The sequence below is a fragment of the Acomys minous genome (genome assembly GCF_964271855.1).
Source record: "Acomys minous genome assembly, chromosome: 10".
Lineage (NCBI taxonomy): Eukaryota > Metazoa > Chordata > Mammalia > Rodentia > Muridae > Acomys > Acomys minous.
The window spans coordinates 58,292,883-59,446,315 of record NC_140491.1 but is presented as its reverse complement, the minus strand read 5'-3'; the positions used below and the strand labels follow the sequence as shown (position 1 = coordinate 59,446,315).

The 1,153,433-nt window shown below is 42.8% G+C and overlaps 10 protein-coding genes, 2 long non-coding RNA genes and 3 pseudogenes across 34 annotated transcripts; 6 read left to right on the top strand and 9 right to left on the bottom strand.

Annotated features, from left to right (window-relative positions):
• The first annotated feature begins 13,696 nt into the window (after window positions 1–13,696).
• On the top strand, window positions 13,697–26,688 carry LOC311606293 (replication factor C subunit 3-like; annotated as a pseudogene). The gene is made up of 9 exons (XR_014783669.1): window positions 13,697–13,861; window positions 14,940–15,077; window positions 17,364–17,429; window positions 18,725–18,822; window positions 20,831–21,017; window positions 21,630–21,766; window positions 21,844–21,942; window positions 24,462–24,531; window positions 26,407–26,688. The product of XR_014783669.1 is annotated as a replication factor C subunit 3-like (transcript).
• A 127,331-nt stretch (window positions 26,689–154,019) lies between these two features.
• On the bottom strand, window positions 154,020–156,867 carry LOC311607400 (leucine-rich repeat transmembrane protein CCDC168-like). The gene has a single exon (XM_084799048.1). The coding sequence runs from the start codon at window positions 155,286–155,288 to the stop codon at window positions 154,356–154,358; it is 933 nt and encodes a 310-aa protein (XP_084655174.1). The 5' UTR covers window positions 155,289–156,867; the 3' UTR covers window positions 154,020–154,355.
• Window positions 156,868–157,566: 699 nt separating this feature from the next.
• Window positions 157,567–158,394, bottom strand: LOC311607276 (leucine-rich repeat transmembrane protein CCDC168-like; the record flags this gene model as incomplete). The annotated part of the gene is made up of 1 exon (XM_084798950.1): window positions 157,567–158,394. The coding sequence occupies one exon, from the start codon at window positions 158,392–158,394 to the stop codon at window positions 157,567–157,569; it is 828 nt and encodes a 275-aa protein (XP_084655076.1).
• Window positions 158,395–158,591: 197 nt separating this feature from the next.
• Window positions 158,592–161,131, bottom strand: LOC311607275 (uncharacterized protein; the record flags this gene model as incomplete). The annotated part of the gene is given in 5 exon segments (XM_084798949.1): window positions 158,592–159,285; window positions 159,288–160,335; window positions 160,337–160,512; window positions 160,515–160,808; window positions 161,074–161,131. Coding segments are annotated over 5 exon segments (1,848 nt in total). The 3' UTR covers window positions 158,592–159,013.
• A 964-nt stretch (window positions 161,132–162,095) lies between these two features.
• Window positions 162,096–163,496, bottom strand: LOC311607274 (uncharacterized protein; the record flags this gene model as incomplete). Its single annotated transcript, XM_084798948.1, is given in 3 exon segments — window positions 162,096–162,553; window positions 162,556–162,928; window positions 162,930–163,496. Coding segments are annotated over 3 exon segments (1,398 nt in total).
• Window positions 163,497–163,549: 53 nt separating this feature from the next.
• LOC311607273 (leucine-rich repeat transmembrane protein CCDC168-like) lies at window positions 163,550–174,206 on the bottom strand (annotated as a pseudogene). The gene is made up of 3 exons: window positions 174,190–174,206; window positions 165,555–167,917; window positions 163,550–164,423 (listed from the first exon to the last, which is right to left on the bottom strand). The product of its transcript is annotated as a leucine-rich repeat transmembrane protein CCDC168-like (transcript).
• Window positions 174,207–230,641: 56,435 nt separating this feature from the next.
• Window positions 230,642–375,834, top strand: ACYP2 (acylphosphatase 2). Of its 8 annotated transcripts, none has more exons than XM_084800112.1 (6): window positions 230,647–230,940; window positions 242,163–242,179; window positions 243,784–243,893; window positions 300,791–300,851; window positions 301,095–301,147; window positions 302,408–304,139. In XM_084800112.1, the coding sequence occupies exons 1-5, from the start codon at window positions 230,808–230,810 to the stop codon at window positions 301,113–301,115; spliced, it is 342 nt and encodes a 113-aa protein (XP_084656238.1). In that variant the 5' UTR covers window positions 230,647–230,807; the 3' UTR covers window positions 301,116–301,147; window positions 302,408–304,139. The 8 variants fall into 8 exon arrangements, with proteins under 8 accessions (XP_084656234.1, XP_084656238.1, XP_084656239.1 ...); XM_084800113.1 differs by having other exon boundaries at window positions 302,496–304,137; XM_084800107.1 differs by lacking the exons at window positions 301,095–301,147; window positions 302,408–304,139 and adding exons at window positions 367,820–367,881; window positions 375,302–375,834 and having other exon boundaries at window positions 230,651–230,940.
• LOC311607271 (uncharacterized protein) lies at window positions 344,605–555,432 on the bottom strand (the record flags this gene model as incomplete). Its single annotated transcript, XM_084798947.1, has 6 exons — window positions 344,605–345,798; window positions 347,683–347,882; window positions 388,894–389,018; window positions 394,597–394,710; window positions 513,167–513,230; window positions 554,934–555,432. 2 exons carry the CDS (start codon window positions 555,430–555,432, stop codon window positions 513,190–513,192), a joined length of 540 nt encoding a protein of 179 aa, XP_084655073.1. The 3' UTR covers window positions 344,605–345,798; window positions 347,683–347,882; window positions 388,894–389,018; window positions 394,597–394,710; window positions 513,167–513,189.
• CIMIP6 (ciliary microtubule inner protein 6) lies at window positions 413,001–446,632 on the top strand. The gene is made up of 5 exons (XM_084800106.1): window positions 413,001–413,093; window positions 423,831–424,038; window positions 432,763–432,916; window positions 444,270–444,385; window positions 445,234–446,632. Exons 1-5 carry the CDS (start codon window positions 413,074–413,076, stop codon window positions 445,432–445,434), a joined length of 699 nt encoding a protein of 232 aa, XP_084656232.1. The 5' UTR covers window positions 413,001–413,073; the 3' UTR covers window positions 445,435–446,632.
• On the top strand, window positions 495,688–500,764 carry LOC311607272 (heat shock factor protein 1-like; annotated as a pseudogene). Its single transcript has one exon. The product of its transcript is annotated as a heat shock factor protein 1-like (transcript).
• SPTBN1 (spectrin beta, non-erythrocytic 1) lies at window positions 554,676–714,081 on the top strand. Of its 3 annotated transcripts, XM_084800103.1 has the most exons (36): window positions 554,677–554,896; window positions 597,369–597,564; window positions 652,958–653,109; window positions 660,945–661,118; window positions 663,335–663,426; window positions 664,699–664,779; window positions 665,133–665,248; window positions 667,984–668,096; window positions 668,721–668,908; window positions 670,719–670,836; window positions 671,805–671,963; window positions 672,563–672,865; window positions 674,281–674,434; window positions 675,129–675,999; window positions 676,084–676,221; window positions 676,945–677,701; window positions 678,536–678,738; window positions 685,043–685,133; window positions 689,932–690,078; window positions 690,982–691,245; window positions 692,750–692,974; window positions 693,367–693,456; window positions 693,617–693,898; window positions 695,140–695,270; window positions 696,402–696,606; window positions 696,941–697,315; window positions 700,299–700,543; window positions 701,770–701,908; window positions 702,747–702,831; window positions 703,501–703,697; window positions 704,067–704,176; window positions 704,648–704,711; window positions 709,080–709,318; window positions 710,441–710,614; window positions 711,938–711,980; window positions 712,753–714,081. In XM_084800103.1, exons 2-36 carry the CDS (start codon window positions 597,417–597,419, stop codon window positions 712,969–712,971), a joined length of 7,092 nt encoding a protein of 2,363 aa, XP_084656229.1. In that variant the 5' UTR covers window positions 554,677–554,896; window positions 597,369–597,416; the 3' UTR covers window positions 712,972–714,081. The 3 variants fall into 3 exon arrangements, with proteins under 3 accessions (XP_084656231.1, XP_084656229.1, XP_084656230.1); XM_084800104.1 differs by lacking the exons at window positions 554,677–554,896; window positions 597,369–597,564 and adding an exon at window positions 622,527–622,780; XM_084800105.1 differs by lacking the exons at window positions 709,080–709,318; window positions 710,441–710,614; window positions 711,938–711,980; window positions 712,753–714,081 and adding an exon at window positions 706,062–706,903 and having other exon boundaries at window positions 554,676–554,896.
• LOC311607916 lies at window positions 565,131–578,815 on the bottom strand. The gene is made up of 2 exons (XR_014782792.1): window positions 571,562–578,815; window positions 565,131–571,480 (listed from the first exon to the last, which is right to left on the bottom strand). It is a non-coding gene; the product is annotated as an uncharacterized lncRNA (long non-coding RNA).
• A 49,929-nt stretch (window positions 714,082–764,010) lies between the features above and the next one.
• EML6 (EMAP like 6) lies at window positions 764,011–1,027,821 on the top strand. Its single transcript, XM_084797495.1, has 42 exons — window positions 764,011–764,195; window positions 765,027–765,745; window positions 887,107–887,266; window positions 895,111–895,209; window positions 896,770–896,838; window positions 902,751–902,936; window positions 904,295–904,430; window positions 927,066–927,267; window positions 934,564–934,701; window positions 936,729–936,985; window positions 941,102–941,314; window positions 946,729–946,896; window positions 948,071–948,177; window positions 950,968–951,086; window positions 953,632–953,818; window positions 954,288–954,393; window positions 962,603–962,696; window positions 966,974–967,074; window positions 968,351–968,553; window positions 969,616–969,727; window positions 969,976–970,103; window positions 976,660–976,801; window positions 979,582–979,734; window positions 979,890–980,021; window positions 986,491–986,579; window positions 988,015–988,191; window positions 992,224–992,425; window positions 992,537–992,663; window positions 1,007,402–1,007,480; window positions 1,008,945–1,009,074; window positions 1,010,372–1,010,470; window positions 1,011,393–1,011,566; window positions 1,015,167–1,015,375; window positions 1,017,579–1,017,736; window positions 1,018,207–1,018,321; window positions 1,019,144–1,019,332; window positions 1,020,045–1,020,217; window positions 1,020,814–1,020,976; window positions 1,022,438–1,022,541; window positions 1,023,146–1,023,299; window positions 1,023,659–1,023,759; window positions 1,025,146–1,027,821. The coding sequence occupies exons 2-42, from the start codon at window positions 765,549–765,551 to the stop codon at window positions 1,025,168–1,025,170; spliced, it is 5,877 nt and encodes a 1,958-aa protein (XP_084653621.1). The 5' UTR covers window positions 764,011–764,195; window positions 765,027–765,548; the 3' UTR covers window positions 1,025,171–1,027,821.
• On the bottom strand, window positions 1,026,958–1,084,271 carry RTN4 (reticulon 4). 5 transcript variants are annotated; one of them, XM_084797497.1, is made up of 10 exons: window positions 1,083,607–1,084,271; window positions 1,071,432–1,071,488; window positions 1,068,820–1,070,576; window positions 1,068,198–1,068,711; window positions 1,039,331–1,039,538; window positions 1,036,914–1,037,052; window positions 1,028,839–1,028,908; window positions 1,028,388–1,028,434; window positions 1,028,165–1,028,223; window positions 1,026,958–1,027,897 (listed from the first exon to the last, which is right to left on the bottom strand). In XM_084797497.1, the coding sequence occupies exons 1-10, from the start codon at window positions 1,084,127–1,084,129 to the stop codon at window positions 1,027,855–1,027,857; spliced, it is 3,417 nt and encodes a 1,138-aa protein (XP_084653623.1). In that variant the 5' UTR covers window positions 1,084,130–1,084,271; the 3' UTR covers window positions 1,026,958–1,027,854. The 5 variants fall into 5 exon arrangements, with proteins under 5 accessions (XP_084653623.1, XP_084653622.1, XP_084653624.1 ...); XM_084797496.1 differs by having other exon boundaries at window positions 1,068,198–1,070,576; XM_084797498.1 differs by lacking the exons at window positions 1,068,198–1,068,711; window positions 1,068,820–1,070,576.
• A 124-nt stretch (window positions 1,084,272–1,084,395) lies between these two features.
• Window positions 1,084,396–1,150,892, bottom strand: LOC311606291. Of its 7 annotated transcripts, XR_014782288.1 has the most exons (6): window positions 1,105,987–1,106,007; window positions 1,101,931–1,102,031; window positions 1,101,425–1,101,482; window positions 1,099,558–1,099,662; window positions 1,089,521–1,089,641; window positions 1,085,977–1,086,302 (listed from the first exon to the last, which is right to left on the bottom strand). It is a non-coding gene; the product is annotated as an uncharacterized lncRNA (long non-coding RNA). The 7 variants fall into 7 exon arrangements; XR_014782290.1 differs by lacking the exons at window positions 1,099,558–1,099,662; window positions 1,101,425–1,101,482; window positions 1,105,987–1,106,007 and adding exons at window positions 1,084,396–1,084,479; window positions 1,096,260–1,096,418 and having other exon boundaries at window positions 1,086,180–1,086,302; window positions 1,101,931–1,102,027; XR_014782289.1 differs by lacking the exon at window positions 1,099,558–1,099,662.
• Window positions 1,150,893–1,153,433: the final 2,541 nt, after the last annotated feature.

Genomic DNA, 1,153,433 nt, shown 5'->3' with positions numbered 1-1,153,433 from the left:
GAACCAGCGAGACCAAGGTTTCGGTTGCAACACGCAAGAGGCTTTATTGCAGGGGGTCGGGTACCCGGGCGTCTCAGTCTCTGGAGAGGCTGGTGCGCCGAGCGAGTCTTTCGGGGGCCTTTTATAGGGATTTTAGCGGGAAGCGCGGGTACAGAAGCGAGAAGCATAGTTACAGGGCTCTGATTGGTAAATTTAAATGAGGCGAGGTTATGGCCCGGTCATCAGATGGGCTCTAGGAACAGGGGAGTTTACCCGTTCTCTGGGCCAGGTGGCCGACCATAAGTATCTTGTTTGACAAGGACAACTGTTTCTGTTATCTCAGCATGCTTTTATCTTTCTCCTCTGGGCCCCAGGCCTCATCTTATCCCAGGAACCTATTATTCTAGTCTTGCCTTGCAAGATAGCGTTACTGCTGCTATGCTTGCTATGGCGGGTGCACAGGGGAGGGGTCTTACAGGCTTAGACTGAGAGAGAGAGCCTTACAATCCCCCCTTGAGTTTTTTTAACTGGCCTTAATCTTAAGGCGTGTCCCCATTTCTGAGGGCTTGGTACTGTTGAGTTAGGATCAGGGCCTGAGTTATATTGAGACGATCTCGAATAAAGGCAAGAAGCCGGTTAAGGATACAGTGTCCAAAAGTTAAAAGTAAGAAAAGGATCAGACATTGTCCTTTTTGTTTTATTTAACTTTTCCGGTGTTTAATCCTTGGATCCAGCTGTGGTGGGTATTAGCACGTCAAAGCAGATGCTGGTCACTAGGGTCCGGCTGCATCGTTTCTGATGGGGAGACCAATCTGCATCTTGGAATGTAGGTGGAGCATGGCGGAGGCGGCAGCTGGGGGGCAGGTCGGTCTGCCTGAGCACAGCAGCAGCAGCAGCAACAGCTCAGCACGCCAGCTCAAAACTAGCTCAGCAAATGAATAGGCCCCCTAAAGGACATCTTTCTGAGCCCCCCCCGGCACCCCCCCCCCCACAAGACTGGCTGCAGGGAGCAGGGAGGAACCGAGCTGGAATTTAACCAGAAGGAAGGTCACAGGGGGCCTCGTTAAATGCTTGAGACCAAGGGGCCGGTGGCGGGGAGCATCAGTGGGGCCTTTACGGGGTAGCTCTGAGTCACTCCATTTCCCTATTCCCTGGCACCTTGTATTTAAAGCAAGCTGCTCAAATTTACCCATGGGGCAGCTTTGAGAGCCAGAAAATGAAAACAAACGTATACAAATATGTAAAATTATATTTTAAAAATTATATAAATGAGAGACGATGTCAAAGACCATTGGATATCCTGTGCAAGCCTTATCAGAGTCAGTAACAGGCTTTAATTTGCCTCTGGCACGCATTTTTATCTTTGTTAGACCCATAGACCTAATAATAGCAGGCTTGAATTACATATCTAAAAGATACTGCAAACCTTCTGAGGTTGTTGGCACATTAGAAGGAAATTAGAGATTTACAAGTCCTGATCGTGTTTCTGATACAGCGAAGCCAAGGAAAGAGGCACTGAGGCTGTATTGATTGTTGTGCCCAGCAGGGCTTTGGTTCTTGAGAGTCTAAAAAAAAATGGCACTTACACACATTACTGCTTCTTTTCTGTTTGATCCATATTCTTACCCATCTAAGCTATCAACTTAGAGAATACACGTTTATGCCAAAGAATGCCATACTATGCTACCCACAAACCTCACTAATATGACTTACTTTAAAAGTTGGCTGCCTGAAAACTATGGCGTCTTGTTACAAATACATATGTACTAATTTCTTGACTTTAAAAAAGAAAAGTTCCACTAAAAAAATAATCATGAGCCATTATTTTATATACCTTTTAAAAATTATTTATTTATTTAATATATAGGAGTGCTTCTGCTTTCATGCACAACAGAAGAGGGAATCAGATCCCATTACAGATAGTTTGAGCCACCATGTGGTTGTTAGGACTTGAACTCAGGACCTGGGGAAGAGCAACCAGTGCTCTTAACCACTGAGCCTCTTTTTAGTCACCATTTATTTCATATCTACTATGTATTTATTCATTACATGTGTGTGTGGTACGCCTGTGTGTGGTGTGGAGTGTGTGTGTGTGTGGCATATGTATGTGATGTATGTGTGTGTGATATGTGCCTATAGTGTGGTATGGTACTCTGTGTGTGTGTGTGTGTGTGTGTGTGTGTATTATATGTGGTATGCATGTGTGTGGTATGGTGTGGTGCCTTATGTATGTGGTATATATAAGTGAGTGCGGTGTGTTTGTATGGTATGCATGTTTGTTTGTGTATCTGTGCTGTGTGTGGTGTGGTATGGGTGGTGTTTTGTGTGGTGTGTGTGTGTGTGTGTGTGTGTTGTATGTGTTTATGTCCATGCACATGCATGCAGAGGCCAGGGACTACAATTAGCTATTATTCTCAGTCCTTTTGTGAGACCAGGTCTCTCTCTGAGCCTCCATGGTCAACACGCCCCCAGGATTGTCCCATTTCTATTTTACCAGTCCTAGGATTATAGGTCTGTGCCACCTAGACTGGCCTATTATGTGGAGGCTGGGGATATAAACTCAAATCCTCATGCCCGTGCATTTTACCCACTGAGCCATATCACCAGCCCTACGAACCTCTTTTTTAATGCAAATATGTTTAGAACTAATGAACAAATTTGATGCCATCTCTAAAAGACAAGCTGGAACATCCTTAAAAATTCTGTCTGATTCTCCTGTTTTCATTTCTAAAAAAGACAATATGTAACACGCACTCTTGCTTTTAGTCTCTATGGCTATCCACCATGTCTTCCAGAACGTTTGAAAGAGTAGTTGCTGGTAATTTCCACTAAAAATAGATTCTACCATATAACAGGCGTATTGCAGTTAACTGTCGGCAAATATTTCATGTCATCCTTACCGGCACTGCAGCTACGCTACCGTGTCTTTAGAGATAGGAGAGGGGTTGCAATTAGATGGGGAGCATCACAGGCTTTCACACCCAGTCTTGTGGACTGTGTACAGCTTACCTTTGTTCATTCAAATATTGATTTCTTTACTCTACTCTCTGGACCAATCTGGACATTGCATTGTGCTGTTTATTCTAAGTATTTCTTTTGGGATGAAGGAGCCTCAGTTGAGAAAATGCTTCCACCAGATTGGCCTGTGGGGGTGTCTGTCAATCAACTAATCATTAATCTTGGTTATTGGTTCATGTGGGAGGGTACAGCCTATTGTAGGTGGTTTCACCCATGGGTAGGTGGCTCTGGAGTGTGTAAGAAAGCAGGCTGAATAAGCCACAGGGGAGCAAGCCAGTGTGCAGGGTTCCTCTATGGCCTCTGCTTCAGCTCTTGTCCTGAGTCTCCTTAGTGGTGGACTGCAGCTGTAAGATGAAATAGAATCTCTCCTCAACAAGTTGCTTTTGGTCATTTTAATCACAACAACAGTGAGCAAACTAGGACTGTGTTGTCTATGATTGAGCTATCTAGAAAGTTAACATTCATGTTGTTGCTAAGGTTGGAACTTCTCATTAGGTGTTGGGGAAGGTAGTTGTACACTAGTAAGAACTAGCTTGGGCCCTGCTTTGTGGTAGTTACTACATCAGCACTCACACTGGATGTTCTGTCCAGAGCTGATCATCTGATAGGAAGACAGACAGTAGTGCAGGATGGAGCTGGTGTGGTACACATGGAGAACAGAAGATGCTAATCTTCATGCAAGACATATGGCCTGTCACTCATCACCTACTGAGGGGAAAGTGTGGCTAGAAGGTAGGTGTTGAGAAAGGTAGCAATTTCTGTGCTTATCCACTTTATAGTTCAGTAGACTGAGTAACCACATGCACATGATTTATAAAAGAACTACCAACTTTATTTTTAACATGTTTTCCTCACTTAGTATCTTAGCAATATTCCACCTGACAGAAGTGAGAAGCAGCCATGGGAAATATGTGGAGAGAAGTGCCCAAGGAAATTTCCCAACTGTTAAAATCTTTGTTTAGCTGCAGCAGGCATCTGACTGGCCCTGATTTATTCCAGGTTTCCAGCATTCATTTGCATTGCTGTCTTACCTCACTTTCCTGAACTAAAATAACTCCAGTGATTTTTGTTACAGAACAGCAGGGAATATGCTCCATTTGTGTAACTATTGCCAGCCGCAGGACAGTGACATGGTGCTAGAAAGTCTCTGTAAATAGTTTATTTAGTAGAATTGAGCAAGGAAAGGAAAACAGCTGGAATAGAATGTGGGCTTTGTGACAGACCATGCTGGATGCGATCCTTTTATGTCTTCTCAGAGACCTCTCATCTCATTCCCACACACTGAAGGGCCAATTTACATAATGTTTTGTGTTGCTTCTTCCTTCCTTCCTTCCTTTCTTTCTTTCTTTCCTTCTTTCTTTTTTAAGGCATGGCTCAGTCACTATGTAGCCCAGCTGGACTCATATTTGTGAACCTCCTATCTGCCTCAGCCTCCCAAATGCTGGGATTGTAGATGTTCACACCAACATCTTAGTGACGCCTTGTGTTGGCAGCCCACAACACAAGGAAGCCAAATATAAGGCATGGGACCTAGTGGGAGGAAGTCCGTACTCTTGAAAGAGATATTTGGACCTTGTCCCCATCTTTTTGCTTCCTGTCTGCCCCATGAAGTGAGAAGTTTCTTTAACTATATTCTCCTTCTTCTTCCAAGACTTTCATTCAGAAGAGATGAGGCCAACCAACCCTGAGCTGTGTCCTCCAAAGCTAGGTGCCAAAACAAACCCCATTTCTTTGTATGTTGTTTAATCCAGGTACTTGTTACAGTGATGGAAAGGTGACTAAAACAATGGCATTGCTTAATGCCCTTAGAGGTCCCAGAACTAAGGCAATCCTGTGATGATTCACCTGAGATCCAAATTCCTGAAGCATGAAATAGAACAGATCAGTCCCACCACATCTTACATTCTTACATTCAAGCATCTCTCCTTTCTCATACTCTCACTTTGCCTGTATTATGTGATGTCTTTGCCTAGATCAAAATTATACTTCTTATTGTCCTTCTCTTCTCTTTCCTTCTATTTCCCTCTTTTCAGTTCCCTGTTAAGCCTTCCCATTGTGTCTTGGAACAGCTGATGTAGGAAGCCAAACCTTTGGCATCCTTACCTAATGTAACACTATTTTTCTGGCTTCTGATCCTTCCAACACAGCTTAAGACATCATTATACAATTTAGAGCATTAAGCTTCTTTCTCAACTCATCCTACAGATTTATGCTTGTCTTGGTGTGGAGCTATGGGGTACTCAAATCTTCCTGAAAGTGTACCAGCCTGTGGGACAAATCAAACAGGGCTCCCTGGAAGAGGGAGTGAGAATTGAAAGTGGGGGACAGAGACACAAGAAAAATTGAGTCAAGTCTGGAGATTTCTGATCCAGACTCACTTTAATGCAGATGAGTAGACTTTATATAGCAAGGTCACCAGAAGCTCTATTGTAATCTCACGTCTCCTAGCTCCCAGGGAAGAATACAATCCTCTGAATAGCTCTGTGTAAGAACTTCCTTAGTCCTCTGGGTAGTTCCCTGTAAGAACTTCCTTAATCCTCTGGGTAGTTTCCTGTAAGAACTTCACTATTTCTTTCAAAGGTAAACAATCCAAAGATAGCCTAAAACAAAAGACCTCCTTCAGTAAAGGTCAACAACTTGAAGGTCATAGCATTTAATCTAAGCACAGGATTTCTAACATATCTGAATTTAGCATGGCTCCCCACAAGAAAAAAAAAAGCCTTGATGCTATAGCTCCTGGGAGTATAGACATGGGAGTGTCTAGCTCAGCTGTAGAGATGGATCTCATTTAAGTTTATACTTATCCAAGGGCAATTATATCTAATGTCAACCGATCACGACAGGGCATCATGATCTGGTCATTTGAGTCAAATATGAAACAGCTTTGAAAATAACTCCATTACATGGGTCCCACTTAGAGTACCTCTTAGTATTTTTCAGGAAGGCATAACAAAATAGTTTAGACTGACTGGGCAATGTATAAACAACAACAATTTGTTTCTAACTACTCTGGAGGCTAAGAAATGCAAGATCACGGAGTCAAGAGATTTGCTCTTTAGTGAAGGTTCATTCCTCTTAGTAGATAATGCAGTCTGTGTATCATTGCAAGGCAAGGGCACAACTAAGGTTCTCTAGAGTATGACTGTAAAAGCACTAGTCCATTCAGAAGGCATAGAACCCTCATGGCATCACTGACTGGGTTAAATTTCAACACAATGCACATGAGCACCACTTCCTGCTCTCATGTTGCAGTTTGTCCTGGTTTTGTCCATTTTTTCAGATTCATTCCTACTCTGACAAGTGAATTAAGACTGCCAAGTGACAGTGAATCTTGACTCTCCCTTGGCCCAGCCTAACTTGCCTTCTTTTAAGTCTACCTCTGATTAGGGGTCCTGATGTTAGAGAGTTAACATCTGGTGACACTGTGTTAGAGGCTGCTTTCTGGAAAACACCAACTCCAACAAGGAGCATGTTCTCTGTTCTCATGCTGCAGAAAGGCGCATATGCCTCACTTCCTGTCCTCACACTGCAGTTTCTTTTGTTTTCCTTTTTCATTTTAGCAACACTGACTACTTTTGGCATAGGGATCTCTATCTCCTGTCTAACCTTCCAAAGCCCCACTCTGAAGAGACACCATGACCATGGCAACTCTTAGAAAGGAAAACATTTACTTGGGGCTGGCTCACAGTCTCAGAGGTTTAGTCCATTACTGTCATTTATTTATTTTTATTGTTACTTATTCAAGCCACTACACTTATATTGACAGTATAGATTTTGGACTCAAGGAAAACAGATGACTTACTTTAAGTCACTAAAAATGCCTAACCCAAAGCCAGCTGCTGTCTGTCTTTGGCTATATTAATATTCTAAGAAGCTCCTTTATAAATCCTTGCCAATCAGATTGTAGGGAACTGTTTGAGCTTTAGGGACCATTTTTTTTAGTACCAAGAAATTCTGCTTTCTAGTTATGTTTTCCTCTTATAATGGTCACAAAGTACCAGGCAATATTTATGTTGCCCTGCATGAAAAGAAATAGATTTTTTTCAGTCTGCTATTTTTTTCATATGAAATTGGGGAGCTACTAATTATCATCTATATGTTAATGAAATACCTGCTGTGTATTAATACAAATAATTTTCCAGAAGCAAACAAAAAGAATAAGACATGGACTTTGTATAAAATGGGTTTTAATAGGAAGAGCCATTTCTCTTCTTTGCATTTTCATGCTATTTTCTTGGTTGGAGGGGGATCTGCCTTCTGGGACATAAATTATTCCATATACTGGGTGCAACTGTTTGTTTGTTTTCATGTTCAGATGTCTTGGATATGCTTGGATGTCCTTGAGTAGTAGAGTCTTAGTGCATGCTTGATGATTATGTAATTTCTTCATTACAAGCACATATTGACTAAACATTGTGGGATGGATATTTGATCATTGGAGTTTGGTATACTATGTCATTATCCTAATGTTTTCATGAATGTCATGCCTTTGCTGTCCAAAGATTTATATTCCAGGATGGGTCTCCAGAACAGGACACAGGGACTTTTTTGGGTCTTGGTATTTGGCTATTCATTGCTCTACTTCAAGAAGTTCATAGAGACTGCTCCAGCATTTTGGGGCTCTGGGTTCTGGTTGCAGTTCCAGATTCTGGCAGCAACTTTGGTGGAATTGCTTGCTGGTCTACTGAAATCCTGCCAACTATACCAGGAGAATCATTTCCAGGAACTGAATCCAGCAAGGTCTACTTCTCATGTTCCCATAAACCTCCTTTCTCTCCTATCTAGGGTAGGTGGGTTGGAAGGGAGGTATAAACATTAAAGAACCCCAAATAAAGTAGGCTTGGAAAAGTTGGATCCTACGCCATCTCCAGTTAAATGTTTCATGGTGTCTCTTCACAGCAATAAAACCCTAACTAAGATTGCCAACATGTGGGTGCTGGAACCAAATCCAGGTCCCCTGCTACAGCAGCCAGTGAAGGTTGAGATCATTTGATTGTCATCAATACAAAAATTTTCTTCCTTTTAAGTACCATAGGATTATAGCAGCAGATGAGCAACTGAAAGGCTATAGCTATAGCTTAATGTGGTAACAGAGTTTTTCTGATTTTTAGGTGTGTGTGTGTGTTGTATAAGAAAATGCATTTATCTGTATTTCTACATTTGAAGATTAATCCATTTTAAAATTAATAACAGATGTTCAGAATGATACTCAAAGATAAAACAGAGAGCATCAGGCCAGTTATTCATTTACCTGCTGTCTGGACATCAATCCTCAAGTGGAAAGAAAGTTCTGGAAATAACAGATCCAGGAATATACTCAACTTGATATATTTTAATAATGAGCAATATTAAAGCTAATAGCTACCATACTATGGAGCATAATCAATTTTATTATACATAATGTGATATATAAGAGTTAGAGAAGGAACCTAATAGGATGTATTGATTTCTCTTCTGTTCCATGTGTCACTTCTTTTATGTTTCTGATCATTTTCTTTCAAGATATTCAACTAAGCTCCTTATCCCTCTATATTCCTATTTTAGAATGACTAGAAATCATTGACCCACAGAAGAAAATTTGAATTGCCATATCTTTTACTATTAAGGTTTTGAATTTATCATCAACAATTTATTTTGAAAGTGAAGTTATGTTAATTTACAAGTTTGAAGATACTTCTATTCTTAAACATTTTATTAACATCAATTAGCATCTCAAATTTTGTTAGTTATCATAAAAAATATTCTCATAACTAGGAAATAGTTTTGATGGTATATTATTAGTCTGCTCCCATGTCTTTTAAATAGATGTATAAGATAAAGAAAGATTACCTACTGGTAACTTGTGTTTCTATTTTGAGCAGGGCTTATTATCACATTATTATCCAAGTACTCAGAGATGGTTAGCTCAAGGCCAACCATCAGCTAATACTAAAGCATGTCTCAAACCAAAACTGAACACAAGCTCAAAATTGAAATAAACAGTTTATTAAAGGAGCATTGAAAACAATAGCCAGCTAAAAGCAATGCTGGCCTGGTACTGATGTCATTACATCTGTCTCTCAAATCCTAGCCATCTTTAAGTAGGATAGGCCATCTGATAGAAAATTGACCCCAAGGTATATAGCATGGTTGGAAAGCACAGGCCTTTTTCTCTTTTATAGTCAAGCTGAGGGACTCTGGCTCACACAAATGGCTTTTCTATACAGATGTGAGTCAGTCATGGGCTCCTTTCCATCTTTTCAACAGAAGGCTTTCATGGTCACAGTGCTTGTCTCTGATGGGGCTCATTACATGACACTCCCTCTCCCTCCAACATAGCAACCTGAACACATAAGCTGACCTTCATGTGAAGCATATTACAAACCCTCATTGGGGAGATGCCCCTCCCACACCCAAAGGAAGGGAGTATCCTGGCTTCTGAGAGTTTGAACACCAGCTATGGCAATCTTCCTTCAGGCAATGATTCTCACTTCATCCTCTATTATCAAACTATAAAAACGAGCATTAAAATATCTAACCTTAATTTTTTCTTTAGGATTTTATTTCTTTGGGAAACCTCCTGTGACACATAAATTTCTCTCTCTCTCTCTCTCTCTCTCTCTCTCTCTCTCTCTCTCTCTCTCTCTCTCTCCCCCCTCTGTTTTCCTCTGCCAAGCTGTCTTTCCTGATGTAGTTTATAGGGCTGTAGTTAATGTTCCTATGATGAACAGAAGTAAAGATTTAATTCCCCCTCTCTTCTTCATCTAATAGAGAAAGAAAACTTACAGAGTATGGCCTATGGCAAGTTTGTATGAGCCTGGATTTGTTGGGGGATGGTCTAATGTATTTTGATGGTAATTACTTCTTGCTGTCTCTGTGATCCACCTTTTGATTAATAAAAGGCCATCCCACCTGGGCAGAGAAGAGGAGATAGAGGTGTGGCTAAGATTCCAGAGGGAGAGAGAGGAATCCTGGGAAAAAAAGAGAAGGAAGCCGAGGAGAGAGACACAGAGAGAGGAAAAAGGAAGCCATGGGTTAGATGGAGGAGAAGCACATGGCTGGCATGGATAGAGAATCTGGCCCAGATGAAGAACATGAACAAGTATTTGGGATTACGGATGGGAGGTAGCTTGATAGAAATTATTGGAAGCAGATGGCATGGGATTGAGGCAGGGATCCCATGCCAGCCCCCTTATGGGAAGTAGTTTAGAGGGTTAATGTCTGCCCTGCTTCAGGTTAAAGGCTATTTTAAATATTTAAATATTTTAAAATATAACCAGTGTCAGTGTCTTAATTGATTGATAGCCAGGCCTACTGATAATACAGATCATTTAAGAATAATATGGATTGACAGGGGTTTGCTTCATGTCTGGTTGGCTAGACTTAGTGACAGAGTCATGTCTAAAAATGGAAACTGGTAGAAAACTAACATAGTTTTAGATGTTAGAACAAAAGGAAGTAGGCTTGGAGAACAGAGAGATAGCTTGTGCCACACCTGATATCTGTATAAACTTTGTGATCTTTGCAAAGATGTTAAATGATTTAGTAGTGGTAAGGCACAGATATCAGGTTTATCATCAGAAAATGTAAGTTGGTGTTCATTGTATTTAGTTACTTTTTTAAAAAAAATCCCTTAATGGTCCATGTACAGATGTTCAGTCTGCAGGTGTGGCTGCACATCACATGTGTGCAGTGCCCACAGAGGCCTGAAGAGGGCATCAGATACCCTGGAACTGGAACTGGTCATAAGCTACCATGTGGGTTCTGAGAATGAACCCAGGTCCTTTGAAAGAGGAGCTGGTCTCTTACCCTCCATTCTTTTATGTATTTATGTATTTATTTATTTAACCAATTTACAGCTGGATCCCAGCCCTCTCCCTCCTCTCCTCCCAGTTCCACGCTCACACTCCCTTCTCCTCCCCCTTTCCTTTCTTCTCAGAGAAGGGGAGGCCCCCAGGGGTATCAACTCACCCTGGCAGCCAGTGCTCTGGACCACAGAGCCATCTTTCCAGTTTCAGATGATGCTTGTTTTAATATACGAGAACTAGAATCCAAGAATAAGAACATAAGAAAAACCTTAGTAGGCCATTAATACACAACACTTACTACTGTAGGGAAGTAAATCTGTCTTCTTCCAAATCCATCATCCACCCGTATCCATCCTAGAGTTGTGTATTTGTTCTTAAACAAATCACATATTTTAACACAACCATCCCAGTGTACCACAAACAGCCCTTTGTTATGAAACCCACCTAATTCTTCATCATTCTGTGTCTCTCTCACCCCTTACTGTGTGCCTATTTGGACAGATGTTAACAGCTGCCTGTTGGATATCTAAGCTCTCATTTTTTTTCTTATTCTTAGAACTCTATTTTTTTTTTTTTTTGGTACAACCACCTGCTGAGCCATCTATCTCTCCAGCCCTCATTAAATAGTGTTAAATGAATGGAGGCATTGGGAACTGTTGAATCATCATGACTTCTCATTTTTATTTCCTAAAACAAATACAAAAGCACCCTCAAAATATTGCCCATGTTCCTTGCATATCTCTTATTACCAGGTCTCATAAATTAGAGGATTCTGAGGATGATTGTAAGATAAAACCACAGGACACCCAATTAAAATTTAATTTCATGTAAAACAAATTTCAACTGAAAAATATTTTGCCTGGGACGCACTAAAATATTATCTGAAATTAAAATGAATGGGGCACTGTGTTTTGGACCTACGAAATCGAGTAAACCTTGATGAGCTCCCCCGCCTTCGTTCTCTCCATATTCTTTCAACCTTTTAGAACACAGCACTAAAGCACAGACGCTAGGATAGACCACGACCTATCTGTTCTTACTGAAGCTGTCTGTCATGCTACTGGCCACCACTGACAAAGCATAGCTCATTGTGGCATCTATCTCACTCTCCTCATTTCCAAAAGTCTTTCCATGATCACAACCCCAGTGTCTATAAACGTGGCCCTTCAATGCCTTTGTTTCTAATTTCCTTTGCTTTCTCACTTCAGAAGTTGTTTCCTCATTGCAGTCCAACAATAGAGAATGAGGAAGGTTTTCTTGGGCAGCTAGAAACGTGTCCCTGAATACAGGACAGGGCTGTGGGAAGGAGCTGCTTAGAAAGTACATTAGTTTCTCACCATTGTAAATGCAGATGTCCCCAGATTTGTTTCAGAAGTTTCTTGAACTCAGGAACTAGATCTTATAGTTCTGGTGTTATTGATTTCTCTCAGTGATATTTTATCTACCCAATAGCTCGCTGAACATGATGGTTCATAGGTGAAGACAATCAATTCTTGTATAGCACATTGATAGAAGGCTACTAAATATATCTGGAAATCAATTCCACTTATGAAAGGATTTCTAATCTTAAGACAGGAGTCTGAGTAAGGACGCAAAACAAAAGCACATGTTGAATAAGAAATCAGGGGGGCAGGAAAGATGGCTCAGGGGTTAAGAGCCTTTGCAGTTATTAAAGACAGCTTGCATCCACTCCCTAGCAATTCTTAACCAACTGTAATCCCTATTCTAGGGCATCCAGTGTCCTCTTCTATCTTCCATGGACCATGCTCGAACATTTATATCTTAAACAAATGCAACCAGCATTACAACTAGAAAAGCACATTTTGAGAGGTGCAGCTGAGGGGCATTGTGATGGTGTGGCCTTGAGATGCAGAATATTTTCTCAAGTGTTTCACACGTTTCCTTTTGAGCAAAAGGCTTTCAGATGTTCTCTATAGAAAATAGCATGCCAATCCTGTGTCTTCTCCCCTACTGCTCTTCTGTAGTCTTTCTTGCTTCCTTTTATTTATTTTGTTTTCAATCCATTACGAACTTTGTGTAGTGGAGATAAAAAGTAAAATAAAATGAAGTTTAAAACTGTTCTTCCCTCCACTATTTTTTTTCTATAAATTCTACTGAGTGCCTGCAATCGATTTACAGTGAGAAGAACACAGGTCTAGAGGTAGTGGCTCAGTGGTTAAAAGTTTTCGCAGCTCCTCTAGAGGAGTTCAGTTCCCAGCAATGACATGGCAGCTCACACCTGTCTGTAACCCTCATTGCATGGGAATCTGGTGTCTTCTGACCTCTGAGGGCACCAAGAACTGACACAAATAATCATTGACATTTATTTATTTACTTATGTACATATTCATTCATTGATTCATTTATTAAAAAAAAAAAAACAGCTCTACAGCCGGGCGCGGTGGCGCACAGCTTTAATCCCAGCACTCGGGAAGCAGAGGCAGGCAGATCACTGTGAGTTCGAGTTCCTGGTCTACAAAGCGAGTCCAGGACAGCCAAGAATACATAGAGAGACCCTGTCTCGAAAAACCAAAACCAAAACCAAACCAAAACAAAACAAAACAAAAACCAACCAAACAAACAAAAAAACCCCAGCTCTGCAAATACAGATGAATTTCTGTAGCACAAATTTGGATGAAGTTATAAATGGAGGAAAGAAATAGAGGAAACTTCCCTCTTCTAAGCACTCAGATTGGACGCCCTGCGTCTTTAACTCCGTCTGATATTTTCTAAAACGTCATAGAGCGTGAGGATAAAGAGACAGGACTGCAGCAAGAACTCAGCGACTGCTGGTATCATAGTAGCAGGAACTACGCGCTACGCTGGCGGAGGGGTGGGGGGAGGGGGGACCATTTCAGGTCCCATTAGGAATCCGTAAAGTCCCTGTCCGGAAGTCGAGCGCTGCAGGACGTGACGTTTTACGGGTTGGCGCCCGCGGGAAAACTGGTCGCTGGCTAAGGCGGTCTCACCGTTGGGACTCGGAAGCGGCCTTGAGCCTCTGGGTGGATAAATACCGGCCGAGCTCCCTCACCCGGCTGGACTATCACAAGGAGCAGGCGGCACAGCTGCGCAACCTGGTGAGCAGAGCGGGAGGGAGGCGGCCGCCACGCTCAGCAGCTTCCCGCAAAGCAGAGGGGAAGGGAGTGAGACGGGGCCCCCCAGTGCTGCTGAGGGAGCCCCCAGAGTGCAGAGTGTGTGTTGCGGGGTCCCCGTAAGCCTGGCGTGGCGATCTGAGAGAGGGCGTTATAATGGCGCCCACTGAGCTGGCCCGGGCTGTAGGAGTCGGCGCAGGGGCGGGGCGAGTGTGTTACAGCCGCGGGCAGTGATGGAGGCTGTGCTCTGGGACTCTGTTGCTAGTAACTAAACTCTTCATAATCATAGCGAAGTGCTTTCCAAAGAGGAGAAATTTGAACAAATGCCTCTATCCTCTCAATATATGAGTTTTGTTTTTTTTTTAAGAATCGAGAGTGAAGTGGAGGATATGTTTTTGTTTTTAATCCATGCAAATAATTTAAAGTAGAGCATTATACTTCGTTTATATGCATACCAGTTTTTCTTACAGTAACGTTAATTTTCCTAGCGGCAGGATGGATGCATCTTTTACTGGATTTCTGTGGCTACTCGTACAGAGTTGGGGCTATATTTTTAGAGCAGGCTTTAAAATACTATTCCTACCTGTTAGTAAGCCTGCTTTTAAACACTGTCTTCTTAACAGATCAAGCCCCCGTGCCTATATTGCTCTTTAGTTTGATAGCACTCTCTTACTGCTGCCATTTCCATAGCTTTGCATTCCTGGCCTTAGGTGAAGTTCTCTTGTGCTTCCCAAGTGGCCTTGCAAGGAAATTGGTGCACCTGCTTCTTAGGAAGAGGACCATTTTGGGGGACCCGGGTAGGAGGAGCATCTATTGCAGTTACAGAGATTGATAGGGCGTTCCTATGTTTAAGCATATAGTGTTGGGCCTTGCATGCTCTGTGTTGTGCATGTAAGTTGGGTTAAATTAATGCCCAGAAAATAGTAAACATTCCAGAGTTTGGCAAATTTTCTATTGGAGTTGGATGGTAAACAAAATGCTTTGGTACTTTAAAAGTAATTTGTTTAACCCTGTGTCACCTCAGTTTGACTAGGGTAAAATGTGTTGTTCTTTTTTTTCTTAGGTGCAGTGTGGAGACTTTCCTCACCTCTTAGTCTATGGACCATCAGGTGCTGGAAAAAAGATGAGAATTATGTGTATTCTACGAGAACTGTATGGTGTTGGGGTGGAAAAATTGAGAATTGAGCATCAAAGTATCACAGTAAGCATCTCATGTCGAGGCTTGGCAGATGTTTCTGGCAGGGATTTTCAGTCCTGGTCATGTACATACCTCACCCCTATGTGTGTGCGCATACTCGAGAGCTCATGAACACTCGCGTACCATGTGTGTATGTGATGAGTAGGATAACGGCTGTGAATTCTCTCTTTTCCATTTTGTTTAAGACAGTTTCTTTGCCATCTCCTGCAGCAGGGTGGCTGACCCAGAATCTCCTGTCTCTGCCTCCCACCTCCCTGTGAAGGTACCCTGGGATTTTCACTAGCGCTTATAGCTTTTATGTAGCGTCTGGGGATTTGAACTCAAGTCATCATGCATGCATAGCAGGTACATTCTACTCAGACACACACACACACCCGCCGTCCCTGACATGCCCTTCTCTTAAGTGCTCCTCAGCTCAGCAAAATTGGCAGTTCATTACAAATAGTAATTTGTAACTTGCCTTGATTATACTTGTTTATCTTTGACTTTGGTAAGTTGTATTTGTTTTGAAGTTACTAAGAGAATATGCCACACCTTTTTAAAGTCCTCCCGGCCTCTAATAGAGTGTCTTATGGTATTGTGTATTGAAAAAGGAAAAGTGTTTAGTGTGAATGGAATGCTCTTAATAGAATCTTCAAGAGGGTAATGTTGAGTTATCTCAGAGAAACCTTGTCTTACAAGACAAAAGAGATGAGCAAATAGAAACACGAAGTATCTTCTCATTTGGGAGACTTATTATTTAAAAAGTTATTTTCCCTCATATTACAATATAAATTTCAGTTAAATTCCCAATGTTTAAAAACTGTATGATGCCATCCTAAATTCCCTATGGAGAATACATTTCTGAAATGAGTTAAAGTTGTAAATAAGATACTTAAAGTGCATTTGTTCCCTTATCTCATCTGTGGAATCAGATTATGTACCACAAACTAGCTTAAGGGAGGGTGGATTTATTTGAAGGGAGAGAGAGGAGGGAGGGAGAGAGACAGACAGACAGACTATTGAGATATATTGATTTTGAGAAATAGAAATAGCAAGTTTTCTGATAAAATACACTTCACCAACTTGAGTCCTGAGTTTGAAGTAATTTCAGAAGGTTTAGTCTGTGGTCAGTGGACTGTGTCTTTAAGTCCATCATGCAGCAGAAAAGTTATAGGGGTGGGGTGTAAGTGTATGAAGGAGGAACTTCCTCTGTCAGTGGAGGGGTAGCAGAGCTAGAGGCAGGAAGGAACCAGGCACATTTATGCCCAACGATCCACTCCACTACCACGGTCTACCTCTTGTAGGCAGGCCCTACTCCCTAACATTTCCAGAACATCCCAAACACAGCACCATCTGAGCACTTAAGTCTGTAGGGACATGGCACATTCAAACTGACATGGGACTTCTTTTACAAGATGGCAAATCAGAGTTTGACTGTAAAACAGTAAGGTAATAATTTGACCTGTGAAAGCAAATAGCCCACAAACATGCAGGGTGTATTTCAAATTAGTGGAAAGAATGAGGCAGCATAGCTGGTCATCTACTGGAGGAAAGTAAAGATGAATGCTGTGTCATACAGCTATGATATAAAGACCTTTGATGAAATACTGTCTTAGAATGACATGTCTTAGACTCTGTGAGCTCCCCATGGGCAGGGAAGCCATGGAGAACATGGAAACTACAGAAAAGATGTGGCTGTTTAGTGCATGTGGCTTTACGTCTGTAAGACAGGGGATAAGCCGAATTAGCAGAGAGTGATTGGCATAAAGTATTCTATTAAACAGCAGGAAGATAACTTGGTCAAAACCAACAAGTAATCACAGTGCAGTGTGAGTGGCCAGTAACTGGAGCTTTGGAGTGGCCCAGCAGTGTGAGTCTGTTCTGTATTAGAAAACAGCAAGATCAGAATCCAGTCAGTGAAACTGAATAGCCAGACATGTTAGATTCTTGCTCAGCTGATGGGGCTGTAGTCAGGGGACACAGATATACAGAGTGTCAACAGAGTGAAAATCCATATGGGTAATTAGCTGTAGACTGTGCATGTTATGAGTTGATATACAGTCATGGCCTCCAGCAGTTTTCCGAAAAGGATTGCAAAGACATAGTAGGAAAAGCAAAATAGGTATGTGTGAAATTCCCTCTTTTTATATTTTTTCCATGAAACACTGATCCTATTAATGTATTTTTCCTTTATTTCTCTGTTAATATGGAAGACTGCAGATAGTTGACAGTGATGATTTGCTGATACATAAAAAAGGGAAGACAGCCGATCAGTAAATGTTGAGGAGATTCTTGTTTCATTCATAGACTCCATCTAAAAAAAAATTGAAATCAGCACATTGCCAGTAACTACCACCTTGAAGTTAATCCCAGGTAAATTCCTACTAAATATTTTTTATAAAAGTAGCTAGAAATTAACAATGTTAGCAGAAAAGGAGTTTTGCAGTCTCTGTCCTCCAGATTATAGTTTTATTTTTTAATAATATTGTCTATGTAGAAGCACAGGATATAAGCAGATTAAAGTAAAGCAGCTTGCTTGACACAGCCTGGTGCTTGGTCTACTGTGCTCTTAGTGCATTCAAGTCTATGCCATCAACAGAGCTTACTCTTTTCCCATAATTCTTACATGAATTCTGTTAGTGATCTTGATTTATTCGGTGCTGATGAGCATGCGCAAAGCTGTCTAAAAAGTTGATCCTGTTTGGAATGAGCATGGCTGCAGGCTGCACTAGTTTGTGTTTCAGTGTCCCAGTTAGAGTGGTGTGATGGCCAGTAAGCATTGCCGGGATGTCCCGCTGGGGACGGGTGCACACCGGGGACGAACGTTGCAGATCAGAGCTGGGAAAATGGTCAGGGTTTTGTGTGGCCTAGGCATTCTTGGAGGAGTACAGATCAGAGGCCCTTAGGGCAGGGGCCACCATGGACCATGTTGCTGAGGTGAGTGCTTGTGTAAAGGAAGGGGTGTAGTGGAGAGCGCAGAAGGAGGAGTTGAAAGATCTTGCTTATGTGGATTTGGCGGCAGGACCCTTGTGTGCTGTATATGAACCTCAGAGTAACCCTGAGAGGGTTCATCAAGGGAAAGATTGCGAATAGATCAAATTATAAAACTAAACATGTTTGCTCTATAGGCAACTTGGGAATTATTCTAACTTCTTGGCTGGGAAAATGGTTGCCAGCGTCCAGCTGTTATGATCCAGCTGTGGCAAGCAGAGGAAACCTTAAGGGCTGTGTGGGTAACAAAGTAATTGACAAGTAGGATGTAATTAGGTCTTCACTTTCTGTACTAAGTAGTGTATCAAGATATTTGTTAAACTGTTAGTTTTGTTGTTCAAGTAATAATAAACTACTGTGAGAGCACACAGAATATTTTTAGTAGTAATACATTTTAAACTTGTTAAGGAGCCTAAAACATCTCAATTTTAAAGGTTTATGAGTATTAATTAGATATTACTAGTTTCAACAACAGCAAAAAAGATGTCACCACAAGGCCTTCAATTGTAGCCAAGCATGATGGTAAACTCTGGAGGCTGATGTCAACATGTCTCCCAAAACAAAGCAAAAGAAGGCCAACTTCTGGCATTTCTCATGTAATAACAGATTAAGAATGAGGGTATATTTTACTTGGTGAGTATTTGCATCCATATAACCAACATTCTTCTGTTGTGTAGTGATGCAGGGAACAGTGACCGGGTGGTTATTCAGGAGATGCTGAAGACAGTGGCACAGTCACAACAGCTTGAAACAAGCTCACAAAGAGACTTCAAAGGTAGGTGGTGAGGAGACTTTCTTTGAGGCTCTGGAGTGACAGGGCTTTTTTCTTATTGGAGCTAGAAATGAATACATGCTGGGCATCCATGTGTATGTCCTTAATTACAGCACTGGGGAGGCAAAGGAGTTCAAGGCCAGCCTCGTTTACAGAGTGACCTAGCTGCAAGATAGCCAGGGCTGCATAGAGAGATCTGTCTCAAAAGAAAAGAAAAATGAATGTGAGCCCTGGTTTCTGCTTATGGTGTTTAGTCTTATGGTATTCAGTCTTCTGTCTGTGGTGCCTGTTTGACATTTCAGAGCAAGGTAATGGGAGCCCACCTCATTTAAAATAAAAAGCAATGCCATTTCAAAATAACACTCTATGACCAAAGTTTCCTGTTGTCAATTGTGAACAAAGAAAATAAAACTAGCTGCAATTGCATTTCCTAGACAGCCACTATTGACAGTGACTTTTGCCTGCCAGTATTTTTTATATACATGTTATTCTTACACATAAGAATTTCTGATGACAAAATGGCAGCATTTGATGTCAAATTCTTCTTCTGGGGGACAGTATACATTTGTATTTCTCCAAAACATTTATCTAATCTCCATGTTATTTTTTTACCTTTGTCATTTTGGAGAAAATAGCATTTTTGTTTTTATATTTTCTTCTGTTATGTATTTATTATTTGAATTATTTATAGTTATTCTTAGCCCATTTCTTTTGTGTATACGTGTTTGTGGTGTGTGGGGCCGTGATGTGATGATGTACAATGCACATGTGTGCAAGTGCACGTGCATGGCGGCAGTTGACACTTCCTGTCTTCCTAGCTCATTCTTCACCTTATGTTTGAGGTGAGGTCTCGCTGAGTCTGGAGCTCACTGATTTTTGGCTCTGCTGACAGGGCTGTGAGTTCCTGGGATACCCCTATCCCTGCTTCCCCAGCTCTGTACATGGGCACTGGGCCTGAACTCAGGTACTTGTACTTCCAAAGTTTTCCATTAAGTTTATGGCTATATGAAAATAATGGTTTTCTTGGAACTTTGAATTCAATTGGTTCTTTTCTGTTGACCATTTTACAAAAAATAAATGTGAATTTAAATTAAAAAAAAAAGGGCTTTCTTGTAGTGTTTGAAAGTAGGAGGCCAGAGAGGCATTGGGTCTCAGGTGGGCCCCATATTTTATTTTCAGAAAGCAGTGAAGCACATAACCCTGTGCTGCGGTCTCTACCTCTTTGTTTTTCCTGCCACTCTGCATCCTTGTTCTTGTCTCATTGTTGCTCTGTTCAGCCACTTCCATTGCCGGGCTCTGTGTGGAGCGTCATTGTAGCATTTTCAGAACCAACCACTTGCCCAGGCTTTACTGTGTTGGGCCCTGTGCAACCTGCTTCTCCCGCTTACAACTTCTGCTTTGCTATTGGCTGTGATTCCCAGTGTGTCCTTTGGGTACTTTGGGGCGTCACATCCTAACAGCTGGGGCAAGTGTTGTGGATCCCTCCTTTCTCTCCCATTTGAGCACGATGCCGCTTCGTTGTCACTGTTTGTTCCTATCAGCTTCAATGTGGCTGTAGTATGACTTAAATGCTGAGGCGGCTGTGACTGTGAGCTCGTTTAAGTGGAACCTGTTGCCGCTGCTATCCTTTGGAAGCAGCTTGTTTTTGCAAGTTAGATTTATCCGCTGCCTATGCATTGTTCCTGAGCCACTTAAGACTGACCGGTCCTAGGATGCATCCAAATCCTCCTGAATGCAGCACATTCAGGTCTTGCAACTTTGTTACCAGTGGTAACGGCTGTAGTGACATTCCTAATTTAACTTCACTGTGACCCTGTAGTGACATTCCTAATTTAACTTCACTGTGACCAATGTTTCTTAGTCTTTTTTTTTTATAAAAAAATAAAAAATACTCTTCTAAATCTAATCTGTCCCTTTCAAAGGTAAAAGTGGACTATCAGTCATCTATTTAGGATTAAGGCCTTGCCTCTCAAGCCTTAATGTGAAGCTGGTTTCTTTCTTTTTGACTCAGTGGTATTATTGACAGAAGTGGATAAACTCACAAAGGATGCTCAGCATAGCATGCCTTGCGCAGAACCATGGAGAAGTACATGTCCACCTGCAGGCTGATCTTGTGCTGTAATTCTACGTCCAAGGTGATACCCCCGATCCGCAGTAGGTGCCTGGCAGTTCGTGTGCCTGCTCCCAGCATCGAAGATGTAAGTCAGGTTAAGGTTTTCAGAAATACTTGCTCCAGTTTTGCTTTCTGAAATACAGTGACACTTATTGGTCATTGAAGGGCAGCTACAGATAGAGCTGTAGGCCAGCCATTAGTAGGTGCGGAGTGATAGTGATGTGTTTAATGGTGAATGCAAATACAGAACATGCTCTCTTTCACTAGTCTTTTACTCTTAACAGATGAGCAATCACCAAGCTATGTGATGTCTCCGGAAGAATTTGGTATCTTCTACCTCAAGCTGATTTACTTAGTTATAGGGGGAAATATGAGCATCAAGGAAGGAGATGACATGAGAATCCTGGTCCCTCTGGGGGAGTCAGTACACTATTTCCCTTTTCATTTTAACAGCTGTTAGTCACATGCCCCTGTTTCTCACAGTAGACAGCTTTCCCACTGACAATAGAGAGGGGAAGATTGTGTGCATCAGCTCCATGTGTCACTTTCCTGTTCATAGTAGATACTGAGAGATCGCACACAGCAGCAGCATATGGTGCCCTGCGGGAGGCAGAGCAGCACTGACAGGGCTACATATCAGTGTTAGCAGGAGTTAAACATCCTCATTGTGATTTTCCTCCGTTAATGTGTCTCACAGATTTGCAGTGTATTATCTACTGTCTGCAAGAAGGAAGCTCTGGCCCTTCCCTCGAAATTGGCTCATAGACTGGCCGAGAAGTCCTGCAGAAACCTCAGAAAAGCCTTACTTATGTGTGAAGCTTGCAGAGTGCAGCAGTGAGTGGGGCTGTTACCACAGGGAGCGTTCTGGGACATGGGAGTGTCTTGTTCATTGATTTCTTTTTGTTTCACAGATACCCTTTTACTGAAGACCAAGAAATCCCCGAGACAGACTGGGAGGTGTATCAGAAGGAGACTGCCAATGCTATTGTCAGTCAGCAGACGCCACAAAGGTAAAACAGTGTGAGGGAGGCAGAGATACCATGACATTTACAAGTATAAACTAATCTTGAGCCTTATTTGAAAGGAAAAAAACCAGCACTTAAGATCTAAAATATAGTAGCCAAAGTACTTAGTGTGGTTTTCCGTGATCTGTCAACATATAAAATTGAACCATACTTAATAAATTTTGGACTGTTTTCTTTTTTGTTCCAGAATGTTCAGTAGCTTAGTTTTAGTCCACAGCATGGATTGCCTAGTGTGGTTAGATTGAATGAACAATCGTAATTGCTGTACTTGCTTTGAAATTGACGCAGAATGTGCTAGAAAGACACTGTGCTTCCAGCTCTCATCCTAATTTAACCAAACATCCTAGGCAGGTGCCTTCACCTTAGGTTCCCAGCCTTTTCATTTGCTGTTCTGCAAGGGTACTTGTGCTTTGTTACAGAGAACAAAGAGTTTGTGCGATACAGCTCTGGAACTAGGAAACACGCCATGTCCAAGGATAGAGTCTGGGAAGAGAAGTACAAAGCACTTAGAAAACTTCATTTTGTCATGAATTCTAAAGTTGTTCTTGCTGGGTCCACCTGTGGGTCTGTTACTCACAGTGTACAGTACTGAGCATGCCTCCATTGCTAGTTTGCCTTATGGCAGCTTGACTAAGACAGTCTCTTTATCTGAACAACTTGGTCAGGTTTGAAGTTCCCTTGTTACCTCAGTATAGCATTTCTTCAGGCTCGTGGGAGCACAGCCTCATCCTTGGGCCTTAGGGGTAGTTGATCATTTTAAGTGCAGAATGGACCTGAGTGCCGGCACCAGAGAGAACCTGACTGTCCTGCTTGAGATGAAAGTCTTGGTGAGAGCAGCGAGCACTTCTCTTGTCGGTTGTGTCTGATGAGTTAGGGTTTTACAGGCCTCTTACCAGCATCACTCAGTGGAGCTGGGCAGTTAGACATCCTGGGTACTCCTGTGCAGTGGAGCTGGGCAGTGAGGCATCCTGGGTACTCCTGTGCAGTGGAGCCGGGCAGTGAGGCATCCTGGGTACTCCTGTGCAGTGGAGCTGGGTAGTGAGACATCCTGGGTACTCATGTGCAGTGGAGCCGGGCAGTGAGGCATCCTGGGTACTCCTGTGCAGTGGAGCCGGGTAGTGAGGCATCCTGGGTACTCCTGTGCAGTGGAGCCAGGCAGTGAGGCATCCTGGGTACTCCTGTGCAGTGGAGCCGGGCAGTGAGGCATCCTGGGTACTCCTGTGCAGTGGAGCCGGGCAGTGAGGCATCCTGGGTGCTCCTGTGCAGTGGAGCCGGGCAGTGAGGCATCCTGGGTACTCCTGTGCAGTGGAGCCGGGCAGTGAGGCATCCTGGGTACTCCTGTGCAGTGGAGCTGGGCAGTGAGGTATCTTGGGTACTCCTGTACTATACTCTGCCTGTGGGATGGAAAGGAGCTTGAATGTCTACTTTTAAGAAAACTTTTAAATCCCTATCTTGATTGACATGGAGTGGAATCGGCAGTAGCTTACTGAGAACTGTGGGTAGTTGTTTTCACTTTTGGTCAGAACCTTGGGGGAATATTGTTGTTTATTCTTGTTCTGACATGCAATGTGTGCATTTCCTTCACCCACTCCTGAAAGTGTCATCAGGAAGGCTTGAGTTAAGGGTTCACAGGTTTGGCCCCCGTGTTGGCTTAGCTTGGCTGTGCTTCCCTGGGAGCTCTGTCCCTTCTATACTAGGCAGCTTGTGTCCCTGCTGTGTTGTTTATATACTTTTTGCTCATATCCCCTCATCACTTGGGTGATTGACGGTGGCTGTCTAGTCTTCACAGCCACTCTGGATACTTAAGGCGTACAATTCAGTTGTGTGTAGAGAAGATGCATTAACATAGCGCTTGGTATATCAGTAAAGTGAGTGTCTTCAGGTCCTGATGTGAATCAGCTTTACATTTCAAGGTCATTTTTCTTCTTTAAAGTTATTATCTCTCTCTCTCTCTCTGAATATGTGTGTATACAGCCATGATTGTGTCAGTATCTGGAGATCAGAGAATGACTTCCGGGAGTCCATTGTCCCCTCCACCATGGGTTCTAAAGGATCAAACTCAGGTCCTCAGGTTTGTACAAGAAACAGATTATTCACCAAACTTGTCAGGCCCTGGAATCTTGATTTCTCTCTAGTAGTCTTGTGAGTGATATAATAGCCCTTATTATAAATACCTATTGTTAAAAAGGTATGAAAAAAAAACCTTTTTAAAAATTGAATTGGTCCATGACCATGGTGGTGTATCCTAGGAGGCTGAGGGTGGAAGATTGCTCCTGATTCAAAGCCAGCATGAGCTACACAGTGAGGTCCAGGCCACTTGGGCCACAGAATGAGACTGTCTGAAAAGACAAACTAAAGTAGGTGGGGCTTGGGCTGTCTCTCCTTCATACAGCACAAGCCATCAAGGTGATATAGCAAGTAAGAAAATGGACCTGTACTGGCTGGTGTGTTAAAATTGCTTCTTACTTTTTATCACAAAGTAGCAATTTCTTTGTTTTATATAGGCTCCTTGAAGTCCATGGGAGGCTCTATGAGCTTCTAACTCATTGTATTCCTCCTGAGATAATAATGAAGGTAAGTAGCCCTGTTTTACGTCCTGAACTTTTATAACTGTAAGCTGGACACTGGCTGCGTGATCACAAAACTTTTGAAATGCTGAGATATATCATTATTGCTAGCATTTCAGTAATCCTGTGCATTAGGGAAGCACTGAAGAAGGAAGGGAGGACCCCAGTGTGACAGTAATCCTGTGCATTAGGGGAGCACTGAAGAAGGAAGGGAGGACCCCAGTGTGACAGTAATCCTGTGCATTAGAGGAGCACTGAAGAAGGAAAGGAGGACCCCAGTGTGACAGTAATCCTGTGCATTAGGGGAGCACTGAAGAAGGAAGGGAGGACCCCAGTGTGACAGTAATCCTGTGCATTAGGGGAGCACTGAAGAAGGAAGGGAGGACCCCAGTGTGACAGTAATCCTGTGCATTAGGGGAGCACTGAAGAAGGAAGGGAGGACCCCAGTGTGACAGTAATCCTGTGCATTAGGGGAGCACTGAAGAAGGAAGGGAGGACCCCAGTGTGACAGTATGTGATAGAGAGTGATAAGGGGGACAAGTGAAGAAGATTTCAGAGTGTTGTGAGTCTTTAGAAGAAGGAAAGGGGGATAATAATAATGGAAGTGAGCTATGCACAGTATGGACAGCTGCTCAGGGAAAGGCCCTCCTCAGCTGACACATGGAAGAATGAGACTGAAGACAGGTACAGTCTAGGCCTTATAGGATTGGCCTACTGGCCACTTGGCTAAGTTTACTGATTTTGGATATTGGGGCATTTGTGGGATTTTGTTTGTTTCTGTCAAAATTGCACAGTAATGTGAACAAAATTAAATGATACTGAAAAGGCAGAGAAAAATGTGCTCTCTTACATACAGGAGTTAATGCTGTGAATAGATTTCTGTTCTTTTCACCTAGTAACAAGTGCCGTGTGTGCGTGCGTGCATGGGTGTTACTAGTGTATAGTCTGTTCATTCTATTGAGTTTTCATTCAACAGTATAGGATAAATGATACCTCATTGTATGACCATGTCAATTTCTTGAAGATGAGCTTTTTGGTGAAAATTTGGATTGTCTATAGATTATTATTATTTTTATAATGAATGTGGCAGTAACTACCTTTGTGCTTAGATCCTTGGACTCCTATGCAACTGCGTATAGCTGCTCTCAAGTTATGTTAGGTTTCTTCCTGGTAAACACATTATAAGTTGAACATATTATGTCTCAGAATGGCATAGCCAGATATTGTGGCCACACCTCTAGCTCCAGCCACTGGAATGAAGTATAAGGATATTTTGAGCACATCAACCTGGGTAACAGTGAGACTTGGTCTCTTAGCACCACTTACTTGCCCATCAGCAGCACAGGTTAGTGATGATATGCTGTAGGGTATTGACTGTTGTCATCAGGATTATGTGGTACTGGCATTGCTCCCTGCTTGGTACCAGGGTCTCAAGAGAATATTATAGTACATATTTCTAGTATGGAAAAAGAGTATGTGTGCATTTATAATTTATATATGTATATATATTCTTAAATACATATGTACAACCTGCTCAGTCTGCATACTGTCAGTTTGCAGTTTCTGCTGCATGTACTTTATTTTGCATTATCAATAAAGCCAAAACCTCATGCTGTGGCAAGGGGCTTTCTGTGTTTGGCAATGGAAGACCTTGAATAAATACCAGGTTTTGTTACACATGTTGGTTTTAGGTTTTTTGGCTTTGATTCACACAAATGAAATAACATCTTTCTCTTATACATATATACATATGTTTGTATATATTCGCCTGCATATACATATAAAAACTATATTAAAGCTTTATCTTTTGTGAGTGAGAGGCATAAGCATGTTTGGCTATTTTCCTCATGATTGCGCTTTATGTCACCCTCACTTCCTGTAGGGCCTACTTTCAGAACTCTTATATAACTGTGATGGGCAGCTGAAAGGGGAAGTGGCACAGATGGCAGGCTATTATGAGCATCGACTACAGCTGGGCAGCAAAGCCATTTACCATTTGGAAGCATTTGTGGCCAAGTTTATGGCACTTTATAAGAAGTTCATGGAGGATGGACTGGAAGGCATGATGTTCTGACTCAGCCAACAGGTCTTCCAAACACCTCAGATTGGGTTTATGTACATTTATGCTGGGCTGTCGGTACAATAAACTAGCTTTACTTATGGATTGTTATTGCTGTTTTAATTCTCTCCTAAGTATAAATCTCATTTTTAAAATTTTTATGTGTATGAATGTTTGCATTGTGATTATGTGTGCTTGTGTACCATGTGAATGCCTGGTGCCTCAAGAGGCCAAAAGAGGGTCTTGAATCCCCTGGAACTGGAGTTATAGATCGTGTGACTACCATGTACATACTGAGAACCAAACCAGTACTTTTTATCCCCTGAGCCATCTCTATAGCCCCTGAACTATAAAAGACATCCATGATCTTGTCCTTAGTGTTGTGGTATATTGGTTGAAAGGTGATCCTGTAACAAAAATGGGTGTTAATCTAGAAGGTGGACACTGAAATTTCCGGATCCCTGTGATACTTGACAGTGAATTACACAGAGACTGTTGTACAGAGTTCACATAACTCACAGGACCTCTTTAGAACATGTTTCCTTGGCTGCATGAAGCTTAGGGAGGTTATGAGCTGCCAGTCTTTCTCTCCTGGAAGCCTTTCTTAGGTTAGTCTCTGAATTTCCAGCTTCCAGCCAGACATTGCAGAAAATACTCAATTCTTCTAGACTATCTTCTATTCCTTAAGTCTTGTAAAGAGTTTTGGTCATAAGAATAATGTAACACTTTGGACCAAAGATTTATCCTACTAGTCCTGCTCTGGAGGATGAGCACTCTCCACAGCCATCTTGCCCTTGCCCTTGGTGCCATGGTGAACAGATAGGAAGGTGGCCCAGACACTAAAAAACCTGCATGCTGAATATCAGGAGCTTGGCTTCTTTGAATTGTCAGGAAAGTTATAGTGGGATCTCTTCAGGGACAGGGCTCCTAGGTATCCCAGGACATAGTAAAAAGCAATTGATTGATCCTTGTTGACTATGATAATTTTTCAACACAGGAACATCTCTCACCTTAAGGTGAATAAGACTATTCTGGAGCCAAATACAAGAGACTATCGCCCTGAGACATGGATTTGGCTTGTTCCAAGTTCCACATTCCAATGTGGAAGCAGTAGTATTTATAGTATACTGCTATTCAGTATAGTATATACTGTATATTCAGTATAGTAAGTGCTATTCAGTTAGATGTTAGAAAAGTGGGTTATGGCAATGCATAGAAAACTCAAGCTATTGGCCACAGATGCTTTCAGGTGGAAATCTTAACACTGGGCCTGGTAGAAGCTTGTGTTCTAATGAACACATTCCTAAAAGTATTCATTAGTCATAGGACATTAGGGCCAACAAAAGAGGTGGGCAAGGAATGGCTAGTAGGGGCTAAAAATAGCCCAAGATACAATTGTTATTCGGCTGTGGGTAGTCCAACATCTTCACATAACTACAGTTCTGTGGGAAGGATTGTAAGCTTTGTCACAGGTGAAAGCAGTCTTGGTGGGCTTTGCCCTTGGACTTTGATACTCCCCGAGATTAACCGTGAGGTAGGGTGGAGCCATCCTGGGCTTGGAATTCAGGAAGCAGACCTGGGGACTCCTCTCGGATTATTGTGTTTCTAATCGTCTAATCGACCCTGATGGGAGGAGACCCTTGCACCTGAGAGACAGGCAGAGAGGACAGGAGGAGGGAGCAGGTTTGGAGGGAGCAGCTCAAGTGCTCATGGATTAGCAAAAGGATCAATGAACAGGCCGGACCAGCACGCAGGTCAGAGAAACCTAGTGACCCATCCCATGGAACAGATAGCGGAAGGTTCACTCTTGTTTCCCTTTAACTTTTTTCTCCCTCTTGTGTAAGATAGTTGGGTTGTATAATAAAGTTTAACCATTAAGAAACAGAGCCAACACAGTTCTAATTGGTCAGTCAGACTTTGTACACATAGCTTCCTCCTCGGAATTCTCATTCACGTGATGAGGTAGGTGGTCAGGTTCAGGGTGTGCCACACTGTCAAAACAGATCCTACCACCAAATTCCACAGATAAGTTGAATAAAAGAACAGATGAAGATGACAGGTGATTGATAACCAGCAAACACTTCAGTGTTATTGCTGCTTTTAGAAACTTGAAGGCTATGATTTTAGTAATATTCCCCATCCCATTCCCCCAAAATAAATAATAGAAAAAGCCACAGTGAATACAAATCCAAATGTTACTTGGTGGGTGATGCAGATGACCCTACTGCAGTAGTGAGGAGTACATAGAAGAAGGGGCAGCAGAAGGTAGTCAAGATACAGCTTAGAGCTCTGGTTTGCCCTGGACAGCCAGTGGGTCTTAGTTCTATACAAAGTGATGTGAAGCCACAGCTGTGAAGACCAGTGGATCCTCAAAGATGAGACAGATCATTTGGGGTTAATCTCATGGTTGAGGTACTCTTAAATTGGGCACTTGTATTTCATAAAGAAGAAATTTTTAGGCTTTATGTTTCAAGAAATGGCTATCATTAATGAAATGATTGTCTATCATTAATAAAAATATCAAAGAAAATGCAGGAGGAATGCATATGGATGCAGTGGTACATGTCTGTACACACAGAAATCCCATTAAAGCATGAAACCAGAAGCTATAATGTACACAAAGGAACTGTAAGTTAAAAAACAAAACAAAACAACAACAACCCTGATACAACATTATGAGACAAAGAACGTACAAATGGCCATCTATCGCTGGGCATGGGGCCTACCTTGAAGCATGATTTGTTGCTCCGATGAGACTCCCTTGGAGAAAGCTAAGGCCTTATTTTTAAGTGTTTATCTCCTTTGGCTCTTAACACTCTTTCTGCCACAGAATTCCGTGACCCCTTAAGGGAAGCATTATTGACTGGTTGTTGGTCTCTGTATTTGTTCCCATCTGCTACAGGAGGAGTTTTCTCTGATGATGGCTGAACAAGGCCATCTGTGAATATAGCAGAATAAGTCATATTGCTATGTTCCTTCAGCAGAACTGTAGTATTTAGATTTCTCTTTATCCCTGACCTATCTAGTTTCGGGTTCTTGGCCACCCAAACTGTATTGGATATAAGTTCCTTCTCATGGAGTGGGGCCTTAAATCCAATCAGATATTAGTTGGTCACTTAACACAACTTTTGTGCCACCACTCCACCAGCAAATCTTGTAGACAAAACACCATTGTAGACTAAAGGGAGCGTGGCTGGATTGGTGTTTGGTTTTCTTTTCTAGGAGCATGCAGAGTAGCTTTTAGTATCATAAACAGTAGTCCATAGGGGTAGACACCAGCTCAGATTCTCTATGTTCAGTGAGTTGCTTAGGTGTTGTCCTCAGCAGCAGGGTCTTACCAACAGGTTGTGTAGCCTGAGTTGTTTGGTGATTTCTATGGCACCCTTTGGTGAAACCTCGATTAGGTTTAATTCATTTTCAGTACAGGAAGATTCATTTGATGATGAAAGATATCCAGTTGGGGCTTTTTCTCTCACCCATTATTTGTTGGTTTCCTTTAGATGATCTTCAGGTTTGTATACATTTTCTTAAGCTTCTACTGTATTAGGTACAGCCTCTCAAATACAAATACAAATACAAATACAAATACAGCCTCTCAAATAATATTTGGTTTTAGCTGTCCTTCCCCTTAGTCCCTTCCCAACTTCCCTGTCCCCTGTTTGACCCTCCCATTAAAGTCTCTCTCCCACTCCATTCATCTATAACTATTCTATTTTCCCTAGGGAGATCCGTCTTGCTCTCCAGTCCCTTTGTCTATACCTAATCCCTGTTGTTGCACAGATTATAGCTTGGTCATCAATGATTTAATGGCAAACATCTACATACAACTGAATGCATAACATATTTATCTTTCTGGGTCCGAGGTTCCTCACTCAGGATGACTTTCCCTCTAGCAACATTCATTTATCTATGAATTTCATTTATTTTTAACAGCTGAGTAATGATCCATTGTGTAAAATGTACAACATTTCCTTTATCCACTCATCCATTAATGGACATCTAGGTTGTTTCCAGTTTTTGGCTGTTTTGAGTTGAACAACAAATATGGTTGAGTAATTGTATAGTTTTAAAATAAATACAAAAAGAAAGAAATGAACCTGCAACTAAACCTCAAAAAATGTTTTATTTATTTTTATCATTCTCTTTCGTACTGATTTGTATATAGATGAACCTTTTGTAGAAGGATTTTTTTTTTTACATTTTTCTTATTTTGTGTTGATTCTTTTAAATTTTTGTATTAAAAACCAAATCAGGTCAACTCTATTGATTTCTGTTTTGAATGGAATTGTATTTTCTTAATTCATTTGGAGAAATTGATATTTTCATTGTTTTGTTGCAAAATAGGATGTGTTTTCAGTACATTCAATCATTTACTCTTAAAAACATGGTTTGCTAATGTTGCAGAACAGGGTAACCTGGAGAAGGCAATGTGAATTCTAGCATATTCAAATATGAAGATCGTCATAAGAAATAGAAAAACAGTGCAACTCTTTTCTCATCTGGGCTACATGAAACAAACAGAATGCTTAAGAGAAGCCCAAAATATACAAACATAGTAGTAGATTCAATGTAAATGTCCTAGAAAGTACCAGGGCTCATGGTCTAGCAATTTTGGGACATGTGATTTTTTTCCTAAACCAACTAACCCTCTTCCATTCTCTGGAGTGCTTTTGCTTTTTAAATTAAATACTTCTATATCTATTTCTAACCTGGTGTCTATTCCAACTCATTGTCTTGGGACATGAGAACGTGGACATGGGTGCCTTACAAGCTCAAGCCCATGCCTTTGACAGTGATCCACTTTTAAAAGCTAGCGCATTTTTTGAAATAACATATTTCAAGGTTCATACATGATAAAGTATTCCACTTTTAAAAAATTATCTATTTACTTGCCATAAAATAGACATGTTGATTAATGGTCTAGAACTGAAGATTCAGATATAAGCCTACAAACCTATGGACACATGATGTTTGATAAAGAAGTCACACATACACTGGAAAAAAAATAAAATATTTTCAACAAATGGCACAAGTTAAACAATGTCTTCACAGAGAAGAATGCAAGTTGATAAATAGAAATTTATCAACATGCAAAAATTCAACTCCAAATGGAATAAGAACCTCAACATAGGACCAGATATTTTGAGTCTGAGAGAAGAGATTGTAAGAAATAGGCACAAGAAAGGAGTTCCTGGACATGTTCAGATAGGATGGCATGAACCAACAATTAATAATTATGGCTGTACGATGCTAAAAAGCCTTGGAAAGGCATTATCATCATTCAAGCACAGCTGCCGCCTACCGGAGGGGAAGAAACCATTACAAATTATATGTGACATAGGGACAATATCTAGATTTTATAAAGAACTTTAAAAAAAGGTGAACACCAAGAAGTTAAATAACCTACAGCTAATAATATACTAAAAAGTATAATCATTAATGACAAACTAAACATTTGATCCACAGATAAGTGTACCCTTTACTTCTCAAGGAAACTTTTCTTTGTAACAGATGGAGACTAGTAAGGGAAACAAGAACATAAAAAATGCAGAGTTATAAGTTATGCAGCCCAGTCTCAGCAGATACATGTATAAAATACTCCTGCATTAAGGCTCAAAGAACACTGAGGAAGATTGTTAAGAGGGCCAAGAAGAGACTTGATACCCTAGCATCATATTCAGGGGGAGGAGGTCCCTGTCAGTCACAGTCATAGGGAAGGGGAATGGGGTGAAAGCGGGAGGGAGGGAGGAATGGAAGGAGGCACGGGATGGGATAGCAATTGAGATGTAATATGAATGATTTTATTTTTCAATAAAAAGATAATAATAATTCAAAAGAAAAAAGAGAATCAGGGAGCTGGCCATAAGGTTGTGTCTTTTAGTAATGTCAGAAGCAGAATCCATAACATCATAGCAACATGACTGCCAAAAAGCATGAGCTGAAAGAGGATAGTACCAATAGTCATGCCAAATTGGATGGGGAAAGCCCAAGAGCCCTCAATCCTACAAAGAGAACTACATGCAACTAAGGAATGCTGAGAGTTGGAGAAATAAGTCTTTCCCAAGTAAGAACACATCAATTTGGTTATCCAATACCAAATCTTCAGCCCTGTAAACATACATGTGAGTAACATTATATGGATTGAGTAGTTTATATTCATGGTTATATCTATACATACATGTATACATATAACAGCAATTAATAAATAAATAGGTCATGGATTTGAAAAGAGCAAGGTAATATATATAGGAAGCTTGGGAGGGAGAAAAGGAAAGGGAGAAATGACGTAATTATAACCTTGAGAAAGAGGAAAAGAGAACAAGCAACCCAATTAAACATAGGGTATAGAACTAAATATTCTCAAGTAAAACACAAATGAGTGAGAAATGCTTATAAAAATGTGGACATTCTTAGCCATCAGGGAGTCTCAAATTAAAACTGGTTTGAGGTGTTATCTTAACACACTCAGATGGCCAAGATCAGTAAAGCAAATGACAACACATACTGGAAGGCTGTAAGGAAAGAGGGACATTTATCCATGCTGATGAGGGTCAAAACTTGTATAGTAACTATGAAAAATGGTGTGTGGGGTTCCTCAAAAGGCTGAAAGTCAATCTACCCCAAGGTCCAGCTATTCCACTCTTGGGTTTATACCCAAAGGATTCCGCATGTTTTTTTTTTATTTTTTCCTTTATTAATTTATTCTTGTTACATCTCAATGGTTATCCCATACCTTGTATCCTCCCATTCTTCCCTCCCTCCCATTTTCCCCTTATTCCCCTCCCCTATGACTGTTCCTGAGGGGGATTACCTCCCCCTGTATATGCTCATAGGGTATCAAGTCTCTTGGTAACCTGCTGTCCTTCCTCTGAGTGCCACCAGGTCTCCCCCTCCAGGGGACATGGTCAAATGTGAGGCACCAGAGTATGTGAGAAAGTAATATCCCACTCTCCACTCTACTGTGGAGAGTGTTCTGTCCATTGGCTAGATCTGGGTAGGAGTTTAAGGTCTACCGCCTGTATTGTCCTTGGCTGGTGCCTTAGTTTGAGCGGGACCCCTGGGCCCAAATCTGCCTATCATAGTGTTCTACTTGTAGGTTTCTAGGACCCTCTGGATCCTTCTACTTTGCCATTCTCCCATGCTTCTCTCATCTAGAGTCCCAATAGAATGTCCTCCCCTCTGTCTGAGTTTCCTGGTAAGTGAAGGCTTTTGTGGGACATGCCCCTTGGGCTAATATGCAGATATAAGTGAATATATACCATTTGAGTCTTTCTGCTTCTGAGTTAACTCACTCATTATGATCATTTCTAGCTCAATCCATTTATCCACAAATTACGGGAATGCTTGTTTTTAATAGCTGAATAGTATTCCATAGTGTATATGTACCACAGTTTCTTTATGCATTCTTCTACTGATGGACACTTAGGCTGTTTCCATGTTCTGGCTATTATGAATAAGGCTGCTATGAACATGGTTGAGCAAATTTTCTTGTTGTGTGCTGGAGCATCTTCTGGGTATATTCCAAGGAGTGGAATAGCTGGGTCTTGAGGAAGCCCTATTCCCATTTTTCTGAGATAGCACCAGATAGATTTCCAAAGTGGCTGTATTAGTTTGCATTCTCACCAGCAATGAAGGAGTGTTCCTCTCTCCTCACATCCTTGCCAGCATGTGGTGTCGCTTGAATTTTTGATCTTAGCCATTCTGATGGGTGTAAGATGGAATCTCAGAGTTGTTTTGATTTGCATTTCCCTGATGACTAAGGAGGTTGAGCATTTCTTTAAGTGTTTCTCAGCCATTTGATATTCCTCTGTTGAGAATTCTCTGTTTAGTTCCAAGCCCCATTTCTCAATTGGGTTATTTGGTTTGGTGGTGTTTAATTTCTTGAGTTCTTTATATATTTTGGATATTAGACCTTTGTCAGATGTAGGGTTGGTGAAGATCTTTTCCCAGTCTGTAGGCTGTTGTTTTGCTCTTTTGACAGTGTCTCCTGCCTTACAGAAGCTTCTCATCCTCATGAGGTCCCATTTATTAATTGTTGAAATTAATGCCTGGGCTGTTGGTGTTCTGTTCAGGAAGTTGTCTCCTGTGCCAATATGTTCCAGGCTCTTCCCCACTTTTTCTTCTAAGTGACTTAGGGTCTCTGGTTTTATGTTGAGGTCTTTAATCCACTTGGATTTGAGTTTTGTACAAGGTGACAAATATGGGTCCAGTTGCATTTTTTTTACACATAGACATCCAGTTAGACCGGCACCATCTGTTGAAGATGCTATCCCTTTTCCATCGAATGGATTTGGCTTCTTTGTCGAAAATCAAGTGACCATATGTGTGTGGATTCATATCTGGGTCTTCGATTCGATCCCACTGATCAACCAGCCTGTTGCTGTGCCAGTACCATGCTGTTTTAATTACTATTGCTTTATAGCACAGTTTGAGATCAGGTATGGAGACTCCTCCGGAGCACCTTTTATTGTACAAGATTGTTTTAGCTATTCTGGTTTTTTTGTTTTTCCATATGAAGTTCAGAATTGAACTTTCAATGTCTTTAAATAATTGTGTAGGTATTTTGATAGGGATTGCATTGAATCTGTAGATTGCTTTTGGTAGGATGGCCATTTTTATAATGTTAATTCTCCCGATCCATGAGTAAGGAAGATCATTCCATCTTCGCATGTCATCTTCAATCTCTTTCTTTAGAGTTTTGAAAATTTTTTCAAACAAGTCCTTCACTTGCTTAGTTAGAGTAACTCCTAAATATTTTATATTGCTTGTGGCTAATGTGAAGGGTGTAGTTTTCCTAATTTGTTCCTCTGCAAGCTTGTCATTTGTGTATAGGAAGGCTACAGACTTTTTTGAGTTAATTTTGTATTCAGCCAATTTGCTGAAGGTGTTTATCAGCTGTCTCAGTTCTCTGGTGGAATTTTGAGGGTCACTTATGTAGACTATCATATCGTCTGCAAATAGGGATAATTTGACTTCCTCCTTTCCCATTTGAATACCCTTGATCTCCTTATGTTGTCTTATTGCTCTGGCTAGAACTTCGAGTACTATATTGAAGAGATATGGAGAGAGTGGGCAGCCTTGCCTTGTTCCTGATTTTAGAGGAATTTCCTTAAGTATCTCACCATTTACTTTGATTTTGGCTATTGGCTTCCTATATATAGCCTTTATTATGTTAAGAAAAGTGCCTTGTATTCCCGATCTCTCTAAAACTTTAAACATGAATGGGTGTTGGATTTTATCAAATGCTTCCTCTGCATCCAAAGAGATGATCATGTGGTTTTTTATTTTCATTTTGTTTATGTGGTGGATTACATTGATGGATTTCCATATATTAAACCATCCCTGCATGCCTGGAATGAAGCCTACTTGGTCATGATGATGATATCTCTGATGTGCTCTTGTATTCGTTTTGCAAGTATTTTATTTAGTATTTTTGCATCGATGTTCATCAGAGAAATTGGTCTGAAATTCTCTTTCTTTGTTGAGTCTTTGTGAGGTTTAGGTATCAATGAGACTATGGCCTCATAGAATGAATTTGGTAATGTTCCATCCCTTTCTAACATTTGGAGTAGCTTGAAGAGTATCGGTATTAGCTCGCCCTTGAAGGTCTGGTAGAATTCTGCACTGAAACCATCTGGCCCTGGGCTTTATTTGGTTGAGAGACTATCAATGATTGCTTCAACTTCTGTAGGGGAAATGGGACTATTTAGCTCGTTTATCTGTTCTTCACTCAACTTTGGCAAGTGAAATTGATCAAGAAAATCGTCCATTTCCCTTAGATTTTCAAATTTTGTGGCATATATGCCTTCAAAGTAGGATCTTATGATTCTTTGTATTTCTTCAGTGTCTGTTGTTATGTCTCCCTTTTCATTTCTGATTATGTTGATTTCAATACTGTCTCTCTGCCTTTTAGTTAGTTTGGTTAATGGTCTGTCTATCTTGTTGACTTTCTCAAAGAACCAGCTCTTGGTTTGGTTGATTCTTTGGACTGTTTTCTTAGTTTCTAATTTGTTAATTTCAGCCCTGAGTTTGATTATTTCCAGACGCCTACTTGTTTTGGGTGTTTCTGCTTCTTTTTTTCCTAGGGCTTCCAGTTGTGTCGTTAAGGTGCTTACGTGTGATGCTTCCAATTTCTTTTTAAAGGCACTTAGTGCTATGAATTTTCCTCTTAGCACTGCTTTCAATGTATCCCACAAATTTGGGTATGTTGTTCCTTCATTTTCATTGAATTTCAGAAACTCCTTGATTTCTTTCTTTATTTCTTCCCTGACCCAGGTGTCGTTTAGCAGAGAGTTGTTTAGTTTCCACATCGGTGTAGGCCTTTTGTTATTTCTGTTGTTGTTGAATTGGAGCCTAAGCCCATGATGATCTGATAGGATACAAGGTATTATTTCAACCCTCTTGTATCTGTTGAGGCTTTCTTTGTGAACTACGATGAGATCAATTTTGGAGAAGGTTCCATGGGGTGCAGAGAAGAAGATATATTCTTTCTTGTTTGGGTGAAAGGTTCTATAGATATCTGTTAGATCCATTTGACCCATGGCATTGGTTAATGATGTTATTTCTCGGCTTAGTTTCTGTTTCAATGACTTGTCCTTCAGTGAGAGTGGGGTGTTGAAGTCTCCCACTATTATTGTGTGGGGATCGATGTGTGGTTTAAGCCTTTTTAGCATATCTTTTACAAATGTGGGTGCTCTTGTATTGGGAGGACACACACACACACACACACACACACACACACACACACACACACAGAAGTCTCAGAGGCAAGAGTGAACATAGACAGCTGAAAATCTAGAGAGATTGTTGGACTGATGTTTAGAGAAGTCCTGAGAAATCTTGGTGAAGACAGAATCAGTCTGCTCTTGGTAGGAGGGAAGCAGAGGTGGATTAGAATTTGAAGGACAAAACTTTATTTATTTTTTATTTTTAAAATTTTTTAAAAATTATTTTATTCTTGTTATATCTCAATGGTTATCCCATCCCTTGTATCCTCCCATTCTTCCTTCCCTCCCATTTACCCCTTGCTCCCCTCCCCTATGACTGTTCCTGAGGGGGATTACCTCCCCCTGTATATGCTCCTGGGGTATCAAGTCTCTTCTTGGTAACCTGCTGTCCTTCCTCTGAGTGCTACCAGGTCTCCCCCTCCAGGGGACATGGTCAAATGTGAGGCACCAGAGTACATGAGGAAGTCATATCTCCCTCTCCACTCAACTGTGGAGAATATTCTGACCATTGGCTAGATCTGGGTAGAGGTTTAAAGTTTACCGCCTGTATTATCCTTGGCTGGTGTCTTAGTTTGAGCGGGACCCCTGGGCCCAAAACTGCCTATCATAATGTTCTACTTGTAGGTTTTTAGAACTCTCTGGATCCTTCTACTTTTCTATTCTCCCATGCTTCTCTCATCTAGAGTCCCAATAGGATGTCCTCCCCTCTGTCTCAGTTTCCTGATAAGTGAAGGCTTTTGTGGGACATGCCCCTTGGGCTAGTATGCAGATATAAGTGAATATATACCATTTGAGTCTTTCTGCTTCTGAGTTAACTCACTCATTATGATCATTTCTAGCTCAATCCATTTATCCACAAATTACGGGAATGCTTGTTTTTAATAGCTGAATAGTATTCCATAGTGTATATGTACCACAGTTTCTTTATGCATTCTTCTACTGATGGACACTTAGGCTGTTTCCATGTTCTGGCTATTATGAATAAGGCTGCTATGAACATGGTTGAGCAAATTTTCTTGTTGTGTGCTGGAGCATCTTCTGGGTATATTCCAAGGAGTGGAATAGCTGGGTCTTGAGGAAGCCCTATTCCCATTTTTCTGAGATAGCACCAGATAGATTTCCAAAGTGGCTGTATTAGTTTGCATTCCCACCAGCAATGAAGGAGTGTTCCTCTCTCCTCACATCCTTGCCAGCATGTGGTGTCGCTTGAATTTTTGATCTTAGCCATTCTGATGGGTGTAAGATGGAATCTCAGAGTTGTTTTGATTTGCATTTCCCTGATGACTAAGGAGGTTGAGCATTTCTTTAAGTGTTTCTCAGCCATTTGATATTCCTCTGAAGGACAAAACTTAAAATGGTTACAGGTAAAACTGAGCATGAATGAATAACGGAGTCTTGTTCTTAGTCACAGACAGCTAAAAGAATTGAGAAAACTCAGGTTATTATGACTATTATGTGTTAGGAGGACAAAGCAGTTTGTCAGTTCTTCTTTGCCCCCATAAGATGAGTGTATGCCTGGAATGGTTTGGGATTCATTCTAGGGGCCATTTGTTGAAGCTCCTTGGGCCTGCATTCCTTGGCGGATCAGGTATGGCTGGCTGTACTCATTTGAAATTCCTGGCTTCTTATTTCTTCTCAGACCCATCCATTCCTGAGAGCATTCTTGTCAAGTGTGGACCTATACATACAGTTTTGGTACCAGAGGATGCTGTCATATTCCATTGCCCTGGTGTGTATCCTGATATAGAAACAATGAATATGTGAGTTTCCGGTCTGGAAGGTACAAGAGCAAAATGCTCGGTAGTTCAAAACTAAAAACTAGCTATTACAGAGTGTCTTACACATTCTAATTAATAGCAGCTGCTCATAAAATATATCATGATATCATTGGCAGGTTTCGAAGAAAAACCCTCATGAACTAATCTCAAGTTCCAGAGGTTGAAGAAATTCCATATCAAGCATGGTATATGAGTGCCATCTCTTTTCATTCCCAAGCCGTATCATTCTGAATTCCTCAGCAGAGCTAGTGTTGGGAAAGCAATGAATCATTCTGATTTCTTTTGTAATAAATGTGTGTACCATGGATGTTGTCCCACATGAATGAGAGGTCCCAGGCTTTAGCATTTTTTCCTTGTTCCTCATCATGATTGATCTAATCAGACCTAATTTTTTTGCTTGGTTCATCTTCCTACTCATTACTATTGTTGGGCTCTTCTGTCCATATAGGTCATTGTGGAAGAAAGTTTGAGAGAGAGAGACAGAGAGAGACAGACAGACAGATGACTAGAAATATGGGGGAAAGAGTAAGAAAAAGAGGAGGAGTAGTAACAAGGAGAGAAGGAGGGGGAGGGAGAGAGAGAGAGAGAGAGAGAGAGAGAGAGAGAGAGAGAGAGAGAGAGAGAGAAGAAAAAGTAAATAGCAAAACAGAAAAAAGAGGGGGCAATTAGGAATAGGACAAGATGGACAAGGTCTAAGAGGAGGACAAAGATGACAGTGATAACAGGAATAGGAGGAGAAAGTCCACAGGCGCTAGAAGAGGGAGAAAGTGTGTTGAGATTGCATCCAGTTAGTGTCCCATCTCTTCATGTGTTCCTTCCCTGCTCCTACGTCATAAATATTACTTCTGGTAGTTTCTGAAGCCTGTGATAATTTGAGAGCCAGCAGCTTTGGCCACAGCCACAACAGGGTGTCTCAGGCATTCTCGGGAGCCACAAGACAGATGAAATTATAAGCTTCCGTATAATGTTTATATGAGACCTTTGTATCTAATAAATGATTTTCCTATTGCAGGAGAAAAAAAGAGATTGGAGGAGAAGAGGGAAGTGAAGATATAGAGTAAGAGATAAAAATTGGAGGCATCTAAGAAAGGAAAGGAGACAGGAAGAATGGAAAATGAAAGAAGGGGAAAAAGGAGAGAAAGGTGGAGAAGTGAGAGGGAGGTGACTTGATGGAATATCTACTTGACTTTGAGGTCTGCCTTTTCTCATTTCAGAATTAGAATTTGCACATGGACACCTACTGGATTAAAAGAGATTTTCTTCTGCCCCAAGAGGGGATTCCATTCCTATAAACAGGAAATTATTCTACATTTATACCATAGTACAAGAGACCAAGGCCATGATCTCAGGCAGGATATAGAGCTGATAAGGTTTCTCATCTTTTCAGACCCATGTGGAAGTTCAGCCTTATCATGCACCTTCCCAAAAATCCATAATAACCACATATCTAGGAAGCAAGAGGGCAGAGGACATAAGCTTCCTCATATTTTGAAACCCATAATGTACTGTATTTGAAGGTGCTAATCCTTTCTGTGCCCTTTACCTGATATCTGGATATACTAATATTATGTAATTTTCAGGGATCTTGAGAGAATAATGGAATTAGGACTGGGGTGTAACTTAGGGTCCAAGTGTGACCTCAGCATGCTAGAGGCTCTGGATTCCATCCCTAGTAACATGGGGGAAAAAAGTAACAGACAAGGATGGAACCAGAAGCTTATTCAGTGCTTATTATGTGTTATTTTGCTCTTTATCAATACCAATTACCAAGCTTCAGTCAATCATCTGAATGCAAAGGGAAAAGCCATGTAAGTTAGGTTAATTAAGCAACTTTTATTCTGGAATTCAGCCAAAAAGTAGGGTTTTCACCTGCCTAGGGATATGGTTTCTTCTCCCAGGTTGTGTTCACTAAAAACACCCTTAGTATGATTAGATAGATCTTGGTATATCAGATCATCCACAGAGCAATGATATTTTGTCACTTCACATTATCCTGGTCTCTTCCACTGATTTTGCACTCAGAGGAAATGCAGCAACATTGTGAAAGGACAAGAACTTGTCACATAAAGCATATAAGACCCAGAGATACAGCCACTGAGATCCAAGGAAGTTCAAGATCCTGGGATCATATGCTAATTCCAAGAGAAAGGAAGGGAGGGAGGAGAGAGAGAGAGAGAGAGAGAGAGAGAGAGAGAGAGAGAGAGAGAGAGAGAGAGAAGAGAAGAGAAGAGAAGAGAGAGATTCTGCTACCTCTTTTCTCCTTGTATGTGTTTTTTAGGTATCATTAAAAAATAGCTGTGGGAAGAGCAGGGACTGCCTCTGACATGAACTCTGGTGCCCTGCATCTGACCATTTCTTCTTGGGGGGAGGCCTGGTGGCACTCAGAGGAAGGGGAAGCAGGCTATCTGGATGAGACCTGATAGGCTGTGGTCATATGGTAGGGAAGAAGGTCCCCTTTTGTCAGAGGTCTAGATGTGGGGAATAGAGTGAAAGGGGGGGGGGTGATCAGATACAACTGAGGGGATAACAATTGGGATGTAATCTGAATAAATTATTTTTAAAAATAAAAATTTAATTTTAAAAAGAGAATAAGGTAAGTAGCAATGTGGTATACCTCAGGGTCAGAGCTTGAGCTCAGCTTGAGGCCTTGGATTCCATTCCTAGTAGTGGAGGTGTGTGTGTGGGGGGCAGGGTAGAGAGAAACAAAGGATGAAATCCAGTAGCTTATTCAATGCTTATTACCTGCTACTTTGTTCTTGAATATCAGTTCCCAAGTTTCATTCAGTAGTGTGAATACAAAGGTAAAAGTAATGTAAGATCATAAAAAATATATATGCCTTAAAAATCACATCACAATATCACCTATAGGCTGAGAATTATTGGCCTCTCTCTGTGCATGTTTTGTGTGTGTGTGTGTGTGTGAGAGAGAGAGAGAGAGAGAGAGAGAGAGAGAGAGAGAGAGAGAGAGAATGAGAATGTGTGCTAGATGCTCTTTGGAATCAGGATAAATTACAGGAATCAGTTCTCTTTTTCCACTATGTGGAGTGACTAAGCTCTGTCAGGATTGGTTGCAAGGGCCTTATCCTGTAAGGTCAAGTGGTCTGCTCCATTTTCTCTGTTTTAACATCCTGCTGTGCTTAATCAGAGTTATTTGCATGCCCTTGCCTGTGGCGTTCCTGGGCAAGTTTTCATTCTCTGCATCCCTCCATAAAATGGCTCTTCCTTCCCTTGTAAAAGTTAACTATCAATAGCTCCTCTGGAGGGGTGGAGCAGAACCTCTATCTCAAGCATGTTGGAATACTGAAAGGGTGCCACCTTGTGAAATTTTAGTGGAAGTAACCACAGCTTCAGAGTTTTAAGTGTGTAATGCCTTGTCAAGTCCAGAGAGGAGGTTTTCACAACACTCCTTCCCAGCCTCTACCTCTTGTATTGTTTCTGTGTCATTTTACACCATGCCACCTGAGTGGTGAGGTCTGGTGTGTGACTGTGTGATACAGATGCCTCATTGTGGCCAGATACTCAACACTTATTCTCAACCTTTTGATGAGTCTATGCTTTAGTAGCTCCTCATACAAAAGAAGCTTCTCTGACAATAGGGAAAGCAGCACTATCTATGGACATGAACCTGGGCTTCATGAAGTGAGGCAGTAATATAACACAGCTTTCATCCTGTTTGGAATACATAGTGAGACCCTGTGTGAAACAAAGCCAATGCTAGCAAGGAGGGGAGACATCTCCTGGGATGCTGTTGCTTCTCCACCAAGTTAAAAACCCTCTCAGGTGATTTCCATAACACTGGTGTCCATGGGGCTGTTTCTTCTCCCTGCTGCTGCTGGCATTTTCCTGTTATCATAGCAAGTGGCATTAGTAGTCACTGAGAGGTAAGGTCTGTTGACAATTCTGAATGGACACATAGTCATACCTTTTTCTTTTTGACACAGGATATTTGTAACAGGTGAGCTCTCCATACATATTTTTAGTGATTCTCCTGCATCAGCTTCCCTGAGCTTTGAATGGCATTGATATTGATGTTTTGTTTAGACCAGAGCTGTCAATTTAGGATGCTCAAGTTCTGATGTAGCAAGAAGCCACAAATCATCACTGTAGGTGTTAGAAACTTTAAGACACTGAGTATGTGGCTGAAGGTGCAGGTGACCATAAAGGACTCCTTCTTGCTCACAATGCAGGGTCAGTGCTCTGGCCTTCTGGCCAATTCCTTCAATGACTGACATATTTAGAGGGAGCATAGGGATGACGTTCCCCACAGAGTGATTGGAATCATCTAAAATGAAAAAAGGTTCTAAGATGACTGGGGGAAATGACATGCTTTCCACTCACTCTTGGGTACCTGTCCCCTGTCTGTTCTATGGGAACACCATGAATCTACTGCCATCTGTGACATGGGTAGCTTGGTAGGATTAGTAGACTGTAACCCAGGTAACCATATTGGTTATGAAGTTGTCATTCCAGGGCCCTCCGTCTTCTCATCCAGAGGTTTCTGAAAGTGAGAACATGTTTGGAGAATTGTTGGGTCCCACACATTATAATTTAATTAGAGCCGAAGAAAAGGAATAAATCATAGATCCTAGTTATCATGAAGTGGAAACAAGGCCTGGTCTTGGGGACAAGGGGTGGTTTCTACAGACAAATAAGGACTACTAAGAGAATTGGTCATAACATTACCAAAAAACCTGTTTAAATGTGTGTATACATGTAAATTCATACCCACAAGAGGTTTCTGCATTTATGCCTTCTATATAAAGGTAAAAGTCTTCATGTGTGTAATTATATATTTGTGTGAGCATTCTTACACATGTGCTTGGGTGTGCATGCCTATGTGTTAACATTGGTGTGTCCTTTGTGCATGGATGTCTATGGGCATGGGATCATGTGTGTCTGTGTGTATACATATGCATCCATATTTATAAATTTACATGTGCCTGTCTTCAGGTCAGAGGACCTTTTGGAGTTCTCTTCATCCTGATTTACATGAGTTCAGGATTTGACCTCAGATTTTCATGCTTGGACAGCAAGGGTCTCTACATACTTACCAGATTCCTGACCCTAGACTGGTATTATAGCCATTTGGACAACAGCTAGCAGATTAGAAGAAAGTATCCAGTATTCTGTCCCTTGACCAGTCTCCCCATCATTCTCCATACTCTAATTCTCTGCTGCATTCTCTAGCCATTCCTGACATTCAGTCCCAGGACTGTCCTTCTCTGCCTCTCTGCCTGCACCACACACCTAGAGCGACCTTTCTGTAGAGCCAGTCATCACCAGCTCTACTGCTTCCCTGGGACTCTTACCACAGCTTCACTGGAGTCAGTGCCCAAGAGAGGAGTGTGCAGGCTGGGATGTACTTGGGAGATGGAAAGGCCCATGCTCTTTAAGAGACAGATGCTTTTGTGGATTTCCTTAGAATGAGGCTGTGAGCTGCAGTGTCTACTTCTCAGATCATTCTCCTTTGTGTCCAAAAAGCCATACCTCGTGTCATTTTGGAGGTGCACATTATTTTGGACATGGGTTCATATGTGCACAACATGTGGGTGTGGAGTGTGGAGGTCAGAAGACAAACTTGGATGTTGCTTTTCAGGTACTGTATTCATAGCTGTGAGCCAACTGATATGGTGCTGGAAATTGAGCTCAGGTCTCCTGTGAGAGCAATACATGTTCTTAGTTGCTGAACAATCTCTCCAGCCTTTATGGAGTCTACTTAAAGGGTTCTTGTTTGTTTTTAATTTTTATGATTCAGTAAAGATATGAGGTGTGGGGGTCAGAGGATAATTTGGTGGAGTGGGTTCTCCCTTTCAATGTTTATATAGAATTTGGGAGTTAAATTCAGGCTGCAAAACACAACCATCACAATGAAGTCAGACAAGGCACACCAACAGAAAGAAAAGAGTCCAAGAAAAGACACAAGTTTCAAAGACATACTTTTTTCACACTCTCAGGAGTTCCATAAAAACACCAAGAAGAAAGGTATAATATGTTTGTGGAGGGCCTGGTACAGACCTTTGTAGGCTCTCTTTTGCTGCTTCAGTGATTACTTTGTTCAATGGCTTAGAGGGATTTGTTCTCCTTTTGTCCTCCATCCTCTCTTATGCTTTTCTGTTCTTGTTCTTCATTTTCTCCCTCTTCTTTGTTGTCATCATTGTCATTGTCATCATTGCTGTCAGATTCCCTGAGCTCTGAACAGAGGAAATTACTTAGCTACCACAGCTCTCTCTTGTGGGTCTCTCTACTTGTTTCCATCTGTTGTGAGAGAAAGCTTCCACAAGCATCTTTATCTGCTGAGCCATCTTGCTGGCCCTCCACTTTGAGCTGGCTTCCACTATTTTTCCTGCACTGGTGGCTCGCTTTTATCCTCCATAACTTGCAAGGCCTGTTTCAGATTCAGGACTGGCACAATGGTGACAATCTTATGGGTCTACAGATCCTGAAATGTAAATAAATGGTGAAGACACTGAACATGATTGCAGGCAAATACCAAGCTCTCCCTTTGGTACCGTGAGAAGAATGGAAAGGTACTGATGTTAGAAACACCTGTCCCTGAGTTCAAAACCAGATGGGCAAGAGACACTGTGGCAGTGAAGCCTACAGGTGCTAGGAATAATGCATGCTACTCTCCAGGATGCCAGAACTCTGGTGTTGGGGGTGGCAGTTGGGAAAACAACAACAACAACAACCCCCAAAACCCCCCAGAAATCTGAAATCTCCAGTGAGGTGCTCATGCCCAGTCTTTCTGGAGCCCTTAGGCATCTGTTGCTGGGATGAAGCATTTTTAATGACTCTTACATCCTCTCCACAAACACTGCACTGCCCACTGTGTATGTGTCAGGGGCTGTGCCACCTCACTCTACTTAGTGGCCTATTAGTCCCCAAGTAGCTTCCTTGCCCTGTGTTACAGAAAGCACTATTACACTATTACATGAATTAGACATTTGAGGGATGGTAGAGAGACAGAGACACACAGAGAGATAGAGACACACACACAGAGAAAGAGACAGAGTTGGACACAGAAGACAGACAGAGAGACAGAGAGACATACAGAGAAAGAGGCAGAGACAGAGACGGACGGATGGACACACACACACACACACACACACACACACACACACACACACACACACAGTGGTGAGGGGCCTTGGAAATGATTGTGGATAAGCTATGCAAAGCCTGATGACCTGAGTTTGACCACTAGGATCCACACAACTAGGAGAGAGCCATCTACTCTGTCCTCTGGCCTGCACAGACATACTGCAGCTTTGAAGTGTCCCACCCTGAAGTAAAGTTGATATTAACAAGCTCTATGCTTTAATAAATAGCTCTGCCCTGAATATTTGTAATTTACTCCCCATCTAAGCTCCATCCAAGCAGCTGTTTCATTTCCCAACCACATTACAACCTGTGTTGCTTTCAATGCTGGCATAAGCCACACTTACAAGTTTCAGGGAACCAGCATTGAGCATTGGCATTAAGGAGCACGTGTCCTGGAGATGATCTAAGAATGTTATTCAAGATTCCTAGACTGGGATAACATTTGCCTCACATATAGAAGATAGTCACAAAGTGTACCAATAATCGATGAGCTTCCCTCCCAGACAACTTTGACTCCCTCTCCTTTTTCTCCAGCCTCCTACCAGTCCCTCCCCTTGACTCTCATTTTCTATGCTTGGTGGTGGTGGGGGAGTGGGGACAGAAAGCTCAAGTAATTCTTCTGGTACCTTCTCCAGCACCTTACACACATTCTTGCTCAAGGAATTAAGTGCAACCAAGCCTTCTGGCGTTGCTCCTCATCCCAGGGTGTGGAAGTTGCTGAACTCACTTGTCCAGCTGCTCAAGAGAGACAGCTTGTCTTACAGGTCTCCTGGCCACCTTATGCCCAGCTTGTCTGAACCAGAGCTCCTGGGGCCCACGCCTGCTACAACCTAAAGTGATGGCTCTCCACTGTAGGAGTCTTAGCCTTCTGGGGGACATTTGGCAAGGCATGAGATATTGTGGGTGTCACAGCTATGGGGAGGGATTCTTACTGGCATCTGGTAATTAAAAGGTCTGAGATGTTGACAAACACCCCACAATGCATCCTGAGGAGCCAACCTACCCCAGGTATCAATAGTGTCATGGCTGAAAACCTTGACTTAGAGGTGACCTTACATTAGGAGGAGTCTGGTCATGGCAAAGCTCTGCTTACAGCCATCCATGGTTCCCCTGTTCTTCCTCTTTATGGTTGGGGAAAAGGCCATTCACGTCTCACACTCTAGTTGCCATGCCCACCCTCTTCCTGTTCCCACCAGCTGTTCTGCTTTGCCACCTGCTATCCCTCTAGCATGCTTCATGTGCCCTAAATACCACCTGCCTGTACAGCTCTTTTGTGGTCACCCCTAAGTTCACCTCCTGCCCGTCTCTGCTCAAAGGTGGCCTTCCCAGGGGAGAACTCCTGTAACACCTACAATTTGCCAAGCTACAATTTGCCCAGAACTTTCTACCCTCCCTTGATTATGGTTCTGACACTCAGGACCCCAGTTCACCAATTATGTTAGATTACTGTCCTGCTGAAGTGTAAGCTCTGCAGGAAAGGTTTTTTTGTTGTTGTTGTTTTGTTTTTTGGTCTTGTTCCTTGATTTTCTCCACCTGGGTTCTCACAATGTATTTGCTAAATTCTTCTGGTATCTTCTCCAGTGAATGAATGAATGAATGCATGAATGAGTGAGTGAATGAGTGAATGAAAATCATACTGTTCTGAAGCTGCTGCTCTGACCCGTGTCATTGCTTTATGAAGTCATGCTTGTCTGATACCTGAGTCATGTGAGTGCAGCTGCCCTCAGTGTCCAGAAGAGGGCACTGGATGCCCTGGAGCTGGAGTGACAGGTGGCTGTGAGCCACTGGACATGGGTAGTGGGAACCGAACTCAGGTCCTTTCCCTTATTATCCCCGACCCCTGTTTCTTCCTAAGCTCAGACAACCGCTTGATCTGTTTCTGACTGTGAGGTTTGCCAGTTCTGAGCAGATGCTAACACCTCAGTCACAAGGGAGGGAGTTTCAATATCCCAAGGCCCAGGATACACGTGCAGCAGATAACAGCAACTTCCCTCAGGTGTGGCTAGGTTCTGCAGCTTCCTCAGGCAAAGCTTTGCTATGACTACAGTGCAGCTGCCCATGAGAGCCCTCACCTCCTGTCTGTGCTCCGCTGGCTACCTGAGTGCTTCCTAAAGCAAATCTTTCCAAGGTACCCACAGGTCTGATAAGCCTCCCCAACACTGTCCGTGACTTCTACCCACTCATCAAGCTGCGGCCCATACACTAACCTCTTAGAGCCAGTCTCCATGCCTTGTGGTAGGTCACTCCCTCCTCTTCCTACTGCCTGACTGGCTTTCCTCTTTGGTCTGGTGCAGGCCTCTCTCCAGCCCCCATTGCCCTCATCTGGGCATGCCTCCTGGCTTGAACTGGTTCAAAAATTCACCTTTGAATCTGCAAAACCTGCACGTGCCTGGGTTTTAGTAGGTTGCCCTTGCTAGGGGGAGGTGACAAATGAAGGGATGAAGGAGGCTGAGTGCTTACCGCTTAGGTAGGGGAAGGCCCATCGAGGCAATCTTGCCAAGGGTGGGGCAGGCACTCCCTTGACTGTGAGTCCCACTTATTTTCATGCCACCTCCCTGCATTTTCCCCAGGCTCAGGCATGTGTCTGTCCCTTCTCTAGACATGAGCACAAGTGCCAAGCAAGTATTTCATGGTCAGGGTAGGACAGTTCTTGAAGTTCAGGGTAAAGCCTCAACCAGAAGATACAGGCCACAGATCTACATTCTGAGGGCCAGTGTTCAGTAGAACATTCCCCATCCCTTCTTTTACCTCTAGTCTCTAGGCTGGAAAGGTGATGCCCTCCTCTTGCCAAAGGAGAGATGGCTCAGCAGTTAAGAACACTGGCTGTACTCCCAGAAGGCCTGGATTCAACTCTTAGCATCCACATGACTGCTTACAACCATCTCTAACTCAAGGTCCAGGAGATCCAATGCCCTTTACTGGCATCTGTGTGTGTGTGTGCATGTGGTACAGCCATACAAGCAGGCAAGATACCCATACACATAAAATAAAATGTCTGTGGTGTGTGTGATGTGTGTGGTGTGTGTGTGACACTCCCCTTCTCAAGGTTTGCTTTGTGGTGAAGGGAGGTGGGGTGGGGTGGGGTGGTGGTGGAGGAAGGTGGGGGCTGGGGCTGGGATGACTCAGAAGGCTGAGTCAGCTTTACTGGCCTTATCTCAGCACTACCCTTTATGATAGTTGTATCTAAGGTCCTGAATGATAGGAAAAGCCATGTTTGGGAAATCAAAATTTGGTGAAAACAAAAATAGAACCCCAGGCTGAGAAATAATAGTTTTTATATGTTGAATTCCCCCCATCTTTGGGTTTCACATAAACATGGTAGTGGGAGACAGTATGAAAAAAAGAAACCTCCCAGATCTGAACATCCATTCCCACTGTCCCCTTGGTGAGGCTCGTCATGGGCTGCCATGTCCCTGCTGAGGCCTCGGTGCTCATCTGTACAAGGGGATGTTTGATACCTTTCCAATCCACCCAGCAGACTCTTGCCACAGCCCGTTCAGTGTGGCCAGGTGAGAAGGGCCAAGAAGACACCAAGTGACTTAAGTCCAGCTGGGAGACAACAGACAAGCAGGCAAATGACCCCACCAGGGCAGTAAAGGATGCTCTGGTTTTTTTTAAGACAAGGTTTCTCTGTGTATCTTTGACTGTCCTGGACTCACTTTGTAGACCAGGGTGGCCTCAAATTCACAGTGATCCACCTGCCTCTGCCTCCCAAGTGCTGGGATTAAAGGCACGCGCCACCACTCTTTCTCTGTGTGCTCTTAAAGATGGGAACTGGGGCTAGAGAGGAGAGTAAATTTGCCCCTCGGTTGGGGCAACTTTCCAAGCCAATATTCAAAGTTCAGTGACAACTGTCTCAGCAGAGGGTCCCAAGCAGAAAAGGCTCCAGGAAAGTGAGGATGGAACCAGGCAATGGGGGGCATTCAGAGGCTGGAGGATGGGTTGAATACTAGAACAGTGGTCCAGGGACAGGCAGTGATGTGCTTAGAAACCCTGTCCCTCTTCTATCTCAGATCATGCCAAATGCCTACTGAAGGGTAAAGTCGCTGGGTGTGGAGCCCATGATCCCAGTACTGGCTGGAAAGGCTAAAGTAGGAAGGCTGTGAATGTAACTCCATCCTGTGGATATGGTGACAGACCTTCTCAAAACAAACAAACAAACAAACAAAACAACAATAAAGCAGGGGGCCAGAGAGGGGGCTCAGTAGTAAAGAACACTTGCTGTTCTTGCAGAGGACCTGGGTTTGGTTCCCAGCACACTCATCAAATAGCTCCCAATGCCTATAATTTCAGTTTTAGGGGATCCAACACCCTCTTTGGGCCTCCTCAGGTAGCTGTACACAGGTGTACATACAAGCAGGCAAATACATACATAAATAAAATAAACATGCAAATAAATGTTTTTAAAAATATGTTATTTATTTTTATTTGATGTGCATTGGTGTTTTGCCTGCATGTGTGTCTGTGTGAGGGTGTCAGATCCTGGAGTTATAGACAGTTGTGAGCTGCCATGTGGGTGCTGGGAATTGAACCCCGAGTCCTCTCGAAGAGCAGTCAGTGCTCTTAACCACTGAGCCATCTCTTCAGGCCCAATAAATGTTTTTAAATGATTAAAAAAAAAACCAACAACAAACCAAACACTTCCAAAAGCTCTCCTCATAAAACCCCAGCAAACCAGAGTCATGTGTGAGTCATCCTGAGGTTAGAAAACACAGTGCCACAGTAGGAAGCTTCTTAAACTACCGTGTGTCCAAGCAATGGGCTGCAGCCTAGTCAGCAAAGCCACACTTTAGCCAAATCACCAGTGCTCACCACCTGCCAAGCCAAATGCCCCACTGTAAATAATCTTTAGTGAAACCCCAGTTCTGGAGCTTAATGACCCACAGTGTATCCAGGATCACATGCACACGCACACGGGTTTGGACTGTGAGTTCACATATATAATGTAGACTCACATACATACACATGTCTTTATGTCCTCAAAAAGCCTGTAATGACATGCATCTAGATGGTGGTAGTGATGGCCTTGGCATGGTGACATTTTTTACCCACAGCCTTCTGCTTTTGTCTTTTCCACAACAAAGATTCATTACTTTTGAAATGTAGAAGGCAACAGACAGATGTCATTTAGAAATTAGTTTATAACAGCTTGCAATATAAAAATAACATACAATTTTACATAAGGAAATGAAGGCAAGCCGTGGGGAGCGGAACCCACAAAGACTGGGGATACACTGGGCTGAACTGTCTGGCTTTCTCCCAAAACTCTATCACAAAAGCTTGTGAACTCCTGGGCAGTGCAGAGGAACTCTCCTGGCTCTGGGGAGGAAAATGCCTGGGTGTGAGAAGGAATCTCACATGAGGTGAGAATGAGATTAGTACTAACTATATTGTTTTTTCTCTTTAATTATTTTTGTTAATGAAATTCCTATCTATCTATCTATCTATCTATCTATCTATCTATCTATCTATCTTTCTATCCATCCATCCAAGGAGTCTCACTATGTAACCTTGGCTAGCCTGGAACTTGTTTTGTAGCACAGACTGGCTTTGAATTCAGAGCTCTGTCTACCTCTGCCTCTGAGTGCTAGGGTTAATGGCCCACACCCAGCCTGATTTTATTTTATTAACTCAGGCTTACTGTGTTATCATCATAGAATATGCTGATTTTCGAGAACAAAGACTATACAGCAGCTAGGGGTCCATAAATTCTTCAGAAGATTCTGCAACACATCAACCCGCCCTTGTAGCATATTCTGAAGTCTTAGATGTTGTTGGAACTAGAGACAATAATACAACCAATATAAAACTTCTCAAAGTGCCAGGTATGGTGGTGCACACCTTTAATCCCAGCACTCTAGGGGGCAGAGGCAGGCAGATAGATCTCTGTGAATTCGAGGCTAGCCTGGTCTACATAGTGAGTCCAGGACAGCCAGGGCTTTTACACAGAGAAACCCTGTTTCGAAGGGGGAAAAAAATCTCAAAGCAATGGCATGTATACCTCAGACCACTCAGTTCAGAATCAGTTTAAAGTTGTCCCAGGTGATTTCAATGCAAAGCTAGGCCCCAGCCATTGTTTCTAATGAGAGCAACCTGATACCCAGCCCCCTCCCCACTCGCACCCTAAATTACTTTTTCTCTGTCTCCCCCTGCTGGCCATTAAACCAAACTGCAGGAGTTCTGTGTTATTTGTGTATCTAAGACAATATTACCTGTACTTTTAAAAAAGACAACACTACTTTTACTTTTAAAAAAAAGCTTACTAAATGGGGTGGGAGGTAATGGAACATGCCTTTAATCTCAGCACTCAGGGAGGCAGAGGCAGGTGGATCACTCTGAATTCAAGATCATCATGGTCTACAGAGTGAGTTCCAGGACAGCCAGGGCTGCACAGAGAAACCCTGTCTTGAAAAACAAAAACAAACAAACGACATTTCTAAATGGATTAAAAAAAAAGAACCAAAGAGTTAAAAATCTTAAGTAATAATATTACGTAAAAGTGATACCATTTCCTAAAATGAGGTTGCCTAAGAGTCTTAAATACACTAGGATAAAGCATGTAGTATAATTAAGTATGAGTCAGACTCCTTCTGTTGGATATCAGCGATTCATTTTCAATGAACTGTTTTCATTTATTCAAAGTATATTTAGTCTTATTTTTCCTGACATATTGTTGAATATGGGTACCTAGTGATGAGGGAACGTGGGGAATACAGGTCTTGGTGCTGGAGAGATGGCTTAGTGGTTAAAAGCACTTGCTGCTCTTTCAGAGGACCCAGTTTTAGCTCCCAGCCCCTATAATGGCAGCTCATAGCCTCTTGTAATTGCTGGTTCAGGTAGGATCTGACCCCTTCTTCTGGCCTCTACAGGCACTGAACATACCATGCACAGGCATACATGGATTCCAATCACCCACACACATGAAAAGTAAGATGGAAAAAAATTAATTCTGGGTGGCTGGGGAAATGTCTTGGTGAATAAGAACACTTACTATGCAATCTTGATGACCTGAGTTCAGATCCCAGTGCCTACATAAAAAGCTGGGTATAGTCAAGTGCATGTAAACACACACACACACACACACACACACACACACACACACACACACACACATCACCACCACCACCACATTTCTCCTTTTGTGTCTTTTATATCTTCAGTAACGTTTATATTTCTATCATAAAATATGTGCAGGGACTTTCATTGTACTTATTCCAAGTATTCTATTATTCATGTTGCCATTGTGAATGTTAACATAAGAAACCAAATTGATTATTGCTGATATATTGAAAGGCTACTGATTTTGGCATATTTACTTTTTAGCTGGTTGCCTTATAGGCTCTTTATCTGTTCTATTATTTTTCTGAGTCCATTTTCTTGGTTTTCTGCACATGTTGTATCTCAGACTGGCTTTATACAAGAAATGATCATTTAGATTCTTTTAAAAACATTTAAAAATAATGTTTTTGTTTTAGTCACATTGGCAATTAATTAGTTGGCAGTAGTGAGTCAGGCTTGCTTGGTGTGACATTTTAAAGAAAGGTCACTATTAAATACACACATTTTATTATGTTAATGAGCTACTTTTAAATTTTTATTATTTATTTATTTATTTATTTATTTATTTATTTATTTATTTTTGAGACTGGGTCTCACATGGAGTCCTGAATGGCCTGGAACTATATAGAACAGGCTGGCTTTGAACTCAGAGAGATCCTCTTGCCTCTGCCTCCTAAGTGCTGGGATTAAAGGCAGGCACCACTACACTCAGCTAATGAAATACTTTTTAAGTTCTTCCTGTCTTTACATATTTTAAAAATAGATTCCAACTAACAAACTTTAAATTATGTGCATATATGTGTGTGTGAGTGTGGGATTGTGTACAAGAGTGAGTGTGCACAAGAATGAGTGCCCACAGAGCCAGGACAGGGTATTGGCTTCACCTCCTGGAGCTGGCTTCACAGGAGGCTGTAACTGTCTGATGTGTGTGTGGATAAGTGAACTTATGTCCTCTACAAGATCATAAAGCTCTCTTGACCCCTAAGGCATCTCCCTAATCCCTCTTCTCTATTTTTGAAGAGGAATGTTGAGTGCAAAAGGACACTGTGTTTGACTGGTTTTTTTTGTTGTTGTTTGGTTTGGTTTTTTGAGACAGAGAAACCTTTCTCTATGTAGCCTTGGCTGTCCTGGACCCGCTTTGTAGACCAGGCTGGCCTCAAACTCACAGCGATCTGCCTGCCTCTGCCTCCCGAGTGTTGGGACTAAAGGCGTGTGCCACCATGCCTAGCTGTATTTTACTGCTTTATCATCCACAGAGATGGTTTCTCCTACTTGACACAAAATGATAATATTTACTGCTAGAACTTGACTGCGTTCCCATGGTATCAACTCATTGCCATAGCTTAGGTTAGACCAAGGGGTCTCATGAATCTTCCCCAGACATGTGTCCCACCACTGCCTTCTTCTCCTTACCTTTCCCATGGGCAACTGTCACTGGTAGCCATGCTGTGATCCTAGGCTTTGTGAACAAAGATGGTGCCTGGCTTTTGTTGCTGTGAAGAGACACCATGACCATAGCAACTCTTATAAAGGAAAACATTTCGTTGGGACTAGCTAGCAGTTTCGGAGGTTGAGTCCATTGTCGTAATTGTACGGAAAATGGTGGCATGCAGACTGACATGGTGCTGGAGGAGCAGAGAGTTCTACATCTTGATCCTCAGGCAGCAGGAGACTGTGTGGCAAACAGGGCATTGCCTGAGCATATGTAAGACTTCAAAGCCCGCCTCAACAGTAATTCACTTCCTCCAACAATGCTACACTTACACAAGCAAGGCAACACCTCCTAACAGTGCCGCTCACTATGGGCAAGCATTCAAACATAGAATCTGTGGGGGTCATACCTATTTAAACCACTACAGATGGCAAATGCATACGTATTCATTATGAGAGACTCAGGCCCATTAGCCCTAATGTCATGTCCTTGTTTACTGGAGCTGAAGTTCCCCTTAGGTAGGAGGGAGGGCTGGAGGACCTGAGGACTGAAGTGAGGAAAGGGTGAGAGAGAGAGGAGGGCTGGAGGGCTGGAGGCAGGAGGACAGGAAGACTGGAGGACAGGAAGTCTAGAGGACAGGAGGACTGGAGGGCTGGAACTGGAGAGCTGGAGTGTTGGAGGGATGGAAGGCTGGAGGATGGGAGGACAGGAGGGCTAGAGGACTGGAGGGATGGAGGACTGGAGGACTGGAAGACTGGAGGACTTGAAGACTGGAGGACTGGAGGACTGGAGGACTGCATGACAGGAAGACAGAAGGGCTGGAGGACCAGAGGATGGGAGGACTGCAGGGCTATAAGATGGGAGGACTGCAGGGCTGGATGTCTGGGGGGTTGGAGGACTAGAGGACTGGAGGACAGGAGTACTGGAGGACTGGAGGACTGGAGGAGTGGAGGACTGCAGGTCTGGAAGACTGGAGGAGTGGAGGACTGCAGGGCTGGAGGACTGGAGGACTGAGGACTGGTGGCCTGGAGGACTGGAGGACTGGGGAATGGGAGGACTGAAGGACTGCAGCACTGGTATTGGAGGGCTGGAGGACTGGAGCGCTGGAGTGCTGGAGAACTGAGAACTGCAGGGCTAGAGGACTGGTGGGCTGGAGGACTGGTGGGTTGCAGGACTGGTGGGTTGCAGGACTAGATGACTAGAAACCTGGAGGACTAGAGGAATGCAGGGCTGGAGGATTAGTTGACTGCCGATGTGTAGGGATGGAGGAATGGAGGACTGCAGGACTGGAGTACTGGAGAGCTGGAGGACTTGAGGGCTGGAGAAGAGGAGGACTGGAGGACTGGAGACCTGGAGGACTGTAGGACTGTAGGAGTGGAGGACTGCTGGGATGGAGGGCTGGAGGACAGGGCTGGAGGGCTGGATGTCTGGAAGACTAGAGGACTAGAGGAGTGCAGGGCTGGAGGAGAGAAGGATTGATGGACTGCAGGACAGTGAGACTGAAGAATTGGAAGACTGGAGGAATGGAGGGCTGTGGGACTGGAGGGCTGTAGGACTACAGGGCTGGAGAATTGGGGGCATGGAGGGATGGCGGTCTGGAGGACTTGAGGAATGGAGGACTTGGGTGCTGAGCTACTGTAGGATTATAGGGCTGTAGTGCTTCATGGCTTTACAGCTGTAGTGTCGTTGGACTGGAAGGGTGGAGAACTAGAGGACTGCAGGGCTGCAGGGCTGGAGGACTGGAAGACTGGAGGACTGCAGGGCTCGGGACTGGATGGCTGGACAATTGGAGTACTGGAGTAGTGCAGGCTGGGTGTCTGCAGGGCTGGAGGACCGGCGACGTGAGGGACTGCAGGACTGGAGGACTGGAGGACTGCAGGGCTTGGGACTTGACAGCTGGACAATTGGAGTACTGAAGGACTGGTGTAGTGTAGGGCTAGGTGTCTGGGGGGCTGGAGGACTGGCGACCTGAGGGGCTGGAGGACTGGGGATGGCAGGACAGGGGACGGGAGCACTGGAGGACTGTAGGACTGTGGCACTGGTGGATTGGAATGCTGAAGGAATGGTGGGCTTGAGAGCTGGAGGACTGAAGACTGCAGGGCTGGATTACTGGAGAAATGGAGGACTGCAGGACTTGAGGACTGGAGAACTAGAGGTCTGGAGAGCTGGAGGATTGGAGGGCTGGAGAACAGGGGTACTGGAGGACTGTAGCCCTGGAGGACTAAAGGACTGGAAGAGTCAAGGACTGCTGGGCTGGAGGGCTGGAGGACTGTAGGATTAAATGGCAAGAGGGATGGAGGCCTAGAAGACTGAAGGACTAGAGGATTGGAGGGGTGGTGGAATGCAGGCATGGAGTAGAGGAGGACTGGCAGACGGCAGGGCTGTGCAACTGGAGTGCTGGGGACTGGAGAACTGGAAGACTGGAGGAGTGGAGCGATGTAGGTCTGGAGGGCTGGAGGACTACAGGAGTAGATGATTGGGGGCATGTGTGGCGGTGTTTAGTGAAATCAGTGTTTCTCTCACTTTTCTGTGAGCAGGGAACCTTAGTTTTAGTCATAGTAGCTTACATAAGTGTTTGCTTAGTGTGTTCAGTTTTCCATGGAAATGGTGACTTTTTTTCAGAAACAAGCAATACCGTGCTTTCTTCATGCTACAAACACATGAGTAGAAGTAGAGTGCTTTCAAAACTGATAGTTTTATGACATTTTCTAGCCAAAGAAACATGTTGCAAACTTCTGAAATGCATTTGTTCAATTTCATTAGAACCGGGTTTTTGCTTCTAGGGTCATGCCTTAGAGTGCACTATTTTTGCCTATCAATGCAGTTGTACAAGTTCTGAGTATGTGACTGTGTTTAGTGAAAACAGCCTTTCTCTCACTTTTCTGTGAGCAGGGAAATACAGTTTTAGTCATAGTAGCTCACTCAAGTGTTTGTTCAGTGTGTTCAGTTTTCCTTAGAAACTTTGGTTTTTAATTCAGAAACAAGCGTTACCATGCTGTTTCCTCCTGCAACAAACACATGTGTAGAGTTAGAGTGCTTTCAAAAATGACAGTTTTGTGAGTTTTTCTAACCAAGGAAAAAATTTGCAAACTTCTGTGATGCATTTGTTCAATTTCATTAGAAGTGGGTTTTTTTGCTTAAAGATTCATGCCTTACAGTGCACTACTTTTGCCTAGGAATGCAGTTGCACAGGTTCTGAGTATGTAACTGTGTTTAGTGAAATCAGCATTTCCTTCACTTTTTGGTGATGAGGGAACCTCAGTTTTAGTTACAGTAGCTCACACAAGTGTTTGTTCAGTGTTTTCAATCTTCCTTAGAAACAGTGAGTTTTCTCTCAGAAACATGGGTTACCATGCTGTTTGTTCCTGCAGCAACACATGTGTAGAAGTAGAGTGCTTTCAAAAATGACAGTTTTATGATGTTTTCTAACCAAGGAAACAAGTTGCAAACTTCTAAGATGCATTTGTTCAATTTTTTAAGAGGCAGGTGTTTTGCCTAACCAGGCATGCCTTATAGGGCAGTACATTTACCTATCAACGCAGTTGTACAGGTTCTGAGTATGTGACTGTGTTTAGTAAAATCAGCGTTTCTCTCGCTTTTATGTGACCAGGGAAGCTTAGTTTTAGTTACTGTAGCTCACACAAGTGTTTGTTCTATGTGTTCAGTTTTTCATAGAAACAGTGACCTTTCTTTCAGAAACATGTGTTACTCTGCAATTTCTTCCTTCAACAAACAGATGTGTAGAGGAGTCCTTTGAAAAACAACAGTTTTATGATATTTTCTAACCACAGAAACAAGTTGCAACTTATGAGAAGCATTTGTTCAATGTCTTTTTTTTAAACTTTTTTCTCCTTTATTAATTTATTCTTGTTACATCTCAATGGTTATCCCATCCCTTGTATCCTCCCATTCTTCCCTCCCTCCCATTTTCCCCTTATTCCCCTCCCCTATGACTGTTCCTGAGGGGGATTACCTCCCCCTGTATATGTTCATAGGGTATCAAGTCTCTTCTTGGTAACCTGCTGTCCTTTCTCTGAGTGCCACCAGGTCTCCCCCTCCAGGGGACATGGTCAAAGGTGAGGCACCAGAGTATGTGAGAAAGTAATATCCCACTCTTCACTCTACTGTGGAGAGTGTTCTGTCCATTGGCTAGATCTGAGTAGGGGTTTAAGGTTTATGGCCTGTATTGTCCTTGGATGGTAACTTAATTTGAGCGGGACCTCTGTGCCCAAATCTGCCTATCATAATGTTCTACTTGTAGGCTTCTAGGACCCTCTGGATCCTTCTACTTTGCCATTCTCCCATGCTTCTCTCATCTAGAGTCCCAATAGAATGTCCTCCCCTCTGTCTCAGTTTCCTGATAAGTGAAGGCTTTCATGGGACATGCCCCTTGGGCTAATATGCAGATATAAGTGAGTATATACCATTTGAGTCTTTCTGCTTCTGAGTTAACTCACTCATTATGATCATTTCCAGCTCAATCCATTTATCCACAAATTTCGGGAATTCCTTGTTTTTAATAGCTGAGTAGTATTCCATAGTGTATATGTACCACAGTTTCTTTATGCATTCTTCTACTGATGGACACTTAGGCTGTTTCCATGTTCTGGCGATTATGAATAAGGCTGCTATGAACATGGTTGAGCAAATTTTCTTGTTGTGTGCTGGAGCATCTTCTGGGTATATTCCAAGGAGTGGAATAGCTGGGTCTTGAGGAAGCCCTATTCCCATTTTTCTGAGATAGCACCAGATAGATTTCCAAAGTGGCTGTATTAGTTTGCATTCCCACCAGCAATGAAGGAGTGTTTCTCTCTCCCCACATCCTCGCCAGCATGTGGTGTCGCTTGAATTTTTGATCTTAGCCATTCTGATGGGTGTGTAAGATGGACTCTCAGAGTTATTTTGATTTTCATTTCTCTGATGATTAAGGAGGTTGAGCATTTCTTTAAGTGTTTCTCAGCCATTTGATATTCCTCTGTTGAGAATTCTCTGTTTAGTTCCAAGCCCCATTTCTCAATTGGGTTATTTGGTTTGGTGGTGTTTAATTTCTTGAGTTCTTTATATATTTTGGATATTAGACCTTTGTCAGATGTAGGGTTGGTGAAGATCTTTTCCCAGTCTGTAGGCTGTCGCTTTGTTCTCCTGACAGTGTCTCCTGCCTTACAGAAGCTTCTCATCCTCATGAGGTCCCATTTATTAATTGTTGACATTAATGTCTGGGCTGTTGGTGTTCTGTTCAGGAAGTTGTCTCCTGTGCCAATATGTTCCAGACTCTTCCCCACTTTTTCTTCTAAGTGACTTAGGGTCTCTGGTTTTATGTTGAGGTCTTTAATCCACTTGGATTTGAGTTTTGTACAAGGTGACAAATATGGGTCCAGTTGCATTTTTTTACACATAGACATCCAGTTAGACCAGCACCATTTGTTGAAGATGCTATCCCTTTTCCATCGAATGGATTTGGCTTCTTTGTCAAAAATCAAGTGACCATATGTGTATGGATTCATATCTGGGTCTTCGATTCGATTCCACTGATCAACCAGCCTGTTGCTGTGCCAGTACCATGCTGTTTTAATTACTATTGCTCCATAGTACAGTTTGAGATCAGGTATGGAGACTCCTCGGGAGCACCTTTTATTGTACAAGATTGTTTTAGCTATTCTGGTTTTTTTGTTTTTCCATATGAAGTTCAGAATTGAACTTTCAATGTCTTTAAATAATTGTGTAGGTATTTTGATAGGGATTGCATTGAATCTGTAGATTGCTTTTGGTAGGATGGCCATTTTTATTATGTTAATTCTCCTGTTCCATGAGCAAGGAAGATCATTCCATCTTCGCATGTCATCTTCAATCTCTTTCTTCAGAGTTTTGAAAATTTTTTCAAACAAGTCCTTCACTTGCTTAGTTAGAGTAACTCCTAAGTACTTTATATTGCTTGTGGCTAATGTGAAGGGTGAAGTTTTCCTAATTTGTTCCTCTGCAAGCTTGTCATTTGTGTATAGGAAGGCTACAGACTTTTTTGAGTTAATTTTGTATCCAGCCAATTTGCTGAAGGTGTTTATCAGCTGTCTCAGTTCTCTGGTGGAATTTTGAGGGTCACTTATGTAGACTATCATATCGCCTGCAAATAGGGATAATTTGACTTCCTCCTTTCCCATTTGAATACCCTTGATCTCCTTTTGTTGTCTTATTACTCTGGCTAGAACTTCGAATACTATATTGAAGAGATATGGAGAGAGTGGGCAGCCTTGCCTTGTTCCTGATTTTAGAGGAATTTCCTTGAATATCTCACCATTTACTTTGATTTTGGCTATTGGCTTTCTATATATAGCCTTTATTATGTTAAGGAAAGTGCCTTGTATTCCCGATCTCTCTAAAACTTTAAACATGAATGGGTGTTGGATTTTATCAAATGCTTTCTCTGCATCTAAAAAGATGATCATGTGGTTTTTTATTTTCATTTTGTTTATATGGTGGATTACATTGATGGATTTCCGTATATTAAACCATCCCTGCATGCCTGAAATGAAGCTTATTTGGTCATGATGAATGATATCTTTGATGTGTTCTTGTATTCGTTTTGCAAGTATTTTATTTAGTATTTTTGCATCGATGTTCATCAGAGAAATTGGTCTGAAATTCTCTTTCTTTGTTGAGTCTTTGTGAGGTTTAGGTATCAATGAGACTATGGCCTCATAGAATGAATTTGGTAATGTTCCATCCCTTTCTAACATTTGGAGTAGCTTGAAGAGTATCGGTATTAGCTCGCCCTTGAAGGTCTGGTAGAATTCTGCACTGAAACCATCTGGCCCTGGGCTTTTTTTGGTTGGGAGAATATCTATGATTGCTTCAATTTCTGTAGGGGAAATGAGACTATTTAGCTTGTTTATCTGTTCTTCACTCAACTTTGGCAAGTGAAATTGATCAAGAAAATCGTCCATTTCCCTTAGATTTTCAAATTTTGTGGCATATATGCCTTCAAGTAAGAGCTTATGATTCTTTGTATTTCTTCAGTGTCTGTTGTTATGTCTCCCTTTTCATTTCTGATTATGTTGATTTCAATACTGTCTCTCTGCCTTTTAGTTAGTTTGGTTAATGGTCTGTCTATCTTGTTGACTTTCTCAAAGAACCAGCTCTTGGTTTGGTTGATTCTTTGGACTGTTTTCTTAGTTTCTAATTTGTTAATTTCAGCCCTGAGTTTGATTATTTCCAGACGTCTACTTGTTTTGTGTGTTTCTGCTTCTTTTTTTTTCTAGATCTTCCAGTTATGTCGTTAAGGTGCTTATGTGCGATGCTTCCAATTTCTTTTTAAAGGCACTTAGTGCTATGAATTTTCCTCTTAGCACTGCTTTCAATGTATCCCACAAATTTGGGTATGTTGTTCCTTCATTTTCATTGAATTTCAGAAACTCCTTGATTTCTTTCTTTATTTCTTCCCTGACCCAGGTGTCGTTTAGCAGAGAGTTGTTTAGTTTCCACATCGGTGTAGGCCTTTTGTTATTTCTGTTGTTGTTGAATTGCAGCTAAGCCCATGATGATCTGATAGGATACAAGGTATTATTTCAATCCTCTTGTATCTGTTGAGGCTTTCTTTGTGAACTACGATGTGATCAATTTTCGAGAAGGTTCCATGGGGTGCAGAGAAGAAGATATATTCTTTCTTGTTTGGGTGAAAGATTCTATAGATATCTGTTAGATCCATTTGACCCATGGCATTGGTTAATGATGTTATTTCTCGGCTTAGTTTCTGTTTCAATGACTTGTCCTTCAGTGAGAGTGGGGTGTTGAAGTCTCCCACTATTATTATGTGGGGATTGATGTGTGGTTTAAGCCTTTTTAGCATATCTTTTACAAATGTGGGTGACCTTGTATTGGGAGGATAGATGTTCACAATTGTGATGTCATCTTGGTTGACTTTGCCTTTGATGAGTATGAAGTGTCAGTCCTCATCCCTTTTGATTAATCTTGGTTGAAAGTCTATTTTGTCCGATATTAAAATGGCTACGCCTGCTTGCTACTTGTGACCATTTGCTTGGAATATTTTTTCCAACCTTTTATCCTGAGGTAATGCCTATCATTATGGGTGAGATGTGTTTCTTGAATGCAGAAGAATGTTGGATCCTGTTTATGCACCCTTTCAGTTAGTCTGTGTCTTTTTATTGGAGAATTGAGACCATTGATGTTGAGAGATATTAATGACCAGTTACTGTTAAGAGTCTTAATTTTGATGTTGGTTCCAGTCGAGCGTTTGTATAGTTGTGTTTTTGCCATGGTATAGTTATCTATTTCCTGAGTAGTTTTGGTTGTAGCTTGACCCTTTGGGATGGAGTTTTCCTTCTATTACCTTCTGTAAAGCTGGATTTGTGGATAGATACTGTTTGAATTTGGTTTTGTCATGGAATATTTTGTTTTCTCCATCAATGTTTATTGATAGTTTTCCTGGGTAAAGTAGTCTGGCCTGGCATCTGTGGTCTCTTAGGGTTTGCAGGATCTCTGTCCAGGCCCTGTGGCTTTGATGGTCTCTGCTGAGAAGTCGGGTGTAATTCTGATGGGTTTGCCATTAAATGTTATTTGACCCTTTTCCCTTGCAGCTTTTAATATTTTTTCTTTGTTCTGTATGTTTTGTGTTTTGATTATTATGTGACAGCCAAGCCCCATTTCTCAATTGGGTTATTTGGTTTGGTAGTGTTTAATTTCTTGAGTTCTTTATATATTTTGGATATTAGACCTTTGTCAGATGTAGGGTTGGTGAAGATCTTTTCCCAGTCTGTAGGCTGTCACTTTGTTCTCTTGACAGTGTCTCCTGCCTTACAGAAGCTTCTCATCCTCATGAGGTCCCATTTATTAATTGTTGACATTAATGTCTGGGCTGTTGGTGTTCTGTTCAGGAAGTTGTTTCCTATGCCAATATGTTCCAGGCTCTTCCCCACTTTTTCTTTTAAGTGACTTAGTGCCTCTGGTTTTATGTTGAGGTCTTTAATCCACTTGAATTTGAGTTTTGTGCCAGGTGACAAATATGGGTCCAGTTGCATTATTTTTATACATAGACATCCAGTTAGACCAGCACCACTTGTTGAAGATGCTATCCTTTTTCCATCGAATGGATTTGGCTTCTTTGTCAAAAATCAAGTGACCATACGTGTGTGGATTCATATCTGGGTCTTCGATTCGATTCCACTGATCAACCAGCCTGTTGCTGTGCCAGTACCATGCTGTTTTAATTACTATTGCTCTATAGTACAGTTTGAGATCAGGTATGGAGACTCCTCGGGAGCACCTTTTATTGTACAAGATTGTTTTAGCTATTCTGGTTTTTTTGTTTTTCCATATGAAGTTCAGAATTGAATTTTTAATGTCTTTAAAAATTGTGTAGGTATTTTGATAGGGATTGCATTGAATCTGTAGATTGCTTTTGGTAGGATGGGCATTTTTACTATGTTAATTCTCCTGTTCCATGAGCAAGGAAGATCATTCCATCTTCGCATGTCATCTTCAATCTCTTTCTTCAGAGTTTTGAAAATTTTTTCAAACAAATCCTTCACTTGCTTAGTTAGAGTAACTCCTAAATATTTTATATTGCTTGTGGCTAATGTGAAGGGTGTGGCTTTCCTAATTTCTTCTTCTGCAAGCTTGTCATTTGTGTTTAGGAAGGCTACAGACTTTTTTGGGTTAATTTTGTTTTTTTATATTTCTTTTTTTATTAATTTATTCATATTACATCTCAGTTGTTAGCCCATCCCTTGTGTCCTCCCATTCTTCCCTTCTTCCCTCTTCCCCCCTACTCCCCTCCCCTATGTCTGTGACTGAGGGACGCCTCCTCCCTCTGTATACATTCATAGGGTATCAAATCTCTCCTGGTGACCTATTATCCTTCCTCTGAGTGCCACCAGGCATCTCCATCCAAGGGACATTGTCAAATATGGGGCACCAGAGTTTGTGTGAAAGTCAGATCTCCTTTTCCACTTAACGGTGGAGAATGTTCTGTCCATCGGCTAGTCTGGGTAGGGGTTCGAAGTTTACTGCCTGTATTTTCCTTGGCTGTTGCAATAGTTTGCTGAGGATCCCAGGGCCCAGACCCACCTGTAGTTTTCCAGGACCCACTGGATCCTTCTATTTCCTCATTCTCCCAGGCTTCTCGCACCTAAAGTCTCAATAGGGTGTCCTCCCCTCTGACCCACTTTCCTGGTAGGTACAGTTTTTCCTGGGGACGTACACCTTGGACTAGTGTCTCGATATAAGTGAGTATATACCATTTAGCTCTTTTTGCTTCTGAGTAAACTCACTCATTATGATAATTTCTAGTTCAATCCATTTGTCCACAAATTTCAGAAATTCCTTGTTTTTAATAGCTGAGTAGTATTCCATAGTGTAGATGTACCACAGTTTCTTTATCTATTTTTCTACTGAGGGACACATAGGCTGTTTCCATGTTCTGGCGATTATGAATAAGGCTGCTATGAACATGGTTAAGCATATGTCCCTGTTGTGTGGTAGTACATCTTCTGGGTATATTCCAAGGAGTGGAATAGCTGGGTCTTGAGGAAGCCCTATTCCCAGTTTTCTGAGAAAGTGTCAGATAGATTTCCAAAGTGGTTGTACTAGTTTGCATTCCCACCAGCAATGAAGGAGTGTTCCTCTTTCTCCACATCCTCGCCAGCATGTGGTGTTGCTTGAATTTTTGATCTTAGCCATTCTGATGGGTGTAAGATGGACTCTCAGAGTTATTTTGATTTGCATTTCTCTGTTGACTAAGGAGGTCGAGCATTTCTTTAAGTATTTCTCAGACATTTGATATTCCTCTGTTGAGAATTCTCTGTTTAGTTCTGAGCCCCATTTCTCTATTGGGTTATTTGGTTTGGTGGTGTTTAATTTCTTGAGTTCTTTATATATTTTGGATATTAGACCTTTGTCAGATGTAGGGTTGGTGAAGATCTTTTCCCAGTCTGTAGGCTGTCGCTTTGGTCTCTTGACAGTGTCACCTGCGTTACAGAAGCTTCTCATCCTCATGAGGTCCCATTTATTAATTGTTGACATTAATGTCTGGGCTGTTGGTGTTCTGTTCAGGAAGTTGTCTCCTGTGCCTATGAGTTCCAGACTCTTCCCCACTTTTTCCTCTAACTGGGTTAATGTCTCTGTTGTTATGTTGAGGTCTTTAATCCACTTGGACTTGAGTTTTGTGCATGGTGACAAATAGGGGTCTAATTGCATTTTTCTACATGTAGACATACAGTTAGACCAGCAGCATTTTTTGAAGATGCTGTCGTTTTTCCATTGAATGGTTTTGGATTCTTTGTCAAAAATCAAGTGACCAAATGTTGTGGATTCATCTCTGGGTCTTCAGTTCGATTCCATTGATCCACTAGTCTATGGCTGTGCCAGTACCATGCTGTTTTAATTACTGTTGCTCTATAGTACAACTTGAGATCAGGTATGGATATTCCTCCAGAGGATCTTTTATTGTATAGAATTGTTTTTGCTATTCTGGGCTTTTTGTGTCTCCATTTGAAGTTGAGAATTGTTCTTTCAATATCTTCAAAATATTTTGTGGGTATTCTGATAGGGATTGCATTGAATTTGTAAATTGTTTTTGGTAAGATGGCCATTTTTACTGTGTTGATTCTCCCGATTCACGAACAAGGTAGATCCTGCCATCTTCTGAAGTCATTTTCAATCTCTTTCTTCAGAGATTTAAAGTTTTTTTCAAATAAGTCCTTCACTTGCTTAGTTAAGGTTATTCCCAGATATTTTATATTTCTTGTGGCTATCGTAAAGGGAGTAATTTTCCTAATTTCTTCCTCTGCCTGCTTGTCATTTGTATATAGGAAAGCTACTGACTTTTTTGAGTTAATTTTGTATCCTGCCAATTTGCTGAAGGTGTTTATCAGCTGCAAGAGTTCTCTGGGGGAATTTTGGGGGTCACTTATGTAGACTATCATATCATCTGCAAATAGGGATAATTTGACTTCCTCCTTTCCCATTTGGATACCCTTGATCTCCTTTTGTTGTCTTATTGCTCTGGCTAGAACTTCGAGTACTATATTGAAGAGATATGGAGAGAGTGGGCAGCCTTGCCTTGTTCCCAATTTTAGAGGAATTTCCTTGCATATTTCACCATTTACTTTGATTTTGGCTATTGGCTTGCTGTATACAGCCTTTATTATGTTGAGGAAAGTGCCTTGTATTCCCGATCTCTCTAAAACTTTAAACATGAATGGGTGTTGGATTTTATCAAATGTTTTCTCTGCATCTAAAGAGATGATCATGTGGTTTTTTATTTTCAGTTTGTTTATATGGTGGATTACATTGATGGATTTTCATATATTAAACCATCCCTGCAGGCCTGGAATGAAGCCTACTTGGTCATGATGAATGATATCTTTGATATGTTTTTGTATTCATTTTGCAAGTATTTTATTTAGTATTTTTGCATCGATGTTCATCAGAGAAATTGGTCTGAAATTCTCTTTCTTTGTTGAGTCTTTGTGAGGTTTAGGTATCAATGAGACTATGGCCTCATAGAATGAATTTGGTAATGTTCCATCCATTTCTATCTTTTGGAGTAGCTTGCAGAGTATCAGTATTAGCTCGCCCTTGAAGGTCTGGTAGAATTCTTCACTGAAACCATCTGGCCCTGGGCTTCTTTTGGTTGGGAGACTATCCATGATTACTTCAATTTCTGTAGGAGAAATGGAACTATTTAGCTTGTTTATCCATTCTTCACTCAAATTTGGCAAGTGAAATTGATCAAGAAAATCGTCCATTTCCCTTAGGTTTTCAAATTTTGTGGCATACATGCCTTCGAAGTAGGATCTTATGATTCTTTGTATTTCTTCAGTGTCTGTTGTTATGTCTCCCTTTTCATTTCTGATTTTGTTGATTTGGACACTGTCTCTCTTCTTTTTAGTTAGATTGGCTAATGGTTTGTCTATCTTGTTGATTTCCTCAAACAATCAGCTCTTGGCTTTGTTGATTCTTTGGACTGTTTTCTTAATTTCTAATTTATTAATTTCAGCCCTGAGTTTGTTTATTTCCAGACATCTACTCCTCTTGGGTGTTTTTGCTTCTTTTTTTCTAGGGATTCCAGTGGTGTTGCTTATGTGGGATGTTTCCAATTTCTTTTTAAAGGCACTTAGTGCTATGAATTTTCCTCAGCACTGATTTCAATGTATCCTACAAATTGGGTATGTTGTTCCTTCATTTTAATTTAATTTCAGGAAGTTCATAATTTCTTTTTTTATTTCTTCCATGACTCAGGTGTCATTAAGTAGAGAGTTGTTTAATTTCCATGTATGTGTAGGCTTTTAGTTATTTCTGTTGTTGTTGAAGTGCAGCCTAAGACCATGGGTATCTGATATGATACAAAGTATTATTTCAATCTTCTATTATAAGTTGAGGCTTGCTTTGTGACCTACTATGTGATCAATTTTGGAGAAGGTTCCATGTTGTGCAGAGAAGGAACTTTCCTTTTCATTTGGGTGAAAGGTTCTGTAGATATCTGTTAGGGCCATTTGATTCATGGCATTGGTTAACTATGTTATTTCTTGGCTTAGTTTCTGTTTCACTGACCTATCCTTCAATGAGAGTGGGGTGTTGAAGTCTCCCACTATTATTATGTGGGGATTGATGTGTGGTTTAAGCTTCATTAATAGATCTTTTACAAATGTGGGTGCCCTTGTATTGGGAGCAAAAATGTTCAGAATTGTGATGCCATCTTGGTTGACTTTACCTTTGATGAGTATGAAGTGTCAGTCCTCATCCCTTTTGATTAATTTTGGTTAAAAGTCTATTTTGTTTGATATTAGAATGGGTATGCCTGCTTGCTTCTTGTGAGCATTTGCTTGGAATATTTTCCCAGCTTTTTACCCTGAGGTAATGTCTGTCTTTATGGGTGAGATGTATTTCTTGAATGCAGAAGAATGTTGGATCTTGTTTATGCATCCATTCAGTTAGTCTGTGTCTTTTTATTGGATAATTGAGACCATTGATGTTGAGAGATATTAAAGACCAGTCAATGTTAAGAGTCTTTATTTTGATGTTTGTTCCAGTAGAGCATTCGTGTAGTTGTGTTTTTGCCACAGTGTTGTTATCTATTTCCTGTATAGTTTTGGTTGTAGCTTGTCCCTTTGGGATGGAGTTTTCCTCCTAGTACCTTCTGTAAAGCTGGATTTGTGGATAGTACTGTTTGAATTTGTTTTTGTCAGGAAATATTTTGTTTTCTCCATCAACAGTTGTTGATAGTTTTCTGGGTAAAATAGTCTGGTCTGGAATCTGTGGTCTCTTAGGGTTTGCAGGATATCTGTCCAGGCCCTTCTGGCTTTTATGGTCTTTTCTGAGAAGTCGGGTGTAATTCTGATAGGTTTGCCATTAAATGTTATTTGGCCCTTTTCCCTTGCAGTTTTTAATATTTTTCTTTATTCTGTATATTTTGTCTTTTGATTATTATGTGACGGGAAGTTTTTCTTTTCTGGTCTATTCTATTTGGTGTTCTGTAGGCCACTTGCATGTTTATAGGCATCTCTTTCTTTAGATTGGGGAGGTTTTTTTCTATGGTTTTGTTGAGAATATTTTCTGGGCCTTGGAATCTGGCATCTTCTCTTTCCTCAATGCCTATTATCCTCAGATTTCTTCTTTTCATGTTGTCCTTGATTTCTTGGATGTTTTGTGTCAGCATTTTTCCAGATTTAACATTTTCTTTAATAGTTGCTTCAAGATGTACCATTGTATCTTCTAAACCTGAGATTTGTTCCTCTATCTCTTGAATTTTGTTATAAAGGCTCATCTCTGTGTTATTTGCCTTCCTTTCTGAGCTCTCACGTTCCCTTTTTTCTTCTGTCTGCATGATTATCATTGAATCCAGTTTCATTTTCAGATCTTGCACTGTTTTATTTATTTCTTTCATCTGATCATATATTCTTGAGTTTCTTCCATTGGCTCTTTATAGGCCTTCAGAGCTTGAACAGTTTTATTATTTCCTTCATCTGGTTGTTTGTATTTTCCTCATTTTTTTCAGTGCCTCTCTATAGACCTCTTTTATGTCTTCCACCTGTTTGGCTGCATCTTCCTGCATTTGATTACGATTTTTATTTGTTTCCTCCATTATCATCCTCATTACTAGGGATTCAAGGTTATTTTCTTTTATTTCCATTGGGTTTGAGTTCTCTGGGTTGTTTTCTTTGGGATACCTGGGATCTGGAGATGCCATATTGTTTTTGTGTGTGTGTGTGTGTATGATTTTATGCTGTCCTTTAGACATCTTGCCATCTCTGTTTTGGGCAGGTAGCTTCCGGAGTTGGGTGGAGGGTGTCTGAGGATAGATTCACATATTTTCTCATGATTTCCCTAGGCCAGAATCTCTAGTGCTTTACTTGCCTGGATGGCAGGAGGCTAGCTCTGTAGTTTGGGTCTCTCACAGTCAGTGATCCCCAGCTCCCCTGTACTGTGGGTCCTATAGTCATCCTGGGTCTCTAGATGTGCATTGGGTCAGGCCAAACTGTCCACAGCCTTCTGAGTTCCCTTATAGTACTTGAAATCTCCATGGATTGAATCAGGTCAGGTGGAGGGGGTCTAATGGCCACTTTACTCCCTGTCACCCCAAGATTTCCTTAGTTCTGAAGCTTTGGTGCTCTGCTGGCCTGTGGTTCCCTGTAGTATTTTGAGATCCAGGCTGCTCACAGAGTCCAGGTTAGTGTCACAGGGCCCAAACTGCACACACACTGAGTCTGGTTCTCATCTCTTGACCTAAACCAGTCTCTGGATCCAAACGGGTCTTTTGGCCTAATCCATGCACTTAGTTCAGTTAGCGCTGAGTCCATCCAGGATCTCAGGCCCAAAGCATACTGAGATCACCCAGTTCTGCTGGAGTCTCAGGTCCCAGACCAAAGGCTAAACTCAGCTAGAGCCTCTGGGCCCAAACTGCCCATGAAGCTCAGCTAGGGACTCTGGGACCAATCTGTGTACCAAGTCCAGCCAAAGTCTCAGGGACTGGACTGTGTGCCAAGCTCAACTAGAGTCTCTGGGGCCAAACTGCCTGCCAAGTCCCACTAGCTTCTCTTTGCCCAAACCTTGTGCCAAGCTCAGCTAGGAACTCTAGGCCCAATCTGTGTGCTGAATATAGCTAGGGATTCTGAACACAAACTGCGCGCCAAATTCAGACAGGGATTCTGGGCCCTGGAGTGCATGCTGAGACCAGCCAATGTCTCAGGGCCAGGACTGTGCACCAAGCTCAGCTAGAGTCCCTGGACCCAAACTGCCCACCAAGTCCTGCTAGGGACTCTGGGACCAAACCATGAGCAGAGCTCGGATAGGCACTCTGGGCCTAAACCACACATCGAGTTCAGCTAGAGTCTCAGGGGCCGAACCACACTCTGAGTCCAGTTTGGGTCTCAGGGCAGGAATGGTGTGCCACATTGAGCTTATGTCACAGGGCCCAAACCACACGCCAACTTCAGCTAGGGTCATGGGGCTGAAATCTTACACCAAGTCTCCTCTCCTGCAGCAATTCCTACTGATTACCATGTCAATCACCTCTGCCAGAGGGTTCCCAGCTGCAAACCTCAGCTGCTGCCACTGCCGCTGCCGCTGCCACTCTGGTCCAAGAAAATCTGCACTCCTCCCATGTGCAGGGATATGCAGGTTTTCTGTATTTTGATCCTTTCGAACTGTGGAGTACTCCCGCTTTAGTAGGGTGTAGCGCTTGGTGTTCCTGGTTCAGAATTCCATGCAGTTCCCTGAATTGTTTACTGGAGCTTCTAAACATGGTCCATGTTGCTTGCCACCATCTCGGATCTCCCCCTGTTCAGTTACTAAGAACAAGGAAATCTTGAGTTTTGCTGGCAAATGGATGGAATTATACATGATCATCCTATGCGAGATAACCCAGACCCCAAAAGACAAGCAAGGCATATACTCACTCATATGTGGATTTTAAACCCAAATAGATATCCTAGGAGAGACTCCACACAGCAGGGTATAGGGATAGTTACAGAGACTTAATGCTGAACACTGGACAGAGTCCTGAGGGTGTAGGGTGGCCCTGTCAGGCCACAGAGGGAAAGGTCATATGTAGTACAGGGGATACTAGATAAACTAAAGTCAGATGTTAGGGGAGGAGAGCTCCCCTATCTAAGGACTAGAGGAGGGAGGGAAAGGGGATGAAAGAGGGGATAGAATCAAGGGTAGATGAGGGAGGGTGTGGGATTGGGAGGGGATGAGAGAGGGAGCTACAATTGAGATGTAAAGAACTCAAACTACAGAACGAGCAAGTAATTTATATTCCTAATCCCACTGCATGGTAATAGGTCTGAGGCTGGCAGAGATATAAATGTAAAGGAAAAAAGAAGTCTCCTGTTGACCACAGATTCTCTGAGACTTAGTATTAGAGGCCACTACTAGTAAGGCATGAAGGAAGAATTGCAAATGCCTTATATTGACCCATAAAATGACCAGAAACTTGCTTTAATTTTTCCGTGCCTCCTGCACACTTCATACAATTATAATGTTAGAACTGTATAATGCTTGTGAGAAATTATGTTTTTAGAACAAAATAACCAGCTGGATCAGACCTGACAGGAATCTTTCCACCCAGCACGATGGCACTGACAGCCTGCATCTTCCTAGTTCCAGCCCCACATTCTTCTGTTGCTTTTACCCATCAGATTTGGATAGCATCCTGGACAACATTGTAGAAAACTTCTGATCCAATTTGGACCACCATTTTAATCTCTCACTAAGCCTGGAATCTCTCACCATTTAGAAACTGAACCACAAATGGAATCACTAGATTGCTTAACCATTCTCTCTAATTTGGGGGGGACCATTCAAAGGTATTATTTGCCCCAATTGAACCTGAAGAAACTTTAAGAGAATGATGTCTCATTCCCTCAAACAGGGGAAGGGGGTGAGGTTGTATAGGTTGCTGTTTGCTTGCTTGATCTCCAAATGCTTATTTTCATTGGGAGGTGGTCATAAGTCATTATTGGTCTTATACAGAGAAAAATAGGGGAAACACAGGAATGTCTCTCTTTTCTTTTATCTTGCATATGTAGGCAAGGAGATGGTATCTGAAAAGAAAGAAAGGGAGATTTAAGAACATAGAGGGAGGATAGAACAGAAGCTAGATGATTGAACCTACTCCTTAACTCAAGGCCTTAAGGGCTACTTATAATGAAGGTATGTCTAAGTCATTGTTCTAAAATTTAGTATAATGATACAAAACATGAGCATGTCAAATACTTGGCAGATTTTAATACAAGAATATATATCCTAAGTCTAACAGATAGATATGACTTTATTGATATTTGTGGTAAATTAGTTAAATAATGTCTTCAAAAGTCTCAGAGACACACAGAATATGGCATTTAAAATTGTTCTTACAATCCTAAATTTCTTCAACAAGACAAGTTAACTCCTGATAACACCCAGCCAACCTCAAAGAAGATGATAAGCATCACAGAACCTCCTTATGCATATGGCTTCAAAGGTGGCAAACCAGCCACTGGGAAAATGTCGTCGCTCCTGCCACACACAGAATCTCCCTAAAAAATGGGCAACCTAGATGCAGGCAAAGTTGATGGCCACACTCTGCAAAGTCAGGATAAGCAAGTCCTCAATAGTTCCTGCCCTGCAATCAAGTCTGGCAGAGATATTAGGCCAGAAAGTTCAAGAAGAGGTTCCAACATTACAAAGTGTATTGGGTGACTGGTCAGGCAGTAAACTGTCTTAAGTCAATTTGTACATTTTGGAAGCTGCTAACCCACACTGCTGGCTCACTCAGAAATTTAAGTTTTATTACTTCTCAAGTCTCTGAGGGCCACTGAAGACAAGATAATATAGTTTTACAATCAAGTTTAGTTGGTTAGGGGACAAGATGATTTTAGATCAAGATAAAGAAGTTAAGCTATTAGAGTTGAGATAGGATAGATATTGAATCTCATTCAGAAATTTAGAACCAACAAGTCAGGAAAGGACACTTACTTCAAACTGGACGAATGCAGATGGCCAATTCACCATGAATGTAACATGTATAGAACTCATTATTCTCATGATTGTCATATGGTTCTCCCTGCTGTTTTATGCATGTGTAATAAAATAAAAGTATTAAAAAGAAAAAAATATGCCATGTCCATGATGACAAGAACTAATATTGTGAAAATGGCTACCAAGTCAGTTTTAATTTGAACAGAACATTTACCTGTAACAGGTAGAAATAGATAGAGGAAGTGGAAGTCACTTATGGAAATTGTTACCAATTCATAATATTTATCTATTTAGCACTTAATGTGTGTATAACGATAATTGTTTGTATAATCTATGCTGGTATTTAAATTTCCTTGTCTTTATCACTATAGAGACTTGTGAGACTTCACTAATGCCTGGGGTGGAGTAGGATGTCAGGGCTTACAATGCTGTGGCAAGAGAAGACAGGGTTCAGGCATCAATGATCGATCAACTGGCCTATGCTCAGGTAGTTTTTATCTGGTGTGATGCCAGGGAATACTATATAATGCCATTTGGTTTTTGAATAAGGATACAACTGTCTTTGTCAGATATTTGGTCCTCATGATAGTGAACCGTGCATTCTTTTTTTTTTTTAATTTATAGTTTTTAATTATTATTTTTACATATACATTTATATTATTACACATGTATAAAATAAACTACATACAGCAAGGAGAACCACAAAACAACCTATTAAACTTTGTTGTTTAGGGGCTAAGATGTTTTTAGGTCTAAAAGCAAATATTCTTAATCACAGGGGCATCTCCCTTGCATCTCAAGACTCACAATTTAGAAAAATCTCCCACTGAGTTAGAGGCTTCCCAGCTCTACACTCTGCATGAACTATTATCTTGGCTAAATCAGAGCAATAAATATTGTGATTGTGGTTTGGGACCTGGTTAACAGAATACAGGAAAGAAGAAAGAAGCTCTGCCTCACAACCCTGGGGTGTTCAGTGTGTTATAAACCTGGTCAGCAACAGAGTCTTCAAGGAAACATAGACTTGGGTTCTCAGTAACTTGGAAAGGACTACTGAGAGGTAGGGCCTCCCTTCACAACCAGAATCCTGAAGCACCACCTGTTGATGATATTAGTATCTGTGACCTAACACATGGAGGACTGTTCAACAATGGGACAAGTGTTTAGGATGTGATCTGAAACCCACACAGAGCTACTATAAGCTCGAAAGGCATTTTCAATGCAGCCACTCAAGGAAAAACTGACTGGAGCAACACATATTATTTGGCCTCACAAAGGGCTACTCAGGAGTGTAAATGGTAGCTGGAAGTTTGAGAAGGAAATATAGGCTGCAACAAACAAACAGCAAGTGAGATTCTATATTCTCATTCCATTCTCCCTTCTCCAAAATGATTCCTCCTTTATTTAATGCCCAGTGTCAATTCAGTGTCTGGCCCATCAGTCTATAGTATGGCTTAACATGATTATGTTATTGCCATTTTGAGAACAGCTTACTTTTTTCTGGTAGCCATTGTAACTATTGGAACAGACCAACATAATATCTAGCCCTATGGTAAAGGTAATGGAATTGGTAACACTGTATAGTAGAAGGAAGAGAGGATCATGGGACTTTCACAGGGAATTAGAGTCATTACTCTCCTCTGACCTCCTACTCTAACTACCAGTGCTCTTTGGAGATGCTGGATTACATAGAAATGGAAGGTTAACTGAAATTAGAACTACATGATATAGTTTCCAGGAGGCCTGTATTCATGATGGAGTGACTGAGACATTGAAGTGACTAAGCTATTTTGTGCCCACCTATGCTCTTATTTATAAATAAATTAATTGGCTCACCATGATACAGTGTGATAAAAGTAATGATTACTTTGGTCTGTAATAGGTGCCCTATTCTTCCCCAGGAAAAGTTGACCCAATAAACTGGTTTCCTGTGTAGCAGAGAACAAAAGAATTTGGTGAAGCTAACAAAATGGCTCAGATGAGTTTGGGGAAGACAATAAGATGACTCAATGGGTACAGGTGCTTGCTGTCAAGTCCCATGACTTCTGTTGAATTCCAGGGACCCACATGGAGTTAGAAGGAGAGTATAGACTTTTAGAAGTTATCATCTGACTTCCAAATGTGCATTATGGCATGTTCATATATGTGTGTATGCATGTGCACACATACACATAATTAAATGTAATAAAAATGAAAGGATGAGTTTCGGAGGCATGATTTCATGGCCTTTGCACTAGATAAGGTATTCAACTGAGGGTGAACTGTCTGAAGGATGAACATATCCAATAGAAATCCTCATGTGGTCACACTGACCCATGTGCTGTGTGGTAGTGTACCTTGTTACAGTTGCAGCTGCACAGGCTTTGGTATGGGTAGGGCAACATACAACACAGGCTGAGCCAACTGGAGGTGGTAGGTGTGTGTTCCTTTCCAGGGAAGCCGTGGTTTTCTATGTGAAATAAATGTTGTGCATTCTTGATGAATAGGGTTCATTGACTAGAGCATGAATTGCTGTCATTAAGTGTAGCTTGTATGGCACACACTGCTGGAAAGACATGTCTGAGTGACCAGTGACCATACAGTAAGACATACAACAGAACCTGAGGTGGCTGCCCAGTAGCACCTTGCTTGTGTAAGGAAGGAATTAAAGAGATTTGTGGCAGTGTCTTCCATGTTATCTTGTCAGACCAGTAAATTGGATAAGAAAGAGAACAAGATAGAGCTGTTCTATTTATGTTTCTTACTACTGATGACAGGAAGGGAAAGAGAGTACAAACTAGATCTGGGTTAAAGAGTCCATCCTGGGTTCCCAGCACTTGCAATGCATGAGAAGATAGGAAAGTAAAAGTGACAGATGTCACTAAAGTCTGATGTTCAACATAGGGAATGGCAAATTCATGATTCAGCATTCAGATGGTTTTTGGTAAGGGACAGGTGAAGACAGCAGAGAGGGCCTAGGGGCTAGGAGCTCTCACTGCTTTTGTGGAGGTCACAATCATGCCTCCCTGCACCCATACACTCATCTGTACAGCTCACAGTCATCAATAACTCCACCTCCAAGAGCTTTGACTCCCTCTTCTAGCCTTAATGGGCAATGCATCCATGTCAAGCGCATGCAGACATGTATACAACACACTCATTAGTGTAAAAGTAAAAAAAAAAAAAAAAACCCAAACAATGAAGCCTTGAATATTTTTGTAAACTTACACAGGTAATTCAGACTTAATGTTTCTGTTTGTAAAAGTCAAACATTTGATGTAAAAATATATTTTATTTTTTGTAAGATATTAAATTTTCTTTTTTATTATATTTCTTTTTTACATATACATTTACATTATTACACATATATACAGCAAACTACCTACAGCAAGAAGAAACATGAAACAATCATGAATTATACAAATATTACATTCATCTTGTTTTGACTATTTGGATTGGGCATCCATATAGAAAACACCTTTCCTATTTTGGTGCATCTAAAATTCTGAATAAAAATCAATATCTAGCCGGTCATGGTGGTGTGTGCCTTTAATCCCAGCACTCGAGAGGCAGAGGCAGGCGGATCACTGTGAGTTCAAGGCCAGCCTGGTCTACAAAGTGAGTCCAGGATGGCCAAGGTTACACAGAGAAACCCTGTCTCAAAAAAACAAAAAAAAATTCAGTATCTATCCTATCTCATCTCTATCAACTTAAAACATCTATCTAGACCTAAAACATATTAAGCCCTAAACAAGTAAGCTTAACTGTAAAACAAAGCTATTTGGTCTTCAACACCATCAGAGGACTGAGAAGGAATAAGATCAATTATCTGAGTAGACATGAAGTTAAGGTTAGTGGCTTACAAAATCAGAAAAGGCAGATAGTTTGCTGCCTGAACAGTCACCCAAAGCTCTCTATAACATTGGAGCATAATTTTTGGCATTCTGGGACAATATGTTTGACAGACATGATTTGTGAGGCAGAAACTATTGAGGACTTGCTTACCCTGTCTTGGCAGAAATTGCCCATCAACTAAGCCTGCATCCAAGATTGCCCATTTAGGCAGAATTCTGTCTGTGGCATAAACTAGGACATTTTAACCAGTGGCTTGTTTGCCACATTTGTAGACATCTCCATAAGGAGTTTCACAGATACTCATCATCTCCTTTGTGGAAGGCTGGGTGTTGCCAGGAGCTAACCTGTCTTATTGTCAAAGAATCTTTAAAATAATAAGAACATTTTTATAGGTTTTTGAGGTTTTTGAAGACATTATCTATTTTTACCTTATGTATCTATAGAATCCTATCTATCTGTTAGACCTAGTATGTATATTCTTGTGATAAAAATAGAAGAGTAATCGTCATAACCATGATTTAATCAAGTAACAATTAACTTGCATTAGTGAATTACCCTAAGCAGCCTGCAATAGCACTTACAAAGTACTGGAAGTAAACCTTGTGTTATAGTTGAGTTGTATGGGTAGAAGAGTAATCTTAAAATTGAATTCTATACCAAATGTATCAAAATTAAACTCATTTTGCATCAATATACAAAATTCTATACCAGTGAATTAAAAATAACTTTGTGAGTTACAATTAAGGCATTAGGTTGAGGAGTAGATTCAACAAACTACTTTTTTCCCTATCGTCCCTATATATTTCTATATTCCCTCTTCTTTCTTTTCAACTACTATCTCAAAACATAAGAAAGAAAGATAAAGAAAAAGAGAGAACTGCAAATCAAAATGACTCTGATATTCCATCTTACACCAATCAGAATGGCTAAGATCAAAAATTCAAGTGACACCCCATGCTGGTGAGGATGTGGAGAAAGAGGAACACTCCTTCATTGCTGGTGGGAATGAAAACTTGCACAGCCACTTTGGAAATCTGTCTGATGCTATATCAGAAAACTGGGATTAAGGATTCCTCAAGACCAAGCTATTCCACTCCATGGAATATACCAAGAAAATGCTCCACCACACAACAAGGACATATGCTCAATGATGTCCATAGCAGCCTTTTTCATATTAGCCAGAACCTGGAAACAGCCTAAATGCCTCTCAGTTGAAGAATGGATAAAGAAACTGTGGTACATTACACTATGGAATACTACTCAGCTACTAAAAAATTTAGGAAATCCCAAAATTTGTGGACAAATGGATGGGACTAGAAATTATCATAATGAGTGAATTAACCCAAAAGCAGGAAGACTCACAATTTATATACTCACTAATGATTGGGCACTAGCCCAAAACATGTCCCATGAAAGTCTTCACTTATCAGGAGATTGGGATAGATGTGAGGATATCCTACTGATACTCTAGGTAAGAGAAATATAGGAGATGGGGAAATAGAAGGACCCAGAGGGTCCTAGAAACCTCCAAGAAGAACAATGTGATGGGTGGATTGCATCCCAGGGGGGTCTCCAAAGACTATTGCACTATCCAAGGACAATACAAGTAGTAAACATCGAACCCCTACTCTGATATACCCAGCAGACAGACAGTCTCCATAGTTATGTGGAGAGTGGCGACTGACTCAGACATGAACTATGATGCTCCATATTGGACCATCTCCCCTGGTGGGGAGGCCTGATGGCACTCAAGGAAAGAATAAGCAGGCTACCAAGATGAGACTTGATAGCCTATGACCATATAGTTGGGGAGGAGGTCCCCATCTGTCTTAGACCTAGGAGAGAGGAATAGGGTGAAAGTGGGAGGGAGAGGGGAATTCGAGGATACAAGCGAAGGCCTAACAATTGAGTTGTAATCTGAATAAATTAATAAAATTAAAATAAAAAAGAAAAAGAAGTCTTTTCTATACATGTACATTCATGTCTCAGCCAGTCTCAGAGCTATTCCCATGTAGTGGGATTAACAATATTAAGTTACCTGTTTGTTCTGCAGTTTGAATTCTTCACATCCAGATTGTAGCTCCCTCCCTCATCTTTTTAAATTTTAATGTTTTTTTGATGGGTGTGGTAGAGACCAGCCTGGTTTGCATAGTGAGTTCTGGGCCAGTCAGGACTACATGCATGATATTATTCCAACAGCAGCAGCAGCAGCACAAGCACCACCACCATCACCACCAACAACTGACAAAAACCAACCAACCAACCAACCAACCAACCAACCAACCAACCAAAACCAAAAACAAAATAGAAACCCCTCTTTGTTCTCTTGTTCTTCTCTGAGTGCGTGACTTACCAATCAAACAAACCAAGTAGTTACTAATTTTATATGTAGACTCAAATACTCAGTTGAACTGCACATTGAGATTGTACTTTGTTTATTGAAAAAATGTGCAGAGCCAGGAATCTCTGGAATACATTCATATTACTGACCCCAGTTGCCTAGCATCAGAGTCGAAAGTGTCTGCCACCATACCCATGCACAAGCTGTGGGAAACTATTTGCTTCTCTAGCAATTGATTTAATTGACATACTATACATACTCATACATGCATATATGCATTTATATGTATATATATCGATATCATTACTTTTTCTTTGAAAATTTAAACAGTATTTATTCATAGTTATTCATATAATAAAGTTGAAGATGAAACGTCCTAGGCACTTGATCTCTGACAAAAGGGCATGAGAGGGGTGTACTTCACCAGCTCAGAGGCTTAACTTTTACTTTATCCTCTCTCTCTGATAATACAGCTACAGTGCTTCCCCATCCAGGAAAATCTTTATTCTTCTCAAATGCCTGTGACACTGCCCCTCAGCACTTTTACATGGAACAAGGCAAAAGTGAGCTCATGTGGGGAGCAGGCCTGTGACAGAACTTCCTGGTGTGTAGTGGTAGGTACAGCCAAAGCATTGAATCCACCTTTCTAGTTCCACTGAGAGGACCCTGTGGAGAACGCATACTGCATACTTACTTACATCTCTTCCTAGCTTAGAGGTTGAGTCTGCAGATTCACACTCTGGGCCTAGATTTCCCTCGTGTATTCTGATCCAACCGCCTGGAAGTTGTCTTGGGACTCTGTTGCGACAGATATCCCTAATTCATTCATTCAAACCACCTTCCAGTTCCTGTTACTCTATACTCTCATCCAGGCCCAATTCCAAGTCTCCCACCTGTTTATCCTTCATTGTCAGGCCCCTTCTGGAGCCAGTTTCCTTCGGGACTCACTCCTTTCCTTTCTTTTTTTTGTTCAGCAGCTTTCACCCACCAGGTCTCTTGTTTATATTCCCACTGGAGAAAAACCATTGTGTACTAAAAATAAAACCTCTGTATGCACAGCACACAGACTTGTTTTAGTCTGTGTTTATGTACTGAGATCAGATTTCTGATGTGGCAGCTCCTGTGATGTATGTCCTTCTTTGACAGCACATGCACTTTGGGTGACCTCATTGTCTGAGAGTAGGGCAAGCTATGCCAGCCTGAGCTGTTGAGAGTGGAGCATATGTTCAGCATCCCTCCCTGCACTGTTCATGCACAGCATCCTGCCAAGCACAACACATTCTCAGCATAATGTCCTGTATTGTCTATTCTTAGCCTCCTGTCTTGTAATGAAAATGATCAGCCTCCTGCCATGCACTGCATGGGCCTAGCATCCTACCCTCCACTGCACATGTTCTACATCTTTCTCTGCTCTGCACATGTTCAGCATCCTGCTTTGTACTGCACATGCTTAGCACCCTGCCCCGCACTGCACATTCTCAACATTTTGTCCTGCACTGCACATGAACGTTCAGTATCCTGCCCTACATTGCCCATGCTTTGCATCCTGTCCTGCATTGCACATGCTTAGCTTCCTGCCCTACAATGCACATGCTCAGCATCCTTTCCTGCACTGCACATGTTCAGCATCCTGCCTGCATTGCACATGCACAGCTTTCTATGATGCACTGCCCATGTTCAGCATTCTGCCCTGCACTGCTCATGCTCAGCATCTTGCCCTGTACTGCCTATGCTCAGCATCCTGTCTTGCACTAAACATGTTCATCATCCTGCCCTGCATGCTTCATGCTCAGCCTCCTTTCCTGCACTGCCCATGTTCAGCATCCTGCAATGCACTGCACATGCTCAGAATTTTCCCTGCACTACCTTTGATCATCATCGTGCCCTAAACTGCCCATGCTCAGCATTCTGATTTGAACAGCACATGCTCTGCGTCATGCCCTGCACTGTCTATTATTAGTATCTTGACATGCAATGTACATGTTCAGCACCCTGCCTTGCACTGCACACACTCAGCATCCTGCCCTGCACTGCATATGTTCAGCATCCTGCCATATACTTCCCATGCTCAGCATCTTGTCTTGCACTGCACATGTTCAGCATCCTTTTCTGCACTGCACATTCTCAGTATCTTGGACTGCTATACACATCTACAGCATCCTGCCCTGCACTCCCCATGCTCAGCATCCTGCACTGCACTGCCCATTTCAGCATCCTGTTCTGCATTGCACATGTTCAGCATCCTACCATGTACTGCACATGCTCAATATCTTGCCCTGCACTACACAGTCTGTGCATCCTACCCTGAAGTGCTCATGCTCAGTGTCATGCCCTGCACTGCACATGTTCAGCATCCTGCCCTAAACTGCAATTCCCTAGCATATTGCCATGTATTGCCTATGATTAGCATCCTGCCCTGCACTGCACATGCTCAACATTCTGCCCTGCACTGACCCCTCTCAGCATCCTGGCCTGCACTGAGAAATTTTAGCATCCTGCCCTGCACTGCGTATGGTTAGCATCCTTACCTGCACTGCCCATGCTCAGCATCCTATCCAGCTATGCTGAGGTACAGCATCTTGCCCTGCCCAGCCTATGCACAGCATCCTGTCTTGCAAAGCACGTGCTTAGCATACTTCCATGCACTGCATGTGCTCAGCATCTTGCATCTCACAGCACATGCTCAGCATCATGTCCTGCACTGCATATGTTCAGCATCCTGCCTAGCACGGCCCATGCTCAGCATCCTTTCCTGCTCTGCACATGCTCAGCATCCTGCGATGCACTGCGCATGTTCAGCATCTTTCCCTGCACTGCACATGCTCAGAGTCATGCCCTGCACTGCCTATGCTCAGCATCCTGTCCTGCACCGCACATGTTCAGCATCCTGCCTTGAACTGCACAAGGACAGCATATTGCCCTGCACTGCCCATGCTCAGCATCTTGCCCTGCAGTGCACATGCTCAGCATCCAGCACTGCACTGCCTATGCTCAGCATCCTGTCCTGAACTGCACATATTCAGAATCCTTTCCTTCATAGTACATGTTCAACATCCTGCCCTGCACTGTACAGGCTCAGCATCATTCCCTGCACAGCACATTCTCTGCATCATGCTCTGCACCGCCTATTATTAGTATCTTTTCTTGCAATGCACATGTTCAGCACCTTTCCTTGCACTGCACTTACTAAGCGTCCTGCCTTGCATTGCACATGCTTAGGATCCTAACATGCATTGCACATATTCAGCATCTTTCTGTTCACTGCAAATCCTCAGCATCCTGTCTTGCACTGCATATATACAGCATCCTGCCCTACACGACACATGCTCAGCATCATGCCTTACAATCCCCATGCTCAGCATCCAGTGATGCACTGCATAGGTTCAGGACTCTGTCTGCATTGCACATGCGCAGCATCTTGCCATGCACTGCACATCTTCAGCATTTTGCCCTACACTGGCAAGTCTTTGCATCCTACCCTGAAGTGATCATGCTCATCATCGTGCCCTGCACTGCCATGCTGAGCATCCTGTCCTTCACTTCAAATTTTCAGCATTCTGCACTGCACTGCACTTGTTCATCATCTTGCCCTGAACTGCCTATGAACAGGATCCTGCCCTGAACTTCTCATGTTCATCATGCTGCCCTGAAGTGCACATGCTCAGCATCCTGTTCTGCACTGCACATGCTCAACATCCTGTCCTGCACTGCACATGCTCAGCATCCTGACCTGCACTGCCTATGCTCATCCTCCTCTGTGGCACTGCACATATTCAACATATTTCCCTGCAGTGCCCATATCCAACATACCACCCTACACTGCCCATGCTCAGCATCCTGCCCTGCATTCGCCATTGTCAGCATACTGCCTTGCACTGCCCATGCTCAGAATCCTTTCCCCCACTGCACATATTTAGCATCCTGTCCTGCACTTCAAATGTTCAGCATCTTGTCCTGAAGAGCTCCTGCTCAGCATCTTGTCCTGCACTGCACATATTCAGCATCCTGTCCTGCAATGCACATGATCAGCACCCTGCCATGCACTGCACATGCTCATCATCCTGTTGTGCAATAAACATGCTCAGCATCCTGTCCTGCATGGCACATGCTCAGCATCTTGCCCTACACTGTCCATGCTCAGCATCCTGCCCTGTCCTGCCTATGCTAAACATCCTGTCCTGCACTGGGCATATCTAGCATCCTGCCCTGCTCTGCCCTTGCTCAGCATCGTGCCCTTCACTTCCCATGCTCTGCATCCTGTCCTGCACTGCCCATGCTTAGCATCCTGTCCTGTACTGAACATGTTCAGCATCCTGCCCTACACTGCATATGATTAGCATCCTGCCCAGCACTGCCCATGCTCAGCATCCTTACCTGCACTTCCCATGCTCAGAATCATGCCCAGACCTGCCCATGTGTAGCATCCTGATCTGGACTGCACAGGCTCAACATCTTGCTCTGCACTGCCCATGCTACGCATCCTGTCCTGCACTGCATATGAATTGCATCTTGCACTGCATTGCTTATGCTCATTCTCCTGTACTACACTGCACATATTCAGAATCCTGTCCTGCATTGCACATATTCAGCATCCTGCCTTGCACTGCACATGCTCAACATCCTGTTCTGCACTGCACATGTTCAACATTCTGCCCTGCCTTGCCCATGATCAGCATCCTGCACTGCACTGCACATGCTCAACATACTATTCTGCATTGTACATGTTCAACATTCTGTCCTGCACTGTCCATGCACAGTATCCTGCCATGTACTGCATATGCTTAGCATCTTGTCGTTACCTGAACATGCTCAGCATCCTTCCCTGCAATACACATGCTCAACATCCTGTCCTTCACTGCACATATTCAGCATCCATTTCTGCAATGCACATGATCTGCACCCTGCCATGCACTAACATGCTCACCATCCTGTCGTGCAATGAACAGGCTCAGCATCCTGTCCTGCATGGCACATGTTCAGCATATTTCTCTGCACTGAACATGCTCAGCATCATGTTCTGCACTGCCCATCCTCAGCAACCAGTCCTGCACTGCATATGCTCAGCATCCTGTCCTGTACTGAATTTGTTCAGCATCCTGCCCTACAGTGCATATGGTTAGCATCCTGCCCAGCACTGCCCATGCTCAGCACCTTTACCTGCACTGCCCATGCTCAATATTTTGCCCAGAGCTGCCCATGATAAATATGCTCAACATCTTGCTCTACACTGCCCATGCTACACATCCTGTCCTGCACTGCACATGATCAGCATATTGTGCTGCACTGTCTATGCTCATATTCAGCATCCTGTCCTGCTGCCATTTACTGCATGTGCTCAGCATCCTGTCCTGAACTGCCCATGCACAGCAACCTGCCATGCACTGACTATGCTCAGCATCCGTTCATGCACTGCACATGTTCTGCATCCTTCCCCACACTGCAAATGGTCAGCATTCTGTCCTGCACTGCACATGTTAAGCATCCTGCCCTGCACTGCACTTGCTCAGCACCATGCCTTCCACTCCCCATGGTCAGCATTTGTCCTGTACTGCACATGTTCAGAATCTGCTCTGCACTGCACTTGCTCAGCGTCTTGACCTGAATTGCCTATGCTCATCATCTTGTGTGCACTGCACATGTACAGCATCCTTTGCACTGCATCCTTCCCTGTACTGCTCATGCTTAGCTTCCTGACCTTCACTGCCTATGCTCATCATCCTGTCCTGCACTGCACATATTCAGCATCTTTCCCTTCACTGCACATTTCTAGCATACTGCCCTACACTTCCCATGCTCAGCATCCTGCCCAGCACTGCACATGCTCTGCATCCTGCCCTACAATCCCCATGCTTAGCATCCAGTGATGCACTGCAAATGTTCAGCACTCTGTCTGCATTGCACATGCACAGCATCTTGCCATGCACTGCACATCATCAGCATTTTGTCCTGCACTGGCAAGTCTTTGCATCCTACCCTGAAGTGATTATGCTCAGCATCATGCCCTGCACTGCCATGCTGGGCATCCTGTCCTTCACTGCACATTTTCAGCATTCTGCACTGCACTGCACTTGTTCAGCATCCTGCCCTGAACTGCTCATGTTCATCATACTGCCATGCAGTGCACATGATCAGCATCCTGTTCTGCACTGCACATGCTCAGCATCCTGTTCTGCACTGCACATTCTCAACATCCTGTCCTGCTCTGAACATGTTAAGTATCATGCCCTGCACTGCCCATGCTCATCATCCTGTCCTGCAATGCACATGTTCAGCATCATTCCCTTTACTGCATATGCTCAGCATCCTGTCTTTTACTGCCCATGCACAGCATCCAGACAAGCACAGCACATGCTGAGCATAATGTCCTGTACTGCCTATTCTTAGCATAATGTCCTGCAGTACACATGCTCAGCCTCCTGTCCTGCACTGCCTGTGCGTAGCATCTTAACCTGCATTGCTCGTATTCATCATCTCTCCCTGCTGTGCACACGATCAGCATCCTGCCCTGTACTGCACATGCTCAGCATCCTGTTCTGCACTGCACATGTTAAGCATCCTGCCCTACCCTGCACGCTCATCATCCAGTCCTGCAATGCACATGTCCAGCATCCTTCCCTGCACAGCCCATGCTCAGCATCCTGTCCTGCACTTCACATTTTAAGCATCCTGGACTGCGCTGCACATGCTCAGCCTCTTTTGCTGCCATGCCCAGTCTTTGCATTCTACCCTGAAGTGCTCATACTCAGCATTGTGCCCTGCATTGCCCATGCTCAACATCCTATTCTTCACTGCACATGTTCAGCATCCTGCCCTGCACTGCACTTCCTCAGCATATTGCCCTGCAGTGCCAGTCTTTGCATTCTAGCCTGCAGTACTCATGCTCAGCATCCTGTCCTGATCTGCCTATGCTCAACATCCTCTTCTTCACTGCACATATTTGGCATCCTGTCCTGCACTGCCCATATTCAGCATCCTGCCCTGTACTGCACATGCCCAGCATCATGACATGCACTGCCTATTCTTAGCATCCTGTGTTGCAATGCCCTATTCAGCACCCTGCCCTTTACTGCCCGTGCTAAGCATCCTACCCTAAATGCACATGTTAAACATTTTCCCATGCTCTGCACATGTTCCACATCCTGCCCTGCACTGCACATGCTCAGCATCTTGACCTGCACTGCACTTGCTCAGCATCCACCCCTACACTGCCCATGGTCAATATCCTGCCTTGCACTGCACTTATTCAGCATCCTGTCCTGCACTTCACATATTCAGGATCCTACCCTGCACAGCTCATGCTCAGCATCCTATCCTGCACTGCACATATTCAGCATCCTGTCCTGCAAAGAACATGCTCAGCATCCTGTTTTGCATGGCACATGTTTAGCGTATTTACCTGAAGTTCACATGCTCAGCACCATGCCTTGCACTGCTCATGCTCAGCATCCTGTAAATCACTGCACATATTCAACATCATGTCCTGAAATATACATGTTCCACCCCCTGCCCTAAACCACCGACACACATCATCTTCTCCTGAACTGCACATGTTGAGCATTCAGCCCTGCACTGCACATTCTCAGCATCATGCCTTACACTGCACATGCTCAGCAACCTTTCCTGCACTGCACATTGTCACCATCATGCTCTGTATTGCACATGTTAAGCATCCTGTTGTACACTGCACTTGCTCAGCATCCTGCCCTTCACTGCCCATGCTCAGTATCCTGCCCTGCAGTGTCTATGCTCAGCATTCTGCCCTGCACTGCCTATGCTCAACATCCTATCCTGTGCAGCACTTATCCAGCATTTTGCCCTGCACTGCTTATGCTCAGCATCCTGTCCTTCACTGCATATGTTCAATATCCTGCCCTTTACTTCATATTCTCAGTATCCTGCCCTGCACTGCCCATGCACAGCATCCTATCCTTCACTGCACATGCTTAGCATCCTGTCCTACAATGCACATGCTCAGCATCATGCCATGCACTACCCATTCTCAGCATCCTGCAGTGCACTGAATATGCTCAGCGTCCTGTCCTGCACTGAACATGTTCATCATCCTGCCCTGCATATCATATTGTTAGGATCCTGCCTGCACTGCCCATGATAAACCTCCTGCCCTGCACTGCACATGCTCAGCATCCTGTCCTGCACTTAACATGATTAGAATCCTGCCCTGTACTGCCCATGCTCAGCATCCTGATCAACACAGCCTATGCTCAGCATATTGCCCTGCCCTGTCTATCACCAGCATCCTGCCATGCACTGCACATGCTCAACATCCTGACCTGCACTGCCCATAGTCATCATCCTGACCTGCAATCACATTTCAAGCATCCTGCCCTGCAGTGCCCATGCCCAGCATTCAGTCCTGCCCTGCACATATTCAGCATCCTGTCCTTCAAATCACAAGATCATCACCTTGCCCTGCACTGGACATGCTCAGCATCCTGTACTGCACTGCCCATGCTCTGCAACCTGCGTTGCACTGCATATGATCAATATCATGTCCTAAACTGCACATGTTCAGCATTCTGCCCTACAGTCCACATGCTCAGCATCCTTTCCTATACTGCACATGTTCAGCATCATTTTCTGCACTGCACATGCTCAGCATCCTGTACTGCACTGCACATGCTCAGCATCCCCTCCTGCACTGCACATGTTGAGCATCCTGCACTGCCCTGCACATTCTCAGCATCTGCTCTACCCTGCACATGCTCTTCAACATGCACTGCACTACCTATTTTTAGTATTCTGTCTAGCAATGCACATGTTCAGCCCCCGCCTTGCACTACACATGTTCAACATTCTGCCTGACACTCCCCATGTTCAACATCCTCTTCTTCCCTGCACATGCACAGCACCTGTCCTGCTTGGCACATGTTCAGCATCCTGCCCTGCACTGCCCATACTCAGCATCCTGCCATGCACTGCCCATGCTCAGCATTTTGTCCTGCACTTTATCAGCATCCTGCCCTTCAGTGAACATGCTCAGCATCTTGCTCTGCATTGCCCAGTCTTTGCATTCTACCCAGTAGTGCTTATGCTTAGCATCCTGTGCTGCACTGCATATGCTCAGCATTCTGTCCAGCAATGAACATGTTCAGCATCCTTACCTGCAATGCATAGGGTTAGCATCCCCCCTAGACTGCCCATGCTCAGCATCATGCCCTGCAGTGCACATGTTCAGTATCCCACCCTACAATCCCAATGCTCAGCATTCTGTCCTGTACTGCACATGATCAACATCCTCTTCTGCACTGCATATGCCTATCATCCTGTCCTGCTAGGCACTTGTTCAGCATCCTGCCCTGCACTTCCCATGCTCAGCATCCTGCCCTGCACTGCACATAATCAGCATCCTGTACTACACTGCACATGTTAAGCATCCTGTACTGCACTGCACATTCTCAGCATCCTGCCCTGCACTTCCCATGCTCAGCATTCTGCCCTGCACTGCACATAATCAACATCCTGTACTACACTGCACATGTTAAGCATCCTGTACTGCACTGCACATTCTCAGCATCCTGCTCTACACTGCATATGCTCATAATCATGCACTGGACTACCGATTCTTAGTATCCTGTCTTGCAATGCACATGTTCAGCACCCTGTCTTAGACTGCACATACTCAGCATCCTGTCCTGCACTGCCTTTACTCAGGATCTTACCCTTCACTGCACATATTCAGCATCTTTCCCTGCACTGCACATGCTAAGCATCATACCTCGCACTGCCCATGCTCAGCATCCCTTCCTGCACTGCACATGTTCAGCATCCTGCCCTGCACTTCACATGCTCAGCATCTTGCCTTGCACTGCCCAGTCTTTGCATCCTGCTCTGCAGTTCTCATGCCCATCAATCTTGCCTGCAATGCATGTGCTCAGCTTCCTGCCCTTCACTGCCCATGCTCAGCATCATGATCAATACAGTCTATGCTCAGCATGTTGTCCTGCACTGCCTATGAGCAGCATCCTGCACTGCACTGGCTATGCTCAGCATCCTGTCCTACACTGCGCATATTCAGCATCCTGTCCTGCACTGTACATGTTCAGCATCATGCCCTGTACTGCACATTCTCAGCATCCTGCTCTACACTGCACATGCTCTGCATCATGCCCTGCACTGCCTATTCTTAATATACTGCCTTGCAGCGCACATGTTCAGCACAATGCCTTGCACTGCACATACTCAGTATCCTGACCTGTACTGGCCATGCTCAAGATCCTACCATGCACTGCACATATTCAGGATCTTTCCATTCACTGCAAATGCTCAGTGTTCTGCCTTGCATGGCCTATGCTCAGAATCCTGTCTTGCACTGCAGATATTCAGCAACCTGCCATACACTGCACATGCTCAGCAACCTGTCCTGCACTGCATATGCTCAGCCTCCTGCCCTGCCCTTCCTATGCTCATCATCCTGTGCTGCACTGCACATATTCAGCATCCTGCTCTACAATCTTCATGCTCATCATCCTGTTCTGCATTGTATATGTTCAGCACTCTGCCCTGCATTGCTCATCCTCAGCATTCTGCTCCTCACTTCCCATGCTCAGCATCCTGTCCTGCACTGCACATGTTCAACATCCTGTCTGCACTGCACATGTTCAGCAGCCAGCCCTGCATGGAACTTACTCAGCATCTTGCCATGCACTGCCTATGATCAGCATCCTGCCCTGCACTGCACATGCTCATCATCCTGCCTTGCAGTGCTCAGTCTCTGCATCTTATCCTGCACTGCCCATGCTCAGCATCATGCCCTTTTCTGCACACGTTCATCATCCTGCCCAGCACCTCCCATGCTCAGCATCCTGTCCTTAACTGCACATGTTCAGCATGCTGTACTGCACCGCAAATGATCAGCACCATGCCATGCACTGCACCTACTCAGCACCCTGCCCTGTACTGCCCATTCTCAGCATTGTACTTTGCAATGCACATGTTCATCATCATGCCATACACTGCCTATTCTTAGCATCCTGTGTTGCAATGCACATGTTCAGCATCTTACCCTGCACTGCCCATGCTCAGCATCCTGATCTGCACTGCCCATGCTCACCACCGGTCCTGCACTGCATATATTCAGCATCCTGTCCTGCACTTCACATGTTCAGCATCCTGCCCTACACAGCTCATGTTCAGCATCCTGTCCTATACTCACATATTCATCATCCTGTTCTACAATGCACATGATCAGCACTCTGTCATGTACTGCACATGCTTAGCATCCTGTCCTGCAATATCTATGCTCATCATCTTGTCCTGCTCTGCAGATATTCAGCATCTTTCCCTGCAGTGCATATACTAATCATCCTATACTGCATTGCCCATGCTCCGCATCCTTTCCTACACTTCACATATTCGGCATCCTGCCCTGCACTTCACATGTTCAGCAACCTGCCCTGCACATCTCATGGTCAGCATCCTGTCCTGCATGGCACATGTTCAGCATATTTACCTGCACAACACATGCTCAGCACCTTGCCCTGCACTGAATATGCTCAGCATCCTGTCCATCACTGCCCATGTTTGGCATCCTGACCTGCACTGCATATGCTCAGTAACATTCCCTGCATTGCTCGTACTCAGAATCCTGCCTTACACTGCATGTTCTCAGCATCATGCCCTTCACTGCCCATGCTCAGCATACTGTCCTGCACTGCACATGCTCACCATCCTTTCCTATAATGCACATGCTCAGTAACCTGTTCACACCCCACATGCTCAGCATCATGTCCTGCACTGTATATTCTTACCATCCTGCCTTGCAATGCACATGTTCAGCACACAGCCCTGCACTGCACATGTTCAACATCCTGCCCTTTAATGCATATGCTCAGCATCCTGCTCTGTGCTGCCCATGAACAGCATCTTACCATGCACGGCACATGCTCAGCATCCCGTCATGCACTGCATATATTCAGCATCCTCATTACTGCATATGCTCAGCATTCTGCCCTGTACTGCTCCTGCTCAGCATCCTGACTTGCACTGCATGTATTCAGCATCCTCTTCCTGCACTTCACATGTTCAACATCCTGTGTTGCACAGTTCATGCTCAGCATCATGTCCGGCACTGCACATATCAGTATGCTGTCCTGAAATGCACATGATCAGAACCATGCCATGAACTGCACATACTCAGCATCCTGCCCTGCACTGCCTTTGCTCAGGATCCTACTCTACACTGTACATATTCAGCATATTTCCCTGTATTGCACATTATGAGCTTCCTACACTGCACTGACTATGCTCAGCATCCTTTCATTCACTGCACATGTTCAGCACTTTGCCCTGCATTGCCCATCCTCTGCATCCTGCCCTGCACTGCCCAGGCTTTGCATCCTACTAGGCAGTGCTCATGCTTGGCATGTGCTTTGCATTGCTTATTCTTACTATCTTGCAATGCACTGCCCATTCTCAGCATCCTGTGCTGCACTGCACATGTCAAGCATCCTGCCCTCAACTGCCCATGTTCAGCATACTGCAATGACTTCAAACTATTTGCATCCTAACCTGCAGTGCTCATGTTCAGCATCTTGCCTTGCACTGCCCAATTTTTGCATAATACCCTGCAATGCTCATGTTCAGCATTGTGCTCTGCACTGCCCATGCTCTGCATCCTGTCCTGCACTGCACATGTTCAGAATCCTGTCATGCACTGCACTTACTCAGCATCTTGACCCACACTGCCTATGTCCATCATCCTGCCCTGCACTGCACATGCTCAGCATCCTGCCCTGAATTGCCAATTTTAATATCCTGTCTTGCAATGCACACATTAACACACTGCCTTGCAGAGCACATACTCAGCATGCTGCCCTGTACTGCTTATGCTCTCCATCTTACCCTACACTGCACATATTCAGCATCTTTCCCTACACTGCACATACTAAGCATCCTACCCTCCAACGACAATGCTCACCATCCTGTCCTGCACTGCACATGTTCAGCATCCTACCCTGCTCTGGCCATGTTCAGCATCCTGCCCTGCATTACCCTTGCTCAGCATCTTGCCCTTCACTGCCCATTGTCAGCATCCAATCCTATACTGCACATGTTCAGAATCTTGCCCTGCACTGTACTTGCCCAGCATCTTGATCTGCATTGCCTATGCGCAGTATCCTGTCATGCACTGCACATGTCCAGCATTCTTCCCTGCAGTGCCCAGCTTCAATGACTTGTCCTGCACTGCACATTCTCAGAATCCTGTCCTGCACTGCCTATGCTCAGCATCCTGTCCTGTGCTGCACATGTTGAGCATCCTGCCCTGCACTGCACATGCTCAGCATCCTGCCCTACATTGCACATACTCAACAGCCTGCCAGGCACTTCCAATGCTCTTCTTCCTACACTGCACTGCACATTTCCAGCATCTGGCTCTGCAAATCCCATGCTCAGCACTCTGCCTGTATGCACATTCTCAGCATCCTGACCTGCATTGTCCATGCTCAGCATCCTTTCCTGCATGGCACATGCTCAGCATCTTGCCCTGCACTGGCCAGTCTTTGCATCCTATATGGCATTGCTCATGCTCAGCATCCTGTCCTTCACTTCATATGATTAACATCCTGTCCTGCACTGCCCATGATCAGCATCCTTCCCTGCACTGCATATGGCTGGCATCCTGCCCTGCACAGCCCAGGCTCAGCATCCTGTCCTGCAGTGCACATGTTCGTCATCATACTCTGCACTGCCCATGCTCATCATCCTGCCCTGCATTGCCTATGCTCAGCATGATTCCTTGCACTGCCCATGCATAACACCTGTCCTGCACTTCACATATTCAGCGTCCTGTCCTGCACTTCACATATTCAGCATTCTGGCTTGCACTGCCCATGCTCAGAATCCTTTTCTGCACTGCACATATTCAGCATCCTGTCCTTCACTCCTCATGTTCAGCCTCCTGCCCTTAACAGCGCATGCTCAGCATCCAGTCCTACAATTCACATGCTCAGAATCCTGTCCTGCATGGCTCATGTTCAGCATATTTACCTGCACTGCATATGCTCTGCACCATGCTGTGCAAAGCCCATTGTCTGCATTCTTTATCACTGCACAAGATCAGCATCCTGTCCTGCACTGAATATGCTCAGCATCCTGCCCTGTATGGCCCATGCTCAGCATCCTGCCCTGCACTGCCTATGCTCATAATCCTGTCCTTCACTGGACATATCCAGCATCCTGCCCTGTACTGCCCATGCTCAGGATTGTGCCCTGCCCTGCCCATGGTAGGCATCCTGTCCTGCACTGCACACGTTCAGAATCTTGACCTACACTTCCAATTCTCTGCATCCTGTGATGCATTGTATATACTCAGCTTCCTGTCCTGCACTGAACATGTTCAGCATCCTGCCCTGCACTACATATTGTTAGCATCCTGCCCAGAACTGCCCATGCTCATCATTCTTACCTGCACTGCCTATGCTCAGCAGTGTGCCCAGTAGTGCCCATGCTCAGTATCCTGTCCTGCACTGCACACGATCAACTTCCTGCCATTTACTGCATATACTCACCACCCCGCCATGCACTGCTCATGCTCAGCATCCTGTCATGTACTGCACACATTGAGCATCCTGTCCTGCAATGCATATGCATATCCTCTCCTGCATGGCACATGTTCAGCATATTTCCCTGCATTGTACATGCTCACCACCATGCCCTGCACTGTCAATGCTCAGGATCCTTTCCTGTACTGCCCTTGGTCTTGAGAATGGGCAGTGTAGGGTACGATGCTGAGCATGTGCACTGCAAGACAGGGTGCCATGCATGGGGTGTGTAGTGCAGTATGCTGAACATATGGAGTACAGGACACAGTGCTGAGCATGTGGAGTCCACAGAAGGATGCTAAACATGTGCAGTACAGGACAGGATGCTGAATATGTGCAGTGCAGGGAAGGATAATGTGCATGGGCAGTGCAGAGCAAGATGTTCTACAAGTGTAATACAGGACAAGATGCTGAGCATGGGCAGTACAGGGCATGATGCTGATCATGTGCAGTGCAGGGAAAGATGATGGTCATAGGTAGTGCAGGGCATGATGCTGAACTTGTTCACTGTAGTACAGGATGCTAAGCATGTGCAGTTCAGGGCAGCATGATGAACATGTGCAGTGCAGGACAGGATGGGGAGCATGTGCAGTGCATGGAAGTATGATGAACATCTGCAGTGCAGGACAGGATGCTGAGCATGGGCAGAGCACAGCAAGATGTTGAACATGGGAATTGCAGCACAGTATGCTGAGCAAGGGCAGTGCAGGGTATGATGCTGAGCATGTGGTATCATGGCAGGTTGCTGATCATGTGCAGTGCAGGGCATGATGATGAGAACTTGCAGTGTAGGGCAGGATGCTGAGCATGGTCAGTTCAGGGCAGGATGCAGAGCATGTGCAGTGCAGGGCAGGATCTTGTGCATGGGTAGTGCAGAGCAGTATGATGAACATGTGCACTGCAGTGCAGGATGCTGAACATATATAGTTCAGCTCAGGAAGCTGCATATGTGCAGTGCAAGACAAGATGCTGAGCATAAGCAGTGCAGTGCATGATGCTAAGAGTGTGCAGTGAAGGGCAGGATACTGAGCATGTGGAGTGCTGAAGAGGATACTGTGTATGTACTGTGCAGGGCAGGATACTGGACATGTGCAATGCAAGACAGGATGCTGACAATGTGCAGTGCAGCACAGGATGCCGAATATGTGAAGTGAGGAGAGCATGTTGAGAATAAGCAGTGCAGGACAGGATGCTGAGTATGGGCAGTGCAGGGCAGGATGCTGAACATGTGCAGTGCATGACTGGTTGCTGATCATGGGTAATGCATGGCAGGATACTGAGCATAAGTAGTGCAGGGAAATATACTGAACAAGTGCAGGGCATGGTAGAATGCTGAGTATGGGAAGTGCAGGGCAGGATGCAGAGCATGTGTGGTGCAGGGCAGGGGCCTGAATATGTGCATTCTAAGACATAATAGACAGTTTAGAGATTGATGTTGAGCTTGTTCATTGTAGGGACATATGCTGAGCATTTGCACTGTATGGCAGTATGATGAACGTTTGCAGTGCAGGACAGTATGCTGAGGATAGGCATTACAAGACATGATGTTGAGCATGAGCAGTGCAGAGTATGGTGCTGAGCATTGACAGTGCAGGAAATACTGCTAAGCAAGGGCAGTGCTGGGCATGATGTTGAGCAAGTGCAATGCAGAACAGGATGTTGAACATGTGTAGTGCAGGACTTGATGCTGATCATGGGCAGTGTACAGAAAGATGCTGGATATGTGTAGTGAAGTACTGGATGCTGATCACGGGAAGTGTAGGGAAAGATGCTGAATATGTACAGTGCTGGACAGGATGCTGATCATGTTCATTGAAGGATGGGATGCTGAGCATGAGCAGTGCAGAACAGGATGCTGAGAATTGGGAGTCGAGGAAAGGATGCTGAACATGTGCAGTGCAAGACATGATGCTGAGCATGGGAAGTGCAAGGCATAATGCTAAGCATTTGCTGTGCAGTGCATGGTGCTGAGCATTTGCTATGCAGGGAAGGGTGTTGAGCATGTGCAAGGCAGGGCAGGATGTTGAGCATGGGCAGTCTGAGGCAGGATGACCATAGTCAGTGTGGGGCAGGATGCTGAGCATGTGCAGTGCATGGCAGAATACTGAGAATGGGCAGTGCAGTGCTGGACATTGAGCATATGCAGGGCAGGATGCTGATCATATGCAGAGCATGGCAAGATGTTCAATAAGGGAAATTCAGGTCTGTATAATGAACTTATGCAGTGCAGAACAGGATCCTGAGCATGGGTAGAGCAGGGCAGGATGCTGAACATGTGCAATGAAGGACAGGATGCTGAACATGCATAATGCAGGAAAGGAATCTGAATATATGCAGTGCAGGAAGGATGCTGACTGAGCATCGGCAGTGCAGTTCATGATGCTGATCATTTGCTGTGCAGGGCAGGATGCTGATCATAGGCAGTACAGGGCAACATACTGAGCAAGTGCAATGCAGGGCAGGAAGCTGAACATGTGCAGTGAAAGACAGGATATTGAGCATGGGCTCTGCAGGGCAGGATGCTGAACATGGGCAGTGCAGGAAAGGATCCTGAGCATGGGCAGTGCAGGGCAGAATGCTGAGCATGTGCAGTGCAGGGAAGCATGGTGAATATATACAGCACAGGACATGAAGATGAATATATGCAGCACAAGACAGTATGCTGAGCATAGGCTGTGCAGTGCAAGGTAGGATGCTGAGCATGTGCAGTGCAGAACAGGATGCTGAACATGTGGTGTCCTGAACAGGATGCTGATCATTGGGAGTCCAGGGCAGAATGTTGAACATGTGTATAAGAAGACAGAATGATGATCATGGGCACTGCAGGACATGATGCTGATCATGTGCAGTGCAGAACAGGGTACTGAGCATTGGAAATGCAGATCAGGTTGTTGAACATGTGGAGTGCAGGATAGTATGCTGAGCCTGTGCAGTGCATGGCAAGATGCTGAGCATCTGTAGGGAAGAGCAAGATGCTAACTATGGTCAGTACATGGCATGAAGCTGATCATGTGCAATGCACGTAGGGATGCTGAGCACGTACAGTTCAGGGCAGTATGCTGATCATATGCAGTGCAGGGCAAGATGTTGAGCAAGTAAAGTTCAGGTCTGGATGCTGAACATGTGCAATGCAGGACAGGATCCTGAGCATGGGCAGGGCAGGGTAGTGTTCTGAGCATGTGCAATGAAGGCAGGATGCTGAACATGCACAGTGCAGAATAAGAAACTGAATATATGCAGTCCAGGACAGGATGCTGAGTTTAGGCAGTGCAGTACATGATGCTGAGCATTTGATGGGCAGGGCAGGATGCTGATTATTGGCAGTATAGGGCAGGATACTGAGCAAGTGCAATTCAGGGCAGGAAGCTGAACATGTGTAGTGAAGGACAGGATATTGAGCATAGTCTGTGCAGGGCTGGATGCTGGACATGTGCAGTGCAAGACAGGACACTGAGCATGGGCAGTGCTAGCCAGAATGCTGAGCATGTGCAGTGCAGGGAAGCACGCTGAATATATACAGCAGAGGGCAGGAAGATGAATATATCCAGTACAGAACAAGATACTGGGCATAGGCTGTGCAGTGCATGATGTTGAGTGTGTGCAGAGCAGGCTAGGATGCTGAGCATATACTGTGCAGGGCAGGATGATGAATATGTGCAGTGCAGAACACAATGCAGAGCATAAGCAGCGCATAGCAGGATGCTGAGCATGGGCAGTGAAGGGCAAGATGAAGAGCATGTGCAGTGCAGGACAGGATACTGAGTCTAGGCATTGCAAGGCAGAATGCTGAGCATCAGCAGTGCAGGGCATGATGTTAAGCATGTGCAGTGCAGGACAGGATGCTGGTCATGGGGGGTGCAGGGAAGTATGCATATATTTTGCAGGTCAAGATGTTGAACATGTGTGGCACAGGACAGGAAGATGAATATATGCAGTGCAGAACAGGATGCTGGGCATGGGCTGTGCAGTGCATGATGCTGATGGTGTGCAGTGCAGGCTAGGATGCTGCGCATGTGCAAGTGCTGTGCAGGGCAGGATGATGAATATGTGCAGTGCAGTACACAATGCTGAGCATAATCAGCGCATGGCAAGATGCTGAGCATGGGCAGTAAAGGGCAAGATGAAGAGCATGTTCAGTGCAGGACAGGATCCTGAGTCTAGGCATTGCAAGGCAGGATGCTGAGCATGTGCAGTGTGGGGCATGATGCTGAACATGTGTAGTGCAGGACAGGATGTGGAGCATGTGCATGGCAGGGCAAGATGTTGTGGATGTGCAGTGCAAGGCAGGATGATGACCATAGTCAATGCGGGGTAGGATGCTGAGCACGTGCAGTGCACGGAAGGATGTTGAACATGTTCAGTGCAGGACAGGATGATGATTATGTTCAGTGCAGGCAAGGATGCTGAGCATAAGCCGTTCAGGGCAGGATTCTGAGCATGGGCAGGATAGGGCAGGGTGCTGAGCATGGGCAGGATAGGGCAGGATGCTGAGCATGGGCAGTGAAGGGCACAATGCTGATCATGTGCAGTACAGGACAGGATGCTGAGCATGTGCAGTACAGGGCATGATGCAGATCATGTGCAGTGCATGCAGGATGCTGATCATATGCAGTGCAGGGCAAGATGTTAAGCAGGAGAAGTTCAGGTCTGGATGCTGAACATGTGCAGTGCAGGACAGGATCCTGAGCATGGACAGGGCATGGCAAAATGCTAATCATGTGCAATGAAGGGAAGGATGCCGATCATATGCAGTGCAGGGCAAGATGTTGAACAAGTGAAGTTCAGGTCTGGATGCTGAACATGTGCAGTGCAGAACAGGATACTGAGCATGGGCTATACAGTGCATGATGCTGAGGCTGTGCAGTTCAGGGCAGCATGCTGAGCATGTGCAGTGCAGAACAGGATGCTGAACATGTGTAGTCAGGAAAAGATGTTGCACATGTGCAGTGCAGGGCAGGATGCGGAAAATATGTAGTGCAGGACACAATGCTGAGCATGGGAAGTGCCGGGCATGTTGCTGAGCAAAGGCAGTGCAGAGCAGAATTCTGAGCATGGACAGTACAGGACCTGATGCTGCGTAAGTTCTGTTTGTGTCAGGATTCTGTGCATGAGCACTGCAGGGCAGAATGCTGAGCATGTTTAAGTGCTGGGCAGGATGGTGAGCATGTGCAGTGCAGGAAAGGATGCTAAATATGTGCATTGCAGAACACAGTGCTGAGTATAAGCAGCTCAGCAGGATGCTGAGCATGAACAGTGAAGGGCAAGATGATGAGCATATGCAGTGCAGGACAAGATGCTGAGTTTAGGCATTGCAAAGCAGGATGCTGAGCATGTGCAGTGCAGGGCATGATGCTGAACATGTGCAAGGCAGGACAGGATGTTGAACATTTGCATGGCAGGACAGGAGTTTGAGCATTGGCAGTGGCAGGATGCTGAGCATGCGCAGTGTGAGGCAGGATGATGACCACAGTCAGTGCGGGTAGGATGCTTTATATGTGCATTGCAAGGAAGGATGCTGAACATGTGCAGTGCAGTGCAAGATGTTGAGCAAGTGAAGTTCAGGTCTGGATGTGAACATATGAAGTGCAGGACAGGAAAATGAGCATGGGCAGTGCAGGGCAGGACACTGAAAATGTGCAATGTAGGACATGATCCTAAGCATAGGCAGAGCAGGGTAGAATGCTGAGCATGTGCAGTGCAGGGAAGCATGCTGAGCCTATACAGTGCAGGACAAGAAGATGAATATATGCATCACAGGACAGGATGTGGATCCTAGGCTGTGCAGTGCATGATGCTGAACATGTGCAGTGCAGAACAGGATGCTGGGTATTGGGAGTGGAGGGCACGATGCTGAACATTTGCTGTGCAGAACAGGATGCTAAGTATTGAGAGTGGAGGGCAGGTTGCTGAACATGTGTAGTGCAGGACAAGATGCTGAGCATGTGCAGTGCAGGGCAGGATGATGAAAATGTGCAGTGCAGGACATGATGCTGAGCATGGGAAGTTCAGGGCAGGATGCTGAGCATGGACACTGCAGGGAATGATGATGAGCATGAAGGCCAAGATGCTGAGAATGTGCAGTACATGACAGGATGCTTAGCATGGTCAGTACATGGCATGATGCTGATCATGTACAGTGAAGGTCAGGATGCTGAGCATGGGGAGTACAGTACAAGATGCTGAGCATGTGAAGTGCAGAGCAAGATGCTGATCAAACACAGTGCAGGTCAAGATTTTGAGCAGGTGAAGTTCAGGTGTGGATGCTGAACATGTGCAACACATGACCGGATCCTGAGCATGGGCAGGGCAGGGAAAGATGCTGAGCATGTGCAATGTAGGGCAGGATGCTGAACATGCACAGCGCAGGACAGGAAGCTGAATATATGCAGTGCAGGAAAGGATGTTGAGCATAGGCAGTGCAGTGCATGATGCTGAGGATTTGCTATGCAGGGCAGAATGCTGATCATAGGAAGTGCATGGCAAGATTCTGAGCAAGTGAAATTCATGACATGATGCTGAACATGTGCAGTGCAGGAGAGGACCCTGAGCATGGGCAATGCAGGCAGAATGCTGAGCATTCGCAGTGCAGGGAAGCATGCTGAACATATACAGCGCAGAACAGGAAGATGAATATATGCAGTGCAGGACAGGATGCTGAGCATAGGCTGTACATTGCATGATGCTGAAATTGTGCAGTGCAGGGAAGAGCGGTACATGTGCTGTGCAGAACAGGATGCTGAGCATTGGGAGTGGAGACAGGATGCTGAACATGTGCAGTGCAGGAAAGGATGCTGAGCATGGGCAGTGAAGGGCATGATGCTGAGAAAGGACAGTGCAGAGCAGGATTCTGAGCATGGGCAGTGCAAGACATGATGCTGATCAAGTGCAGGATTCTGTGCAGGGGCATGACATGGCAGGATGCTGAGCATGTGCAGTGCTGGGCAGGATGTTGAGCATGTGCAGTGCAGAACAGGATGATGTATATGTGCATTGCAGAACACAGTGCTCATTATAAACAGCACACGGTAGGAGGCTGAGCATGGGCAATGAAGGGAAGGATGCTTAGCAAGGGCAGTGCAGGGCAGGATGCTTAGCAGGGGCAGTGCAGGGCAGGATGCTGATCATAGGCAGTGCAGGGCAAGATGCTGAGCAGGTGCAGTTCAGGGCAGGATGCTGAACTTGTGCAGTTCAGGACAGGATATTGTGCATGGGCAGTGCAGGGCAGGACACTGAACATATGCTGTGCAGGATGGAGTCCTGAGCATGGGCAGTGCAGGATATGATGCTGAGCATGGGAAGTGCAGGGCAGGATGCTGAGCATGTGCAGTGCTGAGCAGGATGTTGAGCATGTGCATTGCCAGGCCAGGATGATGAATGTGTGAAGTGCAGAACACAAAGCTGAGCATAAGCAGCGCACATCAGGATGCTGAGCATGGGCTGTAAAGGGCAAGATGATGAGCATGTGCAGTGCAGAACAGGATGCTGAGCCTAGGCTTGCAAGGCAGGGTGCTGAGCATGTGCAGTGCAGGGCATGATGCTGACCATGTGCAGTAGGAACCAGGGTGTTGAGCATGTGCAGGGCAGGGGAGGGTGTTGAGCATGGGCAGTACTGGGCAGGGGAGGCTGCTGAGCATGTGCAGTGCTTGGCAGGATATTGAGCATGAGCAGTGCTAGTCAGGGTGATGATCATAGTCAGTGTGGGGCAGGATGCTGAGTATGTGCAGTGCACATAAGGATGCTGAACATGTGCAGTGCAGGACAGGATGATGAATATGTGTGGTGAAGGTCAGGATCCTGAGCATGGACAGTGCAGTACAGCACGCTGAGCATGGGCAGTGAAGGGCAGGATGATGAGCATGTGTAGTGCGGGACAGGATGATAAATATGTGTAGTGCAGAAAACAATGCTGAGCATAAGCAAGGCATGGCAGGATTCTGAGCATGGGCAGTGAAGGGCAAGATGATGAGCATGTGCACTGCAGGACAGGATGCTGAGCATGGGCAGTGTGGGGCAGGGTTCTGATCATCTACAGTGCATGGCAGGATGTTGAGCATTGGCAGTACGAGGTAGGATGATGACCATTTTCAGTGCGGTGCAGTATGCTGAGCATGTACAGTGGATGGAGTGATGCTGAACATGTGCAGTGCAGGATAGGGTGCTGAATATAGAGTAAAGGACAGGATGCTGAGCAAGGCATTGCAGGGCATGATGCTGAGCATGGGCAATACAGGGCATGATGCTGAGCAAGTGCAGGTTAGGTCGGGATGCTGAGCAAGGGCTGTGCAGGGCTGAATGCTGAGCATGGGCTGTGCAGGGCAGGAAAATGATCTTAGGTGGTGCAGGGCAAGATGCTGAACAAGTGCAGTTCAGAGAAGGATACTGCCTATGTGCAGTGAAGGACAGGATATTGTGCATGGGCTGTGCAGGACAGGACGATGAACATGTGCAGTGCAGGACCGGATCCTGAGCATGGGCAGTGCAGGGCAGAATGCTGAGCATATGCAGTGCAGAGAAGAATGCTGAACATATACAGTACAGGACAGGAAAGTGAATATATGCAGTGCAGGACAGGATACTAAGCATAGGCTATGCAGTGCATGATGCTGAGCATGTGCAGTCAGAGCAGTATGATGAGCATGTGCAGTACAGAACAGGATGCTGAACATGTGCTGTGCAGGACATGATGTTGAGAAGGGACGGATGATGAGCATGGACAGTGCAGGGAAAAATGCTGGGCATGTGCAGTGTAGGGCAGGATTTTGAGCATGTACAGTGCAGAGATGGATGCTGAAAATGTGCAGTGTAGGACAGGATGCTGAGCATGGGCAGTGCATGGCACAATGCTGAGCATGGGCAGTGCAAGACATGATGATGAGCATTGGCAGTACACAGCATGATGCTGAGCAAGTGCAGTGTAGTGCAGGATTCTGAATATTTGCAGAGCATGACAAGATTCGGAGAATGTTCAATTCAGGACAAGGTGCTGAGCGGGAACAGTAACATTGAGGATGCTGAACATGTGCATTGCAAGACAGGATGCTAAGAATAGGCAGGGCAGGGCATGATGCTGAGCATGTGTAGTTTATGGCAGGTTGCAGGGCATATGCAGTGTAGGGACATGTGCCTATGTTCAGCATCCTTCCCTTTACTTCATATTCTCAGCATCCTGTCCTGCACAGCACATGCTCAACATCATGCCCTGCAATGCACAGGCTCAGCATTCTGCCCTACACAGGACATGCTCAGCATCATTCCCTTCACTGCCTTTTCTTAGCATCCTTCCTTGCAATGAACATGTTTCATATGGTGCCTTGCATGGCACATGCTCAGCATCCTGTCCTGCACTACACATGTTCAGCATCCTGCCCTTAAGTGCATATGCTCAGCATCCTGCCCTACACTGCCCATGCACAGCATCCTGTCCTTCTCTGCACATGTTCAGAATTCCGCCCTGCAATGCCCACGCTCAGCATCCTGTCCTGCATTTCACAAGTTCAGAATATAGCTATTCACTCACTATGCTCAACAGCCTGCCCTGCACCACCCATGCTCAGCATCCTGCCATGCACTGCACATGATCATCATCCTGTTCTGCAATGCACATGTTCAATTTCCTGTCCATACTGCATATGATTAGCATCCATCCCTGCACTGCTCATGCATAACATCATGCCCTACACAGCCCATGCTCATCATCCTGTTCTGTACTGCATATATTCAGCATCCTGTCCTGCACTGTACATGTTCATCCTCCTGACCTGCACTGCCTATGCTAAGCATCCTGTGCTGCACTGCACATGTTCAGCATCCTGTCCTGCAAGGCACATGTTCAACATCATTCCCTACCTGGCATAAGCTCAGCATCATGCCTTGCAGTGCCCATACTCAACATCGTATCCTGCACTGCTCATGTACAGAATCCTGCCCAGCACTGCACATGTTCAACATCATGTACTGTACTGAACATGCTCAGCATCTTGTCCTACACTGCCTATGCTCAGCATCTTGCCCTGTACTGCCCATGCTCAACATACTGCTCTGCACTGCCCAGGCTCAGCATCCTGACCTGCAGGGCTTATGCTCACCATCCTGTCCTGCCCTGCACATATTCACCAGCCTGTCCTTCACTGCACATGTCCAGAATCCTGCACTGCATTGCCCATGCATTGCATCTCACCCTGCACTGCACATGTTCACCATCCTGCACTGCACAGCTTATGCTCAGCATCAAGCCCTGCACTGCATATGCTTAGCATCAAGCCCTTCACTGCCTCTTCTTAGTATTATGTCTTGCAATGCACATATTCACCACCCTGCCTTGCACTGCACATATTCAGCATCCTGCCCTGCACTGCCCATGCTCTTCATCCTTCCCTGAACTGCACATATTCAGCATCTTTCTCTGCATTGCAAATGCTCAGCATCCTGCCATGCATGGCTTATGCTCAGCTTCCTGTCCTGCACAGCACATATTCAGCATCCTTTCCTACTGCATTTTCTCAGCATTCTACCCTGCACTGCCCATGCTCATCATCATGCTTTGCACTGCAGATGCTCAGTATCCTGCCCTACACTGCATGTTCTCAACATTATACTCAGCACTGTCTATTCTTAGCATCCTGTCTTTCAATGCACATGCTCAGCTTCCTCCCATGCACAGCACGTGCTCAGCAACCTAACCTGCACTGCACATATTCAGCATCTTTCCCTGTTCTGCACATGTTCAGCACCCTGCCCTACATTGCCCATGCTCTGCATCCTGTCCTGTACTGCACATGTTAATCATCCTGGACTGCATCTCACATGCTCAGCATTCTGCCTTGCCTATCTCATGCTCAACATCCTGCACTTCAATGCCCATGCTCATCATCCTGTCCTTCACTACACATATTGATCATCTAGTATTGTACTATACATATTCAGCCTTCTGCCCGGCATTCCGATGCACAGCATACTATCCTGCACTACACATGTTCTGCATTGTTCCCTGCCCTGCCCATGCTCAGCATCCTGTTCTGCACTGCTTATGCTCAGCATCTTGTCATGCACTTCACATATTCAGCATCCTCTGCTACACTGTACATGTTCAGCCTGCTTCTGTGCACTGCACACGTTCAGCATTATGTCCTACCCTGCACATGTTCAGCATTCTTCCCTGCACCGCCCATGTTCAAAATCCTGTCATGCATCGCTCACCTTCATCATCCTGCCCTACACTGTCCATGCTCGGTATCCTGTCCTGCACTCCACATGTTCATCACACTGCCTGCGTTGCACATGCACAGCATTGTGCCATGCACTGTCAATGTTCAGCAACCTGCCATACACTTGCCATCCTCAGCATTCTGCCCTGCACTGCCCATGTTCAGCATCATGGCATGCACTGCACATGCTCAGAATCCTATCCAGCACTGCACATATTCAGCATCCTGCCCTGCACTTCCTATGCTCATCTTCCTGTCCTGCACCACACATGTTCAGCATCTTGCCCTGTACTCCCCATGGTCAGCATCCTGTACTGCACTGCACATTTTCACCATCCTCTTCTTGCACTGCACATGCTTGGCATCTTGCCCTGCACTGCCCAGTCTTTGCTTCCTTCCCTGCAGTATTCATGCTCAGCATCATTTCCTGTACTGCCCATGCTCAGCATCCTGTCCTGCACTGCACATGTTCAGCATCGTTTTCTGCACTGCACGTTCTCAGTATCCTGTCCTGCTATGCACATGTTCAGCACCCTGCCCTGCACTCCCCATGCTCAGCATCCTGTACTGCATGGCACATTTTCTGCATCCTGTTGTGCATTGCATATGTTAACCATCCTGCCATGCACTTCACATGCTCAGCATCTTGCCCTGCACTAACCAGTCTTTGGATTCTACCAAGCAGTGCTCATGCTCAGTGTTGTGCCCTGAACTGCCCATGCTCAAGATCCTGTCCTGCACATCACATATTCAGCATCCTGCCCTAAACTGCACATGTTCAGCATACTGCCCTGCACTCCACTTGCTCTGCATCCTGCTGTGCATTGCCCATGCTCAGCATCCTGTCCTGCACTGCACACATTCATCATACTGCCCAGCATTACACATGCTCAGCATACTGTGCTTCATTGCACATTTTCAGCAGCCTGCCCTGTACTCCCAATGCTCAGCATCCTGTCCTTCACTTCACATGTTAATCTTCCTGTTGTACACTTCACATGCTCATCAAATTTCTCTGCACTGTACAGACTCAGCGTAGTACCCTGAACTGTATATGAACCACATCCTGCCCTGCACTGAACATGCTCAGCATCCTGCCCTGCACTGCACATGCTCAGCAACATGCCATGCACTTCACATGCTCAGAATACTTCACTGCACTGCTTATGCCCAGAGCCCTGACCTGCAGTGCTTATGATCAGCATCCTACCCTGCACTGCACATGCTCAGCATCGTGCACTACACTGCCTATGCTCAGCAACCTGTACTTCATTGCCAATGCTGAACATCCTACCCTGCAGCACTCATGCTCAGCATCGTGCCCTGCACTGCCTATGATCAACAACCTGTCCTGCACTGCATATGCTCAGCATCCTTTCCTGCACTGCACATGTTCAGCATGCTGACTTGCACTGCCTATGATCCACTTCCTGCCCTGTATTGCCCATGCTCAGCATCCTGTTCTGCACTGCACATGTTCAATGTCCTTCCATGCACTGCTCATGCTCAGCATCCTGCCCTACAATGCACATGCTTAGCATCATGCCCTGCATTGCTGATACTTAGCATTCTGTCTTGCAATGCACATGTTCAGCACCCTTTCCTGCACTGCACTACATATGCTCAGTATCCTCTCCTTCACTGCACATGTTCAGCATCCTGCCCTCCACTTCACATGCTCTGCATATTGCCTGAAATGCCCAGTCTTTGCATTCTGACCTGCACTGCCTACGCTCAACATCCTGCCCTGCACTGTGCTTGATCAGCATCTTGTCCTGCATTGCTTATGATCAGCATCCTGCCCTGCACTGCATATGCTCAGCATCTTATTATGTACTGCCCAGTCCCAGCACCCTGCAATGCACTGCATCAGCTCATCATCCTGCCGTGTAATGCACATGTTCAGCATCCTGCCTGAACTGCCCACGCTCAGCATCTTGCAGTGCACAGCACATGTTCATCATCCTGTCCTTCATGTCATATGTTCAACAAACTGCCCTGCACTGCATGTGCTCAGCACCCTGGTGTGCACTGCTCATGCTCAGCATCCAACCCTGTCATGCTCATCATTGTACCCTGCACTGCCTACGATCAGCATCCTTCCCTCCAACCCCATCCTTAGAATCCTGCACTGCACTGAATATGCACAGCATCCTGTTTGGCACTGAACATGTTCAGCGTCCTGTCCTGCACTGCACATGCTCAGCTTCTTGTCCTGAACTGCACATGTTCAGCAGACTGCCCTGCACTCCCCTTGCTCAGCATCCTGTCCTGCACTACACATATCCAGCATTCTGCCCTACACTGCACATGCTCAGTATCTTGCATGCAGTGCACAGTCTTTGCATCCTGACCTGCACCGCCCATGCTTAGCATCATGCCCTACATTGCTTATGATCAATAAACTGTACTTCACTGCTCAATTTCAGCATCCTGTTCTGCACTTTGCTTGATCAGCATCATGCCCTGCACTGCCTATGATCAACATCCTTCCTTGCACTGCTCATTCTCAGCATCCTGCCCTGCACTGCCTAGTCTCAGCATACTGTGATGAACTGCAAAAGCTCAGCATCCTGCCCTGCACTGCACGTGTTCAGCATCCTGTCCTGCACATGTTTATCATACTTCCCTGTAGTGCACATGCAGAGCATCCTGTCCTGCACTGAACATGTTCAGCATCCTGTTCAGCATTTCACAGGCTCAGCAAACTGCCCTGCACTGCACATGCTCAGCATTGTGCAAAGTACTGCATATTATCAGCATCCTGCCCTACACTGTACATGCTCAGCATCCTGCCTGACACTGCACATGCCCAGTATCTTGCACTGATGAGCTTCCTGTAATGCACTGCTGTGCACTGCATATATTTAGCATCCTGCCCTGCCCTGCCCATTATCGGCATCCTGTCCTGCACTGGCCATGATAAGCTTCCTGTAATGCACTGCACATGCTCAGCATCTTGACCTTCAATTCCCCTGATCAGCACCCTTTCCTGGACTGGACATGCTCAGCATCTTCCCCTACATTGCCCATACTCAGCATCCTGAACTGCACAGCCCATACTCAGCATCCTACACTGCACTGCCAATGTCAGCATCCTGCCCTGCACTGCTCATGCTCAGCATCCTGTAATGCTTGGCACATACTCCACATCTTGTTCTGCATTGCCCATGCTATACATCCTGACCTGCACTATCTATGCTCATTGTCCTGTCCTGCACTGTACATATTCAACAACCTGTCATGCACTGCACATGTTCAGCATCCTGCCTTGCACTCCTCATACTCAGAATCCTTTCCTGTACTGAACATGTACAGCATCCTGCACTGCACTGCACATGCTCAGCATCCTGCTCTGCCCTGCCCATGCTCAGCATCCTGTCCTTCACTGCCTATGCTCTTCATCCTTCTGTGCAATGCATGTATTCAGCATCTTTCTCTACACTGAACATGCTCAGCATCCTACCCTGGACTGTCCATGCTCAGTATCCTGTCCTGCACTGCACATGTTCAGAATCCTGCCCTGCACTCTCCATGCTTGGCATCAAATCCTACACTGCACTCATTCAGAATCCTGCCCTGTACTGCACATGCTCAACATCTTGCCCTGCACTGCCCATTCTTTCCATCCTACAATAAAGTGCTCATGCGCAGCATCCTGTCCTGCAATGCATATGCTCAGCATCCTATCCTCCACTGAATATGTTCAGCGCCCTACCCTGCATTGCATATGGTTATCAACCTGTCATGCATTGCCCATGCTCTGTATTTTGCCTGCACTGCACATGCTCTGCATCTTACCCTGCACTGCATATGTTCAGCGTGCTGTCCTGCATAGCACATATTCAGCATCCTCTCCTGTACTGCACATGTTCAGAATCCTGTCCTACACTGCACATGTCCAGCATCCTGCCCTGCATTGCATATGCTCAGCATCCTGCACTGCACTGCCCATGCTCAGCATCCTTCCCTGCAATCTCAATTGTCAGCATCCCGAACTTCACTACACGTGTTCGGCATCCTGCCCTGCACTCCCCATGCTCAGCATCCTGTCCTGCATTGCACATGTTCAGCTCATGTCCTGTATTCTACATATTCAGCCTCCTGTCCTTCACTGTACATATTCAGCCCCCTGCCATGCATTGGCGATGCCCAGCATCCTGTCTTACACTGCATATGCTCAGCCTCTTGCCCTGAAATTCCCATGCTCAGCATCCTCTGCTGCACTGCCAATTCTCAGCATACTGTCCTGCACTGCACATATTTAGCATCCTGTCCTGCACTGTATATGTTCAGCCTCCTGCACAGCACTGCCTATGCTTAGCATTCCTGTACTGCACTGCACATATTCAGCATCTTGTCCTGCAATGCACATGCTCAGCATCCTGCCATGCACAGCACATAATCAGAATTCCTCCCTGCACTGCCCATGCTCAAAATCCTGTCCTACAATGCACATGTCCATTATCCTGCCCTGCACTGCTCATGCCCAGGATCCTGTCCTGCACAGCTCATGCTCAGCATCATACCCTGCACTGCCTATTCTTTGTATTCTATCTTGCAATCCATATGTTTAGCACCCTGCCTTGCACAGCACACACTCATCATCCTGACATGCACTGCCCATGCTCTACATCCTAACCTGCACTGCACATATTCAGTATCTTTCACTGCACAACACATGCTCAGCATCTTAACCTGAACTGCCAATTCTGAGCATCCTGTCCTACAATGCCCATGTTCAACATCCTGCCCTGCACTGCGCATGCTCAGTATTATGCCCTGCACTACCTATGCTCAGCTTCCTGTCCCAGACTGCACATGCTCAGCATCATGCCCTGCATTGCCCAAATTCAGCATCCTGCACTGCAATGCCTGTGCTCTGCATCCTGTCCTGCACTGCAAATGTTCATCATACTGCCCTGCTGCACATGCTCAATATCCTGTCCTACAATGGAAATGTTCAGTATCATGCCTTGCACTGTCTATTCTTAGCATTATGGCTTGCAAAGCACATGTTCAGGACCCTGCCATGTAGTGCACATGCTCAGCATCCTGCCTTGCACTGCACATGCTTATCTTCATGCACTGCACTGCCTATGCTCAGCATCCTCTGTGCATTGCACATATTCAGCTTCTTGTCCTGGACTGTACATGTTCTTCATCCTGCCTTGCACTGCCCATGCTGAGCATTCTGCCGTGCAAAGTCCATGCTCATCATCCTTCACTGCACTAGCCATGCTCAGCATCTTGCTCTACACTGCACATGCTCAGCATCATGCCCAGTACTGTCCATGCTCAGAAACCTGTCTTTCACTGCACATACCCCTCATCTTGTTCTGCACTGACTGTGCTCATCATTGTGCCCTGCACTGCTTAGGCTCAGCAACATGTCCTTCACGGCACATGTTCAACATCTTTTTCTGCACTGCATATGCTCATCATCCTGTCCTCCTGTGCACATGTTCAGCATCCTTCCCTGAACAGCCCATGCTAAATTTCCTGTCCTGCCCTGCACATTTTCAGCATCCTGAACTGAACTGTACTTGCGCAGCATCTTGTGCTGCTCTGCCTATGATAAGCATCCTGCCCTGCACTGCACACGCTCAGCAGCCTGCACTACACAGCACATAGTCATCATCATGCCCTGCACTCCACAAGTCAGCAGACTGTTCTGCACTGCACATGCTCTGCATCTTGCCACACACTGCACATGCTCAGAATCATGCACTGCACAACCAATGCTCAACATCTTGGCCTGCACTGCAAATATTCAGCTTCCTGTCCTGCAAGTACATATTCAGCACCCTGCCCTGCACTGCAATGCTCCTCATCCTGCCCTGCATTTCCATTGCTCAACATTCAAACCTGCACTGCACATGTTCAGCAACTTTACCTACACTGCCCATGATCAGCATCCTGTCCTGCACTGCACATGTCCACCATTCTGCCTGGCACTGCCCATGCTCAGCATTGTCTGCTGCACTGCCAATTATCAGCATCCTATCCTGCACTGCACATTCTAAGCTTCTTGCTCTGCACTGCTCATGATCAGCATCATGCCCTGCACTGCCCATTTTCTCCATCCTGTCCCACATTGCACATACTCAGCATCATGCCCTGCAATGCTCATGCTCAGCATCTTGCACTGCAATACCTATGTTCAGCATCCTGTCCTGCACTGCAAATGTTCATCATACTGCCCTGCACTGCATATGCCTAGCATCCTACCCTACAAAGAACATGCTCACCATCATGCCCTGCACTGCCTAATCTTATCACTATGCCTTGCAATGCACGTGTTCAGCCCACTACCCTGCACAACAAATGCTCTGCATCCTGCCCTTCACTTCCATTGCTCAGCATCCTACCCTGCACTACACATGCTCATCATCGTTCCCTTCATCACACATTCTCATTACCCTGCCATGCACTGTCCATGCTCAGCATCCTGCACTGCACTGCACATACTCAGGATCCTGTCCTGCACTGCACATGTTCAACATCCTGTCCTGCACTCCCCATTCTCAGCATCCTGGTCTGCACAGCACATGCTCACCTTCCTGCCCTGTACTGCACATGCTCAGCCTCATGTCATGCACTGCACATGCTCAGCTTCATGCCATGCACTACCTATGATCAGCATCCTGTCCTGAAGTGCACATATTTAGCTTTTTGTCCTCCACTGTACATGCTTCTCTTTCTGCTGTGCACAGCTCATGCTCAGGATCCTGTTCTGCACTGCACATGATCAGCATTCTGCCCTACATTGCCCATGCACAGCATCTTGTCCTGCACTACACATGTTCAGCATCCTGCCCTGAACTGTACATACTCAGCATCTTCCTCTGCACTGCCTCTGATCAGTATCCAGCCCTGCAGTGAACATCCTGCACTGCTCTGCCCATGGTCAGCATCCTGTCGTACATTGCACATGATCAGCATCATGCCCTGTACTGCCCATGCTAAGCATCCTGTCCTGCACTGCACATGCTCAGCATCTTGCCCTGCACTCCCCACACCTGGCTGACTGCCCTGCACTGCTTGTGCTTAGCATGCTGTCCCTCAATTCACATATTCAGCATCCTGTGCTGCACTGGACATGTTCAGTCTCTTTCCATCACTGCACATGTTTAGCATTCTGTCCTGCATTGCCCTTGCTCAGCATCCTTTACTGCACTGCACATGCTCAGCATCATGTCCTGCACTGTCCATTTTCAGCATCCCGATCTTCACTGCACATGCTCAGCATCATTCCTTTCCCTGTGTATTTTTAGGATCCTGTATTGCAATGCACATATTCAGCACCCTGCCTGCACTGCACATTTTCAGCTTCCAGTCATTCACTGCCCATGCTCAGCATCATGTCCTTCACTGCACATGTTCAGCATCCTACCTTGCACTCCCAATGCTCAACATCCTGTTTTGCACTGCACATGTTCAGCATCCTGCCCTGCACTGCTCAATCTCATCATCATGTCCTGCACTGCAACAATTCAATATCCTGCACTTTACTACATATGCTCAGCATCCTGTCCTGCACTGCTCATATTGAGCATTCTGTCCAGATCTGTACATATTAAGCCTACTTTCTGCACTGCTTATGCTCAGCATCCTGTCCTGCACTGTACATATTTACTATCCTGCCTTGCACTGCACATGCTCAGCATCATGCCCTGCACCACCTAGTCTTATCATCCTCTCTTGCAATGCAAACACTCATCATCCTGCCCTGCCCTGCCCATGTTAAGCATCCTACCCTGCACTGTACATGTTCAGCTTCTTTCCTTGCACTGAATATGCACAACATCCAGCCTGCACTGCATATTCCCAGCATACTGCCCTGCACTACCATTGCACAGCATACTGCCCTGAATTCACTTACACAACATCAGGCCCTGCATTGCTTGTGCTCATCATCGTGTCTTGCATTGCCCATGCTCAGCATCACATTCTTCACTGCCCATGCTCAGCATAATGCCCTGCACTGTCCATGCTCATCATCCTGTCCTGCACTGCACATGCTCATCATCTTGCCCTGCACTGACAATGCTCAGCATCCTGCCCTATAATGCCAATGCTCAGCATCATGCCCTAAACTGCACAAGCTCATCGTCCTGTTCAGCATTCTGCCCTGCACTCCCCATGCTTAGCATCCTTCCCACACTGCACATGCTCAGCATCATCTCCTTCATTGACAATGCTCAGCATTTTGCACTGCAATGCCTATGCTCAGCATCCTGTCCTGCACTGCAAATCTTCATCATACTGCCCTGCACTGCATATGCTCAGCAACCTGTCCTGTACTTCACATGTTCAGCATCCTGGTCTGTACTGAATGTACTCATCATCCTGTCCTCCTGTGCACATGAGCAACACCCCTGCACTACCCATGCTAAAGATCCTGTCCTGCCCTGCACATTTTCAGCATCCTGCCCTGAATTGCACTTGCTCATCATCTTGTCCTGCTCTGCCGATGTTAAGCATCCTGCCCCACACTGCACATGCTTAGCAACCTGCCCTGCACTGGACATGCTGTGCAACATGCCCTCCACTGCCTATTCTTTGTATCCTTTCTTGCAATCCACATGTTCTGCACCCTGCCTTGCACTGCACACACTCATGACCCTGCCGTGCACCACCCATGCTCTACCTACTACCCTACACTGCATATATTCAGCATCTTTTTTGAACAGCACATGTTCAGCATCCTGCCCTGCAATGTACATGCTCAGCATCCCGACTGTACATTGACCTGACTTGCAGAGTTAGACTAAAACTTGGGAGGGAGGTCACCTGTTGAGAATGCAAGACACAAGAAAAGAGAGCAAGTCTGATTGATCAAACTCTCAAACTTTATTAGTCAGACAGCAGCTTTTATAGTCAGAAGGCAGGGAAGCATGTTGCTATAGCAACCCAGCTGCAGGCTTTTCTCAAAACAGAGAATTCCAGGCAGGGTCATAATATCCTGCCACACAGGGTATCTTGCTTTGTCTTCATCTAGCTTTAGTCTAACTGTTGACTCACAACAGGGTCACTCCATCCTTATCTGTCTTTAGTCTAACTGCTGACTCACAACAGGGTCAGCTAGTTTCTGGTGAAAGGCAAGCTCTGGGAAAGACAGAGACTTAAAGGTGCAGACTTAGACAAGATAGCTGAACATTGGCCATATGGCCTATCATTCCCAACAGTACATTGCACATGTTCAGCATCAGACCTGCACTGTCTATGCTCAGTATCCTGTCCTGAACTTCACATTTTCAGCATCCTGCCTTGCACTGCACATTCTCAGCATCAATCCCTGCACTGTACATGTTCAGCATACTGCCCTTCATTGCACAGGCTCATCATACTGTGCTAAAAGGCCCATTCTCAGCATATTGCCCTGCACTACACATGATCAGCATCCTGTCCTGAAGTGCACATATTCATTATCCTATTCTTCACTGTACATGTTTACCTTCTTGTCCTGCACTGCTGATGCTCAGCATCCTGTCCTGTACTGCACATGTTCAACATATTTCCCTGCACTGCAAATGCTCCGCACTATTTCCTGCACAGCCCATGATCAGCATCCTGTCCATCACTACCCATATTCAGCATCCTGCCCTGCACTGTATATGCTTAGAATCCTGCACTGCACTGCCCATGCTCATCATCATGCCATGCACTGCACTTGTTCAGCATCATGTACTATGCTGACTATGTTCAGCATCGTGTGGTGCACTTGACATATCCAGCATCCAGCTCTACAATTCAGCATTCTGCCCTGAACTGCCTATGCTCAGCATACTGTCCTGCACTGGACATATTCAGCATCTTGCCATGCACTGCCCATGCTCAGCATCCTGTCCTGCACTGCACATGCTCATCATCTTGCCCGGCACTGCCAATTCTCAGCATCCTGTGATGCACTGTATATGCTCATCATAATGTCCTGCACTGAACATATTCAGCATCCTGCCCTGCTCTGCATATGGTTAGCATCCTTCCCAGCACTGCCCATGCTCAGCATCCTTAACTGCACTCCTTATGCTCAGCATCATGCCCAGCACTGCCCATGGTCAGCATCCTGCCTGCACTGCACATGCTAAGCATCATCCTCTGCACGACCAAACTAACCATCCTGTCCTACACTGCAAATGGTCAGCATCTTGACCTGTACTGCCTATGCTAAGCATCCTCTTCTTCACTGCACATATTGAGCATCTTTTCTTGCATTGCACATACTGAGCATCCTGCCGTGCACTGCACATGCTCAGCAACATATTCTCACTGCAAATGTTCAGCATCCTCCCTTCACTACCCCCACACAGCATCCTATCCTGTACTGCACATGTTCAGCATCCTGCCCTGCCAGGCCATGCTCACCATCCTGTCCTGCACTGCACATGTTCAGCATCATGCCGTTTACTGCATGTGCTCAGCATCCTGCCATGCACCGCCCATGCACAGCGTACTGCCCTGAACAGTACATGCTCATCATCCTGCCTATTCTCAGCATCCTATATTGCACAACACATGTTCAGCATCCTACCCTGCAATGCACATACTCAGCATCATGCTCTGCACTGCCTATTCTTAGCATCCTGCCTTGCAATGCACATGTTCAGCATCCTGCCCTTTACTGCATATGCTCAGCATCCTGCCCTGCCCTTGCACAGCATCCTTGTCTGTCCTGCCCATGCAGAGCATCCTGCTATGCACTGCACATGCTTAGCATCTTCTTTCACTACACATGTTCAGCTTCCTGCCTGTTACTGCATATGCTCAGCACCCTACTCTGCACTGCCCATGCTTAGCATCCTGCCTTGCACTGCATATATTCAGGATCCAGGATCCTGTCCTGCTTTCACATGTTCATCATCATGCCCTGCACAGCTCATGCACAGCAACCTTTCCTGCACTGTACATAATCATCATCCTGTCCTGCAATACACATGATCAGCACCCTGCCATGCTCTGCACATGCTCTGCATCCTGTCCTGCAATGACCATGCTCAGCATACTGACCTGCATGGCACACATTCAGCATATTTCCTTGCACTGCACATCCTCAGCACCATGCCATGCACTGTCCATGCTCACCATCCTGTCCTGCATTGCCCAAGCTCAGCATCCTGTCTTATACTATACTTCCTCAGCGTAATGCCTTGGACTCCCCATGCTCATCATCATGTCCTGCACTGCACATGCTCATCAGCTTGCCCTACACTATCCATATACAGTGTCCTGCTCTGCACCGCCTATGCACAGCATCCTGTCCTGACCTGGACATATTCAGCAACCCTCCCTGCACTGCCCATGATCAGCATTATGCTCTGCACTGCCCATGTTCACCATCCTGCCATGAACTGCATATGCTCAGTATCCTGTACTGCACTGCCCATGCTCTTCATCCTGCCTTGCACTGCACTTCTTCAGCATCATTTCTTGCACTGCCAATTTTCAGCATCCTGTTCTGCATTGCACATACTCAGCAGCTTGCCCTACACTACCCATTTACAGCATTATGCCCTTTACTGCCTATGCTAAGCATCCTACCCTGCACTGCCTATGCTAAGCATCCTGTCCTGCACTGAACATATCCAGCATTCAGACCTGCACTGCCCATGCTCAGCACCCTCTCATGCACTGCACATGCTCAGTATCCTGTCCTGCAAGCACATGTTCAGCATTCTGCCTTGCAATGCACATGCTCTGCATCCTGTCCTACACTGCACATGCTCAGCATCATGCTCTGCAGTACCTATTCTTAGCATCCCGACTTGCAGCGCACATGTTCAGCATGCTGGCCTGCACTAAACATGTTCAGCATCCTGCCCTTTACTGCAACTTTTCAGCATCCTGCATTGCACTGCCTATGCACAGCATCCTGCTTTGCATTGCACATGCTTAGCATCCTGTCCTTCACTACACATGTTCAGCTTCCTGCCCATTACTGCATATGCTCAACACCTTCTCTGCACTGCTCATGCACAGCATTCTGTCCTGTACTGCACATATTCAGCATCCTGTCCTGCAATGCACATGCTCAGCATCTTACCCTACAATGCCCATGCTCAGTATCCTGCCCTTAACTGCCTATGCTCAACATTCTGTATTGCACTGGACATAACCAGCATCCTGCCCTGCACTGCCCATGCTCAGCATCATGCCTGTACTGAACATTGTAGGAACCCATGCCAAATTCTGCCATATCAGTAATCTTGTGATTTGGCTGTATGCTGTGACCTTTGAGTTGCTGACCTTTGTCTCATGAGGTCTTGTGTTCCAGGCTATCCATGGACTACTCTGAAAGAAGTAGGGAAGTCCTAACATGGAACCATCCAGAGGATCTAGGAAGTTCTTACAGGGAACTACTCTGAGAACTAGGAAGTTCTACAGGTAGTGATTTAGGCTATTGTATTCTTGCCTGGGGGCTAGGATGAGTGAGATTAGGATAGACCCTTTGGTCTTGCTCAGTGTATATTCTTACTAGTGGGACATTAAAGTGAATCTTGATCAGAAATCTCTTGACTTGATTCGTGATTTCTTGCATCTCTGTATCCTATTTTCTTTTTTTTCAAATATGATGAAACTTTATTATAACAATTTTGCTTTCTTTTTTGAAAATATTGATGACCACAGAAGCTAAAAATAATCTATATTTTTTGTGTAAGGGTTATATTTATTTTGCAAATGATGTGTTTTTCTTTTCTGTTATTATTATTTTTTAATTTATTCTTGTTACATCTCAATGGATATCCCATCCCTTGTATCCTCCCATTCTTCCCTCCCTCCCATTTTCCCCTTATTCCCCTCCCCTATGACTGTTCCTAAGGGGGATTACCTCCCCATGTATATGCTCATAGGGTATCAAATCTCTTCTTGGTAACCTGCTGTCCTTCCTCTGAGTGCCACCAGGTCTCCAGGGGACATGGTCAAAGGTGAGGCACCAGAGTACATGAGAAAGTCATATCCAACTCTCCACTCTATTGTAAAGACTGTTCTGACCATTGGTTAGATCTGGGTAGGGATTTAAAGTTTATGGCCTGTATTGTCCTTGGCTGGTGCATTGGTTTGAGCAGAGCCCCTGGGCCCAAATCTGTCTATCATAATGTTCTACTTGTAGGTTTCTAGGACCCACTGGATCCTTCAACTTTGCCATTCTCCCATGTTTCTTTCATCTAGAGTCCCAATAGGATGTCCTTCCCTCTGTCCCAGTTTCCTGGTAAGTGAAGGTGTTCTTGGGACATGCCCCTTGGGCTAATATGCAGATATAAGTGAGTTTATACCATTTGAGTCTTTCTGCTTCTGGGTTAACTCACTCATTATGATCATTTCTAGCTCAACCCATTTGGTCACACATTTTGGGAATCCCTTGTTTTTAATAGCTGAATAGTATTCCATAGTGTATATGTACCACAGTTTCTTCATCCATTCTTCTATTGATGGACACTTAGGCTGTTTCCATTTTCTGGCTATTATGAATAAGGCTGCTATGAACATGATTGGGCTAATTTTCTTGTTGTGTGCTGGAGCATCTTCTGGGTATATTCCAAGGAGTGGAATAGTTGGGTCTTGAGGAAGCCCTATTCCTATTTTTCTGAGACAGCACCAGACAGATTTCCAAAGTGGCTGTACTAGTTTGCATTCCCACCAACAATGAAGGAATGTTCCTCTCTCCCCACATCCTCACCAGCATGTGGTGTCGCTTGAATTTTTGATCTTAGCCATTCTGATGGGTGTAAGACGGACTCTCAGAGTCGTTTTGATTTTCATTTCCCTGATGATTAAGGAGGTTGAGCATTTCTTTAAGTATTTCTCAGACATTTGGTATTCCTCTGTTGAGAATTCTCTGTTTAGTTCCAAGCCCCATTTCTCAATTGGGTTATTTGGTTTGGTGGTGTTTAATTTCTTGAGTTCTTTATATATTTTGGATATTAGACCTTTGTCAGATGTAGGGTTGGTGAAGATCTTTTCCCAGTCTGTAGGTTGTCGCTTTGTTCTCCTGACAGTGTCTCCTGCCTTACAGAAGCTTCTCATCCTCATGAGGTCCCATTTATTAATTGTTGACATTAATGTCTGGGCTGTTGGTGTTCTGTTCAGGAAGTTGTCTCCTGTCCCAATATGTTCCAGGCTCTTCCCCACTTTTTCTTCTAAGTGACTTAGTGTCTCTGGTTTTATGTTGAGGTCTTTAATCCACTTGAATTTGAGTTTTGTGCAAGGTGACAAGTATGGGTCCAGTTGCATTTTTTACACATAGACATCCAATTTGACCAGCACCATTTGTTGAAGATGCTATCCTTTTTCCATTGAATGGATTTGGCTTCTTTGTCGAAAATCAAGTGACCATATGTGTGTGGATTTATATTTGGGTCTTCAATTCGATTCCACTGATCAACCAGCTTGTTGCTGTGCCAGTACCATGCTGTTTTAATTACTATTGCTTTATAGTACAGTTTGAGATCAGGTATGGAGACTCCTCTGGAGCACCTTTTATTGTACAAGATTGTTTTAGCTGTTCTGGGTGTTTCATTTTTCCATATGATGTTTAGAATTGAACTTTCAATGTCTTTAGAAATTGTATAGGTATTTGATAGGGATTGCATTGAATCTGTAGATTGCTTTTGGTAGGATGGCCATTTTTATATGTTAATTCTTCCATCCCATGAGCATGGAAGATCATTCCATTTTCTCATGTCATCTTCAATCTTTTTCTTCAGAGTTTTGAAAATTTTTTCAAACAAGTCCTTCACTTGCTTAGTTAGAATAACTCCTAAATATTTTATATTGCTTGTGGCTAATGTGAAGGGTGTGGCTTTCCTAATTTCTTCTTCTGCAAGCTTGTCCTTTGTGTATAGGAAGGCTACAGATTTTTTTGAGTTAATTTTGTATCCAGCCTATTTGCTGAAGGTGTTTATCAGCTGTAGGCGTTCTCTGGTGGAATTTTGAGGGTCACTTATGTACACTATCATATCATCTGCAAATAGGGATAATTTGACTTCCCCCTTTCCCATTTGGATACCCTTGATCTCCTTATGTTGTCTTATTGCTCTGGCTAGAACTTCGAGTACTATTTTGAAAAGATATGGAGAGAGTGAGCAGCCTTTCCTTGTTCCCGATTTTAGAGGAATTTCCTTGAATATCTCACCATTTACTTTGATTTTGGCTATTGGCTTGCTGTATACAGCCTTTATTATGTTGAGGTAAGTGCCTTGTATCCCCAATTTCTCTAAAACTTTAAACATGAATGGGTGTTGGATTTTATCAAGTGCTTTCTTTGCATCTAAAGAGATGATCATGCATTTTTTTTAATTTTCAGTTTGTTTATATAGTAGATTACATTGATGGATTTCCATATATTAAACCATCCCTGCATGCCTGAAATGAAGCCTACTTGGTCATGATGAATGATATCTTTGATGTGTTCTTGTATTCGTTTTGCAAGTATTTTATTTAGTATTTTTGCATCGATGTTCATCAGAGAAATTGGTCTGAAATTCTCTTTCTTTGTTGAGTCTTTGTGAGGTTTAGGTATCAATGAGACTATGGCCTCATAGAATGAATTTGGTAATGTTCCATCCATTTCTATCTTTTGGAGTAGCTTGAAGAGTATCGGTATTGTGGTGTGCTGTTAAGTGATAAAATCTTTGTTACAATTCTGTTATTACTCTCATATCTACTATTGTTTTTGCCATTGCTTTACTAATATTCTTTATGCCTTAACTAAGTGGTTAGCGATTTGAGATGACTTATCAAGTTACAATGTCATGCTAGATTTCCCTAGAGTCCTTGTGAGTAGAATTCAGCTAGATTCGTTCAATATAGTCTCCTTAGAATTAACAGAAACCTATGGCATGGGTTAGCTTTGGCAGGGATGGCAAGGCTCAAGATTATAGCTTGTGCCTTCCGTCCTTTCTAACACAGCTCATGTCTTAGCAATCGCAGCTTGATAATAGTGCAAGCACATGGTATAGAGCTCAAAGACACTGCCGTTCATTATGTGTTGATATAGAGGCAAGCCAGAGATGGGCAACAGTGAGTCTGAGCCTTATCGGTCCTAAGACAGACTATGAATTATGGAATTCTTATGCCAATGATGGGCAACCATAAGTGCCTACTCTCTGTCCTGAGACAGGCTCTCCATAATTTTATTTTTAGAAGGGGCATATGTAGGAACCCATGCTAAATTCTGCTATGTCAGAAATGCTGTGCTTAGGCTGTATGCTGTGCCCTTCAAGTTGCTGATGTTTGCTTCATGAGGTCTTGTGTTCCAGGCTATCCTTAGACTACTTACCTCTGAAAGAAGTAGGGAAGTCCCAACTTGGGATCAGCCAGAGGATCTAGGAAGTTCTTACAGGGAACTACTATGAGAACTAGGAAGTTTTACAGGCAGCGATTTAGGCTATTGTATTCTTGCTTGGGGGTTAGGATGAGTGAGATTAGAATAGATTTGATTGGCCTTGCTCAATCTATACTCTTACAAGTGGGACATTAAAGTGAATCTTGATCAGAAATCTCCTGACTTGATTTGTGATTTCTTGCATCTCTGTATCCTACTTTCAATTCCCACTTCCTCTTTCAGGTGAACCCTGATTCGATTTTTCCCATGGGCTGGGACCCAACAGAACATGTTCAGCATCCTCCCCTGCACAGCCTATGATCAACATCCTCTCTTGTACTGCATATATTCAGCATCCTGTCCTGCCCTGCACATGTTCAGCATCATGCCAATCTCTGCACATGCTCAGCATCCTGTTCTGCACTGCACATTGTCAGGATCCTGCTGTGCACATCCTATGCATAGCATTCTATCCTACATTGCACATATTCAACATCATGTCTTGCCCTGCCCATGCTCACAATCCTGTCCTGCACTGCATTTGTTCAGCATCCTGCCATTTACTGCATGTGCTCAACATCCTGCCCTACACTGCCCATGGACAGTATCCAACCCTGCACTGCATATTCTTAGCATCTTGCCTTGCAATTAACATGTTCTGCACACTGCCCAGCACTACACATGTTCATCTTCCTGCCCATTACTCTATATGCTCAGCACCCTCCCCTGCATTGCCTGTTCTCAGCATCCTGCCTTGAAATTCATGTATACAGCCTCCTGTCCTGCACTTCACATATTCATCATACTGCCCTGCACAGCTCATACACAGCATCCTGTCCTGCAATGCAAATGTTTAGCATCTTGTTCTGAAATGCACATGATCAGCACCTTGTCATGCATGGCACATTCTCACCATCCTTTCCACATTGCACATGTTCTGCATCCTGCCCTGCACTCTCCATGCACAGCTTCCTGCCCTGCATGGCACATACTAGCACCATTCCCTGCACTGCTCATATTCAACTTCCTGCCCTGCACTGCACATGCTCAGGATAATGCTCTGTTCTGCCCATGCTCAGCATCCTGTCCTGCATAGCACATGCACAGGATATTGCCCTGCAATGCCCATACTCAGCATCCTGTTCTGAACAGCACATGTTCAGCATCCTGCCTGCACTGCATATGCTCATCATCCTTTCCTGCACTGCACATATTCAGCATCCTGTCCTGCATTGCACAAGTTCACCTTCTTTCCATGCACTGCATATGCTCAGGATCTTGTCCTTCACTGCACATCCTCAGCATCCTGTCATGCACTGCACATGCTCAGCATCCTTTCCTGTACAGCACATGCTCAGCATCCTACCCTGCACTGCACGGTCACAGCATCTTCTCCTGGGCTGCATTTGTGCAGCATCCTGTCCTACACAGCATATGATCAGCATCCTGCTCTGCATTGCAAGTATTCAGCATCCTGTCCTGCAGTGAACCAGTTCAACATCCTTCCATGCACTGCAATGCTCACCATCCTGCCCTGCACTGCAAATGCTGACAACCTGTGCTGAATGCACATGCTTAGCATCCTTCCCTGTACTGCGTTTGGTTAGCATCCAGTCCTGCACTGCAATGCTCAGCATCCTGTCCTGCACTGCACATATTTGGCATCCTGTCCTGCACTGCACGTGTTCAGCATCCTGTCCTCCAGTGCACATCGTCAGCATCCTGCCATGAACTGCACTTATCAATGATCCTGCACTGCAATGGCAATGCTCAGCATACTTTCATTCATGGCATATGCTTAGCATCCTGTCATGCACTGCACATGCTCAGCATCCTGCCCTGCTCTGCCTATGCACATCATCCTGCACTGCACTGCACATATTCAGCATCCTGTCCTACACTCTACATGGTCAGCATCCTGCCCTGCACTGCCTATGCACATCTTCCTGCCCTCCACTGCACATATTCAGCATCCTGTCCTGCATTGTACATGCTCAGCATCCTGTCCTGAACTGCACGTGCTCAACATTCTGCCCTTCATTGCAAATGCTCAGCATCCTTCCCTGCACTGCACATGCTCAGCATCCTTTCTTGCACTGCACATGCTCAGCATCCTGTCTTGCGCTGAACATGCTCTGGCTCTTGTCCTCCCTCATATGCTCAGCATTTTTCCCTGAATCACGCATGCTCTGCATCATGTCCTGCACTACACATGCTCATCATCCTGTCCTGCACTGCACATACACAGCATCCTTTCCTACTCTGCATATATTCAATATCCTGTCCTGAACTGCACCAGTTCACCATCCTTCCATGCACTGCACATGCTCAGCACCCAGTCCTGCATTGTCCAAGCTCAGCAGCTCTCCTGCACATTCATATGCTCAGCATCCTGTCCTGCACTGCATGTGATCAGCATCATGCCCTGTACTATATGCTCAACATCGTGTCTTGGATTGGACAACATGACCATCCTTCTATGCAGTGCACATGTGCAGCATCCTGCAGTGACCTGCATATGCTGAGAAACCTGCCTTGCACTGCACATGCTCAGTATCCTGCCCTGCACTACACATGTTCAGTATCATGTCATGCACAGCACTTGTGCAGCATCCTGCCTGCATTGCACATGCTCAGTATCCTGCCCTGCACAGCACATGTATAGTGTTCTGTCATGCACTGCACAAGCTTAGCATCCTACCCTGCATTGCAAATGCTCAGCATCCTGCCCTGCACTGCACATGCTCAGCATCCTATCATGCACTGCACATGCCCAACATCCTGACCTGCACTGCACATGCTCTACATCCTGTCCTTCATTGCACATGCTCAACATCTTGTCCTGCACTGCACATGCTCAGCATCTTGCCCTGCACTGCACATGCTCAGCATTCTGTCTTGCACTGCACATGCTCAGCATCCTGTCCTGTGTTGCACATGCTATGGCTCCTGTCATCCCCTGCACATGCTCAGCATCTTGCCCTGAATTGCACATGCTCAGCATCCTTTTCTGCACTGCACATATCCAGCATCCTGTCCTGCACTGCACAAGTTCACCATCTTTCCATGCACTGCACATGCTCAGCATCCAGTCCTGCACTGTACAAGCTAAGCATCTTGTCATGCACCTGCATTTGCTCAGCATCCTGTCCTGCACTGAACATGCTCAGTATCATGTCTTGCACTGGACAACATGATCATTCTTCCATACAGTGCACATGTGCAGCATCCTGTTGTGACCTGCACATGCTGAGAAACCTGCCCTGCACTGGACATGCTCAGCATCCTGCCCTGCAGTACACATATTCAGCATCCTGTCATGCCCAGTATTTGCACATCATCCTGCCTGCACAGCATACGCTCAGTATCTTGCCCTGAACAGCACACACTCAGTATCCTGCTGTGCACTGCATATGCTCAGCATCCTGTCATACATTGCACATGCTCAGCATTCTGCCCTGTACTGCCTATGCACATCATCCTGCTCTGCACACCACATATCCAACATCCTGTCCTGCATTGCACATGCTCAACATCCTGTCCTGCATTGCACATATTCAGCATCCTGGCCTGTACTGCACATGTTCAGCATCATGTCCTTCACTGCATATGGTCAATATCCTGTCCTGCACTGCACATATTCAGCATCATGTCCTGCACTGCACATGTTCAGCATCATGTCTTTCACTGCACATGGTCAGCATCCTGTCATGCACTGCACTTAGCAATGATCCTGTACTACACTGGCCATGCTCAGAATCTTTTCATTCACATCACATGCTTAGCATCCTGTCATGCACTGCACATGCTCAGCATCCTGCCCTGCATTGCATATGCTCAGAATCCTGTCATGCACTGCACATAATCAGCATCCTGCCTGGCACTGCCTCTGCACATCATCCTGCTATGCACTGCACATACTCACCATCCTGTCATGAACTGCACATGCTCAGTCTCCTGACCTGCACTGCTTATGCTCAGCATCCTGTCATGCACTTCACATGTGCAGCATCCTTTCATGTACTCCACATGCACAGCACCTTGTCCTGCACTGTGCATGCACAGCATCCTTTCCTGCATTGCACATGCTCAGCATCGTGTCCTGCACTGCATATGCTCAGCATCCTGTCTGGCACTGCACATGTTTACCATCCTTCCATGCCCTGCCTATGCACAGTATCCTGTCCTGCATTGCACATTCTCAGCATCCTGACCTGCACTGCACATGATCAGCATGCTGCCCTACACTGTACATGCTCAACATCCTGTTCTATACTGCACATGCTCATCATCATGTCATGCACTGCACATGCTCAGCATCCAGTCATGCACTGAAAATGCACAGCATCCTGTCCTATACTGCACTGTATTCTTTCATTCATTGCACGTGCTCAGCATTCTGTCCTACATGGCACATGCTCAGCATCCTGTCTTGCACTGCACATGCTCAGGATCATGTCCTGTGCTGCACATGCTCTTCCTCCTGTTGTCCCTTGCACATGATCAGCGTCTTGCCCTGAATTACACTTGCTCCACATTGCCCTGCACTACTACACAAACAGAGCATCCTGCCGTGTGCTGCCTATGCACATCATCCTGACATGCACTGCACATATTCAGTATCATGTCCTGCACTGCATATGCTCAACAACATTCTATGCACTATACATGCTCAGCTTCCAGGCCGGCATTGCACATTCTCAGCATCATGTCTTATGCTGCACATACTCAGCATCCTGTCCCACACTGCACATGCACCCCATCCTGTCCCTGCTCCACATGCACCGTATGCTGCATTGCACTGCACAAGCACCGCATCCTGTCCCACACTGTACATGTAATGTATGAGGCACTGAATCCTGTCCCCCCTGCATATGCACTGCATCCTGTCCTGCACTGCATATGCACTTCATCCATTCCCACACTTCACGTGCACCGCATCCTGTCCTGCACTGCACACACACATCTTGCCCCCACTGTACATGAGCTGGATCCTGTCCTACACTGCACATACACTGCATCCTGTCCAGCACGCACATGCATCACATCTTGTTCTGCACTACACATGCACTGCATCATGTTCCACACTGCACATGCCCTGCATCCTGTTCTGCCCTGCATATGCACTACATTCTGTCCCCCACTGCACATGAGCTACATCCTGTTCTGCACTGACCATGCGCTGCATCCTGTCTCCCACTGCACATGAGTTGTATCCTGTCTTGTACTGCACATGCACTGCATCCGTTCTCTCACTGAACTTGTGCTGCATCCTGTCCTGCACTGAACTTGCACGGCATCCTGTCTTGAACTGCACATGCGCTGCATCCTGTCCCACTCTGCACATGGAATGCATCCTGTCAGCACTGCACATGCACCTTATCCAGTCCTACAATGCATATACACTGCATCATGTCCTGCATTGCACATGCACCACATCCTGTACTGCAGAGCACATGCGCCGCAACTTGTCTCTCACTGTATATGTGCAGCATCCTGTCTTGCACTGCACATGTGCCATGTCTTGCCCTGCAGTGCACATACACCTCATCCTGTTCCATACTACACATGAGCTGCATCCAATCATGCACTGTACATCGGGTGCATCCTGTCCCGCCGTGCACAAACGCTGCATTCTGTTCCCAAAGTGCACATGCACCACATCCTGTTCTGCCCTGCACATGCGCTGCATCCTGTCCTGCACTGCAAAGCTCTGCATCCTTTCCCACACTGCACATACACTGCATCCTGTCCCATACTGCCCATGAACTACATCCTGTCCTGCACTGCACATGCATGGCATCATGGCCCCCACTGTACATGAGCTGCATCCTGTCCAGCACTGCAATACACTGCATTATGTTCTGCTCTGCAAATGCACTGCATTCTGTCCTCCACTGCACATGAGCTGCATCCTGTTCCACACTGACCATGTGCTGCATCCTGTCCTCCACTGCACATGAGTTGCATCCTTACTGCACTGCACATGCACTACATGCTGTCCTGCAGTGCACTTGTGCCACATCCTGTCCTGAACTGCAAATGAACCGCATCCTATCATGCACTGAACTTTCACTGCATATTGTCCTGCACTGCACATGCAACGCATCCTGTCCTACATTGTACATGCATTGCATCCTTTACTGCACTGAACTTGTGCTGCATCCTGTCAGGCACTGCACATGCACCAAATCCTGTCCCACTCTGCACATGCACCACATCCTGTCAGCACTGCACATGTGCCACATCCTGTCTTGCACTACCATGCACTGCATCAATTCCCTAACTGCAAATTCTCTGCATCCTGTTCCACACTGCACATGTGCTGCATACTGTTCTGCACTGTACATGCGCTGCACCCTGTCCCATACTGCACATGCACCACATTTAGCCCCACACTGAACATGCACTTCATTGTGTCCCGCACTGCACATGTACCACATCCTATCCTGCACTGCACATGCACCACAACCTGTCTTCCAAAGTACATGAGATGCATCCTGTGCCACACTACACATATGCTGCATCCTGTCCATTACTGCACATGTGCCGCATATAGCCCCGCACTAAACTTGCACTGCATCCTGTCCTGCACTGCACATGCACAGCATCCTTTCCTGCACTGAACTTGCACGGCATCCTGGCCTGAACTGCACATGCACCGCATCCTTTTCCACTCTGCACATGGAAGGCATCCTGTCAGCACTGCACATGCACCTTATCCAGTCCTACAATGCACATACACTGCATCATGTCCTGCACTGAAATGCACCACATCCTGTCCCACACTGTACTGCAGAGCACATGCACCACAACTTGTCCCTCACTGTCCATGAGCTGCATCCTGTCCCACACTGAACATACACTGCATCCTCTCCTGCACTACAAATACGTCGCATTCCCTCCCACACTTCCCATGGACCACATCCTGTTCTGCACTGCACACGAGCTGCATCCTGTCCCACACTGCACATGCGCCACATCCTGCCCCGCACTATACATGAGCTGCATCCAGTCATGCACTGCACATGCGGTGCATCCTGTCCCACAGTGCACACACACCACATCCTGTCCTCTACTGCATATGCACCGCATCCTGTCCTGCACTACACATACACTGCATCCTGTTCTGCACTGCACATGTGCTGCATCCTGTCCTGCACTCACATGCACAGCATCCTGTAGTCCACTGCATATGAGCTGCATCCTGTCCTGCACTACACATACACTGCATCCTGTCCCACACTGCACATGATCCACATCCTGTCCTGCACTGCACATGCACGGCATCATGTCCCCACTGTACATGAGCTGCATACTGTCCCGCACTGCTCACACATTGCATCCTGTCCCGCACTGCACATGTACCACATCCTGTCCTGCACTGCACATGAGCTGCATCCTGTTCTGCATTGCACATGCACCACATCCTTTTCTGCAGTGCATATGCACCACATCCTGTCCTGCACTGCAAAAGCTCTGCATCCTTTCCCACACTGCACATGCACTGCATTCTTTTTCACACTGCACATGCACTGCATCCTGTCATGCACTACACATACACTGCATCCTGTCCCACACTGCAAATGCTCTACAGCCTGTCACCCACTGCACATATGCTGCATGATGTCATGCACTTCACATGCTCATCATCCTGTCCCACACTGCTCATGCCCTGAATCCTGTCCTGTATTGCATATGCACTGCATCCTGTCCTGCACTGTACATGCTCTGCATTCTACTCGCAGTGTACATGTGCTGCATCCTGTCACACACTGCACATGCATCACATCCTGTCTCACACTGTAAATGCTCTGTATCATGTCCCATACTGCACATGCACGGCATCCTGTACCATACTACATATGTGCTGCATACTGTCCTGAATTGCACATGAGCTGCATTGTGTCCCGCACTGCATATACGATGCATCCTGTCCTGCACTGCACATGTGCAGCATCCTTTTCCACACTGCTCATGCCTTGAACCCTGTCCTGCATTGCACATGTGCCGCATCCAGTCCTGCAGTGAACATGCTCTGCATCCTTTCCCAAACTGCACATGCACTGTATTTTGTCCCCCACTGTACATGAGATGCATCCTGTCCCGCACTGTACATGCACTGCATCATGTCCCTCACTGCACATGCACCGCATCCTGTCCTGCAGTGCACATGTGCCACATCTTGTCCTACAGTGCACATGCACTGCATCCTGTCCCACACTGCACATTAAACTGCATCCTTTCTGCACTGCAATGCACTGCATCTTGTCCCAATCTGCAATTGGGCTGCATCCTGTCCCACCCTGAACATGCACTGCATTGTGTCCCGCACTGCACGTGCACGGCAACCTGTCCTGCATTGCACATGCATCCTGTTTCCCACTGCACATGCCCTACATCCTGTATTGCCCTGCAAATGTACCACATCCTGTCTCCATTGCACATGAGCTGCTTCCTGTTCTGCACTGGCTATGCGCTGAATCCTGTCCCCCACTTCACATGAGTTGCATCCTGTCCTGCACTGCACATGCACCGCATCCTTTCCCGTAGTGAACTTATGCTGCATCCTGTCCCCCTCTGCACAAGCACCACATCCTGTCAGCACTGCACAGGCACCTAATCCAGTCCTGCATTGCACATATGTGTCATCCTGTCCCGCACTGCACATGTGCTGCATCCTTTCACACATTGGACCTGCACTGCATTCTGTCATGTACTGCACATACACTGCATCCTGTCCTGCACTGCACATGTGCTGTATCTGGTCCCTCAGTGCACTTGCTCTCAACCTGTCCTGCAATGCACATGCACTGCATCCAGTCATGCACTACACATGCACTGAATCCTGTCCCGCACTGCCCATGTGCTACATCCTGTCCCACACTGCACATGCTCTGCATCCTGTCCCACATTGCACATGCTCTGCATCCTGCCCCACATTGCACATTCACTGCATCCTGTCCCACACTGCAGATGTGATGCATCCTGTCTTACACTATACACGCACAGCATTCTGTCTTGCACTGCACATGTGCTGCATCTTGTCCCGCACTGCACATGCACCACATCCTGTCCTGCACTGTATATGCACCGCATCCTGTCCCGCATTGCACATGAACCATATCATGTCCCGCACTGCACATGAACCTCATCGTGTCCTGTGCTTCACATGCACTGCATCTTGTCCCACACTGCATATGCACCCCATCTTTTCCTGCCCTCCACATATGCTGAATCTAGTCCCGCTATGCACATGCTTTGTCTCTTGTGCCACACTGGACATGCACTGCATCCTATCCCACACTGAACATAGCTGCATCCTGTCCCACACTGCACATGCAACACATCATGTCCCACATGGTACATGCACTGTATCCTCTCTGACACTGCACATGCACTACATGTTTTCCCGATCTGCACATACACCGCATCCTATCCTACACTGCACATATGCTTCATCTTGTCAGACACTGGACATGTACTGCATCCTGTTCCACATAGCACATGCACCGCATCCTGCCCTCCACTGTACCTGCGTTGCACATTTTCCCGAACTGCACATGCGCTGTATCCTGTCAGGCACTGCACATGCACAGCATTTTGTACTGCACTGAACTTGCACTGCATCTAGTCCTGCACTGCACATGTGCTGCATCCTGTCCAGCATTGCAAATGCACTGCATCCAGTCGTGTACTGCACATGCTCCACATCCTGTCACACACTTCACATGCACTGCATCCTCTTCTGCACTGCACATGTGCTGCATCTGTTCCTGCAGTGCACATGCTCCTCCTCCTACCCCCAGTGCACATGAACTGCATCCGATCATGCACTGCACATGCACCGCATCCTGTCCTGCACTGCACATGTGCCACATCTTTTCATGCACTGCACATACGCCACATCTAGTCCTGCAAAGAACATGCTATGATTCTTGGGCTGCACTGCACATGCACTGCATCCCATCCCTCCGTGCCCATGTGCTGCATCCTTTCAGGGACTGCACATACACAGCATCCTGTCCTGTCCTTCACATGTGCTGCATCCTGTCCCGCACTGCACATGCACTGTGTCTTGTCCTGCACTGTACATGCACTGCATATTTTCCCACTCTAGTCATGCACTGCATTCTATCTCACAGTGCACATGATCCATGACTTGTCCCACACTGCACATCCACTGGGTCCTGTCCTGCATAGCAAATGAGCTGCATCCTGTCCTGCACAACACATGTGTGACATCCTGTCCCACACTGTAAATGATCTGCATTCTGTCCCACACTGTACATGCCCTTTGTCCTATCCAGCACTGCATATGTGCTTCATCCTGTCCCGCACTGAACATGCTTGGTATCCTGTCCTGCACTGCACATGTGCAGCATATTTCCCCACACTACACATGTGCTGCATCTAGTCCCAACTAGACATGCACGACATTCTGTCCCACATAGCACATGTGCTTCATCATATCAGGCATTGCACATGCACCAATCCTGTCTAGAACTGCACATCCAACGCATCCTGTCTTGCACTGTATATGCATTGCATATTTTCCCACACTGCACATGTACTCAATCTTGTCAGGCACTGCACATGTGTCACATCCTGTCCTGCCCTGAACTTGCTCTGCATCCTGCCCCACACTGAAATTCTCTGCATCGTCTCAGGCACTGCACGTACACCAGAACCTGTCCCGCACTGCACATGCATTGCATCATCTCCCGCACTACACATGTGCTGATTCCTGTCATGCACTGCACATGCACCACATCATGTCTCGCACTGCACATGTGCTGACTCCTATCCTGCACTGCATGTGCACTTCATCCTTTCCCACACTGTACTTGCATTGCATCTTGTCATGCACTGCACCCTGTCCTGCACTGCACATGAGCTGCATCCTGTCATACATTGCACAAGCACCTCATCTTGTCCCGCACTGCACATGCTTCACATCCTTTCCTGTACTACTCATGCACTGCATCCTGGCCTGCACTGCCCAAACTCTGGATCCTGTCTTGCACTGCACATGTTCTGCATCCTCTCAAGCACTGTACATGTGACTCATCCTGTTGTGCACTTCACATGAACCACTACGTGTCCCACTCTGCAGTGTGCTACATCCTGTCCTACACTGCACATGCTGTGCATCCCTACCCCCACTACATATGCGCTGCATCCTGTCCTGCACTGTACATGCACTGCATCCTGTCATGGACTGCATATGCACCACATCCTGTCCCACATTGCTCATGCATTGCATCCTGTCATGCACTGCACTTGTGCTGCATTCTGTCAGGCACTGCACATATACCGCATCTTGTCATACACTGCACATGCACCACATCCTGTCCTGCACTGCACATGTACCACATTCAATCCCATACTGCACATGCTCTGCATATTTTTGGCACTGCACGTGTGCTGCATCCTGTCCCACACTGCACATGTACCACATCTTGTCCTGCACAGCACATGCTCTGCATCCTGTCCCACAGTGCACATGTTCTGTAACCTGTCCTGCATTGCTCACGAACCATATCCTGTCTTGCACGGCACATGTGTTGCATCCTGGCCCACATTGCACAGGTGCTGCATCCTCACATGCACTGTACATGCACCACATCTTGTCCCGCACTGCACATGCACCCCATTCTGTCCTGCACTGCACTTGTGCTGCAACCTATGCTGCACTGGACATGCACTGCATCTTTTCATGTATTTCACGTGCACTTCATCGTTTCCTGCACTGTACATGCACCACGTCCTGTCCCTAGTGTACATGCAATGCATCCTTTCAGGCACTGCATAAGCACCACATCCTGTTCCTCACTGCACAGACCTTGCATCTTTTATAGCACTGCACATGTGCTGCATCCTGTCCTGCAGTGCAGATGCTCTGAATCCTGTCCCACATTACACTTGAGCAGCATCCTTTCCAGTCTGCACATCAGCTGCATCCTGTCAGGTACTGCATATGCAACCCATCCTGTCCAGCACGGCACATGCGCCTCATCCTGTCCTAAACTGCACATGCCCCGCATCCTGTCCTGCACAGGACATGCTCTAAATCCTGTCCCTCAGTGCACATGCTCTACATCCTGTCCTGCACTACTCATGCACCGCATCCTGTTCCGCACTGCACATGTGCTGCATCCTGGCCCACATTGCACATGCACTGCATCCTCACATGCACTGTATGTGCACCACATCATGTCCCTCACTGCACATACACTGCATTCCGTCCTGCACTACACATGCACTGTGTCCTGTCAGCACTGCACATGAACTGCATCCTGTCCAGCCCTGGACTTTTGCTGTAACCTGTCCTGCACTGCACACACGCTGCATCTTGTCATATATTGCACATGCACCACATCCTGTTCTGCACTACACATGCACCACATCCTGTCCTGTACTCCACTTATGCTGCATATTTTCTCACACTGCACATGTGCTGCGTCTGGCATAGCACATGCACCACATCTGGCCACACATTGCACATGCACTGCATCCTGTCTTGCACTGCACATGCACTGCATCTTGTCATGTATTGTACATGCACCACATCCTGTCCTGTCCTGTACCTATGCTGCATACTTTCTCACACTGCACATGTGCTACATCCTGTCAGGCATGGCACATGCACCACATCCGGTCCCGCATTGCACATGCACTGCATCCTGTCATGCACTACACATTTGCTTCATCCTGACATGCACTGCACATGCGCTGCATATTTTCTTGCACTACACATGCATTGGATCCTGTGCCACACTGCACATACGCTGCATCCTTCCCACCCTGCACATGCTCTGTATCCTGTCCTACACTGCACATGCTCTGCTTCGTGACGCACTTTCCACATGCACTGCATATTATCCCACACTACACATGCGCTGCATCCTGTCATGTACTGTACATGCACCATCTCCTGTCCTAAACTCTGCCAGGAACCAAATGGCCCGTGGCCTACCCCCACCCATTCAGCACTTGCAGCAAACATCCTGCTTGGCCGCTCACTAGGCATGCAAGGCATTCGGCTTAGCCCTGAGAAGAGAGCAATCCGATCCTGAGATAACCACAGAGACATCATGCTTTGCCCCAACTAGGAAAACCCCTCCACCTGCAGATGTTCCCGGGGCCCAACCTCAGAAGATTCTGTACTTTTCCATTACCCTCCTCGCCTACTCCTGCCCTCCCTAAAGCAGGTTTTAAAAAGCCTGCCCTCACCTTCAATAAACGGCTCTTGAGAAGCTACGGTTTCCCTGAGCCCTGCCTTTCTCTCACCCATTCTTTATTCACAGTTTGCGACCCTTCTTGGCCCCCCAGTAACTGACCAGCTGGACTGGTAAAAACTCCACATGCCCTGTATCCTGTAAGACACTGCACATGCACTGCATTCTGTCCAGCACTGCACATGCCCTGCATCCTGTCCCACATTTCACATGTGCTGCATCCAGTCCAACAATGCATATACACTCTATACTGTAGACACTGCACATGCACCCCATCCTGCTCGCACTGCACATGCGCTGCATCCTGACCGGCATTGCACATGTGCTGTATCATGTCCCACACTGCTTATTTGTTGCATCCTGTCCCACACTGCAATGTGCTACATCCTATCCTGCACTGCACATGCCCTGCATCCTGTTCCACACTGAATGTGAGCTGCATCCTATCAGGCACTACAAATGAACTGCAACCTATCACGCACTGCACATGCACTGCATCCTGTCCTGCACTGCACATGCCCTGCATCCTGTTCTGCACTGCACATGCGCTGCATCCTGTCCTGCACTACACATGGGCTGCACCCTTTCAGGCACTGCAATGCACCAAATCCTCTCCTGCACTGCATATCTTCCCACAATGCACATGCGCTGCATCCTGTCATGCACTGCACATGCAATGCATCCTGTCCCAAACTGCACATGCACTGCACCCTGTCCCGCACCGCACATGCTCTGCATACTGTACTGCATTGCACATGTGCTGCATCTTGTCATGCACAGCACATGCACAGCAACCTGTCATGCACTACACATTTATCACATTCTGTCCCTCAGAACATCCTGTCCTGCAGTGCACATGCACCACACCCTCTTCCTCACTGGACCTACTCAGCATTCTGTCCCGCACTTCAAATGCACTCTATACTTTCAGGCAGTGCACATGCACCGCATCATGTCCTGTACTGAACATGCATTGAATCCCCTCAGGCACTGTACATGAACAGAATCCTGTCCAGCCCTGCACATGCACTGCATCCTGTCAGGCGCTACACATCCATTGCAACCTGTCCTGCAATGCAAATGCCCTGCATCCTGTCCCACACATCAAATGCACCACATCCTTTTCTGAACTGCACATGCGCCGCATCCTGTTCTGCAATGCATGTGTGCTGTGCCTTGATGCTCATTGCACTTGTGCTGCATCCTGTCTAGCACTGCACATGTGCAGCATCCTACTCTGCCATGCATCCTGTCCCATACTGTACATGCATTGAATACTGTCAGACACTGCAAATGCACCACATCCTGTCCCTCACTGCTCATGCACCACATCCTTTCCTGCACTGCACATGCACCATTTCTAGTCCCACCCTGCAATGCTCTGTATCCTTTCCCACACAGTACATTCATTGAATCCTCTCATGCAATTCACATGAACTGCATACTGTCCTGTAGTACACATTAGCCACATCCTCTCATGCAATGCATATGTGCTGCATCCTGTCCTGCACTAGACATGCACCGCATCCTGTCCTGCACTGCACATGATCTGCATCCTGTCCCGCATTGCCCATGTGCTCCATCTTGTAATGCATTGCACATGCACTGTGTCCTTTCCCGCACCATACATTCCCTGCATCCTGAACTGCATTGCACATGTGCTGCATCCAGGCCCGCACTGACCATGCACTGCATCCTGTCCTGCATTACTCATGCTATGCATCCTGTCCTGCACTGTACATGTGCTGTATCCTCTCAGGTCCTGCAGGTGCATCACATTCTTTTCTACACTGCACATGTGCTGCATATTTTTCCACTCTGCACATGCACTGCATCCTGTCAGGCACTGCCCATGAACTTCATCCTGTCCTGCAGTGCACATGCGCTGCATCCTATTCCACACTGCACATGTGCTGCATCCTGTCAGGCACTGCACATGCAATGCATCCTGTCATGAAGTGCATATTCATCGCTTCCTGTCCCTCATTTCAGATGCATTGCATACTCTCCTGAACAGCAATGCACTGAATCATGTCCTGCATTGTTTGTGCACTGCACCATGTCCTGTACTGCACATCATCTGCATCCTATCCCACATTGCACATGAAGTACATCCTGCCTGTACTGCACATGCACCACATTCTGTCCCACACAGAAAATGCACCTTGTCTTGTCCCGCATTGCACATGCACCACATCCTGTCCTGCATAGCAAATGTGCTGCATCCTGTCCCACACTGCACATGTTCTGCATCCTTCCTACCCTGCAAATATGCTGCACCTTGCACACCCTGCACATGCACTGCATACTGTCCCGCGCTGCATATTTTCCCACACAGCACATGTGCTGCATCCTGTCAGGAACTGCAAATTCACCACATCCTGTCCCACACTGCACATTCACCACATCCTGTCCTGCCCTGCACATGAGCTGCATCCTGTTATGCACTGCACATGTACCCCATCCTCTCCCGCAATGCACATGTGCTTCATCCTGTCATGCACTGCACATGCACCACATCCTGTCCTGCACTGCATATTCGCTGCATATTTTCCCACACTACACCTTCACTGGAACCTGTGCCAAAATGCACATGTACTGCATCCTTCCTTCCTTGCACATGTGCTGCATCCTGTAGGACAGTACACATGCACTGCAACAAGTCCCACACTGCACATGTGCTGCATCCTGTCCCACACTGCACATGCTCTGCATCCTTTCATGCACTGCCCATGCACTGCCCCTTGTCCTAAACTGCACATGTCCTGCATCCTGTAAGAAACTACACATGCACCACATTCTGTCCTGCATTGCACATGCCCTGCATTGTGTCATATACTTCACATGCAATGCATGCTGTCCTGCACTGCACATGTGCCAAATCCTCTCCTGCACTGTAGATGATCTGCATCCTCTCCCATACTGCATATGCACTGCATCCTGTCAGGCACTGCACATGCACTCACATATTATGCATCCGGACAGGCAATGAAAATGCACCACATCCTGTCCCGCACTGCACATGCACCATACTCTCTCCGACATTGCACATGCTCTGCATCCTTTCCCACACTGCATATGTGCTTAATCATGTCCCACACTGCATATTCGTTACATCTTGTCCCGCACTGCACATGCAATGCATAATGTCAGGCACTACAATGCACTGCAACCTATCCTGCACTGCACATGTGCTGAATCCTATCCTGCACTGCAAATGACCTGCATCCTGTTTCCCATTGTACATGAGCTGCATCCTGTCAGGCACTGCACGTACTCTGAATCCTGACCCGCATTGCACATGTGCTGCACCCAATCCCGTACTACACATTTGCTTCATCCTGTCCCGCCCTGCACATGCCAAACATTCTATCCCACAATGCACATGTTCTGCACCCCGTCATGCACTGCAAATGCACTGCACCCTGTCCCACACCACACATTCTCTGCATACTGTACAGCACTGCAAATGCACTGCATCTTGTCACACACAGCACATGAACAGCACCCTGTCATGCACTGCACATTCACTGCATCCTGTCCCGCAGTACATAATGTCCTGCACTGCAAATGCACTGAACCTTCTTCCACACTGTACCCTCTCTGCATCCTGTCCTGCACTTCAAATGCGCTGTATACTTTCAGGCAGTGCACATGCACCACATCCTGTCCTGCACTGAACATGCATTGAATCCTGTCTGGCCCTGCACTTGAGCAGAGTCCTCTCTTGCCGTTTAATGCACTGCATCCTGTCGGGCATTATACATCCACTGCAACCTGTCCAACACAACAAATGACCTGCATCCTGTCCTGCACTGCAAATTCGCCACATACTGTCCTAAACTGCACATGCCCTTCATCCTGTCACACACTGCACATGCACTGCTTCCTGTCCCAAACTGTTCCTAAGCATGTGAGCAAACGGAATAAACACTTGTAGAAGGTACTGGGACTAAAGTTGAGCATCCCTACTCACAGGGAAGCAAGAGAAATGCTGATTTCATCAAACCCAGTTACATACTCACAATCTGTACAACTGCACAAATGGGCAAAACTAGTGCGTTGTACAGCACGTCTCTTTAGGCAAAAAACTCATTTCTGACAAAGTTGCCCAAATGCATCTCAGAATGTGCAATTTGTTCCCTGAGTTAGAAAACGTCGAGAAACGGTCGTTTCTGCTAGCGCTGTGCTTCTACACATGTATTTGCTGAACGGTGAAAGGGCACAGTAATGCACATTTCTCCCAGCAAATACACTGCTTCTAAGGAAATGGGAACACACTGAGGAGACACTTGTGGGCGCTACTGTGAATAAAACTGAGCTTCCCTACTCATAGAGAAGCCAGAGAAATGGTGATTTCATCAAACACAGTTACATACTCAGAACCCGTACTACTGCGCAAATAGGCAAAATTAGGGCGATCTAAAGCACGTCTCTTTAGGCAAAAAAACTCATTTCTGACAAAGTTGCCCAAAAGTATCTCAGAACTGTGCAACTTGTTCCCTGAGTTAGAAAACGTCGAGAAACGGTCGTTTCTACTAGCGCTGTGCTTCTACACATGTATTTGCTGAACGGGGAAAAGGCAGAGTAATGCACGTTTCTCCCAACAAATACACTGTTCCTAAGGAAATGTGAACACACTGAGGAGACACTTGTGGGAGCTACTGTGACTAAAATTGAGCTTCCCTACACACAGGGAAGAAAGAGAAATGCTGATTTCATCAAACCCAGTTACATACTGAGAATCTGTACTACTGCGCAAATAGGCAAAACTAGTGTGTCCAAAGCACGTCTCTCTAGGCAAAAAACACATTTCTGACAAGGTTCCCCAAATGCATCTCAGAAGTGTGCAACTTGTTCCCTGAGTTAGAAAACGTCGAGACACTGTCGTTCCTGCTAGTGCTGTGCTTCTACACATGTGTTTGGTGAACGGTGAAAGGGCAGAGTAATGCACGATTCTCCCAGCAAATACACTGTTTCTAAGGAAATGTGAACACACTGAGGAGACACTTGTGGTAACTACTGTAAATAAAACTGAGCTTCCCTACTCACATAAAAGCTAGAGAAATGGTGATTTCATTAAACACAGTTACATACTCAGAACCCGTACTACTGCGCAAATAGGCAAAACTAGTGCCATCTAAAGCACGTCTCTTTAGCCAAAAACCTCATTTTTGACAAAGTTGCCCAAAAGTATTGCAGAAGTGTGCAACTTGTTCCCTGAGTAAGAAAACGTCGAGACACTGTCGTTTCTGCTAGCGCTGTGCTTCTACACAAGTGTTTGCCGAACGGTGAAAGGGCACAGTGATGCACGTTTCTCCCAGCAAATACAATGTTTCTAAGGAAATGGGAACACACTGAGGAGACACTTGTGGGAGCTACTGTGACTAAAACTGAGCTTCCCTGCGCTGACGGAAGCAAGAGAAATACTGATTTCATCCAACACAGTTACATACTCAGGATCTGTACTCCAGCCCAAAGAGGTAAAACAAGTGCATTATAAAGCACGTCTCTTTATGCAAAAAACTCAGTTCTGACAAAGTTGCTCAAATGCATTTCAAAGTGTGCAAGTTGTTCCCTGAGTTAGAAAACGTCGAGAAACGGTCATTTCCGCGAGCGCAGTGCTTCTACACATGTCTTTGCTGAACGGTGGAAGGGCACAGTAATGCACTTTTCTCCCAGCAAATACACCGTTTCTAAGGAAATGGGAACACACTGAGGAGACACTTGTAGGAGCTACTGTGACTAAAACTGATCTTCCCTATGCACAGGGAAGCAAGAGAAATGCTGATTCATCAAACCCAATTACATACTCAGAATCTGTACTACTGTGCAAATGGGCAAAACTAGTGTGTTCCAAAGCACGTCTCTTTAGGCAAAAAACCCGTTTCCTCGAAGTTGACCAAATGCATCTCCAAAGTGTGCAACTTGTTCCCTGAGTTAGAAAACGTCGAGAAACGGTCATTTCTGCTAGCGCTGTGCTTCTACACATGTCTTTGCTGAACGGTGAAAGGGCACAGTAATGCACTTTTCTCCCAGCAAATACAAAGTTCCAATGAAATGGGAACACACTGAAGAGACACTTTCGGGAGCTACTGTGACTAAAACTGAGCTTCAATACGCATAAGGAAGCAAGAGAAATGCTGATTTCGTCAAACCCAGTTACACACTCAGAATCTGTACTACTGCACAAATAGGCAAAACTAGTCCGTTCTAAAGCACGTCTCTTTAGGCAAAAAATTCATTTGTGACAAAGTTACCCAAATGCATTTCAGAAGTGTGCAACTTGTTCCCTGAGTTAGAAAACGTCGAGAAACGGTCGTTTCTGCTAGCACTGTGCTCCTACACATGTCTTTGCTGAACGGTGAAAGGGCACAGTAATGCCCGTTTCTCCCTGCATATACACTGCTTCTAAGGAAATGGGAACACACTGAGGAGACACTTGTGGGAGCTACTGTGACTAAAACTGATCTTCCCTACGCACAGGGAAGCAGGCAAAATGCTGATATCATCAAACGCAGTTACATACTCAGAATCTGTACTACTGCGCAAATAGGCAAAACTAGTGCGTTCTAAAGCACGTCTCTTTAGGCAAAAAACCCGTTTCCTAAAAAGTTGCCCAAATGCATCTCCGAAGTGTGCATCTTGTTCCCTGAGATAGAAAACGTCGAGAAACGGTCGTTTCTGCTACCGCTGTGCTTCTACACATGTCTTTGCTGAACGGTGAAAGCGCACAGTAATGCACTTTTCTCCAAGCAAATACACTGTTTCTAAGGAAATGGGAACACACTGAGGAGACACTTGTGGGAGCTACTGTGACTAAAACTGAGCTTCCCTACGCACAAGGAAGCAAGAGAAATGCTGATTTCATCAAACCCAGTTACATACTCAGAATCTGTACTACTGCGCAAATAGGCAAAACCAGTGCATTCTAAAGCACATCTCTTTAGGCAAAAAACTCATTTCTGACAAAGTTGCCCAAATGCATCTGCGAAGTGTGCAACTTGTTCCCTGAGTTAGAAAACGTCGAGATCAATCTTAGCACCACTAAAAATAGAAATCAGACATTAAGTGTCTTCTGGTGTATAATCCAACATGAAGCACACAGCACCAACTATGATATATTTATGCCAAACCAAACAAAAACAAAATGAACTTGAACTTGATCTAACCAAGCCTCTACAGAAACACAAAGGAAAGCAAAGGAAGTTAAAATAAGTCACAAGGAAGCAAAGAAACAAATCACAGTGTAGAGTGTTCTGTAAAACAGTGGGTCTGGTGCACAGGACAATATCAGGGAGAACAAGGGAGGCCACAGGAGGTGATCACTCAGACAGTTTATAGGCAATTGAAGTCATTATTCCAGCTGGCTGGGACTACACTCAGGTTTTGGCAACACAAGTGTAGCTCCAAAAGTTTGGGTAAGGGATTTTTTAAAGGCAAAACAAAATCAAATAAAAAACAAACAGCAAACCAAAGCCCACATCCTTGTATCTCACTCAGCAGCTGGAGAGGGAGATTTTGCAAAAGCAAGCAGTTTAACATAAGCTAGGATAAACTCTTAGCTAGAGGAGGAAGTTTGCACAAGCAGGCAGTTTAACAGAAGCTAGTAAAAGTTAGCTGGAGTAGAGTCTGGTAATTTTCCACAAGATACTTCATTAAGGAGGTCAAATTCCAGTTAAATCTAAATGGCCTCTGCACTGCCTCGCCTGTCACAGCACTGGGAGGAGATTTGCATTGATTAATACAGATGGTCACAATAACTGAATAGAGTGAACAAACCTTAATCTAAATTTTATTACAGTTAAAATTTTTTATGTATTGGGAGGGAATATCTTATCAGATACTATGAAAAATTTTTAAATTAAAAAAGCGAACAGTGACTGCCACCTTGTTAAAAAAAATGATAGGAAGCCGGGTGTGGTGGCGTACACCTTTAATCCCAACACTCAGGAGGCAGAGGTAGGCAGATCTGTGAGTTTGAGGCCAGCCTGGTGTACAAGTGAGTCTAGGACAGCCAAGTCTATACAGAGAAACTCTGTCTCCAAACAAAACAAGATAGGGTTTCGAGAGTATGGTTCAGTTAGTCAGGTGCTTGTTCAGTGTGCAGCATGTCCTCCGTTTAGTCCTCAGCATCATGTAAGACTAGGTTAGTAGAATATGCCTATCATCACAGCATCCCAGGAAGTATAGGCAGGAAGGTCAGAAACTGAAGGTTATCTTCCGGCCACCTAGCAAATATGAAGCCAGGCTGGGCTACAAGAGGCTCTGCCTCAAAATATATACATAAACAATACTCATGAATATAAAAACTGTAAGTTATCCATGTGGATATGATTGGGTCAACAAGAAAGACTGACCATAATATTATTATAGGTTTAGATTTTTTCCAAACCTACTTTATTTAGAAATCTTTTTTTTTTTACATTCCTACACAAAACTTTAATGTTCACAATAGTATTTCTAAGAGCTCTGGAATAGAAGCAGCACAGATTCCCACTGAACAATGAATGGATAAACAAAGTGTGGAATGCCCATATAATGGAATATTATTTGGCAATTTACAAAAATGTAACACTGATGCATGCTACAGTCTACTTAAACCTTGGAAACATTAGGCTAAAGTAAAGGAAAAAGTTTCAATGTACTGAAAATTATAAAGTTTATTTGAAGTTTCCAGCTAAGGAAATTTATAAATGCAGTAAGTATAATAATAATAATTTCCTGGAGTTGGTGGAGGGGCTTGTGACTTCAACCTTACTTCTAACCCACCAACAAGAGGAAGGGGAGAAAGAATGTTGTTGGGGAAAAGGGGTGGTGGACCTGTTTAGATGTAGTTCTTAGGCCAACTCCACTCTGAATTGTCAGGATCCCAGCAGACGAGTCCAGTAGTCAACACCAAACAGCACATGAATTCATAGAGGTGGCCCCATGCAGCATTAAGTACAGGGCCCTGCCAATCAGCATGAGTTTGTGGAAATGGCCAGAATCAGCAGCAGTACCACAAGAAGTTCTCTGGAACATTTCCCTCTGCGAAGTGAAGACCAGCAACAACCAATAAAGACCAGGGAAGTGTTGCAGAGCAATGTAGCCCAGCTATCCAAATTTGAATAAATAAGCTGCACAGACATTTTTGTGATAATTGGAGTAATTCTATCATAGTCTGGGCATAATAGTTTGACATCTGTTAGGTATGATAATGAAAGTGATTAATATTCTTGTATTTTGTAGAGGGGTTCTCACAGTTTAAGAACAAGAACATGCAAGAGAGAAAGTCTATAATTTCCCTAAAATCTCTTGTGCACATGTGTGTGTGTGTGTGTGTGTGTGTGTGTGTGTGTGTGTGTGTATCTGTGTGGGTGTATTTCATCACATAGGACACAGAAGGACATTTTCTTCTATTACTCTTGATCTTATTGTTTTACTAAACTGGAAGTTCACCATTTCTTCTGGGATGCCTAGACAACAAGCTTTCTGAATTCTCCTGTCCCTGCCTTTCTCCCGGTACCAAGTGTGAGCAACCATACACACTTTTCATCTGTGAGCTAGAGATTCAGACTCAGGGCCCTCATGCCTACAGAGCAAGTCTTGTGCTCCCTGAGTGGTCACCCCAACCCCCCTAAAGGCACAGTAGCAAAGGCAAAGAGAGAGAATACAGAAATAAATGTGCAGGAAACTTGGTCACTTTGCTATCTGAGAGAACGGCGTGTTGGGTGACAGCCTCATGTCATAAGCACCTGAGTCAGGCTGTGCTAGCCATAAGGAATTGCTTGTCACCAATCTGATCCTTCCAGCTCCACTTGCAAATTCAATATTCCCAGGTATGAGAAACAACCCATCTTGCTCCTAGTAAACCACAAAAAAGGTGTAATTTTCTGTAGCTACCTATGTCTCTCAGCCCCTCTAAATTCCCCCAACCTCTACTCTACAGAAATATTAGGGCCCCACACTGTTCGAATCAAGCAGTTTCAACCTGTTGAGATCAAATCTGTTTGGTTCTATGCCTCATTTTTCTTACACAGGCCTCATTTTTATTTTTAATCTTGTGCTTGTTTAAAATAAGCTAAGGTGGCTTAAAGCCTTTTATATGATATATTAATAAAATACAAATTATAAATTATTGAAAGGAGTAGTAAAGGAAATAAATATATAAATATAGGGAATCCTGAAAAATATTCCCAAGAAAATCTGTAGACTTGAGGGTATATATCTAAATACTCAAATACAAAGAATTCATCAGTGCTGAACAGACACACATATTTAACCTGATTTCCACATTATGCATTGCATGTATGTATTGAGTGGTACCCCACAAATAAATCTGTTTTCTATTTTTATATAACAGTTAAAATAATATTTGCCACACAAAGTTTAGACTACTTTGGTAATTTTTATTTTCAACAAAATTAAATACTTGTCTGCTTAGCATATCATTAAGAAAATGAGTCAAGATGGGGATTTAGATCAGTGATGGAAAGCCCTTGCAAGGACTGCTGTTGGCTGTGTCCTTGACAGGTGTAAAATCCCTCCTCTGGTATAACTATCAGGGATTGCACAGATGGGGTTGCCCTCTGGGCATGTGTTCTTATTTCATTCCACCGCTGGGACAAACACCGTGACCTAAAGCAACAAAGAAAGAAGTTACATCTTACAGGTTACAGCCAACACTGAGAAATCAAGCAAGAACCATGGAGTAATGATGCTTGTTGGCCTCATTTGAGGATTCGTGCTTACCTAGCTTTCTTACAGGGTTCAGAACCACCTGCTGACAGTGCTGCACACCATGAGCTGGCCACTACCACCTCGATTAACTATCAAAACGGTCCCCCACAAAACAAGCCAATGTGATCTGGGCAATCCTTCAGTTGATATTTCCTTCTCAAGTGACTCTACACTATATCAAGTTGGTACTCTTAAAGCTAACTAAGGCAGCATACCTGTGAGGGATTGTCTTATTTAGGTTAACTGAGCAGGGAATACCCACCCTACTGTGTAACATCATTCCCAGGGTTTGAATCCTGAACTATACAAAAAACAGGCATTTCTAATACCTATCACTCTCTTCTGGAATTAGTTGCCTCAAGATCCACGTAGATGGCAGATCTGTGCCCTCAAATGTGAGCCAAACAAATCTTTATTTAAAGTTTTTGTCAGTGTATTATCCCATATTGACAAGAAAAGTAAAACTGTCTTGAGTAGTATACCCAAGGCCTTGGGATCAATCTGCAGACCTACATTAAATAAAATAAAAATTAACTTAGTTTAAAAAACATTTACAGTGTTATTCATGTCTGCTCCATTCGTGAGCTATTCATTTGTCAATGTGAATATGACTACTTTACAACCCTTTGCTGTTGCTTCTGATTGATTTCATGCAGAAGTTTATTGAAGTTGCCTCAAAAGACCAGGTAAATAGAAAGGATATTTTTTTCTTTCTCTAAATAATTCTTTCACTGCTTATTAATGGGGAATGCATGACTTTGTTTCTGCAAGATGGTGATGAGACTCCTTGTGTTAACTGTCTTTGGATACCACAGCCTAGTAGAGAGGAGAGATGTGTTGTTCATCTCTCAGTGGTAGTTGAGAAGTTAGTGCTTTGTTCATACTTCCAGTGATGGGCATAGTAGTCAGTAGGGAAAAAATGGGTGTGGAGGAGGGCATCTACTGCCCAGAAGTGTCCCATTCTGCTCAGCTCCCCTTTTCTGGCCTTATGCCTAGAAAGAACAGTCTTTTCTAAGGGATTTCTTACTTTTGTTTTTATGGCTATTTCCTGATTCTGGGATTTTCTGGCCATTGGCTGGATGGAAATGAAAATAAAAATAGTGAAATAATTTCCATAATATTTTCAGACTCTCAAAGTTCCTACCTAACTTATCACATTTCATAGTTTCCTGATATCTATTTTACATATTTTGCCTAGGTTATTGAGTTATTGTTAAAACTCTGAGGGAAGGAGGAGAGAGATGGCTCAATGGGTAAAAATGTTTACCTCCCTGAATGAGGACCTAAGTTTAGCCAAATTAGTGAGCTATGGGTTGAATGGAAAAACAAGGTGGATATCAATAGAGGAAAACACCCAAGCCTGATCTGGCTTTCACACATGTGCCCACAAGGTAACGCATGTATGAACATGCATAGCCACATGAACCATACATGAATGAGGAAGAAATGTGAAAAAAACATGATTACTCTATTTTATCTGGAACTAAAATTCACAAACCATAGGTTTTCATCTTTAAGGATTAGAAAGATGAGGTTATCATCAACCTCAATGGCTCGCAAGGACAGAATGTCATTGCAGCTGTGATATTGAGAGGATAAATGTTGATGGGAGAAATAAAAGAACAAATGAAGTTGAGAAGCAGAAAGCAGGTGTCCTTGATCCCTCTGACTTCCACGATTCCTTTTTTCTCTCTCCCACAGGGCTCCTTAGCTTCAAGGGACAGGTCCCACTATTTCCGGCTTTTCACAACCTCCAATGACAAGATTTAAGGATCCACTAAGGGATTGACCTATGGATTAGGTCAATAGACTTTTGTTGCCAAGAGGAGAGAATAGATATGGAAGTAGTTGGCAGAAGAAAGGTGAAGTTGCTTTTATTTAGTTAGATTTAGATGAAGGAAATGACAATACACATGATCCGAGAAATGATTTGATAATAGATTTTTAATGATGGTGCTGTGAAGAGTAAAGAGAAATCTCACATGATTCCTAGAGTAGATGATTGCAATGGATTGAGTGCTAATGTCTCTAGGATGTTTGTTTTGGAGTTTAAGACCAATGCATTAGTTTTGAGAGGAGGATTCTTAAGGAGGTGAAACATGTGTTGAGATGGGGTGCTCATGAATGGATTATAACCATTATTAAATTGACTGAGGTAGCTTGTTAGCCTCTATGCTATGTCCTATAGGGAAACAGAAAGAAGGCACCACATGTGAGGAACAGACAGTCATCCCACAGTGAACTTGCAAGTGCCCTGATCCTGGATTTCACAGTCTCCAAAGCTGGAGAAAATAAGTTGACTAAGTCAAGGTACTGTACTATCACAGCCTCAGGGGACGAACTCCAAAGATGGAGATGCTTGTGATGTGGTAGTTAGTCCATTCATTTTCTTCACTCCTTTATTAAATACAAGGCAGGTTGCCTTTGTGTATGGTGTTCAAAGACTGAGGAAGAAAGTGAAGGTTGAAGATGCTTAGGAGAACTGGACAGGGAATAGACTGTGCTTATGCATTAAGGCCAAAGAGAGTTTGTCATATGAAAAATGATTCCAATTAAGGAAGTTGTATGTGCTAGGGTAATATGTTGGCAAAAAGCAGTGAATCCAGCTCAAATCTCTTAATTGCTTTCAAGTTTCTCTTTGATCTAGGTTTATACTACCCTTCATTTTTCTATTGTTCTAGAAGATATGCTTAAACAAAGGAAAGAAAATGGGGTAAGGAAGGAGACACAAGACTGAGGTTGAAAGCATGTACACTATGAGAAGCAAATAGTTCCATCAGCTGGACATGACATGGATTGTTCCCTTGGAATCCTTTCCATTTGCAATCAAATCCTGGTACATTTTAACCTTTGCTGGAATAGGAACCCTGAAGAAGAATCAATCCATCTTTGTTCATAAGAAAATTAAGTTCAAAAACTTAAACCTACTTCCCAGAAATAGTTATTCATAGCTGACACTAGCAGACCCTGTCAGAGGGTTAACTTTATATTTACTATTATTCAATAGTATCATAATCGATGCTCTGTTATTTCCACACTTGGCTACATTCTGATTGCATTCTGTTATCTCTGGTTGCACTTTAGAAGACCCTAACTACCACCTCACCTACCTTACTTGGGACCAATCAGCTTAAAGGTTAACTGATAATATTTTGTCTAGTTAGCCAAAAATATAATATTGCTTTGATCATTAGCCAAACTATTACTGTGCATTTTACATTTGGTTTTTCTATATATAAAAAAAATTGCTCTAAAAGTAGGTTGATGTCACAGTTTGGCTCCAGAGTACACTGTGTTGCAGACCATGGTCAGTGTTGGGGTGTTGTGTTCAGAAAACAATCCATATCTAACTGGACTCTGAGTAGTTTCTGTGACTATTCTTGGACTACAAGATTTGGAGATTCCACAGAGACAGTCTTAGCATAGATACCAGTGTGTTGAAATAAAGCTAGGTTTAATGTATGCCTGTGTCCGTCTCCCAGTATATGTATGTGTGTGTGTCTCTGTCTGTCTTTCTGTCTCCCCCCCTGCCTCTCATGTGTATGTGTGTTGTAGGACACTATCCCCTTTGCCAAACTGCCATTCTTTTTATGGACTCAATGGTGCCTACTGTCAAGAGTCCATCAGGCCTGTGTACTGTTGACATTACTTTTCATAGGGAGGGCATTAAACTACTAGTAAACTGGCACCTCTCAGACTTCTATATGAAATTCTATGGTAATTAAATGTTGCCTCAGAGTCTCATAAAGGTGTGAGAGTATATAGACTTAGGGATGACTTGGGAAAGAGGGCTCCATCTATGTGGCTATGGGGTAATAGGTGAAAATTTTCCAGTGTGGGTTCTGGGATTAATGGGCTATCTATGTATTTATGTGACTGACATTTATTTCCTATACAGTTATGCCTCCTTGGTGTAATAATAGATTCCAGAGATTCATCTGCTTACCGTGAACACATCCCTATGCAGACACCAGCATCAAGTACAGAATCTAAGTCACAATGTGAAAACCCCCTATGGTTAGTGGAACTGAGGGAACTTGAGTGATGGAGAGCAAACAAGTGGGAAAGATGTATTGGAAGTAGGCTTGGATGAGGCCTTCACACATCAAATGTGTGAATTATAAACTGAGAAACACAAAAGTATATAAGCTAATCAGACCACTCAGATGAATATATATTTACTATAACTAATGGTATAGGGGTGTCTTAGTTTCCATTCCTGTTGTGTTGACAACGGCAATTTAAGGAAAGGGGGATTTGTCTCACAATTCCAGGTGATAGTCCAGTGCTGTTAGGAAATCAAGGTGGCAGAAATTTGAAGCTTCTGATCCTATCACATCCACAGTCAAGACAGAGGAACACATGCATGCATACTTGCCAGTGTCAGCTCATGCCCCTCTTTTTATTCAGTCTAGGACCTAGCCCTATGGAATGGCACCACCCAGTGTGAGCTGAGTTTTCCCTATCAATTAATGTAATCAAGACAGTCCCATAGGCCGACCTCATTTAGAAAATTCCCCACTGATATATTTCACCTGGTGTTTCTAAACTGTGTAATGATGATAAGGTCACCAGAATTTTCTGTTTTAAAGTACAAACTTGTCTGTAGAACAAATAACAAAGGTATCTGTGGGTAACATTACCTTCTACATATATTCTAATTTATTGCTTTGAACCTTACCACATCTAATTCTGGAAGTATTCAGAGTTAGCAAAAGTGCCAGAATTTTCTAAATTTTCAAGAACAGCAACAAAAACAAGAATAAATAAATTTGTGTTGAAACACAGTCCAAGAACAGAGTTGTGTGGGAAGATTTCTGAGTGCTTAGGGGAAAACTAAAAGAAAACAAGACAAAAGACTTATAACCTCAGTTCTTTCAAAACACTGGATTGTTCTTGGATTATGCTTTTGTCCCCTTCCCAGGTGTAGTTGATAAGGGTGAGTTTACTGCAGATTGCTTGTTACAACTAGCTATTGTTATCTGTTTATATGCCTCTATATGTTCTTTATGTGCCCCTTGTCTTCCAGCTGTGGCTTGTGATTGTACACTTTACTCATGTGACACTTAACCCTTAGGATATAATTGTCTGATGGTCTGAATAAATTTGGCTATTGTGGGGAGCTTTCAATGTGGCAGTGACTAGGGATTACCATATCTGAGATGCAAAGAAGGTCAGAGACTACCGATCTGGTGAGTAACCTGGTGGCTGACTCCAAAACACCTATGTAGGTGTATCCCAGACCCAGGCACACATGGTATATACTCACTTAGAAATGGATTTTACCTACATAGTACAAGATAAACACACTACAGTGCGCAGACCCAAAGAAGATAAGTAACAAGGAGGATACAGGGGATGGTACTTAAATCTCACTCAGAAGAGGAAACAGAATAGACAGAGGTAGTGGTTGCAGAGAGGGAACAAAGTAGAAGAGGAAGCACTAAGAGAGATGAGGGTGGGGATCAGACCTGGGGAGAGTGGCGGCAAAAGGACAGAAGGCCTTTAGAAAAAACAAGAAACTGTGAGTGGGACATCTCTGTAACAAGCTGGAGACCTAAGTCAGGGTAGGCTCTTGGGAGGATGTGAGGGAGACTCTAGCAGAGACTCCTAGTAGCAGGGGCCCATAAAGACTGAAGAGAACTTCCCTAACTAGAGAAGACTCCTAGTACAGAGAGGGAAACACCAACCAACCCACAAAAAACTTGGACACAAAATTTACCCTGCCTGTAAGATGTGCAGGAAAAAAGATAGAGCAGAGATTAAGGGAATGTCCAACCAAAGCACACACTAGCTCAAGACCTGCCCCTATGAGCAAAAGCCAATCCCTTACACAATTAACAAAGATATGCTATGCTTACAGACAAAAGCCTAGCAGAGTTGTCCTCTGAGAGGCTTCAGCCAATAGTGCACTGAAGCAGATGATGAGACTCATAGCCAAACAAGGACCATGCATTGACTGGACCTAGACTTCCTACCCAAATGTAGCTGATGGGCAGCTGATGGGCAGTTCAGGCTTCATGTAGGTCCTCTAGTAATGAGAGCAGCACCTGTCTCTGTTTCTGATGCCAGCTTTTTTTAAAATCACTTGCCCGTGGTGGGACTGCCTTGCTAAGCCACAGGGGAAGAGGACACACTCAGTCCTTATGTGACTTGAGCTGGGCTAGATGGGTAGTGGTGGATCCCCTTTTCTGAGAAATTAGGGAGGAGTAGAGGAAAGGAAGGCAGGGTGGGGATTGTAGGAGAGGGAGGATGGGGCTACAACCAGGATGTAAAATGATTAAACAAAGAAAAAAATTTTAAAGAAAAGAAAAGGAATTAACAAAAAGTTGGCTATTGTGTAAGACTTTAGTCCTCACTTATTGGCTCAACTTTTCATGAACTATTTACGATATTACTATGAACATTTTTTCTTCAATAAGCTTCATAAAAATTGGAATGTGAATTTTTTGTATTTGTATCTAACTTTGCCTTTAATTTTTTGACATTTTTTACATAGTTCTGCATCATGCATGAATGTACAAGTCAGGCTTCTCTAAATAAACAGATAGAATAAATCTATCTATCTATCTATCTATTTATCTATCTATCTATCTATTACCTATCCTTATTTAAAAATGGGATTTATTAGAATGACTAACAGGCTTGTGGCCACACTAGTCCATCAATGCCTGTCTACCAACAGAGATCCAAGAATCCAGTAGTTGTTTGGGCCATGAGGCTGGATTTCTCAGCTGCTCTCCAGTATACTATGGAATCCCAGATAAGTAGGCTCTAGTGTCAATGAAGAAACGGACTTGCCAGCTCGAGCAAGCAGGCAAAGCAAGCTTCTTCTTCCATATCCCTTACATAGGCTGCCAAAAGAGAGAAACCCATATTAAAGGTGTATCTTCCCACCTCAAAAAAACTTAAATTTAAATTGGATCTTTCCATTTTATATGTTTAATTAAGAAAAAGTGCCTCCTAGGTGTACCTAAGCAGTTGGGTTTTAGTCAGTTCCAAATGTAGTCAAGGTGACAACCAAGAACAGCCACTGTAATGCACCTAATCACTCAGTTCTTTCTCCTCTATCATTAATGACCAGAAATTTAAGGCAAGATTACAGCTCTTATTTGTGTCACTACTGTAATCTAGTTGGATTTTAGGAAATCATTTATGGTATTTTTAGATGTGACAGTTATATTGCCATCTTAAAAGCCCTTATGCAGATACATAATAAAAATATTTATAGACCAAAATTTGATGTAGCTAGGATTTTTTCAAAATTCTAATGTCAAAGAAGTGGGATGAGATATGGACAGGGAGGATTTCACTGAAGTCTGTTGGTCTGGAATGTGGTTAATGGTCTTGTGTTTGAGTGTTCAGAGATCTCAATTGTAAAAATCATTAAGGTATTCAGTCTGGCTGTCAAACTCAACGGTCCGATCTCACATACTTGATGTGGGTTTTGTGCTGTTTGACAGTGTGGGTCTCCTAAGACTATCTCAAACAGCTTCTCAGCTGCCTATTCTGTATCTTGTCCACAATTGACTATTCCTCCCACTCACCTTTCAGCCATGAGGGTAAGGTGGGAAAAGGGCTTATGGTGTGTGAACCTCTCTCATTAGGACTATGAGGAAGCAGCATCAACTGAAGGAAGAGCTCTTACCTGGCAGGATAAAACAGAGCTATGCCCTGCCCCTAGCCTCCAAGAACAACTGCATGTATCTACCAAGACATGAAACACGTGAGCCAAGTAAGGACATACCAATGCTCAAGAAAACATGGCTGGTCTACTATTTTATTTTCATAGAATATCACAGGAGCAAGCAGTTTTTCAGTTCAGGAGAATCCATGTGCAGTTGATATCAACCATATCAGATTTTACTAAAGGCTGCAAGTGATCCCAAAACCTTTTTGAATGAATTCCATAGATTCCAAGAATTTGAAATCTTTGCAACTTGAGGAATTTTGAACTTTCTCTTCTGTAACATGTTTTGGGGAATAACCCAGCGAATGGTTTGGGGGATAATATCCGTTGAAGCTGCTGGTACACAAACATTAAAAAAAGGCTGATTTTCCCTTCTTTCTGAATAGAATTTGATATTCTGCCAATGAGCATTTGGCTCTTGTGGGTTTGGCTCTTTTGATTTATAATGATATAGTCTCTTCTTCCATGATTGTTTCTCCTCACCATGTGAGTGACTGCAATCTGAATCCCAGTAGACATTGGACTTTCTCCATAAATAAAATTTAACTTCCCTTCTTTCTTTGGGTTGTGGGTACATGTTTTTTTCTGAGATTCAATTTATTTTTTGATTCTGTTGTTGAGGAGGTTAAAGAGTAGCTTGCTCTGCTCCACCTGGTCATAGTCCAATGCTTCTCTTCATTGACCATTTTGGAAGATGATGTAGACTCAATTGCAATACTATTGGATGAACTGTGAGACCATGAGTCAGAAGGTTGCATTTTGGAATTTGACCTACATTTCCTCCTATTGGCCTTGTGGATATATTTCCAATATGTCTTTGGGTTTCTCAAACACAACATCCTGTGATAAAGAGAAATTACTCTCTAAAAACACACAATCCTTGCTGTCAGTTTCTTCAGGACCTGGACATTCCACTTCAGTTGAAGTCTCGGTGTTTAGAAGGACATCAGTCCAATCATCCGAAGATGAATGTGAATCAGCTAAATCAGCAGTATTTTGCTGAGTTCCTGAAACAGAATGTTTGTATGAATTGGTTTCTTGTAACCATATATGACTTTGCTTATCATTTCTTGGTGTTAGCTGTACGTTTAAATCTGAAAGAATTCTATCACTCTGTTCTGTACCTTGTAGACCAGAGTAAAAGGCATGTACATTAGTAGGCTCCTGGAATTTTCTGGAGGGTAATGAGCTTTCTTGTGTGTTTTTCTTTGTGAAAGAAACAAGTTCTTTGTCAAAGGAAAGAGTAGTACTTTCCTTACTAGCTTTAACTTTTATACATTTTGAGCTGGAACCAGTGCTTAACTTGGAAGTGTGTTTGGTAAGTGCATTTGGCTTAGAGACCACAGTGAAAGAAGGTTTAGGGAGTGAGTGAAGGTATTTGTATTGCAAATCACAGTCAATGTCAGAAAAAGATTTTTCATCAAAGAGTACTAAAACTCTGTTTGTTCGTTTTGGTCCTTGTGGGGCAGAATGGACACACTTAAATACAAATTTTGATTTTTCCTGGGCATAGGCCCTTGAATAAGATTGTTCTGCAATTCTGGGAAGGCCCATTGTTTGTATCTCCAGTCTTTTTGTACAAAAGTGCACAAGAAGGCCATCCTTTTCTTTCTCTGACAACTTGTGAAGAATGTGACTCAACGGGAGATTATTCAAAGTTGCTAATGAAGTTATGGTTTCTTGCTTTTTGATGCCCCTTGGTTCTGTCATGACCATCTTGCTGCTACTTGAAACATTAGTTGTTGATGTCTTCACCAAGCTCCTTGGTAACTGTTTTTTAAGTTAGCATGTTTTACTTTTGGAGAACTAAAATCCATTTTTATATCTTTTAGATAAAGCCTGCAATTGGAATCTTCTGAAATAGCCCTTTGGTGGTGAGAGTTACAGTTCTGTAAGGATATCCGGTGCTTTAGAAATTAAATGAATAGAAAGCTTATTTTTTAACTCTGGAGTTAAGAGAGGTGTGTGTATCAATGTGGCATGTATTTTTGATGATGTGTTTGGATTCTCCAGCAAAGGAGATGCCTTTGCATCATCAGACTTGTAGGTTCCTACTTGCTCCAGTATTTCCGAAAGAACTTGCTTTGGGATCTTATTTTTAACAGGATCTTCAAAAATACGTTTAAGTGCTTTATAAATGGGAAACAATTTTTCTGCAAGTGATGTGTTTTCATTGTCTTTATCTTGAAGTGTTGTGGGCACAGTTACTGAAGCAGCTTCCTCTGTCTTGGAAAGCAAGGGACACTCTCCCATATTATCAAATAGTAAGGTCCCAGACAGTGGCTGTAGACTTGGAGATGAAACACTTATAATCACAGCTCTTCTCAAATGAGTTTCTGTAGTGTCCTCTAGATCTTCACATTTACATAGGTACTCTGGGGGCATTAGAGTGTCTTTTCGTATTTCTTCTTTCTCAGTGGTATTTATGTCAAGTTCATGTATGACCTTTAAGTCATCGTTCCCTGAATCAACCCCTTCTCTTGTTTGTATACATAAGTTCTTTTCTATTTCACATTCAAGGTTTACATCAGGAAATTTCTGCATTTCTGGATCATTCACCACAAAGGGCTGAGATTCCTGCAGCAATGGGATTGGAAAATTCAGTTCTTTTACACTTGTTACAATGTCCTTAGTTTTTCTGGCATCTGGTAATTTCTCTTGGAATTTAGAATGACAGGTTCTCTTTTCCCTACTTGGGTTTGGTTTTGATTTAACTGTTCCTTCATTGTGAGGTGGGTTTATCGTGGTAACACAAATACTTCAGATAATGACTTCTGGGGAGACGTCTTTACTACTTGGAACCATGGTTTTGGTTTGTTGAAGCCATGTTCTAACTTGTTCTCACTGCTTGAACTACCACATCCTATGATACTAAGTATCTTTGTAACAGGGTGCTCTGGGATTCTCATAGTTGATTGTTTGGGTTTCAGGTTTGTTACTATGAATCCACTTTCCTGGCTTTTAGGATAAATAGGAATATAGGCATACAATGGATCAAGAATGTTTGAAGCAGTTTTTGTCCTTGAAAGGTATGCTTTGTAGTAGATAACTCTAGTTTCTTTTTAAGCTTTTCCTGGGCTAGGTGTTGTTCGCTGTGGAAGTGACTATCTGAGTCTTGGTCTGAGATTCCTCTGTTGTTGGAGGAAGAACATGGCTCGTAGTGCTGCTGATGTTCTCCCTGGATTTATTTTTCAGACTGACAGTATAGCTCTTCTGCACTTCTCTTTCATCATCTTCTAGGTCTATACCTCTGCTTCTATCTGTTTGTAACTTCCCTTCTCTCCGACTCACAGTACTATTGTTCATTACTAGTTTTTTATGTTTCATTGTTACATTGGAGATAATGTTAGTGGGCATTTTATAGTTTTATTGCCTGATCTGAAGGCAACACAGTATCTTGTTCTTTTGTTTGCTCTGGAATAACTGAGGGGAAAAATCCACCCTTGTCTACATTCATACTCAATACTTTGTTGCTCTTTAGATGACAAGTCTATTCCCATTGTCATGTTTGACACATTGCCTATCTCTGACAATGCTTCCTTTGTCTCGGGCTCTAATTGTGGCTGGACATAAGAATAATTTTGGAAGCCTAATAAATGGTCCTCCAAATTCTTGGGGGAAAATGGCAGGTGGTGCTGGTTTTGTTCTTTTATTCTTTTTTTCCATTCTCTATTTTCTGTATTTAAAGTGTGATTATCTACTGCTTTTAAAGCTTTCTTTACCTGCAGTGATGTAATCCTATGTGTATCCACCAAAGGGTGAGTGTTAGACACTGGGAAAGCCTCTCATGCACTCTCTTGGCAATCTGTTCCTCCTTTAGCATGCAGGTTAACTCCTTCTGAATGTGGAGATTGATTTTTTAGAATGTTAACTTCACTTAAAGCTTTTTCAATCTCTGTGTTAATAATTTTGGAATTTAGAGCTGTTTTGGCAGAGATTTGTTTCTGTGTCTTTTCAGCCTGAAGTTGTTGTAATACACAAAATAATTTTTTCTTTATTCTGAGTGAAAAATGGCCACTTGTTTTGCCCTCAAGTTTTTAGAAATGTCCACTTTCTTTTTATTTAATTTTAATTGACTGTCAGGTGGCTTTGCCTCTTCTCCCTTGAGATCCATTTTGGCACCTACATCATTGTAACCACTGTCTTTTCTTCCTGTCCTCAAGCCTGGTGTGAAGTGGAGAGGAGCCCTCTTGTGGCAAAGTATAGAATTCAGACTAATTCTAGCCCTGTGACCTGACTTTGTATAGTCTTTCTGAGCTGTACCTGTCTTGTGGCGGTCATGTAGATCTGTGCAAAGAAATGCCTGTGCTTTGGAACCTAGTTCTGTGTCAGTTTTCCTTAATCCTTCTCTTCCAGACAGATGGGAAATATTTTTTATGCTATGATACATTCCCACCTCCTTAGGTACCTTAGTATTTTCCAAGTCAAAGGACTCCCTAACTGGGCAAGCAACAGGTCTCAAGCTTACCCCGAAAGTACTTTCTTGTTTAAGAAGTTCTTGCATCTTGAATGTCTTTTTCTGGAAAGTATCCAGCTCCATGAAGTATATACCATGTCCTTTGGAACTCGAAGTATTCATCTTCATGGGCCCTCCTCTTCTGAGTGGAACTGAAAATGCATGTTTGATAGAGTCTTTAACAACTCCTTGCTTTATTCTTTGTGCAGTGGAGAATTCAAATTCTGTACCTGCTCTGTGCCTTTGGGCCTCAATCCTACTGTAATCAGTTTCTCCAGTGTCTGGAAACATGGCACGGTATGCTTCTTTTTCCAAATGGCTATGGACATTGATATACCTCAGATCCTCCACCTGCTGGCCAGTCATTAACTGATCTTTATTTTGTGAGATAATATCTAGTAAAATAATTTGATAGGTTTTTTTTTGCTTTATAGTATATTGTGTTGATTTTCTGATAGTGCTTGATATTAAATTATCAAGAGGTGTCACAGATAACATTTTAGTTTCATTCATTTTCTTCATACTTATCTGTGAAGGAATATACGGTTTTGTGGTGTGTCCTCCTTCTTGTTTGCTTCCATAAGCTTTTTTACTTTAGATGCAATATAGCCAGAAGCACAAAAACCATTCCAAAGTAAATTTCCCTTAGAGCAGCTCCTTCTGTGTCTTAATGCTATGTCTTAGCTCCTTTCTGTAGCTATGGGTTATATACGCAATAATGTTAAGCAACCTTCCAGAAGTTGTCTTCCTCACCTTCATTTTCATTCTTTTGTGATACAGGACACTTTGTGTGAAAGATGTTTTTTTGTTGTTGTTTATAAGCTTATATGTATAAACGTGGTCTAGACTCATCCTTTGTACACACTTTTGCTGTCTCCACAATGTGGCCAAACTTTTTGGCTTTGTCCCATATCTTTGCCTGATCATACCATTCTTCTTTATTGTGTTGCTAAATTGTGCTCTCATTTTTATGTCTTCTGTCATTTCAATTTTTTACTCCCTCCACTTTTTTCCTTCTCTTTTCTTGTTCTTTAATAAGCAAGAGTAGTTTTTCAATACTTCTTGGCATATAACCCAATTCTGAAATATATTCTTTATTTGAGAGTTTCTTCAGCTGTTGAGTTGAATTCTTTAAGTTTTTCTCACATGTTTTCATGTCTTCTTTTGGATCTTCAGTATGGGACTGATGTGTTGCAGGAGATGAAATAGACCCCAGGAGAGAATCTGTGAAAATACTTTGTTGCTGTACCATAGCCCTGGAATAAGCAATGATTCCTTTGAATCTAATGGCTTATCCATTACTTGCAGTCCCTTTATCTTCTGTCGACCTAATGGTTTGATGTCTTGTTTTGTTATTAGTTCATTAGTCGTTCTGAAATGAGAAATTTTTTTCATAGGCTGAAGAACCATTCCTGGTGTCCACATCCCTTGCTTCAGGGGAAGTTCCTCTTGTAGACTGTCTTGTGGGTCATGGTAGACATTTGCTCCTCCTTTAGTTCTTGAGGTATCTAGCCCAAGGTTATCAGTTTCATCTTTCTGTGATGTTAACTCAGAGTTCATCTTTCTTTGTAAATGTTCTAGTTTACAAGTGTGTTTTGACTTAACCCAAAATTGTTGCATACATTGCTGGTGAAGGTCCTTGAGAGTGCAGTGGTCATGTGCTCCTTTAACATTTTCTTCTAGCTCTCTAGGTGCATCATTGCATCCTGACCATGCAGCTTGCTTTGGGCTAGATGGTTTCTCCAGAACTATCTGGGGAAGAGTGTTTTCTTTCTCTTTCATCTTGCCTCTCTCCAGTTTTACTCTGGTAAGCTTTTGAACTGGGGATGTAAAGCACCCTAAGTCAAAATTAGCTTCTATCACTAGGTTTTGTACATTTCTTCTCAGCTCAAATCTGTTCTGGTGCTGCAGACCATGTCTCAGTTTTCTCTCATTGCTTCTGTCCCCATGTCCAAGAAGTAGAGAAACTGGTATTTTCTTTGCCTTCAGATTTATTTGTTTGGTACACACAGCACTTTTCACATTTGGTATTTTTGCCTTATCTTTCTGTCTTACAGTTTCAGGATAGGTAGGGTCACTGGCATAAGAACTCCGTAATGGTCTTGAGATAGCAGGCTTTTCCTGTTTCTTTGCCAGAGCAAAAGACTTGGACTTTGTTTTCCAACCTGTTTTAAATTCATTGTTTTGCCTTTCAGTCTGAAGAGTATGTACATTAGAAGAAAGAACAACCTCTTGACTAAAGTCTTCTCCAACTTTTGTATTTCCTTCTTGATCTATTAAATAAATAGCTATTTTCTGAAGCATGATGGGTGTCCTTGTGGTGCACTGTGTTAGCTGAAAATACTTCCGGATTCAAAGGATCAAGTTGTCTCTTTTGATTTGTTCCGAATATCTGGACACTCCTTTTCACTTTTTCTTTGTCCTTTTGCAAAAGGCAATTTCCTTCTGCAGATTTCCCATACATATCCCATATATTATATGATGACTTATATCTTTATTTACCTCATCATTATCTTTTATCTCTCGGGTTCTAAAGTCCTGTGTCTCAGTTATGTTTACAGTAGCCTGGCCACCATCATAAGGTGACTGTGACTCTGTTGACTCCAGTAGCTGTGAAGGGATACCTTTCTGAGCTGACAGGTTAGGTACTCTCATGCTACCATTCTGATTTTTCACTTCTGTGGAAGCAACTAAATGCCTGGCAATGGAAGTGACAATTCCTGTCAAATAAAAAAATGGACACTTTTCTTTTAAAACTGATGACTTACCAGTTTCCTTTTCTGTTTGGTAGTATTATTGGCTGGCTCACTGATATCTCCACATTTGAGAATGCATTTTCCAGGCTTACTTGCATGTTTTTTTCTATTTTGACATTAACTTCTGGATTGCTCTCAAACATTTGATTTCTTTGAGGTAAATATTCTCTTAAAGGCATTTCCTCTGACTTCCCAAATCTAGGTTTCTTTATGAAATGTGCATTTACTGATAAGTTCTTTGTATAAAACGGAACAGATTCTATTAGCAGTTCTTGCTTCTGTCCCCTACGTTGCCCAGCATGTAGTTTAGCTCCATTTAACAAGTTGGAACCACCTTTGTCAGCCATCTTTGTCAACTCTGCTATGCCTTCACCTGGTGACTCCCCATGTGTTGGCTGTGTTTGGGTAAACTTTGATATTCCCAAATCTACCTCTGATTTGAATTTATTCTTCCTTTAGAGGTAGTTAATATGAAATGAATAGTGCTTTGAAGTATATCATTTTTTCCACTGAGCCATACATATGGCTTTCATTTTTGCTCTTTAATTTCTTATGGTTTGTGATAAAGTATCCATTTGTTTTAATTGTCTTTGAAATTGGTGGCTTCTTTTTCTTCATAGTTGAAAATTTCTGATTCAACATAATTCCATTTTCCAACATTTTTACTGTGTTTACTTGCCTTTTAAAGTCAAACAAAAAGTGTATGAAAAAAATTGTAAGGTCCCATGAAAGTTGTGGCTAAGTTTGCTTGTAACTCTGCCTTTCCCCCTGCCAAAGATTTTTGAGGCATTCTGCTATAAAAATCAGCCCTTGCTGCTATATCAAGTGATCGTTCATCAGCTATGAACTTGAGTGGACAATTCACAGTATCTCCAGGAGCATGAAGCAGTTCCTCTTTCACACATCTCACCTTTCTCAACTGGTGTTTATTATTGTAGTGCCTTTTCTTCCTGTGCACTCCTGTGTAATGTCCTGAAATTTCAAGAAACTTTGAAGCTTGTCTTGCCCTGGGACTCACATCTCTTTTGCTTAGAAACTCTAATGTGGAGCTATCACATTTGTATTCAGATGACATAGGGCTGGGCTCTTGTAAAGGTTCCAGAGCTGTAAAGTCCTTTTTAGTCCATGCTTTTTGTTCAGAAATATAGTAGTCACATTTTCTCCTGGAATTTCCATCCCAGATATTGTTATATGGTATGGAGACAATCTGAGATTCCTCTGTATTTAGAAGTGGAGACATTACGCCTACCATGCTGCTTTGAAGGTTATTCATATTGACTAGCTGTGCTTGCTCATGATATAGAGCTCTCTCTAATTCTGGACGTGTTGCTGAATTAGTTGTAAAACAGATTGCACAGAATTAGGCCTTGTTTTGTTCTGGGAACTAAAACTGAAATTTTGGGAAGTCAATGAGTCCTCTTCATCACCTTGACCTTTTACGTGCTTGGTGCCATTTGACATAGTGTCCTTGTTGGCATAGTGTGTACTGCAAGCTCTTTCTTCACGTACTGACTGGCCATAAAGCTCACTACTAAATCCCATTGTACACATTGTATCTTTATCTTTTATTCCATTACTTGTGTTAACATCAAGAGACACGGGCATATGAGAAAAGAAGGTGGCATTTAAGGATGAACCTGACAAGACTTTACTTTGCTTTGGTGTTCCAAATCCTGAGGTAATAAGTGTCTTACAGGTTGCTGACATACTTGCTTTAACAGTAAGATAGTTAGTACACATTTCACCTCCATTCTCCATGAGTTTTAAATTCTCTCTTTAGATATAGATGTGGAGAAAGCCAAAGACATTGGTGCTTCCAGTTCTTGGGTTAACAATCTTTTATTTTTCTCTGCTGTTGGGTCTTTCAATTTGATTACATTAAGATTATCGGGTAAGACACAAGAATTTATTAATAATTCAGAAATCTGTGATTTCAAGGTTTGTAGAAGTAGGTTTTTCCTATGACCACGTTGTGGAATAGTCAACACCTTTGAAACAGAAGTTTTTCTTCCTTTCATAGTTACACGAGTTGAACACATTTTACCTTGTAAAGCTTTGCTTATAGACACCGTGCTCTGTCTCTTAGATCTTGGTACATTAGGGGTTGAGATAGTCAAAGACTCTGGGATGGTTACTTGTAGGAGACTTTTCTTTTTCCAATCTATCCCAACTATTCAGTTCCTGTGCATGAATCTCATCAGCTGGGCTGTCATATTTTCTTCTGGCAGTCTTAGTGTTATCTATTTGTGGTTCTCCTGATTTTAGGGGAATAAGCTTTGAACCTGATGTATACATGTTATATTCTCTTTGAGTTGTATCTGCTGACTGATTTTGCTGTGTCAGATCTTGGTTCTCACTGAACAGAATGTTCCTCCTTCTTCGTTTTGCTAATTTTTGAGATGTTGGGTCCCTGCTTTGATGTGAACAAAATATAAAATGCTGGCTGTTCTGTAGGAGTGACATTAATAGTGTGTCATTATCATTACTTTCCTTTTCTTCTTTATCCTGAATATAAGTTTCTTTGAAGACATCTGAAGCAACCTTCTCTTCATGATACACTATCTCTGGCTTCATTTGTGTAGAATGGGGTGTTTTTTCCTTTGGTGGGTGTTCTCCTGTTGCTATTTTGCTGTTCATGTTAACATCCAATGCAACATTTGACAAAGAGAAAGTTTCACTTGCAACTTTTTTCTCCTGATTCATGCCTTTCATTTTGATCAAGTCACATTTAATTTCCCCACAATGATTTGGATTAGAGTATGAAACTAATGGTTCCTTTTCTTCCTTTTCACTGTCTTCAGCCTGTTTCTTGTGTCATCTTCATTAGATAGATCACATTTTCTTCCAAATAATGCATTGTCCTTTACTTCCCCAAACTTGAGAGGGAACACGCTGAAGCAGCCCTCTAGAATTTCTAATTGAAATTCACCTGGGATAGGGCATGTTGTGGAACATAAAAGTTTCTGTAGGTGTTTGTGGTTGTATCTGAGTGGTTGTTCTCCCTAGTGGGTTCAGTTTTTTGTCCGATCTAACAAGGTCATGGTCTTTTTCTTGATACATATCAAATATGTGACCAGGGTCATTTTCTCGTTTCTCTTTTCTTTCCTTTTTATACTTCTTCATTCTAGAGAAACTACTTGCATCAGCAGAACCTGGACAGCGTGTATTTCTTCCATTTGATGAATTCTCTTGCATTAGTTGCATATAACCAAGTCTTCTTATTCTCTGTTTATCTGTCCATGGTTTTGAATTTCTAATGTGTTTTTTGGGCAAAATAAGTACCTTGGAGTGAATGACATTGAGACAGATACCTGCTATGTTACCCTTTTGCTGTGAATCTTTCACTTCTTTGTTGCATCTTATGTTGCATCACTGTCTGTGATGGTATTTCCCTCATTGCTCTATGTCTCTGACTCACTGGTGTCTGCCTCTTTGATCTTGGTGCTGTTTTCTTCCTTTTCAGTCTAGAAACAAAGGATTTTGTAACAGAATCAGAAGACTGCAGGAATGTCATCTGCAGATTTGTTGATGTCTCTGAGTCTTTTTCTACAGGATATGAATCTAGTTCTCTTTCAGAGTTTTCATCAAATTCTAAGTCATCATCTGTCATGTTTGTTCATTCACCAGGTGAAAAGTTCCCTGTTTCGGGAGATAAAATTTTAGGAACCACAAGGAAGTTGATGCCATTTTCTGTTTAGGTAGCTTTCTCTAATCCTTTAGATACTATGGGATCCATCTGTAGGCTGGCCTCCAAAGTGCTTTGCAGAGAATCTTTTTTGCACTTTACACTCTGACTGTTAACAGGTTGTTCTTGATGTAAAGACACAGGTGATGGATATGGCTCATTGCAGATAGCTTCCTTGCTTTGATCTGCATCAGCCCACAGGTATTGGCCATGCTGAAGTGCTACCTGTACCAAAGGGATTTGTTTCTCTTCTTGAAGGTTTTTCTCTCTATCATAGAAAGCATTACTTTCAGCAACATAATCAACACATGTTTTCTTTGCTAGTTCTCCTTGCTTTAGTTGAGCATGACAGAATATTCCCTGCAATCTGCTATAGATAGATAAGCAAACAGTGTTTTGATATTCAGATAAAAATGCTTTAGCTTGATTTATCTTTTTAAACTTGGCCTTGATGGCCAATTTTGTCTTCTTTTTATTGCCTGTGATACTGAATGTTTTTGAACCTGGTGGTTTCACCCTATTCATATTGAGCTTCATTGTTCTTATATTTGTAAGTTTTGTTTTGCCTTTCTTTTTTTTTTAGAATAAGTCAAAACAGGCATGCAGTAATTTAAAGACCACAAAAAAGGTTTCTGGGTAAAACCACAACAAGTTTCCCTTGTATCTTTCCTACTATTTGGAACATTACTCTTTCCTGATTGGCTCAGAAAGTCTCCTACTGTTAACTTTTCTGATGTTGGAGGACACAACTCTAACCCTACAGAACATTGGAGCTCTGTTTCTGTAGAGGTGCTGTTCTTCACATTTGCACCCGAAAACGAATCCATTCTCAGTGAGTCAACTACCTCTTTAACTGCCTCTCTGAAAGATTCTGCTTGAAACATTTCTTTCTCCATTTTAATCTCCTCCAGTGGATTTTTTTGTTCTTGATGTTTTTTTTTCCTGATTTTGAAAGGTCTTGTGGCAACTGCACATTAAGTCCTTTTTCAAGTCTTCTCTGTCTTCTGTACGGTGACCATCCAATGTCTTTGTGGGCTTTCCACTACATGGGACCCCGCATTCTGTCATTTTAATTAAATACTCACCAATGGGCAAGTTCTCTTGCACTGAAGGTGGGTATATGGGACCAGCAATCTCTTCTCTGTTTGTAGGTTTGTCTGTACTTTGCTTTAATTTCTCATCTTGCAGTGGACCTGTCAGAGGACACGATCTAGTTTTCCATACCTTCTGTGTAGAAATAGTCTGTGACTGTACTTCTTTTTCTTTGCTTTGGATTATTCTATTTTCCAAATGGATCTGTCTCATTTCAAATTGAGCACTTTTTTCCTTTTGCTTCAGACATATAATTGCTCTAAAATCTTCTGCCAGTAGTGGAGCTGTTTCTCTTTTTTCCTTCTCTCTGTCACACTCTTGTGGCTTTCTACCTATGGAGTTATCAGTATGCTTTACTTCCTTTGTTTCCTTTTCCCCTAGTAGTTTCTCTTGCTTTAGTGCAGAGTGACTATAATTTATTATTGTTGTGTCTGCCTTGGATTCTAATCTGCTACATAGTTCTGTATCAAAGTATTCCAAAATGGTAGCCTGCATGGTCTTTTGAGAGGTATCTGACATCCTTTCATGTTGGTGTCTATTTTTTTTCATTGCTTCTAGTGTCACATTCCAGCTTTTCATTGTCACTTGGTTTATCATATCCTGTAATATTGGTCATTAACGGTTTGTGTTCCTGGAGATTTGGGCTTCCTATAAGCACTTGAACATTTATGTCTTTCAGCTCATTTTTCTCATGCTTTGGGGATCCCAGGGAAATAAGTAAATTGATATCTGAAAAGTTGAAAAGGATTTCCAGTGAATTTTTGGCTTTCTGCATTTTTTTCTTTTGCAAAGCACCTTTGTGTGTTTGCTGTACTGTCTTTTAACTCATCTACATTCTCTATATGCTGTATTCTCTTCTGTATTTTAATTCTTCTGTTTGATTCTATTTTGGGAAATGAAACCTCTTTCTGCAAAGATTCTGAAAGCCCCTCATGCTTTGGAATGTTCAGGTCAAATGTCTGCTGACCTGAGTCCTCACCAGACTCCTTAATCTCCCCATTTATTTCAGATAATGAACAAGGAGCTTCTAGTTCATCAGTGTTGACCATGAATGAATGTTCTAAGTTTTCAATAACACCCAAGCTTACTCTATTAGTAGAATTTGAATAATTGATTTTCTTTGCATCTGGTGACCTATTTTGCTCCTGTAGAAAATGTTCATATTTTATTAAGTCTGGAGTGACCTTCAGTAGGTGGCTTAACATGGGAAGTGATAAGCTTAGATACAGAAATAAGATGCAAAGCTATATCTGACATTATCTTCCTTTGATGTATTATTTTCTTTTTCTTGCATCTTAATTCAATCTTATTTTCTAAAGTGTGACATACTATGATTGGAAATACCTGTGAATGTGATATTTTCTTTGCTTTCAGAGATGGAACTTTAAGATTTAGTTTTCTTTCATTGTCTGTTATCTTTATATTTCTCTGCCTTTTAATGGCAGGTGAAAGAGACATTGAATTGTATGCTTTGGCAAATGAATTTGGACTTAAAGATAGAAAGTCAGCATTCTGGAAAACACTATTTTGCCCTTTAACTAAATGATTATTCTTGTTTGGGTCGTTAAAATAAAGGGAATATTGGGTATCATTGAAATGTCCATCAGACTCGATGTCCTTGTGTTTCAACAATACATAGCATGTGAATAAAATGTTGGCGCTTTTCTTTATGATGTATATCTTGGGTCTGGAAGGAATCTTGTGTGCTGTTAGAAAATGGCACTCTCATAAAATCTAGAGACTGAGCAAATCCAAGCTGGTTGCTGACTGACTCTTTGTGGATGTGAATAAATTGTTGGGTGTGGCTAGTAAACTGTGGTTCAGGAATCATTTCATTCTGTATAACATTTTGGTTCAGGAAAGTATCTTGTGCTTCAGCAGGAGTAACCATTTCTTTAGGATGTTGATTATGAATCAATGGCTCCTGAGATCTGTGGTGCAGATAATCACAGTTCCTTACTAGCATAGCTCTGGGTTTCACAGGGGTTTTTCTTCTTATATTTTCTTCCACATGCTTAATTTGGTTGCTAGAAAGAAGCAAATGCACAGAAGGGCATGGTGTCACATCAATGATCCTTATCTCTTGTAAATTTAAAAGTGTTTTCAAAACTAAGATCATCAGGAGATGTGGTTTTTGTACTGTTTGTTTTCATTATTGAAAATAAATTATTAGAGGAAAATTGTACTGCTTGATATTCTCTTTCCGATTCTATTTTGTAGCTTATGAAAATTTTCTTTACTTTCTTGTGAAACATTGACAAAGATGCCCTGAGTCCCACCTGAAGATGAATGACTTTCACAAAAATGGCTTCCTTGAAATGCAAAGTCATTGGATGAGTAAGTGGTTGTTATTCTCCTGAAAAGGTTTTAACTCTGGAAATAAGAAAACAGTGCATGTGAGTTGTAACTTAAAATAAAGCTGTTATAGGGTATCCCTCTAGATTTAAGGCAAATCTATCATACATGAAGACAAGATTGTTTATAAACACAAAGATAAAGGTGAAACTACCATCCACATTGTCAAGGGACATTAGTTCTTTTAGTACTAGTCATTTAGTAGGCCAACCAGTTACTAATATGAAGAAAAACATTTACTTAATCCGAGAACTAGGGAGGCAGAGGAAGGTGAATCTTTGAGTTTGAGGCCAGCCTGGTTTTCAAACTGAGTCCAGGACAGTCAAGACAACATCTATCTTGAAAAAACAAACAAACAAGCAAACAAAAATGAATAAGTGAATTTCACCAAGGTGCTGTAGCACAAACCTATAATCTCAGCACTTAGGGATGCAGAGGCAGGGGAATTGCTGTGAGTTTGAGGCCAGTCTGGTCTACAAAGCAAGTCCAGGACTACCAGGGCTACACAGAGAAACTTTGTCTCAAAAAACAAAAGCAAACAATAACAGCAACAAAAAGAAAAAGAGAGAGAATCTCTAAGTGTTTTTGATAGCAAAAGCCAAGGGGTGTAGATTATAAGTTTTATAAAGAACATGTTTCTATTCTTTGCATATTTTAATAGGGAATAATCTTATAGAATTTAGTAGGCAGAACAATGGAATACTGCATAATATCAAGTATCATTTTCAACAGATAATTAATCTTGTCAGCTATTGTGAGGAAGAGAAAAACCTACATTTGGTGAAAATGATTCTTAGTAGACTTCCAGGTAAGAATAATGATTTACAGTAATGAAAAGATAGCAAAGATGTTACAATTTATTCTATTGTTGAAGGAGAGATAAACCTTTTTTTTTAATGATCCCAAGTATGGGATCGGAACGGTCTTGTGAGAGAGCAGGTGACGTTAATCTACTAGAAGATCAACCACCTCATGTGGGAGCTTGAAAAATGCCAACTGAAAAGATCCTGCGAACAGACTCTGGGAAGACATATATAAATGAGCCGAAAACTGGAGGTGGGGCAGTTGGAGAATTCAGATAGTTTTGGCTGTTCATCACTCCACTTAGAGACACTCCTAGAGAGAACCACTTGAGGGAAGGCTTTGGAGCTCTGGCTCCTGCTGAGGTTCCGGGTTCTGGTTACTCCAGGTTCCAGCAGAAGAAATCCTGCAGATTATGCCAGGAGAATAGTTCCTTGGAACTGTTATCCTTATGGTTTTGTTATTGTGTTTGTTAATCCTCTTTTCCTATTGTTTTGGTTAGTCATGTTATAAGTGACATATGCTCGGTTAATAAGTTGTAATAAAAACATCGGTTAAAAAGGTGAGATTACATATTGTAGATGACTGCTCTGTCTAACAAGTACTCAGACCAGCAACACTAGCATTAGCTTTGTATGGTGGTTATTTATATGTCATCTTAGCTGAGCTGTGGAGCCCAGATACATGATCCAACGTTACCATAGATATTTCTGAGAGGGTATTTTAGAGATGAGGTTAACATTTGAGCTAGTAAATTATAAGGGAACCTGTTTTCCCTAATTTGGGAGAAGTCATCCAAACAGCCTTAGGCATAAATAGAGCAATAGAGTAACTTGTTCACAGCAAGAAGAAAATTTGCCAAGGTAATATTTAGACTTACACAGATTTTAGGATTGTCAGTAAGCATAACTGCATAGAACAATGTCATAAAGCAAATTGTCTGTCGAACAGCAGGCCAAACAACAAAGCAAGACCTTAGCAAGGTATAGTAGCCTATACCTCAGGAAGGTGAGACAGGAAATCCTGAGTTCAAGCTCAGTCTAGGCTACATAGCAAATCTTTGTCTCAAAAACAAAATAAACAAAACAAAACAAAACAAAAAACCAAACCAAACATAATCATCTTTGAAACCACAAATGATGGGTTAACCCCGGTATATGCTCACTGGAGAATGTCCTCATTAAGTCTGCTCCTCCAAAACTACTTCCTTACCACCCTTCTCAGTTACAGTGCTTCCCTTCTCAGTGGTCCATTCTCAGTCCAGAATAATGCTTGAATCTGTAAATGTCACCAAACACTGGATACACTATGCTTTTTCTTATTATTCACAATATTGTTTAATTTTAAATTGTAAACTAATTTTTGCAGTGCTAGGTATTAAACCCAAGGTCCAGAACATATGAGATAAGCACTCCACTACTAAGTCCCCTGAAGTTTGATTTATGTTAGGTAGTGGTTTAAAAACAACAAATAACAGAATATTATAACATACCATAATGAAAGTTACATAATCTTTCTTTGTCTCAAAAAGTCCTATCTTATTTTCACTTTTCACATAAAGCTCTTTGCATCTTCTCTTTTGATGTCTGAATTTCCAGCACCAATATCATCATGCTTTGGAGCCATGGTTAAATGGAGATTATAGTAATACAAGTACAGTAATATGAAACAGTCAATCTGAAACAAAGATGGCCACTAAGTTATGTAATACAGCATGGATACACTGAAGAAGAGACCTAGCAGAAAGGCATCTGTTTTAGTTACCATTCTAGTGCTGTAAGGAAGCTACCATAACCAAGGCAACTTACAAGAGATCATCAAATTGGGGGCTTGCTTACGTTTCAGAAGGTTAGTCCATGATCATCATGGTTGGGAACACAGCACCAGGCAGGCAGGCACAGCAATAGCTGAGAGCTTTTATATTTGAACCACAGGTTCTTGGCAGAGAGAGAGAGAGAGATGGTGACTGGGGCTAGTATGGGCTTTTTAAACCTCAAAGCCCATCCCCAGTGACATACCTCTTTCAATAAGGACATCTCCTGATCCATCCTAAACATTCCATCAACTGGGAACCAAACATTCAAATCTCTGAGCCTGTGGGGCCATTCTTATTCAAACTACCATAACATATTTAATCCTGTTCCTCAGGATGGCATTCAATTTAAAAGCCATAATTCCTAGGACACAGTGGGATAACAAAGCAACTAGACTTTAAAATTTAATAGATTTGAAATATGAAAGAAATTAGACTATCAATCTCCAGATTTATTCTGCACAATCAATCAGTCATCTCATGGAAAAACAGAAGTGTCCTCAAGGCCGGTCATGGTAGTGCCGATACCTGAGAGGCAGAGGCACCACCAACCAAGCAAATTAACATCAATACATAAACGTAATTTTAAAATTTGAATTCCCAAGCTGGGTATGGTAGAATATACCTGTAATACCAGCACTCAGGAAAGCAGAGGCAGGCAGGATTTCTGTGAGTTTGAGGCAAGCCTAGTCTACAAACCAAGTCCAGGACAGCCAATGCTAAACACAGAGAAACCCTGTCTCCTAAAACCAAACAAAAACAAACAAACCAAAAGTTTAAACTCTAGCTCTAATGTCTTCATCATTAAATTACTCTTAAAGTCTTAGGTTGGTTTAGACATATTCTAAATACTTGTATGCTGAGCAGCAACTACCTTGTAACTACACGTCTTTTTGAGATCAGAATGTTTGTATCCTAGCACCAAGTAGACTCCATTGCATTAATATTTAATAATTATGGGATAAATTTTAGTTAAAACTAAGATAGCAACAAAGATAACAGTAATGCTGGTGTTTAAACCATGGCAGCGAGGTAGTTGGGAGCTGACAAATTCTGAATTACGTTCTGAGGCACTTGTAGCAAGCAATAGATTCCACACTTAACATTCTGAATTTCAGAAACCCTGTCAGTTTTATAGCACCTAGTTCACTGTGGGCTCTTTCCACAGTAGATTTTTTCAAACATAATTATAAGAAATCATGGTTACCTCTCTCCCCCAGCCCAGCAAGATGCCCAAAGGAAAGAAGGCTTAACGGAAGAAGGTGGCTCTGGGCCACCGATGTTGTAAAGAAACAGGAGGCCAAAGAGTGGTCAATCTTTTGTTTGAGAAGAGGCCCAAGAACTTTGGCATTGGGCAGGATATCTCACTCACTTCATTAAATGGCCCTGCTACACAATCAATAAATGGGACCTCATGAGGCTGAGACGCTTCTGTAAAGCAGAAGACACTGTCAACAGAATAAAGTGGCAGCCCACAGAATGGGAAAAGATCTTCACCAACCCTACATCTGACAAAGGTCTAATATCCAAAATATACAAAGAAATCAAGAAATTAAGCACCACCAAACCCAATAACGCAGTTAAGAAATGGGGCTCAGAACTAAACAGAGAAGTCTCAACAAGGACTATTGAATGGCTGAGAAACACTTAAAGAAATGCTCAATGTCTTTGGTCATCAGAGAAATGCAAATCAAAATGACTCTGAGATTCCATCTTACACCCATCAGAACGGCTAAGATCAAAAACCCAAGTGACAGCACATGCGGGTGAGGATATGGAGAAAGGAGAACATTCCTTTATTGCTGGTAGGAATGTAAACTAGTACAACCACTTTGGAAATCTGTCAGGCACTATCTCAAAAAACTGGGAATAAGGCTTCCTCAAGACCCAGCATTTCCACTCCTTGGAATATACCCAGAAGATGCTCCAGCATACAGCAGGGACATATGCTCAACCATGTTCTTAACGGCCTTATTCATAATAGCTAGAACCTGGAAGCAACGTAAATGTCCCTCAGTCGAAGAATGGATAAAGAAACTGTGGTACATTTACACTATGGAATACTAATCAGCTATAAAAAACAAGGAAATCCCAGAATTTGTGGTCAAATGTTTGGACTAGAAATGATCATACTGAGTGAGTTAACCCAGAAGCAGAAAGACTTACATGGTGTATACTCACTTATAATTGAACAGTAGCCTAAGAGGCATGTCACATGAAAGTCTTCACTTACCAGGAGAGTGTGATAGTTTTGAGGACATCCTATTGGGACTCTAGGTGAGAGAATTATGGGAGAATGAGGAAATAGAAGGATCCAGAGGGTCCTAGAAACCTATAAGAAGAACATCATGACAGGCCGATCTGGGCCCAGGGGTTCTGCTCAAACTACTGCACTTGCAGTAAGACAATACTTGCAGTGAACATCGAACCCCTTCTCAGATCTAGCCAATGGACAAGATATTCTCCACAGTTGAGTGAAGAGCAGGGATGGACTACTTGGACGTGAACTCTGGTGCCCCATATTTGACCACTTCCTGGTGGTGGGTAGGCTACGGAGATGAGACTTGATAGCCTATGACCATATAGTGGGGGAGGCGGTCCCCCTCTGTCACAGACATCGGGGAGGGGAATAGGGTAAAAGCGGGAGGGAGGGAGGAATTGGGATAACAATTTAGATGTAATCTGAATAAATTAATTAATTTAAAAATTAAAAAATGGCCCGGCTACATCAGGCTGTAGCGGTAAGGGGCCATCCTCTATAAGTGGTTCAAAGTACTTCCTGCCATTAATCATTGCACCCAGGCCCGGGACCAGCAAACAGCTCCCCAGTTGCTTACTTAACCTTGTCCACAAGAACAGGCCAGAGACAAAGCAAAAGAAGCAGAGGCTACTGTTGTGTACTGAAAAGAAAGCTGCTTGGGGATGTTCCAACTAAGAGGCCACCTGTCCCTCTATCAGGGGTCAATACAGTCATCACCTTGGTGGACAAGAAGCTGACTGGTGGTGATTGTCAATGACGTAGACTTCATTGAGCTGGTTGTCTTCCTACCTGCCCTGTGTTTAAAGACTCATCATTAAGGGAAAGGCCAGGCTGGGGCGGCTGGTCCACAGGAAGACTGGCACCACTGCTGCCTTCACACAGGTTAACTTGGAAGACAAGAGTGCTCTGGCTAAGCTGGTGGAAGCTATTAGGACCAATTACAATGACAGATATGATGAGATCCATTGCCACTGGGGTGGGGAGGCAATGTCCTGGGTCCTAAATCTGTGGCTAACATGTCAAGCTGGAAAAGACAAAGGCTAAAGAACTCACCACTAAACTGAGTTAAATATACACTGCTAAATTTTCTGTACATGAATACAATTACAAAATTTAAAATAAAAAAGGAAATCACAGTTACAACTTTTTCATGAGTAGTGAAGACATTTTATCTTAACCTTGAGTCAGTTAAGCTCTGTAAACTTCATCTACTTTAAAGGACAATTTTACCAATGTATAAAAAGCATCTAACACAGCTTGGAGCAAGGCACCCATGTAAAAACAATATTGGAATGAATAATAGTTTACAGTACCTTTGGGAAGATTCTCCTTTTGGACTCAGAAATAAATACAGGTCTGAATTGACCGTAAAGAAGTTACATTGTTTTACCTCACTTACCTTTCTTCCGCCTCCATCATCAGGTCTTGTCCTAAAATATCTTATTTACCTAAAGTGTGGCCGATGGTCAGGGATTAACTGCTGTCATAAGTTCCAGTCTGCTTTTGGGCCCTATATTCTTATCTATCCAAAGCTCCACCTTTTAAGGACCCCTGAAGGCCATGACAAGATTCAGTGTCATCTTGCTTTTAGAGTGGAAACTGGGGAAAGACCTCAAGTCTCAAAGTACCGAGGAAAAAACCAAGCAGATCCATGGAAGGGCACTACATCGCCATCACGACGGAAACCTAAAACCTCTAAGGTGGCTTCTAGAAGTCCTACTCTCTTTTTTTTATTAATTTATTCATATTACATCTCAGTGGTTATCCCATCCCTTGTATCCTCCCATTCCTCCCTCCCTCCCATTTTCCCATTACTCCACTCCCCTATGACTGTGACTGAGGGGGACTTCCTCCCTCTGTGTATGCTCATAAGGTATCAAGTCTCTTCTTGGTGGCCTGCTATTCTTCCTCTGAGTGCCACCAGGTCTCCCCATTCAGGGGATGTGGTCAAATATGAGGCACCAGAGTACATGTGAAAGTCAGACCCCACTCTCCACTCAACTGTGGAGAATGTCCTGCTCAGAAGCAGAAAGAGTTAAATGGTATATACTCACTTATATCTGCATACTAGCCCAAGGGGCATGTCCCATGAAAGTCTTCACTAACCAGGAAACTGGGACAAAGGGGAGGACATCCTATTGGGACTCTAGATGAAAGAAGCATGGGAGAATAACAAAGTTGAAGGATCCAGAGGATCCTAGAAATCTACAAGAAGAAAATTATAATAGAAGTTCTACTCTTAAAAGAGATTTCCAGTCCAGTTCATCCGTCTGCTGCTTCTGTCCAAGGCCACATTAGACAAATGCAATAGAGCAGCAGAGGTGTGGGAGGAAAGACAGAGGCCAAAGACTATAAAATTTGTCAGATTGGAACATGAGCCAAATTAAGGCTCAGAAAGAGCTCTCCCTTAAAATACCCAAAAAAGACAACCACTAAGGGACCTAAAACACAAAACACAAACCTCTACAAAAACAGTGGCATGACAGAAGAGAATCCTTCCAGAACACTGATAGATCTGTCAAAAAGCAAGAGTATTACACCCTTTCAAGCAAGCACCAGTTCTCCAAAGAGACAGGCTGAGAAATCCTCCAAGCCCAAGTTCATCCAACTGCCTTTTCAGGGCCTAAGGTCTAAGATACTCCAAAAATCACTTAGAATGTCACGTATTTTTAGATAGAAGTTTGAGGACAAGAAAAGGCCAGACAATTTGTGCTCAAGCAAAAACATGCACCCCAAACAAAAAGCCAAGGATTCTTGCTTAACATGGGCCAGCAGGCCAGTTGCCAAGCACAGGGCAACAGGTTCATCTTTAAGCAAGAGGACAAATTGCAGGAGACAAGTGACCAATGCACACGAGCTCAACAGTCAAAACAAGTGAACGCTCTCCAACCCAGACCTCTGCAGTTGCAGAAGACCATGATCTCTGAAAGAGACGTCTCTATTCAGGCTAAAGTCAGTAGTCGAGCAAAGAAAAACTACAGTGATGACATCCCCAGCTCAGAGCCTGAGTCCAATGTAGGAGCCGAATTTTGGGCCCAAGAGAGAGCAGTACCTGACTCCTTCTTGAAGAGAACCCTGCAGAGTCATTTTAAAGAGAAGCACATATGGGAGGAACATCATGGCTTCTTCGGGGAGAGAGACCTATGTAATAAATCTGAAAGACCCCATCACAGCCTCTCTGAGAGAACACGTCGAAATGTCTCTGAGAGGAGACATTACAATCATTACAGTCCTTCTCAGAGAAAGCACAGCAGTCCCTCTGACAGAACCCTCAGAAGTCTCTCTGACAAGAGTCATCTCAGTCTCTCCCATCAAAGTCTCTTCAGGAAAGAGGTCACAGTCAATCAGAGAGGAGACACCCTAGTCCTTCTCAGAGATGCCTTTGGAGTCCCTCAAGGAGAAGCCATCAGAGTCCCTCAGGAAGAAGCCCTCAGATTTTCTCGAGGAGATGCTCTCAGAGTCCCTCAGGGAGGAGCCTTTGTGGTCCTCCAGAAAGAAGAGGACACAGTCCCTCTGCAAAGAGTCCACACAGTCTTTCTGGGAGGAGCCAACAGAGTTCCTCTCCTCAGAGGTGTCCCAGTCCCTCAAAAAGCTTCTACGTTAATCTTACCCAGAGGACAGGAGGCAGTTCTTTGGAAAGGATCCATGGTCGTCTCTCTGAAAAAACCTCTTCTAGTCCCTCTGGCAGAAAAAGGCATACCTCTTCTGTAAGAACGCCCTACATTATATGCAATAGCATGCTACACAGACCTTCTTCCAGATTCATCTGCAGTCCTGAACAGACTCACTCCAGTCCTTCTGAGAGCTCCAGCAGTCACTCTGAGAGGAGCCAGAGCATTCACACTGATATAGATACAGGCTGGCTTTGGAACAGCTTGGATGCACAAGCTGGCCATAAAGCAGGGAGTGGCAGTAGCAGGTGCCATCTGGCCACCACCTGGGATTATGTCTGTTCCCAGCATCCTCTAATGAACACCATGTAATGTAGCAGTGCAGCAGCATCTTTTTTCTTACCACGCTAGGCTTAGCTCCCAGACCACTCCCCTGCACACGCAGTAGGGATGGGAAGCCGAGTACCTGAATGCTCTTGGGGCCAAGGTTAGACTCCTGAGGGTTAGTGAACCTAGACAAAGAGAGCATCCATTTACCTCAGTGGTAGTCTTGAAAGGCTGGTCAGGAAGGGTTCTCCACAGCTCACCTGGAGCAAGTAAGGCTAGCTTAGTCTGCATTCTACCCTGGGTCTTGGGAGAAAGTGAAGCAGTAGAAATTTATCTCAGCTTAGAATCGTGGTCTGAAGAGAAGGCAGTGATGCGTTAAGAGGGAAATGAATGGAAATTTAGAATGAAATTTGGAGGAATGGAGTTCACTATAAAGGATTCCAGACTTGTTAGTCATGGAAGAGCCTTTTGCATACAGGGCCAACAATTTTATAATTAATAATAAAGATATAAGGCAATAAGATAAGGTACCAGATACCAGATATTATGTTACAGAGGAGTTTATTAAATGACCATGGGGGGAGAAAGAAAGGGGGAAGGGGTACCCCAGAGAGAAAGAGGGAAAGAGACACAGATACAGGAAGAGTGAGAAGGGGAGAGAGGGGGGGGAGGGAGGGAGGGAGGGAGGAAGGGGGGCGAGGGAAAGGAAGGGAGCGGTGAGGGAGGGCTGTCTTTTTATATAGCCTTGGCCAGGGCCACGCCCCTGTGGCAGGTAGGCAATGGCATTACAGGCAGACTGAAGCAGAATCCTAACAACTACACCAAACATTTCAAGAGCTGGGCAATTTTACAGGCATGGAGTTAGTGGGTAGGAGAGATGTGCGCCTAGTAAGTACATCCTAGCTGCCCCTTCCTGCTCAGCCACTGCTACAGTGAAAGAGCAATCTAGGAGAGAAGAGGGTGAGAACAGGTCTGAAATTTGAGATCAATAAAGTGGCAGTACCTGAACTCCATTTGCATCTGTAAGACCACTTGTGGGATGGCTGGGACTAGGTGTGCAAATGACAGGAACTCAAGGTTGGGGTTCACGAGGACCCCTTAAAATTTCAGACTTCTCCTATTGGCTCCAATCCTTCCTCCCTCACACACACAATGGCCTCCCTAGTCTGCTGTGAAGATGGGAAGGCAGGGTCTCAATAGAAGAGGAAGCCCAGTTATCACGTGACACCTTCCCTGCTACAGCCCCCTCCAAAGAAGGAAGGCTGAAGTAGATGTTCAGAACAGGGCTAGACCACACCCTGTAGAGGGGAGGAGAGCAGAAGTGCTGCTGGTCTGGCTGGAGCCCCTGGGTGAAGCTGTTAGGTGTGGAGGGGGAGGGATAGCTTCCAGACTCAGTGCAGTCACCGCTGTGATTTTCTTGGTGTGAGCATTATACTTTAGAGATAAAACTGTGGAGCTGAGAACACACAGTCCCTTGCTTTTGTCCCATACTCAGAGTTGGATTTTTCTTTCTTTTTAAATATTTTATTGATTTATTCATATTACATCTCAATTGTAATCCCATCCCTTCTATCCTCCCATTCCTCCTTCCCTCCCATTTTCTCCTTACTCCATTCCCCTATGACTGTGACTGAAGGGGACTTCCTCCCCCTGTATATGCTCATAGGGTATCAAGTCTCTTCTTGGTAGCCTGCTATCCTTCCTCTGAGTGCCACCAGGCCTCTCCATCCAGAGGATGTGGTCAAATATGGGACACCAGAGCTCGTGTGAAAGTCAGACCCTACTCTCCACTCAACTGTGGAGAATATCCTGTCCATTAGTGGGAGAAGCATGGGAGAATGGAGAAATAGAAGGATCCAGAGGATCCTAGAAACCTACAAGAAGAACATTATGATGGGCAGATCTGGGCCCAGGGGTCTGGCTCAAAGTATGGCACCAGCCAAGACAATACATGCAGTAAACTTCAAACCCCTACAGAGTTGGATTTTTCAGAGCCCATCATAAGCCCCACATAAGATCCAGTTTGCCACTCGCCCTTCTGACTAGAAGTGGAATGGGGCTTATCGAAATGGTGGCAAGAAGTCAAGCTGTACTCCCATGCTCATTTTCAAAGAAATATTTCTCATTGCCACCAGATCCTTGCCAGGCTATCTGCAAAGTGAGGAGAAAACAACAGAGGCAATTACCCAAGACAAGGCTGGAAGGATGTCGGTAGGGAGAAAGAGAGATGGCATTCAGGGAGGTCTGGCATCACACAAAAGATGCGCTGCATCAGAGTCTTGCCCTGATCGCTACACTTCTGAGAGATGGCCACACAAATACAGTCTGACTAGGGAAATCCATACTCCAGGATTCCAGACCTCTCTCTCCTTGAAACAGCATCAGAATGGCAGGGCCTCCTTTGGAGATCTTGCTTCCTGGGGTCCTGGGTCCCCAGAAAGCAAGCCAAGACATCCCATTACCCATCTGTCCATTCTCGGTTCCCACCTCACTGAGGCGGTTAGTGTTCAAGTCTCCCAGCAGCAGCATATCTGATGTGTGGGCCACCAAGTAACGCTCCTTCCCCAGGATCGTCGCCTCTTCTACCTCATAGCCACAGTGTGACTTGAGCACCACACTGGTCCCTGAAGATAGGTTCTTCACAATCACCTGTAAGGGACAGGTCCGAGCCCCTCAGGCTTTCCCAGCACAAGAGTTGCAAAGGTGCTGTGCCCCTCACACACCTCTGTGATGCTGATCTCAGCTAGTACCTTGTGTCTGCACCTGGCTGAGGATGGTGTTCATAGTGACAGCACCTTACGCTCACACAGGAATTCGCTACCTGGGAAATGCTTTCACATCTCTCTTTTGCTGTTCATGGTACATGTGATTCTGAAAGTTCTACTGAATAACACCTATCACTCACTTTGTTCCCACAGCTCTTAGTACAAATATATCTATTAAGACAGAAGGCTGTACAGTAGTGGTATTAATAATAATTGGAGGTCCCTTGGGGCCTCCAATAAGTGTATGTTTCCCTTTCTTGCCTTTAGCAGCAGACTTTTAGGTTGAAGTCACAAGGCAATTTGGACCTCTCTAGTGCCACAGCAGAGTGCCATGGCCTAGGGAGTATTTTAGTCTAGTTTGGAGGCAACAACCAGTACAGACAGCGGCCACTGAAAACACACTGCACAGAGTCATGTGCCATTCCGCTTCTAGGCCAAGGCAGTGACGGTGTATAAGTTGGCAATTTCTTTGGGCTTAGCCTCTTCCCAGATGCTTCTTCAAGGACTCAAGTTAAACACCCAAAGTATAGAGAGGTATGTGGCTTCCAGAAAAGATAGAGCCTGAGCAAAAGAATGAAAATAAGCTAGTACTTAAAAGAAACCAGCCTCATTCTGTCTGAAAGGGAAGCAGATACAAAACAACAGACCACTGAGACAGACTAGCTGGAGAGGATAAAAAAGATGCAAAAGGAAATAGTGAGATGATGGATGCCGGTGTGATGCTGAACATCTGTAATCTACCTACTGCATTCCAGGCTAGTCAGGGCTACAGAGTGAGACCCTATCTTGAAAACAAAAAAGCAACACAAAAGGATGGAAGTAGAGAAAGGAGGACAAATGAGATAAATGAACTGCCAGGAATACAGGGAAAGGAGAGAAGAAAATATAGGACTCAGAGAAGACAGGAAAATCAGGAGATACACAAGGCTGAAAGACACAAAGGACTGACAGAGAGGGGACCTGGAACTAGCTGCAGTTTAGGCACTGGAGATGAAAAGCCTTCTTATCAAGGACCCCTCAAAATAGAAGCGATAACTAGGGTGCAGCAGGATGATCTCAAAAGTCTCAAGCAGGCAGCAGGAACATAGAGAAGGTGATGAATTCTGCTGTGGGGTTCCAGGCTGAGCACTACACTGCATTTTAAAGCTGCCAGCGTGCCATCGGGTGACAATCTGAGAATCCCTTTCAACAGACTCCCGCTGCAGTTTGGAACAACCTGGTCAGCACAGAGAGCTCACAGAAGGAGAAGATAGAAGATGCAGTGGGCAGGGGACCTACCTGTCATAACCTCCTAGCACCACAGATTGGCCTCTAGGACTCGCTGCAGCTGTGGTGAATTCCTACTCCTGAGGGTCTCTGCTATGGCTGAATGTCTTTAGCACATGGCCTTCCTTCCAATAGGCCACAATCCTCTGGTCACAGCCAGCAGCCACAATGCTGTTGGTTGCCCAGGCCAAGGCATAGGGTGGGCATGGATGGTTAACCAATTTCTACACCCCAGAAACTCCTCACTCCTAGCAGCTGACCCATGCATTCTTGACCATGCTACCCTGCAGGAAACAAATCTTCCTGCCAATATTTTCTTACACCAACACACCCTAATCCTAAAGACTTCACAAATTATCCTTCACATCATGAACACACACATACCACATTCACGCATGTGCTGACTTTGTACTCTAAGGAAATGGCAAGAGTGCTGTGTCGGGGATCTCTGGTATATACTAGTAAAGCCACCCAAAGGGAGGCAGCACATGGTAACCAACACTGTCTGGGACCAAGAAAGCATGTGGCTTCTTTTTCAAAGAGACTACATTTTACATAGGTAACCCTCAATGTAAATGATTTATACAGTACCTAATTACACAGAGTAAAACATGAAAGTTTCGCTTTTTGTTTCGCTATCTTTGTTCCAAGAAAATAGTTGACTTTTCAACATTTTATTTGTACGTGTTTGGTATGTGCATGTGCATAACACCGGTGTGTGTGTGTGTGTGTGTGTGTGTGTGTGTGTGTGTGTGTGTCTGTGTGTGTGTCTGTGTGTCTGTGTGGTGTGTACCTTTGCGTGTGTGTACACAGGGGTGAAGGACAAAGGATAACTTGCAGAAGTCACTTCTTTCATTGCACCACATGAGGTCTATCATATGGGGCACTAGGCACATTTACCTGCTGAGCTATCTTGCTGATATGTTTTCCGCTATGAATTTATATGTCTATGTGTTACATAAACATGTATATGTAGTATATATGTATATCTTTACATAAATGTAAATAATTTCCCCCTTTAGAATCTTCCTCCTCTCAAGGTCCCTCCCACCCACTCCTCCCTATAAATAGTGACCTCTAGCCTCCTAAACACAGTCTTCTCTATGGCAGCATCTAAACGCCTCCCCCCAAGACCCCATTCTTCCAGCCTCCTCCCCCAGTAGCTCAGTCATGGTGCTAACACATGCAGCTCCCCTGGGATGCTCCTGGAATGTCCACCCGACCACACCCCACAGTATGCTTTATTCATACCTGTGACTCCCCAAAGCCCTCATCATCAAAGAAATATCTGACAATGGTGCCATCTGTGTGACCTGAGAGGATCCCTTTCCCAGAGCAGCTGAAGAGTAAAGGCAGAAAGGCAAACTTAGAGCCAGAGACTGACCTCGCTCAAAGGCCACTTTCTGTCAAATGCAGCTCATTCCTGACATTTCCAAGTCTTCCTTTTGGTACTCACTTGGTTGTCAATGCCAACACATAAGAATGTGTCCCGTAGTGGTAGATGACCTGTTATTTTTAGTGTTTGCTAATCAAACCTAAAAAATCAAAGAGTACACACATGTCTGGCTAGACTACTTTCAGTTTCACCCAGGCCCTGAGACAAAAGCAAAAACCCAAAGGGTACAAAACTGGTCCCGGTGCATTCTTCTGCAGTACACACTTAGGCTCCAGGGGAAAGGATGAACTGGGTTGCCCCCACTCCCCACCCAGGACCATTATCCCCACCTAGCACCTACTGCGTGTTTCCCTCCCCCTCCATTACCTTGCCTTCAGCCAGTCCAAAGATGATGTATTCTGCAGGCTACTGCAGACAAGTGACAGTGCTCTGTATACAAAAGGGTGAAAGGATAACCCCACCTGTGTCAATCAGAACCTTTATAACAACCTGACACACGCTGCAGCCATCACCCGAGTCTTCTATGGGGAAAGAGTGCAAGGAGCAGACACAACTAGGTTCTTAGTAGGATACAAGGAGCATGTAGGCAGTGCTATCCTTCAGTAGCTCACATCAGCTTTAGAAATTAGAAAGGAAACTAAAGGCATGTCCTACAAAAGTCTTCACTTACCAGGAGATTGGCATAGATGTGAGGACATCCTACTGAGATTCCAGGTAAGAGAAACATAGGAGATGGGGAAATAGAAGGACTCAGAGAGTCCTAGAAACCTACAAGAAGAACATCATGATGGGTGGATCAGGGCCCGGGGGGGGGGGGGGGGGGCGGGGTCTGCTCAAACTATTGCACTAACCAAGGACAATACAAGTAATAAACTTCAAACCCCTACTCTGATCTACCCAATGGACAGCACATTCTCCACAGTTATGTGGGGGACAGGGTCTGACTCTGACATGAACTCTGGTGCCCCATATTTGTCCACCTCCCCTTGGTGGGTAGGCCTGATGGCACTCAAAGAAAGAATAAGCAGGATACCAAGATGAGACTTGATAGCCTATGACCATATAGTGGGAGAGGAGGTGGTTTGTAAGCCACTTAACGTGGTTGCTGGGAACTAAACTTGGATCCTAGGCAAGAGCAGTATATACTCTTTGCTGCTGGGTCTTCTCTCCAGCCTCCATTTTTTTTTTTAATTTAAAGTAATCTGTCTTTACTGCCTCACTTATTCCAGTACCTACTTAAAGTATTTTTGAGCATTAAACAATCATTTTCTGATTTGCGAAGGATCAAAGCTGCATGTTTGAGCCTTTGGTCTGAAGCCATCCCTTTTCATTGGCGGCATGTAAGAAGACATCCTAGGTGTTAGCTGATACCACAGTCGATTGTTATGGGAATGTGTATCAAACTTGTCTGGGAGCAGGTGTTTGGGGGTGCAGAGAGGCTGAAAGGGAGGCAGCAAATAAAATACATCCTAGAAATAGTGAAGTGCCCCTGGAGTCCAGAGCTCAGTGATCTCATTGTGCCTCGCAGCTATAAGTATTATTTATACAGCAATGTCACATTGATAGAGTTGTATCTCCAGACTGGACTTCTCTGACTGCCAAGCTCCAGTATCTGTCCCTTCACCCCTCAATCTAATAGGTCAGATATGTAACGGGTACTCCAATCTTCACACATCGACCCTGGGTTCCTGACACACTTCTCTACAAAGGTCAGTTCCCCCCTTGCAGCTGCAGAGCCACACAACTTGGAGTCACCTCTGGCCTGTTACCCTCAACAAATCTTTTTAGTTCCAACAATTCCAAATACAATAAAAATACCTGCTACTCCCCACTCACAGTGCTTCTAGGCTGACTTAGGTTAGTGAGATCAACTTTGATTTTGTTTAACTTCACCTTTACTCTTGTCCTCAGTCCCCAGTGACCCTATTACAGTCTAAGCCAAATTATGCTACTCTTCCACTCAAATCCAATGGCCTTTTATCTATCCAGTATGAACCAATGTTCTTTAATGACTCACTGTGGACCCCCTAGCTCCCAATCGTTTTTTCTTCAGCAATACCAGACTCCTTGTTAACCATTCAGGGCCTTTGCATATGCTATTCCCTTAGTCTGGGGTGTTGATCAGTTCATGCATGGCTCGCTTCTTTTCTACTTCAGGTATTTATGTAAATCACACTTCTCAATGGAGCTTTCTTGGGCTGGCGCTCCTGTCTTCTCTTTTGTGATTTTCTTCTCTAGCATTTAGCCTAGCATATCACGCCATTCATTTATTTTTACTGATGCTGTCTCTCCTTCTGTAGCTTCATAAGGCAGAAATCTTTGTCTCTGTATCTTTTCTATCTGGAGAAGAAATGGTGCATAGTGTAAATCCAGTAAAAATTAGTTGAATGACTGAAAAAAAATGGGTAATACATGTTGTAAGAAATAGAGACTTATCATATGAATAATGAAGTTTATAAGCTGAACATATGAAAACTGACCATGTATTTTCACAGAACTGTACCTTTTGTAAGAGCAGGCCTGATTCCTTTTCCTCTGAAACGTGAAGCCTTGTTTAAGGACAGGGTTTCCTGTAGCCCCAGCTGGCCTTCAAGTCCTCGTGTGGCTGAGGATGACCTTCCTGTCCTGATTCTTGTGCTCCCACTCCCAAGCGCTGGATCACAGGCGTGTGCCATCAGACCTGAGACACACAAACCCTTAGACAATTGTGCTCAAGAAGAAAGGATAATGGTAAATACACATGGGTATTAAACTCTGTCAGAGGGATGAGCTAATGAGTTTTAAAAGTTATTACTACATGGAGCTTACTACACAGAGAACTAAAATGAAAAATGAAAAAAAATTTGCTCATTGATTGAATTAGTAGTGTCTGTCACACAGTAACATACAAAGTAGGACTTGGATGCCTTCCAAAAAGGCTTAGTGAAGCAAATTTAGAAAAAAGCAATTCTATAGCACAGGCATGATGTCTAGTCTGGTTAGAGTTAAACATAGGAATAAAATGAGAGTAATTAAGATGCTTTTTAAAAAAGATTTATTTATTTATTATGTATACCCTGCTCTGCCTGCACATACAACTGCAGGCCAGAATAGGGCATTAGATCACATTGTAGATGGCTGTGAGCCACCATGTGGTTGCTAGGAATTGAACTCAGGACCTCTGTAAGAGCAGTTAGTGCTTTTAACCTCTGAGCCATCTCTCCAGCCCCTGAAGATACTATTTTTATATCTGTAGATCTTTAGTTATTATTCCTTATCAGTGTTGAAGATAAAAGGTGAAAACAGAGACTATAAGTTTCCACATGGGCTTTATACAAAAAGGCAGGATTATTGTTATCTTAAGAGGCAGAATGACAGGAAAGAAAGGTTAAGTCTGGGAGACCTGGGCTCTGGGCTGTATTATGCCTCTAACTGGCTCTGTGATCAGGGGTGAGCTATTTAAGCTCGTGGTCACCTCATCTGTAAGTGGGAGGGAGGATGGATTGCAAAAATCCAGAGGTTCCCTAAGTGATATTATATGGTTATTTGATGCTAATATACAGTGTGCATAAAATGTTCTCAAAAGATGTTCATACTCTCATCTCTACAAGTTCCAAATACATTGTATACAGCCAGGGAGTATTACTGTGGTGAACAGGCCGATAAGATACAACAAAGGAAGGAGGTTGTCTTGAATTATCAGGCTGGGAACAATGGAATTGTATTGTGTTCTTATAGTGCATGCAGAGTAAGAGTCAGATTGGTGCTGTGCAACAAAGACTCAACTGGCCATCGCTGGCTATTAAGATGAAGGGGCCCAGACTAACCAGACAATAGAGAAGCTACAAATGTGAAGAAAACAGATCCTTCCCTACATCCCTATGAAAGGAACCCCACCCTGTTGACTCCTGGTTTTAGCTCAGTGAGTGCGAAGCCAGACTTATGACCCCCAGAGCTGTAATACTACTAGTCAATTACATCTATGGCAAATTGTCTCAGCAGTAATAGGAAACTAATATAGCTGTAACACATATAACCAATGGAGCCATACCCAATTTTATGCAAGGTTCTGAATAAAAGTTAGGTATTTTGTAGGCATTAGAAAAAACAGAAACAAAAACAGATCATGAAAACTTTTTAAGAAAAATAAGTGTTAATTAGTACTCCAGGGGAATAGATTTTTAATAGTGTTTCCTATGGAAGATAGAAATTCAAGTATTTTCTTTTTGTTTTTGTTTTTTTAATTGTCTGGATTTTATTTTTCTTTTGTTTTGAGTAGAGAAAGCTGGAAGAAGATTTGTTTTTTATGTTATTTTTCTAAAACAAAATTTTTGTTTGTTTTTCTTTTTTATAATTTAAATTTTATTAATTTATTCAGATTACAACTCAATTGTTATCCCATCATTTGTATCCTCCCATTCTTCCCTCCCTCCTGTTTTCACCCTATTCCCCTCCCCTAGGTCTATGACTGAGGGGGACCTCCTCCCCAACTATATGGTCATAGGCTATCAAGTCGCATCTTGATATCCTGCTTATTCTTTTTTTGAGTGCCATCAGGCCTCCCCAGCAAGGGGAGGTGGTCAAATATGGGGCACCAGAGCTTGTGTCAGAGTCAGTCCCTGCTCTCCACGTAACTGTGGAGAATGTGCTGTCCATTGGGTAGATCAGAGTAGGGGTTTGATGTTTACTACTTGTCCTGTCCAGCAGGACCAGTAATTACAGGGTCTCGAGGGGAGCTATACCTGAGAGATGGGATGGGAAAGAATGAGGCGAGACCAAGTAGCGTTCCTATCAAGGTCCGTTTATTGAATCAAAAGCAAAAGCTTATATGGGGTGGAGGCAGGAACTAAGCAGTAGAGGGGGGGGGCGAGAATGTCTCCAGATGATACCATCAGGGGAACATCCTGTGGTTTATCTCGGAGCAATTTCTATCTTATCTTAGCTAACTATCTCTCGGAAAGCCCCGAGCTAACCTGCTAAATAACATCTGCAGGGGGTGGAGGAAGTTAGCTAACCTGCTAAACAACATCTGCAGAGGCTGAAAGGAGGAAGTTATGCAGAGGCTGAAAGGAGAAAGTTATGCAGAGGCTGAAAGGAGGAAGTTGTGCAGAGGCTGAAAGGAGGAAGTTGTGCAGAGGCTGAAAGGAGGAAGTTATGCAGAGGCTGAAAGGAGCAAGTTGTGCAGAGGCTGAAAGGAGGAAGTTATGCAGAGGCTGACAGGAGGAAGTTATGCAGAGGCTGAAAGGAGGAAGTTGTGCAGAGGCTGAAAGGAGGAAGTTGTGCAGAGGCTGAAAGGAGGAAGTTGTGCAGAGGCTGAAAGGAGCAAGTTATGCAGAGGCTGAAAGGAGGAAGTTATGCAGAGGCTGAAAGGAGCAAGTTATGCAGAGGCTGAAAGGAGGAAGTTATGCAGAGGCTGAAAGGAGGAAGTTGTGCAGAGGCTGAAAGGAGGAAGTTATGCAGAGGCTGAAAGGAGGAAGTTGTGAAAGAGGCTGAAAGGAGGAAGTTATACAGAAGCCGAAAGGAGGAAGTTGTGCAGAGGCTGAAAGGAGGAAGTTATGCAGAGGCTGAAAGGAGGAAGTTATGCAGAAGCCGAAAGGAGGAAGTTGTGCAGAGGCTGACAGGAGGAAGTTATGCAGAGGCTGACAGGAGGAAGTTATGCAGAGGCTGACAGGAGGAAGTTTTGCAGAGGCTGAAAGGAGGAAGTTATGCGGAGGCTGAAAGGAGGAAGTTATGCAGAGGCTGAAAGGAGGAAGTTATGCGGAGGCTGAAAGGAGGAAGTCAGCTTTGGAACGGGGCATCAGTATCTCTCCATAGCCAGTAGATTCTTTTAGCCTTGAGTGACCCCGGGCTGGCTCCGAACAACCTGCCTCTGTTGTTCTTGGGGAAATGCACAGGACTCTCCAGTCGTGTCTTAATGGTGTCAAGTACCCATTGGTTTGCACATTTCCTCTAATCTTGGGCATCTTGTTTCTCTTTATGAGATTATAATATGTTAAACTCACCCAGACCCAAATGTGATCTCCACCTACTCCTCTCTTCCCCTTCACATCCTGACTCTTTCAATGGCACAGGCTACAGATTTACCTTGTGACATGGCAGTGCTTACTTATTGCCCTCTCCAGGCACATTTGCATTTCAGAATATGACCCTGAAGAAAGCCTTCTGGTAACTCTGCCTGATCGAAGGACGCTCATCTCTGCTGTTGGGGTCTTAGGTCCTGCACTTACCTGGAACAACAGCTTGCCTTTCAATACACTGATAAGGACAGGGAATGTGGTATTTATGGTGTTCTCTGGAGTCACACCACTTAGGAACCTACCAGAGCATAGGGCAGCTGCTCAGTCACTGAAGCCTGAACCACACCTCCCACTCTAGTACAGTGGGGCCCTGCCATCCCCTCTACCTTAGGCACGTTCATGTGAACTTGACTCCCACAGTGGTAAGGAGAAAAATTTAAATCCCAGCCTAGATTGCACCAATAACTGTCATCATACGCACACATTAAGTGCCAAGATAGGAAAATAATATCAATTGGTAACAATGTCCCTAAGGGACTTTTACTTCCTCTGTATAAATTCTACCTGTTACAGGAAAATGACACCAGCACTTTAAATTTATGAACTCATGATCATATATAGTGTTCAATGGTGAACACATATACTGTTCAATGTATAGACACTCTGCAGATATGATTGTTTCTGCATGGTGGGGGAGGATGTCCCCTTCTGTCACAGACCTAGGGAATGGGAACAGGCTAAAAAAGGGAGGGAGGGAGGAACAGGAAGAGACAAGCAAGGGGAAAAAATTGAGATGTAATCTGAATAAAATTTTTAAAAGGGAAAAAAATTAAAAATAAATAAAAAAAATCACTACTCCTCCTTTATTTAAAAAACAAACAAGCTGAGAAAGAAAAGAGAAACAATATCCTTCACAATAGCCACAAATAAAACATAAATTATCTTTTTGTAACTCTACCCAAACAAGTCAAAGACTTGTATGAAAAAAACTTCAAGTCTCTGAAGACTCATGCAGCCTTGCTGGCTAGTATTTCTCCAAGCTGGCCACTTACTATGTCCAAGCTCTCCAGGGACAGATTTCAGGGATAACAGAAGATAATTGAGAGGATCAGGCAGGGAGCTCATACTTTGAGGCAAGCCTGGGCAAACTACCCTGAGCTCTAATATACAACACACGCACACACAAAAAAGAGGATAGACATGAGTGCAGTAGCAGAGCCCATGCCTAGTTCATGTAAGCTGCTTGGGTCATTCTCACATATAACTGGTTATCAGAAAACTAAGAATGTGTCTGTGATCTTGGGAGGAATTTTGCTCAGTAATTATTATAGTGATAACTTTACACATGCAGCCACCACCAGGGAGAACAACGAGCATGGTCTTTAGTTCCTTTTCTGTAACATTTGTTCAGGTGTTGAGTCCATCTTTCTTCTAAGCCATCTGATGTGTTTGCTACAATATCTTATGGATCTTTTCCTCCAGTTCAGACATTTGGGACATGCACAGCTCTCTCTTCCCCTGATGTGACTTGAAGTTTCCTGCTACTGATGGAATTGTTCAGTCCTGGTGTACCCTGCAGTTTTCTGCTTCTGATGGCATTGTTCGCTCATGGTCTGTCTTACAGTTTCCTGCTTCTGCACATTTTTCTTCCACATTGCTTTTGCATAAATACTGCTTTGAAACTTTAAGCTGCATGTTGCACATTAGAGGACAAAAGAGGCAGGAGAAGCTAAAGCTATTTCTACTTCTCAGAAAGCACAGCTGTGCTGAGGTGCTCTTTTCTTCCAGAACTAGATTTCAGTAGCTCCAGGTTTAAGGAAAGGTTGGGCTCTTCCTTCCCTTAGGTGTTAGGACACAAGGCACACACGCAAACTTTAGTTTTGCTTCCACTCCTTTCTGTGTCCCATGTCTCAGTACTATGAACCAGCATGAAAGTGGGCACAGGGAACCCAGAGGCCCGCAGCCAGTGGCTCTTCTATGAGACTGGACTTGTCAGAAAGAGCAGTGCAAGTGCACTGTGCATGCCTGTGCCTATGCAGCCTGCATGAGGGCCCAGGAAACCTCCAGTGTCTCAGGAAAAAAAATTGCAAATCAAAAGAGCCTCACATTCCTGTGAATCCCTCACCAAAACACAAACCAAGCTTTACTCAAAGGGCTCAGCTCACAGCAAGACTGTTGGGGGATAGTCTGATGTATTTTTATGTTAATTACAGCTTGTTAACTCTGTGACTCACCTTTTGTTTAATGAAGAGCCATTCCACCTAAGCAGGGCTAAGGAAATAGGTGGGCCTAGGATAAAGAGGAATTTTGAAAAGAAGAAAGACCACCAGGAGGAGGAAGGAGAAAGACCTGAAGAGGAGAAGAAGGCCACCATGGGTTAGATGGAGGAAAACCACATGCTGGCATAGATGGGAAATTTGGCCCAAATGAAAAACATTAACAAATAGTTAAGATTATAGATGAGAAGTAGCTTGATAAAAATTGGTAAAAACAAATGACATGGGATAGAGACAGGGATCCCATACCTGCCCCACTATGAAAAGTAGTTTAAAGGATTGATATCTGCCCTGCCCCAGGTTAACTAAAACTATTTTAAAATATAACAAGGGTCTGGGTCATAATTGATTACTAGCCAGACATACTGATAATACTAGTAATACAGATAATTTTTAAAAACAAGGTAGGGATGATATGACAAAAGTAGATTATTGAATCTACTCCTCAACTTAAGGCTTTAATTGTTACTGACGAATAAGGTTGATTTGGATTCATTAATATAAAATTTTGTGTATTGATACAAAATTAGTTGAATTTTGATACATTAAAATAAAGTCAAATCTTCACACATTATATTTCTACTCTAATATGAGATACTGTACATGTACAACTCAATTAATACGTGGTTTACTTCCAATGCTCTGATAATGTGGTTATAGGCTGTTTAGGATAATTAAGTAATACAAGTCAATTGTAACTCAATTAATACGTGGTTTACTTCCAATGCTCTGATAATGTGGTTATAGGCTGTTTAGGATAATTAAGTAATACAAGTCAATTGTTAATTCATCCTCATGTCAAATATAAAAATATACATACTAGGTTTAACAGATATGATTCTATAGATAAATATGATAAAATAGTTAATGTCTTCAAAAACCTCAGCGACCTACAGAATATGGCATTTAAAAATATTTTTACTATTTTAAGGATTCTTTGACAATAACATAGGTTAGCTCCTGACAGCACCCAGCCTCCACAAAAAAGATAAGAATTTTTTTCTAAACCTCCTTATAGAGATGACTTTGAGTGTGACAAAACAGCCACTGGACAAAAATGTCCTCGTTTCTCCCAAAGACAAAATTCTACCTAAAATGAACAAACTTAGATACAGGCAGAGTCAATGGCCAGACTCAGCCAAGACAAAGAAAGAGTTCTAGAACCCCATGTCACCGACTGGACAGTAAATAAGCAGAGTTCAAGAACAATGCTCTACTCATCTGGAGAATCTCCACCAAGATCCTGACCCTCCAATCAAATGCTTTTGTTAGAGATTGGACCTGTCCTTGTAAGATAAGTCACACAGGTGAAGAGGACTCCAGAGATAGGCTTAGGACTATAGGTAGGAATTTAGGGTATGAGTCTTTCTAATCATCTTCAACATAATAAACCATAACTTGCTATACTAACTATGCTAAATTCACATATTTACCTTCTTGCTCTCCATACCAGGTAAGTCTTCTCTTTCTATTACTCATAGGAAAAAAACTATAAATAAAGTCATAAAAATACTTAGTAACAGAAACACAACTAAATCCCTTGCCCCCATTACAGAAATGACCAATAATCATGGGAATGAATATAGACCACCCAGGACCACACAATGAGCCCCTTCCTCAAAACGAAAGAAAGAAAGAAAGAAAGAAAGAAAGAGGAGGGACAGAGACAGAGAGAAGAAAGAAAGGAGGGGGAGAAAAAAGAAAAGAAAAGGGAGTCAAAAGGAATCTTAAGACCTCTCTACAGTCCTTATGTCCCACATATCCAACCAACTTGTGCCCTCCCTAGTTCCCAAGCTCACTGGAGTTCTCTCAGTGCCATCTTGCCACCGTGTAACTCATTAATCCTGACATGCAACTCAACTCCAGCCAGAGTGAGTGGCAAATTGAAGAGGCCACAAAAAATCATACTCCACTGGCCACATAGCAAGCCTGCATAGCTCCACGCTCTCAGTAGCGAGGTCCTCCAAGGCACATGTGCTGACAGAGGAGGAGGAGCATTGATGACTTCACAGGAGGCCGCCACATCTGAAATCTCATCACAGTTCATAAACACAGGCTGGAGTGAGGCTGTGTGCTGTGCATAAGGAGGTTGTTTTTTGGACACAACTGATTTTTCCACTGAAAATTTAGACAAAAAAAAGAGCCCTGGTGAAAGCTAACAAAGAAAGAAAAGGAATGAGTGAGTCCTGGAGGAGACATCATAAGAGTGCTCCGAAAATGGTCCAACAATGAAGGGTAAACTGGATGATGGACTTGGAACTGGGCTGGGATCAGAGGAGAGAGGAACAGGAACCAGAAGCTAGTTTGTGAAATGAATCCAGGATACCTGTTGCAAGAGTCCCAAGACAACTTGCAGAGAATTGGCTGACAGTACACATGAGAAAATCGAGCCCCAGAGTGTGTATCTGCCTACTCAGTGTCTAAGCTAGGAAGAGATGTCAGGATAGAGTGTCTGTTTTACAGGGTCCTCTCAGGGGAACTAGAAGAGATGTAGCGAAGGCCTTGACCTGACCTACCCACTGCAGGCCAGGATAACTGCTGTCACAGGCCTGCTCCCCTCTACTAGCTGGCTTTACACCCTTGCCCATGTAAAAGCTGCTGAGGCATAGTATCACAGACCTAAGACTTTGATATCTGAGCAGAAAAGAGATGTGCCAGGAAAGGGAAGCAAGCACTGGAACAGTATTAAAGAAGAGAAGGGATAAGGTAAGGACTAGGCCTTTGACTGTTGGTTTACCCCTGCCATACCCTTTTGTCAGAGATCAAGTGCCTTGGCATATCTCAACCTCAACCTTATCATGGCATAATGGGAATAACTACCATTTAGAATTGCTTAAAATATTAACATTAAAATAAAAATGTAGCCTGGCTCAGTTGCCCAGGCCTTTAATCCCAGCCTTCAGGGAGGCAGAGGCAGGCAGATCTCTAAGTTTGAGGCCAGCCTGGTCTATAAAGTGAGTCCAGTATAGCTTAGGCTTCATAGAGAAACCCTGTCTCCAGAGGAAAAAAAACAAACACGTATGAATGTGTATATGTAATTTTAAATCAACTGCTTGGCAAGCAATGAGTGTTCTGTAGCATTGCACATGTACAGTTGCAGAAAGACTTTCAACTCTCATTCCAGGCATCTGGGGTCTGTAAAGTAGTTGTTCCTGAGGCTCCCAGCCCTGCATGTTTTTATCAATTAACAAAGTAAGGTCTCAATGTGCAGTTCAAGGGAGAACTAGAGTCTATATATAAAACTGGTAACTACCTCGATTTGTTTGATTGGTCAAATGTCTTCCCAGAGAAGAGCAAGAGACCAGAGATGGGGTTTTTGTAGATGTTGCTATTGGGATAAGGTGGTCTATATAGTCTTGACTAGCCTGGAACTCGCTATGTCAACCAGGCTGGCCTCTGCCTCTCAAGTGATGGGATCAACCCTGTGTGCTCAAGGCTCAGACATGAAACGCATAGTGTGTACTATGAACTCCATTTCCTAGTCATTTGCCCTTTATTCTCCCATTTACTCCTGTAGTCTGTCCCCCAGAGCTACCATGATAGTTTCCTCTAAACAAATAAGAAACAGGAGCATGCAAGTTTAGAGAAGTTTTGGCATCACTTAGAGTTTGGGAAAAGACAATTGTATTTCATCTGGTCAGAATATATATCAATTTTATAGATTCTAAAATGTGGAAAATCTGTTTTAAACTTCTTTTAGTCAGTAAAATTTAGTGTTTCAACCATACACACTCTAACCATTAGCATCATCTCACTTTTACTACCTTCACTGGACTTACTAAGCAACTTCCAAAGCCTAATTATAACTTGTGGCTTTTTTAAGTCAGAACACCCCTAAGTGTGATCCGTGAGGAAGTTTTTGGACATGCAGAGTGGGGAGTAGGAACCAAATCCCCATGTTTTAGTAAGATCCCAGTGATTCTTAAACACAGCAAGCGTTGAAGAGTGACCTTTTTTCATTAATTCATTTATTTACATCCTGATCTCAGCTTCCCTTTTCTCCTCTCCTCCAAGTCCTGCCCTTTACCTCCCCTCCACCCATTTCCTCTTTCTCCTCAGAAAAGGGAAGGCCTTTCCTGAGTGTCAACCCCTCCTTAGAATGCCAAGTTGCAGTAGAACTAAGTGCATCTTCTTCTATGGAGGCTATACAAGGCAGCCCAGTTCAAAGGGAGGCAACAGAGCCAGAGACAGCACTTGTTCCTGCTGTTATGGGTCCCACATGAAAACCAAGCTGCACATCTGCAACACATGTTTAGGAGTCCTAAGTCCATCCCATGCATACTCTTTGGTTGTTGGTTCAGTCTCTGTCAGTCCCAGGTTAGTTGGTTCTGTAGATTTTCTTGTGGTGTCCTTGCCCTCTTTTGGAGTGCTCTTTTTAAACCACATTATGGGAATTTCTCACATCCTGGGAATTTCTAGCACAAACCTTCCAGAGATAAGAGTAAAACGTATCTAAGATAGGTGTGGTGGCACATTTTTATAATCCCAGCAACTAGCACTTGGGATCCATCCTGAGATAGGACAATTGTGGGTTTGGGATCACTGTGAGGTGCATAGTGAGTTCAAAGCCAGCATGGGATACAGAGAGAGATGTTTTCTATAGATAGAGATAGCTATAAATAAATTAACAGCACCCAAGAGGTCAGGGGTTATGGAACCATATTGAATCACTTGCCTGACATGCATTAAACCTATCTGAGTTTGATCCTCCAGCACTACAGAGTAAAATAAAAGGATCATGCAAGAAAATGTTGCTTTTTCATACTAACCCAGTCTTTGTTCTCCGAATAAGGGTAGTTATTATCATAGTTAGACAAGCATTGGCTATTGTACTCACTCCTAACAGGAAGTAGCCATTTCTCCTGGTTTTGTGTTCCATCCCCAGATGTGGTCTACCATGTCTTTTCTCATAAAGAACCCAAAGAGCACAGTGTGCAGGTACCGAATTTCAAAGGTGGGATGGGAGCAATAGAGGTGATGGCAAACGTGGCTCAGTGTCTCCTAAAACTGGTCTAGCTGTCCTTTTCCAGGGAATACTCCTCATCTTTACAGTCAGCATATTAGGCCCTACCAAGGTCTATTGTGATGATGTCTTCATATGCAGGGCTCCTTTCTTAGGTAGCCAGCATCAACTCTGAGGGGCTTACACTTCTTGATTTCATGTCATCTTCCACTCTGCAGAGAGTGATAGCCTATGCCTACCTGAAACCTGTTTTGATCTTGCTTCTAGATTCTGTTCTGTGCTTAGCCCAGGTCATAAATGGATGTTACAAATTCTGTCCGGATGTTTCAGCATGCTTTGCCAATTTTAGGCAGACCTCACTTGTGGCTCATAAGGGAACATAACCTTGAAATCTGGCTTTAAAGATCAGTAAACCTTCAATTTACTTCCCCATCAAGGAGAGACCACCTATGTAGCTAAAGAATATTATCCTGATAGCAATGATGGAATGCCTTGAACTACCTCGAATATTGTGTGTTCTGTGTTTTCACTCCTTGCTTCAGAACAGAGAGGGCATCAGGAACTATTGACACACTAACCTAAGTCTGGCAGTTAGCTTCAGACTTGTCTTTGCTGTATGGTTTGGTGCAAAAAGGGCCCAGACAATAGTTGAGCCAAGGGGTATACCCTCAGGAAATTGGGTACAAAACATGAAGTCCAAATGAAGTACCTGTTGCCCAAAGAGGAACAGACTTTTGCTGACCTAACTTGAGAGGTGGTGAAACTAGAGTGTTTTCAGGACTGGGTGCTGAAGTTATTTTACCGGTCTTCCCTAGGAATCCATATAACTTGACATTGCTGTGTCCTATGGTTGAGAGTTAGGAGCACCTGAGGTATACTTCACAGTTTTTGTCTGCAGGTGGTGATGAAGCAGACCACTCCAAGAGCAGCCACACACAGTTCACAGGGCTGAAAAGGAAGGAAGGACTGTGATGCTCACCGTCACAATTCCTCCTCAAAGACCATGCCCTTCTTGCAACCTATAGACAGCTTTGCCTAGTGCTGAAATGGCTCATTTCCCTTACAACCCCAGCTGCCTTCCACTTTAAGCTGGCCTTGTGGTCATGACTGATTAAATGACCCGTATTATCCATTTCTCAAGATTTTAAACCCTCAGTAGAGTAACCTCAAAGAAGCAGGACAGGAAGTCAGTATGTGACATGGCTGTAGTGTGGGACACAGTTACAACTTGCATATAACTGTTTCTTTTACATCTTAGCAGTTGTGTGTAGCAAACATTTGGAAGAGAAGAGATTTGTGAGCATCAGATAGACAGCTTGATGACCAAAGACAGCAGCTCTCAGGGACTGGTCATGAGGGCCCTGGAGTCTGAGAGCAGGACCATGAATCACACCACCATGTCTCTGAGCACGATCTGGGAACCCAGAAGGCTGAGGCCTTTGTACGTGCCTTCCTGAAGCAGAGCATGCCACCCTTGTGCCACCTGTGTGAGCCATCTGCAGCACAAGGCCATTGTCTTGGAATACTTCACACACCAGAAGCCAAAGCAGTAGAAGAAATCCAAAGGCCTCTCTGCCAAACAGAAGAGAGACATGTGGCTCTTCAACATTAAACCAGAGCAACAAAGGTTCACCCTTCTTTCCTAAAGACCTAGTCATTCACCATTGCTCCTGGTCAGTTTCTGGACTGGGGAACCCATGGGTTCACTGGATTGCCCTGCCTCTTAGTCTCACAGGCATTTCTGCCTTCTGCCACAAGGAGGTAGCATCCTCCTATCAATTTCCTGGGTACTTGGATCAGCGACAGCTTCATGTTAAAAACATATTTCTATGTAACTTTGTACTATTCCTTCATTTAAATGACTGTTACCAGTAATCAACTGCCTGTGTCTCATGGATAGAAGAAATGTAAAGTTTGTGTAAGGTCTGAGGATGTGAAAGTTTAAGTTATGAAGACCTAAGAAGGTGTTTTAAGGTTGGTAAATGCAAATTTTAAGGTTCAAGTTTTAAGATTATGTTTTAAGGTATATAAATACAAGTTGTAAAGTGACAAAAAAAAGTGATTTAAGGCTTATGAAAAGTGGGAAATGTTAGAGATTTCTTCTCCCTTCTATGCGATTGTTACATTTTTATAAAATTTCAAAAGTTCAGAATTTTACTATTGATCAATAGAGTTCTGATAAGCTGGTGGAGCAATGACTGCTTATTATTCAGTCACAAGCTCAAGATTTTAATTTCTCTTTCATTGTCTTCTGAATAGAGATAGGAGGGTGTGCCTCATTATGCTAAAACCAAGTATGTGCAACCTGTATATCTAGCTTTCTGGACTGAGAAAATAATATTCATTCTTTTTAATCCAAAGCTATACCTTTTACTAGATCTCAAAGATATGAGTCTATTCCTGTTGGTTTTTTTAAAATATGGATCTCAATACAATGGTAATACTAATATACTTCCTTTTGTAAACTAAAATTCATGTAAGCTTCAGGGAATCCAAAAGTTATAAGACTTAGATTCATTTGCCACAGCTCAAATGGACCCCACATAAATACTATTCTTGAAAATGGGGTCCCCCCACCCCTTTGGTTGTGGGATGTCTCACCTTCTCCAATTACTAGATAATTTTAACTTCTGTCCATAGTCTATATTTGTCTCATCATATTTTCACCTAGCTAAAAGACTCCATCTAGGAATCACCTAGATTTCAAGCTGCTGAGCTCTGAACTTGCTGAAAGCTGATGTAAACCAGTCCAGCCAATGTGAGTGTTCCCTGTCTCTTCAATTGGATCATTGCCTAGCCTTTGATTATCCTTTCAGCCTTCCTGAGCCCTGATAACAGCATCCGAATGCCAGCTGGAAGTAGTTACAGAAGAGAATATGTTGTACATTGTCCCACCTAACAGGATGAAATGATAAGTGAAAAGAAACACTCTGTCATAAGGTGTTGTGCGATAATGCCTTATCTCCCCACCAAGAGGAAGTGGTCAAGTAGGAGGCACCATAGTTCATGCCTGCTTTCCACACAACTTTGGAGAATGTGCTGTCCATTGGCTAGATCTGCATAGGGGGTGTAGTTTCACTGCATGTGTTGTCCTTGGTTGGTACAGTAGTTTGAGCAGACCCTCCTGGGTCCAGATCCACCAGCCCTGATGGTCTTCTTGTAGGGTTCCAGTACTTTCTGGATCCTTCCATTTCCCCATTCTCCCATATCTCTCTCACCTGGAGTCCCAGTAGGAAGTCCAAGCATCTATACCAATCCCTCACTAACTAAAGACTCTCAGAGGACATCCCTGTTGGGCTAGTGTCCATTATAAATGATTATAACATCATGTGTGTCTTTCTGTGTCTGGGTTAACTCACTTAGGATGATCACTTCTAGTTCCATCCATTTGCCTGCAAATTTCAAGATTTCCTTGTTTTTAATAGCTGAGTAGCATTCCATAGTGCAAATGTAGCACAGTTGTACTGTACTACTGTACGCAGGTGAGAGAGGTATGGGAGAATGGGGAAATGGAAGGACCCATCAGGGCTGGTAGATCTGGACCTAGGATGGTCTGCTCAACTACTGTACCATACTATTTGGCTATTGCAAAGCTGATTCATATGGGTCGATTGCAAGGAAGAAAGTATTTTGGCAAAGAACCTGATTTTATTATTCAGCCATATTCTAAGGAACAACAAAAGTGGCTGTCTGCCAACACAGACTATTGGTCATTGGCTTGTGAACAATTTTGTGGAGATATAGATAACCATTTTCCCTCTAACATGCTTCTCCACTTTTTAAATAAAAATCCAGTTATTTTTCCTAATATAACTCAATTTCAGCCTGTGAGAGATGGTTTGCTGGTTTTACTGATAGGTATTCTAATGGAAAAGCTAATGACATAGTAGAAGGACAGACATATGTTATTCCTACTACTGCTAAGTTTACTCAAATTGCTGAGCTACAAGTAGTAGCTACTGTTTTCCAACATTATGCCTTTTGTTCATTTAATTTACATTCTGATAGTGGCTATGTAGCAGAGGCAGTTCCTCACCTAGAAACTGCAGGACAAATCCAACCCCAATCACTGGCTAGTGGATTATTTTCTCAAATCCAGACAGCTATTCTAAAGAGGAAACATCCTTTTTTTTTTATAGGACATTTAAGAGCTCACACTGATTTACCTGGACCTTTGGCTGCAGGTAATGCATTAACAGATGCAGCTACCAAAAATTTGGTATGCCTTACAAATGTAAAAAAAGGCTCAAAAAGCTCATAATTTACATCATATTAATAGCCAGAGTCTAAGACTTCAATATAGGATTACTAAAGAGCAAGCTCAAGCCACTGTGAAGACATGCTCTACATGTCCTGTTTCTTCCTGTACCACCTCTGGGAGTTAATCCCAGAGGACTGGTCCCTAACCAACTTTGGCAAATGGATGTTACTCATATACCTGAATTTGGAAAGTTAAAATACGTTCATGTGTCTGTGGACACATATTCTGGATATTTAATTGCTTCTCTCCAATCCAGAGAAACCACAAAAAAAAAAAAAACGTGATTGCTCACTATCTGCCTTTTCTCACATTGGTGTGCCTAAGGCTATCAAGACAGATAATGGCTCAGGGTATGTCAGCAAAGCTTTTCGAAACATTTGTGACTCTTTTTCCATAAAGCATGTTACAGGTATTCCTTATAATCCTCAAGGAGAAGGTATGGTGGAATGAGCTCATTCCACCATAAAAACCTATTTACAAAAAGTAAAGGAGGGAGAACTTTACCCCCAATCACCTAAAATGCTTTGAGTTCTCTTTATTTTAAATGTTTAAAAATATATTTTATTAATTTATTAATATTACATCTCAGTTGTTATCCCATCCCTTGTATCCTCCCATTCCTCCATCCCTCTCATTTTCCCCTTACTTCCCTCCCCTATGACTGAGTGGGACCTCCTCCCCATGTATATTTTTAATTTTTTACTGCTTGATGCCAAAGGAAATTCCGCAGCCGATCAATTCTGTCACTCAGTCATCCTTTGCTAGAGTGAAATGGAAGGATCCTTTAACTGGACAGTGGAATGGACCTGACCTTGTATTACTATGGGGTGGAGGCTCTGTTTGTGTTTTCTCACAGGAACATGATGCTGCAGGCTGGCTGCCTGAGAGGCTTGTGTGTCAAGTGGATGCTGGCATGGATGAGTTTGCCCATGATCTCGAGGTCGGATGAAAAGTGCTATTTCTATGCTAACAAGTCTGTGATCATTTGAGATAAGATTTAAAAACTACAAGAAGACCTGAAAAAGCAACTAAAAGAGCTCCTCCATAATCCCCTTTGGAATGGGCTCTATGGGATCCTGACCCGGCCTGCCAGGGTTTGACTAACGCCCGGGAGGAGAATTCTCCTGTATAGGGACAGAACACAAGACACGAAGAAGGAGAGCAAGTCTTTGACCAAGCTCTCAAATCTTATTTTTCAGGTAGAAGGCTTTATAAGGCAGGGGGCAGGGAAGCATATTGCTATGACAACCCTGCTTGCAAGGAATTCCAAGCAGGTCACAATGTTTTGCCACACCAAATATTTTGCTATCTTTATCTCATCTAATTGCTAAACTACAACAGGGTGGCTCCATCTAAATCTTATCTTTAGTCTAACTGCCGAACCACCACAGGGTCAGCTGGTTTCTGGTAAATAACAGAGTATTGGAGAAATAGGAACCTAGGCTCTGACAAGATGGCTGAACATTGGCCGTATGGCTTGTCCCCAACATCTCCTCCCTTTCTTTATTAAAAGAGGAGGTATCATATATGGGTGAGCTTTGGTCCCCGGAGGGAGCAGGCATTAACCAGAGAAGGGAAGCATTGATTTGATCCTCCTAGGGCCAGATCGGCCTGCCAAGATGTCTTTTTGAGCCTGATCTGTGGGTCTGTGGGTGTCCCCAACATACAGTGAACAAGACAGTTTTTGACACCAACCTCTATGCAGTCAGGTTTACTTCTCAGGGGACTCAGAGTTAGACAATTGGGTCCTCCCCCTGTGGTACCTTGCCCTACACCCCTCTAAGGTGCCCATGCCTTATGGCAGGCAATATCTGAGTATATGCCATTCTCACCATGCCAAGGAAGGGGGAACAGAAGCACATTAGTGTTGAAGCTCATCATGGCCTTGGTCCGCCAAGTCAAGTCTATGGTAATGCACTTGTATCGCTCGTGCCTCTCGAGCATCTAGCTATTGTTTTACAAAGCTAGTAAGGCATCTAAAAGCCCAGGGGCCAAAAGAAATAAGGAGGAGGAATCCCAATAAGGGACCTAAATTTGTAGGCAACAGGGTGGTAAGCCAAGGAGAGGTAGAGAACCAATTATGGAATCAACTCTGTTCCTGTTCTCACTGTCTCTTTCTCTTTTCTAAGTGTTCTCTAACCTTGGCCATGCTATCTTTGACCACCCCAGAGTGGTCCATATAAAAGCAACATGCTTCTTTGAGGGCAGCACAAAGTCCCCCTTGCTAGAGATGCAGCAAGTCTAGACCTCTCCTATTTTGAAGAACGACCTTGGCAAGGGAGGACAAGGATTTTTTCAAGGTGGAATATGGCAGTTTTCATTCATTCCTAGTCCTCATCAAGGGACAGGCAGAGATCTGAATAATATTTGTTGGAAAGAACGAGAGAGGTTATGCCCACCCCAGTACCCATAGCTCCCAACCCGAGGAGGACAGCCAAGGTAACTGCGGTTATAGGCTCATGTTTGGTTCTAAGCAGGGCTTCATTGGTAACAGAATCCCAGTAGTGGGGAAAATTGTTCCTGAGTATAATATATTAAGTGAGGGACTAATTGAATAAGGATAAAAAGGTGGTCTTATTGGCTTTTAAATGGGGGGAGTATATACAGGGAGTAAGACCATTGTTACAGGCCCGCCAAGTGTTATTACTGGGAAGGATACAATCGGAAAGGGAAGAGATCTCTGTGATGGGTATATTACAGAGATGTTGATAGGAGGGGGTAACTTTACCTATGCATAACCCAGAGCCTGATACAGAACTCAAGGTCAGCTTGACATTACCTTGTTGAGACCATCGACATTCAGAATGGCCAGAGGAATTGGAGATGTTCTCAGTTACTGCAATTCCTTCATAAAAGGGAGGGTTGGAGTCATAACATAACCAACATGAATCTGTCAATTCAGGGCAAGAGTGATTTAGGGTTAGGTAAGTATGATTAATAATATTAAACAGCATATAGCGATATCCAGGACTGGGCCCTTGATGTCTTCCGGGGGAGGAGACGAGGGAAGAAGTGCTGGGACAGGCTTGGGAGCCAAGAGAGGATTAGGTCCTACTGCTAGGGGGGAAGAGGCTGATCTTATCATGGTAAGCTTAATTTGAAAAAGAAGGCCATCGTCATATCTTTCTTTGTAGAGTCGAAGGCCCTAGGTGTATCTGGAAAGCCAATAGGGTGCAGTTTTCCCTTTGTCTGTAAACTGAATTTGTAATGGGTGGCACCAGCCCTGACACTTTTTATCCTCTTCTATATACCAGTCACCTTTTGTTGTATCAGGATGACTATAGTTTGCAGATACCCTAATAAAATCCCAAGAGGAGGAGGGTTTCCAGTAAGTATTTCCAGTGCTCTCACATCCCCAAGCCTTGCAGTAATAGTTGGAGGCACTGCCGCAGCCAGCACCTCTGTTCCTGCCTCGATGGGAGCCAGGGCAAACATAGAAGGACAGTCGCTGCAGCAGCCTCCTCCATCGAATCGTGCCACGTCCTCCCCAAGGGTCAATCCCACGAGGGGATTCTGAAGTTGGGGCTTTGACAGGGTCCACGTGTCCCTCAATGTCCCAGTTGGCAGGTGCCCCATGGTCAATTTCATAAATCAGGATACAAGTGAGGCCACGTAAAGGCCTGAGTGGGTCAACAATCTGGGCAACAAACTTTTGACACAGTGTAGGGCTGTTGGCCATTCCTTGGGGCAGTACCTTCCATTGGAGCCTACGCATTAGGCCCTTAAAATTTATTACTGGCAAGCTAAAGGCAAAATGTTGCCGATCATCGGGATGAAGAGGGATAATAAAAAAGCAGTCTTTTAAGTCAACAAAATTTTGTGGTAACCTGTGGGAATTGCAACAGGGGTGGGGAGGCCAGGTTGAAGAGCCCCCATAGGGACCATGACCTTTTTAATTTCCCTAAGGTCCTAAAGCAATCTCCATTTCCTGACTTCTTTTCTTTTTTTTTTTTAAATGGGAGTATTCCAGGGAGAGGTGGTAGGCTCAATGTGGCTGGCATCAAGTTGTTCCTGTACTAACAGTAAGGCCGCAGCCAATTTTTCAGAAGTTAAAGGCCATTGATCAACCCACACAGGCTCTGTGATTTTCCAAGAGATCTTATCTGCATGGGGTACAGGCTTGTCAATAGCCACTAGGGAAAATTTTCATATCCTAGCCCAGCATGATCAGCTCTTTTTACAACCTCAATTGGCTCTTTAATGCCCTGAGAGGCCTTTCCCAGACCTTGTCCTGGGTGAAAACCCTGTGCAAGCATTTGGTGAGTGACAATTTCATCTGGGCTGCACATAATAACTTTCATTGGGAGAGAATGTCCCTTCCCCAGAGGTTAACAGGCAGATTTGGGACCACATAGGGTTGTACTGTGCCCTGGTTGCCCTGTTCATCTTCCCAGATAATGAGTACAGAGCTTTGCATGGGATTAGAGGCTTGGCCAATGCCCTTAAGGTGGGTTAAGGAGGTGGTTATTGGCCAGGAAGGGGGCCAGTCCTTTTCTGAGATAATAGTGGAATCCCCGCCAGTATCAAGAATGCCCTCAAAAGCTTTGCCATTTAGTTTTAAATAAAGAAGGGGTCTATCTTGGGTGACCGTCTGTACCTAATAGGGATCAGAGGACCTAAGCCCATTGGCGCCCCTGTGCTGCTGAAGGTGAGGGCTGGTGGAAGTAAGGGGAAGAAGGATCAATTGGGTGATCCGTTGGCCAGGCATAACCGTGATGGGGCCCTGGGGAGCAGTGGCCATAAGCTTAATTTCCCCAGTATAATCACTATCAACAATTCCAGGGTACATGTGAAGCCCCTGGACAGAGATGCTAGCGCATCCCAATATGAGGCTGAATGTGCCTTGTGGCATAGGGCTGAACACCACAGTGGGAAGAACCACAGTTCCCATTTCAGGGGTCAATAATGACTGAGAGGTAGGATAGAGGTCCAGTTCTGCGCTGCCTGTGGTTGCGCAGAAGAGGGCGGAGACGCAGCTCTGTGACTGAGGGCTGATTGGGAGACGAACCTGACAACCCCAGGATTCTGTCCTGAATGAGTTCTGGGGCCCTGGGGTGGACCCCGTAAAAAGTTTCCTTGTTTTTGAGGCAGGGGATTCCCTTGGGCATTTGTCCTAGAGTGACAATCAGAGGCCCAGTGTTTACCCTTCTTGCATTTAGGGCAGAGAGAGGGTGGGGGTGGTCACTTGGACCGGGGAGCAGTACACTCTTTAAAGCAAGTCTTGAACTTGTCTCCCTGATAAAAAATCTTTAAGAGCTGCACCTATAGCAATCCCTATACTGCGAGAAACAGGATCAACATCAAAACAGAGCTTAATGAAGTCAGAGAGAGTTCTGCCTCGGCAGTGAGGACCCAGAGCCACTTGGCAAGCTGAATTAGCATTTTCAAAAGCAAGTTGTAGGAGAAATTCACTTTTAGTTTCATCTTTGCCAAGAAGGCACTTGGCAGCCTCAGTCAGGCAGCCAGCGAATTCACTGTAGGGCTCCTGGGGACCCTGTCGTACTTTAGATAGGGAAGTAATTGCAGACCCCTTGGATGGGGGCTCTGCCAGGTGCGTAAGGCAGTCTGTTGAATTTGATTAAGCAATCCAGGAGGAAATTGTGCCTGTACCTCATTGGTATTGTAAGGAGGCTGTCCCAGTAACTTCTGAACATCCCAAGTCCTGGATTCGCCAAGAGCCGCAATGCTGCGATGGGCATAATCACTATATCTATCATGGAAATCTGCTTTCCAGAGCAAGTAGTCACCCCGAGAGAGGGTAGCTTTGGTAAGAGTGTACCAGTCATCGGGCGTAAGCCAATCTCCACTCAGAGATTCTAAAGGTGAAAGTGTAAAAGGAGCGGCAGGGCCATAAGCGGCAATAGCACTCTTGAGTTCCTTCATATGTTTAAATTTTAAGCGGCGATAACGCTGACCAGGAGAGGTAGTATCAGCGGGCCTGGGGCCATCCTCAGTGTCCCTCTGTTCATCGTCCTCAGAAAGGTCAGCTATATCATTACCAACAGCCGTGGGAAGGCGAGCGGCAGGCATCAGAAGAGGACTGAGTTATAATATGTGCCCCACCATAATAAGCAGAGAGATTGTCTGGGACTTGTGTCTGGGAGCAAGTGATGGGACAAGCATGAAGAGTGGCTTTAGGGGCCTTGTGGGGGTGCCCTGAGGGAGATCTAAAGGTGATTTCTAAATCTTTAAGTTCACGAAGGAGCTGTGCATGTTCCTTTTTTGCTTGAAGCAAGTTTTTTAAAGACTGAGCTCCCATGTTAACTTTACCGTGGCCTGTCGGGCAAGGTCCTCGATGTTAAAATCATCGGTCAAGGCAGGGGCACAAAAGGATGGGGAAACTTTATAGGGTGGTAGCCCAGCCTGGGAGGTCGGTGCAGGTAGCCAGTCCGGATTATGATACTGAGCAACCTGTTCCTCAAGATCAGCCTCCTCTTCAGGAGAGAGAGGTGTAGCATCAGGAGAGGGCTGTTGGAAACCCCTTTAGACGGGATAAATTAACTTTGGAGGGGCCGAGGGTGGAGGGTTAAGGTCCACCCCTTTTTTAACATCATCAGGCATCGGAATAGAGACTGAAGGGCAATTAGAAGGTACGGGGGAGGGGATAGGAGTATCTTTCACTATTAGATCTAAGATATTCCTCTGAAGCCTGAACAACCTTATTAACATCAGGTTGGAAATAATGAACTTGAATAATATCATTAATGAGATTCCAGTAAGATATGGCAGACACCAGGACCTTTTCAGGCCCAAAAGACCTATAGTAATCATGAAAGCAATCCCCCACTCGCTGCCAGTGTTTTTCATCCACAGTGCCTTCTTGGGGAAACCAAAGGCAAATATCATTGATAAAGAGGAAAATTTTTATTAAGTCCATTTTCTTTACCCGCGTTCCTCATGTGTTGAGGGAGGTTTGCTGAGTGACTGCCCTATGTGTGTGTCATCGTCGTTTACCTTGGTCAATCTGTCTCACGACTGGGGGAGTCGTGGTGATCCAAGTCGATCTGTCTCATGGGCAGGTATTCCGTGGCGATGCGTGTTGATCTGTCTCACAGGCGTGAAGTCCGTAGTGATCCCTGGCAATCTGTCTCATGGGCACGAAGTCCATGGAGATCCAGGGTGACCAGCCAGTCCAGAAGGGCGACAGACAGGTGAGTGCTCCATTCCTCGAGCTCTAGTCATTGGGCGCCACTTGACCCGGCCTGCCAGGGTTCGACTAATGCTCAGGAGGAGAATTCTCCTGTATAGGGACAGAACACAAGACATGAAGAAGGAGAGCAAGTCTTTGATCAAGCTCTCATATTTTATTTTTCAGGTAGAAGGCTTTATAAGGCAGGGGGCAGGGAAGCATATTGCTATGGCAACCCAGATGCAGGCTGTCTCAAGATGCAAGGAATTCCAAGCAGGTCACAATGTTTTGCCACACCAAATATTTTGCTATCTTTATCTCATCTAATTGCTAAACTACAACAGGGTGGCTCCATCTAAATCTTATCTTTAGTCTAACTGCCAAACCACGACAGGTCAGCTGGTTTCTGGTAAATGACTGCTGGAGAAATAGGAACCTAGGCTCTGACAAAATGGCTGAACATTGGCCATATGGCCTGTCTCCAACAGGTTCCTCCCATATCTTTTCCCTCTTTTTGGTCCCTTGCTTGGCTTGTTACTATTACTATCACTAGGACCCTTTCTCTTTAACAAACTCATGGCCTTTGTCAAACAACAAGTGGATGCCATATGAGCAAAACCTATACAGGTCCATGTTCACAGGCTGGAGCTTGCAGACTAAGGCTATTCATATGAATAACAGGCCAGACCTTGGACTTTTAGATGCCTTACTAGCTTTGTAAAATGACAGCTAGATGCTCGAGATACTCAAGCAATACAGTGCATTATCATAGACTTGACTTGGCCGACCAAGGCCAAGATGAGCTTGAACACTAATGTGCCTCCGTTCCCCCTTCCTTGGCACGGTGGGAATGACATATATTCAGATATTGCCTGACATAAAGCATGGGTACCTGCGAGAGGTGTGAGACAAGGTACCACAGGGGGAGGACCCAATTGTCCAACTCTGAGTCCCCTGAGAAGTAAACCTGATTGCATAGAGGTTGATGTCGAAAACTGTCTTGTTCACTGTATGTTGGGGATGCCCACAAACAGCAGATCAGGACCTCCCTCTCCTCCTCAAAAAGACATCTTGGCAGGCCAATCTGGCCTAGGAGGATCAGGTCAATCCCTAGGAGGGATTACCTGAGCCCAGTTCAAGACAAGCCTGGGCAAGATGAAGGTGGATCCTTCCTGCATCTTCCCCCAAGAAGGAACAAAAGAGAGATACTGGAGAGAAAGTTGATTTTAGTAGGTTCCAGCAGACACTTTAGAATTTTTCAGGACAAATATCAACAAGATATTAAAGAGCTTAAACTTTACATGATGAGCAAATGACAGTGGCTGAATGACTGAGGCAGTAGAAACCAGCTTGAGCATGGAATTTGCTGCCCCTTGTGTCTGAATGTCTGCTCCATTCAAGATCTCCAGTGAGGTCAGAGCATTGTAGGCTTTCCTGAAAGCACCAAGGTTTTCTTTTAAGGAAAGAGATGTGGTTGCATACAGGCCCATATCATTTTTGCCAAAGGCTCTACAGGAGAGACCCTATTCTTTGACTTGTCTTTGTAGATCAGACATCATTTGAATGCTATTGATAAAAAAAAAAAACTAACAAGCTACTTTAAGCAAAATAAATGGGTCTGTGAAGCTGTTGAACTGTGGACTGAAAGTTTGTCGGTTCCTTTTGGAACAGCTAGTCTAGGGGCTAAAACAGTACCACCAAGATTAAGTTCTGTCTTTGTGTGTGGCTCTTCCTGGGTGTGGCTCCAATCTTAGGCAAGTTTTCTGGGATTCTTAGCAAAAGGTTTCCAGCAGCTCTGGCTCCAATCACTCAGCAGTCTCAAAGGTAGCATTCACTCCAGTGGTTCCAGCAAAGGTCTAGAGAAGACAGTGCTTGGTTTGTGCCTATCCCTGAGCCAAAGAGTCATTGCACCACACTAATGACATACTCAGATTAGTTAGGAGTGTGCCTGCCACCTCTCAGCTAGGGTGAGCAAAGGGATTATCCCTAGCAAACTCACAAGGATCAACAGAAAAGAAAAGTTTGTTTAAAAAAAAAAAGAGTAACATTGCACCAATAAAAAGAAAAAACAAGCCAGGCATGGTGGTGCACACCTTTAATCTCAGCACTTGGGAGACAGAGGTAGGTGCATGACTGTGAGTTCAAGGCCACCCTGGTCTACAGGACTACAAAAGAAACCCTGTCTCAAAAAAAAAAAACAAACAAACAAACAAAAAAAAACAAAAAGTAAAAGAAAATAAATGAATAAACAACAGTACCAGCAACTGTCCACACATTTTTTTTTGTAAATTGTGCTTTAACTTTTTTTCCTGTATTTTAAACATGTTTATGAAGATGAGATAAGGTCAATTTATTTCATTGTGTAGGCTTCAAGGCAGCACACGGAGTGATGCTCTGAGCTCTTGCTGCCAAAGGGTGTTTAATAGTATCCCATATCAGATACATGAGAAATCAATGTACAGCATAAAGTATTATTTCTGCCAAATAGAATAGAAACTGCCCCTCCTCTCTTGCCTCACCCAGGCAAGGCCAGCAGCAAGAAGAAAAATCTGCAGAGGAGGAGAGAACTCAGATGCCAGTCAGAACATGATAGAGCATCATAGGAAGCTAAGGCAAACAATCCAGAGCTCAGGCTGAACAAGAGAGCAGAAAAATGAACTTTGTTGAGTGCATCTGAGGTGATACCTTTCTGTAGTAAAACTGTACCCCTTAAAATGAACGTTGAGGATCTGCAGAGATGGCTTGATGGTTGAAAGTGCTTGCATACAACACATGTATGCTTGGTGTCCACGGAGATCAGAAGAGGTCATCATATGCTCTGGGACTGGAGTTAGAGAAGGTTGTGAACCCACCATGTGGGTGCTGAACATTTATAAAAGAATTTATGCATAACCACAAGGACCTAAGTTTAAATCCCAACATCCATGTAGTAAGTGAGGCATACTCACATGACTGTAACCCAGCACTATAGTGGGTGGAAATAGGAGAATCACTGAGTCTTGCTGGCTGCCAGCTTAGTTGAAAAACCTAGAGCTCCAGGTTCAGAGAGAAACCCTGCCTCAAAAGAGAGTGATAGAGGATGATACTTGATGCACCTTTGATTTCAATACCAAGTACATGCCCCCCACAAAAAACATACATACATACATACATACATACATACATACATCATACATACATCATACATACATACATACATACATACACACACATACATACATACACACATACATACATACACACATACATACATACACACATACATACATACATACACACATACATACATACATCATACATACATACATACATACACACATACATACATACACACATACATACATACACACACATACATACATACATACACACATACATACATACATCATACATACATACATACATACACACATACATACATACACACACACATACATACATACATACCATTCCTGCACTCACACGAATACACAAACTTTGAGCAGTTTCAAAAATACAGATTAAGAACATTTCTGGAGCCAAGAGTGGTGGTGCACGCCTTTAATCCCAGCACTTAGGGAGGCAGAGGCAGGCAGATCTCTGAGTTCGAGGCCATCCTGGTCTATAAAGCATGCCCAGGACAGCCAAGGGGACACAGAGAAACACTGTCTTTGAAAAAAAACAAAAACAAGCAAACAAAGAACATTCTGGGAACAGACGAGTTTAGAAGTAGAGCATTTGCCTAAGAAATGTAAAGCCCTAGATTTAATTCCCTACACTGGAACCTAACAAAACAAAACTCTTTTTGCACATGGAATTAGGATTCTAACATAAGATGTAGCGTCATGTAGTCTAGTACGGATAAGGTTCAGCAGCCTTTCAGAAGAGAATCAAGATGGAATAAGATAAATAATTCATTTGCTTATAATGAGCAAAGGATTCATAAATTCCTTTATAAATGTTCAGCACCCACATGGTGGGTTCACAGCCTTCTCTAACTCCAGTCCCAGAGCATATGATGACCTTTTCTGATCTCCATGGACACCAAGCACACATGTGTTGTACATTAATACATCCAGCCAAAACACTTACGCACATAAAATAAAACAAATAAATCTAAAAATTTAAATGAATGTTAAAAGGTATTCTGCATAGGTATTTTGAAGTGTTTACTTTTGCAAATCTACTTTATTATTAACAGATGAAAAAGTCAGGGACTAAATGAGAAACCAGGTGAATTATTATTTTACAGTCATTGTTTTTTATCCTATTTTAATTTGAGTGCCAGCATCTGTCTTGATCCCCTGCTGAGTGGAGACTCTCAGAGGACATCTATGTTGGGCTAGTATCCACCTATAAGTGAGTATATACCATGCATGTCTTTCTGGGTCTGGGTTCCCTCACTCAAGATGATCATTTCTCAGCCTGGTCTAAAAACCAAGTCCAGGACAGACAAGGCTACACAGAGAGACCTGTCTCAAAAAACAAAAGCAACAACAACAAAAAAAAAAAAAGAAAGAAAGAAAAAAGAAAAAATATATTATTTCTAGTTCCATTTATTTGCCTGCATATTTCAAGATTTCCTTGTTTTTAATAGCTGAGTAGTATACCATTGTGTGAATGTACCAGTTTCTTTATCCATTCTTCAGTTGAGGGACATCTAAGTTGTTTCCAGGTCCTGGATATGACTAATAAGTCTATGAACATAGTTGAGCAAATGACCTTGTTGTATGGTGTAGCATCTTTCAGGTATATGCCCAGGAGTTGTATAGCTGGATCTTGAGGTAGCACTATTCCCAGTTTTCTGAAAAAGTGCCAGATTGATTTCCAAAGTGGTTGTACAAGTTTGCACTTGTAGTTCTGTCTCTCCTAAGATGCTGCTGGGCAGGAAGTGCATGCTTCTCTCATGGAAAGGTCAAAGTACGATCAGTTTCTGGGTGAAAAAAGGTGAAGCAGGGTGGCAAAGGTCCCACCACTTCCAGAAACGCTGGCCTCCAGGCCAAGAAGGATGGAACACTGAACCGAGCTCCATGCCAGTAGATCTTCAGTTCAGCTCAAGGTGTGGGAGAAAAGATTTCTCTGCAACAAATGATACTCCTCTTTTAGCTGGTGTTACGCCCAGGTCTTGAGATCACCAAAAGTCCACCAAGAGTTGAAACCACTGTAATTGTAAGATGACTCTTTAATTTCAGCTTAACCTGACACCAATTCAATAGTATTGAGAAGCGCACCCTGGGACATTGGTCTGAGGGCTTTTTATAAGTCCCTTTCCTCCCAATGCCCCTTAAGCACGGGGGTCCTAGCCTGGCAATCCTGAATTGGTTGAGTAACATAAGGAGGTCTAATGTCTAATGGTGATAGGCTACAGAAAAAGTGCCAGGACCATCCATGACTTAGCTTTCTTTATTCTTTTTGTTCACTACCCTGTCCAGGGAAGTGTCTTGTTTCTAAGGAACTCTATATCTTATTGGTAGAAAGGAATGTGGCCATAAAACTTGGTCTCTTAGCAACTCTATCTCCAGTGGGACCTTTCTGGTCAGTCACTAGGCAACACTATCTCTGGTGGGGCTCTTCTTTGCAGCTGTGAGGCCAAATCTCCTTATAGCTATGTTCCTACCTTTTAGGTCTGTTTCTTCAAGGAACTTTATGACCCTGAGGTAGGCACCAAGGCCATATGTGGTTCAGGCAGCCCACCCAGCTATGTGGCCTTTGGCCATAGTTTCAGTGGACATCTGGGTGGGTATTAGCTTAGAAGGGAATGCAGCTCCAGTTACTCCCTGGGTCTGCCTAGCTGTTTGTCTCTTATACTGAGGGCTAAGCCATTTTTTACCATCTTTTAGGCCTCTCACTGGGCCACCAACACCATGCCAGGTGGTAGCTGGGAGTTCAGGGCTCCAAAACCCAAGCCAGGCAGCAATGGGGTCCTGCTTCTAAAACAGCCAGTAAAGGAGTAGTGGCAAGAGCCTGGTTTGGTTCAGGTTAACAGAATGGCCAGCCGCTTGGACACTGCTGTGGGTGGAGCAGTGTGAGAAAGATGGTGAGAGTGATTTGCCATGATACACAGCTGAATGGAAGAAGGTTGTGGTGGCCAGCAGTGTGTTGCTGCCTTAACTGTCAGTCAATCTGGGAATACAGAAGTGAATTTTTGGGGGACAAGGGAAGCCCTTCTTTCCCCAGAATAAATGACAAGTCTCAGACAATCATGGTGGAGGAATGGAGTGGTAGAGAGTATATTTCACGAATCAGAGACGTTGTAAACCTTGGGCAGTGGGAGGGGTACTGGGAGTGAATGTGTTCGATTTGATAGGACGAGGAGTGATAGAGATACTTCATTTACATGCAGCAGCACAGTCCTATCATAAGAATGGGAATGTGGTACTTGATTATCCTATGAGCAGTGGGGTGTGTGTCTTATGAAAGCTAACCGTTATAACCTGTTCAGGACAGTCAGAGATAAAAGTTGGTAGTTAGTCGCCTATAAATCTTATTAGATAGTAAATTACTTAATTACAGAACAAGCCTTATTTAGTTTCTTGTATATGTTTTCAAAGGAATAAATAGATGATGGATAGAACCGATAAATAGATGGTCTTCAAACACTTTGGAAATCCATAGAAAAGAGGATTTAATAATAAAGGGCTTGTTTATTATAAATAAATAAAGGAGAGAGACATCTGCTCCTGGTAGCACCTCCAGTCTAATTATGAGAGCATCAAGAAACAAGTGTGGTAGAATAGCCACTGGTCCGAGGAACTTATCTCTACTGCTGATGACAGACTGACCAGCCACTATGACTAAGCCTAATACTGAGAAATTGGCTGCCTAGCCTTACAGAGACTGGGTGGGCCAGACCTTCAGGATTCCTGCTTCACAGAGCAGTCTGTCAGATGGTTTCGGGCCAGTGGACTGAAGACTGGATGACCTGATAATGGAGAGGAACCTGTGACTGTCCAGGCAGTCAGCTCTCTCTGTCCTGTCTATACTTTTGGAAGTTGCTTGCCTGTGCTTCCTTCATATTAGATAGTATTTTCTTCTGGGGTCTCTAATGGTGTTGAAGACTAAGATAGCCACAGTCTTATTATAAGCTTTAGTTTAAAACAAAACAAAACAAACTTTAGACATTAGGATAAGACTCAGTAACATAAGATAGGTAGTGGAATAATTTCTCCAAGATTGTCAAATACAAATGGACTGGTCCTTCTCTGTAAATGTGACTTTTACTGGATAATTCTTATAGTTATTATATAGAGGAGGAGATGGAGAGGAGATAGGCCTGTTTTTGTTTTGATCTCAAGTGTAGAAAGGAGAAGAGAGCAGGATGTTTACCACTTAGATGTGAGAGAGCAGGATGTTTTTCTACTTAGAAGTCGAACCACTTCATGAGGGAGCCTGGTTGTTGCCAGTTGAAAAACATGCTTGAACAGACTGAGAGGATATATGTGAGCCCAAAACAGTAGACAGGGCTTTTTGTTGGGAGTTGGGTTTTGGCTGTTCAACCCTGCCCTTCAAGAGACGCTTCTAAAGAGAACTGCTCCAGGGAAGACTTCAAGGCTTTGGACTCCGGCTGAGGCTTCCGGTTCCAGTTGCTCCTCCAGATTCCAGCAGCAACTGATCTGCTGAAATCCTGCTGACAACGCCAGGAGAATTGTTCCTAGGAACTGATACTCAGATTTCATTCTTGTTTTCCTTAATCTCCTTTCCCTCTTATTTAGGCTAGTCGGATGTAAGGCAGGTATGCTTGTTTAATAAGTTCATAATAAAGTGTAGTTATTAAGGAAATTGAGCCTAAAGGGAGTGAATGTGTTTGATTTGATGGGACTAGGATTGCCAGGGATACTTCATTTACATGCAGCAGCACAGTCCTATCATAAGAATGGGAACTGGACAAAACCTTATCCTATGGGCAGTGGTGTGTGTGTGTGTGTGTGTGTGTGTGTGTGTGTGTGTGTGTGTGTGTGTGTAGAATTCTAGGTACAGTTAGAGGTATGAGAAAAGGTCATTGGCTGAAAGCTAAGATACAATGCATAGGGAAGGTATTTCCAGGAAGCCCCAGGTGCACACTGAATGGGTTTCTTACTGGGAAAGGGTTGGGCCTGTAATCTCCCTGAAGGCTATGTGACACTCTTCAGAGGTTCTGAGGTTTCCCCACATCAGGCAGAGAGGAGGGAACCCACCTGAGGAAGGAGTCCATCATTTCACACTGAGCTCAGGAGCTTCCTGGCAAGCTCAGGAGCTTACTGGCAATGCCAGATTTCCGTCTTAACAGCAGGGTCCAACAGACACTTTGTAGAAATTACACTGAAGTGGGATGGAGAGATGGCTCAGTAGTTAAGAGTACTCGATGCTCTTGGAAAGGACCTGGGTTCAATTTCCAACATCCTTATGGTGGTTGACAACCACCTATAACTCCATTTCCAAGAGATCTAAGGCACTCTGGCTTCTATAGCTCCTGTATGCATGTGATACACATAAAAGGAGGAACACACAAGCAAGGTAGAACAGAACTTCAGAGGTTTGAAGGCATTAGAAATGAACCAACAGAGTCAGAAGTTCACCTTAAGAGATCTCAAAGATAAAGAGACTACAGGAGACATTGCTCAGAGTTTGTGCTGATTCTCCACCACAGTCCTCCCCTTCACCTTGGGAGAAAAAATTTCTAGTCTGGCGAAGAGCCTGAGGACTCTTAACCTACTGCACTCAGAACAGAAGCCAGATGACAATCCAGGGGTATTATGGTTTCCTTTATTTGGACTGGCACACAGATTTGATATTACTCTCACCACTTTTATAATTCTTTAGCTACATTGGGTTTCTTTGTGATTCTGTTATATCAAGATTGCTCAGTGTAATACCGAGATCTCCCAGATCGCGAGACTCCCCCCCAAAAAAAAGACCACCAGGACTCAATACCGATGCAACAAACACAGGGTCCTGTATTACAGGCTCAGAGCTTCAGATCACAATCCTTCCTGATGCAGCAGAATAGGAGAGTGACCCCTAGCTTCAAGGGCAATGGGCTTATAAAGGGAAGCGGGGATTGTGGGTCCCACGAATGTTGATCTTTAGGCAGGTTGGGTGGATGCTGGATCTTCAGGGAAGTTGTAGCTCATAGGAATGTCAACCTTCAGACAGGTTGGGTGGAGGCTGAGTCTGGAGGGGAAGTCTTTTTATCTCAGAGGAAGATTGGGATCTAATTGTATGTAACTGCTCCAGTGAAGTTTCTGGGGACTGCTGGCAGGTGTCATTCCCAGAACGCAGGGAGGAGGGTCACTTAGAGGACAAGTTCTCATACAGACATCATTAATTGCAGAATATACATTACATATAGAATATGGCATTAATTTTGCCCTTAAAGTTCTTTCTGTTAGAAGAATGAAATGGGCACAATAAACCAAAGTAGCTGCCCTGTGTGTGTGTGTGTGTGTGTGTGTGTGTGTGAGAGAGAGAGAGAGAGAGAGAGAGAGAGAGAGAGAGAGAGAGAGAGAGAGAGAAATATGCCAGAGGTCGGGAAAAGAAATTTCTTCTAATCTGACATTCCACAAGAAGTACCTCCTTAGCTGCTTCATAGAGAAGCTGAGCAAGAAAAGCAAAGTTAGGAATTCAGATTTTAAAGCACCCTGCCAGGCCAAGGAAGGAGAGACTCTCTCCCATAATGGCTGGAGATGTGAGGGACTGCAGGTACTGTCTGGTCAAGAGTGAGTTTATGATGGGCAGTGGTGCACACCTGTAATCCCAGAACTCAGGAGGCAGATAGATCACTGCATGTTCAAGTCCAGCCTGGTCTGTAAATCGATTCCAGGACAGCCAGGCTGCACAGAGAAACCCTGTTTCAAGAAGGAGAAAGAGAGAGAGAGAGAGAGAGAGAGAGAGAGAGAGAGAGACAGAGACAGAGAGAGAGACAGAGAGAGAGACAGAGAGAGACAGAGAGACAGAGAAAGAAAAAAAGAAAGAAAGAAAGAAAGAAAGAAAGAAAGAAAGAAAGAAAGAAAGAAAGAAAAATAGTGAGTTCATGACTGTTGGGGGATAGAAGAAAGCCTAGGTACTTGACTTGAGAGACAAAAAGTTGAGCTATGGAAAGGGATACTCTGAATCTTTTGTTTCTTCAAAAGTTAAGACACTGAGGAATGTGCCTCACCATGCCAGGTGAGGTTTTAAGTTTGAACAAAGTACGTGAACACTGTGGTGAAGCTAAAGGGTCAGCAAAGAAAGAACCAAAGTACCTTTCTATCTGTGAGAGATCGGCCAGAGAAAAAGTGACATCTACATGGAGGAGGCCATTGGGACCAGCCACTTCCCTGAGAGTGTAAGGACGCTCAGTGCAGAAGCTCCATCGGTGAAAAAGGGAAAAGTTTATTCCAATTGTTAAGTTTGTCTCTAGAGAAATCAGAGAGAAGCACTGGGGTGGGAGTGGGGGTGGAGAGGTGGGGGCTGGGGCAGGAGTGGGAGGGGGATCTCCAGGGTTATGTGGGAATGGGTACCTGGGAAGAATGGAGCCTGTGAACTGGAATGGGGGCTTGTGAGTAAGGTCTGAGGAAACCTGGAAGCTAACATTGTCCTTGCCATGCTAGTAGGCACCATAGTTACATGTTAATGGAGAGCTACCTCCTTTTGCCAGAGATAAAGAGAATGATCCCTTTTAACAAGCAGGAACTATTTTCAAGTCCATGAGGAAATGCTGGCCCTTGTCTAAATGCCAGACTTTGGAGAAAGGAATTTCTTGGGCCCTGACAGTACAGTATTTTGAGTTTTCTCCTTGCTATTCCTCTTGCCTGGATTCAGTCCTCCTACTTTCTCTTTTGACTTACTTTAATCCATCCTTAAGGGATGGCTTCTTCAAACTTTCCTAACACCCTCCCTAACATCACCTTCTCCCAGAACCCACTTACTGTACATAACCATCTTACCATGGTATTTGCTAACAAGTGAATGAAAGGCCATTAGAAGGTGAGTTTTGCCTCAAAAGGCCACACCCTGGATAGGATTCTGTTTCTAATGATCTTGAACAATTCCTCAAAGGTTTCTTTGTCTCTAAAATAGACATAGTACTTGTCTTACCTAGTCAACATGGTTTCTGTAAAGTAAATTAAATGAGAGAAAACTATGCTTTAAGTTTGAGTGAAAATAAGGACATGATTGCTTCAAGATATGGTTGAAGGGAAGAGTTTTATTGTAGATATGAAAGAACAGTCACAGGCATCTGGAAGGGTCCATACTGAATGAGGCTAAGAGAGGAGTGAGAGAGGATGAGAGCAAGAAAGATAAGAGAGAAGGGCAAGAGAGGGGGTGAGCAATAAAGAGCAGAGGGGAGCGAGGGAGGAGGGAAACAGAGAGAGAGAGAGAGAGAGAGAGAGAGAGAGAGAGAGAGAGAGAGAGAAGTCAAGAAAATACATAAGCTGAAATGGGAGAAAGACCTGGAGGGGGGAGGAAGGGAAGGGAAGAGGGGTTTAGAGTAGGGGGTCCGGTAAGAAGTGCTGGGAGGAGCCGCAGGTGAGACTTAACCCATGTTTCTTAGGGACATGACAAAATTCTTCATTATTGTTGCAATGCTACAGTTATTGCCACTGCCAGCGGTATGGTGCTGAGGTTTTATAGCTGAAAGATAAATAATTACAGATGAAATTTTGAAAAATGGTTCCTATGCTGGCATAAACCCATCTTACCTATATAGCAAATGTCCCTGAAAGGCATTATCTTTTGAAAAGACTAATTTTAATGGGAGTAGTATAAAGGCAAGGTTGATCAGCAGACATTTGTTACCAAATCTGATAACCTGCATGGTAGTAGGAGATGCTCACAAGCTATGCTTTGAGTGCCACAGAAACACTCAATATGGATGCCTTCCAAATAAATAAATATATAAATGTAGTTAAAACTATCCTGTATCTCCCAAATAAATAAATAAATGTAATTAAAACCCTTATAGTATAAGTATACTTTGAGTATAATATCTCATATAATGGGGGTCAATCAGCATTGACTAAGTGAATTTCTTTAACATTTTTTCTATAGCATCTGTATCTAATAATAATTCACGGTCAAGATTTTTTCATATTTAAGCCATATGTTTGAGTGAAAAACCATAACAGGACTTAAACATGGTTCCCGTTTAAGGATCTGGTATGCATACAGGTTGTTTGGAAGAGTGATTTTGAAATTTTGAAATGACAGGCAGTCTAGGTACTGCTAACATTTCTATACTTGATCTTAGCCAAATGGCCAAGAAGTGATGCTACTAATATTTCTGAAGGAATTGTCCTGTGCTCATCGCCTGCCTTGCCTTGGACAGTTGGCAGGTGGCAGCAAAAGACCAAACATTATGCTTTGTAACTAAGCACAAACTAAGGTTTGTTTGCCTTTAGGTTTTCAGATAGGTTTCATTGAACACAGGCTGGGCTCAGTCTTGCAGTGATCTTCCTACTACACTCTCCCTAGTTCAGGGGTTAAAGGCTTGTACCACCTCACTCAGCAAGAAGGGTTCTTTTTAGTGTTATTGTTTCATTAATTTATAAAAGTACAACAGGATATCTGCAAATACAGTAGGCAATAAATATAAATAGACAGTTGCAGCTATCTCACAGAATTTAGGCTACTTTAGCCCTTGTCCTGTAATGTTTCAACAAATTGTTTTTCAAATAGGTAGAGGATTAGGTTTAGTATTCTTTACTCTCCTCTATAATCTACCCCCAGGATCTGGCTACAAAACCCAGACTGGCATCAAACTCCTGATTCTCCTGTTTTGTTCTTCAGAGAGCGAGGATTATAGGAAGGTGCCAACTTGCCTGGCTTTTCGGTTTTTGTTTTTTGGTTTTTGGTTTTTCTTTTCATCAGTTCTATTTTGCCTGAAATCATTAATGCCTCTTAACTGACATGTGGGTGTCGCATATTTGAATTTCCATTCTATTTAATTTTTTATCTTCTTCTATTGTGACGTTTTTGCCCCCAAGCATTGCACTGGTCAAGGTTTAAATTAAAGTTTGTATATATGTATATATATATATGTAGCAGAAATGAGTTCAATCTTTAATATTAAGTGGCCAGTGAGGTTGTTAGAAGGGCTAAGAAGAGAGGCTCTGGGTCACTTGCTCCCAGTCTTAGCTTTTTCATGTCACAAGCATATGAAATACCAGTTCTGGAGTCCACTGCAGATATGCCAAATCGACCTTCACTGGAGAACTGTGTCATTCAGGGAGCTGATGATCCTTGTCATTCAGTGAACTGCCTAATCAGAGGCTGCTGCTTCAACTGCTGCATTTAAAATGATGCTTCCTTGCTGCCATGAGAGGCTGCCATTAAACTCCAAATTCAGAACCCACCATCCTGGCTGGGCTTGTCAACCAGTAAAACAGATTCCTGCACTCTGCCTCTTGGTACCCTCGAAACTACAGGAAAGACTGAGCTCCTTCACCACTTTGTTTCTTATTACAGAATCACCACCGTGGGCTGAGCCTTGCTTGTGCTCTCCTCTACATGGCCACTTTGCTGATGGAAACTATTTCATATGGAATCTAAACTGCACAAATGCCTAAATGTTACAGTTAACACTTTCTAGCCCTACAGACAGTAAAGACAAAATACAAAGATTTGAATGGATGTGTGCACCAAGCCACTTTCCACCACAGGGACAGTAAGGAGAAGCCTAATGTCACACTTGAGACTCGCTCTTTCAGGTATTGAAGGCTGGGTATGAACATACATCTGCGTAGTGTGTGTGTGTGTGTGCGCGCGCGCGCGCGCGCGTGTGAGTTTTGGGGTGGGTAAGGAATCAGGATTTCCTTTCTCGATAGGCTTCTTTCTTCCTTTCTTTTGTAGGGAAAGCAAACCTGAAACCTGCAAAGTCCATCCTTGGGGTCTATCAAAGAGGGGAGGATTGTTGCTGCTTACTAAGTTGGTGTCTGCCCCACCCCTTTCCCAGTATTTGTGCTTAGAGCCATACTTTACTGTTTGTCACTACATATATATACAAACTTTAAGAAGTATACTTAAAAAAAAAAAAAGAATTTTAAACCCCTACCCAGATCTAGCCAATCGACAGGACATTCTCCACAGTTGAGAGGAGAGTGGGGATCTGACTTTCACACGTACTCTGGTGCCTCATATTTGACCATGTCCCCTGGAGGGGGAGACCTGGTGGCACTCAGAGGAAGAATAGCAGGCTACCAAGAAGAGACTTGATACCCTATGAGCATATAAAGGGGGAGGAAATCCCCCTCAGTCACAGTCATAGGGGAGGGGAGTAAGGGGAAAATGGGAGGGAGGGAGGAATGGGAGAATACAAGGGATGGGATAACCATCGAGATGTAACAAGAATAAATTGATAAAATTAAATAAATAAAAAAAAAAGAAAGAGTGTCAGCAGGGTGGTGGTGGTGCACGCCTTTATTCCCAGCACTCCGGAGGCAGAGGCAGGCAGATCACTATGAGCTCAAGGCCAGCCTGGTCTACAAAGTGAGTCCAAGACAGCCAAGGGCACACAGAGAAACCTTGTCTCAAAAAAACAAAAAAGAAAACAGGAAGGGTGTCATACAGCCCAGGATAGCCTCAAACTTGCTTCATGGCTAAAAATGACCTTGAGCTCCTTCTCATCCCCCTGCCTTCACATCTCAAGGATCTCGAGTTTTAGGAGTATACCACCACACCTGGCCTAAGCAGCAAACTTTTACTTTTTAAAACAGTTTTAGATTTATGCAACAATTGTGAAGTCAGTGCAGAGCAACTATCTACCACGTGCTCTACTCTTTACCACTCATGGCATGGGTGTCAAATGGCATGCTTGTGCTATCACTCATAATAGCAACACTATTACAGGTCATGGACTAATGCTGAGTCCACACTCTGATTCTGATTCCCTCAGTTTCCATTTGGGCTTCTTTTCTGCTTCAGGATCCTATCAGGGATACTTCGTAATGTTGGGCATCATGTCCCCTTGGACATCTGAAAGTTGTTTTCAGGGTGGTTCTTGTTATTATTGTTGGTTTTGTTTTATGACTTTGACAGTTTTGAAGATTTTGTTTTGGTTTGACTTGGTTTTGGTTTTTCGAGACAGGGTTTCTCTGTGTAGCCCTGGCTATCCTGAACTCACTTTGTAGACCAGGCTGGCCTGGAACTCACAGCTATCTACCTGCCTTGGCCTTCCGAGTGCTGGGATTAAAGGCATGCACTGTCACACCCAGCCAGTTTTGAAGATTATTAGTCAGGTGTTTTGTTTTGCTTTGTTTTGTTTTGCTTATTGGAATAAGACCTTTCTATGTAGACCAGGCTGGCATTGAATTCACAGAGCTCCATCTGCCTCTGCCTCCCAGTCCTAGTATTAAAGGCATGCAGTACTATGCCTGCCTCTTAGGTATTTTACAGTATCCCAGTGAGTATTTTTTTATGTTATTCCTTTTCATAAGTTTCAAACATATACAAAACTAGAGAATAGTACAATGAAACCTCATATACTCATAACCCAACATTAAAAACCATCATCAGTTTGTCAAGATTAGCCTATCTAAACTGTCCAGGGCCCCACTCTTGAGGACTTAAAAACAAATGCCAAATATATTCTAGTAATCTTTACTTCAGCATATACCACTAATATTTAGGTCTTCTAGAGATACCTGTTCGTGTGCCAGGGTTGTAGCTCAGCTTGCAAAGTGTTTGCCCAGCACATACAGTGCCCTGCACTCAGCCCTTAGAACCACAGTACCACCAAGCCTGATGAACTGAATTTGTTGATCCCCAGATCCCACCTGGTGGAAGGAGAGAAGCTACTCCAAGAAGTTTTCTCTGACCTGCACACACACATACAAATATGTGAAGAAGGTGGACAAAGAAGAGAAGTAGCAGTTGTTCAAAGCTATCTTTGGCTATAGAGCTAATTTGAGGCTAGTCTGAGATACATAAGATAGAAAATATGTCTCAAAAATTAACCCTAACCAACCACACCAATGCTCATAATGTTTTTTTTTCCTTTCTTTCTTCTTTCTTTTTGTTTTTGTTTTTGATTTTGTTTTTTCAAGACAGGGTTTCTCTGTGTTAGCCTTGGCTGTCCTGGACTTGCTTTGTAGACCAGGCTGGCAGCCAATGCTCACAATGGTATTGCCACATGTAATAAGCCACGTGAGGTAGATACTTGCAATTCCAGTACTTGAGGGGCTGCAGCAGGAGGACAACTATGAATTTAAGGCTACATGATGAGACTTGGTCTGGCAAACAAAACAAAACAAAACAAAACACCCTAAATACCTCCAAACAAATAAATAAATAAAAACAAAGCTGATGACGACTCTGTTGTATTAAGTAGTCACCCTGTGTTCAACTTTTTAACACTCCAGTTGGGCTCAGAGAGTTTCTGTTCAAAACTTTGACTCCATGGTAGAGCCTTGCATGCACGACACACTGGCCTCAGTTCCTGGCATTGCCAAAACAGAGACAAAAAAGATTCCTGGTCTGTTAGCACATCCAACTTAGGATCTAAGTATGGCTTATTTATTCAATTTAGCTAGTTAGAGAAAGGAAACTTTTTAAAATTTTTTATTAATTTATGCTTGTTACATCTCAATGGTTATCCCATCCCTTGTATCCTCCCATTCTTCCCTCCCTCCCATTTTCCCCTTATTCCCCTCCCCTATGACTGTTCCTGAGGGGGATTTCCTCCCCCTATATATGCTCATAGGGTATCAAGTCTCTTCTTGGTAACCTGCTGTCCTTCCTCTGAGTGCCACCAGGTCTCCCCCAGCAGGGGACATGGTCAAATATGAGGCACCAGAGTACATGTGAAAGTCATACCCCACTCTCCACTCAACTGCGGAGAATGTTATGTCCATTGGCTAGATCTGGGGAGGGGTTTAAAGTTTACTGCCTGTATTGTCCTTGGCTGGTGCCTTAGTTTGAGCAGGACCCCTGGGCGCAAATCTGCCTATCATAATGTTCTACTTGTAAGTTTCTAGGACCCTCTGGATCCTTCTACTTTGCTATTCTCCCATGCTTCTCTCATCTAGAGTCCCAATAGGATGTCCTCCCCTCTGTCCCAGTTTCCTGGTTAGTGAAGACTTTCATGGGACATGCCCCTTGGGCTAGTGTCCAGATATAAGTGAGTATATACCATTTGAGTCTTTCTGCTTCTGGGTTAACTCATTCATTATGATCATTTCTAGCTCAATCCATTTGTCCACAAATTTCAGGATTTCCTTGTTTTTAATAGCTGAATAGTATTCCATAGTGTATATGTACCACAGTTTCTTTATCCATTCTTCTACTGAGGGACACTTAGGCTGTTTCCATGTTCTGGCTATTATGAATAAGGCTGCTATAAGCATGGTTGAGCAAATTTTCTTGTTGTGTGCTGGAGCATCTTCTGGGTATATTTCAAGGAGTGGAATAGTTGGGTCTTGAGGAAGCCCTATTCCCATTTTTCTGAGATAGCACCAGATAGATTTCCAAAGTGGCTGTACTAGTTTGCATTCCCACCAGCAATGAAGGAGTGTTCCTCTCTCCCCACATCCTTGCCAGCCTGTGGTGTCACTTGAATTTTTGATCTTAGCCATTGTGATGGGTGTAAGATGGAATCTCAGAGTTGTTTTGACTTGCATTTCCCTGATGACTAAGGAGACTGAGCATTTCTTTGAGTGTTTCTCGGCCATTTGATATTCCTCTGTTGAGAATTCGCTGTTTAGTTCTGAGCCCCATTTCTCAATTGGATTATTTGGTTTGGTGGTGTTTAATTTTTTGAGTTCTTTATATATTTTGGATATTAGACCTTTGTCAGATGTAGGGTTGGTGAAGATCAGTCTGTAGGCTATTGCTTTGTTCTCTTGACAGTGTCTCCTGCCTTACAGAAGCTTCTCAGCCTCATGAGGTCCCATTTATTAATTGTTGACATTAAGGCCTGGGCCGTTGGTGTTCTATTCAGGAAGTTGTCTCCTGTCCCAATATGTTCCAGGCTCTTCCTCACTTTTTCTTCTAAGTGACTTAGTGTCTCTGGTTTTATGTTGAGATCTTTAATCCACTTGGATTTGAGTTTTGTGCAAGGTGACAAATATGGGTCCAGTTGCATTTTTTTACACATAGACATCCAGTTTGACCAGCACTATTTGTTGAAGATGCTATCCTTTTTCTATTGAATGGATTTGGCTTCTTTGTCAAAAATCAAGTGACCATATGTGTGTGGATTCATATCTAGGTCTTTGATTAGATTCCACTGATCAACCAGCCTGTTGCTGTGCCAGTACCATGCTGTTTTAATTACTATTGCTTTATAGTACAGTTTGAGATCAGGTATGGAGACTCCTCCGGAGCACCTTTTATTGTACAAGATTGTTTTAGCTATTCTGGGTTTTTTGTTTTTCCATATGAAGTTCAGAATTGAACTATCAATGTCTTTTAAAAATTGTGTAGGTATTTTGATAGGGATTGCATTGAATCTGTATATTGCTTTTGGTAGGATGGCCATTTTTACTATGTTAATTCTCCCGATCCATGAGCAAGGAAGATCATTCCATAGTTAGAGTAACTCCTAAATATTTTATATTGCTTATGGCTAATGTGAAGGGTGTGGTGAGAAAGGAAACTTTTAAGTCCATTTTGGCTGAGACCTGAAATAGTAAAACCACTGTTATACTTCAAGATGAAGTGCCACATGCCCCATTGGTGAACAGAAAAGGACATTTAAAACCATCTGTAAGGTTGTTGGCCAAGTACCCATTTCATGTTCCCGAGGATCACTTTGAGGACTCGCTAAGGAGCTGTGTGGGTGTAGTGTGGCGAGGTATTTCCCTTTATCCCAAATGCAGTTAGGGGCTCTTTAAAAGAAGCTCTGTGAGAGATTGGTGTTAATTCTTAGGAGATAGAAGAGACAGGCAGTTGGTCCAACTTAAGGAGAGGTAAGACTGTGACTGGAGAAGCCTGGAAAATGTCAGCAAAGCTAAGGAGCTGTTAGGGAACCCAGAGCAGGCTGTACCTTCATCCATGATACAGCAGAGAGTACCCAAAGTCATAGCTCTTCAACTTTTGATGTTTGCCATCCTCAGTTCTTTTTAATGCTCAGTTAGGTAGTAGAACATTCAAGAAAGGGGGAGGGATCAACCAAATCTTTCAAGCTAAGCAGTACTGAGTTTTCAAAATTAAATTCAATTGTGATAAAGAAAAAAATCCTTCAAATCTGGGACAGAGTTTCCTTCTGGAGAATAATGCCTTCTTGATAATACGCTTAAGCAATTTTCTGATAAATTGTAACAAGATGAAAACCTTACTCAGCAGACTGGCTGAGATTAATTTAGTAATAGTTTTGAAACCAGATATTCAACTATAACATATTTTTCTGCAAGGTAATCATTGATTGGCTCATTTGGGCCTCTTCACACGTGGATGCTGTTGAGTCTGCTCTTTCAATGATGACAAAAATATTTCAGGGATAGAAAGACTGTGACAGTAGAGGCAGTCATTTTGCTTACTTGTGATATCAGTTATATTTTAGTACCAAACTTCCCACCATCCACTATAGGAATCTCTCACAGACATTTTGTGGTGATAAGATGATCCTCCTTAGGCCAAATGGTATGTGAACATAGAGACTGCATTGTCTATCGTTATTTTACAGGTTTTAGTGTCTGGTCATGTGGTATACTAACACTACAGGCACATTTTCTTTCCTATGTAGTTTCCTAACATGATTCTACACCACAAACAAGTTGCTTTTCTTTTACACTCTACAGGCCTCCCTTGTCTCCCTTCTCAACTTCTCTCCTCTCCTTCCCTCCACTTTCTTTTCCCTTTTGACAGGTTCCTTGAGCCCAGGTTGGCCTCAAATTCTACTAAATTAACCTGCTTTATCAGTTACTTTTCTCGTTTCTGTGACCAAATACCCATCAAAACACAACTTAAGGTGTGTGGGAGGTTCACTTCAGCTCAGGGTTTGAAAGAATGCTATGCATCACGGTAGGGAAGGCATGGTGAGAAGCAAATGTAGCTAACAGCATATGGCATCTGCTTGTTCACACCTCAGCTGAACAGGAAGTAGAGACATGGAAGCAGGTCTGAACCATGAACCTTAAAGCCTTCCCTCTTCCTCCAGGTTGGCTCCACTTATTGAAAGGTTCCATAAACACACCAAACAAGTGCCTACCAGGTGTTTAAACACATGAACCTATGAGGGACATTTCACCTTCAAACCTTTAGTGTCTGGCATACTAGGATTACAGGGGTGTGCTACCACTCTTGACACAAAAATTTCTTTTAAAAAATCCTGTCAAGAACTGGTTCAACTAAATATTAATTTAAGTGTGTACTAACAGAGAGTCTGTCTGTTCCCTCTTTATTCTAAAGCTGTTGCTCAGATCATGAACTCCAAATTTTACATATAATTTAATCCCTTCCATATGTAAAGATTCTGGATACATTTGTTTGTATAATGAGTCAATCATAAACAGGACTGGCAATAGTCTGTTTAACTTGGTAGAGATCTTATATTAAACATATAACGCAGTAATATGTATTACCAATAAACACAGGGCTAGAGATATGTCTCAGTGCCTAAGAGCACTTGCTGTTCTCACAGAGGACCTTGGTACGTGCCTTCAATCCCAGAACTTGGTGGCAGAGGCAGGCAAACCTCTGTGATTCAAGGTTATCTTGATCTACACATTGAGTTCCAGGCCAGCCAGGGCTATATATTGAGATCCTGTCTCCAAAACAAAAAAACAAAACAAAAATGAAAAGAACAATATTTTAGACTAGATATAGTGGCGCATACCCACAATCCCACATTAGGTAGGCTGAGACAGGAGGATTGAGAGTCTATGGCCAGGTGGGTTGCACAGTGACACCTGTCTTCTGGCTACCCTAAAAAGAAAGAAAGGAAGCTACATATATATTTCTTTTACAATATTTTTATGATGGTGAAAAATGAGAAGCATTCTAAATGTACAATAACAGGTGCTTTGTAGGTTAGTCTACGGCTATATACACTTAATAAAATTATTAAATTATTTATTAGAAAGACTGACATGAAAAAGAGAAAACCAATGTATACTTAAAGCATGTATGATTTATATTCATGTTATAGTTGATGGACTTGTATACATACATATGCACACACATGTACACACACATACACACATACATGATATATATTTGTCAGAATGTAGCAGATGTGTTGAGATTATGGATGACTGATTTTTTTCTCTAATTTTTCTCTAATTCTTTCTTATTTAAAATTTCTTAATATTAGAAACAATTGCTCACCATTCTAAAGTCTTAGAATCACATTTTATTAGCAATCCATGCTGAAATGGTACATAAAGATTTCCATTTGCTAATGTTCAGCTTTTGGCAGACAAAGTACTTTTCAGCTAAGCAAATGTCAACTGTTGCCATAGCACTTCTAAAGCTAAAATACAGCTACGTAACAGCTGGCAGAGGTACTCCTGGGTAAATGTGGAGAAGAGTTAAGGGTTGACTAAGAAAATGTCATCCTTCCCCGTCGTCAATGATCTGTGAGACACAGAACCAATGGGGAGGAAGCACAGACTGGGTAGGAGGGAATCTGACAAGCATATGCAAAAGCCACTGAGGAACAGAGGGAAGATCTGGGAGTGGCTGGGGGCATTCCAGGTAAAAATAGGTTCCAGAGAAGAGCTTTTGCTCTGTTGTACAGAGAGCTCTCGGCAGTGGGTCACCTTCAGGACATAGGGAAACGTGTTAACCAGTTAGCGGTGACTGGAGACCTTAGGTTTGGTTCGGAGTGTAATGGAGAGAATTTAAAGATATCCGAAGATGACTTAAATCTATGTTGATTCCATTGCCTTCATAAATCGACTTGGGAGATGAGAGGAACAGTTAAATTGTGAAGTCTCTGCAATGCCAAGACCTTTATTAGGCAAATGTATCCAGATTAACACTTCTAGACCATATCTTAAGTGGGGTCTGACTTTCACACGAACCTGGTGCCCCATATTTGACCACGTCCCCTGGATGGGGAGGCCTGGTGGTACTCAGAGGAAGGATAGCAGGTACCAAGAAGAGACTTGATACCTTATGAGCATAAAGAGGGGGAGGAGGTCCCCCCCAGTCACAGTCATAGGGGAAGGGAGTAAGGGGAAAATGAGAGAGAGGGAGGAATGGGAGGATACAAGGGATGGGATATCAATTGAGATGTAATATGAGTAAATTAATAAAATATATTTTTTTTTAAAAAATTGACTAACCCATTCTCTGTCCAAGTTTCAGAGCACTTACTTATTTTGATGCAGGGTCTCACCACATAGCCTTAGCTGGCCTGCATCTCAGTGTGTAAACTAGACTAGCCTCATACTCACGAGAGATCAGCCTGCCTCTCGAATGTCGGGATTAAAGGAGTATGCCACCATGCCTTGCCCTGATTGTGTGTGTGTCTGTGTGTGTGTGTGTGTGTGTTTCCAGAGAGAACTAGCACACAGTATTTCATCAAGTTGTAGTTGATTCTTCAACATGAACAGATGCAAAGAAATACGTAAAGGTATTGAGGCCAACAAATGAATTGAGAAATGCAAAATCTGACATGTAAAAAGTATTTGAAGTTTAGAGGGCAGATTATCAAAAGTACTATCCTGATTATTTGGAGTGATGGGTTAGTAGAAGGTAAGACTTTAAAAAGCTCACTAGGAAATATAATTCTCTAAATATAAACTGACTTAGTTGTCCTAGGCAACTGAAATGTCACCGAAGACAGACCTGTGTAACAACAGTTAAGATGAATACGTGTCTTTCTGTTTCCATTAAGTGAAATTATTAAAATTTCTCATCCTACACAGTACTGCATCTACTTGGAATAGCGATTGAGGCATAAACCTTCCTGATTCAGCAGCCTGAATGAAAAAGTCAAGGCTAATTTATGGCTTAGCTCACTCTCACCACAGATCTGGCAGTTGCCAGAACGTTACACAATTAATTCGCTGTCTTAGTTAGGGCTTCTATTGCTTTAATCAAACATCTTGACCAAAAGCAAGTTGGGGAGGAAAGGGTTTATTTGACTTAGACTTCCACAACCCTGTTCAAGTCAGGAAAGGCACTCAAACAGGGCAGGAACCAGAAGCTGACTCAGAGGCTGCTACTACTGGCTAGCTCTTCATGGCTTGCTCAGCCACTAGGCCAGGATTGGCTGGGCCCTTCCTCATCAATCACTAAGAAAATTCCTTACAGCTGGATCTTACGGAGGCATTTTCTCAATTGAGGTTCCCTCCTCTCAGATGATGCTAGCTTGTGTCAAATTGACATAAGACTAGCCAGCATAGCCAGGCGAGGTCCCAGCACTCCCACTCCCTTGGCAGAGGCAAAGGGATTAATGTGAGTTCGAGGCTAGCCTGGTCTACAAAGTGACTCCAGGACAGCCAAGGCTGCACAGGGAAACCTTGCCTCAAAAAACCAGAAAAACAAAACAAAACAAAAAAGACTAGCCAGCACATTGACCAAATACCCTCTGCCACTAAGTTAAGTAGGTCCTTCATTTAAAGGCCAATCTCGGGCATAAGTGAGGAAGAGTTGGAAATTCGGATATTGTTTCAAGGACACAAAAATTGTTAATTTGAGGTGGAGACCATATTAACATAATGATGAGTATAGTTAAGAATGATATGTATTTAAAAACTGTTGAGATCTTAAATGAAATCAGATGTGAGATGAATGCTAATTAGCTTGAATTAATCACTTTACAGTGTACTTAGAGAAAAACACCTCAAACTTAAAGCAATTCTTTGACATTTTATCCTTGAATAAAATGGATTTTGGTAATTTCCATTCCCTATTACCCTCTTTTACCTTGCCCACTCTGGCTCTACCCCTTCCTCCCGCCAACAAGTGCCCCTATTTTCATCCTATAAAAAACCATAATTTGTGTGTGTGTCAAATAAACGTCAGTGGGTAGATGAATATCTTAGTTGGCTTTAATCCCTTCCCAGGACCTCGGGCACTAACTAGGTCCTGGGTGTGCAAGGAGCGCGGTTTCCTCCGCCCTCACCGCCGTCCTCTGCGTGACCCGGCGCGCTCGCTCGTGTCCCCGGCCGCCGCCGCCGCCGGGCGCCGGTCCCAGCGCCCATGAGCCTCCTTCCCCGGGCTGCCGCCGCAGTCTCTGCGCCGCACACCCCGATCCGGCTGCTCGCGAGAAGGCTGGCCGCCATGGCGGAGCCGCTCAAGTCTGTGGACTACGAGGTGTTCGGGAGAGTGCAGGGTACGGCCTGACCCTGGAAGCCGAGACTGGGCTGTGCGAGGGAGGGGAGAAAGCTAGCGCCATCCATCTTAGGGGAGGCCTCTTCCCTCTGAGGCAGGGACTTCCGCTCAGCCATGACACAGCAGCCCCGGGTGGGAGGAGGGGCAATGCGCGTGCGTGGCATGGCAGTGGGCGCTGTTGAGGGCGGAGGGAGGTCACCCGGGGTACCCAAAGGGGCGGCTGCCAGCCTAGTGGAAACCGATGGAGTGGGAGGGAAAAGCAGAGGTTATTGGTCACAAAGGGTTTTCGGGCTTGGGTTTAGCAAGGGTACCTGAATGATACCGGATGGCTTACTTTGTCAGAGGTTATGGCCCCTCGCCAACTTACTAGCAGTTTTTCCTTCCTGTGTTTTGGAGATTGACCCTTTCATATTTATACAAATTTTTGCACTTGTGCACTATATCACTGAACGACACCACCTGGCAGTTTAACTGAAATTTTCAAATTTTGTTTGCTTATAAGCTTAAAAAGCACAGAGCATGTCTGACTTATTGTAAAATTTTTATATTTATAAATTAAAACGTTAAAACATTCTTAAATTTTCTAACGGGGCTTGACATGGTAGCACACACCTTCGTTAGGCAGAAGCTGGTGGACCTTTGAGTTCGAGGCCAGCCTAGTCTATATACACTTGAAAACATTATCTAGTGGAGTAGATATAAATACTGTAATTATTTAATATATAGCATCCATTTAAAAGAAAACTTTTGAGAGTGGGAACGTAGCTCAGTTAGTGGAGTGCTTGCCTAATAGTCACCAAGCCCTGTGCACTGTACCAAGGGTGTCGTGGCATATGCCCATAAGCCAGCTAGCACTTTTGAACGGACTACATACTGAGATGAGACCAGTCAAGGCGCTGAGACTCTGGCTTCAAAATTTAAAAATGCTCTTTTACAAGGATATAACTTCCTGTTTCAGTCTGATTTCTGTTCTACCTATTCTACATAATTTTATCCCATTGTTTGGTATGCATGAGAGTTTCCTACTGTTCATTTCATCCTCCCGCCCAGATGTGCTCAGTGTGTGTGTGTGTGTGTGTGTGTGTGTGTATGTATGTATGTATGTATATAAATAATGTGGGTTTTTTTTTCTTTTTGTTTTCTTGTTGTTTGGGGCTTTTTTTTTTTTTTTTTTTTTTTTTTTTTGTCTCTCTGTGTAGCCTTGGCTGTCCTGGGCTCCCTTTGTAGACCAGGCTGGCCTCAAATTCACATCTATCTGCCTGCCTCTGCCTCTCGAGTGCTGGGATTAAAGGCGTGTGCCACCATGCCCAGCCAGGAGATGTTTTCTTAACTACCTTTAACAATATGCTTTAATAGTAACCATTAGTAGATTTTTAAAGGTGAGTTTGTGTTGGAAATTTATTTCTAAGCAGGAAAGCTGGGATTTAAAAAAAAAAAATGGAATCTTGTTTAAAGGGGGAGGGGGAATATTATCCTTTTATTTTGCTATTCTATTGATATTTTACATTTTGGGGCAGTGTATCCGGGGTAAGGTTAAAAATGGACAAAAGTGTTTGTTGTTTCTTTATTTATTTTTATAAGGAGCTTTTGTTTCAGAGATTTGCTGTGAGAAGAGAGGTAGGAAGGGAAAATCATAACAGACCAGTGTAAGATCAGGGATAGAAAAGACTGCACAAGGAAGCTGGACATTTGAAAAGCAATTCTTGAGTTTGTACCTTTAGAAAGGACACCAGAAGTCATGGCCAAAATAAGTGCCCGTCTAACTCTTCCTGATCTCAGAAGCTACGTGGCTAGTACTTTTGTTACTCTGCTAACCTGACTACATCTGGAATGAACTAAGACCTAAAAATGGAGAGCCCACCCGAGGGGGATTGTTGCTTAATTTGAAGTGGGAAGATCCATTTCTAGCCTGATCTTTGAGGTGAGAAGAGGCACCTTTAATCCAGATCTTTTGAGATTGGAAGCCCTACTTCTAATCTAGGCCATGCCTTCTGCTGGAAGGCGTGGAAGAAGGAAGCTTGCTGCTTTTGCCTGTTTGCCCTCAACGTGCTGCTAGCAAGTCTAATCCTTCACTGGCAGTAGAGTCTACTTCTTTGGGATTCTGGTGTATACTGAAGACCAGTTGAGACATCCAGCGTCCTGGACTAAGCAACTACTGGATTCGTAGACTTTCCATTAGTTGGCAGCCATTGTTAGACTAGCTGGACCACAACCTGCAAGTCATTCTAGTAAATCCCCTTTCTATATAGAGAGACTCGTTCTATAAGTTCTGTTACTCTAGAGAACCCTGGCTAATGCAAATTTTGGTGCCAGGACTAGTTCTAGGACAATAGAAGTATAAGGATGAATCTTTTTTTCTTTTTAAGATTTATTTATTTATCATCTGTAGGCCAGAAGAGGATATCAGATCACATTATAGATGGATGTGAGCCACCATGTGGTTGCTGGGAATTGAAGTCAGGACCTTTGGAAGAGCAGGTGGTGCTCTTAACAAGTGAGCCATCTCTCCAGCCCTGGGAAGTCACTTTTTAAAGAAGATTTTATTTTATTTATTTTATTTTGCGGGGGGTGCGGGTGTTTTGAGATAGGGTTTCTCTGTGTAGCTCTGACTGTCCTGGACTATCTTTGTAGACCAGGCTGACCTCAAATTCAGAGATTTGCCTGCCTCTGCCTCCCAAGTGCTGAGATTAAAGGTGTGCACCATCACACCAATCACACCAGCTAAATCATTTTATTTTAAAATGATGTGTATGTATGTATGTATGTATGTATGTATGTATGTATGTATGTGTATGGGTATAAGCATGTACGTGCAGATGACCTCCGAGGCCAGAGAGGGCATTGGCTCATCTGGCACTACAGCTGTAAATGTTTTTTGTGTGATACTGACCATCTCTTCAGCCCTTGGAATTGCTGGCCCGTATCTGAAAGTATTGTCATGAGAAGACTAGGTTATAGATTTGAGGACCGCAGAGGTAATGTCCCATTTTGAATGTATATCACAGATCTCAGGGAGGCTCATCATAGTTCATGTTGACCTTAATCACCTCAGACAGTGTTTGCCAGTTTCTCTGCAGGAAAGTAACTTTAACATTTTCTCTTTTGCCATCTTTTCTTCTTACACATTTCTACCTTCTATAGAAGCTCTGTGGGTTTTGGTTTTCTCTGTGAATTTCTGTTACCAGAGCTGGGAGGCAAGGCTTTCGTGAAGACTCTTGACAGGGGACTGAATCTTCATTACAGTATTTGTAGCTGTGGCTTGGCTTGTAATGTTTCTATGGATGTTTAGTTATATATCCCCCACAGAATAATAGACTGAAGAATCAAAAAGGAAACTGGTAACCAGGTGGTTTGGTGCTTTGCCATCTTTCTGTCAATGCTAACACTCTTAGAAATGCATTCTGGCCATGTCTTTGTTTGCACGGGTTTTAGAAGTCCCAGGGTTTGTTTTGACAGAAGTAACTGGGGTTTAGAAAGCAGCAAGTTTACTAGAGTCCTCATATAAATATATTCTTAAAAGTTTGTTTAAGCTGAATATAGTGATACATACCTGTATTCCCAACACCCAGGAAGTTGGGGCAAGAGGATCTCAAAGTCAAGGCCAGCCTGGGCTACATAGTGACAGCTTGCCTCAAAGGAAAGGAAGGTGGAGGGGAAGGATATGGAAGGAGGGAAGAGGAAGAAAAATAAACAGAAATATTACATCAAATAATATGGTAAAATAAAATGGTAAAAATAAACCATGATGGATTACTAATGGCCTTACCACATGATTTATATATGCATATCTTTCCTTGTATAGACAGCGAAATAGAAAACTTGCAATTTAGACATTAGAGTACATCAGAGTCAAAAAGTGTGAGTATGCTGCCTCTCACTCCTGTTCACATTTATGTTATTCAGTTTTGTGGCTAGTTCTGCTTTCATTAATGCTATTTTCTGCTGTAGTTGTGTTCCCAGGTCTGTGCCTCTCACTATCTCAGGAAGGATAATATTTTGAAGGTCAGGCTGAGGGCTTATTATATTGCTTCCCACAGGGCTGGTGCCTCTGGTGGAGACTTCAAAAGTGTCTTGAATTAAACTGCACAGCAGTGATGGCTCTAAGACAAGGTAGTGTGGGGGTTGTTTCATGTGTTTGAAAGATGCTGCCGTGACACATAGCTCCCTTGACCATGGAGAAGGGTTAGGCAGAATTTTACTCCTTAACTGTTTCGGCAGTTAAAAATGTTATAACTCATTAGGAAGGGGACCAAGTGGGAAGTCAGGAGGGGACAAGAAAGGTGATGAGAGTTTTGGATATGTCCAAAGTGTGTGTGTGAAACCACATAAGCAAACACATTTGAAATCACTACAGGCTGATTTGTAGAGCAGCCACAGGCTCACTTCCTGCATTCAGAATGGCATGTGCACTCAGCTCCCAAGATGAAGGCATGCATTACAGTATGCAAATACGTGACAGAAAACGATTCAGGCATTTATACTTATCATATGGTTTCTTTGGATGGCAGTGTTCCCTTGTAGATTTCAAGTACGTTTCCTTTGCATAAACTTACTTATTGCCTCCCTGTCTCTTTTTCCATTACGTGAAGAACAGGTTGCTGCTGACTGAGCTTGACTGAACAACACATTGCACTCGAGTGTTTCATGGCTGAAGGTGCCTCTGTCTGTCCCAGTTTCCCAGAGCAGTGTGTCACCTCAGCTCCTTTTCTCTTTACCAAGTGATGTGGAAGCAGAGTGGGGCCAGAGAGGGATCTGTGAAAGCCCAGTGGAAGCCTGCTCACCAACAGAGGGCCTGACCTAGGGTGTTCTGTTCTAGCCACAGCTGATAAACTACAGGAAACATGTATCCACATTTGCCTTTTGTTTCTGTTTACATGGCTTCCCACTACATGCCTAGTTTAGGCGTCAGGCCTCTTGGAAAGATTCAAGAAGATTCCAATGGGCTGTGGAACTTTGTTGATTTCTGCATGGCTCCCTGCTTCAGAAGCTTAATGGGCTGGAGGTCTTGAGACCGCTTGACACACATTCATTCTAAGGGTTTAAAATAAAGGCCCAAGCCTGTCAGGGCACGCCTGTAATCCTAGCACACAGGGAGGCAGGGCTGGGCAGATCTTTGTAGGTTCAAAGCCAGCCTGGTCTACAAAGGGAGTCTAGGGCAGCCAAGACTATACAGAGAAACCCTGTTTTGAAAAATAACAAAAACAAAAAACCCAAACCAAACCAAAAATTCTAATAGCTATATGTGTATTTGTAATGTTAATAATGAATTGTTACAGTATTTTCTTTTCTTTCTTTTTAAAAAAGATTTATGTATTATTTATACAGTACTACGCCTGTATGTGTGGCAGCAGGCCAGAAGAGGGCACCAGATCTCATTGTAGATGGTTGTGAGCCACCAAGTGGTTTCTGGGAATTGAACTCAAGACCTTTGGAAGAACAGCCAGTGCTCTTAACCTCTGAGCCATCTCTCCAGCCCTGTTACAGAATTTTCTTCAACTAGCTTTTCTTTTTTTAAATTTATACAACACTTGTGTGCCCAGCCCTGGTCTAGCAAATAGTGCCCTCTTGGGATTTACAGTTTACTGTGAAAATGGGAAATAAAATGTGAATTGCCAAGCCAGGTGTGGTGACACACGCCTTTAACCCCAACACTTGGGAGGCAGATGGAAAGCTGTGAGTTCAAGACCAGCCTGGTCCACAAAGTGAGCCTAGGACAGCCAAGGCTACACAGAAAACCCTTTCTTGAAAAAAATAAAAACAAAACAAAACAAAACAAAAAACCAAAAGGTGAATTGCTAAGTGTGTAGCAATGGTATGTGGTAGTCAGTATGATATGCCCCTACAGGAATTGTTGAAGTGCAGAGATCACGTCTTCAAACAAGTGCAGAAAGCAAAATGACTGACCTAGAAGTGGAGCGAAGCTATAAGTCCTCCAATGCCTGCCCCATACCCCCATGACAAACTTTCTCCAGCAAGGCAGCACCTCCTAAAGATCTCATAATACCCCCCCCCTCCAAATAGCACCACCAATCAGGGACCAAGGGGTCAAGCACACAAGCCTAAGGGTTTGCATTTCTTATTCACACCATTTTAGAGGGTAACGGAAAGGCGAGAGGTAAAGGATTGGGAAAGACATGGAGAATGTGGTGACTAGAATTCATTTTATTTTCCATGTCATGAGGAGTCACTAGTCAGTTTTAAGTTTGGGAATGAAGTGATTGGATTTTACTTAGGAAATAAGCCCACCTTGCCTTGTTTGTAAAGAGTAAGTGGGAGGCAGAACTGGATGCAAGGAAGCTGGGAGGTTTTTGCTGTGGATGACTTGAGAGAAAACACGATTTCTTCTAGAAACAGCTGGAACACAACTTAGATGTTTTTAGTAAGTCTTTGGTACAGGTTGGGGCTGGGATATGCTTTTCTGAGGCTGTGCACGTCCTTGCATGCTTAATTGTGTGTGATAATCCTAGCTTTGGGCCTCTGAGCATATTTTCCATCTGTAATATCATGTTGCTCTCACCGTACTAACTATTGCTTTTGAATGAAGTCTGAACTTTCAAAAAGTCATTTAAAAATTATTAGTTTATTTTTTAAACTATCTTATAAAATAACAAGTTTTCTTATGGCATTTTCATAAATTTTTCATTTTTAAAACTCATTTTTCAATAAATATGTATCAAAGTCACCAAGATTGGTTTGTCTGTCCAGTGTACTCACATTTGTATCCAGGCTTATGGATATTATTGCTAAAAATTTTTTTCCTTTATTTTTATTTTTTCCCATTTGCTTATTTTTGTGTGTTGGTGTGTGTGTGGCAGTCAGAGGACAACTTGTGGAACTTGGTCCTCTCATTCTACCATGTGGCTTCTGGGGGTTGACCTCAAGTTGTCAGGCTTGGCAGCAAGTTCCCTTACCCACTGAGCCATTTTGCTGGCCCTGTTTTTCCTTTTTGAAGTGGGATTTCATTCCTACCTAGCCTAGAAATCACTGTATAGAACAGGATGACCTAGAATGTGAATTTTCCTGCCTGTCTTTCAAGTACTAAGGTTACAGATATACATTGCCATGCCTAGCCCCAGCTGTAAATAATTATAGATATTTTTTTTAAAAACAGAGTCTCCTGTAAGCCCAGGTTGGCCTTGAATTTGCCTTGTAGCCAAAGATGTCTTGCACTTCTGAGATTACAGAATCACCACACCCTGTTTATTGTTCTGTCTCTGTCTGTCTGTCTGTTCTATTTTCCCTACTATATTCTGAGCTACTAGATGCAGAGACAACTATGTCTTGCCTATTTATCTCACCCTTTGTACTTTGAATTAGACTAAAATTTTTGTTATGCAAATAACTAATGATTATTTTCTTGTTGAATATACTTGAATTATCTAATTTTTAGATTTTATCTGAAATAATCCATCTTAGATTATATATGTAATTTCCTTATCCCAACACACATAATTAGTTGGATATGTCTTTGTTGTTTTAAAAAGTACTTTTAAAACTACTTTTAAGAGTTCTTTTCTGAGACTGCAAGTTCAAAGCTGGTACAGGCTACATACTGAATGTGAGACCAGCCTAAGCTATACGGTAAGAGCTTGTCTCCAAACAACAAAATAGCAACAACAACCTTCTCAAACTCCTTTGCTTTAAGCTATGAGCATCTATCTATCTATCTATCTATCTATCTATCTATCTATCTATCTACATCACCCATCTATTCACACATCCATCCATTATCTAATGTGTGTCTTTGTGGTGTATGTGTAAATGTGTATATAGGTATTTTCACCTGGGCATATGTGTGTGGAGGCTAGAGGTTAATGTCAGAAGTCGTCCTCTATTACATCCTATCTTATTTTTTTCAAAGGATTTAAAAATATTTGTATGTGTGAATATATTGCAATGTGTGTTTGTGAACACACAGAGAGGCCCAAAGAAAATATTTATTTTCTTTGGTACCATCTGTCCTTTGAGTCAAGGTATTTTTCTAAAGCCAGGGGACTTGCAAGCTCTAGTGATCCTCCTGCCTCTGCTCCTCTCAGAGACACGTATGGGATGCCTGGCTTCTACATGGGCACTAAGGGCTGAGCTCCGGTCTTCCTGCTTGCCTACAACACATTTTACTGACTGAGACATCTCCTCCGGCCCTGCTTGAGTTATAAGTCGTCCTTTCTCCTTGGTGTTCATAAACTGAAAGGATGTTGCTCTTTGCTAGGGCAGAGGTTAATGTGGATTTCCTTTGCCCCGGGGGCGGGGGGGGGGTAAGTCCTAAGGGGGGAGGGAACAGCCTCACCTTGCAAATTGCCTGCCCTGCAAGTAATGCAACGCCAGGTCATGATAGGGTGCAGCACTTAGGACGTGCTCTCCACCATTCAGGGCTTCTTGTGCACAACTGACTTGTAAGCTAGTGAGGCCAATGTGATAAGTGAGCATGCCGTTTCTCATCCACAGCAATTGAACCACCCTACTGGGACTTGAAGCCAGGGCTTTATTCATGCTAGCCAAATGCTGTGCCTGTCCTGTAATGCGACCCCTAACCTGAAGTGTGGAAACCTTTCACAAGCCTCCCTCCAACCTTCCTCCCAGCTACTGGTTGCAAATTTCACTGTGTAATAGCAGATTCCTTAGATCTTAGGTACAGATTCTGTAAGTCAGAGATGTTGTTGGAGAGTCTGATTTTTAAGAACCCCTCCCCCCATAAAAGATGGGCGTGGTGGTGCACGCCTTTAATCCCAGCACTCAAGAGGCAGAGGCAGGTGGATCTCTGAGTTCGAGGCCAGCCTGGTTTACAAAGTGAGTCCAGGACAACCAAGGGTGTTTCGAAAAGGAAAAAAAAGAAAGAAAAAAAAAGAAAGAAAGCGAGAGAAAGAAAGAAAGAAAACTCCCAGTGACTGTTGGTTTGTAAGCTCTTGTGTATGTAAGAAAGAGATCATGTTTCTTTTTCTTATCTTTTTGTGACACCGAGGCTTGAACCTGAGACCGGTTCCCCAGTCTTCCACTTCCTTTTCACTTCAGTTGCCCGTGGTCTTTCCTTTCACAATGCTTATACATGAGGTTGAGTAGCTCAGAGGAAGTATGGTCAGTACAGCCTGGAGCTGGTAGGCTGTGCACTCAGTCAGCACTTGTGTATTCTGAGCCCCTGCCTTGTGCAGTAGAACCTACATATGTGGCTTTCGGCTGTTTCCTTTTATACCCACAGGCTGACATCTTTCCCTCTGTGGAGAACAGATTGCTTTCATGTTCTCCTTTTTACTAATTCTTCCCACTCATCATTCCTCTACACTCTATGTGTATTAAAAAAAAATTTTATAGACTCAAAAAATCCTACTGGTGATATTACACTGTCTATTCCCTCGCTGCTCTTTTTGTTCCTATTCATTTAATTCTATAGTATACTGCCATCAGGAAACACTGTGATTTTATAAAATACCCAAACTGAGCCTTCACGTGCTCCTACCCAGGGTCCCCTGCTATGTGTAAGCAGCATTTTTTTTTAAACCTCCTTGGAGATTAGTTTGGTTTGGTCCCTGTGACTTCCAGATCTCTTTTTCCCTGATTGTTTTCCACCAAATGTATAATTTACAATTGGTAATATTTCTACTTTTTTACACTCAGTTTCTTTTTGCATGTAAGGGGCCACGGGATCACCAGCATAGTTCAGAGGACAGCCCCATCTCTCCAGAATGTTCCCTTGAGCCTCTTTCCCAGGCCTTGGCACCAGACAATATTTTTTTTTAGATAGGGTTTCTCTGTGTAGCACTGACTATCCTGGACTTGCTTTGTAGACCAGGCTGGCCTGGAACTCACACCATGCCCAGATGACAAAAAAATCTATTTTCAGTTTTTGTAGCTTTGCCTTTCCAGGATGTAGCTTATTTTTGTTTGTTTTGTTTTGTTTAACATACTGCATTTGGTTCATATGTGGTTGTGTGGACGTACCATAGTACCATAGTGGAGGTGTGCTCTCTCTCTCTGTGTGTGTGTGTGTGTGTGTGTGTGTGTGTGTGTGTGTGTGGTGATTCTTTTACTTGAAGTTCAGGCTGGTCATTTAAAAAACATTTACATATACTTCTTTTATGTATGTAGCCTGTGAGTCTAAATGCTATGGTACATAGTGGAGGTCATAGGACAACTTTTGGGTGCTGGTTCTCTTTTGCTGTGCACTCTTATTGATCAAGATCTTTAGATTTGCAGTTTGGGGAATACCTGAGATCTGTTGTTTAGCATTACCATAATTCCTAGGAAAGATGTACTAGGCCTTCTCCAGTGAGTCCCAGTCTTCAACATACATCCTTAATAATTTGGAACTATCTAGGCTCTTGTTTCACTTCCATTAAAATACCCAATTCTTTATGTATCAGTGTTTGGTTATAGATACAAAGCATGTAGATATAAAATTGATGGCATCCCTTTTGTGGTGGTGTGTCTGTATCTGTACAGGTCTTCCTGCATGCTATATGAATGCCTTACCACTGAGGCACATTTCCAGTCCCCAGTGGAACAGTTTTGTCTACCACAGTCTAGAAAGAGAAAACATAACCAACTTGAACAATACTACCTAACCCACAGGATCCAAAGAATGCACATAGTGACAGCTACACCAGAGAGTCTCTACGTATCATTTTCATTGACATTAATTTCCATTAATGATGAGGCCCTGGAAGCCCATATGCTGGTTATAACTGGAAACTATTTAAGCTTGACTATAGTTGTCCTACTTAAAAAATTCTAAAAACTGGGGATAGGTAAATTTCATACAAGTACTGTCCACTGTTCACTAATTAATTAATTCAGTTTTGTGGAATTGGGCACTGTCTAGAGCTTTATGCATCCTGGGCAAATGTATCTTTGAGCCGCACACATAGGTTAACTCCTCTCTGTTCTTATCCTTACTATGTTGAAGCAAAGTTGCCCAGGTTGGTCTTGAGTTGTTTTTTATGTAGCCTAGACTGGACTTAAACTTGTCACCCCTCTGCCTCAGCTTTAATTTGCCAGGATTACATGCCCACACCACCAGATAACTGTGCTTTTAATACATTTTTAAAAATATGATGAAAGTGTAATTCAGCATTTGATTACATACTTTGGTTTCAAATACTTTTTTCAAAAAGACCCTTTGAGTACGTTCACGTTTTGTTATTCACCCTTTAGTAGATGCAAATTATGACAGGTAATGCATAGTTTGTAAAAGACATACAAACTGACATTTCTTTTTGTCCTTTCGTTTAGGTGTTTGTTTCAGAATGGTAAGTGAACTCTGTCTCTTACTATTATTATCCTTTTTTAAACTATTGATTTTCATCACAGAGCCATTTTCTACCCTGTTCTAATGTACTGTTTGTATCCTGCCCATTATAGCTGATGATATTTTTCTTGGAAAAAAAATTGTGGTTTCTATTAAAACTGTCTTTACAGTTTTATCATAGCTTTCCTGGGCTTTAGTTAACACTTTCTATGAATTCCAAAAGCATTCTGGCATATGGTTCTAATCAGGCATTTGCCTAGGTATACAGGATACAAATTATGGCTTCTCTCAGGTTTTCTACATAGAAACCCCCTTGGGCCAGGAGCATATCTCACACTGTAAAGTGAGTTGGGTGCTAGTGTTGCACATTTTAGCAGTATTTCCCTCCTTTCCCCATTTTGGGTTTTATTTTAAAAAACACTCCTTTCCCAAAAGTTAATTGCAGCTTGTATTTTCCCTTCCTCTCTGAGCTGGGTATCACTGTTGTAGCCATCTAGCTGCTACCTCTGAGAGTCCCACCGTTGTCCCATCAGTCAAGCCTCTGCATCTTGGGATAACTCTATCCATAATAGCTCATTGTCCCCATTTTCCTGATTTTCTTCATTTTCAGACTAGCACCTGTATTTGTGCATAGCCAACTTCTCATCAGAGCCTGCTGTGTGCCAGCCTTCCTGACCACTGTGTCTAGTCCAGTATTCTTGCTGGTTTTATTTTATTATTAAAATTATTTCTATTTTTATTGAACATTTTTTTGTTTTTTTGTTTTTGTTGTTGTTTGTTCATTTGTTTTGTTTTGTTTTTAGTTTTTTGAGGCAGAGTTTCTCTATGTAACAGTCCTGGCTATCCTGGACTCGCTTTGTAGACCAGGCTGGCCTTGAACTCAAAACAATCCATGTGCCTCTGCCTCCTGAGTGCTGGGATTAAAGGTGTGCACCACTATGCCCAGCTTTATTGGAACTTTTGAAATGATTCATTGTCTTTTCTGCCTGTATCTATTTTATGCTGATCACAAACTGGTATTTTTAAATCAGTGATTGAGACTCCCAGGCTCATCAGTCTGTAAAGCCTAGATTAGCAATATAATTCTCCATTAATGGATGTGAGGAAAACACAGTTGAATTTTATGGATCTGAAAAAACAGTAATAGAAACTATATCTGAAGCAATTCTCACTGTTGGTCTATTTTCTCTAGTTGTACTGATCTTATGAACAGTGGTATCACTGTAGGTCAGCTACGCAAGCACATAGGCTTTCTTTTCTTTTCTTTTATGTATTGATATTTTACCAGCATGTATATCTATGGACATGCTTAGTGCCTGCAGAAGTCAGAACAGGTATTGGATCTCCTGGAACTGGAATTATAGATGGTTATGAGCAACCGTGTGGGTGCTCGGAATTGAACCCTGATCCTCTGCAAGATGCTTTTAACCACAGAGCCATCTTTCTAGTCCTTTAGATTATATTTTATAAATAAATAAATAAATAAATATTGTCAGATTAGCAATTTCTGAATACTAGAGTTCTGTTATAAGTATAGATGTCTAATGATGGACTTGACCTCTCTTGTTTTTTGTTTTGTTTTGTTTTGTTTTTTCCTGAAACCAGTACACAGAAGGAGAAGCTAAGAAAAGAGGTGTGGTTGGCTGGGTGAAGAATACAAGCAAAGGCACCGTGACAGGTCAAGTGCAAGGCCCTGAAGAAAAGGTCGACTCCATGTGAGTAGTAAGCCCAGCATATCTACAACATTTAGGCAGCTGTTTTATGTTTTCATGTTTCATTGGATAACAGAAGTACCAATGTCCAGATTCAGCTCTCATGGCTTACAAAGAAGCTGGAGTGTCTGTAGGCAGGCCACAGGTAGGTGGCGTTTCTTTGTTGGGAACAGACTTCCTTCTTGGACAGGGTTCAAGAAGAGCTGCTGCATCGCTTCCCAGTCTGTTCGCCCCAGTCTTCCCCAGCATGGGATCCATATCCAGGACCCAAATAGTCATCATTTCAAATATTAGGACAGAGCACAATGCCTTTAGATGCTTCTTGAAGTTCTAATGTAGTCTTCAAAGCAAAAAGGTGGCCGTCTTTTTTCTATTGTGTAATAAGTACTTACCTAATTGTAGTTTCATTTTTACAATGAGTTGTTTAGCAAGTGCTATTGTTACCATAGTACAAGTCCTCACAGTCTAAAGAGAGCAGATTCAGCAGTGAGGGTGACAGTGCCCAGTCTACACAATACCATTTTCAAAGGCTTTGACTTCTCAGCTTCACAGTTTACATACCTTTTTAGAATGCTTTACTTTTAAAATAAAATACCTAGCATTTATTGAGCATGTCCAACATGTTGGGAATGAGCTAAAAACTTTGGATGAATTATTATATATAGTCTTTGCAACAAAGCCTATGAGTTAGATACTACATCATAGTTTATTTTATTTAATAATTATCTTTTTTTTTTTTTTACTGTTTTCCTAGTTGAAAAGTAATATTTTTTCCTGTTGTAATAAGCATAGTAAGAGAATAGAGAGATGGGAAAGCAAAGCGAATAGCCTGCTCTTGGTTCTGTCTGTGAATGTAACTTGTCCCAGTGGCCTTCAACAGCTTCCCCTTTACTTAAAAATGTGCATTCAAATGATTTCATTATCTTATGTGTATGTGTGTTTTTCATGGGTATATGTCTGTGAACCATGTACATTCCTGGTGCCCAACAGTGCCAGCGGAGGGGGTTGGATCCACCAGAACTGGAGTTGTGCATGGTTGTGAACCTGCATGTCTGTGCTGGGAACCAAATCTTGGTCTTCTGAGGAATTCTTAACCACTGTGCCATATCTCTAGTCTCCTTAAAGTATATACTTATAATTAATATATCATTTATTGTTACTCACTGGAACTCTGGCACATTTTCAGTAACATGTTTTCATCAGATAGACATTTTTACTGTCAGTAGTAAATTTATAATGACTGAATTCTTAGTTTTCTAATTCATTTGTGTATAACTATGTATTTGTATTCATGTGGAAACTATACCATCCCCTCTCTTAGTGTACTATTGCTGTGAAAAGACACCATGACCAAGATAACTTTTCTGAATGGAAGCATTTAATTGGGAGGCTGGCTTACAGTTTCAGAGATTTTGTCCATTAGCATCATGATGGGCAGGCAGGCAGATGTGGTATTGGACAAGGAGCTAAGAACTACATCCTAAAAGGCAGGCGGCAGGTTGAGAGCCACTGGGCTTGGAATGGGCTTTTGAGAGGTTTGATTTTTAAAATTATGTCGGGGTTGGGCATTTAACTCAGTGGTAGAGCACTTGCCTAGCAAGTACAAAGCCCTGGGTTCGGTCCTCAGCTCTGGAAAAAAAAAAAAAAAGACAAAGTAAAAATAAAGCCATAGTTTTCTAAATCACATTTTTGTCACTCAAGATGTTATTAAGAAAATCCTTCTAAGTCAAATGATGTATATTCTTAATGTCTGCTTAATAGTACACATGCAGGTATACCATAATTTATCACCTCATTGCTTCAAGTGCTTGCTTTTGTTTCTTGCTTATTGCAGTAGGAGGATGCTGCCTTCCACTTATTGGTTATTTTGTTTTTATGGGGTAGATTCCCAGGAGTGTGACTTATTGAAGAGTATTTAATGTAAAAGTGTTCATCAGACTCCCTATTAGTTTCAATTCTGTTGAGATAAAATACTTAAAAAATCAGCTTACAGGAACAAGAGTTCATTTGACTTAGAGTTCCAGAGGGTGTATAGACCACTGTGCTGTAGACAGCATGGTGTCAGGACCTGAGGACACATCACATTAGCAGTCAGAAGTAGAGAGAACAGGAAATAAGCCAAGCTATACAACCTCTGTGCCTGCCCCTGGTGCTGTGCTTCCTCTATCAAGGCTCTACCTTCCTAAACAGCCCAGCACATGAGTCTATGGGGGATGTTCCTCATTCAAAGCACAGGGGACTGACTGCCTTCAAAATTAGATGTAGAAATTTGTATTTTGCCCTGCTCATTCTGTTAGTAATTGCTATTATTGCTTTATTTTTTTATTTTATCTTATTAGCTCTGGAATGGTTATTATTTTATATTAATTTACACCTCTAATCAGTTCAACCAGTATCATGCCTGTAGCTACACAGGTCCGTTCACACAAACTCCATTTTTCCATTGCCTTAGTTAAGGTTTCAATTGTTGTGAAGACCCCCCTGACCATAACAAGGTTTTTTTTGTTTTGTTTTTTGTTTTTTGTTTTTTTGTTTTTTTTGTTTTTTTGGTTTTTTTTTTGGGTTTTTTTTTTTGTTTGTTTGTTTTTTGTTTTTTTTTTTGCCTCTCTAGAGTTTTGTTCAGTGTGTCTCTGGGTCTAGAAGGTGTTGGGAGAAGCACAGCTTGTGCTGGATCTGCAGTGGGGAAGAGGGAACTTGATCTTGGAGCAGTGTAACTGCTTGACAGCTGGCTGATGGCACTTGCCAGCTGCAATCTCTTCCACCTTCATGATCTGGATGGAGTGTGGCTCTTTTTTTTTTTTTTTTTCTGATTAAATAGCATATTGTGCTATGTCCTAGGTTTTGGTTGGTTTGTTTTCCTAACTTTTAAAAAGTTTATTATTTATATAGTATTCTGCCCACATGTGTGTTTTTCCACCACAAGAAGGAACCAGATCTCATTAAAAATGGAATGAGCTTGTGGCCATGTGGTTGCTGGGAATTGAACTGGGAACTTTTGGAATAGCAGATGGTACTGCTAACCTCTGAGCCATCTCTCCAGGCCTGTTTTCCTAATTTTTGGTGCTTTATTTATTGTACTTATGCATTTACTCTATCTGGATATATTTTTACTCATAATTTTAGATAAAGAACGATTTTCTACTAGTTGGGTAGTCATTTATGCCAGCATCATTTATTAACTAATTGTGCTTTATGCCACTGAGTTGACATATATTTTTTATCATATATTTGTCAACTAGGTTTTAACTTTGGATTCTGTTTTACCCTATTGATCTATTTATCTCTATACCATATCATTATTGATTCAATTGTAGTCACCTGGTAGCATTTTTCCTTTCACTGTTCTTTTTGTAAAAGTTTTTTTTAATGCTTTTATTTATTTTCATATTTTTGTGAATGAGTTTTTGCCTCCATGTGTATCTGTGCAACATGTGCATGCAATGCTGTAAAAGGCCAGAAAACGCCATTGGACCCCTGGAACTGGTGTTACAGACTGTTGTGAGTTTCCCCATGGATTTTGGGAACCCAACCTGGGTCTTCCCCAAGAGCGTCCAGTACTTTTAACTGTTCAGATGTCACTCCAGTTCCTACTTTTTTTATTATTTTATAAAAAACCTGCTTGCTTCCCCCCTCCCTCTTCTTAAGTTTCTTTTTTTTTCTTGTTTTTTTTTTTTTTTTATTAAAAATAGATTCTTGCTGGGTGGTGGTAGCACATGCCTTTAATCACAGCATTCAGGAGGCAGAGGTAGGTGGATTTTTGTGAGTTCAAGGCCAGTCTGGTCTACAGAGTAATTTCCAAGACAACCAAGGCTACACAGAGAAACCCTGTCTCCAAAAACAAGCAATAACAACAAAATAGATTCTTTTTTCATATACTACTTTACAAGCACAGTTTTCCCCCTCTCCACTCTTCCCAGCTCCCCCCACCTCCTCTCTCCACCAAATCCACTCCCCTTCTTCTGTTTCCTCTTCAGAAAAGAACAGGTCTTTAAGACAGGACAGCTAAATAGGACAAAACAAGATACAGTAAGGCAAGATAAAAGCCCTCATATTGAGGCTGGACAAGGCAACACAACTGAGGGAGAGTGTCAAGAGCAGGTAAGCAAGTCAGAGATGCACATGCTCCTACTGTTGGAGTCCCACAAAAACCCCAAGCTAATGTCTATAACACATGTAGGGGACCTGGTGTAGACCCGTGCATGCCCTGTGCTTGCTGCTTCAGTCTTTGTGAGGCCACGTGAGCCCTGCTTAGTTAATGTGGTGGGTCATGTTCTCCTGGTGCCCTCCATCCCCTATGACTCCTAAAACACTTCCTCCTCCTATCTCCAAGGGGTGGGACTTGATGGAGAGCTCCAATTTAGACTTTCTGCATAATGTCTGGCTGTGAGTCTCTGCGCCTGCTCCCCTCGGCTGCTAGAGGACGCCTCTCTGGTAATGACTGGGCAAGGCAACAGTCTATGAGTATAATAGAATATCATTAGGAAACATTTTATTGAGTTTTGTTTCATTGGTTTGTTTTGTTTTTGCTAGGCATGTTTGGTATTACCCTAGATCTCTGGGCTATCCAGTTTTTAGTTCCTGGCCATCCAAGCAGTGTCAGGCATGGGCTCCCTCGAGTGGCATGGGTCTCAACATAAACCAAAATTTGGTTGGCCACTGCCATAAGTTCTGTCCCATCATGGCCCTACCAATGTGAAGGCAGGACAGATTAGAGGTGGAGGGTTTTGTGGCTGAATTAGTATCCAGCCCTCTTATTCTGTAGCCCGCAGAGAATCTTCTCACACCAAAGAGGCTAAAATATGGGGGTGAATGCTCCATGCCCCGTACCAGCTTGACCTCTTTAAATTCAGTGAGCTGTGTAGATGTCCTCTGCATTGGGGCCCAATTGTCAGTTTTCACAGAGTGACCTTTGTTGTAATTATTTTTATAAAACTGCATTTGTTTCTTTTAATTTATTTCTTAACCCTGCTATCACACAAAGAATTGAGACTCTTCTATAATGAAAGGCTTCACAGCACTATCTGAGCAGTTTGAGTCTGCTCTTAACCCTCTATGCTATTTTGTCTTACTCCCAGCAAACATCCCAGCAGTACTTGCACTTTGTAGCTTTCCTCGGCTCCAGCTTCTTCCTCCTGATCTTCCGTGGACCTCTCCTGGCGGCCTACTTCTCTCGCTTCTCCCCCTGACTCTTCCTCCCATGGCTGGCAGGAAGTGCCGCCATATTCTGTCTCCTGCTCATTGATTGTCTATAAGCTGCGTTTTTGACATAACAGGAGGATAATTGGGGAGCAGAGTTTATACAACATTTAGACAGAAAATCAGAATTTAAACTACATGATAACCTTATGCTTAGCATAAGTCTGGATTGTTTAGGGATCTCCACAAGACTTCCTCGGCTGGCACCTCAACTAAGTATAACTCAGTCTCACCACTAGAAGCCTTGGCTCACTGCAAGATAGTCAGTTCAAACTCAGTATCTTCTATTACTAGGTACTAGAACTAATACCTAGGGTACTAGTGAATATTAGTGCTCACTAGGGTCACTCTTATAGATTACAGGAGGTTTTCATTGCACTAGGCTTCCACACCACACCCTCCAAATGCCCTCAAATCCCAGCTGTTTGTCCCTGCACCCTCCCTGTCCATTCCTCTCCCCAACCTCCTCCCATCCCGTCCTGCCCACAGTCCACTTGCAGAATCTATTCTATGTCCCCTTCCCATGGAGACCTATGCATCTCTGCTATGACCCTCTCTTTACCTAATCTCTCTGGGTCTATAGATTGTAGCTATAAGTGAATACATACCATATTTGTCTTTCTGGGTCTGGGTTACTTCACTCAGGATGCCTTTTTTTTTCTAGTTACATCCATTTCAAATTTCATGACATCATTTATTTAATGGCTAACATCCATCTATAAGTGCATACATACCATATTTATGCATATTTATTCTTTGGGTTCTAGATTAGCTCACTCAGTATGATTTTTTATTATATCTATTTTTTATTAATTTATTCATATTACATCTCAATGGTTATCCCATCCCTTGTATCCTCCCATTCCTCTCTCCCTCCCACTTTGCCCTTACTCCCCTCCCCTAAAACTGTGACTGAGGGGGACCTCCTCCCCCTGTATATGCTCATAGGGTATCAAGTCTCTTCTTGATAGCCTGCTATCCTTCCTCTGAGTGACACCAGACCTCCCTATCCAGGGGATGTGGCCAAATATGGGGCACCAGAGTAAGTGTGAAAGTCAGTCCCCACTTTCCACTCAACTGTGGAGAATGTCCTGTCCATTGGCTAGATCTGGGTAGGGGGTCCAAAGTTTACTGCACATATTGTCCTTGGCTGGTGCCATAGTTTGAGCATGACCCCTGGGCCCAGATACACCCATCATAATGTTCTTCTTATAGCTTTCTAGGACCCTCTGGGTCCTTCTATTTCCCCATTCTCCCATGCTTCTCTCACCTATAATCCCAATAGGATGTCCTCCCTTCTGTCCCAGTTTCCTGGTAAGTGAAGACTTTCATGGGACATGCCCCATGGCCTAGTGTACAGATCTAAGTGAGTATATACCATTTGAGTCTTTCTGCTTCTGGGTTAACTCACTCATTATGATCATTTCTAGTTCAATCCATTTGTCCACAAATTTCGGTAATTCCTTGTTTTTAATAGCTGAGTAGTATTCCATAGTGTAAAGGTACCACAATTTCTTTATCCATTCTTCTACTGAGGGACACTTAGGCTGTTTCCATGATCTGGCTATTATGAATAAGGCTGCTATGAACATGGTGGAGCATATGTCCCTGTTGTATGCTGGAACATCTTCTGGGTATATTCCAAGGAGTGGAGTAGCTGAGTCTTGAGGAAGCCTTATTCCCAGTTTTCTGAACATAACTGAGCAAGTGTCCTTGTGGTAAAATGGAATATATTTGGGTATATGCACAGCAGTGGTATAGCCCAGTCTTGAGGTAGATATATTCCCAGTTTTCTGAGAAACCACCAAATTGATTTCCATAGTGGCTGTACAGATTTGCACTTCCACCAGAAATAGATGAATGTTTCCTTGCTCCACATCATCTCCAAAATGAAGTGTTATTGATCTTAGCAATCCTGACAAGTTTAAAATGAAATCTTAAAAATAGTTTTGATTTGCATTTCTTCTGATGGGTAAAGGTGTTGAACATTGCTTTTTTTTTCTTTCCTGTTTTTGGTTTTTTGAGACAGGGTTTCTCTGTGTAGCCTTGGTTGTCCTAGACTCACTTTGTAGGCCAGGCTGGCCTCAAACTCACTGTGATCCCTGTGCCTCTGCCTCCCAAATGCTGGGATTAAAGGTGTGCCAGCTTTTTGAACATTCCTTTAAGTGCTTCTCAGGCATTTGAAATTCCTCTATTGAGAATTTTCTGTTTGTCTCTGTACCTCATTTTTTAAAATTGGATTATTTGGTTTTTAAATATATAGTTTCTAGATTTCTTTATGTATTTTGGGTATTAGATCTCCACTGGAAGTGTAATTGGTAAAGACCTTTTCTCACTCAGCACACTGCTTCTTTGTCCAATTGATGGTACTCTTTGCCTTACAGAAACTTTTCAGTTTCATGAAGTCCCATTTACTAATTGTTAATCTTAGTGCCTGCCCCATTGGTCTCCTGTGCCAATACATTCAAAGCTGTTTCCCACTTTCTCTTCTATCAGGTTCAGTATATATGATTTATATTGAGGTCTTCAATCCACTTGGACTTGAGTTTTATGCAGAGTGATAAATATGCATCAATTTACATTCTTCTACATGTAGAGATCCAGTTTGACCAGTACCATTTGTTGATGATGCTTTCTTTTTTTCCAGTGTGTATTTCTAGCCTACTTATTAAAAAAATAGGTATGAATAGGCACATGAATTTATGCCTTGGTCTTCAATTCAATTACATTGATCTATGTGTCTGTTTTTATGCCAATATCATGCAATTTATATTACTATAGCTCTGTAGTACAACTTGAAATCAAGGATGGTGGCACCTCCAGCAGTTCTTTTATTGTTCAGGATTGCTTAGGCACCCTAGATTATTTGTTTTTTCATATGAAATTGGGAGTTGTTCTTTCAAGGTCTGTAAAGAATTGTGTTGGAATTTTGATGGGGATTGCATTGACTCTGTAGATTGCTTTTGATAGGATGGCAGTTATTACTAGGTTAATCCTACTGATCCATGAGCATGAGAGATTGAAAGATATTATCAGATATCTTTTTCTTTCTTCAAAGACTGTAGGTTTTTATCATATAAATCTTTCACTTGGCTTGGTTAGATATTTTATATTATATAAGATATTTTATATTATTTGAGGCTATTGTGAAGAGTGCTATTTCCCTGACTTCTTTCTCAGCCAGTTTTTCATTTGTATATAGGAGGATTACTGAATTTCTTGAATTAATCTTATATCTAGCCACTCTGCTGAAGGAATTTATCAGCTGCAGAAATTCATTGGTAGAATTTTGTGGATCACTTATGTATACTGTCATATCATCTACAAATAACAATACTTTGATTTCTTCCTTTCCAATTTAGATCCTCTTAGATATGGAGATGGTGAACAGCCTTGTCTTGTTCCTGGTTTTAGTGGAATTGCTTTGAATTTTTCTGCATTTACTTTGATGTTGGGTCTAGGCGTGCTGTAAACTACCTTTATTGTTTTTAGGTATGTCCCTTGTATCCCTAATCTCTCCAGGACTTATATCATGAAAGGATGTTGGGTTCTGTCTAACTGGTGTGTTTGTTTGTTTGTTTGTTTGTTTTGGCATCTAATAAGATGAACATATGGTTCTTTCGGTTTATTTATATGGAGGGTTATATTTGCTGATTTCATATGTTGAACCATCTCTGCATTTCTGGGATGAAGCCTACTTGATCATGATGGATAATATTTTTGGTGTGTTTTTGGATTCTGTTTGCAAATATTTTATTAAGTATTTTTTGGATCTATGTTCATAATGGAAATCGGTTTTTAATTCTTTTTCTTTGTTGAGTCTTTAGGAGTTTAGGTAGCATGGTAATTGTGGCTTTATAAAATGAGTTGGCCAATGTTTCTCCTGTTTCTATTTTGTGGAATATTTTGAGGAGTATTGGCATTAACTCTTCTTTGAAAGTCTGATAGAATTCTGTTCAAAAAACATCTCATCCTAGGATTTTTCTTTTAGTTGGAAGAATTTTAATGACTGCTTCTATTTCCCTAGGGGTTATAGGTCCATTTAAATTGTTTATCTTACCTTGATTTAACTTTGGTCCCTGGTATCTATTGAGAAAATTATGTCTTGTGTTTTAGATTTTCCAGTTTGGTGGAGTATAGATTTTTTCAAGTATGTCCTTATAGTTTTTTGTATTTTCTCATTGTCTGTTGCCTTTCTTTTCTTCTTTCTTTTTTTTCTTCTGTTTTTTTGTTTTGTTTTGTTTTTGTTTGTTTGTTTTCTGTTTTTTGAGACAAGGTTTTTCTGTGTAACAGCTCTAGCTATCCTGGAACTCACTCTGTAGTCTAGGCTGGCCTCTAACTCACACAGATCCACCTGTCTCTGACTCTCAAATGTTGGGATTAAAGGCATGCACCACTACCACCCAGTGCTATATCTTTCTTTTCATTTCTGATTTTATTAATTTGAATATTTTTTCTTTGTCTTTGAGTTTGGATGCAGCTTTGTCTGTGTTGTTGATTTTCTGAAAGAATCAACTCTTTGTTTTATTGATTGAATCATTCTCTTTGTTTCTATTTTATTGATAACAGCCTTTAGTTTGGTTATTTCTTAATGTCTGCTCTTTTTGAGTGTGCTTACTTCTTTTGTAGAGATTTCAGGTATGTTATTAAGTTGCTAGTATGAGATCTTCACATTTTTTTTAATGTAGATACTTTGTGCTGTGACCTTACCTCCTAGCACCATTTTCACTGTGTCATATAAGTTTAGGTGCATTGTATATTTATTTTCATTGAGTTTTAGAAAGTCTTTTATTTCGTTCTTTATTTCCATCTTGACCAATTTTCATTCAGTAGAGAGCTGTTTTGTTTCCATGAGTTCATAAGCTTTCTGTTTTATTGTTGTTGATATTCAGCTTTAATCCATGGTGTTTTGATAGGATTGAGGGGGTTGTTTCAGGTTTCTTATACCTATTGAGACTTGCTTTGTGTCTGAGTATGTGGTCAGATATTGGAGAAACTTGTGTGGTATGCTGACAAGAAGGTATATTCTTTTGTGTTTGGGGGCAATGTTCTGTAAATAGCTGTTAAATTTATTTGGTTTATAATATCAGTTAGCTCAAGCATTTCTCTGTTTAGTTTTTATCTGGATGACCTGTCCATTGGTGACAGTCAGGTATTTAAGTCTCCCACTGTCAGTGTGTGAGGGTCCATTTATGATTTAAGCTGTAGTAGTATTTTTTTACAAAGGTAGGTAGTCTTGGTTTCAGTGCATAGATGTTAAGAATTGAAATGCCATCTTGTTCGATTTTTCCTTTGGCAAATATGTAGTGTCTTTCCTTATATCTTTTGATTAATTTTGGTTTGAAGTCTATTTTGTTAGATATGAAAACGAATACAGCAGCTTGCATCTTAGAATTGTCTTCTTGGAATATCTTTTCCCAACACTTCACCCTAAGGTAATGGCTATCATTAATGTTGAGGTGTGTTTATTGTATGCAGCAGAATGATAGGTCCTGTTTTCATATTCAGTTTGCTAATGTGTCCTATTATTGGGGCATTGAGAAATATCAGTGACCAATGATTGTTAATTCCTGTTAGCTCACTGTTGTTGGTAGTAGTGGTGGTAGCAGTATATACTTTTTGGCCTACCTATGCAGATATTGTCTGCTGGACCTGCGATCTGTGGATCTGAAAGAATGATGCATAGTACAGTCTAATGTTATAGACAATTTTACTTCAGTTTTGGTGTACTTTTGTGAATAAATGAAACAAAGAAAACAATGAGTCAAGGAAGATTGTTTGGATTCAGAAGACCATGATCAGGAAAAAAACATGTAAATACATGCCAGTAAGCACATACTAAGTATTAACAAAGAAAACAGAGACATCTCTCCCCAGAACTTTCTCAGGACAGAGCAATTGAAACATGATTGCCTGGCATGGACTATAGATTATATTTGGGAAAGCATGAAAGCAAAGCAAAAGGAGATAACCAGATTCATGCTGCACTGACCAGACTGGGTTCTATTGCTATGATCTGTCATCCAACAAGAATAAGCATGTCTTATAAACCAAATATAAATGTTTTCCATGGAGGCATAAAATCACATCCAAGAACAATCCAGGGAATAAAATGCATCTGAGGTAAAAGGCCCTCTGCCTTTTTTCCTGGAGCCTCCCTCACATTTCCCCAAGGCATTGTTCACCATGCATTATTCTTTTGTCTGTATTCCAACAGTGGGGTGTGTGTGTGTGTGTGTGTGTGTGTGTGTGTGTGTGTGTGTGTGTGTGTGTGTCAGAGAAAGAGTGAGAGAGAGAGAGTGTGTGGGTAGGGGCGGGGGAGGGAGCGCAAGAGAGCAGTAAGGTTATTTTTGTATAACTTGTGTTTGCTTCTCAGTTTCTCTCTTAACCTGGCTATTCTCTTATATTATTTTTATCAAGCTTTACAAGCTTTACAAGACAATACTGAGGCAGCTGGGTCAGTCTTTATCAAATTATCACTAAGGTATTTATATTGCTGGTGTCTTGTAATTAGGGATGTGGTGCCGAGTGCAACAGAGCTACCCTTAATCTGTGTGTCAGAATAGGGGCTGCCCATTTTTGTCTCAAGAGACCCCTGTGGATGCATCTCACAGTAACTTTATAATAGGAAACCTAGTGTAGAACATATACTAATATGCATAGTTCAGGTTCTTACTCAATGATAAAATGGCTAACAGATACAAGCGAGGAGATAACAATTGGGATGTAATCTGAATAAATTACTTAGATTAAAAAAAATGGCTGACAGAGAGACAGGAGTAAGTCCTGAAGTACAGACAAACTAAAACCCTCTAGGTGCAGCCAGGAGGTTATTTTCTTTTAATCCAATGGAGTTAAAGGCTGTATTAAATGTATAACAGGATTATGACATACTTGAGAGTAAGTGGATAAGGGTATCCATATGACCTAAAACATGTTTCATTTCCCCATATGTCCCCCAAGGTAAGGGGATGTCCCAGGGACAAGAAGTAGTATCACTGGGAGGAACCAACTTGAGGTTCTGGAAAGGTTCGCAATCTCTCACTATTAGAGGGTTTGGGGGGCTTAAACAGAGCCAGCAGTCTTCCATCATACTAGGGCGCATATTATTCAGAAGCTTAAAAGTAGCTACAACATGGGTCAAAGGGGACCCATGTAACAGATGGGGTTCAGGGAGGAGCCATGAGGAAGGGACTATAAAGGGCAAGTTTGGGGGTGTGGTATAGTGGAAGTTTCAATTTCTTTAAAAACCCAGTTATGTTATGTAAGCATGTTTTTGTTTTAATCCCAAGAGTGGGATATGGTACTGCCTTAGTTTATCCAGAGCTTATACTTGCCTCCTGTGACTCAGAGAGGGGCATGGTCTTTGCCAGCTGGAGATACTTTAATTCTGGGGACTCAAAGAGGGTATAAATATGAGAGCCCAGGGAGAGAAATCTTTGGAGGGTCTTTGAGAAGACCAACAGAGGAGGAAGAAGGCTGCTTGTTCATTCTTCTGTGTTTGCCATTGCTGAAGTGCTAGGCATCCTGATGACTGAGATTGGTATTTTCCCAAAGAACCCAATGACCCTAACTGGCTGGAACTAAGTCTAAAAAGGTCTAAGTCCCATTTCCTTTCTAACTTTCTTTCTATCCTACTTAGTATTGGGGGTGATTAGAATAGAGGTAGAGGCTTAAGGAACCCCTAATAAAATAGAGCTAAAACAGTGCCTAAGGTGTGGTCTGTGGCCCAGAATGGTGGAGACCTAGTTAGGGAGGAGAGCCTTAGGGACTCCTGCTAAAGGTCCAATGGGCCTTAAATGGTATGCCTTAGCTAGCTTTTGAATTGTGAACATGGTTCCTGGGTCCAATGCTCTGACTCCCCCATTGTCTCAATCAGTATAAGGAGGAAACTGGTCCCATCTCTTTTAGGTGATGGTAACTGGGTTACAAGAAGGAAGTACCTTACAGCTAAGATTTCCTTCAATTTTTATATTTAAATATCCATAAATTCTCTCAGGTTTCCAATCCTTGGCCCAAGTAACACAAGGCCGGTAGGGACAATAAAACTCTTCTTTGTCCTGGCAGTAGACTATCTCAGCTCCTTCAGTTGGACAGGTATACTATTGGTCTCCTCCTAGGGGCTTTTCCTCCCCAGTGTGTTTGGGTTGGCACCTAGTGTTAAATCTAGACTGAGGAACTGTCCCAGGGCCTGGCCATAAATGTCAGAGGTCTACCTTGAACTTGAACTGGGGAGGCTCATGATAAATGTAATGATTAAGCTCAGCAATAATTTTACCCATTTTAGTGTTTAAAAGCCGCCATAGCCTGGTTTCATGAGTCCTATGCTTTGGCAAGATACCAGATTTAACAGGCAAGAAAAAAGGTTCAAAGGGAGCCACTGGGAACCAGTCTTATCTTTAGTGGGTCCTCTGGATGTGATCTGAAGATCCATTGTCATCTATGTCGTGGTATCTCCAGGAAGCAGATTTCAGGCAGGAATGCCGGATCCAAGTGTGGATTTCATCAACTTCTACAGCTGTAGATGTGGTGAGGATCATGATGTAAGGTCCCTTCCAGCAAGGGGTTAAAGATTCCCTCCGGTGGCTCTTGATCAGGACCAGGTCACCAGGCTGGAGCTAATGGAGGTCAACCAGTGGCAGTTCATACAAGTGTCAAACATAGGTGTAGAGACCAGTTTAGCCCCTCTGGAGTGTCTGGGTGGACTTATGAATGGCATGATTAGAAATGTCTGCTAATAGGTCTGCTCTAATATTTGGGAGGATGGGGGAACTCTCCTGAACATTATCTCATAAGGAGCCACTCTCAATATAGGAGGTGTTCCTGTCTTGTAGGAGGGCAAAGGGAAGGAGGGACACCCAGTCATCGCCAGTTTCCAGGGTTAATTTGGCTAAGGTCTCTTTTACAGTTCAATTCATCCTTTCTACTTGTCCTGAACTTAGGGTATTGTATGCACAATGTAGCTTCCAGTGTAGCCCCAGTACTCGTTCAAGCTAAGGCCTGACTAACCCGGGAGACAAAGGCTGAACCAATGTCTGATACCAAAGTTGTTGGAGTACCGAATTGAGAAATTATTTCTTCTGTAAGTTTTTTACTAACAATTTGGACTGTCTCTCTCTTAGTTGGGAGAGCCTTGGTCCATAAAAAAGGTGTCAACAAACACTAAGAGGTTTTTATAACCAAATTTCCCTGTTTTTAACCTCTGTAAAATCTGTAAAGTCTGACTCCCGGTTTAATTGGGACTGAACTGGTCACTTGGAAACAGTGCCAACTAATGGTGACATTTTGTAGTTCTTTAGGCAAGTCTGAAATGTAAAACTTGGGTGATCAAGTCTTTCACCTTTTTTACCCCCACCCCAAGTGGGTGCTTTCGTGAAGTTGTTTAATCAAGGCTCTTTCTAGGGCCCTGGGCAGGGTTTTTCTCCCATCTGCTACATGTCTCCACCCTTCTTTAAGATGAGAATCTTCCTGAGAGTAAGTCAGAGCTTTAGGTAAGACTGGGTCAGGCAAGGATATTGGCAGGAACATGGTTAGTTGCTTCACTGCCTCCCTAGCTGCCATATCTGCCCTATGGCCTGAGGCTTCTGGTGACTGTCCTATTTGGTGTCCCAGGCAATGTAAATAACCAATATCTTAGGCAACCATAGGGCTTTCAAGAGGTCTAAGATCTTTTGTTTATTTTTAAAGTCTTTCCTTCTGCTGTTAATAGTCCCATTTCACGGTATATCACAGTATATGTGCAGTGACAAATGTATAACGGCTATCAGTGTAGCTGTTGACCATCTGCTCCTTGTTCAGACTGAGTGCTTTTGTGAGAGCTATCAGCTCTGCCTTCTGGGCCTATGTCCTACTCAGGAGGGGAGATGCCCACAAGTTTGACTCAGTTCTACCACTGCCACCCCTAAAAAGTTTGTGTGGTCTTCCATAAAGCTGCTTTCATTGGTGTACATGATGAGGTCTGTGTTGGGCCAGGGATGGTCCGTCAGGTATGGCCAGGTTCCATGTATATGCTGCAGGATCTCCAAGCAGTCATTGGTTGGCAGATTGTCCAAATCTGGGTTAGGCAGCAGGGTGGCAGGGTTCAGAGACAAGCTTGGGGGAAAGGTCACTCAGGGATAGTTCAATAATAGTGACTCAGTGTGTGAGTCACCAATTGAGATCCACCAATTAGGTGGGCTCTAGAACTCTTTCTATGGAATGGGTATGGTGATTGTCAAGGGTTGTCCCAAGGTCATTTTGTCAGTATCCGGACCAACAGGGAAGTGGCCATTATGATTCTCAGATAATTTGGCCAACCTGCCACCACAAAGTCCAATTTCTTAGACAAATAGCACATTTTGTGTCAGTACCCTTTGGCAATGCCTTGGCTCCAGTCTATAAACAAATGGAAAGGCAAAGCTAGGGCTGGGGTAGACAGCAATACCAATTTTAAGTCATGGAAGGCTTTCTCAGTTTGCTAAGTAGATTCAAAAGTTCCCTTCTGTTCTCTAGTAGCCTCACAAAGTAGCTTTGTTACTTCAGCAAAGTCTGCATAAGCCTGCCAGTCCTAAAGACTTGCTCACTTGGTCAGTTCTCAGGTGTTACTATATTCGAGATGGTTTCTTTGGGAGCTCAAAATAGGCCTCTGTTAGCCCCCTACCCCAACCCCATTTTCTTTTCTTTTCTTTCTTCTTCTTTTTTTTTCTTTTTTTTGAGACAGGGTTTCTCTGTGTAGCCTTGGCTGTCTTGGACTTGCTTTGTAGACCAGGATGACCTCACAATGATCTGCCTGCCTCTACCTCCCTGAGTGCTAGGATTAACAGTGGCTCCAACTTGAGTTTGAAGCCTAGATATTTTTGGCTGATACTCTGTATCCCAACTCTTGTAAAGTTTCTATGAGGGTCTCATTTGCTTCCATCTATGTCTGTGGCAGCTAAGAATAGATCATCTAAATATTGAAAAGGTGACATTTGGTGTGTTTCGGCTGTACTCACATAGGTCTTGGTGGACTGCCTCCTCAAGATGGTGGGTGAATTTTTAAATCCTTGTGGTAGTGGCAGCCTCATCCAGGTCAATTGTCCATTGAATCTGTTCTCCAAATCATGCCTCTCAAATGCAAATAGTGGTTCACTCCTCTTTTCTAGGGAAATGCTGAAGAAAGCATCTTTTAGGTCTAATGCACTATAGACTTGTCTGTCAGGAGGCAGGGAACTCAAACATGTATATAGGCTTGGGACTGTCTGTTAGATATCCTCCACCCTTTCTTTACCTCCCTCAGCTCCTGCACCAGCCTATAGTGAGGGTTTCTTGACTGGCAACAGTGATGTGTTCCATGGGGAATGGCATGGTACCAAGATGTTGTGCTTCCAGAGGCAGTTGATGTGTGGCCTGATGCCCCAGAGAGCTTCTGTTGATAGGGGGTATTGCCTTATTCTAGTGCAGGTGTGTGTGTGTGTGTGTGTGTGTGTGTGTGTGTGTGTGTGTGTGTGTGTGCACGCCCGTAGCCTTCAGAATCACCACCACAGGAGGTAGGTGGGAGGCCAGGCTGGGAAGTTGTTTTCTGCCCATACTTGTAGTACCTCAGCCATTTGTTCCCCTAGGAGTGTGAATGAGGTGCTCTCTCTCCCTTCCCCAGATTTCAGATGGCATTCATCTTGCAAAGAGAGGGTGTACACCAGAACCAATTCTGATCAGACAGTTCACCCTTAGTGGAAAATAAATATATGCTCCCGTTTTAGTTAATAGATCTCTTCCCAGCAAGAGATTCAGGAATCACTAAGAAAGAATGGCTTACAGTCTTTTTGCCCAAGTCCACATACCATTTGGCCGTCCAGGCATAGGGCTTGATGCCTATGGCACCTTGAACCAGGGTAATTAGGGTAGTCATGAGTCCCAGAGACTTTTGGAGGACCAAGTGGCTAGCTGTGGTATCCATCAGAAAGTCGACTGGGTATCCCCTACTTTCAAGGTTTCTCAGAAAGGGAGGATTTTGAGCCTTCTAATTATAAATGTCACTAGTAGAGAAAGGCCTCTCATTTGGTGCAGAAGGGGGAGCAATGGCACATAAGGGGAAAGCTTCAGTCAAGGGGCCAAAGTGGATGCTCAACCTAGTATGAAGTAGACTAACCAAAGGGGTAAGGGAAGGGAAAAGAGAAGAGAGGGGGCCGTTTCCCTGGCTAGCTTTTAAAGGTGAAAACCACAAACAGGTGCATTTGCAACATTTTGCCTATCTAGACAATGCAGTGCTGTCTGACCTCTAAGCTAATTGGCTGAGTCTAATGTCATAGGAGTCTGGGGAGTCTTCAAAACCTGAGGTCCTCCCAGTGGGGAGCTTCTAGGCTAGAGCAAGGTGTTTTGGTTAGGGCAAGGAACATTCTTCCTCCATTTCCAACATAGAAAAAAACTTCTTTAATTTCAAAACCCTCCCTAAGGACTTCACTTTCTTAGACCCAGCTTTTCTTCTAGACCTGACCAGTTCATGTGCTTGAGGCTTCTCAGTCTGTCTCTGGCTCCTGCTTCCAGCGAGAGGCTTTTTCTGGGCCTGCCCCATCCTGACCCCTCCCCCACTCCTAGAAGTTATTGAGTCCATAAGTGTTTGCTCCTCCCGCCTGCAGGTCGGTCCAGCAAGAGCCCCTTCTCAAAGAGATTTAGCTCTGGCCTTGGCTAAGAAAGCCTGGCTTTGAGAAGCTTGCATGTGTTAAAGAACCACTTTTTGCCCAGCAAGGGCTTCCTATGCTTTGCTTCTGTGAGGTTTGTTTCAATTTTTGTTTTTCTGCTCTGGGCAGGAGGCCTTGCTGCATGGCAGGGGTCTAATTTAAGAAGTTGTGAGCTCTTGCCTTAGAAGCTACAGTTGCTCTCTTAATAAACAGAACTAAGAAACTGCTCTGTAGTTTTATTTTCTATGTAACTTCAGGCCCGCTTGATATCATTCTTATCAAGCTTTACAACACAATGCTGAGCAGTTATTACTGTATTCTCAACCTTCTAAACTAATCTGGTTTCCTCCCAGCATAAATCCCAGAGACACTTGCACTTTGTGGCTTTTCTGCTCCTAGCTCCCTTTTCTTGTCACTTAGACCTCTGTCAGTGGGTGAATTATTTCCTTGGCTGTCAGGAAGCCCAGCCCTACTCTCTTCTCTGCTTAGTGATTGGCTGTAAGCAAGCTGCTTTATTGGCATATCAGGGGGCAGTTGGGGAGCAATGTTTATACAGCACTGACACAAGAGATTCTCAGAACGATTGCAACCATATATGGGGGGGGGGCATATAGACATCAGCATTTGAATTACACAATAACATTACGCCTATGAGAGTATGGGGTGAGGGAGGGAGAGATGGGGGAGGGATTCCTTTATTTTGGTTTTGCTGGCGTGAGATTATTTCCTGTGTTTTCATGTATATAGCTAACCTCCTTTGGTTGGAGTATTCCTTCTAGAGCCTTTTGTAGGACTGGGTTTGTACAAAGACATCGTTTAAATTTGCGTTTATCATAGGACATCTTATTTTCTCCATCTGTGGTGATTGAAAGTTTTGATGAGTATAGTCATTTGGGCTGCATCTGTGGTCTTTTAGAGTCTGTAGAACATCTATCCAAGCTCTTGTGGCTTTTAGAATCTCCATTGAGAAGTGAGATGTAATCCTAGTAAGTCTGCCTTTATATGCTACATGGCTTTTTTTTTTTCAGCTTTCAATATTCTTTTGTTGTTGTTGTTGTTGTTGTTCTGTATATTCAGTGTTACGATTCTTATAAGGCAGGACTTTCTTTTTGGTCCAATCTATTTGATGTTCTGTATGCTTCTTTGATTCTTTCTTTTTTTCTGAGGCAGAGTTTCTCTATATAACCACCCTGGATGTCCTGGAACTGGCTTTGTAGACCAGGCTAGCCTCAAATTCACAGAGCTACCTGCCTCTGCCTCCCAATTGCTGGGATTACAAGCATGCACCACCACGCCCAGCTATTCATTTCCTCTCTAAGGACCTCTATCATCTTCATATAGTTGGTGCTAAGGTCTTTTCTTGTGGCTCATTCATCTATGTTAAAATATTCAAGGCCTGTTGTGGCTGAGCTCTGGTGGAGATGTTGCCCTGGCTGTTATTGAGTGTGTTTTTTGTGCTGGCATCTAGGCACTCGGTTTTGGGGGTTGATTACAGATCTAAGTCCTGATTTGTGGGTTTGTCTATGTTGAGCGGGTGTTTTTTGTTCCTTGGTTTCTGTGTCCTCTCTGAATTTTCAGAGAGTATATTGGCTAAGTGTTGCCTGTTTTACTGGCCTGTTTGGGTGCTGTGTTCACAGAGAATTCTTGCTGGTGTTGGAGGCTAGTAGAAGGGAAGGCCAGCTGGAGATGGTCTGAGGGGTCCATAGGAGATGTGGACAAGGGGAAGAGGAAGCTGCCCCTCATGCTCTGTTGCAGAGCTAGGGGAAACTTTCAGAATTGGGTCTGAGGTAACAGAGAGTAGGGAAGGTCTGCAGGCAGCCAACCTGGTGTTCAGCAGGTGTGGCCTGAAAAACCTACCTATATGCATTATTAGTTCTGAAGTTCAATATACTCTTATCCACTCTTCTGGAATTATGTTATCTTTACTTTTTAAATGAATTTCTGTCTAGCTTATATGCTTTTTATGTACACATTAGTTTTAGAAAAATTGTGAAGATAATATAGTTTCCATACATTCTTTACTTAGTCTTCTACTAACACTTTATTGCTATGATGTAGATGTTATAATTAATTAATATTGATACATATTAGGGTCTGGGCATAGTGGCATCTGGTTCTATTCCCAATACTGGGTATCAGAGACAGGTGGATCTCTGGGGCTTGTTGGCTAGCCAACCTAGCCTACTTGAGGATGTTTGTTCTTGGTTCAGGGTAAATATACTTTATCACATTGAGCTTTGGTTGTTTCTGACCTCAAAGCTTCAACATTGATGTCAGGAACTATATCAGTCAGGGTTATCTGGAGCAACAGAACTGAATATGCATTATAATTAATATAGGAATATAATGAAAATATAAAATATATTTAATAACATATCATTGAAATATTTATCCATTAAATTATATCAATATATGGGTATGTGAATATATTAATTTAGTATATATTAAAATAATAGTATGTTGTTAAAATATATTAATTGTTGGGTTGGCTTACATTATTTTTTCTGGAGAGCCCAACAATAGCTGTCCCACCATATAAGCTGAGAACCTGGTAGAGCTGCTTAGTCCATGAGGCTAGGTACTGCAGCAGTAATAATTTGGCTCTGAATGCCTGGGGGGTTCCTGTAGAGCTGCTTGTATTCATTCTACATTGGAAGGCCAATTATGGGTTCTAAACTCAGTGAGAAATGCAACAACAGCAATAAGATAAATGAGCTTGCCAGGTAAGTAGGCAAAAGCAAAGCTTTCCTCTTCGATTTTTTTCTTAACCACTATAGGGAGCAGCGCAATTGAGACTGGGTCTTCCCACTTCAAATTATCTGATCACAAAATTACCTCATAGGAATGCTTGCCTTTTAGTTATCACAGATTCAGGCAAATTGACAGCCACGATTATTCATCACAAATCTATCCCTTGTCAGCTGGGCACAATATAGATTTACATGGGAAGAGGCCAGGTGAGGGATCATCCAGATCAGGCTGGCCTGAGGAGCTGTCTGGATTGTCTTGATTACTTAATTGAGATGGGAAAACGCAGCCTATTGTGAGTGCCACCATTCCCTAGGCAAGGAATCCTGTATTAAGTGTGGAGAGGAAGCTGAGCACTGGCCAGCATGCATGCTGGTCAGATTGTGTGGAAGGGGTAGGGATGAGCGGAATAGCCCTGGGAAATGCATCTCTACTGAGGAAAGATCAGGAGAGGTGTTCTTAAATTCAGACATTCCTCTGGGTCTTGTGGGTTTGTATCTCACTTCGTTTAATCACTACCAGGTAGGAAGTCTTCCTACCTTCTAAAATGTCATCATAATGTCAGATATTTTGGTAATACTATGTTTCCCCAACCCAATTTTTTAATATATCTGCCTAGATGCAAAGAACAGAACAATGAATCAAATGCCTATTACCCTGTTTCAGTAACAGCTTATTTTTGACATGTTGTTTCATTTCCATTTTTTTTTTTTTTTAATTTTTGAAACCAGGTTTCTCTCTGAAGCTCTGGCTGTCCTGGAACTTGCTACTTAGACTAGTCTGGCTCCAAACTCACAGAGAGATGCCTACTTCTGTCTCCTGAGTACTGCTCCAAACCTAGACCTCCAATTTTTATTATTTATAAATTAAGGAATTATATATTAGGGTGTGTGTGAATATGGAAGTACTTGCCATGGCAAGCGAATGGAGGTCAGGGCCTTCCACAGGTCAGTTCTCTTCTTTCACTATACGTTCCGGGGATTGAACTCAGGTTTTCAAGTTTGTCTGCAAGCATTCTTACTGCCGAACCATCTTACTAACTCTAAACATTCTTCTCCTTATTACAATATCATATTATCTACCTGTAAATTTCAGTGATTGATGCAAAACTGGCCATATTTGACATTCTAATTTATAGAACATTTTCATATTGTTCCTAATGATGTGTCTGGGCCCATGGGACAAATTGAACCAGGGTTCACCTGAAAGAAGGAGTGGAGATTGAAAGTGGGGGACAGAGACGCAAAAAATAATGAGTCAAGTCTGGAAATTTCTGATCAAGACTTGCTTTAATGCGGACGAGTAAGACTTTTATATATAGCAAGGTCAATAGGATCTGTTCTAATCCCACTCTCCCTAGCCCTCAGGCAAGAATACAATGGCCTGAATAGCTTCCTGTAAGAACTTCCTATTTCTCTGAGTAGTTCCCTGTAAAAACTTGATCCACTGGGTGGTTCCCCGTAAGGACTTCCCTACTTCTTTCAAAGGTAAATAGTCCAAGGATAGCCTACAACACAAGACCTTCTCTGGCAAAGGTCAGCAACTCGAAGGTCACAGCGTGCAGGCTAAGCACAGGATTTCTAACATGGCAGAATTTGGCGTGGCTCCCCACATCCTTTTACTATTTTATTGTGTTTCTCTAACTGAAAATCTGCTTACCCATTAATAAACAGTCTCAGCCCCACAGCAGATCTGCCTTGAACTGTCAGAGTGCTCCACATGATCTGTCAGTCATGAGTTCCCTGAGGCATGTCTGTTTCCAAGTCTGGGTCAAGGTTGGCCAGACAGCTGTTACTCTGGAACTTTCCTCTGCCCTTTTATTAAGGAGTAGCTTTTCTTAATCTTGAATTTTCATCTTTGTTTTTTTTATCTTCTCCTTTTTCAGAAATACAGTCCTCAAAAGGAGAAAATAATTCTTTCAAGGGAAAGACACAGGAGAGACAGGAGGTTGTATCATTGTGTATGTTCACTTGCTCCTCTGCTTGATAGAGACACAAAACTCTATGGGCAAATAAGTTGCCGCAATGTAATGCAAGTTGGCGCTGGTGCCAAGCGTGATGACCTGGGTTTGATCTCTGGAACCCACATTGTAAATGAATAATCTGAAAGGAATTTTGAAGACATCATGTCATAACTTTTAGTGTTGTTTTTGAGGCTTGGTGTCATCTGAATACAAAGGTTTAAAAATCTTATTAGATGTTCAATTTATCCCTCTTTTTTTGCACTTTAATATCATCTGCCCTCAGGCATGTTTTAATTTTCTTTAACTATTAGACTCTTGGAGGAGGATAATGGCATGTGTGTGTATATCTATATTGTAGACATTTATTGTTTCTTTGATGTGGTAAAAACTTTTAAAAACCTCACTATTAGCTATTTTGAAATATACAACCAATTATGAATTGTAGTTATCAAACTCTGCTCTAAAATATTAGAAAATATTTCTTCTGTCCAGCCACACTCTTTTATTTCTTTATCCATTCTTCCTAACCATCTTTCCTCTGTACTAATCTATTTTTTACTTAAAAAATAAATTTATTTATTTGTATGTATGTATGTATGTATGTATGTATGTTTGCAAGCATTTGGACATGTCCATGTCATACCATGCATGTGACAATCAGAAGACAAACTCTTTTAAGAGTTACTTCTCTGCTCTACCCAATGGTTGTCTCTGAGTCTCAGCATCTGTTTCAATCTTTTGCTGGGTGGGGCCTCTCAGAGGACAGGCAATAGTCATTAATATTGTGTTTGTCCCCTTGCATGGTGTAGCCAGGTACTAGCTGAACATTCCCTCAATCGCTGCTCTTTTTTTTTTTAATATATCCCTGCATATCTTGTAGGCAGGGTTGAAGTTTTTGTAGGTGGGTTGGTGTTCCCTTCCCTCTATAGGAGTCCTGTCTAGTTAGAAGGTGGCCTCTTCTGTCTCCATGTGGAAGAGTAGGAGGAAGGATAGAAGGACCTGGAGGGAACAGGAGATCCAGAAGAAGACCAATAGAGCCAACTAGCCTTGTGGAGACTGAAGCACCAACCAAGGACCACGTATGGACTAGACCTAGGTCTCCTACATATACGTACCCAATGGGCAGCTTGGTCTTCATGTGGGTCCCCTAATAAATGGAGCAAGGGCTGTCTATGACAAGGACTTTCTTGCGTGCTTTTCAATCAGTTCTCCCTGGTGGGGCTGCCTTGCCAGGCCACTTTGGTAGAGGATCTGCTCAGTCCTGATGCGACTTGATATGCTGGGATGGGTAGGAGGTGGGGCTTCCCTTTTCTGAGGGGTAGGAGAGGGACATTTGGGGGAGAGGGAGGGAGGAGGCCAAGAGGAGAGGATGTAAAGTGAATAAATAAATAATTTTAAATTAAAAAAAGACCACGCATGCATGCATGCACGCACGCACACACGCACAAAGAGTCTCCTTTTACCATGTGGGTACTCAAATCTTGGCAGCAGGCACCTTTATCTACTGAACCATCTTATTGGGATTATATTCTACTTTTATGAAGTCAACTTTTCAGCTTCTATCTGTATCTGTATCTGTCTACCTACCTGTATGATCATATGACATTTGTCTTTTTTAGCATAACTTATTTCACTTAGCATGGCATCCTCCAGTCCTATGCATGATGCGGTGTATGCCAGGATTTCATTATGGTTTTACAGCTGAATAGACAGCTGAACAGACAGACCTATAAACAGGCCTTTAAGGAAAACTTCCAGCATGTAATTGTAGACATGTGACCCTGAAGGATCCTGCCAGCTGGAAGGATAGCTGGCCTCTTATTTGGGGAACCTCCAAGGTCAGGCATCTCAGGACTCCAAGTCTTGAGTCTTGAGTGCTATGGTGTGAGATGTCTTGTTCTTCACAATTGCTGCGGGCAAATAGGATGAAACATCCTTTGTTTGACTGTGTACAACTCTTCAATCTGCTTTCCTGTTAATTTTTGAAATCTCTTATTAAGGTTACAATTTTGTTTCAGCTAGCAGTGTTCTCAGCTTCAGGTTAATAAACTAGGCTTAAAAGAGATTAATGCCGTAAGAATTCATTTATCTCAGTAGAATGAAGCCTGGAGATGCATGGTTATTGGTTTTGGTTCAGAGCTCAGCAAGGTCAAGACCAACATTTCTATGACTGACTTGGACTTTTCCCCGTGTCCCAAAAGGGAAGAGTATCCTGTCTACTTTTATGGCAGGACAAAGGCAAGAAAGGCAACAGGCCAAGGACAATACAGGCGGTAAACCTTAAACCCCTACCCAGATCTAGCCAATGGACAGAACACTCTCCACAGTAGAGTGGAGAGTGGGATATGACTTTCTCACATACTCTGGTGCCTCACCTTTGACCATGTCCCCTGGAGGGGGAGACCTGGTGGCACTCAGAGGAAGAATAGCAGGTTACCAAGAAGAGACTTGATCCCCTATGAACATATACAGGGGGAGGAAATCCCCCTCAGGAACAGTCATAGGGGAGGGGAATAAGAGGAAAATGGGAGGGAGGGAAGAATGGGAGGATACAAGGGATGGGATAACCATTGAGATGTAACAAGAATAAATTAATAAAGGAGAAAAAAAAAAAGAAAGGCAACAGGTTGTTCTACTTTCCCTGGACCATTCCGTCAGTCTTTTGTTTCATTGGACCATATAGGATCATATAGCTACTCCCTGATGTTCTACAAGGAAAACCAGCCCATTGTTTTTGGATACTGAAGCTCTGAATAGAATTGGTGACCATTTGGCCAAGCAGAATGGGCACTAAGTAGTCAGTGAAAAGGGCACTAAGTAGTCAGTGAAAAAGTATCTGTTGTGTCATATTTTGATTCTGTCATTACTATGGGATTTTAGGCAAGGGAGATAAACACGCAATCTAATTGCACTGTGAAAATCTAAGGAGAAAATCTATTAAAATACTTTAGCATGACACCTGGCAAATAGCAAGAAACCAACAAGCATCTCTGCTATTAAATGACCAGTGTACTCTGCTTTGCACATACTTACTGGCTGTGGGACTGGCTGCCCAGATATGTTCCTAGCTCCTAGCTGTTTGGGTTATCCTTGTACATCTAGACTAGAGAAATAAATTTGGTTGTCATTAATATGAACAGTTAATTAGGATTATCCAAGAAGAGTTTGTATAACGATATCCAAGCAGGAAGAAGACGACACTGGAAATGTGAATTAAGCTTAAGCAACATTATAAATTGTGATGTTATCACAAATGAGCATATTTAGGGGTAAAGAATTAATTTATTTCTATGATAAGATACACTAAATTATCAGACAATCAAAACACAGTAAGGGACTGTCTAGAGAGGCCAGACTAAGTGTGGTCCTGTTCACTGTGTCCCATTGTGTTCAAATTATTGAACAAGTAAAAGATACTCCCTTGATAGTTCTGTGACAACGAGGGACAGAAGTTAGAGCTAAGTCATCTTGAGAGGCATGAGTTTGCTTCCTTCTTCCGATGTGGACACCTTTGAGCCCAGCAGGAGCCCTGACTTCAGAGGCCTGGCTGTGCTCCCGCACCCTGCCGTGTTCTCACTGAGAGCCAGCAGCCTCACTGCACATGTCTGCTTGTTTTCTTCTCCTTCTGTGTTTTATTTTCTCAGAAGGAAAGACCAATGGCTTTATTTTGAAAACTGCATTATACGACTCCAATTGCAGAGGTGAGTTCTGCCAATATTTTTGATAAGAAGCATTTTCAATCTATAGTTTTATTAAACCTTCTTTGGGGACAAATTTTTCAAATGTCCTATTTTTACTAATAATTTCAAGTTAATATACATAGTTATGACAGCAGACATGAACCTTTTACTAAATCTTCATAGAATGTTTGTCTTAAATCCTAAATAGTAATCTTGTAAAACAATGAGCATTTGTGTTTGGAGACAGTGAGCTAGATTCTAAAAATTACATCTTGATTGCAACATATTTTTAAAGTCGTATGTCACACATTTCCCTCCCACACTTGAAAGGATTATTATCTATAGGAGAGAATGATCAAATAGTTCTGTGGTCTGGAAAACTGCCCCTTGACAGCATGCGGGCTATGTAGCGAGAGAAAAATAAGTGCTTCAGGGGGTCATGCTAGCTCCCTTCAAGCCTTTGAAGAACTGAGGCACAAAAGAACACATGTCCCCTGTTGTTCCAGAAGACAAACATTTTGGTTGTCCCAATGGGTAACTTTGCTGCATTCAGTTCACTAGCAAAGTTCCTATAAAGCCCTCTACTAGTAGAACTGTCTGATTAACTACTGGGCTAGGTTGCAGGTTTACAGCCTCCAGCCTGTGTCTCAGATCTGCCCTACTGTCTGTTTTACCAAGTAAAGATTTGCACAGCCATAAACATTTATTTATGTTTTGTTTATGGGTTGTTGTTGTTGTTGTTTTTTTTTTTGGTTTTGTTTTGTTTTGTGGTTCATTGGCAAAGTTGAGTTGCTGCAGCAGTCTAGATGATCATGTTGCTTAAAATATTTACTATCTTGGACTTAAAATATAAAAGTTTCTGACTCCTGTGTAGATATTTTGTTGTAAAAGATCTAACTTACTGCACAGTATGTTTGCATGATTGACCTGTAAGATCCTGTCCCCCTAAGATTCTGCACTTCGATGTTTAAAAATATACGTGCACTTACATGAGTTCCCGATTGAAACTAAAATTAGAATGTCACTAGTCACCAGTGTAGTTGTATGTACCTCTTCCATGGACACGTTGCATTTGTGTAAAACATGAAACACAAACAATATCCTGCTTTAACTAATGTATGACATTGTTTTGAGTTTCTATCTGCTGCAGTAGTAAATTGGAATTAAGTGATAGATTTTTGTGAACAATTAGATGGAGTCTGATTCAGTTATTTAACACTTAAAAAACAAATTTTCCCTGTCAGACTGTTTATGGCATGAGTTTCTTCGCAACTAAACATGTTAGTTTTTCCAGAATTTTTCCTTTGAGAAAATCTCAAAACACTTTACTAACACTTTTTTCCTTATTCTATCAAGGTTTTTTGTTTGTTTGTTTTTCATACAAATAGGTGTGGTTTTTCTTTCTTTCTTTCTTTTTTAATTTGTTCACTTTACATCCCAATTGTAGCCCCCTCCCTCATAGCTTCCCAGTCCCACTTTCCCTTACTCATCTCTCATCCCCTCTCCCCTGGTCCTCAGAAAGGGGCAGCCTTCTGCCCCTATCATTAGACCCTAGCCTATCGAGTCTCATCTGGACTGCCTGCATCCTCTTCCTCTGTGGCCTGGCAAGACTGCCCCACCAGAGGGAAGTGATCAACAAGTGGGCGTGAGAGTCCATGCCAAAGGTAGCCTCTACTCACCATAATATGGGACCCATAAAGAGACTTTGCTGCCTATTTATTTCACCTGAACAGAGGGTCTAGATCCTCACCATGCATAGTCCTTGGTTGGTGCATCAGTTTCTGCAGCAACACCTTCCCCCCTACCTCCATTGTTGGTTCCATTGGTCTCCTTGTTGAGCTCCTGTTCCCCCCAGGTCCTTCTATCCCCCAACTCTTCCACAAGACTCCCTGCACTCCACCCTAAAGTTTGGCTGTGAGTATCAGCATCTGCTTCCATCCCCTGCTGGGTGGAGTCTTTCAGAGGACCTCAATGGTAGGTTGCCTTCCTATTCCTTCTTTTCAACCACTTCCTGTTCGATGTTCCCTTCTGAATGAGATTTAAGAATTCTTCCTACAGTGCTCCTTGTTATTTAGCTTCTTTAGGTCTGTGTGTTGTAGTGTGGTTATCCTATATCGTGTGGCTAATATCCACTTATGTGTGAGTATGTACATTGCATGTTTTTCTGGGTCTGGGTTACCTCACTCAGAATGCTGTTTTCTAGTTCTATCCATTTGCCTGTAAACTTCAAATTTTCCTTGTTTTTAATAGCTGTAAATGTGCCACCCTTTCTTCATCCATTCTCCAATTGAGGGACATCTAGGTTGTTTCCAGATTCTGGCTATTATGAATAAAGCTGAACGTAGTTGAGCAAATATCTTTGTTGTACAGTGGAGCATCTTTCAGATATATTCCTAGGAGTGGTATAGCTGGTCTTGAGGTAGAACTATTCCCTGTCTTCTGAGAAAGTGCCAGATTGATTTCTAAAGTGGTTATACAATTTTGCATTCCCACCAGCATTAGAGGAGTGTTCCCCCTTCTCCATAACCTTGCCAGCATGTGCTGTCACTTGAGGTTTTGATCTTAGCCATTCTGATGGGTGTGTGGTGGAATCTCAAAGTTGTTTTGATTTATATTTCCCTGATGACTAGGGGCATTGAGCATTTCTTTAAATGTTTCTGGGCCTTCAATATTCTTTTGTTGAGAATTCTGTTTAGTTCTTTACCCTACTTTTTAATTGGATAATTTGGTTGGTGGTATTTAAGTTCTTGAGTTCTTTATATGTTTTGAATATTAGCCCTCCCTCTGACAGATGTCGGGTTGGTGAAGATCTTTTCCCAGTCTATAGACTGTGGTTTTGTTCTGTTGACAGTGTCGTTTGCCTTGCAGAAGCTTTTTGGCTTCGTGAGGTCCCACTTATTAATTGTTGATCTTAGAGCCTGTGTTCTGTCCAGGTAGTTGTCTCCTGTGCCAAGGAGTTCAAGGCTCTTCCCTATTTTTTCTTCTAACAGATTTAGTGTGTCTGGTTTTATGTTGGGATCTTTAATCCACTTGGACTTTAGTTTTGTACAGGGTGATAAATAAGGGACTATTTGCATTTTTCTGCAGGTAGACATCCAGTTAGGCTAGAACCATTTGTTGAAGATGCCATCTTTTTTTCCATTGCACGTTTTGGCTTTTTTTTGTCAAAAATCAAGTGTCCATGGGTGTGAGGGTTTATTTCTGGGTTTTCAATTTGATCCTATTGATACACCTGTCTGTTTCTATGCCAGTACCATGCTGGTTTTATTACTATTGCTCTAGAGTACAGCTTGAGATGAGAGATGAAGATACCTCCAGAAGATCTTTTATAGTAAAGGATTATCTTTGCTATTTGGGATTATTTGTTTCCCATATGAAGCTGAGAAATTTTCTTTCACGTTCTATGAATTGTGTTAGCATTTTGATGAGAATTGCATTGAAAGTGTAGATTTCTTTTGGTAAGACAGACATTTTTACTATGTTAGTCCTACAGATCCATGAGCATGGGAGATCTTTCCATCTTCTGATCTTCTTCAAATTCTTTAGAGATTTGAAGTTTTTTGTTTTGTTCTGTTTTTTTTCCTACAGTTCTTCCACTTGCTTGGTTAGAGTTACACCAAGATACTTTACATTATTGTGGCTATTGTGAAGGGTATGGTTTTACTAATTTCTCTTTCTTCCTCTCCAGTTTGTATCCCTTTGATCTCCTTTAGTTGACTTATTGCTCTAGCTAGGACTTCAAATCCTATATTGAAGAGATATGGAGAGAGTGGACAGCCTAGTCATCATGTTCCTGATTTCAGTGGAATTGATTTAAATTTCTCTCCGTTTAGTTTGATGTTGACTATAAACTTGCTGTATATTGCCTTTACTATGTTTAGGTATGTGCCTTGTATCCCAGATCTCTCCAAGACTTTTTAATATGAATGGGTGTTGGATTTTGTCAAATGCTTTTTCAGAATTTAAAGAGATGATCATGTGGTTTTTTTTTCTTTTTCTTTCAGTTTGTTTATATGATTGGTGATATTGATAGATTTCCATATATTGAACCATTCCTGCATGCCTGGGATGAAGCCTACTTGGTCATGGTGGATGATATTTTTGATAAGTTTGGATTCAGTTTGCAAGTATTTTATTATTTTTGCATCAATGTTCATGAGGGAAATTGGTGTGAAATCATTTTTTCTTTGTTGGGTCTTTGGGAGGTTTAGGTATCAAGGTGACTATGGCCTCAGAGAATGGGTATGATAGTGTTCCTTCTGTTTCTGTTTTGTGGAACAGTTTAAAGAGAATTGGTATTAGGTCTTCTTTGATGGTCTGGTATAATTCTATGCTGAAGCCATCTGGCCTCATTTTGGTTGGCAGACTTTTGATGACTGCTTCTATTTCCTTAGAAGATATAGGATGTTTTAATTTGTTTACCTGATCTTGATTCAATATTGGTAAGTGGTATTTATCAAGAATATTGTTCATTTCATTTAGATTTTCAAATTTTGTGGCATATAGACTTTTGAAGTGAGATCTAATGATTCTTTGGATTTCCTTGGTGTTGTCATTATGTCTCCCTTTTCATTTTTGGTTTTGTTGATTTGAATACTCTCCTTCTGCCTTTTAGTTACTTTGGCTAAGGGTTTGTCTATCTTATTGATTTTTCTCAGAGAACCAGCTCTTAGTTGATTCTTTGAATTGCTTTATTTGTTCCTGATTTATTGATTTCAGTCCTGAGTTTGATTATTTCTAGTCATCTGCTCCTCTTGAGTGTATCTGCTTCTTTTTGTTTTAGATGTTTCATGTGTGCTGTTAAGTTGTAATTTCTTTATGAAGGTGCTTAGTGCTATGAACTTTTGTTTTAGCACTGCTTTCATTGTGTCCCAGAAGTTTGGGTATGTTGTGCCTTCATTTTCATTGAATTCTAGGAAGTCTTTAATTTCTGTTTTTATTTTGTCCCTGACCTAGATGTCATTAAGTAGGGAGTTGTTGGATTTCTATGAGTTTGTAAGCTTTCTGTCATTTTGTTGTTGTTGTTGTTGTTGAGTTACAGCTTTAATCCATAATGGTCGGAAAAGATGCAAGGGGTTATTTTGATCTTGTATCAGTTGAGGTTTGCTTTATGAACCAAGTACGTGGTCAGTTTTGGAGAAGGATCCATGAGGCGCTGAGAAGAAGGTGAAGGGAGTAGAGGTGGGAGAGACAGAGTGAGCCAATAAAAGCAAGTGGCTGTAGAGTTGATTCTGGGTGACAATGGCTAATCCCACTCAGGAATGTCGTACCCAAACAACATTCAGTAGCCACAATCAGTTATCAGTAACCACAGTGAGTTACAGAACATGGAAGGAAGGGAACAGGAGAAAATAGAAGATTAACGCAAACAAATGTGTTTGGCCTGGGGTGAAGGGGGTGAGGTTCCCTTGTAGCTAGTTTCTCAACAGCATGTAGAAGGTCTTTTTGTAGATGTATGGGGGGGGAATGTAATAAATGGAGGTATTATATAGTGAGAGCCATTGGGTATAGGGGAAGCTTTGTAAGAAGAAGTCAGGTAAAATCAGGATATAATTGACAATTTTAAAGAGAAATAGAATCTTATTTGAGTCATTTTTATAGGCTTGCCTAGCCAAGTTCCAAAGACACCACTTGGACAGTCTGAATAATTCTCAAAGCTGTGAGTTTATTGGTAAAGTATCTGGCAACCTCTTAATCAAGGGACATGAGTGGTTGTATTATAGACCTTTGCTTAGAGGAAGAATTGAATGGCAGTGTAAGGACAAGGCCAGTTTAACTAGCATGCAGGTCAATGGTGGGCCGAGGTCCAAGGGTTCCCTGTTCACAAAATCTTCCTATGTCAGTTCAAGAGGCACTGAGCACAGAGTAATTGTTATCTGTCTCTCTGTTCAAGACATTTAGGATATAGGTGCAGACTCTTAAGATCCTCCTCTGGGCAAGGGAATCCATCCTCCTGTCATGTGAGACAGGAGAAGTAATTCATCTTCCCTACAGATAAGGAGGAGTTCGTTCTGGTTTGGCCTACACAGGCATACTGGTTAGAACTGTGAAGCTGGAAGCAGAAGAAGCAGACTTTTAGCAGGTCTTATTTTCTACACATCCTTATCCTGTAATGGGGAGAGTGTGCAATTTACTAAGGTGAGATGGTGCTACTCCTTGGGCCTGGAGACATCCTGCCATGCAAATGTATTGTAAAATTAATCATTTTCACTCAAGCATTCATAACCAGTTTTTATATATACACCCGATTTCAAATATTTTTTTTTTACATTAAACTTTAAGTTTACTTGTTTTGAGTTGCTTGCTTTAGGCTTAATGCTGAAAACAAACACGGAAGACTATATAATAGGATATATAAGTTGTCTTTTCCTCCGAGCTTGGCTCTGTAAGTAAATTACATTTGTACTTAGTATGACTGCAAACATAGTTCTGAGTACATTAAAGAATTTAATTATTTATAGGGTGACTGACTATTCATTACCTTGTATATCTTTTTCATCTTAACAGTTTATATGTTAGTAACTTTTTTAAATTTATAAGATTAAGATTTCATAATTGTATACCTGTTAAGTTTATATCTTATTCATCTTAACAGTTTATATGTTAGTAACTTTTTTAAATTTATAAGATTAAGATTTCATAATTGTACCCCTATTAAGTTTAAGCCTTAAAATGTATAATTTTAGTATCAAATAAACTTTAGTATCAAAATAAACTTTAAACCATAAATACAATCAATGAGAGACTAGAACCTCATTTTGCTGATCTTTTTTATCACGTACTTTTACAAAATACCAGTTTTTTAATATGACTCAGTTTCTCCAAATAGCTAAAGTTTAAAGTTAGCAAACACATAAGTGGTTGGGCATATATCTTTAAGTCAGTTTCTGTTAGCATGAACAAATCATTATAACATTAGAAATTTATAAAACTTAATCATGAAACATACACTGTTTCTTAGTTCTGTTTACCATAAACATTGTGCATATTTTTTACTCTCCAGGACAAAATCATCATACAAATTTTATATTTAGCCAAAATATCTTTGGGGCATTGGTCTTGCCACCTTGGTCTAACTTAAAAAGAGATACAGTGATAACCAGTGGGCTCATTAGAACTAGAAGTTCTATGAGTGCTGCCATAGGTTTTTTGTTTTTTGTTTTTGTTTTTGTTTTGTTTTTTATTCCCTATGGTCATTAACCCAGATGGCGGTGAAGTCACATGGCTGCTATCATCCTGATTAGGTCATTAGCCAGGGTGATGTTAAGCCACATGCTTACTCTTACTCTCAGGGAGCCCAACTCCCTGGTATGACAAGCCCATTGAGCACATCCATTTTTCTCCTCCAAAGTTACACATATAATATTGTAGCAAATTAAATTATACACATTTAATTATTAACCTTTTTATTACAAGTTTTAAGCTAACATCTTTTTTTTTTCTGCTTGAAATTTTACAACCAATGATCTTATATAGATCCTATAATAAAATTTTAATTTCAGCAAAGGCTGACTTTGAGTAGGAGAACAGTTTGTGTGAACAAAACCAAGAATAAGGTAGAATAGTCAGAGAACTAAACATTTGTGACTATACACACACACACACACACACACACACACACACACACACACACAAACAAAAAAACAAAAAAAAAAAACAGAGAGAGAGAAAAAAAAGTAGTTTACCTCTTAGCTGCTCTTAAGCACATACTTTTTCCTAGACTGATCTATTGTTCTCCTTCTTCCTGTCATAGTCAGGATAGGGACTTCAGGGGAAACTTTTAGACAAACTTCCTTAAGTACAAGGTGGGCAAGCCAAATTCCGTCTCCAGAGCCAGCTTCCCACTTTAGTAAAACACCATGTAATGATTTTCTGACATTATCCACACTCAAAAGACATTTGACTCTCCATAAGACTGAACTGAATCTGTGTATTTATAACCTGTTTGTGTGTGTCTGCAGATGGAGGATTTACAAACGTTTTAGGAATTGGAAAGATAAAAGCATGATTATCAAGGCTTGGACCCAGTAGAGCATTGTGGCTCTGGGTGCAGTTGTAAGCTGGAACTGAGTGGTAGGGAGGAGAAAGGTTGTGTTGAGCTGAGCATTATATTGAGAAGGGGTAGCACAGACCATATATTATTCCATTTTATAAAGATCTCTAAATCAACTTAGACATTCAAATAAAAAATTTTGAATTTGGCCCAACAGTGACCATTTGTCCAATGTCTACTGAGACTAGATTTGGCCTTAGAGCTGAACAAGGGAACCTGGTATGAGGTCTCTCAAATGGAGCTTTTGTGGGTTAGACTGCAGCCAAGATAAGAATGTGTCCTTTGGATGGGACAATTTGGAAAACATGATGGGTTCACAACCAAGGTAAAACAGAGGTCAGAATTCAGCAATAGAAGGGTCCACAGAGTGTCATATTGGCCAAACATGCCTGGAAAATAAGGATCAGGAGACTGCAGTGACTATGGAAAGCTTTGTCACACTGTCCAGAGGAAAATTCCCAGAATTCTCAGAGCAAAAGTTCTCACAGCCTGTGAAAAGTCCCAAGTACTTTCAACCAAGTGAGTTTCAAGACGAGATATGTGGAGGGAGCTCCTGTGAGCCCATGAGACCTAAACTGTGGTGTCTCCAATTTAAGTCCCACATGTTACCATGTTACCATTTTGGCTATATTTGGTCTTGTTGAATGGAACATAGCCTCCTGCCTAGAAGGTTAGACTGTGTTAGAGACAGAAAAAAATGATAGGAGAGAAAGGCAGACATGAAAAGTGAAAAGAAGTGGTTGTCTAGGAGAGACCACTGGCCCTGCTAGACCTACTCAGGGTCCCAGACTGGGTTTACACAGAACACCAATAAAGTCCATAAAGCTAGAGGCTCCATCTCGACGAGTTGCCATAAAAGCCAGAGGTAAATTGGTAATTGTTTAGCTTATATAATGAACTTGGTCAGTCTCTGTGTTCTCAAGAGAACAGATCCCAGGTGTAGGCAAGGACAATGAAGAAATTAAAAGGTCCCAGAAGGAACTTGGAGCTGCCTGTTGTTCCAGATGTTCCAGAAGACAGAAAAGAGGCATCTGACCTTTCATAGACAGGCCCATGTTTATTGGTGCACCTAGTGAGGGGCCATTTACCCTAGCCTGTGGGAAGCTGAGCCAACTACCAGTGGGAAAAGATGCCTGCGACCCTTCATAGGGGGTCAGGTGAGGAGTGAAAATGATTGCTTCATGAAGCCTCCTTGGTCTTCCTGGCTTCAAGGGAAGTTGGGAAATGTGGTATTTTAGCAGACAGCTATCAGTAGGACAAAACACTTTTGGCAATATAATGTTCACTTGTCTAGTTTAAACTGACTCACCTTTACTGAATGGTACAACAAGATATTGTTTGGGAGGATGCGAGTCTGTTATTAACCAGCAGTGAGCACATAAAGATTATAATTTTTTAAAATTGAGAATCCAACAAATTCATACCATTATGAGCTAAGGAAGAAGATCCTGAGGCTTAGGGGCTACTTTCAGACTAAAAGAGGAGTTTTATAAATGTTTGGAAACATTCATTGATTTTTTTCACTATTTATTGAGCACTTGCCATTTAAAGTATTGTACCACAGCTTTAGGAAGTACTTATAACAAAAATGGCAAAGTCCTTAACATTGAGGAGATTACAGTGTCCTTGACTAGACAAACTGTCCAATCAAGGGTCCTTGACTGTAAACACTAATTACCAGTATTTTGCCAGATGGTAAGGAATCATGAGAATGCCCATGAACCGGAGAGTAGCTAAGTGTTGAAGAGGTCTAAGATGTGGAATCTGGCTCAGTCTTTAGGATAGTGGTATAATTTGGATATTCAAAGAGAGGGGAGGATGGCTATGCACCATAAAAGTGGCATCCAGGAATGAACTTTACATGCATATGGGAAATACTGAGTAAGAGCCACTGAACCTGACTTGTTGCAGAAGCACAGCCTACTGCAGCATTCAGGAGATACTTTTCTTCCCACTGCAGTGTGGGAACTCTTTCAGCAGTATTGAAGCTGCATTTCGTGCTGCAATGCTGCCTCCATGTTCATGTCCTCTCCTGAGGGCAGTCTTCAACATTTTCATGAATTATATTTTAATGTAATGTTTTATTAATTTTTTTGAGAAATGTATACATCCATACAGTGTGTTTTGTTCATGGTCTCCCTGAATCCTCCCTCTAATTCCTCTCAGATCCATCTCCTCCGCTTTTCCTCACTCTCTGTACTCTTTTATATGAATTGTGGTGTCCAATTTGTGTTGCCCATAAGCTTATGGGTGTGGGGCCATCACTGGGAGTGTAGTCAACCTACCAGAGGCCAAACTGTAAAGAAAGTTTGACTTCCTCCAGAAACCATCAAGTATCAATAATCAGATGAGGCTCATGAGTCCCTCCCCTCTTGTGGTAGTTTGAGAATGGCCCCCATAGGCTCATATATTTGAATGCGTAGTTATTAGTTGATTGACTGTTTGGGAAGTATTAGGAGGTGTGTTTTTGTTGGAGGAAGTGTGTCACTGGGGGGGGGAGTGAACTTTGAAGTTTCAAAAGCCCACACCAGGTCCAGTGTTCCTCTCTGCCTTCTGCCTGTGAATCAGGATGTAAAGCTTTTAGCTCCTGCTCCAGGGCCATGCTTGTCTGCCTCCCACCATAACAATGAACTAATTCTGGGATACTGTAAGCCAGCCCCCAATTAGTTGCTTCTGTTTTTAAGAGTCACCTTGATCATACTGTCTCTTCATAGCAATAGAAGAGTAACTAAGATACCCTTCCGTCACAAAATGTTGGGTGGTTTGATATTTTCAGGTCTTATGCAGACAACTACAACTATATGAGTTGATGAGTATATGAGCCCAGTCATGTCCAGAAGACACTGTCTTAGTCTAGTTCTCTCAAACTAGAGAATCTTAGAGTCATTCTGTGCCCTCTTCTGGAATGTCCCCCTGGTCATGAGAAGAGAAGGTATGATGTAGAGTCCCATATATGACCAAACACTCCACCGACACTTATTCCATGTACTTTGACCAACTGTGAGTTTCTGAGCTCACATGGGCTCACAGGAGCTCCCTATCCCTGTCCAATAGCCACATGGTGAACAGAGACAACCAACATCCATAAGTTGTCCTCTGGCCTCCATGTGGGCATGGGGGAATACTTGTACATAGACACAGAGAACAGGAAAATGACAAATAAATGCATTGGTGTAAAAAAAGAATGATCTTTGAAATTTTTCATTGTACATGTTGCATATGTATGTTGGGGCCAAAGGCCAATATTGATTATTTTTCTCAGTTGCTCTCTACTGTATTTTTGGAGACATAGTATCATTGACCACGGAGCTCAAAAGTGCTGCCAGGCTTCAGTGTAGCAAGCTTCAGCAGTCTGCCTAAGCTCCCCTCAAATCTGGGAGCTCAAGACACAGGATGCTGTACCTGGCTTTTCATATGGATGTTTGAGATCTGAACTTAGGTTCTTAACATTTGCACGGAAAATGCTTACTGCCCCGCAGTTTAGAGTTGTAGGATTATGTGTTGCTTATTACATGAAATGTCATAGTCCCCAAGAGCACTTTCACATCTGCCTGTGTAGGTTACTCTTGTTTCTCTAAAGCCTAGGAAGAGTTACAGTTGATCATTATTCCTCTGAGATGCCACAAGGAAGGTTCTGGCTTATATTGTTCAGTCTTCCTTTGAGAATTTACTAGTACTTAAAGATACATGGTTGCCAATTATAGGTCATAGGGAAAGAGTCATCTCCAGATTCTGTCACAAAAATACTTACTAAAGCAGTGTACATTCCACAGTAAACCACAAATCTCAGGTGTTACAAGCCTGTTCACATCTCCAGCTAGACTATGAAGTCTCAAAGGCAGAGGATATGACATGGTTCCACAGGGAATAGGGAACTAATGGTAGGCAATGGTGGCATCTGTAATCCTGCCACTTGGGAACCTGAGGCAGGAGGGTCATTAAAAGCTTGTCCATTCCCTCCTCCCCCCCCCCCATTTATCTATAGATGGAATTGAGAAGGAATGTTCAGGATTGGGTAGGCATGGGAAGGATTGATATGGCTTATATCCTGGTCTCTATATCTTACTGAGCCTGGGGACTCCTGAAATGTAGTTCCTGCAGAAAATGCTGTGGGACCCAGTACTTCTCCACTGACTGACACAGTCAATGCTTTGCCACAGCTGTGAGGGACTCCTCAGTCCCATGGGAGGAAACACCAGGATTCACAGGTGCAGCTGCCTCTCTCAGGATAGAAAGAACATTTGGAGGTCTCTATGCAGGACAGGTTTTAAGCTGCCTCCTGTGTGGTGCCTTGTATGCTACAGGCCATGTGCTAGTAAGTCAAGAGGAAGTATCTGTCCTCATTAACTTCACATTGACTCTCTGTCTGTAGCCTGTCAGTAGAGGAATGGCATGAATGTTTGAGGGCTATTGTGAGGTCCATAGGCTGATTTCATATTCCTAAAGGTTCATGCAAGCCTTCCTTCATATCTGTTCTGTCTATCCCCAAATACAGACCCTTTCAAAAATCATAAAATTCCCCAAAGGGTTTTAAAAATAAAGAGGCACATAAGCTCAGTTTGCAGCAACACATTAGAGAATGGTATAAATCTGAGTTAAGTAGAACTCCACTAAGACTTTTCATTCCTGATGACTGAGTATATATCCCCTTTATCAAGTAAACTTGCTTGCCAAGAACTATTATGTTCAGGCTGGGCGCTTGCCTCTGCCTCTCAGCACTCAGGAGGCAGAGGCAAGTGGATCTCTGTGAGTTCAAGGCCAGCCTGATCTACATAGTAACTGCAGGAGAGGCAAGGCCACACACAGAAAAACCCTTTCTCAAAAGGAAGAAAGAAAGAAAGAAAGAAAGAAAGAAAGAAAGAAAGAAAGGAAGGAAGAAAGAAAGAAAAAAGAAAGAAAAGAAGAACAATTATCTTCCAAAGTCTATTATTTGCCATTGCAGTGGCATTAGCCGGATGTCATCGATTATACTGTAGCTGTGGTTGCTGAGTGTGCTGTTCACCTATTTAAGAACAGCCTGGTAGTCTATTTGCTCATAAAGATCGGCTTCCATGAGTAGAAGCATTGCAAACAAAATTAACCAGGGAATGCTCCCCTTTCCTTAAATTAGTGATTCTAAAAATTTTGAACTGGAAAATTTAATAATAGAGTAAGTAGATCTAAGCTTTTTTGGAAGTTGTACTTGTCAGTTCTATTTCGGGTTTCTTAGGAAACAAGTTAAAAACAGCCTTTTAGTCCTTCATGCATTTCTAATTACACTTCTTTCTCCTCTTTTGAAAGGCTTGTTTTCTTTTTTAAAAGATACAGGTTTTTTTCCTTGTACTAATTGGAATATTGGTTTTTAAAACTCATATCCCCTCCAACCATGGTCATTAAAAATCTATATATAAATGTTTTCAAAGAGCTGAAACAGAGAAGTCAAGTACTTTTTAAAGCAGCGCTCTTATGGTTGAAGTTGTTTAGTGTGATCATGAGCATTGTAAATACATTTTTAGCAACTGAAGTGACACCTCACATTGAAATTCCTTCTCCTCATATCACTGACCACACTGGTTGATGTTGCACAAGGGTGTGTATTACATCTTTCAGGGAATGGGGCAAATCCATTAGCTTAGCTTCCACAGCTGGAGAAGGAACAGGATGCCTTTGAGTAGAAACGGAAGTGTGAATCTGCATATCACCAATCTCTTTTTTTTCATTAAAAAAAGTTTTATTGATTCTTTATGCGTTTTATACATCATGCACCCCAGTGCTGCTCCCCTCTCCCCATCCCTTCATATCAGCATACACACACACACACAGACACACACACATACACACACACACACACACACACACACACACCAAACAAACAAACAAAGCCAAAGCATAGAAATCATGTCATCATCCAAGCTATAGTGTATTATAGTGAGTCCCACAGTATATCTCTCTGTCCACTCATCTTCACTTGCAAATGTTCATTGAAATGAGTCATTGGTCTGGTTCAAGATCTCTGACTTCTGTGACATCATCAATATTGGATCCTCACTGGGACTCTTTCCAGTTATCCTGTTGCTGCCCTATGTCATGGAGATCCTGCAGCTTTGGATCAGTTGGACTGGCCCAACTGTTTGCAGATGATATAAATTTTGAGGTGGACCAAGTCAGGAACCTGGATCTGGGCCTCGGTGGTACCTAAGCTGGTCAGCGCTCTGGTTTTCTCTCTCTTTTTTTTTTTAATTTTTTTCTCCTTTATTAATTTATTCTTGTTCACTTACCAGGAAACTGAGACAGAGGGGAGGACATTCTAGTGGGACTCTAGATGAGAGAATCATGGGAGAATGGCAAAGTAGAAGGATCCAGAGGGTCCTAGAAGCCTACAAGTAGAACATTATGATAGGCAGATTTGGGCACAGGGGTCCCGTTCAAAATAAGGCACCAGCCAAGGACAATACAGGCGGTAAACCTTAAACCTCTACCCAGATCTAGACAATGGACAGAACACTCTCCACAGTAGAGTGGAGAGTGGGATATGACTTTCTCACATACTCTGGTGCCTCACCTTTGACCATGTCCCCTGGAGGGGGAGACCTGGTGGCACTCAGAGGAAGGACAGCAGGTTACCAAGAAGAGACTTGATACCCTATGAACATATACAGGGGGAGGTAATCCCCCTCAGGAACAGTCATAGGGGAGGGGAATAAGGGGAAAATGGGAGGGAGGGAAGAATGGGAGGATACAAGGGATGGGATAACCATTGAGATGTACCAATCTCTTATTGCCTGTACTGTATGTTTGTAGCTCGGGCCTTGCATGTTGGCAGCTTTCCATCTTATCCTAATGGATTCCCACCCAGTTGCATCTTTTCTGAGGTACTTTAGTGATGAAAGCCATGGCTAGAGAACTGGCCAGGTTGGTAAAGTGCTTACCATACAAGCTAAATGACGGAGATTGGATCCCACGGACTCATTAAAAAGTTGGTGCAGTCAGGCACACCTGTGAACTCAGGGCTGGTGGGTGCGTAGGAGGATCCCAAGGGCTCAATGGTCACCCAGTGTAGATGAATTGGCAGGCTCAAGGTTCAGAAAGAGATCCTGTCTCAAAACTAAAATGAAGAGTGACCAAGAAAGACACCCAGTGGTGATCTTTGGCCTTCACATATCTGTACACACAAGTACACACACATGCACACAGACTGACATATACATGAACATACACATGCACACACAAAGAGATGAAAACTTGGGAAAGATTTGCTAAGTGATTGTTGCCTCTTTCTGGGGTGTGAACCAAGGAAAACCATTCTCTCTCAGCTTTCTTCTTTCTGATGCTATCATTTGCGTTGGCCAAGTGGTTATTAATGGCTCTTCAACTACTCCACCAGTTTTCAAAAACAGTTCTGACTGACCATGGCAATCTTTGGTATAGAGGAGTGTACATATTTGGTATAGAGGGGTATACATATGTACTCTTCTGCCTTCCCTGTCTTGTGCTGTCACACTCCATGTTTGGGGGTCCCCTTTGAGACTTTACTGGGAACTTTCTCACCCATCTTCACACAGCTGTCTGTCATTCACCCAGACACAAGCCCAGTGTTCTTGTTCTTTGAAGTGCTTTGATTCATTGCTGGACTCCATTTGTGGTGCTGTAACATTAAATGCCCATGGTGGAGTCATTTGTAAAGAACTGAGTGTATTTTCTCATCATTTGGGATGCTGTGAAGTGCAAGAGCGGCTTATGACAGGCTCTGTTTTCTGATGGGCTTTCTCTTGGCTTCTAAGGTAGAGCCAGCCCTGTTGCCCTGTCCTCTGAAGGATGGGATCACAGTGTCCTCACAGGGTAGAAGGAAAAAGCCAAGAACATTAAGTGCTCACACAGTCTCTTGTGTTATGAGGGAGCAGCCTAGTTGCTTGTTAAAGTTTCCAAACTGCTGAGCATTCATTATCCATCATATTAGCTCTTAAGTTATAATGCCTGGATTTTGGAGGAGACAAATTCAAATCATAGCATTCATCTTGTATGTAAAACTCACCAAAACCAGAGCAACTTTTGTAGGAGTGAGATCATGTGGTTAGAACCCCTCTGAAACCTCTAAACTTAACCTATGCCATGCATATGCTTACATTTTATAATTACAATACTGCTTTTTACTAAGTACTGTGCTGTGTGTTTTCTACTTGCCTCTCCATATCCACCCTCCCTCCCACCAGCTCTGTCTTAGAAGGATGACCTCCTTGGACTGTGTCAGTGGATTCGCTTTCTCCTATGCCTACCAATTGAACACTACCCAGGAAAACTACTGATCAGATAGCTGGAGAATAGAAAAACAGAGGTATTTGTTTCTAGCGCTCTCCTTCCAGAATGGAGTTTGAGAGAGGCACCATACTACCAAATCTGTAGCACTTGACTTGAGGCCCTCTGCTGTCTGCAGCCATGCAGTATTAGAATATTCCTTCAGCCGTTAGTTCCTCCTTGCTCTTTCAGGTTTAGGAGTGGTAATGAATCACCACTGTGGTGCCCACGCCACCGCGGTACCAAGTTGAGGGTGAGGGACTGTGAATTTAACTCATGCACACACACACAAACACACACACAATAACACAGCGGGTCCTTCGTGCTAAGAGAGCAGCAGCCGCAGCAGCAGTTTATTCTTCTCCCCCAGAGTTCCAAAGAGCCTTCTTATAGGCAGCAAAACAGGAATCCTCCTCCTAGGTGAAATCCCTCAAGAGGTGATTGCACACAGGAGGAAAAGTCTTGAGGAAGGGAGGGGTGCGTTCTCAGAGCAGTAAACATGACTAGCTAACCAAGATAAGCACAGACATGGAAGCTGCTAGAAACAGGGCATGAAACAGCAAGACAGACAGGCAGCCTAGTCGGGCCTGGTTCCTACACACCACTGTTGTGAGCCCTGGGATTCTTTATTTCAACTTCCTTTATCCTTTGTTCATAGCTCTGCAAGTAGTTTGCTCTTCTGTCACTTGGACTGGATGTGCCATCTATCCCTGTCAGACCTGTGACTGACATAAAAATGCACAGAAGGTATCCTCCATTTTGTAAACCTCCTATGAATGCAATTTATATGACCATGGCTCTGAATGGCTTCACATTCTCAATCTTCCTACCTCAGTCACCTGGTCCTATTATCGAATTGTACTTAAAAAAAACAATTCTTGAATTCTTGATCCTTCTTCCTTCCTGTTTACTACTCTCATTGGTTGTGTGAACTTTAAAGAGTGCAGCCTAAAAATAAGGCAGACTAAAGGTTCACTCGATGGCCACTTTATTCAGAGCACCAGACAATTTATCCTCTGAGAGTTAAGAGTCACAGGAGTGAAGTGTCCAAAACAACAACAAGCCCCATGAGACAGACAAGTAAATTACAATATCGAGTTGTAATGGATAATCTAAAGCAAACTCACTCCTATCCACTACACCTGGAGGAGGAAAAAAAGCACATTCTAAGAACAATTGTGTATTTTTGAAGAAATTGAGGTCACGAGACTATTTTTGTGTTGTTTTCTTGGGATTTTGTTTTGTTTTTACAAGCACTCAAAATTTCCTTCTGTGTGATTCCATTTGTGGACCATATTCCTACACCCTCCAAGTAATGGGATTACAGTAATGTGCCACCAACTTTGACTTTTACCTATAATTTTTGTACTGATTGTTATCACAACATATCAAACACTTATGTCATTAAAAACTCCGAATAATAACTTCTTAAAACATGACTTATTATGGGTTGATCATTTACCTCAAATTGTTTATTCAGTACTGACAGGGGATTTGTTTTGTTCCATCTAATTTATTTTGTATAGCATAGTTTTTTAAAACAGTTGACTCATTTTAAGAGTACCACAGAATAAAACAAGGCTGACTCCCAACTCTCTCTCTCTCTGTCTCTGTCTCTCTCTCCCCTGCCTCTCCTCTAAATCTGCTACTTTAAGATCTTGATGTAAATATACTTTTTAAAAAACGTGTATCTAATATCTTTTTTATTTATACTAGGCAAGGCTTTGTTTAAACAGGGCCCTTTTGTATTCCTGTATTTAGAAAAAATAGAAAGCATTTAGTGGAAAGGCTTTGAAAGATAATAGAGTTGGCTTGTCATGCATCTTCCAAAAGAACAGCACCACAGTTAAAGACACTAAAGAACAGTTTTCTAGGGAAACAGGAAGCCAGAACAAAGCAACCATGACCTAGCACACAAGCTCTCTTCGTCACTCTCTGACTCCTTATAAAAATCGTTCTTAATCTTCATGGGCTGATAGAACTACCACAGACTAGGTGATTTGTAAATAACAGAAGTTTGTTTCTTAGAATTCTGTAAGCTAAAAATCCCAGGATGAAGGTTTCAGCAGAGAAAGGGACCTGCTTCCCTCCATGGAGGACTCTTCTTGTTGGTGCTGGAGTTTCCTGTGGCCTGTTCTGTAGAGTTACAGTTCCAATCCCAGGGGCACCATCTGCTTCTCTTAATCACATCTCAAAAATGTCACCTCCAAATACCTTCACAATGGGGACAAGCCTTTAGATATTTGATTGTGGGGCAAAGGTGGGGATACCACAGAGATGTGGGCATGGGGCAATTATTTATACAATAACTACCTCTTTCTTAGGTCAACCTCTCTTCAGTATTACAGAGAGACTTGAATAGATTCATCCATCCATCCATCCATCCATTCATTCACATATATTCAAGAACTTACTATACTCAGAGCACCAGGATATGGCTGTAGGGGGAAAAAAACCACTAATTTATAGCAATAGAAGCTCTCAAAGGAGTCATGCCATAAGCCCAAAAGAAAAGAAATAGGGTGATAAAAGAGAATAAACTCAGCAGGCCCTCTGGATGGGATGGAAGAGGTAAATGTTCTAGAAGGTACCACGTTTTCATGAGCTGAAAGATAATTAGATTTAAAGCCCAACTTCATGACTTTCTGGAAGGTCCCCAGTGTCTCTGAATACTGTGACAGGCTAGCAAAGAGACAATGAGGATATAATAACTAATAGTCCCTATTAATAGTAGTTATAGAATTAAATTATAGAAAAATCATAGCATTATAATCATTATTTTCTGCCAGGCACCAAATAAATAGTAGCTTCCCGTTAATCCCTCTTAAAGTTATTATATGACTTTAAATCTAAATTCTGGAATAGCCATTCCCTGGTGACCTGACTTCAGGGAAGTGTCCTATACATCTTTTAATCAATTAACTCATCAAATATTTATTGAGCACTTACCATATGCCAGTCTCATCTGCTTATTGATCTTATTTGGTTATGACTCACACAGCCATCTCTCCCCTGAGCAGTGCTGACAGTTGTCCACTCCATTAAGATGCACATAGTATGCTGAATGTTTCCTAGAGCTGTGAAATAAATTGTTTTCTTTTAGACAGGGTTTTGCTGTGTAGTCCATATTGGCCTCAGACTCATTGTGTAACACTGACTGACTCTGATCTCAAAGGACTCTTTCCTGCCTTCACCTTAAGTACTAAGTCTGCAGGTGTATGCCACCATGCCCAACCTTGCAATAAGTTCAATGCATTAATACCAGACATAACTCTTAAAATCTCAGTCATTCTCTAATGAACGTCTAAATGCTTACTTATGTGATTACTGAAAGTTCTTTAGTTAAAAACTTTATTCTTTGACAATTGAATACATGTATAAAATATCTCTTTACAATATTCATCCCTTTGCTCACTATAAACTTCTGTCATTCGCCTAGAAATAACAAAAGCACAAAAACATAAGGTAAAATTCTGTCTAACAATAACACCTGTCCAGGATTGTCTCTTGCTTAGAGGAACAAAGCAGCAATTTGGTCACACAGTCTTAACTGGCAGTGATGCTGTTTAAAGTTTAACAAAATGCAAGCTTTCTGGTTTCGTATTTTCTTATATTATTATTTATCTGTGGTGCTGGTCACGGCCAAGTTCACCAGAGCCTGAGACCTGGCCACAGGGCTTTGGAAAGACTCCATATGGAAATGATGAGGAACATTAACACGGTGTTTAGTGATGAAGTGCTGAAGCGAAAGTGCTGAAGCGAAATCCAACAGGCTGCTAACAAAGGTGGACACCTGTCATCACTGTCATTTATCTGGGATTGGAGATTCAGTGTAATAAAATGCAACATAAGCAATGCAGGAGGCAGGTTGTCACTTTCAGCACTGTATAGCATCATCTATCTAAAAGCCTCACAAGATCGAACTGAACAACTATTAAAAGTAATAAGAGTTCATATAAACTTGTGTGATTCAGGAACAGTATGGTGAGTTTCATCTTAATTGCTACCATACTAACTGTCCATCCGACCCTGGCCCGAGGTTAAACTCCAGTAAAATGAAGACCACACGGGATATCACTGGACTGTCAGCCACCACTGCACCCTGACATTTGTTCTTGAGTCCTGCTGTGAATGGGGACTCATACAACCCTGGATCAGATATCTCTCCAACAATTGTGGAGTCTGCAGAATTATATTAACGCAGGCCCACAAATGGCCTACATTTAAATGTTGACCTTTCTGTCATAGGAGGAGGAGACAACAAAAATCTCATGTGCCTTAGGCTGACCTTGAACTCTCTATGTTGCTAAAGATTATCTTGAATTTCTAATCCTTCCTTGTTTCCACCTCCCAAATGCTGGGATTACCAGGGATACCACAACATTTGGCAAATGTTAACTTTTGTTTGTCTGTCCGGCTGGCTATCATCTATCACATTTATCTATTTATTGGTATGTGTGCGCAGCTACTATGCTGTGTACAGTAGTCAGAGGACAACTTCTGGGAGTTATTCTCTTTTTCCACTGGGGATCAAATTCAGGTCAGGAATTGAGCACAGTCAGGCTCAAGTGGCAAGCATCTTGCTGAGCCATCTTGCTGGCCCCAAATGTTTACTTTTAAACAAATTAACTGTTAAATAAAATATGTGCTACATTGGTTAATAAGCCTTCCACCACAACAAAACTGATAATATGAATGAAAAAGTTGCAGTGTCTGTATAACTGTAAGCTAGAAAAAAATTTAAAAATATTAGATGAAAGGTGAGCAAAAGGACTCAACAGGTAAAGGTTTGAGGACATATCAGTCCACATTGCTTCTGCAGCCATCCTATATCCATGAAGGGAATCTTGTCACAGTAGAGGGCGGAGCTGGAAGATGTGAGAGTAGAAGAACATGGGTTTTCATTAGGTCTATAAGCCACTGTTGCAAACAACCCTGAAATTTGGTCTTATCCTTTACTGTTTATGCATCTTAACTGATGATCATTCTCTTAGGCACTTCTAAAATTTCCCTAGAAGAGTTAAACACTTTAAATCCTACATCATTTTTAGCATTTAATGTAATACAAGTACAAACATTTAGAATAGAAAATGCCCTAATTCAAGGTATTTATTCTATGACTGAAGATGGATTATTCAGTCAACAGTGCTGAGAACACTGAAATTGCTTGAAAAGATGTTAGTTTCCTTCCCCCCCCCACCAAAAGTCCCATTTGATTAAATGTAAAAAATTAAATTGTTGTAGTAATACTACAGATACTAAACCTTTGGTGTTTCGGTTTATTTTTGTTTGGTTTGTTTTATTTCAAAGCAAGGTTTCTCTTGTAGCTTGGCTACCCTGGACTCACTTTGTAGAGCTGGCTGGTCAGGAACTCACAGAGATCCACTTATCTCTACTTCCCAAGTGCTGGGATTAAAGGGGTATACCCCATGCCCAGCCAGATACTAAACCTTGATAAGCTAAAAGTCAAATAAAATATGAAGGTGGGGCTAATGTTCAATATTTAAAATTGATGATATTGCTAAGGAGTATCATGAGCTAAACTCATAGTTAAAAGGTCAGACTATATTTGAGATACATGGTGTAGGTATGATATTAAATAATTTAAGTATAAACTTTTTTGTTTTTTGAGACTGGGTTTCTCTGTGTAGCCTTGGCTGTCTTGGGCTCACTTTGTAGACCAGGCTGGCCTCAAACTCACAGAGATCTACCTGCCTCTGCCTCCCTGAGTGCTGGCTATAAACCATTTTTAATAATTCCTAATTGAAAAAAATATGAGGTGGTTCCCAAAAGAAGAAAACTTGCCATGTATGGTGACACCCATATGATCCTAGCACTGTCAAGGCAGAGGCAGACAGATCTCTATGAGATCAAAGCTTTAGCCTGGTTTTCAGTTGAGCAAATTCAAAGAGAACTTTTCAAAGATTAATGAGAATGCTAGCTCAACACTATGACCACGCCAAGTACAACTGGGTAAATTGTTCTATTTAATGTGCTTCATTTTGTGTTGTAAAAAACATATGTGTGTGTGTGTGTGTGTGTGTGTGAGAGAGAGAGAGAGAGAGAGAGAGAGAGAGAGAGAGAGAGAGAGAGAGGGAAGGAGGGAGGGAGAGAGGGAAAGAGAAACAGAGAAAGAGGAGAGACAGAGACAGACAGAGAGGGATACAGAGACACTAATGTTGGACGTGTATGGAAGAATTGCTGGTCAGACACTTTGTATTGCACTTGACATGAACATTTGACAAGACTAACTATGCAAAACCCTGAGAACATGCAATTTCTTTTTATCTGTAATTACATTTTAAAGGAATATATTCTTAAAATGAGATACTAATTGATTCAAACACTTATACACTGATGTTTCTTGCATATCTGCAGGGTGTGTGTGTGGGTGTCTGTGTGTGTCTGTGTGTGTCTGTGTGTGTGTGTGTGTGTGTGTGTGTGTGTGTGTGTGTGTGTGTGTGTTTTGAGGTATACAGTATGCAGGTGCACATGCCCATGCGTGCTCCCTTGAGATGGTTTCTCACTGAACCTGGAGTGCACCAATTGGCTAGAGGGACTAGCCAGTGACCTCCCAGAATTCTTCTGTGTCCACCTCCTTACAGGTTGGGCTAACAGGTCCAGCAGTGCCAAGCTTTTAATGAGGATGCTGGGGATCCACACTCAGATCCTCACACTTGTGCAGTATGCACTTTACCAAAGGAACAATTTCCCAAGGCCCCTGTACACTATTATTGGTAGTAAAAGTTCCATATGACAAAAGTTAAATTATAACATTCATTTATTTAATAAAATTTTGCTCATTGTTGAAAACAAACAAACAAAACAGCCTGTAACCTAGAAATGGCTGTGTGACCCTGCGCTATCAGAGGTAGAATACTAAGGATTTTGCTTCTTAGTTTCAGATTAAATTTTTTCCCCTTGAGACAGACAGGGTTTCATGTATTCCAACATAAAATGAAAATCTGGGTCCTTTTCCTCCAAAACCTGGAAGAAAATGCCTGAGACCATAAATTCAGTCCCTACTACTGGAAAAGAGGGAAGAGAAAAAAAGCCCCAAATTGAAACAAACAAAAACAAATCAACTCCCCCAAAAAAATAACCATTGCAATGCAATGAAAAGGAAGGCAGAAAAAAAAAATTCTGCTGTTAAAGGTAGTGAGCAGAAAGCTTCCTCCAAAGCCTTCCTGCCAACTTGTCTTTGACTTTTTGCTTATTTGTTTTAATTTGTTGATGTTATTAGCATTACTTTTATAATTCATCTATATATTGTACAATTCCAGTTTAAATGCAAATATTAAGGTGTTTAATTTTATACACAAGTTATCTCTTCTCTTCTCTTAAGCCTATAGGGCCTGTAGCTTCTTTAGAGTTCACAATATGGTCTTGTTTCTCCTCATTATAACTGTCTCGTGTTTGGTTGGTTCCTTTGATTCAAACACTCATATATTTATCTTTACTTCATAGTTTTGCAATGTGATCATTGCTTCTGTGGTGTTCATTGCTTCTGAGAATCCTGGTGTTTGCATCTTGGATCTGTCTTCTGTGCCTTGTCTATTTTCATCTTTTCACCAGTGACTGAAACTGAAAGTGTGTGTGTGTGTGTATGTGTGTGTGTGTGTGAGAGAGAGAGAGAGAGAGAGAGGGGGGGGGAAGGGGAGCAGGCAGGCAGAGAAAGAGAGAGCGACTGGCACTGTGTATGTGATAGGGTCTTACTATGTATGCAGTTCATGCTGGGCTGTCCTTGAACTCAGAAAGAACCCCCAGCCTTTGTTTCCAGAGTGCTAAGACTAAAAAGACATGAGCCACCACTCCCCCGAGCCTCCTTTGTAGTGTGTTTTGTGACATAACTGTGGTTCTGCTTCGTCTCTCAGTACTTGCCATTCTTTCACTCCCTCTGTTCAGATTGTTGTGTTACTCGTCATTCTCTGTGATCATCCCATTAAGCATTCTTACTGTGTTTCTCCATTTTCTTGATTTTGGTTGGTCTTCGTGGAAATTGCCTCTTCTGCTTACTCTGGATTTCTGCTCTGGACTTCCACGTTATACACATGTCTCTGAAGTTTCCTTGCTTTCTTAGGTCAGAGGACATGGATGCTCAAGCATCTGGACAGGTGTGGTGGGGAGAGTCTAAAAAGCTGTGCTGATTATTCTTTCTTTCTTTTTTCCTTTCTTTCTTTTTATGTTTTTTTAATTGAAAAGTAAAATCATTCATATTACATCTCAATTGCTATCCCATCCCATGCATCCTCCCATTCCTCCTTCCCTCCCGCTTTCACCCCATTCCCCTTCCCTATGACTGTGACTGATGGGCACCTTCTCTTCTTGAATATGATGCTAGGGTATCAAGTTTCTTCTTGGTAGTCTGCTATCCTTCCTCCGAGTGCCATCGGGTCTCCCCATCAAGGGGACATGACCAAATAAGAGGCACCAGAGTTCGTGTGAAAGGCTGATTATTCTTATAACTGGAAGCTGAACTAAAACCGTGTTAGAAGCTGGACAGGATAGCGAGGCCTGTAATCCTTGTACTTAATGGCCAAGACACAGTTCAAGCCAGCCTGGACTACACAGTGAGCTCCAGGGAAAATAAGATAAAGTGGGACTCTGTGTCAAAAAATTGTAAGATTGTCTGACATAATGGCACACGCCTTTAATCTCAGCACTCAGGAGGCAAGGGCAAGCAGTTCTCTGCAAGTTTGAGGCCAGCCCTGTCTATATAGTAAGTTCCAGCCCTGCCAGGACTACATAGTGAGACCTTGCCTTAAAAAAATATGTGAGAGTGCATGCACCAGAGGCCCTTTTGGTCTCAGGCATGGTGAACAACTAGAGGAAGTAAGTCAGAGATGTCAGCCATGGAGAAACAGGTAAGCAGCCTACAGTGGAGAACAGACCTGAGTCCCGACAGGGCGATCTGGTCTTTTCTGTTATTGTCCATTCCTCACAAAATCTTTACATATCCTAATATGCAATTTATACTAGTCACATGCCTCTCTTCTCATCTGCTTCTAACACACACACAAACACACTCAGACACACACCTTGCACAGTCACTCACTTACATTCACACTCATACACAGATACATTCACATTCACACACTAATACACATGCACAATCATACACTCATACACCCACTCATAGATACACTCACACACATAGACACACGCACACTCACACATAGACACACACACACTCACACACACATTTACACACACACACCACATCACACACACTCACACACCACACTCACACACACACACACTCACATACACACCACACACCACACACACACTCCATTCCCTTTTTGAGGTAGCTCGAGCTGCCTTCTCTTTCCACACAGAACCCCTGCTCACAGGCACACACCTGGTATCCAGCTCCTCCACATTCTTTCTAAAGTCATTTCAGGTCACCTGTCCAGGTGTGTCCTTCCTAGTAATGCTCCCCAAATAGTTTTGTTCTTTTATAAATTCCTTTTCTAGAAACTCCTCTGAAATTTAATTCCCTTCTTAGAGCTGCCAATAAATTCCGGTTAACTAGTGTCCCACATAATTGAATCAGGGACACTTAACCTGCTTTAATTTTGTACTTTTCATGTAATAAAGGCTTTGTAAAGGTTTAATATATAATTGCAATTATGAATAATATACTTATTAAAAAGAAAGCAGTTTTAGAGTTCCTTGTTTCATAGATATGCATGTGTATATTCTCTTAAACAATTAACTTCCTTTTTAAAGCATCCCCATGCTCACTCAGAGATCACAGAGGGCAGTTGTTTGTTGAGCTCACATCCAGTTGATGCTTTCTTTCTGAGCTGTCACATTGTTGAATTTTTCTTGCAGTTTAAATGTTTTCCTCCTGTGGTGGCAAAAATGGAGACCTGTTTGCTTCTTCTTATACTTGAAATGTCCTAATTTTTTTTTTTAATTTACTTCCATGCCCATGAAGACAATTCAGATCCTGAGTCCTTGGGCTCAAGATATTGTTCCAATTTATTTGTTTGTAAATAGTGTCCTTGAGTAAATGAATAGCAGGGATTAGAATAGGAGCCATGGGTTGCAATGCTGATTTATTTATTTGTTTATTTGTTTGTTTGTTTATTCATTTATTTATTTATTTTTAAGCAGGGTTTCTCTGTGTAGCCCTGGCTATCCAGGACTCACTTTGTAGACCAGACTGGCCTTGAATTTATAGAGATCCACCTGCCTCCGCCTCCTGAATGCTAGGAATAAAGGCATGCGCCTTATTCTTTACTGTCATTGGACATACTTAGAAGCCACTTTGAACTCTTTTCTTTTCCTTTTCTCTTCTTTCTTTCTTTTTGGTTTTTTTTTTTTTTTTTCCGAGACAGGATTTCTCTGTGTGATAGCCTTGGCTTTCCTGGAACTCTCTTTGTAGACCACGCTGGCCTCGAACTCACAGAGGTCCGCCTGCCTCTGTCTCCCGAGTGCTGGGATTAAAGACATGCACTGCCACACCCAGCTCACCTATTCAATTAAGTTTTTTTCCAAATTATACGCTGCTTGCAAAATCATATTATCATGTGTTTTTATTTAACTAGGGTGCCTATCTCTTTGCTAAATGTACAGTAAATAAATGATACTTCTATTGAGGTTAATTCAAGACAAAATGACACTTCCAAATCAACATAAACTACCTCTGTTCTTTGACAGATGTTAAGCCTCAGTTTTCATGGATGACAATCATTAGACATACTGAGTGGTTGCTAGCATTATAATCTTCCTGGTTTTGGTGCTTTATTTTCTGTTCCTTTGTACCCTGTTGACCTATTTTCTTTCTTTCTTTCTTTCTTTTCTTTTCTTTATTTTTGGTGGTATTTTTATAATTGTAAATAAAATTCATTTATTAGCTTCAAAAATATAATTTGGAAATGCAAATTAAGTGTCCCCCTGCAGAGGATATGGTCTGCTTTAAACACTGTGTACAATTAAAAGCTATAACCATGCAAGAGACTATAATAGGCTCTGTCCATGTTGTTTAATATAGGTACATTAAGTGATTAAAAACTAAATTGTAACAAGTTTTCCTCAAATTATAAATCAATATAATTTTAAGATAAAGACATTAAAAAAACTTTATTAAAAATTTTTATACAATATATTTTGATCATGTTTTTCTTCTACCCCAATTCCTCCCAAATACTTCTCATTTCTTTACCCATCCAACTTTATGTTCTTTTCCTCTTTCTTTCAAACAAACAAACACAAAAACAAAACAATAAAAATAAGAAACTACAAAAGCACCCCTCACAATACAAAGCAAAAGGTCAATAAGATAAAAACTGTGCCAACAGAGGAAAATGAGATCAGAAGTCTACAGAAATACCATCAAGTTCATTATGTGTTGTCAACATTGTGTCTTAAAAAATTATTGTCTTTCATCTTATGCCCCAAAATAAAACTCACAGTGCTAGGAGGATTACATTTTGTTGAGTTGTTGGCTGAAGGGGACCCATGGAACCTCCAAGTATCATAGACTACCGCCAAAGCTATTGGTTACTCTGTCCAACCTGTTGATAAGGCCCTGTTGCTAAAGACATCACTTATATATGTCATTGAACATAGAGAGTTTGAGCTGGTACCTAACTAAAAGCTTCGCTCCTACTGACTAGTTTTCATGGTGCCAGAAGGCAGTCTGCATACTACCAGAGGAGAAGGGTCATCATGAATCTCTCCCAACCCTGAGACATATAACAGTGACCTTCCTGTAAGATATACTGACGCAATAGTGGCACAGGTGTTATAGGAGTAACCAACACTTTTCTGCGTGGCAGAGGAGGCAGAGAGATGTTAAGAGCCATAAATAAAGGATGATGCCAATGAAACCGCTCTTCCAGATACAACAGGGCCAGTGCACTTATAAATTCACAGAGACCATGACAGCATTCCAAGGCTTGCACAGGTTCAAACTAGATGGGATCCCAGCACTAAGAGGGGTGTATGTGTGTGTAGAATGACTTTAAGGAAATGGCGTGTGCATTTTTGGAGATTGGCAAGGTGGAGTATATTGGGCAGGCTACCAGGCTAGAAGTTCAGATAAGGTTTATTGTTGAAGACTATACACCTAAAATTTCAATGTCACAGTTTGGAGGCCGAATTCTTGGTCTCAGAAGATCTTCTTTGCTTTCTTCACCCATTAGATAAACTTCCCTCACATTGTGGAGACTTGTTTTTCTTGACATTAACTGCCAATGTTAGTCACATCCAAAAAGTGCTTCTACATCAAAATCCAGCCTAGACTTTAACGAAACAATTGAACACCTTAGTCTAGCCAAGTTGACAAAATTTATCATCATAAGCATCTTATATACATAGCTGTAAATATAGCAGTGGCCAAATTAAAGCTGTATATGGAATTAATTATTATGTAAATATTAATATAGGAAAGTATTACAGCAACAATTTTGCTAACCAGCTAGTTCCCCAATGAGTGACACAGTAGCATGTATTTTTAAATCTGTTTCATTTGGGTTCTGATACCTCTACCTCCCTTCCCACCATTATCCATCCTAATACCTTCCAACCTCCCAATGCTAGGTAAGAGAGAAAGAAGGTTAGAGGGGAAAGGGGAAAAGTGTATCTCTTTACTACATTCTGGTGGTTAGGGATGTAGTTCCTTAGCAAGTCCAATCATCAGACTTTATCAACAGCAACCAGGAATAGCAGAGAGGAACACCAGCTATCTTCTTCCCAAGAGGCTCCTGGCTCTCTCCTGGCTCTGGCATTTATACCCTCTCAGAGTCCTCAGAATTAAACTACCTGCAGCTGGCAAAGATCACTATCCTGCCAGAGCTGGAGACAATCATAGTTAACAGCTGTGGACAAACTAAAGCAGCCCCGTTCACCTGGGATTAAAGAAAAACATGTTATAAAACATAACTGAGATTTTAAAGAAACCAAATCCTCCACTACATGACACAGAGAGGCTATGATTTATTATCAAGCTGTAGGTACTATGCTGGCCAAATTCTGAACTATTCTAATCCTACTACCCTTAAAACCCACATAAAAGCCAATCACTTGCCAATCTGATGACTCCAGCATGGCTTCTACTCTGTTAGTCTGTCCTCATGACACACTTCCCTAGACTTTGTACTCCTAGTGCATCCTGCCCAGACTCTGAGCTTTTTCTTCCTTCTCTCATCTCTCTGTGTCTGTCCTCTCTCCTGCTACATACTCTGATCCCTCCTCCTTTTGCCTCCTGGTGGTCTCTAGACACAAGCCCAGGAACCTTAGCCCCCAGCTACCTCCCTTCTGCCCAGTCACAGACTTCAGCATCTTTGTTAACCAATCAGGGATACTTGAAGAGCATTCTTTAAATCACACTAATACAAGAGATGGTTCAACATACATAACAATCCCTGTGGCAGGGCAGTAACCAGATCTTAAGGCAGTGAAATCACCATCTGAGAAAGCAGTGCTCAAGACCCTCCTCCAACATAAGCTCTTGGTAGCTACAGTTTTTAGTCTATACAACACTATAGTAATAAAGATATGGAATTAGACTTTAGTACTCTGAAGCTGAATGAACACTATATGAAAAACAAAGCATAAACTATAATTATTTTCAGTTTATTCATCATTTTTTCAATGGCAGTATAATACTCTGTTCTTTGAAACTTTGCTTTCAATTTTTTTTTCACATATCCTGTATTGGCCAATTTTATATACATACAATGTGGATTAAAGAGACTAATCAGCTAGCCCTCATGATTTCTGTAATGCTAAAATTGTTACAGCACAGAATGTTCCAGGACCTCACACAGATCCACTCTTATCTAATGAGGCGTGTTCCTCACATGGTTTATGTCTGCCTCCAGCCCAGGGAAATGCTGTGCCCTCTCTTCTCTGACCCCTACCATCTAGTTAGGGATCTCTCTAGCTTTTTTTCCTCCACATTATTGTCTTTTGTAATTTAACTCATATTTTTAAAATGCCTTTTAGTCATCTTCATTAATAATAATAAAGCCATCCTCGGTCTTATATTTCTTATTTTCACTTTATCTAGAAGTCTTCATCATATTTTCCTTTTAAAGGTTAATATTGTTTTCTTTTTAGATCCTTAGAATGGTGAATGGTAGTTATTGTATGTGTTTCTTTTTAATTGCCAGAGTTTGACTTTCATTAGTATGGCACCATGTGACTTCCATTGTTGGGCAGGAAATTGGATTTTGTCCAGAATAGCAAGATACAACAGAAATGGCTTTCTTAGCTTTGACGACTTCTGATTGCTGGCGCCTAAACTGAAATTGTGGCTCAATGACTGACTTAATTAATTAGATAGCCTGCTGATAAAAAATTATGTTTAGACTTTGCAAGAAAATATATTTTCTTTTTAGGGTTCAGTGTAGATTCCAGTTAAACGGGAAAGCAGAAGGAGATTGCTACTTGCCTAGGGTGGTGAGTAATGTTCCACACCATAAATCAGCCTTATGGGATCAGTTTTTTTTGTCAGATTGTGTCATCATACCTCACTCTGTGATGGTGTACATGGGTGAATATACTTTTACTGAAGCTATTTCTCATTAAAAAAAAAGTTTACTGACTTTCACTTTGAGTTCTCTTTAAGAATATTGAGGAAGTAAGAAAACTTCAAGATAATTTTTTGGCAAGCTCAGCTTTTTAAACTGTTTGTTTTTGCAGATGTGTTTCATCAGTTCTTAAGAATGAAGCAAGGAATGTTTTCTGGCTTCTAGGTTTGTACCACCCAGAAACTGAAAAAAAAATCTGTTTTCACAAAATGTGGTATTTGGTGATGGGGAAGTACAGAATCTTTTCATTTTTTGTCAACTGTTAAGTTTAAATTTTTAGGTGATATATTTTAAACGTTTAAGTAATATTTAAGTATGTCAAGCAAAGTAATACTGTTTGTTGGTCTATACTTAATTCTAGATTGGCTTTTGACTCTCACTTTGGGTTGATGTATAGTTAATAACTTACATGGAAAGAAGATAAAAGTGATTCATGGTTAGTCTTTCCCTTGAAATTTTCAACATACTGTTCATATCATTTTACAATTGTTCTTATTCAGAGAATGTGGGTTGATTCTTAATACTCACTGAGACTTGTGGTTGACTAGTCAACAAGTCTGCTTCCTGGAGTGGAGCATCTCTTAAACAGTTACAATGGTTGCTCCAATGCATTTTTCTTTGAATTAGACTAGAGTAATGTGAGTGAAAAGAACATCCTGTTGTGGTTATTTCCTTCATTTGGCAAACACTTCTGTTGAACCTCCCAGCTGTAACAAGCATTGGCACTGGCCTGTCTCCTTAGAAACCGACAGCATAGCTTAAGAAAATGAAAACAACCCAGTATCATAACTGTTACAGAAGTGGGCGTTTCCCTGGCTGTGTCCTTCCCATGTCTCTTTGCTGCATTGATCTTTGAAGTTAGGGAGCACATCAGAAGCAAGGACACAGAGCAATTTACTTTGAAATCAGGGAATAGAATTTACGCCAACATGGCACCATGCTTCTTTTCTGTTTCTTTATCTTTTTAAAAAAGATTTATTTTATCATCGTTTCTGTGTGTGCATGTGCCTGGCAAGGCCTGAAGGTCCTCTGCAGCTGGGGCTACAGGCAGCTCTGAGCCACCCACTGTGGGTGCTGGGAAACTCGGGTTCTCTGGAGGAGCAGCAAGCACTCTTCACCTCTGAGCCACCTCTCCATCTCGTGTGCTGCTTTTTCTCTACAATCCTTGATAGAACTAATGTGTGCCACCTAGCAGTGGTCCCTAAGCTGGAGACTGGAGGTTAACAACCCTCACTCTTGAGTAATAATACAATTCCTGTGGAGTTCTAGTGTTGACTGAGTGACTTTTACTATTGTATTACTTCATTAAATAGGTGAAATGTTAACAAACAAAACAGGTTAAGTCATTAAACAAGCACAGGTGCCACTAGAATAAAGAGAAATATTTGGTTTGTTTGATTTGTTTGTTTGTTTGCCTCTTTACAGTTATGCTTGATTCCAACAAGTTGATGCAACATGGTCTAGACAGAAATGCTGCTGGGATTCCCACTCTCTCTGTTTATTTTGACCATAGGTTCTTCCAACCATACAGATTCCCATGATGTCAGTTAACATAAACTCAGCTGTGCACACAGACTCCTGCATGAAAATTTCGCTGTACTATACACTGGTTGCATGTGGTCATCCGAACAGTATGGGCTATCTTTAAGTTTTAAGATTTTTATGCAACCCTTAAAATTATACTGAATTCTTTAATTATTCTAGTAGATTAGCAAAAAAAGTAATTCAGGCATTCTTGTTTCCTTATTCTCTTTACAGATGGGGAAATTTTAACTGAAAAGATGAAATGATGTTTTAATTATAACATATTATATTTTAATAAATGATGTTTAAATTATACCATAGTAAATTACAGTAATTATAGTAAGATTGCTGTATAAATTAGGGCACATGATAAAATAGGCATCTTTTGGAGGTAGGACATGGAAAAGCAGAAGCATACTTGTTCCTCTTACAGATGATGCTAACTGTGTTGTTTTAAATGAAAATCTCAATTGTTCTATTTTACCAATAAAGACTCAGGATCCAGATGCTGGGGTGAAAACCTGCTAGCTCAGAGAGACAGAGAAAGTACCCAGCTGACCTTCCTACTCAGCTGATGTCCCAGAAGGAAAAAGAGCCCAAAAGGCTCACTAGCTCAGCTAACATCCCAGGAGGAAAAGGCCAAAAGCTGGCTAGCTCAAAGCCCAAAAAGCCAAAGGCCAAGGAGCTGAAGACCTAAAGAGCTAAAAACCTTCTTCTAGTTCAACATGCTGTCTTAAATACCCTTCAACTCAAACTCCCTTCTATTCTTTAATACCTGTCAACTGGTTTCTTTCTCTGTCTCTTGACCTAGTGTTAACTTTATTAAATCCTGAGTACAGAAAGCTCTTGGATTAAAGGTATGTGTTAGGGTTCTACCACACCAAAGGAAAGACAGATTTTTACAGTTCACAATCTCAGGGACCACAATGGGATCAAATACCCTGAAACAGAATTATAGCTTCTATAATTTCAGCATGAGGGAATCTGATATCCACTTCTGGCCTCTTCAGGCACCTGCAGTCACAGATATCACACTGTCATACATACATACACATTAAAAAAAAAAACGAGCCAGATATGGTGCCACACACCTTTGATCCCAGCACTTGGGAAGCAGAGGCAGGTGGATTGCTTTGAATTTGAGGTCAGCTTGGTCTACAAATCATGTCCAGGACAGCCAAGGCCACACAGAGAAACCCTGTATAGAAAAAAACAAAAAGAAAAACAAAACCAAACAAAAAAACCTTAAAGAATAGACCTTCTTATCTGCTATAAGACTTTTTAATAGCATGGTCACATTCATTTATGTTAAATGAAATTAAATATATGTGTTTTAAAATCACTTTGATCAGGGGTCCCGCTCAAACTAAGGCACCAGCCAAGGACAATACAGGCGGTAAACCTTAAACCCCTACCCAGATCTAGACAATGGACAGAACACTCTCCACAGTAGAGTGGAGAGTGGGATATTACTTTCTCACATACTCTGGTGCCTCACCTTTGACCATGTCCCCTGGAGGGGGAGACCTGGTGGCACTCAGAGGAAGGACAGCAGGTTACCAAGAAGAGACTTGATACCCTATGAACATATACAGGGGGAGGTAATCCCCCTCAGGAACAGTCATAGGGGAGGGGAATAAGGGGAAAATGGGAGGGAGGGAAGAATGGGAGGATACAAGGGATGGGATAACCATTGAGATGTAACAAGAATAAATTAATAAAGTAAAAAAATAAAATAAAATAAAATCACTTTGATGTTTCCATATTATTATCACTTTTATTTTACATGTGAGTAAAACAGTGTAAGGAAACTAAATAATTTATTGTTATGATGGGAAGCATGGCAATGTGCAGGCAGACATGGTGCCGGCAGAGCTGAGAATTCTACCTCTTAATCCAAAGGCAGCCAGGAGGAGACTAAATGTGTTTCACACTGGGCATAGCTTGAGCATTTAAGACCTCAAAGCTGGCCTCCACAGTGACACACTTCCCCTAACAAGGCCACACCGCCTTCAATAAGCCCACAGCTCCCAGTAGTGTCACTCCCTATGGCCAATCATTCAAAGACATGAATCCATGCAGGGCATTCCTACTCAAATCACTACAGGACCCAAGTCTAACTATAAAATTCAGTTGTGGCTCATATATACCTTACACACATAATCTTACGTTATACAGTATTTTAATGTGCCTGTATGTTGGCTGTGACCCATCACAGAAGGTCAGGTGTGGAAATTTCCATATTGAAGCTCAAAAAGTTTAGAGTCTGGAGCATTTTGGATTTCAAATTTTGAATCAAGGATGCTTAATCTAAAAAGTATAAGAATAAAATGTTAATAGTGATTAAAACATTCATGGTTGCAAGCGATTTTTATTGAATTTGTTTCCTTTTGTAAATATCCCACAACTTAAAAGTCAGCATAGATCAAACACTCAGAAGTAGTCTAGTCATGGTGAACAGACTCAATTTCAGCCTTGGACAAACTATTTTACTCACTAAACCCAGGGGGATCAGGTATTATCTTCCTGAATGACAGGAAGATTTAGACATCATATGTTCCAATTTTTTGTTGACGATACTGAAGGTTGAACCTATTCTAATGCTTTAATACTCAGTGTCACTTACTCCTGACAATTTGTTTCATTATTTTGTTGTTGCATACACACACAGGGATTAAGCTTTGGAGTTGTAGATATAGCTCTTTCAGCAAAGTACTTGTATCAGCATGAGACTGAGCTCAGAATCCCAGCACTCATGTAAAGTCCAGGTATGGCAGCACACATCTTGAACTCCCAATCTTTCTGCATCTGCCTTCCAAGTGCAAGGACTACAGGCTTGTGGTACAGCACTGAGCTCTGGTGCCTTCTCTGGGATACAAACCGTGCCCGTCATTTCCATCCTTATTGGCTGGCAGTGTAACAAACTTGACAATTCAGGTAGAACAAATCTTTGCTTCCTGGTACCCAAAGCCTGTATGCTATTCCTTCTTCCTTCTGCTGTCTTTCTTTCCTCCTCCTCTTTCTCCTCTTCTTCTTCTCTCCACCTAATATATTTTTGTCAAGTTGTGGAAGACAGAGTTCAAAAGTAGGGGCACAATGTAATTACAGCAGGGTGATTGTAATTTCCTCGATAATGCTCAGCACACAGTCAATGTACATTACAGGCAAATTAAGGAAAACACAAAGGAAGAGTGAATGAGTTTCATTTACTAGTGTTGAATTTTTTGGTGAGTGCTTGTTTGTTTTTTAGCAAAGCAAATTAGGATTTTTCCATCTGAAGCTTGAGACTCTGTGCACATATCTTCACAGTGCCTGCACTTTTACTATCACGGGGAGATGCAAGCATCACTTGGATGTGTTCATTCCTTTGACTAATCCACATGTGGTGAGCATGCTGTCTGGAAGCCACACTGACGGATTGCTTTTCAAATTACAGGAAGCAGTTCTTGTAGATTGTATAGCAAACCGCATACAGACTTTCATTTTGCTTTGCTTTCAGTTGTAGCTTCAGTTTATCTGCCACCCTGCCATATCCAGTGTGCTCTGCTTTGCCTTGCAGAGCTGACTGAGAATCACCCTGTTCTTACCTACAACATGGTAATTTCATAGGTTGTGCTGCTGGCATCGAGAGCACCAACCAGTCAAAGACTAGGAAGAAAAGAGCCCTCTTCCCTAGTCTGTAAATAGATCACTGACTGTGACCAAACATCAAGGACATGGAACAGAGGAGGTTTTGTTCACCCCATTAGTCGTCACTTCACTCAACCGGGCAGCAAATTCCATTTTATAAACAATTGTGTAGTCTGTAGCTGCGTAGCCCAAATACAGTTAAAAAAAAAAGTTAAGTTTGTTTCACTTTGACAAAAAGAATGAATGCATTTCTGTATAGAAATAATCCTCCTAAAGTAAAAAACAAAAGATTACTTACTTATAACCTGGCCATACAAATGAACAATTTAATAGAAGCTGGCAATTGTTGGTGGTTTTTTTTCTTATTATTCTTACATTACATCCTGAGCACAATTTCCCTTCCCTCTACTCTTCTAAATCCTCTCCCCAACCTCCCATCTCCTCCAGATCCACTTCTTCTCTGTGTCCTTTAAGGGAGGAGGAGGAGGAAGAGGAGGAGGAGGAGGAGGAAGAGGAGTAGGAGGAGGAAGAGGAAAGGGAGGAGGAGGAGGAAGAGGAAAAGGAGGAGGAGGAGGAAAAGGAGGAAGAGGAAGAGGAGGAGGTGGCCACCTCCTGGGGATATGAACCAAACAGAGCATTAAAAATTACAGTAACCTGCTCAAACTATGGCACTAGCCAAGGAAAATATAGGCAGTAAACTTCGAACCCCTACCCAGACCTAGCCAATGGACAGGACATTTTCCACCACCATTGAGTAGAGAGTGAGGTCTGACTTTCATACAAACTCTGGTGCCCCATTTTTGACCATGTCCCCGTGATGGGGAGGCCTAGTGACACTCAGAGAAAGGATAACAGGTCACTAAGAAGAGACTCGATACCCTATGAGCATATACGTGGGAGAAGGTCCCCCTCAGTCACAAACATAGGGGAGGGGAGTAAGGGAGGAATGGGAGGATACAAGGGATGGGCTAACAATTGAGATGTAATATGAATAAATTTATAAAATATTTTAAAATAAATAAATAAAAAATAAATAAATTGCAGTAAGACTGGGCACAAAGCCTCATATCGAGGCAATAGGAAGCAATCCAGTAAGAAGAAAAGAGTCCCAAGAGCAGGCAAAAGGTTCAATCACCTCCACTCCCATTGTTAGGAGTCCCACAAGAACAGTAAGCTACACAGCCATAGCACATACGCTATGTGCAGGCCAGTGCAGATTCGTAATTGTCACTTTGGTCCTTGTGAGTTCATAAGCCCTGCTTAGGTGATCCTGAGGGCCTAGTTCTTCTCATATCCTCAACCTCTCTGGCTCCTGCAATCCTTCCCCCTCTCTTCTTCAGGATTCCTCTGGCTTTGCCTAGTGTTTGGCTGTGGATCTCTGCATCTGTTCCTGTCACTTGCTGGATGATGCCTCTCTGATGACAACTGGGCTAGGCACCAATCTGTCATATCATTAGTAATCATTTCATTGAACTTTTTTCCTCTCAGTTATGTTTGGTTCTATCCTGAGTCTCTGGTCTGCCCAGCCTTTTGTTCCTGGTCATCTAGGCACTGGGACCCCTCTCATGGTGTGGACCTTAAGTTGATGCTGTCATTGGTTAACAACTCTTACAAGTTCTGTGCTACCACGATCCCAGCACATCTTGGGCAGACTGTAGGTCGAAGGTTTTGTGGCTGGGTTGGTGTCTCAGTCCCACTGCTGGAAGCCTTGCCTGGTTATAGAAGGTAGCTGGTTCAGGCTCTGTATCCCCCATTACTAGGAGACTTCTCTAGGGTCACTCTCAAAGATTCCAGAGAATTTGCACTGCACTAGGTTTCCACATAACCCCTCAAATACCCCCCAATTCTTTGTCTTTCCCAGTACTCTCTCCTTCCACAAAATTTCTCACATACCACTTGTTCCCATCCCCACCCACCCCGACTCTACTCACAAAATGTATTCTATTTCTCCTTCCCAAGGAGATCCATGTGTCCCTCTTTGAGCCCTCCTTGTTATTTAGCCTCTCTGGTTCTGTGGATTGCAGCATGACTATCCTAACTCAACTTATATCCAAGTACATACCATTTCTGTTAATATGGCCACCATTTTCCTACCCCAAACCTTGTTCTTACTTTTCTGAGTTTATCTTCTTTGTTTTCTAATATCCAGACATATTTACCCTAATCCTCTTTTCCCAATTACTGCCTTACACATTCTTTTTTAGGCAGTTTTTTCCCATTTATTTACTTAATCACTTTATAACCTGATCCCAGCCCCTTCCTTCCTCTCCTCCCAGTCCCACTCTTACATCCTCCTTGTCCTCTTCCCCCTCTCTCTGCCTTCTCAGAGAAGGGGAGGTCCCCAAGGGGTACCAACCCATCCTGGTGCCCCAACTCACATCTCCTCCCACTGAGGCAAGACAAGGCAGCCCAGCTAAGGGAAAGGGATCATAGGCAGGCAACAGAGTCATCCCCTGCTCTGTTAGGGGACCCACATGATAACCAAGCTACATATCCTCCACATATGTGTAGGGGACCCAGGTCCAGCCTATGCATGCTCTTTGGCTGGTGGTCCAGTCTCTGTGAACCCCTATGGGCCCAAGTTAGTTTATTCTGTAGGTCTTCTTGTGGTGTCCTTGACCCTTCCAACTCTCTCAATCATTCCTCCCACTCTTTCACAAAACTCCCTGAGCTCGGCCTATTGTTTGACTGTGGCTCTCTGCATTTGTTTTCATCTGCTGCTGGATGAAGCCTCTCAGAAGACAATTATGCTAGGCTCCTATCTGCAAGCAGAGCAGAGTATCATTAATAGTGTCAGGGGTTTGCTCTCTCCCATGGGGTGGGTCTCAAGTTGGGCCGATCATTGGTTGCCATTCCCTGAATCTCTGCTCCATCTTTATCTCTACACTTCTTGTAGGTGAGACAAATTTAGGGCTAAAGGTTTTATGGGTGGGTTGGTGTTCTCCTTCCTCCACTGGCTACAAGAAGTGATGACTTCAGGCTCCATATCTCCCACTGCTAGGAGTCTCATCTAGGGTTACTACCATAGACTCCTGGGAATGCCGCCCCCCCTCCTCCCTACCCCTGGTCCCAGAGATGCCCTGCCACATCCACCTCTGCCACCAATTTTTATTCTTTTTCCTGCTCCTCCCTACCCCTCCCCATACCTTATCCCCAACCCATTACCCTCCCCACCCCCTCTCCTACCCAGTTCTCTCCTTCCATCTACTTGAGATGTCTCTTTTATTTCCCCTTCTGAGTGAGACTCAAGCATCCTCCCTTGGGCTCTCCTTGGCTTCTTTGTGTCTGTTGATTGTAGCACGATTGTCCTCTATTTTATGGCTAATAACCACTGATAAGTGAGTACATACCATTTATGTCTTTCTGGGTCTGGGTTACCTCAGTCAAGATGATCTTTTCTAGTTCCATCCATTTGCCTGAAAATTGCATGATGTCTGTTTTTAATAGTTGAGTAGTATTCCATTGTATAAATGTACCACATTTTCTTTATCCATTCTTTAGTTGAGGGACATTTATGTTGTTCCCATTTTCTTGGTATTATAAATGAAGCTGCTATGAGCATAGTTGAACAAGTGTCCTTTTGATATGGTAGAGCATCTTTCGGGTATATGCCCAGGAGTGGTATAGCTGGGTCTTGAGGCAGAATTATTCCCAATTTTCTGAGATTGGTTTCCAAAGTGGTTGCACAACTTTGCACTCCCACCAGCAATGACGGAGTATTCCCCTTTCTCCACATCCTTGCCAGCCACTTGAGTTTTTAATCTTGGCCATTCTGATGGGTGTAAGATGGATTCTCATAGTTGTTTTGATTTGCATTTCTCTGATGACTAAGGATGTTGAACATTTCTTTAAGTGCTTCTCAACCATCAGAGATTCTTCTATTGAGGAAAGCAACTTATTCTTGATTTCCTGAATTAAAAGCATTTTTCTCTCTATTGAAAGTGGTACTTAGAAGAAAAGGAAAGAAAGAAAGAAAGAAAGAAAGAAAGAAAGAAAGAAAGAAAGAAAGAAAGAAAAAGAAAGAGGTGCTTAGCTGGGCATGGTGGTGGATTGTTGTGAGTTCAAGACCAGCCTGGTCTACAAAGTGAGTCCAGGACAGCCAAGGCCACACAGAGAAACCCTGTTTCATTAATTAATTAATTAATTAATTTAATTAAAATAAAAATCTTATTAAAAAAAGAAAAGAAAGTGGTACTTAATTTGTGTCTTTTAAAATTACTATTTGAACCACCAAATAAGTAAAAATTACCATTTGGATGCTGGTGTTATACTTAAAATTTCATAGTATACACTAGGCCTTGGGTTTGACCTTCAGCATATATGAACTGAGCATTATGGTACATACCTGTAATCCTAGTACTCAAGAGGTGGAGACAGAAGATGGTAAGTTCAGGGTCACCCTCAACTCAAAAGCTGTGTTAAAGGCCCATCATGGCTACATGAGACTCTGCTTGAAAAAAAAAGCATCATTACTTAGCCTGACTCAGTGTCATGCAGCTACTTATGAATATATTTGTCCACTATGAGCACATTGTCAATATCCTAATTTTCCCATTGTCTTATGTCCATTGTCATCAATGGCTTAAGCTTTAAGGCTGTTCTTCCTTTAAGGCATTAAATTAATATTTTGCTTCCTTCCAATGAGGAAAACAGTAACTTTTCTGAAGATCTGTACAAACAGACTGTTGAAGCTATTTTTATATAACTGTGTTTGTTTCTTCGTTTCTCTCTTAACCTGGCTATCACACAAATAATTGAGACTCTTTTATATTTGTTTATAAAGCTTTAAAACACAATGTTGAGCAGTTTAAGGATGTTCTTAACCCTCTATGTTATCCTGACTCCATCTTTGAGAAAACCGTCAAGTTACTTTATTTCTTTGCTCCCAGCTGGATCTTCTTCATCTCTCCTGCACCTCTACCTGTGGCTGAATCCTCTGACTGAGGATTTCTTATCTAATACCTCCTCTCTTGAATAGCAGGAAGTCCAGCCCTGTTCTCTCTCCTGCTCAACAACTAGGTGTAAGCTGCTTTACTGGCATACAAGGGGACAATTCGGGAACCGAATTTATACAACATTAAGATAGGAGATTCTTGGAACAAGGCTTGCAACCAGATATTGGGGATACAGAAATCAGCATTTCAATTACACAATAACCTTATGCCAACAACAGACTTTTGCTCATCTCTTTAGTCAGAACTTAGAGGCACATGGGCATCACTATTTACCAGGGAGTTTGGAAAGTGAGTAATTTTAGCTGGGTACTTTCCATCTAAGAAGGATCAGGATTTCTTTTTAAGAAAGAAAGAAACAAAGAAAGAAAGATGAATCTTCAATGTATAACCTGGAATATGTGTCACAGATATGAAATTTATGTTTAAAGATATTAGGACTAGCTGAGAATGGTGGCTCATGCTTAAAATCTCAACACTTGGCAGATGGGGAAGCAGACAGATTGGATGTTTAAAGTCATTCGAATCATAGCAAGTACAAGGTCAGTCTTGGTTACATAAGGCACTACCTCAAAAAGTAAAAAAATAAATAAAAATAAAAAACAAGTTATGATCTACAATATGATAAGACACATGTAAATAACAATTCATGATGGCTGTGTGATAATTTTCATTGGTACAAATAACTATTACCAAAGATTATAGAAAGACAAATTACTTTAAAGATGGAGGTCACTAGAAAATCTTCAGTTTAAAAGGTGAGACTTGAATAGACCCTTAAAAGAAGGACCAAAGGTTAAACAAAGGCATTTGTATTATTTTTTTAAATATAAAATAATAGACTGAAGACATATTTTTGAAACAGTAGATTAGTTGAGCAAGAATAATGTGCTTGTACCTTAAGGAAATAGAAAAATCATACAGTAAGGCCTGGGGAATAGGACAGAGAATGTATGACCTTTGGTATTCTCCACTGGCCTCTGCATGCAATGCACATATACACAAACAAGTTAGGATGCGTGCCCACTCCCCACAAGAACATCAGATGAAATAAGTTGGGATCACATCATGGAAAGTTTTGGATGGCACCAGGCAGTTTGCATCTGAAGTGGCTTATATCAGCTTACCCATTGGAAAGTCCTAGAAAGAGGGATACAATAAGAAATAGAATACACATACTATGTTAAAGTCTAAAGGAATAATTTGCAGATTCATACATTATAACTAATACCCAGGCGTCTCTACCCATTAGTGAGATTCATGACTGGCCATTAGCCATGAGGAGGGCTTTTGCTTGGCAGCCTCTCATTTAATTACAGCCTATACTGGCTGATCTGTGGTCAGATTACAGACCTGTGACCATGAGGATGTTTGTTATTTCAAGTCCCTGAATTCAGGATGTTTTGTTATATAGGATCATTGTGGCAATAGCTGACAAAAGTTATTAGCCTGAAAAATATGCATATATCCTTCAAGAAAAAAAAATGTTACTAGCCTAACAGATTTGCTAAATTAATTGAAAAATGACAGTACATAGCACTACTTGAGAGATTCTCTTAGCTGGGGACAGCTGCAAATTCTATAGAGTAAAATGCCTGGGACACGGTACGTTCTCCTTGTTTTTGCTTCCTGCTTGCTTTTTGTGAATGATGCCATTCATCAGGAGGAGTCATAATGAAGTGGCTTGGAGTCTGTTGCTGGCCTTCCCACACATGAGGCAGTCGTCAGCACATGTGTCCTGAGCACTGAACTGAGAAATAGGGTCAGAAGAGGGAAGTGACTGACTCGCTCAAGTTTTTCATAGGTAAGAAAGGACAGCCATAGAATCTGATAGGATGTGTCTCACTAAAAAGATCACCCCATTATTATAATTGTATTCTTCTTGTTCAGCAGAGTAGCATCTGAGAGTGAGATCCTGCTGACTTCCCACACACTCCAGTTGACATCAACAATCACCAGAGCATGATGGCGCAAGCCTTTAATCCCAACACTCGAGAGGCAGAGGCAGGCAGATTTCTGTGAGTTCCAGGCCAGCCTGGTCTACAAAGCAAGTCCAGGGCCGCCAAGGCTATACAGAGAAACCCTGACTTTTGGGGGGGAACATCTCCTCAGCATTCAGAACTCTGCATGTTCTTACTGTAACCCTTCAGCCTTCTTTACCTTGAGAGCTCTCCCCCCATTTCCACTAATTCTCAGGCCTTATTTTCTAGGATTGCTTCTCAGTTCCCCAGGATGTGACCTTAACTTGAGCTGTAATAATAGTGTGGAGACTCACCCTTTCTGGCTCTTACCGACAGCACCTTGGAGCGTTTTAGGTTCGCTAAGGCTCCTCTTCTTTATGATCTTCCTCACAGCTCTTCCTGCTCGTGGACCTCACTGCTGTCACCTCCTCAGATCCCACTGCTGTTTTCCAGAATAGTTGCCTTGGAAGCCTTGCAGTCTAGAACCCAACTTTAGGGCTGACATCCCAGCTGGAGTATCAGTGTGGATGCGCATTCGCTGTGTATCAATAAAAGCAAAAATAGTGAGACTCGTGGGAAAGAGCATGAGTTGGCATTAGTCCGCTAGTCTGACAGCTTCCACCAAACTGAATTGCAATTTTAAAATTGAATTGCCTTCAATTTTCAACATTAACTATCTTGTTAAATTAACCTTAAATGGTGAGAAGTGAAGGCGTCTAATGTAAGAAAGTGCTACTCTGTTCCTAGATTAGAAATACTTGATTTTATGTAACTAAGAAAAGGGCCTCTTTAGAATCTGCTTGCTTCCTACCTCTTTTCTAAAAATGTGAGTTATAAAAATTACAGAATTGTTCTGGGTGTCAGCTTTTTCTGTAGCTTTTTCCAGACCACATTCCCCATTAGCTATTCAGAGTGGATTTCAGGAGCTTGAGAACTGCTTTGTCTGTAAGACCAGAATTTTAGACCCTGACACAGTTTTAAATAGTGTGAAGCATGTTGTTCTACAAAGCTCTGAGGTAGCTAAAGACTGCTCTCTGCCTCTGGACAAGCCAGGCCCACTGTCTTGCCTCACAGCATTTGCTACTGAAATTTTTATTTTTGTCAGGATTAATTTTTTAATAGGAAAAAGCTGAATAACAATTAACCAAAAGAACTCAAACTATCTCTCATATATAATATAATTTTAATTTATTCATATTTAATTTAGGGAGCTATTTACCTGATAATTTTGTAGGCGTTGGTTTCTTACCAAAGGTACTGCCTTAATGGATTTTTGAGAAACTCATTTTTTCCTCACATTCCATGTCATAGGGGCCTGGGTTTTTTGACTGAGCAAATATCATTCTGTTTATTAAATAAAACACTGCATTTGGGGATCTTCATAAGGGAGCCGGTGAGATGGCTTAGCTGGTAAGACACTTGATGACCTAAGTTTGATCCCCAGGGTTCACATGGAGGAAGGAATCAACTCCTGCAAGTTGCCCTCAGTGCTTTACATATGCCTCATGAAGAGGCACACATATACATATACTTGCACACATGCACACGCACATGCACACGCACTCACAGTGCACACACATAAACATATAACTATAAAAATAAAATAATTTAAGAAATGTTGGTAAGGATCAGATGAAAATGAGAAATGTGACTGCTTCTGGTGGAAATGAAAGATCATTCTGATAGCCACTCTTGCAGAGTGGCTGGAGGTTGACAGTCCTCAAATTCTAAATGGTTAGAAGATGGTACAGAGACTGGAGAGATGGTTCAGAGCTTATGAACACTCACTGTCTCACACAGTGCCTGGGTACTCATTCCCAACACCCTCATGTCAGATCACAACTGCGTATAGCTCCAGTTCTATGGGATATGACACTGTGATATGTCTTCCATAGGCACCAGGCAACCAGGTGATGCATATACATACATACATACATACATACATACATACATACATACACACACATACATACATACAGGCAAACATTAATACTTTATAAAATAAATAGAAATAACTAAACCTATAAACGATGGCATGGCAAAAACCACCAGCCTGGAACATCAGTGCTTAACTGGCCCTGGTGCACACAGGTCCCTGCTGTGCAGGTGATATCTGAGTGTCTTCAGTGTGCTCAGCTCTCTGTGACTGAGACACAGAATGACAAGACCCTGACCTTGGCCTTCAAACAAGTCTTCATTTGGCCATGAATCTATAGGCTTTATGTAGGCTACACAGGGTGTGGTTTGAACAGAGAAAATGTTAATCCCAAGAGAATAAGGCCACTACCACAATTTCTGAGCCAGATTTGAAGCAAGTTTTATTAAATATTGACCAGGGTGACAGACACTGGCCAGGTCTATACCTCGGATTCAGAGAATGGCCACAGATTATGTTATCCCAGGGCTTATAAAAGGCTAGCTGCTTTCTACCTCCATCAGATTAGGGATAAGCATAGCTCCTGATATACCTTCCTCCATACCTGCGATCAAGCACATCCTGTGCTGTTAGAGCAACTGACCTTGTTTATAGAAGTGAAAACATGTCAGAGACAATCTAATACTGAACTAAATTCCCCACTGTATCTAGTTAAAGTTGCTACTTTGGTGCCTACTATCAGTTAAATACTGAGAGAGCCCTTGGGCCCATTTGTGAGAAAATGAAATCTTGTGTAAGTATGCTTATCTTCATTGTTTTCTTTGCTTCAGAAAATCTAAGCATGGCACAAGTGTGGTCAAGGTGTTGCTTAAATTCGTATCATGTACTGGCTGCCCACATTCAGATTAAAAACTTCAGAATAAGTCTGGACCCATCTTTGAAGAGGTTAAGCACTGGGAATTTTCATGCATTTGGGAGGACGTGGATTTTTTGATAGACAGTCCCTTGTTATTTCTGGCTGCAGGCTTGAAAGGGCAGAGTTAGGAAGGACAAAGGATTTACAGTACTGAACTTTCAATAATGTGTTGATGTCAGGAAAAGAGTCAGAGCCATTTCTGATAAGAAACAAGTGTTAATTTTAAGCAGCTGTGAATGTACTTTCTGTGATGACTCCTGCAAAGTAACAGCAGAGTAATTCATGGGCTGTGAGTCACAAGATTAGTTTTAGTAACCAATCCCTAGTGAAACCAAAGAGAGAAGCAGCAAACACTGGAGGAGGTGACAGAGGTCAGCCCTGAAATGGAACACAGAGTCTTTTCAACAACCCTGCCCCAGGTTTAAATTGGGTGGTGGCTACTTCCCCTTCAAGTCTCAGCCCACCCCCATACTGTGAGTCAACACTTATCAGTACTCCTAGAAGAGCATGGGTCAGAATTACTCCTAAATCAGAGCTTGAGAAAAGGTATTGAAAACCATGGCTCATTCCTCACACCCAGCTGAACCTAGGACATCCATTTGGATGCTTAGAGAAATGTGGTGTGTGTGTGTGTGTGTGTGTGTGTGTGTGTGTGTGTGTGTGTGTGTGTTCTGCCTTAAATGTTTTGTCAACATTTCTATTTTATTGAAGGTACGTATTTTCTGGAGCATTCTGAAAGTGTCAAATGTTGAGTACTTGCTCCAGGGTTTGAAGTTGGGCAATTAGTGTTGGGGTATATGTAACTTTAAATCCTATGCATTTAGAGTCTATTTTTTTCAAAGAATGAACCACAAGTTCTTGTTTCCCCAAAGGTGTTAGCTGAGCAGAAGGTATTGAGGACCTGGATTCTGTTTAGCTCTCCTGTATGAGTTTGCAGTTAAGTCACTTCTTTATTTCTCAATGTTATTATTCCACATTCAAAACATACACACTAATTCTGCTTCCTTGTTCTCAATGCGTGTGTGTGTGTGTGTGTGTGTGTGTGTGTGTGTGTGTGTGTGTGTGTAATACTCTGTAATAAGACCTTAAAATATCTGAGGGAAGTGGTACGTCTAAAGCTTTATTAAACCACAATATTGTTCTCTGTGTGAATGATGGTAGAGGCATTGCATAGACCAGAATCATAAAATGACTATTGGTAGCATTTTTCTTCATACATATTCATATTTTTTAAATGCATCCATTCATTTTTGGTAAGCATTCTATGACATGCTAAAGTCTATTGGTATCTTTATTTTTTCAGATTTAATCTCTTAGTCAGAGCTTAAAAACTCCAGGATTGAGACCCAGAATGACTGTGTATGAATGGACCAGGCTGGTACTCAAAGCTACAATCCCATTTTTTCTTTGATTTTGCATAACTTTCAAGTCATACACTCTGAATGAAATTCTAGCAGTATTTCAAGATAAGCCAAGATGACAGGGTGCCCATGAAAGTAGTGTATCTTAAATACAGAGCAGTATGGATGGGCTCAGATATTTGACTATAGCCTTTCTTTTTGAAAGAATAAGAAGATAGCTTAAGCAACAAATTACCTCTTTTGATTTTAAAATGGTCCCATTTTCTACACCCGCATTACAAAGAACAGATTTCTATCTTAGAAGCAGATCTGAAAAGAAACGATATAGGGGATCAGGAGATCTTCTTCACTAAGCTAAGTGACAGTGATGCAGCCTGTGAAACAGGATAAGCAGGGACCATGTTCACGGCAGCAGCTGACATTTATTGAATGGTGCCTGTTTAACAGGCATTGTAGATTATCTGTATATTGGTGTATGAGGAAGTCTGCCATTACCCTCATTTTGAAAAAAAAAGTCAATGTGTATAAACATGTGCACAAGGCTGTACATACAAGTCTAGTTTTCGGGTTTGGGGCCTGCATGCAGAAGCCACTCTTAACCAGTGTGCTATGCTTCCTTGAGGAATTTAAAAATAGATTCATTTATTAGCAGAGCTAGTAGCATCAAGCTTTGAGTCTTGTGCTCTAAATTGTTTAGAAAGTAGCCCAAGCATTCAAGTAATTCTAAAATGGAAAGAATGAGTAAATAGTGGTAAGAAGAAGGCCCCATTCCAACAGGCGTTGAGTCCTGTGTACTGTTGTGACGGAGTGTAAATCCTAACATATAGACTTAGAGCAAACAGAGCAAGTGAAAACTGAGGTACAAGGCAAGGACACCTGTCACCGCCGACTGGAATGAAATCAGAGAAACAACAGTTTGGGACAGTGGTGGGGCATTCTCGATAAGGGATTTATGTTATTGCTCCTGCTGAGTCAGGTTTGGCACCAACACATGCACGGCTGTAAGTCTGGGTTAATTTAATAGAGTCCACTTAGTAGAAGCAAGGGCATCAGGCCAGGTAGGCCATTAGAGAATGCCCCAACTGGGTTAGAGTTCTAGATGAAAGAGTCATTTTATGAACATTGTTTTTTTCACCATACCTGCTTCTGCAGGACATGGCATCAAGTAGCAGAGACATTAGATGTCCAAGGGCTATGGAGTAGAAAGATTAAGTACATATTTTGATAGGCTTGTTTCACATATATGTTATGGCCCAGTTTAGGTTGTTAGTCCCTTATTGTTTTAAACTACATGTTGCATAATACTGACTGCAGATTTCATATGTAGATATTTTGTGAAAAATATCAATAAAACATGTTTAATGCCTAAATGTGTATGTTCTTGCTTCTTCCTATTCTTCCTTCCAACCTTCTATTTTCTAAGAATCTCAAGCAAGACTATTAACTTAATTTATGATAAAGACAACCTGCCTTTCTTAAACTTGTGCTCCACAGCATTACCTTATCAATTGCAACTATGTGGGGAGTCCCCTCAGGAATGATCCAGCAATGGCATTTGGTCATCTCTTTGAAGCCAATTGCTTTAAAACTCAAGAAGGTCCTGTCTATGGCTATTGTAAAGACAGTAAGGCAATTGGAGGTCCTCCTTGGATAGCCATACAGAGCTTAAGAGTGTACCTTACTCTTTCTAAATGCCTTATTTCTTTTAACCCTCCTAAGGTCTATCTATACTAAACTTTTCTTCATCATTCTGGTGAGTCTTCAAGTTTTTTTCTGCACTGAAGCCACCACTCCTAGATTTTCCTGATCAGGGTCTCTAACATATTACAGGAATTGCCTTAGGCTCTGGAAGGTGACAGTGTGGAGTTGCCTCTGTGACCTTTTTATTTCACCCATATGTTATTAGTAACTATACTGATTGGTTTATTATAGGTTTCTAGGTATTTCTTGGTACTGATTTTTAGTCTGATTCTTTGCAGTCAAAGACTTTATTTTGCGTGGGTTTGAAAGCTGGAGAGACGCCTGAGCAGTCCAGAGCACTTACTTGTTCTTGCAGAGGACCTGCTTTGGTCCCCAGCACCTTCATGACAGCTCACATCCAGTGGTGACTCCAGTTCTAGAGCATCTTGTAAGGGACAGAGGAAGCCCTGAGGCCATGGGTAAATGTGCAGTTGACAAGGGCTTGTCCCCGTCAGGGACCCTCACCTCAGACAAAAAAGGGAAATGACAAAGCCCGTCCCCACCCCCTTACCTCACCTAAGACCCAGAGGAAAATAACAAAGCTGTCCCCCACCTTGCACCCACAGGCTCAGGGAAATGCCAAAGCCTTCCTCTGGTTCTGTGTGGATGTTGATAGCATGGACAGAAAATGTCCACCATAGCTTTCTCTGCCAGATGTTTCTTAAGACTGCTGCTCCCTTTCACAGAGTGTTCCTACAGAGATGAACTAACCCTGCCTCCTTGATCCAGCTGCATACATGAACCCTGCCTCCCTATTTATCTGTATGCAATAACTGTACTTACTTCAGATGTATGTAATAACCCTGCCTGCTCAACCCCGTAAAGTAAATATGCTGAGCTTCCAGGGTGCTGTGGTTTCTCTATCTGAATGCACAAACTATTGATCCTAGAATTTCTGTATCTGTGTGTTATTTATTCACCCCTTTGTCCTCAGCCATGCTGCATACAGCAGGATCCAATTCCTGCTTCTGGCCAGAAACACACATGGTGCACATACATACAGGGAGTCACTCATACACACAAAATAAATATATTTTAAGCTTTTATTTTATATAAATTTGCTTTTTTTAATTTGTTATAATTTGCCTTCACATATGGTTGATTTAAAAAAAAGATCTATGCCTATTCAAAAGCAATATATGCATTCTGAAACTTTGAAATAGAGCATGGGTACAAATGACTATTGGGTCAAACGTTCAAATCAAATTCATCCTATAAATCATTTTGTCTGATGTACCTGAAAGATACTGCAGTTTTATTCCTCACTGTATTTTTTTTTACTTTTGTTTTGTTTCATTAATATTATTTAATATGTAACTTTAGATCATGTTATTAGGTACATTAAATATAGAGTTATTATTGCTTACTATGGAGCTCAACTTTTTAAATTGAAATTTTATGTTGTTGTTGTTGTTGTTTGTTTGTTTTTCTGAGACTGGATTTCTCTGTATAATAAACAGCCTTGACTATCCTGGACTCACTTCGTAGACCAGGCTGACCTCGAACTCCCAGAGATCTGCCCACCTCTGCCTCCCCAGTGCTGGGATTAAAGGCATGCACCACCATGCCCAGCCTAAATTTTATTTACTATTAGTGTGTGGGGTTGTGCAGAAGCTCAAGTGTGTATGACATGTGCGTGAGTGTGGGCGTGAGTGTGCTGCAGCACACATGGGGTCAGAGGATAACTGTGGGGAGGCTGTTCCCTCCCTTCACCTTCTTGCTGGGCCAGAGCTCATTGTTTACCTTTAGAATATACCATGGTCACCTTTTTCTGCCCTATATAAACCGTATGATATTGACATATTTTCTTCTAATATATACTTAAAATCTCCTACTGTTATAGCAGTTGTAATAGCCACTTGAATTCTGTGAAGTATGTCCACATATGCCCTTTTCACTGTTCTTTATTCCTTCTTATGTCTTAGCTTCTTCCACTTGGGAGCTGAGTATTGACAAAACTTCTCTGCATAACTTGAAAACCATTCCCCCATTCTTCTTCTAAGGAATAATTTGATGGGTGGGGAATTTAGGGACATATGTGTGTATGTGCCTGTGGGGTGTGTGTGTGTGTGTGTGTGTGTGTGTGTGTGTGTGTGTGTGTGTGTGTGTCTGTGTGGTGTGTGTCTGTGTGTGTGTGTGTGTGTGTGTGTGTGTCTGTCTGTCTGTCTGTCTGTCTGTCTGTGTGTGTGTCTGTGTGGTCTGTGTGTGTGTGTATTAACAACTTGAAAGATATTCCATTTGTCTCTGACTTCTCATTCTGATTGCACTTATATTTGTTAAACACTTTTGTTAAGATATGAATAATTAAAAGTATGAAAGCTAAAGCTAGCTGTACTTGGGCACTTACTCTCTGGCCTATTTCATAGGGCTGTCTATATGTATATATTTAGAGACTCATATGACTTTATTTTTTATGGGAAAGAAGAAAACTCTCTGATCCAAAAACATCTTTGTAAATTTCCTTCCCTAAATTATAAATCCACCTGTAGTGCCTCTCACAGGGCGTGCAGCCACTCCTCTTCAGAGGGCTCTGTGATCAAAGCTTCTCGGCGAGCATCTGCTAAGAACGTGTCTGACCACACTGGCTCCCAGTCTTTCTGGGTTCCCAGAGGTCAGCTGCCTTGCTGGTCTTCATGGGCTCTGCTGCTGTTCCAGGAATGTCTCAAAGGGATCCTGCTTGAAAGAAAAGATGCCATACTGTGACATTTTGCTGCTTAAAAAGAGAACAAGAACAGTCTCTGTCTTGTTCTTTTTATCTAGCTTCAAACAAACACCCTGTTTAAAAACAGAAATGAAGCTGATGAAGTCATCAACCGAAAAGCCTCACCTACCACTACCCATTTTTATTTCCTTCTCTCTAGAAAGGGTCTAATGAGAAACACTTCCTAGAAAGGTTAAGAAGCAAAGCATCTACCAGCACACTCCACATCCCATTCTCCGCCTCTGAAGTTGGATTGCTACTGTCTGATGGAAGTTAGTGGCATGGATTCCAGGATGTGCTATGTTTCCCTCTTAGAAATCCTGAGCTCATAATGATTAAGAAGCTCAGAGGGTTGTCGAAGCCACCGGGTTATAAAGAGTGGGTGACCCCACAGATAAAGTATGATTTAATATGACTCGCCCACCCATGGTGACAAGGGCAGGAGGTATGGCACACAAAGTCTTATGGTCAGCCAAAAAACTAGATGTGCTATTTTTATAACAGAATAAAGAAGAATTGATAAATATGTAGTTATTGTAAATGTTATTAATTGATTTTATAATTTCTCCTGATAAACACTTTTTTAAAAATTCCTAAGGTATTTAGGACAAAAATTATATGTATGTGCATCATTTAAAAATTAGAGTGATTCCTAGAAGCAAGTGGTCCAGGGGACCTGGAGTTTTGTGAAGCAGGAGTTTCTCTTCATAACGAAGTGAACTGTGCTTTCCTCTGTGTGGTCAGTAGATGCTGGGATTCCTTCAGTGAAGGGAGTGGGATGTGGCTTGTGAGGGTTGTCACTACCCTCCCTCAGTGCTGCCCTTCAGGCCACAGTCACCCAAGTGAGAAAAGAATAACAGCTTACCAATTTAGAAACCTATCCACATTCGGAATTAGTCATCTTGTTAAGAAGAGACTCAAAACAGAAAATTGATAGTCTCCCCAAAGCGGCACATCGGACTCTTGTGCCCTAACAAACTCAGTCTTCTCCACTCTGGAGAGCTCCCCCACTAGAACTCCTGTACTTCACCTAACTAACTATGCTGTGCACGCTCATTTCCCAGCACTGAGGTCTTCCAGTTTTACCACTCTTCAGAACAGTGCGTCATCACCTCTTTCATTATACCTACAAAGAGCTAAAATTTCTAGGCCTGTAGCAAGATAAAACTTCCAACTGCCCATGGACACATTTGGGTAAGCAACAGTTGACATTGCTCCTAATCCTCCTCTCCCACCCCCAGCTTCAGTGTCTTAAACTGTAAAATAACTCATCTATGACACGACAGTTTTGGGAACTTTCCTTTCCTTCAGGAGTTTATGCGTGTGCTTACGCTGAGTAGGTGAATCTGTTCTTGTTGGAGTAAAGAGTTTTGTCCATTTTTTTCTTCACTTTTTAGTTCAGAAGTCGTAATTTGTGGGGGTTTTGTTTTGTTTTGTTTTTATTCTTCTTTTGGCTAACTAGAGAGCAAGTGTTACTGTTGTTGTCTAAAGAATATCTTTTTTTTTTTGTCTTTTAAATAAGGAACCCCAGAGTATCACTTGCTGCCCAGCCCAGCACCCACATAGTGGTAGGAGAGAACCTACTCCTGCAAATTGTCCTCTGGCACCTTGTCCACCTCCCAAATGCTTGTGATTGAGAAGTAATGAAAAAAGAATTTCAACTAAGCCAATTTAATTATAAATAAATTAGTTTCTAACTTAGGCATATCTTGGCACACTATAGTAGATGACAAGTGACCCTCATCCAATTTCTGTGGAACTAACAATCATCTAATACAGTATGGTTTTGAAAAATAAATCCTCTACTAATAAAATGTACTAAAGTATGTACTCAGATGCTCTGCTCAGGAAGTACACTTGAAAATGGTCCACTGAGAAATATTCGCAACACCCTGGGCCCTCTCAGACTGCCTTACACCACCTTGAGACCTGGGCTATTATGTTGTTCCTCCAGCATCAAACAGTGGACTGGAGTATAACAGTTCTATTAGTTTTTTTTTTCTCTTTTATCTCCTTTTATTTCAGTATGTTGCAATTAAGAGTATGAAATCATTTCACATTGCACAGGAAATAAATGATGTGTTCTTACCATATGCCAAATAAAATGTGTATAACTATTGCATGCTTGGGAAAAGTATGGGCAGATTGTCGTGTTCATAACATTTCAGTTACTCTGTCCAAGCCCGTGCACATCATTATAGAATTGTTTTCACAGCATAGTAACCATGGCCCACAAAAGTTATAGTTTTGTTTTGTACACAGAATCAGAAAGGATGGAAACAAGCTCAGGAGATGGCTCAGTGACTAACAGCACTTGCTGCACAAACATGAGGACCTGAGTTCAGACCTCTCAGAATCCACGTAAAAAGCTGGCCATAGCTGTACACACCCAGTTCTGGTGGGAGCAGCGTAGAGACAAGAGGGCTCCTGGGGCTTGCTGGCTGCTAACCTAACTCCAGGCGCAGTGAGAGACCCTGGTTCAAGACTGTGCTATGGGGCTAGACACCTGATATCTTCTGTTTATATCTCTCCATGGGCATGCACAGCTGCACACATACATGTGCACATAAAATATGCATTGCAAGAAATTCTTGTCTTCTTTTTAATGCATACTGTGGAATCTTTTTTATTACTGCCCTTCCCCCAATATTAAGTCTTCTTACTGTGATTATAATAAACATCCAGGCTCTCTTAGGTAGAACTGAGTGTTTCATGAGGCTGAATCTTTCTAAAAGCAGCCATTTCTTCTTGTGCAAATCTTTGTACCATTCATGGGTGCTTTTGAAATATTCATAAATCTAGCACATTTCTGAAGCATTTCCTCATAGATTCCATCTTTTCCTGCTGCCATTGTCCATGGAGTCATCCCCAGGTCATCGTCTAACTTGCTGTGTTCATACATCTGAAGTTTATTGATATCTGCATAGTAATTACTTATCTGGCTACCTTACTGTTATTGCATATAGCATATTTTCATAGATTATTATGGTTTATTTCCTTCTCTAAACAATTTTTATAAATTCAAAATAATTGTTCATCCATTCTACTATCGCAAATACTCTATTTCAATATGTTTGTGTGCAACCCACAAAAGAATTCTTTGCGATTGGCCTTATCTGATCAACGTTTCACTAACATTTAAATAACAAATCAAAAGGTGGTCGGTCTTCCAGTTAGGTTGAAGCATTGTTAGGTTGAAAATGTGTTTAGTATGTCTCATCTGCCATATGACAGCACTGCCTTAAATATGCATAGCATATTTCCAATACCTTCAGTTAGGAAAGTTAGCTGCCACATGTTGAACATCTCATGTAATTTATTTAATGCAGTACAGTAATGTTACTGAGTTCTTTGACATTTCTGGTCACAACTAAAGAGGATGGTATGGCATGGCACGGAAAAGACCCAAATTCAGCACGCTGGCCCTCTGTCCTACCTTAGGGGAGCTGAATGACACCTCTGAGGCCTAAGAGGCTGTGAGTCCTCCTGCAGACTCCTTGGGGACCTGAGACTGCTGCAGGCTTTTTCTCAGGAAGCCCTAGCCCAGCTGTCCTGTAAATCTCCAGAAGTATATGCCAAAGCGTAGAAATGGGCCATGAACATGACAAAATTCTAAGGCACTAAAGGCTTTACAGCCTACAAGAGGAGCTGGTGAGCTAAAGGAAACAAACTACACTAATGAATAAAGCATACTCTTTAACCACATAGAGAATTAAATGCTGTCATGAGGGATGAAAGACAAACTAATGGAGGATACTGGGAATATATCCTAGAGGAGGTGATCAGGGAAGGATGCTGGGTGACAGAGCTGAGGACTAAAGAACATAAGGAAGGTAACATGGAAGGAGCTTTCTGAAAAGAGGGAACTGTGAGGGCCAAAGCTTGAGCCAGGAGTAAAGAAGGCAAGAGTGCCTGGAACATTGGGAGGAGGGGTGGTGACACAGGTGAATGACACTTTTAAGTGTGACTCCAAAGAAGTGGGGAGGGAGTCAGATTCTATATAATGAAGACATTTTCAGGTGTGGTTTCTATATTTGTTCTTCCTTGATCTCCATTGCTGTGATAACACCGACAAATAGCAGCTTGTGAAGGGTTTATCTGGTTTATACTCTCGGCTCACACCCCACCATTGAGGAAGTCAGGGTAGGAAGTCAAGCAGGATCCGAAAGTGGAACCCATAGAAGAATGATGCTTGCTGGCTCACTCCCTAACTAGTTTGCTTAGCTAACTTGGTTAAATAGTCATGGCCTCCTACCCAAAGAATGTTGTCCTCCACAGTGGGCCCTCAGTGAATTAGGCAATCTCAGTGCCCCGTACACGTACTCACAGGCCAGCCTGAATCTATGGCATCCTTCAGCTAAAGTTCTCTCTTCCCAAGTGACTCTAGCCGATATCTGCTTACAATAAAAACTAACATGAACTTTTACACCAATATAAATTTGAAAAAAATTTAAGTTGAATCATATAGTAAGTTGGAACTGTTGCCACAGTTAAACTACCCTAAGTAGGTTAATCAAGGCTATACAGCTATGGCCAATGAGTTAAAATCTCTGCTGTTGATATATCACAGTCTCAAGAGGGAAGGAGCCACACAACCCAATTGCACTGCACTTTTCAATGTGTGGCTTTTACAGGAAGCTGAAAGAACAGAACTAAAGACCTTGACACTTTAAAAAGATCATGTAATGATTTTCAAAGACCTCATACTGGAGCTAAATATTTCAGGGAACATGCCCAGTACTAAAGGCTCCTACTTACCAGATAGTCCACTATTTCACCTCTCTGCTCCGTGACCCAGGAAGCAGACCATACAGGTCAGGGTCCCACCATCTCTGGCTTCTGGTCGCTTAAGCTGATTCAAGGAACCAGACCGGCAGCCATTTGCTTCCATTACTGACCAGAAGTTAGAGCATTTACCACTTTGCTGTTCTTAAGGGGTAGCAATCCTGCTTCCTTTGCTGTAGGCCACAGCTTCTGTTGAATTAGCTTTCACAATCTGTTGAAGTCAGAGTCTTCCCAGGTTCTGGAAACTTCCCTGCCCTGGTTCTCCTTAAAGGCTAATATGAACACTCACTCCTGATATTGCTAGACTCATGCCACACACCACATGCGCTTAATGTCATTCATACTTTTGTGAAAAGCACCTTCAACAATCCCAGACCCAGTGTAACTTTTAGTATATCCCCATTCCCTTGAATCCTATCTACAAACGCCTATCTAAATAGCCCATCTTATTAATTGCTTTGTTTAATCTCCTGGGCTTTGGGGTGTGCATTCCTCCTTCACAGCCTGCCATTGCTAAGGAGCCAAGTCTGTCAAAGGAGATTTCTAGACAGTGACATAATCCCTTTCCTACCCCAAAGGGCTTCTTTGCTGTTCATTTTTCCTGGATAAAGTGCACTGTCTTTCAAATGCTGTTTGCCTATCTGGAACAAAAGTAGAAGCCCCAGCTGAGCCACTGAATGCCTGAAAACCTGCTCTGGCTTTGATGGTTCCTTTAGCAAAGTGGTTTCAGTGAACAGTACATGTGTTATAAGCACTGCAGTATCTACCCATTTGTTTGTGGGTAGCATCCAGACATCAAGAAGAATTTTGATTACAATATGTTGTAATATTTAGGAATTTTTCATTTTAGAAAGCAAGGATTTGTGACATATTGCATGTAATCCCAGTACATGGGAGTGACAGGCTGAAGATCATCAGTTCCTGGCCAGCCAGGGCTACATAGTGAAGCCCTATAAACAGAATAAAACAATGGCTACGCCCAACTCCAAAAGTAGTGATTACATATTGCTAATATTGTACTTCTGGTTTTAATAAACCGATTGTCTTAACTTCATTATTACAGAATATCAAAATTAGTAAATCATTCATGTTAAGAAAAATTGTTGTGTGGTTTGAATGAGAACAGCCTCCATAGGCATGTCTTTGAATACTTGGTCCCTAGCTAGTGAAATGGAACTGTTTGGGAAGAATTAGGAGGTGTGGCCTTGTTGGAGGTATGTCACTCAGGCAGGGTTTGAGGTTTCAAAGCCCACACCACTCCCAGTTAGCTTTCATACGGCACAAATCAAATGCTTTCTTTTATAAGTAGCCTTGATCATAATGTTTTGGTTTTGGTTTTGGTTTTTTTGTTTGTTTGTTTCAAAATTGAAAAGCAACCAAGACAATTATTGGGAAACTAAGCCAGCTTAGGAAATTCTAAGCGAATTATTATTTGACTAATTTTGTACTGTAAAACATATGGCAGAATTTCTGTCCATAGGTAGCTGTCACACTCTGGGGTCAGAGAGACTTGGGTTTGAATTGAAACTGTCCACTTCTAGGATGGGTGACTGGACCCAAGTTTTATACAGCTGAGTCTCTTTGATCATCTGCAAACTGGAGTTAATACTACCTCATGGAATTATATGAGAATTTAAAAAATACTCATGAAGTCTTCAACACAATGCATTGCACCACAGAAAGATCAATATGTGATAGATACTATTCTAGGTGATTGTTAAGAGCTTTAAGAAAGCCTGTTGGTCTCCTTTAACTTATTCATGTGTTGCTTTAGATATTAAATGTGACAACTTGACTCAATTTGGGTCTATAATTGCTAAGCAGTTCATTTGTCTACATAGTTAGAACTAACATTTGTTAGAATATAACTGAGTCCTCCGTGCTGGCTCTGCCCTCTCAAGGAATTATCTGAGAATCCATGTCAATTAGTGTTTCTCTAAGTCCTTAAGGGCTAAAGGTATGGGGCGTTTTATGTTCTTTTGTTTTTTTAGTTGGTTAGTTGAGTTTTGGGTTTGGTTTTGGTTTGTTTGTTTATTTGTTTGTTTCATTTTGGTTTTTCGAGACATGGCTTCTCTGTGTAGCCTTGGCCATCCTGAACTCACTTTGAAGACCCGGCTGACCGTGAACTCATAGCAATTTGCCTGCCTCTGCCTCCCAGAGTGCTGAGATTACAGGGATATGCTATCTCACCCGGTCCAGCTAAAGGTATATTAAATTTTGATTAACTTTCATCAGCCAATTGATATCTGTTGATCATACAAGAAATGGGGCATAGAAACCAATAGGATCCATTAGTAAGCTCCATCTCTCATAGCTACTAAGGGCGGCCAGAAAAGTTTGCCCTTGGGAGATCTGGATGCTATATGCTATGAGAACAATTGGTAATAAATGTTGTAAAAACTTAATTAAGTCTACCCATGTTTCAAAACAGTTTTGAAAACCTTTATGCAAGTAGGGCACGGTGGCACATGGCTTTAATCCCAGCACTTGGGAGGCAGAGGCCAGCAGATCTCTGTAAATTTGAAGCCAACCTAATCTACCTAGTGAGTTCCTGGAGAGCCAGGGTGAAGACTATCTGTACTTATAACACAGATTATCTTTATTATCGCTTAGATACTTTGCTGCAGGCAGGCATAGAAGATGATGCTCAAACAAGTTAAATGAAATTATTTTAATAAAGTTCTGCAGGTTCTGTTGCTGTGGACACCGTAGTCTCCACTGAATGCGCCAAGTGGGCTGCACTGGTTTTACCTCCTAATATGGGGTGAAGCAGTTCTGTCTCAAAGAGGAGGTGCCCAGACAGATTTGAAACTTTGCAACGCAATACTTCTCTAGAAATATATCTTAGAAATAGCTCTGAAGTTAAGAGTGTTTGATGCTCTTGAAGAGGACCCAACTAGCATCCTTTTTGGGTGGTTCCCAACCACCTGTAAGTCCAGCTCCCAGGGCCTCCACTGGCCGCCACAAGCACCAACAGCCGAGTACACTTACTCCCCACCACCCCGCAACACACACGCACAAGTACACATAGTTAAAAATAATCTTCTTAAAAGTATATGATGGAATCAGTTTTTTTAATGTAATGTTATCCTTGGTAAACAGAACAAAATTATTTGTGGGTTTTATGATTTAGTTAGCTAGGAGACTATTCTTTGAAATGGACAATCACAAGAATTACCAGTGAACCATCTTCAACTAAATGAGCAGAGCATGGTAAATGCTGAAAAATAATTTTAAAAAAAATGGTTCATGTCTAGAAAACAGACAGTTTTAGTCTTACAAAATAGATTTTTAGCCATTTGAATGTGGCACAGTATATGATCATATATGAATCTCACCTGTGGACTATTGGTCTTCCCAAAGAGATCTGAAACGTGGTTTTAAGTTAGCTGTCTTCTGCCATGTAGGTTGTAGGAAATAGGTCCTTTTGGTATTTCTTTCCTTACTGAAGTATAATTATACATTAAAAAGTGCCCAGAGTGTCTCAGGCTGAATTGTGTTCAACACCTAGATCGGAATGCCAGAGTTCACCAGCTCTGCAGAATCCGCAGCCCCCTAGGTTCCCTTCCACCCCAAAGATAAAACCCCAAGATGATTCTCCATATGCCTTTCACAAGCCCACACATCTGGTGAGCAGAGGCACTGACTGTGATGAGAACCCTTCAGAGCAAAGAACACATTTCCTTGAAAAATAGATGATGTCTATGGAGCAAGAGACAGGTTTACTTATTGTTCAGTATAACGATACCTTTCTTTACAGCAAAGGGTAGCCATGCTTACTGCCCATTAAAAAAGATCAAGTTCCTTAAACTCAGAATTGTTTTCTATAACACAACCCTGTGTACAGTTGTCACTTGGTTTTTATGTAGCCTCGTGAAAGTTACTTTTAGAAACTGAGGCAAATATTAAGTTGTTAAGTTCCTGTCACCCAGAATCCACTTGTTATATTGTTGAGTTAAATCCACACCCTTCATTGCTTTTTCTAGTGATCATGCTTCTGATGTCTAATATCATAAGTTTGACTCACCTGTTCATAAACTTCATATGTGAAGTGAAGCTATATAGTACGTGCTTGTCCTCATGTGTCCCAAAGCGTATCTGTGAGATTCATACCTACATAATATATAGGTTATTTCTCACACCTCTCCATTGTGTGACTGTTTTAAGAAACTTACCTCCCCCAATATTGGGGCTGCAGAATTGGCTCAATGACTTACCAGTTCTTGCTGTTCAAGCATAAGGATATGAATTCAGATCGTAGTGCCTATATGAAAGTCAGGTGTGGCTGTTTGCATACCTATAACCCCAGTGCCTATGACACCCAGATGGGGAAGCAGGTAGAGAAGGGAGAAATGCCAGGGGCTGCCACCTGCCGATCCACTAGTAGAGTGAGAGACTTCGTCTCAAAAGAATAAGGCAGAGGGACAGAGCATGACACCCAATTGTCCTTCTATAGTCTCTAGGTGCACCGTCATACAAGTGCCCACCCCACATGTCTATACCATATATACACATTTCGTCCCACTATTGAGGGACAGTGGAGTTACATTGAGTACTTAGTTATTAAAACAGTATGACTATTGGCCTGAAGTGATGGCTCAGCAGTTATGACCTTGCTGCTCATCAGAAGATCCAGGTTCAATTCCTAGCATTCTCATAGTGGCTCACTATAGCTCCAGCTCCAGGGAATCAAGAACACTTTAGGGCTTCCAAGGACACTGCCTGTATGCAATACATAGACATACATGCAGGCAAAACATCCACACATGTAAAAGATATGTTGTATGTATTAGAGAGGGGAGTATCCCAGGTGCACCACTGTAGGTGGCAGAGGACAACTTGCAGAAATGGATTTTTCTCTTTGTACCATCTAGGTCTCAGGAATGAAACAAGGTTGGACATATGTTCCCAGAATTAGAGGATATAAATGCTTTTGTTTGTTTTTGCCCTGTTTAAAAAAAAAACTTGCCTGTCCAAGGTTTTTCACATTTCTATCTGCCATCCATCTGGACTTGATTTTTCTAAATAGTGTGATAAGGATTTTGGTTTATTTTATCCTTATGAATATCTAATTGAGCCAGCCCATGTTTACTGAAAAGAAACGGCTTTCCTGTGTATAGGTTCTTAAATATTTCTACCTAAAGGGTTATAGTTAATGGCTTTGCCTAACTTTAAGAAGTCAGGGAAATAAAATCAAATCCCCACACTCCAATCAAATGTGGTAAGTACCCTATGACTCTTTACAGAAAATAAAATTTGGATAACATATAAAAGACGAACAAAATGTGGCCAAAGAGAGTATCAGGAGAAGTTTATGAAAGACAGTGCAGAACCTCACCAATAATTGACACTAGAAGGAGCAAGAAAGAATATATAAGCAGTGCTTTGAATGGGAAACACAGTCATAGTGGTGCTTTAGAGAAGTTAGAGGACATTTGGTCAGCATTCATCAATAAATTTTTAAATTAAATGAAGTATACAACTTGATAGAAATGCTTAATTCATCAACACTGACAACCATACAGTTGAAAACCTACATAGACCTAGAAGCAATAAATAAATCAAGAGTGGGAGGCAAAGTCCACAAAAATAACATGGAGCTTCAAATGATTTTGTAACAAATACTACCAACCCTTTAAGGAACACATAATGCATTTTTGTGTCTATTAAGCATCTAAAAAGTGTTTGCTGTATAACTACTGTGTGCCCGTCAGTCTTCAAAAGCATATATTCATGAAGTTTTTTCCTCTTACAGTTTGCATCTTAGCAAGGGGGGAAAAAAGGAGCACATTAAATCTTGTAGAAGAAACAATTTTTTAAAAAAAACACACTAAGATGGTAGAGCGCTCCAGCGGTAAAGAACAGATGACTGTTGAACTAGGGTCAAAGCAAAGCCTCATTGTCAGCTAAGGCTCATCTTGGACCAAAGCATTCTAAGAGAGAAGAACTAAGCAGAGGTTGCTAGATGCACAGGCCTAGAGTATTCAGAGAACAAGGAAATAAAGTGAATGTGGAAGGTTAAATCAACTGCGGATTTGTGGTGGTTCATCTCCACTATCAACTGACTAGATTTAGAATCACTGTGTACACATCTGCATGTGTCTATGAAGGTGTTTCTAGAAAGATTAAGGAACACCTGTCCAAAGTGTGAGCAGTGCCAACACATGGGCCAGGGTCTCCAACAGAAGGAGAAGGAGAATGTGAGGCAAACACTAGCACTCATCTCCCCTGCTTCCTGACTGCAGGTACAGTGTGACCAACTGCTCCTACTGCTGCTGATGTAATGAGCTGTTTTGGTCCTTCCTTCTTTAAATTGCTTTTGTCTGATATTTCGTCACAGAAACAAGAAAGTAAAACAGGGTTTGTATACTACTGTAATAAATTTGGATTTTATTCTTAGTGAAATGGGAAAACACTACAGGATTTTTAATACAGAACTCAAAATCTGCTCCATGTTTTGCATGGCTCACTCTGGCTGGTGGATAAAACGTAGACTATGTAGAAGCAGTGATAAGTCTCATAGGAGTCTTTTAGGAGATGATTCCAGGAGTTGAGATGAAGCATGTGTCTCCCCTCAGATGGTAGCAATAGCAGTGGATAATAGATATGATGCAGGAGGGATAACTGGCATGATTTTGAGATGAACTGGATAGTTGGGTATAGAATTCAAGGTTGATTCTTAAGATATTGACCATAACAGCTATAACAATTGAATTGGTAGAAGAAGAAATAAAGGAAGTTGTGATGGACTCAATCTTTGCAGGATAATCCTATGCTTTGGTCATTCTAAGCTAGATGTGACTTGGGCCATAGGGTTCTGGTGCCAGTGTGCTATGAGTTTAGAGTTGAGAGGTTAGAGCTGAGGACATCCATGTCAGAGATAATGGGCAGATGTGACCACTTAAGGTCTGAAGTCTCAAGTTATGAGGTCAAGAAGAGGAAGCAGCAAAACTAACTCAAACTGAGGGGTGATCAGGGAGGTGGGCAGGAAGCCAGGAGAGTGTAGTGGGCTGCAGTTAAGTCAATGAGGAGGAGTGAGAGGAGTCACAACTGGATTTTAGAACAGAAGAATCATTGGTGAAAGAGTCTTGATTATTTCTCAATTATAGTAATAAGACACCATGACCAAGGCAACTTACAGATGAAAGGGTTTGTTGTGTGGTTTACAGGCTCAGAAGTCCATAGCCATCATGGTGGGGATCATGGCAGCAGGTGGGTAGGCATAGTGATGAAGCAATAGCTGAGAGCTTCATCTTGATCCACAAGCAGGAAACAGACAGGGCAAAGCAATGATAAGGGCTTTCAAAACCTCAAAACCAACCCCCAAGTGACACACCTTTCCCAACAAGGCCACACCTTATAATCCTTTCCAAGCAGTCCCACCAACTGAGGACCAAGTGTTCAAAAATATGAGCCTATGAGGACCATTCTCATTCAAACCACCTTAGGGAGTCAAGAGTACTTTCAGTGATATGGTAGGGATTAGAATCCATTTTTAAAGAATGAAAGGAAAGAAATTGGCAACAGTGTATAGTGACTGTTCTTTTGAATAATTTTGTTCCAAACATTAACAAAGAAATGGGGTCATAGCAAGAACAATCTCAGTGGAGGTGACAGTTTGGAGAAAATAGGTAGGGAAAAAGTGAAAAGAACAAATACAATCAATTCTTTTGAAGAATTTTTTTTCCTTCAAAGAAATGGTATGATGGCTGATAGAAAAGTAGGTCAAAGAAAGTGGGTTTTTTAAAATGATAGAACAAAGGCTGGTGAGATGGCTCACTAGATTAAAAAAAAAAATCCTATGTAACCCTAACTGGCTCAAGTACAATCCCTGGGACCCTTGGGTAGAAAAGAAATCCAACTCCTGAAAGTTATCCTCTTAGGGAAACAACCTACGTGTCCCTCAGTAGAAGAATGGATAAAGAAACTGTGGTACATTTACACTATGGAATACTACTCAGCTATTAAAAACAAGGAATTTCCAAAATTTGTGGACAAATGGATTGAACTAGAAATTGTCATAATGAGTGAGTTCACACAGAAGCAAAAAGAGCTAAATGGTATATACTCACTTATATCGAGACACTAGTCCAAGGTGTACGTCCCCATGAAAAACTGTACCTACCAGAATAATGGGTAAGAGGGGAGGACATCCTATTGAAACTTTAGGTGTGAGAAGCCTGGGAGAAAGAGGAAATGGAAGGATCCAGTGGGTCCTGGAAAACTACAGGAGAGTCTGGGCCCTGGGGTCCTCCGCAAATTGTGGCAACAACCAAGGAAAAAATAGGCAGTAAAAACCTTGAACCCCTACCCGGACTAGCCGATGGACATTCTCCACTGTTGAGTGGAGAAGGAGATCTAACTTTCACACAAACTCTGGTGCCCCATATTTGAACATGTCCCTTGGACGGAGATGCCTGGTGGCACTCAGAGGAAAAATAATAGGTCACCAAGGAGAGACTTGATACCGTATGAGCATATTCAGGGGGAGGAGGTCCCCCTCAGACACAGACTTAGGGGAGGGGAGGGGAGTAGGGGGGAAGTGGGAGGAAGGGAGGGATGGGAGGATTCATGGGATGGGCTAACAACTGAGATGTAATATGTATAAATTAATAAAAATGTATTTAAAAAAAAAACAACAGAGGAAATAAAATTCAAAGTAAAAGGGCAAAAAAAAAAAAAAAAAAAAAAAAAGAAAGTTATCCTCTTGATACTGGTGGTTGAGATCTAGGATGGGCATTTCCAGGTCTATAATCTGAATAATTGGAAACGGGGGCTTATAGAAAGTAGCAAGATGAAGCAAGACAACTTTGTTTGGAGCAGAGTGATAGTGAACATTATAGAGGGAAACACTGAAGATTGATGGGGACCCCACAAATGAAAACACTCACAGGCCCCGATAACTGTTTGGGGGCTTTCTTTTAAATGGTCGGAGAGAAGGATGGGTTCAGTTGCTAAGGGGTGTAGTTTGAATGGCTGTTTTGATTGATATATTAGGTCTTGCAGCACATCCTTTTCCCCATAATTGCATGCATACCCCTATTACTCATAGGCATAGATGGTAAATGCATCCTAAAGGATTACTAGAGGGCACAGTGCGTGTGAAGGAGTAGGGCTGCCAAGTGCTTTAGTACAAGAATGAAAGATACATAACCCAAAACCAAATGGAGCTCCTGGGTTATTAAACTCTCTCCTATATTTGTCTGCCTCCCTCTGACTTATGTGGCACACTGATGTAGGAGAGGGAAGGAGAATTATTGGAGGAATTCCTTGGTAAATGAGAGGCGATAGAGTCCGTGCCTGAATGCAGCAAGGGTCAGGTGACGACTTCACCGCTTAGAACTGGCAGGAAGGCAGGGTGAAAAGATGGGCAAAGAGGTGACAGACATGATCATTGAAGTCCACGGAATTGTCTCCAGATTGCTTCAGCACTCTCAGAAAAGGAGAAAGCAAGATTGTGGACTAAGCATGAGGAAATGACAAGAGATTTTGGCAATCTAAGGAGAGAGAGAAGAACGTGTGACAGAGTCACAGTGAGAACAGATAAGTGGCTGGACTACGAGGTGATGTTCAGACAATATTAAGCTTACAAATTTAATAGTAAGCCCATCAGCATGTTTGTGAATCTTCCTCCAGGCCCAAACAGTCTACAGGTGCCGTGTGAAAAAGCAGAGTGTATTTGGTCAGAGCTGAAGCAAGAATGGCAAGGGTATGATTACAATAATTGGTTTTAGAATTAAAACTGGAAGGACGTGGATGCACCAAGGAGAGGGCCAGTAAAAAGGTGGTCTGATTCTGGACCAAGAGCCAGGATGCTGATGGGTTATAAAGATGGAAGACAGTGGGCTGCAGGAGGTTGGTCAGACGCCCACTCTTCCATCCATGTTAGGCTATTGGGAGGCTAGTTGCAGTCAAGGTCATTGCAGGCTGGACACAAGTGAACTATGAGGCTGGTGTTGGAAGGATCCTCTGTGCTCATATTGATATCACTAAAAGAGAAGCAGGACCGGATCCAGTGCCAGCATTCTTGATAAACATGGGGAAAGACTTGTGTCTAGCGATAACTCAGGGTGCTTTGACTCACCGGGACATTCAAAGCTGTGTCTATGTTGCAGAGCTAAGGAGCAGGGCCACGGCTTCTCGGAAAGCATTGACTAGTAGGAAGGCAGACACTTGGAATATCATATCGCTAAAACCACAGACCCAGTTGTACGCTATCTTATTTTCTTTAAAGAGCCTAGAAGACCACACACATATATATATAGTAGGTCATCAAAACTAGGGACCATATATCCTTTTTAAAATTATAAGAGGGAATGCTCTTTGAGTTAACTTTTGGGGTTCCATTCTGCTGATGTCCTAGGGTGGAAACAAGGAACTATGCTTCTCATGTGTTGTTATTCCTGTTCTATTGTTTTCAGAATTAGAAATAGAAGTAATGCAAAATTGTCAAACCTGTAGACAACAGAAGGGGAATGGGGCAAAGGAGGAAAGAAGGGAGCCTCTTTGGAAGACTTCAGTTGAGCTACACATCTGTTTTCACACAGAATTGTTGGCATATTTAAAATCTCCATGAAACAAAACAAAAGAAACATGATGTCTCAAAAGTAAAGCAAATATAAGATGAAAGAAAAGAGCCTGTGAATTACAAAAAGAAAAAAAAAAAGAAAAAAAGCCATGTTTTCCTTTGACTTCTCAAACATTGTTACTTAGTTCTAACTTGTTTTGAAAGAGATCCCTCGCAGGCCTCTTGACTTCTTTAAACAGTCTTGTTTGCTCAGAACCATTGTTCGTTGGACTGGGCCTTTCAGTTTAGGAAACTGAGAATTGAAAAGAATGTTGGTAGGCCAGAGAAGAAACACGTTTTGAATGTTCTGTTTCCCATAGAAAGTCCATTAAACTGTTTGTAAAGGGAATGATTGCATAGAAGCCTTAAGTGGTTTCCTTAGTGGCTTTATAGCTGCAGCAGAGGCCCCTGCCTCTTAGAAAGATCATATAACTGCAGGGACCTGGGAGGGGGGATATTACTTGGATTTGGGTACTGGTTACCTTAGGTAAGTTAATAATGATGATCAACTGTTTTGTAGTGTACTCAAACAGCAGTACAGGTACCTTCTCCTGAAAATGTAAGACGCTGAAGGTCTGTGAAGTCTTGGCCCAGTTGACTGGCCCCAAGGTGGCAGAGGCTAGCCCAAGTTGTCTATGGGTGGGCTGAGTCACAGGCCCATGACTAGACCTCTGCCCTGACCAGTGCCAAGGGTTTCCCCATTTGACTGCAGCGGAGTAGCAAAATGTCACACTCTTAAATTGCTCATACTACATGGTGTTCAAATATCCCCTTTTATGCCAGTTGTCCATTTTAGAATTTCTCAGAATTCACAAAAGTGTAACTGAATAAACTAAACAATTAAGGCTTTTAAAATAAAACAAAGTATAAGTATACATTTAGATGGCAAGTTGTTTTAAAATGATCTATAATTTTGGTTCAGGACAGAAGGTAGGAAAGCTATAAAAGATACTGAGTGCAGTGGGGAAAATGGGAGTTTTGACTAAATATTAGATTAAAAAGCACTTAGGATATGTAAGTATGTATGTCTGGCTAAAAATGCATGTGCACCATGTGTTGTGCTTGGTGCCTAGGGAGGCCAGGGAAGGCACTGGATCCTCTGCAACTAGAGTAACCGATGATTCTGAGCAAGCATGTGGGTTCTGGGAACTGAACCCAGGTCCTCTGCAAGAACAGAGTAAGTGCTCTTAACTACTGAGCCACCTCTCCAACCCCAGTGAATATTAGGGTTTTAATCAAATTATATGAATGGAGGAAAGGAAAGCAAATATAGTAAATGTTAACTGGCAAGACACACACATGCATGCCCGCCTGAATGCATTCACACATAAAACACACTGAGCCATTGAATCCTTCTGTTCTTTCTGTCTTTTGTTATATGTATGAAATTTTGTACTCAAGTGAGAATAATCACCATTCTCTTTTTATAGAGCAGGTACTTTTACCAACTGAGCCATTTCACTGGCCCAAAGACATTGCTTTGTTGTTTTAGTTTTGCAAGGTGCCTGGGGATTGAACCCAGGGCCTGGATCGTGCTAGGCAAGTGCACTATCACTGTGCTGTTTCCCAGCCCCATAATCACCATACTCTTGAAAATGCCTGGATGAGGCAGATGATGGAAATCGACAAAGAGAGAGAGGAATGAACACGAGTGTGGTCTGGTGGGCTTCGGGCAAATGCTTAGCCTATCCTGAGTTTCCTTCATCTGTTTTATAATGCTGTCTGTAAGGGGTGATATGATGAGCAAATTGATGACATACATTGCAGAGACTATGTCATCTGATTGTATTAATTCTTTGTCCCAGAGCCATTCATTCTACTATTAAAGCCACAGAGAGAGAGAGAGAGTAAGAAAGGATGCCTCTCAAAAGAAGGGGCATGATTTTAGCAATTTGCTACTAAAAATGTAGTCCAACAACCAGCAGCATTGCCCTTACTTGGAGCTTATTAAAGAAGCACTATTTCAAGCCTTCCCTGATTTCTTTGAATTGGATCCTGCATCTTAGCAAGGTCTTTGGGCAATTCGCCTACACATGAATGCTGAAAAAACTTGGCCCCCATGACATGGATCAGTGGTAAAGGTGGTAACTGTCAAGTCTGATAGTCTGAATTCAATTCCTCTGCCTCACATGGTGTAAGAGAACTGACTCATGTAAGCTGTACACTGGTAGCACATATGTCCCACCCAAATGCTGAGGAAGCTGAGAGATGCAGCAGGACAGCTTCTTCCTGTGTGAAGAAGGTGGAAGTCAGAGCTGTTGAATTTTCCTGTTCTGGGTCAGACTCAATAGAGGGGATCGAGAGATGGACTAAGAAAGCCAAGAGCACATTTCTAACCTTAGACCTGTGCTCCCATTTTCAAGAGGCAGCAGAGCACAGACAGAGCCACTGCAGTCTGCTGCTGAACAGTAAGAGCCTGAGATAGCATGCTGAGCTGCCCTTGATTCTCACCGTGAAAAGATAAAGCAACCATAATTTAAAAGCTGTCTGGTAAGCTAGCACAGGGAGGCAGGCTATGGATACAAACATCCCCCAGCTGGTAAGCAATGACAGTTATTGACTACCAGAATCCAAGAGCTTCCCTAGACTGTGCAGAGGCATCAGGAAAGGACCCCTGGCCTTCATCAGCCAAGGCCTTAAGCAGCAAGGCCACCAAGGCTACAAAAATCCAGATAGAGAAAGGAGCCCCATGGAGCTCAGGGCTGCTGAGAACCATGTGATTTTCTTCTCCCTCAGAGCCAGGTGATCACTAATCCATTCTCCTCCAAAGACAATCATGGAGAAAGACTGAGGAAAACATTAAAGTTCTGACCATTTATCCAGACAAAAAGAGTCCCTTAAAGAGGTTGAGACAATTACAGAACCACAGTGAATTTTCCATAAAACCTGTAGAAAACACAAGGGTAGATAGAACTCAATAGTAGAATGTGACTTTGTCATTCTTAATACATGACAGAATATGAAAAATAAAGTGACAGCATCAAACACCCGTAAAACAGCAATACAGTTGATTCCGATGTGTGCGCTTCCCACCGTGATGATAATGGACTAAACCTCTGAAACTGTAAGCCAGCCCCAATAAAGGTTTTCCTTTATAAGAGTTGCCACGGTATTTCTTCAGGACAATACCGGCTGTAAACTTCAAACCCCTACCCAGATCTAGCCAATGGACAGGACATTCTCCATAGTTGAGTGGAGATTGAGGACTGACTTTCACACAAACTCTGGTGCCTCATATTTGACCACGTCCCCTGAATGGGGAGACCTGGTGGCACTCAGAGGAAGGATAGCAGGCTACCAAGAAGAGACTTGATACCCTATGAGCATATACAGGGGGAAGAGGTCCCCCTCAGCCACAGTCATAGGGGAGGGGAGTAAGGGGAAAATGGGAGGGAGGGAGGAATGGGAGGATACAAGGGATAGGATAACCATTGAGATGTAATATGAATAAATTAATAAAATAAAATTTAAAAAAAAGAGTTGCCACGGTCATGGTGTCTCTTCACAGAAATAAAACCCTAACTGTAAATGTTAAAAAATGAAATGTCACATAACTTCTAAGAATATGGAGAGATTTATTTGGGGGAAGGAAAGGGAAGAGGAGTTAGTTTCTGAGTGGAACATGAGGGGGGGAGAGACCCTGAGAGACAGTGGCGGGGGGAAGGGGCCAGAGACAGAGACAGACAAAGGGAAAGGGAGCACTTCTTAAAGAAAGTACAAGAGAGGTAAGAGAGTGAGAGAGGTAAAAAGAGAGAGGGGTGGCAGGATTGTTTTTTATAGTCTGGCACACACCTGGTGGTGGACAGGCAACGATGTCATAGGTTGCTAAGCCGCCTAGAGAGGCAGGCTAGTAAAGCCACCCATATGCCAGCACTAACTAAAGCAGAACTTTGTACCAGTATTGCTTTGATAGGCCCGATCATGCTTTTCTTTGGAAAAATGTGGATTTTTTTAGTTTTCTGTGAGGAAAACAGTAAAATGCTCAAAGAACTGGTTAATGGATCATCCTAGTAGGAACTTAGAAGACAGTATTGCTATGGGTGATTTGAACTATGGAGACCTGGCTCAAGAGGTTTCAGAGAAGAATGTTAACATGTGTATTGTGATATTTTGGTGATGAATGTGTATATATGTCGGAAGTATGTAATGTGCTTTTTGATTTATAGGGGATTATAGTTGAGATTGCACAAATCTCAGAAGAGACTTTGAACGTTGGGCTTTTAGATAGGATTGAGACTGTAAAAGACTATGGGGACTTTTGAAGTTAGACTGAATGCATTTCTACATTATGATATGTCTACAAGCTTATGAGGGCCAGGGAGTGGGATGTGGTGGTTTGAATGAAAGTGGTCCCCTTAGGTCCATAGGGAGTTGCACTGTTAGGAGGTGTGGCCTTGTTGGAGGAAGTGGTCACTGGGGGCAGGCAGACTTTGAGGTCTCAGATGTTCAAGCCACACCCACTATGACAGTCACTTCCTGCTGCCTGTGGATCCAGATGTAGAATTCTCAGCTCCTTCTACCGGCATTCCACAGTGCTTCCACCATGATGATAATGGACTCAAACTCTGAAACTGTAAGCCAGTCTCAATTAAATGTTGTCCATTATAAGAGTTGTTGTGTGTGTGCGTGTGTGTGTGTGTGTGTGTGTGTGTGTGTGTGTGTGTGTAAAATCTGCTATCTTTATCTGCTTCTGTATTACTTGACTTGTTATAGTCCTTATTTTTGTATAGTTTTAATTAAGAAAATGTTTTACAATACCTTATAGTAATCCCTGATTTAGAAATACATCCTGTTAAAGTCACTGTTACTCTGCCTGAAAGCTAATTGAGAGTGTCCATTTGGCTCAGTAGGAATTCATCAGCTCTGGAAGCTTGGATGTAAAGGAAAGAGATAAGACAGGGCACTACTACTGGATAACTCAGTGAAAGGCTCTTACTTCTGAATGAAAAAGCCATGCACATTCCAAAGTAAGGAGTGGGAAGCCATGGGAAGGCGAAATTTGGTTCAGGCTGGTGGGAAATGCTTTCAGCCAAACAAAAGCCTAAAGACTTAAGGCTGGGGGTGCTAAAACCTTCCTAGAAGAATTGAGTTATTTGGTAGAAGGTTAGCAGAGACTACATACTGATAGATAAGCCCTGTAGATTCATAAGCTCTGTAAACTAGTCTGCCTGAGGTAAGAAAATATTGGGATCATTATAGAAAATAAGAGGAATTGAGATCCCTATGGCTTAGTGTGTCTACCCAGTTCTAGGGAATGTGAAAACAGGTTTCTGAAGATGAACTAACAACTTTTTCCATTTGTGGCTTACACTGGTAAAATGACTGTGGGTGAAAGCATCTTCTAGACCAGCTTCCTGGTGTAGGTCGTAAGGGCCACTAGAGGAACTATTTCTGAAACTGGGGAAAAGGCTCGGGAGTATCTTCCTGGAACTGGTTCTCATTTCAGAGGCAAAAATAGCTTTGAAATGTTGTTCTATTTGGGAATTGGGGTCTATTCATTCAAGGGCATCCGTCAGTAGCGTTTGGAAGTTAGCTGAAATTCAAATAAAGTCCAAGTAAGGCTTACATTACACTCGTCAATTTCTAGTTTAAAAAGCACTCACAAGATCCATACTGTAGTTTCTGTCATAGCCTAAGAGATAATGTGGAAAGCTTCAGTTTTCTACTCACCATAGTTACTTTGAACAGAAACCACAGCAGTAAATTGCTTTAAACGCATTCCTTTCCCTACCTACCTGAACTTTTGAACCAAGCTTCATTTTCATATTCAAAAGTTTAAGTACGAAGAATTCCACCAAAGAGTTCTGTATCTTGATTTTGTTTATTCCACAGCTTTCTGAGTTGGAATGCAGCCATTGGACTACCGAAGTCATAAATCCTGGGTTGGGTCCATGAGTCTTCTTTGTCTTCATTCCAATTTTATTAAGTGAGGTCTTTGACTTGTGTGCTGCAAGGAAACTCCATCTATTCCTCATGTGTAACTCCACAAGGAGCCTAAGAGGCCCCTGAGATGGTGAGCCATAGTTTTACACTTTGCTCTAAGGAGAAAAGAAAGTAACAAATGACTCTGTTGAACCCAGTTCCATAGGCACAGGCACCATCGGGAGCACCCAGCATGGAGGGCTCTGGCATGGTGAAAGAGCCAGCACTAGGAAGCTTCTTACCTTTAATAATTAATAGTCCTCATATCTCTGGTTTTACTTCTTGCTCTCCCTTATATGTTGAAAAACAATAAAATCTATAATATATTAAATACAATAAAATGTGTAATGTTCTGCTACAATTTTATTTCTGAAAAGAATATTAATAGTGGTTTTCACTTTTGTTGTTCCTTATGTGCCTAATACTCACAGTGAGTAGAGTTACTATTAAGACTCTCTTCCTTCTCTAAATAGCAACCTTTTCCCATCTGAGAAATGTGGGCATTACAAATTTTAATGACTACATGGCGGTATGTTGAGTTATAACTTATTGAATGGGTTGTTTACAGTTTTTGCTGCTATAAATACTGTTCTTATGCACCTAACTTAATTGAGTTTCTTAAATGAATGGGATATTTTTAATTCTCAGTCTCTTTATCTCTTGGGTTGAATACTTTCAAAACTGATTAGTCTATCTGTTATATGTGCTAACTTTCTGTGTCATTATGAATATTTCTCAGTTGTGTCTCATTATAATTCAGCTTTCAATATTAAAATTATTTTTCTTGCTGCTTTTGGACAATTTATTTTTATTTTAATTTACATTGTTATAAATTTTTGAAAGATAATTGTCCATCTAAAGACTTCATAAATATTTGATTTTTTTCTCAACTTGGAAATAATTAAAGGAAATATTTCACTCTTTAGTCCACTAGAGGCTTGCTTCGCTACCATTTAAGAACTTATTCAAATCATGTCTTTTATTATTTTGTATTTATTATTAGCTAGTTATTCTAGAAATTACTAGGGAATCATTAGGATATTTCTTTTCTAACAGAGAAATACAATTCTAATTACAGAGAAAAGTAAACTTGATACATCTGTAGTCTTTCCACCTAAAAATTAGAAAACACTTGAGACAATTGTTCAAACAAGGCATAATGTTCCCATACTGTGACATAGTTCCAGTTAAAAAAACAATTTAATGAAAATGTTAAACACAAAAATAAATATCTGAGATTTTTGAAAAATGTATATTAAAAATTCCTAAATGCTCAAGATTGTTCTCTTCCTAGAAAACAACACTAGTAGTTAAACAGTGTTAAGGCTATTAAGACAGCAGTTGTGAAATGCAGCTTTTCTTATGTCTAGTGAGGGATGTCCCTTCAAAAAAAGGTAGCATGGGACAAAATTTTCCAGAAGAGCCCATTTTTTTTTATCATAGTTTTCTCATCATGTCTTAGATGGAGGAAAGAAAACTCTTCTCGCTCTGGCTTCTCAGAAAGAATTAGTGGGGGGCCATAATGAATACTTATCTGGAGACCTGTGCTTACACAGGGTGGAGTGGGGCATCCATCACTTGGGAAGAAGTGTCCTGGTCCACGTGACACATCAAACCAGGGTTCACCTGAAAGAGGGGGTGTGAATTGGAAGAGACAGAGACACATGGGGTATGAGGCCAAGACAGATTCCGATCAAGGCCCACTTTATTAAAAAGTGAGTACGGTTTATATAGCAAGGATGCCACAAGCTCTATTACAATCTCACCCCTATCCCCCAGGCAAGAGTTTAATCCTCTGAGCAGTTCCCTATAAGCATTTCCTTATTTCTTTCAAAGTCAAACAATCCAAAGATAGCCTAAACGCAAGACCTCCTTCAGCAAAGGTCAACAGCTCAAAGGTCACAGCGTGAAGCCTAAGCACAGGATTTCTAGCACGACTCATTTTCTAGCATGGCTCCCCATATCTAACCCTTCTTCATAAATTTATGAAGCACCTGTCTTAGGTTGGTGAACTAAAAACCTTTCTTGGCCATCATTAAGGTCCCCTTTATAATTTTCACAAGCCTCTGTCTTAGGTCGATAGGGATTTAGAATCACTCTTACCCGTCATTGGCTGCTTTCATGTCACACAGGGTTAAGGCAGTGTTTCAGCTCTATACCATGCATGTGTGCTTGTATTGGCTCAGTTGTATTGGCTGAGACATGAGCTGTGTTATGTAAGGAAGGAAGGCACAGGCTATAATTTGAAGCCCTGCCATCGCCGCCAAGCATAATCCATACTGTAGACTACTGTTAATTCTAAAGAGATTATATTGAATGTGAATCTAGTTGCATCCTACTCATAAAGAGTCTAAGGAAATCAAGCATGACATTGTAACTCAAATTGCTAACCTCTTAGTTAAGGCATACACAATATTAGTAAAGCAATAGCAAAAGCAATAGTAGATGCAAGAATAATAACAAAGATTTTACCACTCAACAGTACTCCACAAGGCTCTTTTAAGTGCTCTACAGTCCTGCAGATAAAACTGACCCTAACAATTAGGGTGGAAAAGTACTCATAAAGCTTAAAAATTCAACTCCCAGAAGGAAAATATTCCAGAGGAGTCTCTGCAAAGCACTTTTTCCAAAGTTCAGTCAGGTCTGTAAGGATGATGCCTCATAGGTACTGGAACACTTGAGTTCTCCTTTCCTCCTCACATACAAGCAGTAGAGTGTTGTTGACATACATTATCCAAAGAAACAGGTTGAAGAAAAGGAAGATCAGGAATGTGTCCAATGAAGCTTCACCTCCAACCTTGGGATCATCAGTAGACTCATCCATGCCAGTATCCACTTGATGCACAAGCCTCTCAGGTAGCCAGCGTGCAGCATCATGTTCCTGTGAGAAAACACAGACAGATCCTCAACCCCATATTAATACAGGGTTGAGTCCATTCCACGGTCCAGTTAAAAGATCCTTCCATGTCACTCTAGTGAAGGATGACTGAGTATTAGTATGCCAGAATCGATTGGCTGCAGAATTTCCTTTGGCATCAAGCAGTAAAAAATGTAAAATAAAGAGAATGTGACTCAAAGCATTTTTAGGTGACTGGGGGTAGAGTTCCCCCTTCTTTACTTTTTGTAATTAGTTACCTGTAATATATTTTATAGAAATAGAATCACAAAATTTTTGAAAATCTTTGTTAACATATCCTGAGCCATTCTCTGTCTTGATAGCCTTAAGCACACCAGTGTAAGAAAAGGCAGACAAACAATGAGCAATAACATTCCTTGTAGCTTCTCCAGTCTGGAGAGAAGCAAGTACACACCCAGAGTAGGTGTCCATGGAAACATGAACACATTTTATTTTAACCTTTCAAATTCAGGTGAGCTTGCCAGAGCTCAGAAGAAAAAGAAACTTACTTCTCTGTAAGTAATTTAGCATATCAGCAGGGGATCATGCCCTGTGGAGACAAGGTTGGAACTCAAGAGTTCTGCCTGTTTTAATCCCCAAGTGCTGGGATTAAAGGCATGCACCACCACACCCTGTTGTTCCTTTATCTCAATTCCAGTAAAATCTTTAGAAATCTCAAGCAAAAATTAATCAGGGAAACAAGAAAGTTCTAAGTTCTAGACAGTTAACTACATTCCCTAGGCTAGTTTAGAAAACTATCAGCCTCCTAGTTCTGCCTCTGCAACCAGCCACATGTTTGTAGCCACCTCTGCTCTGTAAGAGTTGAGCCCACAGGCAGCTAGGAGCAGTGTCTATAAAATTATCTGGCCCAAGGACATTCTAGCCCTGGGCGTGTTTAGATAGTTTGATCTAAGCTGTAAATGCCTGGTTCCAAGGACAAAACTAGTTTATCTCTCTTTAACTCTAGTAAAAAAAAATCTTTAAAAATCTCTCAAGTAAAAATTAAGCAAAGAAAAAAGAAAATTATTTATTTTGGGTGGACCTTTTCTAGAAAGCCCTGATAAACACTTTGTAGCCAAGGAGCTTTAAATTAACTCCATTCCCTAGACCAGTTTAGAAAACTGTTAGTCTCTTACAAGCAAAAATTAAGCAAGAAAATTTTAAGTTTTAGGCAATAAACTCCATTTCCTAGGCCTCAGTTCTCCAACCAGCCACGAGTTTGCAGCCATGCCTGCTCTGTAAGAGTTGAGTCCCACAGGCAGCCAGGAGCAGCACCTGTAAAACGTTTTGGCCCATGGATGCTCCAGCCCTGGGCTTGTTCCCCGGGGGACGGCTGCTGCTGAGCCTGGGTCAGGGCGGGCCAGTGCATGGCGGCATGATTTTCATATCCTCATATGATGTGCACACCATGCTGGGCCACACTGTTTAGAAAATTGGCCAGTGAGTAAAGCTTGGCCCTCTCTCAAAATATAGAAAAATGAAACAATATTTAAACAATTGAACAAATTTACAGACATAGACATGAAATTTGACATGATGGTCATAAAGCAAACAAACAGTGTGATAGGCAAGACAAAAAGAAGCAGTTTTGTTTGAAACCTTGACAATAAACGGCATATCTAGGGTCTAAACTATCTTTAACACACACACACACACGGAGCTGTTTTAGGTCTAAAAGCATAATGCTATATTCCTGCAATTTTTTTTTTACCAACTCTATCCCACATTTTTAAATTAACCACTTCTTCCTCAAGAAACCGTGGACATACATCATTGACAAAATCTAAAAACTTTAATATTTTAGTATCAACCCTGACCCCATATGTTTGAAGTGAATTGTTCAGTCTCATGCTTTTGTCACTACCTTACCATCTCTCCAGGAAGCGGGTCACTCCGGCCGTGAAGCTTTTTTCCACTTTACTTCCTAAGAGTGCTCTCAAAGTAACATTCATCACCTTGTCCTTCATTTTCAAGTCCTGTGTTTGGGTGCCAAATATCCCTTATTTTCAAAGTCCTGTGTTCAGGGACCAAATGTCCCTGTCTGCGGGATATACCAAACCAGGGTTCACCTGAAAGAGGGGGTGTGAATTGGAAGAGATAGAGACACATGGGGTATGAGGCCAAGATGGATTCCGATCAAGGCCCACTTTATTAAAAAGTGAGTACAGTTTATATAGCAAGGATGCCACAAGCTCTATTACAATCTCACTTTCCCCTAGCCCCAGGCAAGAGTATAATCCTCTGAGCAGTTCCCTATAAGAACTTCCTTATTTCTTTCAAAGGTGAATAATCCAAAGATAGCCTAAACACAAGACCTCCTTCAGCAAAGGTCAACAGCTCAAAGGTCACAGCATGCAGCCTAAGCACTGGATTTCTAGCATGGCTCCCCACAGAGAAGCAGTGAGAATGGTTTCCTTAAACTTCCTCCTTCATTAATTAGGCAATTTCTAAGTAACTGTTTTCCCTACTATGACTACAAGACATATACTAAATTTATTTCTGTATGCCTCCCACCCCTCCAGACTGGGGATTGAACACAGTTTTATGCATGTATAGGCACACACTCTTCCTCTGATCCATTCTCAGTCATGTCTTATGTATTTAATTATTGTAGTAATTAGTGTGCTTTATGTCAGGATTTTCAGGGGGCTAAACTAACTTTAACTCATAGTCTTTTGTTAATGTGTAATTGTATTATTTAACAAATACTAAATAACCTGGTGAAAATTGATTTCCTGTTAACAATGTAGTATACCTAAATTTTCCGTCATGATTTATATATTCCAATAAAACGTGGCAGTTTTACTTATGCACAGCACATAAATTTTTAAAATAATATTTTATAAATGTCATATGTAGATTATCTCCCTATTTAGATTGCTTTTTACATTATGTATATGAGTGTTGTGCCTGCATGTACATATGTGTACCGCATACATGCCGATGCCTAAAGAGGTTAGAACAGTTGGGTCCCCTGAACAGGAGTTGTGGAGGGTTGTGAACCACCCTGTGGGTTCTGTGACCCAAACCTGAGTCCTTTGCAAGAGCAACTAGTGCTCTTCACTGCTGAGCCACCTCTCTAACCCCTATTTTGCTAATTTAGAAAATTGTTCTTAGCCTTTTTATTGTATTATTTAGTTGGTGGGTATTATGATAAAGACCATCACACTAAATATATAATAATGCAGTCAGTTTTACAAACTAATAAATTTAATAGGTGACATAGGATTTCTAGATATGGAATACTGCAGGTAATCATGTTCTGTCGCGTCTTTTTATTGCATTGCTCCACTGGCAGGCAGTGAATGCCCAGTGGATGGCTGTGGTCCTTGTTTGTGTTCTGGAAAGAACACTAGACTGAAGGGTCAGAAAGGTTGCATCTCGCTGTCAGCCCCGTACCTGAAGAGGTCATCTGTGAAATACCTCTTTTTAACCTGTGGGTCAGGCACCATACTGGGCACTCCATATAAGCCATCATGGTCCAGGCTAAGCAAGCATGAAGTACATAGACACGCCCCTTTGTTAGGATTTTAGAAATTGGAGGTTTCTGGAACCTTGACTCAAGTAAGACTATGAGCACCATTTCCCCAAATGATGTGTGTTGTGTGTATGGTATGTTCGTGTCTTGTTGTGACATTTTGACTTTGTTTTTACATGTATATGTGTTTTGCATATATGTGCACATGCTACAGTGCATGTGTGGAGATCAGAGGACAACTTTTACGAGTGGGTTCTCTCTTTCAACCATGTGTATCCTGAGCATTGACCCCAACTCATCAGGTTTGGTGGCAAGTGCCCTCACTCACTGACATCTCAACAGCCCCAGTGAAACATTTTGATAATTCTCAAAATGCTTCAGTTTTTAAAAAAAAAATTATTGTCATATCTGTTATGATGATCAGTAATCAGTGATTTTTGATGTTATTATTGTATTAAAATAATTAAATATCAGAGTAAAGGAAACAGAAATTAATAGGTGTGGCCAGCCCATGATAAGACCAAAGAAACAATAAGAAATGGAATACTGAGGTGTCTCTCTATGATGGCCTGTGTATGGCTATGGCTCTATGTTTACCTGCTGTTGCTCTAGACTTCTGTGACCTGGTAGACTTATTATTTCCCAGAAACTTGAATGACCTTGAATTTTGCTGGAGTCTGTTAGGAACTAGGGAATGACCTAGGAACTGGACCAGATAACCTACATTCTTATTTTATACGCACATGTCACTTTCTTGATCTCAGTAAATTTAAGGAAGACATTCCTGAAGGAAGAATGTTTTCTACCTGTCCTTCCCTTTACACAGTAACAGATCTTTGAAATATCAGTGGATTAAGTAATTTGCCCAAAATGATCTAAAATGGCTGGCTCTGGGTAGCCAGTAGAGTCTATATTCTGATTATGTCATGCCTGTGACATAGTTTATCTAGGCCACCTCATTTTCTTAATATGCTTATATTAAAGAGTTAAGCAAGATAATCCAGTTTTAACAGATGGATCCTGATGTTAAATGTGTATTCTGCACATCTTAAATATTGCAAATTACTTACAACAGCCATTCTTTCCTTATCTTGAGTTGTTCCTTTTGCCATCGCCTGGGACCCAAGGATGTTTTTGAAATGTTATTGAAAAAAAATCCAAAGGAAGGGACCCAGTCCCTAGGAAACACAATTTATCTCATCCATCACTAGTTAATATTGCCCAGTCTTTATTCTGAATACTCCTGGCCATATGCCATCCCTCTGTTTCATCCCTAGTCAGTGGAAGCAGGAAAAGAAGGGATGTTTCGCCAGCAGCTACAGCACTATTTTAGGAATTAAAAACAAGAATTTGCAGCACACACAAGTGTTTAGTTTTGTCTGTTGAGCTTTATCAAGATCATCGTACTGAGATCATAAATCGTTGTTCAGGGATTTAAACATTTCTTGTTAAAAATGACCTAACTTTAGGATATCATTTTTTTTTCCTACTGAATTCCTGCATGAAAGGATGGATAATAGGTGGAGCAATAAAGGATCAAGCTATTTTGTATAAGCCACTTCATATGTGGGAAGAGCAAACATTACTCTGCCAGGAGCAGAGTCTAACACAGGCACAAAGGAGGAGGATGGCATCACAGAGATGTGCTTCCACAGGGATAGTGCTTTCAGGATCATGAGACAAACTGAAATACTCAAAGCAACTTGACAATGGTTAAAAACAAATGGCTTTAGTTGCAAAATTTGTTTACCACATTCTAATGGGTTAAACATTCTTGTCTAAGAATAGGAAAAGAAAAAAATGTGTTCATTAAATCCGAATAATAAGGTATTTACAATGTGGACCAGTTTTTATGTTTTCCAGTTTTATATTTTCAATGTTATTTTATGGTACCAAACAAAAGTACAGGGCTTAGCTATTTAAAAATAATAATAACACCATGGCAACCTGAATTGAAATGGTCCAGAATTCTGTAAACCATACTAAAGGTTCCTAATATTATTTTAAAGTTCCCTGTAAGATAGGACACAAAAAAGAAAATAGAACCTCCCTACCTAAGTAACCTTGATTTTACTAACCGCTGTAATCAAATGTGTTCTGACTTTGATTTGAAATGACCCAGCTCTACTGGATGACTGCAGTGTAGCCACTCTTCCTGAATCTACGGAAGTTAGACTATTGTAAATCCTTAAATTGCAGACCTGGCGATGCATGCTTATAATTGCAGCACTTAGGAGATGGAAGCCAGAGAATCAGAAAATTAGATTGGCTTAGCTTCGTAGTAAGTTCAATGCCATCCACGGCTAAATGAGACCCTGTCTCAAAAACAGACCAACCAAGAAACAAAAGGTCCAGACTACTGTTAATCATCATCTAAACATATTTTCCCCCAGAACAGTGGAAACCGACGTGGATAAGCCCAACAGCTGTTAACTTTGAGAGGGGAACAGTGTGACTGGACTGCTTCTAGCTTCTAGTATCAAGTCAATAGAAAGGTTTTTTCAAGCTTCCCTAAAATTGTGGATTAATTTTAGAGTGGCAAATTCTGTGCTTTCTGTCAGCACTGGGGGCTGTGCTGCCGGAGAATCTGATGGCTGTCGGAGAATGGATGGACTTGCTATTGAACACTATTCTTCCTAAGGCGTTCTAAGCACAGTGATGATGGTGCAGATTTACAGCACACTAAATGTACATGAGTGTGGGCTGTCAACATAAACTGCTTGGTAGTGAGCATCTAAGCCATGTTTGGCTTGCCTAATAGAATATTTGATAAGAGCAAATAAGTTCTGTCTTTCTATAATTCTTTAAAATTGATCAGTCTGTGTATTCACTTTACATCCCAATGGTAGCATTCTCCCTCCTCTCCTCCACTCTCCCTCCCCCATTTCCCCTCTGTTATTCCTCAGAAAAGGAAAGACCCCGCTACCCACCCACCCACCCACCCGAGCTCATCAAGTCACATCAGGACTCAGCTCTTTCTCTTCCCCTGTGGCCTGGCAAGGCAGTCCCGCCAAGTAGGGAGTGATAGAGAAATAGGCAACAGAGTCCATGTCAGAGACAGCCCTTTCTCCCCTTACTAGAGGATCCATATGAAGCCTGAGCTGTCTATTGGCTACATCTATGTTGAGGACCTAGGTCCAGACCATGCATGGTCCTTGGTTGGTGCTTCAGACTCCACAAGCCCCTCTGGGCAACTGGCTCTGTTGGTCTTCTTGTGGAGCTCTTGTCACCTCTAGGTCCTTTTATCCTCCCCCCGCCCCCCTTCACTCTTCCACTGGGTTCCCTGTGCTTTGACCAATGTTTGGCTGTGAGTCTCAGCATCTGTTTTGAGGTGCTGCTGGGTGGAACCTCTCAGAGGACAACTCTGCTAGGCTCCTGTCTGCAAGCATAGCAGAGTATCATTAATAGTGGCAGTGGTTAGCTCTCTTCCATGGAGTGGGTCTTGGGTTGGGCCAGACTGGTTGGACATTCCCTCAATCTCTGCTCTATCTTTTCTATCTTTATCCCTGCACGTCTTGTAGGATCAAAGTTTTTGTGGGTGGCTTCATGTTCTCTCTCTACTAGAAGTCTTGCCTAGTGAGAGGCTGTGCTGTCCTCTTCAGTCTCCATGACCCCTGCTGCTAAGAGTCTCAGCGAGAGTCCCCCTCATATCCTCCCAGAGGCTCATTCTGACATAGGTCTCCAGCTTGTCACAGAGAGGCCCCCCAACCCGCATGCAGTTTCTCTTTTCTCTCCAGGCCTTCTATCCTCCTGCCCAAGCTCTCCCCAGGTCTTATCTCCACCCTTATTTTTTTCTGCTTTCCTCTTCCTACCTTGTTCCCTTTCTTCAACCACTACCTCTGTTTACTCCATTTCCACTTCTGAGTGAGATTTAATCATCTCCTTTGGATCCTCCTTGTTACTTATCTTTGGGTCTGTTCATCATAGTATGTTTATCCTGTACTATATGGCTAAAATCCACTTATAAGTGAGTACATACCGTGTATGTCTTTCTGGGTGTGGGTTACCTCACTCAGGATGATCTTTTCTAGTTCCATCCATTTCCCTTCAGATTTCATGATTTCCTTCTTTTTAATAGCTGAAGAGTATTCCATTGTATAAGTGTACCACAATTTCTTTGTCCATTCTCCGGTTGAGGGACATCTATGTTGTTTCCAGATTCTGAGTATTACAAATAAAGCTGCTATGAACATAGATGAGAAAGTATCCTTATTGTATGATGGGCAACTTTTGGGTATATGCCCAGGAGTGATATAGCTGGGTCTTGAGCTAGCGCTATTCCTTGTTTTCTGAGAACATGCCAGATCGATTTCCAAAGTGATTGTACAAATTTACACTTCCACCAGCAATGGAGAAGTATTCCCTTTCTCCACATCCTCACCAGCATGTGCTGTCACTTGAGTCTTTGATCTTAGCCATTCGACAGGTATAAGATGGAATCTCAGAGTAATTTTGATCTGTGTTTTCCTGATGACTAAGGATGTTGACCATGTCGTTAAGTGCTTCTTGGCCATTTGAGATTCCTCTGTTAAGAATTCTGTTTGGCTTTGTATCCCATTTTTTGATTGGGTTATTTTGTTTGCTGGTGTTTAGGTTTTTGTTTTGTTTTGGTTTGGTTTGGTTTTATTTTGTTTTTTTAGTTCTTTCTATAGTTTGGATATTAGCCCTCTATTGGATTGGATTGGTGAAGATCGTTTCCCAATCTGTAGACTGCCATTTTGTTCTATTGACAGTGTCCTTTGCCTTATAAAAGCTTTTCAGTTTCAAGAGATCTCATTTATTAATTATTGATTTTATGGCCTGAGCTGTTAGTGTTCTGTTCACGAAGTTGTCTCCTGTGCCAATGAGTTCAAGGCTCTTTCTTACTTTCTCTTCTATTAGATATAGTGTATCTGGTTTTATGTGGAGGTCTTGTATCCACTTGGACTTGAGTTTTGTGAAGGGTGATAAATATAGATATCTTTTCATTTTTTCTACATATAGATATTCAATTAACCCAGACCATTTGTTGAAGATGCTATCTTTTTTTCTCTTTGCATTTTATGGTTTTGGCTTCTTTGTCAAAAATCAAGTGTCCATTGGTGTTTGGATTTATTTCTGGGTCTTCTTTTTAATTCCATTGATCAACAGTTTATTTCTATGCCAGTACCATGCAGTTTTTATTACTGTTTCTCTGTAGTCATGATGAAGTCAAGGATGGAGATCTCTCCAGCACTGGTGTTATTGTATAGGATTGTTTTTAGCCATTCTAGGTTTTTTTGTTTTTTCAATATGAATTTGAGAATTTTTCTTTCAAGGTCTATAAAAAATTGTGTTGGTATTTTTATGTGAATTGCGTTGAATATGTAGACTGCTTTTGGTAAGATGGTCATTTTTATTATGTTAATCCTACTGATTCATGAGCATGGGAGAGCTTTCTAACTTCTGATATCATCTTCAGTTTTTCTTCAGCGACTTGAAGTTCTTGTCATACAGATCTTTGACTTGCTTGGATACAGTTACACCAAGATACTTTACATTATTTGTGGCTATTATAAAGGGTATGGTTTTCCTAATTTCTTCCTTAGTCCATTTGTAATTTGTATGCAAAAGGAATACAGATTTTATTGAGTTAATCTTGCATCCAGCCACTTTGTTGAAGGTATTTATCAGCTATAGGAGTTCCCTGGTGGAATTTTTGGGGTCCTTTATATATATATTATCATATCATCTGTGAATAGTGATATTTGACATCTTCCTTTCCAATTTGTATTCCCTTGATCTCCTTTTGTTGTCTTATTGCTGTAGCTAGAACTTGTAGTATATTGAAGAGATATGGAGAGCATGGGCAGCTTTGTCTTTCCCCTGATTTTAGTGGGAGCTTCTCTCCATTTAATTTAATGTTGGTTATCAGCTTGCTATATATAGCCTTTATTATGTTTAGGTATGGGCCTTGTATGCTTGATCTCTCCAAGCCTTCTATCATGAAGAGGTGTTGGATATTGTCAAAGTCCTTTTCTGCATCTAATTAGATGATCATGTGATCTTTTTCAGTTTCTTTATACAGTGGATTATATTGATATATTTTCATATGTTGAACCATCCCTGCATCCCTGGGATTTGTTTACTTACTCACTTATTTATTTATTTAAAGCCAACTTAATTATGGTAGACAATCTAATTGATGTGTTCTTGGAGACAGTTTCCTAGTATTTTATTGAGTATTTTTACATCCATGTTTATGAGTGAAATTGGTCTGAAATTCTCCTTCTTTGTTGAGTCACTGTGTGGTTTAGGTATCAGGGTGACTGGGGCCTCATATAATGAGTCTGGCAATGTTCCTTCTGCTCTGTTTCTGTTTTGTGGAATACTACGACAAGTATTGGTATTAGCTCATCTTTGAAAATCTGGTAGAATTATGTGATAAAATCATCTGGCCCTGGATGTTTTTTGTTTGATTGGTTGGTTTTGGGTTTTTTGTGGGGGGGGTTTTGTTGTTTGTTTTCAGGGTTTTTGTTGTTGCTGTTGTTTTCTGTTTGTTTGGTTTTTTTGTTTTGTTTTGTTTGTTCTTTTGTTTTGTTTGTGAGATGATTGATGTTTGCTTCTATTTCCTTAGGAGTTAGAGGATTGTTCACATGATATTGGTTTAACTTCCATAGGTGAAATCTATCAAGAAAACCATCCATTGCCTTTAGATTTTTTACTTTTGTGGAATATAGACATTTGAAGTAAGACCTACTGTTTCTTTTGTTTTCCTTAGTGTCTGTTGTTATGTCCCCAGTTCATTTATGATTTTGTTAATTTGGACACCATCTCTGCCTTTTAGTGAGTTTGGCTTTAGGTTTGTCTATCTTGTTGATTTTCTCAAAGCACTAGCTCTTTGTTTCATTGACTCTTTGTGTTGTTCTCTTTGTTTCTAATTCATTAATATCAACCCTGAATTTGACTGTTTCCTGCCATCTACTCCTCTTGAGTGTGTTTGCTTCTTTTTTTTCTCTCTCTAAAGCCTTCAGGTGAGCTGTTAAGTTGCTAGTATAGGATCTCTCCAATTTCTTTTTTTTTTGTTTTGTTTTGTTTTGTGTTTGTTTTGTTTTGTTTTATTTTTTTTTACTTTATTAATTTATTCTTGTTACATCTCAATGGTTATCCCATCCCTTGTATCCTCCCATTCTTCCCTCCCTCCCATTTCCCCCTTATTCCCCTTCCATATGTCCGTTCCTGAGGGGGATTACCTCCCCCTGTAAATGTTCATAGGGTATCAAGTCTCTTCTTGGTAACCTGCTGTCCTTCCTCTGAGTGCCACCAGGTCTCCCCCTCCAGGGGACATGGTCAAAGGTGAGGCACCAGAGTATGTGAGAAAGTCATATCCCACTCTCCACTCTACTGTGGAGAGTGTTCTGTCCATTGTCTAGATCTGGGTAGAGGTTTAAGGTTTACCGCCTGTATTGTCCTTGGCTGGTACCTTAGTTTGAGCGGGACCCCTGTGCCCAAATCTACCTATCATAATGTTCTACTTGTAGGCTTCTAGGACCCTCTGGATCCTTCTACTTTACCATTCTCCCATGCTTCTCTCATCTAGAGTCCCACTAGAATGTCCTCCCCTCTGTCTCAGTTTCCTGGTAAGTGAAGGCTTTCGTGGGACAACCGCTTTGGAAATCTATCTGGTGCTATCTCAGAAAAATGGGAATAGGGCTTCCTCAAGACCCAGCTATTCCACTCCTTGAAATATACCCAGAAGATGCTCCAGCACACAACAAGAAAATTTGCTCAACCATGTTCATAGCAGCCTTATTCATAATAGCCAGAACATGGAAACAGCCTAAGTGTCCCTCAGTAGAAGAATGGATAAAGAAACTGTGGTACATATACACTATGGAATACTACTCAGCTATTAAAAACAAGGAATTCCCGAAATTTGTGGACTAATGGATTGAGCTAGAAATGATCATAATGAGTGAGTTAAGCCGGAAGCAGAAAGACTCAAATGGTATATACTCACTTGTTTTGTTTTTTGAGACAGGGTTTCTTTGTGTATTCTTAGCTGTCTTGGACTCGCTTTGTAGACCAGGTTGGCCTCGAACATACAGTGATCCACCTGCCTCTGCCTCCGAGTGCTGGGATTAAAGGTGTGTGCCACCACGCCCGGCTCTACTCCAATTTCTTTATGAAGGCACTTAATGATATGAACTTTCCTCTTAGCACTACCTTCATGATATCCCATAAGTTTGGGTATGTTGTGCCTTCATTTTCATTGAATTTTATGAAGTCTTTAAGTTCTTTCTTTATTTCTTCCCTGTCCCAATGGTCATTGATCAGGGAGTTGTTTGGTCTCCATGAGTTTATAGGTATTTTGTTATTTCTGTTATTTTTGATGTCCAGCTTCAATCCATGGTGATCTGATAATTTTCTTGTATTGATTGAAGTTTGTTTTGTGACTGACTCTATGGTTGGTTTTCAAGAAGGTTCTGTGTGGTAGTAAGAAGAAAGTATATTCTTTTGTGTTTGGGTGAAAAGTTCTGTAGACATCCATTAGGTCCATTTGATTCATGAGATATGTTAGTTTCATTATTTCTCTATTTAGTTTCTGTCTTAATAGTCTGTTCATTGGTGAAAGTGGGGTGTTGAAGTTTCCCACTACTAATATTTGGGAATCAATATGTGATTTAAACTTTAATAACGTTTCTTTTACAAATGTGGTACCCTTGTATTTTGAGCATAGATGTTCAGGATTAAGATGGCATCTTGGTGGTTTTTTCCTTTGATGAGAATGAAGTGTCTTTTCCCATCTTTTTTTTTTTTTAATCAATTTTGATTGAAAATCTATTTTAGTAGATATGATGGCTATTTCAGCTTAATTCTTGGGTCCGGTTGCTTTGAAAAATCTTTTTCTAGCCCATCACTCTGTCTATCTTTGTTGTTGAGGTGTGTTTCTTGTATGCAGCAGAATGTTGGATCCTGTTTACACAACCATTCTGTTAGCCTGTGTCTTTTTATTGGATTGATGAGTCCACTGACGTTAATAAATATTAGGGACCAATGATGTTTGTGCTTTTATTGTGGTGTTGATGGTGATAGTATATTTGTGTACTTGTCTTCTTTTGGGTTTGCTATTGTGAAGTTATCTACGTCCTGTGTTTTCTTGGGTGTAGTTGACTTTGTTGGGTTGGAGTCTTCCTTCTACTATCTTCTGTAGGGCTGGATTGGTGTATAGATATTGTTTAAATTTGGTTTTGCAGGAATATTTTGTTTTCTCTCTCTATGGTGATTGAAAGCTTTACTGGGTATAGTAGTCTAGGCTGACATCTGTGGTCTCTTAGTGTTTGCATGACATCTTCCCAGACCCTTCTGACTTTCATAGTCTCTATTGAGAAGTCAGGTATGATTCTGATAAGCCTGCCTTTGTACATTACTTGACTTTTTTCCCTTGCCATTTTAAATATTTTTTCATTGTTCTATAGATTTAGTGTTTTGATTTTTATATTATCTTTCTGAGATTCCACTATAACCCACTGAGATCCAGCAATAAAAGATGTCCAGAGCCAAACACTGGTAGGAAACACACAAATCTCAAATTTTTCATAGCACCTGCTAAGATTGCCCCAAGTCACAGAAGCAAGTTTAATTTATATTCCTGGCAAACAGATAAGAGCCAGACATAAGTAAGGAGTAATAAGGATGGAAAAAGAAGTGAGAAATCAAAACCAAATTCAAATCAAAGTTGATTGGCTGTGCAAGATAGCTAACAGACTGGGCCGGGCGTGGTGGTGCATGCCTTTAATCCCAGCACTTGGGAGGCAGAGGCAGGCGGATCGCTGTGAGTTCGAGGCCAGCCTGGTCTACAAAGTGAGTCCAGGACAGCCAAGGCTCCACAGAGAAACCCTGTCTCGAAAAACCAAAAAAAAAAAAAAAAGATAGCTAACAGACTATAACTACTGATTCTGTCAGGGTTCAGGATGCAAGATGGCACGTGGGTAAGAGGTGTGTGAGTCGGGAGAGGCATGGAAGCAGACAGAGGTGGTGGGTCTGAACAAGCAGTGGACTCAGTGGGCATATGTGTATCTGAAACTTTCATGCTAAATCATTCAGAGAGTAAAGATGGAGACAGACTTAAGCCTAGAGATCACCAAAGGGTATCAGTAGAGTACAAAGAACTCCCACTAAGAAGGATCATCTGGTGCCACAGAGTATAGTTATAATTAACCTTGTCGCAGCTTAAAAGGAAAGGTTCAGTTTCCTAAAATCTCATGTTTCACATGTCAAAAAGCTTCCTGCCTAGATGAACTCAATTTGTCAAATTGAGTGGTGTATGTAAAGTATGTTCGTGGTGGCACTGCAGTCCATACACACAGATGCGCTGTTATGAGCAATATAAATATCTGAATGAGTAAGCGATGAGACGTACAACTCCCAAGACTGGTAAAGGTGAGTTGATAGTGGAGGCTAGATGAAATTTATCTTAGAACTAGAGCAGCAAAGACATAGGTGGCAGCTGTCATGGGAGAGTTGGAGAAGCCCTTGTGTTCAGTTTTGTGACTGGGAGTTAATTCTAGACTCTGGAACTATAGAGTAAAATTTAACATGAAAAGAAAAATAGAGCTGTATTCTTACAAACGAGAGTTGTAATGCCTGGTGAGAAAGCCAGGAAGATTTTGATGGAAAAATTAACATGACTGTGGGAAATGCTTCAGGTTCTGCATTCCCCCCAACCCACACAAATTCAATTAGCTCTATTTGAATAAGAGTTATAAAAATAGTAATTATGCCCTACATGCTAATTTTTTTTAGAGTAAATGAGTTATAACAGAGGCAAGCAAACTTCCTTTTTATGGTTTCCGATTATATGTTTATTGATTTATATCCTATGTCTTTCTACAAAGGAGCCAAAATTAATCTTGCTATGAATTTGTAGTTTTTACTTATAATTTCCACCCAGAAGACCCTAGTTTCCCTGGAAATGAAGGAAATGTTAGTGGGGTGGTTTTGTCTCAATGTTAGACTTAAATTGTACTTTCAGTATTCTATACATTTGGAGTTCAGTCTGACACATTTGGGGCAGAGTATGACATTTTTGTCCTGATATATGACACATTTGGGGCTGAATGAATGATTGAAAATAAAAGGATAAGCGTATGCTCATATGATTTTATACAAACTGTTGGGACATAAGATTCTAACTAAAGGGCCCGTGAGATGGCTTTGCACACAAGGGCACTTGAACTTTTCTTCTGATTCATTTGTCCGCACACTATTTTCAAAGTGACTGTCAGGGGGGTGCACATGCTTGCACACAGGCACACCCCTTCACAGTCAGTCCAGGCTGACTACCCCTTACTAGATATGGGGAAACCATACCTCACTCCGGGGACCCTGGACATCAACAGGATTGCAGTTGCAGAGCCTGCTGGCCTTAAGGTACATATTTTTGTGATAGAAGGACATTGTGCTCCTTCCTTTAATAGAAAAGGGTTCTAGCAAAGTTGGTAGTAGAACATGAGTCTATATGTAACCTGTCTCCTGTAGTTCCCATTGAGAAAGTCACGGAATTAGTATCAGGGAAGGGGAAAAGATCACAGCTTTGTATATTTATTATACCTTGTTTTGTTCCCTACAGAATTTAAAATGATTTGTAAGAACATATTAATCTGCTAACAAGGGAATGGACATTTAAAAATGAAAATAAGGGCAGAGCATAAGATAGAGCCAGGAAGAAGGTCATAAAAATGCTTACAATAGAACCTCTGCTATGGGCGGGTTGGAGCTTGGCTCTAAACTGTCTAATAGCCCTCCATCTGCTAATGGTATTACTCTCAATGGATTAGGAGCATTTTTTGAGGGAAATGGAAAAGTCAGGGTAAAGGGTGAAAATACAAGAGTGTCTGGCCAACTCATTTTTCATTTGGCTTCCTGTAGGAATAGATCTTAACATATTTGGAGCACAGAACATGCTGAACTGTGTGTCCTTAATACAGCCTTCCTCAGTACACTCCTGAGACAGGATGTTCATAAATAGCCAAAGGTATTGAATTCAAAATCTAGGCTGGCTGGGCTGGCCATCATAAACCTCTGTGAAGCTCTTCTGTCTCCCCTTTCTCAGTTAGACAGCTCCAGCTCAGTGGCTTCCTCTGTGCTTGCTGTCTCCATTTCTTCTTCCACAATACCCCTAAAATAGTCCTAATGTGGCCTCTGCTTCACCCAGATCACTAATGCTGTCTTATTGAGGTTTCCTAGCTACTTTTCAGTTTACATTTTACTTGCACCCAGCAGCATTTTGAGGTTAAACTTCTGTCCCCTTAACGTGGTCTGCACCCATTGTTTTCCTAATGCCACACTTTTGCCCTTTTGTCTGTTCCTTCACCTGTGTGTTTCTGCTCTTCTTCTGTTGGCACAGAAATGCTGGTGTTCCTTCAGATGAGGAAATGGCTCCAGCAAAACCATAGACTAAAACCTTACACTAGCCACAAACAAAAGACATCTCCCCCATTCCAAGTCCCATACCAGGTGCCTTTGGTAGTTCTGAACAACACTAGCAGAGGGAGTATGGTATGTTAGCCTGGTCAACTTCCAGTCCAAACCAGAGTTGAGAGATACATGTTCCTGACTTGCCTTGAAGTTGAGATTTCAAATGTAACTTACTCTTTCCACCATCAGTGACAGCTAGTGACATTTGAACTTTGACCTGAGTTACATGGACCACAGGCAGTGATGTTGAGACATCCATGGTTCTGAAGCTAAGAGTTCTGGTGGGCAGTTCCTGCTATGCCCATGTGGTCTTTAAATCATGTCAGTGGCTGCCTCTTCACTCCCTGTAGGGCGTGTTTCAGGTGGATTCTAGTCATTCCCTGCATTTCCAATGACCAGGCGTGAGGATCCCAAAATCTACTTCCATTGCTACCACGCTAGCACCTTCTTAGTACTGCATAAAAGAAAAGTGAGGGTGTATATGTCACTTTGCCAAAGGAGAGAAAGGTTATAGTCAGGGCCTCACTTGTTCTACCTTCTCCATTCTTAGGCCCTTTGACTGGTGGCAGTTTCTCAGAATACTGGTAACAGCCCATGCCTGGGATACTTTCCCAGACTTAATCGTTTGAAGAGGTTGAGTGGTGTGACATTCTACACTACAGCTGAAAAGCACTTTGGCCAGGACTAAGATGCCTTATGAATGGAATTTCCCTAGAAGTATGTGACTCTGGGGATCCCAGAGCTTTCTAAATGGACAAAGGCAGAGAAGAGTTACACTGCAGTAACAGTTATCAAGAGCCTATGATGTGATCTAGATGGTCCAGTAGAAGATTTGCAGCCTACCATCCTCTTCAGTCTTTCAGGCACTCTGTGATGACAGGAGAGGTATCCTTGTTATAAAGATAAGGGCTCTGGTCTCCGGTTAGCAATGCATGACCTGGGGTTTCCTGGATAATCAGCTGACAAATTTTTAGACATATTAACAAAATATCAATTAAACATTTGTTTTTATAGTAAAGTATTATTTGTCCACCTATAGCTGAATAAAGAAACCTTTTTGAGAAAAGAGAATAGCACAAATGTCTTTCCATTATTAATGCCAGCTTAAAAGCTTGAGATCGGCAAGCACCACATTAGCTTTTAATTCATTCCCTGTCTTTTCTTACTGTCTGCTTCCTCACTTCAGTCTGTGCTTTATACCAGTGCTGCAGAGATATCTGAAAGGATAATTCTACCCACTTTAGTCCCAGGAAATTGAACTGCTATGAATTATTGATAGTGTTGGCTTTCTCGTGCTCTATTTCACCTCTTTGTTTCAGTCAAGGGTATTAGTTATATGGCATTTTATATCATCCTAGGAACCCACTCTCCTGCTTTCTGCAGGCAGTACTGACTCGAATTGCAAGGGAGGCAGTGCTGCTGATTTGTTTCCACATATGACTTCTCTGTATAGTCTGCTCTCTGTGGCTGTGCTCAGTGGTCAATCGGTAGGGCAGTTTTCAAACTGAGTTTCTCAGAGCCCTTGAAATGCTCCTGAGATGCTTGAATTGTAACTTGAGGGCAGTAAAGCCTGAGGTAAATGGGTTTCCTACATGCACGCACTTACACACGCATGCTTGCACACTCTCATACTCCGTTCTCTTGTATCAAAGGAAAAACACTGTTCCGTAGAGCATGAAGCTTTCATGTAAAATGTTGGAAAAATAAATCTTGTCTGTCAAAGGCTTGAAAATCCTGAACTTATATATTATAAGTTTATGTATTTGTTGAGATATGAAGGAAAGCACCCTGGGACTTTTTACATCAGCTTTAACAGTCATGCCCTGTTCTTAGAAGATGGCAGCATGCCTGTGACTGGGCTTGCGGGGTGAGCTTGTTCCTCTTGCCATCCTGTGAGAATCACTCTGGACACCAAGGAAAGTCAGTCACCATGTTGTCGGGTCCCAGCCTGCAGGAAAAAATGAAATCAGGGTTCACCTGAAAGAGGGAGTGGGGATTGAAAGTAGGATACAGAGATGCGAGAAATAACAAATCAAGTCAGGAAATTTCTGATCAAGATTCACTTTATTGCCGACTAGCAGGAACACATATAAGGCAAGGTCAATAGGATCTATTCTTATCTCACTCACCCTAGCCCCTGGGCAAGAATGTAATAGCCTAAATTGCTCCCTGTAGAACTTCCTAGTTCTCTGAGTAGTTCCTTGGAAGAACTTCCTAGATCCTCTGGGTAGTTCCAAGTTAGACTTCGCTACTTCTTTCAAAGGTAAATAGTCCAAGGATGGCCTGGAACACAAGACCTCGTGGTGAGGTAAAGGTCAGCAACTCGAAGGTCACAGCATACAGCCTAAGCACAGGATTTCTGACATGGCAGAATTTGGCACAGGTCTCCACACCATGTTTATTTCTATCCTGTATAAACTCAGTCACAAGAAACACAGCAAAGTTGGAGGAGCTGATAAAAATAAGTGGACCAATTGCAATGAACCATCTTGCTTCACAGGCTTAGCTGTGCGTCATTAGTCAGATCCCAGTGCCTCCAGCTCCCTTTGGGAGAATGACTGCCATTACTTGTGTCGTTTCATAGAACAATACCATGGACCAAACTTTTTATTTTAGTTTTCAAAAAGTACTTTAAAAGTTAAGTTTTTGTTTCATGTGATATAAAATCAAAGTTAAGTCTGTACTCGGTGTTTCTTTCTGCATGTGAATGGTATAGGGCCTAAGTTACCCTCTCAGGCATGGGAGTTAGAGTCCTGAAGAAGGCATACAGGTTGACAAAGACTCATTCCTTCAGTATGTTACTATCCACTAGTGACAGCATTATCTAGTAATAAGACTGAGTCTGTTTTAGGACTTGTATACTAGTGTCGAGGCACATCAAGAACATAGAAGCAACTATATAAACATAGCAATTTACAAACAACATTGCCATGACACACTCAACACAGTGGAGGCAGAGTCCTCTCACATTGACCCGGGGAAATCAGTAGCCAAACCTCATTTCCAAAGGCCACAGATGGCTGCTTTGCTGCTGCCAAGCCCGTGAATGTGTGGCCCTTACAGTATCTGATGGCTAAATATATGCCATCTGCCACAAAGAATTACAGAGAATGTTACAGAAAGTCCAACAGTGATTACCTGAATGGTCACACACACGTGCAACACACACACACACACACACACACACACACACACACACACACACACGATGATGATGATGATGATGATGATGATGATGATGATGATACATAGCATCTCTAATTTATTAGACAAAGAGATCTTTCCTCGGTCATTTGATAGTCACCAACACTGTGTTTTATTTATTCATAATGCGAAGATGGCCTGAAGGTGCTTAGAAGTTATTCATACAAGATCATTGTGGGTTTTCCTTCCATAAAAAATTCTTTACACAACATGTATAGTCCTCATGAAACATGTAAGAAATGCATCCATAATGAAACCCTTCTTCTGGTGCTACTGTATCATTATTAAGACCAATATGATTTTAATAAATAAAAAGAAACAAACATTAGCTTCATTTTAAAAACAACACAAGACATTTGTAACACATTTAAAGTATATTACCTTAAAAAATAAAATAATTAAAATTAAAAATTAAAACAATATATATTACCTTGGAAGGAGATATATGACTGTCAAGTAACATGATTCTGTCAATAATTTTTTTCCAACTCACATTCTTTTTTTGTTTTTATTACTTGGATTTTGAGCATTCTAAAGATCCTAACAAAGGGTAATGTTTCTTGAATAGAAATGCCTGAATACATGTATCTGTGAATAGATTCAAATTTATAGCCAAAGTGTTAGACTTCAGTCTCAGGAGCACAGAATTCATCTGTCCATCCAACAATCCATTCAATATTTAGAGTGTCTACTACCCTAATGGATGAACTGGGAAGGCACCAGAATAATGAATCCTGGTTGTGTTGTCCACTTGTCTCTGCATGTTGACCAAGCCCTTTCCTTCTCTGCATAGTCACTGCAGCAGTTCTTTAGACTGCAGTAAGGGGAAATATCTAACCATTACATATCTTTACATAATTCCTCAAAGACTAAAGATGTGCTTTTTGTTTGTTTGTTTTACATTTCCTTACTGTGTAGGGGAGCAGGCAAGTCCAGGTGCTGTCGGACACACATCACAGCTCAAATGTGGGGGTCAGAGGATAAATTTGCAGGAGGCATTTCTCTCTTTTTACAAACATGTAGTTTCTAGGCATGGAACTCAGGTTGTCTGGCTTGGAATTAAATACCGTTCCCTGCTTAGAGCCATCTTGCTGGCCCTAAAGGAGCAAATACAAAGGACAAAACCATATTTTAAGGGTGTTACATTTTGAACACATGCATTTACTCCTACATAGTAGGAACTTCCATTTACTTGGCAAAATAATTTTCTTGAAAGTTTCAGCATCCATAAGGACTAAGAATGGGCAAGAAAGTTACAGCAACTTTGAAAACTAAAAAGTGTAAGAGCAGGTGGTAAGGTAGACTTGAGCTGCACACCTATGTATAAGACAGTGGAAATTCCACAAGACTCAGCCCACAGGCATATGCATGAAGGAAGGGCTAAAAATAAGACTGACTCCAAATTTGAATGGTAAGCACTTACTCTACAGACCATACTAGCTGTTTCTGGGGATCCCAGAGGAAATCAGAGCTTTATGCCCTGGAGTTGGTCCCATGGGGCACAGTTGAGGACGATATAGGACTGAAATAGAAATTCAGTGAAAGTGAATCATTGAATGTTGAGGTCTTGCATTACTCAACTCTCTATTACTATAACAAAATATCAGAAATTATTCCAGGTCCCTCAGTCTAAAGCGGACTTTCTTCTGGCTTGTCCGCTGAGTTGTCATGTGTTGATTAGAGTGAGCCAAATAATCATTTTCTTGGCAAGTATCTGATGTTGGTCTCAGAACGTCTTTTCTCTTGGATCTATTATATTCTCCAGGAAAAACACATCAAATCCCCTGCCCACAGGGGATAAATCTGGCAAGGTTTAGGTTTATGAAAGAAAGGTAAAGGTTTATCTTGACTCATAGTTTGGGGGTTCAGTCCATAAATGATGTGCACCATTATTCAGGGCCAGAAAGAGATGATGGCCCCACAAGCTCTTCCAGGTAAGTTGGTTCCTCAACGCTCCACTGTCCTCTGCTATCACCAACCTAGGGGAACACTTTAATGAGTGGACCTCTGAGGGGAGGCATACGATCCAATGTGCCTGTTTTAGTCAGAGTTTCTGTTGCTGTGATAAGACACTATGACAAATATCAAACTGGGGAGGAAAGGGTTCATTTTTTCTATAACTTGTAGTCCATCCTCCAGGGAAATCGGGAGAGAAGCCTGAAGGCAGAAACTGATTTGGAGGCCATGGAGCCTTGCTACTAACTGGCTTGCTTCTCCTGGCTTGCTCAGCCTGCTTCCTTATACAAATCAGGACCACTTGCCCACTGATAGCACCATCCACACAGATCTGGGCACTCTCACATCAATCATCAATCAAGAAAATGCACCAGAGCTTTGCCTACAGCCCAATCTGGTAGAAATGTTTCCTCAAGCAAGGTTCTCTCTCCCCAAAATGATTCTAACTTGTGTCAAATTGACACAAAGCTAGCCAGCCAGCCTTAACCTTCTCCACAGACTCTGAGAGCAGGCATTGCCAGATTTATACCCTTGGGCAGGGGATTTGATGTGTTTTTCCTGGAGAAAAGACATTCCGAGACCAACATCAGATACTTGCCAAGAAAATTGATTATTTGGCTCACTCTAATCAACACCCGACAATTCGGGACAAGCCAGAAGAAAAGTCCACTTTAGACTGACGGAGCTGGAAGCCTCATACAAAAATATCTGATAAAATTTTTAAATCTCCCCTCATATGGGTTGTCCCTGTTGGGAAGTCATTGGCCCAGACATTGACCCCGGGCTTCATTGGCTTTGACCAGCTTTGAGGACCAGCATCCAAGGAAGCACAAACGGAGCCTTACGGCCTTTCATTGCTCCTTGTGTTGCTGTCAGCGTTTGTTAACTGGAATACGACAATCATTCCGTCTGTTTCACTTAATCCCTCAGCTCTCGCTTATGCTCAGGAAATTATCTGAACTCTCACATTGCTGTGGTGGAGGCTATTTCATGTAAGTGACACTTTGCATCCAAATTCCTCTTCAATTAAAAAAAATATTGTATTCCTTTCTGAAAAGAGAAGATGTATCATCTTTATTTTCTAAAATGTGGGCTGACAAGATGGCTTAGTGGGTAAAGGTGCCTGCTACCAAGCTTGATGACTGAACTGGGGTTTGATCCCTGGGACCTACATGGTGAAAAGAAAGACCTGACTCACAAGGATTGTGCTCTGAACTCCACTCACACAGGTGCCACAGCTTATGTATGTATGTATGTATATGTATTTATTACATATATGTATTTTTATATATGTACATATATATACAAATAAATAAGTGTTAAACAAAGATTAAACCTAATGAGTATGCCTATCCTGTTTTATCCAACTTCTCCTAGGCCTTGTCCTACCATTTATCATACCTTTGTCCTTCCTGCTCAATCATCCTCTTAGCTCCTGAGCTGAGGACGTACATAGTAGAGGCTACAAATTGCCACTTATATTTCCTCCCAGGTGCTGGCAATGTTCCTGGAAGACTGGCCTCTCTCATCACCGTCTTCAGACATGGCCTCAATAGAACAGTCTCCTGAGTAAAGGCTACATCCCTTTTTCTGTGCAGCACCCCTAAAGGGTCCTTCTGGCTTTAGAGCTCCATGTTGGATAAGCTGCTCAGCATCTCTGTCTAGTTCTATCTTGTTTCTTAATCCCAGGAGCTGCTAAATCAGAGCATACCCTAATTAACATGCTAGTCCCAATCTCAGAGTCTGCATCCGAGTGCATCCTCCCCATGGTGCTGTGTCTGAGTAATGCACACATTTCATCATTGGTTAGGTAAAACCAAACTGCTCTAAACAAACAAAAATAGTACAGTCTTGTATTTCTAACAGCACCACAGGAAAATCTTTGCCCATAGCCTAACTGCCAGTACAACATTTTTTTACAGTTAAGTTCACATTTAAGTGAGAAAAACTTGTTTTAGAACCTATTACTGCCACTTTCTAAAAGCAGTATGATTCCTAACTAGTGGATTCTAAACACACCCACAGGTATATGTAGCTCTTACCTGCCTCAAAGAAGTTTCTTTTTGAAGCAGATGGAGACTATCACAGAGTTCCACACACATGATTAAAATGCAGAGCACAGCTGACCTTGGGTCCCATCCTCAGCTGATACACCTCAGGTCTAGGGAGCATCTCAGGAGAAAGTGTGGGAAGACTCTGAGGTGTCAAAAGCTCAAGCCATCTCCACTTGGCTTTCTCTACCTCATGCTTATGGATCAGATGTAAGCTCTCAGCTACTGCTCAAACACCATGCAGGCCTGGCTGCTGCCATGCCTCCTGCTATGATGCTCATAACTCCAGCCCTCTACACAGTGAGCTCCAAATGAAAATTCTTTCTTTTGTAAGTTGCCTTAATAATAGTGTTTTATCACAGCAATTAAAATAGTAACTAAGACAGTACAAAATTTCCATTTTTAATATTTTAATTAGATGAGTAAAAGATAAGAAGTCTGTAACTGTTGTTGATTTAGCCTATTGGGTGGAAGGGAAAAGCAAAATTAAGCTCACCCAGATAAAGTCGCAAGGGCCAAGTGGGTGGAGCTCAAAGCATAATAGCAATTTGAGTCATTAGAATTCTCCTTTTCCCTGGTTTAAGAGTAAGACAATCAATTTGACCCATAAAATAGTTTTTTTTTTTTTAACCCAAGCTTTAATTCATTATGAGATTGCATTGAATAGCACAATTCAGTGGTGGCTTCATGGCAAGAAGTAACTTCAAGGATATGAGGGAACTATTTTCTACTGTATCAACTGCTCAAAGCCATCACTTGTATAAAACAACCTCATTATTGTGAGGTGGGTTGGGGGAGGTTGCCTGCAGGCATGAGGACTTGAGCTCCATACCTAGAATCCACATGCAAAAAGGCTAATCATGCTTTTCCTGCTAGTAATCCCAGTTCTGGGGAGGCAGAGACTGGGGCTCACTGAACAACCAGGCTAGTCTATTTAGCAAGTTCCAGGCCATCTATAGACCTTGCCTTAAAAAAAAAAAAAGTGTATGGCACCTTGAGGAATAACACCCAATTGCTTTCTAGACACACACACACACACACACACACACACACACACACACACACTGAATCCATCACTTTTTCTCGCTGCTATGACAAAAGCAACTTTATATAGGGTTCCTTTTGCTTCAAGTTTGAGGGTACAGTCTACCATGGTGAAGAAGATTGGGGGTAGGGACTTGAAGCAGCGAGTGTCACTACATCAGCAGTCAAGAGGCAGGGAGAAGGAATCCTTGTGCCCAGCTAGCTCGCTCCTTTTCATGAAGTCGGAGCCCTAGTCTGTGGAACAGTGTCAGCCACATCCAGAGTGGGCCTTCCCACCTCAGCCTAATTTAGATAATTCCTCAGACATTCCCAGAGGCTTGTCTCTTCTAGATTCTTCTAACATGATAATGTTAACCATCACAACCACTGAATCAGTCATCCCAATTTTCTGGAAAATGCATGACAGTGTTATCTGAGGTATCCATGATATATGAGAAAGGTCTGCACTTTGAAGTAAGTGGTTTAGTTAAGGACTTGTCTTAGTTAGGGTTTTATTGTTATGAGGAGACACCATGAACTTGGCAACTCTTTTAAAAGAAAGCATTTACTTGGGACTGGCTTATAGTTCAGCTTTAGTCCATTATCATCACAGTAAAAGCATGGCAGACAGACATGGTGCTAGAGAAGCAGCCAAGAGTTCTATATCCAGATTGGCAGGCAGCATAAGACAGTAGGTGACAGTAGGCCTACCTTGAGCATTTGAAACCTCAACAGCAACCCAGTGATATACTTCCTCCAACAAGGCCACATCTCCTAATAGTGCCACTCCTTCTGAGCTAATGGGGCCCACATTCATTCAAACCACTACAGTACTCAAATGCATAAATTAAATCACAGGTATTGCTAATGAGTTAAAATAATCATTAATAAGCTGAATAAGCAGAAAAATGTTCTCAGAACAATTAGATTATTTCATGCAAAGCAATAAGTTTATATGGTAAAATTATGGTATACGGTAAAAACAGAAAGGTTATAGTATATAGTAAAGCTATGGTATATAGTAAGAACACTACTCAATATATAGGAAAAACAGACCATCTAATTTTATTTAATGTTTTACAGAAATTATGTCTATTCTTTTTCAGTAATGTTTTCTGCATATATAATGTGTATATACTGTTGTAATATATAAAAAAAATGATGCCATGCAGCAGATCTGATACAAAGAGGTTTATTGTATGAAGGCAGAGAGAAAGACAGAGATACAGAGATAGAAGACAAGGAGAGGGAGAGATAGACAGGGAGAGGAAAAGAGAGGAAAGTAAGAGTGGGAGAGAGAGTGTATGCACCAGGTGGCAGGCTAATTCCTATCTCCCATGCACCTGGCACAGGTGATAACATAGAACCAAGGTGGTGACATAGGACATTGTCAGGACCCTAAAGGCTTCTGGGGGCAGGACACTAGAATTGCCTGCACACCAATATAACATTTCTCCATTTTTTTAAATGAAGAACTAGGAAGGGGTAGCAAGGCAGGAATGGGGGCATTGTGTTCAGAAAAGACTGTTTCTCATGCAAGACAAGTTAAAGTATATAAATGTAGGTTCATTGGAAGCGGCTCTTGGCTGCCATGCCTGGCTGGGGACAGAGGGTGTGGGGACAGAGGGAGAGAACCAAAACGCCTGGATTATACGATAAAGGGGAAGGGAAAGCCACTGCCCTGGAAAGTTCAAGGTAGAGGGCATGGTATGCCACCCATGCCCTGCAGCAGATAGGGTCCAAAGAATGCTGGGAGAAACCTGGAGCTGTTTGTCCCAGGTCTAAAGCACATCATTCTAGCCTTTTGTTGATAATAAATGGATAAGGGGTGAAGAAATCAGTCATCTTTGGCTACTTCCTGCTGACATTGGAGTGGCAATAGGGAGACCAAAAGGCTGAAATATTGTCCAAGACTTGAAGGAGCAGGCTGTTGTATTTTCTGTCCAGGATCTGAAAACATCTGCGGCTACAGTGGAAATGCAGGTCCAGCTGGCACAATTGTGAGGTTAGACTGGAGCACCTATGGGTAGCTGCTCTGGTGCTGTCTTGGATGTAGCAAACATCTGGACCTGACAAGATGCTGGAACATATATATGGGTAGAAGACAAAGTTAAGCAGGTTAGGGAGAAAAACAATTTTGGTATGCATTTGAAACTTTTGGGAGAGGAAGCAGAGAGAGAAGGTTTGGAGAAAAGAAGAGGAAAGAGGATGAACATAGGGGACCTCCTTCCATTTACATGATCATTGGCATTAATTTAAGTTGGATCTGTCGTCTAAGGGATATTGAGGCCAAGTTTGGTTGCAGAGGTGTGTAAGCTTAGAAGCCCTTAAAGCAGGCACTAGGTATAAGGACCTGAAATTCTCCAGAAGGCATCCCAGAAGGGAACCTGCAGGGATAGGCAAATGGACTTCCCCTGGGGAGAGTAGCAATCAGTAACACGTCAAAGTGTCCCAAGAGCTAGATTTGACTTGAGGAAATTCCTGCAATCTGTTCCAGCGGCTCGTCAGCCAATGATCAGAGACCAAGGGCACAATAGCAGACACGGTTCACCTCATACTAGGATATTTGGCAGTGTGTGAGAAGGGGAGGGAAAGACGAAACCATGCTGATAGAAGGGAAATCTCACACAAGGGAGAAGGTCCCAGATGAAGGGTTCAGGTGTACGTTATTGAGAATGGTAGGAGGCATTTACACCAACCAGGAGGGAAGACTCACAAATTAACCAGTGTTGGGGGCAGGCATGTAATGATCAGGTAGCCAGAAAGTGAGCCACTGACAGGAAGGCTGGAAATAAAGTTCCAGTGGTGTGATTTCAGCCCATAAGCCGGGAGAGCCTACTGAGTCTTGGTGCATATTTGAAACTTTTAGACCCAAGGTTTTGGTAGTTGGGGACAGGAGTCCCAAAACCAGGGAAAGGGGAAGAATCCAACACTGAGAAATAGGCAATAGGTGGGGAACTCAGGCTGTTGATTGGCAGTGCTTATCTGGGGTCCATCTGACCTGAAAGGTGTTCCGGTAGCTTACAAGAATCCTTTTTAAGATTACAAAGAAGATAAGTTTTAAACATGTTAACATCAACACTGGTTGTACTCTGCAGTGAAATATACTTTGTAGAAAAGGCAGTAGACATACACCACATATTTTAACAGCGTAAACATTCTTTTTATGAGTGTTTATGGGCTCAGGGAAGGCAAGAAGGCTTCCGTGAAGTAGAAGGGCCAAAGCTCACTTGATCTTGATTTCTAATGTGACTACACATCATGGAAGAGAGGGGCTTCTTCCCTTTATCCAAAGGACTGTAAGTAAGACTGTATGTAAGTTTGGCACAATGAGAAACATTTTAAAATCTATACCTAAAAGACAAACCAAAGGAAATTTAAAATCTTGAGCTTGGAACTATGATAGTGGGCCATAAAGAGGATTTTTTTTTTTTACCAGAGTTATGTTAATAAATCAGAGCTACACTGATTAATGTTAAAACTCTGAGCAGCCTTAATACCACAGTAGCATAGCAACAGGGAAAAATCTGAAGCATCACAACCAAGGCTTTTACTTGTACTTGTTAACCTTAAAACTCCGTCTTAGACCCTAAAGTACTTTTACTTAAGTTTCTGTATTGTTAGGACTTTTCTCTATTTTCCATGAGACACAGATGAAACTGCTGGGACCAGTCACTGTCCTTCAGCTAAAGGAATGGTAAAAGGTTAGAACTGAGACCTGCCTTTTGAGTCTGGTAATGAGGTAGACTGTGTCTAGACCCTGTGGTAGCATCTCTAGGAAAGTGAGGCTTGTGGCCTGATTTTTAAACATAAAGAGGACTGAGCAGGCATCTGAAGCCTGTTTATCTTTAACATGAGGTCTGTGAGGAAGGCAAACCTGTTTGCCTTTTAAATAAGGGAAATGGTACTGAGTACTTTTAACTAGCTGATGAATTAACTAATAGACTAACATGGTAGATTACTTTGGAGTAAGAAGCTAATTGCTTGTTCCCTACCTATCAAGTTATCGTTAGCTTAGCAGTCAATGTGATCAAAGACCTGAGAAGGATAAATTGTAATCAAAATGAACCTATGTATCCAAGATAACTAGTCAGTCCACAGTCCACTACCTAGATAATTGTCCTAGGCTCCTCTGGCTTTCATCAAAACATGTACAGACAGTCTGGCTGTCAGTCACAGAGGACAAGAGACTTTTTCTGTGGGAGAGGAACATGGGAGAGACTGACCTCACCTCATTTTCAGCAATGTGAGACAGTAACTCTCCATGTGTCCAGTTTGTTCACAGTTCAGGCTGGACCCCTAGCCATGGGGCAGTGTTTCCCAGTAGTTAGAGTACCACAATACAGGATTGAAATGATCAGTCATGCCCAAATCTTCTTGGAGAACTTGGGGACCTACTGTTTGTCATGATAAACTCACATTTTATAAATGTCATATTCAGCAAATCTCTGAAAAGCTTGAGGGGCATCAATCTTTGTCTTTCTTTAGTTATCTGCTTTAAACTACACCTTACAAACATAAAACAGAATGTTATGATCTATAATTATGGCATATTGTGAAGAGTCATGGTACCAATGTTGTAATATATAAAGAATGATGCCATGCAACAGACTTGACACAAAGAGGTTTATTGTATGAAGGCAGAAAGAGAGATGGACACACAGAGACACAGAAAGACAATGAGAGGGACAGACAGGGAGAAGGAGAGAGAAAGAATAAAGTAAGAATGGGGGAGGGTGTGTGCTAGGTGGTGCAGGCGGTGACATAGGACATTGTCAGGACCGTAAAGTCCCCTGGATGCAGGTCAGTTGAATTGCCTACACACCAACATAACACATGCACCTACACACACACACACATGCACACACACAGCATGAGTCTACCATATATTTAGTAATGAAAAGAATGGAAATGACCATTTTGTAAAGATATTTTGAAACTTAAAAGAGCTAGATGATGATGATCTTGAAGTGTTTGTTTGTTTGGTTGGTTGGTTGGTTGGTTGGTTGTTGGTTTGGGGAGAGTGGGGAAATAACCCTAATATGAACTAAGTTGCTTAAATTACTACCTTTTCTTTTTCCATGGGTAGTTATATATTATACTTTGTAGTATTCTTAGAACAGCATATACAATGTAAGCAAATTTATTTATTTATTTTAACTTAGTTTTGGTATAAATAGTAATGTATTTGATTGTGACATTTTCATCTGATTGTAAATCAATTTATAAAACACATTATATGCAAAATTTACATTGCAAATATGAACTTCCTTATGGCATATTTTAGCAACTCTGTGTGTGCTATATGCATTCATTTCTATTTGTTTCTGTTTTGTAGGAAGTCCTGGCTGAGCAAGGTTGGAAGTCCGAGTTCTCGCATCGACCGGGCAGATTTTTCTAACGAAAAAACTATCTCTAAACTGGAATACTCTGATTTTAGTATTCGGTACTAATGGAAGAAAAATATCAATTGCAGTGCTTACATTGTAGAAAACAAAACATATTCTTAGGTTTATAATAAATAGTAGGCGAGTAGGATTAAAAATGGAAACTTTCTGTTCTGGAAGCTATAGGATTATACATTACTAAGATATCTGAAACTGAAAAAATATGTACTTACCTATGCTTTTTAGCAAGCAGAAACCAAATATAATTTAAAATGTCATTATAAAATATCTGATATGAATATTCAAGTGAAATGTTGACTTATAGAGTCTCCCTTTCAGAAAACATTGCAGTATAGATGTTATTTGGCTAGACATGAAATAAAGTAACTATCTAAAATTACCTTTGTGTACTGCTGCCTAATAAGTCTGAATTTTAATGTCCTCTGAATAATAATTTATTAAAGTTGAGTGATTTGTATTGTTATTGACGCTTTTTTTTTTTTTTTTTTTTTTTTTTTTGAGACAGGGTTTTTCTGTGTAGCTCTGGCTGTCCTGGGCTCCCTTTGTAAACCAGGCTGGCCTCAAACTCACAGTGATCCACCTGCCTCTGCCTCCCAAGTGTAAGCAAATTTATTCATTTTAATTTAGTTTTGATATGAAAAGTAATGTATTTAATTGTGACATTTTCATCTGATTGTAAATAAATTTATAAAATTTATAAAATTAAAGGTGTGCGGCACCACGTCCAGCATTATTGAAGTCTTAAAATGATTAAAATAAATTTGTGTGATGATCACCATAACCAAAAAGTAATAGTAATAGAGAGTTAGTGTGTAAAATTCTGGTTACATCCAAGGCTGATTCAGTACTAAATTGGAGTTGCTTAGTAGCCTTAATTTCATGTTTTAGTGGATTGGATAGGCAGGCTTGATGACAGCAGCTGGAAGAGCTAGCTTCAGAATAGCAAGCTCCAAAACTTTTAATCTACTCCCTAAAACCACTGAGGGCCTAAATAAGTCACCTAAATTTGGATTATCACTTGCGGGTCTTCAAATGATAATCAGGCAACAAAGTATTTGAATAAGTATTGAAACTGCAATATGTTTTAGGAAAGACCTTTAACAGAAAATATTGTAGGTAGGCTGGAGAGATGGCTCAGAGGTTAAGAGCACTGTTTGCTCTTCCAAAGGTCCTGAGTTCAATTCCCAGCTACCATATGGTGGCTCACAACAATCTCTAATGAGATCTGATGTCCTATTCTGGTGTGTAGGTGTACATGCAGGCAGAGCACTGTATATGTAATAATAAATAAATCTTTAAAAAAAAGAAAGAAAGAGAGAAAAAGAAAATACTGCAGGATTTCAGTTACACACATATTATATATGTTCTTCTTTATATATGAAATATAAAAATTATATATGATTTCTTTTTGGGGGGTTGGGTTTTATTGCGATGGGAGATGGTTACAAGATTTCTCTGTGTAATAGCCCTGGCAGTCCTGGACTCCCTTTGTAAACCAGGCTGGCTTCGAACTCACAAAGATCTGCCTGCCTCTGCTTCCCAAGTGCTGGGATTAAAGGTATGAGCCACCATGCCTGGCTTCTTCAGTAACTTCTATTCTTAACATTTGTGTTTATTGAGTATATGCATGTGCATTTCTTTGTGAATGCAGAAATGCATGTACCCTGATGTGTGTGTAGAGGTCAAAGGATAACTTTTTATAAGTTACTTCTCTACTTCTACCTTGTATGTGGGTACCAGGCTATCAGGATTGTGTAACAAGCACCTCTGACTTTCACATTTTTATAACACTATATTAAAACACAACTTTCTGTAGAGTTGAGTATATAAAAGAAGCTACTTGTTGTTTTGTTTCATTTTATTTTGTTTTTAGCACAGTTGGCGTGATTGAAATAGAATGGAGACGTCCCTCATACTTGGTCACTCCTTTTTTTTTTTTGGTCAATTTCAAATTCCTTGCGAATGCAGGTTGAAACCTACCATCTTAGCACATCTTGCAGGGAAGGCAAATTGTAGATCAGAGGTTTTATGGCTGAGTTGATGTATCAGTCCCACTACTGGAAGTCTTGCCAAGTTACAGAAGATGGAAGTAGTGGTGTAGAACTTGTAAGAATGGCCAACCAATGACTGGTCCAACTTGAGGCCCCCACCAACCATGAGAAGGATCCTATGCCTGACACTGCCTGGATGGCTAGGAACCAGAGGCTAGATAGTCCAGGAACCTAGGATAGAACCAAACATGACTGAGAAAAATAATAATAATTCCTCATGAAATTCTGCTAGACTAATAGATCTAATTGTCATCTGAGAGGTTTTATCCAACAACTGGTGGGAGCAGACACAGAGACCCACAGACAAACACTAGGCAGAGCCAGGAGAACACTGAAGAAGAGCAGGAAGAAGGGTTGTAGGAGCCAGTTGAGCAAGACCCACAGAGTCACAGGGACTCACAGAGACTGAAACAACCAGGGAGCTTGTAAGCGTCTGATCTAGGTCATCTGCATATATGTTATGGCTGTGTAGCTTGATGTTTTTGTGAAGAAAAGAGTCCCAACAGCAGTTGCCTTGTCCAGCCTCGTTATGAGGATTTGTGCCCAATCTTTCTTTGGTGGCTGATTGGTTTGTGGTTTTTGGTTTTGGTTTATTTGTTTGTTTGTGCCTAATCTTACGGTAATTTGTTATGCCATGCTTGGTTGATGTCCCTGGGAGACCTGATCTTTTCTGCAGGGAAATAGAGGAGGAGTAGATCCTGGGGAGAGAGCAGTTGGAGAGGGAACCAAGAGGAGTAGAGGGAGGGTAAACTGTGGCTGGGAGGTAATATATGAAAGAATATATTTTAAAAATAAAATAATCTTCCATTTCATTAAAAAAAAAGAAAAAGAAGAAAGGAAACAACTATGCTATCTATGTAGCAACTTCCTCTGCTTTGTAGACAAGGCTGGTCTGGAACTCACAGAGATCTGCCTGCCTCTGTCATACTGCCCAGCAGAAGCGAGGCTTGCCTCACTGGGAACCATAAACTCCTCTGCTAATTATAGTCCAAAGCATGACCTGTACCTCCAATTCTATATCCAGGCCCCTCCTCTACCTGCTGCGTGGTAAGAACTGAGAGAAGGAAGTAGAGGTAGTATGTTTGTTAGCTTGAAAAGTTCATTCCATGGATTATAATAATATATCACATGTACACTAGACAGTACATTATTGAGAAATGAACTTCCATATAACCTAAAAAAAAAATCACACATTTGTTGGCTCTGGTTCCTTAACAGTTAAACTTTATTATGAATCTATAAAAATGAATGTACCTTCGTTACAACCCGACTACCCTAAACAGGAGGGAAAGAAGGTTAGGGAGAACAAGAATGAAACCTTTGGACTGGAGAGATGGCTCAGAGGTTAGGAGCACTGACTGCTCTTCCAAAGGTCATGAGTTTAATTCCCAGCAACCACATGGTGGCTCACAACCGTTTATGATGAGATCTGGTGCCCTCTCCTGTCATGCAGGCAGAATGCTCTATACATAATAAATAAATCTTAAAAAAAAAAAAAAAGAGTGAAACCTTCTGGGTATTAGTTCTCAGGGCAAATCCCTTGGTGTAATTCTCTGAGAATCTAGCAGATCCTCTACCTGACAGAAGAAGCCACAGTCTGTGGACCAAACCCGCCATCCCAGCAGAAATGCCTTGATCTCTGCCCCTCCTGCGTGTTCCTCAATGTCCTCCTCCTCCTCCTTGATGGTCCATTTTGCAATACAATAGCCCAGCAGGAGTCTCCGCCCCTGTCTTCAATCCTGGGCCAACAGAGCTCCTCTGAGTCTATCAGATGCTTACCAGTCTGTAGAAACAAAACCTCAGTGGGGTAGCATCTGGAGGCTGCCTTCACCCCACCCCACCCCCACCCCCGCCCAGATCAAGGCAAAACCACATTCTCTTCACACATATTCCTATTGTTTGAGACTAGCATCATGATAAGCAGTATATATATTTGTTAGATAGTTTAATCTTACTCATCTCTAAATCCCTATTCCATGTTAAGAAAAATAGACATGATTTTGTGTTGCCTTTCTTTGGGGAGGATTTTTTTTGATGCCAGGTGTATCTGAAGACAACTTTTCTTCTAAGGTTTTATTTTAAGAGAGCATTGCATTGTAGATATGGAGAAAAATATATACTAGGTCTTCAGTGGGTAAAAGAGAAGCAGAAATGCAAAGGATTATCTCAGACTTTGGAAATGACCAAGAGGCTACTCTTTTCCCCTGTCATGAAGATCTTTACCTTTCTTTCTGAAACATCTCTAAGGATGGTGAACCCTCAGAGGGGGTCGGTGGGATGCTAAAATTAGGGACTTCGAACTGTAGCAAGATTCCTACACCCAAAGTACTCCAAAGCATCTAAGACTAGAGTGAACAACCTGGGATGCTTTCTGCCCTTAAGGCCTCTTGAGTGTTACTTCTGTGAAAGAATGTAACACACTGTGATAAACAAACATAACTTCCCAGCACACAGACAGGTTAAGGATCCATTTAGTTTAGAAAGAGGAAGATAGGTATGTCTTCCCATTCACATTTGGAATAAAGATGTATATTTCTCTATACAGAGGAAGGCTCAATGGTTTTAAAAATATGTATATATGATCAAACATGACACTGATACACAACTTTATTTATACCCTTTAGTATTTCTCTTAACTCTAAAAAAAAATTACACTTTGCTGGAACATTCTTCTAACTGCACAAAGTAAATCATACTAATGATTAATGTATAAATAACCTTTACTGGTGGATAGAAATGTTATAAATAATTATTGAAAAATGAATGTATATGAATGGGTAGAAAGCAAGATAAATAGGACAAAGCAATATACAAATAGGGTACGGAAACAAGATAGCACACCTTAAATTTTAATTTGTCACATTTCATACTGAATGTATACAAGGATTTTTAATTTATATGCAATATCTTAGATATTATAATAAGAAAATGGCTTTTTGTGAGAATTAAACATTTTGAAAACCTAGAAAGAGTTAAGGAAAAGATGCTTAATTCAATGACTTTCAGCACTCCTCATACGTGTACTCCCTGCCCCTTAAGCAACCAGAATTCCAAGTGGTATACCTCACAAAAGCACTGAAATCATTTCTTCATATTTGTATAAAAGTTTCAGCCAAGGGGCTCCAGCACTAGCAGTGTCTCAGCACTTACTATGCTTGTGGCAGATCTAGGTTCAGTTCTCAGCATGCACATGGCAGCTCAGAACTGTCTGTAACTTCAGTTCCAGGGACATACAGACAAAACACTCAAATACATAAAACAAAGAAAGCTTAGTATGACCTTGTTGAAAGAAGGAAATATGATAAATAATGATTCTTAGCCAGCAGGGGATATCCAAGGAACAGAGGAAGAAAGTGCTGGGCTGCTTCTACTGGGGAGGGGTGCAGAGGTGCTTGACCATAGGGTTTAGATAAACTCAAGGTTCATTCTTCTAAAACTGGATCTCAAGATCAGAGGAGGACCTTACAGCTGGAAGAATCTGAGGTGCCTTTTGTGTTAACATAGGATAGATACACAGCAAAGGAGGGAACTAGCAACTAATTTGACTTTGTTGAATCTGCTGGCCATTATGACTTTTTTTTTTAATTTATTTTTGAGACTAATTACATCATTTCTCCCTTCCCTTTCCTCATGCTAATCTTTCCCATGTACCCCTCCCTCTTCTCTCTTCCAAACCCATGACCTCTTTTTTCATTAATTGATGTTACATAAAACATGTTATAACTTTTTTGAAAGTATGTATTTTACCAATATGATTTATATGTTAATTCTCCCCATGACTGCAGATACAGGTATCAGAGAATGTTCATTCTTCTGTAAAAAGAAGACTTCTCCTATATGGAACTCACTCTAGGAACTAAACACAGCGTGCATCAGAGGAGACTTAGAGAGGGTCAAGAGACCTGCATTCATGGCCCAGCCCATCTGCTAGTTAGCAGTGTCCTAGGATCCCCAGTTGCAGAGTCCAGAAGTTAGATAGTGACCAGATACAGGTGAGCCAAGAGATACCCAGAGGTGATAGAGGGAAATCACAGAAGGCCCATGCAAAAGATGTATGCAAGTTGGTACTTGGCCCCTGGGCTGATGGAACCAAACAGCACCATCCCTCATCCCATTGATGTGTTAGGATTGCTCCTGACACCTTGTAAGCCAATCATGGCCTAGGAGTGCAGCTCAGGTAGAACAGTTGCCCAGCATGTGTGGGCATGAACCCCATTTTCAGTACTTCAGAGAAACAAAGCCAAAACAACAAGGACACAGGGTTTAGTAATGTAGATTCTGTCAGGCTGGCATGGTATGTAAACTGAACCATTGGCATCAAGGACACACATGCTATGATAAAAGCACCACAGCAAATAGATTCTTACAGAAGCTGCCATAAAGACTCATGTCTCCAAGTTTGTTTTTCTTTTATTTTTTGTTTTTATCTTAACAAAAGTGGGAATTATGCAAGGAGAAATACAAATATGTAATTAGTGGTTAATTTTGAATTTAGAGATGTTTATAAATTTGCTATTGTCATAGAGATTCCTCCTATTTAGAATCCTTGAAAGGAGGTAGCTTTTCCTCCATGCACAGGTCTCTGTGGGGAATGTTGTTTTTTCTGTTTGTTTTATTCTTTGTGCATGCTAGGTAAGCACTCTACCATTGAACTATACCTCTGGCTATGGTTTGTGATTGAGAATAAAACCAAGTTCTGATAATTTTTTAAAATAATGTTTAAACATCTAGTTCTTATGTGAGTCCATCAGCAGGCAGGAAATCGTTTACTTTCCCCTTTTTTGAAGAACCTGGTGTATCTTTTCTCCTCTGCTAGAAGAAAAGATCAGTGTGCGTTCTTGGTTAGCTGGCCCAGATGCGTCTTTTATCTTTGAAGTACATGTTTATTTTATGCATTTTATTTCCACGTTTCATGTTAGATTCTGAAAGTGACAACAAATACAGTCTCTCTCTCTCTCCCTTCCCTCTGCCCTTGCCTCACCATTCTGCACCAACACTGACGATGTCTGGAGGGAGAGTTGGAGGATTCACTAGACCCACTGTGTCACAGCTGAGTTTCCATCTCAGCCTGCTCAAAAAAGTGAGAATCACTACTATTGCCCTCTGTAAGCATGAAGGCATAATTTCTACCAAGATTTTTGCAGATCAATCTGAATGAAGAACATGCCCCCAAAACTCAGTCAGGAAATCTGTGAAACAGTGGGTCTAGTGAATCCTCCATCTCTCCCTCCAGACATCGTCTGTGTTGGTGCACACAATGAGACTTGACCTCTGCAGAAGAAAAGCAGAGAGTCTTTGGAGAGTGTGTGTACAAGATAGGGGTAAACTAGATTAAGAAAATTAGCTGAAGGTGAGGCACAGTGGTACTGCACGAGTTACAGGTCATCCAGGGCTACATAGAGAGACCTGATCTCAAAAAAAAACACAAACAAAAAGAGATGTAAACAAAACAGAAAAAAGAAAATTAGCTGAGGTGTAAAGACTATACCTGCAACACACACACTTAAAATATAGTCAAAGTCCACTGTGGACTTATTAAAACAAATATCAAAAGGCTTTACCAGCACAGAACTGTGCCTGCCAAACCAGCTAATCATGAGAAGTATGGGGTTGGTGGGAGTAGGGGGACGGGACTGGACCCAAGCCAGATCATGCTATTCCTTAACTCAAAATGTTCTTAGTAGATGTCAGAATTATTCCAAGTACCCACCAGGCCTATACCTTGAGCTTTGCACTTATTTCTTGCTCTGTCTCAGCTTGGTCATGCTATTGTGACCATAGAAAACTCCTAGTAAGGTTACCACCAGGATTTTCTACTTACCCCTTACTTTCATGTGAATGCTTTAGGTAAGTAAATGCAGACATGGCTCACTTGATTTCTTCTGTTACTTTACTCGTGTGGCCTACCTTATCAACACATTTGAATGTAAAGATTTATTCTTTAGCCTGTTATCTACTACTTCATTTTCCACATGGAGCTTATTTATTGCTGTACGGTAAAAAATCCGAGCCCACTTCTGAGTTTGAAAATCTACCAAAACCCACCCATCCCTGAGCCTGACAACCTACCAATTCCCTGAGCTCAAAATGACTCCCGATTGGGGTGCCTTTTAGAGAACCTCCAGCCTCTCCTGGCCTCTCTCCACCTGGCACCCGACCTGAAGGACCCTAAATTTGTTTACCTTTGCAGTCAAATTTGGTCTCAAACTCCTTTAGATAATCAATCCAAATGGCTAGCTAGTGGCACCCTAGATCGCAGTATTATTCAGGACCTTCACAACTATTGTGAGCAATCAGGGAAATGGAAAGATTCCAAACATCCAAGCTTTCTCTTTCTTCTGCTCTAAGCCTTCTCCTGGCTCTTCCTGTTCCCCCACTCAGCTCTTTCTAGCCATCAAGTCTGAACAAAATCATTCTTCCGCTACTTTTGATCCAGCTAATGAACCCTCCTTATCCCACAAGCCCCTCTCCAGGTTTCCTTTTTTGGTTTCTCTTTCTCCCTCCTCATTGATAGGCTGCCCAAGTCAACACTCCCTACTTTCAGATGACCAGAAGGCCCTGAGTGCTCCCACTATTCATTACTGCTCTGCCATTGGACATTGGACCCCCTTTACCTCCCTCTGCCTGGCCTAAATGAGGCAGGAATTCTCCCTTTGTGGGAGGTTGTCAGAGTGGACAGTTTGCTCAGGGTACCTGTCCCTTTTCACTAAGTGACTGAGGTTATACACTGCTAATTCTTCCACCTATATTAAAGAATTCTGGTACATTACTCAATCCTAAATATCTACTCTGTCTTCAAAGCCTCGAGGAACTTAAGCCTCTTATCTCTTACCTCTTAAGGAAAATACCTTCTTTGTCCTTCTTCTTCCCTCTTTAATACTCCCTGGTGTAAAACAACAACAAAGCAATGGATCTCTGACTGATCAACTCAGTGGCAGTTCCTGGTCACCCTTCAGTATCCAAACCCCATACTCTCTCCCATCCCCTCAGAGACCTCCCATTTCTCTGACCTAGACATCAAGGATGCCTTTTCTTCATTCCTTTTAGTCCCCCATTACAAAACGTATTTGCCTTTACTTGAACTGACCCTGATACTCACCTTTCTACCCAACTCACTTGGGCCATCCTACCCAAGGGGTTCTGGGACAGTCCACATGTATGTGGCTAAGGCTCTGGCCTCTGACTTACTCTCTTTGTCTCTTCCTAAACCCAATATTATATAATACATAGATGATCTTCTCCTTTGTAGTCCATCCCTGCAAATTAGCCAGGCTGGTGCCTCTATCTTATGAAATTTCCTATCTGGCCAGAGATACAGAGTTTCACCTTCTAGGATACAACTGTCCACTCTTCAGGTAGCTTATCTGGGACTATTACTCCAACTCACAGGGACACTACTCTAGATAGAAAACATTTAATTTAGTCATTCACAGCCCTTACCACCAAGGATGAAATTATATTCTTCTTAGGGATGGCTGGCTCCTTACACTCTTGGATTCCTTCTCTCTCTCTCTCTCTCTCTCTGTCTCTGTCTCTCTCTGTCTTTGTCTCTGTCTCTATCTCTGTCCCTCTCTCTGTCTCTGTGTCTCTGTCTCTGTCTCTCTCTCTCTTTCTTCTCACCCACCCCCTATATAAGGTAGCCCTTGGCCTTCACACAAACCCCTCCTTGCACCCATTACTAAGCCCTTTTGCAAGCTTCAGAAAGCTCTTCTCCAGTCCCCAGCCCTACACCTTCCAGATTGACTCATCTCTTCTTGTCTATGCCACAGAGGAGAGATATCCCTTCAGGGTTCTGGGTCACCAACTGAGACCTTTCTTTGAGCCTGTTGCATACTCATCAAAATATTAGATGATACTATCCAAAGATGGGCTCTTTGCCTGCATACTCTGGGCACAAACAAGATTCTTATGTCCTAATCAAACAAGTCTTCTCTCATCACTTCCTGCCCCACTTTATAACATACAGGGGTCTCCAAATTCTTCCCAAGTTTAATCTCTTCAGGTAGCATCAATAGAGGATACTACACTTAACATCCAGGCATGCTGACCTCTTAACATTTTAAACCTACCAATTCCAGGTTACTTCCCTTCTCACTCTCTTGCATTGAGACCCTAGAAGAGCTACTACCTCATACCACAAGTTAAACATGAGGGAACACTACCTCAAGCCACCTATACTTGGTACACAGATGGTAACACCTCCCTACATGAAAGAGTCCAAAAGATAGGATATCTTGTGGTTAATTTACCAATATGGCCTAATAATGTTTATTATCAGGCCTATAATTATTATTACAGCTGTATTTTCTAACCCACTAGCAATCAATCAAGACACAGACATCTGTTACATTTTAAAATAGGCTTAGTTAACCTGGGGCAGGGCAGATATTAATCCCCTAACTACTTCCCATAGTGGGGCAGGTATGGGATCCCTGTACCAATCCCATGCCATCTGGTTCTAATAATTTCTATCAAGTGACCTCCCATCCATAATCCCATTTACTTCCTAATGTTTTTCATCTAGGCCAAACCCTCCATCTGTGCCAGCCATGCGCTTCTCCTTGACCTAACCCATGTTGGCATAGCCTTCTTCTCCTCTCCTCTCCTCTCCTCCTGTATCTCTCCTTTCAAGATTCTCCCTTTCTCCCACAACCCTGGAACCTTAGCCACACCTATCCCATTTGCCCTGCCCCAGGTGTGATGGCCTTTTATTGTTCAAACAAGTTAGGCTTTTAGGCAAGGTCCAAGTGAGTCACAGAGAGAGCAAGCAGTAATTAGCATCAAAATGCATTAGACCAACCTCCAGCAGGGATACACCATTGTCTCTGACACTATGGTTGTTGAATCCTGAACCACGAACCAACAGGCTGAATTCATGGCTGTTGTTCATGCCTTTCAACTAACAAAGGAACAATTGCTAAACCTTTATACAGACTCCAAGTATGTTTTTTACATTCTCCTGTCACATGTAGCTATTTGGAACAGTACGGAATACTAACAACAAAAAAAGAGACCATAACCAATTCAGACCAAATCTTCCTCCAGCCATAGTATTGTTCACTGCCAATCACACCAAGCAGACAATTCCATTGTCTCCAAGGGAAATAACTGAGCTGGTGAAGCAGCCAGAGCTGCAGCTCTCAGAGATCTATATGTCTCTCACAAAGGACAGCCTCACGTTACAGCATATATGATCTATATGATCATTCTCAGACAACTGAGAAATTTTTTTCTGCATCAGCTCTTTCACCCTAACATCCAGGCTTTGTCTCATTTTATTGAAACCTATTTACATCCCATCCCTGAAGATAGGTCTTTTCTAAAAGCTATCAATGCTTTTTATAAAATTTGTCAAACTTCTAATCCCATCTCTGGGAATCAGAGTCCCCCTCCCCCAATTGTCATACTTATCAAGCCAAGAGATCCCTCCCCAGGTCACTGGCATCTCAACTTCACCCCCATGCCCACAGTATTGCAGACTCCCGAGGAACACATTTTATCAGTACACTGCATTCCTCATACTAGAATACCTTGACCTGAGCATTGCCACACAGCCTTTATGTCTGAATGCCTCAATTCATAATGCCTCAATCCTCTGCATCGCTCAAGTTTAGTACTCTCTACATGATGGACATTCCCTGATGCCTCTTTTCCCCAAATTAGGAGTGCTACCAGCTGAGGAGCCCTTGTCAGCCTCCATCAAATGGTTTATAGTAACAAGGCATGACAAATGAATTCTTCAGTACCTGACCCTTTTTGCAGTCCTGGGAATGACTTCTGACATGGCTCTTGGAACAGCAGGACTAATAACTTCCCTAACTATCTGCAAAATGCAAGAGTTTTTTTTTTTCCATGCCTGTCCTATCTCTGAATAATAACATGGATACCTTTATATTTATTAAAAAGCTTCAGGCACTATAGCTGGGCAGATACTCAGCTATTTTAACCCAACAATTCTGACCTAGCCTACTTCCTGCCATGTGTACTACTACCTGCCATCTTAGTCTTGCTCTGGCTGCTCTTTCTTCATTCATGTTCCAATAATGACTCCCTGCCTTTCCCTCTCTCTGGTTCCCACCTTGGACCTTTCTCTCTTGCCTGGAAGTCCTACTTTATTTTCTCCTGCCCAGATATTGGATGTTCAACTATTTATTTAACCAAGCAAAAGGTGATGGAGAACAATGTTTACAACTTACCAACGCCAAAGTCTGGAATGCAACCAGATCTCTGGTATCGAAATAAGCATTTGAATACACAATGCACAGAAGCATTCTCCAATATATCCTTCTTTTAGTCCAATAAAAGCCTCTTTCTCTTACATTAATAAACTATATATAATAAGAACAATCATGAAAACTATCAGGTAAGAATTACATTTACAATGCCCAGTCCATTTGTATTTGGAAACGTTGAAGAAAGTACTCTACTATTCATCCTATCTTAGAAACTCCAAAGTTCAGTATTTAAATCACTTTCTATCAAAGCATATCAATATCTTTTTAGACCATAAAACATTGTCTTAAATCCTAAACAACTTAAGATTAATTATGAGACTATAACTATCTAGTCTTCAACCGCATCAGAGACCTGAGGTGGATAAATATTACCTGAGTAAACAGGAAGTACAGAGTAAGAAGTCTACAAAACTATAGAAGTGACAGAGATAGCTAGGTGCCTGTATAGTCATCCAAGCTTCCTCTACAATGTTGGAGTATCCATCTTCAGCCTTCTGGCCCATTGTATAATAGACTGTTTTGTGAATCAGGAATTATGAAGGATATGCCTAGCTTGTCCTTGCAAAGTTCATCAGTTGACTTCTTCCATGTTCTGTTTGTCTGCAACTTGGACTGCATGCTGTCTGCAGTTGACTCAGGGGAGTTTTTTGCCCAGTGGCATCTTGACATATTTGAAGCAAACTCTAAGAAAATTGGGATATTTGTCAAATACTAAGAAAGTTAGTTGTAACACTTGCTATTCAGTCTTTGTGTGATGGAAAAGTGCAGGGCCTAACTAAAGTCCTGGGTGGAACACTCTGTGAGACTGGACCATCTTAGCCATTTTGAAGTTGTTCTAGATGCAGATTTTTGAGGAAACAGCTCTTAATGCAGATTGTAAAGCTGGATCACCTGAGATATTTGTCTTATTTTCTTTGATGTCTGTCCTTTTGCTTTGTAAACATATAAAACTTTCAAAGGTAATAAACATTTTCGCATTAACATATGTATGGATTGTGCAGTGTGCACTATTCAGCTAAAGATGATTTTCTGATCTTTCTTTGAGCAGGTGAAAGACATCAACCTTTATAAGTCTGTTTGAATTATAGAATAGGGCTGTCATGTAAATTTTCATCCATGCCACATGAAAGGATGGCATGATAGGTCTTGAGCATCCTGTAACAAAAAAGACTTATTGACTCTGCAAAGACATTCTCAGACAGTCTCAGCTGTAGAGGGACCAGTAATTCAGCTTACCTATTTTGTTGTTCTTCTTGCTTTCCTTTTTGATTTTTGCAGCCAAGATTTTCAGGAGGTTTCTCCCAACCCTCTTCAAATCTATTTTTAATTAAGTTTGGAGGAATCCTCAATTTTTTTCTTTCCTGTTGAGACAAAAGCACATTATTCTCTCCCCAATGCAACACATTTCCTGATGTCCATTATTAGGTTATCACATATATAGGCTGACCTAATTAATTGGTATTTTCTAAAAATCTAGTGTATTTCTGTAGCTGTGTTACCTGTCTCACTGACATTTAAAAAATTAAGTTAGTAAAGCATTATTTAATCTATCTCTGGGAGATCCCATATCCCCCTTCTATTTTATGAGCATTTCATTTAAAGTCCTGTTAGATCTCTTCACATCTGCTTGTCCTGTAGGGATGTAAGATATGCCTGTAACATGTTTCATACTTTAGTTCTCAAAACTCTATGAAATGAAACATATAAGCTATTGTATGACATTGTTCTATGGTGACATTATGGGATAGAATCTGCATTTTTAACTCAGCATAAAGTCCTTCATGTAGTAATTGATCCTTGAGAATATAAATATAATATCCAGTTTGACCATGTTGGTTTTTAGCTGAAGTTTTTTTGTATAGCATCTCTATGGTCTGCCATTCTGTAATCTCTTTAAGCCCACCACTGAAATTCAGGATGCAAGCTAGAAACTATCACCCTAGAATTCTATATCTAGTGAAATTTTTTAAACAAACAACACCTTTTCCCAGATGTACCAAATCTAGGAGGAAAACAAAAAGGTTTCTAACAGATCTGTGCTGTAAGAAACCTATCATTCCCCAAAATGGCACCAAATATAAATTCTTACAAATAAATAAATAAATAAATAAGAAATCAATGGGTGTTTTTCTCATTAAATTAAAAAAAGACATGTTTTAAGACAAGAGAGCTAAAGCACCATAGATGGTGGGTTCCTGCACACTGGAACAATATGCATGTCAGTGATGGAGAGACTGAGGATGCTATGTGCACAGCTCAGGGTCTACACAGTGTGCTAACAGTGGTTCTCAACCTGCTCATATCATATCATACTCATGACTAACAAAATTACACCTATGCACTAGCATCTAAAATAATTTTATGGTTGGGGGCTTCACCACAAGAAGAGGAACTGTATTAAAGGTTGCAGCATTCGGAAGGTTGAGGACCATATAATATGAACTCAGACTATGATAAATTCAAAGAACCAAAAAAATTTTTAAAGAAAAATGTAATTGCTAAAGTTGTAAATGTAGATGTCACTTCAAACAGAGTATTAGATGAAGAGAACATTAGTAAGACTGAAATGAATCTGGGGAAATTGTTGAAAGACTGTGAATGAGATTAGAAACTCCATCAATAGAATGCAAAGCCTTTAAATTCTATTATCAATTTCCCAGAAAGAAAAAGATGAAAATGGTCACAGTGGTGGGTAATTCTATGAAACTGAACTCCCAACCTCTTACCTACCCAGAAAGCAGAACAGCAATGTAACACTTTCAGGTGAACACAGTGTGATGATGTAAGTAACAGAAAATCTCTAACAGTGACTCAGGCACAGCCCAACACTGGGGTCAAAGTAGACGTCAGAGAGCAGTGAGGCCATGTCTTTTTTCTTAACAGAAAGTGACAGTCAACCAGAACTTTTAAAGTGTGAGATGACAAAGAACAATGACATTCTCAGAAAGCTTAAATCTGGTGTTATGAACCCATATAATGGGTAAAAACTCAGAGCATACATCCCGGCAGATGACCAGAAGGAAAATAGGTTTCCCATCCTTGTTGAGCTTTTGAGGATGGATAATGACAGAATCGTCTCTTCTGTGGCCACTGCCTTGAGGAACATGGTGCTGGACGTTCACAACAAGGAGCTCATTGGTAAATACGCCATGCAAGACCTGGTCAACAGGCTTCCTGGCAGCAACGGCCCCAGCATACTGTCTGATAAGACCCTGTCATCTGTCTGCTGTGCTCTGCATGAGGTCACCAGCAAAAACATGGAGAACACCAAAGCTCTGGCTGACTCAGTAGACATAGAGAAGCTGGCAAATATAACCAAAGGTAGAGGAGACAGATCCTCTCAAAGTGGTGAAGGCCGCAGCCCAGGTCTTGAATACATTATGGCAGTATCAGGACCTCAGGTGCATTTACAAAAAGGATGGTTGGAATCAGAACCATTTTATTACACCTGTGTCCACGCTAGAGAGAGACTGGTTCAAATCACATCCTTCTTTGTCCACCACCAACAAACAGATATCACCCATCATTCCGTCAGTTGGCAGCACTTCTTCCTCACCAGCACTGTTAGGAATCAGAGACCCTCATCATGAATACAATAGGACCCAGCCACCTGTGCAATATTACAATAGCCAAGGGGGCACTACACATAAAGGCCTATACCCTGGCTCCAGAAACCCTTCATCAATTTACACAAGTTCCTATTCCCCCCCAAGCAAGAGAACAAAATAGAAGGCTACATAATCAACAGCTTTACTATCAAGATGACTCCATCAGGAAGACCTTGGATGCATATAGGTTGTACTTTTAGTCTCCTTGTAGCTATGAAGACCTTTATTTTGATGACCAAGTCCACTTTCCAGCTTCTACTGATTACTCAACAAAGTATAGACTACAGACAGAAATCGAACATAAATTACATATACTTCTATTCCACTAAACAAACATCCTTCTTGCAGAGCCAAACAGCACCCAGGGTCCCTGGACTCTTGGGTGTAGCATCAAGGTGCCTGCTGGGGGACTGCTTCTAACTTTGCTTGGGCTGAGGTGGAAAGTTTGTCTTGCTGATTTTATGATGAAATGTGAAGGTAAAATGGAAGGGATGAGTGAAGAGTATTTTTTTTTCTTTATCGGGGAATGTTCAGGGAAGTGCGGAAACCCTTAGGAGAGGGTGTAGGTGTTAGGTCTACTTGTAGATTCTAATGGTGAAGGTGTGGGTGATGTGATGAGAGGTTTGTGAATGAGTGAAATAAGATGGGGTATGTGTAGGTCAAGTCAAATTACAGATCATTTTTTATGTGAATAAAGTTATAGTCAGATAGTTTTTACAGAAAAAATTAAAATAGGTTCCTTTCATGTTTTGTTGCTATTACTAAATGTCAAGATTGTATGTTATTATGTCTTGTAAAAATTTCTTCTGCTGGTATAAATATAGAAATGCCACATTGGTTAAGTGCCATCATTTGTAATGCAGTGTATCATTTAAAAGGAGATTTGAAGAACTGATAGCTTAAAACACAAGTGGGAAGCTCAAGGGACTGTTAGCACTTGACAACAAACTCCAACATCCTATGTTCAGTGGGTAGTGAAGTCTGCAAGCACCATGCTCATCTGCCTCCTTCACAGGACACGTCACTGCCATTTTCTATGCACATGGAAGACTAATAAATGTGGAAATTTCATCCTTGAAAAAGAAAGAAAGAAAGAAAGAAAGAAAGAAAGAAAGATAAAGGAAATACCCCACAGTTGGAACTTATGAGACATTTTCTCAATTAAGGCTCCCTCCTCTCAGATGGCTCTAGTTTGCATTGTTGACATAACAGTATCCAGCACAAATGTAGAGGAGAGAGCACACACACTCCATGTGGCTAGAACTGCAGGTCCATGATGATAAGATGTACTCTGTTCAGGCCAGTACAGCTACTAGCTGTGCATGACTACTGAGCCTCAAAATGTGGACTTAGCTTTTTAACTCATGTCAATGTACATAGTCATATGTGGCTAGTGGTTATCATGTTGGACAACATAACACAGGTTTATGGGAGAAAAACAGAATAAAACATATCCATATTGAGCCAGAGTGACCTCTAGCTAGGACACTTGTTGGCTTACATGCATGTTTCCCAGATTATTCTGTGGTAAGCATATATTTCTTTATAATATAAAAATAACTCATTGAAAACTTCTCATATGTTCCTAATGCCTAATTTGAAAGTAACGATTTAACTAGAATTTTAAAAAATTAAATTCTATGAGAATATAAACCCAATTAACACTTAATCCTTCAAAGCTATGTTTATTTCTAAATGCTTAACAAAAACTCTACGATCATTTAACTTAAGTGCATTTAAATTAAAGTAAATTGCTTTTACAATCTTCTGTTGGATTTAAATCAGTTCTTTCTTTTTAAAGTAGTTTCTTTTTTAAGTTTTCCTTCTTTTTTTAACATTTGAAGCATATGTGTTTGTGTGTGCAGGTGTGTCACAGTGCACATGTGGAGGCCAGAGCACTTATTTGTGGAGGGCTGTCTTCTACAATATGGACCTGAAACTCAGGTCACCAGGCTTAGTAACAATTACTCTTATCTGCTGATCCATCTAATTTGTCCATTAGTTTCTTTATAACAATATTTTAATATGATGAATCTAGACATGATGATAAGTCAGACATAACCTTTTACCTCAAGGACATAATAGATTTTTTTTTCTAAAGAAAAAAAAGAAAATAAGTTAACATGTTTAAATTTCTATTAATTTTAACAGGAAAGGATTTGGTTTTGTGGTTTTATACAGTTTAACAAGTATATCACTAACACAGAAAATACAATCAGATTAATTTAAGTTGAAATAAATGAAAGATTTAACATTAGATTCTTTAAGAAAAAGAGGTTGTACAATAAGTACTCTGATTTGTCTATGACCTCTTTCTTACTAGCCTTCCCCCCATACCAATTGTTTCAATTTAGCAACAGTAAGGAGTCTCTTTATGGGCCCCACGAGGGCTTACCGTGTACACAACACATCTGAGGTATCAGCATACTCTATTGAGGCTGTAGCTTAACTCTGATTAAAGAAGGAATGTCAACACTCTATCATTTTATTGTTTCCCCCATAGTTTAAAAGCAGAGGGTTGAGAATTTTTGCTATTCTCAGATGTCAGCAAAGCAAACCTGGGCAACACTGTCTGCTCTGAGCTGTCAATCCTCAGCACATCGTAGGATTTAACCCAGTTCGGGTGTTTATGGCCATCACTGTCACCCGAGCATATGGAGTCAGATGTGTAAGTTAAATGCTGCCTCACACACCCTTCAGAACTAACCATGTCACACTTTTTTTGTAGCCATGCACAAAGACAAAGGTTCGGCATATGAAATGCTATTTTTATGACTAGATTTTGAAACATCTCGAATATCAAATGATATATCAAAATGAATCATTTAATTGTTAGTTGTGTTTTTCTAAACCACAACGGTCATTGTTTCTAAGTAGGAGACTTAAGTACTGACTATCTCTGAGTACTCTACAGTTCAGAAAACAAGATATTGACAGACACACCTCAAGTAAAGCTCCAAGGCAATAAATAGATGATGCTATAGGCAGCCATTAGTGTGGAGTGAATCTGAAGTTCTCTTCCCTCTAATTCTGTCCCTGGAGAGGAAAAGATCCTCTAGACAAATAGTCTTCCTCATTCAAGGACTGTATGTTCTGCCTGCTTCTCACTGTGTAGCAGGCTTCCACTCCTTGTTAGCCTCAAGAGTCACTCAAACAGCTAACCACATCCTCTATTAGAAACCTGGGGTCCCCCCCCCCCCCCGTCCCTTTAACACCGGTCCTGCTTTCCATAGCTCCTGGCTGTTCATCCAGGTCTCATGTACAACCCTCAAGTAGTGTCCTGTTCCACGCCCCTACGAGTGCATGTGGCTGTGAACTGAGCCAATCTCACCTGCTCAGTGCCAAAACGGTGTGTGATTGGCCGTCTCCATAACGCCACAGCAAGAATCTTCCACTTCTCAATGGGGGAACATAGACCATTGCAGTCAGGGTTTATTTCTTCATACTATAAGAAGTTTAAGGAAAAGATTAATAGAGCATGCCTTAAAAAAAAAAATAAGTCAGCCTGAATGGAGAGTGGTACTAGGACGTGGTTTTTCTTGTGAATTCTGTCTTACTTTTAGAGTTCTTTGCCGAAGGATTCTGTAAACTAGAAATTATAGTCAAATAGCAAACGAAGCTCTGATTTCCTTAGCTGGAAAAGAACTCATCTTAAGAATTGAGATTCACACTTTTAATCCCAGCACTCGGGAGGCAGAGGCAGGCAGATCGGTGTGAGTTTGAGGCCAGTTCTTGGTCTACAAAGTGAGTCCAGGACAGCCAAGGCTACACAGGGAAACCCTGTCTCGAAAAACAAACAAACAAACAAACAAACAAACAAAAAGAATAGCAATTCAGGTGGAAAGATGACAGGATGTGAGTTAGTGAAGAAGAACAGAATGAACTCTCCTACTTCTTTTTCTTTTGTGACCTGTACTATCCCTCCAGATCTCTAGTAGCATCAATATGGCTGCTCAATGACACCAGTAGACAATATTGAGATCATGAGGCCAGCTGACCCCTCACCTGACAATCCCTTCAGAAAGTCCAGTGTAAATGTGCGTCATCTCTGAACACTGGCAGTACCCTACATTAACACAGTCCCAGTCAGAGTCCAGTGCTGCCAGGTTTATTAGTAAGTTTGTTCCCCATGGATGGAACTAGCCAGGCCTTGGGAATATAGCTCAGTTGGTTGAGTGCTTTCCTTGCATACCGACAGCTTTGTTTGCATCCCTAGAACAGCATCAAACTGGGTGTACAGGTGGTACAGACCTGTAGTCCCAGGGTGTCGGAGGCAGAGGCAGGAGTATCAAGGCCACATGAGATCTTACCTAAGAAACAAGAAAAAAATGTAGGTGGTGAGAGGGGTGCTAGAGAAGGAACCCCAGTTTCCTTCCAATGCTGCTAAGGCTGCAATGTGTCAGCACAGTAAAGCTGGAATGAGGATGGTTTATGGGAAAGAACGCATCATCTGGAGCCAAAGATCTCATTGGGAGAGATGTGTGGGCCTTTCAAAGCAGAAAGGGCTGAACAGCAGCCAAGAAAAAAGACAGCCTTGGGAGGAAAGAACTTTTTTTTTTTTTTTTTTTTTTTTTTTGCTTATCACTAAGGCCTTAAGGTATCTAGGCCAGATATTGGAAGATATATCCATTGGATCATTCATTCAGGAAATAACCACTGAGACCAGTACTATTCCTAGAGCCAGGCCCAGAAGGGAGGAAAGAAATCTTCTAAGCTCTCAAGCATATTTTGATGACAGCAGCTGGTGATGAAAAATGAATGAGCCCTTCCTATTAGGTAGGTAGCACACCAGAGCCATCATGCCTGAGCCCCCTGAAAACCCTGTGAGGAAAAGTCTACAGTTAGCATCAACTGGCAGATAAGGAAATACATAAAAGGCACTGTTTTTTATTTTCATTTAATAATTAATTCAGATTACATCTCAACTGTTTTCCCCTCACTTGTATCTTCCCATTCTTCGCTCCCTCCCTCTTTCACCCTATTCCCCTCTCCTAAGTCTGTGACAGAAGGGGACCTCCTCCCCCACCATATGGTCACAGCCTATCAAGTCTCATCCTGGTAGCCTGCTTATCCTTTCTCTGAGTGCTACCAGGACTCCCCACCATGAGGAAGTGGTCAAATATGGGACACCAGAGTTCATGTCAGAGTCAGTCCCCACTCTCCACATAACTGTGGAGAATGTCCTGTCCATTGGATAGATCTGAATAGGGGTTCAATGTTTGCTGCATGTGTTGTCCTTGGTTGGTGCAGTAGTTTAAGCAGATCCCCCTGGGTCTAGATCTGCCTGTCATGATGTTCTTCTTGTAGTTTTCTAGGACCCTCTAGATCCTTCTATTTCCCCATTCTCCCATATTTCTCTCACCTACAGTGCCAATAGGAAGTCCCCACATCTATCCCAATCTCCTGGTAAGTGAAGACTTTCATGGGACATGCCTTTTGGGCTAGTGTCCAATTATAAGTGAGTATATACCATGTGTGTCATTCTGGGTCTGGGTTAACTCACTCTGGATGATCATTTCTAGTTCCATCCATTTGCCCAAAAATTTCAGGATTTCCTTGTTTTTAATAGCTGAGTAGTATTCAATTGTGTAGATGTACCAGAGTTTCTTTATCCATTCTTCGACTGAGGGTCATCTAGGTTGTTTCCAGGTTCTGGCTATTATGAATAAGGCTGTTATGAACATGGTCAAGCATATGTTGTGTGATGGAGCATTTTTTGGGTATATTCCAAGGAGTGGAATAGCTGGGTCTTGAGGAAGTTCTATTCCCAGTTTTCTGAGAAAGCACCATATAGATTTCCAAAGTGGTTGTGGAAGTTTGCACTCCCACCAGCAATGAAAGAGTGTTCTTTTTCCACATCCTTGCCAGCACGTGCTGTCACTTGAGTTTTTGATCTTAGCCATTCTGATGGGTGTAAGATGGAATCTCAGAGTCATTTTGATTTGCATTTCTGTGACGACTAAGAAGGTTGAGCATTTCTTTAAGTGTTTCTCATCCATTCGATATTCCTCTGTTGAGAATTCTGTTTAATTCTGAGCCCCATTTCTTAATTAGGTTATTTGGTTTGGTGGTGTTTAATTTCTGAGCTCTTAATATATTTTGGATTTTAAACTTCTATCAGATGTAGGGTTAGTGAAGACCTTTTTTCCAGTCTGTAGACTATCGCTTTGTTCTGTTGACAGTGTCCACTGCCTTACAGAAGCTTCTCAGCCTCATGAGGTCCCATTTATTAATTATTGAACTTAGATCCTGGGCTGCTGGAACTCTGTTTAGGAAGTTGTCTCCTGTGCCAATGAATTCCATGCTCTTCCCCACTTTTTCTTCTAACAGATTTAGTGTCTCTTGTTTTGTGTTGAGGTCTTTAATTCACTTGGACTTGAGTTTTGTGCATAGTAATAAATATGGATCTAATTGCATTTTTCTACATGTAGACATCCAGTTAGACCAGCACCATTTGTTGATGCTATCCTTTTTCCATTGAATAGATTTGGCTTCTTTGTCAAAAATCAAGTATCTATATGTTCGTGGATTTATTTCTGGGTCTTTAATTCGATTCTATTGATCAACCAGCCTATTGTTATGCCAGTACCATTCTATTCTAATTACTGTTCCTCTATAGTACAGCTTGAGATCAGGTATGGAGATTCCTCTGGAGGATCTTTTATTGTACAGGATTGTTTTAGTTATTCTGGGTTTTATTTTTTTCATATGAAGTTGAGAATCGAACTTTCAATGTCTTTTTTTAAAAATGTGTAGGTATTTTTTTATAGGCATTTCATTGAATCTGTAAATTGCTTTTGGTAAGATTATTGTTTTTACTATGTTACTTCTCCTGGTCCACGAACAAGGGAGCTCTTTCCATCTTCTGATGTCATCTTCAAATCTCCTTCTTCAGAGATTTGAAGTTTTTTCAAACAAGTCTTTCACTTGCTTGGTTAGAGTTACTCCTGGATATTTTATATTGTTGTGGATATCATGAAGGGTGTAGTTTCCCTAATTTCTTCCTCTGCATGATTAAGTAGAGAGTTGTTTAGTTTCCATGTGTGTGTAAGCTTTTTGTTATTTCTACTGTTGTTGAAGTCCAGCTTTAGACCTTGGTGATGTGATAGGATACAAGGTATTATTTCAATCTTCTGTATCTGTTGAAAAGACATTGTTTAAAGCACCCAGTGTGTATCTACTATGCTGAATGAGGAGCAAAGAGGGATGTTAAAAAATACAGAATAAGGTTTCCATTCTGTGTTATTCAGTTCAGCGGGGGAAAGGACTGCATTTAAGCAAAACTAGCATAAACTTCTTCAGAAAACATAAACTAAAAAGTCTGAAGAGAGCAGTAACCGTGGATTTTAGCACAGATCTCAAATTACCAAGTAGGAACAAACGTGATAGAAAAAGTTTCTGCTACAACTCTGTGAATTATGACTAAAATGAAATTATGTGCCCTCTATGCAGCTCAAATAACCTCAAGCATTCATTAGGAAAGTAACATACTTAGAATCATTATATTTCTCTATTCTGTTCTCATCCAAACTAATGAAACCCATATTGAAATGAAAACAAAAGTTTAAAATGAGTTACTTGGTTCTATCTTCTGTATGACTCAGGCTCATGTTTAGAGAGAAAAATCTGAGTCTGGAATAGATTATTTTCGGAGGGAACTGCCCTCAGCCTTAGATTCTTGCAAAAGTGATATCTAGTTGAAAATGAGGATTAACAACAAGCTCAGCAGACAGATAGAACCTAAGACATAAACAATAAGCAAATGCTGGTTCTGCAGGTCAGTGGCCCATCACCATGTGCATTGATGGGCACGGACATGGGGAGCCTTCCTTGTGCAAGTTCTGCCAGGAGTATGAGATTAAAACACCAGAACGGCCTCAAATTCGACTAAACAAATGACACCACGTACCTCAGCGAAAGCAGTGTCCGTTCTGCAGCATTATCTTCCCAGGCAAACTGTGGCTGTCTTCAGGAATGCAGCTGGGCCTGCTCACAAAAGCTCACAACCACAGCATCTCTTCCTGTGTGTGGACATTCTGCCATTAAAGGAGTGGGGAGGGTCATGGGACTCCACGGAGCATTAAGCCACTCCTCCCAAGCGGTTTCATATGCAATTCTGCCCTAATTGCTCATGGTCCGGAGAAGGGGCCAGAACATATAGACTGGGAAAGAACAAGGAAGGACGGCTCTTTTTATGTGTCAATGTGGGATTCATCATCCATGCTGGATGCAGGCCTTCCCTGTGCCTGCTCTGACCTATAACCCCTCACCCGCAGCTCTGCAACTAAGTCTAATAAACTCATTGCTTCCCTGAGGGTGAAGTTTGGTGGAGTTGTATCCCGGTTTGTCTGTCCTTCAGAGGTTGCGGGGAGAGGTAGATGTTGCTTACATCTCCCCCAGCAAAGGAATTTTCGCAACAATTTCAGAAAACTCTTCATCGTGAAACTATTTCCTGAGCTTTACCCAGGCAGGCAGGTTAAAGTACAGCACCCCAGTCAGTGGACAGTAAAGCCAAAGAGGCTCAGAGGAGTCAGGTTTGCCAGTGGTCTCGGGATAACACACAGGAAGAGCAGTCTGAATTAGCATTTCCGCCAGGGAGCACGCACTGTCCTTCATGGTGGCTGCTGACAAAGCTTCCCTGCAGACCCCACTTGACTGTCCCTAATGAAAGGAGCAAGGGCTGTCTGCGATGCTCCCCACAGTGATTCTGTGAGTGACAAAACAAAAAACAAAACAATATCACACACACACCTTCCTTTTGTTTTTGTTTTTCAGGACAGGGTTTCATTGTGGACTTGCTCTGAGGCTGGCCTCTAACTCACAGAGATCCCCCTGCCTCTGCTTCCCAAGTGCTGGAGTTAAGGTGTGTATACCACTGCAACCGCGTTTCTAAGATTTCTTTTCCTGAATCTTATAGCCAATTATTAAATCCTCACTGGTTGGCAGAGAAAGCAACAAAAGGGGCCAGTGATGCCGGGTACGTAGTTTTCCTCAGGCTTATTATAAGAGGATTAAAATCATGGCTGAGTTTTTCAAACTCTGGAGAAGGGTGTAAATGCTGCAGTAATTAACTTCAGCCTGAAACACACAATTCCATTACAGTTACATAAAGGGGAAGGCGTAAGGTAGAATAATACTTTAAAAGACTTGGGAAAGCTTAATTTGCAGTGGTATTTGCATTGGCCATTTAGAAGTACACACACTACCAATCAAGTTTTTCCCCTTTTCTTCTCAAAGCTCTCAACGGTAATTCTTTTTTTTAGGCATGCTCAAACTTTTAGGCTTTTTGTCCCCCCTTAACGGAATCTTGTTATCTCTCAACTTCACTTGTGCTACAGAAGAAAAGTATCTACCCACGCATATCAAAATTGTCACTATTGTTTGCCACCTCAGTGGCTGAGTCTCAAACTGTAGCGCCTAAAGTCACAAGCTGGAGTCTCCTAACTACAGGCTTTACTTTTCTTCAGCTGACCAAAGGACCTAGGTATCTGTAAGTTCATCAGAGCTCAATGTGAATGGTGGCTTCCCACAAGCAGATGCAACACACTTAATTAACCCTTTGCACCCATCACCAAATAACTACCCGCCTCTACTGTCTCAGCCTTCAGGCCATCCACTAGTCACACAATTTGACTTTAACAGTTCTAAATCTATGATTAAACTGATTTAAAACTGAATGTCACAACACTGTGCTCCTGTTACTACCATGGTTTAAATCAAAAGGCAGGGGGCTGGAGAGATGGCTCAGAGGTTAAGAGCACTGACTGCTCTTCCAGTGGCCATGAGTTCAATTCCCAGCAACCACATGGTGGCTCACAACCATCTATAATGTGATCTGATATCCTCCTCTGGCCTGCAGGTATACATGCAGGCAGTGCTCTGTATACATAATAAATAAATAAATAAATAAATAAATAAATAAATAAATAAATAAAAAGGCAGACTGTATATATGCATGAGAGGAATGAGGCCTAAAAGGGAGAAAACTGGCGCAAAAAGCAAATGGTGATTGCTTCACTTTCTCATGGGCAGCCTTTAAGCAAGGGTGACAGCAAGAAATGTTGAGTACTTATTTGTTTGGTTTTGAGGTGTGGTTTTACATTTTGTGTGATTTTGCATGTACCCAGGCTTGTGCCATGGTATATATGTGAAAGGCAGAGGACAACTTGTTGTCTGTGTAGCCCAAGCTAGCCTGCAACTGTCCTCCTGAGCTCAGCTTGCCAGGCCTCCAGCCAGTGTTCTGAACACTGCATTTCAGGTGGCAGCCTCGCTGCCAGCTTCCAGGCTTCTTTTGAGTCAGTTGTTATGAAAACATCATACACCAACTAACCCTACAAGTTCTTTTAATACCTTTGATTTTAAAATTATTTTATTTTTAACTTTTTCAATGTTGGGTAAGCACTGCACCCTCAAGCCTTGACTTTTTTTTTTTGACACAAGGCTTATTTAGCTCAGCCTTGCCTTGAAGATGCCACTATACAATTCATGCAGGCTTTGAACTTTTTACCTTCACCTCTCAATGTTGGAATTAAAAACATGTACCACTATAGCCAGATAAATTTATTTCTCTTTTGGTAACAACCAAAATTTAAGTCTGGAAGAATATGAATAATTTCTTCAAAGACACAAAGCAAGGATTTCAAACAGGTCTAATATCAATGTTCAATAAATAGGAGTTCTCCTCCTCTAGAGAGTACAGGGCATGTTTCACCATCAAAGAAAGGACTCAAAGTAGTTCTATGGGCAGGTATTAAGCTGAATATAAGTTGGTTAGCTTAAAAGAGCACTTAATTACCATGTTTAAAATGTGGAGATCCTCTAAGGAATACAAGAACAGTTTTTAATGTGTCTACCCAAAAAACACTGAAAATTTAGAGGCTGTGTAGATTTGGGAGGATACATACTTTCCTACAAAGTAAATGAAATGAAAAATAAATATCTGCAAAAGAAAGGATTTTTCTATGCCAATCTATTCGAGGTTTATTATTATTATTATTATTATTATTATTATTATTATTATTATTATTATTATTACAGAGACTTCTTTCTAGGTCCTTGGGTCTCAGAAGAATAAACAAAAGCCTCACAGTCCTATGAGGATCAATCATAAAGCAGAAGTCGCTTAGAAATTGGACAGTGAGGCCTTGTAACTGCTGTGACCTCTGGAATTCCTCAGGCATAAGAGAAAAAAAACAGCCTTAAAAAATAACAAAAAATAACAAAAGAAAAGAAAAACCAACAACAACTAGAAGGCAGGTGCAGTGCTGCATGCCTGTGATGGCAGCACTCGGGAGGCAGGGGCAGCCAGCTCTCTGTGAGTTCAAGGCCAGCCTGATCTACAAGGTGAGTCCCAGACAGCCAGTGCTACACAGAGTAAACCTTGTCTCAAAAGAAAAGAAAAAACAAAACTAGGAGTTGTAGAGTACCTTTAAAACCTTAGTGAACCCTAACCTAGGTGTCATTTACAGCCTGCCTTCCTCAGGCAGACAGGTTTAGTCCTTCTTCACCCATTCCCTCTACACCACTCTATTTACCTTTGGTACCCAAATGGCCTTTCACACATTCTGATCATCGGAGACTAGCTTTTTATTTGCCTTTGGATTATTTATAGCATCAATATAGGTAATTGTAGTTGGGATTATTTTTAAATGAACTTTGAGTCACGAAATGATAGAAGAAGCTAGAACCATTCCAGATTATAAATACAAGTTTCTCTCTTTAATATGATGGATTTCCAAACTAGTATCTCTCTAGCAATTATTTTCACAGTAACTCATGTATGGTAGTTGTCATTTCTGGAGATTTAATACAAGCTTTTAGGATTTGTTTATATCAATATGCCTAGCATCGAACAAACATCCTAATGCATTCACAGAGAACCACTGTACCAGAAGGGATCTCTATTTTACTCCTATGCCAGAAATGATATATTTTACATTAGAAGGTCACCTTTTATGAAATGTAACAACCTGGCTGTGTGGTGGTGAAGCACACCTTTAATCCCAGCACTTGGGAGGCAGAGGCAGGTGAATCTGTGAGGTCAGAGCCAACCTGGTCCACAGAGAAAGTTTCAGAACAGCCAAGGCTACACAGAGAAATACTGTTTCAACATGCCCCCCTAATAAAAAAGAAAAGAGAGAGACAGAAAGGAAGGAAGGAAGGAAGAAAGAAAGAAAGAAGAAAAGAAAGAAAGAAAGAAAGAAAGAAAGAGATGTAATACCTCATATAGCTTTGAAATTGATTCAGAGGAAGGCTCTGGAACATTCTTCAATCTGTGATTCACTGAGCAAATCTATTCTCAAAGATAAGCCACTCTTTCTTATTTCCATTGCCTTAAGACTAGTCTGTTTTGGTCATAAGACTCTTATAGTCCAAGTTAATAAAGTAAAATCCAGGTAATGCATGTACTTTTGTCGAAGGAATCCCTTGTGCCTGTATGAAAGCATCATCTGTTAATTAAAAAAAAAAACCTACAAGAAAGTATAGAATAGAAGGCAGGACACCCAGCAGGCATAAAGGATTCTGGGATAGAGCCAGGCATGTGAGATGAGACCTGTGAAGAAGTGGATAACAGATGATAGTACCTGAATATACGAATATAGATTAGAAAAAGTGGGCTATTTTAAGTTATGTGCTACTCAGAGAAGAGCCTGGCTATATGGTCTATGTATTTGTAATTATATTTTGAGCCTTATGAGTCATTATTCCAGGAGCTCTGGGCCAGGAGGAAAAATCACTGCAACATAATGCTGTACCATAAGTGAAGCATAGAATCAAAACTAACCTGATAAAAAGTCCCAGGCAGAGGCACAAACCCTCCCTGAAAACAAAACAGCTTCAAAGCTCTGTCTCTTTAAGAGTAGAGGCTACGAACATAGGTGAGCAAATGTCCTTGGTGTCTGGTAGAGCATCTTTCGGGTACATGCCCAGGAGTGGTATAACTGGGGCTTGAGGTAGAACTAATCCCAGTTTTCTGAGAAAACACCATTCCAAAGTGATTGTACAAGTTTGCACTACTACCACCGGCAATGGAGGAGTGTTCTCCTTTCTCCATATCCTTGCCAATATGTGCTTGAGTTCTTGCTCTTAACCATTCTGATAGGGGTAAGATAGAATCTCAGAGCCATTTTGATTTGCATTTCCCTGACGACTAGCTACATTGAGCATTTCTTTAAGTGTTTCTCAGCCACTTGATATTCTCTTGTTGAAAATTATGTTTAGTTCTGTACCCCATTTTTAAAATTAGATTATTTGGTTTGGTGATATTTAATTTCTTGAGTTCTTTATATATTTTGGATATTAGCCTTCTGTCAGATGTAGGGCGGGTGAAGCTCTCATCCCAGTCTGTAGGCTATCAATTTGTTCTGTCAACAGTGTCCTTTGCCTTACAGAAGCTTCTCAGTTTCATGAGGTCCCATTACTAATTGTTGATCTTAGCGTCTGAGCTGTTGGTGTTCTGTTCAGGAAGTTGTTTCCTGTGCCAAGGAGCTCAAGGCTCTTCCCCACTTTTTCTCTAATAAATTTAGTGTGTCTGGTTTTATGTTGCGATCTTTAATCCACTTGGAATTCAGTTTTGTGCAGGGTGATAGATATGGATCTATTTGCATTTTTCTACATGCAGACATCCAGTTAGGCCAGCACCATTTGTTGAAGACGCTATCTTTTTTCCATTGTATGGTTTCTGGAAATAATCTAGCCCTCAACCAAAGAATGGATAAAGAAACTATGGTACATTTACACAATGGAATACTACTCGGCTATCAAAAACTAGGAAATATTGAAAATTTCAGGGAAATGGATGGAACTAGAAAAGATCATCCCAACTGAGGTAACCCAGACCCAGAAAGACACCCATGGTACATACTCATTTATAAGCAGATATTAGCCATATTATACAGCTTAATCACAATACACAGCCCTAAAGAAGTGAAATAACAAGGAAAACTCTAGGGAGTATTCTTTATACTCATTCAGAAGGCCAAAAAGAATAGACGCCAAAGCAGTTGAAGAGAAGGAACAGGACAGGAGCCTACCATAGAGGTCCTCTGAAAGACTCCATCCAGTGGGGGATCAAAGCAGATGCTGAGACTCACAGCCAAACTTTGGGGTGAAGCACAGAGAGTCTTATGGACCTGGAAGGGACAGGAGATTCCCAAGGAGACCAACGGAGCCAACAAATTGGGGGTGCCGGAGGGCTGTAGCAGAGACTGCTGCACCAACCAAGCATCATGCATGGTGAAGACCTAGATTCCATTGTTCAGATGTAGTAGATAGGCAGCACAGTCTCCTCACAGGTCCCGTAATATGGAGAGTAGGCTTTACTTCTAACATGGACTCTGGTACCCACTCATTGATCACTTTCCTCTGGCGGGGCAGCCTTGCCAGGTCACAGAGGAAGAGGACGCAGGCAGTCCTAATGAGACTTGATAGGATGGGGTCACAAGATAAGGGAGGAGGGCTCCTCCTTTCTGAGGACTAGAGGAGGGGCTAAGGGGGCATGAGGGAGGGAGGGTGGGACAGGAAGGAGATGAGGGAGGGTGCTACAATCAGTATATAGAGTGAACAAATATAAAATTTAAAAATTTAAAAGGAAGAAGAAGAGAGACCTAGTCTCTTTAAGAGAGCAAAACCAGACTAGAACGGAGCCTCAGGCACACCGCAAAGTTAAAAAGTTTCCCAGAACAGTGGTGCAAAATGAGCCTGGAGTACAAACTGAGAGGCCTCAAGTGACTGGACTGGTAAGGTATTGAGTTTGGAAAACAACAAAAGAGAAAGGAAGCTAGGTACTAAAAAGTAATCATAGGAAGAAGTGTTTGGTTTGAATATAAGAAAGTCAAGTCCTTAGGGAGTGGATTTAAAATTAAAAAGGAAAAAAATATATTTTACATAAAAATGAAGGAAGACACAATGAGAGTGTATCTGAATTTCATCTGAGTTTGTGTCTCAGCATATAAATAATTTTTTCAATGGCAATTGCAGTTTTGTATATCCTCTTTGGGAGAGATCAAAATAAGCAGACTTGGAGAGGAAGGACTGGTGACCAAAAACCGGAGATTTTTTTAAAAAAAGAGTTCCAGATGAGAAAAGTCTACAAGGGCTTAAGGAATGAAAATGGTAGCCCATACAGATGCTAGATAAAAAGGCTTCAGTTATAAACCAACATGATCAGACAGATATTATAGTGTATTGTCATGGTTCAATTACTGGATTACATGCTAAATTAGAAATGCAGATCCTCTTTGGTTTGCCTTGGGAAAGGTCATACAATGTCTTGTATGCTTCATGTTACAGAATTTAAAGAGCTAAAGAATGCCATAGGTTCATACTCAGAATTCCAATGGGCTTTTGCCTTGAATTCTGGGGAGGATGATATTGAGATTTCACATTTGTTGGAAATGCCTTTACAGATTGGAGCTGATGGTTCTTTGACATGTATATCCACTGTGATACAACAGGTTTTTGTTTTGTTTTATTTGACATTCTGACAGAAAATGTTACAGATATAACTTACAATCCTACAATTCAAGCAATTATGGAGAGTTCTAACAAGAATTTAAAAGAGGTCTCATAGAACAAAAGAGAGCTAAGAAATATCACAGGGATGGATTAAACGGTACATTACTGACTTTGAACTTTTTACAACCCAATAGTGCCGGTAATATAGCTGCTGAAAAGCATCGCATTTTAGAAAGGATTGCTAAAGCAGATCAGACTATGGATGTCTCAATTTCAAAATGGAAGACAGGAAATGGGTTGCATTGGGGAGGAGGCTTAGCATTTCTTTCCACAGGAGAACAAAAGCTATGTATTCCATCCGAACTGTTGGAAATCAGATTTGACATGGGATGGCCTCCTGAAGATCTTGGCTACAAACAGACCAACAAAGCAAGTAACTTGTACTGCTGATCTCGCTACTTGGGAACAACTTTGAGACTGGCTGAGATGTGAATGCCTTTGCATTGCCAGTAAATCTTGTTGTCTACAGAATGTAACTTTTTAGTACATGCCATCCTTTCATATGGCATGGATGGAAATTTATATTGTAGTTTGGTTTTACAGTCCAAACTAACTAGCTTATAAAGAAAGACATATCTTTCATCTTTTCAAAGAGCAGAAAATAATCTTTAATTGATCCATATACCTTGCACATACCATGCATATATAATTTCAGAACTGTGTATTACTTATGAGAGTTTACATATTTATAGAGCAAAAAGACCAAACACCAATGAAGTTGGAGTGCGTCTGACAAGACTTATCCTGGAGGATGCTGAGATGCCAACACATTTATCCCAGCTTCCAGGTTGATCCAGCCTCAAATTGTTTCAATTGCTGTTTTATTAAAGGTTGCTTCCAGGACAGCCTCACAGAAGCTAGTGATCCCAATTGGTACAGTTTTTCAGAGTATTCAAGAGGACTTCATTTAAGCCTGAATTCTCACAGCAATTAGAGACTGGACTTGTTGTCTACTGAATGTAACTTTTTAGTACATGCCATCCTTTCATATAGCATGGATGGAAATTTATATTGTAGTTTGGTTTTACAGTCCAAACTAACTAGCTTATAAAGAAAGACATATCTTTCATCTTTTCAAAGAGCAGAAAATTATCTTTAATTGATCCATATACCTTGCACATACCATGCATATATAATTTGCATAACAAATGTTGCTGTTAGATTTTTTAAACCATTTTCCCAATTTTCTTGGGCCCCCAAAGGGATACTATGCCCTAAATCAGCAGAAAGCAATATTAAGAGAATGATGTCCCATTCCTTTAAGGAAGAGTGGGTAGCTTTTGGTCATTCTATTGGATGATGGATGCTTATTGTTAAAAAGGGGTTGGCTAGAAATTATTAATTGGTCTTGATCAGGGAGGAAACTAGATTAGGAGTTTAGTCTCAGGGGTCGCTCTCTCTTTCCCTTTTTTATCCTTTCTTTTTCTTATGTAGGAGGAGAGGGGTTGAAAAGAAAAAAGGGGGATGGTGAGATATAGACATGATATAGGAATAATAAGGATGAAAGCGTAGGTGACGCAGTCTATTCTTCAACTGTAGAGCCATTGTTATTCTCAAATATTTTACATAGGTTTAGATTATTGTATATTGATGCAATTTTAAAGTTATTTTGATGCATATATGTATAATGTTTTAACTCTCGTATAAGCTATTGGACCCATACAGCTCATTTATAAATACAAGGTTTACTTCCAGTCCTTTTAAAAGCTGTTATTACAAACAGTTTAGAATTAATATTTAGAGTTAGTATTTAGCCAATCAAACTCATGGTCATGCCAGATACTAGTCCAGTCTATCACAGAAATATAAATCCTAGGTTAAAAGGATAGTAAACAGCTAGGAAACAAGCAATATTTGCCTATTCAGATTTACTATAGATAGATATGTAGATAAATGGATAGATGATACACAGATACATAGATGAGATAGAGAAAGAGAGAGAGAGAGGAAAATGAGATGGTCTTTAATAACATGAGACACCTACAGAATATGGTATTTAAAGATGTTTTTATTAATTTAATGTCTTTTGACATTGAGACATTGTCAGCTCCTGGCAGCACCCCATTTGACTTGAAAGGAGATGATAAGCATACAAATTCTACTTTAGGAGTTTGCTTCAAAAGTGGCAGGCTGCAAATGGGCAAAGGAATCCCCTGCTCCCGGTGAAGACTATTTGCTGTCTGAGATGAGCAAACCATGGACGCAGGCAAAGCCAACTGCCAAGCTCTGCTAAGACAGAGCAAGCAAGGCCTTTATAATTGCTGCTTCACAAAAAGGTCTGCCAGATATTCTGGGACAGAGGCTGAAGATGATGCTCCAACAGTGGCTGAGAAACTTGAGTGACTGTCCAGGTAGCCAAATGCCTCTGTGATTTCTTTGTTTTGGAAGATGCTTGTTCTTCCTACAAACTGAGATAATATTTATTCCTTATCAGGTCTCTGATGGGATTGAAAAGTAAATAGTTCAGTCTCTCTCACAATTAGGCCTAAGTTGTTTAGGATTTAGAAAAAATTTTTTTTTTTTTTAAAGATATTTTAGGGGCTGGAGAGATGGCTCAGAGGTTAAGAACACTGACCGTTCTGCTGTTCTTCCAAAGGTCCTGAGTTCAATTCCCAGCAACCACATGGTGGCGCACAACCATCTATAATGTGATCTACTGCCCTCTTCTGGCCTTCAAGCATTGTATACATAATAAATAAAATCTTTTTTTTTTTTTTTTAAGATATTTTAGGTCTAATTAGAATTTTTAGGTTGTTAAATACAAGCAATAATAGAAAATGATTTAGGTATAGAGCTTTGAATACATCAAGATAGAATAAATAATAGAATACTTTCTCCAAAGTTGCCAGTTGCATATGGACTAGACATTGTGAATGTACTTAATATTTTTGTTGTTTCATAATTGTTATTATTGTATGTAGTTTATTATTGCAAGAAAAGGAGTGTTTTATTGGACTGAATGGGGGGTGGGGGTGGGGGGAATGTAGAAGGAATCTCTTGTGTCTTGCATCACCTGTCAATAAAACATCTTATGGCCTATATGAAGGGAAAGAATAGAAGGTGGGACATCTGGCAGGCAGAAAGGATTCTGGGATAGAGCCAGATGTGAGAGATTAGTTCTGGGAAGATTAGTTCAGGGTAGACCTGAGCAGAGGAACTAGCCACATGGCAGAATGTATATTAGAATAAATGGGTTATTTCTAAGTTATTTGCTAGTCAGAGAAGTGCCTAGCTCTATGGCCTAGGTACTTGTAATTATATTTCAAGTTTTATGGGTCTTTATTCTAGGAGCTTAAGGACAGGAGGAAAAACCATAACAACATACTTTTTTAAAGCTTCCATCTCAGTAACCCATAAATGTAGGAAGAATATTGACTGCTAGCTTTGAATGTGTCACCATTTGCTTGGCCAAGTTCTATAACACATGTGTATGAGGCAAATAAATTATCTGAGTTTTTAAAAATAATTAAAAAATTTTTTATTTAATTTATTCAGATTACAACTAAATTGTTATCCCATCACTTGTATTCTCCTGTTCCTCCCAATTATCTGGTTTTTAAAAATAAAATTCAGGCTGGCTATTGCTCCGGTCACACGTTGGAGAACCCTCTTCTATATCACAAGCACACTGCTGGAGAAAAGGAAGTGTGTCTTCCTCAGCTGCAGTTTTAAGATGAGGATGGGATATAGCATCACTCAATATTTTTAGCCCTTTGTTGTGCTTTAAAAAAAAAACTTGACAATTTTCTGTATCTCTAACACTGTGGACAGTTTCTAGTAATACTAGTAAATAGATGCTGAAAATACTAGTAAATAGATGGGTTCAGATTATTCTTTATTGAAAAGTATTTCTCCCACACCAAATGAAACTTCTGTCATTTAGGCTAATGGCCACTGATTTTCTTGGGCATAAATTTCCAACAGAATCACAGTGTCTTGTATCTAGAAAAGGTTGTAAGAATAGTTATCTGTATACCTCTGGGGTTTTTTTTCTGTATAAAAAGTCGATAATCATTATCAAATCCATAATGTTCAGTGTTCTAAAGAGAAGACATCAAGAGTAATTGGAATATCATATTATTATCAAGACTGAAATGTAATACCCATAACTATACAATTAATTATATAATACTGTTTTATATCCTTGCAGCTTTGTTTTCAAAGTTTTCCTATCTGAATGTTTTAGATCCCTCAAATTGTGACTACCTTGCGGTAGGCTTTCTTTCTTTCTTTTTCTCTTTCTTTCTTTTCATAAAGTGGGCTTGGAGGAGATGGCCCAGTGGGTAAGGATGCCTTTTGTGTAAACAAAAGGACCCAAGTTCAAATCCATAGCACCCATATAAAAAAGTAAGGCATGGCAGTACATGCCTACCACCACAGTACTGACAAGAGTGGAGGCTGGCAGACTCGGGGAGCCTTCCAGCCAGCCAATACCCAAATCAGTGAGTTTCTTCTTGCTCAGTGAGAACCCCTGTCTCAAGACAACAGAGCCGGAAGACATGGTAGAGGGAGATACAGGCAGGCTTCTCTGGTCTCTGCATGTGAATGCAAGGTCACACACACACACACACACACACACACACACACACACACACACAATTTGTTCAGGCTTACTGCATATTAAACATACCCCCCTGTACCTCCCCACCTCCTTCTTATCATCCCCACACTGTCTTCTAGACAATTTTATTTCTACTTTTGTTTTACATATTCGTGGCTTTGTCTAACTGTATAAAATCTAAGAACTACAAATGAGAGAAAATGGATAATTTTTATCTGAGACTGGCTTAATTCACTTATTGTATCTCCCCCTGCGTCTATTTTTTCCTTCAAACAATGTAACCTCATTCGTTTTTATGGCTGTAAGGTCCACTGGCACGTGACATACAGGTCACGTGTCTCGATAAAGCAGTACTAGCCAATGGGGACAACGCATCTACTAAGCATCAGACACTGCTCTTAGTGCACTGTATCTATTAAATCATCTATATTTGACAGTTACCCTGGGTGTTTTCAGATTTTGTAACTGAAAAACTTCAGGCTCTGAGACAGTAAATGTCTTCCTTATGTGCAAGAAATGAATCCATAAGGCAAACACCCGCTGCTCTCAGGGTCTATGTGCCTAATCAGTTTGACAATTAGGATAAAACTAGGTATCTCCGTGTGGATACAGGATCCAATGAATGCCTGGCTCAGCAAATGGGCATGATGCCCGCTCCATTCCTAGCTTTCCAGTTCTCCAACCCATTTCCCTCGTATTTGGTCACCCACCGACTCCCTCCTCCAGAAACACACACACCATCAAACATTCACGCATTCTCCCAGCTTTTTTAACAACACAGTCCACATTCAAATATATAGGTTGCTGGAAGTCAAATCTATCCACAATCTCTTCTCCCTGACAGGACTTTAGGACATATGTACATAGGTCAGGCTCCCCCAGCCCCCATCTGCTCCAAGCGAGCATAAACGTACAAAAACTTAGGCTTCCCGTACTTACGCACACTCCTCTTGGGCTCAGTTCAACAGAAACCTCTCTAATCCCATTTCCTTTCCTATGCAGGAAAACACTTATCACACGTGCCAAAGACGTTTGGCTTTGGTAGTGGAAACTGGGAAGCAATGGTAAAATGAAGTAAGAATTTCCAGGGTCGAGGTGAAGAGTGATCGCCTAGGTCTTTTCCCAGGAGCTTGAGCTTTGGGGGAAGTGCAGGCAGGCAAGACCGACTCTGCCTAAACCTGAAGCCACCCGCACCCACCCTGAATCCTCGCTCAGACCAGGCAGATGCACGCGCCACAGGGAGCCTCATTTGCTGAGGAGAGATCCTTTGTTCTGTTTTAAAGCTCTCCACGAGTCTGGGGACAGAGATTCCGTCAGAAACCACAGAAAAGTGACGGCCAAGCTTCCCGGTGGGAATCACAGAAAGCTGGTAGCAGGGGAGGCCTGGAAGCTGCCCTTGCTCACACCTCAAGATTAGCAGGGCTGACTCCCCGCTAGGGTTAGGACTCTACGAGTTCAAACTCATTGTCCAACCTAAGGGTAAAGTTAGGAACAAGGGACTGGCCCGCTCTTTCCGGAGCCAGACGGCCACGCCCGGCTGCAGAAGCACAATCGTTCGCCATTACTGCGCCTGCGCACTGTCCCCAGCTTCTTGCAGCTTTTTCCTGAGGCTTCTGTCGCTTAGCAACACAGGAGTCACAGTGGCAGCGCTCTGGAACCCTTTCCCAGCAAGGGTAGGTCAGTGTTCTCTCCTGAAACTCCAGGCTGCCACGTGCCAGGCCAGAGGGGGCCATGGAGGCAGAGAAGCAGCAGTAAGTGGCAGGGTTCTGCTTTCTGTTTCTCGTTCTGAAAACTACAAGACCCAAGGAGTGGCTCAGGACCTATGATCCAGGCCAAACACTTCATCCAAGGTTTTTTTCTCCGCTGCTCTCCAGAGGTTGAGTGATAACAATACCGTTTTTTTGTTGTTGTTTTTGTTTTTGTTTTTTTTTTTTTTAATGCATCGTTTACTGACCTCACACAGTATGCCAGGCAGGTGCTTAAGATTCTTGAGGCCATCTTAAAATAATCACTTCTCATATCCCACATTTAGTGCTTCCGCAAAATTTGCTTTAGTGCTGAAATTATCCAGACTCTACTTTTCATTGCTTTCCTCTATAGTCCTCACCTAGTCTCAAGTACCAGCTTTTCATGGATACAGCCATCACTTTGTTTCCCTAGTCTCTCTGCAACCTTGTCTCTCAGCCGGGTGTGGTGGCGCACGCCTTTAATCCCAGCACTCGGGAGGCAGAGGCAGGCGGATCGCTTGAGTTCGAGGCCAGCCTGGTCTACAAAGCGAGTCCAGGACAGCCAAGGCTACACAGAGAAACCCTGTCTCAACGCCCCCCCCCCCAAAATGTTTCTCTCAGATTGCTGCACAGTAAAAGCCAAGGCTCCTCCTACAAGAGTACCGCTCCTTCCCCCTTCTCGCCACACCTACTGCCTCGCTCTGGCAAGCTCTGCTCACTTGCAGTCACCTGTAGTGATCCTCAGAGTGACCCTCAGATAAGCATCAGCATCACCGAAGAACGAGAGGAAATGAAAGGTCTCAGGGTCTCCCCACACCAATCTGCGGCTTAGCAAGGCCCAGGTGATTCTGACGGCCTGAACCTTTTGTGGGATGCAGGTAGTATAGCTAGGAGGGGTGACGTGGTGCCAGGGACACCTGCTTCCAAGGTGACATTTCTGCCGTTAGGACAGTGGTTCTTACTGTGGGTCAGCCAGAGAACTAGTTGAAACAAGTTTCTAGGAGCAAGCCTCAGAGACTACAATTTGCGTTTTGACAAGGTCACTACCGACACTATTTCAGAGACCTGTGTCTTAAAGATGACCATATTTCTGTTAGAGTTTTTGACAGTTAAAGTTGGCTCTTCTGGAATGTTCTTTCCTCAAATATGCTCTTAGTTTGAGTTCATTATTCCTCCCTTTCTTTTTCCAATTACCACCTTCACAATACAGCCCCCGCCCTACCTAACAATGCAGCCTCTCCTCCCACATCCACACATGCCTTTTCCTCGCCTGGATGTTGCCCTTACCATGTGGCACCATCTAACAGACTACTTGTGCCCCTTTTTATTTCTCTTCTGCCTTCACTAGAATGTAAGCCGTGTGAAGACAGGAATTTACGGCTGTTTTCTTCCTGCTCAGTGCCTCACTCAGCAGCTGGCATGTAAAACACCTGCTGAATGAATTAGCCAGCATCGCTCTTTCTCTCACATCTCCACAATAGCTGTTATTGTTCTTTCATATAAATAAAGGAATGGAACCCTAGATATTAGGTGGATTGGGGTTCCAATCCAAGCCTGACTGATTTAGAGCCTATTAGTATTCTTGTTTTATTGCTGTTGTCTGCACTGCTCATATAGAACCCAGGGTGTCAGGCACATTAGTGTTTGATCTGGACAGTTTCTTTGTACAAAGATGTCACTACAGAATCATGTATTTCATATTTATTTGTTATCTATAGTCATTAATACCATGAAATGCAGAACAATGTAAGTGGATAAATGTGTAAACCAACATCCATAGTCCTTTCCTTCAAGGATCTAATTCTAGTACAAATGTGTTTGGTAAGTTACAAACTATGAGAAACAGATGGAGAAAACTGATGCCAAGGAGTTCACAGTGATATATTAATTGACCAGAAAGTTACAATTTTTAAATAAATACAGATCTCTAGGAATGTATTAGAAATGTCTTAGAAGTCTTTTACACTTTTTGTAGGAATCAGTTTTTCTAAATCTTTGCAGAGAGACATTTTTTGGTACTAAGATAACAGAGTACAAATAGTGTTTATATGTGGGGTGGGGTCAGGGTTAAGAGTATACAGCTAAGCTGGGTGTGATGGCTTTAATCCCAGCACTCGGGAGGCAGAGGCAGGTGGATCACTGTGAGTTCAAGGCCAGCCTGGTCTACAGAGTGAGTCCAAGGCAGCCAAGGCTACAAAGAGAAACCCCGTCTCAAAAAAATAAAAAACCAAACCCCAAAACAAAACAAAGCAAAAAAAGTTTACTGCTAAAGCAAAACCAGAGTAAAAAAATAATTCTAGTACATTCACTTGAAATACATGAAACCACTTACCTAAACTAAACAGGACACACTCACTCACCTGGGTGTCAGGCAAACAGTGATCAATGAAATAGTCCCCACTGCATGGAATTTACTGATACATAAGGGTGTTTCTGGTGCTTACTAAGAACAAAGAACTAGATGCATATGATTTGAGTTGTAGTAGAAACTATAAAAAGAATGGACAAGCCTACAGAATCATGGGAAGGGGAATCTGGGAGGTGACTTGTCGACTGACACCATCATAAATGATGCTGAAGAGTTGTTCAGGAAGCTAGGAAAGAACATTGGTCTGGAGGAGGAAGTGCATGAGCAGGTGCCCTGAGGACAAGAGAGAACTGAAGATGAGGACAAGGAAGCTTGAATGAGGCTGAAGAGATTAGATGGCTCTGGCCACAGTAGCTATGATCAGGAGACTAGATTTTACTATAAATGTAGTGGAAAGCCATTTGAAAAAAAATGACACAATAAAAAGGATGGGTCAGCTTTGATCTAAAATAAGGTAGTGGGCTATGAATATGGCAAAGCAGAATTCCTGCCAGCTCTATCCTTAAACTTCCTACCTACCAGCATCATGTTCTCTCACTCTATTCTTTTTCTTAGCTTTTTTTTTTTTATAACCCATTGAATCCAATTAGTGTTACCCAAATACTCTTGGGTGTAGGGCCTGCCCTGAAGCACGGTCATTCTACCAGGGTCACACCATCTTAAAAACCAACAGCAATAACCAACAGCAACAACAACAAAACCTTGACTCTTCTGTTCTAGTAGTTATCCTATGTCAGTAGCTCCTTGGGTAGGGGTGGAGTTTTGTGCCCATCTGACCCCTTCCATGCTGCTAACTGCCTGGCTTAATTTTGCATGGGTCTTGTACTTGCTGTCATAATCACTATGAGTTCATACGTGCAACTCTCTGGTTGTGTCCAGGAAGCACTGTTTCCTTGTAGTTACCCAACCTTCTGGTTGTTGATAATCTTTCAAATACCTATGAAGATCCCTTAGCCTTGAGTGGAATAGTATGATATAGATGTCCCATTTAGGGCTGAGTATTTTAAAGTCAATTATTCTTGCAATAATGACCAACTGTGGGTCTCTGCGCTATGCCAGCTATTGCAATAAGTAGCTTCTCTGATGTCAGATGTACAGATCTATGGGTTATAGCAACTAGTCATTAGGGATCATTTAACTATTATGTCCATTTAGCAGAATAATAAGTCCTCCCAGGGCCTATGATGTATGTAATCATATGTCCTTGGCCCCATTAATGGGCATTAAATCCAACCAAAAAGTGGCCACTCCTTATATTAGTTACTTTTCTACTGCTATGGCAATAAGGCAGCTTATACAAGAAAGCATTTAATTGGTCTTACAGTTTCAGAGGGTTAGAGTCATTGATGGCAGAGCAAAGGCAAAGTAGTAGAAACACCTGAGAGTTCATATCTTGACCCACAAAGTAAAAGGCAAAACAAGAGCATACTAGAAATGGCACAAGTCTTTTGAAACCTCAAAGTCTGCCCCCAGTAACATACCTTCTTTAGTAAGGTCATACCTGCTAATCCTTTTCAAACAGTTCCAGCCAACTGTATACCATGTATTCAAACATATGAGCCTATTGAAGCCATTCACACTCTTGTAATGTGTATGCCCTTGAATCTGTGGGCATACCTTGACAAGACAGTCATTGTAGCTCATGGGATTTGCAGCTGGGCGGTATTCATGATGCTTGTTCTCCTCTATAGTGTATATAGCACCTTTCAGCACTATGAAAGCTAGCCAATAGAGATAAAGCTGCAAAGCCAATACATAATTTGTCTATATTTATGACTCAAGTATGCGCTATCTTGAGAAATAGGGTCTTACCCTTAAGTTCTGGAGGATAACCAAGAGTAATGGATATAACCTGTAATGCTTGAGGGTCTATGCAATCCCACTGGTGAAAAAAAAATTTAAAGAGAGGTACTGGAGTTTGCTGGCATGTGGTGTCTAGTTGGGGCATTGTTCTACCATTATAGGGCAACTTCATTTAAACTCTTATTAGATGTGTGTATTTTAGCATGCTTCCACAGTGGTAGTGTGCTGGTTAGTTTTGTCAGATTGATACAAGTAGATTCATCTAGGAAGAGAATACTTTAATTGAGGAAATGCCTCCATCAAATTGGCTTGTGGGCATGTCTGTTTGGGTATTTTGTTGATTAATGATTGATGTAGAGAGCCCAGCTCACTGTGAGTGGGTGATGCCATCTTTGGACAGGTGATCCTGCGTTGTATAAGAAATTGGACTGAGTCACGATGAGTGTCTTAGAGTTTCTATTGCTGCTACAAAACACCATAACCAAAAGCAAGTTGGGGTGGAATGGGTTTATTTGGCTTACATTTCCAGAACATAGTCCATCATTGAAGGAAGCCAGGACAGGAATTCAAGCACAGTTGGAACCTGCAGGCAGGAGCTGATGCAGAGGCCACAGAGGGATGCTGTTTACTGGCTTACTTTACATGGCTTGCCCAGCCTGCTTTCTTATAAAACCCAGTATTACCAGGCCAGGGATGGCACCACCCACAATGGGCTGGACCCTCTCCCATTGGTCACTAAGTCATTTGTTGTTGATGCTTTTGGTTTTGGTTTGTTTGCTTTTAACATTAACTATTTTAACTGGGGTAAGATGATATCTCAAATTAGGTTCAGCTGTCTAAGGATGTTGAACTATTTTTTGAAATGTTTCTCAGTCATTTGCATTTCATCTTTTGAGAACTGGTTAATTCCATGCTCTATTTTTAAAATTGGGTTGTTTATTTTCTTCCTGTTTACCTTTGAGTTCTTTATATCTCCTAAATAATAATCCTCTGTCAGATGTATAGCTAATAGATTTTTTCCCATTCTGTAAGTTGCCTCTTCACTTGAATGATGGTACCTTGTGCTGTACAGAAGCTTTTGTTTCATGTCCTATTTGTCAGTTGTTCCTAATGCCAGTGCTACCCCAGTCCTCTTCAGAAAGTCTGTTCCTGTGCTACTAAGTTTAAACCTATTCCTCACTTTGTCCTCTGTCCAAGTCAGGGTATTAGATCTTCTGTTAAGGTACTTGATTCACTTGGAGTTGAGCTTTATGCAAGTCTAGAAATAAATGGCTCACACCTTTGATCCCAATGCTAGGGAGGCAGATGCCTGGTCCACAAAGCAAGTCTAGGACACGCAGGGCTATTGCACAGAAAAACCCTGTCTCAAAAAATAAAAAATCTGGTTTCCTTCTTTCTTCTACATGCGACTATCGACTATGGCCATCACTTTTTTTTTCAAGACAAACTTTCTTTGTCCTGGAACTCACTCTGTAGAGTAGGCTGGCCTCAAACTCAGAGATTCACCTGCCTCTTCCTCCCAAGTGCTGGAATTAAAAGCATACACCACCCGTGCCAGGCTCAGCACAATTTTTAAATGGTACTACCTTTTCTCCTGTGTATAGCTTTGACCTTTGTCAAAAATCAAGTGGCTATAGGTGTGTGGACTTATATTGTAGTCCTCAATTCTATTCTGTCAATCCTGTCTGTTTTTATAACAGTGCTATGCTGGTTGTATTACTATAACTCTGTAGGATAGCTTAAAATTAGGCACAGTGAAACCTCTAGCAGTTCTTTTATTGCTCAGAATTTTTTCACTGTTCTGGTGTGTGTGTGAATGTGTGTGTGTGTGTGTATACATGTGTGTGCATGTTTTCATACATATTTTAAGATTTTTTTTTTACTTTCTGCAAAGAATTGGGTTGAAATTTTGATGAGGACTGAATTTAATCTGATTGTTTTTGATAAGGTTGCCATTTTCACAATATTAATTCTGCCAATCCACAAGCATGAGAGAGCTTCAGTTTCTTTCTTCAATATCTTCAGCTTTTTCTTCAATATCTTAAAACTTTTTATTATACAAGTCTTTCACTTAGTTAGATTTATTCATATATGGTTCTATACACAGACACACAGACATACATACACATGCACACAAACACACACACACACACATGCACACACATACACACAGTAGGAGAGTAGTACTGCTTCCCTGATTTCTTTCTCAGTATGTTATCTGTTTGTATAGAGGAAGGCTCCTGGTTTTTGTATGCGTTAATTCTAAATGTGTTCATCAGCTTTAGAAGTTTTCTCATGGAGTATTAGGTGTCTTTCATGTATTAAATCATATCTTAAAATAAGGCAACTTGGACTTTTTTCTCTGATATCCTCTTCTTCACTTATATTACTGCTCCTTCTAAGACTTCAAGCCCTGTGTTCAACGGGGATGGAGATAGTGGTCATCCTTGTCATGTTCTTGATTTTAGTAGAAATGCTTTGCATTTATCTCTAACTTAATGTTGGGCAGACTTGTTACATAATATACAACAAACCCTATATCCCTAGATTCTCCAAAACGTTCATCATGAAAAACTTCGAAATTGTCAAAGCCCTTTTCTGAATCCAATAAGATGCTCACTTGGTTTTTGTCCTTGGGTCTTTTTATGTGGTGGATTACATTTGTTTATTTATTTCTAAGTTTTGCTTTTTTTTGAAAAAGAGCCTCACTATGTAACTCTGGTTGGCCTGAAACTCATTATAAAGACTAGTCTCCATTAAAAAGTCAGTTGTTGCTGGGCAGTGGTGACACACACCTTTAATCTCAGCACTTGGGAGGCAAAGGCAGGCAGATCTCTGAGTTTGAGTCCAGCCTGGTCCTGGTCTACCCAGTGAGTTCCAGGACAAGCCAGGGCTACACAGAGAAACCTTTTCTCAAGAAAGAAAAAAAAAATGAAAGTCAGTGGTTGTTCCAATGTCCGTGTTTTTGTCCGTGACTTAGCTTTTCTTCCTTGCAGTTCTCAATGCCCTTTCTTTGTTCTACATATTTGGTGGTTTATTATGTGACATGAGGGGTTTCTTTTCTGGTGCTGTCTATTTGGTATTCTGTATTCCTTTATTATGGTATCTCTTTTTTAGATTTAGTAATTTTTTATGATTTTATTTAAATATTTTCTACGCTTAAGTTCTTCTAGGTTTCTGTTCTAAGTTTCTTCTCATTCTTTTATACCCAGCAGTTCTCAATATATAGGTTGCTACCTCTTTAGGGGTTGAATGACCCTTTCACAGGGATCTCCTTAAATCATCAGAAAACACAGATATTGACATTACAAATCTTAACAGTAGCAAAATTAAAGTCATGCAGTAGCAAAGAAAATAACTTTATGGTTGGGGGTAACCATACCACATGAGGAACTGTATTAAAGGGGTCACAGCATTTGGTTGGAAACCACTGTTCTAGTCTTACTATGCATGCATTTGTTCTCTTTATACTAACCCAGAGTCTTGCAAGATGGATTTAACATTCCCTTAGACTGCAGTAGTTCCTCTACCTTGTCTTCAAGACCAGATACTCCCTTTTCCACATGCTCTATGGGTTAAGCTTTCCTCTGAGCCTTTTGTTTGACTTCCTGAGTTTTAAAAGTTTTCAGTTTGCTCTTCTTCTGAGATTCTATCTGCTTATTTAATTCCCTTTTCATATCTTGAATTGTTTACATGATTTTTCCAGCAGTTTGTATTTCCTGGGTCTTCTTTCAGGCATTTATTCATATTCTCTTTGAGTTCCTTGAACATACTTATAATTACTATTTTGAAATCATTTCCTGTGTATCAGCTACACTGATTTTTCTTGGGGGATTATTATTATGGGGATTCTAATTTCTAGAAGAGGCCAATCATCTTGGTTGTGTATGTTGTCTGTGTGTTTGCAATGGCATCTAAGTATCTGGAATTTTGTCAGTGGGGGTATTTCTTGATTTGGATATGTGACCATTCTTGAGTGAGTGTTTGGATCTTTCTTGTTGTTACCTCAGCTTTGTTGCTGACCTTTCTTGGTTTTCAGCCTTGGGGCCACTCTGTGTTGATCTACAAGTTGAGTTTCAGAAGTAGTCTCGGTTCAATTAGGCATAGGCACAACTTCTCAGCCTAGGAGCAAATCTTCCATAGGTTTAAAAGATTCTTGCTGCTGATTTTCAGGTGTCTATGGAGGGCTCACTAGATTCTTCAAGTGGCTTTTGAGTGACAGAGGATGGGGTCACAATGAAAATGGATGTACTCCTTGGGGACAGGGCACAGGATTGTAAATGTTGTTTTTATTTCCTCAGGCAGTGAGATGAGATGAGAGCCATACTTAAGCTTTACGAATACATGGCTTGTGCAGAGCCCAGAGTGTTTTTATCTAAATGTCCCTAGGGCTATGCCTAGAAGCTTCAGGCCCTCATATAATCCAATCATGTGAAAGCCCAGACCTTGAAGGCTTCAGTTTCCAGCCTCCATCGGCTAAGCTAGGCCTAAAATGTGCTCAGCCTGTGAGACTTACTGCTAAATAAACTTACCTTTTTCTAGTTCTTTTTTTAACTCTGCTTGGCTGGTTCAAATCAGCTGTTCTGGCTCAAAACTCCTATCCACTCTGACTGATTCAAATTGGTGTCTCTTGGCTTGTGATTGAATTGTTCTGCTTGGAAAACCTGCCTCCTCTGAACTTCATGAATACACTGAACTGCCTGCACAAACTGCCTGTACTGAACTCAGCCAAAGTGCACTGAACTGCACTGTACTGACTGCACAAACTCTGCTGTATTCCTGTACTGTCTTCACAAACCCTCTGTTCTCTCTCTCTCTCTCTCTCTCTCTCTCTCTCTCTCTCTCTCTCTCTCTCTCTCTCTCTCTCTCTCCCTCTCTCTCCTGCTCCTAAGTAGCTTCTCTTTCCTATCAGTTCTTGTGAGAGTTGGGCATATCCTATCTCTGGCTCATTCTATCAAATCTTTCTCTGTCACTTTGCCCCTCAATTAGATGTTACTGTTACTGTTTGGGATTAAAGGAATGTGCTAAATTCCAGCCAGAGGAATTAAAAATATGTTGTATCTACAATCCAGCCAGAGAGATTAAGTATGTATATTCCAGCCAGAGGGATTAAAGATGTGTACTAAGGGTATGTCCATATTCCAGCTGGATCCAGCCCTAGGTCTTCAGATGTGATCCCTTGCTCCAGAAGCCATGTTGCTGGATTAAAATTCCTCTATTTATGATGCCACACTATCCTCAGATAGTGAGCAGTTGACTTTCTTCTCCTCTTATGCATCTTTCACCTCCTAGTAGCTGCCAAGATTTAAGTTTGTCTCCCTCTTATTTTTATTTCAGACTCTAATGGTCCTTGAGGTTAGAAAAGTTTTTTTCTATGGTTTATGAAACATTTGAAGCATATCTTTAATTTTCTTTTACAATAAGTTTTTGGTGTTTTGAGATAGTAGGTCTAACTAGCGTGGGTCTTGCTGTATAGACCTGACTGGCCTTGAACTCACAGAAATCTACATAACAGGTATGTGAAACCTCATCTAGAAATGTTTGTTTGTTTTTGTTTGTTTATAGCATAATTATTAGAAGCAAGGAACATTGATATTGAAATGATTGTTTAACCTGCACAGTTGTCTTTTCTCAAAATTATAAAGATGGTAAACATTTGGTTATATATTTTTCAAATGAACTTTCAAAATTAAGTAATTATCATTGTCCAGATGCTTGAATTATCTAGGCATAGAGTGTGAAAGGCTGCTTGTAACATAGGAACTTTTCACCTTTTTTCATCTTTCTGTCTGTCTATCTACCTTGTATGTGTTGTCTGTAGCTATGTTGGAGGCTACGTGTGCTAATGTGGGAGTGATGCTGGGTACCGTGTCCTGCCATTCTCTGCTTTCACTGACCTGGAACTAGGCTGGCCATCAGTGACCCTCCTGTTTCTACCTCCCATAGCTATGTGGGAGTGATGCTGAGGTGCCCTGTCCTACCATTCTCTGCGTTCACATGGGAGTGATGCTGGGGTGCCCTGTCCTGCCATTCTCTGCCTTCACTGACCTGGATCTACCCTGGCCATCAGCAGGCCCCAGTGATGCTCCTGCTTCTACCTCTCACATCTAGGGCTGCAGGTACTTGCAGCCACACCTTGTTTTTTACATGAGCACTGAGATTTGAACTCAGATACATGTGAGGCAAGTGCTCTTACCTGTTCTGTCCCACTCAGCCATCAGCACAGCTCAATGATAACACTTGTAAAGAAGATATGTTCCAATTAGTATGTAACCTACCATGTGCATAAATACTTCAAACATGATTTATGAGCACAAGCAAGTCACTACTCCAAGAAAATGATAGTTTGTTCACTATACTACTATATCATGATGAATATTCACTATTAACACAGATGCCTTTATTTCCTACATGACTTAGAGTGAGTAGATACCCCAGTTTTAAATTTTAATAGCATAAGGCTATCAAAACCATTAATAAAACCTAAGTTGTCTTCACTAATGCTTGAAATATATTTAGAGCTTATCTTAATTATAATTACTGAGATGCTTATTGGGATAAATGATTTACTACTTAATTATGTTTTTCAGAGAGCATAAAATAGAAGATGCTGGTATAGCATGCATAACTGAAAAAAAAGAAGAAATCAGACATGAAAAAGGTCCGGGAAAAAGCACAAAACACTCAAAACCGTGTGTGGACCGAAGACGTGTAAATTATGCTAAATTCATATACACAAATGAAAGAACATACAATGAGCCAGTTCCCTACATGGACTGTAAAGGGCCAGAAAAGCAGGTTGGGATGATGTTTGTTATGTAAAATATAGAGTTAGACTCGGAAGCTGTCTTGCAGGGCAATTTGATCATGGTCTATTTAAAGGGCATGACACATCTCATAGTATGCTGTTGTAACTAGCGGTTACAGCAGTAACCTGGAGCTTTTCCAGCAAAGAGCCAGGCATCTATGTGTGTGTTGGGAGTGCAGGGGGAGGGGAATCCAGCCAATCATGTTTCCAGAACATCACAAAGTAATCAATAAGCGCTGCTGGAGGACTGAAGAAGGACCTTCTTCTGTGGCGTTGTGTTTCTGCCATGTGCTAACACAGTACTTCCCAAGACGTCCAGATAGTCGGACTTCCTATAAAAAGACTAGCTTCCACTACTTAATGTGCATTACTTTCTAGGAATAAGCTAAATTTTGTGTAAATTGTATTCTTTAATCTTTACAACAGTTTCTATGAAGTATTATTTGAAATATCTTACAGATAATACTCCAGGGCAGTCACATAGTAAACAGATAATCCAGTCTTCTTTCTGACCCCAAGACTATTGGCTTGGCCACATGCCTCTCACTCTGTCTACTATAGTAAATATATACGTTGTTTTTAAGTTGGGTTTGTTGAAGGATAGTTCGTTGTATCCGTCTCCTGTTGCTGCTGTTATCAGTTACGAGCTTCAGTACTGACTTGGAGCAACACAGGTCTATGCTCAGGCAGTCCTGGAGTTGGGAAGTCCCAAGTCAGTCTCCCTGGCTGTTGGCAAGCTGGTTCTCTGCAGGTTTACTAAGGGAGAGACCCTGTTCCTGCCTTTCCCAGTGTGGGGAGGCTGCCTCTGTACGTTGGATCATAGCACCTTCCTCTTCAGAGCCAGCAGCAGCACACCTTCAAATCTTTCCTCTAAACAGCTATCCTACCTTCCTAGTGAAAGGACCTTTGAAATTACCATAGGCTCATCCGACACTCCAGGAGAATCCTCCATCTCAAAGCGCCTGCCTCGGATGCCCTTTTGCAGTGTGAAGCAACCATTTGCAAGCAGGGAGTCTAAGACATAAGCATATCTGGCTGACTATGGTATTTACACTGTAGATCTCACCCGTTGCTAGTCACCCACCACACATGTCACCCACCACACAGCCAGCTGCGGAACGCTGTGTCGGCCTGCAAACTTCCCCTGAGCTCACTTGTGCCCACTCCAGAACGACAGTTACAAAACTGACCTGTTTCCTATGATTTTTTATTTTCTAGGGAAGCATACAGATTAATTTGTATACTACATGGCTTTAAAAAAAATCTCAGAAAAACTGCATGTACAGCTTATTCATATGCTGCTTTCTTGATTTTTCACTCTTTCTCTGTTGTTGTATATTTTCCATGACTCTGGGCAAATAAGCTTTGCTTTCCTTATCTGTAGAGCTAAGATAGTAAACTATCTCTCACAGGGTTTTTGTGAGGATTTGTTGTGTGACAAAATGTTTTCTGTTGAGATGCAACACACACTCACCCCAGATAGGGAACCCATGACAGACTAAAGTAGAGACACCAACTTAGTTAACCAATGAATTTTATTGGGGTTACTTAGAGGACTATGGGTGAGAGGTTAATTATGGGAGCAGAAATGACTCAAAGAGCTTCATCACCAAGGTCTATGCCAGCATGGTGACAGCTCAAAAAACTAGGAAATCTGGAATACACTATATAACCAGCAGGAAGCTCAAAGGCTTGGAGAGTACCCTTTCCAAGTGACTGGTTTAAACTTCTTCCAGGCAACTAGTTTCAGGCTGACTTCTGCTTCCTCCAGGCATCTGGTCTGGTCACAGAGGGATTTTTGTTTGTTTTGTTTGTTTATTTGGTTGGTTGGTTTTTTTATTTTGTTTTGGGTTTTTGTTGTTGTTTGTTTGGTTGGTTTGGTTTGGTTTTTTGTTTGTTTGTTTGGTTGGTTGGTTGGTTTTGTTTTGTTTTGTTTTGTTTTGTTTTGTTTTTGCAGCTCAGTCCCTTCCTTCTGAGAAGGATTATCAGCAGTCTTTATTGCTTACTCTGGCAGGGAGGGTTTAGTAATCTGATCGGTTTCAGGGACTTCCTGAAGCTATTTTGAGTTATTTTCCTTCCTGTTGAAGTTTCTTACAGGATGGAACGTTTTAATCTTTGAGTAAACTGTTACACAACAGTTAGTCATGTTCTTTTGTAGATTCAGCAGTGATCTGGGGGAAAGTGCTCTGCCCTTAGGCTGCTTATATTTTAATGGAGGAATGAGCAGCATAAGTAAACTATTAGCTATTGAATGGCCTGGGCATAGAGGACAGGAAGGACTGCTGGCCATACAGTGGCAACTTTATTTTTCTTTTAATTCTCTCTCTCTCTCTCTCTCTCTCTCTCTCTCTCTCTCTCTCTCTCTCTCTCTCTCTCTCTCTCTCTCTCTGTGTGTGTGTGTGTGTGTGTGTGTGTGTGTGTGTGTGTTTCGCAAGGTCTAATCTCTTCTTCCATTGTCTGTGCCCTATGGGGAGCAAACTCATTTCATCAGACTGAGTGATAGGAGTGTTTATTTTCTGAGCCATCTTGCTGGCCGAGAGCTGTAGTCTTAAATAGGTAATCAAAGAATGTCTCTTAAAGAATACTTGAGCGAGGAAGTGACTACCATGTAGAACATTCATGGTACATGAAGGAAGCATGTTACAAGCAATTGTTCTTAGTGGCAGACTCTGTTGATCTGTGCAGCTCTGTGACTGAGGAGCCCACTATATTCTACTGGCAGCTGGATGCTGTAGTAGGAGACCCAGCACAGTGTTGAGTCCAGAGACTAAACAACAGATGCTATTCCTAATCTGCCACTGCACAGATGTCGGCAATTTCTCATGTATGTGTTTTCCAGCATCCCACTTGTGAAAGGAGAGGTGTGCCATCTGAGTGGTTTCATACACCTCACCCTGCTCCATTTCTCTCCCATCTCTGGTTAGGTGGCGTTCTGCTTTCACATCACATTTAAATGGAGATTGTCTGGACGAACCCTCCATACTGATGCCATCTACCATTCAGTGTTGAATTTAAGCCATCTTTCCCTACAGTGGAGTCATTAAGAGAAAGAAACTGGTTCAGAAAATAGAAAGGAGACAGGTAGAAGCTTTAAAGCCTAATCCCAAGTAATTTACTCTGGTTTATAGGTATTGTGAACAACAACAAAAACTAAGAACTGCTGTCAGTGAGGGTAGCTGACAACTGATGTACACTCATGTTTGTTGGTACTAGACCATTAAGAACCAAGCAAAGTGAGTCTGAAGTGCCGTAAAACACAGATGAGGTAAATGTTCCACTATAAAAGAGGGATTGGCGAGCACAGTAAAGGGAATATTCATATTTCAAAAACAAAATGAAAGCAACAATGAATGTGCAAATGCACTCACTTCCAAGAACCTAAAAAATGCCCAATTTGATTTCACATGTATGTAAACTTTGTTCTCTTATTCAAGAGAACATTTCATTTTAAAAGTTAGCTTAATTAAAATATAGTAATTCTGGCTTTAAAATAAAATTAAGCTGCCTAAATATTTTAACTGTTCTTTGCTGGTATGATAGTACACTGAGAACTCAACACCAGTTGTTTGACTTTATATTTTCTTTGGCTTGTTGGTTAGTTTGGTTGGGCCCCTAGGTAGGATAGTACTCTCTATATAGGTAACCTAAACCTTGATCCTAAAGTTCTCCTGCCTCAGATTCCTGACTGCTGGGATTCCAGATATGTCTTACCACACCTAGCACTGAGTTTTATTGGTTTACAAGATTTTTAAAGGAAAGGATCATATATACAGTTCTTTCTAAAGACATAAAATTGGGGGTGCTAGAAATTGGTTCACTGCTGCTGTTGGTAAACATTATTTTTAATTTCTAAATATTGATACTGAAAGGAAAAGTATCAGTCCAGGACCACCAAAACCAAGTTCTTAGCTCAAAGGAGATTTATTTTCCCTAGAGGGACAAAGGGCAATATAGAGGAATTTTAATCCAGCAACATGGCAAAGGACCACACCCAATGACCTGGGTCTGTATGATCCAGCGATAATACACACCTTTAATCCCTCTGGCTGGAAAACAGATAGGACTTTAGTACACACCTTTAATCCCAAACAGTGATGTCTAATTGAGGGGCAAACTGATGAATCAGAGAAAGATTTGCCTGAATGAGTCAGAGATAGAGATAGGATATGCCCAACTCTCATGAGAGAGAGGCTACTTAAGAGCAGGCAGAGAGGGAACAGATGGTGCGGTACAGTGGAGGAGCAGCGCACAGTACAGGAATACAGTAGTTTGTGGAGACATTACAGTACAGTTCTGTGCAGTTCAGTTCAGTTGAATTCATGGAATTTTGTTTGTGGAGTTTAGGTGCAGTTTTTCCAAGCAGAACAATTCAACCAGAAGCCAAAAAAAAAAAAAAAAAAAAAAAAAAGCACTTTGAAACAGTCAGCTTGGAGAGGAATTTGAGCCAGAACAGCTGAATTGAACCAGGCAGAAAAAGCTGGAAAGGGTGAGTTTATTCAGCAATAAGTCTCAGAGACTGAAAACATTCTAGGCCTAGGTTAGCCGATGAAGGCTAGAAGCTGAAGTCTTCAAGGTCTGGGCTTGTAGAAGATTATATTACGTAAAGGCCAGAAGCTTCCAGGCCTAGGCTTAGGGATAGTTAGATGAAAGCGTTCTGGGCTCAGCCGAAGCCATATATGAGTAAAGCTTGGGTACAGCTCTCTTCTCATGCCCTCATGTGAGGAAATAAAAACAACATTTACAGGGCAGGAATAAGAGACAAAGACAGGAGATAGAGGATGAGGGAGAAGGAGAGGGAAGGGGGTATCCTGCCCTCCAAAGCTCTGCCACTTTTCCTGGTTTGGTTTATTTTGCCATAAAATAATTTCCATGTCAAAGCCAATCAGTGCAACATTACAGTGGGCCATGGAACAGTGACTTCTATTAACCTGTCACCTGAGAGTGAGGTAAGAGGACAGCAAACCTCTATTTCAATAATCTCATAGCATCTTGTGAGGAAACACTTAAATCAAAAGGCATGCACACATACATGGGTGCACACGTGTTCTCATGACAACACTTCACAGGCATGAGGAAGAGAGCCCCAGAAGGAAAGTAACAAGGGTGCCACTGAAGAGAAGATGTGTTTACTATTCATGAAAGTGCTCTAACCACGGAATCCTAATTCACTAATCAGACTTTAAGAAAAAGTGTTTATTATTTCCTTTATACTTGTGAAGTTGAAGAGATAATTTTGGTAAAATTCTTAAAGAGCTTTGCTTGAAGGGGAACTCAAGATCTCTGGTTACATTATCCTCCGGGGGAAGCATGAAGGCCCAGGCATCCTCTAACGGCTCCCTTGCCCGTAGTCACTTTTCCAGTTACTTGAGTACCAGCAAAATAAGTTTCTGCTCACCAACAGTGGACGATATAGGTATATGCCTTACAATCATAATATAAGAAAGCTCCCTCAGGGCAGTTACAGTTACAGTTTCAAAGTCTATCTCCTCTAAAATGTATGTTGAAATTTAAATGTCACTGCCGGGGTTAAGAGGTGAGACCTAGGCCTTGAAGGTACTGTCCTGGTGGGTGGGCTCAGTTCTGCCCTAAAAGGGCAAGGCTGGCGTGATCAGGCCTTTCTTTTCCCTTCCACCCCTCCCTCCTGGAGAAATGGAGACTCCTGCTGAAACTAAAGTTGCCACACCTACCGGAGCCAGTCTGTCTGTTTATTATACTTCATAGGCTCTGGAATTGAAAGCAATGAACTTACACACATTATGAATTACCTCATCCGTGGACGTCCAGCTCCACAGCACAGATAAGACATTTAGTACTTTGAGATGACATGATCAACCCTGTGCTTATCCCCCTTAGCTGTGTTGGGAATAAGCACAGGGCACAGAATCCAGGGTGGCTGGAGGTTGGTGGCCAGTGCTATACCTGGAAGCATTTCTTAATCTTGCTATACATTTCTAACCTATAAAGGGATACGCCCACCTCAGAATTGTGCTTAAAGTAAGTGAAAAAGGCATTTATGTTCTAGCTTGGGCATAACAAGCACTGCCATATCGTGAAGTGGAGAAGAGCTATGAGAAAGCAGGCTGTCCAAGACCCAGTAGCAAATGACTATTTTTAGCCAGATAGTGAGAAGGCACCATCTGCTTAGTAATCTGTTCTAGAATTTTCTTAAGACCTCTACCTAGTAGTCTTAACTTAAAAATCCTTGTTCCAGCTCATTCTGGAAATCTAGGACTTCAGTCAGCTTCAGCCTATTGTCCTGAATGTCCTAGTTCCTCACTCACTGTGAAACGCGCTTACAACTGCCTGTTATTTCATTACTCTTGCCTGCAAGTTGTTGAAGCTGATTTGACACACTGAGATCTGCTCCCTTTGTGTCCTGTTCAGTTTCTAATGCTCGGGTAAGTGTGCATGCCACCTTGCACCACTTGGAGCTTAGGAGCAGCGCCTTTAGCTCAGAACAGCTCTCTCCTCCAGTATGGCTAGCCGTCCATCATTTCTTGCTCCCCCACCCCCACCCCACCCCACCCCCACACACACAAAATAGGATTTTTGCTGTCTTTGGCATTTTCACAGTTTTATCCTATTTCTAAACTTCTCAACAATCTGTCAAGTTGAGCCAATATCATACAGTACACACGTGCCCCACCCCCCACATGCTTGTCCTTTTAGATGCTAAACTCATTTAAGAGCAGAGTCCCTGTGCAGCTCTGTGGGAGGGACCTGAGAATGCCTCTTCCTGTGTGCATCAATGGAGCCTCAACTGTCAGTAATTTACATACTCAATCTGCATAAAACATTATAGACATCTTTTAGTATAGACTCATAGCGGTTTTATTTTTAAAGACATGTACTTTATTTTTACTGCTTCTATGTGTGAGCAGGTTAGAGTGCTGCAGTGCATGTGTGGAGGTCAGAGGACATCTTGAGGAGACAGTTCTAGCCCCCTATTGGGGGTTCTGGGGATCGGACTCACGTTCCTACGCCTGCTTTATTAGTTACTGTTCTGTTGCTGTGACAAAACACCACAACCGAAAGTCACTTATGAAAGGGTTTATTTTGGCTTATGGTTTCAAAGGTATTAAGAGTGTATTGTAGGCAGGGAAGCAGGGCGTCAATCACACGTCAGGCATGGCAGCAGGAGCAGGAGAACACAACACAGGAGGAGCAAACAGGCAGAGCTCCAGTAAGGTAGCCCCTCCTAAGCCTCCCCAAACAGGATCACGGGGGTGGGGGGGGCACATTTTCTCGTGGAGCGTGTTTTCACACCCTGAGCCATGTCAGCAGTCCAACATTTACTATCTTATGCCCAAGATCATAATGGTGCGTAGTCAGACCCCAACATTCCAGGTGTGGAGTTGCCTTCCTTCAAGGCCTCTCCTTGATCAGCATTAGTGTTTTCGTCGAGTTGAATAACAGTTCGTTGCTTTCTCAGTTGCTAAGGGTTGAATGGTTATAGATGCTAAGAACCTATCAATTCTCTTCTCTACTGACATTTCAGTAACATTGGAGATAATTCCCCTTAGGGCAGGTTTTTTTTTTTTGGCAGTTTGTTTTGTTGTTGTTGTTGTTGTTGTTTTTTGAGTCAACAGTACAGGTTTATGAATTAAAAGCCAATGTGTGTTGTGCTTAGAAGTGTGACACAAAATAGAAGAGAAAGCAGTAAAATAGACTGAGTATCCTGAAATAGTCTTAACAAAATTGTCATTGCAGTTATATTTCACTTTTACATACATGTAGCATTACATGTTTTGTAGTATGTAAAATGCATGTCATGATGTGGAGTGGATCATGGAGTAACAACTTTGCAAAATATCATTTTAGATAATACATCATTTGTTATGCTATAATAAAAAGAATAGGACATAATTTTAGATTAAATCATGTTAACATATGTGTGTGGTCTATAAATAAAATAAATATATAGCATAGAAATATAACTACTGTATTCATTTTAATGGCTTTGTTACTAGAAGGTAGTATAGTAATTGAGCAGATATATTTTAGCTAAAATATATGACCAATCTTAGATGCCACTTATAAGTTAATGTCTTTGTGAAAATATTTATTCCTATATTTAAGAATCCCAGCTCTTATTCCCTTTCTCTCTCTCTTACCTCTTACCCTCTTTCTCTCTCTTCTCTCACCTTTCTCCCTCCTCATTTCTCTTTGTCTCCCTCCCTCTCTCTCTCTCTCTCTCTCTCTCTCTCTCTCTCTCGTACCCCTCCTCCTTTCCTTCTCTCCCCATGCTCATTTAATAAACCTCATGGATTATTAAAAAAAGAAAGGAAAAAAGAATCCTAGTGGGCAGTCTCCATAAAGTGTGTGTCACCATGAGAACCTGAGCTTGGATCTCCAGGATGGAAATGCCTGTGACACCAAGACGATTGGGTCAGGGTGGGAAAGGAGGAGGAGGAAGCAGCCGAGATAGGCAGATCTCTGGAGCTCAGGAGGCAGCCAGCATATCGCAGGATTGGTAAACTCCAGGTTTGTTGGTAGACCCTGTCTTACTAAGCAAAACAGAAGTGCAACTGAGGAAGACACACAATGTCACACCCTCCACATGTACAAATACACCTTAGACACACACTACACATGCACAGGGTGAATAGTATTTTAATTCTAGACTAATACCTTGTTATATTAAATCATTAACCATCAAGTGAAATTTTCCATCATAATTTGACAGCACATTTTCATTTTTTTTTCCTGTGAAGAGAAAATGGTGGTTACATAGTGAAGCACCAAAACATGTTTTCCAACCATCTTATGACACCAAGAGCACCCAGCGGAGTGACTTCCAAAAGCCAGCATGCCCACTGGTTTCCCCAGTCAAACACAGCAGCATGCAAAAGCCTTCTTCTGGAATAGGTAAGGCGATCCGTTTTAAAACTTTATTACTCACTCTTCTTGCTATTAAATTAAGACTTAGTCAGTGTGTGGGGCCCCTTCTGAGAAAATGACATCTCTACAGAAGTTGAAAATACATAGACAGCCCTCTGAATGCTTGTTATTTCTTCCCAGTGGATATCCTATCTCCAGACACTATACTGATCATTGATTGCACCTGCTCCCAGGTCAGAAATGTAGGAGCAGTCTGCTCAGTTTTCCCATCAAATTCTAAAAACTGTGTCTACTAAGATAGCACCTGACCCTAAGTGGCAGTATCTGAAAGCATACGCTGCGGGGCACTGATCGCTGTGGTTGTGGAACGTCCCTCGTAAGCCTGCACACTCAATCCCCAGCCAGGAATGTGTTTGTAGAGTCTTTAAGGTGCACACTCCTCTACACGCAGGACAGTCCAACCCACTTCTTGTTCTCTCTCTGCCTCCTCACTGTCACGGCAGTGTGACTGGCCAGTTTCAGACATCTGCCAGCATGCCTTCCCTGCTGTGATGGGCTCTATTTCTCCAGAACTATAGACCAAATGAACCCTTTTTCTCTTAAGTTGCTTTACATCAGAGTATTTTGTCACAGAAACAGAAAAGGAAAACAAGATGCTAATTGTTAATGATCTTTATAGATCATGCTTTTTTAAAAGAAGAGAAAATAGTCAAATAAGTTTTATGATGCATGAATTTAAAAATCAAATTTAAAAATTGACCTGTAGAATAACCTTATTCTAAGAAAAAGCATAATGATTTCCAAAAATGTCTTCCTGACTTTTATCATCTCACTCTTATTTTATATCATGGCTTAAATTATATAACTTGGAAATATATATATAACTTGGGAAATAATAATACAGAAATCATTAAATATTTTCAGATATAAAATTATTTTACCTGGCAATGTCATTATAATTAACTGAGTCACATTTTATTAAAACCACAATGCTAAAAGAAGTTAACAATAGATTCCTTTTAGAAACCATTAATACAAAAAAAAAAAAAAACCAGACGTTTTGGCACACTCCTTTAATCCCAGGACTCAGAAGGCAGAGGCAAGCAGATCTCTATGAGCTCAAGGCCAGCAAGATCTACAAAGCGAGTCCAAGACAGTCAGGGCTGCACAGGGAAACCCTGTCTCAAAAAATGAGAGAGAGAAAGAAAGAAAAGAAAGAAAGAAAGAAAGAAAGAAAGAAAGAAAGAAAGAAGAAACTATTAATGCTCTGGACTCTGTGCTTTGGTCAGCGTAGCTGGAGATACGTAGGTCAGGTAGACTGAAGGTCATGGCACTAGAAAATAGAAAATGATTGATCACTATGATCACACATGACTATCACACTGGTTATTTTGGAAAATCATTCTGGTCCTTATCCTATTCTTAATCATTAATGGACAGAAGAAAAAAAATAGAATTGCACCGAGGTCCAGGACAGTTAACTGGGTGGAGACGGGAGACTGCCCTGTAAGACACCGCCTGGCCCCAGCTCCTGGAGTGACAGTGAGAATGAGGCTTTCCGTCTGCTACAAGCAGGACCTGCTTACACTGGAGTTTTATCTCCTTCTCATACAATCATTTTCTATTTTCTAATGCTGTGACCTTCAGTCCAGCTGACCTATGTATCTTTGACTAGACTCACCAAATCACAGAGGTCGGAACATTAATACTTTCTAAAAGGAATCTTTTTGTTGACTCTTCTTAGCACTGTCGTTTCAATAAAATGTGACTCAGTTTACTATAATGACATTGCCTGGTAAAAATCATTTTAGATCTGACAGTATTTAACAACCTGTGTAAGGATGCTCCGAATGTTTTTCTTACATCCATCCACACAGAGGGTTTCATTATGCTGCTTTGTTCTAATTCGTCTTCATCGCTTCCCTCCTCCCCTCTGCACGCCCTCTGGCCACTTCCCTCCTCCCCTCTGCACGCCCCCTGGCCACTTCCCTCCTCCCCTCTGCACGCCCCCTGGCCACTTCCCTCCTCCCCTCTGCACGCCCCCTGGCCACTTCCCTCCTCCCCTCTGCACGCCCCCTGGCCACTTCCCTCCTCCCCTCTGCACGCCCCCTGGCCAGTCCTCTTTCTCCCAAATAGCCCCCATCTTCTGCTTTCAATCTTTGCACTACCTTCTCCACTCCGTCCCTTAAGATCTCTTCTTTCACAACCTCCTTTCTAATTTTTTGATCTACATATTCACTCACTCATGCACATAAATATTTTAAATTTGGGTTACTTGTATGAAAGAAAGCACATAACATTTGTCTTCCTAAGCTTGGTTTATTTTATGTAATGATTTCTATACCACCCATTTTCCCACAAATGTCATGATTTCATTTCTTACATCTGTATAATGTTCCTTTGTGCATATGAACCACACCTTCATCAATGCTTCCATCTGTAGATAGCTAAATAGGATATGTTATTCCTGATTATTGTAAAAATGCAAAAAAAAAAAAAAGCATGGACATGCCAGCGTCTCTGTGGTGTGCTGATTCAGAGAACTTTGGATGAACGCTCAAGTGTGGTACAGCTGGGTCTTATGACAGCTCCGTTTTTAATTTCCCTGACACCTCCATACTGATTTCCATACTGTCTACCGCCCTTCAGGCTCTATTAACAAAAATTAATACACTAGAGCAGCACTTTTCAGGATGGCATCCTTAGCTAGCGCAGAGTTAAGTAAGTTGCTAAAGGCCACACAGTAGATAATCAGCATTCTAACCCAGGTAGGTGGCTCCATTGTCTGTGCTTGTAACTAGCCTCTGCCCAGCCTGTAAAATGGTAAGAAAATCTCCCTTAAAAAGGCATTGAAAGGGCCCACTAAGTGTATCCAGATTTGAAGGGAAAGACACATCCCTGCATACCACGAAATAGCAAAACAACAGTTATGAAGAGAAGATCCGCAAACTTTCCATGAAAAATCACCATTTATGAAACATTCGTGTGAACTCAAGCAACGCTGATTTTCGTGTATGTGCACAATGAGCTCACATCTGCAGAACCTGGTCCGTTTGTGTGGCTTGAGCACTGAACACCTTCTTCAGGGGCACTGGCATCTGAACACTAAGAAGGAGAGGAAGGCTCATAAATGAACAAAACCTTATATTTAGCTAAGATTGTAGATAAGATTCTAATGAAGTAAGATGGGCACTAGAACAAAACAACATTTATGTTATATAATAACATAAGAACTTTATATATATAATATATAAGCTTATATAACAACAACAGCAACAACAACAATAATTAACAACAACAACAACAACAACAATAATAATAATAATAATAATAATAATAATAATAATAAATTGTGGCTTATTTAAGCTATTAACCATTTAATCATTGCATTGTACTGTTAGGTACTCAGAGTTTGGTTTTTAAAATATGTCATATTTTTGTTTGTCTGTCTTTCTCTGTCTGTCTGTCTCTGTCTCTATCTTTGTCTGTCTCTCGCTCGCTCACTCTCTTTGGATGTCTCTGTCTCTCTATCTCTCTCTCTGTCTTTGTCTGTCTCTGTCTCTGTCTCTCTGTCTCTCTCTGTCTCTCTCTGTCTCTGTCTCTGTCTGTCTCTGTCTGTCTGTCTGTCTCTCTCTCTCTCTCTCTCTGTGTGTGTGTGTGTGTGTGTCTGTCTGTCTGTCTGTCTGTTTGTCTGTCCTCTTTTCTCTTGCCCCCTCCCTCTCACTCTTCTATGGATATTCCCCATTACTGAGTTCATTATTATAACCTGCACAGTTGTCTTTTAGTATAACGACCAAACCCGAGAAAGAGCTTTATTTGGTTAAATAAAGAATATTTAACAAAAATGAATATGCAGTCTCAAATTCTAAACTAATGACTATATCTCTTTAGATGAATACTACATATTACTCAATAATTCAAAGTCATAATGTAACAAAGAAAAAGCCTCAACATTACCCTGAAATAATTCCTATATAGGTGGTGTTTTGATATTAGATTAAAATTATCATTTTTTAAATATTCTGCTGTAACATTTTAGGCTGAGTAAAATCCAGCTGTGTTGCCAATCTTTTATAGCATACAAACTAAACCAGCATGTGCTGAGGCCAATGAAAAGTCACCTCACCTCATTCCATTCCATTAGCCCACTTAATTGCTTCTCATCTTTGGCATTTCGGCAATGCTGTCTTGTGCTAACAATGCAAGTGCCCTTTCCGTCTCATGCCACCACATAGTTTCCTGGCTGCCATCCACAGCGAGCTAACAAATGGCCAGGCTTCCTCATGTCCGAGTCCCTGCACGAACCAGTCACAGTTGGACTTATATAATAAAACTTTGTAATTTGGAAAAGTTGATTTAGTTGGTGAAAGGTGGCACTTTAAATTGGAAGGAAACCTTGGCTACTAACATACTACTTGTATTTTAACGTTCCTTTGACTTACAGAATCTGGTCCAGTGGTAAAATTACTTTTCTAAGATGAATTTTAGTTTGCTATTTCTTTTGTACCAAGGCATACACTTTCTTGCTTCATTTATTTATTTTTAAATCTGGCATATGGAGCATCTTAGTTACTTTTCTATTGCTGTGAAGAGAAATCAATCCCAAGGCAATTTATAGAAGAAAGAATTCGTCTGACATTTTCAGAGGGTGAGTCCGTCACCCTCATGGTGGGGGCATGGCAGCAGGCAAGCATGGTGCTAGAGCAGTAGTTGAGAGCTCACATGTTGAGACAACCACGACAGGCTGAGAGAGGCGAGCTGGAAATGCCTTGCGCTTTTGATAACTCAAAGCCAACCCCCCAGTGACAAACGTCCTCCAACAAGGCCACACCCACTAATTCTTCCCAAACAGTTCCACCAATGGGCACCAAGTATTCAGATGTATGAGCCTCACAGAGGTGATTTCATTCAAACCACTAGTGGAGTTGGAGAGGCAGCTCAGCAGTTAAGAGCAGGTATTGCTCTTGCAAAGAGCCTGACTTCAGCTTCCCGCATCTGTCTCCTGCATTCACAACCACCTGCAACCTCAGCACCCATGGAACCTGAAACCCTTCTCTGGCTTCCATAGACACCTGCACACATATGTACCCCACCCCCTACACACACACACACACACACACACACACACACACACACACACACACTCACGCATACATATACATACAGAAATACTCATCTTCACATATACACAAACATACATACATACACATATACACACACACATGTGTACACATATACACACTGACACACACATACAAACACACTCACACTGACACACATACACAAACACACACACAAACACATACAAACATGCAAATATACACACATGCATACACACAATATACACAAAAAATTAAAATAAAAACATTCAAAAAGTTAAAACATTCAAAAATAAGAGCTACAGTTTTTAACATTTGTTACATTTTTATGTAAGACTCAAATGAATTCTACTGAGAAGGGTACAGTTTCCAAGAGGAAAATGTTTATTGATGTTTTCTAAGTAGCCATGAAACATTAAAAATGTTCTCAAACTAAAAGTGCTAAATTCATACCAACGTAAGGAGCAAATTGCATATTTGAATAAATCCTGGCTTTGTTGGTGAAAATATCAATGGCTAGATACCAAGCTGTTTAGAAAACTTTTAAAATTAAGTTTCTAAGAGTGGATTTCAATCATTCTTCATGGACTTTAACTTGTTTGTAGTTCTCATTTAATAAGACTTTATTCAAACAATTAGTTATATCCATCTTAATTAGATTTCCTTTTACTATTTTTAATTATGTGTAGGCATGATGTGATTGCCTGCATGTTGGCATGTGAGTGCGGGAACCCATAGATTCCAGGGTCCTCAGATACCCCGGAGTTGAAGTTATGGGAGATTAGGAGCCTCCTGACGCGGGTACTGGGAGCCAAGCTCAGGTCCCATAGAAGAGCAGCAAGTGCTCTTAACCACTGAGCCATCTTTCCAACCCCCTTGAATTCTTTTTTTTAAAGGTGTGTTTTATTTATGTCACATGTGTTTGGTTATGCGAGTTTATATGCACCATCACACGTTTATATATCCCTGAACTGGAGCTACACAGAGTTGTAAGTCACCACGTGGATGCTGGGAATGAACTCAGGTCCTCAAAGAGCAGGAAGTGCTCTTAACCTCTAAATCCTCTTTCCAGGCCCTAATTTTAATTTTTGTACAGCATAATTACCAAGAACCTAAATCAATTCTCTCTCTCTCTCTCTCTCTCTCTCTCTCTCTCTCTCTCTCTCTCTCTCTCTCTCTCTCATCTTTTCACACTTACATATTGTCCACTGTGTTAATCTCTAGAAAGTCTTTCATGTTCACACAGTTGAGACCAATAGTCTTGTGTGATTTTACTAAGTATATTGTCTGGGTAGAAGCTGCCCATCTACAGAAGATCAGGGGACATCCTCCTTCCTTTATTGGCCCCTGCGAAAAAATGGATCCTTTCTGAAGTCATTATTTTGTAGGTGTGAAAGGATCTAGATCACTGTTTTCAAGGTGTGCTGGGTTAGTTTTTTCCAACTTGACACAAGCGAGGGTTGTCTGAGACAAGGGAACCTCAAGAGAGAAAATGCCTCTATCAGACTGGACTGTAAGCAAGCCTGTGGGCATTTTCTTGATCAATGATTGGTGAGGATGGGCCCAACACAGCACACTGAGTGCACTGCCACCACAGGGCAGATGGTCCTGGCTTGTCGTCCCTCATGATTGACTGATAAACTCTTCCCCGAGTGGCTTTTGGTAATGGTCTTTATCATAGGAGTAGAAAGCAAAGTAGGACACAAGGTGATTCGTTTAATCAACAATTTACTTTCATCCAGTGTATTTCTATTTCCATATCTTCATAACAAGCTACCTTAAATTAGCTGTTTAAAAGGAGACTCATCTTATTTGCCCAGTGTTCTGTAACCTGGGCCTGTGTTGTGTGGTAGCATTCAGTTGACAAAGAAGACTTCAGGATCACACTCAGCTGGCACCCTAGGATAGTTGGTCCTCTTCTCCTGTTGTCTCTTTGTGTTGTTTGTTTAGCAAGGTGGGAAGGCTTCCTACTTGGCAACCCAAGTTTCCCAGAATACAAAAAGCAGAAGCTGCAAAGCTTTATGTAGTGAGGTTTATGCTGGGTGTCTTCATCATGGCCCTTCTGCCACATCGTTTTGGTCACAGCTAATCACAAGGCCTGCCCATTTTTATCGATAGTATGTTCTGGATTTTCATAGAAACAATACTTTTTCATTCTTTAGTTCTTGTCTTTTTTTGTGAAATACACACACACACACACACACACACACACACACACACACACACACATATATATATATAATCTCAGGCATTCGCCTTGATTTATTTCTAGTTTTATTTGAATGCTTCCATGAAAAATTGGTCTGTTTTATGGGAAAACATTTTCAGATTTTCCTTGCCTCCCAAATTTTTTTTAATTTGAATTCTTAATTTATTAAAAGTTTCATCAACTGTGGAACGTCAATGTTTAATTCTCCTTCTTTTTTAGTATTTTCAAGTATTATTCAGTCATCCAGAGTCCAGTGTTGCTTTTGAAATGCTTCCTTGCTACTCTGAGGACAATGTGTCTCTTGGAAAGCTTTGATAATTTGTCTGCCTTGGGAAGTCTCAGGTTTCTCTGAAGAGGTGCTAGCTTTCTCTTCCATACCTCACAGGACTAGGTGAAAGGGAAGTAGGAGACAAACAAGAGCATTGGGTGAAATTTAAGGAGGCTTTTCCCCTGTGCCATGTAGGCATCTCCTTAAATCGTGCCTGTTCTGTGCCTCCTGTGTTCCCTGCTGTCTTAGCCACTACTCTACGGCTGTGAAGAAGCATCATGACCAAAGCAGCTCAGAAAGAAAAGCATTTAAGATGGAAGTTTGCTTACCGTTTCAGAGAATTAGTACATGAGCATCATGGAGGGGAGGACGGCAGCAGTCAGGCAGGTAGAGAATTAGTACATGGGCGTAGTGGCAGAAAGCATGGTGACAGGCAGGCAGGAATGGCACTGGAGCTGGAGCTGAGACCTTACATCCCGATCGATAGGCAGGAGGCAGACAGACTGGGCCTAGTGTGGGCTCTTGACCACTCAAAGCCCACTTAACCCCCAGTAACACACCATCAGGAAGACCACACTTGCATTCATGAGACTCTGAGGATCAAAGCCAGGCTTTGTACATACTAAGTAATTACTCCACACCAACTGAGCTACATTCCCAGCCTGCAAAGCCAGTTTTGATCATCAGAAGTTGTTGTCACTCTACCAAGCCAGTCAATTGAGTTTACCCTCATCATTCTTAAAATAAAAAGAGGTGTCACCAGGAGAAGTCAATCTCTTCCATTCACTGGGGCAGGCCATAGTAGAGGATGCCTAGGAGGGTAGTGGATACCATTTTTACTAACAATTTGTTCTAAAGGACTTAAAAGTTTAATTACATCTCTCTCTCTCTCTCTCTCTCTCTCTCTCTCTCTCTCTCTCTCTCTCTCTCTCTCTCTCTCCTTCTCTCCTTCTCTCCTTCTCTCCTCTCTCTCTCTCTCCCTCTCTGGAGCTTGCTATAGCACATACATGGCAGTCAGGGAACAACTACAGGAGTCTATTCTTTCCCTTCACAGTGTAGGTCCCAAGGATCAGACTAAGGTTACCATGCCTTGCAGTAAGTGGCTTTACCCACTGACCTATCTCACCAGCCCTCTGAATGTATTTCCATGCTGTTGTTACTCTGTTGACAGGTGTTAGCAGGAGGTTAATGGCAGTCCCTGTGGCTCTGCATCACAGTGATCTTCCAGATTCAATGTGGTCTCCATAATTCTCAAAGCAAATTGCGATGTTAGTTTTTAGCTGTCAGTGTTGGCACAACGTAGAATCACCGGTAAAGATAAGTCTCAGTGAGGGGCTGGCTACATCAAGTTAGACCATGGGCATGTCTGTGTGGGAATCTTGGTTGTGTTAGCCAATGTGGGGAAACTCAGCCCACAGTGAGCAGCACCATTCCCTGGGCTTGGGGTCATGAACTGTGTAAGAGCCAAGAACATGACCTGAATGCTAGAAGCTGGTGTGGAAGCATTGAGAAATGCTCTTGGCTTTGGGTGAAACATGATTAATAACTAAGTCGCTGCGATGTTGACTTCTCTGAAACAACGGGCTGTAACCTTGGATTGTAAGCTGAAGAAGCCCTAGAGTTTGTTTTGCTCAAGGTATCTTAGCAAAGTGACAAAAATCAAACTAGAACACAAATTATCTACATTTTAGAAAGGATGAAATTGAACCTCGGTAAAATTAGATGATCTCCACCCGAGTCACACATGTGCAGGAAAAGGTGTCTGTCCTCTGCCACAGCACATGCTTTGGTTTCTCCACGAGCTCACCTGCAATGTAGAAGTGCTTCATCTTATCTATATATTGCTTGCTAAGATTAGTGGAAACATCAATGTTCTGATGGTGAAAATACACTATTCACAAAAGGTAGTCTCTTCTTGACTTACAAGAAAAAAATATATAAATTAAGGGATTTTCTCAGTGCTGCAGTTATGTTATTGGCACCTGCTCTTCTTGCTGTGCTCACAAGTCCTACAGGAAAGACAACTGCTAAGGAGAAAGGAGTGCTGGTCTCAGTTAAAAACCAAGAAAACTTTATCAATTTATATTCTGTTCTGCCAAGCATGGAGATATGTCATCTATTATTATAAATACTTGAATATTCATCATTCTTGGTATGAAAAAATTATACCAATATCTAAATATAAAACTGATTTCAAAAATATTTAATTAGTATTCATTTATGAATGCATTTTTAATTCTTATTTATTCCCCCAATTTAGGTCATGTTTGTTTATTTACTTGTTTCAGACAGGGTCTCCTTATGTCACCCTTGCTTGCCTGGAACTTGTCATGAAGACCAGGTTAGCCTGTTACTCACTGAACTACACCAACCACATTAGGCAACAATATGTCACACTGGGGAAAATCTTGTGTTATTTTATTTTGTGCTAGTGTTTTTTAGAAAGAGTCTCACTATGGATCCCAGATTGGCCTTAAACTCATTATATAACATAGGCTGGGCTAACTTGTGTTAGTTCCCCTGTCTGAGTGCCAGCAATTAAGGCATCTACCACCACTTCTAGAACAAAGGTGTGATTTGTAAAAATTATGTTTTGTTCCATTTTAATAGCATATATATATATTACATAATTTTAATGCTATAAAAACATATAATCAAAATCTTTCCTCAGCCACACGATTCTCTTCCCTACAGGAACCGCCAAAATCAATTACGTACTGTCTTATAAATATGCCAAGGATGTGCAAATTTTTATGTCTGTGTCTATATGTGTAAAAGGGACAATCAGAGTATTTTCTTTGACAGCATCCATCCAGTTCTTTGGTTGCTAGCAGCAGCTGGATGTTGCTCTTTTTCCTTAGCTGCCTGTTGACGGTAGGGCCAGTGAAGTTCTACTTAAACTGTAAACCCACACGCAACAGAGAGACCCTCACCATGAGCACTCATACCCATTATCCAGACTGGAGGATTAGTTTAGGCTGCTTCTTAGAAGCTTTAGTCCTCTTGCAAATGAGAGGAAACCTCTGATAACAGAGTTGAAGTGTAAAGGCCTTGTGTTTGGCAATGCCAGCCATCCCAGGTGTCCACTGACCTCAGTGCTGAGTTCTTTGCTGGTCATCACAGTCACTCAGCCGTAGCCACACATTCAGAAGAAGCCTTTTTATACTCTTTCTAGTTGTCAAAAATAATTTGACAAACAATTTGTATTTTCACTAAGGCATATTGGGGTCTGTTGGAAAGCATATATAATATGAGCTGAAGAAATGGCTTAATGGCTATGAACACTGGCTGGGTTTTATTCTCAGCACCACATACTGCTCACAGCCTTCTGTAACTCCAGTCTCAGGGGATCTGAAGCCTCTTCTCACCTTTGAAAGCATCAGACACGTGTGTGCATACACAGACATGCAGGCAAAATAAATATTTTTAAAGTATCAGTTCCACACCTGGAACTAACTTTAGTGGTTTTGATTTAGATCTTTTCATGCGGAATAAATGCTAATTCCGTATTTATTATATATAGCTATGGGTAGATAACAAAAGGACTTTCAGTTGACCTTTTTTATTTTCTTTGAGAAAGGGTCTCAGCTTGCAGCCCTGGAACTCAGTATGTAGAGCAGGCTGTGCTGAAGCTCACAGAGGTGCTTACCTCTGCCCCTTGAGCGCTGAGACTGAAGGAGCCTGCCGCTGTGCTTGGCATCTTACTGATGGTTTCATAAAGTATAAACATCACAATATTTATATTTCCATACACAAATCTTATTATTGTACTGATTTCACTGAAATATCCCTTGCTTCTCCTAGTTCCACTGACCTGTGTGGGTGCACCAGAAGACCATGAAAGCAATTTTGTGGAATATATTTCTTTCATACATAAATATGATGCCAGGAAAACTCCCAATGAGCCCATCCGGGGAAAGGTAAGGTAGTGTTCAGAACTAATTATTAATACTTTAAAACTAAATAGATTTCTGGGAGAACATTTAAGCCTTTTATTTGTTTGTTTTCCAAGACAAGGTTTCTCTGTGTAGCCTTGGCTGTCCCTTATCGAACTCACAGAAATCCACCTGCCTCTACCTTCCAAGTGCTGGGATTAAAGGTGTGCACCACCACCGCCTGCCCACTTTTAAGCATTTTAAATCATGTTTGTCTTTCTAAAAGTCAGTCTAAACAAATACAGTTATTAGTAGAATAGACTCAGCTACATGTCATATAAAAAACCAAGGAATATCATGATTTTGAACCACAGGGATTTTGGGTTGTTTATTGAGCGCATATTACTTAAAGTGATAGTGATAAACTTTTAGATGTTCTTAATATATGTCTGCCAGGAGCATATATGTAATGTCTAGAAGCTGAACAGAATTAAATAGTAGTTTCTGGAGTGTTTTCTGTCATACCAATGCTTGTTCCCATAGTTCATTGTGAGCAATCCTTTTGGACATTTGGACACAATCGTCAGTTCTATGAATTGGAGTTTCACTTGTAGTCATAGCAACCTACGAAGGAAAAAAAAATAAAATTTGATACAAACTGTTGTGTACACTCCAGCAATAGAAAAGCACAGCTGTTTCTTTGCCTGCTTCTCACTTCTCTATTCCCGGTTATTTCTCCGAACATTCTGGTGCTGGCTTCAGTTTGGGGCTGAAGTGACAGTCAGTGAGGAGCAGAGAAACAAGTTCCTTTATGAGCAGGACTTGAGCCGACCCACACACGCAGCTATAGTTCTTGCTTCTCTGGTGAATGCCATCTTTGTTTTCCTTTCCAGAGGCACGGAACCTTCGTGCAGAGAAAGATAAAGCCCGGGACTGTGCCGATAGCTCCTAAGGAACCAGAGGTATTATTGAACACTCCAGAGTCAGCTTCATCAGAACAACCTCAAAACACAGAACAGGGAAATTCATCAGGAGACAGAGTGACCTCACCAGGCCTGTGCCAACAGAACCCCCAAGCACTGATGGAGACTTAGAGCAGCTTATCAGACCAGAAGGCAGCCCAGCAGGCAGGCCCAGGAGCCATGGCAGAGGACTGAACGCGTGTGGCTCTCAACTGTAGGGCAAGCTCTTCTCACCAGGCACAGCCTTTAAACCTGCTAATAAAAAAAGTCAGGCTAAGTTAGGATACGTTCTGGTGTTCAGATGAGAGCGTAATCCTGGAATGTAAGCAGATTTCCTCAGTATCTTGTAGTTGCTTGGCACTGGCGGCATCGGCGTGGTGGTGGTGGTGGTGGTGGTGATGGTGAGGTTATCAGTAACCTCAGAATACAGAATTTACATAAATAAGGGAAAGGTGGGGAATTAAATAATATGCCCAAATTTTAAGTGGCCCAGTGAGTGATAGATTATGAAACACTTTATTTATAAACAAAACAGCTTACAGAAAAACAAACTCCTAAAGAAGAGGCCCAGTTTACACAATCATTATTTGCAGCCCTGGAATCAAGCAAACTGGTAGGAACATTGACTGTACTTCATCAAAAAGTTATGTGTGATCTTGGATAAGTTATTTACCTCTCTAGATTTCATAAAATTATTGAGAATGAAATTGTTTATATTGGTCAATAAATGGTCATTGTAGTCCACCGTTACTATTACTACACTTAAAATTTCAATTTAAGGATTATTTTCTAAAATAGTAAGTCATCTTTCTTCTGATGACTTAGGCTTCTCTCTACACAACTGAGAGTGTGAAAATCAAAAGCACTGACAGCGCAGTTGTACACATACAAAGCGTACATGAGTACACTCATGTGTACTTAGGAGATGAAAGATCTAAATATTTTTTTAGTTTCATCATTCATTGCACTAGCTTGCTTTACTTTTTAACATGATTTGGTAAACAGCTTTTCTGGTTTGTTGTGTTTGATGTGCCATGATATACACATGCTGTTTTGTATAAACATAGAACCAGGTGGAAGTGTGTGGTATTGTATACAAGCAGAAGCAGGTGAAATTTTCCTCTGATGTAGAGTATGGTTATATCTTTATTCCTCCATTCCTCCATCCCACTGAGGGATTTTAATAGACTACAAAATAGTAACCATATTTGTGTGTTGGTGGTTTCTGACTCTTGTGTCATGATGGATTAATGCTGATGGTGAACTGATGTGTTTCTGTCAAAATTCAGTGTAAATTAAACAACCAAATAAAGACAATCATTAGAGAGAGAACTTCCAAAGAGAAGTGTTCCAAAATACATTTGTTTCTGCATCAGTGTATAACTTGATGACATTGTTAACAACGACAACACACACATACACACACACACACATTACCTTGTCATGTGACAGCTCTACAGTCAGGGTAAGCTGACTGCATATACAGTATCTACTAGTCAAGTTGTCCTCAGATCCTACCTGCATACCCCTTCCAAAGCTCAGCTGTAGTACTGAAACAGACTGTACTGATGATGGTGGCAATCTCATAGTCAAAGAGGAACATGCAATTAAGAATGTGAAACACCTCAGTCAGCAAACAATGTGTTGAATCAGGCCAATAAAAACTCTGATACAAAAGGGAAAGGTGACAATCAGGCTTGAAAAGGGACATAAAGACTTGATTTTGAATCTACATTTGAGCAGGTGTGCAACCTTGTGGTCTCCAAAGCAGAGAGGTAGATTTGGAAGCTTGAAGCCAGGCTCTCAAATGGCAGACTCCATTCCATTCGCAATGGAGAAGATAGAAGAAAGTTTACATCTGTCTAAACTACAGAGTGGGAAAGAAGACCTGAGTGTGAGTCACGTCACAGCTTGCAATATGAGCGTGTGTGTAGGGTTCTCACAGCTCATAAAACTAGCCCTGAAGTCCCACTACTGATGCTTCTGCGATACCCCACAAAAGCCAGTGCAACCCTACCCTAAGATAACCCTATGGCCCGTAGGGAGAAAAGATTAAATCACTAACAGAAACTACACATCTGAGCCAGGAATGTTGTCTCAAGTCTGTGAACCTAGCATTCCGGAAGCTGAGGCAGGAGGATTACAAGTGTGAGGCAAACTGAGGGTACATAGAGAGACCGGTCTTCAAAACATCTCTCTCAAATATTACAAATCATACAAGGAAGAAAAGCAAAAAGAGCAAAAATCTGCTTCAAAAATGATGAAAGCTTCAAAACTGAAGATAGTGGAATTAAAACACCTTGAAGATGGGTGTGTATGTATATGTAGATATGCGTGCATGTGTGCATGTGAATGTGTGTGCACGTGTAGGTGCATGTATGCATGTATGTTTGTATATGTGTATGTGTATGTCTGTGCATGTGTGTGTGCATGTGTGTGTGCATTTGTGTGCATATGTGTGCATATGTGTGTGCACACATGTTTATGATGTGTGCCTATGTATGTTTGCATGTGTGTATGTGTGCATAAGCACATGTGTGTGCACGTAAGTATGTGCGTGCACGTGTTGGGAAATTTCACTATTTTTTTTGTTACTTCTATCCCTTCTGTTTCCTCTCTTCTCTTTTGAAACAGCTACTAAATGAAAGGTGAAACATTTGTGTCTGTCATCTAAGGCTTTGAAATTTTACCAACCTACTTTATAGATAGAAGAGAAAAGAGGTTAATGGGGACAGCAGAAGTAGAACTTTTCAAAGTCAGTTCCTTGGAGGGGTTCCACTCTTCGTAGTCAGGATTCCAGCAGAGCCAATGACCGGCAAACCAGCAATTCAGCAAACATGACTGCAACGTCAGTAGCTGGAGCCCAGATCAGCAGCTGGAACCTAGAACCTCGAAGCGTTCTCTGGAGCATTTCTCTCTAGGAAGGGCCTCAAAGCAGAGAGATGAACAGCCAAACGATAGGAAGCAATGCAAAAAAAAAAAAAAGCCAAGCCTCTGGTTCAGGCTCATATACATCTCAGAGTCTGTACTAGGATGCTTATCAGCTGGCAAAGACCATTCCCCCCACAAGAAGCAGTTTCTCTTCTAGTGGACAAACACCACATGTCCTCTCACAAGTTTGTTTCCAGCAGACAGACACCGTTTGCCCTCACACAAGTCTATTTCACATCCTGTACTTGAGATCAAAACAAAAACATGTTTACATCCACTACAGTCATTTGTGTGCCTTAATTTTTCTCCCACTCTCCTTCTTGTGGTACTTACTACTAAGTAATGTACAAATTCCTTTGTAGTCGCTTCTAAATTGATTTTCAGCCATAATCTTTGTTATGCCAAGCTGTCAATTTAAACATAAATAGCATCCGCCAAACATAATGTATATTACAATACATACACATGCTTCCTTAGAACATGTGAGTATATTACAGATATGACAGCACCCAGAGTGTTGTAGTTAGCCTTTACGCCTTATATTTGCTTCATTCAATGTAGTGGTTATTCTTTGTTGAATGAGATGTCTCACATTCTTGGTTGCATGCTCTTTAATTATGTGATCTCTAGACCTTCATTAATATAATCTTTTTTTAGTTTACTGCTGCCTAGCTTGGGAATGGGGATGAGACACACAGACAAACAGAATCTGAGGATGACTTGACTAACGGGCACTCTGACTCCAGCAGGAAACAGTAACTTCTTAAGCATTACTCTGCCTCTCCAATCCTACTGTCTGACTCAGTTTCTGCCATAGCTTCTTGTAACTCAACCCAAGTCTGAGAATGGAGAAAAGGGATAGTTTTGCTCTTCTGTGTGCAATCCACCAAATTTTCAAACCAAGACATGCCTCAAATTAACACACACCTATCACGACCATTATTCCTAGGCTGATATTCCATCAGGTCAGTGGCTCTTAATCTGTGGGCCACAACCCCTTTGGGGGTTAAGCAACTATTTCACAGGGATCTGCTAAGACCATGGGAAAACATAGACATTTACATTATGATTCATCACAGCAGCACATTACATTATGAGGTAGCAATAAAAATAATTTTATGATTGGAGATCATCACAGCATGGGGAACTGGATTAAAGAGTTGCAGCATTAAGAAGGCTGAGGACCACGGCATCAGATCTACCACCGGTCATTTGTACCCATATGTTAGGCTTCTGTTTCCTGTAGTTTTATACAGTCCAACAACTGTTCTTTGGCAATATTTTTCAAAATTGGTTAAAATGTATTTTTCTATTCAATGTTTTTTAATTCTCTTTAAATGGATTTTATTATTTACATTTATCTATATGTACTTTTATGAACTCCAGGGGGCAACAAGCAGCAGATGTACATAATCTGTCTGCCATCTTGAATCAATCTCTAATTCTTTTTTAAGTGAAGTATTTGCAAACTTAGCACATTGTCCATTAGTAAATAACATATTCTCTGTAATGGACCCCATGGTTGGCTGCTAAACATCACTGAGGCTTCTTAAAATTCTCTGACATAAAGACTATGTTTTACTGAAAGGTGAGAATTTGAATCAATAACCCAGTAGTCAACTATTATTATCATAAGGCAGATTGGTTCTTAATCTTTTCAAATATGAGGCTATCTTCCTGCATTAAAAAAGAAAAATGTATTTTTCCTCACAAAAGCAGTAATTGAACTTTCAAAATCCATTGTTTGGGAAATGAATAAGTACAAAAAACAATGATGATTCCAAGTTCAGTTATGTGTTTGAACTATAAAGGATACATCCATCCAAAATGATCCCTGCAGCCTATTAAAGTCATAATTGCTTCTTAATACATATGGTATGTCGATAAAAAGGATTTTAATTTTCTTATTTGACTTCCAAACAAGGTATTTTCATGGACTGATAAGCTTTATCAGAATATAGGTATTTTTATTTACTTATTTTTGATTTTTTGAGACAGGTTTTCTCTGTGTAGCCTTAGCTGTCCTGGACTCACTTTGTAGACCAGGCTATCCTCCAGCTCACAGAGATGAACCTGCCTCTGCCTCCCTGAGTGCTGGGATTATAGGTGTGCACCACCACACCTGGCTAAAATGTAAATTTTTTAAATTACCCAAACCAAAATCAAACTCGTGATGTTTCTTATAACAACATTTTAAAATGTTGTAATGAATGTTTTCAATTGTAAGATTGCTATTAGTAATCTTAATTTGTACATTAAGATATTTTAATCTTTTAATTCATGTATCCTTGCAGTAATATTATTTAACTAGGCAACTTCACAGCTATGAAAACACAAGAGATTTCTACAACTGTATTGTTAGCAAGCAACAGAGCTAGGGCCAGAACTTAAGCTTCTCAGTGAGCTATGCATTAATCCCCAGAGAGTAACCTGCAAGGTATGCTGCCTTACTGCAAGTAAAAAATACAAAAGTAGCCAACTAGAACACTTCTGAGAGACTGATTTTTACTACTCTGAGAACTTAGAATCCTGTTCGACTTTTTATCACTGTGATGGGCTAAACTGAAATGGGAATATTTTCATCAATAACCTATTGCTGTGAACAGACACTATGACCCAGGACTCTTATAAAAGAAAGCCTTTAGTTGAAGGCTTGTTAACAATTTTGGAGGGCTATCCCATTACCATGGTGGAAAGCAGGCAGGCATGGCACTGGAGCAGTAGCTGAGAGTTATACATCCTGATCTGCAGGCAGTAGGCAGAAAAGAGAGACTGGGCCTGGCCTGGCCTGGCACAGGCTTTTGAAACCTCAAAGCCCGCATCAGTAACAAACCTCCTCCAACAATGATGTATCTACTCCAACAAGGTCACACCTCCTAAGCCTTCCAAATATCTCAACTGGGGCCTAAGCATGCAAATACATATGAGCCTATGGTGAGTATTCAAACTACCACATGAAGGAACGCATTATTCCTAACACACACAGATGCTGGGCAAAATACAATAAAAGCATTTTAAATACACAAATAAGCACTAAAACAAGATATACAAATAGTACCAAAAGCACAGAACATGAAATATAAAGAGCAACTCTCCCAGAATTCTCACCTATAAAGAAAGCCTTCTCATCCACAACCATAGATGATGCAAAGATAATGGAATGCTGTTCGTGATGGTGAAGACATCGATGGTCAGCGCACAACGGCACGTGTGGATGAGGATGGAGTACAAATATCTGAAGTCACACCAAGCACATCTATAAAACAACTGAACAAAGCCCTGCCGAACTACTCTGTGTTTTATCTTACTAATCCCTCAGCAACCTTGTGAAATAGACACTATCCATATCATAGTTAGGGAAGATGAAACTAACATGTACAGGAGTGACTTGGCCAAGGTCACACTGCTGGTGCATGGCCATTTGGGATTCAGGCCCAAGTCCAATGCTCTAGACTGCATGGTTATTTGTTAACCTCCACCACCTCCATGACCAGAAGATGGAACTATCGGGGGCTGGAGAGATGGATCAGAGGTTAAGAACACTGTCAGCTCTTCCAAAGGACCTGAGTTCAATTCCCAGCAACCATATGGTGGTTCACAACCATCTATAATGAGATCTGGTGCCCTCTTCTGGCCTGCAGGCAAACATGCAGACAGGATACTGTATAAGTAATACATAAATCTTAAAAAAAAAAAAAAAAAAAAAAGATGGAACTATCTACAAGTCTCCACTGAAGCAAACACCCTAGGATAACATTTAAAAGACTGAACTTAGGGTCAGGCATGGTGTTACATGCTTTTAATCCCAGCACTTGGGAGGCAGATGCAGAAAAAACTGAGTTCATGGCTAGCCTGGTCTAAAAATCAAGTTCTAGGATAGCCAACAGAGAAACCCTGTCTCAAAAAACCCAAAAATCTAGGGAGGAAAAGCATATACTAATCAGAAACCATATTTATTAACTTGTTATCTATGAAAATATTCTTTTATAAAACAACTCTCATAACAGGTTTTAAACACACACACACATACATGCACGCACACACACACAGAGTTAACAGTTCTGTTAGTCTCACCAAAATATTTGCTAATCATCCTGGGCAGATGTCTCCCAAAATCTGGAAATTATTTAACCTATTATATAAAAAGGTTGCTAAAAGTAGATTTCCAAGATAAATTAATAATAGAGCATTTCGTTGGGATTTACATTCATGATATAAGAGGGACACGCTAAATAAAGCCATTAGAGAGCTGTGTTTGGGCTCTGCAAAGGCACACTGTAAGTCAGAACTAGGAAAGGAGAACGAGAGACTTCCTACCAGACAGATCCAGTGCCATCTCATTAAGATTTATGGATAAAATACTTTAGACTGATAAAATATAACAGAGTAGTTTATAATAGTTCGTCCAGGAAAGTAGCCCAGCACCACTCTATGTCCATGAAGGCAAAGATGGATTTTACATGAGAAAAAAAAATACTGTATTTTACTTGCAATATTTTTTACACTTCTTATTGATTCTTTGTTAATTTCACATCAGGTACCCCATGCACCCCAATCCCACTCATCTCCCTGTCCCTCCATATCTACTCTCTGCCTTTGCAACCTTCCCCACCCAGCAAGAAAAAAAATCAACCTTGCTGTGGACACTGCTTTGTGTCACTGTTTGTCACACAGTTTACCATCTTGCCCAAACAGCTTTACTTGCAAATGTTTGTTGCAATGAGTCATTGGTTTAGTTCGGGGGCCTCTGGCTTCTGCTACACTTTCAATAATGGATTCTCACCAGGACTCTCCTCAGATATTCTGTTGTTTCCCTGTGTCATGAAGATCCTACAGCTTTGGATCTGCAGGACCCTTCACACATGCCAAAAGTTCATATATGGAGTAGATGTTGGGGTGGGCCAACTCAAAGCCCTGGATCCAGGCGTGGGTGGTAGCTAAGTTGGTCAGGCCACCAGCTCTCCCGCTTTGCCTAGGCAAGGGGCAGGGACAGATGTCATGAGCTCTTCTTCCAACTACTCTGTAGATGGAATAGCCTTGATATGCACCAGGTATTAGTCCTTGGACTCCCATGGATAATATCTACAGACATTATGCCTTTTAGGAAACGGCAGTGTTTATATGCACCCTATGCACATCATCCCACGTGTTTAGGTCATCTTTAAGCTGCTAATAACACCTAACACAGAGCAAGAACTTGTAAATAGTGGTCATGTTGTGCTATTTAGGAGGTAACAAGAAAACAGTCTGTACACGTTCAGGATAGGTGCAATTTTAAAAGTATTTTTGACTCATCCAATTGATTCCATCAGATGTAGAGCAAACTGTACTTTACTAGTAAGTAACTTTATATATCAACTTGCACTAGAAATGGGCCCCAAAGATCCTGGCTTCATTTCACAAACGAAAGTTGTACCTGAACACAGTGTCCATGGGTAGAATATTAATTGTAGTAATAAAGTGACTTGAATTTCCACATTTACTTCTTTTTCTAATCACCATAATTTGAGGATACGTTCTCTGTTTTTGCTTTTGTTTCTTAATAGTAGAAACAGCATATTATTTGTTTTGATGTGATAGGAGCTGAAGATAGTAGAAAGGTATTTTTAAGAGACTGCCACCCCTGGCAATGGGCAAAGATACACCTTGGTGGGTGGTGGTGTTTTTATATCAGCCAAGGGCAGAGCAGATGGCAGTCCTTTGTTCATTCTAGCTTGATGCCTGGCTTGGTGGCTAAAGCTGTCTTATGCTTAGGACTCATAAAAATCAAATCAAGGAGTTGGAGAGATGGCTCAGTGGTTAAGAGCACTGTTTGCTCTTCCAGAGGTCCTGAGTTCAATTTCCAGCAACCACATGGTGACTCACAGCCCTCTCTAATGTAATTTAATGCCCTCTTCTGGCATACAGATATACATGCATAAAGCACTCATATACAATAAATAAATAAAATCTTTTTTAAAAAAATCAAATCAAATCCAAGCAGTTCAATGTGGGAGGAGGAAGACAGAGACCTGTGGACTGCTATGCCACCCACAGACCTGTCCCTTGGCGCAAAGCACAGGTCGGTCATGGACACCCGCTCGCTGCCACGCCAAGCAGCACAGATGGAGGATGTCACCCAGGGGCCTGCCAGCCATGTGCCCAGCCTACAGCAGGAGCCACCACAATAAATGGGTATGAGGTGGTCAGATGAGAGAGACAGAGAAGTGGAGCAGCCTGAGCATTATGAAGAGAGATGGAACTGGAGACTCAGGTGAAGAGAAACAGCCTGTTGTGAGTGGCCAGCCCCACCACCTGGGGCTGTGCTGAGGCCCCACCTGATCTGCTGCTGAGGGCCACATCTGGGTCTGTGACTACACAGCAGCAGGGGTCCGCGTCTATGTCCGTGGCTCATGTTATCACTAAGACCATAGGGACTCCCTAGTCAAGGCAGCTGCCAGGGACCACATGGATGTCCAGAGGCTGTGCATAGTTGTCCCCACCCCTCACTGGCTGTGGCATTCTAGAGAGTTGGCTCCAACTCCCACTGCTGGCAGAACCTGGGAGAGTGGGTCCGGTGCCTTGACCAGGCAGCACAATGGAGCTGGCCTTTGTGGCCCAGGGTATGGTGAGCTGGCCCTGAGGGTGTGAGTGTGGGAGAGCTGACCCAGACTGCAGCACTGCAGAACAGGCCCTGCACCTTGCCTGGGCAGCACAGTAGGTCTGGCCCTAGTTGAGGGGGCACGGGTAAGCCAGACAGGAGGACAGAGTGAGGGAGAGCTGGCCCAATCATTCATCTGGCATAAGGTAGTGGGTGTCAGGGTGATGCCCTCCCTCTCTTGCCCCTCACCAACTGCAGCAGTTGGTAGACCTTGCCCTAGGGTCATGAGAGCAGGTAAGATGTCCCTGTCACTCACCTCCTTCAGCACTCTCGAGAGTGGGGCCTGCTCCTCACCTGGGCAACCAAATGGAGCTGGCCCTTGTGGGGAAGGCATCAGGCAAAGGCTAGTGAGTCAGCCCTGAGGGTATAAAAGCAGGACAGCTGACCTTGCTTCCCACAGATGGTAGCACTGACTGGCCTAACCAGAGCAGTGCTGGAGGGCTCGCCCTGTTGGTGCAGATGAGAGAGAGCTGGCACACAGGCCAGCTTGGCTGCCACCCAGGCCCAGATGCAGGACTCTGTGTTGGCCCACCCCAAAATCTATATCATCTGGGGATGGTTGGGACATGTGAAGGGGCTAGTCATGCTGTTCCGGGACTGTAAGATCTCCATGACCCAAGGCAGCAACACAACAGGATGACCAGGAGGACCCCTGGTGAGGATATAATATTGACAGGGTCACAGGACCCAGCTATCTAGGGCCAGACCGATGACTCACTGCAATGAACACTTGCAAGTGAAGATGTGTGGACAGAGGGATATATTGTGGGACACACTGTGACATACTACAGCTTCCATGATGAGATGTTTTTATGCTGTTTGTTGTTGTTGTTGTTGTTGTTGTTGTTGTTGTTGTTGTTGTTTGTATGTGTTTTATTTGGCAGGGGTCGGGGGAGTTGCAACAGGGAAGGGCAGATATGAGGGGATAGGGAGATGACCTGGACTCAGATGCATGATTTGAAATTTGCAAGGAATCAATAAGAAGTTTAAAAAATTCTACTGAGGGTCTCTTACCTAGCCCATGCCATCCAGTATATACTTCTGTGTACAATAACTCTTAAATAACACCAAGTCAGAGACAAAGAGAAAATCCTTATCCAATGTCTGTCTGCCCTCAGAGTTTCCTCCACCTTGGTTCAGTCTGAGGCTATGTAGCCCTAGGACATGTTTGTGCAGTAAATGATTGGCCTTTCCCCCCACCCCCCCAAAAAAAGTCTGGCCATTTGTCTTGGCTACGAGATAACTTCCTCTTCCTCCTTCTCCTCCTCTTCCTCCTTCTCTTTCTCCTCCTCTTCCTTCTCTTTTTCTTTCTCTCCTTTTATTTTCTGGAGACAGAGTCTAGTATAGCTCAGGCTAGCCTCAAAAATGACTACATAGTCAAGGATGTGCTTGAACTCTGCTAGGATTACAAGCACATATCACTATGCTTGACTTCTGTGAAATAACTCCTAAAATCTTGGAATGGCCTTTCAGATAAAAGTGTTGTGCCTGCTGTGGTGGCACACACCTTTAATCCTAACACTCAGTGGCAGGAGGCAGAGGCCGGGGAATCTTTGTGAATACTAGGCTAGCCTAGTCTACATAGTGAGTTCAAGAACAGCCAGGGTTAAGTGGAGAGACCCTGATTCAAAACAGGGGGGAAACATGCTTGATATTCCATAGTGATACAGAGGTTCTTGGGCCACACAGCATTAGCTTGTCCTGGGGGTGCACTGGAGTCTAAAGCCAGCTGCAGAGGTAACCAACCATGTGGGTAACTATGCACACCAAAGCACCAGTCATTTCCATGATGGATATGCCATGCAGGTGGTCAGCATGGCACACACATGACTCCACTGGGAAGATAGCTGTGCTGTCCTCCTCTGATCCTCTTACTGTCAAAAGCTACAGCAATGGGTTGAATTAGGGCCTTAGGCATCAGGCATATAGAGTACACATGGTCATAAGAAACATCAAGTTTCACAGAAAGCACTCATACCTGCAGCTTACAAAAACTAGCATAGGTGATATATGTTGGTGTGTGTGTGTGTGTGTGTGTGTGTGTGTGTGTGTGTGTGTGTGTGTAACATGAGTTGCTTGACCTATCATCAAACTGTAACTCCTCAGGGAACAGGAAAATTTCCCAAGACTGTGTGTGTGTGTGTGTGTGTGTGTGTGTGTGTGTGTGTGTGTGTGTGTCTGTGTGTCTGTGTGTCTGTGTGTGTCTGTGTGTGTCTGTGTGTGTCTGTGTGTGTGTGTATTAGACAGCAAGGCAGCCATAGAGCAGATCCTGTCTACTTAAACATTGGTTTCTAGTTCCCAAAGCAAGAACAATATAGTATCTCTGCTGATGCCATGATTGATAAATAGTAAGAAAATAATAGGCAATTGATTTGAAATGCTATAAGGTTGGCAAATCAGACCACATGGAATTTAATCTTTGCAGTCAGGATCCTATGGGAAATTATTATTAGTGTGTGTCTGTGAGCCCTAACTTGCCATGGCACATGTGTGGAGGTCAGAGGACAGTTCTGTAAAGTGGGCTCTCAGACTCCAGAAAATAAAGTGTCATCTACCTAGTGAGCACTCTCCCTACAGAGGCATGGCACCAGCTCCTCTATGTGCACTTAATAGGCAAATTAAAAGGGTTATTTAAATAGTGACAACTCCTTGGATCTGGTGAAACCCCGTTTTGAAGGAAAGAAAAGGCATACCACTGAGTGCATCTGCTTCTCTGTTTTTCTAACAGGCTCCTGGGTAGCTTGCGCATCGGTGCTGTGCTGATGTTCCTCATCACACTGGTCAGGAAATGGTGCTGGGGTTATTGGAAGCCATGGAGGGCGACTCTGGTGCAGATGATGAGTGGGATGTGCTTTCATCTTGCTGCCAGCACAATCGGTGGCTTCACCACAGCACAGAGCACTAGTTCCGTACTTCTTTAGCCCTGTATTGTGTGTCTGAATTGTCAACTGCATTTTTACAAAGTTGAAATTGCATTTTCACAGGAGAAAGAAGGAGTTTAGAAAGTATGTATTATGGATTACAAAAATGCCTTTAAAATTCCTTTGAAGTTATATTGTGGATATTAGTCATTTCAGTGATTAAAATTTGTAAAAGCTAGTAAAATAGAAATGCAGATCTATCGCTGCACAGTTGAATGGATGGATTTGGCTTTACTACCCAAGGCTCCTACCCATCCATGTCTGTACTGGGCAGGAGCCAAGTAAACTTTTTGGGAACTCCAGTCTGTGAGTGGTTCTGCCCACTGTGGCAAGGTGAGGAGGCCCTGCTGGGTTCTTTTTAAAAAACAAAGTTCTGTTGTGGTGTAATTGCAAAGGAAGCCAGGGTGGGTGTGGGAGGTGATCCCCAAGCCAGGACAGAGTTCCTGCTGTTCTCAGGGACTTCCTGGAAGTCTTGAGACTGATACCCCAAAGGGACAATGTGCTTGGGTTTCTCTGGCTGCACCCAGGGCTGCCTGCCAGCCTTACTGTTGTCATTGTTAACAAATGTCACTCCACCCAAGGCAGGATTTTCAAAGATCCCTCAGATGAATGGGAATTTCTGGCTGCTCCTTGCTTTCTGAAGTGTGTTATGACAGGAATTTGATCTCTTCCTCCTTCATGGTTCAGGAAAAATTCCTCAGAGCCTGGAGGCTGACCTTTAATGGGGAGCAGCAAACATTCTCATGGGTCTCTAGACGACTCTTCTCACAGATGGGTCATCAGGAAGCCAGAGGTAACATGCCTCTGAATATCCCCTTGTCTGACTTTGAACCCCCGCCCCCCACCTGGAATTGAAAAACGAGATAGGTTGAGATGAAACTCCCAGAAAGCAAGAAGAGCTTCGTTGGTTACAGGAAAGTCAGGCCTGTCCCGGCAGTCTCAGCAGCTGAGCTGGCAGGCACAGCTGGGCCTGGTGCATTCTCTTGAGCAGTTTCAAGGGAATAGCCGCACTTCGATGTGTCTGTCTTGTGCATTCTTCTTGGCCGTGGAGGAATGGTCATACCCACTTCTTCCATTCCAGAACACAAGCGATCATCTCTGTCTTTCAAACACAGAGACTGGGCGCCTGCAGGCACACACCTGCTGTCACAGCTGCCCACATCATCCAATACATTTCAGATATGCCCATGGTGGGCGAGGGTGGAGGCAGCTTCGGTGGCATCTCCTGGGAGAACAACATCCATGCCAGCAGCACAGTGGCTTTGCCAGGAGGCTGATCCCCACAGTGTGGGTGGGCACAGGAGTAGGCGCCAGCATGCCCCTATTTGGGGAGCAGCTGCAATGCTGTGGGAGGAGTTGACTCTGGGGAACCAGAAAACAAGTTCCTGAGTCTCCACTGTCAGTTCCCAGCTGTGTGACGTTCAAAATGCTAGCTGCCCTGTCAGGGTCGCAGCCCCTTCATCTGTTACAGGATGGTAATTTGAACAGCTACAACAGACGTAGCTGGTGAGAAATAAATGGGATACTGTGTATATGGAAGTGCTTTGTAAACAGCAATTGCTGTAGTGCATTCAACGGGGCAATGTCTGGTGCTGTAGTAGAATCCTTAGGTGTCATAACAGTAAGTAGCTTACTTCTGCACTCATTAAGATGAGAATGGGGTATGACTTTCACACGAACTCTGGTGCCTCATATTTGACCATGTCCCCTGGACGGGGAGACCTGGTGGCACTCAGAGGAAAGATAGCAGGTTACCAAGAAGAGACTTGATACCCTATGAGCATATACAGGGGAAGGAAATCCCCCTCGGGAACAGTCATAGGGGAGGGGAATAAGGGGAAAATGGGAGGGAGGGAGGAATGGGAGGATACAAGGGATGGGATAACCATTGAGGGATGGGATAACCATTGAGATGAAACAAGAATAAATTAATAAAAAAAAATTTTTTAAAAAGATGAGACAGTGGGTAAGAGGAGCAGAGAAAGCAGCTCCCATAACCACATCACAGCAGCAACGTTAAATGTGGGAGCATCTCAGTGTCTGAATTTGCCTCAGACTCCTTCCTCTTTAACCTACGGCCCGGTTCCTGAGACTTGTGGAGTCTGCTGATATCTCCTAGCTGTCCTTTCTGATTCTCACAGTTTGAGAACGTTGCCTTGAGCCTTCCGACTCTTCCACTGCGTGATGGGATCTCTGAGCCCTCCCTTCGAGTCTCGAGTCTCGCGAGCTTTGTGACTGCTTAGAACAACAGTATAAGACAGAAACAATGATGCCGAGATGGCTTAGGAGTCCTGCAGGGCACGTTCTGACAGACTCTGTGGGAAGTTTACTCCCCTGAGGCTGCTGAAGTGGAAAGGCCACATGTGAGCATCTCACCCAGCGGTGCTGGTGCAGTTCCGCCTTCTCATCTTACCCACGCAGGTTAGGCACATGGTGGCTCCTGTAGCCCGCTGTCCAGCTCTAGCCACCTGGTCACCCCCTCATCTTACGCCAAAGGCCTCAAGAGGATGAAACACACCATACTTACTGGGTAATAAAATGGGGGTTGTTTGCTTTTGTATTTAGGGTCATTTATTTTACCGTGATGGTATAAGGACAAAATTAATGCCATATTTTATACGTAATGTATATTCTACAGTTAATGCCATGGTCTGTGAGGAGTTGTCCTCCAGGTGATTTCACTACTTCCTGCATTCCGGGAAAGACCATGCACTGCCATAAACTAGACATGCCAGCACTCTCCAGAAACTCCACCGGAACAATTAGATACAATTAAGGCCCGATGATCCTCTGAGATAAAACAACTTCCCTGGGGATTCAGCCTCCTGGACCCAACCTGCCTAAAGGTCGACATTCCTGAGACTCACAACTTTCCCTTGAGATCCAGCCTCCACTCAACCTGCCTGAAGGTCAACTTCCCTGACACCTCAACCCCTAATTACAGTTTTTCCTTATAAACCCACTACCCTTGAAGCTCTGGTATCATTCTTCTATCCTGCTGAGTCAGGAACAATTGTGATCAGAAGCTCTGAGCCCATAATACAGGACTCTGTGTATATTGCATCAGTGTCCAGTCCTGGTGTTCTTTTTTGGGGGTCTCACGATCTGGGTAATCTTGGCATAACAATAGATACCTGATACACTTATAATATCCCAAACCAGAGTTGTCTCTGTCTGCCATGTCTGCTTGTCCGTGTCCCTCTTGTAGCATGTTTGTCTCTGTCCTGTGTTCAGGGCTTCTCAGGTAGGCTGTAAGTACTGCTAGGATTCCATCTGCTGCCACCTTCATCCACTGACCTCCAAACTAACAAAATGACTCTTCTTAAAACTCAATCACCAAAGCCGCATGCCTATAACCCCAGCACTCAGGAAAGCAGAGGCATGTGAGTCTCTGTGAGTTCGAGGACAGCCTGGTTACAAAGGGAGTCCATGACAGCCAAAGCTACACAGAGAAACCCTATCTTGAAAAAACAAACAAACAACAACAACAACAACAAAAATTCAGTCACCAAAACAGTGGTTTTCAAGCTTCCTAATACTGTGACCCTTTAATACAGTTCCTCATGTTGTGGTAACCCCCAACCATAAAATTATCATGGATGCTTCATAACTGTAATTTTGCTATTTATATGAATCATCATGATAATATTTTTGGATATAGAGGTTTGCCAAAGGAGTCACAGCGCACAGGTTGAAGACTGTTGCACTAAAAGTTATCATTTACAAAAATTTTTTATCTGATTTCCCCTCCAGTGAAAACAGAACTCCTGGGCATGATACCACACCCTTTGGACTGAAGAAAGGCATAGTAATGGTCAAATCCAAAGTTTCACAATAAATCAGGTCAGTTTGCACCTGGCCCACGCTGGTCTTCCTTTGCTTCTGCCCTCCAGCATGGTACCATCCCCAATATATGAAACACACTAACATGTCCACCTTTGTAATCATTTCTTTCTCTCACATAAAGTCCCCTAGCTGGGTACAGGGGCACATACCTGTAATCCCAGCATTCAGGAAGGCAAAGCCAGGCAAATCTCTGTGAGTTCGAGGCCAGCCTGGTCTACAAAACAAGTCCAGGATAGTCACAGAGAAACCTTGTTATTTAAAAAAAAGGGGGGGGGAGTGGATGAAGAAGGGAGAGAGGGAGGGAGGGAAAGAGGGAGGAAGGGAGGGAGGAAGGAAGGAAGGAAGGAAGGAAGGAAGGAAGGAGGAAGAAAAAGAAAGTCCCTTATTTCTCTATTCCATCACCAAGTCCCTGCATCAAGTCTCAGGACTGTCCATGTAGTCATATTTTTTCTGAGTATTAAAATAGCGAGTTCACTCCACAAAAGCCGACTGATAGCTCAGGTTATCAGCACTGGTGTTTTGGCTTAGGATTTGAATGTATCTTTCCAATTACCTTTGTAAAATTAAATTTATTCTCTGACAATTTTACCCATGCATATAGTACTCTAATCACACTCACCCCCCTCTCTCTTGTCCCCTCCCACCTTCACTAACCCGTTCTCTTTCCTACAAGTCCCCCTCTCGCTTTCACATCTCTTTGTTCTAGTTCTATTTTGCTCTCCACTGAGTCTAACCAAAGCAGTCCATGCGAGCACGGACATATAGCTCTCTACTGGAGCACAGAGAGATAACCAGTAACTGAACCCCTGAAACTATCAACAGCAGCCAACAATAAAGTTCCTTAGGGAGGGCGTGAGCTCCTATTCTCTCAATGACTGAATGTTGACAGGCTCAGCCTGCCATTGGCCCAGTGCAAGCAACCATAGCTACTATGGATTCATGATTGCAACAGCCATGTCATGCCCAGAGAATAGCCCTCCTCCCTGTTATAGGCCTTCTTCCCCATCAGCCAGCTCTTATATTATTTCTACCTATTCCTTCCATGATGTTTCCTCAGCCTTAGTGAGATGATTTAATTGTCCCACCTAGAACTGAATACTCAATAGTGACTAGTTCTCAGCACCTGGAGCAGCTGTCTTTCACTGCAAAAAGAAATTTCTTCAATCAAGGTTGAAAATAGTACTTGTTTATTTGTGTAAGCATAAATACTTAGAAAAAATTGACACCATGTTCATTTAGCAATCTTGCAATAATAGATTACCCCCCAGGATTTATGACCTCCTTGGCCATGCACTTTTGACTATGTTTACAGTCAGGCATGAGCCACCTGCTTGGGATTGGGCCTCAAATCCAACCAGAAGGCAGTTGCTTTCCTCCATAACTGTCACGCCATTACTGCAGTAGTGGGCACATCTTGTCTGGCAAGTCAGTATCATAGCATGCAGGGGCTACTGCTGGGTAGGACTGTTGATGACTTTTCTCCCAGACCTTCCTTTAGAGCATCATCAGGCACTATAAAAACTATTCCAAAGGGAGGGAAAATGTAGTTCACTTCCAGCTTGATTTCATTTCCTGCAATCCAAACGTATTACTCAGCAATACACTCTCACCATCCTAGTTCTGATGGGCAGCTAAAAGTAACAGCAATAGCCTGTGTTCTTTAGGGGGGCCTCTGGGGCTTCTCCAAACAACAACTAATAGGGATGAATCCCACATTTGACACTGGGATTTTCACTTGACCTCCTATGTGTTTTATTTTCAATTATCTTCATCCTTGACTATGAAACAAAAGATTTGCCTTTCTGCACTGTGACTTTCTTAGGTATTGTATTCTCTAAAGTAAATGATTTGCAGTGCTTTCTTTCTCTCTCCTCATCTCTCTATCTCACTGTATGTGTATATATGTGTGTATGTATGTGTCTGTGTGTTTATGTGTGGTATGTGCATGCATGTATGATATACACTCGTGTTCACAGATAGATGCACCTCTGCATGAAAGGGGAAGCCACAGAGCATTGGGTGACCTCACATTCTCTACCTATTTCTTTGAAAAATTACCAGCAGGAAATAGAAGCATAAAGGTTTCATTATTTTAAGCAAAAATAAAATATTGCTTAGGGAAACAACTAACTATACACTGTTAATCAAGAAGTGATAAATTTCTTTCACAATGACAGGATAGTTTGTCCCCATTAAAATAAATTAATCAGCTGGGTATGTAGCTCAGTTAAAGAGCACTTTCCTACATTTCTGTCAGGTGTAGTGGCTCAGATCTACAGTCCCAAAACACAAGCATCTTAGACAGAAGGGTCACAAATTCAAGGCCAGCCTGAGTTACACAGTGAGTCCCAGCCCAGCCAATTCTACGTGGTAAGCTCCTGTCTCGATTTTTAAAATAACATTGTTCATACACAGTATTAGTAAGGATGAGGAGGGAATAATTTATTGTAATCTAGGAGAAAGCTTTCAGAAGGCCAATGTTATAAAATTATCATATTTGTAAATTCATTCTACCATTTGTTCTATTTCTACTTATAGAAATAACTACAAGTAAGCAATGAGATCTCATAAGGGCATCTACTTGTGATGTTACATTAATTGCAAGTAATTGAAGAAAACCTCAGTTCCCTGTAGCAGGGAACTTGAAATACATTATGGGACAATCTGAATATTGTGTATTCAAAACAAGGCTAGATCTTTGCTTCACTATTGTTTAATCTGTTATGTGGACTTGGATTGATTTAATACCTTTAAAATTTAAGAATACCCTGAAGTCTGCTGCGTGGTTGCCTTTCTTGTTTAAGAAATGACTTCCTAATCAAGACCTGAGCAATAACAATATCACATGATATTGGCATGATAACATGAAAGAAGGAAAACTACAGGCAACTGATGACTTGCTGAGAGAGGGCAAATTAGCTTCTCCCAGGATGAGCTCCCTAAGTGATCATCCAATACAAAGCAAATAGCCCCAAACCGTATACATATGGCAAAGATGGACTCAGCAGGCTGCAATTACATATGTGTCTGTATGTGTGCGTAACAATAATCAAGGCCAAGGAGGCTATCAACTTGAGAGTGGGGGGCTTGGAAGGAGGAGCTGGAAGAAGGAAAGAGAAGGGGGAAGCAATCTAATTATATATTTTTTTAAAAGTGTAAACAAATAAAATAATTGAGTAAGAAAATGATAATCAAAGAAATTTCAGCTATACTCCCAACATCAACCTATAGTTTTATATTTAGCGGGCATGTTACAATTGCTTGTAATCTCAAGTACTAGAGAAGCAGAGGTAGGCCACTCACGAGGTTGAGGCTACTCTAACAACACAGTGAGACCCTGTCTCCATGGTGAAACAATTCATATTGATCCTTTTTTTTATATAGTTTATTTCCATTACATCCAGATTTGAACTTCCTTGCTCATATCTTCCTGATCTGACCCTCCCTCAGTCTTCTGCCCTATTCCCCTCCCTTAGTCCTCTGACAGGGAGGGAGGGTCCTCCCCAACCATCCGACCACAGCATATCAGGTCTCACTAGGATAGCCTGCTTCTCCTTCCTCTGTGTGCCTACCAAGGGGAAATGATGAAATCATGGGCACCAGGGTTCATGTCAGAGGCAGTCTCCACCCCCCAACAGACACACACCATGTGGATAACGAACTGTCCATCTGCTACCTGTGAACATGGGGTCTAGGTTCTCTGCATGCATTGTCCTTGGTTGGTGCATCAGTTTGTGCCGGCCACCCTGGCTCCAGATTCTCTGGTCTTGATGGTCTCCCCATGGAGCTCCTGACACCTCCTGGTCCTTCCATGCCCCAACTCTTCTCAGCACTCCACCCAGAGTCTGGCTGCCAGTCCCAGCATCTGTCCCAATCCCCTGCTAGATAGAGTCTGTCAGAGGACATCTATGTTGGGCTAATATCCACTTATAAATGAGTATAAACCATGTGTGTCTTTCTGTGTCTCAGTTACCTCGGGATGATCTTTTCTAGTTCCATTCATTTGCCTTGTTTTTAATAGCTGAGTAGTATTCAATTATATAAATGTACCACAATTTCTGTATCCATTCTTTGGTTGAGGGACATCAAGGTTGTTTCCAGATTCTGCCTCTATGAATAAAGTTGCTATGAACATAGTTGAGCAAATGTCCTTGTTATATGATGGAATGTCCTTCAGGCATATGCCCAGGAGTGGTATTGCTGGGTCTTAAGATAGCACTATGCCCAATTTTCTGAGAAAGTGCCAGATTGATTTCCAAAGTAGTTGTATTGTAGAAGTTTACACTCGCACCATCAATGGAGGAATGTTTCCCTTTCTCCACATCCTCACCAGCATGTGCTGTCACTTGAGTTTTGATCTTAAGCATTCTGGTACTGTAGGATGGAATCTCAGAGTCATTTTGATTTGTATTTCTCTGATGACTAAAGGCATGGAACTTTTCTTTAAGTGCTTTTCAGCCATTCAATATTCCTCTATTGAGAATTCTCTGTTTAGCTCTGTACCCCATTTTTAATTGGATTATTTGGCTTGTTGATGTTTAGTTTCTTCAGTTCTTTATATATTTTGGATATTAGCCCTCTGTCAGATGTAGGGTTGGTGAAGATCTTTTCTCAGTCTGTAGACTGCCATTTTGTTTTGTTGCCAGTGTCCTTTGCTTTACAGAAGCTTTTCAGTTTCCTGAGGTCCCATTTATTAATTGTTGATCTTAGAGCCTGAGCTGTTGGTGCTCTGTTCAAGAAGTTGTCTACAATGTCAATGAGTTCAAGGTTCTTTCCCACTTTCTCTTCTAACAGATTTAGTGTCTCTGGTTTTATGTTGGGAGTCTTTAATCCACTTGGACTTTAATTTTGTGCAGGGTGATAAATATGGATCTATTTGTATTTCTCTATATGCAGACATCCCGTTAGACCAGCAACATTTGTTGAAGATGCTATCTTTTTTTCCCATTGTATGGTTTTGGCTTCTTTGTCAAAAATCAAGTGTCTGTAGGTGTGTGGATTTAATTCTGGGTCTTCGATTTAATTCCATTGATCAACCTGCCTATTCTCTATGTCAGTACCATGCTGTTTTTATTACTGTTGCTCTATAGTACAGATTAAGATCAGGGATGGAGATTCTTCCAGAATATCTCTTATTGTACAGAATTGTTTTAACTGTTCTGAGGTTTTTTTTTTTAATATGAAGTTGAGAATTGATCTTTCAAGGCCTGTAAAGAATTGTTTAGCTATTCTTATAGGAATTGCATTAAATCTGAAGATTGCTTTTGGTAGGATGGCCATTTTTACTATGTTGATCCTCCTGATCCATGAATGTGGGAGATCTTTCCATCTTCTGAAATCGTCTTCAATTTCTTTCTTCAGAGACTTGAGATTTTTTTCATACAAGTCTTTGGCTTGTGTGGTTAGAGTTACACCAAAATACTTTATATTATTTGTAGCTATTGTAAAGGGTGTAGTTTCCTTAATGAAATGTCATATTTATCTTAAAAATCATAAGTTCACCTTATGATCTCTTCGCTTACCAGTGTTTTCATTTCTGACTCTTCTCAACGACTGTGTCTGCATTTCTCATTTCCATATAACTATTCTCATGGGTAAATTTGGTCTGTAGCGGCAATTGCCCAAAATAAAACAATATATGCTCAATTAGGGGAAGGGTTGGTAATGACCAAAATAACACAGAATAAAAGAAAATCAGGCAGACTTTCCCTCTGCCACTTTACTGTGTGTTTATATATCTCCCCAGTCTGCCTGCCACCATTGGCCATTTGCAGTGAGGCTCAGAAAACCAGAATATTCTAGAAAAAGCATTACTCACACAAAAAGGTTTATATCAGATTGGTTTTCTTTTAGGGCAAAGTCACTGCTTCCAGGACAACTGCAAAGCTCACACAAGGATCTCCAATTAGAGACTTGGTGAGTGGGCCAGTAGCTCCAGTAGCTTTTGTCCTTACTGTGGTGGTTTGAACGCTTGGCCCACAGAGAATGGCTTTATTAGGAGGTGTGGCCCTTTTGGAAGAGGTGTGGCCTTGTTGGAGGAAGCGTGTCACTGTGGAGGCGGGTTTTAAAGTTTCCTACTGCTCAGGCTCCACTCACTGTAGAAGAAAGCCTCTTCCTGGCTACCTGCAAAGGACAGTCTCCTCCTGGCTGCCTTGTGTTTAAGATGTACAGCTCTCCTCAAGCACCATGTCTACCTGCATGCTGCCATGTTTCCCACCATAAAGATAATGGACTAATTACTCTGAAACTGTAAGCCAGCCCCAATTAAATGATCTCTTTTATAAGAGTTGCCTTGCTCTGGTGTCTTTTCCTAGCACTAGAACCCTAACTGGAGCACCACTCATCCTCCACTCAACACTCCATTTTTCAAATATCCACTCTCCCAGCCAAGTCTCTACTGAGAGTATATACCCTTGGACTTATAAGAAAATAATTCATTAAACTCTTTGGTATGTTTATTTCGTTATAAAGGGAGATTTATGACAACACTCACCTTCAGACTGTTTGTAGTATGTTGATAAAGGTTTTGGGAGGTGTTGTTGTTTGGTGTGGTTTTTGTTTGTTTGTTTGCTTGCTTGCTTGCTTGTTTGGTTGGTTTGGAGTTGTTTAGGCTTTTTTACTTGGTTTGTTGGTTAGACTTTGTTTGTTTGTTTGCTTTAGTGATTTGCTCATTTGTTTGTTTTTCTAGATAAGGTATATCTATGTAGCTCTAGCTCTGGAACTCACTCTGTACCCCAGGCTGGCCTGGAACTCAGAGATCCACCTGCCTCTGCCTCCCAAGTACTGGGATTAAAGGCATGTACCACCACTGCCTAGAAAATGTTCTAAAAGCCAGCTCCTGTAATGTATATCACCCTGGCATGTAATGCTTGAAAATTCCAACAGAGTTACAATCTCATGGCTAACCTTAAGCTACCAAAATCACTGAGTATCAATCTGGAAGGGATGCACATGTGTATGTAGTACACATTGTATAAAGTAGCTCTGCCTCAAGATCAGAGACAATAAGGTGCAGTGAAAAGCAGTAATGGATTATTAATTGTATGCCATTTGCTTTTAGCATACTTTAATCATACATTTATATGATTTAATTTCTAACAATAACCACCAAATCTATGACAGACTCAGAAAAAATTAGAAAATTTAACAATTGGCTTTTGAAAGACAGTACAGCCTGACTCCAGCACACTCCAGAGATTACTATATTACAAGATATGTATTTTTTTCCAAGTGTCCTTATTGGTTTTGTTGTCATCTTGACACACCTGGAAAAAATGTCCCTCAGTTTATGAATTGCCTGGATGGAATTGGCCTGCCATGGATGGAAATGGCCTGGATGGAATTGGCCCAGGCTGTATGAGAAAGGTAAGCTGAGCATGATCCTGAGAGTGAGCCAATGAACAGCAGTCCTCCATAGTCTCCCTCAGCCCGGGTTCCTGCCTTGAGTTCCTGCCTTGCTTTTCCTTGTAATATAACCTGTAAGCCCAATAAACCATCTCCTCTCAAACCTGGTTTTTGTCAGTATTTTATCAGAGAAAGCAACTGAAATATTGGTAACAGAAAGGGATATTGCAGTGACGGACCTGGACGTGGTGGTTTTGGGGGAGGGTTGTTGAAAGTGTTTCGAATCCTGGTCTGGAAAAGCTAGAGTGCTCAGAGCTTAATGAGTTGTAAGAACTTAAAAGATAATGCTGGGAGTAGTGCAGACAGTGGGGACTTGCTCTGTGAAGTTTCAGAAGGAAGTCTGAGAATCCTTCCAATACTCCAGTGCGAACATTTGTGTGATATTCTAAATAAAGCGTCTGTTGGTTTTGGTTAACTGGGCCAGAAGAGTCAGTGGTGATTAACAGGAGACCGGCACCACTGAAGCGAGACCCTGGCTCTGATGAAACGTTTGATGCTGGCTAGCAGAAGCTGAAAATTCCTTGTGATGGATAAGAGACAAGAATTACTGCGGTGAAATCTTCTGGAACATATTACCTTGAGGTCAAGACACAGAAACTGTGGTCCAGGGGAGCCAAAGCTGCACACCAAGCTGTCAGCTGACTTGTCAAATGGTGGTTAAGAGTCTCCCAGATTGTGTTAGTTTAAAGGAATGGAGGAGTCATGAAAGGAGGCTGAGGCTTGGCACCCTGAGAGATCAGAAGTCACTGGTGAAGGTGAAGCCTTAGCTGCAGTGGCAACACCGTGACTGGAAATGGCAGGGGCATGGTATATCTGCCAGGGGCAGTAGTTGTAGAATAGAGTCAGCTTGAGCCTACAGACAAGCTGGGTGGGTTTTTACCTGTCAGAGCTATAGAGAGTGGACCGCCCAGTCCTTCTGGAGTCCAGAGGCTCATGGGTGGGTTCCAGATGCAATACTGTTTTTTGTTTGTTTGTTTGTTTTCTATTTGATTTGATTCTAACTGTGCTCTTATTTTTTCCTCTTGAAATAAAAAAATACATAATTTAATTTTGATTTCATAGTATCTCACAGCTAAGAGTCTTTGCACTTTCTTAAAATGTATTTTTATGTGTACAGGTGTTCTTTCTGATTGTATCTCAAGGTAGCACTTATGCTCAATGCTCATGGATGTCAGAAGATTCTGGCTTCCCCAAGAACTGGACTTATAGACAGTTATGGACACCGTGTAGGTGCTTGGAACTGAACCTGGGTCCTCTGCAAAAGCAGTAAGTGCACTTAACCACTAAGCCGTCTCCCCAGCCCCAAGTCTTCTGAGGTTTAAAGAGAGTTTGGATTTTTAAGTCATTGGAATTTCAATAAGATTGCGGGACTTTTGAAAGTGTGACCATGTTGTCATGTGAGTGGGACATGTGATCTTGGGATCAGACCAGAAAGGAATGGCTACAGCTTTTAGTACTATGTTTTTACACCATGTTGACAAGTGGTAAAATGTCCTAGTTGGTTTTTATTGCCAACTTGATACATTTGAGAGCAGGAAACCACAACTGAGTGGCCTTTGGACATCTTCTATAGAACATTTTCTTGATTGCCCGATGGTACCCACTGGCAGGCAGTACTCTCTCTGGGTAGATGGACTTGGCTGTAGAAGATGGGTGAGTGAGGAATAGCCTTGGAGCAAGCCAATAAGCTGCAAGCCCCCATGGCACCTGCTTCAGCTCCTGTTTCCAGGTTTCTGCCTTGAGTTCTTCTCCCTGACTTCCTTCAATACATGACTGTAACTTGTAAGCCAAACACACGCCTAAGTTGCTATTGGCCATGGTGTTTGCCATAGCAACAGAGAACAACAAGGAAAACCAGAGACACTATTTAATGGGATACCATTTTCCTCAATGTTACATCTGTAAAAACTGTACTCACACCTCCTTGGGCTTGGAGCAGAAGCTAAAAATTGTATAGTGTATGAGGAAAGCCATGAATAGCCACATTAGTTAGACAAAGGCTACATCAATTTATAATTGGGTCTGTATCAATATATAGTCTTATCATATGCTTTTACATAATTAAGAGTTTTAAATCAAAATTTTATTAGAAGGATGATTTTGGGAAAATACACAGGTATTTTTTTTAACTTGTCTAGAAAAGGAGGAGTGCAGGAATCCTCTCACTCTCTTAGAGTACAGCATGTTGACAAAGCACAGAGGTACCAATCTGAACCACAAAAATAACTGAAGTAAATGTAATAATTCACCAAACACTTTGAAGAAGACATAATCAGTGGAAGGAGAAAACTGAAGGTCTCATCTTTTCTCTGCACACTCATGTCAAGCTCCTATCTACTTGTCAGAGTCGCCAGCGTGCCTTCTGGACCCCACACTGTAGAGCCCAACTCCATGTGTGGCTACACCTCCATCACATTAGGTGCTGCTGTCCCCCAGAGAGACTTATACTGTGTAGTCTAACCTCTCCTGGTTTGGAGGGCAGGAAAGCATACATTTCTGCCTCATAACAAGTATACCATGGATGAAAAGAAGGGATCAGTAAAGCCACAGAGAAGTAAATAAACTCTAGATACAAGCAAACAGCTTCTTGGGCTTTGATCTCTTCACCTGGTCTTAAACAAGGAAATTGCACTGCTTCTTTAAATAAAAGACTGCTGCTGCCATTGACACACTTTATTAGCTTGGGTATTGTGGCTGACATCTCTGGAAAACGTCCTGGTTTCTCCAAAGCCCAGCTCCTCATCCACCTGGATAATAAAAGACAAAAATGGTGCCTCCTGTTCGTTTTGGAATTTTTCCTTTGAGTGCTAATTTTTCTCTACTTGTTCACAGTCTTGGACAGTGTCTCTTCATAGGCAGTTGTTGGTCATCTCTGTAAGTCTTGGCTCTCCTCAACTATAAGGATTTCTGGGCTCATGTGGACTTTGGAGCAGATTCCTGGGGTGCATTTAGACATGTGTTTCCCAGGTAATTCATACATACGTTCATACATACATTCTTACAGCTAAAGTTTGAAAAGAGAAGAAAAGGGAGGAAAATACACGTATTCCATGTCTCCTGTATTCCAAGTTATTATATTTATGTTACTTAGTTTGATTTTCACAAAGCCATTAAGGGTTTTCAGTGATGAATATTAGATATTTATCTATATAACAATGGGACAAGTTGCCAAGAGCTCCACAGTGGATTACAGCTGAGCCTGGAGCTTACAGCAAATGCTCTGGCCCCCACGGCTCAGTTTTTCACCCCTTCAGCACACTCCTACCCAGTATCTGTCTATTTGCTTGCATCCAACACTCTACACTTCAGCTGATGACTTTTCCTTTTGACTCCAAGTGACCTCTAACGTATTAGGCCACAACTTATTTGGCACAAGAATAAGAGCCCAGAAAGCTCTTAGGAATTGTGTTCTCACAACCCAGGACAGTGCATATATGATCTCTTCCAGGGTGTGAGTTGGAGCTATCTACGTATCACACACACACACACACACACACATACACACACACACACACACACACACACACACACACACACACACACACACACACACACACTGTTATGCCTGTGTCTTACCTGTCACTCTGTACAGACACGTGCTACCATGGAAACATGCACACAGAATGCAGAGCGGGCTCTCCTTTCTTGGTAGATATTTTCAAATCAGTGTTTCTTTGCAACATTGTTTTTAGCGTCCTGTTTCCTACAGACTGAGAGTGATAACAAGTCTCTGGGTACCTTTGAGTAGTTCTGTCTCACTGGCCTTGGTAGCCCTGAGTCAGTCTATTGTATTCATTCTATCATCCTCCGACTTTGTCTGCATAAACTATCATGTGACCCAGAAGTTGAGGGTCACAGTCCATCTTCACTGCATCTAGCCCTGGTTACTGCATCTGCTTTCAAGCACTGTTTCCCCATCCCTCCCTGCTTGAGGCCTCCCTCTGCGACCTTTGCCCCGCTATGTGATATCTCCAACCTCTCTACCTCTGTTTCTGTTGACGCCGATGGGCTTCTAATTCTTCACCAGCTCCCAGAGTGGCTCTTCCGTTTACCATACGGAGGCTCTTTTCTCTTCACAAGTATACTATTTACCAAGGCTTAATTTGAAAAACTGCTCCATGTATTTTACCTGTTTTCTCAAAGCTGCCTAACACCTTGAAAAGGGGACACAGTTCTGATTAGAAAATGGAGACTGAGAAATACTAAGTAATGGCTAAAAGGTGTGTACATACCCAGTGAGGAGCAAGGGTAAACCTTGTGCTGTCAACTACTAGCTGTGCTGTAGTTCAGAGGCATTGCCCATCGTGACTTGATGGCTTTATGAACTGACGCAGCCTTTCCGTTCTCTCAGCTTACGAAGCACAGCCCATCTTAGACCTCTACCTGTTTTAACATTTGACTGTATACCAATGGCTTGTATGCCCATGATTCCTCAGTATGCATTGCAGTTTTCTGGATAACCCCTTGAGGAAAGAAGCCAATATGACAATTTCCTGCCTCATGCTGAGCAGAGAAGCAAGTTCCATTTATTTGCCACTTGCTGTTTATGAACCTCCATCTTAAGTGGTTTTCATGTCACCTTATTTCTTACAGCTCATTCATAGTAAATATTAGCTGTTGTTTATGTTAAGGAGCCTGAGGCCCAGAGAGAGTCAATAAATAAGTTTCTCTATATTAAGTGGGTGAATAGAACTAATAAAATTAATTTTATCTCAAAGAACAAACTGAAAGGCAACCAAATAAGTTCTTTTTCTTTTAACTATTCCTTTAAATATCAGTACCATTTGTATATTCAATTCAACACTATATCCTAAATCATTATATTGTTATCAATGTTCAATTTCACTAGATATTGAGAACAGACAAACTAAGCCAAACACTGAGAGGTTTACTAATGAAAACTGTTGATAATGCCACCATTGTAAAATATGCCTTAAAGAACAATCTTAAAGAAAAAATAATTATAAAACACAAAAACTGACCAAACGGCTGTTTTCATATACAACTTCTGGTAGGCCCAGTATGACCTTAAACACTGCATTTCACCACTGAGATGATTAATCTCAATTGTCAGCTTGGTCAGATTCTATTTGCCTTGAAGGACTATCTTGACTGGGTTCATTGATATGGGAGAGCCTTTCCACTGTAGATGGAACCTCTCCCTGAATTAAGAACCCAATGAACTGAGCACATCTTCATCACTCTCCACTTCTTGACTGTGGATATAGTACTTTGAACTGTGAGCCCAAATAAACCCTTTCTCCCATGAGTTGCTTTTGTCAGATTATTTTTATGATAGCAAAAAGAAATGAAGCTTTAATGCTACAAGCATCTCATGATTCCCACTTCCATTTCCTTCTGTTTATCTGTTGTCTCACCTAAAATGCTGCCTCTTCACCTCTACTGCTTCAAAGACTACCACTGTTCAAATGTCTCTGCTTCCAGCACACCATCCCTTGCTTCCCTTCTCTCTGTGGCTAGATACCTCCACACACACTAATAAACAGACAGATGGTTTCTATGAAGTATTTATTTTCTTCTCTTTCCTATGCTCACAAATAAACCACATGTAGCTGGTTTCATTTAATTAGGACATTAGACTGTGTCGATTTACACCTATAGAACGTAGACAGAAGTGATATTCTCCATTCCTTGGCTGGAGTGGTCTGAAAGATGTCTACACATTCCATGATACTGTTCCCTAAAAGGAACAGTAGGACTGCATTGACTTCTGTGTGAGAGTTAGATTGACACAGGCTCTTCTGATGATTGCATATGGCAGGAGAGGTCACATATGACTTCTGAGACTGGACCATGGAAAGCTAGAACGTCAACTTTAACCCCAAACTGACTCAGGAGGAAACTACCATGTAACTTAGTAATCAGCTTCAATGGAGAGGACCATGTGACAAGGAGCTAAACTGATAAACCACAGTTCTGTGTGGAAGCCATTTAGGAGAAGACCCTTTAACCTCATTCAGTCCTTAAAAGTGACTGTAGCCAGGCAAATCTTGATTTTAGTTCCATGGGAAACCCAAAGCCAGAACCGCCTAGCTATCCTGCTATTAATTCCTGAGCCACAGAAACAATGAACTAATATTTATTTACTGTTTTTAACGCACCAACAGGTTACCTATAGACTCACAGATTACTAATACATAGGCTAAGCTATAAAACAATACATGTAATATTTCATACAAATTCATTTTTCCTGTTTTTAAGCCTTGAAGTGAATTGCTTCTAAAACTCTAGAATGACAAAAGGGGAGGACCTAACATCTCTCAGTTTCTTGGACCTGAGACCCTGAAGCCACTCCATCACAGACTGGGACATGCTCGTTACAGCAGCTCATGCCTGCTCTCTGGAATCTAGCCTCCTTGTACCTCCCAACACATTCAGTGTTCCTTACTGCACATAGCTCTTTTAAGAAGAGTCTTTGTAAAATTCTAGCCTTTCAGTTGCTTTCTTCTCTGATATAGAGTTCAGATTAGTGAACACAAGACCCTGGCAGCATGTGCCAGCATGCCTCAGGGTGGATGTTCACAACCACCCTGTGAACTAGATACTATTCTTATTCTGAGTTTTCTGATATAGACTCTGAGTTGGAAGGAGGCTAAGTTGCTTCAGGCCCAGAAAAGGCCAGGCAGCTGCATGTTCTGATGCACACTGTCAGCCACTGTGCTGTGCTCCCGCTCAGCCATTCCCACACAATGTCCCAAAACTGTCTGGCATGGCCTTGTTGTTTAATTAATGTCCGTCTCTGCATGAGTAAGTGAATGAACAAAGAGCAACAGGAGAGAAAATGTCATAAAAGTTCACAGTCAATAATAAAAAATCCTGTTGTCCTAAAATGGTTTTGTCTTCATACAAATGGCCCTTTTTAGTTGTGTGTGTCTGAACTTTAGGGTGTCATTGCCTAGAACACATAAAGGGATTCTTTCAGTGGATGAAAATCATGCTTGGAGAATACTAAAAACTTGCTCAGCACATCCACGCTTTTAGATCAGGAGCCTCAAGTGCTTTGGAACATCAAACAAATCCAGGACTTCCGCAAGTAGGCGGCTCATTAAGGAAAGATGCAGAAACCCGCCGGTACCTTTTAAGGGGTCAGTACAGATGGGTGCTGGGGTCACTAGAAACCTGTATCCATTCCCAGGGACTGTCTGAGGAATCTCAGCGTGGTGACAAAGGCTGAATTGTTCCCTCCAGAGCAGTGTGCCATGCAGGGAGAGAGAGCAACTGCCTGTGTGCCGAGGGACAGGCCCTAAATGAGTCCCTGCCCTGGCACAGACACAACAGGTCAGCCTTGACAAAGATGGGACAGAGCTCTCTGCCAAAGAGCTAGTCTCAGCTGGCTTGCTCTTAAGTTCAAACTATCACATTCGAAGTAGAAACAGCTAAATGTCCAAAATATTCAGCCAAGTGCACCCTGGGAAAAAGCAGAGCTCTTAGTAGAGCAAAGGGTTTCCTTTCTGATCTGCTTGGAACTGGCGTTAGGCTCAAGCCTCCATCCTGTTTCCACAGTAGGTTCACCACTGTGTGCCAGTTCTCCCAAAAGGAAGCTTAAATTTTCCTTACTGTAGACATTTTTTCTTCCTTCAACTTAAAAGTGCTTAAAAAAAAACAGTTAGCTTTAGGGAAACTGGTGATGGGAACTGGAGCAAGATGTATTGCCCATTCTTCCCTTCCTGTACCATTTATTAATTTACTTTGCTGATAAATTCTGCCTGTGTGTGTGTGTGTGTGTGTGTGTGTGTGTGTGTGTGTGTGTGTATGTGTATGTGTGTGTGTGTGTGTGTGTGTTAGTAGACAACCTTTTGGAGACCGGTCTCGCCTTCCACCTTTGTGTGGGTTCTAGGAATTGAACTCAGGCCATCAGGCTTGGACACCAAGCACTTTAACCTACTGGGCCATCTTGTCAACCTATTTTATTAATTTTGTTTTTTATTCCTTTAATGGGAGCAGGTCATGTGCTCGAGTATGCCAAAGTACACACGCAGGGATCAGAGGACAGCTTCAAGAATCTGGTCTCGTTCCTTCATATGGGTCCCAGGGAGCAAACTGAGGTCATCGGCCCTGGGGGTGCGTGCCTTTATCCATGAGCCATCTCAACGTCTCATTAACTTTAAACATTAGACTTCATTAAAGTGAGGATTGTGGCCATTTAAATCTTCTGTTTTTCTATTATTCTGTTTCAAAAGAAATCAAATATTATGTTTGGAAGCTTTAATAACTTTCTACTCCAAAATAACAACTATTGTTCCCAGAAACAAAAGCCTTACTTCTTAGGAGAAAGGCCAGCTCCTTCAGTGTATGTTCCTTGTAATAGAATGTTAACAGGAGAAATGCACACATGCATGCACACACACATACAGCACAAAATGTGTTATTATTTTTTTTTAATTTTAATATTGTTTAAAATATTGTTTGAATAAAACCATGTTTTAAAGTCATACACAACTCTCCACTCAACTGTGGAGAATGTCCTGTCCATTGGATAGATCTGGGTAGGGGTTTGAAGTTTACGGCCTGTATTGTCCTTGGTTGGAGCCATAGTTTGAGCGGGACCCCTGGGCCCAAATCTGCCTATCATAATATTCTTCTTGTAGGTTTCTAGGACCCCTTGGATCTTTCTACTTTGCTATTCTCCTATGCTTCTCTCATCTAGAGTCCCAATAGGATGTCCTCCCCTGATGCCTCATATTTGACCACGTCCCCTGGATGGGGAGACCTGGTGGCACTCAGAGGAAGGATAGCAGGCTACCAAGAAGAGACTTGATACCCTATGAGCATATAAAGGGGGAGGAAGTCCCCCTCAGTCACAGTCATAGGGGAGGGGAGCAAGGGGAAAATGGGAGGGAGGGAGGAATGGGAGCATACAAGGGATGGAATAACCATTGAGATGTAATAAGAATAAATTAATAAAATAAAATTAAAAACAAAAAACAAAAAAAACATGTTTTATTTATATTTGTTTTTAATTTCTGCATTGCCAAGGGTTGAAGCCAGGGCCTTATCCATGCTAGTCAAGCACTTTATTGCTGATTTAAATTCTCACCCTTATTACTGTTTTATGTAAGTATTTTTTTTTTTAAAATGGTTTCTTACTGAGGAATATTCCCTTCCCACCCCAGAGGACAGTATCTAGAAACACCTTTCTTCATCAAAACTGGGCATGGGGAAGAGTTTCTAGTGATATGTGACTTCTAAGGGACAGAACGCTATTGAATGTCTTTCCGTGGACAGGAGAGCCCTGCAAACAAGTAACTATCTGGCCCGAAACATTAATAACGCTCTTGATATGCACAGATACTGCCATATGGATGTACTGTGTGACAGCACATAGAAAATGTGGCACAGTAATGTATAAATTCACTGTGAAGTCCTGCTTACAGCTAGGGAAGGAATTAGGCCTTAATTGCTTAGCTGGACACATCCCACATGAGGCTGAGATTAGCCAGAGCTGAGGCAAGTGTTTCTACATCATTTTTCCTGTTTGTGCAGTGTTCTTAATAAATGCTATGATGTGGAGTAAAATAAAAACCTGATTCTTTCTTTTTTCATTTGTTTCATAAACACCTGTTGAATATCTGCCATACTATCAGGTAGACAGGCCTTTAATATAAGTGCATGGTGGTACATAACTTTAGTGCAGCACTCAGGAGACAGAAAGAAGTAAGTGGATTTCTGTGTTTGAGGCCAGTTTACATGGTGAGTTCCATGTCAGCCAGAGCTCAAAAAAACAAACAAAACAAAACAAAACAAAAACCCACAAAGTTAAATGGTTCTTCAAACATGAGCATTTCCATCTTAGTCAGAAAGAAAAGTGACTGGGATACTTCTTAAATGTCACAATCAATATTTTGGCCATGGAATGTCTTTGGAGACTAAAAGGAAGCAAGAATAAAACTGAAATGCCTATGCACCTTACAAATTAAGTATGCACATAATTAATTCTCTATGAAAAACGCATGTAGTTCACCAGTAACACAAAGTGCTAAAAAGAGAGTAAGAATCTGGGCTGGGAACATGGGTCGTGGAAGCTTCTAGTTCTTTAAGCTTTCTGACTGGACCCTACCCTAACGATCTGCCTCAGAACAGGAGGTTCTCTGGACTTCCCTCCACAGCATGAATAGCCGGAAGGAAGGACGTGAGTGCATGATCCCTGGAGACTGAATTTGGCTCTTCAACTTGGAATAGAGTCACTGGGAAAAGTCCCGACATGTCCCTCCCTACTCAGTCATGAATCCACCCATGTTTAATTCCTTTATGAACATAAGCTCATGACAATATTTTCTCTTGAAGGAATTGTACCAGGCCTGGTGGGTCAGGACTGGAATGCCAGCTAGTTTGGGAGGATAATGTAGGAAGGTCACAAGCTTGGGGCCATCCTGAGCAACTAGTTAGATCCTGCCTCAAAATAGAAAGTGAAAAAGAAAGCTGGTGACGCAGCTCGGTGGTGATGCACATGCTTAGGCACCAGGTCAGGGAAGGGGACAGACTTGAGCAAGATCATGCTCTCAGGAGTTCTAACACTCACAGCGTTATTAATCCATGAATATGTAGACTGGAGAATTAAAATCTTTGAATAAGTGACTGTCATACAAGAGAAGCCTTGGTGCTTTTGTATGAGCCTCTGGGTGACTGCCCATTCCAAGGAGAGCAGGCTCTCCCTTAACTGAAAGAAACATCACTGTAAACACTTAATAACAGCTTCTTTGGTTCATGATTCAGAAATATTTTTCTAATTAAAATATGTCAGTCAGAGAGATGTAGTACCTTCCTGGTGCTGGGATGACTAGGCTTGTGCCACCACACCCAGCACAAAATGGATGATTCTTTTTGTTTTAATTAAAAATAGTTTTTTTTTCATACAATGTTTTCTGATTAACTACCCCTCCCCCTACTCCTCCCAGTTCCTCTCTGCCTCCCATGCAGATCCACACCCTTTCCATCTCTTGTTAAAAAACAAAAAGGCATCTAAGGAATAATAATAAAACAAAATAAGATAAAACAAAAACAAATAAATCTGAATAGGACAAAACAACCAAACCAGAAAATGAGAGAAAAAAAAAGTACAAGAAACACATATAGATGCAGAGGCACACATGTCCACCCACACAGGAATCACATAAAACATAAAACCAGAAGCCATTATATATATTCAAAGCAATGTGGTGGGGGGAGCCTTGACTTAACATTATAAGACAAAACAATCACCAAAGATGACATTGAGTTTGTTTTGTGTTGGCCATTGATTTCTGGGAATGGGGCCTGCCCTTGAGAGTGGTTTGTATTCCCACTGAGATTTTTTTTTTTAATGTACAAATGGTTATCAATTGGAGATAGCATCTGCGTTAGGGATGGGTCACATCTCTACTTCCTGTCTCAGTGCTGGAACTCCATCTGGTGCAGACTTGTGCAGGTCCTGAGCATGGTGCCACAGTCCCTGTGAGATAATATGTACACCGGTCCTCTTGTGTCTAGAAAGTCTTGATTCCTTGATGTCCTCCATCCCTTCTGGCTCCTTCATCTTTCTGTCTCTTTCTATGGGGTTCATTGAGCCTTGAGGGGAAAGATTTAATGAAGGCATCCCTTTTAGAGCTGTGTGTCTCTGTATCTGTTTCCAACAGCTTCAAGAAGAAGTGTCTCTGATGATGGCACTGATCTATGAGTATAGAAGAATGTCATAAGGAATAATTTTATTGTTCCTTTAGCTCAGTGGTTCTCAACCTGTAGGTTGTGACCATTGGTAAGCTTCTATCTCCAAAAATACTTACATTATGATTCATAACAGCAGTGAAGTTATAATTATCAAGTAGCAATGAAAATAATTTCATGGTTGGAGGTCACCAAAACATGAGGAACTTCATTGAAGGGTCATAACATTAGGAAAGTTGAAAGCCACTGCTTTAGTAAAACAGTATCATTTGGTTTTCCCCTAGATCCCTGGCCTATCTAGGGTCAGGCTCTTGGCCACTCAAGGAGCATTGGTTAGGGTTACATCTCATGGAGTGGGCTTTAACTCAAATCAGATATTGGTTGGTTATTCCCATAAGTTTTGTGCCACTATTGCACCAGGTTATTCTTGCAAGAGGATTGATTTTTCCCTTTTTGCCTTTGGTAGCGTGAATGGTGCCTTTCAGTACCATGGGTGAAGGCTCTAGGTGGGCATCAGTTCTATTTCTCTGAGGTTCACTGAGTTGTGTGGGTGTTGTTTTCAGCAAATAGTACCATACCATAAATTTGTGGAGAGCAATCAACAGCCTTGGCAATAGCCTAGATTGTCTGAGGTTCCCATGGGATCTCTTTAGCCAACAATTCAATTAGATATAACCCTGGTAATTGAGTTCTGGTACTAAAACCTTCATTTGTGAGGAAAGAAGCCCAGTTTGGTCTCTGTCTCCCCCCACTATTTGGCAATATCATATATTGTTTTCATATGTGTATATATTTTAGAAAGATTCTACTCTATTAGGTTTACTATAACCCTTCAAAAATGACCCTTAATTTTAGCTGTCCCTCCCCCATATTCCCTTCTACTTCCCTCTCCCTCCATTTGATCTTCCTGCTCCAGGGCCCTGCCATCTATAACTATCTATTCTGTTTCTCCTTTCTAGGGAAATCCTCTCTTACCCCATAGGCCCTTACTCTATACCTAACGTCTGTGGTTATACAAATTGTAGCTTGCTTATCAATGACTTAAAAACCAACATACACATATAAGTGCATATATACCACATTTGTCTTTCTGGACCTGAGTTACCTCACTTGGGGTGATTTTTTTTTTTTTTGTAGTTCCATCCATTTATCTGTGACTTTCATGATTTTGTTTTTTAAATGCTAAGTAATACTCCATTGTATAAATATACCACATTTTATTTATTCATTCATCTGTTGACAGACATTTAAGTTGTTTCCAATTTCTGGCTATTTTGAATACAGCATCAGTGAACAGGCCTGAGCAAGTGTCTCTGTAGTAGGATGAAGTGTCCTTTGAGTATATGCCCAAGAATGGCACTGCTAGATCCTAAGGTAGATTAATTCCCATATTTCTGAGGAAACACTGCACTGACTTCCATAGTGACTGTACAAGTTTTCACTCCCAAAAGCAATAGATGAGTGTTTCTCTTACTCCAGAGCCTTGCCAGCAAGAGCTGTCACTTGTTTTGTTGATCTTAGCTATTATGACAGATGTGAGATGAAATTTCAAAGTAGCTTTGATTTGCATTTCCCTGATGACTAAGAATTTCGAACATTTCTTTAAGTGTGTCTTAGCCATTTGAGTTTCCTCTACTTAAAATTTTCATTTAGATTTGTACCCCATTTTTAGTTAGATTATTTGTTTTCTTGATATCTAGTTTTTTTTTTTTTTAGTTCTTTATATATTTTGGATATTAACCCTCTATCAGATGTGTAGTTGATAAAAGATCTTTTTACATTTTGTATAATCAGTCCCAATTATGGTGTCCTTAGCCATACAGAAGCTTATCAATTTCATAAGAGCCTATTAATTGTTCATCTTAATTCCTTGGCTAATGGTGTTGTGTTCAGACAGGTTTTTTTTTGTTTTTGTTTTTGTTTTCTTCTGTGCCAATGAGTTCAAGGCTATTCCCACTTTCTCTTCCATCAGTTTCAGTATATCTGGCCTCATGTTGAAGTCCTTGATCCATTTGGAACTGAATTCTGTGCAGAGTGGCAAGTATGGCTCTATTTGTGTTCATCTGCATGCAGACATCCAGTTTGACCAACATCATTCACTGAAGATGCTGTCATCTTTTTTTCCAGTGAGTATTTCTAGCTTCTTTATCAAAAATTGGGGGTTGGTAGGTGCAAAAACCTATTTCCAGGTGTTAAATTCTATTCCATTGGTCAACATGTCTGCTTTTGTGCCAGTACCAAGCTGATGCTATTACTATAGCTCTGTAGTACAATTTGAGATCAGGGATGGTGATACCACCAGAAATTCTTTTATCGTTCATGAGTGTTTTAGCTATCCTGAGTTATTTGTGTTTCCAAATGAAACTCAAAATTGTCCTTTGAAGTTATGTGAAGAATTGTGTTGGAATTTTGATGGGAATTCCATTGAATCTATGGATTGCTTTTGGTAGAATGGTGACTTTTACTATATTAATCCTATTGGTCTATAAGTATAGGAGAGCTTAAAATAGCTGATTCTTAAGCCTCTGTTTATAATTACCTTGCAATGAGTAAAGAAAATCTATGGTATAAATGTCCAAAAGAGGAAGAAAAAAGAAAAGTATTGTATTAGTCACTAAGATAAAATAGTACATGTCAAAAGATAGAATTGTCATGTAGCTCTCTGCAACTTTATGGTTTGGCTTCAAAGACAAGTTTAATTTGGAAGAGCTTATTGACATTAGGGGACCCTTTCAGGCCTAGCTGAACCCCTGGAGGTGAGGGCAGGCCAGGCCTCACCTGGCTTCCCTACTGGGCAAGAGTCTGAGTAGGATTCTTCCTGGTGTCTGGAACAATCCTGGCTCTTTAGGTGCTTGGTGTGCCCTGTCTCCTATTCTCTATAGGTTAGTGCCCATGTCCAATTCCATAGGCGACCCAAGTGTCAGACACAGTTCAAAGCCCTTTACTGTCTAATTTGAGATTTGAGGTCTGTGGAAACAGCCAGATGTGCTGGGGCCATAGGAATAGGTATAGGGCCCAGAAGCAACTGAAGAATTAAGGGCCTATGAGCTACTCATGTCCAAGGGATTTAGCTAGTATTAAAAAATCACAGGGATGCAGCATACCATCTGCCTAGCAGTGTTCAGCCCTTGGATCAGTCATAATAAGTGTTCGGAACCCCTGGTCCCATGCAATCAGTCAAAAACAACTTCCACTAAAAGCTGAAACTTTGGATAAGCCTGCTGACCTTAAGTATGCCTGTGCCAGTTCGCGCTGTAGAATGAGTTAAACTCGGCATGTAGCTTGACTCTGACTCACTCCAGTTTCTCACATGAGAACAAAGAAAACCCCAGAAGCCATGCATAAGCAGCCTGATACATTCCATATGTAGAATTTCCCTCTGCACAGGTTTAATGCTCATCCTTTCTTAAAGCACATATATTGGCCTTTTTCTTTACTAAATAATGGGTTTACAATGAGCTAGGAAGTAGCCTATGTTCCTTACAAACATTATTTGTGTATCTATTTATGTGCATATTTATAAGAACTTGCATAGTAAGAGGTTGCTTAAATTCTAACATTTTTAGTTTCTTTGTGACTGTATTTGCTTACTTAATATTTTTAGTTAATATTCTCTCATTAGCCATGTGTCTTGATTTAAACTAGTATGGGAAATAATTATGGGATGTTATTAAGGTGGTGTTTATCTAAGTCAGTCTTACATCACTGCACGTTAGAGTGATGTAGAAGTTTAAAATTATGGTCACTGTAGGCCACCTCAGGAATCCAACGAAGTTGTCATGGGATAAGGGCAGATTAGCCTATTACTGTTAGAAGTTCCTCCAAGTGGCTTGAATGTTCAAAGAGACCTAACAAACAAACAAAAATTATGAGGATCCAGGACAGTGAAACTCCTAGTCCAAAGAAGCAGACACAAACTGGCCTAGACTGGTCCTTCCACAACTTAGTAAAGATTAATATCCCAGGTGTGAAAATGCAAAACACTTGCTAAGCATGGCTTCCAATATTCATTTATAAGCCACACGAGTTAATAAACCAAAGCAAGGGCAAATCCAGAAGAGGCATTGAGTGAGAAAAGTCCAATTATTTGAATAGTAGGTAATAAGACAATCTCAATGACATTAATAAAGATATTTAAAGTGAGTAAAAAGTTTGTTTTAGAAGAATGGATGTGAGGAGAAAGAACAAAATGTAGAGGGAGAAGGAGTGGTTAAAGTAGAAATATGTGTTGGCAAGATGGTTTACCTGGTAGAGGCACCTCCCACCAAGGCAAGAAACCTGAGTTTGATCCCCAGGACCCAAATGGGGGAAAGTTGTCCTCAGACTGCCACATGTGCACTGGCATAGTGGCATAAATGAGACAAAAAGTCCACAAAATTACCTTTGAGTTTGTTCTGTGTTGGCTACCTGCTCCTGGGCATTTGGCTTGCCCTAAAGTATGGTTAATATGCCCAAGAGTTTTTCTCCACTGGAGAAAACTAATTTTTCCTTTTCCAGTGATTATCAGTTGCAGATAGCTTCTTGATTAGAGGCGGAAGCCTGTGTCCACTCCCCAGTCTCAGTGCTGGGACTCTGTCTGGCTTGAACCTATGCAAGCCTTATGCATGCTGCCACCATCTCTGTGAGTTCATACGTGCATCAGTCCTGTTGTGTCTGGAAGAAACTGTGTCCTTGGAGTCATCCATCACCTTTGGCTCTTACAATCTCTTGTCCTCCTCTTCCGCATAGGTCCCTGACCCCTGAAGGGAGGACATTGATAAAAACATCTTATTTAGAACTGAGTGCTCCAAACTCTCTCACTGTCTGTACATTGTCCAGTGTGGGTCTCTGTGTTTGTTCCCACCTATTGCAAGAAGCCACACCTTGGAGTTGGCCATGCCTTTGGCTTTACATCCTCTGAACTATCCTGTCAATTGTACTGTAAATATACCATCCTTGACACACATCCCTAGCATTGGCATCGCCTTTCATGTTCCCAGGGTAGGAGGTCCCTGTGTAAGCCTCAATGAAGGTCAGCTCCAGCTGGCTACATTCCTCAGAGTCCTAGAATACTAGATGCAACTCTAGGAGCTTGGTGAAGCAGGCAGCTGGTTCTGTAGTTTGGCAGCTCTTGGGTTCCATTGAATGTTTCTGTATAGTGCTTCATAGCCTGGGGGTAGTCCCTTTCCTGAAAACATTCATTGCCCTTAGTCTGCTCCTCCAATGCCAAGGCAGACTTGGTATAGGCCAGCTACTCTTCTTCCATCAGGATTCTCTCTGCTTATTGGCCTTTTATAAGCCTATCTGAGGTTTGGTCCTATGTCAGAGACTTGTAGAAATGATGACATCATTGTATTTTTCTTCTTTGGAATAGGAAGTGCCAATTTAGGTATTGTTGGTACTCTTCTCAGTCCTCTCTACCCACTGCAATGGCCTCACAAACTTGAGGACTTTGTTGTAGTCATCCCTTTCAAAGAACACAGCTGCTTGATTGGTTACATAAGTCATGTTGGTCCAGCCGAGTTTCTTGACCCTGTCTGTCATTATGCTTGTGTTGAAGTATTTCTTCTTGTAAGCATCATTCTGCAACTGTCTTTTACTCTCTGGAAGATCGTCTATTGGTTCTGTTTGACCTCCTTTCTGAAAGGAGGTGAAAGAAGGGCACTTGGCAGCCTCTTCCTCTTTATCCATACTGCCCAAGGAGGACATTGGGTGTGGCCATGATCAGAGATCTTGTGGCTTTGTGCCCCGATTGCATATCACATTGTCCTTGCTGTCAGGTCCTGGTAGATAGTGTCACTATAAGCAGTGTCTTTGTCCAGGGACTGGTTTCCAACGTCTGATATAGATTAGGCACATTGAAAGGATTTGTGAGTTTTTCCTCTGCAACCTAGCCTCCATGTTCCACAAGCCTTCTTTGAGCTGGTGACTATTGGCTTCATGTTTTAACTTCTCCTCACAGGCTCTTTGGGCTTCTTCAAGCCAGTTTAAGAACTCAAGACTGCAGCTTTTTGTGGATAACCTCTGATTCAAGTGGGGTCCAGGACAATTGGTCTTATAGCCAATCTGTGAAGCCTTCTGGTAGTCTCTTCTCTTGGTGTAGGCTGCAGAGAGGCTTCTGTAAAACACATGCTTCTTGGGATCTAGATTAAGTCTTCAGAGTAGCACTACAAGCACTGACGATGCTCTCCACAGTGTCTTATTACTGTTACACCTTTTTTATCCACCTGCTCCGTAGGAACGTTCTTGTCGTTCCCTCTTTATCTGAAGTGATCATAGCCAGCCATTGTTTATAAACCTGGATACAACTTAATTTGTGCTGTTATTTTTTAAATATTTTGTTGTATATTAAATGTTTACTAATTAACTTTCTAAAAACTTTTTAGGGCAGGAATGGGGAGCAGCCAAGGCTGTCTCCCATTATAGGCTTTTTTGTGTACTTCTTTTCTGCCCTTACTACTGAAGGATCAAAGTAGCCACAGTAGAGAAGCCAGTTGCTGGTGACCAAGTGCCATTCGTCACAGCCTTCTGAGATCCCAACTGACCCATCCAAGGGGCCACTACATCAGGCTCTCAATACATACCCAACATCCATAGTAACACCCTTTTGGAATATTAATGAGATCCAATCTGACTGCCAGGACAATGCACAAACCCCAGAGCCAAAAAATCTGCTTACACAATTGGTATGGTATATGCAATTATTTAATTGAGGTGTATTTAATGTATATTGGGCATGTGCCAAGCGACTTCTATGAAAGGTCAAGTCCTGAGTTGCATATGAGCAAGCAATGAGGAAATCCAAGGAGAGAGAGAAAATGGGGCTTTCTGGAGCTTTGCCATGCTGACTGACCAGATCCTGGGTTCTCTGCTGCCTGTACAGTGCTCTGAGACCCTAGGCTGCCCTGAGCTCCTCGTTATGGACAGAGAGAACATCCTTGGAGACAGTTTACCCTTTTCTAGTCCCATGGTTATATTTTAGTTCTAAATTAAAAATATACAGAAACTAAGATAATAAGCATTTTAGGTAATCAGTTTATTTAAGTGGTTTCACAGTGTTTAATATAAGAAAAATGACTCTACGTACATATTAAGTCACTTCTTTCAACAATATCCTGTCCGATCATCCTTTCCTCACCTTTAGTATTAATTGAAGCAGATTTTATGTCTCTCTGGTCATTTGTTAAAGTCGGTATAAAAGAATCTCATAAGGGATTCAATGATCTTTTCTCCAAAGCAGGCTCGGGGAGTCATTGGCACATGTGTTAGATCTAGTATTCAGGGTCAATCTCTTTTATGGGGAGCTACAAGACTTACATGGGGATGAGGAGACTTGAGTGTATGGCTCATAGCCTTTCATTTGCTTAGAGATTGCCAGTACCACACTGGCTTATGATCCCTTCTAAAGCTGGAGGTCTCTCTCAATACCAGGCCTCCAAGTCTGGGCCAATTATAAATGGTGCACCCGAGGAAACCTTTTAGAGAACCTGTAAATGTTTTATGCCTTGTCTTCTTTCCTCTCAAGGTATCTGCAGGGACACAGGAGGTTCTTCTGTTCCTCTTAAGGCAGAGTATCACAGAGGGTAGACTCTCAGAGGAAACACTATACATCTGCGGGTTTGCCAGGAAAAACAGTGCTGCAATAGCCTGTTACAGGCTTGTTGTTTTTGTTTTTGTTTTACCTTGAGATGAATCTGTTTTACTCTAGTAAAGACCGATCAATGAATCCCAATGAATAATTAATATATCTGTGTCAAGACTCTTTAGTGGTGAGGTAGCGGAAGAAGGAAAACGAGAAATAGGCTTCACTCATCCAGGTGGTAATGTCTAAAGGCAGAAGTGTTCACTCACTCACTCACTCACTCACTCACTCACTCACTCACTCAGAAATGCTGCTCTCCTGGCTTATACAGAGGGGGAAAAGGCATGTCTATTCTAATCAGAAACCCATTTTTGTCTCTAAGAAATAGAGTCACAAATCAGTTACTTCTGGAGGCAAGGCACCTCAATGGCCATGGCTAGATCTTCTAGCCTTCGTCTGTCTACCTTTACTTTCAACATAACTTTCGGTAGTGAGTCTGTGCTAGATTGGCCTGTGCTGTAGGGCTCCAGTTTATCACTGTGAGCATTCTGCCCTGGAAAGAAAGCTATCCTGAAAGACGCCATCATTCACACAAAGCACCCAGCTTGTTTGGCTCTTTGGCCTTGCTCAAAGGCCTTTAATTGAATATAGCTCTTGCATTGGTTTGCTTCCATTCCACTTAGGAACCCTAGGGAGCTAAGGCTCCATTCTTTGTGAATTTTTATATAATTTGGGTCCTTAGTGTCAATGTATCTGGTAGAAATTGATTTAAGCAATGTTGATCTGGAGATATACTCTGGAATACTTTAAGCACTACAGTACATGCATTAAACCAATTTCAACTCTGTGGTGCTGAAATGGTCAATTATTGATGCATTCTGCATTCTGAAGATGCTTGTAGTTTATGTCAGACTGGTCACAGCACCGAAATACAGTCAATACAAACACATGCTTCTGCCAAACACAGAAAATAACATTCTAAGGGTAATGGAGGCATCCAGGGAGATATTTTCTTTCTTTGCAGGCCAGTCTTCATCAATTAAATAATACATTTCTTTCTTTCCCCCCCTTAGCTTTTTTCATAACATTAATTCTCCTTCCGACTATATAACCATTTTTTGCATTTATATCATTCAAACTAATTAATATTTTTCTTTCTTTAAAATATATGAAAACTGAAATTCAGTGCTTCCTGTATTTCTACTCATTCAGAGTCTAAGGAGCATTCCTAGTTTTGTCCAGAATGAATCTCTCTCTGCAATCGACTGATAAAATGGGTGAATCATCTTCTCACACAGGAAGCACTGAAATATTTATAACATGGGCAGGTCAAGGATAAATACACTTAGGGTAATCATATGCCTGCAATGAGCAAGATGCAAAGCATAATGAGGTATAGGAAAAGTGACAGTTCTTAATGTTATAAGCCTAATTAAATAGACATCTTCCCAACGTGAATTTTTTCAGAATGTCTGTCATTAGCTGTTACACCATGGTAGCTTTTTGAAAAATATATTTTATTAATTTATTCATTTTACATCTCAATTGTTATCCCATCCCTTGTATCCTCCCATTCCTCCCTCCCTCCCATTTTCCCCTTATTCCCCTCCCCTATGATGGTGACTGAGGGGGACCTCCTCCCCCTGTATATGCTCATAGGGTATCAAGTCTCTTCTTGGTAGCCTGCTATCCTTCCTCTGAGTGTCACCAGGCCTCCCCATCCAGGGGACGTGATCAAATATGGGGCACCAGAGTTCGTGTGAAAGTCAGACCTCCTCTCCACTCAACTGTGGAGAATGTCCTATTCATTGGCTAGATCTGTGTAGGGGTTCAAATTTTACTACACATATTGTCCTTGGCTAGTGCCATAGTTTGAACAGGACGGTAGCTTTTAAAATGAACTGTCACTGGTTTATTCTGCCCATCTGGACATGACTCAAGACTGGACAAGACTCTAAAGGCTTCCTTTTAGAGAAAATTTTAGAAGTCAAAACAGGCGAGAGACTCTTAAGAATTTCTGGAACCCCATGGGCATGGTGGCATAGCCCTGTAATTCCAGAAAGCTGAGGCAGGAGGACCTCAGGTTAGAGACCGGAGTGAACTATATAGTGAAACCATATTTAGAAACAAAAACAAATTCTAGAAACTCTCGGGGAACTCCACCTTTGCCCCTCCCCCAGGCTGCTAAAAATGGAATAATTGTAGACAGATCACAGAGCAGATGCAGGACCTCACCTTTCCCCCTTGGTGATTGGCAGATGTGCTTGCCCCAGGGGGCTCTGAGAAATAACCTGGAGTTAACTCTGAGTCTCTGTCTGTTTCAGTGAGTGGAGAGGGGGCTCGGTCTCCCTGGTTCTCTCCTGAGTGCCTTCCCACCTCTCAGTAGAACAATTTGGTGACCACCTAGTGCCTGCAGCTAGTGTGCTGCTGCTAGAGACCTCCACAGAAGTCTCTTCCTAAGGAGGGTTCATGTGCCTTTAACATTTCTAGCTTTGCCCAAAGTGTCTATTAGTTTGTTTTTGTTTTTGTTTTTGTTTTCTGTATCTTCTTTTGATTCAAAATAACTTATGCTGGACTTTTTTTTTTTTTAAGCTTTTTACAAAAGTTCTTTCTTAATTTCTGAACTTTTAAATTATGTATATTGTATGTGTTTGTCTAAGGTGAGAGAAGAGTAACAATCCCCTGGCACTGGAGTGACAGGCAGTTGTGAGACACCTGCTGTGGGTGCTGGGGGGGGGGGTGACAGAACTTGGGTTCTTTGCAGCTGCAGTACACATTCTTAACGGCTGAGCCTCTAGGTTTAAGATTTATTTATTTATTTATTTATTTATTTATTGTGTGGGTGTGGGTGTGTGCGTGTGCACGCGCGCGCGCGTGCACCCCAGGAAGCCAGAAAAAGGTGTCGGGACCCTAAGCTACCCAATGTGTGTGTTGGGGACTGAACTCTGGTCTTCTGTGAGAACAACAAGTGTTCTTAACTGCTGTGTCATCTTTTCAGGCCCAAACTTTCAGCTCTTATATTTCCATCCTAGACTCTCTATGAAATAAGTTAACGTGTCTGATTTCTTACCATCAGTAAGCAAATCTGACTACTCAGTTAACCTTGTTTTGTTCTGTAGTGGATGCATACTATCTGTGTCATTTTAGCTAAGCTGCGACTACAGTTCCCAGAATCCTCTTTCTTGCCCTATTGGCTTGCTGAGAAGAGAAACAATACTTTTATCCTGACAAAGGTGGTACAGACACAGGTGCTATTGCCACTCACACATGCCATTGCTGATGTGGGCTCCAAGGGAAAGGATGAAACTGCCACTAGGTCTTCTCCATCAGCTTTTGTGACTCTGAAGCAAAGTGTCCTCCCCACTGTGGGAAAGAAGCTGCCAGCTTCTTCTGAAGGACAGCTGTATCACAGAAGTTAGAGGTGTGTAGGAAGCTGAGAACCTAGGGTTTGGTCCCACCTACCCTCGTGCCTCCCCATCCCCCTCACGTACTGCAACATGGCTGTGCTTCCTGCACGTTACACCCAGTCTTGCTCCCTGAGTATCTGAGCCACTGACTTCGATCTCCAGCACCAAAGGCAGAAGAAAAGCAGCAGTGTCACCCATCACCACCACCACCAACTGTATGCTGTTAGATCTGGTATTAGAGAAGCCCTTCTACCTCTCTGGGAAAACCTCAATGGATACACAGACCTCACTTGATTTGCTATATTTTGTGAAATTAAGCAAAGAGGATTTAAGCTACAAATAATAAGGTCAGGATTCTTTTGCCTTCTCTGAATAGAAAAAAAAATCCCCAAATGCCTTTTTTGTTTGTTTGTTTGTTGTTTTGGTTTCTTGAGACAGGATCTCTCAGTGTGGAGCCTTGGCTGGCTGTCTTGAACTCCCTTTGTAGACGAGGCTAGCTTTGAACTCATAGATCTGCCTGTCTTTGCCTCCCTGAGTGCTGGGATTATAGGTGTGTGCCAGCCAGGCTCCCAAATGCATTTAATATATGGAGATGAGCCAAAAGAATAGGATGGGAACCAGCAATGCTCTGTCCTAATGCTCAGAGAACTTTCAGCTTTGTCTTGGGTCCTCTGGATGAGTTCATGGATTGTTGGGGGGCCAGAATATCACCCCGCTGCCAGCCCTGCAGAACTGGGCAGTTCTGGGCACACTGAAGTACTTTGGTCTGCCCACTCAGCCTTTTTCCACGTGACAAGGAATATTAGAACAGACCTCCTCATGGGAGGGAACAGTGATTCCATGAGGCCGCCAACTTGGGAGGACTGATTGGATTCTTCTACATGGGTGGGTCTGTTGATCTTTTAAAGGATATGTTTTCAATTATGAGAATTACCCAGAAGCCACAAAAATACACTTTGGTTGCATGTATGGTTATAAAGAGAGCTGATGGGGTCTGGAACACACTTGAAATTCTTTGTGTTGTTCCTGTGACTAAATTTTCTTAATTCTTTTTTTTTTTTTTTTTGAGAGTTTCTTTTGGATGAAATTTAGGTATACAGGTCATGACTTGTATGGATCTTAAACAACTGCAAACATGGACAAGTATGATATCCTCCCAGGCACAGCTGCTGACAGTGGAGACTGCCAAGCTCTTCCTGTGAGGAGAAGGAAAGTGTATTTTCAGAAAACTGTTTTTTTTTTCCTTTGGAGTTTATTTTGCACTCGCTCCAAGAATGAAGACTTATTGTTTTGCTAACTCTAAATATCAGTCCTTGAAGGAATTTTTAATCAGTCTTATTGCCATCAAAGTTCTTACTGACCCGGCTCTATTCTGCCCAGGTTCAGAGAAAGTGATCAGTTGAGCCAGGCCTACAAGTGATCAATCTCATTGAGAAAGGCTCATGGGAGTGGAAGACTGTCATTGCTCAATTAAAGGACAACTTTTTTAGGTAATCTTCACAGTCAGCTTTATTAGTGTGAATCGTTGAAGCTTTGAGCATCCCAAAGCCATGTAGTTGTGGCATAGGGCCTCATGTATACATGGATATTACGGTGTTCACACAGATAGCCAGGTTTTTGCCATCTTAGCCCAACAAAAACTAGAACATCTGTATATGACACTTTGAGGTGGGTTTTCCATGGCTTGAAGTTATTGTGATCTGAACTGATGGTCTAACTAACCATGTTTCCCCAAAAAGCTCCAGGAAGATCTACGTCACCTGCCACCTTGTCCCTCAGTTCCCAGCCAGGCTGAGCACCCACCAACAAAAGTAGCCACAGAGTTGACACATGGTGGCTACCTTTCCCCGCCCTGCCGTCAAACTACAGCATGAATTGGGACCTCTTCATTCTTACCATGCACATGCCTTTTCACTTCTATGCTTACTGCCCAAGCCAAACCACGGATTCTCTACCTCACTGTCAGCCATCACAGAGCACACGCACGGGTTCTCTACCTCACTGGCAGCCATCACAGAGCACACACGGGTTCTCTACCTCACTGACAGCCATCACGGAGCACACACACGGGTTCTCTACCTCACTGACAGCCATCACGGAGCACACACGGGTTCTCTACCTCACTGACAGCCATCACAGAGCACACGCACGGGTTCTCTACCTCACTGGCAGCCATCACAGAGCACACACGGGTTCTCTACCTCACTGACAGCCATCACAGAGCACACACGGATTCTCTACCTCACTGACAGCCATCACAGAGCACACCCACGGGTTCTCTACCTCACTGTCAGCCATCACAGAGCACATGCTCCTGGCATTTATTTTTAACCTGAGGGTCAGCTAACACACTATGTCACCAACCATTTGGAAAGAATAGGGTAAGTGGGATTTAGTAGAGTCCATTTATAACACGCTAGTTTGTTGCCACTTCTCCAGCCTCCCAGGCAATCCATTCCATTCTCAGCAAATTCAATAACTTGTTATCATCTTTTAAAAAACCAGATTTGTATTGACAGAGATAGAAGCTTAGTTGAAGAACACTAGATCAATACAGAAATCACATCCTCACCCCCTGGGTAGTGCATTCTCACATCCTAGACTGTTCAATTTTACATAATCGAGTAATAAACGAAAGGAAGTTCGAGGATACAGTGAGATTGAAAAGCTGGCACCAAAACAAACTAGTTGGCTTCCCAAGGCATACAAGCTTGACAAGGATTACAAGTCAGAGAAGGTAGATTTTTGTTTTTATTTTAATAAGAAATATCAACCAATATCTTTATGCCAAGAAATACCAGCAAATTCAGGGAAACTTGCATTAAATAAGTACTTAATGAATTAGTGGAGTTTCATTCTTTAAAAGTATAACATTTTGTTAAATTATCTGTATGTGCTGTGAAGTTTACTTTGTGGTTCCTCTATGCTTGGATAGCACTGCATGTTGACAAGTCTTCATTTTGTCTGGCTACATCAGTTAGGATGCATTGATATACATATTAGAAAACACAATAAATGGTTCAAACCATGAGTATATGTGTGTGTGTGTGTGTGTGTGTGTGTGTGTGTGTGTGGTTACCCAGAAGCCATGGGGCCATATATCCTTAGGCCCCTTCAGTGACTAGGCAGTGCCATCAAGGTTCTGTCATCCCAGCTTTTCCTTCTCCAAGAATTAACCATGCTGCCAGATGGCTGGCACAACATCGAGACACAGTCCTCAAGGATAGAAAGCAGAGCACAGGAGACGCTGTGCTGGGGAGATGCTCAGACAGGAAAATGCTTGCCACCTGTGCGGACCTGAGTTTGGGTCTCTAGCACCCATGAGGGTATGTGCCTCTATATCAACACCATGGAAGTGGAGACAGGAGAATCCTGGAGCTTGCTAACCAGCTGGACTAACAGAATCAGTGAGCTCCAGGTTCAGTGAACATACTATGGTGTCTTTTTTGAGGATTATCTTCCAGTCAGTGTCCTTAGTCTGTATCCATAAATATTCTTACCAAATTTTATGTTGTTTTCTCCTTTACTATTGTATTATACTCATTTTCCTATTTTTACATTATTTCAGCAGTTATACTTTAAGGGAAGTATTTTTCACTTAGATGTATAGTCACAATTTACCTCTCCACTTCTAGGTCATTGAATCCATATACTCTGTGGCATAGAGGATTCCCAACTTTTGGCTACGGTAGCTGATACAATAACATCAGGTTTGTGTTTATAATTTTTGTGCTAATAGAATAATTTCAAGTGCAGAAATGCTATGAGTATGGTTTTAACTTCCAAATTACTGCTGAACTCCCATGCATCCAAGCTGGCTTGCAGTTTAGAATATTCCTGGTGATACGTACACAGTAGCATAGTTAATTACAACTACTTCAGTGCAGTGACGCAGTTTAGACTCTTCAAGTTTTTCTGATGCAGCAGCCAGACACATTGCATTGTGTTTCCGTTCTTTTTCCTGGCAAGATTAATCCAAGCAAAATGCATCTTACAAGACCAGAGTTGGGACAAGACAGGTTCTAACACAGATAAGCTAAACCAAGAGACTCACAGTTATCATCTTTGGAAGATGTGTGTGAAAGAACTTTGGGTGAGTTTTATTTTTCCTCTTTTTTCTACTTATAAAATGAACATATATTTCTTCGGTAGCTAATTATCAAGAGTTTTTTCTTTCAACAAACTCAACTTTAATAGAATTAAGCATATAAAGTAAAGAGGATAGTTAAGCAGGTAACCAGAACATGGAGAGCCTAAGACCAAAGAATGTGGAGATGGGCCTAATCTAAGGCTCCAGGAGAGCAGAGCACAGAGGACAGCACACCAGCACACAGCTCAGAGGCTCCAGGAGAGCAGCACACAGCTCAGAGGCTCCAGGAGACCAGAGCACAGCTCGGACAGCACACCAGCACATGGGCTCAGGGATTTTGTATGCTCCTAAAGTGAGATCGCAGACAGGTCAAATCAGTAAAAATCCAGGGAGAGGGAGAAAATGGGTGTTTTTTCTTTTCCTTTGATTGTGGCAAGTGTTTCTATTATTATTAATCTTGAATAAATTACTCTAACACTAAAATATGCCCTTGTAACATAATATTGATTTTGTTTCCTAAAATTATTGTTAACGTGGAGTGCAGCATGAGAAAAAAAAAGAGACAAAAATTCTATGCCCATTGCAAGAGAAAGATTAACTGTTAGAGATAAACTCTGAGAACAGAGCCTCTGAGAGAAGCAGAGGGCTCTCAAGTGACATGTGGGAGAAGATGTGCCTGACCATGGGTCTTTTCTATGGAGCTGGAAGATGAGAAGGATCCAGAAGGTACTACACAGCTCTAACCTCACAGCTAGAGAGATAAGAACCTAGTGAGTTTGGCTATGGAAGCCCAATGATAAACCGGCTTCACTTAACCGTATCTAATGCTGCTCAAAAGTCCAGCCCAATGGAGACAAAGAATTTATCTGTAGTATGCTTTGGACCTTGCTAAGCATCCAGATGCCTCAAGGACACAAAAAAGCCCTAAGCACTCCCAGGAGCCATATCTCCCTGGATTTTCCCAGTGACTCCTGAGGGAGTTTGGCCTCTCTGTAAGCAAGGGCCAGGGGGTGGGTGTGTGGATGTTCCACAGCTTGTTGTCACTGTCTGTTTGAAACACGTGATAGCCATCACAAAAAAATGTTCCAGAGACTGAGCGTTAAATGACTGACAAGTGCAAATGAGGATTAAATGTGTGAGGTTCACATTTTAAGCCCTCAATGATGGTGGCATTAGCTTTCACCAGAGCTCTTGTGAGTCTCACTTCACTTTTAGGTCTCATTACAGGCTGTTGCTTAGTGGTGTTCCAACAATAAGCATTATTTTCCAGAAACGACTGAAAGTAATCACAAGCCAAGAAAACTCTATTCTCTTCAGCTGGCAGATAGCTGATCTCCGTGATCTCAAGGTCTCTCACCAAGTCAGTGCCTGGATCAAGTGGGACCATGGTTGTTGTCCCCGTTCTGAGTCCTTTCCAGCTGGTTACAGTCAAGCTTGTGATTAGGCACCTGTCTGTTCCATGTCAGGGGATCCACCAAAACTTCAGAGCAATCACCACCCCATCTGCTGAAACCTGCCATGGCTCATGGGCCAAACATGTCTGCACAATGGACTCATTCAAGGGTTTGGAATACTTAAAGTTGGCTTTTCTTGCTTGTCCCTTTTTTTTTTTTCTTTCTTGTAAGCTTTTAAAAGTCCTTTGGGCTTTTAAAGAATGCAATAATGTCATGATAACGTGACAGAAATGTCAAATTCTTCCTTATGTTTTCTGGGGGAACAAAATCCATGGAGTTAAGAACAAGAGTGGGGGTCTGCATCTAAAGATGTAGACACATGCTCATTTGTGTCATATGAGTATGTAGAATTGTAAGGGTATTAGTACAGAGATCTCAATACGCAATGCAGATATGTGGTGCATAAATTAATATAAATAAAACAGTGTGGCTGGGCGTAGTGGCACATGCCTTTAATCCCAGCACAGAGGCAGAGGCAGGTGGATCGCTGAGTTCGAGGCCAGCAGGTCTACAAAGCGAGTCCAGGACAGCCCAGGCTATACAGAGAAACCCTGTCTCAAAAAACCAAAATAAATAAATAAATAAACCAGTGCTGTTTTTCCTTCAGCTCATCAATATCTACATGAAGCTTGTATATATTTAGTTATTGAAATCATTTATATCTCTATTGCATTTTCTATAGAGAAATTCTGACCATTGATTTATTAAGTCCACAAACACAAATATTTGAGAGAATCAGATATATTATTTGTATTTTAAAAATAAGAAAACCAGCACCCTAGAGTGGTAAATATGTCCTGACAACCTATCTGAACAGTAATAAGGTCCTTTTCTGCCTTCTCCAAACAACCAGTCAATCTTGGAATCTCATCCAGGATTCTGAATTTAGTCCTCTGTAATTTCATCTGTCCAGGAATAAACACTGCCAGAGATAAAGCCCACTGACTCCTGGTGCTCATATACCCACCACCAACTTCCCCCTCACTAGTGACCACAGGCTCAATCATTGCTTGTCTCTAAGGTCATGTGGTGTTCATGGCTACAACAGTAGATCTATCGCGTTTCACTCTAGGATAGCTCTTAATAAATTACCAGTCACTTACAGTGTATCAAATCTTGTTTGAGCAGCTGAGTTGTACCTCTCTAGAAAACAAAGTAGTAAAAAAACAGACAGCAATGGATTTCTGCCATCCCTCAGCCAGATTTCGGTACCTTTTTGTGAGGAGAAATGCTGTCAGATGCTGAGTATGTGGAATTTCCTGGAGGAATAACTGGCATCTGGGTAATTATAAGATGATTGGAAGGATTGAAGGAGGTCGCACCTGTGAAGTGTTCAGCCAAGGGTCTCAATGAAGGAAAAAGTTGTTATTGTCAGTGTCTGTAGAGTTAGTTGGATGAGCGTGGGGATAGCCAATGACAGAGCTGTATTTTCCATTTGTTATATCAGACTTAAATCTCATGACTTAGTTTATGAGGTGACTGTCACTCCTCCCATTCCACAGATAAGACATTAGCAGGACTTGGGATGAGACAAATATTTCTTCAATTTTATTAAAGTCACCCATCGATTCATTTGCCAAGTACTTACAAAGCCTTATGTACTAGAAGCTTAATTAGGCAAAGAGTAAAACAAGACAAACCTGGTCTACATCGTCATGGGATTTACAATGTAAAGAGAAACACAGACAGATGAAACGCAAAAGCTGGCCATGCTAGACCTTGCTTTATGTGTGCAGCAGGCAGCAGAGCAGCCCAGACAGCAGGGGCAGAGACGACACTAGCTCAGCCTTCAGTCGCTCTTCTAGAACACCACCCCAGCCTCTTCTTGCTTTGTCCAAGATGGGTCTGGCATGGGCCCAGGTGCAGCGGGGCCCAGCAACATCCGAGCCTTCTTAACCAAGCTGTGGACCCACATGAGCAACCCGGACACTGACGCACTCATCTGCTGGAGCCAGAGTGGGAACAGCTTCCATGCGTTTGACCAGGGCCAGTTTGCCAAGGACGTTCTGCCCGAGTACTTCAAGCACAACAACATGGCCAGCTTCGTGCGGCAGCTCAGCATGTATGGCTTCCGAAAAGTAGTCCACATTGAGCGGGGTGGCCTGGCCAAGCCTGAGAGGGATAACACCGAGTCCCAACATCCATGTTTCCTACGTGGCCAGGAACAGCTCCTTGAGAACATCAGGAGGAAAGTGACCAGCGTGTCCACCCTGAAGAGTGAGAACATAGAAAATATGCCAGGACAATGTCACCAGGCTGTTGACAAATGTTCAGCGGATAAAGGAGAAACGGGAATGTATGGACTCCAAGCTTCTGGCCGTGATGTCTGATATCAAGGCCCTGTGAATGGAGGTGGACAGCCGCAGCAGAAGCATGCCCAGCAGCAAAAGGCTGTCAACTAGCTCATTCAGTTCCTGATCTTACTGGTGCAGTCGCACCCAATCCTGGGGCTGAAGAGAAAGATCCCTCTGATGTTGAATGACAAGAGCTCAACACACTGTGCCCAAGTATGCTCCCTGGACCACACTCAGCTCCATCTCCAGCCTGCAGAAGCTCTAGCCTTTACACCTCTGATTCTGTCCCCAGTTCTGGACCCATAATCTCTGATATCACTGAGCTGGTCCCCTCCAGCCCTTTGGCCTCCCCAGGCAGGAGCATAGACAAGAGGCCCCTGTCCAGCAGCACCCTGATCCATGTCAAGGAAGAACACCGCCCCCCCAGTTCACCTCGCAGCCCTGGGGTACTGGCCAGCCCTGGGTGCCCATCTTCCATGGATAACCCTTTGTCCGCAACTGCTTTCATTGACTCCATCCTTCCAGAGAGTGAGCCTACCCCTGCTGCCTCAAACACAGTCCCTGTGGATACAAACCAGAACCCTCAAACATGCCCCTGTACCCTAACACCTCTCCACCCCTGAGAAGTGCCTCAGCATAACCTGCCTAGACAAGAACCAGCTAAGTGACCACTTGGATGACATGAACTCCAACCTGGACAAACTACAGACCATGCTGACAAGCCATTCAGCGTGGACACCAACGCTCTTCTGGCCCTGTTCAGCCCCTCAGTGACCATGCCTGACATGAGCCTGCCTGACCTGGACAGCATTCAGGATCTCCTATCTCCCCAAGATTCTCCCCCTGCCCTGAGGCCCATTGCGGCAGAAAACAGTGACCCCCCCCCCAACTCACGGAAGCAGCTGGTACACTATTCTTCTCAGCCTCTGTTTCTGTAGGGTCCTGATGCTGTGGACACAGGAAGCAGTGAACTGCCTGTGCTCTTTGAGCTGAGGGAGAGTTCCTACTTCTCTGAGGGTGATGACTACACAGACGATCCTACCATCTCTCTTCTGATGGGCTCTGAACCCCCACAAAGCCAGGAGGTCCCTAGAGGTCCCAGAAGTTGTCTGGCTGCCCCCCAACCTATGCCTAGGATGCGGCTGGTCCTGGAGAGACAAGAGAGTTGGGCACTCCAGGGCATTCTAGGTCAAGCCACCAGAACCCCAGTGGGGCATAGATGGGACTTGATCCTGGGCAGTACCTCAGGTTAAAAGGAAGATCCTGAGGGCCGCATACCTACTGCCTTCTTCCCAGGTCTACTCTCTGGGTTGGAATTTCACATCCACACTTGGACTGACCCTGCAGGTTGTTCATAAAATTGTATTTGGATTTTTACCTGAGAGTCCCCTTTAATCCTTCTCATATTTATCTATACATATACATATATATACATACACACACATACACACATACACACACGCACGCACACACATGCACACACACACACACACACACACACACAGAGAGAGAGAGAGAGAGAGAGAGAGAGAGAGAGAGAGAGAGAGAGAGAGAGAGAGAGAGAGATGGGCAGGTAATAAACAGGCAGGTTCTACTGTGAAAGAAAGAAAGACCCAAAAGCCATAATGTTCCAAAGCCAATCTCCAACCTTGCCCATGTTAAAAAACATTTACCCTTACCAGACATGGTAATTTGTACCTGTAATCAGGAATTTCTCATTTGGGGTCAACCTGGGCTACAGAGTCAGACCATGTACCAAGGGCTGGGGATCTATCTCAATGGTAATATTCCTGGCTAGCATGTACATGACTGTATGTTCTATCCTTAGCAAAACTAAATAAATAAATGCGTGTCCTACTCAGACAGTAAGAAAAAAGTCATTCACTTGAACATGGGGAAAAGGGCAAATGGTAGAGTTTACAGTTTGCAACCATGGAATTCATTTTCTCCCACAAACATTTTTGTTTTCCCTACCACCACAGTCCTTTACCTCCTGACTCCACCCTGCTGGACCCGCTGCTTTTTTGTCTAGAGGAAGGCTTCTAGCCAAAGATCTTCCCTTCAGACTACTTTCTGGTTCTTCCTTTTATGCAGATGACTTAGCCTTATATCTCAGACATTTAAAAGGTTCTTTCATTTGCAATATATCCAGTTTCAGAAGATGACTAGGGGATTATAAATAACGCATCTTTCATTGGCACTACGTGTAAACAACAGTTCTGTTGTAGTTTGATTCCCTGTGTTTGAAAAATATAAAGAAAGGACTTCTGACCTGAATGTCTGGCAATAGGGTAGGCATCTAAAAAACGGTGTGTGTCACAGTTGCCTCCTCAACATCCTTTATTCAGCTGTTGTTAACTGTCCTAATTTGATGGAAGAAGTGAAAGGGAGGGATATTCATACCTTCTACATGAAGCCTCTACATTATGGGAGAGATTATTCTAGTGTCCCAGCTCAAGTCTAAGTGAGATAGCCAGCATTACTGCATTAGGGTGAGCAAGGACATAAACTAATCCAATGAGATTGAAAAACATGCTGAGTGAATGGGGAAGGTGACAGGGGTTAGGGCAGTGGTTCTCAACCTTCCTAATGCTACACGACCCTTCAATACAGCTCCTCCTGCTGTAGTGACTCCCAACCATCAAGTCATTTTTATTGCAACTTCATAACTTATTTTGCTTCTGTTATGAATTGTAATGTAAATATCTGATGTGCAGGATATCTGATATGAGACCCCTGTGAAACAGCTGTTTAACCCCCAAAAAGGTCATGACCCACAGGTTGATAAGCACTGGGTTAAGGAAAAGACCCACTTTCTTCTTATGGGCCATCTGATCACCTTGAGGACTGCCCCATCACAGGAGGATAGCCCTGATTCCTAAGGGAAACAGGGGGTCTATGGCCTGATAGAACAGCTGGGTCAGTCTCAGTACACTGACCTTTATTAGGAGGAAAAGTGCAGCTCCAGTTGTCTGTTACCCTAGCCAACCTAACAGACACAGAAGGCAAGAGATGATCAGTGGCTTTGTTCTGGGGTGGACAGGCAGGTACTTCACTTGAAGGAGTCAACTTGATTTTCAAGATAACAGTAAAATACAAGGTAACATTTACTTACCTAACCTTAACTATAGTTAGATAATACAATGAGGAAAGAGATCTGACTTTCAGTAGCCCCTCAAAGTTTCTAACTTAGAATGACTAGGAACTATATAGCATGGCTTTTAAAAAAACAAACTTCAAAACTGTTAGAACACTTAAAAATTATTCTGATAAATGGAGAAATAGGTATACAATCAAGGGACTAAAAACATGAAAATGTCTGTACTAACCAATAGAACTGAACACAATTAAATTTATAGATTTAGTGCCAGGTGTGGGTGGCACACATCTTTAATCCCAGCACTCAGGAGGCAGAGGTAGGCAGATTTCTGTGAGTTCAAGGCCAGCCTGTTCTATAAACAAAGTCTAGACCAAAATCCCCCCAAAATTAAAGATTTAATATTGTTCTCATCTGAAACCCAGTATTTTTAATTCCACAATTCTGAAGTATGTATGCAATAATATGGATAATGAGACAAGGAATACAGTGAACAATAAAACAATAAAATCTATAAAACAATGAATGTACTGGCTGTATCAAAAATTAATAAATCAAAATGAAGAGAAGACTATAAGTGCTAGTTTTAAAATCTATTTTATTTTAATTTAGGTTTCCTTAAGACTCTACTTCCTTTCCAACCCCCCAACCCATGGTAGGAGAGAAAGAAAATTAGAAGGGACAGGGGACATGTACACCTCTTTACATTTAGTTCCAGCTGGTTAGGGTCATTGGGTTCTTTGAAAAACTAAGAATCTCAGCAGGATGAACAAGCAGCCTTCTTCTTCCTCCGTCTACCTCCTTGAAGCCCTTGCCTTCTCTCTCTGGACTCTCATATCTATAACCTCTCTGAGTCCTCAGAATTAAACTATCTCCAGCTGGCAAAGATCACTCCCCTCTCCCAGCTACATGAGGCAATTCTCAGCTGTGGATAAACTAAGACAGTCCCATATCCCATACTTGGGATTAAAACAAAAATATTTACATAACAGAACTGAGCTATTAAGGAAACCAAAACTTCCACTATAGAAGACTCAATACAGAAGGCATATTTGTAAAATGAAATATAAGTACATAAATAAAATAATTTAAGATACATGGCATGTTTCTACGGGGACTGATAGCCCCTATTTCAGCAATGGAGAGGCAGGGGAACTGCTGCAGACTTGAGGCAGACTGCTCTACACAACCCTGTTCTGGGCAAAGGTACATAGTAAGACAGTCAATATGTGTACAAGTGAGAAATCAACTTAAGAGAAATGTTTGACAAAGTGAACTTGTGACATAGAAGCAGACAGGAAACGATCTAAAACACTTTTCATCAGCTGACTCAATCAACGCCCTTTCCTAAATCTCACTTCTCTTCTGTCTCCTACTGAGGAATCCAAAAGAACTAAAATCTTTGCCAGCCACCGTGGCAGCTAAATGTGGCCATGTGACTCACTCTGACTAGTAAGAGAAAGTCTGCTGGTAGGTTTCTAAGAAAAGTTTATTTTCCTGGTAGAAAGGACTGTTCTTCCTGCTTTGACACAGAGGCCCAACAGCTGTCTCACAACCGTGAGGTAGGAAGCACAAGAGAAAGGCCAAGAGAATTTGAGTTTCCAGCCTCTTTGTCATAGGGATGTGAATGATCTAGCAGATACACAAATATGGAATTCTATAAACTAAGAAGAAAACCCTATTTCTCTAAGCCGATTTTACTTAGATTTTTGTTACTTGAAGTCGCACAATCATAACTGAAACAAGAAATATTGGTAGAGTGTTGGAATTACTCATAGAAAATTTAAAAATAGGGGCTGGAGAGATGGCTCAGAGGTTAAGAGCACTGACTGCTCTTCCAGAGGTCCTGAGTTCAATTCCCAGAAACCACATGGTGGCTCACAGCCATCTATGATGTAACCTGATGCCCTCTTCTGGCCTGAGGTGTACATGTAATGTAGACCACTGTATAAATAATCAATAAATTAAAAAAGAAAAGAAAAGAAAAAAGAACATTTAAAAATAGCTAAGTACTCAGTATACGCCTGATGGATTAAGTTAGTTTCTTATTGTTATGATAATAAAGCAGAATAGTGAGTAAATTATTTGGCAAAACTTTGAGAAGGAACCTTTTTCTTAAAATGAGGAATAGCAATAAATGTGATAGTTAAATCCATATATAAATGTAAAACTTACAAAAATAAAAAATTATCCAAAAATAAGAAAAATGCACAACAGGAACATATCTACACCACTCTGTAGGATTCTACAGGCCACTCCTTCCAGAGAGGCACATAGACTAACTGCAGATCTTCCCCTTTGGTTCCTCCAAGCCCAACGCCCTAGTCTCGTCCCCACCCCTGCAGCAGAACACCTGTGGCAGCCTCCCCAACCCCATCGCTTGCTGATCCCACAGATCCCTCCAACTCTTTGCTTTATTCTACCCCCAACCCCAGCAGGCCCTCCCTAGGAACCCATAGGCCACTCTTTCCAGGGAAGCTAACTGAAAAGCCTCAGCTCACCCTCCAAGTCCAAGCCTCCCATCTCATACCTATGCCCTTTCCTCACTCTCCCATTCCCAGGGACTGACTAAGCAGATCATGGTGGGACACCCTGCTTTCCTCCCTCTCGTATGATACACCTCCACCACCCCCAGTCTATTCCATTCCTAAGCCTCAGGTCCCAAACACATGTTATCTGGAGCCCATAGTGTCTACACCTATCACCCAGAAATGTTTCCTACAAGCAACACACAGAGACCACACTCTCCTAAAAACCAGACAGGAAACAGAAATCAAGGAACAAAACCCCTACCCCACGAAGATAAGACCAGATATCATCATCTAAATCTAAAAACATAATCAATAACAACCAGGACAATATGCCTCCACAAAATTGAGCAACCCTACTGTAGCAGGCACTGAGTATACCAAGCATAAAATAATTCTGCCTAAAACCATGTTGATGTCCATAAGCCATGTTGATAACCATAAGCACCATGTGAACGCGCATGACCTATGCTGCCAGCATAAGGCCATGTTGATGTTCCTGTTCTGTGCTGTTTCCAGGGGCCATGTTGATGTGTGTGGCCTGTGCTGCCCCTAGAGGTCATGTGAATGTGCATGGTCCATGCTGTTGCTGGAAACCTTGTGGAAGTCCATGACCCATGCTGCCGCTGACTGTAAAGAGCAAGGAAGCTTCTTCTGCAATGGTATCAATGACTACAGACTCCCAGTTGAGAATGAGAAACATCGAAGGCCTCTGGGACAACCTCCTTACCCCTGTCCTCACCTCACCTGCCCCCACAAAAAGGAACAATCTAGACAGGAAGCCATTGAAGAGAACTCCTAAAAATGGCGATAGAAATTCTGAACTATAACTTTTCTTTCTTCTCTCTCTCTCTCTCTCTCTCTTTTTTTTTTTTTTTGAGACCTGGTTTCTCTGTGTAGACTTGGCTGTCCTGGACTCACTTTGTAAACCAGGCTAGCCTCCAACTCACAGAGATCTACCTGCCTCTGCCTCCTGAGTGCTGGGATTACAGGAGTGCACCACCACACCCAGCCCCAAAGTGTAGCTTTTCACACTCGATGGCTTCTGGTGGGGATAGGGAAGGACTCAGTTTTCTTTAAGGGGCTGGCCACTGGGACTTTGACCATGTTCCAATAAGTTTGGAGGCAACACAAATTGAACTTGATTCTTCTTCTTCTACCTCCTCCTCTTCTTTGAGGGAGGTCACAAGGGTGCGGGATGGGAAGACTGGGAAGTGAATGTGTTCAGAATCCATTCTGTGAAATGGATTTCCATATAATCAATAAAAATATTATGTTGGTGAAAAAAAAGCACAAATAAAAGACCTTAAAACAGCCTTTATGAGTATAATAGAGGTTCTTAAAGAGGAAACAAAGAAATCTATGAAAATACAAACAGTGGAATTTGGAAATGAAATATTTAAAAACTCTACCAGGAATCTCAGAGGCAAGCTTTATCAACAGAATCAAGAGATAAAAGAGAGAATCTCAGTCATTGAAGACATGATAAAAGAAATTGATACATCAGTCAAAGAAAATGTTAAGTCTAAAAAAGCTCCTGGCACAAAACATGCAGAAAATATGGGACACTATGAAAAGACCAAATCTAAGAAGAGTAGGAATAGGAGGAGGAGGAGGAAGAAGAGGGGAGGAGGAGGAGGAGGAAGAGAAGAAACAACAATTCTGGTCAAAGGCACAGAAATATTTTCAACAAAATTATAGAAGAAAATTTCCCATTGAATTAAAAAATAACCTTATTTGTGAGTAACAATTAGGGCCTTGAAATGAAGAGTAGATTCAATAATCTGCCTTTTCTTCTATCCCCCCTCTATATTACTATATCCTCCTTTCCTTCTTTTTAGCTCCTATCTTCTTACCTACAAAAGAAAAATAAAGGAAAAGAAATATGGCCCTGAGTCAAAACTAGTTTCCTCTCTGTAAAAGACCGGTAATACTTATAACCAACTCCTAATGAAAATAAGTGTCTATAGACCAAGAGAGTAAACAGAAAGCTATCCAACCCCCCTTAGAGGAAATGGGACATCGTTCTCTTAAGGTTTCTTCAGGCTGATTTAGGGCACATAATTCCTTTGAAGGGCCCCCGAAAAAATTGGAGAAAATGGTTATTTAAGCCAGAGATAGGTCCATTTTTCAAAAGCTGTGAAATTTCAGGCTAATAGGAATCCTATGTGGGACAGTTTGAACTGCTGGACCAATTGGGATCAGAAACTTTCTACAATGCTGTCCTGGAAGCTGCCCCATTCTGATGGGTAACAGCAACTGAGGTGCTGGGGCTGGAACATGGAGGGTGCAGGATGTCAGCATCCAGCTTGCTGAGAGGAATGAATCTTGTTAGGTCTGATCCAGAGTCAGTGTCCAGTTCTCTAATTTTATCACAAGAATATACACTCTAGGTCTAATAGATAGATATGATTCTATAGATATATGAGGTAAAATAGTTAAATAAGGTCTTCAAAAACCTCAGAGACCTATAGAATATGACATTTAAAGAGGTTTTTATTATTCTAAAAATTCTTTGACAATGAAACAAGTTAACTCCTGGCAATACCCAGCCTGCCTCAAAAAAGAATATGAACATCAAAGAACCTCCTTATGGAGTTGGCTTCAAATGTGGCAAACCAGCCACTGGGGAAAATATCCTCATTTCTGCCACAGACAGAATTCTGCCTAAAAATGGGCAAATTTAGATGCAGGCAGAGTCAACAGCCAAACTCTGCCAAGACAGGGTAAGCAAGGCCTCAGTAGTTCCTGTCTCGCAAATATGTTTGTCAGATATATTGTGCCAGAAGGCTGAAGACGATGCTCCAACATTATAGGGAGTGTTGGGTGACTGTTCAGGCAGTAGACTCTCTCAGAGAAGGTTAAGAAGACATCACAAGAAGACCTACAGACTAAACTAACCTGAGCCCGTGGGGGCTCACAGAGACTAAACCACCAACCAAAGAGCATGTACATGCTGGACCTAGGCCTCCTACACATATGTAGCAGATGAGCAGCTTGTTCTTCATGTTGGTCCCCTAACAACCAGGGTGGGGGATATCTCTGACACTGTTGCCTACCTTTGGATCCCTTTCACCTGGCTGGGCTGCCTTGTCTGGCTTCAGTGGGAGAAGATGCACTTAGTCCTACTGTGACTTGATGCACGAGGGTGGGTTGGTACCCATGGGGGACTTATTCTCTGAGAATAAGGGGATGAGGGGATGGGGAAGGAGTGTGAGGGTGGTACAGGAAGGAGAGGAAGAAGGGGGACCTTGATCAGTCTGTAAAGTGGATTAAAAATAGACATAGATAGATAGATAGATAGATAGATAGATAGATAGAAGATAGCAAGAAATAAAAGATGGCTCGATGACTAAAATCACTTACTGCTTTTGCACCTAGGTTTAGTTTCCAGTACCTGAATGGTGTTCACAACTGCCTAGAACTCCAGTTCTAGTGGGCTCAGTGCCCACTTCTGACTTCTTTGGGGTCCTGCATGAATGTGATGCAAACATTCTACTGAAGCACACACATATTCACAATAAATAAATATACATTTAAAAAATAAAAAGGAGCTTATTAGTTATCTCATCACTTTAATAGACAAATTTTAGGCTTTGAACTTTTACAAACCTATTTTATTTGGGGTTCTTTAATGCCTACACCTCTCTTTCAACCCACTAACCCTACATAGGAGAGAAAAGAGATTAATAGGGACAGGAGAAGTAGACATTTTTAGACTCGGTTCCTTGGAGTGATTCTACTCTTCATCATTGGGATTCCATCAAACAGCAAAGCAGTAATTTAGAAAAAGTGACTGCAACCACAGCAGCCAGAACCTGGAGCAACACTGGGAACCGGGAACCTCAGAGCGTTCTCTGTCCTCTGGAGCATTTATCTCTAGGAACACCTTGAAGTGGAGAGATGAACAGCCAAACAACGCAAAGACCAAAAAGCCAAGCCTCTGGTGTGTGTGTGTGTGTGTGTGTGTGTGTGTGTGTGTGTGTGTGTGTGCGCGTGCGCGCGCGCGCGAGTGTGTGTGTGTGTGTGTGTGTGTGTGTGTACCTTCTCAGAATTCATACTAGGATGTTTATCAGCTGGCAAAGACCATGCACCAGCTAAAGGCAGTTCCTCTTCTTGTGGACAAACACCACGTGTTCTCTCACAAGTCTGTATCCAGTGGTCAAACACTGCACACCCTCACACAAGTCTGTTTTACATCCCACACTTGGGATCAAACCAAAAACATGTTTACAATCACTAAAACAAATAATCAAAGAACAACAAGCTTTCACAAGGAGTAACAGAAACAGGAAACAGATACCTAAGAAGATGTCCTGCCCTAGCAGTAATCACCAAAATGCAAATTAAATTACTCTTGAAACATCATTTGACACTTGCTTAATTAGCAGTCTTTAAATGATGAGCTGGCCAGGTGACAGCGATATGGTACACTTACCCATTTCAGCTGGCACTTCGGAAAGCAACATGGCAAACACAGGGAAAGATTTCTGCCCTCTGGCCTAGAAATTCCAGTTCTTGCAATTAGCAGCAAGGGGAGTAATTCCATAGAAGTGGAGAGCTTGTGCTGTTCTTCAGAGTCTCCACAATTCAATTAAATCCAATTAACATGCATTTTATATCTTCCACCAGCCAGACAGAGGCAACAGGGAACTGGAAATTAATAAGACACTGTATCTACCTCAGGGGGCTCCAAGTCTGGAAAAGGAGTCAGGTAAATAAACACACTACAAAATGGGGCTGTAAGTCTAGTAGGAGAAACATGAAGTCAGAAGAGCTATATTGCTTTATGGGACTGGGTGGGATAGGTGAGTGGAGGGCAGGCAGCATCCAAAAAGACAGACTCTGGAATGAGGGAACACACCTTTAATCCCACCACTTGGGAGGCAGAGGCAGGTGGATGTTTATAAGTTCAAGGCCAGTGCTGTCTACATAGCAAGTTCCAGGCCAGCCAGGACTACATAGTAAACTGTAGGGCTAAAGGCATAGTTCAGACAGAGGCGCAGTACTGTAGTCCTATAGGACAGAGATTCCAGAAGGTTTATGGAAAACCAGGAGCTTTGGAAAAATGAAGGAGAGCTTTATTGTTTCTGTTGGCATCAATAATAAACATGGAGCACTCATTCATGGCCAACATTAGAGATTGATGCTTGTGAGTTGTGGAGCACATTATAAAAATGCAAATTATGAAGCTATGCAAGACACGAAATACTGATGATCCGCAGGCAGGACACCTGAGGAAAAGTCCTGACCATACTCTCCAAAATTCAACCTTCTATTTAAGTTTCAAACTCCTTTAGTTGAAATACTATTGGCATATTATGAAATGTACCCATTAAATGTACAACTCGGTGGTTTTAGCATAGTCAGAAAATTGGACTACTATTTCCAGAATGTTCTCCTCCCTCCTGAAAGAGACATATTAACACTCACTCCCAATTGCCCCCAGCCTTTGACAACCACAGCCTCCTCCCTGTCTCTACATAACTCAGCTTCTCCTCCCCAACTCCTAGCCTGGGGAAGCAGAACCAACACCCCACTTACTGTTCCCACCTCAGTGGGGACACTGGCTCTCCCCAAAGTGAAGCCCACTGAATGAAAGCCAGCACGTGCCATAAAGGTATGGCAGTAACAAAAGGAATTAAACAGACTCTTGTAAAACTAGATAATTCACCCAGGAGATCAAGCGGCTTGCTTGGTGGGGCCTCCAAGGCCTGCCTACCCCTCTTTACGTGACCTGCCACCTCTGCTCCCTCTAAGCCAGGATGGCTGTGGAAAGCCCAGTGGGAAAGCACCGGAACTGCAGGAAGTGCCTTCTGTGTAGATTGCAACGGAAATCTGGTGCTGCACTTAATTCCTCCCCCGCGGAACTCTAAGAAAGCCTCACTGGTGCGGTGGCATGTCACCAAGCTCAATATCTCTCTTCCCTATCAGCCTTCCTTAGGATGCTACTTTTTCCCTTTCCTACGGACATTAAGCTGTAGCTCTCTACAGACATGACAAAAGATGATTTTTCTTACAACGTGCACTTGCTATGTATTTCTGATTAGCAAAGGAGGGCACTCAGCTTCCCAATAAGGTCTGTCCCTCTAGTTTACACACATTCTCTTTACTAGCCTCAGTGTTACCAAGCTTGCTTGACTCTTCATGAACCAACTCCAGCAAGGATCCATGCCAGCGTATGTGTAAGTCCCTCAATACACTGCTTAGCCAAGATGGGGATGGAAGACATTGCTCGTTCAGCCGCAGAGAAACTCAGTGAGGTCTTAGAAGGCACTACCAGGAGTCAGGGTATCTAGGTTCAGGTTCACCTCTCTAATTGTGCCCCCCTTTTTTACAAGGTGAAGGTTGCAATAGAACGAAGGAAGATCAGCAATTCCTTCTAGATTTAAGTTCCATAGCTTCTCTAAGTTAGTAAAGGAAGAACTAGTCTCTCTACTTATTAGATGCCTGGTCTCAGGGTCCTGGTGAAAGGGAAAGAACGGGACTGAAAAGAAAGAGGACAAGAGATGAGAAAGAGCAGAAGGGAAGGAAGAAGAGAGAATGGAAGGAGAGGTGGGGAGGAGCAGTAAGAATAAGAAAAGTAAGCTAGGACAGCAGGGACGTAAAGCCTTGGGGAGGGCTGGGGCTGGGGCTGAGCGATAGATACAGCACTTGATCTATTCAGGAGGCCCTAGGTTCTTGCACTACTACTGAAAAGGGGCGGGCGGCCAAGAGGGACGGATGGAAACAGGAGAACAGGATAGGATGAGAGGAGAGAAGGAGACAGATGGCCAGGAGAGGACAGGAAGGGAATTGAGGGGAGAGAAAGAACTAGGCCAGAAACAGGCAACGAGAAGACTGGGAAATTAGTAAGACATTTCTCGAAAGAAGATGGGAACCAAACTAGCATTTCTGATGGCCCACCATAGCATTGGAGAACCACCTTCAAGGTGGGCATCTAGTGCACCTATGCAGAGCGAGCCATTTAAGACTTATTTGTGCCTCCTGGTGGAATAAGCATTTCCCTGCTCCCAGCTGGAGGCAGCTGGCCTTGAAACAAAGCAGGTTAGTTATTTACCCAAAGTCTTACACTCATGATGCTTGCTCAAGTTTACAGCCAGAATGCTAGGTGCAGTGGCACACACCTTTAATCCCAGCACTTGGGAGGCAGAGGCAGGTGGCTTGCTGTGAGTTCGAGGCCAATCTGGTCTAAAAAGCAAGTCCAGGACAGCCAAGGCTACATAGAGAGACCTTGTCTCAAAAACAAACAACAAACAAACAAAAAAAGTTTACAGCTAGGGTCTAAGACAGGTGTTGCTCCTTGATGAGAAAAGAAAACAAAGTGAGAAAATATTTCAGAGTAGATACCTTTCCAGAGAAGTAACACAAAGCAGCTCAAGAAAGCCTATTCATGACATCCACCCACTAATGAAAAAAAGATAAAAAGGGGGGGGGGGGGAAGCAAAGGAATGAAAGGACAGATTGATTTAAGCAAAATTCATAAGGACATGAACAGAGCTAAGGAAAAGTTTGAAATGTTCCCAGCCTTTGTCATGATCAAAACTTCCACACTGGCCTGGCAGCGGTTGTTATTGCCTTATTTTTTTCATAGTGATGTAGAAATAGCAAAAATAAAAATGCATTATAATTTGTAATATATTTACAATCTTTAAAGTATTTTCATCTGCATCATTCCTCTTGACTCTAATAGTAATGAAAATAAAGAATGGCTGAAAGATTTTGGAGTCAGATGAGTCTCTTCAACTGCCACCCCTGGCACTTATGAAGTTTATGACCATCAGCTGGTCAACAAACCATTCCAAACCATAATTGTTGCTTCTGTAAGATAAGGTGTGTCTCACAAAGTTTCAGTAAACCTCTGAGGAGAAAATACACACTGTTCTGCTCAGCACATATGAGTGAGTACACAGATGTGTTAACCAGTATCACACATATATGTGAACAGTGGCAGAAAAATCATTTGACATTTGAAAATAGAAAAGATCAAGGTTCAGTGCAATATTGGACCCGGTTTCCTGTTGACTTACCAGTTCTGCTGGTGTGAGGTTAGTTAGTTCAAACTGTTTTCTCCAGTAATGATGCAAGTAATTTCTATTCAAGAGAGCAAATAAGCACAAGGATTAGTTTCTTGTCATTTTGGAAAGTATTCACATTTTACTCTGACTAATCTTATGAGTTAATCTATTTTGAGTTAAATCATACACTCATATATAGTCACAATTATTCTTTATAAAAATCATAAAGTTTGAGCCGGGCATGGTGAAACATGCCTTTAATCTTAGCACTTGGGTGGCAGAGGCAAGTGGATCTCTGTGAGTTCAAGGCCAGCCTGGTCTACAGAGTGAGTTCCAGGACAGCCAAAGCTACACAGAGAAACTCTGTCTTGAAAAACTAAACAAACAAAAAAACTTAATGTTTAGTTGGGTGTGGTGGTGCACACCTTTGATCTCAGCACTTGATGAGGCAAAGGCAGATCTCTGTGAGTTCAAAGCCAGAATAGTATACAAAGTGAGTCCAGGACACCTAAGGCTACACAGAGAAAGTCTGTCTCAAAAAAAAAAATTGTAATGTTTTTAAATCTTAATGTTTCCTCAAGAAATAAAACCTTTAACATATATTAATATTACATTGGCCTATGTTATGACTTTCACCTTTTTAAAATTTGTACATCAATGTATCAGACAGTTAAGAGCAGAATTTAGTTATCTCAAACTCAAGTCTAAGATCCTTATCTTAAGCCTTGGTCCAAGTAGTACACAAAAGAGAGATAATAACAGTAAGAGTGTACTACAAAAGACCGTAAGGCAAAACCCTCAGGCAGCTTTGGCTGTCTCCAGGCTATTGTCGCCAAGCATCTCTCAATCAAAAAGGAATGTGGAAAACATCACAGGAAACTGCTTTCTAAAAGTTCTGCTTGTAGACCTCAAAGTTGGCTCTAGACAGGCCAAGACCAAGTTCTCAGCACAGAGATGATCTGTTTTCCCCAGAGGGACATAGGGCAGGGAATAAGAGACAAAGACAGGAGACAGAGGACAAGGGAGAAGAGGAAGGCAACAAGGGAGTGGGAAGGATATTTGTCCTTTGAATCTCCCTGGATGTCCCCCTCTCTGTAGTGGCTCCTTCTCGGTTTCTTTTGCTGATTGTTCCCCCTCTATTCCCCCCGGTATGAGGTTCACACAGGTACACACGTCTTGGTTGTGTCTCTTTATAGGGCCACAGTCAGTCACGGGCTGATGCTTTCCAAATTTTATCTGTGTCCTCAGTGCTGATACATCTAGCTGTAGATGCAAGATGCCCACTTGGATGTCAATGATCAGCTGAAATTTCATATGTTCGAAACAGAATTTTAATTTTGTCCCCTTATTCCACATCCATGGTCCCTAAAAGGCCAGATTCTGCATTAGGCCTTTGCACGTGCTGCTCTCTGGGCCTGGAGCGTTCTTCTCACAACCTAATCAACAATGCCTCATGGTTCAAATCTCACTCTTTTCCAGCAGTTATTCCAACCTCCAACTGAAATGGCCTCTCCCTTTCTGGGCACCACCCCAAGTCATGCTAGTCACCAAGAAGACAACCTGGAAACTATCCCATAACCCCATGTTTATCATTTTCTGTCAACACTATACCCTGAGCACATTTTATTGAATGCATATGTGCATACGCACATGCATCTGTGGACCTGTTCCACTGCAAATCCTTGGAGTAATTATCACAAGAAAATACTCATGATGACTGGGCTGGAAGAATATACGGGTTCAGGCATGACCTTGAATTTTAAATTGATTTGGGAAACAGTAAATCCCATTTGGATACTGGGGAGGGAAAGAGAAGTCAGTGGGAGGGTGTTGTAAACAAACAGATGAATACAAGGAAGTTGCTTCATTTCTAGACTTTGAGGCTTCAATAATCCTCAATGTAAAAAAACAAAAACAAACAAACAAAACCCCAAAATACTGTCATTAGAGAAATCATCTTAGTTCTACTTTGCAAAGTTATTATGAGGAAGGTTTGTCAACACTGTGACACCATCATGCTACAGAGTAAAGACTGTTCAGCTTCCAGAAGGTAAGAGATACAACCTTTATTTTTGAAATCGAACAAATCTTGCTTTAGAAAAAAACTCTTTTGGTGTCCTTATTCCTCTCATTGTGCTGGATGTCACCTTGACAGTGGGAGAATTGTTGACTTCAGTTATTGGCTCAAGGTCAAAGAGAAATCCTGGCAAGTTTCCCAAGATCCAACTTTTCAATATGCTGTCTGTGTCCAGCTTTCTGATAAGTCATCTCTACAGGGACCGCAGTATCTAAGTGACCTAATAAACCTGGCATTGAAAAGCTTTTTAGAATTTTTCTCATACAATAACCAATTATAAGACCAGGCATGTAAAAAAAAAAAAGGCAATATATCTGAAATAAAGTAATGTGTGTGGTCTATTAAAGAAGACACAAATGGGCTAGCAAAGTTTTAATGTGTGAAAAGCCCTGTAACATCTATTGAAAAAACTGGCCATGGTATCCTGAGTCACATAGATCATGATGGAGGAATCTCTCTCATTTTACTATAAAATATTTTTAAATAAACATTTTTCTTTCGAGACAGGGTTTCTCTTGTAGTCCTGGCTGTCCTGGTTAAATCAATTATTTTATCTCAGCTATACTTAATAGATTATGGTCAGAGAATCTGCAGAATATGATATTTAAATGTTTAGTAAAAAAGCTTACTATGACAGAGACCACAGCTTCTAGCGGTGACCCCAAAGCCCCCGAGGAGGTTTTGGTACAACAACAGAAGACCCCACCCAGATTGTGAGAGTGCGTAAAACTGCCCCTGCCTGAATTATGGACAAACAGGACATCCAGAGAGTTGACTGCCCCATTTTGCTTAGACAAAATAAGGTCAATCATTCTCCCAAGTTCCTCCTCCACAGAAAGACCTCTCAGATATGCTGGGCCAGGCAGCCAAAGACTGATGCTGCCCTAGGACCTGTGCCCACAACAAGGACATGAACACCACAGGAGCCCAGTGGGAACCCCATCTGGATAATGGGTGAGCCTCTGTCATATTAGTCAATACATAGGCCACTTGGATTATGCTTCCGGTGGTAATTTATCCTTCACAGGTTTCTGATGTGTTTGAAGATCAGTTTAACAGCAGAAACCAAAGCTTTTCAGCTGCATTCTCACAAAAGTATAAAGTTTATGTAAGGTCTGAGCTTCTTTAAAAAGTGTTCGAGAGTCTAAGAATGTGTTTTAAGATTGATAAATGCAAGTTATGAAGGTTGGAGATGACGCTAACATATTTAAAATTTGTCTCTTGTAAACTTAAAAAGATTGTTGGACGTTTCAGGGAATACACTTCTCACAGGACAAATGGACTCCAGCTAAGAACTGTCAGTCAACAACAACCTGTTTGGCTGTGGGGGCTATTTCCCTTTCCCTGGTCCTGGGACCCGCCCACCTCTAGCTCCCAAGACCACAGGCCTAAAAGTCTCAAATGTATATATGCTTCAGCATCCTGCCAGGTGCAAGCATTCCCTCAACAGCTGCATGCAAAGCTCAGGTGCTCCAGCCTACACCTCACAGACTGCATCAGCTGGGCTTGCAGTGTCCTAGCTGCAGATGGCCTCACAGATCCTGGACAGCAAGTACAACAGCCTGCTCTCCCTAGAATTGGATAACATTCCGGCCTTTGCCCCTCAATGTCAGTGGGAAGCAGCCACAGAAAGTTAATTACTTTGCCCCTCACACATTTATTATCAACAAAAGGCTTGGATGTTTGGTACCAGGTATCCCTGGGTCTCTCCCTGCTGCAGCGCAAGGCTGGCATACCCCACTCTCTACCCTGCACTCCCTAGCCCAGGGGTGGGCTTCCCTCTCCCAGAGGCTCTTCACTATATAACCCAGACATTTTGGTCCCCCACCCTCCACTTTCCTCTCTCTTTCTGTGTCTCTCCTCTTCTCCTTCTCTCTCTCCTTTTCCTGCCAGTGCTTCCCTCTCCTTCTCTGTCCTCCTCCCCCTGCATGGTGGACGAGAGCTGCTTCCAATAAACCTGCATTTATTTATATATAACTTTGTCTTGCCATTAGCTCATTCCGTTATTTCAATCACTGGGGAGACTAAGAATTAAAGCAAGTGAGGCAGATGATGGCAAGCATTATTTACATTTACTGCCAAAAGGATATATTTGGGAATGACACCCACATGAGAGTGAGAAGATATTTTGAAAAAATAGAAATGTGAATAATTTCCTCAGATGTCTTACCTCGTTTGCAAAGAGGCAAATGGTTCCCAGAGACTATGCAGAATTCAATTCACAATGATGAAGGAAAAAAATCTTAAAGCGAGGAAAAGAAGATTCTGGGCCAAGGTGTAGAGGAATGTTAATTCAGAGCATGGCTGCTCTGGCAAGAGATTCACATCCAAAGATCTTCTAGGTCTGTGTGATCCGGCTGGAATACAAACACGCCTTTAACCCAGGAGACAGAGGCAAACAGATCTGAGTTCAAGGCCAGCCTGATACAGAGCAAGCACCACGTAAAGAAAGCTTAGATTCAAGGGTGGTGGTACATGCCTTTAATCCCAAACAGTGAAGGTAAAAGTAGTTTGTAGAAGGAAGCACCCATTTTTGAAAGTGATGCCGAATTAAGTGGCAGAAAAAGTGACAAATCAGAGAAGGTTTGACAGAATAGGATAGGCCCAACTCTCACGAGGGAGGAAAGGGAAGCTACCGACAGAGATGGGTTGCAGAGAGAGAGAGAACTCAGGTGAGGAAGAGAAGATTAGAACAGATTGCTGAATTAGTTTGAGGCCAGGCAGAGAAATTCCAGACTGAGAGAGAAGCCAGTTTAAATAAGTCACCTGGGAGCAAAGCATGAGCCAGAACAGCTGAGTTGAGCAGCCAGCCCAGAGCTCAGAAAGAACAAGTAAAGGTGAGCTTATTAAGCAGTAAATCTCTGAGGCTGAAAACATTCAAGGCCTAAGTTACATTGTACAGAGGCCAGAAGCTTCCAGAACTAGGCCTAGGGCAGCAGAAGGAGGCAGTAAGCCCCCGAGACAACAATTGAAACAGACAAATAAGAGATACTTTTATAGCAAGGAGCATCAACCAGTCAGAATCTGAAAGAAGCCCAGGTTCCTGTTACCGTTGTAAGGAATGAATAATTTGGGTCCTGTAGTCATGCTAACAAATAGCAGCAGGCACTAAGTGGTCAGGTCATTGCATTAATGTATGGTAACATACAGGGGTTGGCTGGCTGGACAATACGGGAATCACAAAGGCCCTCCTTTGGAAGCTAGCTCTGCAGGGAGCAGCCTCAACCCTACTCAGAAGTAAAAAGCTCAGCAGCTGTTCTCACTCACCTGGCCTGATAGATGGTAGAAGGCAGGAAGTCAAATTTGCTCCACACCCCCTAAGTCACGGGGGTCCAGGGAGCTGCTAAGCCACAGTCAAGAAATGGGCTGTGAACTGCAGGTTGTCCAAGGAGCAAAGAGGAGAGTAACACTAGGGATAAACTTGAATTCCTGTAAAACCCAATTACTCTTTGTACTTACTTCTAATTGGCTTTTTTTTTTTTCATTTTAAACTTATATAGTATCTGTGATTTAGAATTAGATTGGAGGTGTTTTTGTTTTGAGACAGAGTCTCCTTCTTGTAGCTCTGCCTGGCATGGAGGGTGCTCTGCATGCTGGCCTTGAACTCACAGAGACTCACCTGCCTCTGCCTCCAGAGTGCTAGGATGAGAGGTATGTACCACCATGCCCTGTCAGAATTAGATCTTAAAACAGTATTTTGATGCAACTGGCAGGAACAAATGGATAACTGAGGTGCTTATTTAACATACATATCAAAATAGTTTCTGCCTGTCAGTCTCCCCCAGTCTCTACTCACAAGTACCTGTTACAGAGCCATCCTGGCTAGCACACCCCAGGCCCCTACCCTCAACCTTTCTAGGCCCTGAGCTTCCCTTCTCTTCCCTCAGCTTCTCTGACTCCTCTGTAGCTCAGCCATTTTGATGTCCTCTTGGTTTCTTGGTTGCCAGGTACTCTCTTTGCTGCCTCTCCCTTCTCTTCCTCTCTCGCTTCCCCACCCCCACCCCCGCTCCTGGCCTGATTTAGTCTGCTAGCCCAGCTCAGTCTGGACCCTTCCTCTGGCTATGCTCTCCCTCAAATCTACAGTGTCCCTGCGCCTCAAGCAGCCCTGGAGCAGTCATGTCCCCAGTGTTTCATCATCTGGTACAGAAACCACAGAGTAGGCATACATGAGCTCCCTTCTAAGGAATTTGGCTCTCCAAACCAAGCTGCTGCTGTGACTCTCCTAAGGAACAAATGAACCAATTCTTTCTGCTGGTTTCTGCCACCCACCAAATTTGACTCAAAATCCTACAGACCGCCTCTCACCTGCTTCTTCCCTCCATGTGTCTAACCATTTGCCTTGCCTCATCTACTCCCAAAGTGCCTCTCTGGCTCTCCAGGGCCCCATATGGCCCCACGTGACATACGTCTCTATTATAGACACTAGCTCCTCCCTTTTTCCAAAAAACCTCTCCTAGTCCACCTCTTCAGCTGCTTCGCTACCTTCCCTTAACCCTAGGAGCTTCCTCTGGGCCTCTATGACCCTGATTTAAATATGAAATATAAGCCACACAACAGATATGATATGGAGAAGTTTATTATAAGAGCTTGGAAGAGCAGGAAAGTGGGAGGGGCACGAGAGAGAGAGAGAGAGAGAGAGAGAGAGAGAGAGAGAGAGAGAGAGAGAGACAGACAGACAGAGAGATACAGATAGACAGAGACAGAGACAGAGAAACAGAGACAGAGCGACAGAGACAAAGACAGCAAGAGAAAGGAACAGAGGTAAGAGGTAAGAGAAGAGCATGAGAGAAGAAGGGAAGAACAGAGGTAAGAGAAAGAAGTCGGTTTGTTCTTTTTATAAACCTGACCAGGGGCACTCCTAGTGGCAGGCAGGTAATGATGTCATAGGTTGCTAGGCAGACTGGGGGCAGTATGCTAACACCTGACCCTTCTGTCTTTCCGCTCCCTCCTGGAAACCAAGCAGCTTCCTTATGCCCTCCTGAACCTACGCTGAGACCCTTCTTCTCCTCCCCATCAGAGCTGCCTGCTCTGTCTCTCCCTTGAGTTTTCCTGGGGCTTTCCTCCCTCAGGAGGAGCTAGCTATCCTGTTCCCTCTCAGCTCCCTCCTGAAGGTCCTGCAGCTTCCCTATGCCCTCCTGGGCTTCCCTCTATCTCTCAGCTCCCTCTTGCAGCTTATACGAATTTGTACAGCAGAGCTTGGTCTATGTAAACATGTCACCATTTGTTCTCTGTGTTGTCAATGAAAACAAACTACCCAATGCTGAACAATAACAGAGATTAGGGTGGGACATCCTGATAGAGTTAGGGGAAAAAAAAGAAAGGATGGAGCCCTGGGGAGAAGACCAGGAAACTCAAGAGAAATGAGCCGGGTGTAGGAGATGATTTAAATTACCTTTTAAAATATTATAGTTAGTTTGGGGCTAGAGAAATGGCTCAGTGGTTAAGAGCGCTTGCTGCTCTGTTCGAGGGCCTGAGCTCTAGCTCTCATAGTGGGTAGTTCACCAATACCTGTACCATCCAGCCTCAGGGGATCCAGCATCCTCTTCTAGCTTCTGTGGGAGTTATCACACATGTGGTACACACACTCACACACACACACACACACAGGCACGCATACATGCACGCGCACATACATATACACATATACACACACTTTTTTTAAAAAATACTATGGTTAAACAGCTTTAAGAAAGTCAGAATAACCCACTTTTGAGCAGTTGAGTTCCATCACATAGTCTGGCTGCTTTACAGCAATCTTGACAAGTACCACATGGTTATTGTGCAAATTCTCCCCCATTCGTGTCTCTAATGATTTACTTTTTCCTATTTGCAACATCTCTGTCCAGTCTCCAAAGGTTAGTTTCTCGGTGTTCCCTCTCAGACCCATTCCGCGCTCTCCTTGGAGGATTCATTCTCAGCTGCAATGGTGTACTGGTAAGTAGTTAGCAAACTGCTTAGTGGTGGCCAGTTGCATCAAAATACTGTTTTAAGATCTAATTCTAACAGGGCCAATTACTGTGGTGTGCATACTTTCATGGCAGGCAATAGCAGGCTGCCAAGCATTGACCATGAGATAGGGGAAAGAGCTAGCTCTAGCACACCATATTATCTTCCATGGCCATCTAAATGCTGGCACAGACTGATCAGGAATATGACAGGGCCAAGCCTCTCTAAAAGAAACAGCTGAGACAGGATGAGGGCCACAGAACTGGGAAGGCTTTGAGAACGACTGATTGTGGGAGTTGAGAGAACACCCTCAAAATGATTCTGCATTGCTACAGAGCGGTTTCAAACAGAAAAGTACTTCAGTTGCCCTTTTGCTAAAAGTCTTTAAGAATAAGCTCCAGACTCCTCGGGGCAGGACAGAAGGTCTTTCGTAGTCTGACTGCTAACTTTTTTCTAGGCATACTCCACACTCTTCATCTACAGCAAAACACAAGTTCATCTAGATATCAAAGGATGACTTGGCTGTTTCTACCTTCTTCTCCACCTTAATGTAAATTTAGACCTCCATACCTTTCTTCCACTTCTGGTTTTCGTCTTCAATTGGTGGATTTTTTTTTTTTTTTTTTTTTTTTTTTTTGGAAAGGGGAAAGAGTTGACACTAATCAAAGCATGGGCTCCAAGTGCTCCAGTTTATTCCCCAGAACTCTTTTTTATTTCTTGTTTAAAAAATATATTTATTTGGAACTATGTGTATGTGGGAGGGGTAGCGCGCATGGATTCCAGAGGCATCTGATACCCTGGAACTGAGCCACGTGACATGGGTGCTGGGTATCAAACTCAGGTCCTCAGGCAGAAGAATACATGTTCTCAAGCCCTGAGCCATCTCTCCAGCCCAAAACTCACTGTTTTAAGGCCACATATTTCTGATTGTTCCTACTATCTAATGCTGAATTATGGTTTTGCTTCCAGATCCAACTAGTCTTTACATCACCTGCACAAATATCTCTTCTCTGTCTTAGGCTCTAAAGTCAATCAGATTTTTATCCCTGCGCACATCCCGTATCTCAGTTTGTGTCTCTAGTTGCCTTATAGCAGTTACCTAAGTCCACCTGAAGTAGTAGCTTTATACAACAGGTAAATACCATTGCTCTCAAGTCTGCAGGGCACTGGGAATCTCTACTGACCTGACCTAGATTCAGCAAATCTTGGCTGGGCTCACCAAATGGTCATAAGTTAGGACAATTGGGATGCCCGGGAGCTGGCTGATTTTATGTCAACTTGACACAAGCTAGTGTAATCTGAAAAGAGAGGACCTCAATTGAGAAAATGCCTCTGTAAGACCTAGCTGTGGATAAGCCTATAGGCATTTTCTTAATTAGTGATTTATATGAGAGGACACTAATCAAACCAAGGGTCTCAAGTTCCCATGTGAGTGGGACTACCCTTGGGCTGGTGATCCTGCATTCTAGAAGAAAGCAGGTTGAACAAGCCACGAGGAGCAAGCCAGTAAGCAGTACTCCTCCACGGCCTCTACACCAGCTCCTGCGTCCAGGTTCCTGCCCTGCTTGAGTTCCTGCCCTCATTGTTTTTGATGATGAAATGTTATATGGAAGTGTGAGTGAAATAAACCCTTTCTTCCTCAAGTTGCTTTTAGTCATGATGTTCATCACAGCAATAATAACCGTAAGTCACTGGGTAAAAATAGTCTCTCCCTCTCTGATAAACTAGCCTTGGTTTTTCCACATGACAGGTGGGAAGAGCATCCAGTGAGAAAGCAGAAATCATTCAAAGCCTCTTGAGTCCTAGGATTAAGATGAATGCACCATGCCACTTCTACTATATTCTATTGGCCAGAAGTCAAAAGCCAATGCAGGATGCAGAAATACATACCAACGGAAAAGGTTAAAAGTCACATTCTAAGAAGTGTGGAAGGGCCAGAGGAGCGTAGTCACTGTTGCAATCTACTACACAAGCAAACCTAGGAACCTCCACAATAATAGTTGATGGTGGTTATGGTGACAATAGTAATAATGATGAGGAAGTTCTGTTTGACAAATATTTAGTATGTGCTTGTCCCAAGCTAATACCAGAGAAACGATATCTTGCTTTGTGTTCAAAGCTTTATTGTAATCGCCTTATTTATTCTGTTTATACTGAAGTCTCTCTTCCTGGCTTACAGACACTGATCTCACTTCTGGGCTGCACAAAGAGAAAACTCTGGTATATTTTCATCCTCTTACAAGAACATCAGCACTGCTGTATTAGAACTCTGTCCTAATGGCATCATCTAGCCTTACTGATTTTCTTAAGGGCCCTGTCTTCAAATACAGTCACATTGGAGGTTGGAGTCCTACATATGATTGTGAATAAGAGTTGTCTATTATTGTGGTTTGAGTTAGAAGCCCCCTGTTCCATAGACTCATATATTTGAATGCGTGGTCCCTAGTTTGTGGAACTGTTTGGGTAGGATCAGAAGGTGTGGCCTTGGTGAGGAGGTATGTCACTGAGGATGGGCTTTGAACTTTCAAAAGCCCAGGCTATTCCTAGTTAGCTCTATAACTCACTTCCTCTGCCTCATGCTGTAGATCAAATGTAAGCCCTCAGCTACTGCTCTAGCACCATGCCTGCCTGCCTGCCTGCCTGCCTGCATGCGTGCCAGCTCCCATGAGCCCTGCCATGATGGTCATGGACTTAACCCTCTGAACTGTAAACAGGCATCTAGTTAAATGCTTTTTTTTATAAGTTTTTTGGTCATGGTGTCTCTTTACAGTAACAGAAAAATAACTAAAACAGCTATGGCTAAAATTTAATTTCTTCTTTTTGAAGATTTATTTTACATAAGAGTGCTCTATCTACATGTACACCTGCATGCCAGAAGAGGGCATCAGATCCCAGTACAGACGGTTGTGAGCCACCATGGGGTACCTGGGAATAATACTCAGGACCTATGGAAGAACAGACAGTGCTCTTAACTGCTGAGCCATCTCTTCAGTCCCCACAATGAATTTCTAATAACTGCACAGACAGACAGACAGACATATACTCACACATGCACACATGCACCAGAATAGCTAAAAAACTAAAGCTAATATTAAGTGTTGAAAACTGGAAGACATGAACTCTCACAATCACTTTCTAAAACCATCACATAGCAGAGTTCATAAAACTGAGTACATACTTAGCCTATGACCAGCAGATTTGGCTTCTATCTGTTTTAATCTAACAGAAATTCATATGGATCTTCTCTAAAAGCCATTAATAAGCACATTTACAACAACATAATTATCCATAATTGGAAAGAACTCAAAAGTTTGTTCATAATAAAAATAAATAAATTATGGCATAATCATACACTAGGGTACTATTCAACTATGAAGCTGAATAAACTCCATCTCCTTCCACATGACAGCAAGAATAAAGTTCATACGCATAATGCTGACTGATAGAAGCCAGACACAGTTCTAGTCCTAGTTCAAAAGCAGGCAAAACAAAACTGTGGTGTCAGAAGCGAGGCAGTGACCACAAGGGAGGGAAGTAGTGCCTGCAAGGAAACCGGTGGGAGCTTCAAGGACAGGTTATGCATGCTACGATCTGGGCTCTGGCTACACAGCTGTGTGTAGTTCATGGAAAGTCATTGAGCTTTATGTGACTGTTTCAGTACATATTTTATACTTGTTTTGTTGTTGTTGTTGTTATTGTTGTTTTATTTTATTTTGTTTCTGAGACAGGGTTTCTCTGTGTAGCCTTGGCTGTCCTGGACTCACTTTGTAGACCAGGCTGGCCTCGAACTCACAGTGATCCTCTTGCCTCTGCCTCCCTTAGTGCTGGGATTAAAGGCATGCGCCACTATACCCAGCTTATTTTATACTTCAATAAAAGTTTTCTTTAAAAAATATCCCATAGACTCCATGTTGTTCTAGAACATTCCAATCCTTCACCCTGGCCTAAGGCCCTTTATGATCTAGTCCCACTTCTCCTTGTCCAGCACCATTCCGGCTACCTCTAGCTTAAGTCACATCCCAAGCAAGCCTTCATTATCACCCGCATCATGTATCATGTTCTCTCATGGCCCTCTGACTCCACCTCTCACAGCCTGACTAGTCTTCCCACTTTATCTAGTTGGTTAACTCTGCTTTAAAATGGGAAAAAGCAGGTTAGGTGTCATTGTCTACTGAGATCTAACCAGAAATTTCCCTTCAGGGTATACAACTCTGGGCGGTTACTATTCTAGTTCTAACAGCCTGCGTGTACTTGACTCTAATCCACTGAAATATCATTGTTGGTCTACAGAGCTGTCTTCGCTGCCAGGCTATCTTGAGAACCAAGACTATGTCCTTTATCAAGGCAACTCCCTGGAGGTAACAAATGCCCAATAAATAGCCAGAATATGAAAAATAACAAGGGCAATGATATTCAGCTTACAGCCAGGCATGACCAACCTTTTGACAGAGCACCATGATGTTGTAATATACAAAGTTCATACACAACTAAACTGCACAACCAAATTGGGAAAAAAAATTAAAAAATCAAAATGTTTTTAATGTTTTAAGAAGTATATGGGGGTGGGGTATATTTGCAGGTCTCCTTGCCTACACAAAGCTCAGAGCAGCAGCAGGTTCAACACACTGCAAGGACAATTTGGTGTTGTTACAGAATTTGTCTTTAGTCAGTCTTGTAAGAAAAGTGTGTGTGTGTGTGTGTGTGTGTGTGTGTGTGTGTGTGTGTTATCGGAAAATAGTTGGGTGCAAAGTCCCACACTTATAACCCCAGCATTTGAGAGGTGAAAGTAGATAGGAAGACCAGAAGGTTCTAGGTCATTCTGGGCTACATGGTGAAATGGAGTTTAAAGCCAGCTTGCGATACATGAGACTCTGCCCCTCCCCCTCAAAAAAAAAAAAAAAAGAAAAGAAAAGAAAAGAAAGAAAGAGAAAGCAAATCTGGCAGGACAGACCACAAATTTAGTCTACAATGAGCATTTTGTTCCCCATAAAGTCACATATCAGGGAAATCAAACGCACATTTCCACATTTCTTAAAGTGTGTAATAGTGATACTGCCCGTTCCCTAAAGAGTCCCTGCACAATGACTGTGTTCCTCTGGAATATGGGTGAGGGGTTAATGGTCCTGCTTGGCTACAAACTCACGACATTCCTCTAACATCTAGATTGGCTACATTTCTTGGTGGATCTGCCAGAAATTCCTCAGATATCCCAGTCTAGGATTTATGGACTGAGAGGCTTATGATATTTCAGAGAGTAAAACTGGCTGTTGTGTCGCATAATGGGCAAATGGAGTAAACTCTGTGTAAGTTGCAACCCAACTCAGAGTCTAGGCCTGTGCCACACAGCCTCAGCCAGGCACAGGGCTGAGCTGCCACCATGACGGCTTCTACACAGCATTTCTTCTCTGTAGGGAGGCAGAAGAGGCCTTGATGATGGCAGGCAGGGAGAACGGTAAGGATTTTGTCTTGATGCTTTTCTAGGTGAGGCTATGTTTGAACACCAGGTGAGATGTGTAACCTAGGCTGTTTATTATCTAGATGTGAGTCAGTGGGGCAGCAGTTGTGATTTAAAAACAAACAAACAAAAAAGTTTGTTTTGTTTTGTTCTTTTGTTTTCTAAAAAGCAGCAATGGTGGCACACGTCTTTAAACAGGACACTCAGGGAGGCAGAGGCAAGCAGATCTCTGTGAGTTTGAGGCCAGCCCGGTCTGTCTGTATACTGAGTTTCTGGACAGCCAAGGCTACACAGAGAAACCTCGTCTTGAAAAACAAAACAAAACAAACAAAAACTATGATAAGTACGTGCTATGTACTTGTTGAGACTGACTAAGCCCTTCTTCAGAGTGCAGGCCCTTGGCTGAGGACTTCTCTCTCACAACAGGACAGGAATGGGGCTTGTCATCCACTACCTCAAGGCACAGCTGATCAAACAGACATGGACACTTGACTCACACCAAGCCAATCAGGGAAGGCACTGGGAATTTAAAGGTGTAGGAGAAGCTGTGTTGAGAATGTGAAAGAGAGAGGAGGAAGGGGATGAGGGGAAAGGAGGGATGGAAGGAAAGAGAAGACAGGAGGATAGACAGAAGAGAAGAAAGGTGGGGGTGGAAGTTCAGTTCTTGGCCACATTACCTTTTTCTGGTTCCAACTCCTTGACTGTCAAGGCTAGCCCAGCCTTTTCATTTCTGTTGGTTTGGATGGTTCTAGGTTCAGACCCAGGACCCGGAAGCTCTGGTATTCAGACAGACAGTGTGTGTCTCTCTCTACTTCCCTGTGTTACAGCATTGGCTTCTGAGGAGAGGAGTTGGTGGGACTGGACACAGAGGCTCCAGCACTGTCACATCCTGGATCCATGCCCAGTGGCCCCTGTTCCTTAGTGATGAATGCTGGGGGGCCTTGGAGGGTGTTAGTTAGTGGGGCTCTGGATTGGTTCTTTAAAATCAGAAGAACGCCACTCATTTGAACACCAACAAATACAAAGTTATGCCCATGGAACATTTTAACTATGATAGATAACACAGGAAATTGTTTTTGTGTATGGAAACTAAATTTAGAAGCCTGGACATGTTGACAGGATCTGTCCTAAATCCATGTACATAGTCCATGTCAGGTGCTAGGAAGTGGCTTCAGAGACAGGCTGCCTATGCAGGCAGGTCCCTGGTTACCCTAAAATTCTGTGGAAGAAAGACCTTTGCTTTGGGCCAGCCCATTAAGAAATCTCCATTTCCAGGTTACTGAATTAATGGTTTTTGGAAGAACCGCTTCAGGGTGGCTCTTATTCTCTGCTCCCTTTGTGCCTGTAAACAAGGAAAGGGTGCGGCCTGCCTTAGATCTGTTCTGACAGTGTTTGTGCAGCCCTGACCGGAGGCAGGGCCCAGTGGGAAAGAGGAAGTGTGTGGGTGGGAGAAGGGAAATCTCTCAGGCTTCCTCCCCTCACAACCCCTCCCCCAACCTTCTTTCAGAGTTCCCTGCTTTCCAAAGCTGTCTCTACTCACTTCTAGCCTCTGAAAACAGTTGGTAGTGGCCAAGACAGGAGTAATGGGGAAGGAGTTCTCTGGAGCACGGATGACGGACTTGGGATGTAAGGGAAGTCTTTATTTACTCTCACCCCACACCCTCTGATGAAGCTTTTCATTATGATCCCCTGGAGCACCACTCTGACCCTCATGGAACCTTTAAGTAGAGTCATATCAAAGAATAGCCCCATATGTCACCTGTAAGACTCACAGTCCAGGTCAGAGGCCAGAATTCCCTGTGTATATGACAACAAGTCCCTTTCTTCCTAAGTGCATGGTCGAAGATGTGTGGTCCACTGGCTTTGGGATATCCTGGGGTCAGCTGTGGGTCCACTGGCTTTGGGATATCCTGGGGTCAGCTGTGGGTCCACTGGCTTTGGGATATCCTGGGGTCGGCTGTGGGTCCACTGGCTTTGGGATATCCTGGGGTCGGCTGTGGGTCCACTGGCTTTGGGATATCCTGGGGTCGGCTGTGGGTCCACTGGCTTTGGGATATCCTGGGGCCGGCTGTTGGCAGAGACCATGTGCATGGTGGATGCTACTGCAGCAGTTTTCAGAAGCAAGACTCAGGGGAGACATCGACTGGGTCGGGCCCGGGGCTGGACTCTCAGGTTCACTAGTTATGGTTTACATTGAAGCATCTGAAAGTTCTTTTGAATTGGACTTCCAAGCTGTTACAAATGTTTATCTGTCAGTGCAAGAAGTCAAGACACATTTAAATATTAACTTCACCTGCATCTTTTACATATTTATGCTGCTATGACCTTGGTTGAGACCCCCCCAAATGTTAAAGGTGGGCAATCCCACCACTTCGCACCATGTGACAACTGAGAACAAGCACAACCACACTTGTCACAAGCATTTAAACTGACTCTAATTACTGCCTTCTGCCCATGGGCAAGGGTTTCTTTGTGCTTTGGCTTTCTCATCTGTTAGGTGAAAGGATTCTAATGGTCTCTGTCTCCAAGTGTTGTTATCAATAATGTAACAGCCTTATGGCAGCATCTGGCACACAATACATTGTACGTGTTAATTGTTGTACCTCCTCCCAGTACTCACGCCCCTCCGGCTGGACGAGGGAAACAGCACATACAGTGCTGAGGTCCCAGTCAGGCCACCGCTGCCATGCCAGAGCCTGAGATCTGCTTCACACCCCAGACTCGCCCTGCGACTACAATAAACCCTGGCCATCACAGGAAGCATGAGGCCTTGCCTGCTTCCAACTGCAACTCACTTTAGCCAAGTATAATCTGATGAATATAAACGAAGAGTTCTGTCCTGGGATAACCTTCATTCTTCTCTGTAAAGGGCTTTGACATCCATTTAGAAACGAGAAAAAAATAAAACAAATAAAACAAATCTTACATCTCTGGGCAGAGACTCAGTGGTGGCAGAGAGTGAGGAATTAGGTCAGGGCAGGGGGGTGGGAGGGTAGGGGGTTGAGGAGCTGGGGAGGGGGGAGGGGGAGCTCCTGGCTCTTTTCCTGAGGTCCAAGATTGCTGTTCTTCACTGTAGAAGAGTTTCTGCAGCCCTGTACATTGGCAGCCTCTTCAGACTGGGCTGTATTGGGGAATTAACTTGAAATGTTAATTCTGTAAATGTCTGAAGAGGCCTGAGCCTCCCTAGCAGGTTGCTTGCTCATACAGAGCGATGTACTAGCCGCAAAGAGCTACAAAGTGCACCCTTTTGGCAGCAAGGGCAGCTCTTTCACAACTTAGTCTCTGGGGATTAACAGCTGTCTTCTGCTCCTACACCCAACAGCCCATTTCTGGAGGTCACTGCCTGCAGCTTAGGCCCCAGAGCTCTCCCTGGGAGTGAAACCCAAGGAGAGCCTGAAGTGGTAGGCATCAAGGCCCTGGATCTCTCCCACAAGAGCAGCATCGTGTCCTCAAGAGTCGGCCGGCAACAGGCAGGCTCTTCCTCCTCTCGGTCCTGCAGACACATTTCATCTCAGAAACTGTCTGTTCCTTAGTCATATTGACGCAGAAGAAGAGTGTGCCATATTACATCATTCTAAGATGTTTTCATTTTACATCTTGTTAAGGAAGCCCTAAGCTAAGGAAAACGAGTCTCCCTAATCTGGAGAGGCTTTCTGTCAGGGTGTGGTTCCAAGGACTGACAGACTTCGTCCAATCCCTCTCGTCTCAGAATACATCCACTCATCCTAGCCACTGTCCACCCTGTGCTTCCACAGAGGATATTAGAAATTTCCCTCAAATAGAGAGTTTATTACATCCCTGTTTTCGGGCTGTTTGCACAGCCATTTCCCAGAGCTCACGAGTGACAGCAATGAAACCCCAGCGGCAGCTGTTTCTATTAAAGCCTTTACATTAGAATTCCCTTTTGCTCATGGCCAATAGCCTCGTGTTCTGGAGTCAGTCATGAAATGCTGCCTAGCCATTTCTGAATTGGGAGCTTCTGAACACATATACATGGGTTTATGCACTATAGGAATGGTACCATTCCAACCTGTGTGCTGTTTTTACTGTTATGAACCATGCCTGTCTTTTTAAAGGTCCTATTTGGTATAGGACATAAGTATGTGGGTTGGTTTTCACACAAGCCCAACAATAAGTCATAAGCATCTTTATGACATTTTTTAAAGGAAGTAGTTGCTATGTGTGACTGGTAACTGGTTTTTCAAGAGTTAAGTATCTCAGCTATTTAAATTCCTCTGCGAAGTCTGAAAAGCAAATTAAGCAATCATAGCAAATGAACCCAAATCAGAAGAATGTGAGCGCAGTAGTTTTCCTGGGGGAGGGGGTGGGTGGGAGAAAGAGCAAGTCTGATTGTGAAAATTCAGCCAGAATCTCTAGTGAATACACAGATTTAGAAAATGTTGAGCTGCCTTCATACAGCTTTTGGGCTAGGTTGAATATACATGTGGTGCATGAACTGGCATGCTGCATTGCTGGGTAGCACAGGGTGCATATGTGAGTCTCAGGTGTGCGACAGAGTGTGGCAAGCATCAATCTGGGTGTGCCGATGATACAGCTGAACCATTTTCTACACTTTCTGTTTGTGAAGACAGAGTGGTTGGACAGTTATGATATGACATGAGTGGCAATGACAGCCAATTTAAACAAGCGCATCAGGGGCACAATAAACCACACACCCTGTCGCATCAGAAGCACTGTTAGTTTATGTCCCACGAAGGGAAAGTTCTGATGCCACCCTACACACCCTTTGCTTGTTTGCATACCTGTTTCCTGTTTTCACTTATTGAAATATTTCATCTGAGCCGGGCGTGGTGGTGCACGCCTTTAATCCCAGCACTCGGGAGGCAGAGGCGGGCGGATCGCTGTGAGTTCGAGGCCAGCCTGGTCTACAAAGTGAGTCCAGGACAGCCAAGGCTACAGAGAGAGACTTTGTCTCAAAAAACAAACAAACAAACAAAACAACAACAACAAAAAAAAAACAAAAAAAAAAAGAAAAAGAAAAAGAAAAAAAGAAATATTTCATCTGTATCTTAACAAGCTGGGCAGATACGGAAGTCTCTGTCCCATTCAAGTTAGATTAGCTTGTTCTGTAACAGCCTGGAAGTGTGTCTACTATGAACCCTTTAAAAATCAGAGGACGCTTAGTCCTTTGTCAGACGCAGGGTTGGTGAAGATCTTTTCCCAGTCTGTAGGCTGTCGCTTTGTTCTGTTGACAGTGTCCTCTGCCTTACAGAAGCTTCTCAGCCTCGTGAGGTTGACCCTAGACCTGGGCTGGTGGAATTCTGTTCAGGAAGTTGTCTCCTGTGCCAATGAGTTCCAGGCTCTTCCCTACTTCTTCTTCTGACAGATTTAGTGTTTCTGGTTTTATGTTGAGGTCTTTAATCCACTTGGACTTGAGTTTTATGCATAGTGATCAATATGGATCTACTTGCACTTTTCTCCATGTAGACATCCAGTTAGGCCAGCACCATTTGTTGAAGATGTTATCCATTTTCCGTTGAATACATTTGGTTTCTTTGTCAAAATTCAACTGTATATAGGTGTGTGGATTTATTTCTGGGTCTTCAATTTGATTCCATTGATCAACCAGCCCATTGCTATGCTAGTACCATGCTGTTTTAACTACTGTTGCTCTATAGTACAGCTTGAGATCAGGGCTAATATCCAAAATACATAAAGAGCTCAAGAAATTAAACACCACCAAACTAAATAACCTAATTAAGAAACAGAGAATTCTTAACGAGGAATATCAAATGGCTGAGAAACACTTAAAGAAAGGCTCAACGTCCTTAGTCATCAGAGAAACGCAAATCAAAATGGCTCTGAGATTCCATCTTACACCAATAGAATGGCTAAGATCAAAAACTCAAGTGACAGCACATGCTGGCGAGGATGTAGAGAAAGGGGAACACTCCTTCATTACTGGTGGGAGTACAAACTTGTACAACCACTTTGGAAATAAGTCTGGAGTTTTTCTCAGAAAACTGGGAATAGGGCTACCTCAAGACCCAGCTATTCTACTCCTTGGAATATACCCAAAAGATGCTCCAGCACACAGAAGGACATTTGTTCAACATTGTTCATAGCAGCCTTATTCATAATAGCCAGAACCTGGAAACAACCTAGATGTCCCTCAGTTGAAGACTGGATAAGGAAACTCTGGTACACAATGGAATATTATTCAGACATAAAAAAAAAGGAAATCTTGAAATTTGCAGGCAAATGGATGGAAGTAGAAATGATCATCCTGAGTGAGTTAACCCAGACCCAGAAAGATACACATGATATATACTCACTTATAATTGGACACTAGACCAACAGGGATGTCCCCTGAAAGTCTTCACTTAGCAGGGGATTGGGATAGATGCTATGAATTCCGACTGGGACTCCAGGTGAGAGAGGTAAGGGAGGATGGGGAAATGGAAGGATTCAGAGGGTCCTGGAACCCTACAAGAAGAGCATTAATGCTGGCAGATCCAGACCCAGGGGAGTCTGCTCAAATGACTGTACCAACCAAGGATAATGCATGCAGTAAACCTAGAACCCCTATTCAGAGCTAGCCAATGGATAGCACATTCTCCACAGTTGTATGGAGAGCAGAGACTGACTCTGACATGAACTCTGGTCCTCCTATTTGACCACTTCACCTTGGTGGGGAGCCCTGGAGGCACTCAGAGGAATGGTAAGCAAGCTACCAGGATAAGACCTGATAGGCTGTGACCATATGGTAGGGGAGGAGGTCCCTTTCTGTCACAGACCTAGGGGAGGGGAATAGGATGAAAGATGGAGGGAGGGGGGAATGGAAAGATACAAATGAGGAGTTAACAATTTAGATGTAATCTGAATAAATTATTTAAATAAAAAAAAAAAAGAAAAGAATTAGAGGATGCTAGGTGCAGGGGTATACCCTATAACTACAGGCTAAAGCTAGAGATCTTCAGTCTGAGCCTGGCCTGGGAGTGGTGGTGGTGTTTTTCTCCATTGAGTATCTTTACCAGGGAAATGTGTGGGTGGAAAGACCATCAGTGGTGGAACAAACTTCACGTCACTGTGTTGTGTAACACCAAAATAGTTGTGAGCGGACACCTTTTATAAATTCTGTATATGGTCTGGGCATGGTGTTCCATATCTGTAATTCTAGCACTTGGGAGTAGAGGCAGAATGACCAGGAGTCCAAAATTTCAAAACAAACATAGAAGGAAACAAATGTGACTTTTCTTCAGAATATACACTTATGCTTCGGTGGCCAGACAGACTTTTAAGACCTCAGAAAGCTTGCTGGTTTAAAAAGACTTAACTGACCTCTGCCTAGTGTCATTGTAATGTTGATTTTATACTTTATTCTATATCCAGAGGGCGTTAATGTCCTTCTTTCTCTTCTTTACTGCATTTGTTTCTCTACTTCCTGCCTCTTGTTTGGCATAGGTGCATAGGTATCTTATTTGCACTCTCACAGAACATGGACATAAATGAAGTTCAATTCTGAGGAAAGATAATTCCCTAAAACAGCAAATGAAAATACTTTATTATTGCATACAATGTTTTGTAGTTTTCTTGCAAGTACAACTGTGGGACATGAAAATTGTCAAAGGCCTTTTCCTCCTGTTTGTGTCTGTAAAGTGGTCAGTATATGCAACAAGAAAGAACTGCGTCACACTGGGGCCTGAGGTGTGAGGGCAGCACTTGCAGGAGGCAAGAAAGCTAAATCATGTGACATAGATGGAGCTGGTGATGCTGTACCTTGTGCATCCAGTTAACTAATCTTTAATTTTTGTACTAGGCACAAAGCCAGCACATCAGTTACCCAGGATAAATGATTAAGAAGCATCTTGTGAAAACTGCTGAACAGAATTCACTATAACCAGATACGAGACTCTCTGGAGGCAGCCACCCTTTAAAAAACATATTTATTTCTATTTCTTTTATGTTTATGAGTGTTTTAGGTACTTGTATGTCTGTGTGTCTCATGCTTGTCTTGGCTGGTACCCCACAGAGGCCAGAAGAGGACACGGGATCCCCTGCAGTTGGAGTTGCATATAGTTATGAAGTGCCAAGCGGAGGCTGGGAATTGAACTTGAGTCCTCTGCAAGAGCAGCCAGTGCTCTTAACTGCTGAGCCATCTCTCCAGTTCTGAAGCCAACTCTCTTGGTCAGATGCACTGCACTGATATGACCCAAACTATGACAAAAGAGGACAATACAAAATAAAAACAAAAGAATCTTTGAGGAGACTTTTGTAGATAGAAGTTGGGCCCCCTGGAAATCTGACAGCACAGTCTTCTGGCTGCCATTGATTGAGAAGCCATTAGGGAGCAAAGCAGTGGGTCTAAGCACATGACATGCTCTGCTGTTACAAAGAGGTTGAAATCCAGCAAGTGCTCTGATCCCCATTCCTTTGTGGGAGGTTCAAAGAGCAGGTTTGAACAGGGCTTTTCTCAAATTTGAGATATCCTTTTAAATATATTTCATAAGATGTTTGGGCTTCAGTTAATTGGGTAAAATAATAATAACCCACACAGAAAAGAAATGGCTAGAAACCAATAAAGGAAAGATTACACTAGAGAAAAAATAGACAAAAGATACAGACAGTTCAGAAAAAGGAACAAAAAAACAGGAAATGGATGTATGAAAATATGCCCCACCTCATTCAGAGTTTAAAAAGTCAAGTTCGAATGTTGATGAGGTAGCAATTTTCACTTCTAACTGGCACAGATTCAAGAGTATAAAGAGAGCCGAGAAATGGCCTGGAAGGTAATGTTCCATCCCCAGAAGACACATGGTGGAAGGAGAAGGCTGCAACTTGTCCTCTGACTACCACATAGTCACCGTGGAGCGTGCACTTATCCACACAAGCACACGCACAAAAGAAATACAAGTAAAAAAGAAATCTTAACAAAGTTAGAAAAAGTAGAAAGAAGGCAAGCATAGCAGCACAGGCCTGTTAGCTCAGCGCTTGGGAAGTACAGGCAGAAGAAGGGGCAGGCATTCGAGATCATCCTTAGCTACCTAGTAGGTGTCTTAAAGAAAACAGAAAATAAAAAGGAGAAATCAAGGAGAAGAAAGCCCAAGGTAACATGGTAGAGGACAGTTATTCTCATGTAGTATGGTGACGGTACTAACTGATAAGTTTTGTAACCAATATCTATTTTTTTATATTTATTTATTTATTTTATGTATATGAGTGCTCTGTTGTAATGCACACCAGAAGAGGGAATCAGATTCCATTATAGCTGGTCGTGAGCCACCATGTGGGTACTGGGAATTGAACTCAGGACCTCTGGAAAAGCAGCCAGTGCTCTTAACTGCTAAGCCATTTCTCCAGCCCTTGCAGTCAATATCTATTAAAATTGATGCTTTGTTTTAGTTATGCTGATACAAGCCAGAGACAAGCACACAAAGACAAGTGTGCATGGATCATGGTTGCCATGCGGATACAAACAGTAAACTGAAAACAAACCATTAAAAGGCTGTGGTAGATATGCACACTTACAGAAAGTGTTGCAAGACACAGCAATAACTCAAAAGAACAAATAACCAAGATAATATAGAAATAATTTCATTTCTGTTGCATGCACGGGAAAATCTAAGGGCATATTCACTGAAATGTGAGTACTAGCTATGTTGGGAGGGTAGCATTTGGGAGCATCTTCCATTTACAGCATCTTCTATTTACAGTTGATGCATATCTTTAATATGAGGCACATATTAAAGTTGCAATAAAGACAATGTTAAAAATAACAGCATAAACATGTTAAAAAATTGTCATGTGATTTTTTTTGTCAAATATATTAAATCTGAATCTAAACAGCCACCTAAATTTATATTCCTTAGTATTCTTAAGATGAACAATATGGACTTCTAAAATTTATCACTGGGACTGGAGAGATGGCTCAACAGCTAAGAATACCTGTTGCTCTTCCAGAGGCCTGGAGTTCACTTTCTAACACCCACCTCAGACAGCTTACAACTCCAGTATGAGGGGATCCAATGTTTCCGGGCTCCACAGGCACCTGCGTTCACATGCACATATCCACATACAGATACACACACATCTACCCATAAAACAAGAATAAGAAATATTTTAAAAATAATCAAATTTGCTGGCCATGGTGGTGTATGTCTTTAATCCCAGAACTCAAGAGGCAGGAGGATTTCTGTGAGTTAGAAGCCAAGCTACTCTATATAATGAGTTCTAGGATAGTGTGGGCTATGTAAAGAGACCTTGTCTCAAAAAACAAAACAAAACAAACAAAGTGAAATTTACCATTAAATATAAAATAATTTAGGACACTACTCTAGATTTAAAACAACTAAATGCATTAAGTAAACTTTGCTTAAATTCTAAATGCAAATTCACATCATTTTATAAAGACTTTACTGAGGCACAGTTGCATTGGTGTATGTGATAGGATAGTATTTATTCTAAGATGTAAATTTTGAGAAACATTAATATAGGAAATTCTCCTTTAACTAAACTGTTTGCACCTCTGCTCGCATGTATTTATGCTATTTAGGCTGGATTATGTACAGGAGAGAAAGACTGTTTCCTATCAAGGCTACTGTTCTAATTATAACTGCAGCTGATGGGAGATTTCTAGAATAACTTCTCTGGTTTATAGATTTCAAACTAGTGCCTACAATCAACCAGGATTTATTATAAAGCTGGGAAAGTTATGAGCTGGGAGGGAAGTTAAAGCTCCTATAGGACCAATCCCCGTTATTTTTCAGACATGCAGAGAGACAAGAACATGCTAGATGAGTTATCATATTTGACCAGGAGAATTGGTTTGGAGAGTCTTGCCATCATATTCAGAATTCTTACCATAAGTCATTAAGATTTATTTAACCCTTGAATATAAAAAATGGACCAGACTTCATACTGACTTGCTCAGAGAGTCACTTTCTGCGTAGAAAAAAAGGTTTAACATTGAGGAGGAATTACATAGTAATACTCAAGAATCAAAGAACGTCCAGCTCCCAGCCCTTGTAATCATGCAGGCAGCCTGCCCAGTGCATGCAGAGCCAAGGCATGTCCTTTGCTTGACTTTTTTGTTACATAAGAAAGCACTGGGAGTTAAAGCCAAAAAAATTTAAAAAAAAATTTTTTGTTGTTGTTGTTGTTGTTTGAAAAAAGACAAAGCAACTAACTATCAAAAAAGTCAAGACCTCTACTCACTTAATAAACATTTCTACCATACCTGGTAAAATGATGGCAGTAGATTAAATCAATCAATCAATTCATTCATTAAACAATATGTGAGTGCTGCCTGGGTTGAAGGCTCCAGATTCCACAGCCCCACTTCAGAGTGTCCCCTGAGAATAATCTGGCACAGCCACTCTGCCTCTGTCCCTGATGCTCTGAGTGGGCGTGCATCCTGTGCCTCTCGAGACACCACCAGAGTCGTCCTTACTCTGTCCTGGTTAGTTTTTTTTTGTCAATTTGAAGAAGCTGGAGTCATTTGAGAAGAAGGAACCTCAACTGAGAAATGCCCCAATCACACTGATTTGTGGGAAGGGAAGCCTGTGGGGCATTTTCTTCATTAGTGATTGAGATAGGAGAACTCAGCATCTTGTGGGCAGTGCACAGGTGGTCCTGGATGGTACAGAGGGCAGGCTGGGCAAGCCATGGGGAGTAAGGCAGCAAGCAGCATCCCCTCATGACCTCGGCTTCAGTTACAGCCTCCAGGTTTCTGGTCTGCTTGAGTTCCTTGCCCTGACTTCCCTCAGTGATGGACTGTTACCTGGAAGTGTAGGATGAAATAAACCTTTTCCTCTCCATATTGCTTTTGGTCATGGTGTTTTACCACAGCAACAGAAATTCTAAGATACTTGTTTCCTTGCAATTAACTGGAAGCAGAAAGAGTTTTACTTGTCACGAAGAATGTGTCTCTGTTAATCGGAAATAACATTAGAGACTTTTAGGTGTTCAGTCATTCCTCTATGCGGCGGCAGTAGATGAAAAGGGATACTATCAAAAGGATGGTTCCAATATGAAACAAAGTGAATTCTAATGGGTTGGGAATCCCAGGGTGAGGTCAGGGTGCTCAAATTTTGGGAAGGGTGTGTGATGTTGCCTCAGCCGATACGGTGAGCTTAAGTCTCAAGGGACTGAAATGTAGAAAATTGGTGTTAGTTTGACTCCAGAATGTCCTCCAAAGACCATTTGCAAAAGGCATGGTCACCAAGTGGGAGTGCTATGGGACCTCTAGGAGATGGGACCTAATGGAAGAACGCTAGGGTTTTGAACTGTGCGCTTGAAGGAGATACTGAGATCTCAGACTTTCCTCTGTGTTCCCGCTACCATGAGGTGAGCAGTTTTGTTCCATCATGTGCCCCACATCACGATCTCTTGTCTTACCGTAGACCTCAGAATAAGGGAGCCAGCTGACAGTGGGTTGAAACTCCTGGAGCTGTGAGCTAAAATTAAAGTGTCTGCCTTTTAAGACGTTTGTCTTAAGTACATTTTAGCAACAAAAGCCTGACCAATAAATTTGGGTACTGGTTATGTTCCAGGTAGGAGGCCTGAGAACATTGGCTGGCAAGAGAGTAGGGGAGAAAGGGTGAACCCCAAGGGTGCTCCAGAGCCTCCTCAGAGAGAAGGGTAGAAAGTAGGGTCCAGCTTACAACACCAGTGTGTCTAAATCAAAACTCAACCACAGTGATTCAAGCTGTAGTAGATGTTGCCTACTGCTCTCCGTGGTCTTCTTTACCTTGGCTACAGACCATTTGAAAACGACTAGCCTTTGCCAGAAGATGACCAGTGCTGTTCACAGGCTTCACTTTGGTTATCAGGCAGGACATTTCCTCAAGGAGTTTATAGTTTTGGAAACATCAGAAACTCCAGGAGAAATAGAACTTTATGTGGAGCCAAAAGACTAGAACAGTGTAGGACAGAGCTTAATCAAGTGTTAAGTGATGTATTGCAGATTGAAAGTGACTTGTGGTGGGGGGGGGGATGGAAGAGAGAGAGAGAGAGAGAGAGAGAGAGAGAGAGAGAGAGAGAGAGAGAGAGAGAGAGAAGAGAGAATAAGAGGAGAGAAGAGAAGAGAGATCCTGGTAGGGGGTGGCTACCAAAAAGGTACAGAAGTTTTAACCTTCTCTCTCAGAACAGTAGAACCTGGCCCTTAAGGAGATGAAGGTTTGAAGAAATGACAAAGCCATCTCACGAACTGTATGAGCAGAGATGATAGAAACTTATGGATGCCCCAGGCCAGCTTGGGAGGCAGTAAATAGAAAAAACAAATGGATGATCAATGGTGCTTTCCAGTTTTCAAATTCCTTACTCAGACTGTATCCTGAGCAAGAACAATTTCCTGTGGTTTATAAATAGGCCTCAGTTATTTTAGTAAACTGCAGTGCTGATGACCCTTTGTGCAGTGTTCCATGGCGACTTCAGATTTCCAGGAGGCACAAGAAAATGTTTAAACATATGAGAACTGACCCAGAACGTGAAACGTCACCATGACAGCCAGTGCAAAGTTTGTGCAGAAGTTCAGTCCTAACCAGGTACTTGCCTGGCCCCCTGTCTCACGTCATCCTGATCACTGTGTAGGATACCTAAGGACTTGGAACAGTCTAGACATAGAAGTTGAGGGATAAAGAAGCACAGAGCTGACTTCATTTGCCTGAGCTCACAGGGAGGGTGATGCAGGGTTACAATCCAGTTTTCAACCCACACTCAAACACAGAATATCTATCTACGTCCATGACCAACAGAACTGAAATTCCCATGTTTTCTAAGGTGGGAGCCTTTATTGCTTGAGGAACATTCCAAAGCATTTATACAGAATCAAGTGTGTACTACAGACATGGGTTATTTGTATCAGTAGTTAAGTGTCTAAGCTAAGGTAGTTGCTTGTGTGTTTTACAATAAGCACCATGCTTGGTCTGAATTCTTCTCTGTTCCAATCAGTTCACCAACATTTGAGCTGCTACAGATTACTCACTATGGCCTGTGGAAGATTTTAAATAAATAGATATCTTTTATTTGTGTGGTTCTTTTGTGTTTCTGCTAATGTAGATATAGGGCAAAAAACAACAACAACAACAACCTGATGCTATTGTACCTTCTGGTCTTAAACAGTTGGTAAAAGAGGAGGCCCATAATTCATTAACAACAACAGACAAAACAAACAAACAAGCAAAAAACCTCAGCGAAGTAGTGCAAAAACTCTGCTAGGAAAACACCCACCAGCCAAAGCTGTTACCCGAAGAAACTGCTAACAAACATCTCCCAAACTGTGAAATAACTCTTCTATGAGTACTCTTACATGTTTTTTGGAGTTTGAAGTTTTGCCTAAGTGTGGCTAAATGAGACCAGGTGTTAGTAGCACTGTTCTCTTACAAGCAGGTCAATCTGTTAAAATTAAACCAACACCAATAGCATTGCTGAATATACCCTTGTGGTTGAAATGGAAGCTCCACTCAGTTTATCAAATGTAACAGCGCCTGCTTAAAATGTCTTCTCATAGGCAGATATTATAGCTAAAGAGTATCATTTTCCTGTGTTTAAGTTATTCATGATAAAAGTTTGACTTGGTTTAGCCACAGCACATATGTAAATTTTATATTCACAAGGACTTCCAGAAGAGGGTGAAGGCGTTCCTCATAGACACTGTTTTATAGGGATGAGATTTCAGCATCGGACTGTATGTTAAGTCACTTGCTAATTAGAAGCTAAGTTCACAGGAAAAAATAATAAGTTAATGGACACTGAGGAAACTGATATGCCCTATATCTCCTTTGTCTCAGGATATGAAAAAGAAAAAGAAAGAAAGAAAGAAAGAAAGAAAGAAAGAAAGAAAAAAAAAAAGCTAGGAGAGAAATTGAGTGGTTCCTACTCTGGAAACCAACCAAGATTTTCCATTTTGACATTTAAAAAAACAAAAACAAAGAAATAAAAAATCACATGAAACATATACAAAGACCCACACCAAAACCAAACCGAGACAGCAAACACTACTTCCCTCAGATGTGGAATATGGAGTGCAGTCCACAGGAAAACAGAAAGAGTCGATGTCTTCTGTTCTGGGCATTTTTATGTTCGCAAAGAGAGAAACAGCACGAGGGTGGGCAGGACACACCCGCTGGCCTTTCTCCAGCACAGCCCTGCGAGGCTTTCCCAGAGGAGCACTCTTCCTGAATCATCCAGAACAAAGAGGAAGAAGGGATCGGGGTAAGTGATTTGAGAAATGAAACATTTACCTCTTAGCTGATTCTTTTAATGAATTTCAAACATTTACACACAAAATAATGAGCTGCATCATGACATTTTCATACACATATGTCATTGTGTATTGCTCATGTTCAGTCTCCTACCACCTTTTCCATCCTCCCTTCCTCCCTCTTTCTCCTACTGGTTCCCTTTCTCCCTTCATGCAGTCTCCTTGTGATTCCACGCCCACATATGTGTGCATAGGTGTGCACGTGTACATTCATATATATTATATATACAAGTTTGAAGTCATAACCCAGGAAGAAGAAAACATGGAATATTTTGACTTTTTTTTTCTTCATCCATTACTCTCCCTTGTTACTCTTTCTTCCCTTCCCTTTAGACTCCTTCCCTGCCTCCTCTTCTATGTGGTCCCCTTCTACTTCTATATTATATATACTGTTTTGCTCGTCTGATTGTCGGCTTTTTAAAATGTACTCACTCAGGCTGGCCTCAAACTCACTATGTATCTCAGATTAACTTTCAATCCTGCTGTCTCAGTGGCCTGAGTCTTGGTGTTACTGGTGTGTGCCACCATACTCTGCTGGTTTCTTATTTCTTTTCCTTTATTTTATTTTTGAGATTATAATTTAATTGTAACATTTCTCCATTCCCTTTCTTCCCTCTAAATCCTCCCATGTGCCCCTCCCCCTCTCCTTCAAATTCATGGCCTCTTGTTTAGTGTTATTGCGCGCATATATGTATTCCTAAATATAACCCGTTCAGTCCTTATAATACTACCTGAATTTATGTTTTCAGGGCTGACCATTTGACACTGGACAGCAAAGCTGCTGTGCTCTTCCTTGGGGAAGACCACCTCCCCAATTGCCAGCTTTCCTCAGTTTTCTGTAGTTCTTTCTATAGCTGTAGGGCTGAGGCCCCATGGGCTTTTCTTTGTATCATTTGACGTGTTATCCTTGTTTAGCTTATTTTTGGGCAATCACATTGGTGAGTTTCTGATATTACTAAAAGACAATCTTATGGCATATTCTCTGATCCTCTGGATCTTACAATATTTCTTCTCCATCTTTTGCAATATTCCCTGATATTTAGCTACAGGAGTGTCTTGCAGATGTATCCATTAGGGCTGGGCTCCACAACTCTACACTTTGATTAATTGTAATTTTCTGTAGTGATCACTATGTGTTACAAAGAGAAGTTTCCTTGATGAGGAATGAACATGATACTTATTTGTGGGTATAAGAGAACGTGTTTATAGATTATTGCCAGAGATTTTGTTGCTTTAACAAATTAGCTGTAGATTCTCCTCCAATAACCATGACTTCACTACCACTGAGTTGTTGGGGTCTTAAATTCAATTAGAGAGCTGTTGGTTGCCACCAGGGCATATGTACCACTACTACACCCTTAAGATTATCGAGTCATGCTGACCATTGGGTTTTCTCTTTCTCAAAGCAGTTACATGGACATCTCTACCAGTATGTAAGTCTATTAGAGACCCTTCAGGCAGCTGTATACACCCAAGAAACTAGAAGGAACAATGTCCGAACACAGAAATCTCTGTTCAGAAACCTTTCATTGAACTGTTCATAAAAGCAAAAGACTGAAAATAACGCAAAGAAATAAATGAGCGGCATATCATGAAACACTATGCAGCTATAATAGTAAAGAACAAGATATCGGAGCTGACAAAAGCTCTCTAGAATGTCATAAGTAAAAGCAGCAAGGGGCAAAACAACCCTTACCCCATGCTACCTGCCAAGCAAGAAGTAAAAAAAAAAAAAAAAAGTAGTAAGAAGCACATTTGGTTCTGTTATATATATGCCCAAAGAAACACTGGATTGGTGCCCTGGGGGAATGGTACTTAAACAATTTACAAATGTGGTTTTAAAACATTTTTAAGGTGGCTTTAAATATAGAGACCTATATGGAATGGGAGGGATATGAAGTGCACTGAAATGGTGTTAGATAAAGTAAATAAAAGCACATACATTTTAAAATTTTAATTATTATGTGTATGTCTATATGCTGTGTGGTGGTGGTGGCGGAGTGGAAATGCGTGTCATGGTGTAGATGTCGCGGCTAGAACCTGTGGAGCTGGTTCTGACTGAACTCAAGTTGTCAGACGTGCACAGCACTGAGCCATCTTCCCAGGCCAGGGTACATATCTTTAACATTATTTTGATGTGCATGTGCATGTACGTGTGTGTTGTATTCATTTGTATGCACACGAGTGTAGGCATGCTTACCCGCACATGCGCATGTGGAGACCACAAGAGGACAATGTCGTGTCTGCCTCTGTTCTCCACTTTAATTTTGGGACACGGTCTCTCACTGAACCTGGAGCTGGCCGTTTCAGCTATATTACTTAGCTATTGAGCTCCTGGGGTCTGTCAGTATCCCCCATCCTCCATCCCTACATTTATCTCCTACTGCTAAGGTTACAGGCACTCACTGCCATGTGTGGCTTTTTCATGGGTGTTGATGATCCAAACTCCGGCCTTTGTACTTGAGTGGCAGACACTTTACCCATGGCGCCATCTTCCTAGTGCCCTGATTTGTGTGTCTGTGTTCTTGTATGTACATATGTGTGCACATACGCTATGGCATGTATATGGAGGCAGAGGACATCCTTGGGTATAAGTCCTTGCCTTCCTTCCACCTTGTTTGAAATATGATCCCTCTGTCATTGGCTTCTGGGTAGGCCATGCTAGTTGGTCCAGGAGCTCCCAGAGACTCTCCTGTCTCTACCTCCCATCTCTCTGTAGAACACTGAAATTACAGATATCTGCTGCCATGCCTGACTTTACACGAGTTCTGGGGGGTTAAAGTCAAGTCCTCATGTTTGCATGGCAAACACTTGAGAACTGGCCATCTTCCTGGGCCTGATTTGAAAAAGTGAGAGGATCGCCTATCTGAAGAAAAATCTACAATTAAAAGAGAAATAATCTGATTGTGGCAATGAACATTTTCAATAAAATAGATGATTGTTTTTCTAGATTTTCAGGTGGGGGTGAAGAACTACCGTACCTTCACACTAGGGCACAAATCCCCAAGGCAGAGCTGTCATTGGGAAGGTGAAATTCTTCTGTTCATAACATCTGATTCTGGTGGGTTGCAGGCCTAAGGTCACTGCCCCCTGGGATGAGAGGTCAGGAGCCATATTCCTTCTGAGGATCAGGGAGAATCAAGTTCATGGGGACAGAGCAGGTAGCTAATTCTCAAATCTCACAGAGGGCAAATAAATTGAGGAGTGAGTAGAGAAAGCTTGATTCCTCTCCTACTGATGGGTAAAACTGGTACAACCTATAGCAATACCTAAGACCAATCAGGAAGTGGTTTGTGAGCAACTCTCCTAGCTTCCTACAGAATCTACACTACACCCCAGACAGTGTTGTCTTCCCATGCAATGGGTAAAATCCCAGGCTTCTTTCAAATTTTGTTAACCAGCAAGACACATGAACATTTTATATATAACATATATTGTACATATATGTTTTGATAAAATGTAAAACATTATATATATAATTTGTATAATATAACACACACATACACACATATATATATAATGTTCGTTTATATATATTGTTATATTACACAGTCCCTAGCAATTTGAGACCCAATGTATGGGTTATTTCTCAGCTTGTTCAGGTTCAAAGTCCTTTTGAAGAGATTGAGAAAGTGCAACCGTCAGTGCAGCTGAGACAGGCTTGTGTTTACCCAGAACTCCTGCTTGGCCACTCCTGGGAAGGCCTCAGAAGAGCTCTTCAAAGCAGCCCTCATAAAAACAAACACCCCTCACCCCACAGCCACCTCCTGCCTCCTTCAGAAAACAAACTACAGTACCCTTCTGTTCACTGAACACAAGGGGATTTGCTATTTAAGATTTTTTTCTTTTCTTTTCTTATTCCACTTTGGCAGCGCTTACTAAGGAGCGGATGACTTTCAAGTTGGGTTGTTTGAAACATAAGCATTTAAGAACCCAGGTGCTTAAAACTTTTTCCATCCCTACAGCCTTCATCTAAAAAACCAGTTTTCTTACAGTTTTATTGAAACTATGTCAGTTGAGGGGAAACAGTATCTTTGACCACACTTTAACATTACATATGTTTATATCAAAAATGTATATAAAATGTCTCAGATCTTATTTCCTTTTTCAAATTTTGGGAAACAACTTTTGTTGGAGTGTAGTGACACTAATGCTTGTAATCCCAACACTCAGAAGGCCGAGATAGGAGAATCTCATAGTCAAGTCTGTCTGGGATACACAGAAAGCCACTGTTACCTAAGGCAGAGTGAGAGGGCACTCAAGCTTCCGCCTGCCCTCGGCAAAAGGGAGAACTCAGGAAAGAATAGCCTGTAAACCATAAGCAGCAAGCCGGTGGTTGGCGTGGGGTTCCACTTGTCTCCTCACAGAGAGACATCACATTTATCCTGTGGCCATGTATCCAAATATACATCTAAAGATGTACGATGGAAATTAGGTCATCCCAACACAAGGATGTTATTTAGGTGGCAAAGCAGACAGAATTGAAGGTCTCAATCTAGATCTGTTGTTCTTAGCCTGGGGGTCATGATCTCTTTGGGATTGAACAACCAACCCTTTCACAGGGTCCCATATCAGATATTTACAGTATGATTCATAACAATAGTAAAATTACAACTATGATGTAGCAACAAAAATCATTTTATGGTAGGGGGGTCACCACAACATGAGGCACTGTATTAAAGGGACACGGTGTTAGGAAGGTTGAGAACCACTGACCAAGATAGAGTAATACTCCAACATGCTGCCCCGGACCTTCGCTGCTATCTGTAGAGAAATGTTTTTCCCCCCATTCTCTTTGAGTCTCTGCAATATCTTTAATGAATCTGAGGCAGGAATCTTTTACATTGGCCAGCCACCTGTGTCACACTTGAAGAAGGCAGGACAGAGGTTTACCTGGAAGCTACGGGCTCTGTCCTTGCCATAGTTTTATGCAGACTTCCAGGGAGTAACACTGTCTCTGCTCAAAGAAAAGCATCATGTCTCACTCCACAGCCTCTGAGGCTGATGGACACGTAAGACAACATGGACTTAGACATCTGACCTCTAATTGGACTTATTACTTTATAGCGTACTCTAAATTGCAGTTGCTTTCCTTTAGTTCTCCTGAGGCTGGAGATTCAATTATTGAAGATCTCATTTGGCAACATCTACAACAGCATTGTCCAAGGGGACGGTAAATGCAACCCCCCCCCACGTAATTTAAAAGTACAACAGCTTGCATCTTAAATATAAAAAGGTAAGGCTAATTTTTAAAAATAGATGTTATTATACCTTTGTATTAGTAGTGTCACTTCACATGTCTAAATTTTAAGAATTGAGAGGCTGGAGATATGGCTCAGTGGTTAAAAACACCGGCTGTTCTTCCAGAAAGACCCAGGTTCGATTCCCAGCACCTACATGGAGGCTTACAGCTGTCTGTAACTCCAGTTCCATGGGATCTGACACCAGAACACAAACCGTATCACACGGACATTCAGATAAACACCAGTGCACATAAAAATAAGTAAATTATTAAATTAAAAAAAGAATTGAACACTAGTGAAATGGCTCAGCTGGTGAGTGTGCTCATTGCCAAGAACAATGACCCAAATTTGATCTCCAGAACTCACAGAATGGACTCCTATGCACACAAAATAAAATGCAATTAAAAAAATCAGGGGTCATGGCACACCTTTAATCCCAGCACTTGGGAGGCAAAGGCAATTGGTTCGCTGTAAGTTTGAGGCCAGCTAGGTCTACAAAGTGAAGTTCCAGGACAGCCAGAGCTGTTACACAGAAAAACCTGTCTCAGGAAAACAAAACAAAAGAACAACAAAACCAAGAGAGATTTTAGTTCTCTTTTAACTAAGAAGTCTTTGAACTCTACTATAGAATTCATAAAATTTACTGTTAAATAGATTTAATTTGAAAAGTTTACTAAACACAAATAAAACATAAAAATTTAAATATAAAAAAGTCACTTTTTCTTTTTAAGTTTTGTTGTTCTGGGATCAAACCCAGGACTTTTGTGAGGAAAGTACTTTCTAAGTGCTAAATTTACATTTTAATCCATTAAAACTAAATGAACCTAAAAGCCAGGGTCCTGTTACTCTAGCCACATGTCACCATAAAACTCCTGGTACCTGGAGCTTCTTTGTTTTCATTCTTAACTGCTGCTTGCCTAAGAGGGATTCCAGGAAACAGCTATCATTAGTTTCCATCGAACAGTTAGTAGCTCAGAATCGCTATTATGTTTTTAAAATTAATTTACTTATTCATTTTATATCCTAGTCATAGCCCCCTCCCTCCTCTGTTTCTCTACTCCTCAGAAAAGGGAGTGCCCCCCTCCCCCCGCACCCCCACGTCCCAGCATATCAAGTTGAGTCAGGACTATGTACATCCTCTACCAAGGTAGCCTGGCCAAGGCAGCGCCATCAGAGGGAAGTGATCAAATAGCATGTAAGAAAGTTCTTGTTAGAGGCAGCCCCCACTCCCTTTACAAGAGGACCCACATGAAGACCAAGCTGGCCATCAGGTACATATGTGTAGAAGACCTAGATGCAGTCCATACATGGTCCTCGGTTGGTGTTTCAGTCTCTGCAAGCCTCCCTGTCCCAAGTTAGTTGGCTTTGTTGGTCTTCCTGTGGAGATAGTGTTCCGTCCTGGTCCTTCTAATCCCTCTTCCCACTCCTCTCTACAAGGCTCTCTGTGCTCAGCCCAATGGTTAGCTGTGAGTCTCAGCATCTTTCCATCCAATCCATTGCTGGATGGGACCTCTCAGAGAACAACTGTTCTAGGCTCCCATGTGCAAGTGTCGTTAACAGTGTCCGGGGTTGGCTCTCTTGCGTGGTGTGGCCAGGCATTAGTTGGGCATTCCCTCAATCTCTGCTTTTTCCTTTTTTCCCCCCCGTCTTGTATGTAAGGTGAATTTTAGGTCAAAGTTTTTGTGGGTGGGTTGTTGTTCCCCCTCCCTCTACCAGGAGCCCTGTCTGGTTAGGGGGAGCCTTCTTCAGTCTCCAGGTCCCCTGCTAGTAGGGGTCCCCACTAGAGCGACCCCCCCCCGTAGGCGCCTACCCTGTTGTAGGTTCCCAGTTTGTCTGAGATGCCCTCTGTCCTCCTGCCCCCTCCCTCATTTCCCTCTCTTACCCTATTCCTTCTCTTCACATACTTCCTCTGTCTATTCTGTCTCCCCTTCTCAGTGAGATCCGTGCATCCTCCTGTGGACCCTCCTTGTTACTAGTCTTTAGGTCTGTGAATTGTAGTATGATTATTCTGTACTATATGGCTAATATACGCATATAAGTTAGTATATACCAGGTGTGTCTTTCTGGGTCTGGGTTGCCTCACTCAGGATATCTTTTCTAGCTCCATCGATTTGCCTGAAAATTTCATGATTTCCTTCTTTTTAATAGCTGAGTATGTTCCATTGTGTAAATGTACCATAGTTTCTTTATCCATTCTTCAGTGAGGGACATCTGAGTTGTTTCCAGTTTCTGGCTATTACAAACAAAGCTACTATGAATATAGTTGGGCAAATTTCCTTGTATGATGGGGCATATTTTGGGCATATGCCCAGGAATGGTATAGCTGAGACTTAAGGTAGAGCTATTTCCAATTTTCTGAGAAACCTCTAGAGGATTTCCAAAGTGGTTGTACAAGTTTGCACTCCCACCAGCAATGGAGAAGTATTCCTCTTTCTCCACATCCTCACCAGCATATGCTGTCACTTGAGTTTTTTATCTTAGCTATTCTGACAGGTGTAAGATGGAATCTCAGAGTCATTTTGAGTTGCATTTCCCTGATGACTAAAGATGTTGAGCATTTCTTTAAGTGCTTCTTGGCCATTCAAGACTTCTCTGTTGAGAATTCTCTGCTTAACTCTGTTCACCATTTTTTAAAAATATATATTTATTTATTTTATTTGCATTGGTGTTTTGGCTGCATGTATGTCCATGTGAGGGTGTTGGATCCTCTGGAATTGGAGTTACAGACAGTTGTGAACGGCCATGTGGGTGCTGGGAATTGAACTCAGGATCTCTGGAAGAGCAGCCAGTGCTTTTAACCACTCACTCAGCCATCTCTCTAGTCCCTGTGCTGCATTTTTAATTGGATTATTTGGTTTGTTGGTGCTTAATTTTTTAAGTTATTTATATATTTTGGATATTAGCCCTCCCTTTGTCAGATGTAGGGTTGGCGAAGATATTTTCCCAGTCTGTAGGCTGATGTTTTGTTCTATTGACAGTATCTGCATTGGTAGGATTACCATAGTAAAAATGGCCATTTTATCAAAAGCAATCTACAGATTCAATGGAATTCCCAACAAAATTCCAGCACTATTCTTTACAGGCTTCGAAAGAACAATTCTCAACTTCATATAAAAAAAAAAAAAAACCAGACTAACTAAAACAAACCTGTACAGTAAAAGATCTACCAGAGGTCTCTCCATTACTGATTTCAAGCTGTACTGCAGAGCAACAGTAATAAAAACTGCATGGTACTCACATAGAAACAGACTGGCGGATCAGAAGACCCAGAAAAAAATTCACACCTACAGACACTTAACTTTTGACAAAGAAGGCAAAACCATACAATGGAAAAAAGCAAGCATCTTCAACAAATGGTGCTGGTTTAACCAGATGTCTACACGTAGAAAAATGCAAAAAGATCCATATCTATCACCCTGTACAAAACTCAAGTCCAAGTGGATCAAAAGCCTTAACAGAAAATCAGAAACACTGAATCTATTAGAAGAGAAAGTGGGGAAGAGCCTTGAACTCATTGGCACAGGAGACAACTTCCTGAACAGAACACCAACAGCTCAGGCTTTAAGATCAACAAATCATAAATGAGACCTCTTGAAACTGAAAAGGTTCTGTAAGGCAAAGGACACTATTATATCTATATTTTAATAATTAGAATCAAGGTGTCTCAAAATATGCAGGTGGAATCGGTGAGCACATATCTGGGAGATAAACTGTTATCAATCTTTTCTCATGAGGAGTATATGAAAAGCCTGAAGGCACATCTGAAAAGCCTGAAGAATTCTTTCTGGCAGCTAGGGAATTATTGGGCAATGATACAAAATAAGGATGTTTAAATGATTTTACTTTTGAAATAAATTAAAAATTTAAAATGACATACATAAAAGAAGAATCACCATCTTATTTTATTTTTAGTGTTTGTTTGTTTGTAGGCTTGGGAGATCATTGTGGCTCATGCTGGCCTTGAGCTCACTTTGTAGTTCAGGGTCTTGGCAATCCTTCTGCCTCGGGCTTCTGAGTACTGGGATTATAACTGTGTACACCACACCTGGATGAAAGTGAGCATTCAGCAGTAGTTCATACAACAAGTAGGCTATGACATATTCTTCTAAGAATATGTTTATCAAATTAATCAAAGAACAAGTTACTTTATGTCAGCAATTGTGCATTTGGTTCAAGAAACTATTCATTCATGATGGTAGTTTGAACATATGTCTAGGATTTTTTTTTCTTTTTTCAATATAAAATCACAAGTTTCTGAGACAGGGTCTCGTACAGCTCAGGCTGGCCTCAAATCTGCTAAGTAGCAGAGAATGCCCTTGTACTCTAATCCTTCTGCCTCCACATCCCATGTGATGGGAACACATTGTGCTTCCATACTTGACTGTTTGAAACATTTTGATGTTGGGGAACCTTCCTAAGCTTCCTAGGAGTTAAAAGGGGGGCAAGTTTAAGAATAAATAAAAATTAAGAAAATTTATTCAGGTTTTTAAAAAATCTGTTTTGATTTAAAAGCTTAAGGCTATGGTCAGCATAATAAAAGCTTCTACCGGGCTAACAAAACAGAGGGATGGTTAGAGTAGCATTCTTTTTTTTTCCTAAACCAAATAGATTGTAGTAGACTATCTTCTTGTTTACAGATTTGGTTTCGGGTGTAGTCACATGACTTACTTTGGCATAAAATGGGGAGAAAGAGAGCCAGTGTCATTTGTTAGCTGCTGGTACCTAGCCCCCTATCATAGGCTTTCCTCATGGTACAGTGGAAGCACTCATTGACATGCAGGTAACCTAACATTAAAGTACCCTGGAATGCTGAGCTGGTACATGAAGACAGCTTCCCAGAAAGCCCCTGTAAGCCAGCGCTGACTTTATAAAGCAATACATCAACCTTTGATTTAGAGACTTGTGTGCTATGCTAAGAATTTGGAATTTTGTATTATAGCTTTCTTCTACAGTTATTAATACATGATAACATTTCCCTCCATATTTTAAATGGAGAGTTAAAATGACAATTTCTATCTGCCAAACTTTTGTGATTTTAAGTGCCTCCCAATCCCTGCTAGAGGCCAAATCTAGGTACTGAGCTAAATTACCAATCCTTCTGCAACACTTTCATAATAAAATATTTCTTTGTTTTGGTTTGGTTTGGTTTTTGATTTTTCAAGACAGGGTTTCTCTGTGTAGGCTTGGCTGTCCTGGACTCACTTTTGTAGACCAGGCTGGCCTCAAACTCACATCGCCTGGCAATGACATATTTCTAACAGGCATCGTGGCACATGCCTGTAAGCCCAGTGCTCAAGAGGCTGATTTGGGTACATTGCTGTGAGTTTGAGACCAGCAATAAAGTGAATCCTTGTCTCAAAAAGCTAAAATAAACCCTACATTGTTTTTCTGGAACACAAAGCCAAATATAATTATAGGGTTTTATTTTTGTTTTTAAATGGAAAGTAGTATGTTACAGACACGATAATGATAAATTCTAGGTTCCTTTAAATCAGCCTTCCCTCTAAAGTAAAGATAAACGTCTACAAAACTGCTTCTGAGATACTTGAGGATAATTCTGAGTGCTCACCATCACTAACCGAAGTCTTCAATATGTTTTCCTAAATCTTTGCCTTTTAAAGACATGTCTTCTCAAATAATGTCTCCAGGCTTAGAGCTGGTCTCTCCTGGTTGATTTTTATTTTCCATCAAAAGAGTTGGAAGTGGTGAGGTGAGTGTTTATGGTGCAACTCTGAGTCCTTGCCTTTCACCTGTGTTTGGACTATTGCTGGTGTGGGGGGCTTCTTTTTGAAGAAAAAGTAAACCTTAAGTGTGAGTGGACTGGGGAAGAGGAGATGAGTCTGCCATTAAAGGAAGATGTGCTAAGTACCTGTTATCTGTGGTGAGGGAAGCATTTAGGTGTTACCATTTCACAATAGCTTTGAAAGAATTTAAAGTGAGACATTTCCCAGTGTTGACGTGGTTTATATTGGTGATCTATTAACAGTGTGGGTGGGGTGATGCCAGAGGCCCTGTCCCTGCCGCCCAAATAGACCTGTAAAAAGGAAGCAACTTTGATTTCTAGTCCAGTTCCTTCATTACCCAATAAAGGTAGCGGTTTCCACGTGGATTTTGTTTGATTCAGCCCAACAAATAATTTCTAGTACCTCTTAAGTGAACAAATAATTCGAAAGAACAAAGAATCTTATCCTTGGAGGAACTGACCTTCTGCCTATGTTATCAACATGTTAAATTATTTACCTTCCTCGACTTTTTGCATATAAATCAAAAGCAATCTGATAGTAAAGCCCTAAAATGAATAATCATCTTCAGTGTGCTGTGACAATTTTTGTTTAATACTAAAATATGCACCCATCAGCCCGGGTTGCTTTTTCATCGGGTGAGCAGATCTTTGGGGAAGATTGCCTCAGACTTTTTAAGCCAAGGACCATTTTCTCTTGAAAAAGCCCACAGTGCTGTGTTGGGTATCTTACAGAACTGGGAGAAAGCCAGTTTTTCCAGACCCTGTTCTCCAAAGAGCATTTCTATTCGCAGTCATGATGATTCACCAACCTTTTCCTCCCATGAGAGCAGTTACAGGATTTCTGCATAGCCTGGGAGCTGACAGGGTGGCTAGCCGGCTGGTTTGTGAGGGGCAATTAACATAAACTCAAGAAAATGTCCAATGTCAGAAAAGACTCCAATCTTCACATCATCTTAATGGTCCTCCACAGTAGCTGGGAGACCTCACTTGCAAAGGTTAAGGGCAGAGTACCTGGCCTCTGGTTAAAGTTGAGCCTGCTGCTTGGCCATGAGGCAGGAGTTGGATAAACCACTTGTAGGGTATTGCCAGCTACCCTAGGGCGGTGGGGAGGTGAAAACACGATCACCATGGAGGAATACATTAACCGCTTGAAGAAATACGCATGACTGGTCCCAGCGCCCAAAAGCTTCCCTCATAGAGGTAGGTCACCGTCATCGGTCTCCAAGCTGGACATCATCACTGAGCTCAAACCAAGCAAAAGCAAATGACGCACCTAAACCTCCTAATGCAACTCGTTCTCCATTGCGTTCTAAAGGCGGACATCGCGGGCGAGAAGAGGCTGCACAAGTAACCGAGAAAATTAGTCTGTCTTTTTCCATGGCGATAATCGAATTAGCCTCAAATTAAACGTGTAATTGGCCCTCGCTGGATGCAAGGACAACCCCCACTCTCATTGTCCTTTTGCTCCGGCAGTGGCGGCTGCAGACGTACCCACCCCGCCCAGACCAGACCCTGTGTCGCAGGGAGCGCGGCCCAGGGCCGAGGAAAAGCCAGAGCTCTGGGGAGCGTGCACGCGCTCGCCGTTCCGCGCCGCACCCGAACCCGCGCTGGGTGGGCGGCTGCCGGGCAGCAGGGATGCGCGCAGAGCGGAGGGCGCGCGACAGGGAGGAGCCACGGAAGCTCGAGAGGTGCGGGAGGCGTGTGCGCGCTCCCGCTGCCGAGCCTTGCCGCGCCCGCGCCCCTCTCCCCGCCCGCCCGCCTGCCCGCCCGCCCCGCGCGCTCTCTCCTCCCTCCTCCCCGCCCCGCGCCCGCCCAGCCCCCGGAATCAGTGCAGCTGTCGCCGTTCGGGCTGCGGATTCCTCCAGTCCCTCCCCCGGCCGCCTCTCCTCCCGGAGCGAGCGCGCAGCCCCGCGCAGCAGCGCCCACCGGTCCCGTCCTGTGAGCCCCGGCCCCAGCCGCCGCCAGCCCCGCGGAGTCGCCTCCCCGGCCCACCCGCCCGGCCGCCGAGGAGCGGGAGGAGGACGGGACCCCGGCGCCCCCACCCCATCCCCGGAGGTAGGTCGTGGGCCGAGGCAGGAGGATGCCAACTCACCCGGGCTGCCTGCGGGAGGTCGGGCGGAGGAGGGGCGCGGGCCGGGGCGCATGACGCCGCTGCTGCCTTGAGCCCCTGAGGCCGTGGGGGTGGGGAGTCGGCCCTCGGGGCGCGGCGGGCTCCGCAGTGAGGACGCTTGCCACCCGGCGCTGAGGGCCGTGTCACAGCAGTGGGTGCGGAGTGGGGGGTCTCCCAGGGCCTCTTCCAGGCTCGGTGCGTAACGGGGCTGCGGCCAGGCGTGGTCCGGGCTGTGCTGCTGCAGCCCTGCGCGCCCCGCCGCCCCCGCCTCGCCCAGTCCGGCGCCCGCGCAAGGCTTGGGGGAGCCGCCCTGGGGTGTGGGGCCCGCCCTAGCGTCCTGCCACCCAGCCTTCAACAGGTTCGTGCGGGCGCGGGGACCCTCGGGCCCTGCCTGGAAAATTGGTCTGGAAGGCTCAGGATAGCTGCTTCTAGGGAGCCTTCCCTTTGTTTTGGTGACAGGAGAGGTGCCAGGTGCTGCCATCGAATGGGAGAGAGGCTGTATGGAAAACATTGCCCGTTATTTTTTGCCGTCAAGCCTGGGCAGATAGTGAGAAGAGGGACGTGTGGGAGTGCTTCAGCAGAAGAGAAAATGGATTCAGTGCGGGCTTTTGGGGCGGGGATGTGCGTTTTTGGCAAGATGGATGGCTCACGGTGCCCTCGCCGTGATGCAGCACAATGCAGCAGTATCGCAGCCTCCGGGCTTCTCGCTGGCGGGGCTTGGCACGGCCACCCGGCGCCTGCGGCCCCCGCCCGGCCCCACCCAGGCCCAGGGCAGCCCTTTGCAGGCGCCGGGAGCTGCTTCTACGTTGTCTTGCTGCTGTGTGTAGACGTGCTGTTGGGAGGAGCAGGTCACCTAGGTGTGAGAGGGGGCAGCCTTCCCTTTGGGGGCGACCCCTTTTGCCCCTCCTGTTGGCTGTGGGGACTAAGGCGCGCCCTGCAGCAAGGATGCAGGCCAAAACAGCTGGCCTGCGGATGCGGGCGGGAGCCTGCTGCTAGCGAAGGGCCAGCTCGGTAGGGAGGGGCTGCAGAAGGATGGCCCAGCGGTGTGCAGAAGCTGTGGTGCACTCGGTGTGGAGTCGCAGCTTTTCTGTGCATCTCCCATAAACTATAGCTGCAACTCATTTGGGCATTGAGTCCATCATTTGTGAAAAGTTGGTGCTTATTAATTAGACTGTCACAGCCATGATGTTATAGTTCCTTGCCTGTCTTTGGTCATTTCTAAGAAAAAAAAATTTTTTTTTCTCTAGGAAACCATCTTTGCAGTGAAATGAGTTTTCATTTCAGATCATATGCTCTTAAAACATTTATTAAAATACAATATTCACTAGATTGTCTTAAAAGAAGATTTTATGTGATTCTTTTAACCTGTTTTTTATCCATTTTTCTGCAAGCAAGCACAATTATTTATTAGAATCCTCTATTGGCTTTTTTTTTTATATAAATATTATGATTGATAGCGAGTTGGTTGACTTCAGAACCAGACTTGTAGGGTCAGGTAGTCAGGTCAAGCCTCCAGGCATGACTAATGGGGTTATGACGACGGCTACTGGCTGTATTTATGGCTGTTGATGTGTATTTTTTGTGTATATATTTTTATAGATCTGGCTGAGGACAGGGGTTGAGGCCTCTGCTGTTGCTATCTGGTGAGGAAGTGGTTCTAGTATCACTTAAGACTCTTCTGGTACACAAGAAATGCTCTTTAAGCCGCCAGTTCTTTACTTCTTTTATGAGGTATGAGATGGCAAGTGGGATGGATATATATATAAAATCTAGGCTGTCCTAAAATGTAAATGCAAAAGGCTATGCTAACTGGCAGGGGAGCTCAGCCTTCCAAAGCCAGGGGTAAGCCTGCTTGTGTCTTTTTTCAAATCTCTGATGAATCTGTTAGTACAGAGTAGAACAGCCTGTAAACTGTGTGGTATATGTGTGTTCGTCTGTGGTGTGTGAGTGTGTGTGTGTGTGTGTTATGTGTGTGGTGTTTGTATGTGGTGAGTGTATGTGGTGTTGTGTTTTATGTGTCTGTGGGGTGGGGTGTGTGTGTGGTATGTGTGTGGTGAGTGTATGTGGTGTATTTTATGTGTCTGTGGTGTGTGTGTGTATGCATGTGTCTGGTGTGTGTGTGTGATGTGTGTCTGTGATATGTGCGTGGAGTGTGTGGTGTGTGTGTGGTATGTGTGGAATGTGTGTGTCTGTGGTGTGTGTGATGTACCTAGTGTGTATGTGTGTGTGGTATGTGTGTGTCTGTGGTGTGTGCTGTGTGCTGTGTCTGGTGTGGAGTGTGCATGCAGTGTGTGTATGTTATTTGGAGCCTCTAATACTCAAGGGCTGTTCAAAGATGAGACTGTAGGTTTGAGCTTGACGGCTGTGCTGGCTATCTAAAACTACGTTGCATAAAGATTTTTCTGAGTATTATGTGGGTGGACTACGCAGACATTTTGGATTTACTATGTAGTAAAAAAATATCCTGTGTTGATGTCATGGGAGGTTTAGCTGTTCTAACTTACACACCAGCTGCAGGACTCTGTTGGGTTAAGCACTTTGTAACTTTCATCTGCAATAATGAAAAGTCCTGGGGCAGGAAGTGCTGTCCCAGGATCATCTTTCGCTGGTGAGGAGCCTGGGATGAAGGTCTCTCTGTGATGCTACAGGAACCAGATCATCCTGAGCAGAAACCTGACACCAGTTTCTTTAGAGAATTTGATTGTTTGTCTTGATGCATGAAAGTGTGACTTTCCATGTGGAGGTGCTGTTTTGAGACAGAAGGATTGTACTACAAAGAAATTTAGCTAAACACGAGGGGCAATTGCTTGGTGTGTGTTCTGTTGTTAATTTTAAGTTTTTCACCTTAAGATCCTATTTTTAACTTAGTTTTTTGTTTGTTTGTTTTTGTTTTTCTGACAGGATCCACTGATCTCAAATTCAAGGGCTTAAGTGACCCTCCCACCACCCTGACTAAAGAGCGTATTTTTAGTGATAAGCTTACAGTACAAGTTGTTAATATTTCTGTTAACTTATTAACTTTAATGCTTAGTTGTGATGTTCCTTTAATTATGTTGAGCCCTGGCCAATAGCTTTCTATTAAAGGGCCTTTTCTTTTTCTTTCTTTTTTCTTTTTTTCTTTTTTACTGAGACAGGGCTTCTCTGTGTAGCCTTGGCTGGCCTGGACTCACTCTGTAGACCGCGCTGGCCTAGAACTCACATCGATCTGCCTGCCTCTGCCTCCCAAGTGCTGGGATTAAAGGTGTGCGCCACCATGCCCTCCTTTAAGGGGCCTTTTCTAATATTTGTGGTTTCCTTATGTAGCCCTGGGTTCTCCTGAAGGCTATTGGGAATGCAAACCAACCTTCCATGAGGAAAGAACCAGTGTCTCAGCTAAAAAGGCTACTGCTGTAGCTCTGAGGATTCCTCTTGTACACTTCAGACTGTACATTTCATCCAAATACGTTGTCTTCAAAAAGACCAAGTGTAATGCTCTAATGTTTTTTTCCCCCTTTTAGTTTTTTTTGAGACAGATTTTTTTGTTGTTGTTTTTTGTTTTTGTTTTGTTTTGTTTTTTGGTCTTTGGTTTGGTTTTTTGGTTTTTGTTTGTTGTGTGTGTGTGTGTGTGTGTGTGTGTGTGTGTAGCCCTGGCTGTCCTGGAACTCACTTGTAGACCAGGCTGGCCTCACTCACAGAGATTTACCTACCTCTGCCTCTCAGAGTGCTGGAATTACAAGCATGTGCCTACCCCACCCAGCTAATACTCTGATTTTCTTGGTAGTAGTTATGTCATGTTCAAGCCTATATAGCATAGGAATAATGTGTTTTGTGACTAATGGGTAAAACGTATTCTAATTGGATAGACACATATTTTCTACTTTAAAACATCTTCGGAGGCTGGAGTCATAGTCATGGCTCAATGGTTAAGAGTATTTACTGCTCTAACAAAGGACAGTCTGAGTTTGTTCTCAGCACTCATGTTAGGCAGTTCACAACTGCCTGCAACTCCAGTTTCAAAAAATATGACTTCATGATCTCACACACACACACACACACACACACACACACACACACACACAGAGAGAGAGAGAGAGGAGAGGAGGGGAGGGAGAGAGAGACACACAGAGAGAGACACGCACACACTAAATCTTTTTTTTTTAAATGCCATCTTTGGGTTTTTTTTGTTTTTTGTTTTTGTTTTTGTTTTTCAAGACAGGGTTTCTCTGTGTAGCCTTGGCTGTCCTGGACTCGCTTTGTAGACCAGGCTGGCCTCGAACTCATAGAGATCTGCCTGCCTCTGCCTCTCTAGTGCTGGGATTAAAGGCGTGCGCCACCACGCCCGGCTTAAAATGCCATCTTTGGAAAAGGCATTTTGATGCCATTTGCCCGTGGACCACCATTATTAGAATCCCTCAGTAGCTCGTTACGAATGCAGCCTCCCGATTCTACTCTGGAACTTCCCAGTCAGTCTCTGCATTTTAATAAAATCATGATGTGTTTGAACATTCGGTTCAGGGATTCTGCCCTGCTTTTTCAAAACATTAAAGCTTCCTTAGGTTGAAGGCACAAACCTGACAGCCTGAGTTCTGGTTCCTAAACCCATGTAATGGTGGAAGGAGAGAACAGACCTGCAGCATTGTCCCCTGGCCTCCATGTGTGTACTGTGACATGCCCGTCCCATCATACACATGTACAGACACAAGGAGTAAGGAGTTTTAAAATTTTCCGTGCATCCTCTATTCTTCCATTTTATTTTGAAGTATCTGTAGGTGTGTATTCAGGCGAGTGTGTTTCGTGCCCTGTTTATTATGGGTTATCTAGGTTTGAAAATCAGCGCCTGCAGAAGAGACTTTGAGAGTGGAGCTGGAGCCTGCGGAGCTCAGACCCTTTACCGCCTCTGTGCGGCCTCCCCTGGCTCCGTTCTTCCCTTGGAGTGGTTTCTCCAAATTAGTATTGCTTGTTGAGTAGTGAATCCAAAATAGTATTTCTAAAATACATTCTAAAGAATCAAAAGCCAGTGGACCCCCATTCAAAATGAGCCTTACGCTGCCTTGTGAGTACTTCCACCTCTGTACCCCACCCTTAATTTTGAGCTTCTCATGTTATTGTATATGGATTGATTTTCTTTTAAAAATCTTATCTTTGGGGGCTAGAGAGATGGCTCAAGGATTAAGAACACTGACTGCTCTTCTAGAGGTCCTGAGTTCAATTCTCAGCAACCACACGGTGGCTCACAACCATCTATAATGTGATCTGATGCTCTCAGTGTATACACAGACAGAGCACTGTATACATAATAATAAATAAATCTTTAAAAAATATCTTATCTTTGTATACTTTTAACTTTACATAAGCGAAATTTTATTTTATATGTCTTCTGACTTGCGTTTTAAAGTTAACATTTCATTCTGAAGTTAATACATTTTATTTCGAAAGCTCACTCGTTTCCCGTGCTTGGGTGCTTCTATGCAAGCACAGCTTAATATAGCCAGCTTATGTGTTCAGTCCACTGTTGGTGGATATTTAAAGCGTTGATTCTAGCTTTATTACTGCTGTGGAAGTGCAGGTGTGGGTGGTATGGGCACCCGTGACTTGGTCTACATGTGGTCACATACACACTTCGTCTGTCCAAGAGACGAATCGTTGGATGACAGACTGTGACCTCATCACCAGCCTTAGCAGATGGTGCCCCAGGTTGTTTCCAGCGTGATTGGCCAGCTGTGCTCTCGGCGGTGTGCAATTGTAGCTTTTGCTCTATAACCTCACCATTACTTCACTTCCTAACTTTAAAATCGTCATCCGTTTGATACTTGTTGAAAAAGTTGTTTTACTTGCGATTTTTCTGATTCCTGAGACGGGGTGGTTCTATTATTGACCATTTGGACCCTGTCTTCTGTGAAGTGCCTGTCCTGGCTTCAGCTGCCATTTCTTTAAAGTGTTACCTTGTCGATTTGTAGGGCTTCTGTAGGTGGCTGGCTCACTGGCCCCTTGCCGTTGCTGTGCTAACAAATATTGCCTTCTAGCTCCTGTTTTTTGAAGAAAAATCTAATAATTTCTCTTAATGAATTTATAATTTTAATGAAGTCAAAATCCAGGTTTTTAGGATGATTTTGTTGCTACAGAAGATTTTCCTTACCTTGGAAACAACAGGCAGGTCTGAGCCCAGGTCCTGTAGCCATGTGGCTACAGCTAGGTGTGCCTGCATCTAGGCTTGACGTACTTAGTTTCTTCATCAGAAAAGTCAAATAATGTTTCTTCCTCATCTAGCTGTTGTAAGACAGCAATGCAGGGCCCTGAGCACAGCGTAGGTGTTCAGTTCATTTGCTTTTCCTCTCAGGAATGCTTGATCTATATGAGCCACACACTTCTTTGATAGTGTATGGCAAAAAACTGAGTATTTTTATGTCAAGAGTTATTAAATTGCTTACTCTAGCTTCTGTTTTTATAGAAGGCCGTGATACCAGTGGAATTTATGTATTAACACATACTCTAATGACTGCTTGCTGGAAACAAACCTTTAATCAGCTTAGGTTCTAGTATATGAAAATAGCGTATAATTATTTACATTTCTTCTTAAACTGTCCTTTTTACCCAGAAAGCATTCAATACTATTAATGGTCTCCCTTTGCAGCTACTCTGAGGTTACTTTGCATTATTACTTGAATTTGGTCAATAGTTCTTACGTACATTCTTTTGCCAGCATTTGAAGATTAAACAGCAACATTGCATGACTTAAATTTGAAATTTATTAAATATGTATTTATTTTGTGTATGTGTGTGCATGCCATGGTGTGCATGCAAAGATCAGAGGGCACCTTGTCAGACTTGGTTCTCTTCTCTACTTAAATTTGAATAAAAATTAGTTACTAAATCGTAGAACTGTGCATACATTCTAGTAATATAATATTTTATATGTTATATAGTATATTTATACACACACACAGAATATAATTTATATGCTGTACTCAGAAGTTGAAAGACCCTTTATTGAACACATGTGTGACTTTTAACAAGCTGTTTTGTCCTCTGTTTTTTTATACCAGAATTTAGGGGCCACAAGTGTCAGTAATGAAAGGATAAAGTATACTAATTTTAAAAGATCTCCCCATTCCTCATGTAAATACACATTTTGTTAGCCTTGTCACTTCTGTAGATCGTGGGAAAAGATGTAGGAACTGGGCCACAAGGGAGGAGCCTGGCAACACAGTGTCTAGGAGGCCATCTGTCCCTCATGGCTATAGCCTTTGGCTCAGCAAAAATGTCTTCTTGGCTCCCTACCCTCTTGGATGGCTCTTGAAGACCCAGTTTTTCTAGTGTGTGTGTGTGTTTTAAAGACCATGTCTGAATATGCAGGTGTTGCATGTTTTTCTGGAATGCTCTTTACCAGCTGGACTGTCTTGAGGGAGGACATGTTTTTTCCTTGTCCCGTTTGTTTAAAGGGAAAGGAAAACCTACATTCTTCATTAAAGTAAACTTATTTTGGCCTGTGATATTCAGTCATTTTCCATTGTGTTTTTTTTTCCACCTGGAGTATATGAAAGCTTTCCAGTAGATTATTAATAGTATTAAAATATTCATTTTTCTCTCACCACTTTTTAAGTATCCTGAATGTTTTTATACTGTCAGCTAGTGTAGTGGTATATTGGGTTTCTCCTCAATGCTTTTGTAAAGAATATATGCGTTCAGATATGCGTGAATTAATAGAAGTCATTGAAGAAGAAGTACAAAATATAGAACTGGTAGATAGCTTAGTTGGTAAAGTGCTGGCCACCAGCCTGAAGTCCTAAGTTCAGCCCTCCAAACTCATATAAAAAGGCTTATCATTCCAATGTTGAGAGAACAGAGCGTGGTGGATTCTTGGGGCTTGCTGGTCAGGCTGCCTGTCCTAATTGGTGAGCTCCAGGCCAATTAGACCTTGTTTCAAAAAGTACAGTGTGGGCTGGAGAGAAGGCAGGTGCAGAAATTAAGAGCACTGCCTTCTCTTTCAGAGGACCCAGGTTCAGTTCCCAGCACCCACATGGCAGCTGACACATAAAGTACACAGGCATACATGCAGGAAAAGCACTCATATTTGTAAAATTTTTAAAAAATATAATTTAAAAAGGTGGATGGCTCCTGAGGAAAACACCTAGGTCAACCTCTAGGGTGTGTGTGTGTGTCTGTGTGTGTGTGTGTGTGTGTATGTTTTTGTTTGTTGTTTTGGAGACAGAGTTGCTGGGTAGCATGCTATCCTAGAACTCACTGTGTAGCTCAGGTTGGCCTTGAACTTGAACTAATCCAGCTGTCAAAGTCCCCCAAGTACTAGGATTTTAGGCATGAGCCACCATGCCTGGCTCAAAAATATTTTTTAAATCATTTTATCAGCAAAATAGTAGATGAAATGTTCTAGGCCATGTGGAAAATGAAGAGGACCACAAAGAAGGAAATGCACATGACTGAATAGTCTCCAACCTAGAAATATAGACACTTAGCATTAGAATTAGCATTGTGGTGTGTGGCTACTACACACAGCATGGCAGCATATGAATGCTGGCTACTACACACAGCATGGCAGCACGTGAGTGCTGGCTACTACACACAGCGTGGCAGCACATGGATGCTGGCTACTGGCCACTGTCTGCTCAAATACTCTCTGGCGCTCTGTTCTGTTTTAAAAGCAGTTAAAGAAAAGTGGCACAGAAACAGAATCCATTCGTGATCAGTATTTCTCTCCAGTGGAAAAACACTGGAAATGGAATTCTCGTTAGGTAGTGTGTGCTTTCTGTCTTGTTTTGAAAGGAATTCCCATCAGAGTTGATCGGTTCCCTTGAGAGGTATCTCCAGATGGGTTGGACAACATCTGATTTTACTTTCTGTCTTCAGATTTCAGAGCCATTGAAGCGGCTATCCCATAATGTGTTGCTAATTGAATGGACGTGGTTATGACGGTCCGGATTTTGCTGTGATATGTGTTACTGCCCTGAGCTTGGGTGTGACTGTGGAAAGCATAGATTAGAGCTTGGTTTTCTTAGGGTCTTCAAATGACTTGAGTTGGGAAGATAGCTTTAGATCTAGGATGTGTTTTAATAAGAAAAGGCAATAGACACACTTGATAGATGAGCCAGTTAGTTCTGTGATCCCTAGGACATCAGATAGATGGCAGGGGACTCTGTTGCCTTGGTCCTGTGGCTGGCTCCTTTCTGACAAACTAAAATAGCTGAACCACGGAAGAAAGCAGAAATACGTCTAATTGGAAAACAAAGAAAGCCCTTTCCAGCAATTTCTGTTGGCACTTTGAGCTTGTTATTGGTCTTGTTTGGGTGGTGGGACGCCAGAAAAATGGCAAATGATGTTGTTTTTTTCTGGTTTAAACAGGAAGTGTTTCAGTGGCTGTGACAAGCCCTCTCCCAGTGTAGTGGGGAAGTCTGAGCTGGGCTGGTGATGGAACCGGGCAGCACCAGGTGGACTCCGTTACACAGATGCACGCAGGGGATTCAGAAACTCCCAACCTCATGGGAGTCATGTCTTAGCAAGTGGCAGAAACCCATCAAGAGAAATGCCTGATGGCTATTGTGTCCATCCTCCTGAAACTGGGTGGAGACCTCAGCCTGACCTCTAGGCAGCTACAAATGTTGAGTCTTGACAGTGGTGGTGGCAGCCAGCCCGGGCATTGCCAAACGTCCCAGTGGCCCAGGCTAGAGGAGGCAGGGAGCTGGAATGTGGCCTTGGCTGGAGCTCTAAATTCATGAGAGCACCTGTCACTATTTTGGGAGGCAAGTGGTGTCCAGGGGTATGTCAGGTGGCATCTCTGAGAGAGGCCTGGTCCTTCTCACAGCACTTTACAACTCCGTGCTGTCAGCTGTCCACAGATTCCCGGTTTATCTCTGGGGTGGAGCTGAGAAAGGGGCCATAACCCAGAGCAGAGACATTTAGGTGTCATTTGGGAAGGAAAGACCGCAGCACATGGAATCTGCCAGTATGTGGTCAACCATTCTCGTTTGTTTCTGAAGAGAACTTTAAAACATTTTTTTTACAGGGTTGTTTTAAAGGTACGTTTTTTTTTTATAGTTGGTTTGTTTGCTTGTTTTAAAGTCAGAATGCGGGAGGGGAATAAGGGGAAAATGGGAGGGAGGGAAGAATGGGAGGATACAAGGGATGGGATAACCATTGAGATGTAACAAGAATAAATTAATAAAAAGAAACTCCAAAAAAAAAAAAAAATAAAGTCAAAATGCATTGCTAAAGGAATTCTTGAGTTTCCCTGATAATCAGCTGATTTCTCACTTTTATTTTGCTTTCGAAGTATGTGTTTCTGACAGCATGGATGGCAGTGTTTAGTGGAGTTCTAAAAAATAATTTTTTTTAACTTGGTTCTTTTTTTTTCTATTTTTTTTAATTTTTTTTACATTTGTGTTTTGCCTTCATGTATGTCTGTGCGAGGGTGTCAGGTCCCCTGGAACTAGAGTTACCACCAGTTGTTACTGCTATGTAGGTGCTAAGATTTGAACTCTGGTCCTTTGGAAGAGCAGCCAATGGTCCTAACCACTGGGCCACCTCTCCAACCCCCTTACTTGGTTCTTGAAGGGGAAAACTCACTGAGAGATCAGACCAATTTATTGTCTTATGTTAAAGGAAAGTTATTTTTGGTTATCAGTTGGATTTTATATGTATTTTTCTTGTGAATTATTAGTGTTGTATGTGTGCGCTTATCAATTGGAGCATATATTGTTGCTAGGTTCCTCTTGCAAAAGGAAGTTTAATCACATGAAATTGTGACTTGAATGGGTCATACTTCAATATTTTATACATTTAAAGCAACTAGACATTTAATGCAAAGCATGTATTGGTTGCTAGCGTGGTGCTGGAATGTTCGGCAGCTGTGCAGAGCAAAAGTCTTGGATGTGTCATAGGTATGTTTTTCACCAGAATGGAATGTAACAACATGTGGTTAACCAGTCCAGTTTGGTTTTGAAGAGGACTTTTTTTCTGAAAATATTAACAACTAGAGAACAACAGTTGACTTCTACAAGATGTATAATTAGGTTCAATTTTTCTTTTCTTGGTAGTAATGGAGCACATTAAAATTATCCTTTAAATACACCCAGTTAATAGAGTGTTTTAAAAGTGTTTAAAAGTGCAGGCAGTGGCCACCGCCTAGGACTTAGCCTCCTCAGTCCAGGTGTCGTTTTGATTTGAGCTTTCTTTTCTCTGTTTGGCATTTCTTCTAATATTGAATGATATTCTGATACTTACTGGTGGGTGGGGGGGACCAGTATGCCTTGTATATTTTGGACTAAGCTGCATCCACACAGATGGCAGCCTGAATTTCTTTCTTTCTTTTTCTTTTCTTTTTTTTTTTTTTTTTTTTCCTAGTAAGGCATTGTTCAGAGTGCCTTGAAGGGAATAAATGGCCAGGTTCGTCATGAAATGTAGCAGCATGTTATTTGATGTGTCTTTGGCGATAAGTGAGATGTGGTTCCAGCGAGGCTGGCTAGAAATGGTTGGAATGTGTTGGAGAACTGCCAAAAGATTGGGACCACGCTGTGTGACAGGCGCTGATGCAGCGTTGGCCTGCCTTAAAATAGCTGTAGGTGAACGGACGGACTGCCTTGAAACTTGTCGTTCTGCGTGAGCAAAATTGTTCTTCTAAATGAATTGCCAGGACGACGTGGGGATGAGTGCCTTCCTGTTGTGTTTGTTAGTGGTTTGTTTCTTTTTGTTGCGGTGGTCTTTAAAAGTGTGTGTAGGCAAGTGGCGACTCTGGGTTTGTTTGTTTGTTTGTTTGTTTTTTCCATGTCAGTTCTCCTTTAAACACTGGTGAGCACTAAGCCTTTCTTGAGCAGTGGGGTATCACTCCCCCCACTCAGAACAATAGTCTGAGATTCATTTGGGGTTCAGTGTGAGTTTGGTCTTTTGAACTAAGCTGTCTCCAAGCAAATGATGGGATGTGTGGTTTTACTGGGTTTATCAGTAATGCCTTACCACACATCTTACCTGTGGTTCCTTTCCCACACTTATCTACTGACTACAAAATATGCTAGTTTGTGACTTAAATGAAAATTGGTGTTGGGGCAGTTTAAAAAAAAAAAAAGTCTTGCATTTTAGATACTTAATAAGGGGTGTTGGGAACCACCCTGTGAGTCTTACCTTTTTGTTTTTACTTACATATTCACTGGTGATTTGTCTGCAGTACATGATACCAGCTAGTTTTGTACTATTCTGGTTAGTTTTTGTTAACTTGACCTATGCTGGTGTAATTTAAGGAATGAGAACGTCAGTTGAGAAACTGCTCCCACTCGGTTGGCCTGTAGGCAAGGCTGTGGGGCATCTTCTTGATTAAAGCTTCAGCCCACTGTGTCAGATGGTCCTGGGGTGCGGAAGAAAACAAACATATTATCGGAATTTTGCAGCTGTGTTCTTTCTGTTCTTTCCAGTAGGAAGTTGAAGGCTTTTTTTTGTTTGTTTGTTTGTTTTTGTTTTTTAAAGCCAAATTAGTTAAAACAAAGTGCCTTAGAGAGCTTTCTTTAGGATGGGTCCTTTCTTTAGGATGTGGGCTTTTTGATGCCATCGTAAGAGTTGAGAGGGTGTGTAGAGGTGGGGCCTGCCCTCAGTGCTAATTCAAACAGCCAGGTAGTTTGCAGATAAAATGCTTTCTTAAATGCAGTATCTGTGTTGCTTGGAAGCAGGATCAGAACAAGAACTTCTTATGAAAGCACAGAATGGGCTCCGAGGGGCTTCAGATAAGCCAAGTTCCTCCTAGAATTTCCTGAAATATATAAGATGGCATTTAACAAATAAGGCGTAATAGAAATTTGACTCTAGATACATTATAATTTTATAGTTAGTTGGAATATCTTACAATAAGCTGTTTCTCTTACTGCTTTCTTTGTGTTTTTAATGTGCCCTAAATTTTGTTGCTTTCAATATCTTATGTATATTCCAAAGGTCCATTTCTTATTGAAAAGCATTACTAGCTATTTAAGTGCCTTGTACAGAGATTTTTTTTTTCTAGTTATTATACGTTTTGGTCAATAAGTTAGATTTAGGTATGCTTTTGATGATATAAGCATATTTTCTTACAACATGGAAAATATGGAAACAGCTTCTGTATTTTAGGGGTGAGCATGCATGTTGTTACTGGGGGTTGAACACAGGGCTTTGAGCAATTGAGGCAAGGGCTTTACTGCTGACCTTGGTCCCAGCCCCAAATAGCTTCTCCGTGTGTTTTGATCCTTCATTTTTAGTTGGAAAATGCATTTTCTTTGTCACTGTTGGCAGTTAGAAAATGAATTGAGCTTATTGATGCCCATTTTTGCTGTTGTTTTTTGTCTTTCTGTTTTGTTTTGATTTCAGTGTGTCGCTGGATGGCAGCAAGGTGAGTTCGGATGCGAACTGTAATCTCTCATTTCTGTTCACTCAGTATACTGTTGTCTGATCACCTCAGGCCACCCACTCCTTGAGACTGAACATTCCTTCAACTCTGCAGGACACCGCTCGTCTATTTGCTCTGTATTAGCACAAGCTTAAAAGACAGAGAATAAATAAGCTGAGCATTTAAGATATTCTAGACGTAAAAACTTGTGGGATTTTGCTTGTGTCTGTCTGTTGGGGGTTGCGGACTAGACTCGGTGTTAGTTGGCTCTCCGCGCAGTATGGAAAGCAAATGGGACCTCTGAAATCTGCTGCAGTTGGCAGTGGAGTGGACAGGTGAGGGCCGCATGAAAGTCATACCACGGGGAGGCGCAGCAGTGAGTTGGGTTATGAAATGCAAACCATTTAGATGTTTCTTCAGCTGTTCTCAGCCAGCTGGGAATAGATGGAACTTGTTGGGATGGTAAGAGTTTTACTTTCTGAAGTGGCTTAGAGTAGTGTCTCAGATGTCTGTGAGAGATGTGTGTTATAGCATGATTTTAAGAGTTAGCTAACAGCTCAGTTGTCCATATTGATAATGAGAGGACAGACCATTACAGATGCTATACAACGTGGCAGCTTAGAGTGCTGACCCTGGGCCATGTCGTCTGTATCTGAATTCCGAGCTACACCATGTACTAAACTTTGTAATCGGGGAGTAAGCGTTAACCTTTTTCTACATCAGTTACTGTCCTGGTAGGTTTGTGTTAGCCCTTCACAAGCTAGAGTCATCAGAAAGGAGGGAACCTCAATTAGGAAAATGCCTCCATAAGATCGAGCTGTAGGCAAGCCTGTAAGGCATTCACGGGGAGGGCCCATTGTGGGTGGTGCCACCACTGGGCAGGTGGTCCTAGGTTCTGTCGCAGGTTGATCAACATGAGGAGCAAGCAGTAAGGAGCATCCCTCTGTGGCCTCTGCATCAGCTTCTGTCTTGAGGTTCCTTCCGTGACTTCCTTAGATAATGAACAAGGATACGGAAGTGTAAGCAAAATAAAGCACGACGTCCCCACGTTTACTTTTGATCGTGGTGTTTCACTGCAGTAGTAATAATCTTAACTAAGACAGACCTTGCCTGTAGGATGGTGTAAGCCTTATACAGACCAGATCAGATTGTTGTTGGGATAAATAAGTTAATAAATTTTGGAAATGAGAAGTTTTTTTTTTTTTAACACGAGGGGTGAAAGCAGAACATAAAGTGATTTAAGTGGTATGATTCCAACTATGTAGAAAAATAAACAAGAAAAATAAATAAGAGAATATATACGATGCTCTGCACAGAGGGATGAGAAGATCACTTGTGACTTGGCCTCTGGTTTTCCTCTGTGTTCCAGTACTCTACAACAAATAGTAATTTTACAGGTTAAAAACAAAACAAAACACCACCTTTATTTGGAGAAGTGCCTGTATCCCTTGCAGACAATTAGAATGTTGATTTTAAAAGGTTTATATTCCTTCAAAGGTTCTCAGAATAATGAAAGTCAAAACTTTAAAAAAAACATTTTAATAATTTATGTTTTTCCACTAATTTAGATTGTTAGTGTAGTAGAAAGAATGCAAACAGTCATATGACTTCCTTTTCCTTTTGGTATTAGACAAATTATGAAATTCAGTGTGATCTTGGACCCGTAGGAGGGCTTTGAAAGGCAGAGATGCCAGGTCCTCATCTACCATCCAGCCCAGTGCCAAGATGATGCCCACAGTCTGAGTACACCCTTTCTCAGGGTCTGCCGCATTATGAGTACTTATAGTGATTTTCTCCTCTCACTGTCCCTTAAACGTTTTTTTCTCTGCCCCCTAAAACTATGCAAAGAAACTTGATCACTCTAAATGTGTCACTAAACCTCCTGATGTTTTAACTTGCTGATCTTCAGTGCTTAGTTTTAAAATTCTCTATACCACAGTGGGCTTCTTAAAGGCTTAGTCTTTTTGTTTGTTTGTTGAGACAGGGTTTCTCTGTGTAGCCTTGGCTGTCCTGGACTTGCTTTGTACACCAGACTGGCCTTGAACTCACAGCGATCTTCCTGCCTCTGCCTCCCAGAGTGCTGGGATTAAAGGCGTGTGCCATCATGGCCAGCTATTAAAGGTTTATTTTAGTCCTGTACTTACTCTGCTATCCCCTTTTCCTCGTCCTACCTCTATACGTGTGGTTTTGCTCTCAAGTCCTGCCATATACCTGTTTATGGATGCCACATCTGTCTAGAGTCATGCCAGTGAGGCTGATGCCACAGAACAGCAGCTACTCCAGAGTCACAGAGGCAGGCAAGTCACAGCCGTGTAGTTCTTTTCATGCCTGTCCCAGGATGGCAGCATTTCCGCCCCCTCTGTTCTCACTCAGAAATTCTGGCTAATACGATGTACAGAGTTAGACTACTTGGCCCAAACCAGTCATGAACCCAACCCCACTGCAAGGAGAGCAGGCAGAAATAACCCTAAGAAAATTGCTTCAATATTTTTTTGGTTACCTCTGACTCTGTAACAACTTCTCTAGAAATTTTAAAATGAAGCGTCTGATAAGCCGAGAATACAACTTTTGTCAAGAGGTGTTAATTTCTCTACTAAGAAGTCTTTGGAATGATTTTTATGCTTGTATAAATAAGAAATCTCAGTGGGAGTTTTCACTTAGATGTGTCTGTAAGCCTCATATAATAAAATTATGGCTAGAAGTAGTCCCTCCTATTTTGTAAGTTTGTGTGAGCAAAACCAAATAATCACCAACTCCATAGTCCTTTGACCTGTGCCACCCATTCCCCCTTTTCCTCCTAACCATAGGTTTTGTTTCTTTTAGGAATCATGTGCAATTTAGACTGAGAATTCATAGAGTTTTGGTTTGTTTTGTCCTTTGAGAGTAAATACAAGTGGTGGGCAATTGCTGTTTTCTGACCACAAGGACATCTTTAGATCTCCCAGTTAACTCACCTTTTTTCCTAGGCCATTTTCTGTGGGCCTATGAACAGATTCCTTTTCAAAAGCAAAGTGAGGGCTTGAGACAGAGGAAACCACAAGAGGCATGGTTCCTACCTAGTCTTGTCCCTTTTTTTTAATTTTAGTATTGCAGGAAAAATATGACACTCCACAAAACCGAAACATTATAGAATGTGTTTCACCTGACCTAGGCTAACAGGAGTCAAGCTTAGAACGTAAGGACGGATAAGAGCACTCACCTTTCGCTACAGAATGTGTTTCACCTGACCTAGGCTAACAGGAGTCAAGCTTAGAACGTAAGGACGGATAAGAGCACTCACCTTTCGCTACAGAACTGGCCAGAACTATGGTTCCCTGGGGGACACAAAACTTTACTCAGTAAAAAGGCTGGAAATGATGGTGTGTGTGTGTGTGTGTGTGTGTGTGTGTGTGTGTGTATGTCTGTGTACATTTGGAGGCCAGAAATAGGTGTTTTTCTTTCTTTTTTAAAAGTACTTATTTTTGCTTCACACACATTGGTGTTTGATTGTATGTCTGTGTGAGGGTGTTGGATCCCCTGCAACAGGAGTTACAAATAGTTGTTAGCTGCCATGTGGGTGCTGGGAATTGAACCCGGGTCCTCTGAAAGAGCAGTCAGTGAGCTTAACTGCTGAGCCATCTCTCCAGCCCCCAGGTGTTTTTCTTAATAGGTTCTCCACCTTACTTGTTTAGCTAGAGTCTCTTACTGAACCTGGAGCTCACTGATTGGCTAGACTGGCTGGCAAGCCGCAGCTCCTTCATGCTGCCCTCCTAGCACGCACAGGCTGCTGCACTCGCTCTCTAAAGAGCTGCTGGGGATTGAACCCAGGACCTTATGCTTGTGCTTGCTGATGGAACCACTCTCCCGCTTAGCTTGTTGGATTTATTTGTGACCGGGACTTCTACACAGTTCTTCAGCCTGCGGGGCTGGCATTCATCTGTGCAGCAGCACACTCAGTGCAGTCTGGTATTGAGGGAGAGTTATTTCCTCACGGTTGAGACCTTCATGACTGTCCTGCGGATCAGTTAGAATAGTAACTGTTAGAAGTTCCATAGAAAACCAGCATTTTCTCAATGCAGGATGCAGCTCAAGGCGGCTGAAGTCTCATGGCCTAACACAGTCTCACTACTAAGACAGTGTCCTGTGACTGTTGCTAGGGCCTGGGTTCTGATAGGCATGTCACCTCTGCTTGTTAGGGCCGCTTGTGCTACACTTTAAAGTTAAATAGATGAGGTGAGCCTCCCAAGTTTGTGAAGCAGTCTTCTGTTTTCATGCCATTAAGTTGGTGTTAACTGTTAAGCATTGCTAGAAAAACCGAAAGTGTACCAAAACAAGAAAAGGAAAGGAAAGGGGGATGGAGACATGGCTCAGCGATTGAGAGCACTGACTGTTCTTCAAGAGGAAGTGAGTTCATTACCAGCTCCCACATGGGAGCTCACTGCTATCTGTAACTCCCGTTCCAGGGAATCTGATACCTTCTTGTCACCTCCCCAAGCTCTGCACACACATGGTGCACAGACATACATGCAGGCAAAACACTAATACATATCAAATAAAAATTTTAACTCTTTAAAAGAGAAAAAAAGAACATGTGTATATATTTATACATGTGTATGTATGTATGTATGTATGTATACATATGTATATAAATAATTAGTGGGGAAAAGGGAAGCCCATTATATCTGGAAGTAAAAGCACATGCTGTACGTCTGCTTTTATCTTACGGACAGTAACAAATAACTCTGGCCTGGCTTTCCATGCTGGGCTGAAGGAAAGTGAAGGTCATTCCAAATTAGGAAAGAAGCTAGTTAAGTTTTATCTTGACATAGCGGTTATGGTTAAAACTTTTTTCAGATCTGGGTTTGAGTGGAGGCTGATGGAGGAATCTCCTCGGCCCAAAGGAGATAAGAGGGCAGCCCTGAGAAGTGGGACTCTTGAGTGCTACCACCCCTGGGATGGTTTTAACCGCACAGGAAGTCTAGGATGTGATAGGGAAGAGAGAGTGAACATTGAACTCCCTCAGGTCTGACCCCACTTACTGCATAGAAAGCAAGGCCAGTCTTGCAGGAGCGCCTCTCGGTAGCTGCATTCTGACAGAAGCCACGCTGCTTTGTGGTAGGGCCTTTAGTAGTGACCGCATAACCAACTGAGTAACTTAGAACAAAAGGGAACGCCTAACTGGACCAGAACAGTTAAACGACTATTTTAGACAAACTATATCATGTGGACATCCTAGTCTCACCAAGTTGCCTCATCTTGATGTCTTGGTGTTTTCACATTGTAAAATGAGCCAAATAACAGACTCACTTTTCAGAGTGTTTGGATAAAGTACAAAAATACATGTAAAGGCATCAGAATGTTCCTTGGCCTATAATAAGTGCTTAAGAGATTTAGTTACTTTTTAAAAAATTATTACTTAAGACATTTCATTCACATAATAACTATGTGTTGTTTGTTCCATTGTCTTCATGTTATTTTTCCAAAATAAATTTTGTCTTAATTTTATTGAATAATGTCTACCAGTCAGTGACTTCTTCCATTTATGGTAGCCTGCTCCAACTTAACTGTTTGTATGGGTCTTTATTCAGGAAAGTAAAATCTTAACTTTAGTTTGTCAGTTACCTGTGTATTTGGCACTTAGGTATATAGTTAGCATATGTGGTATCCAGAAGCCTGGGCACTCACTTACCAGATGACGGGTAGCTCGTTAGTTTCTCGTGCAGAGGGTTAGCTCTTTACAGTTGACCCTGCAATCATGGAGTGGTTAGGTGGAAGTAGAAGAGTAAGTCCTCTTTCTCCTCCTCTCACAGTTGTTCCACCTCACAGTGTATGGTTGTGTATCATTGCCAGACTGAGGGAAAACAAAACTGAAGCAGAGCAGAAAGCCCAAAATACCTGGTTAAATTTGAATCTCAGATCAATAACATCTTTTAAAGTATTTTATGGTGTATAAGATGACCCCCAACTTTAACTTTTCCAGTTAAAGTTATAGAGTTTTCCAGTTAAAACAGTATAGCGTTTGGACTATACTCGCCATATAAGACTTCCCCTCTTCCAGCGCACACCCTGTGCAGTAGACTCGGGCTGCAAACTCTATATTTTAACTGGAAAAGTTAAAGTTGGAGGTCTTTTTTTTTTTTATGCCAGAAAGCACGGTATTTCTCATATAGGCTTTAGAGCTTATGTATTGTGAAAGTTCGTTTCTTAAACTTGAAGGCCAGCTTTAACTGATGTCCACTCTTTATCTGAGAACCTGAGTTGTAAGGCAGCAGTTTTTGCACTGTCCCACATAGCCCGCATCCAGTGGCTTATAAGAAGGTGTAGGCTGGATCCCCTTGTGAGTGTCATTTTAGCAAAGTCTTATCTCTGCCTTCTGTGGAGGTGAGCAGTTGAGAGGTGGATGGTAAGTGGGTGCTGCAGGGTGCCCAGCCAGGTCAAGATGAAGAGGATATCCTTGGCAATAGGATTCTACTTGTTACGTACGAGCTTCTTGGCCGTGAGGGTAGGTGGCCATAACGTTCTCTTGGAGTGGGGAGCTGATTGGTTAGAGCACCTAACGGAAGCTGTAGCCAACTCGGGAGATCTGAGTTTTGTGATTGCACGACCATGGTAATAATTGGGGAAAGAGAGTATAATTTTGTATCACTTTTATTTCACTTGTTCATGTAGACGAAACAGCATTTATTGTATTTGAGTGACCTTCAGACGTTCTTCCCACTAAAATAGCTTCCTGGTTGTAACTTCTTGTCAGTGCTGCCTAGAAAGTTCTATTGAGCTTTTGCATCAGTGTTGGAATGCTGTCAGCTGTCCCCATGAAGAGCATTGCATGCCTTTGGGGACCGCATAGTGGAAGATTAGAGGCTGTGGAAACCTGAATCTGTGGGTGTCCTTACATGCTGTGCCTGATGATCTTAAGTCACCAGCTTACTGATGCACTTGATGAAATCAGCAATGGCAAGGGTAGGTTGAGGCTGTACCTGCTGAAAAGAGTGAGCCAGAACAGAGAGTTTTGGATCAATACCGGCTTTTTGTTTTTGTTGTTGTTGTTGTTTTTTTCAAATACCTGCTTTTTTAACTTCTGCCATTTAAGAAATCGGATGTGTCCACTGAAAAGGGGTAGGTTTTGGATTTGTCTTTTGAAGAAAAATACAGAATGATAAATAGTTTATGACTACACACAGAGAATGTGTGGGCCAAGGACAAAAATCCAACTAGAGCTATTTTTTTCAAAATGCTAGATTTGAGCTGTGTTAAAAGGTGATACTAAAAAAATGAATAATTTATAGGTATTTGTGTTTTGGGTGCTGGTAGTTATATGTGGGGGGAAAGTCCTTCCTTTCTTTTTGTCTATTCTGAGCTCTTTTTCCCAAAAGTTTACTTTACTTTTGGCAAGTTAGTAGTCGGCCAATGAATGCATCAAAAATTGATTTGCATTATAGGCGAAGCTGTTTGGCTTAATTGGTCCTTGTTTGCCCTGTGTGCAAGCCTATGGTTACTACTCAGGGTTAGGAGGGTTCGAGATCCAGCACAGTGGTTCTCAGCTTAGACCGGTGTCACTGAGGAACCCTAGGAGCTGGGTCCCATTTCCCAGAGGGTTTGGTTTAATTTCCTAGGGTGCTAGTTGGGTGCAGGGACTTGGGGAAGCTCTCTGGGTGTTTTTCATGCAGTGTCATCTCACCGTCTGTCCTCTGACCTATTCTCAGAATTAGGGCCTAATCTTTGTTGTGCACTAGAATAGCCACAAGCCCTGGGTGTCTAATTATATTTAAATTAATTCTAAGTAAAGTTAGACATTCTGTTCGCAGACACGCTGGCTGCCTTTCAGATGTTCAGTAGCCCCTGTGGGTCATGGTGCCATATTGGACAGAACAGATAGATAAGATTACAACATGGCAAAGGTTTGTGTTGGACAACCTAGACCTAGTATGGCTGTAGGATGTCAACAGAGCAGGGGAGGAGCTGAGAACACTGAGAAGTCTGATGCCGGAAGGGCAAACTTAGAACAGAGCTAATCCAGTAGGATTTGCCAGCACATCTGAGTTACCACGTATTTTTTTAAGCAGTCTTTTTCTCAATGATCTTCTTGGCAGCAGAAACCCTGGAACGGTTGGTACAGTGGATTGTGTATCGGCCTCATTTAAGTTCCTGTTTAAAGCAGGATGGCCTGAGAAGTGTGGCCAGAACCCAGCTCAGGAAAATGTACACTCATGCAGGCTGTAGCAGTAGAAGACAGAACATTTTACCCTTTCCTTGAAGAAAAGCCCCTTTTACAACCTTTAACACCACCCCTACCCTGGCTTCTCATTAGTTTGTAGGATTCAAGGACAGGGCTAACACTTGTTCCCAGAAATTTTCACTTCCACTACATCTTCTTGAGTGTCCAGGGCCCAGGGAGATAAAAAACATAAGAATCACCATTTTTTTTTAGTCATATAGCATATGATTCAAGCATACTAAAGCTATGGGAAAGTGGAGAGTTGTAGGAAAGGGAGTATCCCAAAGCATGTGGATTATCTAGTGCCTTCCTTGGGCAGGTCCTCTTATAAGTATCAGAAACCTTCCCAGGGAGAGGCTGTGTTGAGGCCAGCAGTTTGGCCTCAAGGCTCTTGCTGAGCGTTGGCTCACGTGTATTTTGGATATTAGCACCTCCTCAGAAGTAGTTTCTGTGGATTTTCTTGGGCCTACCAAAAAGAAGGTGGCAAGTGTTGAAGGCTCTGAGAGCGGGCAGGTCACACGCATGTGTGCATAGTCCAAGAGTGCAGCCCCAGCGGCGTACTAGGTTTTGTGAGTAACTTGGAGGATTTTTTTCTAGTCTGCTGTTTTCTGCTGTCTTACTTTTCTCTTGCAGTGATGAGACACAGTGTCTAAGGCAACTTGCAAAAGAAAGTGTTTTAGTTTGGCTTAGGCACAACAGTAGGAACAGCTCAGGCCTCACATCATGATCTGCAAGTAGAAGGCAGAGAGAACAGTACTAGCCTGCCTCTGGTGACACACTCCTCCAACAATGTCACACTTCCTAACCCTTCCCAAACACTTCACCAGTGAGGAACCAAGTATTAAAACATACGAGACTTACGGAGCCATTCTGATCCACAGCTGGTAACCTGCAGTGAAGTGTAAGTGCCTGCTATAGACCTCATAATCTCTCATTGTTCCACCAATCACTTGATAGACTTATAGCCCAATACCTGGTTTTACAGGTGATAACTACACTACTGATCACCGTGCCTTCCCTGAGGAGTAAGTAACTGGGACCTTAGATCTTTTTTATGCTTTTTTTCCCCTTTAACTGCTCTGGCTGGCCTTGAATTCACTATACAGACTCAGGATGGCTTTTGTCTCCCAATCTGCCTGATTCCCCCTCCCCAGGTGCCATTATATTTGACTTTAAGTGGTGCTGGGGCATCATGTGTGCCGAACAAGAGCCATCCCAGTGTGCTACATCCTCAGTTCCAGCTCCTCCCCTCCCCTCCCCCCCCCTGCCAGTGATGTCTGTAACAGTGATTCTTCCTTCATTCGTCTGCTGTTCTGAATCACACCCACCACTTTTACTCTTCCAGGCTTTAATGCTCTAGCACCGAGCTCTGAGAGCCAGGTAAGGACAGGAACGTCTGCAAACCGGAAAGTGGAAGGTAGTTAAAAGGATACAAGGAGAAATGCTTAGAGGAATCCTAGGTGATTCTAGTGAGCAGCAGAGTTGGGCGCCACTGACCTTGTTACCGTACCCCCAGCTTTCACATGAAGAAACTGAAAACTAGGGAGGTGAACTGATTTCTTCATGGTTTGAGGAGCCCAGAGGTAAGACTAGACCAGAGACCTTTCAAGTCCCTTGTAGCTCTGAGCAGCAGCCTTCTCTGCTTTCACCTAAACCTGCTGTGGCATCTGGCTCATGTTGCAGCCCCTTCCTAAAATCTCCTTTTTTTTCCAGCTTATTTTTTATTTTTGGCAGCAGGTTGTATTCTCCTGTTTCACCCCGGAGGCTATTATTTGGTTCATTTTAAAAGATGATGTGTCACAGGTCCTGGGTGGCCACACAGCCTGTGTGGAGGATTTGAGGGTGAATTGGGCCCTTTTTCTCAGGTTGCATTGCTCACATGAGCTCATCCTGCTGGCTTCTTAGTAATTTAATTTACCTTTCTTCTCATTAAAACAAAACTAAATGAAAGACCTATCTCTTGATACATTTTTGGCTGCAGGATAAATCCAGATGGTATATTTCTATATAGAAAAAAGAGTTGGATGGCAGTGATGGCACATGCCTTTGTAATACCCAGCACTCAGGAGGCAGAGACAGGCAGATCTCTATGAGTTCTAAGCCATCCTGGTCTATAGAGCAAGTTCCAGGACAGCCAGGGCTACATACAAAGAAACCCTGTCTGGAAAGAAAAAGAAATAAAGCCGGGCATGGTGGCGCACACATTTAATCCCAGCACTCGGGAGGCAGAGGCAGGTGGATTGCTGTGAGCTCTAGGCTAGTCTGGTCTACAAAGTGAATCCAGGACAGCCAAGGCTACACAGAGAAACCCTGTCTTGAAACACCGAAAAAAAGGAAAAGAAAAAGGGAAATTCTTTCTTTCTTTCTTATCTTATTTTGGTTTTTCCAAGACAGGGTTTCTCTGTGTAGCCTTGGCTGTCCTGTAACTCTGAATGTAGACCACCAGGCTGGCCTCGAACTCAGAGATCTGCCTGCCTCTGTCTCCTGTGTGCTGGGGTTAAAGGTGTACACCACCACGCCCAGCTCTTTTTTTTTCCCGTGAAATTTAAAATTATTTTTATTTTATGTGTATCAGTATTTGCAGCAAGAAAGTGTTGGAGCCGCTGGTACTGGAGTTATAGACTGTTGTGATCCCCCAGGTGGGTGCTGGGAATTGAACCCTGGCCCTCTGGAAGAGCAGCCAGTGCTGAGCCATCTCTCCAGCCCTCTGAACTTTCACTTCTAATGAAGCTATTAATCTTACAAAGGACTTAGACTGTACATGGCTATGCATCCTTTCCTTTCAGTTAAGAAATTAAGAGTACTGTTGCCATAAGAAGCCAGTACAACAATTCACATTTTTTTGTAAATAGCCAAGAGAAATTAATGTTTGGTTTTGGCAAGAGACTAAATTATTATAATATGAAAAATATGGCAGTATGGAGATATAAACTGTTGTTTTTTTTTTATTATTATACTTGGGGACCCTTCTACCTCAGCCTCCAAGTAATAGATCTAAGTCAGAAAGCATTTGAAGGGTCTTCTCTGTTAATTGTTTAATTCAAGCAGGGCCTACAAAGAGAAAATAGGAAATCTGAGCCATCCTGAGTCCACTGAGGTGATGACAGAGTTCTTTCATGGGTTCTGTTTCTCTAGAAATTCCTGATAAGGGGTAACACTGGGATAACTAGGCACTTAGCCCACCATGTCTGAGTGTCCCCTTACTATTGGATGTGTTTAGTTGTTCTGAGCTGACCCCCTCAGCTGCTTTCTAAGAGATAGTTGAGAGACTTTGGTCAGAATGTTAAGCACTTCCTGGGGTCCATTAATTCTGGGGCACAAGCGTAATGTAATTCTGAGGCACAAACGTAGTGTAGGGTGACTGCTCGGAGAAGACAAACTTTTGCACGTCACGGTCACAGAGTTAGCTTATCCTATTTACGTAGCGGAGGCTGGATGGGGCACTCCGGATTGCCGGTTAGGGGAAAGCACGCTCACAAAGCCAGGAAGCGACAAAGCAGAGGGAGATGGTGAGGAATGAGGGAGCTGAGGCAGAAGGCCCCTGGCTCAAAACATGGAGCACGGCACTGGAAGATTTTAGTTCAGTTTTGTATGACTGTCAAAACCCACACAAGGGCGGGAAAGATGGCTAAGTAGTTAAGAGCACCAGCAGTCTTCTAGAGGGCCTGGGTTTGAATCAGGCATGCTGGAACTCTAGCACCAGGGAATCTGATGCCCTCTTCTGGCCTCTCTGAACACCAGGTGTCAAGCAGTGCACAGACATGCATGTAGGCAAAATGTGTGTGTATACATTAAAAACAATAATAAAGATAAAATAAGCATTTAAAAAAACCCCTAAAATCCCACTTGAGCTACTTTGTAGAAAGGGGTGGGTTTTTCAGTAGCTCAAAATTTTAAGCAGAGAAACTAGTCACGTAGCTGTGGCAACAATTCAGTCAAGAAACGCTGATGGACATGGTGGAGCGCACCTTTAATCACAGCTATGGTAGGCAAGATCTCTGAGTTTTAGGCCAGCCTGGTTCGCATAGTCAGATTCTGTCTTTAAAAAAAAAAAAGTGGTAGCCAATACATTTAAATTGAGCATTTGGCAAATGGAGGCACCCGGATCTTTGTGAGTTCCAAACCAGCCTTGTCTACATAGTGAGTTCCAGGGCACCCAGAGCTATGTAGAGAGACATGGTCTCAAAACAAAACAAAAAGATGTAAAGAATGTCCCTTATGAAGAGACTTAACCCTTTTAAGAGGCTATGTCTGGTTCATTTAAGCACTTGTCTAATTGATTCATTCATTCATTCGAGTTGGAATGCCGTACAATGCAGTTCTAATGAAATGGAGATATGGCCTGTGAGTAATGATCACAGACACTTGCCTATAGTACCTAAGAAGGAGATAAAGCAAAACGGGCTTCCTTTGTGGTAGCCTCAAAAATGGAAATAACAGACACGGCCCCTTATAAGTGAGTGGATATGTGACTGTTGTTGTGTGCATTATCTTTGCTGATAATCTCAGGAGGATTATGTTAAGGGAAGTAGCCAGATCAGAGAGCTGTATGTCTGTTTATATAGAAAATGCAGATTACAGCAACAGAAAGCAGACCTAGCTGTGTGAGGATGGGAGGAAGAGACTACAAAGAGGCAGAAGGAAGCTTTTTGGAGTGCTTGTTATGCGCCCCACCCCCTTTATTGTGGTGACTGTTTCTGGGGTATGTGCGTATGTCAAAGCTTACCATACCATACAATGTTCAGTATAGTCTATGTTAGTTATAGTAAAACCATTGACTTTAATTTTTTCTCTGAAGAATGCGCAGGCAAGCCCGCGTTCCACTTGTCAACCCTTCCTGGTTCTGTTGCCTTTCACCAGACCTGTTTATAGTCACAATGAAGGCCAGGAGTGGGTCAGCAGCTGCCATCCTGTGAGGCGTGCCAGGGTAGGTGAGGGGACCGAAGTGCATAGTCAGAAATCCCCAGAGAAGTCAGCTTGCATGAGCATGATGAGGACACTTCTGTGGACTTGCTGAGCCTGGGGACTCTAGGGATTTGTCACTGGGGTGGGGGGTGAGATGGGGTGGGGGCTGAGGTGGGTTGAGGCCAGCTCTTATATTCTCATGCCCTCTGGGCCAACTCTCCCAAGCTGCCCAGGCCCTCAGACATTCAAGATAACTCCAGGAGGCAGCCCAGACCAGGCATGTCCATATGGCCTTTTGTGGTAATAGGCCATGGACATTGACACCGACCCCTGATGCTTCAGGGCCACAGACCCAGAGGCGACCCTTGGCAGCAGCACAGGCTGGGACCTCAACATGGCCTCAGGTAGCGGCATGGGCTACTCTATCAGACTGCTCCTTGCTACCCTCAAGTCTCCGGTTCCTCTCACTAGTGCACGAACCACTCCGCTTCTCTTTCTCTCCCAGCTCTCCAGCACATACTTGCTCAGTGCCGTGCAGCCGTAGGTATGCGTCTGGGTCAGTGTGTGTGGCTGGCACGTCTCTGGTGTCTTCAGTGTCTGATGCTACGTGACAGCCAGCAGTCTGCTTTGTTACTTCGTACCTTATCTAAGCCTCTTGTTCCATGTTTTCCATAGACTTAAAGTATTGTTTTTAGTTTACGTATTAGTTACCTTGTGATTCATTTCATTAAAATCCCTTTTGGGATTTGTGTTTTGCTAAGATGTCTGGGAAAATAAATTACTTTCCTTTATTAATAATCAAGCAAAATAATGTGTAACTAGTTAAAATTGTATTGAAGGATATAATTTCTCAATTTTTATTACAGAAAAATGGCCTTGATCTAGTAAACATTTTAATCAAAGGAAAGAGAAGTAGTAGTTCCTTCAAGAAGTCAACATACAATGGTGTTTTGTAGTAATTTCATCTCTCAGTATGAATTGGATTGTTCTTTAAGGACGCGTTCCCATGCATTTCAGATACGTCCAGTATAAATCACAATAATAGCAAACGTTTTTAATACTTTAGTGTTCCGTGTATTGTTAGATGTATGTGCATGTGCGTGCACGCACAGAGTGCTAGTGAGATGTTCTGCTTCTGTAGTACAGTAAGTTTCCTTCGAGAAGTTTATCCTAAGAAAAACAGCTGGTGGGCAGGCTGGTGGTGGTGCACACATTTAATCCCAGCACTCAGGAGGCCGAGGCAGAGGCAGTAGATCACCGTAAAATCCTATCTCAAACCCCCAACCCCCAAATAAAAGAAAGTAACAGGAAAACATTGTAGTAATACCATATTCACAAAAAATACTGTTGTAAATAGTAAAACAGCTGTGTGTCTTGGAGCAGGGATTTGGTTTAAATCATGACATATCCGTAGATATCCTCAGAATGTTGTACAGCCATACGTGTGATGGTTTGGCCTATGTTTCTGAAAATAATCGTTCAGGAAATAAAATGGGGATAAACATACAGTGTAGAATGAAAGTCTGACATCTGTGCACGTTCCGTGTTCCTTGTGCTAGTCTCGGAGCCCTTGTGAAGAAATCAGCACACCTGCTTCCCTCTGTCATCCTGTGGCCTAGGAAAAACTCATCACCTACTGATGCATAGGGTAGCCTGGCCACCCAGGTCCCTTGACGTTCGGGGAGATGCTTTGACAGACACAGAGAGTGCCTGGCTTCCAAGAAGGGGAGACGGAGTCCATTCATTTTGTTACAGATACTATGCTGACTTCCACTCAGCAGGTGCCACAAGAAAGTACAGCCATAGCGGAAACATGAAGCTTTCCACGTAGCCCACGTCTTCCTCACTCAGTCTCCTTACTCTTCATTGGCCTACTTCTCCGTGCTAAGCTTTGCTTTTCTTCACAGTTTGCCTGTCCTGGGTCTCCTTTCTCTCCTGTACTTGGTAATAGAGGCTGGTCATTTTGGATTCAGATTTTATAGTGGGCCTGATGTGTCACCCTTGCAGTAACTGAACTTTTAACAGCTGCCCTATCCTCAAGGGAACAACTGACGTGTTTGTGGATCATAGGAGTCACACCCTTCACTATCAGCCTGCAAGGGTGTGACCCCGTGTCCCTTCCTAAACCATACAATGAAAGGCCTCCTTGATACCATCTGAAAACTGCCCCTTGCGTTAGAGGAAGAACTTCGTGTGGAACATTTCCTACATTTTGAAATACTGCTACAGACATTTGGGGAATTGGATTTGGGGGAGGACTAGCCTTTGGCTGAACTCTGTCCCAGAATCCCGTAGATGGTTTGGGCACCGTCCAGCAGGCGGGCGGGTACGATTGTGTAGCGATGATCTCGCAGCCAGAGACTATTCCTCCCAACGCCCAGCCAGGAAAAGAGTAGGAAATGACAGAGAAAACGAGCAAACAAGAAAGGGGCTTCTCATTAGCGTTCCCCTCTGAAATGCCTGCTGTGTTGGGCTTGCTTAAGCTGAGGGTTTCACATCCAGATGAAGAGGCAGAAAAGAGTGAGCCAAGAACAAGGAGTGTGTCCCCAAGCATGGGGCTCCGCACCCCTGAGGATGCCCTTAAGCCGCCCTGTTCAGTACAGTACCCATGGGTATATATGACTGGTGGGGCAGAAAAGCTGAATTCTAAAATGTATTTTAATCTTACCTAATTTAAATAGCAGCACAGGGCCCACGATGACTGTTTCGTACAGCATAAGATAGACTGAGCAGCTAGATCACGTGGGCTCAGATCCCAAGTCCTTGACCTTTTTTCTCTTGTCTTCTCGGGCCAGTTCTTCCCGACTCTGGCTTGGACTTTGTGCTTCGCGGAGTCAGCGTCTCCTTAGGAGACCACTGCTCTCTGCGCAGGCGTGGACAGTGTGGCCCTTTGTCCTCCTCAGTTGGATCTACCCATTTGCTCTTTCAGTTTCTAGGTCCCAGTCGTGACCTTTGACCTGTTTGGGCTCCTTTTTAATAAAATAGTGGCAATATTATGTCCTGGTGTTTTACTTAATTTTTATTCTTTAAATAAAAACTGGCGACCCAAGTTGGTCCCTCCATTTATGTTTAATTTTTACTGGTTCATGAGATTGAGACGGCTGTGCTTAACTTAGACCATCCATCTCCACCTGGTATATATTAATCTTTTAAAAAGAGAAAGAAAAGGCTGGTAATGATGAAATTCTATGAAAGCAAGAGGCTTTTGAACCATGATTGGCTTGACAGGAAGTGGATATGGAAGGGACGTAGCAGCTTACCTCAGCACTTTTGTGAAGTGCAGGGAGGGGAGAGAACAGACAATCTGCTTCTACATCTGAACAATTTTAAAAACATTACCTCGGCCCCAGCATCAGGCATAAGAAAAATTGTTCCACGGTTAAGTCTCTTAATGGTGTTCTAAGAACACAACATTTGCAATTATCTAGTTAAATTCATAAAGGCCTCAGGTAATAAAACATACAGAAGGTAATTTTCTGGCAGATAGAGACAGCTTTACATCTGTACATGATTATGAACCCCCTCTTGTTGTTTGGCTTTTGCCCTTCCTTGAGCCCACATTTCTCACTAGGAGCTAATAGTGCATAATAGTAAAGCCTTGGCTGGCAGCCAGTACAGAGTTTTGGCTAACTTTTCCAGTGTTTGTGAAAGTAGAAAAAGCAATGCAGCTGTTAGACTGGGCCCTGTCCAGGGGAGGACATGCTTCCCAGATGAAGGACAAATGGGAATTGAAATGTAATCAGTTTTTCTGGCATCTTGCTCTTGTAATCCTTTCTAGTTCTGTTACGTTAATTGTTCATTTCTTAGGGTTTGTTTTGTGTTTTCCTCTGGCCTTTAATATAGAAGTGAAGGTTTTAGGTATTTTTTCAGTGACTAAGTAGTTATATTTGTTGGCCAAAGGCTTATTTTAAATAGCCACACGATTATCTTACTGTAAGACTCGGGTTTCAAGCAGCAGAAAAAGAAATCTAAGTCACAGAGTGCCTGGATTCTAAAACTGGCTGGAAGGTTCTAGAATAGGCTCCATTTTCCTATGCTTCCAGTGTTCAGGTTTAGGCTGCTGGTGGATGTGTGCAAGCAGTTTCGTTAGTATTTGGGTCTTGCACAGTTTTGTTTGGTGGAAGGAGCCCAGCTGCTGAGTAGTTCTCAGCCTCTGGTGGCATGCTTTTAAAGATCCCAGCAGTGCCAGGCGCTGTGGTGCACACACCTGTAATCCCAGCACTCAGGAGGCAGAGGCAAGTGGATTGCTATGAGTTTGAGGCCAGCCTGGTCTACAAAATGACAGCCAAGACTACACAGAGAAACCCTGTCTCAAAAACAAAACAAAACAAACAAACAAAAACACACCCAAAAAAACTAAGAAAGGGAGGAAAAAAGAGAAAAAAAGAAAGGAAGGAAGGAAAAAAAAGGGAAGAAAGATCCCAGTGGCCTTCATACCTGAGCTGGCCCAGCAAAACCATTGTCCCCAACACTGTTTGGGATGTGTTATTTGGATGCAGTGACAATCCCAGGCCTTTTCCTATACAGGAAGGGATGAGGTGATGGGTGGCTTGGCCCCCATCCCCTGCTGGAGCTGACTTGAAGATGCAATGGCCTATTTCCAGAAGGGATCTTTGGTGAGCTCCCAGGAGGCCTGTAGACTGCAAAGAATCATATTAAGCAGCTGCAGAGAGCAAGACTCTGGTCCTCTGGAGGGGCAGACTCACCCAGTCCCGATCCTGTCAGGAAATTGCCTTTTGTTTCCCCACATGAGCTAATGCTTTCTGTAAGAGATGGAGAAACTGCCTTGGTGCTCTTTTTTTCTCCTTTTAGAAATGAGTATGTCTGTAATTAGTTAAGAGAGTACCTTTGAAACTGGGTGCTATTTATTCTGAGATCTCAGAGTCGCTGGTCTCCTCTACCTGTTATATGAAATTACCAGGTAATTTTGGTAGTATATGGCTTAGCGGACCATTCCCAACGCTATACATATCTATTAAAGATCATTTAAATCCCTCAAGTGCTGACCTAGTGCTGATGAGGGTTGGGGTACCCTGAGGCTCATAGAGTGGGTGTGTCTGTTGAGTGTGTAGTTCTATAGAGATGCCATCCGGTAGTGCGCTCTTGTGTTGCTGCTCCTTGGTGTTTTGCTCAGACTGATGGAAGTGGGAAGCTGAGTGTCCCTTGCTATCCTAGAACCCTAGAGTTACTGCCACAGCTTAAGGCTGGAAACTCTGGGCAAAGAAAAGCCGGGGGTGGGGGGAGGGCCTGACGAGCTGTAGGAAGTAAGAGCTGGGGCATGAAGTGTGTGTCCGTGACTTTGTTTTACAAAAGCTTGATTATGTTTTTGGTATTTGTAGCTTTCTAAAAATTTTGAGTTTCAGGTGATGATGAGCATAGTTTTTAATATCTGACATAGAAATGTTGGTTTTTGTATACCAGGCCTGGATTTAAGGACTTCCATTCATTTCCAGACATGTCTTTTATTTTATGGCAACATCCATCTTCACATGATAACTCAGGAAGGATATGTGTGTTTTCCTTTCTGGATGTCAAAGAATTCCTTTCCTGCCCAAAGCACTCACTGCCCTCTTAAAGGACATCCTGTTTCTATAATCCTCCCCCGCTCCCCCCCCCCCAACACTTCTATCTTCTGGCCCCCGGAAGCCTCAGTTCCTCCATCTTTTGGAAGCTGATGATGAAGATTTGTTGGTGTGGTCAGGAGCCGGTAGAAACCTAAGGAGTGTGCACCATAGTGGCCAGATGATGGCCAGAGGGGTCTCGGTTTCCCTGCCCACCCCTCCTCTGTGGAGGATGTCATCTACGGAGAAGGGTGCTGCTGACATAGCGCCTGTTTCTGCCAACAGCAGGCTAGACATGGCGAGGCCTCTTGCTGTTTTAGAGGGAGAGAAGTGTTTTGGGAATGTGTATACATGGCTGACCGATCTGCAAGGTTTTTTGTTTGTTGTTGTTGTTGTTTTTTTAAAACCTAGAAAATGATTAACATACTTACCCCATCAGACAGAATGTTACCCCATCAGACAGAATGTTAATGAGAACAATCTCATTGCCAGGCCAAGGGCAAGGGCAAACTCTGCCTTGCAGGCCTGGTGTTTCACTCCGCCCCCCCCCCCTCGGTTCTTACTGCCGTGGTGGGGAAAAGGTTGGTTACATGGCCTTTATGCTCTCCTAGAATTTCTGAGCCTTCTGGAACATCTACACACTGGGCGTGGGGAGGTGGCTAGAGTGTGTGAGTGGCAAGCACTCTGGGTAAAGAGGTCCAGGCTTGTTGGCTGTGCCCTCATCACCAAGAGAAGGCTCTGTGACATTGCTGCCATGTCCCATGTTTCAAGGGCAGAAGGGAGCTGGCCTCCTCCTACCACAGAGTCACCCTGGGATTTATACTAGGAAGAGTTTTTAACAACTGGGTGCATTCCTGTTCTTCGATTAAGTCCATTACAAGCCATTCATATTTTTTGTCTTGTATTTCGAGACAGGGTTTCTCTGTGTGGCCTTGGCTGCCCTGGGACTCACTTTGTAGACCAGGCTGGCCTCCAATTCCCAGGGATCCATCTGCCTCTGCCTTCCGAGAGCTGGATTCCATACTGCTTATATTGGTTTTTGTTTACCAATTCTTTCAGATTGTGACTAGGCTTAAGAGAATTGTAGAGACAGAAGTTTGATCGTGTTAAAATGCTTTTTCTGGGATTGTCATGTTCTCCCTTTTGAGTGCCAAGGCCAGCTTTTATGTAATTGTTTTATCTGCAAGACTACGAATTTCTGAGTCAGCTTGGGAAACACCCAGGTAGCACACGGAGGGAAAGCTGAGGAAGTCCTCAGCCAAGCAGTAAGAGCTGTGTGAGTGGCCCTTTGAGCAAACTTAATAACATTTAAACCTGGACATTTGGGTAGCCAGTTACACCTAGAATCTGTCATTTTGTAAAGAGGAAGTGGTCCTACTTAAAATAAGGTGTGTACTTAAAATAAATAGGAAAATCAATATTTCTTTAGTTCTAATGAAGAATAACCCATCCTACTTTGGGCCAGATGAAAATAAAATTTTTCATAAAAATCCATTCTTTGCTAAATGAATCTGCATGAGAGGCAAGCTCTCCTTCACATGCATAACAGCCAATTTACTGGGATCCAGGATCCGTACGACTTTGGCAGAAATAGAATTTTTTTATTTCTTAGTTAGATGTGGGGTGGTGACACTGCCACCTGTCACTTCATTATGAGATTGTTTTTGAGCACATGGGTACTGGTTATATGACCTTGGATCCTGGACCTTGCAGGCTGCATATCAGTAATGCTGGGCGCAGTGTTGCTATTCGTGGCAGTTTTATATACTTTGATTTGATCTTTATTCCAGAAAATTGAGATATTCATTTTACTTGATAAATTTGCCAAGTATTTTGGCACTGTACTGCTCCAGAAGAAAAAGCTTCCAAATAGAAAGTACGTTCTGTGATTGTTCCTCATTGTTCAGGAAAGCGCAGTTGTGGCTTACTAAGCTCCAAGTAAATAAAGCAGTTAAAAGCCTAACTCACTGAAAATCAGGGTTGGTATTTGGCTTTGGTACTATTGGAACTATATTCTGCTGTTATTTAGAACTGTTTGGAAGTAAATGTAAGACGAAAAAGACTGTAGTGGTCTTTCAGAAACTCCAAGTTGTCTGTTAACTATGATGCCAGCCCTGTTCTTAATTAATGATTTCAGTTTTAATTGTTTACTTTCAAAATATGGCTGACTTTTTAAAAAAAGATTAGGACTTATCAAAATTTCACGTAAAATTTAGATATATAGGCAGAGAAAAGGAATAACATATAAACAGTAAATGAACATAACTCATACTTAGCAAGAGTTTTGTTTTGTTTTGTTTTGTGGAAGAGACTCAGATAATAAGTACATACATCACCTCATTGCTCCTCGTTTTGTTTTCTCTGTAAGATGGAGGAAGGCAAGAGGAAGGAAGCCCATTCTCCCTTTCACCTGCACTGTTGTAGAACTGTGTCTGTGGTTACGCTGTTTTTAAGTTCTCTTAAACTTAACTTTCATTTATATCTGTATGCCTCTATATGTAGTGTCCATGGAAGCCACAAGAGGAAGTTGTGTTCCCTAGAACTGGAGTTTTTCAGACAGTTGAGAGCTGCTGGTGTGTTGTGTGCTGGGCACTGAACCTGGGTTCTCTACAGGAGCAGCCACTGCCTGTAATTGTTGAACAATCGATTTTCCAGCCCTCATAAGTCCTTAAAGTATGATGACGAGTTCTGGCTGAGCCACCGTGTTTTTCGCTGCTGACAACTTTTAAAGGGTAGTTTTACTCCTTATTGATTAGAACCTAGCTACATTTGCTTATCTTAAGCAAGATTTATTTCAAGTCATAAGCCCGTAAGCCAGTTCCCAGTGGCCCTTTTCATCTGGTCGGAAAGCTGCCTCTATACATTGGGAATGAAGGTTTTTAGCAGTTGCTTTAGTTGGATGTTGTAGGCAGATGGTGCTCAGCCCTTCAGTGCTTCTCCATAGCAGGCACATCATGGGTTTCTGCAGCACAGACTCCGGTGTATGAAACTCTAATTTTTTGATAGGAATCCATGTGTTCCTCACCTTCCTGTCTTCTCAGGCTTTCTTTCAAGAGCACATAGATGTTTCCTCCTTAACTTTTTGTCATTTCTCTCTCAAATTATGGGGGTTTTGTTTTGGTTTGGTTTGGTTTGGTTTGGTTTTGGTTTTTTCAGACAGGGTTTCTCTGTGTAGCCTTGGCTGGCCTGGATTTGCTTTGTAGACCAGGCTGGCCTTGAACTCACAGTGATCCACCTGACTCTGCCTTCCTGAGTGCTGGGATTAAAGGCATGCGCCATCAAGCCTGGTACATTCTGGGATCTTACAGACATTTTTTCCATTATTGCATACCTGTCACATTTTAATATTGTCAATGCACTGTGTATCTGTGCTTTCATTAGATGAAGGAATATTTTAACACAATTCCAAGGTGAGTGTTCAGTCCTTCAGGAGAAATAACCCCTCCCATTTCAAATATATGTGCTGGGCTGCCCTGTAATTAGACCTTACTGAGGGCTGATCCAACTCATTTACTTAAGACCCTTGAATTTCAGGTACACCTCTAATGTGGGTAGCTAGAGAGGGCTGTACCTCAGAAGGAAAGCTAAGCTTGCTCATTTAAAGTTTGTGTTTGAGGTCACATTTGATTCATATCCTCTTGGCTTTCTACTGTCAGTCCAGTGTAATCACCAGCAAAGTCTTACTCTTTAAATTCGCCTCTTTTGTTTTGTTTTATGTTTAAAGTCAGCATTTCTCTGTGTAGCCTTGGCTGTCCTGGAACTCATTCTGTAGACTAGGCCGGCCTCGAACTTAGAGACTCTCCTGCTTCTGCCTCCTGAGTGCTGGGATTAAATGTATGTGCCATCCCCACTGCCCGGCAGTTTCACCTTTCTTTGTTAGTGAAACAAGGGCTGACAGTAGTATAGACCTCAAAAGGCTGGTGGGCAGGACAGAATGAGAAGGTGAGGAAAGCAGGATGATCCAAATAAAGTAAGCCTTCAAATATTTTAGCAGTGTTAGGGTTTATATTCATCAACTTTGTGTTAGAGATTAGATTGCACTCTTCTGGCTCTGAACAAAGCAGTAATAAAAGGTATTGTGACAAAAAAATCATGGCTATGTGACATGGTCCAGTTGTTCACCTGTGGAAGGTTTAAAATAATGGGGTAGAAAATAATACTAAGCAAATGCTGTTGTCACTCAAAGCAGAATTCGTATGTTAGTAAGGCTGCTTCAAAATGTTCACAGTCTACAAAGAAGATAAAAGATTATGATAGGGGCCAGGCATGGTGCGTACTCCTTAATCCCAGCACTCGGGAGGTAGAGACAGGCAGATTGCTGTGGGTTCAAGGCCAGCCTGGTCTACAAAGACAGTTCCAGGACAGCCAGGGCTGCACAGAGAAACCCTGTCTTGAAAAACAAAACAAACAAACAAAAGCTTATGGTAGAGCTGGATGTGGTGGTTATTGCCTTTAACTAGGAGCTCACAGTAGGGACTTTAATAAATCATTGAAATTGGACTAAAGATGATAATAGTTAAGTCTCCCTTTATTAACAAGGCATGAGTAAAAAAGTCACTATTATTTCTTCTTAAAGTGGTCTGATTTTATGAGTTGTAGGTATAATTTCTCTATCAGTTTTGTGCTTTAAAATGTATTATTTGCTTGTTTATAAGAGAGCATTCAAGGGAGAAGTGAGCGCTTGTAGCAATCAAGAAATCCACAGATGCTTTAAACCATCTCTCCAAACCCTCACGGAGAACCTGGACGTTGTTCACATCTAGGATGGTGTGGACTCTGCTCAGTGTAGGGCTTAGGATTGGTTCTTCCTTCCAGGAGCCATCTTTCTACCCTTGTCAGGGTTTTTGCTGTTTGTTTCTTAGGGATATGGTGATTTTCTAAAGGACATTATATGCTTGTGTTTCAAAATGTTTTAACTGTGTGTCTCCACATTTGTGTACAGAAGAGTTCTCAGTGCAGGAAGGGAAAGTCGTTCCAGTAAAGAGCTTAGAATTTGAATATCATAGACATTTTCTTCATCCATGTTCTCCATCTCTCCAAGGACATACTTATCAAACAGTGAGTTTGTATGATGGAGTCTTGGGTCCTCTTTAGACACATACTTGTTCTGTGGACCTGAATAGCAGTGGTGACCTGGGCTATGTCAGCTGCTTTACACTCAATGTGGAATGCCTCAGCAGGCAAGTAGCAGACAGAGTAACTGTCCAGAGTGACTAAATAGTTGAGAGAGATTGATGTCAAACTCTCATGGGGCTATTACTAAAAGATCTCAGATATACAATTTTATGTCTTCAAAGTCCAGAGCATAACTTACTTTTATTTTTAATGTTTTAATAAAGTAGTGTTATTAGTGGTCCAGTGAATACTTTTATATGTCTTCTATGAGTGAAATGGGAAGATTTGAAGTGTAGTTAGGGTTTGTAAATTTTGTTAAGCATAATTGTTAACATTACATTTTTCTCCTGAAAGTGGACTGCCAGGTGTGGATCATCTTATTCATTTTACTTAAATTTATTTGTGCTTTTAATTAAGATCGAGTAGCAAATACATGTGTGCATATGTGTATTGCCTGAAGATTCTTTGTATTCTCTATTTCTTTGTTCTGTAAGATCTTACTAGTTTAGACAGTTAAAAAAAAATACTGTCTGCCAGTAGGGGGTGGCGCACACCATTAATCCCAGCACTTGCGAGGCAGAAGGAGGCAGATCTCTCTAAGTTCAAGGCCAGCTGGTATACAGAGTGAATTCCAGGACAGAGAAACCCTGTTTTGGAAAACAAAAACAAAAAACAAACAAATGAACACCCCCCCCCCCAAATACTGTCATGAGTAAAGATTACATTTAAAAGGAAAACCAAGATTTTAATAGTGTGTGTGGAGAGTGCTTTATTGTATATGTTCACATTGATTGGTGTTCTGCTTCTGAACCAAGTTTGTTGAGAGTGAGGCATCGCCTGAGTCACTCTGTTGAGCTGACCACAAACAGCTGCTCAGACCTGGGGTAAGAAAGAGCCGGTGAGCCACTGGGGCATGGTCAGAGCAGGTTCCTCAGAGTCACAGAGGAGACCGACAAAGCGGAATAAGGATGAACTCTTGCTTCTCCATTGGGAAAAATACTGGGTTTACAGTTGCCTCTGTGACCCAGAAAATAAATATCGCATGTTCGGAAATAACAGGATAAATAAAATATTTTTACTTTGGGATGTGCCCGCTATTGACTTTTAAATTTTCATCAACAGAGAGAACTCACTGGATGCTTCTAAACCAGGCAGTAGTCCGGTTTCTTTCCTAATGGTTATGGCTTATAGTAAGTAGTCCCGTGCGACCACTCTAGGAACTTACTTGCTCCATGGGATCAAATTAGGATCACAGTTTGCTCACCAATGGTCTGTTTTGTCCATTGGTTTGAAGAAATAAAACTAGCATCTGTGTATTGAAGCCAAATATAACATATTTGAACTTTCTTTGGGTCTTTTGGGAAATTGCTGTTTCTGAGACAAAATTAGAGAATAAGATGAGCAAGAGAGCTCTTGTCCTTTTAAAGGAGAAGCTGGACAGATGCTTTCAGCTGTCTTCCCTAGTCACAAAGAACGTGGACACTGCTCATGTCACTCTTACAGCAGTGCTGACTTCACTCGGTGCAGAAGCCCACAGGATGGCTATAGAGTCAGATAGACTTTCAGGCGCTCTCTGTACCTTACACAGTCCACTTGAGCTTTTCCTAGTGGAAAAATCATTAGTGGACTAATACAGACACATGTGCCACCTCAAAACAGGGAGCCAAGTTTTTCTCTCCTGCTCATCTTGTTTCAGCCATTTAAGAAGTGTAAATGTCGGGGCTGGAGAGATGGCTCAGAGATTAAGAGCACTGTCTGTTCTTCCAGAGGTCCTGAGTTCAATTCCCAGCAACCACATGGTGGCTCACAACTATCTACAATGAGATCTGGTGTCCTCTTCTGGCATGCAGACACACATGCAGGCAGAATACTGTATACATAATAAATAAATCTTATTTTAAAAAGTGTAAATGTCATCTGCCCTAGGAATGTATGCTTGGTAGCACCTTGGGAAAGTTGAGCCTGTTGCAGATACCCTGCAGGGGCTACCTCCTTATGGGATGTGAGCTGACACAGCCTCCTGCTAAAGAGGCTTGGGTCAGTGTGGATGTCTAGGGTGCATTCCCAAACCTTTTCCTTGATGCTGATTGTTCCTCACCCTCAGGTCACTCACTTGGTCCTGTCTAATATAGGAAGTACTCAAGAGAGCCCTGGTGGGAGTCGGGGATACATAGCTTTGAAAGTGCCCTGGAGGAAAAACAAACTGCTGTATTGCCATGAAAACTCACTTGTTTGTTAATGATAATGTCTCTGCAGAGATGGATAATATAGAAGAAGAAAATGTCTCTGATTATTAGTTAAGAACACTTAGGAAAGAATGTACTATACCTAAGTTCTCATTGGCGTATGTGTTTAATTAAAGAAAAAAGAATACACCCAGAAGGATTGACACTCATTCGGAAAGGTGTGGAGGGTAGCTGGTACCTGATGATGGGTCAGTGGTATGAAGAGACTGCAGAGCTCGGCCACAGGAGGCAGGTGCAAAGGGCTCTGGGCCACAGTGTAGCTTATTCACAGTGGTCAGTAGATGGCGCCAAAACACCAAACTTAGCTGGTGAAAGTTCCACCCTGTTTTAGATTTCTTCTTTAGTTGGATTAAATCAAATTTTCTATACTGTGAATGATTATACTTCAAGGAATTAATAGTACTATCAAAATTTCTTTAGTAGAGATAGACTTTTCCAAGACTGATTTTGTAAAAGACTTTGTTGTTGGTGTAGTCAGGAAAATTAACCATATCCAAAGTTTATAGTAAGGACGATGAGGGACTATCTTGTCTGGTTCTCCCTCCTTCCCTGCCTCCCTCCCTACATTAGAGTCTCTTAACTATAAGGTCACTCAGTCAATAGAACTTAGCTTGTTACTTTGTGGTTTTGTGAGACTCTATGAATATATTGTTAATATAACTTTAAAAAATTAGTGTGCAATCCATTTGTATTGTTGGGCTTGATTGCAGCTCGCTGATGAGAATTTCATTCACATTAAGGAATTTTATGTTTATGCCGTGATGGATGATTGGGAGAGCAGATGCTTCAGGCAATGGTCAGGTGGACTTGGTGCTTTTCCTGAGGAACATATAGGTTGTGTTGATGTTCACCAATGGCTTGTAACGGTAAGAGAGGAAACAGTGGTTTGCCTGTGCCACTAATGGTATCTTCCCAGACACAGAGACCCCGCTGTGTATGAGGTTTGTTGGAACTGGAGAAAGCTACATTGGAGGCACAGTAGGAGAATTGCTTCTTTTCAGCATGTTCATGCTGTATTCTTCTGTGCGGTACACATAGGAGGGGACAGAGCTGTGGTGCAGGGTGGTGGTCTTGTGTTATAAGCACAGACTCTGATGTGAGTTCTGCTCACTGCTTCTTGTGCACATTCTCAGTGCACACTGAGTAAAACTTCCACCAAGTGAGCATCCAGGTAGGAAGCTCTGTCGTTTTGTTTTGCTTGTTTTGTTTTGTTTTTAATCTTGAGGTGAGGAGAGGAGAGGAGATAACCCACATCATGTCCTTCTGGTCTTCTCCATCCCCACTCCCTTCTTAGATTTGCAGTTAACTTACTTGGATAGCTCTGTATCCTGTAGCCTGACTGAGCCTAAGTCCCTGTAGTATAATTGAACACACACAGGAATTTAACCATATCAATAGGAATCAGACACAGATCCTTAGTAATGCCTTAGGTCTAGCCAGACCTTTCACTAGGTCCTATGAGCCCAACACACACACACACACACACACACACACACACACACACACACACACACACACACACACACCACTACCACATTGAGATCTACCACTGCCAGTACCAAACCAATACCATCTCTGGAGTAGCCCCCAACCAGTTCTGCTTCTATTTTTGCCTCCAGGAATCTGTTTCCCACATGGCACCAAGAATAATGCTTTAGAAGCACACATCCAGTAGTGACAGATGCCGGCCCAAAGCCCATCGTGCTCAGCTCTTAGCCCTCTCTGGCCTGGCCCTGCCTAGCTCCCTCAGCCTTGTCTCTTTGCCTTTCCCTGTGCACATGGACTCCAGGTCCACTGAGCATGCCCTTGGGTTTCCTTTGTTGGGAGTGCCACTCTTCTTGACCTGCGCGTGCTCTAGACCTTTTAGGCTCCGTGACCTGTTTCAGTACTAAGAGGGGTTTTCATTTCTTACCAGCCTAAAACAGTTTGCTCATTTTTATTTTTCAAGACAGGGGTTCTCTGCGTAGCTTTGACTGTCCTGGACTTACTTTGTAGTCTTGGCTGACCCCAAACTCACAGAGATCCTCCTGCCTCTGCCTCTAGGGTGCTTGGGATCAAAGGCGTGTGCCTCCATGCCCGGCTATGTTTTATTTTTCTTAAACTCTCTGGTTTTTCTTGTGGAGTTTTCTCTCCCTCCTCTGTGTAGGTGTAAGCTTCGCTTATGTTGTTCATTGCCCTGCCTGGAATGTAGAGCAGTGCTGAGCCTGTGCTAAGTCCTCACCGTATTTGGGTTCAGCAAGTGAATAATGGCTTTATTGAGTGAGGAAGCTGTATCTAAAGCTAAAAAAAGATCTCTCGTAACCCTCCAAGCATACTGTGATGAAGTGAAGACATTAGTGGGTCAGAATTTATTTCATAAATATTCCTTTAAAAAACCCATTATGACCCTCAGTGGGCTGTGGAGGAGTGGGTACTAGCTTTGGTATTAGCCCTAGACTTTAGTGGCGTAAATAATTGCAGTACTAGTTGAGTGTGCTATGCGTGAATACTTTTTGATGCCATATGCTTACATCTTAATCTTAGATATTAGTTGTATTATGCAAATGAGATGCATAGATATTAGTTTTCTTTTCTTTTGGGGGGGGTGTTTCGAGACAGGGTTTCTCTCTGTGTAGCCTTGGCTGTCCTGGGCTTGCTTTGTAGACCAGACTGGCCTCAAACTCACAGCAATCCGCTTCCCTCTGCCTCCTGAGTGCTGGGGTTAAAGGCGTATGCCACCACATCCATCCGGCTCGATATTAGTTTTCTTATATAATATATTATGAATGAGAAACCAGAAGGCAATAGTTTCTGGCATAGACAATAAAACTAAATGAGTTCATTCAGGAAGACCCAAGTAGTTATTGATAAAGACGTGATAAGACATAAACCTTCACTTTAAACTTTTTTTTTTTTTTTAAAGAGTAACTTGGCCAAGGTCACACATGCGATATGAAGCAGAGCTGAAGCTCAGAACCAGCCTTGCCTCCTGAGGGCCTCTCTGGACAGGCAGTTCCTGTCCCAGCAGGTCTGGGGAGACTGTGTGCTTTGTATGTATAAGAGTGTTTTTCCTTTTCTCTCTCCTAGAACTCTTAAGAAGGAACTGATGTGGAAGAGCACCTGAGACCATTCAAGATGACGACCACAGTAGCCACAGACTATGACAACATTGAGATCCAGCAGCAGTACAGCGATGTCAACAACCGCTGGGATGTGGATGACTGGGACAACGAAAACAGCTCCGCACGGCTCTTCGAGCGGTCCCGTATCAAGGCTCTGGCAGGTGAGTCTCCTACCTGTCACCGGATGCTGTGTAGTCCCTTGAAAACCAACCATCTCTCCTTTAAGGCTGTCTTATTTGAAGTTGATCTCCCCCTTACTTTAACGTATCCTATGAGAGCCAGCTGGGCCCTTTGTATAAAGCATTTACATTTGGAAAGCTGCCAACCTTAATGGTCAAAATAATTTAGAACACAGTAATGTTGATAGCAATTTAGAAAGAGCTGCTAAGAGTGTGTAAGGACCTTTTATTTGTGACGCTTGTTTCATTCAGAATGTTGAAACATACCATGTTTTACATGAGAAATATCCAAACCCAGCTGTGTGCTTAGCACCAGTGGCAGGTTAGCTCACCTGAGCTCTGCAGGGTCGGTAAGTGCATTGTGCGAGGGCTTTAGATGTGAAAAGCACAGTGTCCTGTGGGAAGGGCGTGCTTACTGCTGTTGGCGAGGAAGTTTGCCCCTGGTCACTCACATTAGTGTGGATGTGTCCTTCCTGTGTGACCACTTGTTCCCTGGCTGCTGCTGAACACGTGGAACGTGTCAGTGGCCCTAGTCAGTTGTACATTATGTCTGGAAAGGGACCCACTGCCTTAAGAGCTGAGCAGTACCAAATATGTACTAGCAAGAGTCAAAGTGGAGTGCGTTTCAGGTGCTGTCTGTGTGTACTGTGGAGACTTTAGAGGAAATTGTCTTGGAGGAAGCAAGTTAATGATTCTCTGCCTTGGTGTCATTAACTGTGATAGATTAAAAGTCACGATATGAGTGGATACATTTACTATAGATGGTAAAAAAAAAAAAAATAGTTGGCTTTCCTGCTGTCTTTATAGTAGAGTCTGATTATGAATCAAGTGCTATTTTCAAGAAGAAGGGAGTCTAACTAACAAGTGCCTAAAGTGACAGAGAAATCATTGGTCACAGAATTGTCTCGTGGGCTTAAATAATATGACCAGGTTGGCCTAGGACAGTGGCTCTCAGGCTGTGGGGTTGAAGAACCCTTTCCTAGGGGGTCGCCTAAGACCACAGATATTTGCCTTATAATTCATAACAGTAGCAAAATTACAGTTGTAAAATCCCAACGAAAATATTTTTGTTGTTGGGGCCACCACACCGTGAGGGTCTGTATTAAAGGGTCGCAGCATTAGGAAGGTTGAGAATCACTGCCTTACAGAAATCATGACTGTGGTCTATGCTGCTGGGTCAGTTGGTACTTTAACCTTCTTTTTCATGACTCTTCATTTGAGACGTGAGACCACTCTGCTGGTGGTAACTAATGAGTTACTTCTGATCGTAAGCTTCATGCTCTGGTTCTAAGCTAGCCTATGTTGTCTCATTGGGATGATATTTTACTTACAAAATGTATAGAATTTATTTTTCACGTGAATATGTGAAATACAGATTTTGTATGTATGTAAGTGCATGCGAATGCATACATTTGCGCAAGTGTGTGGAAATCCAAGATTGATGTCACAAGTCACTCTTGCTTTATTGATTAAGGGGTCTCACTAAACCCAGGCTTCACTAATTCTAGCTGTTGTAAGTAGCCAGCTTGCTTCAAGGATCCCCCGTCTCTGCCTCTGGAGTACGGGACTTCTAGGTGGCCTCCACATTGCCTGGCTTGTCATGCGGATCCAAACCAGAGTCCTTACACCTGCACAGCAGGCTCTTTATCCACCAGCTCTTGTTTGTGCCCCTCTGTGTGACATCTTTCTACACACCCAGATTCCACAGCCTAACTGCTCCTAGGCTTGGCCACTGCCGTAGCCTTCTAAGGATGCTGAGTCTAGTCCCAGGGTAACTGGGTTGCACTGATGATAGCAAGTGATTAATGTGCTTCCTGTGCTCCCCGAACTGTTCCAGATGCATCTACTGTGCTAACAGTCAAAGCCAGGCAGGGTACCGCTTGGGAGGTCGAGGCAGGAAGGTGTTCATTTTGAGGCCAGCCTGAGCAACATAGTGAGACCTTGTCTCAACAACAGTAAAAAAAGAAAAAGAAAAGTAGCCGATCCCATGACAATGGCACAGTCGAGGCTGTTGTCATCTGTAAACCATATACGTGGAGTTGGAGGCAGAGAAGGAGTAAATGCTTACGCAGGGCACACTGTTGGCACATCGCCCTGCTGACCAAAAAGCACAGAGAAGGACACTCTGCTGTCCACAAGACCTGCAGCTCCTGGCAGAATGGAAAACAGTAACTCCTTAGCTTTTTTGACACAAAAGCTAAGCAAAATAGGAATCGCTACTGTTCAGCCTGTGCTGGCAGCAGCTGTCCTGCCACAACACCTCCAAGTTCTGGGATTTCTGGTGTCAGCTGCATGTCCAGCAACACTTAGATATATTAAGTAAGCAAGTAGACTTAATATTGACTGTTGCCATAAACTCAAAAGTAAAATTTCCTCCTACAGTGTTTTAGTACAAAAAAAATCATTACTGCTGTTTTCTGATTTTTTACCAAGTCTTTGGATTATACACCCTCTTTTTGCATATGAGAGCCTGGTAAGAATTAGTCTGAATTTGAACGTCATCAAAATATGGCGCATAGTACTTTCCCCCTGTCAAGTGATGCTGCTCTTGTAAGCGCGTTCCTTTCTTCAGGGTGTGAAATGAGTCAGTGTCTTGTGTAAGTTATCTCCTGCATCCCATGGTGGCATGCCCACATCCCTTACTCCTGGGAACATACGGTGACTCAGAACAACCTGAGTGCCCTTGACCAGCATTTTATTTGAAATAAAACATAAAAAGCTTTAATCTCTTAAGAAATGTCCGAGAGGCTGGAGGTGTAATTTAGTGGGAGAATTCTTGCCTAGCATATGGAAAGCCCTATGTTCAGATCTCAGTACTAAAAGAAGAAGCAACCAAACAAAAATCTCAAGAGCTAAATTTTTCTTTTTAAAATTGCATGTGTGGTCTTGGATTTGTGGAATCCACATAGATTAGAGGAAGTAAGGAGATGAGTCTTTTAAAATGTACAACATATTTAGTTTGAGAATATTGGTTAAAAAGTAATTAGAATTAATATCTTTATCAACTCTTATAAACAGTGCAGAAAGAATTTGAAATGGTATACACTGAAGTAGTCAGATGTGGTCTGGGCTTTACTAGTAGAGAGCACAGTTGCCCAACATGGACAAGGCCCTGGGTTTTATCCCTGACATCAAAAAAAATAAATGAAGGAAGGAAGTGAGGAAAAAGAAGAAGAAAGGAGGAGGAGGAGGAGGAGGGAGGAGGTGGTGTTGGTAGAATTAAGGGAGGGTAGGGAGACTTCTTGAAAAGGCCAGGTGTGGTGGCCATGGTTCTAATCTTGGCACTCAGGAAACCGAGGCTGGCAGATCTCTGTGAGTTTGAAGCTAGCCTGGTCTACATTGCAGCTTCCAGGCCAGCCAAGGTTTGTATAGAGGAAGAGGTGGATGCAAGGAGATGGGGAGAAGAAGAGGGGAGGTTGGTTTCATGCAAATCAGATTCAGCAAAGCCATGTGCTTATCTGCTATAAGACAGATCTCCGTTCTTCATCGTTCATTGGAGCACTGCACTTAGTAACTGCTCCTTTATAATTTGGCTCATGCCTGGCTTGCATGCAGTGTAGATTCAACTTTACTTCTTGTCTAACTTTTAAAAATTAACTTAATAGCATAGTTTCTTTGAGTACAAATTCCTGTAAAGTTGGGTGTGGTATCAAAGTTCTCTTTGGCCCAGATAGCTTTTTATACCGGGCCATGACCAGCTGGAGACTTCCAAATGATTGCCTTTAAAAGAGGCAGCTTAAGACTAGTGAAATACACTCGCTGCCAGCCCTGCCAGCCAATGTTTGATCCCTGGGACCCACACAGTGCATGTAAAGAGACTGAGTCACACAGTTCTCCTTTGACCTCCACACCATGCCATAGCATGTGTGTCAACCCTTAAATAAAGCCAGGTACTGGTGGTGCATGCCTTTAATCCCAGCATTCAGGAGACAGAGCAGGCGGATCTTGAGGCCAGCCTGGTCTACAGGCTCTAAGACAGCCAGGGCTACACAGAGAAACCCTGAGAGACCAAAAGGGAGAAGGAAAAAGAGGAAGAAGGAGAAGAAGAGGAGGAGGAAGAAGAGGAGGAGGGGGAAGACAAAGGATTCCCAGAAATTGTGGCCCTACTACCCAGCTGTCTGACTGGAGGTGTGGTTGGTATGGCTAAGGCAGATGATTTGTTAGTGTGGAAAAAAATGGTCTCTTGGATTAGTTAACTTTCTAAGAGATTAGGATGCTCTGCATGATCAAGGAAAGAACTAGATAAACAATTTAGAATGAAACAAGGTGCAAATTGGCACCCGAACAAGAGAGACCAAGGTTTACTAAACTAAGGCTTACTCTCCCTAAATCTTGCCTTTTAGCCTCCTTCTGTGAGTGGCTTGTCTCTGCCCCTGCCCGAGTTCTTCCAGATTGCAGGAAACCTGGCTGCCATCTGCTGAGCTTGGTTGCTCATCTCTTCCCTTTCGCCACTTTTCAGATTCTAGCTAAGCACTGGTGCTGTTGGGGAGGGAGGCCTTTGTCAAGCACCACTGACGTATGATGTGGAATATAGAGACGTAAGAACACAGAGCCATGTGGAGATGTTCTCCGCAAGAGGTGGTGCTTCTCAGGGAGGTGACCGTAAATAGCACTAGGCAGCAGACCACAGTGTTAGATACATGGCTGCCCTGAACTCAGAGACGATGACATTTTAGAAGATGGCAAGGGTATGCTTACCATTAACTGTCTCCCCTTAAGAGAAAGGAAACAGAAATGGGTACCTCTCTTTAAAATTCCTGAAGAGAAACAAACATTACACATTCAACTCCTTAAAATACGCCTCTATCGCTGGGCGGTGGTGGTGCATGCCTTTAATCCCAGGCAGAGGCAGGTGTATCTCTGTGAGTTCGAGTCCAGGTCAGCCAAGGCTACACAGAAAAACCCGGTTTCAAAAAACAAAAAAGCAAAAAAGCAACACACAAAAAATATGCCTCTATCGAAATGTTAGTTCCAACCTAACTTACTAATTTGTGGCTTCACAGGGTGATTAAAAATACAGTCTTTTCCTTGCTTCTTTGGGCCATAGGAGCTAAGCATAGAGCATCACTGCAGTTTTATTTTTTTCAGAGTTGTGATGGAAAATCTGTGGGTTATTTAACAAAGCAGCAACAACAACAAAACCTATTTTGTGAATGTAGACCACATATTTAATGAACAGTGGGGCCAGGCACAGTGGCGCGTATCCTTAATCCCAGTACTTGGGAGGCAGAGGCAGGCAGATCTCTTGTGTGTTTGAGACCAGCCTGATCTACATGGTGAGTTCTAGGACAGCCTGTCTTGAGGAAACTAAAAGTAAATAGATAAGTAAAGTGGACAATGGGCATCAGGTATAGCAGCGATAAGGCAAGCATGGGCTTCATAGTAAATGCCAGGTTACCAAGGCTGCAAAGAAAATGTGTCTGAAAAAAAGAAAAGAAATGAAAGGAACAGAGCGGCAATATTATATGAAGGTGGCGTTCCTCTGAGAACCTCAGTTCAGAGAACTCACTCATCCTCGAACTGGAAAAAGCGTCTATTTCTTTCTCATTAGTTACTGTCCAAGGGAATTTGCTAAGCCCTTAAGTTTGATATTTTTGCTAAAAGCCTGTGAATTCTCTGAAGCCTAAAATAGTGACATAGTCAGGTGCTGATACATACCATTGGGTGAATCTGGTAAGCGCTTTGCCATCCAGGCTTAATTCCCCACAGACGCCCTAGATTTCTCGCGTACGTATGTGAAGCTGTTCTGTTAAGAGAGGGACTGGAGTCTAGGAGATGTTGGACTTTGTCAGGTCTCAGCCCCTCCCTGCACGACATGTCGGATCACCCTGTGAGTCTTTAGGAAACCCTACTGCTCCAGCCTCGGCCCCAGTGCCCTGAGCCGGAGCTGTTTTCCTGTGTGGCTCACTCTGAATTTTTCTCTTTGATTAAACCTCCTTGGGCTGTGTTAATCTGTAGTGTGTACCCTGCCCATTACTAGTTTCAGGAATGTGCTCAAGTAGTTCTCTCCAGATTCCCTCTAACCGATGAGTCCGTTCTTGGAGACAGTGGCAGTGGATAGTATTTCTTTTATCATTCCATTAGCACCTCACAGAAGTCCAAACGCAGTTAGTTGTTGAGCAGTTGGCAAACTAGGTAACTGATTCCTGGTCAGAGCTAACTCTTACGTCACTTGGGAAAACTGCCCCCTAACTTTTGTGATACCAATTGAAGAGTTAGTCCCATGTGTCTGAGAATTTGACATTAAAATGTATTCTACAATAACTACAGTGTACATTGTACATTATGAATGTATGCACTGAGAAAACTTGAGCATTCAGAAGCAGACAACGAGTGTTTTCTCAGGTTCCCTCACACCCTTTCCCACTCCAATCAGTGAAGAGAATTCTTTTCAAAGTTCTGTGTGAGCCCGGCGTAGCTGTGTATACCTGCAATCCTCAGAATTTGGAGGCTGAGGCAGGAGGACTCAACAGGTTTGAGGCCAGTCTGGTCTTCATAGTGAGTTTGAGGCTAGTTCGGACTACATAATGAGACCCTGTCTTTAAAAAGACCAACCTCCCCCCCCCCCCAAACAAATAAACAAAAGCCAAGTTTGATGCAATCTGTTGAGAATTTTCAATGTACATAATTTAAAAGAATACATATTGAATATCTGTATCCTGCCTCATATTCTTAGGTGAAACTGGTTCTCAGTATGATAGTGTTAAAAGGTGGAACTGGGAGGCAATTAAATTACGAGGGAAGAGCCTCAAGGCTGGGACTAGTGTCCCTGATAAATGGCTTTTAAAAAAGATTTATTTCTTTATTTAATATATATACAGTGCTCTTCCTGTGTATACACCTGCAGGCCAGAAGAGGGCACCAGATCCCATTATAGATGGTTGTGAGCCACATGTGGTTGCTGGGAATTGAACTCAGGACCTGTGGAAGAGCAGTCAGTGCTCTTAACCTCTGAGCCATCACTCCAGCTCAGAAAAAAAAAATGGCTTTTTTTTTTTTATCTTTTCTGTGAAAATACAAGATATTTGTAAACCAGGGAGAAGGCCTTCACCAAGAGCCTGCTTTGTTGGGACCATCACTTCTAGCACTGAGAACTGTATGCCTCCATCAGTGTTTCACTGCCTGGGCAACCTGGACCAAGGCAAATAACCTGGCCTTTAGAAAAAGAACAGAAGCAAGGTCACTTGGATGACAGTGCCCTAGAGTTTAACCTTTCTCCCATCAAAGAATAATTGTCTTAGATCAGTTAAATTCTATCTGCTGTGAGGTCGTTAGATGCACTTGGAAGCATTTGTTTGTAAGCACATGTGGCCCGTTACACTGAATATCAGATAGGCTGTCATGTTGGCCTCCGCCTCTTTTTCCGTTAAAAGTATTTGGCTTTTGCCCCTTAGGGTCACAAATATTAAAACTGATGAGTCCTCTGACCATTTTTCCTTAAGGCTCCCATCTTTTTGCAGCTTTCCCATCGTTGCCTCTTTACCTTCCACATTTCCTGGAAGAAAATGCTTCATGGAGGCCTCACCGAGGGAGAACATGCACTTTACGTATCTTTTCTGCCTGCACTTTACTTTTATTAGCTTCTTAGAAGTGAGCACTTGGAGTTTGAGAATTGGTTGGTTTATTTTTCCTGTGATAGCATCTCACTGTAGCCCTGAAACTCAGAGCTTGGCTTGCCACTGCCTTCCAAGTGCTGGGATTAAAGGTGTGCACACCTCCCCTGTCTGCCTTGAGTTTAAGAATTTAATGGTTCATCCTGACAATGTAGCCACTTTTTCCTCTTGGAATTCTCCACTGTGACAAAGACATTTGGTGGCTATGGTGGCCAAGCCTGACAGGGTGCAGTGTTACAGTTGGATCCCTAGAATGTCTCCTTTTGCTACATAGACAAAGGCCGTTGGCTACAAGCTGCTCTAGAGGACAGTCAGCAGAGTGCTGTTGTGCTGTTGTTTTAGCTGCTGTGCAAACAAAGCCTAGTAGCTGTCCAAGCCCACAGTAATAACACGGTGTCATTTACCCAGATTTGCCCTGTGCTCAGGTTTTGCTTTTGCTCTCTAGCCTGGAACATGTGTGTGACAGTTCCACGGGTCCTGGAACTGTGTGTGGTACTGATTTTGGAGAAATGAGTTTCCACACCATATCACCTAGGCTCTTTATCTGTCAGCTCACAAGTTTATACCCAGAACTGGTTGCTCTGTGAGGACTAAGTCATGTGTGATTCCAGGTTCTACCAGTCGCCTAAGCACACCTTTCATGCAGCTGTATTCTGGCTCCAGACCTCTAAGGGAAGGCCAGTGTTGGCATGGATGCTTGTAAATAATGCAGAGGTATTCAAGACTGCCTTGAGAAAGACAGGATGGCAGAGGAGGCGGGGCTTGAGGATGACCTGATACTAAGGTGAAACCTAAAACCCAGCCATGGCCTTAACAGGTGTGCAGTTCTCTTTGTGCAGGTAATCAGATGTAACCATCAGGCATTTCCCATGTGTAGGTGGGTTTTTTTTTAACACCCCCCACCCCACCTTCAGGAAGCCATGTAATTGGCTCAGTCAAACTAAATTTTACAATGGACAATGATGGGTTTTGTTTTATAAGCAAAATGAAGGATTTTAGAGTACTCAAGATGAGTAACTGTTGGTTTGTAATGTTTCACCATTTTGAAAGAAACAATTTTGACTTTACCAGGAAGAAGTATCTTTATATTGGTAATCTCATTGGTAGATAAATGGATTTTTATGGATGTACTTACTGGTATTTCATTAACTGCTATGATATTTTCTACTTGGGGGGGCTTTATTTTTTTTTAAGACAGGGTTTTTCTGTGTAGCCTTGGCTGTCCTGGAGTCATTTTGTAGACCAGGATGGCCTCAAACTCACAGAGATCCACCTACCTTCTGCTTCTCTGAGTGCCGGGATACAAGTGTGCACCACCAGCTGGGCTCTGTTCTACTTTTTAAAACGCTAGTGTTGATCAGGTGATTAGATTTTATTACTGTCATTAGAATATCCTGTTCTAACAGGTGCATTTCAAAGTACAGCTAAGTGGTCTCTCTTCATTTGTAAGCTTTGTGCATCAGAATGGTACAGCTTTCGTCATTCATGAGGGAATGCGATTCAATGAGCAAAGCACTCAGGGTGTTGCTTTGTGACAGGCACTGTGGTTAGCATAGAAAGAAGGCCGGTGAGGGAAAAGATCTGTGTGGTGAGAAGAGCTCTGTGCACACAGAGGACGGCAGTGTCAGCATACGGAGGGAGGGGAGTTCCAGGCTGAGGGGTGTACAGGAGTCACGTGCAGAAAGGGTGGACAGAAAGGCCAAGGAGCTTAGTCCTTATCCTAGAAGGCTGGTTCAGCTCAGGAGAGTTTTTGTTGTCACATAGAAAGCCATTGGTCACGTCAGCCGCAGAAGGCATGCAACTGCCCTACTTTATAACACAGAGCCTCCCTGAGGTTCCCACCTCCCGAGAGCCTGAAGCCCGTGATGAGTAAGCTGGAGAACAGCTGCTGAGGTCCCGGGGCTCGTGGGGTCTATCCCAGGGTGATGCCTGAGACAGGAGACAGTGCCTTTTAGATTTTATTAGCCGCAGTGCTTGGTCCAACTGCCAGCATGCAACAGTGTCTAGAGATGAGCCCTTCTTCCCCTGACATGAAACAGACCTTGGAAACCCCGCCTTCAAATCTAAGATAGTATTTGGAGACATTCCACTCCTCACTCAGCAGCAGGTCTTCAACGGCTGAGTTCAGACTTGTGAACCTGTCTAAAGGGCTGTGGAGGGGACTGGGAGCTTACAGGCACCTAAGCGCACCTGGTTAGGAGCACTGCTCAGAGATTCTCTGACTGTGCAGGTGCCCAGGTGCCCTTTGGAAATTCTCTTCTGGCCAAAGCTTCCAGGCCTTTCTGGCATTTGGTAGGCATCCCGAACTGTACATCTCTAGGCTGATGCTAAGGGAAAGTGGCCTCAGAGTCCTGCTTCTACCTTGCATCACTGGCTTGCTGATGGCTGGCCGTGAGGTAGGGGATAAACGTCCACAGGACAAGAGTACAGTCTGTCTTGTGGGATCGTTTTGAGAACTCACAGTGCATGGAAGGTGCCTAGCTTAGTGCCCGCACACAACACCTATGTGCATAAGGTGTTAACAAACCACATTTCATCTGGAAATAAATCCCTTTTGTTTTGTTTTCGAGGCAGGGTTTCTCTGTGTAGCCCTGGCTTTCCTGAAACTCGGAGATCTACCTTCCTCTGCCTCCGAGTACTGGAATTAAAGGCGTGCACAACCATACCCCACTGAAAATACATCATTTGAAGGAAGAGCTCTGTATTCCCCCCTCAGGGAGGCATACACCATTCTGAGACTACTCTCTTAATGCACAATGGCAGGGGTTAGAAGTCACTGTGGAAAGGCAGAAGCTTTCGGCCAGGGGTTCTGACTGGCCTAAAGCCACGATAGTGACTTTTGGCCTTGTTTGCTGTGGCACTCAGAGGGCCTTTGTGACTCAGTCCTCATTCCAGATTCTGGAAGGAAGCATGGAGGAAGACTTTTCAGGTTGGGATTTCAAAACGTTTTGTTTTTTAGGGGCTCTGAAGATTGAGCCCAGGGACTTGCACAGCCACTTAACCACAGAGGGACATATATCAAGCTCTGTATCAGCCCCGTGGCTTTTTTTTTTTTTCCTAATGAAAAAACAAAATCAGTGTGGCCTCCATGTTTGGCCTCCCCTAACTGGACATCTCTGTATGGCCTCCATGTTTGGCCTTCCCTGACTGGACCTCTCTGTGCAGCCTCCATGTTTGCTCTTCCCTGACTGGACCTCTCTGTGCAGCCTCCACGTTTGGCCCTCCCTTACTGGACCTCTCTGTTCAGCCTCCATGTTTGCTCTTCCCTGAATGGACCTCTCTGTGCAGCCTCCATGTTTGGCCTTCCCTGACTGGACCTCTCTGTGTGGCCTCCACATTTGGCCTTCCCTGACTGGACCTCTCTGTTGTTTGTGTTTGCATGCTGAGGTTGGAGGGAGAGGGACAGAGGACAGAGGACTTACTCAGTGTAGAAAAATTCTAGTCAAACAGGCTACCTCTTGCTGGAACTTGCTGGCCTTCAGTGGGTAATTAAGCTTTTGTGGGCATTCCTCTTTAAGGAGATAGCTGAAGCTTGGTATCAGAGGATGATAAAACAGCAATATGAACATATTTCCAGGAGGAGCATTTACCACACTTAAATTTGTGGATCACTTTCATCTTGGAGATATTGGAGAGTAATGCTGTAGTATTAATAGCAGTCTTTGAGAGGAGGTGTCATTCCTTATTTTACATAATCCAATTGAGATTTCTTGCATTGGGTTCTTATTTGCCCCAGCCAGCCATATAAATCAGAGGCAGACTGAAAGCCTGTGATGCATTGACTTACATTTCCAGCCCTCTTGTAACTGCCTTTCTTGGTATTAATATTCACAGATCTCCAAAGAGCCTTTATTCCTGAGGGTAAACCTTGTACCTCTCCTCACGATTGCTTCGTATCAGAGATTATGAGAAAGACTGTGAGACAGCTTGTGTATCTATCTCATTTGCGTCAGCTGAGGTGGCTGAGCTTGTCAAAGCTTTCTTGAGAAAGCTAAGCATTTCCCAAGCTGTAGAAGAAACTTGTGAGCGGAGAAATGTGCTTCCCAGTATCTTTTCCCTTTATTTCTGGCTGACAAACACGAAGCAAGACCAGTTTATCAGGGAGAGGGGATCCTAAGTGACAGGTTACTAAAAAAAATAAAAAGCAAACATTTACTATACCAAGCATTTAAAAGATATGACAGTATGAATTATAAGCTGTGGAGGGGCAGTGTGTGTACCTAGTATGTTCAAGGCCCTGGGTGGTCAATGTCAGCACTGAAAAAAAAAACACACATGATCTAGTGGCATGAGATATCCTAAGGAGCTAGCAAACGGATGTTGCTTTGTTACCAAGGTAAACTTGGGCCTCTTTCCCAGGGGTTTCTATGTAACTGTTAAGAAGTGGGTTACGTGTTGGTAGACAACGGTAGCAACCTTTGTCCTTGGGGTGGGGGGGATGAAATAAGAACCAATCCGTGAGTCTTATTGGGAATGTTTCTGGTTAATGTTTGGTTCGATGAGTCAGAGGTGCAGGCTCTTGCAGAATGTTCTTACCAATAACTAGGGTAACTGATTACGGTCACTTGAAATTATAGACTTCTTTCCTGTGTAATGATTTTTGCCATTTGCCAACTATTAAGTAGGATTTTTTTTTTTTGATCATGAAGACTCTTGGACTGTTGTTTCATAAGCCTTTAATACCCTAAAATTATCCCTAACACAAACTGTGTAGGAACCCAGTTGGACAGGATATCGTTTTTTTGTTTTTTGTTTTAATCTGTGGGCAAGTCTTCGTCTTTCAGAGAAGTTGATGATAGAGTGTTATAAATCCTCAGAGAAGGGAAAACGAATCTAACATCTGCCAAGGTAATCCCATACGCATGTGAGCACTCCTGTATATGCACACACACCTACACTATTACATTATAACGCGCACACACCTCCATATTATATGAAGATACGTTTGCTTCAGTATGATGTGCTACTACTAGGCCTCAAGTCATCAGTTGGTCTCCCTTGTGTCTTAAAGATACTGACTGGAGAGTGAAGAATTAGGACAATTTAACGTAGCCTGGCACTGTAGCCATCATTAGGCCCGACACTAGCTATGACTGATGAGTCGCAGGAACTCCACACAAGTGGGGCTTGGAGGCAATTTAGAGTCAGTGACTAATTTATGAGGCCTTTTGTTATAAAAATGAGATTTGGCAGGGTTCCCAATAGAGTTCTTATTTCTTAAGCTTGGAACACAGGACTTGGAGGGATCGGCTGACAGCTCTGAGAGCACATGTGAGGAGCACGTGCTCCAGACCCACTGCCAGTGTGCTTTCCCTCTGCTTTATCGAAAGTTTATTTTTAATTATGACTAAGAACTAATAACCAAAAGTGCACCTTTCATTACTACTAACTGCATGCGCACTGCCGTGTAGCAGATGTCTGGACCGTTTTAATCTTAGAAAACTGAGAGACAACGAGTTAGTCACTCCAGGGCCCCTCTCCCAGCCCAGGCACCTGCCATCCTCATGTCCCCATGAGTTGCACTACTGTAAGTGGAACGGTATTTTTCTAGTTGTTTGTTTGTTCTTTTTGGTTTTTGTTTTGTTTTTCCAAGACAGTGTTTCTCTGTGTAGCCCTGTCCTAGACTCACTTTGTAGACCAGGCTGGCCTCGAACTCACAGAGATACGCCTGCCTCTGCCTCCCGAGTGCTGGAGTTAAAGGAGTGAGGTACCGTGCCTACTGTTTGTTATTCTTAACATTAAAGTCCTAGGATGTTGTTTACAGAGGTAACCCCTGACTCTTGAGACAGGCTTATTGGTAAGATTTCTGGTTTTGAGAATCTCCAACTCTTTGGGTTCACAGTCACACGGGGTCCGCTGTGAGCAGGGTCTGATCATATACTGGATGAGGGTGTCTTTGATCTCCCTCTGAGAGGCTCACCCATATATTTTTAGCAATAGGCCACCAGGGCTTTGGAGATGGGCTATCAAATGGCATAAATTTGGGCCACACAGCTACCACCCTTCACACGGACCTGGATATCCACGCCAGCAAACTACTGCTTGCACCGAAGCAGAACAGGCTCAAGTAACTTGTACTGCAGCGTGTGTGGCTCGATCATCTCCGGGGGACGTCCGTTCACCTCGATGAGCCGTGTCCCCGTTTGCAGTGTGCCATCACTGTGCCTGACTTTGTGCAACCAAAGACCTGAACGACGGCACCGCACCCTTGGATGAGCGCGAGCCTGCTCCTCTAGTTTTGACTGGCTTTTTGCATTTAGCATAGTACCTTCAAGGTTCACTCGTGCAGTAGCTTGTGACATGATTTGATTTTTAAAGCAGAATAGTATTCTGGTGCGTGTTGTGTAGTTCATGCTTTTCTTTTTGTTGTGGTCTGAGGGTTAATGTTTGTGGGTACACATGTGGGTATGGGTGTGAGTGCACATGTGTGTGGGGGACAGAGATCAACCCTGGCTTTTATTCTTTTTTGAGGCAAGGCCTCCTTCTCCCTGGCCTGGAACTTGGTGACTAGGCTGGTAGAGATCTGCTTATGTCCATCTCCCCAGTGCTAGAGTTGTAAGTGCACATCATACTTTATTTTTTTTTAATGTGAGCTTTGAGGATGGAACTGCGGTCCCCATATTTAGCAACTGAACTGTCTCCTCAGCTTGCATTTTCCTTATCTGTTTTTCTATTGATTAGTATTAGGTTTGCTCCCATTTTTTTTTTTTTTGACTGCTTTATCAAATGCTGTTGCCGTAAGCGGGATGTCCAGATGTCACTTTTGAGATTTGGCTTTATTTCCCAGACATGGGATTTCTGTACCACATGGTGGTTCTAGTTTTAGGTTTTGGGGGAACCTCTTACTGTTTTCATGGGCTAGGGTCATTTATCTGCCTTACTAGTTTAAACAAGTTCCAGTTCCTGTGCATCCTTCCCTGGAGCTTTTATAAGATGGTTTAAATAAAGGTATAATGAGAGGCTGGGTGGAGGTCGGTGCTTTCCTGGCATGCCCAGAGCCACAGGTGGGACCCTCAGGATCACAGAAACCGGAAATGGCTGATCGTGCCTGTAATCTCAGCACTTAGAGGCGACACCAGGAGCATCTTCTGATCTTCTACATCATCATGTGAGCTCGAGGCTAGCCTGGGCTACTTGAGACCCTGTCAGTGAAGAGATGGGTAAATAGAAAAGGTGTCATCATGGTTTTAAATCATGTTTTTCTGAGTAGATGGTAATGTTAAAAAGATAATAAATCCCCTCAGGACGTCCTAATAACAATATAGGCAAGGTCAGGTCAACCCAGAAAACTGATCAGAGGAGTTTCTGATCTGTTAGGGACCCGTGTTCTCAGCTAGGCCAGCATGCCCTGGAGGATGAGATGGAAACTGCCAGGGCGGTAGTCTACGCTGGGTCAAGTTCAGCATAAAGGGACACACAAAGATTATCAGCCTTCTCTCTGCTTTAGGTGGTTGGCTCTCTGGTGGTAGACAGAGAGGATTAGGTGAGCTTTCTAGAATTTCAGGTCCTGGGCCTGCTTTGCCAATGGATTCCTGTGAGAAGTGCCTGCCCCTTCTTTGTCCTTAGCTTTCTGTACTTTCCTGTTTGTGCTGGGCACGTGAAAGAGGCAACAAGAACCAGAAGGCCGGCTTTCCAACCTCCAGTATGCCAGTGACTTATTTTTATAATCTATACTTGACATGATTAGTGTAGATAGTGAGTTTTGAAAGGAACTTCTGACACCTTGGGGGTTCTGTCATCTTCTAAATATGAAGGGCTGAAGTGTGGGCCTGCTTGTAACACAAGGTACATTTGCCTCATGGGGCTCGTCCACCACAGAACTATTGCCTCAGTCCCTGTGGAGGCTTCTGAAAGAGCCACGTGGTTTTGAGTAATTGCTTAGCTCCTGGGGTGGGAGATAAAGTGGAGAAAGTGACGTAAGTGTCCTCAAGCAGCTTAAAATACCATTCTAAGAACTGTCAGGTAAGCTCATGGCTACACAGCAGTGTCAAAAGCTGAGAATAGAGTCCACGCTTTACATTTCTTGAATCTTGTAAGTAGTGCACTTCCCTTATTTTAACTAAGTAGACAAAACTGGTACACAAGAGGAGGTAAGTAATAACCTAAGACTGTGATAGGTGCCAGAGGGGTGGCTGTTTCTGCTGCCTCTGTAGGCTTTCCAAGAGGGAAGGAGCCTTTGTCACAGCTGGCATAATCTGGGGAGCCTTCTGGAGGAGGGGGAGCTGGAGATTTGTATATCTACAGATTATAGTTTTGCGCTTTCTCAAAGGAAGGCTCATTACATCATCAGAGGAGAAGGAGCGTCAGGAGAGGCTTGGCGAGCTCCAGGCAGGCAGTGGCTGCTGGCTTAGGCTGGAGGAGGGCAGGGTCTGTCTGCTGTTTGGCCGTGTGATCCCAGCATCCCGAGTGGGGAATTATATCCTACCATGTACTTGTTTGAAGACGCTACTTCTTTCCTACACATTTACTCGGGGAACTCCCCTCTTTCAGGTAAAAGTCACGCATACTGATACTACCAACAGGAAATTATCTTGCTTTAAAAAGGAGAAAATAAGGGCTGGAGAGATGGCTCAGTGATTAAGAGCACTGACTGCTCTTCCAAAAGACCCGGGTTCAAGTCCCAGCACTCACATGGCAGCTCACAACTATCTGTAACGTCAAGATCTGACACTCTCACACAGACGTACATGCAAACAAAGCACCAATGTACATTAAATAAAAAAATAAGTTATTTTTTTAAAAAGGAGAAAATAAAGAAAAGAGGATTGTAATATTTTCTAGACGAGGTCTCAGGAGTACCTGATCGTATTTGAACCTAGAGGTTGACTCCCATCAAATAGGCAGCTGGTAGGCCTTGGAGCTCCTGAGTGACAGCTCCATCCATGACTTATTTAGAGCCTGGAAGCAGTGAGTATCTGCCTCACAGAGTTCTGTGGGAGGAGGCTGTGTTATCTTGTTGAGAAATCATCAGAAGCTCAGGTGGAGGAAGAAATGACTGCATCCTAAAGACAGTGCATATGCAAGCGTGCCAGGGCAACACATGTCCCCTGTCTCTTAAACTGGGTCTATTTTCAAAGCGCAACAGATCATACCTCCTGTCCCTAGTTAATAAACAGAAACCCACAGGTTAACATGACACACATGGACAGAGATTTGCTTAGAAATAGCATTAAAACAATGTAGGAGCATAGAGCACTCGTGTAGGGAAAAAACCCACTCCACTCAGATACTGAGCAGCAGAAAGGACAAATCCGGGTGCAGATCCTGTAGCTCTGACCTGTCACTGGTTGCATGTGTTTGTATCTCCCACACTTACTTCCCCTGGTCTGAGTGTGTCTGCCTGCAGAGGTAAAGCACTGGTGTAAGAACATTGTCACCAAGAACAGATTTGTACCCCAACCCCTTTCCCATTTGCTTTCCTTGAGCTATGCTACCCAGGAACAGTATGTTCTCCTGCTCCACAGCCCCCCTCCCCCCCCCCCCCAAAAAAAGCCAAAAACTCGAGCTCCATCCTCTGGACACCAGTGTGCATCAGCCTTTTCCCACTCTATGTTGGAGGTCAAAAGCAGAATCCCAAATCCTGGGCAAGAGCAGGCCTGGCCCCTCTTACATTCCTTAGAGGCACTCTCACTGTACGGAGAGCCTGTAGGGGAGGGGCCGCTCTCAAACCAACTGCTGATATATTCACCAGCTCTGCAGCACCTGTTTACCAAAGGTGGGGCCTCTGGACTGGGGTGTTCTTTTGCCCTTATAAGGAAGGCTTGCCTGTGCCGATAACAGATGACATGGATAAGTTCAGCATTCCTTCCCCGGGACCTTGTCACTAGTGTGACCTAACTGGCCTGCTTTGCGGCATTGATGTCAGGTGCTGTGTATTCAGTTGTGATAGGACCATTTGAACCAGACAGCCAGACAGCCAGACAGTGGATGGAATTAGGTTTGTTCTGCTCTGGTATTTCAGACTCTGCTGTATGACTAGATGATTTCCATAGTGTGTGTGTGTGTGTGTGTGTGTGTGTGTGTGTGTGTGTGTGTGTCTGTGGGTGTGTGTCTGTGGGTGTCTGTGTGTAGGTGCACGTGTTTAAATGCACCTGTTGAAATCAGAGGACAACCTCCCAAATGTGGGTCCCTGATACTGAACGCAAGTCTTGGAGACAGGCAGGCCCTCATTGTTATTTGCTGAGCCATCTTGGCTGCCCCTAAAGGGAAAGTTTGAGTGTGTTTTTCCTAATGGAGGAGCTAACCAGAAGGGAACAGGCTGCGTGACTACCTAATGGAGTAGGTGGGCCAGCGAGGTAAGGCAGTAACAACCTGGCATGAGGTGGAAAGGTGATGTACAGATGTTTCCCAGGCTACAGATTCAGGGCCGTGACTTGGGCCTGCTTCCCTGACTCACACATTAATGGGAGAGAGATTCTGGTAATACTATGCCTGCTTATTGAAAAGAAATGCTCCAGGGAAATTGCCTGTGATGGTCTGTCACAGGGATGTGACAGTAAGGAGGAATGAGAAGCACCTAGGAGTAGTGACGCACACCTGTAAGCCCAGCACTCAGGAGGCTGAAGCAGGAGAGCCATTAAATTGCAGGTCAGCCTGGGCTACAGCGTGCAGCCCTGCTCCGGAAAAAAAGAAAAAGAAAGAACAAAGGGATTGAAAAGTCAAATCTGGAAAGGGCAGTGCAGTGGACACCGTCCTCTCTCCTCCCACGTCTTCCCGGCTCTTTGGGTTGCTTTTCCAAGTCCTGGGATTAGATGTGTACAATTGCCTGTCACATCTTAGCATTTTAACCATCCTCCCCGGATATCTTCAGTCTTGTTAATGTTTGGGTTTTCAGGAAATGAGCATCAAAGTTTACCCTTTCAAGCTTGTTATAATGCAGGGAAAGCATTCATCTCCCGACCCCCAGGCAGCATAAAGGCGCTCAGAACAGAGCCTTAATCTCACCCTTGTGTTCTCATTCATAGCCCACATGCTAAATCCTATAGAATGTTAGAGTGCAGACCCACCAAGTATGAAAAGAGGAACAAAGCCAAATAAAACTAAGCAAATCCCATTCACACCAGAGCTCTCAAAGTAGCAAGTTTTGTGTGAACTAGTAAAGAGTGTGTCTAGCCGGGCGTGCCAGCACTCAGGAGGCAGAGGCAGGTGGATCGCTGTGAGTTCGAGGCCAGCCTGGTCTACAAAGTGAGTTTAGGACAGCCAAGGTAACATAGAGAAACCCTGTCTCGGACAAACCAAAAATAAAATAAAATAAAATAATAAAAAATTTTAAAAGTGTGTCTAATTCTGACCTAAAGGATGCTGTCGGAGTTTTTGTTTTTTTTGTTGTTGTTGTTTTTGTTTGTTTGTTTGTTTTTGAAGCATGTGGATTTCAGTCTTACCTTGATACAGTCTTCAGCTTTCCTAAGAAGCTTAGAAACCATTACTTAGTAGCCTAGACAGACTCTAAGAATACTGGAGAAATGAAGATCTGCAGAGTGCACTGGACATGGTTAGCCTCAGCAGCTATGCAGCCCTGGTTAAGGAAAGCACATGTCTTGTATGCAAACTGGACACAGCACCATAGAGTTAGTCACTTGAGAAAACGTGTATGAAGCTTTTAAGAACGGGTCTCACTGTGTCAGGTTGGCTAGTCTGGAACTCTGTGTAGACCAGGATGGCCTCAGACTCATAGAAATCCATCCTGCCTCTGCTTCCTAAGTGCTGGATTAAGGATGTGCATCACACACCCAGCCTATGAAAACTTTCTGTCAGCTACAGAGTATATTGGCTTTATGACCATCTTAGTTTTTTGTTTTTGTTTTTTTAAACTGCTGTGACCATGACCAGGGAAACTTAGAGAAGAAAGAGTTTATTGGTGCTTACAGTTCTAGACGGCGGGTCCATAACCATCATGGAGGGAGGGAGCATGGCAGCAGACAGGACACTGCAGCATAGCTGAGAGCTCACATCTGGTCCATAAGCCCAAGGCATGGGTAAGGAGGAGAGACAGACAGACAGACAGACACAGAGCTCACATCTGGTCTATAAGTCCAAGGCATGGGTAAGGAGGAGAGACAGACAGACAGACACAGAGACAGAGCTCACATCTGGTCTATAAGTCCAAGGCGAGGGGCAGGGGACAGACAAACAGACACAGAGACAAGAGAGCTCACATCTGGGAGGGGGCGAGTAGTGAGACAGACAGAGCAGTTGGGCTCTTGAGACCTCTGCGCCTATCCCCAGTGTCACACCCACTCCTACCTGGCCACACCTCACAATCCTTTCCCAAACAGTTCCACACACTGGGGACCAGGCATTCAAATCGGAGCCCATGGAGGCTGTTTTCATTTAAACCACCACAATGACCATTCAGGAAATGTGAAGACTGGTAATTGAGACTAAAGTTATAACAACTGAAACCCAACCTTAGGGCACTTATGTCACAGATGAATACCTGTAAGAGATACATTAAGTTTTTATGACCATAGATTCCAACCTGTTTGGTTTATGGACAGGGACTATGAGGCCCCAAGAAAGGTTAGAAGGCAGTGCACAGAGCTGTGAAGTTTGATGGAGACACTTGGATGTTAGGATGAGCCTGTGTGCTAACGCTCTGCCCTTCTACCATGCCCTATTGCTTCTAATGGCGTCTGTCTACAGATCACTACAGAACCCTGGATATACAGCCTTTGTGGACTTCAGCTGTTTTGTTCCTGTAGCTGCCTCACCAGCGATAGTGGTCTGTATTTTACCTGAGAATCTGGCAGCAGGGTGAGCAATGGCAGTTTTTAGATGAGGAAAAAAAATGAGATGGTTAGCGTGATGGTTAACTGAAAACTCTTTCCTTTAACCTTGCCATTGGCGTGCACATTTTCCTGCATTGGTGAGGGCCTTGGAGATTGTACTCCTGAGATAACTATAAACAAAACTGTTGGTAAGGCAGGGCCTTTTGCTTTATTCAGAGATGACTAAGCGCCCTTAAATTGAGTTCTTCTTCAGACCGTTTTTATCCTTCCCCTACCAAAGGTGTGCCTCCTCTTGCCTAAGGTTGATGTTCCACTCTTGAGCTATTTTCTTACCTTTTCCTACTTGTGCCAACTCAGGGCTACCTGGAATTTTAGCACAGACATCAGGCTTGACTGGGCCCTGCTCGGAATCTCTTCTGGTTCTCTGGCCTCCATTTGCATGTCTCATCACCTCTTCTCTTTTTTCACTGGGGTAGCCAGGCTTTTGCTAGTTTTGACGAGTTTAATCCAGCCCTGTCTATCTTGTTTCCCAGTCCCTTCTGTAGCATGTAATGTGGGCTGTCCCCTTTTTTCCTTGGGTGTCTCCCATTTTTATTGTATTTTCATTCACTAGTGGTTTTTCTTTTTCACTTTTGGTTGTTACAGGTGGATTGTAGTACCCCTGACTGTTGTTAACTGTAGTTAACAGTCATCTTTCTACTGTTTTCTTTTTCTTCCCTGGGCCGTATCACCCCCCCCCCCAGACCCCTACTTAGCTTCCTGCCTTATTCTCCCTTCCTGTTGTAACTCCACTAAATCGGCTGATCCCGCGTTCCAGAGTGTGTGTTCAGCTTTGACCTCTACCTCTGCACTCCTGACCACTATGGACATGTCACCTGGTGGTGTTGCAGGTGACTGGAGGGTTGGCCTGCCTGAAGAAAATGTCCATCATCCCTTCTTCATACCTCTAATGCCAATCTTTCTTTGATTACGCTTTGAACTTCTTACATTCGATTTCGTTCCCTGCGTCCTGCAGGTGAGGTCTTACGTCAGCCCATTCCTTTCTACTCCTATTGCCACACCCTACCGGGTCCTTTGACCTGGACAGTTGCAGTAATCATCCAGGTGCCTTGTTGCCTTTGTCTCTTATCTGCCCGTTAATCGCTGCTGGAGTCCAGTACAGACGCTGCTCTCCTTTGCCTCAATTCCCCAAGCCCGTGCTCCATGCTAGCTTGTTTTCCTGCTTCCCTCCCGAACTGACAGCTCCTGTGTGCTGGCTAGCCAGTCACATTGCCCGGCCCGGTCCTCTGGCCGTTACAGAGAAGCCTCGCCTTCTCTCCAGTGTGTTGGTTGTCTGTGTTTCAGGAACAAGTCCAGATGCCAGTGTTCCATGGGGTTCTTCCTAGCTAGGCGTGGCCTCCTTGTTCTCCGAACTCTTCATATATTCTTTAGTATTTGAGTATTTGCCTGTAATTTCTCCCAGTTTTCTCTGAATCCTCTAAAAGAGCAGTGTGGGCCTTGTACATCCTGATGGTGTAAATGCAGCCAGCCATTCAGTAGAGAAATATTATCTCTGGCTGCCCTCTGCTTCTTCCCAGCTATTTGAGTTAGAGGTGGTCAGGTGGGCCTTCAGAATTGTGCCCCTTTTTTCACTTGGCCTACTCCCACCAAATGGGTGTTCCCATGGGGTTACTAAACCCTTCTTCAACCTCAAAAACCTTTTTTTTTTCTTTCTTCTGGTACTTGGATGCATTCACGATGTATGGTCTTTTTTTCATTCTCGGCTTTTTAGGATTGAGGGTGGCTACGCTGCTCCTCACCTTTCCGTTACACTGCATATAACCTGGTTAATGGGAAGATTCATTTAATGTATCTACCAATACCAGAGAGAGCTTAAGAGGGTGATAATTGAGTGTCCACTCACAAATTCTTCCCTAAGTGGCTTAAAAATTAAATAAATAAATAAAAGCGTTATTGGATAGCAGATCACTTTGTGATCTCATTTTCTGTCCTGCAGCTGGACACTGAGAAGGACTCATGACGTCATTGACATATTTAACAGTGAAATTGGGTCTATTAAAAAGATTCCCCTTGAGGCTGGATGTGATGGCACATACCTTTAATCCCAGCTCCAGGGAGGCAGAGGCAGGCGGATCTCTGTGAGTTTGAGGCCAGCCTGGTCTACAAAGGCTCTGTAACAGAGAAGCCCTGTCTAGAAAAAAAAAAATTCCCATTATACTTTGGAATTGTGAAATGCTAGGAGATAGAGTGTTAGAAGAGGTGAGTTTGAAAAATACTACATTTTGAAGAGTATAGGTACTTTCACATCCAACTTTAATGGCTTTATAGAGATTGATTTCTCAGTATTAACAGCTGAGGTTGTACATCCAGGGTTTCTTATGAGACCAAAGTTAGCTTTTGAGACTCTTAGACCAAGTGTGTCTTCCAAGGCAGCCTTCTGCTGCCCTTCTGGCTTCGGTTACCATCGGCAAAGAGAGGAAGGCTACATCTTTTTGGTTGGACCTGCCTGGGGAGCCAAAAGTTGACAGTGTAGACACATTAGAAACATAGCTGTGAGCAGGTGGTGGTGGCGCATGCCTCTAATCCCAGCACTCGGGAGGCAGAGGCAGGCGGATCGCTGTGAGTTCGAGGCCAGCCTGGTCTACAAAGTGAGTCCAGGACCGCCAAGGCTACACAGAGAGACCCTGTCTTGAAAACTAAAAAAAATAATAAAAAACCACAGCTGTGTGACTAAAAGGAGCTGAGCTTGTTTAGAGATGAGCAGCTAGCAGGCTTTATCTCCAGCCCTGGTCAGAAAAGTGAGGCTGGCTTACCTCTTCGGTACACACTGGAGTGCTTTAGGAAGCCAAGTTTGAATTAGGACCTTGCAGTGTAGTGCTCGGTGCACTTCAGATGCAGGACAAACAGCTCCAGGCTCTCCCAGCATTCCTCCGCCCCTGTCTGCTACAGAACATGGCTGACATGCCTTGCCGCCCTCTGCCCTGAACTTTCCAGGAGAATGGTCTTTTTGTGTTTGTTTGTTTGGTTGGTTTGGTTTGGTTTTTCGAGACAAGGTTTTTCTGTGTCGCCTTGGTTGTCCTTGACTTGATCTGTTTGTAGACCAGGATGGCCTCAAACTCACAGCAATCCTCCTGCCTCTGCTTCCCTGAGTGCTGAGATTAAAGGCCTGCACTGGGCTGGAGAGATGGCTCAGAGGTTAAGAGCACTGACTGCTCTTCCAGAGGTCCTGAGTTCAATTCCCATCAGCCACATGGTGGCTCACAACCATCTATAATGTGATCTGATGCCCTCTTTGGTGTACAGGCGTACATGCAGGCGGAGCACTGTATATATAATAAATACATATTTAAAAAAAAGTAAAGGTGTGCACTAAGGACCTAGCAGCAAGTATGCTAACTTGTTCCCCGCATACCAGGTTAGCTTAATCTGTGCCCTCCACAGACCAGAGCAATACCATGCTGAAATTACCTTATGGAGTGAGCGATTGTAGCAGAGTTCCAAGGTAGAAATGCCAAGTTTACCATTGATGCCAGTTGAAGTGAGAGGAAAAGTGGGAAGATAGGACCACAGTCGGTTATTTACCACCAATATATTTAGATCACATTATTTTCTACATAGGATTTGTTTTTTCAGTAGATGTGAGTGAGAGAAGCAACTAGAGGGAACCTAAAGTTTAGAGGCTTTGATAAACAAATCAAAGTTAAGATTTGAAGGTGAATGCTGTTCTCTTCCGCTGGAAGGTAAAGTTCTCAGGACCAGGGATCCTGGGGTGGTGTTTACCTGTGTACCTTCCTCCCACAATGCCTTGCACGGCGTTGCTCTGATAAATCGTTGCAGTTACTAACAGCGAACATCACCTCAGAAATGTAATGCAGTAATGGCAGAATCTCTGCTGAGGAGATTTTCCAGCGGGCCTAGTTCTCATTTTTGCGGGCTGTACTCTGCACGGTGCCCAGACTGACTGTGTTTGACTTACGGTGGCACCGGGCTGGGTTGGCGCCCGCGCAGTGGCAGTCTGCACCCAGGTGCACAGCGGCTGGGACTGCGGGGGTTTTGACCCGCCTCTGGGGCCTGCACCCCTTTCCCTGAGATAGTAATCGGAGACTTTTCTGCTAGGCGGGGCTGCTCAACCAAACGTAGTTAATTCCGGCAGCTTTGTGGGGCCTGGCCGCGCGGGTCGGGGTCTGCAAGGTCGGCCTGCGTGCGCCCCTCCGCGTGGTTCGGCCCGCGTTTCCTCCACAATGCTGTTATGCTAATCAGGTGACATCACCGCGCAGCTCACCGCAGCTCCCGATTAAATTACAAACCGGCAGCGGGCGGGTGGGCGGGAGGTGTGCGCTCCTCTGCAAGCAGGAGCACAGCATGCTTAGGGTTGGCCATATTTAAAATATTTTCCAGTAGGATTGTGCCTGTTTCCTCCTTTCCCTCCTTCCCTTCTCCCTCCCGCCCTGCTGGGTAATTTATTTCTAGCTTCCAGGCAAGGGCCACACAAGGAAGGGAAATCCACCAGGGATTAGATGCCGGGGTGGTAACTCCACCAGGCAGTCTAAGGTGGACTCCGCAGCCAACTTCCTATCAGATCACCCTGCACCCATTTCCGACCGACCGGAATGCGACTGGCTTGAGGTCCAGCCCTTTCGCCTGGGCGGGAGCAGAGCCGCGGAAGCTGCTTGGAGTTGGATGGGTGTAGGAGGGGGCCGGAGAGGGATTCCTTCGTTGCAGCCGGCCTGGACGTTAGGTCGGGCATAATGGAATTGCAGAGGACGTCCAGCATTTCCGGGCCCCTGTCGCCGGCCTACACCGGGCAGGTGCCTTACAACTACAACCAACTGGAAGGGAGATTCAAACAGCTCCAAGGTAAGTCCCCTGCCAAAGTCCAGGCCTGTTTGGTATTCCGCCGGGATCACGGTGCTTTCCGAAGCCTTATGTCTGCCATACGGTACCCTAGTGAAGATAGCAGCCACACGGCCTCAGGTTGGCCCTGAGCACCTCATTGAGGGACTAAACTTCGCTTTACTCCAGGCTGTAGAACAGCTACCATTTGGAGTCTTTCTCTTCGGCACCTTTTGGTCCGAGGCTCTAGTTGTCAGGTATCCCACTTCCAGTTGTGCACACGCACGCAGAAAAACACACCCTTCTGATCTTGGGAGAGTAGTGTTAATAGATCCATTAGTTTTGTTTTTTTTTTAATTCCAGCGCGCCTGTTTGAACTCCCAGCCCCCAGCCTCTTACCTCCGCGAGCACTTCAAGGTGTAAAGTACACTGCTCCGGACCCAGTCCAATAGAACAATAGCAAAGGGCAGGAGGGAGTGGTCTTTTTGTTCCTAAGTCTTTGCTAAATTACAGTTTTAGTTCCAAAGCCTAATTTTAACTCTTGATGTATTGTGTTGGGGGACAGCTTTCCCATCAGTTTGGTGGGCTATGTAATTTATAATAATTGCCACTTACTGTCATTCGAGGGCCATGGGTTGGATTAGTTAGATCAATTACAGGCATTTTCTGGAGTCTGCGCCAGCCTCAAAAGATTGAATGTTTCCCGTATTTTACTGCACATGTTTTTACGGGAGAGTAGGACCCTGGAGCACTAGTGTGCTGTGTTTCTGCCTGGAGCCCTGGCCTGTCTGACCAGGCAGCAGGCCTCCGTCAGCGACTCAGCCTGTTCTTGAGTAAAAAGTAAAAGTATGTAGCTGAAAACAGAGCTTGCACCTAGAAGACCTTGGAATCAGGTAAAAGGTAAGGCTAGCTCTGGTACTGTAAAGCCCAGTCGAAGTCTCTGCTTCTTATTTTAACTGTGACCTAACAGAGGAGGGAAGGAAGAAAGCGAGCAGCGAGCTCCTAGTATGTTCTCACTGGGAAGTGGTAGTGTGTTTCACTCATTGGTTTACTTGTCTGGTGAAGTAGTTGACAGAACTCACTTCTTTTGGAAAGTGAGGTAGAGCAGGATGTGATTTTAAACATTTGCGAGGTGTTGCTGTATTCCTTCAGCAGTCAGCCAGGAGGAAGGGCAGGTGAGAATTCTACCGCTGAACCACCCTTGCTAACTACAAGGAAGGGAACCAGCCAAGTCTTTGGTTGCATCTCTTTGAGTCTTTGAAGGTGGAATTTGCTTGTTTGAAAACTTAGGTGAGGGAGCTTGCAAGCAGTGACATAGAAAGCATATCCATTTCCTACACTTCTAGAATCTAGGGAGCTCAAGATGCCCCCGCTTTCCCCCTTGGCCTGGACTCTAAGGAGGAGCAGAGGGGATTCAGTCAGAAAACCTATCTTTAGTCTCTAGCCTGTTCATGCAGTGTAGTTTCAGGAAAAAACCACCAAACAGTAGAAAATATAAAAAGTGTGTGTGTGAGTGATGCACTCCCAGACCCACCCATAACAAAAGGCTGTTATTCTAAAAGGGTTAAGTGTGGTTATAAACTGCTCACTGAGCAGGGTGGAGCTTACACACAGGAAATGTCTTAACTGTCCTCTCTGGACAAGGAAACAAAAAAAAAAAAAGTCACACAAATGCCCCTGATATTTTAGTTCATGTGCTTTTTCCTCAAGGAAATCTCATTTTTAAAATGGTAGGCATTAAGTTGAGTGGTAAATACACAAAATTTTTAGAAGGAATTCTTGTCCCTTGCTTTAGCTCCAGAAAACATTCTTATTTTTAAAGCCTGTGGTTTTGAGTTGCATAAGTTTAGTGTTGGTATTTCTATAACAGAAAACCACCTGTGCTGAGGAACTGAGAAGAGCGCACTGACTTGTGTAGGGTGGATCTCACTGGGGTCACCAGCTTCCGACTGTGCCCCGGTGAGACGTAAAATGGATTGTGGTTTAACCTTAGGAGAATTTCGATATGACCTTTCTCTGCTCCTGGCCCCTGGTGTGGCGTTCTAATATTTTGTAGTTCTTGTGGACGTTATTTTTGATAACAGATTCTTTGTGCTGATTTTTTATTTCTTTCATACTGAGGTGTCTGCCTTTTTACTCCTGAGTATGATCTTTCTTGGTTCTTGTCACACCATTTATGGGATTTGTGTGTGTGTGTGTGTGTGTGTGTGTGTGTGTATGTGCGTTCTATGTGAATTTATATATTTAGCATCTATGTCTGGGAAGTGCTTTTTTTTTTTTTTTTTTTGCTGGATGTGGTTGATTAGGGCTTGTTCTTCTAGCAGCTGGGCAGAGTCTGATATTAAGAGAAATCTGGTCTGTTTAGATAACGTAGTGTGTAGAGATTTATGGGCCAGTGAATAAGTGTAAGGGAAAATCTCATTGGTTTAAGGAACTGAGAGATACTGGGGTTTTTGTTTGTTTGTTTTTTAATCACACTAAAGTTCATGGCATAAGAGAGGTTAGGGTCTCCAGTAGCAGAAATCTAACCTTAGCCACCAGTACTCAGCTTTCTTTCATTTTTCCACCTACTGAATTAAACTGTCACTTTCTTAAGGTCAACCAGTGTCTTATAAAGTTCCCTTTGTCGTTGCTTTCTCTTTTAAATAAGGGAGAAAGTTGGAATAACTGGATGCTTAGAACACCGTTACTACAGGAGTCCGTGGTCCCTGCCCTCTGGTTTCACATCTGCCAGCGTAGTCGCTGTGGGAGAACACTGCCTTGATCGTCTCCCACCATGTTTCCTTGTGCTTGTCGGATATGTTAAATTACACACTTCTGAGCTTGGCATTCAGGGACCCCTTTTCTTTTCCAGTGTCTTCACTGCAGTCCAGGTTCTGCACTGGCACGGCCTCGTCTCTAGCCTGACTTCTTCATCCCTGCCTCCCTTTAGCCCAAGCACACAGCTGCGGCAGGGAGGTTGTTGCAAAGGCAGAATCTAGAGGAAGAGCATCAGAATAAAATTTATTTTATTTTATTTTTGTCTCCTTTGCACCTTCTAGAGAAATGCTTTCTACAGAGTCTGGCTTGATGAGTTTGCCATAGGAGGATTCTTGGTGTGAAGAAAGAGAATAGTGAATTTCAGACTACGGGAGGGAGTTGATTTCCTTGCTCATTCTATGCTGAGAGTTGCTGTGTGTGCGCACGTGTGTGTGTGTGTGTGTGTGTGTGCGCGCGCGCGCGCGCGCGAGATGTACCCTTGGAGGTGAGAAGACATCAGATCCCCTTGAAGGTCAAATTACAGATTGTTGTCACCCTGTGTGCTAGCTGGGAACTGTATTCCAGTCCTCTGAAAGAGTAGGAAGCACTGTCACCATTGGGAGGTCTTTCCAACCTAACTATAAAAGTAATCGGGTTTTTTTTTTTTTAGCTTACATTGTGCATGTACGTGATGTTTGTGCATGCGCAAGTGTGTGGAGGTTAGAGGTCAGCTCTATGGAGTAGGATACCTCCTTCAACATTAATGTGGGTCCTGAGAGGTGAACTCAGTTCACCAGTCTAGCGTAACAAGCTCCTTCGCCTGCTGAGTTATCTTACCAGCCTTTAGGTCCCTGTCTCCCCTTTCTACTGTTGAACCACCAGTTTTGAGATAGGGACTCATATAATCCAAACTGCTCTCAAACTTACTATGTAATTGAGTCTGGCCTTAAATTCCTTGTTCTCCTGTTTTGACTTTTCAACTGTTGAGATACAGGTAGGTGTGCAGCACCATGCTTAGCTATTTCAGTTTCTTGCCTTGTGGAGAAAGTTATACCCATGAATCATAAAGAACATGTATTTATCTTTTCAAGACAAGGCTTCTCTGTATAACCCTGGCTATCATGGAACTCTAGGTGAGGCTGGCCTCGGTCTCACAGAGATGCACGTGGCTCTGCCTCTTGAGTGCTAGGATTAAAGGTGTGCGCCACCACCGCCTGGCGGAGAAGAACATTAATTCTTAGGTTTTTCAGTAAACTTGTGGTTTGTTGTGTGACTTAAAATGTTTTCTTTACCTAGTTTCTTTAGCCTTGGAGAAAGAAAATTTCCACGTCTACATCTGCTTGCTGGGAACAGTCTACAACTAAGATCTTACAGAGAAATGTTCAATATTTCCCATTGTAGTGTGAGCAGACTTGATGACGATTGGTTTTTAGACTTACCTTGTGTATGAATGTTTTGCCTGCAAGTATGTATGTACAGCACATGTGTGCCTTGTGTTCTCAGACTTCAGAGAAGGGCATCAGATCCCCTGGAACAGGACTTGGAGATGGTTCTGAACCACTGTGTGGTTCAGTTAGAAACTAAACCGGGTCCTCTACAAGAGTAGTAAGTACTCTTGACCTCAGATCCAACTTTCTAGATCCGAATATGCATGCTATGTGTCTGAGTGTTTCCCCTGCGTGTGTGTAAGTGCATGTGGCCCATGTGTATGCAATGCCTGTGGAAGCTAGAGAGAGGGTGTGAGAGCCCCTGGGACAAGAGTTACAGACAGTGGCGAGCTGTGCAGGTGCTGGGACCCAAACCTTGTCCCTCTACTAAAGCCACAGCTATCTCCAGCAGCAAATGATTTTTTTTTTCCCATTCTTTTTTGGTAGGAGGGGTAGGGGTAGGATTTATATGAGAACATTTTAGGGGTATTGTGGTGTATGATATATTGTTTAGTTTTTGTTATGTGCCTCAGACAAATTTGTGGGGCAAATCATCAAGTCCAATAAAACCTTTTACCAGTTTCATCTCAGGATTAAATCCTAATAGCTTTGTGACTCAATCCTGGTTTTGGATGGTGTGCTAATTATAACTATTGTTATAACACTTACTTTAATATATATCATTTTGCTTACTACATCATCTTAGAGTACTCAGCACAAGAGCTAGTACTCAGTAAGCGCCACATTAAATGTGGGTTTCCTTTGAGTAGTCCTGCGGGGCAGATAGAGACACAAGTAACTGTCTTTAGCTCAGTTGGTATGAGGCGCCTCTCCAGAATTCAGGTTTTCTGACTCCAGATTTGACAATCCTCCTGTAGTACCCCCAGTATATGGGTTAAATGTGGGCAACTGGTATGTGCAAGAGCTGCTCAGATTTCAGTTTGGGTGGCCAAAGGAACACCAGACCAAATGCAATGTTTAGACTACCAACAGGACTCCGAGAGGCCTGTTCCTCACGCCAGGCAGGCCGTAGGCATCTCCGTGGGAAGTGCAGCAGGGAGAGTCAGCTCCTGCCTAGAAAGCTCAGGAAGGTCTGGATGACTGCTCCACACACGTCACAACTCATGCCTAGGAAGGTCTGGTGCTGCCACTTTCTGAAAGTCAGGCCCTAGGAAGTGAGAGCTGGCTCGACAAAATCTTAGGATTTGATTTCACTATAATGTGAGTCCAAGTCTCATTCCCGTCTAGTGCTGGGTACTCCCCAGCGCAGAAGCCCCTGAACCTGCCTGACTTGGCCTTCATCACTCTCAGCCTCTACTTGGTTTCTTCCACTGGAATCACTTCATGAGCCAGGGCGTTATGTAGAAGCTCAGTTCAGATACGTGTTTCCCAGGAAGAGTGAAAGTCAAGGAAAACCCATTTGGCTTCCCTCCCCTAAAATTTAAACTCATAGCACTAGGTCATTCTGCTGTGCTTTTCATGCATTGCTTTTTGTTGTGGCTTTAGTATTTACTTGGTTTTCCCCTTTCTATTTTCTCTATCTGAGAGGCTAAAGCTCAGGCTAGGTCCATTTCACACAGAAAAGCTACTGAATATTTGTTCACTGTGGGCTACCTTATTTGAAGAGGCTTTCAAATTGAAACTCTCAAGAAGAGGACCCGAAATTAATAGTACCAGCATGTTATTTTCTAGACCAGGCTGGCCTTGAACTCACAGAGATCCACCTGTGTTTGGCTCCCTGAGGGCTGGGACCACAGGTGTGCGCCACTGCGATGGCATCCTAAAGAGGGTTTTAATGCAATTTCAGGATTAAGACACAGTCTTAGAAATGGTCCCCCAGAGAACAAAGGACAAGACAGTTCTAAAAAGGTTATGACCTCAAGGTTTGAGGTTTGTATTTTTATACATAGTTCATGTTACACATAGGTTTTGTTTGTTTGTTTAATTATAAAATTAATCTGACCAGGTGTATAATAGTTAAAGCTTAATGTTTCTTTAGAAGATTAGAATATTTTGTAATATTTTGTTTATAGAATGGGATCTCACTATGTAGTGGTGGCTGGTTTCATAGAACTCACTTTTATAAGCCAGACTGGCCTCAAACCCTTAGAAGTCTGCTCACTAAGTGTTGAGACTAAAGACAAGCTTGACCACTACACCTGTCCAAATTAAAAGATTTTAAAAAAATGATTACTAGTTATTAGCTTTCTAAGTTTCTTTTCATTTGATGACTTGGTATTAGTGAAGAATTACAAAATTATTCTGGGGGCTAGCTAATGGTTCAGCAGTTAAGATCACTTGCTTTTGCAGAGGACCTACGTTCAGTTCCTGGCAACCACGTGGTGCCTTACAACCATCTGATTTCAGTCCCAGGAGATACGATACCGTCTTCTGAACTCCTTAGGTACCAGGCATGCCTATACATGTGCATACATATAGGCAAAACATTCATACACATAATATAAGAGAGAAATCTTAAAAGAAAATTCTGGGCCACAATTGTCTAAATTCTTCCAAAAATTTAATATAATGTTCAGTGAAAAGAACTTATGCTTTTAAAATACTGTTAAATTATTTTAAAAAGATTTATCTTTATGTGTATGACTGTTTTCCTGTGTGGATTTATGTGCACCATATGTGCATACCTGTTGAATCTCCAGGTGTTACAGATGGTTGTGAGCTACCATATGGGTGCTGAGAATTGAACCTGGGTCCAGTGTAAGACCCGAAAACACTCTTAATTGTTGATCTGCCTCTCTAGCTCAGAAAACCCCCTTGTGTTGAACAGTGATTCTTTCTTACACCCTATCACTGTAGAGTGAGCTGTATTCAGTGTTGTTATTCTTGCACTGGGTTAGACTGTACAGTTTTCATGCATACCAAACTTAACCTACTGATACCTTCAGGTTTTGCTGTTAGTGCATTTGAAATATACTGAGTATATATTTTATTGATAAGTGCTTTTTTCTTTCTCCCGAGTTGCAATTGTAGTTCTAAAGCGGTTGCTAATAATTTAGGTAGGAGGGAAAGAACCTCTTTGTTTTTTGACCAGAGATATTGTCGTCTAGGAGGGAAAAAAGGGCTGAAGGAGATAAGTGACCCATAGTCTTGATTGATACTCTCCAAACCCTCTCTGTAGGAGGGCATAGGCAGAAGCAACAGCCCTTAGGTAGTGACTAAGTGACATGGGTTATTGGTTTTCTTGCTTTTTTTTTTTTTAAATAACTTATTTTATGTGAATTGGTGTGAGGGTGTCAGATCCAATGGAACTGGAGTTACAGACAGTTGGAAGATGCCATGTGGTTGCTGGGAATTGAACCGTGGCCCTTTGGAAGAGCAGACAGTATTCTTAACCACTGAGCCCTCTCTCCAGCCCCTCTTTTTTTTTTTTTTTTTTAATGTGAGTGTGTGGTGCATGGCACACATGTATTTGTATACCATAGCATGCATATGGAGGGAAGGAGTTATTTTCTCCTACTGTAGAAGGAATATTGAACTCCAGAGGTTAGGCTTGTGTTTACCTGCCTCGTGATCTGGCCAGCCCAGTTGATGGTTTTTCGAAAGACAGCTAAATGTCTAGCTCCTTTGTGTTCTTCTGGCGTGTTTACTAACCTGTAATGTTATCAGTATTACTATGTCCTCACTGAAAAGTGACACTTTCCAGTAGTATTCGTGTCACATATATGTTAAGATCTAATAAGTCCAGTGTGTCTTTTTACATTTTACTTCACGTTGTATCTTAAGCTTTTCATGTGGCTATTTCTGTGAATCCTAGCAACTATTTCCAGCTTCCGTTTGTAAACCTGAGGACTAGGTTTACCAGTCTCCGCATGTTTCCTTGAGTAGGAAAGGGATAATACACATACTGGACTCATGAGATTGCTGTAAGAATCAGATGAGCTTCTGTGTGGAAACCTGGAGGTAGCCCACAGCAGCCACGATGATTTAGCTGTTAGCTAAATGTCCAAGGAGGCCCGGCAGACTGTGCCTCCCTTCTAGCCCTAAGCAGCTCCCTTCCCTCCCCCCCCACCCCCGCAAGGCCCCCAGGCCCCCTATGCAGCTCCTCCCCCCCATGCAGCTCCACCCCCCAGGCCCCTATGCAGCTCCTCCCCCGCCCCAGGTCCCCTATGTAGCTCCTCCCCTGCCCCAGGCCCCCTATGCAGCTCCTACCCCCCCCCCCAGGCCCCTATACAGCTCCTCCCCCTCCAGGCCCCTATGCAGCTCCTCCCCACCCAACCCCCAGCCCCCTCCTGGGTGTGGTTTCCTTCAGTCTGTTGGAAGAGTGTTTAGCTTGCCTGGAAATGCACTCAACTGAAACATGTACTTCTTTCATTTAAAAAGAACATAATGCCGATGAGCCTCTGGGGCCAGGTTCCTCTCAAGGTCGCCATAGTGACTCCTCCCAAATTCATGAAAAGTACCTAGACAGCTATTGCTAGGAGCCCTCCACAGGGACACTGAAAGCCTGACACTGCTGCCGCTGCCATACCCCTGCAGAGGACGTTAGCCTCTCTCTTCTCTATCCTAGTTTGCAGGAGGCACAAGGTCTTTAAAAGCAGCAATAAATTAATCACAGTAGCATGGAGACAGAGGCTGGTCTCTACTCACAAAAGCCTTACTGTCCCTCCCTAATGTGAAATGAGTGGCAAGTTCATTTGAGGAGCACTAAGGCATGCTGTTCATGAAGTGAGAAAACCATAAACAGTCTAAAGGCTCTGTTCCTCCCCAGTGGAGAGTGTGCAGACTGTCTTTATTTGAGGCCATTTACAGTGGCATTTTGTAACTACATATCATTCAAACAAAAACCAGTTTCAAGGATTTTATGTGTGTTTAACCTGAAATCTTTGTACGGACTGTGGACATTATCTTGGAAGCATTGATATGCAGTTGGTGTTACAGCCAAGATGATAGAAGACCAAACAATCTCTTAAAAGATATGTGGCGTCACCATTTTTAAAATTAGTTTTCTTTTTTAAGGAAGAGAAACTTTTAAGGTAATGGTTCTCAGCCTTCCTAGTGCTGCAACCCTTTAAATACAAATGTTATGATGACCCTCAACCATAAATATTTTTCATTGCTACTTCATAACTGTAATTCTGCTGTTATAAATCATAATGTTAAATATCTGGTATGTGACTCCCAGGGAGTCACAACCCACAGGTTGAGGACTACTGCTTTAAGGGGTTACTTCATTTTTTTTTTCTTCTATTTTAATGTGTTCCAGTGAGTCGCTGTGCTTGAGCACAATACTCTGACCTGCACTGGGGGGTCGGGGTGGGGGTCGTTAAATTCAGTCTTAAATAGTAGAGAAGGGGTTCCATGTTATCTGCAAAGAATTGCTGTGCAGGAGAATTCTCACCTGTGTGCTCTGTGCTGCAAGCCAGGGGAACCATGGAGGAGTGCCAGAGCCTGGCCTCAATGATGTGCTGGGATGACTGTCCAGTGGGCAGAGACAGAGGCAGGGACAGAGACTGAGTCCCTGCAAGGGTCACTAGAAAGGTATTTCATCCATATATTCTCTTCTTATTCTCGGCCTGTGCTTCATGATAAAGGGGCTGTCTCAGAGTTTCTGTCGCTGTGATAAAGGGGCAATTTATTTCAGCCTATGGTTCCACATCACAGTCTGTCACCAAGGAAGTGAGGGTAGGAACCTGGAGGCAGGAACTGAAACAGAAGCCATGCAGGATGCTACTTAAGTGGCTTGCCTCCCCGTGGCTATCTCATTCCCCTACCTCCACCCCTTTTTTGTTTGTTTGTTTTGAGACAGGGTTTCTCTGTAGCAGCCCTGGTTGTCCTGGACTCGCTTTGTAGACAGGGCTGGCCTTGAACTTACAGAGGCCCACCTGCCTCTGCCTCCCAAGTGCTGGGATTAAAGGCGTGCGCCACCACACCTGGCTTCATTCTTCTTTCTCACAGAACCCAGGACTGCTAGAGCAGGCTGGCACTGCCCACAGCGAGCTGGGCCCTTCTGCATCCATCATCCGTCAAAGGCATCACGGGCTTGCCCACAAGGCCAGTCTTATGGAGGCATTTTCTCAATTCTCTCTTCCCAAATGACTGTAGCTTGTAGTGGAGTTGACATAATAACTAGCCGGCACAGTGGTAAGGGAAACAGTGATAGATAGAAAGTTCTTTCAAAGTAAGCTGGGATTTGTCCTCTCATTGCCTCACCTCCCCTGAGAGGGCAGGTGGCACCAACATCTACTCCAAAACTGTTGAATGAAAGAATGAATCATTCGAGATAATGATTTTTGTCTGTGATGCAATCAAAGAATAACTTCAGGAAGGTCTGGGCTAAGCTTACTGCTTTTAATTAAGTGAAAGCTAGTGTGATCCCAGTGAGGCCCTGCCTTGAAAGTTCTGTGTAGGTACTGCCTGTGAGTGTGTTCTCAAGAACAGCTGTAGGGTGCTGTTCTCTTGGTGCTGCCGTAAGGAGTAGAGAAGGAAGTCTCTATGGATACTAAAGTTTGGATACATACAGTTGGCTGGAGTGAGGCATTAGCTGTCTCCCAGCGACTCCTTTCTTCCTCTGTTGAGCGTAATGCTCAAAAAAATACTTACAATCTAGCTTCATGGCAACAAGTGTTCAACAATGTGTCCTGTGAAACTGGGGTCCACTTTCCTGGGTGTGGCGGCCTTTCACATTTGTGTGTTGGGTTACTGTAAAGCGGACCCAGCTTTTTGCACTGCACATGTGCCTTCCTTCGCTCCAGGGCCTGCAGCATGAGTAATGCCTGTGTGAAAGCCAGGCAGGTGACTCACACTGATCAAACAGAGGCAGGGCCTCAGAAATGTAAATAACACAGTAATGTGCACATTCACCTTGTTTCAAGTAATTCGGACCTGGAACTCCTCTCCAGTCCTTGGTGTTTCCCAGTCTCCACTCCTGTTCTTAAACAGTCTTATTTTTTTTTTCTTCTGCAAATACACGATTTCAAATTTAAATAGTTTTTCACGTGAAACACAGGAAACTCTTAAAAAGTCATTATCAGTAGACCAGACTATGTCCTATTTGATGGGAACTTTTTGGTCACAGAACCATGCATAATACCCTAGTCTTTGTTGAGGTTGTTGAGGCACTAAATCCAACTTTTCTTAGGGGCCATGGGATAGAATTGAGGGTGGGAGTCTAGTGGTGATCCCCATGGGGACCCTTACGTTGTCACCAGGCTTTTCCTACTTTGTTTCCCCATGAGCTTCTGAATTAAGTCATTGGTCTAGCTCCTTTCTTTTTGTAAGGGAGCAGCCCTGTTGTCTGAGCAGGGTTTGAGGAAGGGGAGTGAGGAAGCGTGGGTCTCTTGGTAATCCATTAGTCCATGATCTTATGCTTTTTTCCCTTCTAGTAGGAACTTGCAGTGTAACCTGTCTAGACTCCTGCATTAAAAAGGAAACAAAACTACTCTTGGACCAGGAGCCCTGGTCATTAGATAATGGATTCTTGGCACGATTCCGTCTCTGATTACTATTCTGTGTGTGGACGGGCTTCGGGCTACAGCTGCACTGTGCAGGTTGGGGGTGCAGGGATGCAGCTCCTCTGTGTGCCTTCAAGGAGCTCACCAAGTCAAGAGGACTTAAGGAGCTAGCTACTCGTAAAAGGAGGACAGTGGGCTTTGCACCGGTGCAGAGCAGAGAACATCTCCTTTAGGTTGCGGTGAGAGTCGGCTACATTAGGTGTGTGTCAACCCTCCGTGAAAAGTGCACCCTTAAACAAATACAGAAAGCTTTATGTGTGGGAAACACATGCCAAGTTTGCTTTTACGTCTGCTCTGTCGCTCGGGTTCCCATTGGTGGGAAAAGTGGGAACACTGACTTTGTGCCCCACACACTGCGCTTATCTCAGTCTCTTATCTCTGTGTTGGTTGCTTGAGACAGGTGTTCCTATGTTGCCTGGAACTCATGATCCCCCTGCCTCAACCTCCCAGTGCCATCACACCTGGCTTCCGTGTAATTTACTGTATGTGTTCTTTTTTTTTTACTTAGACTCTGAAGAGTTCTAGAGATCACAATGTATCTCTGTTCACATATGAGGAAGCTCAGGGAGGAATGAAGTAACTTGCCCACTGTCATGCAACTCCTAGTGGTAGAGCTGGCACCGCCCCTGGTTGTTCACAAAGCCATAGCAGCTTTACACCATTACTCTACACACAAGTCCTTGCAGAGACACTATCTAATTGAGAGCACCGAGGTGTGGCTGGGTGTAGCCAGCATTTGGAAATTGTCTAGCTGAAGTCCCTGCAGGTCTCTCTTTCTCCCTCCCTTCCTCTCTCACTCCCCCTACCCCCTTAGACAGGGTCTCACTACATAGCTCTGGCCTAGCACTCACTATTCACTGTGTAGACTAGGCTAGCATCAAATCACTGAGTGGAGGTCAGCTCTTCCTGCCCAGGGCCAGAAAACCACCACTTACCATCATGCTGCTGCTTGAGTTACCCACCCTATGTATTAAGATGGACCATGCTCACCTTGGCCCCATGGTGAACCAATACTATATGAAAAGCGTGACTAGTGCCATCCGGTCTGGGATGGAAAGCCACGCCCTTGCTACCACACTGTACCTGATACCTGTGGTATCAAAGTTAAACCACAAGCTGCTGCTTCTGCCTTGAATGTGCATTTAAGAAAAAATTGTGGGGTGCTTTCCAGCAGAAGCTGGGTGTGGACCAGGTGCCTTCACACACACACACACAGTATTCATCCTTTCAGCCACCCTGTGAGGTGGGTGTTATCGTATCTGTCTGAGGATTGAGAAACCTGGGACTCATAAGGTGAAATGTCTCTAGAGAAAAGAAATAGCTGGCAAGTGATAAAACAATTAGGTAACTAGCAGTAGGTGGAACTAACAAAACAAAGCTGTTTTCAACATTTCTTTGAACTAAAAGCCTGTTTCTTCTTTCGTGTGTGTGTGTGTGTGTGTGTGTGTGTGTGTGTGTGTGTGTGTGTGTGTGTAGAGGTCAGGTTTCTTTGAGACAGGGTCTCACTGGCCTGGTGCTTATTAACAAGGCTGGGCTGTTGGCTGGTCAGCAACCACCAAATATGCACCTATCTCACCCCCCACCCCACCCCCACCCACCCCCACCAAGTCCTGCGTGTCACGAGCACACACTACTCAAGTTGTTTGCTCATTTACTTTGTTGTTGTTTTTAACATGGATTCCAGGGATGGAACTCAGGTGCATGCTTTCAGAGCAGCTAGCTTTTGGACTGAGCTATCTTCCCAGGCCCTAAAAGCCTATTTTTTAGTAGGCAGCAACACAAAGCAAATTATGGAACACACAGCTGTCAGCCTGTTTAATAGACTTTATTGTTCTAAGTTTTTGCTTTAAACCCAAAGCATTGTGTATTTGATCATTACTTTTAGGTATTAGACAAATTCAGGGGGATTTAGAAAGGGCATATTTAACCTAGCTACAGGCCAAATACCCAGATGGGGGGGAAAAGTCAGGTTTTTCAGATATCAAAACATAAGGCTGTTGTTGCTGTGACTAAATCCTTCCATAAAAACAATTGCAGTCAGCTAATTTGCTTATCACCGACATTGTAAGAGCCAGCGTTGAGGCAAGACATGATGCCTCTACACAGCTCAAGGGCATCACTGACAAGCACTCGCATGGGAATAGTCTTCACAGAGGCAAGAAAGTGTGGAGGATGGAGTGTAGCTGGCCTCGCTTTAGATGACACTGTGATTTGGTGAGTCAGTATCCTTCTGAACGTAGAGACATTTATGGACTTACTGGGCATGATAGTGAGGGCTTTGAACTGTTGGGTGAAATACAGATTGCCCCACCTCTGGGTGTTTCTTATTAAGAACTCATTTGAATCAATCTACAATACTCTGAGCCAAAGGAGAGGGAAAGTTTGTTTACATTTCAACAGAGAGCCTTGTTTTTGTTGTTGTTGTTGCTGTTGTTGTCTTGTTTGCTGCTTTCTCTAAGAAAGGAAATAGCCTGTAGTATAAGACAAGCGTGTGGGTGGATGCAGGGGCAGGCAGAGTTAGGAAGAAGGCCTCTGCTTTAATCACTGTGTCACCAGAGCTTCCTTTCTCTGATACTGTCTTGGCTTGGCTCCAGTGAAGCTAGCAGGCTGATGTCGGAGTGTGTGTAGGCCCAAGACGGAGGCCGCTGGCCCTGCTTTTACCTCAGTGTTTCTATCCTGTTTTGCTGAATTAGTTGTGATTTCTAAAACATCATCTGAAACCTAACTGACAAAGCTTCAAAGCCAGTTGCTTGTGATGCGCCCTGGTTGTTGCACCATTGCAGACTGGCTGCCACAGATTGGTCGCCCCATTGGGACAGCGTGATGTGCAGGCAGGACACAGATGTCATGATGAGCAAGCATGTCACAGCCTAAGCACACTGGGAGGCCAGGCGTACAGAGGACAGCCACTGTCTGAAGTAACGGAGAAGACTGGGGTAGAAACGGCAAACGTCTCAAGGTGTACAAGCTACATTTCCTACTGGGTCATGGGGTATAAGTGAATAATTTTGAAAAATTGTCAAAAACATGGCTTATGTGATGATGGGTGCATGGAGGTAGGTTATGAATGGGGAGGGGTCACAAAACTGAAATGTAGTGGGGGAATTTACGTAGGATATGGTATGTTTCTTCTCCTGTTTCATTTGTTTGTGCTTATTGTTTGGGACTTTTGTCTCCATTTTATTAGCCAACTGTAAATTAATGTCAACACAGGTCCAGAGACTCTGCTGCTTAGAAGCCATTGTTGGCAAAGTGACATTAGGGAGATGGCTGGTATTTCAGTTTTCTTGCAGGTTAGCAAAGGCTTTAAGGTCATCTAATATAAATTTAAAGGCTTCTGTAAATAAATTCACTTTTGATTTTGTGCTTTGATCTGTCTGAATGTTTCCCCAAGGTTCTGATGGACATATGCCCACCACTTTAAGAAAAGAACAACTGAAAAAAGAAAAAGCCCTATCACTCTCAGAACAAACAAGTAACAACAAAACCTAAGTCTAAACACTTTAGGCATCCTGTTCTCCAAGATCAGAACATCAATCCTGTAAGGGGAAAATAATGGATTGCAAAGGAATGGGAAAGAAAACGGGGAGTTCCACAGCCTGACGGGAGCATGGGTGGCACTTGCCTGGAGTCTGGGCCCAGCAAGTTGTAGTGTTCCCAAGTGCAGCCAAGCACGACTTGTGGATGTTCCTCTAGAGCAGGTACAGTTCTGAATATTCGCAGCCTCCACTCTGTGTTCCTTAGTGAATCCCAATCATGAAGATAAACAGAGTGTGGCACAAAAGGCATGTGGCCAGAGATGCTCAGCCAGCAAAGTGTGGTCAGAATTCCAACCCAGGCAGTCTGCTTTGTGACTCGGGCTTTTGTTTTTAAACTGATATGCTGGCTTTCTAATGTTTTGTTTTGTTTTGTTGAGTAATAATTTCTGATAAGACCCAATTTCTTAGTCTGTGATTTTCTAGATCTCAGAGTAGCATTTTGCAATGACATGGAGAACCATGATTTGAGAGGTCAAGATTCTTGCCTAGCGTGGTGGTGCACGCCTTTAATCCCAGTACTTGGGAGGCAGAGGCAGGCAGATCTCTCTGAGTTCGAGGCCACACAGAGAGAAACCCTGTCTCAAAAAAACAAAAAAAATAAAATAAAATTCTTGATTTTGTCCAGGCATTTTCATAAATGGCAGGGAAGGGCAGCATTACATGTCAGTGTTCTTCTCTCAGAAGATGCACCTCTTCTCTTTGACAGTCATCTATCCTGATGTAAAAGAGGCTCAATAAACAATACTAATTTTTCTGGTCTGCTTTACCATTCTCAGCATGAATTGTAAGGTCCTAGAGTGAAAGGTGCTGGTATCGAGGTAGAGGTTTTGGAGTTCAAAGTATGGTCTTCCCTCTTTGGGAATTGGCACCCACGAATCAAGTGTGGAGTGTGGGTAGCATGGGGCAATGATAACTTAAAGTTTAAGGCCTCGGCTTGCTGAATTCTGTGTGTGTGTGCGCGTGTGCATGTGCATGTGCGTGTGTGTGTTTTATTTTGTTTTTTGAGACAGGATTTCACCATGTAGCCCCAGCTGTCCTGGAATGCTGTAGACTGAGCTGGCACTCAAAGAGATCTGCTTGCCTCTGCCTCCCAAGTGCCAGCCAGCTGCTGAATTCTCTAGACCTTTAAACGATCGATGGGCTCTGTTCTTAGGCTTCTCGGTCTAGAAAAAAACGTGACTGGGATAACCATTGAGATGTAATATGAATAAATTAATAAAATTTTAAAAAAAAGAAGAGAGATAAGAATAAGGATTAAAATAAGATAATAAAAAGAAGCAGCAGCTTGTTGAAACCAAAAAAAAAAAAAAGAAAAGAAAGAAAAAAAATGACTGTCTTTCTTGGGAAAGTCAGAAAGCTGTTTTGTATGAGTGTTTGTACTCTGTACCCTTTGTTGTCTCATAAACTAAAGCTGTTTGTGGATTTACATAGCTCATGGGCTATCTCCCTTTAGTTTAAGCTGTGGTGTATTTACAGTGCAGAAGGGGCTATCCAGGTGCGTGGCCAAAGTGAGTTGGAACTATTTTCATTTGTTTCGTGGCCTCTGTGGATGTGTCACTTGGCGGAGGGAAACAGTATTAGGCTGCATCCTGCCATTTTCTTCCAGATTGGTCCTGCAGCCGTTACCTGAGTAAACGCTCAAACGTTCCTATGGGGGTTCCAGTACCCAAGATCAAGGCTTCCCTCTATAGTAGGATTAGCATAGCTAGTCCTTATCATGGTCACTTAGCTCATGGCTGCAGCCGGGCGCATCCCAGGAGAGCAGCGTTGACAAGGCTGCTTCCGAACAGGACTGCTGTGCATCTCAGGAACTCCTCACCTGTGTTCCCAGAGGTGACCCTGAGCGAGCTGATGAGAATGTAGGCACTGGTTTTAGCTAGTGCGTCTAGACTGATAGACCGAAATGACTGTTGTTTCTCAGGCTTTGCCACAAAGTACAGTGTGACTGTGCAACTAAATATCCTAAAGCAGTTAATGGTATTGACCTTGGAAGAAGCTCTAAAACCAAATCTCTAGAGCTCCATGCCATTGCTTTCTCCTTTTCTGGACCAAAGCAGCTTGTGAGAACTGCTCTTTTTGTTGCTAGGACCAACCTACATGCCTTTGCTGTGTGAATAATTAACCATGGTTAATTGGCATTACAGCCATAGGTAAAGGTTTCTGGGCTAGTTCTGTCAGCCTTGGGCCCCCTGGTGAAGGAAGCCAATGCCAAGAAAACTCAAGCCTCCACAATGGAATGAGGGGACCCTGGATCTTTGTACAGTGATGGCTGGGAAGCTGTTTTCCTTTGAGAAAATCTCCTCTTGAAGGTTACTCAAGGGTGCTTTTGTTTTGTAAGATTCCCCCCCCCCCCCCGCATCCCCCTTTTCTGGCATGTCAAGTGGTAGAGATTAAAGGCAGAACTAAGTGCATGTGGAACTAAACAGTATTTTAAACCTGGAGCACACCAGCACAAGAGCCCACCTTGCCAGTCACCTTTCATTTGTATGCTCCAACTAGCTCTTTATGCGCACGAGGGGCACGTTGATCCTCATGATGGGGGAAACAGCTGAAGCTCAGGCATTAAGATTTGAGGTCAGTAGTGTTGTGTAGCTGCTTGCTTGTGTGTACCTGGAGGATCACATGCATATGTGTATGACGGCATCGGATCTAGTATTCTTGTTTTTCCCCTCTCTTGTTTCCTTTCCTTTCTCCTTTTTGTGTGTATGTGTTACTGATGATTGAACATGCTAATCAAGAGTTCCACCACTAAGGCATGCTAACTTTGAAGCCCAGGTAGGCCTTGAACTTGCTATCCTTTACCTCACCCTCACTAATAGCTGGGGTTATAGGCATATAGCACCAATTGTGGTTTACCCACTGTTCTGTTTTTGTTGTTTTGCTTTTTACCAGAGTAGAAAATTTACTCGTTTGTCTGTGTCTGTTCCTCCTTAGCCCTTCGATACCTTGAGTGCTGTGGAGAGAGCCTGGCTGCATAGAGGGTTAAGGTGACACTGACACTCTGTTGGCTGTCCTGCTTATCCAGACACGCGCATCTTTTGTTGCTGCTTGCGACGGTGTCTTGGCTAGGACTGGTGGCCTTGGTGCTAATTGGTTCCCTCTTCTAGACTGGCAACCCAGTCCTGCAGCCAGCTTTCATGCTTGCGTTTCCTTGCTTTGGGGAGTTGTGCTTGTTCAATTGATTTTTGTGTGTGTTTGTCGGGTTTTGAAGCTTTCACTTGTGTGGTTTACGCGACAGCCCACAGTTAAAGAGCAACTGTCCCAGATCCAAGCACTGTCCTTTCCTCCATTTATTACTGCTTCCCTTTCACAGACTAATTACCAGCTGACGCTGGGCTCCTTGAACTTAATTGATCCTGAGCATCTGTCCATAGGAATGGCCTTAACAACTGAACATTTTGTTGCTGCTGCTAATTACCCCAAGCTGTATGTTTTATTAATTGGACACTGCTCGCCTCCAAATCCTATTGAAGGCCTTTCCCATGTCTTCCCTGAATGCAGACATACTGCTTTGTGGCTTCATGTTGGGGTAGGGTTGGGCAGGTCTCTGAAGTGGTCAGGGCCAAGAACAGGGCGGCGCTGGAAACTATGGATGGTGAAACCTGCGTGGAAGTCTGGTTCTGTAAAGTCCTGCTCAGAGACTTCATTCTATGCTGATAATGCCTTTAAGCAGATACAGTGCTAAGTTATTTCATGTTTCCTTAAAGTACATGATGGCAGAAAGTTGCAAAACTAGCTTTTTAAGTCATTGGTTCCAGGAGCCAACATGTTTGTGCAATTACTATTTCTTATTCTTGTTTTTTTGTTTTGTTTTAAAACAAAGTCTTGCTATATGTAGCTTAGGCTGTCCATTTCATCTCCTTCCCCTTAAGTCTGTTGAATGCTGGGATCATAGGCATAAGCCATAGTTTAGACGGTTTTAGGTAGGAGAGTACCGAATATTTTGCAGTGTGACACTTGAAGATGAAGATGTCAGTCTTGGATTTGGATTAGGAGCCAAGGCTTCCTGATAGGACAAGGCTGGTGTGCGCCTCCCAGGTAGCTGTCAGACAGGGGAGAGAGCCACCTCCCTTGTTTAAGGAATAACCAGAAATATGGAAGAGTCTCTTGATGAGGGTGTCTAAAAGCTGTCAGTTCAGGACTTTTCATGACATTAAGTTGCAGGGTATCTTAAGCATGCATGAAGTCCTGAATTCCATTCCCAGCAACACACAAAACTACTGTGATGGTAGCCCTAGCCCCCAGAAGTCAATATGATCCTCAACTGGGCTACTTAAGACCATATTTCAAAAACAAACAAAAATAAGAATAAAGAGATTGAGTTCGGCATATTCCTATCAGGAGCAGGACGACCTTGCTTGGCATCCATGGCCGAGCCTGTTTTCTCTAGCGGTAGCCCATGAGCATTGCTGGTGTAGGACATGCAGACTAGTGGGACCTCTCTAACCCTGACAATTTGCTCTTACTCAACACACATTTGCTTCTGTATCTTTTCATGAATAAATTTCACTTAAATATTATACAGTACACTATCTAGTGTTTATATGTTGTATCAATTCCCTACATTCAGGTTACCTTGTTTTTAACGTTCCTTTTGTAGATCTGCCGTGTTTTAAATTTACTTCGCCTTTGTTGTGTCTAGTCCTTTCTCTTGTTTCTCATGTTCTTAGGTATAAGAATTTTAAATATCTGCAGGATCATCCTGTGTATCTTTGCTCTCACAGAAGTTTTTAGAGCATGGATTTCTCTAGGTGAGGAAGTGTTTAGTTTGTCCTGCCAGCCACACACAAGTGTGCCAGTAGCTCCATGTGTTTGCAAAAGTGACAGGATTTATCGGGTTAAAGTTACAGTCTAATTCTCATGTCCTTCCACCGAGTCCTGGAAGTGGAGTCTCTGCTCTCTGTGCTGCCTACGGAGCATGTTTGAGCCGCCAACCCTTCCCACATTGACTGTAGATTATTATCTTTATGGTGCTATTGAGGAGAAATGGCGTCAGTGTCTATTAAGCACTGGACGTCACTGAAGAGCAGGTTGGTAGAGCCAGAGGTCACTAGCAGCAGCACTTCCCTGTGAGGAGGCAGGTTTGCCCTGGCCCTCCCACATCCATACTAGCAGAACTACCAGACTTGGTAGCAGTAAGCCTTGCATGAGGTGAAATGAGTGGGGTGGGCAGGACTTCATGCTGTGAACAGATTAGCAGTTATGCCTAACGACAGGCCTAAGTGTCCAGAACAAAGAAAGTGGAAAAACTAATTTCCATTCAAAGCTTTATTTTTATCATTGAAACAATTGTTTAGGTGGATGAGCAGTGTGGGCTTGCTTATGCTTCATGCATCTTCGTCCGTGGAAGCAGGTTTAAAGCATTGGTTATGTTCTTAGTAATAAAAATTCGGTCTGAATTAAAATGCAGAACCCACTAGCAGGAACTATTAACTGCCCTGCCATCCCACAGATACAACAGGTGGAATCAGGTCCTTGCTACCTCCAGCTTCTCCCCCACCCCCCATAAACAAGACAGTGCACGTTGTATACTTGCAGGTCTGCTGGAAAGAACCCGTGTCCCCTTTACAGTAGAGGTGAGGTTGAGGAAAGCCACACAAGAAGTTAGGAGGCAGAGTTCCATGTTTGATGTGATAACTGTCATGTTCACAATCAGTCCCTGAGAGTAACTAAGTGGACCTTGAAGGTGTGAACTATCAGTGCTGTGGCTTCTTAAGGAATGGAAAGTCTCTCCTTTGTTGTTAGGGAAAGAACTCAGGAAATGCTTTTAAAATTGTGTTTTACTCATTTATATATGGGTGTAGACATGGGCGTGCCATGGCAAGCTTGTGGAGGTCAGAGAGCAACTTAGAGAGTTGGTCTTCTGCTCCCACATGTGGGTTCCGGGTATCAAATATAGGTTATCAGCCTTGGCAGGAAGTGACTTTACCTGTTGAGCCATCTCACCAGCCTGGGAAGGAACTCTGAATAGTCTGAATCTCAGTAAGTGGTTACTCATGGTGGTGTTTGGCCTGAGGAGTGTCCCCCACGGATTCACATAGTAGGTCCCTGGCTGCTGGAGTCAGGTGGGGTCTTACAGACCTTTTAGGCAGTGGAGGCTTGCTGGAGGAAGCAGGCACTACGGCTGGGCTTTGATGTGCTCTCTCAGCTTCCTGCCCTGGCCCTCTGCTGCTGTTCCACTGTAGACTTTGCCTTGGAACCATGAGCAAAAGTAAACTCTTTCTTCATAAGTCACTTTTGCTCAGGCAACAGAAAGGCAGCAGTACACTCAGTGGCTGATGAACCCAAGATTTAAAACACAAAATAGAGGCCTCTGCGGCGGCGGCTGCTGCTCACCGGTGCACATAATGCTCGCTCTTCTACATGGAGTCACCTTCAGGCAGAGGAATATAGTTCCTGGCTAAATATGGAGCTATGGATCGGGCTAGAGCTTACGGGTCAATAAGGTAGTCAGTCCCTAAGGGAAAAATAATCTGAGAAGTAAAAGTTTGACCTGATACACTGGAATATTATTTATTTATGTATTTTTTACTTACTATATGTTGTATATATTTATTATTTAGGGTAGGTCAGGGTGAATCTCATTATTACGGTATTTTACATTTTGTTTCTTAGTCTTTCCACAGTCATTAGCTATCGGTGAGATCCCAGAATAGTAGACAATCCTCATCTCCCTTCCCCCATACACACATGAAGTCTGTAGGTAATTGCATTTTGGAGTTTGACATTGAAATAAGATAGTCTTGAGCCAGGCATGGTGGCGCATGCCTCTAATAATCCCAGCACTCGGGAGGCAGAGGCAGGTGGATCGCTGTGAGTTCGAGGCCACCCTGGTCTGCAAAACAAGATAAGATAGTCTTACTTATTAGTGTTGCTTTAACTCTGATAATTTCTACAGAGGGCAGTGGTCACTGGCCAAATGGAATGTAGGTGAGTAATTGGTAATTTTTATTGAGATAGAGGCCGGTTGTCAAATTCGTTATGTTCATTTGTTCTTGGTTTCTTCAAGGCAGTCGTTCTCAGTGTGTAGCCAAGGATGATGACCTTGGACCTCCCGTCTTAGGTGCACACCTTCACACCTGTTTATGTGGTACTGGCCCTCAAACCTATGGTTTCAAGCATGGTAGACTTCAAGCACTGCACCAACCAAGCTACTACGTCACCAGCCCTAGCTATGGAGAAGTCTAATTTTACCAGTATATGTGTGTGCCGAGTGATAGTTGGTTTAAAGTTTTTACATAAAATGTAAAAATTTTATGTATGTGTGTGTGTGTGCGTGCACGCATTTACATGCCGGAGGTCAGAACACAACCTGGAGGAGCTGGTTCTCACCCAGGGCCCAGGGATCAGACTCAGATCATCAGGCTTGTCAGCAGGAGCCCTTACCTGCTGGGAATCTCACAGACCCCCTCAACGCTTCTTAGGAAGCAGTATTGGAGAAATCACCACAGAGAGAGCCCACTAGCTCCCACCCAGCCTCACACGCTCATTGTAGGCTTCTTCTGTGTCTTGTCTTTGCTGTGCCTGTAACGACGGTTGCCCCCATCTGTGTCAGGGATCTCTGGCAGTTATCTAAATAACTGATGTTTGCCCGTGTTGAGACTTGGTCCTGATACTCGTGGCTGTTACATGTCATTCTCTGATGGTCAGCCGGAGCTCAGCCTGGCTCTCCTTCCAGGGAGGGCTGGAGAAGGAGAGGTGATGGCCTTTCAGAGAAAGAGTTAGGAAATCTAGCCTTGAGCTCTTGGTGATCCTCTTAATGTGCAGAGCTACCCTGGGCTCTGACAGGTCAGGTAGCCAGGTGAGTGGGGAAGGGACCCCAAGTTCATCTTCTACATATGGGCACTGTTGCAGTAACAATATTGAAGATGTGTGAAGCTATGGGGCATCTTCTGCTGACTTAACAGAAGTGGGAGGTGGCAGCTAATAGGGTGCCTTGTCTGTAACCTGCACTCAGTCCATATTTGCTAAGCTGAGGTTGACTTGATAGGGCGTGGTGGTGCACGAATTTAATCCCAGCACTTGGGAGGCAGAGGCAGGTGGATTGATGTGAGTTTAAGGCCAGCCTGGTCTACAAAGCAAGTCCAGGACAGCCAAGGCTACACAGAGAAACCCCGTCTTGAGAAATTAAAAAAAAAAAAAAAAAGTGAAATCTGACAAATTGTGGTACTAAAAATATTATAAAAGTGCTTTAACCCTAAAACAACAGACTTCTTCTATAAAGGAAAAGAGGATTCCCAACCTAGGCTTTTGTGGGCCACAAGGATTTTTGTAGTGTATCACCCTCTTTGAGCATTGCCTTCAGATGTAAAGCTGGCTATGTCTGGTGGTGCAGACCTATGATCCCAGCTACTTAGGAGGCTGAGGCAGGGAGATGGATAATTGAAGGCTTGCCTGGGCTTCATAAGGACTCTAGGCACTAAGGTTCTTTCTCAAAAAGCAGGGGGAAGAGCTTAGTGGAAGAGTGTTTGCCTAGCACATAATGAGGCCCCGCATTCAAACTCTAGTACAGTGGGGTGGGGTGTTCTAGCTCCTCCCAGGTTATGTAAAAGTAGGTTCTAGGCTGAAGTTTATTGATGTCTGTGTTAATTTAATACTTTAAGATTTGCACATATAATTTGTTCTTTTGTATGTGTATGTAGGTGTAACACGTGTGCATATTGAGTGTGGACACCATAGTGGCACCCTTGAGTGCCATCCACCTTGTTTTTTGAGATAAGGCCTTTCATTTGGGCACCCGTACTTACTAATTAATCTAGGCTGGCTGGCCAGCAAGACCCAGATTTGGCCTGACCCCCGCTCCTACAGCTGGGATGACAAGGACATGCCACCACACTCAGCCTTCTACATGGGTGCTGACGATTGAGATGAAGACAGACGGGAGCGTCTTCTCAGTCCTGTGCTTTTTTCTTGCCCCTCTCCTCCACTGATTTGATCTTTAAAATCATGAAGAAACTGATTGGAGATGGGTAGTAGTATTCCTGCTTTACTCCTGTTTTGGCAAGATACCTGTTTTCCTTGGACAGTGTGGGATGTGTTCAGGGCTTTGAGACTCTTTGGGGTTCAGAGGGATATGAGTCTTGTCTCAGATGTGTCTTGTATATTCTCTGGTGAATCACCAAAAAACACTGTATGTCTCAGTTCCCCCATGTAGTTAATCCTAAGACAAAGCTAGCCTCTGTGGCGTGTAGAAACAGTGTTGGGCTCCTCTGTCCTCCTCGCGGCTTTTCTGACAGCAGCTGTAGGCCGCTGCCCCTGGCTGGGTTTTGTGGCGATGGAGAACAGTGGCGTATCAGCTTCACGATGTGGTTTCCTGCACATGAGGCAGTTTTGAAGGGGACCGTTTTTTCAGCGAATGCTTCTGAACATTTCGGATGGAGCCTTGTCTGTAACTGCAGACCTTTTACCCAGTCCTGGTTTGGGCACCATACACTGTTGCTCATTCAAATTGGCTCCTAGGTCTCATTTTTCAAAGAGACAATTCCATTTCTCTGCTCACTTATTTTCAGAGGAAGCTGTAGCCATAATCCCATCCCGCTCCACAGTCTTGTCTTCTCGTAGACTATGATTTCAAAGGGGTTCACTTTGACGTAGAGCTTCCAGGGACATACAGGAGTTTAGCTTGCTTTCTGAGTTCGTTGCTGCTGGTGTGCTTGCAGAAGCTCCGCCATGCCGGAATCCAAGCCGTGCTGCTCAGGAGACAGTCCCATGCTCTGTGCACGGGGCTGCACCTCTGATGCCGACTGCAAATGCAGGGCTAAACAGAGCTCACAGCTGGTCATAGAGTCTGCAGAGCTGCTGCATGTGCTGGGAATTTGTGCTGCGGCCTTATGAATGAAAGGCCAGTGTACTACCTCTAAGATACATCCCCAGTCCTGCTTGTGCGTTTGTAACAGATGTTTACTGTGTGCGGCTAAGAAAAATTTCCTCAGGTTCTATTTATATGCCAGCCAACAAACACGAATTGCAGGCTCCAGACTGGTCCCAGGGAGGCCTGCGCCAGAAGATGAGTTTCCTTCCTCCTGTTGTGCCTCAGAACCGCTGGCGCTGTTATCGTTAGGACCAGGTGCTTGTTTCTGGTTTCCTGCTATGTCATTGTGCATGGTGCTCCCGGGAAGTGTATTGTTTGTTTTTTCAAACTAAGGCGTAAAGGGAATTTCCATCTCATCCTAGTCTTTCATTAGAATCAGTCAATCAATCTTTCTATCTCTCTATCTCTCTCCCCTTAAAAAAGTAAAAGTCCTCCTCAGTCACAGTCACAGGGGAGGGGAGTAGGGGGAAAGCAGAGGGAGGGAAGAATAGGAGAATACAAGAAATGGGATAACAATTGAGATGTAATATGAATGAATTAATAAAAAGGGAAAAAGTATAAAGATAAAAAATAAATTTAAAAATCAAGGATTTTGCTTTAATGGATAAATCGTTAAAGTTTTTAGTCTCGGCTGGACGCAGTGGCACACGTCTGTAATCCCAGCACTCAGGAGGCCTAGGCAGGCGGATCTCTGTGAGTTTGAGGACAGCCAGGGCTACATAGGGAAACTGTCTTCAAAAACAGAGAGAAAGGAGGCGGGGGGAGGGAAGCAATTTTAAGAAACGTGGGGGAAAGCAGGTGGTTGGGAGAGAGCTCTGAACATGATGAACAAGTACATGTGGATGATGCAGCAGAGTAGGGCCCCAGTGAAGCTAATGCCTTAAGGAAGGCTACCTGGGCCCCTGGGAAGCCAGGCTCTGTGATCTGGACAGTAATAGTTAACACGCTGTGGACCAGTGATCATAGCAGTGAGGCTTAAGATGAGTTAGGATGAAGAGAAAGGCACAGAGCAAGGCCTTGGCAGGCTGGATTTGAAATTATTCTAATTTCTTCTGTACATAACTTACAGTTTACTAAGTGTATAGGAATTTATAAGAGACATAGAGTTTGGCTTACTCTGAACTTCAGATTAGGTGGCTTTAAATAGCCAGCCATGGACTATGTCCTCAACATGATGACCTTCCATTACTTGTTAGTGTCCACTCCTACAGCTCTTTACTACTTTGCATTTAACTTGGTTGAAAACTGTGCCATTACCATCTTGTATGGCAAATTGTTATGTTAGTTGAATAGGTGCCTGGTAGGATGTAGTCTTTGCTGGGACGGTGGTGCCTGCTGTGATCCCAGTGATCTGGAGGCGTAGACCACAGGATTGCCATCAGTTCACTGCCTACAACTTGGCCAGTGCTAACAGAATGTGCTGTTGTTGTTCAAACTGTAGTTTCAGACTGACGCATTACAGATTTCCAGAACTGTTAAGCTCTCTTAAAGAAAAGTAGACTAGGTACTTCTCTAACAGGGCATGGTGAGGGAGGGAGTATTCACAGCTCTGTGGTTTAAACCATCATGTGGAGTTGTTGCTCTTCTCTAAACACCTAATCATCCTTCTAAAGATACATTGTGAAATGAAATTTCAAGTTATCAGCTAATGTAAAACAGAGAATCTTGGAGAAGCACTTAGAGGGTGCAGCTGAGATTATTGTTCCCTCTTTCTGAAGCCTGAAGAGCAGGAATGGTAAATAACTGAGAACCACTTGCCCCTCTTAGCACCAGAGCCTTTGGGCTGTTAGGGGAGCCTTTCGGGTTCTATGTCCTTGGCAGCTGCTGTAAGGTTCTAGGGAACTTTGAATAAATGGATTACAGCACAGGTGCATTATGGTGTGTCGTTCGTTGCCTGGTACACTGCAATCAAAGTCCGCCTGAGCCTGGTCACAGGATTTTACTCACCCCTTCAGAGATCAGAACTGATGTTTGTGTTACCGACTATTGAGTGGGTTTCCTTGTCTGCTTGGTACTTCTTACTGACAGCACTTAGCTCTTTTGAGTTTGTAGAGCTAACAGCCCACCTGGCTGGGTCTACACAGTCAGAGCTCTGGAGACAATTTTGCTGGAGTGTGTGTGCTTACGAGAGGCTTATGAAGTTGGTTTTGGCCCTTCTTCCCAGCTCTGTCTCACCACACTCCGCCTATTCAAGACTATTGGTTCTTTTCTGTACTTTTCTTTACTTTTAATTTCCCACCATCACTAGCTCCGGATGTGGTGCTGTCTCTTGAAAATGCAGGTGATACAAAGGAGTGTTTAAATCTAGGGGGTCTTTGTATGAAGCAGGGAAAGACCTGCTCTCTTGCTTTGAAGGTGGAACAAGGTGGTGGGCTTCAGAGGCAGATCTAGTCTTGCTGGAAGCGTCACCCCTGTGTTAGAGACTGGCTCAGGGATGAAGCATACACAGAAGGCTTGGGATAGGACGATCTAGTGACAGGTAAGTCTGATTCTCTTGTAATGAGAGTCTGTTGTCCTTCTTCATCCCCCAGTGTTGTACATGAGATACTGTTGCTCAGTACCCCTGGCCTCTGCGCTCTAAATGCTAGGAGCCTCCAGTCCCCACTATCAAGAATGTTTGCAGGCACTGCTTAATGCTCTGCAGGGACCATAGTCAGCCGCTGGTCCAAGCAACCAGGCCACTGTGGCCTTAAAGGGACTCTTTTCCCCTCTTACTGCAGTTACCTCACTGGACTGGAGCTGCCACTGCTCCCTGTCCTGTTCCGCTACCTTCTCCTGTAGCTTGGCCAGCCACAGCAGCTTGAGCTTGGAAACCCTCTGGATTGTCTTCCATTGTCTATGCCAAGGGCCTTCTGTTCCTCTGCAGGCGTCTGGCTTATCTCCCCTAGCCTTTCTGGGATGGGGGTAGGGGGAGTGCTGCCATGATGTCATTTGCCTTCCCAGGAAGGGTGGAACAAAGGACTGTGTCTCCAGGGACAGTTGTCTCATTCTCCACTGGGCCACTGGGTAGAAGTGCCCTCCCCCACTTTCCTGCTTCTGAAGTGCTTGTTGTTCGGCACACACTCCATTGTCGGATGACACATCAGCTGGCCTGGCTCCCTGTCTCTGCCCTTCCTCTGTCATAGGATGTTATTCACGTCCAGTCCTTGGGCAGAAGGGTTATGCCGTCTTCGGTGTGGTGGTGGGAGCCTGTGGAGCTTTTTCTAGTCTGATTTTTCTAGTACTCTTCCTTGACTTGAAACTGGGTGAGAGGCATACACAGGAAGAAAAAGACTTCTTATTCTTTTTACTTTGTACTTCGTTTTCACTTTCTGCCCGTTCCCTTTTCTGGGGCGCACTGCAGTTCTAAGGAGCCTCCTTACATAGATTTGGGCGTGTATATTTGAGCTCAGTTTTCTTTGCTCCCATCCATGACCCTCTTCGTAGGCGGTGGGATATGGGATTGAGCTGTAGCTCTCGGCCAGGGCTCCTACTAATCCTGAGCCTTTAATGTGGGAGTCACCCAAAAGGACACTGGTGGCTGGGGGCAACTTTGCACTTTATTTAGTTTATTGAGAAATATTTTAACTAAGCGGGTTTTTATTTTGATTTTGTTCTCTTGATAGATTGGGTGTGGTGGTGACCCTTCATTAATACCCTGTGCTAGCCATCAGGGACTCTGTTAAAGACACTTCCCAGCTCCTCGTAAGAAATTGGGAGTTAGACCTAAATCAGAGTCAGGAGCTATTAGTTTTCTAGGTACAGTCTATGAAATATCCCTAGCTTGATGTATTTCTGTACTCTGCTCTGGTCTACTCTTTCAAAACAGCCAGCCCTTGAGCAAAGAACAACAAAAGCTCCCCTCACCCGCTCGCCACTGTGGTGGTAAAGTTACCATCCATCGTGATGATTGTGATTACTAATGCATGTGGTCTCAACCTGTCATGGTGTTACTAGCGTGGCTCCTTTTGCAGGCTGCAGTGTACCTTTTCTTCCTTCCCCAGGCCCGCCCTTTCTGGTCCTTTGTTTCTGATTAGTCCTTGTCCTTGAAGAAAGGCCGGCTTTTGGATGTACGGGTCTTTGGGGAAGACATGAGCTGAAGGAACTGCAAACTGCAGCAGGAGGCCCAGGTGTCATGGCCGGCGCCTGGCTTGGAATTCAACAGTAAAGGCTTGCCCAGCTTTGCCTCTGCCTCCATACCTACCCTGCTCGGTTGAGTGGAGGCTTCAGCACAGCCATCAGTAGGAGGGAGTTTATGTACCACCTGGTGATTTGCAGTACAGCAGATGTTGGGCTCTCAGCTTGCTTCGTTGAATCGTACATAAACATTTCGGGAGAGTTCGTACTAGAAGCAGGGCACCCCTTCTGGTGGAACCAGAGTTAGGGTGTATAGCCAGCAGTTGGTTAGTTCTGTATCCAGTGGTTAGGAAATGGGGTGGCTCCAGCATACGCTCTGGATGCCTTTTCAAAGTCTTCAGCTAATCCTGCAGAAACAAAAAGTTTGGAAGCCTATTTCTGTATGATTCAATGGGCCAGTTTAGGAGCCAGGATCTAGAGTTTAAGAGCTGAGTTGGACAAAACCTGGATCACTGAGGCTTGAAAAACTCAGTACTGTTTTCTGGGTGACTTGACTTTTCAGTGACTGTACTTTGAATTATATAGTAGCAGGTACCTTTTCAGTAATCAATTAAAAGTTTGGAGATGGCCGTTGTATGCCTAATTTGTAGATGAGGACAAAGGCAAACTCAAAGTATTGTTTAAACACTGGAGCCTGAGTGTCTCCCCCTGTTGACTGACAGATATCTTTATGTTTCACCTGTTTTCCCTGATGTCCACAGTCATGAGTAAAGTTAGCATGTCAGGGGTTACCTCAGTGGCTTTCTGCTGTCTCCGGAGTTTCTGTGCCGTACCCTGTACTGTGTACTTCACTGCACTCACCTTTTGGGGGGGAAAGGAGGGAATAGCAGATGGATATGTTACCAGACGCCCTGCAGTCAACTGACTGAGGCCCACGCCGTTATCTGCTGGATTCTGCTGGCGGCAAGCCTGGGAGTTGACCTGTGCAAGGGTTGTCCAAATCTCAACATTGCCAGGCAGAAGAACTAAGTGAGGGGTTTATTGTCCTTTAGTTTTGCTGATGCGCTCTCGCTATGTGGGCTGCTGGGCTTTGCTGGCTAACCCCGGCTGTTGACAGTGCTGGGTTGGTGATAAAGAGAGTTCTCCTCTGCTTACAGATGAGCGTGAAGCTGTACAGAAGAAGACATTCACCAAGTGGGTCAACTCCCACCTTGCCCGAGTGTCCTGCCGAATCACAGACCTGTACACCGACCTTCGGGATGGACGGATGCTCATCAAGCTGTTGGAGGTCCTCTCTGGAGAGAGGCTGGTAAGCACCGCTAAGTGGGAAAGCACTTTTGAAGAAGCAACTATGGGCCTGTCTCCTGGTGGAGAATCTCAGTGAGTGAGTGAGTCAGTCAGTCAGACACTTTGACTTTGAGAGGTGTTATTGAACTGTGAAACTATAGCTTCCTTTTGGAGATGCCTGCTCATTTTGTAGGAAGATCCTAGCTGATGGTCCTGTTAAGGCACAGTGCTAGCAGTGGAAGGGCCAGGCTTGGATGCTGGCTCCGAGATGAATCTGCCACTTACATGAGATCATGGAAGGAGCTCTAAATTTATGTCTTACTGATGACTCGTTGGAAAATCTGAGCTGCCATCTCAAGGTAGCAAGAATTGAATCCAGTGGCCTCTGGCAGGTTTAGTTTTATTTCCTGCTTTTCTTTTCTTTTGTGGGTGGGTGGTGGTACATGCTGATATTTTGTCATCTCCTTGGGAATGGAGCATCTGATAAATTCACCCTGCTCTTCTGGGCAGGGAAGTTGTTAGCCTGCAGTGAAAACTGTATCTCTGATAAATGTAACTTTTGTGTATGTGTCCTAAGCCAGAGAAGCTGGCCACTCACTGTGACTGACCCAGCAGGTTTTGTCCAACCTTGTCTTGAAAATGTATGCCCTGTTTCCCTCCAGGGCACATATAGTTCCATAGGTGATGCATCTGAGCCAAGCTGATGCTCAGGATAGAGCGCCACATCTGTAAGACATTGCCAGGAAAATATGATGCTAGTGGTCGGTGGGGCTGCCAGAGGGCCTCATATTTAACTTGACGGCCACAGTGGATCTTTCTGCAGATCATTCCTCACACCTCTGGTTTCTGGTATGAGGCTAGGCTTTTATTTTCCTCTCTGAGGAGTCTCTGAACAGAATTGCATCTCTGGCCAACAGTAAAAATGAACATAGCACTTTCTTTCCCTGTCCCTGTGGTCAAGAACAGAATCTCACCTTCACAAGGTAGTCCAAGCCTCCTCTCATCTTGGTTGAGTTCTGTCCATACTCTACGCTCCCACCTCACTGTCCTTTGAGAGTTTATAGGTCCAGCTAGATCACTCAGCCCCCATGCAGATGGCTGCAGGAATGTGGCGGTTTGTGGGGCGCTGGTCCTGTGCTGGGAGGCAAACACAACAGTTGTTACTGGTTTCTTCAGTGAGACTTGCTTTAGAATTTAGGCTAGAATTACTGTGATATGTATCTTTACAGAAAGGAAACCTTTATAACCAGACTTTTCTTTTTCCTCTTCATTTAACCTTGTGAATTTGTTTGCTTTTTATGCTTTGATGGTAGCTTTGACAAAATAATAAGAGGTCACATGGATAGGGATTGGTTTGAACATTTAGTTTTCTTCTAGCATAGTCCAGTCTTAGACTGTGTAAAGTCAAATGTTTACCTTTGCATACCCGCAGCTGCAGAAGACTGGTTGTGATGGCAGCGTCCATTTAATACATGATTGTGGCCCCATTGGCCTTTATCTAAGCATAGGAAAGGAAAGGAAAGGAAAGGAAAGGAAAGAAAGAAAGAAAGAAAGAAAGAAAGAAAGAAAGAAAGAAAGAAAGAGAGAAAGAGAGAGAGAGAGAAAGAAGGAAACATTAGCAGGGGAAACAAAACAACAACTAGCAAAGCATAGTTTTTGTGTATGAATAAATCCACTTTACTATTTCCAAAATTAACAGTAAGGTGGTGGATGTTTGTTTGGTTGGTTGGTTTTCAAGACAGGGTTTCTCTGTGTAGTCCTGGCTGTCCTGGAACTCACTCTATAGACCAGGCTGGCCTTGAACTCAGAGATCCACCTGCCTCTGCCTCCTGAATGCTGGGATTAAAGGTGTGCGCCACCACTGCCACGCAGTAAGTGTTTTGCCTTTTTGTGGGAGGCAGGGGGAGGGTGTGTGTGATAGACAGAGTCTTCTATTATAGTCCAGGCTGGCTTTAAGATCATAACGATTCTCCTGCCCCAAGTTCCCAAGAGCAAAGATCGCAGTATATACTACTATACCCATCTCTGTTGACAACAACAACATACACACACACACACACACACACACACACACACACACACACACACACACACACACACACACACACACACACACACACCCCTTTTTTCCCAGTGATTCAGAATTCAGAAATCTAAGAGAATAGGGATAAAGAATAGAAAATGCCCACCACCTCCACCCTCTCAGGAACTCAATGTCAGAGATTTTCTTTTTCTTTTATGATCCATTCCTAACAGCCACCTTTGATTATAGACTGGGCATGCTAATTACTCATATTCCAGAAGCAAGAATAGCATGTTCAGTGAAGTAAAGCTCCTTGTTTGGTCGTGGTCTCTACTTGGTGTGTGGAATTCTGGAAGAGACATGAACGACACTCTGTCCTTGGCTGCTGAGGTTCTTAGGCTCCATAGGCCCCAAAGGGCCCCTGCACATTCAGACTCAAAGCTTCCGGTGTTAGTTAATGCCCCAGTTCACTATGCAGCCAGCCAACTCAAGATACCCTGGTTTTCCTGCTCCTTCAATCTAAAACCTGGGGTAACAGACATTTGTGCTCTATCTGCAGCCCTGTCTCAGTTCCCAGCACCTTAGCCCTTAGTCCTTACCGCCAGCTCAGCAGGCGACAGCTGATGAACGTTTACAGGACTAGAATGTGCAAACGCAGAGATTTACAGAGGGAAATTTTCTGTATGCGTGCATTTTTACTGAATGAACCTGAAAAAAAAAGGGGTGTTAATGATCCAGAACACGGATCTGGATTTAGCCTAATAGAATAAATTAGATATGTTTTTAAAGGTTTCAGGTAGCCATCTGCCCTGCCAGGCAACTTGGTTATGATCTTCTTTAGGAATAGGAACTCCCACCTGTAGGCCCAATAGGCTAGATATCCAAGTGATCTCCCTACATTCTCGTGTCAGGTATGTCTGGGCATAGAGCAGTAAGACTTGCTGGTTGGGAGTCAGTTAATGAGAACTAAAACCATTCCTTTCCGATGCCTGGTTCTGAACTCACAGCAGACTGTAGCTCTCCGTGAGGGTCTTGTTCTAAAACTCTATTTAAAATATAGACTACCCTCTTCTCCGGCATCATCTTGACAGGAAAAAATGTGAACACAGAAACCTATGCCCAACACTCGTTAGCTGGACTTGATCTCAAGACCCCCTGAGACTGAGACTGAAGGGCTGGAGGCTTGCCTACCATATAAACAGCATTTAGAGAGGGGGGGGGGTCCCTAGCACACCACCGTCAGGCTTGCACTTAAATGGTGAGGTTATAACCCACGTTCAGAGCTTGCCTGTGATACATACCCTCCTAGGCCTCTGACAAAGAAGAATTTTAGGGAAGATAGCCAGTTTTCTGCCTTGCTGCTGCCAGGCGTAGCTCCCCTCTGAGTGAGATAAGTCTTTCCAGAGCCTTGGGTCTTCTCCAGTGCCTGCTGTTTTCAATCACAGATACCATTAGGCTTGACTGCCTGCTGTTTACTCTTTTTTGCCTTTATGGTTTGTTGTCTTACTCCATCAATCAGTCCCTTAGATGAAATAGGCACAAAAAAAGAACTTAGGTATTTTGTTTTGATTGTTCTGCTGGTTTTGCAAACATTAATTCCAGAACGGCTTGAGCTAAGAGGAGAAGGTACGGCTTACCACGAGAGCGAAGCCTTAAATCGCACATAGAACTGCTTAGAATGAACTTTTATTTTTCTTTTCTCCCATGGCCTTTGTTAAGTGATAAAGCGGGCATGTATTGTTGTTGTTTTTGTTTGGTTTTATTTTTTTGAGACAAGAGTTGTATAGACTGATAGACAGAGCCAGGCTGTTTCTCAGTATTATTTGTAAATGGGAAACTTTATTTTGTTTCAAACAATCAACCATGGAAGAACCTATACCCCCACTAATTTGGGACCTACGTGTATGAGTGTGGAAAGTGAGAGGACCCGTATGCGCAAGTGCCACGTGAATGGCAGCAATGCCCTGGAAATAGGGAGAGAAGAGGAAAGGAGCCTTTTAGATGAAGTATCCCAGAAAGCTTAGTAGGGGTTGAGGCTTAGCTGGACACAGGAGGAGCGGCCCAGACTAAGTAGCCAGAAGATAAGAAGTCAGACTTAACTAGGAAGAAAGCTTTCTCTAAAGCTCACTCTGTGGTAGACACATGAGCATCATGTGAGGAAGGCTCTGAGGGAGGGGGGCTTTTCAAAGGACTCTACAGTTGGAGTACCTTCAAAAAATACTATTTATTCTTATTTACATGCCTGGGTATCTTGCCTGAGTGTATATCTGTGTACAGTGTCCTGTGGGGGCCAGAAGAAGGCGACAGAACTGGAGCTAAAAATGGTTGTGAGCTGCTGTTTGGGTGCTGGAAGTCAAACCTGCCTCCTCTAGAAGGGCAGGCAGTGCTCGTAACCCCTGGACTATCCTCATGGCCCTGGAGAGTGTGTAGCTTTGGGGAGTTTACAAACTATTGCCATACGTGATACCTTATGTAGCTCTTACAGGTTAGGAGGCATGTCCCTCGCTGTCATGCATGATACCTCATGTAGCTCTTACAGGCTAGGAGGCATGTCCCTCGCTGTCATGCGTGATACCTACCTCATGTAGCTCTTACAGGCTAGGAGGCATGTCTCTCATGGTTTCCTCTGACTAGGGACTCTTCTGAATCAGCTCAGCATCTAGAAGGTAGGGAAGAAGTTGAAGACTAGAGTTTGCCTATATTTATGTGTGTAGTCAGTAGAGATGTGCTTTCCTCTTTTACAGCAGGGTCTCCCTATGTAGCTCAGGTTGGCCTGAAGTAATGTATCCCCCAGCCACAATTGGACACAATCACACTTCACAGAGGGGCTGGGTGTGTGGCTGGAGGGAGAACGAAGAGAGTATCTGTGATTAAAGCAAGCGGTACTTGCACAGTTTTCCTGAGGCTGTTAGTATCGTTTCTGGCTTCCTCCTCACTTGAGCAGATCATCAGGCACTCAAAATTCACCTTGCATGAAATTTTCATGTCCTCTACTCCACAGTAGCTTGTGTTTGAAGACTAGAAGTGACTTCAGTCAGTGGCCACTGAGTTAAATGTCTTTGCTTTAATGACATTATAACTGAGGAACTGAGAGACCATCAAGACCCAACAGGTAGGGAGTGGCACGTGCGTGCGTGCGTGCGTGCGTGCGTGCGTGCGTGCGTGCGTGCGTGCGTGCGTGCGTGCAGTTATGTAGGCTAAGGTATTTCCTAGGGCTGGTGCTCTGTCCAGCATTTCAGTTCTGCTGTGCAAGTAGCTTCAAGGTTCATTTGGATCTCCATGGAGAAAGAATAGAGTAGGAATTAATAAGGTGGGAAGGAATGGCTTAAGCCACTTTCCCCTCCCCGAGTGCCCTGCCAGGAATCCTTTCTGTGTCCTCTTCTGTTTAAAAAGGAAATCAAAGTAGCTCCAGGAAGTATTTGTTCTTTTCCAGCTCTGGACTCCTGACAGTAAACCCTGCTGTCGTGCTTATTCTGTAACTCCCGATGCACTGCTAAGAGCACTTAGCTACCATCTTCAAGGCCCTGGGTTCAGTCTCCATATAGAAAAATTAAATCAGCTGCGCAGGCAATTGGTGGAGTCAGGAGCCTGGGAGGGACCACCCACCTCACCCATTGCTCTCCGAAGGCCGTGAGTCCATTCAGGAAAAGAGAATTAGCCCGCCGACTACCCCGATTCTCAGAGTTAGGACTTGACCTAGTGACTCTGGACAACAGAATTCTATTTTCAGACCCTAAAGTTGGCTCAACCCATAATTCTGTCTCCCTTGAAGTCTGATGGAAAGTGGATCTGGAGTAGAGGAAATAATAGTTGGTAAGATTTGGCACAGGGAGAAGCAGGGGAAACCCTTGCCAAAAAAAAGAAAAAAAGAAGTAAATTAATAAGCAGAATATAAGCTGTGAAGGGATGTTGTGAAATTGGTTTAAGGAGGGTGAATGAGGCTGGCCTTTGCTGAGAGGACCTGCCTGCTGCCTGCTGCCTACCTACCTGCTGCCTGTTTCCGAGACCTCTGGAGCTCAGTTCCATTTACCTGGTGTCCATCCTTGCTTCCACTGAATGGCAGTTGTGATGTCCCACTGCCAATGATACAGGATAGAAATGTGTGTGTGTTGCCATGGGAATAGGCCCATGCCCCCTAGAAATTGGATCATAATTAACGGAAGCAAGATGGTGTGCTCCTCTTCCTGGCATAGTTAGCCACTCTTGGGTGACAGCTTAGAGACTGTTCCTACAGACCCTGTTCCTTTGTGTTCAGTTTTTGTCACTATTCTTTCTTACAACTTTTGAGAATGTGAGGCATAATAATTCGTAAACAGCTCTTAAAACTATTTGTCAAATGAGAACTGAGCCCTTTCCTTCCATTCACATGGCAGTGCATACCACTCTTCCTTGTATTTTGCATTCTTGTGTAACATAAAGGTGCTGAGCTTGGAGGTCTGGTTCAGTACATAGTAGCTAGCTGGATAGATTAATCTCAGCGATGAAAGGGTAAGAGTAACATCTGCTCCCAGTCATGGCTGTTATGAGGGTTGACTATGGTTAGCCGTAAACCACCATGGAGAGATGCCCGTGCAGCAGTGTTCAGTAAGCGGCATCTACAAAGTTTCTCTGTTGGAATCCATGTGATTAGGTGAAATCATTGTCACCTCTTGAGAATAGTTTATTGTGCCTTGGATTTGCCTGAGTACCATATCACACCTTACACACTTGAAAAGACCTCTCTGAAGCAAGAACACAAGATAGGAGGATTGGCGTACTGGGATTTTAGGAGGGTTGTAGGGTGTTTGTTACGGAGGTGGGCATTGGACCTGAAGTGAGGGCTGCACCGCTGAGCTATGTACTTAGCCTGCTTTATTATGGTTACTGTGAGACAGTCTCAGTAAGCTTTTTATGCTAGCCTTGAACTTAGGATCTGTTTGCCTCAATCCCCAGAGTAGCTGGAATTTCCATCAGATGCCACCAGGCCTCTCTGTCTTAGGTCGTAGTACCAGTATTATTTAACTTTGCCATGTCTTTTTGGTTTGGTTTGGTTTGGTTTTTTGTTCTTCCTTCGTAAAAGAGGGGTGAGCATCAGTCATGAAATAAAGAACTGTGTTAAAAGCATGAAAGTCATACAATGAGATAATAAAGTAAATGTTCTAGTAACTTAAATTTTTTTAGTTTACATTCTGCTTAAATATTTTTATTTTACGTGTATGAATGTTTCCCCTGCGTATACATCTATCACCACTTTGGTGCAGTGTCCGCAGAGGCCAGAAATGGGCATTGGAGTCACTGGAGCTGGTGTGGTGTGAGAGAGAGAGAGAGAGATAAGATATAATAGATGTTTATAGGAAATGTGGCAAGGATGTTTAAAGGAGTCCCCTTCCAACACCTTCTTTTCCATTTTGATATAATTGTAAAATGAACAGACATTTAAGATACTTAGATACCTTATCCCCCCTCTCTCTCTCTGCCCTCCTTTCCCACCCCACCCCTCTCTCTTTTTTCCTCTTCAGTAAATTTTACCTTTTTACTTGTTCCCTTCCTATTATCATAAAACTACCACTCCCAGCAGTTTGCTGATTTGAGGGGGTTTGCCCCATTTTCATCTTAAGTCAGCCCAGCAAGTAGAAACCTGCTATTACATTTAAAATAATCCGATGACCCCCAACGTTGTTGTCGTGCCTTTGCAGAGTGCCTTTGTGGGCACTGAGATTCCAAGAAAACTGGGCCAAATGAGTGCACAGGAAGTTTAGATTGGGTCTGGGTGGCAGAGTACCATGCGATGGGCATGTATGACTCAGGGTAGGTCCTCAGGAGCCATCTCTGCCCTTGTGTTCTCTGATTTCCAGCCTAAACCCACCAAGGGCCGGATGCGTATCCACTGTCTGGAGAACGTGGACAAGGCCCTCCAGTTCCTGAAGGAGCAGAGAGTGCATCTTGAGAACATGGGTTCCCATGACATCGTAGATGGGAACCACCGGCTGACCCTCGGCCTCATCTGGACCATCATTCTGCGCTTCCAGGTAAGATCTGGCCGAGAAGGCCTCCTGCTCACCCCACAGGGATGCCACAGCTACCATGTCCTTCTGCACTGCCCCCTGACGGTCACATAGAGACATGGGTTCCTGGGGGACACCCAGCCACGGCTTCCTGGTACCACTGAGCATTGGGTGTCTGCCAATTGGCTTTCAGTAGCAAAGGTCAAGCAATGTGACTAGCCCCGGGTACATCCAGGCTGTATGGCCCGTGTAGGGTAGGGCTCCATTTCCACTTTCTCCTCCTCCTCCTCTGTGTTTTCAGGAGGAAAGAACCAAGAAGGCTTCTGTGAGGTTGAGTTGGGGGTTATATGATGGAGTAGAAGCGTTTTAGTCAGAAGGCACTCTCAAGGACAATCCGTGCAGCTCCCCCGAGCCCTGTGTGGGCTTCAGTCGAGGCTGCTTTGGTGACTGTGGGAGGGGCAGAAGCTCACTGTGTGGGCGAAGCGCCTCTCTTCAGTCCTGGCTCGCTCTCCAGGCACACACCTTGTACTCATGCTCTTCAGTCCTGGTTTGAAGTGCTGGAGAAACTTCTTGACCTGGGGTCAGGTTGCTCTGCACGCAGCTCCCCGTGGTCCTGTCTCCGCAGGAGTCCTATGTCTCTCTGCTTTTCCCTCCTCCCGATTTCACCCTCTGATAAAGATCTGTTGGTTTCTCTAGGTCAGGAAGAATCTCACATAAGGGGGGGAAGAAGAATCAAAAATCAAATTTTGACTGACCTTAGTTTTCCTGTTCAAACTCTGAAACCAGCCTGTGATTAGTGCTTTTCCATTTCTGTTGCCCTTCTAAGATTAGGCTTCCAGTTAACAGTTCCATTTCTGTTGCCCTTCTAAGATTAGGCTTCCAGCTAACAGTGTTCTGGACTGTGGGAAGGGAGAGTCACAAAGGAAGACACTCCAGCTTGTCATCTGCCGTCACCGCTGCCATTGAGAAAGCATGTTAATAATTCAGATGCCCAGGGCCCAGGGCCAGCAGTTCCAACTCAGTAGGCTAAGGGGGGAGTTACTGTTGAAGATGACATCTATTGCTTTGGCCTATGGTGATGAGAACACGGAAGGCCGTTCTGCCTGTGGCCCCTTGACAGCGGATGAGTGCCATGTCAGGGAGCTAGTGTACATGGCCATTTTCAGAATTCTCATTGACTTGTTAGTTGCCTTTTCTGTACTTTAACCTGCTAACACATATTTTCTCCTCTTGAACTGAGAGGCAAAGGCGGCTGGTATTAGTACATGCCTGCAGTTTCTTAAACTAGCCTTATTTTATTGAACCGTTACTTGTATTCCCACCTCCAAACTACAGTTTGGAGCATTTATCTAAAATCATATAACTGATAGGCACCTCTTAATCTTAAAACTAGAATTTTGAGTAGGCATGGTAGGACATCCCTGCAATCCTCACATTTGGGAGATAGAGGCAAGGGGATCAGGGTTACTAACTCAAGGCCGTGTCCCATGCACAGTGACTTTGAAGCCAGCTTGGGCTATATGAGACTCTGTCTCAAAGCAGCAGCAGCATAACAAACAAGCAGCCCCACTGCTGCCTTTGCTGAGAGACGGACGCTGAGGTACTTAGGTGAAAAGGCCTTGCTGAGACCCATTCAGGGGCAGCACAATGGCTCAAGACCCACGTGGTGGAGGACACCAACTTCCACATGTCCTTTTGACCTCTTCATACATGTGCTGTGACGTGCATATATCATTATACAGAGATACAACACACACGGAGAGAAAGGAGTGAAGGAAGAATGAACTCTTTTGGTCTGACCTGGGTGCCATTTAGACCAGGCTGTATGTCTAATGTTGAACTTATTTATGAACTTAGGAAATAGAGAGCACAGACGCATAGCATTTAAACAGGTTCTGTCTTAGAGTTCAGGTCAGTTTTCAGGAAACGATACATGCCATGCCCTCAGCAAACTACTTTTTTGGTTTCTATGAGAAGCCACTAATCTCTGTAGTTGCACAGATGGGCCCCCAGGGACATACATAGGTGCTTAGGGAGGCATTCAGGTAGCCAGTCATCCCTTTGGCTTTGTGTGTAGAACAGGAAGCCTGGTTCTGGAACATTCTGAGACGAACCCCAACAGCTCTTACCGACAGTAAGTCGGTAGTCTGCAGGCCGAGACTTTGATCTGTAGACCGTTCCTCAGTGGCCACCATGCAGATGACTTGGGCATCGGTCTAATATTTCTGTTTAAACTTTAGATCCAGGATATCAGTGTGGAGACTGAAGATAACAAAGAGAAGAAGTCTGCCAAGGATGCATTGCTCCTGTGGTGCCAGATGAAGACAGCTGGGTGAGTGTCAGCGCAAAGGGCACTGGGCATCTCCCAGGACTGAGTTCCCCTGTAGCTGGCACTTTGAAGGTGCTGACAAGTATCTTTCTCATGGCTTCTGTTGAGATGTCTTGTTAACACATACGCAGTTGGTGTGTGACATCCCGCTGGCTGTCAGAATGGAAAAGGTTCTGATTTATGCTTTGAACCTGTCATATTCCCTTATTGCTTTCCCTTTATCAGGGAAGCTCCACAGACCACTCATTATATCTTAAATTACAAAATTCTAGGAGTGTTTCTAAGAATCACACCCACATATTTTTTTTTAATGCATTTGAGACTTTCCTCCTTTTAATTATTTTCTGCTATCTGGGAGCTTTGCGCAGTGAGCATAGAAGCAGTTATTATTATGTAAGCCTGTCCCAAGTTTCCTTGTATTTTTTTCCCTGAAACCCAGTTTGGAGATACTTTCGTAGAACTGTAACTTTTTTTCCTTATTAATGTTGTATGAATTCAGCTAATATTAGACATGTAAAGTGGGGCTGGAGAGAGGGCTCAGAAGTTTATAGCACTCCCTGCTTTTCAGGAGGACCAGGTTGTTTCCAGCACCCACCGATGGTGCCTCACAACTGCTGGAACTACAGCTCCCTCGGGATTCCCTGGGCCCCTTCAAGCACTTTGGTACACATAAACGCACACATGTACACATGAATAAAAATGTATTTCTTTAAATCCTATAAAGTGCTGATAAAATTATTTCTGAGTCCTTGGGTCTTATTGAGAACAAATTCTTTATTGAGTTAATTAGGGAGTTACTCCCAAACTACCTTACCTTGGGGCTGGTGGGATGGCTCAGCAGTGACAGGCTCTTGCCATAAAGGCCTTGCCATCAAGCCTGATGACCTGAGTTAGATCCTAGGGACCCACAGGACAGAGGAGAGAGCACTTCCCCAGAAGTATCCTCTAGATACCCATAAACCGCAACCCAGCCTGAAAGACTTCAGGAAAACTCCACCTTACCCATAGGTGTAAACGGTGGGTGTTAACATGGAAATGACAACAGCTTATAGTCCAGTGGGTCTCAGCCTTACTAATGCCACGGACCCTCATGTTGTGGTGACCCTACCATAAAGGTATTTTTGTTGCCATTTTATAACTGTAATTTTACAACTGTTGTGACTCATAATGTGACCTTGAGTTTACAAGCAACACAGGCTGTTTTGCTGTTGTTGTTGTTGTTGTTGTTGCTTTAGCACTGCATTTGGCTAATTCTGTTGCTGTGCTCTTGTGCAGGTACCCCAATGTCAATATTCACAATTTCACCACCAGCTGGAGGGATGGCATGGCCTTCAATGCACTGATACACAAACACCGGTAAGTCTGAAGAATCGCGGTAAAGGTAGAAGGGTAGGTGTAGTACCATTTTTCTATGGCAGATCCCGGTGAGTTGTATCTCCTGTTCGTGTGTTAGATATTGTGCCATAGTGGAAATTGCTGCATTCATATTGGGGAGACTGAGTTCACTCCATTATCTCTCACTTGCCTGATAAACTTCAAAGGTGATTATTCAAAAACCAGGTATCATTGTTTGATGATTGTATAGTACTGTAGTTTTACTCCACAAAGTGGTTATTTTAACATTTCTGGAGCAACTATCATGTCTCATTTGACACTTGATTTATTTCTAAGGCATAATGATTTTTATGTTCCACTGTGATTCCTTACAGGCCTGACCTGATAGATTTTGATAAGCTGAAGAAATCCAATGCACACTACAATCTACAGAATGCATTTAACCTGGCGGAGCAGCACCTTGGCCTCACTAAACTGTTAGACCCTGAAGGTAAGGGCCGTTGACATGGGACCTTAACATCTCTAGCGCAGAAAGGTTCCTGTAACGCCATCATTGTGTCGGTGTGCTCTGTGGACAGCACACCTTGAGAATTATCAAAGGAAGAGGAGCTTTAAAATGCCCATTGCAGCAACACTTGAGAACTTGTAGAATGGGTTGTATCTATCTGGTCAGGCTTTGAGAGACGATTATTAGAGAGGGGGCATGCCCAAAGGTAAAACAACCAGAGAAGAAGGCATGTGAGGGCTGAGGAATTCTGTGGGGATGGGGTAGAGAATGCCTAGGAGGGAGGGTGGCCTTCCCGCTGCAGGCTAAAAGCAGCAGCATAGCAGAGGGTCCTGGCCCTGTGCTCACAGAGACACCTAGATAGGCACTCAGCCTTCGACTGATGTTGGTAAGGATGTGAATGCTGAGGGCAAGTAGAGACTGAGAACAAGAGCACAGTTGTTCTTATGGCCTCCTCTGTGTGGATCTGACCGTCGGTCATCTGGGTCACTCCAGCCACCAAAGCTTGTTGTTAGCTGGCCGAGCAGACCTCTCTGGGACAGCCTGTCTAGGTCCCATTACAAGGTGGGATTTCAGAAGAACATTTTCTAATTTTGAGAGATATTTAAATTATAAAAGGATTATTTAGTTTGTAATGCTAGAAGCTTATAGATCCTCTCAGCTGTAAGCAAATGTGTGTATGCAAAAGTTTAAAGTTCTTATAAATATAGAACAGGAAGTTGATCTTCCCCAAGGGCGTCTTGAGGTCATGTGGCTGCCAAGCTGGTTTCTTGCTATTCTCCAGTGCATAAGGCTTACTACAGGAAGCCAAGATAAAACTGTCTTTCAGCTAACCCATTACATGATTTCTTGATGTAAACAGAAAGCAGCTAAAATTCCTTGAGCTATGATCAGTCTTCATGCTTAATTAACTCCTTCCTTGCTGCAAGGTTTCCCTTAGGTTTAGCAGTTTGTATCTTTACAGCATCTTTTTTTCCCTCCTCCTGTCACACAGACTTTTATTAACTCATCCACTAATCTTTCTAATCTCCACCCAGTATAAAAGGGAGACTGTTATTTCTCAGATCACAAGACTGAACTAAAATCAGCATCTGATGTCTTATTTCCTATGGCTTTGACCTTGATCACTAGTTGTCTAGTGTTGCAAAGAATATCAACTAAAGTGTGTTCATAGACAAGCTGGAAATTTGTAGTCTATTGCTTCCAGATATATCAACACTTTGTGTTTATTAAATTGGATTCAACACACATTACACTTTTTCCCCGTCCGTCTGTCTGTCTCTCTCCTTCCCTCCCTACCCCCTTTCCTCCCTCCCTCCCTCCGTCCCTCCCCTCCTTCCTCCCTCCCTCCTTCCCTCCCTCCCTCTTCTCCGCCCCCCCCCCGCCCCCTTCATTCCATTGATGGGGATGAGGTGATCAGACACTGTCCAGTAGCAACACCAACTGCACTCTGATGACAGTGGGGCTGGGAGTATTCTACCCTGTCCCCTAGGCTTTTCATGTTTAAAATTAAAGAAACTCTCTTCCTCCATACTTAGCTATTTACCGAAGAGAAATAAGAATGCGTGTTGAGAAGAAGAGCTGGACAGCTGTTAGGAAACCTGTGTGTGTGTGTGTGTGTGTGTGTGTGTGTGTGTGTGTGTGTGTGTGTCTTGCTCTCAGTCTGTCCAGGTTGAGTGCTTTTCTCAGCGTTACCATTCCTCAGCCTTGTCATTTTCATTCCTTTGCTTCTTTTCTCAGTGAATGGGCGTTGACCATCCACTCCCAGGGATTTGGAAGGTGGAGTGCTGTAAGAAATCTATGGCAGATTTTTAACCCTTTAGAATTAAGACTTTACAGGCAAAAACAAAAAACAAACAAAACTGAGTGAAGAATAATATCTTGCAGAAATCAGACTATATATCCATATATGCAAAGTCCCAAGACAGTAATGTAGCCACGGGATGAGGTGAAAAGTGTCCGTGTTGGGCTTGTGACTCCTGAGCTGCTCCTTTTGAGCTGGACAGTGCGTGGAGAAGCCATGGGGTGCAGGAGTATCAGAAAACACAGGGGCAGAAAGTACAGGGCATATATGGAAAATGGTGAAGAAGCGCATTCTGCTGCGGGATTTAAAACATCTAGAATAATGTTTGACACCTAGAAAAGGCCTGGTAAATGTTTGAAGGGAGCGGGGGATGGTGAAAATCGAAAAGCTACAGCAAAATAAAACGAACTGAAGGGACCGAGCTCCACTCACACTGAAGGGCATTTTTGTGTTCATGCTTCTGAAAAGTCAGCCTGGGTTAAGTGAGTCAGGGCACAGAGAAGCCCAGTGAGAAAGCCATTGTTTCAGGTGTGTTTATGTGAACAGGGGGACCTGAACTATGAGCGACATTAAGAATTCTGTCACTAACTGCATTTGGGTGAAAAGAGACAAAGTTGGCCAGAGATGAATGTACCATAGGCTGAGATGAGGTGTGTAACCACAGCCGAGTTTGGTTGAAGGTAAGGTGAGGAAACAGACGTGCCTTCTGCAGAAGGCATTTCGTGAATATTCATGGGCTAAATAAATCTGTGATACGCTGTCTTCCCCGCTATGCAATTAACGATACGATGGCAGAGTTTTCAAAGAAGTTGTTGCTGGGCTGTTAGGTGCTGCCGGACGCTGTTGCAGCCTGCTTCTGCCGCCCTAAGGGCAGCGTGCTGAGCAGCACTCTGAGCAAAGCCCTCTCTGGTTACAGACATCAGCGTGGACCACCCCGACGAGAAGTCCATCATCACGTACGTGGTGACTTACTACCACTACTTCTCTAAGATGAAGGCCTTGGCTGTCGAAGGGAAGCGCATTGGGAAGGTGAGCTTGTAGGGCGTGGTCGCCCCTCCCTGCCCTGCATCTGAGCCCTTTGCCAGTAGCACATGGCACTTACCAGTGGCCTCTGCAAGTGGCAGGAAGGAGGGGAGAGGTGGTAGAGTGATGGTGGGACTCTGTAGAAAGAAATCGAGGAGGGACTTCAGACACAAACCTCTTTCCTCATCCTTTACATTAGATTGTCTGCTTAAAATCTAAATAAATCAGCCTTGCCATGGTCATGAAATCCTGTTCACCTTGATTTTAAAAGCCTCCCTCGGTCTTAGGTGTTTTTCATCTTACGCCCACAAAGTTCACCTGCTCTTTTTTTGGTTTCTGTTTGCTTGCTTGCTTGCCCACCCCGCACCCCAACCCAGAGGCCTCTGCCTCTCTGGGAATTATATAAATCATCACACTATTTCCCTGGGGGTCAGGTGGCTGCAGAACCAGCTCTAGTTGAGTTAGGGTGTCACTGCCCAGAGGCTAGAGCCCGGGCGGGGTACCCGTTTGCACGTAAGTTAAAATCCTTCTGCCGAGGAACAGAACTACTGGAAAGCTGGCCGTGACGTGCACGTGTTTGCAGCATGTTTTCCTTGACTGGTGACGTCTGGGTCATTGGTTTTCTAACAGGTGCTTGATAACGCCATTGAAACAGAGAAAATGATTGAGAAGTATGAGTCGCTGGCTTCTGACCTTCTGGAGTGGATTGAACAAACCATCATCATCCTGAACAACCGCAAATTCGCTAATTCACTGGTTGGGGTCCAGCAGCAGCTTCAGGCATTCAACACTTACCGCACAGTGGAGAAGCCACCTAAGTAAGAGGCAGATCGTAAGGCGTCGTCACTAATGCGGGAGGAGAGAGGGCAGCAGCCAGCGGACTCCTGCCTTCCGGTTTCCATAATTTCCTCTGTTAACTCGGTGTCCCTCCCCCGTGCCCTGTTTCCTCCTTGCCTGATCTGTAGCTGCGCACACTTCTCAAACATCCGTTTCCCTCCCTCAAGCTCTTCCTAGTAGACTGACCCAGTGACACACAGGATATGTGAGAACCTAAGGGAGTCCTCAGTTCCTGCTCCAAAACCCCTGCACTGGATGGTGTTTTGGGTTGTTTTGTTTGTTTATTTGTTTTGGGTGGGGCATGATTTTTTTTTTCTCAGGACAGGGTTTCTCTGTGTAGCCTTGACTGTCCTGGACTCGATTTGTAGACCAGGCTGGCCTCGAACTCACAGAGATCTGCCTCCCAAGTGCTGGGATTACAGGCGTGCTCCACCACGCCAATCTGCACTGAATGCTTTTTTAAAATTTCAGTTATTAGAAAAGTAACACAGTGAAGCCATGTGTGTAGCACGCACCTGTAATTCCAGCACTGGGCCACTAAGTCGCGAGGACTCTGGGTTCAGGGGTACTTAGAGTGCATAGCAAGATCTTGTCTCAGAAGAAAAAAAAGAACTGAAAAATTAGGGTGTATATTGACATATAGTATATGTTATAAAACTGCGGTGGGTCAGAGAAAGTATCCTAGAATCAAGCATGTGATAACATTAATATTGTGTTACATAAAGACAGTTAATCATTGCATACCAGCTGAGATCAAGTTTTGCTACCTAAAAAAGTTGTTTTTTTTTTCTTTTTTTCAAATATATATGTTTGTGACGTATGCACCCATGGATGTTTGGAAATGCACACCTGTGTGCGTGCTCAGAGGCCAGAGGAGGGTGTCTGGTGTCTTGCTCTATCATTTTGCTGTACTCACTTGAGACAGGACGTCTCCACGAACCTACAGCAGGGCTGGCAGAGCTATGGCTGCCTTTAATGCAAGGGCTAGAGATTTGAACTCCGCTCCTTGTGCTTGCACAGCAAGTGCTCTCACCTGTTGAACTATCTCTCCAAACCCCTTCATGTAATTTTTAAGTTTAGTATTTCAACATAATTATTAAGTAAAGATTATGGACTTTATCTCTTGTTTACTATACTTCCAAAGTGAGTCCTTTTATTTCTTCTGAAAATTCACTTGTGAATTCTTCAGTGAGGGAGGTCTTTGAAACCCACTGAAAATTTAGGGCAGACACTGAGTGATTTGTTCATCCGCCTCTGAATGAGTAAATCCGTTGTCTAGGACAGTGGTTCTCAGCCTTCCTGACGCTGTGACCCTTGAGTACAGTTCTTCATGTTGTGGTGACCACAACCATGAAATTATCTTCATTGCTACCTCTTAACTGTAATTGTGTTACTGTTATGAGTCATAATGTAAATATAACATATGCAGCATATCTGATGTGCAACCCCTGTGAGAGGGTTCTTTGATTTCCAAAGGGGTCACATCCCACAGGTTCAGAACCACTGGTCTAGGTTTAAGCCTTGGTTGAGGTGATTAATAACAATACTTCATGCCCTTGATGTCCTCAACTATAAATCATAGGGACCGCAAACAGCCACAAAACGATGCTGTAGTTCCCAGGTTCATAAGGACCAAGTGACAGCCTGCTGCTGTCTCACTGTACAGATATTTTTACACAAGAGGATTTTAAAGTTTCATGACTGTGAAATACATTTTTCTCAACCAGATACAAGTTTTCGGTCTTGAAGGAACAGGTACAGTGATGGTTGTGGCTGGTTTTCTCTGCTCAGGTTTACTGAGAAGGGGAACTTGGAGGTGCTGCTTTTCACAATTCAGAGCAAGATGAGAGCCAATAATCAGAAGGTCTACATGCCCCGAGAAGGCAAGCTCATCTCTGACATCAACAAGGTGAGGCTGGCCCCTGTGCCCGTGTTTTGATTCTCCCATCAAGCAGGCTGGAGGTTCTCTCCACTTGATTACTTAGGAAACCAGGAGAACACAAGGGTCTCCCAGAATCCCTGCCTCTTGCTACCAGGGATAGCAGAAGCTCCAGAAAAGAGGTTCGGAGGGCGCCAGTCCACTGGGGCTCCCAGGCAGTGCAAAGGCTTTGTTTGCAGCCTTGGCTTGGTGTTTAGCCTGTCACCCAGATACTCAATGTAACTCTCCAGTGTGAAGCGGTCAGCTCAGCATCTTCCCCTTGCATAGAGGAGAGCTGGAAACCTGCCTCCATGGGCTTGGAATCTGCGGGCTGTGGGCCTCAGGAATTGTTTGCCTCAATCAGAGACGTTGTCAGACAGGCCCTTTCCATTGTTGTGCCTCGGATGCCTGCAAGTACAGGCTTGTACTGTGGCAAATGACACCTAGAAAAATCTAGAACTCTGTTCACTTGCTGCACACAGAATCCTTTGAGTATTCAGTGATTGTTTTGTTTGTTTGTTTGTTTGTTTGTTTAAACATTAAGACATATTCAGGAATGAATTTAATGTAGACTGTCAGGATTTTGAAAGAAAAATTCAGATGTGAATTTTAAAAATGTGCCTCTGGGTGGAGTGAGTGAGAGATTCCTACTATATTTGCCCTAAAGAAAGCCATTTTCTTTCTTTCATGTGATGAGAGTTATTTAGACATTGTCATTGTGTTGCCCTTTGCCCTGAAACTGTTTTGTTTCCAAGCTTATGGCAGGATCTTTCAGCTTTGATAAGAGTATGTTCCCATGAGGCTATCCCGATGGAGAAAAATATCTTTTTCTCAAGGGTGGAAACTTCCCTTTCAAGTTCTGCAGGCCTTTGGACAAATACTAGCTGTTGCTGAAGTCAAGGACGGTTCCTTGAACATTGCAGGAAGTCATGCTTTTTTTTTCCCCCCAACTCCTACAGGCCTGGGAAAGACTGGAAAAAGCAGAACACGAACGAGAACTGGCTCTGCGTAATGAGCTCATAAGGCAGGAAAAACTGGAACAGCTCGCCCGCAGATTTGACCGCAAGGCAGCTATGAGGGAGACGTGGCTGAGCGAAAACCAGCGCCTGGTGTCTCAGGTTCTAAGTTTCTAATGCAAGTTTTTCTGAGGTAGCCGAGCAACACTAGGCCTCCGCAAGAGCAACAGCACTTACCAGCATCCAGTATTGTGAAGTTACTGGCCAGCCATCACTTCCGTTTCCCACAAATAGGATGTTTAAAATTTCCAGTACCCTTTCTCATCTGTTTGTCTAACTCGTCGTAGACTTGGAAGGAGCTCAAGCAGCAGGTTGTTGAGAGCCGTTGTCTATGTGGATCCTTCACATTCATAGAAGCTCGGAAAGTTCTCCTCACTCTTCTCCCTCAACATCTGACCTACCAGCTCCTCAAGGCAGTGAGGCTGGGCATGAAATACAAAAGCAGTTTTCTTTGCTTTGGCTTCACAAAGTCCCACCTGCTCAGTTCGAGTTAGGTGCTAGACCCTCTTTAGCGACAAGTTGCTGACGTGCTGTTAGGAAGACATTTGAACTCAGCCAGATGTTTGTAAGGGCCCTAGGGAAGTGAGAGGCCAACGGAGTAGCAGACTCCAAAGACAGTTGGCTTGCATGCTGCGCGTGTGCCGTGCGCACCCCTTTCCGTTCAGATGACTTACATTTCTTCTTGTTCTGTTTCTCTGTAGGACAACTTTGGATTTGACCTTCCTGCTGTTGAGGCCGCTACCAAAAAACACGAGGCCATTGAGACAGACATTGCTGCGTATGAAGAGCGCGTCCAGGCCGTGGTGGCTGTGGCCAGGGAACTGGAAGCGGAGAACTACCATGACATCAAACGCATTACAGCGAGGAAGGACAATGTCATCCGGCTCTGGGAATACTTGCTGGAACTGCTCAGGGCCAGGAGGCAGCGTCTTGAGATGAACCTGGGGCTGCAGAAGATATTCCAGGAAATGCTTTATATTATGGACTGGATGGATGAAATGAAGGTAACATTTGATTTTTTTTTTTTTTTTTTTAAAGTAGGAGAGGCCAGAGCTGATTGAGTCAGACCTTTGCTTTGTGGGGGCCATGCACCAGGACGGACCCTTTCTTTGTCCAGTGCCCACTTCTACCAAGCCATAGTGAGGCCATCCTGCCCATAAGTGGTTATGCGTCCTGTGGGAAAGTCGTAACAAAGATCACTTCGGAGCCAAGCATTTAGGTCTGTGTAGAGATTCATATTGTGGTTGTTTTCATAGTTAATTCTCAGAGTTGATCTGTTCAGTGATCTTTCTCTGTATTAGTAATACTGTTAGGGTCATGTATGCAGATGGGGGTGAGGTGGTAAGCCCAAGCCAGGAGCTAGGAAGCCAGAACTCAGACTTTAGGGCGTTGTATCACTTTCTCCCCTTCTCTGCCTTTTTTCGTGTCTGCCTCCTGGCCTTTCAGAAGTTACGAATGTGACAAAATGTTTATTGGTTGGAATGGGACGGGACAAGGATGGCTGCGATGCTGCTGTGTCACAGCCCTGTGCCTGTTGGTATCTTTTGATACAGACCGTAGGGCACCATCTTTATTGAGCAGTTCTCAAGCTGGAAGGCTCTTATCCTTAGAACGGAAGAAAATAGTGTTTAGATGGTCTTCTTTTCCTCTCGGAACACTGTGTTCCTTACTGTGTCCCTGATGTCGGTCGTTACCTGTTTCTTACCTCTTAAGCTGTGATGATAGAGGGACAAGGTCAGCTGATAACTGTCAGTTTCCCTCTGCTATCGCCCCATACTTACAGTGTTCTTAGGTCTGGTCTTCTTTGATCTCTTAAAATAGAATCTTCATACAATATAGCAAAGATGTGATTTTTATTTATAAGTCATGGTACACACACTATAACTCAGATTCACATAGTTTTCTGAGAAATGTTAAGACTGACATAGGAATTTTATCTGGGACAATGTGGAAGGATAGGAGGGAGAAAAGTTAGCAAGTTGAATGAGGAACAAGAAAATTTCAGTGAGTTCAAAATGATGATCCGCCACCTGACCGTGGTCTCCTTAGTGGGTTAAAGATGTGCCAGACAGGCTTTTAAGTAGTCTCCTACTGATTACAGTTATATAATGGCGTAAAGGCACACCGATAAGCTCTTGATGGGGAGGTCCCTTAGGAAACTGCCCTTTCTGTTCTGTTTTTAATGTGAATTTTATTAGTTTTTGTCCAGGTGGATGGTCCTTAGTTTGTTGTGTTTCTCCTTCCTTATCTAGGTCTCATGTTTGTTTTGTTCTGACTTACTTGGCATTGTCTTGCCCAGAGGTGGCCAGTGACAAGCCAGAGGGAGGGTACAGCGAGGTTGCTGAATCTGCTTGTCAAAAGATGATCTGAAATCAAGGTTGATTTCACAAGCTTCCCTTGTGTTGCTGCTTGTGTACAGGTGCTGTTACTATCTCAAGACTATGGCAAGCACTTGCTTGGTGTAGAAGACTTGTTGCAGAAGCACACCCTGGTTGAAGCAGACATCGCCATCCAAGCAGAGCGTGTAAGGGGTGTGAATGCCTCTGCCCAGAAGTTTGCAACAGACGGGGAAGGTGAGAGTGGACTGTCGGAGGCATCATCTCCTCCACAGCGGAATGCATCTCTATAGACTACAAACTGTGTGTGGCAGTGGAATTGTAACTTACAGCAGCACCATTGTAGGTTTTGGGGAGGATTGTTTGTTTCCAGGTTATAATGTGTGCAGTGCAAAGTGTAATAGTTTTTGAATACTTCAGCACTGCCTCTTTTAAAAACACATATTTTCTTTAAATATTCCAATGCTACTTGGTTTTGAGAGCTTTGGTGTCTGGCAGTGAAAACGTTGCCAACCCACACTCAATAAAAAATATGCACTAACAGCCTGCAGTGGCTACTCCAGCCGCTCACAGCTTTAACACCTGGTCACATGCTGTTTAGAGGTTGTTTAGAAGGATTAGGCTTTGCTCCTTAACCAAAAATACACAGCTGCCTTCTCTCATATGATGCATGTGCTGTCTCGAGTTAGAAGTGATCTCTTTGTCTACAGCTAGGCCATCTGCAAAGCTCTGTGCATGTGCATAGAGCCTTGCACATTGTAGCCTGTCTTCCTGCTCCAGTCAGGAGCTCAGGAAGTATTCTGTTGCTTTCTACACGGCACCGCTTAGACTTGAACCTGTAACCAGGCTAGACCATGGAACACAGCTTTCTGTCTGCCAGTGAGCAGGAAACTACTGGACACTCAACATTCTTTCCTTGGTGTTGAAACAGGCTACAAGCCCTGTGACCCCCAGGTAATCCGAGACCGTGTTGCCCACATGGAGTTCTGCTACCAAGAGCTTTGTCAGTTGGCAGCTGAGCGCAGGGCTCGCCTCGAAGAGTACCGTCGCCTCTGGAAGTTCTTCTGGGAGATGGCAGAAGAGGAAGGCTGGATCCGGGAGAAGGAGAAGATCCTGTCCTCAGATGATTACGGCAAAGACTTGACTAGTGTCATGCGCCTGCTGAGCAAGCACCGTGCGTTTGAGGATGAGATGAGCGGCCGCAGTGGCCACTTTGAGCAGGCCATTAAAGAAGGTGAAGACATGATCGCAGAGGAGCACTTAGGGTCAGATAAGATCCGTGAGAGAATCACTTACATCCGGGAGCAATGGGCCAACCTGGAGCAGCTCTCGGCCATCCGGAAGAAGCGCCTAGAGGAAGCCTTACTGCTGCACCAGTTCCAGGCAGATGCTGATGACATTGATGCTTGGATGCTAGACATCCTCAAGATCGTCTCCAGCAATGATGTGGGCCATGATGAGTACTCCACCCAGTCTCTGGTCAAGAAGCATAAAGACGTAGCCGAAGAGATCACCAACTACAGGCCCACCATCGACACGCTGCATGAGCAGGCCAGCGCCCTTCCCCAAGCACACGCAGAGTCTCCGGATGTGAAGGGCCGGCTGGCAGGAATTGAGGAGCGCTACAAGGAGGTGGCGGAGCTAACGCGGCTGAGGAAGCAGGCCCTGCAGGACACCCTGGCCCTGTACAAGATGTTCAGCGAGGCTGATGCCTGCGAGCTCTGGATTGATGAGAAGGAGCAGTGGCTTAACAACATGCAGATCCCAGAGAAGCTGGAGGACCTGGAGGTGATCCAGCACAGGTGAGTGAGGCTGCCTGGGAGCCGAGGCTGCGGCTGGCACATCGGGCCCTGGCAGTCACCACCCTTCTGAATTGCTTTTCTCAGATTTGAGAGCCTCGAACCAGAAATGAACAACCAGGCTTCCCGGGTTGCTGTGGTGAACCAGATTGCAAGGCAGCTGATGCACAGTGGCCACCCAAGTGAAAAGGAAATCAGAGCGCAGCAGGACAAGCTCAACACGAGGTACGCGTAGTTCAGCCGTGTGCGTGCTGTCCCTGTGTGTGTCTGCAGAGGGCGAGGGCACTGGCCCAGCCTCGCTACCAGGAACTTCCTGCGCAAGTTCACTGGCTTTGATGTCATGACATTGGCATCTGCTTTTCCATATATTCTCATTCATGTTTTGCAAGAAGCAGCTTTTAGGGTGAGGTGACATCATTCAGAACATGAGCCAAGTCACCCAGCATCTGCTGCTCCCCAAATTGAAATTAGAGCCCTGATGACCTGTACCCAGTGTGGTGGGAGACCGCAGGATAAAACTGTCATTGCCCCTTTGAAAATGAAGTCTAGAGCAGAGTTCTATAATAGAGTTTAACTTGCTGAAGAGAGCCTCAGTTATCAGGGTCGACCTTTCTTGTCGCTGCCTTCCTGCTGAACAGACATATCTGAGTAGGTGGTTCCAAAGGTACCATCAGTGTCTGCGTTTGGGAACTATCCCTCTGCAGCAGCTTTGAGATGTGTATGATGAGGACAGCAGACATGAATTACTAGACCCTGGGGGACAGATGTGTTCTAACTGTTCACCGAGCCATTTCATAGACGTTTACTGCATGACATGATTTAAAAATAAGCACGTGAAAACACTGAGTCAAAGGAAGATGGGGGAAGTGAGGCGGCTTTGACTCCCACTGTCCGGGATCTACCATAGACTTGGCGTCCCTTCTCATGCCGCGCTCTCTGTATCCACAGGTGGAGTCAGTTCAGAGACCTGGTGGACAGGAAAAAGGATGCTCTTCTGTCTGCCCTGAGCATCCAGAACTACCACCTCGAGTGCAATGAAACCAAATCCTGGATCCGGGAAAAGACCAAGGTTATTGAGTCTACCCAAGACCTTGGCAACGACCTGGCGGGGGTCATGGCCCTGCAGCGCAAGCTGACCGGCATGGAACGAGACTTGGTGGCCATTGAGGCGAAGCTGAGTGACCTGCAGAAAGAGGCCGAGAAGCTGGAGTCCGAGCACCCTGACCAGGCCCAAGCCATCCTGTCTCGGCTGGCCGAGATTAGTGACGTGTGGGAGGAAATGAAGACCACCCTGAAGAACCGAGAGGCCTCCCTGGGCGAGGCCAGCAAGCTGCAGCAGTTCCTGCGGGACCTGGATGACTTCCAGTCCTGGCTCTCCAGGACGCAGACTGCCATCGCCTCAGAGGACATGCCAAACACGCTGACTGAGGCAGAGAAGCTTCTCACACAGCACGAGAATATAAAAAATGAGATTGACAATTACGAGGAGGACTACCAGAAGATGCGGGACATGGGTGAGATGGTCACCCAGGGGCAGACTGATGCCCAGTACATGTTTCTGCGGCAGCGGCTGCAGGCCTTAGACACTGGCTGGAATGAGCTTCACAAAATGTGGGAGAACAGACAAAATCTTCTGTCGCAGTCCCATGCCTACCAGCAGTTCCTCAGGGACACAAAGCAAGCGGAAGCTTTTCTTAACAACCAGGTAACGTTGGACGTGGCCTTGGCTTCCATCTTGTTGAAACAGGCCCTGGCTGGTGTTTGAAACTCTTGGCTAAGCTTAAGCCATGCCTATGTGAAATTAGATGTATTGTTTTGAAGCATATGCCGCCCCCGACTCTTCATGGCATTGAAATCCCTCAGGATGAAAAAAAAAAATCTAGAATTGAAGCTCTCTGAGGAAGCAGAGTCTGGTTCTGTTGCAGTTACCATTAAGGTCCTCATAATAATTCCTCATTTAATATGGCCGTGTTCTGTGGGGTGCTAGCCCAACTTAAACACAGTGAGCAAATATTGGGGGTTGTTTTTTGCTCTAAAATGATGAAGGGTTTCACCCAGATATACAAAGCAAAGATGAGGGTAGTAAAAGCAGCTGAAGATGGCTGCCAACATTGGGAGTATTAATCTCTCTTAAAGAAAGAGTATAGAGGGGGTGCTGCTGCTGATGCTGCTGATGCTGATGCTGCTGATGCTGTTGATGCCGCTGTTGTTGCCTTTGTGGACCCAACCAGTCGACAGACTGAGCTTTGCTTATTATGGGAGAATCAGTTTATGACATTTACTACTTAGGGATATGGAGTGACTTACGGTGGTGTACTTGGACGCGCACACTTGGGGTGACGGGGTGGGGTAGTGCAGGTGCATGCGGTTGGTTGGTTTTTTGTTTCTGTTTTGCTTTTAATTTTGCCCACTTCAGTAAATTACTTTGCAGAGTGAAACTACAGTGAAACAGTGATTGTAATGTGTATGGAAACACCCAGGGAAAGGTTCTTTGTTAATACGTCATACCATTCTGGATTTTTCTCTCTTTTAAAATAAGGAATATGTTTTGGCTCATACTGAAATGCCCACTACCCTGGAAGGAGCTGAAGCAGCTATTAAAAAGCAGGAGGACTTCATGACCACCATGGATGCCAACGAGGAGAAGATCAATGCTGTCGTGGAGACTGGCCGAAGGCTGGTGAGTGATGGGAACATCAACTCGGACCGCATCCAGGAGAAGGTGGACTCTATTGACGACAGGTACGATGTTTAAATGTTTGAGTGAAGTCCTCTACCCTCAGCCTGCAGACCTTGTGGGTCTGAGTTCCCCAGTGAGCAGAGCATAGGCACTTACCAAAATTGCATCTACCCGCCCAGGAAGTGAGGGAGTGGTACATGGCTACTTGAGTGTGATGCTTGTAAAGCATTCATAGATGTCCCCAAAAGAAAGCCAGAGAAGCCAAGGTAGGACTTAGCCAGAGGCCTGTGACTGCCATGTGCTAGGCAGCCATCCTCCAAAAGCTGCCATCTTGCCGAATTGTCATGGTGGACCTTGAAAGCCTGAGTTTTCCTAGCCTAGGCCACATTCTCCTTCATCCATGTGACACTTCTCAGGTACCTACCAGGACAGAGGAAAGGAAGAAGGTGAGATTTGCTTGTCCTGAGTACCTAAGAGAGCCATGGAGGAACAGTCGTCCCCTCCCCTGCCATGATGATAGAGAAAGACATCTCCTCGTCTGTGGCATTCTCCAAGATTAGACAGTTTGGCATCGTCTTCTCTTCTTCCTCCTCTCTCTAGCTGTTAAAGGTCTATATACCCTAAATCTGGGTCTTTGCCTGTTCTGGTTAAAGTGGGAGGCCTGAGCCAGTCAAAGCTGAGGTGCACACTTGAGCGTCAGTTCTGGGCTGGCCATGTAGCTCAGTCCTTAGCTTCTGTTGTCATGTTTCTATTTTGCCTACAGTTCAGACTGAACTTAAGGTCTTCTTGTGAGACCGATAGCGAGGCTCTTCGTCTGTCCTCCTTATGCAGTTCAGAAGAGCTGTTTGCTGGCACAGCCTCTTGCTTTCCAACCTAAAAGGGTCTCCTGGGAATCTGGGCCAGGTCAAGTTAAAATAAGACATAAGGTACAGAGGGGAGTTGCTTTGCTTCCCAGATTTAGCAGCTCCAACTTCCTTGCACTTAAGTTGGAAGATAAGTATAAGTTATACTATGATTTTGTGTATATTGCATTTATTTATTTATTTATTTATTTATTTATTTATTTATTGTGTGTGTGTGTGTGTGTTGCTTTTAAAAACAAACAAAAATTCCATCAAAATCTTACAGAATTTAAGGACCAAAGACCTCCCAGTTCCTAATCTGTTAAGTGGGGATAAAAACTTTATTCTTTCATAACATTGAGTCTCATTTTGTGAATGTCATATGTCTTGCTCCTCCATCCACATGAGGTACACGTGCTGGCTCAGTGGCTCTTAGGCGTGTGCATCTGGACAGACATGCAGCTGGCCTGCTGCCTCCCACAGTGTTGCTGCTGCACAGGGCTGCTGGAAGCAGGTAGCTCTAAAGAAGGCTGCCTGCTGGATTTCAGGGCTTTCTTAGGGATTTCTCAGGTTTTTTGTTTGTTTGTTTGTTTGTTTACTTGCTTGCTTGCTTTTGTTTTTCAGGAAAGGAGTTCTCTGTGTAGCCTAAGCTGTTGTGGAACTTGCTCTATAGATGAGACTGGTCTCAAATTCAGAGATCTGCCTGCCTCAGCCTCCCCGAGTGCTGGGACTATCTCTGAGTTCAAGGCCAGGTTGCTCTGCAGCGAGTTTCAGAATAGCCAGGGCTACACAGAAGAAATCCTGTCTAAGGAAGGAAGGAAGGAAGGAAGAGGAGTGTGTCCACCTGGTATTGATTTAAGAATCAAATAGAGAACATTCTTTACTATTGCTCAACAGAAGAAAGGTGGGAGGAGAGAGCGTCGCGTGTTGACTCATCTTCAATCTGTTTCTTGAAGACAGCTGATAGGAACTGAGTCCTAGTATCACTTCATTATCCCTGAAGGCCTGCAGATTGGAAACCAGTGCCAGAGGATTTTTGTAGACAGACCCGGGAGTTCCAGGGGCTGCAAGGACACAAGCTGAATAAATATTTAAACTTTCAGATCTATTCATCTTGTACGAAAGCACTGTGTGTTGAGAAAACATGGGTGCAAGAGCCACCATAGCCTTCCCTAAGAGTCTGAACATGGGAGGCAGCCTCCTGCCCCCCAAGGAAGATTGCAGCAGTGTACAGACAGAGCAGTACAGCATGGACTTCTATTCAGCTTGATACAGAAATCCCCCTGTTGTAGCCAGGGTCTCTATCACTGTCTTAAAATACCATGACCAAAGAAAGCAACCTGGGGAAGAAAGGGTTTATTTCCAGCCTACAGCTTGTAGACCATCAGCCAGGGAACTCAGGGCAGTAAGTGAAGGTGGGAACTAGAGCCAAAGCCATGGAGGAGTGCTGCTTACTAACTTGTTCCTTGTGGCTTCTCAGCGTGATTTGTTAAAGCAGCTGGGCCCACCCACATCAATCATCAATCAAAAATATGTACCACAAGCTTAAGTCAATCGGTGGGGCATTTTCTCAGTGATGTTCTCTTTTTCCAAATGACTTAGCTAGCCTGTGTCAAGCTGACATAAAAACTAGCCAGCATGCTTGACGCCTGCCAACTCAACACACAAACGCATCACTTATTAAGCCATAGCATTCTTTTCTTGTGGTCTTCAAAATGCCATGCTGATATTAACATGAAAATATTAAAAAAAAAAAATAGCATCAAAAGCCCACAGTCTTAAAAAGTTCAAACACTTAAAGGCTCAATTTCTTTCAAACATCTGCGGTCTTTCAAAGGTCAAGCCTTTAAAATATCCAAAGTCTCCAACATATCTATGCTCTCTTTATAATGTCCATAAAAAATTTTTCAAAGTCTGTAAAATTCCACAGTCTTTCAACTGGTTTCTTTCAAATCAAAAATAAATTAAATGCTTTCTTAATTCAAGATGAAGGACCAAGGTACAGTCAGAGTGAAATCAAACTCCAACAGTTATAAAAAGCTCAGTGTCAGACTTCTGCTGCCACACTCAGGATTTGCTGGGTTCCAAAGGGCCTTGTAGCCATCCGCTACACACACACACACTTTACCAGGTGTGATGGCACATGTCTTTAATCCCAGCACTTTAGAGGCAAAGACAAGCAGATCTCTATGGGTTTGAAGCCAGCCTGGGCTCTCTTCAGGTCCTCTGACCCTGCCACATGGTGCAGGACCTCTACTTTTCTCCATGTCCCCTTCAATCCTGGGGATTCCACTGCTACTGAGTCTATACCTTCACCAATGGCCTCTCATAGTGTCAAGCCTCAGCTGCTCTCTATGACCACATCATGCCCTCAAAACCAATATCACCTGGGATGACCCTTAGAGCACCAAGTCCCCTACCAGCTCAGGTGGCAGCCGCAGCCAGCTTTTAACCACAGCTTCTGTGTGCTGACCCTAGTGAAACAAACACTTCCATATTTTGGTTGTCCCAGCAAAGTGAAGGTTTTATTTCCACAGATTTTTTTAAATGAAATATTTTAAAATATTGTTTCTATTTTGTTTATTTTAGATGAGGGTGTGCTGTGTGGGTGTCAGTCAGAATGTGCAGCAGCCAGTTCTCTTCCCCAGATCACTGTAGCCTGTGGCAAGGTTCAGTTCACTTTCTCACATGGGTTAGTGTCATCAAATTATCTTAGGCCTTCATTCAAACTCAGAGGGAACAGAGTTGCACCCAGCATCAGTATCTGTTCCACGTTTGAGTCTTGTTATAGGGACAAGTGGTGAGAGGACATCACCACATGAAGTCTTTTAGGATTGCAGAAACAACAGCCATATTTGAGAAGGCTCTTCCTGGTTCCTTTCCTGTTACTGTATCCATGACCCAAATGTGAGAGTATTTCTAAGCTTTCCTTTGCATGAGTGTCACATGTCACCAGAAAACCTTTTGGCCATGCAAACTGGCTCTGGCTTGGTTTGGTTTGGTTTGGTTTGGTTTTATGAGACACAGTCTTACTCTTTAGCCCAGGCAGACCTCAGAGTCACAGCAATCCTCTTGCCTCACCCTTCTAAGTGGTGGGATCACAGGCACATACCTCCATACATAGCTTCATGCTCAGTCTTATCTGAGACAGCTTAATCTCCTTAGAGCATACTGTGTAAAGGCCATGCTAACCCCCCCCCCCACACACACACCCAGCACTGCCATTTAGACTTGAACCTTGTTCGTGATCTCACAGAAATCTGCGTGCATGAGACGTGATTGCGTAAGAAGTGCATTCAGATTCTGTCTGGTAGTTTTTCTCCCCTAAAGAAGGGATATTTTAAACTGTGTTTAGAATTGTTTTCATTCCCATTACTTCAGTGAACCTCAGAGTGCACACATCCTGTTACTGCCAGTGTGGCGTATGCATGGGATGCTGGGAAGAACGGAGGGACCCCTTTTCCCAAGGCCTTTGAGTAAAGGCAAAACTACTGCATTTTGCCACTAGCTGCAACTCAAATGATCACCAACTCGATCTGTTTATTAAAGCTCCTGTGAACAGCTGGATTTTGAGGGTTAGGACCTTTCAGAAATGTTCTTGATAGTCTCTCTCGAAGAACATTTTCAGATATCCCTTCGGCCCAGGTTCATTTAATTGTTTGTTTAGTTTGTGGTTTCTGATACAGAAGAGCCATGGCAAAGTAGCCTTTTCTCTAAGTGTTAAGATCCCCTTGTCCATGGGAAGCTGCAGGAACCCTTTTAACTAAGAAAGCAAAAAGTCCCTTCATGCGTCAAACATTTTAATGGCCACATTATTTCCATTTGTGTATTCTTTTTTGTTATTTTTGCTTTTTAGTTTTTGTTTTTCAAGACAGGGATTCATTGTGTAGGCTGGAGCCCTGACAGTCCTGGAACTTACTCTGCCTTCTAAGTGCTGGGATTAAAGGCACACACACACCCAACTATTTGTGATATTCTTACAGCCCTAGTATAGGCGGGTGATAGCTACAATGTCACGTGTCAGCGCTCATTAAGGGTGTGTATGGGAGATGCACAGTCAGGTCTGCCTTTCTCTTGAGGAAACTTCTCTGAGTGTCACTCAACACTTTCTGTGTTTCCTGAACTGCTCTTACTCACTTCATCAAGCAAAGAATTGCTTTGAGAATCACAGTGGAGACCCAGCTCTTTCTGGTAGCCTCAAATTCAGTTAGCTGAGGTTAACCTTGAACATCCAACTCCTCTGCCTCTAACTCAGTAGTCCTGAGATCCCAGGCATGCCCCACCTGGCTGTCTTGCGTGGTGCTAGGGAGTAATCTCTACGTGCCTGCCTTGCTAGGCAACACTCCACCAGCTGAGCTCCATCCGAAGCCTCTGCACTTTGTCTGCATCCCTATGCGTCACACCTCAGTGTGGCACACTTGCTGCTCTTCACCGTTACCGTGGAGCAGCAGCCGCCACTGCATGAGTAGCCCTTTCTTGTCATTCACTCTGCTATTTCTGGAGCCTTCTGGCACAGCAAGTTAGCACTCAAGCTGAGCACCTGCTTCTCACGTTGTTTACTAGTTTCAGCAACAACCTCCAAACCTTACAGGTTTGAGGTTTGCTGTTTGTTGTTTGTTTGTTCTTAATGTTTTTGTTTTGACTTACAACTTTAGCTATCTTATCCAGTAGAATTGAATAAGCATGTGACCTTATTGGTACAAAATTGTTATTTTGTGGTGTTTGGGTATGATAACCTCCCAAGATAGGAATTTATCAGAAAAGAATCTCTTATGAATAATCAAGCTGCCTGTGATAGGGCGTACTTTTAATTCCTGCACTCAGAAGATAGAGACAGGCCTACATGATTTATTTTTATTATTACTTATTTTATGTCTATGGGTATTTTTGTCTGTATGTCTGTTCACCGTGTGAGTGCCTGGTGCTTGCGGAGGCCAGCAGAGGGCAGTGGATCCCATGAAACTGGAATTACAGAGGTTTATAAGCTGCCATGTGGGGGCTGGTAATCAAACTCAAGACCTCTGGGAAAACAGTCAGTGCTCTTAACCAATAGGCTGCCCCTCTGGCCCAACAATTACATGATTCTATGTGTTTTGTTTTGTTTTTCGAGACAGGGTTTCTCTGTGTAGCCTTGCCTCTACTGGACTCACTTTGTAGACCAGGCTGGCCTCAAACTTACAACAATCTGCCTCGCCTCTGCCTCCTGAGTGCTAGAATTAAAGGCGTGCAGCACCATACCTAGCTTATATGTTCTATTTAGCCTTGTACCTAGTTTTGAGTTTCTAGAGAATACATTTCTAGTTCTTCGTATTGTCAGTAACAGGGTCTTATATGTAGTGACTCTCATTGGCCTGTGTGCATTATTGACAGTGTGGAGGGGAGTGCTAAACTTCTCCATCTTGCCTCTGTCAAATAGTTACAGACTGTAAGAAAACACTTCTCTGCTCATATAGAAGCCCAGGGAAGAAAGCAGCTTATAAATTCTACATGTAATTGTTTTTTAATTATTTAATTCCTCTGACAGGCACAAGAAGAATCGCGAGGCAGCCAGTGAACTTTTGATGAGATTAAAGGACAACCGTGATCTACAGAAATTCCTGCAAGATTGTCAAGAGGTAGGCTCCCCTTCGGTCGTCCTATGTGGTTTGCAACAGGAGCCAGCCATCATTTGAAGAAAACCAATTAATTGTGAAATAAATGAAGCTAGAAGTCCATTAGTGACCTGGGTTATGAGTTAGCGTGCCTGTCAGTTCACTTGGAGGAACTGTCTATCAGTCATTTAGATTGTCAGTTCACTGACATTTCAGGATACTATAGAGGCTATACTTAGGTTAGCTACACGTGATTGCTTCATTTTAAGTTAAAATTCAGGACATAGTTCTGGCAGACAACTGCAAGCTACCACACTAGGCAACACAGACACAGATATTTTCCATCATCTCAGAAAACCACTGAGCAGTGATATACAGACATGCCCTGAGAGGCATTTTAGTGTTGCTTTAACTCTTTGAAATAAGGTACATTTAAATACCATGGAAGGAAAGACCTTAATAAATACTGAAACTCTCTAATATTAAACCAGAGATGTATGGTCCAGAGGCATGCTTGGTGGTTAAGAACACTGGCTTGCTCTCCCAGAGGGGCTGGGCTCCGTCAGACTCACAACTGCCTGCAGTTCCAGTAAATCTGTTCTGACCCCCTTCCTCTGGCTTCTGTGTGCACTTCCAGTACATGTTACACAGCTGTACATGTAGGCAAAACACATAAACATATAATAAAAATGAATAAATGTTTTTTTAAAAAACAGAAAAGTTAGCCAGGTGATGGTGCCACACACCTTTAATCCCAGCACTTGGGAGGCGGAGGCAGGCAAATCTCTGAGTTTGAAGCTAGCCTGGTCTACAAAGCAAGTCCGGGCAGTCAAGACTATACAGAGAAACCCTGTCTTGAAAACCTAAAAAAGAAAAAGAAAGCTGAAAATTTAAAGCTATAATTCAGGTTTGTTCATTTAAGACCCTTTTAAAAAGTTAGGCTGAGAGGTGCTCTAAATTCAAAAACCAAGTTTTAACATGTGGCATTAATCTCATGATTCTCCCTTGATAAATGCATAAACACACTTTGAAAACTATTGTTGGCCAGGAAAATGTAGACTCTGCAAACTAGCTGCGGAAAAGCACATAGTGAGCTCCACATGTGTGAATTCATGAACACATCATATTTCTTCCTCCGCCAGAGAGCTGCAGTGGAATTCCATCCTCTCTGTTTTAATAGAATGGGATGAGGAGCATCCACGAGAGAAAGTCAGGACCTGGTGGCCGGGGCAGAATTAGTTTGTGTGCTAAGAATATAGTTTAACTTAGCACCAACACCCTATAGCTGTATATTCCCATGTAGCTGTATGTCCAAAGAAGTACTTCAGGCATGTTAGATCCTTTGTGACAAAGGCGTTCATGTCCCTTGAAAGGACTGTGAACTTTTGCTATGCTCTGGCAGATAAACCTTAAGAAGGGACGTCCCTAAGCTACATTGCTTCCGGTCTGTCAGCATTCATCTTAGGGATGCTGCTTCTGAGTGTGAGGCACATAAACGCCCATGGAGAGAGGATAGCCACTCAAAGGTGAATTCATGTTCCAAGACAAACACAGAGGAAGTGGGCTCTAAAGGGGTCTGTGGACACGGTTGGTTCTCAGTACAGGAGAGACACATGAATCCACCACACAGTGGCTTTCCTTGTGCCTTGAAACAAACATCACTTGAGACTGTGTTCCTTTAGCCAGAGAATTGATGGACTCTGCTAGGCCTGCTTTTTTTGCCTGTCTGCCTACCTATCCTTTTTGGTTTACTTACCTATCTGTCTATCTATCTGTCATTGTTGTTGTTGCTGCTGCTGTTGTATCTATCTGATACATTGTCACACTGTACTTCTGCTCCAGTCCCCCAAGTTCTAAGTTACAGGTATGAGCCACTGCCCCAGTCTTGCTCCTACTTTTAAAGGGCAAGTTAATACGATGAAATTGATCAGCAGAACCGTGGTAAAGCCCAGGCTAAATCTGAGAAAAAAAACACGAAGGAATAGACAGATGAGTGTTCTGCGGGAACCCTTGAGAGGAGCCTCTTTATAGCTGACATTCCTAACACTTTGGTGTTTAGTCACCTGGACACAGTTTTATAAATAGAAAACTGAGAAAGTTAGCAAAGTGATGCTCTTTCCCAGTGGATCACAAAAAATGCTGATTTCTTGGTACCCCTCACCCCCACCCCCACCAGCACATGCACACACATTATAAATCAGCAAGCACCCTTGACTGAATTCCAGTGACCTTCAGGCTGGCCCAGGGGTCCTGAGGAAGTGGGCTCCAACAGAGAGTGTTGGGATGCAGTTCCTTCTGTTGTTCCTCATGTGGGAGTGACTCGTAGTTTCTGTGTGACTGTTGTACCAAGTCTCCTTAAAGTTGGCACAACCACAGGGGCTGCTGAGACTGTTGGATATCCCACACGGTGTATAGTCAGCCTGTTACAAAATTTAAGTCAAGTTTAGTGGTTTCAAGACACTGTAAAAATACATGTGACCCAAAACGTTGTCACACATTCCTATACTGCAAACGTCGATCATTCTGCCTCATTTAGATATACCCAGTTTAAAGCCAGTCTTCCGGGAATGGAGGTTGTATAGACCAGCCTTATATATTTGACTATGTTTTATGATGACAGTTATTTATAAAGCACCCAGAGGCCAAATTCAGTTCCATTAATGGCTCTTTGTGTTCAAGGTCCAGAGAATCCAGGGATTTGTTTCCTCCTCCACACCCAACCCCCCCCCCAACACACACACACCCTTTCTCCTGAGTGCCTTGGCAAGGATTATGAGACCTGCCTTTGTTACCAGCCCCATAAACACTGGGTGCAGCCATTGCACTAGAGGACAGAACAGGGACCCAGTTGCTTGCCTCATATACCTATGTGGGGAACATCTTAATTTTCACAGTGGTTTTGGTGGAATATCCTAAAAAAATGGGTGATCTAAAAGCTGTGCTGGACTGAGTCCTTCTCTTATGGTATAGTGTACTTGCAATTTTCTGACATAGTGTTGGTTTTGGTTGGTTGGTTTTTCTTGTTTTATTTTCCCAGGAAGACAGTACAGACATTGGCACAGGACTGAGGTCTGTGATGAGCTTTGTTCAGAGAATTTTTCTTATTTGAATGAGTGTATTCCGACATGACCTTGGTGCCTCACTGAGCTGACTAGTTCCACAGACACACAACACTGTGCTGCATGATTCTTTAGCTGTAGGATGATGTGGTGAGCAAAGAACATGTTGGTTCATAAGCCTGATTTTTATTTTCTCCTTAAAAGAAAAATCTCACTTGGGTGTTGTGAGTAGTGAAAATATGTGAATGTCCTTGGCGCTTTGAGTTAACAAATATCCTCCATTGTGGAAGACCTCTCCCTGTGTCGTGTGCAAAGGAATTTTTATCATTTCGTTTTCTTTTATCTCTTTCCTTCTTAGATTGGATGAATGGCCAAAGTACTTCACATTTTAGCCACTTAGATAGTTAAATTCTTTTAAAGTACAAAATGTACTGTTTTTACTGTTGTCTGACCAATCGGTGATCTTCCATTACAAAGGATTCCCTTTGCACCCCGCCCCCCTCTGGCTGTCCTTCATGGTGAGTGGCATGAGAAAGATGGAGCCAGTACCTAGAGTTCCTGTTCATTCTCATAGCCAGCAGTTGTCTCGTGACCTGCTTTGCCCTCCTTGACATTTCATAAAGAACAGACTGACTGCTGTTGAAGCAAATGCTCTAGGGAGTCATCCCTAGCAGCAGCCGTGAGGGGTGAAACCATGAGGATGGTCCCAGTGAGCAGTGCCTGCTTTAAAAGGAGGTTGCTCACGGTCACCCAACTGAAATGAGGCGTCCCTGAAGACACCTGGGGTCTGACTGAGCCTGGAATCCTTTGTGCATCTCTGGCCAGTCACTTGTAAGCAAGCAGGACCAAGCCAGGGCTGACTTGGGATCAAAGCCTGAAGGAGGTACGGGTCAGGACCCAGTGTTTGGCCAACTCCCATCCCAAGCTTCTTAGATCTCACTTAAGTCTGTCGACAGCCTGCAAGCTTTGTGTGGCTTTCACTTTCAAGTATACACGGTTCGCCTCAGAATCAAGTTCCATGAGGTGTTCTTAGTCTGAATGGAAGGTTCTTTAGAGAACCAGAGGCAGAAGAAAATAGGTGCAGGTGATTTAGAATTGACAGATGTGAAGAAAGGGTGCTGTGATTGTATTAGCTGCACAGTAAACAAGTTGTTTATGTTCTTTGACATTCTCACGCATACACCCAATAGGTAAGCAAACAGGTTTCTGAGTTGATTTGATGTTTGGTTTTTCGAGGCAGGGTTTCTTTGTGTAGCTCTGGCTGTCCCAGGAACTCACTCTGTAGCTCAGGGTGGCCTCAGACTCACAGAGTTCCACCTGCCTCTGCCTCCAGAGTGCTAGATTCAATGCATGTACCATTGCTGCTGTGTGTGTGTGTTTTTTTTTTTTAATGTATAATTTCGAGATGAATTAAATGACAGTGACAGTTAACATGTATAGCTGTTACAGGTATCTGGGGAAGGAAAAAGCATGTGTTTTGAACCAATAAGAACAAAACTGCAGGGACAGGGCTTTGGGGGAAAGCTGACCAAGAGTGCTGTTGAGTTCAAAAGCTGCTTCAGGGCCTTTGTACTTCTGGTTTAATATTAGGTCCACTGTGGGTGTCAAGGTTGCATACAAGATGGGTGAGAGGTGCAAAGTAAACTATCTGGTCTGTTGACATGGAACATGTAGTATGTCATGAATGTAATCTTTCCTAGGTAGGAGAAAACAAGGTTAAGTCTGTGGTGACAGTTTTAAAGACTTCTTGCTGTTCTACCTAGCTGTCCCTCTGGATCAATGAAAAGATGCTTACAGCCCAGGACATGTCTTATGATGAAGCCAGAAACCTGCACAGTAAATGGTTGAAGCACCAAGCATTTATGGCAGAACTTGCATCCAACAAAGAATGGCTTGACAAAATTGAGAAGGTGGGTTAAATTATTTGGTGAGGCCTGTCCCTTCACCCTCGTTTCCACATGGTGGCCTTGGTAAGGAGAGGGAGGAGAGGGAATGAATTCCTTTTATTTTGGGTTCTTGTAGAGCCGTATGTCATCACTTACAAAACTTACACAGCCAGTAGCAGTCTGCCACTTCCACTTACAGCTTCTGACTTCACTCCTAGCGAGGAGAGAAGCAGAGCCCACACACATGGCTTGGGTTGTCTTTCAGTGGCCACCATGTGGCGTGGGCTGTCTTTCAGTGGCCACCATGTGGCATGGGTTGTCTTTCAGTGGCCACCAGGCACTCAGTTGCTGATGGACCATGAGTCCATTCCTTCCTCACCTCCATTGGCCATAAACCTGTGTTGCTTTATAGCCAGCTCTATCAGATACAATTGAATAAAAATTTTAAATGCTGTATGTTTTAAGTCGTGTGCGCGTGCCCACACTACACCAGGCACTAACGATGGTAACACTCCTAATGTATATTCACCTAGGGAGGTTTTGTGCAATACAATAGAAGTGCGTGTTTCTCATCCTCCTTCCTCTTTACTGTCAGACTCCCAAAAGTTAAAATAATGTGTTATGTTTGGTCCTTGGGGCATGAAGTTGTGGGTTATTAACAATAAATGTCCTGTTGCCCCGCTTGAAACTGTTCGAGCACGCAACGCTTATTGTTTAGCTCCCCCAGAGGCATAGCATGTGCACACAAGACCATTGTTCGTTTTATGGAGCAGTAACTTGATGGTAACTGTAGAGAGTAGGGGAGTGACCAGGTAAATCACAGATCACATGTCTCAGGATCGGTTTTGGTTTTGGTTCTTCTTTTTCAATGACATTTATTCTCTTGCGAAGTATTTCTTTTTAACCTCATTGGTTTGTGTTCTCCAGGAAGGAATGCAGCTCATTTCAGAAAAGCCGGAAACAGAAGCTGTGGTGAAGGAGAAACTCACTGGTTTACATAAAATGTGGGAAGTCCTTGAATCCACCACCCAGACCAAGGCCCAGCGGCTCTTCGATGCAAACAAGGCAGAGCTTTTTACGCAGAGCTGTGCAGATCTAGACAAATGGCTACACGGCCTGGAGAGCCAGATCCAGTCTGATGACTATGGCAAAGACCTGACCAGCGTCAATATTCTGCTGAAAAAGCAGCAGGCAAGTGAACAAGACAGCACCCTGCCCGGGCTTTCATCTTTATCCTTACTTCTCAAGAGTCTCTGCCATTCCTCTTCCATGGGAGGGGGGGTCTTACCACCCAGAGAAGTGCTTGCCTGATAGCAGAGTCAGCTAGAAAGACCGTAATTAGTAAAGCCGTTGGGCGTCTGTGCATGACAATACTTCTTTTTAACATGATGAGTATTTTCACCATCTATATAAATAAAAATAATTGTATTCATCATCTTTCAATGTAGTATCTTAAATAGCTGATGGTTGAACTGAACTGTTTGCTAGTTACTCTGAACTGTTCATTCCTATGTGGTAGATGGTAAAGGAAATAAAAAGGTTTTATATTGTGGTAGGTGATTCTGAGGGCAAATGAATTTACCCTGAGCTAATTAGAAAACAGCAGTGTTGAAAGTATATCATCGGGGACTCAGCTGCCCCTCCAGAGGACCTGGGTTCAAGTCCCCAAACCCACGTGGTGGCTCACAGTTTTGTCCACGGCACACAGACATACATGTATCAGTGGTGTGGTCTGAACCGATGGCTCAGCCAGTAAAGTTGTTGTCCTTACAAGCCTAAGGGTGTGCTTGTAATCTCAGTGCTGAGGAGGCAGAAACAGACCAGCTAGTCCAGCCTAATTGGTCAGCCCCAGGTCAGTGAGACCTTGTTCCAAAGACGGTGGCTGGCAGTCCTGAGAATAGGATCCGTACTTGTCCACTGGTCTCCATATGCAATATTTACAGATAGCCACACGGCCACAAACATGCGCACACATCCTCTTGGGGTTTGGGGTTTCTTGCTGTTGTGGTTTGGTTTGGTTTGGTTTTTGTTTGAGACAGGATCTCTAGCCCTGGCTGTCCTGAAACTCACCTTGTAGGGCAGGCTGGCAAGATCTTCCTGTGCACTGGGATTAAAGGGGTGCACTATCACACCCAGCTGCACTGATTTCTTTTAATATTAGTGGTCAGATTTTTTTTCCAGTGCCTCCTTTCCTAACCTCACAGTATTTTACAGTCCTAAGGCCAGCAGTTATCCTTACAACTGGTTACTGCCAAGATAGCTTGGCTGAATTCTGAGCCTGGCTTTGTCATCCAAAGGCTCATTCACTCTTTTGTTACAAGTATGGTTACTTTGCTCTTCGAGTCACTGTGCATTAACGAGTAGCTGCTGCCTCTTCCTGGGAAGGTTACTGTTAGCTTCAGATGCCAGTTCCCTGGTGTATAACCTGCTGTGGGGTGTGGTGGGTGTGATGGCGCCTCAGTGAACACTTGGGCTTCCACTTCTGCCCTTTTCCTTCAGGGAATGGCTGCTGTGTTCCCACGTCACCCGCACGACTCTAGGAGCTGGTGTGCTCACTGGTACTCTGTTCCTTGGCCTTTCCGCTGTTTATGTTTGTATTCTTCAGTTCAGTCTTCCACGCAGCCAGTGCCCAAATCAAAGTGTGAAACTGAGTCTCTGTGTTTCCTCTGGCTCTGACGCAGTCTCGTTCCCTCAGATGCTGGAGAATCAGATGGAAGTGCGGAAGAAGGAGATTGAAGAGCTCCAGAGCCAAGCCCAGGCCCTGAGTCAGGAGGGCAAGAGCACCGATGAGGTGGACAGCAAGCGCCTCACTGTGCAGACCAAGTTCATGGAGCTTCTGGAGCCCCTGAATGAGAGGAAGCATAATCTGTTGGCTTCCAAAGAGATCCATCAGTTCAACAGGGATGTGGAAGACGAGATTGTGAGTAGCCCTCACCTGTCCTGTTGTATTGCCCCAGACCATGTCGTTGACTCGAGCCCTCATAGCCCATCCTCCGTGCTGCAGTGATCTGTCCCCTCACATGCAGTCTGGCGTTCTGAAGACACTCCAGGACTTTAATGCCTCTAGAATAGGACTTAAACCAACCAACCATAGGGCTCCCCGCGTTTCTAACACCAAGAGTGGAGTAAGTTTGGGAGACTGGCTCCTGCCTCGTATCCAAGAGGAGGCAGTTGTGTACCCTCGCAGCTCTCTGAGCAAAGCCTGGGCCTTTCCTGCCTGGCGCTTCCCTTGTCATCCTTGTGCTCGTACTTGGAGCGTTCGTTTGTCCTTGCGTGTGCTCCTGACCACTGTTGACTTTCAATTCTTTCTAGCTGTGGGTTGGCGAGAGGATGCCTTTGGCCACTTCCACAGATCATGGCCATAACCTTCAAACTGTGCAGCTGTTAATAAAGAAAAATCAGGTAAGCATGTCTGCCTAGGCCGGCTGTGTCTGATGAATGAGTGTGCGTCATAGCACAGAGGAGGTGTGAGAGCTTTGAAGGCTTCTGAGTTCTACTGAGCACCAAAGTAAAGTACCAGGCCATGGCCATTTAGCGAACTGTTTCTGCCTCTTCTGCACAGACCCTTCAGAAAGAAATCCAGGGACACCAGCCTCGCATTGATGACATCTTTGAGAGGAGTCAAAACATCATCACAGACAGCAGCAGCCTCAATGCCGAGGCCATCAGGCAGAGGCTCGCCGACCTGAAGCAGCTGTGGGGGCTCCTCATTGAGGAGACTGAGAAGCGCCACAGGCGGCTGGAGGAGGCCCACAAGGCCCAGCAGTACTACTTTGATGCAGCTGAGGCAGAGGCATGGATGAGTGAGCAGGAGCTGTACATGATGTCTGAGGAAAAGGCCAAGGTGAGAGAAGCTTCCAGACTCCCGTGAGGAAGCAGGTGTGCCTCAAAAGAGTGCCCTGCTCAGATCCTCTTAGATGCTAGTGACACATTTCACCTGCTGCCTGTTGATGCCAAAAGTAAAGACAGACTTTAAACATCTGCCTGTTGTTTCCCTTGAAGTGTTAAGTATGTGATACATGCAGGTCCAGAGCTTAATATGTAGCCCAGACTGGCTTCAAATTCGTGATCTTCTTGCCTTAGGCTGCCTGCTAGGATTAAAAGTAGGTAATCTGGAGACAAATAAATAAAAAAAAATTTTTTTTTAAGTTTTTAAAATTTATTTATTATATATATAGTATTCTGCCTGCATGTATGCCTGCACACCAGAAGAGGGCACCAGATCTCATTATAGATGGCAGTGAGCCACCATGTGGTTGCTGGGAATTGAACTCAGGACCCTCTAAAAGAGCAACGTCTTACCCTCTGAGCCGTCCCTCCAGCCCCATAAAATCTTTTTGTTTGTTTGAGACAAGGCTTTGCTAATGTAGCCCTGCCTAGGCTGACCTTGAACTCACAGAGATACACCTGCCTCTGTCTCCCAAGTGCTGGAACTACAGGCATGTCCCACCATGCCCAGCCCACTTACTGTTTTTTGTTTTGTTTTGTTTTAGCAGAAGTCTTCTGGAATCATTTACAGGATCACACAGGCTCTGCAACATACAAATGGTTTTAAATGTACTATAAGGCTGTACACTGCTGATAATCATTCACACTTGACAGGCTGGAGGTTTTAGCTAAGATACATTAGACTTCCTTAAGCGTCTCTCTACCTTAGAAGGGCCTTGGTCACATGTTCCCCTCTGCAGAGGCCCTCTTTTTTTTTTTTTTTTTTTTTTTTTAAGATTTATTTATTTATTTATTATTATGTATACAATGCTCTGTCTGCATATACACTTGCATGCCAGAAGAGGGCACCAGATATCATTTTAGATGGCTCTGAGCCACCGTGTGGTTGCTGGGAATTGAACTCAGAACCTCTGGAAGAACAGGCAATGCTCTTAACCTCTGAGCCATCTCTCTAGCCCCCAGAGGCCCTCTTTAGTCCCTGGTACTGCGCTCAAATGGGTCTGTGTTCACAGCCATATCATACAGGTTTGTTTTTCTTTCTTTCTGATGCTCCTTTTCTTTGCCACCACCGTGCAATTAATTTATCACCCCAAGCATAGTGTCTGGCTCTAGTTTTGACAACCTCTTTGTTTGCAGGATGAACAGAGTGCTGTCTCCATGTTGAAAAAGCACCAGATTTTGGAACAAGCTGTTGAGGACTATGCAGAGACGGTACACCAGCTCTCAAAGACTAGCCGGGCCCTGGTAGCTGACAGCCATCCCGAAAGGTGAGAGACATTCTGAGAATGAGGCCAACCAACCTGTTGGTTGTTCAATGAAGGACCCTAAAAGAAAAATGGCACCGTTGGTCATACAGTAGTAGTAAAGTGGGTCATTGACCAAAGAGCTAACATTGTATTGGAAAGGTAAATTATTACTCAGCAGTTTCTCTTGCTTGTTGAATATCTCACATTGGCCACGACCTAGTTGAAAGAGGTGATGAAAGTACATACTCGGGTTGAAAAAGTCATCCAGTTTTAGGCCAGTAGGCTAGATGTGGTGGTACATGGCTTTAATCCCAGTATTGGGGAGGCAGAAGCAGTTAGATTTCTGGGTTCAAGTCCAGCCTGGTTTACATAGCCAATTATAGGCTAGCCAGGATTATATAATGAGACCCTGTCTTAAAAGAAAAGAAAAATGTCAGTTTGAGAAAGCAGTAATTTAAGGGGACTGAGAGACAAGAGTACATAGACCTGTGAAATAAAAGGCTCTCAAAAAACAAAACAATAGCACATCCTAACTTTTGCACTAGAAAACCAGAGGAAAAACATGGGAGGGTGTCAACTCTTCCATTCCCCCGGCTGCTGTGTTAGTTAACTTGACAAAACGAGCAATCTTCTCGGGCTTTCTTGGAAACCACCTTTTAAGACTCAGAAAGGAAAGGAATTGTCTTTGTGTGTTTGTTGCAAGGCAGATTGGGAAAGGTGAGGTCAGCGGGTCTGTTGTTACGTGAGGTCCTCAGGGTGGGCACAATCAGATTCCCCAGAAGGGACAGGCAGCAGCACGGCCTTGGTCCTGATTTCCTATCATGAGATAGAATTCTGGTGAGAAACTCCGTACCCTTAGCCTCACTTGTGACGGAGGAAACAGGAGCACCCAGAGCCAGGGAAGAGCCCTAGTGAATGGTTTGCACCCTTTGGCAATGGAAGAAGGTTCCAATGTTTTGCATTAACTTTTAGCAGTGGGGAAAAAAAATTCAGGGTGGCCTTCATTTGAAATTGAGGCTATTCAGGGTTTTATTTTTTTAGACAAAATAGGTTAAACAGAAGCTTCTTGGGGTAAATTTGATTATCTTCACTCATTTTTCTCCAGAAGAAGACATTTGAGGTCCTTTCCTCATTGCTCGGTCTCTTTTACAGTGAGCGTATTAGCATGCGGCAGTCAAAAGTCGATAAGCTATATGCTGGCCTGAAGGACCTTGCTGAGGAAAGGAGAGGAAAGCTTGATGAGAGGCACAGGTTGTTCCAGCTCAACAGGGAGGTCGATGACCTGGAACAGTGGATCGCCGAGAGGGAAGTGGTCGCAGGGTCCCATGAGTTGGGACAGGACTATGAGCATGTCACGGCAAGTACCTGGGGCGTAGTGGTAGCTGTGCGGTGGGTGGTGGTATGGGAGGCCGACGGGTTCCTAGGCTGTGAGCAAGTACGATGCGTAGCCTCACACCGAAGGTCGTGGGTGTGGTTTCAAGGTGGTGCGTTTGTCAGGTGGTGATGTCCTGGATCGGCTTACCTCTCCACAAAGGGACAAGATGGGTTCTGTAGTAGGGATATGTGGTTCTTGGGGCTTGAATATCAACCTGTTCCTCCCACTTGGCAGTTTCCTTCCAGCAGCATTCATGTGATGGGTGTAAAGCCTCCACAGGGCCCTCAGTGATTTCTTCATCTGCATCCCATTTCAGATGTTGCAGGAACGGTTCCGAGAATTTGCTCGAGACACAGGAAACATTGGACAGGAGCGTGTGGATACCGTTAATCACATGGCAGATGACCTCATCAACTCTGGGCATTCAGATGCTGCCACCATCGCTGAGTGGAAAGATGGCCTCAATGAAGCCTGGGCTGACCTCCTAGAGCTCATTGACACGAGAACACAGATTCTCGCTGCCTCTTATGAACTGCATAAATTCTACCATGATGCCAAGGAGATCTTTGGCCGCATCCAGGACAAACACAAGAAACTCCCTGAGGAGCTTGGACGAGATCAGAACACCGTGGAGACTTTGCAGAGAATGCACACCACCTTTGAGCACGACATCCAAGCTCTGGGCACTCAGGTGGGTGGAGTGGCCCAGGGCGAGGGAGTCTCCTTATAGATGACCTCTGTGCATCGTGAGCCGCTCTTTTGTTTCCATCCTCCTCCTCTCCGCCACTACTCACCCCATGTTCCCTGGCCCCACTTCCTTTTCTCAGGTGGTCCCCACTTCTGCTTTCTTGTTACCGTGTATCCCTTTACTTTCTCCTCATCCCTACCCCCAAGATCCCTTCTCTTCTCTCTGGATTTCCTAACCTAACATCTCAACAGGCCTGATCTTTAGCCCTAGCACCACATTAAATGGCTGAGCACTGAAACTACTTTAAGGACGTTGATGAGCAAACAGTGTAGCCGTGAGGCTCTGGCAGAATCCCTCTCTAGTCTGCCTTCCAATCTCTGTACTTCCTCATTAGTCTTAGATCTTGCTGCTGAAAAATAGTTCCTGTCTCCTACTCCGACCCCCCAAAAATGATGTTCCTAGAGAAGAAGCCAATTTTGTCTAATTTTTTAAAAATCTTGAGCACGTCAGGAGTTCTGTTCTTGCTTCTTAAGAGCAGGTGACTAGTGTAGAGTCAGAAGGCTAGGTGGAGTGCAGTTTTGACTGGGGCTGAGCAGTTTCTCTTGGATATAGATGCAGTGTTGCTTGCTGTCTTAGGATAAAGCAACCAGATGGGAAAATGACTTAGCCCCTCCCCTGCCAAGAAAGGCAGACTTTGTCCTGGGGGCCTCCCCATGCTTCCCTACTGAGGACTTACTCTGTGGAGGGATTGGTTCACAGCATTGTCTTCTGACCTTCATATAGATTCTTATTTCTGTCGCTCTCCGTGGCTGTGAGTTAATTTACCTCTCTATGCCTCGGTTTCCTGATGCTTTGAGGACTGAGATATTCCTTGTAAAACAGGAAGGCCTGTGAATGTGTTCTGGTTCTTGTCACACAGCAAATGCTAAAGAATGCTTTTGAGACAACTAAGAAACAGGTCCTTCCCATGGATAAAACTATTTACCTTCAGATCTATAGGAGGCTCAAGGGATGGTGAGACCCCTGGTTTTCACTAAATCACAGAACAGGAAGCAGCTTCTTCAAGTCTGCAGGACTCCACCTACCTCACCGTATCACCATGGGAGCAATTTAGAGCCATAGAAAGGCACTGGCCCACCAGATCAGTACAGAGCAGAAGACCCCTTGGCACATGCTTCTCATCTTATTTGGCTGTGTCCTCTTGTGCCAGCTTGACCAGCCACCATTTCCGTCCCACAAGAGAGCAGAGTAGTGGGATGGGAGGAGTCAATGCAATAAAAGTCCTGAGTGGCCAAAGCAGTGGCTAATGGCCATGGGAATTTTCATTGTGCTAGCTTCTCCTACCTTGTTACTGAGAGAGCCTGTAATAAAATAACCAGAGGCACAAGAAATGGTGATTTGGAAGACAAGGAAATTGAGTTTCAAGTAATTTCCTACCACTTGCATTGAATTATATACCATAAGTGTAATTCCGTATTAGAGACCACTTCCCAAGGAACTGTAGAACATGCAAACCAAATCCCGTGGCATCTTCTGTGTATCTTCTTCAGAAACTTCATGTTCTTGCCACCATTAAAGGCTTTCTGTATAATTAAGGGTTGATAATCCACCTTTCTCCCAAATCACCACCAGATGATGGCAGGCTTGCGTCTTGATGTATGGCACTGCTCATAGGTTAGGTGTTTCATAATCAACACAATGCAAGTGGACACCTAAGTATAAGATAGTTGGGTGTGGTGGCACTAGGAGGCAGAGGCAGTGGATCTGAGTTTGAGGCCAGCCTGGTTACATGGTGAGTTCCAGGACAGCCAGGGCAACATTGTAAGACTCTGTTTCAAAAGAAAAGAAAAGCATAAAATAGTCTCTAGTTTCTACTATAATGGCCAAAAAAACCCCAAAAAACCATCATAGCCTGTTTTTCACCCTTTTGGCACTGTAATGCCCAAGTTGTGAAACCCCCAAAGACCGCCAGGAGTCAGCCAGATGCAAATTACACAGGCTCTTATTTATTTCAAGCTGAGAGCTTTTATCACCAACCCCCTCATGAGGATGGAAGATGGCGGCCCCTAGTGGTAGGGGAACAGGGTTTTTAAGGGAAAAAACTGTAGGGGGCGGTTCCAAGCCTTGCTGTTTCATGATAGGTTAAGGAAAGTTGCCCTTTAAACTGATTGGCTGGGGAACTAGGACCAGACCACAGGGGGTAGTTTTTCATTTTGTTCTGGTCACTGTGACCTATATCTCTGATTGGTCGGCCCGGTGCAACCTCCTAGGAATGGTTACTAATTATCTCAGGAGACTCCAGGGAGGGTGGGTGTCAGGTATTCATTATCTGAACACAAAATGGCATTGGTTTGGTCTCTACAGCACAAAAAGTAGAGTGTTAAGCATACTGTCACACATTTAAAACAGTATTTGGTGTGTTGTATAGATCAAATGACAGCTCTCTAGAGTCAGCCCCTCTCTTTCTACTGTGCTGTGTGTTCGGGTGTTCAACTCATCAAGGCTTATGTGGCAAGTTCTTTTACCTGGTGAAACATCTGTCACCACTCCCCTGCCCCCGTTTTTTTAAAATTAGGGTCTCATGTAGCCCAGGCTGGCCTAGAATTCACCATATAGCTGAGGATGACCTTGAACACGTGATCCTCCTGCCTCTGCTTCTGAAGTTTAGAGATTATAGGTGTGTGCCACCACACCCAGGCACTCAAGGTATTTCTGAATATACCTAGATATGTCCCCACCCAACTCTGTCTTCATGTCTCTGGAGAACCTTCCTCAGCATTTTGTTTGTTTTATTGTTTGAACAGTGTTTAGTAACTAGTTCAGTGGTATGGGGTTCTGTGACTTGGCTCTACCCAGTGAGACAGGAATTGGTCAAAGGGCACAGGCCCAGCAACTGGTGCTCTCCTCCCAGTAGGCAAGGAAGGGAATGGGTGATGTGCAAGGCCACAGCAGTGAAACCTGGCTTCTCTCCCCCACGGCTTCACAGGTGAGGCAGCTGCAGGAGGATGCAGCCAGCCTCCAGGCAGCCTATGCAGGGGACAAGGCTGATGACATCCAGAAGCGGGAGAACGAGGTCCTGGAAGCCTGGAAGGCCCTGCTAGACGCTTGTGAGGGTCGCAGGGTGCGGCTGGTGGACACAGGAGACAAGTTCCGCTTCTTCAGCATGGTGCGCGACCTCATGCTCTGGATGGAAGACGTCATCCGGCAGATCGAAGCCCAGGAGAAACCACGGTAAGACGCCTAGCCTCTGAGCTGTGATGTTCAGAAAGGAGCTGCCGCTGCCTCAGTCACCTGCCACACAGTGTTGCTATGGAGCAAGGAGCTGTGGGTAGCATTCATGCCTCCTAGGCTCTCTCGCCCACATTCACATGTTGCATATTCCTAGGCTTTTTGAGTTATTTTTCTGTGTCTTTGTTATACCAAAAGTCACTGCTCGTATATATTACAAAGGTGATGTTCACCTTTGACATTTGTTTCAAAGGTGTCCTGAACCTGAAATGATTGTTATCGTCCCTTTAGTTCAGTTCCATTCAAAGCAATGAAGTTTAATAGATGAATAGAAGCAAATACATAACCAGCAGTTCACCCCTGCCAGCTCCTGTTGTAACCAAGAAGTAAAGTGCATGGTGAACAGAGTGCTGGGCATCCTTATTAAAGTCGCAAGCAGCTGTGTTCTTTGCCAGGCTGTTGATTCTGCTCCACGAGAATGTCTTAAGGCAAAAGTAGTCTTTGATCTCTAAGCCCCGTCCCCTACTCATGCACACATGGCTGTCTGCAGCCATTGAACCAGGGTCTTATGCCTGCGTCCCTACCCACCCATCTCTCTTTGAAACAAGCTCTCACTGAATTGCTAAGCAGGCCTTAAACTGCATTCCTTGTGCCTCAGCCTCCCTAGTAGCTAGCGTTTAAATTTTTTAAATGTGTTACTTTTGAGACAGTATCTCATGTGCTTGCTAACTCAGTATCTCATGTAACTTACTAACTTAGGCTGGCCTTGAACTTCTATCCTCTACCTCTGGTCTTACAAGTCCATGCCTGGGTGCTTTTCCTCTCTTTCGTTTTTCTTTGCTTTGTTGAAACATGGTCTCACTCTACAGCCAAGCTGGCCTCATGCATCATGCTGAGATTACAGACGTGCTGTCTCAAAGGCATCAACTATCAGCTGCACTTTGTTGCAGCTAACTGCGTTTGTGCCTTCTTGATGGAGTGTCTGCCTGCATTGCATTTAAGGATAAAGATGTGAACAGAAATCCAGTTGTTTTCTTGTATGCACTTTAAAGATTGCTCTCTTTGAGTGTTACGGAGCTAGCTAGGCCTGAGTGTTATTGAGCTTTAGCCCCAGCGACTCACCCTGAAAAGGGAAACTTACGCTGTCCATTTCATTCAAATCATGTGTTTTAAAACCTATATTTATTTGAAAAGCTTGGTCTCTTAAAGGGGATACTACTTTCTTATAGGGATGTGTCATCTGTTGAACTGTTAATGAATAATCATCAAGGTATCAAAGCTGAAATTGATGCTCGTAATGACAGTTTTACAACCTGTATCGAACTTGGGAAGACCCTGCTGGCAAGGAAACACTATGCTTCTGAGGAGGTAGGATACTGCTTTTGCTTTGGGGCATCCCGTGAACTCAGCCGGTGTTAGGATGTAAAATGACTTCTCACAATCCACAGGGATTGGTTCCTGGACCTCTCACAATCTATAGACAGTTAGATAATCTCTGGGTCCCAATTTAATACCTAACATGGGGTAAATCATTATTGAACTGTATTAAGGAATGGCAAATTCAAGCCCACATGTTCAGTGTAGTTGGAGTCTTCCTGGTATTTTCATTCTTTGTAGCTGTGCGCTTTAGTAGAGGGCCTACTTCAGCGGGTCTCCTGCACACCAGAAATGATCAGTGCACTGTTTACACCGTGTTGGAATTTATTCCGTCTGCCTAGAGTAACTGTTACATGAAACTGTAGGCCTCAAACCAGTAATTGTTTGGCCAGAGATGATTTTTGAGGGTCCCAGGTCTAAAAGTAGCCTGGGACCTCAGTCAGATGGGTGGGTTAACCCTTCATGTGGCCTCTTCGGTGGACGGCTGCAGGCTCTGGTTAGGGCAGTGGCACTCATGCCCCGTGTGTAGTAGCATCCTTCACAGGAATGGATGTCTCTCAGATACGCCAAGGCTTTGCCAGCATTAATGTTCTTCTCTTCATAAATGTTACTGTCTCAAGGAGCCCCAAAGTCTGGTGAGGCAGGCAGCTTTGAGTAGAGCTCCCCCCACACCCCCTTAGCTGTGTTTTCCTCTCCACTCCCAAGACACAAAATATACACGTATGCTGACCATTCTTAGCTGAGGGGAAGTAAAATTTCAAGTACAAAGTGCCAGTCTGGGAAAGACAAAAGGTGGCAGTGTTCTCTTAAGGCCTTTGTTTTTGTGCAGATCAAGGAAAAGTTACTGCAGTTGACGGAAAAAAGAAAAGAAATGATTGACAAGTGGGAAGACCGATGGGAATGGTTGAGACTGAGTAAGGACGTGCATGCTTCATTTATCTTTCTTTCTAGGTGTCTGTAGAAACCATACACGTTTATTTCTTTAATGTAATGTTTCTTAATGCCTCATAACTGCAATGGGAGGAGAACTTTTCTCACAAGGAGGACAAGGGCCCTGCCTCCTCCTTTTTTAGTATTCCTACCCTCTCAATTCCACAAGAGAAAACCAGATTTCAACCTTATACAGGCTGCTATGTGGATTTCTGCTCTGCCTGTGTAGTGTGGTGTGCGTAGGTTGTGTATCCTCTGCGGCTCTGAGAGCTTATCTCAGTACTCTGGTACATTCTAGGCCTATAGAGTCCAGTTAAAAGCCACTGTCCACATATGGCTCTTGGAAAATAGAAATATTCTTAAAATTTTTGCAGTATGTGTTTATGTATAAAATTTAACTTGTATTCATATTTGGCAAACAGAAAAATATTAGATGCCAAAATAGTATTTTTAAAATTTTTTTATATATTAGGTTAAATCAAGACCCAATTAAAAGTGAATTACCCCTTAGTAACATGTGTCCTGGCAACATTCTTGCCTATTTGGCTCGCTGTTTACATTTAATGGCATTTTGCTATCATGAGATGGCCGTACTTAGGGCAGGGTTGTCATGTGGCCCTGTGCTGGACACTCACTCTTGGTTCCCTGTGCAGTTTTGGAAGTCCATCAGTTCTCAAGGGATGCCAGTGTGGCTGAGGCCTGGCTGCTCGGGCAGGAGCCATACCTGTCCAGCCGTGAAATCGGCCAGAGTGTGGACGAAGTAGAGAAGCTTATAAAGCGCCATGAGGCATTTGAGAAGTCTGCGGCAACCTGGGATGAGAGATTCTCCGCCCTGGAGAGGCTGACAACAGTAAGTGGCCTTGGGATGTTGCCTGTTACGGGAATTCCAGGATCCAAGTGGCCGTGAGGTCATTCGTATCGTGACCTTGGGCCACTATGAACGCCTCCCCATTCCAAATCCTCTCTTCCGCCAGCCAAAGTTTGACTGTAGGGCTTGAGCACCGAGCTGTCTTCTTCCAAAATTTTATACTTAGAAAATGGACCCTGACTTCTGTACTTCTGGGGAGGGGTAGACAGCCCTCCATCCTGCAGTTTCAGACTGTAGCTACAGTGCTCATGCGCAGAATGCTGTTGTGTTAGGGTGTTCACCCTCCAGGTTTCTAGAACCTTCTTCAGAAACAGTAAAGGTCCTGGTAAACAACAGTCTGTTCTCTCCTAGTTGGAACTACTGGAAGTGCGCAGACAGCAAGAGGAAGAAGAAAGAAAGAGGCGGCCGCCATCTCCAGAGCCAAGCACGAAGGTTTCAGAGGAGGCCGAGTCCCAGCAATGGTGAGGCGCCAGAAGCACAAGAGTCAGGAGCAGTGGTTTCAGTAGCAAGTGAAGTTATGGGGCATCTGCACTAAGCCTTGCCCTGTGGAACCAGGCCACATGTCCCTCCCATTCATTTTATTTATACTGTTTATAGTTGTGTAGCCACCCGGGGACACACTGGGTAGAGGGTAGCACCGGGACACACGTGCACACCAGTGCCTGCTGTGATAGGGAGCCCTGGGGCTCTATTTGCAGAAGGCTAGTGGTGGGTTGTAAGCTCCATAAAAATGTCTGAAGTCGATGTACGTGTTTCTGAAGGCTTAACTCTTATTTTAGAGTCTAAAACATGAGGAAATGCCAGGTTTGACAACATGACACTGTGTGAAAGACGGGTGCTCATGCTTTTTTTTTTCTCTTTCTCTTTCTCTCTTCCCTTCTTTCCTGTTCCCGGTCTCTCCTTTTCTTCTTCTTTCCTATCTCACCTAACAGGGATACTTCAAAAGGAGACCAAGTTTCCCAGAATGGTTTGCCGGCTGAGCAGGGATCTCCACGGGTTAGTTACCGCTCTCAAACGTACCAAAACTACAAAAACTTTAATAGCAGACGGACAGCCAGTGACCATTCGTGGTCTGGACTGTGAAGTTCACTACCTTTGTCAAGAACCACTCTTTCCACATCCTGTCGGTTTTGTCCTTTTGGCTTCCACGTCACCCAAAGTGTTAAAAATTTTTTTACTTAATTCATAGCTTTCCTTGATTTCGTATTTGTTTGCATTTAATTTATGTTTATTTGGATGCTCATTGCCTCAAAGCAGCATGCTTAAGTTTTGTTTATTTATTGTGAGCTTTTTACTTTTATTAAGATTTTACAAGGGTAATTGAAATTAAATTACAGCATAATGAAGAAACTAGAATCTAACAAGTACAATACACCCAAGGTATTACACTAACGGACACGGTCTCTGCTGTAGATGCTGTGTATTTACAAGTATTGTTAACTGACGGTAGTTTAGTAACGAGGAAGACTGGTCCGTAAGGAGGGAGGCGTTCACGGCTAAGGTCAGGCCTGCAGTTGTTCTGTAACATTCCGTGGAGAATGCATTCATTAAACGGCATGAAGGAAGCTGAGCCTTGGCGGGGGAGCTGCTTAAGTGGTAGGCGCAGAGCCCCAGGTGTCCTGAGACCCTCGGGTCACTTATTACTTGGTACAAGCCCAATAATCTTCTCTGTTCTGCCAAGTCCTCAACCTAGAACTGCAGGCTTCTGTGTAGCACGTGTTACAGCCGCTGGCTGCCACCACCAGCTCTGTCTTGGTCAGTGTCACCACTGCCAGCTCGCGGCACATGGCAGGTGCCACGGCTCTCAGCATGTTTCAGAAGCCTGCCCACCAGACATCAGACCTTTTCTTCAGTTAGAGGAGGCTTCAGGGTGTCAAACTATGATTTAATTGTTTAAGCAAATGGAACAAAAGCCATTTTGGTTCATCCTGATTACTTGAACGATACACTCAGTGGCCCCTGCCTGGGAGCACTTGGAGAAGTGTCCTGGCCCTAGAGAGACACTTGAGTGCCTCTGTAGAGAGAAACTCCTGTATCTCTGATGAATCGTGGCCGTCTCTAGTAAGGAGTCCTCAGGATGGCGTGTATCGGGCCACCAGCAGGGACTAAAAACATTTTAACAGAAATCCTTTTTCTTAGGAGTAAAAGCTGATGAAAGAGGTGATTTCCTGGTTCTGATCAAAACCAAACCAACCCTCATTACAGCAAAGCCTTGCAAGACACTCCCTTGCCCATTTGCCATATTTAGATGTGTTAGTGGAGTCAGGAGCCTGTTTGGTATGTGTTTTCCATGAGCTAAGTCTGATTTGTCTTTCATTTCATGATGCATTTTTTTTCTTTTGTCAGGATAACATCATATAGCATCTTGTTTGTTTTTCCTAATCTCTATGTACATACCTATCTACCTGTAAGCGTAGATAGGTGTCTAGATAGACACCAAGCTGCTTATGTTCTGGGCTAGTATGCATCATTATTGGGTCTCTGCCTTAAAACACATCCAAATTAATTTTAGAAAAAAAAATGCAGTTTTTTCTGTGATCACTATGGTCCCCTGACCATGTCTTTATGGCCCCAAATCATATTATGCCATTGATTATATATATATACACATATATATACACACATATGTATGTATATAAACACACATATATGATATTTCCATACGTGTGTGTGTGTGTTTAAATTTTGTAACATCCAGACTGATACCAAATTTTAATGCTTTTTTAATTCAAAAAACCAAAACCTACATAAGCACACGAGCCAGGAGTGCTATGATGCTTTTTAGCATTTGCCTAATTTTGTCTATGTTCTTAGTTAACAATTGGATTGTATTGGAAGAGGAAAAGGCAATTTCACTCTTCTGGATGATGATGCAGAGACTCATGTTAATGAACTCAAAAATGATGTTGCTTCATGTACTTTGAAAACCAATCAGGTGTTTCCTGTGCTACTAGTTGTCATGTTGCATTCATGTTCACTCTCTGATTTCATTGTCTCAGAAGTGCCTGGCCACAAAAGCACTCTGAACTAATTGCTAAAGAGAAGCAACAACATGTGTGGGGGGCAATCACATGTACCATTGTTTGATCATAGCACTATGATTTGCTTTTGATGTTTGTCTCCCGTGGTGTGTTGTCTGTTGGCATGCTTAAAGCACATGTCCATTAAAATTCATTTTGTTCCTTTTATTTTCATTGTTTTCTTGGTTAGTGACTCATTTGCATAAACATTAATTATCTCTGCATTACTGGTTTGGGGTTTTCTCTTTCCTTCTAACTCCAAAGAAAAAAATTTTTGCTGCAGAGTTTCCATGAGAAGAGACGACCCTTGTCCTCACCTACCTTGACGTGTGGCCAACCCTGATAAATTACCTCCCTTCCTAGATGAACCAGCCCACCCAGGTCACTGCCACTGCTGGCTTGCAAGCCAGAGCTGCAGCACTAAATTTTTTTTTAACCTGGTGTCTGTACGTACTAACCCCATGTTTCTCTGCACTCACACCTGGCTCAGGCCTTCCACACCGACTCACACTTGCTCCTTCCATGGGTTTCCTGAGATCCCACTAGAAGAGATTTGTCAACTGTAAGATCCACGTGAAATTCTTTTGACGTGGGTTCTGTTTTGGTCGTTCCCCTCCTGCAAGTTCCCCTAACAGTGAGAAGAGGATCAGGTGCTGTGGGACACACCTGTAATCCCAGCTCCTGGTGAAGTTCAGGCGGGAGGATTGGGAAACATAGCAAGACGCCATCTCAAGAACAAAGTGAAAAGAGGAGGGGGGAAATGTAGTAGCCTATTGCTCACACCATGCCTGCAGGCTGTTGCTTTCACAGCCAGGCTAACTAAGCACTATGCCCCTCAGCCCCTGTTGTTTTTCCATAATAATCCATTTACCATATTGGTATGAGAACAGAGAATTTTAATCAGAAACAACCTTAAGATTGCTTAGTCTCTAGTCACACCCTAAACTTTGATGCTAATGATGGTAGTTTACATACATTTATAATTCCGTACCCTTTTGCCAAGTTTTCCTTACCATTTTCCAAGAGAATTAGCTTTGTTTAAAATACAGCACTGGGCCCATCGCTCTAGTTAAGACCTCAGCAAGAGAGTTGACAGATCTGAGTGTTCAGTGGTGGTGGCCAGTCTACCGCTTGTACTGCCAAGGTTGCTGCTAACTGGGTGTCACTCTGACTCTGGACAGCAGTGGTGGGGGATTTTAGCTAATGGCTGTGCCATTGATACTCCATGTTTGTCTGTGTATGAGGGGTGCAGGTTGTCTGTAATCTACTAAAGCGTCAGCCACACCCTGCTTTAGTAACTTGCTAATCCCGTGCCCTGGGTATATCAGCCAGGGGCTGCTACAGTTAATGGTACACAGTTGATGGTACACAGGCCGAAAACGATAATGAATCAAGACCCTACTACATTTCCAAAGCCGCAAAACCGTGTGGGTTACAATTTAAGTGAGCTTGGGAAGGAACGCTCCTGAAGACGTCTCCAGACTGAAGGGTCAGAGCCGCTGGAAGCCTGGCTGTCTCAGTGCAGCAAGGCACCGTGATCAACCAGCCGTGATGGGGAAGGCCCTGGTTCTGTCTTTGTTTGGGGGTAAATAGCTGTGTGGCGTTGAGTGACTGTGATTGGCTTTTCCGGCTCCTTTAACACAAACTATCAACCCACTCACGATTCAACTTGGGCAGATGTGGTTCAGTTGGTGTTTGTGGACCTGCCTCATTTCCTTCCAGCTCCAGTCTAACAGGGATGAGAGATGTGAAATGCATGACCGTGTCCTAATTTCTGCATGTGTTTATGGTGGTACTGGAGGGGAGGGCTGCGGGAGAAGAACCAGGGAGGCTTTTTCAGAAACCAAAGGTGTTTCCTTGTTGCATCTGGGGGAATGCTGTGTAGCTCTGCCAGGATTGTCTCTCCATCTGTTGTGAATGCCCTTTTACTTCCACTTCAGCCCTTCTGGTGTTCCCCTTGGATGTAAGGTGGCTGCTGTATAACGTCCACTCTCATACTTAATATATGTGTGATTGTTACCATTGTCTTTGTGTTTTAAAGTAACCACAAGAGGAGACGATCTGAGCTATGTTAGAGAAAAATGGAGTAATCAGAGGAGTAGAGTGCAGTAAAACTCATACTGGCATTTTGCTTTTCTCATTTCCCCGCAAGCGGGCGGGCATTAATCCATTCCCACCTTCTAATGTCCTTGGCGTCCAGCTGGCTTTGCGGGGTGTGCAATGGTTTTACTGTACTGCCTCCATCTGTGCCAGGCATTTATACACAGCCACGTGTGCGAGTCAGAGCGTATGTGGGCATCCCTTGCTCTCGGAGTTAGCTGAATGGCGTCTCCACTGTCCCTAGATGGCAGAAACCATGGACACAAGTGAAATGGTCAACGGTGCTGCAGAGCAGAGGACAAGCTCCAAAGAGTCCAGCCCCATCCCCTCTCCCACCTCTGACCGCAAGGCCAAATCCGCGCTTCCGGCCCAGAGCGCTGCCACCCTGCCAGCCAGAACACAGGAGACGCCCGCGGCCCAGATGGAAGGCTTCCTCAATCGCAAACACGAGTGGGAGGCCCACAACAAGAAAGCCTCAAGCAGGTAAAGGTGGGCGCGTGCGCAGTGGGAAGCGGGAAGGCAGTCACCTCGTGGGCGTGGCCCAGGGTCGGTCACTCAGAAGCCCCAGAGCTTTGCACTCTTCTGTGACCTGTGTTGGTTGAGAAGTGAGAATGGAGTGCTCAGTGTGAGGAGAGGAGGTATGGCGTGTGGACCTGTGGCTCACCCTGAGGAGGAGCTCACTAGAGTGAAGATCAGTCTTCCTGAAGTGCGGTGACTTGGTCGCAGGCCTCCTCGTGGGTTTAGCAGTGCGAGACACTCACTTCTCCATTGGAGTCTTCATGTTACCATCCCCACCAGTCTCAATAATTTAGCTGATGAGGACGTAGGGGCTCTGAGAGGATATAAAAACATTCTTGTTTTGTTTGTTTGTTTGTTTGTTTTTCAAGACAGGGTTTCTCTGTGTAGCCTTGGCCATCCTGGACTCACTTTGTAGACCAGGCTGGCCTCGAACTCACAGCGATCCACCTGCCTCTGCCTCCCGAGTGCTGGGATTAAAGGCGTGCGCCACCACGCCCGGCTAGCATTCTTGTTTTTAAACATAAGTAAATGACAAAGCTGAGGTGAAAATCTCATCTAACTCCAAAGCTTGTGGGCTTAGCTGGTCAACCTGGTGTCTAGGACTACCGTGGATGTGCGGTGCATCCATGGGGCATCCATGGCGAGCGCTGCCTTTCCTATTGTTACAGGCTGATGTTCTGACACATTAGCCTAACGCCCTGAGGGGCACCAGAAATACAAATGGCCCTGGATCTATCTACTCTCTTGTTAGTAGGTGAACCAAGCAGCACGTAGGCTGAGGGAGAGTGTACCTGGGAGCCTTGTCCGTGATCCTAGCATCAGTGAAAAGCTGCGAGTGCAGCGTGTACCAGAAGGAACGGCAGGTTGCATGTTCCTCCCAGCCTGCTACTGAGCCATATGTGCTGTCCCGGGGAGGTGGGCGTGGGGTGGGGTGGGGGGTTGTTATCCAGTATTTGTTCAGTTTAGAAAGGCTTTTAGCAAGGGGTAGCACACGTGTGAAAATCATTTTCATGTGAGATTCTGGGTTCTTTCAGCAAGAATGAGTCACGGAACCTTGATATTTCTTTCTCTGCTGCACTCACTCAGGTCTTGGCACAATGTTTACTGTGTCATAAATAACCAAGAAATGGGCTTCTATAAAGATGCCAAGAGTGCTGCTTCCGGCATCCCTTACCACAGTGAGGTCCCCGTGAGTTTGAAGGAGGCCGCCTGTGAAGTGGCCCTTGATTACAAGAAGAAGAAGCACGTGTTCAAACTAAGGTAAGGGTATAAAGCTCCATCTGTGCCTGGGTGTTCGTCTCCTCCTGCCTCCCCTAAGAAAGTGAAGGCCCAGTCTGCAGAGGCTGTGGGGCCCAGGCAGCGCTTCCCTGGGCTCAGCTGTGCCTTCATATCATGACCGGCACTGCTGGTGGACCGTTACCGTCTCAGAATATAGTGGAAGCTTTACAAAAGCATTTTGAGTCTTTCTGGCTTGTGCAGACTTCGGGGTTACAATTGTGGGTACTATGAGTCATCCCAGAGCCCGAGGAGACAAACAGGAAGTCCTCGGGTGGGGCAGGCCCTGTCCTCCCCTGCTCTTCCCACACTTCTGCTTCCAGATGATTCCCTCCTTGTGGAAGACACCCCCTCACACCACATCCACACCCCATTCTCCTTGTATTTGGAAATGGGCAGGCTATTTTGTTTCTTAAAAAGATGAAGAAAAAAAAAAGTCAAGATGGGTGGGAGGGTGCTCAGTGGGTGAAGGTGCTTTGTTGCCAAGCCTGGTATAAGTCACTCCTCAGAACCCACGTGACTGAAAGGAAAGGAAACCGCCTCCTGTAAAGGGTCTTTTGACACACACACACACACACACACACACACACACACACACACACACACATTTTTAACATAGCGTTTTTAGGGTTAAAAGTAAAACATCATGATAGCCAGTTACTTAGTTTGCTGCAGATTTGGCTCTGTTGCTTTCTCGATCTGACGGGCTTCATCGGAGTTGGTCTGGGCCAAGGAATTTTATTGGGGTTATGGTTGAAGTTGGCGTGGCTCTCCTGAGGACTCTTAACATGGCCTTTGGATCGTACAGACAGACATTTTGTCACAGAAGTCCCAGATAGCCTGACCTTATGACTGTATCTTAGCATATCCCCCATGGACCTCAGAGTCAGTTCTGCCGCTGCACCCGCAGTGCCAGATATTACTGGGTCACACTGATGGCCTCCAACTGTGCCTAAGTTTAGGGGACCCTTTCCATGTCAGTTGGGTACCTCTAGAATGTGCAGATGTAGGAGACACAAATTCAGAAGCTAGAATTTGAAAAGAACCCACCATTTTTGAAAAGTTTTCTCTTTAATTCATCTCTGGTCAGCAATTAAGAACCAAAGTTTCTCTGTATAGCCTTAGCTGCCCTGGCATATTGTCTGTAGACCAGGTTGGTCAAACTCATGAAGATCCGCCTGCCTCTGCCTCTCAGGGATTAAAGGTGTGCACCACTGTGCCCAGCCTGTATGTTTTATGTTTTTTTAACTTTCTAATATGAAATCGTCATCTACATAAGTGTAAAATATCATTTTCTTGAAATTACAGACTAAATGACGGCAATGAGTACCTCTTCCAAGCCAAAGATGACGTAAGTTACTGCTTGGTTTCATTTTTCTCAGATACTGAACTTCATGGAAGTGTTTATGGGATGTCCTGCTGTCTGGTCTCCACAGTCGCTAACACTGGGCTAAAAGCAGCAAATGCTCTCCTGCTGTCCCTTGTGAAAGGAGGGGAGCTAGTGCAGCATGTACCAGATTCACTAGAACCTCGGGGCAAAGCCCTTTCATGAGGGGCTATGAGGCTGAGTGTATGTCCTGATGCCCTGGAGAAGAGAGGGTTACCTCAGTTTACATTTAAAAAGCCCCTTCTACCAAGAGAGCTACTCTGGAAGCGGGTGTGGCTGTAAGATGGCTTGGCTGGTAAAGGGCCTGCCACCAAGCCTAATGGCCTGAGTTCAATCCCAAGATCCAGTTTATATCCAGAGTGATTCAATTCTGAAAGTGTCCTCTGATCTGCATGCATGCACACACACAGACAAAAATGAAACAAGTTTTTATTTAAGGATGAGAATGAAACCCTCGAGCCTGAGACTGGTCTTCACTAGCTCTCATAGGTATGTAGGACAGTATCCCAGAGTGACGGCCTGCAGGAGCTGTGGCACTGGGCTCATTTGAGAGGCTGAGCCATATCCACTCTAGTACTCAGAAAACAGATATGCATTTAGGGACAGTGACCCTAGTTAGAGGCGCCACTCCCGAGCCTTCCAGCTGCCAGGCTTGGGTGGTCCTGGAGGTAAGACCCGAATACCTCATGCTCACCCTTCTCGACTGAGGCTCACCCGTGTCCCTTTCTTCATCTAGGAGGAAATGAACACGTGGATTCAGGCTATCTCCTCCGCCATCTCCTCTGACAAACATGACATGTCCGCCAGCACCCAGAGTACGCCAGCATCCAGCCGGGCACAGACCTTACCCACCAGCGTTGTCACCATCACCAGCGAGTCCAGTCCCGGCAAGAGGGAGAAAGACAAAGAGAAAGACAAAGAGAAGCGGTTCAGCCTTTTTGGCAAAAAGAAGTGAACTCCCTGTCGCCCTGCCCTTCTCTTACCTGTCCAGTGAGAGTCCAGCATGCACGCTCAGACCAACACATTACTCTGTGCCTAATGTTCCTCCATGTAGTTGTTTTTTTTTTCCTCTTTTTTTTAAAAAAAATAATAATTTTTTTAATTTATAGAGTATTTCTGAGGGGTGGGGGAAACATACCTAAATATTTTATCTCCAAGTTACAAAAGTTTGAGGTGCAGAGGGAAGGCCAGATTTTTTTTAATGAAATTACATAGATTAGATCTCAATATTTAAATTGTTCCTCAATTTTGTGAGGCTGTGTTGGAAATAACCCGCCTCTGATGCTGTTGGTTTGCAAGGCAGCGGTGCTTACACAATATTTGCTGTGCTCTCCAGAGACGATGGACCGATTTCCTGACACTATTCTCCATTCACTTCCGTGGTTACCCTGAGTCTTGACTATTACAAGTGCCCACGATGGGCGTGACCTTTATTAAACAGATCGTGTATTATGATCTCTTGCTGCAGCCATAGTGCAGCTCTGTGTAAACCTCCAGCCAAACCATTTGTATCTGGCATCACTTACTAACACACGACATGCGGCTTTTCTGCATCAATTGCTGTGACAGTTCAGAATGTCGGTATACAAGAAGGAATAGGAAATTGATAAGGTTTTAAATAATCTGTAATTTCAATCTTTTTTTTTTCTGAAATACATTATATTGTATGTTTGAGATAATTCTAGTACAAAGTATAATAAAGCTAGATGTATAATAAACCCTTTAAATCATTGGTAAGTGTATAAGTGGAATTGAAGCATTTACTGGACAAAGTAATGTTACTCTAATGGTTACTTGCTCGTGCGTGGCCACACTGTTATAATTTGCTTCATTACCTTGCTATTTGATACATAGTGTGCATTTCTCTGTCACTGTAACTATTGTAATGACAAATTTTCATCTTACTGCACAATCAAAATGGCATTGATAGGAATGAACTCCAGAGTCTGAGCCTGGACGGGGAGTGGTCGCTCAGGCCTGGTGCTCCATCGTACGACCTGTACCTCTCTCAACTTTTGCCCTATCTGTTAAATATATGCTATGTCATTAAATGCTTTTAAATCTAGCCTTGTGTCTAGCAAGTGTTTTTTCTTCCCCTGTGCATGCATACCTAACAGGGAATTTGCAGAGGAAGAAATAACAAACAGAAGGCATTAATATGGTGAGTCTGCGTTCCTCCGTCACACTTTGTGTGTGGCACTCCTGCCAGGCTTTGAAAGCTGAACCAAACCAAGAATGAGTGGTGTCATGTGCAAGTTTCATATTTTATAGCGTGTTGTAACCTTGCGCCCTGACATGAGGACGGGCAAATGTTTTATGAAAAAGAGCAAGGTACAGTTAGTACTTTAAACCAAGGGAAACTGTAGTGCCCCTGTTGCCTCCGCTTACAGAACCAAGGCCATCCTTGGGAGTATGCAAACAAGTGGCCATGGCTCTGTGGTTTGATCCACACTGCTCCAGAGTAATAGCTCATTTTGAGTCTCCTCCCTCGGCAAGTTTGGCACAGGGCTCCCCAGCACTTGGGGCTCCTGAGGTGGAAAGTCTGAGGCTTATCTTGGTTGTGGTGTCTTTCAAATCCAACCATTTGCTTTTGTGCTGATCAAGGTCATGTCTCAGCAGAAAGAGCACTAGGTGGAGGGATTCGACTATGCTGCACTCGAGACCTTGCTGAGCCCTGTTCCATTGTGTGCCTGTTCCCAGACACCCTGGAAGGTGGACATGATGGGGCCACAAGAGACAACTGGGCTTGTGAACGGTTCTATTTGGCCTTGACTTGTCCCTTCAAATATTTGTCACACTTTAGAGGCCTATTGTGTCTCCAGTGGGAATGAAAACAATGGAATGTTAGCAGTTTCCTGCACCGGGTTCTTGAAAGAGAGGGCATGTTATCTTACAGAACCAAAGGGACTTTCTCTACGGGGTGTCTGGGTAGGGTGGAACCTGGGACATTTCCACAAGGCATTCAGGCCAAGTCTTAGTACACAGAGCACGTCCCCCAGGAGCGTCTACTCGAGAGTGCACTTGCCCTTTTAGATTGTTTTAGTTACTTATTTCCATTATTCTTAAAGCTTCATTTTCTGAGGGAAATCGTTGCTCAGAGCTTTAAGCTCCCATTCAAGGACTTCGTCTAAGTCAGTAGTTCTCAACCTGTGAGTTGAGATGGTCAGAGGCCAGCTTTGACACACAGGGTAAACTGAGGCAGGATGTAGGATCAGACAGAGGCCAGACTTCTGGTGATTCGGGGCCAGCACTGCTTGTAGCTGGCAAGAAACTGAGCATTTTAACTCTTTAGGAGCCAGTGATGATAGCACCTGCCTCAGTGCCACTGATGGTGTCCAGATGGTAGAGAAAGAAAAGAAGAAGCAAAAGAAGCAAGGCAGGCTCCAATGACCTTTTTTTTTTTCCGCTCTAGCTCTTTGTATACCCTCTAAGGCAAAGTTCTGTACAGAAGAAGAAAAATGACCTCATAGCCATAAAATCAGTTATCACAAGAACAGCTAAACTCAGTACACAAGAAGTAATTAGAGCAGGATTATTGATAACATGCTTTTCTATTAAAGCTCGCACCTAACTAAACATGCTTTATCTTTCAGAGCAATATTTTTATCTTCCATCTCACACTTTCATTATTAAGCCCAAAGCGATAGTTTTTTACGTCATAGGTTGACAAGTTTTTTTTCCCCAGAAACAGGTAATCTATCTTAGTCTTATTTTTGAAGTCTTGTGTCGCTCTAAAGTAGCTAATCGTTCATTCTCTGTGATTATATTCATAATAGAATCGCCCGTTCCGTATTTAATGACTTTTCTTATCATGGTGCACAACCAAGATTTGTGACGTCGTCAGTGGATCTGACTTAGAATGAAGGTTTTCCTTGATCATTAACTTGTCCTAAGCCTATTTTTCTTCCTACGTGCTTACAACACATGGAAGTTCACTGAACTCCCTTTGCTGTCTCTGCTGTTCTATAGGGAAGAGGTACATTTTACTTTTGATTCTAACTTTTAAACTTTCTATCAACTATCTTAACTTTTTAACTTCTTAAAATTACTTGAATCAAATCAGGAATTGTATAAAAAAATCATTGTCAGGAATTATAAAATCAGTTCATCTAAACAGCATTATTTTATAAAAGTGCATCTTCAGGTTGATCTGCAGGAAATTTGCCCAACAGAGTGGACTAACACCTGGGAAGCAGTCAACCAGGCTGTAGGCAGTGAGGGTCTCCCCACGTTTAGTCACACCACGCCAGATATGTGAGGACTATCCAATGATAAGCCTGGGAAGGCAGATCAGCAGCAAGAAGAAATCTGAAGATGAAGTCCTTGGGCCACGCCTCTGCAGAGTGCACCCATCACAGCCATGCAAAACCGTGGTGCACTTGCTCACTGCAGCTTTTCCATGCATGGCATCTGCCACGTGACCCTTTTGGAGCGGGGTGTAGCATGAGATACCCTGTATATCAGATACTTAAAACTCATAACAGCAAAATTGCAGTTATAAAGTGGCAACAAAATGATTTCATGGTTGGGTGTCACCAGATAATGAGGAACTGTATTTCAGGAACTGTAGTAGGAAGCAAGTCACTGCCCACCCCACTTGATGAAGATGGCGTAGAGTGTGGTTTGAAGCCGCTACTTGGTGCACATATCAGGTGCTTTCTTGCTGCCAGCTGCTAAACCTGCCTGTCAATCTTTTCTTGTGGGTTGCAGGGCCTGCTCCTGTGCACCTGTGATTACTCTCTTAGCTTACACATTACCTTCTGCTCTTTGAGACCAGGATGGCTAAACTGTGGGAGTTTCCTACCAGCCCCCATGACAACCCCCATTACCTCTGCCAAGCACCTACTGTGTGCCGGCTACTACTACAGGAAGCAGTGCTCGGGGGCTTTAGTGCCACACTCCTCACTGTGTGCTTCAGCCTCTGCCTTTGGGAGGGGCTGGAATTCAGAGGTGAATAACATTGTACATAACTCAGTTCTGGCTACCTGGTGGTACTTGGCTCTTTAACACATTTGCCAACATACTCAAGGCTGCCCCTGGCACAGCAATTTTATTTATTTATTTATTTATTTATTTATTTATTTATTTATTTAGGTCTCCTCAAGACAGGGTTTCACTGTGTAACCCTGGCTGTTCTGGAACTCACCTGTACTCCAGGCTAGCCTCAAACCCAGAGATCTATCTGCCTCGGCCTTCCAAGTGTGTAGGCTCTGTTTCTTAACAAATAAACTTTATTATACAACCCTACTAGCTTACACAAGAAGGAAAAAAGGTTAAAGGGACAAAAGAGTGAACCTTCTGGTATCCATTCCATGGGAGAGGTCCTTAGGTGTCTCTGGCCTGCGTGTTGATCCAGCCTGTTTGCTGATCCACGTGTGCTCAAGCCGGGTCTGAACCTGCTGCTGCTCTCTCCTCCCCGCCTGCCTGTGTCACGTGGGAAGGGTGGTCTCCTTCTCCCATTGAGGGTCGATTAGAAAAACAATAGTCCAGGTGGGGTCCTCAGGTCTGCTTCCTGAATTCCAGGCCCAGGATGGCTCCACTCAGTCTGTCACAAGGTATTCATGGGGTGCCCAAGGGTAAAGCCCACCAAGACTGCTTCCAGCTGTGACAAAGCTTAGTCTTTCCCACACAAGTGGCATTGCAAATCCTAACAGGGACCCTTTATTTTCCAACCACACCTGGCTTGGGAGAGCAGACAGGAGATACCAAGTAGTAAAGGCCTTCAAGGGGCTCTGCTCCTGTCTCTCCTATGGCTAACATCCGCAAAGCTCCCCATTACAGTAGCTATGGGAGGAATACTTGAGACACACTTATAGCTCGGCAGGCAGAGCTAATGTGGGGTGCTACACAGTTACACATGGGGGTGGAGAGACAACTGAGCAGTTAAGAGCACTTGCTGTGTTATTCAGAGAATCCAGGTTGGGTTGCCAGTACCCGTACCTGACAGTTCATAACCAACTGTAACTATAATTTCAGGAGATCCAACACCCTCTTCTGGCTCCCATGGGTACCCGGCATACATATGGGGCACATACATGCTGGCATGCATGCATACACATAAATTTATAAATTTTATACATTAGCAAAATTCCTGTGGTCTTGGTTAAGATTTTATTGTTGTGAAGAGACATCATGACCACAGCAACTCTTAAAATGGAAAACATGTAATTGGGGCTGGCTTACAGTTTAAGAGATTTAGTCCATTATTGTCATAACAGGAAACATGGTAGCATGCAGGCACACAGGGTGATGGAGGAGCTGAGAGTTCTACATCTCGATCCACAGGAGCAGAAGGAGACTGTGTGCCACAATATGCAGAGCTTAAGCATAGGAGACTTCAAAGCTTGCCCCCACAGCGACACACTTCTTCCAAAAAGGCCACAGCCTACTCCAACAAGGCCACACCTCCTAATAGTATCACTCCCTATGGGCCAAGCATTCAAACACATGAGTGTATTGGGGTGGGGGTGATTCCTATTCAAACCAGCACACCTGCAAGAAAAGCACTAGACAGGAACACCCTCCAACTGAGAATAGAAGACTCGCTTGCTTGCTTGCTTACATGCTTGATTCTTTGCTTGCTTGCATGCTCGCTCTATGCCCACAAAGCCTGTGTCTGCTCCTTGGTGAGCTCTACTTATTCTGTCCCATAGATGGACTGGAGGTGGCAATGTTGGAGCCACAAGAAGCAAGTTTTGAAATGGGGTCCTCCAAAAGGTGGCAATTTTAATCTATTCCTTCTGAGAAGGTCCTCATGGATTTGGGGGAAGCCATTGACTCATGTATGAGGCTTGCTGGAAGAAAGTATTTGGAGGAGAAGAGACATAATGTCCAACATGCCTCGGAAGGGAAAGAATTTAAATGTTGGGATAGAACCTGTCAGCTTAATTTGGGGCATTTAACATACTCATCATTTATCATGGTCGGAGAGGAGAGGGAGGAAGAACCCTAATGTGGGAGCACATTAGATGCCTACAGGTCTCTGGGCTGGTAGAGACCCTGTATATTTCATTGCAAAGTTGTATAGCACTTGGAGCACAACCAAGAGCACCACCATTGCCATGACGGCTGTGACCAGCATTGCAAGTTTTAGCAGCCAGTGTTCCCCTTGGCATTCATGTTACCCCATCGTGATGCTCCAGTCGCTGGGGTATTGCTAGTACTAAGAGCAGCCATGTCACCCCAAGGAAGGGAAGACACCCAAGCCAGAGCTGGTGTGTCTGAAGCTTTGACAAGACCTTTCTGGCCTTATGACCTTCACACAGCTGTGTTTATGTCTAGAGCATGGGAGAAGGATGTTTGTTTCTCCTTGGTCTCCTGCTGTGCAGGTCCAGGCTCTGGACGTGCAGTAGAAGGGACAAGAGCATCACTGAGAGATAAGAAGCTCAAGCAGGACTGAGTTTACACGAACAGCACACAGGCCAGTCGGCAGGTGATGTGATACGGAGCTGAGCAACTGGCTTTACTTGTTTCCTCTCTTTGTTCCCAGATAGGGACTTTATCTTCCTATTCTAACAGGTAACATTGGCTCTGATGACATTGCCAAGCAGTATGCTGAGCTCATGAGTTAGGTCATCTGCAACTGAGGTAGCGTCTTTTTTTTTAATTAATTTATTCATATTACATCTCAATGGTTATCCCCTCCCTTGTATCCTCCCATTCCTCCCTCCCTCCCATTTTCCCCTTACTCCTCTCCCCTGTGACTGTGACTGAGGGGGACTTACTCCCCCTGTATATGCTCATAGGGTGTCAAGTCTCTTCTTGGTAGCCTGCTATCTTTTCTCTGAGTGCTACCAGGTCTCCCCATTCAGGGGACGTGGTCAAATATGAGGCACCAGAGTATGTGTGAAAGTCAGACCCCATTCTCCACTCAACTATGGAGAATGTCCTGTCCATTGGCTAGATCTGGGTAGGGGTTTGAAGTTTACGGCCTGTATTGTCCTCGACTGGTGCCATAGTTTGAGCGGGACCCCTGGGCCCAAATCTGCCTATCATAATTTTCTTCTTATAGGTTTCTAGGATCCTCTGGATCCTTCAATTTTGCCATTCTCCCATGCTTCTCTCATCTAGAGTCCCAATAAGATGTCCTCTCCTCTGTCCCAGTTTCCTGGTTAGTGAAGAGTATCATGGAGGTAGCGTCTTGATTACACAGGAGAGGTACATACAGTTCAGTGTTCTGTGCTTACACAAATAATTTCAAGGGCTAGAACTCTGATACCCTCTCCAGCACTCACTCTCGCTCTGTACCAACACCCACTGGATTCCTTCCTGTTTCTCTGTGAGCTGAGCGACAATATTCTTGAAAGTCTCAGCAAAAGGGAAGCTGGTACTGACTGAGCCCATCACCCTGTTGGCCAGCCTCCTTGGAAAGGGCCATGGGATAGTTTAAATCTGGAACTGGCACCCACAGGCTCACGTTTTAAGCTGTTTGTGGCACTGTTTTGAAGTTTTTGGAGCCTGTGTTGGGGAATTAGATAGCTAGAGATGGGACCTTTAGAAGAGGGAGACCTGTCCCTGTGGTTTCCACCATATATGTATATTTTGCTTCCCAGTCCCACCCAAGTACCCATAACCTAACATTCCTGCCAGAATGCACTAAAACTGCTGAAACCATGAGCAAAATTAGATTTTCCTATCTTGTTGTGTTAGGTGTTTTGCTGTCACAGCTATATGGGAAGTGACTAAGTGTGGGGCACTGCTGGAGAGCTTGAAGTCTGGAGTAACTGGATAGATAGTCAACTGAGCTCAGTCTATTATGACCAACTGCCTTTCTCAGCAAAGTTCTCTCTTCCTCTAATCTGGCCCTGCCCCCACCCCTACCCCATATCATCTAAAGAACACCACAAAGCCCTCAGGGAAGATCACAGGCCTGACCCTTTCCTGAAAAGAAAACCAGTGTTGCAAATACCTGGGGATTCCTGGAGTACCCCACCCTATGCTAGGGGGATCCTAGCCTTAAGCAAATGACTCTTAAATGTACCTAGAAGTTCTCCCTGCACCCACAGGATAATTAAGTACTGTGTTTTCCATCTTGTGATAGGACCCCATGCTACTGCATTTAAATGAGGTGCTGTACCACTGCATGTAAATTAAGTATCCTGGCACCACTAGCCTAAAGGAATCAGACACATTCACCCACAAACCCCTCCCCACTGCTCAGGGTTTATAAATAAAGGCTGGCTGGTGTGCTTGCTCTTGGGTGCTTGATAGACCTCCACCATGACCATCTAAGACTCCATTTATTCCGGGGAGGAACCGCTGCTGGACACCCAGGGTCTGGCTGCCAGTCAAGGCAGCAATGGCAGAGCTGCCTTGGCAGCTGATCCATTGCCGCTAACTTGCTGCTGACCACCGGTGAAGCACCACCAGGCCCGCATCTCACTGGACCTGGCTGCTGGCCGGTTTCAAGCAACCACCTGCTTCCTCTGATGTGCTTCACACAGCAGCTAAACAAAGGGTTGTAATGCTTTGGTATCATCACTGGCTTGTGGAGCTCCCGAGCCTCCACTGCCACCTGATATTGGCAATGTCACTCAAAAGAGCTAAACTGTAACACCTCCCCCAGTAAGATCAGGGCTTCACCCTGGATTGACCCACGGGAAGAGTAACCCAGGCCACAGCCAGATGCTGAACAACAGCTAAGACAGACCAGAGGACCTCTGCTGTGTTCACTCAATAGCTATGCAAGCCTAGATTGAGTGACTGATTTTTTTTAGATTTATTTATTTATTTACTAAGTACACAATGCTCTGCCTGCACATCTGCAAGCCAGAGGAAGGCATCAGATCACATTATAGATGGTTGTGAACCACCATATGGTTGCTGGGAATTGAAGTGAACTCATGACCTCTAGAAGAGCAATCAGTGCTCTTAACTGCTGAACCATCTGTCCAGCCTCCAATTGACTGATCTTTTTGTAGATAAGAACCCCTAGATAATCTTTCTGCTTCAGCCTCCTAGGGCTAGCCGAGGTTCATGTGTGTGGTGTGGTATGTAGCTATATGCAGATGCATAGGGATGCATGTATGTTGTGGCTCAAAGACAACCTTATATGCTGTCACTCGGCACTGCCCCCCAGCCAGCAAGTGCCCATTGTGATACCATTACATTTCCCCTTCCCTGAATTAACAGAATTACGGGCAAATTTTAAGTATCAAGATATCTGATATTGCCCAAAAATCTAAATGGGAAATTCTTTTCAAATGCAATAATAGAGGCAACCAAAGTGCAGGTAACTATGGAGTCAGGGACTCTTTTATCCAAAGAATACTTATAAAATTATGAGACTTCATTATAATTTGAAATCAAATACCGTGGAGCTCTGTGGTTTTGGTTTTGGTTTTGGTTTTCTTCCAATACTGAGGATGTAAACCAGTACATGATAGACGAGGGTTGTACACTGAGTACCTTGAATACTACAGATACCTTTAATGTGAACTATATGTGACCTGTGAGAATAAAAACAACCCAACAAGAAAAAAAATGGTGCTGATAAATAAGAACAATGTTCTATTTTTAAAGAATTAACTTTTGCCAAGTGGAGGTGGAGTACATCTGTAATCCCAGCACTAGGGAGGCACAGGTAAGCAAATTTATGTGAATTTGAGGCCAGCCTGGTCTATGAAGGGAGATCCAGGACAGCCAAGGCTATACAGAGAAACCCTGTCTCAAAAAACAAAACAAAACAAAAATAATAGAAGAGGAAGAAGAAGAGGAAAAAGAAGAAGAAGAAGAAGAAGAAGAAGAAGAAGAAGAAGAAGAAGAAGAAGGAGAAGGAGAAGGAGAAGGAGAAGGAGAAGGAGAAGGAGAAGGAGAAGGAGAAGGAGAAGGAGAAGGAGAAGAAGAATTAACTTCTACATAAGCTCAAAGACAGTCCTGATAAATTCCCAATTTAAAAGCCTGGGAATATTTTTTAAAGATACATTTTAGCTGATCTAGATGACTCCTGAGGTTGAGCTCGGGCCTACACAAACACACACACACACACACACACACACACACACAAATTTGGATGCTCTTAAAACTTTAAGCCCTCAACTAACATTACCTAGTGAAATGAATTAAAAGTAAATTAAATCTTAAAAAAAAAAAGTCAAATTAGCCAGGTGTGGTGGTGCACAACCTTTAATCCCAGCAGAAGCAGGCAGATCTCTGTGAATTCAAGGCCAGCCTGATCTTCAAAGTGAGTCCAGGACAGCCAGGGCTGTTACACAGAAAAACCCTGTCTCAAAAAACAAAAAGACAAAACAAAAAAGTAAAATTAAAATACAGCGACTTTTTTCTTAGATTTCAGATGTAGGAGAAAAATGTTAAAATATATGGATGAGTATATAAAAAGATAACACTCTAAAATTCAATAAAGCAACTGGGTGTGGTGACACAGCTGTAATCTCAACACTTGGGAGACTGAAATAAGAAGACTGTCACAAAATTTAGACCAGCCTGGGCCACAGAGCTCACTCTAAGCCACCTTGGACTATAGAGTAGCACCCTGCCTCAAAAATAAACAACAAAACGAAGTGAAACAACATAGAAATGTCAGAGAAAAATATTTCCACTACAAAAGGCAGGCACTTCTTTCTCTCTCTCTCTCTCTCTCTCTCTCTCTCTCTCTCTCTCTCTCGGGCTCTGTTTCTTAACAATTAAACTTTATTATACAACCCAACTAGCTTACACAAGAGGGAAAAAAGGTTAAAGGAAAAAAAGAGTGAACCTTCTGGTATCCGTTCCACAGGACGGGTCCCTAGGTGTCTCTAGCCAGCGTGTTGGTCCAGCCTGTTCGCTGATCCACACTCGCCCAAGCCTGGTCTCAACCTGCTGTTGTTCTCTCCTCCCCACCTGCCTGTGTCACCTGCCAAGGGCGGTCTCCTTCTCCCATTGAGGGTCGATTAGAAAAACAATAGTCCAGGTGGAGTCCCCAGGTCTGCTTCCTGAATTCCAGGCCCAGGATGGCTCCACTCAGTCTATCACAAGGTATCCATGGTGTGTCCAAGGGTAAAGCCCACCAAGATCGTTTTTACTTGTGACAAAGTTTACAGTCTTTCCCACACATCCTCCTTCTCTTTAAAAAAAATTAAGAACTATATACACAAATATACATATATACAGAATCATCAGGTGTCAAGTACATAACCAAGTCCTTTTATACTTGTTAACCTGAAAGTATTCCACTATCCTACCAAAGAGAGTACTTTTTTTTAAATGAGAAATTGTAATTATCAATCTATAAATGTGTTTTTAATTTTTAAACTAAAGCTTTTAGTAACACTGTGGCTATCTAGTCTTCAATCTCATCAGAGACCTAAGAAGGAAATTCTATCTAATAAAGGAAGTGCTGGTGGGCAACTTCCAAGTGTTGATAGGACAGAGAGAGCAGACCGCCTGGACAGTCACTGGATTCTCTCCTTCACTGGGGCAATCAGTCTTCAGCCTTATTGGCCCAAAACATCCAACAAATTGCTTTTTGAAGCAGGAAATCTGACGGTCTGGTCCATCTAGTCTCTTCAAAGCTGGACAGTCAACTTTACAGCATCACTGTTGATCATTGCAGACAGGCAATCTGTCATCAGCAGTAGAGACTAAGAGCAGTTTCTCAGTCCAGAGACCATTCTGTTACCCCCGTCTCTTGATGCCCTCATCTTCAATGATGCATATAGAGATGAGGCCAGGAGCGGATGTCTCTCTCTGTCAGGAAAGCTCTCATCTTTAAATGCCATATTTTGTGGATCTCTGAAGAGTTTGAAGCCCAACTCTATCTCTTTGAAGACATATACAAGAAATTAAACAAACCTGCTCTATGACAAAGTAAGTTAGTATCTAGTAGGATTTCTAGGTAACTAAATACCAACTTTTATTCCTGATCTTCCCGAAGAGATTTTAATAGTTTTTCATAAGACATTACCTTTTTGAATGAGTGGTACATGAATAATACATTAAATAAACATTGAACAAAATGAACTTAAGTTTCTAACATACAATATACAATATTTTGTCAACATACAACATACAATACCTAAGGCAAAAAATGAATAGCAATATACAAATTAAGTTTTATCAGTGTGAAGCAAAAGTTGAAGCCTTAAGTTTTTATCAATCAAAAGTCTTAAATTTTCATCAATTTATAATACCAATTTAAGTGTTTTGAAGCTAGTAGATTCAATAATCTATAAACCTATACCCTCCCTTCCTTCCCCCTTTTCTTTAATATCAGATGGGATAGAAAGATAAAAGAGAAAGAAAGAAATCCTCAAATGAACTTTTATTAATTGTAACTAACCCCCTTAGGCAGAAATGAGCATTGGTAACCCACTGAAAACACCCATCCCGCCTACTGGGAATGGGGGCATTGTGTTCTCAAAATTACCTTATGCTGTTTAGGAGAAAAATGTTTTTTGGGTACCCTAGAAAAATAATATATTGTTAATATGCATGCAGTTTCTGGAAGAAGCAGTAGTATCAGAGGCAGAAGTTTGATCTTCATCATTGTCTTGTTTTTTGCTCTGAAAGTAAGCAAACTTTTGAAATCATTAGTATAGGTATGTTAGTACATATATAATTTTTCAAGGAAACATCAGTTGAGGCACCTTGCTCGAGGAGCCAGAGGCATGTTTTGGGAGTTAAATCACCCATGCTGCCTGCTTCGTCTTCAGCAGCGTTTTTCTGCTTTTTGTAAATAATACAGGGCTCTACCTGCATATACACTGACAGGCCAGAAGAGGGCATTAGTTCTCCAAGCAGTATGAAACAATATCAAGTTGTAAGAACCAGGTAGCTCTTAAGATTCACTTGTTATATGGTTAGATCTAATCTTTATATGTTTGGTTGGTAGTCATATTTTTTTACTTTTTGTGGAAACATACACGTACCCACGACCCCATCTCAAAACTACTTCAGGTTTCCATTTTATATTTGACAAATCTTTGTAGAATATTGGTTGTCCCAGCTCCTCAGTTTTTTTTTTTATCACCCAATGTCTCTCCACAGCCGACGTCCCTTTATGATTAACATTAAGAAAATTTAGAGTCAACAAAGCATTATCTAATCGGTTCCTGGGTGTCTTTACTCTTCCCTTTTGTTAGTAAGCATTTCTTTTAAGGTACGATTAGCTCTTTCTACAACTGTTTGTCCTGTGGGGTTGTGAGGTATACCAGTAACCTGTTTTATATCATAATACATAAAGAAGTTTTTCATCTTAAGGGACACATATGCAGGAGCATTGTCAGTCTTAATTTGTGCAGGTATTCCCATAAATGCCATTATTTCCAGCAAATGAGTAATCACACAGTCAGTTCTTTGCCCATTGAAAACCTGAATATGTATCAATGGTATGATCCATATACCTCATTTTTTCAAATTTTGCAAATCGAAACATATCCATCTGTCAAATTTCATTCCTTTTGTTACCTCTAGGGTTAATTTCAGCAGGTAATGGTTTTTGACTATATAAGAAACATGTAAGACACTAATTATTTCTCTGGCTTGTTGCCAAGTGATAGAGAATCTTTTCTTCAACCCCTTACCATTGACATGATGTTTTTCATGAAATTTTGAGGCTTCAAATACATTACCTATGAATAATTTGTCGATCTCTTTATTTCTTTGTGCCAATGGACCTAGTAAACCTGTATGGGATCGAATATGAGTAATATACAAGGGATAATTTCTGCTTCTGATGACCTGTTTCAGTTCTATAAATAATGTAGTCAATTCTGTGTTATCAGGAGTAAATTCAGCAGTTTCAATATGCAAAACACCTTTTTGAGCATATTGAGAGTCAGTAATTATATTAAGAGATTCAGGAAAATCTAACAACACCATAAGGATTGTATATAATTTTGATTTTTGAACTGATGTAAATGGGCTTTTAATTACCTTAGTTATTTTCTCAGACTTAAAACCAGCCATACTTGATTTATTTGCATCAGTGAAAAAAGTGGGTGCCCCTGAGATTGGTGACCTCTTTACAATGCTTGGAAGGATCCAATTAGTTCTTTTTATAAACTGTATATGTTTGTTTTAGGGGTATCTATTGTTAATGGCTCCCAAATAGTTACTACAAGCTTTTTGTCAATCTTCATTAATTACCCATAATGACATAATCTCAGAGTCAGTAAGAGGCACTACAATTTCTGCCGAGTCCATCCCTGACAGTTGGCGCAACCTTATTCTTCCCTTTGTAATCAATTCAGAAATGTTTTTATGTATGTTTTTAATTTTTTGCTATGTTTATTTGTCAGGAATATCCATTTTATGATTCTGTCTTCCCTTTGTATAAGAAGCCCAGTAGGAGAATGTTTTGAAGGCAAAAATAACCAGAATGTAACCAAGTTCAGGATCAATTCTATCCACATATGCCTTTTGAGGTTTTTGTTCCACCAGAATTAACTCCTTTTCTGTCTTAATGGTTAGACACCTCGGACTGTTTAAATCCAAATCCCCTTGTAATGTTTGAAACAAGTTACTTAATTCATAGGTAGTTAACCCTATTGCAGGCCTTAACCAGTTAATATCTCCCAATAATTTTTGAAAGTCATCAAGAGTTTGTAATTGATCTCTATGGATCTGTACCTTTTGTGGTCAATTTTTTTGTTCAGTTATTTTATAGCCTGAATAGGTAATTGAATCTCCTTTTTGTATTTTTTCCACAGCAATCTGTAATCCCCAGCATGGCAGAATTCTTTGTGCCTCCTAAAACTTTTTTTTTTTAAACACTAGGATCAGAATCAGCTAACAGAATATCATCCACGTAATGGTATATGATAGATTGAGGAAACTGCCTACGAATTATTTTTAAAGGTTGTTACACAAAATACTGGCATAAAGTTGTGCTATTCAACATTCCCGCAGAAGTACCTTCCAATGATATCTCTTCATTGGAGAATTACTGTTCAGAGTAGGTACTGAGAAAGCAAACCTTACTCTGTCCTTTTCATGTAGAAGTATGGTGAAAAAACAATATTTTAAATCAATTGTAATTATATGTCAAGACCTAGGTAACAAGGAAGACAAAGGAATTCCAGGTTGAAGCAAATCCATGGGTTGAATCACCTTGTTTATGGCCCTCAAATCCATTATCATTCTCCATCCACCTGATTTCTTTCTTACCACAAACACAGGAGAATTCCAGAGACTGCAAGATTTTCGATGTGTTGAGCCTCCAGCTGCTCTTTCACTAAACAGTGAAGCACCTGCAACTTTTCTTTTGTTAAGGGCCACTGCTCTTGCCATACAGGTCTGTTTGAAATCTATTTTAGGGGCAGGGCTGTTGGTATCTCAGCAGTGGCCCCTCTTATAAATTTTGACACTCTAAACCTGAAGAGTTCTGAAGTTGGACAGTGGGCATAGCTTGTGGTCGCCCCTGATCACTTACATTAATCTCTTCCCCAGAAGCGCGTACCAATTCACCCCTAGTTTCAACATTGTTTATCTCGGTATTTGCAGGAATAGTAATCTGAGTATCCCATTGTTGTAAAAGGTCTCTTCCCCATAGATTTATGGGAATGTCAGCCACATAGGGTTTCAGCCTCCCTATCTGCCCATCTGGTCCCATACACTCAAGCCACTGTACACTTTGTTTTATTTGAGATAACTTACCAATTCCTACAATTTCTGTATAAACCTTAAGTGGCCAATTTTGGTTCCAAGACTTCTGACAAATGATTGAGATGTCAGCCCCGCTGTTGACCAAGCCTTCTATTTGAATACCATTCAATTGTATAATTAACTTAGGTCTCTGATCATTAATTACTGTTTGCCAGAACACACATGCCCCTGTGCTTCTGAATGTACCAGTCCTTTCCACTGGAGCAGCTTTGGCCTTAATGTAAGGAAACAGTAGGAGTTGAACAATTCTATCCCTGGCATTGATTTTCATCTCCTTTTTTAACACACGTCATGATTTTTTACTTTTTCCTTAGAATCTCCATCTATAATACCAGGATGCACAATAAAACCATGAGAAGTCAGCCCACTTCTTTCCAGAACCATTCCTACTGTGCCTGAAGGCAAAGGACCGAAAACACCAGTATTTAATTTGTAACATTCAACCTGGGGAGATAGGGTAAGAGACATATTTGAAGCCAGATCCAAGGCTGCACTGCCTTCAGTAGCATGCATTAGATCACTAACACTCAGTTCCTGTTTTCCTGTGGGTTTTCACTTCTGAACTGGCCAAAGGAATTGTTTACGGTGGCCTGAGCGGATGGCCCCCTCCTGCTATTTCCCGCTGGCAAGATATTGTCTTGCACATCTCTCTTAGACTGACAATCCCGAGACCAATGTTTCCTTTTTTCACAGCGACTACAGTACCCTGGGAGTCTTGGTACCTCATTACTATCATGACCAGAACCTTTTTGTTCTCTCCTATGAGTTATGTTTTCTCCTAGGTTATTGTGCCTTCTACCTCTACAGTTTCTTCATACATGACCAATTTTACCACAATTAAAGCACCGAGTATTATGAGATCTGGGCTCTCTGGCTGAAGCTTGTCCCACAATATTATTTTGATACTTCTGAGAGTTAGTATTAACTGTCTTCTTTACCCAGTCATCTAATGAAGCCCCTCTTTTCTTTAATGGTCTAAGCACCCTCTTACATTCAGTATTTGCATTCTCATAAGCCATGATAAGTTTTAATGCCTGTTTGTTGTCACAATCTGGGAACACCTTATCCAAAGCAGATCCTAATCTCTGCAAAAATTCTGTAAAGGGTTCCAGAGGTCCTTGGAACACTTTAGTAAATGGAATAGTTGTTTTCCTAGGTTCCTCTACCAGCTCCCAAGCTCTCAAGGCTGCCTAATGACATTGTTCAATCATTCTATCTTCAGCTTGAATTTGTTCTCTTATGTTAGTATATTGTCCTTCACCAAGTAATTGATCTCTATTAATATTTATTCCTTGTGTCATATTTTCTTGTTCTATTTTTATAGCCTCTGTTTGCCACCATGATAACCACTGTAACTGTTGTGCTGCTTCCAATACCGCTGAAACTAAATTTTTCCAATCTCTGGGAACAAGTCTATTCTGCGTGGCCCAGCTGTTTAACATTTGTTTAACGAAGGCAAAGTGCATACCATATTTGACAATGGATTCCTTAAAATGTTTTAAATCCATCATGTCTACAGGATGCCAGGCCATTTCATCATAACCTTCAGCACCATTTTGTGCAGGCACATGTCTTATAGTGACTGGAAAAGCTGAAGGTGTCTGGGCGACTCTGGAGACGTCCTCCACTGGGACCTTTTCCTCCAAAGACCTTTTGGTCTGTCTGCCTTCCTTTTCCTCTGGTTTCTGACCTTCTCCACCCTTTTTAACCAAAGATGCCTTCTGTTTTTCTAGCCCTTCCAGTTTTTTCTGCATTTTGCCCATTTGTTCGGTCAAATCAGTAATTCTTTCCAAAAGGATAGAACTTATTGACTCTTCTGGTTCTTTCTGGCTTTCCGGTCTCTCTATTTTCTGTCCTTCCTCACTCCCAGTTACCAAAAATTCTATTTGCTTTCACAACCCTTCATTTTCTTTCCTCAGCCTTTTCATCTGTCCAGTCAAATTTGTAATCTTTTTCAAAAGGATAGAACTTACTGACCCTTCCGTCTTTTCTATGTCATTAGCCTTTCTAAGCATGAAATATTGTAATAAAAGGACAATGAAAAAAACAGAGCATTCCCTCTAAGTATAAGGCAGGAAAGAGTTTTGCAATGGCAGTTGAAACTTTGCTGATACCCTGAAACAGTATTTCTGTACCTTTGAATTCTGAATCTTCCCTCATACCATTAGGGACTGTGGAACCCATCGGGCCCCACGTTGGGCGCCACTTGTAGGCTCTGTTTCTTAACAATTAAACTTTATTATACAACCTAACTAGTTTACACAAGATGGAAAAAAGGTTAAAGGGAAAAAAGAGTGAACCTTTTGGTATCCATTCCATGGGACAGGTCCTTAGGTGTCTCTGGCCTGCGTGCTTGTCCAGCCTGTTCGCTGATCCACACGTGCTCAAGCCCGGTCTCAACCTGCTGTTGTTCTCTCCTGCCCCCCTGCCTGAGTCACGTGGGAAGGGCGGTCTCCTTCTCCCATTGAGGGTCGATTAGAAAAACAATAGTCCAGGTGGGGTCCTCAGGTCTGCTTCCTGAATTCCAGGCCCAGGATGGCTCTACTTAGTCTATCACAAGGTATCCATGGTATGTCCAAGGGTAAAGCCTGCCAAGACTGCTTTCACCTGTGACAAAGCTTACAGTCTCCCCCCTCCCCCCCCCCCGTGTGTGTGTGTGTGTGTGTTTGCATTGCATGCAATGAAGTATTGGGTGTGTGCATACCATGGCATACATATGGAGGTCAGAGGAAAACATTTGGGAATTGGTTTTCTTCCACTGTGGATTCTGGAGATAAAACTCACAAGGCTTGTGAAACAAATACTTCTCCCTGATGAACCATTGTATCAGCCCTTTAAATTATTTTATAAGAAAATAAGTAATTTACTTATGAAAAATTTTAAAGGTTTATAAAGAAAATAACTGTAATCTCAGTACAGGCAAAATCTTGAAAAAAATCTTAGGGAATAGCTGAACTGCTCAACACACAGTGGTCATGGTGTGAGAGATCCAAAGTTTAGGTTCCCAATACCTGTGTAAGTGCTGGGTGGACATGGTGACTTGTTTTGTAACCCCAGCCTCAGAGCTCAGCAGGGGAATCCTCAGAATACACTAGACTACCTAACCAGATTAGTTCTGGATTCAAGGGAGAGGTCCTGCTGTGGCAGAATGTTTGATCAAACTGTGAACCCCTAGATTGTGTTGTTTACTGGAAAGCCCTGTTTCTAGTTGTGGTGTGGCTCAGCCTTAGCACATACCTTTAACCCAAGACAGAATTAAATAAGTACATAAATAAAGTTGATAGGGGGTAACGTAGGGAAAAAAATAGTGAGTAAGAGTAAGTCAGGAGGAGGATGGATAGAGAGACCCACAGGAAGTAGAAGGGAGGGACATTGAGTTTGAGGGGTTTTTGAGACTGTGTAGAGAAGGAGAACTTCTTTTTGGGATGTCAGCTAAGTAGGAAGGTCAGCTGGTGCTTTCTCTGCCTCTCTGAGCTAGCAGACTTTCACCCCAGCATCTGGCTTCTGAGTCCTTATTGGTAAAATCAAACACTTAAGATTTTGTTTAAAAAAACAACACCCTGCCTCAATATATAAGATAGATTAAGGAAGTGCATGAAGAAGACATGCACTGTCAGCCCCTGGGCTACACATGTATGAACTAATATGCCCATATATGCAATTTGTGCATATGCATGTATACCACACACAAGAAATAAATGTAAAAATTAGTGATCATTTGGGTTAAATGGTGGGATCAGAACTGGACTTTCAGGTTTTTTCCCCTGAGATTTTTTGTTGTTGTTGTTTGTTTGGGTTTTGTTTGTTTGTTTTTTGTTTTGAGACAAGATTTCTCTGTGTAATAGCCCTGGCTGTTCTGGACCTCTCTTTGTAGATCAGGTTGACCTTGAAATCACAGAAATCCCCCTGCCTCTGCCTCCTGAGTGCTGGGATTAAAGACATGTGATACCAGACATGTCCCTATATAGAGTTTATTTAGCTATGATTAAACACTATGACTAAAAACAACTAAGAAAAGAAAAGGTTTATTTCACCTTACAAATCTCAGGTCATGGTCCATCACTGTGGGAAGTCCAGGCAGGAACTCAGGACAGGAACCTAGAAGCAGGAACTGAGGCAGAAGTCATGGAGAAGTGCTACGTTCTGGCTTGCTCCGTTTGGTTTCCTATATACCTCAGGACTACCTGCCCAATGACAGCACTGCCCACATGAGCTGGACCTTTCCAAAGCAATCATCAATCAAGAAACTGCCCCCACAGGTTTGCCCACAGCACAATTTGATCAGGTAACTTTCTTTTATTCAGATTACACTAGCTTGGATCAAGCTGACAAAAAACTAATCAGGACACAGCACTTCAGTTAGTTAACCAGTCCACTATCAATTATGCTTTTTCCAAATCAGTGAATTTCTTCCTATAGTTATCCAAAATTTCAAAACTATCTTTAATAATTATATTTTAATGAAAATGATTTACATTTCATTATAGATTTGACAATTTAAATGATTGATTCAAATATTAAAGCTCTCTAACTCTGGAGTTTGGGTGGTTTGGTTTTATTGTTTTGTTTTAGTTTATTTTATTAGTTTTAGTTGCATTGGTGTTTTGCCTGTATTTATGTATGTGTAAGGGTGCCAGGTCCCCTAGAAATGGAGTTACAGACAGCTGTGAGCTGCCATGTGGGTGCTAGGAATTGAACCCCGGTCCTATGGAAGAGCAGCGAGTGCTCTTAATCACTGAGTCCCCCAGCCTCTTTGAGACAGATTTTTTACACTGTATTTCAGGCTGGTCTTGAAGTCATAGTAATACCCCTGCCTCAGCCCCCTGAGTGCTACTGAGATTATAGTCCTAAGCCACTACACCCATCTTATAGGTGTTAATTAAAATGTATAAAAATTACATTTCTAATTTTAGAGATTTAAAAAAAAATCGTAGTGGCATAGAATTCTAAGCCATAAGGGTCTAGAGCCACATCACTCATCACCCTGAATGTGCCCAATCTTGTCTCAGACAAGAAAGCCAATATATGATAATTTGTCACTGTGGAGGCATGAAGAGTACTTGAAGCAACAGTCATCACAGTGTTCTGTGTTCAAAAATAGGACCCACTGCCCAAGTGCCAGCCAGGCAGGGACAGGGCTGCACTAGAGTGACATCTGTGCTTATATGGCTCAGAAGCACATTACAGCGTGGGCAGCATCCTCCTGACACTTCAGTTGGACATAATGTTAGGGGTTAATCTTGAGGAAAATGAAATGTGTGTGCACAGCCACACTTCCCAAAGAGAAATCTACTCAGAACTTAATACCGTATGTCTCAGCTGTCTGCTTCTGGGTAATATGCCAGTGTAGTGTAGAGTAGTAGCTAAAGCATTTATTATTTCTCATGATTTTTCTATTCCAATGTAGGTGACTTAGGTCTTTCACAAGATGTATTTAGCAGGTATCTGCAGTATTCAAGTGGCCACTCATCACCTAGGATCATCAGCCACTTGACCTTTCACCCTTTAGTGGTGCAGTCCCAGGATGAGGTCTTTCATGAGGACGAGAGATCACAGGCAATTGCTTGTCAGGCCTCTGCCTTCACACTTGGTATTGTCACATTGGCTACAGTCAATAAGCCTCCTTGTCAGTTCCAGACTTAAGGGCTTGAAGACTCAAGAGCATGCATCCCAGAAAGACTGTTTCACCAGAGTACCAAAATACCACACTATCAAACACTTGTAGTTTTACTTATAAGGACGGATTTCCTTGCCTCAGATAAAGCCTCTACATAGAATTATCAGGATAATGAAATGAGAAACAAAGATGACATCAGGCCAAATTTCTCTGACTGGAAAAATTTTTTTTTGTCAAATCTTAGAGAACAGACTGTAAGGTGAAGGTGGAATCCATGGCATTGTTTTCACCATCCTAAGGGTCAAGGCCAAGTCACTCAAGCCAACGCTTGCATAGTTCTAGCAAGGATCCGTTTAAGCAGCTGAGGAGAAACATTCTTTGCCAGAGTCAAGGGGAAATCTCTGCTTGTGGCCCTATTCTCTATCATTCAGCCTTCAGGATGAAGAGCAGATAGAGATGTGATCTGACAGATACTGAAGGCCTGGCCTTCACTTATCCCACAGGCCTTCAGTCTCATAGACAGCAGGTAGGCCATGAAGTCAGTGTTGGATAGAGGTTGAATAATGAATTTGCTGAGGGGTTGTGGTGGGAAAACTGGCATTTTTCTAGCTAAATTAAAACCTTTATGTAAAAAACTGAAATTAACTAATCAAATCATCAAATTCACGTACCAAATGAATCCTGGCCACCTGGAAACAAGTATATTCCCCTAGTGATATTATTACAAAGAAAACAACTGTCTAGATCAGGTTTCAACCTTTTTACAGGGGTCACCTAAGACCATCAGAAAATATAGGTATTTTTAAAAAAGAAAAGAAAACAGATATTTACAATTCATAATAATAGCAAAAGTAACAGTTATGAAGTAGCAATGAAAATAATTTTATAGTGGGGGGGGGTCACCATAACATGAGGAACTATATTAAAGGGCAGCAGCAAGGTTGAGAAACACTGGTCTAGATAATTCATCTTTTAAATGAACTGATCCAGAACTATTGCTTATTTATACTTTAAAAGAACATGTCATATTTAAGTAAAGGAAAGACTTTTATTTTCAGGCTGGGCTGGGCTCTTGGTACCTGAGCTGTCCTTGTGCCAAAGACATGGTCCTGTGCCTCCATCTTCAGGAAGAGACATACATATCTGCTGTGTCTTGCAAGATCTGTTAACAGATAAACAGAACTGAGAGCAAATGCCTTAGCGCACTTTGTAGCAGCCCAGCCTTGACAGAGGGATAGAATAGCAGTTACAAACTGCTGATTGTGACAATTTAAAAGAAAATGTAGGTGCCTTCTCACCCGTGTTCTGTGTTCTCTTTGCTGGCAGGGATCCTGCCCCGTCCTCAGCAGACAGAGAGGGTTGCGGTAAACACTCGGAAATAAGTGCTTCCTTCCGTACATTCCAGGGCCAGTGGATGTTTACTGGACTTTGCAGATGACTTAGAATAAGCCAAACCCAGGCCAGGTCCAGCTTGACGTTTCAGGGAGGGAAATTAGTTTTATCCATGGCCACCAGCCTTTGGGAGAAAAACTAATGACATTTGCTTTTCATAGGGCCTAAGAGAAAAAGTGCTTTCTGAAAAAAAATTGACTTTTTAGTGTTTTTCTCCTTAATTACTGTTCATATTTGGTAGGGAAATTAAGGTCTTTAAGGCTGCTGACCGGCAGTTTTGGCTAAGGGCTGGGTGTGAGGAGTAGTTGATCAGTGCTGGGATGTGCCTCAGCTCATGCGCAGTGGTCATGGAGGGCAGCACAGGCTGTGGGAGATGATGGAGGCTGAGGATATGGTGAAAACATGCTGTGTGCATGTATGACAGTCTTGAAAAATAGATAAATTAAAATCTTAAAAAGAAGATATTATGATGTCCATACATTATATCTTTAAAGGGTCTTTGTTTTGTATGAACTACAAGGTTATTTAACGCATGTGCCTATTAGGGGCCCCTATATATAATGTATTATTATCTATACTAGGAGTTTGCTTAATTATGGTAATTCAGTCTGAAAAAAATCACTGTCTAACTTTTGATGTTCTGTCTTAGCATGGTTCCTTCACGCAATCAAGAGATGCAGTAAATACCAGATACAGGGAGCTCCTGCCAGCAAAACATGGCACATGATTTCACATCAAATTATTATTTTATAAGTAGAGAGACAACAGACAACACACCATTAACACAATTATTATTGACTATTGAATCAATATCATTATCATCTATTATACACTGCACATAATGGTAGATCAATGCAACTTTGTTTGCTTGTTCTGGCCTCACCACAAACATGAGTGACAGATTGTGCTATGACAGTACATATAGTTGTGCTATGACAGGCCTATGATGTCACTAGGCACAAGAGTAGACGTGTGTGGTTCCTCATCACTGGTGCAGGTTCCACAGGTCTCGGTCCCTGCAGGTCAGCAGGTCTGCGTCCAGAGCCAGGCTTGGCTGGTGGATGTGGACAGATGCCTGAAACCTGCAGGTAAACAGGGTGAGACACACATTCTGTGGGTGCTTCCCCACAGGCTTGTCACTTAGGGACAGAGCCAGGTTCCCAGCCTCTTCAGGGGAGGTAGGGGACCTGTGTTACAGCAGGCTCAGGAGTACTTCCACAGGGGTCAGCACTAAGCTACAGGCAGTGATTGGGCAGGCCCCAGAGACTGCAAAGGTAGTTCTGCCATTGCAGCCTGACACTGGGCATCCAACCGAGGTCCCCTTCTCCCCATCTCACAGTAAATGGAGTCTCAGATGGTCATGAAGAGTGAGAAGTCAAGCCATCTTTACTTGTGAATTAGGGATTTATAAACCCTGAGAAGTGAGGGTAAGTGCTAGGATGCCTCATCTACATACAGTGATACAGTGTCTCCATAACACTGGGGCCGTTATCACAGGAAGGAAGACAGTACTTAATCATGCTATGTGTGAGGGGATGGCACCTGGGAACAGTAAGAGACCATTTGTTGGAGGGTAAACTCTCAGCATGGGGTGGGGAACTTCCTGGAATTCCCTGTGTTTGTTATGAGGAAAGGTTGGGCCTGTATTTGCTTTTAGGACTATATGACACCCCTTAGAAAACTCTGGAATTGCCAGATCAGGTCGGATGAGGGCCCCACTGAGAAAGGGAGTCCATTCTTCATAGTCAGAGCACAGACTACCCAGAGAAGATGGACTTGGACCTTGACAAGCAGAGCCCTACAGGCGTGTAATTTTTAATCTACTTTATTGGAGTTCATATGCCGCTACCTCCCTCTTCCTCTTCAGTCCCTTCCAACACCCCAATACCAAGTAGGAGAGAAAGGGTGGCAGAGTTCTCTTTAGCTACTTACTGCTGGTTAGGGTCATGGGGTTCCATGGGGCAAGTCCAATCTTCACTTCAGGATGTTTCCAACTTCTTCTCATCAAACTGCATCAGCAACAACAACCAGGAGCAAAAGCAGCTTTCTCTCCCAGAAGCCTCCCTTCCCTCTCAGGGATCTGGTATTTATGTCCTTCCCAGAGACCTCAGAATTAAACTATCTGCAGCTAGCAAAGACCATGCCCCTCTCAGAACCCTCATGAGATAGTCTGCTGCTGTGGACAATCTAAAGCAGCCTCATATCCCACACCTGGGGTTAAAACAAAAACTTGCTTATACAACATAACTAAGTTTCTAAAGAAACCAAAATTCCCACTACACACAAGGAGTTTTTCATCTGCCCTATAGTCTTATGGGACAACCATCATATTTGTGGTCCTTCATTGACAGAAACATCATTGTGTGGCACATGACTATTTATACATATCAAGGTCTTTGCTCAAAAACATTTTCTAATGAGATTGAACACTGTTGGTTAAAATATGTGTTATGTGTTGTTTGTAAGCAAAAATCCCAAACATTCTATTTTTACTAATAAAGACTCAAGAGCCAGATACTAGGATGAACACCTACTAGCACAGAGAGACAGAGAAAGCACCCAGTTGACCTTCCTACTCAGCCAAAATCCCAGAAGAAAAATAAAAAAACCTTTCAAATTCAATGTCCCTTCTTTCTTCTTTCTGTGTGTCTTATCTGTCCTCTAGACTTTTTCTCACTCTCTATAGTTTTTCTCTATGTTCACTTCCTGTGGGGGTAGATCTAGAGCCATGTGATATAAATATAGGGTTATCTTATAAAAAATAATAAGACAAGAGGTAGATTATTGAATCTAAGTTTCAACTTAGAGCTTTAACTGTTATTCTCCAATTAGGTTATTTTTGTTTACACTGGTATAGAATCCTAATATGGGTACAAATTTAAGATTAATTTTGATACACATACATATGCATGTTTCTCTTCTTGTATAAGGTATTGGACCATTACAACTAATTTTAAAATGCAAGGTTTTCTTCCAGTCTAGGATAATTTAGAAATGCAAGTGAACGGTTAGTCAATCAGACCCATAGTCATGTCAGATACTATTTTAGCTTATCACAAAAATAGGCTTCCTAGGTTTAACAGATAGTATAGAGTTAAAAAAAAACAAACAAACCCAAATGTGTGCCTTTTTAGATTTACTATAGATAGATATACAGGCAGATAAATAGATATGATTATTCGCTATGTAAATATAAATAGAGGCCTTCAAAAAAACTCAGAAACCTACAGAATGTGGCATTTAAAGATGATTCTATTAATTTAAGGCTTTGTTGTCTAGACAAGTCAGCTCCTGGCAGCACCCCCTGGCCTACCTCAAAGAAGATATGAACATTAGGAGACTTCCATAGGGAGTTGCTCCTAGTGTGACAAATGAGCCATCAAGACAAAGAAAATGTCCTCAATTCTACTACAGACAGAATTCTGCCTAAAATGGAGAAGCTTGGATGCAGGCTAAATCAACCAACTAGCTCTGCCAAGACAGTATAAGCAAGTCCTATAATAGTTCCTGCTTTGCAGATATGTCTGTGAGATATACTAGACCAGAAGGCTGAAGATGATGCTCCAATACTACAGAGAGATATTGAGTGACTGTCCAGGCAAAGAACTGTCTCAGTCATTTTTATTTTGTTTTGGAAGCTGCTTGCCTGCACTTCCTTGAGAAGGAATAAATTTTATTCCTTCTCAAGTCTCTGATGGGGTTGAAGACCAGATAGTTACAGTCTTACAATTGAGCTTACATTGTTTAGGAGTTAAGAAGATCTTTTAAGGTTGATAGACATGAGATATGATAGAAAATAATTAAGGTACAAAACTTTAGACTCACCAAGATAGGATAGATAGTATTTTCTTCAAGATTGCCAAATACATATAGATTAGACAGTATGTATGTTAGTCTTACTTAATAGTTTTAATGATTATTTCATATTTGTATATAGTTTTTAAAAATAACAATTGTACAGCCAGGCCTGGTGGCACACACTTTTAATGTCAGTACTCAGGAGGCAGAGGCAAGCGGATCTCTGTGAGTTTGAGGCCAATCTGGTGTACAAAGTGAGTCCAGGACAGCCAAGGCTACACAGAGAAACCCTGTCTTTAAAAAACCAAAAGGCTCTTTTTAAAATTAGACAGAACCACCATGGATGTATTCAGATTCTTACTGTTTTACTAGCAGACTATTGTGTACCTCAAAAGCTACAGTATAACCTTGCCTCCAAATAATCCCTGTTTGACCAACAAAATGCCTGCCTACACCTGGGCAGGGCAGAAGAGAGGTGGGCATGGCCAAGGTTCAAGGGCTGGGAAGACAGAAAGATCGTGGGAGAGACAGAGAGGTAGAGGAGAGGAAAGAAGGAAGCAAGACCACCACGGGTTAATGTGAAGAGATGCACATGGCTGGGAAGAGTCTGCTCTGAGAATGTGCTGTGGTTGGAGAGAAGCAGCCCAGATGGAAAGCATGCGCAAGGAAGTACCCCAGATAGGAATGATTAGAGCAAATGGCATGGGATGTGCGACTGGGAGGTAACACAGTAGTTTAGGGAGTTAATACCGGCCCAGCCCCAGGTGAAATGAGGCTTATTAAAAATCTGTCAGGTGTTTGTCTTTTATTGATATGGTAGCAGGTTAACAATAACCACCAAAATAATTATATGGTTTATTAATAATACATATTACTAACTCATTTTCCAGTACAACTTCTTGTCAACTAGTTGCTTGCTCTACCTCTTGACCTATGGCTGACTTTACTTAATCCTGTTTACAGAAATCTCTTGGGTCAAACGTGTGTGCTAGGGTTGAGCCATACCACAACTAGAAACAGGTTTTTGCAGAACACAATCTTGGGGCTCACAGTGTGATCAAATATCCTGTAACAGTGATGTGTGTGTATCCTTTCAGCCTAGCAACTGCCATTTTGGGGAGCTCACCTATGCCCCCCTTGAAAAATGATCATCCTGTCTTTGCTGACTGTTCCCTTCCCTCCTGTAGGGCCAGGGAGGCTCCTGTGGCTCCCTACCAATCAGGAGCTGGAGCTCATAGTCAGGGAAAACTAAGGGAGGGGCTCCCCATCTATGCAGCTATAGGAAACCATCATCAAGTCTGGGTAAAAACTTTCTGGTTTAGCCTTTCTGCATTCTTTCTGTTTAATTATTGGGCAGCTGGGTGTTGGATAAGTGGGCGTTGTTCTCTCTGGCTGCTTCCTGCTGACATTGGTGCATCACTGTTAGGGACCCAAGGAAGCTGGAAAGTTGGCCAAGGCTGGGTAGAGCAGGCTGTGTCATTTGATATCCAGGATCTGTGGGTCCATCTGAGCTTGGGAAGTGCAGGGAGTATTGGAGCAATTTTTGAAACTGGACCATTTTTATTTGGGGTGTACATTTGAAGCTCTCAGGTTCATGGTTCTGGTAGTTGGGGAAGAAGAGTCTTAAGACCAGGGAAAGGGCAAGAGATTGCAGGGGAAGAGGGAGAGATTCCATGCTCAAGTGGGGAAACTTGGCTGCTGGTTGACAGGAGTATTTATTTGGAGTCTGTTTAACCTGTGAGAGGTGGATTCAAGACATTGTTTGTAACCTGTGTTTGTATTGTAGAAAGGACAGTAGACTCATGTCTTTGAGTCATAGAAAAGATTTAGAGACCCACACAATAACATAGAAAGAAGGAGAGAAATCTAAAAAAAGTTTTCATAATCCTTAAATTACTTTCTTAGGCCTTCACAGCTTATTTAAGCTTTCCTAGTCTCAGACCATACCTTTTGTGGTTGATTGATTAATTGACTGACTGATTGATTGATTGATTGATTGATTGGCTTTCTCTGTGTAGCCCTTGCTGCCCTGGAACTCACTCTGTAGACTAGGCTGGCCTTGATCTCAGAGATCCTCTTATCTCTGCCTCTTGAGTATTGAGATTAAAGGCATGTGCCACCACTGCCTGGCTTTTTTTTTTCTTTTTTGCATTTTTTTATAACTTGAATTTACAGACTTTTATACTGTTTTTATATCCTCAGACCTCTGTAACTTGTATTTATATACCTTGAAACAATTTTTGGACTGCCATAACTTCAGACCTATATAACTTGGTGAGTAGGAAAGGTAAGGAAGTAAGTGGTTGTATAGTGAAGGCAGAGTTAGTTTGCTGACATATATTGTGTAAATTATCTGCTGGAGTGAGAGGTACATTTAGAGAGATGATAGGTGGAATTTAGTATTAGTGTGAAATATTTTATGTAAGTAGTGAATAATGCCCTGTGCTGAGAGAGGGTTGAGTATGATGTGTTCTGGGATATGTAGTGGGGTAGCCAGGAGGGAAGTGGGGCTAGTCATAAGGGATAAAAGCGCAACTTGACAGGCTGTCATGTTGCGTGATTATTGTCTTTACTGATAAGGAATGCAAGTGATGAGGTTTTGATAAGAGAAGTTTTCAGGGATAGAATCCAAGATGATGGAAGGGGCTGAAGGCCTCTGTGAGTCAGGAGTTGAGGGAGAGAGAGTTGTGGGAATAGATTCTGAGGGAGGACTTTATTAAGGAAGGTGAGATCTGGTAACTCCTGGAGCTGAAGACACTGAGGAGCGAGGCAGTGTCAGACTGCCTATTGGAGAGAAAGAACTGTAAAGGAGGAGGTCATTGAACAATGAGTTTGAGGGTTGGAGAGATGGCTCAGAGGTTAAGAGCACTGGCTGCTCTTCCAAAGGTCCTGAGTTCAATTCCCAGCAACCACATGGTGGCTCACAGCCATCTATAAAGATATCTGGTGCCCTCTTCTGGCGTGCAAGTGTACATGTAATGTAGGCAAAACACTGTATACCTAAATAAATAAACCTTTAGAAGAAAAAAAAAAAAGAAGAAGAATGAGTTTGAGGCAGAGGCCAGCTAAAGGTAGGAGCATTGGGGTTTGTAAACGCAGGCAGAAGGGTCTTTGACTTTAAAGAAAGGGGTTTAGGGTATACAGCAAAGAAAGGAGAGGTGGCACCCCACATAGGGGGTTGACTAAAGGAGGCAGAAAATAAGAGAGGGTTTGGAATTTTGTAGAGTGGGAGGGTGTACAAAAAGAGGCCCTGGAAAGGAAGTGGGGGATATATAAATGTGTCCTGGGAGCTGCTGTCACGGTAGAAGGCAAAATTTATGTTAGCTTTGGAGAGAATATCCTTTTCTACTAAGGAAATAGGACGTAAGGGAATAAGGAGAGTGAAGTGGGCAAAAGGAAAAACCTTGGGAGGATCGAGTTAAAGGTGGATTTGGAGGCGTCTCTGTGTCCTCTGGCTGTGTTCTCTGACTATAGGTGGAGGAGATGGGTGAGTGGCGTGTCAGTCAGTATCATCAGCACCCTGAGAAGGCTACTTCATAGTAAGAGGTATGGCCTAAATGACCTATGCATCGAAATGAGAGACTTTTTCATTACCCAGGTAGTTGGCCCAGGCTCCTGTGGTCTTGACGGCTGGGCAGTGGTGGTAGGTCACTGGCTGGCATACAGGGCAGTGGGCCTTCGGCTGTCAGAGCCACGTCTAGAAGAAGTTTTTGTTTGTTAGTTTGTTTTCTGTAGAGGAACTTGAGAAAGTTTACCTTACTTTGACTAGGCAAAGTAGAATGATTAATCCAAAAGTGTTTATAGTTTCAGCAGGGTCCTGGCAGCAGGTGAGTCATGAGGCAGTTTCGTCCAGTGGTTAGTGTTAACACAATCAGGAGGAGTTGCTGTTGTGTGCCAGGTCTTCTATGGGCACCACAGGCTTTGTGTTAGGCACGAATATGTCTCTATAAGTGAAAACTGAGGCACTTGAAATGCCATATTCAGCGTTTATGAAGAGTTTGAGGACCATCTATTTTTTGGTGTTTTGTTTTGTTTTGTTGGTTTTTGGAGAGAAGGTTTCTCTGTGGCTGTTCTGGAACTTTCTTTGTAGACTAGGCTGGCCTCGAACTCACAGAGATGCCCCTGCCTCTGTCTCCCAAGTGCTGGGATTACAGGAGTGGGTCACCACGCCCTGGTTAGGGCCATCTATTTAGCATGTTTCATTTTAGGCTTAGCTTTGAATTAGTTGTATGTAGATTAAAGGAGAAAGTGGGTGGAAAAATGAAAGTCTGCTGAAGGGAGGAGGGAGATAAGAGAGTTTTGGAAGTGCAGAAGAGAGCAAGATAGACAGACCATATGTTGAAGTCTTGGGTTTGTGTAAGCTGAAGGAGTTTTGTCAGAGCAGGCAGTTTCGTAGAGAGAGAATTTTTGGAGGAAACTGAGAGAATGCTGCACCCAGATCGATCCCAAAAGCAGACATCTGAAGTAGACGGAGGGAGGGAACTAGGTAGGAAATGGGGTGGAGAGAATAATGGGGTTGGGATCAGGTGTGGGGAGGGGAGGACGGGAAGAGAGGACAGAAATCAGTGAGGCACCGTCTCTGGGAGTCTACGGGGGTCACCCTAGCTGAGACTCCTGGCAGCAGGGGTTAAGGAGCCTGAGGTTACTACCTCTTCTCGCCTGGTGGGGTTCCCAATGGAGGGAGGGGGACACAGCCCACCCATAAAACTTTCTACAAGACTTGTAGGGATAAAGATGGAGCAGAGATTGAGGGAATGGCAAACCAGTGATTAGCCAAACTTGGAACCTGCCCCATGGGAGAGAGCCAACCCCTGTCACATTTGCTTGTTGTGTGCATGGGATTGAGCTATTACCAGAAAATTTATTCCCAAATTGTTCTGTGCTTAAATGTACCTATAATAAACTATTTGAGGTTGTTTGAACCCCCCCCCAAAAAAAAGAACCAGAAAGACTCGAAACCATTGTACATACAAGAGGCATCTTTAGTGTTTCAGCTCTAGAGCTGAATCGCACTACACCAAGACTAAAGTGTGGGGAAGTGCCCCTGGGGCATTCATCTGAGGACCTTTGATCCTCCCAAAGTCCTTCAAGAAGAAACAGGCACCAAGACCACCTAAGGCTTAATTTCTTTTGTTCTCCCTGATGGGGCGGGTCAGTTGCTGGGTAACTCTGGTGTCTTTGTAGCAGTGAGTTTAAATCTCTTTATCGATTTAAGTCTGTTTTTCCCCCCAAAGAATTTTGTAAACCTTAGGCCATTTGTGGCGCCGGTTGGTTTGTTAGGGAGGTGTTAGTTAGCTCAGAAGGCTCCGCTCCCGGTGTTAAAGCACTTTCCAGGCTCCTGCTCCCTCCAGTGTTAAAGCACTTCTCCAGTTCCGCTCTTTCTTTCATTCTCTTTTCTCAAGAAGCAGGAGGTTGGAGAGACGGGGGCAATGTAGTCTACATAGTCTGTTTTAGCACAGGAAAGAGTTAAGCAGGGAACTGGTGATGACCTTGGCGGCCACAGGCTTTAATGGCAGAGGTGGGTGGCTGGCGACAGCAGCAAAAGCAATGGGGGCGGGGCTGTTGGAGACCTCGAATTGGCTCCTGGAGCAGTGGTGGTGGCTGGGGAGGTGAATGCCTGAAACATGTGAGGGGGGGGGGGGACTGAAGGGAGGCGGGCGGCACCTGCAGCTGCCGGAATTGGGGAGGAGGGCAGGCTGAAGACGGAAGGAATCTGGTGAGGTCAGCAGTCTCGTTTCAGACCCCAAGAAAAAGCTAGTAACCAGCAGCAGGAAGTGGCCAGTGCAGGGGGCCGGTGCCAAGTGCGGGGAAGTCTGTCAGTCACAGAGTTCCTGCAGTGCTGTAGCAGAGGTTTCAGCAAGCGAGGACAGGCAGAGGCACAGGACATTTTGGGGAGGGGAGGGGGAGACAGGTGGAGATATGGGACGTCTCAGACAGGAGAAGGCTATATCCCCGTTTTCTTTTGGGCCCACTGAATTGTAAAGATGGTCATTTTGTTTGGTTTTATAGGTAGTGTAAGGTCTGTTTTTGCGTGTTAAGATGAGTGCAATGAGTAATATGGGTGTGAATGTTGAATTTCTCGGTCAGGATGAAGGGATTCCCTTTGGTAGTAGTGGTGGGGAGCCCAGGGTCATGTGAGGGAGTAGTTTTCACCCGAGCTCCATTACCAAGGGGAGTGGGGGGGGGCAGCGAGTCAGAGGAGAAATCTGGAACCTGTAGACAGGATTTTCGGACAGTTAGGGACGGACAAAGGATTCGGGCCAACCGGCTACTAAAAGTGAAAGGAAAACCACCAAGCAAGCCAAGCAGTTGCCTGTGCCATCCAAGGGAGTCAGCCTATTAGAATTCTACACCAATCTGCCTACCTGTCATGTCATTGCTTACCTGCCCCGGGGGCGTGGTCCTACCCAGGGATACATAAAAGGACAATCCTACCTTGCCTCTCTCTCTTATTCTCCCTCTCTCCTCTTTCTCCCTCTAGCCTTACTCTCTCTACTCTCTCTCTCTACTCCTTTTAATCTTCTCTGTCTCTCTCTTCTTCTGAGGTACCCCCCTTTCCTTCTCTCCCCATACTCATTTAATAAACTTCTCTATAACATAATATCTGCTGCTGGTACCTTATTATCTTATTGGCTTATATCTTCTTGTCTCATTCTCATACATAAAATTGGTGCCGTGACTCAATCTGTCACGTTAGTTTATTGGTCAACTCATTAACTAGTTAAAACTACTAGATACTAGATCTCTTATTTAAAAAGAACAAACAGGTTTTTCCTCCTCACAGACCTTTCCAGTCCTCTTCGTATGCAACAGACTAAACTTTAACTGTCAGGTCTAGATACAGTCTATCTTCTCATTCTTTTAGCCAAGGACAGTGGCTGCTGCTTATAGCAATTTCACCCATCAAAAGTTTGAGTTAAAAAGAGAGCTTCTAAGAAAGTATTGGAGGGTCCAAGAAGGTGTTTTAAGATTGATACATGCAAGTTATGAACACTAGAAGATCTAAGAATGTGTTTTAAGTTGGTAAATGCAAGTTATAAAGGTCAACATGTCTATAAGGATGCTTTATCTCTTCCTGTTGCTATGGTACTGTATTAACTGTTCAAAGTATTGACAATCAGGGATGGGGGTGCAAAGACAGCAGCAGCAGCAAGCATGAAAGTAGCAAGAAAAACAAGAGAAGGTATTTTTGCAAGAGTAGGGTTTTTTGTTTGTTTGTGTTTGTTTTTTGAGACAGGGTTTCTCTGTGTAGCCCTGGCTGTCCTAGAGTTCACTCTGTAGACCAGGCTGGTCTTGAACTCATAGAGATCTGCCTGTCTCTGCCTCTCTCTGTGTGCCACCACACTGGTCGCCATACTAGGTTTTTAAGGGGGGAAGGGGGAATCTTTGCTAAGGTGAGTTGGTAAATCCTGATTGGAAATATTAGCTAAATAATGAATTTTGATTGTTGGACCTTGGTGTTTATCTCAGGAATGAGTCAATGGCCAATACAGGAATGGACCTTGGGGGCCTTCCTTAGCTAGGGTTGTAAGGGCTCTTAGCACAGGAAAAGGGATAAATGGAGAAAACCAATGCTTGTGGTTGTAGGGCCTGCTAGAGCCCTTCACATTCACAGCATACACTCCTGACCACTCCACCACGTCTCTAGTTTCTATCCCGGTCTTTTAAAAAGCCCTGGTTTCTAAGTGTATGGCCCTGATCCCACCTATCCTCACTATGGAGGAGTAGGACTCTTTAATTGGTGAGCTGCTTTTTTTTTTTTTACCAACTTGACACAGACCAGAGTCACCTAGGAAGAGGGAACCCCAGTTGAAGAATTGCCTCCATCACCAGGATCTGTGTCTCATTTTCTTGGTTGATGATCTTTGTGGGAGGCCCACTACTGTGGGTGGTGCTCTTAGTGCGATGATGCTCACTGGACAGTATATAAGCAGGGGCCAAAAGCAATACTCCTTCATCTTCAGAACTGCTGGAGAGTAGCCACCGTGACCTGCCCTGAGGCTGGAGAGTCTCCCCTGGGATTCTCACCCTCAAACTGGATATTACCGTGAGAGACTGGACCCGACCTTCAGCTAGGATATGTTGTACAGGTCAGCAGATAAGCTCAGGATGGGAATTAGGAACTTAAAGAGTGTGAACTTTCTGTGATGGCCCTTAGCATAATACAATATAACTTCTGTCATACCAAGTATGCCTACCCTTCCTTCTTAGTTGTGAGCAGGTTTCTGCCTTCTTCTTCTGCCTTGGCTCCTTGTAATGATAGACTGTGAGCTATGAGCTGAACTAAGCTCCACCCCCTAAGCTGGTTTTGTTTACTGTTTATCACAGCAAGAGAGTACAAGCTGGAAAAATTGGCTATATATTTGCTTATCCATTTTACAGTTAAATAAATTGAAATCTTGGCTGGAGAGATGGCTCAGAAGTTAAGAACAATCTGAAGAGAGTGGAACGGAAGACAAAGTCAGGAGCTTGTGATACTAAAACAAGACTTGAGATCTAGTCCTAAGCACTTCCACCATGGTTTGTTTGTTTTTTTTAAATCACATGTATGTGTGTGTTGTAGCCAGCCTTTTATTACTGTGAGGAGACACCATGACCACGGCAACTCTTATAAAATAAAAGAAAAACATTTTTTTCTTTTTCACTTTCTTTTTTATTTATTTTATTTTATTGGTTTTTGAAGACAAGGCTTCTCTATGTAGAACTTATTTTCCTGGAATCACTTTGTAGACCAAGCCAACCTTGAACTCAGGGATCTGCCTGCCTCTCTTTCCCAAGTGCTGGGATTAAAAACATGCACCACCACACCTGGCCTCTGTGTGTGTGTGTGTGTGTGTGTGTGTGTGTGTGTGTGTGTGTGTGTGTTTTGAAACAGGGTCTCTCTACAAAACCCTGGCCATCTTAGAACTCACTGTGTAGATCAGGTTGGCCTTGATCACCTGCCTCTCTCTGCCTTGAGTGCTAGGAATAAAGGTCTGCACCACAAACCTCTGGCTACTGTCATCAAATTGATGGTAACACAAAGACATCAGAGGTAGGTGGCTGTGTTTAGCCTAAGAAAAATTAACAAATACTTATCCAAATATTTTGTACCCACAAAATATTTACTTGGGACTTGCTTACAACTCAGAGGTTCAGTCCATTGTCCTCATGGCAGGGAGCATGGAAGCATACAGGCAGACATCGTGCTGAGAGTTCTATGTCCATATCCAAAGGCAGCGGGAAAAGAGAGCCACCGGGCCTGTCATACTTCCTCCAACAAGGCCACACTTCCTGATCCCTGTCAAATAGCACCACTTCCTACTTACCAAGCATTCACTAAGAGGGCAATTTCTATTCAAATCACCACAGTGTGTCTGTGTGTGGTGCACATAGGTGAAGGTTCTTACAGAGGCCAGAGGTACTGGATTCCTCTGGATACCTGCTTTTAACCTCTGATCCACCTCTCCAGCCCCATGGCTCTGTTTTCAACTGTTTAATGTTTTAACTCAGAGAATACTATAGACCCAGAAGCAGCACCCTCTTGTGGCCTCTGTGGGCACCAGGTATATATGTGGTGTACAGACATACGCATAGGCAGAAACCCAAGAATCTAGACAGAATAACTGAAGCTACGTGTTGTGAGCAAATACAGTAGGTCACCATGCCCACTCACAGCTCCTGGGGCACAGGAGTGGCCCCTGCTCTGCTTACTGGGGTCTGATTTCCTCTTTGTCCAGCACCCTCTTGCCCTGTGATTTTCACCACTCCTTGACAGAACACACTTCTCTTAAGCTCTAACTCGTCACCTTTGTCAGTGCTGATCTCATGTTTACTTGGAACTTCTGCCAGTTGGTCTTGGCACAAGTCTTTGCTTTCTTTGCAGTCCTGTATCTTCTACCCTCACAAACTGTCTAACTTTTTGTAATAAAAATTAAAATAAGTAGATAATATCTAGATTGACCAATTGCTAATATTTATCTCTGCTGTATGTCTGCAAGTGTAGGTATCTATCTACTCACATTTCTTCTGAGCCATTTGAAGATAAACTCTAGAAAACATTTTATTCCTATTTCTAACCAGCATTTTCCCAAGAAGAATGTCCTCTGGCATCCACTCTGTGCTCAAATTTCTCCACTTGTTGCTTCTTTCTGCATTTTCTCCTGTGGCCTTTTACAGGCCACAAATTGATCTTATTTTTAGCTTTTATTTTTCATTAAAATTATACTTATTTTAAAAAACTCATGGGCTGGAGAGTTTTCTCAGAGGTTAAAAGCACTGGCTATTCTTCAAAAGGACCTGAGTTCAATTCCCAGCACCCACATGGAAGCTCAGAACTGCCTGTAACTCCAGTTCAAGGGGGTCCCAAACCCTCATAGAGATACATATGCAGGCAAAACACCAATACATATAAAATAAAAATAAATAAAACAATTAAAAATCATTTACAAATTCATTCTTTTGGTGTATAATTCTATGAGTTTTAACAAATATATACACCATGTAATTACAAACAACACACAGAAAGTCCCCGTTGTTAAAAACAAAAACGTGTGTCTATGTGCTTTCTCTTTCTTTGTTTCTTCGCTTCTTTGTTTGTTTGTTTGTTTGTTTGTTTGTTTCTTTCTTTCTTTCTCTTTCTTATTGCTTCACCCTTTCCAGAAAACACACAAATACAACTTAACAGTAAGGAGCCATTTGCATCTACCTTCTACTTAGAGAACACATTTACTATTTATTCACATTGCATATGTAGTTCCTTGTTTTTATAGCTGAGTAGGATTTCCTTGTCGGGGTATCTCTGCACTAGTTGAAAGGTGTCCTCTTTTTCACTTTTCTCCATTTTTAAGTGGTTTGTAGATCTGTAAGGAGAAGGGACAGTTTCCCACTGAGAGGAAGCAGTCCCATTTGGGAAACCTGGCTGGGAAGAATGTCCCAGGTCAAAAACTAGAGCATTAATCATGTGAGCAGTATAGCAAATGAATAGATATTTGTTCTGAGTAAAGTCAGAATGGGTCTGGTAAATATTTTGGAAGCAATTATTTGTTTTGTTTTGTTTTGTTTTGTTTTTTCAAGTCAGGGTTTCCCTGTGTAGCCTTGGTTGTCCTAGACTCACTTTGTAGACCAGGCTTGCCTCTAACTTACAGCAATCAGCCTGCCTCTGCCTCCCGAGTGTGGAAGCAATTATTTGTAAGAATAACTTAAAAATAATTTAATTTAAAAATACTGAAAAATGTGCCAGGCATGGTGGCACACATCTTTAATCCCAGCACTGGGAGGCAGAGGCAGGCAGATCGCTGTGAGTTTGACGCCAGCCTGGTCCACAAAGCTAGTCCAGGACAGCCAGGACTACTCAGAGAACTCTGTCTCAAAAAACCATAAAGAAGAATTGAAAAATGTAAAAACTGCTCCAAATACCTACCTAAAAATATTCACAAGGTGAAGGCATCTTTTCGGCGAGTACGCTTCTCCATCCAAATGTTTTCCAGCCTACTATACACACCCCCTATTTTCTTCTTTTGAAGTTGTCTCTAAAAACTATACAAATGAACTATTTTGCTTTAAAATGTATCCGTACTACACATACATCAGGTTATAACTTAATATAAAATATTGGATATGAGTACAGGTTATATTCTCATAAATCTACTTTACTGCTTTAAAATTTTTTGTTATGATTATAATTTATTTACATTACATCCTGATTGTAATCCCCTCATTCTTATCTTCCTGTTTCTACCCTCCTCCCTTTTCCATTTTATTTCCTTCCCCTGATAGGTGGGGTCCTCCTCCCCACTGTCTGACCACAACCTATCTGGAGCCTACCATCCGAATAGCCTGCATCCCCTTCCTCTGTATTTTCACAGGACCTCTCCCCTATAGGGCAGTGATCAAATTGAGGCCGCCAGAGCTCTTGTCAAAGGCAGTTCTTGACTCTCTCCCCCTCCCCATGTGAAGAGTGAGCTGTCCATTGGCTTCATCAGAAAAGGGGATCTATGTCCTCTGCTTGCAACGTCATTGGTTGGTGCGCCAGTTTGTGCAACCCCCCTCCCCCTGGGTCCAGATCCACCAGCCTTGATAGTCTCCTTGTGGGGCTTCTGACAATCCCCCCCACACACTTTTTTTGTTTGTTTGTTTTTTTGTTTTTCGAGACAGGGTTTCTCTGTGTAGCCTTGGCCATCCTGGACTGACTTTGTAGACCAGGCTGGCCTTGAACTCACAGCGATCCACCTGCCTCTGCCTCCCGAGTGCTGGGATTAAAGGCGTGTGCCACCACGCCCGGCTCTTCCCCCCCCCCTTTTTTTTGATCCCCGAACTCTTGCACACATTTGCAGCTCTTCGCCCAGAGTTTGGCTCCATGTCCCAGTATCTGTCCCTATCCCCCACTAGATGGACTTTCTCAGAGGACATCTATGTTGGGCTAATATCCACTTATAAGTGAGTATATTCCATGCATGTCTTTCTGGGTCTGGGTTACCTCACTCAGGATGATCATTTCTAGTTCCATCCATTTGCCTGCAAATTTCAAGATTTCCTTGTTTTTGATATCTGAATAATATTCCATTGTGTAAATGTACCAGAGTTTCCTTATTCATTCTTTGGTTGAGGAACATCTAGGTTGTTTCTAGATTATAGCTATTATGAATAAAGCTGCTATGAACATAGTTCAGCAAATATCTTTACTGTATGGTGGAGCATCTTTCAGATGTATGCCTAGGAGTGATATAGCTTGATCTTGAAGTAGCCCTAATCCTAATTTTCTGAGAAAGCAACAGATTGATTTCCAAAGTGGTTGTACGGAGGATTGTTCCCCTTTCTCCACATCCTCACCAGTATGTGCTATCACTTGACTTTTTTGATCTTAGCCATTCTGATGGGTGTAAGATGGAATCTCAGAGTCGTTTTGATTTGTATTTCCCTGATGACTAGGGATGTTGAGCATTGCCTTAAATGTTTCTTAGCCATTTGATATTCCTCTGTTGAGAATTCTGTTTAGCTCTGTACCCAATTTTTAATTGGGTTATTCAGTTTGGTGGTGTTTAATTTCTTGAGTTCTTTATATATTTTGGGTATTAGCCCTTTGTCAGATGTAGGGTTGGTGAAGATCTTTACCCAGTCTGTTTCCCAGGCTGTTGTTTTGTTCTGTTGACAGTGTCCTTTGCCTTACAGAAGCTTTTCAGCTACATGAAGTCTCATTTATTAATTGTTGATCTTAGAGCCTGAGCTGTTGGTGTTCTGTTCAGGAGGTTGTCTCCTGTGCCAATAAGTTCAAGGCTTTTCCCTACTTTTTCTTCTAACAGATTTAGCATGTCTGGTTTTATGTTGAGATCTTTAATCCACTTGGACTTTAGTTTTGTGCAGGGTGATAAATATGGACCTATTTGCATTTTTCTACAGGTAGACATCCAGCTAGACCAGCACCATTTGTTGAAGATGCTATCTTTTTTCCATTGTATGGGTTTTGGCTTCTTTGTCAAAAATCAAGTGTCCATAGGCGTATGGGTTTATTTCTGGGTCTTCAATTTGATTCCACTGATCAACCAGCCTATTTCTATGCCGGTACCATGTTGTTTTTATTACTGTTGCTCTATACTACACCTTGAGATCAGGGATGGAGACTCATCCAGGATGGAGATTGCTCCAGAAAATCTGTTATTGTACAGGATTCTTTTAGCTATTCTGGGTTTTATTTCCATATGAAGTTGAGAAGTGATCTTTCAAGGTCTGTAAAGAATTGTGTAGGAATTTTGGTGGTACTTGCATTGAATCTGTAGATTGTTTTTGGTAAAATGGCCATTTCTACTATGTTGATCCTCCCAATCCATGAGTATGGGAGATCTTTCCATCTTCTGAAATCTTCTTCAATTTGTTTCTTTAGAGACTTGACTTTTTTTTTTTATCCAAGTCTTTCACTTGCTTGGTTATATTATTGTGACTATTGTGAAGGGTATACTTTCCCTAATTTCTTTCTCATCCTGTTTGTCATTTGTATACAGCAGGATTACTGAATTTTTTTTTTTTAGTTTATTGTATATCCAGTCACTTTGCTGAAAGTTTTATCTGCTGTAGAAGTTCCTTGGTAGAATTTTGGGGGTCACTGATGTATTCTATCATATCATCTGTGAAAAGTAATAATTTGACTTCTTCCTTTCTAGTTTGTATCCCCTTGATCTCATTTAATTGTCTTATTGCTCTAGCTAGGATTTCAAGTGCTGTATTGAAGAGACAGGGAGAGAGTGGACAGCCTTGTCTTGTCCCTGACTTCAGTGGAATTGATTTAAGTTTCCATTTAGTTTGACGTTGGTAATTGGCTTGCTGTGTATTGCCTTTATTATGTTTAGGTATGTGCCTTGTATCCCTGTTTCTCCAAGACTTTAAACATGAATGGGTGTTGGATTCTGGCAAATGCTTTTTTGGCATCTAAGGAGATGATTGTGTCTTTTTTTTTTCTTTCAGTTTGTTTATATAATGGATTTCATTGATGGATTTCCATATATTCAGTCACATCTGCCTGGGATGAAGCCTACTTGGTCATGGAAAATGATATTTTTGATGTTTTCTTGGATTCAGTTTGCGAGTATTTTATTGAGTATTTTTGCATCTATATTCATAAGAGAAATTGGTCTGAAATTATTTTTATTTGTTGGATCTTTGTGTGGCTTAGGTATCAAGGTGACTATGGCCTCATAGAATGAGTTTGGTAATGCTTCTTCTGATTCCATTTTGTGGAATGGTTTGGAGAGAATTGGTATAGGTCTTCTTTGAAGGTCTGGTAGAATTCTGCACTGAATCCATCTGGTTCTAGGCTTATTTTGGTTGGAAAATTTTTGATGACTGCCTTTGTTTCCTTAGAAGATATAGGACTATTTAATTTGTTTACCTGATCTAGATTCAATTTTGGTAATTGGAAGTTATCAAGATCATTGTCTGTTTCATTTAGATTTTCAAATTTTGTGGCATTACAGCTTTTGAAATAAGCACTAATGATTCTTTGGATTTCTACTACACCTTGAGATCAGGGATGGAGACTCATCCAGGATGGAGATTGCTCCAGAAAATCTGTTATTGTACAGGATATCAGTTAAGTCCATTTCATTCATGATGTCTATTAATTTCATTATTTCTCCATTTACTTTCTGTCTTGATGATCTGCCTATTGGGGAGAATGGTATGTTGAAGTCTCTTACTAGTAATATGTGGGGTTCAATGTGTGATTTAAGCTTTAGTAGTGTTTCTTTTAAAAGTGTGGGTGCTCCTATATTTGGGGCATAGATGTTCAAAACTGAGATGGCCTCTGGGTGTATTTTTCCTTTGATGAGAATGAAGTGTCCTTCCTCATCTCTTTTGATTAGGTGTGGTTGAAAGTCTGTTTTATTAGATACTAGAAAGACTACTCCAGCTTGTTTCTTGGATCTGTTTGCTTGGAATACCATTTTCCAACCCTTTACTCTAAGGTAATGTTTATCTTTATTGCTGGTGTGTTTCTTGTATGCAGCAGAATGATTGGTTCTGGTTTTGCATCCATTCTGTTAGCCTGTGTCTCTTTATTGGGAAGTTGAGACCATTGATGTTGAAAGATATTAATGAGTCATGGTTACTGGTTCCTATTTTTAAATTTTTTTAATGTTGGTAGTTGTAGAGTGTATGTATGAGCTTTCTTTTGGTTTTGTGGATGTTGGGTTATTGATCTCCTTTGTTTTCCTGGGTAAAGTTACTATCCTTAGGTTGGAGTTTTCCTTCTAGTAGCTTTTGGTAGGGCTAGATTTCTGGCTAGGTACTGCTTAAACTTGGTTTTGTCATGGACTATCTTGTTTTAGCCACCTATGGTGATTGAAAATTTTGCTGGGTATAGTAGTCTGAGTTGGCATCTGTGGTCTCTTAGTGTCTGTATGACATCTGTTCAGACCCTTCTGGCTTTCATAGTCTCTGTTGAGAAGTCAGGTGTAATTCTGATAGGTTTGCCTTTATACGTGACTTGGCCTTTTTCTCTTGCAGTTTTACTATTCTTTCTTTGGTCTGTATGTTTAGTGTTCTGATTATTATGTCCTGGGAGGATTTTCTTTTCTGGCCTAATCTATTTGGAGTTTTGTAAGTGTCTTGTATATTTATGAACTATTCTTTCTTTAGGTTAGGGAAGTTTTCCTCTATGGTTTTGTTGAAAATATTTTCTGGGCCTTGGAGCTGGGAGCCTTCTTTTTCTCCTATTCTTATTATTCATAGGTTTGGTCTTTTCATAGTGTCCAAGATTTCTTGGATGTTCTGTGTCAGGAGCTTTTTAGAGTTAACATTTTTTTTGACTGTTGTATCAATTTCTTCAGTCACATCTTTTATCCCTGAGATTCTTTCTCTCAGCTCTTGTATTCTGTTGGTGATGTTTATGTCTGTAGACCCTGTCCTCTTCCATAGGTTTTCTATTTCCAGGATTGTCTCAGACTGTGTTTCTTTCATTGCTTCTATCTCCATTTTTAGTCTTTAATCCTTTTATTCGTTTTCTTCTCCTGTTTGATTGTATTTTCTGTCTTTTACTAATGTCTTTAAGTGATTTGCTCAATTCTTCACCTCTTTCTTTGTGTATTCCTGTTCTAGTTTGAATGATTCATTTTCATCCTTTAACTTCAGACCTTAACATTCATAAGTTCAGATTTGAAGGCTTTCTCTTACGCATTGGATTTGATATTATCTCCAGAGCTTGTTGTGGTGGTGGGACTGTTGGTTTCTGGTGGTATCAAATGGTCCTCAGAGTTGTTGCTTGTGTTCTTACACTGACCTCTTCCCATTGTGGTGTCTCTGGTGTTAACTGGCTGGGGGTCTCTGATGGTCTCTGACGGTTAAACAGTTTTGGGGGAGGCATAGACAATGGTGTTCAGCCCTGCATCCTACTCACTTCTACTGAGATCACTGTCTTTTTGGCTCCCTGTTTATGATCCAGGGAGGCCAGGCACCTCTATTTAGTTCATTGTCTCTGTTGGCTCCCTGATTGTGAGCCAGGTAATCTGGGGAGCAGGCAGAAAGATATTGGAGCCGAGAGATGCTCCAGTGGGCCAGCTTGGCTCTAGGGGTCAGAGAGCAGTGTGTGACCCTGGTGCTTTAGCAGCCCACAGTTCTCTCTGGGCCCAGGAGGTCAGAGAGTGCACTCCTGCCAGATGTGCTGCTGCCAGTCCTTGGAGCATGCCCATGCCTGCTGGGACTGGAGAGCTTTCTGTGGGTTGGCCTGGGGACCTGAGGTCAGATCAGCTTGTTTCTAGGTGGTGTGGTCTCCAGTGAGTCAGCAGTCACAGATGCTGGAGTTTCAGCAGTGCTGGCCTGAGGACCTGAGGTCAGATCAGCTTGTTTCTAGGTGGTGCAGTCTCCAGTGAGCCAGGAATCATAGACACTGGAGTTTCAGCAGCCCGCAGCTCTCTCTGTGCCCCAGAGGTCAGAAATTGTTATCCCACCAGGCACGTTGTAGCTAGACCTTGGAGCGGGTGACTGTGCCTGCAGGGACCCAGGGACTTTTCTTGGATTCATTGGGTGGCCTGAGGACAGATCCACCCTGCTCCACACAGTTTGCACCCCTCTTACCTAGGGATTTAAACAGCCCTGGTGTTTTATAGTTCTCAGTTCGGTCCTTAAGTTGCTGTACAGTCAGTCACTGCTGTCCTGCTGATCAAACAAGGTGTGTGTTCAGCTCCACCATCTTCTCAACACCTTCTATTTTACTATTTTAATAGCTTCATAGTTTCCCACTAGGGGCAATGTCCAAGTTCCTATTTTTTGTGAGTTTCACTGTAATTCACATACCACAAAAATTCATCCTCTTGGTATATTGATATAGGCATCATTATACAACTATTAATGCAATTTCCTAACTCTCTTTAGCTTTTTTTATCCAAGAATATTCCTCCACATTTTTTGTTTTGTTTTGTTTTGTTTTTTTGAGTCAGAGTTTCTCTGTGTAGCCTTGGCTGTCCTGGGACTCTCTCTGTAGACCAAGCTGGCCTCGAACTCACAGAGATCCTTCTGTCTCTGCCTCCTGAGTGCTGAGATTACAGGCGTATGCCACCATGTCTGGCTCCATGCTTGGGTTTTTACAAGGATGCTGGGAATTCGGATTCAGGCTTTCATGATTATTACAGAGCAAGCACCTTTTGGGCCACATACCCAGCGTCAAAGTGAGAGTGTACCCCTACCTCCCTAGCTCTGGGGTTACAAGCATGTGCCACTATACTTTCTTTCTTTTAAACACTGGCTCTCGGGATGGAAATCAAGTTCTCATACTTGCACAGCAAGTAATTTACTGAGCTAGATACCCCTATGCAATATTTTCTTTAAATAGTGTTTATTTGGTGGATGTGTGTGCACGCGTGCATGTAGGTACACTTACGTAGAGGGCAAAGCAGGATGCTGTGTGCTCTGCTTCTTCCTTTGAGACAGGCCTCTTACTGAATCTGGAGTTAGGCTGGTGACCCAGAAAATGGATCCTTGTCTCCATGCTCCCACACCAACACAACACAATGCTAGCAGTTACAGGCACATGTGCAGGCAATCAGGGATTTAAATTTAAATTTATTTTTATTTTATGTGTGTAGATATTTTGCCTGCATGCGTATCTGTGCATATCATGTATGCAGAGTGCGCTGAGGCTAGAAGAGGATAGTCAACTCCCTGCATTGGAGTTACAGACAATTGTTAGCTGCTATGTGGGTGCTGGGAATCAATCCCACGTCCTCTGAAAGAGTATTCACTGCTCTTAGCCACTGAGCCACCTTTCCAACCCCTAAACCTGAATTTTTATGTGGATGTTGGGGATTTGAACTCAGGTCCTCATGCTTGCCAATCACCCTTACCTACTGGGGCATCTCTACAATCCCCATATGAATATTTTCTATTACTTTTCATCAGGAAATAGGGGGAATAAATTCTGTTCTTAGTTATGTTGACTTTTGCATGTACATGTATGTGTATGCATGTTAACATATATATGTGACCATGTATGTGTCTTAAGCATATGTGGTACTGTGTGGCACCAGAGGGACCCCTATTTGAGAGCCCTGCAGAACCCTGAGGCCTGAAAAGGCTTGATCTAGGGGCCAAGGCTTCAGTTTCTTGCTAGCTTAGAACAGCCCTAAGTTCCCATTCCTCAAAAATGAGTTCAGTGATTACTGGGAATACAACAGAAAACAGGCAGCCAATCAGGGATGGCCTAGCCACCTGGCCAGAGGAAGATAAGATTGCTTAAGGTTAGTTTACTGTAGGTCTGGAAATATCTTGTCTTAGGACTAACTCATGGATGCTGACCAAGTTTGCCTGCACTTTTTCAGTCTGCCCGCGCTTTTTCAGTTTGAATGCTCCAATCATGGTAAAGGTCACCGGCCCCTCCTTTGGAATTCCCCTGAATGCCTTTAAAAAGAGTCTGCAATTTTACCCTGGAGTCACCATTTTGTCTAATGGTGATCCCTGAATGCTGGACTTCTGCAGAAATAAACACTCTTTGCTGCTGCTTGCATATTATTTGAGTCTGGGGTCTTTCCTTCAGCACATTCTGGATCCAACCGTGTGTGTGTGAGTGTGTGTGTGTGTGTGTGTGTGTGTGTGTGTGTGTGTGTGTAGCCTGTTGTGGGTTGGTCTGGTGCTATGTATTCTAATGCTAATTACTGGCCCCCAAGATCTGGTTGCTGTCCAGATGAGCACATTCTCACATACACCTATCTTTGTTGTGTAAATCTTGCTCTACCAAAGTTGAAGTCATGTGCCTTCTTGGAACACTGCTCATCTTGTTCATTAAAGCAAGCAATTGAGCCCACAGCTCATCTATATCCATCTCCTCATTCTACATACTGTAACCACAGGCAAGGCCACTCTGCCCACTGTAAGATACTGATTAATAAGGCAAGAGTTTTCTTTAACCTTGCTAGCTTCCAAAATACTTGGCAAGATAGATTATGTTTTATTTTACAAGCTTAAAGCACTGGAGCTGGGCAGATATCGACCCTCTAAGCTATTTAGCTATCTTGCAACTACATAACCTACGTTACTTGCCAATAAGTCATCTCTCCCAGGCCATGTCCTCTTCCTCCATCATCTGCTCTTTCTGCCACATCCTCCCTGTGCCTTGTGGTCCCCCAACCCCAAGCCCTGGAACCTAAACCCCACCTACCTCTCTTCTGCCAAGGCGCAAGCTTCAACATTTTTATTAACCAATCACTCAACTTTAAATTAGGTAGAGCAAGGTTTACACAACAACGATAGGTGCATGTGAGAATGTGCTCATCTGGACATGTCTTGGGGGCCAGTAATTAGCAAACCAGACCAGCCCCCAACAGTCTACTAAGCATTTAAGTGAGTTTTGGGTATCCAAACTGTAGTCCCCACCTGTGTAAGTGTGACAAGCTCTGTGCCATTTTCCTTAGCTTTTTGACATGCCAATTTTAGTTAGTTCTTTGAGATGGTGACTTCTAGATGTTCACACACTCTGTGAGAGTGACATTAGCATTATAGAAGTATCTTTTTATCTAATTATTTTAGTATTTTTTTTATTTATTATTATTTTATTATTTTATTTGTTTATTTATTTATTTTTGTTTTTTTCAGACAAGGTTTCATTGTGTAGCCCTGTATGTCCTGGACTCATTTTGTAGACCAGGCTGGCCTCGAACTCACAAAGATCCACCTGCTTCTGCCTCCCGAGTGCTGGGATTAAAGGTGTGCGCCACCATGCCCAGCTATTTTAGTATATTTATAAAACTGGCTAAATCAGTTATGGCACTGGATGGATTTTACATCTTTTTTTTTCTCCCTGCATTGGTTAGTAGTATTAGGTAAATAGCTTTCCTTAATTAACAGGTTTGACCTCAGTTTCTCCAGAAACACAAAGTAAATTCTTAAATTGTTCTTTCTGCAAGTATCCCCTGTAAAGATGCCAAATGATTCTTGAGATGTTTCTCCTAGAAGTTATATAATTTATGTAAATAAAATATGCCTTCATGGAGACTAATCAATGTTTTTTTTTCCTGATATATACTTTACTCCTCAGCCCACAGATTCAATGACACTATTCCTTTGCTTTCTTAAATTTCTTTACTGTTCCCACTTGTTTGCTTCCTAATTTTCAGAAAAACCAGTGATCTGTTTCCTGGATTAACTTCCTTTATAACCATCATCTTTTTAATTATCTTAATATACTTGATTTTCTCCCTGTATTTCTTCAGTTTCCAACATTCTGGTAATTTTCTTTGCAGTTCTTTGTTGTTTCAAACTTACCTATTCAATGTGGTTTGTACTCTTGGACCATCATTTTTAATATTATTAGAGACAGGGTCTCACCATGTTGCCCAACCTGTAATCTTCTTGCCTCAAATGTATGAACGCCAGTTTAGACCATTTAAAAAAGCTTGGCTTTCCTTTTATTCCTAAACGGTTGATATTTTTTAGACTCACATCGTAACTAAGTTCTTCTTTGATAGAGAATCTGCCTCCTCGACAGTTTTCACACTAGAATCCATCTTCTACATATAAAGTACCTTTCAAGGATTTCATTTGGTGCCTGCTCTTCTCATCTTGCTCATGTTTGATCAAGGCAGCTCTTCCTAGAGACTCTCTCTTTCTTATGTCTTATGTACCAATTCCTCCTGCCATTCTTTCCACCTTATCTGAAAATGAGCTGACCTAAGTTGTTAAAATTACGTGTGTGTGTGTGTGTGTGTGTGTGTGTGTGTGTGTGTGTGTGTGTGTGTGTGTGTGTGTTAGGTCAAAGAACAACTTTTTGGAGTTAGAGTTCTCCTTTCACTATGTGTTCCCAGCAATGGAATTTAAGTCATTAGTTTTGGTGGCAAGTACCTTTAGTCACAGCCATCTTACTGGCCCAGTGAGCTAATTTTTGAGATAAAATTTAGTAGCTGGGTATTTGATTTAAATTTTTTAAATGTACCACAGTTTCTTTATCCATTCTTCAACTGAGGAACATTTAGGCTGTTTCCAAGTTCTGGCTATCATAAATAAGGCTGCTATGAACATGAAAGTCTTCACTTAACGGAGATTGGGGTAGATGTGAGGACATCCCACTGGGACTCTAGGTAAGACAAATATAGGAGATGGGGAAATAGAAGGACCCAGAGGGTCCTAGAAACCTACAAGAAGAACATTATGATGGGTGGTTTGGGGCCCAGGGGGGTCTGCTCAAGCTATTGCACTAACCAAGGACAATACAAGTAGTAAACATCGAACCCTGACTCTGATCTAGCCGATGGACAGGACATTCTCCACAGTTGTGTGGAGAGCACGGACTGACTCTGACATGAACTCTGGTGCCCTATATTTGACCACTTCCTATTGGTGGAGAAGCCTGATGGCACTCAAAGAAAGAATAAGCAGGCTACCAAGGTAAGACGTGATAGCCTATGACCATATAGTGAAGAAGGAGGGCCTCCTCAGTCAGTCACAGGAGAGGGGAATAGGGTGAAAGTGGGAGGAAGGGAGGAACAGGGGGATACAAGTGATGGGATAACAATTGAGTTGTGATCTGAATAAATTAATAAGAAATTTTAAAATTTTGTTTTACTTTATATGTAGTGCTGTTTTGCCTACATGTATGTCTATCTTATGGTTTCTGTCACAGTGATATGAACCATCACCAAAAGCAACTTGAGGAAGGCGTTTATTTCCATTACAGTTCTTGGGTCACATTCCATCACAGAGAAAAGTTAGAGCAGGAATTTGAGTCAGGAATTGAAGCTCTCTCAGACGCACCTCAAGCTCTGCCTCAGACTTTTAGGTACTACGTGTTTTATATCTTTTTTTTTTTTTTTTTTTTTTTTTTTTTTTTGAGAGACAGGATCCCTCTATGTACTCTTGCCTGCCCTGGAATTCTCTGTGTAGACCAGGTTGGCCTCAGCCTCCCAAGCATTGAGATGAAAAGCTTGCACCACCACACCCAGCCAATTGCTTTTTTTGCCAATTGCTCTTTTTATTGTTATTCTTCTCTTCAAAAGTGAATGAAAGCATCTTCATTATTTTAAGCGGTACAAACCTCTTTGTTCAGCTCCATTTTCAATCTATTCTTTTAAAAACTATTTATTGCCTATACAGTGTTCTGCCTGCACACCAGAAGAGGGCACCAGATCTCATTATAGATGGCTGCGAGCCACCATGTGGTTGCTGGGAATTGAGCTTGGTACCTCTGGAACAGCAGCCAGTGCTCTTAACTGCTGAGTCATCTCTCTAGCCCCTCAATCTACTCTTTAAATAGATCTCCAAGGGGTTCCCCCCCCCCTTTTATTCTATAGAAATAGGTAGACTGCTTTTTCACTTTACTTATCTCAACTGTGTCTACATTTCATATTTCTTCCATGAACCTTTCCTTATTATGTCTGGAAGATGTTTTTCTCTTCTTATTTATAATTTATTTCTCTGTGAAATTCATTCAGTGGCAAGATGCTACTCACCATTTCAGTTTTTGTTGATGCCACTGGTATGGTTGGACTATATCCCACAAAGTTCGTATATTAAAAATTCCTAGGTCAATGGTATTTGGAGGTTAGGCTTCTGTGAGCTAGTCAGCATGAGAGGAATCCATGAGGTTGGTTCCACCATGACATTAGAGGCCTGATTAAAAAGAGACAGGAGTTAGCATTCCTCTGCCAGCATAGGATGTGTTAAGGCTCACCACCACAGGTTGACTTTCATGTATTGGGGACAAACAACAAACAACTGTTCTTCATAAATGACTATAGAAATAGAAAGCAGAGTAAGATAAAATTCAAACAGCTGTAAGCCATGTTTTAATTTTTGGTAGTGCACTTACTGCCTTTAAAAAAAAAGACTTCTTATATCTGTAGGTTTTGTTTTCTTAAAAAATATGAAGTGAATTCAAATTCTCTTCATTGCTGCAGGCAACTGCTCCTGCAAACTTTGGTGCTTTTAATCTACTGCGTTGCCTTACCTGCCAGGACCAAGGTTTGATTACAGCTCCTGATAGATAAAGTTCTACATGAGCACAGAAAGAGTCAAAAAGAATCAACCTTTCGTAGCCTCTTAGTCAAGTAGATTTAAAAATCTTTTCCCCAACATTGACTATGGCCATAACGTGAAAATCAGAACGAATGGATTCGTTTACCCCAGGTAGTTTTAGAATGGCCACTGGCTTTTGTTTTTGAAGGCCAAAATAAGTTGCTCATTGCATGGGCACAAAGCAGGTCATACAAACACTCGAGCGACATGTCCTGTATCTTCCATAGATTCCGTAACACTGCTCTTGGCTAAATCAGAATCCTTTGGAATAATAGGGGAAATAAGTAGGAAACAGTGTGAGTCAAGTGCCACAATACGGACAGACATGGGCTACAGCAATCCTTAGGAAGTGGCACAGAAGAAAGTCCTGAGGAAAGCCCGCGAATTTTCTCCACTGCATCTTTTCTGCTTTCAGCACAGACGCGTAGGCCGCTGGCCTGGGTAAGCTGAGGGCTCCTGTAGGAGAAACGCCGGCTCTGGCGGCCTCAGCACCGCGGCCCTGTGGTCGCATGGCATCCTGGGATTTGTGGTACACTCCGCAAGCTCTCCGCACCAGCTGGGTTTCGGAGGACTACAATTCCCAGAATGCACACGGAACTGGCGGGCAGAGGGAGGGGAGGCTCCAGCCTTTGCGGGCGTCTGCGTTTCCTAGCGCCGCAATTTCGCCTAGTAACCCGTCCCCACGCTGGCCCCGCCCCCGGAGCCCCGGCTAGAGGAAGAGCTGGTCCCCCGGTACCCCTGTGACGAAGCCTACTCCCGGGTGCACGGGCCGGGGAGGGAGGGCAGGCAGAGGATTTCGCTGGCAGGTGCGGGATCCCTGACGCACGGTGGGCAACAGAGGATACAGGATGCTAGGAGCGAGGCTGGCAGGGTGGGAGTGCAGGAACCCGCTGGGAAGGTAGGGCGCGAGCCAGGGCGTCCCTAGGGCGAGCATCCCTCAGACCCGCAACGGCAGGCGCCCAGCTGAGCGTGGGGTGTCGCTGTCCTCGGGGCTCCACGCAAGACCCCTCCCCCTCAAGCTAAAGGCAAGATCCGGGAGCCCTCAGGGTCTCATAGCCCTCAAATCTTCGTGCGGAAAGGGTCACGATATATTTTTGACACTTGTTTTTATTATTAATTATTATTATTATTACTATTATTACTATTACTATTATTATTTTTTCCCGGATTGGGAGCGTTTGTAGATAGCGCCCTTCTCTACTTGCCCTGGTGGCCGGTTTCCTCCGATTCAGAAAATTATTTTATGACGCTTGCAATTGGAGTTAGGGAGATCGCCTAAGTTCTTTATGATTTCCTCTGTGAAGAAAAGGCTCGTGGAGGGTATGGATTTTAAACACTTTCATGACAGTTAATTGGATCATCTAAAAATGACCATTGCATAGTCTCTCTGGCATTATGGAGAAACAGCAAATGTTTTTTGTTTGTTTTTGTTGTTGTTTTCAAATTAGATCAGTAACTGCCAGCTAGTAGGGTGTATTTCCTATAATTAGGAAATGGATATGGAAGGAGAAAGGTGGACAATTAAAAAATAACAAAAACAAAACCCACAACCAACAACTTGGGTTTTAGTTTTATGATCATTTTCTTGTGCTAGCTGACATGCAAAATATTTTCTTTTCCTCACTCTGGCATCCTAGATATAGACTGTCAGTTTCGGATCCAAGGACGGTGATGGCAAAGCTAACCCCGGCTGCCTGTCAGATCAGACCTGTCACAGATTAAATCCCGCTGCCTGCTGCGAAGCCCCCCGCGCGCCTCAAACTTGGCGAACTGGGTAATCCGTGTCTGGATATGCAGATCTCTGATTTTAAAGGCGGGGTGACCCCGGGGAGAACCTCTCCCGCCGGCCGAAGCCCTCGGGTGTAGTGAGGCGTGTGCGCCGGTGCTGGGGGCCCTCCCCTCGAAGCCGCCTGACCCCGGGGGAAGGAGTCAAGGAGCCCAGCGGGGTCTCGCTGCTGCGCACCGGCGTCGGCGGCTCGTCTCCCGCAGCAGCGGATGATGGTGGCGGAGGGCGTGCTGGGCTGTGCTTGTGCGTCGCCGCGGAAATCGGCGCCCCGCGCTGTGCCCTGAGCCCTTGCAGGTCCGCCGCAGCCCGAGCCTTGACGAGGACAGAGCCGGGGCAGCGGGGAGCCCCGGGGGTCGCGCGGGGTCGATTTATCATGGCGGATCGGACAGCTCCCAGTTGCCAGCTTCGGCTGGAGTGGGTGTACGGGTACCGGGGTCACCAGTGCCGCAACAACCTGTACTACACCGCCAGCAAGGAGGTGGTCTACTTTGTAGCTGGAGTAGGGGTGGTGTACAACACCCGAGAGCACAGCCAAAAATTCTTCCTGGGACACAACGACGACATTATCAGGTAAGGGGGTGCACTGAGGCGGTGGGAAGGAGTTGTTGGTTATGGAAGGTGGAATGGGTGGGAATAACGGGGGGTCATGTCCGAGAGAGCCCTATGGAATAAAGGATTCTCCTAGGAGCCGCTTGGAGAAGGGCTGCAGATGCTAGGACTAAGGGCAGAGACAGGGAGGAAGGTGGAGGTGGGAGGAAGAGGTCTGTCCTTTCAGAAGGCTTTTCAATCTCTACTGAGTTAAGTGTTGTGCTTTTTTGTCCATCCCTGCTACAAGTGGAAGGGCTGGGTAACTACCAAACACTCACCCCCCCCGCCCTCTTCCCTAACTAGGTAAAGAAGCAATAGATGAACTGTAGGTTGCATTTTTTGGAGGGCTCCTCAGTAGGTTCTTCAACAAGCAAGTGGATCTTCAAATTAAAAAAAAATTTTTTTTATACAGTCAGTTTGGAATCTTCAACCCATTCGCATTGGACCTAGGGCATTTCTGTAGTGGATGGGGAGTGTTTTCTGATATTTCAGCAGTGTTTTAGTGCCAAAAGCATATTCACACACTACATGGATGCTTTCTACAACATTTTTTAAGGGGTTTAAAAGGCTGGCAGCAACAGCTGGACCACAAAAATCTTACCAGCTAGCAGTGGGTGGTCCAGGAGAGCAGTGCACAAAATAGCCATTTTGGGGGCCCTTCTTGTTTAAAGGGGGACTTAGTTGATTCTTTGTGTTATCTCCTTATCTGGATGAGGCATATTTCTCCCAAGCCTTTGTCAGCATCTCCTATGGCCAATAAGGTGTGGTCCAGATGCTGTTCAGGGGGAATCCCTTTCTGCCGTGGCAGCTCAAGGTACCTGCACAGTATGGACACCTCTACTCACAGACACAATGATTGCTGAGGCAAGGCTGCTAGGAATGGAGATCTTGTTTGTACCTTACAAATGTGTGTGCTCACTGACGCAGAGCAGTGTCTTCTTTTTCAGGATATTGTTCCTACTGCTCTCAATTTGCCTTTCACATGGGATGAGCGATGAAGTAGTGTGATGTCAATAACCCTACCTTCTCAGTGGGGACAGTGACTTAAAGGATTAGCTTCCTAGACTAGTGTTATATTCCAGGGTGATTTTTCTTTTTGAGTTGAAAATGGTTACAGAAGGTAAATCTTAATACTTGGAAATGCAGGAGGACACACACACACACACACACACACACACACACACACACACACACACACCGGAGATCTTGACTCTGCCTCCCTCCTCCACCTTGTTTTTTTATGAGATTGTATCTTGCACTTGTAACCCAGGTTGGCCTGCAAGTCGATATGGAGGCCAGGCTGGCCACAAACTCATGCTAATCCATCTGCCTCAGAGTGTACAAGTGTGAGTGTAAACTACCACACCCAGCTTTTATCTCCACTGTTAGAAGAGGAAGATTTTCAGTATCAGGAGCTCCAAAGCTCTCTGGATTCTGTGGAATGGACATGTAAAACTTTCTTTTTGTCACAGGAGACAAAGCCCCCCCCCGCCCCCCCCCCCCATTTCCTTTCCCCTCTGATTGGGCAGTGGTTGTGATTGGGGCATCCTTACTTAGGTTCAGCTGCAGACCCTGCAGATTTTGCTTCCTTAATTGTGTGGCGGATTATTAAAGGCACAGGTGCAAGTGATTAACAGTGACTCATGAAAAGGTTGGGTGTTTAAAATTTTAAACCCATTGTGTGTTTGTTCTGTCTGTCTTCATTCAGTGTTTTCCATTGCAACATCCAAATAAGAAAGACACAGTCCTTCGGGGGAAGGGAAAGAGTAGCAATGAAACAGAAGATTCCCTGGGGTTACATGATATTAACAGGACAGTTCACTGAACTACTTGGTTGGGTGGGGGGATTCGTCATACACTGTCTTTCCTCTTAAAGGGGGAAAAATTTAAATGCACAGTTGAAACTGAAGGTGGGAAAAGGGTGGAGTTGCAGTAAGCCATTGTGATGAGCAGCTGGGCTGGTGGGGCTGTGATGCCGTCCTTCCGGCTTGGGTGGCTAAAGAAACATTAAGGTTTGAGGAAAAGGTGAATGAGGAAGTGACAGCTGCATTACAGGTAGACTGAACTGACAAGAGGGCACGATGAGTTGTTCGTTTTCTGCTGCATTCCTTGAGAGGCTATCTCTTGAGGCTGAACACTGGTATATAGCAAGTGTGACTTCAGAGAAAGGACCTTACATTCTCTATGGTTTGCCTGAGTCTGAGTATGTGCAGGTGAGCAGAGAGTGCTAACACTGACGTATATCTTTGCATTTGGAATACAAAGAAGTCTAGTGGATGAAACGCCACAAACCAGGGATCTTTATGCAATTAGGGGTTGTAAATTGGAACGTGTGTCCTGCCATTTTGCTTTATCTTACACGTGTAAACATCCTTTTTTTCCTGGGGAAGGGAGTTCATAAACCACAATGCACAATCTTTTTATCTTTATGCATTTCAATTCATATCTGAATACCCTAATATACTATTTTTTCTACTTGAAATATTGAAGTTTGTCATTGAATGGGATTGAATGTAGTATTCAAGGTTTTAATGTGAAAAATATTTTGTCATTTTGAATCATTGCATGAATATTAACTTTCTTGATTTCAGCAAACAGGGCACTGCAGTAACTGTCCACTGTCCCTTGGATTTTGAAGGAAATATACATAACTTATAAATTTGGTGCTGTTTTATTTTATGCAGCTTCGCCTGGACTATTAGCTACAAAGCAGCCTAACACATATTGATAACATACTCCATTTTATAAAACTGCATGCTCTTAGGGATCACGATGAACCTTAATAATGATGTAGGATTTGGCAGAGCTCATTAGGCCTCAGCATGTGCCCTTGGCTTTGACAGGACATGTACTTAAGGCAGATTTTTAGAAATATTGGTATGTGAGGCATAATGTGATTTATTGGATAAGGAGTTTTAGTTTTATTCTCTTGAATCGCCTTTGTATGCAAATAATAGATGGGAGAATGACACTATGGTTCTGTCTTGGTAGCACTGTGACAAGTACATACTTATACTGCTGTTTGCTATTGGGCTGACAAGACTCAAACTGGGATTGAAGGCAAGGCCAGTAAGTGATGCTGACCAGGATAATTACTGCTTCACTCTCCTCATCTGGCAGAAGAGCATGAGATGGAGGGCGAATAGATGAAGGAAAAGTCACTCGCACACTCACCCTGTATCACCTTTCACTTCATGTTCAGAATGATGTTCTTCATGTTTACCTGAGGCATTTGTCTCCACACTCTGGATCTCGTCTATATTACTTCGAGATAATTCCTTTTCTCCATTAAATCTTAATACTATGCATCTGACTTCCTGTTGCAGGGGAAGATTAGTTGCGGTGCCATCTTGGGGGGAAAGTACCCGTCTTTTACATCAGAAGAATCGGAAGAACCCTACTATAGGATATTCAGTGAGGGTGTGACTTCTTTTGGCCTTATTTGTGAAACAGCACCTAGGCTGCAGCATTGTTGGGACTAGTAGAAAGAATGTATGTAAAGTGTTTTGTTGGGGGCGGCTCATCCTTAGTAGGCACTCAGTTGATGTTTATTGTATTCAATTAAACACACCATACACACACACACACACACACACACACACACACACACACACACACCCCAGAACATCTCCTCATTGTACACAGACAAATCTTTCCATTCTCTTGTACCCCAACTTACCATTCTGCCCTTCTTTTCTTTCTTTTTTGATTTTTTGAGACAGGGTTTCTCTGTGTAGCCTTGGTGGTGGTTCTGGACTCATTTTGTAGACCAGGCTGGCCTCGAACTCACAGGGATCTGCCTGCCTCTGCCTCCCAAGTGCTGGGATTACAGGCATGTGTGCTACCAAGCCCGGCTTCATACTTTCTGCTTAAAGCCATAAGTTGCTTGCTTCTTGCTTGCTTTCTTGTGCAGGTACTCTGTTCTTCCCTGCTTCATCTTCTCCTTCTGTGAGGCCTCGATCAGCTACAATTTGGGGATCAGTGTCATCAGTAAAACAGATTTTGACTTATAAATGGTTTGTAGATATTTCTAGAGTTGTTGAGGTTGCATAGAAGGCACCCACAGTACACGGAAAAGGGCAAGTAAGTGCTCATCACAGGGACCATGTTTTATGCATACCCAAGGTGGCCCCATCTCCTTCAGTGTTACCTTTGCCATGAGATCTCCCACCAACTCAGACAGAGGGTGGCACTCCTCAGATCTCGCCACTCTGGTGCCATTCTGCCATTCTAAACATTTCCACTTATAGAGGAAACAGCTCCTTAATGTCGAGAACAAACCTTATCAGAGGAAGAGTTAATATTTCCTAGAGTTAAAGACCCAGAGTTAACTATGTATTCAGATTTATCTCACGCATGGCGTCCTTTCCGTCTGCCTTTTGGGGAGGCAGGCTTGCTGACCCCGCAAGGCAGATGAAGCCACAGAGGCACTAGGGACTTGGTGTCTGGTTAGCAGTTAGCAGCAGGCTGACTCTAGAATGGGAATTGGAGCCCGGGTTCGTCTGATTCTATTGCCTCACTGTTCTCCAGGCTCTTGTTCTCAGTCACGGTGGTTCCTACCACGGTGCTAGCTGTTAACAGGAGCCCAGCAAACTTGTTCTCTCTGTAGCCCCACTTACCATCATTTGGCCTCTAAATCCTGGGCTTATTTTTAAGAGCCCTTGAAACAGATTGTTAGATCTCAGTCTAGACAGAGAATAATGTTCAAGTTCACTTTAGCAGCAGCACCAGCCTGGAAACAATGATTGGAAATGATCATCCGCTGAAGATGTTTAATTTAAAAAAGTTCAGAAGTCTAAACTGTGACAGGCTAAAGTAATCTAATGCTGAACTATAATTGAAGTTGTTGAGTTTGAAGTGAGTAGCTTTTTCCCTCCTCTCTCTCTCTCTCTCTCTCTCTCTCTCTCTCTCTCTCTCTCTCCCTCCCTCCCTCTCTCCCTCCGTCCCTCTCTCTCTCTCTCTCTCTCTCTCTCTCTCTCTCTCTCTCTCTCTCTCCACCTGCCTCTGCCTCCCTGAGTGCTGGGATTACACGTGTGCACCCACCACACCCAAGCATGGGGGCAGGAACCTCATAGTCTTATGAGTCTGATTCTCCCAGAGAAATAGGTGTTTCATGACTTGGACCTGAAAGATGTGTTCTTCAGCCTCTCATTGGCAGAGGTGAGTCAACTCATCTTTGCTTTTAAATGGACAGACTCAGTGGGAGATTACAATGGGCAAGGTGCCTGGATCAGGTTGCCCCAGGATTTAAAGACACTAAATGCAGACTTCCTGCCCTTCTTCAGTGAGAGGTTTCCCGGGAAAACAGATTATATAAGGATCACTAAGGGATGCTGCAAGAGCTATAGAACTTGGGCTACAAAATGTTGGCTGCACAAGCCCAACCTTGTAGAAGGCTAACTATCTTGGCTGCTAGTTGAAGGAAGGCAAAGAGACCTGCCTCAGAGTAGGATTGCTGCCATCCTTTAGAGCCCAACTCCAAAGACCAAGAAACAGGTTCAAGAGTTTGTAGGTATGGCTGGATATTACTGCCTCTGGATAACAGAGTTTGTGGAAATAACAAGGTCTCCATACACTGGCACCAAGGGGCGGGGCAAAACCTGCTAATCTGGACGGAGACTAAACAAAAGACACTTGAGGCTCTGACTTCTGCCCCGGCTCTAGAATCTTCCAACAAACGGGATTTTAACTCAAACTTTGGCACCATGAACATGTCCTGTGATGATTGGACCCTGTAACCACAGGATGCCCCATCTTGTCTACCAGCTATGGTGACTACTGCTATTTTAACAAAAGAAAGCAAACAAGTTAACTTTTGGTCAAGATCTTACACTCACAGCACCCCTCAACACAATTGAGGCTCTCCTATGAGGAGCACCAGGATGCTGGCTGGCTAATGATTGTGTGACCCAATCCCAGGCCCTACTCCTGGTCTGCTCTCCAGTTGGGTTTGAGAAACCCACCACCATCAATGCTGCTACCTGCTTGCCTGGTGAAACCAGGTATGTGGGAGCTGCAGTAGTTACTTTAACCAAAATAATTTGGGCTTAAGCCAGGTACCTCAGCCTAGAGAGCAGAACTGATCGATCTGTCCCAGGCTCTCAGCTTGGGAAAAGGAAAGTCCATCACCCTATATATGGATTACCAGTCCATAGCTTTTACTACTGAACATGTCCATAGTACAATCTATAAAGAAAGGTTTCTCACTGCTGGGAAAAGGACATTAAAAAAATCCTGGCCCTCCTAGAGGTTGTTTGACTTCCCCTACAAATTGCTGTCCTCCACTGCTAGGCTGCTTAGCTGGCTACCTGGCAAACAGCCCTAAGACCAGTAGGGCCTGTTGATATTCTGATAACATGCCATGACTGAGATTTCTTGGTAAAGAAGAGATAGACAGTTCAAACCTGCAGGTTGGTGGAGGACACCCAAGGGAAAGATCATTCTCCCAGAAACACCTGGCAGGACTCTGGTAACAGACCCTCACCAGGCTATTCATCTGGGATCCACAAAACTTTGAGTTGCTCAGACCAAGCTATTTTACACATAGACTGGACAGCCTAGCAGCCAAATGCTAGGTTTGTGCTCAAGTGAATCCAAAATAGACAGCCCTTCCCCAGGAAGGAGTTCAAATGGGAGGACAAAACCCCAGCAAACTGGGAAAATTGACATCACCAAGATCCGGCCTGCTGGAGGAGGATCCAAGTATCTGCTAGTTTTTAAAGTAAAGGTCATGACAAAATATGGGCTGCTGGCCTGTAGTCACACTAGCTAATACCTCCCTGTATCTGTCTGTCACTTTCTAGTCCAGGCCTGATGGTGGTGGGGGTTGGACCTTAATACTGCATTCATACCAAACAAGTCTCAGGATGAGATAGAGGGACCAAAAGACACTTGCTTTCAATGGGTCCATAGTTTGGAGATAGTCCATTTGGCATCAATGTCTGCGGCTTCATCCCTAACCCAGGATTTAATTTTTTATAGGCATCTCTATGTTCTCCTTTCTCTAAATAGAAAGTTACATGTCCAGGCCCTCATGGGATTCCAGGAATCATAGATAAATACAATCCAGACTCAGCAATGGCCATTAAGCTATTCACATCAGCAGGGCACGGTCGGTGCACTCAGGGAGGCAGAGGCAGGCAGAATCTGTGAGCTCAAGGCCTGCCTGCTTTACCAAGTGAGTCCAGGACAGCCAAGGCTACACAGAGAAACCCTGTCTCAGAAAAAAAAATGAGGTCCCGGGTTTCTTCATAGGCAGGAGAGGTGTGTTCTAGGGTAACTAGCAGGGCACCAGATGCCTGTCTCTTCAAGCCAGGCAATATGCAATTTTTTCTTTTGTTTCCTGGGTCATTGGGTAGTGTTTAATTTGGAAGGGGGGTAGCTGGTTAGTCAAACAGTTATAGGAGCTTGGTGTTGCATCGGTCCTGGTGGGTTGATTTTTTTTTCTTACAGTGGGTGAAACACCAAATTTTATTAGGTATCTCTAAGTTTGTGTCTCATCATCAAAGAAAATGAAGGTGGCTTTCAGTTTATGCAAAAGGTCTTGTCCTGTGGTGGAGTGACTAGGAATGGCCCCCGTAGACCTATGTGTTTGAATGCTTGACCCATTAGGCACTATTAGGAGGTATGACTTTGTTAAAGTAGGTGTGGCCTTGTTGGAGGAAATGTGTCATTGTGGGGGTGGGCTTTGAGATCTCCTGTGCTCAAGCTTTGCCCAGTGTGAACACTGTCTCCTTCTGCTGCCCATGGATCAAGATGTGGACCTCTCAGCTCCTTCTCCAGCGCCATGTCTGCCTGCGTGCTGTCATGCTTCCCACTATGATGATAATGGACTAAACCTCTGAAACTGTAAGCCAGCCCCAATTAAAGCTTTTCCTTTGTAAGAGTTACCTTGGCCATGGTGACTCTTAATGACAATGAAACCCTAACTAAGACATGTCTCAATCATTTCTCTGTTCTTAAATACCCTTTAAGCTACCTGCAGCAACTAGGACTTACTCATAACTTTAAAAAAAATTTTTTTTAAACTTTTATACCTTTTATCTAAATATCTGGGGCTAACTGGATAACAAAGGAAATCTTTTCAGCTGCTGTCTTTAATCTTTGCAAAAAGTAAGTGGTGAACTTGTTTAAAGTCTCCTTGATCTGTGTTTGACAGAAGGGAAAATCTGTTCTGTCCAGGCTGCATAGTCTGGCATCAATCCCCCCTGCACTGAGCAGAAGGAATGCTCACCTGGCAGAGCTGGTTCCCCTCCCTGTGCATTACACTTAGATGGGAGGTGCTGGGGCTGGATAAGAGGCCCAACTTTGACTGTGAACAGTATTCAAGCAATAAAACAAGCAAGTGCTCCCGCTCCTAGAGTGGGGCAGACAGAGGGTTGCCCCTCCCAACCCCAAATGTGATCTAGAAGACTAAAACAGGTTAGTCCCCTGGTGGGATGGGGTAAAGGTTTTTTGTTCAGGGAGTTCTCACACCAGAGAAAGCCACTGGTCAATACAGGGAAGACAGAAACACAAAGAAAGACACACACACACACACACACACACACACACATACACACACACACACACAGAGAGAGAGAGAGAGAGAGAGAGAGACAGACAGACAGACAGACAGACAGACAGACAGAGAGGCAGAGAGACAGACAGAGAGAGGCAGAGACAGAGAAAGAGAGGAAGATGAAGAAAAAGAAGAAGGAGGAGGAAGAGGAGGAGGAGGAAGAGGAGGAGAAAGAGAAGAAGAAAAAGAAGAAGAGTAAGTGAGTGCCAGTCAACCAGGGGTGGCCACACATTCATGTATCTGAATAGCACCATCTCACATGGCTCCTGGACACTGGATCAGCAGCTATGTCTGATCTCTCCTATGCACCCAAACAGAAGGCACCTTAAACAGACTTACGTGCAGAGGTGACAGACTAGGCAACTTTTTAATTTGTTTCCTTTTGGGGTAGAGGAGTTAGACCCCGCTGAAGTGCTAGACAGTGATTGATAAAAGGGAGCCACACCCCCTAGGAGTCCCTTGACCACCATGCTCTTCCTTATTCCAAGAGGTTCTGACACCCCCAGTGTCCAGAGGTCTGGGATCTCACTGGGGCCTGCGGAAATGTTGTGAGGCTTTCACCAGAGAAGACTGCTCAGACTTGGGTTTAAGCCAATAGAAAGTTTTTGTTAAGGTGGGTGTGGTGGCGCACACCTTTTGTCCCAGCATTCAGGGAAGCAGAAGCAGGCAGATCTCTGTGAGTTTGAGGCCTGGTTTACAAAGCAAGTCCAGGATAGACAAGGCTACATAGAGAAACCCTGTCTTGAAAGACAACAAACAAACAAACAAAAAGTCTAGCACTTAGCCTTTCTCAGGGTGAGCTTTTAAGCACAAAAACCATATTCTGGATTGACACATATCAGTTAGCAAGAACAGTTAGGCAAATGCATAATTCAGAAGCCAAAAAGTAACGTTTTTGAGAGACTTGCCCTTAACTATGGACTTTGATGGATTAGCACAGGTGGTGCTGCCTGTGTGCTGAGTTTTACAGCCTGAATGGTACTTCTGTCATGGAGTCAGTTGTGCCAAGGTCTTAGGGCCTACTAAGGTCTGGGGCTCGGTAATAATGCCCAGAATTCTGGTCTTAGATACCCAGAGAAAGACCAAGGACATGCCAGTTCTCAACCAGGTCACTGATGCCTCATGGGTTTTAGTACCATATGTCCCAAATTTCCCAGGACAGCCATTCAATTATTGTCATGAATACAGTTTTTCTTATTATGCTATCAATGACAATTTTAAACTTAGAAATATAAGCACATTGTTCTTCTTCTTCTTCTTCTTCTTCTTCTTCTTCTTCTTCTTCTTCTTCTTCTTCTTCTTCTTCTTCTTCTTCTTCTTCTCTCCTCCTCCTCCTCCTCCTCCTCCTCCTCCTCCTCCTCCTCTTCTTCTTCTTCTTCTTCCTTCTTCTTCTTCTGCCTTCTTGTTTTTTTGAGACAGGGGTTCTCTTTGTAATGCTGGCTATCTTGGACTCACTTTATAGACCAGGTTGGCCTTGAAGTCACAGAGATCTGCCTGCCTCTGCCTCCCGAGTACTGAGATTAAAGGCGTGCGCCACCATGCCTGGCTGCACATTATTTTCTTGAAAAATGTGATTACAATATAGTAACTCTTTGCAAGCATTGCACTGAACTTTCCTGTCATCTGCAGAGTGACATCAACCCACCAATGTCAATGCACATAGGCAGTCACTATAGCAGAGCAAAACTTGTTCATGACACATTCTGTAAGTGGCTGTGCTACGGAGTTCTTCCTTCCCCAAGGATCTGAACGTCCCTGTTATGGAAATAGCTTTGCCACAGGAAAGGGAAGCTGCAGGAAGACTGACGTACTGTCTCCTTCTCTGGGGCTGACTTGGCTCCCAGGAGAATGGCGCTGTTGAGAAGCCGTGCTTTGGTTCACACACCTTCAGCAGCAAGGCTTCATTTGTAGGTGTATTTGAGTTTGCAGTGTGTGGATTGGTTTTAAGTATAAGTAAAGTTTTGAGAGCAAACAGCTTTCAAATATTGTGCATGGGGTCACTTGGTGAAATCAAGATTGTGTCAGTAGGTTTGTGCAGTGCATGCTGAGTTTTCACCAGCTCCTAGCTGATGCTGGCGCTGGTCACCCACAGACACACTTCAGAAGTAAGCTTTGAAGGGGTGCACTGGTGTGCCTTCAGAACGCAGGTGTTTTTCAAGCTGAAAGGTATTGCAAGGGGCAGAATTTTAATCATATGTATGTATATATGAAATGTATATTTACTACAATTTTATATTAACAGTCACTTTTCCCAGTTCAGTGTTCTTCCACTTCCATAAAGAAACAAGTAGTGACTGATTAAAACAAGTTAAGGAGATGTCAGAAGATTCCTGCTGGTCAATGATGTAAGACTCTGGGTCATATAGTAATTATGTTTAACTTACCTTCTCCTCCTTCTTCCTCCTCCTCCTCTTTCTTCCTCCTCCTCCTTCTTTCTTCTCTCTCTCTTCTTCTTCTTCTTCTTCTTCTTCTTCTTCTTCTTCTTCTTCTTCTTCTTCTTCCTCCTCCTTCTCCTCCTCTTCCTCCTCCTCTTCCTCCTTCTGACAAGGTTTTACTAGGTAGACCAGGCTGGCCTCAAACTCACTGGAATCTACCTGCCCCACTCTCTAGGAGTGCTGGGATTAAAGAAATGGCCACCACAACCAGTTCTTCTATTTTTCCAAAGTAGCCACCACATTTTGCAGGTCTGTAGGAGTAGTGTATAAGAGTCCTAATTCCTTCACATGCTTTCTAAGACTCTTGATTTTAGCCATCATACTCAGTATGAAATGTGTCTTATTTGTATTTCCCTAATGACTAATATCAATCATGTTGCCATATACTGATTATTACTTTTTTTATATATCTTCTTTGGGGAAAATGTCTATTCAATCTTTTCCCAGTCATGTGTATGTTTTTATTAATGAGTTTTAAGAGTTCTCTATATATTCTGGATGTAAGCCTTTAATATATTATTTATAAATGCTTACCTCTTTCATTGAGTTGTCTTTACTTTTTTGCTGGTGCCTTGTGATGTATGAAAGTTAGTTTGTTTGGCTTTTTGTTTTGAGACAGGGTTTTTCTGTGTAGTTTTGGCTGTCCTGGACTCTCTTTATAGACCAGGTTGGCCCTGAATTCACAGAGATCCACCTGGCTCTGCCTCCCTTAGTGCTAGGATTATAGGTGTGCACCACTACTCCTACATGTGTGACGATGTATGAAAGTTTTAACATTTGATGACATCAAGTTTACTTACTTATTTTTGTTTTCTTGTATTTTTGATACTATGTTCAAGAAAACATCATCCAATTCAAGGTCATGAAAGTTTAATCCTGCTTTCTAGTAGTTTTATGGTTTTAGTATCTAACTCTTAGATAAATCTGATGGCTCATGTTACGTTACTGCACAATGTGAGGTAGGCTCTAGTCTCAGGCTTCTGCATGTAGGCACTCAGTTCTGTTCATTCTGTATGCTGAGATTAAGTTTTTCCTGTGAAATTGTAGTGGATTCCTAACGTCATCAAACACCTCTAGGGCTCATTTCTTCCATAGAAGATACCGAAAGGGGTTGGTGGGAAGAATAACCATTAAAAAGCTTAACCTCTGGCTTGGAGAGATGGCTCTGTAGCTAAGAGCACATAGTGCTCCTCCAGAGATGTGAGTTCTAGGCCCAGCACCCACATCAGGTGGCTAGCAAGTGCTTGTAACTCCAGTTCTGAGGGATCCTACACCTCTGGCCTCCAGGACACCTGCACACCCATGTACACACACCCCCTTCACACACCTACACCCACAATTAAAAATAAATAGCACTTAAAAAAAGATTAACCTAGACATGATAGAAGTCAGGGGCTTTGGCTGCTGTGTCACATTGGTTAGTGATGTCATATTCTAAATAATTTGAAGATCTTATGTCTTTGTAGAACTGAACCATTTATATTTGGGGAAACTGGTTTAGAACAAGCTGCAGTCAAGACAGTAGATTTGTTAACTCCCAAAGTTATTATTGTTGTGGGGTTTTTTTGTTTGTTTGTTTGTTTGTTTTGTTTTGTTTTTTTTTCCAGACAGGGTTTCTTTTGTAGTCCTGGCTGTCCTGAACTCACTTTGTAGACCAGGAACTTACAGAGATCCGCTTGCCTCTACCTCCTAAGTGCTGGGATCAAAGGCATGTGCTGTCACCACGCCCCGGTTGTTGTTATGTTCTTTAAAAATGAATTTGCAGACTTTGTTGCTGGAAGTTAGTCTATTGAGTCACTATAAAATGGTATGTGTTATGCAAAGAGAAGGAGTTATAAAAGAAGGTGCCTTTTTATCTTACCTATTCCCTACACTTTTTCTTCTTTCTTTCTTTCTTTCTTTCTTTCTTTCTTTCTTCCTTTCTTTCTTTCTTACAGGGTCTTATGTGGTCTAGACTAGCCTCCACCTCACTATGTAGTTGAAGATGACCCTACACTCCTGATCCTCCTGCCTTTGTCTCCCAAGAGGTGAGATTGCAGCCATGTACTAACACAGCTGGCTCCTCTATTTCTTTTTTAGTTCATTCCTTCCTTTCCTCAAAGAGAAGCTGGCTGATGATCTCAACCCAGAAACATGAGGATTCTGGGATTGTCCTCTGGTTCTCTACCACTGCCTCTCTCTTTCTTCACCATGGTGGAGGGAGCAGCAGATGTCCTACTTCCTGGAGTCAGAAGGCACTCTCTCTCACAGTGCACACATAGATTGAGGCTTGAGGCTTGTTTTGTTTTGTTTGTAGCCTGGGGATGGAGCCCTGGCTTCTCCCATGCTAGGCAAGTGCTCTAACACGAAGTTATGGTGCCAGCCTTTCCCTTTCATGGGATTATTTAAAGATAGAAGCTTTCTCTTTGGGATGGGGGAGCCAAGTGCTATTGAATAATGTCATTAAAACATTATTCTATGCTCAGTGTTAGTTAGTTTTATAGGTATGACTAAAGCAAGACTTAAAAGTAATGTGAGAACCATTAAGGAGGGGACTACAACATGACAAGGAAACCTTTTGGGCCTTATTTCAGGGAGTGTGGTTGCCTCTTAGGCACTGCACAGATGCCAGGCAGCTAGGATTTTCCTCTTCCTACACAGCAAGGATTCACATCTTTGCTTAGTTTTTAATTTTTCTGGCTCTAAACTGACTATTTAGCCTAATGGTTTGTTTGTACATGGCTGTCTCAGCCCATTGGTCCTGCAAAAGCAACTGAATCTTTTTTCTTAATTCTAAATTCCCAGGAAAGAGAATTTACTTGACTTAGCATGAGTTGAGATTGACTTAGTCCAGCAAGCTGTAGTCTAGAGAGTGAGACTATGTTTCAAAGGGTCTTCACTTTAAGGAAGATCATCTGATAAGTAAAGCCTGCACTGAAGAACAGTGGGCGGGAAGTCCACTAGAGAAAACAGACTACGAAAGAAGAAGGTGGGCAATTTCTTGATAGATAGAAAAGAACTAAGCGGTGAGAAATATTGAGCCAAGGTCCAGAAAAGGTAGAGATAGGAACATAAACAATTTAAATTCAAGAAATGAGCAATATTTTATGGACTTTAAAGTTCCCAGAAGAGGGCATGCCAGAGTGCCTCTTTGGAGTGCAGGCTCATCCCTGAACACACCACTTCAGCTGCTTGACATGACCTCTGTCTTCTCTGCTGATGCAGTCTTTCCCTTCCTTCAATCTTAAAGCAAGTGTCATCTCTCCTTGCAGCCTTAGCTGACAGCTCCAGACTATTTTAAGCCTTCCTTCTCCATGCGTCAGACTACGGTGTATATTTTTTTTTTCATTACAGAACTATTGTATCATGTTGCATTCATTGGCTTCTCTCTCCCCCTGACTTGAGTTCCATGTGTGTCCCTGTGCCTAGCAGCTTTGCTGGGGCACAGTACATGTCTAATATATTTTATTTGCTCTTTGATTTCTTCTCCAATTAGTTGGCACTATTGACAGATGATGTAGGGTAAGATTTCTGTCAAAATTGGTTTTTATATACCTTGTGAGGAGAAAATTCTGAAAATATTCTCAGCTAAGATAGATAGGAAGAATTCAGAATCTTTAAAAAAAATTTTTGAGGCTGCTGAGTGTGGCAGTATATGTCTGTAATTCCAATATTTTTAAGAGGCAGGAGGTTAGAGGTCACCCTGGGCTATATGGGGAGACCCTGTCTTAAAAAAAGAAAAACTTTAATAATAACAATGATAAATTATTATACTGCTTTAAAATCTGACATAAAATTTTATTTGACATCTTCCTCCTACTGCTTTGTTGGTCTGGATAGAAAATATAGTCATAGGGGAGGGGAACAAGGGGAAAATGGGAGGGAGGGAAGAATGGGAGGATACAAGGGATGGGATAACCATTGAGATGTAACAAGAATAAATTAATAAAGGAGAGAAAAAAAGAAAATATAGCCATTAAGAACATGATGTTTTCAGCTGGGCACAGCGGTACACTCCTGTAGTCCCAGTACTCAGGGAGGCAGAGGGAGGGGGATCTCTGTGAGTTTTGAGGCCAGCCTTGTAGGCTCCAACTTTCCCAAACCTACTTTATTTGGGGATCTTTAAATGCTTATACTTCCCTTCCAACCCACCTACACTAGATAGGAGAGAAAGGAGGTTTACGGGAACAGGGGAAGTAGACCTTGTTGGATTCAGTTCCTGGGAGCAATTCCCCTGCTGTAGTTGACAGGATTTCAGCAGACCAGCAAGTCCACCAAAGTTGCTGCTGGAGCCTGGAGCAACTGGAACTGGAGCTTCAGCCAGAGCCCAAAGCCTCTAAGTCTTCTCTGGAGCAGTTCTCTTTAGGCACGTCTCGAAGTGGAGCAATGAACAGCCAAACAATACCAAGACCCAAAAAGCCCAGCCTCCTGTTTTGGGCTCATATATGTATATCTCCTCTCAGAGTCTGTACTAGGATGTTTTTCAGCTGGCAAAAACCAAGCACCCCCATGAAGTGGTTTGACTTCTGAGTGGATAAACATCACCTGCTCTCTCACAAGTCTGTTCCCCATTCCATAATTGGGATAAAAACAAAAACGTGTTTATATCCAATACCTATTCCACACTTGGGATCAAAACAAAAAACATGTTTGTATCCACTACATAGCCTGGTCTACAGAGCAAGTCTAGGATAGCCAAGGCTACAGAGAAACCCTGTTTGGAAAAACTAAAAACCAAAACTCACACACACACATACACACACACACATACACACACACACACACACAAAAAAAAAAGGAAGAAAGAAACAAAGAACCTGATGTTTTCTACTGATATATACGTTTGGACCTTACAGTGTGCAATGATTAATTTTTAAGACTTGATTGAATTAATTAACATGCAGGAAGTAGCTAGGGCTCTAGTGGAGCACACCTTGGTGTGCCTGTGAGCATATCCCAAGAGAAGGTTAACTGAGGGGGATAGACCGCTTGCAAGGTGGTGCCACATCATGGACTGGGGTCGTGGGCTGAGTAAAAGGGAAAAGAATGCCAGCTGGATTCCAGCATCCTCCCTTGGCTTCCACAAAGCCGCCCACCTGGTGGTCAGGAGCTTGTCACACCATCACTTCTCTGCCTTGAAGGTCTATACCCCTTAGGCCAGTGGCTGAAAGAAACTTTTCTTCTCTCTCTCTCTTTTTTCCCCCTTTGGTTTTTTTTGAGACTGGGTCTCTCTGTGTAGCCCTGGCTGCCCTGGACTCGCTTTGTAGACTAGACTGGCCTCAAATTCACAGTGATCCGTCTGCCTGTCTCCCAGTGCTGGGATTAAAGGTGTGTGCCACCACGCTCGGCTCCTTTCTTCTCTTATGATACTCCTTGACAGGCGTTTAGTTGTAGCAATGAAAGGGTTATTAATACACAATGAGTGAATCATTCTCTTGGATGACTTGTGCTTAAGGCTTTTTGACCAAATTATATTGGTTTGCATCTTTCTGACTTAGGAAACATGTAGTCTATGAAGTAATTTTTGAGGATGTGATTGAACATTTACAAAAGAGAAATGAAGTCCAGATGTGCGCATGAATGGTAAGGTAGTACCTGCCAGCTCCAAACAAACTGAGGTTGCTTTTCTTGGCCCAGAAGAGTTTGACACAAAAATATAGAAGTAGCAGCTCAAAGGCAGAAGAAGCTCTGTTTAGGACAGTGGTTCTCAGACTGTGGGTGGCAGCCCCTTTGCCAGTTGAACGATCCTTTCATAGGGGACACCTAAGACCATTGGAAAACAGATATTTACCTTATGATTCATAACAGTAGCGTATTTACAGTTATAAAATACCAACAAAATAACTTTGTGGTTGGTGTTCACAACCGCAACATTAGTAAGGTTGAGGACCATGGGGATTGGCATATACCACACTGACTTCTGCATTAGCTCCATCCGTTGTCATGTGTGACTTTTCTGGCCTCATCTAAAGATGAGGAGACTGACACTATGACTCCTAAGGTCCTTCTGATGAAAATGCTGAGAGTCTTGGTTATGTCCACTTACCAATTCCATTTTCTTATCTCTCATTTATTCTTCAACATATTGAATGGGTTTCTAGTTCTACCAGTCACAGGAATCATTTTGAAACTGTCTCAGCGCCATATTGAGGCATTGATCTATACTATCCCAGTCTGTGCACTCTGATGGCCACACGTTGATGAAATTGCATGACCGTGTAGTTCTCAGAATGTGTCCCACTAGGGTGATGCATGACTATATTTGCATCCTACAGATGATTATACATCTAGATGAGGGAGAAAGCAGTTGCTGTGTATAAAGAAGTAGCTAAGATAACCCAGAGTGTAGGGAGAAAAGAGAGGAGGCCAGAGCCAGGACTTGAAGAAAGGTCAAATTTGAGAGACCAGCAAGCAAAGAAATGCCTGTGAAAGCTGGTCACAGGGTAAGTCAGGGGCGTAGGCTGCCCTGGGAACCAAGAGCGGGGGTGGGGGTGGGGGTGGGGGTGGGGGTGGGGATGGGATATCAAGAAGATGCTCTGCTGCTTCAGCAGAGTAGGATAACAGAAGCCTGAAAAACCAGGCAGGGATTCGCAGTGGGGAGGTCAGTGAAGACTTGCTTTCACTACATTAACGAGGAATTTTCCCCTCTGGGTTGTACTTGCGTCTGGCTTTTTAAGGTTCCATTATAGCAGTTAGAATGTCCAGGGGCATTTCCTTTTAACTTTCCATTCCTTTTTGCATTTTCTTTACCTGCTGCCCATGCTCCAATGGGTTTCATGCAGCAGCGGTGATGAGCAGGATGGAGGCTTAGTGACTTCTAGCCCCAGCAAACTCGCTCTTCTCCTGGAAAATAAGAGATGCGGTGACAGACACAGCTTCTGGGGGAAAGCCTTGCGAGTCTGCTTTGCTGTGTGGTAGAATACAGTCATTCTAGCTTGTAGTGGAAGTTTTGGTCTCTTTTAAAACTCAGTTATGTTATATAAACATGTTTTTGTTTTAATCCCAAGTGTGGGATATGGGGCTGCCTTAGCGTGTTCACAGCTGATAATTGCCTCATGTGATCTTTGCCAGCTACCGTTAATTGACTTCTGAGGGGAGAGAGAGAGAGAGAGAGAGAGAGAGAGAGAGAGAGAGAGAGAGAGAGAGAGAGAGGGAGAGAGAGAGAGAGAAAGAACAGGGTAAGAGGAGGAGGAAGGCTGCTGGGTTTGTCTGTTGTCTGGACTGCTGGATATCCTGATAACTGAGATTGGTATTGCCCCCAAAGCACCCTACGACCCTACCCAGCCTGGAGAAGCTAAAGAGAACTTAGCTCCCTCTCCCCACTAATCTTTCCTACCTAGTGTTGGGGGTGGTGGTGGTGGAAAGAATTAGGAATGATAAAGGGTGGAGAAGGAAGAAAGGTAGAGGCATAAGAAGCCAAAATAAAATAGAGTTTAAAAGCAGCACTAACATTAGCTGGACTATGTTTATGTGAGAACTTGGCCTGTTCACAACAAATTCCCAAAGCCTTGCTTTGATTGAAAGTCTGTTTGTAGCCCACATATAATAAAAATATCATGGAGGACCTTTAAATTCTAAAATGTTTTATAGATACTTTAGCTTCCTATTTTTATTTATGTCTTTGTGAATATATGCTACATGTGTGTGGTACCTGTGGAAGACAGGAGAGAGTGTGAGGTCCCCTGGCCCTGGCTTATAAGTATAGTTACAGTGTGGGTCCTAGGAAATGAACTTGGGTCCTCTGGAAGAACAGCAAGTGCTCAAAACTGCTGACCCTTCTCTTCAGGCCTTATAATCACTTTCTGCAGACTATACAATCTATAGAAGGAGAGTGAGAAGATGGCTCAGTTAACTGTGTTTTGTGAGGCAGCTCCCGGTGGGAAATGTCGGGTGCTTGCTCCCCCAACCCTCTTTTGCTCCTGTTGTCCAGCTAGTCTTCAGTATAGATGATCTTGTCCTGTTCTACAGCCTGTGCCCCAGCTCTAAGACTGTTAGGTTTTGTCTGTGTCGTCACAGTGGTCTCTTGACATCGTCCTTCCAAGTTAAAAACATACAGATCTATTAGCTCTTCATAAAGATCTGTAAGACTTAGAAATGTTTACTTTAAAAGAAATTCCCATAGAAACATAAAGATATATGCAGATGTATGCATTTTCATATTCATACACAGGTACTTAACTTATTCTGTCCATTGAGAGGACCAGGAAACAAAGACATGTTGGTAGCAGTGACACAGCTAACATGGCAGACTTTCTAGACACTGTTCCCACAAGAAGATTGGAGTACTAGAGAAAAAGCAGGTCTGAATTTAGAATGTCTTCATATGCTGCAAAGTATAATTCAAGGAACAGAAGGACATTAAAATGGCACAATAATCTGCCTGAAGGAATGTCCATTGGTCAGATCTGAGATAACTGAAGCACAGTTTACAATCCATTGATGAAAAGTCTGTCCATCCATCCGTAGTGATCTAAAGAACCCGGTAGAGGCTTCCTTGAGTAGAAAGCCAGATACCCGGAAGATACCATCTCAAACAAATTGAATGAAAATGTTCACAATAGTGGGGAGAAACTAGCACATTAAAAAAGTTTCTCCAAATGGCTTTAGGTTCTGGAATGTGCCAGCCCTGGAATTACTGTTCTGACCATTAGGCCTAACCTGTCCTTGCCTTGTTGAAAGACTCCTGCTGGCTGCCTCTGGGGCTTCCAGATTGGGCCCCACCCTACCACTCGTTCCCAGCACCACAGCTCACTTTTTTTTTTTTAAATCCTCCTTAGCATTTAATCCCATCATGCTTTACTTTTTCAGCTCAAATGAGCCCAATTCCATGACATAGCGATATCTGCACGGCTTGAATGTTCTGTCAGGTCTCTCCATGGGACAGGCCCATGGACTCCAAGAGACAACTCCAGTGTCACCATCTCTGAGGTCCCATTAGATTGCTTGCTTTCTTTCTTTCTTTCTTTCTTTCTTTCTTTCTTTCTTTCTTTTTTGTTTTTTTGAGACAGGTTTTTTTCTGTGTAGCTTTGGCTGTCCTGGACTCGATTTTTAAACCAGGCTGGCCTGGAACTCACAGAGCTCCACCTGCCTCTGCCTCCCAGAGTGCTGGGATTACAGGCGTAAGCCATCATGCTGGGCCCATCAGGTTTCTTGAGGTAGCATCACCGTCTCTTTCCTCTCTATGCCCACAGCCCTTTCTCCAGCTTTTTCTTTTTTTTTTTTTTTTTTTTTTTTTTTTTTTTTTTTTTTTTTGTCTTTTTGAGACAGGGTTTCTCTGTGTAGCCTTGGCTGTCCTGGACTCCCTTTGTAGACCAGGCTGGCCTCGAACTCACAGCGATCCGCCTGCCTCTGCCTCCCGAGTGCTGGGACTAAAGGCGTGCGCCACCACGCCCGGCTTCTCCAGCTTTTTCTTAAGAGTACTTTTCACATTATGTTACAGCTTCACTCTGTGCGTCTCCTCACTCCACCCATCAGGCCACTGGCCTTCTGTATCCTAGAAGTATTTCATGTGGGGACAAAAGCTAGGGCTTTAGGGTCAGTCAGACGGAGAGTAGAATCTGATTCACCACTATGGATTGTTTATTGTTCCCGTCCAGTCTCAGCTTCTTCTCTAGATGGTAGTGTTGATGTCACCCAGATATGAATGGAATGCCGGCCTGAAGACACTCTCCCCAGAGACACTCCTTCCTCTAGGCACCAGGTATGTCTGTTTAAAGGAGAGCACCTAAGGCGAAAAGAAGTGAGTGTCTAGGCTCGAACTCTGGGAAATACCCTCATTTTATGCAACGTGGAGAGGAAAAGGAGCCCCAGGGGTCTTGAGGAATGGACAGAGGAGGAGTTGGGGGGCTTGGAAGCTAAGGGAGGGGCGGCGGATGTGTCTGCTGTGCTTCTGAGGGACTGGTGGTAGAGGGTCAACTGTGGAGCTCTGCAGAAAGATGTTCTGGGCTCTGGACTGACTTCATCTCAGCAGCGTGGCCCAGAATGCACTGCTAGAACAGCGAGAGAGAGAAGTGTGGAGGCTAGAGGAACGCGACGCCTAGTTAGAGTGGTGCTCCCATGTACGGGCCAAGGCTGGTAACTATTCTGGGGAATTCAGCATCCCTGAGATGCCGTCTAGTGAGTCCAAGATGAAGTGCACACAGGTCAACCATCAAGGGTCTGTCATCCTCCTTAAATGATCTTAACGAAGAGGACAAATATACGCTAATGGATCAACGAAGCAGAGACTTACGTGTCTGCTTATTGTTTTCTTAGGGCACAGGCTTATGGTCTTGTCTGGCTTTATACTGATATTTCAATACACACACAAACATTTTAAAAACCGTTTTGCTTTAGCAAAACAAAGGGAAGAAAACAATTTTTAAAAATTACTATAGTTTGTCACACTACAAAGGCTGAATTGTTGGTTCTAATTTCACAGAATTAATTACTTCATATCCCCCCCCCCCCCCCCCCCCCCGAGTAAGAGCAGCTGCTTCCTTTGTGATGCTTTCTTTGTTTTCTAAATGGAAAATGATTGATCTGTTTATAGGAATATCTAATTCCATCTGTGCCCTAATCTCATCTGCTGAGTTCCTTTGGGTTGTTTGTTTGTTTGTGTGTGTGTGGATGTTACAAAAAAGAGAAAACCAATTTTCTATAAAACAACAAAAATATTGGGTATTGTCATGGCGCAAGTGGTCACCCAAAGGTGTCACATTAAGGAGGCAGTCACATAGTAACATCATGAAGTATTCCTGACTTTCTGTTGTGGGACATCCAGGCTGCCCTCCTCAGTTGCACACAGTACACTCCAGGGAGGCGAGGTACTGTGATTTTCTGTGCCTAGATTCATTATAAGTGAGAAGGGAGCACAAATCTTCATATGACCATTTCTCATAAAAGTTCACAGGAGGACTGGAGAGATGGCTCAGAGGTTAAGAGCACCGTCTGCTCTTCCAAGTTCAATTCCCAGCAACTACATGGTGGCTTACAACCACCTATAATGAGATCTGGTGCCTTCTTCTGGTAGGCAGGCACACATGTGGGCAGAATATGTATAAGTAATAAATAAATCTTTTTAAAAAGCTCATAGAATATTAGACCTTTGTCAGATGTAGGGTTGGTGAAGATCTTTTCCCAGTCTGTCGCTTTGTTCTGTTGACAGTGTCTCCTGCCTTACAGAAGCTTCTCAGCCTCATGAGGTCCCATTTATTAATTGTTGGCCTGGGCTGTTGGAGTTCTGTTCAGGAAGTTGTCTCCTGTGCCAATGTGTTCCAGGCTCTTCCCCACGTTTTCTTCTAACTGATTTAGTGTCTCTGGTTTTATGTTGAGGTCTTTGATCCACTTGGACTTGAGTTTTGTGCATGGTGACAAATATGGGTCCAATTGCATTTTTTTACACGTAGACATCCAGTTAGACCAGCACCATTTGTTGAAGATGCTATCCCTTTTCCATTGAATAGTTTTGGCTTCTTTGTCAAACATCAAGTGACCATATGTGTATGGATTTATATCTGGGTCTTCAATTTGATTCCACTGATCAACCAGCCTATTGCTGTGAACTAGAAATGATCATAATGAGTAAGTTAACCCAGAAGCAGAAAGACTCAAATGGTATAATACTCACTTATATCTGAACACTATCCCAAGGGGCATGCCCCATGAAAGTCTTTACTTATCAGGAAAGTGGAACAGAGGGGAAGACATCCTATTGGGACTCTAGGTGAGAGACGCATGGGAGAATGGGGAAATAGAAGGATCCAGAGGGTCCTAGAAACCTACAAGAACATTATGACGGGCGGATCTGGGCCCAGGGGTCCTGCTCAAACTATGGCACCAGCCAAGGACAATACTTGCAGTAAACTTCGAACCCCTACCCAGATCTAGCCAATGGACAGGACATTCTCCACAGTTGAGTGGAGAGTGGGGACTGACTTTCACATGAACTCTGGTGCCCCATATTTGACCATGTCCCCTGGATGGGAAGGCCTGGGTGCACTCAGAGGAAGGATAGCAGGCTCCAAGAAGAGACTTGATACCCTATGAGCATATACAGGGGGAGGAGGTCCCCCTTAGTCAGTCATAGGGAAGGGGAGTAAGGGGAAAATGGGAGGGAGGGAGGATACAAGGGATGGGATAACAATTTAGATGTAAAATGAATAAATTAATAAAAAAATATATATTAAAGTTCATAGGAATTTTAACTAAGGCTCAAAAATGATTTTTATACCAAGGAGATGCACAGAATTTTGGCAAGTATGTATAAAGTATAGATAATAGCCAAACCAAGGGTTTCAATGTGCCCATTGGGCTGGTGGGTGGAATTCACTTGCTTTTGTAAGAACAGCCTTGACTCTGGGTTTGCACCCAACATTTTTGTGGTTGCAGAGCAGAACTTTGGCCTTTTCAACTGCAGAGAAAGCAAATCTTTCTCTTTCTGCCATTTGTGAATTTTAGATAGTAAGGAAACAAGTATGTTACCCAGATGACAACAGGAGTGAGACACACAGGACAAAACAAGATCTCAGAGATCCTGGATGGCAGAAGCCACTAGAGTGGTCATGTCTGAGGACCCCAAAGTCCCTCTCCCAGGAGCTACATCAGTCAGAACCATCAGGTCTGTGAGGTCTGTTGCAGCTTTGCCCATGAGTAGGTGCAGAGAAAGTGGCGCTGGTGTCTAAGGCTTGCACACGCACACACACACTTCATTCTTACCAAAGATGCAGTGACAAGAGTAAGGGGAACGGAACATTAAATAAGTTAGTTCATTTCAGAGCTTTGTCTTGTTTTGTTTGAACTCTAAGCAAATATTACTATTAATTAACACAGTCAATTTCATGATATGTTATTTATCCTTTATGACATGGGAAGTTATGGGAAACAAGACCTTAAGATGCATGTAAGCAAACAGTTTTGTTTTAAAAATATATTTATTTATTTAAAGATTTATTTATTTATTATGTATACAGCATTCTGCTTGCACACCAGAAGAAAGCACCAGATCTTGTTATAGATGGTTGTGAGGCAGCATGTAGTTGCTGGGAATTGAACTCATGACCTTTGGAAGAGCAGGCAGTGCTCTTAACCTCTGAGCCTTCTCTCCAGCCCCTAGTTTGATTTTTCTTATAGAGAGTTAGCTAGGATTACTGGTTTATATTAATACCTAGATTATAGAATTGACTTTCACTTAACTTGATCCTGTTTCTTGTTAATTTTTTCCTTGTTAGGTTTTAAAAATAACTTATAGGTTTGTACACTCTCATTTTAACATGTACAAAGTGTTCAAAAAGGTGCATTTTGGAGAAAGTAGCTTCCTTTCAGTGAAGCTTATTACAAAATTACAAAAGGTAAAATCATTCAGTGATTTTTTTTTTCACACCGCCAAATACGAATTATAGCTATCTTGACAGAAAATTCGGGAGAAATAAGCACTAAGATAACATAGAGAATTATCAAAACTATGATTATATGGTGTCAGAAAGGTTCGATAAAGTCTTATTTCCTTTGCTCATGCCCAGGGCTTGTGGTGAGCATGGCTTCCCTAAGAGTCACAAGCTGTAAATCATAGGGTTATTGAAGGAAATCTTGCAAGAACCTACCTGGATTGGGAGAATAGGAGAGCAGTTGTGGTTTTTCTTTGGGCTAAAAGCTTGAGTCTGTCTTAAGCACTGATGCTACTGGGAGTTGGGTATAGGGAAGGCACACGACACATTTTTGTTGTCCCAGATTAGGTCAGAGGTCAGTATCTACCTGTATTGCAGCTTGACAGGTCAATATCTGCCTTGTGTCTTAAGTGTTCCTGACGATGGACATTTGAAGTATTGGCTGTTAAAGACAATACTGTGCTGCAGCTCCTTGCGTGCTCTTTAGAATATCTGTGTGCTTCTGTAGCAGCTGGAACAGCCATGGTCAAGAATGTGTGTACTTTGAACATATTGCGTATAGGTACTGACAGAGATGCGCATGTAGACGAGAGTGATGGTCCTACAGGTGGGATTTGGGATTTGGGAAGGTAAGGTGTTTGTCAGGAAGGTGAGTAGCCTTCCCTCTCTGTTTAATTCCTTATATGTGTGAAGATTCACAGAAGTAGTTCTGTTCAGTTACTGAAGTGGAAGACTGTTGGTTTGATGATTGCATTCTTGATGGTGTGATTGCTGGCATGATGTAAGCAAAGGTTTCTTTTATGAAATTTTCTGTGTATTGGTTCCACCAATACATAATGTTGAAATACAGAGAAGATAAAAATCAACATTTGTAAGGATATTTTTTTTATTAATACTCCTATGTACTAAGTAGTAGCTGAGCATTTTTTGTGTTATCTAGTTTAGTCTTCACAAATTGGCTTTAGCACAGATCCCTTTTTACTTCGCCTTTGACGAAGACAATTGGCTAAAACCTGCCAAGCTGTGATTTCAAACTGCCCCTCTCTTATCCTAGACACCACTTTTGTCTAGTTTACTTGATTGCTTAGTATACTTTTTAGGACATAGTTCTTGTCATCTGATGGTGAGAATCAAGGTATTTCATAAAGAAAATTATGCTGGTCTAACATGACTACCCATCAAGACAGTGTATCCATTTGTGACTCTACCAGTGGAAAGAAGAAACTAGTATGTTCTAAAATTCCTGCTTGGTGGGAAGTACTGACCTATGTTTTCCATGGTGGATTTGCTGAAAGCAAAGGTAACAGTCCCCACCACCTTTTCCCTCTTTCCATTCTGAGGATCAACCCACGGCTTTGTCCATGCTGGCCCAGCACTCGGCCCCTGAGCTCAATCCTTAGCCTTACCATGTATCTACTATTTCTTGAGCAAGAAGATAGGTTACTTTACATGGAAAATCCACAGGCTAGGGCAGAAACATTGTGTACTTCAGTGCAGGACAGAATCTTCCCACTAATTCTGAGCGTCAACATCTGTCTACCACATCTTCTAGCTGGTCCAGCCTCAGACCATGTCTGGCTTTCGGATATGTCCTTTCAAACTGTGGAGGTGGTCAAGACAGTGGTGCCATGGATGGCTTTTGGTTCCTGGCCTCTCAGCTGCATGCCTCAGGAGAAACTGGGAGTAGTTTTGATTTGTTTTTCTAAGCACTAGCTTATAGAAAGGAAGCTCTGCTTAGTTCTATGTGACTATGTGACTGACCATCCTTCAGGGATCCATGGCAGATGGCTCTCTCAAGCCATGTGATGGGAAGTGTTTGTTCCTAAAAGAGAAAGAAGACATGTTGGGTTTACTAAAGCAACATATACTTATCTCAATGTGGTTGCTGTCAGAAAGCCTGGTAAATGACAGTAGGAGCTTGAAGTACCATTCAGAGAAGTTCAGCGAGCAGTAGACACAGAGTTATTATTCCTATGAAAGGGATGATTGCCTTCACTGATACTTTTCGTTAATCGATTAATTTGTGTGCCTGTGTGTGTGTGTGTGTGTGTGTGTTGCTTTTGCTTATCTCTGCCACCTGTGAAGTTGGGTTGATGTTGGGTTGTCACCTTATTTTTTGAGATAGGGTGTCTCACTGAAGATAGAGTGTGCTGTTTTGGCTGGACCTGCTGGCCAGAGAGCCCCTGGTGTCTGCCTTCCTGTGCTCTGGGTATAGCTTCCACACCTAGGTTTTTACATGGGTGCTGGGGTTTGGGACTCAGTGCTCTGTTTTGTTTTGGTTTTTTTTTTTCTTTCAAGACAGGGTTTCTTTGTATAGCCCTGACTGCCCTGGAACTCACTCTGTAGACCAAGCTGGCCTTGCACTCACAGAGATCTGCCTGTCTCTGCCTCGTGAGTGCTGGGATTAAAGGTGTGCGCCACCACCACCCTGGGAACTCAGTGTTTATGCCTGTGCAGCAAACACTTTACCAACTGAGCCATCTCCCAGTCCCTTGCTGGCCCCTTCCTCATCTCCAGGGCAGTAGCATGGAGATGCCCCTGCGGCAGGAGGGTGAGTGGACCCTAAGGGCATGAGAGCAGGAGAGCTGGCCCCACCCTTCGCCTGGACAAAGTGAGAGAGCTGGCACTAGTGTTGAGGGGACAGAAGAGCAGGTGGGCTGTGCAACTCAGCTTCTACCCAGGGCCAGATCCAGGGCTCTGAGTTGGTCCACCCCATTTATGAATTGCTGGAGCACATGAAGGGGTCAGTCCTAAAGATCCAAAGCTACAGGATCTCCATGACACAGGGCAACAGCAGGATATCTAAGAGGAGTCCTGGTGAGGATCCAGTATTGATAGTGTAGCAGAAGCCAGAGGCTCCAAACTAGACCAATGACTCATTGCAGTGAACATTTCCAAGTAAAGCTGTTTGGGAAAATGGTAAACTGTGTGACACACTGGGACATACCATAATACACTGCAGCTTTCATGGCAAGATAATTGTTTTTAATTTCTATTTTCTTTTCTGTAGGCAAGCCTGTGGGACATTTTCTCAATTAGTGATGGATGGGAGAAGGCCCAGTGGCAGGGACCGGCCTTGGCCAGTGCCAGGGTGGCCGAAAAGATGATAAAGAGTCAATGAGGGAGGAGGGAGTCAGGCTCAGTGGTCAGGGGAATCTTGCAGCTCTGACTGACTAGCGATAAGATTGCTTCTTTATTTACACAGGTTTCACAGAACAAAGACAGATTAATGGTTATCCAAGAAGTACGGGATATATCATTTGGTTTGGGGACATGGGTTTGAGTTTTCATTACATGTCTGGGGTTACAAGTTCAGTCACAATTAGAAAGTACAGATTTTATTTTTTATTATCAGCTCTATAACTCCAATTCAAAGAATCGAAAGAATGCCTCTGCCAAAGTAAACACATTTATTATATGACAGCCTGCTTTTAGGCTGGCAGTATTTGCAGTTTTAAAGCACTCCAGACAAACAGAAAACACCTGAGCTGGTCTTTTTATGACTAGCAAATGCTAATACCTAACTCATTTTATTTATATTGTTTCATTATCTGTGCTATTTTAGTCAATCTGTCTTATTTAGTGAGTTCTGTTTCTCCAGGGGTGTACCCTGTATGATCCCCCTATCTTTAAACTACACTTTCAGAGAGCTTTACGTGTATTGTAAAAAGAGGCTTTAAATCTGTTACCAATTCGCCTGGCCAGTGGGAGTTTGTCAGCTACTTCTAAGTTTACTCTCTTCCAATGATCCTGTTTGAGTTTGCCTGGGGGCAGATACCCAAGAAGATTCCTGGAGTCACAGCCTCATATACAGTTCCTGGCCTTGTGCCTATCATTATGTCTAGGGCATTTGGAGGTTTTCCAGATAGGGCCAGATACATTTATTTTCCTAAAAGCAGATTGGATAGTAAGGTTACAGTTTTCCTGAAAAGACTCAGACATAACTTTCTGGGAAAAGGCATACAATGAATCATAAGGCAGAAAGTTCTCAAGAGTGCAACATGGAGAGACCAAAACCTAAAAGTGAGAGGCAAAATGACAACAGTCACAGCCCTTGGCTCAGCTTTGCTGCAACTGTGTCTAACAGCGTTTCCAGTGGATATGGCTGTGCCAGAACAGCCCACTGTAGGCTGTAGTTCCGGATTCTGTAAGAAAGCAGGCCGAGCAAACCAGGAAGCAGCGTGCTTCAGGGCCTCTGCGTCAGCTCCTGCCGCTAGGTTCTTCCCTTATGAGTTCTTGCTTTCAGTGCTTTCTGACGAGGAGCTGTTGTACGGAACTTGAGCCCTTTCCTCCCCCAAGTTGCTTTCGGTCATGGTGTTTTGCCTCAGCAATAATAACCCTAACTAAGACTGTAACAGGCTCCAGACCTTAATATCGCAGCTGACTCCATGACAGAAGTACCATTCAGGCCATAAAACTCAGCCCACGGGCAGCATCACCTGCCAGAACTGAAACCAAGGTCTAATCCATCGCAGATCACGGCTGAAGGTGTACGTTAGCATCTTCTATTTGCAACTTCCAAAACTGTCTCCGATCTACTCAGCGTAAAGATGAGTTAGTTCACTTCAGGATATTGTTCTCAGTGCGTCTAGCAACTTGGTGTTTCTCGTTGCACTGGCCTTAAATTACACACTCTGCCTAGGTTTGTTGGGAACCTCCCCTACCGTTATCATTTATCATACCTCTATTTTTCTTATTAAAACAAAATTTGAAAATAAGACATAAAAGAAAAAAAATGCATATAACCGATAACCCAAAATATCTGTTTAAATTTTTGTACACTTTTAAATTTAAATATAACACACACGTAATTAGCACACAGATTGCCAGTGTTCAGCTTGATGAGATTTATCAGAGTCAATATGTCCACTGCTGCCATCCCAATGAAGAAATATAGCAGTGTTGTGTCCCAGAACCACGGCAGCGAGGGAGGGATTCGGAGAACAAGGAGGAGGCCCTAGGTGTGTCACAGAAAACATGCTTAGGCTTCTGGCCAGTATGTGGAAAAAAAGAGATAGAAAGAATGAAAAGGAAAGAGCCAAGCTTGTTGAGTTAGGATAGCAGGCAGCCTTGGCAGCGCTGTGGTAAGAGGGGCTCTGTAGTGTGGGAAAGATTAAGCTTTGTCGCAGGTGGAAGCAGTCTTGGCGGGCTTTACCCTTGGGGCACACCATGAATACCTTGTGAGAGACTGTTTGGAGCCTTCCTGGGCTTGGAATTCAGGAAGCCTACCTAGGAACTCCACCGTGGCTATTGTTTTCCTAATTGACCCTCGAAGGGAGAAGGGACCGCCCTTTACATATGACTGGGAAGGTGGGGGAGAGAAAAACAAGAGGTAGAAGGAGAGAAGGAGGAGGCGCGGAGAGAGAGGAAGGGACTGGACCAGCTCGTGGGACAGAGACACCTAAGGACCCGTCCTGCCGAAGGATTCCAGGAGGTTTATTCTTCTATCCCTTTAACCTTTTTTTCCTTCTTGTGTGTGTTAGTTGGGTTGTATAATAAAGTTTAATTGTTAATAAACTGAGCCAACACTGTAGGGGCTGCTGGGACCTCATTGTGTCATTCCTCCCTTCTGCTATGTGTCTTCCTGTGAACCGGCTTTCCCCAGGGTTGGTCTCTGGCCAGGTGATTGACAGGCCCAGCTGGATGGAAGGCTCTAATCTTTGGAGCAGACCAGAATGTCATGTCTCCACCTAGGACCAGCATTAGAACTCAGATTTTGCTTTTTTGACCAGGAGGAAGTAGCTTTTTTAAAAAATGGGCATCAGCACAGCCTTGATAACAACACATTTTTTTTTATATTAAATCCTAAGCAAAGGGCAATCGTGGTTTTCCCTTTCCCGTGTTAGCAGGGAAATGGTACCTGGGGTCTAAAATAGACGAGGGAGAGGTTCATCCTAGATGGCCTCTGATCCCTGCAATACTATGTTGTTGTCCTTTTCTTATTGATATTAGAATTATTTGTATATTGTACTGTGGTGGTTAACAGTAGCAATCCATTTTGAGACATATATGCTTACACAGTTCTTTCTTGCTACATAAACCTAGAGGCTAGTCTATTACACACTGAAGCCATATGGCATGTACTGTTGGATATGCACTCTGCCTTTGACTCAGATGCGCATGCCAGGCAAATGCTTTCCCAGTGACTCATGTCTCCACTCTCAGTGATGCCTTTTGATTGTAAGGCATTTGTAATTTATTTTATTTATTTATTTATTTATTTATTTATTTATTTATTTATTTTTGGCATTTGTAACTTAATGAAGACTGATTTATAACTCTTTTGCTTTATGATTAGTATTTTTTCATGTTATGTTGATGTTATTATGTAAAATAGTGATGTTTGATGGCTCTGTCTTTGGCATGGAAATGTCCTGTCTCTTTGCATTCTAATGTGGTACCCTGCTTGCCAGATTTCACTGCTGGTTACTTGAAATGTGCTTAGTACAAACTAAACTTTAAAATTTTCACAAGGTGGGATCTGCCTAGAATTTACTGAGTAGCTGTGGTGGTTTAAATAAGAATAGGCTCATACATTTTATATATTTGACTGTTTGGTTCCTAGTTGGTGGATTGTTTAAGAAGGCTTAGGATGTGTGGCCTTTTTGGAGAAAGTGGGAGTGGTCTTAGAGGTTTAAAAGCCCATATCATTCCCGGTTAGTGTGCTCTCTGTCTCTGTCTCTGTCTGTCTCTGTCTCTGTCTCTGTCTCTCTCTGTCTCTCTGTCTCTCTCTGTCTCTCTCTGTCTCTCTCTGTCTCTCTCTCTTTCTCTCTCTCTCTCCCTCTCTCTCTCTCTCTGCCTCCTGCTTGTGACTCATATGTAAGATCTCAGCCCTTGCACCAGTGTCACACCATGCTTGCCTGCTGCCCTGATGCTTATGGATTCCCTCTCAGAAACTGGCAGCAAGCCCTTTCCTTATTAAATGCTTTCTTTTATAGGTCACCTTGGTCACAGGGTCACTTCACAGCAATAGAATAGTAACTAAGATAGAATCTGAAGATGACCCTGAACTTCCGGTCTTCTTGCCTCTAACTCTCAAGGTCTGGCATACCACCATGCTCTCTGTATGAAGTGCTGGGAATCAAACACAGGGATTTGTGAATGATGGACAGGTATTCTACAAACTCATCTGTATCCCTAGCTTATGCATACACCAGTAGGGGTCAGAGGTCAGAGGTGTCTTCCTCTACTATTCTCCACCTTAACTTTTGAGGCACAGTCTCTTGCTGAATAGAGCTTGGCATTTGGGTTAGGCTAGCTGGCCAGCAAGCCGCCAGAAGCTGCCTATCTCTGACCCCTCTTTCCTCTGCTGCAGTACAGGCAGCCAGGTTTGTATGTGTGTGTTCTGGGGATTTGAACTCAGATCTTCATGCTTGCACAGCAAACATTTCATCCCCTGAGCTATATCCCTAGTCCTCATAAAAATTGTTGAACAAAAGGCCTTTCTGGATTTGAGAGTATTAAAAAGCAGAATTTCTCATTTCTTTTCATTGTTGCCTTCTGTAAAGTTTTTAGGAATTTCTCTTTATTCTTTACATGGTGAAATTTTACAGCAATATGTCTTTGGGTCTTTTCCTATCCATTGTTTTATACCTTTCAGCCTGTAAAACCATGAGCCTCAGTTCTGGAAGGTTTTCCTGCGTTGCTGTGGTGGTGAGGTCCTCCTTCTACTCTATTTGTTTGAAAGTCTTTTTGAGACTTTCTGGACCAGTAATTAAAATCCTGTTTTAGTTTCATTATTAGCTATTTTCTGTATTATTTTTTCAATCTTATAATTCAAATTGACTGCTAATTTTGTGTTTTGAAAAACTTTTTAAAATGCATAGAATCTCTCTCTTTTTTGTAGCTATGTCTATATATTACAATATTAGCTCTTATTCATCTGAATTATTAATTACTTTTCCCCATCTGCTTCATTCCCAATTCCGTTATCTTGGCAATCCTTCTTCACATTCGCATTGATCTTTGATTTTTTTAAGTTCATAACTTTCATCCAATGTTGGTAGCTGCTTCTTTCTTTCTTCTTCTTTTTTTCTTTAGGAGCTAGACCTTCAAAAGAGGGGCTGGAGAGATGGCTCTGCAGTTGAGAACATTGGCTGCTCTCATAGAGACCCAGGTTTGATCTCCAGCACCCACTTGGTAGCTCACAACTGTCTGTAACTCCAGTTCCAGGAGACCCAACATCCTTTTCTTGCCTCTGTGGGCACCAAGCATGCATACTGTACGCAGATATACGTGCAGGCAAAACAGTCATACACAGTAAATGAAATAGGATATAATAGTAAAAACCAAAAAGTTTTTAAAAGGTTACTAAAGATCTGTGTGAATGGTCAGGGATTGAATATTAACTTTGTTGTGGGGGTTAAGATCATGTACTGATGTTTTAAAAATTATTTTACTTATTTTTATTTTATGTATATAAGTGTTTGTCTATATGTGTGTCTATGCACCACATGCATGCAGTTCCCGTGGAGGTCAGAAGACGGTGTCATTTCCCATGGGCCAGTGGTTGCAGATGGCTGTGCACTGCCATGTGGGTCCTGCGAATTGAACCAGATCTTCCTGAAGCAGCCAGTGCTGTTACCTACTGAGCCATCTCTCCAGCCCCTGTGCATAGCTTTTCGAAAGGCATCTTTTCCTCTAATGGTTACTTTCCCTGGAAATGGCCTCTTCTTCCCATGACCTTAGTAGCCATGAAGTAGCCTGGCTGCCAGCTTTAGTAGCCATGGTTCAGAAGGCAGACTCCAGCTCCAGTGTGGTCCCCAGCAGGCCAGTGTTCTCAGAGAGGAAACCTTCTGCAAAGGTTTTGGAGGAGGGACCTCTGTGCTGAACTAACTATTCCTCATGCAAGCTTTCAGAGGTCTTTCATCTTTTCAGGATGTGAATCTCCTGCTTCTACCATCCCCTTCCATCCTCATCCCAGTTGGCTTTAATTTCTTGGGGCTCTAAAACCAATTCTTATCATCTGTCTTCTGGATCCTTTTTCATCTTTTAAAGTTTCTCTTTTATAATTTCTCTTTTTTGTTTCTTTGTCTCCATGGGTTTGTGTGCTTTAAAATGACTCATTTTGGTTTAGTGTTAGTAAGAAGCATAGATGAAAACTTTAAAAATTTTGCATTGTGTTTCAATGTCACAGATTGCTTTTTTCATTTATAAAACTTCTACTTGATTGCAGTGTTCTTTGTTCTTCTATATTATTTTTGCCATAATAAGGTGATATGGAATCTTTTGTCTTTCCACTGATTTAAATATGCTTATAATGTTTCAAATTCCTGTATGATTTTTAAGTCTTGCAGTGGATTGAAGGACAGGGGCTACTAAATTCTCTTGTGTGTTTAACTTCCTTCTTCTTTTTTAAAATTTTTATTTATTTATTTATTTTTAAAGATTTATTCATTTATTATTTATACAGTGTTCTGCTTGCATGTCAGCTTACACGCCAGTAGAGGGCACCAGATCTCAGTATAGGTAGTTATGAGCCACCATGTGGTTGCTGGGAATTGAACTCAGGACCTTTGGAAGAACAGACAGGGCTGTTAACCACTGAGCCATCTCTCCAGCCCCTTTGGCTTTTTTGTTTTTGTTTTTAACTTTTTTTTTTTTTAACTTCCTTCTTCTCGAGCAGTGTTGTCAGTAGGAGTGGACCCAGGTGTGTTGCAGGATATTTGATCCTATTGTGAACCCTGAAATTGTGATCTGTAAAAACCTGTTTCTAATTGTGGTATGGCTGGATCTTTGATCCTAGAGCTTTTTGTTCACTGTAAACCAATACTTGTGGCGAGGCTCAGCCCTAGCACAAACCTTTAATCTAAGAGCTTTCTGTAAACAGGATTAAGTAAAGTTAACCCTAGGTCAAGAGGTGGAGCAAGTGACCAGATTGACAGGAAATGAACATGGGGGGAAAAAAACAAAACAGAGAATGAGAGTAAGTCTGAAGGACAGATCAAGAGACACACAGGAAGTAGAAAGGAGGTACATCGCGTTGAAGGTTATTTAAGACAGCATGGAGCCAGAGAAGCCGCTTTTTCCTTCTGGGACTTCAGCTGAGTTGAAGGTCAGTTGGGTACTTTCTCTGCCTCTCTGAGCCAGCAGGCTTTCACCCCAGCATCTGGCTCCTGACTCTTTATTGGTAAAAATTGAACATTTGGGATTTTTATTCTTCATAACAGCACAGCTATATCTCTATGAGTAGATTTTTGTCTTTGCTTCTGCTTGTTCGGAATGTGCCTTTCTCTATAGTCAGTCCTGTTTCTCAACCTCTGTATGTATGGTTTCCAGAATGTGTTTCTTCTTATAGTTGCTTGGCTATCTTCTATATATCTTTCAGATGCCTATTGGGAAGTGGCTTTCCCTTTCTGCTGTCTCCTAATCCCTGTATACTTCCTGTGCCATGCTTCTTCCATTGTATCATCTATTATCCTTTAGCACAGTCATTTGCTTATTTGCCTTTCTTCTGTGTGAAGATTAAATCCTGGAAGGCAGGATCAGTGATGCCTTGTTCACTGTTTAACACCAACAAAGGAGGTGTCAGTAAATATTTTCTAAGTGGATGTCGTGCTTATGTCTTTGTTGTAGGTTTTGTACAAATGGATGGGACATCGGTTGGACTTCTACATTCCAGGGTCTCCTTCGTAGATCAGCAAGGCAGGGGTGCTTTGCAGACATAAGATATGAGAATACAGATGATTCACAGGCTCCCTTTAGAACTGTCAGAAGGACGAATCACAAATCTTCAGATCTGTTAATAACTGGCTTTTATCTGTGACTTTAGAGTGGGACAGCACCTTGTTCTGTAAAAGGGAACCGTGGCTCTCATGCGCTAACCAGCAGCTTACCACAAAGGTGAATGGTATCAGAGAGTGAATTAGCTAACAAAAGGTGGATCTACCAGTAATTCCAAAGTGACTGCCTTGTGGCTAGGGTGTGCAGTGGTGAGGCTTCTCTCCATCATGTGCAAGGACCCATGTTCATCCTTAGCATCACAAAAACAAGGACAAATAAAGTTCTTTCTTTGTAGGCTCCCTGCTATGCTGACTCTGGTCAGCTGGCATTCCATGGATTTTTTTTTTAAATTTTGATCTGTATACAGATTGTATTTGATTATGTCAAACACAAGTGACTCCATTCTGGTTTGGCTCTGTCTGCTGCATCCCTGAGCAGAAGCCATCCAAATCAGGCAGGAGCTACTGCTGTTAGTTTAAAGGTAGGGTCTAATAAATGTTTATTATTAGCCTTATAATTAGTATGGTGGTATTTTCTAACCCACTATCAATCAATATAATCAATACATTTTAAAATAGCCTTGCTTCACCTGGGGCAGGGCAGATATTAATCTCCTAAACTACCTCCTATTATCTCTCTGCCTCTATCCCATGCCATCTGCTTCTAATAATTTCTACCGAGTTACCTCCCATCCATAATCCCATGCACTTCTTTCTCCACCTAACCCATTGTGGCAATCTCCTTCCTTTTCCTCTTCCTCTCTGTCTTCCCAAGATCTTCTCTTTCCTCAAAGACCATGAACCTTAGCCATGCCTATCCCATTTGCCCTGCCCTGGTGTGTTGGCTTTATTGGTCAAAAAGGAATAAGTTTTTAGGTAAGGTTACAAATATCATTTTGGGGTATGTGAGTCTGCTCATTTGGGCAGCAATCAGACCAACCCCCAGCAAGTGAGTGGCCTTCAGGGAACTGTGTCCATCAGAGCAGCCTGTTTAGGGTTCCTCCCTTTTCCTCTTTTGTGATCACATGAGTGAGGCTGTAACATCACATGTGGGGCTTTTTGCTGGAGCTCACTCTTTAAGTGAGACAGCTTCCGTCAGGGGGATGCCTTGGTCGCAAGTTTCACTGGTGAAGTGTTGTGACAATCTGCTGATGTGTTTGAAAGTGCTCTCCTTACAGGTGTCAAGAAATGACAAGTTATATTGAGAGTGTAATGATTACATGCCAAATAATTAAGCTTACTATCTGCCATGACTTCGACCAATTTCTTTTTGTAGCTATCCTCAAATTGCCCTCGAGAAGATACTGTTTAGAAGGTTTAAAAAAAAATAGCTAATAAGCAACTCCAATTTTCAGAAGCATTTTGTGATAAGATCAGAACGAAGCATAGTAGCATTGACTACTATAAAATGGTGAGGAAATATTACGCCTCATTCATCGCGTTCAACTCAGAAATAATATTTGCTGATGTGTTTTAATTGCTTACTACATACTAGCCATTTTTCTAGAAGCATTATACATGCCAGTACATTTAAATGGAAAGAAATATTGTCTTAACATTAATAGTTGTCACAAGTGAGCTGTTACATGACGCTTAGGAGAGTTCAAAGTCTGTCCAAATGGAATAAAGTTTAAATTCATCCAAAGTTGTAAAGCCAGCTGTTGTCACCAGTCTTTGTTTTTGAGCAAATTTACTCTTCAGCGCATAGTGGATAGAGTGGAGGATAGGAGATCAGAATCCAGCTCAACTTCCCCACCTTTCAGGCCCTCCAGGGATTGAATGATGTCCACACATACTCAGCCTAGCAATTCAAATGCTATCCTTTCTGCAAGCACCTTCAGGTACACCCAGGCCTAATGCTTAATCTTGTTATGGGGTGTCTAATGGCCTAGTGAAGTCCCAGGAGACCATAGGTGTAGAACTTGGACAGGATGTTTTGGGTCTCTGGAGCCTGAGAGAACCAAAGAAAATTCCTTTGTAGAGAATAATAATAGCATTCACATTTCAACTATTTCGACAAGACCTTTCAAATGCAATGTTCGGTTACAACCAGAGAGGAGTAGGCATGTGACTAGACAAAAAGGGGGTGAAAATCAACAGAGATGTGTAACATGTACTCTTTCAGTGATCTGGAAGAAGAAAGATGAGAGAAATGAGGCTAAGCAACGTTAGAAGATACAATGTCTGAAAACTTCTCAGAATTGATGGAAGACATTGAGCCTCATATTTAAGAAGCTCAAAGAATTCCAGTCAGGATAAGTAACAAGACATTCACATCCAGCCTATCTGGTAGTACACCTGCACATAATAATAATAAAAATAATTATCACCTATTATAATAAATAGATAAAGAGAAGAAAGGAAAAATATGCCAGAGGGAAGAAGTGTTGCAGGATGCATTCTGAGAGGCACCTTCGTAACTAACTTCTCAGTGGCAACAGGGAAAAGGCAGAGGCAGAAACAAAGATGCTAACACATTGAAAGACCTCAGAGGATTTCCTGCCAGTGTGCCTAGGGTCTTGACAAAAGTGTAGGGGTATTGAGTGCTAAACACGTATGTCAATGAGCATCAACTGTGTTAATCGATAGTTACATCTTGTTAAGCTTAAAGATGTGAATTTTAAGACATGTGATAATAATTAGCATTCTTGTTCGAAGGGCTGAAGTGACTAAACGAGTTAAAATGGTGTAAAGTCTTTCTAAGAAGAGGGTAAAAATGTGGATTAGCATGAAGCTTTTACAAGTGAAAGTTACGTGTTGAATGACCGCTACAAGAATTTACACACTAACTTAAGGAATAAATGGACTAGTAACTCTCTCATTCTTTGTAGAAGATATGAACTTTGTCAACAGACCTAACTCTCGTGTGCATTTTTAGTGCTACTGTTGCATATAAGGAATTGATATCCATCGGTGAGGGATCTTATGTTTTACTAGTTAGGCTCTGAGCAAGAGGCAAATTAGTATATCTGTGTTCTGTTTGCAGACATTATTAAAAGGAAACGCATTCCTTTTTGCCAACGTTTTACGCGTCCTAAGTGTATTCCACTAGATTTGATCATCGCCATACCACGTGAGAAAGACTTCAGTGTAGAGTCTGGTGTGCTCGGGGGAGTGTGTCTCTTTCTTCCTTCTTATTTTGTGCATTAGAAATCCAAGACTTTTCTACTGACGCTTCAGTCCCCATCTCTAAAAACTCGTACATAATCTAAGATCAAAGTTTGAAGTCAGACAAACAAAATTAAGGAAATTTTCTTTCCGATTAAATGACTTGTTATTATTATTAATCTATGAAGTCTGCTGTGGGCATATGTGCCATTCTGTGCGTGTGGAGGTCAAAGGACAACTTTGTAGAGTCACTTTCATGTCTGGGGTGCACAGCAAATATTTTCCCTGCCAAGCTATTTTACTAACCCCTTCCTTATTTTATTTTTTAAAGTATTTATGAGGAAATCAGTGTTCTCTGTAGGTATCAGTAAGATTCCTTATAGACTACAGTATCAAGCCTCAGACTCTGATTCTGAGCCTTTAATATGATGCATTAAAATGTTAGCAATTTACATTTAGCCTAAGTATCTACTGAGACACTCACTTTCATAAATTCACAGCAAAACTGACCTTTCATAGGTTGCTTGGGGCGGGCAGTCAGGGGACGTTGTCAAGTAACCTAGGCTGGCCTCATGTTTGTTATGTAGTCGAAGGTGACCTTGACGCTGATCCTCTTGTCTCCACCTCCTGAGTGCTGAGGCTATAGGAATGAGCTGCCATGCTCAATCTGTGCAATGCTGGGGGTTGAACCAATGGCTCATGTGTGCTAGGCAAGCACCTGGTGAACTGAGCTCTGTCTCCACCCTGTGGGAGAGTTTTACCTACTGTTTACTTTGATCCATTTCTTGTTTACTCTTTGAAAAACTAATAGAAGACTATATTAGAAATATGTAAAGAAGACGGTTTCTAAACTGGAAAGAATCCTACATAAAACTTTTGTGGTCCCTCCAACTCCCTGACTCCTTCTCTAGTCTGTGGAGGCTAACCACCATTGCTATCCATGTTTGGTGAATATTTCTTAAGATCTTTATATTTACATGTTTACCCAAAACATATACAGCATTGCTTTATGTTTATACTTGAACATAATTTCATATACTTGTTTATGGGCAGGGTTGGGGGAGGGGCGTCTTGGTTTTTGGGCACATGCTCAGAGGAGGACTCAGCCATTTCCAGCTTTGATAGACACTGTAGAACTGCACTACCAACAGGCAGCAGCTCAAAGGCTACTCACATCAGCCTTGCCAGCCTATGACGCTTCTGCATTTTATCATTTTTGCCAAATGCAGCTTTCTGTGGGCTTCCTTCCTCACACAGGAAAGTATGTCTGTGGCTGTTCTAGCCTTTCCTTACATAAGCAGCCCTCTCTCAGGTGACTGCTGCTGTTACCCTTTGACTTAAAAGATTCCAAAGATGGTGGGATTACTTGTGAGAGCCAGTCTCTCCCCTCTGCTAGGAAACAATGGGAGCGTATTTTTATGAGAAAAAAGAATCTGGGCCAAATGAAATGTGTGGCAGTTCACCTCTGCCTTCGGGAATATAGACTTCCTGAACACAGAGGCTAAGGCTTAGCAGTGGATGGTAACCAGTGGTGCCTTTATTAATCTCAGAAGTGCTGAGTTTGGGAATCAGTGTATGTAGGTTCATGCCACTGAAGTTAATCCCGAGGCATTTTATAAAGTAGATTTTAGCTTCTGTGCTTTGTGATTTAATTCCATCATTAATCTTAGTGGCACTGCAGCCGAATACCCAGGCTGATCATTGGTGAGAAATTATGTCCCATATGGTTACTTCATCTGAGAAGATGAGTTTAAATGGATTGTGAATGTGATAGTTGTCTAGGTTAGTGCAATAGACTTGTTTAATATTATGAATTTCAATTTTGCAAACTGAAACATTGAATGTGAACAGTATACTTTGTGGTTTCTTTGTTCATTTTTTTTTTTACATCTATTCGTTATATGTGTGTACACATACTCAAGTGCCAAGGCACATGTGTGAATCTAGGAAGGGTTGGGAGTATCAATACGATCAAAATATATTGTATGAGATTTTCTTAGGGATTTTAATGAAGCCGGGTGTGGTGGCGCACGCCTTTAATCCTAGCACTCAGGAGGTGGAGGCAGGCGATTGCTGTGAGTTTGAGGCCAGCCTGGTCTACAAAGCGAGTCCAGGACGGCTAAGGATACACAGAGAAACCCTATCTCAAAAAACCAAAACCAAACCAAACAAACAAAAAGAATTTTAATGAAAAGAAAAAGTAAATCCAATCCAGTTTGGTACTTGTCCTTTAAATTAAAATTTTAATTGGATTTTTCATTTTTCCTTTCACTTTTAGAATTGCTTCTATAAAGAAAAATAGGCCAGAAGTTTTAATCACTTAGTGTTTGGACTCTTTTACTTATTTTCTGTAGATACACATTTACTATTACTTTGTCAAGAACCCTCGTACTCCCACAGCCTTTAAGAAGTGTATTCTCTCCAATGTTGTGAAGAGGATATTAGGCTCTACAGGGCTTCTCTAACCAGCTAGTTCCCAAATAATCAAGGCAGAGACCTTTAAAATTGTAAACACGGAAGGACACAGTAACTGTGCAGATAACAACCCTTTAAGCTATTTTGCTATTTCCCAGCTATATACCCAAACTTACTTGCCGTAATAGTTCCTGCCTGGGCTGCTTCTGATCCAGGAGGCCAGCCCTCATGGCCACATGTTCATGGTCCATACTGCTCCAGGGTGATTCCTTCTCTCTGGCTTCTTCTCCTCTTTCTCCTCCCACTTCATCTGACCCCAAGTCCAGGAACCTAAGCTCCACCTACTTCTCTTCTGCCAGCTATAGGCTGTCAGCAGCTTTATTTAACCAGTTAGAGGATATTAGCGACCAAAGTTTACACAACATCACTTGGTGTATGTGAGAATGTGCTCATCTGCTGTAATCAGATCTTGGGGGCCAGTAATTTAGCATCTGAATTAATAACACCAGACCAACACCCAACACCCAAATATTTATATGTGACGAATTGGAAGTTTAGTCTTGACATAATATTAGTCTGTGCTCTAATTTAGTACCAAGAGTCACCTGTAGGTGCTTGTTTTCTGTGTAGGCTTCTCCTAAAGTTCTCAGTTTACTCTGTTGTCTTTCCAACCAGTCCCTCACTCCAGATTGTTCCTTGTTCCTCTTCTTTCCTATTTCTATCTGAGACACCTGGGTTGCCCATGTCCTCACTTGAATATCTTGAACTACACAGGCTCAGCCTCCTTCCATCTAGGAAAATGCTTCTGAGTTTTCCTTATCACTTGAGGCTTTGCCAGTTTGAAGGGCAGTTGTCTTATAGAATGTCAAGTTGCAATGGTCCAGTAGGTCTAAGGCTCAGGTTTGGGGTGTGCACATTAGCCTCTGAAGTGATGCTGCGGCTTCACTCACATCTGACTGCTTCGGTGCCTGTTTGCCCAGCTTGGTCATGTGATATCTGATTTGTTCATGACGTACCAATTTTCTTTTTATATAGTTAGTATTTTCCTTTTTATAAATAATAAGCCACTTGTGAGGAAATGCTTTAATACTACATAAAAATCTTGTTTCTCATCAAGCTTGTTCAACCCCCAGACTTAATATATATTGTCCATTTTAAATTTAAATCTGAGTTGATAACTTCATGAGTCTTATGCAGCCCTTCCATATAGATTAATTGGTATTCAACTACAATGAGGTACGTCCTGCTTTCATTCATTTTGATGTCAAAATTATCAATTTAGTTTCTATGTCTGATAGAGCTTGATAATGTTTTTTAAAGCATTTTATTACTTTTTGACATGATTAGTGGTTCTAGGGCTACCTTGTACTTACCTTGTACTTAGCTTTTCCTAGCATTGGAATCATTTATTTCTCCAAGTAGGCCTGGTTCTTTTGCTGGAACTACTATTAAAAAACAAAAATGTTTTCTAAAGGCTATAGAGGTAGCTCAGCAGTTAAGAACACTGGTAATAGGGGACCCAAGTTTAGTTCCCAGCACTCAAATGGCAGCTCACAATTGTCAGTAACTGTAGTTCTAGGAGATCTAATGCCTTCTGGCCTTCATGGGCACACATACATGGAACCACATACATGGAACACATATACACATGCAGGCAAAATACTCACACACATAAAAATACTTAAAAAGAAAAACAAAACTATTTTTATGTTAGAAATGGTGGCTCTGCTTTGTAATTTTGGTACTTGTGAGAATGAGGTATGTGGATGGTCAACCTGGGCTGTACTGTAAGTTCTAGGTCAGCCTGGGCTAAATTATGAGACTCTGTCTCAAAGGACAAACAACTGTGATCCTTGCTCTAAGGAATACTATTGATTCTTGATGTTTGCATCTGGCAGAGCTGGGGACATAGATACCTTGGCTTTTTGTATCCATAGGTTCAATACCCAAGGATTCAATAAACTGTGGACTGGAAATATGGGGGAAAATTGTGTCTGTACTGCACACGAACAGATTCTTTGTTTAACCTCATCCCTAAAACCATTAGGGGGTATAGGAAGGGGTTTACTTGGGTATATGCCTTTCTGTGCATGCCCGAGGACCTGAATTTAGGTGCCCCACACCCATACAAATGCAATCCCAGTGGTGGGGAGGCTCAGATGGAAGGGTTTTTGGGTCTTGTTGACTATCTAGTCAACTGCTGACGTCCAGGTTCAATGAGAGATCTTCTCTCAAGAAACATGGTAGGGAAACAATTGAGAAAGACACCCAAGGTTCACCACTGGTCTTCACATGCACACGCATGTATATATGCATGTGCACCCCTCCCACACTAGGTGTAGGGGAAGATGTATTTAGGATATATGCACCTATTATATACTATTTTCTTTAGGAGACTTTGGGCGTCTGTAGATTTTGGTGGCTATTGGCGGTGCCCAAGCCACCCTTCACAGACAGAAATATACTCACCCTTCTTCCTCCTTCCTTCTTCCTTCCTTCCTTCCTCCCTCCCTCCCTCCCTCCCTTCCTCCGTTCTTCCATTCTGCTTTCCTCCCTTCATTCCTCCCTTCATCCCTTCATTCCTTCCTTCCTCCCTTCTTTTCCATGTGCTTCTGGGGGTTAAACTCTGGCCAGTATGCTTGGTGGCAAGTGCTTTGACCCATTCAGACATCTTGCAGGCTTGGTTTAATTTTGAATGTGTGTAGACTAGTACATAACTCAGATAGTCAAGACTATGAAAAGAGAAGTGGCATACACTTAAAGTATGAAAGTATTGTTTTTCAAAGTTCACCTGTTTCTTATTGAGACTGAGGCTAGCTTAGAACTCACAGTTGTGCTGCAGCTTGACAAGTGGATGACAGGCACACACCATCATACACAGAAGTCGCCTGCTTTTAAAAAAAAAACACTAAAAATTAAAAATCAAACATAGCATATGGCTGGACACCTCTTTACTGGATGAGTGGGTGGTTATTGGATATTGGTGCATCTGTGGCCATACCACCCTGAATGCTCCCACTCTCATCTGATCTTAGAAGCGAAGCAGAGTCGGGCTCAGTACTTGGATGGGAAGATATTGGTGCCTTCTCACTAATATAGAAAATACGATAAATGAAAATTTAAATAATCTTTACTTCTCTACCAGGAGCCTAAGGGTGAATGTAGCTCAAAATGTTACAGATGCAGACTGAGTATAACATTAATTTAATTAGAAAAAGCTTCAGCAGGCCCCAAAAGCCAGGTGCTTGGAAAAGCCATGGCACATTCCGTACGTGACACTAGGGGTGCATTGGTTCAGATGGTGTGTAGCCTTATTTCTTCCAAGCTGAGGGTAGAAATTGAGGTTCATAATCTCAAGTCCTAAGGGACTCCGCAAAATTATTTTAGTGCCCGTGTCCCATCTCTTAGGATTTTCAGGCAGGAATGCAGTGGACATTGAGTGAGGCTCTGATGTTCATATCAGATTTTCTTATCTCCTTGCTTTCTAGCCAACATTTTTGTTTGTTTTTTGTTTTGTTGTTGTGGTGGTTGTGGTTGTTTAGGTTGTCAGGACTGGCTCAGAATTAGATATCTGTCCAAGGCTGAAATTTACTTAATCCATGCTGTCTAATTATTTTCATATTCTATTTTAGACTTATAACAAGCAAACATATGTCTGTCTGTAGGAGAAGATCAAATGCAAATAGCTTCTGAATGCTAAACAAAGTGGTCTAAAGTAGATAGCAAGAATATTACTAGCTACCATACATTATGGGATCAGAGAAATCCAAATGAGAACCACATAAAATAAATAAGAAATTAATGAGAATAGATCAAAGGAAAAAGCTGAGGTGAGAATCAACATCTGATTTTCCCAAGTCATCATAAGTAAATTCATCATCCCTGGTGCTCACAATACCTTGAGGCTACTCCACTTGCATAAAGAATTTGAGGTAAATTAGCTCTAAACTGCATCTGTTTGCCTCTTGTTGGCTTATTCACATTGTTTATTCAAAGGCTACAGTGCAGTCCTCTGGTGATAACTTTGGAGAGGAAAAATTAAACTGTGCCCTCCTCAGTATGTACGCAAGGATCGGTGGCCTATGCATCTGTGCCTTGAGGACATTACCTATTCTCAGTGCAGTGACTAGTTCACTAACACTCTACCCAGAGCAGACACAAGCCAAGGCAGCTTTGCCAGCTTCCTTTCCACTCAGAAGAAGAATGAACTCCAATGCTGGGGTGGGTGGTGGTACATGCCTTTATTCCTTTTTTTTTTTTAATATTTATTTATTATGTATATAGCGCTCTGTCTGCATGTACACCTGCAGTCCAGAAGAGGGCATCAGATCACATTATAGATGGTTGTAAGCCACCATGTGGTTGCTGAGAATTGATCTCAGGACCTCTGGAAGAGCAGCCAGTGCTCTTAACCTCTGAGCCATCTCTACAGCCCCCATGCCTTTATTCCTAAGAATGACCCCACCCACTTGGTAAGTCTTCCTGCTAAACTCTTTCCCAGAGTGTTTTCATTTCAGCTGCTAACAGTTTTCCTCTATCAGGGGTTGTTGACATTGGATTAAAAACTCAGATCAATGACTGACGTTTTCTGCTTTGGGTGGGTTTTTCAGTTTTTAAAAATATTTTTGCCTTTATTAGAATTTTCTACTCTCTTATCAAAACATATTTCTGTATATTTTACTTGATATGGAAAAGTGATTTTATTTTAAATTCAATGATTGTAATGATGTGATTGTAATTATTTTAGAAGCAACAAATGTTTTTAATATCCAGTCTCTCAATTCTTATGCATACTTATGAGAACACATAAATGTTTTCAAAAATAATTTACTGTTTACAGATTCTTCTCTAGAAGAATAGAAATTCTGGTACAACTTATATTTTTGGTGTTTTAAAAATTATTTTAAATCTTTCTCAATAGCAGCTTACTGTTGAGACCAGTGTAGTGGTCTCTCCATATCTGCTCTTTTGAATTATTCTGATTGTTTTGCTGTGTTAATTATTTCCCTACGAGTTTGAGTAAAAAAAGCTCCTCAGACATTGATCTTAGTTTAGTTCCTATAGTACCTAGTATTGTCTCTGTATCACAGAAACACATATGTTGGTTATTACTTTGTAATTCAATATGTTTATTTTTTGAGACTGGGCTCAGTATAAATCCCAGGCTCTCCTCAAACTTGTTATATGGCCTTGAACTTGTGGTTCTTCTGTTTCTGCCGTGTGCACGCTGGGGTTATAGCCATGTGCTACCATGCTGGGGTTATAGCCATGTGCTACCATGCTGGGGTTATAGCCATGTGCTACCATGCTGGGGTTATAGCCATGTGCTACCATGCTGGGGTTATAGCCATGTGCTACCATGCTTTTCACACGTTCTTTATATACCTACATTATGCTTAAGTTTTTATGTTAAAATAACCTTAGTCTTACAGGAAAGTTCAAAGAGGAGTCCAAAGAATTGCTGTACACCCTCCACCCAGATGCTCCAGATGCAGATGTGTATTTGCATTAACTTTCTTTCTTTGTTTTGTTTTTTTTTTAATTTTTAATTTTTTATTTTTTTCTCCTTTATTAATTTATTCTTGTTACATCTCAATGGTTATCCCATCCCTTGTATCCTCCCATTCTTCCCTCCCTCCCAATTTCCCCTTATTCCCCTCCCCTATGACTGTTCCTGAGGGGGATTACCTCCCCCTGTATATGATCATAGGGTATCAAGTCTCTTCTTGGTAACCTGCTGTCCTTCCTCTGATTGCCACCAGGTCTCCCCGTCCAGGGGACATGGTCAAAGGTGAGGCACTAGAGTATGTGAGAAAGTAATATCCCACTCTCCACTCTACTGTGGAGAGTGTTCTGTCCATTGTCTAGATCTGGGTAGGGGCTTAAGGTTTACTGCCTGTATTGTCCTTGGCTGGTGCCTTAGTTTGAGCGGGACCCCTGTGCCCAAATCTGCCTATCATAATGTTCTACTTGTAGGCTTCTAGGACCCTCTGGGTCCTTCTACTTTGCCTTTCTCCCATGATTCTCTCATCTAGAGTCCCACTAGAATGTCCTCTCCTCTGTCGCAGTTTCCTGGTAAGTGAAGGCTTTCGTGGGACATGCCTGTTGGGCTAATATGCAGATATAAGTGAGTATATACCATTTGAGTCTTTCTGCTTCTGGGTTAACTCACTCATTATGATCATTTCTAGCTCAATCCATTTATCCACAAATTTCGGGAATTCCTTGTTTTTAATAGCTGAATAGTATTCCATAGTGTATATGTACCACAGTTTCTTTATCCATTCTTCTATTGAGGGACACTTAGGCTGTTTCCATGTTCTGGCTATTATGAATAAGGCTGCTATGAACATGGTTGAGCAAATTTTCTTGCTGTGTGCTGGAGCATCTTCTGGGTATATTCCAAGGAGTGGAATAGCTGGGTCTTGAGGAAGCCCTATTCCCATTTTTCTGAGATAGCACCAGATAGATTTCCAAAGTGGTTATACTAGTTTGCATTCCCACCAGCAATGAAGGAGTGTTCCTCTCTCCCCACATCCTCGCCAGCATGTGGTGTCGCTTGAATTTTTGATCTTAGCCATCCTGATGGGTGTAAGATGGAATCTCAGCGTTGTTTTGATTTGCATTTCCCTGATGATTAAGGAGGTTGAGCATTTCTTTAAGTGTTTCTCAGCCATTTGATATTCCTCTGTTGAGAATTCTCTGTTTAGTTCCATGCCCCATTTCTCGATTGGGTTATTTGGTTTGGTGGTATTTAATTTCTTGAGTTCTTTATATATTTTGGATATTAGACCTTTGTCAGATGTGGGGTTGGTGAAGATCTTTCCCCAGTCTGTAGACTGTCGCTTTGTTCTCTTTACCGTGTCACCTGCCTTACAGAAGCTTCTCAGCCTCATGAGGTCCCATTTATTAATTGTTGACATTAATGCCTGGGCTGTTGGTGTTCTGTTCAGGAAGTTGTCTCCTGTGCCAATATGTTCCAGGCTCTTTCCCATTTTTTTCTTCTAAGTGATTTAGTGTCTCTGGTTTTATGTTGAGGTCTTTAATCCACTTGGATTTGAGTTTTGTACAAGGTGACAAATATGGGTCCAGTTGCATTTTTTTACACATAGACATCCAGTTAGACCAGCACCATTTGTTGAAGATGCTATCCCTTTTCCATCAAATGGATTTGGCTTCTTTGTCAAAAATCAAATGACCATATGTGTGTGGATTCATATCTGGGTCTTCGATTCGATTCCACTGATCAACCAGCCTGTTGCTGTGCCAGTACCATGCTGTTTTAATTACTATTGCTTTATAGTACAGTTTGAGATCAGGTATGGAGACTCCTCCAGAGCACCTTTTATTGTACAAGATTGTTTTCGCTATTCTGGGTTTTTTGTTTTTCCATATGAAGTTCAGAATTGAACTATCAATGTCTTTAAAAAATTGTGTAGGTATTTTGATAGGGATTGCATTGAATCTGTAGATTGCTTTTGGTAGGATGGCCATTTTTATTATGTTAATTCTCCCTATCCATGAGCAAGGTAGATCCTTCCATCTTCTCATGTCATCTTCAATCTCTTTCTTTAGGGTTTTGAAATTTTTTTCAAACAGGTCCTTCACTTGCTTAGTAAGAGTAACTCCTAAGTACTTTATATTGCTTGTGGCTAATGTGAAGGGTGTAGTTTTCCTAATTTCTTCCTCTGCAAGCATATCATTTGTGTATAGGAAGGCTACAGACTTTTTTGAGTTAATTTTGTATCCAGCCAATTTGCTGAAGGTGTTTATCAGCTGTAGGAGTTCTCTGGTGGAATTTTGAGGGTCACTTATGTAGACTATCATATCATCTGCAAATAGGGATAATTTGACTTCCTCCTTTCCCATTTGAATACCCTTGATCTCCTTATGTTGTCTTATTGCTCTGGCTAGAACTTCGAGTACTATATTGAAGAGATATGGAGAGAGTGGGCAGCCTTGCCTTGTTCCTGATTTTAGAGGAATTTCCTTGAGTATCTCACCATTTACTTTGATTTTGGCTATTGGTTTCCTATATATAGCCTTTATTATGTTGAGGAAAGTGCCTTGTATTCCCGATCTCTCTAAAACTTTAAACATGAATGGGTGTTGGATTTTATCAAATGCTTTCTCTGCATCCAAAGAGATGATCATGTGGTTTTTTATTTTCATTTTGTTTATGTGGTGGATTACATTGATGGATTTCCATATATTAAACCATCCCTGCATGCCTGGAATGAAGCCTACTTGGTCATGATGAATGATATCTCTGATGTGCTCTTGTATTTGTTTTGCAAGTATTTTATTTAGTATTTTTGCATCGATGTTCATCAGAGAAATTGGTCTGAAATTCTCTTTCTTTGTTGAGTCTTTGTGAGGTTTAGGTATCAATGAGACTATGGCCTCATAGAATGAGTTTGGTAATGTTCCATCCCTTTCTATCTTTTGGAGTAGCTTGAAGAGTATCGGTATTAGCTCGCCCTTGAAGGTCTGGTAGAATTCTGCACTGAAGCCATCGGGCCTTGGGCTTTTTTTGGTTGGGAGACTATCAATGATTACTTCAATTTCTGTAGGGGAAATGGGACTATTTAGCTTGTTTATCTGTTCTTCACTCAACTTTGGCAAGTGAAATTGATCAAGAAAATCATCCATTTCCCTTAGATTTTCAAATTTTGTGGCATATATGTCTTCAAAGTAGGATCTTATGATTCTTTGTATTTCTTCAGTGTCTGTTGTTATGTCTCCCTTTTCATTTCTGATTTTGTTGATTTCAATACTGTCTCTCTGCCTTTTAGTTAGTTTGGCTAATGGTCTGTCTATCTTGTTGACTTTCTCAAAGAACCAGCTCTTGGTTTGGTTGATTCTTTGGACTGTTTTCTTAGTTTCTAATTTGTTAATTTCACCCCTGAGTTTGATTATTTCCAGATGTCTACTCCTTTTGGGTGTTTCTGCTTCTTTTTTTTCTAGGGCTTCCAGTTGTGTCGTTAAGGTGTTTATGTGCGATGCTTCCAATTTCTTTTTATTTTTTATTTTTTTTATTTTTTTTTTTTTTTGGTTTTTGCGAGACAGGGTTTCTCTGTGTAGCCTTGGCTGTCCTGGACTCTCTTTGTAGACCAGGCCAGCCTCGAACTCACAGCGATCCACCTCCCTCTGCCTCCCGAGTGCTGGGATTAAAGGCGTGCGCCACCACGCCCGGCTTCCAATTTCTTTTTAAAGGCACTTAGTGCTATGAATTTTCCTCTTAGCACTGCTTTCAATGTATCCCACAAATTTGGGTATGTTGTTCCTTCATTTTCATTGAATTTCAGAAACTCCTTGATTTCTTTCTTTATTTCTTCCCTGACCCAGGTGTCATTTAGCAGAGAGTTGTTTAGTTTCCACATACGTGTAGGCTTTTTGTTATTTCTGTTGTTGTTGAATTGCAGCCTAAGCCCATGATGATCTGATAGGATACAAGGTATTATTTCAATCCTCTTGTATCTGTTGAGGCTTTCTTTGTGAACTACAATGTGATCAATTTTGGAGAAGGTTCCATGGGGTGCAGAGAAGAAGGTATATTCTTTCTTGTTTGGGTGAAAGGTTCTATAGATATCTGTTAGATCCATTTGACCCATGGCATTGGTTAATGATGTTATTTCTCGGCTTAGTTTCTGTTTCGATGACTTGTCCTTCAGTGAGAGTGGGGTGTTGAAGTCTCCCACTATTATTGTGTGGGGATCGATGTGTGGTTTAAGCCTTTTTAGCAGATCTTTTACAAATGTGGGTGCCCTTGTATTGGGAGCATAGATGTTCAGAATTGTGATGTCATCTTGGTTGACTTTACCTTTGATGAGTAAGAAGTGTCCATCCTCATCCCTTTTGATTAATCTTGGTTGAAAATCTATTTTGTTCGATATTAAAATGGCTACGCCTGCTTGCTTCTTGTGTCCATTTGCTTGGAATATTTTTTTCCAACCTTTTATCCTGAGGTAATGCCTATCATTATGGGTGAGATGTGTTTCTTGAATGCAGAAGAATGTTGGATCCTGTTTATGCACCCATTCAGTTAGTCTGTGTCTTTTTATTGGAGAATTGAGACCATTGATGTTGAGAGATATTAACGACCAGTTACTATTAAGAGTCTTAATTTTGATGTTGGTTCTAGTTGAGCATTTGTGTAGTTGTGTTTTTGCCATGGTATAGTTATCTATTTCCTGAGTAGTTTTGATTGTAGCTTGACCCTTTGGGATGGAGTTTTCCTTCTAGTACCTTCTGTAAAGCTGGATTTGTGGATAGGTACTGTTTGAATTTGGTTTTGTCATGGAATATTTTGTTTTCTCCATCAATGTTTATTGATAGTTTTGCTGGGTAAAGTAGTCTGGCCTGGCATCTGTGGTCACTTAGGGTTTGCAGGATCTCTGTCCAGGCCCTTCTGGCTTTGATGGTCTCTGCTGAGAAGTCGGGTGTAATTCTGATAGGTTTGCCATTAAATGTTATTTGGTCCTTTTCCCTTGCAGCTTTTAATATTTTTTCTTTGTTCTGTATGTTTTGTGTTTTGATTATTATGTGACGGGCAGTTTTTCTTTTCTGGTCAATTCTATTTGGTGTTCTGTATGCCTCTTGTATGTTTATAGGCATCTCTTTCTTTAGATTGGGGAAATTTTCTTCTATGATTTTGCTGAGAAGAGTTTCTGGGCCTTGGAGTCTGATATCTTCTCTTTCTTCAATGCCTATTATCCTCAGATTTCTTCTTTTCATGGTGTCCTTAATTTCTTGGATGTTTTGTATCAGGAGTTTTCCAGATTTGGCATTTTCTTTATTGGTTGCTTCAAGATCTGTTATTGTATCTTCTAGACTTGAGATTCGTTCTTCCATCTCTTGGATTCTGTTAGAAAAGCTCAGCACTGTGTCATTCGCCTTCTTCTCTGAGGCCTCACGTTCTCGTTTTTCTTCTGTCTGTGTGTTTATCATTGAATCCATTTTCATTTTCATATCTTGAACAGATTTTTTAATTTCTTTCATCTGGTTGTTTATATTTTCCTGAAAATTTTCCAGTTCCACTCTATGTGCTTCTTTTATGTCTCGCACCTGCTTCGCTGCTTCTTCCTGCATCTGATTTCGAATTTTATTTGTTTCCTCCATTAACATCCTCATTACCAAGGATCTGAGGTCATTTTCTTGTGTTTCCGTTGTATGTGAGTTCTCCGGGTTGTTTTCTTTGGGATAGCTGGGAACTGGAGACGTCATGTTGTTTTGGGGTTTTTTGCGAATGCTTTTACGCTGTCCCTTAGACATCTTGCCGTCTCTGTTTTTGTTGGGTAACTTCCAGAGTTGAGTGGAGGGAGTCTGATGATAGATTCACTTGTTTTCTCACGATTTCCGTAGGCTGGAAGCCCTGATACTTCACTGGTGTGGATGGTAGGAGGTTATCCCTGTAGTTTTGGGCTCTCACCACCAGTGATCCTCAGCTCCCCTTTGCTGTGGGTCCTGCAATCGTTCTGGGTCTCTGAATGATCGTTGGGTCAGGCCAAGGTATCCACAACCTTTTGGGTCCCCTGCCAAGTCCAGCCAGGGATACTGGGCCCGAGCCACGCGTCGAGCTCAGCTAGTTTCTCAGGGCCTGAACCGTCTGCCACAGCAGGAGAACTGCGACTGCACTGAGCAAGCACCTGGTGGAAGTGAGCGCTCCGCCCAGCTTGTGTCACAGCAGGAAAACCAAGGCTGCGCTGAGCAAGCACCCAGGGTATAACTGAGCACTCCGCCCAGCCCGCGTCACAGCAGGAAAACTGCGGCAGCGCTGAGCAAGCACCTAGGGTAGAAGTGAGCGCTTCGCCAGGCTTGCGTCACAGCAGGGAAACTGAGACCGTGCTGAGCAAGCACCCAGGGTAGAAGCGAGCGCTCCGCCCAACTTGCGTCGCAGCAGGAAAACCAAGGCTGCGCTGGGCAAGCACCCAGAGTATAACTGAGCGCTCCACCCCGCTCGCGTCACAGCAGGAAAACTGTGTCTGCGCTGAGCAAGCACCCAGAGTATAACTGAGCGCTCCGCCCCACTTGCGTCACAGCAGCAAAACTGCGTCTGCGCTGGGCAAGCACCTGGAGTATAACTGAGCGCTCCGCCCTGCTCGAGTCACAGCAGAAAAACTGCGTCTGCGCTGAGCCGGAGCCCAGGGTGGAAGCGGGCACTCCACCTAGCCTGCGTCACAGCAGGGGAGCTGCGCCTCGGGCAGAATTGCCCGCCGAGCCGAGCCAGCCTCTCCATGGCACAGCTCACTGAGCAAACCCAGGACTCCGGGCCGAACCGTCCGCTGAGTCCAGCTTGGGTCTCAAGGCACCACGTGACCCAAATCCTGTCCAGAGTCCCCTCTCCCGCAGCAACTCCCACCGTCCACCACACTAATCGCCTCCACTGTAAGGCTCTGAGCTGCAAACCTCAGCCACCGCTGCTGGCGCCGCTGGCGCTGCTGGAGCCGCTGATGGCACTGCTGTCCCCACCGCCGCCGCTCTGATCCGAGAAAGTCCTCGCTCCTCCCGTGTGCAGGGGCAGGCAGGTCCTCCGCACCCTGGTCCCTCCGAACCGTGGAGCACTTCTGCTGCCGTGGTGTGGGGACCTTGGTGTTCCTGGCTCAGAAATCTGTGCAATTCCCTGAATTGTTCGCTGGAGCTTTCAAACACGGTCCACACTGCTCGCCGCCATCTTGGATCTTTTTAACTTTCTTTCTTACTCTTTCCCCACTTCCTACTTTTCTTTGTTCGTCTTTTTCTCCTCCCTTTTTTGTTTTCTATGCCCTGTCTATTCTTCCATCTATCTAGCCCACATATCTATATATGCATGTATATGTAGATATCTTACTTACCCACATATCCATGTAGCCATCTTTTATGTGCCTGTACATTCACAAAGATAAGTATTTTTTAGTGAGTCTCTTGATAGCAAGTGTGATACCTAATAACTTTCCCCTTTAAGTACTTCGATGTGAAGTTCCTAAAAGCAAGATTGTTTGCATAACCAAGGTACACTTCTCAAAATCAATAAATTGATATTTAAACACTGCTGTTATTTGATCTAAAGATCTGACGTTTTGGCAGTTGTCCCAGTAGTGTCCTCCAGAGCAAAAGAAAATCTCAGATCACATGTTAGATTTATTTATCATGTCTTCTTATGTTTCTTTTATCTAGAACATTCTTTATTCTTGTATTTCATGGTGTTGACAATTTTGAAGAGATCCCTTATTTGGTACAATGACTCTCAATTTCAGTTAGTCTCACATTTCCTTATGGCTTGGTTTACAGCATTTTGGCAAGAATGCCATAGAGGTGCTATTTTCTTCTCATAATGTATCAGGTGCACATTATTTAAATGTGTCTGGTTTAACTGTATGCCAGTTTTTGGTAATCTAATGTTGCTGTTTTTTCCCTTAGTAACTTGCTAAGTATCTGAAGAAAGATGCTTTGAAAGTATGAATGTATATTTCTTGTGAGTTTTAGCATCAACTGACATCTCATGACTTAATAAACCATCACTATGACAATGTCTAATTAGAGTTTGCCGCTCCCTTCCCGCTGGCAGGAACGACGCAGACACACAGGATCCTTCTCAAATGCGCTTTATTGGGAGCGCCCTTTGTAAACTGGCACAAAAGACCAAGACCGCCCGGGAGCCCGTGTTTAAATACCGTCTTTGTGTGGCATATCGACACCTCATGGGTTGTGGCTAGATGCTTGATTAGCAAATAGGAATGTATTGGTTAGTAACCGCCATCCACGATAGCCCATTAGCATATCCCCGTTCGGGAGGGGCATACTGGGCTAGCTCTGGTTCTAGCGCATGCGCAGGAGCAACTATTTACGCACAACGAATTCTTGGTCGTCACTATTAATGGGTGCGGCCGCGCCTTACAAGAGTTAAAATTTTTGGATGTGACTTACCTGTGTTTAGAATTCTTTCCATGTTTTTAGTCAGCATATGCTTTATTCCATTTCTGCAGTCAACAGCATTTATTTCTCACAAATAATTTTATTTATGCTATTTATTTGCCATTGAAACCAAAAATATTATCACTGGTAGAATATTTAACATTTAAACATCATCTTAGGGGAAATCTCATGACACCTGTTAGTAATAGTACTTTCCTTATCAAAGTTTTCCCATTGGATAAGGTGATCAAGGAAGGTAGGTTTTGCAGTGTTCACTTTCTGGCTGTTCCATTGAAGCATCTTGAATACCCTTTTCACTCCATTGTTATGACAGAGTTTTAACTTATGCAGCATAAATGCAATTCTGTTTGGTATTAGCATGACAGTTTGACAATCAATGGAGAAGAATCAATGGAGAAGAAACTACAACATGAAGTAATCTGGACTGTCATGAACCAACACAGAGATCCAGGATGATTCTCTTATTCGTTTATTCTCCAACCCCAAAAGATACTTAACAGGGACGTTATTTTATTTCTACTGGTTCTATTTTGACTCAGTCCTGCATAACATATATAACCGAGTAGGCAGCTAGGGCTTGTTAAGTAATTAGACAATCTGTAAACTATTATGTCTATATGCATATGTTATATATTTGAAATATGTCTACAGTAGTTTTAACTTTTGAAAAATGCTGTTAGAAATACCTTTAATTTAATGTGAAATTTTACTTGCCAGTGGCTGTATGACACGACTTCTTTGTAGCGGCTGTGCCATTGCTGCCTAGTGAAAGCTTTTACGCTGGTGTTAAGTGTGTACTCTCAGAAAGGCAGCATTGTGGGTGAGGCTGTATTCCACCAGCGTGTAGCTAATTTGTTTTGATGTTTAAGAACATGGAAAACATTTTGTTCCAGCCGTAGCTGACCTCAGAAGTGCTGCTCACTTATATGTGTATTTCTTAATTAAGAGTGTTCTACAACTGTCAGGGAATTAAACAGATTCAACAGTGTTCTGGTGCCTTTGTGCTGGAACCTACAGGTAGATGAAACGTCTCCAGGCTTAGAAGTAAGGACTTTCCCTAGATGGTCCCTACTATCTCAACTTCCAGAGTCAGAAGTGATGTTTTGAATTGACTCTTGGAATGTTTTTTAGGGTTGCTGGTGACACAGCAACAAGAAAATTTACCTCAGCCGCAGGTTACGTATTTTCAAAAAGCAATCACCACAAAGACATATATTTCAAAAACAGATTAAAATTATTATGTAAGAGAGAACTACAGCAAGATTATTTATTATATATTTTTAATAAAAATTTGTACCTAACTAAATGTTCTTTATCTTTTACTCTACAAGTTCATTAGAAGTTTAAAGCAATAGCTCTTTATGCCATAGATTAATAAGGTTTAAACAAGCCAAATCTGTTGCAGCAGGTTTTTCCTATACTTAGCTGGTGACAATCTATATTTACCCAGAAATAGGACATCTATCTTACATCTTATTTTTGAAGTCTTATATTATTAAACAAGCTAATCATCCACTCTCTGTGCTTGTAGTAGAATTACCCACTCCTTGTTCATAATCTCCCTTATGGTACACACTGAGACCTGTGACCATATCCCTAGATCAAAAGTTTGAGGGACTCAGACCCAATCTAGAATGAATGCTTTCCTTGATCATTAACTTTCCCCAAGCCTGTTTTTCTTCCCAGTGTAATTTATGTGCGTGTAATGCACGAAACCTCACTGTACAACTTTTCTGATCTCTGAAGCCTTTACTACAAGGAGAAGGCACATTCTACTTTTGATTCTAACTTGAAACCTCCTATCAACTGTCTTAAATTCTTAAGCTTGTTTGAATCAAATCAGGAATTGCATAAAATTATTATCAGGAATTCTATAAAATCATCAATTCATCTAAACAATATTATTTTATGAAAATACATCTTCATATTGATCTACAGGAAAATTTCCTGGGCTAACACACAGGAAGTAGTCACATCAGATAATAGGCAGTGAGGGTCTCCCCACACCCAATTATACCATGCCAGACATTTGTGGAATACAGCAATGACAAACAGGAGAAGGCACAACAGCAGCAAGAAGCAATCCTGAGCCAAAGCCCTTGGGGCTATGCCACGTGGTGGGCTGTTTTTGGGAAGCTCACTTGCCCACTGCAGCTCTTGCATGACACCCACCATCTGTACATATTTAAAGTTTATAATTTGATGGATTTGTAGATAGGTTTCACAGACAACATACTTATTGCCCAATCAGTACCACAAACACATGCTACCTCCAGAATGTCTTCTCACCTGTTAAAACTTTTTACTATGATAACACTGCTATAGACTGAGTGGCTCCTCACAGTGCATGTGGGTTTGTGGCTATTTAATTTCTGCTGGAACAATATTAACAATGGAACCTTTGAGTGGCTAGGTGATTGGACTGTCCTTTTGGGAGTAGACTAAAGCCATTATCATGGCCTGAGTTAGTAACTGGGTAGGATTCTGGTTAAAAAGAATATGCCTTTTTCTTTGTCTGACTTGCCCTCTTGCCATGGTATGTCACAGAAAGAGGGGTGTAAGAGAAGCCTGATCCATGCTCATGAACATCCAAGCCTCCTTGTGAACCAGATCATGTATTGTTGTTATGTGTGTAGGCGTGCACACATGCTGTGTTGTCTGATCAGAGGACAACTTGAAAAAGTTGGTTCTCTTCCTCTACTATGTGGTATTGTGTTATAGCAGGTGACAGACTAAGACAAACGCAACATAAATTCTACCCTCTTAGTTAATTGGTAAGTGCACAATCCAGTTTTTAAATTTTATTTTATGTATATAAGTGCTCACTCTTAATGTACACCTGCATGCCAGAAGAGGGCATTAGATCCATTATGGATGGTTGTGAACTACCGTGTAGTTGCTAGGAATTGAACTCAGGACCTGTGGAAGAGGAGCCAGCGCTCTTAGCCGCTGGAACAGCTTTCCAGCCTGGAATCCAGTTGTTAAAAGTTAGAGGCCACAAGTTGATGGTGTGTGTCTTCCTCTGCCACTTTTCGCCTTATTATTACTTTTTGAGGCAAGGTCTCTTACTTAAGCCACTGTTTTGGTTAGAAGCCTGGTGATTCCCTCCACCTGTCTCCAGCCTGCAACACTGGGTTTATGGCACATGTGTTGTGCCATGCTTACAATGCAGTCTTGCTATATGACAGCACTATGATGATTTCTAGAATATGCTCATCTTGAATGACTAGAACTGTATATTCTTTGACCTAATTCCTTTCTGTTTCATCCTCCTCCAGATACTGGAAAGTCATTATAAACAATTCAATATAGATCTTTCTACCCCACCCATAGCATTGTTTTCCAATAAAAATTTTCATACAACATAATCACAGTTCCTCTTCCCCAACTCCTCCCAGATCCTTCTCAACTTCCCACACACCCAAATTTATATCTTTTCTTTTCCTCTCTCATTAGAATATAAACAGGCATCTAAAAATAATAAAACAATGTAGGCTCTGTTTGTTAACAATTAAACTTTATTATACAACTCAACTAGCTTACACAAGAGGGAAAAAAGGTTAAAGGGAAAAAAGAGTGAACCTTCCAGTATCCGTTCCACAGGACGGGTCCATAGGTGTCTATGGCCTGTGTGCTGGTCCAGCCTGTTTGCTGATCCACGTGCACTCAAGCCTGGTCTCAACCTGCTGCTGCTCTCTCCTCTCCGGCTGTCTGGGTCACCTGCGAAGGGCGGTCTCCTTCTCCATTGAGGGTTGATTAGAAAAACAATAGTCCAAGTGAAGTCCCCAGGTCTGCTTCCTGAATTTCAGGCTCAGGATGGCTCCACTCAGTCTATCTCAAGGTATCCATGGGGTGCCCAAGGGTAAAGCCCGCAAGATTGCTTTCACCTGTGACAAAGCTTACAGTCTTTCCCACAAAACAATATAAAATAAGATAAAAAACAAACAAACCAGAATTGGACAAAGCAAAGAAGAGCCAGAAGAAAAAGAGCTCCCTCCCCCCGCCTCCCGAAAGCACAGGAAGCACATACAGATACAGATATTTACGCACCCAGAAATCCTCAAAAATATCACCCCAGAAGCCATAGTATATATGAGAAGACCTGGAAGGAAAGAAAAAAGAAAGGAAGGAAGCAAAGATAGAAAAGAAGGGAAGAGAGGAGGAAGGAAAGGAGAAAGAAAAATAATGCCTCAAACAAAGCATCATGAGACAAGGAACCTCCGCCATTCCCACTGAATTAATTCTGTTAGCCATATAGCAAGCACTGTGTTTCATGTACTGTGGTTTAATGTGTCGGGTCCCAGCCCGCAAGAAAAATGGAATCAAGGTTCACCTGAAAGAGGGAGTGGGGATTGAAAGTAGGGTACAGAGAATCAAGTCAGGAAATTTCTGATTAAAATTCCCTTTTAATGCGGACGAGTAAGACTTTACATAGTAAGGTCAATAGGATCTATTCTGATCCCCCTCTCCCTAGCTCCCAAGGCAAGAACACAATAGCCTGAACAGCTCTCTGTAAGAACTTCCTTAACCCTCTAGGTGTTTCTCAGTAGGGGTTTCCCTACTTCTTTCAAAGGTAAATAATCCAAGGATGGCCTGGAACACAAAGACCACCTCTGGCAGAGCTCAGCAGCTGGACGGTCACAGCATGCAGCCTAAGCACGGGATTTCTGACGTGGCAGAATTTTGCGTGGCTTCCCACATTAATGCTATTGTGGTAGAATTACAATTTAGTGTTTACTATCTGGCAGAATGTAGATGGCATGTGTTTAGTGAAAGTCTTGAATATTTTCTGCGTAAATTGATGGGCTCCTGGTAGTTCTGTACCTGCCTCGGACTGGTCTTCTCAGTTTCCTAGTTTAAATATCTGTCTTGTGTTCCCCAAAGTGACACAGTGCTTACCGAGTGCTGGATAGGAAATGGTGAACAGTAAACAGGGTGATTAATATACTCATAATACAGCAGGGCCCCTTGCGAGCCCTTAGCAATTATTCTGGTATGAGCCTGGAATTGTTTGGACATGTGGCCCTCCAAAGGTTGACATCAGCTCAGTAGGACCACTTTTTCTCCTGTTCCACTCCACGGCTCCTGGTTCCTTGTGATGACACGGACACTGGTTTCCGTTGGTAGGTTTTATGTTGTAGTTCTTAGGGAACTTGGTATTAGGTCCTTTAACTCTGCAGCAGGCTCCGTGTCTTTCTCCATGGTCACTTCCTCTGTTCCCTGCTCAACTGTCTCCTCTTAACACCACTCTACCAGGCATCCTCTTTTTTTAATACCATCAATGAACTCCATGTTTACAAATCTTGAATTAATAAAAATCATTGTTTTTGCTGGATACACTTTATCATTACACACACACACACACACACACACACACACACATACACACAGACCCTCTCTGGTTTGTTTTTGTTTTGTTTTGTTTTTTTTTGAGTCAGGGCTGCTCTGTATAGCCTTGGCTGCCCTGAGATCGATGTGTAGACAACGTTGGTGTTGAACTCACAGAGATCTGCCTGCTTCTGCCTCCCAAGTGCTGGGATTAAAGTCACATGCACCACCACCTGACTATTGCACCGCTCTTAGCAATGCTTTCTTTTGCTTCTGTGACATCCTGCTACAGTTTCCCTCCACCCCTGCTAGTGCTGGCCTTTTAGTGGCCTTCCTTCACTGGATGTTCCTCTGCCTAGCCTCTCTGTGTCGGCAAGCAGTGGTACCATGCTCTGAGATGGAAAGACACGGGAAGAATCAGGTTTAATATAGGATGCAGGGCTGGCTAGATAGCTGAGCATGTAAAGATGCTTGCTGCCAAGGCTCATGATCTAAGTTTGATCCCTGAGCCCATACATGGTGTATGGAGAGGACCTGCTCCTGCAAAGTTGCCCTATGACCTTCATATGTACATCATGGCACATATGCCCCCATCACAAATACATATGCTAATATTTTAAAAGTAAGCTTCAGATGGGGAAGGGTTAAGGTTTTGTTTTGGTTATGTTGGCTTTGTCAGGCTGTGTGTTATATCTCCAAATGAAGACGTCAAGTAAGCACTTAGATGTATGTGTCTGGGCTCCGTGGAAGAATTAGGACTGAAACATCCTTTCATCCAACTTCTGTACCTCTATACGTACTTAATCTTGATTCATGCTACAGATTTTTGCTGTCATGTTTGGTTTAGTCTTAATACTAAAGCCTTTGACTGGCCTCGATGGAGTGTGTCACTTGGTATTCTAGCTGTTTCTCATTGTGTTCATTCACTGTGTCACCACATCACCTGTAATGCCCAGGCAACTGCCCCTCATTCATACCAGGACAGATTTATATGTGTATCTTATACCATATTTGAAGTTATTCAAAACCCAGACTTGAAATTATATGGCTTTTCTGTACAACTGATTTTTTTTATCCACCATTGTCAGCTGTATTTCTATTGCTAGCTGTATTAATTAGGCAGAGGTGGGAAGTTCTAGATGTATGATATCATCCCAAAGATTTACTTCTACTGATATCATTTTCAGAATGTATACTGCAAATTTCTTTATTAAAGTGGTAGCGCTCTGTCTCTGTCTCTCTCTCTCTCTCTCTCTCTCTCTCTCTCTCTCTCTCTCTCTCTCTCTCTCTGTGTGTGTGTGTCCATCTGTTGGTTGACATAGAGTCAATAGAATATCTTTTTTGTTTGTTTGTCTGTTTTTCAAGACAGGGTTTTTCTGTAGCCTTGGCTGTCCTGGACTCATTTTGTAGACTAGGCTGGCCTTGAACTCACAGAGATCGCCTCTCCATGAGTGCTCGGATAAAGGCATATGCCACCATGCCAGGCATGATGAGTATCTTTGAACCATAAGATAGCTATCCACTGGACATCAAGCTGCAGCTCACTCTTCTCTTCTGATGGCTTTCTGTATGTTCTCTCATCAACTGAATTGACAAAGCAAGCAAAACCTAAAATTGAATTAATTTCAGATTTGTAATAACAATGGGATCAGTCTAATTCAGTGTTAACTAGGACCCTGTGAACTATATTGGCTAAATTGACAGTCTCTCTGGTAAGACGCAGTGGTATTAAGTGTCTTTGAAAGTCTTTATACCTTAGGGTCCACTCTGCATCAGAATCATGGACCTGAGAAGTTTTCAAGAAACTTACAGGAGTTCCAGTGCTTATTAAACTGGTGCAGTTTTGCCAAGTATCTATGGAGCATCTGCTCTGTGCCAGACATGTGCTAGGCGTGTAGGATGAGGGATGCATAGCATGGACACTGTTACCAAGCAGCTTTTGACCAGATGAGGAAAGCAGCTGCTCATGAATCTACCCTTAATGACTTGCCAGGGACTTGAGAAAGGATATGGGAGAGCAAAGAATGTAGCTTAGTTGGTAAAGTGCTTGTTGAGCATTCACGAAGCCTTGGGTTTGATCCCAACACCATGCAAAAATGGGCATGGCGGTTGTCATAACTAGGGTTCTATTGCCCTGAAGAGACCCCATGACCAAGGCAATTCTTATAAAGGAAAGTATTTAGTTAGGACTGGCTCATAGTTTCAGAGGTTTGCTTCATTATTATCAGGGTGGGAAGCATGGCAGTGTGCAGGCAGACATGGTGCTGGAGGGGTGGAGCGTTCCAAGGGCAGCCAGGAGGAGAATGTCTTCCACACTGCCTCAAAGCCCACCTGCACAGTGACACACCTCCTCCAATCAGGCCACACTTCCTAATAGTGCCACTCCCTCTGGCCAAGCATTGAAACACGTGAGTCTATGGGGGCCGTGCCTATTCAAACCACCATAGTGGTGTGGGTCTGAAATTGCAACATTTGGAAGATGGAGGCTGGAGAATCAAAAGTTCAAGGTCAGCCTTAGTTACTAGCAAATTTGAGGCCTGTGTGCTACACAAGACTTTGTCTCAAAACAAACCCAATCTTCCTGGACTATGGTAGTATGGATTGAGAGGCCACTGTGTCCGTCTGGCTGGTTTGTATGAGAAGGAAACAGAGACCATGAGAAGCAGACTCCGCTAAGATTTTCTGGGGAGGGAGCATTCACTCAGGGCTGTAGAAGCTAGAAAACATTTCATATAAGGTTAAATATTCCATAACAAATTCCCTTCTCACCATGTGGTTTGTAGGTTAGGATAACCTTGTAGGAAGGATACCTACTTCCCTCATCTAGTCAAAAGCTGCTTGATAGCAGTGTTCATGCTGTGCATACCTCATCCTAAACACGTCCGACACAGAGCAGGTGCTCCATAGATAGTTGGCAAAACTGCATCAATTTAATCACCACTGCGGCTCCCCTGAGTTTCATGACTTACATCCTTACAAAAGAATGGCAGACATTTATGAAACAGTTCCTGTGTGCTGGGTGCCTGCCTCCAGCTCCTCGTCCTGCTCTGAAGAGCAGCTCCCTAATGCCATTAGTACCCAGAGGTCTTAGCTGAGTGAGGTCAGCACCTCAACACACCTCTGTAGCTGGCAACTGGCAGACCTGGACTTTACATGCAAAGTCTGTTTGACTTCAGAGGCCATGCATCTGCACACAAAAAGCAACCACTTCCACCCAGGACTGCTATGATGGTGACTGCTGTGTGACGAAGGTGATGACACTGGGCAGAGTGCATGTATGCTATTCTGTTCTGTATTCATGAGGTTTGGGCAAGTCTTGGAACTGTATACTTTTCCCCTACAACTGCCCGTCCTCCAAATTCCTCCATGAGCTGAGAACTTAGTTTTAGTTAGGCCCGAGACAGGATGACATTGGCTGCTGTCCAGTGTTAGAGGGTAGCTGGATCTTGGGGCGTGGGGCCTGAGATGATCCAGAAGGCAGTGGATCTCTTGATTCCTGCATGAACTACCCAGAGTGCTTACTCTGTGGCATCTCAACAGGTGAGCTCGCTGCCTAGAGGCTGTGGCTCTCTCCCCAGGGACCCTGGATGCATTGGGAGAAACATTTTCCTTTTGGAGGAAGCAGGGTTGTAATAAGTGAACTTAGTCTTTGAGGCTTAGAAGGCTGTGCTTAGCAGTGAGGTGCAGTGAGCCCAATGCTAGGGAGATTAGACACTTGAGGCTTGCAGTGGGGCTTCACACTGAGACTGTCTGTCCCTCTCCTGGGCCACCTGCTTGGGATGACTACTGCTCTTCCTCCCTTGTCCCAGTAGGTCCCTCCTGCGAAGCTGAGCCTGCTTCCACCTCTCACCACCCCACACAGTGGATGGCTTCACTTATGTTTAGAGAGAAACTGTAGTCTACATGACTAATGAGCTTATCAATGGCTGACATCTATATCTCCTGCAGTCTCACGAGGTAATTATTTCTCCAATAGTTTACATCATCTGACCTCTCAAACAGACATGGAAAGGGCCGCCTCTTGGCCTTCTCTTCTTTATGCTCCTATAGTATTTACACATGGGAACCTTTTTTTTTTTTTTTCAGATGATTCAAAGCCTGCCACACTTTATTTGAACACCCATGTCTCTTATTCTAGGCTCCCAATGTGTGCTTCTAGTAAAAATTACCAATCAGCTTCCTCTTTAGGCAGCTCGGAGTGTTATAAGAACATGGACTTGGGAGTCAAGCCTGGATGTAGATCTTGTTCTGCTCTCACTTGTCACTGGGGCTCACGACACACTAACTTCCATCTCCTACATTGTTGGTTCAATCTCCTGCATTTGCCTCCACCAGTGATTGCATGAAGCCTTTTTCTCTTGTTGTTTGTCAGTAGTGAGCAAGATGGCTGCCCCCACTCTAAGCTTCTTATCTGTATTCAGCTGCACATAGGCATATTTGTTTACACTACTTTATTTGGGTCCTTATATCTACTACCCTTCTCCACCTTAATTCCTTCCAACACTCCAACACCAGGTACGAGAGACAGAAGGTCAGTAGGGAGAGGGGGTGTTGAGATCTTTTTAGACTATTTCCTGATGGTTAGGGTGTTGAGTTCCTTGGGGGCAAGTCCAGTCTTCATCTCATCAGAATGTCTCCAATTTCTTCTAATCGTCTCTTTTCTCGTGGCCACTTGACAAACTAGCAACAACAGGAGCAGCCATGCCTCCTCTCTTGGGGCCTTCATCTTTTTACACCCTCTCTAGAGTTCCCAGAATTAAACTATCTTCAGATGGCAGAATCATAGCCCTGCCAGAGCATGCATAAGGCAGATAGTCTGTTGCTCTGGCCAGTCTGAAGCAGCCCCATATGCCACACCTGGAATTAAAACAAAAACATGTTTTCAGAACATAACTGAGTTTTTAAAGACACTGAAACTCTCACTACAGCTGTAGGAAGAAGAAATGGGACACAGAGAGACTTCTCTGGAAGTTGCACACATGGCTTCTATTTTCATTCCATGGACCAGACCTTCCACATCCAATGAACTCCACATGTCATTTGGATAGTCCAGTTAGGAGAAAGAAAAGGAATATTCATCATAGTTTTGGTTTCTAGAAAGCAGTCTCTGTGATAGAATTTAGCCTGAAGAATATTATTGAGTCTGTGATGGAGGAAAAAGTTGATCTCCAATGCAGGCCCTGTAGCAGCCTCAGTACCCGCAACCAGGGTTGCTAAGATGAGCAGCCCTCATCTGTCTATGTTAGTAAGTTATTGGACATAGGCTGGTCTGGGAAGGAACATGACCTGGGGGTAACACAGCCCTTGAAATTTGTATATTCTGACAGTGAGGGTCTTGTGCCCTCAGCACTGAAGGCTTTTGGGCTAGTAGATACTTGGTGGGAATAGGTTCTGGGTGACGTTTCTTAGCAGATATCATAGGCAGAGGGAGCAAGCCAATATCTCTGCCATACTGCAGAGAGTGGTCATGACACTCAAATGTGGAGGGCTTTTGCAAAGGAGCCTGGCTTATGGCAAGCACCTAGTCAGTCTTGGCTATGGCATCGGAACGTACAAAGCTTAGTTTTTGAAGTATATTTCTCTTCCAGAACAGGGACTAGAAGATTTACCCACTCCTGGTCTAATGATCAAATTTAGGAAGTATGGTATTATAAAATCTTAAATTTCTGTATACATGAATCAACATATAATTAAAATCTCTAATAATTTTATTAAGAGAGTTGATATTGCTTTAGTCTTTCTATGAGGTAGAAATATGGAAAGAGCCTTTTATGCATAAAATTTGCATAATGATGTTCAGTACTTCTAGCAATAATGTGTCATGTAGAAATTTCCTGAAAATGAGACAGTGAAATGAAAAATGCATTCATTAAACAAGTAGCTAAGAAGCTCACTGTGCAGACATTTCTGTCCTGTCCAATGAAAGTCAGCCTTTGTAGCCTGCGCAGTCTCTTCCTGGGTCTCACTTCTCACCTCTCTGCAGCCAGAATGAGCATTTGAAATGTTAAACTCACGTTGTTCCCTTTCCTCTCAGGCCGCCAGTAACTGCTCAGTGTGTTTGCAGCGGCAGTAAGTCCTGGGTCCCTTCCAGGCTCTGCATGCTTTGGCCCCTCGCCACCCCTTTGACCTCCTTTCTGCCCCAGTCATTTTCCTCTTGCTGCACTGGCGAGTGTCTGAGTGAGGACTTCTGCATTTGTCCTTGCCAGGGCCTGAAGCCTTCCTCCCCAGCTCCTCCATGGAGGTTGCCGCGCCTTGCTGTTTCATAACAAGCTGTCTCTAGCCTTCCCACCTGTCATGCCTTCACTTGCCATGCTGCTTCTCTTACCTCCATTTCCTCGATGCACAGCTCTTACTGCTACCTGAAACGGTTTTGCCTTATTTATTGTCCACATTCCATGTCTTAACCCTATAGAATCTGAAAGTGTGAGCACTTTGTAATTACCGTTGTATCCTTAGAATGAACCCAGCAAGGAGCAGGCACTCCCCAGTGTCCTGGGAGTGAAGGATAGAGTGCATTAATTTCTGGGAATACACTGATCACAAAGACGATTATGCGTGGGATTCTCTTGGAATCAGTAGTTTACGAGCCCCATTCCAACAGTACAGCCAGTAAAGGCTGCAGAAGTTGCTATTTGAATATACCATAGTAAAAATTACCACGTGGGTTGGGAGTGTAGCTCAGTGTGTTCAATCCCAGCACTTTGAAATAGTTCATGCCTAGAAATGGGATGTTTCCTCAGCTCTGGAGTCTTCATTTGGTGCAGATTTTCAGGTTGTTGCACAGGTTCAAGTGCAATTTTCTATGCCGTGGGGATGGAAGGGTTGTAATGGGGTGATGGGCAGGTACCAGTAATGGTCTGGCTCTTCTCCAAGAAGCCACTTAATTGAGGGTCCTGATGACTTAACACCTGCCTCACCCCGTCCAGGTCTCACTGTGTAGCCCACTTGTCTCCTCTCCTGCTAGGATTATTGACACGTACCACTATTCCCAGATTTCTGCTTTTTATATTTAATTATGAGCTTGGGTTCTGGGCTCATTTAAATAATTATGTATGTATATACTGGGGTGTATGAGTATGCACACATGCACGTGCGTGTGTGTGTGTGTGTGTGTGTGTGTGTGTGTGTGTGTGTACTTACCCATGCTATACTTGTGGAGGCCAGAAGTTAAAGTCAGGTATTGTCGTCAACTGCTCTCTTCTGTACTCTTTTGAGCCGGGTCTCTCAGTGGATCTACAACTCACTGGCTATTGAGGAGTCCCTAGAATCTGCCTGTCGCTGTCCCTGCACTAGTGCTGGGCTTGTGCCACTGCACCTGGCTTTTTATATGGATGCTAGGGATTAAACTCGAGTCCTGGTACCTGCAGCTAACATTTTACCACCAAGCCATCTTCCCAGCCCATTATTGCAGCTCATATTTCCTTGCAGGAGTTTTGCTTTTGATTTCAGATAAATGTAAAAACTTTGCTTTCTATCTTGGAGATAGCTTTCAAATTTTGTGATCTGCTCTTAACACCATTCCTTGGTATCTGATATTTAGTAAAGAAGACCATAGTGTCTTGATAGTGCTGGGAAAGGCTCAGAAACTGGAAAATGCTTTGTCACCTCAGTATGTCCTGTTGGGCCTCGTTCAGCTACCGAATGTTGTAATGGGCCATTTGGGCGAAAGGTGGTCTGTCCAGACCAGAACATTCTCATAATCCCAGTGTGACTCTCTGCCCTTATCCCAGTGATCTCTGAGCAGGGAGAACCCTTTCCATCTTTGGGTCATTCAAATTGGCATTGATTACAATATTAATGAGAGTTTACTGAAAGTATACCTTCTCTTTGGTAAACATGCAACCTAAAATTCAAGAAGTAAACTATTTAAAATATGATTTATTCAAAGCTTATTTTTGTTGCCTTCAAAGTACACTTTCCAAAATGAATTTGATAAAAATATTACAAAATATTTAACTGAACAAATTCCAATGGTTTTTCTTCATATCTGAACATCTCAAGAAAAGGAAAAGATAAATAAAAATGTTTAACTTATAGCATGACGTAGGTGCTCATCACTTGTGTTAGTCAATGTGTCATCACAACAAAACACCTGAGAAAAACAGTTTACTAGGGAGCAAGCTTAGGTGGGTGTGGTGGCATGTGCCTGTAATCCCAGCACTCAGGGAGGCAGAGGCAGGCAAGTAGCATCCTTTTGGTTATTTTGGAAGTTTTGGTCTATGCCAGGAGCCATTGTTCTTAGGACCTTGGTGCAGAGGAACAGAGGGTACCAGGAGTGTAGGCAGTTGGGGCTGCTCATCTCCTAGTGGCCAGAAAGCAAAGACAGAGGAAGGGGCCAGGGTCCCAGCAAGGCCCTGCCACCCATGACCTACTTCTAGCTATATCCTTCCTCCTAAAGTTCTCTCAGTTTGGAGCCACTAGCTGTAGACCAAACTTTCAACAAACTAGCCTTTGGATGATCTTCCAGCTCCCACGCTTCACATCCCTAAATATTCAAAGGTGGAAGCATCAGCTTGATAGACTAGGTTCTGTTTTGTTTACTTTGTTGGGGGAGGTCTTTTATTTTATGCTGTTCTAAGCAGTGAGCCCAAATTCTAAGCAGCGAGCCCAAGAAATTAGGTAACAGGGAACAGATTGGTTTTTCCCCCAGTCCTTGGGGAAGGCTAGAAAGCTGTTATCAGTTGTGAGCCACTGTGAGGACATTTCTGCTAGCAGAAGGCAAGAGAGGCAAAGCTGAGAGCAAGTGGGGGATGGGAGGTCAGGGAGGAGGATAAAACTTTAGGTCTGCCTGGGCTACAGTGAGTCCAAGACCACCCGGAGAAACTTAGTAAAATCGAGTCTCAAAATAAAATGTCTAAAAAAGGTCCAGGTAAACTGCTCAGCGGACCAAGGAATTATCTACAAGTTCCGGCCCCAGGATCACAAAGCAAACCTTAGCATAGCTGTTGGGGAGAGGTGTTCTTTCCCATTTCTGTGTGTCTATGAATGTGACAGTTTTAGGTTGCTTGGAATTATGTCAAGAGTATGCAAATCCAGAGGACCAGCGTGAGACAGATTAAGGATTTGTATAAGATTGCAGCAAATCTGATTAAAGTTTCAAAATATATTACTAAGGAAGGCTTTGAAGAGATCTGTCTATCTAATCTATCATTTCTCTGTCTATCTATCTATCTATCTATCTATCTATCTATCTGTCTGTCTGTCTGTCTGTCTATCAATCAATCTATCTACCATCTATTTATTATCTATTTGTCTGTCTATCTATCTATCTATCTATCTATCTATCTATCTATCTATCCATCCATGAACTGGCTTCTCATCTGGGGTGAAAAGGTCCTTTCCTTCAAGTTGGGGCCGAAGCACAGTTCTGTTTTAAAGTTGGTTACCCTTCAACATGGTGAATGTGGTCATAGTCTGCTGTTCTGTGAGAGATGCTGAGACATACCTAGGTCTGGTCCCACATACTTCTTTTTATTGTAGAAGAGAAAGATCTAACATATGATTCTATGACTATTTCCAGGAGGAATAGGCTTAGTGTATTTGAAATATATAAATGATGATAGTAAAAATTGTATTGTTACTTGAGAAATGACAGAAGTTCTTGGTTGATTTTGTACTTATTTGTGTGTGTGTGTGTGTGTGTGTGTGTGTGTGTGTGTGTGTGTGTGTGTGCATGAATTTGAGGTCAGAAGACAACTTTTGAGAGTTGTTTTTTTCCATCCACCATGTGGAACTTGGTGACTAAGTGGTCAGGTTTAGTGGCACTCCATGAACCATCTTGCTGTATTCTCCCCACCTCTTAATTTAAAAAGATATGTGTGTCTGTGCGTGTGAGTGTGTATCTGTCTGTCTGTGTATATGCTATGTAAGAGGGTAATTGTGGAGATCTGAGGGGAGAGTTGTTTCCCTGGGGCTGAGTTACAGCAGGGTGAGCCATATGACATGAGTGGTGGGTACTGGATCTGGGTCCTCTAGAAGGCCATCGAGTACTCTTGACTAGTGACCCCCCAAATTATATTTATTTATTTGTGTATGTGTGGATATGGGAATTTTATTTCTTTAAGTAAGTGTTAATGAACTCCAAGAAAGTATTTGAGAGTAGAAATGGAGAAAAAAATCATAAAATTTTTGACATTTTAGTTTTTTCAAACTTATATAACATATACTAGCTTTTTCTTTGTGGGGTGGAGAAGAGACTGAATCTTGACAAATGTTTAAAAATCAGAGCAAAATGGTTGAAAAACTTTAAATACTTCAAGAATGAACAATATACAATGAGAATACCCTTCCTTATAACTAATAGTCACAGTTGGCTATTATCTTTACAAACACTAATCTGCATTGATGCTAACATGCAAGCATTTAGTTTAGTTGCTTATAATATTTAATTACAACTAAATACCCTATTGCCCAAATAGTGTAATACGTTATGATATGATTTCATTATTTTTGTTTTTAAAACATAATTTAAAATGAATAATTAAATATGGCTAAAATTGTCAGTCTATACTCATACATAAGCCTGAGGAATTTGCTGGTTTGTGGTGGTTAAGAGTCAAAAAACAGATATGGTGGCAAAGTCAGGACAATGACCATAAATTCATGGCCAGCCTGGTCTACAACAAGTTTTAGGGCAGCTGAAGTTACATAGCAAGACCTTGTATCAAATAATAGACCAAAATCAAAGTTCAAAACAAAACAAAACAGAGCAACTTCCTTCCCTTAGCTTTTAGAGTACACTAGTGAAAAAGGACATTGGTCACTTGAGTCTTGCATGGACAGATGATTGACTGTCCAGAAAGAGAATTGACCTTGTAATGGGAAGATCTTCTTTCTTGCGCTTTGTAAAGAGGACGGCCTTGGGTGACTGCTTAATAAATTCTCTGTTTCTTCATCTAGTCTCTGTTTCCCCAGTAATTGAGGAACTGCAGTCAAGGATAAATATAAGCACATAGTGATTATGTCATTCAAATACTATTATATTGAGTGAATCTCAAGATTACTTCTGAGATTTGGATAGTAGGAAAGGAATCGTTGACTCTGGCAGCGTAGGCATGTATGTAAAAGGTGATTCTTGTATATGGTTTTCCATAAGTGAAAGTGCACTACTAAACAATAAATGTAATTTGCCTTTCTATGTGTTTACTGTGCCTGTGCTGCTATGAATGCTTAACTATGAACAACTCTAACATCCCAAACATAGAGATGCATTATTGCTACCACAGTATTAGTCCATTTGTGATATGAAATACTGGGAACAGACTACTTTAAAAAGAAAAGGGTTTTATTTTGGCTTGTGATTCTAGAGGTCTGTGGTAGAAGGGACACACCTGTTGATGGCTTTCTCGCTGGAAAAGTCCTGGCATGGCACACGACTCTATATGGCAAGAGACAGGAACCACTCAACGTGTGCCTGTGTGTACCTTGTACCTTCTCCCTCTCTTCTTATAGAGCCACTATTCAATCTTGGGGTCTCTACTCTGATTATCTTACTTTATTCACCTCTAAACACTATAGTTAAGTCACTTTTCTACTCTGTCTACTCTCTTAACACTCAACATGATGATTAATTTTCAACATATGAATCTGTTAGAAATGTGCTCAAACCATAACACTTTATGCATGAAACAAAGAAAGGCTCCTGCAATATGTGTAGCTAATGAGTGGCAAGGTTGCTGTAGGTGTTGAGCAATTTCTTCAGCAATGGTAATATAGAATAATGGAATATACTCGCCATATAAGGCTACCCCTCTTCCAACGCATACCCTGTGCAGCAGACTTGGGCTGCAAACTCTATGTTTTAACTGGAAAAGTTAAAGCTAAAGTTGAGGGTCATCTTATGTGCCCGAAAAAATGATACTCTGAGCCAGCCAGTCATTCTCATTCTTATTCAGACCCTTCGCTGGCCAATGAATAACATGAGATGATGATGATGATGATGATGATGATGATGATGATGATGATGATAATGATTATATATTTATTTAAAATTTTTTAAATTTAAGTAATTTATTTGGATTACATCTCAGTTGTTATCCCCTCACTTGTATCTTCCCGCTCCCCCTCCCTTCCTCTTTCACCCAATTCCCCTCCCCTAGGTCTGTGACAAAAGGGGACCTCCTCCCCCACCATATGATCACAGCCTATAAGGTCTCATCCTGGTAGCCTGCTTACCCTTCCTATGGGTGTCACCAGATCTCCCCATCAAGGGGGAGATTCTGTAAAAAATAGTTTGGGTAAGAAAAAGTTTAGGTAAAAAAATCTATTGTATTTCTGTGGCATAGGGAATATTTCCATTTGCAGATAATTGGCTCACATAGAAATAAAATATCACCACTAAACTTAAACTTAGAGTCTGAAGTGCCCAAATTATAGCATCCCCTTTGTGTGTCTGGGCACTGTAAGGTATGCTTGGTACCTAGACACTGTGGATACATTGTTGATGCTAGGGGATCCTAAGGGGAAAGAAACTCTCAGGATGAACTGGAGCTTTTCCTTCTTGCTCAGTTCTGTCTTCCTTGTTGCCCAAGATGCTTCAGTGCCCCCGCCCCTCACTTACTGTCATCTGTTTTGTAGCTCTATTGATTCTTTACTAAAGATCATATCTCTACCTAGGAAAATGTTTGGTTTCAGACCTACACCACCACCTGTCCATCTCATAAGTTATGAGGAGCCCCAGGTGTCTTGTTAGTGAACAGATGATGAGTCCCAGATCTCAGTTAGGCCTCTTGGGATGATGAAATTTAATGAAATAATCTGTGTAAAGGGCTAGTGTCCTGCCCAGAGCATAGTAAGCACCCAGTAAGTTAGAGCTTTTTCTTGCTGTCAGTGACCTTTAGCTTTATCACTGTAGTTACTCTGCATTGTGGGAAAGTTAATATATGTACACATGCATTATATCAACTAGTAAATCATAATGAATAAAGTCATATTCTATTATGTCACTTGGAAAATGCTTTATTACAATATCTTGGAAATGCCCCTCACTGGCCTTATCATTCATCTTATAAGATGGGATATATCCCATGGCAGCTGAGGTACGTGTTTATTTCTGTTCTGTTGTTACAGATGCCACCTAAGTATGTAATAAAAGCCTGTATTATATTGCAAGCAAAAACCAAGATTAAATTTAGATTTTTAATTTACATTTTAAAGTCTCCCCTTTAGTTAATATTTTAAATAATTCTCATAGTATTACAAATTTTACAACTACATAATCAATTTTTATATAACCTTTAAAGCCCTTTCTTTGTACATCTGGAGCAGAATTATATTTAGTTTTAGGAGCCCATCTAACTGGATAAGGATTACCTCCAGTTAGAGGCTATAGTAGTCAAGTGTGGATAATTGTGCTGCACAGAAAGTAACATATCCACACATATAGGCAGCTCCAGTTTATACATAACTGAAGGCTAGCTTGTCTCAGCTGTGACTTCTATATCCACTGAACAACTGAGGCCAGCCATGTTTGAAAACCTGTAATCTCCATGCTTAAGAGCTAGAGGGAGGGGTAATCTTACATTAAGAGCCTTTCTGGGTTATACAGTGAGACTATTTCCAACCAACTAACTAACTAACCAAAACAGGCAAAAACTCTCAACTTTGGGTGGGGGAGTAATAAAAAAAAAAGAGTTTTAAAAGTAGACTAAAATACTAAAATAACTCATGTTCTACTAAGCTAAAAGTTGACCTTCCTTTGGAAGTATATGGAAGGATGTGCTGTAGTATAGTTGTGTTGATATTACACATGTTACTTTGAATGCTTTTGTATATGATATTAGTAAAGTAAACCCACATAACAGCAAACCTAAATATTTTAAACAAAGGTATTGTGTTTACACTTCATTACCTGTCAAACTGTCTCTATAATGCTAGGTCTTTATGCAGCTGTGAGTTTTAAAATCAGTTAGCAAACTCTGAACTTCATTGCACTTAACACTTTTGTTTTATTGGGATTAATGCGTGAGTATAATTACCAGGTTAAAAAACAGAGTGGGTTCCAGGACAACCAGAGAGCTGTTACACAAAGAAACCCTGTCTTGAAAAATCAAAACCATAACCAAAATAAAACCCACCACTATCAACAACAAAAACCCAGTGTGACTACTAATCACCTTTTTCTGTGTACTGTCATCTTTTACAAGTGTTGAAATATTTTACTTAGTACTAATAGTGAATGTGTATAACAACTTTGCCACACTGTGGTGCATGCGTGTGTGTGTGTGTGTATGTGTGTGTGTGTGTTGATGACTCTGTATGTCGATGGCTGTGTGCATGTGTGCTGATTGTTATGTATGTGTGTTGATGGCTCTGTATGTGTGTGTGCTGATAGCTGTGTGTGCTGATAGCTGCATGTGTTTGTGTGCTGATGGCTGTGTATGTGTGTGTATGTGTGTTGGTGACTCTGTGTGTGTGTGTGTGTGTGTGTGTGTGTGTGTGTGTGCTCCTGTGTGGCATATGTGTGGAGGGCAGAGGACAACTCTGTGGATTCGGTTCTCTTTTCCCCCATTTCCATGGTGAGTCAACTCAAGTTGTCAGACTTGTGTGGCAAGTGCTTTCTTTACCCAGGGATCCATCTCAGCTTCTGAGTGTTACTACTAGTTATTTTCTGGCCACTTAGAGCATGGCCATGGCAAGGAGGAGGTGGAATGTCTGTCTGGAGTATTGTGCTTAAGGAGTTAGCTGAGATTTGTACAGACTCTTTAATCAGTTTTGGGGTTGAAATATTAGCATTGAAGAGAATGGCAAAATGGCTGGATTTTGAAATCTTTGCTTATTCCTGGAGAGACTCCATTCCTTAGAGTTCTTTCTCCTCTGTCACCACAAAGAATGGTTCCTTTAGACTCTGGTCTCAGCCTTTCATAGCTATTCTTGTTTTCAGCACCCTAGGCTAGCTGAGGATGTCTTGGACTGAGGTCTGAGTTTTTGGCCACAGTTTCTTGTTGGCAGCATAATCACAAAAGTATTTTTGAAGGGACAGTGGGGCATTTGCAGATCTGTAGGAGAGCCAGAAACCAGACAGTATGTAGCCACACTAGACGTTAAACCAACCTCAATTGTTGCTGTGTGTACACCTTTCTTACCCCTTTCCAGTGTTCTGTGGTGAAAAAGTACCTTTCTTAGGAAGCATGGACAGAAGACCTGAAATTAGGGACACAATCAACAAAGAAAAGCCAAACTGAGGGAAATCTGGAAATGAAAAGTCTAAGAACAACCACTACTTTTTATTTTCTATTTTAATGGGGTTTCTTATGCCACTTTCTCCCTGATCCACCCCAATCCCTTATGACACTAGGTAGGAGAAAAAGATGGTTAGTGGAGAGAGAGGGAGGAGTTCTCTTTAGCTGGTTAGGGTCTTCAGGTTCTTTGGGGTAATACCAATCTCAGTCTTCAGGATATCCAGCAGTCCAGCAGACAACAAATGAACCAGGAGCCTTCTTTCTCCTTCTAAAATGGCCTCCTCTCTCTGGGCTCTGTTATTTATACCCTCTCTGAGTCCTCAGAATTCCACTAACTGCCGCTGGCAAAGACCACGCCCCTCTCTGAGCACGAGGCAATCATCAGCTATAGACAAACTAAAAGCAACTCCATATCCCACACTTGGAATTAATACAAAAACATGTTCACATAGCATAACTGAATTTTTAAAGAAATCAAAACTTCCACTACACTTCACCAACAGAATATAGGAGATAGAACCCATGCCCAGCATGTTTGGGTGACAAAGAGCCTGATACTAGATAGCCCAGGGACATAGGGTAAAACCAAATAATACTGTCCTAAAATCAAAGAAACAAAACAAACTCCATAGCAACAAAGCATCTCCTAAAGACACTCTGTTATACCCATAGATCAGTGCCTTAATCAGCCATCATCAGAGAAGCTTCCCCCTTCTGGGAACAAATACAGAGGCCCACAGCCAGACACAATATAGAGAGTGAGTGACCTTGGACACTCAATCCTAGATGAAATCCTCCCCTCAGTGGCTCAGGGAATCCCACTGAAGAGGAGGCAGAAAGTGTCTTAGTGACAGAGAGGATGGAGCACACCAAGAAAACAAGGCCTTCTGAATCAGCATGATCTAAATAAACTCCTGTGAAGGTACAGACACTGAGGCAGGGTGCACAGGTCCTCTGTTCTTCTGTGTTTAGTGTTCTTATGAGAGTCCTGAGTATGTGAATGAATGGGCTCTGATTTTTATGCCTTCTCTTGGCCTGTGTTCTTCGTTTGTTTTGTCCAATTCTGATGCGCCAGTTTTTTTTTTTCAAAAAGTCTGTTTTTTTGTGTTTTAATGAGAAACAGAATGGGAATGGAACCAGATATGGGGTAGGGGAGAAAATGGGAGGAGTAGGAGGAGAAACCATAATCAGTGCACATTATGTGGGGGGGAAAATCTAATTTTGGTAAAAGGGGAAAAAAACCAACACAGGTATAGAGGTGAATTGAGAATAGGGTATGTGTGATTCCTGCGACCCCTGTCTGTGCTTGGGAGTGCAGCAGGCGTAAGGAATAAATACCTGGTCAGGACAACAACAAAGAGAGGTGCCCTCGGCATGCTCAAGACATCCTCAGTATGCCCAAGGTGCCCTCGGCATGCTCAAGACATCCTCAGTATGCCCAAGGTGCCCTCTGTATGCTCAAGGCATCCTCAGTACGCCCAAGGTGCCCTCGGCATGCTCAAGGCATCCTCAGTATGCCCAAGGTGCCCTCGGCATGCTCAAGACATCCTCAGTATGCCCAAGGTGCCCTCGGAATGCTCAAGGCATCCTCAGTATGCCCAAGGTGCCCTCGGAATGCTCAAGGCATCCTCAGTATGCCCAAGGTGCCCTCGGCATATTCAAGGCATCCTCAGTATTCCCAAGGTGCCCTCGGCATGCTCAAGGCATCCTCAGCATGCCCAAGGTGCCCTCGGCATGCTCAAGGCATCCTCAGTATGCCCAAGGTGCCCTCTGTATGCTCAAGGCATCCTCAGTATGCCCAAGGTGCCCTCGGCATGCTCAAGACATCCTCAGTATGCCCAAGGTGCCCTCGGCATGCTCAAGACATCCTCAGTATGCCCAAGGTGCCCTCTGTATGCTCAAGGCATCCTCAGTATGCCCAAGGTGCCCTCTGTATGCTCAAGGCATCCTCAGTATGCCCAAGGTGCCCTCTGTATGCTCAAGGCATCCTCAGTATGCCCAAGGTGCCCTCGGCATGCTCAAGACATCCTCAGTATGCCCAAGGTGCCCTCTGTATGCTCAAGGCATCCTCAGTATGCCCAAGGTGCCCTCGGAATGCTCAAGGCATCCTCAGTATGCCCAAGGTGCCCTCTGTATGCTCAAGACATCCTCAGTATGCCCAATGTGCCCTCTGTATGCTCAAGGCATCCTCAGTATGCCCAAGGTGCCCTCGTAATGCTCAAGGCATCCTCAGTATGCCCAAGGTGCCCTCGGCATGCTCAAGGCATCCTCAGTATGCCCAAGGTGCCCTCGGCATGCTCAAGACAAGTGTGTCTTTCCCCTCCCCTTCTAAGGTAATGTACTGGAGAGGTGACTGCCATGACGGGAATGAATCCTAATTTCTACTGCAACTTATATACCTCCTCAAAGAGCATATATCTAGAAATGTTACACTCCCTCCCATACTTACGATAGATATGTTATAGTTGATGGGAGTTCAACAGTACAAACCCTTCTTATTTCAGTGGGTGCATTCCATAATTAGAAGGAAGAATCAATGAAGTGCTGTAGTCAAAAACAAAAAGAAAATAAAAAGCCTTTGGGGCTGGAGAGATGACTCAGCAGTTAAGAGCACTGGCTGTTCTTCCAGAGATCCTGGGTTCAAATCCCAGCACCTACATGGCAGCTCACAACTGTCTGTAACTCCAGTTCTAGGAGCTCTGACTCCCTCACAGAGACAATCATGCAGGAAAAACACCAGTTCACATAAAAAAAATAAATCATTAAAAATTTTATTGGGATTAAACAAAGTGATGCAGAGGCTCTGCTCTTCCCATAGCATCTCCTGCTAACATCTTGTTTGTGTGCTGTGGCCATTGAGAAGTGAAGCTACACAGGAGACCTATTCTGAAGACCTAGTAATGTCCACTTCCATCTCACACTTCAGGTCTTCCCTCGAACATGCCACAGAACAGCTCCTGCTTTATGACCACTCACTTCTTGTCTCTGGTTTTGGTTTTCTGAGAGTGTAGGATGAAATGACCTTAGAGATTCCTTTTTGCTGATTTCAGTGAAGGAATAGTATGAGGCATATTGCTATTGACTCAACACATCCCACCAGATCTCCTAAAGTTTCCTGTAGCGTTTATTATAGCCATTCTCCTTTGAAACTTTCCTATAATCAGACACTAGGATGTTCAAGAACCTCTAATGTTTTCACTATTCCTCAGAGAAATCTTTAAGAATTCAGAACTGTAATGTGTGGGAGTAGAAGGGAGCATAAGTTACAACAAAAAATAGAAAACATTCATACATTCACCTGAAGCTATATTTCCTTGTCCCTTATTTAGTTTTACTATTTTGTTAGCATTCACAATTTACAGATTTCATAATGGCATTCTTGTGTGAGTAAATCACTGCGCTTGTTCTTTAAAAACTTTTTTATTATAATTTACTCACATTACCTCTTGATTGTTATCCCCTTACTCTTATCTTCCAGTTCCTACCCTCCCTCCCTCTGATGGGAGGCCTCGGTCACAGTCTACCAGGTCCCATCAGGGTAGCCTGCATCCCTTCCTCCCTGTGCCCCCAAGGCTGCCCCGGCAAGGGGCACCTGTCATATTGAAGGCACCAGAGCTCATGTCAGAGGCAGTCCCCTCTCTCCCCTCTCCTCATACACATGGAACATGAGCTGTTCATCAGCTACATCTGATGGTAGGTGCATCAGTTCGTGCAGGCCCCCTGGGTGCAGATCTGCTGTCCCTGGTGGTCTCTCTGCAGAGCTCCTGACCCATCTGGGTCCTTCCATTCCTCCCCTCCCCCAGCCCCCGCCACCTCTTCCATATAACTCTCAGCTCTCATCCAAGGTCCTGCTGCAATCCCAGTATCTATCCCGAACCCCCGCTAGGTGGAGTTTCTCAGAGGACTTCTATGTTTGGCTAATACTCACTTATAAGTGAATATATACCATGCATATCTTTCTGGGTCTGGGTTACCTTACTCAGGATGATCTTTTCCAGTTCTATCTATTTATTGAAAAATTTAAGATTTCCTTGTTTTTAATAGCTGAGGAGCATTCCATTGTGTAAATGTATTACAGTTTCCTTATCCATTCTTCAGTTAAGGGACATCTGGATTGTTTCCAGATTCTGGCTATTATGAATAAAGCCACTATGAACACAGTTGAACATATGTCCTTGTATAATGGGGCATCTTTCGGGTATACTATTCTGGTTCTTATTTACTCCTACTGCTCTCCCCATCCCTCTTTCTCCTCCTTATTCCTTTTACATACCGATTTCCTTGTTTCTTTCATGTTGGGCAGAAAGAAGACTGGATCTTGATGTAGTTGTCTCTTCAGTTTCAGCCTACTTTGTTAATGCCCCTTGGGCTGTCTCCAGCAGCACTGGTGCTGATTTCTCTTTTTAGAAAGTCATTATGAAGATCTTTGGGGATGACTGCCAAGATGCTTAATAGAAACTTGATAGCTAAGCTAACTCTTGATTAGAGCTGTGAATATGCGTGCACTGACCTAGTAGCCAAGCTCTCAGGTATTAGTCATGCTCTCGGTGAGTTAGAAACCTGCATTCGCAGAAAGTCCTGCGCAGATCATTACAGCAGCTGTGTTTTTAACTAGAAAGGGCGTGTAGGAATTTTGGGAGGCGAATGATAGTTGTGGTCACATGATTGTAGGTGTTTGTCAAAACTCATAAAACTGGACACTCTAGGGAGTCAGTTTTCCAGAATGTAAATGACATTACTTCTAAAAATAAAAATGTTATGCTATAGTTTGCATCTTAAGTGTCCATGAAAAGTCCATCTGGCAAAAGCTTTCTTGTTCTTAGTGTGATGCTATTGGAAGGTGATGGCAATTTAAGGTGGGGGGGGGGCACACAGGAAATCCCCTTAAGGGGATAGTGGACCCTAGTCCTCCCCCCCCCCTGAGGTTCTGACTACAAGATGAGTTCACCATGAATTCCTGCCATGATGTGCTCCCTCAGCACAGGCCCAGGCTCAGGAAGACTGAATTTCCTCTGAATTGTTCTTCAGTTATTTGTACACGTTGTGTCTGAGTGTGGATTTATGCACATGAGTGCATTGCCCTGAAAAGAGGCCATTGAGTCCCCCATACCTGAATTTGCTGCTAGTTGTTAGGTGCTGGCAACTAAACTCACGTCCTCTGCAACAATATTATTCTATGTTAACCATGACATTTAAGATTTTTTTTCAGATTTATTTATTTATTACATACAGTGTTCTGCCTACATGTGTCCCTGCAGGCCAGAAGAGGGCATCAGATTCACATTATAGATGGTTGTGAGTCACCATGTGGTTGCTGGGAATTGAACTCAGGACCTCTGGAAGAGCAGATGGTGCTCTTAACTGCTGAGCCATCTCTCTGGCCCCGACATTTAAGATTTTTAAAAGGACATATTAGCTAGGTGGTGGCACACACCTGTAACTCCAGCACTTGAGAGGTGGAGGCAGGCAGATCTCTGAGTTTGAGGCTAGCCTGGTTTATGTAGCAAATTACGTAGGGCTACATAGTGTGGCAGGGTCCTGCCTCAAAAGCAAAACAAAGAAACAGACCAAAAGAACAAAAGTCTAAACAAACTCCAAACTAAAAGATGAATTATTAGAACTGATTGTCAAAGGTGCCATTTCTTGCATTGAAATTGAAGTGAATGTAGAAGTGATAAAAAGTAGAAATGTGCTAACAATAGTATCTGGGTGTGCAGGCTAGTTTTACGTCAACTTGACACAAACTCTACTCGTCTAATAGGAGAGAACTTCAACTGAGAAAATGCCTTCTTAAGATCAGGCTGCAGGCAAGCCTGTAGGCCTTTTCTTCACTAGTCATTAATGTGGGTGGGTCCAGTCCATTGTGGGTGGTGACTTCTCCATCAGATGGAGAAAGCCATGGCAAGCAAACCAGTAAGCAGCTGCTCAGTATAGACACAATTCCCATGTAGTTATTTCTGTGCTTGGTTAACTCCAGGGGTGTGGAACACACAGATACTGATGTCTGCTGAACATTTGGGTGGGGAGAAGAAGGGCAGGACTGATGTGAGTCCCCTCACTTCAGACCCTCCACGAGTTCCCTAAGCGTTTGGCTCTTACAGCTTCTCTGGGGTCTTGTCTGCCTAATTAAGGATTTCCTTATAAACACTTCTCGGCTCTTGGAAAATGCCCCTTTCCTCTAGGTCACTTGTAAATATGAAGTGAGCTCAGGAATTGACTTGAATAGTGAAGTAATTGTAAACATTCTTATATGGCAGGTGTAATCCTCATGTGCTGTAAATACCGGCAGTGGTTGGAGGTGGGAGGGGAGGCCCGTAGCTTCAGTGTGTTGAGGAGCCAAGACTGGGCCTCGTCTGTAGCATAGCAACTAAATATTCCCAGACTGCTGGTGTTGTCTGGAGAGGACATTGGCAAGTTCTCCTCAGATTGTACCAACTGACATTGATGCCCTCTCTTTCTTACAGATGGCTGCTCCCTCATAATCAGCCATGCCACACTCTACTAAGAAGTGGTATTGTCACTTATTTTCCTAGATTAGTTTTCTTTCTTGAACTAGATTGTATAAAGTGCTTACAGTTAAAAAAAAAAAAAGTATAAGGAATACCATCAAAAAGAGAGAGGTAAAATGTAAAACTATCTTTTATTTGCCTGTTTCAGTTGTTGTCTGGGAGGCTTACTTCTTCCTTCTGCTGGGCTAGGCCTGGTCATGGAACCTTCTAGCCTCCATACAGTCTAACCTAGGCCTAGAATGTTTTCAGCCTCTGAGACTTACGGCTGAATAAGCTCACCCTTTCTTGTTTTTTCTGAATTCGGGGCTGGCTGTTCAACTCAGCTGTTCTGGCTCAAACTCTTCTCTCTGCTGACTTATTTAATCTGGTCTCTCTCTCAACCCAGAATTGCTCTGCTTTTCCTCAAACTAACTCAGCAATCTGCTCTAATCTCTTTTCTTCTCATTTTCTGGCTTGTTCTGTCTTCACCTGAGTTCTCTCTGTGCAACCACCCTTTCTATTACTGTTCTAGTGAAAACTGTTGAAATACTGACTGTTAAGTAGCTCCCCTTTCCTCCTCTCATGATAGTGGGGTGTATCCTATTCTGTCAAATCTTCTCTGATTTGTCAGTCACCTTTTCTGTCACCCAGTCAGGTTCAAACATGGGTGGTCCCTTCTACAAACTAACTTTACCTTCGTTTGGGATTAAACAAATGTACCACCATTCCTGGACATACACCTTTCTTTACCTGATACTTGTTCTACACCAGGATGCCCTTGAACTCTGATCTGTTTGCCTCTGCCTCCTAGATTAAAGGTGCATTTGTATTCCAGCTAAATCACACAGACTTAGAAGATCCTTGAATATGATTTCTTGCCATCTGGATCACATAGACCTAGGAGGTCTTTGGATGTGATCTTTTGCCAGAACAGCTGTGTTCTGAATTAGCATTCCTCTACAGCAAAGTATAACCAATTTTAAAAGCATGATGTGCACTCTTCCATTCCTGCAAAGAGTGTGTCCCAGGAGAATGTCAGATCTCCCTAATGGATCCTGGTTCTATCCAGTCTCTTGTACAAACCACAGGCACCATGCTGCACCTGAGGGGGAGCTGAGGACCTGGCTGTAAGTCAATTAAGAATCTAGTGCCAAGTGTATGATTCTGCTTCCTGACACCAACCACTCGATAACTGCATGCATGTGACTTTCTAGGCCTTGGTGCAGTGATGCATGTAGAGGTGTGTTTTGAGCAGCTAGGCCTTGAGAACTTAAGGTGACTGATGCTCACTTGGCTCTCAAAGCTGTTTCTGCAGAGCATGCATGATGTCTGCTTCAAGGGTATACTTACCTAGATTGCAGTTGATCCACACTTATTAAAAATGTTGAGTGTGGGATAAAAGTATATAAATGACAGGAACTATAACCTTCATATATGAGAATATTTGAGACAAAGTTTCAAAGGATTTCTGAAGGAAATGAAAGGCAGTGATGACTTCAACCTTTCTAATATAAATAAAACCCTGGGATATCATATCCATATGTGACAGATTTCTCCCTACATTTCTAATTTTAACCAAAGAAATCACCCTGGGAATCAGTAAGTTAGTAGTTCCCGAAGCTGACTGATGAGGAAGTATTCTCCTGCATTGCCCTATCTGTTCACTCTTTACTCACCACACCCAAAGTGACACAATAGAGGCATAAAGAACAAAATGACCTAATGTTTTGAAGAACCAATTTCTTAAAGAAAATTGAAATATTACCACTTCATATTTATGTGATTTATGTCTTTTTGAAGAGCACTGAGTAAATGGAGGGGTTGTTTTTGGTTTTGTTGGATGTTTTTGGTAAACTTAATTCATGCTAAATATACTTGGAGAGTTCATTATTTTAAAAGGCTTTGTATAATAATAAAAATTGAATATATTATGCACGATAGACATGCTTGATTTGTTTGTTTATTTGTTTTGTTTTGTTGATGTAGTACCTTACTCTGATGCCTAGGTTGGTATGCGGTATTCTGTACCGCCAAGGCTGGTATTGAACCTGGGATCCTCTTGTTTCAGTCTTTTGAGTGCTGGGATTACAGTTGTGTGTCACTGTGCCTAGCTGCACACACATTTAAACAGCAAGCATTGGCTTAGTGACAAAAGAGTTTAATAGGCTTTAGCATATGAGGGATCTACTAACGGTTTATAAACTAAGTTTAGTTCAGCCCCTACTTAGAAGAAGAATCTGGTCTATTGAATATTATAGGAACACAAGTGAAAGTTTACAACACCCTTTGAGAGCACCATGTAAGGCTGCTGAGTGACTAACAGGGGTGTAGTCCTGTGTGGACATCCTGGGCAACAGGACTATCAAGTGTGGACTGTTCTGTGAGACTTCTACCACTGCTCAGAATTCCACAGAGTGTAAAACTTAGGTGATTGTTTATTTCTGGAGCTTGTCGCTTACTCTTTTGGATCAAAATTGACCACAGGTAATGGACTGTATAAAGTGAAACCACAGATAAACAAAACTACTATAAATGGGATTTTGGAGACCATCTCAGCAGAATATTGATAAAAATAAAAAGCAAGGAAGAAAGCTTCCAATACCAATTGGTCCATCATTTCAGACTGTCCCATACAGGACTCTAATTAAGCCTGGAATTTCTCAGCATTTAGAAACTGGACCACAAGTGCTATTCCTAGCTTGTTTAACCATTTCCCCAATTTTATTTGGGCTTCTACAAAGGTATTATTCATGCCAAATCAGCCAGAAGAAACCTTAAGAGAATGAACCCCCATTTCCTTTAGGGGGATCAGGTAGGTTTTGGGTTGCTTTCTTGGGTTATAGAGGGTTATTTTCAATGGGAGTTGGTTATAAGTTATTATTGGTCTTCTTTAGAGAGAAAATAAGGTTAGACTCAGAGATGTCTCTCTTTTGCTTTATGTTCCAGTCTTAGGTTTGGAGATAGGGGTTGAAAAGAAAGAAGGGGGGATATAGAAATATATGGGGATGATAGGACAAAAAGTGGATTAGTGAATCTACTCTTCAACTTAATGCCTCAATTGGCATTCATAAGGTTATTTTTAAAAGTTTATTTATTTATTATTATGTATACAGTGCTCTGACTGCATGTACACCTGTAGGCCAGAAAAGGGTGTCATATCACATTATAGAGGTTGTGGGACATATTGTGGTTGCTGGGAATTGAACTCAAGACCTTTGGAAGAGCAGTCAATGCTCTTAGCCACTGAGCCATCTCTCCAGTCCCACAGGTTATTTTTAACTCACTGGTATAGAATTTTGTATGTAGATGCAAGATAGTTTTAATTTTAGTTACAGTAGTGTGGAATTCAAATGTATGATTATTCTTCATACACTATATATATTTCTACTCTAATATGAGGTATTGTATCCATTTAACTCAATTATAATACAAAGTTTACTTCCAATACTTTGAAAGTGCTATAGCAGGCTGTTTAGGTAAGTAAGATATACAAGTTAATTGTTAGTTGATCAAATCATGATCATATCAATTACAAGTCTGTTTTTTATCACAAGAATATATATCTTAGGTACAACAAATAGATATGATTCTATATAAAGATAAGGAAAAATAGTTAGGTAAGGTCTTCAAAATTCTCAGAGACATACAGAATATGGCATTTAAAAAGATTTTTATTATTTTAAAGATCTGCTGACAATGAGCCAGGTTAACTCCTGGCAACACCCAACCTACCTCAAAGAGGATGATGAGCATCAAAGAACCTCTTTATGGAGATGGCTTCAAATGTGGCAAACAAGCCACTAGGAAAAAGGTCCTCATTTCTACCACAGACAGAATTCTGCCTAAAAAAGGGCAAGCTTGGATGCAGGCAGAGTTGGCGACCAAACTCTGCCAAGACAGGGTAAACAAGTCCTCAATAGTTCTTGCCTCACAAATATGTCTGTCAGATATATTGGGCCAGAAGGCTGAAGATGATGCTCCAATGTTATAGAGAGTTTTGGGTAACTATTCAGGTAGCAAACTATCTATGTCATCTCATTGGAAAGCTACTAACCTGCACTCCTGGTATACTTAGGTTATCAATTTTATTCCTTCTCAGGTCTCTGATGGTGTTGAAGACCACATAGTTTAGTTTTACAATTAAGCTTAATTGTTTAGGGCTTAAGATGTCTAGATAGATGTTTTAAGTTGATAATGATGAGACATGATAGATATTGATTTACATTCAGAATTATAGACTCACCAAGAGAGGAAAGATGCTTTCTTTAAGGCTGCCAAATACAAATAGCCAAAGCACCAAGAAGGTAACATTTATATAATTCCTGATTGTGTCATGGTTCTTCTTGTTATAGGTAGTTTATTGTATATATGTGTAAAAATATAAGTGTATATGTTAAAAAAAAAACACAAAAAAATTGAATAAAAAAAGGAAAATAAAGAGGAAATAATATTTCTTACCCCCAGGCTCATGACAGGTATAAATCAGAGGAATCACATATTCTAGGTTAATTTTCTAAACAATAATGGTGGTTTGCTTTCCACATTTGTTTATTTTATGTGCCCCACCACTGTGTGTACGTGCATACATACACCATTGAAAGCATGTGGCATTCAGAGGACAACTTGCAGGGTTGGCTTTTGTCTTTTCACCATGTGCACCCAGGAGATAGAATTCAGGTAGTTGGGCTTGGCAGAAAGAGCATGTACCCACTGAGCCATCCTGCTATTCCCAAATTCCATATTTTTCAAAATGTCTTTTTGTCATTCAATTTAAATCTACATTTGTCATTAATTTAATAAAACCTAATAATGGATTGGAGAACTTGGATCTTTAAGTGTATAGACACCATTTCCTTGGAGTTTTCTGGAGAGTGGCTTTAGAGACTGTCGCCAGTTGTCTACGTTTCCTGGCATCTGTCTCAGTATTCTTGGTCCTGCTCCCATCTTATTAAATCATTAAGTATGATTGCTTCTGGGCAGTTTGTGAAGTTTTAGGAGCAGATATACAGTTGGAGTGTGCAATCTTGACCCAGACCAGCTGCAAGGCCAAAGGTCTCTCCTATTAACCTTTCTGATTATTATTATTATAGCCAGAACTCACTAAAAGGCATCATCACAAAGTTATGGTTTACTACAACAAAAGGTCCAGATTACTGTCAGGGCAGCATCCAGAAAGGTCTCCAGAGCTTCCATTGCCCTGTCCTGCGGCACCAGCATGCATCACTCTCCCAGTATCCCAGTTTAATTGCCAACGTGAAAACTTACAACATAACATTAGACATTTCCAAGAATAAGAATGAGCAGTGACCACAGGACCATTGTAGAAGAAAAGAGTAGACCATGGCTAGAGAGACCATCATGTAGAGCACAGTCACATGGGGCGAGAGTAGACAGTGGCATGTGTATTATGGTGCCAACCTACGTGATAAGTTGACTTTGTAGGGCAGTAATGGTGCGCACCTTTAATCCCAGCACTTGCAGGTGGATGGCTGAGTTCGAGGCCAGCCTGGTCTACAGAGCTAAGCTAAGCTAGGTCCCATTTTTTTTTGACCAGTTCTTGCTTTTACAGGTTAGTGATTATGAGGTATGGTCTACTGTTGCTGATCTTCAAGCCCACTACCTAACTACCTCACAGGTAGCTGGATCCTCTGAGGTCTAGCCCCTTCCCCATATCCCAGCACTGCACTTGTAGGCTCTTGCCTTCCTCTCTTCTTCTAGGCATGTGACTGGTGGTTGCTGCAATGCAGTGGATTTTTAAGTTCCCCTAAGGTTTTTGGATAACTGCCCCCTCACTCCCGGGGCATCACCGGGAGCCTGGGGCCTTGCACAGGGCAGTTTCTTTCTTCTCTTTAGCCCTGCCTACAGGCCTCAACTCTGGGCAGCAGTCCTCAGAATTTTGTGTCTGCTTCCCCACCTGCCAAACGACAGTTTGCAGAGAATCCAAGTTTCCTCAATTGCCTGCTTGTCTGGCGCCCACTGTGAGCCTCTGCAGTGTCTGCCTGGCTCCAGGCCGGCCCACATTATTTGCAGCCTTTCTTCAATTCAGTTCAGGTACATGGCAGTGCTCAGCCACATCCTGAGAAATGATGACTCCAAGCTGTTGCTTTAACTTGAGAGTTTTGAAATTTAACAGTGCTCTTTAGAATTAAGACATGTAAAATATTACAAGCATTATACTGGTTTTGTATAATCTTACATACAATTTGAATTAAATCTGCATATATTTATTGGGTGTAAGTACCTGATACCTGTGCCCATTTTAATAGTGTGGCAGAAAGAACTCAAGGATTTGTATTAATTTTGTGCTTTTTATAAAAGTTGTCTTACAGAGTTTTTGTTAAAACTCTGTTAAATGTAGTCTAAGTTATGCTAGTCTCTTTCTTTCTTTCTTTTCTTTTTTTTTAAACTGGATTTCTCTGTGTAGCCCTGGCTGTCCTGAACTCACTTTATAGACCAGGCTGTCCTCAAACTCACAGTGATCTGCCTGCCTCTGCTTCCTGAGAACTAGGATTAAAGGCGTGTGTCTTTTCAAAGCCCCCATTTCAGCAAGCATAAGTTTATAATATTCACTACTGAGGTAACAACATAGTAATACTGAATTAATAGGTGAGACTTGGTCAGGCCATGTGTGTTAATTGTTAGAGAGGGAAAAAAAATATCATTTGACAACAACATCACCTTCCTAGATTAATGAGGGATCACTGTGCCTCAGTGTGAGAGTGTGTGGGCTGAGAGAACAGTGCCCTAGGCCATCTGAGAGTGGGGAAGAACATTTGATGTGGAATAACGTAATATCTTAAGAGATGACCGTCAAGGGGAAAAAGAAGCCTTGGAATTCAGAAGCTATAGCAGGTTTCAAAGCTACGCAGACAAGCAGATGAGAGTAAAGATGGAACTGCGACTGTCATGTACTCATGTGGCTGTCCTTGTGTAACTTTCTTTCTTTTTGTTTTGTTTTGTTTGTTTGTTTGTTTTTTGAGACAGGGTTTCTCTATGTAACAGCCCTGGCTGTCCTGGACTCACTTTGTAGACCAGGCCAGGCTTGAACCCTGAAAAATCTGCCTGCCTCCACCTCCCAAGTGCGATTAAAGTCATGAGCCACCACGCCCAACTTCCTTGTGTAAGTTTCAAATTTGTCTTCAGACCTCTCTTCCAGATCACAGACTGACATCTATAGCCCCTTGCTGTCCTTCTGAGAGTACCCCAAACTCAATGTACCCAGAATGCTACAAACTGCCTACTCATCTGCCTCTGTTTGATACTCTACATGTGAGAGACAAGGTTCCTACCCTCAGTAAGCTGACAGTCTATGGTGGGGTTATTTCTCCTGTTTTCTCTGTCTCTGTCTCTGTCTCCTCTTTCTTCCCTTCCTCCCCACTCTCTTTTATTCTTTTTTCCCCCCTGTGGTGGTTTGAATGAAAGTGGCCCCCTATAGAGTTATAAGGAGTAGCCCTATTAGGAGGGGTAGCCTTACTGGAGGAAATGTGTCACTGGCAGTGGGCTTTGAGGTTTCAAATGCTCAAGCCAGGCCCAGTGTCACTCTCTTCCTGCTGCCTGTGGACACAGATGTAGACCTCTTACCTCTTTCTCCAACACCATGTCTGCTTGCTTCCCACCATGCTTCCCACCATGCTGATAATGGTCTAAACCTCTGAACTGTAAGCCAGCTCCAATTAAGTGTTTCATTGTAAGAGTTGCCATGGTCATGGTGTCTCTTCACAGCAATAGAAACCCTTAAGACACAGTCAGCACTCAGCTCTGCCAGGAGCCTGCTCAGTCTACACAGTTCCTGTTAGTCTGCTAGTTGGCTGATTTCATATTCATGGTTTGTTTCCTTCCTGTTTCTGTCTGTGCCTCTCTTTTATCACTTACTTAACTCGGTGGCTTCCCGGTAGCTCCCAGAACATTCTCAGTATTCCTTCTCTTGATTTTATGCTCGATACACAAATCTCAAAACTTACTATCTGTCTCTTCAAGAATATTTTAGTTCTCAGGGTATTAATGGTGATCTACTCATTACTGTACATCTACCTACATTCAGTGAATGTTTGTTGAATGAATAAGAAGAAAAAATTTAAAGCTGGGCATGGTGGTGTAGGATCTTATTGCCTGGTAAGTAGTAGCAGGAGGATTAAGATTTCATGGCCATCCTTGGTCACATAGGGGATTTGAGGACGACCTTAGCTACATGAGACCCTGCCACAAAAAACAACCAGTCAAACAGTATATACAAGTTGAATCATGCACTATAATATGCTTAAGTTAACATAGTACACAACTTCAGCCAAAGCAGCCCCTTCCCTGTCCTATAGCCTGGGCCTCAGCTTACTCATATTCATAATGACAGCTGTGCTTTATAAAGATTGGTGGCCTTAAAATTGGGCAAAGACAGCATGACTCAAAATTATCAAGCCAAACACCTGTATTTGATTCCTCTTGCTGCCATTACCTTTTTGGATATCAGGGACTGAAGAGGACCTCACTGTGTCCCCAGGTGTGAAGAGGGCATATTTATCTTTCCTATGTTAAAAAAGTGTCAACAAGTTCTATTTCCTCAAGAAATTTCTCATGCTGAACAAAAATACAAAAGAAAACCTCAAATTATTCTTTCAAAGAGTCATTTACATGTAATATTTGTCCAAACTAATCATTATAAAGAACCCAATATTCATGTTTTCAAATTTTAAACCTAGTTATTTCTTGTTTTAGATGTAATTTCATTAGAAAAGTAGGAGGCCCTGTGAGTTAAAATGTTCTGCCATTACTTCTCTGAATGATGCTTTAAAAACTGGATTTTGATCTTTTGGATAATTTCAAATATTTCAGAGAATTGTTCAAACAAATGGTATTTTTCAAAATTTTCTTGCCTGTAGAATTCCTGACAAGAATTTTGTATATGAGGTTTGTATTATTCATTATGATTTCACTGTTTTTTCGAATTCAGAATCCAGAGCTGTGTGTGCTTGCTTGTTTACTCACTCAGCATGTATTTTAAGGTCATTTATTTGATGGCAGGCCCTGTATTATTCTACGTGTCATGGGAGAGACTAAAATCCTAACCCTCCACATTTACAGACCCACTGATGGATGTGTTTTCTATAGCTCTGTCTTCTATCAGTAAATCTGTAAATGCTGGAGGGTTAGAATTTTAGATTCTGAATCCAATTTTAAAGTGTCATTCAGGCAAGTGATACCATGACAATTTAATTCTCAGGGCCTCCATAAAGCCACCCCAGACACCACAGAAACACCACACTTATCTCCGGCACTTTGGCATTTAACTTAGGTACCATTGATGAGATGATCTTGTTAAAGCCATCAGTGTCCTCACTTGGGAGAGTACCCTGCATTTTTTACCAGCTAGTTGGGGAATTTCTTAAGTCAAGGGTTAGCTGAAACAATTGTGATTACTGTTTTTATGTACCTCCACAGACTATGCTCCTGTATGATTATAGAAAAATCAAGCCTGCCCTTAAGTGTTTACCTGCCAGGAGGAAAGTCCTTCCAGGCTTCCCCTGATCTGAGAGTCTTACACTCTTGTGTGGGGCTATCAGTGGTCACTTCACCCTGTGATACTGACATCTGGCAGAACTTTTCTCAGAGACAGAAATGATGAGATCTCTTTGGATCCTTGGACAGTCATGAACTCACGGTTCAGTGTGTCGAATGCAGTTGTTCAATTTGCCTTCTGCTTTCCAAACCCTTACCCCCTGTGACAAGCAGAGTAAGACTTACCTTAAGGATAACTGTGTGTTATACTACCAGAGAGGTGAAGTAGTGCAGAAACAGAGCAGATAGAAGCAGTAACATTCCGCCATCTGGCAAGTCTGCTGGTCCAGATGGATCCACTAATGGCTCCGCTAAAGCAGTTAAACAGACCTTACTGAAAAACATGACTGGCATACTTAATTACCCGAAGTCAACAGGACTTCCGCCAGATAGAGCCTTCAGTGCTTGAGTCATGCTTTGGCTTAAAGAGGGGAGAAACGATGAATAGCGCCAGAAAGCTGGGTTTTGCACAGACCCCCTCATTAGTGGAACTTCTCATTAGTAAATTGTTGTGTTGCCATCTTTGGCAGTATTCCTCGTTTCTCAGAGAGCACACTCTAAGACTAGCCATGTTGATCACTTTCATTTTATCAGTAACAATTATACTGATGAGAACATCTGGGGTTGCTCAGCAGACCTCCCTTGCTACTGCCTGCCTCTGTGGATGACTTCTAACCCACCAGATGCCTTCCTCTGATGTATGTACGTTAATTTTTGTTCCTCGTTCTTAGTTATTTGTGTCAAAGTAGTACATAACTAAAATGTTCCAGAAATCCTGTCCTTTCCCATCACCCATCCACTGGTCCAGAGAAAGTCACTTACTGATTTACTGTGTTTGTTCTCTCCAGTGCTTACCTTCAAGCCTCCAAACCATCTGCTTATGTATCTTCTTACCACCTTAGACATGGCTGGCTTCCTGTTGATATACTTGAGGGCGTTGCTTACATATGCCATTTTTATGTTTTCTTTTTGCTCTCCAGAGAAACATTTTCAAATTCTCAACATTCACTTCTGTAGCTTTCAGTTACATCTTTTCCTTCGGCCTTCTCTTGTGGTTAGCATAGACTGGGCTTCCCCATGTGAGAGCACTACATGGTCTTATGCATCCACCCACTGATAGCAACATGGGCTGGTTCATTCGTAGACTGTTGTGAAGAGCACAGCAATAAAAACAGTCATGCAGGTGTCACTGTGGTGTGCTGACGACGATGCTGGAGAGGAACATGCAGTTGTCTTGATTTCCAGCATCTGAGGAACTGACTTCCATAGTGACAGCCTCAGCCTATGTTCCCACCAGCAGTGCACGAGGGCTACTCTTTGCCTGTATCCCTGCCACCATTTGCTATTGTACTGATGATGCCCATTTTGAGTTGTATGAGATGGAATCTCAAAACTGTTTTGATTTGCATGTCCCTGATGCTAAGGATGTTGGACATTTTTTTAGATATTTGTTGTTCTTTTATCTTTCTATTATATGCGAGATATTTATTCAAATCATTAGCCCACTTACTGATTGGATAATTTGAGCTTTGAGTTTTTTCTATTTAATTTTCTTGTTCTTTACAGATGATAGATAGTACTCCTCTATATGTTGTATAGTTGGCCAATAATTTCCCCTTCTGCAGGCTATTTAATCACTGAGCTAATGGTTTCCTTTTTCATTTCATGCGACCCAATTTGTAGAGCTTGAGATTACTTTCTGTGCAGCTGGATTCTTTTCCTAAGTTCTTGGCTATGCCTGTATCTTGAAGTGCCTCTGCCTATGATTTTGTCTGTCAGGTTCAGAGTTTCAAAGTTTTGTTCCATTTTGAATTGATTTTTCTGTCTGTGCAGAATAACAGATAATGACTTACTCTCATTCTTTAACTGTAGGTGTGCAGTCATCCCTGCACCGTTCATTGAAGAGGCTTTCGCCTAGCGTGTATTTCTGACACTTGTATCGAAGACAGACAGCTGAGCCTGGCTGGGCTTACTTCTTTATTCTGTTCCATTGGTCCGCATGTCTGCCTGTGACAGTAGCATGCTGACTTTTGTCCTGTGGCGTGAGACCCAACTCTTCTGCTTACGACCACTCTGGCTGTTTGGAGTCCTGTTCTTCTGTATGAACTTGAATTGCTTTTCCTACCACTGTGAAGAATGCCACCAGAATATAATGGGGACTGCAGTAAACCTATAGTTAGCTTGTGGTGGAGATACCATTTTGACACTGAATCTTCTGGTCCATGTCCAAGGAAGGTCTTTCTAATGTTGTTTTCAGCTCTTCCTTCGGGGTTTTAAAGCCTTCACTGTAAAGGCGTTTCTTCTGTGTACTTAGGCTTCTCTCTACCTAACTTTTCTTTTCTGGACACTTGTGTGAGTAGGGTTGGGTTCTGACTTCTTTCTCAGCGAGTTTGTTATTGGTGTGTAGAAAAGCTCCTAATCATTTTAATGTTGATTCTATGCCCTGTTATGTACTGAAAATATTTATGAATTTTAGAAGTTTTTAAATGAAGTATCTAGGGTCTTCTAATTATAGAATCATATTTGCAAGCAAGGCTGGCTTATTCCTTTCCTATTTGTATACATTGTATTTATTTCTCTTATTCTAGCTGAGGCACGGAACACCATATTAATAAGAAGCGTGATTTTAGAGGAAATGGCATTAGATTTTCCTTATTTAGTATAATGTTTGTCACATATAGCCTTTATTGTGTTCAGTTATATTCCTTTAGTTATATTATTCAGGACTTTCATCATAAGGGGATGCTGAACTTTGTTAAAGGCCTTTTTTTTTTTTTTTTTTTTTTAGCTTAGATAAGGTTTATTAAATGAGCATGGGGAGAGAAGGAAAGGGGGAGAGGTATGAGAGAGAGAGAGACAGACAGACACACAGACACACAGACACACAGACACACAGAGACACACAGAGGAAGAGTAGGGGGAAGCATGTAGGACCGTCCTTTTGTATAACCCTGGGCAGAGCCACACCCCCATGGCAGGTAGGCAATGACATCACAGGGAGGCAGACTGAAGCAGAATCTTAACATTCCTACTTTTTACTATAATTAAAAAATGAGTGATGTTGGATTGTTTTTATATAAAGTAAGTTAAAGTATATAAATGTAGATAAGGGGAGGAAAGCAATAGCAACAGAATGTCCAAATTATATAGTGAAAGGGAAGGGAAAGCTCTCTCTTGAAAGTTTATGTTGGAGGGCAGGGTATGTCGGCCACGTCCTGCAGCAGATAGGGACCAAGGAGTGCTGGGAGAACCTGGGGCTGTTTGTCCTGGGGCTGGAGCACACCACTTCAGCCCTTCATAAAAGGATAACAGCTGAAGTAATCATCTTAACTACTTCCTGCTGACAGTAGGGCGGCAACATGGGGTTAAAAGTCTGAAATGTTGGCCAAGTTCCAGAAGAACAGGCTGTTGCATTTGCTGTCCAAGGTCTGAGAACATCTGCAGCTGGGAAGGGAAATGCAGGTCCAGCTAGGAGGAGCAATGCAGGTCCAGCTAATACGATCTATGAGGTTGAACTGGAACACTTCTGGGTAGCTGCTTTGATGATGTCTCAGATGTAGGAAATCTTGTAGGATACTGGAACATATATGTGGGCAGAAGACAAAGTTAGTAGGTTAGGGAGAAAATTCCCTTTAGGTGTGCATTTGAACTATTGGGAGAGCAAAGAGAAAAGATTTGAAAATAAGGAAAGAGACAATGTTGACAATGCTTGAAAATTTTGGGAGAGCAAAGAAAAGTTTGAACATGGGAAACAGCCTTCCAATTTATCCAGTTACTGGAAATAATTAAAACAGTTTAGTTTTGGATCTGTCCAAGTGTGCTTGCAGAGGCGTGCAAGCTTAGAAAGCCTTAATGTGAGCATAGTGATTTGAAATTCTCCAGAAGGCATCCTAAAGTCCTGCTAGGAGGAACAGGCGACTGGATATTTTCCATGGGGAAGTGAAGCCAGTAATTCATTAGGGTGTCCCCAAAAATGGATAGCGACTCAAGGAAAAACAGGTGCATACTGATCAGCAGCTCGTCAGCACTGACGAGTGACCCAAAGAGCGCAGCTTGTCAGCAGATGAGCTGGGCTGGAGACTTAGCCACCCAGTGCACTGGGGTTTGGACAGCTACTGCAACAGCGAAGACAGCTGTGAGAAAGAAGCTACATCTGAAAACTTACCCGATAGGAAAGGTCCTAGTTGTTTGTCAGCAAAGAGGACCAGCCTCAGTCATGAAGACTGGGGTTGGGTACCTCCACTCCCAGTGAACCAGCGAGGCGTTGACGGTCTCTCAGACAAGTGTTTACATGACTAGGAAAGGAGAATTCAGCTTGTGTTGGGTGTAGAAAGGTGGTAATCAGGTAGTTAGGGGAGTCCCAAAATCAGTGAAAAGGAGAAGGAATCCCACCCTCAGATATAGGGGATAGGTGAGAAACTTAGGCTTTGGATTGACAGTACTTATCTGGATTCCATTTGACCGGAGAGATGAATTTCCTGTAGCTTCCAAGAATCCTTCTAAGTTCATAAAAGGAGATAAATTTTGCATCGTCACTGTTTGAAATCTGCAGTGAAATACACATTGTTAGACATGAACACATTGTAGGAAAAGACAGTAGACATATAGCATAGTAGACGCTTGGGAAAAGAACTTTGTGTTAGCCGGGCATGGTGGCACATGCCTTTAATCCCAGCACTTGGGAGGCAGAGGCAGAGGCAGGTGGATTGCTATGAGTTCAAGGCCAGCCTGGTCTACAAAGTGAGTCCAGGACAGCCAAGGTTGCACAGAGACCCCTGTCTTGAAAAAAAAAAAAAGAACTTTGTGTTAAAAGCACAAATACTCTGAGGTAAGTTTAGGGAAGGCAGAAGCCTTTCTGACCTCTGCAGAACAGTAATATGGGGAGGACAGAAATCTATAGAGCAGAAGGCAAAAACTCACTTTAGCATCAGTACACATCATGAAAGATGCCTGTCTAGAAGACTGGATGTGTATAAATTTAGTACAAAGAAAGATATAAGAAAAAGACAAATAAAAGGAAATTTAAAATCACGAGCTTGGAACTATGATAGGATCATATAGTGTAATGTTTTACCATAGTTAGATTAATAAACTAGAGTTCCATTGATCAGTGTCAAGACTCTGACCAGTTAATACAACAAGGGCATAGTAACAGGATAACAATGGTAAGGTTCACTCTTTTGTCCCTTTAACCTTTTTTTCCTTCTTGTGTATGCTAGTTGGGTTGTATAATAAAGTTTAATTGTTAAGAAACAGAGCCAACACTTTTAGACATGTTGACCTTCACAACTTGCACTTATCAACTTGAAACACTTTCTTAGCCCTTCTAACATTCATAACTTGTATGTTTCAAGTATGTTTTAGAAGCTTTAAGACATAGGTGAAATTGCTGTAAGTAGTCACTGTCCTTTAGCTAAAAGATTGGTAACAAGGTATCTGAAGCCTGTTTATTCTTAACCTAAGGTTATGAGTAAAACAAACCTGCTTGTCTTTTTAAATAAGAGATCTAGTATCTAGTAGTCTTAACTAGCTAAAAATGTCAGCTTAGCTGTCAATGTGATCAGAGACCTGAGAAGATAAATTGTAACCATGTATTAATACAAATGACAGAGATGACTAGTTAGTCACATTCCAGTGAGTAGTCAGTGTCTCAGTTGTCTCCTGTGATAGCATGGTACCACAGGCAGAGACAGTCTTGCATCAGGCACAGAGGATGAGAGGCTGTTTCTGTGGACGGTGAACATGGAAGAGACTGACCTCACCTTGTGTTCAGCAACGTGAGACAATGACTCTCTAGATGTCCAGTTTGTCCAAAGTCTGATCTACAGCAGAGGGCAAGATGTTGGGAGCAGTTTTGCTCTGTGGCCAGAAACCACAATCCAGGGTTGAAGTAACCTGCCCTTGTGTCCAAATCTTCTGAGATTGTTATGATCTGGGAATCTCTGTTTTTATAATAAGTTTTTACATGTTAAATGCTGTATTCAGCAGATCTCTGACAAGTTTGAGGGATACTATATTTGAGTTAAACCATCTTTGCATCTAGTTATTTGTTCTAAACTATACTTTGTAAACATGAAATAGAATGTTATGATCTCATTCTATGTTTGACCTTGAAAATAATAATTAATCACATTGGTTCTTAGCATGACTAAAAATACATTTTTGGACATGTTAAAGGACTTGATCATTTATAAGACCTTAATAATTAAAGCTTAGAGTTTAGGTTTTATCCTGTTAAGTTGGAGCCTTAAAAACATAAACATAGTCCATAAAAAGAGAGGAGAATAGTTTCTTTAGAAAATAAAGTTAAATGTGTTTTAAGGCAGTCATCTTTTTAGGCTTTGTGAATGAAGGTAGAACATAATAATTAAGTTTTAGCATTGTAAACAAATGAACATTAATACAACAGAGCATTATACAAGATCAGTTGACCAGGAAGCTGGCAAGAGTCCCGGGGGAGAAATAACATTTATCTTGTTAATTTGAATAGACCTTTATAACCTTGAAATAAGAAACATTTTGAACCCACGGTACAATAAAATGAGACCTGTTGGTTTAGGAGATAAACAGAGGTTAATTATGATTAAGAAACTTTATATATGGTTCAAATATCGCACCCAATAAGCAATCATATACTCAATAAATAATTGTATGATTTTTTTTTGAGAGTAGAAAAGAAATCAGAGACAATTTTTATTTTTAGGAGTTAGAAAGTATAGTCTTAGAGAAAAAAGGCAGTTTGTTGGGTTTTGTTTTTGTTTTTGTTTTTGTTTTTGTTTTTGTTTTAGCCCAGAGCTAGGTGTATTTGACTCTTAGCCAGGGATTTAGTAAACAATTGTAGTGTCTGGAGCCCGTTACTGCGTGTAGGTGGTTGGCTCCACCCCTGGCCTTCCTTGGCTCACCTTCGGGCAGGAGGGACTTAGGGAGTAGGGGTTATGCATGTGTACATCTCTTAGGCAAACCTGTGGTGGGGAGGGGGAGGGGCCAGGGCAGTGGTGGGAAGCAGGCCAGGCCATGTGTAAGAATTTTTGAATGGAAGAGAAGTAATAGGCAGTCTTCAAACACTCCAGAAATGGTCTGGGCCAATTTGGAACAGTGAAGATGTGCAAGCTGGCCGTGAAGCAGGGAGCGGCGGTAGCAGGTGCCATCTGGTCACCCCGAGCACACTCCATGGGGTGCAATCTCTGTTCCCACCTGCCTCTAATGAACCATGCAATGTAGCAACACAGTGGCATCATTTTTACCTGGCTAGGCTCAGCTCCCAGACCATTCCTGTGCACAGGCAGTAGGGACAGGGACATTCCTGAGTGCTCTAGGGACCAAGGTTAGGATCCCAAGGGCTGGGGAACTGAGACAAAGAGAGCATCCATTTACCTCAGTGGCCTTCTTGTAAAGCTGGTCTGAAAGGCTTTCTCACAGGTGTCCAGGGGCCAAGCATGGCTAGGTTAGTCTGAGTTCCAGCAGAAAGAAATTTGTTATGGACAGTAAAGACAGTGGAAAGTGGGAGAGCAGGACTTAGAGAAAGAAATTTAGACAACAGAATGGTCCTCTGGGTTTCATTTCAGAGTCACAGGCACCAATTTTATGTTTAGTATAAGAAAATAATAAGATAACAAATGCCAGATATTAGATTATATGAGGTCTGTTAAATGAGCATGGAGAGAGAAGGAAAAGGGGAGGGGTATTCCCGAGGCAGAGGAAGAGAGAGAGAGTAAGAGGGAAGTAAGAGCTATTAAAGGCCTTTTCTATGTCTCTTGATCTGACCATATAGCTTCTGTCCTTAAGTCTATGTGCTGTAGTACATGTTATGTTGAAATGGCCTTGTGTCTCTGGAATAAAACAAACTTGATCATGATCTTACTGAGAAGTTTTCAACTAGGCTTTCAGGAGAATTGATCTACTTTTTCCCCTCCCCACCTCCTTCCCTTCTTCCCTTTACCCTTTTCCCCTTCTTTTCCCTCTTCCTTCCTTTCTTTCATTGATTTGAGAAATTCTGCCTTGGTAGAATGAGTTTGATAACATTCCTTCCCTTTCTGTTTAAGAAGATTTCACAGAAGAGGGCATTGGATCCCAAGAAGCTGTGGTTAGAGACTGCTGTGAACCATGTGGTGTGGGTGCTGAAAACTGAACACAGGTTCTCTACAGAAGCAATAAATGCTCGTAACTGCTGAGCCCCTCTTTTATTTCTTCTTGCTATCTTCTGCTTTGGGGTTTGGCTTGCTTCTGTTTTTCTAAGACCTTGAAATGCATCTGTGTCATTAACTTGAGCTATCTAAGTTCTAAATGTTTATTATGTTTATCATTTGTAAGTGCACGCATGTGCCACAAAATGTGCATGTGGAGCTCTGAGGAAAACCTGCAGGAGTCAATTCTCTCCTTCTCCCATGTGGGTACCAGGGTTGGAACTCAGGTTGCTAGGCTTGGTGATATGTGCTCTTACTTAATAAACTACCTTTCTAGCCCTGTCATTTTTTGATTTGTTGAAATGTAAGCTCTCAGAGCCCCAATTGCCATACCTAGAGCCCAAAGGTGCTGACAAGCTGTGCTTTCATTTTCACTTGATACTAGAAATTTAAAGTTTTTGCCCTAATGGAATCAAGAACATGTTGTTCAGGCTTTGTGTATATTTGTGTAATTTTTGCGTTTTCTCTTACTATTTATTTCTAGTTCTATTCCATTGTGTTCTGATAAGATATAATAGATTATTTCCGTTCTGTTCATTTATATTGTTTGTAATTGTTTTGTGGCCTAGGATGTTATCTATTTTGAGAGTTCTGTGTCTGCTGAGAAGAATATGTATCCTGTGTTGGATGGAAGATCATGTGGATACCCATAATGTCCATCCGATTTAGGGTGTAGTTCCACTCTGCAGTCTCTTCCTTGATTCTTAGCTTGTCCTATGTAAAGATGAGAAGAGCTGATGAGATGGCTCTGTGAGTGAGCGTGTTGGCCATGCAAGCCTGATGGTCTAGAACCCACACGAGGGTGGAAGGAGAGAACCAACTCTATAAAGCCCTCTGACCTGCACATATGCATACCATGGCATATGCATGCCTGTACTCATACATCATGTATTTGTGCAATAATTATACAATTTACCAAAAAATATTTAAAGATAAGAATGGGATATTGAAATCACCCACTGTTAGTATTATTGTTACTGTATGAGAGCCTGTTTGATCGTTCATGTTTTTTATCCCCTCTGAGACAGGGTTTCTCTGAGTAGCCCTGGCTGTCCTGGAACTCACTCTGTAGACCAGGCTGGCCTTGAACTCAGAGATCTCACTGCTGCCGCCTCCTGGGTGTTGGGATTAAAAGCATGTATCACCACACCTGGCATCTTTCATTTTTTGTAGTATTACTTTTTATGGAATTGGAAGCATTCTTTGACCCTTAGTCTTTGATGTTTAGTCTGTAGATCTTTATAACTATAATTATGTCTTAGAGAGAGAAAGTATATATATATATATATGTATTCTAATGCTAACTTGCATTTTTTATTTGTGAGTTGAAGGTATTTGCATTAAGGTGGTTGGTGGGAGATCTTGTTAGTTGTTTTTCTGGTTCATTCAATTGTTTATTGATTTCTTTTCCCCCTACTTTTATTATGGGCATGTTGGTTGTCTTTGTTATAGATGCTAGGTTCTTTGCTCATCTATTCTACTCATGAAATCTGTTCTTTCTTGTGTTCTGATGATTGACACATTCTCCCTGTTCCCCCCGCCCCCTGTGTGAATATTCTTTAAAGAACCTTATGCAATAATGTCTTAGTAGTCATGAAGCCTTGCTTTATGCCTGTCTTGAAATTCCTTATTTCTCCATCAATTTGAAAACAGTATTGCTAGATACAGCAACCTTGGTTTGTAATTTTTGGGTTTTTGTTTTTTGGTTTGTTTTTTGTTTTTCGAGGCAGGGCTTTCCTTGTAGTCCTTGCTATCCTGGATTCGCTTTGTAGATCAGGCTGGCCACAAACTCACAGAGATCCATCTGCCTCTGCCTCCTGAGTGCTGGGATTAAAGGCACAGTTTCTTGCTGTGGTGTTTTGAATGAGAATAGCCCTGTATACTCATATGTTTTTGACAACTTGGCCTTCAGGTGATGGAACTGTTTGGGAAGGATTACCAGCTGTATCCTTTTTGGAGGAGTCATGGAGAGAGCTGTCCTGCATCCAGTTTGTCCAGTACTCTGTCTGCAGTAGAAGCAAGGCAATTCTTGCCCAGTCACTAACTTGCCACAATGAGGTCATCTCCTAAAGGAGATTTTTTTTTGATGCTCATCATCTTTGAAGTTGAAAGGATGGCTGCCAAGAACTGACATGTCTTATAGTCAAAAAATTCTCAAATTAATATAAAACATCTTTAAATACCATATTCTACAAATCTCTGTGGTTTTTGAAGATCATCTATCTTCAGTATATCTGAATTACTAGTATCTAGCTATATACTGCCTGATTAACTTAGAAAACTAGTACCTAACAAAACCACACATTTGATTGACTATTAGTTTGCATTTCTTAGTTATCCTAAACCATATGTGATAGAAGATTTCAAAAGAACTAGAGCTTCACATTGCATTTTTAGCAATTGCATAGATGCATTACCTTAAAAGGAGTTGATACATAGTGTGCTAATCAAAATATAACTTTAATTTTACATCAATATACAAAGAACCTATACAAATGTAACAAATTATAACCCTAATTTTGTATCAATATACAAAGATTATAAGAATAGATTCAATAAACTACCATTTTTGTTATTGTTCCTGATATTTCTATATCCTTCTTTTTGTCTAAATAAAAAGGAATGATTTTAACTCTAATACAGTAAGCTATTTTTGCCAAGCTTTCCACAGTGTCCAGCTTGGTTGTATTTGGCGGTTTTAGGATTAAGGTTTTTGTTTTGGTTTGGTGTTTTTGTGGGGGGAAGGGTTGTTTGTTTTGTTTTCTTTTGTTTTGGGGGGAGGTATTTATTTTTTGTTCAAAGTTCTATAAAATGTTCATGTTAATCTCATATGAACTCATCAATCTGAATGTCTTAAGCAGTCTGTAGTCTGAAGCTGGTCTTTGTGTGGTGTTTATCAGCTTAGTGGTAATCCTGACTAGGCAGAACAAAATAGTCAACTCAAGGGTGTCCACTGTTTACGCAGAACCAGCAGAAGAAATATGGATCAGTTTTTCCCTTAGTGGGTGTTGTTATGCAATCCAGGTACATTTGTTGTTGGGGCTGCCATCATCTTCTTGGAGACCTAAAAAATTACTGTTAGGAGTGGTAGAAAACCTAATCATCTTAAATGCCATATTCAGCAGAATTAAAGTTTGAGGACCATAATCTATTAAGTATATCCAAAGCACACAAACTTTGTTTCTAGTTACTTGCTTCACTCAAACCTGGAAACATGTACAAGAAACTAGATGAATATTATTTCTAAGATTATCTAATACTCTGTACAACTACTAGTGTCACAACAGATGATTCCTAAAAAGAAAATACAAAGACAATATGAAAGCAAACAGAACACAGACACGCAGAGACAAAACCAAACTCCACAGGGACTGAAAAAGCAAAAACAAAAGAACTCCAAACTGGAGGCATCTTATCCCATAATTGAGCTCCACCTAACAGCAGTTACCAAAACCAGAGATAGATTGGAACCTCCCAGTTCCACCGGATGGAGTTCAGAGTGTCCTTGAAACCCTCAGGCCAGGAGGAAGTTGGCAAATCTGCCCATCCCCCAGTGGCACCCAGATGATGTCCAGACACCAGAGTCACCAGAGAAATGAAACAAAACAGAGACAAGATGATAGTAAAACAGAAACACAACCAAACTCACCAACTGGCGGAAAACAGAACATGCTCTCCTAAAAGGGCTCTACTGTGGAGTTTGGGGGTGGGGTGCCCCAGTGATCTTGGACAAGCCCCCGAATGTAAGGGTCTGAAAAATCACTGAAGGAAGACTCAGACTCAAATAGTATGTAAAGACAAAGAGCGTTTATTTTGCAGAAACAACCTGCAGGCAGGACCCATCCAACCTTCCATAAAAAATGGCGACAACCTCCCGAGGAGGCTCTTTTAAAGGCTTTTAGAGGAATTCTACCTGTGGCTGTGTTACTCTAACTAGGATTAGCTGGTGCCTGTGGAGGCTACGTGACTCCAACCAAGGGCCATTTAGCAATGTCTGGTCCTCTCAGCTATATAAGTTTGCACTCCTATTGGAAGACCCTGCTGTTCGAGTTCACAGTCCATCTTGTCCTTCTGAGCTCAGCACAGAATGGAGGACTCTTTCCCAGAAGGGGGCTTATTTCTCTCTGACTGAATTCTTCTGGAAAGTGTCTGTAAGCGTGACCCCCCACTCCTGGCCCATGGCCAAAATGCAGCTTCAATTTCCTTCCTTATCCCTGCTCCCCTCATAAGAACTTGCCCAACTTTTCTGGTTAGTAAAGTTTTTCATGGGATTTACCCCTTGAACTAGTGTCTCGATATAAGTGAGTATATACCATTTAACTCTTTTTGCTTCTGGGTGAACTTACTCATTATGATCATTTCTAGTTCAATCCATTTGTCCACAAAATTTCGGGAATTTCTTGTTTTTAATAGCTGAGTAGTATTCTGTAGTGTAAATGTACCACAGTTTCTTTATCCATTCTTCTACTGAGGGACACTTGGGCTGTTTCCATGTTCTGGCTATTATGAATAAATTCTGACCATGTCCCCTGGATGGGAAGACCTAGTGGCACTGAGAGGAAGGATAGCAAGTTACGAAGAAGAGACTCGATACCCTAAGAGCATATGTAGGGGAAAGAGGTCCCCCTCAGTCACAGACATAGGGGAGGGGAGTAGGGAGGAAGCGAGAGGGAGGCAGGAATGGGAGGATACAAGGGATGGGCTAATAATATAGATGTAATATGAATAAATTAATTAAAAAATTTAAAAAAAGAACTTGCCCAACAAGTATCTGGAATTCCTAGAATGTAAAGCATTCCCAGCACCTCAAGACCCCAGCCAACAGTATATACATACCTTGGGAACCACCCCCAAAGAACGATATATAATTTTGGCTCACCCTGTGAAACTGGTCCCAGAAAATTATTCCATCATACTAGTGGGCAGTCTGCAGTCTGAGCCCCGCCCCTTTTGGACCAATAGCCCAGATGATCCCAGAGGATTACACATTCCTACCAGTAATGGAGAAGCGTTCCTCTTTCTCCACATCCTTATCAGTGTGTGGTGTCATTTGTGGTTTTGATTTTAGCCATTCTGACAAGTGTAAGATGAAATCTCAAAGTCATTTTGATTTGTATTTCCCTGATGGCTAAGGATATTGAACATTTCTTTAAGTGTTTCTCAGCCATTTGAAATTCCTCTGTTGAGAATTCTGTTTAGGTCTGTAACCAGTTTTTTAATTGTATTGCTTAATTTGTTGATGCATAGCTGCTTTCTTTCTTTTCTTTTTACCTTTTTCTTTCTTTTTTTTCTGAGACAGGGTTTCTCTGTGTAGCGTTGGCTGTCTTGTACTCATTTTGTACACAAGACTGGCCTAAAACTCAAAGAGATCTGCATGCCTCTGCCTCCCTGAGTATTGGGATTACAGGCATACACTACCATGCCTGGCTGATGTCTAGTTTCTTGAGTTTTTTTTTTTTTTAATGTATTTTGGATATTAGCCTTCTGTCAGATGTGGAGTTGGTGAAAATCTTTTCCCATTCTGTAGGCTGCCATTTTTTTTTCTTATTGAGTGTCTTTTGCCTTACAGAAGCTTTTCAGTTTCATGAGGTCCCATTTATTAATTGTTGGTATCAATGCCTGTGCTGTCGGTTTTCTGTTCAGGATGTTGTCTCCTGTACCAGTGAGTTCAAGGTTTGTCCCCACTTTCTTTTCTATCAGATTTAGTGTGTCTGGTTTTGTGTTGAGCTCTCTGATCCACTTAGACTTGAGTTTTGGATCTATTTGCATTCTTCTATATGCAGACATTCAGTTAGAACAGGACCATTTGTTGAAAATTGCGTGTTTCTGACTCCTTTAGAGTCAGATGTTGGGGGCTGGAGAGATGGCTCAGAGGTTAAGAACACTGTCTGTTCTTCCAAAGGTCCTGAGTTCAAGTCCCAGAAACAACACGGTGGCTCACAACCATCTATAATGAGATCTAGTGCCCTCTTCTGGTGTGCAGGCACACATGTGGGCAGAATACTGTATAAATAATAAATAAATCTTTTTTGAAAAATCAAGTGTCCATGGGTGTGGATTTACATCTGGGTCATCAGTTTTATTCCATTGATCAACATGTCTGTTTTTATGCCAATATCATGTGGTTTCTTATTACTACAGCTCTGTAGTACAGCTTGACATCAGGGGTGGAGAGACCTCCAGAAGTTCCTTTATTGTATAAGATTGCCTTAGCTATCCTGGACTTTTGTTTTTGCATATGAAGTTGAGTATTGTTATTTCAAGGACTGTAAGGAATTGGTTGGAATTCTGATGGGAACTGCATTGAATCTGTAGATTGCTTTTTGTAGGATGGCCTTTTTTACTATATTAATCCTACCAATATATAAGCACGGGAGACATCTTCTGATATCTTCTTCAATTTCCTTCTTCAAAACTTGAAGCTTTTATTTATACATGTCTTTCACTTGTTACCCCAAGATACTTTATATTATTTGTGGTTATCATGAAAGATGTTGTTTCCCTTATTTCTTTCTCAGCCCATCTGTCATACGTATAGGAGGCCATTTGTTTGTTTGTTTGTTTGTTCCTAGTTAATCTTTTATTCATCCACTTCACTGAAGGTGTTTATCAGCTATAGGAGATCCCTGGGAGAATTTTTGGGGTCACTTATGTATACTATCATGGCATCAGTAAATAGTGATAATTTGACTTCTTTTCTAAGTTCTCTTTTATCTCCTTTATTATCATATTGTTCTAGTTAGAACTGCAAGTACTGTAATGAATGGATGCAGAGAGAATAGACAGCCTTGCCTTCTTCTAGATTTTAGTAGAACTGCCTTGAGTTTCTCTCCATTTAATTTGATGTTGGCTATAGGCTTGCTGTATATTGCCTTTATTTTGTTTAGGTATGTTCCTTGTATCCCTAATCTCTCCAAGAATTTTATCGTGAAGGAGTGTAGGATTTCGTCAAAGGCTTTTTCAGCATCTAATGAAATGATCCTGTTGCTTTTCTCTTCGAATTTGTTTATATGATGGATTATATTGACAGATTTTTGTATGTTGTACCATCTGTGCATCTTTGGGATAAAGCCTACTTGATCATGGGGCATGATCTTTTTGATGTGTTCTTGGATTCAGTTTGAGAATTTTTATTGGGTATTTTTGCATCAGTGTTCATAAAAGAAATTTGTCTGTAATTCTCTTTCTTTATTGAATCTTTGTTTGGTTTGGGTACCATGGTGACTATGGCCTCATAAAATTAGTTTGGCAATGTTTCTATGTTGTCGAATAATTTACAACATGTTGGCATTAGGTCTTCTTTGAAAGTCTGGTAGAAGTCTACACTAAAACCATCTGGCCTGGTCTCCTTTTAATGAATTCTTCTGTTACTTTCGGGGGTTATGAGTTTATTTAAGTTGTTTATCTGATTTTGATTTAACTTTGTTAAGTGGTATCTATCAAGATAATTGTCCATTTCTTTTAGATTTTTCAATTTTGTGGAGTACAGGCTTTTGAAGTATGACCTGATGATTTTTTGGATTTCCTCCGTGTCTGCTGTTATGTTCCCCCTCTTTTCACTTCTCATTTAATTAATTAATTAATTTGTTATGTTTTTTGAGACAGGGTTTCTCTGTATAACAGAGCCCTGGTTGTCCTGGCCTCACTTTGTAGACCAAGCTGGCCTCAAACTCATAGAGATCCACCTATGTCTGCCTCCTGAATGCTGGGATTAAAGGTGTATACCACCATGCCTGGTTCGTTTCTGATTTTCCTAATTTGGATATTCTCTTTATGTGTTTTCTAGTTAGCTTGGATAAGGGTTTTTCAATCTTGTTTATTTTCTCAAAAAACAAAAAACCCCACTCTTTGTTTAATTGATTCTTTGTATTATTCTCTTTGTTTCTATTTTAATGATCTCAGCCCTCAGTTTGATTATTTCCTGCCATCTACTCCTCTTTGGTGTATTTACTTCTTTTTGTTCTAGAGCTTTCTAGTATGCTGTGTTAGTGTGAGATCTCTCCACTTTCTTTATGAAGGCCCTTAGTGATAGGAACTTATCTCTAATCACTGCTTTCAGTGTATCCCATAATCTTGGGTATGTTATGCATTAAATTTCATTGAATTCTACAAAGTCTTTAGTTTCTTTATTTCTGCCTTGACCCTCAAGTTGTTCAGAAGGGACTTGTTCAGTTTCTATGAGTTTGTAGGCTTTCTGCTGCTGTTGAAATCCACCTTTAATCCATGGTGGTCTGATATGATACAGGGGTGTCTTAGGATTTCCATTGCTGTAAAGAGACACCATGATCAAGGCAACTCTTATATAGGAAAACATTTTATTGGAGCTGGCTTACAGTTTCAGAGGTTTAGTCCATTATCATCATAGTGGGAATCACGGCACTGTGCAAGCAAGCATGGTGCTGAAGGGGCTGAGAGTTCTACATCTTGATCCAAAGGCAGCCAGGATGAGATACTGGGCAGAGCTTGATCATAGGAGACCTCAAATCCCACTCCCACAGTGACACACTTCCTCCAACATGGCCACACCCCCTCCAGTAAGGCTAAACCTCCTAATAGTACCACTCCCTATGGCCAAGCATCCAAACACATGAATCTAGGGGGACCAAAAAACTATGCAAACCACCACAAAGGGGTTATTTCAATTTTCTTGTATCTGTTGAGACTTGTTTTGTGATCAATTATGTGGTCAATTTTTGAGAATATTCTGTGAGAAGCTGAGAAGAAAGTATATTCTTTTGTATTTAGGTGAAATGTTTTATAGATGTTTGTTAGGTATATTTGTTTCATAATGTCTATTAGCTTCATTATTTCTCTGCTTAATTTTTATCTGAAAGACCCATTAGTGAGAGTGACGTATTGAAGTCTCCCACTATTAATGTTAAGGTTCAATGTGTGATTTAAGCTTTAGTAGTGTTACTTTTACAAGTGTGAGTGCCCTTGCATTTGGGGCATAGATTCAAAATTGGATGTCATCTTGGTGTTTTCCTTTGATGAGTATGAAACGTCCTTTTAAATCTCTTTTGATTAATTTTGGTTTAAAGTCTGTTTTGTTAGATATTGGAATAGCTATATCAACTTGGCTATTGGGTCCATTTGCTTGGAAAATCTTTTAACAACCCTTTACTCTGAGGAAACGTATATCTTTGATGTTGAAGTGTGTTTCTTGTGTGCAGCAGAAAGATGGATCCTGTTTTCCTATCCATTCTGTTAGTCTGTATCTTTTATTGAGTAATTGAGTCCATTGAATTGAGAGATATTAATGACCAATGATTGTTAATTTCTGTTATTTAGTTGTTTGTGGAGGTATTGGTGCGTGTGTATGTGTGTGTGTATGTGTGTGTGTGTGTGTGTGTGACTTGTTTGGATTTTGCTGGAGTACAATTACTTATTGCCTGTTTTTTTCATGAGTGTAGCTAATCTCCTTGGGTTGGAATTTTTTTCTAGTATCTTCTGTAAGGCTGAATGTATAGATAGATGTTGTTGAAATTTGACTTTGTCATGAAGTATCTTGTTTTCTCCATCTATGGTAGTTGAAAGGTTTGCTAGAGCTTTATTCATAATAGCTAGAAACTGGAAACACTCTAGATGTCCCTCAACCAAACAATGGATAAAGACAATGTGGTACATGTATACAATGGAGTTATGACACAGGTGTTAAAAATAATGACATCATGAAATTTGCAGGCAAATAGATGGAAATAGAAAAAGTCATCCTTAATGAGGTAACCCGGACCCAGAAAGACACAGATGGTATACACTCACTTATAAGTGGATATTAGCTGTAAAGTAAAGAATAATCATGCTACAGTTCACAGACCCAGAGAAGCTAAGTAACGAGTGTTCACTGTGAGGGGAAAATAGAACAGACATCTTGGGAAGACAGGAGGGGTCTGGCAGATGTGGGTGGAAATGGAAATAGGAGGGCTTAGGTGTGGGAAGGATAGAGGGAGAGAGTTCTGGGAGAGATAATTGGAATCAGGGGTTATCTATGGGACAAGCTGGAAACCTAATGCAGTTTTGGAAATTCCCAGGAAGCTATAAGGGTGACCCTAGCTAAGTCTGAGTCTGCCATGATCTCTGATCTAATAGGGAGTCTCTGTCCTGGTTGGGGGTTGGACCTCTGGACTAGCTTGGTCTTTGGTACAGCAGGGTGTCTCTCTTCTGACTGATGTGGCTTGCACCTGAGCAGGAAAACTCCTCTGGAGTTGGAGGAAGGGGCCCCAGCATCCGAGCAGGAAGTGAGGTGGGAGGGTGAGGGAGCAATGGAGTGGGTCTTTGGGAACCCAATGTAGGGAGAGGTGCAGATCATCTGGGGTGTGACCCTCCTGCCAGATGAACCCGCCTCACTCCCTAGACTGGATTCTCTCCTCTCATTAGAATAGTCCATATTTTTTTTTCCTGTTCCTTCTGTTTGCTGTGGCACACAGAGCACACAGAAGCAGCTTCTTGTAGGCAATTGTACTTAGAAGTTTCTTACTTTTTTTTTTAACCTTTATTGTGAGAGTTATCACCCAGTTTATATAGCAGTGACTTGAAAATCCTCTGGAATGCTTTGGTGGTCTTTTGCACAGTATAATTTGAGATTAATCCATGCTGTGTATGTCAGTAGTTCATTTCCTCTTTTTGCAGAGAACAACAAATCCATTGTGTGAATATATAATAATTTGGTTATTTATTCACTTGTTGATGAGTATTTATTTCCAATTTCTAGTTATTATGAATAAAACAAAATTATTTAGACAAGTATTTGTTTAGTTAATTCCTTTTATTTCTTTTGTATAAACACTTGGGTGGAATTGATCTTACATAAATGAGTATGTGCTTATAAGAAACTGCCAAACCACCTCTGAAATGATTTGCCAAGTCTTTCCATTAGCAATGTAGATTCACTCCAGTTGTCTCTCTCCCACACACACACATACTCTTCTTAATTTTAATTGTTTTTGACAATGTTCAAGTCACATGGCCATATTGTAAATTCATATTACTGATTTGTAGATATTCTTTATATGTTTTAGGTATAATTCCTTCATAATGTCCCCCAGTTTGTGACTTATGTTCACATTTTTATAATGATGCATATCAATGGCCAGAAGTTTTTATTTTGACGTAAAGTTTTTCATTTTTTCCATTATGGTTCATGCTTATTTCTTGTGAAAAGCCAGAAACTTTCAAAGTTTGCAAAGCCTTTCTCTTAGTTTTTTCTCCTAATGTTTTTATCATGTATATTATACCTCTTACTGCTTGGTCTATTTGAAAAAAATTATTGTGAATGGTGAGATTTGACTTAAGAGTTTAGGTTGTTGGGTACTTTTTAGGAATATTTAACCATTGAAGCACTATTTATCTTTAAATTCTAGTAAGCATGCAAAGCATAAAATATGCACATTAGTAGGGATAGCATGTGGTTAAGTTGTTTTATTACATTTATTATTGTGGGGAGGGTACATATGCCATCGAGTCTATGTTGAAGTCAGAGGATAATTTGTGGGAGTCAGTTTTCTCCTCCCATCACATGATCCTGGGGATAAAATCAAGTTCGCAGGGCTTGGAGGCAGGTGCCTTTCCCTGCAGATGCACCTGCCTGGCCTTGACATGACTTTTAAAGGCAGGTATCCTGCCTCAGCCTCCAGAGTGCTGGAACCACAGGCATGCCCACACCCCAGAGTCTTCTTTCTCCCACTCTTGTTTTCCTCCCCAAGGTTGGGACCCAGAGTCTTGTGCTTGCTTCATCTAGCCATGTCCAATGTGTAAATGCATTGTGTACTGTTTAGCTTTAGCACTGCTGGTTGAAAATTGCCCTTTGGAGCTGGACAGATGGCTCAGTGGCAACCATCTATGCTGGTATCTGATGCCTTCTTCTGGCATGCAGGTGTGCATGCAGATAGAGCCCTCATAGTCATTAAAAATATATAAAGAGTTTTAAAAAGAAAAGAAAACTGTTCTTTGATCACTGAACTAACCCCTCAGCTGTGTTGGAAATATCTTGGCACCAACATGGGTGTAGTTCTAGATTAAATTCTTGTCTACCCTTATACTAATACTCTGCTGATTCTGACTCCTGTAAAGACTTTCAGCCTAATTTTTATGTTGCCTAATACTTTCTCTAAGGTTTATTGATTTAAGCAGCTGGGACAGAGTTTCTCATGTCATTTGTGTTTGCTAATCCCTGTCTTTTCCTGTCTTTTTGTTTTTGGATGCTTTTTCCTTAGTGAGGCATTTTTATTCCTTTTGTGTTTAATTTTCTATTTTCTTCCTTCCTTTTTTTCTTTAAACCAATCTAATTCTTAGAAGACACTGTTGTTATTAGATTTGTGAGACTAGGTCATGTAGCTCTCCATGTACATGTTTCCTGGGCTTAGCATGAAGGGTAGGTTGCAGTGTGTTTTCCAGGCTTAGCATGAAGGGTAGGTTGCAGTGTGTATCCCCGGCTTAGCATGAAGGGTAGGTTGCAGTGTGTTTTCTAGGCTTAGCATGAAGGGTAGGTTGCAGTGTGTATCCCGGGCTTAGCATGAAGGGTAGGTTGCAGTGTGTATCCCGGGCTTAGCATGAAGGGTAGGTTGCAGTGTGTATCCCGGGCTTAGCATGAAGGGTAGGTTGCGGTGTGTATCCCGGGCTTAGCATGAAGGGTAGGTTGCGGTGTGTATCCCGGGCTTAGCATGAAGGGTAGGTTGCAGTGTGTATCCCGGGCTTAGCATGAAGGGTAGGTTGCGGTGTGTATCCTGGGCTTAGCATGAAGGGTAGGTTGCAGTGTGTTTTCTAGGCTTAGCATGAAGGGTAGGTTGCAGTGTGTATCCCCGGCTTAGCATGAAGGGTAGGTTGCAGTGTGTTTTCTAGGCTTAGCATGAAGGGTAGGTTGCAGTGTGTATCCCAGGCTTAGCATGAAGGGTAGGTTGCGGTGTGTATCCCGGGCTTAGCATGAAGGGTAGGTTGCAGTGTGTTTTCTAGGCTTAGCATGAAGGGTAGGTTGCGGTGTGTATCCCAGGCTTAGCATGAAGGGTAGGTTGCGGTGTGTATCTCGGGCTTAGCATGAAGGGTAGGTTGCGGTGTGTATCCCGGGCTTAGCATGAAGGGTAGGTTGCGGTGTGTATCCCGGGCTTAGCATGAAGGGTAGGTTGCGGTGTGTATCCCGGGCTTCGCATGAAGGGTAGGTTGCGGTGTGTATCCCGGGCTTCGCATGAAGGGTAGGTTGCGGTGTGTTTCCCGGGCTTCGCATGAAGGGTAGGTTGCGGTGTGTATCCCGGGCTTCGCATGAAGGGTAGGTTGCGGTGTGTTTCCCGGGCTTAGCATGAAGGGTAGGTTGCGGTGTGTATCCCAGGCTTAGCATGAAGGGTAGGTTGCGATGTGTTTCCCGGGCTTAGCATGAAGGGTAGGTTGCGGTGTGTTTCCCGGGCTTAGCATGAAGGGTAGGTTGCAGTGTGTATCCCAGGCTTAGCATGAAGGGTAGGTTGCAGTGTGTTTTCCAGGCTTAGCATGAAGGGTAGGTTGCCGTGTGTATCCCGGGCTTAGCATGAAGGGTAGGTTGCAGTGCAGCTAGCATGGCAGCTGATTAGTAGCACTTTATCTGCTGTTTTAGGCACACCTTTTCACTGCTTAGGACTTAGGATTCCTCCTTTGAGGTAGATACTGTCATTACCATGTTATAAAAAGGAAACTGAGGCACAGAGTGAAGGCTGAATAATTCACAGATGACTTATGAAGACCCCAGTAAGTACAGGGGGCTGGGTTGTATCTCAACAGTGCATTGGTTACTGTCTTTTTCTTTAAACGTTTTGTAACTCGGGTTGTATAAAGAGCTGACATACCTGAAGATAAGATACTCTCTCTAAAGCTTAAAACAGTTAATCTAAGAGTAAGTGATTTAAACCACAGAGAGCCCGAGCTACAGGCTGAGATCTACTTAAGCACAATCTTTACAAAACTTGCCTTTGCTCAAAACTTCAGATGAAAGCTATGCTGATTTATAAAGAAGGGAGGCGGACTCTCACTTTATACCACTTTAGAGCCTTATCTTTGTCATTGGTTTGGCTACATATCAAATGTCTGTGCACCCTGACGTTCAGGAGAAAAGGCCAAGGACATGCGTGGAAGGAAAATGTTATGTATAGTGACTACTGTTGAGAGGCCAGTGCTCTGAGAAAACACACCTGCATGCACAGGATACACTCTAAGTTTTTAAAAAGTATATTTTATTAATTTATTCATATTACATCTCAATGGTTAGCCCACCCCTTGTATCCTCCCATTCCTCCCTCCCTCCCATTTTCCCCCTACTCCTCTCCCCTATGACTGTGACTGAGGGAACATCCTCCCCCTGTATATGTTCATAGGGTTTCAAGTCTCTTCTTGGTAACCTGCTTTCCTTCCTCTGAGTGCCACCAGGTTCCCCCTCCAGGGGACATGGTCAAATATGGGGCACCAGAGTTCATGTGAAAGTCAGACCACACTCTCCACTCAACTGTGGAGAATGTCCTGTCCATTGGGTAGATCTGGGTAGGGGTTCGAAGTTTACTGCATGTATTGTCCTTCCACTATAAGTTTTACAGATGGATGTGTATAAGACATACGGCACCCACTCTATAACTAGCAAAATACATGTTTATTATAAATTCGCTATAGCAAATTGTTATAGAAAATAGAAATATAGCTTTTAATGTTTATTATTAAAGCCTATAATTATTACATCAGTATTATCTAGTCCACTACCATAATCAATAAAAGACACAGACACCTGATAGATTTTTAGATAAGCCTTATTTCACGTGGGACTGGGCAGATATATGCCCCCTAAGCCACCTCGTTACCACCCAGCCCCACATCCCATGCCATTTGCTTTAACCATTCCTATCTGGGTGACTTCCCATCCACAATCCCAAAATACTTGCATATTCTTTCCATCTGGGCTACTTCTCTCCACACCATGCCTCAGAGTCAATTCCTCCCAGCCACACTGTTCACTTCATGCGAACCCATCGGTCCCGCTTCCTTCTCCTCCTCTTCTCAGTACCTCTCTCCCTCCTTCACGTGGTCCTTCTGTCAGCCAAGCCTGCTAACCTTAGCTCTGCCCCTCACTTCTGCCTGGCCAAGGTGTGCAGGACTTTTCTTAAGCCAATCAGGAATACGTCTGGAGCAGCGTTACACAGTATCACTTGGGGTATGTGAGACCTCCGGAAGCAAAATAATTAGCAATCAAATACAAATCACCAGACCATGCTGTTACAGAAAATCAATTCTCAGGGAATATTTTCATTGATTATTGCTGACCTTGTGCCATTGTGGTCACTGTGGTTACCATTGAACTGTGGTTTATTGAAAAGGAATTGATACTTTATAACTATATGATTCAGAAAAGTCATGAACTGGACTTGTAGCTCATGTGCAAGGTCCTGAGTTCTATGCCAGCTACTCTCTCTCTCTCTCTCTCTCTCTCTCTCTCTCTCTCTCTCTCACACACACACACACTCTCTCTCTCTCTCTCTCTCTCTCACACACACACACAAACACACACGCACTCTCTCTCTCACACATACACACACACACACTCTCTCACATACACACACACACTCTCTCTCTCTCTCACACACACACACTCTCTCTCTCTCACTCTCTCTCTCTCTCACACACACACACACAGTTGACAAATATAGTTATAATATGAATGTTAGTTTGTAGTCCATTTATTGTTGATGAAACAACATGTATTTGAGAACCTTAGTCACTTGCTAACAAAGGTCCCTAGATCTGGGCATGGGTGGTAGCTGAGTTGGTCAACCCACCAGCTCTCCCACACCTGCACCACTGGTGTGAACTCTCCAGCACTGCCGTTCCCTCAACCCCGACCTGTAGTATCCCTGCCGTCAGACATGTATGAGTTTTAACATATTACTTTTGTTTTAAATATGGTTTATTTAATTATAGAACTTTTTAATAGTAGCTGTTTAATAGCTGATTCACAAAGTTGTTGAACCTTTACTGTCAGTTCCTCCTAGCCTAGTGGCTCTCAACCTTCCTAATGCTGTGACCCCAATAGTTCCTCATGACGTGGTGCTACTTCATAACTGTAAATATCTGTTTTCCAATGGTCTTAGGTGACCTCTGTGAAAAGGTTCTTTGAACCTCCCCCAAAAGGGTCAAGACTCACAGGTCGAGAACAGCTGTACTAGCCAGCCTAATCTGGCTTCAGCTCAGCCTTTGCACGCTCTGATCCCAGGCCCCCAAACCGCCATAGTTTTAATTGCTCCTTGATATAGTATGATAGTGTTCCTAGAAGGTAGCTCCATACCAATGTGCGCATGGCATGCCGGGATGGCAATACTCAATGTGTATTATATTTATTTTGAAGTCATATGTATTTTCATTCGATGTTGCATTTATCATACATGTGGGGTAGTTCAGTTTGTGGGTGTCTGCTCCACTATGGGCTATAGAGTACGTGAGTTTATACAGGTCAGGAAAACTGAGTGGATTCTTATAGTCTGCCTGAGTGATTATCACTCCCATTTGCTCACCCAGGCCCACCAGGTTTGACACCTCTCTCCATGGTGCTAACAGAGATTACTGTGTGGGTGACAGCATTGCACCCTAATGCCAGACACATTTCCAGGAACGGAAGTTAGAATACCCTTCCCTGCCTGAGGCCTGACTAATTTAGGGTCATGGTGTTCAAATCAAGCCTGCTTTTCTGTTTTTCACCTTGTGGATGCTCCTCCACTGGGCCTTGGTGACTCAGTTTCCCCTCTTTCCTTCTTCCTGCCCAGGGACCTTGGTCTGTCTGTCTGTTCATTGGAAAGCCTTGCTAAGGGTTGTGTTCAGGGGTGGGATGGGGAAGGCTGTCACGTTTTCCTGGTGAGATCATTTCGGAAACAAGCCAGCATTGTGGCATTTACTGAGAGAAACAGCAAGCATCCTGGGTAACAGGGAAATGAGGTTTCAAAAGCACATTAGAATCAGGAACATTTTTTAATTGCTTAATTTAGAACAAATACTCAAACTATTTATTTTTAAATAATTATGTTTTTTTCAAGAAATGTATTTTATATCAGAGGGTCAAGAATGATTAGTACTAAGGGGCTTTGTCCAACCTCATAAGCAAAGCTTTTCTTTCCACAACCCTGTTAATTCTCATTCCCCCCCCCCCCAACCTATTTGGAAAATGTTATAAGACTGACATCATGAGGAGAGGCTCTGCCCTCCTGGCCTGCGACAGAAACAAATCAATTCCTCCTCCTGGCAGGCTGGTGGAAGTCCTGCTCTGCAGTGCTTTCTGTTGCTATGGTAACAGAAGAGGGGATTTCCCAGGGGAACTCAATTTACACACACACACACACACACACACACACACACACACACACACACACACGGAGACAATCAGTCTCGCAAAGCTTGATCCATTTTTTGTTGCTATGTGTATAATACAGTAGCAGCAATGAGCCAAGCAGGGAAGGGAAAATAGAGTGACATCCGAGTGTTCTGTGGCTGTGGGACGAGACTTCCCTTGGATTAACACCCCTGATGGCAGAAGTCAATTTAAAATATTTTAATATTATAATATGGCCACTGCTACATTTTGCAAGATTGGTGAAGAGGTCCAAGTTTTCTTAGGATGGCAAAGAGATTTATGGACTCTGAGCTATCAGCCACTATGATGTATAAAGGGATAGGCTTGACTTTATATGAGGAAAATCCACTCATAGAAATATACCCATTGCCTAAAATGCTTCTGGAATGACATTTGAAATATTTTGGGATTAGAATGGAATATACTGTTGAAACTGGTTCTTTTAAAATTATTTATTATCTATTTTTAAATATCTTAATTAAAAATATTTTAATTAAAATCTATTACACCACTTTCCCTGTTTCCTTTCCTACATCCAATCCCTCCCTCTAGTCCCTCTCACATTCTGCACCCAAATTCCTCTCAATTGGTGGACATTTTTCTCTATTATTGATTTATATTCACATAGACACACACACACCCATGTATGTGCACTAGGTACATGAACACACACATATGTAGCTATATGTATATATATATGTAATGTATAGAATCCATTTTTGTGATTTATGTTTATGACTTTAGGTCTGACTTTTTGTATTGGGTAAGCAATTAGGGAGCTCATCCTTGGTAAAGGCTGTTCTCCCTCATTAGAGCTGCCTGTTGTTCATTGTTAAGAGGTTGGACCCCATGAAAACTTCCCCTTCTGCCTTAGTATGTCTATTGATATTGCTATTGTTCAAGTCTTCTTTAGGCAGACATTTCTAGGAGACACACTCTACCAGTAGACTTCCCGATCCTCTGTTTCTTACAACCTTTTTGCCCCCTCTTCTGGGATGTTTCTTTAGCCATAGGTACAAGAGCCGTGTTGTAGATGACTCCATTGAGGCTAGGTTCACCACAGTCATTGAAAATGGTTCATCTTGGAGTTCTTAAGTTTATAAATTCAGAGGCATGAGGAAAGGGGGTACTAGACACTTGTGGTAGCCTAACCATCATCAAGCAATTGTGCTGCCTTAAACAGCATGCTGATGTTAGAGATTTTGTTCTTGACAATCCAGTTGCTGAAATTCATGAGTTTTTTTTTTTAAGCTTTATGAAGCTTTCAAAGTGATATTGAATTAATACTGACAATTTAAGATAAATATAAATACGACTTGTCTGTGTTCTAGGGGATTCATGGATGTTGTCAATTTGTTACCCAAGGAGAGGTGTAGACTTTCAGGGAGGAAATACCAAATGATGAAGTAAATGTAGGTTGTCCTCTATTGTTCTGTTGTCTCTACTTGTTCATTTGGTGCCGAGGGATTGGATCCAGCATCTCATGGCACACTAGACAAATGCTCTGCCACAGAGATGCCTCATCCTTCTATTCTGCCTGTTTGTTTTTAGTGCTGGGGATTGAACCCTGAGACTTGTACGTGCTGGGCAATCACTCATCACTCCACCATGGAGCTTTCTGCCCAGCCCTGTTCTAGTCTGTGAGGAGAATGTTGCATGTAAGGCGAAGAAGGAGGCTAAAGATGTGGGGCTTAGAAAAGGAGAAATAGCTAACTCTTTTGTGGTGCTCAGCAGTAAGGAAGGAACCTAAGAAATGGGCAGGTAAGAATTAGTTTCAAAGCCGGGCATGGTGGTGCACGCCTTTAATCCCAGCACTCGGGAGGCAGAGGCGGGCGAATCGCTGTGAGTTCGAGGCCAGCCTGGTCTACAAAGTGAGTCCAGGATAGCCAAGGCTAACACAGAGAGACCCTGTCTCGAAAAACAAAAAAAAAAAAAAAAAGAATTAGTTTCAAGAAAAAACATAAAAATAGATTTTAAATGTATGTGTAACAGAATCATCTGGGACAGTGAACCTCAGAGTAAAAGTTCCTTACACGCAGATGGGGATATTTGGTAGTGATACTGAGTGACTTAGACCAATAAGTTATCATGAAAGTCTCTGTGCTGGTTTTGTTTTGTTTTGTTTGTCACTATAACAAAACAGCTGAGGAAACAAAAGGAGAAAGGTCTGGTTTGACTTTTGGTTTGGAATATTTCAGTCTATGCTCACTCGGCCCCATCAATCTGGGACTGTGGTGAGGGAGAATGTCAGGGCAAAAGGGGATTGTGGACTAAATCTGCTCATTTCATGGTGGCCAGGAAGCAGAGAAAAAACCAGAGAGAAGAAGACAAGCCTCCCGTGACCTCCTTCTTCCAACAGGTGCCCACTCCCCAACAATGCTGTCTAATTTTGAACCCATTGATGGCTGAATCCACTGGCTAAGTCAAAGCCCTCACAAGTCACCTTCCAGAAGCCTGCTCTATTGGGACCCAATCCTTCAATCCACAAGCCTCTGGGAGTATTTCATATCTAAACCATAATGGCCTCTTTAAAGATCTGTTAACACCCATTTCTTTCAATAATTTTCCTCATTCAAATAACTATCTGAGAAAACTCAAGTGTCCTGCCCCATCCCAGTTACTTTAGAATTCCTGGAGTCTGCCAACTGTCTCAATCAATCATTTAAAATAGAAGCTGTAACATTAGCAAGCAAGTTGTGTCTCTAGCCACTCAGGGGCAGTATGCCTGCCCTTCCTTGTTCTTTTCTAGTCCTGAATGGAACAGGTTCCCTTAGGAGAGAGGAGAGTCGCTATGGCAGCAGCACTGTTGGCAGCACCTACCAGCCTCTTCAGCAGCATTTCTATAATGCTGACTTTGCTAAGTGATAGCCCAGAAACTGCTGAGAAGAGTGAAGAAAAGCTCTTCCCCTCATTAAGCATACAGTCCAGCCAAAGTATTTTCTTCCTAACTGGTAGGTCTCCAAGCATGGGGCTAACCCGAGGAGTTTCCCACTAAGATCTAGGAAGAGTTAAAACCATTTCTCCCCATATCACAAACCTCTCAGATCTCCCCTCCCACTCGTCACCATGAAAGCATTCATGCTGTATCCTGCTGTGACCTAACTTCCTGGACATTCGAGTCTTTTCTCAGCTTCCCCTACCTGTTGGATGCATATCATTTTCTGCCCTGGTTAGTTAGACTTTAAAAATTGTCTTCTCACAATAAATCCCCATTTACACCGCACCTTTTATATGGAGTCGGGTAGTCCCCGGTGCCTCGAGAGGCTGGGTGCTCAATTCTATATCTTTCCATGCTACTGTATTTAGTGGCTGCCACTCCAGTTTAGGGGCTCCTGAAAGAAAGCACTGTTTTTTTATTATTATTATTATTTCATTTTGTTTTTACTCTTTGTGTGTCTGTTGCTCTGTAGTTGGCATCCCCTTATTAAGAGAAGATCCTCTTTCATATGCATTATCTTTTTATTACTTCATTATAAAGATTCTTGAGGATATGTATTTTTAAATAACATTATTTTTATATCTATTCATTTATATCCATGTTATATTTACTTACTTATTCATTTGTGCATGTTTCTGGGTTCACACATCCATGTGTGGAGGTCAGAGGAAAACTTGTGGGGATCACTTTCTCCTTTCACTATGTTGGTGGTTTCTAAGATTGAACTCAATTTTTCAGCTTGGGAGGCAAGAACCTTTCTCCTCAGAGCCATGTTACCAGGCCCTGAAGATATGTTTTAAAGACACACTTGCTAGATGTCAAACTCATTTTTACATCACGTTTACTTATTTTGTGTATGTGAGCGTCTGGGTGGAGAGCATCTGTGGAAAACTGTCTCCCTCCAGCCCCTCTCTTCCTTGGCTTTAAGCTTGCTATTTTGGCTCAGGTGCCTGGCCAGTGAGCCCCAAGGAGCGCCCTGACTCCAGTCCTCAGTGCTGGTTGAACAGGCTGGTTTTCCACCTTTGTAAAGCGCCATGTTTTAGTTTTGCCTTTTTTTGTTTTTAGATCCCAAAGACCTGTCTTGGGAAAGGTGCACCTTCTTTAGACACCGTTGGACACAGTAGCTTTCCCATCTTGACTTTCTTGACTTCCTCTCTTGACTGAGGCAGATGCCTTGAAATGTGACTTGGTGTTTGATGAAGTTTTGTTTGTCTAGACCTGCAGAGGCAAACTACTCCACAAGCCCCAGTCTTAGTAATCTGCAGGTCCCTTGGTGTCACAGTGACTTACATAAATGTGAAAAATTTGCTTCACATGCATAACATATAGCAACAGACATAAACAGTACTCTGGCTTGGGGCCTTTCTCTGCTTTGGAATCCTAATGAGGGCAGGATCTGTCCTGTGCATCTGCAAGCCTACTTAATTAATGGGAAGGTGAACGTTCTCTTAGCAGCATTTTTAAAAGAGTAAAGTCAAGAGCTAGGTTGGATGCTTAACAATACTTTGAAAGTCAGTGAGTAACTGTAAGTCAGCTTAGTGGTAGGACCATGTACAGTATGCTGTTAGAGAACATGACCATGGCTCATACTGATTTTCAAGATAACTAAGTAGGTAAAATTTGATAACATTTCTACCAAGTTTTACTAGGCTTATCTTTGCCAAAGCTGAACGTTTAATTTATAATAATCAGGCAGGTGATTACTTTGGGAACAGATAGAATCTTTCTTCTAAGATCATCTGGTTTGATGATTTAAAAATCAGAAACAAATTGGGGTAATGGGTAATCAATATGCATTAGTTTTTGTTCAATTAGAGAATATGAAAGGCCTTTTTCTTTTTCAGCCTTGCCTTACACCCAGATAAAACTCTGATTGCAACTGGCCAAGTTGGGAAGGAGCCATATATATGCATATGGGATTCCTATAATGTCCACACTGTGTCTATCCTTAAAGACGTCCATACGCATGGAGTTGCATGCCTGGCTTTTGACTCAGATGGACAGGTGCGTATCTTTCTCAATTTATGTTTCCTTTAATGAGTCCTTAGATTTACCTAAAATTATAATATGAATAGCTACCAACATTCGCTGTTTCCCCCTTGGCAGCCTCCTAGAACTCCTCACCGGTTGGCCCCTTTTTAAGCTAGTGGTACTGGTACACCCTTCTCAACAAGCTAGTTTCAGTTTCCCTATTCCCACTCTACTATCTGGCCAAGTAGCTCCATGGAGGAACTCATAACGTTAAGTCCACCAGGGTTCAACAGCCCTGTCTTGTCACCCATTATTAGCATCGCATCTGCGGTAAGGGCTGGACCCAGCCATTTGCACAGACCTCAAGCCCTGCACAAACACTGCACCTTTTGCTCTCAGGTACTTACATCATCTCCTAACGACCCATTCAAAAGACTCTTCTTGAGTCTATCTTGACGTTACTTCTTATTCTTCACCCTTTCCACCCCTCAGCCCCCTTCTAATTCCTGTGTGTTTATACTTTATAATAATTCCAACTGTGTCCCACCCCTCCCCCATTTTCAGGCACAGTCCTTTAAATTCCAAGTCTGAGCCATGTATACTATAATTTAAACATTGTCTTTTTTTAAATTATTATTTGTCTATTATTATGTATACAGTGTACATGAACACCTGCAGGCCAGAAGAGGGCATCAGATCATATCACAGATGGTTGTGAGCCACCATGTGGTTGCTGGGACTTGAACTCAGGACCTCTGGAAGAACAGACAGTGCTCTTAACCTCTGAGCCATCTATCCAGGCCCTTAAACATTGTCTTAATTAGTATTACCATAATTCTTATTTATTTATATTGTATATAAATACAATGCCTATTACTGTGTTGTCTGCATGTATATATGTGTACCACATTCATGCCTAGAGCTCAGAAGAGGACATCACATCCCCTGGAACTGGGATACAACCCTAGGTCTTCGAGCACGAACAAGTGCTGTGAGCCACTGAGCCATCTCTCCAGCTCCATCTTCACAGTCTCTCAGTAGTTCATTTCCACAGCTAAAAATGTCAGAGTGTCTTAAGCAACAAACCTTACAGTAGTACCGAATGAAGTGTAACATTGTAGGTGAGCACCCTACAGCTGACCAGCTTTCTCTCCACCCTCTCCACATAGTCAGGCTAGACAGGGTGGACTATGTGCCCTGGCTCATGATCCAGTCGTTATCTGAAGCTCACTGTTGGCTTGCTTTGCCTCTTGAAGAGACTCATTCCTTGAAAACACCACAGAGGTATGAAATATTCCCAGTACCCACAAGTCATATCTCTTTCCTTGGACATACAACAACACTGGAAAGAAAAGAGGTTAATATAGCTTTAAAATGGGAGTGAGAACACAAAGGGCTCCAACTGCATTCTCGTTTTGCTAAAATAGCTAAAAACTGATGTTGGCTGTTTCTTAACAATTAAACTTTATTATACAACCCAACTAGCTTACACAAAAAGGAAAAAAGGTTAAAGGGACAAAAGAGTGAACCTTCCGGTATCCGTTCCATGGGACGGGTCCTTAGGTGTCTCTCTGGCCCGCGTGCTGGTCCAGCTTGCTTGCTGCTCCACAAGTGCTCAAGCCCGGTCTGAACCTGTTGTTCTCTCCTCCCCACCTGCCTGAGTCACGTGGGAAGGGGTCTCCTTCTCCCCTTGAGGGTCAATTAGAAAAACAATAGTCCAGGTGGGGTTCCCAGGTCTGCTTCCTGAATTCCGGCCCAGGATGGCTCCACTCAGTCTGTTCCAAGGTATTCATGGGGTGCCCCAAGGGTAAAGCCTGCCAAGATTGCTTCCACCTGTGACAAAGCTTAATCTTTCCCACAAACAGCTTTTCTCTCTTGCCTTCATCATGTCTCAATGTTGTGTCCCCTCTGCTGTCTCTTTAACCCTCTGTGTATTAATTAATTTATTAAGTCAGTGTTTAGCTAATTTCAGTGTTGATTTTTAAGTCAGTGTCATAGAAAAACCAGTGAGATTACTCAACCAAAGTAAGAGTAGGAAAAAACCACTGGATGAAGATGAGTTGACCTGATTTGAAGTGCTTTTTAAAATTTATTTTATTTTTTAACATACACATTTATATTACTGCACATATATACAATAAACTATTTATAGCAAGAAGAACCATGCCACAATCAGGAATTATATAAATGTTACATTCTTAGTGTTTTGGCTATTTGTATTTGGCAGCCTTGAAGAAACGTCTTTCCTATCTTGGTGCATCTAAAATTCTGAATGTAAATCAATCTCGTCACATCTTGTTATTATCAACTTAAAACATCTATCTAGACCTAAAAATATCTTAACCCCTAAACAACTAAGCTTCATTGTAAAACTAAGCTAACTGGTCTTCAGCTCCATCAGAGACTTGAGAAGGAATAAACTTGAAAACTTGAGTATGCCGGGAATGCAAGTTAGTAGCTTTCCAAATGATAAGATGACAGAGACAGTTTGCTACCTGAATAGTCACCCAAAACTCTCTATTATGCTGGAGCATCTTCAGCCTTCTGGCCCAATATATCTGACAGACATATTTGTGAGGCAGGAACTATTGAGGACTTGCTTACCCTGTCTTGGCAGAGTTTGGCCGTCAACTCTGCCTGGGATTTGAAGCATTTTAAAGTGGTTAACTTCAATTATCTTCTACTGTTGTGAGAAAGCACTGGTCATTACTCAGTTTTCTTCCTTGAATTAGAATTGATATGAATGGCTGAACTGAATGAGTTATTATGCATATGGCTGTATCACAGATGTAGGCAGATGTGTCCACTCATATGCATAGTCTGTGATTTTTTTCTCTATTTTTAGCAAATATCGATACCAAATTTTGTTTTGGAGCATCACAAAAATGCTTTGTGATAAAGGAAAACTGAGCTTTAACTCTGACTTCTTTGTTCATTTTACTTATCTTGTTTTTTATTTGAGTCATCCATTTTCTTCTGGAGTGCTAGCTATTTCTCTTGAAGTTCTATTTCGACAGCTGGGTGGACTGTGTGGTTTTTAACTGTCAATTCAGAAGGGTAAGCTGTTTGCTGTGATTGATTTTACAGCTTCCTGATGCTTATTTCTTCAGGTCTGCTGTATTCTCTGGGCAGAGTTCACTGAAATCCAATAATACCGAGAAAATGACAAATTCCTCATTACCTCATAATTGACAAAGGCAATAGAAATACTTTTCCAGGTAGCTGTGGGGCCTGTCACTGTAAATGAACAAAACAGATTTCTTTTGGCTTTTTTTTAACTCAAGAATAACTGAGTGTCATTGCTAATGTTTGTTAACTGATTTTTTCCATTAAAAATAAACTGAATTAAACTCACTCATTCTAATTTTCTTATACTGATAAACACATAAATCATGTTTTATAATTTCTTTTTAAAATTAATTTATTTTTATTTTATGTACATTAGTGTTTTGCCGGCATGTATATCTGTTGTTAGCATGTCAAATCCCCTGGAACTGGAGTCACAGACAATTATCAGCTGTTAGGAATTGGAGCCAGTGCTTTCAGGCACTGAGCTGTCTCTCCAGCCCCATCTTATAATGTCTATTGCTACAACTCTCTCAATTAAAATTTATAGCAACTATGTTTATTAAGGAAGTATTCTAAAACCTCAAAATATGCTTTTTATATAAAATATTTCTAATAGAACATTTTTTTTTTAGATAGGGTTTCTCTGGATGTCCTGGAAGTCTTTTTGTAAACCAGGCTGGCTGGCCTCGAACTCACAGAGACCCTCCTGCCTCTGCCTTCTGAGTGCTGGGATTAAAATTGTGCACTACCATGCCCGGCTTAATGGAACTATTTTTAGTGAAGAAACTAGAATAATCCCTTTATAGCAATATATGTGCATTAAGCCATATGAGACTCTGACTTCCATACATACCATATGAATATATAGTTAGACATGCACTTTCTTGCTGAAATGGTTGATGCTGTTGGCTTGGCAGGACCTAGGATCACCTAGGAGACAAGTCTCAGCGTGCTTCAAGGGATATTCTAAAGTAGGTTGAAACAACCTTCACTGTGGGTGGCACCATTCATAGGCTGGGATCCTGGACTGAATAAAAGGAGAGCGTGAGCTGAGTCCCTCCATGCCCGAAGGACTGCATCCCCTGGAATGCTGAGCCAAAATAAACCCTTCCTTAAGTTGCTTTTGTCATGTAGCTTGTCAAGGCAGAGAGACAAGTAACAAATGCAGAAAACTGGTTCTAAGAAGCAAAGCCATTGCTGGGATGAGCCTGATCATCGTTGGAACTAATTTGTGGGAGGAATATAGAAGAGTCTGGAACTTTCTACCAGAAAAACCATTGAGTATTGCCTGCAGAACTTAGTATGTCCTTATGGATGGAGCTTGGGGCCCAAGATAAGCATGGACAGTGGAGGTTTGGCTCATGGGCCTTCAGATAGAAATGGAAATTCTATTGGGAACTGGATTATAGGCCATTTTTATGACACTCTAGCAATGACCTTGAGTGAAGCTGAATACTAAAGTAATGAGTAATTTGTTTAGTGGAGCAAATTTCAAGACAGGATAGCATCCAGGCTGTGATATGATTATATTTTTTTGCTACCCTTATGCCTAGGAGAATTTTCCCAGAGTGAGAATACAGAGACTGCTACAACTTTGGTCTGAGAAAGCCAGGACCCATCTCAAGTCAGCACAGAATTTAACTGTGTTGTGTGCATGGTAATATTTTGCAAGCATGGAAAAATGCAAGTTTGATCTAGTCATGAAGTCTTCTTTGAGAGAAACACTGAGGCCAGGCAAACTGAAGCATCAGCTACAATGGGGACCCCAGGATATTGGAGATGTCACAGCCATGGAGCATCTTTTGAGGACAAGTTCAGGCACACAGTGGAGCCATCCCAAGAGAGAGTGTGTGCTGTGGGCAACAGAGCTGGTGGTAGAGCTACCCAAGCCTTTTAGACTCAGATAGTTCCAGCACACGCCCCAGATGTCAGACATGGAGCTTCAGGATATGGTCTTTTCCCTACTGGGCTTCAGTCTTCTTTGGTTCAATTTTTCATTGCTGTGCTATTTCTTCCCTTTGGAATGGGAGTGTTTACACTGTGCATTTGCATGTTAAAAAATCGTACAGTGCTTCACAGTGAAGCGATTCAGCCTTTATACATACTAACAGCGTTTGAATTGTAAAAGACTATGGTAGGAAGTTTTGATGTTAAATTAAATACATTTGTATAGATTCTAGGATTCTGTGCAGCCAAGGAGAAGAAGATTATGGCTGAAAAGTGGTTTGTTTGGGTGTCAGTTGATTGGGGGGTGGGTGGAGTAGTAATGGTTAGTATTGTCAACTAGACACAGCTTTGAACCACCTAAGAGATCAGCCTCTGTGAGTGCCTGTGAGGGATTACCTAGGTTGGCTAACTGAGTGGAACAAGTCTCCCTAACATACTTTTCCATGGGCCAGTGCCCTGGACTACATAGAAAGGAGAGAGAGCTGAGAAGGAGCCCTTTTTGCTTTCTACTTTGGATGTAATGTGACCATCTGTCTCCTGCTCCACCCACTACCTTCCCTGCCACAATCGACTGTATTCCCTGGAACTGTGAGCCAGGACAAAGCCTCCCTTCCTGAGGTTGCTTTAGTCAGGTATTTCATCACAGCCAACACAAGTAACTAGTGCACTCAGAAACATTCTCAGTGAGATGTGTAAGCCCATGTATTTCTCTATTACCATACTTAGAATCATTTGGTTTGTTATTATTTCACAGTTTGACAAGGTAAAAAGTATTTTTTTTTTTACTCATTTCACAAATGAGAAAACTAAGATTTAGGGAGGCTAATTTTTCCAAGGTATTTTATTGTTATGCCCAATTATGTATGCATTTCTAAACCCTCATCAGAGAAGCTTCTATTTGCTTGGCACAGAGATCCACAGCTGGCCAAGACACGGAAAATAGGAGACTGATGGTTGCTCATCCCTAAGCGGACATACTTAATACATCCCAGGCCTGAGTGTCATTGCAGAAGAGGGGCAAAAAGACTGCAAGGGTCGGTCACAGTGGAAAACTACAAGGAAATCTGGACACAGCAGGGCAGTTGCACATATGAACTCACAGTAGTTGTGACAGCACAAGACCTGTGCAAGCTCAAGCCAGAGGAATCCCAGAGTGGAGAGTTGAACATGACATTCTACCTCTTTCTCTGCTGTTGGCAATTGTTAGCTGTTTTTGGAGAGAGAGAATCTGTGTTCCTTAAGACTGTAGCCCCTGGTAAGGCAACCATACTCCAGCGGATGGCCACACATTAGTCTTGATTGGTAGGGGGGAAAAAATCAAAGGACACAAAGGTGGGTGAATGGAGAAGCAGATATAATCTAAATACATGTACAAAACTCTCAATGAACTAATAAAAATTATTTTACATCTCCAGGGTCTTCCATCTTGCTAAAGAAGCCAAATTTATTTACTTTGAGCCAAGACCTCTAGTAAAAGATTCTGTCTCCTGAGAGGTGTCCTGCAAGGACCCTTGGTTTGGGTGCTATGAGCACCTGCCTTTGAATCTTTTCATTTTGCCTAAAAATAGAAGTTGAGTTTAACTTTGAGGGCAAGAAACTGATGTGACCTCAAAGGATTCAGAGGGGTTCAATAGCAGATAGCGCACTCCTATTATTAAGATTATGTATCCACTAGGCACTTTAACTGTTTGCGAAATTATCAGGCTCCTTTATTGGATGTTTTCTGTATGTGTTTACCAGACTCTTCAGTTTGTACAGTATGAGGAAAATACTTAGATTATGGAATTTGTAGCTCCCTAAATCTTGCAGTAAGAACTTGAGGATCCGAGTCTGGTGGTTCACCTCTCTAATCTCAGCACTCAGGAGGCAGAGCAGGAGAATGGTCAGGAATTTTTAGGCCAGCCTGGTCTACAGAGTGAGTTCTAGGCCAGCCTGAGGTAGAGCTACATCCTATGTCAATGTTTCTTTTTTTTAAGGCAGAATTTCACAGTGTAGTCTTGCCTGTCCTGCAGCTCGCTAAGTACCCAGGCTGCTGTGGAGTTACAAGTCTTCTGCTTCTGCCTCCTGGAGCTAAGGTTACAGGGATGACTGAGTCATTATTCTGATTTCTCACGATAACATTTAAATGGTTATTAACTGTTCGGAGCCAGCCCAGGGTCATTCAAGGCTAAAAGAGTCTAATGGCAAAATACTGATGCCCCATTCCAAAGCTAACTTCCTCCTTTCAGCCCCTGCATAACTTCCTCCTTTCAGCCTCTGCAGATGTTGTTTAGCAGGTTAGCTAACTTCCTCCTTTCACCCCGTGCAGATGTTATTTAGCAGGTTAGCTCGGGACTTTCCGAGAGATAGTTAGCTAAGATAAGATAGGAAGTGTTCCGAGATGAACCACAGGATGTTCCCCTGATGGCATCATCTGGAGGCATTCTCGGCCCCCCACCCCTGCTGCTTAGCCCCTGCCTCCACCCCATATAAGCTTTTGCTTTTGATTCAATAAATAGACCTTGATAGGAATGCTACTTGGTCTCGCCTCTTCTTTCCCATCCCATCTTTCAGGTATGGCTCCCCTCGAGACCCTGTAATTACTGGTCTTGCTGGATGGGACAATTAACCCCTGCCTTCAAGGTGTGTTCTCAAGACTGCTGCTGGCCTGTCGGCAACTTCACAGCTCTGCACATTTGGATCCTCTGGTGAAAAGAGTATGCTACTGTAGGCCTGACATCTATGGTGGCACCTTTAGTGTGGAGATCAGCATGGGTTTCGGTTCCATGCCTGGTTGAAAGTAGGTGTGAATAATTTCAGCTATTAAATTGTTCCTTCTTTCCTCCCTCCCTCCCTTCTTTTTCTTTTCTTCTTTCCTTAAGCGTTTAGCTTCGGTGGGATTGGATGCCAAAAACACAGTCTGCATTTGGGACTGGAGAAAGGGAAAACTTCTGGCCTCGGCTACTGGCCATTCTGATCGGGTAAGACCTGTGTGAAACCATAGAGTCATTGCCATTTTGTCCTTCAAAGTAAATTTGCCATATGTAAAATTTCCCCTGCATGTTCAACTGGCAAGCGTGACTTACTTATAATCAGTTGGTAACTATTGTTACTGCTTTTCATGAGCAAAACAGATTTTCAATGATGGCTCTAATAGAACAGAATTTGAAGTTATAGTAGTTTAGATGTGTTCATCAATGTATGGAAATGGTTGTTAGAAAATGTTTACAAAATATTATTATAAGTGTTTATATTTTATTTGTGATTTCTTAATGCTATGTAACCTATGGCCTGCTTGTCATTTGTATGCTGCATTTAATGTGATCAGAAATGGTGGATACATGTAGCATAGATCACAAGATAAGAGATTACATAGGCATAGCCCATGCCTGGTCAGACACTAATTTCTCTGTGGTCTTACACAATTGAACAACCTGTTTGATTTATTGCTTTGCTTTCTAATTTATTTTCTCCTTTTTGTATTTTTCTATAATTTTCCATATAGAATGAGGCACTAATTAAACATCAAAGTCATTTTGTTGCTTAATATAAGTTCTGAAAATGTTTCTAATGGTGCATGTGTAAGATAAAGGAACCTCACAGTAGGTGGAAATTCCCTTCCAGCATCAGGTCGTCAGGAGTCCCACAAGTGACCACTGTAGAACTCGTGTTGGGAGAGGATTGGGGACCTCGGACTGTTGGTTCCTCGCTGTACCTGCACACATGATGCCCATCAGCAGGCTCTGCAGCCTAGTGGCATGAGGGCCCTACTCCTGGGGATTTAAATGTTACCGAAACTGACTGACTACGTGTGTTGGTCAGTTTTCTGTTACCGTGACAAATCCTGAAGAGAATAAAGGGCGAAGGGTTTATTTCAGCTCACGGTTTCAGTGATGTCCGCCCAGGTGTGCTCAGCTGTGTCCTTCTGGGCCTATAGCAAGGAGAAGGGCTTGGCAGGGAAAAGCCTCTCTCCATGTCATAGCAACCAGGAAACAGACAGAACAAGAAACCTGGAACACGTTACATGGAACACGTTACATGGAACACGTTACATACTCCTCACAGGCACACTCCCCCAGCCAGCCTCTATCTTCTGAAGAACTCTGCTCCAGATTAGCACCCATGATCCCGCCACTCGGGGCATTTGCCCACATTGAATTATAGATAGCCATTAAGCTCTCCTAAGTAAAATGTACTGTTTTATAATTCTAATTTTTATTGAGAAGCTATCACCAAAGTGTTTTGTCAGCACTGTGAAGAGTTCCAGAAACTTTGATTTAAAAATTACCCCGATTGTCAAAAGTGGTTTTTCACAAATGGACCAGTTTAATACACGATGCCAGTTGTACTCGGTGAGCAGGTTACTTGCTTGTCTCCTGGGCTGAAGGTGGGTAAACCACAAGGGTGCAGAGGCTGCCTCTGCCGATGCTCTCACAGCCAGGGCCCGCATTGTCAACCTGTACTGCCCACATTAGCAAGGGCCTCAGGGTAAGGTCTTCGTGACTGCATCTGTCTCTGAAGAACATTTACTTTCTTGACAGATTTTTGATATTTCCTGGGATCCATATCAGCCAAATCGGATGGTCAGCTGTGGGGTAAAGCATATAAAGGTACAGTAGCTCTTTGTTTGTGCTTAACTTTCGTATCTTCCATGAAAAAGAATAGGTGTTGATACGGGTGATTTTTATTTGCTTTTTCTTTTTCTTTTTAATTTTATGTGTATTGGTGATTTGCCTGTATGTGTGTCTGTGTCAGATCCCATGGAACTGGAGTTACATACAGGTGTAAGCTGCCATGTGGGTATTCGGAATTGAACCCCTGTCCTCTAGAAGAACAGCCAATGCTCTTATCTGCTGAGCCATCTCTCCAGACCCTGTATTTTATTTTATTTATTAATTTTTTTGAGACAGGGTTTCTCTGTGTAGCCCTGGCTGTCCTGGAATTCACTTTTTAGATCACGCTGGCCTGGAACTCAGAGATTCTCTTGCCTCTGCCTCCCGAGTGCTGGGATTAAAGGTGCACACTACTGTGCCCAGAAATACTGGTCTTTTAAAACATGGAATCTTAGATATATTCAGCAACTTCAGGTTGGTGCTAAATGGACCTCCTGTCCAGCTGCCTGCTAGGCACTTGACTGTCACTGTTTTGCAATTCTGAAGCATAGCCCCCATCTAAAATAATCTGGATAAATAAGACAATGAAAATAACCAAGAACTCGAGGATCAAACTAATAATGGGGAAGTATGTGTATTTACTAAAGCATGTTAGGAGTTAAAATGATATAAATAAGAAATTTTAAAGCTGTGAGGTAAACAATTTGTTTGACAATTTTGGATATGGTAGTGCCTCTAACCACTGGCTCCTAAAACTATTTGAATGACGAATTCAATATTACTTTATACTATATACAAAAGTAAGTTCTAAGCCAATTAAAGTGTGAAATAATTAACAAAACTATAGGTATCTAGAAGAGTATGGTATCTTCCTGGGTGACTTAAGATAAGTGGCTACTCCCTGTTCACGAAGGCATTGCCAGACCAGAGAATGGTTGAACAAGTGTGGTTTAACGAGAGGGAGCTTATGAGAGGTCATATAAGGAAAGCTAGTGGATTACGGCAGCTGCAGGCTTGCAAAGTCTCCTCCCTACACAGCCAACCCCCGCCTGGTTCCTATGTTATAGAGTTACAGTTTGTACAGAGCCCACCAGGGGGCAGAAGCAAACCAGACCAAGAGAACAGCTACTTAATGTACATATGTATCCCATCTTTGTCTTTATTACCAAATTTAAAGGTATCAGCAAAACCTGTCAGACGGTTGGAAAGACGCCTTTGGATTGCTGCAGTGTGGTGCTTGGCCTAAAAGGTCACTTTCTATGAAACAGTGTAACTTATCTAAGGCTTGGAGGACGCTTTCCCTACAAGAAATGCATAGGCAAATGTGTAGCTGCTCTCAAGCCATGGAAAGGCCCTCTTCTATGTATAAGTGAAGAAAGAAGCTGTAATGGCAATACTGATATACAGAGATACATAAATATTAAAGTATACCTGTATTTCCTCTCCCCCGAGGAAAATCACACACTAGCAAGTGTAAAGGACATCGTAGATGTTAGTATATTCATGAACTATAAAGACCTCTGGCAAATCCATATATTAGACAACATATATAAACAACAAAAATAGCAACAGTTTTGGCCAATAGATTGGTGAAAATGCTGAATCTTATAAAATACAAACTTAAAAATAATTAAATATGTTAAAAGGATTATTCCATTGCTGACAAGGATTCAGTGGGGAAGGGGGCACTCATAAGCCTGGCTGTGGAGGAATATGTTTAGTCTTTCTGATGAGAAGTTTGTCAGTATTTATTGATAGCTGTAGAAAGGTTGATCCCCTCTGATCTAGTACTTTAATAACTTGGAGTTTCTCCCAAGTGACAAGAACAGGCTCATTGCTGAGTAACTTTCCAACAGCCAAAGTGAGGAGACCCTGAGACTGCCCAGCTACATTCTAATGGGTAAATAGAACATGCAACACTCTGCCCTACTGATTCTTTTCCTCCCCCAGACGCTCTTTCCTGATTCTTGTCACATGTCAATGCAGTGCCATTACACTATTCCATCCACCCTCCATAGCCTTCCCCTTCTCTCTTATGACCCATCAGTAACATTTACATCTAGGTTCCACATATGAGGGAAAACGTGGACTTTGCCTTTCTGAGTTTGGAATGCACATCTAGTCCAAGCTCTTAAGGTAAATGAACTGCCTCCCCACCCCCACCCCCACCCCCACCCCCACCCCCACCCCCACCCCCCAAGACAGACAGTATTAAAAAGGCATCCTTACCGTTAGCAGTAGCTGTAGAGAATTGTGAGCCTCTCTTCATCTAGTCCCGCTCATTCCCCAGTTTAAACATGATTCCTGGAACAAAGCACGGGGGAGCCTTGAACCACTTACATTGCTGGATCCACAGGCTTAGGCTCCTCACTCAGGTCACAACCAGCCAGAAGAGGCGTTGGCTCCCTTGAATGCTCACATACTCATCCGCTCTCCTCACCTTTGCCCCTAAATTTCTTAAATATTTGTTTAGGAAATACCTGAAAATATCACTAAACATTAGAGTGTTGACTCAGGGTAAAGTTAATGGATGGCCTCAAACTTTTCCCTTCTATACCTCACTAAGTTGCTCTGAGATGATAAGTGTTGCTTCCCTTTTCCTCTTCCGTATGCGTATGTTATAGTAGGGGGTACATAATGTCCTCAAGGCTAACTTTCTCCCTCGTGCCCTCAGGCTATGGAGGCTCCTACTTCAAGAATTAATCAAGAGTTGTATTGAATGGTAGAACCAGTAAGGCCACCATAACATTTACTTCTTTCTCCATTTCCAGGATTTTCACATAGCCTCTGGTGCCCAGGGTAGGCCACTAATGAGAAGTTACCTATTTCATGGTCCATCTTATGGCGTAACTTTTCTCCCAAGCCCACAGTGACTGGATTCTAACTAGATGAGCTGCTTAATGAACGTTTCCTCCAGACTCCTGTTTCCTTCTGTGCTTCTTTTACTTTAACTTTTAATCAGTTCTAAGAGGAGAGACAGATAAAACCCTAGAGCTATGGTTGAAAGCACTGAGAGCCCCTGTTAAACTTATTTACTTCTGGACCTCAGCAAAAGAACCTGCACGTATCCACAGCTGTCCCTTATTCATTCTGCCTAAAAGTAAATCTACAAGAAATCAGTTCTTTAAAGATTTTTTTTAAACGCTTCAATTATGTGTATGTGAGTACCAGGCCCACCGAGGCAGGTGCTTGGGCCCCTGGCACTAGGGTTACAGGTGGCTGTGACCCGCTGGGGGCGTGTGGGTGCTGGGAACTTTTTTTTTTTAACCTTCTGAGGCATCTCTTTGGCTAACATTGGTTTTAATAAGTTATTTTTACTTTTGATTCTGCCTAAACCCTGAGTTAATCAGGAATGATTACAGTTAGAAGTTGAGAGCAGAAGGCTGCATTTCAAGAAAACCTTTGGTGTGAAATTTCTGGAGCTAGGGTAAAACCTTGCTTGGTTTTATAAGTTTCATTGTTTGGCTTGTTGGCAAATTCAGTCATCTGAGATGAGCACTGTGTGCTTTGTTGGTTACACAGCTACAGATTTGGGATAATATTGAGCCTTCTGCAATCTCTCATCATAGCATGATGAGACTGGGACCTGGGAGACTGTATAGGGCCAGATAAACCCTGAAGCACTTGTCTGTTCCAACCAGATTTGCATTATAATCTCCAGTGACCCTGGAGAAGATAAACAATGTCCTGTCATTTAATGGGCGTGGTTAGTCCCACATACTGTACTGCTGTTTGCTAGATGAGATGGTTCTCAAAGAGAGAAAATAAATCTTAAGTATTCTCCCCCTCCCCCAGGAAAATCTCTTACATTTCCTGGCATTCATTTATATATGCCTTTTAAGAGAATTATTTGATGGTTTGAAATGCTCCATGTAGGAGTCAGAACCATCTGATTGGGCAGTTTTCTACAGGGAGGCCTTCGGTCAGTGTCACAATACTGATGGATATTTTTTGGTAGTCGTCATGTAGAAATACTTAGCACAGGCCAGAGGTGCATGTCTCAAGTCAAAGTTATTATCCATTCAATCTTCCCATACATGAAAACACGATGAGAACGGGACTGTCTGCCTGAAGTGTCACCATGGACACAAGTTCTCTGGTCTGTCTGTGCAGCTGTGCTCGTTTGTGTCTAAAAAATTCATACTTAAGACGTTAGTGTTCCCCACATCTTTCACCTAATTAGCTTCCTTCCAAACTTCCTCATTCTTTTCATACTTACTTCAATGCCTTTTCACAAAGACACTGCTCAAAGAAACAAGTCGCACTTGGCTCATCTGAGAGTATTTCAGATAGTAGAACATGTTCTCTTGTTGTCACTGCGGTCTGCAGGGCAGTCCTCCTGCCAAGTCCCTTCCTAGCACCTACTCTGGGAGGGCCACCAGTTTTCCTCTCCTCAGGCACAAAATATTGGGGTTGTCACTGAATTTTTTCGTACATCCCTGCCCCCTTAGAGTCGTCTGATCTTGTTCTCCTGAGTGAGATGGAGTTTCTTGCCCACCATGGATCCAAATCCTTCTTGTTCATTTCATGTCATGTAACTTGGTTCCTGTCTCTTCACACTGACCCTACCTCTTGATTATAATCTGAATATGTTGTCACAGAAGCCTTGCTTGTCGTTCCATGTGCCCTCCTTCTTAGCTGTGGAGTGCTCAAAGCAGTGCTCAAGGTCTCTGTGGTTTCTCCTCTGTTAACCTTTTAGAATCCATGTCTTTAGAAAAGCACTTCTGCCTGCTTTCCCTCATTTCCATATGCAAATAATAATAGACTCTATCTTAGCCTATGCTCAAAAGCATTATGAGATTAAGCAACAGATGTGGAAAGAATTTGGAGACAATGAGGGCTGTGCAGTGGCACCAAAGTCATAGCAGGTCATATACGCAGAACTGCATCAATGGAAAATACTACATTTCTTTATAACCTTGGGCATGACCCTGCTGTCACCTACAAATTGTCCACATGATCTGTACAAATAAAATGGAGTTGCCTGGGTGATTATATGACTATATGGAGGTATCACTTGTATTTAGAAACACTTGGGAACAATTCTACAATAAAAAGTTGTAACACTTTAGTTAGGAAGCAATTTTTTTTTATTGGCACCATGCTCTAACCAACTCTACCAACCAGCCTATAAAGCAATTTTTGAAATGTATAAAAATGTTAAAATAGCTAAGTGTTATATTATTATATTAACATGAAGTTATTCCTAATTTCAATCTTCCTTTATGCGATACATTAACGTACACACACACACATTACATTTTTTAATGCAGGGCCTTGTTATGTAGCTTTGGCTAGCCTGGAAGTTACTGTGTAGACAAGGCTAGCCTCCAATGTGCAATGATCCTGCTGCCTCTGCCTCCCAAGTGCCACACTTGGCTTCCTTTTTATACTTATCTGTATTTCTGAACTTAAAACAAAAAACAAAAAACAACTTCATATTTGTTTGGCAAAAGGCCCAAATCCATTCTATGAACAATGGAGTAATCTTCTGTAATGCTATTAAACATTAAAGTTTTTAAAGATATTATGAGTTTTTCTCATGTTTCTGAAGGTATATAGGACTTTTTGTGGTTGTCTGCTGACACTGACAAACAATTTATTCATGCTTAGTTCAGATAAAGTGTTGGGCTGGAGAGATGGCTCAGAGGTTAAGGGCACTGACTGCTCCTCCAGAGGTCCTGAGTTCAATTCCCAGCAACCGCATGGTGGCTCACACCCATCTATAATGTGATCTGATGCCCTCTTCTGGCTTGCAGGTGTATATGCAGGCAGAGTACTGTATACATAATAATAAATAAATACATCTTTTAAAAAAAGTGTATTCTGTGAAATTTCTGAAATATATCAATAATGGAATGTATTTAGAGCACTCTGTTTTGGGATATATTTATTTTATTACTTCCTAGTTTTGGACACTATGTGGAAATGCCCTGACTGCAAAAAGAGGGATATTTGGCAAAACAGGAGACCTTCAGACTATCCTTTGCCTTGCATGTGCCAAAGAAGACATCACATACTCTGGTGCTTTAAATGGTGACATCTACGTCTGGAAAGGGCTAACTTTAGTCCGCACTATTCAAGGAGCACATAGTGTGAGTATTACTACATGGAGCTTGGGCATGATACACTGAATAAGGGATGGCTACACATCTCCATGTCTCTGCCCTTTGCTTTACCAGAGACCTCACCAAGCAGTTGTAAACATTCGTGAAGATTTCTCAGGTTGCTTTTGTTACCTGAAAAAAAATGTCCATACTAAATCAGCCTTCACATTAACTATTAGTTGGCTGATTAGTATTATTCTTCAGTAGAAGTTTGATATAAGAACACGTCATCACATCTTAAACTACAGGCTGGCTGCTCATGTCCTGGGATCTTGTTAACCTCACAGCCTGCTTTACTAGGTCCAGGCTGTTAAGCTTTGTGTTTTAGTTTAAGAGAATTAAATGTAAGGGTTAGAGAGACTCTTAACAGTGGTTAAGAGCAGTTCCACTTACAGAGGCTAGGTGTGGTTCCCAGCACCCACATGGCATGATGCCTTCACATTGATTCACATTACTCCTTTTAGTGCTGGGGACTAAACCCAGGACCTCACATACAAGGCAAGTCCTCTGTCATTAGCTGCATCTCCAGACCTCATTACTCTGACCACGAAGACAACCTTAGGCAACTCAGTGAAGTAGTTTAGATACTTGAGAGCCTTCCTTGTTGTCTATGGTGAAAACCATCTTCTTGGCTTCATTGCCAAACAACTTAAAATAGTTAAGAGGTCAGAATTTGTTTTCATTCAGTAAATGAGCTGCTTCAGTGATCACTTAGTCTTTACACAGGATCTTTTGTCAATATAATGTAATTGTAACAGTTTTGAATAAATCAAGTAAAAGAGTTTCCAAACTGAAAGATTCTAAGCATTTTAGACATGAAAAGGGAGTCACCCCATAGCACACAACATGCTGACACAATACTGTTTGTTCTCTTCAGTATGTCAGGAGTGATATCCTCCTGAGCTGTTGAGATGCATCTCAGGCACCTCTACATTTGTAAAAAGGTGTAGCACATGTGTGTGCCTCTAGTCTGTGTCTTTACTTGATGAGTTTAGACTGAAATGTGACATCTTTGCACTGTTTTTGTTTTAGAAGGCTCAGTTTTCATATACAGAAATTTGATTCTATATCTGCATTAACCAACGCATTCATAACTAACATTTTGGGCAATGGCGGCAGCAGTCTTATCAAGTTAGATGTGTTAGTGAAATTACTTTGCTTCCTGGAGGTAGTTATAATTACCGTGAGCTACCTGAGATGAAGTATGTTGACATGCTGTCAGATTTCAACAGAAAACAGCATCCGCTTTTATTTTGTCTTGCTCTGTTACCTTTTAATATAGAGATTCAACCATAATGGCATTTATAATGATTGCAGGATTGAGTTTTACCTCTTCTAATTGGCAGGCTGGAATCTTTAGCATGTATGCTTGTGAAGAGGGCTTTGCTACTGGTGGGCGAGATGGTTGTATACGATTATGGGACACTGATTTCAAACCAATAACCAAAATTGATCTCAGGGAGACGGAACAAGGATATAAAGGTAACATTTGCATCAGTACTTACCATCTGCTCTAAGGGTGCTACATACAATGTCACATGTTCTAATTTTTGTTTAAGGGAAGTAAATATAAGGGCTGGAGCAATGGCTTTACATCTGAGCAATGGCTCAGTTGATGAGAGCATTTACTGCTTGTGCGCTAGACCTGGGTTCAGTTTCAGCATCTTCATGGTGGCTCACAACTGTCTGTGATCCAGTTCCAGGGATCTCACCCCCTCTCCTGGCTTCTGTGGGCATTAAGCATACACACAGTACATGTACATGCATGCAGGTGTATCACCCATACAAATAAAAGGTTTAAAAAGAATTAAATATATGAATTTTATATTCTACCTGTTTGTATTTGTCTTATTCTATGAAGAACTTAAGGGTTAACAAATATATTGAATACAAGATCCAAAGTATGTTGAAAATGAATATCTTTCTCCAGCTTGCCACAAAGATACAGTGGTCCTGTAGCAAAGGCAGATATCATTACAGTAAAGATGCTGAGTAGTTTCCCAGAATAGGGGAATATTTTCAGTGATGAACTGAATTTATGGACAAGGTAGTCATTAATGTCATGATGTCCAGCCTCTGAAAACAAATCTCTGGCCACATGCAGCACTTGACTGGCTAGGGTAGACTTCAGAGACCAGAGAGGAAAAAAACATGGCCTGTGTGTCCTTCAGGCTGTCTTCTTTAAGCAGTGTTGCTTCCAATCAAACTTTATTTTTAAATTTAGCAGCTGAGCAGTGAGCTGGATGTTGTGATTTATCTTGCACCACAGGCTACCTTCTTTCTTTTTCCATTTACTGGTTCCTTCTTACAGGAGTTATGGATGCGTAACATCAGACTTTATAGCAAATTGTAAAATTTGGTTTCCACTTTATACCATCAATTAGAACAGGGTCAATGTCCTTAAATTCTCTACAGTAGAATGTGGTTTTGAGTGTCTTTATCCAGAAGAATATCCAAATATGTAGAGGCAAGTTAGTTTCCTAAGAGCCACATAAAAAAAGCAAAGCCAGTCATCCAAGCAACAACAGACCCCTACCCTGTGAGTACTCACAGAGTACAGGGATAGAAAGAGGATAGGAAGTAACAGAACAGACAGATGGAGACAGAAGCATTATCAACAGAATACAAGAGATGGAAGAGAGAATCTCAGGAATAGAAGACACAATTGAAGATATTTATACATTAGTCAAAGAAAATGTTAACTCTAAATGTCCTGACACAAAACATCCAAGAAATAGGGACACCATGAAAAGACCAAACTTAGAAGAATAGGAATAGAGAAAGGAGAAGACTCCCAGCTCCAAAGCCCAGAAAATATTTTCAACAAAATAGTAGAAGAAAATTTCCCCAATCTAAAGAAAGAGATGTCTATAAACAGACAAGAACCTTACAGAATAACAAATAGATTGGACCAGAAAAGAAATTCCTCCCACAACATAATAATCAAAACACTAAATATACAGAAAAATGAAAGAATATTAAAAGATGCACATGGAAAAGGCTAAGACACATATAAAGGCAAACCTATCAGAATTATACCCAACTTTTCAAGAGAGACTCTAAAAGCCAGAAGGGTCTGGGCAGATATCTTACAGACACAACAGATGCCAGCCCAAACTACTATATCTGGCAAAACTTTTAATCACCATAGATGTAGAAAACAAGATATTTTACAATAAAAACAAATTTAAACAATATCTATCCACAAATCCAGTCCTACAGAAGATACTAGAAGGAAAACTCCAACCCAAGGAAAATACCCAAGAAAACACAGGAAATAAATAACCTCACATCAGCAAAACCAAAAGAAGGGAAGCACACACATTACACACACACACACACACACACACACACACACACACACACACACCCCAAACATCAACATCAAAATCACAAGAATTAGCAGTCATTGATCATTAATATCCCTCAATATCAATAGACTCAATTCTCCAATAAAAAGACACAGGCTAACAGAATGGATGCAAAAACAGGATCCATCATTCTGCGGCATACAAGAAACACACCTCAGCAACAAAGATAGACATTATATTGCAGTAAAGGGCTAGAAAAATGTTTCCCAAGTAAATGGACCCAAGAAGCAAGCTGGAGTAGCCATTCTAGAATATAATAAAATAGACTTTCAGCAAAAATTAACCAAAAGAGATGAAGAAGGACACTTCATACTCATCAAAGTAAAAATCCACCAAGATGACATCTCAGTTCTGAGCATCTGTGTCCCAAATGTTCTCATTCATGAAAGAAATATTACGAAAGCTTAAATCTCATATCAGACCCTACACATTAATAGTGGGATACTTCAACACCCTAATCTGACCAGTGGACAGATCATTGAGACAGAAACTAAACAGAGAAACAATGAGACTAACAGACATCATGAATCAAGTGGCCCTAACAGATATTTCCAGAACATTTCACCCAAACGTAAGAGTATGCCTTTTTCTCATCACCTCACAGAACCTTCTCCAAAACTGACCATATACTCAGACACAAAGCAATCCTCAATAGGAAAAAGAAAATTGAAATAACACCTTGTATCTTATCAGACTGCCATGGATTAAAGCTTGATTTCAACAACAACAGGAACAAGAGAAAACCTAAAAACTCATAGAAACCAAACAACTCTCTATGACTGTAAGGTCAGGAATGAAATAAAGAAAGAAATTAAAAACATTCCAGAATTCAATGAAAATGAAGGCACAATATACCCAAACTTATAGAAAAGCAATGCTAAGAGTAAAGTTCATAGTACTAAGTGTCTTCATAAAGAAACTGGAGAGTTCTTCTACTAGCAATTTCAAAGCACACCTAAAAGCTAAAGAACAAAAAGAAACAAACACACCCAAGAGGAGTAGACGGCAGGAAATAATCAAACTCAAACCTGAAATCAATGACTTAGAAACAAAGAGAACAAAACAAAGAGTCAATAAAACCAAGAGCTGGTTCTTTGAGGAAATCAACAAGATACACAAACCCCTAGCCAAACTAACTAAAAAGCAGAGACAGTATCCAAATTAACAAAATCAGAAATGAAAAGGGGAACATAACAACAGACCGAGGAAATCCAATGAATCATTAGGTCTTACTTCAAAAGCCTATATTCCACAAAATTGGAAAAACTAAAGGAAACAGACCATTTTCTTGATAAACTTCACTTACCAAGGTTAAATCAAGATCAGGTAAACAATTTAAACAGTCCTATAACCACTAAGGAAATAGAAGCAGTCATAAAAACTCTCCCAACCAAAAAAAAAAAAAAAAAAAAAAAAAAAAAAAAAAAAAGTCCAGGGCCTGATGGTTTTAGCACAAAATTCTACCAGGCTATCAAAGAAGAGCAAATACCAAAACTCCTCAAACTATTCCACAAAATAGAAACAGTTGGAACATTGCCAAACTCATTCTATCAAACTATAGTCACCGAGATACCTACACCAAAGACTCAACAAAGAAAGAGAATTTCAAACCAGTTTCCTTCATGAACATTGATGCAAAAATACTCAATAAAACACTCACAAACTAAGTCAGGCATGGTGGTGCATGCCTTTAGTCCCAGCACTTGGGAGGCAGAGGCAGATGGATCATTGTGAGTTCAGCCCAGCCCAGTCTATAAAGCGAGTCCAGGACAGCCAAAGCTACACAGAGAAACCCTGCCTCAAAAAAACCAAAAATCAAACAAACTCACAAACTGGATCCAAGAAGACATCAAATATATAATCCACCATGATCAAGTAGGCTTCATCCCAGTGATGCAGGGATAGTTCAGCATACGAAAATCCATCAATGTAATCCACTATATAACAAGATGAAAGAAAAAAATCATATGATCATCTCATTAGATGCAGGAAAAAAAACTTTAACAAAATCCAATACCCCTTCATGATAAAAGTCTAAGGGATATTACTTAAATATAATAAAGGCAATATACAGCAAGCCAATAGCCAACATCAAATTAAATGTAGAGAAACTCAAAGCAATCCCACTAAAATCAGGAACAAGACAAGGCTACCTACTCTCCATATCTCTTCAATATAGTTCTAGCTAGAACAATAAGACAACTAAAGGAGATCAAGGGTATACAAATGGGAAAGGAAGAACTCAAAACATCAGTATTCATAGATGATAGGATAGTATATATGTGACCTCCAAAATTCTACCAGAGAACTCCTACAGCTGATTAATGCCTTCACCATAGTCACTGTATATAAAATTAAAAACAACAACAACAACAACAAAAAAGTCAGTAGCTAGCCCTTTTTTATACAAATGATAAATGGGCTAAGAAATTAGGGAAGCAACCCATTTCACAATAGACACAAACAATAGAAAATAGTTTGATGTAACTCAAACCAAGCAAATGAAAGACCTATATGACAAGAATTTCAAGTCTCTGAAGAAGGAAATTGAAGAAGATATCAGAAGATGGAAAGATATCCATGTTCATGGATCAGTAGGATTAACATAGTGAAAATGACCATCTTAGGAAAATCAATCTACAGATTCAATGCAACTCCCATCAAACTTCCAATACAATTATTTACAGATCTCGAAAGAGTAATTCCAAACTTCATATGGACAAACAAAAACCCAGGATAGTTAAGACAATCCTGTACAATAATAGTACTTCTGAAGGTATTACCATCCCTGATTTCAAATTGTACTACAGAGCAATAATAATAAAAAATGGCATGGTACTGGCATAAAAACAGACAGGTGGACCAATGGAATTAAATCAAAGACCCAGAAATAAACCTACACACCTATGGACACTTGATTTTTGACAAAGAAGCCAAAACCATACAATGGAAAAAAGATAGCATTTTTAGCAAATGGTGCTGGTCTAACTGGATGTTTGCATGCAGAAGAATGCAAATAGATCCATATTTATTGTCCTTCACAAAACTTAAGTCCAAGTGGATCAAAGACCTCAATATAAAACTGGATACACTAAATCTAATAGAAGAGAAAGTGGGGAATATCCTTGAACTCATTGGCACAGGAGACAACTTCCTGTACTGAATACCAGCAGCTCAAGCTCTAAGATCAACAATTAATAAATAGGACCTCATAAAATTTAAAAGCTTCTGTAAGGCAAAGAACACTGTTAAGAGGACAAAATGGCAGTCTACAGACTGGGAAAAGATCCTCACCAACCCTACATCTGATAGAGGGCTAATATCCAACGTGTATAAAGAACTCAAGAAATTAAACAGCACCAAACCAAATAACCCAATTAAAAAATGGAGTACAGAACTAAACAGAGAAGTCTCAACAGAGGAATCTCTAAGGGCCAGAAACACTTAAAGAAATGCTCAGCATCCTTAGCCATCAGGGAAATGCAAATTAAAACAACTCAGATTCCATCTTACACCTGTCAGAATGGCTAAGATCAAAAACTCAAGTGACAGCACATGCTAACGAGGATGTGGAGAAAGGGGAACACTCCTTCATTGCTGGTGGGAGTGCAAACTTGTACAGCCACTTTGGAAATCAATCTGGCGCTTTCTCAGAAAATTGGGAATAGTTCTACCTCAAGATCCAGTTATACCACTCCTGGGTGTATATCTAAAATATGTTTCACTAAACCACAAGGTTATTTGCTCAACTATGTTCATAGTAGCTTTATTTGTAATAGCCAGAATCTGGAAACAACCCTGATATCCCTCAACCAAAGAATTGATAACCTATTGTACATTTACACAATGAAATAGTAAAAACAAGGACATCATGAAATTTGTAGGCAAATAGATGGAACTAGAAAAGATCATCCTGAGTGAGGTAACCCAGACGCAAAAGTACACATATATCAGGAACCTAGCATAACTGTCACCTGAGAGATTTCATTTATCATATAATGGAAACAAATGCAGAGACCCACAACACACATTAGCTGGAACTCCAGGAGTCTTGAGGAGGAGTTAAGGAAAGGGTTGAGAGGGCTGGATGGGTCGAGGACAGTATAAGAAGACTTACATAACCAACTGACCTGGGCCCATGGGGGCTCATAGAGAGTGAACCACCAACCAAAGGACATGCATGGACCGGTCCTAGGCCCTCTACACATATCAAGCTGATGGGCTGTTTGGTCCTGTTTGGTACTGCAGGTGGGAGGTGGGGTATGTAGGAAGTAGGTAGGAGGGTGGGACTAGAGGGAGAGAAGGGCGTGGGGTTGTCATTGGGATGCAAAATAAACAAATAAATAAATGAATAAAAAAAGAAAAAGAGAGCAAAATGTTTTATTCAAGGTATTGCTGCCCCATATCCTACTGGACTCATGAATCCCAAATCCTAAACCTTTTCAGACGTATGTGTTTCAGGGAATGTGAATTCTGGAATTTTCAAGATGAGCGAGAGAGAGATTGGATGTTAGTGAAAGCAACTGTCATTTTACGGACAAGGAGACAGAAGCACGGGCTTGGTAATGTCAAGATAATCACAGACTTAGGGCCTTAATTCATCTCATATGAACTCTAACAGCACATTTTACATCCCATTTTTAAAGCAAATTGGTGATCTGGGTGAAACAATGAGGTTATCATGGTTAGCAGGAAAAAGTTAAAAATAATTTTAAAGTATGTCAACCAAAGTGAATTACTTCTATTGTGATAAAATATCTTGACCTAATTATAATAGAGTGTAAAGGGAATATAGTAATTATTCACTCAGCACAAGATATATTATTCATCCATTCATTAAAGATTTATAAAGCATCTGCTGAGATGTGTGCTGAAGGGCTAAATAAGCAGTTTTGAAAAGCAGATTTGAGTCATTCTTACATTTTTCAGGGGAGAGCTATATTTTTAATTACAGAAACACATATTAAATAGTTGTTGTGTCTAATGAGCTATAAACAGTGATTCCGAAGAGATCTGCATCAGGAAAATCATAGAGCAAGAGCTGGAGGCTTTGGCTGTGGTCTGCAGGACACAAGATAGCCTTTTGTAGGCTTGTTACCATGTTTGTTGCCCCCTTCCTGGTCTGAACCATTGTTGATCACATGGGATTTCAACAGTTGCTTTATCATCTGTGTCCATGCATTGTTCTTTGCCCAGCTGTTTTAAGGACTGTGTCTGTAAGAATTGAATTTTGTGTAAAAGTGGGGGGTGGGGGGAAGAGAAAAGGACCTGAAAGGGACAGGAGCTCCACAAGACCAACATAGCCAACTAACCAGGGCCCAGAGGGGCAGCAAGACTGCACCAACCGAGGACCACACAGGAACTGGACCTGGGCCCCTTAACACAGATGTAGCAGATGGGCAGCTCAGGCTTCATGTGGGTCCCCTAGTAAGGGGAGCAGAGGTGTCTCTGACATGGATTCTGTTGTCTGATTTTTTATCACTCCCCCCTTGGAGGGACTGCCTTGCCAGGCCACAGAGGAAGAGGACATACTCAGTTCTCATGTGACTTAATATGCTGGCGTGGGTTTGTGGGAGACGCTCCTTTTCTGAGTTCATGTCCTTTGAGTAATCTAGAAATAATATAGCTAGATCATATGGTTTCCTTTGCTGTACAGGGTGTTTAATTTTGTATAAGACCATGTGTGAGTTTTCTTTTGTAGTTTCAGGTCTTATATGTAGGTCTTTGATCCATTTTTGAGTTGATTTTTGTTTTAGAGTGAGAGGTAATGGTCAAGTCTGTGAACAAACTGAGCATTCAGTTTTCCAAGACCATTTATTGAAGAGAAACAGTTGACTATGCTAGTTCATTTCTGGGATCTTGTTTTAGTTTCATTCATCTGCTTGTTTTAATGCAAATGCTTTGCCATGGTAGCTCTCTGTGGAATGCCTGTGGCCCTGAGTAGAAAAGTTTTTGTTTGCTCTAAAGATTAGAACATCACATACTGCTATCAGTTTTTTCCCTTAAGAGTTAAGCTAACTGGACCTATAAATCAACTGGCCAGGAGTTCACCCCATAGGAAGTCTGAATCACCCAAAGTCATGCTAAGGAGATGGGAGGAATAATCATCCCCTTAATGAGAGAGTATACTTATTATCTCATTAATTAATTAATTAATACAATCACATAGAGAGCCTCCTCCATGTGGCTGCCCATGTACTTCTGAAGTTTAACACAGAAAAACATAACTTTTAAATGTGTTTCTCAGGGCACTCTGGGCTTTCTCACTCATTGTATGACGCTACCCATCCCATTTGGCCATGCAGCAGTGCTGCTGCAGATGCTGCACAGGAAAAGGGGGTGACAGAAGCTGCAGCACTTCCTCTGCAGTGTGGACATTCCATGCTGTAAGATCCCTAGGGTATTCTGAGGAATAAAAATAATCAAAAATGAATAGCAGTGAAGAATCCAGGCTCCCATGGCCCTTGCTACTACTCTGCTAGTGTTCTCCCAGAAGTCTACGCTGACTTAGGTCTCCAGCTTGTCACAGGATGGCCCCACCTGTAGTTTCTCTCTTCTCTATAAGCCTTCTCTTCTCCCACCATCACCATCCCAGTCTCCCCAGTCTGATCTCCACTTTCATATCTCTGTGTTTCCTCTTCTCCTTTATTCCCTCTCTTCATCTTTTAAAGTCACAATTAGTGTTAATGATCAATTCTTTAAATTCTTATTGTAATCACTCCTGATGTTTGCTTTCCTGTAAAGACAGTAGGGACAATGTCACTCATTAATAGACTCACTAACTGGACTCCCCTATTGCCCTGCCTGTCTTAAGCAAAAGGACTTCTAATCAAAGGGACAGCTGGATTACCCATCCTTATACAGTACCAGTTACCTTAACACAATACAGATGCCTTGAAAAACTACACAGCCACCACAGCTGTTTGCCTAGGCTTATAGATCCTGTGGTTTAGAGTCTATTATAGTGGAGCAAACGCAAAGTGGCAGAAGTAGGAAGCTGAGGGCTCACATCTTGAACCACAAACGTGAAACAGAGAGGGCAAACTGGAAATAAAATTATGCTTAAACTTCCTTATATGTCTGTTTCTAACCTTCTTATTAAAGAGTCTAAGAACCCAACAAAGGGAACCATGAACTCTAGCAATAGTACAAGGTACAAGTGATTGTGTTCTTTTGGAGGCATCTTACCTTACTTTTCATATTTCTTCTGCTCCTATACTGAGATGCGCTTGTCTTGGTAAGTCAGTTATCTTTGCTACTCTTGTGCAGGTGCAGGTGATCATCTTATTAAACAGCCTGGGATGCTGGCTTTACTTGTAGCTGGCACCATAGCGTACTCTCTCTGTAGCTTTGTTGGGTTGTTTTGCTTGGATGGTTTTGTTTGTTTGCTTTTGTTTTTTGTTTTTGTCTATAATAAATGACTGTTACCCATAGTGTGCTCACAATGAAGTCAGTGATCTACCATTTCTGCAGACCACATAGGTGTAGGGACACTAGCAGCTGAGGCAGGTGTGGTGCACACAGCAATGAGAGTGCATAGCTCATTGTATACCAGCTAATGTGTAACTGCTCCTGCAGTTGGAGTGCTGGCAGTTAGGTGGCCCTAACCAGGCATTGAGGAATTCCTCTCCTGCTGTTGATGCTGGCTGGGCTAATAGCAAAGGCTTCTGGCACTGGTGGACCCAGCAGTAGCTAAGGATCTGAAGTTCTCGCTCTCTGACCAGTTAGCAGTTCTGACAACAGTGCACAAAGGTAAAGCTGTGGCAGGAACCACATAGGCTGTTGTTAGCAGGAGCCTAGATACTCCCTGTTGCCATTTCATTATAAGGGACCCGTGGCCCTTGGAGCTCAAGGCTCCATAAACCTGAGGGTGAGGCAGCAGTGGGATGCACTGGCACCCTTCTTTACCTGTGAGCCACAGGTACTGCACCACAGTGCAGCATTACCTTTTCTCTCAGTCTATGTCTTCAGTCTCAGGAAGCATGTCCCTGAACCCCTGGCTCTGAAGGGTTTTACCCTTTAACTTCTCTGTGGTGAGACACCTGGGTCCTGCAGTTGCAATGATGGGTTAAGATGAGTTTGCAAGCCATCTGTCCCCCACCCACACCCCTCCAAGCCAATGTAATGAGATGTCTGTGGGGTCCCAAATTCAACCAGCAGCTTCCTTTAAAGATAGTCCCTGCCCATGGCACTGGGAAGTCTCCGGTGAGATAGTGTGAGCTCTTTTCCTAAAGCAAGGCTGCTGTGTGAGAGCAGGCAACTTCTCTCAGTGCATCACAACCCGTGAGGACTCAGGCTTTCCCACAGCTGGAGTCTCTAGCATCTGCACTGACAGCCACCTCTCTCTCTGAAAACAGGTTCCCTCCTGCCTGACTCTGCAGCTGGTGCCTTGGCAGGTGCTGGGCTGTTGCTTTCTCTATGATGTTATCCTGGGTTTCTGAATCTCACAATTTTACTGTCTTTTTTCCTATTGATTTCCAGGGTTTACCCATTCCCACCTCAAAATGTCACTATGCATTGTTATTTCAGTTATTTGTGAAGGTAGGTGCTCATTTTAGTTACTGTTCTATTGCTGTAAGAGACCACAGCAACTCTTATAAAAAGAGAGCATTTAACTGGGGCTAGCTTACAGTGTCAGAGGCTCAGTCCAGTATAGTTATGACAGGAAGCAGACAGGCATGACACAGCAGTAGCTGAAAGTTTGTATCCTGACCTGTGGGCATCAGGCAGAGAGAGAGGGAGAGAGAGAGAGAGACAGAGACAGAGACAGAGACAGACAGAGAGACAGAGAGAGACAGAGACAGAGAGGCAGAGACAGAGAGGCAGAGACAGAGACAGACAGAGAGACAGGCAAACAGAGACAGAAACAGAGAGACAGAGACTGAGCCTAGCATGGGTTTTTGACACTTCAGAGCCCACCCCTAGAGACTCTTAGTTAGGGTTTTATTGCTGTGAACAGACACCATGACCATGACAACTCTTACAAAGGAAAGCATTTAACTGAGGCCGGCTTACAGTTTCAGAGCTTTAGTCCATTATTGTTATGGTGAAGCACGTGGTGCTCAGCTTGCCCCTTTTCATTATAGATCTACAAAGGGCCTCCCTATGGAGGAGGCTTCAAAGGTGGCAAACCAACCATTGGGCAAAATGTCCTTGTTCCTGCCACAAACAGAATCTGCCTAAAAATGGGCAACTTAGATGCAGGCAGAGTCGACAGCTGCACTCTGCCAAGTCAGGGTAAGCAAGTCCTCCATAGTTCCTGCCCTGTAAACAAGTCTGGCACAGATATTAGGCCAGAAACTGAAGATGAGGCTCCAACGTTATAAAGTGTATTGGATGACTGGTCAGGCAATAAACTGTCTTAAGTCAATTTGTACACTTTGGAAGCTGCTAACCCACACTGTTGGTTCACTCAGGAATTTAAGTTTTATTCCTTCTCAAATCTCTGAGGGGCATTGAAGATAGTATAGTTTTACAACCAAGCTTAGTTGATTAGGGGACAAGATCGTCTTAGATTAAGTTAAAGAAGTTATTAGAGTTGAAATAGGATAGATATTGAATTTCATTCAGAAATTTAGACCCAACAAGACAGGAAAGACACTTCAAATAGGACAAATGCAGATGGCCAGTTCACTATGAATGTTACATGTATAGAACTCATTATTCTGATGATTGTCACATGGTTCTCCCTGCTGTATGTAGTTTGTTTTATACATGTGTAATAAAATAAATGTATTTTTAAAAAGAGTGAACACTAATAACTATATGACAAAGTCAATAGTAGGCTGTTTTGGGATTTCCCCTGTCAACACAATTAATTAAAAACTTGTCAATTTAGCCTCAGGTAGACTTTTCAGACAAGGGCAAGAAGCAGCCACATTCTTCACCAAAACATCACAAGAACAGTTTCTAGGCCACATCCTTCTCCTCTGAAACTCTGCAGCACTCCCACAGTTCAAATCACCCTCAGCACCACTGTCTTCCATGTTCCTACTGGTATGGTCCACTAAGCTCCTCTTAAAGTATTCAGTTGCTTTTCAATCCAAAATCCCCAAATCCACATTTCTCTAAACAAAAATATGGTCGGCCCTATCATAGCAATACCTCAATCCCTAGTACCAACTTCTGTTTTAGGGTTTTTATTGCTGTGAAGAGACATCATGGAGAAAAAAAAAAGTCTTATAAAGTAACACATTTAATTAGAGTTGGCAACAGTTTCTGGAGTTTTAGCTCATTATTGTTACAACTGGAAGCATTGTAGCACGCAGACAGACATGGCTCTGGAAAAGGAGCTGAGGGTTCTACATCTGGAAGCACAGGCAGCAGGAAGAGAATGGGCTTGAGCTTCTGAGACTTTTCAAAGCCCACCCCCACCCCCCACCCCCGAATTACACGCCTCCTCCAACAAAGCCACACCTACTCCAACAAGACCACACCTCCTAATCCTTCCCAAACAATTCCACTAACTGGTGACTAAGCATTCAACTATATGAGCCTATTGGGGGGGGGGCATTCTCACAGTGCTGGACACCTCTATTCAGCTCTCCCCCTCCCCCTCCTCCCTTCTCCTTCCTCTTCCCTTCCACCTTCCCTACCTTACTTTATGCCTTCTGTTTCTATTGTTTTGAGAGACAGAATCTCACTTTGTAGCACAGGCTAGCTTTGACTTATGACCATCCTCTTGCCTCAGCTTCCTTATTTAGTGCTGGGATTATAGGAATTAACTATTGGTTGGCTACTTAGTATTCTTAATTATCTGAGAAACCCTACATTCCCGTTTTATACTAAGTTCCAAGTGGCCAGTCTTTCTCTTGGGCTGTCTGTGCTCAACAGTCTCTGGAGGATGCTAATCTTCCTTCCTGTTATTTCCTCCAGGTTCTTGGTTTTGTCCTCAGCATCAGTAAACCTGTCTGTGTCAGAAGCTTCCAGGACCTGGCTGTAGACTCAAATGATCTACTTCTTTTAAATAGCTCCAAAGTCCTGCTAATCGTCCTTATTCCTTCAAAGTAAAATCTATATTCATTCTCTCTCTCTGTCCTCCCTCCCTCCCTCCCTCCCTTCCTCCCCCCTCTGGCTCTGTCTCCTACCTTTTACCTCTTTTACTCCTAGGCAGTCCTTGGAATAGTATCCTTTGTAAGGTTGATATACACTCCATTGGAGAAAATGGTCCTACCTTTCCCAGCAGGTGTCACTTGCAAATAGCTTCCTAGTTAGGGGTAGGACTTTGTGTCCTCTCCCTTCCCCCAGTGCTGGGCTTGCCTAGTTTGTACCTGTGCAGGTCCTGTGCATGCTGTTTCAGTCTCTGTAACACTGCTCATATGTGAATCAGTCCTCTTATGTCTAGAAGATGCTGTTTCCTTGGAGTCAGCCACCACCTCTGGCTCTTACAGCCTCCTGCCACTTCTTCCACCTAGATGCCCAGCCTTTAGGGGAGGAGTTTGATGAAAACATCCCATTCGGGGTTGAGTACTCCAAAGTTTCTCACTTTCTGCACATGGCCCTGTTAATTGCCACTGCAAGAAGATGCTTCCCTGTTGGTGTACTAACCTATGGGTCTAGTAATGCATTGTTAGGAGTCATTTTGTTGCTATGTCCCTTTAGCAGAATTTAGCATTAGTCTCCCCTAGGCCCAGGACCTAGCTAGTCTCAGATTCTTAGGCACTTTAGGCGTGTCAGATATGGGTGCCATCTCATGAAGTAGGCCTTACCAATCAAAATGTGGTTGGTTACTCCTGTAATTTTGTGCCACTATTGCATCAGTATGTCTTGTGGACAGACCTCAGGGTTTGTAGCTGGGTGATATTGATGCTTACTTCACTCCTCCAATAGCATGCAGGGTGCCTTCCAGCACTGTGAATGCCAGTCGACAGGGGTGAAGCTTTTAAGCAAACACCCCATTTCTTCATGTTCAGTGACCCTCCACCTGATTATTTTGACACAGAGTTCCTCACTGAACCTGAAGTTCAGTGAGCCCTGGGGTCCTCCTGTCTCTCTCTCCCCGTGCTGGGATTACAGGTATGTGCCTCCGTGCCCACATAGGTGCTGGGAATCATAACTTGGGTACTCTTGCATAGCAAGCACCTTGGCCCACTGAGCCCAGTGTAAATGTGAAATTTCTGTGCTGTGGTCCACAGATGTTTATCTGGAGCCCATTATGGTCCACAGAGTTTAGAGTGTCTGTGGGCTCAGCGCCACCCGAGGGAATCCTTACTGCCCACCTGCAATGCTTGCTTGTTGGATTTTTCAAACAGCTCTTCTGGCTTTTTGCCTAGACTCACTAGGTCTTGGCTTTTCTAATGTACTGGGGAGGAGTTTTCAACCTTAGCCGGAGAACCATTATTTAAAATCAGCTGGACAACACTCTAGCTAGACTTGGGAGGCAGTGTTTTTCAGCCTTGGTGCCTGACCCACCCACGCCAGTCCACTCCATACCAACTGAGAGGAAGTCTGGTGGGTCCAGGTGCTTGGACGAACTGGGAAGGTCACCATGTCATCAGGTCTTAGACGAGGGGTCTAAATCTCGCCCCTCCCTGAGGCCAGTTTGCCTTTCTCCAGTGGTATTTTTCTATGTGCTAGACCACCACTCTGCCTTCTAAGAGCTTGCAGCACAAGCGTATCAGAAAACAAACAAAAAATCAGCTGAAAGGCAAGGAGTAGCTGCCCTTCAAGGGCAGGAGCAGGTGGTGTGGCAGCATCTTCAGGGCTCCTGGGTGACTTCCCCATGGGGCATGAATCTGACCCACACAGAAGACTCTTGAGTATTGAGACATGAACTTTTAAAAAGCCATGACCTGCTAGATAGCGTAGTAACTTACCTTGATGAGCTCATTTCTCAGATGTAAGGCTTCAGGTCCAGTGTTGGTGTTGAGGCCACACCGTGCTGTGAAGTGGGATGGCATCTTCACTTACAGCTGTGGTAACTGAAGATTTGAAAGGTTTAGTAGCTTGTGGTGTCCCTAGATACGAGGGCTGGAGAATACTACATCCATCTACTCAATTGACTTGTGGGAAGTAAGCATTGCCCTTTAGCAGTGAGGCACGTGCCAGTTCTGATGGGCCAGGTCCCCTCAAGCTGGACTCTAGCAGAGAGCTTTGGGAGCTTTCCAGAAGGAATATAAAACAAAGACGAATTAAGAATGTGGCTTTCGCTTTAGGGGATTTTTCAGGTTTGGCTGGGTAGTTTGCTCTCTACTGCCACCTTCTGCCCAGAGCTCAGGCCAGCGCTCTGCCTTTCTCAGCATAGTACATAGGGGGCCAGAAATGCAACACAGACACCTCACCGCACTTTCCAAAATATCCACAGTGTGCATCCCGAGGAAAGAGAGTGTTTCTGTGGCAGATTTTCCTGCTTTCATTTTGCTGCTATCAGGTTTCTAACCTTATTCCAAATAGTAGCTTGTTTCCTGACTCCCAAAGCAGAAGATAAAGAGAGCTTAATTATAGATGTAGTGGCTGTGTTGGCCAGCCCAGTGTGACTACAGTCCGCTTCTCTGTACTTATGTCAGGGACATGAGCTGCCTGGTTGGACAGGAGAATGGAAGTTCTGCTGGCCTTGTCAGGGATGTGTCACTCTGAAGGGCCTCTCAGAACCACATGGGAGAGGCAGTAAGGCTCAGTGAAGGAAGATTTCAGGTGTGTCTAAGAAGCTTGGCTCTAACTCTCTCCCACTGATGTGTCCTTGGGAAGCAATTCCTCTTTAAGATGGTTATCTAACAAAAGAAAGCTACCCAGTGCCCTTAAGGGCCCTTACAGTAGGGTGGCCTGACATGACAAAGATAGCGTGTCTAAGAACAGAAGCCTGAGTTGGCGTCTGAGAGCAAATGCTCACAGCTTACTAAGCGTTGTATAAATGGCAAATGTGTACATTCCCTTTTCTCTCTCGCCCCCACTTCTTTCTTTCCTCTTCCCCCTCCTCTTTTTCCTATTTCCTCTCCCTTTTCTCACTGTGTTCACCTAGGCACAGCGTTTGTCACCTTAGCCCCCTTGCTTTTGCTAAGTGTTAAGTTTCCCTGAATAACTGATTAGTTCATTAGAAGCTTTTTTCAAGGAAGTGTATAAAATGCAGATTGGGAGATATGAGTGGTGTGCTTGTGTGCTTGTGTGTATGTGTGTGTGGGTATGCGTGCATGCACATATGTGTGTATACACTAAATATTGATGTTGAGTGTTCCTTTCAACTACTCTCTGCCTTATGTTTTGATATAGGGTTTCTCACTAAACCCAGTGCTCACTAATTATGCTATGCTACCTGTCCAGCAAGTCCCAGGAGTCCTCACAGCTCCCCAGAGCTCAGCCAATAGACATATGCCATCGTACCCAGCTGTTTATGTGGGTGCTGAGAATCACACTCAGATCCTGATGCTTGCACAGCAGCTGCACGATCACAACTCCTCTTGAGCTGCCTTTTTATTTTAAGACAAAGGTTGTGTGTCCCTTAGTACTTTTCTGAGCTTTCTCACTGTCCCCCAAAAGTTATATAGTAGAGGTGGTAGAAGAATAAATGTTTCTACACTGTACCAAATAAAAAAACACAAAATATCAGGTGAGGAGAGTTACCTCACATACAGATAGCCTTGTGCCAAAAGAAGGAAGGAAGGAAGGAAGCAGGGAGGGAGGGAGGGAGGGAAGGAAGGGGAAAAGAAGAAAAGGAAGGAAGGCAAGAAAACAAATGAATGAAGTACCTCATTCATCCCTTGAAATCCACAGACCAGGATTACAGATTTTCAGAAATCCTAAATCACCAGTCATTTTCCTGATATCCCATCTGACTTAGCATTCCTTGTGGGTTTAAGAAAAATAGATTATTCTGAACATCTATGCTCCAAATACAAGGGCACCCACATTTGTAAAAGAACTATTAACAAAGCTTAAACCACACATTGATCCCCACACATTAATAGTAGGAGACTTCAACACCCCACTTTCACTGAAGGATAGGTCATTGAAACAGAAACTAAGCCGAGAAATAACATTATTAACCAATGCCATGAATCAAATAGATCTAACAGATATTTACAGAACTTTTCACCCAAACACAAAGGATTATACCTTCTTCTCTCCACCCCATGGAACCTTCTCCAAAACTGATGACATAGTAGTTCACAAAGCAAGCCTCAACAGATACAAGAAGATTGAAATAATACCTTGTATCCTATCAGATCACCATGGCCTGAGGCTGGACTTCAACAACAACAGAAATAACAAAAAGCGTACACACATGTGAAAATTAAACAACTCTCTACTTAAGGATTTCCTGAAATTCAATGAAAATGAAGGAACAACATACCCAAATTTGTGGGAAACATTGAAAGCAGTGCTAAGAGGAAAATTCATAGCAATAAATGCCTTTATAAAGAAATTGGACACATCCCACATAAGCAATTTAATGACTCATCTGGAAGCCCTAGGAAAAAAAGAAGCAGAAACACCCAAGAGGAGTAGATGCCTGGAAATAATCAAACTCAGGGCTGAAGCTGAAATCAATAAATTAGAAACAAAGAGAACAATTCAAAGAATCAACATAACCAGGAGCTGGTTCTTTGAGAAAATCAACAAGGTAGACAAACTGTTAGCCAAACTAACTAAAAGGCAGAGAGACACTATCCAAATCAACAAAATCAGAAATGAAAAGGGAGACATAACATCAGACACTGAAGAAATACAAAGAATCATAAGATCCTGCTTTAAAAGCATATATGCCTCAAAATTTGAAAATCTAAGGGAAATGGACAATTTCTTGATTGATTCCACTGCAAAATTGAATCAAAATCAGATAAACAAATTAATTAGTCCTATTTCTCCCATAGAAATAGAAGCAATCATTGATAGTCTCCCCACCAAAAAAATCCAGGGCCAGATGGTTTCAGCGCAGAATTCTACCAGACCTTCAAAGAAGAGCTACTACTGATACTCTTCAACCTACTCCAATACATAGAAATAGATGGAACATTACCAAATTCATTCTATGAGGCCACAGTCACATTGATACCTAAACCCCACAAAGACCCAACAAAAAAAGAGAATTTCAGACCAATTTCTCTTATGAACATTGATGCTAAAATACTCACAAAACGAATACAAGAACACATCAAAGATATCATTCACCATGACCAGGTTGGCTTCATTCCAGGCATGCAGGGATGGTTTAATATATGGAAATCCATCAATGTAATCCACCATATAAACAAACTGAAAGAAAAAAACCACATGATCATCTCTTTAGATGCAGAAAAAGCATTTGACAAAATCTAACACCCATTTATGTTTAAAGTTTTGGAGAGATCAGGGATACAAGGCACATACCTAAACATAATAAAAGCTATATACAGCAAGCCAATAGCAAACATCAAATTAAATGATGAGATACTTAATGAAATTTTTCTAAAACTGGGGACCAGACAAGGCTGCCCACTTTCTCCATATCTCTTCAATATAGTTCTTGAAGTTCTAGCCAGAGCAGCAAGGCAACAAAAGGAGATCAAGGGGATCCAAATGGGAAAGGAGGAAGTCAAATTATCCCTATTTGCAGATGATATAAGTGACCCCTAAAATCCCATCAGAGAAATCTTACAGCTGATAAACACCTTCAGCAAATTGGCTGGATACAAAATTAACTCTAAAAAGTCAGTAGCCTTTCTATATACAAATGACAAACATGCAGAGGAAGAAATTAGGAAAACTATACCCTTCATGATACCCACAAGCAATATAAAATATCTAGGAGTAACTCTAACCAAGCAAGTGAAGGACTTGTTTGAAAAAAACTTCAAATCATTGAAGAGATTGAAGATGACATCAGAAGATGGAAGGATCTCCCTTGTTCATGGATTGGGAGAATTAACATAGTAAAAATGGCCATCTTACCAAAAGCAATTTACAGATTTCAATGCAATCCCTATCAAAATACCTACACAATTTTTTAAAGACATTGAAAGATCAACTCTCAACTTCATATTGGAAAAAAAAAAGCAGAATAGCTAAAACAATCCTAAACAATAAAAGATCCTCCAGATGAATCTCTATGCCTGATCTCAAGCTATACCATAGAGCAAGAGTAATTAAAATAGCATGGTACGGGCACAGCAATAGGCTGGTTGATCAATGGAATCGAATCAAAGACCCAGAAATGAATCCACACACATATGGTCACTTGATGTTTGACAAAAAAGCCAAATCTATTCAATGGAAAAAGGATAGCATCTTCAACAAATGGTGCTGGTCTACTGGATGTCTACATGTAGAAAAATGCAATTAGACCCGTATTTGTCACCATGCACAGAACTCAAGTCCAAGTGGATTAAAGACCTCAACATAAAACCAGAGACACTAAATCTGTTAGAAGAAAAAGTGGGGAAGAGTGTGGAACTCATTGGCACAGGAGACAACTTCCTGAACAGAACACCAACAGCCCAGTCTTTAAGGCCAACAATTAATAAATGGGACCTCATGAGGCTGAGAAGCTTCTGTAAGGCAGGAGACACTGTCAAGAGAACAAAATGACAGCCTACAGACTGGGAAAAGATCTTTACCAACCCTATATCTGACAAAGGTCTAACATCCAAAATATATAAGGAACTCAAGAAATTAAACACCACCAAACCAAATAACCCAATTAAGAAATGGGGCTCAGAACTAAACAGAGAATTTTCAACAGAGGAATATCGAGTGGCTGAGAAACAGAAATGTTCAACGTCCTTAGTCATCAAAGAAATGCAAATCAAAATGACTCTGAGATTCCATCTTATACACATCAGAATGGCTAAGATAAAAAAAATTCAAGTGACACCACATGCTGGCGAGGATGTGGAGAAAGAGGAACACTCCTTCATTGCTGGTGGGAATGCAAACTTGTACAACCACTTTGGAAATCTATTTGGCACTTTCTTAGAAAACTGGGAATAGGGCTTCCTCAAAACCCAGCTATTCAACTTGGAATATACCAGAAAATCCTCCAGCATGCAATAAGGACATATGCTTGACCATGTTCATAGCAGCCTTATTCATAATAGCCAGAACCTGGAAACAGCCCAAATGTCCCTCAGTTGAAGAATGGATAAAGAAACTGTGGTACATTTACACTATGGAATACTACTCAGTTATTAAAAACAAGGAAATCCCAAAATTTGTGAACAAATGGATGGAACTAGAAATGATCATACTGAGTGAGTTAACACAGACGCAGAAAGACTCAAATGGTATATACTCACTTATAATTGGACACTAACCCAAAAGACATGGCACACAAAAGCCTTCACTTACCACACTTACCAGGAGATTGGGATAGATCTGAGGACATCCTACTGGGACTCTAGGTAAGAAAAATATAGGAGAATAGGGAAATAGAAGGATACAGAAGGTCCTAAAAACCTACAAAAAGAACATCATGATGGGTGGATCAGGGCCCAGGGGCCTCTGCTCAAACTATGGCACTAACCAAGGACAATACATATAGTAAACATCAAGCCCCTACTCTGATCTAGCCAATGGACAGGACATTCTCCACAGTTATGTGGAGAGTGGAGACTAACTCTGATATGAACTCTGGTGCCTCATATTTGACCACTTTCCTTTGGTGAGGAGGCCTGGTGGCACTCAAAGAAAGAATAAGCAAACTTCCAAGATGAGACTTGATCACCTATGACTATATAGTGGGAGAGGATGCCCCCCTTGGTCATAGATCCAGGGGAGGGTAATAGAGTAGAAGCAGGAGGGAGGGAGGAATGGGAGGATACAAGTGATAGGATGATAATTGAGATGTAATCTGAATAAATTAATAATAAAAAAGAAAAATAGATTAAGCCTGGCATGGTGGTGCATACCTTTAATCTCAGCACCCGGGAAGGCAGAAGCAGGCAAATCTCTGTGAGTTTGAGGCCTGCCTCGTCTACAAAGTGAGTCCAGGACAGCCAATGCTACGCAGAGAAACTGTCTTTTTAAAAAATTTTTTATTTAATTAATTTATTCAGATTACAACTCAATTGTTATCCCATCACTTGTATCCTCCCATTCCTCCCTCCCTCCCACTTTTAATGTATTCCCCTGAGAAACTCTGTCTTGAAAAAAAAACCAGGAAAAAGAAAAAGAAAAAGAAAAAGAAAACAAGGACTGATTTCTGGGGCTGCAGAGATGGTTCAGCACATAAGAGCACTGTCTGTTCTTCCAGAGTTGATGAGTTTAATTCTAGTAACCACATGGTAGCTCACAACCATCTATATTGGAACCTGATGCCCTCTTCTGACATGCATGTGTACATGCAGATAAACACTCATACATAAAATAAATAAATACAATCTAAAGGAAAGGGAGGGAAGGAAGGAAGGAAGGGAGGGAGGGAGGGAGGGAGGGAGGGAGGGAGGGAGGGAGGAAGGAAGAATTTAGCTGGGTGCAGTGGTGTACAACTGCAATCCCAGAACTCAGGAAGGCAGAGGCAGGCAGATCTCTGTGAGTTCAAGGCTAACCTGTTCTACAAAGGAAGTCTAGGACAGCCAAGACTACACAGAGAAACCCTGCTTTTTTTTTTTTTTAAAAAAAGCAGACAAAATTTAGATTAAAAAAATCTTTGAACACCAAGAATTTATTTTATTCTCTACAGAAAAGCATGTGTCTGACATGGTATTTGTAGTATTTTTTTTACTCTTTAATTTTTCACTTAGCAATTAAACCACAAGATTGTCAAGCACTACAAGCATATATATGGTTGGGAGTAAACAGCAGGCTCTGTTGATAGCTGACAGCTCAGCTGGCATGGAGGCTCTCTGCAGCCTTTGAGCATGTGTGTGTGTGCTTGTTACACCTCATCAGGTGCTACTGAAGGAATGGGTACCACTGAGGAGCTGGGTTTAGAACAGTTTGAAGTTCATCATAAAACTAAGTGGGAAACACAGAGTTCCTATATATACATCCCCTCCTCACACAGGCACACCTCCGCTGCCATCAGCATCCCACCTACAGTGGCAGGACATGGCTCGCATGAGGGGTCACTCTCAGTGATGTGCAGCCCATGGGTTTTGACAGATGCACAGTGACGTATATCTGACAAGTTAGTGTTGTACAAAACAGTTTAATGATCCTAAAAAGTCATCTGTACTCCATTCATTCCTAGTCCTAAAATATCCATTTCATAATAGTGTTAGTAAAATTTTGTGAAACTTTTGATATAATTATTTCTTAGGTCTTTCAGCATAATAAAACTACATTTTTGGCAATACATATTTTTGAAAATATAAAAACTTAATTGCCGTTGGGCATCTGCCTAAGGAAGAGTAAATCCTATGTCTGCAGCTCCTGGTGCTGCACTACAGATGCCAAGGCAACTCGGCTTGCAGAGTACAGCAGCCTTGATTCAGGAGAGGTGGGAGATGGACTGTGAGACAAGTCCCTACATAAGTCAATAAGTAATAAACCCAGTAAGGAATTGAGTGGACCAAAGAAGCCAGAGATCGTGGAGGGTTGGGTTTTTATAAATTTTGACTTCTCTGCTGTTTATAATGTAGCACTTAAACTAAGCAGTAAAAGCACCTAGGTTTCCAGAGTCAGACAGAGCGGTCGCTCTAGAAGACAACGTCACAGGTGTAAGAGTAGCACCCAACATGCGGAAGCATCAGAGAGTATCCAGTGGAGTGGGTTCTCCACCTCTGGACCTTGTACAGATGTGCGGCATCAGATGCTAGCTTGGTGGAGGGTACTCACTCTGGGTATTGGTTTTCGGTGTGGATGGTATAAAGAAATGTTTTCTTTTCTCTGCCAGGCCTCTCTATCCGGAGCGTGTGCTGGAAAGCTGACCGCCTTCTAGCAGGAACCCAGGACAGCGAGATATTTGAGGTGATGGTGCGAGAGCGGGATAAGCCGATGCTCATCCTTCAGGGCCACTGCGAGGGGGAGCTCTGGGCTCTGGCTTTGCACCCTAAGAAGCCTCTGGCTGTGACAGGCAGTGACGATCGCTCTGTCAGGTGAGGCTCCACCAGACCCTCACGAACTTTCTTGGGATAACAGATGTCTTTTGCCCAAATGTGTCTGTGGTTTAAGGATAAACCACAGAGTAGGCACCACACGTTTGGAATGGAAGCCAGGACACTGAGCTTGCTGCTAGTTGGCTTCTTAGCATGTTGTTGTTGTCTTTTTTGGCTCCATCTTAAATCATGAAAACCTTTTCAGAAGGGAAAATGTGTGACTACCACTTAGGCTGCCTTCCAATCATCTTTTTAGTTCAAAATAAGAAAGAGCCAAACACTCTTCTCTCTGGTGAGACAAGATTTCCAAGCACATGCTTGCCCTCTGCAGAGGATTGCTCAGCCATTTTAGGACATAGTTAGAGACTCTCATTCCACATTAGACCATCAGCTCAGATTTTAAAGTTGTCTTCAACACATGAGCAAATTGTTATCTTTTTGTAAATTCTGAAATGGAAATTTAGACATAGTCATCAAACATAGGAGAATGCTAATTTTTAAGGCATTGTGTAATTTCATCAAGACGTGCATGATTCTCACTATGGCTCATCTGTTCTTTAGGCGCACAATACTGGGTAAAACGATCAAATTAAGACGCCTCAAAAGCCGGCCGTGGTGGCACACGCCTTTAATCCCAGCACTCAGGAGGCAGAGGCAGGCAAATCGCTGTGAGTTCAAGGCCAGCCTGGTCTATAAAGCAAGTCCAGGACAGGCAAGGCTAATATAGAGAAGCCCTGTCTTGAACCCCCGCCCCCAGAAACAAAACAAAGCAAAAACAAAACAAAACAAAGACCTCCAGTATTCTGACAACTGTTACACTCATTTCAGATTAGAGTGTGTTTAATGAGCTTGCAGCACTCAACAACAAAGAGGTCACAGGGAGAGTTGAGAGTGATCAATTCATCTGTTGATTTAATTGTTGCTTCTGAGCTTTAGAAGCTGAACTAGAGCCTTGTAAACTATGTTAAAGGCCACTGCTTTTCTCCCACTTACTCTGAGTTTATATGTAGCTCTCAAAGCATAGTCTGCACAATTCTGTGCTTTAGTTTCCACCAAATCTGTAAAGCTCATTAATATCAGACTCTGCGGAAACAGCTATAGTGTCTTCATAGGCAACATAGATGTTTATTGGCCATATACACTTTTGACTCTGATTTCATGGTTTTTCTTTACTCTGAGCACAGAGTTAAGCAAATGCCTGTGACCCAGTTCTTATCCATCCAAAGGAAGGAGTTCATGAAACTCCTTTACTTTTATATTTTTAGAGTTGAGTCTCAGACTTTTCAATGTGGCTGAGAAACTCTGGCTGGCAGAATCTGTAGTACTCTCTCCTCAACAATTAGTTTGGCTAAACATCTGAGTGTATTTTTGAAGAGCCTTGAAGAAAGAAGTGTAGAAGCTGTGCTTTCTTGACATAAGGGAGATAGCACAACTGAGTGAGGGGTGGTGCCATCTTCATCCTGCCAAAGTAAAACTTACATTGACTATAAATAGTACACGGCTAAAAACAGCATGGGGTCACAAAAAAATGGATGAGGTATTGAAAGGCTGTCCTGAGCTTCAGGCTGAAGACTGAAGGCTTCCCGAGGGAGCAGCCAGGTGTTCATTGTGCAGCTCCCCATCCCTCCCCATTGCTGGGTGCTCATCTCTCCCCAAAGCTGGGTACCCATCTCTCCCCAAGGCTGGGTGCTCATCCCTCCCCAAGGCTAGGTGCTCATCCCTCCCCAAGGCTGGGTGCTCATCCCTCCCCATGGCTGGGTGCTCATCCCTCCCCAAGGCTAGGTGCTCATCCCTCCCCATGGCTGGGTGCTCATCCCTCCCCATGGCTGGGTGCTCATCCCTCCCCATGGCTGGGTGCCCATCCCTCCCCAAGGCTGGGTGCTCATCCCTCCCCAAGGCTGGGTGCTCATCCCTCCCCATGGCTGGGTGCTCATCCCTCCCCATGGCTAGGTGCCCATCCCTCCCCAAGGCTGGGTGCTCATCCCTCCCCAAGGCTGGGTGCTCATCCCTCCCCAAGGCTGGGTGCCCATCCCTCCTCAAAGCTGGGTACCCATATCTCCCCAAGGCTGGGTGCCCATCCCTCCCCAAGGCTGGGTGCTCATCCCTCCCCAAGGCTGGGTGCTCATCCCTCCCCAAGGCTGGGTGCTCATCCCTCCCCATGGCTAGGTGCCCATCCCTCCCCAAGGCTGGGTGCCCATCCCTCCTCAAAGCTGGGTACCCATATCTCCCCAAGGCTGGGTGCCCATCCCTCCCCAAGGCTGGGTGCTCATCCCTCCCCAAGGCTGGGTGCCCATCCCTCCCCAAGGCTGGGTGCCCATCCCTCCCCAAGGCTGGGTACCCATCTCTCCCCAAGGCTGGGTGCTCATCCCTCCCCAAGGCTGGGTGCTCATCCCTCCCCATGGCTGGGTGCTCATCCCTCCCCAAGGCTGGGTGCTCATCCCTCCCCAAGGCTGGGTGCCCATCCCTCCCCAAGGCTGGGTGCTCATCCCTCCCCATGGCTGGGTGCTCATCCCTCCCCAAGGCTGGGTGCTCATCCCTCCCCATGGCTAGGTGCCCATCCCTCCCCAAGGCTGGGTGCCCATCCCTCCTCAAAGCTGGGTACCCATATCTCCCCAAGGCTGGGTGCCCATCCCTCCCCAAGGCTGGGTGCTCATCCCTCCCCAAGGCTGGGTGCCCATCCCTCCCCAAGGCTAGGTGCCCATCCCTCCCCAAGGCTGGGTGCCCATCCCTCCCCAAGGCTGGGTGCCCATCCCTCCCCAAGGCTGGGTGCCCATCCCTCCCCAAGGCTGGGTGCTCATCCCTCCCCAAGGCTGGGTGCCCATCCCTCCCCAAGGCTGGGTGCTCATCCCTCCCCAAGGCTGGGTGCCCATCCCTCCCCAAGGCTGGGTGCTCATCCCTCCCCAAGGCTGGGTGCCCATCCCTCCCCAAGGCTGGGTGCCCATCCCTCCCCAAGGCTGGGTGCTCATCCCTCCCCAAGGCTGGGTGCTCATCCCTCCCCAAGGCTGGGTGCTCATCCCTCCCCAAGGCTGGGTGCCCATCCCTCCCCAAGGCTGGGTGCTCATCCCTCCCCAAGGCTGGGTGCCCATCCCTCCCCATGGCTGGGTGCTCATCCCTCCCCATGGCTGGGTGCTCATCCCTCCCCATGGCTAGGTGCTCATCCCTCCCCAAGGCTGGGTGCTCATCCCTCCCCATGGCTGGGTGCTCATCCCTCCCCATGGCTAGGTGCTCATCCCTCCCCAAGGCTGGGTGCTCATCCCTCCCCATGGCTAGGTGCTCATCCCTCCCCATGGCTAGGTGCTCATCCCTCCCCATGGCTAGGTGCTCATCCCTCCCCATGGCTGGGTGCTCATCCCTCCCCATGGCTAGGTGCTCATCCCTCCCCAAGGCTGGGTGCTCATCCCTCCCCAAGGCTGGGTGCTCATCCCTCCCCATGGCTGGGTGCTCATCCCTCCCCAAGGCTGGGTGCCCATCCCTCCCCATGGCTAGGTGCTCATCCCTCCCCATGGCTGGGTGCTCATCCCTCCCCATGGCTAGGTGCTCATCCCTCCCCAAGGCTGGGTGCTCATCCCTCCCCATGGCTGGGTGCTCATCCCTCCCCATGGCTGGGTGCTCATCCCTCCCCATGGCTGGGTGCCCATCCCTCCCCATGGCTGGGTGCTCATCCCTCCCCAAGGCTGGGTGCTCATCCCTCCCCAAGGCTGGGTGCTCATCCCTCCCCATGGCTGGGTGCTCATCCCTCCCCATGGCTAGGTGCTCATCCCTCCCCAAGGCTGGGTGCTCATCCCTCCCCATGGCTGGGTGCCCATCCCTCCCCATGGCTGGGTGCCCATCCCTCCCCAAGGCTGGGTGCTCATCCCTCCCCAAGGCTGGGTGCTCATCCCTCCCCAAGGCTGGGTGCCCATCCCTCCCCAAGGCTGGGTGCTCATCCCTCCCCAAGGCTGGGTGCTCATCCCTCCCCATGGCTGGGTGCCCATCCCTCCCCATGGCTGGGTGCCCATCCCTCCCCAAGGCTGGGTGCTCATCCCTCCCCAAGGCTGGGTGCTCATCCCTCCCCAAGGCTGGGTGCCCATCCCTCCCCAAGGCTGGGTGCCCATCCCTCCCCAAGGCTGGGTGCCCATCCCTCCCCAAGGCTGGGTGCTCATCCCTCCCCAAGGCTGGGTGCTCATCCCTCCCCATGGCTGGGTGCTCATCCCTCCCCAAGGCTGGGTGCCCATCCCTCCCCATGGCTGGGTGCCCATCCCTCCCCATGGCTGGGTGCTCATCCCTCCCCAAGGCTGGGTGCTCATCCCTCCCCAAGGCTGGGTGCTCATCCCTCCCCATGGCTGGGTGCTCATCCCTCCCCAAGGCTGGGTGCCCATCCCTCCCCATGGCTGGGTGCTCATCCCTCCCCAAGGCTGGGTGCCCATCCCTCCCCATGGCTGGGTGCCCATCCCTCCCCATGGCTGGGTGCTCATCCCTCCCCAAGGCTGGGTGCTCATCCCTCCCCAAGGCTGGGTGCTCATCCCTCCCCATGGCTGGGTGCTCATCCCTCCCCAAGGCTGGGTGCTCATCCCTCCCCAAGGCTGGGTGCTCATCCCTCCCCAAGGCTGGGTGCTCATCCCTCCCCAAGGCTGGGTGCTCATCCCTCCCCATGGCTGGGTGCTCATCCCTCCCCAAGGCTGGGTGCCCATCCCTCCCCAAGGCTGGGTGCTCATCCCTCCCCAAGGCTGGGTACCCATCTCTCCCCAAGGCTGGGTGCCCATCCCTCCCCATGGCTGGGTGCTCATCCCTCCCCAAGGCTAGGTGCCCATCCCTCCCCATGGCTGGGTGCTCATCCCTCCCCATGGCTGGGTGCTCATCCCTCCCCAAGGCTGGGTGCCCATCCCTCCCCAAGGCTGGGTGCTCATCCCTCCCCAAGGCTGGGTGCCCATCCCTCCCCATGGCTGGGTGCTCATCCCTCCCCAAGGCTGGGTGCCCATCCCTCCCCATGGCTGGGTGCCCATCCCTCCCCATGGCTGGGTGCTCATCCCTCCCCAAGGCTGGGTGCCCATCCCTCCCCAAGGCTGGGTGCTCATCCCTCCCCAAGGCTGGGTGCTCATCCCTCCCCAAGGCTGGGTGCTCATCCCTCCCCAAGGCTGGGTGCCCTTCCCTCCCCATGGCTGGGTGCTCATCTCTCCCCAAGGCTGGGTGCCCATCCCTCCCCATGGCTGGGTGCTCATCCCTCCCCAAGGCTGGGTGCCCATCCCTCCCCATGGCTGGGTGCCCATCCCTCCCCATGGCTGGGTGCTCATCCCTCCCCAAGGCTGGGTACCCATCCCTCCCCAAGGCTGGGTGCCCATCCCTCCCCATGGCTGGGTGCCCATCCCTCCCCAAGGCTGGGTGCTCATCCCTCCCCAAGGCTGGGTGCCCATCCCTCCCCAAGGCTGGGTGCTCATCCCTCCCCAAGGCTGGGTGCCCATCCCTCCCCAAGGCTGGGTGCACTTAAGAGACTGCCACATGGGACTTATACTTGTTTCAGAACTGCAAGTTCTCGTCCTTCTAGCATGCATTCATTGTGTGTGACAAGAAGACTGTCTTAAGAAAGGCTTCCCAGGGCTGGCTAGATAGATCTGCAGGTAAAGACATCTGCTGCCAGTGCTGATGAGCTGCCCAGTCCTTGGAGCTCACATGGAGAGCGAGAACCAACTCAGGCATACATCATCACCACCAGAGAATTCCTTACAGAAATCAAATGCCCCAACAACACCTAACACAGAAGTTCTTATTCTGTACTCTGTGTTCTTCCTCTGGGCTCACTGAGTTTGGGGTACCTACATTAAGTGTCTGGAGCTGGGAACCCTGTACTTAGCCATGCTTGCCTCCTGATCCATATTTCTCCACCAGAAGCTGCTTTTTGACTGCCAGCACCATGAAGCGTTGCCCTACCTACCAATAGTGAGCCCTGATCAGAAAGGCCTGGGGCTTTTGCATCATAGCCATGAGTAAATTCTGGAGCTGTCTAAGAGACATCACGTATTCTCTTGTCTCAGATACCTCCTCTCATACCCTAGGCAAGCCAGCAAATGTGATGTATGTTTCTTTCTATATATGTTTAAGTACCAACTGCTTGAAAAATGTTCCATGAATGTTTATGGTGAAGCTAATAGTGGCAGCATGCCCTGGCTAGTTTTTATGTCAACTTGACACAGCTAGAGTCACCTGAAAGAGGACGAAACCTCACTTGAGAAAGTGCCTCCATATGATCCAGCTATCGTGCATTTTTTTCCAATTTAAGGATGTCTTTATTTGCAAGATACAAATGCTTCATATTTAACAAGAATTAAAGGGCATAATTTACAATGTTTTCAATTATCTGCCTTTATGATCAAATATACAGATGTTACACTATATATACACTATGTCCAAGTATTGTACATTCATACCATTAAAAAATAGGGATGTTTCTTTTCTTTTCACATTAGAGTCAACTATAAAAATTCTGATATGCCCTTTCAAACTCAATCAACAAGTCAAAAGAAAAACCAAGATAATACATTTTTAAAAATAACACTTTTAATCATCTCTAAAATATGAAGTACCAGTCTGGTTTTATATATGAATAATTGTATGCTAATGATACCTATTATATATTTGAGTCCTCATATACCACAATACACAAAGCAATTAGGGCATTTTCTTAAGTGGGGATTGATGGGGAGGAACCAACCCATGGTGGTTGCTGGTATCCCTGGCCTGGTGGTCCTGTGTTCTAGAACAAAGCTGGCTTAGCAAAGCTATGTGAGCAAGCCAGTAAGCAGCACCCCTCCATGGCCTGTGCATCAGCTCCTGCCTCCAGGATCCTGCCCTGTTTCAGTTCTTGTCCTGACTTCCTTCAGTGATGATCAATGTTGTGGAAGTGTAAGTCAAATAAACCCTTTCCCCCACTAAGTCACTGTGGTCCAGTTCTTTTATCACAGTCACCCTAAGACACAGCACTAGCAGTTCCTACCCTTGGAGCATGGTTAACAGTCCATTGGCATGAGTATGGGACAAGTTCTAATTTCTCAAGAGGAGACCCTTTGCGAAGTTGTGTTTATATCTCCTAGTCTGTGGGTCTCAAAATCTTTGCAAATGTAATTCCACCTCATAGTTCTTGCTTGGTTTTTCAAATGGTGAAAGTGGCCCAAAGATAGACAGAACACTTTGCAGATTTTCTGACAGGCCACGCTGAGGGATGAGGTTACCAGGCTCTTTACTGTTGTCAGTGTAGAGAGCAGGCTTTCCCACCTGGCTGAGAGGTGGGTTTGGTCTTTATTCTATGCTGTCCTTGGTCCTTAGGCTGTGGAGTCTGGCGGACCATGCCTTGATTGCCCGCTGCAATATGGAGGAAGCAGTTCGTAGTGTGTCCTTCAGCCCGGATGGGTCCCAGCTGGCCCTGGGCATGAAGGATGGCTCTTTCATCGTTCTGCGAGTCAGGTACATTCAGTACTGAAAATGGTACTTTGAGATGTTCCTTTGTTAGATGTTAAAAAGTATCCTGGTCATAAAAATGTCAGGCTATTGGGAAACCCCTTATCTGAAATCCGAAACTGAAAATCCAGATGCCTTCGGTAAACTATTTGGAGGTAGAACCTAAACCAGGGGCCTGCTGTGAATCTGCCTATAGTTTAACTGAGCTCCTGAGGACATTTGTTCCCAAGGGAACGGATAAGAGGTTGTGAGCTCTGTGGTTAAGGCACAAAGAGGAGGAAATAATGAAGCAGCACCCAGCTAAATGCGTATCTGTAAGCTGGAATCAGAGTTGTGTGCGTATAACTGGTACAGAACTGGAGTATTTCATGCTTGCTGGCATCCCATACTGTTTATGCTAGAATTCCTCTGAATGAATTCATTATTCTCTTGGATCAGCCATTTTGTAATTATAGCAAAGAAATACAGCTGTAAATTGAATGCTGCATGTTTTATATGGAGAAAATTCTGTGCAATGTTGAGTGCTCTTAGCACAATTTATTGCTCTGGTTTCTCATTACCAGCCCCACACAACTCATTACCAAATTAATGGGCAACGTTTCTGCTCTCTGCTGGGTGATTGATGATAAGGCAGCTAATTACCAAATTTCCTTTTTGATAGAATTCACAAATGCAAACAAAAGAAAACGATATTTCTATTTTACGTTGTTATAGTACAGCATAGTGCTGTGATAATTGATAGCAGGTGCGGGGGGTTATTATGTGAAAGCAAATCCTTGCTGCTGTTGGATGGATTCAGTTTGCTTTAGAGTAGATGACGCCATCTTCACTGGCTCAGGAGACCTGCAGGTCATAAGCCTGTCTCCTAGTTAAAGGGGAAAAGCAATCCAATGAGCTTTCAGATATGAGCATAGGAATTAATCTTAACAGATTTTGGCCAACTCTATCTCCGGAGGCTGACCACATGTCCAAGAACACATGGCGGCACACATTGCACTTGGTGGGTTTTTTTTTTTTAAAGATGACACAAAGTTAGGAGGTATGGCTAAATTTGGGAGGGGTTGGGAGAAGAGGGTAAATATACTGTATAAAATTCTTTTTTTTTTTTAAGATGGTTGTGAGCTGCCCAACATGGGCTGAGACCTGAACTGAGATCCTCTCTCCAGCCCTAAAGTTCTTAAAGAATTAATAATTTAAGAAATAATTTGACCTCAAAAAAGATAAAAAATATTTTAATGATTTGGCGTATCCATTATGACCTTTTATGGTGGAAAAAATGAGTGATTAATTGCCATTTGACATTTCAAAAACTAGTAATTTCCTTCTTTTAAAATAACAAGTATTTTTTTTGAGACAGGATAGCCCTATTTGGTCTGAAATTTAATATGTAGATAACCTAGCCTTCAGCTTTCAGAGATCCCCCTGCCTCTGCCTTCCAAGTGCTAGAATTAAAGGCATGCACCACCACATCTGGTCTCATTTTAAAAACACAAGTAAATGGCTTTTTTTAAACACTAATTTTTATATGTTTTGCCTTTATCCATGGCATAGTTTTAAGTGGCTTTTAACTCTTGTTTTTTTAATTTATTATTTATACAGTGCTCTGCCTGTATGTATATCTGAGGGCATCAGATCACATTATAGATGGTTGTGAGTCACCATGTGGTTGCTGGGAATTGAACTCAGGACCTCTGGAACAGCAGTCAGTGCTCTTAACCTCTGAGCCATCTCTCCAGCCCCTTAACTCTAATTTTTAAATAAAAATGTCAAATAATATATAGTTGAACATGAAAGCAAATATTTTTTGTATGAAACTTTTTGTATTTACCCTGAGGACACAAAATATTATTTCTAATGTTTATTTTAATTTTTATATGTAGTTTATAAATTATAAATATGTCATATCATTTTATGAAAATAATCCTTTTATTTTCTATAGGATTTTTCTCTTATGTGACACACACCTTTTAAAACGAGACTTGGGCTTTCTAGTTCTCGGTTTTTGTCTATCACTTTGTATTTTATCCCTACAGAGATATGACAGAAGTGGTCCATATCAAGGATAGAAAAGAAGTCATTCATGAGATGAAGTTTTCCCCAGATGGCTCTTACCTTGCAGTGGGATCCAACGACGGCCCTGTGGATGTCTATGCTGTTGCCCAGCGGTATAAGAAAATAGGAGAATGCAGCCGATCCCTTAGCTTCATCACGCACATTGACTGGTCTCTGGATAGTAAATACTTGCAAACCAATGATGGTGCTGGGGAGAGGCTGTTCTACAAAATGCCATGTGAGTTGTAAGTAGATTATGTTTGTGGTAGATGCTCACAAAAAGCAAACCTGGAACCACACGGAGAAATGTAGAGAGTGCCCTGTGACCTCGGGGTAAGGAGTGTTTTCTGAGACAAGATCCCTAAGTCATGACCCTCAGAGAAAATGTTAGTGAGTCAAGTCACATTAAAAATGCAAAACATTAGGAAAACACGAGTAAGACTTAAAGAGGTAACATACAGTGAGCATGAATACTTGTGCTGTTCTAATAGGTACAGATACATACAGAGCAGCACCGAAGGTCCTTTATTCAGACTGGCCAAAGCATGCAACAGTACACAGTAAAAGAGGAAGACAAATGATGCACGGTGCTGTTAGGAGCCTGCACAGCAGTGTGTGATGCACCGCTGTGGTGGTGACGTGAGTGGCTGTCAGTGTGTGGGAAGTCTAACGTGTGTAGCCACAGAAGGTAATATGACGAGCTGGCTAGTCCATCTTCTGTCAATACGGATAGATCTCAAGAGTATAATGCTGAGTAAATAATTGCAAATGATGTGTATAGTGTATGATCATTTATATAAAAATGTTAAGATATTAAAACAAGTTCATGTAGTAGAATCACTTACATATATACAAAGTGGTTTTTAAATGTATAGGAATGCTTAGGATTCAATTCAGGATATTGGTTATCGCTAAAGAAAAAAAAATGAGATTAGGGATGAGTGTCCAGTGGATTTTAAATGGCTGTAATATGTTCTTAAAATTTCTGTTATAAAGAGACAGGTGAGGGGAGTCAGCAGGTAAAGGCACTTGCTGTGCAATCCTAGTATCCTGAGTTCAATGCCTGGAATGCACATACAAGTGGAAGGGGAGAACTGACCGCCCCCCCACACACACACATGCCCCACGATAACAGAAACAAATGATTTCCTATGATAAAGACCAATATTATTCACTGAAACTCAGTGCTACAAACAGTTGCTCTGTAGTCTTCTGTATAATTGAAACATTTCATCACTTTTAGCAAAAGATGACCTGAAATGGTTGTTCCATGAGCTTCCAAGGATGTGGAGTCCACGCTGCTTAGTTTCTTGTCCAGGGCTTTGCTTTAAGTGATTCACTTGCTTCCACCATTCAGTGTTGGTTGATACATTTCTCCAAGGGCAAATAACTGAATGGCCAGTGTGCAAGCCGGTCATGCTGGTCCTATTACTGTCGTACACATGCCTTTCTGCAACACAAATTAAGATGAAGGGATGTGAGTTGTGCGCATGCTCCATGGGTCTCATGGGCTTGGCAGTAACCATTATACAAACCAAGGGGTCTTCATGGTAAAGTATTTTGTATTTACCTTTGAAAGCCCAAAGTATTATCTCATGTTTATTTTAATGTTTGTAAACTGGCTATAAATTATTTTGTTTTCCCTTTCAAAAGCTAAAACTTTTCCTTCCTAAAGGGTTTCTCTCTCATTTGTTTGTTCTGTCACACACATTAGATACGTGGCCATTAGGAAGTGAGTTTCTACACAGGTCCAAAAGGAACAGGATGGTCTGTTGAACCCAGAGACTTTGAGACTGTCTCTTACATCACCTCAGAGGCTTTGGACGAGGCCAAGGCTGCAAAGCTTTATGGGTTGTAGTCCTCCGTGGCTGTGAGTGTGCTAGACCCGGGTCTGATCATCATCATTGTATAATCTGCTGAAATATAGCTTTGTAAAATCCCAGTGAGCATATTTTTATTTATGTCCACCTTGCAACTTTTGTAAGAGATTCACCTGTCATATGTAATAGCAATTTAGTAACATTTCTCTGTAAGATTCAAATGTCACATATGATACCCATACTATAATCTTTAATGATTTTTAAATTATTTACTTATTTCTTCTTCTCTCAGATACTAAATCACAACTGCAGCTCCCCCCTACACACACACACACACACACACACACACACACACACACACACACACACACACACTTTTCCTCCTACTTCTTCCCCTCCCACACATAACTCCCCAGACCCACCCCTCCTCTATTTCCCCTGAGAAAAGGGCAGGCCTCCCAGGGATAGCAACCAAGCGTGGAATATCAGGCTGCACTAAGGCTAGGCACCTTCCCTCATATTAAGGAAACTCAGTAGGAAAAAAAAGGTCCTAAAAACAGGCAAAATGTCCCCTGCTCACACTGTTGTGAGGCCCACAAGACCACCAAGCTACACAATCACAGCATAGATGAAGGGACCAGAGGACCCAGCACAGCCCCATACAAGCTCCCTGATTGCCACTTCAGTCTCCCTGAGCCCCTGTGGGCCACGTTCTCCTGGTGTCCTCTGCCCTGGGGCTCCCACAGTCCTTTGTTGTATGCTGTGGAAGCTTGCCCAAGCTCCACCTAGTGTTTGGCTGTGGGTCTCTGTATACCCACCATCAGTTGCTGGAAGAAGCCTCTCACGATGATTATGTTAGGCTTCTTAATGAGTTTTTTAAGGCAAGAGTAAAGAAAAATGTAACATGAATCTTAACCTCTAATAATTATATACTGTCTGACATTTTTATTGAAAAATTATCTAACTGGGAGGCTGAGGCAGAAGGGGTCAAAGTTTGGGGTCTGTTTTGGCAGAGTTTCCTGAGGCTCTGTCATAACACAAAATGTCAAAAGGGATAAGGTACGGGGTCCTGACAGAGCATCCCTGGCATGCGTGAGGTTTATTACTTCATACTTAGCTTTTCCACATGTAGGAACATCTGGAACACACTTGTAAGTTGGAATAAAATACCATCCTGCTCAGGGATGATGCTATAGCTCACTTCCTCATCCTGTAACACTTACTCAGCTTATCTACTGGTCCAGGTGGTGCAGCTCCAATCACCACTGCACTGTGAGATTGCTCTCTATTCTGAGTTCCTTCCCAGGATGCAGTCTCTGGAGCAGGAGCAGGTCACAGAGCATGCTCCAGCTATAGCCTCTCGGAGACCCGTGGTCATTTAGATGCATTCTTTTAGAATACCAATATAATCCAGAATTTTGGGATGCCATTTTGAAATGGTATCTGCTCTTCAGTTCTTTATTTGAAAATGTATGCTTATTTTAATAGGGTAAGCATCAGGATATATGCTTAATTGTATTGATTTTGAATTTAAAAATGGTATCTAGCTAAATATTCTCCCACACGTGTGCTTCTGTGGCTTGCTGGTTTTGTGCCCTCTGTAGACCTCACTAATCAATTGGCTGGCAGAAATGGGAACTGAACCCATTCCAGCCCTGTATCTGGAAACAGCAGACCCACAGCAGTTGTTAGGACCGTTTTCCCACAACCAGTTACAGTCTGCCATAACTCTGTGGATTTGGTGATTAGGACTTAAATAATAAAAGCCATTTAAAAATTTGTAGAGCCTGACTTTTTGTTTAAAGCAAAAATCATCTGTGGGGGCTGGAGAGATGCTTCGGGGATTAGGAGTGCCCCACTGATGTGCCAAAGACTTGAGATTGACTCTGAGCTCAGTCAGGTGGCTGGCATCCTTACTTCAGCTCTGCTGGCTCTCATAACTCTGGCCGCTGTGGGCACCTGCACTGACATGCACACACACATACAGATACACAGTATGGATACAACTTAAATCTTAAAAAAATAAAAATTTCCAACACAGTTTGTAGACTGACAAGGACCCGATTCCAGTCCCTAGAACCCACATGGTGGAAGGAGAGAACCAAATCCCTCCTGTTGTCCTCTGTCCTGCGAGGGCATGCACACACATGCAAACCAATAAACTAGGCAAAAGAAAGTGTGAGATACGCTTAGTCACGGTTTTAAAAGCCTAGCAGCATGCTGGTGACTCGGTGTTGACCACACATGACTTAGTGAGGTCATACAAAACAAAGCACACTGTAGTAGCGCCTGTGGCTTAGTAATTAAGACCAAGGAGCAATAATCATTTCCTGTTCGCCTTACTTTTAATTTTTGAGCTGTTGTTTTCTTTAAATCCTTCCCTGACCCGAAAAGTAACTAACTGGGTGAAGAGATTAGAACTTACAGCTCCTCTATTTACATGTTTAGTGAAGGTTTAGACACCAAGAAAACCTGATTAAAATATTTTAGAATATACTTCCCATGTAAATATAACTTCATGTTGTCTGTTTCAGCGGGGAAGCCTTTAACAAGTAAGGAAGAAATCAAAGGGATCCCCTGGGCCTCCTGGACGTGTGTGAAAGGCCCTGAAGTGAGTGGAATTTGGCCCAAGTACACTGAGGTTATTGACATCAACTCAGTGGATGCCAATTATAACAGTTCAGTGTTGGTGTCTGGAGATGATTTTGGACTGGTCAAATTGTTCAAATTTCCTTGTCTCAAAAAAGGTAAGGCCAAAGAGATGTTTCACCGGGGAAGGGTTTTCTCTGGACTCTAGATGTCGTTTAGCTAGATGGGTTTTCTTACCTCTGCACCAGACCTTCATTTTCCTCTTGTCTGCATTTATTCTTCACCTGTTTCATATAGAATGCTGTTGGAGTCATCTGCTTTTGCTGTTCTATGTGGTTTTGAAATTTTAAGTCAGAATTTGTTAAAGGTTAATATCAGGAGACTTCTGAGCCTGTGTTTCACATTTCCAAACAGTCATATGTCACTTATGTTTATGGGAACAAATAGTCATGATTTATATTGATTTTTTTATTCCTTTAAAATATTATAATTTAACTTTTTTTGAGACAGGGTTTCTCTGTGTATCCCTGGATGTACTGGAACTTTACTGTGTAGACCAGGCTGGCCTCGACCTGAGATCTCCCTGCCTCTGCCTTCTGAGTACTAGAATTAAAGGTGTGCACTGCTCCACCACCACCTGGCTATAACTTAACTTTTATACATCCACCTACTTGCACTATCCATGAAAGCAAAAGTGATTCTTCTTAAACATGATTAAATAAAAGTGACAGTTCTACAACTAATTTTGCAAGACTGCATTAGGTGATTTCTTTGTTTTGTTTTTCGAGACAGGGTTTCTCCGTGTAAGCTTGGCTGTCCTGGACTCAATTTATAGAACAGGCTGGCTTCGAACTCACAGAGAGTGAGTCCTGGGAATTATAGGCCTGTGCTTGGCTTGATTTTTCTTTCAAAGGGAAACCGGACTGAAAACAACTTTCTGTGGACTCAGGTTTTGCACTCCAATGGAAGCAGTTTAAGCTTTGAAGACTGTGATTGTTGTCACCTTGTAATGACCCTGTGCTTGATTTACGGACTTGAGAAAACCCCTCCCCAGACTCTTCCCACTCCTCCATGCCCTAAAAGCTGGATCATGGGAGAGTAAACAACAATGTGTTGCCACCTGCAAACTTCTCACTTGAATGATTTTTTTAAATTAATCTGGAAAGGGGATGGAAAGTGTAATTAGAAAGTAATTTTTAGCTAACTGGCAGCTTCGAAGCAGGGACAATTACAGTACAAAATGGGACACACAATGCTCAGTGAGCTGCACTGTTACCTGCACTGGACAGACCGGTCATCAGCTCAAAGTGACTGAAGCACAAAAAACTTTAGTGTGCCAGATTCAAGTCCACCACATCGTGCCTAATGGACTGTGTGGTAATAGGGTATAACTTGTTTAAATTAATGTGCATTTGAGAATAAGTTGGTTATGTTAGAAAGTATCAGGGAAATCACAATTCAGGAAAATCACAGAAGCAACTTACTGGCCAGATATGGGTGTGGGGATCCATTATTAGAACTGGGGTGGTGGTGTGAATAGTTCTGTCAAAATTAGACACCAATGCATGAATAATAACCCTGTGGGGAAGCCCTAGGAGGCCAACTGACTAGATGAGGACAGCTAGACAGCAGGGCTGTCTCATGGAGCAGTGCATCCTTCCTCGGCCGTTTGCTGAAGTAGCAACGTCTTCAGAGCAAACTCTGCCTTGCATGGCACACAGCTTATTAATCTTGCAATTTTGCCTATGGCCCCCAAGCTTGAATGCCAAAACTACTGGGGAAAAATTAATAAAGGTATGTGGGAATCTTGGTAGGAATAGCAATTGATCAAACTTGACTCTTTACAAAGCAAGGTACCGTTATCAAATGACTCTAAGTGTAGATCGATGACTGTGAGCAAGTGAGGAAGACTAAGGAGTGTCTAGTTTTCCATTGTGAACAAATAGACCTCACAACCAAGCTAATTTGATACATTTTGTATTACACATACGCATATATTCTATCACACAGAAATTAGATGTAGCTGTCCTACAATTAATAACAATTACTGAATTGCTATTTTTACACAGCCTGAGCAATTTGTCTTTCTCATATTGATACTTTTCCAATCCTTTAGAATCAGTAATGACAATTTCTCCTGATGCCATGCAGACTGAATCCTGTGTGACTGCTCCACACTTGAGTCTCATGCCATGTGCACTGACAAACTGTTATACATGAGGAAGGGACATGACTTGTATGAACTAGGTTTTAAGCATTCCTCTGAGAGGTGCTGTAGCTAGATTAAGTGCCAAAAGAGATGATTGGTTTAGATTAAGCTGAAGGTTTTGTTGCTAGACCAGATGTAGGGAGGGGGGAAATGATTGAGAATGTCTCTGAGTTTCAGACTTGAGCACTGGGGTGGAAGGTGGCGGGGGGTGGGGGGGGCAATGGGAGAAGGAAAAGCTGCCCGCGGTGTAGGCTAAGAGTGTAGGAGTGGCAGGGGAGCCCCTCAGAGAGTCTATGGAGGGGCTGTCTCTAAATCTGTAAAGCAAGCACAGGGTCATTACAAGGTGACAACAATCACAGTCTTCAAAGCTTAAAATGCCTCCATCGGAGTGCAAAACCTGAGTACACGGGAAGTTGTTTTCAGTTCAGTTTCTCTCTTTAAAAAGAAATCACCTAAAATTGCAAAATTGGTCCTATGACAAGGGTCCATAGTTGTAGAATTGTCACTTTTACTTAATTCTGTTTAAGAAGGATTGCTTTTGTTTTCATGTATAAGTGCAAATAGGTGGATGTAAAATTCGGCCCTCATGCAATTTTAGACACCCAAACAGGCATGACACTTGTCCCTCTAGGGAAGTCCCAAGGTTAGTGATAAACATTTGGTATTCATGGGCACATGGCTGTGGAAGAGGTCAGTGCAGAAGAGATGAGGGCTGAGACCCAAGCCCTCCTTGGGCAAATATCCAAAGGGAAATCTCACATGGTCACTGCTTACCCTGAGGAAAGCCTTGGAAAAGGACACACCCCTCCTTACTGGATGAATATTGTCAAGTGCTACGCTCAAGTATGAAAATAGTTCAGTGTATCAGCACACGTCCCTGCTGCTGCGGAGCTTTTCTTCTACTGAGTGGACACAATAGATAGGAAACCACAGACAAGTACAGCCGATGTAGAAATGCTGTCAGCAAAAGAAAGGAGAAGACAATGCTATGCAGAGCAGCTTAGTGTTGTTTCTGCTAATGTGACAAAGAGTGGCTCACTGTTGGGGTTTGACGGGCCAGAGACCTGCAGGATGAGAGAACCAGACATTCAGGCATCAGGGAAGAGCACAACAAAGACACAACAGCAAGTGCATGATGCGGAGACACAGCACTTTGGCATGCTTGAGGAACCACAAAGTCGCCAGTGTGCCTTCAGGCAGAGCAGGCAAAGAGGAGATGGTAGGAAATGGGGTCAAAGCAGTCAGGGCTTAGTTATCAGTGACAGTGGCTCAGCCCACCTCCAAACTGAGAAGCGAAGTGATCTCACAGGCTCTGTGGAGGGGGAGGCTGAGGTAGAAGTGTGTAGGCGTTAAGGAGCATCCTGCTGATGGTTCTGGTTCAAGGTCTGTCATGACTTGCAGACAACTGGAGGCCAGGACCAAGACCAGAAGATATGCTTCCTTTCATGGATGTGACTTTTCTCTGGAGGCTGCAGTTCCTTCCTTTGAATCCTCCTCACAGACTACTTGAGGGTCCTTAAGGCATGGTGTGGCCCAAGAAAGACACCAAGGAGGAATCTGCGATCACTTCTGCCTCTTCCTTGATGTCACAAACCTTTAGTTTTGCTACTTTTATCTGAATTCCACTAATTTTGTTTCTGTTTTGGTTTTGAGACATGGCTTTTCTGTGTAGCTCTAGCTGTCCTGGAACTCATTCTGTAGACCAGGTTGGCCTAGACTCAGAGATCCTCCTGCCTCTGCCTCCCAAGTACTAGAATCAAAGACATGCACCACCACTGCCCAGTGAATTCTACTATTTTTATTTATAGTTATTTTATTTATTCTTGGCCATCTTCATAACACACAGAAGAGACCGCTTAAATGATCTCTGTGGAGAAAAAAGGCTAACCTCACATTTTAAGATATACATAGATACAAGAGGAATATTTTGTTTATTTATAGAAACTGCCTGGTTTAAGAATGGGTAAGGTGTTAATTCTTGCATTTGTTTTATGCCCCATCCTCTTTGCCCTCTATTTATTTATTTATTTATTTATTTATAATCACTTTACATCCTACTCCCAGCCCCCTCCCTCCTCTCTTCCCAGATTCTCCCCCTATCCCCGTCCTCCCATTTCCCCCTCTCCTTCCTCCCAGAGAAAGGGAAGGCCCCAACTGGTACCAGTCCACCCTGGTATCTCAAGTCACTGCAGAACTGAGCACATCCTCTCCCACCAGGGAGTGACAAGGCAGCCCGGTTGGGAAAGTGGCCCATTGGTAGGTAACAGATTCAGAGTGCCCCTGCTCCTATTGTTAGGGGGACCCACATGGAGACCAAGCTGCATATTTGCTCCATATGTATAGAGGGTCTAGGTTCTGTCCATGCAAGCTCTTTGGTTAGTGGTTCAGTCTTTGTGAGCCCCTGCGGGTCCAGGCTCGGTTACTCTGTAGGTCTTCTTGTAGTGTCCTTGACCCCTCTGCCTCCCTCTATTCTTCCTCCTGCTCTTTCACAAAACTCCGCAAGACCAGCCTGTTGCTTGGCCTTGAGTCTCTGCATCTGTCTCCATCAGCTGCTGACAAAGGCTCTCAGAAGACGGTCATACTAGACTCCTGTCTGCACAGCATAGTATCATTAGTAGTGACAGTGGTCTGGCCTCTCTGCTTGAGTGGGTCTCAAGCTGGGCCAGTCACTGGTTTGCCCTTCCCTCAGGCTCTGTTCCATCTTTGCCCCTACACTTCTTATAGACAAGACACATTTTGGGTCAAAGGTTTTATATGTGGGTTGCTGTCCCCCTTCCCTCGGCTGGGAGTCCCACCTGGCTGCAGAAGTGTTGACTTCATGCTCCTTAACACCCATTGCTTGGGGTCTCAGCTAGGGAAGCCAAGGAGAGCCCAAGAGAAGATCGTTGACTCTGACTCAGAACAGGAAATACAATAGACATCGGAAGTAGATGGAGGGAGGGACTTAGGTGGGAGATGGGTTGGGGAGGACAGCTGTGGTGAGGATTAGGTGAGGGGAGAGGAGGACGGCAGATGAGAAGAGCTGGGAGAGAGAACAGAAATGGGGGGGGCATCCTGGGACAGGGGAGGCTCCTGGGAGTCTAAGGCATTTGTTTTTTGAGGCACTGAAGCAATAAGCACTAGTTGGAGCAAGTTTAACTAAGCATTTAGCTATAGAGCCTGAATTTGAAAGACGCATCTTCAGATAATACATAATGAAGAATTGAGATTTTCAGGTGACATATGACTCTTTATTGTAATTTGTAAGGCTGAAATATATTTCTGGTACATTAAAAAAAACTTTCCTTGATGTGGAATGGAATGTGATTGCTTTCTAAAGAATGATTTTTGAAGAACATGATTAATTTCAAAATACTATTTCAGGAGCTAAATTTAGAAAGTATGTGGGCCATTCTGCACACGTCACGAACGTTCGTTGGTCCCACGATTTCCAGTGGGTGGTGAGCACAGGAGGAGCTGATCACTCCGTTTTCCAGTGGAGGTTCATTCCAGAAGCTGCCAGCAATGACGTGCTGGAAACCACTCCCCAGGGTGCGTAGCAGCCGTAACTTTCCCATGTCTTTCTTATCGGTAATCGTTTCAAGGGATATTCCTAATACCCATCCTGGAGCTCAAGAGCTAAGGTGGTTTTGAAAAACTCAGTTACATTTTTTTTCTTTAAACAAAAGCTTCTGAGGGGCTCAACAGGTATGATTCCTTGTTGCTCTTGCAGAGGACCAGGATTCAGTTCCCAGCACCCACATGGTGGCTCACAACCATCCCCATCTCCAGTTCAAGGGATCTGATGCCCTCTTCTGACTTCTGAGGGCACGCATGTGGTACACATATATATGTGCAGGCAAACCCTCACACACATTAAATAAATGTAAAAAAAAAAAAAAGGGAGGGGGGCTCTGGAGATCTTCATAGGTTGGTTATGTGATCTCCATGGAAAGATTTTGCTTGTACGAGGCTCAGGCTATGGCCTTACCTTTGAGGATAAGGTAGAAGCATGCACTTCAGCCCTCGGGGAGACCAAAGCAGCCTATGGCCAGCCAGTGTGTGAGCCATAGGGAAGTTCAGGACGCAGATGGGATTCACACATGGCTACCACGTCAGCCCAGGAGGCCCACATCAATGGCTTGCGGTCTTTTTGTTTGCAACCATGTGCGATGTCTGTAGGGATAAGCAGGTAATAAACAGTGATGAGTGTGTGTGCCTGGTGATCGTTCTGTAGGGACCTGACCATGGCACTTTCAAGTTCTTGGTGGCATGCTTAGACACTGAAGAGGCTCTGGGTGGTAGTGAGTGCTTCAAGTTTTCCTTAGCCCCACCTTTCTCTTTGGTAAATTCTATACTTTTTATTTTATAAAGTAAAATTTAAAAATCCAGAATCTTAATATCTAGCAAAAAAGGAAGGAAGGAAGGAAGGAAGAAAGAAACAAAAGAAAGAAAGAAAAGGGAGCCAGCTGGGATGGCACGTGCCTGCACTGCCAGCACTTAAGAAGTGGGGTTAGCCTTGGGAGTTCAAGGTCATCCCTGGGGCTAGCCTCTGGAGTTCAAGGTCATCCTGGCTGCATAGCAGGCTCCAGGCGTGAATTAAATGAAAACTATGGTAGAGGTCTTTTACTCTGCTCTGCTAGGGGTGACGAAGCTACTTGAAATGACCTTTTGGCCTTTAGCATCTCAGCATTTTCCTTGCTTCTAACGGGCCCTGTCTCTGCAGAAGGCGGCACCAACTCCTACAGTGAAGAATCTGATTCAGATTTGTCTGATGTTCCAGAACTGGACTCTGATATCGAGCAGGAAACTCAGATCAATTATGATCGCCAGGTCAGTAAGGGGAAAACAAAAGCCTGGGCCCCATTTGATTTTTAACATTGCCCTGAAAATGGATGGCGCTCAGGCAGAAGAAAAATGCAGCAAAAATAAGAAAAATGCCTACATCTTGCCTTTGAATACAGGTTAACAATAAAACATTTATCATACTATTAAATATTTAAGTGAAGGGCTGGAGAGATGGCTCAGTGGGTAAAAGTACTGGCTGCTCTTCCACAGTACCTGGTTCAGTTCCCAGTGCCCACATAGTGAGTCACAACCATCTAAGTCCCAGGTGAACCAGTGTCCTCTTCTGCCTTTGCAGGTACCAGACATGCATGTGCTGCACAGACATGCATGCACACAAAACACTTTTACACATTAACTTAATTTTTTTAGTCAGGCAGTGATGGCCCGCACCTTTAATCCCAGCACTGGGGACACAGAGGCAAGCGGATCTCTGTGAGTTTGAGGCCAGCCTGGTTTATAAAGTGAGTTCCAAGAAAGCCTGGGATGTTACACAGAGAAACCCTGTCTTAAAAAAGAAAGAAAGGAAGAAAGAAAGAAAGAAAGAAAGAAAGAAAGAAAGAAAGAAAGAAAAGTTTTTAACTTTTTAAAATGGAGGGTAATTGCAAAGTTTTCAAGCTCAATCCTGAATATTTGAGCTTTTTGATTCTCTATCATATAAAGCTTTGCTATGCACATAATTATTATTTTACAAAGAAAGATGCATGTAAAGTGCAAGTTTTTCTCATTTCCTTAGCAAACCATCAAAGTGTACATTTTTTAGGACGGGTCTCCCCCAAGAACAGTAGTCTGCACATGAGCTGCCATCCTCCCTTTCTGCCTAACGTAGACAGCCATTGCCTGCTTGTTTGAAGTCGACCCACTTGCAATGTGTTTCGCCTCTCCAGCTTGTCCTTCTAGTACTAACGTTGGTTAATTGCACCCAGTTTCCCCCAACAAAAGTTGACATCTTAGCAGAAAGTGGGAGCTGTTAAAGCAATGCTTCGAATGTACCATTTGAATAAGTAACATGTGCTTATAGGTGTGTGAAACAGAGTCTACACATGAGTGTGGAATTTCCAGATACACAACTTTCACTGTTGCCCAGACAGGCCTGCGGCAGGCACCACACCCCAAGTATTTTCATGTGGCTGATCCAATTCCAGGCGGGTTAAATGGCTTGCTCCCTCCCACGTGGCTGCTTTAAGATAGCTCTGACCCGGACTTCTCTCCCATGTAATTCTGATGTGACTCCATATAAGTACTGAATTTACTGCTTTTTTTCCTATAGTAATTTCTTTCTAACTCAGTGTTGGAAAAATCAGATAGTGCAAAGACAGTGTAGCCCACAGTTCAGATCAACCTTAAAATTAGATCACTAGGTCTGTGTACTGATAAGTGCATTATGCGGTGTAAAGCACAACAGTGAGAATAGTACACAAACACCAGCAGAAATGGAACTAAAGCAAACGGACAGAAGCTGTGGGAGGGATGCGGCTTTGTTCAGTTGGAGAAGTCTGATTTAATGCTGCTGGGAACAGCGAGGCACTACTGTTGAAACCCATGCCTTGGACTTGATTACCTGTGACTATTTTTCACTGCCTCCACATATAATGATTTACAGTATTCCTGAGTAGAGACGTTTATTTTGTTCTACAGATGGGAAATTGAGGCCCATGATGCTATAACATATGATCATCTAGCAGTAGAAATGCCCCAGAATTCCGTGTTCTGAAAAAGGAATTGATGACGGGTAAAAAATAAATAAATAAAAGTAAAAACTTGTGAGTTCAGATGAATAATTACCTTCAGACTAAGACATGTAGTTCATCACATCTAAAACACACAAAACAACCTTCTGACTTTTTTGATGGCTTAGGCCAAGTCCTAAAAGGGCACTTTATTACAGCTATATTTTCAGTAATATGGTCGATCAAATCGTGGTGGTAAGCACTCTGACACCAGTGAGATGGCAGGAAGATGTCACCAGTGGACCAAAGCCAGACAGCTCCTGAAAGCCTTGCATGCCAGTGGCGGGGCGGGAAAACGCGAGATTCTGTAGTCAGAGGCCATGGCCCGTGGTTTCCGCTGTCCCTGCATGCCATTCTGTTCTAGGCAGCAAGTGAGGCAGCACAAGCAATGCTTAAATAAATCAGTAAATCACAATCAATAATTGGGTTTTTTCTATCTACTTCAAAATGAAAATTTTCTTTCCTGAAGATGAGACATTACTAATAAATTATGAGGTTTTTTTTTTTTCGCGTGTTAAAAGTAGGTTTTGAGAACAGAACATAAGAGAAGTAAATAACAGATATATTTTTATGTACATTTAAATTGTATAAGTACTATTTCAGCAGAAGCCCTTGAGTCTTGGGTTGAACCAACAGAGTATTCCAGACTCATATCTGCAAAACCCGTGAGGTCAGGAAAGGAAGGAAACTGCAAAGGACCAAAAGGGAATGACTCAGCAAGCTCCTGTTCACAAACATCGGAATCATCAGGCACTTCTTGCCTTACGGAGTAAAATATATTTAATTCACAATTTGTTTTCTTTCTTATTTAATAGAATATGAACTACATTTATTTTCTGGATAGAATTACCTAAGGAAGCAATAGCAATCAAGGGGAAAATAAATTATTTTAAGCCTCAGGCATTGAAAGATTTCATGTTAGTTTGGTTCTATTAGGAAAAGTAATATTGATCCTATGTTGCATACAGCCCACATTGTATTGAAGCAATGCCAAGACACTGTTTAGCAGGCGGAGGGATGTTGCTAAATATTTGTATTTTACCTGAAGGTTTACAAAGAAGATCTACCTCAGCTAAAGCAACAAAGTAAAGAGAAAAACCATGCAGTGCCCTTCCTGAAGCGGGAGAAGGCTCCCGGGGACAGCCTGAAGCTCCAGTTCATACATGGGTAGGTGGCCAGCACAAGCACCCTCCATCTCCTCCTCCGTCCCCACCAAGCTTGTCAGTCTTCCTCCCGGCTCCAGTTCGCGCCCATCCCTGCGGTGACGTCTCAGCTGATGGGCCAGCTTTCCTGGGTAGCACACGCTCCGTGCGGTTGCATGCTGTAGCCACCTCTGCTGCTCATGGCGGAGTCACCTCCAGTCCTCCAATCCTTCGCTCTGTTTCCCTAGATCCACTCTAGGACAAGGATTTCTTCAGATATTTTTTTCCTATATGCCAAGGCACCTGGGCACCTAGTCTCAAGCTTGTAGTTGTCAGTGTCCTCAGTGCTATGCAATGAGTTTGGCTCGCATACTTCTGTGAGACAGAACTACTGTTAACTTTAAGATGTATTTATTTATTATGTATACAATGTTCTGTGTATGCCTACCCACCAGAAGAGGCACCAGATGGTTGTGAGCCACCATGTGGTTGCTGGAAATTGAACTCAGAACCTCTAGAAGAGCAGCCAGTGCTCTTAACTTCTGAGCCATCTCTTCAGGCCCCTACTGTTAACTTTTAAAATTCAGTTATTACTAGAAAAACTGACTTAACCAATAGTAATACTTCATAGTAAAAAAAAACCTTCATAGTAATGTATTTAATTGTTAAGCATAGGAAACTTTGAACATTACTTTTTATATTTATTTATTATGTATAGTGTTTTTGCCTGCATGTGCTCCTACGTGCCAGAAGAGGGGACCAGTTCTCACTATAGATGGTTGTGAGCCACCATGTGGTTGCTGGGAATTGAACTCAGGACCTTTGGAAGAGCAGCCAGAACTCATAACCTCTGAGCCATCTCTCCAGCCCTGAACATTACATTATTTTAATAATATGGGGTGTGTGTGCATGTGTGCATGTACGTGTGTGTGTGTGTGTGTGTGTGTGTGTGTGTGTGTGTGTGTGTGTCAGAGATCAACATCAGTTATCTTCCTTAGTTACTCTTCTACATTGTTGGTTCTCAACCTTCCTAATGCTGCAGCCCGTTAATACAGTTCTTCATGTTGTGGGCGACCCCCCCCCAACCCACTGCATAACTCTAATTTTGCTACTGTTATGAATCATAACATGAATTTTTTTGAAGATAAAGGTTTGCCAAGGTGGTTGCAACACAAAGTTGAGAACTGCTGCTCCACATTATTTTGAGGCAGAGTCTCTTGCTGCCTCCATGGTGAGCAAGCGAGGCCGCCTGGCATGGACCTCCAGCTATCTTCTTGTCTGTGGCACATGGCTGGGGTTCAGGCCATGAGTACTGACCATGGCCCAGAGCTTCTTACATGGATGCCAGAATCCAAACTGACGGGCTCATGCTTATACAGTAAACACTGGCTGACAGAGCCATTCCCACAGCCCATCATGGGACTCTTCAGTTCAGATATTGGTATATTTGTTATTTATGGATAGAGTTTGGCAGAATTTAGCATGAAGTCTTAGTCCTACTTCTCAGCTTTTTTTTTTTTAAGATGAAAACATTGAGTTAATTCTCACATATTATGGGAAAGAACAAAATGCTAATGTTTTTCAATTCTCTAAACTCTTCCTGTATAATAAGCTAAAAATAACATTTTGATTTTAATATCATAAAAATGCAAATCAAAGGGCTGGAGAGATGATGGCTCAGAGGTCAAGAGTATTGGCTCTTTTTCCACCAAAGGTCCTGAGTTCAATTCCCAGCAACCACATGGCGGCTCACAACCATCTATAATGAAATCTGGTGTCCCCTTCTGGCTCTGGTGTGCAGGCAGAACCCTGTATGCATAATAAATAAATGAATGTTTTTTTAAAATGCAAATCGAAATTATTCAATAAGGTGTTTATTTAATTCTGTTAAATAATTAGCACTTATTTACACAAGGGTGTATTAGCCAACAGCAAGGAGTTATTCTCCAGTAATTACTTTCATTCCAGCGTTTACTCAGGAGGCAGAGGTGATGGTAGGGCAGGAGGGACGCAGATCTCTGTAAATTTGATGTCAGCCTCGTTTATGTAGTGAGTTCCAGGACATACAAAGCTACACAGTCAGACTCTGTCATGGGGTTAGGGGATTTGTTCAGTTGTATTTGGAATTGTGTTTGTTTGGGCACCCTGAAGGTACCATGCCCCAAAGTCACATGGAGATGGTGGGAGAGGGAGGGGGCGGGCCTGAGCCCCATTCCTGACCTGTCGGGATGCTTGAATTGTTGACTTGTTGATTCATTTTGAAACAGAGTCTACGTAGCTCAGGCTGGCTTGAAACTTGATGTGTAGCCAGGACCTTCTGGTTTTTTCTACCTCTACCTCCCAAGTGCTAGGACTGAAGGTGGGCGCTGTTCCTCCTGCCCAAAGATTTCCTTTAGCAAAGAACAGTCTGGAAGTAGAAGGTCTGGAAGTAGAGTCCGTGAAAATAATCCTTCTCCGTATGCCTCACTTACATGGCTCACATCAAACACAATTGCCTTGCCTCCGCAATTCCTGCCCGCCACGTGCACGCTGTCCCTTCAACCACGGTGCTTCTTGGACCTGTGCTTCAGTTACAGAGGCTACGACTGCAGGAACAATCTGTTCTACACGCAAGCCGGAGAAGTGGTGTACCACGTCGCTGCAGCTGCTGTGGTGTACAACAGGCAGCAGCACACGCAGAGGCTGTACCTGGGCCATGATGATGACATTCTCAGCCTGGCCATCCATCCAGTAAAGGACTATGTAGCCACTGGACAGGTGTGTGTGGCCCTCCCTGGTGACCAGAGCCTAGCCGAAGAGAAAGGGTGTTTAGTTTCTAATCCACTTTACCTAGGATAGGAAAAAAAAATTATTTAGTAGGAATAAACGTAAGACATGAAGCTGAAGGTTCTGAGAACCCTGGGGAGGCAGGGGCAGGACGAAAGCGATGGCAGAATGGCAGCAAAATGCACATTGAAAGTGGTACCCTCAAAAATCCCTTATCAGGGAGCCATGTGCAGGGCAAGAATCTCCCAAAACCCAACTTGAGGCCACAGTGAGACTCTTAGAAGCTTCAAGCCTGTTTCTTCATCTGGAAAAGACTGGGCAGACCAGATTACTACCAGGGGTCTTTCGAGCTCACAAATAATATCGGTTGCTTTATTTCCCAGCCGTGCTTGCCCCCAAGAAGCCATGCTGTTCTCGTCGCCATGAATGCGTAGTTAACAGCACCCCTCCTGTTCTGCAGGTTGGAAGAGACGCTGCTGTCCATGTGTGGGACACTCAGACTCTAAAGTGTCTGTCATTATTGAGAGGGCACCATCAGAGAGGAGTATGTGCTCTGGATTTTTCAGGTAAGCTCTCACCAGTATCATAACACATGGGTCTGTGGCTAATTAATTAAAAAAAAAAAACCACCAGGTTTTTTTTGTTGTTTTTTGGTTTTTGGTTGTTTTTTTTTTTTTGAGTTCTGTTTGCCATGAGGTAATAAGCTCTTTGCACTTCTCACACTGGGGCTAGAGGCCATGTGTGACTACCCTATCCAGAGAATGTGGCCTTCAGCGTGTACAGGCTTTCCTTGTCATTCTGCAAGTCACCACCTACAGGTCACATTAAGTTCTGTGTCTGCTTGAGTGATTTGAAGTCAGTACAGCGGTTACTGTAGACAGGCTTAGCTGTAAATCTGTAGCAGTGATGAAGAACACCAAATTTAAGCCAGACATGTTGATTTTCATCTCTCACTACAGTCATTGTGAGGGCACGGCAGAAAAGGACTGGCCAGTCTGCACTACACAGTGAATGCCAGGCCAGCCTGGAATACAGTGGGACCCTGTCTCAGGAAACAAAGGAAAATCAGTTAAATGGTTTGTCACCTAAGAAGTAGGCACACATTGCTTCTGACATAGACTATACAGAGGCAGAGGGAGAGCTGCAGGTCTGCAAGGGGCCACTTTATAACACTGGCTGGAAACATAGTTCATATTTTTTTGTTTTCTTTTTGCTCTTTTGTGACAGGTTTTCTCTGTGTAGCCCTGCTTGTCCTGAAACTCACTCTGTAAACCAGGCTGGTCTCAAACTCAGAGATCCACCTGCCTCTGCCTCCTCCATGCCTGGCCCAAATTTCATATTTGAAAAGAATTTCCAAATTAAACTTGGCACTGTAAAAATCCTATTAGTACATGATGTTGTCTTTAGAGTGAATTTTCTTGAAGCTAGAATCACATAGTAAAAGTCTATTACAGGGCGCTGGAGTTCAGAGCACTGGCTGCTCTTTTGGAGGACTCAGGTTCAATTCCCAGCACCCACATGGCAGCTTATAGCTGTCTGTAACTCCAGTTCCAGGGGATCCAACCCTTTTCTGGCCTTCACAGGCACCAGGCATGCCCATAAACATATACGGGCAAAAGACCTACAATGTTAAACATTTCATTGTAAAAACTAGGTAAACAAAAACAAATCCTAACCTTTAAAATAAATTTGACAGTATCATTTCCTTTTTCTATAGCATTCAGGCATTTCACATGCCCAGTAGTGGTGGCTAAATTCTAAGATTCTGCAATCTCTTCCTGTTGTCTCTTTTCTCCATCCCTTGTTCATGCCCTCTCACGCTGGTCATGCTACTTTAGTGCTACACTGGAAGAGGGCTTGGCCAGCATCAGCACCGCAATACACATAGAAAATAAGATGAAAGATACAGGAGGAAGGAGGGGGAGGGGAGGAGGAAGGAGAGAATGAGGATGGATGGGGGTGTATTGATGCTGCTCTCATTCTGCCCTGCTCACTTCTGGAGTCTTCTAGAGGCATGGTTGTCATCTCCACCAGAGATTCCCCTGGGTTAGTTGACTTAGGGCTGTACCCTTGGATGGAAGTTGATGATAGCTGTCCTTATCAGCATCTCACCCTCTGGCCCCGTCTTGTTTCGTCCCTTCTCACTGCAGTGTGCTCCTGTACCTCTCTGCTCTGTGCTTTACTCAAGGTTCCCACGTGTCAGCTCAAGCCTTAAGGAGCAGGATAGAGTTTTCTCCTTCATCCTACTAGACAGAGATCACCTGCTTCTTCTGCCTCCTGCAGCTCACTGCCAAGAGCTTTCCTGCACCATGTCAGGGCCACGTTGTCGTCCCTTGTGCGGACAGGAGAGCCCACCACCTCTCTGCCCCAACAGTACATGAGCTGTAAGCAGAGAGTTTACTTTAAAGAATGTTAGGTTGGATAGACCCAACAGGTTTTGCTTAATGAGGTTTGTCCTGCTTCACATTGCAAATCATGTTTTGGGAGAAAATTGTCTATTTCCTTAGCAATTGCAAGATCAGGCAGTATTTTCTTTTGTTAATTTTCAGATTCTCACATACTACAAACTACACAAATATGAGTTCCTAAAGCATTACTAGAAGTTTTCTACCAGCTCCCATGGTTATTGAGTTAGTAGAAACAAGGGTGGGCAGTTTGTTCTTCAGCCAGTGGGGCTGCGCGGTGGGGGGAGGCATGCACACCAGGGAGTGAGTACTCACCAGTCGCCTGCCAGGTGCGTGCTCACATTATTCCTCAGGAGACAGTGCACGCACAGCCTTGGGATTCAGGGAGGTTTCTGTACAGCTCTAACGTGTGCCATGAGTCCTTGACTAAATAGCAAGATCTAAAAGAAACTAAAATGTTAGTTCCTGTGTGGCTCTCTCCCAAACACTCCTGTGAATTTCTTCACTTTTTCTCTTTAACTCATACCCACTATTCAAAAGCTGAATGCCCTTTATCATAAAATTGTCTTTACACACAGATACATATGCATATATTGTTTTATAATAATTTTAAGGCACCTTATTTTAAATATTTTTACATATATTATATATAATATCTTATATATTGAACATATTCTCCCTGCCCCATTCCCTGTCCTCCCCTTTTAGGTCTCTCTCTTATTAGCCTTTTTTCCCCCTAGATAATCTTACTATAGTTTTCATTTAATATATATCATAATTTATAAATACATGAGTATGTCTATAAAAATATGAGAATCACAAAAGAGAGACAACAAGATATTTGTCTTTTTTAAGACTGGCTTGGTTTGCTCTATGTGCTCACATCCATTTGCATCCGTTTTCCTGTAGGCTTATCTTCATCCCATTGTATTTAAAAACTACAGTTTTCCTACCCGTCCTCTGTTGCTGGATACCTAGGCTGGTTCACAGCTGCTGTGCTCAGAGTTGCAGTCAATGTTGAGTATGTAGGGTCTCTGTGATGGGTTGACTTGGAGCAGGGCCCTTCGGGTAAAGATACAGGAGGGTTACAGCTGGTAAAGAGAGCTTTTCTTTCTAAGAAACATCCACACCAATTTCCATGGAAGAAACACAAATAACTATGCTTTAGAAGGTTAGCAAGATCCTTATTAAAATAGTGAAATAAAAATAGTATAACTTAGAAGTTCATAGGTTTATGAGAATTTCATGCATCTATGTCTATGATTCAATGATTGTAACAAGCAGTTTTGCAGTGTTTGATAAAAATTATACTTTAAAATATCAATCATGTGAACTATTAGTATCTCTCAAGTTGGACAAAAAATAAATTAGAAGATAACATCTACTACCAGTTTTCTATGAAAATATGTAATGTATATTAGCATATAAAAGGAAACAGTAATACATCTAGAATTTAATGCTTATTCAAGTACCATTATGGGACATGAAAAGCAGACTCTGTAGGAGGAGCCAGGGACGATGCTTCTACCCATGGTCTTCATCCCCTGCCCATGCTTAAAGAGATGTCCCTGCGTCCTTTAGAGCAGTGGCAAGGATGTACATGCTTTCCTGTTCTCTCATCAGCTCGCTTTATGCTTCCAGGACAGTGTGTTCTATGAGTTCTTGGGTGTAAATTACTTCTGCATGTGAAGAGCATTTTAGTTTTAACATTCCCCATTTCCCAGATTACAGTCACTGAGGAAGAACCTTGGAAAAATAGCATCTTGTGTTTGGGTTAAAGACAGTGTTGGTATATACATGGCTAGAAAGGAATGTGGTCAATGGCTTAGAAAGCACCTGAGGACTATTCAGGAGCTTCCACAGACGGCTGCCTCCAGACGAGCAGTGGAGCTTGATTGATCCCTGTGGTCCCTATGTCCCTACGTCCAGAAGTCTTGGGGATAAATTCTGTGCCTAGAATACTGTTGTGACAATGTAGCTGTAAGCTTAGCTTCTGCTCCACCTCAGTGAAGAACTGAAGTAGTTTGGTGATGTCAGGTGAAGGCCAACAGTTGCAGAGCCACAAGAACCCAGGCCTCGCCCAGCATGCTGGTACACACCTTTAATCCCAGCATTCAGGAGGCAAAGACAGATGGATCTCTGTGAACTCCAGGCCAGCCTGGACTACTCAGCTAGTCCCAAGTCCAGGACAACCAGAGCTATTATACAGAGAAGCCCTGTCTCATGAAAACAAAAACAAAACTAAAGAATCCAGGAGGATTCTGGGAACGTCAGCTATCAGGTCTCCTGGGAATTCTCCATCCTTGGTCTTCAGTCCTGTCCCTGCTTCTCACTGGTGCAGGGACCCTGGTGTGGAGCTCCTGCAGCATCCTGTGTGCTTGCTTACTCCATCCTCCCTGCACCCACCAGCTACCAAAGCTGTCCCTCCCACACTCAAGTTTAAATGTGAAGGGGCAAGTGGTACCAAGAGGCCACCAAGTGGAGCAGGCCCTTGAGACTCTTGCTCTGAATGACATATTATCCTGAAGTAGAAAGAGAAACTGTGTCTTCTGGCACAGAGAAGTGGTTCTGTTCACATGGCTGTTAGGTGGCCCCTCTTCTGCATTGTAATCATGCTGCCAATGTTATGTGAACCATGTGACAGAGCCACTTGATGGCCGACCTCTTGGCACTATGAGTTATACAGTTAGTTACCGCAGCTGTGTGCCTCAGAACCCTCCTCAGTTACCTTCTCAGTTCCCTGTGGGGGTCTCATGGGGACCAAACAATAGTACTCTGTGTTTTCTTAGAAAAACAAGCCGTCTTAGACATAGAAAACAGGCCAATCGGAAAACAAGACAACCCATAAATAGCTATACAGTAGGGATAAATTAATATAGTCTCACCTCTGTCCTAAAGGAAGCAAAGACAAGGCTTTAAGCATTGGCAGAGAATACATTTACAGTATCTCATCCAATGGAGTGCACTTTGTTGTTTTAGTTTTTCGAGACAGGGTTTCTCTGTGTAGCCTTGGCTGTCCTGGTCTCGCTTTGTAGACCAGGCTGGCCCTGAACTCACAGAGATCCACCGGCCTCTGCCTCCTGAGTGTTGGGATCACAGGCATGTGCAACCACACCCAGTCTGAGCAGCCTTCAAAGTTACTTTATTTATTTGTGTCTGCATCTCTATGCCATGACACATAGGTGGAGGTCAAAGAACAATGTCCGTCCACTGCGTGGGTCCCAGGGCCAACCCTGAGTTGTCAGGCTTGGAGCAAACACCTTTATTGGCTGAGCCCTCTCACCAATCCTTGAGCTACTGCTTTAACTCTTAAATTTATTATCAATTGTAGAGAAAATGGGGGGGCTGTTTTTGTTTTGTTACAGTATAATGAAACTGTTTCCATTTGGCATAGAATAATCAATAAGGCAAAATTCAGCTTCATAAATATTTCTGTCTCAAATATTAGCTGCATAGTGTTTAAAACCTTCATGCAGTGATGTTGATTTCCAGAGCACACCTGAACCTCACTGGACTTCACTGTCTGCTGAGGAAACCTGTGCATTTCCAATGAGGCCTTAATAACAAAGACTGACTTATAACTGTCTGAATACATTTTTTTCTTTTTCTGATTTGCCCTTTACTGTTGACATTAACTGCCTTAGAACTATTTCTAGACTGTGTCACAACCATCCATAATTAATACGTGCTGTGCCTAGAAAGACTGAAAAGGACATTACCTAGACTATAAGAATTGCGGAGAAAAACAACAGCCCACTAGGGGCTGGAAACAATTGATTTTCAAAGGTGAGGTCAAGTCTGTGCAGGGAAGTGGAAACTAGGGAAAATAAAAAGGCCCCAACTTTAATTCTAAATAGTGTGCTTTACAGAAATAGCTTACAGCTGCAGTACTCAAAAGAACTTCCCAGCCTAGGAAAGAGTGAGCTTTTGTTTGGGTAGAAAGGCCGCATACTGTGAGGGTGAGATGGTGGGGGCCTTCACAGAGACTTTTAAAAAGACCCCTCAAACTCCCCTATCAAATCAATCTGTTGAAATATAAGGCTTCTTCAAAAGCCAGACATTTTAAAAACTGACACTTTAATGTATGGATGCTCACATGCCAAGGCCGTCTTGACATATTAAGACAGCATTTGGAATGCTGCCTAAGCTTTAGAATGAGTGGATGCCTATGTGTAGTGTTTAAAAGCAGGCATAGAGCAGTATAGTTGCTTTCCTTTCTATTTCTATTACCATGGACACTTCCCATCTTCACCATCCCCATCACCAGCACTACCAGCATGTACCAAAACATAGCTCAGTGTATGGTTATAAAGCAATATGTGCTTACTATGACCATTAAAAGAATTTATGATCTGAAAGGAAGAGAAAAAAAACACCAAAAATAAAATTGCCAAATACTGAAAGTCATTAGCACAGACCAGCCAGGCCACACTAAGAAATAAGATAAGGACGATGATGTGGGGAGTAGACAGAACCCCAAAAATGGTGGGGAGACTTTAAGGCTATGTGTCCTTTAAGAGTAAGGACACGGATCATTAGCTTACGGTGATCACCTAGTAGTGATTGACTCTGTTAGCGCATTGTCAACGCCTTCTCATAATGCACCTTGAAAAGGTTGGGGCAGTCTTTAAACCTGTGCCTCAGATGGCCCTTGTGGGTGAGCGTGGAGAAGATCTGCTTTGATAAATGGGTCCTATTTTCCCTTACCCTCCTTCCTCCAGACAAGTGGGAGTCGACTATCAGTCCCATTTGCTTACAGGGCATCTGTACAAATATGGCCACTCAGAGTTTGGACATTGCTTGGCACTTCAAGTTGGGTTGCCAAAGATTTAGCCTGTAAAAATGCAGGAGGTTCAAGCAGATTTGGATTCTTTTCATAAAAATTTATTTGATATACATAATTCCATGCAGCATAAATACAAATACGCAATGCCAATCCAGATATTGCTTGTGACATATAAGACATTTTTCATTGCTTCTCTGAAATTCCAGTCTGATAAGGCTTCCACTATTTTACCCTAATTTGGGGTCTATCTCTGACCTGCCTTTGAAAGTAAAAGCTGATTCCTTGAGTGGAAGACTCAACCCAGGGAAGCAGGTTCTCACATCCTTGTATGTCCTTAGGTTATCAAAGGTCCTTTGTGGAAGGAGAGGGGTCCCTGATGAGCTGGCCCACCCATCACCTAGCAACTGCACAGTGGTGGGAGGAAGGGGGTGCTGGCCCTGTGACACTGTTCCTTTTTTTTTTTTTTTTTTTTTTTTTTTGGTTTTTTTGAGACAGGGTTTCTCTGTGTAGCCTTGGCTGTCCTGGGCTCACTTTGTAGACCAGGCTGGCCTCAAACTCACAGTGATCCACCTGCCTCTGCCTCCCGAGTGCTGGGATTATAGTCGTGCGCCACCACACCCGGCTGACACTGTTCCTTTTATCCAGCCTTGCAGAGAGGCACAAAGGAAATGAGTATTGACTGTGCCTCCTCTTCCATCTTGAAGGGGAAATGAACATTAACTATATTTATTTTAAATTTAATTGTACAGTCACCACACTTAGAACTTAAAAAACACAGCCAAAATGTCAAAACTGTAGCAATCATTGACGATACTATAAATGTTTAATTATAAAGTTAATACAGTATTATTAGTAGTAATAATATATTACAATAGGTAAGAAAAGATTAGCTGCTAGTTTGGTCAGTGTGACGTTGCTTTTGTTTCTCAAAAGGGATTTATGTGGAGAAAAAGGCAAGTGGGCTTACATCAAATGTCAGACTACGAGAAATTGGGAAGAACAGGTGTATGTGTGTGTGCGCATTCACATATGTGTCTGATTAAACACGGGGCCATGTGCCTGCCAGGCAAGCTCTGCACTAACGAGCCACTTTCCCAGCTTCAGATTTTCTTCATGGATACTTTCTAAATGTCTGGAATGAGCACACTTCACTTGAAATGGAGACCTGAGACCTGAAGAACATACAGTTGTCTGGTCATCTTCTGTAAGAACATTTGATTCCTGTGATGCTCCAACAAGCTTAGGCTTTCTAGATTTTTTTTAGACTTGAAAATAGCTTCAGAGTCACATAGCCAAATTTACTTACTCCCTTCTAGTAAATTTCCTAAGATTGTCTGTCACAGGATAAAGAGGGCTCAGGTCGCTTCCTTGAGAGGCCTCTTTAATTGGCTTGGGTGTGAGGTGTGTCCCGTGGCTGACCTCACTAAGCAGGGATGTGCGTTCACTCACACATTTTTCTCGGTTTCAGTGTATTTGAGCCTAAAGAGTATTGCTGAATTTCTTGTTCCTCTCTGCAGTATATACAATGCTTCCGCTTTTCACTGAAGAAAGGGTTCATCTGACGTCTGTGTTGTTTTCATGCAGCTGATGGAAAATGTCTGGTGTCGGTTGGTTTAGACGATTTTCACAGTGTTGTGTTTTGGGACTGGAAAAAGGGAGAAAAGATAGCCACGACCAGGTAAGATCCACAGAATGCTCAGGACACCTGCTGATAACTCGCCTCAGCAAAGGTCGGGGTCCATCACATAGGCGCTTAAGACGTAAGTGAGCCCACAGGGCTCCCTTTCTGGGTGCCAGGCCCAGTGTTAAGCCCCAATATCTGTGATGGGAAAAATGCTCCCAGGCAGCACTTCATTCACCCCCCTTACTCTATGAGAAACTTTTTTTTTTCCAGCAGCAGAAGAAATGCGTGCCTCACCTCTCGCATCTCTGTCTTAGCAGCTGGGAAGGGTCGTCAATGTCACTAGAGTCAGAAGTGCCATTTGTCATGAGGCTATGGCCTGCTGGGAAGGGGGCCATATCAAGTGCATCTGCTGCTGGATTTCAGAGCAGGCAAATTGTTTCCCTAATCTCCACACCCTATAAATAGACTCTCAAGACCAACTGCTGTTTATAGCCCATCTGTCCTCCCTCACCCCAGCTTCTCTTTCTGCCTCCTCAGCACTAAGGCTGAACATGACGGTCTACTCATATCTAGCTCAGCCACGAGCACAGCCAGGTCAGAGGTCAAGACCATTGGTGACCACAGTCCGGGGAGGCAGCTTGTTGCCAGGGCACACAGTTTTATACCCTCTCTGTTACTTATGACCTACATTACCAACATCCTATCGGTGTCACAATATCAAAGTTAATGGCCTTGGACGCTAATGTTTGCTTTTTTGATGAATACTGCCCACTACAGTGTTACACGGGAGCAAGAGCTATTGGTGGTTGGTTGTAATGAATGATGCTCTACAAACTGATGCAGTCCTGAGGAGAAGAGCTGTCTGAGACAGCTGTGAAATAGTATTCTTGGCAGCAGCAGTGCCCAGAGCTCCGCCTGCCTGCGTGCGTTCGCCTCTTTCTTTCTCGTGTTCCTCACTCTAGCCCCACTCTCATCTAGGCCCTGTTTTCCTCCCAGACTGAAAACTGAATTTTAGCTTAGTATTCCTGTGAAGGCACTCTCTGCGTTTACGCATTATCTCCAGAAAAGCCCATGTCAATGAAAATGAAGGATGCCCTCCGCAGCCAGCCATGGGTGACTCACAGCTGCACGTCAGACACACTATGGGAAATATGAGTACGCCTTAGTATTAAAAAGGATACATTTACAGGCTTGTGGAGAGGATCGCTCCTGTTTAATTAGCACAAAGCAAGCTAATGCCATCATGTTAGGGACGGTTTATGTTTGAAATTGTTCCCCAGGACTATGTCCCATCCCAAAGACAGGAAATGTGCAGGAAGCACTGCCCTCTCAGAGCATGTGTGTGTAATGGTGGCCTCACCAGTGCTCTTTCCAAGGTGGAAGGTCTGGGATCAGTCAAACTGTGGGAGAACACTAGATTTTTAAAAATAACTGTAAGTAAAAAGGTTTACGTAATATTAATACTACTTGCACAAATATATGAATAGCCAACTAGTTAATTTTAAAAAATTGGAGTGTGGCCTTAAATGAGGTAGGTACAAAGGTAGGTAAGACTAAAACCAAGTAACCTAGAACTCATGGTGTCTAAAGTGGCCCCTTCCTGCTTGCAGTAGGCCTCTCAGCTTCTGAGGAACGAGGCCTGCAGAGGGCTGTGTGCCACCCCTAACTTGGCCCTGCTAGGTCACAGCCATTGCCAGTGTTGCTGTGAGCGGAGGCTAACTACAGCCCTGCTCCTGGCAGACTGTTCTAGCAGCTCAGTGGCTCTACAATACTGTGGTCTCCAGGGTTAAGACTGCCCCCCCTTGGGGGTGGGGCACACAGTGGATAGCTGAGAAGGCAGCAGAGGCACCGTACCCACATGTGCCATCTGCACCTCACGGCACTTTGGGGGTTGCCCTTCATCTATGAAGATGCTTACGTGAGCTTGCTCATTATCACCCAGGGAAACACATTCAGAATCACCAAACAGGGTCTCATAGATCTCCACTGAGACTGAGCCTCTACTTGGATTTCTTTGTGATTTCACGGATGATTTCAGCCAGCTGTTTACAAACAGAAATTTTAGGTGTATGTTTGTCTGTCTGCCTCTGATTACAAAATTAAATTTATTTTAATTTTTAAAAGAAACTATTTGTATGCCTATTTTATTTTTATGCTTTGTAGTGATATTAATTTTATATAATAATGGGTTTTATTATAATATTTTCATACATGTGGATAATGTATTTTGATTATATTCACTCCTCATTATCCTCTTTTGTTTCCCTGTTTGTTTCCAACTAGTTCAGTTTGCTACTATGATGTGTGTGTGTGTATACATGTATGAGTATGTGTGTATGTGAGCGTGTGAATATGAGTGTGTATGTATGTGTGTATATGTGAATGTGTGTGTATGTGTGTGTGTGTATGAGTGTATACATGTGTATGTGTGTATATGAGTGTGTGTGTATGTGTGTATGTATATATGTGAATGTGTGTGTGTATATGTGAATGTGTATGTGTATGTGTGTATATGTGTGTATGAGTGTGTACATGTGTATGTGTGTGAGTGTATGTGTATATATGAGTGTGTATGTATTTGTGTGAGTGTGTGTTTTTGTGAGTGTGTGTGTGTGTGTGTGTGAATTAGAATATTTGCAGCAGCATGGGTAAAGAACTATTTAAGGAACACAGGAAAATTGTCAGTGACAACCCCACTGAAGATGTCTCTTTCTCTCCTAACAACTAATAGTTGCCTGCAAACGCACGAAGGGGCAGTGCCTCATTACCTCCGCCTACCTCCATAATGGACTGTTGATGGGCCCGGGCTTCTGTAGGCTTTATGCAGGCAATCACAGATGCTGAGAATTCCGGAGTCCCTGGAAGATGGTGTTCCACAGTATCCCTTACTGCAGCTCTCAGACTGTCTCCTTCCCTTCTCTTTCAAAGTTTCCTGAGCCTTGGAGGGTGATGCAGATGTACCTTATAGAGCTTTTGACCAGTTAGGAACCTCTGTAATGACTGACTACAAGAGACGCTTCCCTGACCCAAGCTAGCAGGAGCACTAAACTATGAGCATAAACAAAATATTCAAAAGGCAATTTGACAAGAGATACCGTGTCCATTTAGCAAAACAGCGGTAGCTTTTCCATTATGGCCAATGGCCTCCCCAGCCACAGGCTTTTGAACCAGGTTTATAGGACAAGCATGCATTCCTTCCTATGGAATCAATCTCACATACAGAGAGAAAAACCTCTGTTACAGTTATTTTTATAAAACTGTGTTTGTTTCTCTTAGTTTCTCTCTTAACCTGGCTATCATACAAATAATTATGGCTCTTTTATATTTGTTTAATTATCAACTTCACAACACAATCTTGAGCACAATCTTAACTCTCTATGATATCCTGACTCCATCTTTGCCAAAATCGCCAAATTACTTCCTTTCTAGTTTTGTTTGCTCCAAGTGAATCTTCTTCAGCAATCCTACACCTCTGCCCGTGCCTAAATCCCCTACTTCCTCTTCTAACTCCTCCTCCCCTGGCTGGCAGGAAGTCCAGCCCTATTATCTCCCCTGCTCAGTGATTGGCTGTAAGCTGCTTTATTGACATATCAGGGGGATATGTCAGGGGGATTGGGGAACGCTGTTTAAGCAACATTGCTATTAAAGATTCTCAGAACAAGGATTGCAACCAGACATGTGGGGAGAGGGTACAGAAATCAGCATTTGAATTACTCAGTAACCTCATGCCTGCATACCTCCATAACAGTCATGCTATTATTACACTAGTGGACACATTTTGCCTGGACATAAACCTAATTTTGCATTGTTTAGCATCTTAAAGTGTTGTGAGTCAGTAGATGATATCCTTTTTCTTTCAGTGGCTGTGGGCCAGGGCCTTCAATTTATAGTGAATATATTTCTAGCCAAAAATCATCTTAGGTTGATATAATGTCTTCCACATAACGTCCATTTGAAGCTTTTCATTAGTAATACTTCCATTCCTGTTGTTTCTCCTGCCCAAGATCTCACTATCTCAGAATTACATGCACTCCTATGGTATCATTAATTTTATCTTATGGAGACATTCGGATATATTAAAAAATATTTTTACTCATATCTAAGTAAATAAAAGTGGGAATATTAGGGTAAGGAAATAGAGCAATCCCAAACATGTAAACCTCCCCCCCATGCTAGTATTTTATAGTAGACTCCTGTGTGTTTTAAACATTTTCTTGGTTGCTTATTATGTTAGATGCACTAATGAAAATTAAACCAAATACATGTTTTTAATATAACTATAAATACTTTTGTCCAAACTAGACATTATTTTACTCGTTTGTCTCTTACAGGGGACACAAAGATAAAATATTTGTGGTAAAGTGCGATCCACATCACGTTGACAAGTTGGTCACAGTTGGGATTAAGCATATCAAGTTCTGGCAACAGACAGGTGACTCTTACATTGCTGTTTGGGTTTCTCATGTATGTAGCTGGAAGCTTCTTCCCATCTGTCAGCCATTATTACAACTGGTTCCTTCATGCCAGAGCCCCATTTACCTTGCCTTGCGATGAGGAGCCTGTTACCCCTCTCTGCAAACTGAGAATAAGTTGTGCCTGGTAAATACTGTCTCCCAACTCTGCATTGGACTATTTAATGCATAAAACATGAAACTTAAACCCGTATATGCATAGTCACCAGCGTCTAGAAGGCTTTTGGAGATACTCTGCTATGCAAACTATGGTTTTTATACTCAGCCATCAGAACTGAAAGCAGTAATTATGTCATGCTGCTGGGTAGGAAGTAATTGCTTTGGCTGAGTGAATGAAGTTTTCAATATTTTGAAGATCCTTTTGGTAAAGCATCACTAAATTTAGCGTATGAATTAAACCCTGACTCTGTATATAGAACATGGTCAAAATAAATGTTTTTTAGATTATATGTTGACAAGAGTGAGAAATAAATAAGCATGAGTAAACACGGGAAAGTCGCCGACTCTTCTCATTTGTACGCTATTAGTACAATTGTATCTGAATTTGTAGTATTGTCCTTAGTACCAAAGCCCCATGTTACAATGTGCAGTTGCACATGGGCTAATGCTCTGATGCTTTCTGCCTTTTCAGGAAGCACAGTAGTAGCACCCAGTGTATGTAGAAGTGAGCCTGGGTGTAAATGTAGTGAACGGCTGTTTTATCAACGTCGGTCAGAGAATATAGAAAATGCTGGTCACTTTTTTCCCTATACATTGTTTCTCCTATGCAACAGTTGCTACTCCAGAATTGCCATAAAAAAAAAACTGAGTCAGCTCACGTATAACATTTACATCTTTCACATACTATCGCCTTTATGCTTTTCTTCAGTTTCATTAGAACTTTCCTTGCTCCCTGAGCCGGTGAGCCACTCTCCTTCAGCAGGCACAAGAGGGACTTACACTTAGCTTATGCATGTTTCTTGGACTAGAAGGCATGTTAGTCCCTCCATCTAAGTAGATTGCCTTAAAGTGGGGACTGTGCCCTTGAACTATTCGAATCTTGAGTACCACATCAGATGGAAAGTAGGAATCCAGCAGATACTGACAGAGTGGCTGAACCGCCTCATGATACCTTTGCTGTTTTTGTGACTTTGACACATAATGTAGACACTGTTCATGTTTCTGAAGATAGCCCTTTGATGTGCATTCTGGAAGCTTCAACTTTCTAGGGTAATAAATACTCTTGTTCTGGTCCAGGTGGGGGCTTCACCTCCAAAAGAGGAATTTTTGGAAGTGCTGGAAAATTGGAAACAATGATGTGTGTTTCTTATGGGCGAGTGGAAGATTTGGTGTTCTCAGGGGCAGCCACCGGAGACATTTTTATCTGGAAAGACATTCTGTTACTGAAGACAGTGAAAGCTCATGACGGGCCTGTGTTTGCGATGTACGCACTGGACAAGGTATGGTATGTTTCTTGGGTTCTTTTTCCACTAAGATGCCTGGATCTAAAAATAGTCCCATCTGAATTAGGAAGCAGTTGTCAGAAAGGACTGACCAGGGGATCATAAGGATGAGAAAACACACAGCTTTGATAATTTCTTTTGTTAGTAGCTATTCATGTGCCGTTTCTCCATCTTCGTACACCAGGACTTCCTGGCTGTCATTCCTATGTCACTTAAGGAGTCTAGAGGTAGATATGGACACATAACAGCAGAAGCTCGCATAGGTATGTTAACACCAAGTCATTGTCCTACACACTAGTTTCTTAGGACCAAAGGTTATTTTTGTAGCGTTTACACCTGAACAGACAGGTTCAGTGGCCAAGTGAAGGATGCACATGTGTTGTGCTTCCACTCCAGGTCACTGTCCTGGTCTTCCCAGTTACCCATCTGCTTCATGGTGGTCTTTACAAAGGCGCCATTTGCCAACATGGTTAAAGCACTTTCTTCCCATTCATATGCCTGAAAATAACAACTTTTCGTTCAGTTCTAGTTTGCTGAGTCCCAGCTCATCTGTGTCCTCTGACCTTCAGTTTAAGCTACTCAACACATTTTAAACAATATGTTAAGTAGGTTTTCGTTACAATAATAAAGTACAGTTATAATAATAGTTGGGTTTTTTGTTTGTTTGTTTGTTTGTGGGGCTCTTTCACTGGCAAATTTGGTTTTGGCTAAATTGTAAGTGTTAGGAAAAATTAAGGCATAATGCAAAATTTATGGAGGCCTAGAAGTCAATGTGGACTAACCTAGTCTGATGCTTTTATTATTTAGCAAATTAAGCTGTAAAGTCACTATGAAAAGCAAGCATGCTCTACTTACATTTAATTGGAGGATCGACTCTCCTTGCTACACTTCTGCTCAGCTGTTCTCAGTATCCGCTGGAATTGGTTCTAGAACCCTAGGGGATCCCAGAATCCGAAGGTCCTCAGATTCCTGACATTAAAAAGCAGAGCAGTGTTTGCCAGTTTCCAGGAAGCGTGTGCACACACACACACATCCATACATAATCTTATGCTTTCACAGGGCTTTGTAACAGGAGGAAAGGATGGAATTGTGGAACTCTGGGATGATATGTTTGAAAGATGCTTGAAGACATACGCCATCAAAAGGGCCGCCTTGTCAACCAGCTCGAAAGGTACCCCTCCCCACCCCAACATGCAGTCGGAAGTGCTCGCTTCACAGGGATGGGGGGGGCGGGGGATGATACCAACTCCCTGTAGTAGTGGTTCTTAGCCAATCAGATTTCTTTCCTCCAGTCAGAACTCTCAGTCCCTGGCAGGCAAATCAGTGATGATCGCCTAGTGCATAGCGCTTTGGAGATGGAAGACACTCTGTCAACCTGCCTGGTGGTGTTTGCTAAATTCAACATTTTTCCCCTCTCAGGCCTGCTTTTGGAGGATAACCCTTCCATTCGTGCCATCACCCTGGGGCATGGCCACATTCTTGTGGGGACAAAAAATGGAGAGATTCTAGAAATTGATAAGAGTGGCCCGATGACACTGCTCGTTCAGGTACCTCATTTATTACATGTTAACCGTACTCACATCAAGACCGAGACTGGTGTGGGGCAAAGGAGGCACTTGGGGGTGCATAGATTACACAGAACTTCCTGGGATGCTCTAGCGTGGTACCGTTACCTGTCGGTATGCAATGCACGGCCACAGACCAACAACAATACTCTTTTTTTTTCAGGACACAGTTTCTCTGTGTAGCCTTGGCTGTCCTGGACTCTCTTTGTAGACTAGGCTGGCCTTGAACTCACAGTGATCTGCCTGCCTCTGCTTCCCGAGTGCTAGGATTAAAGGCGTGCGCCACCACGCCCTGCTAATAACAACACTCATTCTTAATATCTTACGTCCCTGTGGGCCAGGAGTCTGAGCATAGCTGGATTGCTTCCTCTGCTTACTGTTACCAAGGCTAAGGCTCAGCAGACAGAAGAGCTCCTTGGGAGTCTCCTAGGCTCTTGGCAGAGTTCAATCCATCAATCCATGTGGCTATAGAACTCGCACTTATTTTATTGCTGGTTGTTAACCCAGAGACTCCCCTCAGTCTGTCACCTGTCTACCCAGAGTTCACCGGCACACATAGGATGTCTCCTATACTTACTTTTTCAGAGCAAGCAAGAAATTAAAAAAAAAAAAATACACACCACAATCATGCACCATAGTTAGATCTCATGTTCCCGGGCACTTCCTGTCACCATTGCCACATTCCACTGCTTAGACTCAAGCCACAGGTCATGCCACACTTAAGAGGAGATGATTTGCTAGGCGCTGAAACCAGGGGCTTTACTGTGGCCACCCAGGCGCCTTGTCTGTGGTCTACCTCAAGCCACCAACTACAGATCTCCTGGCTGCATCTGAAACCTGTCTATAGTCTCTAAGAGCCTTATCCCTCGATAAGATAATCCGTGTTCAGAGTTCAGAACCTTATTATCCAAATGTGGGTGAGACACCATAGATATATGTCCTTTTGATGTGTTGGTCCCTAAAACCGATGATACTTTAAGCTGCTTCTGACACACTCCTTTAGGCCTTGCTACACCCAACTGCGTTGTGCTCTTCTCAGTCCCCTTCCCTCAGGGTGCATAGTTAGGTAGAATCGGATTCAAGCATCACAGAGGTGTTGGAAGGGCAGGAATCCTGCCTGCTCTGGCGACATACTGCCCTCGCAGGTGACAAGCACAGCGAGCCACGAGGGCATGCTCAGGAAATGAGCTGAAGAGACGTGCTGTCTCATCGGGGTGTCTATTGCTCTCGTGGGACACCAGGACCAAAAACAACTTGAGGAAGGAAGGGTATGTCTCATTCTACAGCTTATGGCCCAGCCTGACTTAAGACCTGCAACTCTGAAGCGTCCAGAGGCAAGCCAGAGAGCGCACTCTGAGGTGCAGTGGGGTGCAGCGCTTTCTGAACAGGACTCGAATAGAAATAGGCCAAGTCAACAAATGCAACTGGATGAAATGTAAGAGGTTTTGCACAGCAGAAGAAATTGTCAGTGGAATGAACAGACAGCCTACAAAATGTAAGAAAAGCTTGGCCAGCTGCAGCTCAGAAAGGGGTAATATCTAGAATATATAAAGAATTGCAAGTTAAGCATGAAGAGAAAACCCTGCCAGTCAATAAATGGGCTAATGAACAGAAATATTTTTAAGGTTTTTGGGAATAAATATATTTTATGTAATGTATAAATATATAGTATACATAATATATAGATATAGATAGATATGTAGACATAGATATACAATACTTATTATCTATCTATATACTATATAAATATATACATTATATGTAAAAAATAAAAAATTACCCAGCTATACACCCAAGGACTCTACTCTCCCATAAAGATACCTGCACATGAATGTTTCTTGCTGCTCTTCTTCACAATAGCAAAGAAATAGGATCGGCTTAGACATACATCAGTGGATGAGTGGTTAACGAAAATATTATCTACTCAACAAAATGTTATTCAATGGAAAAGAAAAATTATATCCTGAAATTTTCAGGAAAATAATGGAATTAGGAAGGCTATTGCATAAGGAAACCTAGACTCAGAAAACAAAAAATTGTGTATTTTCTTCTCTCATATACAGATCAATCTCAACATAGAGCATATGTGTGTGCATGGGCACTGGCCATGGGGTGATCACCAGAAGCAGGGAGGAGGGACGTGTATTGAGAACAGAAATTGAATCAAAGTGGGAAGTTCAGAGGAGGAGGAGGAGAGATGGGGAAGGAGATCAATGTAGTTTTAATACACATATTAAAACTAAAGAAATGGATGATAGATGGATAGATAAATAGATAGATAGATAGATAGATAGATAGATAGATAGATAGATAGATAGATAGACAGACAGACAGGCAGGCAGACAGACAGACAGACAGACAGACAGACAGACAGACAGAATAAGCCCTCTCTTTTAAAAATCCAGTTAAGACAAATATGAAATCTCCACATCTGATGTGCAGGCCGGTGGGAGCCCCTTAAGATGCCTTTGTTCTCTGTATGCTTCTCTTGGTTAATTTCTTCCTCTTTCTGGCCATAACTTACTTAATATTATGGAAAGGTATATTTTCACTCTCAAAAGTTTGAAAATGTTTAGAAATTAATTTTTCCCATAAATGCTGGATTTCTAAGTGAAATTATGTACTATAATTTAAACTACAGAATAACTTCTAATTTTATAAAATTATATTATAGTTGAGGCAATTTTATTTAAGTATGCGTTAAACTTGATAATAAGGGCTTTTTGCTTCTTGGCTTTTGTGTCCTGTTCTCTTCTGCTTGCTACTGTTGCTCTAATAATGAAATAATCTCTGCTGTGGTCTACTGAGTGCCACTGTGTGTCAGGCAGTACTGTTGCACAGACTTAGTGAAGTTGCTTAAAGGGCGGGTGGGGGGGCGGGGCCTAAAGCCTTACTATACCTCCTACAGCCATGTGCTAAGAACCCCAGCACCAGTCCGCAAGCCAACCCCCATCTGACACTGCTCTGAGGCTGCTGTGGACACTACAGGAAAGCAGTGCGGGAAGGTACAGGCCCAGAGCTAGGAGTTCTGCTTGAGCCCACGTTGTCAGGTCCTCCACTGCTCGCCTCATATGTGACCCAATCTGTCCCTTTCTGAAGGGCTCCCTGCAAATGTGGCCAACAGAGAAACAATCCACTAGGGGCAAGAAGGAAATCTTTAGTAAGCTGGGCTAGTTGAAAGTTCTAGAGTCTGACTCGAACAGTTTATTTTTGACATATTTAAGCACAGTGCAACTTTGGGAATAAGTTTCTGTGTGACAGTTGTCACAGCAAAGCTTAAGTCATGACTGCATTGAAACTCCTTTGCAAAGTACCTGTGACCTCTTCCATTAGAACAGGTTCTATTGGCTGGGAAACAGTCCTCAGGATAAGGGGGGGGGGTGTTATAAGTATAATACTAAACTCTTTTGCAAAGTACATGGCCCTCTTTCATAGGAGTGGATTCTACTGATTGAGAAACAATACTCAGGCAGAGTCTGGACGATTCAAGTGAAGCCTGGCTCTAGGAATAGCAGACTGTTAACATCCACTCCCAGGCTTCCATTGAAGAGACAAGCCTGTGTGCTTAACAAGCCTGATTTCTCTAGTGCTCCTCTGTGAGCGCGAGGACCTCGGACCCTCTACACCTTGCCTTCTCAGCATCTCTTTCGTCTTCTGCTCCCTCTCACATGATGCTCCTTTCCTACATTAACTCAGTATTAGTTATGGCTTGAGGTTCCTGAGCCGGTCTCCCTATGCTCTGTGGGAGACATGGCTCTCTCAGGACCCATAGTCATGTTTAGAGAGAAGACAGGTGCTGGGGGAATGTTGAAGAACCACAGAGGTGATGTAAATCCATAGCTACCTGCTGTGGGCAAGTTTCAGAACTTATTTTCCAGTTCTGAGTGAGTTCTGATGCACTTGCAGTGGAGGAGTGTTGCTTAAGAGAAGGGAAACTAATTTGGGAGCTAGGGAACCAGCAACATGTAGCAGGTTTTGAAAAACCCCACTGTGCACATTTGGAACATTACACTGCCACAGTCAGCTGCCTAAGTGATAAGTAAAGTCAAATCTTGGTTTCTTGTGTCATGTAGGGTCCTTCTAGCCTGGGAGTTTAACCTTGAGGAAAAAAAAATAGTTTTGAAATCTGTTTGAGCAAGTGGTATAAAAGAAAAGCAGAGCCTCATCTGTGAAGAAACTCAGTCACATACAGCTCTCAGGAGAGCCAGTCTAAGAGAGACTGAGTGGGGATGGCTTGGTACCCATCATCTATGTCACTCTGAGACCAGCACTGAGAATGAATCCATCACCGTCCCAAGGGACGTAGAACAGAATCTGTCGCTCAGCTCCACCTTTCCCCAGATACATGACTGCCCAGGACATTTGGAAGCTTGCATCTTCTGCCAGATCACTGTTTTGCCCAGACAGCTTCTCAGATAAGCTGTCATCTGATTTCCCTTTGGAAAGCTGCCTGTTCCCCCAAAGCATTCCAACTGCAACCTTCCCCCCCCCCAACCCCCACCAGGGGAGTGTGTGCAGTCTGCCTGCTATGGCTGAGCAGTAGCTTGGTTAGCAGCCTGCTTATTATGGTATGGTGTGAATCTCTTCTCTCTGTTGCTTTATTGAGGATTATATTGTTTTCTTCATGTTAAGTGATATTTAAACACTACTTTATCTCAGTTACCGTTCCTGAGGCAGTTGGGGTGTTTTGTTTGTGATAAGACACAGGCGTGTGGAGTAGCCCCCATGTGTGTTATTTAGCAACATTCAGCTTTCTGGCGATTACTGTTGACACATGGGCGTGCCGACTTATGAACAAATACTGAAATCTGAGCTGCATCTATGACTCAAAATGTAGGTTTATTCCTTTTCAGTCAGACTAAATGTATCCAGACTAAATGAGTAGCATGCAGGAGGCCCCAGGTTCGATCCCCAGTACTGGGGCAGAACCAAATCCATTGCATTTGAAGGACTACAATTGTAGAAGCAAGAATGTTGCTGTTTAGTTGCATGACAAAGATGGGTGGTGCCTACGTCTCAGAGCATGGTTTTGCAGAAGGCAGTAACTGGTGTCGCTGTGGTTAGGGTCTCACTACAATGTGTTCTCATAGTGTGTTTGCGCAGCTAAGGCAGGGTAGGGATTTAGGAAGATGGCTCAGTCGGCAAAGTGCTCACTACGCAAGCACGAGGAGCTGAACTCGGGCCCCCAGTGCCCACTTTAAAAGCCAGGTGTAGCGGCAACGCATCTGCAACTCCAAGGCTGGGGCCAAGAGGGGGGAAAAGACTGCTGGTACCCTGGAGCACACTGGTCAAGCAACCTCGCCAAATCACTGAGAGGCCCTTTTCTTTTGTTTAATTTAAAAAATGTATTTATTTATTCACTTTACATCCTGATCATAGCCCTCTCCCTGTCCCTCCATCCCCCGTCTCCTATTGCTCAGAAAAGAGAGCTCTGCCCACCCACCGGCCCACCCTAGCTCATCTAGTCTCATCAGGCCTGAGCACATCCTCTTCCGCTGTGGCCTGGTGAGGCAGCCCCATCAGGCGGTGGGGGTGATCAAAAGCAGGTGACCAAGTCCATGTCAGAGACAGCACCCCCTCCCCCAGCTCCCCTTACTAGGGAACCCACATGAAGCCTGAGTAGTTGCCCATCTGCTACATCTGTGTAGGGGGCCTAGGTCCAGTCCATGCATGGTCCTTGGCTAATGCCTTTTTAATTGGCTCCGTTGGTTTTTTTTGTGGCACTCCTGTCATCTCCAAGGCATTCTATCTATCATCCCCACCCCCAAAATACGCTTTTCCACAAGACTCCCTATGCTTCACCCAGTGTTTGGCTATGGGTCTCAGCATCCGTTTTGAGGCACTGCTGTCTAAAACCTCTTAGAGGACAGCTATGTTAGGCTCCTGTCTGCAGGCATAGCAGAGTATCATTAATGGTGTCAGTGGTTGGCTTTCTCCAATAGGGTGGGTCTCAGGCTGGGCATTTGTTGACATTCCCTCAATCTCTGCTCTATCTTTATGCCTGAACATCTTGTAGGCAGGGTAAAATTTTGATCAAAGTTTTTGTGAATGGGTTGGTGTTCCTCTTCCTCCACTAGGAATCCAGTCTAGTGAGAGGGTGTCCTCTTCGGTCTCCATGGCCCCAAAATTTAAAATGGAGAGTAATTAAAGAGGATACCCAATGTTCACCTCAGCCTCCACACAGAAAGTATAGAAACACTATATAGCTCATCATGCACATGTGCATACCCATACAAAGCAAGGGTGAGGGGTGGGAATTTTATAGTTTACCTGGACTTTTGTTGCTAGTGAGAAAATGTCTTCTACGCTACAAACAAACGTATAAGCAATGAGTCCTGTGTTTTACTTTCTGAAAGAATGATTTGAATCATAAACACCCGACTTAAAGGGCATATGTAAGAAATGACCTAGTGTGGTCATCTTGGCTCCAGGAAGCTGTTTATTCATGTCTTGATCTGTCTGAGGCACTCTCGGCCTGAGTATGTAGTGCAGGCTGAGGAAGGCGCGGCTTTACTTTGCACTGTGTCCTCTCCCACAGGGACACATGGAAGGGGAAGTGTGGGGGCTCGCAGCACACCCTCTCCTGCCCATCTGTGCGACAGTAAGCGATGACAAAACACTGCGGATCTGGGAATTATCCTCCCAGCACCGGATGCTGGCAGTACGGAAACTTAAAAAAGGTACAGAACTTCTCCTTACAGGTCAAGGTGTCTGTTTACAGGCAGCAGACAGTTGGGCTCACTCACTCACCCATTCAGCTGCCGTTTAATAAGAGTACCTGTTTCACACCCCAGAAATAGAAGCAAGGGAATTCAGAGTTAAGGGAGCATGGAGATTTTCCAGGAGGCCACTCTAATCCCAGAGTGCCCCAGCACCGCTCACTTTGCTTGTACTGCCTAGGAGCTTGCCACTTGGAGCATGTTCTCTTCTCATTGAGAGCTGAAGTGTGTCATCTTATAAAAAGAAAACAAATGGGAAAAAAAAACCTTCTATCTATCCCTGTGACTAATAGTCCCCAGAATTTATGGAAAACAAGAGGTCAGCTTGGTAGATAAAAATACCTGATGTCATAAATATATACTGGGCAATCTGCACACAGTTGGGGTGCTAGGAGGTACCGGTTCAGCAAACACTTCTTGAGGAGCTCTGTATGTCAGGCCCTGAGGATCCCACAGAAAACAGCCTCATCTCTAGAATCAGATATGAACAAGATTTGGAAGGAGTCCCAGCAGCAGCTGGCCTGCTTTACTTGGGCAATTTGAGAAGAGGCTAAATATAGGACTCTTTATAAAAAGGTGAGTAGGGCTTAAAAGCATGACCAGGAATAGTACAGCGCTATGCCACTAGTACCTGCAGGGGTCTCTGCCAGGCCTGGGCTTGCAAAGACAAGAGGACAGAATGGTTGGTGGTGGGCTAGGGAGTGAGAAGTGTGTGACATGGTGGCTTTTTAGGAGGTGGCTGGAGGAGCAAACATGCCAGCCTCCCAGTTCTCCACCTTCCAGTTTTGCCATACTCCATCTTGGCCAACCCCACCCAGATGCCAAGAGACAAGGGCACCCCAAACACAATCCTCCCAGTCCAGCTTCAGACAGAGAGTAGATGGTGACAAGTGAAGGGTTGAATGAAGCCATCTGACAGGAACAAGAGGCCACATAAGCACAGCTCAAACCTGTCACCTAGGACTCCTTTCTTCAGGAGGCAACAAGAAAGCTGAGCCTTGGGGTCTTAGGGCAAGAAAGGCTGAGCTTTGGCTCTGGGCTTTCAGTGTTTGTACTGAGTCATTTTTTATGCAGACATCCAGGAGCGTATTCTAAAGGGACAACGCAAAATGAAAACCTATTGAGCTGGTAGTAACAGTTGTGAGCTAAAGAGCATGCCAGCACATCACTTTCACTCTGAAGAGACCCAGCGAATGAGGTCATTGTTCTCCTCACTGACAGATTAGGAAACAGAGCCAGATTGATTACGATAGCAGTTTGTTCAAGGTCACCTAAGTAATAAGTAGTGAAACCGAATGCGTCCTGCAGCATGCTGGCCTCACAGAGCACGCTTGTTGCCTGGTGGCCACTATCTCTCCACATCGCCTCACTTTACCCTGGACTCCTACAACATGGTAGGCGGTAGAGCAAGGATTTCCACCAAGTCCAAAGCCATGCTCTGAGCAACTGATCATCTTGCCCACTAACTTGTGTTGTGAAATCCAATTTCATCCTTGTTGTAGATGCTGGTTAATGGACTTTATTCCCTAAGTTAAAAATTAATTCAAAAGAGCAACTATTGCTGTATCTTAGATAACAATCCATCTAGTTTTCCCCTGCTATCTTGGTGTAACTATTAACATCCTTCCTTTCCCTATAAACCATGGCCTAATTGGTATAGTAAATCATGGTTCACCCCACCCTGACGACTCTCCCCAGGGCTGGTCTTTTCACTGTCTCAGGTCAGTGGCACCACTGACTGACAGTAGGTGAATTAGTACTGAGTGGACAAACGGATGGAGATAGTGCTTACATCAGCCAATTCAAAGTTACTAGCTTTACACAGCTTTCAACATCTGTCAGCAGAGCCATGGGTCTCTGAGAGAGCTAGACTGAGCTACCTCAGCAGAAGGCAGCATGGTTAGGACTGTGCCAACTAGGATTTTCTACCTCTTGACTGTGCGTTATGATCCATGCAGCAGGAAAATTTAAATTTCGAGGGTTGTCTAAATAAAATGAGTCTGTTTCCGGTCATGATGTCCCCAAAATGGTTTCTAGACATTTGTTGGACTTGTCTTCTTGAATGTGTCCTCTTCTCTCAGAAGGTATGTTATCCCTCTAGCCCTCTGCTCCACCAGCTCATCTTACCTGCCTTAAAAAGATACTCCAAAATAAAGAACTTAATGGATAAAAATTATGGAGATTAGAAACATGTTTTTAAGATTTTTTTTTTTTATTGTGAGTATCTGTGTGGCGGTGTGTGCATGTGCGTGCAGGTGCCCATGTAAGAGCGTGTCAGATTTCCTGACGCCGTAGTTACAAACAATCGTGAGCCAACTGATGTGGGTGCTGAGAGAAAAACTGAGGTCCTCTATAAGATCAACATGTGCTCTTAACCTCTGAGCCATTTCTCCAGCCCTAAAATGTGATTTTGATAGTATATAGGAGAAAAATATATTTAAATTATGCCATTTTTCAAAGATTTAAAAATATGTATTTATGATGTTTTTATATATGCAAATACACATGAAGTCTAGAGACAGCTTTTGGAAGCCGGTCCACTCCTTCTCCCATGGGTGCTCAGGTTCAAACGCAGGTTGTCGGGCTTGCATTAGAAGTGCTTTAACCATAGACCTGTCTCACTAGTCCCCAAATGATGAGATTTTAATTCTCACCTGGGTAGTGCATATTTCTGCTGTGCCTCCCGCTGCTTTGCTCAACAACAGAGTGCCTAGCTGTGATTCTCTTGCATCCTTTTGTAGGAGGAAGATGCTGCGCCTTCTCCCCTGACGGGAAAGCCTTAGCAGTTGGCTTAAATGATGGAAGTTTCTTGGTGGTAAATGCTGACACTGTGGAAGACATGGTCTCTTTCCATCACAGGAAAGAAATGATCTCTGACATAAAATTTTCAAAAGGTGAAGATGGCAGTAGATATGTGTAAAAATAGCAGTCTTTAGACAATTTTTAAAATAAAAATGGACTGTTCTAAAAGTTTCTTTGACCTTTCTCCCTCTTCTAATTCTTAAGTTCCTGGAGGGTGTGGCTGTTGACTGCATTCTTGTCTCTGCAGATACAGGGAAATACCTTGCTGTGGCATCGCATGATAACTTCGTGGATATCTACAACGTACTTACAAGCAAGAGGGTCGGCATCTGTAAAGGGGCCTCTAGTTACATCACACACATTGACTGGGACTCCAGAGGTAAAGCAGGCTGTGGTTTTTAAGATACACCGTAAACTCAACATCTGTTCATGCATCCTTTCCAGAGAGAGTAGCGGTTAAATTTTAGAAGAAAACAGGAAGAAGACCCACAGCAATGTATGAGGCCAACCCGGCAGCCCAGGCCAACCCAGCAGCCCAGGCTAACCCAGCAGCCCAGGCTAACCCGGCAGCCCAGGAGCAGCTGCCGTTAACATTTTGAGAATTTTTTTATTCCATGAGGATCTCATTATTAATTGAAGCCACTGGGGCTTAAGATCGGGAAAATGTGTGTTACCTGGGTGCCATGCTCACCTTGGGTTACATATAATCTGTCCTTTTCTTTGTCTACTCATCCTTGCTGACCAAGACTGGCTCTCCAGGAGTTCGGCCCCTGGAGACTTAAACAGTTTTCATCTATCGGTGGAGATAGAAAGCTGTATTCAGCTCGCCTGAATTTATCTTTTTTCTCCAAAGCTCCTAGCCATCCCCTTTGCCTCTTCCAAGTTGCTTCCACAAGATCATGAACACTTGTCTAGTTAATGCATCTAGAATCTACCATTTGCAAAGTCCTGAATCAGAAATTGTGGATCTAGAAAGGAATGGCTTCTACATAGTCTCTGTAAATTCTGTTATAATTCTGGGTGGGACATGAGCTAGTTCTGAAAGGATATAGAAAATATAGAAAATTAGAAATATAGAAAATATACATGGAGAAAATATAGAAAATGTTATCATTTAGGGAGGGAGATGGGCTTGTTCTGAAAGGATATAGGAGTGCAGTGAAGCAGGCATTGGATGAGTCCTAGAGGAAGTAGTGAGAGGCTCGGATGGGTCACATCGGTGTTAGGGTGGACTGTGAGGGCACCTCTAGATCTAGTCTGCAAATTTTCCTAAAGTTCAGAGTCTGGAGCAAGCTTTAGGAGTGGGCAGGCCCTCATTTGCAAAGAAGCCAGAGTCGCTTATGGTAAGAAAACAGCATGTGTTCTGAGGAGCACACCAAGGGAAATCCAAGATGCCTTTGTGGGTGTGGTTCACCTGACAGCAAAGTTAAGGAGGTGTTATCCCAGGCAAGAGGAACATGGTGTGCAGAGCTGGGAAGGTGGGAGGACCAGTGGGTGGTTAAGAAGTGGTGAGCAATGCTTGCCTGAGGGCGTGGAGGAAAGGAATGTGGAGAGTGAGATAGCACAGAGTCAAAAGTCTTCCATCACACTCATCCATGCTTAGTTTTGTTCCGAAGGCGCAGGATGACTCCAGGTGTCCCTGAGTGGAGCATTCTCCAAAGCAACTAATAAAAGTCAGGGAAAGTTGGCAAGGGCCTGAGCCAGGAAGAAGTATTCTTATTTAATTATTATTTCATTTCTATTTAGTGTTTAATTAGTTATAGTTAGTTATTTAATAAATAATACTTTATTTCAAGTATTTTTTGAGATAGTTGTAGGCTGGACCAGGCAGCTGTTTATCTGTGGCTAGGTTTGCTGTGCTGGAATTTGAACTTTATTTGAGCTTTATTGCCTGTGGGAGGTTTTGGTGTGCCATAGGTAGAAAGGAAAACATGTGACTAATTGTAAGAGGTTCCAGTCCCAACAAGGGCAGAGGGAAAATCAGATAAATCCCCCTAGCTTTCAGGTCAGGGCCATGCCAGCCAGACAGTCAAGGGCACAGGATGGAATCTGTGGTCAGGCAGAAACACTGCCACTTGAGTCACCTAGAGTTGGTGAGGCCAAAGGGTGAGTGGGAACAGCTGCCTCTCACCACTGCCTTCTTCTGTATTCTCTGTTCTATTGCCTTAAAAGCTCAAGGAGGCAGTGGTTGTCCCTATCCCTTCCTTCTCTATGAATAATAAAGTAAGATGACTATCCCGAGTCCACCACACTGCACAACCACAACACTTGACATAATGTGTGAAATCTCGCCCTCTGCAGTCACTGCTAGGGGAATAAAACCCATTAGTAGTTTTATTTTCTTCATTTATGTGGGAAATGAAGAGCCCACAGAAAAATAAGATATATGAAATTTTGATTTGGAAATTTTAAAAGATATTTTAAATACAAAATATGTAAACATGTTACCAAGCATGGAGTGTGTTCCCATTGTTGTGTGGCCATTACCATTGTCCATCTCCAGTGCTCATCCTCCTGTGAGACTGGAATTCTCTACCCAGCTTAGTGGAATCACACCATAGTGTCCTTTCATACTGGCTCATTTCTCTCCATGTGGTGTCCTCGGGGATCATCCATGTAGCGACTCGTGTCGGAGTCCCTTCTTAAGGCGGATGATAGCTGGATATGTGCCCATTCTACATTTTGCTTGTGTGTTTATCTGTTGATGGACAGCTAGGTTGTCTCCACACTTTAGCCGTTATAAACAGTGCTTCTTATCTGGGTGTCCAAGTATCTTTGCAAGACCATGTTCAATGCCTTGGGTATATAACCCAGGAATGGAGGTGGTAGACCATATGGTCATTAGGACTGTTGGCAATAGTTTGAGCAAGCTTTGCGCTGTTCTTCACAGTAGCTGCTCCACTTTGCCTTCTTGACAGCAGTGGTACAGATGGGCTCTGGTCATTTGCATCGTGTTCTTAAATCGTGAATGTTCTGTTTGGCTAGTAGCTGCCTTAACAGGTGCAAGGTGGTGCCATACTGTGGTTTGGGTTTACATTTGGAGAGTTGGGTTAATTTTTGGAGGTTTTCTTTGTCAAGTGTCCAGGCCTTGTATTACATGCTGTAGACTGAAGAAGAAAAAGTTCAGGATAGAAAACCCAAGATCTTTGTGGCCATGACAAGGTTGTAGCAATGGGTGTGGGTGAGCACTGAGAGGGAGCCTGTGTAAAGTACCTCAGAGTGGAGCCATCACTTGGCAAGGGAGAGGGACAATACCTTACTGTCCCTTATTGTATCCAAGGCTAGCCTCCAGGACTGGGGAGGCACTCAGAATAAGATGAGGGAGAGGCCAGGATTTTTGAAGAACCAACTGACCCTCCCCCTTTCTAAAAGGGCCTTCAGTGAGATGAAGGTATCAGACCAGTGCTCCCTGTAGCTTGAGAGCATATAGAATACATGTGATCTTTAGAGTCCACTCCATCTCGAGAACAGGAGCAAGTGCACCCGTGCTGCTTGCCTACTTTAACTGCAGCCCATCAGCCGTAAACTAACTGGCTGTCACCCAGGTATGCCGGGCCCTAAGTGCTACATCTCAGGACGTGCCACACCTCCCCAACTGCAGCCTGGCTTTTCATAGCAGAGGCCTTGATAGCATGGAGGGGGTAAAGTGCAAAATTTAGATGCAGGAGTTTGTTCCTCTCATCTTGTCAGAAATGGTGGAAGCATCTGCCAGAGCCAGCTGGCTTGGCAGGGGTGGAGATGGCGTAGGCACAGGCACAGGCTCAGCTTCAGCAGCCCTCGTGCCCATAGCAACCGCAGGCTCATTTGCTTTTGCAGGAGCATCGATGCCCCAAATGAAAGCTCATGCATGGAACACTGGAGAAAACAATACATGGGGAGGGACAGAGCACAGCATTTATCCCAGATAGTAAAAGTTCATTTCCGAAAACAGTAGGGCTGTATGATCTTTAGCCAATCAAAAGTTGGAGCCTTCACAGGGCATTTCATTTCCATTTTTACTGCAAAAGGCCTGGCAAGTTTGATTCATGTAGTACAATTCTGTAATTATCGTGACTTGTAAGTTATGTGGCAACTGGGCTAACACATTAGGCTTTTGCTCAGTGTGACTGGCTATCTCTCCTTAGCAATCAGAACAGTTTGGTTTGTTTGGTTTGGTTTTCTGTCCTGTTTTCTATGTGAGTGGACTTTTCTAGTGATAAAAATGTGAGTATGAAAGAATCCAGTTTCTATTATTTGGGGCAATAATATATGGACTGTACAGACTTTTTTGTCTTTGCCTCTGCTCCTTGTCCTCAAATTTCAGTGTGTGTGCGTGTGCATGTGCATGTGTGTGCGTGTGTGTGTTCATGCACTTAGGGGCAAGAATAAGATAAAAAAGCAAAAAAAAAAAAAAAAGAGAATTCACAGCAGGTAGAGGGAAAGAAAGAATTGTAAATATTTCTTTCATGTAATAATTAAAAGAACGGAGAAAACACATACCCATAATTATGGCTTTCTTAAACACAAAAAAATAGTTTCTTAAAATTTGTATTCTATCTTACAAAGAACAAAAGCCCACACAAACTAGCTGAGCTTTTGAAACAAAGAAGGGTGAGTTTATTGCAAGATCTAGAGAGCTCATAGCCTCCAAGATCTAGAGAGCTCATAGCCTCCAAGATCTAGAGAGCTCATAGCCTCCAGGATCTAGAGAGCTCATAGCCTCCATGAACAGGAGGCAAGAACTAAGGACTGGCTTTAAGAATGAACTGAAAGCCTGGTGGTAGTAGCACACACCTTTAATCCAGCACTCAAGAGGAAGAGACTGGCAGATCTCTATGAGTTCAAGGCCAGCCTGGTCTCCAGAGCAAGTTCCAGGACAGGCAGAGATACACAGAGAAGCTCTGTATTGAAAAACCAAAAGAAAGTAAACAATGAACTAGAAATTTTTGAGATATGAAGCAAGCAGTTGTTCTTTCCTTTCCTGCTTGAGGCAACTGATTACACCTGTTGCTCCTCTGGGTCCTGTGTAGAACATTGGCCCCCTAGTTCACTTGCATGCCGTCCAGTCTTGGTTACCCCCAAATGTCGCTCTCAGCTCCAAAATCCGTATCTTGTCCCAGCTGGGCACCATGGATTCAGCATATCCCTGATACTAACTTCCTGAGAAAAACAAGTTTTTGATTGTCTAGCCCAGTGTGGCTCTGGGCCCTCCTGGTTCAGCATCTGCCGCCAGAGGTAAAGTCACCTTAGTCCAGATAGTTCTCAAGGAAGGGCGGGCCAGGTAAGCGCCTGCAGGTGTCTGGCATTGCATGGCACTCTCTGTGCTTGTCTCTCTGTAGTTGCTTGCAGTCAGTTCCTCACCTAGCTAGCTCAGTATTTGGCAGTTTAATTGTGAAGTATGATTGTTAAAACTGTAGTTAGTAAAATGAGCTGATGAGGTGAGAATTACAACCCTTCACGTTTTCCTGTATCTCAAGAGTACCTTATCCAAGTACCTTATTATCTCAGGAGTCATCAAGAAATGGCTGCATTCAGAAAATGGCTTGCCTGAATCTTGTCATCCCTTCGCCACATACTTTACAGCCACTTTTGAAGGTCCTAATAACATAGTTTCTTTGCAGATATTTTTGGTTCATTAGAAAAGTAATGGTTGCTCACATCCCTCTAATGGTAAACAGTGAGAGATCACTTAAACCCCCTCATTTCTTTTTTTGTCTTTGTCCATCTCCACATGTTTAGCCATAAAATCTGCAAAGCATGTCTATTTCAGAGGCCCCTCTGTCAGATCCCTTCAAGCCTCAGAGTCTGGGCAGCCCTGTTCTCAGTCACGTGTTAACTTACGAAATTAGAAACCATTAATATCAACAGTGAAGAGCCTGGAGAACCTCATATCTTAGCTTACCACTTGGAAACACTCCGTGAGGCCTCCTTTAGGTTTCAGGCTGTATAAATGGATAGCATGCAAACTACAGAGCAATCTCTGGGTACAGCTTTTCTCAAGAGCATCTCAAAGCTCCTAGATACACAGTTGTAGGGGAAAGGGGAAACATGTAAATTATTTACAAGGCAAGTGCATAATGCCTGGGCTGAAGTGGTCAATGGAGAGTCCTGAGTCAGGTGAGTTTCTACTGTGGAAGCTGGACCCTGGACACATTAGAGTTGTCTAAATTATTCTCTTATCCAAACCTGATTGAAATTTTCTATAATTAAACCATTGCAGAAAAAAACAGATCGCATAAGCCGTGACATTTTCCCATCATGAAGGATGGCTGCCCCCGGAGGAGGAGAGTTTGAGAGTTGAATCTTTTTCAACGTCAATCACAGTGAATGAGACCATAGTTGTATTTTGTTGGAGGATAGTCTTCTCCCTTTGAAGTTTTCAGATGGACGAGGTTGGGAAGGTCAATATTCGTAGTTGGCATTGTATATCCCTAACTTTAAAGGCAAATTTAGACTTTAGAACTAAGCAAATGCAGTTGTCACATGAATCTCACTTCCGATGTCAGACTCTTGCCCCACAGTTTGCCGTTACCCTGTCTGTACGTTAGACAATGGTGGGGAAATGAGTGGCAATTTTTATTTAGTCATGGCTTGGAAAATCAGAGCTCATTTTAGTGCTGCTGAGTGAACACCGGACTTGACTCTTTAAGGTCACATTTATGAGATCCATATTTTTTAAGTTAGAGCTTTGAGCATGGAAATGTTGTGGGATGATATTTATGTGCTTTTTGAAACAGTGTAGCTAACACACATTCAGCTCAACTCATGAGACTAGCTAAAGTGAATAAAACTGTGGCAGCCGTGCTTAGCGTTTATAACAAAATGACAAATGAACAGTTTAATTTGCTCTCTTATTTCTACCATAACAGGGAAACTGTTGCAAGTTAATTCCGGTGCCAAAGAACAACTTTTCTTTGAAGCTCCAAGAGGCAGAAGGCATTCAATAAGGCCGTCAGAGGTAACTGCCTTACATAAAGATTTTAAAAGATTTCGGGTACCAGAGAGATAGCTCAGCGCTTAAGAGCACTGGTTGCTCTTCCAGTGGTCCTGGGATTAACTCCCAGCACCCACACACCTGTCTGTAAGTCCAGTTCCAGGGCTTCTGACACAGATAAACATGTAGACAAAACACCAATGAGCATAAAATGAAAATAAATTATGTATTTAAAATTATATGGTTGAAAATGTGCATGCTAGTCAAACCTGTCAATTTTAATTATGAACACAGGTCACCATCTACCTTTAGGCTTTTTCATTTCTTAAATCTGAGCCATTAATCTGTTTTTCTACTTGCTGAGGACATGGGCTGACTCTGTCAGCAACATGGTGATGGCATTCTGTTGTTTCACTTCCCTGAGGACACTGGGCATGCTAGCAAACTGGTGGCACCTGTTACCTTTTCCGTTCATCGTGTCATTTTGTGCAATGCTTTTTAATGAGTGTAAATTTTAAAGATATTTTCTCAGTGTTCTTTTATAACAATAAATAATATTATCCATAGTGATAATAGAAGATGCTTTCTGAAACGTGTTTTCCCCATGCCCTTTGCCCATAGGTAATTTTTTAATAATTGAAATCAAGCCTAAGAAAAACTTAGACTCTTGCACCTGCTGCTAACCTCAGTCCTCAGAAAGCAGAATTATTTTCTTAGCTCATGTAGCATGTGAATACCCTCCACTCCCATACACACATACACTGCTTAGCCAAAAGCAGCCGCCCCCCCCCCCCCGCACCAGGAACATTTGTTAGTGTCCACAGAGAAGGGTGACACCAGCATCCAAGGGGTGAAGGGCAGACATGCTGTTAAACATGGCTACCTGCCTAGAATATTGTCCCAAAACAAAGACTGATCCAGCATAAGGTGTCAGTGCCGGGCCTGGAAATACCTGCTCTAGTTCATGGATTATATAGTAATTAAATATCTAGTTAAAATCTGACAAACCTCTATTGTGTCAAAGTATGTTTTTGACTTAGTGTTGGCTTATTGAGAAATGATGTAGCTACTTTAAAAGTAGGACTCAGTTGCTGCATACAGTGCTTGAGCCCTGTAATGTTAGCACTTGGGAGCTTGAGACCAGAGGATTACTGACAGTTTAGGCCAGCCTGGGCTACAGAATGAGACACTGGCTCATTAAAGAAGAAGGAGGAGGAGGAGGAGGAGGAGGAGGAGGAGGAGGAGGAGGAGGAGGAGAAGAAGAAGAAGAAGAAGAAGAAGAAGAAGAAGAAGAAAAGCATGTGGCAGCCAAGAATTGGAGCTCCTCATCACCCAGAACAAATGCCTGCTGTCCCAAAGTGTGTCATTTACAACTACTCCTCTGAAAAGCCATTTCTCTTATATAAAACAAAAAGACACGAGGCTGTACAAAACGTCACACTGTTTCGTCCCCCTGCAGATTGAGAAGATAGAATGGGACACGTGGACCTGTGTCCTGGGGCCCACCTGTGAAGGAATCTGGCCAGCACACAGCGACGTGACGGATGTCAATGCTGCCAGTCTCACCAAAGATGGCTCCCTCTTAGCCACTGGGGATGACTTCGGTTTTGTTAAGCTCTTTTCATATCCTGTCAAGGTAACATTGCTTGTTATAGATTTGATCTGTCTCATCAGTTACCTACATATCTGTTGTACCTGAGTGGTTGTCAAGTATATAGACAGTCAGAAATGCCATTTGTTACTTCTGTAATACTGTGTAGAAGCTTCCCTGATACTGTTTTTAAGTGGATGACTTAAGTGACATTCTCATGACATAAAGGTCCCCCCCCAAAATCTACTGTATGAACTGTGAACAGTGTGTCATCTTTACACTTCACACCACTGCCTTTCTGGCTTGTTCTGCATAATTCCAGAGACTAGGAACTGGCTGGCCCTCAATGCAAAACTATTCTGTCTTTAAGCAGTTTTTCCAATATATTTTTATTGGAAATATTGATTATTCGGGAATTTCATATACCGCGAAGATGTGTATCTTATTTAGCTTTCTAGCCTACCCACATCTTTCAAATGTCGCTGACACCGCCTACTCCGTCCCAGCACCATGCCATCTTGGTTTCGCATTCTTATCTCTAAATTGTTGAAAGAAAGAACAGTCAAATGCCAGTGTCAGACACCCCCACCAATGTTCGTTCCATGTCAATCCACATTTCGTTTCAATTCTACAGCTGATGACAGGTATTTAAAACTCTCTAGCTGTACAGTGCTGTAGCCTCCTCCAAGGCGTCATTAAAATGCTTGGTGAAACCAGCCAGGCTGTAAGCGCGGGCTGAACCCCTGCACTTGAAAGGCAGACACAGAATGAGGGAGCTTAAGGCCAGTCTAGGCAACAAAGCAAAAAATAGGGTAAAGATATACCTGAAAGTAGTGTTTATTGTCTCTGTCTTCTCCAGTCTCTCCTAATGACCCACCCAATAGAAAGGGTGAAATCGGTTTACCGTGAACCGTGATTCCTGCCAGTTCCTTTCCTTGTTGAACTCCCGTCTGACATCTCATCCCAGACTGCATCAGATCATGAATCCACACTTCCCAATGCCTACTTGTTTTCCCTGTTACATGGAGCAGCCCTTCTTGTACGCAACACCACCTCTTCTGATTTCTAAACTCCTCGGCTGTTAGCAATACTCTTTGTGATCACATTTGACAGTATATCTAATCACGGGCTGTTTTGCCTCTTCTGGTTTGAAAGACAATCTCTTTGAAAGAGGAAATAAGCAATTTTTCTGTCTGTTAACATGCTGTCTAATCTAAGAGATCTTCTAAACTTTCCTCTATTTTTCTTGTTTTGACTTCATTTTTTTTCTGAAACCAAGGTTTATGCAAAACTAACACATTTAAAATCGAGCACATGGGAGGCAGAGGCAGGCGGATCGCTGTGAGTTCGAGGCCAGCCTGGTCTACAAAGCGGGTCCAGGACAGTCAAGGCTACACAGAGAAACCCTGTCTTGAAAAACCAAAAAAAAAATTTTTTTTTGAAAAAAAAAAAAACCATTGAGATGTAACAAGAATAAATTAATAAAGTAAAAAAAATAAAAAATAAAAAATAAAATCGAGCACATGAGTTCTCTCAGCATCCACATCAGAGCTTTGGGATGCTTTTTGCTTGGCTTCTCTTTTGTTAGACCTGGTAGATATTAGATATTACACCAAAAACAGAACTCAAAAAGGACAGAAATAAGCAAGTGAGACTGCACTAAACTAGAAGGCCTAGATCAGAGCAGTAAAATCAGCCAGCAAAATGAGAGAGAACATTCACAGTGTCTGGCAAAGGATTGCGTCGAGAACATGCAAGGACCTCACACAGCTCAACAGAAACAGGTCTGAGGCTGCCCTGTGCTTGCCTGACTTGTGCAAGTACTGGTTGCAATCCCCACCACCTTAAAAAAAGAAAATGGGGGCTGAGAAATAGCAAATAGAACACAGTGCTTTACATTTATAAGTTCTGAGGAATCATCATGCTGTTTTCCACAATGTGCTACCAACTTGCATTCTCACCAACTGTATCTTAACATTGACATCAGTGTCCCCTTTTTGCCACACCTTCCCAAACACGTGTTCTTTTGTCTCTGGGGCACCAGCTGTTCTAACATACGTGGTTTCTCTTTGCACTCCCCTGGTGAGTGAACCCCCCCTACCCCTGCTCCCCATTTTCCTGGTGGTTTTTTCATTTTTGCAGAAATGTCTGTTCAGGTCTTTTGTATTTCTCCCACCCCCACCTCCTCTCTCCTCTCTCTCTCTCTCTCTCTCTCTCTCTCTCTCTCTCTCTCTCTCTCTCTCTTTCTGGCTTTTCTTTCTGTTTCTGTCTTTGGGTTATTTTTATTACTTTAAAAAGTATGTGTGTATATGGATACAAGTGTCCTCAGAGGCCAGAAGGGGGCCTTAGCTCTCCTGGAACTGGATTAAAGGTGTGAGTGCCCAACATGGCTGCTAGGAATGGAATTCCAGTCCAGTGGAAGAGCAGGTATCACTCCTAACCATTAAACCTTCTCTTCCCCTCACCCACCACCCATATGTCAGGCTGGCCTTGAGCTCGCTGCATTTCTCCTGCTTCTGCCTTTCTAAGCATCGATATTGCAGGTATGAGCCACCATGCCTGGTTCCCCAGTTGGTGCTCACCCTGCTGGTCAGTACCATTGCTTCTCCAGTGCTCCGGATCTGTTGAACAAATTCATTGTTGAAAAGTGAATGTGTTCTCACTCCAAACACACCATGGCCCTAACTCCACTGTGACTGTATCTGAAGACAAGACCTCACAGAAGTAAGGCTGGCTGAGGTCTTGGGCATGGGGCACTGCTCCGACAGACTTAGGGAGTTATAAGAAGAGTCACCAGGGTCAGAGGTGGTGCTGCGTGCCTGAATCCCAGCACGTGATAGGCTGACATAGTCTCCTAAGTGTAGGTCTGCCTGGGCTGTGGAAGGAAACTCTGCTTCAGAGAGATGATGCCTGGAGTTCTTATTCCTGGTATGTATGTATGTGGGTGGGTAGGTATGTATACATGAGTGCAGGTGCCATCAGAAGCCACAAGGGGGCATTAGATCTTGTGGAGCACAGAGCTCTGGAGGTCTTGGAAATAACGCTTGCCTGGTACTTGTCTGGTCCTCTCACTCTCCGTGCTGTTGAGGAGTGGGTAGTTTCTAAGTGACAGGGAGGGGTCAGCCAGATCCAGAGATCTGCAGGATTACGGACCCCGAGTGTCTGCCCCTGCTGCCTGCCATGCGTCTTGCTGTCTCAGGCTTCCCAGTCCAAAGCCCCAGAGAAGCCTCTTATCAGTCATGTGCTCAAGTGGTCATCTGGTACACCAGTGCTGGCTCCTGACCCGGGAGGTCATGTGGCTTCACCACATTGCATAAGGTATTCCCCAGGAGCTAATGAGAGGATGGAAAACTACCTCTTTAAGTGGCTCCCACTGGAGCTGTTTTTGCCAGGCTGTGTCTCATGAGCCCAGAATGGAAGCTCTTCCTGGTGCCAACACTGGCTTCCCTGTACTTGTGAGGACAGCCCTGGGGACAGCCGCTGGCATACCCCACCCCCACCCTTCATCACCTGCTGATATAGTGGTGCAGACTGGGCACCACACTCCAACAGCTTCCAGTGATGACTTGAAAACTGGATTTTATTTAATAGACTTGTTTAGTGAAAGGAGCTTGCTTTGTCTTCCAAACAGTTCTCTGAGAGACTTCTGAGTTGGAAATGTTTTCCAGGGTCAATGGAAGAAATGGGTGCTGTGTTTGTGTGAAGCATTACTTGAGGTCCCTTGCTCCCTTCTATCCTTACCAGGGATGTGATACAAAGGCCACTGTGGGAGGTTGGGAAGTGGGAAGTGTCAATCAGGAGTTTACACTAAAAACCTGTGGGCCTGATGTGTCTGATGTCAGAGAGACACAGAAATGAACTGTTTATATTTCCTTAACTCCCAAATGAGCCCCAAAAGTACCTGTTGAAGACCTGCTGTGAGACAGTGTTATGGGGAAAGCATTCCTGCCTGCATGGAGCATGAATTTTAGTGATACTAGCAAAAATGCTGCTTTGAACGAACAGTTTTGTTTCGTCCTAGATAACAACAAAGACAGCAGGAATAATTAAGCACTGACTTTCTGGCTTTGTTTGCAGGGACAGCATGCAAGATTCAAGAAGTACGTGGGGCACAGTGCACACGTCACCAACGTGAGGTGGCTGCACAATGACTCTGTGCTGCTCACAGTAGGAGGTGCTGACACAGCCTTGATGATCTGGACCAGGGAATTTGTGGGGACACAGGAGAGCAAGCTGGTCGATAGTGAGGAGTCGGACACGGATGCAGAAGAAGATGGAGGTGAGCCCCCATCAGCCATGGGCCTTTCATTGTGATGGTTCATTTTCCTCGGGTCTCCTTCTGAACACTGGAGAACCAGCTCATACCCCCGATCTCTTTCTGGTGTTTGAGGCTATGACAGCGACGTTGCTAGAGAGAAGGCCATTGACTATACCACGAAGATCTATGCTGTGAGCATCAGAGAAATGGAAGGCACCAAGCCACACCAGCAGCTAAAAGAGGTGTCAATGGAAGAAAGGTATGATGTCTGCAAGGTCTGTTTGCACTTGTTGTACCTGACAGCAAACCTATCTGAACTAAACTACAATTTCTTTGCCCTTGAATTTATACCGAAGTGAGACTTTTATTATCTGCCTAGGGTATTTTTATTTTGTTTTGTTTTGTTTGAGACAGGGTGTCTCTGTGTAGCCCCAGCTGTCCTGGACTCATTTTGTAGACCAGGCTGGCCTTGAACTCACAGAGATCCACCTGCCTCTGTGGTGCTGGGATTACAGGCATACACCACCACACCCAGCCCTGCCTAGAGTCTTAACACAGATTTAAGTTGGAGGAAATTGCCCAGTGCCCTCAGCACAAGCTGAGAGTCATTCATGGTTTTACTGACTGATTATGGTGTACGGCTTGGAGAGGTCAGAAGTTTGGTTGGACTAGGTTTCCCTGGTCTAGAAGAGGAAGCCAGGGAGTCCCAAAAGATGTCCTGGGTGCAGGACTAACAAGACAGTGCTGACCATCAGGGGAGGAGCAGGTCAGGCTTTGGAGCAGGTGGGGTCTGTGGAGAAGCATCTTCCATTCCACTCTTTCTTTGACACTGTCACTTGATGTGCTTTGTCCTACTGTGTCCTCGTTTTTCCAGCTCTATGCAGGGGGCTAGTATTTCTAGACCTGACCCATTTGATCTCATCACCATGAGTACTGTGCATAGATAGTGGGCTTCTAATGCTAGTTTGTATCTTTCTGATTTGTAATTTTAAGTATGGACAAGAGAAACTGCCAAACATTGTATACTTTTAATTCCATAACTGACTATGTTCCCAGTTGGGAAGAGTAATACTGAATAAAAACAGAGCCTGGAGACCCACGTCTGGAAGGTTGGCTGTGGGCTCTTTTCCTTCTGGTAGCTGGACGACTGCAAGGGCCTCAGCACTGCGCTGCGTGCTGTGAGAGCCACAGTTCTGCTTCTGATAGGACCTGCTGCCTAATGAAGCTACGTGGTAGACATGATGCTCCCACTTCCTTGTAAGATGTGGGTTTAAATCCGACCGCTTGCTTCAGTTCAGGGACAGACGTAGGGTTCGCCTGGTATTGGCAAGATGGATGATGAGGCAGAAAAGCCCTAAGTCTTCACTCACATGTTTATTACATGTTACATGTTAGTTCTTGCCTTGCAATTTTATTACACGTTACAGTGCAAAGGGAAAGTTTTCTTTTGCTTAAAAGATAGATTTTTCTGCAATGATTTGTAAAATCTAGTTTCTTTTTCTTAAAGTGACTACAAATGGAAAATAATGTTAAAAGACTTAATTCTAAAAATGGAACAAAGAAACATGCACACAAGAATGCATGAAGAGGCATGCCACTTAACTGATCTACCCGAGAAAGGCATTTGGTCTGAGTTAAATCTTCTTTTTAAAAATAAAGTATCCAATGTCTCCAATTTCACATTCCGTTGTGAATGGCTTGCCCATTATTCCAAGGTTGTCTGAGCTGGTTCTACAAAACTTCCGTGGTGTATCGCACAGAAACTGAGGCCAGCCAAGTAACTGCCACGCCGATCCCCTGGGACCACATCTGGTTTCAGGTGTAGCCCTGTGATCATACAACCACTCGGTGTCTGATTTCCTCTCTACACGGCTCTATAAAAAGCCATGCTGTCCAATTTAGTATGAGATGGGGGGATTAGGAGGTAAACTGTTTTCCAGTTTAGGATTAAATTTTTTGAAAACACCTTATTTTCTTTATTGTTCCAGATTGAAGGGTTGTTATATGTTAGGGCATACTGAAATCAATATTTATTTTAAAAACAGGAAAAAAAACTTCATAGAATTATGAGCAAGCACTTCTCTACTGGCACTTTAAAAAATAATTCACCCTTGAATGCAGTGAAGAAAACATGTAGTAAAGAATACCATTTTAAGATAAGTATAGGGTCTAGAGAAAGGATCAGGCCTTTTCTGTAGACAGCAATTTCCTTGACAACTTAAAAAAAAAACTTGACAGCCCCCCTTTGTAGAAGGGCTTTTAACCAGAGAGACAATAGCAGCTGCAAGGCATGCTGGGAGCAGAAAATGCCCATGTTAGCCAGGGCAACCAGTTAGCCTTTAGGGAGGAAATCAGAACTTGAACGAAGGTCAGGAAGTCTCTCTTCAGCCTGGTCAGTAATTTTAGGGGACTCCAGACCTCAGAGATAAGACTAGGTAGCTTCTGGGCTAGAGAGATGGCTCAGAGGTTAAGGGCACTGACTGCTCCTCCAGAGGTCGTGAGTTCAATTTCCAGCAACCACATGGTGGCTCATACCCATCTATAATGTGACCTGAGGCCTTCTTCTGCCCTGCAGGTGTATGTACAGCCAGAGCACTGTATAATTAATTGATTAATTAATTTAAAAAGACTAGGCAGCTTAGAAGCACAGAAGAGCGAAGTACCAGGCAGGCGGAATCTTCAGGAAGTCAGTGAGAATGCAGAATGAGTGACAGGTGTGGGATAGGCCTGGGCCCTTGGAGCAAGGCAGGAGGATGGAATCAGGCATTGCAGTTGGTCTTTAGATGGAGGGGAGAGCAGGCCTCCTGGGAAAGATAAGGGGATGGCAGGACAGAGGTGGAGGGCTTCTGTATCAGGAGCAGGAGACCAACTAGTGCCCAGCGTCTCCCTGGGAGTGTCCAGGCCAGCGCCTTCCCCTGGTTCCTTCAAGCCCTGCCGATCTCGCCTTGTCCCTGTGGTGTGTCATGCCTGAAGATACTTGGAGCAGGACTTACACCGGGGACCTGTGTCAGAGGACCAGCACTTGAGGACTGATGAGGTGTGCTCTTGGGGCACCTGCTCCATGCAAGGACCCTCACTTTGTCTCCTAACATCTGTGCCTGACTGAAACCCCTCCCCACCTTCCTCCCTGAGGCAACTGCACCAGCTGTCACACTGAGGAGAGAAACGCCTGCTGACAGCTGCACGTTTTGCATCAATCATTTGGAAGCAACTGAACTTTTAAATTTCTAAGACAGCCACGGATGGCTTCTAATTAGATTCAGATAGCTCACTTTAAATCGCTGTGAGACTACACTGTGCCTTCTTGTGCAACTTCTAACATATTGTGACTTTTACTCTTCAGAAGTCATATGATTTTCAGTTCCAATATTTTAGGAAGTAAGAAAGTTGAGGAAAAACTAATAATTGCTCTGAAGAGACGTAGCAAATGTGAGATGTGCCAATAACACTTCAGCTTTGCCCCAGCTTACCATATGGCTCTTTCAGCCAGCCTCCACCTTGGATGAGGCCTCTGCCCAGCAACCATGTGGGGTGCATAGCTAGGAGTAGGGTGACTCCTACCCAGTGTTCTCTTCTCCCACAGTCTGCTCTTCTTGGTCCTCCCACTTGCTGAAGGCAGGCTGGAAGACCTTGTAGATGCCATGCATAAGGGCCAGCCGCAGGAGGAGGCAGGCGATGTGGGGAAGGGCACACGCACTGCGCACATTCACCCTGACTGCTTTTGCTGACTGACAACTGATGGCTTTCCCATTTGTTCTGGAGTTTCAAACTTGAGTCTTTACCTTACGCTTGCACAGCAAGCCTTACCCACTGAGCTTTCTCCCTAGCCAAGCACTTATTTTTAAGTGCCTACTACTTAACACAGGTATTTCCCAATAATTTAAATTAGCAGTCTCTACGGAGGACACTGGAGAGGTGACTCAGTGACTAAGAGCACTGGCTACTCTTGTAGAGGACCCAGATTTGATTCCCAGCACCCACATAGTGGCTCACAACCATCTGTAACTCCAGTCCCAGAGGATCTGACACCTTCTTCTAGCCTCTGTGGGTACCAGGCGCACATACAGTGCACTTATATACATGCAGGCAAAATGCCCATTTACATAAAAAATAATAATAATGCATTTTAAAACCTCAACTCCGTAGAGGATGGTAATAATAGAGATTTGTATATTTACCATCTTCATTTGAAACCTGCATTCAGACAAAACCTACCTTTAAGGTAAAGACATGAACACAAACCGGGCTATGTTACGGACATTGGCACACAACTACTCACTTCAGTCGGGGGTCCTCTGTGCACCTGAATGAGAAGCCCGCATTGTTGTCAAGGCCCTTGAGTAATAAGCGCTGAGGCTGGTAGCTTTTGATGATCTGTCCAATGATGAACGAAGGGCCTGGGCTTCCCCTCTCTGCTTCTGCAGTCTTTCCAACATTCATGTGCCATTTCGGTGCTCTTTACCTGTGACTAAAGCAGGCTCAACCCAGTGTTCTTTGTGTTCTTCTCCCAAAACTGCATAACCTGTCGCCACAAATCAAAATCCTGCTTGACCTGAGACACAGTTTTCCTTTGCTCAGAAAGGTCTTGGGCTACTTCCAGCCTCTCTTGCTTTGTTCTAGTCTGAAAAGGACATTTCTCTTTGAAAAAAAAAAAATGGATGAAGTAGCCAAGTTTTTGAATGCTTAAATTTTATTGTGTAAGCACCAGTTTAATGTAGTTTACCTATTAATTATGACTAATTATAGAATTATGACATTTATTCTAGTCGCTAATACATCAGGTGTATTTAATTTATTTTACATTCATTCATTTATTTGCCTGCAGGAGGGAGGATACACTTGTACCACTATGCAGATCAGAGGGCCGCCTGTAAGAACCAATTCTTTTCTTCTGCCATGTGGGTCTTGAAAGTTGAACTCAGGTCTTCAGGCCTGGCAGATTTCCTGCCGATATATTTGGTCTAAATACTCAACTGGTGTGTGTGTGTGTGTGTGTGTGCGCGCGTGTGTGTGTGTGTGTGTGTATAGAAGAGAGAGAAGGGGATATTTTTAAACTATTTTTATATTGATTACTTTCTTAATTGGTGTGACAAACAAAAGCAGCTGCATTACTCAGGGTCCCCTGGAGGAAAAGAACTGGAAGGATGAGTAGATAGTGAAGAGAGGACTTCCTGGATTGGCTTCCACAGTGCAGTCAGAATGGTCCAGCAATGGCTGTCTCACACTGCAGAGACAGCTGAGAAGAGATACAGTCTCTCAGGCTGAATGCTGAAGGCCTGGAGCATTACTGGAGAGCCCCATGGGAGGCTCAAAGAAACAGGTTCTAATATCAGCATCAGAACCAGCGGTGGCCACAGCAGAAAGGACGACCTTTCCAGTTAGAACAAAGGCCAGCAGAGTAAAGGACACAGAATGTTCCTCCTTCACGGTCCTTTTATCTGCAATGCTAGCTGAAGGGCTCCCAAACCAATCAAAGCAATGAAGAGAAGCCTCCAAGTGCAAAGGCCATTGCCTTCAGGTTATGTGATAGTGGCAGTGGCACTTCCCTTTGTCCCCTTTGTCCGGGAATGTGTGACAGTGGGAGTTTGGGAGGGATCTTGGGGACCAGGCAACTCCTTTCTCTATCAAGTTTCTTTCCATGTGTATGGATGTGTGGTACCCATTGCTGTACCCAGTCCCTTGCAGCGTCCACATTGAGTTCATCTTAGCTGTCAGTTTCTCATCTTTGTCAGTAATCCCAGCTGTGGACCTGCAGACAATTCTGCCTCCTAAACAGACTCTCATGGTGCCTCTCTCTGGGCTCCGCCATTTCTCCCCTACCCTCCTAGTCCCTAGCAACAAGAGGGCCTAACAGCTTTCATATAAGAGATAGCTCTCTTGTTTTGTGAGGCTTACGTATCCCTAGACTTGGAGATGACCCACGTGTCTTTACCTGCTGACTGACAGATGGGACCTGCAAACAATTGCCCTCAGAATTCCATGTCCCAGGTGTCTTTACCTGCTGACTGACAGATGGAGGTTACCTGCAAACAATTGCCCTCAGAATTCCATGTCCCAGGTGTCTTTACCTGCTGAGTGACCAATGGGACCTGCAAACAATTGCCCTCAGAATTCCATGTCCCAGGTGTCTTTACCTGCTGACTGACAGATGGGACCTCCAAACAATTGTCCTCAGAATTCCATGTCCCAGGTGTCTTTACCCGCTGACTGACTAATGGGACCTGCAAGCAATTGCCCTCAGAATTCCATGTGCCAGGTGTCTTTACCTGCTGACTGACAGATGGGACCTGCAAACAATTGCCCTCAGAATTCCATGTCCCAGGTGCCTTTACCTGCTGACTGACAGATGGGACCTCCAAACAATTGCCCTCAGAATTCCATGTGCCAGGTGTCTTTACCCGCTGACTGACAGATGGGACCTGCAAACAATTGACCTCAGAATTCCATGTCCCAGGTGTCTTTACCTGCTGACTGACAGATGGGACCTCCAAACAATTGCCCTCAGAATTCCATGTGCCAGGTGTCTTTACCTGCTGACTGACAGATGGGACCTGCAAACAATTGCCCTCAGAATTCCATGTCCCAGGTGTCTTTACCTGCTGACTCACAGATGGAGGGTACCTGCAAACAATTGACCTCAGAATTCCATGACCCAGGTGTCTTTACCTGCAGAGTGACAGATAGGACCTCCAAACAATTGCCCTCAGAATTCCATGTGCCAGGTGTCTTTACCTGCTGACTGACAGATGGTACCTCGAAACAATTGACCTCAGATGCACAAGCTGGCCATGAAGCAGAGAGTGGCGGTAGCAGGCACCATCTGGTCACCCCAAGCACACCCCTTGTAGTGTAATCTCTTTTCCCACCCACCTCTGAACCATGCAATGTAGCAGTGCAGCAGCATCTTTTTTACCTGGGTAGGCTTAGATCCCAGACCCTTCCTGTGGGCAAGCCCAGTGCCTGAGTGCTCTAGGGGCCAAGGTCAGGGCTCCCGAGGGCTGGGGAATAGAGACAAAGAGAGCATCTGTTTGCCTCAGTGGCAGTCTTGAAAGCTAGCAGTGAAGGCTTCTCCACAGTGGGCCTGGGGCAAGCAGATAGGTTAGTCTGAGGCAGCAGGAAATAGGAGAGTGCTTACAGAAATTTGTTAAGGACAGTAAAGGGAGATGGGATTCCACTGTGAAGACAACGGAATGGGCCTCTGGGTTTAGTATCTGAGTCACGGGCACCAATGTTACAATTAATAAAGAAAATAAGGTAATAAGATAATAAGATGCCAGACAACGGATATTATATTATATGAAGTTTATTAAATGAGCATGGGGGGGAGAAGGAAATGGGGGAGGGGTACCTCAGAGAGAGAGAGGGACAGAGACAGGGACAGTAAGTAGAAGAAGAAGAGAGAGAAAAGAAATGTAAGGGGTAGAGGGTAAAGGAGGTAGAGAGAGATACCACTGTAGGGTCTGTCCTTTTATATGGTCCTGGGCAGGGTCATGACCTCGTGACAGGTAAGCGATGACGTCACAAGTAGGCAGACTGAAGCCGAATCCTAACAGTAGGTAGCTGGTACAGTGCCTTGCACATAGTAGATAGCTGGTACAGTGCCTTACACATAGTAGGTAACTGGCACAGTGTCTTGTACATAGTAGGTAACTGGCACAGTGCCTTGCACATAGTAGGTAACTGGCACAGTGCCTTGTATATAGTAGGTAACTGGCACAGTGCCTTGTATATAGTAGGTAGCTGGCACAGTGCCTTGCACATAGTAGGTAACTGGCACAGTGCCTTGCACATAGTAGGTAACTGGTACAGTGCCTTGCACATAGTAAGTAACAAGCAAATGCTTCTTGAATGGGCAAGTGAATGAATCTGTCCTCCAAAGGCTCTGCAAACCTGCTCTTTGTCAGCAACTACTTTTATTTTCATCTTATTAGCACCTGTGACCTGTCTTGTCATTGTGGGAGATAGGTGACCCCTGCAGAGTCTAAGGGTGCTCCAAATGGCCGAGGGGATGGCTCGATTTTTTTTATCAATATCATATACGCATTAGAAATTAAAATGCTTGTTTGGTTTAAATCTGTGTCTCAAAAGGTGAAAGGAACTGAAAATCATACATGTGTCACCATAATCATCAACCTACTTTACACACAGAGATGCCCTGTTGGCCAATATGTGATAAAAAAAAAAGAACATGTTAGACCATGTTCATGACTGGCAGGGTTAAAAATACAGGAAAGTTAGACACATTTCCTTGAGTTAAAGCAAATCTCCATATATAGGCAATCTCAGGTTTTTTTTCCCTCTAGCCTTTTATGCTATGTTTGGAGAAGGAAATCTCCTGGGAGAACCTGCCCCCAATTTTGAAAAAATGCTTTGCTTTTAATCAGTAGCTGTGTGGGAATTTCAAGCTTGCCAGAGGCGGCATGAAGCAGGCCAAGGCTCCGTGATCATGTCAACTGTGAGTGAACAGCCTCTTTGGCTCCAAGGCCCACAGAGGCCCTTTGTCCTGCTTTGTCAATAGCTGCTCTGTAAGCTTATATTGTTGCGACAAACTGACAGCTTTCTAAGCAAGTGTTGCAGAACAGGCCATACTGAGACCCCTGAATGCTACTAAATTCTCACTTGAGGCTTAGTCTACTAAAGCAGTGAGCTTGGTGATCTGGGTATGCCCCACTGGGAGGCAGGATCCTTTAACCCAGCACTCCCATTCCGTTGGTGGAGCGGGAGTATTCAAGAGCCTGCCAGCAGAGTCCTGTGGTTGCTTGTGTTTTGCATAAACACTAACCCAGCCCTCCTGGTAGGAGAGTGACTTTGTATAAAAAAGGCCCTGTCCCCAAAGACCTTCTCTCTGGGCTCAGTTCTCCTTTCTCACTCTATCCCAGAGTCTGAGAAAAACCTTCTCCTAAGTAAGTACTCTAAGCAAATAGAATGTAATCAGAATCTTGGTTTTTTTGTTTTTGTTTTTATAAAGGTGGATGGAATGAGCTAAAATTAAAATATCTATTAAACCCTGAAATGCTAAAAACAATCCTTTCTAAGGCATATGTTTAGGTGGGTGATCATGAAAAACTTAATAATTGGCTTTTACATGAATTTAATGCTGTTTTCATAAATAGTTTTCTCTCTTTAAACCTCTTGGCTTTTTATGTTGGTTTGAAGCAAAATGTGACTTCTTTACATAAGTGATAATTTATAAAATTAAAATTGTTGTACATTATAGCATAATCAGGCTTTTTCAGAGTGGTAAGACATAAAAACCCAGAGGTAAAACTCTAGTGTGTGGTTTTAATAATTACCATACCCATGTAATTAGTTGAAAGAAACTTACTCTCAGAAATTGAAAAATAAAAGCTTTAAAACTAGGCAAGAATTTCTCTGTTGAAGGGGAGCAGCTTTCAAAAACGGTGTCAGTACTGCATTTGGGTCTTCTTGTGGTCTCTGAGTATCTCAGAGACTCCATTTGAAGGGCCTGGGTGACACCAGGGACAGTTACTCTCTCTTCTGCTTTGTGGTCAAAATGTGGTGACTGGGAAGATACTTGCCAGCATTAGTGGGCTGCAGTGTGGAGAGCAGGATGCTCCTGGGAATGAGTTTAAAAAGCACACAGGTCTGTCCCGTCCACACCTTTGAAGTTGGTACCATACTCCATCATCTGCACACACCCATTCTTCCTACCCTGCTCCTGTCTGAGGAGCTCGGCCGATGCTCAGCTGGCTCCCTACACTGCTGCTGTGCCATGGTGCCTAGAACTCTCTCTTTGCAGCTTTGTCTACTTCTCTAGATGCCATCCCTGCGTATTTCCTTACACCCTACTTTTCCTCTTTCCTGGCTCCAAGAGCTCCCATCAATGCGGCTGCCACTCACAGAGACGCCACATTGCCAGCTGCACCAGGCTGTCTACACAGCTCTGTTTCCATCTTTCTCTCCGGTGGACTCTGCTGTCCTGCACCAGCCAGGCTGCTGCCCTGCGGCCTTCTTGACAGATGGCTTTTCTCTGTTGTCACTGACAAAGCAGAAGCTATGTGTACAGCTCTGTCCTGACTGTCATGTTTCTCTCTCCTCTCTCATGCCTTCCTCCATGCCTGGACCACTCACTTCCTCCCTCCTCTTCTCAGAGGAAGTGAGTCCCTCTTCCGGTTCAGAATGGAGCTTCCTGCCCATGGATGTCCTTCCTCATTTCTTCTCCCTTTGTCTCTCCATGGCTGGAGATACATTTTCAGCCAACAAACATGTTCTGGCCTTTCCCACTCACACCTAACTCCCTTCTGAGGAAAGCGGGTCCTTTGGTCTAACAGTCCCGTCTCCCTGCCCTACCCTCCCTTTCCCGTGTCATCCAGGGTTCACATGGTCCCTTCTTTTAGCCTCTGGTCCCTCTTATCTATCTTCTATCCTGGCTGTTCTAACATGAGAGCATCCTTTCCAGGTCCTCATTCCTCCAAAGCTATCTTTGTTATGCTTAAAAGACAGGCTTGTTTCTGCTAGAGGAGCCTTGGGTAACAGAAATAGGTGGATTGGTTCTCATATGTGTGATGTCTATAGAATCCACTTTAAAAAGGTTCTGAGATGGTGAAATTATTTTAATATATTTTGTTTAGCCCACGCATGAAAAACATTACCTTAACTCTTATCAGCATCCATGAGTTAGTTTACATTCTTTTAAAATTATCTTACATCGGAGAATGGTAATGCACACCTGTAAGCCAGCATCGGGATACAGAGGCACAAGGGTGCGTAGCCTTGGCTTACAGTAGGATACCGTCTCAGACAGACAAAAAGAAAAGGCCCATTTTAACTAGGTCTTGAAGTCTTGCTGCTCTCTTATAGTTACAGCATGTCTTAATTTGGAGAAGCCACAGGTCGAGGCCTCAGTAGCGGAGCAGTAACCACTAGTGTAGAGCGTTCCTTGTCTACTGCTTGTTTCCAGTCACCTTTGGCTACCTGGCCTCCATCCTCTACATTCCGCCTGATTCCTCTGTGAGTTGCATCTCATCAGCGTGGGACTCTAGAAAGCCAGTAGGCTACGGAGCTCAGAGATGCCTGCTTCACAGTTACTTTTTCCTTCTCCATTCAAGTTGTTTGTCATTCATCCTTGCATTAGTACAGGAGCCTCTTCAGTAACCTGCCCAGTGCTACCTAGCTCTCTGTTGGCCTTTCAGCCAGTCATTTGAATCCATGACATTCTGTGCAGTAGATGCGTCATCCTAGGCTTCATGCACATTTTCAAGATGGCAAGAGTTTTCAGAACATCCCATGGTTCTTCACTCGACTCTTGGCCTTTCACTCCACTTCACCACTGATCAACCATCTATATCAATGGTTCTCAACCTGCGGGCCGCAGCCCCTTTGGGGATCAAATGTCCCTTTTAGAGGGATCACATATCAGATAGGCTACATACTTGGATTTTTATATTATAGCCCATATCAGTAGCAAAATTAGTTTTGAAATAGCAACAAAAATAATTTTATGGTTGGGGTCACCACTACATGAGGAACTTTATTAAAGAGTCTAAGCATTAGCAAGGTTGAGAACCATTCTTATAGATGATTCTGGAAAACACAGGAATAGACCTAATAGAATATTTTAATAATGTATAGCTCTCACAGCTCTGGAGACTTTCTCTAAACATTGAGACTATGGTAGAAATATTCATCCTCTCTTTCTCTCTTTCTTTCCCTTCCTCCCTCCCTCCACTCCCCCTCCCTGAAATGCGACTCCTTCCCTACATATTTATAAGTACTGCCTTGTGTCTAAGGTGGATTGAATCCCAGAATCCTATCCATGAAGTAATCTTGTGGACTTCAGATCCAAGTGATGAAAGTGGCTGGATTTTCCAAGATGTTTTGAAAATTCTTGGAGCATTTTATGACCCATTTTGAAATCTGAACCAATTTACTTTCCCTCTAAGAACACTTTCAACGTTGAACATTGTCCAGCTAAAAAACGAAAACATTTTCCAACTTGTATTCCGAAGCAAAGAGGAGCTAAGCTCTCCACCCGACAGCTTCTTGTCTCTCAGAGCCTCGCTCTCCATTCTGCCCTGTGGTGCTCATCCTGGCTGCAGGAACTTCCCTACAAGAGAGCGTTTAGGTCAATGCGATTCTGCCCCTTCGCCTCCCCCATCTCTCAACCCAGCACCTTCAGGAGGGGACAAGGAAACAGAAGAGAATGCTAAGCTATTAGTCTCCCTTGGGGCCTTCATGAGTTAGGATGTGCGTCAGGATAACTCTCCACGCACTGAGTGAGTCCAAGCTTTTTCTTCAGCATCCAGGCCACTGGGAAGGCGAATTGGTACTGCACTGACTTTCCTGTTGTCCTTCCCTGTCCACAGATTATGCCACAGTGTAAGACAGCCTGTTTCCCTCCCCCAGTGCTAGGCTGCTGTGGTACTCAGCAGGTTGTCACCTCTCCCTGGATCTTCATCATCCTCTCAGGATTAACCCACTCAGCATTCTTGCTGGGCCCCTTCCCTCAGCATCCTTCCTGTGATGGAAGCTCCCTCTCTCGGAGTCATTAAAAGGCCTTCTTTCCTTTTGTGTCTTGGTTCCTTCTACCCCCATCACGCTGCCATCCTGGCCATCCCCAGCACCTCTGCAGTTCTTAAATCTGTTGTGTCCCTTAGCAGACTCCAGGAACACTCGCTGTGCTCCTGGGTCTCCCAGCCTTAGCTAAAACAAACAACTACCTATAAAGAATATATTAGACCAGCAGGTTTGTGAATGTTCTCCTGACCTCTGCTCATTTCCACCTTGGCAGAATCTCTCAGAGTGGCATTTCCAGTAGGATCTAAATCTAGAAGGATTTAGATGTGCTGAAAAATGCGAACCCACCAGCATTTAGCTGTGCTTTAAGTTTTTGGCAGCTCCTCCCACGTCTGATATTTAGAACACTGTTTATATATAGATGCCTGGAAAGAAGCTTTTAATGCTTGTATTGTGTTTTACCTTGCTTTCCTTTGGAGGCAGGGAATTGTCAAGTAAGTATCTGCAGCACTCTGGAAAAGCTCGGGTGTTCAGTGAACGCCTAGTGCTGTGTCACTAAGAATCCACGAGCAAGCTTGAGGGCTCAGTCCTGAAAGTGACTGGGTCTGTCCCGTGCAGGTCCCTCCCGTTGCTCCTTTCGCCTACAGTTCTGAAACAATGCAGCTATTGACTGTGCTTGTGGACTAAGACAGACATGCTCTGCGAGTGCTTTACTGCTTAGGGGTTTAGGGGTTTTGGTTTATAACTGAAAATAAGGATGACTAAAAGCATCAGATTATCTTTCTGTATATATATATATATATACAATCTCGTGTATATATAAGCACAGTGTTTGCGCTTCTCTGCATACTCTACTGTATAATATGTTGTATATTATACAACTTGCATATACCCTGGAACCAAGCCCAGTGTTGGATCAGAAGCTGTGAGCCATGCGGTAGTTCTAGCGCATTCCGGCTCCCATTGCAGCCCCTGGCTTGCTTTTGTCATACACTTAAACATTCTTTGGTAAGAGAAGAAACCCATGGGTTTTGTTTGAAAGTCCCACTAAAACAGAAGAAAGAGAAGGTGTCCTGGGAAGTGATAATGAAAGCACAGCAAGTATCTGTTGAAGGAACTGGCATGCCCTCATCCAGAGATTTTGCTCAATTTGATGGTAATGATGTCAGCTGGGAGTGTCATTTGCAGAGATGTCGTCTCTCCCCATTGAAAGACCCTTTGGTCCAATTATCACTTATGATTACATAACATGTTTTGATTCAAGACTTTCTGAGAAAATAAAGGTACCTTGTTTCCCCTGCACAAAAATCCATTCGCTATTCCAGCCAGCAAGCTAACCTACTGAAAATCCTGAGAATTATTAGGCTAAATTATGAGTCACAATTAAATTGGGAACAAAGCAATCCATTGTGCATAGCTCCCCAAGGCATCCAAGCGGATGTCGTTGTTTTTCTGACAAAAGGTCTCTCCCCAGCACACTCTAAAATAAGCAAAGCCCTGGGCATGAAGGCATGAGCTCGCGGGAAGCATTGACAAGGCTGCCTTTTCTCTCCCCACTCTGTAGGCGCTTAGTGCAGTTTGCCCAGACACTCCAGGGTATGACTTTCTAAACTTGTAGCCTGGTGCACCCTTTCCTTTCTGTTCTACTTCTTGGCTGGCATGCAGGGGAAGCATGGTCTGTGCCACACAGGAATGTCTGTTCACTTGGAACATGCCTGTGCATGCGTGCAGTGCTTGCTAGTGCAGCTGTAACATGTACTAAGTTTCTTACTTGCCTTTGTTTTCTGCTTCCAAGGGGATCGAGGTAATTATGTCTCTTTGTGTTTCTCCAGAACACTGACCGGTTGCGTGGGACTTAGGGCAGGAGCTGCTGCAGGACTCCCCCTTCCTACCCACCCCTTCCTAAGATTTCACAAGTCTGACTAAAGGGAACCAGTGGCCGACTTGTACGGGAGTCTTTTAGGGTTTCCTCCTAGAAAAATCTCTTAGCTAAATTTGGGAGTATCCCTCCCCAGAACTAAGAAGGGTGAAGCAAACTTTGGTGTAGTGACCACAGCTTAACATGGACCACGACCCTGAGTTGCAGAGCAGAACGGGGCTCTTTCCTTTTCCCCTTGTCTACAGCCAGACCAGCCGGGGACTTTTTCATACGGCTTCAGGACCTCTTGCAATGCTTGGCTTCTGAGTCCGGCTTCATGATTCTGGGTAACACTGGCCAGTGAGGTCAGGGGTTCTTCTTGAATCCCAGGATGTCATGGATATTGGGGTAGTGGAATGATGCTACAAAGGTGCTGTCACATAGAGAACCGAGCTCTGCCCTGTGAGCCCAGACCCACACGTGCATATTTCAAGCTATTGTTCCTAATGGGGTGAGAGAGGAGAGTGGAAGAGCGCAGCCCCTGGCAGAGTGTCCTCTGAGAGGGGAGAGGAGCAAGAAACTTCCCTGGCTCTGCCTTTAGCTAGCTGCTGGACAAGTGGCCTTTTTATCCAGCCTCGTGCTTCTTCTGACTTGCGTTTCAGACCGCCTGTTAGCCGGGCAGCTCCCCAGCCTGAGAAACTCCAGAAGAACAACATCACCAAAAAGAAGAAGCTGGTTGAGGTGAGGAGTGTCCGCGGCCTGCTCTCGTCTGGTTACTGATGCTCTGGCACTGCCAGGTGACCTAAAGATCCCACCAAATGAACCTGCATGGGCCTGCTGGCTCCTTGTCCCCGTCTCCATTCTCGTGTGGTATCGTAGCCCCTGCCCCATCTCTGGAACCAAAATTATATCTCCTGGGTCACATTCCTTCTCCTTCAGCCTTGTCACCAGGCCTTACCAATCCTCGCCAACTGTAAAATGTGTTGTGTCCCTTAAACCTGGTTCCATTGCCCTAGACCCTATACCACCTGGGACCCCAGCACCCTTTTTATGCACAAGAAGGAAGCAGGCAGCATGTCAACCATGACCATCTCTCGCCTCCCTTTCCTCAGGCCAGGGGTTCCTCAGGATGTCTTCCGCAGGCTTCTCCTTCAGTTCTCATGTGTGAGCTGGAGACTGTTACTGTCACTGGCAAACATGGGCTCTGTGGTGCAGGGATGGTTACGGAGTGGCTAGGATCCATTCCAGGGACGCCAGTCCAGTGAGGAGGAGCTGGCCTTACAGTGGCTCCAGCCGCCTGCTGTTTTCACAGACCCACACCCCGGAGTCCTCTCTTCCAAGTTCAAATCTTTTATGCCCTGTGCTGGCTTTAACACCCCCAAAGATTCCTGCATTGCCAGTGAGAGTCACGCTCTTGGTTTGAAAAGCCTCAACCAGAGTGACCCTCAAACTCACTACCTGGCTAAAATCTCCACGTACCACCTCGTCTTCTCCAGTGGTCTGGACTTTGAGGTCCTGTGTTTTAATTCCTCAGCTTGGCATGTACTGTTCAGTCCCCACACTGTAGCTCCTCCAGTCATTTCTCTGGATCATGTCTGTGGGACCCTCATCTGGAACGTCCCTCATACTGACACCCCTGCCCCGCTCCACCATGTCCCACAACAGGCCTCGCTCGGTACACACCCCCTAACTTTCTCGTGTCCTCCTTGGCTTTAGATGACTAATCCATGCTGCCGACATAAATTTAGTTTTCTGGAAAGAAACTTTTTTTTTTTTTTTTGGTTATTTATTTTGGAAGATAGCTCAGGTCTGGAAATGCAGCTTAGTTTCAGGAAAGACAGGAGTCAACAGTAGAAGGGCCATCATAAGCCAAGATGGTGCCTATCTTCTTTCAAGCTGGGGCTCATGGTGCCTCAAGTGGCTTTTCTCTTTCAAAAATTCCTGAACTACTACTGTCTTAAACACAGTGAACTATCCATGCTTCCTACTGAGCCTACCCATGTCTGTTCTGGGGACCAATGGAGGCCATCCAGCCTGTACACTGTGACTCACCTGAACAACTTAGGGAAGTCACTGTTGCCTAACAACAGTTCAGGGAACTAAAACAGGGGGCGTGTTTCATCCTCAGCTGGTCCAGTGCCTCACACAGCATTCCTCCGCTGTTAACCTCTAAGGGTGGCTAACTGTGTGTGTGTGTGTGTGCAGGAGCTGGCTCTGGACCACGTGTTTGGCTACAGAGGATTTGACTGCCGCAACAATCTGCATTACCTTAATGATGGCGCCGACATCATTTTCCACACTGCGGCTGCAGGCGTCGTGCAGAACCTCTCCACAGGTAGTTGCTGGGAGGCGCCACATGTGCCTACCTATCTGTGTGTTTTCCCACTCCTTCCATACCCCAAAAGCTTCTTCCCTTAGGGCATCCTACCATCCAGGCTGGTGGCAATGCATCCTTAAAGTGCCCACTCAGCCTAGCTTGAGCATGGCGTAGGCACTGGAAGGGAGCTACTGTGCTTCTTGTCGCCTCCTCAGTGGTGAGAAGGACTGGGGAGGAGATGGGGTGGAAGTAGAGGAATGAGACAGAGACCAAAACTGAGAGCCAAGCAAAGGGAACCACTTTCCAGCTCTCAAACTGTGAGCTTCCTAGAATTAGAGGTGTGTGCCACAGGGTGCAGCCTGTTTTGACTCTGGAGCAGTTCGCAGGGAATTTGTCATTGATGGAGAAGTACTCGGTGCCCTCTAACCATGGGTTCAATCAGGAGCTAACGCTCTAAAAGGAAACACTTCAAAGCCTGTAACAGACCCACACCCATGTCTTCACCCCCGATGAGATATGTAGCCATGTTATGTCAGCCATGTAGCTTCCCGGCTTCATGGCTCCTGTTCCTTGCTGCATCTGTGTAATTCATGTTTAGATTTGAAGAGTATAATCACTGGGTTATTTTGGTTTTCCTCCCTTTTGGGAAGGAAGCTTTGAGGTTTTTCATGTTTTCTCAATTTTGGGGAGAAAAGAAGCTTTGAGGTTTTTCATGTTTTCTCAATTTTTTTAGACACATGTCATGATTTGAAGATGCTACCACTTGGGCAGTTGAGTGGGTTTAAAAGCCTTTTGGAAGTCTGGAAACCCACTTACTGCAATAGGCGGTGAAGTATTTCCTACCGTTCCTTCTGCTTCCTGTGAAATGGGTTAGCGAGTCCAAGTGCCACTTTGTACCAAGTGTTGCCACTTAGCTCAGGGCAGCATCACCTTCAGCATCAGTGTTTTCAGATGGGCAGTGAATGCTGAGAAAGCTTCAATCTTGTGCCAAGGCAAAGAGGAACATGAACTTCATGATTTAGGCTTTGAGCTTGGTCTGTGTGCTAGACCCACACAGGCAGTCGGGAAGGCTAAGGTAGATTGTGCTCATATTAGAAACAGGCAGCAGCTTCTGTCCTTCCAGACCTACGACATCGCGTGTGAGGTTTCTTCAAAGGTTCCTCATATTCCCAAGGACAATTCTGAAAATGATAATCTGGGTTTTCTAAAAACATAATCTTCTATAAGGCATTTCCAGATTGCCCAGTCAGCTTTGTGACCGCTGTGGAAAGCCCTTGGATCCCACGACTCACCTCCCATGGTTCCTTTCTCCTAGGCAGCCAGAGCTTCTACCTGGAGCACACGGATGACGTCCTCTGCCTCACAGTGAATCAGCACCCAAAGTACAGAAATGTGGTGGCTACCAGCCAGATAGGTAGGGCTCTTTGGTGGCTCCACAGTGGCTCTTGCAGCTGTACAAAGACACTGGTCTATCAGCACTGTCTGGAGATGGGTGACTTAAACCCTTTCTTGCTGATGTCTCAGTTGATTTTTCTAAAAATATGCCTATGTAACTTGAGCTGATACATGTAGTGACAAGTGATTTTGAGGGACCATAGAATCAGACCAAGGCCTGACAGTTAAGTAAATGGATGGTCCTCTTCCGCGTGGACTAGAAGACCCCCAGGTGTCAGCGAGCCTCGTGATTGTGCTTGGCAGTAGTGCAGCATGCCCAGCCAGCTCTTCTGTGCTCTGAGAAACCGCCAGCCACAAATGTGACCTGCACATTTGTGAGACATCGTCTGCTTGTTTGTTTGGACTTTGTCATCTCAGAGGAAGTGCTTTCAGAAGAGTCTCTCGCTTGCTTTCATCCAAGCCATGTCCATCTTAAGGCTTCAATGGGAGTCTGTGGCACTGGGCGGGGGTGGGGGTGGGGCGCTGCATGGCTAGGAAGGAGACTTACTGTGCTGTTGTTTCCCTTGATGCTTCCTCATTGCCACTATTGCAGGTGACGCCACAGAAAGCACAGGTAAGGCTGTTCCAGCTGTGAAACAGCTCAGACCCCACACAGCAAGATCATGCCAATGCACCATTGCTGCTTGTATCTGGCTGTGCTGCAGATACAAACTCATCCTCACCAGTTTCCTTTGAGTAAACCCTCTGCAGCTGTGTCAGACATATGTGTCCATACGCTCCGCCTTCACCAGCAAGTTTCTCAGTGAATTTCTTTGGCCAGGTCAGACTAGATGTCTCTTATGCCCAGAACTGTGTCAGCCCTAAACATTTGTCTAAGGAAGGGCCTTTAGTGGAACGCAGACACTGAGTGCCACCATCCCTGTCATGCCTCCCACACTCAGGGACGACACCTTCCATTCATATCTGGGATGCCATGACCAAGCACACCCTCTCCATGCTGCGGTGCTTCCACTCCAAGGGGGTGAATTACATCAACTTCAGCGCCACCGGGAAGCTCCTGGTGTCCGTGGGCGTGGACCCAGAGCACACCATCACTGTCTGGAGATGGCAAGAAGGTAAGCAGCTGTGCTTCATGCGTCTTCTTCTTCTTCTTCAGGGTTTCCCTATGGAGTGAGCAGGGATGGAGCCCCAGGCAGCCGTACCCAAACACACCTGGGGCTCCTGCTCCCAGGGAAGCGGCAGCCAGACCGTGGGGACCTGGAGAAGCTGCTCTCAGCCCCAACCCCATCCCCCTGTGCCATAGCCCACTAGAGGCTGCTCAGGCAACAGTGATGGCTAGTGCAGGGCCTTTGGGTGTGTTGGGAAAGCGCTGAACAATGTCCCCAAAGGCAGCATTGTCCCCTCCCTGTCATTACCACCTTGCTACCTAAGTCCCTTGTCCTCAGTCCTCTGATGGCCTCTGGATTCTGCTCCCACTGTCTCACCTTGGCCACTAAAGGCAGATTTTAGCTGTTAAGTATTTTTACGCTATAATGCTTCTGAAATGAGGATTCAACCTTAATCACTGCTTATAGCGACCCCTTGGGGGGGGTGTCAAACAACCTTTCACAGGGGTCACCTAAGATCATCAGAGCGCACAGATATTTACATTACAATGAATAACAGTAGGAAAATTATAGTTATGAGGTAGCAATTAAGATAAATTCATGGTTGGGAGAGTCACCACAACATGAGGAACAGTTTTAAATGGTTGCAACATGAGGAAGGTTGAGAACCACTGGTTTATAGCATATTTCTTATCCTTCCCCAGCACACACACACACACACACACACACACACACACACACACACACACACACACACACACACCCCAGCTGCTACCAAGTTTGTAATTGTTTTACAATTAAAATATGTGATGTTCTGAGTATATCCTCAGGTCGGCCTTGGCAAAAGCAGATCCAATTAGTAAGGGCGGTAATGAGGTCTGTCTGCGGCTGATATCTGGGACACTGAGCAGGCAAGTAGAGGTGGCACTTCTCCAATCCAGAACTCTAGAGGCCCATTATCTCCTCATCTTCTCATGGGAGACTGGGAAGAAGGGCTTCAAAGAGATGGACACGTTTTGAGGGAAAAAAAATGCCGTCTTTCCTGAGCCCCAGTTAAGAGAGGCCATCGGCTGACAAGTGTTAAGGACAGGTCCCCTTACACTGCATTGGGAGCCAGCCAGACCCACGGTATTTTTAGGAAACCACACTGCCATCTTCTTGTTTACAGTTCATTGTGTCCAAGCGTCCCCACAACCCATCTCTTTGGGATCCAGATCAGTTGCCTATGATACCAGGTTGTCAATGGATCAACCAGACAGTGCAGTTGAGAAATGGCGCTTCTTACCTTACAGTCCCGAAGCATCCCAGAGTTGGGAGGGCTAGGAACACCTTCTAGCCCGCCAGCTCCCTCCCACAGCAGTCCTCCAGGGCTTCCCAGGCAGCCTTCCTTCCATCCGCATGAATATCCAAGGACACAGGCCCTGTTAATTCCCGAGAAGCCTACCCACTGTCAGCTCCTTTCATTAAGGCCTCACTTTATGGGGCAGAGTTGTGCTCAAGGTGCCTTTTTTTCTCAGAGCCCAAGAGAAGAGTGAGCCCATGGCTCCCACCCAGGTTCCTGGCTTCAAGTTCATGCTTCCTTCTCGCCTGCCCTGCTCTGACCTCCCAGGGGAGCAAGGACTAGAAAGTCAGTCCTTTTCACTAGCTCCCACAGGAGTCTCCCCTCCAGGTCCCAGGAGGGGAGAAGGTTGCCGTGCCCTCTCCTTGTCTTGGTTGGAACCCATCTGCACCAGAGGGTCCTAGCCAGATACCCTCCTTGCAGGTGACCTAACATGGCTTCTCTTCCCTTCTCTAGTGTGCAGCACCTTCTCCTTCAAGTCCTGCCTTCATATAAAAGGCACATATTGTGTTGTCAGTAAAGAGCATATTGTGTGCTCCTGACTTGTTACTGGAATCATTTTGGGGAGTGTGTGTATGAATAATAAGATGGGATTTTAAGTGAACTTACTACATATAACACGTTTCAGGTTCTATATATATTTATGTAACTTGTTCTGAACAGACCAAGAAACTAACTCAGTGTCTCCATAATGAAAAATATCTGAGATTAAAACAAGAAGAGAAACCCAGAGGCTTAAATATGGCTCTCACTACACCTGTGCATTTCCTCCATAGCTGATGTGGTGGATCCTCATCCCATCTCTTATTGCCCACATACACTGCTGGTCTGTCACCCACCTGCTGAAAGATGCTTCCCCTGGAAACAGGAGTGTCTACTTACAGTGGCGTGTTGGTCTTTATAGATTAGTGTTAATCCTGACTCTTGTAAGAGTTGCGAATACTTTTCCTCTCATCTCTTGTTTACTTTCAAACTTAGTTAAAGGTATCTTTGAAGCCATGGGCTTTTAAAGCCCCAGGTGGTGCAGAGTCTCTCGCTCCTGAGATAGGTGGCAGTCGCAGAGAGTGTTTTGGTCATCTGTGGCGTAGAGGGCCTCTCCTGATGCAGCCTCCCATGGGAAAGGCTTCCTTTGTGGAGCATCTGCAGCTACAGATGCCGGGCAGCTTCACTCAAACCCACCCCAACCGCCCACCACTCTCCTGGAGAGCCATCATGAAGCAGCTGGCTGGGTGGATAGTGACGAGAAGAAAAGATTTGGATAAATAATAAAGGCAGGGGTGAAACTGGATCCAAAACACCAAGCCTTGAAGAAGTAACGAGTTTAAAATAAAATTTTTAATTTAAATTAAGGAATAAAAGGTTTTTTTGAAGGGTTCCTTCTTTTTCTTTTTTTTATTAATTTATTAATTTATTCATATTACATCTAGATTGTTAGCCCTTCCCTTGTTTCCTCCTAAAGGAATAAAAGTTTAAAAGATTAAAAAGAATCTTAAAATGCGGGCAGAAGGAACAGAAACCCAGAGGTTTTAACAGGCCCCAAAGGAATGGGGAAATTAATTAGTCCCCAGTATGGAATGACCATGGAAGTACCTCCCCCGCATCAATTCTTTGGCTTCTCACAGCACCTTAGCAGGTATGAACCGTTGCCATACCAACGGCAGGTGAGGAACCTGATGGCAGAGCAGGGCTGTTAAGATGTTCAAAGATGTTCTACAAGTGGCATTGGGATTCAAGATGAAGGCTAAGGGAGACAGAGGTAACACAATATGCAGTAAGAAAAAGTAGTAACTGAATATAAAAAGTTAAAAAAATATTCAAACCTAAACCCCACAATCTGAAAAGGAAGATTGAGGTTAAAGAAAACTAAATGCAGGGAACCTTGCACAGAAATAAGAAAATAAAAGGTGTCTGATGAATCTGAGCTCCCAGTGACCCCAAGAAGGGCAAGGCATCCTGGCAGGTGAATAGTTCTGATTTGGGCCTGGGAAGATGTGGGTACAATCAGTTCTGCCTGTCTAGAAGCTTCTATCTCGTGGACCACAGTCATTTCCTGCTCTCACAGTGAGCTTATGGGTGGGGGGTTCTGTTGGTAGCACTTCTGTGGAAACTACCCAGACACATGTAAGCCCTCCCTGGGATGTCTGGAAGGGAGAAGACGCAGGCCCTCCAATCTGATTCAGAGTACGTGGAAAGCCACCTGGGCTGTAACTTCCTGCTCTGGCTCACGTACAGTGAAGGACTGGCCTCTGTGCACTCTGTCACCCACACAGGTACCAAGATTGCCAGCCGTGGGGGTCACCTGGAGCGTATATTTGTGGTGGAGTTTCGCCCTGACTCAGACACACAGTTTGTATCTGTTGGAGTCAAACATATGAAGTTCTGGACCCTGGCAGGAAGTGCTCTGCTCTACAAGAAAGGGGTCATCGGGTCCATGGAGGCTGCCAAGATGCAGACGATGCTGTCCGTGGCTTTTGGTGCTGTGAGTCTCAGCAGACGCTTCCTCATAGACGGTCCTGAATCCTTCAGGCATGGGGATAGAGTGGTGGGGAGGGGGTTGGCCAAGAAGCTAAAACCATCAAGAAAGCCACTTCTACATTCTCTCTCTCTTCTTTAAATTTAATTTATTCAGATTACAACTCAATTGTTATCCCATCACTTGTATCCTACCGTTCCTCCCTCCCTCCCGTTTTCACCCCATTCCCCTCCCCTAGGCCTATGACCAAGGGGGACCTCCTCCCCCTTTTTATGGTCATAGGCTATCAAGTCTCATCTTGGTAGCTTGCTTATTCTTTCTTTGAGTGCCACCAGGCCTCCCCACCGAGGGAGGTCGTCTACATTGTCTATTACGTGGGGGCGCCTTCCCTATCCTTAGCGTCTGCAAGTGAACTGACTGCGCTGTGTGCACGTGTCTTTGTCAGTGCGCTGGTGGATGAGTGGATGGCAAAGGGCAACCCTAGGTGTTGTTCCTTAGGAGCCAGTTTACCTCCTTTGAGACAGTCTGTCATTGAGCCTGAAGCTTGTTAACTATGCTAGGTCGGCTGACCAATGAACCTCAGCGGTCTGTCTGTGTCCATTTTCCCATCACTGAGATACCAGCACACACACCACACCAGGCTTTTTCAGGTGTAGGTTCTGGGGATTGAACGCGGAGCCTCATGCTTGCAAGGCAGGCATGTTACTGAGTGAGCTGGGTCCTACATTTTTACACACACACACACACACACACACACACACACACACACACACACTCCTTTTTGTTCTCAAGATGCTGAGTCACAAAATGTGAGTTACTTTTCTCATTGCTATGACCTAATAGCTGAGGAAAGCAACTTAAACAAAGAAGGGTGTCTTTGGGCTCGTGGGTTAGGGTCAGATCATTGTGACAGGACAGACAAGATGGAACAGGACGCAGCTAGTTACACGGTGTCCGCAGTCAGCAGGCAGGGAGATGAATTCCTGTGCTCGGCTCATTTTCTCCCTATTCTCCAGAAAATGGGATCGTGCCGCCCACACCCACAGCGTCTTCCCTTCGTAGTTGTCCTTTCTAGAAATACAGACACACGGGGAAAAGTGGATTTTTATAGTGATCTTTTTACATTTATTTTTATTTCATGTTTATTGGGGGTTTGCCCGCACGTTTGTGTGAGGGTGTCAGAAGCTCTACAACTGGAGTTACAGACAGGTGGGAGGCACCGTGTAGGTGCTGAGGATTGAACTAGGGACCTCTGGAAGAGCAGCCAGCGAGCCATCTCTCCAGCCCTTTATAGTGATTTTTTAAGCCACCCAAATGGACAATGAAAAACTATAAAAGAGTGGGTCAAAAAAAAAAAAACCCAAACAAACCTGAAAAAGGCTGGGCGGCGGTGGCGCACGCCTTTAATCCCAGCACTCGGGAGGCAGAGGCAGGTGGATCCCTGTGAGTTCGAGGCCAGCCTGGTCTACAAAGCAAGTCCAGGACAGTCAAGGCTACACAGAGAAACCCTGTCTTAAAAAATCAAAAACAAAAACAAACAAACAAACAAACTAAAAAGAGTGGGTCACCATCCAGGGCAGGTGACACCAGAGCAGACCCTGCTTTGGTAGCTCCCACCTCAGGGAGTTGTCTTTTCTTCCTGGTCCTCCTGTCCATGAATACCCTAGCCAGCACAAACTTGTGGTATATGTGAGGCAGCTCCTGCCATTCCAAGTATGATGTGTCGACTTCCTAGGTGAACCCCAGGCAGCCTCTCTGGCTGGCCCTTCCCCTACTGTGGCCTGTCTCCCGCTGTTACTGCACAGTCATACACAATAGGGATGCAAAAATGCCCAAACCAATTAGCAAGCAAACTGCAAAGCCACATGACTGTCTGCTGTTCTCTGCAAATCTGCTTGGCTTAATGCGGATCATACTCATGCTGCATGGCTGGCTCTCTCAGCAAAGGAGCCAGTCTGGCTGGAGAGATGGTTCAGAAACATTTACTGCTCTTCCAGCACCCCACTCAGGTATCCTATGACTGCCTGTAACTCTGTTCCATGGCATTCAATGCCTCTGGCTTCTGTGGGTATCTACACACACACACACACACACATAATTAAAAATAATAAAAATTAATCTTAACAACAACAAAAAGACAAAGGAGCCAGTAACTGAGAAAGAATCCTTGAGCATCCTCCTGGTCCCCAAGGTGTCCCTTTGCTTGCAGAACAACCTCACTTTTACTGGTGCCATCAATGGAGATGTCTACGTGTGGAAGGAGCACTTCCTCATCCGGCTGGTGGCCAAGGCTCACACGGGTCCTGTTTTCACGATGTACACCACCCTCCGGGACGGGCTCATTGTCACTGGTGGAAAAGAACGGCCGTAAGCCAAGGTCCCTCTTGGGGACTTGTTTGCTACTGTCTTGGGGCAAACTGACAGAAGCATATGCCAACTGTGGTATGCCTGCCTTTTCTGTGTTAGGTCTCTGCAGGAGAGCCCAAGGTCATCCCAAGAAGGCAGGAGAGAGGGCCACTAGCAGCTAAAAACTCAGAGGAGATACTTCACAAAAACCTCCTGCAGATGCTCATCATAGCAGCTCTTGGGGGAAGGGAGGAAGGAAAATAGGAAAGGATTCATGAAACAATTAACAGTTAACGAAACCATGACTGGCTTTGAGGACACTTGTTTTCCTCTAAGTATATGTATTTGAAGGCAATTTAGGAAATCTGCAGGGCGTAGGCTGGGGCATTGAGGGCAATCCTGGTGGGTCCACCATGTCATCAGTGACTAGTGAGGGAGCTAGGAAGGGAAGCCTTGAGGCAATGGGTGCGCGCCTCCCTATGCCCTTTCAGGACTAAGGAAGGAGGAGCTGTAAAGTTGTGGGACCAGGAGATGAAGCGCTGTCGGGCCTTCCAGCTGGAAACAGGGCAGCTGGTGGAGTGTGTGCGCTCGGTGTGCCGCGGCAAGGTGAGTCTGGCTGGCTCTGTAGGAGCCGCTCCCTGGGGCTGGGGCGAGGAAGGAGATGGGGGTCCCAGCACGCTTGCTTCCTTCGCTAGTATGTGTTTGTTCAAGTCTTAAATCCCAAGGTGTAAGATGTACTGTAGCTCAGCCTTAGTCAGTCAAAGGCAGGTGAACCCACTCCTCCAGGACCGCTGCCTGTGTCTCTGAACCTGTGGCCAGCACCCAGGTCAGGAGAGGGCTTTTTTCATGTTTCCTAGACAGGGGTGTCCTTCTGTAGCCACTGTCTGCAAACACTATGCCCGAAAGTACCCATGCTTACTTCCAACCAAGGCCACCTCAAACGACAGACAGAATTAAATCAGGCCGGTTGGAGGGTCCACAGCTGTGGCAATTTTATTGAGAGTAACCAGACTTTTTATATCTTTATCAGAAGTGAGAGGGAGAGGAGACTACTCAGACAGACACTTAGGCCATCACAGGCCACTGGGCTCTTCCTGTGTTAACACCAACACGGCAGAGTTTCACTAACAGTGCTTTTAAATTATTTTTTACACTGTGGCAAAAATCCATAAAACTTAACATTTTAACCATTTTGTGTACAAGGCATTGACACTGAACACACCTGAACTGTTGTTGTACAACCATCACCACTGTCAGTCACCTTCAAATGTAATAAGAAAATATTTGAATATTGAGTGCCACCTGCCCTCCCCCGCTGCCCCTGGTAACCACCACTCTCCTTTGTGTCCTGTGGTCTGGGTCACTCTGGCTACCTCAGATTGAGTGGGCTCATGCAGTTCTTTTTCTAATAGTATTTTATTATAACAGGGAAAAATTTTAGTAGGAACCAAAGATGGTGAAATAATTGAGGTTGGTGAAAAAAATGCTGCTTCAAACATCTTGATCGACGGACATATGGAGGGGGAAATCTGGGGCCTAGCCACACACCCCTCCAAGGACATGTTCATCTCAGCCAGCAATGATGGCACGGCGAGGATCTGGGACCTGGCTGACAAGGTAAGGAGCCTGCTCTGCCTGCCTCATAGCAGTAGGAGAGAGAGGACCTGTGTCAGGCCAGACACTGGGGAAGCATCAAGTTAGAAAGTCTCCTCACACTTCCCACCTGCCCTTTCAGCAGCTGGTCTGTCTATAAAGACTTGTACTGTCAGGGGGTCTCTTCTGGCACCGATGCCCTGGAATTCAATAAGTAGGAAGGAAAGACGATGCGCTGGATGTTTCCTATATGCTGTTGTTAACGTGTACAAAAATCTTCCAAGGCTGATGTATCAGTATCCCTGCTGCATGGTGGCGACGGCAGCAGTGTACACCAATGTGCCCACCTAGAAAAGTGAGAGCACTTCAAGATCTGTGCTAGCGTGCAGAAGCTCACACCCCTCCCTGTAGCAGGGGGCTGGCAAAGCCTAAGGAAGGCCTGCAACCTTTCTCAGGATGTGAAGCCACATTCATCACCCACACCCACAGCTGGCATGACTAGGCTGGGTAGTTACAACACAGACCCTATAGAAGTTATGGCAACATAGCAGGGCATGTTTGCCAAAGCCAGTTCTAACACGTGCTGTCCCCTAAGTGGCTCTGAATGTGATGCCCAGGGAGCTTTACTACCAGGGGACATTGGTGGCCTTCAGCGGCAGCTGACCTTCTGACACACCCCCACCCCCCATCAGCCCAGGTGCTGAGGGCCCACACGACCCTCTTTGTATCCGTGTAGAAACTGCTAAACAAGGTGAACCTGGGCCATGCAGCCAGGTGTGCAGCCTACAGCCCTGATGGTGAGATGGTGGCCATCGGCATGAAGAATGGAGAGTTTGTCATCTTGCTGGTGAACAGCCTGAAAGTTTGGGGAAAAAAACGAGACCGGAAATCTGCCATCCAAGATATCAGGTACATAAGTGAGTGGGCGGGGCCAGAGGGGTAAGCATTTCTTAGCATGGCGTTGTGTGTGATGGTGCATGGCTGGACCAAACTGAGTTGAGGGGACTGCTTCCACAGCAACAGGTATAAAGGTGTCTACTTCTCAGTCACTTTTGGATAAGATGGTAAAAGTTCTTGTAATTCTACGAAAGGCTTCATACCACCATTTTTTCTGTTTTCCTGCAGGATTAGATTGAGAGAGCCTAGCCACATGTGAGTTGGGAACTCATCTCATTGTCTTTGGGCTAGCTCTCCCCCACCCCCCACACACACTTTTCTCTCCACCTTCTCAGCCCCTCCCCCCTACACTTTCCCCCACCCCACCCCAACGCACTTTTTTCTAGTTTCTTGAGACAGGGTTTTTCTGTGTGTAGCCCTGGTTGTCCTGGAATCACTGCACACCAGGCTGGCCTCGAACTCAGAGTTCTACCTGCCTCTACTTCCCAGAGTGCTGGGATAAAAAGCTCAGCTGGCCTTGGGGCCATCTATACGTGTGTCCAGATCTGCCTTGTGTCTGCACAGCCCCAAAGAGCTCCTCATGGACCATGCTTTGGTTTCCCCTCTAGAATCAGCCCAGACAACAGATTCTTAGCTGTGGGCTCTTCTGAGCACACAGTTGACTTCTACGACCTCACCCAGGGCACAAGTCTGAACCGCATTGGCTACTGCAAAGACATCCCAAGCTTTGTCATTCAAATGGACTTTTCTGCAGACAGCAAATACATTCAGGTATGCTTCTGGTTAACTTGTCTGGGGCAATCAAGAGCAACAAAAACAGTGCTCTGCAGTGGAGTTTTCTGTGTCCTGGGCAACATGCTAACTTACCCATCACAGGCGACTATTTTATAAATGTGGAAACAGAGGCTTGGACATTAACAAAGTAATATATCCGTGTGTATGTATGCAACCATTCTTTAGAGGAAGAAGCCAAAACCAAACCAACAAACAAAAACATAGCAGGGAACCTATCACTAGTCTTCTTTAGCCTACCTCAAATTTTTCTAATTTCTGGGCTGAAGATACGGCTCACCCTGCCGCTAAGCCTGACAATCAAGTTCAATCTTGCCCCCACAGCCCAAATGCTGGAAGGAAAGATCTAATTCCCACAACTTGTTCTCTGACCTCCATACATGCAGCACACTTGCAGTGTCTACACACATGCACACAGAGCAATAAAACAATAATTAAGGAAAAAAAAAGTCCTAACAGAGAAACCCTATCATGAAGGAAAAAGAAAGAAATCTAATTTCTAGTACTCTAGGGCTGCACTGAGCTTGTCATCACCTCTTCTCCAAACACTACTGGGCAGCACTGCTGCTGAACCCTAGAGTGGGCTGGAGCGCTCACGACTGGGTCTCACCACCAGGGACCAGTCAGGAGAGATGCAGAGGGCCTGCCCTTGGGACTGATGGCTAAAACAGAAGCTCCTTCAGCAGTCAGAATGTGACTGGACTGGATAGTCACTGGAAAGGAGTGATTATATTCATTTTTTAAATGTATCAAACAAAGCAGCAGGCTGGATGGGCCTTTGGATACAGTGTATTTATCCTGTCAGGCAAGTATTAATCTCTAAATATACATATGCTCTGCTTGTGTGCTGAAAAGGCAAAGATGTCGGGCAGCACCTGAAGAAGTCCTCAATTTAGAACTTCCCTCTTCTAAACAAGTGTTTCTGCATGCATGTCATAAACAATGGGGCAGGATTTCTGTTCCAAGCCATCCACATTGAAAGCCTGAGGTGGGAAAGATTTAGGCTCTTTCCATGAACAAAAGAAAAGACCTGGTGACTAATGTAGATGCATCATAAACCATGGGACAAGAGAGGCCTATGATGTAAGATGTTGGCAAATGTCCTTTAATGTGAAAACAGTGGCCAATTTCCTCTAGGGGACTCCTAGAGAGGCGGGTCCTGGGCACTTGACTTGTCTGTCACCCCTGGGGGTAGGGTGGGTGGGGAAATGGGTAGAAGACACTCTGCCTATGAATTGTAATGTGGGCTATGGGGGGGGGGGGGGGGATGAGTAGAAGACACCTACAGCACAGCACAGGCTTTGCACCCAGGAGCCGAGTTTGGGTTCAAAGAAAAGCAATACAGACACTGGGGCTGAGCTAGTGTTCTGGAAGACAGCCAAGAGGGTCTGTGGTACTAAGGGAGCAGATGGGCTGGACCTGGTTCCTCTCCACTTGCAGGTGTCAACAGGCGCCTATAAGCGCCAGGTCCATGAGGTTCCCCTGGGGAAGCAGGTAACAGAAGCCGCAGCCATTGAGAAGATCACCTGGGCTTCCTGGACAAGGTGACTTATGAGAACTCTGCCTGAGGAAGAGGGTCCAGCTCTGCCTCCGGATCTGTGGTGGCCAGGATAGGAAGAGCTGAAATGAAACTGGCTTTTCTGCGGGGTGGGAGGGGGCAGGGGGTGAGGGTGGAAAGCTGCTTGACACTGCTTAGGAGATAGCTCTGACTGGTGCTTTGTAAGCTTCGTCGAGTCCTTTTTGTCAGATCAGTCACACCAAACCCAATCCCCAGTCAGCAAGTTCCAATGTCTTGCCAAGCCTAGTAACAATGAAGCTTCCAGTACCTGGAGAAGGAAAGTGCAAGAGCCCCATCCATCCATCCATCCATCCACATACATATTTATATATGTGTGTACATATATGTGCAGGACTATAGGGGAGAAAAACAAAATCAAAGATGGAGATGAAGTTTTCCTTCTAGAATGCAGGGGAAGGGGCTGGAGAGGAAGAGCGCAGGGTGATGAAACATTCACAGCAGGGGATGGCTGTTTCATGACAGGAGCGACATGTCCAAATTGTGTTAAATTCCTATCTACTTCCTACCCCTAGGAGGGTGTAATGACCAATTCTGTCACAGCTTCCTAACACCTTTTCCTCTTGGAACAGTGTCCTAGGAGATGAAGTCATTGGAATCTGGCCACGAAATGCAGACAAGGCTGATGTCAACTGTGCATGTGTGACCCGTGCTGGCTTGAACATTGTCACAGGGGATGACTTTGGGCTGGTGAAGCTCTTTGATTTCCCATGCACAGAAAAATTCGTGAGTTCTCCTGAGTGGCCCCAGAACTGCCTACAGGACATGCTCCTATCTATGCAGTCATACAGACGGCCATCAGTTAGCACGGACCCAGCCCTGGGGGGCTTTGGCTAGCCTTTTAATGTCCCTCTGGAGGGACAGCCCTGGAAACTAGGCAGATGGTGGATGGACGGGAGTGGTGAAGCAGCAATGGCGGCTAACAGAAGTGGCCTGCTGGCAAGGCCACAGCAGGGACCCTTCTCATCAACTGCTTGCCCAGGCAGAGCTGCAGGGGATCCTGGGAGTGGGGCAGCTGGCGGATCGGTAACTTCAGGTTGCTGGACACAGCTGGTGCTCAGCTGCTTGTTTGCTTTCCCTCACAGGCCAAGCATAAACGTTACTTTGGCCACTCGGCTCACGTGACGAATATCCGCTTCTCTTATGATGACAAGTACGTGGTGAGCACCGGGGGAGATGACTGCAGGTAGGACCCTAGTTACTTTGGTTGGCTGGGTCTCTGTCTAGGTCAGGTGACTTGGGGGTCGGATGTGGGACGGTAAAAAGGGAATTCTACAAGTCAGTAGGGAAAATTGAGAACTTTCTACCATCATCTGTTGTTAGGGTTCTCAACAAATGTTGACAGGCCTGTGTCTTCATTAGTGCTGCTCTGGGACTGGTGAGCTCAGGTCATGTGACAGCCATTCTGAACATTGCTGGGGCTGAGGGGCAAAAGGGTGAGAAATCTACAATGGCTAGCCTAGTAGAAACAATCACTGGACTCATCAGGTTAAATCGACCTTGATCCACGTGTCCTTAAGAATCACTAGCCTGTGCTAGCGTCTTTCCGATGCAGCACTACAGCCAAGAGAAGCTTCAACAGCTGAGGCAAATGCTCGCCTTCAGTGGACACGAGGAAGGGCAGTGCTGAGGGCTAGGGCTAGTCAGTAGCACAAGCTCCACTAGCTGTTTGGACAAATAAATAGCCAAGGCAGCTTTTGACCTCACGGCGGAATGGGCAGGTTATTCTGCATGAAGCATGGCTGGGAAGCCACTGTTTTGTAAAGAACCCTTCTAACCTGACCTCTTCCATTTCTGAGGTGGGAGATGGTTTCCTAGCATGTAACAGGACCAGGTCAATCTATCATAACTCAATTTCAACGTATTCAAATGTCTTATTACATTACCAGTGTGGTTTTTTAATAGGAACTTGGTGGGGGGGGGCATAGATAAAGAAGAAAAACAGGACTAGTAAGCCTGATGGCCTGAGTTCAAACCCTATGATCACATCTAAATGGTGGAGGGAATGCGCCCCTGAGAACTCCTACTCCTGACTTCCACTCTCATGCTGTGGGGCTTGCACATGTACTAATTTTAAAACATTAAGAAAAGTTGATATTTTTAGTTGCCTGAGTTAAGCAGTAGGAAGGCACCTATAGAGAGGACAGTGCATTGTGACGGCCTGCCTGCAGAAGCACCAGCCTGCGGTACGTACAATGCTTGGCATAGTAATGACGGCAGTTCCCTTGGAATTTAGCACCCAGGACAGAGTGTGAGGTCGGGTTGCCCAAAGTCCTCTCAGCAACTTCACTCTGCACAAATGCTCAAGGCAGCAAAAGGAACCAAAGCAGACACAATATAAACGAACCCTAAAAACAAGCAGTAAGCTAGACATGGTGGCTCACACCTGTAATTCCAGACTACATAGTGAAACCCCGGCCCCTACCCCCCCCCCCAAAAAAAAGGGTAAAAATGGTGACTGGGAAGGAAGGGAAACTACAGTGGATAAGACACTGGGTTACATTTTGAAATCTTGAGCACTTAGCAAAATTATAGCATCTGACCACACACAAATGTCTGGTCCGCTTTTCAGTGTGTTTGTGTGGCGATGTTTATAAGCTCCCGCCTGAACCTGGTGTACCAGGGCTGCTTCTCCCCGGTTACCTGGAGGCAGTGGGGGGTTGCCTCCTAGATGCTGACTGCTGTGGAGACGCACAAGCGCTGAATGCGAGGGAGGCTGTAGAACTCTCACAATCTGGACTTTGTAATCTGGTGATGCCAAGGAAGGTAAAGTCCTACAATATACGACTGTTTGCCTCTGTTCTGGAGACTAAAACCTATACTTAGTAGGAACTACACTAACAACGAAATCCTGATGATGTAGCCCACTGACAAAATTTACAGCCTCAGTTACCGTAATCAATATGTAGCTTTTAATTTGCTTTAAGACTTCTAAGAGGTGTTTTGCTATTCTGTTTCTATGTATTTCAAGAATGTTCCTTGGACATGTCCGTGTAAGTTGAAAGCACTGAGTACAGAAATAGACAGCCTACTTGCCACATTTAGCTTTTGAAACCAAATGAGCCATGTATAAACAAGTTTAAAAACTTAATTTTTTAAAAGCTTCATTTGCAGTTTTATATCCATTAAGTGCCTTGAAAGTTCCCAGTTGTGTGGGCTGCTGCCTCACTTCCCACATTATGTCCTTTCTACACATGGTGCTAAAACTTCAGAACTGCGGAGGGCCCTGAGATTAGCAGACTCCGTCACCTGTGTCCTGCTGGGGAAAGTGGTTATGAGGAAGTGAGCAGCAAAGGAACTTCAACTCCATAGGACGTAGCATGGGTTTTATGTTAGTGCCAAATCATCAGCCTACCCTAATCAACCTCCAAACAAGTCGACTTTCACCAGATGTAAAGGTGAAAGCTCCAATACAACCGAGTAAGGTGATCAGTCTTGCTAAAAGGCTGTATTTGCTTCCCCCCCCCCCCCCGCACCCCATAGAGCTGGCTTGGTTCCATTCCTTTCAGATTATTTAGGGCAGGCTAAATCCAGATTTTAAAAAATCTTACCCAAATATTTGAATTTCTTCAGTCAAATGTAGGACAGAACGCGACTTGGGAAGGCCCTCAGCTGTTACCCTGAGGGCACTCACTGGAGAGGGCAGGTGGGAGCGGCAGCTGCTGAGCACACCCACCACGGTCCTTCCAGTCTGGGCACTGAGTTCCTAGCTGTCCACAGTTGTCAACTTAGAGAAGGGTGAGGTGAGCACTTTCAGTTAAGGGACAAATTAACATTTGCCACAGAAGTGCTTCAGCATTCTAAAAGCATTAGATTACTCACTAAGCTATTTTACATGCCAATTTATTAATGCCTTACATTAACCCGCTGTAGGTGTGGGGCCCTCAGTAGAGCCCCTATGCAGCCCCAATTGTGTTTTCTGTAACTGGTGATGCTGAGTGATAACCGTGTCTGCCTCTCTTGTACTACTGACTTTTCATTCTGACCAGATCTTGCACTTAAGTAACCATGTGGATGAACAATGGCTAATCAATGATATATGTACATGTATATTTGAAGAGCAATAGTGTCTATTATAAAGACTTTGAAAGTCTTATTTGTAAAATTTATATGGTGTAATTTTATGTATATTCATAAATCTTGCACTGTATTCTGTTAAAATATTGGTGCATGAGTTTATTTTCAAAGTATAAAATAATTTAAAACCTTTTATTATGGGTCAAATAAAGCATCACTATGTGTGAAGAGTGCTCTTTGTTCTTAAGCCATTTCATTAACTGAAACGGTTCTAAAAGCGTGTCACCATTTGTTCCTTCTCTGGACAGCCTGCCACCCGCTGGGTTTTGTGTGCACTCATGACACCAAAACACCAAGCGCACACACATTATGTCTAGAAGCTTTATTGGTACTTTGCTTTTACAGTTCACAATGCATTCCACAAATAATTCAGTACAGCTTAAACCACACTGGTGTAAGTCTTCATTTTATGATTTCTTGCATAACAAGGTTTGATAACTGCAAACATTTGGAAGCATTAAATTCAGTCCATAGACAAAATGAACTATACAGTAAGTCTTTGAAGTGACATTTATGCTGGAGTTCTATGTTGTTTCCTGGAAAACAGATGGTAGTGCTCCTACAAATACATTCTCGTCCTACTCTGTGTGGCTTGGGACTACACTGTATAACCAATGACTGAGAGGTCAAGCACTGTGGGGCAGCTGGAAGGTTAAAGATCTAAGTTTTGTGAAACACTATATATAGATTATGTCTATATTTACTTATATTGGCAATATAACAGTAAATTCACAATACACCTAGAACATACCATAAAGACAGCATTTTCACTCCTGCTTTAGTAGTATGATCTCATCTAAACATTTTATTTCAGAAAAATCTGCATCAAGGTATACCAACCAAACACAGTACACTGTGAAAAGATTTTTCCCCCCTCCCAGATCTACTTTCTTCGTAACTTCCTAAATACAGCTACCTGCAACAAAATACAATATACACCTTTCCCAGCTCACTTTATTCACCAGTGCCTCATACAGGAAAAACAAGTATGATTACAATTTAAATCCATACACAGCAGCTTACAATACTTAAGATGATAAAACACAGGAAGTCAAGACAGGTAATATCTCCTCAAACAGTGCACTGCTAAAAATAAAGAGCTGAAGCCGCACCTTCGCCACGGGCTCACCCCTGACCCGCCCACCCCGTAATCAAAAGAGTGTCTGTCCCCTTTAAAGATGAACTCCTACTGTTTGGGGCTTTTTCATTCTGCTTTGCGCTTCAATCCAGGGATTTTTGCTTGGATTCTACAAATGGAAAGAAAAATGTCATTTGTTTTGATTTGTTTGTTTCCTGTTTCTTGAAAAATTATATTATTTAGAGATTCGTAAAGCTACCAAAATAAAACCTATAATTTTTCCACCTTTGCCTAACATTGTCTTTTAAAAATTACAAATGTAGAGTTAATGCTGGTGGCTGAGGAGGAAGAATACTCTGCCAACGCAGAAATGACCCTCGGGTCTGCAGGAGACGCCGCCCCCGGCCCTGGGGAAGAAGCTGCAGGTCGTACTTACTTGGCCATGGCATCTTTAATGCTCTTATTTGCAAGTCCTAGATAATGATCTATCTGTGCCTGAGAAAGAGGATAAAAGCATTACAAAATTACCAAAGAATATCAAACATTACTACATACCAACAAAGCAAAGGCTTATGACCAGGTTTGGAAACCAGCTCCTTTATAAGTCCTATATAGTAAGAGTGAGCTTTATATTCTGCAGTTGACACCTAAGAAATTACCTGATGCCGTTCATAAATAACAGGAATACTGAAGAGTGAAATCAGAGCTGAAAAAGGAAAAAGAAAAGAAAAAGAGTGGTGTCATTCTAGAGTGAATATTATGCTGTCAAGTCAACAGTGGTCAAGGTAAGCTGGTAGTGCTCTTAAGGCCTGCATAAAGTTCACTCTCCCCCAATACCCAGACAATGTTCACATTCTCCTTCCTGTGCTGAGAACTATGCTTGGCCTCAGGTCACACAGACTTTATAGAATACGGGTTTAAACTCAGGAGTGCACCATCTGATAAGGCAGGTCTGTCCCTGTTAGTTGGAGTAGTTCAGGAACTAACATAGCATTTCAATTAAACAGTATCAGTATCAGCTACTCAAATTTATATTCTATTTTCTTACAACAAGAATATATTCTCTACCAAAGTGTCTTTAAGTGTTTTTCAATCTTTTTGAAGACTTACCTAAAATCAGTAGTGTCAAACCATTGAACAAGGCACCAACATAAGTAAACACCCACATCAACACTGCAAACTGTAATCAAACAAAAACCCATGATAAGCAAAATCAAAGTAAACTTTTCCTCCAAAATTATACATCTAAATGCTAGTCTAACGGGGCACAGACCCTGAAAACCAAGCAAACTCAGTCGTTATCAGTCTTACTTAGAATCTGAATTAGACCAAAGCTGGATTTGACTCATTTCCTTGGAATACATGATAGCGTAATACTGTTTTCTCTAAGAACAGAAAACACGGGACAGGGACACACTGCCCCTCTAGCTCCAGCCACTGCTAAGAGTTTCCTCATCACTGGGAGGAACATGCTAAGATGCTTGAGATAATACACTAATCCAGACATCACAAAAGCAGGCCAGAGATAATAAACTGTACTTTAATAAACTGGCTCACTTTGAGATTTTAAAAAATAAAACAGCAAATGTGATCGTATGTCTAAAACACAGTTTTAGCTTGAGAAATATATACATACATACATACACACACACACACACACACACACACACACAGACACACTAAGAATGGCTTAAGCAGATTGTAAAGCTTTCTTTCATTTCTAAAACTTGTGATAACGTACAGCTCACTGACACGTTCACAGCAGTTCTTCAAGACAAGCACAAAGCTGGTCTAAATTACAATCACATTTTTGGGAACCACAAAAGCGGTTACCTTCAGGGCAGGTCTCTGTATTAATACAATAATAATAATAAATGCATTAATACAGATGTATCCTTTCCTCTGTTTTTGGCTTACACATCATAGTGAAAACTCAGTGTACCCAGAAACATCCCCATCCACTTTAACTCCTTACTTTCCTTGAGGTACTGAATCTCTCTCCATTATTTTTTAAGAGGAAACCCTGCGTCCTTATACTTCCTAATGCAAATGTTTCCTGTGTCTGGCAACTGTTGTCATCTATTTCGGAGGAAACATACGTGCTGCCATGATACCACCATCTAGGTAACTTAAAAAATATTTTAAAAAATATGTATATATGCCTGGTGCCCACAGAGGGTGTTGGATCCCCTGGACCTGGAGCTAAAGACAGTTGTGAGCTGCCACAGGAATGGAAGTGCTCTTAACCACAGAGCCATCACGCCAACTCTTATGGTGATTTAGTTATATGTAGCAACTGATGAAAAGAGTAGAGCTAATAAGCTTTTCCATTAATTAAAGCTGGAATTAGAAAATTCCCACAGAACCACATTATAAACATTTTAGGGTTTATGAGCCCCATAGGATTCTTCAGATTGTTTTTCGCTTGTTTATTGCTACTTTGCAACTTTTTAAAAATGGAAGCCATCACTCTTAGATCTCAGGCTGTGGAATTTTTCTATCAGCTGGTTTTAAAAGAACATGAGTAAATGCACTTAGAAACATGTAGAGTCTCCCGTAACAGCGTCCAGGAAGAGAGGGTGAAAAGGGAAGTCTGCAGTTTCCCCTTGGTCAGAGCAGAAACAGAACCCCAAAGACCAGCTTCCCTCCAATTAGCTGGGAGCCCAGAGACCACACAAGTTTAGGACAGCAGTTGAGGGAAAGGTGAGTTGGCCAAGGGCTAGGCCAGAGGGCAGGTGGACAGGAATCCAGGACCAACCAACCCTTCTAGTGAAAACACCATGGAGGGTGGCATGGGCTGAGGATTCTGATGTCTCCACAACAGACATCTATTTAGTGTCCTCAAAGTTTCAGGGCTTGGCAGAGCTGAGGAAGAAGCAGTAGCCAGCAACCCAAGCAAACCACTTCCATTTATGCAAATCCCGCACAGGCCAAGCAGATTCTTGCATCAGGTAGTCCAAAGCTGGGTTACATGTGCTCAGCAGACACTCATTCCTCAGCACCTGTGGGCCTCTATGGGTCAGACAATGTTGCCACCAACATAGCAAACTAAAAACCACACTGTGCCGCCTTCACTGCTAGTTCCCCACTCTTGATCTAAAGAATCCTTTTTCCAGTACTCAACAAAATGTGGCTGAACGCTTACTATGAGTGGGTACTGAACTCAAGGCATTCCAACTCTAGTAAGCACGCTCATTACAGAGTAGACCTGTTGGGTGCCTACAACCCCTATCAGTTCTACAAAGAGCAACACTCTACTATCCAAGTAAGGAAATGTCAGGCATTCACAACTGAAGTTAGAATTGTAAATGCTGCCCATTTGCAGCCACTGTTGCAGAGCCACTGGTAGAAAGGATTATTCTATTAGTACATCCTTCTCCTTTCATGGAAACTATAACGCGCAGTTAGCAAGTTTACAATATAGCCACAGAGCTAGCTGTTTTCATTCACCATATACAAGTCTACAGGGAAAGTCAACATTCCACATCTTAGAACAAAGTGCTTCAGTGACAGATGCCTTAGCCATGGCAAAATGCACACTGCAACACAGATCAAACTTACCTCTAACTTGATCATTACACATTACACACAGATTAAACTGTAACTTGATCACTATAGTCACTTCACAAGGTTGTACTCTAAACACACAAGGAGAGCAACTCAAGACTCCTCGCTTGGACTCTCCAAAAAGTACAAATGGTTCTTGCTTCAAGGACACTCAGGCTATTCCAAGACAGACAGAGGCTTACCATCAAATCTTTGAGGCCAGGAAAATAGCAAACACACACACACACAAAATGGGAAATAAAGGCCCTTTACCCCAGCTTGGCTCACCTCAGAAACCTTCAGGCACCACTCAGACAGCGTACATTTTCAAAAGACATCAAGGACTAAAAAGTACACTGTTTACTTGAGGCCACACTTGCTTGGGGCTAGCACTCCCTAAACAAGCTAGACAACCTGGTTCACAGAAAAACTCTAACATTTAACCTTGCTGTAATCTACATCTCTATGTTAAGTGGGGAGAAGAACGGAAGATGCCTTTGCTAGATCCCCAGGAATCCACATAAATGTTAGGTGTGGTGGCAAACTTGTAATTCCAGCCTTGGGAGGCCATGCATACATGCACACCGCACACACTGAAAAGCAAAACACAAGATTGGAGTGCATTTTTTGGCAACCTTCTGAGATGTAACTTGAGAAGTTAGCACAGGTTCTCTGGCATGGTTTATTTCTTTTTTCCTTGAGCACATTTCTGTTTTTTGTTTTTAAGATTTAAAAATCAGTCTCTCTGTGTGTGTGAGTGTGCAGCACAGGTTCCCACAGAGGCCAAAAGAAGCACTGGACAAACCCTGTGGAGCTGCACTTTCAGGCAGTTGAGACCTGCCTGATGCTAGAAGCCATACCCAGGTGCTCTGGAAGAGGAACACATTTAACTACTAACCTTCTCTCTGGCTATTTTGTCTTAACTTTAGTAAATTCTACTTCATATCGCCTCACCCTAAAAGCTCTTTCTCTATCTAAACCACAATTCAGGATTACACCTGGATGGAGATCTCTGAAAGGAATTCTTCAGCTACGGCCAGTGTCTGAGGAGAGCAAACTTGTCTGTAGTGCTTTCTACTGACAGAGGTTGAGACTTCAAGAGCCAAGTGTAATGAAAATTTAATAAACATTGCTTTTCCTCCAAGAGGATAGGGAATAAAACTTAAACACACCTATAGAGTTATGATGCTTCATTTGGGGAAAGACATATTTAAGGAAAATGGAAGGGCACACAACAGAATTTCAGATACATTGGCAAATTTTACAATTTAAAAACTCATTTTAAATACTGAAAAACACCAAGGCATGGTGGCACACAGCTTTTGTTTTTGTTTGTTTTGATTTGCTCAGAAAAGTAAAGATTGAAGCAACACTGTAAGAGTACATTCTGCCGGGTGTGGTGGCACACACCTGTAATCCCAGCACTCAGGGAGGCAGAGGCACCTGGATATCTGGAAATTCAGGGCCAGCCTGGTCTACAAAGTGAGTCCAGCACAGCCAAGGCTACACAGAGAAACCCTGTCTCAAAAAAACAGAACAAAAACAAAACTGAAACACTGAAAATTATTTTCTTTTCTAAAAACAACTATAACCCATTTTTAGTATTACCTTGACTATTTCTACATTTCCCTTCTAATTTTCCTGCAAGCCAGCAGCATAAGGCTTTTTCAATGTTCTTTTGGATGAGCTATTTTGAGAGTGTAGGACACCCTGCCCAGGCACAGATTTATTATTATATCCCAAGGCCTTGCACCACCTAGGCAGCACAACAGAGCTGGGCCTGGTGGTGGTGGTGGTGGTAGTGGTGAGTGTAAGCTGTCCACAGGTGTGAAGGCGGGAGAGCTAGCCCTTCCATCAGGGACGAAAAAGGCTTGGGTGGACCAGGCCTGAAGGTGTGAGTGTGGGAGCTGGTCAACAGGGTTAGCACTCAGGAGTGTGGGCAACATGGCAGAGCTGGCTCTGGTGGCATGGGTGTGGGTGAGCCAGGCAGGTGTGCCTGGCTGAGAGCATGAGAGCAGGAAAGCTGACCTTGCCCCTCACTGGTTTTGGCAATGGGTGAACTAGATGGAACTATGCTGTAAAGCTTGCCCTAGTGCTGCAGGTGTGGGAGAGCTGTCAGGCTGACCAACTCAGCTACCACCTAGGCCCATATCCAGGGCTTTGGGTTGGTCCACCCTAAAATCTACCTCATCTATGAACTTGGGAGCGTTTCAAAGGGCCAGCCCCACAGACCCAAAGCTGCAAGATCTCCACAACGCAGGGCAACAGGGGTTAACCGAGGAGTCCCAGTAAGGATACAGTGTTGATGGTGTGTTAGCAGAGGCCAGATGCCTCAAGACAGATTCACTGAGATGAACATTTGCGAATAAAGGTATATGACAAAAGGGCAGACTGTGGGACACACCGGCACGCTGCAGCTTCCATGACGAGGTGTTTTCCATTCATTCATTCATTTTGGGGGGAATTGCAAGATGGGGAGATGAGTGGGATTGGGGTGCACGAGATTCACAAAGAACCAATAAAAAGCTTTAAAAACTATATCTTGAAACATTATAGTTACATATCAGGCAAGTATCATATTAAGTCTAGTCTTTGTCACACAAAGCTTTGCTACAGACATGTAAGAACTCAGTGAAGCCGGGCGTGGTGGCGCACGCCTTTAATCCCAGCACTCGGGAGGCAGAGGCAGGTGGATCGCTGTGAGTTCGAGGCCAGCCTGGTCTACAAAGTGAGTCCAGGACAGCCAAGGCTACACAGAGAAACCCTGTCTCAAAAAACAAAAACAAAAACAAAAACAAAAAAAAAAAAAAAAGAACTCAGTGAAATGTCCAGGTTTACTCCCCATTAAATAACAATTTCTTGGATGTGGTGTTTCAAAGGGCAAGGTGTGTGTGCACATGCTGGTGCTTCCCCCCCCCCCCTCTACCGCCCCGACCAAGACGGTACTGGTCTCAAGTGGTTCTCAACCTCCTAAGTTTCCAAGAACCCCAGAAGCTTCTGAGATAGAAGCAACAGCAATAAAGTGAAACAAGGTAGAATGTGAGGACCAACACCCCAAGGTTATCCTTTGACCTCTATGGGCGGGTGGGCGCACGCGCGCGCGCGCGCACACACACACACACACACACACACACACGGAGGGGATTCGTGTGCACATGCTTGGTCTACAACATAGAAACTTTCTACTAAAGCTTTAGGCCTCCTTCTAGGGGTGCCAAAGATGACCTCTGCGGGTGTGATACACTTTTATAACAGGAGGTAGGGACAAACAGGGCTTAATAGCTAATGCCCTGAATTTCTAAAGCAGGCATCCTCCAGTCAGTGTTCCCAGAGACACTAAACTAGAACTGTAGGGAATTAAAACTCCAGATCCTTTACCTTCCCAAATAAGCTTATATAAAATATACCTCCCTCAAAACAAGAGCCGCCCTCCCCAAAAAAAACCCGACAATAACAACAAAGAGCCCTCACTAAAGATCCTTATACATATTAATTACACAATCTGAATTAACCTTTAAGCAGGTAGGAAACACTCCTGCTACAGCACTGGGTGATGCATGCCTGTGCCCCTGTCTGTGGCTACAGCAGGTGGGGAGCTCTGCGGTAGTCTGGGCAGTGCTGCAGCAGTGTAAGACCCAGTGTCTTAAGAGGCCTAAAATGCTTACAGTACTGAATGTCTGAGCTCCATTCTGAATGGATTAAGAAGTATATTTCAACAGTGATTGATCTGGCCCATACTCTGACAGGATAATGGACTATTGATCATTTTGTAGACACCTGAAATCTTGTCTAGGATTAAAAATCTTAAAGTTGATTTCAGGGGTGCAGAACAAATGGAACAATGAGACAGGAAGTTAAAGAGAGAAACCTGTAACAACATGTCCTATTTCCATTTGCCCAAGGCATCTACCAGGAGTAAACCCAGGACAGGCATGTTGCCAGCTCATCTCAGGCGCTGACTGCAGAGCCCTGGAATTGTACCATTGTGGAGGAATGCCCTGAGTGGATGAGCAGTTGTCAATAACGCACTGTTTAACCAATCAGCTGGGCAGGGAGTGGAAGGCAAGGCTTCTAGGAGAGGGGTGGGAGGCGGGAGTTGACAGTTGAGAGAGGACAGTTGGTGGAGAGAAGCTGCCCTAGGAGGGTCAGGTTGGCAAGTGGTTGGGATGTAGTAGGTTATGAGGACATAGGATTAGAGAGTGGTTTAGGTTAGTTTACTGGTACATTAGTAGCAGTTTAGACTCTGCCCAGCGTAGTGCTTCCAGCTTTAAATTACACTTTTAGTCTAATTTAATTGTGCCTGTTATGGGCTTCCTAGGCCATACAGATATAATAACTGCAACAGACCATTTCTTTGATAACAACTGAAATGAACTCTTCCCTCATACTGGCGAAAGGGGAGGAAAGGAATTTAAGCAGAGTGAGAAATAGGGGTAGGAGGTCACGTGCTTGCAAAAGTGATTCTAGTGTTCAAGTTCAGAGGAAGGTTTCAAATGTAAGTGATAACTGTGACCTAGAATCTTAAAAATGTACATTTTATAAACTGATGACACCAAAGCTGGTTTCTTTAAAAGCTGTTCTGCAAAGTTATAGTTTGTCTATTATAAAAACGACAATTTGTTTTTTTGAAATTAAAATGTTTCCATTTTATTAACTAGAAAAGTATTTCAATCAAAAGATGATATCACCATTTTTAAAAAAATATTCAAATTGAGTCCATCCCCGGAAGGAAAAGTCATTTGCTTCTCCATAGATAAACACGACCACATACATAAAGCTAGCATGCAGGAACTCTCTTCAGAAAGGAAATACTGTCACTAAATCTGGTCCTCCTACCTCAGACTCTTGAGTGCTACAATTTATTTTTATTTTTTTGGAGACAGGGTCTTACTATGTGTAGTTTTGGGTGCTCTAGAACTCTCTATGTAGACCAGATTAGCCTTGACCTCACAGACTGGCCCCTCGTTCTGCTCTGAGTGGTGGGACTAAAGGCATGTGTCGCCACCATGCCTGGCCCAGGGTCACTTGAGTTTATAAAATGGACTGCGTACCTTTTTGATTTCTAAATCCAGTTCTGTTTTTTAAGTAAGAGTTTTAAACAAACATCCTCAACTCATAAAGTATGCTTACACAGTGGAAATAACCTATATACAGAAACATGCAGAAAGCAAGTTCTCGTGTAGTGGAACCCCACAGTTCACCCAGAGAGACTCTTCCCAGAGAGTGTGCACCTGAGTGATCAGGTGTTTGCTATCTGTCAGCTTTCAGATCTGAGAGCTACCCAGGTCCCTTTGCGAAGCATGAACGTCCATCTGCAGAAGTCACCAACCCACTTTTCTTAACCTTTGGGCTTATAAAAACCCACAATCAAATATATTTTCTTCTCAATTTCTCTTTCTAAAACTATTTTTCCTTAAGGAGAAAAGGGGCAAACTATATTTCTCGTACAAGTCTAAACACAGGACACAGAATTTTAAAACATAAATTTACCTTCATGTTATTTCATTACATCTTCATGATTTATTTGAATATAGAAAAATAGAATTTCATATTTGCTAATCTTTCTGACAATAAAGTCTATACATACATACATACACACTACTATAAAATATCAGAAGTGAAAAGTAAAATAAACTTACCTTTAGGGAATCCACTAAATCATCAACTAAGAAGAGGCGCCTGAGTTCCTTTATTGTGCTGTTCACATGCCCAAGAGCAGAATTACTGTATTTCTGAACCAGTTCCTCTGATACAGCAACTTCAGATTCCAAATATGCCCTAAGAAAACAAAACAGACCATAATTGCCACTGATCCCCAATGTCAATCAGCAACCACAGACCTATACAAGAGAGGTTAAGTTTATAACACTGTACTATAAAAGCCCACTCTTAGCATGAAAATCCCAAGTAAGCTGGCTGGATGGCTCATGCTTATAATCATCACAGCACCTGAGAGACAGAGACTCTCACCTTTATGAAAAACTGTCAAAACTGTAAAATAGCTGCCAAAACTACAGCAGAAATACCAATAAACATAATATTCATTCTCAACATTCATGTCTCACGTATGCTGTAGCAGCAAGTATACCATTTAAGAAGATAATTTAGAGGCAGTCATTAACTCTATCAGTGATGATAATTTAGCTAAACTATTCTATCTGAAGCACCATACCTAATACTGTTTCCCCACGTGAGTGTCCTGCCTCATACTCCGATCTTAGCAATATGCCTGCCCCCAATGTGTCTCCTGCGTCACTCTTGTTAAGGATCTGTTATTTGCACCCTGGAATATTCTACCAGTGTCCAAGCCTGTCTATAATCTAGCCCACTCTATTCTCTTAGTCAAAGCCAGACAAGCCTTATCTGAGCTTCCTAAATAGCAGAGTCTGGGTTGAACTCAGGTGGGCAATAGAAGATCAGCTGTTCTCTAGCTAAATAGTCTTGCAAAAAAGCACTTAAATTCTCTGGGTCAAATTTCTAACTCTCTAAATTAGATAAAGAGATGTTTTCAAATCATTTCCAGCTCAAGCACTATACTTACTCTGTTTCCAACTTTTCAGACAGAGAGCCCATCTAACTTTGTTAACCTTCCCACTGCTCCCTATGTTGAAACTGGGAATTAGTTATTTTAACGCCTCCCCCCAATCTGTAGTGCCTTGGTCATCATGCTATTCCCTAAAGCAAAGTTCACTTCTTGCCTCTGGTGACAACTTGTACCATGAACCAGCCTCACTTCAGACTCTACCCAGACAAGAAGCCTCAGCAGATACGAGTCCCTGAGACCCCAGTGTAATCTACTCCAAAACAATGTTTTCTTCCACATTATACTGTACCACATCCAGCTCTGAATACAGACATATTTTTCTTACTTAAACATAGACTATTTGGAATCAAGACTATATCTTTACTAGTACAACAGTTTAAGGCACCAGTATACCAATGTTATTAATAAACATCAACTTAGAACACTCAAAGTTTCCCATCAACTTTTAAACCACCTGTAAATTATTTATTAAATTCTATGCGTGTGTTTGGCATATGTGCATGTGAAGTTCATTATTTTTGCCTAGGCTGGCCAACAAGCTCCCAGGATCCAATTGCTTCCAACCCCCAACACTGACCAGTTTTTATGCAGGTGCTGTGAATCAGAACTGCTTTCACAACAAGCAGTCCTGCCCACAAAGCCATCATCCAAGCCCTGCCTATACAACTCTTAGAAATACACATTTCTGGTTGATAAAATTTTGGTACTGTTCTTTCTATCGCTGCTGCTGGTTTTGCTACAAAGAGCACCCTGCATCAGTGCCACCTGGTAGACATTCATTCATAGTAGTTTAACTGGCATGTTTCCGACAGTATAATATACTGCTCACTGCTCCAACTTACCACAGATGAATGAACTACATAGTTTCACCTGTACCAGTATGACTAGGCAACTAAAAAAGTGTCCAATAGGCCTAAACTGGCACATCAGCTAAATTTTTAAAAGTCTAAAATGCCTTTGTTAAAAAAAGGAGTGTCTAAAAAGAAACAAAAAAATAAACTGGGCATCTTTAAAAAAAAAATCTTTAAAATTTAATGATATATAAAACTAATACTGTGGATAATTTCGAAGTTATACCTTTATAACATTTTCATATATTTCATTTTAAGTGCTTTAAAAATCATACTTGCTAATGGTCTGTGGCATACAACTATCATTCTGAAACTCCAATTTGAAGTTATTAAAAAAAAAATCATGTCTCCCCTCTCTGTGTAACGCCCTGAGAAACTGAGGAAAGTGTAGATAAGAATATGTACCGGAGAGGACAATGGATAAAGGTGTAAACAGTAAAGACAGTAACAATTCACCATCCTGAAACCCACTGCGATGACCAATACCTAACAATAAATATTATTGGGAGTCTAGTCTTTTCTACCACAAGAAATCTCAAAGGCTCCTGATATAATTATCTCTAAGCAACAAAGAAAGCACATGCCTATAATCCTACAGATAGGAGATGAAGTCTTAATACCAATCCTGTTCACACTGTTGCCTTGTTTCCAGACATCTCACCTGAATGGATGGCCTTCATCTGACTTCTGGATAGCCTGGATCACACCCTTATATATCCTAAAGCTGATAGTCACAGAGAGCAAGGCCAAGGCAATGTAGGCTGTCACACTGACAATGCTGAACACTGTCAAAGACAGCAGCAGGAATAAGCTGGCACCAAACACCACTCCAGTCTTCTTGATGTCTCTCCAGTAGAGGAGGTCAACAACTAAAAAGTCAAAGAACAAGTCTGAAATTAGAATACTATCTTAACCATTGGATCTACACATGCACATGCTCTACATACAGAAGACACAGGCCTGACAGTATAATGCTGTTTGTACTGTTACCAGTCCTCCTCTCGTGCCAACCTCCCACCTGAGTGACCAAATCATTCTAGCTATAGAATTAAATGTGTCAGGCCTAGCAGAGGTCACTTAAAATCATCTTAAGGCATTTCTTCTTCATACTATTCATAACATTGCAATTACAGAGAAAACAGTACATACAAAAGGGGCTACTGAAATAGTAAGACATAAGTATAGAAAATAAAATTTTACAAAAAATTGAAAATTTGAAACTTTTTAACAGCTGAACTTTTAACTTGGCTTTTAGAAGCTCTCTTTGGGACTCCTAAAACGGTATCTTAGCCTGGTACTAATAGAAGTGACCTACAGTAAAAGGCAGAGGGGAAACAGCATTCAGACATGTAAAAAACTAATTTCCTCAAGAGAAAAAAAATGTCATAAAAACTGTAGGGCCAAAAAAAAAAAATCCAAAATATCCAAACCCTACATACTATAGTATTCTGTAACATTTTATATGGAGCTGTTCTACACAACTTAGCAAGCACTGCAAGGCTCAAATAACCACAGGTTTGTGGTCCCAAGATCAGATTGTATCAACCCAGGGAGAACTCTGCAGTGTAGCAAAGGGCTCTTTGACAGGCTACATGGTATTTACTTCTCTAGGTGGTGAACAACTGGGAGCAGCAAAACAAAACAAAAACCTCCACACTAATAAAACAAATATGGATATAATCAAGTAGAAAATTTAATTTCTGCTAATTTTAAGATGAAGGAGATAACTTTTTGAAGTCACAGTTTAAATGGATACTTTGTTTTTGATCCCTAGGACTCCTAAATAGGCACAAAAGGTTTCCATTTACCATTGGAGGTACTTTTATAGGGAAAAATATGTATGTGAGCTATAAAGCACTATTATTACCACAAAGCTCTTAATTCCCCTGAGTATATATCTTAAGCACTGAGAAGGTGGAGCTTGAAGTGTAGCTCACCAGTAGAGCACAAGCCCAGCATGTGCACATCCTGGGCCATACCTTGGTTCCATGTATTACTCACAGCCCCTCTGCTGCCTGTTGTCAGACTGTGATTTTAAGCCTCATCTGTAACACCGCATCAGTTCTGATGAATGCAAGTTGCTCCTACCAAAGTATCTGAGGACTGACCAGACCTTGAAATAGCCTAATCTGTGCTGTCAAAACGACACTACGAATAATGTCACAGTCAATTTCCGACACTGAGAATACACTGAAATTCAATCTAGGCTAGCCTGATGGAACTATTCTATCACCTGAGAGACTGAGGCACGACTGTTGCAAGTTTGAGGCTAACTAGACTGAAACAGCCAGTGCCAGGCCAGCCAGGCACACATAGCATGATGATGTTAACTCAAATACAGAAAGACAACCTAGTGAAATGAAGAGAAAGCCGGAAAATGGGAAATGTACTTTTAAGGCTCTTCAACTCTAAAATGTTAAATATCTTTTCCAGGACTACCTGGACTTATGAACACAACTAGGTAACTTTTAAAGTAAATATTACACTGTAACAGGAACAAGAATGGGACAAAGAGGCTCAAAGAAAATTTAAAACTGTAACAGAAGAATCCAGCTGTCATTAGGATCCAGGAAACTTAAAGGTGCGGGACTTCCATCTTCCAGAAGCTCTAAAAATGTCATCCTCCCCCCATGGGAGTCAAGGAAGGTGTGAGTGACATTACATAGACAGCAATGGCGGTATAATTCCTGTGAGGCTCCCCTGTGTCCTCTAACAGTGGCTTATGTAAGACCAGACTCAAGGCTCTAGAGCTGCGTGACCTAGACTCCAACAGCAGCCTACATTACCAGCGATGTAACCTCTGTAAGTCACTAAACCCCTGCACACTCAGAGCTTCACCATTAAGCTGCATATAAAAACAGCATTTGTCTCACTGAGATGTGATTCATTAAATGAGGAAAATGAATTGAAATTTTCCATCAATAAGATGATTAATATAAAGCATATATAAATATAGGGCTTAGTATTAATAAATTAGTAAAGTGAGGATTGTTATTTGTTGTGTTACTAATTAATACTGCCAGTATCATCATCTTTATTATCCAGGTACTTAAGTAGTAAAAACGTAAAAAAAGAAAAATTTCAATATTATGATTAAGTTACTAACATGAACTACAATGTTACACACAAACATGTCACTTTAAAAACCACATAGGAAAAAAAAAGATTTTAAAACTTTTGTCTTGAGGCATAAGATGCTTACTGATGATTCCCCAGAACCCAAGTAAAAGTTGAGAACAAATGTTACTAGTTTGACCTCTGACCTCCAACACTAGTGTTCCCAAATACATACACACAAATTTAAGACAACACCAACCTAGAACAAAAAAATAATCAGATTTCGTTCGCTTCCATTTAACATCCAATCACTTTAATACTCATACAAAGATGGCTCTTTCAGTTGCCAGCCGTGGTGGCATATGCTTTAGTCCCACCACTCAGGAGGCAGAGGTCGGCGGATTGCTGTGCCAAGGCTACAGAGAAAACTTGTCTAAAAAACAAAAAACAAACAAACCTGGCTCTCTCAAAGCACTCTCCTTAGTATCCCTACTACTAAGATGAACAAAATAATGAGAAAAAAAAAAGGTCAGGAGCACCCACTATGCTTCATTAAAAACATCTAACACTCAAATCAATTCAGGAGCACCCACTATGCTTCATTAAAAACATCTAACACTCAAATCAATATGCAAAGTGTGTGTGTGTGTGTGTGTGTGTGTGTGTGTGTGTGTGTGTGTGTGTGTTAACAACCAGAGACTATTCTGATTTATTGATTAGACAAGATTTACAATTAATCTACATGTTCTATATTAGTGAATATAGTATAAAGAAAAAACCAAGCTCAGGCCCCCAGAGACCTACCTCTGTACTAGCTCTGCAACTGTATAACTTTAGATGAGACTTGAACCTCTCCTGACTTGTTTTAACAAAGGGCAATCAGTCTTCCAATTTCTTTTCCCTTCAGAAGCTAACATGGCTCATACTTAACGCAAAGTGCTATACTCAAAATTCTTTTGTTGAGACGGGTTCTCTGTGTAACCCTGGCCATCTTGAACTCACTTTGTAGACCAGGCTAGCCTCTAACTCACAGAGATCCTCCTGCCTCTGCCTCCCTGAGTGCTTGAATCACAGGTGTGCCCACTCAAATTCTTATTAGTGGGTCCTAATAATGAACTTTTGGCATTGGCCTATGCCAACTTTAAAATAGGTCTCCTTTTAAGATCTAGAAGGTCTAATGTTTTAAACTGAACATCTCACAAACATATTATGTGCCAAACATGTAAGTATTTAATCTTATCACTTTTCAAATAATTATAAGCTACATAGTTGTAATATAAAAAAACAAAAAAAAGTTTTTTACATGTTAGAAGTGGCTGGCCACAGATAGAATGAGACTTCCTATTCTTAAAGCAGCAAACTGAAGGGTCATCACATTCAACTTCTTCAAATGTTGCATATCTGCATGCTTGATGAATGGCAGAATATAGGCAAAGAGTCACTGCATGGAAAACGAATCAGAGGCCAAGAAGACCACTTACATGAAATTAAAAAGATAATGGATACTGTCCTTAGGGTTGCTATTGCTATGGTGAAATACAGTGACCAAAAGCAAATTGGGGAGGAGAGGGGTTTATTTGCTTACATGTCTACATCATAATCCATCCCTGAAGGAAGTCAGGACAGGAACTCAAATAGAGCAGGAGCTTGAAAGCAGAAGCTGATGCAGAAACCATGGGGGGGGGGGGTGCTGCTTAGTGGCAATGCTCCGCATGGCGTGCTCAGCCTGCTTTCTTATAGAACACAGAATGACCAGCTCAAGAATGACACCACCACAGTGAGTGGTCTGGGCACTCTCCTATGAATCATTAATTAAGAAAATGCCACAGATGACCTTATGGGAGCAATTTCTCAATTGGGGTTCCCTCTTAACAGATGAGGCTTGCTTGTATTAAGCTGACATAAAACTAGCCAACACAGACACCAGCAGTGTTACAGCAGTTTACTCACCAGCAAGACAGGATAGCTAAGAGCTTACTGCAATATATCTGACAAGTACTTTGTCAGAGCAGAAAAGAATTAGGTTATTTTGTTGTTGTTTGTTTTGATTTTTAGAGACAGAGCTTCTCTGTGTAGCCTTGGTTGTCGTAGACCAGGTTGGCCTTGAACTCACAGAGATCATCTGCCTTTGCCTCCCTCTCCCTAAGTGCTGGACTTACAGGCATGTGCCACCGCGCCTGGCAAATATTAGGTTTTTAAACATTCACTTTGCATGTGCTTGTGAATGATCTAAGCATGCACATCGTATAGCACATGTATAGAAATCAAGATAGTTTAAGTTTAAGGGAATTGGCTCTTTCTTCCTATCACGTGGGTTCCAGTAATTGAATTCAGGATGTCAGGCTTGGTGCCAAGCACCTTTACACACTGAGCTATCTCATTGGCCCATCATATTTTTGAAAATGCCTTTTAAAAGCAGAATGAATTTTATGAAAACTAGTGTACATATAATGGAAATACTGGTCTGTAAAGAAAGTGAGATGTTTATAAAGCTACTGGAAAACAGTATTTAAAAAATCATGAATACAAGGTCAGCCTGAGCTACACAGTGAATTTGAGACCAGTTTGGGCTAAATATAGCAAGACCCTGTCTCAAAACAAACGAACCAAACAAAAAATGTCTAACCATAAAGTCTGGGGGAAGAAAACAAACAAACTCTACTAAATAGCATTTTTACTTTTTAATACTAGGATTATAAATAAGTCTCACCTGCTTCTTTATGCATTTCTGTATTCTTTGAAATAATCTCATTCTAGTGGCAATCACAATTTACAATCACAAAATACTCAACTAATCCCTATTCAATACTACTAAAAAACAGTACCGTGAGTGCTATTCTCCCAGTAAGATTTCCTACATAAGGAGAACCCATGTGTTCAGGGGGAAAACTCAATTGGTACAGTGCTTGTTGGGAAGCACAAGGGCCTAAGTCCAATGCCCAGAACACATGTAAAAGGGTCAGGCATGGTGACAAACACTTGTAATCCTAGTGCCAGGACCACATAGACAGATCCTGGGCTCCCTGGCCTTACAGCCTAGCCTCATCTGCCAGCTCCAGGCCAAAACGAAATCCTGTCTCTGTGCCCAAGTACTGTCATAGAGCCTTGACATCCACACACAGGTGTTGGCAGGGACAGATACAACCATACACAGAAAGAGCATGATGCCTGCTAATAAATGATCAGATGCTGTAAGATTTTTTTCAATAAACATAAGAACTCTGGAAATCATGGAAGTTCACACATACTGCACATGACTACCTCAAAGCAAACACCATGATAGTCAAGTTGAAGGAAGTCCTAGGAATGCTGTAGAAGAGACGCTGATGAGACCATGAGGGAAGAACAGGCAAGGGGTGAGAAACCTACACACTGGTAATCACACACAGGACAGAATATATTCTCCAAAGCACTGTGACAATACAAAAGGATTTTCAACCCCATTTTGTAAGGAGGTTGTCCGTGAAGCTGCAAGGAGGAAGGATATAAAAGCCCAAGAAATTTATCTACATGCTTCTGATACTCACAGGAGCCTTATATCATTAGTAAATGTAGAAATTTGTTCAATTCAGATACCCAAATCTGGCAAAGACATTGGTAGGAAACTACAGATCAACATCCCATATGAATGAATACAGAACAGTATTTTCACCATAACACTAACAAGTCAAATCCTGCAACATATATAGATTATATCATAGGTTAACGAGATCTGTTCTGAGAATACAAAGCTGGTGCAACATGTGAACAACAAGCCACAGATACACCATAGAAACGAAAGAGGACTAAGACACACCTGCCACGATAGTTGCCATAAAACCATCTGACAAAGGTCCAACACTATTTTATAATTAACAATCAACGAAACAGCAAGAGAAAACAAGAATTATCCTAGGACTGATAAAAATGAGATCTACAAAACCACAGTGGACATCATTCTTCATGGTGCAACACTGGCATCTTCCCCCTTAAAACCAGTAGTAAGACAGGGGTAACGTCTCTTTGACACTTCACTCCCATAAATGTCCTTGAAGTCTTTGAGCAGAAGTTAGGTAATGAATGATTGGACAAAAAGGAACTAAGGTATTTGTAGCTACTGTGATTTTACATTTAGTTTCCTAAGGAAGCTACCAAACAGCAACTAGAACTCCTAACCAAGTCTAGTGAGGTTGTAGGTCCACTGCCTCTCTACACACCAGCAATGAGCAGTCTAGTGAGGTTGTAGGCCCACTGTCTCTCTACACACCAGCAATGAGCAGTCTAGTGAGGTTGTAGGCCCACTGTCTCTCTACACACCAGCAATGAGCAGCCTAGTGAGGTTGTAGGTCCACTGCCTCTCTACACACCAGCAATGAGCAGTCTAGTGAGGTTGTAGGCCCACTGTCTCTCTACACACCAGCAATGAGCAGCCTAGTGAGGTTGTAGGCCCACTGTCTCTCTACACACCAGCAATGAGCAGCCTAGTGAGGTTGTAGGCCCACTGCCTCTCTACACACCAGCAATGAGCAGCCTAGTGAGGTTGTAGGTCCACTGTCTCTCTACACACCAGCAATGAGCAGCCTAGTGAGGTTGTAGGCCCACTGTCTCTCTACACACCAGCAATGAGCAGTCTAGTGAGGTTGTAGGCCCACTGTCTCTCTACACACCAGCAATGAGCAGCCTAGTGAGGTTGTAGGTCCACTGCCTCTCTACACACCAGCAATGAGCAGTCTAGTGAGGTTGTAGGTCCACTGTCTCTCTACACACCAGCAATGAGCAGTCTAGTGAGGTTGTAGGCCCACTGCCTCTCTACACACCAGCAATGAGCAGTCTAGTGAGGTTGTAGGTCCACTGTCTCTCTACACACCAGCAATGAGCAGTCTAGTGAGGTTGTAGGCCCACTGTCTCTCTACACACCAGCAATGAGCAGTCTAGTGAGGTTGTAGGTCCACTGTCTCTCTACACACCAGCAATGAGCAGTCTGAACACAAACTTTCAAAACCACAGTTTACATTCACAAACAAATAATCTAATACCCAGGAGCATAGCTGAAAACAAGAGAAAAAAACTGAGAACTTAAGAGTTAAAAGAAAGTAATTACTAAATTAAACAGAAATACACCCCATGGTCATGGATTACATGTAACATTCCTCTAATTAGTCCAAAAGTGCAATCCCTATCAAAACAAAAGCCCAGCTGGCTCTCCAACAAAAACTAACAAGGCAACTGAAGGGGGGGAAAGCCATCTGAAGTAGCCAAAATAATCCTGGAAAATATCGATGAAGTTAGAGGGTTCATATTTCTCCATTACAAAATTCCCTACACAGCTTTTAATAACAAGAGGATGGCAAGCTGGGGGACAGTTGGAGATCAGAAAAAGGAAAACAAAACCTACCGCAGACCCTGCTGCCATGGTCATGGTTACACAGGGACAGAGTGAAATGAAATTCGGAAACTAGAAGTCAACTTTCATATTTGTGGTCAGGTGACTTTCACAAGGATGCTAAGAAGTCTTTTCAACAATGCTATTGGGACAACTGGATGTCCAACTGCAGGAGAATGCCGCTGGATTCCACTACTTTATATTACAGAAAAGGTTAACTTATGGGTGGAAATATGGCTCAGCTATTAACAGTGAGCACTGCTCTACCTTCCGCTCCAGGAGATCTAATGCCTCTGGACCCTTACACTTACTAGTGCACACACACATTATTAAATGTAACAAAGATACTTTTAAAATTTACTCAAAATAGAATCAAAATCTAAAGACAGAAGTTTAAAATGTTTCATCTACTGGACCCACATGGTAGAAGGCAAGAACCAACCCCTACAAAGTGTCTTCAGGCCTCTGTATGTGTACTGTAGCATACTCACACATGCTTACAAGTGGGCGGGGGGCTTTCAAAATAACAACTATTTTAAAAGAAAAAATAGGTGTAGGTTTTCAAGACTTTCTACTGGGCAGTATTTCTTAAGGAATGATATAAGAAAGCGTAAGCACAAAAAGTGTTAAACCTCTTATACTAAAACCTTTTATGTTTCAAAGGACATAATGAAGAAAGAAGGTGAAGACAATCCACAAAATGGGAGAAAATACAAACTAAGTTTCTGATTATGGGTGCTGGAGAGAAGGCTCTTAGGGAATACAGTTTTGACTTCCATCACCTACATCATGGTTCATGACAGTCTGTAACTCAAGTTCAGGGAACCCAGCTCTTCTACTGGTCACCAAGCACACATGTGGGACAGACATACATGCAGAAGGCACACTCATGCGCACAAAGCCTTTCTCAAAGTATCACATAAAGGATTTGTTTTTGTAAGGAACTTTTTTTAACTTTTAAACAAAATGTTCATCAACACCCCTTTTAAAGATTCAAGATAAACTGGACAGAAATCTCTCCCCCCAACGGTGGGAAATACATATGGGTTTATGCTAATTTAAACACCTATAACTTAGAAAAAAGTGACTTATTCCCTGAAGTTTTGTTTTTGCTTTCAAATTTTAAAAATGTAAAACCTGATTATTTTGTATAGTGTACTTTACGTAATTAAAACTTAAATGTAAAGGAACTCAGTGTTTCTTTCACTGACTCAGTACAAAGTAAGAAGAGCTGCATACATTTGGAAATCACAGACTGTCATCTGCTGCAGCTAAAAATAGGGCTAGACCAAATGTCTTAGATGTAGAAGTCATCCATTACATTTTGCCTTAAATCAAATTAGCATTGAAAATAGCCTGAAGTCAGGTTTTGATTTTAAAGCCCCATTTAAAAAAAAAAAAAGCAAGCTAGCTACTATCACCACACTTAATGCACTAATAATTTATTTACTTTAGTTCCTATAGCTATCACCACAAAAATGGCTGGCTCAAGCTGACTCAGTGGGTAAGGCACCTGCCACCAAGCCAAATGACCTGAGTCTGACAACTGGACCCATAGGACTCATGGAAGCCATCCTCTGATCTCCACACACTTATACACATAAAATATTTTTTAAATGGGGGGGGGGGGCGCAGAAACTCAATACAAAAACAGAGTAGAAAATACTACTTTACATTTCAATTTTTTTCTAAACCATGGTATTTTCCATTCATAGGAAAAGCTATAGATTTAATGCCATTTTAAGTTGAAACTAAATATGTTCTCTTTAATATGTACCAATCTACTTGTACTCACTCCTTACTTGCACAAAAATTGACAGTTTTTAGTTATAAGAGATTGCATACCTAGGGAAAAAGAGAATATGCAACAGCTTCATACTTAAAGTATTTACTTTCTCAGCACTTGGGAAACGGTGACAGGCGGATCTCTGTGAGTCTGAGGCCAGCCTGGTCTACAAAGAGAGTCCAGGACAGCTGAAAACCCATCTCAAAAACAAAACAGCAACGAAACAAAACCCAACAGTATTTATTTTTTATGTGTGAGTATTTGGCCTCTATTTATGTCTGTGTACCTTGTGGCCCTGGCACTCATGGAGGGCAGCAATGACATCGGATCCCCTGGAACTGGAGTTATAAATGGTTGTGAGCTGCTGTGTGGGTACTGGGAAGTTAATCTGGGTCCTCTAGAAGAAAAGCCAGCGTTTATAACTGCTGAGCATCTCTCTGGTCCCCTAAAATTCTTTTAAGTTGTTTCACTGCTCCTTTAAGAAACGGGTACTCCTAAATCTCCAATCAAAAAAATATGTTGTTTTTTTTTTTTAATCATAAATTATGTATAAAACTCAAGGCCAGGAGTAAACAAACCATTAAAGCTATGCCTGTTATTTTATGGAAATGCTGTACAGTGCCAACTAGGAGGCCTAGTGAGGAAACCACTGTTCCTGCTTTTAAGGAATTTACAGAAAAAGCTCATATATAATGCTAATAGATGACACAAATTGTAAATCAAAAGATAAGTTTAAAGAAGGCTGAAATCATGTCTATCTGGGAAGAATGGTTCTTAAATACTACATGGTCAAATAAAAACTGGAAGAAAAGGTAAGATACCGGCAAATACAAAAGCAGTCATATTGAGGGAGCAAATCCATCAGTGGCCTGATGTGGGTACAATGGGAGATGAGCTGGGGAGAGCATGGAATGCCTTAGAATCAGCCCAGGACCATCAGTACAAGCTTAACTTGAAAAGCAAAGAAAAACTTTTTCAGTGGCACAATTAGAACTGTTCTTTAAAAAGATTCATTTTAACTCAGTCATCACATGGAACTTAGATCAGCTAGCAGTCCTGATAAAAACTAATAATATTCAGATCTGGATAAGAAGGAAAGCAAATGAATAAATTTCCATCACTGGTTGCAATACATATCCCTTGAGTCTATATTACACTTCTCTATAACCATGGAAAACATATATTCATTTACTTTGGAAAAAATGCAAGCCTGTTTCTGTAATTCACATAAAACGGACAAAATACCTATCCTACAGTTAAAGCCGTCAGCAATGCACATACTTAATTTTAGCCATGGTTCAAGACAAACACTAACTTATTGCTCAAAGCAATAATTCAATCATTCTGAAAAGCAATGCTGAAAACACATGCTGAAGTTCAAATACTTATCAACTTAACAGTAACCACTGATAAAAGAACAGAGTTAAATTCAATTATAATCAATTTAGCATTGCCTAAACTTGCAAACAGGAAAAGGCTTATTATGTTGGCTTAATCACCAACATATTAAAGTGATGTAAGTTAAAAGTGGAAATGTCTACTGAACTGTTCAAGATTACAGAATACAACAAACAAGGTGATCCTCTAATTCCTATACTTCATTATTAAAAACAAACAAACAAAAAAAACCTCAAAGCCATTCTCTATTATTTTCTAAAACACAGATCTGCTACTAAACAACCACAAAAATCTTTTTTTAAAAAGCTAATTAGGTGAAAACCCAAATTTCACTGATTTTTAGCTACGTTTAGAATTAAAAGCAGTTACTTTCTTAAGATCAGCAGTTCTTAAAACTGGTTACTGACAAGCTCCTTTCTCAGCTTGCCTCCTGCCTAGGCCCAAGGGAAAGGCCAGCATTTCAGGAACCTGGACAGGGCCCTGGCCGCTGCACGCACAACCTCAACCACTTGAAGCTTTTGCAGAAACTGAAATGACTTGTAGGCAAGACTAGGACATCCCCTAAGAGTCCACAAGGGAAGAATGCTCCAGATACAGTGGTATTCCAACACCATCTTGTCCCGAATTGAACTTCAATGCTACCGAAACTTCTCACAAAGGCCATTTACAGAAGAAGTTTACCTTCCCAATCCACAACAGCACTAGTAAGAAAGAGCAGCATTACACTTTCTCCTAAAATCTGACAGGGTCTTCCAGTCACTTTATCTTTATCCCAAACACATCTACACTCCTCACAGCGGGCAGCCGCTGTCTCCTGCTCCACCACTGTTAGAGCTGGCTTCTCCTGGTGCTTCACATTGTAGGTGTTGTTATTAGTCTTCCCTTCCCCACCTTCAGTCCTTTCAAAAACATGTCCTCACTTTGCGTTTGTTTCCTATTCTTTATCGTTTCTTGGTGTTTCCAGCACTTCAAATGCAAAAAGTCTGGAACTCAATTTGGCTTTTTTTTTTTTAATCTACTGATGCTAAACAGTTGTTTTGTTCTGGTTGCAACTTCATGTAGTCCTACAATACTACTGTCAAGTATTTTTTCACTAATTTTCCTCAAAGCTGTTACTTCCTTTTCATCTCTATTTCAGATAAGGTTCAAAATTGCCTTCTTAAAATCCAGGCATAACTACAATAATCTTGAACATAGGCCTCTGGGTTCTTCTCCAGTTTATACAACATCATAAGTCAATCTTCTGAGTTTGCTATTAATTACTACTCTCTACTTTAAAACATAAAAAAAAAAGTTCTTTACTTCCTTACAAACCAAGTGTCTTCTACAGCCTGACCCAGAGCATCTTGTCATAAAACCCCAGAGAACCTCAAAACTAGAACCCTATAAGTCCCATAATAGAATAAACTAAAAATTTAAGAGCAAGTTTTCTTACCCAGACAAAATCAAAACATACTAGAACTGAGGCACAAGACCCTCGATTGCTGATTTTCCAAGTCTTCTACAGAGAAGACTGAGGAAATCCGACCTTGATCGTCTAACCTTCTACCATCTTTGATACCATCAATCTATCTTTCAGCTATTATTCTATAGAGTCTACTCTACCAAAAAGTTGTAGTCACTGTCATGAGTCTATCTTCTCAGTGGCTGTAAAGCAGATGTGGTTAAGGCAGGAGAACTAGAGGGATGGGAAGGGAGAGGAGCCCTCAAGCTGGTAAGGCCTCTAAGGATCAGGAATTCCAGCACAATTAATATTTGCAGTTTTCCAGGAATCTCACCCGGAAGTCCCACTTACAAAGGAAAGACCATGACCATGCGCTAGCTCCTAGTACAACCCTAGTGCTCCTGATTTAACCAAGTCTGGAATCTATAAAAGGACTCATCAGACTCTATAATCTCACATATAGAAAAAGGTTCTTAGCAATCCTTGAGCTGTACCTGGAGAGCCACAAAAATGCATATGCCTGCTGCTAATTCCCATTCTTTGAGAAGCCCACACTTGTGCTCACACTATGTAGTATTTTCTTCCCAAGCACTTCTGTCTCTATCTTTTTTTAAAATTATATTGCTTTTTTACATATACATTTGTATTATTACACATAAATAAAATAAGCTACATACAGCAAAAACCATAAAACAAACAGGAATTATATAAGTGAGTCAAAAATCCTGAATGAAAATTAATATCTAGCATATCTCATCTTTATCAATTTAAAACATCTATCTAGACCAAAACTCATCTTAACCCCTAAACAACTAAGCCTTATTTTAAGTCTAAACTCTTTGGTCTTCAACCCCATCAGAGTCTTGAGAAGGAATAAAACTTAATTACCTGAGTGAATCTTAAGTGCAGGTTAGCAGCCTCCAAAATGAAAAAAATGACAGAAACAGTTTGCTGCCTGAACAGTCACCAAAACTCTCTGTACTGTCGGAGCATCATCTTCAGCTTTCTGGCCCAATATTTCTGACAGATTTGTGAGGTGCACCTCTTTCTCTTAACCTTTGTGCTTATATATAGAGGTCCAACTCTTCTTCCTACTGTCTGGTCCTAGAATTCTTTCCTGTGGTGCTGTCAGGGATCCATTTACCTTAGTAGAGATACCTAAAAAAGAACTCACAGGCTGCCAGGGGCTACAGTGTGGAGCCATCTCTGCTGCTGATAGTTACAGCATTCTTCCCCCAACTGGCCTAGACTCTCAGCTCTTCCCATCCTTCATGCTAACCTGGGATTTCCATAACTTCAATAATAAAACATTTATAGATTTATCAAAATATTCTGCTAACGAAGAGAAAATAGCAAAACTGTAACAATGCCAATTATAATGTTCTTAGCCTAAAAGACTAAGTATCTAATAGGAAAAAACAAAATCAACCAAACAGCTCACACTTAAAATGTCACCAAAACAAAAACCAAACCTGAAATCAAAACATTTGTTAGCACTGACAGATTTGGGAAGGAGTATATGAGTACGAGAATGAAGAAATGGGGGAGCAGGTGTGTGTGTGTGTGTGTGTGTGTGTGTGTGTGTGTGTGTGTGTGTAAAATTTACCCACACCTCAGACTAGGCTCCTCACTTTTTCAAAATACAGAAAAACGCATTCACCGGTGGCATCTCAGTGATTTCTAATTTAAATCTCACTCTATGATCTGAAACATTAGTGGATGATATAGAAAACAATAAAATATAACCACCGCTGGATAAAACAAAAACAACAACAACACAAAACATAGTAAAGTTGGTCCAACTGACTCAAACAAGCACTAAAAACAAAAGACAATAAGAAATGCCAGCCCACCAAGCTTACATATAAATAAATCGAGGCTCTGCAGAGACTCATGAGTGAACCTGAGTTTAAGGACATTTAAATAATTAAATCTCCAATAAAAGATGGATTCTGCTACATCTTAATTTCTTGTCTTTATATCTCTACATTGTCTTAACAAGTAAAAGCTTAACATTTTACTGAATAGTAGACTTGGAAGTTGCAGAACAGGCCCTACTGTGGCTTTTTTCCTATTTTATTATCACTGATACCTTTTTACTCATAAAAAAAAAAACTATACTGAATAGCTTCATTTTTAACACTTTTAGCTAAAATAAAGAAAAATCTCTTTTTCATTAAGCTCATACATAAAGAGCTCACAGCTGCTTTCCCATCTCCTTATGTTGAATAAAAGATCCTTAACAAAGCCTCCTATGAATCTAATGCTAAACTCACCTTTTCCCCACATTTTTACTGAGCAGTTTTGGTTTTGGTTTTAAAGCAGGGCACTGCAGTTGGTCTGCTGCAGAAATGCTTTTTAACATTATTCTTATCTTAGTAATTTTGCTCCAGAAGGAAGTAACATTTTAAGAGAATTATAAAACTTGAAAATAGCCAGGAAATCAAAACCAAAAAGCCCTAACCTTTGAGGGAGATGTTTATTTGGGCCACTTATAAACAGTTCTAGAAATACTTAAGACCATTTATTCTAAGTGCTCAGCTATACAGCTCGCTTGCTCTAATAAATAACAGTTGACAAGCCACATAATAAAATGCTGTTAAAATATTCAATAGTCAACACTTTACTTCTTTGCAGGCTTAAATTCTTACACAATGATTCACTGAAATTTGAAAGGATCTGAGCTTTCAAGGGGGAGGAAAAGGATCAAGATCACTGATTGGTTATTACAAGGACAAAGGTAAGTACTTTAAATTTAGATACATATTTAAAACTGTGCATACATTTAGATAATTTCAAGAAACAAAAAATAAAAAGCATTCAAGTAAAAACTTAAAGACTCACATCGGATTTTCAAAGAAAAGCCTATCGTAATGCAATTCTGCTATCTACATACCTATGGAGAGATTTCAGGCACACAACTGAGCTTTATTTAAAGCTGAAATGCCGTAGCAGACTACAGAGATGGTTGTACATTCTCCACACCACAGTGACCAACAAATGAGACGTTAATCACATACCAATTTCAAATGCATGATTACAAAAGAAACCCAACAGACAGGACTGAAAAGACTAAATCAAATAAACAGAATAAATATATCATGTCTTTCCTGTACATGATCAACTGTAAAAACACAGGAGGCAGCTGTTGTATTTTAATCTTTAGCATTACATCCTCACAGGCTTTAGTTCAATCCTAAGTATATCTAAACCGCAAAGCTTTGCCCACAGAAATCCTACTGGTTACATAAAAAAAGAAAGATTAAAAGATATACCCTTATCCTTCCAATGTTTCTTCTGACCGTCCATTTCTTGTCTCGATCTGCCCTCCAGCAGCGATCACAAATCATGCATACCCACAAAAAAGCTGTAAACTGCAAAGTTCTCCCTGAGAAATGAAATGCCCGTTTCCTCGGCTCAGGGCTGCAGTCTGTGCTGCACAACTGCAGCAGGACTGGAGTCACCTGATGTCTTGGGGTGTGGAGCAGGCTGACGCAGTACAATCTGTAACTAGGCTACTAATACTCAGACATTAATGCGTTCCTATCTGTTTATCGTCCTGGCCATTTGCTTACTGCTCATGCCAAATGGAGCTGCCTTTGCACGGGGAAGGGGCAGCTACCAAACAGAAAGGGAAAGAAAAGACTCTTCCAATAGAGCCAACCACTAAATATACCTGAAATAGACACAGAACCAAGAGCACCCACACAGACTTCTCTTTCCTTCTTGAGGGGCAGTTCAATTGTACTGCTGTGGCTCATTTTTTTGTTTGTTTATTTTCAGTTTCACTTGAAACTCTAAAATCAACAGTTTACCCACAGGATAAAAATGGACTGATTTAAATGGGTTAATAACTTCAATTTTGTGTTGGAAACAGCCCTTTCTCCTGACCTTGCTGAGGTTTAAACCACTCACACTTTGAATCCTGAAAGGTATGCAGGAAAAAAAAAAAATCAATGTAATTACTTATGCTTATTAAATAAATTACTTCAATGGAGAAATTTTCAACTTCAGCTACCAAAGCTTTTTCTTTCTTACTCAACATTTCTGGAAATCTAGACTCTTCCAAATATATTTAATTATAATCTGTTCCAATTCAATCTTTTTTTTTCCCCAATTCAATCTTTTAATAAATACTCACTACCTACCATTAATAGATATTTGGCTAAGGGAGAAACAGTCATGTGCTAATTATATCATTTACCCTATGAAAATGGCATAGTTTAATAAAAAAAATAATGGTTGTGATATCTCTAATTTTTCAAAGTTCATTAAACTTGCATTCGTGCCAGTGTAGAATTTTTTTCTTTTTAAAAAAAGATTTATTAATATGTATAAAATTCTCTACCTGCAAACCAGAAGAGGGCATCAGATCACACCATAGATGGTTGTGAGCCACCATGTGGTTGTTGGGAATTGAACTCAGGACACCTGGAAGAGCAGTCAGTGCTCTTAACCTCTGAGCCACCTCTATAGCCCCCTAGAATGCCTTTCTAATGTTCCACAACTGCTTTACTTGCCTAACCAGAAAAGGAAATGCATAGTGGCAATTCAATCAGCTAAAATATTTTAAAATACATACGGCCCAACAAAATACTATGCATATAATCTATGCATAGAGGTACATGTATCTCTTAACTGTAACTACACTGAAATGGGAACATTTCTCTGAAACTTGGCTCTGAGTGCATGTACTGCAAAATCTTGCAAAATCCTCAAGTGCTTAGAATGCCAATGATTCAGGGTTTTTTTGTCTTTGTTTTTCTTTATCCACCTTTCTTGCTTAATTATAAACAAATCAATTTATGGGAGGGGAAAAGGGCAGAAGAGGGAAGGAGGACGGGAACGGGAAGATACAAGCGAGGGGATAACATTCAGTATGTAATCTGAATAAAAAATAAAAATAAAAGGAAAAAATAAAATAAATTTACAAGTGTTTCCAGTTTAAGAACTAACATTTAACTTTACTTGCTGAGCCATTATATAATGTAATTATTCTGAGAACACTGTCATCACCAGATCACACCAAGGATGAAAATATGTGGCCTATTCTCAGAACAGTTTAGCATCCCAAACTGTTCAGTAAATACAAAAATATTTCAAGACAGTATTTTAAAATGAGCACTTTCAAACTGACAAGGACAGGGAATGTAGCTAACTGGTCAAGTGTAAGGCTAGCAGGCTGAAGGTGTGGGGCTCTAATCTGAGCTCCACTAGAAGAAAAACAAACACCAGAAGACAGTAAATAGCTATCTTCAGATTACATCATACTTCCGAAGGTAAAAGTATTTGGCATTTACATAACTCACATACTTGTAGTACTTCACTTGCTTATTTTTACAGTGCAAGCCTGTGTGTGCAGTAATACACTCATGAATATTAAATGTACTTTTAGTACTGTAAGTTTCTATTTACGGAAGCAAACTGGAAGCCTTTAAGTTCAGTAAATATTTCAACTTTGCAAAACGACACTCAGGTCTAGTACAATTTATGCTAAGCACAGAGAAAACTAGCTAACTCATGAGTACCGACATTTGTACCCACTTCTTAGCTTTAAAACTGCAGTCCCTTTAAGTTAGCTCAACAAAATATTTTAATCTGAAAAGCTAGCAAGTGAAACTTACCCAATTTATGGGTCATATTTTCTCATTAAACTTCATTTTAGTGAATTTAAATACTAACCTTTTTAAAAAAAGATTTCTTTCAAGGGTAATTCTCAAATAACATACACTCATCTCAATTTGCAAAATGATACCTCCATGTTTCGTAGTATTTTATTTTCTTTAACAGTACAGAATGCCAAAGGAGGGAGTCACAGATCAAGCTTTAATGTATAATACAAAAAATAAGACCAAAGACCTACAAGGTGCCCCGCATTCATTTCTGAAGAATACTATACTCTAAAATTACCTACTTTCAGTCTTTCTTCCCACTTCAGTAAGAAAAACACTAAGATTTTTACAACATAGACTTACCTAAATATTAAATAGTATCTTAATTGAATAATTAAATAATATTCCTAATTAAAAACAAAAAACAAAAAACCTCTTGAGCCGGGTAGTGGTGGCGCACACCTCTGATACCAGCGCTCCAGAAGTAGAGACAGACAAATCTCTGTGAGTTCAAGCATTCTGGGCTACAGAGTGGCTTCCTGGAAAGCCAGGCCTACACAGAGACCCTGTCTCAAAAAATAAAATAAAATAAAATAAAATAAAATTGTGTGTGTATGAGCATTTTTTAAAAATCTTGTTTCTATTTGGAAGGATTTAAAACAAGGGAACTGTCCCAGAGCTGATGTAAAAGCCCAGCATGGAGGAGGTAGGCAGGTGGCTCTCTCTGAGTTCAAGGCCAGCCAGCACACTATATAGCAAGGCTATGTAATTTTTGTTTCAAAAAAAGAAACAAAAGAACAGACAGTAAAACCACACTGGTGTCCACCTCTTCCTACCTCACCCAGCTCTCTCAAACTCCTTTTCTACTTTTCTCTTCTTTTGAAGCCATCAACACTTTTGGTTTGTTTTACCTTTTTTCCTTTAGTGTTTAGAAGCACAGGGAAATAAGAACAACTATGGAGAACCAGGATCTTTTATTAATATGAAAACAATGACAGCTACACAGCAGTCCTGAGACTAACTTCAGAATTCTGAGCAACACAGAAGTACAAAACTAAACATCTTATTCCTGAGAGATATTAACAACCAGAAACCCTACCATACACTGTAATCTAATGCCCTCTATAGACTGAAAGTCAGCACTTCAACACTGCTGAACTCAATCTTCACAAATGGAGGACGTGAGATCTAGAAAATAAGTGACAACACTTAAAATGATCAAAAAAAAAAAAAGTATTTTCAAAGTCTCTTAACAATCACATAGCAATTTCAATAAGTGAATATAAAATCCAGAGAAATTGAAAATGTTATTCAATGAGAATACACACACACACACACTTATTACTAAAGGCCCAAAGTAGTTCTAAGTTTACAATTTAAAAGCTAAAACTATTAGGCCTTTTACTTTAATGAAAATATACTAAAGAAATAGGTTTGAAGAATCCTCAAGGTCATTTCAAAATGTTTGTAAGAGCATGACTCAAGCATTTAATTCTGTATAAAATGTAAAAATTCAAAATAGCTTATAAATTCATTTTGAAAATCACTGGCAAGTGTGAAACATTATCTATGGCTCACTAAACATCTGTGTGCCATTTATTCACTATGGTTAATTACCAAATATTCCATAGGACTGTTTTTCCATTACCAACACTAGATGGCGCCAACACCCAGTCTGCATTTGATTGCCTAATTGACCACTGGTAAGCTAGCCAAAACCTACTCTCAATCTTCCAGTACTTCAATAGGATAACTGCATGGCACCAGGAAGCTAAATCAGAATACGACAGGAATAAAAATAACATGCTAGAACCCAGACACTTATAAGTAAACCAGAATTAAGAAAGAATGAAGTGACAGTAGTAAACAGAAGCAGGCTTTCCATTGTGAAAAGTCAAACCATCCACTTAAATGTGAGGTAGCATAGAAGTCTTTAGAAATTGGAATAAAGTCAATGAATAAATAAATAGAAAATGGAATAAAAAATGCAAAAGAGTCTGCATCCTGCCTATAAAAACAGAGTATCAAAAGTTTAAAATGAGCAAATGTTGAACAAACAATTCATAAAAACTAAAGTACAAATGGCCAATAAATGTTTGAAATCTTAACTTTGGCTATAAAATACAGGGAGTTAATAAAAAGAATATAAATAAGAAGGTAGTCTGGAAAAAAGAGCCTATTTTCAGATGTTATGGTGTTATATATCAGAGGCCCTATCGACTCCACAAGATTTATCTATAATCTGACGAACATTTTCTATAAAATGGTTAGGATTCAAAGTTAACATTAAAAAACACACCAGTAGTCTGTATCCCAACAAAGGGCACACTGCACAAATCAGGGAAGCAACCCTTTTCAGAGTTGCCTCAAAAACAACAGCCAACAACAAAAACCCAGTGTGGAGCCAGGAGCAATGAAGAGCATTGAATTCCAGCACTTGGGAATTGGAGGCAGGAAGAATTAAGCTGTGTCTGGTCTACATAGGGAGAGTCCCAGGTTCCAGGACAGTATAGAGAGACCTGTTTCAAATTTTAAAACCCTTGGAATAAACCTAACAATGGAAGTTAAAGGCCCCTACCATGAGAACATTTAAGGCACTAAAGAATAAAATTAAAAGTAATGGGTCGGAGAGATGGCTCGACAGTTAACACTTGTTGGACCTTGGTTTTGTTCCCAGAATCAACAATGATAGCTCACAACTAACTTTTAACTCCAGTTACAAGAGATGTTAACACCCTCTGACCTCCCTGGGCACCAGGTACTCATGTGATGCACATACATACACTTAGGCAAAACTCTCATACACATAAAATAAACTTGGAAAAAGGTTTAAAGACCAAAAGATAGCCCATACACAAGGCTAGGCAGAACTAATATAACAATGACTATGCTACCACTGCCACGTGTGGTGGTGAGCACTTGGGAGGCAGAGGCAGACAGCAGGCAGATCACTTTGAGTTCCAGACCAGCCTGGTGTACAAAGTGAATCTAGGACAGCCAGGGTTACACAGAGAAACCCTGTCAGGAAGAAGAAGAAGAGAAAAAAGAAAAGAAAAAAAAAAAAAAAAGAAAGAAAAGAAAAGAAAGAAAAAAGCCTAGCTGGGTATGGTGGTGCGCCTGTAATCCCAGCACAGAGGCAGGAGGATCACTGTGAGTTCGAGACCAGCCTGACCTACAAAATGAGTCCAGAACAGCCAAGGCTGCACAGAGAAACCCTGTCTTGAAATACAAAAACAAAAAACAAAAAACAAAGACTATACTACCAAAAGTCATCTACAGATTTAATACAATCGCCATAAAAATTCTAATGGCATTCTTAACAGAAATAGAAAAAGCAATCAACATTCAAAAACAAACAAAAACAAAAACAAAACAAAACAAAAACCCACACAGAAGACCTCAGATAGCCAAAGCAATCCTAATCACAAAGAATAGTCCCGGAATATTATGGTATCAGAGCAAGTCATACTACAGAGCAAGAACAAAGTGACATAGGGCTGGCACAAAAACAAGCACAGATCCAAAAAACCCAGAGAAAAACCTATACAACTACAGCCACTTGATTAAATACTGGAGAAAAGCAGCCTCTTTACAAATGGTAGTAAAAAAACAGGATTTCTATCGTCTCTCTACCTATACAAAAATCAATTCCATGTGGGTCAAATAGCTTAATGTACTTAATACCCAAAACTCTCAAACTGTTAAAGGGGAAACACTTCAAAACAGACACAGGTGAGAATTTTCTGAACAGGACTTCAATTGCTCAAGAAAAAAAAGCCAACAATGACAACTGAGACCTCAAGAAATTAAAAAGCTTGGTATAGTGAAGTAAAGAGCTTACAGAATGGGAGGAAAAAAAGTCTATCATACATCTGCCAAGATTAGTATCTACAAATGGACTAATGGAAATTCTTAAAAGATGAAATACAAATGGCCAATAAAAACATGAAAAACCACTCAACCTCACTAGTCATCAGAGAAATTGCAAAATTGAACTAATGAAGAGGCCAATCATCTTACATTAGTCACAACCACAGTTACTAAATAAGCAAACAGAGCAGGCTAGCGAGATGGCGCAGCCAGGAAAGCCAAGCCTGATAACCTCAGTTTGACCCCCAGGACCAACATGGAAGAAAGAACGAACTGATTCTTCAAACGTGTCCTCTGACCTCCACACAGGAGGCAGGCACAAGAATAAGCATGCACGCACAGAAAACAATACACATATATACAATAAACTACCTACAGCAAGAAGAACCATGAAACAAATCAGGAATTATATATATGTTACATTCATAGTGTTTTGGATATTTGAATTTGGCAGCCTTAAAGAAAATATCTTTCCAATCTTGGTGAGTCTAAAATAAATGCATATTTAAGAAAATCTAATAAGAAAGGAAAAAACAAACAAAAAATAGACACATGTAATAAAGGGTTTTTTCTAATTAGATAACAAGAGTTTTAATTAATCCACGATGGAATTCAGTGAGAAGGTTCCTCAAAAACAATAGTGGCCAGAGATGTGGCTCAGGGGTTAAGAGCAGCTGGTACTCTTGCAGAGGACCCACTAGTTCAGTTCCTAGCACCTACATGGTGACTTACAATCATCTGAATCTCCAGTTCCAGGGGATCTTTTGGGCTTCAAAGGCACCAGGAATGCACACAGTACACAGAAATAAATCCTGGCAAACATCTCATACACATATAATAAAAGAAAACAAATCTTAAATAAAATCAAATAAAAAGTAACAGTAAGCACATGACCCAGATGACCCATGACTCTTGGAGGACTCCGAATTACTGTATTGCAGAAAGAACTTGCACATCAGTGCAGCGCCATTCACAGTAGCTATCATGAAACCCACCTAAATGTCTACCAACCAAGAAATGGATAACGAAAATGGGATGCATACACAAATAACATTTTTCTTCAGCCTTAAAGAATGAAGTTCTTTGCAGGAAAATAAATGCAACTAAGTTAATTGTGTTAGGGGAATTAAGTCAGCCTCAGAAAGACAGTACATAATTCCTAGATTTATATACATATAATTATGTAGTATACATACATAATTTGTGTTATGAAAAGTAGACACTAAACCCTTCTAGAAGAATCAAGGGCACTGATAAAGGAGGGAGTAAGAGGAATAGAGGAATATGGTGGGAATGTGGTCACTTGAAATATAGCTCCACAGTTAAGAGCATGTTATTCTTGCAAAGGACCAGGGTTCAGTTCACATCACTACATGGCAGCTCACAACCTTCTGTAATCCATCTCTGGCCCTCTTCTGGACTCCACAAACACCAGACCCACATGGTGCACATGCACACAGACAGAACACTCATACACAAAAGAGTTTTAAGTACTTATTTAACACACTATCATGCACAATACATCTTAGTTGGCAGTGCGTACTCAGCATGTATGAAGCCTTGGTTTAAATCCCCAGCACTGCATGAAGTGGTACTGCTTGCAATCCGGTATTTGGAAGGTGGAAACAGTGAGAAGTCTGTGGTCATTCTTTTTAAGTACTCTGATGTGTTTATGTATGTATACTGCATACATGCCTGGTTCCCTAAGGAGATCAGAGAGGCTATCTGCCAAATCCTCTGCAAGTAGAGTTAAAGATGGTTGAGAGCTACCATGTGATGCTGGGAAGCAAATCCCAGTCTTCTTCAAAAGCAAGTATTCATCTCTCCAGCCACAGAATGGTCACTCCTAGCTACATAAGCCAACCTGATTACAGTGATATAAAAAAAGCACTGAAAGATTATTTCAGGGCTGGAGAGATGACTGAATAGTTATGAGCACTTGCAACTGTAAGGACTTTAGTTCAAATCCCAGCACCCACCTAAGAAGCTGGATATGGTCCTTGTGTGTGACTTTTAGCCTCAGTACTATGAAGGGCAGAGACAAGAGAACTGCTGGGCCTTCCTGCCTACCGCCTAGACAAAAGAAGAGAACTCTGAGTTTAGGGGAAAGACCCTGTTTCAAAAAATAGGCTAACCTCAAACTGGAATGGTACCAAAACGGCCTTGAATTTGTGATGTTCCTGGCTCCACCCCTCAGGGTTGGGATTACAGGATAAACTACCAAACTCATCTCAAGAGGTTTACATTCTGGCTGTAATATCCATCAAAACAGAATCTAAAAACACTGCAGCTCTATTCAGAGTAGCTGGAAGGCAGAATTTTGACCTGGCTATTGTTTTTATTTAGAAACTAAGCATAATATGTGATTTTTTTTTTGTCAAGTTGACAAGAGGTGGGCCTGTGCAACTAATGTTAGTAGTCAACTTGACTACCTTTGAAATCAACTAAAACCCAAGCAGCTGGCCACAGCTGTGGGAGATTTTCTTGATTTGACCATTTGAGGATGGAAGACATAAAAGGGCATGAAAGGAGGAAGCTTTTGCTTTCGCCTGCTTCTCTTCACTCTCCCTGGCAAGTTCATCTGTCTGGTTACTAAGGCAGACTTTTCGCTGGTGTTAGAATCTACTTCTGTGAGGTTCCAACACAGACTGAAGACCAGCAGCTCTCATAGGAATGAACAGAGATTCTAGCACAAGATTGGGACAGCTGAGACTTTTCAGTCTTGTAGACTGACCAAGATCCTTGGATTGTCTATGAAGAAACAGCCATTGTTGAACTACTTGGACCACAGCCTGCAAGCCATTCTAACAAAACCCTGTGCATTCCTGCCTGCCTGCATGCATGCATGCATAAGTAGGGGTGTGTGTGTGTGTGTGTGTGTGTGTGTGTGTGTGTGCGCGCGCGCGCGTGCGCGCGCGTGCGCGCGCATGCGCCAAAATAACAAAGGTTGTTTTTGTGCCCTCCCCCAAAGAAAATTAATATAGTATAGTAACTTCAAACAACTAAACCAAAGCAATTTTAAGTAACTGCTTTTAATAAATACTTGTAATTAAGGAAATTATCAAGCAGAAAAATCTAAACTAACCCCACTCTTCATAGAGAAAAGAAAACCAACTTGTGAGAAGACTTGAATTCATGTCATCCAAATTATTTATACAAACACTGTTTACTTCCCTTATGGTTTTTCCCTTTTGTTTGTTTTTGTTGCTGTTGTTTTGTGGTTTTTGGTTGTTTTTGTTTTTGTTTTTGTTTTTTAAAGATAGGATTTCTCTGTGTAGCCCTGGCTAGCCTGGAACTCACTTTGTAGAGCAGGCTAGCCCCAAATTCAGACATCTGCCTGCTTCTGTCTCCAGAGTGCTGGGATTAAAGGCTTTGTTTGTTACATGCAAATTATGTTCTATTCCCCAGTGAGTGGACATGATAGCTAATATAAGTTTAAAAATTACTGAAAAGGCAAGGTAGTAGTGGTGCTCACCTTTAGTCTCAGTACTCAGAAGGCAGAGGCAAGAGGATCTAAGTTACAGCCAGCCTTGTCTACAGAGTGAGTTCCAAGGCAGCCAGAGCTACAGAGAGAAACCTTGTTTCAAAACACACACACACACACACACACACACACACGACTGAACAAAATGCAATGTTTAAGGACACGGGAATGCTAATTACTTTGTTCATTACATATTTATCAGACTATCACATTTTACCCTAAATATATCTATAATTTTATCATCTAATTTAAATCAGTTTCTAGAAATGGGGCTGGAAAGATGACTCAGAAGATAAGCACCTGCCACAGAAGCATAAGGACCAGAGTTTGGATCTTAGAAACCACAAAAAGCCAGGTGGCCTAGTGACCCACCTGTAGCCCCATGTGTGAGAAGCAGTGACAGTCATCAGAGCAGACTTGGCAGCCATTGGTGAGTGCTGCCTCAATACAAGGTAGAGAGTGGTGGCATCAACCTCAAGGGCACACACACACTCTGCTTCTGTCTCCACATATATTCAGGGGGAAAAGGTTGAGCTAAAGAGTCATGAATAATGATTTCCTTGAAAAAAATATTGTTTACTTAAAAGTGAGTACCCAAACCCCTTCTTCATTTTCACTTAGCTTTCAAAGACATTGCTGCTCTCTTTTTTTTTTTTTAATTCTAAACCAGGGGCTACAGATTCCAAAATCAAGCTAAGAAATACGAAAATTAGATTATGGCCAGGAATGGTGATGCATGCCTTTAATCCCAGCAGAGGCAGGTGGATCTTGGTGAGTTCAGGACAGCCAAGGCCTCTGTTACAGAGAAAACCTGTCTCAAAAAAAAAAAAAGAAAGAAAGAAAGAAAGAAAGAAAGAGAAAGAAAAATAAAATTCAATTAAGTTTTGGGAGGTAGCATGAAGGTAGAAGGCAATTCCATAGGTATGTCAGTATTGGTCACTGCGAGGACCATACATTGCTAAAAGGCTGGTGGTGGCTAGAGCCTGGAGGCTAGAGCCCGGCCCCCCCCACAGGCAACCAGCCAATCCCAGTTAGAGTCAGGTAGACACAGATAGGATTCCCTAGAACCCTTAAAAGAGCCTTGGAGCTACTACTCTTCCTCCTGATTGCCTTCATTTTGTATGGATGGTTGACCCTGCAGGCAGGCTGTTTCTACAGAATAAAAATAAACGCTCTTTGTCTGGGGTCTTCCTTCAGTAATTTTAGGAGCCTGCATGCCTACTTCTCCTGGGCCTTTACTCCCACACTGTGCTTTGTTGCTGCTCAGTGCTTCACTGGCGTGTCTACTGTTTCCCTAGAGCCATTTTAATGTGCTGCTGGAAACCTACTGCACTGTGAGCCATCTCCTCTACTCCTCCATTTCTTTGTTTGTTTGTTTGGTGTTTTTGTTTTTTGACACAGGGTTTCTCTGTGTAGCCTTGGCTGTCCTGGACTTGCTTTGTAGACCAGGCTGGCCTCGAACTCACAGAGATCCACCTGCCTCTGCCTCCCCGAGCGCTGGGATTAAAGGCGTGCGCTGCCACCGCCACTGCAGGTCTCCATTTCTTCTCTCACTAAAACCTGGCTCTTCCTTGGCACTGCTTTCCCTGTGGTGCTTCTGAGGCTGCACACCCTCCTGTACCCTGCACAACTGGAGACAGGGCGTGTCAAGTACTCTTTAATAATGCGGCTTCCAGATATATATATATATTATCAATCTTTTCAGAAGCCTGGCTATGTCACGCCGTCTTTTCTTACAGCCTTTGCCGATTCTCCCCATCAGTTACTTAAGTGCCTTTTACCACAGACTCTTGTCCTTCTGTTTTGTTTGTTTTGGGGGGGTGTGCATTTGTTTAAGTTGTTTCCTGAGGCAGAGCCTCTCGTTAAAGTCTAAGCTTGCATGACTCAGGGAGTCTACTTAGCCAGCCTGTCTAGGACTGATGTCCCTTACCATTCTTCATTGCCAAACACTGGTCACTTATCAACCTGAACGGTTTCTGCTCTAAAATTATTAAATTCAATACCCGACACATACATCTTATTTTTCCCACAACATTCTAAGAGTCATATTTTTATTCCTACCACTTTTGGTTCTTAAGATTTAATTTGGACCTCGAATTCACTTGATTTACTACTCTTCTTCCTATCAACATCCTACTCACTTCTGCCTGCATGCCAGCCCGTCATTTCAGTGACTTCCAACTACTTTATTCGTATTATTCTCAACTCTCTTGCCTCACTGTCCTTCCATCAAACAAGAAATCTCCATGCTCAACTTATTATCTAAATATTCAGAATCTCCTCTGTAACAGAATTAATTTCTATACTAGTCTGATGTTAGCCATCTCTAATATGTAAGTATACTCAGTAAATACAACACAATTGCTACATATGTAATAGAACACAGCAAAGAAAAAAAATTATGTACAAAACAAGCATAGTAAATGGTGAGTCAAAAGTATAAGTGGAAAATCTGAGCTTTTCATAAATTGATAGCATGCTTCAATAATCACTTTCCTGAAAAAAGCCTATACTTAGTTTTCTAGCCTCATACCTCTCACTAGAAAAACAATGTATTATATTTAAATACTAAAAGCAGCCAGGCATGGTGGTGCACACTTTTAATCCCAGCACTCAGGAGGCAGAGGCAGGCAGATAGATTGCTGTGAGTTCAAGGCCAGCCTGGTCTTCAAATTGAGTCCAGGACAGCCAAGGCTAACACAGAGAGCCTGTCTTGAAAAACCAATCAATCAATAAATAAATAAATACTAAAAGCATGCTACAGAGATAGTCACGCTTCACAAATTTGATATGAAAACATTTCAAAGACAAAAATAAACACATCTGAAAATACTGCTTTAATATCCCCCGCTTGTCATGTTACCAGGAAACACTGAAGAAAAAAAATGCATCAGGGAGATAATTTTACTAATTTTCTCTCCTGGTTCCATGATGAAATGTTAACTATGAAAAAGCTAACAGCAAGGATGAAAAAAAAAAGGTGCTGTTGAATAGAAGTGGAGTGGGTAGAAATAACACAAAACTTTTTTGTACCCTTATTCTTTTGAGATAAAGTCACAATAATCCTCCTGCCTTAGAGTCCAGCTTGCAGTTGACATTATAGATATTGTACCTCCATACCTGGCTGGAAGGAAAACTTTTTTAATAATTATATATATGTGTGTGTGTGTGTGTGTGTGTGTGTGTGTGTTAACCTGCATGTATATCTATGCATTACATGTGTGTCTGGTGCCCATAAGGGTATCAGATCCCCTAGAACTAGAGGTAGAGCTGGTTGTGAGTGACCATGTGGGTGCTGGCAAGTGAACTTGGTCTATCTAGAGGATAAAAGAACAGCAAGTGCTCTTAACTACTAAGATTATCTTTCTAGCCTCATAAAACTAAAACTTTATTAACTAAATAAAAAGGATTCTAACCAATGTGATGTATTAGACACTATAAATGTATGTCACAAAATCTTATTTGTGTTCCATAGTAAACCAGTAAGTTGGTGAGACGGTGCATGGCTTGATTACCTGAAGTTTTACTCAGCTCTGCTGAAAACACAGCCGACAGTGGTCTGTCCTCTTTCTCTGTATCAGAAGGAAGTTTTTTCTCTGCTTCTTTCGTATGTACTTTGGGCTTAACTACGCCGCCCGGTTCTGTTTGAGGTCCCAAATCAGAAACATTTGAAGGCAATAAGGACACCTTAGATACACTGGACCTATCTTTGGAGAACTCATCTGAGACATGCATTTCATCTTTAGGACATATATTCTTGAAAGAAAGGTCACAGGGCAATTCTGAGCAAGGCAATGAACCAGTCCCACTCTGGACATTCGCAATTTCATTTTTGCTGGATACTTCTAGGTCAGTGTATTCCTGGGCTAATTTAGAAGAAGAATCAGCTTTAGCACAGACAAACGTAGGAAATTCATCTATTATCTCAATTGGAGATGAATCTGAAAATGTTTCACTTTCTTTTATTTTGTCTTCCTTAGAAGTAAGCAAGTCATCATGTGAATAAATCGCAGTATTAAGCTCTTCCATCTGCAAAGAAAATTTCTCCTTTTTGGTCAATGCTGGAATTTCATTAGATGTAGCATCTTTTGTAATATGTAAATTGGGCTGAAAGGACTCTAAATATGGCTTTCCTACCTCTTGAGGAGAAGCACTAAGTCTCTCCTGATATTTGTGTTGTGTTGCTGCCTCAGATCCTTCAGTGAGACTCTCCTTCATGAGCATCACAGCCTCCTCTTGTGTTTGTGGGACTTCAGGAATTGAATCGTCACTAAATAAGTCAACTGGTTCAGAGTCAGGGGAGGAATCCTCCACTAGCTCAGAGTGATCGGGCACTGACTTCTCAAATTTTGCTATTTCTGAATAATTTGAGAAATCTGGACTGGGTTCAGTAGAGAGCTTTGTTTCTTTGATTAAATCACATGCAATGGATATATAAGGAGCTTCTGTTTCCTGAACAACTGCATTAATACTTTCAGGCTCTTTAACTTCTTCCTTTGTTCCCAAAGCTTTTAGTGCTACATTCATGGCTTCTTCATATGGTGGGGGGTTCTCAGGCTCAAGTTTTGAACTGTCGTAACTAACTGAAGGAGGAGCTTCTCGTGGGGGGACACTGGGCGGCGCCACAGACGCACCAGCACTTGGAAGGAGAGAACTTAATGGTGCTTCCATAACAATGTCAGGCAAAACTGGGGAAGGAGTTGCTTCAGCTTCTTCAAATGATGGGCAAAGCTGTGCTGTGGGGAAAAGTGATTCTTGTATAGCTTCTGAGGTTTGGACCAAGTCCATTTTTGTTTCATAAGCAATCTTTGTACCTGTAGTTTCATTAAGTTCACTTTCACAAGCTTCCTGTACTAAATCTGGGGTTAGACCTTCAGGCACGCTTGCCACTACTGCCTCTGCCACCTTTGATAAGTTATCTGTTGTGACATAATCTGCCTCAGCATCCTGTACTGCTACAAGGAAAGGGTTTGATGTTTTGGGGCTAGTCTTTTCTGTTACAATTTGGGCCTTCCTTTCTTCTATTTTTTTTTCATCCGTTTTATTTTCTGAAGTATGATCTTCTAACAGAGGGAAAGTATTTGCTGCAGTGCTTTCAGCTGCTGAGGTAAAGGAAGCACATGTGATGTACGCTCTGGAGCCATCCTTCATGGGCTCTGGTGTACAGGGGAAAGAAGCATCGTCATTGCTGCTTTCACTATCTTTCCCAGGACTCTTTTGCTCCAGGCTCAGGCTATCTTCAAAGCATATTTTGTCCACTTTACTTTCTGTATTTCCTCTAGCAGCCAGCACATTCCTAGTTCCCTCATATGTATCTTTCACTTCCCATGCTTGTTCAAATGGCTTAAAGTCTGCATACTCTTCCCTCATAGGTGCTATCACTGACTTTTGCATTTCATCAAAAATGTCCTTTGTCTTTTCTGGAGGCATAACTCTGTCTTCATTAACCACTTTAGTAAGGGTCACAGATGACTCTTGTGGACTATGAAGGGCTGCACTGCTAGCTAAATCCCCTTTGTCTTTACTCCTCACAACTACCTCTTCCTTAGTGTTTTCTCCTAGTAAGGCTGACTCTCCTTTGGGGGAGCCATAGAAAGATGATCCCATTTCTGAATACTCTAATTCTGAAAACTCTGTTCTAGCTCTATTTACAAATGGATTTGTTGACCTCTCTGGCAACTCTTTAGAAGCTTTAGTTAAGGTCTCTTCCGTCGTTCCTCCTGCGGATGACACTGATGATAAGTTACCAAGGTATTCGTGTTCTTTAAAGGAAACAGTTGAGAGAGGAGATAGAGAAGGAAGAGAGGCAGCAGTTTCAAGCAGGACAGACGGGAAATCCTCTTGACCAGACGAAACAATGTTACCTGGCTCCTCCTTCAAATCCATAATTTTTTCTGTAGTCATGGATAGAAAGGAAAATTAGAGAATGCCAGTGTTCTCAGAGATAATGCAAGATTTATGACAGATTCATAAAAGTGTTAGTGAAGACTTACTATTAAAGTGAAATATTAATAAGTTAAATACAAACAGACTTGGATCATTACTGAAAATATTCAACTATTGTCAATTTTTAAAGGCACATGGCTATTACACAACATAGGAAATAATATGTTGTCTACCACATAAAAGCCAAGTGAAAGCTCTAAATACTCTCACTACAAAGAAATTAAAAACATCTAAGATGATGGATATACTAATTAGCTAGACCTGACCGTGCAACAATGAATAATGTACCCTATAAATATAGTTAATCTGAAGTACCTAAAAAAGTAACATGCAGTTTCAGAAGCAGAGACAAAAATCAAATCTGAGAAAAACCTCAGGTGTTACTAACTATAAAAAGCTACTCTTATTAAATAGTTTAAAGAGAAAATAAGATTTGATGAATAACCAGCTGTATAGACTAGACATGGTACTGGATTATCAAAAGCCAGAGACAGGCCTTCCTTTACATAAAGGTCAGTGGCTATAACAAAGGCAGATTATTTGAAGAACATGAATTGTTATTATATAAATGTAAATCAAGAGTCCAAGAATTCCTTATATCATTTCAGTTAGGAATCAAACTCTCCCTTGGATGCAGCATATAAAACACAAATTTAGGCTTTGTTTCATTTTGTTTTCAGGAAAAAAAAAAAGCCAACATTCTTGGACCAATGCTAATTTCCAGTAAATCCAAAGTACTCTGTTGTGTTAACATTAAAGTGACAGGTAGAATACAGAGACAAAAGCTGGAAGAAAGGACTTGCCTGCAGAGGAGGGTGTCACAGGCTCAGATGCAGCAGGAAGAGCAAAAAGGGTCTCATCTGAAAAACAAACAGAATACGACCTCAGCAGAAATACAAGCAGGCTAGAGAAGTGAGGGCAGAGAACAAGCCAGGGGCAGTTCATAATGAGTTAACCAAAAGGCTGAGTAAGGTAGAAAGGAGTTAGAAATAGCTAGTTCTCACATATGACTAAATGTTAGTCATTTTTTAAGAGGCAACACAAGCATATTTATACTGAATTTTGACCACAGAGTAGCATCACTTAATACACTGCATTCAAGGCTTTTATTTATATTTGCAGTTAGGTAAACTGTCTTGTCCTACTCCAATCATAACTTTAAATGATTAAATATGATACAATCAATAACTCTGATTTACTGTTCCCAGAGAATTATGTATTTACTCTTACATTCTTAAAAGCAGTTGTACAGTCACTGTACAGTGTTGACGATAGTCATATGTGCCACTGTCCAAATGCCACTCAGAAATAAAACCAACCCCTCCTACTATCATTAGCTATCTTCTCATTAAGTACTTTATACCCTAACATTTACTTTACTTACTACTGTCATAATGGTGGTAATAGTCCTCCTTTATAAGATTGAAGGAAGAAAATTCAACAACAAAAAAACTAAGTACTTATGACTAGCATGAGGCATTTGTATAATTTAGCTCCAGTTTTTCTTTCCTATTACGTGAAATACGGCAATGTTTGTGCCCTGTCCTCATTTCCTATGTTGAATCTTTAACTCCTACATTAGATGTGAGTTAGATGAGGTTCTGAATGTGAGGCTCTGCCCCAATCGATTATTACAAGAGGAGACAGAGACCATGCACAGGAAGAAAGAGGCAGCCTCACAATAAAATCTACCTTGCTGACAAGCTGAATTCAATCTTCTCTTATCTCTGGCATTTTGAGAAAATATCTGTTGTTTAAATTACCCACTTTACATTTTGTACAGTCAACTCAAGTAGACAATATACTTTTATTAGTGTTAACTCTATATAATACCATTTTGTACTTGTGGTTACAAGGTTCAGAAAACTAAAGATCTTCTGTTTTATACTAGAAAAAGACTCTAGCATAAGACTACTTGAAATAATTCAAGGTACAAAAAGAAAGAGGACCCAATAAATTTGGAAAGACACTTCTTCCAGGAAATACAAGACAGAGAAGGCTGATTAAAACAGATAAAAGAGATGTACATAGCTAACATGAATATGGACTTATCTTCCAAGTCCCCTGGATAAATAGGGAAGCTAATTTCATAATGTCAAATAAATTGTGACTAATCTCCACAGGGCACAATGCCATATTTTGTAAGTATTCTTACATCAGACAGATGGTGAGAGAAAAAAATAAAATAAAACGGAAATATGTTGAAAGTGTCTCTGTGTAAGCTAGTCATGGTAGTGTACACCTACAGTCCCAACTTATTCAGGAGCCTTCAGAAGGGAGAATCACTTGAGTTCACAAGTTCAAGACCAGTTTCAACACCATAGGTAAAAGTAACTGATCACAAACAAAAAGCATCATCACAACACTAAAAACAGTAAAATCTATAAGCTCTTATAACCTAAAACTATGACTAGGTAGGAAAGAATATTCACCCAAAACAGAAAGACAGCAATGCCTTAGGAAATTTTCTACAGTATACATGTACACATTTTTACTAATTGTTAGGTATCTCTCCTTTTCCTTTGCTATGATAAAATACCCTAACAAAAGCAACTTGGGTAAGAAAGGATTCATTTATCTTACAACTCCAGGTTACAGCCCTAAATAGTAGGGAAGTCACAGCAGGAACATCAAACAGCTAGTCACATCACACCAGGCAACAGGAAAAAAAGGGGGGGGGGGAGACTGTTTACGTGCAGCTCCATTTCTGCCCTCTTAGAAATTTCAGGAAGCCCTGCCTAAGGCATGGTACAACCTGCACTGGGCTAGGTCCTCCCACATCAATTAACTAAGACAATCCTGTACAGACAAGCCTCACAGGCCAACTTAATATAGACAGTCCTGCATTTAAGGCTCTCTTCCCAAGTGTCTACAGCTTCCTAAGTGTCCCAAGCCAACAAAGATAATTATCAGTGATATTGAATATAAAAACAAAAACAAAAGGAAAAAGAAAGAAAGGAAGAAAGAAAGAAAAGGGGATCAAAAGGCAGAACCAAAGTATTCAATTAGATGGACCCATTACAAAATTCTTTAACAGAATGGTGCCTTCTACATAATATATTTAGAAGTCACTGGTTCAGAAGCTACTGTTAAAACTAGAGACAAAACAAATTAAAAATTGTGCCAAATTTTCCAAGGATCTCTTTAAATGTGTCTTATTTTTATCTAGTACCAGAATCTTTTCCATAGAAAAACTTGGCATTTGGCCGAGTAACCAAGGCTTTTAAGTTGGTGTTTCAAACATTAATTTAAAAAACAAATCCTCATTATGTAAACTTGGACTCCTCCAGAACTGATCACAAAACAGAGCAATGGAGGACTATGGGTCGAAATGGATTCAGATCTCAGGTCTACTATGCGCATGTATGGCCTGGGAAGTTGTTTTCTAGCTTTCCTCATCAGTCCCTCACTTGTAAAACATGAGTATCCATCTCAAACTGCTGCAGAAGGGGTTAGAAATTTTAGTCTAAAAATGCCTAAGAGTATTTCTTGTTTTGAAAAACAGCTGTTGATGATAAGTCATTTTCTGTAAAAGATCCTCACTTTTGCACATGAATGAGTATAATCAGGGAGACTGTGGTAAATTTAAAAAAATGCAACACTGCATTTCTGAGGAAGTTTACATATATACTAATTAAGCTTATAAAAAGATGAAAAACTCCTTTTCTGAGAAGTAAGTACTCAGATCACCAAATTTTACTGAATGAAACAAAAGCTAACCATTGGTGTGTATGCCTGTAATCTCAGCACAACTACAACATAAGTAAAATAGGGCAAAAATATATGAAGCAACTACCTTGAGACACTGGACAAGAAACAGGCCGTCCTGGGACACTTAAAACACTCCCTGGCTCACAGCTTCAAGAGTAAGAACTCAGTCTTGCTATGTTAGGAAGGCTACAAGGGTTTCTAGATGTTGAAGAGCAGGCCAGCATACAAAGAAAAGCTTGACAGCAAAGGCTCCAAGGTTTCCTTTAAACAACTGTGGGACTACACTGCACATGCACAAAACTCAGCAAATGCTTAGTCCAAATCTGTCAGCAAAATGAATACTGTGCAGGTCAGACAATGCTGGAAGATCTGATGCAAAAAATACTCAAAATATACAACTGGACCCAAAATGGGCACACACTTCTAGAAAGAAAGCAAACTTATCAAGGGTGTAAGGGCAGGTCCAAAATTAACACACAAAATTCAAACTACATTTCCACATAATAGGAACAAACATGGTGGGGAAAAAACTTGAGAAAGGGCCTCACTATGTAGTTCCAGCTGTCCTGGGACTTTGCATGTAGCCAAGGCTGGCCTTGAACTCACAGAGATCTGCCTGCCTCTGCCTCCTGAGAGCTAAGATTAAAAGCACACACCACTACACCTATCTTGGGGGGGGAAGGGAAGTATCATAACAGCAATAAAGACCTAAAATGCTTAGTCACAAATCTAACAAGAGACATAAAAATTTCTATCCTGAAATCAATAGACACATCAACGTTCATTAATTCAAAGAATCAAGAAATAGTTCCCTATGGGTTTCTTGGGATTTCACATATTTTAAGAGTGGAAAGCCTGGACACTGCCTGACGGAGCTATTTCTAGCTTTTCAAAGACTGTGCTACCGTGAACAGGTCTTAGAAAATAGCACCAGTGTCCTCTACAACAAAGAACACATATACTCACTTTGTAGTATAAAAATTTCATTTTCACTCAGCTCAAAAGTCCTCCCCTGTAATAAAGCCTAGTAAAGCTACTGACTGTCATTGCTATAGTGCGCCCTTTCTGTTTTCGGCAGGCAGGCATCGTGTCTCTCTTTGGCCAGCTAACTCACCTCATATCCCATAAGCAAAGTTTAATTCAAAATAGAGCTTCATACAAGCACAGCAACTAATACTATTAAACATCTAGATGGAAAGAACAAAGATGTTTTAGCTCACACTAAGTAAATATTACCTGTAAAAAGAAAGGGTAGCTGGGTAGTGGTGGCCCACACCTTTAATCCCAGCACTCGAAAGGCAGAGGCAGGCCGATAGCTGTGAGTTTGAGGGCAGCCTGGTCTGGAAAGGGAAAGGGAAAGGGAAAGGAAAAGGAAAAGGAAAAGGAAAAGGAAAAGGAGCTGGGGCCAGGCGTGGTAGTGCTCGTTTTTAATCTCAGCACTTGGGAAGCAGAGGCAGGCAGATCTCTGAGTTTAAAACCAGCCTGGTCTACAGAGCGAGTCCAGCCAGGACTATAAGAGAAACCCTGTCTCAAAAACAAACAAACAAACAAAAACTAAAATGAGCTGGGCATGGTAACAGAGGCCATTCATCCCAGCACTTAGGAGGCAGACGCAGTCAGATCTCTGAGAATTCCAGGCCTGCCAGGTTCAGGAAAGAGACCCCGTCCCAATAAATTAAAATCATGGTGAGAAAAGTACTACATATCACTAAAAGGTCAAAATTGAAAAGACTGTTAATATCCAATCTTGGTAAGAATGTAGAGCCACCAGAATCCTTAGCTGTTGACAGAGTGCTCACCCTGGAAAACAGTTTGGCTGATGACCCAGCAATATTCAAGTATTTTGTCAAGAGAAACTGAATACCTACAAAAATATCTATAAAATGATCTTAACATTCTTTTGTTCAAAATAGCCAAAAGTATGTCCAACAAAAGGCAAGTGACTAAACTGTCATATAGTCTTAGGATAAAAAAACAAAACAAAACAAAAAAAGCCTCATTACTGATACCTTAAAAAAATAAATCATTGATATAAAAATATCATATTTGAAGCAAATAGTCAGACACAGAAACAAAAGTTATGCATCATGATCCCATACCTATAATGCTCCACAAAAACAAACAACAACAATTGATAGCAAAAGAATCAATAATGGTTGGGAAGGAACTAAAGTGGAGGTGCAGAGTAATGTCCAAAATGAACTACAGACCTCACCAGTGAGGACTCATATGAGCTTTCTCAAGGAATGAATAAATTCTACATTTCCACAGAGGCAAAAGTATGGGCATCTATCAAAACAAGCACTTAAGATCTATGCAATCTATAATGTTTAAATGACCTTTTACATTTCTAAAATACTTTTATGTGTGTGAGTGTTTTTGCCTACATGTATGTATGTACATGTGCATGTCCTGCCTACTCTGGAGTTATTGACCCAGCATTTTAGAGATGTAGCTCTTACTTCAAGAGTACAAAACACTATTTTTTCTCTTTTTCAACAGAAAAAAAATGGTTTTGGAAATCTTTTTCAGTCATCCTATGATCTGTGGGAACTAAACAGTTAAACAACTACATAATCCAGTACTTCAAATGTTTCATACTAAGCAAAATCTTAGTATGATGAGATGGCTAAGAGGGTCGTGTGTAACAACCTGACATGAAAGTGAAGGAAACAACCAACTCCACAAAGTTGTCTGCTGACTTTCCACATTCTCACATCCACATCGTGCATGAGTGTATATGCATGCGCACACACACACATAGACAAAGTAAATAAAGCCATATAACAGGTTAATTTTTTAATCTATACATTGAAAATAAACCTTGTTTCCCTACCCAGATCTAGCCAATGGACAGAACATTCTCCACAGTTGAGTGGAGAGTAGGGTCTGACTTTCACATGAACTCTGGTGCCTCATATTTGACCATGTCCCCTGGAGGGGGAGACCTGGTGGCACTCAGAGGAAGGACAGCAGGTTACCAAGAAGAGACTTGATACCCTATGAGCATATACAGGGGGAGGAAATCCCCCTCAGGAACAGTCATAGGGGAGGGGAATAAGGGAAAAATGGGAGGGAGGGAAGAATGGGAGGATACAAGGGATGGGATAACCATTGAGATATAACAAGAATAAATTAATAAAAAATAAAAAATAAAACTTTGTTTGTAGAAAAACACAAAGTACCAGTCTTAAAATATTATCAATTATTTAAGATTAACCCATAAATATAATATAACCTACTATAACAACAGAAGCATCCAGATTAGTATTTTTTTACAAACCAGTAAAATTGTACATATATAAGTATCCAGGAAAAGAGATTGAAAAAGCTCCATCATGAAGAATTTTATTTCAAGTTATAATTATAACAACTTGGTCCTTGTTTATAGACAAAGCAGAGCAGAATAGAGGATATTTCCATAATAGTTCAAAGAGATGATACAATAAATGGAGCTAATCATGAAAGTTGTATCAGTAAACCTCAGGCTCCAGAACAAACTAAGCAGCAAACTAATCAGTCTATTAAAATATAATCATAAAAGTACTAACAATAAAAAGAATTCTAGAGAAAACGTCTGTAAACTTAATCATCTAGGCTGGAAAAAAAATGGCTCTGCAGTTAAGAGCACTGGCTGCTCTTTGAAAGGACTAGAGGAGTTTGATTCCCAGCACCCACATGGCAGCTCACAATTACCTGTTAACTCTAGTTTCAAGGACTCCCACGTCCTCTTCTGGCCTCTGTGCATGCAAGTTGTGCACAGACATACATGCAGGCAAAACAGCCATCTATACAAAATAATTTTGTAAAAACAATTTAAGCTAACTTATGATAAGCTCAAGGGATCCAGCAGCCATAAAAATCAAAACTCAAATAGGCAAAGGTAGTGATTATAAAAAAACATTTTGGCAACCTAAGCCTATGCAGAATATTTACAAGTGTAAATTATAACATTAAATATAAACCATTTGCCAGTTTTTCAGTGCACTATGTTGATAAAGGCTTAAGAAAAAAATTAGTACTTTAACACAATGTTGTTAGCAATACAGGCTTTATCACCTCTCTGATGGGTAATCTGTTAGCATCCAACACTGTAAATAAGAGTATCCTCTGACCTAGAAATTTTACTTGAATGGATATATTCTATACTACAGTGCCTATATTCACAACAGAAAAAGCTACGTAACTACGGGAGCAGAAGTGATTAAATACAGCCGTCCCCCTTATTTATGAGATACTAGTTACTATTGCCAGTGGAATCTGAAATTGAAATAGTACTTGATTCTGTATATACTATGCTTTTGATCAAGTTCATTTTATATATATAAACCAGGCAAGGAAAGACATTATAACTAATAACAGCTATATGAATATGGTCCTTTTTTATTCTCCAAGGGTTTGTGTTTGTTTTGTTGGGTTTTTGGGTTGTTTTGTTTCGTTTTGTTTTGTTTTTTTGGGTACTTTCACCGTTATGCTTATGAGAAGTGCCAAACCACCACTCTTGCACATAGGAGCCATTATTAAGTGAAATAAGGGTCATAGACTCTCCATCAACCAAGAGGTATATTTCCAGAGAAGATAGTAATAAACTCTGAATAAACTCATTTTTTTCCTACATGCATATACACTTATAAATTTTCACATTTTCATCAAGGGAAGTAACTTTACAGCTTTGCTAATCTCACTACTCTTTGAATATAAACTCACTTGAAATCACTAGTTTATCTCATAATGAAGGAGGTATCTAAGAAACAAACTGGGAGGTTGCACATAGAGCATAGATATACTGGACAAAAGAAATAATTTATATCCCTGGCTAAGGAGGGGGATGGCACAAAATTTTATCACCCTAATCAGATCAACATGTAATTTAGCTAATAACTAATGAGTTATTTCTAGAATCTTGACATCAAATAGTTAAATTCATGAAGTGAAACCGGAGATAAGAGAGGAATACTGTGCTTTGTATCTGTGGCATTCTTTGCATCTATTTATTTTGATTACTTGAGGTGTGGCAGTATTGCTGGTTTTTGTAATGCTAGAAATCAAACTCCTGCCTTGGTATCCTTTTTTAGTTTTTGGATTTCATGACAAGTTTTCTCTGTGCAGCCTTGACTGTCCGGGACTTGCTTTTGTAGACCAGGCTGGCCTCAGGCTCACAGTGATCCGCCTGCCTTTGCCTCCCTGACTGTTGAGATTAAAGGTTTGTGCCACCATGCCCTCCTCTGCCTTGGTATCCTTGAGGCAATTCTCTATTAACTGAGCCATGTCCCCAGGACCTCTGCAGATGCTTTGGTACAAAGTGAAAAGATTCGCACATATAAATGCTTTTCCATAGAGCTCTAAACAGATAACCAAAAACTTCTAACAGAGGTACAATCTGCAAGAGTCCAACATAGAAAAGCTAGTGAAAAGATATTTCTCTTATTATTTCAGTACTGTTTGAAAGTGCTGTAGAAAACTTGGGTCTCGTGTAGCTATTTCAACAGATATTGTAGTGGCTTCACTATCAAACAGGAGACCAGGGCTGGAGAGATGGCTTAGAGGTTAACGGCACTGACTGTTCCTCCAGAGGTCCTGAGTTCAATTCCCAGCAATCACTTTGTGGCTCACAACCATCTATAATGTGATCTGATGCCCTCTTCTGGCATGCAAGTGTACATGTGGGCAGAGCACTGTATACATAAGTACTTAAAACAAAAAACCCAAGACCATCAATTCAATGCCCAGGGATAAAAAGAGAGCAGACTACTGGGAAGTGGTTGTAATTTGGGGTACTCCATCCAGGAAGGATGAAGGAAGTAGAGTTCTCACAAGATGATGGTTCTAAAAGGCCAAGACTGGTTTCTGCCTCTTCCCGTGTTTGCCATCTCATCATGTAATTGTGGTCCTCTAGCACAGGCTCTTCACTGTGCTAAGACCTACCATAAGGTTTTTACCACAGCCAAGCCGATGGTGATGCCATGCCTTGAAATCTCCATAACTAGAAGCTAAATGAATCTCTTTTCTTTTGAAGCTAACTAAGTAAATCAGACTATACAACTCATAACATTTCATTATCAAGCTGAGTACCAACAACATCTAAAGGACTGTGCTCAACAACAAAGATGCCCTCTTCTCATTCCTGGCACGTGTACATACATATGTACACATCATCTTTCTTTTTTTCTTTTTTTGGAAGAACAATTTTGGTTTCATGATATAAGAGCAGCTTTGGATGGCAGAATATGAGCTAAAGTATGAATCCCAACCAACCTATCTCATACACTTTAGTCACTTTCACATTACCAATGTGTCTAGAGGTCAGTTTAGTCATCTTAACTTATGTTTGCACTTCTCTCAAATCAATTTCTAAGTTTGTTAGAACAAATGAACCATTCTTCCAAGAAAAATGGTCATCAAATAAAAGGTGCAGTTCTCAGTATCAATTACTACATTATAATGGAGAGACTGAGCACAATAGCAAACAGAAAAATTACAACTTACTAACTAAAGGATGTGAGAGTTAACTAAAAATGAATGTAAATAGCAAAGTTAAACACGGGTACTAAGGAGCCATAGCCCCTCTTCCAGTTTGTCTCACCATGTACTGAATGTTCCTCATCTTTGTCTTTATTCTCACTAATCCTCACAATGAGCCTCAAAACTACATTTGTACTCCAATATCACAACATAATGGTTTAAGTAACATATTCCTAAAATAACTATTTTTATTTTTTGTGTGAGTGCTCTATCTGCATGTACACCTGCTACATGCCAGAAGAGGGCATCAGATCCCAGTACAGACCGTTGTGAGCCACCATGTGGTTGCTGGGAATTGAACTCAGGACCTCTGGAAAAACAGACAGTGCCCTTAAACTGTTAATACATCTCTCCAGCTCCAAATAACTATTTTTTAAAGCCATACTTTTTACCATGGCCTGAAGAGGCTCCTAATTACCTGCTCTAAACCACCTCTGCACTCTGCCACAGTTTTCTTGTACTTAATAAACAGCTCATTCCTGCCTTGGGGCCTTTGCCCTAGGAATTCGTTAAAAATTTTTTTTCTTTGCAGCTCAAACCTCAAGTTATTCTTCCTATCATCAAGCAACCTTAAAAAGGATCCACATATTTCAGTTGTTCTCATTCCTTCAAGCTGCTACATTACTCATAACACCATCATTTTTAGCTCATTTTTAAAGTGTTTATTTTGTGTATTACTCCCATGAGGGAAGCATGGGTCTTCTTCACTGCCACGCCCTGGAAGGCTAAAACAGTGCTTAGTAAGGTAAAGTGTCCTAGGCAATCGATAACAGGGTTCAGCCAATGAACATATTCTTCAGTGCACTAAGAACTCTAGATACACTGAAATGATTTAACTATCAACGACCACATTCACTGTTCTTGTGTTCAATAAAAAGAATGAAGTTTCCAAATAAATACAATCAGTACAGAATGCCTGGATAGGCAATGTTCTCCTTTGTCTTCTAAACTTAATATGGTAACAGTCAAGATTTCAAGAAAATGCTGTCGTTTCCTGAGTCCCCTCAGTGTTCAAAGGGCAGCGCTATTCTCTTGCTTCCACACAGGTATAGAAGATGAAAAGTACTTTGGCCAATCATTACATTTCCAGTTTAATTTTTTTTTTTTTTTTTGAGACAGAGTTTCTCTGTGTTGTAGCCTTGACTGTCCTAGACGCACTTTGTAGACCAGGCTGGCCTCGAACTCACAGTGACCCGCCTGCCTCTGCCTCCCAAGTGCTGGGATTAAAGGCGTATGCCACCACACCCGGCTTCTAGTTTAAATTATTTAATACTTTAGTTTTTATACTTTAATTTCCCCTCAAAAAAATGTTAAGAAAAATGGAAAACTAAGGTAGTCTCCACCTTCTAAATTCTTTACTGTAGTAATTGTTTTTGAACAGTGCCTTTGAGCATGCCCATAATGAAATGTTACCCAGAAACATCGCTATTGGTTCCTTTTCCCCATTGTGAAAGAAGTTAATTGTTTAAAAAAAAAAGGGTGCTCTCAGGGTGATATTATTTTTCTAGAAAATGAAACCTCCTAAATTTTGCAATGTTGTGAAAGTTTCCTAGCAGGCAGTTATACCACTTAATTTTTTACTATAACTTACAAAAATTGGGGGTCTTACTGCTAGAAGACACTATTTCCCAAAGCAATAAGGTACTTAGTATGCAGTCTTGCTCTTTATGAAATTTGATTTTTACTTTCCAAAATAAAAAAGGTAATAAAACAATGTTCCCTTAAAAATTAGAACATACAATACCTTGGAAACTACAGACTTGTATATTGTCGATCTAAATCATATTACTTACAAAAACTAACGCTTCTAACCAATATATGAAACATCTGTCTCAAAACGTTTCATAATATCTCAGGATAAATCTACCACAATTTCAACCAGCCAAGTCCTGACCAGGAATCCACAGGTTTCCTCTTTTCTAAGGTCAACCATTTTGCCTTTTCTCTAAGAGTCAATTGCGATGTATTTAGAGGCTGAGAGATGCACATTGACATGTGACAATTTATTTTACCGCCCAACTGAGGCCCTGGCAAACTGCACCCACTGGAACACGATGCCCAGATCTCGTTTCTCTGGCTGGTGTAGGAGTCGCCACATTACGCCCAAATGAGCTGGGCGGTGCCAGAACTTCACCAAAAGTCTCTCCCTCCCAATTCTCCTGGAACCACGCCACTGGAGGCGCTCTCCCTTCACTGCAGTTGGGTCACAGTATAGACATTGGCAGCAAGGCCAGTTCCCCACCAGTAAGAGGAGGGGGAGGGGATTAGTGCAATGGGTTTCCCCCTCCCCCGACGCCTGGCAGGAAGGCAGGCCCTAGGAGAAACCGTGAAGTAGTCGACGAAAAGCCCGTTCTTTAAATAAAAGGATTAGGGGGCCACAGCCTTTCCATCCCCTTCTCCAAGCCAGCCCAGGCCAAGGAAACCATAGCCCTAGTTCCTCGATACACACCTAGCTGCTGAGAGCGGTGGTGCCTAACTTCGGGAGAGTGATGGAATGGGGACCAGAAGGAAGAGCGAGAGATTTGGCTGAGATGCACTTGCTCCCCGAAACACCGAACAGACAATGAAGGGCCCCCCCCCAGGCTTCCGCGGCCGCCCCACCCTTCTGCCCGCCTCCCGCCTGCGGGGGCGCCATCGCCCCGGCGCTCCCAGACAAAGCCCCTAGGGTCCGGAGCAGCCCTGCCCGCCCTCCCTCCCTCCCCGGGCCAAAGACACAAAAGAGGGAGGGGCGCGAGCGGCACTCACCTACTGAGCCCGAGCCCTTGCGCTTAGGCGCGGCCGGCGTGGAAGGGGGCGCGGCGGGCTCCGCCTGGGGGCTCGCGCCCGCAGGCGGTGAGGGCGGGGGCCGGGCCGGAGGCTCGTCGTCCTCGGGGAGTTTGGAGGGCAGGACTGCGGCAGCGGGCGGCAGGGACGGCGCGGGCGCCGCGGGGCTCCGTTCCCAGGACGGCTGCCGCTCAGGGGCGGCGGGGGGCGCGGCCGGCAGCGGCCCACGGGGCGCCGGGGGCACCGGATCACCCCCAAAGTCCAGCAGCGGCGCAGCAGCAGCAGCGGGCGGCACCGGAGCCGCGGACAGCCCGGCTGCCGGCTTCCTCTCCAGCACCTCCAGCTCCTCCAGGTCCTCGTCGTCCTCCTCCTCCTCCTCTTCCTCCTCTTCCTCGTCCTCCTCGTCCTCGGGCTCCCTCACGAACTGGTACTTGAAGGCCGGCGGAGGCCGTGGCGGGCTGTCCGCGGACGAGGAGACCAGAGGCGACTGGTCTAGGTCCTCCATGGCTGGCGGGTCGGCGATGATGCTGCAGCTGCTGCCGCCGCGGAGCCGCTTCTTCTCAGAGCCGCGGGCGGTTGTGGGGGTTGGGCAAGACGGACAGGGGCCCGGCAGGCCGAGCCGAGGAACCAGCAGGGGCGACGGCTCCCGGAACAATGAGACTCCTGCTCCTCCTGCCTCCGAGCTCGAGATGCGCCACCCGCCCTGTCCCCAGTTGCAGCCGCCGTCGTCGTCGTCGCCGCCGCCCAGACGAGCGATGCAGAGAGAGAGGCCAGCAGACTCTCCGCCCAGCTTGGCGTGACTCACCTTCCTGGCTGGGGAGGGCTGGCTGGCGCGGGAGACAGAAAGCCAATAGGCTGCGGGATGGTGAAGATGGACAACGGGCTTGTCCAACAGCAACAGAGGGTGGGCGGGGCCTGCCGCGCTTCCTCCCCTTGCTGGCGGCGTTCGGAGGGTGGGGCTTAGAGCTGGGACCCGCCCCCCACCTTGAGTAGATGCGGATCGGGGTGGGGACTTGGCCTTGCCTACAGCTGGATTTTAGTCTATGGTGCTGCGAAAAGGGGCGGGCTGCGGGCCTGAGGATTTGGAGAGTTTTCCAACCAGCCTGCGGAAGGGCGTTACCCCGGGGACCTAGGAGTGGAAAGTTTCCTCCCCGAAAAGGACTCAGTGAGGAAAGGTACTAACAAGACTGAATTAGGCCTTAGGATCTCTAAAATAAAAGACATATTTTCAGACAAACTCCCAACTCATAACTACCACCACCTCAAACGAGGACAAACAAAAAAAACCCTCCTCCCCATTTTTTTTTTGACAGTTTCACGTTCACTCCCTTTCTAAACTACAGATCTGGAATGAGATAGACAAAAGGGCTGTGCTAGGTTATCTGTAGCCCTGGGGCTCATTGCTAGAACCCTCTTCTTCCAAAGAGGGCTTTTGGCCTTGCCTTCTGGTGGATTCTAAAGTGCAAGGAGAATGAGTCACCAGAAAGGGAGAGGGGGGAAGGGACGCTGAAACAGATGCCTTGGAAGGCAAAATGGTTCACTTCTTTTCAGTCACCTTAGGCCAATGAATCAACACTTGGGATGATTCAGGCTTCCTGGGAGTGAGGAAGCCCGACACTCACTGGTTTGAAATGCTGGAACAGTGTATCTCCTGATGTACTTTTTTCCAAAGCTGCACTTTTAAAGAAAATGGTTAGAGACCATAGAAGAATTTACACCCAGAGTTTCAGAGAGTCCTTTTATCTTTCTGATACACCTTAAAAAAAAAAATCCTGGTGTATGCCTACTCTGGAGGCCTGGAGAGAGGACTGCCTGTGTTCCAAATGTTCAGTCTGCATGTGCACCGTCCAGCACTTTAATGACTGGCTGCTTGTGGCTACTGACACTGAAGTGCCTAAAAGGAGATAATAAAATACACACTGCATCCCCAAGAATTTGGTTTTATGTTGACACTGACAGTATTTTGGATATATGGGGATGAGTAAAATATATTATCAAGTTCACTTGTGTTCTTTTTGAAGCAGCTTGTTGAAACTTTTAAATGCAATATTCTAATGATTAAGAGACTTGACTGCCATGGGAGAAATTGTTGGTTCTTTAAGCAATTTCTTCTTCCCAACAAATTAATATTACCCTAGATTTAAGTAATTGAAAAGACTGTGAAGCCGGGCGTGGTGGCACATTCCTTTAATCCCACCACTCGGGAGGCAGAAGTAGGCGGATTGCTGTGAGTTCGAGGCCAGCCTGGTCTACAAAGCGAGTCCAGGACAGCCAAGGCTACACAGAGAAACCCTGTCTCAAAAAAACAAAAACAAAAACAAAAAAGAAAGAAAGAAAAGAAAAGTGGGGGGGGGGGGAGCTGGGAGGGTTGCTGGAGGAATGGCCCAGCAATATCTTTCACAGAAGCTGAGTTCTGTTCCCAGAACCCAAGCAGCTCATAGTCACTGTGACCTCAGCCGCAGGGGTTGCTTCGCCCTCTAATGGCCTCCTCCCTGGAACCCAAACATGTGGCGGGTAAGATGGGTGAGTGTGAGCACCCACGTGGTGACTCCCACCTGTCCACAACTCCAATTCCAGCAGATACAAAACCCCTCTTATGACTTCCTCAGGAGCGAGGCGCCTGCATGGTGCACGCACGTACACACAGCATAATCATACGCGTTCTGCTAGTATTCACTCTGGAAGGCAAGAGAGAGACATGGAAAGAGACACCTCGTTATCCCAGCCATAGTGCTATTCTCTCAAAAATGTGAGTTCATCCCAGAGGGTACAGTCATGAAAACTAATGAATCGCTGTAGTCCTAAACCACTGGCTTTTTAGGTGATTCATTACACAGCAGAAGTTAATTGAAATGCTATCCAGTTTGGGCTTGCATTTTATGTCTTATTGGTTTGTACAAGAATATATGTTGGGTATGTACTCTATTAAAGCACCAAACAAAGCAGATACAGTGTTTTTATACATTTCCAGGTAAAGAAATGGTCAGTACTCAAAAATAGGCTACTCCGGTTCTGTAATATTAAATGCCTTTGCAAAACACTTCATTGGTAACCTCATATGGAACATGCTAAGTTTGCCTTCTATCATGGGTGCCCCTTGAAAAGTTAAAGGGCCAGAGATGGGCACATTCTTGTCCACATATTGGAAGATCTGAAGCTCAGAGTGGGTTCTCCCACACTGGGAGCAATATGAAAGATGATTCCAGACAAACCTGTTTCAAGACCTTTCTGCCACAGCTCTTTCACCTACTGAAAAGGACTTGCCTTTTTTTAAGCACACTGCTGAGTTACATTCATTTTTTTTTTCCTATTGGAAAAAAAAAAGCCACTGAAACATATTTTGGCTTAACTGGAAGTTTTAACAACTTCCTGCATGATCTGACCTAACAGTTTGTTGGTTTTAGGTTCCATATACAAAGCGTTTTATGAAATGTGGTTTTGTAATCCTGGTTAATTAATGTCTTGACTCAAACTACATTCATTCACTAGTACGAGTAAAAACAGAAATGAGACCAATTTCTTCAGCTATGTTAGTAACCCACTGACAACTATCTTGGGCCTAAAATAAAATTTTAAGTCATGAAAAGGAATCCCAGGAAATGGAACCAACTTAACACATCTGTGAACAGATGAATGGAGAAGACAGAAGCTACAATGTATGAGGTAGGTGGGTACTTTGCCACCTTCCCTGTGACAATTCACCTGGGCTAATGTTGTATGTGATAACTAGGAACACTGATGGAGCTCATAAAAGAGTTGAATTGCCAGAAATGCAGCTACTGTCCCATGGCCCTGATACCCATTTTGAACAAACTAGATGCTGATATTGTCTGTCTTCAACAGGCCCCATGGTCCAGGGATGTACTAGCAGTAGCCCTGGCTGTTGCTGAGAGCTGGAACTCCTGTTTCGGTGTCAGCAGCAGCTGTAAGGACAGCCCTGCTCCAGTGCCTGCTGAAGGCCTGCGTGGTCTATTTGCCACCCAGAACAGGGAAGTCAATTGCTCTGGAAACAAATGAGTTTTCCAAAGAGGATCCCCCAGCTCTAGATAATGCAGGCCAGGCCCTTGTTACACAGTGGAAAATCTACACGTGGTAAGGGAAGAAGACCTCCACCCTAATTGATATGTACTGCCCTCATGTGCATCCTGGGAAACCTAAGCAACTGACCTGTAAGGCATGTTTCTATATGTAGATCTGAGCAGAAGCCTTCTTGGTGGCTGGACATCATGTGACCATCTGGGGGACCTGCATACAACCCAACATCCCATTGACTACACTGAGGTAGGCAACTTGGAATTTTTTGAAGGGAACCAGCACAGAACTAGATAGATGGCTTGCTCAGTATCCTGGGGTACCAGGCTGATTCCCATATAGGGCCCTTCATCAATGATTACCACTGCTCCTGCCAAAACAGAAAAAGAGCCTTCAACTGCTATTTGGTGCTCTACAGTAAAAGGCATCGCAACTACAACTCCAGGCTTGAATATGTGCTCAGGCATAGGTCCTGGTGATAGATACCTTCTAGCCCATCATTCTGCCTCCAGAAGTGATGGGTTCTGAGTACTGCCTGGTAGAAGCCATCTTGAACATGTCCTGAGTGCCTGCGAAATACTGGCCAGAACTGTGCAGTCATTTCCTCCCTGCGTTTCTCTCCTAGTTCTTCTTGAACAAGAACTTGTGATGGGGTAGCTGGTTCTGCAGTCCAGTAAGCAAACCCAGGTACAGAAGCAGGAAAACAAAGCCCGCCGGGTTTAACCAGACCTGGGGAAAGTCAGGCTGTCTCCACAAGAAGCCGGAAAAACCTGAGGAGCAGCTTCCAGCGTTCTCCAAACTTCTGATGTCATAACTCCAAAGATTCCAGAAGAGGATGCAGTGGCCACAGTAGTAAGAGAAGAGGCTAGTTTTTCAAAGGCTAAAGATGAGAAGGAAATACAGACCATATTCTTGAAGACTATGTTAGGCAGGGTCTCACCCATGCCCCTCTGGGAGGCCACAGGGAGCCATTCATGCACTTTGTGGAAAACCACAAGATCTATCCTTGGCCATCAAGATTCTGCCTGCTTCTTAGGCTGTTGGGTCTGTGAGCCCCTCCCAGGGATGCCTCCTCGGATCCAGCTCCTCCTGAGGCAGGCTCAGCTAAACCAGTTGAGACCCAAGGAGATGAGGCCTGGTCACCTCTGCACAGGTCTGATGCCAACTTCATACCTCAGTTTTTCATCCTTCCTTCTCCCCAGTCTTCCTTTTTCCCCTCACTTTTTTTTCTTCCTTTTCTTGCCACTCTTTCTTTTCCCCTAAGGCCTTCCTCCCTCTTTTCCACACCTTTCTTTCATCCTCTTCACACATACAAGAACAGGCTGAGAAGGAAACTGTCATTTAAAAAACTTTCTGGGAAATGAATTTATTTATAAACTAAATCTGTCTTTGTTTCAGTGTAAAAAGAAAAAAAGTAGCATATATACACAATGGAATTTTATGTAACTGTAAAGAAAAAAAATGAAATTAGGACATTTGCAGAGAAATGGGTGGAACTGGACATCATTAAGTGAAATAAGCCAGACTCAGAAAGACAAAGACTGCCTGTTTTCTCTCAAACGAGAAACCTAAATTGTGCTGGGGACATTTTTATCTGCGTGTGTTTGCTGGTCACAGAAGTACAAAGGAGATTATGAGAGGGGAGGAAGAAATTTAAGGTGGGGAAAAGCAGTGGCAGTAGAATAAACATAGCAGGACTAGAGAAGGGGGCTAAATAGGGAAGGACGGCAGCCAGCTTAGCATGGGGCAGGAGGTACGGGGAACACATGAGAACATAGTGTTATGACACATGCATATGAAGACGCCATGGTAAAACCTAGTACTAAAGAAAAGGAAGGGAAGGAGAAAAGAAGAAAGGACTTACCTTTTTAGCTTTAATTTTCATGGCCACCTCCTCTGCATTATTGCATTTCCTTGGGCAATTTCAATATGCATCGTTTCTCTTATGAACTGTATTTCAATCTAGCAAAAGGTTATGTTGGAGCCTGTAAAAAAAAATAATAATAATTTTGATCTAGCAGTACAAATCCAAACTAAAATACCCGTAGAGAGACATAAAAATGTGTCTTCATAAGAAACAGTGAAAGCTGAGTGTATGGAGGTTTTGGTTTCTCAGTTATGTTGTGTAAACATGTTTTCATTTTAATCCCAGGTGTGGGATATGGGATTGTCCACAGCAGCAGACTGTTTGTCTCCTGTGGCTCTGAGAAGTGGCCTTTGCCAGCCGCAGGTGGTTTAATTCTGAGGACTCTGGAGAGGGGATAAATGCCAGGGGGGGGGGCATCCCCCTGGTTGCTGTTGATGCAGTGTGACAGAAGGTGGAGATATCCTGAAACAAACATTGGTATTGCCCCCAAGGAACTATGACCCTAACCAGCAGGAAGTAGCCAGAAAGAACCATGCCCCTCCCCCCCTCACCTTCTTTATCTCCTACCCAGTGATGGGGTGTTGGGAGGGATTAGGGTAAAGAAGGGAGAAAGATCTATAAGAAACCAAAACAAAAATAGATTTTAAAAATACGCAAACAACTCGGGAGGCAGAGGCAGGTGGATCACTGTGAGTTCGAGGCCAGCCTGGTCTACAGAACAAGTCCAGGACAGCCAAGGCAACACAGAGAAACCCTGTCTCGAAAACAAAACAAAACAAAACAAAACAAAAAACCAAAAAACAAACAAACAAACAAAAATACGCCAACAGCTGGGTGTGGCAGTAAGCACCTGGAGCACTAGACAGGAGAGGCTGAGGCAGGAAGGTAAAAAGCTCCAGGATTAGACTCAGAAAACTAAGCAAAACAGAGGAAGTAGGAAGGAAGAATTAGGGAAGGTGAAGGAGTAAAGAATCCACAAAATATATAACTCAAGCACCCAGCCCTCACTGCCTGATGACGATCCCTGATGTCAGAGGTTGTTTTATCCTCCTCAGGAGACAGAACCAAATTCTCACTATCTTTAGAATAAGCATTCTTTCATTCAGCAAAGTACTGGGTAGGCAAGTATGGTGTTGAACACTTGTAATTGCAGCAGTTGGAAGGTAGAGGCAGGAATTCAAGGTCAGCCTTGACTATATAGTGAGTTAGAGGCCAACCTGGGCTATCTTAATACCGCACCACCAAAAGTGATTTATCATCTAGACTCTGTTCTATAACAAACCAATATATCCTTTCTGAATGTTAAGGAACACATAGTTTACAGTGTGTGTGTGTGTGTGTGTGTGTGTGTGTGTGTGTACAACAGGATCTCGAGAGCAGTACATAACATATTTGATCTTTTAGGATAGAGAAGGAAAGGCAGACATTTAGAGAGCGAATGCTAGCTACAATGGCAGGAGTCATACAGCAAAACTTCAAGGCATACTAAGATGGCTAGCTAGTGGGAGGGAGAGAGGTGATTGAAGATAAACTAGGAAACCATTTATATGTCAAAGAAGGGGTTCAAATGCCATAATACAAAATGGAAGAATTATCTTTAAAGAGTTAGCAAAGGTCTTTAAGCAATGTGGTAAAAAGACCTGATTGGTAATTTACAGAAATAATATTGATAAAGGATGGATTGTGGGTGCTAGAGTAAGGAAGAGAATATTAAAGATGCAACTGTAATATTTTAAATAAGTCCTCAATAGCTTTATTTAGATGCCATGGTTTACATAGAAGATAATTACCATTTATACTCCAGGCAAAAGCTAATGAGACCCTAACCCAATAACACAGGAAATGGGAGGAGATATATCTGAAAAGTATTAAGAGGATGAATTCACAGAATTTGGTGACTAATAGAGTGGAGGCCTGAAAGAAAAGATGACTAAGGTTTATGCTTGGGTGACCAGTAAGTTGCTGCTGCCTTTACCCAAGAAAAGTCAGGCAAGGTACAGTGTAGCTGAGTCATACCGGAGGGAATACAATGATCTATGCTTTAAAAACACTCAAGCTGACTATGAAAAAATGGTTTAAAAATAATCAGAAAGCTCTCTCTCTCGCTCTCTCTCTCGCTCTCTCTCCCTCTCTCCCTCCCTCCCTCCCTCCCTCCCTCCCTCCTCCTCTTACTCTACTCTCTCTTCTTACTCTTCCTGTCTCTGTCTCTTTCTCTCTGGGGCACCCCTCCCCCTTTTCCTTTCCTCCCCATGCTCATTTAATAAACCTCATTAAAAAAAAAAATCAGAAAGCAAGCTGAGAGATGGCTCGGTGTGGAAGAATGCTTGCTATGCAGTGCAAAGATCTTAGTTAGAACCTCAGCGCCCAAGAACAAAGCTGCATGTGGCTTGTGACCTCAGCACTGCATAGGGTTGAGTGTTGGAGACAGGAATGCTGGGACTTGCTGACCTCTAGCCTAGTCAGAAACAATCCTATCTCAAGGGAATAAGGCAGGATGTGATAGAGGAAGACACCTGACACCCTCCTTTGGGCTCTGGATATGTGCGCGCGCACACACACATACACACAGACACACACACACACACACACACACACACACACACACACACACGAAGAGAAGGAAGGAAGGAAGGAAGGAAGGAAGGAAGGAAGGATGGACCAGAAATCATTATAAAAATAGATCAGACTTAATATAAAAGTTTTCTTAATTAGGGTTGCATTGCTGTGAAGAGACACCATGACCGTGGCAACTCTTATAAAGGAAAGCATTTAATTGGACCTGGCTTACAGTTTCAGAGGTTGAGTCCATTATCATCATGGCGGGAAGCATGACAGCACACAGGCAGACATGGTGCTGGAGAAGGAGCTGAGAGTTCTACATCTTGATCTGCAGGCAGCAGAAGGAGACTGTGTGCCACAATGGGCATAGCTTGAGCACAGGGGACCTCAAAGCCTCTTCCCCCAAGTGACACACCTCCTCCAACAAGCTCACACCATCTAATAGTGCCACTTCCTATGACCAAGCCTCCAGACACATGAGTCTATGAGGGCCACTCCTAGTCAGACTACAACAGGAGGGTTACCCTGGGAAGCAGGCACTTAAGCCACATTTATTAGGTTTCATGAATGAACATTTGAAAGCAAATATTGGGTTAGGGAAAGGATGGTTATTTAGGTTGGTAGATATTTTCTTCTACCTATAGGAGAAATAGACAAGAATGGGTCTTTCAAAAATGTCAACATGTACTACCTCGGTAGGTATGTATGTTTACTTGGTTGGCTTTGTTTTTTCAAAACAGGGTTTCTGTGTAGCCTTGGCTGTCCTGGACTCACTTTGTAGGCCAGGCTGGCCTTGAACTCACAGATATCCAGGTGCCTCTGCCTCCCTGAGTGCTGGGATTACAGGTGTGTGCCACCACACCCGGCAGGATGTACTCTTACAGTGTTGCTTCAATCTTTACTTTTCTGAGCAAATCAAAACAAACAAAAACAAAAGCTTCTCTCCCCACGGGTCCAGTACTTAGTTAAAAAATAGTCTATCCACCTTAAACATAAAACTCAGAACTAAAAAACTCATTATGTTTAGCACTAAGTAATCTACAGCATAAGGGCAGCAGCAACAACACAAGCCTACAGATGACCCCACAGAAAGCTGGCAGCTCCACCCTCTTAGCCAACAAGAGGTAGAATGGACCTACTAGATTCTTGCTTCTTTCTATAAGTATCCACTACGGAATATGCTAGCAAAATGGCTGAAAGGCCCAGGGGTGAAGCTCAGCACTAGAACGCTTGCCTAGCATACTGGTTAGGTCAGCTTGGAAGAAGGAACCTCAGTTCAGGAATTGCTTTCATCACACTGGTCCATGAGCGTGGGGGGGGGGGGGGGAGCATTTTCGTGGTGGCTAAACGATGTGGAGGGCACATGCCACTGTGGCCTGCCACCCCTGGGCAGGTGATCCTAGGCTATGTATAAGCCAGTAAGCAGCCTTCTTGGTCTCTGCTTTAGTTCCTGCCGGCTTGAGATCCTGCCCTGACTTCCCTTAGTGATGGACTCTGATTGGAATGTGTAAGTCAAAAACCCCTTTTTGTTCCTCAAGCTGATTTTGACCAGTGTTTCATCATGGCAACAGAAAAACAAACTAGGATTGTGGGCTGTTACTGGGGAGAATCTGACCACATTGTATTTGGGAGGAGTTTGGATGCCTTTGGAACTTTGGACTAGAAAAGTGGTTGGATGCTAGAAGCAGAGCTTCAAGCCATTCTGGTAGGAGCCTGGAAGGCAGGAGTGCTGAGAGCAATGCAGGCTGCAGGAACCCAGTTCAAAGGTTTCAGAGAGGAGCAAGGACTTCCACAGAAATGAGGCTAGAAGCCATTCCTATGAAAAATTGGCAAAGAATCTGCCTGCCTTCTGCCTGTGTCTTAAGAATTTGCTTGAGGCTAAATTAAAAAGTGATGGATTAATTTTCCAGCAAAGGAAATGTCAAGAGAACATAATGTTAAGTCTGGAGTATAGTTGTTATTAATAACTATTAGGCAGATCTATAATGAAAAAGAGCAAATGGGATAGAAAACATACAAAATATACAGTTTGGAGAAAAAAAAAAGAGCACCAGGAAGCTGATGTTACTTACAGCTAAAATATGTGCCAAAAGGAAGACTGTAGTTGTTAAAAAAAAAAAAAAAAAAAAAAAAAGATAAGTATCAAGCAGCTAAGGAGAGGCCTTCTACTCTGAACTGGAACAAAGGCAAAGGTGTTCAAGGGCAAGACCCTACCTACCCAGCCAAGAGAGCCTGGGGAGAGCACCTAGGGACCAACAACAAACAAAACAAAAGACGGAAGCTGCTGTCCATGAGATCCTAGGGGAGAAAGTCCTTCCCCAGCTATAAGCTGCACTTGGCAGTGTCATCCATGTGGTCCTGCATTTGGACTCATGAAAAGATGCAAGAGTGAGGGTTGTGGATTCTTCCTCCACAATTTCAGAAAGCCATTGGTGCCAAGCACTCCCGGAGTCACTATGAAAACACGGCCCTGAGAGCCATTTATAAAGCTGTGAAAAGGAAGCTTGTGTTGTGGTGAAAACCCCAAGATCTTGGAGATGCCAGAACCGTAAGACATCTGCCAAGGGAGTAAAACCAGCCCAAGGGAATGATGTAAGTTACAGGCAGGAGATCTGATTGGGCAGGGGCCATCTAAGCCCTCGGATGCTGCAGGAAATGAGTTGGCCCTGCTGGGTTTCAATCTTGCTTTGGCCCAGGATTTCCTCCCTATATTCTGGTTCCTCTCTTTGGAATGGGAATGTATACTCTGTGCTGCTGTGTTTGGAAGAAGTTGGCTTGATTTTTATTTTACAGGAGGTTAAAGTTAAGAGATTGCCTTGAGTCCCAGAAGAGACTTTAAACTTTTAAACAGTGTTGAAACTGTGAAAGACAGGGGACTTTTAAATTTGAATGAAATGCATTTTTCATGAGGATATGGAGGTCATGGAGTGGAATGTGTTGGATTTTTTTGGTTTGGTTTGGCTTGGTTTGGTTTTGGTTTTTCGAGACAGGGTTTCTCTGTGTAGCCTTGACTATCCTAGACTTGCTTCATAGACTAGGCTGGCCTCGAACTCACATTGATCTGCCTGCCTCTGCCTCCTGAGTGCTGAGATTAAAGGAGTGCGCCACCACACCCTGTCAAATGTGGTGTCTTTAATGAGAATGTCCCCCATAGGCTCAAGCATTTGAACATTGCTCCACAGCTGTCAGCACTGTTTGCGGGAGTTGTGAGGAGGAGGTGCAGCCTTGCTGGGGGAAGCACTTTACTGGGGCAGGACATTGCACATTGATGGTTTCACAGATTTCTAGTCTCTGACTTTGCTACATATTTGAGGTTGAAGATGTGCTGCCTTAGATCCTGCTCCAGCTGCCTGTTGCATCTCCTCTGCCATTATGGGCTCACCCTCTGGAACTATAAGCCCCCCCCCAAAAAAAGCCTTTTCTTCTACAAGTTGCCTTTGGTTGTGGTGCTTTATCACAAAAACAGAAAAGTAACTACTATAGCAGACCTGGGTTCCAGCCCCAGTACCCCTTACACATAAAAAGAAATGGCTGATAGAAAAGCTCCCTTAGATTTAAAAACTAAACAAATGATACATAATGTTTTAGTATAATTTTTTAAAGGGGCATTCACATGTTGATAGAAACTAACAGATGTCTAACTGAACTTAACGCCCACTCAACAGGAGGAAAAATGTATAATGAATTATTTATTCTGTATATATTAATTAATACAGGAAAATATTATGGCAGAAGTCTTCTTTAACTAGCTAGTTCCCCATAGACATAGAGAGACTATGATTTATTATTAAGCTATAGGCACTATGCTGGGCAGATTCTGAGCTGTTTCAATCCTAGTACCTTTACGACCATCTATAATGTGATCTGATGCCCTCTTCTGGCCTGCATGTGTACAAATGTATTCATAATAAATAAATAAATCTTAAAAAAAAAAAAAGAAAGAAAGAAAAGCCCCTCATGAAGGCCAATCAATCAATTGCCGATCTGATGACTCCCAGGCAGCTTCTGCTCAGTCTGTTTTCATAGTGCACTTCCCTTGACCTCGTGATCCTAGTCTATCCAGTTCAATAGCTGAACTCCTTCTTTCTTCTCTGCTGCTACACCTCCTCATCTCTCTCTCTCCCTGCCTCATCATCACCTCCCAACCCCAAGCTTGGGAAATTAAACCCCCGCCTACCTCTCTTCTGTCCAGTCTCCGGCTCCAGAATCTTTATTCACCAATCAGGGATAATTGGGGAACGTTCCTTATATCACATGGACATGGGAGATGGTTCAGCATTCATAACAATGCCAGTGGCAGGGCAGTAACCAGATCTCTGGGCACTGAAACCAGCATCTGAAAACACAGTTCACAAGACCCTCTTCCAACAAAAACATGCCTGATACCAGAAATTTAGCCAATGTCCCGAGGCTAGTGAGGTCATGGATTTTAGAGAAGAATCTTCTATGCACTTTCCTAGACCAACACAGCTCTAAATTGTGCATTCTAAATTGTATTCTTACACCCACAGATAAGTGTAGCTACCACCTCACATCGAAGAAGCCTCTCTTTACAGCAAATGGAGAGCATCACAGAAAACCACAACTGGACACCATGCAGGAACCATGGGGAGTCCAACCTCAGGGCTACACCCACATCACAGCTCCTGCATCTGTGGCACAGGGAGCATCTAGAAAGAAAGAGCCTATTGTTAAAGCCAGAATGCCAGACAGTGTGCATGGAACAGTCTCTGCTAGGAATGGCTGCATAAACAAGGCCTGAACAATTGCACTATCACCACATATGCTCACACAAAATGGGGGGCATCTCATGAGGTCCCGCCCCTGGGCAAGAAGCTCCCGGCAGCTGCTGACTGCTGAGAGAGGAAGAGTTTAGCCTTCACTAGAAATGAGCCTCTTAAGATGTCCAATAGAGTGATGCATCCTGAACTCATGTACACACAAACAACAAATGTGGACTTAGCAGGCTACATTTACATAGTTGTCCGTAGATATACATACAGTGTGTGTGTGTGTGTGTGTGTGTGTGTGTGTGTGTGTGTGTGTGTAAAAGAATAATAATCAGGGAAGAAGAGCCTATCAATTTGAGAGTGGGGGCAGCACGGAAAAAGTTGGGGGGAGGGAGCTTGGGAGGGGATGGAGGAAGAAAAGAAAAGAGGGAAAGTCATGTAATTATCCTTTTTAAATTTAGATTTATTATATGCATAAGCATTTTGTCTGTATGCATGTTTGGGTACCACATGCATGCCTGGTGCCCACTGAAGTGAGAACAGGGTATCAAATGCCCTGGAACTGAAGTTAGAGTTGGGAGCCACCATGTGGGAGCTGGAAACCAAACCCTGATTCTCTAGAAGAGCAGTCAGTGTTCCTAATGACTCAGCTATCTCTGCAGCCCAGATTTTTTTTTTTTAGTCAGTAAATCAACATACCTCCTAACACCAGTTTTCCATCAGTCCCAGGGAATCTAGGTACACGCATGCTGCATCGTCTGTTGAGCCTTTTTAGGGGCTCATTTCCTTTTACCATTAAAAAGATTTTTGACCATGTCCCCTAGTGGCACTCAGAGGAAGGATAGCAGGCTACCAAAAGAGACTTGATACCCTATGAGCATATACAGGGGGGGAGGAGGAGGTCTCCCTCAGTCACAGACATAGGGGGAAAGCGGGAGGGAGGGAGGAATGGGAGGATACAAGGAGTGGGCTAACAATTTAGATGTAATATGAATAAATTAATTTAAAAAAATTTTTTTAAGTTTTTGTGGGCTGGAGAGACAGCTCAGTGGCTTAGAGCACTTGCAGTTCTTACAAAGGACCCAGGTTTGATTCCTGGCACCCAGATGGCTTCAGTTCCAGGGAATCCAGTGTCCTCTTCTGACCTTGGGCACTAGGCACAGGCGCATGGTGTGAGCAAAACATTCATGCATATAAGAATTTTTAAAAAGCTTTAAAAGCCGGGCGTGGTGGCACACGCCTTTAATCCCAGCACTCGGGAGGCAGAGATAGGCGGATCGCTGTGAGTTCGAGGCCAGCCTGGACTACAAAGCGAGTCTAGGACAGCCAAGACTACACAGAGAAACCCTGTCTCGAAAAATAAAAAAAAATAAAAAAAATAAATAAATAAAAAGCTTTAAAAGCCGGGCGTGGTGGCGCACGCCTTTAATCCCAGCACTCGGGAGGCAGAGGCAGGCGGATCACTGTGAGTTCGAGGCCAGCCTGGTCTACAAAGCAAGTCCAGGATAACCAAGGCTACACAGAGAAACCCTGTCTCGAAAAACCGAAAAAAAAAAAAAACATAAAAAGCTTTAAAAAGAAAAAGCCATCATGATTTAGAATTTCAATTTTATCCTACGTTTATTCATTATCTTGAGTAGAACCTTTCCTTTCAAATGGTAAGACATGTACATGTACACTTGTGAATGACAAATGCCAGTTACTTTAATGGATTATGGTGCAGCACGAATTTCCATTCTTTGCAACCAAACTGTCAAAATATCATGAATGCGACACAGGTGGCCCAAGAAAGACAACAAAAGAAAGGGAAATCACTACAGTGAATAACTAGTTCAGTAAGTCTCTGGGCGTTACTGACTGGCAGAGGGGACAAAATCACAGCTCAGCTAACCTCTCAAGGGACAACAGCAACTGGAAATAAAACAGCTCTGGCAGTGACAGGGTGGAAAGCAAGGGAGTCCTCCCTGCCCACCCCTCCCCCGCCTGCTCAGAGAGCCTGAAGCTTGGACACCTTCCCATCACAGGTCTCTGCTCCCCCTGGCCCCTTCTTCCCAGTGGGGTAACTGGGAAATTGAGTCCAGAGATGGCTTTTCAGTGCAGTGCCACCTGTGGTGCTGAGGGGGGCCCCCCGGCCAGCACCTCAGTTTACTCCATCATTCCTCTCCCTCTCTGCAGAGTCCAGCCCAGCGTCTCATGAGATGTTTGACAAAAGCTTTCAATGAAAATTAGAAATAAAAACAAATGGACAAACAATTTTATACTAATATATGGACAAAAGAATAAAAAAAAACCCTCCAACTAATATTTGAGATATCGCTTCCATGAGCCAAAGAAAGCAACGAGGTTAAAAATAAGAGACAAGTTCATAAAACAAAATTGATTATATGTTCATAACAACACCACTCTCAATAGACAACCAAATACTCATCGGTTCGTAGCTAGGGAAATAGAATGTGGTGCGTAAGTACAATGAAATGGAAATCAGCCTTTAAGAGACATGAAAAGCTGTCACGTGTTACAACACAGATGAACCTCAGAGGTATTAAGCTAAGTGAAAGAAGCCAAAACAGGACAGGAAGTACACATTCTATGTATAGCTACTTAAGACAGATTAGCCCATAGAGACAAAAAGAGTAATAGGGGCCAGGGGCTAGTGGAAGGGAGGAATGGAGAATACAGCGTTTCCGTACGGGTGAGGCAAAATTTCTACAGCTGGATAGTGGCTATAGCTGTGTGACAGTATACCTAGTGCCCCTGCATTACGCTCTTAGGAATGGTTGAAACCAGGAACTGGAAACATAGCTCAGTGGTGAGTCACTGCCTAGCACTGCCTGGTTTTGATCCCCAGCACTGAAAAACAAAAACAAAAACAGGACGGACTAAAACAATAAATCTTATATCATGTATAACATACCACACTAAATTTTTTAATTGCAATGTTTTTCATTAATGGAAGCATTAGAAGATAATGTTGATGAACCTCCAAGGGGATATTTTTTTTTTTAAAGAAATAAAAACAGAAGTCAACCCCAGTGCCCATCAACTAGTAAATGAATAAACATATTGGAGCTTTGGTATCCTAATCAGCAACAAGAAGCAGCAATCAACCAGCGTACACAACAGCGTAAAGAAACAATATCATACACTATGTTAGCCCAGCCAGACACACAGGACTGCTACTGTATGGTCATCCCTGCTGACCACGTGATTTCCTCAAACGGTTAGCCCTGCAGAAGGCACAGGCAGGAAAGATGCACTGCAGCATTGGTAGGGACTTCTAGAAAAGGAAGCAACGTGTATCCAGTCGTGGTGATGGCTATGTGGTTATACACACACACACACACACACACACACACATGCAAACTCATCGAGCTGTACACTGAAAATGACTAGTTTTAGTGGATGCGAACCAATTCTCATAATCAACTAATTTTAAAACAACAACACTACTGAGAGCTGTACTACAGAAGACAAACCAGATTGTCAGAGAGGAAGCACAGGGCATCACTGTTTCCCTCCGGTTCTCCCTCCCTCTGGCTCTCTGCTTTACGGCAGTGCATTCATTAGCCTAGAGTTCACATTTTACCTTAGCTTTATGAACACATGCAAATTCTGTGTCTAAGTGTTTAAAGACTGTTTCTTAAACCAGTTTTCTTCTCTATGGCAGCCTTTGTCTCTTTGTAATTGATAAGTGCTGTAAATGAAATGTAAGTCTACCCTAAGTACTATTTAGACTTCAGGAGCTGGGGTAAGTTTCTGTTTCTGGACTGTGCACTCCGTACAATAAAAACATAAAATAATCATGAAAATATACGTAAACTCTTACTTAAAATGAGTGCATCCTAAGCCTTTCGTGCTTTTATTTCTGTCTTTCTGAAACCTTGCAATACTTCTTTTAAAACAACTTTACTGAGATATTTACATATTACACAGTTTATGCACTTAAAGTATGAGATCCAATGTCAGTCCTTTATCATTTGTATGGATTTTAAATGAGATATGGGAGCAAAAATGATACGTGTTGCCTGTGGAAGAGTAGCTGCAGCTCTGCCACGCCCTTCTGGATGTCACCTGTAAGACCCGGGAGTTAAACAAGGTAACTTGCCCTAGGTCTGATTTATCCTCCAGATTATTTTAGTCAGTCAATTTTTAACCTCTAATTTCTCTTTGGTACTAAATAGAGAGACAAAAAGCTTAGAAATGTACTTCACACTGGAGCAACTAAGCCAGCTGCTTCCCTCACTTTCTCATTTCTAGAAGCAATATGCAAATGAAAAGCTGAGTAGACCTACAAATATGTACTACAGTCAGTGACTCGGTCACATATGTTAATCAAAATATAAGCAATACTGCCTGCAGAACTTTTGTTTTTGTTTGTTTGTTTGTTTTTCAAGACAGAGTTTTTCCATGTAGGCTTGGTTGTCCTAGACACCCTTTGTAGACCAGGTTGGCCTTGAACTCACAGAGATCCCTCTGCCTCTGCCTCCCTGAGCACTGGTATTAAGGACATGCAACACCATGCCCGGCACCTGCAGAACTAATGAAGAAATTCTACAAAGGCCTAAGTGACTTGAAAAAGTCCATAACCATATATGTTTTAATAATATATTACCTTACTTATTCCCTGTTTTTCTCCTTCTCTCTCCCTCAGTTGATTTTCTCGAGGATCTCTGGAAAAGATTTTTCCCCAAAGGGAGAAACAAGGTATCTTTGAATAGGCAAACAGCCAACTCAGAGGGTAAGGACTCAGGGACACCGCCTAAGAACTGTTTCGAAACAGCCAAGCCATGCACTTGTCAGTAGAAACCTATGTGAGTCTCCAAAACAGAAACCTAATAGCAATAATCTATATCAACATTCTGCGATCATAAGACCGCTTATATGAAGGCATGAGACAAGAGTGTGACAGAAACCTTTGCAAACACAGAACTTCACCATCTACTCTGACCTTCTGCCTTGTTAGTAATTCCAAGTGCATGCTTACTGCTGGCTGTCAGTTATACTGCGTGTGGGGTTGCAGTTTGGTCTCCCATGCTGTCATCTTTATCAGCATATACTCACTTTTGAGCACTCTGCAGTGACACTGTAATCATCGCTGGTATTCAGGTCAAAACTCACCAAAGCCAGAATCCCATCGCGCTCTGTCCCTCTGTCGGGTCTCACCCAAGCTTTGCTATCAGTTCTACTCTCAGAATCTGCCGCAACCCAGCACTGACCACCTAGGGGATCGAACCGTTCAATGAGAAACTCTACTAATAACAAGAGCGTTAATAAAGGACTTAGCAATACCACTTACCGAGTGCTAGGACATGAGTTTGATCCTCAGGGTCCACATGGTGCAAGGAGAGAACCAGCTCTAGCAAGTTGTCCTCTGACCTTCACACACACACACACACACACACACACACACACACACACACACACACACACACACGGTTGAAGAGAGGTTTCCGGGACTGGTGATGTACAAAGGATAAAGAAAAAGAAGGCATCTCAAATACTGTTGAGTGTATTCCATTGTTACCTGTTAACTACTACTAAGCCAGTCACTCCAGGGTGGAACTTGTGAGCACTGCACTGTGGGCACATTTGTTCTGGGTAGATAGGAAACCACCTACGGATCACACCAAAGCTAAGCTGAGATGTAATGTAGGCGGGAAAGGGGGGTTTCTCTCCATCCACGAGCAGCTTTACACTGAATGTGGAGGTGGTAGTAATCTTAAATATGCCACACACAATCACAGATCCATTTTTTTTTTTTACCCATATGGAATTTCCATGATATGCATGCCAGCTACTAGCCACTTCCAGCCTGGTCTGTACTTCACAGCTTCTGAACTGGTAGGTTCTAGTAGAAGTTTGGTAGTGTATCCCAAACTTTCTCCTACTGTCTTCAGCATAGTTTGTAGCTGAGACTTCTTTCTCTCTTGGTGATCACTTGGGGCTACAGATGCTGGCACTCCACTCCACAGACCCGCCTGAGTCCTGAGACTAGAGGCATGGACCGGCTTACTGTTAAAAGGGGGTGAGGCAGGACTGGCAGGATGGTAGAGTGAGTGGGTAAAGGCACTTGCTGCCAAGTCTGATGACCCGAGTTCAACACCTGGGACCCACATTGTGGAAGAAGAGAACTAATGCCTGTAAGTGGCCCTTTGACATTCATATGAGTTTGTTTTGTTTTGTTTTTTTTAAGTTTAAAAAGTCTGTCTTTTTGGTGCTAGGGGTAAAACTCAGGTCCTTTAAGCATGCCAGATGAGCACTCTACCCCTAATCTGTGTCCATGGGCCTTTCACTTTTTTAAACCCATTCTGCAGTAACATCTCATCTCAAGAACAAATGAAATTTTGTTGCCAAAGCTCTGTGTGTGTGTGTGTGTGTGTGTGTGTGTGTGTGTGTGTGTGTGTGTGTGTTGATGTTGGGATTCTTTTAAATTAAAAAAAAAAAACTTTGTGTTTGTGTGCATTTGAAAGAGTCCCATGTAGCCTAAGCTGTGCCTCCAAGCTGCCATGTAGCCAAGAATGCTATTTTTGATCCTGCTACCTGTACTTGTTGGGACTACAGGCATGTCTACCACATTGAGTTCTACAGAACTGAGGTGGAAACCAGGCCTCCATGATGCTAGGCAAGCCTTCTACCAACTGAACCACACCATCAGCACGATTTTCTTCTTCTTTATATTGATATTGACTCTTCAAGGGCAAGATTTAGGATTTAAATTCAATCTAGTCTATTTTATACTGAGTATATATAGTAGAAGTTTAACTAATCCTTTTGGTTAAAGATGCAAGAGAAAATCTACTTGAATGTATCTCGCTAGTACACAAGCCAGCAAGGCAACAAATGTATATCTTACTATCTCACTAAAACAGGAAAAGAAGAAAGATAGAAGACAGAGAGGGGAGAAAAAGGAGTTACATATATGCCTTAAGAACTCTTGAAAAACACCCGGAATTTAGTTTTTTAATATTTGGTTATTTTTCTCTTACCACAGAAAGCCATCTCAACACCCTGGGCTTTGAATGACTATGGAACAATTAAATTAATAATGTTATTTTGCCAATCATTTTACAATTTCAATACTGTCTCCTTTCTGTTTTACTCTTTGCAATTTCATTGTTTTTAATTTTTCCCTTTCATATGTGTGTGTCCATATGTTCTGCATGTGTGTGTAGGTGCATGCCCATGTGTGCACATGTATGTGGAGGCACAACTTTGACCCCTGGAGTCTTCCTTGAATTCTCTGCACTTTATTTATTGAGGCAGGGTCTCCCAAAGGAGCCCAGAGCTCACCAGCTTAGCTGGTCCAGTCGGCCAGCATGCTCTAGTGATGGGGCTGCTTCCTGAGAGCTGGAATTACAGGACAGACACCATGCCCCCCTCCCCACCCCCAGCACCTATGGTGGTCTTAACTCCAGTCAGTCCTTGCAGTTGCTTCCTTCTGGGGACACATTTTTGCCACTGAGCCACACACCACCTGGAGATCTTTCCTAGTTTCTTAGCCCTCATTATTATACGGTTACAATGTGCCAGGTGCACTTGCTCGTAGGCATAGAGATCTCATGACTTAACGCTTGCTGAATTCTAAGTGTCAGTGGAAGTCACAGGGAATTTTTGCATTCCTTTTCCACACCATTTATTCACCGCTTTAACAAATGCACACAGAGTCCCTACTCAGTACCAGGCTCTGTATCACAGCTGGCTACAGGGTGCATGCTGAGAGCCAGGCGTGCAGTGTGCGAGGCACTTCTTGTGGGCCCCAATCTGCTCTCTGCTTCAGAAGCACACTCCTATGTTATGCTAGAAAATGTTAATTAAATAACAGTCAATAATCTTAATATGCATATTTAAAAACTAAGACCTAGCCAAAAGAATTTGACACTTGATAATAACTCCACAAGCGTGTGACACACACACACACACACACACACACACACACACTGAAATGCCTTTCACTGCCCATAAGCCCTTTGTAGCAGTTTTGTTTAAAATGGGCTCCAGTTGAGGGACATGTACTACATCCTGTTGTGCTCTTGGGGAGGTGTGGAAATAATGATGTAAATGCAATACTCATGTATAAAACTTTAGAAAAAAAATGATAAAAATTAAAAAGATAAATTAAAGATATAAAACAAGATAGTTCTTTTATTAGTGTTACTAAATATCAGAGAAGGAAATATAATTCCTACAATTTTGTAGAATGTCCCAGTGTTTTCAATTTGTCTGTTCCTTCAAGGCATCATTGGTTTATATTTCCTTTGTCGTTAACAAAAAGCTGGAAATTACCGAAAGGGCCTTATTAGACTCAGATCAAACATTTTGAAAAGATTACACCATTAGCATTTGGAACCTCATATGCTGTCCCATCAAAGGGACAGAATATTTGAGCAATGGGTAAAATAACCATAGAGGCACACAGGTAGACAGGCCCCTCCCCTGAGAAGCTCCAACAGCCAGGTACCACACAGAGGACACTCTAACCGCCCTAAAGGCCCAGGCCCAGTGCCCTACTCTACAAAGTAATAAGCCAAATCTCAGGATTTGAAACCCCACCAATGGGGCTGGAGAGATAGCTCAGAGGTTAAGAGCATTGACTGCTCATCCAGAGGTCCTGAGTTCAATTCCCAGGAACCACATGGTGGCTTACAACCATTGATAATGTGATCTAATGCCCCTTTCTGTCATGTAGGCAAGCACTGTATACACAATCAATAAATACATCTTGAAAAAATATTTAAAAAAAAGAAACCCCACCAATCCCCACCCTGGAAATCTCCACCCTAGAAAGCACCCTATCCCCCAACCCTATATAAACCCTGTCTTCTGCTCAGTTCTCTGATGCTTCTTGCCCTAGCAGCCACCTTCCCGGGTTCTTCCCTTCCAGTAAATCTCTTATATGAGGTTTGTTATGCAGTGTGACTTTGTGTATCCTTGGCTCCCAAATGCCAGGATACCTCTCCATCTGAGATGTAACACTTATAATAATAATGACAACCTGATTCCTCCATGGCAAAGCCATTTTGTTTCTACTTAAGGAAAAAGCCGTCTATGCCTAATGATTTTGGTACTTTATAAATGCCCATTTCTTACTAGCTACCCATTTAATAATTTAACACTGTTATTTAGTATATCAATGAAGATGGTTTGAGCAAGAAATAAAGCTATATTTGTACTTACAAATGTGATAGCATCAGGGTGTCCAAGATGTTCTACTGGAATTAAAAAATCAAAACAAAATATAATTTGCATATGGTGTAATTGCTACTGCTGTCTAGCTGTCTAGCTAGCTGCTTCCTCTAGGCTGCCCATGACCACTCCACCGTGAGGCAGAGCAGTGGCGACCCTCTGCATGAGCCCTGAAGATGTGGGCCTACACACATTCCCTCGTGGAGGCTCGTGGGGCCCACCAGCCTTCAGAAGACCCTTACCAAGGATAAACAGCCAAGGAGCACAGGCACTCATTGGCCGCCTGGGGACTCTCCCTGGCAGGGACTTGTCATGAACTGTCCACACAGCAAGTGCGACTCTTTAGTCCAAAAAAGCTCCTGGGGAACCTCTCAGTGACAGAGCTAACTTTGGGTCACCCAGGCTCTTGTAAATAACTCCAGTAAATGCAGTGGCTCACCAAGCTGGATTCGGATGGATTCCTTTCTGTGGCAGCAGAACCCTCTCTATCTAAAGTGAAAGGCCATTTAATATAAATAAACTAAAGCGTTTAGGGCCATTTCAGAAATTGGAAACTCCATCCTAATCCCAAGATAAAATTCACTGAACAATTTAAAAAAAAAAAAAAGAAAGAAACTTGCCAGCAACTCAAAGAAGCAGCTTTCAAAATCAAGCATCCCAACACAATATTTTCCATAGCTCGGCTGCATGATTCTGTAATGGCAGAACGCTTTGCATATACACTAAACATGTTGCAGTCGCGGCAGAAGATTCTCAGTGCTGAGCTGGACTTTCAGCAGGCAGTGCTCATTGGTGGTACAGGCCATGACAGCATGCACACTGCAAAGGAAATATGGTCATGCGTTCTGACCACAGCCTCTCTAAGATTGTAAGATACAACAAGTCAGAAACATCTCAGACAAAACAGAGTTTAAGAAGCTGGAATCACTATATAAGATATACACACACATGATGCACACACACACATATATACAATACAGATGGTTAAATGTGCTTGCACAATTTCTGGAAGGATATACTAGAGTGTAGGGCTAAGGGTTGGGGTTTATATATAGACTCTTATTTTTCTTTAGATTATAATATTTTTTAATATTCTAATTTTTAACCTAACCAAAAGGCTTTATTAATATTTTCTGTATTTTAGCACTGTATTAGGTTGGTCCAATGAAATTATCATTTTGTAATATTTGGGAGAATATTGATAGCTGACATTTAGATAAAAGTTATTAAAATCAATCTACCCATTACTAATTCAGCATTTGAAATAATCTATATGTTCACCATATACCACATAACTTAAGCCCAATGTGATATGATATATATTTGAGATTAGTGCCTTTATCCAAAGTAATTTAATCTACTCTTAAAATATGCTTATATTTGCACCAGCTAATTTCACAAACTAGCTAATTTCTAATGGTTTCTAAAATCATTTAAAAGTAGTATTATAGAAATATGATTGAAAGGAGGGAGGGAGGAATGGGAGGATACAAGGGATGGGATAATAATTGAGATGTAATCTGAATAAATTAATTAAATACAAAAATATATAAAATATGATTGAATTGGAAAACCTAGGGTCAGACCCCAGCTCTCTCACTGTGGCTCTGGCCCAGGACAAAGCAGTGACAAGTAGGGGAGTGCATCAGTTACTATTACACAAAGCAGACAGAAGTCTGAGGCTGGCTTTTGTTCATTTGTGTGTGTGTGTGTGTGTGTGTGTGTGTGTGTGTGTGTGTGTGTGTGTGTGTGTGTGTTTCAAGACAGGGTTTCTCTAAGGAGCCCTGACTTTCCCAGAATTTGCTTTGTAGACCAGGCTGGCTTGAACTCAGAGATTCGCCTGCCTTGCTGCCTGAGTGCTGGGATTAAAGGCTTATCCACCACATCCAGCTGAGGTTGGCTTCTAAAAGTCAGAGTCAGAACCTTCTTTGTCATGGGGCACTGTCCTGGGCTTTATAGGATGTTTATTGGGACCCCTGGCTACTGCCTACCAAATGCCACAAATATTTCGCTACCTTTCCTAAGAACCACAATTAGCCCTACCTATTTTCATGGAGCCAGAGTTGAGAGGTCAGATTGGAGAGTGAAGCTGCCCCTAATTAAACACTCCTGTCTGGAAGTATTGATCTTTGCATATAAAACTCTCCACTCCATCTAAGGACAACAGCTGCTCTGATTTCTTTTAAATGGAACTTCAAAACCCCAGGCTCAGTTCCTGGACCGGTTTCAAAGTCTGCCTAGATGCTATAGTAATAATTTACTAGCTACAGGGGGTGATGGAGCCTGCCTGTGATCTGCAAGACAGAATGCTGAGTTCAGAGCCATCATCTTGGATTCTATTACTACCCTACAATTAACTCCTTGTGTCTCAGTTTCACTGTGTTCCTCGCCCACATTATAAACATTGCCTGTAAGGAGAAAAAACGAACAGGGCTAGGAAAGTCTCCTGATAGTTACATGACATACCAAATACTAACAAGTCAGCACAGTCTGGGGAAAAAAAAATAAACAGAAAAATAAAAAAACAAAAACTCATACACATTAATAGAGTCATTGGGTTGGCTCAGTGGGTACAGGTGCTTGTGCTAAGCCTGTTGAGTTGAGCTGCATTCCTGTAAATCACTGCAGAATGAATGAAGGAAGGAAGGAAAGGAGGGAGGGAGGGAGGGAGGGCCTGCCTCTCAAAAGCTGTCCACTCACTTCCACACACTCACATCACATCAGAATTAAGGAACAACGTTAAAGCGTTCCACGTACTTCCTTATTTTAACTACAGATCGTCTTGCTAGTATAGGAGTGGGACCATTTTCCACTAAAAATGCCAGCAGTCTGCTACTGCTGAACAGAGACCAGATGTGATCTGACCATTATAAAAGACGCTTCCTGCAGCCACTGGCTTCAGACATTCAGACATGACTCTTAGTCCACACCCAGCTGCAGTGACTGTCACAGTGTCAGCAGAGATAAGCAAGGCGAACAGGCCAGAGCTCCGCGGGTGAAGAGGTTAGGAGGGATGGGGCCAAACTGTGTGGGGCACGGATGCTAAAATAACCCATCTAGCTGCAGGACGCTAGGGCTCCATTGGGAAGAGACACCGAGACACGAGCGAGGAGAGTGGGAAGGGAAACTGCAAGATTGCCAAGGCAAGAGTCAATCACTTGAAACATTTTCAGAGCCCAAGAAAGTAAAAATGTTGATAATTTTCCTCTTGCTGCTTCCTGTACTAAGTAGATTTCATCAAAACTTAATTTACTAAGATCAAAGTAAGCCACAGTTTCTATGAATAATTTTATTGGTAGAAATACAAACTGTTCCTAGATTTTCTTTTCTTTTCTTGTTTTAAGTGATAGAAGGCTCAGCAAATAAAAGCTACAAGCCACAGAAAATTGACTCCTGGACACTGTTCCTTAACCTCCATATGCATGGTGGGTGAGTGCACCAGGACTTCACCTATTTGGACTTGCTTTGTAGACCCGGCTGGCCTCAAACTCAAAGAGATCCACTGCCTCTGCCTCCTTTTTCTTTCTTTCTTTTTTTTTTCCTTTTTTTTTGTTTTGTTTTTGTTTTGTTTTGTTTTGTTTGTTTGTATAATAGCCCTGGCTGTCCTGGAACTCTCTTTGTAAAGCAGGCTGGCCTCAAACTCATGGAGATATGCCTGCCTCTGCCTCTCAAGTGCTGGGATTAAAAGCATGTGCCACCACACCCAGCAACAAATTCTTTTTAATTAAAGAGAATTAATTATTCGGGATGCTGAGTAAAAGCAATTGCTGTATGAAGCTACAACCTGGGTTCCATTTCTGGGACCCACAGCAGAAGCAGAGAATCAGTTCTCAAAAGTTGTCCCCTGGCCCCATATGCACTCTTATGCTCTCACACACATGATGCTCACACAATCATAATAAATAAAAACTAAATGTAAAAGGGCCCTCCATCCTTAAATACATGTGATGGAAGAAGACACCCAATGTCAACTTCTTGCCTCCACACAGACACGCATAAGTATACTCACAGCCATGTGTACACACATACACACACACAAATCATAAATGAAATACTAAAATTTATAAATAAAACAATTAAGCAACAATAAAGAAATGGCTAACAATAGTTCAGTTTGATATATTCTGGATTGTGAAGTCTGATCAAGAACTTCCCACATTTTGTAGCATTTTAAATATTTACTTTTCAAGAAATTGCTTCTCTTTAGCTATCATAATGTACACCATGTTACTTATATCTACCACTTAGCACTTGCGCACAGGCCTAATGGAAATTGATTCACACTCTATAATTTTGAAATATTCCAAATAAAAGTTTATATGCTCTTAAATTTGTGGAACTTCTAAACAGGAAGAAGGTAACTGCAGTAGTTCTCTGTCTTCCCTGTCAGACCTGCTGTTGGTGCTCGATGCTTCGTGTGTAACTTGACGTAATAGAAGAGCAGTTGTTAAAGTGATCTTCCGGTAACTCTACCCCCCACAAAACAAGCTTTTCAGGTCGCTCTACTCCATTTCTCCCCCTTACTTAATGACCTCTTCTGGTTGCCGTTCCCCCAACAGGTACACAGTTCTGCAGCTTTGTCAGATGATTCTATTAGGAAGGTGGGCTTGGTTTTACGTGTTTTTCATTCTGCTTATTTATTTATCTGTGTGTCTGGGCATGCATATGGAGGTCAGAGAACTAGGTTCTCTCTTTCCACATGTGAGTCAAGGAGATCAAACTCAGGTTCTTCAGCTCAGTGGCAAGCATTTTTACTCACTGGGCGTCTCATCAGCCCCAGGTTTTCAATATTTTAAAATAAATTATAAAGAAAGGCTGCATTGTACATACTGTAAAATAATAATACAGGAGCCATGCTTCTCACCGAAACCAATTTTATTATTAAACTCGGGCTGCCAAGATGGCTTAGCAGGTAAAGGCACTTGCTAACCAAGTCAGAGGACCTGAGTTCAATCCTTGAGATCCACATGATGGCAAAAGAAAACTAACTCCTTCAACCTGCCCTCTGACCTACACATGTACATTATCTGTCTCCCTCTGTCTCTCTTCTCTCTCTGTCTCTATATCTGTCTCTCCATCTCCTTCTCACACACATACACACAAACTAAAACTTTTCTTTAAAATAATGAGTAAACTCAAACGACCTTTTTGTTAGACGTGGGACACAACCTTTAACTCAGTCCCATTCTTTACTTCTTCCGATACGTATCAGACAACTAGAAATATTAATTCCACTGTTCAGTACACGCAGCAGTACAGCCCTGGCTGGCAACTTCTGGCAGCAACAGCAGCAGTTCAACCTGCAATGTGCAGAGCTCAGAGGAGAGAGATGGAGAGACATTTGACAGCAAGGCAGTGCCACATGGGACTAGCTAGTGACCAGCCCAGTGTCTTTTGGAGATGTTTTTGACAGGGATGCTAATAAACTCTACTTACATGCTATGCAATGCTGCATCAGTTCTTCTAGGGCTCCACTATATGTCACTTCAAACGCAAGTTCAGGGAGCCTTAAGTGCATCCATACATCAACAGCTTTCTAAGGCCACTCAGTAATTCTTTCTACTGAAAATTATGAAATGGTGAGAACTGGGCGTAGAGGAAAACACCACTAGAGAAAGCACACAATCTTTTTTTTTTTTTCCACTAAAAGGTCTGAGAGACCAGTAAAATTGTCTTCCTCACTAGTAAGTGGCAGCACTGGGCCTGAGCTGGACCTGTGACATGCGCACGACCCACATCACAGGTCATGTTTATTATGAACTCTTCGGGGTGGGCTGGTCATCTGTAGACTTGAGGAGAGCAGCTACTGCAGTCTTGAGTCCTCAAACATCTGATTAAGATGGCCATCAGATTACTGGCGCCCACTCACGTAACACAGCACAGACTGACCTATCCCCAAGTCTACTGATTTCAGTGTTAGTTTTTTTTTTTTTTTTAAATACCTCACAGCCAAACTTTGGGCAAAGTGTAGAAAGTCTTGTGGAAAAGAGGAGAAACAGATAGAAGGATCTGGAGGTGACAGGAGCTCCACAAGAAAACCAAGAGAGCCAACTAACCAGGCCCAGAGGGGCCTGAAGCACCAACCAAGGACCACGCATGGACTGGACCTAGGGCCTTACACGGATGTAGAGGATGAGCAGCTCAGGCCTCATGTGTGTCCCTTAGAAGGGGGAGCGGGAGCTGTCTCTGACATGGATTCACCTGCCTGCTTTTTGATCACTCACCCATCATGGCTGCCTCACCAGGCCACAGGATGAGACTTGAATAGCTGGGGTGGTTTGGTCTCATCCTTTCTGAGGGCTAGGGAAAGGGGGGATGGGGGAAGAGGGAAGAGAGGGTGGAATCTGGAGGAGAGGAGGGAGGGGGCTCTGATCAGGATATAAAGTGAATACATAAACAAATTCATTAAAAAGAAAAAAACTTTACAGAGCCAGGCATGGTGGTGCACGCCTTTAATCCCAGAACTCAGGGAGGCAGAGGCAGGAGGGTCTCTATGAGTTTGAGGCAAGGCTGGTCTATAAAGCAAATCCAGGGCAGCCAGGGCTACACAGAGAAACTCTGCCTCGAAAACAAACAGACAGACAGACAGACAGACAAAAAAAAAATCTCACAGCACAAGCTACATATGCTTGACCAAAGCACCAGGCACACAGCCTACCAGACACAAAATTAACCATCACTAACTCTTCCTCAATCTACACAGAAAAATACAAAGAATTTCTATTTCAGATCCCATTCAGACTCATTCCCTCCTTCGATGCGTGTTGTTAAAGTCCTCGGCTCCCACTTAGCATTGGATTTCATAAGGCATGCATATCATCCGAAGTGGAAGGACTGCAGGACTGTCACAGGTGAAAGCAACCTTGGCGGGCTTTGCCCTTGGACACACCATGGATACTCCCTGAGATTAACCTTGAGATAGACTGGGTGGAGCCACCCTGAGCCTGGAATTCAGGAAGTGGAAGGGGAACTGCACTCAGATTATTGTATTTCTACTTCTTCTTCTTCTTCTTCTTCTCTTTTTTTTTTTTTTTTGGTTTTTCGAGACAGGGTTTCTCTATGTAGCCTCTGCCTCCCGAGTGCTAGGATTAAAGGCGTGTGCCACCTATTTCTAATTGGCTCTTGATGGGGGCGGGGGGGGGGGGGGGGGGGGGGGGAGAAGACCAGCCCTTGCAGTGAGACAGAGACACAGACAGGGAGGACGAGAGGAGGCAGCAGGTTCGGACTGAGCTCAAGGGCACGTGGATTAGGGAAAGGATCATCGAACAGGGTGGACCAGCACGCAGGCCAAAGACACCTAGGGACCCGGCCTGTGGAACGGATACTGGAAGGTTCACTCTTGTTTCCCTTTAAGCTTTTTTCCCTCTTGTGTAAGATAGTTGGGTTGTATAATAAAGTTTAGTTGTTAAGCAACAGAGCCAACAATCTGACTGAACATTTGCTGGCTCATAAAAAATTAAATTTTGCAGCGCCTTCCTGTTCATGAGTACATCCTGTGTAGTCTTCACAACAAGCCATTTTAGTGGCTCCCATCTGACCAGAAACACAGTGGTCAACAGGTGATAGAGTCATGGAGAGTCAGGCCTTCTGCCTCAGTCCCATTGCTCATCAAGTGTGTGCTGTGTACCAGATACTCAAAGACTCCAAGTTAATCTACACCTGCATGCAAGTTCAGAATTAACCTATGTCCACAAATAGTGTTAGAGGAGGTTCATGGCTCAGAGGATTTTCACAAAATGAGTTCTTCAATGTGACTGTTACTAACATGAAGAAATGGGGCATGGTGGGCATCTCAGAAGCCCCGGAGCCTACACCATAGTCACCATCTTTCATATTAAACGAACTGGAGACCGCTCAGATCTCTAGGGTCCATTTTGCCTAGTTCTCAGCTCTGTAGAAATGGAATTCTACTGCCTGTGGATTTTTGGACATGGCCTCCTGGGTGGCAGATTATATCTATGAGTTAATTCGCTAGTTTGTTCAGTTGTGCTATGTTGTGCAACTGCCAACAGCATAAATTAAATACAGTTTATTATCTGCTTATCCAATCAATCATTTGAGTGTTTCCGGCTTGAGAGTTCTGAGAATACTACTGCTTCTAGCATCCTTTCACATACACTTGGGTCTTCCTAGGCGTGTGTCCTGTTCAGTATGTACCCAGATATGAACTGCTGGGAGGTACATAAGGTTCACTGAAAACTGCCAAATGGCTTCCAAACATGGCAGGACCAATTTGTACAACCTCCAGGCATTGATGAGATTTCTTTTACATGTTGGTTCTAGTCAGTATTCTCTGTGCAATGTTATAATTTTATATAAGTCAATTTATAACAATGTAAAGTTAAATTCTCAATATAAAGAATATATAAACAATATAAGACAATGTAAAGTATGTTTTCAAAAGTTCATGGGAATTTTGCCATAGATTTTTTGAGCTTTATCTTTGTTCACACATATAGTTTTAATCTGCCTTTCACCACTAAACATTCCAATGCTTGAAATCTGAGTCACATTGATAATCACCGAGATGACATCTAGTTTTTCATTATTAAAGGCAGTGCTGTAGCTACTCTTTGCGAATTTCTCAGTAATATTATTAGATAATCCAAATTATTTTCTTTGAGGGGGGTGGGAAAGAGGGTCTTTGATGTATTGCTGTGGCTTGCCTCAAATTTGTGATCCTCCCCCTTAGCCTCCAGAGCATCTGGGACTATAGATGTATGTCACCAAGCCCTGATCAAAACTGCTTTCTGGACATGGTTGCACCAACTTATTCTACCACAGGTGTTGGGGACAGGCCATATGGCCGGTGTTCAGCCATCTTGTCAGGGCCTACACCTTTGGCTCCTATTTCTCCAACAGTCTGTCATTTACCAGAAACCAGCTGACCCTGTCCTGGTCCGGCAGTTAGACTAAAGATAAGATTTAGACGGAGCCACCCTGTTGTAGTTAAGCAGTTAGATTAGATAAAGATAGCAAAATATTCGGTGTGGCAGAACGTTGTGACCTGCTTGGAATTCCTTACATCTTGAGATAGCCTGCAGCTGGGTTGCCATAGCAATAGGCTTCCCTGCCCTTTGCCTTAGAAAACCTTCTACCTGAAAAATAAGATTAGAGAGCTTGACCAAAGACTTGCTCTCCTTCTTCGTGTCTAGTGTTCTGTCCCTATAAAGAATTCTCCTCCTGAGTGTTAGCCGAACCCCAGCAGGCCGGGTCACACAGGTAGACCCTGAGGGTGTCTATTACTCCTGAGCCTTGCCAAATAACCAGTATGGTTATATTTTCATAATACCAGTCAGATGAATAAATAATATTCCTAATACCTGTCTTGGATTTTTTTCCACATATTTAAATTCATTACCAGAAAACAGATTCACCTCTGGTTCCATAGAACTGTGGTCCTATAATCCTGCTGTTCTTTCTCTGAGTAGGACTCAAGAACCATGCACAGGGATGTTTGGTACCTCTGTGGTGAGGAATGTGGCCAGAGTGCCTCCTCTGTAGTTGCGAACACTGGTAGGGAAATTATCTCACATGTTCTTAGCCACAGTCTCTTCTCCCCAGCTAGAGCATGGGTTTCTAGGTAGGAAAAGACAGAATCTATGAATAGTTTCGTATCTCTGGAACGTAGGTCAATGTGGACTCAATGAACATTCAAGGATGTAGGGGATGAAGGAAAAGTGGAAACGTGTGTGTGTGTGTGTGTGTGTGTGTGTGTGTGTGTGTGTATGGGTGTGTGTGTGTGTGCGTGCTTGTTCTGTTCAAGAGCTTACTTATCTAGAAACACACTAAAGTTTATTTATTGAAATTTAAGCCACACATATATTCTTTTTGATTATTAGGTTATTTGATACTAATGTCTTTAATATAAACACTTTTGAGCTTGGACTAATGGCATGCCAGAACATACTCTTTCATATTATTTTCTCACAGTGTAGAGGGACACACAGTGAAATACATTCAGAGACCATGCTAAGGGAATGGTAAGATTGGTAAACAAGGAACCAAGTCAAAAGGTAACTTAGAAGTCATCTGACCCAAATACCCCATTCTCTAGAAATGAGAAGCTAGGCCAGGGTCCCAGGTGATAAAGATGAAAGAAGAGTTGGCCAGGTCCCCACAGCGGGGGTAGGGCCACATCTCTCAACAAGATCACTGCTTCAGCAATTGAATCAATAGTTCCTAATTGAAGTCTAGAGTTCAAGACCACCTCTCTTCCTTCAGAGTCTTTAACCTGGCACCCATGAAGTCAGCAGCACTAACAATTACATGCCTATACATACATTGGTTTTTTTTTTTTTTAAAGATGAGTGCTCATTGCTTTTCTCAAAAAGATTGGGGAAGCAAAATAAATATTTTTGGAATTTGGTATAAAGCAGAAATTTCTGAAAGCACAGGAGTAAAGGAACGTAGAATAAAAAGATGCAATGAATATTTGCCTGTCCACTGCTATGGTTCTTTCTGCTACATATATAAAAGTCATTCCTTTTGCTTCCGGTCACTAACACCCTAGGCTAATGTGTCTGGGTGACAGTAAAGCAGGACCATGATGGTATGTATTGGGACTAAATTATGTAACCCCAGCCCCATAAGTCATTTGCCAAAAACTCACCCCTGATGTCATAAGAGGGGGGTGGAGCCTTTAGAAGACAGTTTTATGAGATCATGTGATGGGATCAGTGTCCTATCTGGAAAAACAAGAGAGCTTCCTCCCTGTGCCATGTGAGGACAGCAGCATGCTGGATGTCTGCCAACTAGGAGCAGAACCCGCCCCAGCAGGAACAGAATCAGCCTCCAGAACACTGCAGTATAACTGTCTACCAAAGCTACCCGTGCCTTAGCAGTCCGTTCCAGCAGCACAGCCGAGAGGGCTCTCCAGGCCCAGCTAGCGGCTATTTCCTGGGCACAGCCAGACACCTAGGTGTTTTCCTGGGATACAGATAAATCAGAGGCAGCTCAGTTTTCATGGGATTTTGATTCTGTGGGGTAAAATCTGCCACAGACCATAGCAGGCAAGAAAGCAGTAGCAAAGGATGCTCTCTCAAGAGAGAATATTTGAGTCGAGTAGCGAGGAGAAACAAGTAGGAGACAAGACCGCTCAAACGCTGGAAACCAAGCTGCCCATATTGTGCCGATGTAAGATGTGGCAGCTGCCTGAGTCGTGTCAGTAAAGAATGAACAAAGTGAAAAATAGACTTGAGCATTCGTATCCAGATATGGACGTGAGGGCTGAGTCAGCTTCTGAATAACAATGAGACGAGGATGGTTCCAGAAAGACCACTCATCCATGCAACAACTGTGTGACATCAAGTTAAACACATCAGCAATTTACTGAGTTCATTTATAAAATTAACATCTTACATTAGCAGGGTTGTTTTTGTTTGTTTTTTCAAAACAAGGTTTCTCTATGTAGCCTTGGCTGTCCTGGGCTTGTTTTGTAGACAAGGCTGGCCTTGAACTCACAGAGATCCGCCTGCCTGCCTCCCGAGTGCTGGGATTACAGGCATGTGCCACTGCATCCAGCTATCAGGGTACTTATTACATTTAATGAGCTAATGCTGACACATTAACACAAGCGCACATTTGGTTCAGATTTCTATTGCTCCTTCTTTTTCTTTTCGGATCTCATCCAGAAACCACACTGCCTGTGTCATATTTCCTTGGGCTTCTCATGGCTATTCAGGTTCATATTTTTGATAACCTTTACAATTTGAGGTTATTGAACTAGTAGGGTAGGGAATTTTGTAGCATATCCCTTGGTTGGAATTCCTATGCTTTTTTTTTAAAGATGGATTTATTATTTATAGTATTCTGCTTGCATGTACACCTGCACACCAGAAGAGGGCACCAGATCTCATTATAGACAGTTATGAGCCACCATGTGGTTGCTGGGAATTGAACTCAGGCCCTTTGGAAGAGTAGACGATGCTCTTAACTTCTGAGCCATCTCTCCAGCCCCTTCCTCTGCTTTCTAAATCACAGTTAGACTTCAGATGTAGGTCACCGGGAGTCTACGGAAGTGGGACTCTCATCACGTACATCCTCCACATCATCTGCACTAACAACATAACCTATCATTGTCAAGGCTGAGTTGGCAGAGGGTCCAAAGTCACCCCATTCATCATTCTCTCTCGTCTGTGGCATTCTGCATCGAGTCTCACCTAGACTCCGTAGTTTCGCTCCTGCTCATAGTGTCCCCCTGCTGCATCCCCACCATGCTACCAAAGCTATAACCATATCTTCTATCTAGCCAAACAGCCCCACCTGAGAACAGAACCACTGTCGTAGTTGGCAGGTAAGGCCAGAGCTTTATTGTATTGCCGTTAGATCTTCTTCTCAAAATGAGTATAAACTATTTTCTAGTTTCTTCTTCTGCCCTGAACTCTGAGCATATTGTAGGATTCCCCATTCACAACCCTTAGTCATTCCATCATAAGGTTATTGTTTATCAAGCTTTTTCTTCATTATCTTCTTAGGTACAAGAATGCAAAGACTGAGTCTGTGTTCATGAGCGATCAGCATTTAAAGAGTGCAGGACTGTGAATGAGGCAGGCGTGGAGCATTAGTTCAGGCTTGTACAAGTTGCAGACAGAAAAGTTAAGCCCAAGGAACCCACAGTGGCTTCAGTACTTAGGGGATGGACCCAAAGAAAGGATTAGCTAAGCAAAGACTTGGAGAAAGATGGTAGTCCACTGAGCAAAGAGGCTGTGAAAGGTGGCGGCCGAGGACACAGCAGAGAAAGAAATAGACACAACTTACTAAACAAGTTAGTATGGAGATTTAAAAAAACATATTTTTAAAATTTTGTGTGGTATGTCTTTGTGTATGTGACTGTGTCTATGTGTGTATGTGTGTGTGACTGTGTCTGTGTGTGCGTGTCTGTGTGTGTGTCTGTGTGTATGCGTGCATGTTTGTGTGTGTGTGACTGTGTCTGTGTGTGTGTGTGTGTGTGAGACTGTGACTGTGTGTGTATGTGTGTCTATGTGTGTGTATGTGTGTGTCTTTGTGTGTGTGCCTGTGTATGAGTACATGCACATGAGAAGTGCAGAAGGAAGATTGCATCTCCTGGATCAGGAGTCACAGTGGCTGTGAGCTGTGTGCTGTGGGGACTGAACTCAGGGTCTCATCACTGTTGAGCAAATGTCCAGCTCATGGAATTTTGTTGTTTTGTTTCCTTTACATTTATGGAGATTAAACCTTCCACATGCTAGGAAATAGTACACTGAGTTATGACCTCAGCCAATATGGAAGGATTTCAGAAGAGGAGAATGAGCCAACGGTGACAGAACAGGAAGAGAGCTTGCCCTTTGACCCATGAGTAGGTGTCAGTTGGCGTGATTTGAGTTCAGTTTAGTGAGTTGTGACTATGACTATTTTAGTTAGTTAGTTAGGTTTTTTGAGACAGGGTTTCTCTGCATAATAGCCTTGGCAATACTGCTCTTACAGAGGAGCCAAGTTTTGATTGCTAGTCCCCATGCCAGTCAGCTCACAACCACTTGTAAATCCAGCTCCACAGAATCTAACATCTCTGGCTTCTGAGAGTGTAAGCACACACACACACGCGCGCGCGCGCGCGCACACACACACACACACACACACACACACACATTTTATCTACTTATTTATTTAGTTTGTTTTTTGAGACAGGGTGTCTCTGTGTAACAGTCCTGGCTGCACTGAACTTGTTTTGTAGACTAGGCAGCCTCAAATTCAGTCATCTGCCTGCCTCTGCCTCCTCAGGTGCTGGGATTATAGGTGGGTGTCACTGTACCGAGCACACTTAATTTTTTTAAACAATTTTTTAAAATAACCACATTATTAGGCCCCCAAAAGTCAACAATTCTTTAATATTGTCAGATGCATAATCACTATTCAAACAATTCATTTTCATTTATAATTGTATTCATGGTTTTAGGATGTTAAGATTCAAAAATGGTCTTTGTATTACAGTTGGTTAGTGTGTCTTTAAAATCTCACTTGATCTGCGTTGTTTTTAACAATCTTTTAACAATCTCAATCTTTTAATTATACCAATGAAGACTCGGAAGCCAGATGCTGGGCTGAAAGCCTGCCAGCTTAGCGAAGCAGAAAAAGCACTGGCTGACCATCATCCCAGTAAAGGAATCTTCCTTCCGACACTGGCTCAAAAAAAAATCTCTAACTGAATGTCCCTCCCTTCTACCTCCTGTGCATCCTCCTGACTTCCTCTGACTCTCTTAAGTTTTTTTCCTATGTTCAATCACTCTCAGTCAACTGGTTGCTTACTCCACTTGACCTACTGTTGATTTTATCCAATTCAAGCAGAAAGCTTGTGGATTAAAGGTATGTGCTAGGGCTGAGCCACACCACAACCAGAAACAGTGTTTTTTGTTTGTTTTTTGTTTTTGTTTTCCCAGCAAACAACACACTCTTGGGGTTCACAGTGTGATTAAATAATCTGCAACAGATCTGCACAACTTCTCCCTTGTTGGGAATTCTTGACTGAAGAGACCAGGTCACCTGCTGAGTTCCTCTGCCTGCATCTCTGCTGTTTGTATGCCACCAACGTTGTAGGAGATGGTCCTCTTCCCCATAAGCTTTCTGGAATTAGAAGTTGGAAGGAAAATCTCTGTGCTGTTCATGTTCTTTGCTTATTTTTTGAGCAATTCTTCATGAGGGAGGGCATATTCTTTTTTGACCACCGGGAAGCACAGATTGCTTGGCCGCCTGTACTTTTCTTGTGGTAACAATCAGTTCTCCTCAAAGCCTAGAGACAACAGTCCTTTAGGTCCTGCAGAAAGATGATCCAGGCTCAGCATCCTAATCCAAAAACCAGAAGTCTTTAAAGCCTGAAACTTTTTGAGTGCCAACATGATACGCATGGAAAATTCCATACCTGATTCATGTAACATCAGAGTATTTTAGACAAATGCTAACTGTGCCCCAGTTCTATCTTACCTCGTATACAAATGGTTACTTAGGGACATAGTCTACACAAGGCAGGCAGAAAAAAACGGTAGCATTTACATACTAGTTTCCACTTGTGTAATGAATTGCTTACCCATCATCTTGTAAACATGACTGCTCCTTTTTTAGCATTATGATAGCACAGATTTAAACTTGCTTGGTATGTTCCATTCTATCCTTGTTATCTCTACTAATATTCAAATTATCGTACCATTGACTTCTGTGAGGTAGCTCTGGGGTCCCTCAAAACAGCCCGAGCCATGTCTGATAGCTTCTCCACCATAGGCATTCCTGGTTCCCTTTGTGAATTCAGACTTGCTGCTTCAGTCTGTGAGTTGCCATTTCATCAAGTAGTGTGGCTTCTTCTGATGGAAGATGCTATCTCGAAACTTTGACCTAGAATCCAAGGGTACTCACTGCTTCTGTGTTGGCTAGATATTGAATTTAAAGTTGTGGGTTTCTCATTTGTGGCTAACTTCAGAGACTTGTGGGATAGACAACTGTGTTCTGCCACCTATTGAGTGCTTGATGCTGAGTTGGTTTGTTGACTTTGCCGTACTACAGTTTCATAATCTGTGAAATGTGAATAACTGCGGCTGAGATTTTAGGATTCTGGTGAGGTTTAAATAGTGTGACGTAAGGAATTCAGAATAGGGCTTTGTCACTTAGCTCTGGGTAAAGATGGTTTTCAGTATCCTCATTACTACTGTCTTTCCAGCTTTGTCATTGTGCTTGCTCAGAGCATGGGTCATCTGACACACAGTGAAGACTTGCATTTTATTCATGCCTGGTGACATAATGGTCTATTTTAATAAAGCTGTTCTAGAGTTCTATCTACGTTTATCCTAATAGCATGTTGTTCTAAAATGACTCAACACACACCCATAGTAGGGCATTTCCTATAAAGGGATCCAAGCTTTACAAAGCTGGAAGTATTAAGAATGTCCCCAAGTACTAGGATATTTCCTGCTCTTTAGACTTGTCTGGAAAGGGGTAAATTGACAGGACCCAGGTAGGGAGTGGACCAACGGAGGAGCTGAGGTTTCACATTGAGCTGGAGTCTTCACGAGCAACACTTCTGTCTTTCCTGGTGAGACACAAAGAGCTTCAGGAACAGCTTTCCCTGCGTCCTCCAGCTCCCTCTCAGATCAAACAGGTGGAGTGCAGACATCCCTGGTCCTGTCTGGGAGCCTTTTGATACTGAAATCTGGAGCCTTTGAAAAACAATTCTTTCTGCAAGTTAAAAGACATCCAAGTGGTTGCCCCAGAATGCCCCAGAGCAATGACAGTGAAAGAGAGGCAGTGCCCTATGGGTACATCGGGTCTCAGAAAAGCCCTAAGGGACTTCTTTAAACCTGGGACTCTACAGAGGTCTTTGTAAAAAAAAAAAAAAAAGGCATTTGTTGGCAATTGCACAGTCTTGCCTCACTGACGTATAATTGTGCTGTCCTTGCATCAGCCACGCCAAGATGTCTGCAGTTTGCTGGCTACAAACTCCCAGAAGCCCAGAGGCCTCTCACTGCCTCAACAGAATATACCGGCTTTAGTCTTTCTTTTTCTTTTTTCTTTATGTTCCCCTTTTTGACATCACTCAATGTTTTATAAAGTAGCTATTTGTCAATAAGATTGTTTGGCATTTCAAGCACTTTAAAATTTAATTGTAATCCAAGTGTTTGTAACAGGAAGAAATGATGGTATGTTCATATAATGGATACTGTTCAGTTACTAAAAATAATAGGCTTGGAGTATTGTTAAAGAAACTTGGTTGTTTTTTTTTTTAAACAGGAAAAAACTAATTTTAAAGCATTATGTAGAATAAGATTGTATTTTAACAAAATAATTGTCATACATACTAGACTATATGAAGAAGTTTAACAAAAGACAGCCCAAGTAATTAATAGAAATAAGTTAGCTTCAGAGATGAAATTGTCATAAATTGTTTTCCTGTCTATTTAACACCGATATTAGAACATTTTCTGTGAAGGGATCCAAGATTTACAAACGGGAAGTATTCAGAATGTCTGAAGTACCAGGATATTTCCTGCTTTTCATACTTGTCTGGAAAGGAGTAAAAAGGCAGGAAGTGGGCAGGGAGTGGACCAACCAAGGAGCTAAGGTTTCACATTGCACTGGATTGAGTCTTTCTTATTTTGAAATGTTTCTAATTTTTATGAGTATGTATTATTCTTCCAATCAAAAAATTTTTTTGGAAAATCATTTCTGTTAGAACTTATTCAGAACACAGATTATTTACTGTAATAGCAAACAAACAAAACACACAACAAAAAAACCAGTAAGTTTTAAGAGTTAACTCTAAGAAAAAGAGAAACCCACCCCTTATTGTTTTCTTGCTGGATATTGGGGAGTAATCTTTTTTTTGTTGTTTTGTTTTGTTTTGTTTTGTTTTTTTGGTTTTTCAAGACAAAGTTTCTCTGTGTAGCCTTGGCTTTCCTGGACTCATTTTGTAGACCAGGCTGGCCTCAAACTCACAGCGATTCGCTTGCCTCTGCCTCCCGAGTGCTGGAATTAAAGGCGTGCACCACCACCGCCTAGCTTGTAATCATCTTTTAAAGGAAAGGAAAAGAACAAAACTGCCTAGACTGACAGTGAGAAATGATTTCACCCTTGTTTTCAGCAACACTTTGGATGAAAATGTTTTCCATCTTCATAGACTTCTATAATTTTTTTTTGGTGAATTGTTCATTGCCTATTGCTGTGTTAGATAAGTAGATAAGTATCAAACTAGAAAATTATTTTCTAATTTGTTTTATGCAAGTTCCATGTATTGACTGATGCTGTCCCTTATCCATTGTTTAGTCAAAAATATTTGCCTTTTTCTTTTATCTTGTGTATTCACTGTAGTCAAAAGCAACCCTCCCCCCATCTTATTTCTTTTCTCTCACCCTTAAAATGAGCTTCCCACTAAGTCACAGTAAGGGCAGAGATCATCCTAACATGCAGGATGCTGAGGCAGGATGACCTCCAACTCAGGACCAGCCTAAACTACACAGTAAGGCCTGGAGTCAGGATTAAAACATCTCTCCCCATCTCAAGATCATGTTAACATCCAATCATCTTTTTCTTGAGACAACAGCTATGTCAAATTTGGTCAGTTACAGTGACAAAACGAGACATTCTGAAATCCTGCAGGATGAGGAAAGGCTGCATGGCTGCAGGTAAAGGTACATCAGCTCTGGAAGACCGCATTGTGCCTCTGATGATCTTAGGGGCTGGGCTGTAGTGGTACAACATGTCCCTCCTGCATGCTAGACTTAGTTTGATATAATGTTAGGGGATGGGAAGATATGCTTGCTTTCTGTTTTAGTGTAGTCCTCAAATCTTACGTCACAGAACCCCCAGGAACTTGCCTGAATACTTGTCTCCCAGCAGGTGGGAAGGGGACAGAGTGGAAGAGATTCTGTCATGGATGGCGTGCCCAGAAGTCTAATGGGGTAAACAATATATCAAGAACCAAGAACTGGTCAGATATGACATCCTTTGCTACCCACGGTAGAGTTCTAAGTTTAATTTAGTTTTTAACAGCATTTTGAGGAGTTGAACCTAAAAGCAGCTCCAGTGGCCAAGGCAGGGGAAAAAGCCAATCAAAGCTGATGGAACTGGAATTAGAAATAAGAGTCACTAAGTTCTGTTTGGCTTCTGTTTCTCTTTCTCTCCCACAGAGAAGCAGTGGTCCAACGCCAATGACCAAAATTGCAGGAAACAGTACCAGTTAAAGATCCACATACTTGCCGGGTGGGCGTGGCATACGTCTTTAATCCTAGCACTCTGGAGGCAGAGGCAGGCGGATCTCTGTGAGTTAGAGGCCAGCCTGGTCTACAAAGTGAGTCTAGGACAGCCAAGGCTACACAGAGAAACCTTGTCTCGAAAAACAAAAAACAAAACAAACAAACAAAGATCCACATACTTGCCAGGTGCGGTGGCGCATGGCTGTAATCCCAGCACTTAGGAGGCAGAGGCAGGTGGATCACTGTGAGGTCGAGGCCAGCCTGGTCTACAAAGTGAGTCCAGGACGGCCAAGGCTACACAGAGAAACCCTGTCTCAAAGAGCAACAACAAAGATCCACATACTCTGTCCAAACCTCTGTCTCACATATCCCTGAAGAGAGCCCCACAGCAAAGAGGTCAGATGGAATCCTTTTTGGGGTTATGGACCTCAGAGAGCCATGATGACAGGTTCAGCTGCCTATTGCTTCAAGATAAATTTCTGGGTTAAGGAAAATAAGTCTGTGTTAAATCTATGGGCTGAACTATCATGTCAAAATTCCAACCACAATCTCTAAACATTGGTAAACTACAAGGTCCTAAAACCTTGAGAGAATTGAAAATGCTAATGTTGAAAGTGCGCTAGATTTCTTTTTGAATATTCTAGTTGTCCAAAGTCGAGTCATAATGAAAACCCTGACAAATGGAGGCCTGCAGAGCAGAGAGCCACTGCACAGCCCAAGCACGTCAATAATTGATGAAAAGCTAAGGAAATGTCAATACCCATAATGAAGTCCTGAGGGCGAGTCAAGCAGCTTTAGCCCACTGGTCACCCCTGGTATTAACTGTGCTTGCAAAAGCAAGTGTCTCACATTCCTCAGACTGTACAGAGATATAAATTCAGTGTCAGGGCTAGATGGGCCTCCAGTGGGGAAGGCTCAGTTTTGATGCTAATGTTCATCGCTGGAATCTCTGGCCTCTGAAAATACCTGAAATATTCACTTGCTGTTCCTCGGCCACTGCACTGAATCATCTAGAAAAGGAAGCACTTAGGCAGGAGAGTCATTTTGCAGTCATTCTTTGGTGCAAAAGCTGATTACTGTGCCTGCCCTGTGTTAGGGTCTCATCCAGAAAAAAAAGGCAGCACACGGTGGAGGCAACACAGTTACCTCCCACCTGCCACATGCAGGAGTGGAAGTTCCACAAAGGCCTAGGCAGTGAGGAGGCAGGAGGTCTTGGGCTTAGGGGAGAGGGGGGGATAGTACTGATTCCCTCAAGAACAACTGCTCTCAGTTAAAGGAAGAATGCTATGGAGTGGAAAGAGAGAAAAATTTCGGAGAACCCCATGTCAAATAGCTCATCGGTTCAAAGTAAATTGTTTGGTGCAAGAAATCGACTTAGCCAAGATGACGTCAGTGTCCCTTCTCAGGCCAGGTTTCTCATCATGGTGGGTGTTTACTCAAGGTCATGGTAAGTTCAAACCAGAACCATCAGTAATACCTTGTGAGGTATCAGAGTCAATAAATGCTCAGGAAGTCTTGCTGATGAAAAACGAGTGTTCCCAAGCAGCATTTCCTGGCTCCTTATCAATAATGCAGACGAATGTCAAACTATCTCAGCAGGCTATTCATCCATCTGGATCCTTGAAAAACTGTTTAGCAGTCTTTAAATAGATGCCAAAGCTATTCACTGCAGAAATAAAATGCAAAAAGCAACCTCAGTCAGTAAAGACGACAGATCTAAAGCTTATCTTTCTTCTTACCCGTGGGCCTGCTAACCTTAGGTACTTTCTGGAGTTACTTTCTGTTTTCTAAAATTTTCTCTTTCGGTAAGTTATAAGGGAATTTTAGAATACCTCTCTGATAAGGAACCTCTTCACTTTAAGTTACTCTTCAAAGATCTTACAACACCATCCAGGGGTGGGCATCTTTGGAGGACTGGCATCCTCTGATCCTGCGCTCTAACAGCAGTATCAGCAGAGACAATAGAACATCCATAGCTTATGTGGGAAAACAGATCTATTACCTACTCTGTGAGCCCCTCCCGTTTGTGACACTTCACTCAACCTTGGCAGGAACAAATGACAGCATAGTTCCACCTACAGTGTCTTGGGGTAGAGTGGGGTAAGGGGAGATCACTCTCCTAAGCAGAACCACAAATGAGGTATTCCTTTCTACAGGCACCTCTCACATTCCACTGAGAGACAAAAACAAAAACAAAAAAACAACCCCCCCCCAAAAAAAAACTATCTCAAGGACCCCCTGAGCTGCAGGGACACCTAGGACTGCGGGGTCTGGAGCAGGGTAGGGAAAGGAATCATTCTGGAAGTGTGAGTGGGGCTTTAGTAAACATTAACATTTGCCCCCCCCTTCCCTTTACCCTGACACACTGAACCAAGATGCCTTCAGCAAACATTCTGCACTTCACGGCTGTGGGCCCTGCTGTCTGCTGCTGCTGCCTGCCTTCCGCCTGGGTGACTGACGGGCTCTGCTATCAGACCCTGCAGTATGACTCAGCATTGCCTTGAGGGCACACAGGGCTGTGGAACCTGCTTTGACTACCAGAGTCAGCAGACTGCAATGTTTCTCTAGGGCCTCTGCTGCAACGCTGACACTCAAAAAAGAGTGACCAGGAGGACAGAGCCCACCACAACATACCGTGCATGGCCTTCGGAAGAGCTCAGTTGCTCTTTTTAGTTTGTTTTTGAAGATGTGTTCTTACTACGAGCTTCAGGCTAGCCTTTGACTCTCAATTCTCCTGATACATTTTTTTTCCAAGGCCTGGGATTATAGGTGTGTCATGTCCCTGTCCCCAGCCTCACAGGCTCTCATTGTGGGTAAGTTTGCTTGGAATTAGTTCCAGGCACACTTCTCAGCTTGTGAAATGGGACTGTGACAATGACAGCAACGGCAGCAGAAAAAAGATGTTATGGACTCCATACTTAGGGGCTGGAGCCTTTGGTATGCAGTGGCCCTTTTGTCCCCTACAGCAGTCCTGGAAAAGCAGACAGTTCAAAAAACAGTAGACATTTTACAAATGAGGAAACCAAAAGTCACAGAGCCAAGTCAAGCAGCAAATTACAAGATGTGAGTCCAGACGGTCGGTGACAGACAGCTGGGCTTTCTGTGCTAGAGCTGTTCCGAATCTCAGGGATTCACAGCCTCTGATTGGCCTCTGCACTTTACTCAGACCAGCGCTCCTCAGACGCTGCCCCTCCCGCAAGCAAACTCAGAGGCAGGCTGCCTCAGCCTCAGCATCCTCAGCATCCTCAGCATCCACAGCATCCACAGCATCCACAGCAGCTCTCAGTGGCTCCTCTGAAGCCTGGCTGTGTGATTCCCTGCATCCCGGCTGCTGTATGTTCCTGGCCTAGACATGCAGCTCGAGTTAACTTAATGGAAACAAATTTTCAAATGGATAAATCCTGAAGGCTCAGGTCTACACACCTATAAGCAAGTAATTAGTGGCTGAATGACCAAGATAATGAAAATAGCAGACACTCCTCCGCCCTCATTTGATGACAGAAGCAAAGTTCTCTGCAAGAGAATTCACCATGGTTCTGGTTTCTCTGTTTTTTTTTGTTTTTTGTTTTTTGTTTTTTTTTCCTGTTAACCCTCAGCTAGACTTATAAAATAACAAAGAAGAAGAGGAGAGAAGAGGGAGAGGAGGAGGAAAAAAAAGGAGGAAGAGGAAAGAGGAGGAGGAGGAGACAGCAGTGGCTCCACAGCAGTGACAGTGTCTGATATCTGCACAGAATGGGGATTGGTGACTGAATTTTGGGAAGCTCAGCAGTCAGCAGGCCCTGGCCACACAGTGGCCCCAAGGAGCCAATGAAACACCAGGACTGCTGGGATGGAAGACGACACTCTGTGGGTGACAGAAATAACATTGCCTGTGCAGATCCACCCTGCAGCTTGCGGGTAAGTCAGCACGTGGAGGAAATCACTTCTCTAAGCTGGAGAGGGACGAGGAAGCCCAAAAGCCCAGGTCAGGATTGATGGCCACTGAAAGAGGCAGTCAGAGAACCACAGGAAGGAGGCAAACCTGTGGAAAACAACCTTGCTGTCTCCTCTGAAGGCTCCCTGGTTGCAAAGGCTGAGGAAAAGCCATAGCTTGAAGGGTAACAGGCCCCACTCACCCCTCCTGCAGTCCTGGTGACCAGGGAGCGTGTGCCACCTGACACCCAGCATGGCATAAGGGATGGCTAAAGAGAGGGATGCTTACCTACTGCATCTTTACCCCACACCAGCATGTGCACAGGAACCGCCATTTACTTGGAATATGGGCATCAAGGATGAGAGGGAAAAATAAAAAGCTCCCACTCACAGTCTATTTAATTTTCCAATTTATATTCTTTTAAAAATTTTAAGGCAGGGGCTGGAGAGTTGGCTCAGTGGTTAAGAGCACCGTCTGCTCTTCCAGGGGACCGGGTGTGACTCCTAGCACCCACATGGCAGCTCACAGCTGTCTGTAGCTCCAAGATCTGGCACCCTCACACCAATGCACATAAATTAAAAAAAAAAGTCTCCTTTATTAAAAAAATTTTAAAGACAATCACATGATTTATTTCTTTTACAACATGATTTTCTCTTTTAAAAAATATTTATTTATTTTATGTATATGAGTGCTCTATCTGCATGTACATCTGCATGCCAGAAGAGGGCATCAGATCACATTAGAGATGGTTGTGAGCCACCATGTGGTTGCTGGGAATTGAACTCAGGACCTCTGGAAGAGCAAGACAGTGCTCTTACCCACTAAGCCTCCAGCCCCATAACATGACTTTCTTATTTTGTGAAAATTGAAGTTATAATGGCTTGTCCAGTTTTCAGAAGAGAAAAACGATCAAATAATATTCTTACCGCATGGGTTAAACAGTACCTAGTGGCTTTTTATGGCTTTTGTAACCACAAATTAATGACTTAAACATGCAGAGTTCTGGGCACAGTGGCACACACCTTTAATCCCAGCACTTGGAAGGCAGAGGCAGGCAGATCTCTGTGAGTTCAAGGCCAGCCTGGTCTACAAAGCGAGTCCAGGACAGCAGGGCTACACAGAGAAACCCTGCCTCAGAAAACAAAACAAAACAAACCCTCACACACAGTTATGATCATAATGACCTTGTCTATCACTCATATAACATAGGGCAGGTAAGATGGCTTAGTGAGTAAGGGCAATTGCTGCCAAGTTTGACAACTTGAGTTTGATCTTCAGAACCCCATAGGAGGAGAGAACTGACCACCCCAAATTGTCCTCTGATTGCCACATGTATTCTGTGCCCACACACATCCATATTAAGTAAATAGAGAAACACATGTTTTTTAAAAAATTTATCATAATGTAAGTTCAAATCAAGTTGCCAGCAGGGTTTTGCTCCTTTTGGAAGGTGGCTAATCTATTTACTTGCATTTTTTGGTATTGAGAAACTCTACTTTCCTTCACTTCTAGGCCTTATTCTAGTTTGTTTTGTTTTGTTTTAAGACAGTATTTCCCCTTTAGCCTGAGCAGGCCTGGACTTATGGCAACCCAGGTCGACCTCACACACCAGGCGCTCCTCATCCTCCTCCTTCACCTCACACGTGCTGGGGTGACAGGCAAGGCACTCTGAACATCTTCCAGTTGCAAAGCAGCTTCACTTCTAACTAGGTAGGACAAGTAGTTGACAGGACTCTGGCTACATCAGAAGGTGCATGAGAGGAGAAAAGATGGCTCAGCAGACAGGACTGACTGAGTTTGGTCCCTGGAACCCACATAAAGACAGCAAGAGAAATTCAACTCATGGAGTTATCCCCTGAAACCTCCCTACCACCACAATTTTTAAAAATCAAATTAGACATACATCAATGAGATGATCAGGACTGTTAAGCTGTCTCTACCACATACAAGCCATCAGGTCAAGTCTTAGGCAATCCAACATCTCTCAACTACAGATCCCTCACGTGAAGTTGGGGGTAACAGCAGGCTACATCATAGAATTCCATTACCTTGTCCGTTGGAAGCTTTTGCTCACTGTTGGCCAGGGTTATGTTAGGTGCTGTGCTAAGGGTTTTCAAGCATTCCTTAACTAATCCCCACAGGCCCACAGGGTGTGTACTTAGCACTAGTGGTAGAGAGTCCATCCTAAGGTGAAGATGAGCCTATAGTCATATGACCTAAGTGACAGAACCAGCCTAGAGCCCAGGCTGGCCTGACTCAAAGTACATACTTTGAATTTCTGTGGGTGTCCTGCCTAGTTTTATATCAATTTGATACATGCTAGAGTCATCAGAAAGGAAGGAGCCTCAATTGAGAAGATGCCTCCATAGGATCAGGCTGCAGGCAAGTCTGTAGGTATTTTCTTCATTAGTGACAGATGTGGGAGGGTGAGGCCATCCCTGGATGGGTGGTCCTGGCTTCTATAAGAAAGCAGGCTGAGCTATCTATGAGGAGTAAGCCAGTAAGCAGCACCCTTCCATGGCCTCTGCATCGGCTCCTGCCTCCATGTTCCTGCCTTGTTTGAGGTCCTGCCCTGACTTCCTTCCATGAAGAACAGTGATATAGAAATGTAAGTGAAATAAATCTGTTCTTCCCAAAGTTGCTTTGGTTATGGTGTTTCATCACAGCAGTAATAACCATAAGGAAGATAGTAGGGAATAAACAGCTTGGGAAAAGATCAATGATAATTACTGCTGAGTGTTCCATCTCATCTGCTTTGTAGTCTCTGTCTTTTGCATGGATTCAGCTTGTACAAGGGGCCAGAAACCCTCAGTGAAATGACTATACAACATATACATTACCTGAGAAGAGTCCTGGCTTTCCCCATCTCATCCAAACAACACACTCATCAAACATTTAGTTTTGTGACTCTGGGCGCTCATAGCTCTGAGCATTTCCTTCAAGAAAGCAACACACACACACACACACGCATGCACGCACACCTATGAAGGGTCCCCCTGACCACTAGTCTCATAGAAGAGCAGAGAAAACACAGCTGGAGCCAGGAGCATCAACCTCAATCCTGACTCAGCAACATCTAGAGGGGGAGGGGCTTTCTCAAATAGCACTGCAAAATCTTCCTATCCAAGTTTACATGCTATAATTATTTTTTTTTCCTGAGACAAGGTTTCTCTGTGTAGCCTTGACTGTCATGGAACTTACTCTGTAGACCAGGCTGGCCTCGAATTTAGAAATCCACTTGCCTCTGTATCTCAAGTGCTGGGATTAAAGGTGTATACCACCGCTGCCTGGCTTCATTTGCTATAATTTAAAGGGGAAAAAAAATGTATGCTTCTCTGAGGTATGCCTGCAAACCTAGACAGTGAGGGAATGTGATCACTCTACAGAGACCAAGAAATACTGTGTTGAAAACCGAATGAAACATCACAGAGAAAATATTGACAACACACAAACGAAGCTGGGTCTAGTGGCCTAGGCCTGTAAATTCAGGAAGGTCTGAAGTTCAAGGCTCACGTGGACAGCTTAGTCAGACCCTCTGTATAAAACAAAGAATGGGGCTAGAGAGATGGCTCAGAGGTTAAGAGCACTGGCTGCTCTTCCAGAGGTCCTGAGTTCGATTCCCAGCAACCACATGGTGGCTCACACCCATCTATAAAGTGATCTGATGCCCTCTTCTGGTCTGCAGGGGTACATGTAGGCAGAATACTGTGTACATAATAATAAATAAATATATCAAAAAACCAAAACAAAACAAAGAATGGGGTCTGCAGATACAGTTTAGTAGTAAAGCACTTAGCCTCGCAAGCATGAGGTCTGAGTTTTAATCCAAATACTGTATGTGTGTGTGTATATATATATATATATTTAAAGGCAATCAGTATAAAATTACAGAGCCTTGGCAATTTCATTTAGAAAATGTAAAATCTACTCTGTGCTATGTAGACTTGCATTTTTAGATAGCAAATAAAGGAAATGAAAGAAAAAAATTATTACCACATAAGTCAGTTACTGCTAGGATGAAGAAGGGGGCTGAATTCTACTGGAAAGGATTTCTTGGGATGGTGGCAATATTCCAGTTCCTTGGCCTAGGTAGAAATGGCACAGGGTTCCAGTGGTGGTTTTTTTTTGGGGGGGGGGGTTTGAGACAGGGTTTCTCTGTGTAGCCTTGGCTGCCCTGGCCTCGAACTCACAGCGATCCGCTTGCCTCTGCCTCCCAACCAGTGGTGGTTTGAATGAAAATGGCCCTCACAGACTCATAGGGAGTAGCATTATTAGGAGGTATAGCCTTGTTGGAAGAAGTGTGTCACTGCGGGTCAGCTTGAGATTCCAGAAGCTCAAACCAGGCCTAGTGCTGCCCTCTCTCCTGGAGCCAGTGGATGCAGATATAGACCTCTTGGCTCCCTCTCCAGCACCATGTCGGCCTGCACCATGACAATCATGGACTAAATCTCTGAACCCGTAACCCAGCCCCCAATTAAATGTTTTCCGTTATAAGTGTTGCCATGGTCATGGTGTCTCTTCACAGCAAGAGAAACCCTAGCTAAGGCAGTCCCTTTAATTGTGCCTCTTTCAGTTACATATGATTCCTCGTATGTAATCTACACACTTTTCTGTGTGTTCTATTTCACAAGAACAAAAGTATTGCTACTGTCACTTCGTTTTGTTTTAGTAAACTTCTGCCAAGCTGCCATATCCAGAGTAGCACACAGATCTAGTCAGTCAGTTCCCACAGTGTATTCTGGCCTAAGAGACACTGAAGGAGACACGCTATGTAATTTAAGCTATGGGCTTCTGCCTCACTTCTAGTTTAGGCAGATTATTGAATCTAGTTCAGGAATATATATGGAGTCTTCCCTACCCCTCAACACACACGCGCGCACACACACACACACACACACACACACACACACACACACACATTTATTGAGTGGTTCTCAATCTGTGGGTCATGACCCCTTTGGCAAATGCCTCCAAAAATATTTACATTACGTTATGATTTGTATCAGTAGCAAAAAGGATTTATATAGCAGCAACAAAAATACTTCATGATGGGGGGTGGTCACCACAACACGCTGAACTGTATCAAAGGGGTCACAACATGAGGAAGGTTGTTAAGTTCTACGTTTGTATTTCCCAGGATGCTACACAAAATGCACGACAGCAGCTAAAACAAAGGTGTTGGCAGGATTCCTTTGTGTGGGGGAGGCAGACGATGTGGTGAGGGAGGAAGGACTCAGAGCCATCCTAGCAGCACGTGGCGAGAAGGAAGGGGCCCTGCATGCAGCTGTACGCTGCCCGGCCAGTTTTAAGCCTTCAGAGACTTCCTGTGAGGTTCCCGTTCCTCAAAAGCTCTCTGAGCTTTATTCATCACAACACAGTCTTTGGGAAGTGCAGTCAAGTTTCTTACAACTATCCAAGGTAGAGAGTTTGGTTCTCAGCATCGGGAGCTACGGTCTTGGTCGCAGCATAGTAGTACTTGGCTGATGGGGACGGTCAAATGGAAGGCAAGCTGCAGCTTTAAATGAACGCATCTGAAAACCTTTGAGCCAGTGTGGAGTCTATTTAAGAACAAAGAGCTCATGTGATAGCATGCCGGCCTCACCCCCTGCCCCCATCAGTTACTGGATGCCAGCGTACAGCCTTACAGGAGGATTTAACATAGTAATGCCTGGGGTTTACAGGGTGCTTTCTTCACAGAGCTTGTGCTCTCTCTGGAAACCACGTATACGTTTCATTGTGGCTGAGCAAGTGGTCCAGGCAATGATGGCCGACACTGAGAAACTAGTGAAAGAAGTAAATAGCTACCCAGGGATCTCCCAGGGCGGCCTTGCTCAGAAGCTTGCTGAAATCCAGGGCAAGTGGTTTGAACAGCTGCCTCCTCTCTCCCTCCCTCCCTCCCTCCTGTCATATGGCTATTGGGAGAATGAGGTTGACCTTGTAGCCAAACCATAATTTACAAAAGTGGAGGCGGCCAGGCTCCTGACTAGATGACATTTTCTTTCTGATGGTGCTAGAGATTGAGCCCAGGAATTTGGATATGCTAGACAGATGTGGTGGTTTGTTTGTCTGTCTGTCTGTCTGCCTGCCTGCCTGTCTGTCTGTCTGCCTGCCCTTCCTCTTTAGCACCATGTCTGCCTGCATGCCCCCATGCTTCCTACCACAATGACAACTGACTAAGCCTCTGAACCTGTAAGCCAGCCCCAGGTAAATGCTGCCCTTTATAAAAGTTGCTATGATCATGGTGTCCCTTGATGGCAACAGAACACTGACTAAGACACTAGGGAAGCTGTCTACGTTCATAGTTCATATCCTAGTTGGCTTCTTCTTCCTTTCAGCCACTCACCAGGCTCAGGTGCAGGAAGGGACACCATCCTGCACATCTGTGTTCTCAGATCTGGCTTTTAAAGTGCAGTCATTGCAGGGATAAGCAAGCCTACAATTTGGTGTGGGCCATGTGCCTCCTAGTCTGGCCCATGGCCCTGGGATATGGGTGATGAATGATTCCCACGCCCACTGGCTGTCCCAACCCTACCCTGTTGCACCTGAGGAGGAATGGGCTGCATGGCAGCACCCAGGGAGAGAGAGAAGCCTGGGTCAGGCACAGGAGGCAGATGTTCTCAGAAGAACAGCGACCTTCCTGCTGTTTGTTCTCAGCTCTTGCAAGCTGCTTTTCCAACGTTCCTTTTCCCATCCCAAGATGTGCACAGATAGGAAGGAACTACAGGCTGCTACCTTGGAGACGTCAGAGAAACAAGAGGCCAGGCTCTCGCCATGCCAGCCTCCCTCCTGCCCAGGGTTCCTCCTCAGCCATGAGCTGGCCCCAATTCTCCTCCTGTTCTCTATGAAAGATCAGCAGCCTGAACCTGACCAAATTACGTTGGAGATGATTAAACAAACGTCCAAATAAATGTTCTGCAGTTCTACTTTCTGACTCTCATTCCCAAGTCAGAGGGGGGAAATGTCTGTGTGAAACACTCGACTTAGCGCATGGCTAAGAATACAGTGTTGTTATTATTAGAGCAACAGGGAGGGAATCATGCCATCTCTGGGCAGGGCCCTGGTGGGCCGTGTGGGAGGCAACTGTCAACAGCTGCCCGAGGAAAGCGTGTTTATTGTCACCAGCCAGGCACGGAGATTAAGACAGGCTGCTCTCCAGATCACACCCACCTCGCTGCAGACAGGGGCTGTCTCTCCAGACACAACCAACAAGGAAACACAGGAGGCCACCAAATAGCTGGGCAGATTCCCAGGAGGCCAGACAACCACACGCTCCCAATACTTTCGTACAGCATAGAATGCCCACTCCAACGGATAAAACCAAGCACCCAGAGCCAGCTGCGGATATCACACAAGTGTTTGTGGTCCAGTCATTTGGCGAATGATTACAGTCACCAAACACATACTGAAAAACTCTGGTGTTTCTTTTTCTAGTGGGGCTAGAAACAACATAACCACCAGGACAGTCCTGATCCCTGCTCTCACTGAGTGTACAGAAAAGTTAACTGCAGTTAGACTGTGTCACAGACATGAGGACAAGTCATAGAGCCTTTGCTTGACAAAGTTCCAGAGACCTCCAACTGTCTAGCATGATCTCTAGACATCCAGAACAGCTGTTGAGGCTTTGCTTGACAAAGTTCCAAAGATCTCTGGCTGATGACCACTGTCCCCTAAATATTATGTATGGTCCAGGTGTAATGTGGTTTAGAAATCTGATATTTCTCCTAAAACTTTTTTCCCTTTATTTCTCAGCCCTTAGGAAATGTATATAGGGAAAACTTTTTCCCACAGAGAATGTTTAAAGAGGGCATCTGGCCAAAGGCTTGAGATGATAGAGTTTTTTTGTTCTGACTGTGAGCACCCAAGCAGAAACTGTACATAAAGTTAAGACCTTGATATAGATACTGTTAGCTGTAGAAGTTTCTTTAGAATCTGCATTGAGAGCAATAGAAGGCAGGCTTAGAACATCATACTTTACAGATATTTTACAATAGAGGGCCCCTTGGCAGTTGGCCGAGGCTTGGATAGCACACCTGTTGGTCTGGGACTGGAAGTTGGTCAAGTTTTTTCTTTAGAAAATTCCTAGCTCATGCTATGTTGCTATGACCATCTTGTAAACACATTGGCTTTAGCCCACAAGAAATTTATGATTAAACTTTCCTGAGTATTGTTTAAGAAATAATAATAAGGTTATGCTGACCATTGCTTGGAAATTGATTGATTTTTTTGCTACATGTTTTATTGTAAGTTATACAGAATGGTTTGTGTTTCCTTGTTAGACTGATCTATTGCTTTGTTGATTTTTGAATGCCCTATTGACTGTAAAAGATGAGAAAACTCATGATGTAATGTGTAATGAAAAATAGTTTGAACTTCATTTCAATAAAATACTGGGGTTGGCTCATTAGACAGTTGGACAAACAGACAGCAAGCAAGCAGTTAGTTAGACAGAAGGCAGGGGCAAACAAATAACAGATGTGAGAGAGTAAGCTTGAGTGAAATGGGAAATAAGCAAGGAGATAGAAAGATGGAGAACAACAAGCAAAAGGTAGGCGATAGGTAATTAGATAGATAGTTAGATACATAGATAGATAGAAAGACAGGAAGCTAGTACGCAAGCAAGGAGTTGGATGGGCAGACAGAAAGCAAGCAAGACAGAGATGGAGACAGATAGAAAAGTTCTCCTGGGCCTTGAGACCTTCAGCTTGTACCGCATACGCCTGAGTCTCTGAGTATTTCTTTTTCCTCTGTCCCTCAATTTCTCCTCAACAACTGGTTCCTCTAGATAGTTGTTCAATCAATGGCTGGTTTCCCTTAACCAGCCGTTTGCCGCCTGCTCAATTCTCCCTACTGCGAGTGGATTCACCTCTCTTCTCTCCTGTTTGCCATTCCCGTAGCTGGCCTTGCAGAATGGCAAGATTGGTTACCATGTCACGAATGTTGGGGAAAGTTCCAGGAGCCATGCACACAAAGGAAATCTAAGATGACAGGAAATTAAGTGCCTGACAGTGAACTACCACTGAGAGATACTGTGAAGTTCATGCTATTAGGATCTCAAAAGATGTCAGCCTAAGGCCATCACAGCTTTTCCCTTTCAGTTAATTAAACCTTTAGTTAGTATCTGCCCATCTGCCTCATGTTTTATTTCAATGTCAGTCACTAGAGCAGAAAAGTCTGGGAAAAATCGTTGTAATCAGAGAGTATCCATCAAAGCATCCAGAATTCTTGGCAAGTGTGGGAGGCCCCTTTCCGCAATGAGGCCACCACAAGTACTCTTTCTTGTCTACCTTAGTTTGGCTCTTTCCTTGACACTGATACCCACCAGGAGGTCAGAGTTACTATAACACCACCACCACCACCACCTCCCCAAGAAGACTCAAACTCGTCTCTTTTCATCAGAAAGGGCATTAGTTATGTATGTGCGAAAGGACAGTTTCTCCAAAGTTCAACTTGAGAAACCAATGAGTTTACTAGGCTTACTCACAGAGCATGGGGGAGGGGTTCCTTGCAGTGGATGGGGTTTACTTCCTCCTCCTAGGGCAGCCACACCACTGAACAGTTCCCCCAGCATGCAGGGCTACCTCCTTACACCTGCATAGATGGAATCTTCAGGGAGCTCTCCAGCACCTCCAAAAAACCATGTGGATGGGACGGGGATTGCACCCAGCTGAGACCCCCCACGGCAGTTCTTTCTGAGTAGCCACAACTGATCAGGAGGCTGTTTCACTCACTGGGTAGCATTCTAGAACATCTGTGTAGAACACGTGATGTGCTGGGCCTGGTGGCACAAGCCTGATTGTACCGGCTACTTGGGAAGTTGAGGCAGGAAGACTGCAAGTTCAAGGCCAGCTTGAGAACCTTAGTGAGACCCTGCCTTGCCCTCAGCTCAATACACTGTACCATCAAAAAAAAAAAAAAAAGATAAATAATAAAATAAATAAATAAAAGAACGGAGGAGAGAAGCAAACAAGGAAACTGAAATGAGGCTGGTGGGGTGGCTCAGTGGGTAGATGATGGCTGCCACACCTGATGATCTGAGTTTGATGCCCAGGGCACACATAGCAGAAGATACCTGGCTCCAGCAACTTGTCCTCTGACCTCCGCATGCACGCCATGGTGCACGCACATGAATACACTAAGTAAATATGTTTGTTTGTTTGTTTGTTTGTTTTTGATACAGGGTCTCGCTATGTAGTCCTGGCTGGCCTGTAGACCCTGACCTCACAAAGCTCTGCCTTCTGGGACTAAAGGTGTGCACATCGTGCCCAACACATATGTTTAGAAAAACTATAACAGAATGCTAAAAGGTTCTGCCAGCTTCTCTGTCAGTGTGGCAATCAGAGTGACTGCAGGTCTGATGACACTCTCTTCTGGCCGCGGCACTCCCACTTGCTGATTTCAGCTCGCGAGGCCTCGGACTCCTCTGCTTCCAGGCCTTCTCAGCTGACTGTAACTTCTTGATGGTGTGCTCATACACACACCATGAATACTCCCTCCTCGGAGCGTTCAGAGCTGATTTCCGTTCTTCCTCCACTGGCCCACATCCTCACTCTCTCACCTGCGCCATGCCTTCCCGAAGCTGGCGGTGATTCCGTCCTTGGTGGTAATACTCCTGACACAACCCTTTATTTTGGGGGCTGTACTCATCCTCCTAGAGAGGTCTCCATCCGACACACTAAACACTTGCTAGTCTCTCTTACTGTTATGGAATGTGTGCTCCTTAACGACAGGTCGGCTTCCAATCCCCTCTGTACTGCATTATCATCAGTGTTGGAGCAGTGCCTGGTGCACAAGAGAGACTTGGCAAACACTTACTGGCTGAATAAATGATAAACGAGTTGGGGAAGGAAGAACTTCAATAAATGATACTGAAATTTGTTCATTCCACATAAAAAAGTAACAAAATTAATTTCTACCAAAAAAATTATAGATGAATTAAGTACCCTACCTATAGGTGAAGATTTTTATTAATTAGATAGGAGATTATCTTTTGGCTTCAAGATAGGGTAAATTTTCTTAGTTAAGAATGATACTATAGAACTCTGGTCCCCCCCCCCCATATTTGACCACTTCCCCTTTGTGGGGAGGCCTGATGGCACTCAAAGAAAGAATAAGCAGGCTACCAAGGTGAGACTTGATAGCCTATGACCATATAGTGAGGGAGGAGGGCCCCCTCGGTTTTAGACCTAGGGGAAGGGAATAGGGTAAAAGCGGGAGGGAGGGAGGAACAGGAGGATACAAGTGATGGGATAACAAATTGAGTTGTAATCTTAATAAATTAATTTAAAAGAAAGAATGATACTATAAAGGGGGGGGGGGAACCAAAAAGAATGCTATCACAGGGACTAGAGAAGAAGGCTCGGTGATTAAAAGTGTAAACTGCTCTCCCAGAGGATTTGAATTCAGATCTTAGAACTATGACAGGAGGGACAGAACTGCCTGTCACTCCAGCTTTAAGGAACTCAACAACTCAACACCCTTTTCTGGCTTCTGAAGGCACCTGTACTCATGTACACACACACACACAAATACACAATTTTTTAAATCTTAAAAAAATAAAAAATAGTTTTTTAAAATCAAGAATAAACTAGAATAGGAAGTTATGACACCTGTGCCTTCAAATGTCTTCAAAATTAAAAATTTGAAAGTACCCAGGCTTCCTGAAACAATAAAATGTAAATACCAAAGAGGAGGAAGTACAATCCACAGTAAGCTGAGGAGGAGCTGGATGTGGGCAAACACAGCTGAAACCACAGCCTAGGATTTGAGGCCAGCATGCACTACAAGGTAAGACCTGTCTTGACACAAGCAAATTCTAACAAACATACAGAACGCAGTCGGTGATATTCTGGGGAGAGCGATGGGGGCAGGGCAGAAAAGACACTAAGAGTGGCCATTCTGACCTTAACACTTTTGACAGACATGGTGGTATCTGGGAGGCAGAGGCAGGGGGATCTTTATGAGTTAGGGGCTAGCCTGGTCTACAGGGTAAATTACAGGCCAGCCAAGGTTATATAGTAAGACTCTAGAGAGAGGAACGGAGAAGAGGAGAGGGGAGGGAAGGAAGGAAGGAGGGCGGGAGGGAGAGAAAGAGAGATTCAAAACAGAAGCTATTCTTTGAAAAAATGGAAAATGAGATTTAGGGGAGGTATCAAGAGGACATAAATTTTATCATGCGCGTATATTACTTCACACACACACACACACACACACACACACACACACACACACACACTCTAAAGCAAATAGGCTAAAACAGAATGATTTAATCATTAAGGACCTTGGGTACATGAGTGTTCATTGTGTCAAACCTTGTATCTCACGATGTGTTATCTGAGATCCAAACTGAAAACTAAAACAAAAGTCAGAAATACATGCCAATGTAACTATGATTATTAGGTAGGTATGTCTGTTAATATGACTACTTCTGCCAAGTAGGTGTGTCTGTGAGAGTGTCTGTGTCTGTCAGTCATTTCTGTTACTATAGCAAAGTAAGGAGAGGGTTGGCTTACAGAAAGGGGAGCTTCATTTTGGTTCACAGTTTTGGAGCTCCGTGGGGAGCTAGAGTGTCATGGCGGACACATAGGAACGCTGTTCATTTCATGATTAGGGTGCAAACAAAAGACTAGCGCAGCGGGGCCCCTTTAGGGCATGTCCCAGCGACCCCAGACTCCTGTCTGGGCCCTGTTTCTTGAAGCTCCACAACCTCCCAAGGTCACAGTGAACAGTGGACTAAGTGTTTAGCACCTGGGGCTCAGGGCAGTCACTTCCGACTGAAGTTACAGCTGTGTGCTGCTTTATTCTCACTTATCTGTAATTTCTAAATTAACACATCTAAAATTGTGACTCAATTTTGTAATAAAAAATATATCACAGAGTCTTCCCAAGGCTGTAGCTTAACAGCTGAGCAGGTCGCATTATTTTGGAAGCCTGGGAGGAGATAAACCCTCCTTATATCTTCAGGGATCTTGAATGCAAGCCTGAAGAAAGCCCTTATTTAGAGTCAAAACAAACGTCAGTCTTCTTGCGACCACATAAAGTCAGGTCTGGGTTTTGTCCATTGTCCATTCATCTGCTGGGGACACCGAAGCCACTGGCCCTGCACTGTTGGCAGTGTGCATACCAGGATATCGTCAGTGAGTGATCGACTGGCCCGGTACCTCACAATAATATCCCCAAGTGTGGGGTGACCTCTCACTAAACCAAGATCATCAGATCTTGGAGTGAGAATGGAAAAAATAAGAATTCAAGAATAACTGTCTGTCAGAATGGTGCTTGCATTTTTATATCAGATGTACAGGGTTTCTGTTTTTCGGACGTGCCCCAGTATTTTACGGGTCCCCGGATTGAGGCTGCTTACCAGTTGCAATACAAAGGGGCTACAGTAAGGTCAGAAGTGGCTCCATGGGCCATCAAACTGCATAGTCACACAAGCTCATCTCTGAACAAACCCCCTCCCCACCCCGTGGGTCAAATGATCTGTGGCCATTATGTGGATATTCTTAATAGATTTATCTTTGAACTCATATTTCATAAGTGAAATCTGATAAGTGGTGGGGACAAGTGTGTGAGGTAAAGAGATAAGCTAGTGTGCTGATGTGGGTTCAGTCCCATGAGGCACAGTGGACAGTGGACAGTGTGCTGACATGAGCTCACTCGTATGGGGTACAGTGGGCAGTGTGCTGACATGAGCTCACTCATACCCTGGGGCACAGTGGGCAGTGTGCTCACATGAGCTCACTTGTATGGGGCACAGTGGGCAGTGTGCTCACATGAGCTCACTCGTATGTGGCACAGTCGACAGTGTGCTCACACGGAGAAAGGACCAAGCCTAAGTCCTGACTAGTGATAGGGGGAGTGGCAGTAGTAGCCACCACTTCCACACCCCCAGAAAAGGGAAAAGAGTTTATATGAAGGTTCCCAGGGAGCAGAGGGAAGCGTATGCCTCCTGGGAATCTATCCTTGCTTCATCAGCACAAATAATAACTCTCAGGGTCCCTAGTGTGAACAATGGGATAGAAACTGCCAGTGTTCCAGGAGTGAGCTCTTGTCAGTTAAGTACTACAAAATAAAAGCACATGCACAGGCACTATAATACCGCTGTGGGCGCTGTTCGAGTCCTCTGATGACTTTGGATTTTTTGTATGGGAAACCGATACAGCCCTATGATGCTAATCCACAGGCTTAGAAAGAGAAGGTAAGTGTAAAGAATGCTGCCGTCATACAGAGCTTCACATGAGCAATTTTAACAAGAAATGCAATCTAAAAGCTAGGGTAGTGGCAGGCTCAAGGAAGAGGACCCTGTGCTCAAGGCCAACACAGACAACCTAGTGAGACCCTACCTAAAAATAAAACTAAAATCAACCTTATGTCATAGAAGATTAAGCAATTATGCGTAAGCAAGGCTCTCTAACTGTATACAAATTGCGAAGCCTTTTTTTCTTTCTTTCTTTCTTTTTTTTTTGAAAAGATCATACATGAATTCAGTGTGTCAGGGTCTCACTCTATGGCTCAGATTGACTTTGTAATCACAACTTAAATGTGTAATCTACCACAGCCGGCCACTTTGCTCTATTTCTTAGAAGAAATACAGAAGAAAAAAAACCCACCACAATTGTATATAATTTATAGTTAAATTTATACTCAGATTTCCATGGACCTAATCATTAGCTTTAAGTGGACTAAATTTTTTATTTTGAAAATTTTTTTTTCAAGACAGAGTTTCTCTATGTAATGAGAACCCTGGCTATTCTGGACTTACATTGTAGACCAGGCTGGCCTTAACCCACAGAGATCTGCCTGCCTCTGCCTCCCAAGTGCTGGGACTGAAGGCGTGTGCCCCCAAGCCTGGCTTTACTTTGAAATAAATTATCAGAAATTCAGTCAAATGATCCCTAGCCTACAGCACACACTCAAGAGCCTCAGCCACAGCTGCATCGACAGAGCTTTCCTAAAATCTGCCAAAAATCATTTGAGATCGTGCATTTGCCAAGAGTGACTAGTATCATTTTCAATTATATCAATTGAAAAGGAAGCTGCTAAGATAAAAACTATGACATAATAAGTGAATTTGAAAAAAAAAAAGCAAGCCAGAAAAAAACCTCATGATCAAGACATCACATTCTTGTATATATGTAATATGAGTGTTTGCTTTTCTAAGTTTATTTTGCTTATACAACATTAGTCATATTACATTTTAAAATAAGATGTTTTGAGGAGATGATACCTTTAACTCAAGCTTTTTAACTAATTTTTGAATAATGGCCCATTTTCCTTTTGAATGGGGTCTTGCAAATTATGTAGCCAGCCTCGCTGTCTACTGATTCCCAGAGGTGGTCCAGCTGCCACCTTCCTTTGCAAAGAAGACCAGGCACCCACAAGGCAGCTAGCCTTAGGCAGTAAAATGGCCCATTCAAAGATGGACTGGGGACTCGGCATCTCATTGGGCCTGTCCACAGCTGAGCAAAGACAGAAGGCAGTCTGGAGATTCTACCATGGGCCTCTGCGGCACTGCCTGCCTTCTACGATAGGCTCTGCAGGGCGGTTGTTGGAGAGAGTCACTCTAGACCCCTGTCCTCTGTCCGTATCTGTACTCGTTTGGAGATACACCACAGACAAAGACTGAATTCTCAAGTAAGGGATCCAGGACAGGACATACTGAGACTCAAACAGCCACTTCTCAACCTGAATCCTGTGTGGTGATTCCTGGTCTGATGCCCAGGGTTAATGTGCCAAAGCTGGGAGTATCTTGGCAGTGAATAAAAATCCTGTAGGTCTATGAGGCTAAGATTGGTCTCAGAGATGAAAACTTAAGGGACTCTGCCCAGGTAGGGGATCCACTGGCTCAGAGCAAGGCAGAACAAACAGCGCCATGGAAACCAGCCTGGGGAGTTTTGTTCCATTTCATACACTCAGCACCTTTAGACATAATATAGGGTGTATTCACATCACTCACCCCTACCCCTTCTTCCACTTGTACTACCATACAGTCTGACAGCTGGATCACCTCCTGGGCCATTTTCTGCTCTTCGAAAGTTCCTTGAACACAAAAACCACCCCCTCTTCTCAACCAACACCAAGAACCACAACGGCACTCTGAGCACACAACCTCATTTCCCATCCGATCAGCCGTTTATCCTCAGAGTAACCCGTCAAGCCGTGCTAAACCCCATTTTACAGAGGAGGAGACTGAGGGTTTAGAAAGGCCACCAACAGTTCCTTGGCTGCTAAAAGGCAGTGTTGGGATCCAACCTGAGACTTATGAATCCACTCTACTCACCCCCATTTAGGGCACCGACTCTGAAACGGCAGGCTTCGCTCTGGAATCACCCGTTCTGCACACAGTTTCTGCCCCCACGCCTTCTGAAATGCAGAGAATATGGTGTTCTAAGCACCCACACTTTCCACTAGGTTCAAGCTTCTTTCCCAAATCCCAAAGGTTCACCAGATTCTGGTGGTTATGATCATTGGTCAGTGAGGCCCCAGATCCTGCCCCCCAAAAAGCATCACCACCATCAACAACAACAACAACAACAACAACAACAACAACAACAGTAAAGCCTGGCAGTGTGGCACAGGCCTCTATTGCCAGCACTCAGGGAAGAATCGGGTGATGTCTCTGAGTTCCAGGCCAGCTCTACAGAGTTAGTCCCCGAGCAGTTAGGGCTATACAAAGAAACTTGGTCTCAGGAACAGGCAAACAAGCCCCACAAAAACACAGGTTATGGCCATTGCTCTTGGACCCTATGACTAAAGACACAGCACACTCTGGTTCCAGCACACTGGAAGTGACCTGGGAACAACTACCCCTACCACCACCACCACCGCATACAATATACTGTTGCCTAGCTTTCATAGTGCCAGGAGCTATTACCAAGCTGCTGGAGGAGTAAAGTTGTCAGTGTTATTACCCACTGCAGACCCTGCATTCGAAAACTCTGACTGACAAGATGTACACAATGGTACAACAGTGGCATGTCCCTTAGAGGTGTAACCAACTGCTCTCTGATTTGGCCTGAGGCTCTGCTCTACAGGAGGAAATTCACGCCTGGCGCTCTAAAACTGTTCAAAAACCCAGGAGGTCACAGGGTGCAGGGGTGGATCTGCTATTGTTGTTTTGAGAAGTGGGAATGTTGGAGTGGACTCTCAGCCTTGGCGAGAGAAGCTTCATTTCACAGTGGGCATCAGTCTATCTGCTGAAAGTAAGTGACTACTGAGTGCTTATCCCTAAATGAGGCATCTACACCAATCCCCAGCACTCCAAGGCTCACGTAACATCAAAGAAGAGGGACAGAAAAAATGGAGAGGAAGTATTATAAAATGCCACCTTTGAGGCGTGGTGGTGCACACCTTTAAACCCAGTACCCGGGAGGCAGAAGCAGGTGGATCTCTGTGAATTTGAGGCCAGCTGGTCTACAAAAGCTAGTCCAGGACAGCCAAGGCCACACAGAGAAACCCTGTCTCAAAAGAACCAAAAATAAACAAACAAACAAACAAACGAATGAATAAATAAATAAAACCACCCTACTGGACATAACACAGCTTTGTGCTCATCAGCTCACAGTAGCTATGCCTATGGGCACAAGGTCAGGTAGTCAACATTCCAGTATGGGTGGGGGAGGTGATCACGAGGCGATCATGAGGCTCCACACCTGGCTGTTAGCAAATGATGGCTCAGGTAGGGAGCCAGTTTTCCTCAAGGACGATGGCTGATGATGGTAGCCTGTTCATGCTTCCATGGGGGCCCCCTCATCGTGTGCATGCAGACAGCACTAATTGTTCTCAGTTGGTCATCCAAGAAGAGTAAGGAGGAAGAGGAGATGATGGCATAAAAGTAAGAGAGGTAAGTGTTGGGGTGATTTGAGGAAATAGGTGGGAGGCGTTGGAAGGGAAGATAACCAAGGTACATTGTGTACGTGTATGAAATGGCAAATAATATATTTAAAGCTGTTCTAAAAGTAAAATAGGGGGGGAAAGGCATAAAGCCCTAAAAGACCAAAAACCAGGCATTGTAGTAATCTAAAATTAAGAATAATAAACCATAATAAACAAATTTTAAAAACAAGGAAGGTGTTGAAACACTAGTGGTTCAGTAATTCCTATATCCAGCTTTAACCCTGGGCATCAGTCTAAGCACTGAGAGTGACTATTCTGTCCCTAAATGAGGCATCTGTATCTCCACCACTCCAAGGTAACCTCAAAAAAGAGGGAGCAGAGGGTGAGGAAAGGGAGGCAAAGTACCTCAAAGATGCCATAATAATAAAAATGTAAATGGCTAAAGCAAAAAGCAAGCAAATCTCACTAGAAATAGAATTACTTACATTGTCTGTTCATGAGGTTGGCATTGAGTTAGGAGCTTGCAGGGCAATTAGAACATGTCAAATTTTAAAATATGTGTACTTTTACAAAAATATATTAATTATTTTATTTTATGTGTGTGAGTGTTTTTTTTCCTGCGTATATGTATGTGTACCTTATGTGTGACTGATGTCCAGGGATGTCAGAAGAGGGCAGCAGGTACCCTGGGACAAGGGTTACAGATTCCTGTGACCGGCTTTGTGGACACTGGGAATGGAATGGGTCCCCTGTAAGAGAGGCAGTGCTCTTAACCATCGCCTGGCACTTGTACAGTTTTAAAACAAAAGGTAAAAGAAACGGTCATGGCTCATGGCTGCTCACAGGCATGTAAAGTGCATCCCACCTGTCTTCCCTTCAGGCGTGTAAGAAGCCAGGCTGGGGACTGGACAGCCCAGAAGGAGGAAAACAACCCCAGCAGATGCTGATCTTTCCTACTCATTCCCTCCAGTCTGAAATTTTGATGAAAAAAAAAAAATCTCATTTCTTTCCTGATTTTTTAAAAATAGGATCCGTTTTTTCTTGGCTCCTTGTAACTAAACAGTTATAGATGTACCAGGACTGTTACTTCTGGTAAGTTCCAAGAGTAACTGACAGATGCGTTTCAGGTCAAGCTTCCTGGGGGGAAAGAGGCTCTGAGACGCCCTAGGACAAGGCAAGGTTAAGCAGAGGGAAAAGCTGGGCGGCGATGCTGTCCTGGGAACTGACCTGAAAGGACCCTTCAGAAATGCCCTTAAGTGAGGAAATGTGGGTCTGTGAACCTCCACTGGACTTGTCATCTTAGGTCTCTGGCTGCCTGGACTTCTGCTGAGGGACCATCCTGGGAGAGACATAGTTATAGGTGGCAGCAGGGGTAATGGCATCTCAGTCCCAAAGGGTAGCTAGGGAAAACACTCCATGTCCAGAGGAATCTGACACACATAAGTGCTCATTTGTAAGAAAAGAGGAAATGAGCACAAGGTTGGTTCGCCAATTCACAGTTCAAGGCACTGGGAGAGTTTTCAGGAATAGCCTGGAAGTCCGTCAAGATGGAAGCATGGACCTGAAGAGCCAAACCCAGGCCTTTCCCATCAGGTCCACACTGTCAGTTCCCGCTATAGCATTCACGATGCCATATGTAGTGTGTGTGTGTGGGGGGGGGGCGGGGAATTCTTAGTTAATTGAGCAGGGGAACGTTTTAATCACAAACAGCTATGTTTCCTTCTTAAACGCCTGTGTAATTATCCCATTTTAAGATACCTACTCATAAAGAGCCTAATTACAGTAAATCAGGCCCATGGCTTGAAAAGTAGAAACGAGAAGAGAAATACGAAGTCTATGCTGCTGCCACTACTGCAGCTGTCTGTCGCTGAGCCGAGGAGCACTTTCCATCCCTGTCCCGCCTTTCTGTTTGATGTAGGCTCTTTAGCACGGGGTTCCCGTTCCATAGAGGGTTAGTGGCTCTCATCATCATCCTGAAAACAGAGCCCAGAATGTCCAGTGGGTACAGGATCGGAAGTGCTGATTCTTCTGTCAGTCCCCTTCACAAAGAAACTACTCTCAGGGCTGAAGAGATGGCTCAGTGGTTAAGAGCACTGACTGCTCTTCCAAAGGGCCTGAGTTCAATTCCCAGCAACTACATGGTGGTTCACAACCATCTATAATGTGATCTGATGCCCTCCTCTGGCCTTCAGGGGTACAAGCAGACAAGGCAATGTATACATAATAAATCTTAAATAAATAAATAAATCTTTAAAAAAAAAGAAACTAAAAAAACAAACAAACACCCCCAACTGCACCCCCCCACTAACCCCATGCTGACCCGGCCTGCATGTGACCAGCGCACACCTATCCTGTAGCAGAGGCAAGTGGGCAATAAGCTCAAATCCAGGCTAGCAAGAATCTCTAATTATTTTTAGTTATTTAATTATATTTTATTTATTAAATAAGAGGAGGACCGTAATTAAGCATTATTTGCAGGTGTGTCTGCTTTTGGATGAAATTAGCATTTGAACCAGTGCAGGTAAGGTAGAGCCCTCCCCAGTGCTGACAAGCATTATCTGCTCCCACACTGAGTACAAAAAGGCAGAACAATCAGGAATTTGTCCTTTGCTTCATGCTTACCCTCAAATGTCTGGGAAAAATAGTGGGGTTTACACAAGAGCTCCCTATTCTAAGGCTTCCGACTTGAACTACAATTACAATACTGACTTTCCTGGGTCAGCCTGAACCGATGAACACTAGACTTCTGAGTTCCCATAATGGTCTAAATCAATTCCCATAGTAAGGCTTGATTGATCACTCAATCTATCTATCCATCCATGCATCCATCCGTCCGTCCGTCCGTCCGTCCATCTATGGTTGCTTGATCACTTTGTCTATGAGTCTATCTAGACTCAGTTGTCACTCTGTCTCAGAACTCTTACTAACTCAAACTTTGTTTAGACTTAATATTTCTATTTGGCAATTCTAAAATTTAGTAGTAGGGAGAAAAGACGAAAAGAATCTGATACCTTTAAGGTTTCAAAATTAAGGAGGAGCCGGGAGTGGCGGCGTACACCTTTGACCCCAGCACTTGGGAGGCAGAGGCAGGAGGATCACTGTGAGTTAGAGGCCAGTGTGGTCTACAAAGAGAGTCTAAGACAGCCAAGGCTACCGAGACAGACCCTGCCTCAAAAAACCAAAACATACTCACACACAGAGGTGTTCCAAGGACATAATACTCCAAAATTCTTTCCTTTATTGGATTCTTAGAACGGAGGCCCTAACATGCTTTGCCTCCTTTATAAACCTCACCCCTGCGAGCTGGGATGATGGCTCAGTAGCTAAAGTACCTGAGGCAGAAACATGAGGCCCTGAGGTAAGATTCCCCAGAACCCAGTGTAAAAGCCAGGTGCAGTGTAGAACAGGAGGGTCCCATGGGCTCACTGGCCAGCCAGTCTAGCCTAAAAGGCAAGTACAGGCGCCATGAGAGATGCTCTCTCAAAAGAATTAGACTGAGAAGTGACTGAGGGAGGACAGCCTGACATCAGCATCTGGCCTCCACACTTGCCCACATGTGTGCATACACATATAACACACACACACACACACACACACACACACACACACACACACACAGATAATGGAGCCTTACAACTCTGAGGTGAATACTAACACCAAATGTCATTTGTTTCACAGATGAGGAAACAGCCTCAAAGGGGTAATTTACTTTAATCCACAGAGCTACCAAGCAACACAGAAAGGCTTCAGGCCATTTCTGGCTGGTTCTAGAACTGCCAAGAAGGGAAACGGCTAGTAGAGGGTGAAATACAATAGTTAGCCAGAACACATAAACAGTTGCTCACCACACATTATTTTACTAGCGCAGCTGAATGTTTTTAAGACAAGCTAGGCGCACGCCTTTAATCCCAGCACTCGGAAGGCAGAGGCAGGCAGATCGCTGTGAATTCGAGGCCAGCCTGGTCTACAAAGTGAGTCCAGGACAGCCAAGGCTACACAGAGAAACCCTGTCTCAAAAAACCAAAAGCAAAAAAACGAAACGCACAAGACAAGCTAGCATCACTATAACCTAACTAGTTATAGCAAAACTAGTTAAGAAGAGGCCAGACCGGGCGGGAGAGATGGCTCAGAGGTTAAGAGCACTGGCTGCTCTTCCAAAGGTCCTGAGTTCAATTCCCAGCAACCACATGGTGGCTCACAACCATCTATAATGAGATCTGGTGCCCTCTTCTGGTGTGCAGGTGTACATGCAGGCAAGAACACTGTATACATAATCAATAAATAAATCTTTAAAAAAAAAAAAAAGAAGAAGAGGCCAGACCGACATGGTAGTGCATACCTGTAATCTGAGGCAACTCAGCAAGTTCAAGGACACCCTAGGAGATACACAAAGGCCCAGCAAACCAGGAGGGGGTGGGGACATGAAGGACAGCTAGCCAGCTGCAGGGAGGGTGGACAGGGTGGCGTTTGAGGACTTCAGTTCATATTTATAATACTCCTTAAGCTAGCTGGTGGAAACAAACAGTGTATTATTGCATCATAAGTGAGAACCATAGGATCTTTTGTGTCTTGTAACTGTATAAAATAAAACTTAAATGTTTACCCAATCAGAACCTTTTCAGATTATTAATGCCTATGTTTATTTGAGGCACTGTATGGCTTAAAAATAGAAAGGACACATTAGTAACTATTAATTACAGTAGTAGTCCTTTAATAAAGACTTACTATGTAAATAATTTGTTACAATAAAGACTGCTTCCACCACAAAGGCGTGTGCTGTTTTACTGCTGGACACCTTGATCAGCTGGCGCAGACGCAGTGCAGTCACCCTGTTCACCACACCTCCCCTGTTCCTTCTCCCTTCCGTTGCCTGACCTGTTTCCTTTTTGCTCTCACTCAGCCTTCACCTCAGGCTCAAAACAACCTTCTCACTTGCACAAGGGCAGGTGCCACCCATCCCTGGGGCCCCTGTCAGCCCCTCAGGGCATCCCTGGCTCCTGTGGGCTGAAAATGACCCAGATTTATGAATCTGCAGCTTTACTGCAGAAGGCTCAGACCTTCTCACTGCACAAAGGGCAGCTGCAAAGGAGTGTAGGTGCCTTCAGCTCCTTGCCTTCTGGGGACCGCCCGATGTCTAGTCCCTTAAGGGTCCAGAGCGTCGGGGAAACCAGTTCCCTTCTTGGACTCGTGTGTCCTCCAGGGTTCTGTGAGTACTCGCTACCTAGGACACAATGCCATTGTTTCCAGTTTGAGACTATTATTAACCCACATGAACATGGATTTACCTTTTTAACTTTAAAGGTGGCTACTTGAAAATTATAGAATGTTATATTAATATTTCTTTTTTTTTTTTTAACAGAGTCTCACTTTGTAGCCCAGGCTGGCTTTGAATTTGGGGCAATCCTCCTGCCTTAGTCTCCCAAGTGCAGGGCTATGGATATGAGCTATCACACCCAGCTCACATTACATTTCTATTAGTCAGTGCACATCTCATTTTTCTCTTATGCCCCCCACTTTCCTGTGTCCAACTTCTTACCAACATGATTTTATTCAGTCGGTTGGGATCCTGGGGCCCAGTACATAGGAGGGGGGACAGTGGCTACAAAGATGAAGGGCCCAGAGAGAAAAAAAACACTGAATATATTCTCCAGTTCTGCCCCAAGGGTCCAGCCTTTACTAGGTACAACAGCCATGACAGCTGGTAGTCCGGAGATGGACAGCTCCATCAACAGTCCCTAGAGCTCAAGGGAAGAGGGAAGAAGATAACTTACTGGCTGGGCAGCTTGGGAAGCGGCTCACATAGCGGGTACTTAGTGCTGGGGCTGGGGGATGAGAATTCACCAAGCCAGTGGGGGAGGGGAGGGCCAAGTGCTGGGGAAAGCACAGGGGTACCTTGAAGCAAGCAGGCTGTAGAACTGCAAAGCGGCAGGTATGTGGTGGTGTACAGGCTGGAGAGGGGTTAGCCGCAGCCTCAGCAAGGAGCACGCCATACTGTCCTAGCTGGGGCTACTGTTGCTGTGATGAAACACCAGAACCGAAAGCAGCGTGGTGTGGGAGGGGGACGGGGGGGAGGGGAGAGAAAGCGTTCATTTCATTCACAGTTCCACACAGCAGTTCATTCTCAAAAGCAGTGAGAGCAGGAACTCACGCAGGGCAGGAACTTGGAGGCAGGAGCTGATGCAGAAGCCAGGGAGGGCTGCTGCTTCCTGGCTTGCTCCCGGTGCCTTGCTCAGCCGACCACCAGGTCAGGCGTGGCTCCACCCATGAGGGGCTGGGCTCTCCCCTCACTGATTATCAATCACGAAAATGTCCTACAGCTGGATCCCATGGAGGCATTTTCTCACCTGAGGCTCTCTCCTCTCTGATGACTCTAGCCCGTGTCAAGCTGACACCAAATCAGCCAGGACACACTCTGTGCTAAAGGAAGGAACATTGTCCTCTAAACAGATTTCCCCGGCAGACCCAGGAGAGAGGGAGACCACAACTGCATTCTGGGATAGCGCCAAGAGCAGTGGGGCGCCCCACATGATGGAGTGGACCGGGGGCTTGAGCAGGAAAGGGTGGCGTAAGTGTGGGAGGCATGGACGTGAGCAACTCTGGGGCTCTCCGTGCGGCCAGTCCTAGGTAAATGCTTGTCTTTCTTCCCTTCCTTGCTTGTCTACAGCACCCCCTAAATAAGTCCCTTCACACTGGCCAGACTACCCTCCCCACGGCTGTCTCCATGTGCGCAGCCTGTGCGCTGGGTTCCATTCCTCAGAGTAGACTGAGCACAGAAACTCTTCGCTTTTAGAGCTAGCTCGGAGGTTTCCTCTGGGGCAGCTCTCTCTGGGGGCCTTGAGCCCACAGGCTCCTTTCTCTGAGACCAAACACCACCAACTCCTTCCTGCCAATGAAACCGCGACTTCAGGAGGAGGTGGAGTCAAAGCGCTGAGCAATCTGATGGCAGGAAACCTGGAAGAACAGCCCACAGGCACGTGCCTAGGCAGCACCAGGACTTCCGG

Bases quoted from the DNA above. Each gene is read 5' to 3' on its own strand.
- CIMIP6 (XM_084800106.1), top strand. From the start codon at position 413,074: ATGGAGGCAGAGAAGCAGCA. The intron at 413,094-423,830 runs GTAAGTGGCAGG...TATGTTTTTCAG, and splicing joins ATGGAGGCAGAGAAGCAGCA to AGAGCATAAAATAGAAGATG. The intron at 432,917-444,269 runs GTAAGGCGATCC...TGCTTCTCCTAG, and splicing joins AAAGCCTTCTTCTGGAATAG to TTCCACTGACCTGTGTGGGT.
- RTN4 (XM_084797496.1), bottom strand. From the start codon at position 1,084,129: ATGGAGGACCTAGACCAGTCGCCTCTGGTCTCCTCGTCCGCGGACAGC. The intron at 1,028,909-1,036,913 runs GTAAGTTTATTT...GTTTGATTACAG, and splicing joins ATTTAGTGGATTCCCTAAAG to TTTGCAGTGTTGATGTGGGT. The intron at 1,028,224-1,028,387 runs GTAATTTCTTAG...CCTCTTTCTCAG, and splicing joins TTATTTATGAACGGCATCAG to GCACAGATAGATCATTATCT.
- LOC311607400 (XM_084799048.1), bottom strand. From the start codon at position 155,288: ATGGTCATGACAGAACCAAGGGGCATCAAAAAGCAAGAAACCATAACT.
- ACYP2 (XM_084800107.1), top strand. From the start codon at position 230,808: ATGAGCCTCCTTCCCCGGGCTGCCGCCGCAGTCTCTGCGCCGCACACC. The intron at 243,894-300,790 runs GTGAGTAGTAAG...TTTTCTTTTTAG, and splicing joins GAAGAAAAGGTCGACTCCAT to GGTTCAGTGTAGATTCCAGT. The intron at 367,882-375,301 runs GTAAGTGACACT...TCTGTTTTGTAG, and splicing joins TGTGGTGGAGGCTATTTCAT to GAAGTCCTGGCTGAGCAAGG.
- EML6 (XM_084797495.1), top strand. From the start codon at position 765,549: ATGGCGGATCGGACAGCTCCCAGTTGCCAGCTTCGGCTGGAGTGGGTG. The intron at 934,702-936,728 runs GTACATTCAGTA...TTATCCCTACAG, and splicing joins TTCATCGTTCTGCGAGTCAG to AGATATGACAGAAGTGGTCC. The intron at 1,019,333-1,020,044 runs GTAAGGAGCCTG...GTATCCGTGTAG, and splicing joins TCTGGGACCTGGCTGACAAG to AAACTGCTAAACAAGGTGAA.
- SPTBN1 (XM_084800103.1), top strand. From the start codon at position 597,417: ATGACGACCACAGTAGCCACAGACTATGACAACATTGAGATCCAGCAG. The intron at 671,964-672,562 runs GTTCTAAGTTTC...GTTTCTCTGTAG, and splicing joins ACCAGCGCCTGGTGTCTCAG to GACAACTTTGGATTTGACCT. The intron at 674,435-675,128 runs GTGAGAGTGGAC...GTGTTGAAACAG, and splicing joins GTTTGCAACAGACGGGGAAG to GCTACAAGCCCTGTGACCCC.